At 40.7% G+C, this 1,153,433-nt stretch overlaps 18 protein-coding genes and 2 long non-coding RNA genes across 32 annotated transcripts in view; 12 read left to right on the forward strand and 8 right to left on the reverse strand.

Annotated features, from left to right (window-relative positions):
- Window positions 1–11,196, reverse strand: part of LOC124132647 (DNA-binding protein SMUBP-2-like) — a 20,121-nt gene extending 8,925 nt beyond the window's left edge. The window contains exons 1-9 of the mRNA XM_046496654.2: window positions 11,035–11,196; window positions 9,601–9,764; window positions 8,779–8,974; window positions 7,984–8,084; window positions 5,718–5,878; window positions 4,477–4,677; window positions 2,881–3,105; window positions 1,144–1,241; window positions 183–365 (exon numbers count right to left, since the gene is read on the reverse strand). Of these exons, the coding sequence (XP_046352610.1) occupies window positions 183–365; window positions 1,144–1,241; window positions 2,881–3,105; window positions 4,477–4,677; window positions 5,718–5,878; window positions 7,984–8,084; window positions 8,779–8,974; window positions 9,601–9,764; window positions 11,035–11,111 (1,406 nt within the window). The 5' untranslated portion in view covers window positions 11,112–11,196. The remainder of the gene's footprint in view (window positions 1–182; window positions 366–1,143; window positions 1,242–2,880; window positions 3,106–4,476; window positions 4,678–5,717; window positions 5,879–7,983; window positions 8,085–8,778; window positions 8,975–9,600; window positions 9,765–11,034) is intronic.
- A 62,422-nt stretch (window positions 11,197–73,618) lies between these two features.
- Window positions 73,619–89,174, reverse strand: LOC124132648 (proteasome maturation protein-like). The gene is made up of 6 exons (XM_046496655.1): window positions 89,089–89,174; window positions 77,968–78,065; window positions 76,776–76,836; window positions 75,824–75,925; window positions 74,990–75,083; window positions 73,619–73,765 (listed from the first exon to the last, which is right to left on the reverse strand). The coding sequence occupies exons 1-6, from the start codon at window positions 89,089–89,091 to the stop codon at window positions 73,698–73,700; spliced, it is 426 nt and encodes a 141-aa protein (XP_046352611.1). The 5' UTR covers window positions 89,092–89,174; the 3' UTR covers window positions 73,619–73,697.
- Window positions 89,175–89,392: 218 nt separating this feature from the next.
- Window positions 89,393–173,634, forward strand: LOC124132649 (vascular endothelial growth factor receptor 1-like). 2 transcript variants are annotated; one of them, XR_006860819.2, is made up of 25 exons: window positions 89,393–89,756; window positions 137,564–137,721; window positions 139,251–139,422; window positions 140,408–140,692; window positions 142,404–142,549; window positions 145,925–146,111; window positions 146,819–146,981; window positions 149,097–149,221; window positions 149,820–150,116; window positions 150,576–150,852; window positions 152,200–152,330; window positions 154,865–155,045; window positions 155,775–155,887; window positions 156,601–156,719; window positions 157,972–158,101; window positions 159,847–159,951; window positions 161,156–161,275; window positions 162,982–163,262; window positions 163,751–163,873; window positions 164,978–165,048; window positions 166,043–166,083; window positions 168,110–168,209; window positions 168,844–168,949; window positions 170,937–173,454; window positions 173,524–173,634. XR_006860819.2 is itself a non-coding variant. In XM_046496656.2 (24 exons), exons 1-24 carry the CDS (start codon window positions 89,666–89,668, stop codon window positions 171,567–171,569), a joined length of 4,155 nt encoding a protein of 1,384 aa, XP_046352612.1. In that variant the 5' UTR covers window positions 89,393–89,665; the 3' UTR covers window positions 171,570–173,634. The 2 variants fall into 2 exon arrangements, 1 of the variants encoding a protein (XP_046352612.1); XM_046496656.2 differs by having other exon boundaries at window positions 170,937–173,634.
- Window positions 173,635–182,929: 9,295 nt separating this feature from the next.
- On the reverse strand, window positions 182,930–206,800 carry LOC124132650 (myotubularin-related protein 2-like). Its single transcript, XM_046496658.2, has 17 exons — window positions 206,487–206,800; window positions 203,548–203,623; window positions 199,187–199,281; window positions 196,265–196,375; window positions 195,852–195,953; window positions 195,392–195,475; window positions 195,202–195,276; window positions 193,323–193,397; window positions 192,860–193,048; window positions 191,544–191,635; window positions 190,679–190,772; window positions 190,172–190,270; window positions 188,072–188,179; window positions 186,950–187,042; window positions 185,736–185,849; window positions 184,998–185,177; window positions 182,930–184,215 (listed from the first exon to the last, which is right to left on the reverse strand). The coding sequence occupies exons 1-17, from the start codon at window positions 206,700–206,702 to the stop codon at window positions 184,063–184,065; spliced, it is 1,956 nt and encodes a 651-aa protein (XP_046352614.1). The 5' UTR covers window positions 206,703–206,800; the 3' UTR covers window positions 182,930–184,062.
- Window positions 206,801–211,555: 4,755 nt separating this feature from the next.
- Window positions 211,556–217,343, forward strand: LOC124132651 (zinc finger protein 37-like). The gene has a single exon (XM_046496659.2). It carries the CDS (start codon window positions 211,635–211,637, stop codon window positions 214,617–214,619), a length of 2,985 nt encoding a protein of 994 aa, XP_046352615.2. The 5' UTR covers window positions 211,556–211,634; the 3' UTR covers window positions 214,620–217,343.
- Window positions 217,344–228,161: 10,818 nt separating this feature from the next.
- On the reverse strand, window positions 228,162–237,068 carry LOC124132652 (alkylated DNA repair protein alkB homolog 8-like). Its single transcript, XM_048388069.1, has 11 exons — window positions 236,942–237,068; window positions 236,309–236,552; window positions 234,885–235,010; window positions 234,272–234,472; window positions 233,345–233,415; window positions 232,275–232,491; window positions 231,925–231,964; window positions 231,727–231,787; window positions 230,959–231,114; window positions 230,412–230,561; window positions 228,162–229,502 (listed from the first exon to the last, which is right to left on the reverse strand). Exons 1-11 carry the CDS (start codon window positions 237,065–237,067, stop codon window positions 228,501–228,503), a joined length of 2,394 nt encoding a protein of 797 aa, XP_048244026.1. The 5' UTR covers window position 237,068; the 3' UTR covers window positions 228,162–228,500.
- A 420-nt stretch (window positions 237,069–237,488) lies between these two features.
- LOC124132653 (THO complex subunit 2-like) lies at window positions 237,489–307,152 on the forward strand. The gene is made up of 40 exons (XM_048387450.1): window positions 237,489–237,566; window positions 239,364–239,517; window positions 242,228–242,279; window positions 248,626–248,696; window positions 249,151–249,272; window positions 249,758–249,891; window positions 250,792–250,946; window positions 251,253–251,348; window positions 252,079–252,225; window positions 253,468–253,640; window positions 254,275–254,473; window positions 255,128–255,288; window positions 255,936–256,037; window positions 256,462–256,546; window positions 256,865–256,958; window positions 257,421–257,501; window positions 257,875–257,971; window positions 258,909–259,026; window positions 259,476–259,655; window positions 260,215–260,379; window positions 261,244–261,303; window positions 261,838–261,932; window positions 262,591–262,717; window positions 269,694–269,841; window positions 270,692–270,846; window positions 271,881–272,009; window positions 273,188–273,325; window positions 274,199–274,267; window positions 274,566–274,681; window positions 275,117–275,192; window positions 275,634–275,718; window positions 277,346–277,511; window positions 278,143–278,492; window positions 279,683–279,726; window positions 287,946–287,981; window positions 293,773–293,835; window positions 297,136–297,193; window positions 299,970–300,070; window positions 300,885–300,946; window positions 301,819–307,152. Exons 1-40 carry the CDS (start codon window positions 237,502–237,504, stop codon window positions 301,838–301,840), a joined length of 4,551 nt encoding a protein of 1,516 aa, XP_048243407.1. The 5' UTR covers window positions 237,489–237,501; the 3' UTR covers window positions 301,841–307,152.
- Window positions 307,153–307,955: 803 nt separating this feature from the next.
- LOC124132654 lies at window positions 307,956–316,078 on the reverse strand. Of its 2 annotated transcripts, none has more exons than XM_046496662.2 (4): window positions 315,931–316,078; window positions 315,288–315,499; window positions 309,068–309,243; window positions 307,956–308,285 (listed from the first exon to the last, which is right to left on the reverse strand). In XM_046496662.2, the coding sequence occupies exons 2-4, from the start codon at window positions 315,399–315,401 to the stop codon at window positions 308,246–308,248; spliced, it is 330 nt and encodes a 109-aa protein (XP_046352618.1). In that variant the 5' UTR covers window positions 315,402–315,499; window positions 315,931–316,078; the 3' UTR covers window positions 307,956–308,245. The 2 variants fall into 2 exon arrangements, with proteins under 2 accessions (XP_046352618.1, XP_046352619.1); XM_046496663.2 differs by having other exon boundaries at window positions 315,288–315,519; window positions 315,931–316,064.
- A 4,370-nt stretch (window positions 316,079–320,448) lies between these two features.
- Window positions 320,449–326,922, reverse strand: LOC124132655 (ceramide phosphoethanolamine synthase-like). Its single transcript, XM_046496664.2, has 5 exons — window positions 326,679–326,922; window positions 324,554–325,617; window positions 322,528–322,647; window positions 321,864–321,944; window positions 320,449–321,152 (listed from the first exon to the last, which is right to left on the reverse strand). The coding sequence occupies exons 2-5, from the start codon at window positions 325,304–325,306 to the stop codon at window positions 321,114–321,116; spliced, it is 993 nt and encodes a 330-aa protein (XP_046352620.2). The 5' UTR covers window positions 325,307–325,617; window positions 326,679–326,922; the 3' UTR covers window positions 320,449–321,113.
- A 4,973-nt stretch (window positions 326,923–331,895) lies between these two features.
- On the reverse strand, window positions 331,896–338,047 carry LOC124132656 (toll-like receptor 2). Its single transcript, XM_046496666.2, has 2 exons — window positions 337,923–338,047; window positions 331,896–336,069 (listed from the first exon to the last, which is right to left on the reverse strand). The coding sequence occupies exon 2, from the start codon at window positions 336,046–336,048 to the stop codon at window positions 332,938–332,940; it is 3,111 nt and encodes a 1,036-aa protein (XP_046352622.2). The 5' UTR covers window positions 336,049–336,069; window positions 337,923–338,047; the 3' UTR covers window positions 331,896–332,937.
- A 31,418-nt stretch (window positions 338,048–369,465) lies between these two features.
- Window positions 369,466–753,163, forward strand: LOC124132657 (transient receptor potential-gamma protein-like). 8 transcript variants are annotated; one of them, XM_046496669.2, is made up of 13 exons: window positions 369,466–370,042; window positions 495,913–496,043; window positions 659,276–659,704; window positions 708,335–708,853; window positions 709,488–709,722; window positions 725,115–725,252; window positions 725,612–725,751; window positions 730,119–730,471; window positions 733,649–733,850; window positions 736,755–736,949; window positions 738,818–738,859; window positions 741,200–741,389; window positions 746,399–747,518. In XM_046496669.2, exons 3-13 carry the CDS (start codon window positions 659,291–659,293, stop codon window positions 747,073–747,075), a joined length of 3,105 nt encoding a protein of 1,034 aa, XP_046352625.1. In that variant the 5' UTR covers window positions 369,466–370,042; window positions 495,913–496,043; window positions 659,276–659,290; the 3' UTR covers window positions 747,076–747,518. The 8 variants fall into 8 exon arrangements, with proteins under 8 accessions (XP_046352625.1, XP_046352626.1, XP_046352630.1 ...); XM_046496670.2 differs by lacking the exon at window positions 369,466–370,042 and adding an exon at window positions 425,545–425,620; XM_046496673.2 differs by lacking the exons at window positions 369,466–370,042; window positions 495,913–496,043 and adding exons at window positions 614,622–616,269; window positions 749,370–753,163 and having other exon boundaries at window positions 746,399–747,008.
- On the forward strand, window positions 393,302–394,870 carry LOC125376215 (salivary glue protein Sgs-3-like; the record flags this gene model as incomplete). The annotated part of the gene is made up of 2 exons (XM_048388169.1): window positions 393,302–393,571; window positions 394,274–394,870. Coding segments are annotated over 2 exons (762 nt in total), but the record flags the coding sequence as incomplete, so codon positions are not given.
- LOC124132707 (extensin-like) lies at window positions 532,994–533,635 on the forward strand. The gene has a single exon (XM_046496776.2). The coding sequence runs from the start codon at window positions 532,994–532,996 to the stop codon at window positions 533,633–533,635; it is 642 nt and encodes a 213-aa protein (XP_046352732.2).
- A 2,922-nt stretch (window positions 753,164–756,085) lies between the features above and the next one.
- On the forward strand, window positions 756,086–761,038 carry LOC124132658. The gene is made up of 5 exons (XM_046496676.2): window positions 756,086–756,419; window positions 757,579–757,744; window positions 758,036–758,172; window positions 759,033–759,195; window positions 760,320–761,038. Exons 1-5 carry the CDS (start codon window positions 756,392–756,394, stop codon window positions 760,453–760,455), a joined length of 630 nt encoding a protein of 209 aa, XP_046352632.1. The 5' UTR covers window positions 756,086–756,391; the 3' UTR covers window positions 760,456–761,038.
- A 10,770-nt stretch (window positions 761,039–771,808) lies between these two features.
- LOC124132659 (leucine-rich repeat-containing protein 74B-like) lies at window positions 771,809–850,567 on the forward strand. Of its 3 annotated transcripts, none has more exons than XM_048387765.1 (13): window positions 771,809–771,914; window positions 808,336–808,739; window positions 810,670–810,854; window positions 811,317–811,424; window positions 815,214–815,307; window positions 816,227–816,276; window positions 818,442–818,523; window positions 820,570–820,655; window positions 822,204–822,398; window positions 825,962–826,057; window positions 829,639–829,908; window positions 838,461–838,546; window positions 847,293–850,567. In XM_048387765.1, the coding sequence occupies exons 1-13, from the start codon at window positions 771,856–771,858 to the stop codon at window positions 847,732–847,734; spliced, it is 2,157 nt and encodes a 718-aa protein (XP_048243722.1). In that variant the 5' UTR covers window positions 771,809–771,855; the 3' UTR covers window positions 847,735–850,567. The 3 variants fall into 3 exon arrangements, with proteins under 3 accessions (XP_048243722.1, XP_046352633.1, XP_048243723.1); XM_046496677.2 differs by lacking the exon at window positions 771,809–771,914 and adding an exon at window positions 778,642–779,770; XM_048387766.1 differs by lacking the exon at window positions 771,809–771,914 and adding an exon at window positions 806,288–806,392.
- LOC125376119 lies at window positions 786,451–790,974 on the reverse strand. The gene is made up of 3 exons (XR_007219028.1): window positions 789,872–790,974; window positions 786,727–786,796; window positions 786,451–786,575 (listed from the first exon to the last, which is right to left on the reverse strand). It is a non-coding gene; the product is annotated as an uncharacterized LOC125376119 (long non-coding RNA).
- Window positions 791,106–794,235, forward strand: LOC124120126. Its single transcript, XR_007219027.1, has 4 exons — window positions 791,106–791,360; window positions 793,279–793,335; window positions 793,719–793,977; window positions 794,183–794,235. It is a non-coding gene; the product is annotated as an uncharacterized LOC124120126 (long non-coding RNA).
- A 25,635-nt stretch (window positions 850,568–876,202) lies between the features above and the next one.
- Window positions 876,203–1,017,845, forward strand: LOC124132709 (leucine-rich repeat-containing protein 74A-like). Of its 2 annotated transcripts, XM_048387782.1 has the most exons (14): window positions 876,203–876,419; window positions 936,957–937,023; window positions 967,107–967,380; window positions 972,737–972,951; window positions 988,765–988,872; window positions 989,335–989,428; window positions 990,509–990,558; window positions 1,001,579–1,001,660; window positions 1,004,958–1,005,043; window positions 1,009,217–1,009,411; window positions 1,011,426–1,011,521; window positions 1,013,759–1,014,022; window positions 1,014,257–1,014,342; window positions 1,015,635–1,017,845. In XM_048387782.1, exons 3-14 carry the CDS (start codon window positions 967,179–967,181, stop codon window positions 1,015,801–1,015,803), a joined length of 1,647 nt encoding a protein of 548 aa, XP_048243739.1. In that variant the 5' UTR covers window positions 876,203–876,419; window positions 936,957–937,023; window positions 967,107–967,178; the 3' UTR covers window positions 1,015,804–1,017,845. The 2 variants fall into 2 exon arrangements, with proteins under 2 accessions (XP_048243739.1, XP_048243738.1); XM_048387781.1 differs by lacking the exons at window positions 876,203–876,419; window positions 936,957–937,023 and adding an exon at window positions 948,783–948,996.
- Window positions 1,017,846–1,044,347: 26,502 nt separating this feature from the next.
- LOC124132710 (leucine-rich repeat-containing protein 74A-like) lies at window positions 1,044,348–1,069,154 on the forward strand. The gene is made up of 13 exons (XM_048387840.1): window positions 1,044,348–1,044,829; window positions 1,051,231–1,051,477; window positions 1,055,326–1,055,522; window positions 1,056,406–1,056,513; window positions 1,057,823–1,057,916; window positions 1,061,544–1,061,593; window positions 1,062,038–1,062,119; window positions 1,063,152–1,063,237; window positions 1,064,317–1,064,511; window positions 1,065,046–1,065,141; window positions 1,065,967–1,066,227; window positions 1,066,864–1,066,949; window positions 1,068,699–1,069,154. Exons 1-13 carry the CDS (start codon window positions 1,044,761–1,044,763, stop codon window positions 1,068,958–1,068,960), a joined length of 1,833 nt encoding a protein of 610 aa, XP_048243797.1. The 5' UTR covers window positions 1,044,348–1,044,760; the 3' UTR covers window positions 1,068,961–1,069,154.
- A 14,331-nt stretch (window positions 1,069,155–1,083,485) lies between these two features.
- The window catches only part of LOC124129467 (ATP-dependent (S)-NAD(P)H-hydrate dehydratase-like), a 378,497-nt gene continuing 308,549 nt past the window's right edge, over window positions 1,083,486–1,153,433 (forward strand). The window contains exons 1-9 of the mRNA XM_048387393.1: window positions 1,083,486–1,083,616; window positions 1,085,009–1,085,150; window positions 1,088,037–1,088,082; window positions 1,088,988–1,089,076; window positions 1,090,186–1,090,294; window positions 1,092,252–1,092,302; window positions 1,093,711–1,093,815; window positions 1,102,233–1,102,353; window positions 1,123,030–1,123,150. Coding sequence (XP_048243350.1) covers window positions 1,083,556–1,083,616; window positions 1,085,009–1,085,150; window positions 1,088,037–1,088,082; window positions 1,088,988–1,089,076; window positions 1,090,186–1,090,294; window positions 1,092,252–1,092,302; window positions 1,093,711–1,093,815; window positions 1,102,233–1,102,353; window positions 1,123,030–1,123,150 — 845 coding nt within the window. The 5' untranslated portion in view covers window positions 1,083,486–1,083,555. The remainder of the gene's footprint in view (window positions 1,083,617–1,085,008; window positions 1,085,151–1,088,036; window positions 1,088,083–1,088,987; window positions 1,089,077–1,090,185; window positions 1,090,295–1,092,251; window positions 1,092,303–1,093,710; window positions 1,093,816–1,102,232; window positions 1,102,354–1,123,029; window positions 1,123,151–1,153,433) is intronic.

Genomic DNA, 1,153,433 nt, shown 5'->3' on the forward strand with positions numbered 1-1,153,433 from the left:
AGTGAAGGTTGAAGAGCCTTTGGCATCTAGGGTGAGAAAATATTGTATGTACAATTGTTGAGTGTTAAACATGGCAGTAAGTGGAATGAAAAAATAGTGCTTTCAGATTTTGTTGTTTCATTATTTTAGGATCAGCAGAATCCATTAAAAAATATCAAGAAAATCTTGCCTATTGAACTTACCTCAGCAGATGTGTCTTGACAGAATCGTGAGCAATAAGTCGACCATTGTATAGCTGGTCGGAGGACCACTGCATGATGTTCTCGTTCATACGGTACTGCGTCGTCAGCATCCTCACCACCTCCTCCCCCTGCTCCTTCAACACTCGCTCCATCAGCGTCAGCTCTAGGCCACCCCTTGCTGCCCTTGAAGAACCATGGTGACTTACATTTAGGAGATAAACCTTGCGTGTTTTCAATTTAGGGGTTCCGAAAGTAGATTCAATACTTATTGCGTTCCGTTTCGTATTTGAAAATTTTACAGGTATCGATTGGAAGTTTGAAACTTCTACATTGAAACACACTATGTTTGTCTCCATTCTACAAAGACACAATGACAAAACAAATGTGAGCTCTTTGGTTGAAGCACAAATGATTAGGGATGTGGCATCGATGGGCCTAATAGTTTCAGTAGGTTGAAAGGACGATCAGGGATCAGTGAAGATCGATTTTAAGATGGGAAGTCTAAGCATTGTGTTTGTTTGTTGGTTTGTTGTTTTAAGATGCACTCAGCAATATTCCAGCTTTATGACAGCGGTCTGTAAATAATCGAGTCTGGACCAGACAATCCAGTGATTGACTTCAGGAGCATCATCAATCCACACAATTGGGATACGATGACATGCATGAACCAAGTCAGCAAGCCTGACCACCCGATCCCGTTAGTCGCCTCTAACGACAAGCATAGTCTCCTTTCATGGCAAGCATTGGTTGCTGAAGACCTACGGTATTCTACCCTGGATGTTCACAGGTCCTAAGCATTGTGATACAGTGTATCCCAGTAAGTGATAGAGTAGCGCCAAAAGCCGTCCTTGATTGATATAGTACTGGTGAACATTGATAATGCTTAATCAATAAATCCCTGTAGTGCAACCACTTAATACCACAAGCAGGTAGCCACGTGAGTGTAGAGAAGGGGACTTACTCATGTGAGAGTATAGTGGGAGGCAGCTGATGGTGATCCCCAGCCAACACGCAGCGAGGAGCCCGGAGCAGGGCCATCCAACACGCAGCCTCAAGTGCCTAGGAGAAACATAATCAACATAATCATCAGGGAGAGTGTCTGAGGGCTTGCATCTACCTGCATATTATGAGTATTTAGTTTTCAGTTAAACCAAGAAGTTAAAAATAGAGTCAGCTTTAACATGGCCTGGGGACACCTACAACAGCATTTATCATACCTATATGTCAGAATGATGAGATCTGATTGGTCCATGTGATCTTGATAAAATACTGTGTAACCCACCTTAGAGGAGAATAAATTTCTCAGCAGGGGAATAAATCTCTTATACCCCGCCATGAGCAATGCAGGCTGCCTGTAGATTTCTGAGAGACAGAATAAATCCCTTATACCCTTCTTCCAAGCAAAAAGCTGCACGCTTTTTCCAAGTCAATGAAAGTTACGTGACAGCGCAAGCTAACCTCAGCTATTTCTATCAATTGTGAATTTGTGTTAATTCTTTTACAATGTCACATGAAAACATGTCGTTGTAGCAGGATCACGAGGGGTACATGGGGTTCTATGCGTCCCACATAAAGCCCCGTGTACCCCTTGTGATCCTGTTACAGCTTATAATGTCCCACATGTAGCCGACACATGAAACATCTGTTGTATATCCTCAAGACCCTGTCCTTGTTCAACACACCAACATCGAAATGCCACTCAAAAACCACAAAAAGAGATCTTGTTTGATATTTGGAAACATGATTGTGCGTTTTCATTGTTTGTCAGTATGTATATCAGTCTGACCTTAGAAGAACATATTTCTCTCCTCTAGACTTTTTTTTCCTGATGCTGATTTCATATCTGTAGAGTAGAGCTGGCCAGACCTTCTTTCTTATTATCTAGATTGGTTTTGGGTTCATAGAATATACAAATCCTCTACAGTCACATCTTCCTGAGGCAAGGAGTTAACTAACTGTAGAAGACCAGTTTCAACCCTGGCCGAACTAGGCTGGAATTTCGGGGTTACATTTTGGCTGGACTAACTAGTCTATGCGTAGTCCAATTATGTAATCGTGTAACAAACTAGAGATCCGGTTTCGTAAACAACATTGATTTCAACATGCAGATTTCCGTTGACTGCAGGATTTGCAAAGCGTGTGTACAGTCAACGGGTGTCGACAGATATTTTCCATATCTTTTCATGTTTTTTATCAAGGTGCTGAAATGATTTGATGTACTTCACGAGGTAAGGCCCGTTTTATTGCAATAAAGATGTTGATTATCAATCAGATCGTCTTGACTGGGTGTTGCCATTTTGTTTGAAGCAAATGCAAGTGATATGAGAAAAGTCGCATTTTTAACTGCCAAGAGTGCAGTTCAGTTACATCTGGAATGAACCAGTTTATTCCCACATTGACTGTTAACTGTCTTGCATTGCATGGGCATGGGATAAACCGCTTGTTGCGTATGTTTTGGGTAGCTTTTTCTATCACCTTCAATCTTGCACTTTTCATTGTTTTTAATAGTCATCATTTTTTTCCAATTTCATAAAAGCGTCCAATCAGTGTAATATAGGCAACATGCTCTTCAACTGTTGTCATTGTCAACCTACTCAGACCTATTGAAGCTTTTTGGCATATGTTCATGTTCACCTGACATCCTAGGCGACCCTTCAATAATGACGCTGAGTATATATGTACTGCATGACAAGGTCACCTGGGAACATTCATCGATGACAACCAGGTCAAAGTGTTCCTCATCCAGAAGTCTCAGAGGTCCGGCGTTAGAGGCACTAGTCAGTGTCACCAAGACAACATCAGCGCGTCGCAGTATCTCCCTGGTGGCCGTCTCCTCCCTCCGGACCAGCTCCTTGCGGAGATGTCGCATCTCCTCCCGCAAACCCTGCTTCTCTCCCTTGTTGCGCGTCTGCTTCACTTTGGACTGAAACATACACAGAATCAAATACCAAAAGACTTTAAGGCTTAAAAATATAAAAGAATTGGTTCTCAGGCAATGACTTTTGAAAACATAGTGCTTGCGGGTGGTGGGTTGTTTTGTTTGCTTGTTCAAACTAGTATATAACCAAATAAACAGTTGTGTACCATCAACCTGGGAAAGGGCCTCCCTACATAAATAAGCATAGAAACTCCTATTGCCGCCAAGACTACAACACAAGATGTGCAGTAAAGCAGTGCGGATTTAAAAGGGAAGTAACTGTGTGCTATATTGGATCGCATTGTTTTTAGTGAGTGAGTTGGGTTTAACGCCGCTTTTAACATTATTCTAGTTATATCACGGCGTGTCAGCTTAATGTGGGAGGAAAGCCCGGAGTGATGCAGGTCTCAGACGTTAACCAATTCGGTGAAACCCACGAGCACGGGTATGGTGCTGACAAACCTAGAAACATAATCGGGGTGCCCAAGGGACGCAACTCTGCACAGTGAATCGCGGCACCTCAGACGACTGGGCTACCTGTGCCCCCCGCATTGTTTGTAAGTATTAGGATTTATATATTCTTTTTTAAATGGAAATAAAAACAAAACGTGCAGCCGACTTGATGATGATGCGGGCGGTGCCTGAGAACCAAGACTATTATTTTTTTTAGCCTAAAAGATGCTGTCTGTTGTTACCTGACACTTGGAATTAAGGGGATAAAATAAGGGCTGGCATCTCTGAGTTAGCATACCATATATCACCGTCTATAAAGCGACCCCACATATAAGACGACCCCTGTGCAAGCCTTCAAAATCGACACTAATTTATATACCCCGTCTATAAAGCGAATCGGAATGAAGCACGTCACCAGTGCATACACAATCCCTACATTTGCAATAAAAACTTGTTTGTCTTCCTCAGAATTTTTTTTACATCAAATCCCTTCAGCGAATTCAGGGAAACGAACAGAGCATAACAAATGAACTGGTCGTCTTGGAGTTGGTTTACTGTATCTGATTGGGAAAACCATGTGTAACTGTGGCATAGTATCTCAGTGGGCTATAAAACCGGCTTTAGTCCGGACTAGTCGAAGTAGCCACACACACACAAACACACATGAACACACGTCGCTGTATAAGTGCTATATTTGAGCGCGACGTTAACCCCAATTCACCTCACCTCCCAATAATACAAACACAAAGTGAAATCAACTAGCAAATACACAAGTACAGTATATGGCATAGCTTGAACATATATGACTAGAATCTCTTCACTACACTGGCGTGGCTAGTTCAGTAACTTCATTGCGCTTCATAAGCAGTAAAGTTAACAAGAACATCACTGTTGTTGTATAGTAACTGTCGTAAGGTCACTCACAATGGCCTTGTCAAGGTCTCGCCGAACATCGTGCACCAGTTTATTCTCGTCACTTCCAGAGACGATGGCATCGAGGGAGTACTTCTGAATATGCGGGAGCAGACGGGCAGGGTGGCCGATCCTCAAAATCTTTTGTAGATGATGGGACAGACGCTCGACCAGATTGTCGACAGCAACGTTAGACGGAGCACATGCCACCACCTAAATACACAAAAGGCCTTCCAATGAACTGAATATGTAAATAAATAATATGAAATTTGTCAAATTTCTGACATTTTCTGAATGCTTAGTCTTCTCTTAACAGATGCAGATATAGTATACATGGCATAAGGGATTCATCTAGTCACAGGCCCCAAGTTAGACTAACATTTAGTCTCTGAAATTTTATATTACACAATATCCTTCTTGACTCTAAAAATTAAAAAAATTCCCTATGCTGATGGAATAGAGCTAGCTTGAGCTGGCTAGACTTGCTTTTGTATGCATTTCTAGATTATTATTTTTTCATAAAATAAATATATTCAACAGTCATGGTGCAGGACTAGCCCCAAGTCTGAAGTACCAAATTGGAATAAACCCTTTCCTAGTTTGTGCTAATACAGTATAACTAATGTTATAGATTTGTATCGCTGCTTGTATTTCACTGATAGGCCAAGTGAAGAGAAAGAGGCTTCATGCTTAGATTTATATTAATGCATTGAATTTTTTTCCCCATGGGCAGTTAGTTTACAATCCTGGATACTGTAAATCTTAAAAATAACGCGAGCGTGAATTAAATGCAAAAAATGCGAGTGGTCTTTGCTCGCATTATTAAACATCGCATTTATATCAACAATAAGACATTTTGGATAGCAGAAATACCTACTTAGACATACGCTGAAAACAAACAACTATCTATTCCACATAACTGTTTATTAAGCAGCACTTGTAACAAGTATATAAAGAATGTCATACAAACACTAATTACAGCCTGTGAATTGTCACTGCTGGGGTCAGTAGTACTCTCCTAATGGCTACTAAGCGGTGCTATTTGGTGTGATTGGATTAAGGTGAGGATTCTCCTGTAAACCTGACAGAGGATATTTTCTTTAGATATAAATCCACTGATTCTTGAGAAGAGGGGGTTGTCGCATTCTAGCTAGGGGAAAACGGTCACATTCTTTTAAAGACGCATTAATTTCACGATTTACAGTAATCCATGGGTATAGCGTGCAAACTGGAACAAAGGGAACTGTGTGTACCTTCATGCCCCTCCTGACTGCCTGGAGGATGATCTCCACCACCGTGGTCGTCTTCCCCGTCCCAGGGGGACCATGGATCACTGACAGTTCACGCTGTCGCAGTGCAAACTCTACAGCCTCTCTCTGAGAGGTATCCAAGGACTCATTCACATACTTGATGTCTGGAAAAACATGAAGTTTCAAAGTTTCATGACAGGATAGACTGATGACACACTGATGACAGGATAGACTGATGACAGGGCATACTGATAACAGGATAGACTGATGACATACTGATGACACACTGATGACAGGATAGACTGATGACATACTGATGACACACTGATGACAGGATAGACTGATGACAGGGCACACTGATAACAGGATAGACTGATGACATACTGATGACAGGGCATACTGATGACACACTGATGACAGGATAGACTGATGACAGGATAGACTGATGACAGGGCATACTGATAACAGGATAGACTGATGACATACTGATGACAGGGCATACTGATGACACACTGATGACAGGATAGACTGATGACACACTGATGACAGGACATACTGATGACACACTGATGACATGATAGACTGATGACATACTGATGACAGGACATACTGATGACACACTGATGACAGGATAGACTGATGACACACTGATGACAGGATAGACTGATGACAGGACATCCTGATGACACACTGATGACAGGATAGACTGATGACATACTGATGACAGGATAGACTGATGACATACTGATGACAGGATAGACTGATGACAGGGTATACTGATAACAGGATAGACTGATGACATACTGATGACAGGGCATACTGATGACACACTGATGACAGGATAGACTGATGACACACTGATGACAGGATAGACTGATGACACACTGATGACAGGACATACTGATGACACACTGATGACAGGATAGACTGATGACACACTGATGACAGGGCATACTGATGACACACTGATGACATAGACTGATGACATACTGATGACAGGACATACTGATGACACACTGATGACAGGATAGACTGATGACACACTGATGACAGGATAGACTGATGACACACTGATGACAGGATAGACTGATGACAGGACATACTGATGACACACTGATGACAGGATAGACTGATGACAGGGTATACTGATAACAGGATAGACTGATGACATACTGATGACAGGGCATACTGATGACACACTGATGACAGGGCATACTGATGACACACTGATGACAGGGCATACTGATGACAGGGTATACTGATGACAGGATAGACTGATGACACACTGATGACAGGGTATACTGATGACAGGATAGAGTGATGACATACTGATGACAGGGCTCACTGATGACATACTGATGACAGGGCACACTGATGACAGGGCATACCGATGACAGGGTATACTGATGACAGGATAGACTGATGACAGGACATACTGATAACACACTGATGACATGATAGACTGATGACATACTGATGACAGGACATACTGATGACACACTGATGACAGGATAGACTGATGACAGGACATACTGATGACACACTGATGACAGGATAGACTGATGACACACTGATGACAGGACATACTGATGACACACTGATGACAGGATAGACTGATGACAGGGCATACTGATAACAGGATAGACTGATGACATACTGATGACAGGGCTCACTGATGACACACTGATGACAGGGCATACTGATGACACACTGATGACAGGGCATACTGATGACAGGATAGACTGATGACATACTGATGACAGGGCTCACTGATGACATACTGATGACAGGGCACACTGATGACATACTGATGATACACTGATGACAGGGCACACTGATGACAGGGCATACTGATGACATACTGATGACAGGGCATACTGATAACAGGATAGACTGATGACACACTGATGACAGGACATACTGATGACACACTGATGACAGGATAGACTGATGACAGGGCATACTGATAACAGGATAGACTGATGACATACTGATGACAGGGCTCACTGATGACATACTGATGACAGGGCACACTGATGACAGGATAGACTGATGACAGGGTATACTGATGACAGGATAGACTGATGACATACTGATGACAGGACATACTGATGATATACTGATGACATACTGATGACAGGATATAAAGCATTAGGTGCCACAACCAGAATTAGATAAATATTTTTCAGGAGATATCTTGAAACATTTCTTCCAAATGTTATATTGGCATGTTGAAAAAAAACTCCACAAATTATTAATATTTTCAAACCTGTTGGGTCAGTAGGGGGAGACAACTCTGAAACGCCAAACAGAACATTGACAAGACAGGATGCTCGGCCACTGGAGTAGTTGTTCAGGTCATTCAGTGCTCTGGAAAAAAACAATTCTTGATGATCAAGAGTGAGTTTAGGAATATTGCAATACAGTTGTCTGCAGTAATATATATAACCAAAATATTACAACCCATAATAGTCAGAACAATACTAGTGGTTGGTACCACAAGTAACAATGTTTTGCTTGTTTGTTGTTTAACGCCACACTCAGCAATATTCCAGATGTATGACGGCAGCCTGTAAATAATCAAGTCTGGACCAGACAATCCAGTGATTGACATCATGAGCATCGATCCACTCAATTGAGTTGGTTGTTGGTTGGTTTGTTGTTTAACGCCGCACTCAGCAATATTCCAGCGATATCATGGCGGTTCACTCAATTGAGATACAATGACATGCATAAACCAAGTCAACGATCCTGACCACCCAATCCCGTAAGTCGCCTCTTACAACAAGCATGTTTGCCTTTTACAGCAAGTATGGGTTGCTGAAGAGCTATCCTACCCCGGATCTTCACAGGTTAAGCAACAACGTATTTGATTAGGGTATGATGACACACCATCAGCCACAGCACTGTGCCACAAGCAGTTAGGTGAGGTGAAATGGGGTTTATGTCACATACAAGTAAATTGTACATATATAGCGACATGCGTATGTGCATGTATGGTATCAAAGGGTATTGCAGTATACCTGTATACTGGTGATACCATGCAACCCTAGCAGCTACCCACCTCTTGAGGCGCCTGTAGGTCACATCATTGGCAAGCTTGGTGAGCTTGTACTGGACTTCATCATCAAGACTGAAGATGTCGTGTGTCTCATCAAAAGCAATGCTTATCTGTGACTGTCCCACCTTTGACACAATACCAGAAGCCAGTGCTTCATTCTGAGTTTCTCCCTGGGATAAAGTCAGACCGATGATATCACCTGAAATAGCAACCGTTTACCTTAAAGTTAAAGGTTTGAAAGTGTTTAAATATGAGGCTGGTTAAAAACAATATTCTTGTCTCTCTTTTTTTATTAACTGACTGAATTTGTTTTTTGTTTTTTTTATGACACATGCAGCAATATTCCAGCTTTATGATGGTGGTCTGTTAATACTTAAGTCTGGACCAGACCATCCAGTGACTAACATCATGAGCATCAATCCACTCAATTGAGATACGATGACATGCAATGAACTGAGTTACAGAACATGATCACTGATCCATTTAGTCGCCTCTTATGACAAACATGATAGGCCTAGGTGGCTGGGGACCCATATTCTTACCCAGAATCGTCACAGGTCAAACAGACTTGGGTAGGCAAAAGGATATTACTTTTTTATTTATTTGGTTACAAATCTATGAACGTAACCTAATATATCATGTGACCCCTCTGGCCCTGCAGTTCGAAGTAGGAAGAGACAAGCCTGAGGCCATGTTGACTATGAATAGCATGCCATGCGCAAAAAATATCAATCTTGTGTAAAATCGAAAATCTGAATTAAAATGTAATTTCTGAAAAAGACTCAGGGTAATTTTCGTCCTGAACAAGTTATCATGTACACATACCTGGGGTGAGATTGTGTGAAGGGAAATCTTTTCCAGCCCAGAAAGGTTCAAACGTCACTAATGTTCTTCCATAGAGACCTGAATTTCTTCCAGCTAAACGAAGTTTCAGCAAACACACTCCTCGTCTCTGTAATTCTTTGGGTGGTAGTTTCTCCGTTAGCACCCTGTAATGATTCCATGAAGCAAGTATCAAAATGCATTTGTTGTCTAACGCCCCACTCAGCAATATTCAAGCTATATGTCGGTGGTCTGTAAATAATCGAGTCTGGACCATTCAATCCAGTGATTGACATCATGAGCATCGATCTGCGCAATTGAGATACGATGACGTGCATCAACAACGTCAGTGAACCTGACCACCTCATCCTGTTTGTCGCCTCTTACGACAAGCATAGTTACCTTTTATGGCAAGCATGGGTTGCTGAAGATCTTTTCTACCCCAAATCTTCACGGGTCAGTCCCCTTAAAAGCTCAATATACAAACACATGATATGTCAAGGGAAGATAACCCTCACAGCAGAAAATATATATCCCTATTTATATTTGTTTCTGTGTGTAGTCTGAATGTACAAACACCATCCTAATATGCCAAGCACCAGGCAGGGTAACAACAAGTACCATCTTTTCTATGGTATGACATGGTTTGGATCTAAAGCACTGTCCTTCTATTTTATCCACTAGATCACATATTACGCCTAATGGAACATCATACATTAATCTGACTAGTATTAAACACACTAAATACCATCTGCAGTTACCGTATTCCCTCACCCATTCCTCGTTTAATATAAGTTTTACTATATGTCACGACAAGGGGTTGCGGATCATTCTGTAAGAAGGGTCTGGCAATGGGCACTGTAGGGTTTACAGCACAGTTTTACATCCGACGCTGACTGGCTACAAGTCATAAACTATTTCTAAACTCTATATACCTATCTCCTCCTTAATCACGTTACCTTCAAATACATATACTTTATCTCATCGAATGTCATCCAAATTTGAATCAAAATTTCAGATCGAACACAAAAACAATGGTGCGGATTTTGGTAAACAAAATGGCGCCCCCTTACAAAAACGCCAGCTTTTACGGATTTAGTAGGTCAAAGGCATTTACCCCTTCCGTGTAACCAAATGTACTAACAGTCCATGAGAAAGGATCATAATGAGGACAAATTTGTGATTCGAACCGACAACCTGCGGATCCTCTCTTGGCTAAGGGACGCAACTGCAGGGCTTTCATTTCACACCACAATCAAAACACGAAAACTATTTAACTGGGAACGATACAAATTTGATGGGCACATCAGCTCAATCGGATGTAGATCTACTTCTATAACAATCTTATAAAGGTGACGCTCCGAAGATCGAAATGTTTTGTTTTCATGTTACTATAAGTGCAGTCTGTTAGTGACATGGCATTAACCAATCAAGTACCTGGTTTCTTCAACTTCTGCTTCTCTTTCCTTATTCAACAAATCAAGAGTTTTTCTAACAAAAAGCTCTAACGTCATTTTCTCCGAATTATGTGCCTCTTCACATAAAAGCTCAAAATACAAACACAAGATTTGCACAAATCATGGGCGCAGCCATGTCAAGGGAAGATAACTCTAACAGAAAATGCTTATTCGTAATGAAGTTTTGGACACTGCGAGTACAGAATGTATGTTCAAGCTCATCCTTACATAAAAAAAAATTTAAATTTTTTTTAAATAATTATTCTCAATATATGTACTTTCTATTCTTAATTTATGTAATTGCTGCTTTGACTCAATTAAATTGTATAAAAAATTAGGGATTTGGTTAGTAATAGTTGATGAGCTACAAAGTTGATAATGTGACGTTTCATAGACCAGGGGATGCAACTCGTGTGTGACTATTTTCACAACACACTATTACACCAAATGCATTTTTCGCCTAGAAGGGTGGTGTGGGCCATGAATATGTGCACGAATTTCGCTAAAACGCCATGTGATTACTCACGATTCGCATCACCCTTCGAGACAGTGACTATAAGGGCTGGGGCGAATCCAAATTTATCATTTAACTTAAGCATTTATCCATGACATAAGCTTATGACATAAAAACATGTATGTCATACCCCAATGACATAAGTATGCAAATTAGATATGCAAATTAGATAACCGGAAGAGGGAGCGGTTTGATTTGAAACTATATATTATAAGTGAAGTTACACCAGAGATATAATCAGATTACACAGAATCGTTGTTGTTACCGTTATTAAAGTTTCAATTATTCTGCAAAAGTCTGTTCAAGTATTTTGTTTAAAATAATCCGAGGAACTTTTTTTCTCAGCGAATTGTTTATTTTGGTTTTCATGGCTATGGAAAACATGTATCACTACGCACGATCTATACGTAAGATTTCGACAAGTTGCTGATGATATTGTTTAATGCAATTATTCCTTAATTTGGAAGCAAAAATGTGAAAATGATAAATAGAATTCATCACTCGTGTTTTTTTTAATATGGGAAATATTAAAAAACACTCGTGATGAATCCTCTTTATAACACGCGGGTCTACCCGACCCCCTTTTACTGTCCGCGGTCTATATGTTACATACATCCCAACCCATGCTTGTCGTAAGAGGCGACTAACGGGATCGGGTGGCCAGGCTCGCTGACTTAGTTGATGCATGTCATCCATCGTATCCCAATTGCGTGGATCGATGATCATGATGTAAATCACTGGAAAGTCTGGTCCGATTATTTACAGACTGCCATGAGATATTGCTGAGTGCGACGTTAAACAAGCAAACAAACAAACATATATCCCGAACACACGCAGTTACAATGGAAAATTAACACAAGTCGGCGAAGTCCAACTCCAGACAAACAAACAAACCATGAAGGAAATGAAGATTCTGTTTGTATCTTATATCTTTCCTGTAATGTAGTGTTTATACCATGCTCACAATTATCGTCATCCCTAGATATATGCGTGTTGATATAATCCATGGGTGACTATACATACGAGCATGAGTAGAGACTGTTATCTTTCAGTAAAAGACAGTTAAGTACAGTCCAATGGGCAATGTTCATTTGTCACGCCAGTGAATCTGATTGTGAAAGTCATTCGCGACGATCCTCACGGCGTCCCCTCCATGACAGTGCTAAATGCGTGGGAAAACAACCACTATATACTGGCCAATCCATGTAAATGTATAATCGTGTATAGATTCATGTAATCACAGTTTCTAGGACCCGTAGTTTCAGAGACGTAATGTTATATTTATTTCAGTAGAATGCAAGGTTTGAAAGAACTGAAATGGGATCGTCCTATTTATGAATATGTAAACAGTAAGTGACTGATATACCAGAGAACAATGCCTACTAAAGTCAATCCTCTTTCATTCAAGGAATCGAGCACTCGCATATCCTTCTGAATTCTCATTGGCTAAGCAGGCTCGTGACCTCTAACACCAGCCTATCGTCATTATGTGGTGTGGTAGGCATTCCATATCATAACAAACACTCCCGTCGCAATTCCCAGTGTACCATGAATTAAGGGCTATGTACCACCCCCCGACCCCGGCCTAGTTAGGTTAACGACAGATCGTGGACTGTGATGCTCTCGCTTATCCCCCAAGTCTATAACCAGCGTTCGAAATATTTCAAATATGTACCAGCGAAAGGTGCGAGAAGCTTTGCAACAGAACTTGAACACAGTAATTGATCACTCGCCAAATACAGTCACAAGTTTGTTTGATAAAAGATAACCACGAGAGTACAAAACGATAGTAGGTGTAACATGTACCTGCAATATAATTTTAAAACAGACATGCCCATTTAAAAAATGCTTACATAAGGGACCGGTCATTTATTACATGGGAGGGGCCTTGGGGCTGTGTGTCAGACGTTTTTGATGCACTGATGTCCAGAAAATATTGATCTTCTCCTTATGCTTGTAATATTTTTGGATGACCCTCCCATGTCCCTATAAAATATGTTCATGACCCTCCCCGAAAAGACAAAATGCAAAAGCACTTAATATTTTATTATATAACGCATTTTTTTCATGACCCTCCCTGAATATGTGTATTATGTTTATGCCCCTCCCCATGAGATTGTCATTTTTATGATGACCCTCCCCCGATTCCTTCTGACACACCCACCCCTATATTAAATGACCGGTCCTCAGTGGCAGCTTTTTTACATGAACATAGTCCGATAATGCCCAGCACACTGACCATATTATAGTATACATGTGTCTACCTACCTCTCTCCCTACGTCACTGGACCGCCTCCGTGGTCTAGTGGTAGAGCGTCCGTCCGGAGAGCGGAAGGTCTGGGGTTCGATCCCCGGCCGAGTCATACCAAAAGACGCTAAAAGATGGTACTTGTTGTTACCCTGTCTGGCGCTCGGCATTAAGGGGCTAAAACAAGGACTGGTCGGCTCGGAGTCAGTATACTGTGTCTGAGTGGGGTATTCATGTTAAACTGCGGCATGGTATCTCAGTGGGCTAGCACTATAAATCGGCATCAGTTCGGTCTAGTACAAGCAGCCACGCACACACACACACACACACGTGCATGCACGTCGCTATATAAGTGCAATAATCTTGGACGCGACGTCAAACCCAATTTTACCTTCGCCTTCACCTACGTCACTGAGATGGGTATCATCTTGGACAGACGGAGCTAAAAATGTATACAAACTGTACTTCCTTATTTACATTGCCGGGAATAATATTTGTAGTCATGTAAATTCTGTATAACCAATATTTCTACTTTTGTTTTATTCAGACACAGAAACGCCAAGACGTTACATTACCGACAGTACAGTGTTCATATATGTATCGTTGTGCAGAGTTGCGTCCCTTGGACAAACCAGAAAGCTATGGTTGTGGGTTCAAACTCCGGTTCGCCCCGATATTGTTTTAATTTAGCTTCCATGATGTGTAGTGTGGTGTGTATCTTCGTGCAACGTGACGTGTATCTTCGTATAGCGTGACGGGTATCTTTGTGTAGCGTGGCGTGTATCTTTGTGTAGTGTGACGTGTATCTTTGAGTAGTGTGACGTGTATCTTCGTTTAACGTGACGTGTATCTTCGTGAAGTGTGACGTGTATCTTCGTGTAGTGTGGCGTGTAACTTCGTGTAGTGTGGCGTGTATATTCGTGAAGTGTATCTTCGTGTAGTGTGACGTGTATCTTCGTGTAACGTGACGCATATCTTCGTGTAGTGTGACGTGTAACTTCGTGTAGTGTGGCGTGTATCTTCGTGTAGTGTGACGTGTAACTTCGTGTAGTGTGGCGTGTATCTTCGTGTAGTGTGACGTGTATCTTCGTGTAGTGTATCTTCGTGTAGTGTATCTTCGTGTAGTGTGATGTGTATCTTCGTGTAACGTGACGCGTTTATTCGTGTAGTGTGGCGTGTATCTTCTTGTAGTGTGACGTGTATCTTCGTGTAGTGTAACTTCGTGTAGTGTGGCGTGTATCTTCGTGTAGTGTGGCGTGTAACTTCGTGTAGTGTGGCGTGTGTCTTCGTGTAGTGTGTCGTGTATCTTGGTGTAGTGTGGCGTGTGTCTTCTGGTAGTGTGACGCGTATCTTCGTGTAGTGTGGCGTGTATCTTCGTGTAGTGTGACGTGTAACCTCGTGTAGTGTGGCGTGTATCTTCGTGTAGTGTGACGCGTATCTTCGTGTAGTGTGGCGTGTATCTTCGTGTAGTGTGACGTGTAACTTCGTGTAGTGTGACGTGTATCTTCGTGTAGTGTGACGCGTATCTTCGTGTAGTGTGGCGTGTATCTTCGTGTAGTGTGACGTGTAACTTCGTGTGGTGTGGCGTGTAACTTCGTGTAGTGTGACGCGTATCTTCGTGTAGTGTGGCGTGTATCTTTGTGTAGTGTGACGTGTAACTTCGTGTAGTGTGACGTGTATCTTCGTGTAGTGTGACGCGTATCTTCGTGTAGTGTGGCGTGTATCTTCTTGTAGTGTGACGCGTATCTTTGTGTAGTGTGGCGTGTAACTTCGTGTAGTGTGGCGTGTATCTTCGTGTAGTGTGACGTGTATCTACGTGTAACGTGACGCGTATCTTCGTGTAGTGTGACGCGTATCTTCGTGTAGTGTGACGTGTAACTTCGTGTAGTGTGACGTGTAAATTCGTGTAGTGTATCTTCGTGTAGCGTGTCGTTAATCTTTTGGTAGTTTGACGTGTATCTTCGTATAGTGTGTCGTGTATCTTGGTGTAGTGTGACATGTATCTTCGTGTAGTGTGGCGTGTATCTTCTTGTAGTGTGGCGTTTATCTTCTTGTAGTGTGAGGTGTATATTCGTGTAGTGTGACATGTATCTTCGTGTAGTGTGAGGTGTATATTCGTGTAGTGTGGCGTGTATCTTGGTGTAGTGTGGCGTGTATCTTGGTGTATTGTGACGTGTATCTTCATATAGTGTGACGTGTATCTTGGTGTAGTGTGGCGTGTATCTTCTGATAGTGTGACATGTATCTTGGTGTAGCGTGACGTGTATCTTCTTGTAGTGTGACGTGTATCTTGGTGTAGTGTTAGGTGTATCTTCGTGTGGTGTGACGTGTTTCTTTGTGTACTGTGACGTATATCTTCTGGTGGAGTGACGTGTATCTTGGTGTATTGTAACGTGTATCTTCATATAGTGTGGCGTGTATCTTGGTGTAGTGTGGCGTGTATCTTCTGATAGTGTGACGTGTATCTTGGTGTAGCGTGACGTGTATCGTAGTGTAGTGTGACGTGTATCGTAGTGTATTGTGAGATGTATCTTCGTGTGGTGTGGCGTCTTTCTTCGTGTAACGTGACGTGCATTTTTGTGTAGCGTGTCGTGTATCTTTGTGTAGCGTAGTGTGCATCTTCGTGTCGTGTGACATGTATCTTTGTGTAGTGTGCCGTGTAAGGACGTGTAGTGTGACGTGTATCTTCATGTTGTGTGACGTGTATCTTCGTGTAGTGTGACGTGTATTTTCGTGTCGTGTGACATGTATGTTTGTGTAGTGTGACGTGTAAGGACGTGTATTTTGACGTGTATCTTCTGGTAGTGTGACGTGTATCTTCAGGTAGTGTGACGTGTATCTTTGTGTAGTGTGGCGTGTATCTTCGTGTAGTGTGGATTGTATCTTCTTGTAGTGTGACGTGTATCTTCTGGTAGTGTGACGTGTATCTTGGTGTAGTGTGACGTGTATCTTTGTGTAGTGTGGCGTGTATCTTCGTGTAGTGTGGCGTGTATCTTCGTGTATTGTGACGTGTATCTTCTGGTAGTGTGGCGTGTATCTTGGTGTAGCGTGACGTGTATCTTCTTGTAGTGTGACGTGTATCTTGGTGTAGTGTGACGTGTATCTTCGTGTTGTGTGACGTGTTTCTTCTTGTACTGTGACGTATATCTTCTGGTAGAGTGACATGTATCTTGGTGTAGTGTGACATGTTTCTTCGTGTAGTGTGGCGTGTATCTTCGTGAATTGTGGCGTGTATCTTCGTGTATTGTGACGTGTATCTTCGTGTAGCGTAACGTGTATCTTGGTGTATTGTGACGTGTATCTTCGTGTAGTGTGACGTGTATCTTGGTGTAGTGTGACGTGTATTTTCGTGTAGTGTGGCGTGTATCTTGGTGTAGCGTGACGTGTATCCTGGTGTACTGTGACGTGTATCTTCGTGTAGCGTAACGTGTATCTTGGTGTATTGTGACGTGTATCTTCGTGTAGCGTAACGTGTATCTTGGTGTATTGTGACGTGTATCTTCGTGTGGTGTGACGTGTATCTTGGTGTATTGTGACGTGTATCTTGGTGTAGTGTGACGTGTATCTTGGTGTATTGTGACGTGTATCTTCGTGTGGTGTGACGTGTATCCTGGTGTACTGTGACGTGTATCTTCGTGTAGCGTAACGTGTATCTTGGTGTATTGTGACGTGTATCTTCGTGTGGTGTGACGTGTATCTTGGTGTATTGTGACGTGTATCTTGGTGTAGTGTGACGTGTATCTTGATGTAGTGTGACGTGTATCTTCGTGTAGTGTGACGTGTTTCTTCGTGTACTGTGACGTATATCTTCTGGTTGAGTGACATGTATCTTGGTGTAGTGTGACGTGTTTCTTCGTGTAGTGTGACGTGTATCGTAGTGTAGTGTGAGGTGTATCTTCGTGTGGTGTGGCGTGTTTCTTCGTGTATTGTGACGTGTATCTTCTGGTAGTGTGACATGTCTCTTGGTGTAGTGTGACGTGTATCTTCTGGTAGTGTGACATGTCTCTTGGTGTAGTGTGACGTGTATCTTCGTGTATTGTGGCGTGTGTCGTCTGGTAGTGTGACCTGTATCTTGGTGTAGTGTGACGTGTATCTTCATGTATTGTGGCGTGTATTGTCTGGTAGTGTGACATGTATCTTGGTGTAGTGTGACGTGTTTCTTCGTGTATTGTGGCGTGTATCTTCTGGTAGTGTGACGTGTATCTTGGTGTAGTGTGACGTGTATCTTGGTGTCGTGTGACATGTATCTTTGTGTAGTGTGACGAGTAAGGACGTGTAGTGTGACGTGTATCTTCTGGTAGTGTGACGTGTAACTTCGTGTAGTGTAACATGTATCTTCGTGTAGCTTGGCTTGTAAGTTCGTGTAGCGTGGCGTGTATCTTCTGCAAGTGTGGCGTGTAACTTCGTGTAGTGTAACATGTATCTTCGTGTAACGTGGCTTGTAAGTTCGTGTAGCGTGGCGTGTATCTTCTGGTAGTGTGGCGTGTAACTTCGTGTAGTGTAACATGTATCTTCGTGTAGCGTGGCTTGTAAGTTCGTGTAGTGTGGTGTATATATTCGTGTAACGTGGCTTGTAAGTTCGTGTAGTGTGGTGTATATATTCGTGTAACGTGGCTTGTAAGTTCGTGAATTGTGGTGTATATATTCGTGTAACGTGGCTTGTAAGTTCGTGTAGTGTGGTGTATATATTCGTGTAGCGTGGCTTGTAAGTTCGTGTAGTGTGGCGTGTATCTTTGCGTAAAGTGTTACTACCGCCACTCCCTCGTTAACGCCCCATCCAGATCTGGGTCTGACGAGTTAACCACCTGGACGTCTGTCACAGCACCACCAAACACAGTCCCTTGTGCCGAATAGGCAATAACCTTATCTAAGAAAGTAGATATACATTTCAACAGAACCACCTGATAGATACTTCAGCTTTTTGAAGCATAAAAAACGAGAAGCTGTGAGAATGTTTAGCCTTTTTTATGTGTTTTGTGTGTTAAGATAGCTGTTTTCCAGCTACCCATCACCGGGGTGTTCATAAAGAACATACACTTTACAATTTTCCGTTATCCTTATTTTATTTTTTAAAATTATTTATATGTTATGTTATTTATATGTTATGTTATTTATATGTTATGTTATGTTATTTATATGTTATGTTATGTTATGTTATGTTATGTATATGTTATGTTATGTTATGTTATGTTATGTTATGTTATGTTATGTTATGTTATGTTATGTTATGTTATGTTATGTTATGTTATGTTATGTTATGTAACGCGTGTATGTTGGTCGTAAGAGGCGACCACGTGGTTCCCATAGCCGGAATATTGCAGAGTACCGTGTTAAACATCAAAACAAAAACAACTACCGTATTCGACGTAATAAGCGCCCAGGGCGCTCTCAAAATTAGAAATAGGGGGCTCTTATTAGAATGTTATTTTGCTGAAAAAAACAGAGTTGAAAGATAAATTTCAGCCTGAATTATTTATATACGACAGATATATTTTTCCAGAATTAAATGCCCATAATTAAGGGTGCATATAACACACGAGTGTGTATTTTACGCGAATAAATAAGTCTTGTGTACATTGATCAATCGGAAGGGGTGCTAATTGGGGTTGTTCACTAGTCTTAGCAAATGTCGCCGTGGGCGCTTATTAGAGCGGGGCGCTTGTTACGTCGAATACGGTACTTTGTTTAAAGTTTGGAGTATATTTGAATCTCTGTATATTGTCCGTAAATGAATGAATACAGGCTAGTGTTTTGAAACGAACAACACAAATACGACGTTTCTCGAGAACAGGTGACACAATCACGCAGTGTCACGGAGTAGAGAGAATATAAGTTGTGTAAGTTACCGACAGGGACAAGTAACCTTCAACTGACACACAAGGAAGTACGTTTTGTCACGAACATAAGGATGTACCCAAATCCATCAAGGACAAAGAAATTCCCCATGTTTGTAGAGGGGTGGCGCGGGGTGGGGTGGGGTGGGGGGTGGGTCGGAGGTCGGAGGTCGGAGGAGTGATTAAGAGAATTGCGTTTAATGCCGCTTTGAACAGTATTTAAGTTACATCAAGGCGTGCCAGCTTTTGTGGATGAAAACCCATAGTGACGCATGGATGCCTCTTACGTTGGCCTCTCACGTTTAGCACATTGTTTAATTGGAGAAACCCACGAGCACGGGTATTTCAAGTGTATTTGAAACTGGCGTATATCTAGCCTAACTATCTAACTAGTTTGATGTTTCAATAATCTCGGACGTCGACATCGGACAAAGCATTTTGTCTGTAATCCAATCAGTAGACTGATTCCATAGCTTTATTATGCAATACACATTTCACTATTCGGACGGGATTTGTTCAAAGTTTATATAATCAGTTGATGTAGTTTAAAACCAACATGAAGCGCATATTTTTATTCAGGTTCCATCAAATTAGTTATAAATCGCACAGATTGATATCATGTTACTCCGCACTTCCCCCATGATAATCCTTGATGGATGTGAAGGCTGACGTTATTTCTCAACCCACGGAGAGAGCCGATCACTGCTGATTGCTACTTGTTCATGACGTCACACTGAGTCAGAAGCACCGTAGGTATAAAGTCCAGTTATATTTTTATCCTTTTTACATATTTTCACTGATCAGCTTGATATTTCGTTTTGTTTTAGGGCGTGGGTTTGTTTGATAATACTAAAACCGACATGAACCGACTCCAGCCTACTCACTATTTGCGTTTCATCCCCCTCGTCATACGTGTTTGGCCCCGGAAGAGGGGGCGGGGGTCGATTTGACTTCCCGATGGGGTGAAGGGGGAGGGGGAACAGTCGTGGACGGTGCGGATATTTATTTACAATGGTCTTTTTAGATAAACATCGTCGTGTATAGGTTATTTTATCATAAATACGCATTTATTCGCATGCTAAGGTTTCCGCAATTCACGAAGGCGTGTTGCTAGTTATCCACTTTCATGTTCTCAACGGGTTTACAAATACAAGCACTGTGCGCAGATACGGGACGTCTGTACGTAAACTTGAAGCTCAGTTTCTATTTATATGTGATAGTTAGATTCTATATGAAGAATGTACTTACAGTGCATGGACTAATTATATAACTAGCGTTTTTCACATTTGAATCATCGGTTAATTAGAATCCGTCTTATATCCGTTAATGTTAAGCATGAAAATGACGCAGACTTGGTATCAGTCTATCAACAAATTTAAATCAAAGGAAATATTTTGTTTAGATAACGATTACATATTTCGGGAATAAATAATTTGCTTGGATGTGATGTTAGGCAGTAAAGGGGATGACAGCTGGCGTGGCTGGTATTACTTAGATTCATTTGCTATTTGCCGAGCAAAAGAAAGTACTCTCTTGAAAAATGGATTTGACCAAAACATTAAAAACTTTATCAAACGTTTCTAGGCTGAAAACAGTTGCAGAAACACTGAAAACTTAAGATCCCAAACACAACCGTATACCCGTATCAAATACATCAAACGCCCTTAAACGTAGTTGGGGAGAAAATAAGATGTTGAATAACGCTATGTGCGTGAAGACGGGGCCATGTGACGTCGAGTAGTGACATTTTCACAACAGTCTGCATGTTAACCGCCATGTGTAGTGCTAACAATTTGACAACGGAAAGAAAGAAACTTAACGTGTTCTAAAAGGAAAGACATGATATGACCATCAAAATCCAAACAAAAAGCTCTAGAAGAGCTAGGTGGGTAGGTTTAACGTCGCGTTCAAATGTGTGGCTGCTTATTCTACTAGCCCTGACTAATGTCGATTTTATAGTGCTAGCCCACTTATATACCATGGCGCAGTTTAACAAGAATACCTCACTCAGACACAGTATGCCGACTCCAACCGACCAGTCCTTGTTTTAGCCCCGTAATGCCGAGTGCCAGACAGGGTAACAACAAGTACCATCTTATAACGCCTTTTGGTAAGACGCGGCCGGGATCGAACCCCCAACCTTCCGTTCTCCGGGCGGACGCTCTACCACTAGACCACGGAGTCGGTGTCCAGAACAGATAAGATTGGTCCACTGTGTTGTTTGTTATTTGACAGTCACGTGAAAGTGTCGAATATGATTTCCTGACAGTACCGTACGTCCGAGATGACCTTGTGTGACCGAGGCGAGCCGAGTGCAGCCGAAGCCGATATCAAACCAAAACGCTCTTCACCAGAACTTAATTGTTTTTGTCTTGTCTCTCAATACAACCCCGATAACCTAACCCAAGCCATCCATTAACAGCTTAATTCAAATTATGTATTTCCTAGAATATTTCAAACGCCATTTTCATGATCAGAGGTATTAACGTTTGAAAGCATTGGAGCCTAATTGGTTAAACTTGCTTAGTTTATATACTGTTTCAATAAACCAAGGATTCCGATGTGAACTTAAGGAGTAAATAGGTATGAATCAGCCCATCTCACGTGGAGACGGTGGACGCACGGAGTGCAGGATGCCATGTGTTTCCTGGTTCTGACTGGATCAGTTATAGATAGCGGTACGAGAAGGGTCACGGTGACGCCATTGCTACTGTATAATAAAGCGACAAAACCCTTTCCATATCCAATAGAAATCTCTGCTTAAAGTGAGTGAGTGAGTTGGGTTTAACGCCGCTTTTAACAGTATTCCAGTTATATCGCCGCGTGTCAGCTTATGTGGGAGGAAAGCCCGAAGTGATGCAGGTCTCAGACATTTACCATTTCGGTGAAACCCACGAGCACGGGTATGGTGCTGACAAACCTAGAAACATAATCGGGGCGAACCGGGATTCGAACCCACAATCATAGGTTTCTGGCGTGCCCAAGGGACGCAACTCTGCACAGCGAATCGCGGCGCCTTAGACGACTGGGCCACCCGTGCCCCCTCTCTGCTTAAAGAAAGGTCGATTGTATGATTCCGAATATATCATGAGCATATGTTTATGAATCACTATCAAATAGTAATGATACCAAGTGTTCGTGAAAAGGTGGGCGTATCCTGTGTTAACTAATGTCAACGTATGTCTAAACTCTAGTGGCCAAATGGGGCGGTCGGGTAGCCTAGTGGGTTAAAGCGTTCGCTCGTCACGCCGAAGACCCGGGTTCGAATCCCGACATGGGTACAATGTGTGAAGCCCATTTCTGGTGTCCCCCGCCGTGATACTGCTGGAATATTGCTAAAAGCGGCGTAAAACCATACTCACTCACACTCTAGTGGCCAAACGTTTGCCATACGTAATGATCATTTTAAGATGATTCAAACAGATTTGTTTTACATTTGAAAACAATACAAAACCATGTCGGTAGAAATTGAGACAGTTATTTAGCATCACTATGATGAAGAAATCTCTATGCATGTTCGTTGAGGTTTATCGTCATCTGTCTCTGTTCGCAAATACAATTTTGAAAGTACAGTCAACTCTACATATATTGGCAACAGATTTAGGGAATAGTTTAACTGGTCTTCTGTGCACCGGTGTAGTAAACTGAGTGACTGTCTTAACAAGTTACAATGAATGTTGGACCATAACTACAGGCAACAGATGTCCCCAAGTCACGTTATGATGGAAGTTAGTCAATCAGATGTTCCCTAGTCATGTTTTTCTGAAATATACCAATCAGAGGTTTTCCTGATCGTGTAATAAAGGCAGAAGTAAACCAATCAGAGGTTTTCCTGGTCGTGTAATAAAGGCAGAAGTAAACCAATCAGAGGTTTTCCTGGTCGTGCGATAACAGTAGAAGAAACCAATCAGAGGTTTGTTTCTGGTCGTGTAATTTCAGAAGTAAACCAATCAGAGGTTTTCCTGGTTGTGTAATAAGAGTAGAAGAAACCAATCAGAGGTTTTCCTGGTCGTGTAGTAGCAGAAGTAAACCAATCAGAGGTTTTCCTGATCGTGTAATAAAGGCAGAAGTAAACCATTCAGAGGTTTTCCTGGTCGTGTAATAAAGGCAGAAGTAAACCAATCAGAGGTTTTCCTGGTCGTGTAATAAAGGCAGAAGTAAACCAATCAGAGGTTTTTCTGGTCGTGTAGTAGCAGAAGTAAACCAGCCAGAGGTTTTTCTGGTCGTGTAATAGCAGAAGTAAACCAATCAGAGGTTTTCCTGGTCGTGTAATAACAGAAGTAAACATATCAGAGGTTTTCCTGGTCGTGTAATAACAGAAGTAAACATATCAGACAATATCCTGGTCTACATGACAGAGGTTTTCCTGGTCGTGTTATAAAGGCAGAAGTGAACCACTAGTAAACCAATAAGAGATTATTCGTGATCATGTAATAACAGTAGTAAAACCAATCATACGTTTTCTTTTCGTGTAATAACAGAAGTAAACCTAACAAAGATCTTCCTGGTCTACACGACATAGGTTCTCCTGGTCATGTAATAATAACAGTAAACCAACCCGAGATTTTCATAGTCACGTATTTAAAACAAAAAGCACGAGCAGTGATAGGAATATTGTTAGAACAGATTTAACCCAATGCCTGAACTGTTTTACGTTTTACGCTGACAAACCATTGAGCAATTCATTACTCATCCACGTTATAGCATAAATATCCGAGTAAGTATTCCCTAATTACGTTATAACCTAATTAACCAAATGTGCGTTACCGTATAACGTTATAACGTAAATATCTTTATTAAAAGTTTTTCGGTAACGTAATAACAGAAATAATTGAAGCCGCCATATTGAGGAAAATGAAGGTGAAACGAGTGCAACGATAGCACGTTAAAGGGTGTAGTTGCTCGGTCTGACTGAATGTTCCACTGAATGGCTGGAAAGGCGGTTTGCTATGTACACAAATACTTAGTCGTCAGTTCCATGTTGTAAAGTTGTTTTGGAAGAACTACTTAAGATATGAGATTTCTACGCGAGGATTTCGAGCCAGACCCTCCCCTAGAGGGGTTACCAGATACCTACTTGGCAGAGGACTACTTTAGCTAATTATTTGCCGGATGTGGAATTGTTAAACCGGAAGTCAGGTTTTACTCCTTATCAGATGTGACTGTAGGGTGTCTGTGCGCTGTATATCTGGTAAAGTTAATAGTTGGTCACAGTTTTAGTAATATCTTTAATAACGTTCTTTACTAGTTGCCAAATTGAAGCTTCAGCTTAATGTTTGTAGCCTGTTTCCGCTTAGGATAAAACATCAGCAAGCCTGGGTATAAAGTTTTTAAAAAAATTTATAATTCACAGATATATACATAAACTGAGTGAGTGAGCTTTTAACAGTATTCCAGTTATATCACGGCGTGTCAACTTAATGGGGGAGGAAAGCCCAAAGTGATGCAGGTCTCAGGCGTTTACCACTTCGGGGAAACCCACGAGCACAGGTATGGTGCTGACAAACCTAGAAACATAATCGGGGCGAACCGGGATTCGAACCCGCAATCATAGGTTTCTGGCGTGCAACTCTGCATAGCGAATCGCGGCGCCTTAGACGACTGGGCCACAAGTGCCCCCATACATAAACTGAATAGATAAAGAGATAAATAGATAAAATATGATTTGTATACATGTGACTTAATGAAGTAAACAGAAACGTGACGTCAATAGAGAAACTTTGAAAATTACTTATATACTCTAAAATATGTGAAATACACATGTTTGTTTTGAGTGTATAGATATATTTGTCAATATCATGTCAGCAATTTACTCGGTCTGGCATTCTCATTTTTAAAAATAACCAAACAAAGGACAACAGAACATGCGTACATCTACAGAACCCCGACCATGGCACTAATGTAAAAAGATAACTGTGCTTAATATAAAGTGGTGTAAATGTTATCTTATAACAAAAATAGAAATAGCAACATAATATTTGGTCATTCGTCTGATCAATGTTTTATCATTAAAAAAATGTATTGAAAAAACTATACCTGGTAACAGGAGGCAGAGAAACGCGCCCTAAGTGAGGGGTGGTGTAGCAACTAGATAATTATTAAAAATCAATATCGGGCGTGAACACTATTTGCGTTGAAATTCGGGCCTACAGTCTCCACCTTCACCCGTCAACATAGACGTCAGTGGTCTCGAACTGTGCGACGTTGTCAGTGACGTGATTGGTAAAGAGTACTGTTCAGCGGCGACAGCAGGTTCAACTTGTTCCACTCTGATGGTCGGGGGGCGTCGGGTAGCCTAGTGGTTAAAGCGTTCGCTCGTCACGCCGAAGACCCGGGTGTGATTCCCGACATGGGTACAATATGTGAAGCCCATTTCTGGTGTCCCCCGCCGTGATATTGCTGGAATATTGCTAAAAGCGGCGTAAAACCATACTCACTCACTCACTCACTCACTGATGGTCGGATGTGACGGAGATTGACTCTAGGATGCATCAAGGAGGACCCTTTCGGAGGCGGTTGCTTGCATGGTGTGGGACGGGATTTAATATTTAGTTTTGTTTGTTGGTTGGTTTGGTTGAGGCCGCACTCAGCAATATTCCAGCTATATGACGGCGGTCTTTAAATAATCGAGTCTGGACCAGACAATCCAGAGATTGACATCATGAGCATCGATCTACGCAAATGGAATACGATGACACGCATCAACCACGTCAGCGAGCCTGACCACCCGATCACGTTCGTCGCCTCTTCCAACAATTGTCGCCTTTTACGACAAGAATGGGTTGCTGAAGACAAATTCTTCCCCGGACCTTCACGGGTTAAGCAACAGCGTATGTCTTTGATAAAGTCGGAATCGCATAATTGATTCATCTTTTAGCAGAGATTTCTTATTAATATGAAAATGATTTTGTGGCTTCTATTTATACTCCATTGTTCCACGTCGTTCCAACAATGGAGTATTTTGTTTTGTTTGTTTGTTGTTTAACGCCGCACTCAGCAATATTCCAGCTATATGATGGCGGTCTGTAAATAATCGAGTCTGGACCAGACAATCCAGTGATTAATATCATGAGCATCGATCCACGCAATTGGGATCGATGACATGCATGAACCAAGTCAGCGTGCCTGACCACCCGATCCCGTTAGTCGCCTTTTACGGCAAGCATAGTCACCTTTTTACACGGCAAGCATGGGTTGCTGAAGACCTATTGTACCCCGGAATCTTCACGGGTCTCAACAATGGAGTAACTGGAAATCAGAAAAATCTGAGAAAATGTACCAAGCAGTGGGTTTCCCGATTGCGATGGTGCTATTCCAACCACATGTATATCATGTGCATGTATATTTACTCCTCCTCTCTTACTGGCACTAATTGTGATGGACCGGATGAACATGCTCGGTGTCTTGGTTGATTCTGACGTGGCGTCATATTCCGACGGCGTGGATCGCTGCTCATAATGTCAATCACTGGATTGTCTGGTCCAGATTGGTTTCATCACTAATTTGCAGTTTTTCCCCTATAGAATCTGATTCGGCAGATATTCGAAACTGTTTATTCTCTGGCATTGACGTTTTGACCTTGTGAGATACACATGTTATTTAATAAGGCATAAGAGTGTGAGTGAGTGAGTTGGGTTTTGCGCCGCTTTTAACAGTATTCCAGTTATATCACGGCGTGTCAGCTTAATGTGGCAGGAAAGACGTTTACCACTTCGGTGAAACCCACGAGCACGGGTATGGTGGCGACAAACCTAGAAACATAATCGTGGCGAACCGGGATTCGAACCCACAACCATAGGTTTCTGGCGTGCCCAAGGGTCGCAACTCTGCACAGCGAATCGCGGCGCCTTAGACGACTGGGCCACCCATGCCCCCTACAGATATTATAGGTCAGGATTACAAAACCAACAAAAATGATCAAATATTTCTCTTCCCGGAATAGGCAAAAACAGCAAGACTATTGTATTCGACTGGGCCACCCGTACCCCTATAAGGCATTAGAAAAAAAACACCTCAATATTATCTATATACACCTATTCATTACAATGCAAAAAAAACCCAGCTTCACTGCCATGAACACGTCATCAAACAGTTTATGTGTGTCATGTTTACACCTTTGAAATGTCTCTCAGTAGCGTTCATTGCTCATGGGGGAAATGTTAATGTGCATTGTTATTTACCTTTCGTGCCAGTTGCCTCGCGCGAATAACCTTACCCCAGATGTCAAAGTTGAAACTGGTAGACTGACGTTAAACCTCTTGTGGTTTCAATTTACAGACTTTGATCATAAACTTCAAATCTCTAAATTATCTCCTATCTACCAGATGATACTCGCGACGGGCCCTCGACAGCGGGATTAAACCGAAAATCGAAAAGAAGGCTTCCGCAAGTCTATTTCTACATGAATCCTAACGCTTTCTTATAAAGAAAAGTTTTATTCTTTAATCCAGCGCCAAGTCTCCGTGACATGCATGTACGACTTTCTTGACATCGCCAGTTCTGTTGAGAGAGTTAATGTCGGCAATTTTTATGCCCTATACAATCGTCGTTGATGTTCGACTAGATTGTTCTACGTTGTTAAAGTGCTTCCATAGATACACAACGCTATGTGTATGTTTTCTGACGGCAGGCCATTCATTACTGTCAACGTATCGTTCCTGCTGAAGCCTAATGGATTTATCTATATTTAGAAAAATAGATGGTTGTTGAAGATAGAAGTGGAATCGAATAACAATTTTTTTGTGGAACACGTACCGTAAACAGTCGTTGGGTGCAAGACTTTTAAAGATCCATAAATCATACAGAATGCCTTAAGCTATCCATACTCCTGTTGTGTCGAAAGAAGCCGCAACTCGTCCTGCAGAGTTGCGCCCCTTAGCTGTAATGATCCGCAGCTCTTGGATTCCAACTCCAGAATCGACCCCATTACGAATCTTGGTTTGTCATCACCATGCCCGTACTCATTGGTGCCATATACAACTTGTTTCACTCTAAGCTTTCATTCAACGTTATACTGAGACGAAGGGCGATGGGTGGCCTTGTTGTTAAAGTGTTCGCTCGTCAAGCCGATGCCCCGATTTCGATTCCCCACGTGGGTAGCATGTGTGAAGCCCATTAATGGTGTGCCCCGCCGTGACGTTCCTGGATATTGCTAAAACCGGGATAAAACAATACTCACTCAATCTAAAAAATGAAAACAATGAAATATAAATAGCGACAAAATCCTTTCCGCATTCATAAGAAATTTCTGTTAAACTGACTGCCACGCCGCGTTATGGTTGAAATACTGTTCATATCGGAATAAAAAAGAACTCAGTCACTCACTGTGGCGAAACTTTGATTGAAAAAGTATTTTTGTATGTCGTTTGGGTTTAAGCAGATAATAATTCCCATCATCTCTGCTTCCAGATAGTAGAATGTAAACATGGGCAAGATGCACGTGACACTGGGAGCAGCGCGTGCGACGTAACCCCTCTTTTCCAAGCTGGTTCCTAATACCAAGTGTATGCAGCTGTGTAACAGAATCACGCATGTGGTTTTACTGCAGGAGCACATGGACATGTTAGCTTTATAAGAGCTGACCATCCAAGGATAGGAAGAAATCCATACATGCCAACAACAGCATATTTGGTAAGCTGAGAAGTAAGCCACATAGCTTCCAGTGTATAAAACCCGTTAAGATCCGGGTTGGAATTGGTCTTCAGCAAAGCATGCTTGCCGTAAAAGGCGACTATGCTTGTCGTAAGAGGCGACTAACGGGATCGGGTGGTCAGGTTCGCTGACTTGGTTGATGCATCAGTATCCCCATTGCGTTGACCGATGCTCATTATGTCAAACACAGTATCTTAAGCGACATGATGGCGCGATCCTTTTATACCATATTCGCCATGTTTATAGTTTTGACACACATGTCCATCCATGGTTCGACCCAGACTATGTAGAGGGCGTCATGCAAAACGAAAAATATATAATTCTTTGGAGTGGGGTTGTATACAGCCTCAGACCTATCGAGGGTACACAAACGTGACCTTGTTCTTTTTTTTTTATAAATCCAATGAAATCATTTATATCATTGAATTTTCTGTCCCTTTTGACACTAATATGATAGACAAGATTGAGGAAAAACATGGCAAATGTGCGGAGCTCGCTTACGAAATGTCCCGCTTGCATCCCAAGTACCAAGTTGTCCGACTCCCCATTATTCTCGGTGCCTTAGGTTTGGTACCTCCCAATCTGTTGACTGACATTTGGAGAGTACCCGGGTTTGTTGCCAGGAATACAGCCCTTCTGACAATCTGGGTAATGCAGAAGGCTGCAGTGTTTGGGAGTCTTCACATTCTCCGAAAAGTTCTGGGTGGGTTTGACTAGGCAGCGCTTCCTGGGAGAAGTCCCATTCGCTGTCTGGACTTCGTGTAAAAGGGGGAGGGCCTTAAACAAGAAACAAAGAAAACAAGGATATATGTCTTATCATTTCGAGAGGGGCGGTCGGGTAGCCTAGTGGTTAAAGCGTTCACTCGGAACGCCGAAGACCCGGTTTCGATTCCCAACATGGGTACAATGCGTGAAGCCCATTTCTGGTGATATTGCTGGAATAATGCTAAAAGCGGCGTAAAACCATAATCACTCACTCACTATCATTTCGAGACAGCTAGTTGAATATGAGGATGCAAGATAAAGCAAGGGTTTATTAAGAAATTGTTCTCTGTAAATTTGAGTGATGTGGTATAGTTTTAGGCCGATTTTAGCAATATTTCAGTAATATCACGGCGAGGAACACCAAACAACGACTTCGCTCCACCAGTTTGACACCCGGGTCCTTCAGCGGGACGAGCGAACACGTGAACCACGGGGCCACCCTGCCGCCTGTTGTCAGCAGGCACTGGAGAAAACTATCACATACATGTGCACTGATCATAAAAGCCTTTATTAGAACTAATGCAACAAGCATTGATGACATGTTTTGAACGTAAACAGCGTTCAAATCGCAATATAAATGAAAAATAACTCCTACACTTAACTACCTACGTTTTCGGAAGGAAAGAAAAAATAAATTATATCTACGCAGCTTTTACTGTAGCGAAATACGTTAACCTAATGTCTTGCAACTGTTTATGATCAAACACGAGTTTAAAAAAAACCCAAAAAGTGCATGCATTTGTGTATCGCTCCCATGCTGTATCTTGACAGCCAGTTTACATCTACTCTATCCGTCCAGGTAAATGCGCTGTTATGATCTCCTTCGGGATTGTTTTGATTCTATCCAAAGCTGCATGTTTCTCCATCTCAACGAACACAAACAAGGTGGAATATATCAGCACGGGGTATTTGTATCATATTTATGTCAATAACCATGGCAATATTTATTTCAAATATGGCAATGAAGCGTTTAGAAATGGCACAACTTAATATCCAAGAGCGTGGAGGGTACGAGCAGAGCGGAAGGATATTAACTGATAGTGACAACCTGTATTATGCACGCTAGCCTATTACATCCACCGCATAGCTCGATGCCATACTGTTTCACACGTGAGTTGCACGTGCATGCCATGAAAACATATTTGCAGGTGCACATGTTAACGTGATTCGACTTTACGTTCACGTTAAATCGGCTTATCTGGTGAAACCGTCCTCTTGTCTAAGGAGGATGCTGATGCTGTGGCGTGTTTTTTGTTGGAAGGATGTACGTGTTTGTAAAGAAGAACGTAACGTGTTTATGTGCAAGGTGCGCGGTCGAGGTGCGGTGTGACGTCATTGGGTCGCCAGCACTATAGTACAGAGAACCTGACAGCAGACTCTGTTTTTACTTCCTACTTTATCATGCATGGGATATTGCAAGATCCTAAACCTGGATATAAAGATAAAATAGTGTGAACACCTGTCGATTTTAAAATATATGACCTATTTTTACACGGGAAGGATAAAATATGTACTAAATTAGTATATGGTCAAAACACCAATAATTTGGTCGCCGGATGTTTTTTGGGTAAAAAGATGAGGCCTGGTGGGCAAATATTATTTTTACATTCATAATTAATTCTAGGAAATATTAGATATACTGGTATTTATAATTGCGTTGATTTATTTAAATCAATAGAATACTTTTTTTACAAACTGTTACAGGAATGTGTAAAAGGTTATATAGATACAATCAAATTTAACAACAATTCTTTCAATTACATAAAAAACAAATTCTGTATGTTTCCTTTTCCACCTCTTTTCCTGTCAGATTACCAGGTGCGGAAATAATAACTTTGAAAACAAATCTATACAGTGAGTGAGTATGATTTTTAAGTCGCAAATTGGACAGCACTATAGGTTGGGTCATAGTTAATTATAAGACTAATTATATGGACATAACTAAAAGGTGACTATGCTTGTCGTAAGAGGCGACTAACGGGATCGGGTGGTCAGGCTGACTTGGTTGATGCATGCCATCGATCCCAATTGTGAGGATCGATGCTCATGATATTAATCACTGGATTGTCTGGTCCAGACTCGATTATTTACAGACCGCCGTCATATACATATACTACATACCGTAGCTGGAATATTGCTGGGTGCGGCGTTAAACAACAAACAAACAAATTATAAGACTCAACAATATGAATGGGTTGTATTCAAAAGACCAAATCTGTGGCTGTGTAATTTTGTGTAAAACTAAATTGGTTCAATGAAGACTGTGAAAAGTAATGAATTTGCAACCACGAGACGACTAACATGTTTGAATGTAAATTTGTGGCGAAAGAATTGGTCTGCGATGGATGCGCGCGACACGATCATGGTACTTTCTAGAAACTTTACCTTCATTACTGTGTATAATGTTTTTGTCATCTTGAGGTGAGGTGAAATGGGGTTTAACGTCGCGTCCAAGATTATATAGCGACATGCATGCACGTGTATGTGTGTGTGTGTGTGTGTGTGGCTGCTTGTACAAGTCCGGACTGATGCCGATTTATAGTGCTAGCACACGGAGATGAATACCCCACTCAGACACAGTATACTGACTCCGAGCCGACCAGTCCTTGTTTTAGCCCCTTAATGCCGAGCGCCAGACAGGGTAACAACAAGTACCATCTTTTAACTTCTTTTGGTATGACGCGGCTGGGGATCGAATCCCGGACCTTCCGCTCTCCGGGCGGACGCTCTACCATTAGACCACGGAGGCGGTCTTAGTCATCTTGATGCGTAATTATCAGCTGAGGTGGTGTATTTGTATATTTTCGGCGGTTCAGGTTCTGTTCATCAACTATACTGGAGACAGTGATAAAGATGGAGGTGTATGTTCCCCTTGCGAAAGAAAACGTGTGTACACTGGTGACGAAGGTGTTAGTTTCTGTGCCCGTTGAGAACGAAAACATGTTCATGAAGTAATGTCTTTTAAACAATCGAAGTTTGTATAATTCAAGGGGGGGGGGGGGGGGGGGGGGGGTGGCCCAGTCGAATACAATAGTCTGCTGTTTTTGCCTATTCTGGGAAGAGAAATATTTGATCATTTTTGTTGGTTGTGTAATCCTGACCTATAATATCTGTAGGGGGGGGGGGGGGGGGCAGTCGTCTAAGGCGCCGCGATTCGCTGTGGGCACGCAAGAAACCTTTGATTGTGGGTTCGAATCCCGGTTCGCCCCAATTATGTTTCTAGGTTTGTCAGCACCATACCCGTGCTCGTGGGTTTCACCGAAGTGGTAAACGTCTGAGACCTGCATCACTTCGGGCTTTCCTCCCACATTAAGCTGACACGCCGCGATATAACTGGAATACTGTTAAAAGCGGCGTTAAACCCAACTCACTCACTCACTCACTATAATTCAAGGTATTCTGTCAATGATAGTCAACATGTGTTGATTGTCTGGTGTGTTTACAAGAGTGCTGTGTGAGGGGTTAGGCAACACACACACATCTTTAGATGAAAATTGTGTGAGTGGCGGAGGCTGCAGGTAGGGCAGGACATGCTTACCCGATTCGATGGAGATGTTTTGTTTGTTTTGTTTGTTTGTTGTTTAACGCACTCAGCAATATTCCAGCTATATGACAGCGGTCTGTAAATAATCGAGTCTGAAAAGACAATCCAGTGATTGACATCATGAGCATCGATCCGCGCAATTGGGATCGATGACATGTGTCAACCAAGTCAGCGAGCCTGACCACCCGAACCCGTTAGTCGCCTATTACGACAAGCATAGTCGCCTTTTACGGCAAGCATGGGTTGCTGAAGACCTATTCTACCCCGGAATCTTCACGGGTTCGATGGTGATGTATTTGATACGGGTATCATACTTGAAGTTATGGTTTGGACCATAAGTTTACAGTGTTTCGCCGACAGTTTCAGTTGTACCGTTTTCATAACATTTGTAATGTTTGGTCCAAACCGATTTTCAAATGTGTACCTTATTTTGCCAGGTACTTTACTTGTACTAGACGCCTATGGCCTATCATTTCTGGTAAAATATGTTACAGTAAACTATGTTTATAACGAACTGACGGATATAACGAACTTATTTCTAGTCCCAGGCATTTGCTGTATATATGCGTATTACGAACTACGGTTATAAGGAACTAAAATTAGTGGTCCCTTTGAGTTCGTTATAACCGTAGTCTTCTGTATATGACTACAATAATATACATGCATACATACAATTAAAATAATGATCATTACGAAATCTTACATGGGTGCTTTTACTGATGTTTGGGCACTTGAAAGTAATAGTTTATAACCAGGTGAGCTTCGGTGCCTTGTAACTTTAGGTTTGGTTAGTATGTCCCGGTAACACGTAATAGTTATTTGGTTCTTTTATCATTGTTTATAGGAATCCCAGACAGTACACTCCTAAAGCTTTGACGTCTAAAACGTCATCGGCATCTATCCCGTCGTCGTGCTCCACACCAACGTCGTAGCTGTTCCATATCCCGCACCCACGGCAGTAGATAACCGCCTTTATGGACCTGAGCGACGTCGAGAGAGAGCGTGCATGTGTACCCGCCACAGCCTGCCTCGTTTTATACCAGCACTCGCTATTTAGAAGCACAATGTTAGTGAGCATGTAGATTATGTAAGAGTTTTCTCTCATGTTATGCCGACACTTACAGCGGTAATGGTACTTGGGGTTGATCATCTGCCAGACGTCACTGACCCAGAAAATTGACTTTTTTCATTGCTCATTTCAATTCCGACGTCTTTGAATTCCGGTTGCAATTTCTTAGAACTGTTACGTAGCTGTTAATGGATCGAAAATTAGCTTGGAGGGTTCAGTAGCATGTGGATAAGATTTATACGAGCATGTACCTTATTAGTCTCACAGTCCCTGAACCATATTACTTTCCTTACGGTAACGCTTTACTCCTCAAAGATGCAAGTCTAGATTTACCACCGGTTCACTCCCATCTCACTGGGGCTCCTTTTCAGTTCAAACGTTGTTGCTTGTTTCTTTCAAAATGATATATTTTCAGAGACTAAGCTTCAGTCTTGTACCTTATCAAAAGTCCTTTCAGAGACTATTTAAAAAAATAGCGTAGATCGATGCTCATGATGTCAATCACTGGCTTGTCTGGCCCAGACGCGATTATTTTCAGACCACCGCCATACAGCCGGAATATTGGTAATTTCGGCGTTGAAGTTCCCAGTGATGTCGTGCTAATTAAAAGAATTCCGGATTAATGAACCATAAGTACTAAATAGCGGATTAGCGGGTTTTAAATGTACTTGAAAAATGAGTTCATCTTCCACACGGATCCGTGTTAATTATTTTTTGAAACCTCACATCTATTCCATGCCCACCATATCTTATCTGAAATATGCGATGTTGTGCTTTAATCTTCATCTTGCGATGCACACTAACCATATAGATTGCTTCTAAATGTGTTTATTATGCCAAGAGGACGTTAATGATAAACTAACACTGTACGCATCTCTAATTATACATCTCTGTCAATGCATGTCTGTAAACTGTTGTTCTGTACTCAAAGATTCAGGCGTCGTAAACGTTGAATAAACAATTAATTAAAATAAACACAGATTAAGATAATTATCCAATATGAAGATGCACAAGGAAGTCATATCATGCGACATATTGCGACATAGAGACAGAGAGACGTTTGGCATAAACATCACAAGGAAAAGTTGATTGTGTACTTTCATCTGACGGGCGTCCCTTCTATTAACAAGCATCAGCATAATATAACATAAGTTAAGTCGTATTGCCTGACCTGTGTTACGTCACTTCATAAGTTGTTGACGTAATACAGGTACCATTGTTGACGTAATACAGGAACCATTGTTGACGTGATACAGGCACCACAGTTGACGTAATACAGGCACCACAGTTGGCGTAATACAGGCACCATTGTTGACGTAATACACAAACCACTGTTGACGTGATACAGACACGTTTGTCTATGAAATACAGGCACCATTGTAGACTTACTACACATACAATTTTCAACGTAATACAGACACATATTTAGATGTAATACAGGCACCACTGTCGATGTCAATAATGCAAATGATGAGGAATGTGTATTTTTTGTTTGATGTTATTAAATTTTCTTGTCGTTTTACATGCATTAAATATAAAGGGCAGGTAGTCAAGCAATGAAACATTTGTTAAGCTCTCAAGCAATACACATGGCTGCTGTGTGTCTCATGCCCCACGCAACCATTATATATATTAACTAGTTAACTCAGGTTGAATCTAGTCAACTCTAGATCTGGCTGCCAGAAGTGTGGTAACCTAGGCGACTGAGGTCACTCGAATTTTAATAATGTAGTACCATACCCGTGCTCGTTAATTTCAACATCCGTAACGATCCGGGGTAGAACACGTGTTCAGCAACCCATGCTTGCCGTAAAAGACGATTATGCTTGTCGTAAGAGGCGAAAATCGGGATCGGGTGGTAAGGCTCGCTGACTTGGTTGATGCATGTCATCGATCCCAATTGCGATGCTCATGCTCATGATTTCAATCACTGGATTGTCTGGCCCAGACCAGACTGCCGTCACAGCTGGATTATTGCTGAGTGGGGCGTTAAACAACAAACAAACAATGTTGATTTTACCAAGCGGGACAAGTCAAGACCTGCCTTACTGCTGTCTCTCACCCCGCACCAGGCTGACACGCCGTGATATAATTGAAATACTGTTCACAGCGGCATAAAAACAAACTCACTCACTCGTTAGGAATGTAGTTGGTTGACGGAGCAGCATCAGAAGCAGCACACCGGACAACCTGGCGTTATCTTATTCCCTGAACCTATAGCTGGCTTGCATCAGTGCTGAACGCTTTTCCACCACACTACTGATGCCACTTTTTTAAGATGGGGAGATATTTTTACTCTGCTGATCCCGAGCCGGAACTTCTGGAAACCACATCGCGTTCTTAATTTTTCAGCTCGTGCGGGAGGGGGGTGGGGGAGGGGGAGAAGGGGTTGTACTGTAAGACGTGCACGTACAAAAGGATGGTTTCGAGTTTTTACTGTTGATGGTGCTGTTGACGAAGGGGGCCTTAGGTGCAGGGATGGGACTGTTAGTTGTGGTTGAAATGAAATTGAAATGCGCATGGCAAAATTTGTTTATCTTAGCTTGGAAGCAAAAAGGTAATGGTTTACAGACACAGGAATCGAGAATGTTGTTGTGTGAGGTGAAATTCGTTGAAACATTTGAAAACGACCTTTGTCATTTTTAAAGGATTATACGAAGGTCCAAACGTCTTCTGCACATTGAGTAGCGTACACTGAATGACACTTTTAAAACGTGTACTTTTAATCAAGAAATAATTCAATGGAATGGAACTGAAGGAGTTTTAGATTATTATATATTTCTATTATATACATCAGATATAGCTATCACAAAATGAAAACTATCATCACAATACACATTTTTATCTCCAAAATGCTGCTGTGGGATCTGACAAAATTTATTTGTGACAATAATCTCTTTATCTGACAGTAATTAATCCGTATGTGGCTTCAATGTCTCCGTTTGACACAGCTAGCCATATGTGACAGCATAATATTCATATGTGCACTGTTGGTTTCACCGATGTAATGTGGGTTTCCCTAGAAGTGAACTATAAGTTACCTCCCTTTTTGCTTTCCTCCCACACTAAACTGACACTCATTCGCTCGCTCACTCGCCGTGGGTCTGTATCCCAAAATTGTCAAAAATCACACGGCACTTGAAGAACGATGCATGGATCTTTGGATATGGCGCTTGAGAACGATGCATGGAGCTATGAATATGGCACTTGACGAATGATGCATGGAACTTTGGATATGGCACTTGAGAGCGATGCATGGAGCTTTGAATATGGCGCTTGAGAACGATGCATGGAGCTATGAATATGACACCTGACGAACGATGCATGGAGCTATGAATATGGCACTTGACGAACGATGCATGGAACTTTGGATATGGCCCTTGAGAACGATGCATGGAACTTTGGATATGGCCCTTGAGAACGATGCAAGAATCTATGGACAGGGCACTTGACGAACGATGCATGGAGCTATGAATATGGCACTTGACGAACGATGCATGGAGCTATGAATATGACACTTGACGAACGATGCATGGAGCTATGAATATGGCACTTGACGAACGATGCATGGAGTTATGAATATGGCACTTGACGAACGATGCATGGAGCTATGAATATGACACTTGAGAACGATGCTTGGAGCTTAGGATATGGCAACTTGAGAACGATGCATGGAGCTATGGGCAGCACTTGACAAACCATGGAGCTATGGACAGGGCATTCGAAGGTTTGGCAACCACGGGGGCGAGTTAGCCGGGGAAGTTTTCAGTAACGAGTATATAACGAGGACTGGTGATCGTTATCTGCCGAAGTGATGGTAGGAAGTATGGCTTCAGTCTGGGCTTGCGTTAGCAAGAGGCGGAGGAGTCGGGGCGATTCTCTCTCCTTATAAGTTGGTTAATTGGCCGCCACAGCTCCACGCAGCGTGTGAAGCCATCGACAGCCCTGTAACAACAAATAAACATAAGTAGGTGTGAATTGCATGATTCTACCTCTCAATTACTCCTTCCTATATTATATACGGAACATACTGTCGAGTGCCGACAAACAGCGTACCTTGCGTTTGTGCAGACTGACCTTTGTGATTTGTGAATCAGCTGCAGAATTCCGACATTACACCCAGACAAACAGGTTTCGAGGCGTATGTTTACGTCGTGGACGGATAATGGCGGTTGGATTGGTCTTAGGGCTTAGAAAATATCATATTCATCATCATATTTCGGTGATCCCCTCCCGTGTGTGTGCGTGCGTGCGTGCATGCGTGCGTGTGTATGGCTGCTAATACTAGTCCGGACATATGCCGGTTATATAGTACTTAGACGACAGTTCTAGTTTTATTCCCTTATTCCCGACCGCCTCCGTGGTCTAATGGTAGAGCGTCCGCCCGGAGAGCGGAAGGTCCGGAGTTCGATCCCCAGCCGCGTCTTACTAAAAGACGTTAAAAGATGGTACTTGTTGTTACCCTGTCTGGCGCTCGGCATTAAGGGGCTAAAACAAGGACTGGTCAGCTCGGAGTCAGTATACTGTGTCTGAGTAGGGTATTCATGTTAAACTGCGGCATGGTATCTCAATTGGCTAGCACTATAAATCGGCATCAGTCCGGACTTGTACAAGCAGCCACACACACAAGTGCATCCACGTCGCTATATAGGTGCAATAATCTTGGACGCGGCGTTAAACACCGATTTCACCTTACCTCACCCTTAACGGCCAGCGCCAGACAGGGTAACGACAAGTGCCATTCTTTACGTGTTTTGATAGGACGCTGCCGGGCGGGACCTTTCGCTCTTCGGGCAGACTCTCTATCCACTGGACCACAGAAGCCCTGTTCAAGTAATAAATAAAATCATTGTCTATGTGTTTGATATACGTGAGTTGAAAGACAAATGGAGCCGTGTTTGAACGACAACAATCCAACTTGCTAGGTCTTTTAATTTACCCGAGCAAATTCCAAGCTGATCTGCAAAAAGTTTTGAACAGTCTTTACAATTAGTTTGTTTGTTGTTTACGTCGCAGACCCGTGAAGATCCGGGGAAGAACAGGTCTTCAACAACCCAAGCTTGGTGTAAGAGGCGACTATGCTTGTCGTAAGAGGCGACTAACGGGATCGGGTGGTCAGGCTCACTGACTTGGTTGATGCATGTCATCGTATCATAATTGCGTGGATCGATGCTCATGATATCAGTCACTAGATTGTCTGGTCCAGACTCGATTATTTACAGACCGCCGTCATGTCGCTGGAATATTGCTGAATGCGGCGTTAAACAAAAAAAAACCAAATGTTTACGTCGCAGCCGGAAACGTTCCAGCTTTATGACGATGACCTGTAAATAATCGAGTCTGGACCTGACAAACCAGCGTTTGATATATGAGCAACGCCCAACGCCGTCGAGGTACGCTGACACGCCATCAACCAATCCCCAAGTTTGACCACCCATCCATTCAGTCGGCTGGAACGACAAGCATAGGTTGCTCTGGAGATCTATTCTAACCCGGAAATCCCGAGGTGTGGTTGTAGTAGTGAGTGAGTATGGTTTGACGCCGCGTTAAGAAAAAGTTCCAGCAATATCATAATTGGGCTTCACACATTGTACGTGGATTCGAACCCGGGCCTTCGGCGCGACAAGCAAACGCTTTAATCACTTGGCTACCCTATGCACCACCCAGTAAGTAGTAGTAGTTTGTTTGTGTGTCTTTAACGCCGCATTCGGCAATATTCCAGCTATATGACGGCGGTCTGTAAATAATCCAGTGATTGACACCATGAGCACCGATCCACGCAATTGGAATACGATGACATGCATCAACCAAGTCAGCGAACCTGGCCACCCGATCCCGTTAGTCGCCTCTTACGACAAGCATTGTAGTAGTAGTAGTAGTAGTAGTAGTAGTAGTAGTAGTAGTAGTAGTAGTAGTAGCAGCAGCAGTAGCAGCAGCAGCAGACGAAGCAGAAGTGGCATTACCCATAATCTCAAACATCAGCTCTAAATCTAACTGGGGATTAACCAGTGTGTTTCTCCAAGTATACACCATCTTTGACGCCATCAGCTTTGAGCTATCCGGCACACAATCGCGATGTGTCTTCCTATATATCTCGGATACTGGACGAAGCCAACACTATCATTTAATGGCCTTCATGTATTCCTGACATGAATCGGAAAGACCGCAGGAAATGTTGGAAGCATTTATTCTGGGCTGAGTTACTTCGACGGCCATTACTTAGTTGTTAGGGTAATAGTAGAACATTATGATTCCGGCCCGTCCCCGTAACCTCCTTCCTGGAACGTCACAGACTTCGCTCCCCAGGACGTGTTTACAGGAGCCGAAATATCTGGGGAAAAACTAAGTTTGAAATAAACAAGCTGTTTGTTCCAAATAAACGGTGGGTGGTGTGTATATCAGTCCGCACGTGTTGTTGCTCGTGCCGCAGAGATGCCGCTTCCGACAACTGCAAAAATACTTCCTGTAATCCCCTTCCTTCCCCCCTTCCCTCATCTACCTGGGGAGGGGCCTACTGGCATACTGACACGCTTAAGGGGATTAGATTCCCCCTCTCCCCCCATCCCGGGGAGTAACATGATGCATCACCGTACTGCAGCAGCAACTTCCTTGTTCTCGTGCCCTCGCGGAGTTCACGAGACTTGAGTGTAAGAAGCCGTGCTTTTACTACACAGCAGAGGAAACGTGTAAGAGAAACATGAAATAGATTCAAGACCTACATTAAAGAGCGGGTTGTTCCGTAGTTTTGAGATATGCCTCGTCAGATCATCTTTCATATACTGATTATACATTTGTTGTTTGTTTGTTTGTTGTTTAACGCCGAACTCAGCAATATTAAAGCTATATGACGGCGGTCTGTAAACAATCGAGTCTGGACCAGACAATCCAGTGATTAACATCATGAGCTAGATCCACACAATGGGAATACGATGCCATGCATGGGTGATAATATTTATTATTTTGGTCTTTTGATGTTGCTAAACGGATATTCGCGTGTTAGAATCTGTCGTTTTATGCGTTTGTTGGGTAAACACTTCAAGGCCACTATGCTTTGAAAAACGTTGTTAACGCTTTGAAGCCATATCGTTTCAGTACAGGAGGTTGGTCGATTTCAAATAAACCCTTCTTCAAATATTTGTCTACATTTTAATCTACAGGAACAACACCCAACAACGAACGACATGGGAACCTCAGATAAAGCATGTTTAAGAATTTCTTCATTTAAACCCCCCTTTCCAATGCTTATTTCAAGAGCTATCAAATATACGTTCAAGAACTAACGATTTTGCCCCTGCATCGGTATATAAAATATAATCTTCCTTATCAAACGTCCATGTGAAACGTATAGACATGCCTTCATTGAAATATTAGCCAGTGTTTGTACTACATGCAAAATCATACATCACATGACTTGATTTCCTATTGTAAACATTACTAAACAGCGAATCGTCACTCGTCTTTAAACCCTGCAGTAGTTTTCTCCCAAAGCCATCTCTTTACTGGACTATTTATGAACGGCGGAGAGATATACCTACCACAGCGATGATAGGGCCTCCATGATGTACGAAAGTAGTCCAGACAAAGTACTACTTTAGACATTCCTGATCCTGTTGCTTTCCGATCTGTTGAGTCAATTTACACGCCAGCAATTCCCCCCGCCGACTACCTCACAACTGTCATTAGCACAATGTTCATGTGGACTTGGGTTTCAATGGGATGGTTTTGCGCCGTTTTCAGCTATTTCTCAACTGAACGGTTTGGACAGGGATAGCCCTGTTGTGCAAGTCGCTGCAAGTTGCTGTCCAGGTTGTGTCCCGACATCCGATGATCTTCGGTTCGAATCCCAGATTCTCTGCCAATGTCATATATACTCATAGGTTTCATCGAAGTAAAAGTCTTCGATCTGCTCAATTTCGGTCTTTCCTCCCACACAAAGCGGTAACGCCGTGATTAAATTGGCATAATGTCTCTTTAAGCTCATTATTATTCGTTGATAAATTTTTGATACTAATAAAAAACTTGCGTTTTGGATTTGAATGGTCAGTTGTTTAGCCAAGCCCTTCTAATTTGGACACATTACACTGACATGGCATGCTGCAACTGAAACCCTGCTCAAGGCAGCGTTAAACCCAACTCACTCACTCACTCAAATATTCTCACTCACTCACTCACTCACTCTTACTCAAGCTGCAACTGAAACCATGTTGAAGGCAGCGTTAAACCCAACTCACTCATGCACTCAAATATTCTCACTCACTCACTCACTCTTACTCAAGCTGCAACTGAAACCATGTTCAAGGCAGCGTTAAACTCAACTCACTCATGCACTCAAATATTCTCACTCAGCCACTCACTCTTACTCAAGCTGCAACTGAAACCATGTTCAAGGCAGCGTTAAACCCAACTCACTCATGCACTCAAATATTCTCACTCACTCACTCACTCTTACTCAAGCTGCAACTGAAACAATGTTCAAGGCAGCGTTAAACCCAACTCACTCATGCACTCAAATATCCTCACTCACTCACTCACTCGTACTCAAGCTGCAACTGAAACCATGTTCAAGGCAGCGTTAAACCCAACTCACTCACTCATTAACGCACTCACTCAAATATTCTCACTCACTCACTCACTCACATTCCTGTATTGGGACTCTAAAGGTTTCTTTTCTTCACAAGAATGCTGTAGTTAACTACTGCAATATGTACCACGTGGTACACTCATGGGCCACATAACTTAGCAGGCACCGTCTGGCGATATGTTGCAGTCTCTTAACGTTGCTATTTGGCTTGCCGCGTTTAGTGTCCATGTCATCAATGACTGTGTCAACTGACTACCCCTTGTTCCTTGAAAAGAATTACAAATGTTTCAGGAAGTCATTATTGTGGTGTTATTACCAGTTTTGTTTTCATAATATATTTGTTTTCCACTTTTATATTACATAAATATTTAAACCGAAATGTGACATATTCTCATTCCTGATTCTGAAGGTATCACATGCAAATTACAATTTGTTTTACCTTACACATGTGCGCTTCATGACAGTATAGGTACTTGCATCAATAGGTAGATACAGTAAAGTACGGTTATAACGAACTCAAAGGGACTACTAATTTTAGTTCGTTATAACCGTAGTTCGTTATAAGCATATATACAGCATAACGAAAGCAAATAGTCGGGACCCAAAAAGTAAGTTCGTTATATCCGTCAGTTCGTTATAAGCGTGTTCGTTATAACCGTAGTTTACTTATGTACAAAATGTCTTAGCGCTGTGTTGACCCTCTGGATCATAGTTATCTCGTATTCATTGAGCTAAGAACGTCGTGGCTGACAATTGCTTGACAATGACAGCTTTTGGGGTACGACTAAACAGACCCGTGAAGATCCGGGTAGAAAAGGTCTTTAGCAACCCATGCTTGCTGTAAAAGGCGACTATGCTTGTAGGAGGCGACTAACGGGATCGGATGGTCAGACTCGCTGACTTCGTTGATTGCGTGGGTCGATGCTCATGCTGTCAATCAGAGGATTGTCTGGTCCAGACTCGATTATTTACAGACCTCCGTCATATACCTGGAATATTGCTGAGTGTGGCGTTAAACAAAATAACAAACAAACAAAACGACGACACAGAATCAGCAACTTGAACTCCTGGGCCTCGTACCACAAAGCGATCTTAGTGCTAAGGCGATTGTCACTCCCATACTTCAAATTCACTTACGGCAGCCGTGGCGTTATGGTCGCTATCTGAAACAGGGTGCTGGCTCAGGCAAGTTCAGGCAACCCTTATATTACGAGCAGCAAGTGATGCAAAAGCCGATGTTCGGGACGAAGTAGGATTACGAAACACGGAACAGTAAGCGATATGCTCGCTCTGTATTTAGTGCTCACAAAATATTGAGGTGAGGTGAAATGAGGATTTGAAGCGCGTTCAAGAATAGTGCACTTATATATCGCCGTGTGTGTGTGTGTGTGTGTGTGTGTGTGTGTGTGTGTGTGTGTGTGTGTGTGTCCGGACTAATGCAGCCCACTGAGATACCATTTCACAGTTTAACATGCACACTCCACACAGACACACACACGTCGCTACAAATGTGCAATAATCTTGAACGCGGCGTTTAATCCCATTTCACCTCACCCTACCTCCAACGGCCTTTATTCATCCCCATTCCGGCTCTAGACACTTAACCCGACACATATCTTAATTTCGGTGACTATATGTTAGTCTACACTAACAGCTGTTAGTCTCAACACCACCTCGCCGCCATCTTTAACCAAACTTTATCTTCAGCAACACACACGGATCCCCTCCCCATCCTCCGGTCACCCCCTCCCTCATCTTTTATTCAGATTCTGCAGACATGAACTCAACTTCTCTATTCTCGCGTCACGTGCCGCCAACAGTTGCTGCAGTGCCCCTCGAGAAAATGATTGGGGGGGGGGGGTGTTATCAGATTCCTGTGGTAAGCCATTGGCGTGAACCATTAGTAGGATAGCGGCTTGGGCGTCCCTGTTACTACGTAGCGTGAGGGGTCATGTTGGTTCTGTTCTGTGCGACCTATAATCATATAGACCCATAACTTGTGATTTACATATTTATTAGTTTTAAATTAGTATTTGTGTCATTAAGATACCAAACTAAAAGACGTGAAGTTTCGGTGTTCTCGAACCTTCTAACTTTTCTAAATTGAATTAAATATCATACACATTTATTTATGAAATTAATAACGGACAACAACATTAAAAAACACCGAATAGAATCATAAAGTTAGCATTGTTAAATTCGTAAATATCAGGAGTATTTCCTCGTTTTCTGTGCTGATAAACTGCGTTTTACTCCCTGCTTCTGCCGACATGCAAGGAAGCGGACGTTTGTTTACCATTGATGTAAACATGGTTAGCAAATATTAATTTCAACTTTCCGGAAATATGAAACCTCTTGCTAAACGCGTGTGTCGAGCTGGGAATTGAAAAAAATAATTTGATATCGCTTTCATCTGAAACGGATAATGCCATTTAATTTGTAATGTATTGCATTTGAAGGTTCCAGGATGTTTTCATTACAGTAGCAAGAAAACTGATTCAACGCTGGTGGATATGTATGTTGTATTGTTAAGGGAAACACAAGGGATATTAAAAACAGCTGTATGGTAGGTTGTAAAGGATCTGTTAAGCAATGAATTAACAGCGTTTGGCGAATGAAACAGTTGCAGCGGTAGCTCAAAACATGCTGATGGTGCGATAACAGCTATGTATTGACAAGACATAATTTCTATTTGGATGTATGACTTATATTTTAAAACGATGCAGAACTGGGAGGACGACCATTGACTAATCCGGGGCGGGTCTGTTGTGTTGTTGTTGTTTTTTTTTGGGGGGGGGGGGGGGGGGGCACAATACATTTCTTTTCAGGATATGCATCATGCCAAACGAACAATTTGAGGAGGTTAAAATCGAATGCAAAATTATGGTTTTTCATTATTTTCGAGAACACATTATTTTAAAAAATGTGCATCTTCAAAGCGATGGTCTAAAACAGCCATGCTGTTTATTCATGCTGATTTCATTAGGCGAGTTCTGTGGTCTAAGCATGCCACGGTGGAACAACTATTGTGCTTTACCATTGTGTGTGGCCCTGCAAGGATCTAGAACTGAACTGAAGAGCAAAAGAAACTCTACCTCTCAGTTGGTTTGATCATATGTTTGATTTTCAGTTAAAATATCTTAAATTAGCAATATTATATTTTAAAAATGCATTGTACTGGAGCTTTGTCAGAATTCAAAGAACACTTGGACATGGTGTTATTCTTTAAAACATAATTTAACTAAAAACGTTTGAAAATTATTAAAAAAAACTATTCGCATAACAAGCAACTGATGATTGGTATTTAAGACATCTTATTTTTGACATTCGATACATTTGCCTTTTTGAATTTACAATATTTCAAACATGGTAGGGGTCATGTGGTTGCAAATGCATTTCTTACCCCAGTCTACATTTAACCAATTTATATTTTCACAAAATTACCCAGCCACAGATTACATTTTACAACTCTTCCCGGAATGAGTGATGGTTGTAAGGGCATAATCAAACGTAACAACGTAATTTTCTATTCCATAAAAACATTATCTCGGTAAACTTTCTTTTGTCCCTTCTCTTAGATTCTCAAGCCAACTGATATATGAATCAGATTCACCTGTTTGAATGTCTGTCATCGTCTATCCAATCATTACCATCAATACACACCGACTGTTTCCAATACCCCTTGTCTGTCCAACCAATACCATCAATACACACCGACTGTTTACAATACCCCGAGTCTGTCCAATCATTGCCATCAATACACACCCACTGTTTCCAATACCCCGTGTCTGTCCAACCATTACCATCAATACACACCGACTGTTTCCAATACCCAGAGTCTGTCCAACCATTACCATCAATACACACCGACTGTTTCCAATACCCCGTGTCTGTCCAACCATTACCATCAATACACACCGACTGTTTCCAATACCCCGTGTCTGTCCAACCATTACCATCAATGCAAACCGACCGATTCCAATACCCCGTGTCTGTCCATCCATTACCATCAATACACACCGACTGTTTCCAATACCCCGTGTCTGTCCAACCATAACCATCAATGCAAACCGACTGATTCCAATACTCCGTGTCTGTCCAATCATTACCATCAATACACACCGACTGTTTTCAATACCCCGTGTCTGTCCAATCATTACCATCAATACACACCGACTGATTCCAATACCCCGTGTCTGTCCAACAATTACCATAAATACACACCGACTGTTTTCAATACCCCGTGTCTGTCCAATCATTACCATCAATGCACACCGACTGCTTCCAATACCCCGTGTCTGTCCAACCATTACCATCAATACACACCGACTGTTTTCAATACCCCGTGTCTGTCCAATCATTACCATCAATGCACACCGACTGATTCCAATACCCGTGTCTGTCCATCCATTAACATCAATACACACCGACTGTTTTCAATACCCCGTGTCTGTCCAACCATTACCATCAATACACACTGACTGTTTCGAATACCCCGTGTCTGTCCATCCATTAACATCAATACACACAGACTGTTTTCAATACCCCGTGTCTATCCAACAATTACTATCAATACTCACCGACTGTTTCCAATACCCCGTGTCTGTCCAACCATTACCATCAATACACACCGACTGTTTCCAATACCCCGTGTCTGTCCATCCATTACCATAAATACACACCGACTGTTTCCAATACCCCGTGTCTGTCCAATCATTACCATCAATACACACCGACTGATTCCAATTCCCCGTGTCTGTCCAACCATTGCCATCAATACACACCGACTGTTTCCAATACCCCGTGTCTGTCCAACCATTACCATCAATACACACCGACTGATTCCAATACCCCGTGTCTCTCCAATCATTACCATCAATACACACCGACTGATTCCAATATCCCGTGTCTGTCAAACCGTAACCATCAATACACACCGACTGATTCCAATACTCCGTGTCTGTTCAACCATTAACATCAATACACACCGACTGTTTCCAAAACCCCGAGTCTGTCCAACCATTACCATCAATACACACCGACTGTTTCCAATACCCCGTGTCTGTCCAACCATTACCATCAATACACACCGACTGATTCCAATCCCCGTGTCTGTCCAACCATTGCCATCAATACACACCGACTGTTTCCAATACCCCGTGTCTGTCCAATCATTACCATCAATACACACCGACTGTTTCCAATACCCCGTGTCTGTCCAATCATTACCATCATTGCACACCGACTTTTTCCAATACCCCGTGTCTGTCCAACCTTGCCATCAATACACACCGACTGTTTCCAATACCCCGTGTCTGTCCATCCATTGCCATCAATACACACCGACTGTTTCCAATACCCCGTGTCTGTCCAATCATTACCATCAATACTCACCGACTGTTTCCAATACCCCGTGTCTGTCCATCCATTGCCATCAGTACACAGTGTAAGTGAGTATGGTTTTACGCCGCATTTAGCAGTGTCAGCAATATCACGACGGGGCACACCAGAAATGGGCTTCACACATTGTACCCATGTGGGGAATCGATCCCAGGCATTCGGTGTGACGAGCGAAGGCTTTAACCGTGAAAGGCTACCAGATTCATCACCTAGCATTAGTGTTCTGCATACACGGTATCCTTTTAAGACCTATCTTTATGAACACCGACAATAGCCTTGCTCCAAGTCTCTTTTACAGGAAACCTGATGTCATTCCGGTTATTGTACCTAGGTAAAGAGTAAGAAGAGTAAGTCTGTATAGTCTGAGAGTATTTCTAAGGACGCAAGTCTCTATTTGGAACAAAATATGATGATTTTCTTTTTAAACTTAACTATTATTTTATTGAAATTGACTTTCTTTTTGATTAAATTTTAATTTTCGTTGAGACTTTTTAGTCACTCCCCTTCTCACAGGATTCGTATTTTCATATACCCGTGATCCCTGGATGTCGCAGGGCAAGGGGAAGGGCTGAAGAATAACCACTTCCAGTAGGGGTCATGGGTAGGCTTCGACATACAACTACCTTTGAGGTGTTTGAGACCATAGATGTCGTTTAATCAATATCGAGGTAAACACATCTTTGTTGTAGCTGTGTTGGCGACGAAAGATGTCGGTGACAGGAAGACTTCGAGATAAGTATACCTTCGTGACAGCCGTCTTGGCGAAAAAAGATGTAGGTGATGGGGAGACTTCGAGATAAGTATACCTTCGTGACAGCCGTCTTGGCGACAAAAGATGTAGGTGATGGGGAGACTTCGAGATAAGTATACCTTCGTGACAGCCGTCTTGGCGACAAAAGATGTAGGTGATGGGGAGACTTCGAGATAAGTATACCTTTGTGACAGCCGTCTTGGCGACAAAAGATGTAGGTGATGGGGAGACTTCGAGATAAGTATACCTTTGTGGCAGCCGTCTTGGCGATCAAAGATGTAGGTGATGGGGAGACTTCGAGATAAGTATACCTACGTGACAGCCGTCTTGGCGATCAAAGATGTAGGTGATAGGGAGACTTCGAGATAAGTATACCTTCGTGACAGCCGTCTTGGCGATCAAAGATGTCGGTGACAGGAAGACTTCGAGATAAGTATACCTTCGTGACAGCCGTCTTGGCGAAAAAAGATGTAGGTGATGGGGAGACTTCGAGATAAGTATACCTTCGTGACAGCCGTCTTGGCGACAAAAGATGTAGGTGATGGGGAGACTTCGAGATAAGTATACCTTCGTGACAGCCGTCTTGGCGACAAAAGATGTAGGTGATGGGGAGACTTCGAGATAAGTATACCTTTGTGACAGCCGTCTTGGCGACAAAAGATGTAGGTGATGGGGAGACTTCGAGATAAGTATACCTTCGTGACAGCCGTCTTGGCGATCAAAGATGTAGGTGATGGGGAGACTTCGAGATAAGTATACCTACGTGACAGCCGTCTTGGCGATCAAAGATGTAGGTGATAGGGAGACTTCGAGATAAGTATACCTTCGTGACAGCCGTCTTGGCGATCAAAGATGTAGGTGATAGGGAGACTTCGAGTTAAGTATACCTTCGTGACAGCCGTCTTGGCGACAAAAGATGTAGGTGATGGGGAGACTTCGAGATAAGTATACCTTTGTGGCAGCCGTCTTGGCGATCAAAGATGTAGGTGATGGGGAGACTTCGAGATAAGTATACCTACGTGACAGCCGTCTTGGCGATCAAAGATGTAGGTGATAGGGAGACTTCGAGATAAGTATACCTTCGTGACAGCCGTCTTGGCGATCAAAGATGTCGGTGACAGGAAGACTTCGAGATAAGTATACCTTCGTGACAGCCGTCTTGGCGAAAAAAGATGTAGGTGATGGGGAGACTTCGAGATAAGTATACCTTCGTGACAGCCGTCTTGGCGACAAAAGATGTAGGTGATGGGGAGACTTCGAGATAAGTATACCTTCGTGACAGCCGTCTTGGCGACAAAAGATGTAGGTGATGGGGAGACTTCGAGATAAGTATACCTTTGTGGCAGCCGTCTTGGCGACAAAAGATGTAGGTGATGGGGAGACTTCGAGATAAGTATACCTTCGTGACAGCCGTCTTGGCGATCAAAGATGTAGGTGATGGGGAGACTTCGAGATAAGTATACCTACGTGACAGCCGTCTTGGCGATCAAAGATGTAGGTGATAGGGAGACTTCGAGATAAGTATACCTTCGTGACAGCCGTCTTGGCGATCAAAGATGTAGGTGATAGGGAGACTTCGAGTTAAGTATACCTTCGTGACAGCCGTCTTGGCGACAAAAGATGTAGGTGATGGGGAGACTTCGAGATAAGTATACCTTTGTGACAGCCGTCTTGGCGATCAAAGATGTAGGTGATGGGGAGACTTCGAGATAAGTATACCTTCGTGACAGCCGTCTTGGCGATCAAAGATGTAGGTGATGGGGAGACTTCGAGATAAGTATACCTTCGTGACAGCCGTCTTGGCGACAAAAGATGTAGGTGATGGGGAGACTTCGAGATAAGTATACCTTCGTGACAGCCGTCTTGGCGATCAAAGATGTAGGTGATGGGGAGACTTCGAGATAAGTATACCTTCGTGACAGCCGTCTTGGCGATCAAAGATGTAGGTGATGGGGAGACTTCGAGATAAGTATACCTTCGTGACAGCCGTCTTGGCGACAAAAGATGTAGGTGATGGGGAGACTTCGAGATAAGTATACCTTCGTGACAGCCGTCTTGGCGACAAAAGATGTAGGTGATGGGGAGACTTCGAGATAAGTATACCTTTGTGGCAGCCGTCTTGGCGATCAAAGATGTAGGTGATGGGGAGACTTCGAGATAAGTATACCTACATGACAGCCGTCTTGGCGATCAAAGATGTAGGTGATAGGGAGACTTCGAGATAAGTATACCTTCGTGACAGCCGTCTTGGCGATCAAAGATGTAGGTGATAGGGAGACTTCGAGTTAGGTATACCTTCGTGACAGCCGTCTTGGCGACAAAAGATGTAGGTGATGGGGAGACTTCGAGATAAGTATACCTTCGTGACAGCCGTCTTGGCGATCAAAGATGTAGGTGATGGGGAGACTTCGAGATAAGTATACCTTCGTGACAGCCGTCTTGGCGACAAAAGATGTAGGTGATGGGGAGACTTCGAGATAAGTATACCTTCGTGACAGCCGTCTTGGCGACAAAAGATGTAGGTGATGGGGAGACTTCGAGATAAGTATACCTTCGTGACAGCCGTCTTGGCGACAAAAGATGTAGGTGATGGGGAGACTTCGAGATAAGTATACCTTTGTGACAGCCGTCTTGGCGACAAAAGATGTAGGTGATGGGGAGACTTCGAGATAAGTATACCTTCGTGACAGCCGTCTTGGCGACAAAAGATGTAGGTGATGGGGAGACTTCGAGATAAGTATACCTTCGTGACAGCCGTCTTGGCGATCAAAGATGTAGGTGATGGGGAGACTTCGAGATAAGTATACCTTTGTGACAGCCGTCTTGGCGACAAAAGATGTAGGTGATGGGGAGACTTCGAGATAAGTATACCTTCGTGACAGCCGTCTTGGCGATCAAAGATGTAGGTGATGGGGAGACTTCGAGATAAGTATACCTTCGTGACAGCCGTCTTGGCGACAAAAGATGTAGGTGATGGGGAGACTTCGAGATAAGTATACCTTCGTGACAGCCGTCTTGGCGACAAAAGATGTAGGTGATGGGGAGACTTCGAGATAAGTATACCTTCGCGACAGCCGTCTTGGCGATCAAAGATGTAGGTGATGGGGAGACTTCGAGATAAGTATACCTTTGTGACAGCCGTCTTGGCGACAAAAGATGTAGGTGATGGGGAGACTTCGAGATAAGTATACCTTCGTGACAGCCGTCTTGGCGACAAAAGATGTAGGTGATGGGGAGACTTCGAGATAAGTATACCTTCGTGACAGCCGTCTTGGCGATCAAAGATGTAGGTGATGGGGAGACTTCGAGATAAGTATACCTTTGTGACAGCCGTCTTGGCGACAAAAGATGTAGGTGATGGGGAGACTTCGAGATAAGTATACCTTCGTGACAGCCGTCTTGGCGATCAAAGATGTAGGTGATGGGGAGACTTCGAGATAAGTATACCTTCGTGACAGCCGTCTTGGCGACAAAAGATGTAGGTGATGGGGAGACTTCGAGATAAGTATACCTTCGTGACAGCCGTCTTGGCGACAAAAGATGTAGGTGATGGGGAGACTTCGAGATAAGTATACCTTCGTGACAGCCGTCTTGGCGACAAAAGATGTAGGTGATAGGGAGACTTCGAGATAAGTATACCTTTGTGGCAACCGTCTTGGCGACAAAAGATGTAGGTGATGGGGAGACTTCGAGATAAATATATCTTTGTGGCAACCGTCTTGGCGACAAAAGATGTAGGTGATAGGGAGACTTCGAGATACATATACCTTTCTGCGAGACGTGGCGGAGACGAAAGATGTCGGTGACTACAACGGCGACTACGAGATAAAACTAATACCTTCGTTGTAGCCGGGTTGGAGACAGCGGACGTCACTTGATGCGATACCAGGCTCTGCCTCATCATGACGATAGCGGAGGGGTGGCCTAGTGGTTAGGGCGTTCGCTCGACACGCCGGAGACCCGGGATTGATACCCCACATGTTACAACACGTGACATTCACTATTGGGGTCCCGGCAGTGATATTGCTGGAATGTTCCTCCTAAAAGAGGCGTAAACCTCATCCCCCTACTCACTCGTTTACAAACAAGACTATTTAATACGCCTGTTGGTGATCGGTGTCTCTCAGCTGTGTCGATGACGACAGATACATCACTGCTTCTACCTCACACCATCCTCGTTCAGCAAACATTCTTACGACATCGTTTACGATTTTTCAAGGTATCTGACGCGCGTTGAATGCAATAACACTTTCGGGGTAACATCCAATAACCTCTCTTGAAATATACCTATCTATCAACACACTGTAACGCCGGTACACATGTACTTTCAGTATTGGAATTACGCGAAGCAAAAGTTTTGTTTTTTTTCTAATTAAACAGTTTCGGATCCCGCCATGGAACGAAGTACATTTGTACAGATGGGTTTTTTATGACTGGTGAGAGAATTCAGATAATATCTTCTAAAAATATATACATACCAAAAATTGTTGGCATTGATATTGGATCCCTGCTTTCATATATATGAACTCATTATTTCGGTTGGACAAGCTGTGGAAGCGTTATTGCCGCAACTTTCTTGTGGTATGATATTCCCATTATGTGTGATATGTTAAGCAGGTTGTCTAAGCAAGTGTTATGTGGTGACTTTCTTGCCAAATCGCCCTGAGCACCGAGGTTTTTTTACCTTTCCCATGTGGAGTATCATGAAAGCTTCGCGTGTTTCGCTTTCATCTGTCAGGTGTTTCTATCTTTAAAAAACACTCGAAAAAACAGCCATATTCATGTGAGGGTTAATGGAAAACAGGGAACAAAGGGTCAACATTTACAAACGTGTACACTATTTCTTAGGAAACTTTTTAATCTTATTTAAATCACAGTTCAAATGACAGGCGGCAAGTACACACATACATTTAAGTTACAGTAAACTACGTTTATAACGAACACGCTTATACCGAACTAACGGATATGACGAACTGTTGTTTGGTCCCGTCGATTTGCTGATATAGGGTGTATATGTGCCTACAACGAAATACGGTTATAACGAACTAAAATTAGTGGTCTCTTTTAGTTCGTTATAACCGTAGTTTACTGTATTTATATAATTAAAGAGTGAGTGAGTAAGTGAGTTGGTTGGTGAGTGAGTGGATGAGTGAGTCAATCACTGGATTGTCTGGTCCAGACTCGATTATTTATAGACCGCCGCCATATTGCTGAACTATTGCTGATCGCGGCGTAAAACAACCAACCAAACAAACAAACAGTAAACAGTGTCCCCAACACGCATTACAAAGGCGACATGCAATTATGGCGACATGCCCAGAGGGAATGTCAGCCAGAACGTGACAGTGGCAACGTTTACTTGAAACTGGAACACCATTCCAAGCATGCTTCTGCGTAAGTTCACAGTGACGTCACTCTACCTTCATAAGGAAGTATTTGTTCCAAGTCGAGGGCTCCGTGTATGTTAAAATGTATTGTGAACATGTGCATAAATAAGACGGATTTCCACAGAAGCAAATCAACATTTTCATATCCTGTGTGGACCTTTCTTCACGGCCTGGTGGCAATATAAGCACCACAGCAGGCGGCATTGCGGGCTGTGGGTTTAGGTGGATGCTGTTAAAGTTGGCTTTTCTGTTATTACACTTAAAGATTTATAAAAATTACCTTTCTTTTAGAAATGGTGAAAAATGTCACGACCATCACATATATGCTCAAGGGTCATGCAGGCGGAGCTCTTGGGGGTTTAAGCTGTTTCTAAAGAGCAATAATTCAGCAGATTCAGCACTTTTTCAGAAATGACTCACCACTATTGTAGTGACGTGTGTTTGTTGTGTGTCATCAGTGAAAAACAATAGAAAATAACAATGGGAATTTGAACTCAAAAGGCTGTTCAGGTAAACCTCTCTGTGATTTAATCGTCCTAAAGAGTATGGTTTTACGCCGCTTTTAGCAACATTCCACCAGCACCACGGCAGGGGAGACCAGAAATGGGCTTCACACATTGTACCTGTGTGGGGAACGACCCCGGGTCTTCGGTGTGACGAGCGAACGCCTTAACCACTCAGCTACCCAACCGTCCCTGAGGATTTGATCGTCTGGTGAGTTCGCGCCGCAAGTCGGTCAGTGCAGCCGCATCACTTTTGACCCCTAGCATTACTTCAGCGAAACGAAAACTACCGTTCTTGCAGAAGTTTATGGGGATGGAACGCAAGCTGAATTCATCTGTAAACCGTTACATGCACTATCATAAACATTACTTCACAATGAGTAAAACTCAAAATGTTGTTCATATTAAACTTCCCGAGAATGGAATGCCAGTTGCGTTGATATGACTGTTTTAAACATTACTTTAGTACAACGCCAAATGAAACCTTTGTGAAGACGTGACGCCATCAGAAATTCAAGCCCCGATAAAGTCTGGCAAACTGTTACATGGATGATGAGCTCCAATGTGTTACAAGTGGTGCACGTGGGCAGAAGGAGCTACCACCATGTGGTCCAGACGTGCAGAAAGGTGAGCTATTGGTTGTCGCTCTGGTGGAGTCATTCTGGTGATCTGGTGTATATTTGATGTTTCTGTAGGGTGGTGAAATTTGAAATTTCTGTGGAGTGGTGCATATTTGATGTATCTGTCGGGTGGTGCATATTTGATGTATCTGTAGGGTGGTGTATATTTGATGTTTCTGTAGGGTGGTGTATATTTGATGTTTCTGTGGAGTGGTGTATATTTGATGTTTCTGTAGGGTGGTGTATATTTGATGTTTCTGTAGAGTGGGGTGTATTTGATGTTTCTGTAGGGTGGTGTATATTTGATGTTTCTGTGGAGTGGTGTATATTTGATGTTTCTGTAGGGTGGTGTATATTTGATGTTTCTGTAGGGTGGTGTGTATTTGATGTTTCTGCAGAGTGGAGTGTATTTGATGTTTCTGCAGAGTGGTGTATATTCTGTAGGGTGGTGTTTGTTTCTGTGAGAGGGTGTATATTTGATGTTTCTGTAGGGGGGTATATTTGATGTTTCTGTAGGGAGAGGTATATTTGATGGTTTTGCAGAGTGGTGTATATTTGATGTTTCTGCAGAGTAGTGTGTATTTGGTGTTTCTGTAGAGTGGTGTGTGTTTGATCTTGAACATCAAACACACACCACTCTACAGTAACATCAAATACACACTACTCTACATAATATGTATTTACCCAAGAGGTTAAAACGCTGTCAAATTATATATCTGAGTCGAACGGATAGAGTAGGAAAATCAGGAGTAGCAGAAGAACGGATGAAAATCATGATTCACACCCCTGTGCGGTAGCGTACGAAAAGATAAAGGTTGGACGGAAACTGGGTAAAAACATGCTACTTCCGTTACATTTCCTCACGCGAAAAGGGCTCCCTGTGTACCTACGTCACTAGCAAGCCTCATCACCTCTACAGGGAGGCATCTCAACACGACCTATCCCTGCATCTTCACGAACTCAGATACAACTAAGTGATGTAGTCCCTCAACATTACATGTATGTGAAACATTTCACGCACATTCGGGTACCTCAAACACAGCGTTTGTAAAATCCAGAGAACTCTCAAGGGGGTGGTCGGAGGATGGGGAAGAAAGGACTCCAGGTCTATTGAGAGAGTGGATCCGAGTGGGGTCAATATGGATTGACAGATAGTGTACTCATTTCTATTTAAATGGAAGCGACATGCCATGTCCAAAAGTAGAAGAACCCTCTGCTAAAAGCAGACTCGGTTGTACGATTTCGACTGTAATCATAAGCATGTGTTTATGAATCACTATAAAATAGTGATGTTACTTTCCAGGTGTTACGCGGTAAGGTGAACATACCCTGCCCCACCGGTGGCACCCATCACAAAAACATGCAAAGGCAAATCAATTGTTCACCTGAACAAACGCGGGAACACAAGTCAAAATAGGAAATTGTATCGGCCATCATTTTTGCCACAGATGTGTCAAATTTGGAAATGTCCTCTATATGTCCGACATAAACTTTTTAATAGCTTTACTAAGGACAAGAATGGTGTAACCCTTATCAAATGCTTGAGCTGCTGGAATATTGATCGACACTAAAGTCCCCCTCTTGTCATACCGTCTGGTGGGTATTTTGTTATCACTCTCAAACTGTATGCACATATCTAAATATGAAACCGCTGAGGCAATTTTTCTGGTCTCTTCTATTTCTTGCTCAGATGTGTAAATCAGTGGAAGGCAATTGGCTATTTGACCATTATTAACGAAATCAGGTCATCCATATACCTGAAGCTTAATGGGTTCTCATCCAAACGATAACGTGTTGGCGAAAGTCAAACGGAGGCTGTACAATTTGTAACGTATATATAGCTTGTATGGAAAATAACAGGTTACAGTTCCAAAGCAAAAGGCTTCGGACTTTGATTCTTGGGTGAGTGAGTGAGTGAGTGAGCGAGTGAGTGAGTGAGTGAGTGAGTATGGTTTTACGTCGCTTTCAACAATTTTTTAGCAATATTCCAGCATTATCAAGACGGGAGACACCAGAAATGGGTTCCAAACATTGTACCCATGTGGGGAATCGAACCTGGGTCTTCGGCTTGACGAGCTAAGGCGTTAACCACTGGGCTATTTTACCGCACCTAATTCTTCAGTGTGTATTCATTCATGTCCGTCGTCGGCGTACGGTGGACACAACGTCAGTTTGATCAAAGCTGACAAGTTGTGCTACTCGTGCTATAGCGATATAGTATATTTACTATTTATGCCATTTATGGGAGGACCGCCTCCGTGGTCAAGTGGTAGAGCGTCCGCCCGGAAAGGTCCGGGATTCGATCCCCGGCCTCGTCATACAAAATGGTTCTTGTTGTTACCCTGTCTGGCGCTCGGCATTAAGGGACTAAAACATCACTGTCGGCTCGGAGTCAGTATACTGTGTCTGAGTGGGGTATTCATGTTAAGCTGCGGCATGGGCTAGCACTATAAATCGGCATCAGTCCGGACTAGTACAAGCAGCCAGCCACACACACACGTGCATGCACGTCGCTATATAAGTGCTATAATCTTGGCGGCAACGTTAAACTCCATTTCACCTCACCTATTTATGTGAGTGCAAAGTTGTTTTGAATTTGTCAACATGGCCAGTATGTTACGTTCTTGTGTATCAATACTGCGATAAAGGTTGTTTTGTGTCTCTTTATAGCCTCTGAAACGATAAGCGTTTTACGAAGTAAGTCGGTGATTGGGTATGGTTTTATCCGCATTTTGCAATATTACAGCATTATCACGACGATGGACACCATAAATGGGCTCCACTCATTGTACCCATGTGGGGAATCGAACCCGGGTCTTCGACGTGACGAGTTAAAGCTTTAGCCGCTGGGCTAACCCACATCCCCTTTTTACAAAGTTGTTATATGGGTGAAAAAACGGCTTTCATTCCCGATAGCATCTTTCTTTCTTTTTGAGGCTGGCCACCTGCCCAGGACATCCGGGTTCTGATCAATGGCTCCACCTGGTGATCGTTACAGGTGTCACGGACCTTCAGGAGAGGAAGCCATCATTCGGACTATTCACATTCCGAGAAGGATTGAGCAGCATCTCTCCTTCTCGTTCCTATAAAACAAGACCAATAAGCGAAATAAAGTGTCAGAAGCAAGATGCGTTGCACGTTTTTTCATGGTTGGTACAGGGCATGGGCGGCCCAGTTGTGTAATGCGCTGCAATTCGCTGTGCTGAGCTGCGTCCCTTTGACATGACCTATGCTTGTGAGTTCGAATCCCAGTTCACTCCGATTATGTTTCTCCGTTTATCATCACCACACCCGTGCTCGTGGGTTCCAACAAAGTGGTAAGCGCCGAAGACCAGCATCACCGCGGACTTTTCTCCCACATTAGGCTGACACGCCGTCATAAAAACTGAAATAATGTTAAAAGCAGCGTTGCACCCGACTCACTCACTCACTCCAAGACAAAACCGGTCAACAGTTCTTCATGTTCGACGCAAGACGCGACTACAATAGGAACAGGGCGGTACCAGTGTATGCTTCCTGAGTGTGTCAACGAACCCAAGACTCAGATCGTTCTTCGTGTGGATCTAGTTCTGTAACTTAATGATCTTGTTGCCTTTTGCCCCTATGGCGTGGGTCGTTTTTTTATGATTCTGGGGGCGATGGGGTAGCCTAGTGGTTAAGGCGTTGGATCGTCACGAAGAAGACCTGGGTTCGATTCCCCACATGGGTACAATGTGTGATAAAAACTGAAATAATGTTAAAAGCAGCGTTGCACCCAACTCACTCACTCACTCACCCCAAGACAAAACCGGTCAACAATTCCGCATGTTCGACGCAAGACGCGACTACAATAGGAACAGGGCGGTACCAGTGTATGCTTCCTGAGTGTGTCAACGAACCCAAGACTCAGATCGTTCTTCGTGTGGATCTAGTTCTGTAACTTAATGATCTTGTTGCCTTTTGCCCCTATGGCGTGGGTCGTTTTTTATGATTCTGGGGGCGATGGGGTAGCCTAGTGGTTAAGGCGTTGGATCGTCACGAAGAAGACCTGGGTTCGATTCCCCACATGGGTACAATGTGTGAAGCCCATTTCCCGGTGTCCCCCGCCGTGATAATGCTGGAATATTGCTAAAAACGATGTTAAACCATACTCACTCACTCACTCACTCACTCACTCACTCACTCACTCACTCACTCACTCACTCACTCACACTCACACTCACTCAACTCACTCACTCACTCACTCACTCACTCACACTCACTCACTCACGATTGTGAACACTGGTTTGTCTCCCGAGACTAGATGATTTACACTCCATCGTGACATATCTGGAAAATTGCTGATAGCAGAGTTAAACAGTTTTCACAGATTGTCTTGGGTACATACAGGAAAAGTGTGGTTATATCGCTAGTTCGTCGTCCTGAAGACCCTTGTTCACCCCCACAACATTGAAACCGTTTTTGTGTCCCCGCCGTGATGTGGCTCGAGTAAACCTCAGCGTGGCGTAAAACCCAACTCACTCACTCACGTATTGTCAATCCTATTCTACATCACCCATCGCGTAGGTATGACAGTGCAAAACAGAGTGGCCGTGTTGTCGTTGTAACTAGGACGGACTAAATTAATGAGCTGTTACAATGGATGACCTGAGTCTCGTTCGACAAAGCCATCTTAGCGCAAAGGCGATCGTAACTCTGTGGGTGGTAGTGTAAGCCAGTCCACAAAAAAATTATATCTAATTTGGATAAATTCAGAGTCCGGTTCTTCGCAGTACAAAGATTTAAAACTTTCTTTGATACATATTTAGTATGACTTAAAGAGATAGAAGGGAGGAAGTGTTTCCTGTGATGGTTTTCCTTACCACCCTGCACGTTTATTGACTGTAGTAGTACACCGTAAATGCGCACCTGACGGTATGAGGGTATGCGTCATAGCTCGCAGTAAACATACACGTAATCTCGGAGGGGAATCTTGCTCTGGTGTTGATGCAAGTCGACAGTTGTGCAACTCGGGCAGCTTGAGTATTTTTGTACACGTTAAAATTAAATAATTATAATAGGTCAAAGTTCCCCTTTAGGATTTAATTGCATCCATGCACCCCAACTTCCTTCTCCATACCACTCCTCGGATAACTCTTGAAGTAGTCGACCAATGAAAACGTTTAACAGAAAACTATGGGACTCCAAGGGGAGGGATTGAACTCCTTCACTCACAGATTGATAGTTTGATAAGTAACAAGTTTGTTTTTTGTTTGTTTTAGTTTTTATACACTATCCAGAATGCGTCGTTATACAATATCCCATATGCGTCGTTATACAATATCCAGAATGCGTTGTTGTTATTCAATATCCAGGATGCGTTGTTGTTATTCAATATCCAAGATGCGTTGTTTTACAATATCCCATATGCGTCGTTGTTATACAATATCCAGGATGCGTTGTTATACAATATCCAGGAGGCGTTGTTATACAATATCCAGGATGCGTTGTTATACAAAAAACCCATATGTATCGTTGTTATACAATATCCAGAATGCGTCGTTGTTATACAATATCCAGGATCGGTTGTTATACAATATCCAGGATCCGTTGTTATACACTATCCAGGATCCGTTGTTATACACTATCCAGGATCCGTTGTTATACACTATCCAGGATGCGTTGTTATACAAAATCCCATATGCGTCGTTGTTATACGATATCCAGGATGCGTTGTTGTTATACAATATTCAGGATGCGTTGTTGTTCTTCAATATCCAGGATGCGTTGTTTTACAATATCCCATATGCGTCGTTGTTATACAATATCCAGGATGCGTTGTTATGCTACAATATCCAGGATGCGTTGTTGTTGAGAGAGAGTAGCACGTGGTCCTTTGTACAGCGCACCCTTCACACCCGAAGTTACGCAACGATGGTCGCCTTGGATGGGTGATAGTATCCGGGTTGTGAGAGTTTTTAGGGCTTCGTTCATGCCCCAAACTGGAAAGCACACGTGGGGTCTCTTTGGGCAAGTGAATTTGTTTGAAATACGCTCCTGTTCACCCAGCAGTGAATGGGTATCCGGTAGGATCTATATATGAGACGGTAATGCAAGTGTTAACGTCTTGGGTTGTATTCTCCCCTGGGAGCTGAAAACGAAAAATTAAGTGCTCACTGATCCATTGACCGGGATAATAATACTGTATATTGTGTATGGAGTCCTAGACTTTATAAGCGGACTATCATTATGGATGTTCCCGTATCCACTGAACGTCGCGCGATCATTCAGAGTACCATTACAATCTACCCACTAAATTGTCAAACGAAACCTTCAAGGTATGTATATATTTAAAATACTTTACATTTTTAGCCATGAGAGCCGTTGCCGAAAAGTAACAAATCCTTACAGTTTATTCTTATATAATATTTTAGATGTGATGAATTAATTTTCTTGTCTTATCTCCGTTATACATCTCTATGAGCATATGTCTTAGGATTGCAATACAAATTGTCACAATTCCTAATTATTGCCAGGTTCCGGCACACGGTAATGTTATCACTCATTGACTCGCGCAGCATCTTAATTTAATGCGGGAGAAAGTCAAAATAATGGCAGATTAAGGACAAGAGGCATACGCCTACGGAAACAGCCATCTGAGTATGAAAACGGAAGTGGAAATCACCCGAGGGTGGAGTCTAAACTTGGTGCATTTCTGTTCCAAGGCTAGCCTACTGACATTCAAACTTATTGGCATTTGCCATGCATTATTATTTACAGGTTCAGCCATTAAATTAGACAAACAAAAAATATTCGAAACACTGAAATATAAAATGTCAGTGCAAGAGAATAACCAGTCTAGACTATCTGCAGAAGCAGATTAAAATTTGGCGTAAAGTTCAAAATAGATGTGAAACTTATATAAATGGACCACTGAAAATCAGTGATGAGGCAATGAAATATTTTTACAGTGACAAATTCACGTATTGTTTTATTTTAAAATGTTTATAATTTGTTTAGCTAAACACAACATATAAATATACAAATATTGTGGGTTCAAAGGCGGTCCAGTCATCTAAGGAGCGGGCATTCGTTGTGTAGGGTTGCATCGCTAAGAAACCAGAAAAAAAGAATTGTCGCTCCGTTTCCAAAGTCGCCCTCATAATTATTCTTGGTTTGTCAGCGCCATACCCGTACACGTGGGTTTAACTAAAGTGGTTATGACCCCTGCATCACTTTGTGTATTTACTTCCTCATGAAGCTGAAGCTGATATTACTGGAATACTATATGTGGGCGGGACTGAATACCTCGGAGTCTGAATACTGTGTCTGAGTGGGGTATTCATGTTAAACTGCGGCATGGTACAAGCACACACACACACACACACACACACACACACACACACACACACACACACACACGGTGTATGCGGATTTGGGGCTAGCCTGCCATGAAAGGCCATGAATCCGTCAAAATCAACTGTCAGTAACTGGCCCCAGCTTTGATTCACGGTAGAATAGGTCTTCAGCAACCCATGCTTGCCGTAAAAGGCGACTATATTTGTCGTAAGGGGCGACTAACGGGATCGGGTGGTCAGGCTCGCTGACTTGGTTGATGCATGTCATCGTATCCCAGTTACAAAGATCGATGCTCATAATGTCAATCACTGAATTGTCTGGTCCAGACTCGATTATTTACAGACCGCCGTCATATAGCTGGAATAATAATGAGTGTGGCGTTAAACAACAAACAAACAAATAACCATCAGACACCTAACACACAGCACAAAACAAACGGACTCTAATAAAGCGAGCACAAAGTTTATTTGGCAATGAAATGAGTAACTTCTTGGGAGCAAGCTGCATCCAATCACATCGTTAGAATTAATCTTCCGTATGAGGGTAGAGGCTTGTTTTTCTGAGGCAACGTGTTATTCAGACCATACAAAAGACATTCTGTCAGCAACAAACCTCCTCGAACCGTATGCACACTAATTAATAAGCAATGACAGGATTTGGTTCTCCCAGCTTAGACTGTGAGGCAGTTCGACACCAAAGTACCATCCTGTACTACCGACGTAATTAACCCAGGTCGCGGTCTTACAAATGTTATTGCAATTCACAACTTTTATTGACATAAATGAAATAAAAACAGTGAAAAGTTATATATCCTATCTTTTTACGTGAATTGTATTTGTGAACATAAAAACTGACAATGTCAAACAATTAATTAAATTCAAATAATATACATGATATATAGATAAAGAGAAAGAAATGCGAACCTTTTCTTTTCAAAGCACCTTCCTGTGGAATCCTCTTCGTGGTGATCAAATGCTCTGTGTTCAGGAAGAAACTGTTCAATCTGCTATTGCGTGTGGACTCCAGGGTCCACATGCACAAAAGGATCTTAGCACAGCGAATATTGTCATTCCCATTGTTTAACATTGATCTATGGTCGTAGGGCTACAATCGCTTTGTGCAAGTGAGCCCAGGTCAGAACGGATGACAGAACGAATGGCCCAGTCGCAATTCGCTCTGCACAGTTGCATCCCTTGGGCAAGCAAGAAACATATGATCATGGGTTCGAATCCCGGTTCCCCCCGATTATGTTTCTAGGTTATTCATCACTCTACCTGTGTTTGTTGGTTTCACAAAAGTAGTGAACGTCTTAGGTATGCAATAATTCGGGCTTTCCTCCCACATCAAGCTAAACACGCCGTGATATAATAGGAATACTGTTCAAAGTGGCGTTGAACCCAACTCACTCACACACTCAGAACAGATACCCACCAGCCCCACACAACAGACTAATGGCTACAGAGTGAGACCTTGTTAGTTGTGTGTCATCGTTCCCCAGCAGCGTGGGTCGTTGCTGATGCAGTTAATCACTGGTTTGTCTGGTCCCTATTCACTAATATTCAGGCTGGCGTGAAATAGCTGAGGAGATGGTTTTAACTAACTGAGCCAGAAAAACCTTACATACTAGACCCTGGCATTCAGGAAGCCCTCAAAACCGAGGTCTCCTCCCAAAATATCTTCCAGACAGCCAAGCATGTAATTGCGACTCCCTGTATATGTGAGAATGCACATGATTATTTTCCTACATCCTCAGTTACTGGGTTTGTCATAAACTGGTGTCCCTCACGAACGCTGAGGTATTCAGAACGGCCGCTGTCTTTTAAAAATGGGGCGGTCGGGTAGCCTAGTGGTTAAAGCGTTCGCTCGTCACGCCGAAGACCCGGATTCGAATCCCGACATTGGTACAATGTGTGAAGCCCATTTGTGATGTCCCCCGCCGTGATATTGCTGGAATATTGCTAAAAGCGGCGTAAAACCAAACTCACTCACTCACTCACTTTTAAAAATATTGATTAGAAAAGAATTCGCTTTTTTGTTTTGTTTCTTTGTTGTTTAACGCCGCATTCACCAACTGTCCAGCTATTCCACCGCCCCTATTCAAACCCGGAATACACACGGGTTACTGAACCTAAGAAATGACGGACGTGGACTTAGGTTTTGACATGTTGGGGACCGGTCATCACCGCGGAAGCTAATATTCATATAATTCAATTTAGCGTGGTTAAATCTTCAGGTAACCTAGCTCTTCATTGAAATGTTTATCTCCTCATTATACACAATGACACCCCGTTAATCCGGACGGTAGCACTTCATGGTAAACCGTCCAGATTAACACATGTCCGGAACAGTGAATGAGTCTCCTTTGTATATATGAAAATGTTTCTTTCAGAATGTACAGAGAGGAAATTAAGGGGGTTTGGACAATCGATATTTCACTGTAATTTCACAAGTTGACCTGTTGTAGTCGTCAACAACAACATAAAAGCTACTTCAGACAAATATGTATTTTAAGTGATAAACGATGCGGGTAACGGAACCTCATCCGCCATGCACGCGAAGGTAAACCAGGGTCGTCAACACACTAATCGTCTTAATTATGTGAAAGAAGCGTGCAAAGCCATATCAAATCCAGCTCATTGTATCATCAATATGAAGCAGCAGCGATAACAAACTACACTTAAGCCCTGATCCGGTCTACCTAAACAAATATTTGAACTCCTCTTCGCTGATTTCAGGGCTGTCAACTTCAATTTAATACCATCAGCCTGTTGACTATCCTTTATGAAGATGTGCCTGGGCATATTTCACAATATCCCACGAGGCCATTTAGCATTTTCCGTCGATTGCTAACAGGAAGAAGTCATGTCTGACAGATTGATGGTGGCCCAGATATGATAAAACAATCACTTTACTGTTTCCTCTGTGAGGAGCTGGACGAGAGAAGGGGAGATATTAATGATATATTGCGATATTAATGATATATTGCGATATTGCGGGGTTCGCCATGACCGACCTGATATTTCCGGCGTGCTTTAAACTGAACGAAAAATACACTTTATGTTTCCGGTGAAATTGATAAAACATTTATGCGTGTGATCAATATATTGACGTGGGGATATCGACAGCTGACTTTCGATACTTCATTATGTAGGTATGAATACACAATGCCATTTAGAAAGGGGTCAAATGTAACAAATGTTATATTTGGGATAACACTTTCAGAAGTACAGATTCTCGTACTATTTTTGGGTTGAGTACCGTCCGGGATTCGAACCCACACATGCCAGAGTGAGGCACCTATTCGCCAGCACACAAAGTCAGCGATCTAACCCACTCAGCCACCGAGGCTTCCACAAAATGAAAGTCCGACAACTGGTAGCCTAGATCACGTACTTTGAGTACCCCTCTGGCAAGTGTAAATTGGCACGGCTCCCATGGCCGAAAGCTATGAATACACAGATTCTCGTACTTTTCTGACATTATGTGCTGGCGATTAGGTGCCTCACTCTGACAAGTGTGGGTTCGAATCCCGGATGGGACTCAACCCCAAAAAAGTACGAGAATCTGTACTTTTCTAAGAAAGTGTTATCCCAAATATAACATTTGTTACATTCATAATGTAGGGTATTCCAAACGTCTATCAACATAACCATGCTTGTCCAAGGTGTATGAACGTATTCACTTTTTTCTCGTTCACCAAACAGGACAGCATGTACACATTTTTCTTATGCTATTTCTATATTTTAGTCACATTTGACGGAAAACTGTGGAGATTTAGGAATTTGTCAATGCTCTATCTGGTGGAAATAATCAACTACTAGATGCTAACGGAAAAGCGTGTAACACCTGGTTGGTGCATTTTCATCGTGCCCCAACTCCGTGGATCAATGCTCATGATGTCAATCACTGGACAGTCTGGTCCAGACTCGATTGTTAACAGACCGCCGCCATATAGCTGGAATATTGCTGTGTGCGGCGTTAAACAACAAAAGAACACACAAGCATTTACATTGGTCAAGTCGAAGGTCATGGTTAGTTTTGGTAAGTTAGTGAATGAGGAAAACGCATTTACTTCCAGCTTATTCGGATATACGCGTGCGTAATGTCTGAAAACCATCGCTACTATCCGACCCGTGAAGATCCGGGGTAGAATAGGTCTTCAGCAACCCATGCTTGCCGTAAGGGGCGACAATGCTTGTAAGAGGCAGCAAACGGGATCGGGCAGTCATGCTCGCTGACTTGGTTGATGCATGTCATCGTATTCCATGCATGATCGATGCTCATAATGTTAATCACTGGATTGTCTGGTCCAGACTCGACTTTTAACAGACCGTCGCCATATAGCTGGAATATTGCTGAGTGCGTCGTTAAACAACAAACAAACAACCAACCAAACATCGCTGCTATCCAATTTATTATGACTCAAGCCACTTCAGTGTATTTGTACTTTTGGCAGAACCATTGCACGAGAAGACAAGATGTCCGCATTCCGCCTGCTCGTTGGCGGAGAGCTGAAAACTTGAAAAAGTCCGCATTTTGACTGTGTTTCTAAACAATGCCAAGCAACAATGATGAGAGAACCTTCTGCACAAGGAACCAGGAAGAAATTACAGAACCCATGATGCCGCCGCCGCTCCCGGGGTGAACACAACCGGGGAGTACACGTGGAGCTCGATTTGATTGTAATTAGAGTGAGTGAGTATGGTTTTACGCCGCTTTTAGCAATATTCCAGCAATATCACGGCGGGGGACACCACAAATGGGCTTCACACATTGTACCCTTGTCGGGAATCGAACCCAGGTTTTCGGCATGACGAGCGAACGCTTTAACCACTAGGCTACCCGACCGCCCCGATTGTAATTAGACGAACCTGTATTCGGCAGTAGTGGATGTGTAAATACGAGCCTACTTTATTTTGAGCTATGGTTTGCGTCTGTAAATACGCACGGACATGTTTTTGTGCTGACTGGTTTGTGTGTTATGTTTGTTTGTTGTTTAACGCCGCACTCAGCAATATTTCAGCTATATGATGGCGGTCTGTAATAATCAAGTCTGGCCCATAACAAACCATGACGATTATCGATCTACGCAATTTGGATACGATGACATGCATCAACCAAGTCTGATCACTGGATCCCATAGGTCGCCTCTTACGGCAAACATGGGTTGATGAAGACCAATTCTAACCCGAATCAAAGCGAGAGCCAGTTACTGACAGTTGATTGCAACTGAAACATTGCTTTTCGTGACATACTAGCCCGAAATCAGTGTACGTCGGTAATGTGAAGGGTGGACCATTAGATTTCTAGGTGTCTTATTAAAACCAAAACACTGCTCATAATTTTGCATAAAAAAATCAGCCTCCATTTGCTTGAAAAAAATCCCATCTCATCCTCAATATGGCCATCCTCATCAACAGAGTACTTCGTGAGCAAAGCCATAATCTTGGACATCGAGACAGTATGCCTGTAGCACTTATTCATAAATAATCATGTCAAATCTTACATTTCAAGATCCCATATAAACATGTAATTTAATGCAATAAAATAATACCAATATCACTGCAAGTTCTGCCATGAAATAATAAATATGAAGATTGTGTCCACAGTTCGGAAGGTGGGGTCGGTTGTTCAGTATTCGATCAACCATCAAGAATGAAATCAGCACTTGAAATCCCGGGCCTTTAATCCTTCAGAATGTCAGTCAGAAAGACCATCACGGGAATCAATGCACTCCCCGGCTCGACGACGAGAAGAGTGAGTGAGTGAGTGAGTATGGTTTACGCCGCTTTGCGCAATATTCCAGCAATATCACGGCGGGGGACACCAGAAATGGGCTTCACACATTGTACCCATGTCGGCAATCGAACCCGGGTCTTCGGCTTGACGAGCTAAGGCGTTAACCACTGCGCTATTTTACCGCACCTTTTAATTCTTCAGTGTGTATCTATTCATGTCCGTCGTCGAGCTACTGTCAGGATGCCCCTCGCAGCTGATGACGTCACAGTAATAACGTCATTCCTCAGATGGAGGATACGTATGTAGCGTTTTCCTTCGTGGTAGTGACAAGAGGTCTCATACTCCTAGGCCAGTCTCTCTTGGCCATGAGTCTGTTGACCGCGAATGTCATCGTTGACAGCCAAAACGCCTTGCGACGTGGTCATGCTGTCATACCAACAGCTTGTTCTCTCGGTTGTAGCGACACTGGTGCAGAAGGCTTCCTCTTGGTGGTGTAAACTTTGGTTGGTATTCCAGCTATATGACGGCGGTCTGTAAATAATCGAGTCTCGACCAGACAAGCCAGTGATTAATATCATGATCATCGATCCACGCAATTGGGATCGATGACATCCACGAACCAAGTCAGCGAGCCTGACCACCCGATCCCGTTAGTCGCCTTTTACGACAAGCATAGTCGCCTTTTTCGGCAATCATGGGTTGCTGAAGACTTATTCTACCCCAGATCTTCACGGGTCGGTGGTGTTATAAGGCATCATTAGCATGAGCATAATGCTTCTAGCCACAGCGACAACAGACTGGTACACAGGTACATTGACCTCGTGGAGCAACACGGCTTCAGTGAGTTTTCCACTACATTGAATCTTGATATGCTCACGCAGTTGCCCAAGCAGAGTAGCACAATATTATACATAAACGGTCTGACCTTAAAGAGCCTACCAGTATGCTTCCTTTGGAATCCAAGAAAAACGAAGCAACCATGTCAGCTGATGGAATTGACTTTGCCCTCTTCGGAGGACTTCTTTGACTGTTGTCTACCATCGGACTCATAGTGGTGAACCTGAGACTCGTCCATGGTTACAAATCCTTCTCAACGGGGTCTGCTTCTATAACGACGTAAATTCTCACGAAAGATGGTTAAAGCTTGAGCGTACTGAAACCTTTGCTAACCATCGTGCTTGTATATGGTCCTTGTGTTGAATGTTTGTCCATAGGCTGGTCCCTTTTTTGAATGTCTGCCCTAAAGAAAGTCACTGTTGTTGAATGCCTATCTAAAGCATGATCCCTGTGTTGAACATATGTCCAAAGGATGGTCACTGTGTTGAATGTCTGTCCAAAAGCTGGTCCCAGTGTTGAATGTCTGTCATTTGACTGGTATCTGTGTTGAATGTCTGTCAGTGCGCTGGTCCCTGTGTTGAATGTCTGTCCAACTGCAGGTCTTTTGTTTTGAATGTCTGCCCTAAAGAAAGTCACTGTGTTGTATGTCTGTCTTAAGCATGATCCTTGTGTTGAATGTCTGTCCTAAGGCTGGTCCCTGTTTCGAATGTCTGTCATTGGGCTGGTCCCTGTGTTGAATGTCTGTCCTAAGCAAGATCCCTGTGTTGAATGTCTGTCAGTGCATTAGTCCGACTGTGGAATCTGTCCAAGGGCAGGTCCCTGTGTGAATGTCTGTCCAAGGGCTGGTCCCTGTGTGCATATCTGTTCAAGGGCTGGTCCCTGTATGTATGTCTGTTCAAGGACTGGTCCCTGTGTGTATATCTGTCCAAGGGCTGGTCCCTGTGTGTATGTCTGTCAGTGTGTTAGTCCCTGTGTTGAATGTCTGTCCAAAGGCTGGTCCCTGAGTGCATATCTGTCCAAGGGATGGTCCCTGTGTGTATATCTGTCCAAGGGCTGGACCCTATGTGTATGTCTGTCCAAGGGCTGGTCCATGTGTGTATGTCTTTCCAAGAGCTGGTCCCTGGGAGTATATCTGTTCAAGGGCTGGTCCCTGTATGTATGTCTGTTCAAGGACTGGTCCCTGTGTGTATATCTGTTCAAGGGCTGGTCCCTGTATGTATGTCTGTCCAAGGGCTGGTCCCTGTGTGTATGTCTGTCCAAGGGCTGGTCCCTGTGTGTATGTCTGTCCAAGGGCTGGTCCCTGTGTGTATATCTGTCCAAGGGCTGGTCCCTGTGTGTGTTTCTGTTCAAGGGCTGGACCCTGTATGTATGTCTTTCCAAGGGCTGGTCCCTGTGTGTGTGTCTGTTCAAGGGCTGGTCCCTGTATGTATGTCTGTCGAAGGGCTGGTCCCTGTGTGTCTGTCTGTCCAAGGCCTGGCTTCATGTGTGTTGTCTGTCCAAGGGCTGGTCCCTGTATGTATGTCTGTCCAAGGGCTGGTCCCTGTGTGTATGTCTGTCCAAGGGCTGGTCCTTGTGTGTATGTCTGTTCAAGGGCTGGTCCATGTGTGTATGTCTGTCCAAGGGCTGGTCCCTGTGTGTATGTCTGTCCAAGGGCTGGTCCCTGTGTGTATGTCTGTCCAAGGGCTGGTCCCTGTGTGTATGTCTGTCCAATGCCTGGTCCCTGTATGTATGTCTGTCCAAGGGCTGGTCCCTGTGTGTATGTCTGTCCAAGGGCTGGTCCTTGTGTGTATGTCTGTTCAAGGGCTGGTCCATGTGTGTATGTCTTTCCAAGAGCTGGTCCATGGGAGTATATCTGTTCAAGGGCTGGTCCCTGTATGTATGTCTGTTCAAGGGCTGGTCCCTGTATGTATGTCTGTCCAAGAACTGGTCCCTGTGTGTATGTCTGTCCAATGCCTGGTCCCTGTGTGTATGTCTGTCCAAGGGATGGTCCCTGTATGTATGTCTGTCCAAGGGCTGGTCCCTGTGTGTATGTCTGTCCACTGCCTGGTCCCTGTGTGTATGTCTGTCCAAGGGCTGGTCCCTGTGTGTTTTCTGTTCAAGGGCTGGTCCCTGTATGTATGTCTGTCGAAGGGCTGGTCCCTGTGTGTCTGTCTGTCCAAGGCCTGGCTTCATGTGTGTTGTCTGTCCAAGAACTGGTCCCTGTGTGTATGTCTGTCCAAGGGCTGGTCCCTGTGTGTATGTCTGTCCAATGCCTGGTCCCTGTATGTATGTCTGTCCAAGGGCTGGTCCCTGTGTGTATGTCTGTTCAAGGACTGGTCCCTGTGTGTATATCTGTCCAAGGGCTGGTCCCTGTATGTATGTCTGTCCAAGGGCTGGTCCCTGTGTGTGTCTGTCCAAGGGCTTGTCCCTGTGTGTATGTCTGTCCAATGCCTGGTCCCTGTATGTATTTCCGTCCAAGGGCTGGTCCCTGTGTGTATATCTGTCCAGGGGCTGGTCCCTGTGTGTGTCTGTCCAAGGGCTTGTCCCCGTGTGTATGTCTGTCCAATGCCTGGTCCCTGTATGTATTTCCGTCCAAGGGCTGGTCCCTGTGTGTATTTCCGTCCAGGGGCTGGTCCCTGTATGTATGTCTGTCCAGGGGCTGGTCCCTGTGTGTGTCTGTCCAAGGGCTAGTCCCTGTGTGTGTCTGTCCAAGGGGCTGGTCCCTGTGTGTGTTTGTCCAAGGGCTTGTCCCTGTGTGTATGTCTGTCCAAGGAGTGGTCCCTGTGTGTATGTCTGTCCAGGGGCTGGTCCCTGTGTCTGTCTGTCCAAGCGCTGGTCCCTGTGTCTATGTCTGTCCTGGGGCTTGTCCCTGTGTGTGTCTGTCCAGGGGCTGGTCCCTGTGTGTGTCTGTCCAGGGGCTGGTCCCTGTGTATGTCTGACCAAGGGCTGGTCCCTGTGTGTGTCTGTCCAAGGGCTGGTCCCTGTGTGTGTCTGTCCAGGGGCTGGTCCCTGTGTGTGTCTGTCCAGGGGCTGGTCCCTGTGTATGTCAGTCCAAGGGCTGGTCCCTGTGTGAATGTCATTAGGCTTATCCCTGAGTGATGAATGTTTGTTCTAAGACTGTTGCCTCTGTTAATGTCTGTCCCTAAAGTTTCAGAAGCTCAAGGTGAAGGAAGGTGTATGCATTTACACTGTTCTTAGCAATATTAGAGCAGAATCTCGGCAGGGGTACCATGCAGAGAACTGAACCCAGGCCTTTAGCATGACAAGCTGCTATTCACTCACTACACAACTCTACAACCTCGCAAACATCACTTTCTGTTGGCACAGGCAAAAAAGATCCTAGGCTGTTCATCTTGATTGAACTGTTATGGGACTTCAGGTCAATGTCCACTCACAGGGCCCTGTTCCACAAAGCGATCTCAGTGCTACCACTGTCAAAAGCTACTATTGCTTTGTGGAACAGGGCCCTGAGTTTATCCTGCTTTTGTTTGTTGTTTAAAGCTGCACTGAGCAATATTCCAGCTATATAACAGCAGTCTGTAAATAATAGAGTCTGGTCCAGACAATCCAGTGACTGACATCACAAGCATTGATGCACACAATTGGGATACGATGACATGCATCAACCAAGTCAGCGAGCCTGACCACCCGAGCCTGACCACCTGATCCTGTTAGTTGCCTCTTATGACAAGCAAGCAAGCATGGGTTGCTAAGAACTTATTCTACGTCGGATCTTCATGGGTGGAGTTTTTCCTGCAAGTGTATTAGCTTACACGATTGCTGTACTTGCCTCTGACACAAGATTGGGCACAAAAACAACAAGTATTTTATGGTGATTGTTTATTTAGTACATAGAAATGTGACAGATGACAAGGGAATATAACATCATAATGTACACTGGGAACTAGAGTAGCTTCAGACGCTTCTCCATCAACACATGCGGCTGACCTACGACCTCAGCCTCATTTGGGTCTGAAATGAAAAGACACATCATGAATTATACTACACATATTACTTGACTTAGAAAACATAACCAATGAAATAAGAAATAAACAAATGTTGGAAATAAGAAAGAGTGAGTGAGTGAGTTTTAAAATCGGCAGTATCTCAGGCATATTGTGACTAGAATAGTGAGTGAGTGACTTGGGTTTAATGCCGCTTTTAACATTTTTCCAGTTATATCACGGTGTGTCAGCTTAATGTGGGAGGAAAGCCCGAAGTGATGCAGGTCTTAGACGTTTACCACTTCGGTGAAACCCACGAGCACGGGTATGGTGCTGACAAACCTAGAAACATAATAGGGGTGAACCGGGATTCAAAACCACAATCATAGGTTTCTGGCGTGTCCAGGGGACGCAACTCTGCACAGCGAATCGCGGCGCCTTAGACGACTGGGCCACCCGTGCCCCCTGTGACTAGAATAAATGAGACATTAATATAATAGTTATAACGTGATATAGAAAAAACTCCAACAGTCCTAAAGTCACCATCCAAAACGATTAAGGTATCCATAAGACAAGTAGAAATTACCCACATTTTATTTCCTGTATTGTAAATATCTCCTTAAATCTCCAAAATCTTAATCTACAGCAGTCAGCAATATGTCTGGACCAATTCTAACCCAGAATCCGCATTGGGTTCTACAGCAGAAGAGTGATCTTGAAAGTAAATAGTGTCTTATTCCACATTCAGCAATATTCCAGCAATATCACAGTGGACCGACACTGGAAACGGTCTACACCCATTTACCCATAAATGACGAGTCAACGCTTGACCCACTGGGCTAACCCTGTCCCCTATTGTGAGTGAGTGGGCGAGTATGATTTTACACCACTTTTAGCAATATTCCAGTAATATCACGCCATGGGACACCAGAAATGGGCTTCACACATTGTACCCATGCATGCACGTGTGTGTGTGTGTGGCTGCTTGTACTAGTCCGGACTGATGCAGATTTACAGTGCTAGCTCACTGAGATACCATGCCGCATTTAAACATGAATACCCCACTCAGACACAGTATACTGACTCCGAGCCGACCAGTCCTTGTTTTAGCCCCTTATTGCCGAGCGCCAGACAGGGTAACAACAAGTACCATCTTTTAACGTCTTTTGGTATGACCCAACCCTGGACGCTCTACCACCAGACCACGGAGGAAGTCTCCCCAGACCAATGAACCACTAGAGTGTGTACTCACTATTAAGAATGTCACCAAAGTCAATAAGATCATCTCTCCCTGTCAAGGTGTCTTCCAGCAGGTTCGAACTGTTCAGACATGGCAGTCTCTGAAACTACAATTATACAACAAACTGATTATTTTGTCACACTAGGCCTTATTCCACAAAGCCCTCTAAGGTGTTATTTTATGTTTTGTTCAACGCCGCACTCAGCAATATTCCAGCTATATGACGGCAGTCTGTAAATAATTGAATCTGAACCAGACAATCCGGTGATTGACATCATGAGCATTGATCCACGCAATTGAGATACGATGACATGCATCAACCACGTCAATGAGTCTGACCACCCCATCCCGTCAGTCGCCTCTTACGACAAGCACAGTCGCCTTTTACGGCAAGCATGGGTTGCTGAAGACCTATTCTACCCCGGATCTTTACGGCTTTTATTTTGAGTGAGTGAGAGAGATGTAGATTTATATCATGGTGGGGGACACCAGAAATGGGCTTCACACATTGTGCCCATGTGGGAAATTGAATCCGGGCCTTTGGCCTGACAAGCAGCTCTTTTACCACTGGGCAACCCCAATGTGCTAACATGACAATTAGACAACTGGAGAAGACCTATACACACTACTTATCAACGAACAGTTGAGCAAAATGTCAAGCATAAATGTAAGCTATACTCCAAACTGCACACACATTAAAGTTAAATGTCACTATTAAGACTTTTCAGTTATAACCTGTGACACAATCACATGAACATGAGTCCTTTGGGCAAGGTATGCCAGATTTGTCCATTCATGTTTTGGCTTTCCTTTCTAAAGTTACACAATAGCTGTGAGATGACCCACCCTAGATGTGACATTTCTCTCCATCTGAAGGCGGAGTGGGGCATGGAGACCTTGCATGTTCCTCAGCATCGCCATGTCCATCTGACGTTGGTTGTCCAGCCACTGTAACAAGGAGACATACAAATATAATAATATGCCTGACAGTGGGTGAGTGAGTGGATGAGTGAGTAGGTGGGTGAGTGAGTGAGTGAGTGAGTGAGTGAGTGAGTGAGTGAGTGAGTGAGTGAGTGAGTGAGTGTGCCTCATCACTCTGGTATATATCTCAGAGGGCATTATTTTCAGATCATAAAGGAAATAATATATGCTCACTGCCAAATGCTAACCATAGAAACATATAGAGAAGTATGTAAGTTAAGAAGAGATGTTTCCAAAGTGAACCAATTGATAAAAAAACCAATCAGTCAAGTGTTACAACAGCGTGTCTATATTCTTATCAAGGTATGCGGCACATGATTTCCAAACATTACACGTTAATCCTGCACGAGACAAATGGTGCATCTCGAGTCATGGATCTATGACGTCACATGTGATGCGTTCATGAGGGTCGGTTCACACAACACACCATTATGTTATTTTTGAGCATCAAACCAATCTAATATCTCTTGAATATGAGAAAGTCTTCATATATTAACCAACATGTATTGTATTCATGTTTCTTTTGGCAGTAAGAGTATTAAACGTACATGCTGTGCCAAACAATGCTAAAAAAATGCCAATATTTTAAATTTGTCCTGGTGGACCTTGTTGATGAATAGATAACAATGATGACCATTCTTAAGATTCCTAAAGAGTTAAAAGAGTTAAAAAATTCCTTAATATGTAAAACTCAACACATTTAAAATCATTCATATAAAGGTATCTGAGTATAGCATCACTGACAACTCATCACTTTCAAAGACTGCTGACTTCTCTGTAAAGTTACGCATGCTAGAAAAATGGCAAAAATACTCACATTAGATTCTGAGTGTTCCAAAGGATGTCTGCTGACAGTAGCTGCCTTAGCACTCTGGAACCTGGAATACATGCATAAGAACTCTCTTGGAATACAACTAACATGCGGCACCGGTTTTACACTATCAATGTGTGAATAAGTGAGTGAGTTTGGTCTAAGGCCACTTTTAGCAAAATTCCAGAAATATCACAGCCGTGGACACCAGAAATGGGTATCACACATTATTTGTTTGTTTGTTGTTTAACTTTAATCCCACACTCAGCAATATTCCAGCTATATGACGGCGGTCTGTAAATAATCGAGCCTGGACCAGACAATCCAGTGATTGACATCATGAGCATCGATCCACGCAATTGGGATAAAATGACAGGCATCTACCAAGTCAGCGAGCCTGATCACCCGATCCCGTTAGTCACCTCTTACAACAAGCATAGTTGCCTTTTACAGCAAGCTTGGGTTGCAGAAGGCCTATCCTACCCCGGATCTTTACAGCTTTTTTATTTTGAGTGAGTGAGAGAGATGTGGATTTATATCATTGGGGGGACACCAGAAATGGGCTTCCCACATCTTACAATAAGCATAGTTGCCTTTTGTGGCAAACATTGGTTTCTGGAGACCTATTCTACCCCGGATCTGCACGGGTCACACAATGACATTGCACCCATATGGGTAACGGAACATGGGCCTTCGGTGTAACGAGTGAACACTGTCTCAAACACTATTATTCTGCTAGTCCAAGACTCCACGGTAATATTATTCAGGAAGGACTGGTGACAGTTCACTTTAGACTACCACTTAAAATAATTTCTATCCCTAGTATTATATAAAGATGACAAAACATTTTCACAGTTTGTGTTGAGAACATTTGCCCTTTTCCAGTGTTAAAAGGCGTTGGCATGTTTGACTTAAATTCATAAGAGGGCGATGTGAAATGGGTTTGAAAACCACATTCATGAACATGAAGTAATGAATGATTTCACTGGATTGTTTGATCCTGACTCGATTATTTACAGGCCATCGTCACATAGCTGGAATATTCTTGAGTCCAGTGTTAATCAACAAACAAAACAAAAAAACATTAAAAAAATTCAATGTTGGTCAGAATGAAAGGGTTTTTTCCAGGTGTCTAAGCAAAACGCTGATGGTGTCTGACCATGAGAAGGCATGGTGCTGTCCAGTTCCTAAGACCTACCCATTGATCATGACATCTGGGATCCCATAGGGTCCAACTGGGAGTTCTACAGGCCTGATGCCTTCAGTCTGGGGGCGAATTGATGGGTAGCCAAGACTCTGAAATACACAACATTAAGTATGGAATGGACATTAATAATTAACAGACTGCACCCAAACCTTCAGTCTACACTAAAACCTTTTAAGTCTACAAGCCTTGGCCCTGTTCCACGAAGCGATTGTAGCACTATGACTGTCGTAAGTCTTTGTTAAAGTATAGGAGTAACGATCACCATAGAGCTTGATCACTTTGAGGATTGGGGCCCTAAACTTATCCTTCTGGTTTTTTCCCCATCAGTAGATTTTAATAATTTACCTATCACTAATTAAATATCACTATTATCAGTCTGCGACTTTTATCACTAGTCCGAAGCCACAGTCTAGTCTATATGATAACACTAGACTCTAATGAAAATGATGTTAAAAGCCATGTTAGGGTCAGTAGACTCAAATGTTTGGGCACAGACTAAAAATATGAAAAACTGCTATCCAGATGAAAAGAAATGATCATACTAGACATGCTAGACTTTGGTTAAGTCACAGACATACTAATCACATAAAATTAATTAAGCTTCTGAAATATTTTTTCATATTTATATCCTCCATGTGTGCAGCTCATGTCATTCTTTGCTGTGCCTAGCCTGTTGAGCATATTTACCAGTCAGGTATGGTTATTCTTATAAGGGACTTGTTATTTGGTTTAAGGACTGTATCATCTTTAGCTGACCCTCCTCCCCATCCACACAACTCCCATTTTATGTTACATTATTTTCCTCACTATACCCCCCCCAACACACACACACACACACAATACATGTAACATTTTCCCATGACACCCACTCCCTGTATTAAATTATCAGGTCCTAAAAATATAATTTTATGAAAATAATAAGTTCATACAGTTGTTTACTTGACAACCACCATGTCACATTCAAAACTATTGCAATTACATAGCAGTGTGTGAGTGTGTGTGTGTGTGTGTGTGTGTGCTTGTACTAGTCCAGACTAATGATGATTTCATAGTGCTAGCCCACTGAGATGCATGATGATGCAGTTTAACATGAATTCCCCAATCAGACACAGTATTCTGACTCCGAGCTGATCAGTCCATGTTTAAGCCCCTTAATGCCAAGCGCCAGGCAGGGTAACAACAAGAACCATATTTTAACATCTTTGGGAATGACGCTGCCAGGAGTCGAAACCCAGACCTTCCGTTTTACCACGTTTTACCACTTGACCACAGAGGCGGTTGATAGGAATATAAGAAGATTTCATTGACGGGGGTCATATTGTTATGTCATGTGTAATATCCTGAATCATCAAATGCAAGCATAGCTGAAAAGCTGAATAATTTCCTCTCTATTGTACTACCGATATAGATAATAGGACGGATAGTGAGATCGTCATCAACTTCCGCAATGTTGTTCTTCATCCTGGTATTCATGTTATGTAGAGGTGAACAATAGACATTTATCTGACAATTTGTATTGACTAAGGTGCAGAGTTTTACCTGGACTTACAAAACTGGGGTCACAGCACCCCAATAATTATTTTTAAAGGTCCTGTAAATTAACACGCCCTGTTGAGGTTGCTTGAACAGGTGGCTTGAACAGTAATCTATGCAAAAACAACAAAACTGCAACATTGTGCAATACTCTAAATGTTTTTCATTTTACTATTGTGAGCAATGTTTCCACAATAACAGATCACTGTATATATCACATGTCCAGTGTGTGCTAAAACGTCTTCAGTCGATCTTTTGTGGATTTTTTCTGTAATTTCAAGCTTCGAACCATTAATACTATGTCATGAAGACTTAAGACTCCACTATCCGGACCTGATCTTTTCAAGTAGAATTTATTCTTTTCGCAGGAGTTGTCATGAGTGCAGCGAACTAGACTCCTGCAAGTTAGTGGTACAAGTTACAGACAGTGAGTCTACCAGCCCACACGTCCTTCCGTACCTCAGACTGCAGCTACAAATAGGTTATCATAAGTAACGTTTGCTAGACAGAAGTTCCACTACATTCAGGTTTCAAACCAACAAACTCCCACCAACTGATCACAATACTGAAGTATATCCTGTGCAGTCCAAAGTTCAACAATCTGAATAAAATTGTGTACAACTACACTTCCACAAACTCTCAATTCTTGCACAAGTCTCAACTCTTACACACAGGTCACACTAGAGACATGACAGGAAGTGACCTTATCAATGAGATCGAAGCTATCAAGAGGTCAGAGCTGTGCGTCTTTCATTGATGTCACACAAGCGCCTCTTATGCATTTCCTACAGGTCACAAGGCATAGAGATATCATCTGTGGCCGACTTCCTCTATGCCCTTTCTAGGACACTATTGGTGTCCGTTTGAACTATTTGCATACGGCTTGATTTGTGGGCGGTAACTTCCTCACAGGTTAGAATACGATAAAAAAATTCCCTTTTTGCATTAAGATAATCAGGGTGCCCAACAGTTTGCACTCTTGAAGACAGCACCTGACATTGTTTCACTGACTGAACTGAGAGGCCACAGGTATAACTTATAAGATACAATTATTTTTGCAAGCTATGAGTATATTTTTCTGTTTAACAGAACATAAAGAGCAATATTTTGCCGAAGTCTCACCCTTTCTTGAGTACATTACAGTAGTTATACAGCGTTAGAAATTGGCACGAGTCCTATAGTCCTTGCCAAACTGCCCAATAGTTAAGGTATCATAAGGACCAGTAGAAATTGGCCATTTATAAGGGTTTTGCTGTATGTTATCATTGTAAGGACTAGTGGACTAAAAATATTAGTTTCTACCGCTGATATAGAATTCGGGCAAATCTTGTGTGAATTTTAAAATTTCATTTCATTTCTATTAAAAAAGCTTGAAACTTTCTGAATATCTGGTCTCATATTTTAAAATAAAAATGTCTCATTTCAATCAATAGTTCATCAATAGAAAAAACTTGAGTGTCAACACGAGTTAATAGAAAAAACCTAGATCAGAATTTAAGTCTTAAAACTATGTACATTGAACAACGTAGGAATGGAATAAATTAATAAATGATAAAATTGTTCATTAAAAAATAAGGAAGACCCATTTTTCCAACAAATGTTCCATGTGTGAAATGAAACAAGATTAAAATATCAATTAACACAAGCAAGTGTGTATCGCATATCGTATCATTTGGGAATAGCAATGATGCATCCATATATTGGTGAATCGTGACATCACTATAAAACAGATGAAGGTATGGATACCCAGTACATTTTCCAGGAATACATAATTTTCGTAATTCACTATAATTGATAATGTTGCATATCAGTATAAAGTGGAAAACACTGTCTTCACTAGTCAAAGTGAAAACTATAGTTGTCAGATGAAATTCACTTTACCAAAACGTAAGGTCACAGTATCCTGATTGGAACGGAGTAAGAGATAAACAGACATCTTTACACTCACTCATGACAGATAATTCTCCACTAAGAACAGATGCATGAAGAGGTCAGATAGACGTACATGAGCTATACCATGTATTGCAATTACTCATGCCATGTTTGTAGGAATCAATCTCTGTTCTCTCAAACACTAAACGCTTATATTTTTTTATATTTCCAACTCTGCTCCCTCCATGCATGTGTAATTTATATATGCGTTGCATACCTAGTGTTTTTACTGGTTGTGTTAGCATATTGGTTCAGATGAAAATACACTTTATCTGCGTTAAATGGAAGGGTGGTCAGTTTCAACCAGTACATTACAAAGTAGTCAAAAGTAAAAATATTAATAGTGTATCTATACCACATTCACCAAGGACATTGCATTTTTGAGTGCAAGCCTACCCTAATTATCAACCTCATTAAAATTAGATCTTAGAGTTTGAACCGCGACACAAAGATCTGAGGGCGACATCCCATTGGAGGTCATGTCAGAACGACCTTTTACGAACTTTGACTGAACAATGGAATGACTTACAAGAAGTTGACATCAGTCAATCAGAAAGCAGCTTTCTCGAGTTTTACGGTACTAGTTTCTAACAGGCAACTGTCATTTGAACAATACTGATTCAAAATTTGAATACTGAACAAAAGAAAATCTGTAATGTCTAATAGATAGCCAAGATAGTATGGCAGTACTTCCCATGGCCTATGGAAATTATCTTCAGTTTTAAATGTTTATCCCATTTTAATTGAAGCAAGAGATAGACGATGATTTGACAATGATTTTGACGGAATCAGTCGTATAGGCCCAAACTGTCCTTACCCCATGTTAAACTTTTCATGGTTGCATGATAAGAAAACACATTCCGACTGTCACCCTCCCAATCTGGTAAGCTGCGGCGCTGGTCGGTCTCGGATGAAAGACCGTTCTGACATAACCCTAATGGGATGTCCTGGGAACTAAGATCTGATTCTTATGAGATTGTCCCAAACATTTACATGCACATAAACATGATAAATGAAGTTTTCAATACAATCATATGCCCTGTAACCCTATATTTCTGATTCATATAATGAGATTGGCATTATATGAGTGTCTAAGAGGGTTTCAGATTCGTTCATTTTCAAGGACATTGACCACTTATCATCTAAATTGTCTTAAGAGATTTTTTTCAAACTTGTTGGCGACATAGAATGTCTTTTCAAAAAATGATATTATGAAGAAGGCAGAGATGAATTTTTTTTTTTTTTTAAAAAAGACTGAAAATTACCCAGGGATCTTGGGGACTCTATGATTTATGAGTATATTGTAATGGCATGTATTACAAAAGTGACCAAAAGTGAGTTTTCCGCAGACATTTCTCTCCCTGAAAAAGTCCTTATGACATTTGTGTCTAGCCAAATCACTCGTCAGATACCTTAAAATATACATTACCTGCTAGATGTTCACATTTTAAAAAAGTTTAACACTACTAGATAGGATTACTACACTAGAAGCTTGTCGGCGCTATAGACTTGGCAATGTCATGTGCTTGAAATTCCAAATTGCCATAACAAGTCTTCCAGAAAATACTTTTTGAGCTCCCATTGCAAGTGTTACTTATCATCATTCACATTACTGAAGTGCTTTCAAAGTACAAGTGAAATCTACATTTTTTCCTTGTCACCAAATTTTTTAGTTTCATCTGTCCTATTTTAAGAGAGGGGACACTTTTTCAGTCTCTAATTAAAACCCACCACAATTTTACTTCACTGAACATTGTGGAAATAAAAAGCTGAACATTGTTTTCTTTTCACAACATTTTTATCTATGTGCAGCAAGCAATATTTTGTTTGTAAAAACCTGAAAACAATTTCTTTTTTGGGAATGAATTATTATTTTAACAAATATCCCAGCCTCCCCTCTTTCAAAATGGTTGGTCAGCACGGACATATTATAGGGTCAAGGGCCCCGTTCCACAAAGCAATCTCAGTGCCAAAAAATAAGGCTTACAATCATTGAGCATAGATCGGGAATGGGGACCAGGGTTAATCGACCAAAGTACCTGTAGCATTAATTCAGGGTATTAAAGGTCAAAGCCATACATGTATGCTCTTTAAAGTAGAGGGTGTACGGAAATAATTTGGAATCTGAAACATATCTACAGAGAGCTATACATACCATGTTTTACTAATTATAGCAAGGAAGGGGAAGTGTGAAGCAGGGATCCATTTCAAGCCATAGTGTGAATCAAATTACAATCATTGTATTTTTTATTTAACATGTTCCAACAACAAAATTAAAACACTTGGTAAAGTTCCCAACAATAACACATACATAATTGCTTCTTTACTGAAATCTTTTAACAGAAACTCAAAAATATTTTTCATAAAAAAAGATGAGTTTGAGTTACATGAAAAACACTTAATTAAATTACATTCAAGCAACTTTATTTTAAAAAATCTTATAAGTTAAATATTTCATTGCATCATACTGTGCTTTAAATGTTCATCATTTTCCACATGTTTGTCATTTTAATTGGTATGAAAGTTGTTTTTTGTTTAACGCAGCACTCAGCAATGTTCCAGCTATATGATGGCGGTCTGTAAATAATCGAGTCTGGACCAGACAATCCAGTGATTGACATCATGAGCATCGATCCACGCAATTGGGATGGATGACATGCATCAACCACGTCAATGAGTCTGACCACCCGATCCCATTAGTCGCCTCTTACAACAAGCATAGTCGCCTCCAGTGAGCATCCCCAGACCAACTTCTACTTCTGATAAGTAATTTATATAAGCGCCCTTTACGTATTGTCTTGTGTATTTTCAGACTTATTTTTACAGAACACAGCAACGCACATGGGGTGTATTATTGCCCAGTAACTATTATCCAAACATTTTTAGTTTCATTAACGTTTGAACTAAGGTCGAGAAATTAGTTCACTACAACTCGATCTCTGAAAAACAAACTTAACTTGAACGTGAATTTATTCCCTCTCCCCCTCTCTTCGTCAATTTTGTAAGTGCCTGGGTCACTTATTACAGTAATTAGGGTACAGGAACATCAAAATTTCAATACATACCAGTAATGAGTGAGGGAGTTGGGTTTGATGCCGCTTTTAACAGTATTCCAGTTATATCGGGCGTGTCAGGTGAGGTGAGGTGAAAAGGGGTTTAACGTCGCATCCAAGATTATTGCACTTATATAGCGACGTGCATGTACGTATGTGTGTTTGTGTGGCTGCTTGTACTAGTCCGGACTGATGCCGATTTATAGTGCTAGCTCACTGAGATACCATGCCGTAGTTTAACATGAATACCCCACTCAAACACAGTATACTGACTCCGAGCAGACCAGTCCTTGCTTTAGCCCTTTAATGCCGAGCGCCAGACAGGGTAACAACAAGTACCATGTTTTAACGTCTTTTGGTATGACGCGGCCGGGGATCAAACCCCGGACCTTCCGCTCTCCGGGCGGACGCTCTACCACTAGACCAAAGAGGCAGTCTCGGGTGTGTCAGCTTAATGTGGGAGGAAAGCCCGAAGTGATGCAGGTCGCAGATGTTTACCATTTCGGTGAAACCCATGAACACAGGTATGGTGCTGACAAACCTAGAAACATAATCGGGGCGAAACGGGATTCGAACCCACAATTATAGATTTCTGGTGTGCCCAAGGGACGCAACTCTGCACAGCAAATCACAGCGCCTTAGACGACTGGGCCCCTTTTACCAGTAATGATGAAATGAAGTATTTCTATATATTGTATATGAATATGAGAGTAGGACTAGTAGGAGCCACAAAAAACTTTTTTTTTAAATCAATCATATTTTCATGAATCCCACTATTAACCATGTTAACAAAATACAAAATCGAATTAAGAAAATATTTTCAGGTTGTAATGATATTTGTATCAATATTCCACTTAATACCAGTAAATTGTCATATAACATGACAGCATGATTAGTGACAAAACCAACTTTTGTCAGTTTGCAAGGAACACTCATATGTGTCCCTCCTGCCTGAGACAGGGAAAGTTTAGCAGTGAGGATATTGTGGCTCCAGATAAGCTGGTGGGCCTTAAGTAGACCTCCGGCAGCCTACATCCGCCCTCTTACCATTGCTGTGTAATTAGTGAACACACTGTGCATTACCACTCTCACTAAGATTGTGTCAAAGTCCTAGGTTATCGCAATATCTTAGAATTTATTAATATGAGACTTTAATGAAAATATCTAAACCATCAAATGCCAAAACAACACCGGCATTTTAGACATAATCTGACATGTGTAATAGGAATGTAACAATATGCATCATAATATTGATGTACTGCAATAGTAAGTGTCATAATATGTATCGCAAAACTTATTGACAAGTATTGATCTTGATCAATACTTTCACGTCTACTTATATTTCATATGTTTTAGTGAATACATAACTATGGCCTTATATTTTTTAAGTTGGTTTACAAGACTGCCTGACTAAACAAAAATGAAATAAGAAAAACAATAAAATGACTTCTGACAATTTATATTTTAACAGACTATTTTTACAATTAGGTGAAATGAAACAAAAAACATGAGATTTTATCACCGCTGATCATAAGATTTGGTGAATAATACACATAAAAATCTTTATTCTAACAAAAATACACACAATAAATTATCTTTGGGTATCTTGCCATGTTAAAACTAGCATCAGTACTAATCTGGAAGTTGCAAATTATTATTTATTTTTCTTCGGCCACATACTTTGAATTTTAGGCCCTTTTTTGGTTGTAAATACAATAAATATAAATTAGGAGGCCTGAGGTGAGACCCGTAACTAAGCAACACCAGAAACCTAACAACCCTGTGTGGTACAGCGGTCACCTTCTAGACTGGTTTCTAATTCCAATTACCCATGCTCAATTGTTGTATGAACATGATAAAGTATCTGTGATTTAAAACCTTTTTTGTCAGCACAATGGAGTTTGTTTCTTTGTTGTTTAATGCCACACTCAGCAATATTGCAGCTATATGTAGTCTGTAAATAATCAAGTCTATGCCAGACAATCCAGTGATTGACATCATGACCATTGATCCACACAATTCAGATCGATGACATGCATCAACCAAGTCAGCGAGCCTGATCACCCAATCCTGTAAGTGGCCTTTTACGGCAAGCATAGGTTGCTGAAGACTTGTTTTACGATTGTGTCTCGTAGAGATCAAACAAGACCAGTAGATTTTTTGTATGTGCTGGCCCTTTGGACCAGTGACAAATTTTTAGTGCGAGAGTGAGTTTGGTTTAACGCCGCTCTTAACAGTATTCCAGTTATATCACGGCGTGTCAGCTTAATGTGGGAGGAAAGCCCGTAGTGATGCAGGTCTTCGACGTTTACCACTTCGGTGAAACCCACGAGCACGGGTATGGTGCTGACAAACCTAGAAACATAATCAGGGCGAACCGGGATTCAAACCCACAATCCTAGGTTTCTTGCGTGCCCAAGGGACGCAACTCTGCACTGCGAATCGCGGCGCCTTAGACGACTGGGCCACCCGTGCCCCCGACAAATTTTGATTAGTGCCAAACAGTGTATCAGGTAGTCAAAAAAGTATTTGCTACCAGTTTGGCATCTTTTCAGAGACATGTGTACACAACAATGTATCACAATTTATCGTCATCTTCATATGAATCTTTGCAATAATCATGATATAGTTTTTAAGTATCAGTGCGCACATCTAATGTGCGAACAGGTTTGCTTCTTCACATGGTTTCACCAAACATTATACTTGTTTACAGAGTTTCACCAAATGTATAAAAACTGAGAGTAATCATTCACTGAATATTTATATTGCAGGACAATTGAGCAAGTTTATAAGAGCCATGCATGTGTATTACTTCTTAGACCACACTAAAAAAAGAAGACTTAAGTTCATTGGAACCTGTTATATAAAAAAAAAAAAAAAAAAAATTTTATCCATTACCTTGACTACTTTCCTTGGTGGTTTATCATCTTCCTGAGGTAAAGGTGTTAACAGACTATAAAGTCCAGTTTGCCAAGGCTGGAATTTCATGACGCAATTTTGATTGGACTAGGCATAAACTCGTTAGTCCAGCCAAAATATATCTCCATAACTTCAGCCTAGATCGACAAGGGTGGAAACTAGACTTTTACAGTCCGTTAACTCCCGTGCCTCAGGAAGACGATGGTTATTAGGAACTAAAAGTGACTGCCAAAAAGACATTGTGACAAATTTATCTCCATAACTTCAGCCTAGTTCGACAAGGGTGGAAACTGGACTTTTACAGTCCGTTAACTCCCGTGCCTCAGGAAGATGATGGTTATTAGGAACTAAAAGTGACTGCCAAAAAGACATTGTGACAAATACAACACATTGAAGTCCAGTCTTTAAATCAAATTACTACTGGTGGTCACTATCTGCAAAAAGGAAAAACTAAAGAGCATGTGTCTAACACTGAAAAAAACAAACCCTTTCTTGATTATTTTTTCAAAGCCATAACCCCTGGTTAGGAGTATCAAACATCATTTTTGTAGGATTTGGGTTGGGGTGAGATTTAGGGTGAGATAGGTTGGGTAAGATTGTCTTACCCAGGCAAACTTTGAAACAGGGATTACGGGCCTAAATCTTTCCAAAACTAAAACCATAAAATGAACTTTTGAATAACACTAATGAAATAGATTGAAAACATTTGATATAACTTGGTTCACGTTTTCAATTCTCATTTCAATCCAAAATGGCAGGCATATTATCTAGTTTCTGAGTAACAAACTATGAATATGACGATCAGACATTCGTGGTGCCTCGGAGTTTCATCATTGTTCATTTATTATTGATTCATCTACAAAACAAGTGACATTCAGAAAATCTTGAAATCTGAACCAATTCCTATGCACATTCATGAATTGACGGTGACTGGGTTTTTGTTACAGGCAGCTACAACTCACCAATGTCAGGTGTGAGTCAGCTGATAAGGACTGACTAACCAATGCCAACAAATTCAATTCCCCCAGGATTTGGTCTCATAGTCATATAAATACAAAATTATCCATTTCACTATTTGAGGAATTAGATCCATGTCCAGAGAGAGAAAAGCCATTGTAATTTCTCTTCCTTGGTCTCCTTAGCATCAATTATCACTAACATGACTCCGAACATAAGTACATGTTAAATCAATTTGATTTCAAAGCTTAATCATAACAAACACTGACAGCTGCAGTTATATATTATAATGTAATCAAGAACCTATTCGTCACATCTTAATATCCCAAAAAACCCTATCATTATTCATTCCGTTCACTTCATATTGAGACATTCAAATAGTGAATACGTTTCCTTTTGCCGTCCTGATATCACAAAACAAAGTAAAATATAAACATGACCTAAATAACTCATCTAAGTTATTATCAAAATAGAACTTTTCTTCATTTTCATTTTGTTGGCAGATGAAATAATAGCACGAAAATAGGATACATTCACACTCAAATGTGCTTTGTCACACTGCGATTGGTAATTATTTTTCGCAGATTCCGACATATATCATTTCTTGTGGATTGATAATGAAAGGGGTAAGTCATAAAACATCTAAAATAATCAAGCATTGAGACGTTAAATCAAGAAATAACAACGACGAAAACAAAATTTTGTTCAGCCTACTCACCATGTTGATTTCTATATGTTATACCGACATGGGTTTACAAGCGTTGATACAATTGGTTTACATGTATAAAGAAACGGCGATTCCTATTGGTCGTAAGTTAGGGTTTGCTAATATTGAACCTATTGATCATACTCCCTCTGATTTGTGTTAATAATTACACTTTACTAGATATACAACTAATATAACAATACAAAATAATGTTCTGTTTATGTATGATACTAATACCGCCGATTGTAATACACACGTGATGTGTAGTTGATGCTAATGGTCTACAAGGCGAATTCGTTTCGAGTTTACTAGAACGTAGGTTGGGGAGGGCACTAGATTAACGTAACTGCGATGTTCAGCTGAACTCAGCCAGGGCACTTCAGTATGAAAGCTCCTCTTTCACCAGTGAAGTCATCAGTGGTAGTGGATATTACTACGATTTACTAGCCAAGCCCTTATGGCGCAGTTTCATTCATTGGATTTGTGTGCATGACACCCGTTTCTTCATGGATATACTGTGTTTTCACACCTGGAGTAATTCTTGCAAGCAAAATGTGTCTTTGTAAACGTGATACCTTGTGTTGATGATATGCCAGACAAACCAAAGCTTATTCAAGTAACTATGAGCGGAAAGATTTTGCTAGTGGGGATCCTGTATACACTGTCTTGTACAGTCTGTGGTAGGTATTTTTGATTATTTGCCTATACTGCTTATTTTCTGTGACAACTCTGTTGTTAATCGTGCACCTCTATAAACAGAAGCTTCTGTAACCACTCTGTCAAAGAAAACAATGCACTCAATTATGATGGACTTTTCCCAAAAAATATTTCATTGTCCTAATTAAAAACAACATTTTTCATTTGAAAAAAGTCAGGAAAATGTCTATCATGGTTTTCCTAAAATTCTAATTATACTGTAGGAAAATTAATTAGAAAATTAATTTTCCCTTTTCCAATGATTGCTAGCGTAAATATTCAAGAAAAATCACCTGATAAAATGAAAAACAAAAATAAACAGATTTTAATGTTTTTTAAATTTGTTTCATGATGAAAGGTTTTACTGAAGAAAGGAGTGTCTTCTGTCTTTTAATTTGATTCTAAAAAAAATACTTTTCATCACTAAATATCGGGTTGCTTGGTAGAACTAAACACCATTTACCTTACTCACACATCCCAATGTACACAGAGGTGTGGCTCAGTGTGTCACTGCAGGATTGCAGGAGACAGTACCAGAGTCACTAAGGTCACAGGTCACTGAAGCAGATTAATCATCTTGCTAATTAGCAATCAATTTGTAAATTGGTCCTAATTGGACTTAACAGTGTAAGGTTCTGTATGGTCCGATGGTCATTGTCACTGATGAGTTTTATTTTAACAAATGAAATTATTTGCATTTTCAGTTTTGTGACAGTTATTTTTAATGTATTTAAGTAGGCAAAGTTGCGGTTTTGAATTTCAGCGAAATTTAAATTGTCTAAAAGTTTGTTATGAAATAATGCCAAATAAATGTTAATGTGTAAATATTTATGCAGCTTGGACTTAAAAAAATATATGTTTCACAATATGATCCTGCTTGATGTAAACAAGCCATCATTGTGATGGATATGCTTGGCCCTGTTGGCAGAGGCCCTTAAAATAAATATTTATTAATAGGTTGACAACAACAAATTTACATGAAGAGATTGCTTGAACTGTGTCGAACTGAAGCATTATAATCATGACTAGACACAGCAAGTGGTAACAATGTGTGACATGACTGATTGTGTCATCATAGTCAGATGATGTGTATGGGAAATGGGGAAGCATAGTGGTTAAAGCGTTCACTGGTCATACAGAAGACCCAGGTTTGATTTCCCGCATGGTTACTATGTGTGAAACCCATTTCTGGTGTCCCCGCTGTTATGTTGCTGGATTAATTTACAAGCAGCATAATACCTTACTCACTCACTCACTCACTCACTCACTCACTCACTCACTCACTCATGGTGCCTTAAGAGGCGACTAGGCTTGTCGTAAGAGGTGACTAACGGGATCGGGTGGTCAGACTTGGTTGATGCATGTCATCGGATCCCAATTGCATGGATCGATGCTCATGATATCAATCACTTGATTGTCTGGTCCAGACTTGATTATTTACAGACTGCCATCATATGGCTGGAATATTGCAGAGTGAGGCGTTAAACCCCAAAAAACAAACAAAACTCACTGATGGTGAGGATCATTGCTTGTGCTGTCAACCATGTACCTTAAGTGCTTGTCGTAAAAGGCGATTATGCTTGTCGTAAGAGGCGACTAACGGGATCGGGTGGTCAGACTCGCTGACTTTGTTGATGCATGTCATCGATCCTCGATGCTAATGATGTCAATCACAAGATTGTCTGGTCAAGACTCGATTATTTACAGACCGCCGTCATATTGCTGAGTGCTGCATTAAAACAAACAAACCTTAAGTATGGTTGTTTTGATATAGCTGTGGTATTGTCAACTCAAAATAGACCTGGACAAGACAAAGCATAAATTGTTTCCCTACTCCTTTTTTTTCAGGAGCAATAAACATAATATGATGCATCACACTGTCTTATAAATGCATCACCATGTGTTAAAAGCATGACACAAAATGATGTTTGTCTGGAACAAAACCCCAGTCCTGTCTCAAGATAGCATGACTGATTAGTGTTTTATGGTAGCGAGGTTCCCTCACTTCCCTATAGATGTAGTGGCATGGAAGGGGACCCAGGCATTGTTTTAAGTATACTGGTGAAAACATGTTAGGCCACTAGCCCCAGCCTACAAGCTTGCGCGGAGGACTGAGGACAATTAAAAATTAAATGATGGTAGTTCTCATTGACTTGTAACACTTGAGGTCTGAGTTCTGAATCAGTTCTCTCTTCTTCATTTTTCTACCAATAATAAAACTGAATAAAAACTGAATAAAACTGACAGAAAATGTAAACATAGTGAATATTTGTGTCTCATTCATGTAGGACAAACTCCAAACTCTGAGGACTAGAAAAATAAAACACTAGTCCTTTGGACTAGTCTTTACAGTCTTTTCGCTAGTCTCTACACTAGCCTTTGCACTTGCCTTTACACTGGCCTTTATGCTAGTCCTTTGGACTAGTCAAAGAAAACCAAATTTCTGAACACATGGCAGCAAATTCCATATATAATAAAATATAATAAAATGTTAAGAATGGACCACCCCCCAACCCTTTAAAAATGTCTAGATCCCACCTGCGCACAAACACAGGTGACAGTCTGGGAAGGGAATATTGGTACCTTATGGAGACCTCAATTTTGAGGTTTATGTTACACCCTTTTTGGTCTTTAAGCTTGGCATTAAACGAGTAGCCGTCAGTTTATTAATCTGTGTATGTTTTTCTTTAGCGTGTTTCCCGGAAGCAGTGTGACACCAATATTAGTGCCAGAAACAGGAGACACCACATTACGTGGTGCGACATTCACGTCCGCGTTATTTCATAGTAAAAACAGTATTTCCTCTTTTATCAGTACTTATAATGTACAGGAGTCTTCATAGGCATATCGATGTTGAATGTAATGATGACAAGGAGTATAATGATTGCCAACTTGTTAGACCTGCGTATCTTTTAAGGGGGCAGTGGGGTAGCCTAGTGGTTAAAGCGGTGTTTGTCACGCTGGAGGCCCGGGTTCAATTCCCCACATGGGTGTATTGTGTGAAGCCCGTTTCTGGTGTCCCCTGCTGTGATATTGCTGGAATATTGTTAAATGCGGCGTAAAACCAAACTCAGAACATTTCAAGGCTACTTCTTGCCCTTTCAGGTGATGATGGGTAAGCAGTAGCTCTAACAGGTGTGTATTATAAAGAAGTTGTTATCCACAAATACATCATACTCCTTGTCATAGTTATAGAGTAGTGGTTTGACCTGTCAGTGATAATTCATTACATTTTGTAACCTGTTTCATCAAGTTAATATGGAAGTATTAAGTGATACTTGTGATAACTGGGTTTTTTTGTGATATAATTGTTCATTTAAAGCCATGTGCTACATAGATTTCTCAGATATTATAACTAGTGAAAAAGTTGCCTGGATGATAAATTTCCTTATAACAGTTGTACTGTTGTATATATATTGTAGACAATTATTCAGATTATTGCAACAGGAACCTATTTGGAACTAATCATGAATGGGTATCGAACAAAAGGCCAGGAATCTTGTGGAGTTGCTGTAATTTTAGTTTGCTGCTGTTGAGAGGTCGGTGGTTAAATCCCCAGCCACGTATTTAAAAAAAACTTTAAGAGATGGTTCTTGTTGTTACCCTGCCTGGCACTTGGCATTAAGTCACTATACTGTGGTAGGCTTGGAGTCACTATACTGTGTCTGAGTGGGGTATTTGTGTTAAAACTGTGGCATGGTATCTCGGTGGGCTAGCACTGTTAAACTGGCATTAGGCTGAACTAGTGCAACTAGTCCTAGATAAACATGCACCCACACCCGCACGCACACGCACACACACTCCACTCTAAAACTGCAAGAATCTTGAACGCGACATTTAAACCCATTTCACCTCACTGGTTGAGAGGCAGATTTTTATATCTGTTGGACGTATGGAAATTAAAAGTAAAACATTTATCATTCTTAAGCAAATTCCGTTAAGATCGTATTTGTTTATGGTACATGGAGACTCATGTTGGAAGCAATTATCATTACTTTGAAGTAAACAATCCACTTGAATTGTAGTGGCTGTTCTAGTAGCTCTTGTTAATTAGCAGAAGCTGAAACATTTAACGAGGCATGGGTACGTGAAAAAGCTAGGAATAGATAGACAGTCAAATGAAATATGAAATTTTATGACATCCCTTCAAGTTTGGTATGGGTAATCACCGTTTCATTCCAAACTTTGTATTGATTCCTGATAATGTTTATAGGGGTTTTCTGAGTTATGAAATCAGTTCAGAGTTGATTACAAAATGATATTAAGTTTAATGTTTACACTCTGTTATATAACAGTGGCCTGTAAGTAATTGAGTTTGTACCAGACAAACTAGTGATTGACAGTATGAGCACCATCACGCATTGTCAGGGTACGATGACACACAATGAACCAAGTCACTGACCTTCACCAATCAATTCCATCTTTTCTTTCCCTCTCTCCATCCCAGCCTCACTCCATCAATTCTTCCTTCCCACCCTCACTCGATCCATCCCTCCGTCAATCACTCCCTCCCTAATGACTCCCTCCCTCACTTCATTGCTTCCAACCTGCCACCCCCACTAATCCTTCCTTTTCCACTCACACAATCCCTCTCTCACTCACTCACTCACTCTCTAATTCGCTCCCATCCTCCTCCCTCCCTCACACTCTCAATGATCCCTCCTCTCTATCTCTCAAATATTCCCTCCCTCTCCCACTCCCTCTCTCACTCCCTCTCTCCTCTCACTCTCTGACCTCCCACCCTCACTCAATCCCATCTGCCTCTCTCTCTCTCTCTTTCTTATGCTCTTAATCTTTCAATTATTACCTCCCTCTCTCATTCCCTCTCTCTAATAGTCTCTCCTCTCACTCCCTGACCTCCCACCCTCCCTCACTCAATCCCTCCCTCCCTCTCTCCAATGCTCTCTCTCCTTTCACTCCCTGACCTCACACCCTCCCTCACTCAATCCCTCCCTCCCTATCTCTCAAATAATTCCTCACTCACTCATTGTCTTGACAGGAAGAGTTCCTGCTTTGGTGATGAACAGTAAACCTAACCACATAAAATTTATTGCCTGAGATAAAGTTTTGAAGAGGCTATGATTAAAGCAGACCACTTTTGCACAAAGCAGATCTAGTGCTACAGGAACTTACTGGTCTGAACATTCTTCCAAAGATTTACGTTTTTACACTTTCTTGTTGAGGTCATATAAAACATGGCTGAAAGAAGTTGCTAAGGTTTTCACAATATTTTTGGAAGTGTTCTTCCTAATTATCAGTAAAAACTTTGTTTCCTCTTGGCTAATTTGTGCATGTTTTGTACTAGATCCTAGAGTCTCTGTAATGAAGCATTAACCATGAAAAGAGGGGGGCACGGGTGGCCCAGACTAAGGCACCGCACTTCTCTGTGCAGAGTTGTGTCCCTTCGGCACACCAGAAGCCTATGATTGTAGGTTTGATTTCGGGGTTCGCCCAGATTATGTTTCTAGGTTTGTCCGCACCATGCCAGTGCTCATGGGTTTCACAGCATCACTTAGGGCTTTCCTCCCACATTAGGCTGACACACTGTGATAGAATTAAAATACTGTTCAAAGCGGCGTGAAACCTAACACTCACTCACTCATATCAAAAGACATTTAGATCAGAGACAGCTTAACCTAAGATTGTAGTTATTTTGTTGTGTACTTGTTCAGAGGCCTTTTAGGAAGCTAAGTATTCTTAGCCAAATATAGTATTTCCTTCCTAAAAAAGTGTTTACTGCCAAAACAATATCGCTTGTTAAATACATATGAGAGGGGGTACAATTTGTACAAATATGCAATATATTGGATGAAGCCTGAGAAAAAAACTCTAAATCTGCATGTTTTTAATTACAAGGTTGAAATGTACAGGTAGTGGTGAGTGTTCTTTCTGAACAGCGACCCATTGAGATTAGACTAACATTTAGTCTCTGAAATCTTATATTACACAATATCCTTCTTGACTCGAAAAATAAAGAAAATTCCCTATGCTGATTTCAGAATAGAGCTAGCTTGAGCTGGCTAGACTTGCTTTTGTATGCATTTCTAGATTATTATTTTTTCATAAAATAAATATATTCCACGGTCATGGTGCAGGACTACATTGAGATGGACATGCTGATATACTTTGTTCTTTCTGAATATTTAGTCTGTGTCAAATGTTCCAGAGCTGTTTCCCATCAAGCTGGATAGAAATGGGACTGCAAGTTGCGATCTTAGTACATTTACATACCAAAGAGCCTTCACTGTCAATACGTTACTTTCTGACATGGCTCTGTCATCAACTTATCGGAAGGCACAGCCATCCTTATGAGTAGATGGGCATACACGTTAACTCTAAAACTATCAAATCTCCAGGTTTTCATCTCAAAACTGATAGTAACAGCTTGGAGATTTGTCTTAATTTGAAACGTTATGAGTTCTCCAGATTTCAGCCTGCAGAGCGGAGAGTTTGGAAGTTTGCTAAACATCAGAACATCAGCAAAGTTGAATCCCAGTTGGCTGTTTGCCAACCACCAGCTGCCGATTCTTTCCGAGACTTTGACACTCTGTAGTCTAGCCATCAGTTTATAATGGTGAACTCTAAAACAGGCATATTGTGTGTTTGGACCCATCTATCAGTCAGGATGAGTTGTACGATCTGTGTCAGTTCTGAACATCGTATGGATAATCAAGGAGAGGAGATAGTCGCCATTGCATGCAGTAATGTTTTGGGGAAATTCCTCCCCTAAGTAGTTTCGAGGCATCATTGGCCCAAAAGGATTCTTCTAACTGTTACCCTTGTGTCATTCCAGTACAAAATACTTTGGCTTCTCTATTAATAGGTTTCACATGCCAATGGGCAAATATTACCACTACCTACTTGTTTAAAGGACAGTGATTGATGGAATTAGCTTAGCTTTAATGACATGCTTGTCTATGTTTCAGTATTGCTTACAAGTTAATTATGCCAGAAGAAAACAGGGTTAATGCAAAGGTGTATCCGGGGTAGGATAGGTCTTCAGCAACCCATGATTGCCTCTCCGTGAAGATCCGGGGTAGAATAGGTCTTCAGCAACCCATGATTGCCATAAAAGGCGATTATACTTGTTTTAAGTGGCGACTAACAGGATCGGGTGGTCAGGCTTGCTGACTTGGTTGATGCATGTCATTGTATCCAATTTGTGTGGATTTATGCTCATGATATCTATCACTGGATTGTCTGGTCCAGACTTAATTATTTACAAACCGCCGCTATATAGGTGTAATATTGCTGAGTGTTGTTTTTAACAATAAACAAACAAACAAGCAAACAAACAAACAAGAAGCAAGGGAATAATATATTAAGGGACTGGTCATTTCTGATAGTGCAGTGAGATAATAGAGGAGGATGTCCTGAAACAATGACAGCAACAGAGTGGATTGTGTTGTCAAAATGTATCAACTAATGGCGTGGGGGTGGGGGGATGAAAAAATGACAGTTCTATAATGAGGATATGAGAGAGTGAGTGAGTGAATTTCGAACCCACAATCATAAGTTCCTGGCATGCCCAAGAGACTCAACTTTGCACAGCGAATTGCAGCGCCTGATGCACGAAAATGAAGTTTGTTTCGAGACAAAACTGGTATCAGTTCGACGGAAGTGGTACACATGACATTAAGACAGGTGTGTAAAAAGAAATCCAGTTAGATGTGTGGTTTGGTGCAAGGATACATTAGACTGATGCCAGTGATACCCTTTTGCCTTGAATGCAAATGAGGTCTATTGGATGTACTATGAACTTTCTTTGTCATCATTGTAAATTCAAGATGCCAGTATTTGTTTAAATTGTAAACTCATTTTACCAATGGTGTAGCAACGGTAAACAGGTAAAGATAGGGCAAGCTCAATACATAAAGGGGACACAGGTTGTCTGGTGGTCTGGTGCAGAGTTGCATCCCCTTAACCAGCCAGGATTGGCAGATTGTGTTCAAAACCAAGATTTTTTGGTCCTTGGTCAGTCAGTACTATGCTTGAGGGCTTCCCCGAAGTACCGGTAGTAAACATATACAACCTGGGCCCCTTCCATAAACTATGTATGTAACGAACACGGTTATAACGAACTGACAGATATAACAGGCTGTTTTCGGACCCGTCCTTTTGCTCCATATATACTGTATTTATGTTTATAACAAACTACGCTTATAACGAACTCAAATTAGTGGTCCCCTTGAGTTCATTGTTACTGTACATGGGCGGATACAGAGGGGGGGTTCGGGGGTGCGCACCCCCCCTTTCTATTTCGAAAATAATCTTTATTTCTGTATAAATTACCACCAAAGACAATAAATAGATCTTAATTGTGCACCCCCCTTTTCAAAAAAGCTGTATTCGCCCATGCTGTAGCACAAAGCATGCGTAGCACTACGACATTCGTAAGCCTTTGACAAACTCTATAGTTACGATAGATCGTAACGCTATGATTGCTTTGTGGATCATTACCAAGGTCACAATTCAGGGTTGACATTGAACACTTGTTTTTTTTTCATTCCATTTCATTACAAGAACAGTATGTTTACTGAAATATAGTTCACATACAATCTTAAATACATGCAAGTTACAAGTTGAACTCTTGCTTATAAGAATTTACTGAAGCCATGCTGAAGCTAAGGCCATCTATAAGATATTAATATGAAAATATGAATTATACTTCAGCAAAATGTTTGCCATGTATTTAGGAAGTCTTATTCACATAAATCATATTTCAAAGAATTGTGAAGTATTAGATACTATTTATGATCGTCATTATGAATGTTATTTTCATAACTGCACTATTAAGAAGCAAGGCAGTGCCCATGTAGCCTTGGAGTTTGAAGATGAATCACAATAGCACCTACTGTGCTGTTGTACAACTGACAGGATATTCCATAATATTGTATCGTTAAAGAATGTTTATGGTAAACATACGCAGAATTATCATGATATAAATCAGGCTTTAGGTTCACAGTTGTAGAGTGAGTAGTATTTGACAAAGAAGCTTTGTGGAGTCTTTGCTTGGCCTTTGCAGAACGTGGACCACAGGGGTCTTTATTATAACACTCAAGTGTACTTGACTTTGTGATCACACCCATGTTCAGCGGCTTGTCCGTCACATCGCGTGTGTGGCCCCAGTATATCTAAAGATTTACCTTTACACCTCAGTTCATGGAATGGGATACAAGAGATTGTCCCATATATTTTCAGATATATTACCTGCTGTAGAGTCAGAGTGCTGTTTCTCAATATCTTGTGACCGCCTCCGTGGTCTAGTGGTAGAGTGTCCGCCCGGAGAGCGGAAGGTCCGAGGTTCGATCCCAGGCCGGGTCTACCAAAAGACGTTAAAAGATTGTACTTGTTGTTACCCTGTCTGGCGCTCGGCATTAAGGGGCTAAAACAAGGACTGGTCGGCTCGGAGTCAGTATACTGTGTCTGAGTGGGGTATTCATGTTAAACTGCGGCATGGTATCTCAGTGAGCTAGCACTATAAATCGGCATCAGTCCGGACTAGTACAAGCAGCCACACACACACACGTGCATGCACATCGCTATATAAGTGCAATAATCTTGGACGCGACGTTAAACCCAATTTCACCTCACCTCACCTCAATATCTTGTCTGGGCTGGTCCCTTAGTCCTTCAAGGTAACCAGTACCCTAGTCTGTCATGCACACCCTGAAAGTGAAACAAATATATCCAATGAAGCCCATGCAAGTCTATAATATTTGTAAGTCTTGATTACAGCAGTATCAGGAGAAGAAAGTCCCTTGGCTGCTTTTGATTTGATTTTTTAACAATAATTTAACAACTGTATTTTCTTTAAAATATGTTCATTTCAGAGACTAGGTGTTAGTCTACCGGTAGCCAAGATGACCAAGTTGCAGTACGCTCCCTTAGCCATGCAAAGATCCCATTCATATGGGTTTGAATCCCAGATTTTGCCCCAGTTATGATCCTTGGTTTGTCAGACCCATACCTTGTTCCCTAAGTGGTTGATTTTGGGCTTTCTTCCCACTTTTAGCTGACACACAGTGATGTAACTGAAATACTATTCAAAGCGGCGTTATCCAACTTATTCAATCTGGAGACCTTCCCTGGAGGAACAGCCTGATACCATCTCCACGTGTTGTTGTTGATCAAGTTGTTTATCATATTATGACCAACTGTATCATCGCCATCTTATCTAGTTGTTGGCCATTGGTCCAAGCAGAGCTCACCTGCTAGCAAGAAAACGGCAATTAACTAAACATTTTATGTTTAACATGTTTAAGCCAGACCAACTTAATTTCTTGTTTTTTTATTTATTTTGTCAACATGCCAAGAGATATAAGACAAAATAAAAAAGTTGCAAGGGTTGGTTTGAGGTTAATTCCCAAAGCAATCTCAAGAAATGTATTTTTTTACAATTGCATATGTTTAAGAAAATCTTGTTCACAATCAGCAGCATTAATTTTCATTCTGGCATTTAGGGTAAACGACATGAAAAATAAATTGTTCTAGCTTTATCTGGTAATAACATAACAGCTCTTCACAGGATGTCTGTCTTACAGACAGCTTCCTGAGCTGCATATATTATGGTATTTCAAAACAATGATTAATGGTTATATTTTTATTATTCTATTTTTCTAGTGTCTACGTCATTTAATCTTACCGTTGAAGATATAATTGTGAGGTATGTTGTAGAACTGGTTTGTTACGAAGTTGGATAATCACCGCATGCTAGATATAATGACACAATTTCTCCAGTGCCCATGATAGCTTGCCTGACATGCAACCGCAACCTAAGATAAGTGTTTTATTCAGATACGCAGTAAAAAACAGGCACTTTCAGAAACAGCTTTGAACTTTCAGTGGTTGAAATTATTTGAATTGTTTGTTGTCACATGTATTTGAAATGTATGGAATATTTTCATGAATGTAAACTGAAATATATTGTATTTATTGAGTTAGATATAAGATAGACACAATTTTATGGATAACAACTTCTTTAATACTGTGAAAAGCGACGTTTCAGTATAGATCCATATACCGTTGTCAAGCAAGACTGGTTAGATATATATCGACACTTGCTGATAAATATTATATCTGATTATCTTATATCCAAAGTATTATATAACTACCGCAGTCTCTCTTGAACTTTCATATACCAGGAGTCATCTATGTTTGAATGGACCTGTTTGAATATACGCTCTGTACCCGAATCCCTTCAGATGAGCAGGTGCTCTCGATAGAGACATTGTGCTTGTGTAGTAATAGTTGAACCTGTGCCTTGTGGAAGGTTTGCACTTAAAGCTTGGCTCTGAACTTCAGAAACAACGTTATCGGGTACATGACATTTTGCATCATCGTGTATTCCCTTAAGATAGGCCACATCTCTTTCTGAAGGCTTATCACATGGTGCACTGTAGTAGTTCCCCAACATGAAAAGCTGACTGACTGTGGGCCCCATCAGGGCATGCCCAACCTGTGCTGTGAGTGTCAGATTTGATGGACATTTTGATATGAGGGACAGAGGGAGGTATGGATGTAGGTTTGGGAACGAGTTTGCAATTCCACTGTTGATGTGTGAGTGACAGACTATGCTATTTGACATATAACAGAGGAATTTTTTCAAGGATTCAAGAAAATTAACATACAAAATAGGAAGATATGCTGCGATTTCTAAGGGATTTTGCCAATGCTTTGTTTGTTGTTTAATGCTGCACTCAGCAATATGTGGTGTCTGTCTGTAAATAATCGAGTCTGGACCGGACAATTCAGAGACTGACATCATGAGCATCAATCCAATTGGGATACGATGACATGCTTCAACTAAGTCAGCGAGCCTGACCACCCAATCTCGTTAGTCGCCTCTTACAATGGGATAGTTGCCCTTATGGCAATCATGGGTTGCTGCAGACCTATTCTACCCCGAATCTTCACTGAGGGGAGGGTGACGGGGTAAAGTCACTGGAAATGGACTATATGGGGGGTGGGGGTTAAGAGGGTTGAGGTAGGGTACTGTGGAAGTGAGGTTAAATTGCAGTGTAGAGGCAACAGACAGCTTGTGTGGTAGTGCAGAGAAGTTGACGGGGGGTGGGGCTGTTTCTACTGTGGGTGGAGGTGCAGGTAGAGGTTTTATTTGGGCGTTGCTGATGGAGAATACTGACTTTTCGATAGACGATTGACATAAAATCTGCCACACTTGTCAGATTGAATGCTGTCATTTCCTCTTACAGTGCAAAATTGCATATGTCAAAATATATTTAGCTGTTGGGATTTTGTTCTATCTTTGAGTAGATGAACATTAACAGATTTGGTAAAAGTTTATTTCCAGAGGCCTGTTCACGGTTCAGAACACTTGGAACTTGGCTAAACATTTTCATCAGGAAATAGGAAGCAGTTAGGATAATAAATCATAATTAATAAACAAACCCCCTTGAAATACACATCCCTACCCTTCGTGTACATGTGCCTATATGATATACTCTTTCAGTACACCCCACATGGGTACAATGTGTGAAGCCCATTTCTGGTGTCCCCTGCTGTGATAATGCTGGAATATTGCTAAAAGCGGCATAAAACCTTATTCACTCCCTCACACTTTCAGTACATATGTTTATGTGATGTATGATCTTGGTAGTGGGGCTAGCCTAATGTTTGAAGTGTTTCTCATGATTTGGCACATGAGTTCACTCTTCAGTATGGTTTTGCATTGCCTTAAACTATAGTTCAACCATATGGAACACCATGAATAGACTTAGAATCACACCTGGCTGTCCCATGTGACATTATGCTTAAAACCACTGAGCTACGCCTCCACTACCCCCACTGGTTTAAACAAATTAAAAATGTATAAAATGTTATGGCACATTAGAAATTTTCTTATAAGCCTGGTATTGATGATTTATGTATGATCGGAAAGCAACCATTATTTTTGTAAGTAAACTATCAGGAAATATGAAGTCAGTTCCCATATGGCTGCCACAGGTGCTGACGAAAGACTGACTAAGTCACGTTGGGGAAAACCATCTGACTCAATTACAGGGATGGTTGGGTAGCTGAGTGGTTAAAGTGTTTGCTCATCCCACTGAAGTCCCTGGTTTTGATTCCCACATGGAAACAATATAGGAAGCCCATTCCCGGTGATCCTATTGCTAAAAATGATTATTATCATACTCACACAAATCACAGGACCATGTAACTAATAATAATAAAAATTAAACTCGAAAACGATGCCTCGTCCGCAAGTTTGTTTGTTATTATTATTAGTTACATAGTCCTCTGCACTAATCTAAGGGTAAAGAAAATATGAAAATTTGTTATAAAAAGTGATAATATATATCCCAGTCCTATTCACAAAATGCTACGTCGCTGAGCAAATTGTAGTCTGTTTTGATAGATTTGTTAAGCTTTGAAGCTAACAGCTTCATGTGTATGCAGTGGACGAGTCACCATGCAGCCCTATTCATGCACAGCTAAAGCGCTTCCATTCATAAAGCAGAGCTTGTGTGGTCACATAGTGACAGAGTGAATGACACAGAGGCTCGTGTGTTTCAAGTTGGTGTACCACAGACAGACAGAGGGGTAGCCGTCCGGGGGGGGGGGGGGGGGGGGGATGGGGACGAGGGGGAAGGGTAGAGAGAGGTCTTGGGGGCACTAGGTGCAGGTGAAACCTTAGAGAAAATGTCTCATAGAAAAACACATGTAAGAAGGATATTTGTAATATGAGATCAGGAAAACCGGAAATGTGTGATTTTGTTTTGTCATTCAGAAATAATAAGAGGTCTTTCATTGAACATGTTGAAGATCATTGTCTGAGCTACTTTAGAAAAGTGGCAGTAGCAGATTTTGGCTGGGAAATGAGTTGTGGTTCCTTGAATAGTAAAAGAATCTGTGGCAAAACGAAGAAAAAAAAACTCAACAAAAAGCCATTTAAATGTTGTATCATGAAATTCCAAAACAGGGATTGAAATTTAGTGCTACTTGTGGAATGTAATGGCACACTTATGATGTCACATTGCTGGAGTCATTTTAAAACTCCTTCCAAGAGCCTCTTTAGCCAAATCCACAGAACGGGTGTAATATGAAAGTCAGAAACTGTTATTAACATTTATCATTTCATGGACTTTGAGTGAGTGAGTGAGTTTGCTTTAATTCCGCTTTTAATCATGGACTACGACATCATGCTTATAGCACATATTTTTCAAACAAAAAAATTAAGGTAATAAAACCCATAAGACTCCTTGTCGTATAAAAAAACAGGTTTCAACAACAACTGTATTATCAGTCTTAATCATCAGCTTTTAAAACAAGACTGTTTTTGTAAATAAATATGTTTGAATTATGCTTTTTATTTTTGAACTGATTGAATCATTTTCTCATTGTGTGAATAAGTGCAGTATCTGTCATGTTTATATGAGCCCAGGTACTTTGTATAATGAATTGGTTTGTAAAAGTGTCACTCCCAACAATACAGACTTTTTGTTTGTAATTGATTGTGTTGAAATGTCACATGTTTTAACTCCCAAGTGGTCCTAGTGGTTAGATAATTCATCCCTCTGATGGAACATTTGTTATACAACATTAATATGTGAGACCGTGAACTTTACAGCAAATTACAGACATAACTGTATATTTGACATTTATTGGGACAGTTGACCAGATCATACCCATGAAAGAATGTCAGTGCTTACATTTTCAACATTCTCACACGAGGTTGACTGTGTTCAAGTATGTAAGAAATTAATAGTGTAATAATGTGTTTGGGTTTTGCACCTAGGAAGTGTCATGTGTCTAATGGTCTTAATATTCATTATCTATAATTCTGTGTAAGGGGCATAAATCTGTATATCTACTTATCTGGATCATAATGCAATATTGTATGTTTTTGTTTGATAAAATACACAGCCTATGGGATAAGCACAGGCATTGTGTTATGTTATGGATTCGATTTGCGTCTTTGTTGCTGTTGACAAAGGCAATTGTTGTACATTGTCACATGCTGTTGATGTTATCTGGTAGCACATGTGAGATGTGTTTTTTCTTGGTAAGAAGGTGTTTCCTGTGTATTAGCATGACAGTGTTTTGTTAAAAGTGTTTGTCAGAGCAGATTGATGGATGTGGTAGAGGCATGTGGGGGGTAGAGAGGGACCTGTCACACAGTTATATTCAGTGCAATGAGCATCTAGGGAAATGACAATATGTCACACATGACAGGAGGCTTGTGAGGGTGGGGTGGGGGGTAAGGTGATAGTAGAGTTTGAACTGTTATTCAGTTTTATTCAGTGACTAAGGTAATGAGTGTAACGACAATACAGTAAAGCGTGTTTATAACGAACATCCTTATAACAAACTGACGGATATAACAAACTTTTTTTGGTCCCGGCCATTTGCTGTATAAATGCTGCACATGTGCTTATAACAAACTACAGTTAAACAGACTAAAATTAGTGGGCCCTTTGAGTTCATTATGACCATAGTCTACTGTATGTCACATAGGAGAGGCGGTTTGGGGGCAGGGATGTAAAGAAGGGTGTGTGTGTATGGAGGCCTGTGTGGGAGGGGGTTGGTAGAGAGTGAGCTGTCATACAGTTTTATTCAGTGACTAAGGTAATGAGTGTGTAGGGAAACGACAGTATATCTCACATGACAGGGTGCTTGGGGGGCAGGGAGGTAAAAAAGGGTGGGTGTGTGTGGGAGGGAGCTGGTGGAGAGTGAGCTGTCATACAGTTTTATTCAGTGACTAAGGTAATGAGTGTGTAGGGAAACATGAGGATATCTCACATGACAGGGTGCTTGGGCGCAGGGAGGTTAAGAAGAGGGGGGTAGTTGACAGTAAAGATAGGACAGCTGGGGTAAGAGATTCAGCTATGTGAGTGAGTGACAAGGATGAGAGGAAGGATCTGTTGAACTGAACATATCTGTCTGATGTTTCTTCTAAAGTAACAACAGTTTGAGTTTTGCCAACCATTCATGAGTACACCATGGAAATACGGAAGTGAGTAAGGATGTGATCCAGGCATTCAGACCTAAACAACTAATTAGGCTACTGTATGCTCTGCCTCTCACTGACTGGCGACAGCCCGGCTCCTCTCGTAACCCTGTCAACTCAGTTGTGTTACCCACATGTCAATTATTCTCACCTAATGGCTGGAACATTATGTGACAGTCATATCTAAACAGGTGCTTGTCAATGCAGGCCTCGTTTTCGGGGAAATTGGGGGGATAAAGTGATCAGCATGTCTGTCCGTCTGCCATTGTGTATTGTGATTTTTATTCTTTTAATGTTATTTTGTTTTCATCATTTTTTCATGATGAAAACAAGTTGTTTTCCGTTTCTGTATCAGCTGAATATTTTCTGTTTAATGCTTTCATGTCGATAAGGAAATCAGGGTACTTCTCCTTTCCGGAGCAGAAGTCCAAAACTGTTGCATATAATCAAGATGAAACTTGCTATACTGATTAGTCTAATGGTGAAGTGGTGGCTTTTGATGATTTGGGATTTTGAAAAATACTGAACAGTATTATTTTTTTCTTCACTGAACTGAAGGTACCCAATGGCAACGAACCAAAAGTAGGGTATAAGTAGACAAACTCCAGTTCCGAATTGCACCAAAATGGGGAGATATGTCATCTTCTGATGACTCTTGTTATGAGATGGGCGTGTGCTAGCTACTATCGAGGTGTTATGAGTACTATTCTATGTGGGGAGGTGTTATAGCATGTATACAATTCTGTGTGTGGGAAGAAGGGGAGGGGTTTAGGAGGTGTTATAGCATGTATACAATTCTGTGTGTGGGAAGAAGGGGAGGGGTTTAGGAGGTGTTATAGCATGTATACAATTCTGTGTGTGGGAAGAAGGGGAGGGGTTTAGGAGGTGTTATGGCATGAATACAATTCTGTGTGTGGGAAGAAGGGGAGGGGTTTAGGAGGTGTTATAGCATGAATACAATTCTGTGTGTGGGAAGAAGGGGAGGGGTTTAGGGGGTGTTATAGCATGAATACAATTCTGTGTGTGGGAAGAAGGGGAGGGGTTTAGGAGGTGTTATAGGGGTGTGTGGGAAGAAGGGGAGGGTTTAAGGAGATGTTATAGCATGAATACAATTCTGTGTGTGGGAAGAAGGGGAGGGGTTTAGGAGGTGTTATAGCATGAATACAATTCTGTGTGTGGGAAGAAGGGGAGGGGTTTAGGAGGTGTTATAGCATGAATACAATTCTGTGTGTGGGAAGAAGGGGAGGGGTTTAGGAGGTGTTATAGCATGAATACAATTCTGTGTGTGGGAAGAAGGGGAGGGGTTTAGGAGGTGTTATAGCATGAATACAATTCTGTGTGTGGGAAGAAGGGGAGGGGTTTAGGACGGTGTTATAGCATGAATACAATTCTGTGTTTGGGAAGAAGGGGAGGGGTTTAGGAGGTGTTACAGCATGAATACAATTCTGTGTGTGGGAAGAAGGGGAGGTGTTATAGCATGAATACAATTCTGTGTGTGGGAAGAAGGGGAGGGGTTTAGGAGGTGTTATAAAGATGTGTGCAATTCTGTGTGAGGGTGGGGTGGGGTGGGAGGAGAAGAGGTTTCGTATAATATAAATGAGAACAACTCTATTTTGTGGGGGGCAGGGATGGGGGAGGAGGTGTGTGGTGGGGGGGGGGGTAAGAACACACGGAACTGGTCTTGATTTCAAATTTGAGGTAGAAATAGCCGACTCAGCTGGGAAATATTTTGGTAAGGGACAGTCACGCCTAAATCTGATTCATCACGTTGACATAGAGACAGCTTCTAAAGTGCCATATCTCGTAGCCTTTCAGCAGCTCGGAATATTACTTGAGTTTGGGTGTGGTATTGTTTACGGCCACATGAAGAAAGTGCAGAGGTCAATTACCTACCAAGGACACTAACGGAGCCGGGATCTGGCACCAATTTCCCTTCTTTGATTACCGAGTTAACCCTCTGTGCACTCCTGTAAGGGTCACTCATATAATCAGTTATTGCTAAAACATAACCACTTGAAAAATATACTGCAACGGAAACTGACTTTATCTGTGGGGTTCTTTTATAATGAAGGAGCTATTTGTTTTATTAAACATTTATAACAAGTCAAGTTTCAAATTTGAGCTTTCAGATGCTAGTTTAGAATGACACTTTGTCTCAGAAAATATATAATTTTGATAGAAAAAAGCAACCTCCGGTATGTATGAATTGAAAAGGAGCCAAGGTGAGATAGGGACCTGGGGAAAATCTAGACTTGCTTTATTTAGGACTATTGCATTACATTAAGGGCTGGGCTAATGGGGAAATAATATGGGACTGTGAGACAGACTAGTGCTTGTTGTGCTTCATGGCTGCCATCAAAGTTCTAATTGCACTCACAAACCTTAAAACTTATTTAACTCTCTGAAGGTGATTTGAGTTGGCAGCCATTTACCATGTTTACTCCTTGAATGTCTGGAGGTTTTCTTTTGAAATGAAATATTGTCAAATTTCTGAAAAATGATGTTTAGGCATTCTGATACCCTTCTGTAGGAACAATTGGCTTTTGATATGGTTGTTAGAAATTAGTTTCACGTGTAATATCCATCAGGAAGACAAATGTTTCTTGTGGTCCAATAACCAAGCTCATTCCATCTTGTAATGTTTTAGCAGCTTTGTAACTAGCTGCCAAGCTCATCACAACTTGGAGCAAAAACAAAAATGGCAGGAATTGTTTAGCTACCTATACGGACCCATATCCTTAAGGGTTTCAATGATTATCTGAAACATAGGGTTTTGGGGGCCAAAATGTTGTAGAAACATTTGCAATATGTTTGTATATGCTTTTGATTTAGTAATTAAGGTAACTATGAACCTCAAGATTGATTTAGCAAAAACGGTTGAGTTTACGAAGTATGGGAATAGCTTGAATCACAGTGCTTTCGTAGCTGTACAAAAATTGTAGGATACATTGGTAAATAAATAAATAATTTTTTTGTACAGCTATGTATTCCTGTGCTTGAATCAGACTTGGTACGACTGATAGCTGGCCAGAGCCTAGGGGTGTTATTTCATAAAAAAAACATGACAGTCTCTAGGGGAGGGTTATAAAAATAATACACATATATGGAGAGGGTCATGAAAGAATTTATATTTTTTAATAAAATAACAAGTGCTTTTGCATTTCGTCTGTTCAGGGAGGGTTGTGAAAAAAATGTACAACATTGGGAGGGTCAGGTCTTTGAAAGGCACTTAGGAGTGATACACATAAGGAAGAGAAGTTATGGATGTCCTCTTCTTTATTATGAGGAACACAATGTTTCGGAGGTTATACTTACTCCTGATGAAAACCAAACATTGTGTTCCTCATAATAAATAGTTGACATCCATAACTTCTCTTCCTTATTGGGAGGGAGGGTCATCTGAGAGTATGAGAAGTATTAGGGGAGGGTCATTATTTTCAGTACATAAATGCATAAAAAAACTCTGAATACCCACTCCAACCCCCCCATCACCCCACCCCAACCCTGAGGTTTTTGGTGTGACGAGCGGACACATTAACCACCGGGCTGCCCCTCCCCTAACTACATTTTTGAGTGAGTGAGTATGGTTTTACGCCACTTTTAGCAATATTCCAGCAAAATCACGGCGGGGGACACCAGAAATGGGCTTCACACATTGTACCCATGTCGGGAATCGTACCCGGGTCTTCGGCATGACGAGCGAACGCTTTAACCAATAGGCTACCCGACCGCCCCTACGTTTTTGAAGTTTGGAAAAGGTGTGATGCCAATGATGCATAAAGGGGGACCGTGCCAGTCAGAGGCCTTGGGAGGAAGTGCTATGGTCTGTGTGCACCTTGTACCAGGGTGAGAGTCCCATTGCTGGATTCCTGTCATCTGTCATGTGGCTTTAGTCCCTGCACTCTGTTTCCTCTGTATTAACCAAGTTGGGATTCCGGACAGAATTGGTCAGAATACATCATCAGTGTTTGACACTGGTCTGCAGGTCTGGGTCTAGTATATTTCCTTAAGGACCTGTCAAATTAAATAACTGCTGGTACAGTCATCGAACATTATTTTGTGTAAGAACAAAGTAATCTTAGTTTGTATGAAATCAGCAATAGATTGACTCTAAACTCTGAGCAACACCAGCAACATAAACAACCCTGCGTGGTACATTGGTTACCTTTTTGACTGGTTTCTCATTCTAATTACCGATGCTCACTTGTTGCAGGAAAATGAAAAACTATCTTGGATTCAAAATCTTTCTTGATCATCACCATTGTGTCTAGTAGAGATCCAACAGGCCCAGTAGATTTTTCTATATGCTGTTCCTTTGGAACACTGACAAATTTTCGTATGTGTCAAGCACTGATCATGCTTGTCTTATTGTGTGATCTGGCTGGTTGTCTGTCATACTACCTGATGGAGCACGGGTGGCCCGGTCGTCTAAGGCGCTGCGATTTGCAGTGCAGAGTTGCGACCCTTGGGCAAGCCAGAAACCTATGACTGTGGGTTTGAATCCCGGTTCGCCCCGATTATGATTCTAGGTTTGTCAGCACCATACCTGTGCTTGTGGGTTTCACGGAAGTGGTAAACGTCGAAGACCTGCATCACTTCAGGCTTTCCTCCCACATTTAGCTGACACGCCGCGATGTAACTGGAATACTGTTAAAAGCGGCATAAAACCCAACTCACACACTCACTCATACTACCCGACTGACTGGATTGATGCTCTTTTATCAACCAGGATTTGCCCAGCCCAGACTTACAAGATGTCATGTTATACCTGTAGCTGGAATATTTGTCTGACTCAATTCACCCAGCCACCCCAATCATCTCCCCCTCCCTACATCCCCCATCTCATTCCCCAAAACTGTTGCCACTGCTCATGTTTTTATCCAATCATGAACATGCCAGTGAGGTCATGACACGGCTGACCCCTCATGCACACAGACCTGTATGGGATGGTACCTCTGCTTAAACATAACAAACTCCCATCCATCAACAAGCCAGTGACAGTTTAACTAGGCTGTACCTGGCACATCGTCAATACCTTGTGACGTAAGTTATCGTTTAATTATGTACGCGAGCACAGTTGACCTCTGACCCCCTTTTAGTTGATGTCAGTACAATGTCAGACCTCCCGTCATTACTGTGCACATATTCTAATGGTTTAATGATTATTGTTGTAGTCGTATGTTGTTTTTTAACAATTGTTTGGGCAATCCTTATGAAGTGGCATATCTTCAGTCGGTGCATACATGAAGGCTGTGCAGTCTATTTCTTCTTGTGTATCAGGACCTCTCTCTCATATGTAGTTCTAAGTGAGGATATGTTATCTGTTCAACAGAAAAAAAGATAAGGCCATTTTGCAAAATGAGCTCGGTCTGTCAGGCTAGCTCTATAGATCAAATAATCAGACCTCACTCAGACCGTTGAGATTATCAAATGGCTTAGTGTCATCTTTAGTCCTTCACCATGACCGTGGAATATATTTATTTTATGAAAAAATAATAATCTAGAAAAAGCAAAAAGCAAGTCTAGCCAGCTCAAGCTAGCTCTATTCCACAATCAGCATAGGGAATTTTTTTTATTTTTAGAATCAAGAAGGATATTGTGTAATATAAGATTTCAGAGACTAAATGTTAGTCTATGTCATCTTATGCCAAAGCACATGTGCTATGTGACTATACTATACACATAAAACATATTGTGATGGAAAATAATGCTGAGGATGGTTCAAAGATTCATTCCACCTTGGCTTTTGATTCCTTCGGCAATTTTTATGATTGCCAGTCGTTGGGTAAAATAGGGCATCATCAACTTACGGTGGTCAACCTTTGCCTGATAACTTACAGACCATCTTATGATGAACCTTTTCATTTTAGCTTGATGCTTGGTAACCATGGTAACTATAGATTTTGATAGTGTCTGGAAATGTGACTATGTATGCTGACATGAGTAGGTAGACAAGTGGTTAAAGTTCCATGACAATGATGGAATGTTTCTGAAATGGATGAACCACACTTAATCATTTCCCTGTGATAGACACATTGATAATGACTTGTACATGTACCCACTATGTGAAAAGGGGCCTAGTGGTTTAAGCGTTTGCTCGTCACACCGAAGACCCGGGTTCGATTCCCGACATGGGTACAATGTGTGAAGGCCATTTCTGGTGTCCCCTGCCGTGATATTGCTGGAATATTGCTAAAAGCGGCGTAAAACTATACTTACTCACTCACTCACTATATGAATGGTTGATCATATTAAGTGATGTCCCATTCACCCTACAATTTAACTTACTTGCCCGACTATTGTTACTTTAGCATCAATATACATAAGTCCTGTAGTGTGATCATACAGGGGAAAGATTCATCCTTGTTTATATAGTGTATATACTACTCAAAAGAAGATAAAGAACACCTGATTCTCTCACTTTACTATAGTTCATCTGTCATGGCAAGACAGGAACTTTGGAAGTGACGCCATTACTGCCATCTCTTCGTTCATTAACTTTTCACACAAAAATTCATGCTTATGAACGTAAACTTTTTGATAGGCATTTAGAAGTTGAAAGAACAAGAGTTCATGACACTCTTTTTGTATAGCAACTTCATTTATTCTTTATCGCGATGTTTCAGAGGCACTTCTTGCTTCTTCATCAGGTGAATGCTCACCTGACGAGGCACCTGATCAGCATTCACCTCATGAAGGAGCAAAAAGTAGCTCTGAAACTGGCCATGACAAAGAATAAAAGAAGTTGCTTTCCACAAAAGGTTACCGAGTATCAAGCTAAAATGAATAGGATTATCATAAAATGGCCTGCAAGTTATCAGGCAAAGGTGGACGGACCACTGTTATTTGATGATGCCCGACGACTGGCAATCATAACGTTTCCAGGTCACATCATAGCTAATTTGAATAAACTGAAAATTGCCGAAGGATTAAATTACCGTATTAATGACTGTAAGGTGATTTTTTCAAACTGGACTTAAAATGAAGCAATAGTAGAGAAAGGTCCAGGGTATTTATGACAGCGTGGACATATTTTATGCAGGATTATCAAGGGTAGAAAAACATTGACGTACATTGCTGCAGGGTTTTGAAAAGAAAGCCTATCTATCATATCTACGTAACGAATTATAAATTACATCTAGTCAGAACCAACTTTCTTTCTTTTGGCCAAACATACCTTTAGCAATGAGGGAGTAAGTGAATCAGTGGCTGTTTACACTTTTGAATCTCTAGGAAATATTTTGCTGGTGTTTTGTGTGAGAAGCCTCGCAGTTTTGTTCTTATCGCATATTTGGTGAAGTTGTCAGTCTCAACGTGTGGGGTTGTTGACATGTAACCAAGTAGCTAGGTTCGCTCAGAACGCATGTTGCCAGTTGAACCCGAAAGCTGCAGTGTTTGTGCACAGTGAACATCCCGAACATTCCCCTTACTTTTTTGACAAATGCAGACGCAATACATTACTGTCACATTAAGATAATTCCTAGCAGGTGCCCTTTTTGAGCTGGTGAGAAAGATGGGCAGTAGATTATGTCATCCATGATATCAGCGTTAAGGTGGGATTTGATTTGAACAAGGTGCGTGTACGGTTGACACGGTGTTAGAGAAATAACTCAAAACATGTGGCTAGTAATTCTCCCAAGGTACTATCTCCAGCAAGACCTCAAGCCAGCAGTGGAAGGGGCTGTGTAGATCACTTGTCTTGGCAGTTGGAGGATAGGTGTGTGTTTGTCTGCTGATGTGAATTGTTCTCATCACTGGTTTGAATCCCAAAGTCTTCGGTCTGTCAGCACCTTACCCATAGTTGTAGGTTTCATATGGGTGGTAGGAGGCATGGCTGGCCTATGCAGCAGCAATTTTTTGTGCAGAGTTGCATCCCTTTGTTGTACTAGGATTTGCTTATTGGTCTGTCACTACCATATCCATGCTTGTGAGTTTCATTAAGATGGTAGGGGGCATGGCTGGCCCAGGCAGCAATTGTCACGTAGCTGGATATTTGGTGAGTGTTGGGTTACACAACAAAGGACCAACAACATTGTGAATTTCTTTCCAAAGCAGCATTAAACCCAACTCATTCACTCATTCTTTAATCATTCATGCAGTATTTGATTCAAACTCCTGTTTAGGAGGTTCACAAGCATGCTAATACATTACTAACCATCCTTGATTTTCAAGGGTATTTTATATCCATTCTGTTGGCATAAATACCCATGACCAAATTCGCAATGTTTTAGAAATGAAATCAGCACCTTTCTTAGCACAGAATTTCTCTCGCTAATAAGAGGCTATTTTAAATGAAATTACTTTCAGATTGGGTCCAAGATGAAGCTATTGTTAGCAAAAGAGTCAAGGGTAATTATCAAAAAGAATGGAGATATTCTACACTTCATAATCACCAACAACATAAACAATGATAAACACTGATAAAAAAAAAGTAAGGGATCATGAAAAATATTGGGGATATATTTTATGAAATTGTGTGCTCAGTCTTTGCTATGAACAAATATTCCCAAAAATATTCATGATCCCTAACTATTTTTGTAAGTGTAGCTGGAAAATTGCTGAGTGCAGCATTAAACAACAAAGGGCCTTGATGAACAATGACAATGACTTATAATGACTTAAATTGTCCAGAGAGGACCTCACATCATCAACAAGCTGAGTACATTTATCAGGGGGATCAACTCCGTGCTACACTTAAATCATCAGCTTCACAAACAAAATATCCTGAATCCATTCAATCTCAGCCCATCCTTTAATTGTACCTACAAATGCTTTCCTGACTGGAGCACACCGCCTGACTGTGGTTAGTAGGCCTGACAGATTGTACTATGGTGCTGGTGTGAGGAACGGAGGGAACAGGTGCCCTTTCATCTTCCCCCATCTTCAGCTGCCTTGGCGGCATGGTAGCTCTCCAAGCAGCACCTGACGTGCATGTCACTCGGCACATCCTCGTCATACACATGCAACCTCTGCTATCATTCTAAGAGTAGCCGTGATCCCTGATATGATATTTGCTAAGAAAAAGTGGTCGAGGCAAATAAGATGACATTATTTTTCCTAAAGAGTTTCTTTTATAAAGATCTTGAACTCAATGTGATTTTTATTATTTTTTTGTTCAAATAATAAGTATTTTTCAAATATTACTTTCTAAAACAATGGTTTAATGAGGTGATAATCATGTGGTGTTCCATGGTAGATACACCATTGGTAGAATAGGTCTTCAGCAACCCATTCTTGCCATAAAAGGCGATTATGGTTGTCGTAAGAGGCGACTAACGGGATCGGGTGGTCAGGCTCGCTGACTTGGTTGATAATGTCATCGTATCCCAAATGCGTGGATCGATGCTCATGATATCTATCACTGTATTGTCTGGTCCAGACTTGATTTTTTTACAGACCTCTGTCATATAGCTGGAATATTTCTGAGTGCGGCGTTAAACAATTAACAAACATAACAAAAAAATCACTGTTCTCTCACTCTATGATAACTGGAATGTTATCTTATATTTGCTGAAGTTACAGAGAAAAGAAGTGAAAATCAGTCTTGCAGAATGCAGCAGAAGTGATGATTGCTCTACAAAAAATGATCTAAAAATGTGTTTTGCCCTGGTGGGTATAAGTAGAATACTTCTGAAACAGTTTCAGTAGCGTGAGCCATGTTAGTTTCATGAGGACGTATTCTTTTGTGCAGAGAGAGTTTCTTTGCATTCAAAGTACATTACACTACCAAAATTTGAAATTAAGGGGCGTCCTGGGAGTGCCTGTGACCCCCCTAAGGTATTTGAATCTAGTGATTTTTGTATTAAAACTATAAAAACGTCGTCATTTTCAGTTTTTCTTGGCCATATTAATGTTGGTTTCTTTCAAAGCCCAGATGCTCAAGGAGAATTGATGTATTTTTTGTACAGAGATATGATGAAGAAGGCTCTCTGCCATCAGAGAACCATATAAGTTTCATATGATATGGTGTGAGACGACTATATTTTACACCACAATCATCAAACCGAAGTGAAAATACGACTTGGCTCCAGTTAGTTTATTCTCCGGATCTTTGCCAACAAAAACGAAGTTTTACAATGGCAGGCCAACATGTCCTTTGGGACAAACTGTACCAAGGAATTGTGAAACTGGTGCTGCAGAAGCCTGATTTTCTCATTCAGATCATGGTCTTCAAGCTCCTCAGATAAATTAATGTCTGCTCTCTGCTTTCACGAAATGTTGTAAAGCTGTAGAGGTTAATTCTAGTGTTATGGGATATGGAAAGATGTTACTGTTTTACTACAACCAGAGAGAATAGGTATAAACAGAAACAATTATGTTGTAGTGTATTTTAAGATATCCTTTTCCCATAATATTCAGTGTTAGGTGAGTACTTGTAATTTTTCGCACGATTTGAAGGATTGCTTTCATCAGGCGTATTGGAATGGATCCTTTTTCATTGTGAGTGAGTGAGTTGGGTTTAACGCTGCTTTTAACAGTATTCCAGTTATATCGCGGCGTGTCAGCTTAATGTGGGAGGAAAGCCCGAAGTGATGCAGGTCTCAGACGTTTACCACTTTGGTGAAACCCACAGGCACGGGTATGGTGCTGACAAACCTAGAAACATAATCGGGGCAAACCGGGATTCGAACCCACAATCATAAGTTTCTGGCGTGTCCAAGGGACGCAACTCTGCACAGCGAATCGCGGCGCCTTAGACGACTGGGCCACTCGTGCCCTCCTTTTTCATTGCTATGCTTGTTGTAAGAGGCGACTAATGGGATCGGGTGGTTGCTGACTTGGTTTATGCATGTCATTGTATCCCAACTGCAATCCCACTGGATTGTCTGGTCAAGACTCAATTATTTACAGACCGTCGTCATATAGCTGGAATATTGTTGAGTGCAGCGTTAAACAACAAACAACATCACTCTCAACCCTGCACAGAGAATTTGGAGAAAGCTTCCACAATACAAATCAGGCTGATCATATATGGTGCTTAACATCATTATGAGGTTGACATACAGATACATAATCATCATTATAGTCATCACTACCATAATAATTATCACCACAATCACCTTAATCATCATCATCATCACCAATACCACCACCACCATCATAATCATTACCACCATCACCACCAAACCCCTTTATTCTGGACAATTTCCAGTTAAATTGTCCGGATAATCATATAATTGGATTAACAAATCTTGGATCAGAGTAATGGATCATTCCCCAAAATATTATCCGAAAGTCCCAGGCTAACACAGTTTCACTATACATTTTGTTTTTGCTGAACCGTTTCTTGTATTTTCCATAAATATTTATTTGAAACGTCCATGACAGAATATACATAATATCAGAGACAGGTCAGTGTGCATTCTACATGTTCACATTTGCATTCTCGTCTCCCTCAGCGCCAGAAACCTATGATTGTGGCCCACGAGTAACGGCCCAGTCGTCTAAGGCGCCGCGATTCGCTGTGCAGAGTTGCGTCCCTTGGACACGCCAGAAACCTATGATTGTGGGTTCAAAACCCGGTTCGCCCCAATTATGTTTCTAGGTTTGTCAGCACCATACTCGTGCTCATGGGTTTCACCGAAGTGGTAAACGTCTGAGACCTGCATCACTTCGTGCTTTCCTCCAACATTAAGCTGACATGCCGTGATATAACTGGAATACTGTTCAAAGCGGCATAAAAACCAACTCACTCACTCATCTCCCTCAGAGTAAGCGCCCCAGGGTGCTATATATATCATTCACACCCCAGCATAAAATATATTCTTCAGTTTAACATTTCTTGTCCTGCAGTTGAAAATAGTCACACATGCAAGTGTTCTTTCAGTTCATTACTGCACAGACACTACGGCAGTTCATCATCAGTAATAACCAGGACCATTATGCCTGGGTCTTGGCAGGTGCTTGTTCTAATCACACATAATCACATGATAATCACAGTATTTATCCTCAATATCATACATAGTGGCATTGTGTCTGTTACATACTTGAAGATACATTACATGTAGAAGTTAATGTTTACTCTTCAAAACCAGAACTATTCTGGGTCAGAACGGTATATAATATGCATCTCACTAGTGTATAACATGATGGTAGAATAGAGTGCCATGCCTGTTGTTTTTGTTGTTGTTTTTTCGTGTAAAGTGGAACCAGATGATGATGGCCTGTTCATGTCTGGACCAGACAATCCAGTGATCGATATTGTGAGGAATAATCCATGCAATCGGGATTTTAACCAATGATGGCATGGAATATTCCTCACAATATCGATCACTGGATTGTCTGACCAAGACACATTATAAACAGGATCCAAACCAATGATGAACCCGTGAAGATCCGGGGTAAAATAGGTCTTCAGCAACCCATGAATGCCGTAAAAGGTGACACCAATAATGCTTGTCATAAGAGGCAACTAATGGGAACGGGTGGTCAGGCTCGCTGACTTGGTTTATGCATGTCATCAATCCCAATTGCGAGGATCGATGCTCATGATGTCAATCACTGTATTGTCTGGTCCAGACTCAATTATTTACAGACCACAATCATATAGCTAGAATATTGCTGAGTGTGGCGTTAAACAACAAACCAACCAACTAACCAATCAATGATCATGGGTTTCTTGCAACTCGACTGCACAGCAAACTGCAGCACTTTAGACAGCAGGCAACCTATGCCTGACCTCGACTTAAGTTAGAACGGGGTAGTCTGGCTGGACTGGCTGATGTGGAGTGTCAGTAAATATCATTTCTCATGGTTTGCCTGGCTGAGGCTTCATTTTCTATAGATCATAGTGATATAGGTGGAATATTGCTGACTAGCATCACTCTCTCACTCACACACTTTAAATAGCCACAACAAGGCTTCATAATAACACCTGCTCCTGTACACACAGTTCTAGCGATGGAATGTTTTCCCTGATGTGAATAAGGTTCTGTGTCCTTAACACAATACTGTAAACAGTTACTGCCAAATTAGCCTGAACAAGGTGAGGTTAGGTGAAATGGGGTTTAACGTCACATCCAAGATTATTGCACCTATAAAGCGATGTACATGCATGCGTGGGTGTACTAGTCCAGACTGAGGTCGATTTATAGTGCTCGCCCACTGAGATACCACGCCGGAGTTTAACATGAATAGCCCACTCAGACACAGAGCTGACCAGTCCTTGTTTTAGCCCCTTCATGCCGAGCGCAAGACAGGGTACAAACAAGTACCATCTTTTAATGTCTTGTGCTATGACGTGGCCTGGGATCAAACTCCGGATCTTCCGCTCTCCGGGCAGACGCTCTACCACTAGACCGCGAAGGCGCAGCCTAAGTGAGTGAGTGAGTGAGCTGGGTTTAACGCCGCTTTTAACAGTATTCCAGTTATATCATGGCGTGTCAGCTTAATGTGGGAGGAAAGCCCAAAGTGATACAGGTCTCAGACGTTTACCACTTCAATGAAACCCACGAGCACAGGTATGGTGCTGACAAACCTAGAAACATAATTGGGGCGAACCGGGATTCGAACCAACAATCATAGGTTTCTGGCATGGCCAAGGGACGCTACTCTGCAAGTGAATCGCGGCGCCTAAGATGACTGGGCCACCCGTGCCCCCAGAGCGCAGCCTGAACAAAGTCCAAAATAACATGTTTCTCATAAGGGTGAAAGATATGTAGATAAGCCGGCCAAAATGGATGTCTAATACTCGACAGAGACAGAAACTCAAACTACCTCCAGGTGTTCAACATGTTTAAGGAAGTATCATAAGTTAAATCTCTGAAACAGTAAGGGGGATAACTCTGCAAGAAAAGTGACCTCCCCTGATCTACTTGCCACCTGACCAACAATAAACAGAGGTGCTGTTGACTAAATCTATGCCCAGACTCCTCATTCCGAATACCAGACATACAGCTATGAGTGATCATTCTGTTTTCTGAGCAAGCATTTTGAACAGCTGGAAAATCCATTGACCTACCTGCCACTCAACCCGTGGAAATTCTAGGTAAGAATATAGGTCCCCAGCAACCTGTGCCTGTCTTAGGTGACAAAATGGATCAAGTGGTCCGACTCGATGACCTGGTTGTCATATCCCAATTGTGAAATGGATTATTGCCGAGTATGGCATTAAATAATAAACTTGCCACTCTAACTTGTGTTCTAAGTGGTTTCATCTCTCCATGAATAGAGGGGGGCGGTCAGGTGGCCTAGTGGTTAAAGCGTTCGATCGTCACGCTGAAGACCCGGGTTCGATTCCCGACATGGGTACAATGTGTGAAGCCCATTTCTGGTGTCCCCCGCCGTGATATTGCTGGAATATTGGAATATATACCCTGGATCGTCACCAGCATGTATATATGACTTAAGACAAGTAAATACCTGATAATTAGGTGAACTGGTGAATGAGTAAACCGGTTGGAATATGTTTACTGTAGTATCACAGCTTGTCACTTGTGTGTGGGAGGAAAGACCATAACGTAGATACGCAATGTTTTCCACACCGGACTGGACTCACTATCATCAGATCCTTGCACGACTAAGAGACACAACTCTGCCCAAGTCACTGGCCTAATGCCCCCCTGAACCACTTCTGTCAGTTACCGAAAGTCTCACCGACATTTTGGAGGTCCCCAACTCTAGGATTCTTCTTACAACTGTTCAGCATATTTGTTCAAAATCATTTAAAGAAAAGAATTAAGCCAGAATTAGATATATGTTTTATTATTTGAAACCAATTGCTCTCTTGGTGGTCTTTCATCACCAGCAAATACAAAAAGCTTATTGAAAGACTGACTTATCAAGGCCCAAATCATCAACAATTGTGTATCCGCTTCCCTTGTTTATCAAGCTACACATCAAGCTCGAGTTGAAATCACAGACAGCCTATGAGAGTCTGAGTAAATGATATGTATTGTCAAATACCGCAACTATCTCGCACAAACAATATCACCTTTCCCTAGAAAATACCAATCTAACTCATACACTAGTAACACGCACAAAAAACGCATCCTGCATCCACAACTGGTAACCTCAAATATCCGACACAAAATATTAATTTAACCAAATTGTTCCGAAGGTCTCCCTCCACAACTACAACTATTACGATAGCTCTAATGGGGGAGAAATCATTTGGATGAACTTGTTTGTGTTGGCAAACCTCCAAACTCACTCTAGTTTTTACAACAGGAATGCACTTCGTTACTACCATCAAATTCTTGCTCAGTGCAGGCCGTGAATAAATACTAGCTCCTTGGAAATTTTAAATAGCAGCCTCGAGGCAGTTAGATAACACAGTGTCTCCCATAGTGCTGACACAGGAAGCAATCAGTATTAACTAATACTCCAACCTGTTAATGACATCCAGTTGCACATGACAAAAAAAGCCTTTTTAAAGTTACCCACCTTGTTTAAGATAAAATATTTACTTCATTTGTTTATCCGTACAGGCAAGCAAAACAAACAGTTGATTAATTTTCATTTTGAAGTCCACCTCACCTGGCTCTGCTCTGAGACAAGAAGTTGATTAAGTCAACGGAAAGTGTAAGGGGATTTCATGGTAAAGGCTTGGTTAGCCAAACAGTGCATAAAGCACTTCTCAGAACTTTTCCAAAGGCCAATTTTAGCTCTGCTCGAGTTAACAGCAGAGCAGTTCAGCAAAATGTTTACTTGGGCAAGGCCCCATTCCACTGCCACAAAGGATGTAAATCTACAGGCTTTTTCAAACTGGGACATCTGGATTTGAACTCACATTTAACGCCATAGTAGAAAATTGAGAGTGAGTGAGTGTTGTCCCTTGCACTGAAGTCTGTAATATTCAAGCCATGTCTGGACCAGGCAAACTAGTGGTTGAGAGCATGAGCAATGATCATCACTATCTGGGCAGGATGACACATAATCAGCCACCCAGTGAAGATCTGTGTTAGAGTAGGTCTTCAGCAACCCATACTTGTCGTAAGAGGTGACCAACTGGATCGGTTGGTCAGGTTCACTGACTTGGTTGATGCATGTCACTTCAGTGGTACCCAAGAGCATGGGTTTGGTGCTGACAAACCTAGAAACATAATCATGATGAACCGGGATTCAAACCTACGATCGTAGGTTTCGGGCGTGCCCAAGGGACGCAACTCTCCACAGCGAATCGCGGCACCTTAGACGACTGGGCCACCCGTGCCCCCAGATCATTTGAGATTTCCGCCATGTTGGTAGCCATGTTGGATCCTATATCACCACATGGGTTGCTGAAGACCCGTTCTACCTCGGATTCTTCATAGGTTGGTTGAGAGCGAGTTCCGTTAATGGGCTGTTCAGGTATCTTGTCACTCAACTCTTTCAGCAGTCTCCCTAGTACAATATTTCAAGTAATGGCTCCCTCATACACCAACTTCAAAAATATCTTCTTCATTTTTTGTGTTAAATTACTGCCTCAGTTTGTTTTCAAAACAACAGGCACTATTTTTTCATGCAATGTATTGAAATTGTAAACATCTTTTTTACCAGATAACTGTTTTTAGAACAAGGTTTCATGTACTGGCTCCCCATCAGCAATTATGGATCTAAAAATAAGCCTCAGCATGGTGTTTTCAATTACATATGCCTTGCGAAATATGAAAGTAAATTGTTTTCTTCATTATATCTCTTTTGTGACAACCAACTAAGGTTGTGTTGCATTAAGTATATATCATTATTTCCCACCTATGCTGAGTATAGGTATATACAAACTATTCCCAATTCCATTGTTACACCTCCATCCTCTTATCCCATGTCCGCACTCCTTATCCCATGTTCACCCCCTTATCCCATTTCCATCCCGCTTATCCCATCTCCATCCCCCTTATCCCATCTCCTCCCTCCTTATCCCATTTCCATTCCCCTTATCCCATCTCCATCCCCTTTATCCCATTTCCATCCCCTTATCCCATCTCGATCCCCCTTATCCCATCTCCATCCCCTTATCCCATCTCCATCCCCCTTATCCCATCTCCATCCCTCCTTATCCCATCTCCATCCCCTTATCCCATCTCCATCCCCCTTATCCCATCTCCATCCCCTTATCCCATCTCCATCCCCCTTATCCCATCTCCATCCCCTTATCCCATCTCCATCCCCCTTATCCCATTTCCATCCCTCCTTATCCCATCTACATCCCCTTATCCCATCCCTTATCCCATCTCCATCCCCCTTATCCCATCTCCATCCCCCTTATCCCATCTCCATCCCTCCTTATCCCATCTCATCCCCTTATCCCATCTCCATCCCCCTTATCCCATCTCCATCCCTCCTTATCCCATCTCCATCCCCTTATCCCATCTCCATCCCCCTTATCCCATTTCCATCCCCTTATCCCATCTCCATCCCCCTTATCCCATCTCCATCCCCTTATCCCATCTCCAACCACCTTATCCCATCTCCATCCCCCTTATCCCATCTCCATCCCCTTATCCCATCCCTTATCCCATTTCCATCCCCTTATCCCATCTCCATCCCCCTTATCCCATCTCCATCCCCTTATCCCATCTCCAACCACCTTATCCCATCTCCATCCCCCTTATCCCATCTCCATCCCCCTTATCCCATCTCCATCCCTCCTTATCCCATCTACATCCCCTTATCCCATCCCTTACCCATCTACATCCCCCTTATCCCATCTGACCCGTGAAGATTCCAGTCCAGACTCAATTATTTACAGACCACCGTCATATAGCTGGAATATTGCTGAATGCGGCGTTAAACAACAAACAACGACAACTTATCCCATCTCCTTTCCCCTTATCCCATCTTCTTTCCCCTTATCCCATCTCCATCCCCCTTATCCATCAACCTTTATACCACCTCCTCTGTCTTTATCCCGTCCCTTCCCCCTTATTCCACCCCTTGTCCCACCTCTCCTTATCTACCCCCCTTCCTTCACCCCTCCTCTCCCCTTTATTTCACCACCTCCCCCAAATCTTGCAGACTAGCACACCATGCCTAAAGACAATCCATCAGTGCAAAGGAAGCCTCTATTTTAAGATTCCTCTAATCATTCCATTCATCATTATATAAAGCTGGCCTCCCCTGATCAGTTGTAGAGATAGTGCCAGTCAAGCCAAAACAGGCTGTACATGTACAGTTGGTAACAAACCAATAAAAACTAACCTATGCATATACTGATAAATCAGTGTATTGTAATAAACATGATATATAATGCTCTTCAGCTGAAATAATTGTTATTAGAGGACGACAGTGCCCATTTCATGCTGTAAGATAAATTACGGAGAAGTTGTCTTTCATAATTTTACTTATCATTAATTCAGGAACAGCACCAAAGTAAATTAATTTGATGTTTGTGGTATCAACAGATACGAGGGAGTACTGGTATCACTGAAGCTAAGTCAGCCTAACCTTGGTACTGCCAGTGTATGTTGTTGTTCTTAATGACCGGAATAAGTGTTGACAGCTGACTACAGATAAGTTGTAGTGTTATTTAGTGCACTTAATGCCTATTCACAACAAAGGAACGACATATCTCTTAAGGAGTTTATTTTAATTATGAAAATATCAATTAAAAAATGTTTAAGGCTTGAATAATGTTTATTTTCCGGTATTTGAAAGATACCCCTGCACTTACATTACAGTGTGTGTGATGATGAGCACATCTTTTTTAGCCATACATATTTTACAAATTTTGTGGCATATTTTGTGCTCTGGCAGAAGAATCCTGAATTTATATTGATATTGCTTTCTGATTATTGTTGAAGAGTTTTCATGTCATGGTGTGGTAGCTCAGTGGTTAGTGTGTAGCTTGTGTTGGCTTGTGGTACATTGTGCCGAGGTCCTATAAGATCAAAGGGGCAGTAAGGTGGCTCAGTTGTTAATGCAGTTGCTCATCACATCTCACAGCTAGGTTTGATTTCATGCATCGGTATGATGTGTGCATATTCTTGGTGTGGCCATCACCAGTCTAAGTTTTTTCTTCACTAGTAAGGATGATTCCTGCAAATGATGAATAGTTAATGTAATTTATGGTAAGAAATATTGCTCTTAAAACTTACCTTATTTGACAGAATAAGCGCCCAGGGTGCTCTCAAAGTTTGAAATGGGGGCTCTTATTAGAATATTATTTTGGTGAAAAAAACAGAGTTGAGAGATAAATTTCGTGGTTTATGTTGACAGCCTGAAATGTTCATGTACGACAGATATATTTTCCAAACATTTAATTGCATATAACACACAAGTGCGTATTATACACAAATAAATAAGTCTTGTATACATTAATCAATCGGAAGGGGGTGCTAACTTGGATTGTTCACTAGCCAATATATTAGCAAATATTGCCTTGGGTGCTTATTAGAGCGGGGCGCTTATTACGTCGAATACGGTAATTATGTTTGACACTTACAAATTAGGAATCAGTGGAGCAGTATAGCAGGTTGTAAAAAACCTTATCAAATTTGATCAAAATTATTTTTTTGAGTCGTTTCAAAGCCTTTGGGCCCATGTGTATACATCTTATATTTGTTTGTTTGTTTGTTTGTTGTTGAATGCTGCACTCAGCACTATTCCAGCTATATGACGGCGGTCTTTAATAATCGAGTCTGGACCAGACAGTCCAGTGATTTACATCATGAGCACCGATCTACACAATTGGGAAACGATGACATGTATGAACCAAGTGAGCAGGCCTGACCTCCCGATTCCGTTAGTCACCTCTTATGACAAGCATAGTCGCCTTTAGCGGCATACATGGGTTACTGAAGAACTATTCTACTGGGATCTTCACGGGTTTTGTATACATCTAACAGTAGCTACATGTTTACATAATTTCAAGACAAGGCATATCCAGCAGAGACAACAACAGCCCTCTTGTACCACAATTATGGTCCACACATGCGACCCCATAACAATGCCTCCAGCCACTATTCCAAATCCGAGGTTATTACTGCCATTGAACCACTTGGATCACAGGTTGGGTGCAGGAATGTTGAACTTACGCCAAGGGAGTACGGAAAGTGGGTTACATCCGTCAGGGAAATACCAGTGGAAGTGACCACACTCATGTCGGGGGGACAGAGGGGCCGTGTCATCTAAAGACGAGGAGGAGTGGAGCTGCAGCGGAAGCTGATGTCAACCGTTTCAAACATTTTAGTATTTCATAATCTGTTGCCATACCTTTTGAATCTGTAGTTGGGTCTGCAAACAGTGGTCACCAAACTTATTGTTGTCCCATGGCAGACTCTCGGATCACTAAGTATCTCTGATCTTGACTTCAACTTTCTTTTTTTGATTGGGCAACAAAGCTTTCTTGGCCATATATAACTATCAGCTGCTTGGTCCTGTCAATAGGAGTACTTTATGCTTGGACCCTGTTGATCATTCGTCACCACTCGCCCCTTTCCGTAACCTGCACGAAGACTCGTCCCCCTATCAATGAATGTTATGTGCGAAAATACGACAAACCAATCAGAATGCGTATATGATTTCGAGTTCTTTGTCAAATAATCCCTCAGAAATAATTTTTGATTTTACATATGTCTTGCACCTAAAAATATACCCAAGACACAGTTAAATGTGTTTAATCATACTGTATAATTCCGCACGTCCCGATGTATTTTAAATTGCATCTATAAAATATGGGGAAATATATGTGAACCATTACGCAACGAGTTGACAATTGTTTTAGGTATGCCCGTTTGCGCTAAGATGGAACCCAGTCGCAAAAATGGCCATGAGAGGGGCACGAGTCGCTATTCGGCTTGTCCCGGAATAACACGAGTTGGTCACGAATGCCTGTTGATATGACTATACCCGTGAAGATCCTGGTTAGAACAGGTCTTCTGAAACCCATGCTTGCCGTAAAAGACGACTGTGCTTGTCGCAAGAGGTGACTACAGGATCGGGCGGTCAGGCTCCCTGTCTTCGTTGATACATGTCATTATATCCCAATTGCGTGGATCGATGCTCATGATGTCAATCACTGGATTGTCTGGTCCAGACTCGATTATTTCCAGACCGCCGTCATATAACTTGAATATTGCTGAGCGCGGCGTTAAACAACAAACAAACAACAGATATGACTACTGAATCCTTGCCTGTCAATACGTCTAACATATGTTTAACTCTTGTCCATATGACCATATGACATTCAAGTTCTCAACTTCTATACTCAAAGTCAAGGGTAGTTCAATGGTTGAGGTGTAAGTTTGCTTCCACAGTCTGGGTTTGATTCCTGACAAAAGTATTTGAGGATCGTTAGCAGTGTCCGCTGTCTCTTGCAGATGTTGTTCCAGCTGACTATTAAACAGTTGCCCTATGGTGCCAGATATTTTCAAGGGAATAAATACCTCTTTAGTTATTGACGATGACCTATAAAGCTGATTCTATATTGTTCCTGGTTCTCCAGCCTTTTTAAGATGACCTTCCCCATCCATAGCATTATTTTATCACTCATCTAGAGAGGCATACATCTCTGCTTGTTAAAGTGTTTTTAATGATGGTAAACCTACCATGGTAGCATAAATGTTATTCTCTCACTTGGAAACTTGGCATCCTCTGTTGTAGGCAAAGCTTTTTATGTATGGTCTTTAAGATTGTATATTTCATTAATCACTTACTCGGCTCTAACTTGATCATTGAAATTAATTTGCTAAAGGCCCAGTGACCTTTCACCTTTACTCCTGCCAAGCAGTTTGAAACTACAACTAAACCGATACTGTGCATTCATCAGGTTCCATCAGTACAAACCTTACCAATATATTATTGTATTGGATAGGGCCGGGACACGTTACTCGAGTACTCGGGTCAGATGGGTCCTGCGTAGCCGCATGACTACCCGAACCCGTGGTTAGTCACATGATACATTTTTCAATGTAAAGAATTCGCTATAGCTCTGTGGTTACACTACAAGTCGCTAATGTTCGCAATTCTTTTTGACGACGCACACGTTCCTTTGACTTAATATGTTTGAGTAAAGATAAAGCTTCAATCAACTTCAGTGTACGCATGATCAGATCATTTGATACATGTATCTAAACAGTTTTTGCCAGGGCTGCCGTGAAACAATGCCCAATCAGACCTTTTGTACCCAACTCTTGAGTGAGTGAGTATGGTTTTACGCTGCTTTTAGCAATATTCCAGCAATATCATGGCGGGGGACACCAGAAATGGGCTTCACACATTGTACCCATGTTGGGAATCGAACCTGGGTCTTCGGCGTGACGAGCGAACGCTTTAACCACTAGGCTACCCGACCGCCCCCTCCCAACTCTTGAGACCTGCAGCGGGTACCTGGGTAGGGTCGGGTAATAGGGGGTCGGGTACCTGGGTAGTAAGTTTGGACTCGTCCCAGCCTTAATATTCGATGTTAACAGTTATGCTGGTAATCGTTTCAACAGTTTAAACCTTTTAAGATTGTGAAATGTGTCATTGATTTACAGAACAATTGTTGGAAATAACATATGATGAACTTTTTGGACTTCTCTCTATAAACTGTCAAGGGTCAATGTATATACAGGTTTGTTTTCAAGACTTAGAATACATCAACTTCCTTTTGTTTCATAAGTCATTTTTAATAATTGTCTTACTTGTTTCCTTCAAAACTTCAGCATTGTTGTTATATTTATATTTTTTCAGTTATATTTTTTAAATGTGTTCTTTGTTTGATCACAAATTACCTGATTAATGATTCCTAGAAATCTTTGATGTTTTCAATGCACTGTCTGGTTGCCATCCGTAGTCGTTGATCTAACATCACAGATTCTCTCACAAAACTGATATTTATGAAACACGTTTCGTTTTTTAATGGTAATTTTTCAGGAATTGTTAGACAGGCTCAATAGGCAAAGATTTGCTGCTGTTCTCATTAAGTTGTGAAGAAATCAGTGGAACAACACTTGTAGGTGGAGCGTTTGTGTTTAATCTTGGGTGAAGAAAGAGGTGTTTACTACCATTTAGCCAGGGATCACGTGAAACAACAGCAGTTATCTCCCTTGTCAGCCCTCTTCTGTGTAGTTACCTCATGGGGGTTAACATTAGACAGAAACAGTGTATATTGGCAGCATATGTGGAGAGGGAAAACATGGCATAGATGCCTCACATGTGTCTGTGTGGGGGGGTAGTGTATCATGTGAAATGTTTTTGTCTTGTTGAGAAGGATCAGGCAGCTTTCAGAGGGATATTTCTTGTCGAGAGGATCGTCACAGTGAGTTTGGCTGAAGGAGACAGTTTGGGAAGGTTTTCACCAGTGATGATCATCATATTGTTGAATGGCATCTTATAAGTTTCCACACAAAATCAAGTACCGTATTCGAAGTAATAAGCGCCCCGCTCTAATAAGCGCCCATGGCGATATTTGCTAATATATTGGCTAGTGAACAATCCCAATTAGCACCCCTTCCGATTGATCAATGTACACAAGCCTTATTTATTCTTGCATAATACATGTGTTATATGCAGCCTTAATTATGGAAAATAAATTTCTGGAAAAATAAATCTGTTGTATATCAACATTTCAGGCTGTCAGCATAAACCACAAAATTTACGATCTTTCAACTCTGTTGTTTTTCACCAAGATAATATTCTAATAAGAGCCCCCTATTTCTATTTTGAGAGCACCCTGGGCGCTTATTATGTCGAATACGGTAATTTGGTCAAATCAGACCAAGGTGTTTATGACAAATGTTCCATGTTATGATGTCTTGGTGTCAATATATGACATCTCCTTCTGTCAGAGGTTGGGATTTCTTGCTCCTTCTGTCTGAGAGGATGGGATTTCTTGCTCCTTCTGTCAGTGAGGTTGAGATTGCTTGCTCCTTCTGTCAGAGAGGTTGAGATTGCTTGCTCCTTCTGTCAGAGAGGATGGGATTGCTTGCTCCTTCTGTCAGAGAGGATGGGATTTCTTGCTCCTTCTGTCAGTGAGGTTGGGATTTCTTGCTCCTTCTGTCAGAGAGGATGGGATTGCTTGCTCCTTCTGTCTGAGAGGTTGAGATTGCTTGCTCCTTCTGTCAGTGAGGTTGAGATTTCTTGCTCCTTCTGTCAGAGAGGTTGAGATTGCTTGCTCCTTCTGTCAGAGAGGTTGAGATTGCTTGCTCCTTCTGTCAGAGAGGTTCAGATTGCTTGCTCCTTCTGTCAGAGGTTCAGATTGCTTGCTCCTTCTGTCAGAGAGGATGGGATTTCTTGCTCCTTCTGTCAGAGAGGATGGGATTTCTTGCTCCTTCTGTCAGAGAGGTTGAGATTTCTTGCTCCTTCTGTCAGAGAGGATGGGATTTCTTGCTCCTTCTGTCAGAGAGGATGGGATTTCTTGCTCCTTTTATCAGAGGTTGGGATTCTTTGCTCCTTCTATCAGAGGTTGGGATTCTTTGCTCCTTCTGTCAGAGAAGTTGGGAATTCTTTGCTCCTTCTATCAGAGAAGTTGGGATTCTTTGCTCCTTCTATCAGAGGTTGGGATTCTTTGCTCCTTCTATCAGTGGTTGGGATTTCTTGCTCCTGCTCGAGGGAGGTTGGGATTTTGCGATCCATTTATCAGACAATTTGGATTTTCTTGCTCGTTAGCCCCTACAACTTCTTTAGTGACCCCTACAAGGCTAATATTCTGTAGATTCAGTAGTCCTATTTGTCAAAAACAATGGCTGGCAGTAGCTTGTTTCACTGTTGTAATGTTTCACAGATGTGTCCATTGCCTGAGAAGTGTCTCCTGTACCTGGCCTGTATTGGAAGAAACTGCCCATGACTTTGAAAGGGACAAAACCTGATTGATGATTCATAAAACACTTTGATGTTTGCAATGCACTGTCAGGTTGTCATCCATTGTCATCGATCTGACATCAGCTATTTTTTTCAAAACTGATGTTAATGAAAGGTATTGTTGTTTTTTGTTCAATAATAATTTTTCAGGAATTTATAGACCGACCCATTATCTTGAGGTGGCATGTTGAAGCTGTAGTGTCATTGAAGTCAATTCTCACTTGATAAAGACATTAACTGTACTGAAATGTCACAGTGAAATAATAACAGAAGGTGAAACCCAATATTGTTAAGTGGCAATAGATGCAGTATCATTGAAGATAAGTCTTTTTTGATAAAAGCATTAAATGTACATAAACACTGAGTAAAATTATAAAAGAAGTTAAAATACATAAGCTATTCATTGGCAGATCCATGTTCCCAGAACCATTTTGAAAATTATGTATTTATTTGTAAAAATATTCATTGTACTTCTCAGGGACCACTCACTTTGGTAATGTTTTATTGGGGGGCCTCAGTGGTAAATCCACCAGAATGAACTGTGAAGTTGTCTTGTTGCTGTGTGAGGAAGCATCATCCCTATATGCTCCATTACAAACCTGTATTGCCTGCAGCATCCCCAAATTGGTGGGTTTCACCATCCCCAGGGGTGGGTTTCACCATCCCTGTGTGGTGGGTTTCACCATCACTGTGTGGCGGGTTTCACCATCGTTATGTTAGTGGGTTTCACCATCTTTATGTTGGTGGGTTTCACCATCCCCATGTTGGTGTTTTTCACAATTCCTGTGTTGGTGGGTTTCACCATCCTCATGTCGATGGGTTTCACCATCTTCATGTTGGTGGGTTTCGCCATTTCATGTGTTCAGGGGTTTCACATCCAGTGACGACATGATATAATTGAGATACCTATCAAAGTGGCATTAAGCTCACCTCACCTCACCTCACCTCACCTCACCTCACCTCACCTCACCTCACCTCACTGTGGAGTGAAGGTCAAGAAACAAACATGGATGGTTCAGATTAATGTTTGTGATTGATAGATCTTTCCCCATGTGTGTGTTTTTGGATGTTGTGACGTTAGAAGGGTACAGTGGCTGCATGGTGTGGTGCCAAGTAAACTTCCCTGGGGCACTGTCAGTGTGGAGCTGTGTGTGAGTGAATATCACTTGTTGAGTGCTGGCAGCACCTCTGTGTACATAACATTGTCTGTGACCTTATGTTAGTCTTTTACATTGTGACACCAGAACAGAGGCAGAGTCGACCTAGCAGCAATATTCAGATGGAACGAAGTAATAACGTGTTATATGCTTCTCAGAAGAAGTTAAGGAGCAGCCGATTTTTTTCATATTGTTGTGGTTTATCTGTCATGGCATGACAGATTAACTACAGTAATATGAAAGGATTGGGTAGTCCTTAACTTATTTTGAGTAGTATATTTGTTTAACGGGTTTATTACGACCAGACCTGTTTTATTACTTATTTTACTTCTTATTTCCGTGATCATTGTGTCAAGAAGCGGTAGGCTAGTGAAGGGTTGTGGTTAATTTCCTTTAAAAAAAAAAACAATTAGAAAAATAATAATAATACAAAGAAAATGTTTTTAAAAATAGTTTAACTCAACTGAGTATTTAATATATATGTTAAATCAATGTTAAATATTGGTTAGGCTCATTGCAAAACAGGAAACTAAGAGAATTCCAAAAATGATTTATAAGATATTAATTGTTAAATCAAAATATTATTATTATAAAATTAATTTAAAAATTAAGTTAAAAATAAATTCAATTTCAATAGCTAAATTTATGGATACATCTTTAAAATATATTTGATATTGGGGGTTGTTCATAATACCAGATTGACAAATTTATGTTTGCTGGATAAAGTGATCTTCATTGTAGTTGATTTTCATAATGGGAGGCACCCAGATATTGGATGACTGGATAAGCTTGCAGAGGTAAACTAGGCAACTGCTGCCTCCTTGTGGCCAAGTTGTGGTGGAACAAAGACGTGTTGCATAAACAGGATATTACGCTATATCATAGGCTTGCTAAAACCTGTCTACTATCAACATGCACAACCTCTTTATCGTATGTCAGCAGTCTGTCTTAGTGCACTGATGTGGATGTACTACCAGGGTTGAGTTGACGCCTTAAAACAATAAACAGACATGATGGTGATGTATGTATTGAACTCCCAGCTGTCACGGGTTTGATGCAGTTCACGAAAATTAAACAGTTTTTTGTAAGTTTAAGAGTTTTTCTTAAGATTAAAATCAGGTCGTACCAAGGCCCCATTCCTCAAACGTATCAGGGCCCCTTTCCACAAAGCCATCTTAGCGCTAAGGTGATCGTAACTCCCATACTTTAACACTGGCTTAAGATAGTCATAGTGCTAAAAGATCACTTTCTGGAACAGTGACCAGAGCATTAAGGCAGTTGTAAATCTGGCTAATGGGACGACTGTGCTAGTTGTCATAGTGTGTTTTCTAATATAAATCTTGTATCAATATGAGGACATGTTTCACACGTGATCTTGGTGTTGTCATTGCTGAACTTGTGTTACAGTAAAATACAGTTGTGCCGTTTTGTCCGATATGAAGATAATATGTTTTTGTGTTTCCTTTGTGAAGTAATATGTCTGTGTCAAACAAGACAGGATAGAGATGAACTGTATATACTATGACTCCTTGTCTGACAAATTCAGTACACAATTGTTTTCCTAGCTTAAAACAGTTTACAAGAGTCAACTTCTGACAGTGATTTAGTCGGGTTTAAGTGTCACTCAGAACACAAATAATGGTGTGTCAGCTGCCCCGGTAGTCTAGCCTTGCACCGAGTCTGTACTGAATGATAAGACCTTGGATGTATGGTAATTCTATTCTTATAAAAGGCAAGTCTATATAAGCGGACGCCAGTCTTTTATAGTGTCAACTTGTTCTTATTATTTATATCATGTAGAAATCATTATTGAAACTAACATTGCCTTAGAGACATGTGCAAGTCTAGCGGTGTAGTCCTGCGCCATGACTGGAATTTCTACTTTTTTAATTATATTGTACTAAAGCGTAGGTAAGTCTAGATCCAACTTTTTACTTTTCCTTGATTCAACTTTAAAAACAGCAGAGCGGGAAAGGTTGACAGAAATTTTACAATTATCTTGAAGAAAAGCTTTTATGGACAAAGTGTTAGTCTAGGACCAGGTTTGCCAGTTGTCAAGACACCACAATTTTCAGTGCAGAGTTCCATCCTTAGCCATACCAGCTAGAATCCGCAAGTGGATGTTCGCGTCCCGTTTTCCGCCAATTGTGAGTCATGGTTTGTGAGTTGTCAAGACACCACAATTTTCAGTGCAGAGTTCCATCCTTAGCCATACCAGCTAGAATCCGCAAGTGGATGTTCGCGTCCCGTTTTCCGCCAATTGTGAGTCATGGTTTGTGGAATCAAACACAGGCTAATGGGTTCGCCAATGGCCACAGTACCAACAACCAGTCAAACATCAAGTACGTGTGAAGCCTTACGCTTAGCATGGATGGTGTTTTCCTTCTCTTTACCGGGTGGAACTTTCGGTCCCTCCTAAGTCCAGTTTAGACAGGTTTCACTGTATGTCAATGACTTACTGTACTCTGAACGTATCTTCTACAGGAAGCTGACAGTCATTATAAAATTGAAATACTTTAAAGTGGCATAGAACCCAACCCATTTACTAATTGGTTAATAGCCAAATCAGTGTCTTATTTTGTTAAGGATAGCTGGAATATTGCTGAGTGTGGTGTTAGACAAACAAACAAACAAATGTCAAGGTTTTAACCCATCTACATTCACACTAGGGTTGGGATGAGTCCAAATATACAACCCGGGTACCCATCCCCCTATAACCCAACAGGTTGTAGATCTCAAGAAAATTGTGCAAAATGTTCAATTGGGAAACATTTGACCAAAATGTATTTTGATACACATTTAAACTGATCTGGTCATGCATACAATTAAATTGACTGAAGTTTTATCTTTATGCAAACATAAAGTCAGAAGGAATACGTGCATAGTCAGAAAGAAATGTGAATATTTGTCACTTATCGTGTATCCATAGAATTCTTTACATTTTTGTCATTAAACAATACATGACTAACCAAGGGTCTGGGTAGTACTGTTGGTACCCGGGTCCTACTCAGTACCTCCTGACCCAAGTACCCAAGTACCTGAGTACCTGTCCCAGACCAGCGAAGATCTGGGGTAGAATAGGTCAGCAACCCATGCTTGTCGTAAGAGGCGACTAACGGGATCGGGTGGTCAGGCTCGCTGACTTGGTTGATGCATGTCATCGTATCCCAATTGTGTGGATCGATGCTCATGATGTCAATCATTGGATTGTCTGGTCCAGACTCGATTATTTACTGATTGCCATCATATAGCTGGACTATTGCTGAGTGTGGTGTTTAACAGCAAACCAACAAACCTGTCCCAGTCCTAATCCACACATTAAAACCACTGAAAGAAGCCCAGTGCAATGATACAACATTTGTAGTGTTAATTAGTATCTTTGTTCTACTTTTCACAAATAACTAGAACATTACACTGGCAATGCCTCCTTAACTGTAGTACGAATTGCAATTGAACCCGACAACCATTGTCAGATTGCCTATATAGTCAGCTGAAGGTACCTCGTCATGCTTCAGTGTAAGGGTTATTATTTGCATTTTGGCAGAGTTTATTTGCTGATTTTATAACACAACAGAGCCCCAAACCTGATTGGATGTCTGATTTAGTTATCGGAGCATCCACTTGATAATCCTGGATGTCCAAACAGAATAGTCCGCCAGCTTGGATCCTTGGCACAATGAAATATTTGAATGCAGCTTCTGACTAAGTGTCATAATGGAAGGTTGATCAGTGGGAGCTCATTATGATGTCACAGTTAATGCGATCTTCCTAATGATCAGCTTCATCTTGAGTTTGTTAGAAGGCCTCTGCTTGATGCATTAGGAACTAGTTGATTAACATTGTTAATGCCATTGTTATTTGCCCATAAAATATTTCCAAGAGGAGATAATAAGAAATTTAATTGCAATTTTTTTTTTGTCAATTAATATTTTTCATCCATCAGTGTTTATTAGAGAGTGTTACACAATAACATGTGAACCTGTTTTTAATGTTTTATGTAAATAATCTTCATCTCTCAATCGTTTGAGTTTATTATTTAAAATGATTCCGACAATGAAGTGCACCGATTGACACATAATCCTGACCCACATCACAAGAGCATGAAAGTCATTCCGACCCTATTTTGCCTTCTGTGTGTCATTCTTTGACTGAGTACTGAGTATTGTTCATCCTACTACAATTAAATTTCCCAATACTTGTGAATTTGCATTTGGCAGACTTTGTTGGAAGGAGTGATTCATGTTTGGGTTAAATTACCAGGATATTCCCTAGGGCTTGCAATTCTCGTCTTTAGTTCATTATCTGTTCAAGTTCTTCGTTGAAAGAGGAAATATGCTATCGAAACATGAATGACGTCATGTGCTCCTGTCAAGCTGATTGAAGGACATGGTATTGTATTATTCTAACGTGCAGTGAGTCTTTATTGTTTCTGTTTCAAATGGGCCAGGGACGGTGGGGTAGCCTAGTGGTAAAAGTGTTTGCTCATCATGGGTTTGATTCTTCATATGGGTACATTGTATGAAGCCCATTTCTTTTGTTCCCTGCGATAATATTGCTGGAATATTGCTAAAAGTGGTGAAAAACCTCACTCACTCACCCACTCACTCACTCACTGGATTGTTGAATTGCCCAGATTTCAGTCTATCTGTTTTTATAATGTGTTTTTACTAAAGAGATTAATGTCTATGATATGCTTTACTATGAAACTTCATCTGTCTGTCAGTAATAATATTTTATTCGAACCATATCTCTAAAACTAATTGGTATTCTTTCATGACAATTTGCACACACATAGACAAGGTTGTCAACTGGAGCCTTCTGCTATTTAGGGATTTTACATTTTTTATTTTTTCCGTTTCCATGGCAACAAGTTTAACTTTGACTCTGTTCATATTCATTACAAAGTTCTGAATCCCAATTCCATGATATTGTTTTGATAGCTCAATAACTACTCTTGTATACGGACAGACAGATAAGATAGAAATTATCTTATTGGACTTATTGTAACAGTGAAAAGATTTGTTCTTTCGAATTTGTGGGGGCCTGGGGGGATTTGTCATCTTCTGATGATGGTTGTTTCCAGAGAACAATGCAACCTTTATTTGATATTTCTTCATGTAATGTTAACACACCTATCAACCTTGTTTAACTCATGTGATTTAGCGATATTTCTCTTCTATTATTTATTGCTTTTCTGAGGGTTTGTCCATTTGTGAAGCAGAATTAACAGGTTCACCTCAAATAGTAATTTCCCAATTGTCTCACCAGCAAGAGGTAGACCTTAGTATCTCTTACTGATAAGAAATTCTGAAATATAGACTTTTTGTAATTTAGACATGGCCACTTGTCAGTGAGCCCGACACTAGTGAAAGTCTAGCAGGACTAGTGCTTTCCTCTCCAACTCTAGTTAGTTAACATAAACCATGAGTTCCAGTGAGCTGCGGACTAGTTGGATATGACCAATGGTGTCTAACCCAGAAGGAGGTTTCAGAATCTTAATAACAATTGTGTCCATTTCCAGTATTTATCTTGAATCTTTTTAATATTACATCTCAAACTTTGCACACAGAAGAATATGTCTCTTTATGTTTTCAGAATGCATTTTGTGTTGTATTATCATAAAATGTCATTGAATAGTTTGCTCCAGACTAAACACCAATAGAATTGTGAATCCAGGGAAAGATTGAAAAAATCAAAATTAAAGAGCTTCTCAACATATTTCATTTCATGTTTCATTTGACAATTATACTGAACCAAAAATGTAGGGATCATTAATACTTTTGTTGATATTTTTATGAAATTGTGTGCTTATATATCACTACAAAAATATCCTGAAAAATATTCCTGCTCCCAAACTTGTTTTGTTTAGAATATATATTTTACTGAAATATATTCAACAATATTAACTATATGATATTGCTGAAAGAAATGGAGTCATAATGTCAACAATACTTTCTTTTACTTACAGCTGAAATTGATGACAAATTATACAAGAGCCGGCCAAAGATCACTGGAAACTTTATAGATTCCACTGTCGTGCTGAAAGCTGGCGACAACTTTACTCTGCTGTGTGAGGGAGACTTTCCCTTGGAGTGGCATGTGACTGCCCCGGGCCCACAAGAGAGGGTGAGTGAGGGAATAGGGTCGTATGCTTGTACCATGCTTGGAAATACTACGTCTATGATCATGGAGGCATGTGAACGTCCCATGCCAACAAAACAGACACTCCTACATATAATGTTATCTTATTTAAAATTGTATACAGTATAATACAGTTATAACGAACTCAAAGGGACTTCTAATTTTAGTTCGTAATAACCATAGTTCGTTATATGCATATATACAACAAATGTCTGAGACTAAAAAATAAGCTTGTTATGTCGGTCAGTTCGTTACAAGTGTGTTCGTTTTAAACGTAGTTTACTGTATCTACAAAATAAAAAAGATTAAATCCAAATGAGGCCAGAACAAGCCTTAATTTCAGAACTGAGGCAATCAAACTTGCCAAATCTTTCTAGACTTGAGTTGGACTCCTTTTTTATTTTTTTCTCTCTGGTCTGGGAGACAGACAAGTATTTCAGTCATTATGGCTGATAACCTATCATACCAATTAAAGTCTTATTAGGCATAATGATTCCACATTCTTGACACTGTTGTCCTGCACTGCAACTGATAACTAATATGACAAGAGCGCAGGCAGTCTGTTGTGTTGTGGTGAAGGTGTGATGGATTGTGAAATGTCCTGAGGTTGTAGACAGAGATGAATGGCAGACACTGTCGGCCTGAATGGTGGACGTCTCTTCTTGTTTCATTGATAGGCTCATTCTGTTTACTTGATCAGTTGATGAAATAGTTGTCGATATTCTATTATGAATAACTCGCAGGTTCACCGACACAGACCACCATGCTAAACATGCAACTAGCTGACCAATCACAGAATTACCATATATGACTGTAGATAATCCGAATTTTGAGGACAAGAAAAGAGATTCTGTAGAAAGGGGTCGTCTTATGTATGGGTTACACTTTCATCAAACTCTTTTTTTCTGTTGGTAAAAAACTACATCGTATCGATTCATGTGAATGAACAACGCTGTAACAAACTTTGTCAATGAAAATGTGAAATTTGCGATTAAACATCATTAAACATGATGATTTATCATTTCGGTTATATTTTTTGTTGTGCTAGGCATTGTTTTATATGCAGGGATAAAGATTACCATGCGTATTGTCGCGTAAACTAAGCCGGAAATAGCAATCAAAATAATAAACAATAACCCCACTCTACCCACCAGATACACCACCAACTGCATTAACACCACCAAACACACACACAGTCACACATCACCAAACACACACACAGTCACACATCACCAAACACACACACAGTCACACATCACCAAACTTGTCGTAAGAGGCGACAAGTGGGATCGGGTGGTCAGGCTTGCTGACTTGGTTGATGCATGTCATCGTATCCCAAATGCATGTTCAATGTTCATGATATCAATCACTGGATTGTCTGGTCCAGACTCGATTATTTACAGACCGCCGTCATATGGCTGGAATATTGCTGAGAGAGGCGTGAAACAACAAACAAATGAACAACCTTATCAAGCACCACTTCCATCAAACATGTAATTTGTTCTGGATTTCAGATCGACAGTGGTGTTGCGAAGATGGAAGTCTCTACTGGCGGCACTAACAAGACGGCATCTCGTCTCACCCTGAGCAATGCGCAGTACTACGACACCGGCAGCTACAGCTGCTACTACCAGGCGGACCAACGCAAGGTCCGGGATGACTCCGCCGTCTACATTTTTGTCAAAGGTAAGAGTGAGTGAGTGAATATTGTCAGCAGCATTCTGGCTGTCATGATTGCCTGTAATACACCAAGAATGGCCAGGCAGACCAGTGGTCGATAGCATGAGCACCAACAATCCATGATATCGGGAGTCAGTCAGGTCACAATGCAACCCCCCGAATCCCATATGGGGCAAGAGCAAAAAGGCTTTCTATTAGATATTTTCTTTTTGCATTGCAGTTTTCACAAATCTATTTTGTAAATTACCATCTGTTTACAACTTAAAACGAAATAACAATTTTTCACGTTCATCTTTATGGGAAGGGAAATAAGATTTTCAAACTTTACATGCTAATCCTGCACTAGACAAAAGGCGCATCTCAAGTCATGGATCTGTGACATCACATGTGACGCGTTCATGAGCATCGGTCCATGCAACTTAACAGTATATTCGTTTTTGTTCGATCCAATGTAATATCTCTTGAATATGATTAATTCTTAACCAACATGTATGGTATTTGCGTTTCTTTTGGTGGTGAGTATATGGTCTCTCGAAAACACCCTGATGGTGGTATTTGTAGAACAGCTGGCATACATTGGCAATACATTGTTTGAAATATGCGCCTGCATGTGGCAGGTAGATCTTGTGTTTGTATAGGTCCTTATGGCCTTCAGCAAATTCCCTTGTCAATCTATTTGTCACTAGGGGCGGTCGGGTAGCCTAGTGGTTAAAGCGTTCGCTCGTCACGCCCAAGACCCGGGTTCGAATCCCGACATGGGTACAATGTGTGAAGCCCATTTCTGGTGTCCCTTGCCGTGATATTGCTGGAATATTGCTAAAAGCGGCGTAAAACCATACTCACTCACTCACTATTTGTCACTATGAGCTGCAGTTTGTTAGATGAATTCCTGAAGAATTTAGTCCGGGCGTGCAGCTTCCAAAGTCTGTGGGTCCTGATGGCAGTGCAGCAAACACTGAGGCAATATTTAACCCATCACATTGTGTTTCAGATTCACAACATGCATTGGTACCGAACCAGAGGATGGGCTACCCGATTCCTGTGCGTGTACGACACTACCGCAGTGCTATCATCCCTTGCCTCGTCACAGATCCCTCCATCAACGTCACACTCATCAAACAAATGGCCAACGAAGTGGTAGACAGCCGCAGTGATGTCACTTACGACCCCAAAGTTGGCTTTACTCTCCATTACCCGAATTATTACTTTGGTGGATTGTTCTCCTGTGAGGTTGAGAATTACACCGACTCTATTCAAGTTGCCCTGCTTTATAGCAGTAAGTGTGGTTAAAGTCATCAGATTCCCCTCCCTATGACTGCCTCCATTACACATGGAAGTTACATTGACATGAGGCTTAAAAAAATATAAGAATTGGTTCTCAGACAATGGGTTTTGAAAATATAGTGCGGGCAGGCGGAGATGTTCAAGCTAGTATGTAGCCAAATTTTGTTTACAATAATTTTGTCAAAACCATGTTGGATTTGAGCATTGTAACATTTCACTGCCGTGGTCATGTGTTCTGAGACGCAGAATATGTGAAGATTTTTTATTTTTTTTGAAAATGGAAATAAAAGCAAAACATGCAACAGACTTTATGATGATGTGGGCGGTGCCTGAGAACCAAGACTATTATTTTTTTTAGCCTTATTTCAGCCATTTTGAGACTAGAACATGTTCGTGTTTTGTACTTCGTGAAAATTCTGTCAACATTGGCCAGGAAGATAACTAGAATGACCACAGAATTTTATTTCAAACTACAGTAAACTACTGTTATTACAACCTCAAAGTGACCACTGATTTTCGTTTGCGATATCTGTTGTTCATTATAAGCATTTCGACTGTCAGACATCTCGGATCAAGGCACGTGACCACATCATGTTACTCGATACATAACAAAAGTGTGCACTGTCTTTGTACAATGTTTTTTTATCTCATAAATGACATAAAATATTTAACATAAGTAAATACATGTTGTAAATATATTTTTGATACGGCTTCATTGACAAGTCTCAAGAGTGACTTGCCGTCAGTCAGGAAATCTGTTTTTGCTGTTTTGCTTTGAACATTGGTTGAAAACGGATCTGGGCCCAGTTCCACAAAGCGATCATAGCGCTACGACTGTCATAAGTCTATGTTAAAGTATGGGAGTTACGATCATCTTAGCGCTACGACTGTCGTAAGTCTATGTTAAAGTATGGGAGTTACGATCATCTTAGCGCTACGACTCGTAAGTCTATGTTAAAGTATGGGAGTTACGATCATCATAGCGCTAGACTGTCGTAAGTCTATGTTAAAGTATGGGAGTTACAATCATCTTAGCGCTACGACTGTCGTAAGTCTATGTTAAAGTATGGGACTTACAATCATCTTAGCGCTACGACTGTCGTAAGTCTATGTTAAAGTATGGGACTTACAATCATCTTAGTGCTACGATCATCTTTGTGGAACAGGGCCCAGGTCATGTGTTGTCACAATGTCATCAATGTTTTCAAACAGTTCGATGATACGCCACAACAACTACTGCCTAATCACTGTTTTATAATTGTTAATTGAGGGTGTAAATTGAGGTCAAGGTGTCAGTACTTAATCCAATTAATCACTTGCCTTCAATTGTTTATTGACGCTTTGAACAGCTGCGCATGGCCGTGGATGTTTTGATAGGCTGATTGATGACACGTGAGCTGCTCAGATTAACAGTTTGTTATCAGAGTACACATGGGACCACAAAGAGTTCGCTATACATTATTTCATTGTAAACGTGTTCATTATATCCATCAATTTTTTATGATAAAATATACAGCAAATGTCCGGGACCAAAGAAACAGTTTGTTATTGCGATCAGTTTGTTATAATTATGTTCGTTCTAAGCGTAGTGTACTGTTGTTGGAGAATATTAAAAAGATTTGTTTTGATTTTGAAAGGGAATGTTTACTATTAACAGGTGAGCTACACTACTCTTACAATGATATCATGTTTCTCCATGACAGATTCACCCTCTACTCCATATCCCTTCATTGAAATCAGTCCGCCACACACACGGATTTGGGCTGGGGAATCTTTCACACTCACCTGTAAAGTGAACGTTGATAGAGGTCACGTGATTTTCATCGAATGGTTGTTTAAAATGAAAGGGGTGAGTTTCCTTATTAGAGAATTGAGATTGCCCATTGCTGTTTATGAGGTAAGGTAAAATGTCCAAGTGGTCTTAGGTGTTTATATCCAGGGTAGAATAGATCTTCAGCAACCCATGCTTGCCGTGAAAGGCAACTATATGTCGTAAGAGACGACTTACGGGATCGGGTGGTCAGGCTCGCTGACTTGGTTGATGCATGTCATCGTATCCCAATTGCATGGATCGATGCTCATGATGTCAATCACTGGATTGTCTCTTCCAGACGCGTTTATTTACAGACCGCCATCATATAGCTGGAATATTGCTGAGTGCGGCGTTAAACAACAAACAAACAAACAAACAATAGTAGGTGTTGCCATTGGCTGTGCAGGATTGCATCCCTTGGCCACAGCAGGATACACTGGTCATTTGTCATTTGATTATAATCCTTGTTCAGTCGAAAGCATTCTCCAAAGCGTTATTAGCTATTTAACATCTTCACAGCCTGCATCACTGAGGACTTTCGTTAAGCTGATAGACTGTGATAATTCTAGGAGAGTATTTTGGTGTGAGATGAGACATTTCTTTTTGTAATGTTTAAGAGCTCAATTGGTTTTTTTCAGACATTAAAAGGTGCTCAGTTAGTATTTTTAAATAAATGAAATTAAGAAACTATATTCTTTGGACACCTGTCGTCAAAAAAATATCTGATCTATATTTTTAACCTTTTTCTATCTCCAATGATGCATTTCTCTCTTCTTTTTCGATCCTGGTGTGGAAAATAGTTTGCAGCTTCAAACAACATCGCACCTCAACACATCCCTTTCATCACCATGGTCGCTACCGTAAACAATAGGGCATGCACCACTGCAATCCCTAGCCTGTTTATTTGTCTCTCTAACAACAACCGCCATCAAGATTCCACATAAACGATGGAGCCGTCATGCCCCTTGTGCAAACATGCAAGCAATTGTTTTCACCATTGGACCCACACACCGTGTGTTGCGATTGCAGGGGACCATGTTCTAACAACAGACGTCTACAATGTTGCCATATCTTAGTAAGACGGATTTCAAGCCTTACCTTAGCAAGTGTCAGAAGAGATCGGTAGACCGGCATTCTAAATGTACAGGAAAAGATTCGGAACATAGACCATCATCAGTGAAGAAATCTAAGGTCTCTGTACCACCTCGTCCTCTGAATGTAGTATTGCCATCTGAAATACACCTTGACCTTCAGCTGAGAGTCGCCTCTCCTCCCGTCTCCAACCAGGGAGATTGCGGCACCCTACTGGTTGCTGATGACAACACTACTCCCTCCATTCGTCAGATCTTCCCTCAAGGAGATCAGACAATGTTAAGCACACTGACCAACTAGCCATGGTCACAAGAATCGAGCCCAGTCGCAGGACTACTCGGTAGATCGATGATCAACAGACATCGCTCTAGTACAGGGGGTCGACAGTCCTCTACAGATCGACTCTAGAGATCACTATACATCGTCAGATCACCAGCTCTCGGGGGATCGTCAAATCGACAGTTAGATGGATCTACATGCATCGCCCAATCTAAATGTCCTGAGGGAATGACGGGTATTGATGGATCAATACTTTCAAATGGATCGAAAGGTCAGCAGGTTGATAGATCGACATCACTCGTCTAATCGACATCAATGGATCATCAACTATCGACAGATCAACATCATTTTTAGGATCGCCAATGATTCACCTTATCAGTACCATTCGGGAGTTGGACAGCTATCAACAGGTTGACAGATCAACAGTTCAACATTCACAGATCGACACCATTCGGGAGATCGACAACCATCAACAGGTCGATTGTTTGACAGTCATCCACAGGTCTACACCACTTGGGTGATCAACATGTTGCCATAGCAACTGCTCAACATGCCTCAACTGATCATTATTAATCAGAGGATCGCCAGGTGTCCTTCGACGTGCATCACACTTCTACTAATGCTCTGTACAACCACAAGTGGAAGGCTTTTGAAAGGTATTGTTCTGCTTGAGATATATCATCTCCATCCACAACAAATAACTGAATACCTTTAACGTTTACATACTACCAAGAAGTTGAAAGGCTCCACATAAGCTACCTGTTTGGCTGCTATTGGTTCTGTCATTGCCCTGATTATGGGTTTCAAGGTTTCTACTGTTGCGGAGCTTCAGGCATTGATCAGTCATCTCTATTTAGACCTCTGACATGGGATCTCAACATCATTCTCCATCATCTGGCATCGGCAGAGTATGAACCTTTGGAGGAAAAAAGTGCAGATGACGTTTAAAAAGATCTTCTTAATTGCTCTGGCTACAGCAGCTCGCATCAGTGAGATCCATGCCTTAGATGTAAAGGGTGTCCAGTTTGAATAACATACCCATGGCAAAGTCTTTTTGGGATTACGTTGGGACTTCATTTCTAAGTACCAACTTCCTGGGCAACCGACTGGCTGTTTTACCATCCTGCCGCTCTCCTCGATATTGGGACCAGATGAAGATCTATCATTATGTTCTGTCAGAGCCTTGAGAGTCTGCTTGAAGGCATCTGAAACCTTGCGCTGTTCCCGCATGTTTTTTTTTTATCCTAATATCGATAGCTGCAAATTTAGGATGCGTTCAGTTATTTTGAGAGCTTTGTGGGATTACCACCTCCGGTAGCCTCCAACCAACATGAGACAAGTGCTTCGACCATGGCGTTAGATAGTTCCTGCACTTCATCCACCATCTTGCAGGGATGCTACTGGAGATCAGATACAGTGTTTGCGTCCCACTACCTTCGAGACATCTCAAAGATTATTGTCCAGGGACTCTATCAGTTGGGTCCACTCGTGATTGCCCAGCAAATGACAGCAGCCCGTCAGCACAGATGAGGACACCTGCGTGCTACAGCCCCGTGTTGCATATTTTGTACATACATCAATAAATGCAACAATCTATTTTATTGTTTATTTTCTTTTCGTCGGGTTCCCACCCACCCAACCATCCACTCATCACAGTTACACCAACCTGGAGGCTCAGTCACGTGATCAGATCGCACAGGGTTGGGACGCGCAGGATTGCAGTGGTGCGTGACCAATTGTTTATGGTAGCGACCTTGTGATAAAAGGGATGTGCTGAGGTGAGATGATTTTTGAAGCTGGAAACTTTGTTCTGGGATGCTTCCACACCAGGATCAAAGAGTGAAGGAAAAATGCATAGTGTGAGATAGGATAAGTATACATATGCAATTTATTGTAAAAGTTTCAAATTTTCAGTAAAAATAGGATTGATTATTTTTTTAGAAAACAATCCCGCCTCCCATCCCCCGAAATCAAATGTTTGCTCCCTAAATTATGTTAAGTTTTGAACTTTTCTACTATTTGTTTGGTCAATTTCTGTAGGTGAAGTCAAACTACTACATAATGAAGCCACGCAAAAATCCGATAAGGACTTCCAACTACATGTACGATGAAGTCTCAACCCAGATAAAGGTGTTTGATGTCAATACAGATGATCAGGGCGTGTACACCTGCCAAACTGAGACCAATCACCTCACTAAGTCAGTCTCAAAAATACTGTATGTCTACGGTAAGTGTTGCATCACAAGCAGTGAGGATGATCGTGTCCATTTTTTCACCATATCTTCTGTAAAGAACACAACAGTTGCTCACAAGAACTTGAAGGAGGTCAAATCCCATTTGACCCCCATCTATCCCAGTTACACAATTAAATGATCAGTTGCAAAGAATTTATAAATCCGATAGGGACTGGCAAAGTACATTCTATCCGAATTTGAAATTTTAAATTTGTTTCAATTTTGATTGAAAAACATTTGAAGTCTTTCTTTAGCCTAATGAAACACCAGAAGTGTTTAATCATCAGAAAAAGAGAGAGGAGTTTGGAGATATGTGCTTCTAAAAGATAACCAGGTGATGAATCCGAACATGATTGCAGTCATTTGGTCTTGAGTATGCAGTGGTTCTCCTATAACCTATTGAATCTCATTCAATTATGAATGGGGCAGTCGGGTAGCCTAGTGGTTAAAGCGTTCACATGAAGACCCGGGTTCGATTCCCGATATGGGTACAATGTGTGAAGCACATTTCTGGTGTCCTTCGCTTTATATTGCTGGAATATTGCTAACAATAGCGTAAAACCAAACTCACTCACTCACTCACTATTATGAATGATCCGTATTAAAACCATTACACTAATAATGAGTGCTAACATGATGTCACATTGTGACAGAATATTGATGAATTCAATATGGCTTCTGTTGCCGTCTGCTCCAACAGAGAAATCCGAAGTGTATCTGATGCCAGAGAAAGATGTGGTTGAGACAACTCTTGGAAGTCAAATGGCAGTGATCCGGATGGACATGAACGCATTCCCAAAGCCTGATTTATACTGGTATTTCAACGGACATCTTATCACCAATGAAAGCAACTTCAAGCAGTAGTAAGTTCTTCAATCATCAGTGTTGTTTTTATGGACAAATTACCCAAATATTGTTCGTTGATCATGTTGATTCCCTTGATTATTATTAAAAAAAATTATCGCTGATCTTTTGAAATAGTTGATATTAAGTGTTGTAGTTAAAACATAAGACTGAGCAAGACCTGAGGGTTTTCTCTTAACTCATGGTTTTACATTTTCAACTAAAACCGAGGAGGAGTTTTAACAGACTTATGAACCATCTAACAAGATTTACCAGAAAGAATATAAAAATATCAGGATACCTTAAAGTGCAACAATACAGTAGTCGCGGTACAAAACAAATTCAATGACAGCAGGCGATAGAAAGACTATGTGCAGCACGGAGACAACTGTAATCAGTGACATGTAAAATTGAAGACCCTTTTATCCCCTGCCCCAGCATCTCAGTGGGAAAACAGTTGGTTTACATACTAAACATGATATGTGTGGTTGCATGTTAGATTCACTTCATGGTTTTTTTATATGAAAAAATTGTCAAAAAGCAACATTAGATGCCTATTAAAAGGATGTTTATACATCTGTGGTGATGTAAGACTCTTCAGTTAAGTTTGAAAGTTAAGAGCCCTGGGCATGAATACAAGCAACTGAGTGTGCAGGCTTTCCACTATATGAAAAATGCTTAAGAACAATAGGACTATGGATCTATTGGTATATATATCAAGATAGCTACGTGATAAATCACAAAGTACAATGAAGAATGGATAGTGGTTTATTTCACGATAAAACATTGTTCTATCATGACATCATTTCTAGAGATTTGAACATGGGCTTGCAACATGATGACATCGTAAATTGGCGCCCCTCATTGTTTATTCTTGCCGCAGTGTTTTATTGTACGATAAACGACTTCCACTCGTCGTTTATTTCTAAAATAACATGGACTTCCAGGTAGTTCAGAGATTGAAGCATTTGCTCGACATGCTGATAACCCAGATTCATGGCCAATCATGATGTCCTGATATTTATCCACTGGATGATTATTAGTAGGGCTGGGACGGGTAACTTGGGTACTCGGGCGGGTGGGTACTGAGTAGTACCCGGGTACCCACAGGACTACCCGGACCCGTGGTTAGTCACATGATATATAGTTTAAAGACAAAAATTATCTAGAACTCTATGGTTACACTATCACTAATGTTCGCAGTTCTTTCTGACAACTACGCCCATTCCTTCTGATTTTTATATGTTTGAATGAAAATAAAACTTCAGTCAGCTTCAGTGTATACACCAGATCGTTTTATACGCGTATCTAAACACATTTTGCCAGGACTACGGTCAAACTTTTCTCAATCGGACAGTTTGTACCTACCTTATAAGACCTACAGCGGGTATCCGGGTAGGGTCAGGAAATAGGGGGGTGGGTACCCGGGTAGTAAATTTGGACTCGTCCCAGCCCAAATTATTAGCTTGATGTATCCGTTGCAGTTATGTATTTAGGATTCCAAACTAAGAGCCCTTGGTAGGCAAATTGGTAAAAATTTGTTATTTTGTTCAAAATATGAGCTTTTTTTAAGTAATTATTTTCCTAAATTCTGAGGAGTTTCAACATTAAATTTTAACATTGCTTTTAATGCAATAATGTCCGATTAAGCATTAAAGCATCTTCCTATATATTGGTCCTGTTATCAGTGAAATATATACAAGACAGCTTTACAAAGCTGTAACATTACCGTATATCGCTGTGTATAAGGCGAGTTTTTCGTACCTAAAATGAGGGGGCTAAGAAGGGGGGTCGTCTTATACACGGAGTCAAAGATCTCACATTTTTTTCCACTGGCGATGTCAACCGGCGTCCGATAGTTATAGCTATGACAGCATGAATTGGGAAATATTTAATGCCAATTCCAATTCCAGTTTGTAGTGGCATTAGCTCCAGACTTGGGGCTGAATATCAGCCTCTGTGAGGGCCGGTCTACATAAATCTCTTGAGTTGTCAGCTGCAAATCTCAGGTCACTTGAAACTGATTATAGATTATAGATTAGCTGGTCGACACTAATAAGATTTGCTGAATATACTTTCAGAAACAGCAATGATAAAAATATAACATATGGCTATATCCCTCTTTTATTTTTCAGTCAATCCAAGGATGAAGCAGCCTTGAAGATTTTCTTTCCGTCGTCAGTGCATAATGGGAACTACACTCTCCATGCAGTAACTGTTGACATGAACGCCACAGCCAGTGTCATTTTGCAAGTATATGGTAAGTAGACACATTCTTTTGGGCCCAGCATCACATGGTGATCTGGTGTCCATTATTCTCTGGGTCATATTATTGTTTTAAACAAGAATCAAATGATAGATCCCTTATTACTGACCGCCTCTGTGGTCCAGTGGTAGAGCGTCCACCCGGAGAGGGGAGGTCCGGGGTTCGATGTCGTCATATCATTAGACGTTAAAAGATGTCTGGCACTCTGGCATAATGGAGCTAAAACAAGGACTGGTTGGCTCGTTGGAGTCAGTATACTGTGTCTGAGTCGGGTATTCATGAGAAGACCGCCTCCGTAGTCTAGTGGTAGAGCGTCCGCCCGGAGAGCGGAAGGTCCGGGGTTCGATCCCCAGCCGCATCATACCAAAAGTCCTTAAAAGATGGTACTTGTTGTTACCCTGTCTGGCGCTCGGCATTAAAGCACTATAAATCGACATCAGTCCAGACTACTACAAGCACCCACACGCACGCACACACATGCACGCATGCACACACACACACACACCACACACACACACACATACACACACACACACACACTTGGACACGACATCAAACCCCATTTCACCTCACCTCACCTCTGTTACTTCAGGGCCACTCACAGCGACCCTCTCAGCTAATCCCGACTACAAGTTGTTCACAACGGGGGAGAAGTACAGCCTTGTGTGTCAGACGTGTGGCTACCCCACTGGGAACATCACATGGTACTATCAGGACTGCAACTCCACCTTGTGTACGGTCGAGGAGGACAGCTGGATCCTCATACAGCAGAAAAACTTATCCATGTACAGCACCATACCTGTTGTGAAAAACGTGACTGGAATCTATCGTTGTGATGTCAAAAATGACATTGGTGGTGAACACAAGGATTTCAAGTTCATTGTTACAGGTAGGTCGCTTTTAATATTTTGGGGAAGTTTTGATAAGAGAGAGTAATTACCTTTAGATAAATGATAATAAAATAGTTAGGATGTAAAGGGGCGTCCAGGTAGCTTAGTGGTTAAAGCGTTCGCTTGTCACGCCGAAGACCTGAGTATGATTCCCGACATGGGTACAATGTGTGAGGCCCAATTCTGGTGTTCCCCGCCGGGATATTCCTAGAATATTGCTAAAAGCAGTGTAAAACCAAACTCTCACACTCATTCACTCTTGTTGTAAAACTTGGCAAGATGTCTTGGAATTGATCATTGTTCTTCCAGGAATTATTGTTGAGCAGTGTTTGGTCATTGGGTCAATCTTATAGGCCTTACTCTCAGGAAAGCATGACCCATTATGCTACAGCACTATTTCCATAAGGGCAATGTTTTATTGAGTCATGTGAACACCTTTTATTTCTGTCGATCCTCAGACCAAGTTCCCAGCAAATCTGGCATCAAGATCACCTCTAGCAGAGACAAGGTCGTCAAGGGAGACGATCTGAAACTTGAATGCATAGCCAGTATCTGGATCTACCGAAAAATAAGCTTTCCCTGGATGCCGTCAGCTTTGGCGTTGTATAATAACAGCGTGTTGGTGGATAACACAACAGACACAACTCCTCTTAACACAACTGTTGTGTTAAACACTTCTACAACAGATGTAGCTGTGTCCACTGAGAGCCCAAGGATACAGATTTTTGAAACAAGGTACTGTATTTCGCCGTCTATAAAGCGACCCCACGTATATGACGACCTCTGTACAAGCCTTTAAAATCGATGCTAATTTATATACCCCGTCTATAAAGCGAATCAGAATGAAGCCAGCACCAGCGCATACACAATCCCTACATTTGAAATGAAAATGTGTTTGTCATCCGCAGAAAAAACTTACATCGTTTCCCTTCAGCGAATTCAGGGAAACGAACAGATCATAACAATAAAACTTGGTCAATATAAATTTTAAAGTTGAGATATAAAACACTAGACATGATTATTTACTGATTAAATTGTATTTCCTGTTCTGATAGGCATTGTTTTATATGCAGAGATCTAAGATTACTGTGTGTATTTTCTCGTAAACTAAGCCAGAAGTAGCAATCAGCTGTACACACGTTTCTCGGAATCTACCAGTGATTTGGTTAATAATTACCCAATAATATAACTTTAAAGAATTTATATACAATCATCGAAAGAATTGAATCAACCGCACACACAAGACAGCAACATTTATCAAGCCCTAAGATGGATGAAGATTTTTTAAATTTTTTGACAAAACCAATTCCAAGGGGCACACCTGACCATCTTTATAAGTGCTATGTGGCACGCTTGGAAACATATCCATCCCTGTATAAGAAAATTGAAACTGATTCCATGGCATTTGACTGACTACCATTACCTGATTGGCTGATAATATTTGTTAGTTTGTTTCATAATGTTGACCGCACTCAGCAATATTCCAGCTATATAACGGTAAATATTCTGGACCAGACAATCTAGTGATTGACATCATGAGCTTCGATCTACGCAATTGGGATACAATGATGTTCATCAACCAAGTCAGCGAGCCTGACCACCCAATCTCGTTAGTCGCCTCTTACGACACGCACAGTCACCTTTTACAGCAAGCATGGGTTGCTGAAAACCCCGGTTCTTCATGGGTATAGAATGGGGGGCTCTTGTTTCATTATTGTGCTGATTTCATATTAATGTCTACATTTTATGTTTTAGATAAGTTATTTATTTATTATTTATAATAATTGACCAGTGGAGTGTATGGAGTTCTAAATAGGAAACGATGAGCATACATTTTGAAATCCGCATAAATTCTTAAATCCCAGTCAACCCATGAGTATGATGTAGGTGGATTTTCAGTATGTCCAGTAGTATCTGTCACTACAATGTTGCTCAAAGTGAATACAAGTCTTATTCACTGAATGACTTTTTAGAAGGTGGGCTAGATGTGAGAATCATTATAAAGCTTTCTAGTATCATCTCAAAATTGATAAGGTACGAATTATACGCTTGATCTGACTGCTGACCTTGACATTGGTTTAGGACGGAGTACTCCTTTGTGAGGACAATCGTGTTCCATTCACTTCTGCCGGAGGATGAGGGACTCTACTTCTGCAATGGGACCAACTTTACATCAAGTGTTACTGCTGACGTATATAATCTGTCTCTGTTGCGTGAGTATCTTCTTGTGTCACAGAAAGTCTCTATGTTGCTATGTATGTAGTGTTCATGATTGTTTGTTTGTTTATTTGTTGTTTAACGCCGCACTCAGCAATATTCCAGCTATATGACGGAGATCTGTAAATAATTAAGTCTGGACCAGACAATCCAGTGATTGACATCATGTGCATTGATCCACACAATTGGGATACAACGACATGCATCAACCAAGTCAGCAAATCTGACCACTCAACCCCGTTAGTCGCCTCTTACGACAAGCATAGTCGCCTTTTGCAGCTGAATGGGTTGCTGAAGACCTATTCTACCTCAAATCTTCACGGGTCTAGTGTTAATGAAGCCAGCCTGGTCAGTCTTACAGTTTAACATGTATGCACTATTTTTTTGTTCGGAATGTTTTAATCTGCAGTCGGCAGAATAATAAAATGTAGTTTTTGAACTATTATTATCTTTCAGCTTTTCTTATTTGTAGAGCTGGCGGATCTGTAAGCCAATTAAAAAACTGTCTTGCCTAGCAAAAATATATTGTCAGACATATTGCCCCTATTGAAAATTCTTGCCTCGCCGGTGTGTGTTTGTGTGGCCACACTGGTGTCTATTTGTGTGACCTCACCGGTGTCTATTTGTGTGGCCTCACTGGTATGTGTTTGTGTGACCTCACTGGTGTGTGTTTGTGTGGCCTCACTGGTGTGTGTTTGTGTGACCTCACTGGTGTCTGTTTGTGTGACCTCACTGGTGTGTGTTTGTGTGACTTCACTGGTATGTGTTTGTACGACCTCACTGGTGTCTGTTTGTGTGGTCTCACTGGTGTGTGTTTGTGTGACCTCACTGGTGTGTGTTTGTGTGACATCACTGGTATGTGTTTGTGTGACCTCACTGGTGTCTATTTGTGTGACCTCACTGGTGTCTGTTTGTTTGACCTCACTGGTGTCTGTTTGTGTGACCTCACTGGTGTCTGTTTGTGTGGTCTCACTGGTGTCTGTTTGTGTGACCTCACTGGTGTCTGTTTGTGTGGTCTCACTGGTGTCTGTTTATGTGGTCTCACTGGTGTCTGTTTGTGTGACCTCACTGGTGTGTGTTTGTGTGACCTCACTGGTGTGTGTTTGTGTGACCACGCTGGTGTCTGTTTGTGTGACCTCACTGGTGTGTGTTTGTGTGACCTCACTGGTGTCTGTTTGTGTGGCCTCACTGGTGTCTGTTTGTGTGACCTCACTGGTGTCTGTTTGTGTGACCTCGCTGGTGTCTGTTTGTGTGACCTCACTGGTGTCTGTTTGTGTGACCTCACTGGTGTCTGTTTGTGTGACCTCACTGGTGTCTGTTTGTGTGGTCTCACTGGTGTCTATTTGTGTGACCTCACTGGTGTCTGTTTGTGTGACCTCACTGGTGTCTGTTTGTGTGACCTCACTGGTGTCTGTTTGTGTGGTCTCACTGGTGTCTATTTGTGTGGCCTCACTGGTGTCTGTTTGTGTGACCTCACTGGTGTCTGTTTGTGTGACCTCACTGGTGTGTGTTTGTGTGACCTCACTGGTGTCTGTTTGTGTGGTCTCACTGGTGTCTGTTTGTGTGACCTCACTGGTGTCTGTTTGTGTGACCTCACTGGTGTCTGTTTGTGTGGTCTCACTGGTGTCTATTTGTGTGACCTCACTGGTGTCTGTTTGTGTGACCTCACTGGTGTCTGTTTGTGTGGTCTCACTGGTGTCTATTTGTGTGACCTCACTGGTGTCTATTTGTGTGACCTCACTGGTGTCTGTTTTTGTGACCTCACTGGTGTCTGTTTGTGTGACCTCACTGGTGTCTGTTTGTGTGGTCTCACTGGTGTCTGTTTGTGTGACCTCACTGGTGTCTGTTTGTGTGACCTCACTGGTGTCTGTTTGTGTGACCTCACTGGTGTGTGTTTGTGTGACCTCACTGGTGTCTGTTTGTGTGACCTCACTGGTGTGTGTTTGTGTGGTCTCACTGGTGTGTGTTTGTGTGACCTCACTGGTGTCTGTTTGTGTGACCTCACTGGTGTCTGTTTGTGTGACCTCACTGGTGTCTGTTTGTGTGACCTCACTGGTGTGTGTTTGTGTGGTCTCACTGGTGTGTGTTTGTGTGACCTCACTGGTGTCTGTTTGTGTGACCTCACTGGTGTCTGTTTGTGTGGTCTCACTGGTGTGTGTTTGTGTGACCTCACTGGTGTCTGTTTGTGTGACCTCACTGGTGTGTGTTTGTGTGACCTCACTGGTGTCTGTTTGTGTGGCCTCACTGGTGTCTATTTGTGTGGCCTCACTGGTGTGTGTTTGTGTGACCTCACTGGTGTCTATTTGTGTGGTCTCACCGGTGTGTGTTTGTGTGACCTCACTGGTGTCTGTTTGTGTGACCTCACTGGTGTGTGTTTGTGTGACCTCACTGGTGTCTGTTTGTGTGACCTCACTGGTGTCTGTTTGTGTGACCTCACTGGTGTCTGTTTGTGTGGTCTCACTGGTGTGTGTTTGTGTGACCTCACGTGTGTCTGTTTGTGTGACCTCACTGGTGTGTGTTTTTGATTCAGCTATCAAGCCCCCAGCCCTGCTGGATCATACGTCGGGGGAGTTCAGCATCAAGCAGCTGTCATCCTTCTTCCTGGATTGTGCCTTCGATGGCTTCCCCAAACCCCATGTCTCCTGGTATAAGGACAGTGTCAAGCTCAAGGCTAACAACACCTTCAACATCACCTTTACATCCTTCCAGAAGTAGGTTGAACTCTGGGTCTGGATAAAAAGTGTCAGCCATTTAATATTCTGGTCGGAGAAGGGGAAGATGATTTGTTTAACACCTTACCGGAAATATACTCACAAAAGAAACGCAAGTTGAGTATGCAGTATACATGTTATTTACTCGGGGCTTCCAAAATGCAACCAAAAATATTGATAACACCATCAGACTTCACTACATGCTAAAACTCGTATCAATTTATGGTTCCGTGTTTGTTACCTATTTACTTAAAACCACTTGCGTTTCTTTTGCGGGTGAGTATATTTATGCTGGACATGCCAAATGTCCTAAAATAAACTTTGTCATGAAGAAATAAATTGTGCATCTTCTTTCACAGAAAAAAATATTGCGTGTATTGAAGAAGCACTATGATGATCGTAATTCCCTTACTTAACATTAACTTACAACTGTCGTAACTCTAAGATTGCTTTGTGGAACGGGGCCCAGGTCTTTGTAGCCATGGCAACATTTAGCATAGGTGTGTGACTGTCTGTTACACCATTCAGTTTCCATTCCTTCTATTTCAGGGGTCCGTTCCACAAGGCGATCGAAGCGCTACGGTGATCGTAACTCCCATACTTTAACATAGATTTACGACTGTCTTAAATCTACAATTGCCTGTGTGGAACGGGGCCCAGGGCCTTGTAGCCATTGCAACAGGCAATCAAGTTTTGGGGTCATGTTACACTGTTCTGTTCATGTTGTAGTGCTCGGCTGACTATTGAGGAGGTAACCAAGATCCATGCAGGGTATTACTACTGTGAAGGGGAAAACTATGGAGGGAAAATCCAGAGTTCCAACATCACTCTGCTTGTTGGACGTAAGTTACTGCTTATGATAAATATAGGTGGGGCACGGGTGGCCCAGTCGTCTAAGGCGCCGTGATTCGCTGTGCAGAGTTGCGTCCCTTGGTCACACCAGAAACCTATGATTGTGGGTTCGAATCCCGGTTCGCCCCGATTATGTTTCTAGGTTTTTCAGCACCATACCCGTGCTCATGGGTTTCACCGAAGTGGTAAACGTGCTTCACTTTGGGCTTTCCTCCCACATTAAGCTGACACGCCGCGATATAACTGGAATAATTTTTAAGGGGGCGTTAAACCAAACTCACTCACTCACTTATGATAAATATCAACTGTAGTCTCTGTTATATTAGGCGAGGTAAAATGGAGTTTAATGTTGCGTTCAAGATTATTCATAGCAACATGCATGCACATGTGTGTGTGGCTGCTTGTACTACTCCAGGCTTTAGCGCAAGTCCACTGAGATACCATGCCGCAGCTTAACATGGATACCCCCCTCAGATACAGTATACAGTCTCCAAGCCGACCATGTTGTGCCAGGCAGGGTAGCTACAAGTATCATCTTTCAACATTTCTTGTTATGATGCAGCCAGGGATTAAATGATGTCCAATAAGTACATTGACATTGCTCAGTACACACCTGTTCCTTTTTGTTATATAACAAATATTATTTTCTTGTCGGTACAATTTTGTACAAAATTGCCAAGCCTATCATTATTTGTTTTTCAAGAGCCAGTATTGGCTGGTTTTACTGGAATGCATGTCGGAATCGTTGTTGGCGTGGCAGTCGTCATCGTGATTATCCTCATCATTGTCATCATCAAGGTCAGGAGTATGAAGGCCGGATATGTAAGTATTCATTAAGGGAGAGTATCAAATGGTTCAATAAAAATTATTTAACATAATCTTTGCGATTTAAAAAACATAACTAATAACATAGTTTATTACTTATGAATCTAATGGAAAGGTAAGTAACTTTTAATAGTAAATTCTTCTTATGCGGTGGGGCGGTGGGTAGCTTAGTGGTTAAAGTTTTGACTTGTAACACCGAAGACCCAGGTTCGATTCCCCACATGGGTACAATGTGTGAAGCCCATATTCCAGTATCCCCTGCCGTGATATTTCTGGAATATTGCTAAAAAAGCAGAGTAAAACCGTACTCACTCTTTCATTCACTCTTATGCCATTCTTTCTGAGGAAGCAGTGGATGTATGATCATACAAATATTGTCGTAGGCATAATTTATTCTATTCCAATATTTGACCCCATAGTGCTGTTTGTTGTCATCTTTAAGTTAAGGTAGACATTGTTCTTTTTGTGCAGTGTTGTATGATAAATATTTGTCAGTAGAAACAATTGCTATGTTAAATCGGTGGTAAGTATATGTCGGTATACAACATTGCCCTGTTAGATCCGTTGTACATATTTATCAGTATACAACATTGCTCTGTTAGATGTATGGTAAATATTTATCAGTATACAACATTGCTCTGTTAGATCCGTTGTACATATTCATCAGTATACGACATTGCTGTTAGATCCGTTTTACATATTCATCAGTATACGATATTGCTCTGTTAGATCCGTTGTACATATTCGTCAGTATACGACATTGGCCTGTGAGATGCGTGGTAAATATTTATTAGTATACGACATTGCTCTGTTAGATCCGTGGTAAATATTTGTCAGTATACAACATTGCTCTGTGAGATGTGTGGTAAATATTTGTCAGTATACAACATTGCTGTGTTAGATCCGTGGTAAATATTTGTCAGTATACAACATTGCTCTGTGAGATGTGTGGTAAATATTTGTCAGTATACGACATTGCACTGTGAGATGTATAGTAAATATTTATCAGTATACAACATTGCTCTGTTAGATCCATTAAACATATCAATCAGTATACGACATTGCTCTGTGAGATGTTAGGTAAATATTTGTCCGTATACGACATCGCACTGTTAGTTCTGTGGTAAATATTTATCAGTATGCGACAATGCTCTGTGAGATGTGTGGTAAATATTTGTCAGTATACGACATTGCTCTGTGAGATCCATGGTAACTATTTGTCATTATACAACACATCGTCTGTTTGCAGCACAAGGAGTTGGAGCAGTGCCTGATGCAGCCCAAGGGAGACTACAACCCAGACCTGCCCATAGACGAGCAGACAGCCTGTCTCCCCTATGACCCTAAATGGGAATTTCCTAAAGACAGACTTCGACTTGGTACGTGGGTTGTCATTCTGTGAAATCTCTTTATGGTGGGGGCAGTGGGTAGCCCAGTGGCTAACCTCTGGATGTTGAGTTATTTTCTCACAAACATTTTCATAAGATCTGAAAAGTGATCGTTGAGATCGTGCAGAGATGTACAATATTAAATATCCTATCTGATGGTGTAAATTTAACTACAAATATTAAGCCGGTTTAAAAAAAAACACTCAAGAGTTGTCCGAGATTTTTAAATGCATTAAGAAAGCAAATTTCTTCCATTTTTATCTTATCCTACACCGAGAAAAGTACTGTGCGACAATTTTTTGATTTAGCAGCCTTTCAGAAACTGTGAGTGAACAAAATACTTCCTAATATCTGAACGACATAAATATATACTCATGTTGAACCATTATTAAAGGAGCACTAGCTTTATCATCAAATGTAATGAATTACTAAAAACTTGACACCATGCTGGTTCTATGTCTGTGACAACGTACATCGGAGAAAGACGACATTGGTTGTTTTATTACTAAACAGTCAAGTCCCGTTAATCCGACATGGTTGGTTGCATATGATTATGTCGGATTAATGAGTATGTCGGATAAACGAAATTAAGTAGTATCAACGTTCGTTAAAAACATAGTCTGGAATAGAAGTCGCAAGTTTGAAACTGGTACCGCAAAGCTTAAGACTCGTCTCGCATCAAAACACGGGCTGTGTACTCACGGGCAAATGACGTACACTGATCACAGTGTCGGATTAACGAGATTGATTAATGAGTGATTTTGGTAATTTGTTGCAAATTAGGTGTGTCAGGTTCGGAGTGCGAGACTGTCCGATTAACGGGTCTAAATAGCGCTGATTTAATTGGTTCCAATCATAAGTGTCGGATAAAGCTGATTGTTGGATTAATGAGTGTCGGATTAATGAGACTTGACTCTACATCTCACCTAATTTTCGTTCATGGAATGGAAAATCTCAATGTGTAAAACAGAATATGATGTTTTTTCTACACAAAATAAAACGACTTTTTTTTTTAACAAAATGGCGTGTTCACTGACATCAGTACACAGGATTTTACGAGGGGACTTTTGTTGATTTAGGGATCGTATACACATGTTTAAACTTATCCTACTTCACACTATGCATTTCATCCTTCTCCTTTCGATCCTTATGTGTAACCAGCTTCTTTTGGATGTTCTTGAGGACATTGAACTAACAAGAAGCCCCTTCCTTTAGATTAGGGGTTAATACGAGGTTCTGTGTCACGTATGGTGGGGAATGATCTCACTGGGATTTATCTGGACCTGCTCAGAGGCCAATATTCAGCCCAAAATCTGCAGCAAATGTCAGTACAAATTCCCAAATTGGCCTTACAAATCTCCCAATTTATGTTCAGCAAAAAGTTTTATGATATACGGTCTCAGGTTGTAATGTCCGGCTTATACTTTTTTCGAAAATGTCTGTTGGCAAATCTTAAAATGTCCAGTTGGCCCTATGTCAAATCAGATATTTTGCAGTCACAGTCGGACAAGTCCGGCGCACAGACCGGTTTCCAGATCCCTGGCAAAAACTAATGTTATGGCTTTGTTGAGGTGACTCATTGCGTATGGGTTTAACCAAAGTGGTTATAGGTCGTAGTCCTGCGTCACTGTGGGCTTTTCTCCTACCTCTCACTGACATGACTTGATATGACTTGATATGACTGAAGTACTGTGCACACAACTCACTCACTCACTCACTCAATCATGTCCACACAGGTATGATCCTTGGTCAGGGAGCTTTCGGTCGGGTGATGAAGGCCGAGGCGATCGGTATCATGGATTGTGAAGATGTGTCTATCGTGGCAGTCAAGATGGTCAAAGGTAGGAGCTTGTTTAAAGGCAATGGAAACTCACATATTAATGTTTCTTCTTTCTTTGCTGTTTAACGCTGCACTCAGTAATATTCCAGCCATGTGACAGCAGTCAAATAATTGAGTCTGGACCACACAATCCAGTGATTGACATCATGAGCATCAATGTCACACAATTGGTATACAATGACATGCATCAACCAAGTCAGCGAGTCTGACCACCCAATCCCTTAGTCGCCTCTTACGACAAGCATAGTCTCATGGGTTGCTGAAGACCTATTCTAACCAGGATCTTCTCGAGAAAAATTTGAATGTATGTGTGTCTTCAGTGTTGTCAGGCTGTTCCTCACTCTACCTTTGTTTATGAAGAATGTCTGTCTCCATCAATTGTATCAATAACTTCCCACATAATTTCTCTTATGATGAGTGTGATTTGGTAAATGTCTCCAAGTCTGATACAGTATACAAGTTGCTGATTGGGACTGTAATACTCATGAAACTTCACTAAGGTAAAGGTGCCATTAAGTAAGTAGGATTTCCCTTCTTTTGGGCGATGACGTAATTGATAAGTAACGTCAGCATGAGTGAGTAAGGTTTTACACTGCTTTTAGCAATATTCTAGCATCATCACGGCGGGGGACACCAGAAATGTACCCATGTCAAGAATCGAACCCAGGTCTTCAGGGTGACGAGCAAATGCTTTAACCACGAGGCTACCCGACCGCCCCAGTAATGTCAGAATGGGAAATACCAGCCAACATTGCTTCTTGTTGTTGAACCCCATGAAGATCTTGGTTAGAATTGATCTTCAGCAACCCATGCTTGCATGCTTGTCATAAGAGGCAACTTAACGATTATTGGTGAAGGCAATCCTGAAGAGAAGAGCAATGTTGTATCAATCGTACAAACTCCAGTGATAACAATCCTTAGGAGCAAGGTATTAACAACAATCATCTGATCAAGCACACTCGGTAGAACCATAGAGACTGTGTGAACTGTACACGCAGGTGATTGCTGTTGATCCTATGATCCACATCAACCTCACTATCTCTGTCGACCCATCGATGTAGGTCGATCCCTTGTACCATGAAACAATGATATACGTTGATCTGTCGATCTTAGTCGCAATAACAATCTGACGATCTATAGTGATGACAATCTTGAATCTTGACAAGACCGCCATCATATAGTTGGAATAAATCTGGTTGTTGCAGACTGTACTGATCGGGAACAAATGATGGCTCTGCTGTCAGAGCTGAAGATCCTCATCCACATCGGTCAACATCTTAATATTGTCAACCTTCTCGGAGCTGTCACCAAAAATATTCGCTTTGGTAAGTACTTCATTCTGGGCTTCTCATTCAAATATCAGTTGTGTCAGATCATTTGATGAGATAAACATGTTATTTAAAAAGAGAGACTAATTATCTTAGGTATTTCTTCGTGAACGTAATCTGAAAAACAGTGTTTGAATGAGGCAGAGTGAACTAGGTCTGTATGCCTTCATGATAAATCTAGAAAGTTGAAGTGTTCTGTCATAGCAACTGATTTGGGACGGCCTTTGTCTGAATGAACAGAGGCAAATTACCCTGTAATTATCCATGTTTATGCCTTGAATCACTTAATTACCATTATTTATAAGATGCTAATCCCAGATGGCTGTCTGTCATCCTGAACGAGCTGTGCAACTATGTCACTGATTAATTACTGTTGACTAACTACAGCATTTCACCACCAGGGGGCAGTGCTTTGGCAGACATTGTTTTAAAACTGTACTGAAGAATTAATTTGCAAATAACGTTTTATACTTTTTATGTTATTATTTAAAAACAAAACATGTGCAGAGGCTGTCCCAAATTGGTCGCTATGACAGTTGCTTGCTGTTATAGTATCCAAGTTGCTGCTTTGATACATTTTGAAGGATGCTGCTGAAAGCATCAATGAAATGTACCGTATTCGACGTAATAAGTGCCCAGGGCGCTCTCAAAATTAGAAATAGGGGGCGATTATTAGAATATTATTTTGGTGAAAAAAACAGAGTTGAAAGATACATTTTGTGGTTTATGCTTACAGCCTGAAATGTTTATATACGACAGATATATTTTTTCAGAATTTAATTGCCCATAATTAAGGGTGCATATAACACACGAGTGCGTATTATAGACGAATAAATAAGTCTTGTGTACATTGATCAATCGGAAGGGGTGCTTATTGGGATTGTTCACTAGCCAATATGTTAACAATTATTACCGTGGGCGCTTATTAGAGCGGGGCGCTTATTACATCAAATACGGTATTTACTCATATTTAGTCCACATATGACGTGTTTGCTTTCCTTGAAGGGCTTATCATTTGTGATTAATTGATGAACATTGTATTCAAATTATTAAATCTTTATTTCCTGGACTGAGGATATTCTGTGGTTTCGCATAGGTCTTTACAATACATGTGTAAGTCTTCTACTCCTCCAGACCCTAGCTAGCTTTCAATGTGTTTGTCTGAAAAAACATTCTCATCCCTGTATATCATAATAGTCCTTTCTGGATCATAGTCAACATTGTATACAATTCACTTTTTCTTTACCTGTCAGAAATATGACAATATCAGAAACACTATGTATTTCTATATACCTGGGTATGATTTAAGAACAATATTAGATGACAATAGTTCAGTCAGCAGTTCTCAAACATGGATATCCTTTGATCAGTTCATGATTTCATTGTCAAAAGCAAAAGATTTGAGTAGCTTTAATTTTATGCATTTAAAAAGAAAAAAATTGTTATTTTATTTCACAGACACCACTGTCTTCAATATATATTAGCTTCGTGTATTTTATTTGTGCATTTGTATATTTGTGTTTAGCACTATCTTGCAGATTACCAGCTGTTGTTAAGTTATTACCTGGAGAGGTATTTACAGAAGCAAGTTTTGCTTGTTTACCGATCCAGATTATCTTTTGAAATAAAAATATGTTTAAATATTATATGCATACAAAATACTTCTGACACTCTGTAACTCTGACTGGGGAAACTGTTGACAGGTGAACTGTATGTTCTTGTGGAGTACTGCCTGTTTGGAAACCTGCGCAACTACTTGATCAAGAACCAGTCTTCCTTCAAGGACACAATGGAAGAATACACAGACCCTGCACTGGAGAAGAAACGTCAGGCTCAGAACGAGAAGCCAGTGCCATATTACGTCAACAAGGCTGCTGTGCCAGAAAACAGTGCTGATCTGATTGGTCCGGCACTGACAACAAAGAATCTGATTTGCTGGGCATTTCAAGTAGCACGAGGGATGGAATACCTTGCATCCAAGAAGGTTAGGAGGATAGCTTCTACAATGAATTATTCGTTTGTTAAACAAATTTTAATTGTATCCACTAGTGATACGGATGTTAGGAAATTAACTGCTACCACAATTTATTTATTTGTTTGAACAGATTTCGATTGTATCCAAGAAGGTTAGAATAGCTACCACGACAAATTATATAATTGTTTTGCAGATTTTAGGCATACAAATTCCATTGTTATTTGTGTTAATTTCTTATGAAGATTGGAATATTTGGATAAATCCTCTTATTGTATTAACTGTGATTTACAATCACCACTTTTTCTCAAAAATATGTATTTTTTAAACAGATTTCCAGTGCAAAAACTGAATACAAATTTCATTATTTGGATTAGTTTCTTAAGAATTGAAATATTTGGATAAGTCCTCTTTGTGTATTGTCTGTGACATACTAGCACCACGTTTCCCACAAACTATTGTGTAGATGGTATATACATTTAAACATGGGTCTGTTTCAGTACATCCACCGGGATCTGGCAGCACGGAATGTGCTCCTTGGGGAGGACAATGTGGTCAAGATCTGTGACTTTGGCCTGGCCAAGGACTGCTACAAGGACGCAGAATACAAGAAGAAGGGGGATGTGAGTACAACAGTGCAGAGCTGTGTCACAGACAGTGTTTTGTTGGATTTGTTAACAGCTTCTCTTCTGTGCAGGGTCCCCACGGGGCTTCCTGGTTGGGATAGGTCGCAAGCAACCTATGCTGGCACTCCAAGCAACCTATGCTGGTCCCAAGCAACCTATGCTGGTCCCAAGCAACCTATGCTGGTTCCAAGCAACCTATGCTGGTCGTAAGGTGGGCCAAAAAGATCAGGAGATCAGGTTCTTGGTTAATGGCATTGTACCCCGATGGCATGGATCATTGCTCACAATATTTATCTCTGGATTGTCTGGTCCAGACTCGATTATTTACAGGGTGATGTACAGGTGGAATATTGCTGAGTGCGCCATTAATAAAAAAAAAACAAGAACAAACTATACTTTGCAGGGGCCATGAGAGACCCAGATGTCTGAGGCAAAGCAGTTTTTGACCAGGCGCCATGGGACGCATGTCTTTAATGTGGTACCAATGTAAAACCCTGGTACCAATGTCAGACCATTTTTGACCAGGCCCCATGGGACACGTGTCTTTAATGTGGTACCAATGTCAGACCATTATGACCAGGTGCTATTGGACACAAGTCTTTAATGTAGTCCCAATGTCAGATCCCAGTACCAATATCAGACCATTGTTGACCAGGCGCCATGGGACACATGTCTTAATATGGTACCAATGTCAGTGGATTTGGAGTGAACAAGATTCCATTGTTTGGTAATACCTTGATATAACACTGACAACTTAAGTTGCAAGTTTTAGGATATAGCATGCATGCATCTCTTCCAGGGGTCCATTTTGTGGATATTATGAATGACATAGTCCAGATCCAGAACACAGATAGATGCTTGGTCTTAGCAGGGTTGTTGAGACCCCCCCACCCCCCACCCCCCCACCCCCCCCCCCCCCACCCCCACCCACCCCCACCCCCCACCCCACCCCACCCCACCCCACCCCACCCCCCTCATCGACCAACCAGTGTCTTTTCAAGTATGCTGACATGTTTCAATGAATTAAGATGATAAATTTAGCTGCATGTCAAACTTGACTGTGTAGCTCTTGTCTAACCCAATGATTGTTGGGGTTTGCAGGGTCCAGTTCCGGTCAAGTGGATGGCCCTGGAGTCCTTCACACACAGGATCTACACCACTAAGAGTGATGTGTAAGTGGACATTTGTACAAAGAATAAAAAGTAGTTGCTATCCATAAAAAAGTGTCATGTATTCATGTTCTCGCAACTTCTAAATGCCTATCAAAGGCTTTGACCTCAAATGCCTGCAGAATAAGTGCCCATATCACAAGCTGGTCCAAGAGGAACTGTTCTTGGAATAGGGAGGCTGTCAAAAACTGCAGACTAGTCATGTTGTCAGAAGTTAGGTAGCCCAGTGGTTAATGTGTCCGCTTGGCTTGGTGAAGATCTTGTTTGATTCCTCATTGAGAAACAAAATGTGAAGTTTTGATGTCCCCTTCTATGGAATTACTGGAAGATTGCCAAAAGTGGTATAAAACCATTGGCAATTTCTGCTGTTATGGTAGGCACACCATTGTTTTTTGGTGTTATGTAAACTGTTTCAATTAAATCGTGATTGATGTATGAACTACAGCTGTGATGTGTGATGAGGTAGCCCAATGGTTAAGGTGTTCTTCATCCAACTGTTTGGCTGGTTTTGATTCCTGAAATGAGTAAAATTCATGGAAACATATTTTGTTATTTCCATGATTTAAGCTGCAATATTGCTAAAATCTAGATAAAAATCCTAAAGATTTATGCTATGATAGCAAGTTAATATAAAGTGAGTGAGTGAGTGAGTGAGTATGGTTTTATGCCGCTTTTAGCAATATTCCAGCAACATCACGGTGGGGGGACACCAGAAATGGGCTTTAACCACTAGGCTACCTGACCGCCCCTAAGTTAATATAAAACTGTGTATATGTATATTTGTATCTATTCATATCTAAATATGTAATGTTTACTTTTTTATGTTGTACTAATATGTGGCTGTTTTTTTGTGTGTGTGTGTACTTGGAAACATTATAAAAAAATAAAAAGATAAAAGAAATCTGCATAAAATATGAATGAATAAATAGACAATTTGATGTCAAATGTGTGAATGATTGAAAAAAAAGGTAATTAATGATACTGTTCTACATTTCAGATGGTCATATGGAGTCTTTATTTGGGAGCTGTTTTCTTTAGGTAAGACATAACATCACATAGATGCATTAGTTAATACATTTGTTTGTTTAATTTATGTGGAGCTTATGTTAATAAGTTGTAAGTTTATGTAATGGAATATTAGATCGACAGATTAGTCTGTTGTCAGTGATACAAAAAATGGTAAATACCATGTAATAATAGAGAACTACCTGTGTAATTAATGAGATGTAATCATGTAATGAAGTTAGTCATTTAATGAGGTAGAGTTAGTCATGTGATAAGGGAGACGTAGTCATGTGATAGGAGAAAGCTATTCATGTAGTAATGATGAGTAAGTCATGTAATAAGAGAGAGTTAGTCATATGATAAGGGAAGGTTAGTCTTGTGATAATGGTAAGTCATGTGATAAGGGAGAGTTAGTCATGTGATAGGGAGAGTTAGTCATATGATAAGGGAAGGTTAGTCATGTGATAATGGTAAGTCATGTGATAAGGGAAGGTAAGTCATATGATAATGGTGAGTAAGTCATGTGATAGGGAGAGTTAGTCATATGATAAGGGAAGGTTAGTCATATGATAATGGTGAGTAAGTCATGTGATAAGGGAGAGTTAGTCATGATAAAGGAAGGTTAGTCATGTGATAATTGTGAGTAAGTCATGTGATAGGGAGAGTTAGTCATAAGATAAGGGAAGGTTAGTCATGTGATAATGGTGAGTAAGTCATGTGATAAGGGAGAGTTAGTCATGATAAAGGAAGGTTAGTCATGTGATAATTGTGAGTAAGTCATGTGATAGGGAGAGTTAGTCATAAGATAAGGGAAGGTTAGTCATATGATAATGGCGAGTAAGTCATGTGATAAGGGAGAGTTAGTCATGATAAAGGAAGGTTAGTCATGTGATAATTGTGAGTAAGTCATGTGATAAGGGAGAGTTAGTCATAAGATAAGGGAAGGTTAGTCATGTGATAATTGTGAGTAAGTCATGTGATAGGGAAAGTTAGTCATAAGATAAGGGAAGGTTAGTCATGTGATAATGGCGAGTAAGTCGTGTGATAAGGGAGAGTTAGTCATGATAAAGGAAGGTTAGTCATGTGATAATTGTGAGTAAGTCATGTGATAGGGAGAGTTAGTCATAAGATAAGGGAAGGTTAGTCATGTGATAATGGTGAGTAAGTCATGTGATAGGGAAAGTTAGTCATATGATAAGGGAAGGTTAGTCATATGATAATGGCGAGTAAGTCATGTGATAAGGGAGAGTTAGTCATATGATAAAGGAAGGTTAGTCATGTGATAATTGTGAGTAAGTCATGTGATAAGGGAGAGTTAGTCATAAGATAAGGGAAGGTTAGTCATGTGATAATTGTGAGTAAGTCATGTGATAGGGAAAGTTAGTCATAAGATAAGGGAAGGTTAGTCATGTGATAATGGCGAGTAAGTCGTGTGATAAGGGAGAGTTAGTCATGATAAAGGAAGGTTAGTCATGTGATAATTGTGAGTAAGTCATGTGATAGGGAGAGTTAGTCATAAGATAAGGGAAGGTTAGTCATGTGATAATGGTGAGTAAGTCATGTGATAGGGAAAGTTAGTCATATGATAAGGGAAGGTTAGTCATATGATAATGGCGAGTAAGTCATGTGATAAGGGAGAGTTAGTCATATGATAAGGGAAGGTTAGTCATATGATAATGGTGAGTAAGTCATGTGATAAGGGAGAGTAAGTCATATGATAAGGGAAGGTTACTCATGTGATATGGTGAGTAAGTCATGTGATAAGGGAGAGTTAGTCATATGATAAGGGAAGGTTAGTCATGTGATAATAGTGAGTTGGTCATGTAATAATATTGAGTTAGTCATGTAATAAGAGAGAGCTGATCACATAATGTGGCTGAGCTATTCATGTAATAGTGATGAGTTAGTCATGTAATAAGAGACAGCTAGTCATGTAATAAGAGACAGCTAGTCATGTAATAAGAGACAGCTAGTCATGTAATAATAGACAGCTAGTCATGTAATAAGGGAGGGCTAGACAACTAGAGTCAGACATGATATTATGTTTTGTCCACTTCAGGAGGAAACCCCTACCCTGGAGTTGAGATAAACGAGAAGTTCATAGGACTGCTGAAGTCTGGCTATCGTATGGAGAAACCTAAATATGCCTCCGATGAGTTGTAAGTATTACTGCCCCTGGTGATGTAGATGAACTTCCATCGGTCACCACACACCAGCAGTATCAGTTAGTCTAACATTGTGGTTCATGTTTCTCCATGATTAAACACCATTCCGGTAACTTCTTCATTTGTCATTAGATGCAATGTTCGATCTGCTATGGATAGGGATAGACAAATCTCTGAATAGGCGAGTGCTCGATGAAGACAGGCTTCATAGGACTCTCCTGAAGGCACTGTAGGTCCACAGATCCTCAATACCTCATGCTTGTAAGAGCAGACTAAATTGAGGATTGGGTGGTCAGCATTTTGGACTTGGCTAGTTTGTCAGCAGATCCATTGGATGTTGATCATGTTATTTCTTCTTTACCTTGTGCAGATTCAGTTGTGGACAGTTGGATTATTGCAGGGATATGGCAGACTCTGTTGTAAAGTGTATAAATGAACAAACAACATTTACAATTGCTTCTTGTCTATGTCTAGACATGACTCCCACTGGGAGCAGGATGTCGTCCACCATAGTGTTGGATTCTAACAAGAATGATATGTTATGGTATGCATGAGAGTTTCAGTGGGAGCATGTACTGTCAAGTTGGTTGCTAACAATGATGAAAATTATTGTTTGACTGATGCACAGATTCAAGATTATGGAGTTGTGTTGGCACGACGACCCGAACATGCGGCCCTCCTTCTCCAGCCTTGTGTCATCAATGGGAGACTTCCTGGAAGCTAATGTCAAACAGGTGAGAGAAAGTAGAGATTTGCATAAATTTCATGGATAATTTATGATTCACTGGAAAGATAAGGCTGAAAAAAATAAAAGAATTGGTTCTCAGGCAATGGCTTTTGAAAATATAGTGCGGGCAGGCGGTGTGTTGGTTTTTTGTTGTTGTTCAAACTAGTATGCAACCAAATAAACAGTTGTGTACAATCAACCTGGGAAAGGGCCTCCTACATAAATGTATTCCTTGATGATTAAAATACTAGAATGCAGTTTTTGACAACCATTGGCCTGTAATATTTAAGGATTTAATTTATTTATTTTTTAAATGAAAATAAAAACGAAACATGCGGCAAACTTTAGGATGATGAGGGCAGTGCCAACCTAGACTATTATTTTTTTTAGCCTAAACCACGTCTGTTTATATCAATTCTACCATAAGTAGAATTGGTTTTTAAAACGGATTCTTTTCTTGCGCACATATTCACTGCAGTTATGTGATCAGAACGTTGTTGACAACCGTTTCTTAGAATCGCAGTGATACAGCCCATCATAAGGTGGGGGTCACGAGAACAGAACATGTTCATGTCTTTGGGTCTTAATTGTTGAAATCATATGTACTTGTAGTACAAAATAACCCTGAAATAACATAACATTCAAAGTATAAATTGATTGATCCAGGCTCTAGGTTTGCGTGGAGAGATCAGTAACAATCCAACACCCCTGGGGGCAAGGTTGGCCTAGTCGTCTAAGGCGCCATGATTTGCTGTGCAGAGTTGCGTCCCTTGGGCACGCCAGAAACCTATGATTGTGGTTTCGAATCCCAGTTCGCCCTGATTATGTTTCTAGGTTTGTCAGCACCATTCCCGTGCTAGTGGGTTTCACCGAAGTGGTAAACGTCTGAGACCTGCATCACTTCGGGCTTTCCCCCCACATTAGGCTGACACGCCGCGATATAACTGGAATAGCGTTAACCCAACTCATTCACTCACTCACTCCAGCACCCCTACATCAAAATAGAATCAACCATGACCTAGATCAGGCGCTGAGCAAGAGTTGTAGTTGTGAAAGTAGTTAGTGATAACCACGCTGCTGTCATGATAACGATTTGAAATAAGCCAGACAATCCAGCCTGGAAACATTAAACATGGATGTTGAAATAAATACCTGATGGGACAGTCACAGCAACAGTGCTACATGTGTTTTGGTCCGTATGTTGATCAACATTCTGCAGGATAGCGAACATTGTTCAGTTTTCAATCACCAAACAGTGGACGTGGGATCTTTATTGTTGTTATTTTAGAGGGATTGATGACTTTGTCGCTTGCGATCATTTGTATATATTTTGCAATTACTAATATTCATTATTCAAAATTTTCGTCCGTGTCTTAAATGCCATAAATTTCCACGATTGAAAAGTCTATCGATAGTCCCAGTAGATCAGGCAACATGTTTGTTTACATTATGCCAGGGTCATCTTGTGCAAATTATTCCTACGCAAAATAAAGCAGCCCCCAAATCAGAAATGGTTATCACTCATTAACAACTATGAATTTAGTAAAACTAACCAATCAAATTAGACCATCCTCCAGTATCATGGTAGAATGGAATATTTACCGTGTGGAGATTCCATGGACTATTTACCCTGTTGGGTTTCCAGATCAGAATTAGGCCCAATGTAAGAACTTCGAGTGTGCCATTGTATGTCTAATAAAAGAAATTATTCTGTCCTTTTAAGCATTCCTGAAAATTCAGTTATGAAAAAGTGTTTGTATTTGTTCAAGTTGTGGACACCAAATTTTCTCCCAAAGTAGATAACAACTTCTCCATTAATTGTGTCTACTTTGTCATCTGCCATCTTCTAAGTAATGCCTATCACACAATTTATCAGATTTTCTGATGGTTAAATTGTACACATACAATTGTTAATTGTTTGTTTCAATAATGAACTTAGTAGCTGTGTATATTTTGTAAAGTTTTCACTAAAGCACAGCTTGTTGTTCTTCCAGTACTACCTGGACCTCAACACCACATATGTGAAGATGATTGATGAGACAGGAACAACAACCACCGCAGCTGCTGCCGGTGGTGCCGCCGCTGCTGATGGGTACTTAAAGATGAACGGGTCACCAGACTACACACCCATGTGTCCAAGCTTAGCTGAACCGGAGTCCACTAGTCTTTCCGACCATGAGGATAACGAAGCCAATCGCTATATGAATCAGAAGATGTGGCGGAAAGAGAAGTCCGAAGAATATGAACTGACACCCCTTCATCGGCCACATGGAGACAAGGAGAAGGCCCTGGATAAGGCGAGGTCAGAGTCCCCAGTCCAGTTCCACACGCAAGCCGATGTCCACAACCCTGAGGACAGCGACAGTGGTCACTCCAGCAGCTACGCGCCAGGGTCGTCACCGGTGGAAAACAATGGCTACCTTGTGCCAAAGGCCCTGGACAGTGAGCCCCTGGTATACCCAATGGCTAAGCCCAAGCCAATACCAAGCCAGGTTAACTATCAACACAAGGAGAACTGCAGTAACGAGTCTGTGTGTACGTGTAGTTCAAGTGGGTTTGACTCGGACTATCGCGATGTGCCTCCGCCAGATTATACTGCAGTCATGGAAGATGCGTGCAGGCACTGAGAGTCAGTCGATCGTCGAGAGACAGAGGTCATACCATAAAGGGAGACTATCTTCAAAGGGACATAACTCAATGAGAGTGAGACAATCAGGGAGATTCAAACATGTGATGATGAGCTTCACTGCTGTGGTGTTTGTTTGAGAATTCTAGAGAGTGAATTGTTGATATTGATATACATGGACCATGGCATGTTGATATTAGTACATATGGACCATGGCATGTTGATATTGATACACATGGACCTTGGTGTGTTGATATTGATATATGTGGACCATGGCATGTTGATATTGATTGATATGGACCATGGTGTGTAGTTGATTGATAAATATGGACCATGGCATGTTGATATTGATTGATATGGACCATGGTATGTTGATATTGATGTATATGGACCATGGTGTGTTGATATTGATACAGATGGACCATGGTGTGTTGATATTGATACATATGGACCTTGGTATGTTGATATTGATATAAGTGGACCATGGTGTGTTGGTATTGATACATATGGACCTTGGTGTGTTGATATTGATACATACGGACCTTGGGGTGTTGATATTGATGTATATGGACCATGGTGTGTTGATATTGATATATATGCACCATGGTGTGTTGATATTGATACATGTGGACCATGGCATGTTGATATTGATGTATATTGACCATGGTGTGTTGATATTGATGTATATGGACCATGGTGTGGTGATATTGATACATCTGGACCTTGGTGTCTTGATATTGATGTATATGGACCATGGTGTGTTGATATTGATGTATATGGACCATGGTGTGTTGATATTGATGTATATGGACCATGGTGTGTTGATATTGATACATCTGGACCTTGGTGTGTTGATATTGATGTATATGGACCTTGGTGTGTTGATATTGATGTATATGGACCATCCTGTGTTTATATTGATACATATGGACCATGGTATGTTGATATTGATGTATATGGACCATGGTGTGTTTATATTGATGTATATGGACCATGGTGTGTTCATGTTGATGTATATGGGCCATGGTGTGTTTATATTGATACATATGGACCATGGTGTGTTTATATTGATGTATATGGACCATGGTGTGTTGATATTGATGTATATGGACCATGGTGTGTTTATATTGATGTATATGGGCCATGGTGTGTTTATATTGATACATATGGACCATGGTGTGTTGATATTGATGTATATTGACCATGGTGTGTTGATATTGATGTATATGGGCCATGGTGTGTTGATATTGATACATATGGACCATGGTATGTTGATATTGATGTATATGGACCATGGTGTGTTGATATTGATGTATATTGACCATGGTGTGTTGCTATTGATATATATGGACCATGGTGTGTTGATATTGATATATATGGACCATGGTTTGTTGATATTGATATATATGGACCATGGTGTGTTGATATTGATATATATGGACCATGGTTTTAGTTGAACAGAAACTCTCAAGTTGAAGTAAGCGAAGGGTGGGAACAGATTTGTCTGTTTTTAATGGAAATGAGATTGTGTATAAAGCGCATGATGATGAAGAGATCTTTCATTAGTCAGAAAGAGCTTCAGAATATGTTAGAAACAAATGGCATAGTAATATGCTCAAGATTTGAATCACCAGCATAATATATTGTGTAATGGGTAGCCTATGCCATTCATGTGCTCTGGTCAGGTAGGCTGATATACACATATTACATATATATATATATTTATATATACAAGAAAGAACCATGTCTAGGTTTAGTGCATGCGATGTTGAATACTTGTGGCCTAGGATACACTGGTGAGTGTGAGCTGGAGTAGGCTTGCCATCTACAAGGGTGTAACCATGCAGTGATACAAGGCTTGAGATGCCGATGTTGTACAATACAAGGTACATGATACAAGATGCTATGTAATACAATGCAAGGGGAGCGATACAGATATTGTACAATAATACAAGGTACATGATACAAGATGCTATGTAATACAATGCAAGGGGAGCGATACAGATATTGTACAATAATACAAGGTACATGATACAAGATGCTATGTAATACAATGCAAGGGGAGCGATACAGATGTTGTACAATACAAGGAGCGTGATACAAGATGCTATGTAATACAAATGTGGGATGTGTGTTATACAACACTAGGGTTGGCAATACAAGGAGTGTAATACAATACAATGGTTAAGTTTAGGTGTTGTGCAAGATGTTATGGGATACAATACAGGGGGAGCAATACAAGGTGTGTATTGTAATGCAAGGGTTGATATACAAGTGGTATTCAATACAAGGGGTGCAATACAAGGTATGTTATAAAATACAAGGGATGTGACAATGTGTGTCATTCAATACAAGGGGAGCAATACAATATGAGGGGCATGATATATATAATATATGTAAAGATACACCATTTTTTCAGGTTTACAAGATGTATCATATAAGATTGAAGCTATCTTTATAGAAACTGGAAACATAATAGTGTACCATTAGTATCTCGATACAACCCTTGTTTATTGATTGATGTTTATGTCAGCAGTTGTTATGGTAACATGATACTGTATTTTGTTATTGTTACACCCTATCATCCAAATCATACACTGCCTACTGTTGTCATAGAAACTGTAAATCACTTAGTCGCACCAATCCCTGTCATCTTCATCATACACTGCCTACTACATGTTGCTATAGAAACTGTCAATCATTTTTTATGCACCATGAGGCTACACCCTATCATCTGTATCATACAATGCCTATTGTCATAGAAACACTCAATCATTTAGATGCACAAATTAGATTACACCCCATCATCCACATCATACACTGCCTATTGTATGTTGCCATAGGAACTGTCAATCATTGATATGCACCAGTGAGGTTGAAGATTTACTTGAGTAATACGTTTGGGGTAGGACTTCATGATCCGGAGTTTCATGTTTTGATCTGGCCTGGCTCCAGTATGTAATCATTTGCCATTCTCATTCAAACTTAACAAAGAATTGGTGAGGCAATGAGTTACGAATATGTTATGCAGACCTTTAAGGTGATACAGTTTGAAGTTCATTCACTTTTTATTGTGGGAGGAATAGGGATTCGTTGTTTCGAAGTTGTTAAGATAGATTTTCAGCAGGTTTTTATTATACTATTTTCAAGAATTTATTTCTATTGATAAAGACAGAACATGAGGAGAGATTTTTAAACATTTTACTTATTTCTTTTCAGCAGAATTTAAAAAAACCATTAATTTTTATTTTGTTTCTAAAAACTCACATTTTAAGGAGTTGGTGGAATCGTTTGCCAAGTCTAGCATAAACACAGGTTGTTGAGCAATTTTAAAAAATGTTGTTTTTAATGAAAGTCAGGATTACACCCCCCTCCCCTTTTTTGTATTGATATACTCTGAAGTTAATGAAGTTAGTTAAGGTTACGGCTTGAGGTAACTGAAAAACAAGTAAACCTCAAATATGAAAGTTGCTTAAGAATTAAAAGGTACATCAGGTACATGTGTCCATTGTTGTTTATGTACTGGTTCTAAACATGATGTTGATTTTTATTGTTTTAAAAATACACGGTCTTCCAGATAAAACTGTGGCGTGTATCACATTGTCTGCCAAATTGGCGCTTTCCTGGTGCCTATTCCCTCCCATCAAGTCATGTTGATATAGGTCATTTAAGATCAGTATATTTTAATTCCCAGAGGCCAAAACAAACAGATTCTTGTTTATAAGAAAGCATTCAAATTTTTCATCCTTCATTCTTCATGAATCCAAAGTTCTCATTGTTACTGAGATTCAGATAGGTGCTAAGTATCACATGGTGGTTTTAGAATGCTTTGTTGTCTTTTTTTAATATGTTCTGTTTTGATGTTTCACTGTAGCCAAAGATACTCATTTTATACTCTGTTGTATTTTGAGAGACAGGTTTGCAAATCAATGCAAATGTTTTGAGTATTGTTGTTTCAAGGCTATCAACAAGCAGATCAAAGCCACATTAGGCTTCCATGTTTATATATTTTGCATTGATTATGACCAGCTGAATCAGAATCCAGTCTGAATTCTAATGTTGTCTTCAACTGTGAAGGAATTTTTAAGCATTGCCTCATGTTAAGGGACTGGTCATTTATTACCAGGTGTCAGAGGTTTTTTATACACGTGAAGATCCGGGGTAGAATAGGTCTTGCCGTAAAAGGCGACTATGCTTGTCGTAAGAGGCGACTAACAGGATCGGGAGGTCAAGCTCACTGACTTGGTTGATGTATGTCATGGTATCCCAATTGCGTGGATTGATGCTCATGATGTCAATCACTGGATTGTCTGGTCCAGATGCAATTATTTACAGACCGCCGTCATAAAGCTGGAATATTGCTGAGTGCGGTGTTAAACAACAAACAAACAAACAAACAAACAGAGGTTTTTGATGCACTAATGTACTGAAAGTAATGACCATCCCCTAATGCTTGTCATTTTTGGGAATGACCATCCCTAGTTCTAGCTTGTACATTTGACCCTCCTGAAAAGACGAAATGCCAAAGTACTTTGAAAATGTTCATTTTTCCATGACCCTCCCCCAAACTGTGTATTATTTTTAATGACCCTCCCCTAGAGACTGTCATGATTTGTGATCCCCACCCCCTAAAATAAAGGACCAGTCCCTGAAGTGAATGAATTTGTATTTATAAAAAAATTGACCGCCATGAAAATATTTTGAAGTGACTACAATTTTATCACAGAGTATGTACATCATTTATTGAACTTGGTTCAGATGTGAAGGTGCTGTATTTGTGTTGTGTGGAGACACTGGTTATGGCTTACACGTCCTGTTGATAGTAATGTATATTTCAGCAAACAAATTGTAGTTCTTCAGTAACCAGATCATATACTGAAGAGGATCATTCATCCAGGCTGTAAGGTTTCCATGGTTACAATAACATTTAGATTTTTGAAATATTTACTGACCCAATGTCTGTTTCATTATCTACTCAATGCCAAGATGAAAAGGGCAAGAGACACTTGTGGAAAATATGAAGCCTTAGAAGAAGAAAGTGCATATATATATATACACAGTTTGAAAACACCAAGGTTGATATACCGTATTCGACGTAATAAGTGCCCAGGGCGCTCTCAAAATTAGAAATAGGGGGCTCTTATTAGAATGATATTTTGGTGAAAAAAACAGAGTTGAAAGATCGAACATTTCGTGGTTTATGCTGACAGCCTGAAATATTTATGTACGACAGATATATTTTTCAAGGATTTAATTGCCCATAATTAAGGGTGCATATAACACACGAGTGTGTATTATACGCGAATAAATAAATCTTTTGTACATTGATCAGTCGGAAGGGGTGCTAATTGAGATTGTTCAATAGCCAATATATTAGCAAATATTGCCGTGGGCGGATATTTGAGCGGGGTGCTTATTACGTCAAATGCGGTAGATGTTGACATTATTTGCAGTCAGCAATAAATAAATACTCAGATTTGTATAACAATTGTCTTTCGTATGATAGTTTTATGTTGCTATCATTAGATATGTACATTGTTTTAAATTACTTTCATGTAAAAACATGCTTATTTAAATTATTGCTGAAGTCAGTGCAATTGGTAGTTTCAGGAAATACTGAACATTTTAGATGCTTTTTGCTTTTTGAAATTGTTAGACAGGTACTATTTTCTCGCGGAATAAAACGGAATATGTTGTGTTGAGGCCAAGGTCAGTTTAAGGGTCAGCATGTGAAGGGCTCTCAGGAATATGTGTAATGATATTGGAATCGGTGAAACACCTTCTTTGAAATATATACACTATTGATCAGGACTCCAGGAGTTGTCCGTAGTCGCTATTTTACTGTTGATAGATTTTTTCGGTAGCCAATGTTGCCTTTACCTTAGCCCCTGTTGTAAATAAAAGCAGTCGATATATATTTGTACATACGTCTCCAGTATCACAATCTTACATTTTGTTTTGACAATCGTTTCGTAGCCAGGATTCTTACGTGAAATGGCAGAATGTAGAAATGTTGTTACCGTGGTTACCGTGATCGTTGTGTGCACATGTCAACAGTATTAGCTGATTTATGTAATTTATGAGATATTAATCAATTTTTAATTCATAAACAAAAATAAAATTATGATTAATTGCATATCAGACTTGTAAAAATGGTAAATTTGAGCAAGTGATTGTAACTTCAGATTGTGAATTATTGGTTGGAATTTAAGCTGTAGTTTTATAATAGAGGATTATACATGAAATAATTTAATATTGTGAATATATTTTGTGATCATCATTGTACTTGAATATGAGAAAGTTTTGTTTCATGTTGATTGGTCATATTTCATCAACATGTTCATTGTAGAATACACTACACCAAGAATAATAAGAAGATGTGTTTTAAAGTTATGATTTATCTACTTTTAGTGTTATTTATTTATTTTTCTTATTTTTTTTAAAATATTATTTTATTATTATTTATGTTTATTTTTACTATTTTAATTCTTATTTACTTGTCTTTTTAAGTATATATTGAGATAAATTTAGATCTATTAACTTTATGTTAAGTAAATATTTCAAAATGAATTTTATCCAACAATTCATACTTTGGATATTTTCAAATTTGACATCCACACCTGCTATTGGTTAAAAGTGCAAATACAAAATGCAGGTATTGTTTCAGGACTATTTATTGACCTCCTATTTTCTTGGTGTTGTGTATACATCACGTAGTCCCACTGCACGGTGGTAGCCTGCATGTATTGTTCTGTATTTGTACCTGGGATATATATCTACATATACAGTCAGTCACAAGATGGGGGTGGTGGTGGTGTTGTTGTTCAGCTACAGTATTTACCAATCCCAGCATTCACAAACAATCACACATTATTTTGACTTTGAACGTTAAATACGCAATTTTCAATAATCATTCTTTGACTATTTTGAAGTATTGTTGTCATCAGGTATGTAATTGAAAGAAAAGCTGCAAGATTTTACCAACTGAAAAAATTACCGAAAGTATTTATGTTTGAAGACAAAACCATGTGTGCGTGTGTGTTATCAGTCACAGCCTCGTAGTCTTACACATCAGTGTTGCTGGGATATTAAAATTTTGTTTGGATTTGAAAAATACTCCAGAAAATTGACATAAAGCATTTACAACAAACGATTTTGAATTCTGGTTTTGCCTAAATCAAGACGTCAGTCCTATAACAATTTCATGAAGCAATGCTGTGCTTGAACATAGAAGTGACCTTGGCTGTGACCTATGACATGTTGGCAGTGGTGTGCGTCTGCTCTATCATTCCATTTTCTTTGTTTTCTTGTTTACATCAGTTATGCAATATTTATGAACAAAGGTCGCAAGTATAGTTTTTAGACTTGCACATTATGTAGAGTCTGTGTACGTGGCCCTACCCTTAACTTACATCAACGGATGTCGATATGATAACCGGGATCAATCCCTCCAAAGCCAGGCTCCATTTTCCAAAGGGATACCATGCCCCAACTTAACTTACCTCCATCAGTAACACCTAGTTCACTTTATTGCCAGTCAGTACTTTTATCTCAAAGTCTTATAATTTGTAACAGTTCTTGTCTTTAACACAAACGTTACCGGTATATATGTTGTTGTATATTTTTTGGAGAGTCATAGATAAATTTCTGTTATCTGAAATATAAAAGACCCTTTGGTTTAGAACCTCATTAATTGTTAGAGCTCTTGTTAATTGTTATGAATGTTACAGTAATGCCGTTTCAGAAAATCATTATTTTAAAACTTTGACTTTGAGGCCCCTTTTTTTTATAACCCCTTTAAATTATCTCACCGTAATTTATACGTTTTAGGAGAATGATAAATAAAAGTTTCGGTTTTATTTAGTTATTAAAGACTACTATGTTGACCTGTGGTCTCCTGACTTTCAAGGATGGGAACAACTTGAAGCTGGGATGTATAACTGTTTGTGACTCGTGTCGGTGTTTTTATATTTTGTAAAACTTGAATCTCATGTATCTGTCTGTCCCTCGTGCCTTCAAGTCCAAATTTCCGTTCATATCTTATGCAAAATGATGAAATGGCAGAATTGATTTCCTGGATTTGTTCTGCTTCTGTGACCTTCATTTGACCTTCATTTGAAGCTCACATAACAGAAACCAAGTCAAGTTGATGTTGAGTTCTGTTGTAAATTAATAGTGGTTTGAGTTAGAATGGAGGTGATGATCTCTGAAGAATTATTCCCCTTGGGTAGCTGCAAGTGTTATTTTGGAGTGTGTCGAGACCACACAGGAGGAGGATAGCAGTACAGCAAGCAGCACGACACATATTCACCTCAAGTAATTACTTTGCCAGTAGTTACATCTCACAGGAAATATGGCTGTATATATTGTGTTTCTGCCTAGTCGTTTTTTCAGCCTCATAAATGGTGTGGTTCTGATGACACGAAAAGTGAGAGGGTAATATTTATGTCCCCTTGAATAAAAATTGAATGGGATATTTTTGTGATGTTTAATTTTGTAATATGTCAAAAATATTGTTAGTGTCTGTTGCAAAAAAAGGCATTTTGCAGTGTTGATAATGACTATTAGCCAGGGCTTTGTTCCACAAAGTGACAGCTGTCGTAACTCCAGTACTTGAACATAGACATACAATAGTCACAGAGCTGGGTGAAATGAGGCCCCAAACCAAATTCATGAACTGATCTGTTCCGCGTTCAACAGCACTCTTGTATGTCCTACAGACTAACAATGGTTGTAACTTAAGTTTGCACTGTCGTATCTCGTAAGACTTATGATGGTTGTAACTTCAGTTAGCACTGTCGTATCTCGTAAGACTTACGATGGTTGTAACTGCAGTTAGCACTGTCGTATCTCGTAAGACTTACGATGGTTGTAACTTCAGTTAGCACTGTCGTATCTCGTAAGACTTACGATGGTTGTAACTTCAGTTAGCACTGTCGTATCTCGTAAGACTTATGATGGTTGTAACTTCAGTTAGCACTGTTGTATCTCGTAAGACTTACGATGGTTGTAACTTCAGTTAGCACTGTTGTATCTCGTACAGACTTACGATGGTTGTAACTTCAGTTAGCACTGTCGTATCTCGTAAGACTTACGATGGTTGTAACTTCAGTTAGCACTGTTGTATCTCGTAAGACTTGCGACAGTGATAATATCACTTTGTGTAATGTGGCCCTGCGGTGGTCGGCTACTCTTCACACATGGAGGGAACAAAGTGACGGTCACATATTTCAATTTGATGTGTTTTCGTCCACTTCAGTATTCAGTGACAAAAAGAACTTTGTTTCCGTTTTTCCCCTCAAGTTTGCTACTGTCATGCATTTTATTGTTTGAAAGTAATTATTTAATATTTAAGATTGGTAAGTGGCTGTTGATTGTATATCTAGCTGTGTATGTAGCCAATCCAATGCAGTGACCCTTGATGTAAGCTCGGCGCGGCATTCACGGTTCAGTCACACATATATCATCAAATAAACATATTCTTTCTCAATCCGGGCTTGTGTAATCTTTGGTGAAATGGGGTTTAATGTGACGATCAAGATTACTGCACTTATATCACGATGTGCGTGTGCATGTCGCTCCCTTGTTTTTGTACTAGCCCTAGTTTATAGTGCTAGCCATCCGAGATAGCAGGCCCAAGTTTAACATCAATACCCCACTCAAACACATTATACTGACTCCAAGTGGACCAGATCTTGTTTTGTCAACTCAATGCCCGGTGCCAGGCAGGGAAACAACAAGTTCTATCTTTTGGCATGACACAACAGGGAACAAACGACTTTCTTTTCTCCAACATGAATATGAGGTGAGGTGAAATGGGGTTTAACGTCGCGTCCAAGATTATTGCACTTATATAGCACCGTGCATGCACGTGTATGTGTGTGTGTGTGTGTGGCTGCTTGTACTAGTCTGGACTGATGCCGATTTATAGTGCTAGCACACTGAGATACCATGCCGCTGTTTAACATGAATACCCCACTCAGACACAGTATACTGACTCCAAGCCGACCAGTCCTTGCTTTAGCCCCTTAATGCCAAGCGCCAGACAGGCTAACAACAAGTACCATCTTTTAACGTCTTTTGGTATGACGCGGCTGGGGATCGAACCCTGGACCTTCCGCTCTCCGGGCGGACGCGGCTGGGGATCAAACCCCGGACCTTCCGCTCTCCGGGCGGACGCTCTACCATTAGACCACGGAGGCAGTCACATGAATATGAACACAAAGATGAAATGAGAATGCAGAATTTATTCATGATGATTGCACTAGGAAATATCCTGTAGGTAACATTTTGTACAAAACGATTCATGACTAAAATGACATCTTGTTAAATATTGACAACAATGATAAAATAATCTAATCAAATGAAATCATAAATTAACAAATATGGTTATGAAATTTGTAATTCAGGTACTCAGTCTGTACACATATATACAATAGGGTTCACATTCAGCTGTCTCACTCAAGGCTGAGTTTAGTTAATGCTGTTTCTAGCAATATTTCAGCACATGGCAGGGACATCAGGATTTCACACATTGTATATGTCAGGGATACAAAGCAAGGTCTTCCCCATGACATGCAAACATTTACATTACCAGGATACCCCACTGTTCTATCTGCAAGTGAGTGAGTGATTGATTGAGTATTGTTTTACGCCGCCTTTAGCAAAATTCCAGCAATATCACGGCAGGGGACACCAGAAATGGGCTCCACAAATTGTACCCATGTGGGGAATCGAACCCAAGTCTTTCTCTAGACCTTGTCTCAGAACTGAGTGATCAGAAAACATTGTCATCTCAGCCTCTGTATTTTGTATGAAAAGTAGCTGAAATTGGCAGGGCTGGGACCAAAATTGAAATGTTAATTAACTGTTACACACACAGCATGAGGAAAGGCAGCTTTGTCATAAATGCAGGGCTGCCTTGCAGGTATTCCATCTTAACAAGTATTTCATCACTCGGACCACAACGGTACTCGGATATATAAGAAGTGGTGAGGTGAGGTCAAACATCGCATTTAACGTTGCGTTCAAGATTATTGCATCTCTTTTATAGTGCCAGCCCGTCGGTACACCTTGCCACAGTTTTAACATGAGTGAGTGAGTGTGTGAGTTGGATTTAACGCCGCTTTTAACAGTATTCCAGTTATATCGGGGCGTGTCAGCCTAATGTGGGAGGAAAGCTCGAAGTGATGCAGGTCTTAGACGTTTACCACTTCGGTGAAACCCACGAACACGGGTATGGTGCTGAAAAACCTAGAAACATAATCGGGGCGAATCGGGATTCGAACCCACAATCATAGGTTTCTGGGGTGCCTAAGGGACGCAACTCTGCACAGCGAATCGCGGCGCCTTAGACGACTGGGCCACCCGTGTCCCCGTTTTAACATGAATACCCCACTCTGACACATTATACTGACACTGAGCCAACCAATCCTTGTTTTAGCCCCTTAATGCCGAGCACCAGGCAGGGTAACAACAAGTACCATCTTTATATCTTGGTATGACATGTCTGGGGATTGAACCACCAACATCCACTCTCTGGGCAGATGCTCTATCCACTAGACCACAGAGGCAGTCTCACATTGGAAGCGAGTGTGTTGGACTGACTGACCATTCAACAGTATTTCAGTCATATCATGGCCTGTCAGCTTACAGTGGGGCCATAGACTGATGCAGGTTGTAGATGTGTGCAGGTTCTGACAGATCAAGGATCATAATGGTTCCAATCCCATGTATCAGATCCTTGATAAGGGACGCAACTCTGCACAGTAGGTAACAGACATTTTAACCACTAGGAAAAAACTAACCATTGTTACCAGGCTCTAAATGACACATTTTATATTTACAGTTTGATCCATGTTTGTCTCCATGAACATAGTGATCATCCAACACTTGTTGAGACAATAAATCATGAAAACAGTGATTTATGTTAAATATGAATATTGTTAGAACACATGGCCGATATGACGACAAGGTTTCAGGGCTTGTATCATTCAACTCTGTTGTGATGCCACATTCATAGAGACCATCCATTGCACACATCATATTATAATTTGTATTCGACAGACCTAACTCTTGAAAAACCCTTTCAATGGTCTCCACCCTGTGGCTGTTCATGGACCATCTGATCTTGTTCCAGAGATACTGGCATGATCTTTACTTGTATAGTTCATGAGAAGTCTACATTAGCCAGAGGGACAATCAACCTCCCTGCATCAAAGTGCCTCGTGAAGACAGTGACAATACAATTTCTGCTTTCATCTGGATCAAATTCATCCTCATGGCTTCTTAGAAGTGTAACAAAAGGACATCTCTTTGTTCCTCACAAACTCATGACCAGTGTCTCCCTAAGATGTGACAAAGAGGTAACACTCGTCTATCCTGCACAACCAGCTAAACTTCCAGGGACATCAATCTCTCTTCTCCATGTCTCCTGGGCATAGCGACATCTGTCCTAATGACTCCTTCCACCAAGGCAGGGTCTCTACAGGGCCCTAGACTGTCACAGGGGAGGACACTCGGGCTGGGGATGGCTGGAGAGTTGCTCGGGCATTTTTGTTCTCTAGTTCTTTCTGTAGTTCCTCTATCTTCTTTTGTAGCTGGGTCTTCAGAACCAGCAGCTCTCGGTTACGGAGGTGAAGTGGTTCCTGTTAGATAAATGAAACATGACTGTTACACCCAGGCTAAGACTGACAACACATACACTTTCTACCCATAGCCATTGGCTAGAAATACATTGATACCTGAGTTATGTCAGTTTATCTCACTATCCTGAATATGTCCTCAATGATTATTTAAGCAAAATAAGAAGGGGTTTTAGGAAATTTGAGAAAACAATAAAGTGGCCAAGGGCACCTACAGGACAAGGCAGGATGGACAACGATAACCTGCCGGAGCGATAACCTACAGGGGTAACAAGGATAACCTACAGGGGTAACAAGGATGGCCTACAGGGGCAAAAAGGATAACCTAGAGGGGCAGAAGGGGGACCTTCAGGGGCAACCAGGATGACCTACAGGGCAACAACGATAACCTACAGGGGCAACAAGGATGGCCTACAGGGGCAACAACGATAACCTAAAGGGGTAACAAGGATAGCCTACAGGAGCAACAATGATGGCCAACAGGGGCAACAAGGATAACCTAAAGGGACACAAGGGTGACCTAAAGGGGCAACAAGGATAGCCTACAGGAGCAACAACGATGGCCAACAGGGGCAACAAGGATAACCTAAAGGGACACGAGGGTGACCTAAAGGGGCAACAAGGATGGCCTACAGTGGCAACAAGGATAACCTAAAGGGACACAAGGATGGCCTACAGGGGCAACAAGGATAACCTACAGGGGCACAAGGGTGAACTTAAAGGGCAACAAGGATGGCCTACAGGGGCAACAAGGATAACCTGCAGGAGCAATAAGGATGGCCTACCTGTGGCCTCATGCGAGGGTTCCAGCGGCAGTAGTACCCCGTCCACAGCTGTATGCGGCGAAGACTGGCGACAGGGAACAGCACATGTTGGTGGAGGTAGGCGGCGTACAACGGGTTGGTGAACTCTTCCAGCTGGCAGTTGATGAAGGACCACAGTGACAGCGTGTTCTCCTTCACCCCCTGTTACAACAGTCAACACAAGGTTACAACTACACTGTTGTCACTATAGTGTTCACTCACCCAATAGCAGGAACCAAAACAATTCATTATCAGAGTTCCAACTAGAGTTCACTTCTGAAAAATTCATTCCACAATGTTGCCGTGGTTACAGAAAGCACAAATCTGTGATTATTTGTCTCCATACTGGTGTATATACACATCATTATGAAATGTGTTTAGGTGAAGGCCTCGTAAGTGTGTCACATGCGTCTGATCCATTTGATTTTTCGCAATAAAACATTAAATAATCATGATAAAAAACTGGTATTAAAAACAATCTTTAAATTATCAAAATTGTCATTAAAATAAAATTGCAAAATATGTAGGATATGAATGTTGTCAGCCATTAAGCAAGGTGGAAGCACACCTACCATGTTGTACTCAAACACACACTCATCACCCTTTTCACATTTCAACATGTTCAAATCATCATTTGTTTCTAAAACTATGTTAAAGAAAATGTCTAGCATGGCAGCAGCCTTAATGGTGACTGAAACATCTCTGGACGACTGTCCTCACCTCCTTGTGACGCTGTTGCTCGCAGTTGTAGAGGAAGGTTCCAAACAGACAGCTGTACAGGTGGTCCATGATCGTGATCAGGAAGTGTTCATTGAACTCAAACGCGTTGGGGAACTAGAAACAGATAATAATGTTATAGCGGCTGTACAGGTGGTCCATTATCGTGATCAGGAAGTGCTCATTGAACTCAAATGCGTTTGGGAACTAGAAACAGATAATAATGTTTTAGCGGCTGTAGAGGTACTCCATGATCGTGATCAGGAAGTGCTCATCGATGCCCGTGATGACATCAAATATGTATTTACGAGACATCTTGTTAAAAAATCGAGAGGATGGAGGGGTATGATTCTAATGTGAACTCTTTAGCAAGAAACAAAAGTCACCTGAAGTGGCAATGCAAATTTTCAAGCTGTACCCCGATTTGGTCAATATCCTATCATTTATTACCATATTTCCTCAATTAAATGCTGGGTTCCACTTAAACGCAGGGCCTTGAATAAACGATTGGGTCTCAATTGAAGGCCGGGTTGTTTTTATACATGGAATTCTCTCCAGTACTTAATTTGAGATTAAAAGCCAGGTGTAAAGAAAGTCCAAGCGTAAATAAAAGCCTGGGCGTTTAATCAATGTACTAGTAGTGAGGTGAGGTGAGGTGAAGTGAGGTGAAGTGAGGTGAAGTGAGGTGAAATGGGGTTTAAAGTCGCATCCAAGATTATTGAACTTATATAGCGATGTGCATGCACGTGTGTGTGTGTGTGTGTGTGTGTGTGTGTGTGTGTGTGTGTGTGTGTGTGTGTGTGTGTGTGTGTGTGTGTGTCTGTGTGTGTGTGTGTGTGTGTGTGTGTGTGTGTGTGTGTGTGTGTGTGTGTGTGTGTGTGTGTGTGTGTGTGTGTCTGTGTACTAGTCCGGACTAATGCCGATTCATAGTGCTAACCCACTGAGACACTATGCTGCAGTTTAACATGAATACCCGACTCAGACACAGTGTACTGACTCTGAGCCGACCAGTCATGTTTTAGCCCCTTAATGCCGAGTGCCAGACAGGGTAACAACAAGTACCATCTTTTAACATCTTTTGGTATGACATAGCAGGGGATCGAACCCCAGACCTTCCGCTCTCCAGGCATACACTCTACCTCTAGACCACGGAGACGGTGCAGTACTAGCAGTGTTTCCGTGCTATCTCTATCCCTGCTCCAGGCTACAGTGTTTACCTGTTGTGTCATCTGCCAGACACAGTCGATGAACTGCAGGAACACAGGTGACCTGTCAGCGTCCGAGTGCTTGTCTTCCCCATGACCAACTCGCTGCAACAGACACAGGATTCCAACTTGACAACATACAGTTAAACACTGCTCCCTTGATCCTGTCAGTCTGGACCCTCTTAGGGGCCAACAATTTGATATTCTGGGAGCCAACGATCTCATCAACAAAAACAGAAAGTGCTCAGAAATTCTTGAGCACAATAACTATGCTTCTCATTGTTGGAAAAATTAATTGTCTGCCACCAAAATTACATTGTTGAAATGTGTTTTTCAGAAGAAAAACTATTTCTGCTCATAATTTTATTTAAAAAACATCTGGTTTTGCAGCTGCAGCTGAAAAAATATCTGGTCTCAAAACAAAATCGAAGCCCCCTCCCCCAGAATATTAAATGGTCTGTCCTTTTGTCCAAAGCCTCGTTGAGTCAAATTTGATTACATTTTTTAACAATGGATGGATGGATGAGTATGGTTTTACGCCGCTTTTAGCAATATTCCAGCAATATCACGGCGGGGGACACCAGAACTGGGCTTCACACATTGTATCCATATCGGGAATCAAACCCGGGTCTTTGGCGTGACGAGCAAACGCTTTAACCACTAGGCTACCCGTCTGCCCCTTTTAACAATGGCTGAGGAATGGACAGAAAGAGCTGTTAAATATGGCAGCCAAGCAGGCCATGACATATGAATAAACATGATACAAGTGAGCTAAATAACTATGTGGACTTACAGACTTAATAAATGGCTGGTATCAGTCCCGACCATTTCACATAATTGTTTTTATACATCAAATGTCAACATCAACACATCATCTATATAATCAATGAGTGAGTGAGTATGGGTTTAGCAATATTTCAGCAATATCACGGTGGGGGACACCAGAAATGGGATTCACACATTGTACCCATGTCGGGAATCGAACCCAGGTCTTTGGCGTCATGACCGAACGCTTTAACCAGTAGGCTACCCGACTCCCTCCTGTATATAGTGAAGTGAACATTGGCAGACATATGCTTGATAAACAGATAAGTTCTGTTGAAGAGATACTAGACACACATCAGCTGCACCTACCTGGGCAAACTTGTGTCCTGCACTGATCCACTCCTTCTCAATGAGCACTTCGAAGCCCAGCACTGTGCGGTAGTATGGGTCCAGCATCAGCATCGACAGCCCCGTCAGCTGTAACACAAACATCGTGGTTAGACCTAGTTGACCTGTGTCTCAATCTATAAGAGCAACACACATGTCGTGGTGAGACCGAGGCGAGGTTTATGTCCACAAAAGCAACACACGTCATGGTTAGACCCAGTTGACCTGTGTCTCAGTCTACAAAAGCAACACACATGTCGTGGTGAGACCGAGGCGAGGTTTTTGTCCACAAAAGCAACACACGTCATGGTTAGACCCAGTTGACCTGTGTCTCAGTCTACAAAAGCAACACACATGTCGTGGTGAGACCGAGGCGAGGTTTGAGTCCACAAAAGCAACACACGTTATGGTTAGACCTAGTTGACCTGTGTCTCAGTCAACAAAAGCAACACACGACATGGTGAGACTGAGGCAGGGTTTGAGTCCACAAAAGCAACACATGTTATGGTTAGACCTAGTTGACCTGTGTCTCAGTCTACAAAAGCAACACACATGACATGGTGAGACTGAGGCAGGGTTTGTGTCCACAAAAGCAACACACGTCATGGTTAGGCCTAGTTGACCTGTGTCTCAGTCTACAAAAGCAACACACATGACATGGTGAGACTGAGGCAGGGTTTGTGTCCACAAAAGCAACACACGTCATGGTTAGGCCTAGTTGACCTGTGTCTCAGTCCACAAAAGCAACACACATGTCGTGGCGAGACCGAGGCAAGGTTTGAGTCCACAAAAGCAACACACGTCATGGTTAGGCCTAGTTGACCTGTGTCTCAGTCTACAAAAGCAACACACATGACATGGTGAGACTGAGGCAGGGTTTGTGTCCACAAAAGCAACACACGTCATGGTTAGGCCTAGTTGACCTGTGTCTCAGTCCACAAAAGCAACACACATGTCGTGGCGAGACCGAGGCAAGGTTTGAGTCCACAAAAGCAACACACGTCATGGTTAGGCCTAGTTGACCTGTGTCTCAGTCCACAAAAGCAACACACATGTCGTGGCGAGACCGAGGCAAGGTTTGAGTCCACAAAAGCAACACACGTCATGGTTAGGCCTAGTTGACCTGTGTCTCAGTCCACAAAAGCAACACACATGTCGTGGCGAGACCGAGGCAAGGTTTGAGTCCACAAAAGCAATACACGTCATGGTTAGGCCTAGTTGACCTGTGTCTCAGTCCACAAAAGCAACACACATGTCATAGTGAGTCCGAGGCGAGGTTTGTGTCCACAAAAGCAACACACGTCATGGTTAGGCCTAGTTGACCTGTGTCTCAGTCTACAAAAGCAACACACATGTCGTGGTGAGACCGAGGCGAGGTTTGTGTCCACAAAAGCAACACACGTCATGGTTAGGCCTAGTTGACCTGTGTCTCAGTCTACAAAAGCAACACACATGTCGTGGTGAGACCGAGGCGAGGTTTGTGTCCACAAAAGCAACACACGTCATGGTTAGGCCTAGTTGACCTGTGTCTCAGTCTACAAAAGCAACACACATGACATGGTGAGACTGAGGCAGGGTTTGAGTCCACAAAAGCAACACACGTCATGGTTAGGCCTAGTTGACCTGTGTCTCAGTCTACAAAAGCAACACACATGTCGTGGTGAGACCGAGGCGAGGTTTGAGTCCACAAAAGCAACACACGTCATGGTTAGGCCTAGTTGACCTGTGTCTCAGTCTACAAAAACAACACACATGTTGTGGTTGGACCGAGTCAACCTGGGTCAAGGTCTCGTTCCACAAAACACCACACATGTCATGGTTAGGCCTAGTCCACCAGGGTCTCAGTTCTAACACTAGTAGCAGCACCAAGACTATCACAGTTCTCAGGTGTGTAGATATTGGAGTTACAGTAGTCACAGCACTAAGCCTATCATAGATCTGAGGCATGGGTATTTGAGTTACAGTGTATGGTATAGGTATTTGAGTTACACCATCTCAGAACCGAGACCAATTTGTGGAACAAGCTTCTAGGACAATGGTCAAATCATCTGTGGCAAGACTGCATGTACAACTAGAGGTCACCTGCGCAGTTCTGTCCCAGCCATCACTACAGTGCACCAGCACCGAGGTTTTATTGCTCTCAACTTTATCGGCGATCCTGACAGCACCGGCCAGAATTTGCTGCAGACAAAAAGTGAAGCTATTTACAATAAAAACTAAACTCAATTAATCAAAATTCCGTAAATGGAAATGATAAAATTTATGAAGTAAAAGTTTCAGATTTCTAAAGCAATTTAAAAAATGGTGTTTATGTTTTTCTTAAATTGTTTGATATTTTTGTGTGTGTGAAGTTGAAAAAGAACAGCTCTTTTTACATATTTCTATCTTCTTGCACACTTTTATACATGCAATACGACTTATGCACAAACTACTGAAACTTGACTAAACATGTTAAACAAATAAAATAACATGTTTTTATGGAAATAACCAAAAAGTGTGTGTTTCTATACAAAATATAAGAGCAGGTCGATTTCAATAAACAGAAGATGATGATGATGATGATGATGATGATGATGATGATGATCTCACCTTGATATGCTCTAGCCAGTGTGTTGACTCTATATTAGACAACCAATGAGCCTCATCTATGGTGGGGAAACACACCTCCTTCAACTTACGTAAACTGTAGAAAAAATTCATATACGATTAAGACCAGTCTGAAGATACGACAAAACAAGAACCTGACACTGACACATTGACTAATAAGAATTTTCAGCTACTTGATGACAAGGCACAGCAAAGAGGCATACGGATGTATTTTGGAGGACATATTGCGGAGCCTTGGTATTAACCATTGCATAATGAACTGTGTAATCTCGTTTGCTCTAGCCGGTCAGAGGACAAGAAATCTGAAAGGGCTGAGTTTGGTTACACACAGCTTTGAACATTATTCCAGTTATATCACGGCTTGTCAGCTTGATGTGGGAGGAAAGCCCAAAATGATGCAGGTCTCAGACGTTTAACACTTTGTAGGGATGAAACGATGCATCAATGCACCGGTGCATTATGAGTTTTCATGTGACGATAAAATACAATACATTTTTGACTGTATCGATACAAGACGATACACTTGCTAAAATAAATTACTTACTACTCATTTAATGACCCCCCAGCACATTTTTCAGTCAAACATATGTGTCTATAGCTGGTACTCCTTTTGAACTTTCTCTGAAATATTTATGGTCAAGACAAGACATTGATTTGACATAAATATGCGTATTGTGATACATATTGTATCGTAATTTACGTATGGTGATAAGTAACGTATCTTGACCTTCCTGTATCGTTTCACCCCTACTACTTTGTGGAACCCTAGAGTATGGGTATGGTGCTGACAAACCCAGAAAAATAATTGGGGTGAACATAGGTTATGGTACGATCCGGTGTGACATACCTTTCTCTCATCACATGGATGTTGTGGATGTCCAGGAAACTCAGCTCTGCATTCTGATAAGCGTCTTCATTCTCGTAGCCTCCTCCCTTGGCCTGGGAACAACAACAATTGCAATGAAAATACAGAGTGAGACAGCTGTATGTTTGTCAGTGAAATGAACCCCTCTCACCAACTCACTCATACACTCATTCAACACCAACTCACTCACTCACAATAAGGGAACGGACACAGATACCTTGTTAGCTACAGCATTGACTCACTCACTCACTCACTCACTCAAACCCACTCACTCACCACTCACAATGAGGGAACAGACAAACAGATACCTTGTTAGCTGCAGCATTGACCCACTCACTCACTCACTCACTCACAATGCGGGAACGGACACAGATACCTTGTTAGCTACAGCATTGACCTACTCACTCACTCACAATGCGGGAACGGACACAGATACCTTGTTAGCTACAGCATTGACCCACTCACTCACTCACTCACTCACAATGAGGGAACGGACACACAGATACCTTGTTAGCTACAGCATTGACTCACTCACTCACTCAAACCCACTCACTCACTCACTCACTCACAATGCGGGAACGGACACAGATACCTTGTTAGCTACAGCATTGACCTACTCACTCACTCACAATGCGGGAACGGACACAGATACCTTGTTAGCTACAGCATTGACCCACTCACTCACTCACTCACTCACAATGAGGGAACGGACACACAGATACCTTGTTAGCTACAGCATTGACCCACTCACTCACTCACTCACTCACAATGAGGGAACGGACACAGATACCTTGTTAGCTACAGCATTGACCTACTCACTCACTCACAATGCGGGAACGGACACAGATACCTTGTTAGCTACAGCATTGACCCACTCACTCACTCACTCACTCACAATGAGGGAACGGACACACAGATACCTTGTTAGCTACAGCATTGACTCACTCACTCACTCAAACCCACTCACTCACTCACAATGAGGGAACAGACACACAGATACCTTGTTAGCTACAGCATTGACTCACTCACTCACTCACTCAAACCCACTCACTCACTCACTCTCTTTGAGGGAATAGACACAGATACCTTGTTAGCTACAGCATTGACTCACTCACTCACTCAAACCCACTCACTCACTCACAATGAGGGAACAGACACACAGATACCTTGTTAGCTGCAGCATTGACCCACTCACTCACTCACTCACTCACTCACAATGAGGGAACGGACACAGATACCTTGTTAGCTACAGCATTGACCCACTCACTCACTCACAATGAGGGAACAGACACAGATACCTTGTTAGCTACAGCATTGACACTGGGTCGAGCATCCATGATGAAGAGTTTGTGTGACTGGGCGTTGGCGTCCATGATCATCTGGATGTACCTCTCATCCTCCTTGTTCCTCTTGCCAGCCACGCCCACCATGGGCTGACTGGAGCGTGTGATGGTGGCCTGGCTCTCGGGGTGGATCCAGGACAGAATCTGTAGCCAGGAGTCACCATGTCAACTCAGAGTGTACTCATATACCATAGAAAGACATAGGGAGGTTGCCATACAGGAAATCTCATAAAAAGTTGTTGATCACATAACTGCCTCCTCCATTACTCACACTGTACTCAATACAAATACATCAGGAGCTTGACATTCAAGAAATCTCACAAACAATATGTACAGATCTTGCCTAGGTTGTAAACGTCTGAACAGATGAGAGCGTGAGTAACATGCAAAAATAAACTGATAAAGGGAGGTCACTCACTGGCATTCTCCCTCGGGTACGGAAATTAGCTACAGCACGAATGTCTTCATCATTAGCTGCTGTAGGCATGGCAATCTGGTGGAGGAGGAATGTAAGAGTATGTATATTGTACACATATAAAACACCAAGATACATCATATATAAACATCACAATGCGACGAGAAGCGATATCTATCTGAAACAACAGTAAATAAAGTGAGTGAGTGAGTATGGTTTTACGCCGCTTTTAGCAATATTCCAGCAATATCACGGCGGGGAACACCAGAAAGGGGCTTCACACAATGTACCCATGTCGGGAATTGAACCAGGGTCTTCGGCGTGACAAGCGAATGCTTTAACCACTAGGCTACCCAACCGCCCCGTAAATAAAGTAAAGTGAAGAAGCACTTCATGCCAGAACTACTGAGACTGCCTCAATGACATTAATCCCTTAAGAATAATATTCATAAGATACATATATGATATTATAACTAGAAAGTTGGCTTTTCTGCTTATATCCTCCAATGACAAATATGAAATTTTAATATCAACTCAATCAAATCCTCAATGAGATAAACATGTTAAACTTTTCTTAAAACTTGGTTTTAAAATCTGCATTCTCAAAAAATTGAAATGTGAAAATATCAATAAATGAAAAGAGGTGTTTGTTTTTTATTCAGCCGACTAGAAAAAATAAAATGGGAAAATCAACTCATTTAGCGTCACTTTCAATATAAATAATAAAAATATAATAATATAATTAATAGCCAATTGAGCCAAGGCATTGGTTGCTTCTATCCCTATCCCTCCCACTCGTACTTTGTTTTCTATACCTACTTAACATTTTTAGTAAATCAAAAAATGATAAGGATGAGAATATATGGATGTCAACTTCTTTATTATGAGCATGATGAGGAACACAACGTTTCTGAGTATATGCTTACTCCTTCATTCACCCAATGAAGGAGTAAGCATATACTCCGAAACATTGTGTTCCTCATAATAAAGAAGGTGACATCCATATATTCTCATCCTTATGTGAATCACTTCTAAATGCCTTTCAAAGATAAAAAAAAAGATATTTGAAATTGGAATGTTTTAAGTTTTAGTTCTGAATTCCTTGGTAAAAAATATATACCCCCCCCAATCAAAAAAAGTCTGCCCTTACTGGACAACAAAAGCCAGATAGCCTCTATTTCTGTTTTGTTTTTTTAGGAAATATTTGCTTTGCCTAGGTGAATCAACCTGCACAGAGATATACACCTTATTGGACAAGATTAGCTTTCATCAAAACTCCATGGTTTTTAAACGACACCTGTTATCGAACAGGCATATTGATCATGGATTGTCGTGTTATATTGACAGGTGGGACGTCATCAAAGCTGCTGACTTGACAGTCCAAATAATCCATGATTTGATGTACTTTTACTCATTGAAGTATCTTCAGAAAATTGTGTATGAATACAATCTTTGAGTGAACCATTCTATTATCATATAGTGCCAACTGATTTACAGCAATGTGTGTTTACAGAAACATCCCCACATCTGGAAACCCCTATATTAACATACTGGGAACATGAGCCAATAACATACTGATCAAGCTGACATTGCATTGACATAAGGAGCTTAAAAGTAGTTCCCGCTCGGAGACCTAATTTGCATATTAATCTGCCTAATTATTGGATCGGTTTATTGTATGGACAACACTGGCCATCATATGAAAAAGATTATTCACTTTGAAAAAATCTATCAAATTTTTAAACACAAAACCAGTCAATTAAGATTACTTAAATCTCCCTGTAACAGCTGTGTCATTTCTAGGTCATTTTCCTCTGAACTAGCATGTTACCATGGTTACATGAAGCAGCACAAAACATGCATCTGTTAACAATAAACTTACAATGGCAGGGTAAGAGTCACAGAGCTCAAATGTTTCATTCAGTCGAACAATCTTCCAACTCTCTGTCGGCAAACCCTGCAATGGAAAGAAACCATATCAGAAAGTTATGTAACCATTTCCTGAGATAAACATGAGCGACAATATCTGGAACTTGAGCCTCTACTTGGTAATAACTGCTAATCCCACTAACCTGTCGTTTCAGCTCCATCACAGCATCATAGACTCTCCATCCATCAATACCATAGTCCTCTTTGAAGTCAAAGGCAAAGAATGGCTGCAAAAAACAAAAAGGACAAGGTGAAGGTTCCTTAAAGGTAGTCATCAAGTAAGTGATTGACATTATCAATCCACGCAATTGAGATATGATGACATGCATCAACCAAGTTGGTGAGGCCGACCACTTGATCCAGTTAGTCCCCTCTTACGATAAGCATATTCCCTTTTTACAGCAAGCATGGGTTGCTGAAGACCTATTCTACCCCGGATCTTCACGGGTCTGAGAACAGTACAATTATAAGCAATGACTGAAGATTCAAGCTTCCAACATGATCCTATTAAACATATGAGCGTTCTGCTCTGGTTTTATGTCAAAGTATAAACTGTGTTTCATCCCTGCGCAAAGAAATCAGTCACTATCGCTGAACACATACCAGTTTGTTAGTCACGGGGAATGCATACTGTTGAATTTTCTCAAACACCTGACGTCTAGAGTGGTTTTCTTGTTTGTGGGCAAAACGGAGATTTCTTACATCCTGAAAAGAGAATATTATATATGACACAAAATCTGGACCAGATCAACACTGTGAAGGTCTGACATAACTAGCGTGACCTCCATTACTTCCAACACATATTAACCAACGAATCCGGCATCATTTCCTTAGAATTTTATTTATTTCAATTAACAGAAATCTTATTTCAAAAGTTAATAAAAAGATGCCTGCAATGCTCCAATTACCAATTTACTTGAATTTGATTTCCTGTAATTAAATTTCTAACACAGTTTTAATTGTACATGTTTTTGCTTTTTACTAACCTTTCAACATTGTTCAAGATTTCTACTTACCTTGCATAGAATATCAATGCCATAAGAGTTCTCTCCCCTGCTGGAGACGCCCCCTATCTTCTCCACACGACTGATGACACACAGCGGCACGTCAAGGATAAGGGGAGGCTCCTGGAAGAAACATCAAAATGATAGGAGTGATCTCATAATACATAGTTTGTCATAACTGTGCCTCATGTCCTTGCATTCTCCCTCCCTTAGATTTGTCAGAATTGTAAATTTTACATTAAATTGTATATTTATATATTTATCCTATCTCACAATAAGCATTTCTTCCTTCTTCTTTCAATCCTTCTGTGGAAACAGCCTTAAACAAAGTTTCCAGCTTCTAAAAACAGCTCACCCAAATACATCCCAGCATCACCATTGTCACCACCTGTAATCATGTGCATAGCGACCGACACGACATGATCACATGACTACCCCTCCCATATCATTCTCTTTATTAGAGCTAACAGGCTAGAGGAGCGGTGATGTGGGGATGGTCGGGAGGGCATATAGCCTATATAGTATATAAATATAAACAATTTAATGTAGAATTTACAAATTTTTAAACTTATCCTTTCTCACAGTATGCATTTAATGCACGGTTGGACAGTGGGGTGCAGATACCCTAGCCTGTATAGACTACAACCGTGAGATTACACGAGGAAGCTTGTGCTAAAAAGTGATACAAATGAAATATTCTGTAACACTACCTAAACAGTGGATCGAACTCAAAAAGAGATCAGAAATCACAACAGAGATCATGAGGATCCGAAGTGGAGGAAGTTTATCTGCACTTGAGACAAGCTTGGCGATTTTCATACTTGGAACCTATTCTCCCACAAGTTACTAACGTAAAGTTAATATGATACTGAAGGGAAATCCAACAAAAAAGAGAAAATGTATTCCTTAAGAACTCAGTACACGTCTCCATCATATGGCGATGAGAAAGAGAATGATGTGGCAGGGGTGTCATGCGATCATGTCGTGTTGGTCGCTATGAACGGGATCACAGCGCGTGACCTATTTGTTTGGGTGGTGGCCATTATGCTGGGATGTGCTCAGGGGAATTTTTTATCAAGCATGTTTCCACAGAAGGATTGAAAGAAGAAGGAAGAAATGCTTAGTCTGAGATAGGATAAGTTTAAAAGCAGACATTTACATTGGTCAAAACACTTGCGAATCCTGAGGACATTCCCTAATAAGTTTGGCATCCCAGGTCTTAAAACTGCGGCACGTATGTGGCTGCTTGTACAACAGATTTATACTGGTTTCATCACGATTCCATTGCTAGCTCACTGAGATACCATCCTGCAGGTTTAACATGGATACCCCACTCAGATGCAGTATACTGACTCCGAGCCAACCTTATAGCCCCTTAATGCCATCTAGTTCAGGTGTTTCTGACATACCAAAGATCATTATCAGGGTTTATCTGAGATTCAAACTCATGACAAGATCCTTGGTCAACGAGTGAGTGAGTGAGTGAGTGAGTGAGTGAGTGAGTGAGTGAGTGAGTGAGTGAGTGAGTGAGTGAGTGAGTGAGTGAGTGAGTGAGTGAGTGAGTATTGTAACATTGGTTTTACACAGCTTTTCGGAATATTCCAGCAATAACACAACAGGGGACACCAGAAATGGGCTTCACACATTGTACCCATGTCAGGAATCAAACCCAGGTCTTCGGCATGACAAGCGAACGCTTTAACCACTAGGCTACCCGACCGCCCCCTTGCTAAACTAAGGGAGACAACTCTGCACTTTAAACTACAGCATCTTTTATAACTAGGACACCTTTGCCTAAAATGATGCCTAAACAGACAATTACCACAAGAAACAAATTCTTCTTGGTTGTAACATTATTATAATACATGTATGTAAATATTTGAACTTCAAACCAAGGTAAAATTGGTTTTATTAGTTTCCATATCCACTAACTCTATACATATGGAAAGTGGGAAAACAAATCTACCAAGCACTATTGTTTTTATTCTGCTGAATGAAAACTTACATGTTGGCTTTCACAATAACGTGCATATAATACAAATAAAGGGATTGACAAGACCAGTTAACAGACACTGTGCAGAGAACAATTACAAAAGAATAATCGGAAATGTCTTTTCATTTTTTTTTGTCTCCCACGTACCAAACAAGCTTTTCCAAACACAACTAAGAAATAAAAAGACTCTGACCTAAAGAGAATACTACACTCATTCTCGTAAGATACCATTTTTACGAAATGAGTGGACTTTCTATGGTATTTGACGCAGCTTTCGAATGATTTGTATAGGAAATGTTCACTTTGAGTGATTTGGTTGTGCAGTCCTGAACAAACAACTCCCGAAACAATGCCACAAAATTCCCTTCGAAGAGGACACTGATGGCACAACCGGATCATGCCAAGTAAGTCTAGATATCTGTCCAGATAGATTAAACTGACTTCATTATCCACGCTTATCCTTTTACGTTAAATCAAATTGGAAATTGCGACAGTGGTCGGTTGCGTCACGCTCATGGGGACGCTCAGACTATTGAACGGTAGTCGAAAATTGTAAATGGATATAGCTCCATTATATAATGTCTGTGGAAGCTCAATGCATAACTCATATAGGATGCAAACCGAATTTGATGTGTGTGGCTATCTTGTTTGGTTTAATAAAGTGTTTGTTAATATCCCTTGCTCACATGAGATTGCTTCAGTTCTGCCTTATAATTGCAAAATGAATGATGTCTCGCGATTTTTTATGAATGAAAAAAGTAGTCCCGGTGTGACAGAGGTCACGGTTATCCAATCAAAACGAATAAAACAAGGTCAACCTTGTACCACACACATGTGACATACGGATTTAGTATCTTACCACCTGTATCTTAACCACGTGGGTAATAAAACTCAGTAACAGACTGTCATTTTTTAATGTTCAATATATCTGTGTGACTTACTCTTTCTGAACTCTTGAAGTAGAGTTTGTAGTTGGTGACAGTCAGTGTGCCTCTCCCTGGCCCACTGTAGGGACATAGATAGGTCACATCATAGCCTGAAACACACAAAACATAACCATGACTTTATACATTGTCAAAAACACCCTGTACATCATTTTTTGGTTGGGCATCATTTTCCTATTGGTTGGATTACAGATCCACCTACAATATTTTCGTCAAAACTGGAGAAAAATATCCAAATTTACACTTAAATTACTTATCTAATTATTTCCAAAAATTCAACATTGCATTAAATGTGGCATGTCTATAATAGCACACTAGGGTATTCATAAGAAAAACATATGAACTGGACAAAAACAGTGAAAATTAGTTGAAAAAACAGTGAAAAAATAATACTGGCATATTCCCTTTAAATACAATCAGGTTGTCCTCTCCAGAAAACATTTCGGCTGTTGTAAGGATATGCTTTGGTTGGATTACAAATTGTTATTATTAAATATTGAAATATCCATCAGATTGCGGAACTTAAATCTTAGTGTCATTCTCAGTAGATTTGAGTGTTATTATATGGACCATATTATCATGATAATTAGCTGAGCTTGACAGGCTGAACAGAATATTACTAGACTTGTGGCTCTGGATTTGTGGCGAAAGTCAGGGAGCGTGTATAGTGTTACTGTTTACCGGTAATTACCATTTTTTACCAGTGAAATTATGCTTGTAACAGGAAATTCATGTGACTGCCAGTCCCTGTGGACTGGCAAATAACATACTTTATATATCTTTGTTATAGAACAAAGCATCCACAATATTCATATGAGTATATTTTTGGAATAAAGTCAGCTTGTCTGTTACCATCATGGTTTGTTGCAAGGAAATAACATTATGCTTTGTTTTGAGGTTAAATATATATTTGTAGCGACTTAGTATTGAAATATTCAAAAAGAAAAGAGAAAATTATGACTGATCTTTGTGTGAATGACGTGTAGATCTAACTAAGTTACTTCTGAGATGAGGTCATTGCATTGAACATGATGTTGAAAGAATTAAAACCAGGTAATTTTCACACGTTTTTATTTGTTGTAACTTGGGACCGTCAAAAATTAGGGAGGACTGGTAATTTTGAGAGTTGTCAGTGGGAACACTTGTTATATATTCAGAGTGTTCCATAAAACTTTCAGTCTGTTAGCCAAAACATTTCTTAGGGTGTATTTTTCACCAGATATTATAAGCTGAGTGAACTGGTTAGTGAGTTTGGTTTAATACCGCTTTGAACAGTATTCAAGTTATATTACAGCGAGTCAGCTTGATGTGGGAGGAAAGCCCGAAGAGATGCAGGTCTCAGACGTTTACCACTGAAACCCACGATGCTGACATGGTGCTGACAAACCTAGAAACATAAACAGGCCAAACCGTGATTCGAATCCACGATCAAAGCTTTCTGGCGTGCACAAGGGACCTAACACTGCACAGCGTATTGCGGCGCCTTAGAACGCTGGGCCATCCGTGCCCCCTATTGTAAGCTGAAGTTGCTTGACAAAAAGAAATCTTAAAATATTCGGGCTGGGACTATTGGCACAACAGACTGGATATTTCATGTTAAATACCATTAGCTTCGTGCATAACCTGAAGACCACTTAACATGGCTATCAGACATGGCACATTCTATCAAAGGCCTAAAGGCTGACGAACAACACGCTATTTGTTTGATACCAGAACTGAATTTGACAATGTAAATACTCTTAATTCATATCACTATTCACATTTTGCAAATTAATAAAGTATATGGATACAACTCATTATGACTATATTGAAACAAATTGTCAATGACAGTGCTCTCAATTCTGTACAAATACATCCCAATAACACAGGTGCAACCATGCATGGCAACACCATAAGTTGGATATTTATTGATCAAATCAATTACATTCCAGCTGTTAGATTGTACTTGTATCTCGTCAACATGTTCCAAATCAAATTGATTACATTCCAGCTGTTAGATTGTACTTGTACTCATCAACATGTTCCAAATAATCAAAAAAATGTCCCAGGCCCAAAGCTGAAATTCAGTTTGTTCAACCACAAAATCTTTAAGCTGTGTGTCCATATGATTTGTTTTTTGTTTTTTTGTTTAACGCCGCATTCAGCAATATTCCAGCTGTATGACGGCGGTCTGTAAATAATCGAGTCTGGACACAGACAATCCAGTGATTGACATCATGAGCATATTAACAACCAGGGCAATATGACAATCATGAATCTTTGTTGTTGTTTGTTTATTGTTTAACAACGCACTCAGCAATATTCCATGTATGTGACGATGGGTTTTAATAATCGAGTCTGGAGCAAAAGATCCAGTGATTGCTATCATGAACAACAATCCATGTTGTCAGGCTACAATAACATGCTTTCTACCATGTAACCATGCCTGACCACCTGACCCATTAATGTCCTCGAAGTCTTACGACCAGCATTCTAATCCTGAATCCAAATGGGTCATGAATCTTTGAATAAATGTAATGGTGTCTTATGTATGATGCCTGGAACATGAGCATCTGCATCAATGAGATGCCAGTCTGCGACTCTAACCACTAGTCTGAAGCCCCAGTTTGGTAAAATTCTGTTCAGTCTAAAAAGATCAGCCAATAAAAAAAACTAGTTTGTTTGTTTGTTGTTTAATGCTGCACTCAGCAATATTCCAGCTATATGATGGCTGTCTGGAAAAAATCGAGTCTGGATCAGACAATCTAGTGACTGACATCGTGAGCTTCGATCTACGCAATTGGGACCTGATGACATGCATCAACCAAGTCAGCGAGCCTGACCACCCGATCGCCTTAGTCGCCTCTTACGGCAAGCATAGTTGCCTTTTTACGGCAAGCATGGGTTACTGAAGACATATTCTACCCCGGATCTTCATGGGTCATGGCAACACTAAAAAGTACTGAAAATTACACTACTCCTAAGAGCCAATTACAGGCTAGTGGACGCAAAGCTTTTGGGCACAGACTGTGACTCACATATACCAATGTTGATTTCACCTGAAAAAAATGTATCAACATGACTGGAGCTCACCTGGATGAGTCCTGTCAACATGGTCAACAGTTGGAAATGTCAACAAAGACAGACACTATACAAAAGACAGCATTGAAAATTCAAATATTTTCTACACAAATACTGAGGATAAAAAAATGACACTAAATTCTACAGATTTGAACACGGAAAGAAGAAACACACATGCCAATGTTCAGCTTCCCCAGTCTGGCAATTCAGCATGTTCAGAGGAGAACACAGCTAAAACTAGATTTTTGACAGAATTTAAGAACTTGGTCAATCTTAAAATCAGATCTTAGTTCTGGCTACCACTAAACAAAGATCTGAAGACATCTAATTAGGGGTCACATCACAACGACCTTTCATCCGACCAATCAGAGCGTCGCTTACCAGATCATGAAAGTGACAGTTGGAATGTGATTTCTTATCACGCAACCCCGAAAACTTTTTACACAGGGTATTCCGAACGATAGTTATGGGGTTAACGACTGAATCCTTACAATCTAGACCATCTATTAGCCATTCCAGAATGTTCTTTTGTTCAGGTTTCAAATTTTTAATCGAGAATATGTCAAAATATGTTTCGAAGCGTAGTTGCCAATTTGAAATTAGTGCCGTAAAGCATGAGTAAGCTGCCTTCTGATTGGCTAGTGTCGACTTCTCGTCAGTCATTCCATTGGTCAATCAAAGTTCGTAACGGGATGTCCTCAGATCTTTGTTTAGCGGTAGCGAGAACTAAGATCTGATTTTAATGAGATTGGAACTTGGTTGAAACACAAACATAAAAACAAGGTTAACTAGGAATAACATAAGTATTGAGTCCCACTCCTAATAAACTAAACATTTCATTGCTGTTAAAACAAAAATGGCTGAATAATAGCTTCATAGGTCCAGTGGTTTCTTAGGAGATGCTGATAAGCTCACTTCACTTTTCAGTCAGGTGATCTAAAAATATTAGTTACATCACTACAGAAAGATAAGGAATATTGCCTGAATAATAGCCACGAATAAGTTTTCAATATGGCTTTTATGACCTTGGTAGATTTTCAATATGGATGCCATAGTGGCCATATTGAAATTCGGATTTGAACCTCTTGAACAAATTTAAATGTCATCATTGGTGGAAACAGGCTTGTGAAGGTTCAGATTCATTAGTCCAGTGGTTTGTTCGGAGATGCTTTTTACAACTACAGTGACAACAATGATCAACATGCTATGACATAAGCTCACTTCACTTTTCAGTCAGGTGATCTAAAAATATTTTTTACATCACTGCAGAATGATAAGGAATATTGGCTGATGTTTACCTCGCCCATGGATTTTTTCTCCTTCCAGCAATGGAGGTTCATCACTTTGACCAAACTTGGTGGTATCTTTGAAAACCTGAAATTAGGAAAGATGCATTCATTAATGTACTTCTTCCATAGCACAGTTCTATAAAGGAGGCAATTATTCAGAATTCATTGGCACCATACTTTACCATGTTTACAAGTGCCCTGATATTGTACCATTAGTGAGGGCATGCCTATCATCAGTCATGACAAAGCAGAACTTTTTCAGTCCAGCAGCAATGGCTTTGAAAAAGTAACAATTATTATCAAACAACACAGTGGATTTATCAAAAGTAAGTGTTTATAAAAGTTGATTTACTAAAGCAGACAGAATACACCCACGTATGGGCATGGCCGCACCTGTAAAAACTTCATACTATGTTCAAAAGATTAGCTGTTAATATGTGATTGCTATAAAAACATCATACTATGTTCAAAGGATTAGCTGTTAATATGTGATATGTTATATGATTGCTCATTGTTATCTAAGTTCTAACTCAATGGGTTTATTTTTTAAGAACCGTGGACATCATGAACGTAGAGACATATGACAACTATGTGAAACACCTGAAACAAACTTATTGCTGAGAGACAAACACAAGTTATAACATCCCGAAAAGCCATCTATATTTTAAAATATTAGATTGTTACAAAGACACGTGACATCAAATAAGTTTCTTTGAAAACCTTCAGATAGTTGGGATATTCTGCTTTTACGTGAATATTGACGGATACATTTCTCGAACAAGGTAACTGCCTAATAATATACATAAAACTATTGTCAGTTGTAATTAAGATATCTGTATTTTGTTTTCATTTATGTGCTGCAGCAAGAATGCAGAAAGACAGGGGTGACTGATCAAAATGTTCATTGTGAACCAAATAGCAATCAATAGCAATCAGCTGTTCCAAAATACTACACTTATGGTTTAATATTATTTATTTAAAATATATATTAAGTAAAGGCTGCAACTAAAAAGATGAAAGACGCGAAATTGGAATATAGTTTCTGTGATAAAATATTAGTTTCAGATACAATTCATTCGATCATTGCATAAAAATTCTTTGAAGTTATATTATTGGGTATTTTTTAACCAAATTACTGGTATATTGCTAGAAAATGTGTGTACAGCTGATTGCTATTTCCGGCTTGGTTTACGAGAAATTACTCACGGTAATCATTATTTCTGCATACAAAACAATGCCTAGCAGAACAGCAAATACAATTTAAATGTTAAATCATCATGTCTAGTGATAAGTTATCTCCCATTTCATATTTTTATTGACCAAGTTTATTATCACCTGTTCGATTACCTGAATTCTCCGAAGGGATTGTATGTAGTTTTTTTACTTCGCATACAAGTCGCATACATACATACATGAATTAATCAACAACAGAAACAAATGTTAGTAGAAGTTTGGCTGCAGCTCTTTATTGTATATCCTTTGTTATGATATCCATAATGCAGCCTTTCCTTCTTCAGTCCTACAATAGCAGTTGCTTCGTGTAGCGAGAATAACGTCGAACACAAGTCAAACCAATCGAAACTATAGTCCATAATAAGCAATTGTGAATCCGTGAAGAAAAACCTGATCCATATTTCAATACTTTCAAACATTGAGTGTTATTTCCCTTCAATGACATAATCGTAATCAAAGTAGATTCTTCAAAGCCCAATGAAGACATCCAAGTGTTTGCAACTTGCCGCTGGATTTATGTTTAGAAGTAAGCTACACAAGGTAAGATATTTGATATTTAATGAAAACATACCTAAAAACTTACTTTTTATCACAAATGCACATTTTAATCAAACTTGATCTGATGGAAAATTTTCCAGGAGAACAATTTTATGCACCAATGATGTATCGGTTGCTGTTTGTAAACTTCCAGTGTGTAATGTCAAGTGACTGATCATGTTGTGCAGATATTTTTAACTTGACTGTAATCGAGGGGCTCAAAATCATGTGACGGTAACAACATGGCACTCGGCTAAGCATTATCCTCAAGACATTATTATTAACAAGACATTGTCATTTGACCATTCATGTGTAAACAGTAAGAAAAGTTCTAAAAGGTAAGACCTAATCTTAGCGTATTGGGATTGCTTTGAGACACAAAATCAGAAATAGATCTTAAATAGTTGTTGTAAACACAGTACGCAAAGATTAGGGCTGGGACGAGTCAAATTTACTACCCGGGTACCCACCCACCTATTACCCGACCCTACCCCGATGCCCGCTGTAGGTCTCAAGAGATAGGTACAAAATGTCCGATTGGGAATAGATTGACTGTAGCCCTGGACAAAATGTATTTAGATACACGTATAGAACAACCTGTTCATGCATACACTGAAGTTGACTGAAGTTATATCTTTAATCAAACATATAAACGTCTGGGTGCATTGTCAGAAAGAAATGCCAACATTAGTGACTTGTGGTGTAACGATATACAATGTAGTTCAAGATCACTTTTGTCATTAAACAATATATCACATGACCAACCACGGGTCCGGGTAGTTCTGTGGGTACCCAGGTCCTTCTCAGTCCCCACCCGACTCGAGTACCCAACATACCCGTCCCAGCCCTAGCAAGGATAATACTTTTTGACACAGTACACTTACATCTTCTGGTACCTGATGTTTTGAAGTATACCCAGGTAGACGTGAAATATTGTCACATGAGTAAAGTTTGTTTGTTGTTTAACGCTGCCACTCATTAATATTATGGCAATATGACAGAGACCTGTAAACAATCAAGCATGGGCCGGATAAACCAATGGTTGATATTATAACCAACCCCCGTCCGTCAGGGTATGATGGCACGCTACCAGCAAAGTGACGAGTCCATTCAGTACCCTCTCAAGAAAGGTATTCCTGCAGAAAATACATACATATTTTCGCGTGTCATAAACTTACCTTCATCTCCTGTGCTGTTGGGACATTCTCCGAAGACGTGGATGTCGAGGAACATAATGATTTGGACGGTGACCCCGCACTTTCCTTAGAACTGCTACTTGGGGACTCGTTAGGCATGGAGACAGAACGCTCAGATGTGGAAATAGAATCGGAGCTCTGTGTTTTCGACCGTGCTGATGGTGTATCAACATAATCTTGACTTCCTCTTCTATCCATTTTGGACAGAATGAAGGATATTTAAACTATTTTATATATGTTTTGACAGGAAGAAAATTCTCATCCAACACGGAAGGAAAAGGTTTCTACTTCACCACGCCCTCTAACGGGGAGGTAACTCTAAGATATTTATGTTACCGATGACTGCGGACGTAAAATGTCCCTTTTGGTATGACGAGAGAGAGGGGGTAAGAATTTATTTTGCATAACAGAAAAAACCCGGGTTGAGTTGATAAAAAATTGTGTCCCATCATAACATTCTCAGCAGCAAATAACATGATGCGGACATAAAAACTACATAATTTTCAACTAATATCATGCTGATGCTGAACTTGAGTTGTTTTTAAGTTCCGACAATACCATCTAACTCCCTCGCCAGCTCTGCCAATACCATCTACTTCCCTCTCCAGCTCTGCCAATACCATCTACCTCCCTCTCCAGCTCTGCCAATACCATCCATATCCCTCTCCAGCTCTGCCAATACCATCTACTTCCCTCTCCAGCTCTGCCAATACCATCCACATCCCTCTCCAGCTCTGCCAATACCATCTACTTCCCTCTCCAGCTGTGCCAATACCATCCACATCCATCTCCAGCTCTGCCAATACCATCTACCTCCCTCTCCAGCTCTGCCAATACCATCCACATCCCTCTCCAGCTCTGCCAATACCATCCACATCCCTCTCCAGCTCTGCCAATACCATCGACTTCCCTCTCCAGCTCCGCCAATACCATCTTCATCCCTCTCCAGCTCTGCCAATACCATCGACTTCCCTCTCCAGCTCTGCCAATACCATCTACCTCCCTCTCCAGCTCTGCCAATACCATCTACCTCCCTCTCCAGCTCTGCCAATACCATCTACCTCCCTCTCCCGCTCCGCCAATACCATCTACCTCCCTCTCCAGCTCTGCCAATACCATCTACCTCCCTCTCCCGCTCCGCCAATACCATCTACCTCCCTCTCCAGCTCTGCCAATACCATCTACCTCCCTCTCCCGCTCTGTCAATACCATCCACATCCCTCTCAAGCTCTGCCAATACCATCCACATCCCTCTCCAGCTCTGCAGATACCATCTACTTTCCTCTCCAGCTCTGCCAATACCATCCACATCCCTCTCAAGCTCTGCCAATACCATCTACTTTCCTCTCCAGCTCTGCCAATACCATCCACATCCCTCTCCAGCTCTGCCAATACCATCCACATCCCTCTCCAGCTCTGCCAATACCATCCACATCCCTCTCCAGCTCTGCCAATACCATCTACCTCCCTCTCCAGCTCTGCCAATACCATCTACGTCCATCTCCAGCTCTGCCAATACCATTCACATCCCTCAACTCTGCCTATAAATCCACAACCATCTCCAGATCCGCCAATACAATGCATCTCTTTCTCTCCAGCTCTGCCAATACCACCCACATCCTCTCTAGCTCCGCCAATACCATCCACCTCTCTCCCCAGCTGTGCCAATACCATCCACATCCCTCTCCCGCTCCGACAATACCACCCAATTCCCTCTCCCGCTCCGACAGTACCACCCAATCCCCTCTCCAGCTCCGACAATACCACCCACCTCCTTCTCCCGCTCTGCCAATACCATTCACATCCCTCAGCTCTGGCTATAAATCCACAACCCTCTCCAGATCCGCCAATACAATGTATCTCTCTCTCTCCAGCTCCAACAATGCCATCCACAATCCTCTCCAGTTCTGCCAATAACCACGCACATCCTCTCTAGCTCCGCCAATACCATCCACCTCTCTCCCCAGCTGTGCCAATACCATCCACATTCCTCTCTACCTCCGACAATACAATCTGCCTCCCTCTCCAGCTCCGACAATACACATCCACGTCCATCAACAGCTCTGCCTATAAAATCCTCTCCCTCTCTAGCAATGTCCATTGTGGCCATACCATACCCCCGCTCTCTGGCTCCGCCTATACCGTCGAGTCAAACACCCCCTCCGCCTGTGTGTGTGTGTGTGTGTGTGTGTGTGTGTGTGTGTGGCTGCTTGTACTAGTCCGGACTGATGCCGATATATAGTGCTAGCTCACTGAGATACCATGGCTCAGTTTAACATGAATACCCCACTCAGACACAGTATACTGACCCCGAGCCGACCAGTCCTTGTTTTAGCCCCTTTATGCCGAGCGCCAGACAGGTATCATCTTTTAATGTCTTTGGTATGCCGCGGCAGGGGATCGAACCCCGGACCTTCCGCTCTCCGGGCGGACGCTCTACCACTTGACCACGGAGGCGGTCCCCTGTCGAAGACATGTGGAACGAGCTGCAGATCGCCCTCGACGTCCTGTCCTTCCGGCAACTATACAGGAATGCTTTTACTGAATAGTGGAACAATCTTCCCTTCCAACCACCCAGACACTTATTGGGAGCATGAGACCGTGGTGCCAGGCCGTGATCGCATCACATACGCGCTGCTGAGAGTTGTGTTTTTGGATGATTAATTTGTTTCAGTGATATTTTTGTGATGATTCAGTGTTGGTCAGATACTCTCATTTTTACTGGTGATCTTTCTGAGTATTAGTCACATGTGGTTTGTTGGTATAGTGTGTCATATGACAATGGACTTTTGTTCATTAAACATGTCTTCAGGCAATATTGTCTTTGGCTATTTCAAAAGATGCACACAATTTGACGTCTTTCCTCTTAAAGTGGAGATTCTTAGCAAATTTTGAGTAGTATGTCGCTACGATGTTACTGTCGCTCATGAATGTTCAACCTTAAAGTTAAGAAATATATCTGACGCACAGGTTCTTCAAAGCGAGTCGTCAGACAACACACACAATAAGGCAAGTCAAACAGCCAAACCACCCAATCCCCACTTTAGCGGGCTTATAGACAATCTTCATGTAAGTGTATCCAAGGATAGACAATTGGAAATGTTATAGGTGTCAACTCGAAGTTTAAAAAAAACATGAAATAAATGTTTTGTACACCTAAAATATTTGTGTATCCTTTAGTGTGCTTTTTGATTTAAATAATTAGGTATAGAACTACTTGTGCTAAATTACAATTGACGTGGGAAGAAATGTTGAATAAATAATAAAACCGTGCATAAAACATTAATATTTTTCAACGACCTTTCCTGTGTAGATTCGTACATTTTATTCGTGTATGAAATATTGGGAATGAACATATGACGAGAAATATGAATAAAATATAATACTAAAACAATAAAATAATATAAAAAATAACAATCTTAACATTGATTTATTAAATGTGATAGTAAATGGTTCCATTTCTATCAAATGAAGAGTTGGTGTGTTCGAAATACGCTAAGTACAAATATGTACATTAATTCATATTGATATGAACCAGTAAGGATTGAACTTAAGTCAACAATCAATCCAAGGACGCCCGGTGGTGATTCCAGGTACGACTGGCTCCTCTGTAACCTATGGTGGTCGTGAGAGGCAACTCAATGAGTGAGAGGGTTAAAATGTAACGTCGCATCGTCATTATTTCATCCATATAGCGACGAGAACAAGTTGATATATTCATAAGTGAGTCATGAATGATAAGTAATATTCAAAAACAATTTTGATCAACTATTTGGGCATAACAATATCATTTATAGAGTTTAAAACACGGGCTTATAGGCCACCAGTAACCAAACCACCTCCCTGGGGATCATGGGGACTTACGGTGCCTCTGCTTCCATCACGAAACCCTAGCAGGATTTATATCATCACTTTAGCTACTGGTGGCTGTGCTCAATACTAGCCAATAATACAAAATACTCAGTGGGCTTAAAACACTGGTTGATGATAGGATTTACGTGTCACACAGGGGGACAATTATTTAACGGTACTTTAACCTCCTGGACAGAGCCTTCGATAATCTTTTGATAAAAGTATCACACCAAATTTAAACACGATCAATTAGGCGACTTAATGGGTCGGGGGTCAGGTTAGGAGACTTGAATGCTTGCATGTCACAACTCGTAGACACAATTTACTGTGAATTCGTTGAAAAACCGGGAGTTGATTCCGAGAAACATTTTTTTGACACATTTGAGTTTAACAATGGTGTCATAATTAGTTAACATAAGTGTACATTTAATTATTAATTTCTAAAATTTATTTTCCAGTGTTATTTGTTTTTTTCTAGCAGTTCATCGTGGAATTTGGGTAAGAGTTGGGAGTGTCTACGAATTCTCCATGGTTACGAATTATTTTATTTACGAGCTTACCGAAAGCCTATTGCACCCCGAAGGCGTGGAATCTGGCCAAGACTTGATTATTTACTGGCCGTCGTCATATGGATAGATATTGCTGAGAGCAGCATCTAACTACAAACAACAACAACACGTGCCTATAAAATAGATATTGCTTTACTGATCTGTCCATAACATAACATGGGCGTTGAATATGTATAGTAAATTAATAAAATATGTGATATCTTGCGTTCATTTTGATTTCCATTCGTTAGATGGAATATTTCTTTTGAAAAATAAGAAATAATTATACGCCTAATAAATATGAACAAAATAAGACTAACGGTCACAACTTTTCTTACATTAAACTTGTATTGATTTTCTGTAACACTCTACGAATTCGGTGTGTTCATTAACATTTGACGGTAATGAAAGGATTTTACGCTGCTTTAAATAGTTTTGACAGGTGTTGCATGGCATTACCATGGGCGTATATATACACAGTGGAGAACTAACCTGTGTGGGCTTAACAAATTGTTGCTAGAACGCACAAAAAACCCACAAAAACCTGTGCTGCACGTGTTTCTAAAATACAATTTAAGCAGCCACTGAAAACGGAGAACATTTTCAGGGGGAAGAGTTACCTCCCCTAACCCACCTCGCCAGTACGGGAAGACCGTAAACCCTCACATAAAGGCGATAATTTTAGTGCGGAAATTTGCCAATTTCCATGCGCTATTCAGTCTAATTAGACATGGATACGTTTGAAAACGTACATGTTTTCTCTCAAACAACTGCAGAAATATCTCAAGAGTATATTGGCAAGTTTCATGAAGCAGAAATCGTACCGAATTACTTGCACGAGTTGAGCCAGAAAGCCGGGGTCGAACTTGTTTCTCGAGACGGTGTGTATGAAGTGAAGGGTTCCTGGCTGTCGGTGAATCGTGCCCATTCCTTCCTCGGGAAATTCCTGCTGACATATGGCCAGACCAGGGTGGACACCGTCTCTTTGGGTCCACCGGAGCCCTCCATATCACAGGAGGAGGAGGACGGGCTTGATTTTCTCAACAGAAAAACTTTTCCCACTTTCACAAATCCAGTTTATAGAAAAAGTCAAAAGGAAGATGTGGAAACCCCATCCAAGAAGCCTGACCATGCCAGTCATATTGATCAGCATTTACCTCCAGATAAGATCTTAGTGGCTAAACATCATAAGATGCCCCCAGAACCAGTAGTTTTGTATGCAGGGTACCAGCTACCTACTAAGGAAGCTGAGTCACGACGGAAGACGCTAGAGGTTCTTAAAAATGTGTACAAAATGGAACAGAACTATCAGATTGCTCTGACACAGACAAAAGGTACGTCTGATGCTGCTAACTCAACAGAGCAGGCCCAGACTGAGGGTTGTGAGCCTGAAGAATCAAACATACAGAATGAGGCTGAGGAGCATTCAAAAGCTGCTGAAACTGAGTTGGATGATAACCATGGTAACAGTTCCTTACCTGATGAACCAGCACCGGATGGTCAAGAAAAGCTGATTACAGAAATTAAGGAAGAAATTTTGGAAAAAGCGGATACGAGCACATCTAGAAAGAGACTATGTATGATTAAAACTCTAAGCAAGGAAGAAACTGCAGCAAAGCGGATGAAGGTGGAAACTATTGCAAAGAATATTTTGTCAAATGTTCCTACAGTAGAGACTGTCAATGTAGTGAGCAATGAAGATTTGGAGAAATTGCCAAATGACAAAAAGGTTGCTGAGGTTCCAGAAACTGATGAGGATGTGAAACATATTCCTAAAGTAACTGAGGTCGTTGATCAAGATCCACCACCTCCACCTGTTGAGGATGATGATGACGGCCATGATGACAATGAGGTCCCAGACGATGATGTTATTGAAGATGAGGAGAGTGATTTTAAAGATGATTCTGTTGATAAGGACTATTCAGGAGACACTGAGGTCGAGAGCGCTGATGATGGGAAGATGTCCGCCTCAGATAATGAGTATGTACCTGAAGAAGTGGTGTCACTAACCAAAATTAAAGCAACAACTAAACGAACAACAAGACGAAGTAAAGCAAGAGAAGAATTAGCGAAACCCCTCCCTTCAACTAAGAGAGGCAGAGGACGGCCTCGTAAAGGTTTCCCGATGAAGATTGAAGTGAAACTGCCAACTAAGTCTTCCCAAAAAGCTGAACTGCCAAAGGCCAAGAAAAAACAGCTAAGTGGTGCTCAGAAAAGAAGGGGTAGACCAAAGAGGCTGCCGTCGGAAATTCCAAAAGAATTCCATTGCGACAAATGCCCTTATTTTGCAAACAAGCGATGCCATTTGAGAGAACATGAAAGGCGAGTTCATATAACCAAAGAATTCAAATGTGAACATTGTGACAAAATATTTGGTTTTGGGAAAGATTTGAAACGTCATTTAAAAACTCACCTGAAGCCTCAGAATTGTTGTGACATCTGTGGGAAACTGTACAAGGGAGTGAAATCTCTAGTTGAACATCGGAGAACACATGAGGACGGCTATATCAAACCGGAATTTGAATGCGAGATATGCAAGAAAAATTTCAGCACAAAGTATGTTCTTGCTTATCATATCAAATCTGAACATCTGGGTATGAAAAGAACATACATGTGTCCCACCTGTGGCAAGAGCTTTTCTCAAAAGAACTCATATCTTCAACATGCAAATGTTCACATGGGTTTCAAACCTTATAAGTGTGAAGTTTGTGGCAAAGCCTTTTCATATGAGAAATCTCTTAAAGAGCATCGATTCATGCACGATGATATCCGTCGATTTAAGTGCCCAGTTTGTGAAAAGACATTCAGGCAATCATCTGCTGTAACTATTCATATGAAAGTCCACAAGGAGACCAAGGACTATGTGTGCATGGCATGCGGGAAAGGGTTCAGTCAAAAACAGGCCTTGATTCGCCATGAGAGAATCCATCTTGGCGAGAAACCATTCTCGTGTGGTTTGTGTGGTAGGAACTTCACCGATTCCTCCATCTTGCGTAGACATATGATTCTGATTCATAAAAAGGACCCAAAAAAATGGCGTGAAGACACTATAAACAATACTGTAAGACGTACCGATTTTTTCATAGACGTCTTACCAGGAGTTGGGGAGGAAGAACAAACTGGGGACGTGACAATAAAGGAGCCAGAAGTCCATGTAAATACAGGTGCTCTTAACACTCCCCATCCTGATCTAGTTGCACCAGTCTCTTCAACATCTGGCTCAGAGCCGATTAATATGACCACTCAGAGTTCAGTACGAGATAGGGATGCTGAAGGATATCACGGTGAAAGACAGGATGTCACAGGAATGGAACCTGAGAGATCGGCTGAGCATACATACCATATGCCGATATCGCAAGTTCATTCGGAAGGCATACAAGGTATGTCACATGACAGTTCATCACATATCGGTGACTCAAAGATGTCTGTTCCGAACCATGGTGTTCAAACAGGATCAGGGCTACCGCATCAAGGCACCCTTCAAGGACACCATGATCCGAAGTCAGAAGGTGGGGAGTACTTAGGAGGAAGCTTGCCAGCCCATCAGATGTCGTACAGCATGATGGGCCAGGGTGGTTATCCGTATCCTCAGATGGTGATGTTGCCTGATCCAAATGTCCCGTTCCCTCCACCCAGTGCTGCTGCCTATCAGCCACAGTTCACTGATCCTGGTACATCCCACCAGTTTACTCCATACCATCCTCCCCAGTCATAGGCCAATATACAGTGAAATCTTACCTTCATGTTGAGATATTGTTTAAGACAATACAGTGCTTGAAATTAAGTGTGTGGGGGAAGGGGGTCCTTGGTTTTTTTTCTTATAGTATTTGAATCGTTTAAACTTTTCACATTAGGGCAATGACAAGGACCCCTGGACTCTCTTGCTTAATTTCAAACTCTGTGTTCAATGTATCTTTAGGGTTCATATTACCATTGTCCATTGGAACTGTATATACCATATTTGTCGTATTAGGCCCCCCGCTCCAATAAGTGTCCCCTAACCAAATTCTAGACCATTCTGTGTGTAATCTTTATAATCGCCCCAAACTGAGCCTGATAGTCTATATTTTCTTGTGTATATTACAGATCTTTGTACAGACAAGTCAACAGTGTATAAGGTATATATATGATTGCCTAGTAACTATTACCGAAAAGTTTTAGTTTTACCAATGTTGGAATGAAGTCTGCCTGATCTCTGATTATCTTCTGATAAGTACCCCCTCCATTTTGTAAGTGCGCTTATTATGATGAATATGATAGTTTTATTGTATTGTCCAAGTATGAACCAAATAGCAAACTGAGTTCTATGAAAACTAGAATGTTTTTCAGCTCAAAAGAATATCTTCGTTCTTGAGCACTGCCAGTTTCAGCAAAAGTATTTTGTTCTGTGACATTGCATTTCCTAGCCTGACCTTGCCTTGTGACATCATTTCCAGTTATGTTAGTCTTAGGACGGCAGGGTAGCCTAGTGGTTAAAGCAATCGCTCATCACACTGAAGACCCAGGTTTGATTCCTCATATGTGTACAATGTGTGAAGCCCATTTCTGGTGTCCCTGGCCGTGTTATTGCTGGAATATTGCTAAAATCAGCGTAAAAGTACTAAAACTGTACTCGCTCTATATTTTTGTCTTTTGGAACGATTAGGCTCAGTTCAATTGGCAGCTTGACTTAAGTCATTCTAACACAACTTCTCATATTGTATGATTTATTTCAATCTACCATGTCTACAGTATCCAACTCTCACAGAGACTATGTCTTAGTTTCACTCATGGCACTTATACAATGTCTAGGAATTGAGGGGCAATGAGTCCTTAGTCCTCTCTGAGTAAGTAAGCTATCATAAGCTGAACATATTAGATTGACATTTTCCTAGACTCTTAGGACTACTGACTTAAGTTGCAGCAGGGTTAGATATTATGGGGTGTCAAGGGCCCCGTTCCACAAGATGATCTTAACGCTATGACTGTCGTATGTTAAGTTGATGGCCGAGTAGTCTAAGATGCCATTATGCAATGTGAAGAGTTGCATCCCTTAGCTGTACCAGGACTTGCTGGTCATGGGTTCAAATCCTATATTCACCCCGATTATGATCTCTCAGAACCATATGCAAGCTCGTGGGTTGCCCCAAAATGGTTACACCCATGATATTGAAGTAGTGTTCAGAGCAGTGTTAAATCCATACTCAGGTTTTCTCATTTTTAAGACATGTCTCAAAAAAGGAAAGCAGTATTGGTTCTCAGGCACTGTCTGCATCAGATAAAAACCCAGATGACCGCATTAATGACTGTTATTTGGTATACATATATGACGATAACTTTATACTGACACCTCTGCTGTCTACTATTTGTTCAGGGTAACAAAAGCCCACCTATATTTTTGAAAGTGAAAGCACAGTAACTTAATTTTATTGTTTTCTGTTGAAATTATTTTGTTGTATATAGTTTTGATTTTATGTGCGCTGCATTAGTGCATAATCATTGATGTGATTCTTTTGTCAGTATCATTAAATACACAGTTCAAAAAGCAATATTATTTTTAGAAACAATAAAGAACAATCTTATGTTGATTGAGGTGTGTATAGTTTTAGTGCATGTGTATATATTTTAAGATCAAATTATGTCTGTCCTAAACTTGCTAACCAGAACAAGTTATTAATGAAATTATTTTGAATTTTCACATAGGGCTTAAAAGTAAATATGGTTTATCTTTGGTATATAGTTGTACAAGTGTGTACATTTTGCACTGACATGATGTGTTAGTCAATGAAGTTAGAAGTCAAAAAGTGCAAGGAAGGGGAGACAATTGGACTTAAAAACACATGTAGACATTGCTTTTTTATAATCACTTCATTTATTGATCCACTGGTTTAAAATTACCCAAAGGTGGAAAAGTCCCAAAAAAATAATGCTGAAAAAAATAAAGAACTGGTTCTCAGGCAATGGCATTTGAAAATATAGTGTGGGCGGGCGGTGGCTTTTTTTGTTGTTGTTGTTGATCAAAATAGCAAATAAACTGTTGTGTCCCCAAATGGACAGTTGTGTACAATCAACCTAGGAAAGGGCCTCCCTACTTAAATGTATTCCTTGATGAGTAACATACTGGAATACAGTATTTGACTGCTGTTGGACTTGGAATTTTTAAGGATATATTTCTGTTTTGTTTTTAAAATGGAGATTAAAACGGAACATGTGGCATACATTATGATGATGTGGGCGGCGCCTGAGATCCAAAACTATTACTTTTTTTAACCTAACCATTGTCTTTTTTTCTTCCTTCTGTTACTGTATCAAAGTAGGCAATAATGTGAAACAAGGTAACCTGTTGACTTCCATTCCGTTAAGAAACACTTTATATTTTTTTATTTCACCGGACGATGAAGCTATTTTTTAAATCACTTAGAAACCTCTTTGCAATTATTTTATTTTAACCAACTACCCTTCCATTTTTCGAAAAACCAAATAATTAAATACAGTGGCTTAATATGTTTAGGATATTCCCGCAGAGCTTCAGATAGTTACGATGACCTGTTCATGTGATCCTTTACCTGTAACTATGGGTGTGGCGTCAGACACATAGGGCAAGGAGACCAGGGTTGCTCACAAAACATGCAAAAGGACCCTGTTTCCCAGTGGTTCTTTAGCAATCTGAGAGTCTGTTTATGACTTCAGCAATCTGAGAGTCTGTTTATGACTTCAGCAATCTGAGAGTCTGTTTTTGACTTTATGATCTACTTGTGTTGACATTTTTGCAGTACTTTTGTACTGATAGATCATGATGAGGAACAACCTTCCCTGATTGTACGTAGTCCCATGTCGCAGTGTGTTATACATGTGTATGCATTATGTTAAACCATGGAGTGTTTCACTTTTAATGTGTGATTACAAATATTGTCTTTTGTACACCTAAGCAGTATGTAACCAGGTTACCGTTTGTACAAATTAAGGCAAAGCTGATTATATTTCTTATACAGATTCTCCTGGTCAAATGCAGGAAGGAAATAATTTTAAATAATGATTGGGTCAGTTACAAAGAAAATGTTAAAATCCTCTATTTCTACCTTAAGAATAGAATATGATTTTGAAAATCCCTGTTGATTTTTGGGGTACATGTTAATTTTTCCATAAAAACGAAACGTGTATCCATTGCTAACCCAAAAGGGTTTGAAATGAACATTTTCTCAGTGGAATACAGTTTGATTTTCAAATCCTAATTAGTACAATAACAAGTGGCCCTGTTTGTAGGAAGTACATCAACTTGTTGTGAAGAGTTGTGGCCCTTAGCTGCTGTGAAGAGTTGTGGCCCTTAGCTGGAAGGCTCCACTGGTCAGTCCACTGATAATTAGTCCGTCAACACTTATCAAGTGCTTGTGGGTTTGACCCGAGTGGTAAATATCTACTACCTGAGTCATGAGTAAAGACATACTGCCATGATATGACTGAATAATGTGGAAATATATGTTTCGTCTCATATCCATCATCTCTCCCTTCACAAAATCAAGATTGAATCCTATGCAGTAAGCAAATAATCTGAAGTGGTTCAAAAGGGGAAATCAGAACAAGACATTTTCCATGTGTTTATTTTGTCTGCCATTACTGTTATGTAATTGTTAATTCTGCATTTAGTTCTTGTTCAGTGAACAATTTGTAAGTAAAATATACCCATCAATGTTTTTCATGTTCCAATTGTGCAGTTGTACATTGACTTTTTTGTTTACTGAAACAATATGCCTTGTATGTGTCAATCTCATTAAAATCAGATCTTAGTTCTCGCTACCGCTAAACAAAGATCTGAGGACATCCCATTACAGGTCACGTCAGACCGACCTTGAGCGAACTTTGACCGACCAGTGGAATGAGCAATCAGAAGGCAGTTTTCTCGTGTTTTACGGCACAAATTTCAAATTGGTGACTACGCTTTGAAACATATTTTGACAAATTCTCAATTACAAATTTGAAACCTGAACAAAAGAACATTCTGGAATGGCTAATAGATGGTCTAGATTGTAAGGATTCAGTTGTTAAACCCTTAACTATCGTTCAGAATACCCCGTGTTAAAGTTTTCGAGATTGCATGATTAGAAATCACATTCTGACTGTCACTTTCATAATCTGGTAAGCGATGCACTGATTGGTCGGATGAAAGGTCGTTCTGACGTGACTCCTAATGGGATGTCTTCAGATCTTTGTATAGCGGTAGCGAGAAGTAAGGTCTGATTTTAATGAGATTGTGTATGTGTAGAATGAAATTCATTGTACATAGGATTTCATTATCTTAGGTCTCAAATGTACTATTTCATATACAATACACCAAAGATGTGTAGTTGTATGAACAGAAATCTCTATTCTTATGGATTGGAAACTATATGTGGGTACGAGTTTGTTCAATGGTATCAAATCTGGTCACCTACATGAGTCTCAAATTGATTTTTGAGTTACATTTGTGATATACCGTACTGTCATCCTTGCCAGGTAGTTAAGGAAGGGAGGGTTCACTTGCCAATATTGCATGGGGAAGTAACCCACTTGCCTTATGTCGTGTCGTAATACCGAAGACCTGGGTTTGATTTCCCACATTGGTGCAATTTGTGAATCTCATTTCTGTTGTCGTCCTGCCTGGATGAGGTTAAATTGTTGCTGAAAGCAGTGTGTGTTACTACAATGGCAAAAAGTCCAAAAAGTCTCTACATTGTGTAAAAAGGAAATTTACCAAAGGCCCAGAATGCATCACTGGACATGGGCAGTCACTCGGTAAATGTACTGATCTCTGGTGTGATTAGCTCAGTAGGCACCCAATGAAATTCACGCTAATCTGCTAGCCCGAGACAACTTATTTGTGCTGAGGCAAACTAAAAGTTAAATCCAGTGAAGATAGTCATCATTGACTAGAAGCATTTAAGGGCTATAATTCTGAACCAGTTGTCAATGCTTCAATTTTGCTTCAAATTGGAACTAGATAAAACTGACAGAAAATAATATAACATAATAAACATTTTTGTCTTGTTCAAGCAGGACTAGCTACAATCTCTGAGGACTATTGAAATTAATGTTTACACTAGTCCTCTGGACTATTTAAAAAAGGGGGAAAAAAAGAAAAAGAATTTCAAAATCTGAGAAGGGCAATTCACCAGAGCAGGAATGCCACTTAATGTGAAACATTTTTTCTCACAGATAGTGATGACACTTAGGGATACTACTACAAAGCCTGAAATTCAATTGGACCTCAGGATACCTCAGTGAAACTTTCTTATCCAAGGATCGGGAGGTCAGGCTTTGTGATGTGGTTGATAAATGTCATTGTATCCCAATTGCGTGGATCTATGCTCATGATGTCAATCACTGGATTGTGTGGTTCCAACTAAATTTTTTCAGACTGCTGCCTTATAGCTGGAAAACTGCTGAGTGCAACATCAAATTACCGCTTATTCTGAGGAATGTCTTCAAGGGAGATAACAACTTACCCATGGCAAACAATATGGACTTTAATCCTGACGATTTGATACAGAACAGTTCCATGAAATTAGATGTACAATGCATCTGATTGTGTGTACCAGAGTTCTCAAACCATTATTTGTTTAGTTGAAGTTAACTGTTACGTTTGGGCCTATTTTTGCCCATGTGATTATACTACTCCCTTTTTGATAGGGACAATCATATGTCTTATTTAAACATACACTTGACATTATGAGAATCAGTTTTGTGCATGGAACAATTAAAATATCTGTATCAAAAGTGGAGTAGTATATTCAACTCGTGTGTCAAATGTATCATGTATTGTGTGATAACCTATGGAGATACGTGTCGTATCACCACAATGTTTATTATTGGCCTGGCTGAAGCTTCCTGTAAATAACCAATTATGCAACCGATTCCTCTTCATTGGTCTTGTGTCCTTGACTAGCTGCCATGAACTGTAGATGATAGATGAATGGTAACCTGATGTGTTTCCTTCACTGATTGTATGTTAATATATTATTCACCAAAGTGTATCAAATTTCATAATAAGAAAATAAAGAAATATCCAATAATTACTATCTGTATAATGGTTATTATTTTCATTAATATGCCATATTCGACGTAATAAGCGACCGCTCTAATAAGCGCCCATGGCGATAATTGCTAATATATTGGCTAGTGAACAATCCCAATTAGCACCCCTTCCGATTGATCAATGTATATTGATTTGCATACAATACGCACTCGTGTGTTATATGCACCCTTAATTATCGGCAATTAAATTCTGGAAAAATATATCTGTCGTATATAAACATTTCAGGCTGTCAGCATAAACCTCCAAATCTATCCTTTAACTCTGTTATTTTTCCACCAAAATAATGTTCTAATAAGAGCCCCCTATTTCTAATTTTGAGAGCACCCTGGGCGCTTATTACGTCAAATACGGTAATGGAGGATTGGTTTGTTCAGTTTTTGTGTGATAAATGCTGGGCTGATATATACTGCTCAAAAGTGAGTTAATCTGTCATATGAAAAAATCGGGTGTTATTTAATTTCTTTTGAGTAGTATATACTACTCAACTATTGTTTGTTTGTTCTTTAATGCCGCAATCAGCAATATTCCATCTGTATGGCGGCAGTCTGGAAATAATCGAGGCTGGAACAGACATCTGATGATCGTTATTGTGAGCAAGAATCCACGCCGCCGGGGTATGATGATACTCCATCAACCAAGTCACTGAGCAGAGAATATGAAATAATTTTCAATTATGATGGTGGCCTGTAAATAATCTGGTATGGACCAGACATTCAAGTGATTGCGTGGATTGTTGCTAAAATACCAAGTCATTGAACTACTCGATACGTTACTGGGGACCAACTCCCCTGGGATTTTGTGGTGTAAATACTGCATTATTATATATACTGCAAAAGAAACCACTTTATGAAAATACGTCATGAAAGTTTTCTATTGAAATATCAATGCTTTTTTGGAGGAATCTCATTTTTGACATTAGTCTATATCCAAATTTAACATTAACGGCCAAAAAGTGCCATAAATATGGATATCAAGGGTGGCGAGAACGCAGCTTAACAAACTACCATGGTACAAAGTCCCCAATGCTTTCCATGAAACTCAAATTCACTTGTATTTTCTTGTACCCTTTTTGATAAATGGCTACCCAATATGTGGATTCAACATTCTTGTATCGATACTAGTGCCATGCCAAAACTTAGGAAGAATCACAGAAACCAATCTTTCGGAAGACTGCAGGCTATAGGTGACCTGGTATTGTTACTGTAATCTGTAGATGGCTCTCACATGGATATTAAAAGCATGCAGTCGTCCTAAAGCCTGGTTTCTCTGATTCTTCGTAAGTCTTTGTATGGTGCTAGTACCGATGCAAGTCTTGGCAAAAACGAGATGCCTCCTAAAAATGCATTGATATTTCAATGGGAAACTTTCATGAAGTATTTCCACATATTTTCGTGAAGTAATGTTTATTTTGTTGTTCAGTATATTATAATGTTCAACTTTTAACTTGGATCCTGATCAAATTATTTGAATGTACATACATGTACATTGCAGTCAGCAATAAGCCAGCTATATCATAGCGGCTTGTAAATAATCAACTCTGGGACATACAATCCAGTGGTTGATAGCATGAGCAATGACCATGCCATCTGACAAGTTGGAGAGCCTCCGTGAAGATCTGGGGTAGAATTGGTCTTCAGCAACCCATGCTTGCCGTGAAAGGTGACTATACTTGTTGTAAGAGGCGACTAATGGGATCGGGTGGTCAGACTGTCTGACTTGGCTAATGCATGTCATTGTATCCCAATTGCATGGATCGATGCTCATGATATCAATCATTGGATTGTCTGGTCCAGACGTGATTATGTACAGACCCCCGTCATATAGTTGAAATATTGCTGAGTGCGGCGTTAAACTACAAATAACAACAAACAAACACAGAGCCTCTGCCATCCAAGTTCTGCTTGGAACAAGCAATAGAATGCTAGAGACCTTTTCTAACCAGGTTCCAATAGGCAATTAGGAACCAAGTCCCCCAAAGATAAGGCCTTAAGTTTGTCCGGCTGTCAACAGGAGGAAACTGCATCTGGGACTCAAATTGATCCAGATTTCCGGTAAGTCCTATATGTTGTGTTATTGTTTCTCATCTCACTAAGCAATATTCCAGGTATATTCCAGGTACACGACAGCAGTCTGGTCCAAGTCACCACCTGATCCATCTAGTTGCCTCTTACGACAAGCAATGGGCCAGTGTTCTATATGTTATTGTTATAGGTGAGGTGTGGTGAAATGGGGTTTAACGTAGCAAGGTGCATGTGCGTGTGTGTGTTTGTGTGGCTGCTTGTACTAGTCCGGACTGATGCCAATTTATAGTGCTAGCTCACTGAGATACCATGCCGCAGTTTAACATGAATACCCCACTCAGACACAGTATACTGACTCCGAGCCGACCAGTCCTTGTTTTAGCCCCTTAATGCCGAGTGCCAGACAGGGTAACAACAAGTACAATCTTTTAACATCTTTTGGTATGACGCGGTCGGGGATCGAACCCCGGACCTTCCGCTCTCTGGGCGGACGCTCTACCACTAGACCACGGAGGCAGTCTGTTATTATTGTAATGTCATTGATATTGTTAATACATAACAAACATATATATATATTGAATTTATTGTCAGTCAACAGGTCCCGTGAACATCCAGGATAAAATAGGTCTTCAGCAACCCATGCTTGTCGTAAGAGGTGGCTAAGGCGATCGGGTGATCAGGCTTGCTGACTTGGTTAATACATGTCATCGTATCCAAAGTGCGTGGATCAATGCTCATGATGTCAATCACTGGATTGCCTGGTCCAGACTCAATTATTTACAGACTGCTGGAATATTGCTGAGTGGGGCTTTAAACAATAAACAAGCAAACAAACAGTGATCAATAGTATATTACAAGACAGGAAAACAACTTTAAACAAACAATAAGACAAGCTAGTGAAAGACTTGGTAGTGGAATCACTTCAAATTATCAACTATACAGTCAACATTTCAAACTTAGGCAAGTCACCTGGTCCTTATCTGACCAGTAGCCATTCACTGCAATGACCCCTTGACGAGTCATGGTTTGTATTACCATAGCATTAGTTTTGTGATGATTAGAGACATAATTTCTAGTTGACAGCCAGCAAGAAGTGATGGTATTGTTACCCCTGACATCATCCCAGAGAGCTGGATAATAAATGACAGGTTGAGGTTTGTGTTCCTGTATTAATAGAACTTGCATACACCGACAGAAAGCCATGGAGGTGAGGTGAGGTGAAATTGGGTTTAACGTCGTGTCCAAGATTATTGCACTTATATAGCGACGTGCATGCATGTGTGTGTGTGTGTGTGTGTGTGTGGCTGCTTGTACTAGTCCGGACTGATGCCGATTTATAGTGCTAGCCCACTGAGATACAATGCCGCAGTTTAGCATGAATACCCCACTCAGACACAGTATACTAACTCCGAGCTGACCAGTCCTTGTTTTAGCCCCTTAATGCCGAGCGCCAGACAGGGTAACAACAAGTACCATCTTTTAACATCTTTTGGTATGACGCGGCCGGGGATCGAACCCCGGACCTTGCGCTCTCCGGGCGGACGCTCTACCACTAGACAACGGAGGCGGTCAGAAAGCCATGGAAGCCCCTTTAAAATAATTGACACTAATCGTAGCGGGTCATTTATCTGCCTCAGCAGCAACTGGCAACTGTGTATCCTCCATGACCCTCTAATTCTTTCTGCACTAACGTGGGACGTTCAATAATACCACTTTTAAATGAAGTCTGGGCTGTAGGGTGGGTGATTTAACTGTACAGCCCAGACTTGGCCCCCAGTGACTATTTCCTGTTCTGGCACATGAAATCTGCCCTACGTGGAAGACTTCTGGGATGACGAGGACATATAGGCTGCCACAGAGGCGTGGTTAGAGGTTCTACTACACCAAATCAGTACCAGTTTGGAGAGTGCGGTTTTCGTAGGGAGCCTTCAGTGCAGATCGAGAGATATCTGCAGGCTGTGATTGGAGGATATTCTGTAAGATTTTTATGTCTTTCAAATGTACATCCATCCAGTTATTAAAACTGACCATGTTCTTCTATATTTAGTACTGTCTTTTTCAACATGATGACTTATGCTGAATGTGACCACAGCTATTTTCAAGTAGGTGACATTTGGTGCGAAACTGGGGGTGGTGTGTTTAGCTTCCGGTACTCGGAAAAGGAGCTGGGTAAGCTAGTCATTTTTATTTTTTTTATTGCTGCTCTAAGGCCAAACTGTGCACACACGTACAGGTAATTGCTGTTGAATGCTTAGTTATTTAAAAAAAAATCATAACGTTACTATAGAAGTCTATGGGAAAACATTTGGTTGTGTGTAACCTGTAGGGTGAGTGCACATTTCAGTAATTCATACTTTACATGCTTTTCTGTTTATATTTCACCATGGATACACCATGGAGGCAAATTTAAAAATAATGACAGTGAAGTTGGGGACATTTTGGGTTGAATGGAGCATTTGGATGGGCTGGAAATGAATGTTGCTTCGTATTGTGGTCGAACTCAGCACGAACCCCCCAGGGTACCTCTGTCCAACAAGCCCTCCTCCTGCCTTCTGAATTTGTTGAAACTGATGAATTTGACAACAAATTAGGATAAAGTCACCACTGCCACAACAATTTCTGCCTTGTGTCAATCGCTTGCCAGTCAAGTTACGCGATGCCGTTATCTTGAATATGAAGCATGTACACTGCTGACAGCAGAATATGTCAAACATCCCCTTATTTATAGTAAACAATGTAGCATACCAATATGTCTTTCTGTTAGGTGCTCTTGTGTGAATGAATGATGCTATTTTTCTATTAAGTTTCTTAAAACAGACTTATTTTTCACTCATATAACTTTCAAATAATTATTTTGTCCCCTCAAGAACTGACTCCTGGCTGTTATATCCAAACTGGTTTGCCATTTGATATTGTCTGAACACTTTTTTCAGCTTTTCACATGCCTGATGTTGACTGGGGAGGTATATGTGCACTCATGCAGAAGAAGTAGGAGTTTCGACATCGAATTTGGCATTTGGAGAAGCTGATCCGAAGTCCGGTGTTGGCAGTGTGTGATCGACAACCCTTGTTTTGCCTCGCTGCGCTCTATTACCTTGTAGAAGTTGTGGAACTTGGACATGTAGGTACAGTAAGTACATTTAAGAACCCCAGTCCACTTGAGGCCCCTCTGTTGCTCACTATCAAGTGCCATAATAAGATCACCCTCATGCACTAGACATTTCTGACAGTGCTCCCTTAATGCCTCACTGTGCAGTTTTTTAGTTTGCAAACATGAAGTAAGGGCTATACACCAGTCCCAGAACCTGCTTAGATGAAAATAATATCCACTGGCTCTTTTGGAATGTAACATTATGGTTCTGAAATCATCTGTAAAGAATGTGATAGTGTTCGACAAAACTAAATTATCTCCCCTGTTTAGTAAAATGCATTGTATCTTTCATTCCCCTATAAACCCATAAATTATTGGAGAGAAACACTATTTTAAGCTGGTATTGCATGACACTGTTAATTGTGAATAAAAAGAATTACATTTATGTCAGGATAAGCTGTACATTTTCATAATTATATGGAATTTTAACTTTGTTTCATTGAAACTGGCAAATAACTGAAATAAGCAAGTTTAGCCACCTTGAAACATTAAACAGTAAGAATGTTTGATGTCCTGTGAGTATTTTAAAGTCTTAACTAAATAAATCAATAGAGTTAAGTGTAATTTCCTTCCATGTTGTGGTTTCAAAAAGCTTTTTTCTACTTGAGGGTCCATTTCAATTTCTCGGCTTTAATAGGCGGTATGGTTCACTGGTCAGCATTTGAGATTGCTGTTAACAATGCACCCCTTTACTTCCTATTTTCTGGTAAAGTTCATTATCCAGCCTTACATATATGATGACTTTAAAGCTGCTTAATGTGTCCCTTGCTTATTGTTGGCCTGAATTCCATGCTCTCTGTCCAATTTTGAGATTTTTTTCTGATTCCTTTCCATGTGTACTTATGTCATCAGCCTATATCATAGAGGATTATACTTTTGATTTTTGGAGTATATGAAAGCACAAACATTTGTGATAGCCCCTCCATAGATGATTTACCAAATGCTGACAGCCATTTGAGTGTTTAATTATATAAACAATGGATGGTGTAAGTTCGAGCAATCTCAAACAATATCAATCGCATCATGTCATGAGTGTCAAAACCATATTCCATGAATGTAGCAGACTCTGCTATGTTCTGATGATGTCAGCAAAGGAAGGCAAACAACAGACCACTACTCAATTTTAAATATGTATTGTAACTGGTTTTGAGGTTTAAAGATTTGTTCAATTTTTTTAGTCGAAAAAATATTTTAGGGTGATATGATCTATGCAGCCTCAATCATTTATAGAATTGACCCCTGACCACCATCTTTTATGAAATATAAATGAACTTCCATGGTCAGTGCATGAAGGTAAAAACTTCTTTATTAATACAGAAATACCTTTTGTAAAACATTGATGAAGTGTACACCATTAAACTCTCACAACTCTTTCTGTGCATCAAAACTATGTATTCTGGTGCCATATAGACATGCTGGATAGGAACAAGTAGTGAAGTTTAATCCAATTTCCATTTTTTTTCTGAGAAGCTACATATATATACAATATATAAATCACAGATTTGACAAGTGCAAATATATTCTGATTTGTCTACAGGTTCTACTACACCAAATCAGTACCAGTTTGGAGAGTGCGGTTTTCGTAGGGAGCCTTCAGTGCAGATCGAGAGATATCTGCAGGCTGTGATTGGAGGATATTCTGTAAGATTTTTATGTCTTTCAAATGTACATCCATCCAGTTATTAAAACTGACCATGTTCTTCTATATTTAGTACTGTCTTTTTCAACATGATGACTTATGCTGAATGTGACCACAGCTATTTTCAAGTAGGTGACATTTGGTGCGAAACTGGGGGTGGTGTGTTTAGCTTCCGGTACTCGGAAAAGGAGCTGGGTAAGCTAGTCATTTTTATTTTTTTTATTGCTGCTCTAAGGCCAAACTGTGCACACACGTACAGGTAATTGCTGTTGAATGCTTAGTTATTTAAAAAAAAATCATAACGTTACTATAGAAGTCTATGGGAAAACATTTGGTTGTGTGTAACCTAGAGGGCCAATCTGCGGATTTCTATAAAAGTGGTATTAAAAACTTGAAGGACAAATGGAATAAGTGTATTGAGGTGAATGGATATTATATTGAAAAATAAAAGTGCAAAAGATATTCTGCAACTTGGTCTAATATTGAAGTTGCAAAACATATTGAACGCCCCTCGTATTAATGACTAATGATCTCTATGCATTATGAAATCATTCTTATTTTTGAAATATTCTCTCAAAACATTCCAAATCTTATCATAAAAATATTTTTTTAGATGCTTCTAGAATGCCAATCAAATAGTTATAAATGATGTGAAAATACCATCTTTAGGCCAACTAAAAAATAGAAGCCTTGACAAGTTAGACAATAAATATAATTTCTAATTTCGTATCCTGCAGTTAGGATTTTTGTAACACCACACACCAGTTCCCCTGATCATAGTAGCTCCTCACGACCCGTGCCCCGCCCACACTCCGACATAGGTCCTGTAGCTCACCCTCTGTAAACACATGGTAGAATCGGTGTAACGTACTGGCATCGGCACTTGTCTTAACATTAGAATTTGCCTTCTGATTTTTCAACTGCCATGGCACGAGTAAATCTTGTTCCTTGAAGTTTGTCCTATTCACATGAACAGGTAGTTTTTTGTTTGTGGTACTGCACTGATTACTGAAATCTACCGATACATCTGACACGTCTGATTCACAATGATTCATTATGGCTTCTGTACAGTCTGTACCAGATATTTCAGTAGTTCCTGACACAGTGGATTCCCAAGTTCTCTGAACCGACTGTTCATGACGTGTGGAACTATTGCCTAAACACCCATTTCCACAGGATTCACCAACCTGGCTCTTTCTTTCACACAAATCTACATCAGCTGTGGTTTTGTTATCTTCAATATTCCTATCACTATTACCATCGTTGGGCCCAGTCATGCCCTCATGGGATGTGTTCTTGCCCCCTAGAGGTGAAGTCTTGCCCTCAGGGGATGTGTTCTTGCCCCCTAGGGGTGAAGTCTTGCCCTCTGGGGGTGCAGACTTGTCATCAGGGGATGAGGTCTTGCTCTCTGGGGGTGCAGACTTGTCATCAGGGGATGTGTTCTTGCCCCCTAGGGGTGAAGTCTTGCCCTCAGGGGATGTGTTCTTGCCCCCTAGGGGTGAAGTCTTGCCCTCTGGGGGTGAAGACTTGTCATCAGGGGATGAGGTCTTGCTCTCAAGGGTTGTGGTCTTGCCGTCAGGGGACGTGTTCTTGTTCCCAGAGGATGTGGTCTTGCCCTCCTTGAGGTACTTGGACTTGACCTGTTTCCTCTCCTGTTCCATGGCCCACACATATATAAGCAGCTGACCCCCGGGGCGCAGGATCCTGAGCAGCTCACCCACCGCTCTCTGTCTTCTGGCCTGTTGTAGAATAACAACATGGATATTTGTTGTTGAGAAAACATCATTATTTCCTTGGCTCATATTGTCAATATCTAAATCATTGTTCACTGGATTTTTTTTAGCAACATGACAGGTTCTATCAGACATTCCGTCACATGAATCTAAAAGCACATGACTGATTTTACAAGTAATATTATCTTCCAACCTTAGAAAACAATGTGAGGTGAGGTGAAATTGGGTTTAACGTCGCGTCCAAGATTATTGCACTTATATAGCGACGTGCATGCACGTGTATGTGTGTGTGTGGCTGCTTGTACTAGTCCGGACTGATGCCGATTTATAGTGCTAGCTCACTGAGATACCATGCCGCAGTTTAACATGAATACCCCACTCAGACACAGTATACTGACTCCGAGCCGACCAGTCCTTGTTTTAGCCCCTTAATGCCGAGCGCCAGACAGGGTAACAACAAGTACAATCTTTTAACGTCTTTTTGTATGACGCGGCCCGGGATCGAACCCCGGACCTTCCGCTCTCCGGGCGGACGCTCTACCACAAGACCACGGAGAAAACAATGTGTGTGTGTGTGTGTGTGTGTGTGTGTGTCTGTCTGCTTGTACTAGGCCGGACTAATGCCGATGTTATGGTGCTAGCCCACTGAGATACCATGTCGCAGTTTAACATGAAAATCCTACTCAGACACAGTATACTGACTCTAAGCAGAACAGTTCTTGTTTTTGCCCCTTCATGCTGACCACCAGACAGGGGAACAACAAGCACCGTCTTTTAACGTCTTTTGGTATGAAGCGACAGGGGACTGAACCCCCAACCTTCCGCTCACCGGGCGGACGCTCTACCACTTGACCACAGAGGCAGTCTTCAGTGGTAAGAGATGGTGTTTATCCTCTGTTACTGAGCTCTACTTACCAGAGTTGAGAGATGGTGTATGACGGCGATACACAGACAAACGTCGAATGTGTCAGAGCGGAGCGGAATGGACAGAACATCCCCCACAAATACAGGGAAGTTCCGTGCGTGACAGATGCTGGCCAGATTCACACTTCTATCAGAACCAAGCTGCAGCAGAAATCAATCCATGGAACACCTCTATGAGTGAGTGAGTGAGTGAGTGAGTAAGCTGGGTTTAACAGCTGTTTAATGCTACTTTGATTTATTTATTTCATTTATGTAAATAATCAATTCTGGACCAGAAAATCCAGTGACTGACATCATGAGCATCCATCCAAGCAAGCCAGCAAGTCAGCAAACCCAATCCCGATAGTCGCCTCCTACGACATGATGGTTGCTGAAGACCAATTCCAACCCGGATCTTAACAGGGCCATCTTGTGATGAATGTGTTTACTGGGGTATGTGGAATTATTTACAGAATGGTGGAACATTTCTTATAAAAAAAAGCTATCAAATGGCTAGTGGCTGGACACTAGTGAGCGGGTACAAAACGTCTGTGATCACCTCGTATATGTTGGTGTTGACGCCCAGGTATTTCCCGTTACCACAGCCAATGTCGGCCAGAAGGGTACCTGTCGGCTGTGAGTGGATGAAGTCAGCTATCTCGGGCCAGGTAGAGTGTCGAGTACCGCTGAAGTGATCAGCTATATCATCATAAACCTACACACACACAAAAACATTCATAATCACATTCAATCTCATTAAAATCAGACCTTAGTTACACCAAAACTTCTTAATGTCTCTCAAAGAAGTTGACCATCCTTAAACGACCTTCAGTTCTCTTTCAGATGCTCTATCCACTAGACCATGGAGGTTGTCAATTAGTGTCGGGAACATCTATATATAACTAGTGCACATTACTATCTTCCAGAATTCATTAATCTGGAAATTTATTCACCTGGACCATTTTTGTCTCAAGCCTTAACACATCACATGATTAAAGAATCACTTTCCAGTCTATACTTAGTTATTCATACTTGTTACATTTCTATATCTAAATGTCAATCTGACTTGCAACCAGTTCCTTAGGAGTTATGGAAACCCTCACATCCGAGGATCTTGAGAAAGGCCTGACCACCTATGAAGAGGAGTGAGTGAGTGAGTGTATGGTTTTAAGCCGCTTTTCGCAATATTCCAGCAATATCACGGCGGGGGACACCAGAAATGGGTTTCACACATTGTACCCATGTCGGGAATTGAATCGAATGCTTTAACCACTAGGCTACCCGACCGCCCCCTATGGAGAGGACTATCTGCATGATGTCTACACACCTGGTGAACATGGTCGTGCTCAAGCTGGACAGCAGCAGCCTCAGTGTCAGGCAAACATGGGCTGAAACGTAGAATATCCAGAAACGTATGCACAAACATATCAATAATAATTTCCAAATTGCTCTATGTTTTTATGTAATATGTTAAACATGTAAAATGAGTACAAATAAACTTTAGATTCATAATTTTACCAAGTACCTTTCTCTTTGTTCCTCCTTAATGGATTGGACATCAACTCCTACAAATAAACAAATAAACAAAGTTTGAATATTAACACAGGGTAAAATAGTCAGAATCCATGTGTATCATATGATATTAGTCTACAATTTGTGAAAATAATTAAACCAAAAAATATAACCCACTGGTTATCATTTTGTCATGTTAATGCCTCTAAAACAAATTACAAAAGTGACGAATGTTGATTTACTGATTCAACTATGTATTGTTAGCATGGTCAAGCAAGACATGAGTTACAAAACAGTTAAAACAGAAATATCTCATTATCCCTATCCAAAGTTGACTAGTACCCGGTATATTTTGTTACAAACCTGCATGTGCTGTCAGTTTCCTGAATGTGAAGGATGTCCGCGTCCCCCTGTTGACAAGTGTGAGACCCCCATCAGGGGTGGGGACAATGTCAGACTTCCTGGGGGTGATGCCATGTGACCAGATGTACCGAGAGTCCCCTGTCATCACGAGCAGGCTCCGTCGGGGAAGTAACACTGACAGGTGCCGACCATCAGGATGCCGAAAGTCCATAACTGCCTATATTAGGAATCACTGATTTGTACATTATGGCTTTTCCTGGAAGATCCATGTGATCAAATTTCTAAGGAAATATTGTTTAAGCAATTTAGCAAACAAATTGTTTGGCTGTGGTTACTTTCTGACAAGACATGAAGACAGGCAGGAATGAAAATCTAATTACATTTTCACACAAAAAACATCAAGATTTTCATATGGATGGATGCATATGACAAAAAAAACCATGAAATTATGAACATGGGTTGTACTGCAAAAATTAGGATTTTTTTTCTCAAGTAATTCAGTGAAACCTAGTAAGCTAAATCTCCTGGTGACCAACAAAAATACAGTATATATTAATTTACCTGTAGTTCTAGGTTAGCAGAATGCTGATATTAGACAACGGTGGCAATAAAGGTATAAATGGACCACAAAGTGACATTGTTCGAAATTTTAAACAATATTTCAGTATATCAACATAATGTTGTTCTAACTCTTAAATGGTATTCCTTATATTAGCAAAATAGTGAGTGAGTGAGTGAGTGAGTATGGTTTTACGCCGCTTTTAGCAATATTCCAGCAATATCACGGCGGGGGACACCAGAAATGGGCTTCACACATTGTACCCATGTCAGGAATCAAACCCGGGTCTTCGGCGTGACGAGCGAACGCTTTAACCACTAGGCCACCCAACCACCCCTTCAGCTAAATAGAGCTGCATGAACACAGTACATGTAGTATAAGATGTTTTCACTTCAAATGACTGCTTGGGACTCATCCCACTATTCACTTTCTCCCCTATGAAATGTACCACTCTGCCATGTTTAGCTACACCAGACACACACCATGAAGTGTGAAGTTGCCATTAGTTTACCTGGGAGCCGAGACTCAGTGACATGAGGCCGTCTTCAAATGCTGGAGGGGTGTCCACATGGGGAGGGATGCCTAAGAAACAAACATCAACACCTTCACAACTAGTCAGACTCTCAGCGAAAATGTCATATTCCTTCAGCGCTTATGTCGTTCTTGTTTCTTATATAACGCAACACTCAGCAATATTTCATCTATATGACAGCTGCTTATAATAATTGAATCTTGCCAGACAACCCAGTGATTGATATTATGAGCCATGATCCGCACTGTCGAGGTACCATGACATGCAATGAAAAAAACATCAAGCCATGACATCTGATCCATTAAATCACCACTTATGACCAGCGTCTAACCCGGAATTTATATTTGTTCTGAAGTTAGTGAGTGAGTACGGTTTTACGCCACTTTTAGCAATATTCCAGCAATATCACGGCGTGGGACATCAGAATTGGGCTTCACACATTGTACCCATGTCGGGAATCTAACCCGGGTTTTCGGTGTGACGAGCGAACGCTTAAACCACTAGGCCACCCGACCGCCCATATTTGTTCTTATTAAGATTCACACACAGACAAGTGTTTATGTGTGTGAAACCAAGTACTGTATTAACGGGTTTATAGATATGCTGGGAAACAAATAATCAGAAAGAAAAACACTTTCACATGTCCTGACTTAGTAACCCTGTTTTAATTTCCATAAGGAAATATGAATACAAGCTACTTTTTTACTAAAATTGGTGAAAAGGTCAAATTAATTACTAGCTTTTCCAAAAGTGAATGAATAATGGACCTAAATTTGCACAAAGTGTTAATAAAAGGTGCCATCCATGCTACTTTCCATTTTGTTGTATTTCAATCCCATAGTGTATCTGACAGGCTTGTTTGTTTCTAACACTGTCCATGTATTTCAGTTCTCGTCCTACACTAACCTTGCCCTGGTTCATACTGATTGACAGTCAGCTGATCAGGGTAGTGCTTGACCACACCGATCGCCATGGCTCGTGAGAGGAACTCTCTACAGGATTCTGGGACAGCATCGGGCAGTGGGTCGTTGGGGTCAACATTGTTGATGCCATACTTGAACTCATAGCCATAATGTGTTACTCGACGATGCTTCAGTGTTCTCTGAGCTGAAAGGAATATGCACCTTAATAGATGAGGTGTGGTGACATGGGGTTTAAAGTCGCGTTCAAGATTCATGCACGTGTGTGCGTGGCTGCTTATACTAGTCCAGACTAAAGTATGTTTTATAGTGATAGCCCACTGAGACACCATGCCACAGTATAACATGTATACCCAACTCAGACACAGTACTCCAAGCCGACCAGCCCTTAGTTTATCTCATTACTGCCTAGCGCCAGGCAGGGAAACAATAAGTGGCACCTTTTAACATCTTTTGATATGACGCGGCTTGGGATCTAACCACCAACTTTCCGCTCTATCCACTAGACCAGAGAGGCAGTTAATTGTATTGGTAAGCATGTCTGATAAAATCAAAAGTCAGTCTACAATATCTGTAATTGGTGAAGACAAATCAAGTACCCTCATTGGCCTCTTCCTTCCAGTTGATCTCGTCAAGGAGACGCGTCTCCCATTCCGGTGTGACAAAGTCTGGCAGCATGACTAAACCTGTGGGCATCTCACTTGATGGGGCAACACTGGCTGGAACTTAATTACAGAAAATAACTTTGATATTATTTGAAATGTGAAATTTAATGCAGAATGACAGAAATATAGATAGAGAGGTTCTATTTGTAATGGAGGCCAGAAGACCCATAGTACAAATGTATATTCATACTAACATGATTAATGAATTGAAGAAATACACATCTTGTGATGCTGTAGAGTCATGAGTTGCTCTCAAAGTTTAAAGACATGTGTAAGTATTTTGCAAATTATATAACTGTCTCCGGCTGAGAAGGTTAACAAAGAGTGATAATTCCCAGATATCAGTTATCATGCCTTCTGGGGAGCACCAATTCCTGTTCATTGTTTTACAAGTAACATTTGTAAAGTATATCATGGTTTATGATGTTTGTCCTCAGATTCCCTGCATCTTTTACACAAAGTATTGTTGTCATTGAGTCGAGATTGACATCACCACAGATCTAGATAGATGTATCATATAATCCCCTGCCAAAGTCCAAAATTATATCATCCATTTCTAAATTTTGATATTATCCTTTGGTATGCAAGAGAGGCTACAAGTAAAAAAATGTATGTACATCATGACATTGAGTGATTTGAATGATCATGAAGCAAACCAAATCTTTGACTGAAAGCAAGTTTTGAGATGAAACATAATGATACTGGTGAGGTGAAATGGGTTTAACATTGCATCAAGATCATTGCACTTATCATGCTTATATAGCGACATGCATGCACACGTGTGTGTACATGTGTACGTGTGTGTGTAAGTACTTTGCCACAGTTAAACATCAATGCACCAGCAACCACCACCCAGACACATTATACTGCCTCAGTGCTGACAAGTCCTTGTTTTATCCCCTTAATTGTGCACACCAATTTGCTTAACAACAAGCACCATCTTTTAACGTCTAATGGTATGACTTGACCCTGAATCAAACCCCTGACTTTCTGCTCTCCAGTCTATTCATATTGGTTTGAAGTCATGGATTAACTTTTACAGACATTAAAATTATCAGCAACAGAATTTGTGAGAATTATTTCAGTAAAACCATGGCAGGACAAATAAATGTGGGAGGAAAGCCTAAATGTTTCAGGCGTTTACCACAATGACATGTGTATGAGCATGGGTTTTGGTACTGAGAGACCACGGACCTCATGCAGGTTAATTTGGGATTTGAACCCACTGGTACAAGGTCCCAACAGCTGAGGAATGCAACTCAGCACAGAATATTGCAGCATGGTAGAATGTGATAGCCACATAAATTTTGAATTTGATTCAACAACAACTGTAATCAATGTCAGAGGTTTTAACTTACCCTGACTAACGTATGAAATGTAGAAATACACATCTTGCGATGAATTTTGTCCTTTACGAAACAAAAATCCATTAACAGCCTCAAACGCCTCCTGAGCATCACTCGTCCTCGAGAAGCAGACAAAGCAGTATGGTTTCTGTGGTAGCATGATGATCTCAGTAACTCTTCCATGTTTGTTGAAAACATCCAAGACTTCCTGTTGGGTAACGCCATTGTCTAAACCAGCATTACTGACACACAGAATCTGTAACAGAAGAGTGAGTGAGTGAGTTAAAATTTCCCGTCACATCGGCAATATTTCAGCCATATCATGATGAGAACATTAATAATACTTAAATTTTGACGAATAAAAAACCTGTCATCGACGGACAGTATAATAACTAGTTTATCACTAGTATATCGGAAGAACAGCAGATACAGCAATGACTCATTGTTGTTTTACGCCACAATCAATATTCAGGCTATATCATATCGGCCTGGGTTCGGCAAACCAATTGTTGACAATATCATATGGCAATGATTCACACCGTTCGGGCACAATAAGGGAACCCACTTTGGTGACTTGTATTGATTTTATGACTCCGTATGAAAATAAATACTAATAACGTATAATATTTTGCGTATAATAATAACCTTTGTTGGACACTCTGATGTACAGATACCATCGTGTTTAAAAAGAGTTTGTCGAGATTTAACTTGCTTCTTTAAGATTTTTCGCTCTGTTTTCGATAATTTCGCGTGTTCCATGGGCGCAGCCATTTTGTTTTATTTTTAAAACCGGACGCTCGTAATTTATGTTTTTTTTTAATGTTGAAACAAAATTTGATTTTCAAATAAATTAGTTGCTATTAACTCAACGATACTATGAATACTTATTCTTCCAATCTTTGTTAATTTGTCTCAAACCAAAGATATTATCAGTTTGAAAATGAAATATTATTTTGTTGTCCGGTTGTAAACATCCGTTTGCAGGTTATTGCGTACTCTCAAAACTCTTAATTCGATTCAACCCGGCATTGCATAATTATGGAAGATATCTAATCAAACTCCAACCAACACCGAGATCTATAATCTATTTTAGAATTATAGTCTTAGTTTATCAGCTTTATAACCTATGGATTCCTGTGTATAACTTAAATGATTATTAGAGGATATTCTCAAGTGACGTCATTGACGAAATTTCCCAGAAGAAAATGGCGTCCATCTGTATTTCGGCGGATGCTTGCAAAGCTTGGGAAAAGACGGGCAAATCAGAATTGTATGCATTTAAGGTCGCATTTTTATTGTGTTTGTCAAATATGTATGGGAGATATCATTGCTTACTTAATTATTTGGCAAACATTCGTTTGAAATTTACTTGTTGATTATCGACATGCTCGCTTATATTACATTGCGATTGCAATACAAATTATATGCCTTTCGGGCACCAACGTGTTCAGTGTTGCTGTTAAAAAACGTAAATAAGGTTAGAACTACCAAACGGGACCCCAATTTTGGAGATAAGGTATTGACTAGTTTCAGGTCCTCTCTCTGAACCGTGTCATTTCGAGGGGCAAATCACTTGTCATCGCTTGGTTGATAAAAACTGATAGCTTACTAGGCCAGTACTGACAGTAAAATAATCGAAATATAGAATTGACGAATCTCTTAACATTTTACATGTATTAATAAAGAACATCTTTGCTTGCTTATCTCTTAAGAATTCTAATAATGCTGAAAAGGGAAGTGATTAATTTTTAAGACCCAAAAAACAGCAATGTACCGGTTTTATTTGACAGCAACCCCCAACTTAAAGTTTATTGACCATCTGCTAGCTTAGATTAAGAAATCAACACGAGTTATTTGGTCTGTAACACTTATATTTTAACTCCCACCCAAGTAACGATCATGAGATGGCATGGAAATATCACCGGAAATATGTAGATTCTACACGAAGTGCACATGGCAAGCACTAATGAGGAACAGAAATGTTGAAAATTGGGATATTTATTTTTTAGTTATTTTAACTTAAGTTTTAGTTTAAGAATCATAGTTATCTTAGATACACTACCCCACAGAGTATGTATTTCACTTGATTCTGAAGCCATTATTTTATCTTGGTGTTTTTTCCTATTTTCTGGTAACGATAGATCATATATAGAAATGCAATATACCCAACAAATAGTTTCAACAAATTATGTTCTTCATAATAATAATGTGTTTTTATGAAGTGCTTGCCTCCATACACACTGTGCATGCTTAAAGCACTACAGTCAGCACACAATACTCACAAAACAGATGAGTTTAAAGCTGAAATTTGAACTTGTCCAAAGTTGACAAGTTTTTGTCTTTTTCTCAAAACATAAACAACTTCTCTCATTGTACACACACATTAGTGATTGGTATTGTCCTGACTTTTATATTGCAGTTTATTGCAATACATTCCACAATCTATTGCATGCATTCTTTAATCTGTAACTTATGAACCAGATTAAAATGAACCCATACATCAGACTTCCCCTGCATATTTTCGTAGTCGTTATCTATTTTTTAGGGTGTTGTCTTGGTCACAACATATGCATAATACAAATGTTATATACAGGAAGCAGATCTCGAATAGTTTCACTTTCTCGATCATAGGTATCAGTTGCAAATTTTATAATTTCAATTTGATTGCTAATTTCATAATTTCAATACTATTGCCATGGCCATCACTGTTACTATTATTATCACATGAGACCCATGAAGATCCGGGTTAGTTAGAATAGGCCTTCAGCTACCCATGCTTGTCTTAAGAGGCAACTATGCTTGTCATAAGGGGTGACTCATGGGATCGGGAAGTCAGGCTTGCTGACTTGGTTTGTGCATGTCATTTTATCCCAATTGCATGGATCGATGCTCATAATATCAATCACTGGATTGTGTGGTCCAGGCATGATTATTTACAGAACGCCGTCATATAGCTGGAATACTGCTGGGTGTGGCATTAAACAAACAAATATTCATCCACTTGGCCTTCAAGCTCGCTTAATGAAAATATCAGTTTGTGTTGTAAAACTAGAATGTTAAATTTCAGTGTAAAGCAATGCCGAAAACTACAGAGCGAGAACAGTGGATTATGGGAGCCAGAGAAGAATGCAATGAAGCGAGCAGTGTACGAACTCTGCTGGAGTGTTCTTCGTGGTCACCTGAAACAGGACCAGGCTCTGGCAGCTCTTGCAGATCTAAATGTGAGTACACCAGCTTTGACTGAAGCAGGGATTCAGATCAGTTTCCTTTTTAGGACATTGAAAAAAGTTTTTACAAATTTCATATTTGGTAATGATATAGAATAATGTTCCATCAAAGTTGAAATTTCATGAAAATGTCCTAATGTCAATTGTTTCTTGCAAATTGCTGATTAAGCCAGAATAGAAAAATGATGCGTCAGGCACTACATCTGCAAAAGATTATATTTTCCCCACATAGCCTGACACTATATCATGCAGCGTTAGAAATATGCAGAGATTAAGATTACCGTGTGTATTTTCTCAAAAAATAAGATGGAAATAGCAATCAGCTGTGCAAACATTTCCTCCCAATCTACAGGTGATTCAGTATAAAAGTACCCAATAATACAACTTTAAAGAATTTTGATGCAATATCAGAAGAAATTGTATATAATATTATTATTTATCAGGAATAATATATTCCAACATTGTGTTTTTATTTTAGTTGCAGCTTTCACTATATATACCGTATTCAACGTAATAAGCGCCCACGGAGATATTTGCTGATATATTGGCTGGTGAACAATCCCAATTGGCACCCCTTCCGATTGATCAATGTGCACAAGACTTATTTATTCGCATATAATACACACTCGTGTGTTATATGAACCCTTAATTATGGGCAATAAAATTCTGGGGAAATATATATGTCGTACATAAACATTTCAGGCTGTCACCATAAACCACGAAATTTATCTTTCATCTCTGTCTTTTTTCACCAATATAATATTCTAATAAGAGCCCCCTATTTCTAATTTTGAGAGCGCCCTGGGCGCTTATTACGTCGAATACTTTGGTACAGGTGATTGCTATTGCAGGATATTCTTACGTTTGGAACAATTTGACCAGTCACTGTAGGGACTTCCCACGCTACATGTATTTTGATTGTGAAAATGATATGTTGGCATTTAATAGTCAAACTGCCTCAATATGACTTTTAACAAATAAAAGTATGGCATTTATGATATATGTATCCATTCTTTTGCGACCAAAGTTTGTTTCAAGGCGTCAGTAGCGGTAATCTGACCGTGGTTGCTGTAAATAACTGTGAGTCGTGCGATCTACCGGTCACTTCACTCACGATTTTGCCGAAATTAAAGTAAACATTATTGAATGAAATTTTGAATAAAATATATTACAAACATAAGCCCAGATAAACAATGATCACCTTTTTGTAACCAGATTGTATAATAATGAGATTAAATTGCATGCTTCTTTTGGGATTTGTTTACTGGTATTTCTGGTGTTACGTGATCCAGGTCTCATAGCAAACCCAACCATTTGATGGTATTTGTGCCTCAGTAGACAAATTACACTTTTTAATTTGCCAAACATTTGTAGGACTTGGGATACTTTCATGCCCTCTCCTAGTGTCCAACCCAGAATTGAAAATCAAGGGGGGACTTGTCCCCCCATCATGTAGGAAATAGGAGGGATTTTGAAAAAGTAGGGGGGGTAATTGCATTCTTCAAAAATGTCTTATTTTGTATTATGTACTGGAACATCATCATATAAAAGTGTAACAGATCAGAATAAAGAACTGAAATGAATAACAATGCTTTGTGCTTTTTTCTATTTTGATTAAAAAAGTCTGTTATTCTTTTGTTTTTGCGCGACATGGTCATTCACTATTCAAAAAAAATCGTCTGCTATGACAGTCGGCAATTCATATTGTGTGATTTCAGAAACGAAACTAAAACTAACTAAAATGCTCAAAAATATTTTCAGAACTATTCAAGAATATTTATTGTCTTAAAACATCTTGTCAAAGGTTTTTGATTACTAAACAACAAAATACAACATAATTTTGATCAAAGTTTTGATACGTTTTCTACTAAAGTAAATCAAATTTCGTTTCCTATGCCAATCCTATCAATAATTTATTCAGCAACCCAAGGGACGTCACTCGTGTTCGAACTTCCGGTTGTTATCGATTGGTCTTCGACAGTTGTTTACAATGTTTGCTGTGAACTGTCTTTCTTCGTTAATTGATTAAAAATTTAGTGGGTATTGAATGTAAAGGTAGGGATATACAGCTGATAAAGTAAGTGACTGTACAAGAAATTACTGTGTGCGACAGATCACGCCTTGATTTTTTATGAGGGGCGATTTGATTTTTTAAGCGTGAATCGCGCAATCACGCGGCCTGGGTTGGACACTGCTCTCCCTCAGAACTGTACATAAGTGATCGAGGATCTTTTTTTTCTTATTATAATTGGGGGCACAAGTGGCCCAGTCATCTGAGGCGGCACGATTTGCTGTGCAGAGTTTCTGTGCCAGAAACCTATGATTGTGGGTTCAAAACCCGGTTTGCCCCGATTATGTTTCTAGGTTTGTCAGCACCATGCCCATGCTCGTGGGTTTTACCGAAGTGGTAAACATCTGAAACCTGCATCACTTCAGGCTTTCCTCCCACATTAAGCTGACACGCCGTGATACAACTGGAATACTGTTAAAAGTGGCGTTAAACCCAACTCACTCACTCTAAACATAATTTACTAATTTTCAAATGGGTCTAGAATTTGGTATTATATGACCTTGCTTACAGCCAAGCAACTTAGACTTGTTTGAAGAACAAATTTTCCAGTACATTTAATAATCTCACAATCAAAGCAATGTGTGGAATAAGTTTCATTGGTCAGTGATGAAATTGTATACCTCTGGTTTTCAGGATCACATGAGAAATGTGTATTCACTCCTGGCAGATACAATAGCTGTGATTGGTAAGTATTGTTTACCAGATAATACTTTCATAAACATGCATCTGTGAACTGTCGATGGATGTGTGCCTGGTTTGTAAATAAACATTTTTTAACTTATCCTGCATTACTCCGTATTGCATTTACTGCTATGTTTGACAGAGAGACGAACTGTGTGAGATCCAGCTGCTGAAGAAAGTTGTCCCAACCAGCCCAGGAGGCAGCGCCCTCTCACAGTCGGCACGTGACCCGGAAGTCATGACGTCACACCAAAAGACATAACTGCTTTGTCACCTCCACGGACGGACGTACTTTGTATCCCTTGTGGAAATTAAAGCTTATTATTTGTTTTTTATATTTTGCGTGTTTCTACATTCATTATATGCTGCTACATTGTTACCAGTTATGGGCCGTGACCTTAGGGTCTTCCCATTCGTAAATTGTAACGTTTATCGCTCGTCTGTGGCTCACGTCACAGTAATTTACGGGCGCAATGTTGTTCCCGCCATTTTGTTTTCTTTCCCGCCATTTTGGCCATTCACCACGTGGCCACGTAATGTCGTGTTCTGCGTTTTGAATTCTCTCTTTGGCTTGGGTAATACATTACATTTATGTATGTTGTTTTGGTGTGCTTAAAGCCTTGCCTTTTCGCTACCTCTAAGCGTAATTGTTTCTTCTCATAAACTTCAATATAATACGAAGTTTATGAGTTACATTATGTCTCCCGTACTCTGTGGTTTTGCCACATGGTTACGTGTTTGCTTAAGGCTTTGCCTTTTCGCTCCCTTTTAGCGTACTTGTTTATCTCATAAACTTTAATAAAATATACTGTTTTTGAGTTACTTTATGCTTCCCATACTTTGTGATTGGCCACACATTATGCTTCCCGCACTTTGTGGCTTTGCCACATAGTTATGTTTTGCTTAAATTCCAGATTTTCTGCCTCGCTGCACTTGTTGCCGCGGGAACAAATCTGGCCGGGGCCGCCCCTTTCTGCCGTGATTGTACGACACCCTGTACTTTCACAAGGCAGTGCCGATGTTGCAGTCATTCGTCGCTGTGATCCTTCAGCTCATGCGAGTATCCAGGACACACCTCGCTCAACGTGCTCGTCGACCCCCACCTACGTTGACGGCAGCAGCGCTCAGCGGAGCTTCACGGCGGCTCCCAACGTAGAGTCTGCCTCCCATGGCACGACATACGACCGTTCACGGTCTCCTACTCCACTGGCGGCTCCAGCGCTCCCAACGTAGAGTCTGCCTCCCATGGCACGACATACGACCGTTCACGGTCTCCAACACCGTCAACGCTGATGTCTCCGGCGCCCCCGGCGCCTCCGGCGCCTCTGATGACAAGGCGCTCCCGGCGCCTCCGGCGCCTCTGATGACACGGCGCTCCCGGCGCCTCCGGCGCCTCTGATGACAAGGCGCTCCCGGCGCCTCCGGCGCCTCTGATGACACGGCGCTCCCGGCGCCACTGATGACGCGGCGCCTCCGGCGCCTCTGATGACACGGCGCTCCCGGCGCCTCTGATGACGCGGCGCCTCCGGCGCCTCTGATGACACGGCGCCTCCGGCGCTTCTGATGACTCGGCGCCTCTGACTCGGCGCGCCCGGCGCCTCCGATGACTCGGCGCCTCCGGCGCCTCTGATGACTCGGTGCCTCCGGCGCTTCCGATGACTCGGCGCCGCTGATGTCTCGGCGCTCAACAAGCTTCATGACTTGTTCATGACAAGCTGATGACTCGGCGCTCCCGGCGCCTCCGATGACTCGGTGCCACCGGCGCCTCTGATGACTCGGCGCCGCTGATGTCTCGGCGCCTCTGATGTCTCCGCGCTCCGGCGCCTCCGCATCCTCTGATGTCTTCGGCGCTCAACAAGCTTCAGATCAACAAGCTTTATCAAGCTCAGATCAACGAGCCGACCATCCGATCTTCTACTGCGGCTTAAGGGGCACCATCGGCAATCGCCTCCCCGGCGCCACTGCCCTCTTCTCTTGCTGCCGTCTCATAACTCGTCACACGGAGAAGCATGGTGAAACAACTGTCGCCGCTCCTGTCGCTACTCTCCCGTCGGTCTTCGGGATCGTGACTATCGTACTACTTCCTGGGTGGAATCATTTCAACCAATAGACAGTTGGTCTGATTCAGCTTGCCCACTGAGACGTTATCCATAATCCCGTCGTTTAAAGCGCTATGATTCCGGAGAGATGACCTGCGGGTTTCCATCGAAACAGAGCGCCATGTGAACAGCGTCTGTATCAGATTCGATGACGACATCCACTTACAAAGAGTTTACTTCGTCGACATCGCAGACATCAACGCTGTTCTACCCTACCCTAGCGCCAGCGTTCCTGAGAGAGACTCTTCCTCGGCGCTCCCCGGGTTTTACACGACGCCCATGGGGTTCCGTGTTTTATCGCAAAACTCGGGTACACCACTTGATCGTCTCTCACACAGTTCATTGAGGATTGTCTGTGTGTGGAGTTTGCACCTCAGTTCCGACTCCAAGGCGGTTTTCTCGGCTACTGCGCAGAGTGATTTACATGTCACGTGTCAAGTACTCGGACTGTCAACAACTCCGACCGGATTTAGGTCAACTTACCATGGCAAGGGGTGCCATGTATTTCTACAGATTGGTTTCCATGTCTACCTGTACGCTTGGTGATACCACTCAACCAGGCGCCTGTCGCAGTCCATCCATGCACGGATGTTGGAAACAATAGACCTCCTCTACCAACACGGCTGTCACGAGGAACCTTGTTTCATCAACCCTTCGCTATAAGAACGATAGCGCCTATAGGCGTTCAAGGGATGGAAAAGATCGCCTTCCTTCGTCCGGTTTGATCTTTTCGACTACGACACCTTCCTATCTTCCGCCTTGACTACCGGACACAGTGTCGATTTGATACTTAAAGTCCCTCGGCCGTCCCACTGACCCCTGTTGCATACCTGCCTCGTATCGTGTTGTCGTCCTCCATCGTCACCTCGATATAAGAACAGGAGTACTTATACGCCGCTTCAGGGATGAAAACGATCTCATTACTTCGTGCAATGGCCATATTGCCTCGACTTCCTACTACCCGGTTACGTCGATGCCCCGGCGGTCGATTGTGAAGCTAGTTTACTTCGTCTACTTGAGGTTGGCTCGCAGGCGATCACACCTTTTTCCGAATCGTACCGACGGTACGCAATCGCAGACCCCTGTTGCTGACTACCTCCCCTGCCACCTTGTCAGTGGCTAGTGGCCCACGCCAGCCCACATTGTGACCACCTGTGATCCAGAGATCAACACCATAGGCACAGCAACAGCCTCGAGATAAATGCTTATCCAGGACGGCACTTGCTGACAGTGCATTCTCGGTCACGCCCTGTTGATCGTGTCCACTGACGACGTCACCGTAGTGTGGTGTTTGCGGACCCAGAGTTCTCGCCCCTCTCCCGGCGCTACAAACTCGACCGGCGCCCCCGAGAATCACCATCTTAGGCGTTCCAGGCGCCTCAAGCTCTCCGACGCCTCACGCTCTCGTCTCGGGCCAGACTATGTGAAACGGTCGACACCCCAACCCTAGATCTGTTTGCCTCATATCTGAATGTGGCCAGCAGTCGTCTTCCATTCCACCTGTGCCGGATACGACCGCTGTGGCAGTCGAAGCCTTCCATCGTTCCTGAGAAGGATTACGCGCGTACGCTTTTCCGACTCCGGTTCTCCCTCCCACGGTTCTTCAGAGATCCAGGCCACTCGACCCCTGCCATTGACTTTGGTCTCGCCTTATTGGTCAGCCAGAAGTTGGGTTATCGACCTCCGAAACATAGCCAGAGACAACCCCTGGAACTTCCGGTGTGGTCCAACCTTCTGCTCCATCCACACGGTCTGTTGCCACACCCTCATACCCGCATGTTATCGTCTGCACGCCTGACACACATGCAGAAAGCCAAGGGCTATTCGGCTAGAGCGACCAAGGCTATTGCTTCAGCCCACCGTCCATCTACAGGGGGACTGTATGCTGATAAATGATGCTTGTTCCAGGCATTTTGTTCTGACAAACACCAGGATCCGATGACAGCGTCACCGCAGATCCTGGATCAGTTCCTTCTGTACTTGTGTAGCACCCATCGGTTGAAGGGCTTACCACCCCCACATACCTGGTCGCCATCTACTCCTTTCTGGCCATCCCGGACGATCGGAGAAAGACGAAAATTCCCGACCTACGGGCCTGGCTGCGCTCGTTCAGTCTTGAAGACCTGAAGACCAAGTTCGGACCGCCTGCGTTGGATCTGAATGTGGTCTTCAATGCCCTTCGAACCACTCCCCTCGTCTTCCTTCTTCGACCTTAAGTAGAAGACGGGTGTTTCTACTGGTTTTGACTACTGCCGCTCGAGTCCATGTACAGCACGCCCTCGACGTCTCCCATGCCCGGTTCGAATGCGGTACCCAGGGCGCCGTTCATCATGGACCGTACTGGGACGTCAGCGTAAAGACTCAACGCCCAGGACGGCCTGATAGATCATTCCTTGTCCCCTCCCCCCTCGTCCAGTGTGGGTGCCGAGGATGAGGATGAGCGTCATTATGCCCAGTAAGGGCACTGAAGGTTATTCTACGATCTAAAGACTGCCGCAAGTCTAGGAAACACCTTTTTCTGCCGGTCTCCCCTTCGTCGCTGTCGTTGGTCAGCCGGAATACTTTTCCCTGTGGCTCCGGGCGGTCATCCTTAAAGCGTATGAGCCGCCGGATTGGACCCTCCCCCCAAAGGCTATTACCTGAAATAAAATGAGATCAGGGCGATCGTATTTACACTGGTTCTTCACGGTATACTGTTCCATCCCGTCGTTCAGGGAAGCCTGTTCGTGGCGATCGGACACCGCCTTCACCAACCACTACTTCCGTGATGTAGCCTTGAAAGTTGTCGCCGGCGTTCACAGTTTTGGTCCCTGGTTGTAGCCCAACAGGTCATCTATCTCCGACGCCACTGATTCTCCGATACCCTGAGCGGGGCCCGTCGACCTTTCTGGTGTTTATCACCCCAGACGAGACGGCTCTCTTGCGTTCCGCATTCGCTCTTAGGTCAGTTTTAGTTTTGGGTTACCCGACTCATTCTATTGCTGTCACCTATCCGGGTTTTACTTTTTGCATCAACTCTCGTTTCCTGACGACAGGAATGGTAGTAGATGTGGACACCGGCGCCGACGCCAACGCCGCTGCTTCTATGGTACCTGAGCGGTGCCCGTCGACCTCACCGGTGTTCCTTGCCTCCAGCCTAGAGGGCTCTCCTGCGTTTCGCATTCGATCTTGGGATTGGTCGTAGATTTTGCCGCCGACGCCGCTGATTCTTCGATTCCCCGAGCGGGGCCCGTCGAACTCTCTGGTGTTTATCACCTCAGATTAGCTCTAGGTTCTACTGCGTTTCGCTTTCGCTCTTCGGTAAGTTATATATTTTGGCTACACGCCTCATTGTATTTCGGTTACCTATTCGGGCGTTTCGTTTTTGCATCGACTCTTGTTTCCTGAAGACAGGAATGGTCGTAGATGTTCCGGTCATCACTTGTATGCGGTGCGGATTCATCGGACCTTGACGAGGGTTTAATATGGTTCACATCTGCAAGTATGCCCACCGGCCAAGCCGTCTGATAAAGATGCAATACGGAGTAATGCAGGATAAGTTAAAAAATTTAGTAAAATCTAAATATTTTTTACATTTGTATACTTATCCTGCATTACGAAGTCTAAGTTCCCTCCCTTTCGCTACGCTACCTCCCCACGAAGTTTCAGATGTTATGTTTAAAGCAGTTATGTCTTTTGGTGTGACGTCATGACTTCCGGGTCACGTGCCGACTGTGAGAGGGCGCTGCCTCCTGGGCTGGTTGGGACAACTTTCTTCAGCAGCTGGATCTCACACAGTTCGTCTCTCTGTCAAACATAGCAGTAAATGCAATACGGAGTAATGCAGGATAAGTATACAAATGTAAAAAATATTTAGATTTTACTAAATTTGTCATATGGGAACTTTTTCTCAGTTTGATTTTGAGCTTTTTTATGACCATTTTGTTTCCCCTTGACAACTATTTACGATACACAAAATGATGCATATCTGATAAGTGAAAACTCTGAACTTCTTCTCACTTCTATAGCATTTATATACGCCACTCAACATGACATTACACAGCCATGTGTGCTTGTCAACTGAGCGAGAAGAACACACAGACAGACCTGCTACGTCACAAAGTTAGAGGTACATTGATAGTTAGTAGGTCAATTCCTCAGCAATGCTCAGTGGAAGTATTTTTTAGTGATTATTTTCAGGAATGTCTTCTCAATACAAGGATGAAGTGTTCTTTGTGTTTTGACTTTAATTTGAGCAAATGTTTGTTTTAGATGTGGAAACAAGTTGCAATGAGGACAAGACACAGAGAGATAGATTTATAACATTTGTCCGAGCCAGCGCTGTGAGTAAAACATGGGGCTTTTCACTGATTCTAGCTAGTTTCATCATCGTCATCATGCTTAAGTACTGAGGAATATTATTTTCAGTGTTCATAGCATTGTTGTTACTTGAGAAACCTAACCTATAGCAGGATCAACTGATCATGACTGGGTTCAAATCTCAAGGATGGGTGGCTCCTTCATCCTGCACCACTTTGGGATTTCCTCCCCTACTAAGGTGACAAGTCACTATTTTACTGAAACACTGTTCAGTGTTGTTAAACAAACTCACTCACTAGTATTTAATAGACTTAGCCTGCTCCTGTTCAACAAAATATATCTAATTTGAAAAATGAAGCCTAAACAGGCCTTATTTTGGTACTAATCTAATTAAGCTGCCCTCCTAAAATGCTTACATTGACAAAATGTACAACTATGGTAGAGAGCACCTAAACTGAATCCTTTGTTTCTACACAGGGTTTGATCACTGAGCCTGTACTGAAGGAACGTTTAGATCAGGAAACTCTGGAAGCTGTTGGCCTTATCTTTTCTAAGTTGCAATTCCAGCAGAAATATGTCAAGACCAAGACAAAGCTATAGTAAGTGATTATATTTCTTACTTGTCATTCTGTAACTGCTTTTCAAGTATTCTGGGGCAAAAAGGTTTCCAAGTAGCCATTACTTGTTCAAGTTGTTATAAAAGATGACGTGGAATGTCTTACTTGGACCTTTAATTGTCCTTTGATTGGTGACTTGATCAAACTTGAAGCTGTGATCTGGCTGATTTGGTCACACTCTATTGTCCCTGTGGGGATTCTGGGTTGGAATAGGTCCCCAGTGACCTATGTTGGTCGGAAGAGGCAACCAAATGGTTCAGGTGGTCAGGTTCATTAACTTGGTTGATTGTGTGTCATCATACCCTGACTCTGTGGATCATTGCTCTTTGGATTGTCCTGTCCAGCCTCAATGTTCTTTTCTACCATGTCTACAGGCAAATAAACATTGGTTCTCTTGCTCAAGCCCTGTGGCTGTGAATATATTGACTTATAGAATGATAGTCCTATTTTGTTGTTTTCGTCCCCAGCTATAAGCAGCAGAAGTTCAACTTACTACGAGAGGAAAGTGAGGGCTACTCAAAACTGGTGACGGAACTCAATCAAGAAGTACCCACAAATGTCACATATCAACAAGTGCTAGAAAACATCAAGTCTCTTATAGGTATATATACATGATAGTCTCATAGAAATTTTACACTTTGACTACGACATATACTCACTGACAAGAAACACAAATACTATACATGTTGGTTAATATATTGAAGAATTACTCATATTCATAAGAGATTAGATTGGTCGACGCACAAACGATATACTGGTATGTTGTGTGAATCGACTCTCATGAATGCATCACATGTGACGTCATAGACCCGTGACTCCAGTTGCACCATTTGTCTTGTTCAAGATTAGCGTGTAAAGTTTGGAAATCATGTGTAGCATAACATGATAAAAATAAGGACACTATTCTACCACTTTACTGATTGTTAGTTTTGTCATTAAGTGGTACAGATGGAAACATCTCTACTTAATGTATGTACTTCTCTATATGTTGCTATGGTTCACATTTCTTTTGAAGGGGAGTATCTATACAGCATTAACATGATTTCTGGTATCTGTGGTGAAAAAAACCTGCAATTATTACAAGGTGGAGGATTTAATACTTCAGAATCATGTTACACATGTGTCTTTTATCTTAAGGGGGCACGAGTGGCCCAGTTGCCTAAGGCGCCACAATTCGCTGTGCAGAGTTGCGTCCCTTGAACATGCCAGAAACCTATGATTGTGGGTTCGAATCCTGGTTCGCCCTGATTATGTTTCTAGGTTTGTCAGCACCATACCCATGCTCGTGGGTTTCACTGAAGTGGTAAACGTCTGAGACCTGCATCACCCACATTAAGCTGACACGCCGTGATATAACTGGAATATTGTTAAAAACGGCGTTAAACCCAACTCACTCACTCACTCACTCACTCACTCACTCACTCACTCACTCACTCTTTTATCTTAAACTGGTCAACATGCTGAAGGGCCATTGTGTGTCATGATGTATGATTGTTTGCAGGCTGTTTTGACCTGGATCCTAATCGGGTGCTGGACATCATGCTCGAAGCCTTTGAGTGCCGCCCAGAGCAGGAGTCATTCTACATTCCACTTTTCAAAGATTATGTAACAGACAAACTGACACTTTGTCATATTCTGGGATTTCGATTTCATGAGGTATTGTTTTTTTTAATATTTTTCATTGAACTGTCAGTGTCATTTAGGTATAAAATATTTTGTACGGGAATGTGATCTAGCTGATTTTTTTCATTGTTTTCTGATGGCATTGATTGTTGCTCATCATATCAACCACTGGTTACCTGGCCAACAGTTAGTTAATTGTAGCCCCCGGGCTGTATTATTAACTGTGACTTAAAACATGTACCAGTAAACAGTTGTTTACACAGACCTGGTGACTAAGAACTTTGATAAACCAGACTATAGCTGTCTTTGGTGTGACTCATTCCATTTAATTTGTTTCAGCAAAATCAAGAAATTGATTCCACTGCGTCTCTCTTCCGAGTCGCAGCACTGCTGTTGAGACACAACTTGGTACATTTAGAAGATCTCTATCCACATGTATGTACAATTTATCAGGAACAGTTTTAGAAATTAGTGATGAAAATTACACAGTCCTTGTCGTACCCCAGAAGTTAAAAATTAAGGATTTAGGGTGTCCCTTATCCTCTCTTTCAAACATGGCGGAATAGATGTGATAGAACAATCATGTTATGTTTTTATCATCAGTGGGTACATTGTGTGAATCCCGTTTCTGGTGTCCCCCGCCATTATATTGCTGGAATAATGTTAAAAGCAGCATTAAAACATACTCACTCAGTCTCAAAGCGTTTTGCAGAAGCATTTAAATGGACACCATCTGTCCATGCAAGATGTCATTTCCGGAGCAGATCTTGAGAACAGTCAAATAATTTCTTCACCAAACTTGGCACATAGATAGTTAATGAGGAGTAGTTATGTATTCATTATGAGTTATTCATGACAATTATTTACCATTGTGTGGGATATCAATGACTTTTCCTCTTGTTTGCTAATATAATGTGTGTAAGGCTGCATCAAATGTTGAATCCTTATGATGTTACAGTGTTAGAAACTCACAGTTTTCATCCACTTGTCCTTATAATGATAACATATAGCAAAACCCTTAAAAATGGCAATTTTCTACTAGTCCTTATGATACCTTTACCATTGGGCAGTTTGGCAAGGACTATAGGACTAGTGCCAATTTCTAACCCTGTGTTATATGGTAATTTGCTGTCCTTGTATATAGGGAATTCTGATTCTATTACAGCTTCTACCATCAGACTCCGATATAATTGCATTCCACGAAAAAGAGTTGGCTGATGCTAAGGCCTACCAGCGTAAACTAAACATTGTGTCGTTGTCAGACCGTAAAGATGACGACAAGGATAAGGATGACATGGTCAATATAGACCTGGTAAGTAGCAAGTAATAATGTCATACAATGCTGTCGTACCAATTTCAATAGTCTTTCAGTAGATTTGAGAAAACTGCCTTTATCACAATTCAAGTTTAGAAACAGTCCCCGGTTACCTATGCTGGCCATAAGTGGGAACTTAATGGGCCTAATGGGCAGGTTCAGTTGATCTTGTGTCATCTCCCAATGACGTGCAATGTTTGTCATAATATCAATCTCTGGATTGTTTGGCCCAGTCTTGAATATGTACTGGCCCCCATCATAGAGCTGGAATATAGAGTGTGGCATTGAACAACAAACACTTGGACAGAAGAAGTCCTCAGTGTGTCATGTTTGCCTTGACAGTTGATTAGACCCGTAGTTAGAATAGGTTTTCAGCAACCCATGCTTGCCATAAAAGTCGACTATGCTTGTCGTATGAGGCAACTAACGGGATCGGTTGGTCGGGCTCGCTGTCTTGGTTGATGCATGTCTTCACATCGATGCTCATGCAATCAATCACTGGATTGTCTCATCCAGACTAGATTATTTACAGACAGCCAATTAAGGGTAAGGGTTAAAACAAAAAAACAAATAAACATAACAGCTGATTAAAATGGGGCTTGAGGAAGCCCAATATGTTTCTGGGCTCATTGTCAGCGTTCCCTGACAGTGTAGATTGTTATGATGATATCAAGAAACAATCCATGGATCCTGAGTACTTGTACAGATGAGCTGAGATACATGGGTATTCTGATCCTTGTTAAACTTTTACTGTTTGAAAAATATTTGATGGAAGATGCATGAGGGATAAACAAATGACCTCATAATCGGAATTAATATTTGACCACTTTCATAGTGAAGTGATCCGGTTTAGAATTGGTCTTCAACCTATGCTCGTCCTAGGGAGGGACACACGGGATCGGTTGATCAGACTCGCTGATTTGGTTGATGCATGTTATTGTATCGCAATTGCCTAGATTGATGCTCATGATGTCATTCACCTGATTGTCTGTCCCAGATTTGATTATTTACAGACTGCCATCATATAGCTGGAGTTTGGCTTTAATCACAAACAAAACATAGTGCAGTAACTATGGTAACAGGCCATGGATTTGTTGGACATCTATGAAAATTAATTGCCTTACATAGCTGGACATCCCAAACCAGCTTAGTTGACATCAGATCATTCAAATAATTACAAGCATGTATTTCAGTGTGACGTTTCTTTGTGCGTTCTGTGTTCACCTGTTAATGTTTCAGCGCACAAACAACCAGAAAATTGGCCTGTGTGAAGCCTTGCTGGCTATTGGAGCATGGGACAATGCGAAGGCCGTCCTCGACCGAATGCCAGAGTTCTTTGCCATGTCAAACACGTCCACTGCCCAAGCCTTGTGTCAGCTGATTCACTCACTCGTAGAACCTCTTTATCAGCAGTAAGTACCCATGTTCTCACAGACTTGATAATCTGTCCATTGAACACATGGAGATTCCAGGTTAGAATAGGCCTCAGTCACTCCATGCTTGTCGTAAGAGACTAAGTTGAGGAAGATGTGGTCACCTGGCTGAGGGTGTGTCAGGGTAAGCTGACTGTTGATAAGTTGCTCATGTTATCAACAATTGGTGTACTTGGCCTAGTTTATATTATTTACAGGCTTTGTAATATACAGTATGGATGGTGTATTGCTGACTTTGGTGTACAATAACATTCTCAGTCTGCCGTCTGTTAATGCCATCCAGAGCTTAGGCATGTTAGGTGGAGCTTTTCGTTTTCTTCAGAATGCATTACCTCTCAGGGTTTCAGATTGGTTTATTTCCAGGAAATTGACAGATTGTATTCCAAAATGTCTTAAAAATTGTATTCAAATTTGGTTAAGACATGTAACAATGTCATATCAAAAATTGATAAAATCATGAAAATGGCTGATTACCTTTTGTCTCCAACAAAGTCACTACCTCTGTGAGCTTGTAGACCATCTTCTTCAATATTCATGATTTCACCTTAACATTAAGCAAGTTAGTGCTATAACAAGAGAGTCATCAAACGTGCTTGTCTCTCTAATTTTTTAGCAACAGTGGTTTATCAAGAGTTTTGATGAAAAAGAGAGATCGAAGATGGAAGGGAAAGATATCCCCTGATGCTGTTACAACATTTCTACAACTACACCAGCGAGTCATGCCCATGTTTCTCTACCTGGGACCACACGCTTCGCGAGATCCGATACTCATCGCAAAGTTCATCCGACTTGGCAGGACCTTTATGACAAAGGTAACTGGCTTAGTGCTCAGTAAATTCTTAGTGTCTTTTTGGTCATTTTGAAGACATGAGCTATTTCTCCATCTCCTGACCGCCTCTGTGGTCTAGTGGTAGAGCGTCCGCCCGGCCGCGTCATACCAAAATACGGTATAAGATGGTCCTTGTTTGTTATCCTGTCTGGCGCTCGACATTAGGGGCTAAAGCAAGGACTGGTCAGTTCGGAGTCAGTATACTGTGTCTGAGTGGGGTATTCATGTCAAACTGTGGCATGGTATCTCAGTGGGCTAGCACTATAAATTGGCATCAGTCCGGCTAGAACAAGCAGCCACACACACACACATGCATACACATTGCTATATAAGTGCAATAGTCTTGGACGCGACGTTAAATCCAATTTCACCACACCTCATCTCACATCACCTCACCTCACCTACATGACCTTCTCATGGTCGTGGGTTTCACCAAAGTGGAGAAGACAAAGGACCTTCATCACTTTTTTCCCACACAAAGCTGACATGCTATGATGTCATAGGAAAAAAAGTTACACACCGAGTTTAATAAAATATTCGCTCACTATCCTGCCACATAAAGCTGAATGTTTGATATAGCCGAAATGCTGTCAAAAAGGTCATTAAACTCAACTCATTTGTGATTATCCGGCTTCAGCGCCATGAAGGTGGCGTGGGTCCAGAAGACGATGTTGCGTACTATGGATTCCTGAACATCCTGGATGATGTCGTCCTGCCCAGCATGTGTCTCCTGCCCTGTAATTGCTGTCTCACTGAGGAACTGTGGGGACTCCTGAAGCTCTACAAGTATGAACTCAGGTAAGACTTGAAACTTTCTGCCTGCGGTCAGTGCGGGTTTCAATTGGTCCCAAGCAGCCTAAGCTGGTCAATGAGGTAACTTAATGGATCGGGTGGTCAGACTCTGTGACTTGGTTGATGGCATGTCATCATACACCACAGCGTGGATCAATGCTCACAATATCAATCTCTGAATTGTCTGTCCAGACTAGATTATTTACTGGCCACCGTCATACAGCTGGAATATTGCTGAGTGCAGCTTTAAACAAGAAAGAAGCACACACACTGAAAACTTCTGTATCCATGTTCAGTATTTGACAAGTAACTCCAGTTGTGCTTCATAATCTTCTAATGTGATACATGAATTATTTATGATTCAAATTCAAATGATTCAGATTTCACTTCTCATTCTACTGTGAAACCCTGTAAGTCTGGAGAGAAAAAACTTCTACACAAATACTATTGCGAATGTTTGTATATTACGAAAGGGACATAAACAAATACCAAAGAATTATCCATCTGGATATTTTAACTTGTTAAAATGCGGTCCGGATCTACAGACACGGAAGGTCAAATTTCTCTATGTATTAGAGACATGTTGTTGATATGTTCGGATGTCAATCATCTTGATGTTTCAAATCATTTAAAACTGTGTTATGTCCTTTCAGATACCGTTTGTATGGTCACTGGAAGAATGACTCCCATCAGCATCATGCAATCCTGATCCGGAGGAGGGCGGACTGTCTGGAGCGGGCCAAATACATTATGAAGTAAGTGTGTCAGGGGAGACAACTGTCACTGGTTGGATGTTTATGGAGATGTCTTTTCTTGCATAGTCTTGAACCGCTCTTGATGTCTTTCTCCATTATTTTTTCTGCAATGGACCATTTGAAGCAGATTTCCTTACCTGTATTAGTAATGTCTGTCCGCCAGTGGGAAATCTGGGTTAGAATATGTCCCCATTAAACTATGCTTATAAGAAGTGACTAAATGGATGGTGTTGGTGGCTTGGTTGATTGTGTGTCATTGTAGCCAGGCAGCATGTGTTGCTAATATTATCAATCACATGTTAACAGACCATTTCATTCTCAAGCAGATTTCCATCTTTTCATGACATTGACATATGTGTTCCTCATTTTTTAGCTATTTCTCTGAGTGGTCTAAATTCTGCAATTATGTACATCTTGTTCACAGACGTTTGTCCAAAGAAACAGTCAAGCCATCTGGAAGACAAATTGGGAAACTAAGTCACAGCAACCCAGGCGTGGTGTTTGAATATGTAAGTGCTTTGATTATATCTTATAAAAACAGGCGGTCGGGTAGCCTAGTGGTTAAAGTGTTCACTCGACACGGCAAAGACCTGTGTTCGATTCCCGACAAGGGTACAATGTGTGAAGCCCATTTCTGGTGTACTGTTTTTTTCTATTGTTGTATTTTTTATGTGACAATTAAAAATTGAATGAGGTTTAAAAAGCTTTTACCTGATTTCATAAATTGTGTTTGTATAGATGTATACTTTGGTGTTTTGATTTGGCACATGCAACTTTGAAAAGCCCATAGAGGCTGGTATGTTACATTTGTATTTTGTGTTTTTCAGGTTCTGTCTCAAATCCAGCGCTATGATAACTTCATCGGCCCAGTGGTGGACTCACTCAAGTTCCTCACATCCTTCTCCTATGACGTCTTAGCATGTATCCTTTTGTGTCACGTTAACCATGGCAACCTGAAATTGCAGTAGTCTCAAACTTAAAAGATGAGGAATTATGAAAATTTGAAAGTGAGCTCCTCCAATTTCATTATCATGCAGATATGTGAGGACTTGACGATATTTAGCTAGTGTATGTATTGCCACCACAATTTGTTAAGCATAGCTGTGCCCCTGTGCTGCCAAGACCCGCAGGTCATTGGTCCTGATAACGATCCTTGCTAGGTCGGCTTCAAACCCATAGGCATGGATTTGATTAATATCTTAACTGTCTATGACCTGCACAATTTTTTACGCTCCTTCCAAAGTAAGCTGATACCCCATAACTGGACTGAAATACTTATAAAGAGAAGCTCCATCAGTGTAGCATGACATATGTTAGTCATGTCTTTGTTGTGGGGTAACATTTGTGGATACAAAGTTAAATCTTTCCTTAACTGTACATGAGTCTGTATAATAGAAGCCGTGGCAAGTCCCGAGAAGGAGAGAATGAAGCATGATGACACAAACATCTCCCTGTGGCTTCAGAGTAAGTTGATGAAGAACCCGTTGAGAATAGAGTTGAAGGCTAAACATCATAATGACATCATTGTTACCCTATAACTATCATGCAGGGATAGACACCATTGGTCATCTCTAACAAGTCTGCAGACAAGTTTAACATCACTAGATTTTGGAAGATAAAAACAAGTCCTCTAGGTTTTCTTTCACTGGTCTCAAACTAGTGCTCTTGTCTATCCCTGTTATGGTTACTATACTAGATATAAGTAACTTATTTACATATGAACTATTTATGAAGCATGTTGTAATTAAACAGTCATTCATCAAATTTATTAGGATTCAAAGTAAGATGAACTAACAAACGATGCAGCAGAGGATTCACGAGATTGTTTTGGTTCCAGGCCTGGCCAATTTTGCTGGGTGCATTTGTCGCAAGTACCAGGTGGAACTGGCTGGGATCATGCAGTATGTGGCCAATAAACTCAAGGCAGGCAAGAGGTGAGGACACTTGGATTATTACTGGTCTCTACGCAGTGTTGAACATCTTGTCAGCACTGACAAAACTGAAACAAACTTGATTATCCAGAGTATTATATCGCCATTCTGCTATGGTAAATACCTTGGACCCTTTTGCCGAGCCCAATTTGAATGGCACAAGGCTTTAAAAAGTCATCCAATCAAATTGTTCACATGAGCATGATGAGTGGGAGAAACGGAGACTGATGTCACTTTCCCCCAAAAAGAGGGGTGGGCGGGAAGCCTCGTGGTTAAAGCGTTCGCTCGTCATGCCGGAGACCTGGGTTCCATTCCCGACATGGGTACAATGTGTGAAGCCCATTTCTGGTGTCCCCTGCCGTGATATTGCTGGAATATTGCTGAAAGTGGGGTAAGACCACACTCACTCACTCACTCAAAAAAAAGCTATGGTAGTGGTGGCAAGTAAGCCCAAGGTTCTGATACTAGAATGGCAATGTTATGCTCAACATTTATCTAAAATGTAATGTTTTTCACATTTATACCTTTATATCATTGTAGATTCCATTATGTTGTTGCAACTTAAATCCTTGGTTCTACAGTGCTGTGGCACTATTAGAGTAGGTGATGTGTTTGAGTAGGTGATGTGTTTGAGTAGGTGATCTGTTTGAGTAGGTGATGTGTTTGAGTAGGTGATGTGTTTGAGTAGGTGATTTGTTTGAGTAGGTGATGTGTTTGAGTAGGTGATGTGTTTGAGTAGGTGATTTGTTTGAGTAGGTGATGTGTTTGAGTAGGTGATGTGTTTGAGTAGGTGATCTGTTTGAGTTGCTGATGTGTTGTTTTAGTTGCTGATGTGTTTGAGTAGGAGGTGATGTGTTTGAGTCAGCGATGTTTGAGTAGGAGATGTGTTTGAGTTGATGTGTTTGAGTCCATGTCATGAGTGCTGTCTGTGATGTTGCAGTATTGACCTGCTGCTGTTGAGGGAGGTGGTACAGAAGATGACAGGTGTGGAGATATCAGAGGAGATCACCAATGACCAGTTGGAAGCCATGACGGGAGGCGAGCTGCTCAGACAGGAGGTAGGCATCTGAGTCAAATGACAATAAGTTTAGACATTTTTTACAGTCAGTGTTTCACATTTGAAAGAATTAAGAACTCCCAAGCAATTTATAGTCCGGTTCATTTCAAATTTGGAAAGTCAGCTGAGTGATATTTCATGATCTATTTGATATGTGGTATAAACTTCTATTAACAATTTGCTGAAAAATACTAAACCAGGTTCCATTTAAGTCATTAAGAAATATATGCCAGTGTTTCTGTTACTTTTAACTAAGTTTTATGAACCAGCAATATTTAAATACTAGGGGTTTCAAAACGTTAATTGCTGACATCACACCTGTTGTTGTTATTGCTATCATGATGACCTTCTGTGTTTTGCAACTGAAGGAAGAAATGTTCCATTGGTTGCTCTGGTTGCAAGTAGTTGTGTGCAATGCCTCCTTGTAAGTTAGTTACTTTCCTTTGCTAGGGAGGCTACTTTGCCCAGGTGCGCAATACCAAGAAGTCATCGACTCGTCTGAAGGAGACGCTGCTGGAACACGACCTGGCTCTGTCTCTCTGTCTGCTCATGTCCCAGCAGAGGAACTGTGTTGTATTTAAGGAGGGATCCAACAGGCATCTCAAACTCGTGGGGAAACTCTACGATCAGGTATGCCGGGGTTTGTTTGTGTCATAGTTCAGAACATTCTGTTTCTTATAATGTCATGAAGGGATACCAGTGTCCAATAAATGACATACTTGATCTAAGACAGAATATGTCATCTAGTCAAATGTTGTTATTAGTCAGTTTTAAGATAAATTTTCCATGCGGGACATGCATCTTAAATGGTCACGCTGGATATGATGGTTAATAAGATTCAAAGTGATGATGTTGCAAACAGAAAAGTGATGATGATGATGATATTAATATTTTCTCATGCAGGATATGCATCTTAAGTGGTCACACTGGATATGATGGTTAATAAGATACAAATTGATGATGTTATGTATAGTATTGATGATGTTACGAATAGTATTGATGATGATAATGATGATGAGAAGTATCTGAAATTAAAAGTGTTATTGCCACTCCCAGGACTTAGTTTGTTATTGCCAATATTTCAATATTGCCAACTGTGAGTTGAATCCAGCTAGATAAATATAGGAGGGATGCTGCAGATTAATTGTGTTCCATTAAAGACAAGATGTGTTGTTTCCTTTTTTCCCAGTGTCAGGACACGCTGGTTCAGTTCGGCAGCTTCCTCTCCATGCAGCTGAGCACGGAGGAGTTTGTGAAGAGGCTGCCCAGTATAGATGTCCTGATGACCACGTTCCACCTGCCAGCTGACTCGGCCTTCTTCCTGTCCAGGTCTCTCTATGCACATGGGATCAATGTGAGTACAGCTTGCTATGATAAGAGGTATACTTCCCAAACAACGTTATCAAGGACCACCTGATATTTTGATACGACCATAGCTAATCTGTTATGGCTTTTGTAATATGAAACAATCATGGCATATTAACTATAATAATATGAAAAAATTGGGTGGTCCTTAATGAATATATGTATGAATATATGGCACTTTTTATGGGAAGCAACTTCTTTTATTCTTTGTCATGGCAATTCAGAGCTACTTCCTGCTCCTTCATCAGGTGAATGCTTAGTAAGTGCAAAGACATAAAGTCATTGAGTAGTATATGTCACCTAATTTGCCTGGTGCAAACTCAATTATTTATAGGCATTTGCAAAATACCTGGCAAATTGTTGATGGCAGCAAAAACAACATTAAATCTCTCATATAGAATTGGGGTATTGGGAATGCCTTGTGGTTGAAGTGTCAGCTTGTCACTCCAAAGTCCCAGGTTTGATTTCCAACCTGGGTTCAAAATGTTATTCCCATTCTTGGTATCCTGTGGAATTTGTCTTAATAGAGTATGTACCAGGTATGTACCAGGTGAGGTGCCTTGCATGGTGTATACAAGCAAACAAAGGAAACAAAGAAACAAACAGAATTTGGACAATATGAGTAATAACCAACACCTCTTTTTAAAGTACCAAACAAGCCAGGTCATACCATTGAGGTGATCCTCCTAGGAGCCTATCCAAGAACTATCCATTCTCAATACTTTCACAACCATCCAATGATTGGCCACCTATTGCAACAAGCGTGGTTACTGGGTACAACCTGCTTGGAGTAAATGATTGTGATACTTCTAGAGGTCATGTTTTATCTTGTTTTGTTCTCGTTTTTTCCTAGGCCAAGTATGAAGAGAAGAGAAAGAGTGATAAAGGCCAAAAAAGTAGTAGCCAGACAAAGGTATGTGTTGTTTCTGAGACTTACTTGAGACAGATGCCAGGACAGATTAACTGTAGTGATATTGAAGATAGCTATTGCAAGATATAATGAAGAACAAAGCGTGGTTTATTTCACGATACACCATTGTTCTATCATGATGTCATTTCAGGAGATTCAAACCTGCTCTCACAACTTGATGACATTTTTCAGGCGGTGCTTGTCTTTTTTTGGTGCCAGTATGTATTGTCATCACTGGTATGGAGGATATTCCGACTTTGTCTCTTTGATTTCTGCCAAAGCTCTAACATACTAGAGATTATGATTTAGTTTAGTTGAGACATATGCAGTGCAGGATAGCCATGGCGATAAAATATGTTGTAGGATTATCCATCCTGGAATACAGATTGATGTACATGTGGCTGTGTATCCTTCACCTATCAGCTCCGGAGCCTCCCGTGTTTGCGTTCTTAGAAGCACGACCCTATTAAGGCTAGTCTCTTATTACATGTATAAAGCCTGTTTGTTCAGCATTTGATCTTTGTTCTGTGTCTACAGATTCAGCGCTATATTGAAGCATCTGAAGAAGTCCTGAAGCCCACCATTGATCTGGTCCAGTCTCTCTATCCAGGCAAAGTGTGGGAAGACATCAGGTACAGTTTTTTCAGTGCTTTTATGAAAAAATTGTTCTTGCTTCTCAGACAGGTCTGTGTTGGAAACTCATGAAGAACTTTCGGTTTAATGCAAGAAAAAGCACAATTCTGAAACCCTCATATCTCACAATGTGAAGTGCTTCATATGTACCCTTTTACATTCAGAACAAATACTTTCTTTGGTTTGCCTAAATGGAAATATGCCTATCAGATCAGGAAAGAGGGAAACATTGAAGTAAAGAAAACTAGTTACAATTAACAGTGTTTGATGCTAACCAAAATTGTCAGTTGTCCAAAGGATCTGCATCAAAGAAAAATTTGCTGGTCCTGTTTGATCTCTACTAGACACAGTATCGCTGATTTCAAAAGTCATACAAATTGAAATAACCACTTGATTCATTTTACTGGTCCTTAAGAAAATATACTGGACTCAGACCAGCGGACCAGTGCAGTTTTTCAAAGGATCTGCACCAAAGAAAAATTTGCTGGTCCTGTTTGATCTCTACTAGACACAGTATCGCTGATTTCAAAAGTCATACAAATTGAAATAACCACTTATATCATTTTACTGGTCCTTAAGAAAATATACTGGACTCAGACCAGCGGACCAGTGTTAGTGTCGAGCACTGGTTAAAACTTGTATGTTTTGCTGTTGCAGCCCTCAGTTCTACTTGACATTCTGGTCTCTGTCGATGTACGACCTGGCAGCACCGACTCCAGCATACGAGAAACAGATCCAGCAGCTCAACAGCCAGATCAATGCCATTGATGATAACAGGGACATGGTAAGCCTCGACCATGACCATGACCACTAGTACCGACCCGTGAAGATTCCGGGGTAGAATAGGTCTTCAGCAACCCATGCTTGCCGTAAAAGGCGACTATGCTTGTCGTAAAAGGGGACTAACGGGATCGGGTGGTCAGGCTCGCTGACTTGTTTGATCCATGTCATTGATCCCAATTGCGTGGATCGATGCTCATGATATTAATCACTGGATTGTCTGCTCCAGACTCGATTATTTACAGACCGCCGTCATATAGCTGGAATATTGCTGAGTGCGGCGTTAAACAACAAACCAACCAACCAATCACTAGTACCACCACCACTACTGCTACTGGGCTTGAAACACATTTAAACATGTGCTTTATGTTTTCAGTATTATCCCATACCATTATCATACCAAAATTGGCAATATGTTTTGCCTTTGCATGTCACACTTTGCCATTTAGCTCAACTGAATCATTCATCTGCTGTCTGTCGGCTGTCTATTTTACATTCTCTTTCTGATTAAATCCTCCTTGGGGCACTTATTGCATTTTCCTTGCTCAAGAAAATCTACATGACATAGTTGTAACCATTTTCCTTAATAAAAAATGTTACCACACAAAAAACTTCGTTTTTGTATGATATACGACCACCCTTACGGGGCCTCACCCCCAACGGCACCTCACGCCAGGGGGAGCAACTCTCACCCAAATCACTTTCCTTATGTCATCTGTAAGAGACAGACGTGTTGATTTTTTCACACAAGACAAAAATATGAGAAATCTATCGTTCGACAAGAACCATGGCTGACCAAACTGTATGTATGGTACATTTCTTTCATTGCAAAGGCGTAATACCTCGCAATGTGAAGTTATAGAGTTGTAATAATACGCCACGTGCACGGTACCTTTGAATTCAAATGGCCGTAATGGCGTCCATATTGTAGTTCCACGGGCTGATACATGTTACACCAAGGCCATTAAGAAACGGCTTGGGGTTTTGTTATATCATTCAGCATTGGTCTACAATTTTTTCCTTTACAAAACCCAAGGTGGTGTGTTAATTCATAAACTACACTTACCTTTTTTACGGGTTTTACACCTTAGCGCGTAACACGCCCCTTTGGTGTTATACTACGACATTGGCTATTAGTATCGCGTTACAATTCGCATTCTACATTACGCCTTTGCTTCTAGTTTCACAATTTATGCACGTATCTTTCCGATCTTTATATCGCACTGATACACGTTGATACCCTTCCCGCCCACCTCAGAAATTACGGTCTTGTTTACAAGACCTTCAAACTGTGTACGGGTTGTTCTAAGACAGGCGCGAACGCTGCCTAATATGTCTGGCGGAGGACATTGCTTTTACCCCCCGGGGCCCCCAAAAAGAGACAAGTTGACTTGTTCCACTTTAAAGAGGTCTATTAAAGGCAGGGGAAGATATCAGATCTACTTAGACATCCCCCCCCCCCCCCCCTCCCCATCTAAAAAGGGTAAAAAAGCTGCCGAGATTGTCTCCCCCGCTCCCTCTCCGGGGGCCGGGGGAGAAGGCTCGAGGGTCCCCGTAGTAAGCACTGCACCCTCTCCTGCACTGTCTTTGGCAGACTTTTCTGTGTTACTTAAGTCGCAGATGGCGTCGATGATGGAGGAGGTAAAGTCTCAGCTCCGAGAGGAGATGCGGACCGAGCCTTCCCCGTTGTCGGCGCCAGACGTGGCTTCGAGACCTTGTGATATGCCCGGCGTCGGCCGAGGCAGGCCACTTGGTCTCGGGGACGATCTCAGACCGGGCTTCGGCGCCGGCTCGAGGTCGCTCCCCAGCGGAGGGGTGGCGGGCGCCTGCCCGTGCACTACCGACGCACAATTTTTCCCTAGCGGAGCCAGACGCCTCTTCCGAGGCCGAGGCGTTCACTAGTGGATTCGTAGCCCAGAGCCAGGGGGGTTCCCTTGGTCTCGGGGACGATCCGAGACCGAGCTTCGGCTCCGGCTCCGGCTCGAGGTCGCTCCCCAGCGTAGTGGTGGCGGGCACCGGCCCGTGCACTACCGACGCACAATTTTCCCTAGCGGAGCCAGGCGCCTCTTCCGAGGCCGAGGCTTCCACTAGTGGATACCTAGCCCGGAGCCAGGTTGGTTCCCTTTGTCTCGGGGACGATCCGAGACCGAGCTTCGGCTCCGGCTCCGGCTCGAGGTCGCTCCCCAGCGTAGTGGTGGCGGGCACCGGCCCGTGCACTACCGACGCACAATTTTCCCTAGCGGAGCCAGACGCCTCTCCCGAGGCCAAGGCTTCACTAGTGGATACCTAGCCCAGTGCCAGGTGGGTTCCGTTGAACCTCCGGCACCTCGGCACCGGGACTTGGCCTCGGGTCGGGTGCAGAGACACGTGCGGGACACGATTGTCCAGGTACTGCCTCAGGTGGCTGCGCCCATGCCAGAGTAGGAGACACCCAACTTGACTAAGGTCAAGCAGGGCCGGCGGTTGCCCCCCCCTTTCCCGTGTGCGGTGCGGAGTTGAAGGCTGCTTACATATGCTTCGAGGAGCAATATCATAATGCATGCCAACAGCTCCGTGTGTCCGTACACTCCGCGTATCTGTCGGCTGTACAGAGGGAGTTAGCGGGAGAGGGGCCGGCCGACTCTTCGGAGTTGGCCGCGCAACTAACGGAAGTTCAGTTATCTTGCGCGGGACGCTATTCGTAGCTGTGCCTCGCAGATGATGTGCGCTGTTATGGGCATGCGCAGGCGGTGGATGTCGGTATCTAAATACTCGACTTACACACGCCAAGACCTACTTGCTTTGCCGTATAAGAGGGTGCCACCCTCTTCCCTGGGGCTCAGCAGGTGGTCCGAGAGGCTGCTCAATTGTATACTTCCATCATTAAAACCGCGTAAGCGGGCCTCTCCAATTGTCCCCTCCTACGCTAACGCATGGGTCAGACGTCCACACCTGCTTGGAAGCCGCCGCTTCCTTCAGGTATAAGGGCGCCGGGAGGAGCAAGAGAGGCACGGGCCGGGGCAAGGCAGCTGGTCGAGGCCAACAGCTTTTTCCCGGGGCTGGGAACGATGGGTTCCCATTAGCGCCCGAAGAGCCCCGGGTGAACCCACAGTCGCAAGTTATCGAACTGCCGACAGACGGGGTCCACTGCCTCCAGCCGGATGTCCCCGTAGGCGGCCGACTGGCTCTATTCCTGAAGGAATGGGAGACAGTTACATCACAATCCCCGGACCCCGTTCATTTTAAGGGATGGCCATTTGCCTCGGTGGAAAACTCATCCGCTCCTCCACTTTTCCGGGATAAAGCACACTCCGGTGCCTGCTACCCGAGAGAAGACGGAATTCCTCCGTGCCGAGGTCGACGCACTTCTTATGAAAGCTGCGATCGAACCTGGTCCCGAGGGACAGGAAAGCGAGGGCTTCTACTCTACTTGTTTCCTAGTCACCAAACAGTGATCTCAACTGTCGAGACAGGAGAATGGCTAACGTCAATAGACTTAAAATACGCCTATCTCCACATACCAATACACCCCAAGTTCAAGAAATACCTGACGTTTTCTTTCGACGGGAGGTGTTATCAGTTCAGGGTTCTACCATTCGGGATCTCCACGGCCCCGAGGGTGTTCACCAAGCCCAAGTGGCCAGGTCAAAAGGTCGGTTCTGCCATCCGTACCTCGACGACTGGTTACTAAGAGCTCTATTGCAAACCCTGAGTCAGATAGCTACACAACAATCTCAATCTCAAGAAGTCAGATCTGAGCCCCACTCAGAATCTAGTCTTCCTAGTGGCTAATTTCAACACGGTGAGAGGACGTGTATCTCTGTAACAAGATATCAAGTCCCTTAAGCGCAAGTCACACTGCTCGTACATGGCTCGTACATGGCTCCAGTTACTGGACAACATGGCGGCGACAGTGGATTTGGTCTGGCGGGCGCACTTGAGAATGAGTCCCATTCAACAAGCGCTCCGTCGACTTTGGGCGAACTCGGAAGATCTCGAGACTGTGCTCGAGACTCCGTAGTGGCTCATTACACACCTCCAGTGGTGGACCGAGGTCGGGAATCACTCCCGTTCCGTCTCTCACAGTTCAAACAGACGCGTCACTCTCCGGCTGGGGAGGCGTTCTGAATGATCACACTGCCTCGGGACTATGGTCCCAGCAGGAGATCAAACTGCATATCAATGTGCTAGAACTGAGAGCGGTCAGGTTGGTGTTCCAACGCTTCCCGGATCTGCTTCGTGGCCAAGTGGTTCGTCTAGAGATGGACAACCAAACGGCGATGACTTACATCCGGAAGCAGGGGGGAACGGCGTCTCCGTCGCTTCGACGAAAGACGTGGCAGTTCCTACTATAGTGCGACTCTCACGATATCAGGGTGCTACCTGTTTATCTCCCGGGGGTGGACAACGTCCGTGCGGACGCTCTGTCTTGCCGGATCCTCGCTCCTCACGAGTGGAGGCTCGACCCGGGGATATTCGGGATTTTCTCCCTGTTATACAGGTCGTTACAGGTGGATCTGTTTGCGTCTGGGTTAAATAACCAGACACCAACGTTCTGCTCCCGAGTCCACGACCCGAGGTCGGTGGCACCGGACGCCTTTCAGCTAGATTGGACGGACAGTTCTGTGGGCATTCTCCCCAGTACCTCTGATTTCCAAGGTCCTGTCTCAGCTAGGCACTCAGCCTGCGCAACTAATTGTGCTCCTGGCACCTCTTTAGTCGGCGCAGAGTGGGTTTCCAGTAATACTCAGGTTTCTGGCTCAGCCTCCTGTTATATTACCTTTACGACCGGACCTCCTATCCCAGAACGGGGCCCTCCACCCGAATCTCAGGATTCAATGGGTGGCTTGGCCACTGTCAGTAATCGCCTCCAGAAGAGCGGTATTCCTGCACGAGTTGCAGACACAATACTGGCTTCGCGGAGGGATTCGACAAACGTTCAGTACGATAGATAGGCCTGCTATGCGCCCTGGTGTGTCGATAGAGGGATTGCAGATCTTTTTTCTGCAGATCTCGTATCCGTGCTTGAGTTTCTCCAGTCGCGACTAGATGACGGCCTGGCCGCATCAACAGTCAGAGAGTACGCTACAGCTATCGCAGCTTTTCACGTCCCTGTCGACGGGGCACTTCTGGGTGCACACCCATTAGTGCAGCGCTTTTTAGCAGGTGTGGACAGGATCCGACCGCCAGTCCGGCGGATCAGTCCCCCTTGGGACTTGTCAATCATTCTCGATTGGCTGTCCGGTCCTTCCTTTCGGGATCTGTCGTCTCTCTCTCTTCAGCTGTTGAGCTGGGAGACGGCGTTCCTTGTGGTGGTAACGTCCGGCAGACGGGTAGGCGACATTCGTGTTATGTCAGCCGATCCCAAAATAACTGTCTTCCATGGGGTCGATAAATATCACCGGGACAGTCAGTTTTCGTCTACCGGACTATTACCGTCCTAGGGTCGCACACGATTCCACGTGAACGGCTCCTATTGAGCTACCTGCTCTTTCACAGCCTTCCTCGTCGGGGACCACTGCAAGACATGCTCATGTCTTGGATGTCCGCACGACTCTCAAGGCCTATATCAGCAGAAATATGGGTGTCCGTAAGGATAACCAACTATTTTGCTGTTACTGCGGTAGGAAGGTTGGCTCACCTGTGAGTAAACAATCTATCTCGAGGTGGATAGTTTCAACCATTTGTACAGCATATACGCTTACAGGCAGGGACCCCCCTGCCAGGTTGAAGGCTCATTAGGTTAGAGCAGTGGCTGCGTCAAAAGCGTACGCCGCGGCTCTGCCCATTGAGCAGATCTGCTCCGCGGCTATTTGGAGCCAGCCGAGCACGATTCATCAAACCTTACCAACTCGACAAACACTCAAGCGAGCGTACTCGGTTTGGTCAGTCAGTTCTCCGAACTGGGCAAAGTTCTAATCTCTAGCTGATTGAGCATTCGAGATTTTAGACAGTCTTCCGGTTATACTGCTCAGTAATGGTCCGGATTTTATCTTCTGCGGTCGATAAATATCAGTCCTTACTACTCGATAATACTCGTATTTTGCGCACGCACTCCTTCGATCCTCGGGGACCCTCTGGCCTAGCTCAGCGCTGGTTATGGTCTCTCGTGATCTACGCCCTTATATCACTTGTTCAAAAAAAGTGTGGGGGGGTGGGAGGTGTTTCGAGTTCTCAACTTATGACAAGCCGCAAAAACAGGCTTTATCATAATATATGGTCGACCACGCCCTGTCTCTAGCCCCCGCCTTTCGACGGTGGTGCCTCACGATAAGGTTGGTTCCATTTATTGAACTCAATATTTTATTCTGTTGAATAATCAAATACGATGTATTTATTTACGCCTGTTGCTGACGGATGCCACTTCCTAGATTATCTTTGGGAGTCTGTCTTGATGCAATAAGTGCCCCAAGGAGGATTTAATCAGAAAGAGAATTTTACAAACCTGTAGAGGTTATGAATTCTCTGATGAAATCCTCCTTGGGGCACGGCCACCCACCTCCCCACATTCCGTCAGCATTTGACATATGGAAAGTGATTTGGGTGAGAGTTGCTCCCCCTGGTGTGAGGCGCCGTTGGGGGTGAGGCCCCGTAAGTGTGGTCGTATATCATACAAAAACGAAGTTTTTTGTGTGGTAACATTTTTTATTAAGGAAAATGGTTACAACTATGTCATGTAGATTTTCTTGAGCAAGGAAAATGCAATAAGTGCCCCAAGGAGGATTTCATCAGAGAATTCATAACCTCTACAGGTTTGTAAAACTTTATCATATTTCACAAACAAAAATTACAAGGCCTTTGAGGCTCAAACTTTGCATGAAGTATAAATAGTATGCCTCAAAAGTGCAAACAAAAGCGTAGTCTTTTTGAATGAAGGAGACCCTGGTATGATATATGCCATAGACCTTGAACAGGAAAGGTCCATGTTCATACTGCGGAATAGTCATTTTATTTATCCTGTTGCCGTACCCTTTATCTTGACATCCCATTGCTCCTTGCAGCCCCAGAGCAAGAAGAAGAAGGAGAAGGAACGTTGTAACAACCTGATGGAGAAACTTAAGGAGGAGGAGAAGAAGCAGAACGAACATGTCAATCGAGTTATGGCTCGACTCCAACATGAACGTGATCACTGGTTCCTGTCACGCGAAGGTATGCCTCATTCACCAACTTCACCTATATCCCCTTCAGCACATGGTCACAACTACTGCAGACATTGGATAGAAGGAAATAATACCACTAAGGAGACGTTAAGAAACATCTGATCCTTTCATATTAAATTTTGTTTTGTAGTATATTATGCTACACATTACAGTCATTGAAATTAACCATGAACGTCAAAGGGTCCTTTTCATAACCCTGATGTTAGTTAGAGATTTAGTGGGTCCCTAGATTCAAATAGATTCAAACTATCCATTGCTGGTGCAGGAACCAAATCAAGCATCAAAGATTAGTTCAATCTTGTTAGGGAAGTATTTATGGCATAAGCCATTGACCGTATCTTTTGTTCATACTCAATTTGGGGGGCACGGGTGGCCAAGTCGTCTTAGGCACCGCAATTCGCTGTGCAGAGTTGCGTCCCTTGGGCACGCCAGAAATCTACGATTGTGGGTTTGAATCCCGGTTCGCCCCGATTATATTTCTAGGTTTGTCAGCACCATACCCGTGCTCGTGGGTCTCACCGAAGTGGTAAACGTCTGAGACCTGCATCACTTCCGGCTTTCCTCCCACATTAAGTAGAGTCACTCACTCACTCACTCATGCTCAATATGCATGATGATGTGTCACAGCAGTTTTAAAATGTAAAGAGATTTTATATGCTATGCATTCACTGAGTTTGTATCCTGGATACAAATTGGGGCAGTGGGGTAACGTTGTGATCAAAACGATTCCACACATGGGTACATGAGTGAGGCATGAAAAAAAACATATGCACGCCAGATACAAATAATTCGTTAGCTGTGTGGACATCACCATTTCCCGATCTTTCTGTGCATTGCAGGTTCCAAGAGTGAGGCGATCACAGAGGTCCTCCAGTTGTGCATCTTTCCCCGATGTTGCTTCACGGCCAGTGATGCCGTCTTCTGTGCCAAGTTCATACATGTGCTGCATGAGCTGAAAACACCTCACTTCTCAACACTCATCTGCTATGATAGAGTAAGACACAGATTTAAACTTCTGTTGTTCCCTTTGTAGAAGCAAACTTCAGAGCCCTTCCCAGCCCTAGGGGATTCAGGATTAGAATAGATCCCCAGCAACATCTGCTGGTTGTAAGATTTGAACTTATGTTGTTCACTTTGTACAGAGTATGTTTACTTCAGAACCCTTCCCAGCCCTAGGGGAATCAGGGTTAGAATAGATCCCCAGCAACCTATGCTGGTTGTAAGATTTGAACTTATGTTGTTCACTTTGTACAGAGTATGTTTACTTCAGAACCCTTCCCAGCCCTAGGAGATTCAGGGTTAGAATAGATCCCCAGCAACCTCTGCTGGTTGTAAGATTTGAACTTATGTTGTTCACTTTGTACAGAGTATGTTTACTTCAGAACCCTTCCCAGCCCTAGGGGATTCAGGGTTAGAATAGATCCCCAGCAACCTCTGCTGGTTGTAAGATTTGAACTTATGTTGTTCACTTTGTAGAGAGTATGTTTACTTCAGAACCCTTCCCAGCCCTAGGGGATTCAGGGTTAGAATAGAATCCCAGCAACCTATGCTAGTCGAATGAGGTGACCTTGTAGTGATTCAGGGTTAGAATAGATCCCCAGCAACCTGTACTGGTTGTAAAAAGCAACCAAACAGATTGGGTGGTCAGGCTGTGTGACTTTGTTGATTGCATGTCATCGTACCATGACGTCGTGGATTGGTGCTCATAATATCACTGGATTTTCTGTCCCAGTCTTGATAATTTACTGGCCACAGTCACATGATTGTAATATTGTGGAGAATGATGTTAAACAACAATCAAATTGATATTCAGAACTTTTGTAAAAACTTTTATAATTACTCAATGTGTCCTAGGCATGCTAGGAGACCAGCTTTGTGTTGATTACAGTGAAATTGTCAGTTAAATGCCAATGAACATTAATTCATGATGAATGTTATTCGAGACTATCATGGTTTCCCTATTTTCAAGTACAATATTGTTGTATGCTATCTGGGTGTTCAACACAGATATTGTGTCTTGTGTTTTAGATCTTCTGTGATATTACCTATACTGTGACCAGCTGTACGGAAAATGAAGCTAGTCGGTATGGCCGTTTCCTCTGTGCAGCGCTCGACACCATCATGAAATGGCATAGCGATAGTGCCATCTTTGAAAAGGTCAGGATGTACTATTAACTCTATTTGTGATAGAGGTGTCAAAATATGACATGTATAACACAGCTATTTCCTGAATTATCAAAATTCTTGCTGTCTACTTAGCTTCTAATTAATTGTGAAATATACAGTTACTTTGTGTCAATAAAATATTCAGGTTTAAATACAGGTTTTGAATTAGCCGTAACCTTATCAGCAATGACATCTGAACATGTTTTGCTACCAGCAAAATAATGGCAGAAAATGTTTGCTGATTTTCAAGGGTAAGGGTGTTTCGATTCCATAGTTCTTGTTCATTTAAAGTTATTTTGGTGTGTTAATGGATATTTTTTAGCAACGTGGTTTGAACATATCAAAATGGCTACATGATAATATTGCCTGTGGGATCCAGGGTTAGAATTTTAATCCAAACAACAAATGTTTATCGTAAGAGGTGAAGCATAGAATTTTAATGAACAATCATAGAACTCTCGGGGTAGAGTTGATCCCCAGCAGCCTGTGCTGGTCGAAAGAGCAACCAAATGGATCCAGTGGTCAGGCTGCTTGGTGACGTGGTTGATTGCGTGTCATTGAACCCCATTGATGTGGATTATTGCTCACAACATTGATCACTGGATTGTCTGGTACAGACGCGAATGTTATCTCTGTTGTATAGCTGGCATAATGCTGAATGCGGTGTTAAACAAAAACAAATATAATGTGAGAGTTAACTTAAGGATCGGGTTGTTGGTTATTGACTTGGTTGAGACATTGCTCATAATATTCATCACTGGTTTGTCTGATAAAGGCTTCATTATTGACAGGCTGTGATCTTGTTGTCTGAATGGTAATGACTGCTGTATTGTACAGTGAATAAACAACCCAGATAAAGTAAAAATGAAAATGGGATACCAAGTATTGGGAAATATCCCAAACAAATGTGTTGACTGAAAAGGGTAAAGCTGTTGTGCTTGGTCTTGTTCAAATGATTTGACAGAGTGAGTGTGTATTGTTTTACGCCGCTTTTCTCAATATTCAAGCAATATCACGGCGGGGGACACCAGGAGTGGGCTTCACAAATTGTACCCATGAGGGATCAAACCCCGATCTTTAACGTGATGAGCAAACACTTTGACCACTAGGCTACCCAACCGCCCCCTGACAATATGAAACTTATGTATCAATGGTGTTGTTTTCTGTAGGAATGTTTTGGGTACCCTGGGTTTGTGACCGTGTTCAGGAAGGCAACCAAGGATAAGGAGAACAGCAACAAGGCCGACGGGTTGGACTTCGAGAACTACAGACATGTGTGTCACAAGTGGCATTTCAGACTTACAAAGGTGGGTCATGGAATCTCTTGGGGGCATTTCAGAAGCATGGCAGATATAAATCTCGATTTCTCAACATTTAAGGAATGAAGTTTGTTTATCCTACATTGAATTTTTGACCTGCCCCCCCCCCCCCCCCCCCCCCCACTACTGTTAAAAATATATCCTTAAGCATGTTCAAAGAAATCCTGTCAAAAGAATTACACTCAAGAAGGCAAATAAAGATTTGCATTGATGTTGCATGGCATTGTTTCAACATGTATTCAAATTTGAAAGATATGCTAGTTTGAATCCTTTGGTTTATGTTCTTCCATAGTCTTTGTGTTAGTCTTTGAGTTTGGATAGTCAAGTAATAATTTTTATCCCCACAGCATATAATGCGGGGGGATATGGCGATCAGCCAGCCTGTCTGTCAGTCCATCTATAATTATTTCCTTTTCCGGGGCAGAACTTGAAAACCTGTTTTTCCTGTTTCCATGGCAACAAGTTTGACTTTGACTCTGTTCATAGTGTTGTGTTTGTCTGGACCATATATCTAAAACTAAAAGGTATTCTTTCTTGAAACTGCACACAAAAAGACCAGGTTATCAACTGGTGCCTTTTGCTATTTAGGGATTTTTAGAATTTATATATATCTGTTTCCATGGCAACAAGTTTGATTTTGACTGACATAGAAATTCAAAGTTCTGAATCCCTATTCCATAGTATTGTCTTCATAGCTCAAAATCTACTCTTGTATATGGACAGACAGATTAGAAATTCTCTCATCGAGTTGGACTTCAGGTGATTTGCTCTTTGGAACTTGTTGGGGCCGGGGGGGATTTGTCATCTTTTGATGACTCTTGTTGTTATGCCTACTGTATTTGAATATGATTGTATTGTCAGGCAATGGTTGCTTGTCTGGAATCCCAAAACTACATCCAGATCAGGAATGCTCTCATTATCCTGACAAAGGTGAGGCCCTATTTGATAGTTTATATGGTTGGAAAAAGTAATGAAACAAGCAGCCAAAGATAACAGAACAAAATATAGCTATATGTTCACTTCACTCGGTAACTGATTATTTTTTGTCTTGTAAAATAATAGGAATAGCTCCTTTAAAATTAATATCAATCATTAATTCAACACACTCTAAATATTATCAACTTTTGTCAGGTCACTGGATGAGATATACATGTTTCACAAAATATTTTGTTATTATTGCTTTTTAGTTCAAGGAAGAAAAGTGCTTGAGTTATGTTTGTGTTTTCAGATTCTACCTCACTACCCTCGCATCATGCAGTTTGGCCAGGCTTTGGAGCGGCGAGTCGATCGCCTCAGCAAGGATGAGAAGGACAAGAGACCAGACATATATGCATTAGCCATGGGGTAGGTATTGTGTGACTTAGTAGATAGGTCTTGTGGATAGAATAACTGGCCGGAGAGTGGAAGATCAGTGGTTCCATCTCTGGACGTGTCTCACCAAAAGATGTTAAAAGATGCACTTTTTATCCTGCCTAGTGTTCAACATTAAGGGGATAAAACAAGGACTGGTCGGCTCAGTCAGTATTATGACTGCACAGACTCAATAGTCCGGCCATAATGTAACTCCATAATACCAGCCTTGTTCGGCAAGGGTGGAAAATGGACTTTTAATATCGGTTAACTCCCTTGCCTCGGGAAGATGTCATTATCTATGCTGTTTTTGTTTGTACATAATAGTCGTCTTTCTCCAATGGGAATGTGCAAACAGGTTTGTGAAAAAAATGTGTAGTTTTCTCTTATTTCAAGGATTGATGAACAGGCATGATTTTCATTTAACAGGTATTCTGGTCAACTGAAAAGTAAGAAGCAGCAATGGATGCCAGAGACTCGATTCCATATCAAAGATGTTGAAGCTGTGAGTCATTATACTTGTACACATGGAGAGATTTGAATAATTGACATGGTTGAGATGATCAACAGATCTCAGTCTCAGTCTGTCTCTGTCTCAGTCTCTAGTTATTGCAGAAGACCAAATTTCACTTTCACTTGATACATGAATTTTGTGGATGATGGCAATACAGCAAACTTAATAAAAAAACAACATAAAATCGCATTCCCTCACTCATCTCATTTGCATGAGTTTTGTCATTAATACCTCTTTTAAGATAATATAAAGATGTCATTTGTCAGTATAAACATTTAAAAAAGTACCAGCTCAAAACCCAGAAAATATTTCAGATAGCATAAGCAACACTATGTTTGAAACTGAAAGATGAATACTTGTGGTAGTCATTGAATTGTTGGTGTTTATTTATTGTGCGACGTACAAAAACTGATGTCTTCTCATTTTCTTCAGAAAAAGGCTGCCCAAGCAGCAGCAGCCAATGGCTCAGGGATGAGGACAGATGTTGCTAAGGATGCAAAGAAACGGGAATCAAATGGTAGGTTACCAAGACAACACATTCTAACCTTTTGGTAACTGGATGTGCTTATTTGGTATGGTTACAGACACGACACATTCAAACATTGGTCATTGTTTTTAATGATTTGGTAACAGCTATGAAAATAGTTACCCCACACATTCTACCTTTCGATCACTGGATCTGCTGATTTGGTAACATTACTATACTGAGACACTGAAAACGCATATTCAACTTTTTGTAATATTTGGCAAAATGACCACAAAAATCCATTAAATTGTCCTAGGTATTTAGGCATGAGATAATCATACATAACAATGTTATTGTACTGGTTTAGATCCCATTTGATGTTTTTGGAGATGGACTTGTGCACAATAACACATCCTTTCTGATTTGGATTAAGTTCATTATGCGTTTTTCACAGTGTCTCAGTATATTAATACAAGGGGGTATAACGATCAGCATGTCAGCAAGCCAGGTGCTTTATACATTAATTGTTATACCCCAGACCTAAAAGGGCGGGGGTATATAGTTATACCAAGGAATTCTGTCCGTCTGTCCTGAGAACATTTTTATGGGTGACCTATCATTTGAAAACTACTACATACATGTTTTTCAAACTTATATAGAAGCGGTGCAGTGCCAAGTTTGATTTCAATATTTGGATTTTATAGAGCTTTTTTTCTTTTCTTTTTTTTTTACTTAGAATTTAATTACTTAAAATTGTGTGACCTATGACTTGAAAACTAATCCGTGGATTCTTTTCAAATTTAGGGAACAGTTTCCTTACTAATAGAAGAGGTGCAGTGCAAAGTTTAATTTTGATATGTCTGTTTTTCTAAATATAAATATCATTTTTTTCATGTTTTGAACTTAGAATATTTTTTTACTTCAACATTTGTGCGACCTGTAACTAAAGAAATACTGCATGGATTCTTTTCTAATTGGGGGTACAGTTTCTATACCAATAGGAGAGTGCAGTGCAGAGTTTTATTTCGATGAGTGTATTTTCTGAGAAAATATTGCTTTTTTCATGTTTTGAGCTGAAAAATATGTTGGAGTCAAAGTCGGGGGTATGAGTGAGCCCTGCTCACTTTTTGTCTTACTATAATTATTCCACAATATGGCTCCCCTTCTTACTGAGTATATCATTAAGGCTGGACTAGTACTGAGGAGTACCAATTTATGAACCTGCTTGTTGCTGATTGATAAACTGAATGGCAGCAAAGTTATCAGCCTCTTATGAACTTCAACACGGGGCCAAATCCAGCCTGACGTACACGTGTAGCTGAACAGGGGACACTGGCTGTCCAGTTGTCAAAGGCGCTGCAAATCACTTTGCAGGGTTGTGTCTCTAAGAAACCTACGTTCGTGGGTTTTAGTCCCAAATGTGACCTGATTATGTTTCTAGTTTTGCCAAGACCATATCTGTTCTCGTGGGTTTCACCAAAGTAGTAAATGTCCAGGACCTGCTTCACTTCTGGCTTTCCTCCCACTTCGAGCATTGACCACACTATTGAGAACTTGTTTGTATATTCAGGCTCAATTATCTTACATTCAACCAAAATACTGGTGTAATATTACAGACTGGGGAAAAACAACATTCACAGACCCTTTTGAGTTATGACAATGATGTGATTTATTACAGGCGGTATGAAAGATGGGAAGGAAAACAAAGACATCAAACAGGGTAAGGAGAGCGGAGAAAAGGGAGATAAACCTGAAAAGAAAGACAAGTCAGAGAAGAAGGAGAAGAAAGATGGAAAATCTAAGTCAGACAAGAAATCCCCAGATGAAGGGAAAGATACTTCCAGGTGAGTTGTGGGGCTTGTCACGAGGGGAATGTTTTGTGTATTCTGAGTAACAGGTTTGGTTAGTTTCTGACTTGAAGTTTCAAACCCTGTGGTGATTCTGGTACAGAATAGGTCTCTACTATCTTATGTTTTACGAGCTGGCTAAACTGGCAATCCTGTGGCTTCACAGAGTGGATTTTTGCTCATGCTGTCAGTAAATGTATTGTCTTGTACAGGGTAAATTATTTACCGGTGTAATACTGATAAAATGTTGATGCTTTTCCTATATATACTACTTAAAGTTAAAGAACATTCATTTCATGTTCTTTAGCTTCTTTCAAGTTGTATACATCAAGAACTAGTAGATAAAATGAGTTAGTGTCTACCCATAATTGTAGGAAAAACCAGCCCAATGTTAAAATTATCCTTCTTCCAAGGAGTGATGTCATCTCTATTTTCAAAAGTTTGCCTATGTGTAATTAGTATTGGTGTGAGAAACATGTTATTTCTGTGTGTCCTGAATGGCAGGTTTCTGGTTAGTGTATGACCTTGATTTAGGTCAGTTTTGAATTTAGACATGTCGTTTAAATATTTTATTCTTCATTGGCCCAATTACTATGGATATCATGTGATGACCCAAATCTGTCTGTAGCTCCAAGTCCTCTTCATCCAAGGACAAGGAGATTGTGAAGGAGAAATCACATAAGGATAAATCTGGGGAGAGGACCAAGGACAAGTCCATGACGAAGGAGGAACGTGCAGAGGCTAAGGCAGCTCGGGAGAATGGCAAGTCGGAGAAGAAGAAGAGTGAGAAGAAGAGTAAGGAGGAGAAGGGGTCGAAGGTGAAGCGTGAGAAGGAGGACGGTGATCGGTCCGAGAAAGAGGAATCCAGGAGTAGCCTGAGCAAGGAGCCTGGAGAGAGAGTGGATGAGCGGATTATCAGCACTGGCAGTTCCCTGAGGCATAGTACAGACAACTCTCCTCGATATGGCGATGAAAGAGGTACAATTTCTGCATGTTCTGTCCAATGATTGGAGTTGAGGTGAAATTGAGTTTAACGTCGCTTCCAAGACTATTGCACTTATATAGCGACATGCATGCACGTGTGTGTGTTTGGGGCTGCTTGTACTAGTCCGGACTGATACTGATTTATAGTGCTAGCTCACTGAGATACCATGCCGCAGTTTAACATGAAGACACAGTATACTGACTCCGAGCCGACCAGTCCTTGTTTTTGCCCCTTAATGCTGAGCACCAGACAGGGTAACAACAAGTACCATCTTTTAACATCTTTTGGTATGATGTGGCCGGGGATCGCAACCCGGACCTTCCGCTCTCCGGGCGGACACTCTACCACAGTTTCCAATGATTGGAAAGTAGGCAGGCAACTTAGAGTAGTCACAACTCATTAAGCAGCCCCCAGTAAGCAAGGAGAAGTTTAATTGTGTTTGCTACATTTGACCTCCACCACAGCTGCAGCCATCTGCTTATGACAGATCTTGGAGACTTCATGCCTTATACAAATCCTGTATAACCCCGGGGAATGTTTCGGACATGTCGTTGGATGACATTGATGGTCAGGGTCACTCAAAGTTCAGTGTTAATGAATGGGATTTGATGAAACTTATAACGATTGTGTCAGACGTCACATTCACTTTGTAGGCCATTCACTCATGAAATTAACTGACTTGTAAATAGTTTCATTCAAAAAGTGGTGACAGTATGGTATGGCATACCAACTTCATGTTTGTTACTCAACTGTAGTACGCAACAAGTGATGTTCTTGCACTTGATTGAATGACATTGAAGGTTAACATCAAAAACTTTGAATTTTTTTTATACCTGATCTCCAGCCAGTTCATGGCTGAGATTGAAGGTCAAGGTCATTAAACCAGATATGCTTTTGGCTTTGTTAGTAAGGTAGTTAGAGGCATAGGACTTTCTGTTTCGAAGTTCTAGCTGATTGTGCATGTGTGATGTTAACTGTCTGATTTGGTCAAGTTAAAATGATTTATGATACATGTACCTGGTGGGAAAATTTTGAGGCATTAAGGGAAAGGTGGGGACGGCATGTCATTCAAACACATTTCTAGTTTTGTACTGTGTGACTTCATTTTGTGATAAATTCATAAAGACTGGTTATAACTGATGGCAAATAAAGAACTCATTGTGACTTTGTGAATTTATTTCAGATTCCAAACGGAGGAAGATTGACGTGTCATCGTCAGGTTCTAAGGTTAGTAGTATAGAGCTTATGGAGGTATGTTCCTAGCAGGAGTCGCTCTCAAGGAGGAGGATACAGTCAGCGCAGGAGTGGGGCACAGGCAGCTGCCTACTAATCAGTCTTCTTTTTGAGTATTCTAGGGAGAAGTTGTGTATTGTCAAGTCCACATGGAGGAGGAGGGAGTGCTCAAGGCATGGGAGCTAATCGGTGATGGAGGGTCAAATAGGAGTAGTGTAGGGGGGATGGAGCAAGCTAGCATATTACGCATGCAGCCACCTGGTGGGGGGTCCATCACTGCATCAACACCGCAACATCGTAGATGTGCACGTCACCTGGCCACAGCTCATCTCAAGTCGGGGCTTTGCATACCCTCATGAGTTTATCAGAAGGATGTCGCCAAATCAAGGTAGCCACTTCTGGCTCAAGATTCGGCCATCTAATTGCCGGCCTGGAAAAGCTGTTTGTCAAATGCTGTTTGTCCAATTGTCTGTGGTAAAGGAAGTCCTATCACTATAGAGTCGCCCTTTATTGAAAAATTTGAAGAAATTTGAAATCGTTCCTCTGTCGGCAATTATGTGAAGAAGAAGCTTTTTTTAGGCTGTGATGTCTAAAGTTATTCCAGATCTTCCCAGTAAAGTCATGGCGCATCATTTACCCGGTTAGGGTAATTTGGTTGATAAAGCTGTAATCCCATGATAAGGCAGCGAGCCAGTCAAGATGTCTATATAAAAGTATGCTCCTCAGTTGATGAAATATATAGACAGTCGTGTCACTTGATAAGTTGCCTTTAAACGGGAGAGACTCTCATGTGTTAAATCAGTGTTTGAAGATGGGATGTAAATGAACACTGAGAAAAAGAACATTGGATGAGATGAAAGCATAATCCGTGTCTTGGAATCTATGTATCCGCCAAATATGCCAAAGTGTAAAGAAATCCAAAATATAAATGAGAAGAAATTCTTCCCTGTTCTGCTGTGAGGATCACCATTGTGAATGCCCTGTTGTGCAAGGATCATCACAAAAAGAGGATGTCGCTTTAATGAAAAGACTTTTCATTAAAAGAAAACTAGTTTGGAAGAAGAGGAGAGAAGCTTGATGACGGAAGCTGCAGAAACGTCTATTAATTCACCTCAAAGATGATGAAGAGAGTATAGTAATTAGTTCTTTGGAAATTGTGATAATAAGCTTAATTGATTCAGTATTGGAGTAAGCACATCAAGGATTCTCAGTCTATCATCAATTGACTACATGCTCTTAAAGCAATGATTAAGTTCTAAGAATATTTTGTGTAAGTCATATGAGGAATTTATCAGGACTTCTACAGTGTATATTAATTTTAATTTCTTTTTGTCTAAGTTGTACAGCAATTTAAAAGAACAAATCTAATGTGATAAATTTTGAAAGGTTTAGAGTCTTGGTTTAAATTGTTTACTGTCAAAGTGACACAATTTGATTTTCAGAATTTATCCTGAGACTTTGTACATCACGGTTAAGCTACAAAAAGATATTTTTAATTAATGATAAGTGTTTACAACCTTTTTCTGATGAGGGGCCGGGATGTGTACACAGGACTATTCAGAGATAAATATGTATGGATGTCAGTGAGCTAATATGGCCATGGAACAAGCCTTATTAACTTCTTCCAAAGAGCGCAAGTATTCCAAGAAGCCTGCCAAATTCTGAATTTGGGCACTAGTTTACAATGATTTTGTTTTCATCACTGGAGCTCTTTACACTCCAGACTTTCAACCACATGTCCAACAGGATGGAAGAAGTGTGAGTTTGTATTGGTGCTTACTCACTGACCAGTGATACCGATTGTGATTGCAAGTGAGTTAGTCCCCTTGTGTGTAAATGAAGAAATCCTTGAAGGCATTCGTCAGTGCTTGACCGAATAAGTGGTGAAATATGTGTGAAACAACGAATAACGACTCCATGTTGAGGAGTCTCACAGAAGTGTCTGAAATGTGTTTGTGAATTTAGAAAGTGTGAGAGTGCCAAGTGAAATTCAATGATGGAGGTTCATTCAAAGTTGTCAACACCTGAAGAAGATGGCCAAAATTGATCTTTTCTCCTTGTTTCAATGCTTTTCTACTCGGTCATTTCGTTTTCAGTTCAGTTGTTTATCTCATATCAATGGGCAATTAAATATGTTTTCATATTCTTTTGTTAATATTGGATGTATATCGATTACAAAAGTGCATGATTGGTTAATGTTTAGCTTTATTTTTACAGATTTTTGATTGTTTGTTTTTGTGTTACCATGGCTACGATTTGTCTTTGTGATACTGAGGTTGTTATGCTGTAAGGTATTCCTGTCTGAGAATGACTGTGGTAATGTTAGGCTTAACTGTGCCTTGTGGAGACTTTTACTTACCTCTCAAATGAAAAATACAATCAAGCTTGTCAATGAATGAATCTCTTATGTATTTATTATGCATATTTTGTTAATTAGTAAAACATTCTTTTTTTCTGTTTTGGATAAAAACAGTATTATAACCATGTTTTGGTCACACTCACATTTAAAGCTAGAAATATAATTTCAGTTAATATGAATAAAAGAATTTTACCGTCAGATAATCTGTGTTAGACTAACTATGGAAATGGTCAGATTTGCAAAATTGAATTCATCATAGTTACGTTTGATCTTATAGTTTGCAATGAATTGATTGTTGTTTTCTATGAGGATCTTGATTGGACACAGGATTAACATGATTGAGGAATCTTTGGTTCTACTATCATGTTACAGTAGAATAAGAAAACCAAACTAAGTCCGTGGAGGAAGATGCAATCATGTGACATGGTTTATAGTTGCTGTTACGTAGCTGACTAGGCATGCACGGACGTGTAAATAATGGATACGAACATAAGTAGGAATGAGGAAATAGAAAATGTGCCGTAAATAACATGCGAGAATAACATGACCATAGTTGTTGGTGTACGAAATGAAATACAAATTCTCTTGAGGCCACACTTTTTTTACTTACTTTGCTTGCCAACTGTAAATTTTGTTGAAATGCAAAAACAAATATATTCAGAATTTGATCTCTTATTTTATCCCACCAATAAGCTGATAGCATGTTGCACCACCAAATACATTTCTAAACAGGGACCCAGTGAAGTTGAAAATATTAAACATAGGAGTCAAATTAAAGTTTTTTGGTTGTCCCTGAAATTGACACATAGATGCACAACAGTAACATGTGGCAAAAAGAAAAAAACCTTATTGTGAGAAATTCGATTTCTTCAATGTGGTAATTATCATACTTTGAATAAAAGGAGACAAGATTGAGAGCAAAGACGAAAACTGTTGATAAAAGGGTGGATCTTTGGAGTACTGGACCAAGTTACTGAAGAGATTGTTTATAGGGCTTCGATTTCCTCCAAATATAAGCTTTGTTTTGAGGCTGAGCATGTCTATCTTTCTCTGTCTGAAACAAAATGTTTATGTTGTCCATTGGGTCAAATTGAATACACTTTGGTAAACTACTCTGTTTTTTCAGACATTCTCAATAGTTTAATTAAAGTATGGAAAATGTTTACAAAGCTTCACAACTGTCCACAAATACAAAACCTCGGAATTTAGGTCTTCTTCACTTGACATGTGACCACTTCTGCTTAAACATATGATTATTGATGTGACAATAAATTACATAATTTTGAACTATAAACAACAAAACGTATATTCAGTTTGTTCCTATGCTCCTGTGATCGACACTCTATAATTACTAGTAATGTTAAGAACAGTGCCAACATGACCCATGTTGGTTTTGGTTATAGATTATGTGATGGAGATCTCACTCAAATCTGTTGTCCAAAGGAGCAAGTTGATTCTACTCCTGGAATCAACAGATCCGAGTCTTTTCTCTGACTTAAACTGGGGGCACGGGTGGCCCAGTCGTCTAAGGTCCCGCGAATCGCTGTGAAGAGTTGCGTCCCTTGCACACGCCTGAAACCTATGACTATGGGTGGAATCCCAGTTCGCCCCGATTATGATTCTAGGTCTGTCAGCACCATACCCGTGCTCGTGGGTTTCACCGAATTGGTAAACGTCTGAGATCTGCATCACTTAGGGCTTTCCTCCCACATTAAGCAGACACTCCGCGATATAACTGGAATAATGTTAAAAGCGGCGTTAAACCCAACTCACTCACTCACTCACTCTAACTTAAACCATGTCATGGTTGATACATTATATATGTATAGTTGGCATGATGATCTATAGTTGCTTCAGTTTTACTTGTTAAAATCCACGTTCAGAATGGCCAGTGAATTCCTGGCTCCGAATCAAGTGCAACAACTATAACATGATGTGACCATAATGGTTCAACAGCAGATAATATTTTTACATAATTCCCTTAGTTATATACATTCATAACTTAAGTTATGAATATGTTACAGTAATGTTGTAATCTTGAATACTTTAACATTCCATGATTGATGTATAGTTGATTACTACCAATGTTATTCGTGTTTTGTTTCATAATCCCACATTTTTATTTTCTAAGCAAACATTTTATGATTGAAATCCAGTTGTGGCTGCATGTATAATGTATAACAGTACAATTGATGAAGATATGGTTCGTAATCAGTATGACCATGAGCATTAACTGCTAACAGTGATAGATATCAAGAGTTGAAATACATTTTGATGTTATTACCATGTAGTAAATGTATGAATTCTATTGTGTGGAGAAAAATGACAAAGTTTAATTTCAAATGTTTTTTGTAACAAAATGTCTTTATTTAATTGCATTATGAAGATAGTGTATTAATATTTCCTGGAATCAGGACCTTGATTCCATATTAGCAATGTCATCCTATCCTATGACTGTGGGTTTGAATCCGAGATTTATCCAGTTTATTTTTCAAGGTTTGTCAGCGTCACACCTGGGTTTCACCAAAATAATAAATGTCATCACTTCCTGCTTTTCTCTTACTGATATTACAGAGACAATGCTTAAAGCAGTCTCACTCTCTATATGAAGTTGTAACAGGTTATGATGACATCTAATTTAGAAAATTAAAACATCTCCATAAAACATAATGTGTAGTGAATGATATGTCATTAAAGTCACCAATTTACAGTGATTTTTGTACTGGAAAAGTTAATAGTGTGATTTCATAAACACTATTAGGGCACTTTTTATCAGTTAAGGTTGTTATTTTCAATGATCTGAGTGAAATAGTTATCAGGGATGATAATAGAAAGAGAATCATGTTTTCCATAGTTTATTTGCATCATTTAGATAATTAGTGACAAACATGACAGTGTAATTCATTCATACATTTCTAAAATTGAAATTTAATTTTAGAATATTTTGTGCAACCCCATTATCAATTTTCCAGAGTATAATATCTCCATTCTATCATGATGAATACCCTGGGCCCATTCCCTACCATAGCTTCATCCTGAGACTGCAATGCTGCAATTAGCAATCAAATGAAATTACACTCATGTGCAAGAGAATTTCTGTCGGATGCTCATGATGAAAGATGTGGAGTTGGCACCAATAGCTATGGTTGAATGTGCCTAGGGTATTTATCATAACAGAGGGGAAATACAATACACTGGATAATCGATAATATTTAGTTTTAATTTGAAAACTTCACAATAAATCTTCATGCTCTGTGAATGTAGGGCTGGGTTTTTTTATCAGGCTTTGCCCCAGAATCAAAGATATCTCTATTCGCTCGTTCTGAGGTTGGGCGGTGGGGAAGCCTTGTGGTTAAAGCATTTGCTTGTCAAGTGGGCACAATGTGTAAAGCCCATTTCTGGTGTCCCCTGCCATGATATTGCTGGAATATTGCTAAAAGTGGCGTAAGACCATACTCACTCACTCATTCTAAGGTCTATTTGTAACCTCTTCCAGTATTACATGAAAGACCCAAACCGAAAAGCCACCCTTGTTAACAATAGTGTCAACATGGATATGGCCTGATTATTTTTCTGATAATTCAACACTATTTTGGAGATTTTGACCTAGTTCCATCTTCAATTATAATTTATTAAAATCTGATACATGTTATGTTTAGGTTTCGTTTATCATTACTCCACAGTGGAACATGGAAGTTACCTGTGTTATAGAACTCAGTAGGATTTGAGATGCCATACTTTCATGCTTACCAATGATAGGTGACGGTGGTCTATTTGTCTACCTTTGAAATGTTAACTTCTTGGACAAATCTGTTTTTACAAGCTTACTGGATATCAGAATGTCTTATCAAGTGAAGCATTGTTTCACTTTGATATTTGAGAAACTGCTTTTAATTTTTGACAATGTTTTTGATTACATTACATTTGTGTAAGTCATTTGAATGTCGCTCCAGAATTTCTCAACCTCTAAGAAGAGGAGAGTGTCAGTGATGTCATGAACAATAAAACTCTGCTTCATCAACCAAGTAACTAATTATGTATGTCAAATGTCTTTTACCTTGTTTCATGTCATGTCGTGTTCACTGTTAATACACTTGATACAATGGAGTGTTACTTGCTGCAAGGAGCATATTTAGCTTGCCTATTCTGGATGGTAATCATCTCAACATTCCCCAGAGCATGTCACTATGAACTAGACCGATGCAGTGATTTATCCAGGCCTGCTTTAAGGCCGATATTCAGCCCCAGTACTGCACTCATGTCTGCAAAAATTCGCAATTTGAATTTAACATTTCCCAATTCCTCAAAATGATGAAAATAAGAACATTAAGAAGGATCCAATTTTGAACAAAGTTACGATTTCTTCAACAATTTGCCTTCCAAGGGCACTTATTTTGAAATCCTAGATTAACCTTGGTGATGCATATGTTGAGAGATCAGTGAGACAACATTAACAGTGTAACAGCTGGGTCAACTTCAGATGGACTCCCATTGTGTTTGGGGGGAGTAAACTTGGCATGTTACACGGATCACTTGAATGAATATAATGAAGATTAAAGTATTTATTGATTCGTTTGTACGGATCAACTATACTTCTCCCTGTGGTCATAAGCTTTGTGTGGTAATCATTCCAATCAAGCATTGATGAAAAATTTGAACTCATTTTAATCTTTTGATTTGCCTTGACACATGATAAGACTTCCCAGATGGCCTGAAAAATTGTTAATCTTTGATTAAGCTGTAAGTAAAAGAGGTTTTTGTAAATCAAATAATGAAATACTTTTTCATCTGTATTTTTTTTTTTTCATATGCGTGCAAGACCAAATTTGTCACAATAATAATCTCACTGGTCCCTCAGCCACGGTAATGCATAAGTATGGTTTGTAGTGGCCTGCTCTCACAAGCAGTAAATTCAAAGATGTGAAGTTATACCTCTCGTCTCCTCCGACAAGCCTGTTGTGGAAAGGGAAAGAAGGTGAATTTGAGGTCAAGAGGGATGAAGGCAGTGATTGAAGACTTTCCATACTGATGAGAAGATGAATCTGCCAAGACCAAGGTTCCCAGCATCTGTCAACAAGTACATAGGGACCTACTGTTTGATTTTCTTGGGGGGGGGGGGGACCTGGGATTTTTTTGGGGAAAAACTTTTTCCAGAAAAGGTGGGAAAATATAATCTAGCCTCATGTTTTACCTCCCAAAATGTTTTGTTCACTCTGGGTGTTCTGAACAATAATGTGTTGTGGTTCAAGTTCCAGAAAAAAAGTCAATAAACAGTGTCAACCAAATATCCCAGTCACCCCCACCCCCTCCTATTCCCCCAAAGAATGTTAGATGGTTGGTTCCTTAGATATGTATTTTAGTTCACCTTTTTGTACATGTTGATGTTATCCATGCCATGTTACAAGCAGACATGTCATACACCAAGCCTTAGGAGGATACACCTGCATTTGAATTCGTCACTGATTTAAAGCTTGAAGTGCTATTTTGGGTCCTTGTTAAATTACTGAGTGTCATGCCAATGCAATTTCAAAGAAGACACTAAAAAATGCCTGATTTGTTGTTTCATGATCAAAGGTATTTGTTGACCCACAGATTTTTTGTGAAAATTAAATCATGTGACGATCTATGATGTATATCAGGTACTGTTGTATGTCATTACATCAAAAGGTGAATCCCCCTTCTGGCCAGTGTAAGGCATTCTTGGTTGAATTGTATCCATCTTGTCAGATATGTTCTCTGTAACACTTCCTGAAGTTGATGTGGACTGTTACTGATGTCACTAATGTGGACATTGCATTTGCAAAGGGAAACGTTATCCATATCACACATCTTACAACTAGAACTTACATTTCAGGAGGCTGTCCATGAGGGCAAGTCCAAACACAAGAGGGTAAGTTTGGTTGCTGCATACATGCACTATACATATATTATCTGATTATTTGACATTCATTTATTTTTGACACCTCAACAGGTTTCTTGAATATGAGGTTAACTGTGGTTACCATACACCCTCATCCATCCATTGTTATTTATTAGCTGTTCTTTATGTGGGGAAGAGCTTATACACTAATGGATGAGGCGATACAGTTACCACAGCTATCACATTGGTTGGCAGTTAGGACGGCCCTCAACCCTCTTTACACCTCACCCAGGTCATACCCATGTGCTTTCATGTGGAAACCCTGACATCTTGAGACTGTGAGACATTTTGAGATACCTACATATCCAAATTATATGTCTCTTGGTTTTACCTCGCCCCTGACCAGGTTTTACTGTTGTCACTGTCTTTGCTGAGCTGCACTGGTGTCTAGGTCTAAAGAGGGATGCACTGGTGTCTCAGTCTTTGCAATACTGCATTGGTGTCTCAGTCTGAGGATGGAGTCACTGGTGTCAGTCTAAGGAGGGCTGTACTGGTCTCTCAGTTTATGCAGAGCTGCACTAGTGTCTTGTCTATGCTCGGCTGAACTGGTGTCTCCATCTGTGCAGAGCTGCACTGGTGTCTCAGTTTTTGCAGAGCTGCACTAGTGTCCTGTCTATGCTCGGCTGAACTGGCGTCTCCATCTGTGCAGAGCTGCACTGGTGTCTCAGTTTTTGCAGAGCTGCACTAGTGTCCTGTCTATGCTCGGCTGAACTGGCGTCTCCATCTGTGCAGAGCTGCACTGGTGTCTCAGTTTTTGCAGAGCTGCACTAGTGTCCTGTCTATGCTCGGCTGAACTGGCGTCTCCATCTGTGCAGAGCTGCACTGGTGTCTCAGTTTTTGCAGAGCTGCACTAGTGTCCTGTCTATGCTCGGCTGAACTGGCGTCTCCATCTGTGCAGACCATGTCTGTTTGTGCGAGGCTGCCACTAGCAAACAGTAACTTGCAGCATTTTAAACATCTTAATGAACATACAGACCTATTCATTTTAATTAAAAAACAAAATTTACACAATGATCATTTAATTGTGTGCTATTGCTCCTCTCAGAAAATGGAGAAAGACAAAAGCACACAGCTCCTATCACATTGACAGACAGATATAACTAATAATGGGTTATGTGCTCTTCTACTGCACACAGATTGTTTTCAAGCTGGAAACACTTGTACATACACAGGGAAATCATTAAAATCATATTAAATTATAAAGGTACTCCATGAACCATGCTCCAGAAACCTGACCTTGACGTTGTGGAACAAGACATTCTTTGGGCAATATTTACCTTGTTCCACATGTCTTTGTATTGTCCTTCCACAGGTATTTAAGTTCTAACCTCAATGCACAGGGGATGTCTCAAATAACCCCATGGGGATTCCTGGTTAAACTGATCCCCAGTAAACTATGCTTGTCATATGAGGCAACTAATAGATGAGGTGGATGGGCTCGGAGACACGGTTGACAATGTGGATTGTTTCTATTATCATTGTTGTGTCTCATCCAGACTCAATTATTTACCTGCCACCATCATATAGCTGGAATTTGCATCAAACACACACAAAAGCCTTGCATCGCTTGTGCCTCTGTATTAACCTGGAGGTACAGATTTTCAAGTATTGCCATTGGTTACAGATGTCTCAGTAATGATCTTACTGCACACATTCACTATTGTTCTTCCAGCAGATATTTCAGTTTTGGCCTTATAACAAAAGTGTCTCAATATTTGCACAATGTCTTAACATTGATCTTATCACAGTATTGACCTTGCAGCATGTTTCAGTACTGACCTTGCTGCACAAGTGTTTCAGTACTGACCTTGCTGCACAAGTGTTTTAGTATTGACCTTGCTGCACAAGTGTTTCAGTATTGACCTTGCTGCACAAGTGTTTCAGTACTGACCAAGCTGCACAAGTGTTTCAGTACTGACCTTGCTGCACACATGTTTCAGTACTGACCTTGCTGCACAAGTGTTTCAGTATTGACCTTGCTGCACACGTGTTTTAGTACTGACCTTGCTGCATACATGTTTCAGTACTGACCAAGCTGCACAAGAATTTCAGTACTGACATTGATGTTCCAGTATTGACCTTGCTGGATAAGTGTTTCAGAACTGATATTGATACACAAGTGTTTCAGTACTGACCTTGCTGCACACGTGTTTCAGTACTGACCTTGCTGCATTCATGTTTCAGTATTGACCAAGCTGCTCAAGTGCTTCAGAACTGACCTTGCTAGACAAGTGTTTCAGTATTGACCTAGCTGCTCAACTGTTTCAGTTCTGACCTTGCAGCACAAGTGTTTTAATATTGGCCTTGCTGGACAAATGTTTCAGTATTGACCTAGCTGCTCAACTGTTTCAGTTCTGACCTTGCTACACAAGTGCTTCAGCATTTTCCTTGCTGTGCAAATGTTTCAGTATTGACCTTGCTGCACAAGTGTTTTGGTATTGACCTTGCTGGACAATTGTTTCATTATTGACCTTGCAGCACACGTTTCAGAACTGACCTTGTGGCACAAGTGTTTCGGTACTGACCTTGCTGCACAGGTGTTTAGTTACTGACATTGCTGCACATATGACAGTGCCTCTGCTCCATACTGACAGGCTTCTTGGGCTGCAGTGACTCTGCTTCATACTGACAGGCTTCTTGGGCTGCAGTGACTCTGCTTCATACTGACAGGCTTCTTGGGCTGCAGTGACTCTGCTTCATACTGACAGGCTTCTTGGGCTGCAGTGACTCTGCTTCATACTGACAGGCTTCTTGGGCTGCTGTGACTCTGCTCCATACTGACAGGCTTCTTGGGCTGCAGTGACTCTACTTCATACTGACAGGCTTCTTGGGCTGCAGTGACTGCTTCATACTGACAGGCTTCTTGGGCTGCAGTGACTCTGCTTCATACTGACAGGCTTCTTGGGCTGCAGTGACTCTGTTCCATACTGACAGGTGTCTTGGGCTGCAGTGACTGTTCCATACTGGCAGGTGTCTTGGGCTGCAGTGCCTCAGCTCTATACTGGCAGGTGTCTTGGACTGCAGTGACTGTTCCATACTGGCAGGTGTCTTAGGCTGCAGTGCCTCTGTTCCATACTGACAGGCTTCTTGAACTGCAGTGACTACTCCATTCTATCAGGTTTCTTGAGCTGCAGTGCCTCTGTTCCATACTGACAGGCTTCTTGAACTGCAGTGACTACTCCATTCTATCAGGTTTCTTGGGCTGCAGTGACTCTGTTCCATACTGACAGGTGTCTTGGGCTGCAGTGACTGCTCCATACTGGCAGGTGTCTTGGGCTGCAGTGCCTCTGTTCCATACTGACAGGTGTCTTAGGCTGCAGTGTCTCTGCTCCATGCTGATAGGCTTCTCGGGCTGCAGTGCTTCTGCTCCATGCTGATAGGCCTTTTGGGCTGCAGTGTCTCTGCCCCATGCTGATAGGCCTTTTGGGCTACACTGCCTCTTCTCCATGCTGATAGGCTTTCGGGCTGCAGTGCTTCTGCTCCATGCTGATAGGCCTTTCGGGCTGCAGTGTCTCTGCTCCATGCTGATAGGCCTTTTGGGCTACACTGCCTCTTCTCCATGCTGATAGGCTTCTCGGGCTGCAGTGCTTCTGCTTCATGCTGATAGGCCTTTCGGGCTGCAGTGCCTCTTCTCCATGCTGATAGGCCTTTCGGGCTGCAGTGCTTCTGCTCCATGCTGATAGGCCTTTCGGGCTGCAGTGTCTCTGCTCCATGCTGATAGGCCTTTCGGGCTGCAGTGCCTCTTCTCCATGCTTATAGGCTTCTCGGGCTGCAATGCTTCTGCTCCACGCTGATAGGCCTTTCGGGCTGCAGTACCTCTTCTCCATGCTGATAGGCTTCTTGGGCTGCAGAGCCTCTGCTCCATGCTGATAGGCTTCTCGGGCTGCAGTGCTTCTGCTCCATGCTAATAGGCTTCTTGGGCTGCAGTGCCTCTTCTCCATGCTGATAGGCCTTTCGGGCTGCAGTGCCTCTTCTCCATGCTGATAGGCTTCTTGGGCTGCAGTGCCTCTGCTCCATGCTGATAGGCCTTTGGGGCTGCAGTGCCTCTTCTCCATGCTGATAGGCCTTTTGGGCTGCAGTGCTTCTGCTCCATGCTAATAGGCTTCTTGGGCTGCAGTGCCTCTTCTCCATGCTGATAGGCCTTTCGGGCTGCAGTGCCTCTGCTCCAAGCTGATAGGCCTTTCGGGCTGCAGTGCCCTCTGCGCCATGCTGATAGGCCTTTCGGGCTGCAGTGCTGACAGCCTTCTCATGGTGTCTCAGGCTGCAATGTCAGACAAGACCAGACTAGACTTGAAATATAATTAATTACACAAAAACACATGTACATTACAGATGCAAAAGAAATTAAGGTTGTATTTTCAAAATAGAAATAAACCTCAGTAGCCACAGTAAAATCAGTACAATCTTCTGGTGGAGGAGATCACTACTCTGTATCACAGATCAGATGTGTGCAGCTCACAATGTGAAAACCTACATGAAATGCATATCATATTCCTAGATTGGATTTGTATTGCGGACACCAAGAATTCAATGTTGGAACATAGGGAAGATAGATTCTGCATGTCTGTACTGATTGCATTTATGTCACTGAAGTCCATGGAGAAGGTACAGAACGAAATGTGTCCCCCAAATCTGAAATGAAATGGGATCTGATTATGAATGTTGGTCCTTGACCAAGGAAGACCAACTCTTGACTGTGATTTGGCTGGTAAAGTGTGTCATTGTACCCTAGTGACATGGATCAATGCTCACCTGATGTGACTGCTCCGAGCCTGATGACACTAGGGGCAGTCGGGTAGCCTAGTGGTTAAAGCGTTCGCTGGTCACGCCGAAGACCCGGGTTCGATTCCCGACATGTGTGAAGCCCGTTTCTGGTGTCCCCCGCCGTGATATTGCTGGAATATTGCTAAAAGCGGCGTAAAACCAAACTCACTCACTCACTCACCTGATGACACTGGGCAGGTCAACGTTAAATAGCTGTGTATATGGTATAGTGTAAGAGCAACGATGAAATGTGTTGCAGTTATATAACAAGGCCAAACTCTACTTTGTATTTGAAGAACACTGATTTACCTGTCATGGATTATCACCTTACGGCCATGCTGATTTGAGACTGGAATGCTTGTACACAGATCTTTTTAGGTCTTTTTTATTGGGAACTTGTCTTGACAGATATATCTCAATGGCAACACTGTACAGATGATGCATTCATAAAGATGACTGAAAGCATGTCATACAGAAAAATACTTCAATATTAACATCTTTTGTGGGCGATTAGGCCACCAAAGCTGTTCTTTATATGTAAGGACTGATGACCAAACTGGAAGTGGAGCACTGGATGTATTGTTCTTGGAGGGAAGTTTATGCCCTCTACTGCATAGAGAAACCTTTTGTTGCTGCCCGTCCATTGTACTGTGAATCGGGAGCTGTCTTCAAGGCTTGATTTTAGATCAGTCTCAGCACCATGGGAGTCAGCCCACAATGTCCAAGCTGAATCACAGAGGCAGGTCAATAATCAAGTCTGGACCCGGCAAAGCACTGACCGAAAGCTTGAGCATACCAACAGGGCATGATGACACACAATCAGCCTTGTCTCAAGTGCTGTAACACCTGATAAATTTCACCTGTTAATACAAGCATTAATTACTGGGGAACAATTCTAACCCGGAATCCCCACGGGAAGTCAACACGAAGAGGCAGACACAAGTAACGTAGCCCGGCAGTAGTGTCCCTTGCACATAACGCTGTTCATCTTTTTTAGAGCCCTTCTTACGAAAGAGAAAAGGAGATATACAGGGAGAAGGAGAAGAAGGAGAGAAAAAGGGTAAGCATGTCGCCTGGCTCAGGAAATCTTCAGTGAGTCAACATGGATCAATCCTAGTTATCAGGGTTAGAACCTAGTGAAAATCTGGAAGGACAGAGTGTTTTCCACAAGAAGCATTTATATAAGATACGTCACTAATCCAAAAATATTTAATGGACAAGTTTGATATTTAAGTTGTGTTACATAGCCCTGTCCAAAATCTTCAAGCTAAAAATATTATTGCCCAAAAGGCTAATAGTCCAATATGTAATATTAATGATGATAATGAGATTCAGATACGGAGATGTCAACACCAAATTGGCCAATACTTGTAGCAAGAAAGATCAACATCAGAATCAAATTACTCCTTGGATACTGAACTATACATCCTTGTAGAGACATATACCACTCAAAAGAAGTTAATGATACCCGATTCTTTCACATTACTATGTGTCAACAAACAATAGGTTCATGTCCCTTTCAAGGTCATCCCTTTCTGAGCATTTATTAACATTACAACTATTTACTGATGATTGAAAACTGGTAGGTATCATCTTTAGCAATTGGTCCCATACTGATAGATTTTTTATCTTCCCTTACACATGAATATCAGGTTCTGATTGGCTTAGACCCGTTTAAGATATGGCTTAGACTCGTTTAAGATAAATTCGTTGTCCACCGGTCTCTTTGGTGACATGGGTTGATGTACCTCGGTTTAAATTAACAGAGGGTACATCATCCTATTTCCTCTCGAAACCAATGGAGACCGCCTCCGTGGTCTTGCGGTAGAGCCTCCAACCAGAACCAAAAAACGTTAAAAGATGGTACTTGTTGTTACCCTGTCTGGGGCTCGGCATTAAGGGGCTAAAACAAGGACTGGTCAGCTGGGAGTCAGTATACTGTGTCTGAGTGGGGTATTCATGTTAAACTGCGGCATGGTATCTCAGTGAGCTAGCACTATAAATCGCCATCAGTCTGGACGAGTACAAGCAGATACACACACACACATACACACACACACATACACGTGCATGCATGTCGCTATATAAGTGCAATAATCTTGGACGCGATGTTAAACCCAATTTCACCTCACCTCACCTCACCTCACCTCACCTCACCTCACCTCACCTCACCTCGAAACCAATGGACAACTTGAACGTTATATCATAAGGTCCACGTCACTGAAGGTCATTCACATAGGAGGTGTGGAAGTTTATGTAGAATGCCATTTTCTGCAGATATTGTGAACTCCAGTGCACAGTAAATTGGAATTTAGTATTTAAAAAGACTGATAGCATGGTATGTTAAAAGCAAAACTCTTGGAAAACTTGTGATTCAAATATGACATTGAGATTTCAATTTTACTGGACCAATATGCAAATTTTAATGCAGATAAGGTTTTGATATTAAGAGTCTGTTCTGATTTCCAAGAACTTTTCTTTTCAAATGGGTCACAAATTCTAAAATATGGCAATTTTCACCTTTTTTAGTACAAAGCAATGGAGAAAGATTATTCGTTCTCTAACCCAACATGACTGTCAGCTAAAAGTAATGTTTCAGCACTTATTTCTCCACACACACATACTGGCAACACAAGGCCTGTGTAACAAAAGCATTTCACTCTTAGCAGAGGGGGGGAATATACCTGTACCCAGTTGTGCGAAAACCTTGGTCATAGATTTAAGAAGTATATTTTAGAATGTCCTGAGAAAATTGTTTTAACAAATATTCAGCTCCACCCTTTCAGAGAAAATAGCAATTACCGAAGAGATTGTATGTCTCTTACAAAAATCTTGTTATTGTAGGAAAACTGTTGTAAACCTTATACTTCTCTACATCTGGCCTTTGTTCATCCACAAGCGGGGTAGTCAGGTAGCCCAGTGGTCAAAGCGTTTGCTAGTCACGCTGAAGACCGGGGTTCGATTCCCAATGTGGGTACCATGTGTGAAGCCCATTTCTGGTGTCCCACGCCCTGATATTGCTGGATTATTGCTGAAAGCAGCGTAAGACAATACTCACTCACTCACTCATCCACAAGCACAGATCGATATACTGTAATACATCTCTTGGGAGACTGACATAGACATCTCTGATCACTAATTATAGAAAATCCGACTATGACCATTGATTTGGCCATCTACATGTACAATGTATACATGTACAACAGTAGCTGGGGGCCTGGGAGGCACCTTAGGCATGCCATGATTTGCTGGAATATTATCATTGGTTTGTCTCCAATCATGTGATTGTGTTCAAGTGGCAACAGTCTAATGTCTGCATAATTTGGTTCTTTCCTCCTACATTATGTTGACACACCGTGATGTAACTGAAATACTGTTCATAGCGGAATAAAACAATTCACTCACTCCCAAGAGCGGTAGCTAATGCATTTCAATTTCATTAAAGAAAGGGTGTACGGTAGCCTTGTGGTTAAAGTGTTCGTTCATCAGTCCGAAGACTCGGGTTCAATGCCCCACATGGGTGCAATGTGTGAAGCTCATTTCTGGTGTCTGTGATGTTGCTAGAATTTTGCTAAAAGCGGCCAAAAAAACCATACACACTCAATCAATAACCAAACGTTTAGTCAATAAATTATTGGTGCATCTGCATGAGGCAATGTCTTTTAAGTAACTTAACAGAAGTTTAGGGGGAAGGGTTGGTTCAACTTGCCCAAATCGCTCAGCAGAGTTGCATCCCTTACCTGCAGTGTCAGCAGATCTTGAACAACCAATTCTTCTTGATAGGGTCATGAGCATCCTACCCAGGCCTACTAAAGAGAGAGCTACGAAACTGTGGAATATGTTAACACTTTAAATAGAAATAGACACGCAAATTACAAACAAAACACAATCCCCATAAAGTTTGCCTCATAATAGAAGACCCGGGCACATTTTCAATGCAACCAGATGCCGTAAATCAAGCAGCGTGTAACCAAGGTGCGGTCTGCATGATTTGCTGTGTTTGGTTCCATTGTACAATAAAGTGTCTTTTCCTGACTGAGTAGTACTTTCATAATCTAAATTTTCTCAGCAAATCTTCATATTCACACAGTCATGGTTTTGATAGTACATCGGATGATGGATATCTTAGCAGTAACAGCACTCTTATTACATACAGTATATGTTGGATAGTTTTACTGTCAAAAACCAGAGATGAAATATAGTCAATCCCGAAAGGCTGGCTGATCCAGGAATGTACAAATATGATCTCACTGTCCCTACAATCACTATGGGTACTTTGCTGTATCTGAATCTGTGACCGCAGCAGCATTGACCCTCCATCTCCCTCTACCTGCACTAATCCACCAGTCTCACTATTCAGGACCATTCGCTGGAGATGGACAACGAGACCAAGAGGAGGCGCAGCGAAGATTATACAAGTAAGACTAAAACAATGAGTTCACATATAATTTCACACCACAGTCCGCAATATTCCAGTTATATCACAGTGGTCAGTAATTTATCAAATCTGGTTCAGGTGAACCAGTGGTTGAAAATATTACGATCCATGCCATTGGGATGCGATGACTCGCAATCAACCCAGTCCCGGTCTGATCCCCATTTTAGTTGGCTTTTACGACAATAATGAGGTACTGGCGACCTATTGACAAGCAACCATGCATATCGGGGCACGAGGACAAGCAATCAGCCAGGTCACTCATACATTATCAGTTGGCTCTCATGAAAAGCATGGATACTGGGGACCTATTGTAGCCTTAAATCCCTGTGTGTAGATATATAATACTACATGTTATAAAACACATGGAAAGATCTGGAGTAGAATAGGTCTTCAGCAACCCATTCTTGCTGTAAAAGGCGACTATGCCTATCGTAAGAGGTGATTAATGGAATCGGGTGGTCAGACTCGCTGACTTGGTTGATGCATGTCATCATATCCCAATAGTGTGCAACGATGCTCATGATGTCAATCACTGGACTGTCCGGTTGATTCTTTACAGACCGCTGTCATACAGGTGGAATATTGCTGAGTTTGGCATTAAACAAAAAGCAAACATGTTATAACCAGCATGGTGGGGTAGCCTGTTGGTTATAGTGTTTGCTTGTCATGCCAAAGGCCTAGGTTCAATTCCCCACGTTGGTACAATTGTATAAAGCCTTTTTCATGTGACCACAGCTGTGATATTGCAGAAATATTGCTGCCCTGTTTTGTTAATATGTTAATTTATTGAGTTCTTATGTGCAAGAAATACCACGCTTCCCTGTGCTTGTTATTTGAAAAATAAACGATGAGGGGGAGTTGTTTATCGCACTATAAAACATGCAGGGAGAATACACATAGAGGGGTGTAGCGAGTTGTTTATTTCTTAGATGAGATATCTACATTATTTACAACCTCTTTAAGGATATTTACCCGTATATAAATAATGACTTCCTACATACAATCCAAAGTTGGACAAGTCCATTTTATGATCAAGTGGGTACTTTGGTGTTTCCTGAATATTCTAACAAACGTCGAAACAGTTTACAGCCGTAATCTGATCCTTTTTTCCATTGTAAGTTGTCGTATCTCGCCCACTTTTGGATGGGATCATTCAGCCATTGCGATTTTCAGCTGCATCCCTACCCTCTCGAAAATAGTGTTGTCCAATTAACACTGTCATCAAGTTTCAAGTAACCTCCCTCCAGAAATTACGTCAGGAATGAATAATGTATTATCATAAGACCACACTCTATGCTTTCTTTTTTTGGGTGATTTATGATGTAGATGTCTTATATTTGACTATAATGAGGATGTTGTCGAGTTAGTTATGCACGTGTGCTCTTGCTGATTTGTATGTCCTGTTCTACGATAGTTTCTCTGTCTCATCCCCAGACTCCTTTGATTACAAGCAACAGTGATAAAGCTGATTTGGGCGTTAACCAGCATTCACTAAAATGCTAAGATACTTCACCCATCAGTTGATAATGGTTGTTATTTCCTATTAAGGCGTGGAATGATAATAACTGGAATACTGTTCAAAGCAGTGTTGGACCCAATTGCTCACTCACTTCTTTTAAGGGGCGGTCGGGTTGCCTAGTGGTTAAAGCGTTTGCTCATCACGCCAAAGACCCGGGTTCGATTCCCGACATGGGTACAATGTGTGAAGCCCATTTCTGGTGTCCCCCGCCGTGATATTGCTGGAATATTGCGAAAAGCGGCGTTAAACCATACTCACTCACTCGCTCAGTTCATTTAAGGTAAATGCCCACTTCACAAGCCTTTACTTGACATGCACGTCATGTTGTCATGACAAGAAGTAAAGTAACACCAAGTTTGATCTTTGTCTTTTTTCTCTCTTTGGAATCATAATACGCTGATTTATTTAGTATTCCAAATTTAGTGCCCTTAGCAATGAAATTGGGACAAAATTGTTTTATTGTTCAAAATATGATTGTTTTAATGTTCATGTTTTGAATTGGGAAATTTTCAATTCAAATTGGGGATTTTAACTATCATTTGCTACAGACGTAGGGCTGAATATCGGCCACAGAGCAGGTCAAGATAAATCCCTGTAATATGCCAGAATGACCTACTGAGCACCCTTTCCACAATGTACACTGAACTTGTGTTTGCAATACAATTCCTCCTGTAATATTTTTATGCTCAGTGCATCACTTAAGTGAAGTGATTGACAATATGATCAGTATTTTGTTGATGGATACAATGTGAGCTATCATAACTGTAGTTTGGAAATAACGATTGGTACGCCCCAGTCTAAATCATCATTCAATTCACTCCCTTGTTATTTTGCTGCTTTACATCCACAAGGAGCTAGTTTTAATTTCTTTGATTCTTATAAACTACATTTAGTCTGTGCCTTGTGGGAAAGCCAACTTGTGGCTGTTTCATCAGGTGGGTAGGCTCGCTGGCTTGGTTAATGCATGTCATAGCATCCTAAATGCATTGATCGATGCTCATAATGTCAGGACCAGACGTCATGTGGCTGGAATATTGTTGTGTGTGGCTGTAAACAACAAACACTCACTAGGGTAGCTTAGACATTTAAAATTTGCTTATCATGCCAAACAGCTACGTCTGATTTCCCAATGGGTTTCAATGTGTGAATCCCATGATCTGCATCCCCTATTGTCCTGTGGCTGGATATTCCTAAACATGGCACAAAACCTTACTGATTCTAATGCTCCTATCCACAGAGACTTCCAAGCTGAATGGTGAACCTGACCGGAGACGCAGCAAGAGCCGGGAACACAGCTGGGAGAGATCCAGTCCATCCATGCCAAGACGTGGCAATAGGGTGGGTAGTAGATTCTATTCTCCGCCTCTTTAGTTTGTAGCAGGAGACACACTTGCATCACCGTATTGAGGAAATGTTATTCAAGTGTGACCAGGCATCGGTGTTTAAAGCCCAGTTCCAGTCCAGGTTTGGAAAATGTAAGTGAGCCATGTGGTTGCAGTGGGAAACACCTTAGTTGTTTCAGCAACCCATGATGTCCGGGTTAGAATTGGTATTTGGCAAATCATGCTTGTTAGAGCAGTCAAACGGGATTGGGCGGTCAGACTCGCCGACTTGGTTGATGCATCGGTGCTCATGATGTTAATCATTGGATTGTCTGGTCCAGACTCCCATCAGTTACAGACTGCTGCCACATCGCTGGCATGTTGCTGAGTGTGGCGTTAACAAAAAGGAAAGTTGTTGCAGGACTGGCCTGTCATGCTGAAGTCCTGGGTTCAATGCCCCACATAGGTACAATGTGTGTGTAGCGCCTTCCGGGAGTCCATGCATAATATGGCTGGAACTCGTACTGCTGAAAGCATCCTTAAACCTAACTCTGTCTCTGGATGTGCCATGTGTGAATTTGAAACATAATCTCCGTGGTAATTAGGGTGTTCAATTTATTTATTAAAATTTGAATATTAAGAAAAGAGAAGTGGTGGATTGACTTCAGTGAAACTTGCAAGGAATTAAATTAACTCTCATCCACTCTCTTGAAGAGCATTAAAATGAGTTAATGTACTGTATTGATATTTGTTGAAATGAATTTTAAATATGAAATATTAAATGTGTTTTTTTCACGATTGGTTGGTTATTCTATGATATTTGTTTACAGGACGTCTTTGATTCTGATGAGTCCCCAGCCAAGTCTAAAGCCAAAGTGAAAAAAGAAAAAACGTATCCTTAAGCACTAAATGGACATTGTTTTCATCATGTTGATAAAAGCATAAAACGATAAAACTCGTAAGATATAAGAATAGTTACACATATGCTGGAAGGTAAAACAATGACAACCGTTATCCTGATAATGTGAATTTTTTGTATGTTTCTTTAAATGTATTCGTACCGTAGTTGCACCACTTTGTTGTACCAGGATCAGCTGATCAAAGGTTTCAAATCCAAGAGTTGCTGTAACTATGATCCTTGGTATATCAGCCCCATAAGCACGCTCTTGGGTTTCACAAAAATAGTCAAAATCACTTCCTACTCTCGCCAACATGAGGTTGGTGCTCTGTGATAGTCAGAGACTATTGAGACAATTCCGGAACCCAACTCATTCTGGGCAGGGTCATATCCCTGAGGCGTGCGAGAAATGGGTTCAAATCAAAGTTCGCACCATACCCGTGTTCATCAACTTTCACCAAAATAGTAAATGTCAAAAACCTGTTACGCTTCAAGCTATTCTTCCATATCTTGCTAATATTATTGAATTATTGTTCAAAGTGGCATTAAACTGTACTCACAATTTCATTCTCCATGTGAAGATCTTCAGCAACCCATACTTGCCGTAAGAGGCGACTTTGCTTGTTGTAACAGGTGACTAACGGGATCGGGTGGTCAGGTTTGCTGACTTGGTTGATGCATGTCATCGTATCCCATGCTCATGATGTCAATCACTGGATTGTCTGGCCGAGACATGGATTATGTACAGACCACTGACATATAGCTTGAGTGTGGCATTAAACATCTAACAAACAGATGGACAAAGATCACTATTTCATTCACTCTAGATTCTTCATTGTTCTTGTATGTTTCCTTAATTCTCTCAGTTCATCTTCCAAGAAGAAATGACCTGTGATAACAGACGAGCAGAACCAAGACTCGTCGTAACAAGTTTTGTATATCTTGTACATATATACACACAAAGTATTTTATTTTTGTGTACAGACATTTCCTCTTGAGACAAGTATACCTAATTTTCTATCATCAATTGTGCCTTCATGTTTACATAGATGAAGAAAACACAGTATTAGCGAGACTGTCACAGTAGTGTGAATCTCACGACAGCAGATCAAACAGTCATTTGTCAATATAGCCATTGACTTAGATTAATTGTTACATAGTGTCACGACTTGGCTAGGTTGGTACTGCAATACTTAGTATTGGAGGAATTTGTTGTCACATGTTTCATGTCACTTTGTTTTGAGAATGGCCTGTTTGTCCGTGCACTATTTCTGATTGAGATTTGGTTGTTTCAGAATGACAAAAAATTTGGGGTGTCACAATATGCTTCGAGATGCATCTGTGAATCGTGACAACCCTTACAAATAAACTGTGAAGGATATTGGATTGCAAGATACAAATGTACTTTGACCTGAAAGAGGCCAGCTGACTTGTTCTAAGCTTTCCTGTGTTGAGCTGTAAAAGTGCTGACGCGGCATTAAACAATACTGCCCTATTCTACATGGTTGTTGATATATGCAGTCCAGGTTGTTGTGGAGTTCGGGGCAGAGAGGTGACCTGGATTCCATGAGATGTTTGCAAAGTCTGGATTAAATATTTAAGAAATGGCAATGAATGTCGAATGATGCTATAGGTGGACATTCAAATATTATCGGTAATTAATCTTAGCTGCATGCTCACGTCAGACCATGCTTTTGAATTGGTTGGGTTTTTTAACTACAACTGACAATGTGTTTTCAAGATCAATGTAAAGAAAGTTTGTTAAAATTGTGTACATAGCAAGTTTAAGAAACATCAGAAAAGGAACTTGTAGATTCAGTGGTAGTCTTTTATGTATTGAAAATATTTTAAAAAAATAATTAAGTGATACACCAAGCAACATTGATGACAATATTAGCAATTTCGATATGTTATACAGACACATATCTATTAATATGTGATATTCTGTTTATTCAGAAGTTAATGCCCATTGGCATAAAACTCTCATTTCCAAGAAAACATGTAAATATGAGACAAATTATTGGTACATCAAGATGCAAGTCCAGGCAAAACTTGCAACCTTTGCTTCAGGAGGAGGCTAAGGTAATGGCAGCATTTTAGACGAATTTATTACCATGTGCCAATCTGTAATCATCTTATTAGACATTGTTATGGGTACAAGTGGACAAAGAGGATTGAAATTTCAAGAAAGATTACTCCTAAACACAAACTGTTTATATGACTATAATTTGTCTTGGTTACAGTAAATGCACGAGTTTTATTTGCAAGAATTCATTAAATTCATGGAACTCAATGAATTACTCACTGCATTTGTTGTGTGTTGGATTCATACTTTCATTTTCATGATATTACATATTATAGAAACATCCCATTTTGATCATTGAAGAGTGACAGTGGACTAAATGCCTATCTGGTTGAACCATATGTCGTTGTGTTGTAATAACGTGAAAGGATCATCTGTGGTTTTAGTGGGACATATACATTTGTGAGTTGACTGGCATGCGTTGTCAGTAACATTTAGCCATAGAGTTCACTGTACATTGGGGAAGTAGATGGTGCTCTCACTTATCACAAAGAGAGTTCGGTTCCATTCCCATAACCATGATTTGATGTGGTTCAGATTAACTGCCAAACTTTAGTTGTAGAATTGCTGAAAACCGAAACATGATGGCCTTGTTCTTATAATGCTGTAAAGAAGCCATTGTTGGCATGGAGTCAAGATTCATAAACATTGTAGGGTTTGACTTTATTAGTTCGATCCAGCTAAAGCATTTTACTGTTTTACAAGATGCTGTTTTGAGTGGTATATGATTGCAATGATCATTAAAAAATAGCCAGTAAAGCATTCTTATACATGGTTGACCAAGTGTGCTTTGGCAACACAATTTGCTCTGCTGTGTTGTGTCCTTTAGAGATGTCAGGATCTGCTTAAGATTTGAATCCCAGATTCAGCCAGATAAGGTTCCTACTTTGTCAGCTCCATTCCTATGCTTGATGTGGTTAATACCAGTAGCTTAGTGAGCATCACTTCGTCCCTTTCTCCAATATAAAGCTGTATGTTCATTGTTACTGAAATATGTTTCAACTCAACGCCCCAACTCACTCTGTAGATAGCCAATGGCTAGCCAAGCGGAGATGCTAGCATCAGTATTGTGGACAGCCAGTTATTGTGTACACTGGTCAGTACGTATGTAATACCTTGAGTCACAAGCTCCCCCCATCTATGCTATATGAACACCACTTCTTGCCATGGTCTGCCCCTCAGGGAGATGCCACACCTCAACATGTCTCCATCCTTAAACACAGGTTTGTTATATTTTGTCAAAGGATGCTTTGATGAATGGAAAACAGGGAACACATTTGTGAGTAGACCTAAGATGGGTATCCATTTTGAAGTGTTTTGTCTATCCCTGAAAAAAAGTGTTTTTTCTGTTTCTGCAATATTAGATTGACATTTACTTCTTCAGTAATAGCTGGTTATGTCTCTGAAACCTCAATCATAAATTACTGTTATGGTTGTTATGTTTGTCCATGTAATTGATTATGGTCGATTTGTCCATTTCTGTAACAAGGTTGATATGCGTTTTATTGTTAAACATTGAATTGGTCGTAATGTGAATAATAATTCTGGTGTACATTAGACATTGAGGAGATGTAAAGCAGTAGGTGGTGTATCATTCAAGTATGCCTACCTCTTTTTGTGATGGGGTAGCCTAGTGGTTAAAGCGTTCTCTCGTCATGCCAAAAACCCGGGTTCGATTCCCCACATGGGTACAATGTGTGAAGCCCATTTGTGGTGCCCCCCGCCGTGATATTGCTGGAATATTGCTAAAAGCGGCGTAAAACCATACTCACTCACTCTTTCTGTATAAAAGGATCTAATGACGCTGCCTTACGGTAGTATGATGTAAAGCTATTGGTGCACATGATGTCAATGGTAAAAGGTTTAAAAAAAATTTCATACTTCATTTCCGATAGGGGTGGTAAGGTAGCTTTGTGGTTCAGGCTTTTGTTCATCCAACAAAGACAGGGTCAGTTCCCCATTTGGGTCTGTATGTGACATGTTACAGGGCTAGCTCACAGCTTGTGATTTTTTTCTTTTGGTGTTCTTGAACGATCCTTTAAAGTTTATTCCTCTTTTGACATGACCCAAGAAACTGGTTGGGGCATAGGTGGCCCACTTGTTTGGGCTCTGCAATTCCCTCAATCTCCTTAAATCGGATCTTAAAACTCACTACCACTTAACAAAGATCTGAGGACATCCTGTTGCGCAACAGAATGACATTTCAACCAACCAATCAATCTTTTGGCATGGAAGAATTCTAGTTTTTTGGTTGGAATCCTAGATTTTGATGCTTGGTTTGTCAGAACCAAACCTGTTTGGGTTTCTCCAAAGTGGTAAGCTTCCAAGACATGTCAGTTTGGGATTCCCTCTTTCATAGAGCTGACATGCTGTAAAATATTTAAACAATGTTCAAAGTTTCAGTAAACTCAATTCTCTTAATCACTCATTCTAAGACTGGTCTTTGACAGGGTCACTTTCTCTCATCATGATGTATCTATTTAGGTTTAGGTGAAATCTCTAACTTTATGGAAAGGATTCATTCAAGGATGACTGTTTTATCATTTCATTGACAGTTATGAATTTTTACGTCTTTATCAAGTTATCTTTTCATTGACATTATTATATCTTCATACAGAATACCTCATGAACATTTCATATGTATGTTTAGTTAATTCTCTTGAAGAAATATCATTTTTTACTTTGATAAGTGTATCCTATGTGTTATTTTATTGTCAGGATGGGAGGTATCCACAGTGCTATGATCACTGTCAAACTAGTAACACTTATCACCGAACAATGTGCCATATAATGTTTTGATGAGACAGAAAGAGGGGGATGTTATACAGTTTTTAGAAATGTTAGAGCTGAATAGATAAATTGAATAGAAAAATGAATTATTGACTTAAAAAGACAGGAAATTATATTTCTTGATTTATTGTTTACATAATTCAAGTACACTGCCAATTGTTCTTGAAATATTCAATAATTTGAACTGTACGAAGTTCACTCCTATTTCTTCTATTGCTTACAATTTACAGACTGTTTCCATTTTGTTTTTCAAGTTGCATTTTCAGTCAGTTTTCAATACATATTTCTGTTTTAACCTTGTCTAGGTGCAGTGAAAACCTGAAACTTACATTAGAACTTGGTGAATGTGTGTGAATAATATGAATGCTCATCAGTTGGTTTGTAAGACTTTGTGAAGTCGTTCCGGATATTTTTGTTGACCTGCTTTGACATGGGTATGTGTCAAGTACTTAAGACACAGTGAACAAGCAATATTAAGAAGGCGAAATATACACCTGGAAAATAATTAAGCACTATTTATTTCCATATCAATAGACATGCATTTTTTAAGAATGTATCCTGCATTTAATTTTGACAAAACACATTGACTTTTGTGTTTATGGTCACTGTATGGTTACTGTAATTGATTATGTTATTTCATGTTTGGTAACAGCAAAGTGTCTTTCAGTGCTACCTCTGTATCTTTCTATTACATGTATATGATGTGAACTTGTATTTGCAACCATGTGGAGAAAACGGTATTCTTGTACCACCTTTTCTTCAGGAAGCAGTGGTATGTTAGATAATTATTAAAGTTATATCAATGTCATGTGTACTTATTACCAAAATAACTACGATCCAAAATTTAGGGATATATGAAGATATATATGTTTAATTTTTCTAGGTGTATATTTGATATGTCATTCATCTCAGGAACCATTGAAGGGAAGGTAATGACATTATTTACACTCTGTTAATTCAAAGAAGTGAACTTAGTGGATTTGAAGACTTCCGAAATTTATCAATATTATTACATGTCAGTTACCAATTGAAAAAAGTCATTGGTTACTTGTGAACAAAAAATGTGTTTTAGATTTTGATAATATTGTGACAGTAATAGGAAGTCTTCAGTTACAAGATACCCTATTTGGTTCCTTGAGCTTCAGTGCCAGTGATGGCAGGAGTAATGCAGCTCAGCTGTTTGAGAGTGTTGAACCCTCACATGTGAGGGGTGCTTGTACTGTCTGTCAGCTGTCCAAGTAATGTCATTTGTACATTGCTTCAGAAACACCTATACTACTCAATGTGTTCATACATTTTATGAATTGTAATTAAACTTTGTACAGAAGTTGATTTGTCTGTTTTCTGTTAAGATATGCATGAAGTTATGAAAGTTCCTGGGTTAGACCCTTGCCAGTGTTTGTGGGATAAAAGTCAAGAAGCTGCACCACTTTGGACTTCCCTCACCTATTAAGACCAGACTTTATAATACTTGGTATGTAATCTGTCAACTCAAAAAATTCAAATGTGAAACAAATATTGCTGACGAAAGGTGACTTCGCACAACTATATTTTGCCGATTTATTTTTACAAACATGAGTTTGCATGTATGAACACTGAGCAAAACAGTTTGCAAACTAGTTTGTAAAGTTTGACAATCTTGACGAGAAAAAGACTTGGTCTATTTTTAGAAATGTTTTGCCAAACATTTTAGTGTTTTCGAACTTAATTTTGACTTGTGAATGGTTGTCAAACATATTGGTTGACAACATTCTATCTGTGTAGATAACACATGATGCTACAAAGTGGCATCAACATTTAAGAGAATAGAAAGGGGCGACTTAAGTAACACATATTTGTCTCATGTAAACATAAGTTGTCAAACCATTTGAAGTTTGCCTGGTCTTGAAGCCGCCTTCAGAGAAAATTTAATCTTTCCTCCAACACCAAGCAGCTGATAAGACATAAACAGGCAGACACCACAGGAATCTGAAGATCTGATTAGAATAAGGAAATAAAAACATATCTTTCTTTTAACTGTCAAACTTCTCATATAAAATACATAAATAGACTTTGTCATTTGAATGTGAACTTCAGATTTCTGTGTTGAAACTCCATACAAACCATTGTCAACTGACATTCAATGTTTCAAATATGAATATAGTTTTATTTCATTACACAGTACACAGCTTTTTATAAGTATATTGAATTTTCAGAATACTGATAGACACTAAATTACATTTCAGCTGAGAAAATCTACATCCTTGAATAAGTGCTTAAAACCTCAGATTTGATTGCACTGAAACAATCTTATTTTCTTTAAGATAGATCACTTTATGGACAGTTTCAAAGTTATTAAGGTAAGCTGATATGCAGCATCAGAATATAACACCACTTTGGGTGGGAAATTCTTTGATGTGTTGATACATGTGATGTATTCCTCATGTGCATTTCCGTGTATCGAAGAACAGCACCAGTATCCTGCAAGGACATGATGGGTACAGTGAGTGAGTGAGTGAGTGAGTGAATAACATGAAGCACTGCAGTCAGTTATGTTCCAGCTCATGTATATCATGGCATCCTTGAATTAGTGTGACCAGACCATTGTGTGGCAAAGAAACAATTCACACCATGACCTGCTGTCGGCCAAGCTGCCAGGCCTGACTACCTGGTCCTCTTTAGCTGACAAGCATGGGATATGGAGACAACTGTTTACCTATTTCTTAAATCGCCCACCTTTCCTCAGGGACATTAAGCCCTGAAGCTGACCTGGCAATTTGTGTTGTCCAGAGACACCTGGCCCTGGTCTAAAACTAACAAGCTCACCTGTACTGGAGGCTTTCTGCCCTGTTTGCAGTTGAACTAGAAACATGCTCACCTGTTATGGTTGCTGCCATGCCTGCAGTTGATAGCAACAAGCTCACCTGTTCTCACGGTTGCTGCCATGCCTGCAGTTGATAGCAACAAGCTCACCTGTTCTCACGGTTGCTGCCATGCTTGCAGTTGACCTTGTAACAAGCTCACCTCTGCTCAATGCCCTGCCCTGCCTGCAGTTGATTTAGCAACAAGCTCACCTGCACTGACCTGCTTGCTTGTCCTCGAGGGTACTGCCCTGACCTTCCTGCAGTTGATATAGCAACAAGCTCACCTGTTCTCAACAGTGCTGCGCTGACCTGCTTGCAGTTGACCTTGCAACATAGATGTAACTCCTTGCTCTCAAGGACACTGCCCTGAACTCCAGTTCACCCAGCATTATAGCTCACCTGTCCTCAGGTATCCTGATCTGAGCTGAAATAAACTTGGCGATATCTGTGGCCAGCTCTGGTTTGTGCTCCTGACTGGCCCGGTTACTGTTGTGGTGGAGGTCAATGTTCATCATGGGGGCAGTGGATCCAGCTCGCATCATCTGGGCCTCTAAGTGGAGCTCCAGGGTCACATTCTAAACAAACAGTGGATCATGTCAAGAAGGTTCTGAGACCACAGACCGCCTCCATGGTCTCGTGGTATAGCGTCTGCCAGGAGGGCGGAAGGCCAGTGGTTCGATCCCCGGTCGCGTCATACCAAAAGACGTTAAAAGATGATACGTGTTACCCTTCTTGGAGCTCGGCATTAAGGGGCTAAAACAAGGACTGGACGGCTCGGAGTCAGTATACTGTGTCTGAGTGGGGTGTTCATTCGGCATGGTATCTCAGTGGGCTATCACTATAAATCAGGATCAGTCAGGACTAGTACAAGCACACGCACACACACACACACACACACACACACACACGAGGTGTAAGAGGTGTACATCTTCATGCAAGCTAATTGATAAGGGATAGTGACCCAGTGGTCTAAGGTAACTGCAAAGAGTTGTGTCCCTTGTCTGCCAGGATGCGCTTATTGCTGGTTTCCAAATTAGCCCCGATTATGGCCCGTGTGTTCTGTCGGCTCCAGCATACACATACGTCACTCTAGTATATGGTAAACATCTATCACACATTAAACACTGCCCATGCACCGTTGTATGACAATGAATAAATGGCACACATTATTCAACAACAGACTATGAGGGAAGTAAAACTGCTTTGGTGTCCCCTTACACCACACTTGTATTTGATACGGGTTTTACTGTTGTGTTTTGGACCTGAAGTTTGCACCTAAGAAGATCCTTGTAAAATGGGTCTTCATCAACCCATGGTTGTCGTGTGAGGCGACTAGCGGGATAAGAGTGTCAGGCTCGCTGACTTGGTTGATGCATGTCATCGTATCCCAAATGCGTGGATTAATGTTCATGATATCAATCACTGGATTGTCTGGTCCAGACTTGATTATTGACAGACCGCCGTCATATAGCTGGAATATTGCATCTTCCCATAGCAAGAGAGTTAACTGGCTATAAAAGTCCAGTTTACGTGGAAACTGGCCTTCAAAAGTCAGTTAACTCTCTTGTTTCGGGAAGATTGGAATATTGCTGAGTGTGGCGTAAAACAAACAGGGCTGTGTTACGGCGATTTTTTTCAGTCTGACGTTTTGATAACGTTTGTAAATTGTTTGGTCACATTTCATGGTGTGAATCTTCTTTTTGACCGGCAGTTTACGTTGACAACATAGATGTTGTTTCTTATCACCGATCCATAATGTTTAGAAAATCGGCATGAGAAACAATAACTATATTTATGTCTCCTGTGATCATCCAGCTATGTGACGTGTGAAAAAAATAAAATTTAAGAAAAAAATCCCTGTGGTTCATGAAAACCGCTGCTGCAGTCATGAAGTGGTTGCACGTCACGAACATAGCCCTGAGTTACTGTTCTATTACGTACTTGTGTGTGATTAGCATGTATCTCATTCGTTTCACACACATGCATTGTCAGGCTCAGATTATCGGGTGTAAACGAACTGTACACAAATCACCAAACCATTACCGGCCCCTGATAAGATGGGCCACCATGCCACTATCTTACACAGCCTTGGAAAGCCAAGCAGGCAGACAGTCGTAGTACCGTATTCACCGTAAAAGCGATTGCGAACAAACTTAGTTCAAACGTCGAGGAAACTAAACCTTTTTTGATAAATGCTCCTGGGAAATGATATGACATTTCTACACTGCTATGTTTTCTGCAAAGACATCTGTAACATACACATCAAAATAAGGAATGTTGTTTAAATGTGCGGGCCTTGTAGGGTGGGGGTGGGGGTGGGGGTGGGGGGTAGCATAGTGGTTAAAGTGTTCTCTCGTCACGCTGAAGGCCCGGGTTCAATTCCCCGAATGGGTACAATGTGTGAAGCCCATATCTGGTGTTCCTCGCTGTGGTATGCTTGAATATTGCTTAAAGCGGCGTAAAATCCAACTCACTCATTCACCTTAGTGTTCGGTCAACCTAGGACGTTGATCATGCTTTCAGCCACTAGTTTACCTGACCCATATTACAAGCCGCCGTGACATATACTGCCGGGCAAAAGAAAGTATACACTTGACAATTTGATTGAACCAAACAATTATAAACGTTACTAGGCTGAAAACAGTCGCATTAGTGAGATACTCATTGATAAATGCATGTAATATCGCCTGTTACCCGAATCAAACACATCACCATCGAATAACAATTTCTTGTTTTAGCATCTTTAGCCACCATCAGACGTGGGTGTATGCTTTCTTTTGTCCGGTAGTTTAGTTGGCATATTGCATTGGCTAAAACAACAAACTCTGCGGGTTTATAAGCAGGCATACGGTACCGGTCACCAGTTGTTATGGGAGCCGTGATATGTTATAATCCCTATGTGCGACATGAACTTGATATACGTCCAACTACCAAGAATGACATATTGATAAACCAGGCGCTCCACACAGCAGAATAATACAGTTACTGACTTAACCAATGCATAGAATGTTGTCGACGGTACTGACGGATAAACTACCAGCTCAACAGTAGCGAATAGTGATATAGTCGCAGGGATTATTACTGCCAGAATGTAGTCGACCTGAATGAACACGAAGGACATTGTATACGAGAGTGGGATATCCACTGTATTGCAGTCTTTGAGTGGGATCTTGCTATAGAGGGAATTTCACCCGAGTTTCTTTTGATATTAAATATATCAACACGAGTTTATAAAAGGCTTAGCTATTTTGGTTTATAACAAAGCTTCTGTTTATCATCCTAAATTATTCTTCCAACTTCTGCAGCTTGTAACCAGTGCCTTGAGTGTAAAAGGTGCTAACCAGCGTCAGTGGCAGAGGGATTTAATAGTCACGGATTTCAGTCATTGTGACGTCATGGTAACGATGACGTCACAATAGTCTGCAAAGCATAGTGATGCAATTTCATTGTAGCGATATCTCCCAAGGCTCGCTAAATACAATGTTTATTCCTAATACAGGATATTTACCACCCCCAAACACACAAGCGTGATAACCTCTTTATCATATAATGTCATTCTTTAATTCTGTGCTTCAAAATCGCTTTCCTCTCTCTCACAAACATTACCGAAACATTGCGAGTTTTCCTGGAATGCGCGCATTAATATTTATTACGTCACAGGGTAAGTGATGTGTCAGTCGGACAGGGACAGTAGCCAATATAGTTCCAACTGAAATCTCTTTCTTATACCGTGGCGAAGCAACATATGCGCAAAACAACAATTGTTCTTAATTGCCTTTCGCGGCAATCCATCGGTCTGTCCGCTAGAGTAACTGCCCTTTGTCATAGGGTAGCTACTCTAATCCTAGTCTATGAGACGTCACGGCCACGGTCAGACGTTGTTGACAGTCGGTCTGTCCTATCATAACGTTAAGAAGTGTAGTCAGATGTACACACAGCGACAAAACCAAACAAGGTAACAATTCAAGCATATTTCGGCCAAATCCAACTATTTTAATTTGTGGAGAAAGGTTCAAGCCGAGAGGTCTACAAGTACAGATATGGCTACTGATCCCGCTTGGCTTGGCCTGGAGCCCTCGCAAAATTGTGTCGAAGTTTATATCTCCAAAGTTGCCCAAACTTATAAAATGCCTTAGCTACGTTACAGTTAGACACTGATTTTCAGTATATTAGACTGTTCTTTTGATAATGAAAGCAAATATCTCTGTAGTTTATCCAGATTCCCGATGGTGACGTCGTGTCTAGTGTGACGTCATTCCGACACTGTTGTCTCGCGACGTGATGTTTGTTTGTATAGTTTGTTTGTTTATTGTTTAACGCCGCACTCAGCAATATTCCAGCTATATCACGGCGGTCTGTAAATAATCACGTCTGGACCAGACAATCCAGTGATTGACATCATAAGCATCGATCTACGCAATTGGGATACGACGACAAGCATCAACCAAGTCAGCAAGCAAGACCACCCGATCCCGTTAGTCGCCTCTTACGACAAGCATCAACCAAGTCAGCAAGCAAGACCACCCGATCCCGTTAGTCGGGTGGTCTTGCTTGCTGACTTGGTTGATGATTGTCATCGTATCCCAATTGACGATATATGACCCTTGGGCACATATGATTTTAATTAACCCCGATAGTAGATGTTTGCCCTCGTAGGTAATAAATACAGAATACTACTTTCATTTTCGTTAGATACCATTTTTTACGAAACGAGTGGACTTTCTATGGCATCTGACCGAGCGAAAGCCTATATTTAGGCACTGGTATTTAATTTACGACAGCTTGCAGCGGAGCAAACGACTACCATTGTCGGAGTAAGACTGCTGAATTGGCAGAACTACCACTCATCTTTCTTTGGCAATTAATACTCAAGTTTTATTGATATTAAACTAACATTTTGCAGGTTTCACAAAGAACACAGCATGTACAGTTGCCATCACTTTGAGTTATCAAGTGGTTGTCTGTTACACTTATAATGTTTTCACACGGCAATACATTTTCATATCTCTTAGTTATATAGGGCGATGGGGTAGCCTAGTGGTTAAAGCGTTCGCTCGTCACCCCGAGGACCCGGTTTCGATTCCCGACATGGGTACAATGTGTGAAGCCCATCTTTGATGTTCCCGTTGTGATATTGCTGAAACATTGCTGAAGGCGGCGTAAAACCATACTCACTCACTCTTAGTTCGACCCAGTTTTTCCAGCGTTCGAAACCAGTTCTAATTGTCTATACTTCATTGGTTTCGCTGGTGTGGCACAGGATCAAATGACTAATATGTCTCTTTGTGGACACAGTATTATCACTTGATGACAACTAAAGGTGTTATATGTACATGCTGTATTCTTCCCTGCAAAATGTTGGTTTAACATCAATAAAATTTGTATGTTTATAAATACTCCAAGACAAAACTTCTTCACACATATTCAAAACAAAATGTACTATAAACAAGGGTTAAAGGCACAGTCTCCTGGTCGCACAATGTTATATTGACGGTACCTGATGGAACTGCTTGTTAACAGCAGTATTGGCCACAGTGAATGAGTGAGTGAGTATGGTTTTACGCCGCTTTTAGCAATATTCCAGCAATATCACGGCGGGGGACACCAGAAATGGGCTTCACACATTGTACCCATGTCGGGAACCAAACCCGGATCTTCGCAGTGACGAGCGAACGCTTTAACCACTAGGCTACCCGACCGCCCCTATTGGCCACAGTGATTAACTCAGATCTCACAACACAGATAACCTTGTGTGAACCGCTGAGCGTGTTTACCACGTGCACCTAAATGTTCAGTGAAGCCTACTGTGATCTACTCACCGATGAACGACTTAACTTAGATCTACACTGATCAACCTTGATTGAATATGCTTATAGTAGTTATAACCCTTGTCCGAATACTGTTCGTTCTTGACCTTATATTGCCGTGCCTGTGGGATTCAGCACAGCCGTAAACTCCAAGATCGGCATCACTATAGTCTTTCCTCTTACATCACGCTTACTCGTGAATTAGGGGCGGTCGGGTAGCCTAGTGGTTAAAGCGTTCGCTCGACACGCCGAAGACCCGGGTTCGATTCCCGACATGGGTACAATGCCCATTTCTGGTGTCCCCCGCCGTGATATTGCTGGAATATTGCTAAAAGCGGCGTAAAACCATACTCACTCACTACTCGTTTAATAGGTAAAATACTGTTCAAAGCGCCGTTCTTGACCACCTTTGACCAACTATTAATGTTGATTGACTATTAACGAGTAATGACATTGATTCGCTATTGATGAGAAAGAATTCCGTGTATGGAGAAAGAACTATACAAAATTGCGAAACGGTTTAGATAAGCACTCAACATGGCTTACATTTGCATTACCTATTTTAGTATATAATACTGTGCTTACCCAGCATTGGTCTACATTAACAAGGGGCAAATGTGTAGCAATTGGCTATGCAGAGTTGCGTCGCTTTGGGCTTGCCAGGATTCGATGATCAAACCCGCCGTTATATACACCCTTGGTTATAACAGTCACGTCAAATCCTGACACTTAATATGATATTACTGAAAAATTTATTTTCGGGCGTACACCCCACTCACTCACAGTTTAGGTCAGTTTCTGCTATGGCTTACCTTGGTCTCAATACTGAAGGTTTTGCTCAAATATTCCGTCAACTTGCTGAGGAACTCCTTTTGAATAGACTTGGTATGGACGTTTGTTCTCATTACCATGGCAACAGCCGACATATTGCTAGTTGACGTCGAACACTGGTTTGCGGCTCCGGGAGGGAAGGGAATTGTAAACTGGATGATTCACACACCGGGCGCCAGATCACGCCGTTGACCTCCGTGACAACGATGCAAACAGAAAGAATGTCGTCAACGTCAACCACGAGATATGTCGCAGTGATTGATTGATATTGATATATTTAACAACTATAATGTCGTGGTCGTGTTTGATTAGTACATAGAAGTCTGTCACCTTAAAATAAATCCGAACGTAAATATTGCCTTGAGACCCAGCTGATTCTCTCCTTCAGAAATGAGCTTTATAATCTCGTTTGTATTGAACAGATCCGAGCCTCATTGGAATTTTCGTTGCGTGAGTAGCTAAAGAAACTTAAGGAGTTTATAGAGTCATTTCGTCTTATCGGAAATTAGCAATGTCATAGGAATTGCTGTGATTTTAGTTCTTCACTAAATACACTTATTCCACAATCATGAAAGATCACCCCAACCGCTGATTATTGATCTGTTAAATCCGAAAATCTCTCACCATGAAGTAACGGTACTTGTCTTGTATACAGGTGGTATCCCATTCAACGGTACACCACGACCAGGCTGTTCTACTTCACCCGTGTTCTGACACGGAGGGGCATAAACCGCCTGGGTCTTTAGATGTGTCACGTGACAAGAAAGCCTGCACGAACGTCTCGTGTCATGTAGATCACATAGGTAAACTTGGAGTAGCCAGGAACGCTGCTACCTGAGACGGGCCTTGCACCTGTTCGTTACAGGGTACATGTGGGGAGCGTCTCAATATTTTGAAATCAATTTTGCCAGTTTGTTAACGTCACTGTAGGGTTTAATTTAAAATATGACAATCAATGACCACTTGCTCATTTACAAGATATGTTGTTGCTATATGGTTGCTAAATTCTTTTAAGCCGCAGTCAGCAATATTTCAGCTATACACGGCGGATTGGAAATACTAGAGTGAGTGAGTCGGGTTTATCGCTGTTTTGAAAAGTATTCCAGTTGTGTCATGGCGGATGCAGGTCACTAACGTTTACCACGGACCACTCACTCACCCAGCCACTCACTCACTTACTCACCCACCCAGTCACTCACTCACTCAAACCAACCAACCAAACAACGATGGGTATGGCGATGAAAACCCTATAAACATAGTCGGGACGAACCGGGATTCGAACTTACAATCATAGGTTTCTGGCGTGCCAAAGTGACTCTGCACTGCGTATTGCTGCGCCTTAGACGACTGGGCCACCCGTTCTGCCTGCACAGATTCGAATATGGATTAGTTCACTTCACCAGTGGTTTCATGGGAATTCCCACGAGGTAGTTGTGTTATTTGAAGAAGTTCAAAATACATACTGCTGCTCGTTGTTTCTTTCTGAATGTGAAGCATTATTCACCCGTTTGTGAAGCATTACACACCCGTTTCGAGCATTATTCACCCACAGTGAAGCATTATTCACCCGCCCTTGTAGCATTGTATATCCGTTTGTGAAGCATTATTCACCTGCCCTTGCAGCATTGTATATCCGTTTGTGAAGCATTATTCACCTGCCCTTGCAGCATTGTATATCCGTTTGTGAAGCATTATTCTCCCGCCAGCGAAACATTATTCACCCGCCCATGAAGCATTGTGTATCCGTTTGTGAAACATTATTCTCCCGCCAGCGAAACATTATTCACCCGCCAAGAAGCATTGTGTATCCGTTTGTGAAGCATTATTCTCCCGTCAGTGAAGCATTAATCTTTCGTTCGTGAAGCATTATTCGCCCTCTCGTGAAACAATAATCATTCGTTTTTGAAACATTATTCGCCCTCTCGTGAAACAATAATCATTCGTTTGTGAAACATTATTCAACCGCCAGTGAAACATTACTCACTCGTTCATGCAGCAATATTCACCCGCATTATTTGCCCTTTCATGAAGCATTATTTTCCCATTCGTGAAACACCATCCACCCGCCAGTGAAAAAATATTCATCCGTTCGTGAAGAATTCTTAACCTATTCGGGAAGCATCATTCATCCGTCCGTGAAGCATTATTTACCCGTTCGTGAAGTACGATTCATCCGTCCGTGAAGCATTATTCACCCGCCCTTGTAACATTGTGTATCCGTTCCTGAAGCATTATTCACCCGCCTGTGAAGCATTATTCACCTGTTCATGAATCTGTACAGTGTATTTCTCTCACATGTCCAACGTTTACATCAAACAATTATTATTTTATCGTAAAGCACATTCACCGATAATTCGATAATATACCGCCGAGAGGGACCCTCGACCTTTTTTAAAATAACCCTTCACACTCACAAAATATTTATGTCAATTCAAGAAGCGTCCCCGACCCCCTGTCGAGGGTAGCTATGCACCAACTATGACTTTTTTTATTAATCAATATCAAGTATGCCTCCCCACCTTGATCTAACCGCCACCATTGTCTTTGAAGAGTTGGTAGCACCAAAGCAAATCAAAGGCAAGTGCTTCAGTGAGTTTTGTTTTAGTATTGCAGTTATTTCATGGTGTGTCAGCTTGATGTGGTAATTGTTATGTTCTTTGATGCATTGATAACATGTTTTTTAATCCATAAATTGTTCTGGTCGCTTCAAGCTGAAACAATGTTACATTTGAACTCACTCATGCTCTACCAACTGCTGGGGCAGTGGGGTAGTCTAGTGGTTAAAGCGTTCGCTCGCCACGCCGAAGACCCGGGATCGAATCCCCACATGGGTACAATGTGTGAAGCCCATTTCTGGTGTCCCCCGCCGTTATAGTGCTGGAATATTGCTAAAAGCGGCATAAAACCATATTTACTCTACAAACTTTTAAACGTCAGTCAAAGGCATCTTACCATCGCGGTCAACAATATGAATGAGTGAGTGAGTGAGTGAGTGGGTGAACTTGGTTTAAACCCGGCCCGACAGTGGTCTGCTTACGGCCCATAGCACCAGGTGCAAGAAACCTATGATCTTATCCTGCATTTGGTTTAACTCCGCTTTGGGCAGTATTTCAGTTCACGGTCAGATTGATGTGGGAGGTCAACCGGAAGTAATCACTTCTGAATCAGGGTGAATATGGGATTCGAACCTCCGATTTGGGGATTTGGGCACGGTTAAGGGTTAGGGACGCAACATGCATAGCGAATTGCAGGGCCTTAGACGACAGGGCCACCAGTGATTTATACGTTTGTATTCGATAAGATAAAATCGTTTCCCTCATTAAATTCTCGAAATCAAATAACAGAAAATGATACGAGCCTGGAAGTTACTTAATATTAAATAAATACGGTTGCTGGATTTCTGTTTGGTTTTCAAGCTGAAATATTTGAGATTGATACGAACTTGTATAATGAACTGACCTTGTATAAGTTCAACCTTTTTATTAATATATCATAAAAATGTAAAGTTGAATACAATCACAATGCAAAGAAAAGAAAAGCAAAATCTAAACATTTGGATAAAAGTTGGCTGTTCAGGAATCGGAAAAATCAACTGGGATCACCAAGGCAACAGAAATGTAGAATATAGCTTGAGACGTGATGTTACGTGGAATAAAGAGGAGAATCCGTTTCCCCTTCTCAAAGTTATAAAAATATCTAATAAATCAGTGTTCGGCGTAGATCAGGTCCTATGTCAGATTGCAAGCATAGCGCTTCGACTGTCGCCAATCATACTTGTAGTCACAAAGGTCAGAACCCCTCGATGCCTTGCAACGAAGAAGCGAAACAAAAGTAATATTTTATCATACCTCTATTTATCAGCCACTTATTCTAGCCAATCTGTTTAAACATGTCGAGCTCAAGACACTATTAGCATTCGATACATTAACAAAGCATGGCATCAATGCATCAGTAAAAATCGTTTGGATGAGTGAGTGTGTGAGTGGAGTTTATTAACGTCGGTTTAAACACTTTTCAGTTATATCACGGCGTATCAGCTTGACGCGGGATGAAAGCCCAAAGTTATATAGTTCCCAAATGTCTACCAATATGAGGAAACCCACGATCGCGGTTGTGGTGGTGACAAACGGGGACTCCTTATGAAGATTCTGCTACGACCAAGGGACGTGCTTCCAGCTAGATATGTTCCATAGTATTTGTGACCAGTGAAGATTCCGGGGTAGAATAGGTCTTCAGCAACCCATGCTTGCCGTGAAAGGTGACTATGCTTGTCGTAAAAGGCGACTAACGGGATCGGGTGGTCAGGCTCGCTGACTTGGTTGATGCATGTCATCGATCCCCATTGCGTAGATCGATGCTCATGATATTATTCACTGGATTGTCTGGTCCAGACTCGATTATTTACAGACCGCCGTCATATAGCTGGAATATTGCTGAGTGCGGCGTTAAACAACCAACCAACCAACCAACCAACCATAGTATTTGTTTGTTTAACGCCGCACTCAGCAGCAATATTCCAGCTATATGACGGTGGTCTGTAAATTATCGAGTCTGGACCTAACAATCCAGTGATTGACATCATGGGCATCGATCCACGCAATTGGGATACGATGACATGCATCAAACCAGGTCAGCGAACCTGACCACCCGATCCCGTTAGTCGCCTTTTACGACAAGCATAGTCGCCTTTCACGGCAAGCATGGGTTGCTGAAGACCTACTCTACCCCGGATCTTCACGGGTCTGTTCCATAGTGAATACGGGCGGTGGGGTAGCCTGGTGGTTAAAGCGTTCGCTCGTCACGCCGAAGGCCCGGTTTGAATCCCCACATGGGTACAATGTGTGAAGCCCATTTCTGGTGTCCCCCGCAGTGATATTGCTGGAATATTGCTAAAAGCGGCGTAAAGCAATACTCAATCAATCAAACATCGTGAATACCGGTGCAGACAGCACGCGTGAATCTTATAAATGTAGTAGGGGACACGGTTGGCCCAGTCGTCTTTGGCGCCGCGATTCGCTGTGCAGAGTTGCGTCCCCTGGGCACGCCAGAAACCTTTGATTGTGGGTTCGAATCCCGGATCGCCCCGATTGTTTCTAGGTTTGTCAGCACCATACTCGTGGGTTTCACCGTAGTGGTAAACGTCTGAGACCTGCATCATTTCTGGCTTTCCTCCCACATTAAGCTGAAACACCGCGATATAATCGGAATACTGTTAAAAGCGGCGTAAAACCAAACTCACTCACTCACTATAAATGTAGTACATGCTATACTTCACATAATGACTAAAAACTGGATAATTACTGAGTTTAAACTATAGAGTTGAATGATTTTACAGACGCCTCATCATTGCCATGTACCCAAAACAATGTGCAACTTGTTGTTTCTTAGCTTGCGGGAAATCCTTGTATAATAGTAGGTATCGTCAGTTTGTACACTTACTTACTTATATTGGAGATTTTACGTGCGCTTTCCGGCTGTAAGCGTATGTCGCACACAGTGTTTGTACACAGTTGGGGCATGATACACTTGTATATGGCAAGTCGTTATTATCAAAGGCACTGCGCCAACACCATGCAAGTATCATCCGGCAACCATATCAATATAGAAACAAACCCACATCACACACTGGTTGTATTGTCAGTTTGCACCTTGCACTGTTGTGTGGATGTGTCCGATTGGTTTTTCGAGTCGTGAAAACGGAAGAGCATTGTGGAGGAGATGCATGGTGAATGGTATGGAAGAAACTTGAGAACCCGACACGGGCTGTGGAGATCGTGTTGATGTGGACCACGTGTTGTCTACAAACGTCACGAGGTGAACTCACCGCCGAGGATAATAGAATTCATCTGAAATTCAGAGTTCAAATTATATCAATACATGACATAAAATAAATTAAATGTTTCTCGGGCACATTTGTCTCAAAGAGCAAGTGATGCTGAAGGAACACTCTTTACATTTTCCCCACCAAGAATGCCAACAAACACATCCTTTAATACAATGTCAGTGTATTTATAGATAACAGAGTATACTTTATTTGAAGTATTTTGAGTATTTTGATAAATGTATTTTTTATTAGCAATAAAAATGACTGACGCGCGATATTTAAAATGACGCACCAATGACCGAGAAATCTTTTCTTCTTCAGCCTTGTATTATTCATCATTTTTAAAATGACAACGGGCATATATATAATAGTCTACCCGGAGCTACCGATTTCCACGTCAATGAATGTTGTAAGTGTGGACAAAGCCTCACTGCTCCCATCATTCATTCACAGACAATCTTTCCGGAGTTGGTTATTCTCTACTTGCTTAGGTCTTCAGCAACCCATGTTTGTCGTAAGATGCGACTAACGGGATCGGGTGGTCAGGCTTGCTGACTTGTTTGATGCATGTCATCGTATCCCAATTGCGTGGATCGATGCTCATGATGTCAATGACTAGATTGTCAGGTCCTGACTCGATTATTTACAGACCGCCGTCATAGAGCTGGAATACTGCTGAGCTCGGCGTTAAACAACAAACAAACAAACAAAACGGGTTTAGGGAGACACTCACATGGACGATGTAGACATAACACATGGACATGAGGATTATCACTGTCGGGTAGAAGAAATACAGCGCCGTGCTCACATAGTCCTGAAAACATCATTGACATTTCATCAGCCACTGAACCCGCGGTAAGGGATAACATACCGCTAATATATAAACATCTTCAAAATCCATCCAGACCCTAACCAAAAAGTATCATCGAAAAACCTTAATTTTCTGACTGAATTCATGAAATGAGGTTCAACTTCCACTGTATGATGTACGCTGCCAAACACTTAGAACTATCTTCCCGTAAATGTTCTGTTAACGTCTCTGGAAGCTGTATTGACACCTAATATTAATGTAACTTATTTGCGTGATATATTAATCACTCCTGTACAAAAGTGAGTGAGTGAGTGAGTGAATTGTGTATTACCACACTTTCAATAATATTTCAGTTATATGTCAGAAATCCAAAAGTGATTCTGGTCTTACTATTTTGGTAAAACACGAACACGGTTATGGTGCCGACAAACCAAGAATCACAATTAAGGCGAATCTGGACCTACGATCACAGCATTCTGGTTTGAATAAGGGACGCAACTCTTCATAGCGATACGCGTCGCTTCTGACGACTGTTCACCCCTGGTCTCAACTACAGGATTTGTTTGAAAATCAAAAGGATTGTTACCCAGATTTTGTCCATGGCAATGGCGATGACAAGGTACTGGAACATCTGTTGGGTGAAGAACCGCCACATCCAGAGGAAGAGCCAGGTGGCCGAGGAGTGGAGAAGAGTCGTCTGCACGGTCTGGTCAAATTTGAAATGGGGACTATATTTTTAGAGTATTTATAGAATGATCATCACAAGAGCTGTTGTACCTCGTGTTCCAATATTACCGGTAAATATCAGGCCAAAACGACATTTCTTTGTTTCTCGGCACTTGATGCCTTTTTTTCTGAAATATGTTAAAAGGACGTCGTAATTATTACTTAACAGACACGAGAAACCACCTAGCACGGAATGGCATTAGAGTTGTCTACCTTTGCACAAGTGACACAAGTTTTACCATGAAAACCGTACGCTGAGAGAAAGAGAGAGAGCGTGTGTGTGTGTGTGTGTTTTAAATGCTTAAATATCAAAGGACCTTGTGAGAGAGAGAGTGCGTATGTGCGTGTGCGTGCGTGCGTGCGTGCATGAACTGCCTATATACCAAAGGACCTTGTGTCCATACCTTACTGACAAATGCCTATTATCGGATAACGTTGCGTAGTGAGCAGTAATAATAACAACAGTAAATTACAGAGCCTCCTAGTCCTAATAAGGCTTAAATAAGGCTGTAATACTGCCAACGGAATCTACAAATCATAACCCACATAAGGCGTAATCTTCATAATCTTAAACATTTCAGAAGATAAAGTAACAGAAAAGTGAAATGAACCATAATGTACAAATGACGTTTCCGATTTTGTTCAATTAATGTATGAAAAAATGACACTAGGGGATACAAAGGCCCGGTGATATGCGACGCCAGAACGTATACGTATTGTCCTGGGCCCCGTTCCTCAAAGCGATCTTCACGCTAAGATGATCGTAAGCCTATGTTTAAGTTGGGTCTTACGATCACCTCAGCGCTAAGATCGCTTTGAGGAACGGGGCCCTGTGTTGCAGCTGCATGCCAGATTTCGATGACAGGGTTCCAGACCCTTGGGCTCGAAGCAGAAAAAAATTGTCGTGAGTTTAACCACTGTGGATGTCACTCAGCAATCATCTTCCCGAGGCAAGGGAGTTATCTGACTTTAAAAGTCCAGTTTCCACCTTTGCCGAACTAGGCTGGAATTCCTGGGCTCGACCGTAGCGCCACCAGTGGCTATTACGAGTTAAGTCCCTTCTATGCCTCTCCTATGGACCAATCAGATTCCACCTCTCGTGTCACTTGCGTTTGCTTCAAACAAAATGGCGGCGCCCAGTCAAGATGATCTGATGGACAATCAAGATCTATATTGTGAGAAAACGGGTCTTACATCGCGAAATGCATCAAATCACGTGAGCACCTTGATTAAAAAGTTGAAAAGATTTGGAAAATATCTGTTGACAACGAGTTGGCGGTGCACATGCTGTGCAAATCCTGCAATTGACCGAAATCTGCATGACAGTTTACGAACCGGATTTCGATTTCGGTGCGCGATTTTGTTTGGACTATGCATAGACTCGTTAGTCAAGCCAAAATCTAACTCCATAATACCAAGGGTGTAAACTGGACTTTTATAGTCAGTTAACTCTCTTGCCTCGGGAAGATACTCAGCAGTAATCCAGCTACAACACCGCGGTCTGAAAATAATCAAGTCTGGACCAGACAATCCAGTAACTGACATGAGCGTCGAGCGTCGATACGATGACATGCATCAACCAAGTCAGCGACCCGTGAAGATATACGGGGTAGAATAGGTCTTCAGCAACCCATGCCTGCCGTAAAAGGCGACTGACTATGCTTGTTATAATCGGCGACTAATGCGATCGGGTGTTCAGGCTCGCTGACTTGGTTGATGCATGTCATCGTATCCTAATTGCGTGGATCGATGCTCATAATGCCAATCGCTGGATTGTCTGGTCAAGACACGATTATTTACAGACCGCCGTCATATAGCTGGATTATTGCTGAGTGCGGCGTTAAATAACAAACAAACAAATAAACAATACCACAATTCAACCTTACCGTCAGCTGTGGATCATGGAATGGCTTCTCCAGGAATCGCTCAAGGTGCATAATGAAATAGGCGAGGAATCCATAGGACAGAACAACCAATAATACATATAAGAAAATGTTGAAAACAATCACACAATTTCTTGGGGCCTGTACATATAAACCATTTCCAATAGACACATCGTTTGTCCTTCGGCTGCCGTAATGTCTTACAACATACACAGCAACGCCCACGCACAGGACGACACCCCCAAGCATGTCGCAAACGCTGTTGTGAGTTGTTCCATATAAACCGTGAAAGGAGCTGAATATTGGACGACCAGCCTGGCTGCGATACACGACACCAGCAAAACTGACCAGCCATGTTCGGAGCTCGAACAAAAACGCTCCCATTCGTCGATGACGTAAGTTGTCAGACGACACCATCTTCCCTACGACGATGCTGACGACGGCGTGAGTGGCGCTGATGATGTTGGGGGAGATGAAGGAAAACATGCTGCTGAAGTTGGTCATGTAGTTGAACACTTCCGTTGATGGCCTGATAATGTAATGGTTTGTCTGGTCCAAAACTAGCAGCCTTATCGTCAGCGGATGGAAGGGCGAGAAGACACTAGGATCATCAATGGCTGCTTCTTTGACTAAACTGGTATTGTGAAGTGTCTGATATAAAATTATATCCATTATAATGTAATACACAGCGATCACAGAACACACAAACAGAATCACAGCATTCTCTTCGCGGAAGTAATGGAAGCAAGGCGCCATTTCAAACTCACGCCTGTCTTTGATATGATAAATCTCCGCTAAAAAATCACTTGTTCATTAATTAGGCATACACAATTCAATAACAGATCGGGTAGTTGAAGTTCAAGGTCAGGGTCACTTGGAGGATGCAATAGTGTTGTTGTTTGTTTATGTTTTCATGATGATACTGTCATTTGCATGACTGTATCCACATAATATTTCCCACACGACTGATAATACTAAAGAGGCAAGTAAAACCACGAAGTTGTTGATATTTGGTACGTGACTTCCCTCGCTTCCATGGCTGTTCCTGCTTGTTTTCGAAAAAAAACCTGGAAAAGAACAAAATATAGGAAATACATCAGGAACATTACGAGATAACTATACACATGTAATGTCTCAATAAAAGGGGTATCCCCTGGGGTTTACCAGGTATAATTGGCCCCAGTAGCCTATACTTGTCTTGAATGAATAGGGCGGTGAGGCTCGATGACTTGCCTCATTGCGTAACTTCGTACCCCGACGTCGTTGGACGTTGCACTCAATAGCAATTATTGGTTTACATGGTCCAGGCTCGATTATATACGGTGGCACGGGTGGCCCAGTCGTCTAAGGCGCCGCGATTCGCTGTGCAGAGTTGCGTCCCTTAGGCACGCCAGAAACCTATGATTGTGGGTTCTAATCCCGGTTCGCCCCGATTATGTTTCTAGGTTTGTCAGCACCATTCCCGTGCTCGTGGGTTTCACCGAAGTCGTAAACGTCTGAGACCTGCATGACTTCGGGCTTTCCTCCCACAATAAGCTGTCACGCCGTGATATAACTGGAATAATGTTAAAAGCGGCGTTAAACCCAACTCACTCACTCACTCACTAGATCATATACAGGCTTCCGTCAAATATCTGGAACATACTGGCTGTGGCGTTACACAACAATCAAAAGAAATAAATGAAAGTGTGATACATTTGGTTAAGTGGCAGTATATACAGAGGTTATCACGCCAGTGTGTTTGGGGATGGTAAATATCCTGTATTAGGAATAAATATTGTATTCAGCGAGCCTAAGAAAGGAACCTTTAAAAAATATGTTTTTGGTTTTGATGTTCCATGAACGCGAAACACTCCGCGCGAATACAACAACTTATGTCCCAACATTCGTTGGGTTCCGGCCTATTTTCTATAGTGACGAGTGACCGCGGAAACCAGGGGAGTCCCAGCAAAGACAGAAGGCGACACCCATGGGAGGTAACTCCAGTATGCTTGGGTGACTAAGGATGATTAATTGGTCGGGTACTGAAATAACACCTCGAGTAAGGTTACACACGAGCTGAAAGTTGTTGTAGTTTACTTGTTGATTCCAAAGTCTAACTGTACTATCTGAAGACAGATATACTCACTTCAGTTGTGAACGCACTCAACAAATCACTCCCTGATCTGTCAATGACAATGTCTCCTCTCGCCGGACAGCTCGTAAACTATGTCTATATTTAGATTGACGGGCGTTTTGCGACAGCCGCACAGCCCTTTTGTAAACATGGGTATTTGAACATTTACAATCTAAATTGTGTCACTGCGTTTTCGTATACGTTATTTATATGGGTGCCTCGTCTGAAAAAAAGTGTTGTACACAGTTCTAGAATACCGTATTTCTTCTTGTATTTCGCGCATGCCGCTAAAACAGCATCAATTAGAGGAAATACGGTACTTGCACTTGCTGACCTGACACATGGTGCTTCTGGTGTGTGTGTGTGTGTGTGTGCGTGTGCGTGTGCGTGTGTAAAGTAAACTTGTATATACCGCAAGCCATCGACTCCATGTTATCACTTCATACCGAGAACAGTACACGATCCTTTGCATATAGGAATATGCAATTAACATTTTCAACGTTACATGTATCTCCTACGCACGCGCAGAATGCCCGTTGTTACAAGCAAGAAATGGTTATTCGATGGTGATGTTGATACGGGTATCACAGTTGTGATATGGACCTTGAGTTTGCAGTGTTTCGACCACTGTTTTCAGCCTAGAATATTTTGATAAAGTTGTAATATTTTGGTCAAATCCAATTGTCATATATCATTTTTGCATATTGTCCACATAGTGTATGTATTTGGTTATATGTAGACCAAGCCATAAGTTTACAAATAATACATGTTTATATCAAAGTAAATAATCACTGCCCACCGTAGTCGTTGGGCTGGGACGAGTCCAAATTTACTACCCGTGTACGCATCCCCCTATTACCCGACCCTACCCGGGTACCCACTGTAGGTCTCAGGAGATGTCTCAAAATGTCCGATTGGGAGCAAAACGTATTTAGATGCATGTATTAAACAATCTGGTCATTCATACACAGAAGTTGAATTAAGTTATATCTTTATTCAACCACATGAAAAATCAGATGGGTGCACAGTCAGAAAGAAATGCGAACATTAGTGACTTGTAGTGTAACCATAGAGTTCTAGATATTTTTTGTCATTAAACGATATATCACGTGACTCACCACGGGTCCGGGTAGTCCTGTGGGTCCCCGAGTCCTACTCAGTACCCACCCGACCCGGGTACCCGAGCTACCTGTCCCAGCCCTAGTTGTCATCAACTGTGTTTTGTTTTGTTTGTTGTTAAAAGCCGCATTCGGCAATATTCCAGCTATATGACGGCGGCCTGTAAATAATCGAGCCTGGACCAGACAATCCAGGGATTAATATCATGAGCATCGATCCACGCAATTAGGATACGATGACATGCATCAACCAAGTCAGCGAGCTTGACCACCCGATACCGTCAGTCGCCAAGCATAGTCGCCTTTCACGGCAAGCATGGGTTCTAACCTGGATCTTCACGGGTTAGGGGGACTACTGAAAGGTGTTGACTCACATTGAATGCACTTCACAATACCTTTTTTGACTTCATCCCGGCAGAGGAGTGTGTAACATTGCTATTCTGTCCCACGCACTGCACATGGACACGATGCAGTGATTTCCCAGAAAGCTTCTGAGAACTTTTGGAAAAGGACTTCACATGGTATACATCTTCACAGGTCTAGTCATCTACAACAATGCTACATTCTATACTAAACTGCCGGTCACAAAAAAGCATACACCCATATTTGATGATGGCTAACTAACAAGTAATGGTGATGTATTTGATACGGGTATCGTAGTCGTGTTTCGGACCTTAAGTTTGCAGTGTTTTGGCGACTGGTGTCATTCCTAGTGAAGTTTTTATAACGTTTATTATGTTTTGGTCAAATCCAGTGTTCAAGTGTATACTTTCTTTGCCCGGCAGTGTAGTTTGCATGTGCGTATATCTGCATTTATGATAAAGTGCTTTATAACGGTTATATTGTAGGCCTGACTGCTTCAGGGTTTTACTTTGTCATCTTTATTACATTATACGACGAACGACCGCCTCCGTGGTCTGGTGGTAGAGCGTCCGCCCGGGGAGCGAAAGGTCCGGGGTTCTATCCCCGGCCGCGTCATACCAAAAGACATTAAAAAATGATACTTGTTGTTACCCTGTTTGACGTTCGGCATCAAGGGGCTAAAACAAGGACTGGGCGGCTCGGAGTCAGTATCGTGTGTCTGAGTGGGGTATTCATGTTAAACTGCGGCATGGTATCTCAGTGTGCTAGCACTATAAATCGGCCGGACTAGTACAAGCAGCCACACACACACACACACACACACACACGTTCATGCACGTCGCTATATAAGTGCAATAATCTTGGACGCGACGTTAAACCCCATTTTACCTCACCTTATACGACGAACACTGAAGCTTCTGTTGTCTGTTTCCGGCTAGACGCACTCCTGCTATAAGAGTTTCATCCTGAAAGTTTGAACGGCGAAGGAATTCTGGGCGTCAGTATAGAAAATAATGTTGATCAACTTCCACTTTACGCGTTACCAGAACAGCTCCCCACGTCACGACGATCCACGGAGCTGTGCTCCCTATTAGTACTACAGTGACTACGGTTATAACGAAGACGCTTATAACGAACTGACGGATATAACGAACTTACTTTTTAGTCCCGACTATTTGCTGTAGTTAGGCTGTATATATGCTTATAACGAACTACGGTTATAACGAACTAACAACAGTAGTCCCTTTGAGTTCGTTATAACCGTAGTTTACTGTAATTCATTAAGTGATACTCTAAAAAAACACTAACTATATGTTAGTCGTCTCCAACACCATACCGGGTAACACTTGATAATTCATCTTTTTTAAACTTTATTTTTGAAAGATGGAAAGCTCTACATCGCTTCCTACTTCTCACTTCCGAAATCTGTTTTGAACGATGGAAACTTGAAGTTTCAACGCCGCTTCCATCCTCTTACTTCCGTACACCGTTGTCGAAAGATGGAAAGCTCAAAAGCTTTACAGCGGGTATGTCTTCCCACTTTTGTAAACATGGTTTTGGGGATTTCTGCCAATTTTCAACTTTATTTTGCATTGCTTTGAAAAGAAAGATTACGAAGGCGATTGTTTCGCTTTTTTACTCTCATCTTTTTAAAATGAGAAAGATGAAGGTTTACTACATACATTCTTTTACCACAGGTTTTGCTCTAAACTGGTTCTGGTTCTGCTTTGGTGTGCGCTGGTCAGCTTAGGACTTTCAGCCAACATCCCAGCGTCCCCCCAAAATAATCAGATTCTTGACACATTGTATTTATGTGAGCGCATCGCCTGCAATGTCTTTCCGTCCTTATAAAGTGGCTAAACCATACTTCTGGCAAGTTTCCAGTATTAATACACTCTGCACACAAAAAACTCGCAAAAGTGATATTAGACATACACTATATTTAATATATCATATAAATCAACAGGTGGTAATCGATTATTTAAAATTGACACACATCATTCTCATTGACCCAGGTTTCATAAGGCACACATGTAGATTTTCAAGGTTATGGTCGTCTGTGTTCATTATTTTGTATGGCCACCATTTGAGTCCAAAACTGACTGGCATCGTCCCATTAAAGCAGTCAGATTCCTATTTGTGGCCTGGGGAATGTTCACCCACTCTGCCTGCAGTGCTTGTGCCAACTGTCGGAGGTTCTGTGGTTGTTGCTGAGGTGCTCGCAGTAGCTGATCAAGTGCATACCATAAATGTTCGATTGGGTTTAAATCTGGAGACCTGGAGGGCCACGGCAGGACTTGTTGTGATTCCTGAAAAAAGGCTGTTGTCAGTCTTGTCGTGTTGCCTTGTTGGAAAATGACGTTCGCTTGTTGCATAATGGGAAGGACGTATATATTGTCGAAGAATATTATCTGTATATCGTTGTGCTGAACTTGCACCTTGAAGTCTGTTCTATCAGTGTAGGAGATGGCTGCCCACATCATCACACTACCACCGCCATATCTGTCCACTTACTGTCAGCATATGTTCGTTCCCTGCGACGCCTCCATTTCAGCTATGGCCTTGACATCAGTGTCGTCGCAGATGACGAGCCGGTCGAGCCGGCAGGCCCGTCTATGGGTCACACAATATCACATGCTTTTCCATAGACTTCGATAATAACGTTATGTTTGTTTTTAAGTTACTAGTAATTAATTACATGTACATGTATGCACAGTATGAACCGCCTGGCCTTAAAATTACAATAGGGGGCGGTCGGGTAACCTAGTGGTTAAAGCGTTCGCTCGTCACGCTGAAGACCCGGGTTCGATTCCCGTAAAACCACACCCACTCACTAATACTACAACAAAAACAAGATTTTGAAACACCAGTTGCTTTTCCGGGCACAGGAAGCTAAACACGCTAACCCCAGCCCCGCACCAACTATTTATGTGAGCCCTGATTTGAAGGTTGTATGAAGAGTCATGACAAATACACGTTATTCCGTGGGTCGTGTGTGTGTGTGTGTGTGTGTTCTTCTTTCTATATGAGATTAAACTACTAGTACATGCATGCCCAATATCGGTGCATGCCCAATATCTTAGTTTTTATTGAACTAAACACGTGTTTTAAGTTAACTAGTTGTATTTAGTTAAGTGCAAAAAGTTATGTGTACGCAGAAATTAAACAACAAATGTTTTGATATGCCCCCCAGGACAAGCAATGCGTCATTACCCACGCATCACTGAGTATCTGGTGATGTTGCATCAAGGTCACTCGTTCGTATATTCCAAACAATAGCGAATTCCGCAGTGTCACTGTCAGGGAAATAACTGCGCCGTACTCTTGTGGTAGATTTCGTCACAAGACCCAAGAAAACGTAATTGTGTATCTTTGCCCCATGCCGGTTTATTGTCATATAAATTAGGCTAGTTGAGTTATTATCTGTGAGGAAGCCACAAATTGACACAAGTCGTTTACCTTTTACCATTGGCCCGTGAAGATCCGGGGTAGAATAGCTATTCAGCAACCCATGCTTGCCGTAAAAGGCGACTATGCTTGTCATAAGAGGCATAGGCGACTACGGGATCGGGTGGTCCAGCTCGCAGACTTGGTTAATACATGTCATCGATCCCAATTGCGTGGATCGATGCTCATGATATCAATCACTGGATTGTCTGGTCCAGACTCGATTATTTACAGACCGCCGTCATATAGCTGGAATATTGCTGAGTGCGGCGTTAAACAACAAACAAACAAACAAATGATATCAGCATAAGCGAAGCATGCATGTTAATTTATTTCCAGCAAAGAATTTGCAGACATTTCTAGAAACCCAATACATCGTTAACAATCACGTCCCGGTGATAGTCTGCACGCACCCCATCCGTGAAGATCCGGGTTAGAATAGGTTTTCAGCAACCAATGCTTGCCGTAAAAGGCGACTATACATATGCTTGTCGTAAGAGGCGACTAACGACATAGGGTGGTATACGCACCCTTATGTACATCACATTGCATAATTCTTCCCTGGCTTGTATGCCTTATACGGTCCTCTGTCAGCTGTTAAACATTGTGTCTAGAAACACGCGAAGTGCGTGAGTGAGTTGGGTTTAACGCCGCTTTTAACAGTATTCCAGTTATATTGCGGCGTGTCAGCTTAATGTTGGACCCATCAAGCTTACGCGCTTTGACATCCCTGAAATATTCTCCCAATTGCATGGATCGATGCTCATGATGTCGATGGCTTCTCTGGTCCAGACTCGATTATAGATAGGCCGCCGCCTTACAGATGGAATATTGCTGAGTGCGGCGTTAAACAACAAACAATCAAACAGCTTCTGTATTCAGAACGACGTTTCTCAACAGGCGCTTGTACCTTTGATTGGTAAAAAGTTGATAAATGTGTGAAAAGCATCACTGGTGTCGCAACGTAATAATACTAAAATCGCCTTCGTGGTCTAGTTGATAGAGCGTCTGCCGGGGGTGCGGAAGGTCGTTGGTTCGATCCCCTGGCCGCGTTATACTTATTGTTACTCTGCCTTGGCTCAGTATTAAGGTGATAAAACAAGCACTGGTCGTCTCGGAGTCAGAATACTGTGTCTGAGTGGGATATTCTTGTTAAACTGCGGCGTGGTATATTAGTGGGCTGGCACCAAAACACCGAAATTAGTCCGTAATAGTACAAGCACACGCACATGGATACGCACACACACATGCATGTTGCTACATATGTGCAATAATCTTGAACGCGACGTTAAACCCCATAAACCTCACCTAACTTAAACCAAGGTAAAACCTAACTCACTCACTCACTCCCGATTATCAACCGAATGAGTTGGTCCTTCAGCGTGTTCCGCCCTAACATCATGCCACGGCTGACTGTTAATGGAAATCAGGTCCATAACAGGAGACGGGATCCCCGCAGGTCCAGTTTCGTGCTGGACCCCACAATCCACGTCCTGGTCTTCCTCCGTCGAGGCACCTCCTGGTTCCGCTTCTAAAATTGTAGGTCTATTCTTTCTAAGCGCTGTGTCCAGCTTTCGCCAAAGTTCAGCTTGTCCTGTCTCATCGTCAGTCCATGGGAGACACACGACCCTGTTCCACATGTTCTGGAGAAAGAAGGGAAGTCTATGTATTGGAATGTTGTCCTTGATGATGACAAATATCTTATGACTGAGTTTTTCAAGGGACCTCAGCGCCACCATCTGAAACTCGAACTCACAGTATGAAGACTCCAGGTAGGTTTCGGTGATAACGAACAAAGATGCTCGACTCGCATACAGTTTCTCAACAACCTCTTCCCTGATGTAATTCCCCGGGAGGAAATCCCGATCGTAGAACGCAAGCTTGAAACCGAGCTCTGTCTCAAGCTTTGCCACAAGGGTCAGTATCAGCCATTCTGTTTCATGATGACTATAGCAAACAAACAAATCGTACCTTATACCATCAGTTGGTTCAATTAGAGGGACATACACACCCCATTTCATTTTCATTTTGAGCCAAATGTATTTCAGAGTCCATCGATTTCTGTAACAAAGGGACACAAAAAGCAATCCAACGATGAGTGGAACAGTGATACAGATGACAATTATCATCAACATTGGACCCATGCACGTCAGTTCCATTTCTCCCAGCGCGTCGTTAAGTAACCGTGTATTAAAGATGGAGCCATTGGGCATTTTGCAATTATAACCATCTTCATTATCAAGACTCACTTTCGTTGATGTTATCCATTTCACAAACTCGAGCTCATTGCAACCACATGACAATAAATTGCCTTTAAGGTGTAGTTTGAAGGTCCCGTTCATGGCCAAACTTTCAAGTTGTTCCCTGACTGGATGCCCAATAACTTTGATGTCGTTGTAGGACAAGTCGAGTTCACGAAGGATCGGTAGCTTCAACCACGTCATAGGTATGGCGGTTAACTTGTTTCGTGACAGGTTTATAGAAGAGAGACGCTGGTTACACGTGAAAAGGTCTTCAGGAAGATTTTTCAAATTGTTCTGTGCCATGGAAATGGATATTAGACTTTTTAGAGGAGCTAAGAGTGTGTGATCCTTTACATCCTGAAAACCAACATCCAGATGTGAATTGTCAAGTCTCAGCTCTATCAGGTTAGTGAACGTTTTGAAAAGTTTCATATTGATTCTGTAGCAGTTGGATTGAGACATGTTCAGGTAAAGAAGGGACTCCAGTCCTTCAATTTGACTTCTACAGTTGAAAGGGTTGCTGGATATGTCCAGGATTCTCAATCCTTTGGCTCCGACGACTTTATAACTTCCGGAAATTTCAGAGGATCCAGTGTAGGAATGACTGAAGTTAGCAAAATATAACATATTTGGAATTACAAATGTCTGTTCTGTATGTATGCTACTTTTGTTTGAATTGAAACTTTTGACTTTATCCGTGATGTACCGTTTAGATGATCTCCTCTGAGACGAAAAATCCAGATATGTAAGATGAGGTACTTTTCCAAGAGCTGTTAGAAGAGCCTTTGTGCTCTGTGAACTGTTCAGAGCGTTATTTCGAAGAGACAATGTTGTCAGACAAGGTGATAAGATTTTGCTTATAAACGTTGGTTCGATGTAAACTATACTGTCGTTGGATAAATCTAGATCCTTGATGCAGGGGAAAAGGTGAGAACTGGTAAACGTCATACGCGTATCAATTTGCTTGAGGCTTCCTAATCCCAGATAACGTAGTTGGTGTTTAGAAAGGGCTCCAAATACCATATTCATATTCAAATTAATGTTGTGGTTAAAGTCAGCATACAAAAGCCAGGTGAACCCTGAGAATGAGTCGTTTTGAATTGTTTGCAAGTTGCAGTATGACATATTTAAACCTTTCAAAGGACCTGTAATGTACAGAAACGTGTCATTATATAGAGCTTTAGTGAAACATGATTTCCCCTCTTTCCCAAAGGCCAGGTATTGTAAAGATGTTAGTGATTTGAAACCAGGCCCCAGTGCGATGTTTTCATATCCATCCAGTGTAAGGTTCCTCAGCCTCTTCAGCATTGATAAAGCTCTGTCGGGATACTCGGCATTGTTGGCTGGTGAAGTGCCCATGTTGCCGTGCAGGTAGAGGGTTAGGAGACTTTCTAAAGGTCTGAAGACAAACTCTGGGAAGAACTCAGATGATGACAGGTAGTTGAAACTAAGATCCAGTATCTGTAAGTTGGAAGTATTCACGAAAGCACCGATGTCAAAACTGTTGATAATGTTGTTCCTTAACACCAGGACACGAAGTTCAGTGTGTGGCACAGGGAAAGAGGCATTTGAAATACGACTGATACTGTTGTGACTCAGATCAAGGGTATGGCATCTTGAAATTGGGGGAACTGACCGCAGACCTCTATGGCTCATATTGCAAAAATTTGATTCAGCACTTATCTCAACAGCCGATGGGACAGTGGTGTTCACTTGAGTAGAAGTCTTTATGTCATATGATTGGTGAAATGGGCTCTTCCTGGACGTTCTCTTGTTGGGTGTTGGTCTTGATGATTGTCGATGGCCGCCATCTTGTCTACCTGTCATAAATACGCGACCAGTATCAGCCCAAAAAGTTGAACTAGGAGTCTTACCCTGCTTCTTCAGTGGAGGCCGATCAGTGAATCCATTTCTTGTGTTTTGTGTGTTTGATCTGTCAGTGGCCTCCATCCTTTTCTCGTGTGATATCCTCATACTGTTCCTGGTAAGCTCCAATATAGAAGGGAGTCCAGGGCCGTCGTCTTCCCTTGGTCCGGTCCCTCTGTTCTTTGTCCACGCTTTTATGGTATTCCTCGCATACTTTCTTTGTGAGGCTACATGAAGGTTAGTGTCTTCGATTCTTTTCAGGGGATGCTGTGCCACAGCACCATTGCTTGAGAGCGCTATGAGGGTTACTGTCAGGAAGAGAACCAGCATCCACACTGATGCCATATTCCTCCAAAGGAATTCTTGCTGCAAAACAAAGCATTGGATCAGTTGTTTTTATTTAAAAAATAAACGTTTCGCGGTCGTTGTTTATCGTACAATAACACACTGCAGATAGAATAAACCATGAGGGGCCCAGTAACTCTGCAGCGTTTTATTGTATGATAAACAACCTTTATTTCGTATGCGAGATATCAACATCACGTACAGCCTCTTTAAGGATGTAAATAAAAAGGACACGATTTCAAAATAGTTACCTGTATTTAAATAATGAAGACCGCGCCAATGTCGGAAGAATCCCATTTATGAACAGGGGGTTAAGTTTGGTATTTCCTGCATATTCTCACAATGTCACGTCGATTATCTGCACCTTTTCTCCCAGTACCGATTGTAATATCCCCCTCTCATTTTATAGGGTGCGATCGTTCGGCCATTAATAGCCGGGGTGGAATAGGTCTTCAGCAACCCATGCTTACCGTAAAAGGCGACTGTGCTTGTCGTAAGAGGCGACTAACGGAATCGGGTGGTCGAGCTCGCAGACTTGGTTGATGCATGTCATCAGTCCCAATTGCATGGATTGATGCTCATGATATCAATCACCGGATTGTCTGATCCAGACTCGATTATTGGGAGACCGCCGTCATATAGCTGGAATATTTCCGAGTGCGGCGTTAAACAACAAACAAAAAGCGTTTTACGGCAAGCATGGGTTGCTGAATCTCCGGATGTTCACGGGTCAGATATGGTTGATAAATCGCAATAAAGCAGTGTAGCCCAATACTCGCTCACTCATAATGTCAATAAATAAAAACAAAACTCTTCCATTACCACAAGAAATCTCTGCTAAACGCGGTTGTACAAATTCGACTGTATAATGAGCATGTGTTTATGAATCAATATCAAATAGAGATGATACCAGTGCACGCGAAAAGGTGGCACCTGTCACAAACACGGGCAAAGGCAAGTCAATTGTTCAGCTGAAAAAACCCACACGGGAACATATGGTATAAGTCAAAATTCCTCCCGTTTTTACCGAATATATAAACTCGGTTGGAACCCGTCGAATAAGCGCGGTAGACACTTCAGGACACAGGTCTCCCTTTCATTGTTGGGATATTGTGTTCTAACACCTTTTTGGGCGGTCGGGTAGCCTAGTGGTTAAAGCGTTCGCTCGTCACGCTGAAGACCCGGGTTCGAATCCCGACATGGGTACAATGTGTGAAGCCCATTTCTGGTGTCCCCCGCCGTGATATTGCTGGAATATTGCTAAAAGCGGCGTAAAACCAAACTCACTCACTCACTCACTCTAACACCTTTTATGAATTGAGGGTTTTTCGTTAAAAATAAAAACAATTTATAACATAATGGGAATGTTAAAACACATATAACAAAATGAATTATCACAGACAGTTCCAAACAAAATTAGAAATGCAGGAATTGTCTTTCCAATTACTCATAACACCCATGTCCCCACAGACTTTCAACAGAACTTATTACAAATTGGCCACGGCGGCATGGAATGGCCGACGTGGGATAAACGCGACCCGTGCTCAAGGACTGATGTACCCAAATCAGATCACTGCCTCTTAGATGTAAAACCCATTTGTCGTGTCTCGCCGCCATGATATCCCGGGTCATTGTTAAAAGTAGCGATACACTCTATTTTCTCACTCGATTGTGCGCATGATTGTACTACCAAATGCAATACAATTGAGACATTGTGTTCGTTAATGAAAATCGAACATATTTATATCTCAATGGAGCATGAAAGATATATGATTTTGCATTACCTATTTAGAAGCTGCACATGAAATATGATAATCTTCTAGGAATGCGTAGCTGATCAGGTTAAGATACAAATTCCTGTGATTAAAACGTACCTTCTGAAGATATATATGAATCAGTTGGGGAAGAGAATGTAGCCAAGAGACATCCCACACAGTGACACTGAGGTACTTGCCATATGTTGGTCAGGATGGTGATGGGGATTTCACTTCAACGCATGGATGAATACCCTCCTTTTTTTCCTCTCATCCGGGTGGGAAGAATGTAGGTGAATCCCCAAGCTTTCCCGGGGACCATCTCATCACCCTTCCAATCCTTATTTCATATCTGGTGGATTAATGGCAATCTCTTTAAAATCAGATCCTTCACTCAGATACGATACCCGTCTGCGCGGATAGAAGGTCGCGTCAAAATAATGGATGCGTGGATTCTTGAGCCACGTATCAGCTTTCTGAAACTACTTGTCTTCATTTCATTACCCATACCCTTAACATGCTTACCCTTTGCGAGAACACCTGGTGTCATCACTGATTTTCAGATATCTCTTCATATCATTCTCACCGCTAATTTGCCCTTTCCACCCGTGTAGATCCGGGGTAGAACAGGGCCCACTTGCACAAAGCGATCTTAGTGCTAAGACTATCGTAAGCCTATGTTAAAGTATGGGAGTTACGATCATCTTAGCGCTAAGATCGCTTTGTGCAAGTGGGCCCAGGTCTTCAGCAACCCATGCTTATCGTAAAAGACGACTATGCTTGTCGTAAAAGGCGACTAACGGATCGGGTGGTCAGGCTCGCTGACTTGGTTGATGCATATTAACGTATCCCAGTTGCGTGGATCGATGCTCATGATGTCAACCACTGGATCGTCTTGTCCAAACTTATTTATTTACAGACCGCCGTCATATAGCTGGAATATTGCTGACTGCGGCGTTAAACAACGTACAAACAAACAAACTTTACAACCAATGGTATATGTTGATCTTCAGTTGATCATCGAGAACGGTTGTATAGCATTTACTAATAAATATATTTTCCACCTGGATTCGGCAATTTCGACAGCAGCAAAAAGAAAACCAACACAGAACACCAGGATACCCTCCGTAGCATTATCCTTATATGATTTTGGTTTTCAATATTCCAGCTGTATGACAGGCCAGGCCTGTAACAACTTTTCCTTTTGTTAATGCTGTCATGATATGTCGAAGGTATCCTACCGGAAAAAAAGATCTGATTGTAACGAGACCGCCTCCGTGGTCTAGTGAAAGAGCGTCCTCCCGGGGAGCGGAAGGTCCGGGGTTCGATCCCCGGTCGCGTCATACCAAAATACGTTAAAAGTTGGTACTTGTTGTTACCATGTCTGGCGCCCGGCATTAAGGAGTTAAAATAATGACTAGTCGGCTCGGAGTCAGTATGCTGTGTCTGAGTGGGGTATTAATGTTAAACTGCGGCATGGCATATCAGTGTGCTAGCACTATAAATCGGCATCAGTCCGGACTGGTACAAGCAGCCACACACACACACACACACACACACACACACACACACACACACGTTGCTATATAAGTGCAATAATCGTGGACGCGACGTTCAACCCCACTTCACCTCACCTCGCCGCTTAGACAAACGCTTAGTTTCTGAAAATATATTATTTTGCGAGAAACAAACAACTCAATTTTAATTGAAAAGGAGCCCATGTCAGAAGTGAAATTCAGAACCTGTGGAAAATCTAGACTTGCTTTACCTAGGGCTTCACAGAAAGGGCTGGGAGGAAGGGAAAATAATATGGTTCAGGTACTGTGAGACTCGTGCCCTCTTGTTGAAAGCTGGAGATTAGAAGCATTCGTAAAATGCCTCTGAAATGTCAACTTAAGCCACTTTTAGGCTTGAAATAGTTGCCACGATGACGGGACTTGGAGTGGGGTTAAGTGGTTGGGTGAGTGAGTGATTTGGGTTTTATTCCTCTTTGAACAGTTTATGCATTTCAATTATTACACCAGCTTCATGTAGTAGATGAGGGTGAGTGGAGTGAGGTGGAGTGGTGTGGAGAGGAGTGGAGTGGAGTGGAGTGGAGTGAAGTGGAGTTAATAGCACGGCGGCTGGTAAATAGTGTGGAACAGGCAAAACAGTGACTGAAATTTCAAGCGGAGGTCCAAGCCATTAGGGGTACTATGACACACAATCAAACAGTTAAACGTGTATGAAATACGTGTCTTCTGGCAAGCGGTGTTATAACTAAAATACAGGTACTGTTCAAAGCGGTGTAAAACCCTATTAAGTTACTCAATCACCAACCATCCTACTCAATCTCTCACTCACTCATCCATCATAACCTTTCTCGGTGATTCGTTCACGCTGGAAGACCAGGCCTGTTTTCATGGAAGCTATTTAAATTCTTCAAGTGGTAAGATGGCATTTAGGGGGCATTTTATGAATGCTTCTAATGTCTTGTGACCACCAAGGAGTCAAGTATATCGAGCATGTTACGATTGTATAATATTATCCATTTTGGAAATAAATAAATTACACGTAGACCTTTTTTCAGTCTCGTAAAATGCACATTTCAAACATTAATTCCAATATGACAATTATTTCTTTAACAACTTTAAACATCAACAAAGAAAAATCAATTTTCGTCTCTGTTTTGATCGGACATTTGGAGTTTCACGTTTTGCACGTGCTCGCATAGCCATCGTGCACTGACGAAGAACAGCTTTTCTCATGTTTCTGACAAATTCCCCGCGTAGTAGAAATCTGAAATACAGATCTCAACAGTTTCCAAACCAAAATCTGCAACTCAGGGAAAACTAAAGAGGTAAGAACAGAAAATTTAGTTTCAATTGCCATAACTATATTTGTTTGTTTGTTTTCGTTACGTAATTAGCAGATCGCACGGCCATACTTTTTCCGAACGTTCCTGTGATTTAGGGGTTTAAGATTTGATCTGTTGTATCGCCGCTGTGGTACTCCACGAGGACCAACTTCTTCTGGAAGGTGACAGTGCCTGATTTGAATCTCCTAGTTTTTCAAATATGCAAGGTTTGTTTGTTGTTGTTTAACGCCGCCCTCGTTCAATACCCCTCCTTTTTGACGCCAGTTTGTTTATGATCTAGTCTGTGCCAGACCTCATTAGCATCAATTTACCCAGTTGGGATTCGATGACATACATCAACCAAGTCAGTGAGGCTGACCGACCTATCCCGTTGGTCACCTCTTATGACAATCATGCCATGATTCATGGGTTGCTGAAGATTAATCCAAACCCAGAATAGGTCTTTAGCAACCCATGCTTGCTGTAAAAGGTGACTATTCTTGTCGTAAAAGGCAACTAACGGGATCGGGTGTTCAGGCTCGCTGACTTGGTTGATGCATGTCATTGATCCCAATTGCGTGGATCGATGCTCATGATATCAATCACTGGATTGTTTGGTCCAGACTCGATTATTTACAGACCGCCATCATATAGCTGGAATATATCTTCTAGAACCAATATGTCATGTCTTCATTCTATCTTCTTGTGGTTGAAATAACACCATGGGTGGATGCAGTGACCCAGATGTCCAAGACCCTGCAATTTACTTGGCAAGGTTGCGTCCCTTAGGCACGCAAGAAACCTTGAATCAAGGGTTCAAGTCTAAATTCCGAGCTGATTATCTGCTGTATGTTATTGTTTTTTTCTGTGTGGCCCAGTCATCTCAGCGCAATTCGCCATGTTGAGTTGCGTTCCTTGGAAATGCCAGAACCTATGATTGTTGGTTTGAAATCTGTTTTGCCCCAATTATGTTTCTAGGTTTGTAAGCACAATACCCATGCTAATAGGTTTCAACAAAGTGGTAAATCAGTAGCATGGAGAATCTTAATGGACATAAATCCTAATACTTATCACATTGCAGAAAATCTGCAGCATTTCCTTTCAAGGATGCTCAAATCTTATTTTAGTGTGGGAGGCCACTGTACTGAGTTGCCTCCCTTAGATGCCAGGATCACATGGCTTTGAGTTTGAATCTTGTACAATGAACAAAGCCAATGGTGAATCATTCACTCAGTGGTTAGTTGCTGTGCAATATCAAAGTGAAAATTGAACTATGACACAATATCATTCATAGCTGATTTATGTTAGCTGGAATGGTGTGTGTATAGATCGATAATAATTGATAGATAATTTTGTTTGGAGAAGTTAATTACAAGGTTGATGTCTCATTAAGCCATGAAGAATTACCTCATGATTCAGTACTTCATTCAGACACATGGAGATAAATAGTGCATTCCTTATAGAATATATATCTATTTCATCTGTCGAACCACGCTTGTTGAAAAACTAGCTGGTCATACAAGGAAAGAGTGTCAGTCCTTATCAGTTCCCCCACATGAGAGATCCATGAAGATCTGGGGTAGAATAGGTCTTCAGCAACACATACTTGCCGTAAAAGGCGACTATGCTGTCGTAAGAGGCGACTAACGGGATGGGGTGGTCAGGCTTGCTGACTTTGTTGATGCAGACCTATTCTACCCCAGATCTTCACGGGCCAGCCACAGATAAGTACTGTCCAAAACAGTGTTAAACCAAACCCACTCACTCTCCCATTTGAACTGAATTGACATATGGAATAATGCCAACAGTATGGCCAAGGACTTTCAGACATTTACATCACCCACATGTAATTAATATTCTATAATAACAAACTCACAGACAAGGCCTCATTATTATAGAATATTAGTTACATGGTTCTGTGCGTCACCCTCACATAAGACTAGAACAAATGTAGGAATGATGGAAATGAGTGCAAATTACCTTTGCAAAACAGTCCTATTGAAATGTGTAAAATTTGTCAAATTGTTCAATGAGATCAAAACTCTATTATTGCATTTGGGTGGTCGGTTGCCTAGTGGTTAAAGCGTTCGCTCGTCACACCGAAGACCCGGGTTCGAATCCCAACATGGGTACAATGTGTGAAGCCCATTTCTGGTGTCCCCCGCCGTGATATTGCTGGAATATTGCTAAAAGCGGCGTAAAACCAAACTCACTCACTCACTATTATTGCATTTAAACATTGAACCATATTTTGTAAAAGTAGTTCCATTACAGTCTAAATGATGAAATTTTGCACACATGTACATAATACTGCTTATGTGTTTCTATTGCCATACTATTTATATATTTAATGTTAAAAGCCTTTTTATTATAAAAAGCATTGCCTTTAAATCTGTATTATTTTTCATGAGTGAGTGAGTTAATTTAAACTATGCTGATCAATATTTGGGAGGGACACCAAGAATAAGATCACACGTCTTAAGTTTTTGTTGTCAGACTTTTCTTTAGCAAAAGGTTTGGTTTGGTTGAAATTGTAATAAATATGTGCAGTTCAATGTAACAATAATTATGTGGCAATAAATATTCTTTTCGGGGAGATGGTTTTGTGATTGCTAATTGCCAATATGATTTGAAGTGCAGTTTGTTCAGTTCTGAGAAAACTCAGTTCTTTTAATAAGAGGGGTTGGACGTAATTAAATTTTGTGTGATGTATGTTGATGTATCTCTCTTTTAATTATTTTTCTTTTGTATTAATTAAAACATCAAGCTCTGGTCAAATCAGTAAACTGAAAATGAAAAATGTATAGGATTTGTCTAGACATGCTCAGAAGCAGACATTTGGCCCAACGTTTGCTTCAAATGTCAGTAAAAATCCCCGAATTAGAAATAAAAAATCCCCAATTCCTGCTGCATATATTATGATAATAACTATTTTATGACTTTATGGAGATAAGTTTCACTGATACCAGGGTCATTGTATTGAATGCAAAATAGTGTTAAAATACCCCTTAATTTAGGAACATAAGTACTTTAAAATTAATTCCAATTCAAAATTAACATTTTTATCCCAAGGGCACAACGTTAGCAATCCTAGATAAATCCCTGCCTAAGTTACACATGTTGTACCAGTGTTGGAACTCAAACTAAAGTCAACACTTTAATAGTTAAACCCTGCTGCCCCGTGTGTGGCAGAAATCAATGTGTTATATAAAGTGTTCCTACTGCAGTGTTAGCCATTAGTGTTGCCTGAGCATAAGTGAGAGGTGTAGGTCGTCATGATTGATTTTTCACACCCAGTGTTAAATTATTACACTAATCTGAGCCAAACAAGCTGTTGATTGGACACAATGTATGTAATTAATTGATGCCAAGAGCGTAAAGCCATTATTGTTGAACCTCGAAGGTCAAAGGGAATTGGCTTCCTTTGGCAGACATAACAAAAACAGGTCTGTAGTTGTTGTGTTTGTAGTTTGTAGAATATTTATTTGAATCATTCTGATTGTTTAGTAATTACAAGTAATTTTTTATTGATCTTGGTCAGTTTAAAAGACATATTATTCATAATACTGAATTGAAGATTTTTATGAAAAGTGAAAGGGAAGAAATTGATAAATCTGCATTCATTTTGTTCAGCCTGTTTTTCATTAGTACCTGTGAAGATCCTGGTTAGAATTGGTCTTCAGCAACCCATGCTTTCTGTAAGTGGCGACTATGCTTGTCATAAGAGGCGACTAGCTGGATTGGGTGGTCAGGCTCACTGACTTGGTTGATGCATGTCATCATGTCCAAATTATGTAGATCAATGCTCGTAATGTAAATCACTGGAATGTCTGGTCCAGACTCGATTATTTACAGACTGGAATATTGCTGAGTGCAGCATTAAACAAACAAACAAACAAACATTCAAACACGTGATGTAAGTCATATTGACAGTTAATGTTCACAGATGTCTTGAAATTCCTCCCATCACACATTTTGGGAACATTTGGATGAACATCTCATAATTAATATTTTGGGGTCCGAGGGAGTTTGACCATATGTGAGTTTGTTCAACAAATATCATTCAGGAAGTCAACTAAAAACTGTGCCCAAGAATAGACAAGTTCATATAGGTCATCACCTTGAGTACTAAAACAATAGTATAACAATAGTTCACACCTTATATTGGCCAGGCCAAAAAAATAATGTAAAGTAACCGTTCATACTTGCTGGTCCTGTTTTAAACTAACTAGTGTATATCTTGTGGTCCATCATATTTTTAGACCCTTCTCACGCATGTGACTCATCGCATGTATCTTACTGACAAAAAGAGGTATCATGGTACAGCATGTCATTCATTTTCCCAACCCAAACAAGTTTGGAAGGGCCCAATACTAAGATGTGTCACAGGACCAAAATGGATAACCTCCAGACAGAAACACCCACTAAATCCAGAGCTTGAAGACACTCTTAGCTTGAGACTGTAAACTGTTTTCAGTGAAGGACACATGGTCCAAGGTCAAGGTCAAATGGATCATTTCTGGCAAGCCCCAGGAGTACTGCCCAGTGTGCATGTGGTGATTGAATCAGTTGCTGTCACATGTACAAGTGATTACATGTTTCTGATTGGTCACTGATTGTTACTGGATATGAACTGGTGTTTAATTATTTGTGGTTACTGATTCAGTGTACTTGTTTGTCACCTTTAGGTGCAAAGTTTTGGCAATGTTTGGTTCAGCCAACACGTTGGTATTTATGTCATGGCCTTATGCAGAGGGAATCTGGTAAACAAATATGTTTGGCACCAAAGCTTCATCTCTGATTTTTCATTCACTGGCCAGAAATAAAGCTGACAGTATCTTCAGACATACACATCTGTTCTATCTCTTCTTGTCTGTCTAAAGTTTGAATCCATTTTTATAGATCATGTTTCTAGATGTGTCAGTACCTCTCTCGTAGTTTCTCTAAGAGCTGCATCACTTTGGGCTTTCCTCTCACATCAAGCTGACATGCTGGGACATGACTCAAATATTGTTTCAAGCGGTATTTAACCTGACCCGTGAAGATCCGGGGTAGAATATATCTTCAGCAACCCATACTTGTTGTAAAAGGCAACTGTGTTTGTTGTAAGAGGCGACGAATGGGATCTGGTGGTCAGGCACTCTGACTTGGTTGATGCATGTCATCGATCCCAATTGCGTGGATGGATGCTCATGTTGTCAATCACTGGATTGTCTGGTCCAGACTCTATTATTTACAGACTGCAGTCATATATAGCTGGAATATTGCTGAGTGTGATGTTAAACAACAAACAAACATTAACTCTACTCAATCTGTCACCTGTACTGATATTTGTTTCTAAGTAGGCTTTGTGGCATTAATGTACACTGTACATCTTCAGATCAGCTGTGGGGCGGTCGGGTAGCCTTGTGGTTAAAGCGTTCGCTCGTCACGCCGAAGACCCGGGTTCGATTCCCGACATGGGTACAATGTGTGAAGCCCATTTCTGGTGTCCCCCGCCGTGATATTGCTGGAATAATGCTAAAAGCGGCGTAAAACCATACTCACTCACTCACTCAGATCAGCTGTTAATGATGATTTAAAAGAAAACCGTAATTACTTTGAAGATTTGAAAAGTTCAAGAACACCTGATTCTTTCATATTATTATAGTTAATCTGTCATAAAAATCCCACATACTTAGAAATGCAACTTCTTTTGACTGTATTTTCTTTTCAATGTTATCTAGCTATTTGCCTTATTTTCAATTTTCTTTCATATTTGATCACATTTGCAAACTATGTTTTATTCCTGCCTAATCTTGATGCGAATCCTCTTAAATTCAGACAAAATTACGCCTTTACTTGTGAAGAGTACATGATATTGCATCGGCTTGTGTAATTTTTTTCTGTCAGTTTCAACACCCGTCATCGCCAAACATGACAACTGTAATTCTAATGGTCCCTGGCATGAATACAACTTGACATTTTTAACTTCAGTACATATTGATTCGGCCTCTGCTCCACATTGCTCTGAGAGCATCTGCAGAGTAAATGACATTATCTAAATATACTTTATACTCATTATGATCGCATCATCCACCCTTGAAGGTCATCATTTCAGCGTAGATTAAGTGCAGGACTTGTAACCCTCTGAACCACTGGCCGAAGAAGACTGGCGTTATTGGTTTATTTGGTACTCCTTGGAGAGTGTTTGGCTGGCAAGTCTGAGCTCCATCGCCGCCAGGGAGGCTCATATTTGGGTTGGTTGTTCTTATCAAGGCGATATCCTCGTAATGCTACTGTGATATACAGTAAACTATGGTAATAGTTTATAACCGTAGTTCGTAATAAGTATATAAACATCATATCTACAGCAAATGGTGAGGGAAAAAAACCCAGTTCGTTATCCATCAGTGGGTTATAAGCGTGTATGTTATAAACGTAGTTTCCTGTACTCTTAAAGCTCCTGTAATATACTCTTAAAGATGCTGTGGCAGCTGTTTAATGAGAGAAATATGTCCTGCAGATGCTACAGGTGTGATTGTGCTGTAATTGTCTTGCTGGTATTATGTAAATTTGTTAAAGTCACAATATGGCCGAAATATTGCTGACATGACTTTAAATTTTAACTCACTCACTCACTGGTATTGTGGAAACATTTTTCTTTTTTTGTGAACACCATGTTTGCTGAACATTTATTAATTATTTAATAGGTTTTACGGTTAAGCTTTTTGTAGTTATCTGCCTCTTTGCACCAATGAGAGTCTGAACTAGCTGTGCAGATACATTAGCATCACTGGACATGCCAGAAACCTGGTTTGAATCCCATTTTGCACAGATTATTAATTTAGAATTGTCAGCACCATACCCATAGTTACTCTAAGACCTGCATCACTTTTAGCTTTCCTCCTGCATCAAGCTGGCATGCTGTGATATGACTAGTGCTAATATTCACAGTGACTTTGTTGACATATCTCTCTCACTGTCTGTCTCCCACCCTGTGTCTCTCTCCGCCCTCTCCTTTTGCTTTCTGTCTCTCTGTTTCTCTGTGTTTCTCTCTTTTCGTGGTGTGTGGTGTGGTGTGGTGTGGTGTGGTGTGGTGTGGTGGTGTGTGTGTGTGTGTGTGTGTGTGTGTGTGTGTGTGTGTGTGTGTTGTGTGTTGTGTGTGTGTGAGAGTGACTGAAAGAGAAAGAGTGACTGAGAGTGAGTGAGTGAGTGAGTGGGTGTGTGAATGAGAGTGACTGAAAGAGAAAGAGTGACTGAGAGTGAGTGAGTGAGTGCACCCCAACAGCAGGTATCAATGCCCGTGCTATCATCCATTGGTGTGCCTGGTCTAAGTTCAAGTATTTACATCATATATCTGGAATATTTCTGACTGCAGTGTAAAACACTTGCTTATCTTTGCAACACTGTTTTGGGAATTATAGTCTTAATAAACAGAACATGTTCTACAGATGTGTCATGACAGTTCAGTGATTTGGAAGACCATACAAACGGTGGTTATTCATTGATGTGTCTCAGCAGACATCAACTCTCTGTTTCAGACAATCGTGATCATGGAATGGGGGACTAGTTTCATAATCAATAGGTTTATACCATCACAGCAAGTTGTATAAGCTATAAACATGACTTTCATTGAGCACATCAATAGCAATCTGCCAAGACTGACACTCCTAGTCCGTCACAGGGGATTGTTTCATGGACCAGTTTATAGCAGCAGCACATCTTTATTGCTCAAGACATGTCACGCAGCATGGGGCTGTCAATCTCCTGCAACCTTGTCATGTTTGATGAACAGTTTCAGGAGTATCAGCCTAGCATGGGTTTGTATCTGCTGGTACAGAATGCAGTTGTTCAGGGAGGGAGATTGAGATTTAAAAATTCGGGGATCTAGATTTGGAGGTAGCGGTTGGGCAAGAGGTTGAGATGTGGTTGTTGGGCAGGAGGAGGTTGAGATGTGGTTGTTGGGCAGGACGAGGTTGAGATGTGGTTGTCGGGCAGGAGGAGGTTGAGATGTGATTGTTGGGCAGGAGGAGGTTGAGATTTAAAAAGTGGAGGATCTAGATTTGAAGGTAGCAGTTGGGCAGGAGGTTGAGATGTGGTTGTTGGGCAGGAGGAGGTTGAGATGTGGTTGTTGGGCAGGAAGTTGAGATGTGTTTGTTGGGCAGGAGGTTGAGATGTGGTTGTTGGGCAGGAGGAGGTTGAGATGTGGTTGTTGGGCAGGAAGAGGTTGAGATGTGGTTGTTGGGCAGGAGGAGGTTGAGATGTGGTTGTTGGACAGGAGGAGGTTGAGATGTGGTTGTTGGGCAGGAAGAGGTTGAGATGTGGTTGTTGGGCAGGAAGAGGTTGGGATGTGGTTGTTGGACAGGAGGAGGTTGAGATGTGGTTGTTGGGCAGGAGGAGGTTGAGATGTGGTTGTTGGGCAGGAAGAGGTTGAGATGTGGTTGTTGGGCAGGAGGATGAGATGTGGTTGTTGGGCAGGAAGAGGTTGGGATGTGGTTGTTGGACAGGAGGAGGTTGAGATGTGGTTGTTGGGCAGGAGGATGAGATGTGGTTGTTGGGCAGGAGGAGGTTGAGATGTGGTTGTTGGACAGGAGGAGGTTGAGATGTTGCAGATGGTCATTTGGAGGCTTCGAGATGGTGATGGTTGAAGTGAAGATAGGAGTGGGTTTTGATGTAGGAGAGATGGATTAATTGAGGAAGAGAAGTAGAGAGAAGAAGAGAAAGGTTTGATGTGGATGGTGGAGGTAGAGATAGATAGAAGATTGGGAGAAGAGGGGTAATGTTTGATGTGGAAGGACGTAGAGATGGACTGTTAGAGGATGGGAGGAAGCAGATGAATGGTGGGATGTATGAGTGAGAAGTTTGGAAATAGGTAGCGGGATCTGTCTTCATAATAGTTGATTGAAATATACAACTAAAAAAAAGTTAAAGAACTTCAGCCAGTTCTTTCTGGCATGACAGATGAACTATAGTAATATGAAAGAATCGGGCGATCCTTAACTTCTTTTCAGTAATGTATGTAAAAGACTGATGAGATGAAAGGCAATCAAAGTGAATCATTTCCTGATAACACTGGTTTAGATGTGGGAGCAGTTTTTCAATCAATGATAGTGATTATGTCTAACCAGGAGGAATAGAATTGAGAGGATAGTACTTAAGTTGTGTTCCGTCTCACTTTCAGATCTGTCCAGGACTCGAGTTTTGAGACTATTTATTAGACCCTCCTTAAATGGAGATCAAAGTTTCCATGTTTGCAATCTTGTCTGGAAGAGGTCTGGACTCTCAAGTGCATCTTATTGCTCTCTGGAACACTAATCTGATTCAGTGGCCATTTGTTTGCCGGTCTGACTGCAGCAGCTTTGTCATTTGGTTAAATTAAGAACAATTCAAACAAAATGACCATTAATAACAGGCATTTTCTTAGACCGACCACAGTTAGCCACTCGTTGGAATTGCCAGTTGAAGATGTTGGCAGTATTTGAAATTTCCTGTCCCTGCTGATCCAAGTTGCAGGTACCTGATGGCCCATGTCAGCAGCTATTTCACTTAAATAGTCACATTTTCATCAATAATTTTTTTTATTATCCAACACCTCCTTAAAGATATGGGTTAGAATCTTCTATTGTCACATATTGACATCTTCTATTGTCACATATTGACATCTTCTATTGTCACATATTGACATCTTCTATTGTCACATATTGACATCTTCTATTGTCACATATTGGCATCTTCTATTGTCACATATTGACCTCATTATTGTCACATATTGGCATCTTCTATTGTCACATATTGGCATCTTCTATTGTCACATATTGGCATCTTCTATTTTCACATACAGACATCTTCTATTGTCACATATTGGCATCTTCTATTGTCACATATTGGCATCTTCTATTGTCACATATTGGCATCTTCTATTGTCACATATTGGCATCTTCTATTGTCACATATTGACATCTTCTATTGTCACATATTGACCTCTTCTATTGTCACATATTGGCATCTTCTATTGTCACATATTGGCATCTTCTATTGTCACATATTGACATCTTCTATTGTCACATATTGACCTCTTCTATTGTCACATATTGACATCTTCTATTTTCACATACATACATCTTCTATTGTCACATGTTGACATCTTCTATTGTCACATATTGGCATCTTCTATTGTTACATATTGGCCTTCTATTGTCACATATTGGCCTCTTCTATTGTCACATACAGACATCTTCTATTGTCACATATTGGCATCTTCTATTGTTACATATTGACATCTTCTATTGTCACATACAGACATCTTCTATTGTAACATATTGACATCTTCTATTGTCACATATTGGCATCTTCTATTGTCACATACAGACATCTTCTATTGTCACATATTGGCATCTTCTATTTTTACATATTGACATCTTCTATTGTCACATACAGACATCTTCTATTGTCACATACAGACATCTTCTATTGTCACATATTGACATCTTCTATTGTCACATATTGGCATCTTCTATTGTCACATATTGACATCTTCTATTGTCACATATTGGCATCTTCTATTGTCACATACAGACATCTTCTATTGTCACATATTGGCATCTTCTATTGTCACATATTGACATCTTCTATTGTCACATATTGGCATCTTCTATTGTCACATATTGACCTCATTATTGTCACATATTGGCATCTTCTATTGTCACATATTGGCATCTTCTATTGTCACATATTGGCATCTTCTATTGTCACATACAGACATCTTCTATTGTCACATATTGGCATCTTCTATTGTCACATATTGGCATCTTCTATTGTCACATATTGGCATCTTCTATTGTCACATATTGGCATCTTCTATTGTCACATATTGGCATCTTCTATTGTCACATATTGGCATCTTCTATTGTCACATATTGGCATCTTCTATTGTCACATATTGACATCTTCTATTGTCACATATTGACATCTTCTATTGTTACATATTGATATCTTCTATTGTTACATACAGATATCTTCTATTGTTACATATTGGCATCTTCTATTGTCACATATTGGCATCTTCTATTGTCACATATTGGCATCTTCTATTGTTACATATTGACATCTTCTATTGTTACATATTGACATCTTCTATTGTCACTTATTGATCTCTATTGTTACATACAGACATCTTCTATTGTCACAAGACCGCCTCCGTGGTCTTGTGGTAGAGCGTCCGCCCGGAGAGCGGAAGGTCCAGGGTTCGATCCCCGGCCGCGTCATACAAAAAGACGTTAAAAGATTGTACTTGTTGTTACCCTGTCTTGCGCTCGGCATTAAGGGGCTAAAACAAGGACTGGTCGGCTCGGAGTCAGTATACTGTGTCTGAGTGGGGTATTCATGTTAAACTGCGGCATGGTATCTCAGTGAGCTAGCACTATAAATCGGCATCAGTCCGGACTAGTACAAGCAGCCACATACACACATACACGTGCATGCACGTCGCTATATAAGTGCAATAATCTTGGACGCGACGTTAAACCCAATTTCACCTCACCTTCTATTGTCACATATTGACATCTTCTATTGTTACATATTGGCATCTTCTATTGTTACATATATACATCTTCTATTGTTACATATTGACACCTTCTATTGTTACATATAGACATCTTCTGTTGTCACATATAGACATCAATTATCACATGATATCTTCGATTGTAACATAATTAAACATATCGGCATCATCTGCCAGAATATACTTAAGTCCAGTGTGTATACTGTCCAGAGTTTGTTTGGGATACTGAGATATTACATTTTATTTACATTAACAGTGATGCCTCATGATCAGGATGGTACTGTTCCCAATGAAATCACCCAGATTAACAAAATTCCACTGCACAAATCATGTTTATTGAGTACAATTTCCCTGTAAAAATATATATTAAAAGCAATCTGTTTGATACATCATAAAATAATGAGAATATCCTTATACAAGATTGAGTTGTATATTACCATTATTTCGTTCACGTACATCTCAGTTTGTCTAAGTCCTTGGTTTACACACTGACACGAAACTATCTTGTGCCCCATCTTCAGAGCGTGGCAATGAGTTTGTCCTCACTGTCAGAAGACAACTAATGCTGCACTGCTCTCCTCGGCCCCTGTGATATCAAGATGTACCAAACCCAGTGACATCCTCTTCGCAAACAGACCTACAATAATTTTATCAGTCTGGGCGGCTAACTATCAGTATTTCAAATTATTCCAGTATCGCACACGGCCATAGGGTCATGCGTGGAGACTTGCAAATCATCCTTCCAGGCCTTATGGCTAACGGCGAAGAATATCTGTCTACAGACTAGATTTGACGAAGCTGACATTGTGTGATTTTTTTCCCCAGCTAGACAACTGTTCAACACGAATGGAATAACAGGATTTCCTTCCATTTTGTTAGGAAATAATTTTTTGATTGATATTGGGGGTCGGGCGTTGGGGGGAGTGATTGATACCAAGCATGTTATTCAAAGTAATATTTTTTCCTATCTGTGGTAGAGTAAATGCAGAACATGTATGACATCCACAGCTGATCTATAGTTTGTGGATTCAGGAGGGTTAAGTTTGGTGGTGTGCAAGAAGGCTTGATTTTACTTCAGAAATGTGGTTATTAAGAGACTTTTTTGAGAGTGTTTTGTAGTATTGGAAAACTCAACCATGTCTTGGTTTGTCTGTACGTGTTAAGCCTGTGGCTAGACCAGGACTGATTGATGAGATGAGGCTGATATTTCCTGTAGTAATAACAAGTTGGGGATACTATGTCATGCAGCTTCCAAGAGTGATGAGTTTTGTGTAGGAAATCTAGGGAAACCACATTGTGTACTCCATTTGGTGGCTTTTACAGAAAGTGAGATGGAATTGATTCTTGGAGATATCTCTGGGACCTTAAATTGATTCTTGCTGATATTGCTAGGACCTGTGGGAGCACAGATGGCCCTGTTGTCTAAGACGCCTCAGTTTGCTGTGCAGAGTTATGTCCCTTTGACACATCAGGAACCTATTGTCATAGATTTGAATCCAAGCTCTCCCTGATTATGTTTCTAGGTTTGTCAGCACTATACCAGTGATCGTGGGTTTCACCAGAGAGGTAAATGTTAGATCTGCATCACTTTGGTCCTTCATCCCACATTAAGCTGACACTATGGATACAACTGGAATACTGTTCAAAGGGGCGTTAAACCGAAGTCACACACTCTTAAGACCTTACTGTGAACTCAGTCTATTGTCTTATTTGCCCTATACGTCATTATCAGCAAGAATAATATGTTTTGAAATAAAACATTTTGACAAGTCATTAATAAGTACACTAATGTACTTGTGTTAGTGGGTGAGTGAGTGTGTTTTACGCTGCTTCTAGCAATATTCCAGCAACATCACAGTTAGAGATACTAGAAATGGGCTTCACACATTGTACATATGTTGGGAATCGAACGCAGGTCTTCGGCGTGAATGCTTTAACCGCTAGACTAGCTCACTGCCCCATTGTACTAGTGTTCATTTCCTCTGATGATAAGGCTGTTTAAAATATATTTCTATCTTGTCATCACCTTCCCATCCCTCAAATAACCCCTGCCACTGAAATGTTGTTTATTGTTATCGTGTGGTTTGTGATAAAAGGGGCATTGGTGTTATGTTTTAGTCTTCTCCGACCAGAGTTCCTTCTCAACAGGGGCAGTAGGGTAGCCTAGTGGTTAAAGCATTTGCTTGTCAACCCAAAGAACCGTGTTTGATTCCTCACATGGGTAGTATGTGCGAAGCCCATTTCTTGGTGTTCCCTGCTGTGATATTGCTGAAATATTGCAAAAGCGGTGTAAATCCATACACACTCACTCACTTCTTGTGGTCAACCCAGTACCTCTACAACAGGCCAGCGAGATGTCATAGTTCGTCACATATAATTATGCAAAACAATCTTTAAGTTTCACTTTACGATTTCCTTTTTACTTGACTACTATGACAGTATGATCATGTTTGCGAAATGTCCCGTAATGTGATATGTACCATATTTGAAGTATACACATTGTCTCTGTGTGAAATTTGGGTATTCATCAACAGCTTGATTTATAGACATCATAAAATCTGAGACAGCAGTCAAATCAATCTGATTAAAATCGGATCTTTTATGACCAATTCTATAGCTCTCTAAGTTCTGGGGACACATCAGCTGAGCTTTCTTATTAGCCAATCACCATCCAGTCTTCTTTATTCTCCATACAATCGAGCCAAACTTTCAGAAAAGTATATTTGTTTCTGTATCTTTGAAACTACATGTAATATTAATAGGGAGTGCAAAATTATATTATAATAATGTTGTGGATACATCTTGTCGTTTCTGACCTCCATGGCTCGGACACCCAAAAGGGACTTTATGATATTCTTTTGCTTCATCGAAGTTTCTGAATTAAGGCGTTAAAGAAATGTACCGGGTATCTGACCCGTTTTAGAAAGCTTACATCTGATTGGCTCAGGGGGCACGGGTGGCCCAGTCGTCTAAGGCGCCGCGATTCGCTGTGCAGAGTTGCGTCCCTTTGGCACACCAGAAACCTATGATTGTGGGTTCGAATCACGGTTCGCCCCGATTATGTTTCTAGGTTTGTCAGCACCATACCCGTGCTCGTGGGTTTCACCGAAGTGGTCAACGTCTGAGACCTGCATCACTTTGGGCTTTCCTCCCATATTAAGCTGACACGCCACGATATAACTGGAATACTGTTAAAAGCGGCGTTAAACCCAACTCACTCACTCACTCTGATTGGCTCAAAAACCAACACATGCTTCACCTCGATTGGGCGGTCTAAGTTTGCTAAGGGTTGCCTGAAGCAAAGCCTTCACAAAGCCAAGTGACCCAAAGCCTAGTCACAATATAAGTGCATTTTGCACTCAGATACCCAAATTTACAGTATAAAGCAAGTTATTGATAGTATTATGAGTGGCATGTTGTCCTGTGCATACTGTCATATGGTCACAATTCAATCAGATGAAGTTAGGCAGTTGGTAGATAAGTGGCTGTTCTTGGCAATATTGGCTCCTCAGAATTTCAAGGGCTTTGCCCATCTGCCACAAGTCATATAGTGTCTACCTAGGCATGTGCCACCTCCGTGGTCTAGTGGTAGTGATTGAGTGAGTGAAGGAGGATGGTTTTAAGCCTTTTTTAGCAATATTGTAACAATATTACAGCAGGGTCTGCCCAGAGAGTGGAAGGTCCATGGTTCGATCCCAGTGTAAAGTCTGAAAGTATGCCCTGCCTTCCAAGTATATCTGGGCCCACTTGCACAAAGCGATCTTAGTGCTTACTATTGTAAGCCTATGTTAAAGTATGGTAGTTATGATCATCTTAGCGCTAAGATCCCTTTGTGCAAGTGGGCGATGGGTAGATTCTGGGGCCTTCCAGAATCTACCCCCCTTTCCCAGAATCAACCCCTGGGGGTATACTCTGGGAGTTCCCAGGATCTACTCGGGAATACTCTGAAGGGGGTAGATTTTGGATGCTTACAACAGGCCTTGTCTTCCCAAAAGATGTTTAAAGATGGACCTTGTTGTTACCCTGCACACATTTACGCATGCACGTGTGGCAATTCTCATAAGATTATAGAGGGGCACAGGTGGCCCAGTTGTCGCAGGTGCCTCAATTTGTTGTACAGAGTTGCATCCCCCAGGTGGGTTTGAATTGTTTCTGGGCTTGTCAGCACCATTCCTTTCATCTTAGACCTGCACCATGTGAGGGGGCACGGGTGGCCCAGTCGTCTAAGGCACAGCGATTCGCTGTGCAGAGTTGCGTCCCTTGGGCACGCCAGAAACCTATGATTGTGGGTTCGAATCCCGGTTCGCCCCGATTATGTTTCTAGGTTTGTCAGCACCATACCCGTGCTCGTGGGTTTCACCGAAGTGGTAAACGTCTGAGACCTGCATCACTGCATCACCTCCCACATTAAGCTGACACGCCGCGATATAACTGGAATACTGTTAAAAGTGGCTTTAAGCCCAACTCACTCACTCACTCACTGCACCATGTGAAGCTGGCATGCAGTGACTCAAACTCTGTCACATGGAATAATGTTTGTTTGGTTTGTTTGTCTTTAACGCCGCACTCAGCAATATTCTAGCAAAATGATGGTCTGTGAATAATCGAGTCTGGATCAGACAAACCAGTGATTGATATCATGAGCGTCGATTCACGCAATTGGGATACAATGACATGCATCAACCATGTCAGCTAACCTGACCACCTGATCCTGTCATTCACCTCATACGACGAACACAGTCGCCTTTTATGACAAGCATGGGTTGCTGAAGACCATTGGATCTTCATGGGTACTGATAATATTATCAATTCATTTACTACATATATACTGTTTGTTCTTGTGCTGTTAATAATAGTCTGAACAGCCATTTTTTCACCTGTAACAAAAGAAACCTATTTGAACTGCATTCAATGGTGAAAGGCAGAAAGTCAACTTACTTGCAACATAAATAATTCCCCCATAATTCTATACAGATGCTTTAAGAAACTCTTTTCTCAGGCATCATAGCTTGAAAGTTTAATTTCATTGTTCAATTTTTGTAATAGGTGTATGAAAGGTTCTAAATCTCTCCTGGGCGGTCGGGTAGCCTAGAGGTTAAAGCATTCGCTCGTCACGCCGAAGACCCGGGTTCGATTCCCGACATGGGTACAATGTGTGAAGCCCATTTCTGGTGTCCCCTGCCGTGATATTGCTGGAATATTGCTAAAAGTGGCGTAAAACCATACTCACTCACTCACTCTTAATCTCTCCAGTGAGATGTAAATGTACAACAAAATATACAACATAAACCAGCAACCAGGGGTCGAAAAATAATCTTATTTGCCAAAAAAATATGAAGACGGAGTCTTGTCTCACATGTTGCAGTTCTTCAATTTTTTACCAAAGAACTGTAATTGGTTTGTTCGGCAAGGAAATGTGTTTGTCGTTCAATTCCTCTTGGGAAATCTTATCTGTAGACCAATTACCTACAATATCATTATTATATTGTTACCTTAGTGATGTAGTTAGAAAATATTACACTTGTTTGTGTAAGGTAATATATATTGTAGTTTGTGTAAGGTAATATATATTGTGAAAAACAAGTGAAAATGTATCACTCGAGTAAAAATGGTATCTTACGAGAGAGTTTCCTTTTTTTCATGTGGGTGGTGCCGGAGACATTTTTTGTTTGATATTTTATCAGTCAGCTCTTTAAACATACAAAAGATTATTTCTTTGACATTCTGTAAAAAAGGACCGAAACTAGAAATTGGTTTAACGAGTGTTGATCAACTTGGGGGTCATTATGATCCCTTAGACAGGGAGTCATGTCATTTGAACTTAAAATTGAAGGGGGTCATTTTAACAAAATATTAATTGATGTAAAATTTCATAATGAATTTCATTTTTAATTTAAAACAGTGTTCCCTTTTATTACCCCCTTCAGTATAGCCCTCACTCGGTTATAGTGCTCCCAAAATCTACTTCCATTTTTAATAAACTCAAGTTTTACACTGACACATCGTTTTTTCCCCCATCACAAACAACATTAGGCCTATCAGCTGATCACCGCAAGCTCGTAACAACGGAATTCCAGTCAATAAATTCCAACTGATGTATGCCATTTAATCCCATTATTATACTAAGTGGTTATTAAAATGTGTTCATTGTACATCTGGACTTATGTTTGTAATATATTTTATTAGTTTTATTCAAAATGTTGTTTACATTAATTTCGGTGAAATTGTGTGTGAAGTGATCGGTAGATTCATCAACCATGATCAGATTACTGCTGTTGATGCCTTGAAATGAAAAGAGAATGGATACATATATCATAAATGCCATACTTTGACTTAATTGTTAAAGTCATATTTGTGTCAACGTAACGTTTTCGCAATCGAAATACATGTAGCACTGGTAGTCCCTGTGGTAATTGGTCAAATTGTTCCAAATGTAAAAATATCCTGCAATAGCAATCAGCTGTTCCAAAGTGTTATGCTTCGGGTTCTTATAATTTTAAATATATACAGTAAAATCTTCCAACTAAAATAACACAATATTGGAATATATTATTCCTGATAAAATAATAATTTCAGATACTATTTCTTCTGACCATTGCATCACAATTCTTTGAAGTTGTATCATTGGGTACTTTTTAACTGAACTGACGATAGATTGGGAAAAAACATGAAACTTTGTTTACAAGAAAATATGCACGGTAATCATGGTAATCTTAATCTGTAATTTGTAATGTCCAATATTTGTTATTATATATTTGCTGATAGCAGATTGAGGTAGACTGATAAGGGAACTGCTGTATCATGTAATAACTCTTCGCATGATGTGGTGTAACCTCTTCTTGATAGTGACTGACAGGAAATACAACCACCCCGCTTGGCAGCTAATGAAACTGAATTGTGATTGCTGCAACCAAGAGCTTGCCGGAAAGGCTGTTCCACTTTTTAATTAGGTTTTCCAACATAAGACAAAGCTGATATCAGTCGTATTTTATTGTCAAGGGATATGTCAGTTTCAAATTTTGATGTCCAGACAGTATACTGCAATTAATTGATTGTGACAGTCTGAATTATCTGTGTCATGACTGACACAACGGAGAAATAATTGTGCGTATTTTCTCCTTAGATTGCATCAAATTTGCAGGTTTTCTGGGTTTTCTGATGATTGTTTTGGAGACTGAACAATTGCACCCCAATTTGAATCTTGACGCTTTCACTCTGAATAAACTTACGATTCAACACTCCTTAGTGTGCTGAAGCGAGTAACCAGCTGAGCTCATTTCCTGTTATTCGAAATGTTGGAATGTATGACTGCTTGATCACTAGAACATTGATGTTAGTTGTACCAGTCTGTCCTATTGCATCAGTGATGACGTCAAACAGAGAGCAAGGTCACGGTAGGATCACCAACAAATGCCCTCATTACAACTGAGCCGTGTTGTATGTTAGAGATTGATATGAGCTGTTGTTACTTATTTTGGAATTCTGCAATTCTTTTTTCTCCTCCTGCTCTTTTTTCTCAAGGCCTGTCAGTGTGGGTTTAAGGATGTACGATTGTGTGTTCACTGCACAACTAGGGTCGGTAGGGTAGCCTTATATTTAGTGATTAAAGCCTTCTCTCGTCACATGGGTACAATGTGTACCATAAGACAATACTCACTCACTCACTCACTCACTCACTGTACAATTTGAACTGTCGTGTATGGTGAGCTCTTTAATGACATATTTTAAGTTAATCTGTTGCCAGTATGCAGTGAAAACAGCTGAAAATAATAGTGTATGGAAAAAAAAGTGAACTAATTCCCACTTTACAACATGTTGCATATTGCTTATGGCAAGAGGGAGGTAGAGTAGGTACAACATTCTTTAAACCATGATGTTAACAATGTAACTGCATGGCATGACATCATAGCACTGTTTGACATCATAGCACTGTGACATAGCACTGTGTGACATCATAGCACTGTGTGACATAGCACTGTGTGACATCATAGCACTGTGTGACATAGCACTGTGTGACATCATAGCACTGTGTGACATCATAGCACTGTGTGACATCATAGCACTGTGTGACATCATAGCACTGACATCACAGCACTGTGTGACATCATAGCACTGTGTGACATCATAGCACTGTGGGACATAGCACTGTGGGACATCATAGCACTGTGGGACATCATTCCAAAATTGGAATTTATGATGTCCTAATTCATTCATTTATATACTACTCAATGTTTGCTTAAGATTTTTTAAAGGTAATATGCCATTTGTGTGCATTTTTTTAAATAGCCAAAGACTACATTGCATGAAGACTTGTTCAGTGAAAAAAAGTCCATTGTGACATGTGTCACAAACATCATGTGATAAATAACCAGTCAGATCACCCGTCAGAATGAGAGTATCGGACCAAAACTGAAACATCACAAAATCACAAAACCAATTCACTGTCCAAAACACAATGCTCAGTAGTGCGTTTATGATCCATGTGATGCGATCATAGCCTGGCACCATGGTCTTATGCTCCCAATAAGTGTCTGGATTGTTGCCAAGGGAAGATTGTTTCGCTCTTCAGTCAGAACATTGCTGAGTTCCTGTAGAGTTGCCGGAAGGACAGGGCGTGAGAGGGCAATCTGTAGCTCATTCCACATGTGTTCAACAGGGTTGAGGTCTGGTGACATGGCTGGCCACTCCATGCCGACATTGGTCTCCTGCTCTAAGTAGGCATCAATGACCCTGGCATGATGAGGTCATGCATTGTCGTCCATAAGGGTGAAATCTGGTCTGATTGTACCAGCATACAGTCTCACGTACACACGTCACAAAGTGATGACATCTTGCTGCAGTCATTAGAAACCTGTCTTCTCGCTATTTGGTGGAACGCTGTCGACCACCTGCATGTCGCAAGGTAGCTGATCCAAATGTCTGGTATCGATTCCATGCCCTGCTGATCACACTTTGGCTGACATTCAGTTTCAAGCATGCTTATGGATGATTGGATGCTTTTTTGATATCATTAATACTTGAGCCTTAGCAAACTCGAGTGGTATGTGAAGACAAAATACCAGTGCATTTTTCCATTTGCTAAAATAATTGCACATAAACAGTGAGAAATTATGTTTTCTTATAGATAAATGTTTTATCTATATGAGGTATATGAATATTTATCTACTAACTACTATCCTAAATACTAACTGTAAAGATGAAGTGTTTCCCTATATGCTTCTGTAGTAAACTGTTAATTTTTGCATTGCAATAATACATTTCACCCAGCACAACAGAATGCACACTATGCCTCTTACGTTCACCATTTAGATCATTGTAGATTAAATTGTCTAGATTTTTAAAATACTTATCTTACAATAGGTTAATTAAGTTCCTGAAGAGAGATCAGTGGATATCTACAGACGTCTTTCCTAATCTAGTTTTCACCCTTGCCATTTCAAATCTACTTTCCTGTATATTATTGTAAGAGAGAAATGTTGCAGTAATAAGTAATTTTTTTTTTGTCAGGTAGTGGTTTCTCAAATCTTTTTGTTATCTGCCCGACCAGGTCTTCTGCTGTGGTGGTCATATTTGTGAAACCATTCGAAATTAGAACATTGATCTGATAAGATATCGTGACTTTGTCACAAAGGACACAATTTATGGTCTACATGGGCAGTGTCATGATCTGGCCAAGGAGAGTAGGCTTGAAAGGGAAAGGGTGAATACAAGGCTAGATCTTGCCTTGGGAAGATGGTCCTGAACCAAAGTGGTAAAAATCTGACGTGCACCTACCATTCCTCCTATATCATGCTCACACGTCACTATACAATTGAAATACTGTTTCAGTGGCATTAAAACAATGGCATCTCACCCGCTCACGATTCCACAAAGTGACTAGCGTAAGTCAATGTTGGGCATTACTATCGTCTTAGCGCCAAGATTGCTTTGTGCAACATGACACTGAGCCCTACTTGCAAAAGCAATCTTAGCACTTCAACTATTGTAAGTCTTAGCACGCTAAGATTGCTTTGTGCAACATGACACTGAGCCCTACTTGCGAAAACAATCTTAGTGCAGCGACTGTAGTAGGACCCTGAGCCCACTTGCAAAAAGTGATCTTAGCATCATGACAATTTAAAGTCTATCATTGTGGGTTCAAATCCTGGTCCGTGAGCACAATACCTCTACTTGGGGGTTCCCCAATTGGTAAACGTCTGAGACATACATTACTCCAGGCTCTACTCACACATCTTGATACAACTGAAATATTGTTCAAGGCAACACACTCACTAACTCACTCACTCATTAATTGCTCATGCTTTCAGTCACAGGTTTGCCTGGTCCAGTCTGGACTATATACAGGTTGATGCTCTCACTCATTCTGTGAAAGTCTGTGTGATGATATGAAACAGCTCTCGGCCTATAGGGACTGCCTCCGTGGTATAGTGGTAGTTTCCACCCGGAGAGCAGAAGGCCTGGGGTTCCATATGAAACAGCGTATGACCCATGCTCTCAGCTTATAGGGACCACCTACGTGGTATAGTGGTACAGTTTCCACCCGGAGAGCAGAAGGTCTGGGGTTCCATATGAAACAGCCTATAGGGACCGCCTCCATGGTCTAGTGTTAGTGTCCACCCGGAGAGCAGTAGGTACGGGGGTTCGATCCCCGGCCGCGTCATACCAAAAGACGTTAAAAGATGGTACTTGTTGTTACCCTGTCTGGTGCTCGGCATTAGTGGCTAAAACAAGGACTGGTCAGCTCAGAGTCAGTATACTGTGTCTGAGTGGGGTATTTACGTTAAACTGCGACATTGTATCTCAGTCAGCTAGCACTATAAATCGTCATCAGTCTTGACTAGTACAAGCAGCCACACGCACACGTGCATGAACATCGCTATATAAGTGCAATAATCTTGGACGCGACGTTAAACCCCATGTCACCTCACCTCACCTCAGCCTATAGGTCTCTAGCTAATGTTTCAGTGGAATGATTAATATTTTCTCTGTTCCATTTTCTCAGATGACATAACTAATGCCATTTGTTCTTGTGCTGACAGCGGGAAATAAAATGATTTAGAAATTTTTCATTGAGATGACTGCTTATGTCTTTCAAGCAGGGGTCCGGAAAATTTAAAATCCCAATCGGACATTTGCATTTAGGCCACGCCCCCTTCAAATAGCGTATTTTAGTACGACTTTTCACACACATTACAAGTTTACGTATTCATAATATGATGAATTATGAATTGTTTCAATTTAAATTGTTTAATTCACCGGACAATTAATAACAAATAATATCATTTTTAGATTTACATGGAAAGTTTGTTTCTTTTATAATAACGATCTGTTAACGTAGTGAACGGTCTAATTAATATTCATGAGTTATATTCATGAGTCTGCTCAAGTGTACGCGTTGTAACATTTGGATCGAGACTATTATCCCATATTTGGTTATCACGTGGCCTCACGGGAAATGGTTTTTTTTAAACTAAAGATTTTTTTAAAAACAAGACAGATAATTTAATCACAAATACAAAAATATCGTTGATAGCAATAGTTATTTGAATACTTTTTTCATCTGTACTTATTTATTGACCATAAAAAAATTGGATATCGATCGTCCGAGAAAGCAAAATGGCGGTCAATCAAGATTCAATATACGACTAGCTACTGAAAACAATAAAATCTGCAAATCCTCATTGTATGTCAACCAAGTGAAGGTCGTTAGCCACGACTTACAAAATGATCGTCCAGACTTTGAGGGTTTGGCAGATCCGCTCGACTGATCTGCATCGGTCGACTGGCTGTCGTCACGCTTTCGCTTCTTGTCTGAGGTTACGTATCGTAGCATTATGAGGATAATGAGGTACATCGATGATGCAAGGTATTAATGTACAGTTGTAAACACCTTTCACTCAAATTAACAAGATGTTCTCAGTAATTAATCCTCGATTAATCAGTGTCAACTCAGTTTATTGCCTATTACGGTGATTAACCAATTGGACAGTACTATCATGTAGGTACGATGTATTTACAGCAATCAAAACAAACAAAGCTTGTCAGTGTAGTTAATCTTCATTGTGTTGCAACTGCAGACAGAAACTGCTCAGTCCTAACTGTTGATCATGTCCGGTCAAAATTTAAGAATGTCCGGACAATACTTTTTAAAATGTCCGGTAAGCAATATTTTAAAACGGACATTTGAGATTCCCAATTGGACATGTCCGGCGCATATGACGGTTTCCGGACCCCTGCTTTCAAGTGGTGGTTTGCTTTCGACAGGCCTTTGAACATTCCTCGAAATTAATGGGACTGAGAAATCACACAACATGACCTTCGGTGAGCTCCAGTTGCTTGTATGGGTCTGGCATGGATTCTTCAATGGGTGATACATTGTTCCACTCTCTTATCAACTGTGAAGACTGCAGAGCCAGTATTTTCGATCCACAAGAGATCTGAGGTATTTTCCTCCACTTGAAATGAGGGACATTAATCGTTTTTTCCTTTTCCTTTAGGAGTATTATGTTCTTGTTAGAAGAAATGATGTGTGTTCTCATTCCTCATGAGATTTCCAGTATCTGGCCATGCCACTGTCCTTGCTCCTTCCTGGTGTTAGATGTTGAAATGTATGTTGTTAATTGAAGTCTCTTGATAATCCTTTGTCAACAGACTAAGCTGAAACTCCGACCTCTGCATGATTTATTTATTTATTTATTTATTTATTTATTTATTTATTTCATCAGTTAAAACTGCAGCAGAGGGTATTTTTGCACAGTCAGTCTGATTCGGCACATCATCAGCTCAGGGCCCTTGCTCTTTCTACATGCAGCCCTGACCCATAAAGATCGGGGTGTAGAATAGGTCTTCAGCGAGCTTGCCATAAAAGGCAACTGCTTGTCGTAAGAGGCGACTAACAAGATAAGGTGGTCAGGCTTGTATCTCAATTGCATGGATCAATGCTCATGACATCAATCACTGGATTGTCTGGTCCAGACTTGATTATTTACAGACCGCTGTCACATAGCTGGGATATTGCTGAGTAGGGCATTAAACAACAAACAAACAAAACATGCATCCCAAACTGCAAATGGGCTTCTGCAAGGAACCGTTGCTTTGTTGAACCCACCAAGAACTTTTCAGAGGATGTGGAAACTTCTCAACATGGGAGCCTTCTTTATAACACAAATTAACAAAAGGGCTCTGGTCCCAGTGGAGTGCCAAGGCACTCTCCTGATCTGTGCTTCCGAGGACAATGGATAGTTGGGCGACTGTATGCTTTGAATGCAAGTGAGACGTTTCAAAATCAAGGTCTGCAAACTTATGCTTTTCCTGAATCTTGCCAATCATGTCGCTGCCAAAGGGGACCGGGAATTCAGATACAAAAATAACTTCATTGCCTTCATCAGCAAGGACAAAATCTGGTGAGAAATACCGGACTTCATACAAATCAAATGTGCATTTGTGAAAATATCACTTCATGCGCACCAGTGTATTGTTCGCATCATCCAGATAGTATTGTTGGCGTTGTTCGAATTATATTGTCATGTAAGGTTGGAATGATGTCACACTAGAAATGACATCATAGCTGAAGATTCAGAGCTCCAGATAAGCTTTTGGTGTTGTGGATATTTTACCCATTCATTTTAAAATCATTGGGTATCAGTAATTCTATCTGGGTATTCAAATTTTTGTTACCCACTAGTTTTTACACATGTGGGTATTTAAGTTAAATATTTAAAAACACTATTCATCTAGTCCCTGCAAACTGGTGTCGTGTGGGTTTGAGAGCTTTATAGGACTCAAAAATACCATGATACTTCCACAAGAAAGTGTGATGGCAAATGATCATGATGTAACTGTCCTCTTGGAGTTTGGCAAGGTTGATGGAATGCCCGTTTATAATTTCAAAATAAGTTGCTGATTTGCTAATCGAATACGCAGGTTACTTCACAATATTTTGATGATACGCACAAGTTTTATATTTGTAGTGTATCTATAATGTTCGTTGCGTATTTTACACAGATACGCAGCTTATCTGGAGCTCTGAGATTGTTAATGTCATTTGAAATTTTGGATTTCTAAGATGGTGGTCGTGATCAGTGCAATTTTCTAACATGGAGGGCAAAAGGATTAAGAAATAATGGGTTATATATAAAACAATGATTACACTTGCGTGTGTGTCATACTTACTTTACGAAACTCATGTAAGAATTCATGTATTTGGAAATACAAGAATTCTGACTCGTTTCATAAAATAACTACGAAACACATTTGCGGGTTTTCTTCTGAGTTTTATATTGGCCTATTCCATGAAATTTTAGAAACATATTTTTGCCATGACACTGTGGACTTATTTAGGGGCATAGAAAGGATGGACCATGGGTGTCATTTAAGATTTGCCATTTGTGCTAAGGCAGGGGAACTGCTGGTTCGTTGGTTGGTTTGTTGTTTAACGCCGCACTCAGCAATATTCCAGCTATATGACGGCGGTCTGTAAATAATCGAGTCTGGACCAGACAATCCAGTGATTGACATCATGAGCATCGATCCACGCAATTGGGATCGATGACATGCATCAACCAAGTCAGCGAGCCTGACCACCCGATCCTGTTAGTCGCCTTCTACGACAAGCATAGTCGCCTTTTACGGCAAGCATGGGTTGCTGAAGACCTATTCTAACCTGGATCTTCACGGGTTGGGGGGGAACTACTGAAAGGTGTTGAGTCACATTGAATGCACTTCACAAAACCTTTTTTGACTTCATCCTGGCAAAGGAGTGTGTAACATTGCTATTCTGTCCCACGCACTGCACATGAACACGATGCAGTGATTTCCCAGAAAGCTTCTGAGCACTTTTGGAAAAGGACTTCAAATGGTATACGCCTATCTCGGTACCGTCCAGCTGTACAGTGTCGTCAACAAAATTAACAGTGAAATTCAGATTCTGTCTTACAGCCTTGGAATGCTTGAAATAGTTGTGGCATTCCTTTCTTTGATCATGAGTCTTGACACATTTTACCAGAGGATCATTTGATATATAAATATATGGAAACGTACACACTAAGATTTATGAGAAGATTCCACATACATTAAACCCAACCTCCAGAATTTATTGGCAAATGAGCTCTTTTATCAGACATGATCCTTCTTGCGAGGAGACCCATGAAGATTCTGGGGTAGAATAGGTCTTCAGCAACCCATGCTTGCCGTAAAAGGCGACTAAGCTTGTCGTAAAAGGCGACTTACGGGATCGGGTGGTCAGGCTCGCTGACTTGGTTGATGCATGTCATCGATCCCAATTGCATGGAACGATGCTCATGATGTCAATCACTGGATTGTCTGGTCCAGACTCGATTATTTACAGACCGCCGTCATATAGCTGGAATATTGCTGAGTGTGGCGTTAAACAACAAACCAACCAACCAACCAACCAGAATTTATTGGCAAATGAGCTCTTTTATCAGACATGATCCTTCTTGTGAGGCAGTCAAGACTCTCATTTTGTCAGCCACTCCGAAGGAATAAGAAGAGGACTGGCACAGCATTTTATAATCAAGATTTAAACTCTCCCCGAAGCTTTTCTTCATTCTGGAGCTCGTCTCTAACCTGCATCCCCAAATTCCTGATCTTCCAAAAGATGTTCAGTTACAGTTACACCCCCTCTTGTAAATCAACTGATCCACCTTCTACTGCCTTGACACGGTTATATATCCTCAGAGAAGGACTTGACAAAGCGAATGTGATCTCATATATTGGATAGCCCTTCGGCAAGGAGCTAGATCTCATCCATGTTGAGATGAGTAAGAGGTGATAAGGGATGGGGAGGCTCTGTGTTGTTGGGTCAGTAGCCCTCTGTATTGAGAAAGACATTTAAAGGGTTTACTTCCCCCAGAACTATACCCCTTCTGATTGCATTAGGCACCTAAGTCTATACCTGCCCTTGTGAGTGAACCTCAAGCTGAGCTAGTAGACCAGCAACTTATTCAAAAATTAAGTAAATAGGCTCTCCTGTAGTTTTGGGGGTGGTTGGGTAGCCTAGTGGTTAAAGTGTTCGCTTGTCATGCTGAAGACCTGGGTTCGATGCCCAACATGGGTAAAATGTGTGAAGCCCATTGCTGGTGTCCCCCGCCAGATATTGTTGGAATATTGCTTAAAGCGGCATGAAACCATACTCACTGCTGTAGTTGGGCCTCTTTAAGTACAATTTTCTGGACCAAGAGTTGACCCTTGCATGGCCAGCAACCCTTTCTTGTTCCTTTCTGTTCCCTGTAATTGATATCATTTGTACACCCTATTATAATGTGTCCATACCAGGGGTAATATGTGTTTGCACCCTGGGTAATATAGGTGTACACCCGGGGTAATATGTGTGTACACACTTGGTAATATGTGTGTACACACTTGGTAACATGTGTGTATACCCTTGGTATTATGTGTCTACACCCTGGATAATATGTGTGTATACCAGGGTAATATGTATGTACACCCTGGATAATATGTGACTACATCATGGTTTAATATTTATTTATACCATGCGTACCAAACTCAACACTAAGTGACTGTGTTTATTGTCAATGGTAATTATACCCCCGACCTAAGAAGGCAGGGGTAGATAGAATTATTTTTGAGTCACCTATAATTCCTATACCAATAGGAGAGGCACAGTGTGAAGTTTGATTTCTATATTAGGATTTTCTGAAAAAATACAGCTTTTTTCATTTTTTTCTGAGAATGTTTTTACTTAAACATTTGTGCGACCTATGACTAAAACACTACTGCTTGGATTCTTTTCAAATTTAGGGAACAGTTTCTATACCAATAGAAGAGTTTCAGTGCAAAGTTTGAGTTTTATATGTGTATTTTCTGAAAATGTGATGTTTCATGTTTTGAACGAAGAATTTTTATTTTTATGGTTACATTTGTGTGACCTACTACTTGAAAACTGCTGCATGTATTCTTTTCCAAATTGGGGTACAGTTTCTATACCAATGGGAGAGGTGCATTGCAAAGTTTAATTTCGATTAGTGGATTTCCTGAGACAATATTGCTCTTTTCATAGTTTGAATGTAGAAATATATTGGAGTCTCAGGTGAGGTATTGGTGAGCCCTGCTCATTTTTTGCCTATGTGTTTATATGTGTGCTCTGAGTAAGACTTATGTTTATGCACCCCATGGTATAATGTATGCTCCCTGATGTGCATCTATGTGTCCACACTCTAAGGTATTGTGTTTCCCTTGTTTCAGTGTCTCTACACCCCTTGCCCTGCGTCGTGTGAGGTGTCTGCTTCTACACCCCGAGGAACAATGTCAGGCTCCCAAGAGAACAAGCAGACAAGCCAATCAATAAGAGGCAAATAGATTTTATAAAACGCAATATGCTTCGACAGTGACGTGATTTGTATTGATTGGAACTCAGTCGCTAGAAGATGTCCCTGATAGAGGGCGCTGCTTTGTACGAGCACAAGGCACTGATCAATCGATCACTTTGTGACAACAGCCACTAGTTGCATCTTATGGAATGGACACATATGGCCGTCAAAGATAGCTTTACCAACGTGAAGTATTTTGTTGCGTGAGCTTATCAGACTGACTGTAGAACTCTATGACGCTTCTCAGTGGCGTAGTGTTCCTGTTGACACCCTGAGCCAGATAGACTTCTGCCCGCTTATGGGGTTCACAGTCCATGTAGACCATTTGGACACCTTTTTGGGCTTTGGAGACACACTTTGATATCCCTGGCATTTTGATAGGTGTGGAACCTTTGCCACGGCGAGCTCAGTCTGGATCAATATGTGCTTTTAGGCTGAGACTTGTCAAACTTATTTTCAAATCGTTTTTCAACTTCACAAGTGGAAGATGCTTTCGGTGATCTGGATACTGGTAGGTATGGCTGACATGGAAATCTTTTTCTTTGACCTTAAACAGCTCAAAGAAAAAGATTTCCAGGTTTAAGAACAAATTATTTGCTTTGAAAAAAAAGTAATTGGATTAGTCAATCAGTAATATATTGCATGAACCTTCAACACTTTAAAATGCACTACAGGAATAGATTTGTGTAATTTTGGGATCCTTGACCCACTCCACAAACTGTGAGAATTTTTTTAATCTGCTTTAACCATTGTTTCTGTTCCTGAAATTCAGTACATATGGAGTGGTGACCACACAAACCATGAAAGGTTCAGAGAGATGTTAAATATAAACAAATCATATTTCTGTATTTGTTGGGAAGGCAATGTAAAAGCTGGTTAAGCATTTAGTTCAAGGTTGAAAACACATGGAATAAAACATTTGGACAAGTTGGCTTCCAGCTGCCATGGCCTGTTTGTCTGGCATCTATCAACTTCTACATCAATGACCATTCTGGTGGGTTTTGCAACACAGCTGTCAAATTGTTGGATTCAAAGTGGTGTTAAACCCAAGTCATTCTCTCCAGTTGTGAGGGGTCACGGGTGGCCCAGTCATCTAAGGCGCCGCGATTCGCTGTGCAGAGTTGCGTCCCTTGGGCACGCCAGAAACCTATGATTGTGGGTTTGAATCCCGGTTCGCCCCGATTATGTTTCTAGGTTTGTCAGCACCATACCCGTGCTCGTGGGTTTCACCGAAGTGGTAAACGTCTTAGACCTGCATCACTTCGGGCTTTCCTCCCACATTAAGCTGACACGCCGCGATATGACTGGAATACTGTTAAAAGCGGCTTGAAAAACCTTACTCACTCACTCTCCAGCTGTGGGTGTTCTTTAACTTGTTAATAGTTTTGTATTGTATCATATTTCAGAAAAAAAACACCATGTACCTTTAGTTTTAAAGATAGTTGCCATTTTGGTAAGTGTAATCCTTTGTCCACACAGCCAGAAGTAATACTTGCCTATTCTCATACGAGGATGCTTTGCTCTTCAGGTACAGATATTAATTTGGGTAGTCTGATCTACAAGACATTTGTGGGAACTTAATGAAATGTGCTTGATTCCCTTATTTAATATGCCAGAAACATGACCGTGGATTCATATCCTAGATTCACACTGATTAACATACACATGCTGATGGGTTTCATGGTAAGCGTCTAAGACCTGCATTTATTCGAGCCTTGCTCCAACATCAAGTGGTCAGGCTCGCTGACTTGGTTGATGCATGTCATCGATCCCAATGGCGTGGATAGATGTTCATGATGTAAATCACTGGATTGTCTGGTCCAGACTCGATTATTTACAGACCGCCATCATATAGCTGGAATATTGCTGAGTGCGGCGTAAAAAAACCAACCAACCAACCCAACTAAATCCAACATCAAGCTTTGTGAGCAGCATAGACAAATTGAGGGGTTTATCCGTAAGCGTCTGAGACCTGCATTTATTCGAACCTTCATGCTATTACAATGAGATGCAACTTAAATACTGTTCAATGCAGTATTAAACTTAAAAACTCACTAACTCATTAAAGTGGGCAGACTTAGCTTTAATGTGATCAGGTGCCCATTTTCCATTTAGATCATGTCCTTTGTGCCTTGAATGACATGGAGACATTGGTTCTGTGTACTGAAGAAAATTGTCAGCTTGTGGACTGCCAATGTGCCTGGGCCAAGTCGCCCTTTAAGATCAAAATGAAATCACGGACACTTTGCTATAATTTCAAATCATTTGAACAGCATTTCTTTACCATTGCAACTAAATGGAACCCAAATGTTAACCATGCAACACCATCCATTAAACTGTTCAAACCTGACTACATTTTTTTATGTTCAGCTGTGGCCTCTACTTGCAGCTACTTCCCTACACCCAGACATTTAATGACAGTGTTGTGTATACCCTTTGAGTATGGAATAGGAGCATGTGGAACTTTGTGTAATATGAATGGAGATCTTGCCCCAGTTGGAATCAAAGGAATGTCTTCACAGCCGACATTCTGCAGTCACTATCATCAAGGTTCTATTCCATTCTTTTATGACAGCAAATGTGAAGCCCACTTCTGGTGTCCTCTGTTCTTCTTGAATATTGCAAAAAGCATCATAAAACCTCACTCACTCACTCACTCACTCACCCACCCACCCACTCACTCACTCACTCACTCACTCACTCACTCACTCACTCACTCACTCACTCACACACCCACACACCCACCCACTCACTCACTCACTCACTGGGCAGGGTAACTGTTGAGGGTAGTGAAGTATTCCTTGAGAATTCCATAGAATATATGGATATCAGTACTTGATGCTTGCCTTTCCTGTAGGGTAGAATATATGGATATCAGTACTTGATGCTTGTCTTTCCTGTAGGGTAGAATATATGGATATCAGTACTTGATGCTTGCCTTCCCTGAAGGGTAGAATATATGGATATCAGTAATTGATGCTTCTCTTCCCTGAAGGGTAGAATATATGGATATCAGTACTTGATGCTTGCCTTCCCTGAAGGGTAGAATATATGGATATCAGTACTTGATGCTTGCCTTCCCTGAAGGGTAGAATATATGGATATTAGTACTTGATGCTTGCCTTCTCTGAAAGGTAGAATATATGGATATCAGTACTTGATGCTTGCCTTTCCTGTAGGGTAGAATATATGGATATCAGTATTTGATGGATATGAATATTCATTTGAGAATTTCCAAAGCAGAATATAATTTTCTTAAGATGGAATATGGAGATTATTACCCTTGTGTGTTTCTTTATCATAACAATCATTTATAAGTATAAACATTGTATTAAGTGTGCATTTATGATGTCATAATGTCAACAATGAATGATATGATTTCACTCGTTGAAGTAGCTTTAGAAACAGGGCATGAATACACTTTTTGAGTGAATCAACCAATTTATGATATTGTGCCAAATGACTTGCAACCATGTTTATTGCCATGTTTTGGCAACAGATTTGGAAAAGCCTATCTAAGCATATTGACAACACTAATAATACCTGTGAAGACCCGGGGTAGAATAGGTCTTCAGCAACCCATGCTTGCCGTAAAAGGCGACTATGCTTGTCGTAAGAGGCAACTAACAGGATCGGGTGGTCAGGCTCACTGACTCATATCCCAATTGCGTAGATTGATGCTCATAATGTCAATCCCTGGATTGTCTGGTCCAGGCTTGAATATTTACAGACCGCCTCCATGTAGCTTTAATATTGCTGAGTGGGCGTTAAAAGACAAACAAACAAACGACAATGCTAATCAATGGTTTGAGAAAAAAGGCATCACACTGATGTATTGAGCTGGAAACAATTCCTGCTATGATTTATGATACCAAGTTTATTGGAATGGTTTATTACATCAATAACACTATTGGTTACAGCGATTTATCTGGGAGTTTACGTAAGGCACCACTCTGACTTTTACAGTTATCATTGCAATCTGTGTAATAAAGTATAACTTAGCTTCAAAGCTTCTTTCTCCTTATTGGGGCGGTGGGGTAGCCTAGTGGTTAAAGTGTTCACCCATCACACCAAAGACCTGAGTTCAATTTCCTACTTGGGTACAATGTGTGAAGCCCATTTCTGGTGTTCCCTGCCATGATATTGCTGGAATATCGCTAAAAGTGTTGTAAAACCATACTCACTCACTCACTCACTCTCCTTATTGGTCCTGTTGTCATTGAAAAGCATATTACCTCTACAAAGTCATAAAAGTAGACATGATAATTTAAAAAATGGGAATACATTTGTATTCTCACTCACATTAATATCAAAAGTCACCTAAACTCAAAATTGCTTTCCCTTCAAAGCACATTTGAAATACCTGTATAAAAAGTTTGACATTTCCGAATAGTATGTAGATATATTAGTAGATATATTGGATGGTGGAAACTGATTTATTTTGAAATACGAAGAGCTGTCTGTTCTGGGATATATATAAGTTTATTACTCGACTCTCGGGTATTATGAAGATGAAAATAGAATCTTTGGAGTAGATTTTATCCATTTACAGACGACTGGCTTCAGTTCCAACGAGCCAATTTACATCATACATAACGGATAATGGTTGCCTAAAAATTGAATTAAATAATTTAATCTACTTATATATATAAATGGCTATAGCTCAGATATATGTATATATATTTAAAGATTTTAAGTAGATTTAATTCAATTTAATTCATATATAACACGCAAAAGACACACGCAAATGATGAATGATTTTACATTATCATATCATCTTGGGTGCCTCAATTCTGATTGCATAGTTACAGTGCCGACCCAAAAAGATTCCAGGTTAGAATTGATCTTCAGCAACCCATGCTTGTCGTAAGAGGCGACTAACAAGTCATCATTGGGTGGTCAAGCTTGTTTGATGCATGTCATTGTATCTTAATTGCATAGATCGATGCTCATGATGTCAAGCACCGGACTGTTTGGTCCAGACTCGGTTATTTACAGACCACTGCCATAAAGATGAAATATTGCTTAGGGCGGCATTAGACTACAAACAAACTAAGTTAAGGAACCAGGAATCACTGTGGGTATACCTAGATGCATATAGCGTATGAACTTTACCAGCGCCATATACCACTGCAATGGGATTTCCTTCCACATAAACGTGATATAACCAAAGTTATTTTCCCATTGTCAACCAAACACACTTGCAACAAGTAACAACTTAGTGCTGGACTGTTATAGAGAAGTCATGATTGTAGGGGACACAGCACTGAATCTTCCATGCAGAGTTGTGTCCCTTACCCTTTTCAGGATCAGCTGATTGTTGGATTTTCAGGTAATGGGAAGATACGTATTGACAAATTCCTGCCATATAATTGTGTACATGTACATGTAATAAGTATTCAGGTGTTCAATAATGATTTATGTTGAAGCAAACAGGTGGTTTGGTTGCTGTGGAAAGCAAACAGGCATCTTGGTTGTGGTGGAAAGCAAACAGGTGGTTTGGTTGCTGTGGAAAGCAAACAGGCATCTTGGTTGTGGTGGAAAGCAAACAGGTGGTTTGGTTGCTGTGGAAAGCAAACAGGCATCTTGGTTGTGGTGGAAAGCAAACAGGTGGTTTGGTTGCTGTGGAAAGCAAACAGGCATCTTGGTTGTGGTGGAAAGCAAACAGGCATCTTGGTTGTGGTGGAAAGCAAACAGGCATCTTGGTTGTGGTGGAAAGCAAACAGGCATCTTGGTTGTGGTGGAAAGCAAACAGGTGGTTTGGTTGCTGTGGAAAGCAAACAGGCATCTTGGTTGTGGTGGAAAGCAAACAGGTGGTTTGGTTGCTGTGGAAAGCAAACAGGCATCTTGGTTGTGGTGGAAAGCAAACAGGTGGTTTGGTTGCTGTGGAAAGCAAACAGGCATCTTGGTTGTGGTGGAAAGCAAACAGGCATCTTGGTTGTGGTGGAAAGCAAACAGGCATCTTGGTTGTGGTGGAAAGCAAACAGGCATCTTGGTTGTGGTGGAAAGCAAACAGGCATCTTGGTTGTGGTGGAAAGCAAACAGGTGGTTTGGTTGCTGTGGAAAGCAAACAGGCATCTTGGTTGTGGTGGAAAGCAAACAGGTGGTTTGGTTGCTGTGGAAAGCAAACAGGCATCTTGGTTGTGGTGGAAAGCAAACAGGCATCTTGGTTGTGGTGGAAAGCAAACAGGTGGTTTGGTTGCTGTGGAAAGCAAACAGGCATCTTGGTTGTGGTGGAAAGCAAACAGGTGGTTTGGTTGCTGTGGAAAGCAAACAGGCATCTTGGTTGTGGTGGAAAGCAAACAGGCATCTTGGTTGTGGTGGAAAGCAAACAGGTGGTTTGGTTGCTGTGGAAAGCAAACAGGCATCTTGGTTGTGGTGGAAAGCAAACAGGTGGTTTGGTTGCTGTGGAAAGCAAACAGGCATCTTGGTTGTGGTGGAAAGCAAACAGGCATCTTGGTTGCTGTGGAAAGCAAACAGGCATCTTGGTTGTGGTGGAAAGCAAACAGGCATCTTGCTTGCCATGGAAAGCTAACAGTGCTGTGTTGTATGAGGAAATATAAGGTAGAAATCTAAATAGTGCACTTGACCTTCCACCCCTGGCTACTGCTAATACACATTCCCCATTACTTATACAGGATTAGTCGCTGAGATGTGTCAGTGTACGTGGAAGGGCTTGACATTTCGACAACTGATAATTAATTAATTCCGTCCATCTCACTCCATGTAAACATTTCATTAGTCGCAATGTCTGTTACTGAAGCAAACAAACACATGATGTTACTTTCATAGTGATTGGTTGAGGTTTAAAACTTGATGTACCCACAGTATTGATTGGTTGATATTTGATTATGCATAGCAGCTTGGTAAGTGTAAGAGAGTCGCTTATTTGTAGTCCAGACCCAAGAGAATTAAGAAATGAAACCAAGTCAAGTCTTGAACGATTTGGCAAGTCTAGATTTCCTCAGCTCAAGGGTCTGTTCAAATCTGCAGCGAGTCTGACCACCCGATTCTATTAGTCCCCTCTTATAACAAGCATAGTTGCCTTCAACAGCAAGCATGGGTTTCTGAAGACCTATTCTTCCCCGATCTTCATGGGACACACTGGTCCTTGCTTTGACCTGTTATGGTCTGTCGGGCCGGTCCGGTAGCCTAGAGGTTAAAGCGTTCGCTCATCACGCCGAAGACCCGGGTTCGATTCCCGACATGGGTACAATGTGTGAAGCCCATTTCTGGTGTCCCCGCCGTGACATTGCGGGAATATCGCTAAAAGCGGCGTAAAACCATACTCACTCACTGTAATGGTCTGTCAATAGGATTCCATGGTTCATGGGTTTCACCAAATTATGAATCTGTGACCTGTGCCACTAAGGTCTTTCCTTTCCCTTTAAGCTGTCATGCTGGGATATAACTGAAATACAGCATGACATCCAGACTCGTTGTGTTACTATTGAATTATTTGTGCCGAAGCAAAGCAACCATTAACCTAATTAAAGCATTGGAACTATTGGTTCAATTTCAGTAGGAGTTAACTGTGGGAGCCTAATCTGTTCTGCTCAGCCCTGATGGCTGTGAATGGCACAGAGTATTATATAAAAGAAACACCTCTGATATAACTGTGCACTCAACTGTGAACTTTGTTGTTTTGAGCTGCAATATACAGGGATGTCACGGTTTGGGGAGGATACTTCTCTGACTCTTGAATGATTAAGTGAGTGCGGTTTTACTCCGCTTTTAGCAATATTTCAGCAATATCACGGCGGGGTACACCAGAAAAGAGGCTTCACACATTTTAGGGAATTGAACCCAGGTCTTTGGCGTGAGACCCGTGAAGATCCTGGCTAGAATAGGTCTTCAGCGAACCATGTAAAAGGCAATTATGCTTGTCCTAAAGGGCAACTAACAGGATCGGGTGGTCAGGCACACTGACTAGGTTTATGCATGTCATTGTATCCCAATTGCATTTATTGATGCTCATTATGTCAATTACTGGATTGTCTGGTCCAGACTGAATAATTTCAGACTGCTGTCATCTAGCTAGAATATTGCTGAGTGTGGCGTTAAACAACAAACAACAAACAAACTTTGGCCAGACAAGTAAACGCTTCAACAACTAGGCTACCCCACCGTTCCTCTGACTTGTGAATATGACGGAAATTTGTTACTTCATGTGTTGCTGAGCTGACTTTAGCATGTTAATCTAACAACCATTCTGTTCAGTTAAATGTTATCATATATGTCATATTCCTACTAGTTCCAGTTCAATTTTATGAAAAAAAACCATAGGATGGATGTGTTTTATAGGCTTCAAAATGAAACACTATGAATTCTTTACGGGACCAGCATTTTTAGAATCTCTTTCGACTGATGATCGGGGCTGATTGTTCTTTTGGTGTTGATGTTTCATGTTTACATAAGCATGTCATACTTTCTTTTCGACCAGAAAAGCTGTGTTAGCTTACTCTCTCAGTTGTCTAAGTCAGGCTACAGAATGATCCAGTATGCCATTATTCGGGAAGAGACTGACAAGTAGGATACAGCTTGGTGGGTGCAGCTTCCTCGGCAATGGCAAAGTCACTGGCTGATGCTTAGTCTCTGAAAATTTATCATTTTTGACAGAAACAAGCGAAATCCTTTAAAGTGAAAAGGAGTAAGATGGGATTATCAGAGGAACATCTAGACTTGCTTCATTTAGCATCACAGCATTATGGTAAGGGCTGGAAGGTAATATAATATGGTTCAAGGACTGAGAGACAGACTAGCAATTATATTGCAGGACACAGGTCCAGTGAGAATGTATTTTACACATACAGCAAAATATTGTGGTCCTTAAACCCCACCTTCCAGACCATCTGGTGTGGAGCATATATTTGTAGATGAAGGAACATGACACACTCATAATGATGATCAGGAAACTGATCAGGACAACTCCTCGTATGATGTTTCACTGTATACTGTGCACCCATGCTTAGAATTCAACCTGAGACTTAACTGTGTGGAACGTAGCCACCTTGTGTAATGCAAGGGACTTACATAAGGGTGTGGTGCATTCGTCACCACTCCCCCCTTTCTGTAACCTGCAAGATGACTCGATTATTTACAGACCGCCGTCATTTTGCTGGAATATTGCTGAGTGAGGTGTTAAACAAAAAAAGAACAACCCCAAAACAACATAAGTGCAATCATCTTGGATGTGACTTTAAATGTCAACCCCGTTCATGCCGAGTGCCAGGCAGGGTAACAACAAGTTCCATCTTTTTAACTCTTTTGGTATAATGTGGCCAAGATTCAAACCCCGGACATTCCACACTCTGGGTGGACAAGGTATGATTGTACAAAATGTATAACATGACAATATACTGACAAAGCCAATGTGATAAACAGGAGAGAAGCTGATTAAGTACAATGAAGGTGGAGTGATGGGTCTGGGTGTAACAACAAGAAGCTGACTGTGGTGACACTAACAATAAGGCAATCAACATGACAAATGTTATATTTGGGATAACACTTTCTATGTAAAGTACAGATTCTAGTACTTTTTGGGGTTGACTCCCATCCTGGATTCAAACCCACACTCCCAGAGTGAGGCACCTAATCGCCAGCACACAAAGTCAGCGATCTAACCCACTCAGCCACTGAGGCTTCCACAAAATGAAAGCCCCACAACTGGTAGTCTAGATCATGTACTTTGTGTACCCCTCTGACAATTGTAAATTGGCACGGCTCCTATGACCGAAAGCTATGAATACACAGTGCCATTTAGGAAGCATTTGTTTCCATTGACCATGTTCTAAATGGCATTGTGTGTTCATAATTAGGCAATCAAGACGGCACATAGTCCTGTGCAAAGCACACAGGTCACATATCAGGTTAAGTTGAGCATCGTTGGTTGCAGAGAGTCCTTGGATGGGTGCCACACTTCTGTAGCTTGGCGCTTGCGAGTTTCTTGGGCTTTGGTCCTGCACCACACTGAAGCACATGTAACGTGTGGTGTTTCCTTGGGCAAGTGACTTTGTTCGAAATGTGCCTCTGTTCACCTGGCAGTGTACTGGATGAGATGGCAATGTGGCTGTTAAACTTGAAGTGCCTAACAGGCAGCTTGGGCTGTATACTCCCCAGGGAGCTGAGAATGATTGTTGTGTTGACACTCGTCAAGTGACTGGGGTAATAATTCCTCCTTGAGTATGCCCCTGAGTGTTGTGGAAATATGCGCAATGTAAATGGCCTATTATCATGTCCATTTGTGGTTGATGATGTGATTAAAGCACAGTGGAGTACGCGCTGGGTATCTTTGTACATTATTGCTACCTTGTGGAAACATATCTTGTTTATTCATATGGACTCTATAGGCTTACTCAGCATTCACCATGCTCTTCCAACTTCTCAATGGCTAAATCAGACAGCAGTAGTTTCTAATATATTAATTGGTACAAGAAAAGCCACGATAAAGCAGTGTGGCTCTACAGCACAGCATGTCCAAGTTCTGGGCCTAGATTTTCGAAATGATCTTAGCTAAGATAAATCTTAACAACTTATGTTTAAAGATACGATATCTTAAGGTTAAGATAAGATAGATTTTCGAAACTATCGTAAACCTGTCGCAGATCGTTCAGAGTTACGATACTTATCGTAAGTCTGACAAGGAACTCATTTGTGTTAGAGATTGAAAAAGCGGGGTGTTTCCCAATGACGTCACGGGGATTTCCCAGCTGCTGACAATAACAACAACATAGATAAGTGACAGGGAATTCATGATCACATTGTCAGGTCACATTGTTAAACATGCACATATTTGAGTGAAATTCTGTACAATCCTACATGTAGACGTTTTGTTCTTATGATTAAAGATACCATGACTACCCGAACACAAATAGCATTCGTGTGCCATGCAATAGCATTTTTCAAACCCAATAAATGTTATAATCAATAATTGTAGTGTTACCACACTCTATCTATTAGAATTGAAATAATGTGCGAAAACATATGTCAAAAGTCAAGTTTATATTAGTGTAAACACCAACATTATACGTGGAAACACTCAAAACAAAAATTGTTCAGGACGCAGCGCACCCACAAGCAGGTTTTTATAACAATCTAAGCTTGTTAAGTTTGTTTTGTTACTTATGTATTCAATATATTTCACGAATTAACCAAGGACTTAAATTCAATATCAAGCTATTAGTATTTAGATGATGAAATTATTTTTTTATCTATCTAGATCCATAATTATTTTCAAAATTTAAAAGTGACTCTAATTTTCGTTCGCAAAGTGAGATAATTTAGGAATTGTCAAGTTATGTTGTCTCATGGAACGCCACAAGTTAACGTGAACATACATATGTAGTCATTTTCTATCCTTTTAAATTAAGTAGAGCTAATAAACTGATTTGTCTGATTTCATTTAAATCTGGCTGAGGAGGGAAATACTTTGTAATGTGTCAAATCTATTCCAGAATGTAGTTCAATGATGTTTGGCTTGTCTGAAGGAATTGCTGAGGATCATTTACTAGTATTTTTCCGAAGACCCTATACAACGATTTTATTGTCTGAATGATCTCAAGTATATATATAGATATAATTTAAACATAAAACGGGAAGATGTAGTCTTAAATATTTTAAGACCAAAATATTTTAAAACCGGTTTATTGAATGCAAAGATTATTGTGTTGAAAATGTGTATTTTATATTGATCAGTAAATTTCATTCAATAAACTTTTTTTCTGCGAACATATATTGGAAAGTGAATTTTGGACCTGTTTTTAAAGAACGCAATTGTTCAACAGACTCAAGAGGATATAGACAACATGGGTATTGAATTTAAAACGAAACAAATTACAATTACTTTTGCAAGAAAAATATTGAATATTGTATAGAAATATTTGACCACATGTATTTCCTTGTTAAGTAAATAAATACTACACTGTATAGTTAAAATTCAATTATTAAAACCACCCGTCCCAAACTATTTTAGATGTAAAAAACTTATGCGAAACCTTTTGGTTTTTTTTTACATATGTAGAGTCATATAATTTTATAAAATGCGAAATAAAGACTAAAGCATTGACACAAATGCGATCCAGAAAATATAACAGCGGAACTCTGCGCTTTATGAAAACTGTTACATAGAGCAAGGTGTCCCGGGCGAATACAAAGGGAAACCACTCTCAACTAGAGTTTGAACTAAGATTAGCTCCCCCTGAGTTATCAATAAGGTCACGGTCATTGCTGTTGCCTGCCGACACCTTCCGTTTTTATCCTTCCCAATTTATCGAAAAGGTATGTTGTTTTACACTTCTTCAGCATGGACTCGGATAGTAAAATATTGTAAGCTATCGACTCCACAGTTATGTGGATCGCTGTCGCGATTAAGAACATTTTTGACGTGAAATCCTTGATGCTTTCTTCGTGTTTTCGAAGTGTCAATTTGAATCACTCAGTTTTACAAAATGAAATGTCAATGTTTAAACATAAAGCAGACTTATTGTTTGGCAAAATATCTATGGAAAAGAATGCCGCCATCTTGGATGAAGATAAAATAAACTTACGACAGGTATGGGGCTATCTTAGATTTACGACAATCTTAAGATATCTTAGAGCTATGATAGTTCCGAAAATATGCTACGATGGCCTACGATTTCCTTACGATAAATTTACGATAATTTTAGGGCTACGATCGTTTCGAAAATCTAGGCCCTGGCTTTCTTATCCATTTTAGTTGCTAAAGAAAATGGCTGAGTTTCTAAAAAGGAAAAAAGAATGACAAAGAAGCGTTTTCACTAATTTCATTACTGCAAACTTGAATATAGTAGTTAAAGAAAGCAGATAATTATGATATTTCTTTTGGATAAATTGTTAATTATATTGACTACTTTCTCCAGAAATGTTTTCAAAAATAATCTTGGAACTTAACACTTGCTTAAATGAACATAAAATCGGTGGTTATTACGAGTTATGTCCATTCTAAGCCTCTCCTATGGACCAATCAGATTCCACCGCTCGTATCTTTTGCGTTTGTTTCAAACAAAACGGCAGCGCCCAGTCAAGATGATCTGATCGATAATCGAGATCTTTATTGTGATAAAACGGGTCTTACATCGCGAAGTGCATCAAATCACATGCGCACCTTGATTAGAAACATGAAAAGATTTGAAAAATATCTGTTGACAACGAGTTGATGGTGCAGATGCTTTGCAAATCCTGCAATCGACCGAAATTTACACGACAGTTTACTAACCCGATTTCGATTATGGTATGCGATTTTGATTGGACTCGTTAGTCAAGCAACAATGTAATTCCATAATACCAGCCTAGTTGGGCCTAGTTGATATGTTGCTCAAACACAAGACCGGAAGATGTGAAAAGAGAGTACTTGTTGTTACCCTGCCTGGCACTTGGCTCTAGGCATTAAGGGGGTTCAACAAGGACTGGTTGGCTTGGAGCCAGTGTGTTGTACCTGAGTGGTATCCATGATAAACTGCAACATGGTATAACTGTGGGCTAGCACTAAAAAACTGGCATTAGTCTAGACTTGTACAAAAAGCTACACACACACATACACACACATATGCATGCACGTCACTATATAAGTGCAAATGAAGAATAAACAGATATTTGATCTCATGTATATGTATGCAAGATGTATCAAACATGAGGAACATACTCAGAATGGACTGTCAGCAATATCCTTGGACCTGTACGAAGTCAATCAATTTTATTTATTCTGAAAATAAAGCCCATTTCTGGTGTCCCCCGCCGTGATATTGCTGGAATATTGCTAAAAGCGGCGTAAAACCAAACTCACTCACTCACTCACTCTGAAAATAAACATGGGGATTAATGATTATAGGCGAAGTAACATGATCGAGTCTGATGGTGATGGTGCTGACATTGATGTTGTGTATGACAGTGATGAAGTGTCTTCTGATTATGAAGATGATTATTATATGAATGACACTATGCAGTAGACCTCTTAACAACTTTTCAGTCATATAATGTTGCATCACCATTCATCAAATGGAAGTGACAGCGTCAAAAACTGCATCAAGATCAATACCAGAGATGGTTTAAGAAAATGTATAAAAGTATAGGAAATCGGTAAGGTTTCAGTCCTTCCATCCAGTTCTGGCCTCGATATGCCATTAAATTTGATTTTATGTCCAGATCATAGTGTTTGAATAGATTTTTATATCCAGCTAAGCCATAAAAAACTGTGGTAGTACTTGGAGGTGTGTGCAGTTGGCAGTTTGGCGCCAAACATGCCGATTTGGCGGTACTACCTTTTGTGAGTTATGAGATAGTGTGGGCTTCATGCCAGTCGGTTGTAGAATCTGGCAAGGTTATTGGATTAACTTACAGACACCAAGTACAAAAACATGACTGCTGACTGATTTTAAAGTTACGTTGAGCTTTTTCAGGATTTTTGGGGGTATATCTTTGGGTTTCATTTTCTAGAAAGGTGTTTCTTTGGTGTGTTACAAAAATCAAAACTAAAAGATTGTAAGTGAAGTTCAACATGACCCCACCTGTTATAATTATTTTGGACATGAAAAATGTAAATTTAAAATTACATTTAAACATAAACTCCTCAGTTATGTTAAAACTACCATTACAAAAAGAGTATAAAATATAAATGAATACTAGGAAGCCCCATTAGTGTCGATGGTACCATTATCAGGGCAAACACATAGATGAACAAACCCTAAAATTATCCAGTCGTGTTGTAAGTTGGTATTGCACATGTACCAGTGAGGATTTGGGTTAGAATTGGGTATTCAATTCTGAATCATGATTATTGTAAATCATGAATGCTGACACATGAAGATCTGGGCACAGAACAGGTCTTCAGCAACCCATGCTTGTCGTAATAGGTGACTATGCTTCTCGTAAGAGGCGACTAATGGGATTGTGGTGGTCAGGCTTGCTGACTTGGCTGATGCATGTCATCATATCCCAATTGCGTAGATTGATGCTCATTATATCAATCACTGGATTGTCTGGTCCAGACTTGATTATTTACAGACCACCGTCACATAGCTGTAATATTGCTAAGTGCGACATTAAACAACAAACCAAACCAAACCCAAGGTTTCAACTATTGTCACTTGTAACCCTGTTTGTTTTTGTAAATCTTTTGTAAATGTGTATGTAATCTAAATATAACCATGTCCTACCCAGTCGTTGATTACCAGCTTGATAAAGGGACTAGCCTCCATGGGGTTATGTAGGCCTTCTCAGAGGCCAATAGGGGTGGTCGGGTAGCCTAGTGGTTAAAGTGTTCGCTCGTCATGCCGAAAACTCGGGTTCGATTCCTGACATGGGTACAATGTGTGAAGCCCATTTCTGGTGTCCCCCGCCGTGATATTGCTTGAATATTGCTAAAAGCGGCGTAAAACCAAACTCACTCACTCAGAGGCCAATATTCAGCCCCATTTCTGCAGCAAATTTCAATAAAAATTCTCAAATTGGAATTTAATTTCCCCCTTTCATGCTATTATAGTCATAACTATTGTTATGGTTATGAAGGAGAGACTTGCATTTCACTGATAGCAAAACAAATCATGAGTAAGAGGCTTTGATGCTAAGTTCAATATGATTGCATTGAATGCAGTGTTAACATGCAATGTTAAAATACCCCTGGATTTAGGAAACAAAGAACTTTGAAAGAATTTCCAATTTTAAACAAATAAAAGGTTTTCCCAGTTTGCCTGCCAAGGGCACTCAGTTTAGAATCCTTGATAAATCCCAAAGCATCTGTACCTAAACCTTGCAACAACAACAAAGAGGCTGAAGTCCTTAAGTCGGTCATGCCTCCATTGATACGACAGCAGAATTGTGCAGGTAGAAGTTGTTGCAGAAGTCGTAGTAAATCGCATAGTATCACTATTGTCACACACTGTAACCATGGTAACAATACATCACACCTCTTTTTCAGGCTTCATCCCTTGTCATCAGGTGTTTCCCTGTATGATTTGTGGTTCATCTGTGTCTGTAATCTTGTCCGACCCAGTTGTTGATCACTCACTTGATAAAGGGACTAGCACCTGTACCGAAACATTGAAAGGATCGAGAAGTTGAAATCCATGTCAGCCCTGTCTTCATATATTAATTGGGGGCGGTCGGGTAGCCTAGTGGTTAAAGCGTTCGCTAGTCATGCCGAAGACCAAGGTTCGAATCCCGACATGGGTACAATGTGTGAAGCCCATTTCTGGTGTCCCCCGCCGTGATATTGCTGCAATATTGCTAAAAGCGGCGTAAAACCAAACTCACTCACTCACTCATATATTAATTGATGTCCTGAAAGTGGGATTTCCTGGCTAGGGGGGTTGTACTGTATTCAGGTACGGCTGCTACAGGTGTTCAGTAGAAGTGTTTTAGGCATAAGCAAAGGTTTATACATGTGTAACTCCATCATCTGTATTTGGGGTGGACTTGTCCTGGATTTGCATCAGTGTTAGGGATAAGAAGGATTCACTATATCTGACATCCAGGTCATCATGCTGTGCAGCATGTCAGGACTGTGTTAGTTGTCCTGACTGACTGTAAAAGTCCAGTTTCCACCCTTGCGGAACTAGGCTGGAATTTCTGTGCTCAATCGTGGCCACCAGTGACTATTAAAAGTTATGTCCCTTTTATACCCCTCCTATTGACCAATCAGATTCCACATCTCATAACACTTGCATTTGCTTCAAACCAAATTGCGGTGCCCAGTCAAGACGATCTGATCGATGATCATGATATAAATTGTAAATAAAATGTGTCTTGCCTCGCAAAGTACATCAAATCATGTGAGCACCTTGATTAAATACATGAAAAGATTTGGAAAATATTTGATGATGCCCTGCTGTTGATGGTACACATCTTATGCAAATCCTGCTGTCAGCCGAAACGTTGAAATCTATGTTGTTTACAAAACAAACGTCCATTTCGTTACAAGATTTTTATTGGACTATGCATAGACTGGTTAGTCCAGCTAATATATAACTCCATAATTGCAGCCTAATTTGGCAAGGGTGGAAACCAGACTTTTCAAATCGGTTAACTCCCTTGCCTTGGGGAGATGGCCGTCTGCACAAACGTAGTTTTACCATGAAGAGCTGAAAGGACTCTCTCATGTACATGTGCCACCAGGTATACAATCATCTCTCTCCATAATGCTTTTCACTACAACTCAGATTTGCTTAAACCGCAGGTAAATCAATGACAACCATAAATTTCATTATTTTCCTAGGTCTTCTTGCTAGCAACCCAGGCTTCCCGTGAAAGGTGACTATACTTGTCGTAAGAGGTGACTAACGGGATCAAGTGGTCAGGCTCGCTGACTTGGTTGATGCATGTCATCGATCCCAATTGTATGGATCGATGCTGATGATATTAATCACTGTATTGTCTGGTCCAGACTCGATTATTTACAGACTGCCGTCCTTTTGCTGGAATATTGCTGAGTGTGGCATTAAACAACAACCCAACAACAACAACTACATGATTTTCCTCACAGACATACATCGACATGTCATTGGCAATAGTGTATCAACAAGTCTGTACTGAAATATTCAAGTTAATCTTGTTGTAACACTATCTGGTTATAAAATCATGTTCATTGTATATCTGGACTATATCTGTTTGTAATCTATTTTATTTGTTTTAATTACATTTTCACTGTGAAATAATAATTTCAGAGACTATTTCTTTACATCATTGGATCAAAATTCTTGTAGCTATGTTAAATTGGGTATGTTTTAACTGGTAGTTTTAATCTTTGCATATGACAATGTCTAGCATAAGAAGAAACACAATGGGAAATCATCTCCAGTGATGTAGTTTTTGACTGCACACTAATACACAAAATGGGAATTATATTCAGTTTGTTCAAGTCAAACAGAAATACAATAAAGAACAAGAAATATTTAATGTGAACAAAAAATATTCACCTGATAGGATGGAATCCCCTTCCCTCCAAATTTAGCAAGCAGAAATGAAATTTGCAGTAATAAAATTGGTTGGTCACTGATTTTTATTTATTTTTTATTTTATTTTTTAAATATATTGTCACCATGCCAAACACGTTATTGTTCAATTTTATGTGTTTTAGGATCTGTCCACTGTAAGTGGATGTTGTCAGTAACTAACTCCCGTATTGAGGTTAATGAGGTTGTAGGTCTTTTACTATTCACGATGGTCTACTTACTTTGGCGTGACTCCCTGCTTGTTTTGATGCTTGGCGCGAGGCCTGGTTTCCTCAGCACAAGAGCCCTACAGGGAATCTCCCTCGTCACATATCTGCACAAGTCATTAAATAATAAAAACAAGCACAATACTTCTTAATTACCATTCATAGCTATTTAGGTGAAACATTGTCACGCTAAGTGTTTACTGGTTTGCTCACAATTACCTTCTGAGTGACTCAGTGATAACTGGTTAATGCCACATCATCAATCTTACAGCTATTCGTGGTGAGAAATGTATATATTCCTATCATATGTCTCCGTCTGAGCTAGTGTATCATGTTTCAATTCATTATGTAATTAATATGTGTTCTGCATGCTTACCTCATTTGTTGACCATTAACTTTGATGGCAACTTGACACAACTGACCATGATGTTTGTCATTATTGACCTTGATGTTCATGATTGACCTTGGTGTTTGTGTAAATTTAGGCCAGATTGTCTCCCATCCAGTCCAATGTTCAAGCCAATCCCCCTTCAATAATTGTCATTCAACCAATCCTCTTCCAGACATTCCATCTCCATCCAAACAATCTTCCCCCAACAAATCATCTTCAAACCAGCCATATTCATCCAATCCTCCTTCAACAAATCCCCCTGCAACTAGTCCTACTGCAACAAATCCTCCTCAAACTAGTCCTACTGCAACAAATCCTCCTCAAACTAGTCCTACTGCAACAAATCCTCCTGAAACAAATCCTCCTCAAAACCAATCCTACTGCAACAAATCCATCTCAAACCAACCTACTGCAACAAATATCCTCAAGCCAACCCTACTGCAACAAATCTTCAAACCAACCCTACTGCAACAAATCTTCAAACCAACCCTACTGCAACAAATGCTCCTCAAACCAATCCTACTGCAACAAATCCTCTTAAACGAGCCCTACTGCAACAAATCCTCCTCAAGCCAACCCTACTGCAACAAATCCTCCTGAAACCAATCCTACTGCAACAAATCCTCTTAAACAAGCCCTACTGCAACAAATCCTCAAGCCAGTCCTACTGCAACAAATCCTCCTCAAACCAACCCTAATGCAACACATCCTCCTCAAACCAACCCTACTGCAACAAATCCTCCTCAAACCAACCCTACTGCAACAAATCCTCCTCAAACAAACCCTTATGCAACACATCCCGCTCAAACCAAACTTACTGCAACAAATCCTCCTTAAACTAGTCCTACTGCAACAAATCCTCCTCAAACCAATTCTCCTGCAACAAATCCTCTTCAAACCAACCCTACTGCAACAAATCCTCCTCACACCAATCCTACTGCAACAAATCCTCCTTAAACGAGCCCTACTGCAACAAATCCTCCTCACACCAATCCTACTGCAACAAATCCTCCTTAAACGAGCCCTACTGCAACAAATCCTCCTCACACCAATCCTCCTGCAACAAATCCTCATCAAACTAACCCTACTGCAACAAATCCTTCTCAAACCAACCCTAATGCAACAAATACTCATCAAACCAATCCTCCTGCAACAAATCCTCCTCAAACCAACCCTACTGCAACCAATCCCCCTAAAACCAGTCCTACTGCAACAAATCCTCCTCAAGCCAGTTCTCCTGCAACAAATCCTCCTCAAGCCAGTTCTCCTGCAACAAATCCTCCTCATAGAAACCCTAATCCAACACCTTCCTCAAACCAACCCTACTGCAACAGATCCTTCTCAAACCAAACCTACTGCAACAAATCCCCCTAAAACCAGTCCTACTGCAACAAATTCTCCTCAAACCAACCCTACTGCAACAAATCCTTCTCAAACCAAACCTACTGCAACAAATCCCCCTAAAACCAGTCCTACTGCAACAAATCCTCCTCAAACCAACCCTACTGCAACAAATCCTCCTCAAACCAACCCTAATGCAACAAATCCTCCTCAAACAAATCCTTATGCAACAAATCTTTCTCAAATCAAACCTTCTGCAACACATCCTCCTCAAACCAACCCTCATGCAACAAATCCTCCTCAAACCAACCCTCATGCAACAAATCCTCCTCAAACCAAACCTACTGCAACAAATCCTCCTTAAAGGAGCCCTACTACAACCAATCCTCCTCAAGCCAGTCCTACTGCAACAAATCCCCCTCAAGCCAAACCTACTGCAACAAATCCTCCTCAAGCAAGTCCTACTGCAACAAATCCTCCTCAAACAAACCCTAATACAACAAATCCACCTCAAACCAACCCTAATGCAACAAATCCTCCTCAAACCAAACCTACTGCAACAAATCCTCCTCAAACCAATCCTACTGCAACCAATCCTCCTCAAACCAATCATACTGCAACACATCCTCCTCAAACTAATCATCCTGCCACAAATACTCCTCAAACTAATCCTACTGCAACAAATATCCTGAAACCAACCCTACTGCAACCAATCCCCCTAAAACTAGTCCTACTACATCAAATCCTCAAACCAAACCTACTGCAACCAATCCTACTCAAACCAACACTAATGCAACAAATCCTCCTCAAACCAAACCTACTGCAACAAATATCCTCAAACCGATTCTACTGCAACAAATCCCCCTTAAACCAGTCCTACTGAAACAAATCCTCCTCAAACCAACCCTACAGCAACAAATCCTCCTCAAACCAACCCTAATGCAACAAATCCTCCTCAAACAAACCCTTATGCAACACATCCCGCTCAAACCAAACTTACTGCAACAAATCCTCCTTAAACTAGTCCTACTGCAACAAATCCTCCTCAAACCAATTCTCCTGCAACAAATCCTCTTCAAACCAACCCTACTGCAACAAATCCTCCTCACACCAATACTACTGCAACAAATCCTCCTTAAACGAGCCCTACTGCAACAAATCCTCCTCACACCAATCCTCCTGCAACAAATCCTCATCAACCAACCCTAATGCAACAAATCCTCATCAAACCAATCCTCCTGCAACAAATCCTCCTCAAACCAACCCTACTGCAACCAATCCCCCTAAAACCAGTCCTACTGCAACAAATCCTCCTCAAGCCAGTCCTACTGCAACCAATACTTCTCAAACAAACCCTACTGCAACAAATCCTTCTCAAACCAAACCTACTGCAACAAATCCCCCTAAAACCAGTCCTACTGCAACAAATCCTCCTCAAACAAACCCTTATGCAACAAATCCTCCTCAAACCAACCCTAATGCAACAAATCCTCCTCAAACAAATCCTTATGCAACAAATCTTTCTCAAATCAAACCTTCTGCAACACATCCTCCTCAAACCAACCCTAATGCAACAAATCCTCCTCAAACCAAACCTACTGCAACCAATCCTCCTTAAAGGAGCCCTACTACAACCAATCCTCCTCAAGCCAGTCCTACTGCAACAAATCCTCCTCAAGCCAAACCTACTGCAACAAATCCTCCTCAAACCAATCCTCCTGCAACAAATCCTCCTCAAACCAATCATACTGCAACACATCCTCCTCAAACTAATCATCCTGCAACAAATACTCCTCAAACTAATCCTACTGCAACAAATATCCTGAAACCAACCCTACTGCAACCAATCCCCCTAAAACCAGTCCTACTACATCAAATCCTCAAACCAATCCTACTGCAACCAATCCTACTCAAACCAATCCTACTGCAACAAATCCTCCTTAAACCAAACCTCCTGCAACAAATCCTCATGAAACCAATCCTACTGCAACAAATCCCCCTAAAACCAGTCCTACTGTAACAAATCCTCCTCAAGCCAGGCCTACTGCAACAAATCCTCCTCAAACCAACCCTAATGCAACAAATCCTCCTCAAACAAACCCTACTGCAACAAATCCTCCTCAAACCAACCCTTATGCAACAAATCCTCCTCAAACTAGTCCTACTGCAACATATCCTCCTTAAACCAACCCTACTGCAACAAGTATCCTCAAACCAATCCTACTGCAACAAATCCTCCTCAAACCAACCCTAATGCAACAAATCCTCCTCAAACTAGTCCTACTGCAACAAATCGTACTTAAACTACTCCTACTGCAACAATCCTCCTCAAACCAATTCTCCTGCAACAAATCCTCCTCAAACAAACCCTAATGCAACAAATCCTCCTCAAACCAACCCTAATGCAACAAATCGTCATCAAACTAGTCCTACTGCAACATAACCTTCTTAAACCAACCCTACTGCAACAAGTATCCTCAAACCAACCCTACTGCAACCAATCCTCCGCAAGCCAGACCTACTGCAACAGATCCTCCTCAAACCAAACCTACTGAAACAAATCCACCTTAAACGAGCCCTACTGCAACAAATCCTACTTAAACCAATCCTCCTGCAACAAATCCTCCTCAAACCATTCCTGCTGCAACAAATCCCCCTAAAACCAGTCCTACTGCAACAAATCCTCCTCAAACAAACCCTAATGCAACACATCCACCTCAAATAAAGCCTAATGCAACACATCCTCCTCAAACCAACCATACTGCAACAAATCCTCCTCTAACCAATCCTAATGCAACAAATCCTCCTCAAACAAACCCTACTGCAACAAATATCCTCAAACAGATTCTACTGCAACAAATCCCCCTAAAACCAGTCCTACTGCAATAAATCCTCCTCATGCCAGTCCTACTGCAACAAATCCTCCTCAAACCAATCCTACTGCAACCAATCCTCCTCAAACCAGTCTGTCTGCAACAAATCCTCCTTAAACCAACCCTACTGCAACAATCCTCCTCAAACCAATTCTCCTGCAACAAATCCTCCTCAAATGAGCCCTACTGCAACAAATCCTCCTCACGCCAGTCCTACTGCAACCAATACTCCTCAAACAAACCCTAATACAACACGTCCTCCTCAAACCAACCCTACTGCAACAAATCCTCCTCTAACCAACCCTAATGCAACAAATCCTCCTCAAACAAACCCTCATGCAACAAATATCCTCAAACCAATCCCACTGCAACAAATCCTCCTGAAACCAATCCTCCTGCAACAAATACTCCTCAAACCAATCCTCAAACCAACCCTAATGCAACAAATCCTCCTCAAACTAAGCCTACTGCAACACAGCCTCCTCAAACCAACCCTAATGCAACATATACTCCTCAAACCAATCCTACTGCAACAAATTCCCCTAAAACCAAACCTTCTCCAACAAATCCTCCTCAAACCAATTCTCCTGCAACACATCCTTCTCAAACCAACCCTAATGCAACAAATCCTCCTCAAACCAAACCTGAAACATATCCTCCTCAAACCAATCCTCCTGCAACATATACTCCTCAAACTAATCATCCTGCAACAAATACTCCTCAAACTAATCCTACTGCAACAAATATCCTGAAACCAACCCTACTGCAACCAATCCCCCTAAAACCAGTCCTACTACATCAAATCCTCAAACCAAACCTACTGCAACCAATCCTACTCAAACCAATCCTACTACAACAAATTCTCCTCAAACTAAGCCTACTGCAACACAGCCTCCTCAAACCAACCCTAATGCAACAAATACTCCTCAAACCAATCCTACTGCAACAAATTCCCCTAAAACCAAACCTTCTCCAACAAATCCTCCTTAAACCAATTCTCCTGCAACACATCCTTCTCAAACCAACCCTAATGGAACAAATCCTCCTCAAACCAAACCTGAAACATATCCTCCTCAAACCAATCCTCCTGCAACATATACTCCTCAAACTAATCCTACTGCAACAAATCCTCCTCAAACCAAACCTACTGCAACAAATCCTCAAACAAACCCTAATGCAACACATCCACCTCAAACCAACCCTACTGCAACAAATCCTCCTCAAACCAAACCTACTGCAACAAATCCTCCTCAAACCAGTCCTACTGCAACAAATGCTCCTCAAACCCACCCTACTGCAACAAATCCTCCTTAAACTACTGACCGCCTCCGTGGTCTTGTGGTAGAGCGTCCGCCCGGAGAGCGGAAGGTCCGGGGTTCGATCCCGGGCCGCGTCATACAAAAAGACGTTAAAAGATTGTACTTGTTGTTACCCTGTCTGGCGCTCGGCATTAAGGGGCTAAAACAAGGACTGGTCGGCTCGGAGTCAGTATACTGTGTCTGAGTGGGGTATTCATGTTAAACTGCGGCATGGTATCTCAGTGAGCTAGCACTATAAATCGGCATCAGTCCGGACTAGTACAAGCAGCCACACACACACATACACGTGCATGCACGTCGCTATATAAGTGCAATAATCTTGGACGCGACGTTAAACCCAATTTCACCTCACCTCACCTCCTTAAACTACTCCTACTGCAACAATCCTCCTCAAACCAATTCTCCTGCAACAAATCCTCCTCAAACGAGCCCTACTGCAACAAATCCTCCTCACGCCAGTACTACTGCAACCAATACTCCTCAAACAAACCCTAATACAACAAATATCCTCAAACCAATCCTACTGCAACAAATCCCCCTAAAACCAGTCCTACTGCAACAAATCCTCCTCAAGCCAGTCCTACTGCAACAAATCCTCCTCAAACAAACCCTAATGTAACACATCCACCTCAAACAAACCCTACTGCAGCAAATCCTCCTCATGCCAGTCCTACTGCAGCAAATCCTCCTTAAACTAGTCCTACTGCAACAAATCTTCCTTAAACTAGTCCTACTGCAACAAATCCTCCTCAAACCAATTCTCTTGCAACAAATCCTCCTCAAACCAACCCTACTGCAACAAATCCTCCTGAAACCAATCCCACTGCAACAAAGCCTCCTTGAACGAGTCCTGCTACAACCAATCCTCCTCAAACCACTGTCTGCAACAAATCCGCCTGAAACCAATCTTACTGCAACATATCCTCCTCAAACCAATCCTACTGCAACATATCCTCATCAAACTAATCCTACTGCAACACATCCTCCTCAAACCAACCCTAATGCAACAAATACTCCTCAAACTAATCCTACTGCAACAAATGCTCCTCAAACCAACCCTAATGCAACAAATACTCCTCAAACTAATCCTACTGCAATAAATCCTCCTCAAACCAACCCAACTGCAACAAATCCTCCTTAAATGAGCCCTACTGCAAGAAATCGTCCTCAAACCAATCCTCCTGTAACCACCCCTCCTTAAACCAATCCTCCTGCATCAAAGCCCTCGAAAACCAGTCCTACTGCAACAAATCCTCAAACCAATCCTGCTGCAACAAATCCTCCTTAAACTCTTCCTACTGCAACCAATCCTGCTGCAACAAATCCTCCTGCAACAAATTCTCCTCATATTCTCCAATAAATCCTCTCCAAGCAAATCTTCCTTTAACAAATTGTCCTCCAACACAATTCCTTTGAAACCATCAGCTTCAAACAAATCCTCTTCAAACCAATCTTACTTTAACCAACTAATCTCCAAGCAGTTGCCCTGCAACTCAATTCTTTTCAATCCAATTACACTCCAACCAACCTCCCTCCAACACATCCTCATTCAAATCGTTTTCAAACAAATCCTTATCAAAACCAATCCAACTCAATCCAGTTCTCTGAAAAATATGCATCCAACGAATGCTATTCCAACCAATTCTTTTCAAACCAGCCCTCCTCAAGAAAATCCTCCTCAAACCTATCATTCTCAAACCTATCATTCTCAAAGTAACCATTTTTGAACCAATCCTTCTCATTGAACTAAACATTGAATACCTTTTCCATGATCATAAGGAATCTCATATTCATAACCAATCATCCTCTACCTGGCCTTCTCCAACCATTGTTCATGCAACCATTCTTCCCCCTCAAATATAGAAAACATTAACACCAGAGAATAACCAGTCTTGATTATCCTCTTCAATTGAGTGTAAAAGGCAAAATAATAGATCATTGAAAATCAGTGATGACACCAGGTATTTGCGAAAAGAGGATGCAAGCCCTACTGATAGCACCCGTGACTCACACAATTTGCTATGAAATGTATGTGCTTGTTGCCTTGCTTGTTGCCTGACTTGGCACAGCCATGCAACGGTGACATGTGAACAACCAGGAAAAGGCCAGAAATCCAGTCACACAAAAGTACACTTACTGATATTGTTGAAGACTAAAAACAATGTGTTAATTTTGAATTACGTCTGCTGTGCACAAATGCAGAGATTCTGCTGCTTGTGAGTAAAAGCAACAGCGTTAAAGAAATATGTTAGTTTTGCAACACAACTGGGGGCAGTTTTAACGTCTCGACCCAAACGTTACTTTTGTAGTTGACTCAGCATAATTGATAAATGCTACTGTGCTAATGATGAAACTCGGGGACTTCAGTCTACGATTCCCCCATTCCATTCCCCCTCCAACCACTCCACCACAAATCAATTCTCCTCTACCAAATCATCTTCAAACTTATCATCCTCAAGCTTATCCTCCACCAATCACTCCACCTCAAACCAATCCTCCACAAATTAATTCTTTTCGAACCAATCCTTCTCATGACAATCCTACTTTAACCAATCCTTTTCCAACCAATTTCCATCCAACATCTTCCATCTTCCACATACCAATCCTTTTCAAGCCAATCCTCCAGCCCTCGTCCAGCCCTCGTCCAACCAATCCTCCACAAACCAATCCTTCTCCAACCTGCCCTCCTTGAAACCAATTTTCGTTCACCAAATCCTCTTCCAACCAGTTCCATTCAACCAAATCCTCCTCCAACAAGCCCTCCTCAAACCCCTTAAACCAATTGTCCTCAAACCACATCTCCACCAAACAATCCTCTTCTAGTCAATTCTCCTCCAACAAGCCCTCCTTCAACCAATTCTCCTCAGGCAAATCCCCCTCAGTTAGTCTAGTGGTTAAAGTGTTGGATCACTCACTCACTCAAACCAATCATCCTGAAAACCAAACCCAATCATTAGCATCATTATCACAAAAATATATATGTTATTTCATATGCTAAATTGAGGCGCATTTTCAAAATAAATTTTTATGGAATATGGATTTGCGAAGTGGCATATATTTTGCCACTCTTCACACTACTAAACTCTAAGATTACCAAAGTGTGATATTTGTTTTAATGCCTCTGACCGACTTATGGATAATTAATGACTGACATTGTAGATAGGAGATGGAGAAATAGTCATCCAATGTGAGTGATAATGAAAATGAATGTTCCCTCCAAACGGTGGATAGACTAACATATGATTAGCGTATAACATAGATGAAGATTAATCAGAGCTGACAGAGTGGGTTGTATTTTTGGAAAGTGCCATAACTGTCTCTTTAACAAGGACTGACTGGTCCTGGAGCTCAACCCAATCTTGGCACTTAGAGAAGAGAAATGTCAAAACTTGCGTATTTATTGTCCGAATCTGAAATAGATCTTAATGAATGGTGTCGGCAATGGCACCCATCCCCTCCATCACCTTCACCATCACCACCACCACCACCACCAAAACCACCACCGCCAACAGCAACATCAATGAATGTTGTTTATTATCTAAACACACTTCGTTGAAAGTATGAGTCTGCTGAATGAGAGAAAAACTGTGAAGTTGGATATTTTAAAGTTTCAAAGTCTGACACAAGCAATTAATATTTTTAGTAAGCTTGGAATTTTGAAAAAGTTTTGTCCAGGGGCATAGCTCAAACTTGGTTAACAGCTCTTGTTTTTCACATATTGGTGAAAATGATATGAGCAAAAAAGATGGCTGTCAACAGTTGTTGCCATATCATTTCCTTAAACAATTACTGTTTCAAAAACATGTAATTTTTATTTTATTATTGTCAGTTATAATTATAAGCTGGCTTCATGTCCAAAATTTGAAGTTATCCAAATGAAATTTATGGCTAGTTTCATTTCAACTCTTTCAATACTTTTCAGAAAACCTTTTTCAATAAAACCTTCTTTGAACTGAAATTACTGCAGTAATAATGAAACGAATAGCACAACTATACCATATCCTTTCAAGTTTTGTTATTTTATAAAACTTGTTGAAGAAATTGTGAAGAGTTATAGAATAAAGTCTCCTGACCTCCCTGTTTGGAACATTACAACTCCAACAAATGTTGAAATGTACTTTTGAAGTTCAGATTTCAAAAGTTTGAAATTCTTACTCAAGTTTTCAATGTGAAGATGTACACACAGAATAATTGTAAGAAAAAGTCACCAAATTGATCTGAATCAAAATAAGACTACTGGTGTGCTCTGAAGTCATCTGTACAATGGAGAACGTTTTTAGTCAGCCTGAACAGGGAATAGTTGAACTGAATAATCAGAGTCGGAACCACAAAAAATAGTATACAAACAGTAAAGCTCAGCAGAAATGCATCAATTTAAGAAGTTGACAGACATGAATTTATTTTAGATTATGGCAGTCTTATGTTTGGTAGTTTCATCAAATTAGTTATGACCTTCAGTCTTCTTTCACATCAACATGCTGTGCCTCAAGACAAAATTCTTAGTGCTTGTGTGATGCTAAAATTTGCAAGCATGGAGTTGGTTTAAGATTTTGGAAAAGAAGGTTTGCATTTTGTGATATTAGAAACATGCAGTAATCATATAGTTTTGTTGAAATTATATCATGAAAAGAGTGAGACGTGTTGTTATCATACCTCCATGTCAGAATAAGGAGATCTGATTGGTCCACGTGATCTCGATAAAGCCTTCGAGGGAAATAAATTTCTCAGCAGGGGAATAAATCTCTTATACCCCGCCACGAGCAATGCAGGCTACACATGGATTTCTGAGAGGCAGAATAAATCCCTTATACAGACCTGTCAACCCTTCATCATGACAATGTGGGAGATTTGACTTCAAAATGGGGGAGATTTGCCTCCAAAGGGGGAGATTTTTAAAATAGTGAAGATAAGATGATTTCCAATTTTCATTTTTAATAATGTTTCTATGAAAACCAAAAACAATAAATAATCAATAAGTTTCTTATACGTACAACTTGCTTAATTTCCGTTTGCATTTTCCTCCTCCAAAAGTAAACCTAGCACAATCTACCCATATAACTTTCGTTCAAAGATCATCTCAGATAAACGCAAACAGATATTGAAATTTCACAATCGGTAGCTTGACCAGTTGACGACGTGTTCAATCCGACCAGTTGTCAGGCTTCGTTACGATGCAGGTTTTCTGAGTATTTGGCTCGATGCTGGTTACAAAATCCGCCAAAGAAATATCAAATGCATTTACCCTGACGCAACATCATCGTCCCTAATTTCAATAAGATATACTGTTTTTTTTCTGTCTGCGTTAGTCTGTTGACAGTCCCATTACTTCGCTTCCTAAATTTCTACTATTACGTTTTACTACAATTTATGAATGAAATGAGTCTCGTCGTTGTTGTCTTTTTTGCCCTTGACGTCTATTAATCTCATTGGTTGACAAGTACTGTTGTATGCAAATTAGATTGCAAACTATTAGCCAATCAAATCGTGTAAAATAATCACATGATACATTTTCGCGCAATTTGATAAAGTTCTATTTTGATATTTGCTGTGCACACAAACTTTGACTTTGAAACCCTAGCTGTGAGGAAGCCTGATTGTGTAACACATTGTTATTTCGACTACCGAATCAACCAATCACGCATAGTGTTGTTTCTGAAGACGGCGCTTGCAGGACATATTTTGTTTTCATTTCCATGAGTTCAATGACGTAACTTTGAGGTATGTTGATGTTTTAACAAAGTTTCTGACAAATCTGATAACCAATAAAGTCACGTATAACTGGACCGGCCATATGTATCTACGTTCTTAAATTATGGAAGAATAAACACACTAAGAACATGAAGACAACAGTTCATTTCAGAAAGGGATGAATACTTGGCTGATTGTTCATTTCAAGTTCAACCCTGTTAGGTCTATCCAAGTTTTCTTAACAGTTTACATTGTTCAATCGTTCACCATATGAATTTAATTACCAGTTGATTTCTGGGCAAAGGCCCATCTGGGTCCCCCTGGGGGTGGCTGTGATAAGTTTCGATAATCCGGGAGCCTACCAGACAGATCGGGACGCAAACTTCCCGTCCATTGTTTTTACTCACAGGACAATGGAGGCGAATTTTTCAAATAATGAAGAATTCTGTTTTGCGGAAGAAACAGTCCATCATGCGGGAGACTGGGAGATTTCATTAAAATGCGGGAGGGTTGACAGGTCTGCTTATACCCTGCTTCAAAGCAAAAAGCTGCAGTCAGTGAGTCAATGAAAGTCACGTGGCATAGAACATGTTGACCTAAGCTTAATCGAACAACTGTTATCTATTAATTTTGAATTTGTTTGAATTCTTTTACAATGTTATATTAAAACATGTCGGTAAGATGAATTCATTGTAGCAGGATCACTCTGGGTACATGTACCCACATTGATCCTGCTACAACTTATGTTGTACTTTGACTTTAGTTAAATGTCTGAATGAATAATTGTTTAATTTGCTTCAAAAGGCACCCCACAACCCATCTCAACCCCAACCCCCACCACCTCACAACACACACCCCTGCACACTGCCCACATCCCTATACACACTGCACACACCCCAACACACTGCACACATCCCTATACACACTGCACACACCCCTACACACTGCACACATCCCTATACACACTGCACACACCCCAACACACTGCACACACCCCTACACACTGCACACATCCCTATACACACTGCACACACCCCAACACACTGCACACATCCCTATACACACTGCACACACCCCTACACACTGCACACACCCCTACACACTGCACACACCCCTACACACTGCCCACATCCCTATACACACTGCACACACCCCAACACACTGCACACACCCCTACACACTGCACACATCCCTATACACTGCACACACCCCTACACACTGCACACACCCCTACACACTGCCCACATCCCTATACACACTGCACACACCCCTACACACTGCCCACATCCCTATACACACTGCACACACCCCTACACACTGCCCACATCCCTATACACACTGCACACACCCCAACACACTTCATACGACCCTACACACTGCACACACCCCTGCACACTGCACACACCCCTGCACACTGCCCACATCCCTATACACACTGCACACACCCCAACATAACTGCACACACCCCAACACACTGCACACCCCCCAACACACTGCACACCCCCCAAAACAATGCACACCCCCCTGCACACTGCACGAACCCCAACACACTGCACACACTGCATGCACACTGCACACACCCCTGCATACCCCCCCCCCCCCCCCCCCCACACACACACACACTGCATACCCCCTGCACACTTCACACACCCCTGCACACTGCACACACCCCTATACACACTGCACACACCCTACACACTGCACACACCCCTACACACTGCACAAACCCCTTCACACTGCACACACCCCTGCACACTGCACACACCCCTGCACACTGCACACACCTTGCACACTGCACACACCTTGCACACTGCACACACCCCAACACACTGCACACACCCCAACACACTGCACACACCCCTGCACACTGCACACCCCCCTGCACACTGCACGCACCCCTGCACACTGCACACACCTTGCACACTGCACACACCCCTGCACACTGCACACACCCCTGCACACTGCACACACCCCTGCACACTGCAACCCCCCTGCACACTGCACACACCCCTGCACACTGCAAACCCCCCCCCCCCCACACACACACACACACACACACACGCACACACACGCACACACACACACACACACACACACCAACACACTTCACACGACCCTACACACTGCACACACCCCTGCACACTGCACACACCCCTACACACTACTGCACACATCCTACACACTGCACACACCCCTGCACACTGCATACACCCCTACACACTGCACACTGCACACACCCCAACACACTGTACACACCCCAACACACTGCACACACCCCTGCACACTGCACACACCCCTGCACACTGCACACACCCCTGCACACTGCACCCCCCCCCCCCCCCCCCCCTGCACACTGTATACACCCCAACACACTGCACACACCCCTGCACACTGCACACACCCCTGCAAACTGCACACTGCACACACCCCTACACACTGCACACACCCTACACACTGCACACACTCCTTCACACTGCACACACCCCTACACACTGCACACACCCCTACACACTGCACACATCCTACACACTGCACACACCCCTGCACACTGCACAAACCCCTTCACACTGCACACACCCCTGCACACACCCCTGCACACTGCACACTGCACACACACCCCTGCACACTGCACATTGCACACACCCCTGCACATTGCACATCCCCCTGCACACTGCACACACCCCTGCACACTGCACACGTCCCTGCACACTATATACACCCCAACACACTGCACACGACCTAACACACTGCACACACCCCTACACACTGCACACACCCCTGCACACTGCACACACCCCTGCACACTGCACGCACCCCTGCACACTGCACGCACCCCTGCACACTGCACACACCTTGCACACTGCACACACCCCTGCACACTGCACACACCCCTGCACACTGCACACACCCCTGCACACTGCAACCCCCCTTCACACTGCACACACCCCTGCACGCACCCCTGCACACTGCACACACCCCTGCACACTGCAAACACCCCCCCCCCCCCTTTCCCCCACGCACACACACACACGCACACACACACACACCAACACACTTCACACGACCCTACACACTGCACACACCCCTGCACACTGCACACACCCCTACACACTGCACACACCCCTACACACTGCACACATCCTACACACTGCACACACCCCTGCACACTGCACACACCCCTACACACTGCACACACCCCTGCACACTGCACACACCCCTGCACACTGTACACACCCCAACACACTGCACACCCCCCTGCACACTGCACACCCCCCTGCACACTGCACACACCCCTGCACACTGCACCCCCCCCTGCACACTGTATACACCCCAACACACTGCACACACCCCTGCACACTGCACGCACCCCTGCATACTGCACACTGCACACACCCCTACACACTGCACACACCCTACACATTGCACACACCCCTTCACACTGCACACACCCCTGCACACTGCACACTGCACACACCCCTACACACTGCACACACCCTACACACTGCACACACCCCTTCACACTGCACACACCCCTGCACACCCCCCTGCACACTGCACACTGCACACACACCCATGCACACACTCCTACACACTGAACACACCCCTACACACTGCACACTGCACACACCCCAACACACTGCACACACCCCAACACACTGCACACACCCCTGCACACACCCCTGCACACACCCCTGCACACTGCACACACCCCAACACTGCACACTGCACACACCCAACACACTGCACACACCCCAACACACTGCACACACCCCAACACACTGCACACTGCACACACACCCCCACCCCCCCCCCCACCCCGCAGTTGTCAGAGGTGCCCCCATTCACTGTGCAGAGTTGCGTCCCCTGGGCATGCCAGAATCCTATGATTGTGGGTTCAAATCCCAGTTATAATTGGAATACTGATAAAGTGGCATTAAACCCAACTCACTCACTCACTCACTCAATATATTCATTGTCTGGTTTATGGAGATATGTATTGATTCAGAAGTATACCCAGAAGGAACTCCCCTGAGTGTCTTTTGATAATAAATATGTCCACATTATGGTAAAAAAATGTATAGTTTCTTATCTATCCATGCCGATATTGATCACTTTCATAGACACTTGAATATATAACATCACACGACACTCTGGAGAGATCCTATTTACGATCAAATGTCAGTGTCCGTTCTCAGGCAAGTTTTTTCCCATAAAAATGTTTTGTAGCTATGTCGTTATATGGAAAAATAGATAATAACTTTATGAATGAACAAAGATGAGGTGAGCATTGATAACTGTTCAATACACAACATGGAGAGTTGAAGGGTCTGCAAGAATATCTGCCTCTTCAAGAAAATTTTAAGGTGAACATGGTTATAAAATATCACAAGTTTTGTAAGAGTTGAATGTAAGTTTTAGTTTAAAGTTTTAAGGTTTAATTTGAAATGCCAGACAAATCTTTTGTTTGGTGGATCACTGATCCTATTTTTTTCAGTTATATCCTTTTGAGGTCAGAGATTTATCCCATATGCATCAAAACTTAAACAGACTGAAAAAGAATAGTTGATTGAATGTTTAGGTATGAATGCTGCAATTTCATAATTTGGTACCAATTATTATTAATATGTGTGTGTAATCATTTTAAAAATACAATACACAGCTGAATGCTTCAGTCATCTCGGTCTGGTACGTGTAAAATTGTTTCAGTTTGGTCACTTCATATCTATCTTTAACAGGGGCGGTCGGGTAGCCTAGTGGTTTAAGCGTCGGCTCGTTACGCCAAAGACCGCGGTTTGTCATAGTATCTAAACAACATGGATTGCTGTGCATGGTATAAAACATCGGTTTGCATGTTCCAGATTAATTATTTTCAAGAAACTTGGATGCAGCTTTTGTGGCATAAAACAACATTCACTCACTCACTTACTCAGGCAGGCAGTACCTCAAATAAACATTACACTTCCATCCAACTGAACCCAATGTTTTAACCTCCATAGAGCTTTGAAGCTATTCATCATTATGAACAGGAATGCATGCATTTTGGGGGCTACATAATTAACTTCTAAGTTGTCGGGACATCTAGCCCCGAAGTCATCTCAATCAGGTATTCTGGTCTCTTGTGTGGTGGACTTTTATCAAGGTTTTACAGGTCGCTTAATTTCTGTCACTCCCAAGAGTAAGGATATTTTCAGGCTGTGAATATTTTTCAACACTGGGAATTAGATAAACATATCTTGGCGAGTCTGGTGTATATATTAACACTCTCTGGTAGGTTTATGAATATGTGATCCAAAAAGTGACAGATTAAGCGATATCTGTCTAAAATACAGTGTTGTTTGAAAAACCAATTAAGGAAAATGGTGTGGATAGGATATATTTAGTTTCACATCATCTGGGAGATCGGTGCAGCCTCTGTATGGGCAACTATGTGTAAATTGAATGGATTTGTGTGCTGCGATCTTATAAACAACTAAATATTGTTAATGGTGTGGAATCCCAGAAGTTTTCACTGTGTATAAAAAACTTTTTTGACAATTTTTTTTTGTGCCTGATAGGGGTACAGTTGTCTTAGGTGCTGCAATTTGCTGTGCAGAGTTGCATCCCTTGGGCATGTCAGAAACCTATGATGATGGGTTCAAATCCCGGGTTTCTTGGTTTGTCAGCACCATACCCGTGCTCGTGGGTTTCACCAAAGTGGTAAACGTCTAACACCTTCATCCTTTTGAGCTTACCTTCCACATAAGCTCACCAGCTTTTATGCAACTGGAATACTGTTCAAAGCAGCCTTAAGATCAACACTCTCACTCATTTTTAATGTGACAGCATAGTGAAGTATGCTGATGGTATGTTGTCCATTGTCTGTCCATCATCAACTTTTGCAATTTCAACGTGCTCTGAAACTGATGGTGACTGTAAAACATGCTGACCTTTGTGTTACTGCATTTTCGACAATTCCTCCGAAAGTACAAGAGCTATGAAGCTGAAACTTTGCATGAATGATCCCAATTGTAGTGTCTCTAAAATGTGCTCACAGAGTTCCAATCCGATTTAAAAGCATTGACACCATGGCAGCCATATTGAAAATGTCATTTTTGTCCACTACGCAGCCATTATTGCATATATGAAGTATGTAATATGCAGAATGGCAAAATATTTGCCTCAGGTTTTGAAAAACCCAATTCTTCCACACGCTGGATGTTCTAAAAGGAATGTCTGTGTTTTATAGGCATTTATTTGGTTAATTTCAGAGATTGTCTTGAAGCATGCACCACCCAGAATATAAATACTTAGCCTTTGGGGAAAACACTTTAGGCAAAGTATCAAAATTTAAAATAAAAAGGTCATTACCGCATTCTGAAAAAAATAAATTGATAGTGTAAAAAAATAGAAGATGAAATTTGTAGTAAAAGGTAGTAAAAGACAGAATGGAAATTTGAGCACTTTGTATACTCAATGTATAATGCTTAATTTTAGTTCGTTTACTAAATAAACCACTGACTTAGAGAAACCATGTTGTGTTTTTTAAATATGTTTCTTTGAAGTTTGAAAAGCGGGTAGGAGACAGGCAAATGATCCAATCATACTTCCCAGTCATCGGTGGCCCAGTCGTCTAAGGCGCCACGATTCGCCTATGAGAAATCTATGATTGTGGTTTAAGTCCCGGTTCGCCCGATTATGTTTCTAGGTTTGTCAGCACCATACTTGTGCCTGTGGGTTTCACTGAAGTCTTAGACCTGCATCACTTTGGGCTTTCCTCCCACATTAAGCTGTAATACTGTTAAAAGTGGTGTTAAACCCTACTCACTCACTCTCTCATGAAATACAACAGCCATGTATACAACTGGTAATTAAGTTCCAGAGATCTGCCAATTTTGTTCCTCATGTCAAATATTTGCAGGAAATTAGTCTTTGACATGCAGGAAAATTGTAAAGCATGTCTTCACATCACACAAACTTTTGAACTTGTTTGAATTCAGGATGTAGATATATATACTCACCTGTCATTGAAGTATTGGCTTGAGGATCAGTTTGACAGATCGGTTCTCTGTGCGTGTGGTTCCAGTAACGGGAATTCAATATTTAGATTATCCTAATTACCATAGGTCAAGATGGGTTTCATGAAAAGAGATCTTAATGTCTCCCAATGCATCAGGGTATGGCTCCAAACTGTCAAGTATTTCTGACTCACTTGATCATGTGTCATGTCTGCATGCATGAATAGATTATAACTCTTCATATAGTTGTGTCTTCATATCTGAGAGCCTCCATGGGAATCCTGCGCAGAATAGGGCATGAGTGAATGTTGTTTTATGCCACTGTCTCCAGTATTCGAGCCATATCTGACCTGACCGGGCAGACCAGTGAGTGAAAACATGAGCAGTGTTCCATGTGATTGGGTACTGTGACACACAATCAGCCCAGTCCGAGAGCCTGACAAACCAATCCTCATGTGGTCCTGTGCACATGGGGGGCACGGGTGGCCCAGTCGTCAATAGTGCCGCGATTCGCTGTGCAGAGTTGCTTCCCTTGGGCACGCCAGAAACCTATGATTGTGGGTTCGAATCTCGGTTCGCCCCGATTATGTTTCTAGGTTTGACAGCACCATACTCGTGCTCGTGGGTTTCACCGAAGTGGTAAACGTCTTAGACCTGCATCACTTCGGGCTTTCCTCCCACATTAAGCTGACACGCAGTGATATAACTGGAATTCTGTTAAAGCGGCGATAAACCCAACTCACTCACTCACTCACCTGTGCACAGGTCTCAAATCAGGTGAAGTTAAGCAGGGTCGTTCACGAAGAGTCCTTGGATGGGTAACCGCGTTTTGGCAGCTTGGCTCCCAAGAGTTTCTAGGACATCGGTCCTTCACTTGTAACACATGTGGTGTCTGTCTCCTTGGGCAAGTCATTATGTCATGATGCCCCTGCAGCATGGATTGTGTGTGTCATGCCTGTTAATTGTGGATTGTGTCATGATGCCCATTAATTGTGGATTGTGTCATGATGCCCCTGCAGCGTGGATTATGTCATGATGCCCTTGCAGTTTGGATTGTGTCATGATGCCCTTGCAGCGTGGATTGTGTCATGCCCGTTAACTGTGGATTGTGTCATGATGCCCCTGCAGCATGGATTGTGTCATGCCCATTAACTGTGGATTGTGTCATGCCCGTTAACTGTGGATTGTGTCATGATGCCCCTGCAGCATGGATTGTGTCATGATGCCACTGCAGCATGGGTTGTGTCATGATGCCCCTGCAGCATGGGTTGTGTCATGATGCCCCTGCAGCATGGGTTGTGTCATGATGCCCCTGCAGCATGGATTGTGTCATGATGCGGGTTAATTGTCCGGGTGCCTGTTAATTGTGGATTGGTGTCATGATGCCCCTGTAGCATGGATTGTGTCCAGGGACCTGTTAATTGTGGATTGGTGTCATGATGCCCCTGTAGCATGGATTGTGTCTGATGACCCTGCAGCATGGATTGTGTCATGACGCCCCTGCAGCATGGGTTGTGTCATGATGCCCCTGCAGCATTGATTGTTGCTCATGTTATAAACAACTGTGTTGCCAGGCTTGAGTATTCAGCCTGCTGCAGTATTTCTGCTGATGCAGCGTTGAACAATACTCACTCACTCACTCACTCACTCACTCACTCACCCACCCACCCACCCGCCCGCCCGCCCGCCCGCCCACCCGCTCGCTCACTCACTCACTCACTTCAAACCATGTTTACCATAACTTAAAACTGTTATTCTTCATTGGGCGCTACATTATGTGCCAGTCCAGTAAAATGGTATTTTCTTTTAGTTTCAAATATGTTTCAAATTTTGGCATGAACTTTTTATTTCAGCCAATACTTGACACTTTCCTTTTATTTTTAACACTTTGCTGAAGATAGATTGCTGTTGTGAAATTAGATTTGATATAGCGGGAATGCCAGTTGTCTCCTCCCTGTCACAAGACACCATACTCACTCAGGGTAATAAACACATCGTGTTGCAACAATGTTAGCACAGAACGATGCTAAATATGAACTTGTAGCCATGTTGACTCCATTTCATGGGCCAACATTGATTAAAATTCTGAAGAGAATTAATAGCGATTAGTTTTGCTACATGTTATATGAAGAGAGCACATTGTAGATTTATAGATGTACTCACTGAATGTATAATTGATTGAGTTTTAATTGTGAAAGGAAGTACTTTTATTTTAATTGCGAGAGATATTTTGAAATGGTCATTTGAGTATCACACTCCAATAGCTGCATGGACAATGTTGCAAACAATAAATTTGGTACTTCCATTCGGAAAGTGAACGAGTTGGGTTAAACAGCTTTGAACAGTACATGAATAATATGAACAGAAACGTGATGTCGGAAAGCCTGAAGTGATCCAAGTCTTAGACATTAACCACTTTTGTTAAACCCACAATCACAGTATGGTGCTGATAAACCAAGGATCATAATCTGGATGAATTTGGGATTCAAACCCATGATCAAGGATCATGACACTAAATAACTGTCAAAATATTAAACAGTTTTGTTACAATGTGACTTTAAAACAAAGCAATCCTACAGCTTGAAATTATTTCTGATAGAGTGGATATTTTCTTGTCGTTATGTCATAAGTTAAATATTATAGTAATTTAGAGTTACTTCCCTGTGCCAAGCGCTTTTCAAAAATATGTGCATTGGAAACGCTATCATCAACTTGGGTTGTGTGGGAGTCCCACCAAGTACCCTCTTCAAGTTACCACAGTCAGAAAGTGCTATTAATTTAAAGCATGATTTTAAACAGCAAATTGATTTTACAAATTAAATACATTCTTATTATGATTAATAATTTAAAATTTTATTGGAGAGTAAAAAACATCCTGCCCTTGTGTCTTTTGATATTTAAAATATCAATACACGACAAGCCTCAGAGTTTAGTTATTGACTCATTTTCATATATTTGATATCAAAAGGCAGTCAGGTCAGGTTCTGTATAACTAGATTATTGAAAATGAAAAATATGGTCGATATAGTACAGGATCACATCCATGACACCTTTTCTGTAGAGTGTAACTGAGTGAGTCTCCAGTCCTTTAAAATAATGAAGCCGCGGCACATTATTTTAAGTAATGGGGAGTTTCAGGGATATTCCCTTACTTAAAACACATCTCTACTCTTACGCTTTGATAAAACATTCTAAAGAGCCATAAAACATGCCTTGTAAAGATCAGCTCGTGACGGTGCATGTGCCACAGCGGCAGCGAACACAATCAACTGTCCATTCCTGAAAATTAATAGTGATCAAACAATAGTATAACGTCATGGATGTATTTCAACTTTGGGTAGAGCTGGCATTAGACTTCTCGTTAGAACCCTTCAAAAGAAAAGTGCCCTGTTTTATTATGAATTTGCCACAAATCTGGAAAGTTTCACCAAAGCGATATATTGTAAGAATGTTATCACTGTGGTTTTCCTCTGATATAAATCTGACATGTCATTATAGAGCTGAAGTCATGTTTGTGAAGTTTTGTTCACTGTGCATTCATACTTCCATGTGTCATCTGGGGGAGAATAGGTCTTCAGCAACCCATGCTTGCCCTAAAAGGCGACTATACTTGTTGTAAGAGGCGACTAACGGGATCGGGTGGTCAGGCTCGCTGACTTGGTTGATGCATGTCATCGTATCCCAATTGTGTGGATTGAGGCTCATGATATCAATCACTGGATTGTCTGTCCCAGACGCGATTACTTACAAACCACCGTCATATAGCTGGAATCTTGCTGAGTGCTGCGTTAAACAACAAACAAATCAAACAAAAACTTCCATGTGTTGGTTGGAGTGCTCTGACAGCATGTTTCTGGTGGCAATAAGTAGTAATGAAGTCAATAATGATGGCCTCAGAGTCCAGTGTCGGAGATTTGAAGTTTCATATATCAAGCAACAAGCGAAATAATTGGAATTTTACAATATGTTACTTGTTGCTTGAGGGAAGAGAGGTAGCTTGTTGTAGCATCACCTTCTTTGACTAGGATGGCATTGATTGACCCTTGCTGGATGTTGAAAAGTCAGGAGATAGCTGAGAGCGCAGGTATTGTCATCACCTTTGATAATAAGTAACGTGTACATGCTTGGTAAACATATTTGGAAAAGGTTAAAAACCAAACTTGTATCAGAAAGAGAAAATGGTGGTAAAATTATAACACATGTACCTTCTCTTGAAATGTCACCAGCAAATGGCTTCCTAACATCAGTTTAAAGAACTAGATCAAGAGTGTGTCATTATTCCACAAATGAGGAAGACAAATGCATTTTGAAGCCGAGATATTTTCTATGTATAATCATTAACATGTGTGATAAATTATAATGCTATAGATATCGAGTTAAACTTTTATGAATCAGAACAGAGCATTTTGAGTTATCATAACTTGGTTTCCGAATTCAAATTTAATCTAGTTTTTATGACCAATCATGTTCCGGGACTGGCGTGCAAAGGCTGCCTCAGAAGCAGCACTGGATTATTTTTATGCATTTTTTTTAACAGGGGAAATGTTCAGATTGCTGAGGTGCCTACCATGACAATGTTGCAGTAATCGTTACAATTTTAATCTAAAAATATAAAAATCTGTTTGTTAAAAAAAAGTGAACCTTAAGTAGTTTTCGTCACATTGCGTGTTATTTTCTTGTAGGTTAACTTGACATCCTGCCTGGAAGTATGTGGTAGGGAGTTCGTAATTAATATTACTTTCAATTAAAAAATTTGAGAGATTCTGATTTCAATCAAATAACACTGAAAGTATGTGAATGTTATTCCAAATGTAAATGACATGAGCACTGGCTAGTACTACAAATAGCAATGATGTTGCTCGCAATGGCAGATGGCAAAAGAAGTTTGAAACAAAAAACAGACTAACTTACTTCGCCGGGTTGCTGGGGTTGTTACTGACAAATGAGTGAAAACTACTGATGATTACTCCTATTTTATCCAGATATTATTGACAGGGCATAAATAGGGAAGGCACCTCTGAGACTGTGAGTGAAAGATCCTCAGACTTACAGAAGCTTCAAACCTCAGCCTTGAGTTGGAACAACACACTACTTATCATTATTGTTTGATAAGCATTACTGAGAAGTTGACGGATGACAAAGTAGACACAGAGGGAAACAACTTTAATTTCTGTAGAGGCGAAGTTTCGAAAGGCGAGTATCACACTCCAATAGCTGCATGGACAATGTTGCAAACAATACATTTTGTACTTGCGTTTGGAAAGTGAATGAGTTGGGTTAAACAGCTTTGAACAGTACATGAATAATATGAATGGAAACGTGATGTCGGAAAGTCTGAAGTGATCCAAATCTTAGACATTCTACTACTATTCTAACTACTTTTGTTAAACCCACAATCACAGTATGGGGCTGATGAACCAAGGATCATAATCTGGATGAATTTGGGATTCAACCCACGTTTTTGTCACATTGCGTGTAATTTTCTTGTAGATTAACTTGACATCCTGCCTGGAAGTATGTGGTAGGGAGTTCGTAATTAATGTTACTTTCGATTAAAAAATTTGAGAGATTCTGATTTCAATCAAATGACGCTGAAAGTATATGTGAATGTTATTCCAAATGTAAATGACAGGACCACTGGCTAGTACTACCAATAGTAGTTTCGAAGTTTGGGTATAGATCCTTATACAGTTATCAGGCCCTATTGACAACAGTATAAGGCTATATAACAAAACATCGCCTTTTCAGTAAAGTGAGTGAGTGTGTGGTTTTACACCACTTTTAGCAATATTCCAGCAATATCATGGTGCGGACACCAGAAATGGGCTCTATATGTTGTACCCATGTGGGGAATTGAACCTTGGTCTTCGGCATGACATGTGAACGCTTTAACCACTAGGCTACCCCACCGCCCCCTTTACAGTAAATAAAGAAGTTGTTATCCATGAGTTGTATCTACTTTGTATTTATCATTATTCCACTGTACACTGTTTCCGCTGGTAGTGATTCAAATGATGAAACATTTCATCTGCAACCTTGTCATCCCTTCACATAGTGTGGATGTAGCCGACATCAGTGAGAAATAATTGTTGCTATTGTCTCTATCTGATAATTGTGAACATTGGTTTTGACTCATTTAGGCATAAAGATAAAGTTCTACTGAATATTTTTACTCTTGACAATTGTTTCTGGACTAAGGTGGTCTTGCTGTTGACAAAAGATCACATATGATCATTTAAATAAAATGAAAAATTTGTGATGTGATCGTTTAGAACTTTTGAAATCCCCTGTTGATTCAAGTTAATCAAATTATTGAATGCTGGATGAAAACATGATCGATATCCAGAACCTGGCACAATGCCTTCACAGTGGAATAACCGCCAACATATCGCTGGAATATTGCTGAGTGTGGCGTTAAACAACAAACAAACAAACAATCACAGTGGAATTTGAAGTGCACACCTAAGGGAAAGTTTCAGACAAAGTCTTATGACAAAAGTGTTCGTACATTGATGGCCATGTTAAATCAGTGAATTTTTTTTATTATTCAAATTTTGTAGGAATATTTGCTGAACGTCTTATGGTGCATTTGTAACTGTCTGCTTTCTTAACTCATAATTTCAGGTGATTTATGATGTGGTGAGGTGAAATGGGGTTTAGTGTCAAGATTATAGCGATGTGTGTGCATGCGTGTGCACTTTACTAACCTGTACATGCACTGTTTTTTTAGTGGCCGCACACAGTGATGCCATGCTGCAGTTAAACATGAACACCCCACTCACACAGCATACCAGTCCTTGTTTTAGCCCCTTAATGCCGAGCACCAGGCAGGGTAACAACAAGTACCATCGTTTTAACAACTTTTGGTATGATGCGCGTGATAATTGAAAAACCAACCTTCTGCTGTCCAGGCAGAAGCTCTGCCCACAAGAACATAGAGACAGTCTACATTATTTATTACAAATTATTCGATAAACATTAATAGTTTTTGCGCCAATGGTATAGTCCTGTAAGAAGTGCAAAGTGCATTTTCATGTCATGGTGGTGAATATATCTTGATTACCCGGGACTTTCATAATTTAATTTTACAAATAGAATTCAGCGCTTGTTTTCAACAAAGTGGGGGTAGGTCAGTAGGGAGGCCTGGAGGTTAAGGTATTCTCAAGTCGTGCTAAAGGTCTTGGTTCTATTCCCCATTTGAGTATAACGTGTGAAGGCCATCCCTGGTGTCCCATGTCATGATATTGGGGGGCGGTCGGGTAGCCGAGTGGTTAAAGCGTTCGCTTGCCACGCCGAAGACCCGGGTTCGTTTCCCGACATGGGTACAATGTGTGAAGCCCATTTCTGGTGTCCCCTGCCGTGATATTGCTGGACCACCGAAATATTGCTAAAAGCGGCGTAAAACCAAACTCACTCACTCACTCACTCATGATATTGATGAAAAAGTGCTTGGAATGGTAATGTCCTCAACATGGTCTTTCTTCAACATTAAACTCATGTATCATTGTAGAAATTATAATTTCCTGTTCTCTTCTTTCCTCGCCAGCCATTTCGCCAAGGTCTATTTGTAATAGTTTTCTGAAAAGTCTGTGGGACATGTTGGTAATTGAAATATGGCCATATGGGTAATTGAATAGAAATAACATGTATTTCTAATTATTTTTACAATTGTTTAAAATTGTCACATTTGGTCTTGTAGTTCTTTTTGTTTTTGTTGGTTGTTCAGCTTAGTGTTTTATAAAAACCTGAAATGCATGACATTTTTTGTTAAGTTCTCTGCAATAATGAGAGGGAGACAATTTTCTGAGAAAGGCTGTGGGACTGACGGATAATTGAATAGTAATTACATGTGTTTGTCTTTCGGAACAATTGTTTATAAAATTTCATATTTTGTCTTCTGGTTCTTAAATGTCTCTATGTTGTCAGAAGTCCTGCACCATGACTGTTGTTTTCCATAAAATATATATATTTCATAATCTTGAAACGTACACAAAAGTAAGTCTAGCCAGATCTTGCTAGGGATTTTTTTTTTTTTTTTTTAGAGCCAAGAAGGGTATTGTGTAATATAAGATTTCATAGACTTAATGTTAGTCTTGTTGTTAGTTGTTAAGTATTTGTTATTTAAACCCTGAAATGCATGACATTTATTTTCAAGTTTTCCGCAATAATAAGAGGGAGACATGCAGTGCCTGTGTGTTCATCACAAGGGGAATGTGGCTTGCCCTAGTTTCGGCCTGAATAGGCTACTGCACTGGTTTATTGTGGAAAGACACTGTTGATCAAATTCAGTTTGTAAGGGAGGTCATCGCACCGAAGTCAAAAACATTGTTTAAAGATGTAAAATAGGAACCGATATTGATTTAAACATGCCAGTGTTGATTAAATATTTTGGGGAAATATTTTCTTGTAAATTTAATCTAATGTATGAAGAGTTTGCTGCAGTGTTGATGCAGTCTTTAATAGGCATTTAGAAATTGGGAGAACAATAGATGAGACTTTTTTGTATACTGTAACTTCTTTTTTTCTTTATACGACATTTCAGAGCTACTTCTTGCAGAGCATCAAAAGTTGTTTTTGCTTTTTCTGATATACATACCTTTAATTTACCTCAGGGGGCAGGGGTGGCCAAGTCGTCTAAGGCACCGCCATTCGCCGTGCAGAGTTGCGTCCCTTGGGCACGCCAGAAACCTATGATTGTAGGTTCGAATCCCGGTTTCTAGGTTTGTCAGCACCATGTGGTAAAAGTGGTAAAAGTCTTAGACCTGCATCTCTTCGAGCTTTCCTCCCACATTAAGCTGACATGCCATGATATAACTGGAATACTGTTAAAAGCGGCGTTTAACCCAACTCACTCACTCACTAATTTACCTCAACGGCATTGACCTTTGGATTTTATTCAAAAGAAGTATCAAGTTTTTTATATTTAAAAATAGTAATTATTTTCTTTGTTTAAGTCACTTTACTTTGTGATATTTCTAGACTTGTGGTCCACAAGCACAGGAATTAGATACACATCTCACAGTATCATGTTTTTATGTGATAGATGTCTAGGTTTTGAGCAAACTGTTTAAATAATCCTGATTTCACACCACATCCCACAGTCATGCAATAATGCCAACACTATTTCTCGTACTTAAATCACTTAACTCATCGAGAATCAAGCATTAAATTGTGCTGGTTCTAATGAAGGAAACACAACCACTAATGACAGAACACAACTGACAGAAGAGATCAATCAAATGTCGTGGTTCATTATCTCCCAGTGGAATCTTATGGAGCTGGAAATTGATACATTAGCGTATTGCCAACATCCTGAATATAGGCCTTAATAGGTTAGTAATTATTTCAGGTATAAACAGGTTAATGAATTGCTCTGTTCACTGAACAGCATTAACAGTTTACGTACATCCTTGAGTTAATTCTGATGATGAAATTGATTAGATTATTGTGTGACATGCAGTAGTATTGTGACATCACAACAGATAACGGTATGACATCTTTGCACATTAAATCTGTACTGTATTTTATTAAAAAGGAAGGTTAAATATTTGAAGTTTGAACTCACCTGGACGTATAGCGATAGTAAGGGTGTGAGGTATTACCGGTATATCGGTAAATTGAGGTTCATTCTTTCCACGATATGTATCACAATATCACTTTTTCATGTTCGATATATCGGTTGATTTCAAATTGGGATTTTTATAATGTGATTAATGTTACATACTTGCCAAATGCCTTTGCTGCACAGGAGCAAGCATCTGGGGCCCCATGATGGCTGCATATTTTTTGACTGAGTAAACATGTTGTACCAGCATCTTGTTTTGTTCCATTTATGAACTTCAGATTATACCTTAATGTATTACATAGCTTTTGAAATAAAAATTTAGAATTATACGATATATTGTGATACGTATCGCAATACGTCCTTGATCATTGCAAAATATTGTGATACACTTTAGACCTTATACCCATCCCTAAGCAATAGTTAGAGTTTTTTGTCCTCATGTGTTACAAAAAATAATACATCATTCACCGACCAACTCTGAGAATAGAAAATGGTTGGTTTCTACTTGAAACATTACCTTGGATTCAACAGCTGGTGATGCTCATTACGGAGAGTGACTTTCTCCGATCTCTGGTGTAGTCTGACTATGATGAGCCCAATCTGGATGGTAACTGGGGATGAGAACAACTCAAGGCTAAGGAGTGCTGCCACAAAAAGGAACATTCGATTGCTTTCCAGTTCAATACATTCCGGACTCCAAAGTAACACAAGCTCACTACATTGATGTGAACCCGTTTTCTATGACTGTCAGGTTGATGGAGAGAGCATGTTGATCTTTGCTTGACACCATCTTGGCCTCCCACAACCGCTATAGACAGGAGCCTGCTCCCTGTGTCATGTTTTTCTGGTTGTAAAGTGGGATGTGGTTGTTAGGTTTCTAGGCATGGAAACCATTTTCTTGTACTTATCTGTCATGCTCATTGGCACTAAGATCCCTTGTGGAACGGGGCCCAGGTCTAAATCATACACTATGCTATATGCTCACAATAAAACCATGAAAAAATTATACAGAGAATGCATCACATTCGATCATCAGTGAGAGAAAATATGGCATAGTTGATGAGTTAGTATGGTTTTACACTGCTTTTAGCGATGTTCCAACAATATCACAGAGGGGGACATCAGAAATGGGCTTCACACTTTGAACCCATGTCGGGAATCGAATCCAGACCTTCTGTGTGACGAGCGAACGCTTTAACCATTAGGCTACCGGACCGCCCACATAGTTGATGAAGAGGTCTTTAGATGAGCCCTGAACCTTCATAGAGAAGTACTGAGGAAGTCGTCATTTCCAAAGTTTATGTCTTCCTGTTCCTCAGCTTCAAAGTGTCCATCAAAGACTTCTGTACCAGTGGCGTGCGACTTATTGCCATCTATCCTCAGTGATTAGTTCATGTCTGTTTATGGATCCATTCATTGTGGAACTTTTATTATCACAATTTCACATTTGAGCTATCAAAGCAAGAACACAACACTTCCTCAGAAATGAGACACTATCATTTGTCCGATTGAGATTATTGATGAGGTTTCTTACAGCCATTATTGATCATTTTGTGAACTGTAGTGTTCTGATTGTATATGTTCTTCTTTGAAAATAATCTTATGTACAAGTGGAAACAGAGTGTTTAATGTTGTAGTCGGCAATATCACAGTAGCTAGACAGATAATGAGTCTGGACCAGGCAAATCATTGGGTATCTGCATGAGCAAAATCTGTTAAGGACTTAACATGGGTTCTGGAGAGGTGTGGGATTTTATTGGAAACAGAATATATTTTGGTCACTGCTTCAAGTGAGTGAGTGAGTTGGGTTTAACGCCGCTTTTAACAGTATTCCAGTTATATCACGGCGTGTCCGCTTAATGTGGGAGGAAACCAGAAGTGATGCAGGTCTCAGACGTTTACCACTTCGGTGAAACTAGTCCTGCACCATGACCGTGAAATATATTTATTTTATTTAAAAAAATAATCTAGAAATGCATACAAAAGCCTAGCCAGCTAGTCATAGGTTTCTGGCTTGCCCAAGGGACGCAACTCTGCACAGTGACACTGCTTCAAGAAGGAAGGAGCTGCTAGTTTCATTTGCTTTTCAGGATATCCAGTTTGACCAGTGAACAGTTATTTTTGTTGTAAATTCAGAGGCCAAATTATGTTTTTCCAGCATAATGGAATAAATATAATTCCTGCGAATATCATGCCTCTATTCCATTACTGCCATAAATCCTGTATTTTGGCTTTCATCGCACTATAAAAAATATTTGGATTTTCACAGAAGTCCTCTTCACTGTCAACCATCCATAATCAGTTGTTCAGGCAACAGTGTTCTGCTGCCCAAAGCTCTTGCACATTCAAACGACGGTAAACCTCAATTCTTTCCTTTGATTTTGTCGAACACATTTTGTGACACTGGTTAAATCTATATCTTTGATTAAATATTACTGGATACTTGTATCATATTTTCGGCTGATTATTCTGTGTTATGTCATGTGACTAGTTACTGGTGACCAGGGGGTCAGAATGGCATCTCCGTTGTCCATTGGCCATTGTCCAGCGGATTGCTTGTGTGAGGCGGGTCACCACAGGACTCCAATGGACCATGGACGCCATTGGAATCATATATTGACCGACCCCTGGATTCTTGAAGTAAGAACAACAGATACAGTGGTCCCTCGCTACAACGCTACCAATGGGGTCCAAATAATTGGTGGGCGTTATAGACGATGAGCTGTTTAACCGAGGCCGAGGGGGGGGAGCGCGCTCGGCAAATCTCAAATCATCAATATGTGTTTATCTCACGTCACGTCAAAATAGTATATATTTTTATGGACCTAGATCTACCTGTAATATCATTCATTTATTAAATCTGTCACATTTCACAATGTCTGAAATACGTATTCCATTTCAATTTATCATTTTTTATCGATAAATTAAAAAATTATTCACTATTTCCCGCGATGTTATTGAAAATAAAATTCTCAGACACACATTTCGACAACAGGTCCGCATCGAACATGTCAAAGAGCAAAATAAAGACGTTTTAAGCAAATCTTTAAATATATTATACAAAGTGATAAATAAAATCAACAAAAATATATCTAAAAGTAATCAAACTTACATCTAAGTTATTATTTCCATCGTTTCGTGCGATCGCGTGTAATGTAAGTCAAATGACATCTCGGCTTTCGTTGACTTGAATTCTCGGCTCGGACACAACGTTTATTGCAAAAATATATGAATGAAAAATCTTTGTCACAGCTCGTAACTTAGCACGATACATTCGCGAAGTTCCATATTTTTAATATATATCGTGATTTCCTGCTTAAAACGTTCAGAATAACACGTTTTAACAAAAAATCTTTTGCCAACTTCTGAAATTTATCAAACACGAGCTTGGTATCACAGCTATAATTTGATTGGCTGCCTTAGGTCACTTGCTCAAAATTGACCAATCACGAAACTTATAGCAGATTTCGGCAAGAAAGCGTCATTAGAAACAAATTTTAATCCAATGAAATCGCTTGTTATAACTACGGAAAAAAAACAGGCGATGTTACGAAAGCGAGATTACGAAATGAATGACCGCCGTGTTGTGACAGCAACTACATGTGTGTGACAGTGTCGCCTCAAATTGGATTGCCCACTAATTAAGAATATAAACTTCGCTTGTGGTTCTCTTTTATTGCATGCATGCGCTTCTAAGATCAAAGGATGTATAGTGTGAAAAGTTAACTAGTTGAACAATCGTATTTCCGGGACTTGCGGCGGATGTTTTCAAACAGATTATTAGAACTCCATTCAGCGATAAACGGTTGATTATGCAATGTGAAGCGTTATGTGCAAATGAACAACGAACAACGAACAACAATACAATTATGTCTGTGTAAAACTCTCGGTAATAAAAGTGTACATAAATTTTGGGAGCCATGCGTTACCGCGCGTAGTAACCGAGGTAGCGCTTTATTGAAGAGCACAATAGCGAGGGATCACTGTACAAAGTGCATTTCAGGGCTTATAGGGCCAACGTTCTCATATTCCCCGTTTTCTATTCCCAAAGAACATGTGACTCACTTACATATGATTATAGATCAAAAGGTTCTTAAGGAATTTTAGTTCGTTCGCCTAAGTTCAAGATGGAATCTGTAAGGAAACTGCGAACCGCCCTCATTATGGTAGACTTGTTAATCAGTTTGGAACTCCAGGACAATTATCTCAACATACCTGGATCCTGGAAGTATCTCCGGATACATTCACCTGACAGTTGATTCTTATCCGGATTGTAACCATGTGACCAACACTCAATGATGATGTTTATCGCCATGCAAAATGGATATTCCTTGAAAAGCACACTTTGCAATTACTGTAACGAATATTCCTTGTCACCAGGATGGCTTGTTTCACTTTATATGTGTCACTTTATATGAACAATAGTTAACTATCAATAGATTACTTGTCCCTCTGGTATATTCTGGCAGTGATGTTATTGAGGTAAGATTTTCCAAGGAATTATCGAACAATAGTTATTGCTGTTAATAATTCTGAGAATGCTACCTCTGTTGCATCAGGAGCAATCCCGCCCACCTCCCAATTATCTGCATCAAGAGTGCTGATTGTTGGAAAGAAGTTAGGTTGCGCAAGAGCATTGGGAAGCAAAACACTATTGTCTGCACAACTGATTCTGGATAGTTGACAGATCTTGCACAGAATTCACTTATCATGTGTCACAATCTCAGATTTGTAATAGATTAATCAGCTGAATCTATTGATTTCGGAAGAAGAATCAATGAGCCCTGGTTCTACTTCCTGAATCAACCGATTTGACTGATTTCACCGACTTAGACCATGTTATGGTTGAGATAGAATTTCTATATAATTTTGCATAATGACCTTTTGTTGCATCAATTTTACTTGCATTGAATCACAGCTCGACCTTGCGCATGACTAGTTATTACAACAACTGAACTATGACACACAGTTACGCTAATTTTTTGGTTTGTTGTTTTATGACGCACTCAGCAATAGTCCAGCTATGTGACAGCGGTCTGTAATAATTGAGTCCGGACCAGTCAGTCCGGTGATTGACATCATGAGCATCGATCTACACAAATGGGATACGATGACATGCATCCTGACCTTGGCCAAGAGAACAGAGGTGCATCAGGATTGGTGTAGTACCAAGTCTTAATCAGTTGCATAAATCTGCTGATTTGCTGGGGCATGTATGTCTGGATATAGCATCGGCGAGGTTGTTTCTCTCACCAGCTATATAACATGCTTTCAACGAGAACCTATGCTTGATTGACAAACAGCTCAATTCTAGAGGTAGAGGTATTGCTGTTTGGGAAGGGGAGGTTCCCTTGTTAATAATGTTTATCATCCAAAACTGGCTCCCACAGGAGATATCACTTGATCTCACCCAAGCAATATCTATACTGTAGATATCGCTGCAATGAAATTGCATCACAATGCTTTGCAGACCATTGTGACGTCATTGGTTACCATGACGTCACAATCAAATGACATCACTAATGGCTCTGCTACTGAAGCTGTTAGCAGTACTTTTAACACTTAAGACACTGCTTATTACTTTCTACAAACTGAAAAAGTTGGAAGAATGATGTTGGATGATAAATAAAATCTCTCCCTCGTGTCTTTCGATATCAAATATATCAACACTCGTTGATAAAAGTGGAAAAAACCCCTCGGCAAGCCTCGGAGTTTTTCCACTTTTATCAACTCGTGTTGATATATTTGATATCAAAAGACACTCGGGTGAGATTCTCTATTTACGGTAGCTTGGTTGTCAGAGAAAACTAAAACTTAACAACCTGTTACTCCAATCCAATGCTGCTACACACACTGGAGCCAATTCCTTCATATTAATGTGACCATTGCTAATCTCAGGCGTATCATGCTGCCAGTCTCTGCACAGCCAGTCTCCATGGCAGAATGCTCCATCAGCCAGTGTGCTGGAGTCTGTGTATACCACAAGCTGGGGTCTGTTGTTCCAGATCAGTCTATAATTTCTTCCATTGATGAGAAACGCTATCCACCATCTGAAGTCCTCACTGAGGTGTGTTATTCTGCATTTATGTGTTGGTTCTTTGAGAATTGCGATGGTATCAAAGACTGCCCCATGTTATCACACAAGAGCCCCAATTTAGACGGCCTGCAAGACACTCTAGTTGCTTACGTGATGCTCTGGTGAAGACCTTGAGTGAAGAGACCAAAGACGCTGCCTTCTTTGGGTCAAGCTCCAGTTTTTCTTGAGCTGAGTCAATTCTGATACCAAGGAAAGTCGTTTTCCTGGGCCATCAACTTTATTCCAGTCGATTCGAAAAAAACAAACTGTCTCAGCAATCAAATCAACAGTTTCAGCTTTGCTTCGGAGTCTTTTGAAGGGAAACCTAGTTCATGCTGCTGTTTCTTTACTCCTGCTCATGCCAGGACAGAGGGCCAGCTAAAGGATTGTGCAAATGTGCACACTTTGATGCATCTTCACGAGGCAAGGGAGTTAACTGACTTTAAAAGTCAAGTTTCCACCCTTGCCAAACTAGGCTGAAATTCCTTGGCTCGATTGTAGCGCCACCAGTGGTTATTAAGAGTTATGTCCCTTCTAAGCCTCTCCTATTGACCAATCAGATTCCACCTCTCGTATCACTTGCATTTGCTTCAAACAAAACGGCAGCGCCCAGTCAAGAGGATCTGATCGATAATCAGATCTATATATATTGCGATAAAACGAGTCTTAAATCGAGCACCTTGATTAAAAACATGAAAAGATCTGGAAAGTATCTGTTGGCGGTGCATATACTTTGCAAATCCTGGAATCGATAGAAATCTGCACAACAGTTTACGAACCGGATTTCGATTTTGTTGCGCTATTTTGATTATTGTTAGTATAGCCAGAATGTAACTCCAAAATACCATCCTAGTTCGGCAAGGGTGGAAAATGGACTTTTGTAGTCAGTTAACTTCCTTCCCTCGGGAAGATGACTTTGATGAGGAACTCGACATAGTTCATAATGGTCGATGGTGTAGCTTGGTCTTCAATGCACATTTCCTGTAGGATTTTAAGACTTGCCTCCATAATTTGCATTTGCGATACTTTATCCAAACTGAGTTTACGATTATTCAGAGAAAATGAACCATCAGCGAGTGGAAATTCTAGCTGTCCCAGTTCGTGGGTTTTAGTGCTTGTCGGAAGAGATATGTAACTGCAAATATTCCTGTTTTTCCCCTTAAAACTGCCATCTGATGGTCATGATATACAAAAGGATGAAAGGTAGTCATACCTGTGTCTTTCCCATTGGTGGTCGGTGATGGCAAAGGAATTTGTAAAAGCTTAGCGGTGTCATCGGCAGATACACTTGTGTTGCGATCACCATTCTGAAGTTCTGGGTCCCTTCCTGGCCTATGATTGGTTGTTTTTTCCTCAACGGAACGTTGTTGTTTTTCACTGTATCATTGTTTACTGATCCATTCTGCCTCAGTGATACGTTGAGTTCTGCAACTCCTCTTTTGAACATTAACTTCTGCGCCAGTGGCACCATGTCTGGTGTATGTCTGTCGATAAGTTCATCGGTAAATTCATTCATTCAAGTGACGAAAAACCTAATACAGCAAGTTTTCTAATCATCTATGGTGTTGGTTGCACGAAACTTGTCAACCCATCACGTAAAGGCCGTTTTGTCGTCGCCAGAATCCAATGGGTAAGTGCTTGAGGTTGGACTCAGTTGTCTTTCAGTTGGAGATTCATGTTTCTTGTTTGTTTTGTTAGCTTTTCCCCGCCTATCCATTATGCTGACTTCTTTCCACCACAATCACCAAGCACATGGTAATTAGTCATGTGACCCCGAGGTCAAGCCCATCCTAGACAGACTTATCCAAAGTCACCTCTGAAATGCAAGTTAAGAATGGCCAGTGTATTCCTGGATCAGAATCAGCTGCAACAACAATAGCGTGAATTCATCATTATGGTTTAAGGTCTTGAGAAAACACCACCTTCATAACTTTGGGCTCCCCGCACATCAGCTGACAAACTGTTACTCTATGGTTTGTTTGTTTGTTGTTTAAAACACAGCGCTCACGACAGCATTCTGTAAATAACCAAGTCTGCACCAGACGATCCAGTGATGTAGGCATTTATGTAAACTTAATGAGATGACAATGTTGTTACAGCAATTGACCAGGAGAGATCAAGACTGAGTTAGATGCATCCCCCAAAAGAAAACTTCATGTACATTCATGTTTAAATCAAACAGGGCTGCAGTAGATTCTTGGAGCTCCTAGATTATTGTTATAGCCAGGGGTAGATTCTGGGAGCTACCAGGTTATATCTAGGGGTAGATTCTGGGAGCTACCAGGTTATACCTCGGGGTAGATTCTGGGAGCTACCAGGTTATACCTCGGGGTAGATTCTGGGAGCTACCAGGTTATACCCCGGGGTAGATTCTGGGAACTCCCAGAGTATACCCCAGGGTAGATTCTGGGAAAGGGGGGTAGATTCTGGGAGCTCCCAGGTTATACCTCGGGGTAGACTCTGGAAGCCCCCAGAATCTACCCGGGTATACTTTGAAGGGGGGGTATACTTTCAGACTTTACACCGGGTCTTCATGGGTCTGTGACTCTATGGAATTAAAAATATGTTGGTGGCATTATGCCAAACTCATCTGATAATAATGTAGTGTCACTTTAGTCTGTAGAATATGAAATTAGGAAATGATACCTTTCCAAGTTATATATACTGGTTTGAGTATAAATGAGTATTGCTTTTCAAATCAATTACAGTAATGTGAAAGAATCAGGAGTTCTTTAACTTCTTTTTGTGTAGTATATATACCAATAAAAATACAAAAGAGAAAAATCAGAAAGCAAAAATGGTGTTAATAGTTTATATTTCATTTCCACTAAAATCCTGATTTTCATAGCAACTGTATTAAAGTATTGATGATGATCAGGCCAGCCAATGATATACTGGTGATGATGTGAGATTTCAACCTGATATCTCTTAAATTGATTATGGAGTGCCTTGAAATGTGAAGAACTCTACTAAAAACTTCTTTAAGCTCTTTGATTGTTCATATACCATTAAGCTCCCCTTATTGCTGTGTACTTCTTTCATATTTTGGATATCCATCACTTCAAGTGCAATATTCTCCTTCTCACATATGACGTTTATTGATGTGCTAATGTGATTTTATTCAAGAATCCGATCATAAGGGATCTGTGACACATTAACCGAAACACTTGAAGCATTGACAAGAGTGTGGGTTTAGTTGATATATCACTCCAGGTAAAACAGGACGTGGATATCGATTGGAGGAACTCTCTCTTTATTATATCATCTCCAATGAAGTTTCTGTCAGAAATTAGTGCCACCACTGTGCAAAGTCAAGAATTACATGCTGACAGACAAATTACACTTGTTAAAAAAACTGACAACACATTAGGACTTTCAATTCAAATCGGTGCCATTGTGATTACGAACATTCTTTCTGTATAATGGAAGATGTTTTCATCAGCAAGTAGCACATTTTTGAAGACCTGTAAGTCAGTGTTGGATGTTCGCTTCAATTAGTAAGTCTTTGTCGGCTCCATGGCCCTGGATTGCTACTTGCCAGGCACATTTGTCTGTGTGTTCCTCAACGCGAGGCAGCGCAGATCAATACGGAGAATCACACAGGAGTTTCACTTGGGGAGGGTCGTGCTCGGATATTAACACTGTTTTCGTTCCAGAGATTGAAGTGTTTAGGTAAGTCTGTGACATATGCTTGCTCTAATTTGAATGGTTGCTGCCAAACTGTTTGTTTTCGGAATGTTGAGATATGGGTGGAGTGTAAAAGCAAGAGTGGGTTAAAAGTGAGCTTTGATTCAAGTCTGGTTCTTCATGTCTTGTTTGTACACATGCTTTGAATTGATCAGAATCATGATGGTGGAAGCCTAGTATTTTATATACTGTGTTTAGTATGCAATTTTTGGTATGTTCCTTTTCAAAAATGATTATTTTAATTAATATCATTACATGGAATGCATATAAATATTTCTGAATACTCTACCTCAATTAGATCATTGCCATAATCCTGTATTTTGGCAGTCATCACACTGTAAAATCTTTCAACAGAAGTCCTCTTCACTTTCAACTATCCATAATTAGTTGTGCAAGTAATATTATCTTTAGAGATTCTTTATGTATGTAAATCATGTACATGTATTGTCACGTATACACCTTTCCTCTGATGCATGTATACTTGATTGAATGTATACAGAGGCATGCATAAACACACTGAAACAGCTTGCATTAAATCAGTAGATCGCTAATGGTAGTTGTTATCAAACTTGCGTTCCTAATGACTGTTTCATGAACACAGAGTGCATGTGTAGATTATACAGTTACTCAACCCTTATGTCAATTCAATTATATATGTGTTCAATCTTGAAAGTGGTATTGGTTGACAGATTTAAACTAATTTAGGGATTGAATATGGTAGGCTATTCTGGGCACTTCTAAATTGCAAATCCGATATTCTTTTGTTACCCATTAAAAGTAGTGAAAGTAGGTGTGGCATGACATATGAAGCATCACCTGTGGTTTTATATTACAATGGACAGCCTCCGTGGTCTAGTGGTAGAGTGTCTGCCCCGAGAGCGGAAGGTCAGGGGTTCGATCTCCGGCCGTGTCATACCAAAAGACGTTAAAAGATGGTACTTGTTGTTACCCTGTCTGGCGCTCGGCATTAAGGGGCTAAAACAAGGACTGGTCGGCTCGGAGTCAGTATACTGTGTCTGTGTGGGGTATTCATGTTAAACTGCGGCATGGTATCTCAGTGTGCTAGTGTTTATGTTTAGTGGGTTTGTCTATGCCAATTACAGGAGGCTGGGGTCAAATGGAAGTCAGAACATCTTATTATTACATTAAAAACAATTCAATACAAAAAATAATCCTTTAAGTTCAAGAAAATCTTTAGGCATGTAATAAAACATATTAATTTGATTTATTTTCACTTTTGCAGTATCTTGAGTTGCACTGTTTGTACAGTGATTTGGGTTAACACATAAATACTCTTTGCTTTCTGAAACTGTCATTCTACTCTCCTTACATCAGATTTTCTTTATTTTATGTATGACCATATTTTGCAGTTTTGTAGTTGTTTTTTTCAAAGCAACCGAACTGAAGATTCATGAGAAATTTATATTTACCGACTGTAGCCAATCTATCACTTTCACATTTTGAACATTACTGAAACCACAGCAAATGAAACTGGAGGTTTGTCAGGTTGATCCATCGCTATGCCGCCTATAATTTGTTTTATTTAAGGTGTCCACAGTATAACATTTGGAGGATAAACATGGCTGTGTAGCCATCCTTTTTTAAAATGTCTCTTGGGAATATTTCAGCACAAATGTATCATTGTGACTTTTGATATGCAGTAAGCAATATCTTCACATTGTATTTATTTTGAGTGAGTGAATGAAACAAAAGTTGATCATGTCGCACTGTATGGTGATCAATCCTGGACCAGACACACCATTGGATAAGCAATGATCTTGGGATGAGTTTAAAATTGGTCTTCCTGATGATTCCCCATTCAATTATACTTCTTGCTTGGTTTCCTGTAGGGGCGGTCGGGTAGCCTAGTGGTTAAAGCGTTCGCTCGTCACGCCGAAGACCCGGGTTCGATTCCCAATATGGGTACAATGTGTGAAGCCCATTTCTGGTGTCCCTGCCATGATATTGCTGGAATATTGCTAAAAGCAGCATAAAACCATACTCACTGGTTTCCTGTGTTAATGCTTTATGACAAGAATGGTGACCTGGGACTTTGCTGTTTGTATTCTGTGAGCTGTTATTCTCACAGTGCTTGCCTTAATATGAGGAAATAAATAGCTTTTAAATCTTAATTGACAGAGGTTGGAATCAAATTATAACCCGTCATGTTCTTCCTTTTTCAGTTATAGACAAAGTGAGCACAATAACCCAAATATTTTCTAACACACAGAAATCTTTGTACAATGGTCTCATCCATCATGCTCTAATTCTGTCAATATTTGAAATGGAAAACTCAGAAGTGTGGAAGAAATGCAAAACAGCAGCAAAATAAATTGTGTTCCTTCCCAGGTGTATTCTGTTAATGGGAAAAAATGATTTCCTGATGATGGGCCTGTTATTTAGGAGGGTCTTTGTGGCTTTAAGCATTTTAGAGGGGCGGTCGGGTAGCCTGGTGGTCAAAGCGTTCGCTCGTCACGCCGAAGACCGGGGTTCTATTCCCGACATGGGTACAATGTGTGAAGCCCATTTCTGGTGTCCCCCGCCGTGATATTGCTGGAATATTGCTCAAAGCGGCTTAAAACCATACTCACTCACTCACTCAAGCATTTTAGTAAACAAAGGGAGGTTTAAGAATGTGCCTTGTGGTTTCAGAAGACGGTATTTGTGCATTCGAGCATCATTATTAAGAATAAGAAGGTTCATAGGGCTTGTTGTTTTAGAAGAGGACTGGGAAAATGTAAAGATTTATGACAGACAACCTGATCTATTTGACACATGTATGTTTATACTTTGGGTTAGCTAGACTTTGTCTGGACCATGCATCCAGAGTTACTTAAACAACTTTAAAGTATACAACAAAACGTGTTCACAAGGTGTAGGTGTTGTAATGATCTGTGTTTTAAAGGGCACAGGAGGCCCTGTGGGTGTTTAAAGTGCTGGGTCGTGTCCTTGGATCCACTGGTTGTGTGTTCAAACCCAAATTGGGGCGGTCGGGTAGCCTTGTGGTTAAAGCGTTCGATTGGCACGCCGAAGACCTGGGTTTGATTCCTGACATGGGTACAATGTGTGAAGCCAATTTCTGGTGTCCTCTGCAGTGATATTATTGGAATATTGCTAAAAGCAGCGTAAAACCATACTCACTCAAACCCCAGTAATATTTTGGTTGGTTGGTTGGTTTGTTGTTTAACGCCGCACTCAGCAATATTCCAGCTATATGGAATGGCGGTCTGTTAATAATCGAGTCTGGACCAGACAATCCAGTGATTAATGTCATGAGCATCGATCCACGCAATTGGGATCGATGACATGCATCAACCAAGTCAGCGAGCCTGACCACCCGATCCCGTTAGTCGCCTCTTACGACAAGCATAGTCACCTTTTACGGCAAGCATGGGTTGCTGAAGACCTATTCTACCCCGGAATCTTCACGTAAACCCCAGTAATAAGGCTGGAGTGAGTGAGTATGGTTTTCTGCCGCTTTTAGCAATATTCCAGAATGTTGTGGTGGGGGACACCAGAAATGGGCTTCACACATTATACCAATGAAGAGAATTGAACCTGGGCCTTCCAAGTGATCAGGAAACACTTCAACCACTTAGCTACCCTACCTCCCCTGTAAGGCTGGTCCAGGGTCCGTGCTGACCGGCACTCCCTTCAGTATACAGTGATTATCCTCGAAATCTTTACCTATGCGAGAAAATCTCCCCTGGTCCAAAGCAATTTTTTGGCGTGTGATGTGATTTTGCTAATTTTCAGAGATATTTCATCTTCACACAATGGGGAAATTGTATTTGATTTTTGGTACTTGTGACTCAAATAATGTTGCAAGTAATATTACCAGATTATATAGATATATCCTTGGATATTCTATTTTCGAACATTAATTATTCCACTGCAAATACAAGTATTTAAATATATTAGCATTAGTATTAACAAAAAATTACATTTGACTTATATTTCTGTTCATTGTCTACTTTAGGAGAAATTACACTAATATTTATGTATTTCTGTTCATTGTGGACTTGTTGGGGAATTATTCGCAATACAATTATAGATCGTTTAGGAGGCATTTTTACCACCATCAGCTGTTCATGTCGTTGGCATGCAGGAGACAACATTCTGCAGTTGTCAAATTTTGACAATGTGTGTTTAGATTGTAATTCAATATATTTAAAGTGATGACATGAAATAGCGACTGTTGACAATATGTATACCCGTTGGTTGGCAAAAAATATATTATTTACATTCCAGTGCTTTGGTCAATTTCGCCGTCTTACTTCCGTCTGAAGTGTGTACCATATCAGAGACCGGGTCTCCGACCGTATCAAATGAAATCTAATCAATATGGACTTTTCAATTAATTAGAAGTGACAGTTCATTATACAGTGGCTATTGCTCCAGGTACCCCCTCTTGTTTAATTAGTAACAATTAAGTCATATATTTCACACAGAAGGCGTCGTGTTTGCCATGTGCAGCAGCCAGAAAATGTTTATGAGTAACCGGAAGTTGAAAAGACTGTTGACATTCACTATGTTTAAGCATTACATTTGAATGATTAAGTCACAGTTTTCAATTTTTATGGACAAATTTGGAAGCAAACATATTGTAACATATTCTAAAAAATCTAAATCCAACTTGCTGTTTGGCCACAAGAAATAGTTCAAAATTTGTAATTCACGCACGGTGGCCATTCTTGCACGAGGCTACGTTCATGAAAACTCTTCCACCGGTGCCGTCATCGGTCAGGCGAATCTCATGTAAAATACGACTGTTTCTGATCTGCAATTTGTAGAATATTATGGAGAAAGAGTTGTATGCATATTCATTTAGTTTTTGTTTTACTGTCATTCCAAAATCGAAATTTGCTCGTGTTTTGAAACTTGACCAGTAATATCCTTTTTTTCTCTTGATTTCTGCATGGACGCACTTACATGTAGATCAACGTCTTTGATTTTTGCACGTTTTTAAGTCTTAAAAAGATATGTTTAATGACTTGGAGTTGTAGATCACGGGATAAGACTTTCGTGGGCTACCAAAATGTTTACTTTGTAAAAACAAGCACTTGTTTTGCCAACTGGGGATAATAAAAAGTGTTGCGCACTCCACCATTGTCAACTGAAGCAAAGCTCTATGCAGTGATATAGGAATTGGTTATGCACAGTAAGAGATATAGCATGCAATGTTGCGAGTATGCAAATCGCTGTTTTGATGGACAGCTTTTTAGTTTTGCCATTAATTGGTACACATTTGAAACATCTCTTCTTAATGTACATATTTCTCCATATGTTTCTACAGTTCGTGTTTCTTTTGGCAGTGAGTATATTATATGACCATTTATCGGGGATAATGGATGGCCAAGTTGTCCGAGGTGCAACAATTTGCTGTGCAGATTTGCATCCCTTTGGCATGCCAGGATGCTATGACCATGGGATGAAATCTAAGATTTGCCTTAGTTATATATTGGTTTGTCAGCACCATGCATTCCCTTGTTCGTGGGTTTCACAAGAACAGTAAATATCTAACACCTGCCATCTCGTCATGCTTTATCCCTACAATAGCTGACATGCTGTGATGTAGGCTGTGATTGTCCAAAGCTACTTAAGAGTCAAGGTTCTCGCTCACCTATAGGTGATCAGGTCATGACAAGACACAATCATCCCGATCAGAATGTCCTAATCTGTGTCTGTGACATGTCATCACAACCTTGATAAAGTGTCACTGAGACTACCAGCCATCAGTTTGCCTTCATCAAGTCTGATTAACGGTTGAGAGACACGGCATGTGATTCACAGTATTACTGAATGTGGCATAAAACTCATTGTCTCATCTGATCTTTACATTTCGCAATACATTTCAATGCCCATATTACTTTATTTAATTCCCATGGGGTGGGGTAACTTGGTGGTTAAGGCGTTCGCTTGTCACACCGAAGACCCTGTTTCGAATCTTGACATTGGTACAATTTGTGAAGCCCACATCTGGTCCCCCACCATGACATTGCTGGAATATTGCTAAATGCCGCGTTAGGCCATTAGGCCAAACTCTCACACTCACTCACTCACTCACTCACTCACTCACTCACTCACTCACTCACTCACTCACTCACTCACTCACTCACTCACTCACTCACTCACTCACTCACTCACTCACTCACTCACTCACTCACTCACTCACTCACTCCCTATGGGGATTCCAGGACTAAACTGGTCTGCCGCAACTTTTGCTGATGGTAAGAGAGGATATAATTGTTTAACACCGCACTCGGCAATATTCCTGCTATATGACAACAGTCTGTAAATAATCGTGTCTGGACCAGATAATCCAGTGATTGACATCATGAGCATCATTCCATACAATTGCAATATGATGACATGCATCAACCAAGTCAGTGAGCTAGACCATGCGATCCAAAAGTCACCTCTTACGACAAGCATAGTCACCTCTTATGGCAAGCATGGGTTGCTGAAGACCTATTCTTCCCCAGATCTTCTTGGGGCTGTCAAGCTTGGTGACCTGGTTGATAGCATGTCACAATACCCGTCTAAGTTGATCAGTGCTGATAATATAAATCACTGGTTTGGTTGGTTTAGAGTCAATTATTTAATTATTTACAGGTCACTGTCATATAGCTGGAATATTGGAGTGTGGTGAAAAACAGCAAATAAAAGAAACTTGAACCTTTTTTCTATCAGGAATTATGAAGTAAGAGTTGCAGGAATAAATAAGGTTATTATTAATATGCATGATGATGATGAGTTTCATGTACTTATTATCATTACAAGGATGTATGATTACCGAGATATTCCCCAATCCTTAATTCAGCACACATACAGAAGGTAATACAGATATCACCAACCATCCTTATCAACAGCAGTGTGTGATTGCCAGAAAGTCATGAAGTCGGGATATTAACAGGTGATTTATGGAGAAATATCTCAGTAAATAATCGTTGTAAATATTGTGTGTCTGATAGCGTAGATTGACTTCACTATCTTCATCCACGTCTGTGACTCGCCTGTCCATTGTGACAGTTTGGCTGTAGCCGTCAATCCAGCAGGAGGGAAATTATGGAGGAAATGGCTGCTTGCTTGAAATGTTGTCAGGGAATTGAGTTCCTGTATGGGAATCGTCTCCCAAGTTTATCCTGGAAAGCCTGTCACTACATTCACACATGTCAGGATTTGAAATTCCTTGAATTCGAGTGCCAATGGCACAGTAAAACTCGTGACATAATGCAGCAGTTAAAATTCAGAAATTGAATCGGATGCCACCAATCTCAATGAAAACAAGGGAGGATTACTTTCTAAATTACAACCACTTATTATCTAGCTCATGTTAAAATGAAATTCACGGAGTGTGCAGATGAATCAAGCATATGCTTCCCGTTGGCACCCTTAACTTCCTGAGGGCACACGTAAACATCTTTGTGAGTGCCTGAGACACACTTGAAATCAAATGCATGTCTATTCTTGCATCTCAAGGTGCAGTCGGGTAGCCTAGTGGTTCAAGTGTTAGCTCATCACGCCGAGGACCATAGTTCGATTCTCGACATGGGTACAATGTGTGAAGCCCATTTTTGGTGGCCCCTACGTGATATTGCTGGAATATTGCTAAAAGTGGCGTAAAACCATACTCACTCACTCACTCCTGCATCTCAAAGGCTCAGTATACTATTATAGGACACATTAGGCCACAATCCATTTCCTTATTTCTTTTGTAGAACTGCTTTTGAGCTCAAATGAATTGTAAAACAAAATTCTGCAAGTATAATACTGGCACACTGGTTCCAGCAATGGTATAAGTATGTTAGATGGGATGTTGATATAATATTTTGTTATGTTGAAGATGTCTTTTTAACCTGCTTGTACCAGGGTTGCAGTTTGTTTGTTTGTTGTTTAATTCAGCACTCAGCAGTATTCCAGCTTTCAAGTCTAAAGCGGACAATCCAGTGATTGACGTCATGAGCATCAATCTATGAAACTGGGATATGATGACATACATCAACCAAGTCACTGAGTCTGACCACTGGATCCTGCATGGGTTGCTGAAGACCAATCCTAACCCAAATCTTCATGGGTGGCCATGCTTTAAAGGCAATTTGGGATTACCTACTTACCCCATTTTGACTGTTCAACACTGAAATATGTTTCATATTCCTGAGGACTGAAATTAAATTTTGGTTGTCTGACCATGTTACATATCCCTATCCCTGCAGTATGTTTTTGGGGAGACATGTGGAGGGTATTTTCAAATTTGATGCATCAGTGGCAAAAATGATGTCCGATGTAGTTCCCAATTTTGGCTTGTAACATATGTCCCAGTGTTTGTCCAGCTGAAAAATTGAGTGCGTGAGTGAGTATGGGTTTATGCCATATTCTAATTTTATTCTAATTTGACCTTTATGAATAATATCAAATAAATTGACTTTGTAAATATATAAATCAGTGCAGGTGAGCTACAGAGCATAGTGGTATTTTTTCTTTTAAAGAGGTTATAAGTAAGTAACTTAGTAAATAAATTAATTAAAATAATACAATACCATACAATACTTGCCAAATACTCTGATGGGCCCTGTTCAACAAAGTGATCTTAGAGCTAACGAAACATAAAATTATGTTAGAGATGGCATTTTAATTAGCCCACATAATCATCAGATTCCAATTAGCATCAGCGACCCAACAAACTGGGCTTTGGAACAGGGAGGGGGTAATTGGAGCGAGGGGGGGTCCCCTTGAATCCTCGCTTTTGAAGGGATGATGCTTACTATAACCCTTCACTTTGAAAATTCGCTTGCATGTGTAAATGAGTATGTACAAATATGAGTTATATGTACGTAATATTTTTGCAACAGTGGAATTTAGTTCATATTCTCAAAACAGCGACGACCCTTATTTTTCAAGCAAATTGCATGTAATACAATTACTACTCCCTTCTTGTCATACATATTTTATGGTATAACCTACACGTGTATTTGTCGTCATTTACTTGATGATCATTGGTGACTTTGTTACCGGTATAATTAATGTACAACCACTTGGATTACCTGACGAAGACTGCAAATAACTCAATAACGTTCACCCCTGCCTCTGTGGGGTCAAGGATATATAGCACTCTCTGGTGCCCATTTGGCATTTCTCGTGTCAGGGGTAAATATTTGATCTAAGGTTGGGTTATAAATCCAAGTCTGATGTGAATGTATTATATGTTATGTAATATGCACCTGGCAGCGCAGCAAGAGAGGAATGGTCAGTTGAGTTGCAAGAAGCATCGACCAAGGGATTCACTGATAATATGTTGATTGATAAATCACTATTGGCTTGCACAGTGGATTTGTCAAAAGTAAATGTTTATATATGTAGGTTTACTTAAGCAGACAGAATACACCCATATCTTTGCGTGGAGTGCCGATGTAAAAACAACATATGGTGTTCACAGGATTAGCCGATAATATGTTGATTGATTGCGCGTTGTTATCTAACTCAATGGATTTTGTTGAAGGACAGCGGACATCAGTCCAAAAATATTAGATTGTTACAAAGACACATGATGGATGCATTCCTCGAACAAGGTAACTGCCTGATATTATACATATAACTTTTGTCCGGAGTAATTACGATATGTGTATTTTGTTTTCATTCATTTGCTGCAGCAAAAACGCTGGAGGACTCGAGGCTGACGGATCAAATTGTTCCTTACGTAAAAAATATCCGTCAATAGCAATCAGTTGTTGGAAAGTGGTTATTATCATTTAAAATATATATAGTCATTTTATATATAGAGTGAAAGCTGCAACTAAAAAGATGCGGTGTTGGAATATATTATTTCTCATAATAATTTTAGATACAATTCATCTGATCATTGCATCGAAATTCTTTGAAGTTATATTGTTGGGTATTTTCTAACCCAATCACCAGTAGATTGCTAGAAAATGTGTGTACAGCTGATTGCTATTGCTGGCTTGGTTTACGAGAAAATAAATTTGAATGGTAAATCATCATGTCTCGTAATAATTTGTCTCAAATTTCTCATTTTATTGATCAAGTTTGTTATCACCTATTCGTTCACCTAAATTCTCTGATGGGATACTATGTAGTTTTTTACTGTGCATTATATGATGTTGACCAATAGCTTCACCCTTACAAGTCGCGTATTCATTAATTCACAAAAAAAACACGTCAGTTTGTCTGCAGCTCTTTATTGTATATCCTTAAAATGTCATGATAAATTACATCTCATTCTGTAATTCTCCAATATGAAGTGCTTTGCATAGCGACAATAGTGCCAAACATCAAGTCAAACCAGTTGAAATTATAGTCCATAATAAGCAAATTTTAAATCCGCAAAGAAAAATCCGATCCATATTTCAATACTTTCAAACTTGGAGTGTTGTTTCCCTTTGTGGACTTGGCTCAATCTTCAAAATAAATTCACTACCCACTACAAAGGTGTTAGAATTGCAAGTTATTTCAAGGCGAGCAATGTAGCTGAATACATATCCATGATTTATTCAGCAGAATTCAAAATCAAAGCAGCCACTGTATAAAACCCATGCCTTTCATCCGTTAATCTATGCATAGTTTTCAACCTTGCAGACATCTCACTTCAAAGATCTATAACAGAGAGGGAAGATTTCAAGTTTTCAATGCTCAATTGTCCTTTCATGTCAACACTTGCATGGCCTACTAGAATTGGTGTAGACACATTATGTGTTGATGTATTTAAATGCAAATGCTTTTAATGCTGACTTAAACAAACATTCCCTCATGCTGGTTTGAAACTTATTTGATCATGGATAAAGGATTATGGGGCTCGTACAAATATTTGATGGTAAACGTTCGGAGATAATCAAAATACAGATCGGAGTGTTGTGCGGCAAGAATGGCGAAAGATGCCATAAACTGGATGTTGCTGGTAAATACTCAGATATAATGTGTAGATTGTAGAGTTCTGGGATGCAAATGGACGAAGATGCCATATATAGCCAGAGTTGATGGTAAACACTCAGATATAATCTTCAGATTTGTGATTTAGTTGATTATTTTTTTATTTGTGACAAATTTGACGTTTTATGTTTTTGAGACATTGCAGTTCTGAAACATTATCCTTAGATTGTTACCCTGTTATAAGAGTTAAGCATTTCAGGTAATCAGCTACGTTTTTTGGTGTTGCAGCCAAGTGCTTCAACCAAGTCAGTGAGCCTGACCACCAAAACCTGTTATTCGCCTCTTACGACAAGCATAGTCGCCTTTTACAGCAAGAATGGGTTGCTGAAGACCTATTCTAACCCAGATTTTCACGGATACCCGGCAAAAGGATGTGTGTACATTTAACTCCAAAATCTTACCTGTTGGAAGTAGCTGGTACTTTGTTTTAGATAACGAATGATTGCCAATATCATGCTGAATGTTTGACCTAACACATAACACCTCAGATTCTGGGTCCAAATAAGCCCTGTCCAATCAGTTTCCTAATTCAGTGAATAATAAGAGGATTTTTGTGAAAAATAAAAGTTGCTGTAGAAAAACAAATACAATTTTATTGTGCCCTGATATAAATATCTTTATTAGTGCATTCAGTATATTTGACAATTTGTCAAAAATTCTTGTCCTGATTATTTGTTGTCTTGATTTGATCCATTTGGCGTAAAAGGCAAACAAGCGGTGATCAACCAATCTATAAGCTGTATCATCTGTATTTACCTGTTCATTAATCCTTGGACAAACCATTGCTGTTTACAACAAATACAACCCAAGCTGTTCTTCCAGACAGGTTTCGTCTAATGTCTTCTTGCCGGAGATGCCATACAGTGATGAATCACAATGTAAGGCTGATGTATAATGGAGATCCTCTGTCTACAACTAATGCACTGCCGATTTGTTATGCAAGAGCTGAAATGTGTTCCAGAATTTGTGCATCACGATTCCTCCTTGGTGATGGATTAAAACATCACATGAAGAGAAACAGTCGGAGCGAAGTCGGAATATTAAAAAAAAAATCATAAAAATATACATTCCTCTGGAATGCTTCCTAACCATTTTCAGTGTTAAAACCTTCATGTCACTAAAATGAATGATCAAGTGAATACTGTTGTATGCCATGGCAATGTTCTAGATAGATCATAGCATTTTTGACATAATCGAGCTTGAACTGAACTGACAGCGTGATCAACAATGCATGTCTGTGGGGTATAATCACACGCAATCATTGACATAGCATCTGACAACCTGATCCACTTCAGTCAGCTCTTAGTTATCATGAGATTCAGGGGACCTGTTTGTCCTGAAATCCCAAGGGATGCTCTCTTTAGGAAGGGAAGGACAGGCTTACCCTTTTCCCAAACACCTGGTGTCATCACTTATTTTCAGTGATCCATTTATATGATTTTCACTATTTTGTCTTTTGTGCTGAATGGAATCTGTTTCGGCAGATAATCAAGGCTGATTATTCTCTGGCATTGACGTTTTTTGTTTCTTAAACAACCCATGAACTACACTGTGCATAATATCAACTGGTAGCAAACAAACACATTTATTTATGTAGACAAGGACCCGTGCAGATCCGGGGTAGAATTGGTCTTCAGCAACCCATGCTTGCCGTAAAAGGCAACTATGCTTGTCGTAAAAGGCGACTAACGGGATCGGGTGGTCAGGCACACTGACTTGGTTGATCCATGTCATCGATCCCAATTGCGTGGATCGATGCTCATGATATCAATCACTGGATAGTCTGGTCCAGACTCGATTATGTACACACCGCCGTCATATAGCTGGAATATTGCTGAGTGGGGCGTTAAACAACAAACCAACAATTATGTAGATAAGGGGGGACCTTGTTGGCCCAGTTGTCTGAGTGCCACAATTTGCTGTGCACTAATGTGTTCCTTAGGCATAGCAGAACCGATGATTGTGGGTTTGAATCCCAATTCGCACTGACTGTTTCATGGTTTGTCAGCTCCATACCCTTTTGTTGGTTTCACCGAAGTAGTAAACATCTATATGCTGTATCACTTTTGACATCAAGATGATATACCTTGATATAACTGAAATACTGTTCTAAGTGGCATTAAACCAAACTAGCTCACTACCCAGATAATTTGTTTGTAGTTGGCCAATAGCTAGCATGCAGTGTCAACATAAAACAAAACATTTTTTAGATTGTTTGATTGAATGTTTTTTTCTCAGTCCAAAATTCTGTTTATGCCAAAATAGCTATTGAGACAATGGTTTAAAAATAAAAGAGTTGTTTGCTTTTAGGACCATGCAAGGCCATAGCAGCTTAGCAAGTACTGATTGCCTTACATTCAACAGTGCAATCTCAGATCTAAGGTCGATGTAACTCCCATACTTGTAACATGAGCCTACGATCATCGTAGCAGTAAGATCTCTTTGTGGAACAGGGCCCTTTGTTTGATGAAGCCATGTTAAGTCGTGAGTGAGTTGGGTTTTTAAAACCGCTTTGAACATTATATCCTGTTATATTACGGCATGTCATCTTAATGTGAGAGGAAAGCCCAAAGTGATGAATGTCTGATGTTTACCATGAGCATGGGTATATATATGGTGCTGACAAACTTAGAAAGATAATCAAGACAAACTGGGATTCAAACCCATTATCATAGGTTTCTGGTATGCGCAATTAAGGGACACAACCCTGCATAACAAATTGCAGCGCCTTAACAATTGGGCTATCCATGCCCCACAATGTTAAAGAATAGGACGGACAATGGTTGTTGCCTTGTGGTAGCTTTGTGGAAGCTTTGTGGAAAGGGAGGGGGCACTGGTGGCCCAGTCGTCTAAGGCGCCGCGATTCGCTGTGCAGAGTTGCGTCCCTTGGGCACGCTGGAAACCTATGATTGTGGGTCCGAATCCTGTTTCGCCCTGATTATGTTTCTAGGTTTGTCAGCACCATACCCGTGCTCGTGGGTTTCACCGAAGTGGTAAACGTCTGAGACCTGCATCACTTCGGGCTTTCCTCCTACGTACGTTAAGCTGACACGCCGCGATATAACTGTAATACTGTTAAAAGCGGTGTTAAACCCAACTCACTCACTCACATTGTGGAAAGGGCCCCTGCTGAAATTGGGATGAAGACAGAATTAAGGAATATTTTCCCCTTTTCCCCTCAAGGATTTGAATCCAGGTCATCCAGGTCATGGATGAAATGTCTTGTCTGTCCAGTTCAGATATGAGGTACTGGTACACTCACCATGAATAGACCTCATGGCAGAAAGTGTAACAGTCAAGTCAGAATCTACCACATGAGCAATGGGCTCTCGGATTTAACTGAATGTTTTTGCAAACCTACATGATGGAGATGCGCCAGAATAGGCCACCATCTTCAAATTATTCCTTTGTCTGGGCTTCTTGTCTGAACTTTTTTAATTCTGAGGTTTGGCTGACATTTTTAAGACATTCAGGCTCTCATCCTGCTGGTTCTTAACAATTCCAGGATCTGATTAACGGTTTTAAGGCGTCTGGCATGTCTGGGTGAACTTTAATGATTCTGGAGTTTGGTTGACATTTCATGATGTCCCACCTAAGACCTCTCTGGTCTTGTCTCTGACCTGTAACTGCCCTGAGGGTCGACAAACGAGGCTGACATTATGCAGAGTGTTAATGAGGGCCAGGGATCACCAAGGGAAGCTGTTGCATTAGCAAAGATCCCTGGAGACTGTTTGGGAGATAGTATAGAAACTGTTACTGAGGCTTTTACAGTATAGAGAACTGCAGCTTTAGACAATGGGTCTGTTACATTATAGAGATGTCCACTACACTACACTGTTACACTACAGAACTTGGCTATTTCAGTCATTGAGATATATACTTGTTTTTTTGTGGTATCTATAGTTCTTGCGTGTCATCTTGATTAATGCATTAATGAATTTTGGTACCAGCTGGGGGAAAGTAATAATTAAACTTTTGTTGTTCTTACATGTACATAAATATGCTCTCTGGCTATAGCATTGATTCACCTGATGAAGGAGTAAGTATATACTCTAAAATGTATCGTTGGCATCGATGAATTCTCTTCCTTATGTGTATCACTTATAAATGCCTTTCAAAGACTTGAATAATTAAACCGCTCTTGTGTTTCAATACTTCCTATGACCTGTATCACTTAGGACTTTCCCACAAGAATAAGCTCATACATTAATTGAAATACTGTTCAAAGTAGCGTATCATTTGCCCATATATACACCCAAATAAAAGCCACTATAGATCTGTCAACTGCAAAGTCATTCAATCAATGAATTGCCTTGAAGTAATTCAATTTATAAAGGGTTTATTGAATATGCAGAATTATAAATGAATTTGCTGTATTTCCCTGTTAAAAAATTGCAATCAAAAGAAATTATGGAACATTTTATAGCGGCACTGGCGATACCTTCCTGTTTCACAAACATAAACCCCACAGAAGAAATCGTGATTCTCATCCACAGTGGCATCTTATCTGAATACCAAATGTTATCACAGTCTTCGGTTGTGGTAATCCTCCGGATGTAAACCATCCATGCTAAAACACTTTCACTGCTTCATCATGATTAGCAGGCCATGCTGTCGCTGTGGTGGTCTCCGTGGACGTCGCTGAAAACCTAGGTGCTCTATGATACATTAGGGGTGATGTAGATAGACTCTAGAGACATTGAGTGAGGGATTTGCCATATACCTTTTAGTGATATCCCCTCGATGGTATACTATATGTCTGTATGTGAATATGTATGTGTGAGAGCGACATGGAGAGATACAGATGGATTAAGAAAGGCCCGGTGAGACACATATTGATATTGAGAGAAAGAGAGTGCAAGGTAGAGCGATACAGAAACATAGGCGGGTGCAGGGGGTCTTCCCCCCCCCCCCACCCACCTCCCTCCTCCTTTGAAAACCAAATGTAGTATGTTGTAGGCAGTAAAATTGACTGAGACAGGATTTTGATATTTTGGACCCTTCCCTTTTAAAAATGCTGGATCCACTTTGCAAAAAGACACAGTGAGACATGCACATGGAGAGAGGGGCCGTTAGGGTAGCCTTGTGGTGACAGGGTTGATCGTCACACTGAAGAACTGGGTTCGATTCCTCTCATGGGTTTAATGTGGGAAGCCCATTTCAGGTGTCTCTCCCCCCCCCCCCCCCCCCGCAGTAAAAGTATCTGAGAGAGGATTTTGATATTTTTGACCTCCCAGAGACATGTGGAGAGAGACTTACGAGAAAAAGAATGCACACAGAGAAACAAGGTGAGGAAGGCGTGCAGAGAGAGACAGAAGAAAAGTATCTTAGACAACGAGGGCGGTCAGGTAGCCTAGTGGTTAAAGCGTTCGCTCGTCACGCCAAAGCCCCGGGTGCGATTCCCGACATGGGTACAATGTGTGAAGCCCATTACTGGTGTCCCCTACCGTGATATTGCTGGAATATTGCTAAAAGCGGCATGAAACCATACTCACTCACTCATTCTAAGACAACGAGCATCCTTGTCATTCATACTGATACAAAATATACATTATTTGCCACCAGACTTAACCATGGTGAGCTCAACGACCAAACTTGTTCTGTATGTTGTGCATGGGATGAAGAAAGTATGCAGAAGAATGACAGGCCAGTGGTAGATACGTGTGTTTAAGGTCACTGTTCATATATAAAAGGCTGTCAACTTTTGTTACAGTACAGCTTTGACATTTGTGTCAGTATCAGAATTAGCAAATACAGTGGAGATTCCCAAGACAACCACCAGGAAACCAGGAGTGAAATAAGTACATTAAGGAGACAGATTGAGGATAGGACAGCATGGATGTATGAGAGTAGTTTTTAGAGACAAATAGATTATGGCCTTCTGTGTTTGTAGAGAGTGCCCAGGGAGCATGGAGATTGACAAGTCACAGACACTTGGATTATTGAGAGACCTGATTAAGCAAGTCTTTACTTATGTTTCGATTTATGGACTCAATCGACGACACAAAAGCTACAAACAGAAATAAGAATTACCATAAGGTATTACTATAAGAACCATTCAGAATTATAGTAACTATAAAATTATTAAATAATTAACCAGATGCATTGCAGCAGTAAATAAGTAGTTTTATTTGATAAATGTTTATCTTTATTTTCATGAATGCTTATAATACCTAAAGCGGCAATAGTTTAATCAGAGAACGTTTCACAAAATCAACACCCATGACTGGTACACCTTCTTATGAAAGTGATCGATTTACCGCTGCCTGTGTTTGTTGACACGAATATGTGTTTTCATCTTTAACCCCCCAACAATTCCCTATGTTTTTGTGTCGGAGATGAAATCACGGATGTTTTCATTATCTGATCGACCAGGTCGTCGCCTATGGTAGTGCCATCTTTGTGAAGCTACACAAGATAAGAACAGCGATCTGATTGGATATCACCTTTTCATTACGAGGGGCACAACTCGAGATCTAGGGTCAAGCAATCTCATTAAAATCAGATCTTAGTTTTCGCTACCGCTAAACAAAGATCTGAGGACATCCAATTACGGGTCACGTCAGAATGACCTTTTGCGAATTTTGACCGACCAATGAAATGACTGACAAGAAATCGACAGTAGCCAATCAGAAGGCAGCTTTCTTGAGCTTTACGACACTAGTTTCAAACTGGCGACTACGCTTCGAAACATATTTTGACGTATTCTCGATTTAAAAAAAATAAAACTGATAAGAAGAACATTCTGGAATAGCTTATAGATGGCCTAGATTGTATGGATATAATCATAAAACCCATAACTGTCGTTCAGAATACCCCGTGTTAAATATTTCGTGGTTGCATGATAAGAAAACACATTCCGACTGTCACTTTCATAATCTGGAAAGCGACGCTCTGATTGGTTGGATGAAAGGTCGTTCTGACTTGACCCTTAATGGGATGTCCTCAGATCTTTGTTTAGCGTAGCGAGAACTAAGATCTGATTTTAATGAGATTGGGAAAAGTGGCCTTGATGTGGCAAGGGTAGAAAGGGTAGTAAATAGGCTTTGTTATAGACTAGTGGACACGCTTGCCTCGAGAAGATGAATAGGTTCTGGGCCGATTCCACAAAGCGATCATATGGCTGCTGCAAGTCAAGGATAAAGTAAGGGACTTTCGATCATCTTAGTGCTAAGATAGCTTTGTGGACGAATCCTTCAATGAAGTAAGTATATTTACATGTTTCTATAAATCAACATTCAATTTAAGCAGTATGAGGCATTTATTTCTTTCCTACTAGAACGCCCAACATAAACAGACAAATATATTGAACTACACCAGGTAATTTGTAGTTTGACCAAGCCAAGTAAACTGGTTAGCAGAAATCTGTTATCCATAAAATATGCTGATTGAGAGCACCTAATAATAGAGAACACCTAATTATAGTCTCACATTAAAGAGAGTGTCAGATTATAGAGAGGCTGATTTAGTGACTGTGGCTGTCCATCGTCAAGTGTTATGAGATCAGTCATGGATCGACCCTCAAGCTTGGCTTTATCTTGTGAAAACTGTTAAGGGGAGACTAATCATTGTGTTGTAAATTGTAGGCTTTCACATGACGAGTTCAGTAGGTTTGTCATGCAGGCATGGTGACTGAGATCACAAGAAGCTTGTGTGGGACTCCTTGTTTCCAGATGGACTCTGCAAGTATGTCTCAGACATGATCCTAAGGATTAAAGACAGACACAATTTATTCGGTACTTCAGGCCACGGCCCATAAAACAGTGGAAATATACTGTATATATATTTGCATGCTGAGTAGATTTAATAATAATTTACCGTTCAACACTGTGTTTCCGTTCGAATGTTCATGACTTGGAAGAGAAATTTACCTAAGCTTTTTATAAGGATTAAGGTGTTCACTTGTTACACCATTGAACTAGGTTCTATTCTTCACAAGGTAAAATGTGTCTCAGACATAGTAATAAGTGATGGGATAGCCTTGTGGTTAAGGTGTTCACTTGTTACACCATTGATCAAGGTTCTATTCTCCACAAGGTAAAATGTGTCTCAGACATGGTAGGAAGTGATGGGATAGCCTTGTGGTTAAGGTGTTCACTTGTTACACCATTGATCCAGGTTCTATTCTTCACAAGGTAAAATGTGTCTCAGACATAGTAGGAAGTGATGGGATAGCCTTGTGGTTAAGGTGTTTACTTGTTACAGCATTGATCCAGGTTCTATTCTTCACAAGGTAAAATGTGTCTCAGACATAGTAGGAAGTGATGGGATAGCCTTGTGGTTAAGGTGTTCACTTGTTACACCATTGATCCAGGTTCTATTCTTCACAAGGTAAAATGTGTCTCAGACATGGTAGGAAGTGATGGGATAGCCTTGTGGTTAAGGTATTGACTTGTTTCAGCATTGATCCAGGTTCTATTCTCCACAAGGTAAAATGTGTCTCAGACACAGTAGGAAGTGATGGGATAGCATTGTGGTTAAATTGTTCACTTGTTACACCATTGATCCAGGTTCTATTCTTCACAAGGTAAAATGTGTCTCAGACATGGTAGGAAGTGATGGGATAGCCTTGTGGTTCAGGTGTTCACTTGTTACACCATTGAACTAGGATTTAGGCAGTGATGGAAAAGCCAAGTGGTTAAGGTGTTCACTTGTTACAGCATTGATCCAGGTTCTATTCTCCACAAGGTAAAATGTGTCTCAGACATGGTAGGAAGTGATGGGATAGCCTTGTGGTTAAGGTGTTCACTTGTTACACCATTGATCCAGGTTCTATTCTTCACAAGGTAAAATGTGTCTCAGACATAGTAGGAAGTGATGGGATAGCCTTATGGTTAAGGTGTTCACTTGTTACACCATTGATCCAGGTTCTATTCTTCACAAGGTAAAATGTGTCTCAGACACAGTAGGAAGTGATGGGATAGCCTTGTGGTTAAGGTGTTAACTTGTTACACCATTGATCCAGGTTCTATTCTTCACAAGGTAAAATGTGTCTCAGACACAGTAGGAAGTGATGGGATAGCCTTCTGGTTCAGGTGTTCACTTGTTACACCCTTGAACTAGGATTTAGGCAGTGATGGAAAAGCCAAGTGGTTAAGGTGTTCACTTGTTACAGCATTGATCCAGGTTCTATTCTTCACAAGGTAAAATGTGTCTCAGATATGGTAGGAAGTGATGGGATAGCATTGTGGTTAAGGTGTTCACTTGTTACAGCATTGATCCAGGTTCTATTCTCCACAAGGTAAAATGTGTCTCAGACATGGTAGGCAGTAATGGGATAGCCTTGTGGTTAAGGTGTTCACTTGTTGATCCAGGTTCTATTCTCCACATTGTAAAATGTGCTGGTTCAGATCTGCAAGTATGTCTCAGACAGGGTAGGCAGTGATGAAAAAGTCTAGTGGTCATGGTGTACACTTCTCACATGAAATGACCCTGGTTGTTTTCCTAACATGAAAAAAAGGTGCTGCCTCGATTCACATGTATGTCTCAGACAGGGTATGACACACCACCCCATGCTTGTTATAAGAGAGCAATGAAAGATTATATAAAGGATGGTCATCGACACTCAATAGTTGTAGGATCAAGGTTACTGCATTCCAGGCCTTAATGAGGCTGTCAGAATGTTTTGTTGAAAACATATTAGGGTCATTTCCAGATTTGATATATCAGTGTACAAAATTATATCCGATGCAATTCCCCATTTTGACTTGTACCATATGTTCCCATGTTTGTTCAGGTGAACAATTGATTTGCCTTTGCATGTGTTTGTGATGAAGCAACCTATGGGGCAGGATAGGCTTACGTTTTTGGGAACAACAGGTATCATCACTAATTGATAGTAGTTAAAAAACACATGCTCATAATATAATTGGAATTGTGCAACACACTCTGCTTTTAGCAAGGATTTCTTATGGATATGGAAATGGTTTTGTCGCTTTTATTGAAATGTGTCACCAGGTGTCCATTTCACAAAACAGTGTTTACTGCATGTCGAAAGGACAGCCTCTGTGGTCTAGTAGTAGAGCATCTGCCCGGAGAGCGGAAGGCCCGGGATTCGATCCCAGGCCGCGTCATACCAAAAGACGTTAAAAGATGGTACTTGTTGTTACCCTGTCTTGCGCTCGTCATTAAGGGGCTAAAACAAGAACTGGTCGGCTCGGAGACAGTATATTGTGTCTGAGTGGGGTATTCATGTTAAACTGCGGCATGGTATCTCAGTGAGCTAGCACTATAAATCGGCATCAGTCCGGACTAGGACAAGCAGCTGCACACGCACATGCACACACACACATGCACATACACACACGTGCATGCATGTCGCTATATAAGTGCAATAATCTTTGACGCGACGTTAAACCTAATTTCACCTCACCTCACCTCACCTCACCCTCACCTCACCTCACCTCACCATGTCCAAAGTCTATGTTAAAGAAGGGAGTTATAACAGTCTTGGCATCAAAATCAATTTGTGACTACTAGATGCCAAAAAGGTGTGTTAATTTACTGTTTGATCAATGTCATCCTTTCAGGCTAATGTAGGAATATTGCAGACCAAGTGGCACAAAACAACATTCAGTCACTCGTGCCCCAGCTTAGTTACAATTCTTGCCAACCCTATTTAGACATCTTAGATTTCATCCAGTGCCCATTGGCTCAGCATGCATTTTCAGTACCCAGTAATTACAACGTTTTTCATCTTATATTTTTGAATATCTGCGAGTACCGGCACATGTCTTGCAGTCCGACTTTGCAGTGTTTTTTGCATTTCACTTCCTGGTTCGGCTTATCATATCATTTTCTTTCGTATTTCAATGGTCAAGTTAACACCTCGGCTTATCTACGGGGTCGGCTTATCCGCGGTCATATACGGTAATCTTGAAAGTTTTCATTATCCCTAAGTACATAAAAAATACTGGAGGAGTAAATGGAATAATATTGTTGACTCTGTTGTCTTGGTTACATCCAGTATTACTATAGTAACACATTGTTTGATTCTAGCCAAATCAGTTCCTGAGAATGTGGATGTCAAAGTGATGTACCTATTGCCACCATAGAGTTAATGTTTGCCCTGCCAATGTGATTGTGGAGGATAATGTTGGGTTGTGGATTGATAAATAAATCAGCTGTTTCATTGGTCCCAGAGGAATTCAGCGGCCTTGTTTGTAAATCGTATTGAAATCAATACCCATTTAGAAAATCAGTATAATACCATGTTATGTTGTCTTTGATAGACATTTAGAAGTTTGAAGAACATGAATATGTGACACTTATTTTGGATAGCAACTTCTTTTATTCTTTGTCACGATGTTTCAGAGCTACTTCTTGCTCCTTCATCAGGGGAATGCTGAAGTATTCTTGTTAAGTTGATTTCTTGACAAGATGATATATTTGTCCTGGTATGGAATTTTCCAGTTCACCCTAAGTGTACAGGTTGTTTTTGGCAAAAAACTGTTCAAGATTTGTCATGGATAATGTTAATTTTCTAGTTCACTCAGAGTTTACAGATTTTTATTTTGTTTTGACAATAAAATGTTCTTAATTTGGCATGTGTCTATGAATCACTATCAAACAGTGATGACACCAGGTGTTCACTAAAAGGATAGGTATATCCTGCCTCACTGGTGTACGTTCTATTCATAATGAGGTTTGTCCTTCTCATAGCTGAAAATAACATACACATGTCCTAATACTGCAATACTGGGGCAGTCGGGTAGCCCAGTGGTTGAAGCGTTTGCTCGTCACTCTGAAGACCCAGGGTTTTATTCCCGACATGGATACAATATGTGAAGCCCATTTCTGGTGTTCCCTGCCGTGATATTGCTGGAATATTGGAAATTAAAACCAAACTCACTCACTCACTTCAATACTGATTGATACTGCTTGACGTTTGATAGGGATATTCAAGTGTCCAAGTGAGGGCGAAATTGAACTGGTTGTTTTGAGATGTTATGTGAATAGGATGCAATTCTAGCAATGGAACTGATACATAATGATAAACAAAAGTAAGATTCGTCATGTCCAGCCCAAATCGCATTCTATTCGTTTGACAACCAGTCAGATTTTTCCCCCACCTGGACACTGGGAATATCCCTGTCAAATGTTGAGCGGTATATATTGCTCAGCTCATAGGAGATACTGGGGGCGGTCGGGTAGCCTAGTGGTTAAAGCGTTCGCTCGTCACGCCGAAGACCCGGGTTCGATTCCCGACATGGGTACAATGTGTGAAGCCCATTTCTGGTGTCCCCAGCCGTGATATTGCTGGAATATTACTAAAAGCAGCGTTTAACCATACTCATTCACTCTTAGGAGATACTGAACATGAAGATGACTTATCAGCAACATTCTGCAATATTGAATTATGGGGGACTGCTTACTCATACACTTTTTTTCCCTTGGATGTCTTTCTGGGTTTTATTGTCTTTTGGTTGACCTGGTTGGTCAAAACTAACTTTGTGACACCTTTTCAGAATATTCTTTGTGGACCGATGTATCCATGTGCAGTTATTTGTTCCAAAAGACAACGGTTTTATAGCGTTCTTGCTGTTTTGGTAGAATGGGGATAAACCGGCTGTAAACCTAATTAATTTAAAATTTGAGGTCGTTTCACTGTAGAATCAATACCTTTTACTTTAATGTGGAACCGACCACTATATCCGCAATAGTCATTCAGTTTTACGTGTTTAGGTTTGAGAAATGGTCATATGATTTTGCAAGATTTCCTCAGATCTGGCCACAAATCATGCAATAGAATTGGCATGAAATGGTTGCGTGACACATATTTCCATGTATATAGTTTTAAACATCAGCTAAAAACCTTTCAGATGTAGAGCTCCTTGTTTTGTTATAAATTTGCTTTTAATACAATGTCTGACAGATAAAAGGTAAGGGAGGTAATTCATGTGTATTTAATGACAATTGGCATCCATTACCTCATGAGTGTATCTCTTCAAATCAGCAATGTCCCACCTCTCCTTGAAATTGGTAATTTGGTAAAACACCTCTCAGACACACAGTTCCTTCATCTGAGAAACATATTTGTCACTGTGTGTCTAGGGTAAGCCTTTTTATTTTCACTGGAATACACCATAGCCTACTCTCTCAGTATTGTGACCGACCCATGAAGATTCCGGAGTAGACCCATGCTTGCTGTGTAAAAAGGCGACTATGCTTGTTGTAAAAGGCGACTAACGGGATCGGGTGGTCAGGCTCGCTGACTTGGTTGATATGTCATCGATCCCAATTGCGCGGATCGATGCTCATGATATTAATCACTGGATGGTCTGGTCCAGACTCGATTATTTACAGACCGCCGTCATATAGCTGGAATATTGCGGAGTGCGGCGTTAAACAACAAACAAAAAAAACAAAAAAAACAGTATTGTGACCAGACAAGTGCATGGCGGTGGTCCTGTTTCAAACCCCCATAATTTCAAATAACAAATTTCTAAATAAAAAACACAAGAAGAATCTCATCACACATAGGTTTATTCACAAACCACATGTCCCACATTGACATTTGATAATTCACGCCAACCACGCGAAAAAGAAAAAAATCACATCGTTTAATAGTTATTTAATTATGAGTGGGTTTTGGGTGGTAGTATCCCTGGATGGTAGGGCTGCAATGAATACACTATGAGGCGAAAACAATTCGTATCACGAATATAGGGTAACGAATACAAATATTAATTCAAAAATACAACAACAAGTCAGCAACTAAAGTATTATTTGTTATATTCAGTGGAACATAAATTATTTGACATGGTTTGTTGATTATTAATATATTATACATTTATATGGTGCACTTCTCCAGGTACTAGTATCTGCTCAAAAGCGACAATGACCAGTGACCACAATACTGTCAAATTAAATATTATAAGAATGTTGTCTTTGAAGAAATCTATGCATATAACATGTTCTTATGGATATTTTTTGGTACAGGGTATGTAAATGCACATATTCATTAATATCTGATTCTAGTGGCCACGAATAATGAATTTAATTCATGAAGGGATACTGTTCGATTCACAGAATACACGAGTGAATTGTAACAGCCCTACTGGATCGTGTAAGTATTTTAGAAAGGTATTCACTTATACTGCGATATACCATGAGTAACCAAACTCCTTTTCTAGTATAATGGGTCCCTTGTGCACGCCAGAAACCTATGATTGTGGGTTCGAATCCCGGTTTGCCCCGATTATGTTTCTAGGTTTGTCAGCACCATACCCGTGCTTGTGGGTTTCACTGAAGTGGTAAACATCTGAGACCTGCATCACTTCGGGCTTTCCTCCCACATTAAGCTGACACGCCGTGATATAACTGGAATACTGTTAAAAGCGGCATTAAACCCAACTCACTCACTCTAGTATAATGGATGAGTTCTATACAGACCTTGAAACAATATCCAAACAAAGTCCATTATGTTGTAGCAAGTCTATATATTTTTTATTTCTGAAAATAAAGAGATTGTAAAGAGTAAAAATATTTCTATTTTAGATTTGGGGCCCAGATTCGACTTTCTATAGCATGAAATTCATTTACACATTTACCTTACGTCATTATCTGGCTTCCCCATATTTAACTGTAAGTAACTGTAATACTGCAGGCTTTTGTTCAGTAAACTTGGACCCATGCCAAGTATTGAATAAATTTGTTTTCATTAAAACTTATCTATAAACTTTCCTGAGGTATTTGATTTGTGACAAGAATAATGCCTTCAGTGATTTGTTCATGACTTCTCTTATATATGCATCCAGCATTACTTCTTTTGTTTTGCGAACACATTGTGTAAAGCTATAACACACTGTTATTCTGAATGAACACTCCCAGCGTAGCATTTAATCGGGATACTTGAATACAATCCTAAAAATGTTCAATTTTCTAACTGTGAAATCAAGCCATAAAATCTTTTGCAATTTTATATTGCTTTCAAAAGCTCCCTTATGGGGATTCTTGAGTGAGATGGGATCTCTTGCTCCCTCCTAAAAGGCCTTTTAATTAGATATTGGGCAATAAAATTGTTCTGTAAAGAATGAGTAAAAGAGTGAAAGTTTAAAGCTGCAGGCTGCAATACTGCAAATGTATAATGGCAACATGTACATAAGCGAGTAGTCTGAACAGACCAATTGATGATAACATGAGCAACACCATATATGGTGCGTGCGTGCGTGCGTGCATGTGTGCACATGTATGCATGTGTGTGTGCATATCTTTATCTGCTTGAACTAATCCGGACTAATGCCTGTTTTATAGTGCTAGTGCACTGAGATGTGACCACGCCACAGGTTCACATGAATACCCCACTCAGACACTGTATACTGACTCCCAGCCGACCAGTCCTTGTTTTAGCCTGTTAATGCCTATCACCAGGCATGGTAACAACAAGTTCCATCTTTACAATATTTTTGGTATGACTCGGCTGGGGATTGACCCACTGACATTCCTCTCTGAGCAGACACTGTATCCACTAGGCCAAGAAGGCAGTCTGGGTATGACGACTATCAATCAGCCAGATACCACATTGTTACCATCATATCCCCATCGGTCAGCTTTTATATGAGCATGGGGTGCTGGGTACCTATTTTGACCCAGAACATTCACAGAGGAAGGGAGCATTAGTGGCCTAGTCTTCTTCAGCACCCAAATTTGCTGTGCAAAGTTGCCTCCCTTAGACGTGTCATGATCCTATGATCATCGGTTTGAAATCCCAGACAGATCTTGATTATGATTCTTTGTCAGGGCCATCCTCAATTTTCCATTACTTTGAGAATTGCTCCGATATTAATTTGACATGCAATGATATAAATTTAATATTCTTCAGACAATCCAGTGTTTGATATCATGAGCATCGGTCAATGCAATTGGGATATGATGACATGCATCAACCAAGTCAGTGAGCCAGACCACCCGATCCTGTTAGTTGCCTCTTACGACAAGCATGGGTTGCTGAAGACCTATTTTTCTAGAACCAATATGTCATGTCTTCATTCTATCTTCTTGTGGTTGAAATAACACCATGGGTGGATGCAGTGACCCAAATGTCCAAGACACTGCATTTTACTTGGCAAGGTTGCGTCCCTTAGGCACACAAGAAACCTTGAATCAAGGGTTCAAGTCTAAATTCCGAGCTGATTATATGCTGTATGTTTGTTTTTTTTCTGTGTGGCCCAGCAGCGCAATTTGCCATGTTGAGTTGCGTTCCTTGGAAATGCCAGTACCTGTGATTGTTGGCTCGAAATCTGGTTTGCCCCAATTATGTTTCTAGGTTTGTAAGCACAATACCCATGCTAATAGGTTTCAACAAAGTGGTAGATCAGTAGCAAGGAGAATCATAATGGACATAAATCCTAATACTCATCACATTGCAGAAAATCTGCAGCATTTCCTTTCAGTGATGCACAAATCTTATTTTAGTGTGGGAGGCCATATGGTCACTGTACTGAGTTGCCTCCCTTAGATGCCAGGATCACATGGCTGTGAGTTTGAATCTTCTACAATGAACAAAGCCAATGGTGAATCATTCACTCAGTGGTTAGTTGCTGTGCAACATCAAAGTGAAAATTGCAACTATGACACAATTTCATTCATAGCTAATTTATGTTTGCTGGAATGGTGTGTGTATAGATTGCAAGTCTTTTACGGCAAGACCTATTCTTCCCTGGATTGTCACGGGTCCTTGGTTCATCTAGCCAACCCCATATTTTTGTTTCAGCATATTGTTTGTTTTCTGTACACCCGTAAGTTTACATACTGTAGAATAAAAAAGTAGTGCTTTTAAACTTTAATCTGACATTAATCTTCTGAGAATTGGCTACATATCGTGCAGAATATTGGCAAGAAATGTTTTTATGATACCTTTCTCTAAAGGGAGAGCTGGTATTCGACATCTGTAAGAAACTTTCAAGAGTAAATCTCCCAAACTGCATTTGGTCACAATAAAAGGTTTTTCTTTGCAGTTACTAATCAAGGCATCTGTGGATGTTGTCAGGAACATAATTATTAGGTGTATTTCATCAAGTAAGGAAAGAAGGCGACACGTGTATCGATCTTCTTTATCTGTCGGGGCACGGGTGGCCCAGTCGTCTAAGGCGCCGTGATTCACTGTGCAGAGTTGCCTCCCTTGGGCACGCCAGAAACCTATGATTGTGGGTTCGAATTCCGGTTCGCCCCGATTATGTTTCTAGGTTTGTCAGCACCATACCCATGCTCGTGGGTTTCACCGAAGTGGTAAACGTCTGAGACCTACATCACTTCGGGCTTTCCATCAAGCTGACACGCCGTGATATAACTGGAATAATGTCAAAAGCGGCGTTAAACCCAACTCTCTGACTCACTCATCTGTCAGCACTTGGGGACTAAATGACATGGTGTGAGATAGGGATTAAAATGGAAACATTAATTTAAAATGGCCCAAATATCTACTTTTACCCAGACAGTGCTGATCATGCTATGCTCACAATACTCGCCTCTGGTCCTCCAACAGTATGGACATATTGATGACTGTTGATTGAAAGTTTGGTTAAATAAGTCTCAATATCATCTTTGTATTAATCCCTGTCACTTAATTTGTTGTTCCTGTAAAGATATGGGTTAGAATTGGTCTTCAGCAACCCATGCTTGTTATATTGGTCAACTGACGGGATCGGGTGGTCAGACTTGCTGACTTGGTTGATGCATGTCGTAGTATCCCAATTGTGTACATTGATGCTTATTTTGTCAATCACTAGATTGTCTGGTCCAGACGTGATTATTTGAGACCGCGGTCATATATCTGGAATACTGCAGCAATAAAACACCAAACAAAACTAACAAATTAATTTTGTGTTTTATCGATTGTCAGTACATGCATAAATAATGATGATTTTAGTTAAATACTGTTTGCTGAAATTAATGGCTCCCTTCAACATCTTGGAATATCAAATCCTTTGATCTCTGCTCTATTGTAAACAAGGGGGCACGGGTGGCCCAGTCGTCTAAGGCGCCGCGATTCGCTGTGCAGAGTTGGGTCCCTTGGGCACGCCAGAAACCTATGATTGTGGGTTCGAATTCTGGTTTATGTTTATGATTATGATTATGTTTCTAGGTTTGTCAGCACCATACCCGTGCTCGTGGGTTTCAACGTCTGAGACCTGCATTACTTCGGGCTTTCCTCCCACATTAAGCTGACACGCCGCGATATAACTGGAATACTGTTAAAAGCGGCGTTAAACCCAACTCACTCACTCACTATTGTAAACAAGAAAAGAAATTGGGGTGGCATAATGTAACATATATTTCCTAAATGGGATATATTTTAACAGACACTGTGAAACTTCTCCCTGAAGCCATCAGAGCATGTCGGAGCGATATAGCATATCAATACACATTAATGTGTCCCTGATCATGACAGGCCTTCCTGTCACTGTTGGAACCAGTGATTGATCAATATGTGTATAGTTAATGGATATGTTCTGACAGTGTTCTCTTCAATACTAACGAATTTTCACAACATTAGGAATATTGACTGCTGCCTACTTTGAAATTGATTATGTAATCTACTGATAGAAATCTAAAACCACCCAGTAATTCACTGACCTGGGTCCTCCCACATTAAGCAGACACGTTGTGATAAAACTGGAATAATGTTAAAAGCGGCGTTAAACCCAACTCACTCACTCACTGACATGGAAATTTCAAACCACCCCAGTAATTCATTAACACAGAAATCTCAAACCTCCCCAGTAATTCATTAACATAGAAATCTCAAACCTCCCCAGTAATTCATTAACATAGAAATCTCAAACCTCCCAGTAATTCATTAACACAGAAATCTCAAACCACCCAGTAATTCATTAACACAGAAATCTCAAACCACCCAGCATTTCATTAATACAGAAATCTCAAACCACCCAGTAATCCATTCACACAGAAATCTCACCCAACCCCAGTCATTCACACAGAAATCTCGAACCACCAAGTAATTCATTAACACAGAAATCTCAAACCACCCAGTAATTCATTAACGCAGAAATCTCACCCCACCCCAGTCATTCATTCACACAGAAATCTCACCACACCCCAGCAATTCATTAAAACAGAAATCTCACCCCACCCCAGAAATTCATAAACACAGAAATCTCACCCCATCCAGTAATTCATAAACATAGAAATCTCACCCCACCCCAGTAATTCATTAAAACAGAAATCTCACCCCACCCCAGAAATTCATTAACACAGAAATCTCACCCCACCCCAGTAATTCATTAACACAGAAATCTCACCCCGCCCAGTAATTCATTAACACAGAAATCTCAAACTACCCAGTAATATTATTCATTAACACAGAAATCTCAAACCAGCCCAGTATTTCATTCACACAGAAATCGCACCCCACCCCAGTAATTCATTAACATAGATATCTCACCCAACCCCAGCATTTCATTCACACAGAAATCTCAAACCACCCAGTAATCCATTCACACAGAAATCGCACCCCACCCCAGTAATTCATTAACACAGAAATCTCAAACCACCCAGTAATCCATTCACACACAAATCTCAAACCACCCAGCAATTCGTTCACACACAAATCTCAAACCACCCAGTAATCCATTCACACACAAATCTCAAACCACCCAGCAATTCATTCACACAGAAATCTCAAACCACCCAGCATTTCATTAATACAGAAAGCTCAAACCTCCAGGTAATTCACTGACATGGGTCCTCCCACTTTAAGCAGACATGCCGTGATATAACTCAAATAATGTTAAAAGCGGCATTAAACCCAACTCACTCACTCACTGACATGGGAATTTCAAACCACCCCAGTAATTCATTAATACAAAAATATAACCCAACCCCAGTAATTCATGAACATAGAAATCTCACCCCACTTCAGTAATTCATTTACATAATCTCAAACCACCCAGTAATCCATTCACACTAATATATCAAACCACCCAGTAATTCATTAAAACAGAAATCTCACCCCACCCCAGAAATTCATTCACACAGAAATCTCACCCCATCCAGTAATTCATGAACATAGAAATCTCACCCCACCCCAGTAATTCATTAAAACAGAAATCTCACCCCATCCCAGAAATTCATTAACACAGAAATCTCACCCTGCCCCAGTAATTCATTAACACAGAAATCTCAAACCACCCAGTAATTCATTAACACAGAAATCTCACCTCACCCCAGTCATTCATTCACACACAAATCTCAAACCACCCAGTAATTTATTCACACAGAAATCTCAAACCACCCAGTAATTCATTAACACAGAAATCTCAAACCACCCCAGTAATAGACTGAACAGCATTGAAAACGCACCACCATGAAAATGGATGTATTTTTATTCGGGCTTAAGTCATATGAAAATATATAAGTGAATGAGTAATATACAACATTCTGGACGAAGCATGAAGAAGAACAGCTCGTCAAAACACATTCCTAAATTTTTTGTGAGCGAAATCGCCAAAACGCAACAAATTGCGTGCACATCATGGAAAATGTGTTTTGTTTCACGGGAAGCATGCAGAATAGAGCTATAAAAGACAGACTTTTAAAAGCCACATCACTTGTTGCTGCAGACGTAAAGGGTACTGACACAAGAAATGCCAAGATTAACAGCAGAGGAACGTGAACGTGACTTGGGCATGCTTCAAGTTGATATGTCAAGTAGAGTCGTTGCAAAACGGTTTCAATGCCATCATTCAACAGTCCTCAGGCTACTGAGCAGATACCAGCAGACAAGAACCACCAGAGATCGACCACGTCCGGGTCAACGTCTTGTAACTACACCATGTCAGGATCGCCATATTGTTCGTCGGCATCTTTGTGATCGTACACTTCCGGCTACCAGGACTGCAGCAACCGTACAAGGCCGACGGAATTGATCAGTGCTGACACCGTACGTCAACGTCTCCACTCAGCAGGGCTACGTACTCGACGTCCATATGTTGGACCCATACTCACTGATCGACATCGAAATGAACGTGTGCGTTGGGCCAAAAGGCATCGTCATTGGAGATTGCGGCAGTGGCATGGTGTGCTGTTCTCTGATGAGTCCCGTTTTCATTTACGGAATGCTGACGGTCGACTGCGAGTGTGGCGTCGACGTGGAGAACGTAACCACAATGACTGCGTTGTACAGACAGATCGATGGGGTGGAGGGAGTGTCATGGTGTGGGGCTGAATCAGTCATAACCATCGAACAGAGCTACATGTTTGTCGTGGAAGAGTTAATGCCCTTTACTACAGGAATTACATATTGGCAAATCACGTCATCCCATTCTTTCATCAGCACCAGGATATGCACACCTTCCAGCAAGATAATGCAAGAGCACACACAGCACGTGTTTCAACACAGTACCTAGCGAACAATAATGTGCCTCTGCTTCCATGGCCAGCCCTGTCACCCGATCTATCGCCAATTGAACATCTATGGGATTACCTGGGTAAACGCCTCTCATGTCATCAGCAAGTACAGAACCTGAGAGAACTTGAAGATACACTACGTCAAGAGTGGAATGCCCCAGAACACTATTCGCAGACTTATTCGATCAATGAGAAGACGTTGCATGGCCTGTGTTGCTGTCAATGGCGGACATACCAGATATTGACTTTTCATTTTAACCCTATGTGCCTTCCTTACACTGATGACGTAATTGTAATTACTGTGTGGTATTCCTGTTTCCTTTTTCGTCTTTCTTAATAATCCGTCTATGTCTGTTCTAGTCAAAATCGGTCATTGCTCAAGTTGTTTTTGTAATATTTCAAAATTTATTGCTGGTGCGTTTTCAATGCTGTTCAGTATATTATTCATTAACACAGAAATCTCAAACCACCCAGTAATTAATTCCCATTGAAATCTCAGCCCTCCACAGCATTTCATTAATACAGAAATCTCAAACCACCCAGTAATTCATTAACACAGAAATCTCAAACCACCCCAGTCATTCATTCACACAGAAATCTAAAACCACCCAGCATTTCATTAATAGAGAAATCTCAAACCACCCAGTAATCCATTCACACAGAAATCTCAAACCCCCCTGTAATTCATTCACACAGAAATCTCAAACCACCCCAGTCATTCATTAAAACAGAAATCTCAAACCACCCAGTAATTAATTCCCATTGAAATCTCAAACCACCCAGTAATTAATTCCCATTGAAATCTCAAACCACCCAGTCATTCATTCACACAGAAATCTCAAACCACCCAGTAATTCATTCACACAGAAATCTCACCCCCACCCCAGTCATTCATTCACACAGACATCTCAACCCACCCCAGTCATTCATTAACACAAAAATCTCACCCCACCCCACCCCAGTCATTCATGAACACAAAAATCTCAAACCACCCCAGTAATTCATTAACACAGAAATCTCAAACCACCCAGTAATTCATTCACACACAAATCTCAAACCACCCCAGTACTTCATTAACACAGAAATCTCACCCCACCCCAGTAATATTGTTCATTAACACAGAAATCTCAAACCACCCCAGTAATTCATTAACACAGAAATCTCAAACCACCCAGCATTTCATAAATACAGAAATCTCAAACCACCCAGTAATTCATTCACACAGAAATCTCAAACCACCCCAGTAATTCATTCACACACAAATCTCCAACCACCCAGTAATTCATTCACACAGAAATCTCTAACCACCAAGTTATTCATTAATACACAAATCTCAAACCACCCAGTAATTAATTCCGATTGAAATCTCCAACCACCCAGTAATTCATTCACACAGAAATCTCCAACCACCCAGTTATTCATTCACACAGAAATCTCAAACCACCCAGTAATTAATTCCCATTGAAATCTCAAACCACCCAGTAATTCATTCACACAGAAATCTCAAACCACCCAGTAATTCATTCAAACAGAAATCTCAAACCACCCAGTAATTCATTCACACAGAAATCTCAAACCACCCAGTAATTCATTCACACAGAAATCTCAAACCACCCAGTAATTCATTCACACAGAAATCTCCCCCCCCCCCCCCCCCCCCAGTCATTCATTCACACAGAAATCTCACCCCACCCCAGTCATTCATTAACACAAAAATCTCACCCTACCCCAGTCATTCATTCACACAGAAATCTCAACCCACCCCAGTAATTCATTAACATAGAAATCTCACCCCACCCCAGTAAATCATTAAAACAGAAATATCACCCCACCCCACCCCAGAAATTCATTAACACAGAAATCTTAAATCGCCCATGCCAGTAATTAATTAACACACAAATGTCAAACCTCCCCAGTAGTTCATCAACATAGAAATTTCAAACCATGCTAGAAACCCAATTAATGTCCTGACATTAATATCAAACCATCCCAACAGTAAATAAATTTTCAGGATTTAATGATATGAAACTATCAGTAATTCCAGACTTATTTCATAAGCATGTGTTTTTGAATCACAGTCAAAGATTGATGATACCAGGCGTTTGAGAAAAGGTGAGCGTATTCTGCACCCGTCACATGTGAGGTCAATTGTTTACCTGAATAAACATGGGAACACATTTTACAAGTCAATATAGGGAATTGCATCAGGCATCATTATGGTCACTGATGCATCAAATTTAAAAATATCCTCCACTTGTCTGTCATAAATTTTTGGACCCGTTAACACCCGGGATAGAATGGGTCTTCAGCAACCCATGCTTGTTGTAAGAGGTGACTAACGAGATCAGGTGGTCAGCCTCGCTGATTTGGTTGATGCATGTCATCGTATCCCAATTGCGTGGATTGATGCTCATGATGTCAATCACCAGATTGTCTGGTCCAGACTCGATTATTTACAGACCACCATCCTATAGGTGGAATATTGCTGAGTGCGCGTTAAACAACAAACATAAATCTTTGAGTGTTTTGTTAAGGCGTTGAATGTTGTTACTCCGATCCAACAACTTTTGAGCACGTCGTATGATGTTCTTTGAAATCTTCTTTGAAAGCTTCTTTGAAAGAGCATGCTTGATTTTAACCAGAGATGTGAAATGTAGACATAGATTCTAACAAATCTTATTTGTATTAGCTCATCTAGCCTTGGACCGCCTCCGTGGTCTAGTGGTAGGGCGTCCGCCGGGATAGCGGAAGGTCCGGGGTTTGATCCCCGGCCGTGTCATACCAAAAGATGTTAAAAGATGGTACTTGTTGTTACCCTGTCTGGCACTTGGCATTAAGGGTTTAAAGCAAGGACTGGTCGGCTCGGAGTCAGTATACTGTGTCTGAGTGGGGTATTCATGTTAAACTGCGGCATGGTATCTCAATGAGCTAGCACTATTAATCGGCATCAGTCTCTCTCTCTCTCTCTCTCTCTCTCTCTCTCTCTTTCTCTCTCTCTCTCTCTCTCGCTCTCTCTCTCTCTCTCACACACACACACACACACACACACACACACAGAGTCAAAATTCTCTTGCCCTCTGTCATTATTTGAATAAATCTCACTTCCTTAACGGAGCTATAGTTTGTCCAACTCATCAAGATTGAACATTGAAATTTTCTCAACGTACAAAGCTAGAAGTTTTAAGGTTTGTGTGTGTGATAAAAACACAAGTACTTTAAAACTTTGTTCACAACAAGGCAGGCACTCAACATGGCCTATGCAAAACAACATTTCAATCTTCTACGTTTAGATAAAATGTTTAAAAGATTCCTTGTAAAAACAGCACAAAGCTGTGACAACATTCTTTGTGTCTTTCTCTATGTTAGCCTCTAATACTGTCTAAAGCATGCTAAAATTACTCTCACTAACACTAAGAGTCATAAGTTATTTAACATAAGTTTTGAATTGCTCTAAACTTCTGAAATCGGAGCCAACATTGCAAATCTAATTGCTTTGAGTTTTACAAACGACAGTCCATACCTGACCAGGGGCGGTCGGGTAGCCTAGTGGTTAAAGCATTTGCTCGTCACGCCGACATGGGCACAATGTGTGAAGCCCATTTCTGGTGTCCCCCACCGTGATATTGCTGGAATATTGCTAAAAGCTGCGTAAAACCATACTCACTCACTCACTCACCATACATGACAAGATGTTCTGTGCTGATTCCACTACTTCTGGTCACAAGAATATCCACTCTTCGTTATTATACTGTAGCTTTACTACAGTGAGCTTGTCATGTAGGATTAAACATCAAGTCTCACACGACTAAAGTTTATTTAGTGTAGCCTTTGAAGGCATTTGAAAGTGATACACATGAGGAAGAGTATTTATGGATATCAGCACTAATTATCTGTTGGCTTTCCTTGTTAAGTTTCCACTTTTCGTTATCTTATTACTTTTGTTACATGTACATATATATATGTTCTCTGCCTCATAGCATTCATTCACCTGATGAAGGAGTAAGCATATATTCCGAAATGTTGTGTTCCTCATAAGTTGACATCCATTAATCCTCTTCCTTTATTTAGTATAGCTTATGAACCATGATTTTAATTGGACATGAGTTTAAAATCCCAGTGTATGTTCTCACAGGGAGTGAGTGAGTTTGTTTTAACACCGCTTTGAACAGTATTACAGTTATATCACAGCATGTCAGCTTAATGTGGGAGGAAAACCCAAAGTGATGCCAGCCTTAGACAAAACTGATAAAGATGAACCAGGATTCGAATCCACAATCATAAGTTTCTGGTGGGTACAACTCTGCACAGTGAATTGTGGCACCTAAGACAACTAAGCCAACCCTGCCCCTGAAGAAAACCGAGTGATATAATGGCTGAAAGAGACCTTGAACCCAATTCACTCACTTACTCTTCAGGATACAGAGCCTTTTAGTTACCATATTTGACGTAATAAGCGCCCCGCTCTAATAAGAGCCCACGGCAATATTTGTTAATATATTGGCTAGTGAACAATCGCTATTAGCACCCCTTTCGATTGATCAATGTACACAAGACTTATATATTCGTGTATAATACGTGAGTTATATGCATTCTTAATTATGGGAAATTAAATTCTGGAAAAATATAAACATTTCAGGCTGTCAGCATAAACCACGAAATTTACGATCTTCCAACTGTTGTTTTTCACGAAAATAATATTCTGATAAGAGCCCCCTATTTCTAATTTTGAGAGCGCCCTGGGCGCTTATTATGTCAAATTCGGTAACTCTTTTCATTTTCTACATGTAATTTGTTACATTTGTCACTGAAAAAAACAACCTTTATTATGTTTTTGTCTTTTTCAAGGGATACAAGTAAAAATGTAGAGAAATATTTGAAAATTGTTTTAAGGGCTATATTTACTGTTTCTATGTATAGATGTATGTTTTTTTATGTCATGTTCACACCCACAATGTATATTGATTTAGTTACTGGTTAATGGTGTGACTGTTATAGTATGACACCCAAATCAATGGTGATTACAATAATCAATTCCATGGCCACAGGATCTACTTTGGTTTGAGAATTAAGTCACAATGTTATGTATCAAATGGGTGAATGTTTGCTGACTAAGTTATTCGCGAGCAATTAACCATAGACCTTCCGAGCCCATAGAAGCAGATGGGTGTGGTAATGAATTAAGACGATAACCGAGCGCGGTGACGTAAATCAGTCTGTTTAATCATGTGATGTGATGCTGGTACACGGCAATGTTGTAAACTATATGTTACGTGTCTTTGAATTGCATTTAGAAGGAACACATAAGGAAGAAAATTTATGGATGTCAACTTCTTTATTATGAGGAAACATGTTTCGGAGTATATGCTTACTCCTTTGTGAGGTGAATGAGAAATGGAATAATAATAATAATAATAATAATAATGATGTGCACTTATAATGTGCTAGTCTCCATGTAGAGTTCATGCTCAAAGCGCCACATTCAAATGTCACTCTGGAAAGCTTTTTAGAACAAATGTGTCTTTAGTTTTGCTTTGAATGTCTGAAATGTTGAAGAAAGTCTAATCTCAAGTGTATATGCGTACTCCTTCATCAGGTGAATGAGAAATAGGAGTAAGCATATACTCCGAAACGTTGTGTTTCCTCGTAATAAAGGGGGCGGTCGGGTAGCCTAGTGGTTAAAGAGTGCGATCGTCACGCCGAAGACCCGGGTTCGATTCCCGACATGGGTACTATGTGTGAAGCCCATTTCTGGTGATCCCCGCCGTGATATTGCTGGAATATTGCTAAAAGCGGCGTAAAACCATACTCACTCACTCACCCTCGTAATAAAGAAGTTGACATCCATAAATTCTCTTCCTTGTATGTTACATTTCCTTTGATTTTTCTAAGTTACAAAACAACTAAGATAGGACAACACAAGGAAGGAAATAAATCACGGTGTTTACTCAACACAATAATGTTTCGTCAGTTGAGAATTATACTCGATCTAAATGATGAGTGAGTGTATTGCCTTTACACTGGACTAAGCAATATTCTAGTAAAATCACGGCGGGGGACACCAGAATTGGGCTTTACACGTTGTGCACATATGGGAACTCAACCTAGATGATGAATATCAAATAAATCAACACGAGTTTAACTAAGAACTGAAATGACTAGAGAGTTCAATAGATTTTCTGCATCTTCAGTGTTGCACTTCAACCACTCTTCGAGGTCAAGTCTTCTTGTCATGACTCTTGGTTGACTCTCTGGAGGTGAAGCGATCTCATTTGGGTTTTTATTCACATTCACATCACACTGAAGCAGGGACGGTGTTGCTTGCTGTGAAGTTGATGATGTGGAAGATGCATATGGCTTGAAGAGTCCAGGTAAGCTCAGCTGAGCACAATATTTTGATTGAACTTCTTGTGGGGCATGGGGAGGGACATGTGGTTACTGGTCTTGAATGTGGGCAAAAGGTGTTGCCTATTTCTGTACTTCTGGCTGCCATGCTATCTAGTAGGTCTGGTTGTTTGTCACTGATCCTTCTCCACATCTTCTTTGCTGGCTATGCACATTTCTCCTTCTCTGTTTGGGACCGCCTCCATGGTCTGGTGGTAGAGCATCCGCCTGGAGAGCGTTATATCGGCATTAGTCGGCTAGTACAAGCAGCCACACAAACACATCTGCATGCACGTCGCTATATAAGTACAATAATCTTGGACGCAATGTCTCACCTCACCTCACCTCACCTCACCTCACCTCACCTCACCTCACCTCACCTCACCTCACCTCTGTGTGACTGAGGATAATTAGGTTTTCTACAGAAGAGTGTAAATTCACAGAAGGGATACTGCAGTCCATTATCTGTTCAGAGTGTGTTCAGCATACTGTGTTGACCTGTCTGAGATTTGAGTGTGTCAGACGTAGTCGCGCTATTCAAACATTTGATCCCTGCCACAACATTAATGAAGTGTGCATGCTAAGATGCACTCCCCAAGTCACTGACACTGTCAAATTAAGTCGTGCATTGGCACTTGCAATCTTTTCATTGCGACATCCTATGGTGTAGTCCACCATCTTATGACAGTAGACACACTTGGCATGTTTAATTGGGCACTTGTCATGTCACTTGTCGTATCCCATCTTCCTAAGGAAAGGGTGTCCATAGCCTATATCAAAGCCTAGTTTTTACCCTTGCCACATCAAGGTCACTTTTCTTGACTTGACCCTGGCGCCACCTCGCAGAGATCACGAGTTGTGCCCTTTGTAATGTAAACGCTATGTCCAAGTCAGTCCAAACCCAGTCAATCAGATAACAAAACATTTGCGATTTCATCCGTGACAAAAAACCCAGAGGCAATCATTGGGGGGTTTAAAAGAAGAAAAAGACATATTTGTGCCAACAAGGACAGGCAGTGGTAAATCACTTTCATACAAAGGTGTACCAATTGTGGTTGTTTATTTTGTCAAACATACTCTGATAGTCCAATCATATTTAGCACAGGAAAGTGGGCTTGATGTGGCAAGGGTGGAAACGAGGTAAAAAGGCAAGTGGATGCTCTTACCTCGGGAAGATGATGGTATCCACACTTGAATGATTTTTCTTGGCCCTGAGCTTTCCACTTTTCCAGGTTCTTTGTTATGTCTGCCCTGCTGACATGGATTGATCGCATTCACTTTGGGGTCTTCATCAACGACACTGATGATTTTGAGACTTTCACGTGAAGTTTCATGATTCTATCTGATGGTGATGGCTAAATCTAGTGTTAATTCATCACTCTTGTCTAGACACTTTTCACAAACCGATTCATGGTAGGAATGAAGCACTATTATGTCTCTGAACATGAAATTCTCTTCTGCATAACCATAGTCTTGTACCAATCTCATTAAAATCAGATCTTAATTTTCGCTACCGCTAAACAAAGATCTGAGGACATCCCATTACTGGTCACGTCAGAACGACCTTTCGTGAATTTTGACCGACCAATGAAATGACTGACAAGAAATCGACATTGGCCAATCAGAAGGCAGCTTTCTCGAGCTTTATGACACTAGTTTCAAACTGGCGACTACGCTTCGAAACATATTTTGACGTATTCTTGATTAAAAAATTTTAAACTGAAAAGAACATTCTGAAATAGCTTATAGATGGCATAGATTGTATGGATATAATCATAACACCTGTAACTATCGTTCGGAATACCCCGTGTAAAATATGTCGTGGTTGCATGATTAGAAAACACATTCCGACTGTCACTTTCATGATCTGGTAAGCGACGCTCTGTTTGGTTGGATGAAAGGTTGTTCTGACGTGACCCCTAATGGGATGTCCTCAGATCTTTGTTTAGCAATAGCGAGAACTAAGATCTGATTTTAATGAGATTGGTCTTGTACCAGATTTTGAAATCGGTGACAAAATTGTCAACGTTCTCAGTTTCCCCCTGTTGTCTTCTATTGAAGTTAACATTGGCATGATTGTGATTTTTCTTAGGGGCAACATGCTGAGAATATTTGGAACAAGTGTTTAATTCTCACCTGGGACATTTTAAATTCTTGCAGTCCAAGTGAAGGTCCTGTATAACTCCCTTCCCTTTATCACCTGATGTTTTCCAGTAAAGACCTTGTTGCCCATGGACCTTTGATCATGAATGCGCAAAATTGCTTTAGACTTCTCCATTCCTAGTCTCAATCGGGGACTGGATAATTTCACACAAACAATCACATTAATGTTGACAGTATGTGGAATTGTAATTTACTGTTCTATGTTACGGAACATGCCTTGCATGCTTGAGACAATCTAGGGGGATGTCAGGTAGCATTTTGGTTAAAGTGTTCGCTCATGACGCTGAAGACCTGTGTTGGATTCCCAACATATATGGGTACAATGTGTGAAGCCTGTTGTCCCCAGTCATGATATTGCCGGAATATTGCTAAAAGGGGTTGTAAAATCAAACTCTCTCACTCTCTCGCTCACTCTCCACTCACTCACTCACTCACTCACTCACTCACTCACTCACTCACTCACTCACTCTCCACTCACTCTCCACTCACTCACTCACTCACTCTCCACTCACTCTCCACTCACTCACTCACTCTCCACTCATTCACTCACTCATTCACTCACTCAGAGACCTTCCGACAAACAAAATCATGCTTTCACCTAGAATTGTGTAAAGTATTTGTTTCTTAAAGCTAATTCTATGCTTAAAAGTCATTATCCAAGTTTTTGCGTAGGTTTTCTATCCAAAACTTTTGACCTGCTGCTGTAATGATTAACATGACAAGCAAACGTTGTGACGTAAATCACCTAATATTTAATCACGTGATGTGATGTCATTACATGAAAATGTCGTAAACTAAATGTAGTGACTATAAAATTTCTCGCGATGGGATTCAAACCACGGGCCTTCTGATCAGAGGTCAGACATGTTGTCCACATGACCAAAGAGGTTAAACCAGTCAGCAGGCTGACAAGGTGAGGATATCATCTGCGGGATGACTCCACGCCCTGCTACATAAACATTACAGGTGACTTGTTTTCCCGTTACTAACACTGTGATTCAGGTGTGTCCCAAAGTGTAAATTAAATATGTATGAGACGTCAGTGTGTGTTATGATGCTGTGAAAGCGGTTCTGTGTGTTTGGTTGTCTGTTTATTACCTTCATGTGTAAATTGATATCAGCTCACCTGGTAGTGCATAATTTCTTTGTTCACACGTCGTAAGGTATAATGAAAAGAGAAGGTGTGTTATAAACAAAGATCAAGATTGCATGCATTATATACATTTTGGAAACATTGACAGTGATCATGACATCGATCAAAGACAATGAACAAAATGAATGCTTACCAAATGATATGAACTAGCCTGACTAAAGAAATTCCAAAACTTTTCATTTAAATGCTGTATTTTTTATATATGTTTGTTTTTCATAGTTAACCTTGCAAAAAGCAGTTCTGCTGCATTCATTAATTTTGTGTCTATTGTCCATGAAAATGTAATCTGCTGTACAGTTGACAAAAATATATATATATAAAGGCTGGTTCTGTATGTGTTTGTCTGTCTGTATGTATTAAAATATGCCAATTGCATAATTAGATCACCTTGATGTTGGCAATTTCTGTATTAGACTGTTAATGAGATACAATGAGATGATATTTTTTCCAAGTATTTTCAGTCACATGAGTTCAAACATTTTACAAGACATTTCTGAAAAAAAGACTTGATAGTGGGGATTAGTTCAGCTCAAAATGGGGATTAGTTCAACTTAATTTTTTTTTAACTATATATTCGAAACAAGTGTCACATCTTGTCCCGGAGGAACATTTAGTCTCTGAAATATATAATTTTGAAAAAAACAAGGACATTTAAATTGAAAAGGAGCCCTTTGTGAGATGGGAGATTCAGAACGTGTGGTAAATCTAGACTTGCTTCATTCAGAGCTCTAGCATTACAGTAAAGCTGGCCAGAAAGGAAAATGATATTGTTCGGGAACTGTGGCACAGACTAATCTTGTCCCTGCATAAACATTCGTAATGTCCCTCATAACACTTGAGAAGTATGTGCACTCAACAAGATTAGAGATTAGATTGAAAGAAATTACAATAAGGTCAGTGAGAAAGTGAAATATTAAATTTACGCTGTTCTTTTTACCATGTCTGTTTATTTCAGTCCTATGTCTAAAACCTACAATCTCCTCCATTCCACTTGGTCATGCAAACATGTATTGGGCATGACCATCACAGAATATATCCTCTAACAATCACCAAATTCCTATGTTACTATGGCAACTCTTCTGTATTGAACAAGAAACACACCAATACAATGCAATGTTTGTCCTTTATGTTTTAGAAAACAGCATATTATGCACTTTGAATCATTACCATGGATTGGTTGTCTTCATCAAAGTAAAACTTTCTCATCTTGTATGTCTTTCATAACCATTCTTTTCAGAACAGGTCTGAAAGTTTAATGGCATGGAGGCAAAATGTGCATGCATTTATCAGATTAAATGTTGAGATTGTGCAAGTTACAAATGGATTTTCCAGCAGAAAGGATAACGTGATAGATCAGTACGCCTGTAATGGAACATTTAGATGAAAAATAACATGTTTCATAGAAAGTTAGTGAAGACAGATTCTTGAATTGACCATGTGTCATATTGGGCAACATCTTCAAATGTCTTCAAGATCAACTTGGCAATAAGTTTTAAAAACAGTTTTTCTTTTTCAATGCTTTCAACATGAACCTAGGTGTGTTTCCCATATAGATCGATACTCCTCATGCTAGAGCTATTGTTACTATAATGCTAATATTGCTGTTGTTTGATTCATGATAACGGTTTGGTGGTGATGGTTGGACAACTAACTTCACTTTTGAGATAGAAATCACTGCCTTAGATTGGTTGAATAGTCTTTTGGAAACTATTATCATGATGGATACATTCTTCACCAGCTGTCAAGCTCAAATGTCATGCTAGATCCTGAATTTTGGATTTTGAGTACTTTGTGGTTGTGTTATGCGGCAGTATTTATTGTAGCTTTGTTTCTGATGATTGTTAGTGGCAGCAACTTGATTGTGGTAGTGACTTCTCTTGGTTGTGTACGTTCCAAACTGTCTCAGCACTTGACACTAGGGCTGGGATGGGTAACTTGGGTACTCGGGTCAGGTAGGTACTGAGAAGACCCAGGTACCCACAGGACTACCTAGACCCGTGGTTTGTCTTATATGGTTACACTACAAGTCTCTAATGTTGGCATTTCCTTCTGACTTTTGTATGTTTGGATAAAGATAAAACTTCAGTCAAGTTCAGTGTATGCATGACCAGGTCGTTTTATACGTGAAACTACTATCAAACTATTACAAATCGGACATTTTGTACCTATCTCTTGAGACCTACAGCGGGTACCCGGGTAGGGTCGGGTAATAGTGGGGTGGTTACCCGGGTAGGGTCGGGTAATAGGGGGTTGGGTACCTGGGTGGGTTGAGTAATATGGGGGTGGTTACCCGGGTAGGGTCGGGTAATAGGGGGGTGGCTACCCGGGTAGGGTCTAGTAATATGGGGGTGGGTACCTGGGTAGGGTCGGGTAATATGGGGGTGGGTACCTGGGTAGTACATTTGGACTTGTCCCAGCCCTTCTTGACACCTTATTCATTGCTACTGCCTTCTATGTAGAGGGGAACGTCCGAGTAACTCTCCATTCCTTAAAAATAATGGAGCAGAGGCCCCGCAGGGGCCGAGGCCCATTATTTTTAAGGAATGGAGAGTTACGAGGATATTCCCCTACTTAAAACTCATCCCTACTTTTACACTTTGACAAAATATTCTGTAGTTGAAAATATTTGAAAAATTCAAATGCTGCTTCAAGATAATGTACAGTTGACAAGCAACTCTCCATTCCTGAAAAATAATGGAGCGTTCAAACAATAGAATGACGTCACAGATGTCTTTTAATTTGAACTATTGTATTGGCTTTTGTGATCGTTATACTAATCCTATGTATTTCAACATAATTTGTTGATTGTTCATTGACCCTGTGTTGTTATTTACTGATTTCACATCTTACTTCTGCACATACCAGTTTCTGGGTTAACCTTCACATTTCAATTTAGTAATCAAGATGTAACAGAAGTTGTTTTGTAGCCACAATCAGAACAAGGGCAGTAATTTACAGGAAAAGTGAATGTACATGTTAGAACAGAACAGAACAAATGTATTTCTAAATTGGGGCTCATGGCCTCGATTAAATTTACAATTGCTGGTGATGTCCGATGCAATTCCCTATATTGTCTGCAGCAAATGTTTCCATGTTTTTCAGGTAAACAATTTACTTGCCTTTGCATGTGTTTGTGATGGATGACACCGATGGGACAGCATATGCTCTTCTTTTTGGGACCTGGTGTCACCTCTATTTGTAAACACATGCTCCTCATGCAATCAAGCACATCCAGGGAAATTTGTTTGTTGTTGTAAAACCTGAAAACGATTTTGGGGAACCATTTTTTCGTCTTTTTCTAAAAGTCCCAGATTGTTTGATCAGAAGGTCCATGGTTCAAATCCCAATATGTTGTTTTTATGGCCACTACATTAGTGCCCAAATGTTTTTATGGTTAAGTTTTTGTTGTAATTTGAACGCCATTCGTGATTTTTCTTACCACAACCACACAAGGATTATGGACATTTGAGATTAATCTTCCATAGACCTCTTCCAAATGGCCCTAGGGAATTGTTTTGGTACATACCATGAAAAGGTCAAAGGCCTTGGAAATGATATAAGAAAAACTCACAAAAAGGTTGGTGGTTACACATTTCTGAAAAGGTCGTTATTCAGTTCTCTTTAAACTTGGTATATGCCTTCTCTCGGATATGGCCCTGCTTTGAAAAAGGTTTTGGTCAAGATTACTCAAAGGTCAAGGTCACTCTCTGAGGCAAAGTTACCTCTACCATGTCTACAGGCATGGAACTTCATCTTTATGTTTCTTCAGAAACCTACCACGTCAAAAGTCAAATCCATTTATGCCAAAGGTCAATCATTTAGGTCACTTTTGAGGACATTTCAAACAGTATTATCCTATTTTCTTAGTCTGTATAGACCTGGGGAATTCTTTTGGCACATGCAGTGATAAGGTCAAAGGTCAGGGTTCCAAATAGAAAAAACTCACTCCAAAGCTTGTGGATCAGTGTTCTCAAAACACATTGATAAAAACTTGGTACATACCTTCTCAACAATGGGGCCCCACTTTGAAAAGGTTTTGGTCATGATAAGGTCAAGGTCAGCATTCTTTTTTTTTGTCACACATGAGTATATCAATGTCAGTTTCTGAGGCATAGTTGTCTCCTACAGGTATGACACATATCTTCACAAATCCAACAACATCAATGTTGGTGCTTTGTCTATCAAAGGTCAAGGTCATCTCTGAGGTTATATGGTTAGCCTCTTTGAACATGTGGACAAAGCATCCGACCTTGGATCATCAGGTACATCTCATCATGGGACATGGACATTTTTAAGGCTGTTACACAAGTGCAATGAAAAGTTGTGTCCCTTGTATTTTGTGGATTGGTATGTGTTAATTGGCATGCAAAATGTGTCAATCTGGTCAAAGTTACCGATTGCCTTCGTGGCCTAGTGGTAGAACGTCTGCCTTGAGAGCGGAAATTCGGGGATTCAATCCCTGGCTGCATCATACCAAAAGATGTTAAAAGATGGTACTTATTGTTACCCTGCCTGGCGCTCGGCATTAAAGGGCTAAAACAAGGACTGGTCGGCTCGGAGGTAGTATTCTGTGTCTGAGTGGGGTATTCATGTTAAACTGCGGCATGGTATCTCAGCTAGCACTATAAAATCAGCATCAGTCCAGACTAGTACACGCAGCAACACACACACAAACGCATGCACGTCGCTATATAAGTGCAATAATCTTGAACGCGAAGTTAAACCTCATTTCAACTCACTCCAAGATTGGCTGACACACTGAACATTTCGAAGAAGTGAGTATGTATTTTACACTACAAACACAGCTTCAAAATGTTAGCGGTGTAAAAAACATACTCGCTCAAAGCAGTGTTGAAGCCTTGCTCACTTGTTTTTTTTAATTTATCTGATCAAACCAATAATTTACTGCAGTTTACTTTTTCAGTGAAAGGACTTTCTTCATTTCAAGATGCACTGTTGATTTGATGCAAACATTTTATACAATGTTTCAAAATCATTTATTTTAACATATTACTGGAATAGACTTCGTTGCAACATCCATTTTTAAGTAGTTTCTGATAATCAATTTAAGAACTGCTATTTTAGCTATTCTAAAGATGATTACCAAGTAAATATGTAATATGGAATATCTATCACTGACTGGCGTTATTAAATGATGGACATAAACATTTTACGTTACCCAGACAATCCAGCTATTACTGCACAATTCACTTGATTGTATGCTACAATTTAAACTGTTTTTTGACATGGTGTAATTTCATGTCCCAATCATCCTGACCCAAAGGTGGTCGACCTGGTGATAAAGTGGAAGAGGACCTCAATAAGAGGTAACGATCTGAAAACCAGACAAAAGCCATTATTTCGCCCAATGATATTTTTATCTTGTCTCTGACCCACTTATCAAACGAACACTGCATGAATACCAAAACTGCAGGAATTCTGTTTTATTACAATAGGAAAATGGGTCTGCGTGTTCGATTTATGGGAAAGACTCGAAAAAAATGCAAATCATAGCAATAGGTGTCAATACAGATTTACATTGTGATCTTGATTTTCGTTGCGTGTTTTTTGTCCTTGATTAGCAGATTGTCCTCATTTGTCTGGGGATGCATTATTACAGTGAATGAGATGGCAAACATTAAGGTAAATAGTACTGATTTAAGCTTTATAATGTGTGCAGGATTACTGGTATTGACTATTAGTTTAGTGAGGTCAATAACACACTAATTACCACACAACTGATTTTCTTTAAATTTAGTTGAGTAAGGCTTAGTTGACAAAGTAATCACAATGTTGAACGCTATGTATATCCAGGGATTTAGCAGACTCAAAATCATGCATTCTATATGCATACAAATTGAAAACTTATGTAAAACGTCTACAGGGATGTTTGTTTGGAATGAATGCTGATATTTCATAATTTTGTTCCACTTAAAATTTATTTCCATGTGGATGCATTAAAATACTCACTCAAGAGGGGAATCCAGGATAGAATTGGTCTTCTGTAACATGCTTGTCGTAAGAGGATTTAAATGGATCGGGTGGTCTGTCTTGATGATATTTGGTTGATAGTGTAGGGTGTTGCTCATAATATCAACCACTGGTTAGTATAACTTGATTATTTACAGGCTATTGTGATATAACTAGACTATTGCTGACTACTTACAACTTTGGTATAACTGAAATATTGCTGTGCGCAGTGTTCAACAACATACAAACACTCATTTACGGCTGGGCGGTTATAGCCTTGTGGCTAAAGCATTCGCTTGTCACACAAAAGACCTGGGTTCCATTCCCGAAATGGGTACAATGTGTGATGTCCATTTCTGGTGTACCCCGCTGTGTTATTGCTGGAATATTGCTGAAAGGGGTGTAAAACCTCACTCACTCATTTACCGCAGGGATAACAGAGGACAATATTGTAAGGACAAGTTGTTTGACTAAATAGAAACATATTTATGTATTAGCCAAGTGTTAAATTTGGGAAGTGCAATATCACTTGATAGTTATCTAGAGAATATACTCCGTTGCCTGAACTTCCATCAAGACATAATGATTGGTCCCAGTTCTTTTGATTGTGGATGATTAGTGCCTGAAACCTACCAGATTAGGATGACACTCACCAAAGTAGCTCCACTATCTTGGTAGTCTCAACTGTGTAAAATGAAACTGTCCAGGAAGTGACTTGAAACCACTTCCTGTCAGATACACCATCTGAGCATGGCAGGAAGTGCTGAAATGGCCAACTTTGCAGGAAATGATACAGATTTAGAATGTTCTTAATGTGGCACTTGCACGAAAAGAAATCTTATATATCTCTTGGTACCTTTCACAAAGAAACTACCGACATGATACAATCAAAGTTGGTATTGTTTGCATAAGTGGTTCGAATATATTGACTTGCCAAGTTGTGTGTTTGTAGTTATATAGATCCAGGTCAGGCTTGCAGTTTATCAATCAGTCTTATAAAGATAGGCAAAATCGAAAAATATTTTAAAAAATCTTAACTTGAAATATGTACATTTTTGAGAAATATTATTGACAAAGCCAATGTTGGAAGATTTCCGGATTTATTCCACTACATTGTTTGTGATTCTTCAAAAGAGATCAAATTTTTCTTGAAACAGCCATCAGGAAATAAAGAATTTGGTTAAAAAAGTGAGATTGATTACGGAGTGAGCAACGTGATGGGCTACCATTTAGAGTATGATTACGACCAAGATAGATCTATTTCCTGTTTACTGCATTTGGGATTTGCCACTGGTGGAAAGTTGGATTTATAACAGTCGATTTCCTCTTTTTGTAATTCTATTTTCATGTGTAATACTGCTTTATTGATTACGGGATCCCAAAGCAATTCTGTGTCAAGTGCCCCATCTTGTTTCATCATGGGACGCTTGGCTTCAGTTGCCATTTTAAAACTGAAATAATGCAAGGTCCTACAGAAGTAATTTCCAAGTGGTGGGAGCTGGGGTATTTAAGTGCTCAGGTGGTAAGAGTTGATTTGTTTGCCCTCAAGGGTTAATTTGTTTCAAAAATAGGTATACATATACCAATGCCACTGCAGCCTTCGAATCCGCATTACCCAGATTGTCAAAAGGGCGCTGTCTTCATGGCAATAATCCTGGGTACTCTCCCAATGTCAGTTTTTGAGATTTTGAGGTACCAAACCTTAGGCGCTGAAAACAATGAGGAGTTGGACAACTTGGGATGATGTAATGATGATGATGATGATGATGATGATGATACTTCTAAATACTGGAAGGTGTATGGATCCTGTCTTTGATAAAAATACCCTTGTTAAATTACATAAAGGAAGGGAGAAGAAGTAATGCCATGCTGTAAGAAGTACCCTTTGATTCAATAGATAAAAGGCATGAAATTCAGTATCATCCTCTCAATGGCATCTTATTATGTGTCGAACAGTTCTGCTTTGATTGCCTAAGGACAGACTTTTATGTCCTTCAATAAGACAGATCTGGCCACCATGTTTGTTTTTTGGTGTCTTTTCTTGAATGGCAAGATTGGCATCTGTAAACACAGCTCGTCCAACATTAACATTGCCTGGAGCTGTTTTATTGTGGCATTGCATAAATTCAGGGATTTCAAAACTTTGAGTATTCTGTGAAGAGGATGTTATGTTTTTGTCTTTTGGGTTGTCAGATGATTTTTCATAGCATATTGTGTGCTTCTGTATTTGAGTGTATGCATGTTGATTGGTGGCATGTGGTCCTGTGCACAGCGCACAGATCACAAATCAGGTGAAGTTAAGCAACGTTGGTCTCGGAGAGTAGTTGGATGGGTGATCACGTTCAGCAGCTTTACTCCTGAGAGTTTCCAGGGCTTCGGTCCTGCCCCACACTGAAGCACATGTACCACATGTGGTGTCTCCTAAGGCAAGTGACTTTGTTCGAAATGTGCCTCTGTTCACCCAGCAGTGAGTGGGTACCCGGTAGGATGAGATGGTAATGTGGCTGTTAACCTTCTAGCGCCTCACAGGCAGCTTGGGCTGTATACTCCCCAGGGAGCTGAGAATGAAAATCGAGTGCACACTGATCCATTGACCGGGGTAATAAATAGTGTAGCACTATGAGCATCCACTTGGTGAATGGAATCTGGCGCATTATAAATGCAATTATTATTATTATTATTATTATTATTGGTCAGGACCAGCTTGGTGATACAAAGGTTACTGTCGGGGGAGGGTGGCCCTGCATGAGGTCTTAGTCAAAATGACGTCTGCTGATCATTGGTTTAAATCCCTGATTGATCCCAATTTATGATCATTGTTTGTAAACACTTTACCCATTTCATAAACGTGTTTATGTCACGTGACCTGCATCATGTCAGACTTTTCTCCCAATTTATTCTGATATGGTGAAATAACTATGATATTGGTCAAAGCAGCAATTGACCAACCCAAGGAGGTAACTGTTGGCACATGTTCTTCATTACAGCAGACCTTTATATCTCGTTTTTAAAAATTTGTTTACAGTTTCCATTTACCATTTGTAGCTGAATCAAAGTAGACAAAATACCTGACAAGGAGTTTTTCAAACTCAAGTTAAAATTGCGCTTACTTAAGTTGCAAAACAATAGATTAAAACAGGTTCAAGGATAAGACGAGTTTACTAACACTGCAGGGGTGGGGTGGGTTGGGGGGTGGGTGTGTGTGTGTGTGTAGGGTAGCCTCATGATTAAAGCGCTTGTCCGTCACACTAAGGGTCTGGGTTTGACTCCCCACATGGGTACAATGTTTAAAGCCCTGATTTCCTCTGCCATGATATTGCTGGAATATTGATAAAAACTGCATAATTCTTAACCACTTGCTCAAACACTCACTCAGCATTTTCAGTTAATGTTTTGAAGGACAAAAATAATAATATTGAAAACTGATGTTTCTCTATGTTTGTATAACAGATGGAAGTTAAATAGCAACAAATATTTTGCCCATGTCATCATGAATACAACTAATAAAATATTTACCATTTATACAATGTATCTTGTTGATTGATGGATTGTTTATAGAGACTGAGGATTGTTTCTTAAAAAGTTGTTAGTTTTGCTTGATCCTAGCTCTCATCAATAGCTATATGTCGCAACATGGCTGTCATCAAACACTGCTTAACGCTTCTTTGGTAGCCGATAATTGGCGATAACTCTCGTCCAATAAAACATTGAGTACTATGGAAGCTGCTAACACCATGAAAATGGCTGTTCTGTGCTCAACTTGTTGATTGTAAATATGTCGGGCTTGTAAGTACCTCTTTGCCTCAGAGCAGAAGCCATTAGCTGATCCAAAGCGACAGCCGATATTCCCAGGCTGGTCTGACAAATGAGATATGAATACTGTCAGACTTGTTACTAATTGGTCAAACCTTTTGCACAAGTCTTTGTTGGTTTGTGTTGTTTGTTTGAACAATTGTTGTATCTGATGACACAGTTGTAGCCACCTGAGGCAAAAGATGCTTTCTTGAACAGTTCCTGATAGCATTAACGGCATCAAAGACAGTTAGTTGGCTTGATGGAACTTGTTGGTCTTGGTACCAGACTATTGCAGTGAACAATCCAAATGAAAGCGAACCGCCAAATCAATTCTATAACGTGGTTGCCAGACGCTTAGTGAACACATGACCTTGACCTTGGTGACCTTAAGGTTAGGTTGGGGAAATTTGTTAGCGGTTATACGTTGTTGTTACTGTAATGAAATTTGTGTGACTACGCACTGCGGTCATTATATGGTTTTGAGACAGAGATTATTGATGGTCAGAGGAGAGCGTCTCTTTGGCACCAGTACACGCGGAGAAGCTCCAGACACACACACATATAATCAAAGAGTCAAGATTAAAGTTATTTATTCCTTTAGAGGCCATATTTTGAACTACACATATCAATAACCCTCTGTCTGAAGGTTTTTGGGGTACAGTAGGTCCCCAGTGGCCATGACTTATGAGAAGAATTACAAGGTGTGACTTGACTTGGAGTATGTCATTTAGTCCAGAAGGTGATCTGTATGTCTTATTTCGTCAGATGGAAACAACTGAAGTAACTTGTTTTGTATGGTACTCACTAGGGCTGGGACAAGTCCAACTCTACTACCCAGGTACCCGACCCCCCTATTACCTGACCTTATCCGGGTACCCACTGTAGGTCTCAAGAGTTGGGAACAAAATGTCTGATTGGGAATTGTTTTTTCGCAGCTCTGGCAAAAACTATTAACATACATGAAATGATCAGATCATGCGTTGACTGAAGTTGACTAAAGCTTTATCTTTACTCAAACATATACAAATCAAAAGGAGTGTGTGCATTGTCAGAAAGAAATGGGAACATGAGCGACTTGTAGTGTAACCACTGAGCTATAGTGAGTTTTTGTCATTAAACAATATATCATATGACTAACCATGGGTCCGGGTAGTACTGTGGGTACCCGGGTCCTACTCAGGACCCATCTGACCTGAGTATCCCAGTTAACCGTCCCAGCCCAAGTACTCAAATATAATACCAATTCTGGAAAGTGTGAGAACATACAGGACTTACAGATCATATGACTTCAGAGAAGACAAGATCAATGCAGAAGGGGAAGAGGAATCTCACTAATAGAGGGAGCATTGTGATAAGTCTTCGTGCCACAATTCACAGTGCAGAGTTGTGGCCCTTAGACATGCCAGAAACCTTTAATCATTTGTTCAAATCCCAAATTCGCCCTCATTATGTTTCTGGGTTTGTCAGCACACTACTAGTGCTTTTTGGTTCATCAAAGTGATGAACATTCAACACATGCATCACTTTAGGCTTTCCTTCCACATCAAGCTGACATGCTGCGATATACTGTAAATCTTTAAATTAATGCATCTCCCAATTGATACGACTGCTGACCCCTAGCCAAAAATTTGGCTCAATATCAAAGCGAATCCCCCCCCCACCCAATCCCCAGTGGAATAATACATATCCTTACCTTTGTTCAATCAAACAGCAAATAGCACTGCTTATTGGCGCTGGGTAGAGCACTTCGTAAAAACAATAAACAGTATTTTCCTAAAAACAACACACAGTTATTCTGTTGACTGGCATTAAGGAAGTTCAAAGGCAATAAATTAATCAAACCATCACCCTGCGGCATGGTATCTCAGTGGGTTAGCACTGTAAATCGGCATTAGTCTGGACAAGTACAAGCAGAAGCAGCCATATGCAATATGTAAGTGCAATAATCTTGGATGTGATGTCACCTCACCTCACCTCACCTTTATGTAAAAGCTATGTTTCTGTGGATCCTCTTTAAAAAAGTGCATCCAAATAACAGAAATATTTACCGTATTCGACGTAATAAGCGCCCAGGCCCTCTCAAAATTAGAAATAGGGGGCTCTTATTAGAATGTTATTTTGGTGAAAAATAGAGAGTTGAAAGATAACTTTCGTGGTTTATGCTGACAGTCTGAAATGTTTATGTATGACAGATATATTTTTCCAGAATTAAATGCCCATAATTAAGGGTGCATATAACACACGATTGCGTATTATACGCGAATAAATAAGTCTTGTGTACATTGATCAATTGGAAGGGGTGCTAATTGGGATTGTTCATTAGCCAATATCTTAGCAAATGTCGCCGTGGGCGCTTATTAGAGCGGGGCGCTTATTACGTCGAATACGGTATATCTGGTTGGAGCACTGAAATGTTATGATTTATGCCAATACAGCATTTATGCCAATCACAGTCCTTTAAGACAATGTTGAATAGTCATTTAACTGTCAGTCAAGTGCATTTGAAAGATTTCCTCTTACATCTAGTGCCAAGCTATAGAATTAAGCTTGAACAATTTGGAGTTTGCTTTAAAGTTTGAATGAGATTAATATACTCCCAATGATGTTTTGCAAGTGTTTGTGTAGTTCCAGTGTTTGCATTATGATGGTGATTATGGTGCTTGTCCAGCTGCCGCAAGCTTACTGCGGTAAGTATAGGGTGGTCATGACAGTGTTGGGAGAACGACTGATGGACCCATGACATTCATCCATTCATTCCCTGAAGACTATCCAAGGGTAATTTGGGTACTGGGGTCTGCTTGATCCTGAGTAGGACCCGGATACCCACAGGACTACCCAGACCCTGAGGCTGGGGTGGGTAACTTGGGTACCCAGGTCTGATTGGTCCTGAGTTGGACCTAGGTACCCACAGGACTACCCAGACCCTGAGGCTGGGGTGGGTAACTGGGGTACTGGGGTCTGCTTGGTCCTGTGTAGGACCCGGATACCCACAGGACTACCCAGACCCTGCTGAACTGAACTCATCAGGTATTACTTGGAAAAAGTAAAATTTATACCCAGGATGAGGTGTCACCAGAAAACGGTAAAACCTCATGAGAGGTTATCATGAAGAAACAAGTAACGTTCAAAGCAATGGTCATTATGCGTGGGAGGTCTTTATAAATTCTCTGGGCCCATTCCCCTTATCGTACTTGTGGGTTTCACCAAAGAGGTCGACGAGGTCGAGAAATCCATTCTTTTATTGCCAACTTAGCAACCCTTTCTCGAGATAAGTTGTCAATATATATTTTACTTAATATTTGTGTTGTGACAAATGATTATGATACAAATAATAATGCATAAAAATGTTTATTACCCACAGGGTTAGAAGTTACCACATTTGTAAACTTATCTTGTCTCACACTTTGCATTTCTTCCTTCTCAATCGATCTTAGAGTGGAAACGAACATGCAATTTTCTAAAGGGGAGCCCAAAAGGATTAGGAAATTGTGGGTAGTAAAGAAATTATAACACTCAAATGTGTGTCATGTAACTTGCAACAATGATCTCATTTTGATGGATATCTGAAATACCACGGATAGTAACCTGCTGAAAATATTTAATAACACTAGGTTTCTCTAGATGGCGTCATGATGTGATGCAAAGTAGAAGGGGAAGCAATTAAAATGAGGGGTGGTAGGGTCGCCTTCTGGTTAAAGTGTTCGCTCATCATGAGTACAATGTCTGCAGATCGTTTCTGGTGTCCCCTCCCGTGCTATTGCTAAAAGCGGCGTAAAATAATCCTCATTCACTCACTCAGTTGAAAGGGTAGTTAAATTACTACATGTATTACCACTGTCACAAGTTAATTGATGTATGTTTCTGTATTTCAATATGAGTGTGTCACTTTGTAAACAAGTAAACGGACATGAATGTATTAAAACAGAAAAATTGCATTTATAAAATTTATATTTGTCCCCCGCCGCGCGAAAGCGCGAAGCGGGGGATATAGTATTCACGACCGTCCGTACGTCCGTCCGTACGTCACACCTGTTTGTTGCCGCGATATCTCAAGAACTAAACACTGGATTGTCTTCATATTTGGAACTATGGTGTATATACAGACACCGCAGACACCAGTCGGTTTTGGTGACCTTGACCCCATTTTCAAGGTCACAGCAGGCAAATCTGCTTTTGGAGTTGGAAAACGGTGTTGCAGCGATATCTCAAGAACTAAACACTGGATTGTCTTCATATTTGGAACTATGGTGTATATACAGACACTGCAGACACCAGTTGGTTTTGGTGACCTTGACCCCATTTTCAAGGTCACAGCAGGCAAATCTGCTTTTGGAGTTGGAAAATGGTGTTGCCGCGATATCTCAAGAACTAAACACTGGATTGTCTTCATATTTGGAACTATGGTGTATATACAGACTCCGCAGACACCAGTCGGTTTTGGTGACCTTGATCCCATTTTCAAGGTCACAGCAGGCAAATCTGCTTTTGGAGTTGGAAAACGGTGTTGCCGCGATATCTCAAGAACTAAACACTGGATTGTTTTCATATTTGGAACTATGGTGTATATACAGACACCGCAGACACCGCAGACACCAGTCGGTTTTGGTGACCTTGACCCCATTTTCAAGGTCACAGCAGGCAAATCTGCTTTTGGAGTTGGAAAACAGTGTTGCAGCGATATCTCAAGAACTAAACACTGGATTGTTTTCATATTTGGAACTATGGTGTATATACAGACTCCGCAGACACCAGTCAGTTTTGGTGACCTTGATCCCACTTTCAAGGTCACAGCAGGCAAATCTGCTTTTGGAGTTAGAAAACAGTGTTGCCGTGATATCTCAAGAACTAATCGCTGGATTGTCTTCATATTTTGAAATCTATGGTGTATATACAGACACCGCATACACCAGTCGGTTTTGGTGACCTTGACCCCATTTTCAAGGTCATAGCAGGCAAATCTGTTTTTGGAGTTGGAAAACGGTGTTGCCGCAATATCTCAAGAACTAATTGCTGGATTGTCTTCATATTTGGAACTATGGTGTATATACAGACACCGCATACACCAGTCGGTTTTGGTGACCTTGACCCCATTTTCAAGGTCATAGCAGGCAAATCTATTTTTGGAGTTGGAAAACGGTGTTGCCGCAATATCTCAAGAACTAATCGCTGGATTGTCTTCATATTTGGTACAATGGTGTATATACAGGCGGGGGACATTTTGTCACTTTGTGACAAATACTTGTTTGTATTGAAACATATAGTAAGTTGTGATTAACTTTCTTCCAAGTGTATATATTGCTGCAGTCTAAAAGTGGTGGGGTAGCCTAGTGGTTAAAGCTTGGCTTGTCACGCCGAAAGACCCGGGTTCATTTCCCCACCCGGGAACAATGTATGAAGCCCTTTTCTGGTGTCCCCCGCCATGATATTACTAAATATTGCTAAAAGTGGCGTAAAACCATACTCACTTACAATCTGTAAAATATATCTATACTTAAGTGACCCTCTAGAAAGAAGAAAATGTCCCCTGTTTGTAATGCCCGCAATGAAGTCGGTGTCTACAATCGTTTCAAGATGAAACTGTGTCATGTGTCTGACATCCAAGACAAGGTTATTCCCTTGATTAGAGACCATCAGGACTAAGAGGATATGGAGTCATTGATTGATGAAAACAGAGCCATTTCATTGGGCGGGCTGTCTTTGTCCATCAATTGTTACAGGACATATGTCAGGGTTGTCCTCATGGCAGCCATTTACAAGTTCGTACAACACATCTATCTCCCAAGGGTACTTTTCCCTGAGATCTCCATTTGATCATGTTTACATTAATATCCTGTTATACACTGGGGGGGGGGCATGGGTGGCCCAGTTGTCTAAGGCACCAAAATTCGCTGTGCAGAGTTGCGTCCCTTGGACGTACCAGAAACCTATGATTGTGGGTTCGAATTCCGTTTCACCCCGATTATGTTTCTAGGTTTGTCAGCACCATACCCGTGCTCATGGGTTTCACCAAAGTGGTAAACATCTGAGACCTGTGTAGCGGCCATAAAATTTCCGAGTCCCGTAATGGGATTCGAACCACAGATCTTCTGATCACAGGTCAGACGCCTTGTCCACATGACCAAAGAGCTTTACCCCGTCAGCAAGCTGACAAGGTAAGGATGTCATCTGTGGGATGACTCCATGCCCTGCTACACCAGCATCATTTCGGGCTTTCCTCCCATGCTAATCTGACACATCATCGTTTCCCAGTTGCGTAGATCGATGGTCATGATATCAATCACTGGATTGTGTGGTACAGATTCGATTATTAAAAGACTTCCATCCTATAGCTGGACTATTGCTGAGAGCAAACAAACAAAAACGAGCCAGCTAGGCCACCCCACAACCTTCAGCTCACACAGTGTGAGAAATAGACTTGCACTGATACAAGTCGGCTCATTTCACAGATCAGCCTGACATGCTATGCAATGGGAGGGATGAATAATATTTTGTCATCTCATTTTATTTCTTTGATGGATGAGATTTATGCCTCGACCTTTAAAATATAAGATTATCAAAAAACGAGATTTGTGAAGTGAAATCCTGGTAACATAAATTCATATTCCACGGACATCAATACAACCGTCCTTGTTCACTATCCTGAGATACAATCAGGGATTGTGTAGCCATTCTGGTTTGCTAATGGACACCACCCAAATGACAGTTTTAGCTTCATTCCGTTGTTTAAGGTTAGGAGAGAAAAACCTACAAAGCATGACAGAGATTGAAGATGTTCAATCAGCATTTCGGCTAAAGCTGGAAGTTTCTGGATATGGATTACTGGTGGGAAATCAGTGGTAATCTACCTCACGTCCTTTCAGGAAGAAAAGGTTTTTTGACATGCTTTTCATTGAAAATTTATAATCATGTTCTTTTGTTGATTTTTGTCTTTAAGCCTCAAGTTCTTCACAAATTCAAACAGAATTTTCTGTAGCTGAAAGGCACTGGTCAGTTCTTTAATTTTTGTGTCTTTATTTTTTATCGAAAAGTCATATTTCACTTTGGGTTATATTTCAGCTGTTCAGTAGAGTTACGTCAAAAACAGGAGGGATTACAATGTGTTTTTCATCCAGCACGTCCCATGAACGATTTATCTATTTTGGGGTAAAACCTGAGAAGATATTGTTTTTCAAGCAGTTTCAGTAATAGATTACTTAAAAGTATAATATAAGTCCCAGGTCACCCAGAGTATCATATGATAGGTCCTTCTAAGTCTTCGAGCTTTCCCTTCATTGTTGAGCTGACATGCAGTGATATAACTGACTGCAGTACACACAATGGCTGTTTAATACTTGTTTGCAAAGCTGAAACATATTTCTCAGCTGTGTGTTCTTGTGGATTGTGTCATTTGTCAAAGCAAATGATGAGATAGCGTAAGGACCCTTTTCAGCCCACTGGAAATGGCAAATTTTAAAATTGTAGAAAGCTTTTTCAGTTGTCGTATGAAATTATCTGACATGTTGACAGGCTGACATCAAGCCTCTTTGCTTTCAAATACATAAACAGGACTAAAATTTGTAAAAATGGTCTGTTTTGGGGTCATGTCCGTCATGGAAGGTGAATTATTTACCACAAATTTGTACATCTTTTCGACACCTCCTTGGTCAAAGACTGCTCATGTTAAAATATTAGAAAAATACTTTCTCAAAATCTCTGAAATCAGTTGAGTATCAATCAGCGTTAAAACAAAGTAATTCTCCTTCATGTGTACCCATCTGTCAACCTTCATAATAATGATTTTCTTAAAAAAACTTTTTTCTTAAAGTGATCATAACTCCCATACTTTAACATTGGCTTACGACAGTCATAGCACTTCTTTTTTGAAGATCGCTTTGTGCATCGGGGCCCTGAACCTCATGCTCGCTGTGGTGACTAAATTTGGACTGGGTTGCAGCTATATGTCATCTGGCTGAAGCCTGTCAGTGTAACTTGCTTTCAGCCCCAAAGTGTCTCTTACAGACGTAGTTATCTGCTGCATTTGTCATCATATCATAGTTGTAACATTGCTGACTACATCTGCGGTAATCATATCTCTTTAATGCTCCCTTTTAACAATTAAGTTTTGACTTGTCACAACACAGAGCTATGGGTTGTTCCATTGTAGTGCTTTGACGATTAAGCCCTGGCAAAAACTACTTTGATACATACATTAAACGACCTGATCTTGCAAACATTCAATTTGACAGAATCTATATCTTTATTCAATTTTATAAAAATCAGGAGGAATGTGTGTATTGTAAGAAAGAAATGTGAACAATTATTACCTGCTGTGTAACCATGGAGTTTGACTGTAATCATCATTAAATAATATATCACGTGACTAACGGGTCCAGGTAGACCTGTGGGGACCCGGTTCCTACTAAGGACCCACCCGACCTGATTATCTGACTGTTTTCCTAATAGATCCCCGATTTGAAACATGAAGCCTTGAAATGAACCTGAGTTGAGTGAGTGAGTATGGTTTTATGCTGCTTTCAGCAATATTTCAGCAATATTACAGCGAAGGAACCCAGAAATAGGTTTCACACATGGTTCGCATGGAGGGAATCGAACCCGGGTCATCTGCATGACGAGCGAACGCTTTAACCACTAGGCTACCGCCCCGCCTGAAGCTTATAATTTTGAAAGAGAAATGATACATGTATCATAAATGCCAAACTTTGACTCATAAAGAGGCATGTTTGTTGCAGTACTGCTTTGTATTTCGGTAATCATCTGTTATTATCCCCCGCCACGAAGTGGAAGGAGGATATAGGAATGGGTGCCGGCCGTCCTTCTGTCCTTCCGTCCGTCCGTCCTTCCGTCCGTCCGTCACATTTCGTTTCCGGAGCAGAACACAAAAACCATTGGAGATATCTCTACCAAACTTGGCACATAGATAGGTCTTGTCTTGAACTGGTGCCTTTTGATAGTTTGGGATTTTTAAAAAAGATATTTTTTGAGTTTCCATGGCAACGACTTTGACTTTGACTTAGACTAAAAATGGTGGTAATCCTCGTTTCCGGAGCAGATCTTGAAAACCATACTATATTTCTTCACCAAACTTGGCACATAATGTCATCTCACAGTATTGAATACATTTCCTTTCTTGTTGGTAAGTTCTGCATTGCTTGAGTGTATGTTCCTCCAAAAGTGTCATGGACACAGTTGTTGCATTCACTAACTAACTTCATGCAGAAACACAACTCATTACAAATACAACAGTGTAACTGATCTTAAACCTACTCAACTGTATAAACACTACATATTCTTGTCAACCATACTCTGTACTTCACTTGCTTGATAACGGTGTCAGAACCTTCACCAAAACCATCGCTCCTATTTGTAATAAAGAAGTTGTTTGTCCATATGTATCATCTTTATTCATTACAATTTCAGTTACATATTCTATCATAAACTGCAGATGGAAAAACAACACCAGTAATAACTTTTTTTAGTGCTGCAATTAGGCCATTTACATTGCACACAACCTGACATGTCATATTGGCATGGGATGTGAGTATTTCATGCTTGTTTTCAAATAGCCTTACTTTTTTTGGAAAGTACGTACAGTTAAAGCTGCCACTAAAATAACACCATTGGAAAATATTCCCGGTAAAATGATAGTTTCAAATACAATTTTTTCTGATCATTACATCAAAATTCTTTTTACATCATTTTTTTATGAATTTTTTAACTGAGTCACTGGTAGATCTGGGAGATCACGTGTGTACAGCTGATTGCTGTTTCCGACTTAGTTTTTGAGACAAAATACACACAGTAATCCTAATCCTTGCACATTAACCAATGTCTAGCAGAAAGGAAATACAACTGAAATGGTACATCATCATGTCTGGTGATGTTTTATCGCAAATCTCACATTTCCATTGCCCAATTTTGTGATCTCTTGTTTGTTTACCTGAAGTGTTACAATGTAGTTTTTAACGGTGCATAATATGATAAAATCTTTTGGGGGGTCCAAAATACTGCATCCATTAGAGAGGGGTGTTTTGTATAGTCAAGAAAATACGGTCTTACTGAGACCCAACTCAACTTTGACAAATGTATAATCAGGTTTTGTTTCTGTTATGGCATGTATGGCGAATAGGTAACGTTATCTTCGACTTCATTTGTTTGACTGATGGTGTTCTGGGGGACGAAGGAAGATGTTTGTGATAGCTTACAGTGATGACCTCCATATGTCCACAGCAGGGAGATTAAGCTTGCTGCTGGATAATGATGGTCTGATGGGATTATTTTGTAACTGATGTAACTGGTAAATGGATCACAACAGAATGAAGATATTAAACCTTGTAAAATTGAGCATCATACAGTGACATTTTTCAGACGACTGAGAAAAACTGTTCATGAATCTCCGTGGCTTTAATGCATTTGGAATAGCTTTCATGGGGAGGATTTCTTGAAAAAATCTATTTGAAGATTAGAATGAGTGTTTATAAGAGACATCACAATCTCTTTTTATCTGGCGCTATGATGGCATTAGCTATTAGCACACATTTCCCAATCTGAAAATCTGACCTTTAGGTTTTAGAAATCTACCGTCAGAGAAAGAACTTGACTACCCTTAGTTGCAAAATCACTGACAACATCAAAAGGACACTGCTACGATTTCAGCAGCATCTGCTATTGAAAAGGTCAGCTTTGCCATAAAGCAAATTGCTTTTGATGACCTGTCTCATACGTGTGACATAAGAATTAATCATTGTATGAGAATTTTGTTTCTTTTTTTTAGAACACAAAAATAGAGAATATTGTAAAATTAGATGATTCTTTACATGTGACTAAATGTCAGAGACATGGCCATAGCCTGTATTTGCAGGAGGGGAAGTGTCAGGTTAAACACCTTGGTTTGAATTGTATTTCAGTCATAGTTGTTGCTTTGCATATGAGGAAACCCAAGGAGTTGAAATCTTATTAACGTCAGAACTCGTACTCTGATTTAATATATTCCTCCATCCATCTATCTCTCTCCGTTCTGACAAATCCAGATCGAATTTGATCGAACAATCAGAATGGAAAAAGCATGGGTTTCAGAAAAGCCAAATGATTTCCAATTTCTGAAACAATTCACTTTACAACATTCTTAATTTTGTCAATAATATCCATTGTCGTTGAAGTTTCTGAACAAAAGAAAACCCACATGAAACAACAATGGTCCCACAGTTGTGCATGCTTCCAGATGTAGATGACATAACAAACGACAGGGCGTAAGATTATTTTTACCTGTTAATGGTCATGTTCAAGATGCAAAAATCAGACATGCTGCTCCGAAGGCTTTTGTAACTGAAAACAAAGATTAAGAAGCTCCACACTGATCAGCTGTACACATTCCCTGACCTCCTATGGAAGGTTAAGGTCAAATGTTCATTGGCTGGAGTGACAGATCTGATTTTAATGATATCGTATGAAGTGATATTGGTCCTTGATGTTTCTATTTTGAATAAAATCCAAGATGCCCAGTCTGTCAAACAAGGATCATCGGTGGTAGAGTAGGGTCAGGGACAGGGACAGGGACAGGGTTGGGGTGTGTGTGGAAGAAGGAGAGCTGAAAGCTAAGGGAAATAACTCTGCCCACTGAGTTGTGTCCCTTTGCTCATCTCAATCCCACAGGTCGTCTTTACTGTCACTGGAAGCAAGCATCCACATTTGTACTAGTTTCATTCAGCAATTACCACATGACACAACACAATCTGGCAGAAGTCCTTATCTTTTGTTAAAATGTTCCCAGTTTGCCTATTTTAAATGTAAATTTAGGACAAGTACTTCTCCATGCAGTTTTGTGTCCAGTTTTGTGTCTGTTCATCGTTTCATCCCTTCCCAAAATCAATTAATCTCCTGACACATTTTACAGCAGTAGGATACTTTGTCGTATGGAGTGCTGATTGTTTTGTCATGGTGACCACCTTAGCCGCCCATGTGACAGTCATGGTCTGGTGTACAGAGTGATTCAGTCTCAGATGACGTCCTGTCACTCACTCTGTCTGGTCTTGTAGATGGTGTGCTTGTCCTGTAGAGTATGCATGTATCCTGAGGAGGATGTTTGTGTCCTGTAGATGACATGCTTGTGCTGTAGATGACATGCTTGTCTTATAGAGGATGTGCTTGTCCTGTAGATAATGTGTGTGTCTTGTAGATAATGTGTGTCTTGTACAGGATGTTTGTGTGCTGTAGATGATGTTGAAAGGTACACAGTCAGATTTGCATATTGTTTAATATGACCTTCTTACTCAACATTTTCAATTTGGTTTTGTTATGTATTTTTTTATCCTCCCACCCCCCCCCTCCCCCCCAACGAAGTTGACGGGGGATATAGAAATGGGTTCTGTGCGTGCTTGCCGAAATCGTTTCCGGAGCATAACTCAGAAACCATTAAATATTTCTCTACGAAACTTTGCATGTCTATCAGACTCATGCTGAACTGGTGCCTTTTGCTACTTAGGAATTTTATAATTTTTTATTTTTTACGTTTCCATGGCAACAAGTTGGACTTAAGTTCTATAAGGGTGCTGTTCGTTTCTGGAGCGTAACTCAAAAACCGTTAAATGATTTCTTACAAAACTTTGCATGTTTACCAGACACATACTGAACTGGTGCCTTTTGCTATTTAGGAGTTTTATACATTTTTTTTTTTTACGTTTCCATGGCAACAAGTTGGATTTAAGTTTTAATATAGGATTGGTTTACTTAAGTAGTATAACAAATAAACTGTTAAATATTGCCTTGCCAAACATTGCATGTCTATATATAAAGTGCATACTGAACTAGTGCCATTTGATATTAAGGAGGTTTAGAAATGTTTATTTTAGAATTTCCATTGCAGCTATTTTGACATGGGTTAAGAGAAATGTTGGGTCGGTTACCTGGTTTGGGACCATAACGTGTTAAAATGTGCGGGGGATGTAGATGACTTTGTCAACTATACGCTTGTTTTACTTCAAATGAAATTTCATTTACACAATGCAGACCTGAATTTGATTTATATGAATATCTTTAGCATTTGCAGAAGTCTATGGCCGCCATTACATGCATGTCATATCAAAAACAAAAAACTTTGGAAATCAAACCTTAAAGTTTCAGGTTGATTCAGTTCATCAGTTCTCATGGCTGTCATATCACCTTCATACTACCATAATACAACCTTCATTCAGCCATCACACAGCCATCCTACAGCTGACAACCTAATTAGACTTACAAAACACCTCTCACCCATCCATTAGTGACGTCCGTTGAAAAAGACAATTTCAGACTGAAGACCGAAAGCATGTCATTTTGAATAATTTGAATCTTTGGTATCTGCCAGTGTGTGGAATTGTTACAAGATCTGTTACTGCAAATGACAAGTTTGCTTTAGCTGACTTTCATGAAATGTCCAATTTTGAAGAAGTGAAAGCTGCCTTGATGAGTTCTGTCCCAATGATTGAGTGCAGCAGACGATTGGTCGATTTATGGAAACGATGCACTATAGAACATGAAAACACTCAATTGATCATGTGCGTTAGAGTATAATAGGAATGCATGTTGTCATTATTTCTGTTCATATTTTTACAAAATGACTGACGATACTGTGAATTGATTTCATTTTAAGATTGCATGGTGATAAGTCCTTTGTTGTCACAGTGTAAGTCTTCAGGATGGAGTATAAACAAACATATCCCGCAACAACTTGGAGCTGTCGGTTCTAGGTTTTGCCTACTTTACTGGAGGATACTGAACATATTAATCTGTAGCTTCCAGGATCTCAAATGGCCCCGACCTGTGAAGATCCGGGGTAAAATAGGTCTTCAGCAACCCGTAAAATGCAACTTTTCTTGTTGCAAGAGGCAATTAACGGGATCAGGTGGTCAGTCTCACTGACTTGGTTCATGCATGTCATTGTATCCCTATTGCGTGGATCGATGCTCATGATAACATTTACAGGATTGTCTGGTCGAGACTCGATTATATACAGACTGCCGTCATATAGCTGGAATATTGCAGAGTGTGGCGTTAAAAAACAAACAAACAAACAAATCAAATGGCCTACTAGCCAAAGCTGTTGCACTTTAAGGGGACACGGGTGGCCCAGTTGTCTATGTGCTAAACGTCTTAGACCTGCATCACTTCGGGCTTTCCTCCCACATTAAGCTGACATGCCGCAATATAACTGGAATACTGTTAAAAGTGAGGTAAACCCAACTCACTCACTCACTCACTCACTCACTCACTCACTCACTCACTCACTCACTCACTCACTCACTCACTCACTCACTCACTCACTCACTCACTCGGATACATGGAGTGGCCACCCTTAGCCCTATTTAGATCCACTGTCATGGGTTCCAATCCCAGATTTGACCTGAAACTTGATTGGTCTGTCATGGATTTCAACGAAGTGATAAACCTGAATAACCTTTAAGGATATGCAGAGTTGCCTACCTTGGATGTGCAGGATCATGACTCTTGCTCTGTGTTCATTGGTTTCACTCGTGAAAATCTGGATTAGAATCGGTCATCAGCAACCCTTGGATCGGGTGGTTAAGGTTACCCATCATATCCCAGTTGCGTAGATCGATGCTTGTGATGTCAGTCAATCAATGGATTGTCTGATCCATACTTGATCATTTACAGACCGCCATCATATTGCTGGCCTATTGATGAGTGCGTCATTAAACAACAAACAAGCAAACTTGAACAAACAAATGAAATATCAACGTACCATATCATTGAGATGGATGCTGATTCTACTACTGAGAGAATGGATGTCATTCATTGATTGATTATGGGGGTTGTATAAGAGAAAGGGGAAAAGGCAGATATTGCATTTATTTTAAGTGTTGAGTGTTGCTGGCTTATGATAGAGGGTAATCCACATGTAGTGCACATGTAAAAAAGGTTTCAACCACTCTGCAGGATGTTAATAATGCATATACCTTTGTTGACATAAAACAGACTGCATTGTTGGTGTCATGTTTAACAACATCACAATAGTAATGGACCCTTTGAAGATCCAGGTTAGAATTGATCTTCAGCAATCCCTGCTTGTCGTAAGAGGCGACTAACGGGATCAGACTCACTGACTTAGTTTATGATTGTCATCTTGTCCCAATTGCGTAGATCGATGCTCACGTATCAGTCACTGGATTGTCTGGTCCAGACTCAATTATTTACAGACTGCTGTCATACAGCTGGAATGTTGCCAACTGTGGCGTTAAACAACAAACAAACACAATGGTGTTATTCACTAAAGTTTAGTGTTGATAATAAGGAGAATATTTCATCCATTTTACAAAGTTTGTGTCACATAATTTGCATTAAAAAAGGTAAGGAATTAACTGTTAACCTGGGCTCTTGAAATACTATATTTTCTTGAGTATAGTGTGCACCCAAGTATAATGCGCACCCCCCTCTAGCGGATCAGTATTTTGGAATTTTAATTTTTTTTTTAATATTATGTGCAGAAACAAATTACACCGTACCCGTCAGCGAATTCCGGTAAACGAGAATTACTGATGGGAGCAGTTTATGTTTATAAAGGGAATTTATCCTGTAGTCCTGATTCCTTTATCCAGAAAGTTTTTAATCAAGATCATAAGGAACTCTCCAGTCCAGCCTGGTTTCATTTGAACCATTTTCATGCAGTGACTGGTAGCAGGATAAAAGTACCATCGAACTGCTGCCCTCTCCACTCTCTGAGCAGACGATCTATCCACAAGACCACAGAGACAGTAGTAAGAAATAGGGCTAAATTTGGACATATATTTTATCGTTTACAAGGGTTATAAAAGACCTATGTTTTATGATATACTTAAGAACTTTTAATGGTACATGCAGTCAGACGAATCTTTTTCAATTTCAGTGCTTTTCTGAGTTTCACCATCCTCTCTATCTCCAGGGCTAGCAGTTTGGTGAACCTATACTAACACCTGGATCCAGTCCCGTGGTTCTATAGTGATCTCGAATTACGCATCTTTGATTTTCATTAGCCAATTTGGTTTGCTACTCTACTCAGTCTAATGGACCAATCAGAATGCAAGTTACAAGCCGGCTTCGTTGTAGGGTTAGTGATATCAACACCATGATGGCCAGTCTCATTGATTATGTTATAGTTTGCGAGAAATCCAACATTGAAAAACTGACTGACACACAAAAGAAAGCCCTCAAAGATCTTTTTTGATGACAAGGATGTCTTCATTACAAGTCTCTTACTGATTTCCTGTTTTTCTTATATTGACATTTGATTCGTCAGTAAAATGTTAATGAATATCAAGGGTAGGTAATTTGAGATTGCAAGAACCACGGGAATGGATCCAGGAGTTGGTGAAGGTTTACTAAAATATGAGCCCTGGAGATGGATGGAATTTCAGTTGAAAAAGCGGAGGCCACACATTTTTTATTTTTCGTTTCAGGGGCCCACTGCCCCTACTGAAAAGCAGCTAGAAAAGAAACAAATAAACATTAAAATCAATCTCATTAAAATCAGATCTTAGTTCTCCCTGTCACTAAACAAAGATCTGAGGACATCCCATTACGGGTCACGTCAGATAACTGAAATGACATCAGCCAAGTCACACATCAGCCAATTAGAAAGCAGCTTTCTCGAGCTTTACGGCACTCGTTTCAACCCAGCAAATTCCATTTCTGTCTACACTTGAAAAATATATTGACACAGTTCTCGATTAATATTTTGAAAACTGAACACGCGAACATTTTGGAATGTCTAATACATGGTTGAGAGTGTATGGCAGTGCTTCCTACATACTTTGCAACACGTCCTCCGTTCAAATGTTTATCCAACGGAACCGAAAGAAAGACGATAATTTTGACAAAATCAGTTGTATGGGCTTTAACTGTCGTTCATAATACCCTGTATTAACGTTTTCGAGGTTGCATTGATTAGAAAATACATTCCAACTGTCACTTTCATGATCTGGTAAGCGACGCTTTGGTTGGTCGGATGAAAGGTCATTCTGACTTGACACGTAATGGGATGTCCTCAGATCTTTGTTTGGAGGCAGCGAGAACATAGATCTGATTTTAATGAGATTGACATTAAAATATCTAAAGTTCAATGTCTACATCACTATCAGTGATTCAAGAAGCCAGCTGCAGTTTTAACTCCATGGCAGAATGACTTTCATATAAATAATTAAATGATTGACATAGCTATTTATTCCTATATTCTTTTTCGACCTGTCTTTAATTTAAAAAGTGTGGCCTTAAGTTGAAAATATGACTTTCGTGCATTGTTGTCACAGGAAGGCTTTATACAGATATATTAAAACATACAGGCCCTGAAACAGAGCTGTCCTTCAGTGTCATTTGAGCTTTAAATGAAAAGATTGTCGGGGCTCCTTTTTAACAAAAACATCTTAAAATGTATTTATATATTAAACGTCAGTCTTTATTAAAAGTAGAAAAGTTCAAAGCCAATGCCATAACCACAAATACAGCCAAGAACAGGTCTGACACAGCTGTTACTCACTCACTTGTAACAATGCCTTCATAAGTTGTGGGAAAATAACATCAGTGAGTACGAAATAGTATTTGTTTGTTTGTTGTTTATCACCACACTCAGCAACATTCCCGCTATATGACGGCAGTCAGTAAATAATCAAATCTGGACAAGACAATCATGAACATCAATCTATGCAATTGGGATTTGATGACATGCATCAACCAAGTCAGTGAGCCTGATCACCAAATTTTCTAAAGTTACATTTATCAATTCTAGAATACCGGGTATGAAAAAAAAGTTGGTTAGAAAAAACGAACTTTCATGCAATTAGAAGGTCAGTTCAATAAACTAAAAAATTAATAATACTGAAATTTCCTAATCTCATCTGACACATGATTTTCATCACATCAAAATAAAAATTCACAAATGTCACATACCATTCACAAAGATAATATTTATCTTTTTTAATTGAAATAGTCTCATGTGCAGCCAACCCATTTTTGCTTCAAACATCCCCATGGTCACCTAGGAAACTGTGAAGTCATGTCTGGAGAATTAACTCAATCGGACACCTTTATATGCCCAGAATACTTTTCATATAGCACCATGAAATATGCCTGTTAAAGAAAAACTTGCAAAATTGTATCCAGCTCAGGAAGACGATTCGCTGTAGGGTAATGCACATATTGATTATTGAGGGATTGGCACCGTTGCTGGAGTCTGTTACAAGCCTTGGTTGTTTCTGTGATGTTGCAATGAGAGACACCTACATGTGACTGTGCATTGAAATGTGGAGCAGACGGACTTACCTCTATCAGGATTATTTCTGATTCTATTATCTAGCCTCTGAGTTCTTATTACTGGAATACAAGGGATATGTTTCAAACAGCGGTCTTCTGCCAGTGATGTGTTCTTTTCCAGCAGTGTGTTCATCTGACATCCTGATCGTCTGTCCTCTGTCATTGGCCTCCTGAACCATATATCACCACTTGGCCATCATTTGATGGAGACATACTTTTCTCATTACAGATTGAAATTTAATCTTGGATTTGGTGTTTGAGGAAAAGCAATCGGCTTGTGAATTCTTCAACCTGTGACTGGACCCTGGCAATGGCCATGTGTACCTTTGACCTTTTCGATGCCATGTGCCCAATCATGGGGTAAGTCAATTGGTTTCTTAATCAAAGTGGAGTAATTAATCTCACAGATTGTCAAGCACCTGATCTGGATTTCAATAACTTTATTTGCTGTTGTCACTTCCAGGGTTGGAGAAGGGAGATTGCTCCCTCTGATATGGATTATCTCGCTTAGCAATAGATGTTGTTCTTTTCAGGATGATTTTGACATTTGTTTTCTTTGTTTATACATGTGTATAAGCTGATGCTGTTATTTCACTGCTCATGCACTGTCTGATATAGCAGTGTTGACTTCATGAGTGCCTGTCTCTCTAGGATTGTTTCAGTGGCAGATTTATTATTTGATGTGTGTTTTCAAAAACATGCTTCTATACAAATGATTCTTGACCATTCATCCCAGGTAACTGTTGCACCATGCCTGGGATATTAACTATCACGTGATGTGTATTTTCGTAATATCTGTAATTTGTAGGGCAGTGCTGAAGGTGCCACAAGCTGAGGTATATTGGGCCTCGTTCCACAAAGCAATCATAGCACTAAGACTTCAACATAGTGTTGTCTTAGTGCCGCGACTGTACTTTAACATAGTTCTACGACTGTCGTAGGTCTAAGATGATCTTAAGTCCCATATTTTAACATAGACTTACGACAGTCGTAGCACTAAGATAATCCTAACTCCTGTACTTTAACAGTTCTATGACTGTTGTAGGTCTAAGATGATCTTAACTCCCATACTTTAACATAGACTTACGACAGTCGTAGCACTAAGATGATCCTAACTCCTGTACTTTAACATAGTTCTACGACTGTCGTAGGTCTAAGATGATCTTAAGTCCCATATTTTAACATAGACTTACGACAGTCGTAGCAGTAAGATAATCCTAACTCCTGTACTTTAACATAGTTCTATGACTGTTGTAGGTCTAAGATGATCTTAACTCCCATACTTTAACATAGACTTACGACAGTCGTAGAACTATGATCACTTTGTGGAAGGGTCCCGAGCAGCAAACCGAACTATATACTACACAAAAGAAGTTATAAAACGCCCGATTCTTATATATTACTCTTGTCATGCCATGACAGATTGTTTTTCGTAATATGAAAGAATAGACTGTTCTTTGACTTCTTTTGAGTAGTATATACTGGTATGAACTAGTATGTGGTGTTTGGTAGTGCACATCACTTTATCAGTTTGATTATGAACCTAGATCTGTCAGCCCAATCGCATGTTTGGCCTGAGGCCATGTTTCTTTGCTTTCCATCCAAATTTAGCTTGGGGGCACAGGTGGCCCAGTTGTCTAAGGCGCCGCGATTCGCGGTGCAGGGTTGCGGCCCTTGGCCATGCCAGAAACCTGTGATTGTGGATTCGAATCCCAGTTCGCCCCGATTATGTTTCTAGGTTTGTCAGCACCATACCCGTGCTTGTGGGTTTCACCGAAGTGGTAAACGTCTAAGACCTGCATCTCTTCGGGTTTTCCTCCCACGTTAAGCTGACACGCCGCGATATAACTGGAATACTGTTAAAAGCGGCGTTAAACCCAACTCACTCACTCACACACTAATTCACTCCTTCACTCCTTCCAGAAGATGTTAAAAGATGGTACTTATTGTTTCTCTGCTTTGCCCTCAGCATTAAGGGGATAAAACAAGGCCTGGTTGACTCCATGTCTGTATATCTTGTTTTAAAAGTGGGGAATCCAGGTGGCAGATGTATTAAGTGATCTTGTTTTAAAAGTGGGGAATCCATAATAAACTGTGGAATGGTATATCAGTGGTTTCGCACTATAAAACTGGCATTAGTCCAGCCTCATATAAAAACACACACACACACACACACACACACACACACACACACACACACACACACACACACACACACACACACACACACACACACACACACACACACACACACATCACTATATAAGTGCAGTAATCTTGAATGCAATATTAAACCCCATTTCACATCACCTACTAGACCTGGCTTCAGAGTTCTGTATGATCTGATTCTGGATCAACAGACAAGCAATATTGCGATGCTCACTGCCATGTTAGACCTTGACCTTGATAGGTTTATTTGCTCTGCTGATCCAATGACCAGTCAGGATTATCAGATGATTAATCTGCGGATCTGATCAAATCGGAACCTTAAAACAATCCATCACTGTCTGATGATGTTCAGCTGAATGAATCCTGTGCCCCCCGGAAGAAGGCACTGCGACCTTTGTGGTGATGGTTCTGGACCAGCTATGAAGGGCTGGACACAACCTACAGGCAGTGTTGGAAATAACTCAGATAGTTAACTGGTCAGACAGACTAGTAGCTCTCCTTAAGTATTATCCTGCAGCAAACTTGTCTAACTAAAGTGAAAAACATTGTTTATACATGAAGTCCTATGCAGGGAATGGTCTTAGTTTTTGGAAATGTGTAATCTCGCTGTGTGAGTTGTAGTCAGTGACAAAGAGCCCTAAACTGACCTTTCCGTTGATGTCCATAATTCAAGTTAAAAGAAATTAAATATTGTCATAAACTATATAAGGCCTGAGCAATGTAATTATTTATTTCACAGATCCAGCAGTCATTTTTTAAAAGCACAATAATCTAGTACAGGATGTAATCGTGTCCATCAAACTTTCGTCTCCAAATTTACAATTACATTGACATTTTTGCAATATGTATTTTGTCTCTCCTGCTTGCTCCAGCAAAGATGTCTCCTTAAGTGAAAGGAAAACATGTTTCTCTAAAATGAACCAGAGGGTTTTTATACATCTCGACCACAAAATAAGAGACTTGGAGAAACATGTATCATACATCTTGACCAAGTGAAATTGAATCAGTTCTTTAATATTAATATTACACCTGTCTTGTATACAGATAAACCTGGCAATATATTGGATATTATATTCCAATATCAGCTGTTGTGTTTTTGCTGAATTTGACTTGTGATGAAAAAATGGTAATTTGAAAAACAAATGGAATTTGTTCGCATGGCACACCTGATGTACAGTTTTTCCGTTTGTGACTATGTTTTTGACTGATTCCTCCTCGTGATAGCAATGTGCCACATCAGTGCCTCGCATATAGTAGAATTATCTTCACACTCCACCAGGCAGCAGAAATAGATATACTGTTCACAGAAAGTAAGGGACAGTTTCTCTTTAACAACAATCATCATTTCCTATATGGCTGTGGTAATAAAATAACCCATCATTTATGGTTACCATGTAGCTGATCAGTTATCAAGTGTATTGGTTTCCTGATTAAAGTGGGATGTTTCATCTCAGGATTATCAAGATCATTCTGATTTTGATTTCGATAAATATATTTGCTGTTGTTAAGGCAGATTCTGTTCTCCATTTGGGAATTAATCATCTGAATTAATGTGTGATATTGTATATAATAGATTCTGTTAGTGTATCTTCTCTGATTGATGAACATATAGGTGTGCATGTGCTTTTTGTGTTTCAGTTTCTAGTAAACTTAACAAATATACCAACACACAATGAATATGCAAAGTGTAATTTGGGAAATAATTTTCAGCAAACTGTTGGAAAACAAAGAACTTGGTATATGGTACTGATGCCTGAAGGCATGCAATATTGCCGTAAAAGGCGACTATGCTTGCCGTAAAAAAGGCGACTATGCTTGCCGTAAAAAAGGCGACTATGCTTGCTGTAAAAGGCGACTATGCTTGTCGTAAGAGGCGACTAACGGGATCAGGGTGTCAGAATCACTGACTTGGTTGATGCATGTCATCGATCCCAATTGCGTGGATTGATGCTCATGATGTCAATCACTGTATTGTCTGGTCCAGATTTGATTATTGACAGAGCGCCATCATATAGCTGGAAATGGGTGAGTGCGGCGTCGACTAACAAACAAACAAAAGCAACATTGCAATAATGTTTTCTGAGTTGGAATCCTCATTCATGGACATAACCTTCCAGTCCCTGCTACTTATCAAGAGTCAATATCCACTATGGGTTTTTTATAATATTTCATATTAGGAAATAAAAATGTCCCTAACTTTCTTTGAACTGTATTGTTTATGTCTCCACATATCTCCAAGGATGTGAAAGAAAGATATGATTAGTTACCTTCAGAAAACAAATAAACCTTTTTCACACTGAACTGACCTCAACATCCAACATGGGACTTGGTTTTCAATATGTTTTCCTCAGCTCCCTTCACACCACACTGTATTTAATTACATTGGTTTTGTTCAGTCAGGCTCGCAAGGGAACATGATTTGATTTTGTCAAGTTTCACCAACATTGCCGACACCTTTGATGCTTCACAAAACACAAAAGCCACACGGTTATGCCTTCAGCTTAGGAGGAGTACTGTTTCCTTGGGGAGCCTGAGCCCAATTAGCAGAGTCTAGCAGCGGGAGCATTATAGGTATTTCAAGGCCTTACAAACTAGCTAGACACCATTTTTCTGGATGATTTTTCTGATAACGAAGTCTGTGATTTGGAGATGCCGTGAAGCTAGTTTGCTCACCTGACTGTTAAGGGCTCCTTTGAGATAATGCATCTTAAAGCCAATAAACAAAGCTGACTCATGGGATGTTGTTAGTATTTAAGTATTATGTACAAATATTTGTTACTGTTGCGTGAGTAAGTTAAGATTTAGCGTCTCATCGGATATATTTCAGCCATATCCTGATGAGACTAATTTATATATCAAGAGTAAATACATAAAAACCTGTCAACAATGGACTGTAAAACAACTAGAGTGTTACAGATTTGTATTTAAAACTAACATTTATTCTTAAAATATGACTTATCATAACAATGCATCATAAAAATGGGCTATCACCAGCAACCAAAGTTAGGCCTCAATATTGGGAACCATGGGGACTTTTTAATGTTGCACAATTCCAACCTGAATTCTGATGCAAAAAATGAGAATAACTGTGTTTCCAGTACCTCATGACCCTATAACTACTCATCGAGAAAATTCATACATTTGAAATGACAAATATTTACAGTTTCACCAAACAACTCATAAGTGTTTCCAGTAGATCTACCTGAAAACCTTTGTAACTATTTATCCAGAAAACTAATAGTTATGGCTACCATACCTTTATTCAATGTTATATTATGTGATATGAGGCTTTTTGCATGTGTGATAGAGGCAACATTGAGACAGACATATTACAGTGGGTGTAATAACATCATAATACCACCCCTTGCTGGGCTGATATGGCTTGTCAATGCATTTTGAATGGGTGATATCAGCCCAGGTGGAAAGAAATTGGAGTTATGTCCCTAAGTGTGTCGTCTGCTCTTCTGCTTGGCTAGCTTTCCCATGACAGTGTCTTCCAAACAAGGTGAAAATAGGACTTAACCCCAGAAAGTACGAGAATCTGTATTTTACTAAGAAAGTGTTATCCCAAATATGACATTTGTTACATTTGACCACTTTCTAAATGGCATTGTGTGTTCATAGCTTTCGGCCTTGGGAGCTGCGCCAATTTACACTTGTCAGAGGTGTACACAAAGTACATGATCTAGACTACCAGTTGTCAGACTTTCATTTTTGTGGCAGCCTTGGTGGCTGAGTGGGTTAGATCGCTGTCTTTGTGTGCTGGCGATTAGGTGCCTGCTTCTGGTAGTGTGGGTTCGAATCCTAGATGGGACTCAATCCCCAAAAGAACGTTACTATATGGCCTTGGGTTGATATAGTGCATGATATGAAAACTGGCATATCATATAGTGTGACCTCCAAATATTTATATTGATAACATCGTAAGTGAACCTTTCTTTTTAATTTTAAGACCCCTGTTAGGTTCCTGGGTTAGAATTGGCCCTCAGCAACTGACTTAATGAATCGTTGGCCAGGCTTGTTGATAGCATGGTGATGTTCCCCGACGATGTGGATTACTGATCATGATATCAATCACTGGTTTGACTAACCCAGATTGAATTATTTACAGGCTGCCGTGATATAACTGCTATAGTGAATGTCTGATACTTTAATGCACTGCATGCAGAGAACCTTTCAATCTGCTTGTCTTGGTTTGAAGCCAATATTCCTTGAAGTACTATCAGTGGTCTGCCCACACCAGAGCCCAGCTTGTGAGTATGAACAGAAGCCTATTTCGAAACAATGATCATACTCAACATCTTTTTCTTCCTTTATGGCAAAAGTCTCGACAAAAACCTTTGCCTCATCACTGATAGTGTCACAAGCTCCTTCTCAGCGCGTGACGCCTTCGTTACACTCTCGGTAACATCGCTGCCACCAGTGTGGGCACGGCCATTACAAGAATCTTCGAATTTGCCCTCTAACCCCAAATGAAGTAACATTTATACTTTTGTTTATGTCTTTGGGAATGCCATCATTTTTCATTTTGAAAAGGTTTACGACTGACCATGTTTTCCAGTTGAATTTACTTTGTTGTTTGTAAAATCAGATCGGTTCGAGATTGCAGACTAATGTAAAATCAACCATCTTCTCCCTTACATTCTTACAATATCAACTACGTGATAGTTTTAATGAAATAGAAATTCAAATTGATAAACAAAGAAAGTAATTTAGCAGCAGTAAGTGTATTCGGCGTCACGACAGTCATCACTTGTTTGTAAACATAACAGTCATTCGGTTGAGAGTTCAAACTCCAAGCATGGTTGGCGCCACCTATCACAGTGGGGAGTTTTGAATGGTGGCAGCAAGTGTATAGAGAGCTCTGCAAACAGGCTATCACTGTGAGGAGCTTGATAGTGTCAGCGGTTGGTTATAAGGGAGATAATTTGAGGCGTTCCACTGGTTCTGTGATCAAACAAGTTTTTTAATTAAAATAGAAAGATTTATAGATGTTGGTCAGCAGCACATGACCTACATGGCAAACATTTCTGTGGTTCTAACCAGTGGAATGGAACAGTTTGGGGTTAATAGAAAGATAAAAAAGTTATTACTATTTGGCAGTGTTCTTTTCATATTTATGTTTTGACCAACTGGAGCCAAAAATCACTTTCAGAGCATACGTTAAATGCAGAATTTATTTTTCTTCACATGACTCCTCTATCTTGGAGAAATGAGAAAAAAATGGAAAGATAGAGCGAAACAAACAAATCTAACAAAATTACCAATTTACCATTTACCATAACTAATTTACCATTTTTCAACAACAATTGTTCAAATGCACTGTTTACATCATCTGGCTTCTACAAATACCATATATCGCTGTGTATAAGGCAAGTTTTTCGTATCTAGAATTTGGAGGCTTTCAAGGCGGGTCGTCTTATACACGGGGTTGAAGAGTTTTGATGTTTTTTTCTCCAACACAAAGACATTATTGTGAGCATGTAACACTGGAAATGTCTGGTGATGTTTTATCTCATATTTCAAATTTGTATTTTGTATTTGTTCATTTCCCTGAATTCGCGGAAGATAAATGATGTAATTTTTTTCTGCGGAAGACAAAGATGTTTTCATTTCAGATGTAGGGATTGTGTATGTGCTGGTGATGTGCTTCATTCTGATTTGCTTTATATATAAGATGGGGTATATATTAGCATCGACTCTGAAGGCCTGTACGGGGGGTCGCCTCGTAGGTGGGGTCGCTTTATAGACGGCGACATATATGGTACTTCTCTGTGTACTCTGACAAGTAATTCCATGTACAAATCACTGTATAAATGTCAAACCTTTTGCACTGTAATTTTTTTTGTTTAATTCTAACCGACCTCAACAACTTTATGCCTAATATAAAATATATATATTAAGCTTCACAAATTAATTTGTATTTGTACCAACCCATACTGAATTGTCAGCAAATAATTAGTAGAGCATAAAATTAAAGGAGCCTGGCCTTGTTCGCATGTAGACAATTCTCCTCATGGCTAGATCTAATGTCTTCGTCCTTGTCATTCTCGTTAGCCAGCACTGCCCTGAATTATCCCTGCAAGCCCAACCTATGATTATGTATAAATATATTAAACATCAGTCAAGACAGCCTTGGACTTACCCTGTATAATTTTGTACATTGATTAGCAAGTTGTCCTTGCTGCTGTCTCCTTGACTCAGTTGATTGCAGTGTTTTGTGACAACAGACCTGTTGTTTTGAATACTGTGTTGTAATGGCTGTGCCACTTCCTGTTGTTCCCATTGTTTAATTCACAGTCAGTGATTCAGCTGAAATAATGTGTGGCATTTAACTAAAGCAAACCCACCCAACCCCAACCCAAACCCAAACCCAAACCCAAACCCCAACCACAACCACACTCGCTCACCCCACAGAGCCAGAGATCCCATAACACATAGACCCGTGAAGATTCCGGGGTAGAATAGGTCTTCAGCAACCCATGCTTGCCGTAAAAGATGACAATGCTTGTTGTAAAAGGCGACTAACAGGATCGGGTGGTCAGGCTCGCTGACTTGGTTGATGCATGCCATTGATCCCAATTGCGTGGATTGATGCTCATGATATCAATCACTGGATTATCTGGTCCAGACTCGATTATTTTACAGACCGCCGTCATATAGCTGGAATATTGCTGAGTGTGGCGTTAAACAACAAACCAACCAAACCATAACACATAACAAGCTCATGTAAAAACGTTGTGAGAACCCCCCACCCCAACCTCGCTCGCTCGCTCACTCACTCACTCACTCACTCACTCACTCACTCACTCACTCACTCACTCACTCACTTCAAACCACCTCAAACCACACCATTCCACCCTATTCACTCACTCACTCGACAAAGCACCAGATCCCTTAACACATAATCAGCTGACAAAAAATAGTGGCATAGAAACCTTTATGTAGATTTTCACCCATGATTTCCTGAATATGTACTGATCAATGCATTACCTTACTTAACCATCATCAATAAAAAATGGGCTAATTTCCATAAATATCCCCCTCAAATCTGGACACGCCTAAAAGCAATCTATATGACAATGGGTACATCCTGGTGCCACTGTATTTAGCTTATAATAGAAGCAATATAACAGCCGTAACGGCCTCCACCCAATGTACTGGCACTTAGATGATGCAAATGGTACTTGTGCTTGGGGTGTGTTTTTTATGCAGCCTTGGGTATGAATACATGACTATTTTTGTTACATATGTGCCCTTTACGAGGTTTCAGAACAGAAATGTATCAATATGAATATTGGATTTCCTGATATTGTCATCAGCTGTGTTGAGTGGATGTAAATTTCATTGAATGTAATCCTTCGTCTCATCCATAAAAGTGTATAAGCGTGTATGATGCTTGTGATAAATATTCAGATCAGAGGTGTTATAGCTCACCTGTCAAAACTATGTTCCAAATATGAATATTATTTATATGATCTGTTTATTACGCATTGTCTCTACCATTTGCTCTGAAAGAGGTGGACGGAACGGTAGCATGGTGGTTAAAGCGTTTGCTCATCACACCTAAGGCCCTTGTTTGATTCCCATGTGGATACAATGTTTGAAGCCCATTTCTGGTGTCCCCTGCCGTGATATTGCTAGAAGGTTCATATAACTAAACCCACTCACTTAAAATGAGGATCTGGTGGTTACAGAATTGGCATGAGTGAGTGAGTGAGTTGGGTTTAATGCAGCTTTTAACATTATTCCACTTATATCACGGCGTGTCAGCTTAATGTGGGAGGAAAGCCCGAAGTGATGCAGGTCTCAGACGTTTACCACTTCGATGAAACCGAGGATGGGTATGGTGCTGACAAACCTAGAAACATAATCGGGGCGAACCTGGATTCGAACCCACAATCATAGGTTTCGGGCGTGTCCAGGGGATGCAACTCTGCACAGCAAATCGGGGCGCCTTAGACAACTGGGCCACCTGTGCCCCCTGCATTGGTATGAACTAACATATTTAGTTGACTGGTCCTTATGATAACAACATATAGCAAAACCCTGAAAAATTGCAAATTTCTGCTGGTCCTTATGATACCTTAACTATTGGGCAGTTTGGCAAAGACAATAGGACTAGTGCTAATTTCTAATTTGACCTGGTTGATAAGGTGTCATATTTCCCTGACAGAGTGGACTCTTACTCATGTTATCAGATACTGCTTTGTCTGGTCCAGATCAATTACTTACTAGTTGAGTGGCGGTGGGGTAGCCTTGTGGTTAAAGCTTTCGCTCGTCTTGCCGATGGCCTGGGTTTGATTCCCCAGATGGGTACAATGTGTGAAGCCCATGTCTGGTGTCCCCTGCCCTGACATTGCTGGAATATTGCTAAAATCGCTGTACAACATACTCACTTGTTGCAGGGATACAGCGGTAATATTTCTCATTCTCAAACTTCTTGTCCCTTTTCATGTTTTCCATCCTCTTTTCAATCATCTATTCCTATTTTATGTTGCCACTTAAGTTATTTTATCAGGGCTGATTTCTCTCTACTCTGTCAATATATTCACCATTCTATCACAGTACATGGATTTTGAACTGGTCCCCAGCATACTTATTGCAAGAGCCAACAAAATTGAAAATCTGATGATCAGACTGTGTGATTTGGGTGTCTTAATACTTTGACTCCATTTGTTGTTGCTCATACTATCAACCATTAGTTTACCTGGCCTAAATTTGATTTACCTGTCACTATTTACATTCAGGTGTCAAAAACCAGAGCTTAAAGCATTACTGACTACAGTTTAAAAACAATATTCCCTAATAGAAAGCAACAAAACCTTTTCCATATTCATAAGAGATCCCTGCCAAAAGCAGCATCGATTGTATGATTCCGACTAGATCTTGTGTTTATAAATCACACACTCCTCAGTGTCTGTCAGGGCATTGGGGTAGTCAAATGGTTAAAGCCTTTGTTCATCAGGCCAGGGTCAGGGTTCGATTCCGCACATGGGTACAGTGAGTGAGGCCTGTTTCTGGTGTCCCCTGCCGTGATGTTGCTGGAATATTGCTAACAGCAGCATAAAATACACCTTGTTCACTCACTGTCTGTCCTATGTCGTTGAAGGATTTAATAACCAATGGTCACATGATCTGATGATGTACATAAAGTTTGAGTCTCCTTGATAATTATTGCTACAATATTGTAAAAATGGAAGGAATACTCTCTCCTAAAATACTCATTATTTGAAGGTGAGCTATAGAGCTTCCACTATAAGTTTTCATATGATCTGAAGCAGCCTTCAAAGACTGAAGCACCAAATATTGATCAGATAGCGAAAGGCAATTTTGAAGATAGCAAGAGCTTACGTATCTTTATGTGCAAATACATGTGATCTTTCATATCTGGCCTCAATACCTTTGGCGCCTTTTGAAGAGAACATTCACAAGGATTATGAAAGACGGTGACAAACATATTATATAAGCTGTTTATAACTTGGTATCCATCAAGTTATTTACATCTGTCAAGGATAAGTTAATTCTTGTAAGATGTATGCTTTTGTACCATACCAGGACTTTATTCGGCTGTAAGTGTGATTTTTTTATTTGAGAGAACTAATATTTCCTTCAACGATTAATTTTGTTTTGAACATAAATGATGCTTATATCATTCAGTTCTTCCTAGATGATAAAAAAATGGGATAGATATATTTTGAGATGTGTCTGAAATCTTTGAATATAGATGATATTTGAATATTAATGATGCTTATATCATTCAGTTCTTCCTAGATGATAATAAAAATGAATAAAATTATTTTGAGATGTGTCTGAAATCTTTGAATATAAATGATCTTTGAATATAAATGATGCTTATATCATTCAGTTCTTCCTAGATGATAAAAAAAGGGATAGATATATTTTGAGATGTATCTGAAATCTTTGAATATAAATGATGCTTATATCATTCATTTCTTCCCAGATGATAATAAAAAGGGATAGATTTATTTTGAGATGTGTCTGAAATCTTTGAATATAGATGATATTTGAATATTAATGATGCTTATATCATTCAGTTCTTCCTAGATGATAATAAAAATGAATAAAATTATTTTGAGATGTGTCTGAAATCTTTGAATATAAATGATCTTTGAATATAAATGATGCTTATATCATTCAGTTCTTCCTAATGATAAAAAAAAGGATAGATATATTTTGAGATGTATCTGAAATCTTTGAATATAAATGATATTTGAATATTAATGATGCTTATATCATTCAGTTCTTCCTAGATGATAATAAAAATGAATAAAATTATTTTGAGATGTGTCTGAAATCTTTGAATATAAATGATCTTTGAATATAAATGATGCTTATATCATTCAGTTCTTCCTAGATGATAAAAAAAGGGATAGATATATTTTGAGATGTATCTGAAATCTTTGAATATAAATGATGCACATATCATTCAGTTTATCCAAGATGATAATTATAATGAATTGATATATTTTTACATGTATCTGAAATCTTTGAATATAAATGATCTTTGAATATAAATGATGCTTATATCATTGAGTTCTTCTTTGTGCATACAGGTGACTAAACACCATGTGGCATTTAACTGAGATCTTATCCGAAATACACATGTAGGTTCAGTCGAGCAAGGAATCAGCACATTGCATTCAGCAGTGTAACGTGATTTAGGGTATAAGTACAGCCAGCAGGGAATTGTTAATGAAATGAAAGACAGTCATGAGTAAATGAGATTTTGTGAAAACAACCATCAAGGGATATGACAGTAGAAGTCTTGACCAATGACAAAGAGCTATCCCCACAGAGTGTCTGCAACTTTGTTAGAGGACAGATGAAGAGACAGTGGTGGGAAAACTGTTCCAAAGATGCATACTTAGTGAAGATGTGTCTGGCATTTCAAAGGAAGACTCACGATCAAATAAAATAGAAGAAATTCACTGAAATAGAAGGGCTTGATGAATAATCATCTGATTGTCTTTTATCTGAGCAGTAAAGATGCTGATTTGAGCAAGGCCAAACCCATTGGGATTCTGGGTAAGAATAGGTCCAAAGCAATCTTTTCTGGCTGAAAGAGTTGACAAAATGGATCGGGTGTTCAGACTTGGTGACTTGGTTAATTGCATATAATTGGTGTAGGACATTGCTCATAATATCAATCACTGGTTTGCCTGGTTCAATGAGTGTGGGGGGCACAGGTGGCCCAGTCGTCTAAGTCGCCGTGATTCGCTGTGCAGAGTTGGGTCCCTTTGGCACGCCAGAAGCCTAAGATTGTGGGTTCGAATCCTGGTTCGCCCCAATTATGTTTCTAGGTTTGTCAGCACCATACCCGTGCTCGTGGGTTTCACCGAAGTGGTAAACGTCTGACACCTGCATCACTTCGGGCTTTCCTCCCACATCAAGCTGACACGCAGTGATATGACTGGAATACTGTTAAAAGCGGCGTTAAACCAGACTCACACACTCAATGAGTGTGGTTTTATGTCTCTTTTAGCAATATCACGGCAGGGAACACCAGAAATTGACTTAACACATTGTACCCTTGTGGGGAATCGAACCCAGGTTTAGGGCATGACAAGTGAACACTTTAACCACTAGGCTACCCCACCACCCTTGACTGGTTCAGGCCGTCATCATATAACAGGAATATTGTTGATTGTTGTACCAACGAACAAACAGTGAAAAGAAATGTGAATTTGTAACTTACTTACTTTGTTACTCATATGCTTCGGACATGTCCGATTGGGAATCTCAAATGTCCGGTTTAAAATATTGCTTACCGGACATTTAAATTTTTCTGTCTGGACATTTTTAAAACCAAACTGGGTCCAAAAAATTGATGAGTGTTATTGTATCCCTTCAGCGAATTCAGGTGAATAAACAGGTATAACAAACTTGGTCAATAAAAGTATGAAATTGGATATATATCATCACTAGACATGATGATTTACCATTTAAGATGTATTTCCTGCTCTCCAAGGCATTGTTTTGTATGCAGAGATTAAGATTACTGTGTGTATTTTCTCGTAAACTAAGCCGGAAATAGCAATCAGCTGTGCACACGTTTCCTCCCAATCTACCGGTGATTCATTTAAAACGTATCCAATGATACAACTTCAAAGAATTTTGATGCAATGGTCAGAAGAAATTGTATCTGAAATTATTATTTTATCAGGAATAATATATTCCAACATTGTGTTATTTTAGTTGCAGCTTCCACCATATAAACTTAAAATTATAAGAACCATAAGCGTAGCACTTTGGTACAGATGGTATGCAGGATATTTCGTTTCAAGGCGTAATCTGACCGTGGTTGCTGTAAATAACAGTGACTTGTGCGATCTACCAATCACTTCGCATACGATTTCGCCAAAATTATTGTAAACATTATCATAATTATTGAATGAAACTTTGAATATAATTAATAAAATATATTGCATTAGTCGAGATAAAAAATGAACCATTTTTTTATTACCAGATATTATAATAATAGGATTAAATTGCATGCTTCAGTTCAGATTTGTTGACTGGTATTTCCGGTGTTACGTGATCGCGGTGATCAGCTGATAATGTTTTCTGAGATGGGGGAAAAGATTGTGTCATTGTGTTTATTAAAAATGTTAGTAAATTTTGGGAGCCATGCTTTACCGCTCACTATAACCGAGTTAGCGCTGTATTGAAGCGTACAATAACGAAGGAATGTAATGTGTGTGAAAAGTCATAATAAAATACGCTATTTGAAGGAGGTGTGGCCTAAATGCAAATGTCCAATTGGGATTTTAAATTTTCCGGATCCCTGCTTCAAACCTAACTCAATTTATAATTCCAGCAAAACTGACATGACATTGTTGCCAGAATATGTAAAGGGAATTAAGAAATGTCTGAAAATATATGGATATATATCTTATCACGTCAGATGCCTGGACATCCTAATCTGTACTGTGAATGCATGTACGTCTGCTCATAAAATCCCTCTTGATCATTAGGCCATCAGAGTTGCCTCCCTTCTTCTAATGTTTGAATGTCATGGACTTCACTATATTGATGACTGTAAATAAAGATATAATCCTGCTATCTCACAGAAAACTTTTTTTTCTCTAAAGAAACAATTAAATAGATAAGTTAACGTTTCATAAAAATACTTAAAAAAATGTTTCTCATTTGCATTTGTTCCATTGTGATTTGAATTCATTAACAACATAATAAGAAAATTGTATTTATCTTGTTACTGTGACGTGTCTTTATTTTACTTTATATTTTCTCTGAAATGTCCAAATCAACCTAGAAGCAGATATAGTGTAACTCACTGATGATACTTCACTTCATTCTCTACAGTTCCGTAATTATAGGAATTTACCATGGCAACCTGGTATAGCACAGCAACAGTTATGTACTGCATTGACCAGCAGCCACGCCCTCCTGTAACCAGGCCTTCAACATACGAGGGGCGTTCAATAAGTTTTGCAACTTCAATATAAGACCAGGTCGCAGAATATCTTTTGCAATTTTATTTTTCAATATAATCTCCATTCACCTCAATACACTTTTTCCATTTATCCTTCAAGCTTTTGATACCACTTTTGTAGAAATCTGCAGATTGGCCCTCTAACCACGCCTCTGTGGCAGCCTTTATGTCCTCGTCATCCTGGAAACGTCTTCCACGTAGGGCAGATTTCATCTGCCGGAACAGGAAATAGTCACTGGGGGCTAAGTCTTTTGTTATGTTTTGTTAGTTGTTTAATGCCGCACTCAGCAATATTCCAGCTATATGGCGGCGGTCTGTAAAATAATCGAGTCTGGACCAGACAATCCAGTGATTGACATCATGAGCATAGATCCACGCAATTGGGATCGATGACATGTATCAACTAAGTCAGCGAGCCTGACCACCCGATCCCGTTAGTTGCCTTTTACAACAAGTATAGTCTCCTTTTACGACAAGCATAGTCGCATTTCTGTGCTGTAGGGTGGGTGATTTAACTGATGCTTCTAGGATGACGAGGAATATAATGTCATCGAATATACAACATCATCCAGGGCATGTTCTAATCTCCAGAAATGATGTCACAATGTTTTATCGTGAAATAAACCACACCTCGATCTTCATTGTATGATAGAACAATGTTTTATCGCGAAATAAACCATACCTCGATCTTCATTGTTCTTCGTGATTTATCGCATAGCTGTCTTATATGGTCTGTTATTTCAGTGTACAGTGAATCCTTGTTAATCCAGTCAGTAGCTTCTTAGTGCAACTGTCTGGATAAATAAGTTTCTGGATTGACAAACGATGGGTGTGTAGTTATAATGTAGATAGAGACATTCCCAACACGATCAGATGGAAGGCAAGGTTTCGGGACTCACATGGTTTCATATGAATCAAGTTTGACTTTTATTCAAACATTTATGCCAGATTGGTGTTGTTAGTAAACCATACTTTTTCTTTTTTGTACTGTGGTAGCCCAGCAGTATAAGCGTTTGTTCATCATGCTGATAACCTAGGTTTGATTCCCAAGATGGTTACAATGTGCGGATATGGACCACCTCTATGGTAGATAGAGTGAAAAGGAGGGTTTCAATTCCTGGCCGCTTCATGGCCAAAGACGCTAAAATATGGTACTTGTTGTTACCCTGCCTGGTGCTTGGCATTAAGTAAGAACAGTAAACTATGGTTATAATGAACTCAGTGACCACCAATTTTAGTTCATTATAACCGTAGTTTGTTATAAGCATATATACAGCAAACGAACTGGATCTTCCAAAAGTTGGTTATGTCCGTTACTTCATTATAAGTGTGTTCATTATAAATGTACTTTACTGTATAAGGGGATACAATTAGGAGATAAACATACTGTGTTTTCGATGTAGAGCTAGGTTACCTGTAGATTTAACCCCGCTAAATTGAATTTGGAACCGAACGTGCAGCATGAGGTTTCAAATGTTTAATTTGGCGCGGTTAAATCTACAGGTAACCTAGCTCTACATTGAAAACACAGTATGTTTATCTCCATCCTACCATGACTAAATAAAACGCGAACTCTTTGGTGACAGCAAATATACTGAGTGAAGCGGCATGAGTTGAGTTCAGTGTTTTGAGTGGGTTATCGATCTGAATTACGGAATCACCGAACAAATATGGTGCTGTATATACTCAAGCAGTTTGTTTACACCGTTATACTTCACTCGAACATATGACAGGCATTGAAAGCATATAAGCATGGCAACTTGGTAAGCTAACATGAGGTGGGCATCCCTAAAGAAAACAAAGCATCGTTGCAAGGCTCTACATCGCGCGTCACCATTATGACGTCATATCGCTCATTGTGACGCAAAAATATGACGTCACAGTCGTATATAGAAAAGCGCCAAAATTCCAAGCTCTCTGTTGTCTCCAAAACGTAAATACATTCCCTTTGTTGATTTCTGTTGTGTTTTTCTGCACGAAATGAATTGCCACACATCCTTTGAATATTGTAGTAACCGCATCTGTGCATTTTGTAACCTGTAATTGTAGATATAATTATTTAAATATGCCTACCGACAATGACTGAAAATAGTACTATTCTATGAATATTAGCTTCCGCAGTGATGCGGCCGCCAAACCAGCTGTTTCAATCAGAGGGGGTTTATTGTGATTTAATAGCCTCTGATTGACCAATCAGAATCGAGTAAATTCCAAATTCATGGTAGAATATGGAGTAGTCTGCTTAGAGCTCTTCATAAAATCCCCAGGCTATATAGGGCTATGCAGTTGTTGCTGTGTTGAAAACGGAGCCTTCCCACCAAATATGCAAGTTTGAAGCGTTGTTTAAACATTCACCGATTTCCATTATCAATATGAAATACAGTGAACTACAGTTGTAACAAACTCAAAGGGACCACTAATTTGAGTTTGTTATAACCACAGTGTATTATAAGCATATATGCAGCAAATGGCCAGGACAGAAAGTAAGTTCATGATATCCATCAGTTTGTTATTTAAGCATGTTCATTTTAAACGTAGGTTACTGTTATTTATGTTTACTTTATTTAGGATTTCTTATTGAGTTGTTAACTGAGCAACGGCCTTAAGTCTATATTATGGATAACAGTATTACAGTTGTCAAGACAATATTATTTTCCACAGATTTCCACAGATTTCCACACTATTCAAGCTGTGTCATGGCAAGGGGGCACCGAGATTGGGCTTCACACCTAGTGTCCATGAAGGGAATTAAACCCAGGTCTTGACATGAAAATGCTTTCACCACCAGGCCACCCTCGACTAATATCTAGTCTCTGAAATAAAAATAGTTTACGGAAAATCTGTAGTTGAATTATCTAAATTAAATATCATAAAGTGTTTGGAAACTGCTGTAATATAAGAAACTTTGACCCTAGTCAGTGTCATGACATTTAGACATCCAAACATCTTCAGAGACTGCCATGAATAATTCTGAAATAATTTTCCATGAAGATCAATATATGTGTCCTAATCAATAAGATTGCACATTATCCATAGACTTTGACCAGCCCATTTCTTGTCATCCCAGCGTACCAATAGGATTTTCAATATACCTACATTGTTGTCATGACTGTAAACCAATATTTTGTTCTTCTTACATGAGAAAATCAATTTGCTGGCATTAGATGGTGATGGGAAGCTATTCAATAAGATCTCTCACCATGGCGCTTAAGTCAAGATAATTTGCTGGGGCGGCGTTTTGGTTGCTGGGACAGCATTTCAAGCAGTATCTCTGTATACATCACAGCGCCATATTGCATGATGGTCATTCGCTGACTGGGCTAATCAAAATCCCGGGACAATGTTCCAAGATCCTGTAGCGAGATGGTGATAGTGGATGGTAGATAGAGAAATTAATTGTAAAAAATGGCCTCTTGGCTGAATGTGCTCGACCAAACTTTGCAGTGTAGTCATTCAGTCTTTTGCTGATCAAAGTGGCCTATCAAAGACTTACAGAGATTGCAACTTCTCCACAAGCCGTCTTTGAGGGATGAGCATGTCTTTCAAAGAAGATGTGACATTCCTGTTTCAAACTTCCAGACATTATGGACGAGTTTGCTGGTAATGAGTATCGCAGGGTCTTGTTGTGGCAACTACATAAGTGATCTGCTTCTTGGACATTCCTAGTTAACCTTCAGGGTCTGTCTGTGAGTGCTAGGGTTTTAGTGCCATGGCTGGGCTTACATTAGGTCAAAAATGATAAGGGGCTGTTGGGTTGTCTTTTAGTTATTGTTCAGTTCTTCATGAAAAAGACCGTCTCCATGGTCTAGTGGTAGAGTGTCCTCCGGGAGAGCAGAAGGTCGGGGTTTGATCCCAGGCTACGTCGTTAACCAAAAGACGTTAAAAGATGGTACTTGTTGTTACCCTGTCTGGCGCTCAGCATTTTTGCTGAAACAAGGACTGGACGGCTCGGAGTCAGTATACTGTGTCTGAGTGGGGTATTCACGTTGAAACTGCGGCATGGTAACTCAGTTGGCTAGCACTATAAATCGGCATCAGTCCAGACACGCACGCACACGCACGCACGTCACTATGTAAGCGCAAAAATCTTGGACGCGACGTTAAATCCAATTTCACCTCACCTCACCTCACCTCACCTCACCTCACCTCACCTCACCTCTTCATGATTACAAAGGGCTTGATGCCCCACACAGGTTTTATGTGTGAATTCCTAATGCAGGAGTGTCTCGAAAATACTAAGAAGATGCACAGTCCAACATTCAAACTGCAACAGAATTGAATTAGGCCATATGAGTGACTGCTATATGAAGTATACGACCATCTCCGTGGTCTAGTGGTAGAATATCTGCGCGGAGAACAGAAGGTCCGGGGGTTCGATCATGTTAAACTGCGGCATTGTATCTCAGTTGGCTGCACTACAAAATCAGCATTAGTCCAAACTAGTGTATTCAGCCACACACACACATGCGTGCATGCATGTCGCTACATTAGAACAATAACCTTGGATGTGACGTAAAACCCCATTTCACCTCACCTTACCTCACCTGTATGAAGTATTGGGTCATGGAGCATCCAGTGTTCTGCAGCAGAGCAATCCGCTGTACAAAGTGGAACCCATTAGTCTTGCCAGGATCTGTTGGTTTTACACTCTATGGAAAACTAGTATTTATTGATACTAAAGCATCTAAATGCTACTTCAAATACAATCCACATGAAACAGTTCATATTATATTAACGTATCCAAGGTTGTGATATATTGTAATATAGTAAACTTCAAATTTGACATTTATTATCACTGACAAAAATGATGTCCGATACTGTTCCCTATTTTGACTTGTACCATATGTTCCCATGTTTTATCAGGTGAACTATTGACTTGCCTTTGCATGTGTCTGTGATAGGTGCCAGGATATGCTCACCTTTTTGCTAACACCTGGTATCATCACTTTTTGATACTCACTTTCACTCACATGCCATGACAAATTAGGTGGTCCTTAACTTGTTTTGAGTGGTATATTACAGAATCTTGACATTGATGGTCGTATTTCTCCTTTATTTATGTCATTATTACATTCACCTCAAGTTGTAAAATAAGTATGTTTGACCAGTCAATTATTACTAGAGCGAAGCGTGATTTGTTTGGATGTAATTACAGATTCTAATAGTGTTTTTTTAATAAACCAAATCAATTTTGGGCCACAATTGTTTGTACCACATACAAAAAACATGGAGAAAAAGCTCACATTTCATCATATACCAATAACATCTAATATGATTCTATTAATACAAAATTATTACAGGTCATTGCCCTCAGTAAATTGCCAATGTGTAAATTTCCATCCTTTCACCAGAAAAAATGTGTAAAAGTGTCCCTTAGTGGAAAAGGATTAATCAAAAGCTGACATCTTTAGGAGATGGTATAACTTTTTGGGCCATAAACGGGGATGAACAGGAAGTCATGTGATAGCACTGCATGCTGGGATGGTCCCTGGGCAATGTTTTCTCTATACACACTGTTAACGCCTTATTTGGTAATCTAGTCATTTCATACATCCAAATGGTTGTGTTTGATGAGAAGGGCTTCCTTCTTTTCACAGCATTGTTAGATATTATTTTTTCCTATAGTTTTCCTCAAGCCCAGTGGTGCATTAGTGAATATAAGACGCCTGCAGTTATGCTAGTTTGATCAAAGATCTGTGTCTTGAATGAACATGTTTGTTCACTCGATTAGTTTTAGGGTCAGTTCGCTGGTTCAAATGCGTATTTGGAAAGCAAATATTGAAACAGTAGTCTTTTGAATCCTTTGGGAGAGATTGCCCCATTTTTTTATAGAAGAATCTTTATTCTCGCTTAATCTAGTTGATAAATTTCTATGAAGTCCAAAGTAGTGGTGATGGTTTGGATATCTCAAGGTGCTTGACCTTTGTCCATATGTCCAATGAACTGTTTATCCACTGACCTGAAAGTGGAGAATTGACCCTGTAATTGCATTTGTTATGCAGATGAAATGCTTTCTGTTATTGCTGTGGAACACTGCATCATGGGAGCTGTAAGACCTGCGTAGTATTGATCACAAATTGATCAGTGGTCAAGAGCTTGTCTAGCTGGATGCTTACTGCTCATCATGCAGTGAGTCACTGTGAAATACTTCACATGAAAGCAAAACTACATGTTTATCTCATTTTCAGATCATACATGCATGTGCTAAAGTGAGACATTCAGTCATTGCAGCTCCTAGATTGTTCCTCTGTTGGATGTCAGACAAACTGTGTCGCCAGTATCATGTTCCAGCTTTAATGGGGGCGGTCGGGTAGCCTAGTGGTTAAAACGTTCGCCCGTCTTGCTGAAGACCTGGGTTCGAATTCCGACATGGGTACAATGTGTAAAGCCCATTTCTAGTGTCCCCCGCTGTTATATTGCTGAAATATTGCTAGAAACCGTGTAAAACCATACTCACTCACTCACTCCAGCTTTAATGTAGATTTCAGTTTCCAAGTATATATTTACATGTTCTGAAGTTGGCAATCATTTGAACTTCTAGAATGTTCCTCTGTTGAATGTCAGACAGAATGTGTCTCCAGTATCTCATTTCCCACTGGCATCAGTATCCCAAATTATGTCTGATATACCATATTTGCCGTGTTAATTAATTAAGCACCCTTTGTCAATGAACACAGATTGATGAACTTTTCTACCAATCTGTAATTTATCTTTTATAAGCGCCCCCACTGAGACAGAATTTTTACATGACAATCCCAATTTTCTCAGGAATACAGAAGGGGTGTATAATTGTCTGGTAACATTTTCGAAATTGTTTTAGTTTTATCAACGTTTGTTGATTTCAACTCCATCTCTGAAAACACTTGATGTGTATGGTTTTAATAATAAGCATCTGTAAGGCTTATTTTTATGAATATATCTCATTTTCTCATTGTAATTTGCTGAAGTGGGAACAAATTTGACTCCTTTATTCTTCTATCATGATACCTCTTTTGTATTCCTGGGAACGGCTAGGTCCGTAGTACCAGTTGCCATTGTAAGATCTACCTGAATATGTGTTTTGGCTGTCATTTTGGCTGTTTGATCGAACTGTTATTGACACTAAAATGTACCAACTCCCACCTGTGACACTGCTTATACAAGACTTTCTGCTCTATTTGGTGATCACGTGACAAAGAGATGCGAAAGTTCAGAATGACCACTGTCAAGGTCAAGTTGTCACCTTGATTCATCCTCTGATTTCCATCATGCAACTGACAGCAGGGCATCAGCTGTGTGTGGATGCGGTGCAATGTCTCCAGCAGGGGTCCGGAAACCTTCATATGCGCCGGACATGTCCGATTGGGAATCTCAAATGTCCGTTTTAAAATATTGCTTACCGGACATTTTAAAAAGTATTGTCCGGACATTCTTAAATTTTGACCGGACATGATCAACAGTTAGGACTGAGCAGTTTCTGTCTGCAGTTGCAACACAATGAAGATTAACTACACTGACAAGCTTTCTTTGTTTTGATTGCTGTAAATACATCGTACCTACACGATAGTCCAATCGGTCAATCACTGTAATAGGCAATAAACTGAGTTGACACTGATTAATCGAGGATTAATTACTGAGAACATCTTGTTAATTTGAGTGAAAGGTGTTTACAACTGTACATTAATACCTTGCATCATCGATGTACCTCATTATCCTCACAATGCTACGATACGTAACCTCAGACAAGAAGCGAAAGCGTGACGACAGCCAGTCGACCGCTGCAGATCAGTCGAGCGGATCTGCCAAACCCTCAAAGTCTGGACGATCATTTTGTAAGTCGTGGCTAACGACTTTCACTTGGTTGACATACAATGAGGATTTGCAGATTTTATTGTTTTTCAGTAGCTAGTCGTATATTGAATCTTGATTGACCGCCATTTTGCTTTCTCGGACGATCGATATCCAATTTTTTTATGGTCAATAATTAAGTACAGATGAAAAAAGTATTCAAATAACTATTGCTATCAACTATATTTTAGTATTTGTGATTAAATTATCTGTCTTGTTTTTAAAAAAATCTTTAGTTTAAAAAAAACTTTTCCCGTGAGGTCACGTGATAACCAAATATGGGATAATAGTCTTGATCCAAATGTTACAACGCGTACACTTGAGCAGACTCATGAATATAACTCATGAATATTAATTAGACCGTTCACTACGTTAACAGATCGTTATTATAACAGAAACAAACGTATGTTTTCCATGTAAATCTAAAATGATATTATTTGTTATTAATTGTCCTGTGAATTAAACAATTTAAATTGAAACAATTCATAATTCATCATATTATGAATACGTAAACTTGTAATGTGTGTGAAAAGTCGTACTAAAATACGCTATTTGAAGGGGGCGTGGCCTAAATGCAAATGTCCGATTGGGATTTTAAATTTTCCGGACCCCTGGTCTCCAGCTGCATAGCGGTCCTGTGTCACATTAGAAACAGTCTGGAAATCTGGCAGACCAGAATATGGACTAATGATGCATAATGACATGGATCATTGCTCACACAATTGATGATTGCTTTGTCAGGTAAGGCCCTGTTTCCACAAAGCAATTGTAGTGCTCTGACTGTCGCAGGTCCATCATAAAATATGGGATTACGATTGTCTTAGTGCTATGATCTCTTTGTGGGACTGGGCTAGGTGGCCAAGTCGTCTAAGGCGCCGCGATTCGCTGTGCAGAGTTATGTCCCTTGGGCACGCCAGAAACCGATGATTGTGGGTTCGAATCCTGGTTTCGCCCCAATTATGTTTCTAGGTTTGTCAGCTCCATACCCGTGCTCGTGGGTTCACCAAAGTGGTAAACGTCTGAGAACTGCATCACCTCGGGCTTTCCTCCCACATTAAGCTGACATGCCGTGATATAACTGGAATACTGTTAAAAGTGGCGTAACAACCAACCCAACCCCTCACTCACTCATTCACTCACTCACTCACTCACTCACTCACTCACTCACTCACTCACACACACACACACACACACACACACACACACACACACACACACACACACACACACAGATGAGTTGGTTCAGCAGCAGAGTGGATGGTTTTAGTTGTAATTGGCTATCATGCAAAAGAACTTGTTTCATAAAACCTTTTTGTTATTAAATGAATCTTGAAACCATGCTCCGATCCGGGAGCTGTTTATAAAGTTACTGATGAAAAAGGACAAGTTCATTTATGTATTTATTTCCAAGCCTACTAAGCCATGGTCCAAGTTATTTTACACACATGACCCTTTATGGGTAGAAAAACCATTTGATACTAAAATTAGTATGAAAGATCTGAAAACTTTTCAAAAGAAGAGAAAGAACACATGATTGTTTCAAATGACAAAAGCTGATCAGCCATGACAGATCAACTAATCACATGAAGAAATTCGGGTTTTAACTTCTTTTGAGTACTATATAAGCTTCATTTTGGGAATAAGCAGTGCTTGGAATGATTGATCAATGCCTAATAATAGTTTAGCCTTAAAATAATTCATATGAAATGAAATTTAGTCAATATTTGATGAAAATGAACTTAATGAAATTAGATCATCTTTTATTTTAAATAATGTAATGACCTTTTGTCAAGCCCTAACATTTTAAGATCATGTTGAAAGTTACTCAAATCATCAACTATGACTAAAATGCAACCTTAAAAGATTGAAGTATGTACAAAGATATAAAATAGATTCGAGATCTATTGAATGAATTGGATACGCACATAAACACTCCCCGTGATGTTAATTTAAGATTTTTTTCGGAATATAACGAGGCTGTTTGCTTCACCTAATTAAGAATTACAAAGCATAAATTGTATCTTCGGCTTAAAAAAACTACGACTAAATATTGAAAAGAAAATGTCCATGTGATACGATGATTTTGAACATGAACTTGACAAGGTTGTTGGCGAAAGCTGATCAGGTTTGCAAGAATTGCAAACAAAAAACCTCCAACTAAAGGATTCATGCCATTTTCATTCTCAATTGACATGCACCTCTCTCCAGCAGAGTAGCATTTTGTAATAGTTTATCTCAGAGCAGGCAGAGTGGAAGGGTTATGTTCGGTAGATAACAAGAAAACCGTCGGACTGTTGCCTGCTGAGGCCCCATTGATTGTAGAGTGCAGTTGAACTCGTGTGGAAGGAATCGCCATGAAAGCATTGCAATAATGATAAGAATTCTGTTCCCGAAACCTGATTTATTGTTTGGGGAAGGTGAGCTTATTAGCTGTCTGCTTTTTTTTTTAACTGGGAGGATTTATTTCAATAAGCAGGTTTTGACGTAAAAAAAATTTCCTTACCATTTTGTATTCCTTTGTCTCATTACAGTTATATGTTATAGAGTAATCGTGTTATGGGTTAAAATTGGTCTTCAGCAACCTATGCTTATTAAAGAGACAACTAACAGGATTGGGTGGTCAGACTCGCTGACTTGGTTGATGCAATTCCATAGATTGATGCTCATGATGTCAATCACTGGACTGTCTGGTCCAAACGATTATTTAGACTGCCATCATGTAGTTTAAATAGTGCTGAGTGCAGCGTTAAACAGCAAACAAACAAAACAATCAAAATGTAATGTGTTGTCAAGGTGCTATAGGCTGTTATGTTATTTTTTTTGTAGCAATATGTTTTTTATATTGCCATTTTCTAAAGAATGTACGTCATTGTTAAAGTTGTTTATCAACATTTAATGACTGCAATGTCGTCGTCATTTTGAATTCAGCATTCATTGTTCATTTGTAATTTAAAAAATAATTTGTCATAGTATTTCAGATAAAATTATTTGAGAAATTTCATCTTTTTTAATCCCATCTTGACATGATGTCCTAAAGCAAAGCAACTCACAGGGTGCCTACCAGTGGTGACCCGTGAAGATTCGGGGTAGAATAGGTCTTCAGCAACCCACGCTTGTCTTATAAGAGTAACGGGATCGGGTGGTCAGGCTCGCTGACTTGGTTGATGCATGTCATCAATCCCAATTGCGTGGATCGATGTTCATGATGTCTATCACTGGATTGTCTGGTCCAGACTCGATTATTTACAGACCGCTGCCATATAGCTGGAATTTTGCTGATTGCGGCGTTAAACACCAAACAACAAACAAGCAAACCTACCTGTGGCATTATCCTCTGGTCATGGGTTTGAATCCCAGATTGGCCCAAGTTATATTTTATTCTTTAAAGTCATTACCTCTTGTCATGTGGTTCACCAAAGTGGTAAGCCTCTATAACCTGTTTCACTCCTAGGTATGTTTTTTTAGTATCATGAACAAGTTATAGAGAAATATTATTTCAAAATCTTATATATTTGTGTTTTTTTTTACCTTCATGCTATTTTCGACATCTAATTTCGGTGGTTGGGATTTCATATACATGTTGTTAAATTATCAAAAAAGAAGAAGTTTTGTATTCAAGTTATTACTGACAGAAGAAGGAAAACAATAAAATTGAAAATCAATGCTATTTATTTAATGTTATCTCATTAGTTAGATATATTAAACTTTGCAAAGAGACAATATCCCCCCCCCCCCCAAAGATTTTAAACACTAAATGTTATTTCGAGTGAGTGATTGATGGGTTGGGTTGGGTTGGGTTGGTTGTTACACCACTTTTAACAGTATTCCAGTTATATCGCGGCGTGTCAGCTTAATGTGGGAGGAAAGCCCAAAGTGATGCAGTCCTCAGACGTTTACCACTTGAAACCCACGAGCACGGGCATGGTGCTGACAAACCTAGAAACAATATCGGGGCGAAAAGGGATTCGAACCCATAATCATAGGTTTCTGGGGTGCCCAAGGGACGCAACTTTGCACAGCAAATCGTGGCGCCTTAGACGACTGGGCCACCCAACAAATCTGATCTCTGTACAGACACAGAGCCATCAAGTATCCAGGCCATATGTTACACGTGCCAGCGGAAATCATGTTTTTACCATCTCAACCCATTTCTAAAAGGCAATCAAATAGATTATGATGCATCTGCTTTTGAAATAGATTGGAAGCTTCCCAACAGTAAATACCGAGCAGGAGAACATGATATATCTGAAACAGCAATTATTCTAACATTGGTATAAATCAAATGTCCAACATTATCTTGTGTTCGTACAGGAGCATGTATTACAATGAATCATGTGTTTTGTAAGAACTGTATTGTGTACCCAGCAGCTACCACAGTTTACTTGGCAGTGATGGGTACACAGGTGAACATTGTAGCCATTGTTGTATGATTAGTGCCTTTTCCATACACTTCCTTGAGGAATTTTGAATAGTCATATCCTAACATGTCTGCTTCAGCCTTGAAACATTCCAGATTAGACCACCTCTGTGGTCTGGTGGTAAAGCATCTGCCAGGAGAACAGGTGGTTGTTGGTTCGATCCCCAGGTGGGTCATGCCAAAAGACGTTAAAAGATGGTACTTGTTGTTACCCTGCCTGGTGCTCTGCATTAAAGGGCTTAAAGGAGGACTAGTATGCTCAGAGTCAGTACCCTGTGTCTGAGATGGTTATCCGTGTTAAACTGTGGCATGGGCTAGCACTATAAAATGTGCATTAGTCTAGACTAATACAAGCACGCACACGCACGCACGCACACGTTGCTTTTTAAGTGCAATAATCTCAATAGCTCAACTCAACATACTCATTCACTCACTTATAGCTTTAGTGCATTTCAGTAGATTTCAGTTTGTTGAGTAGCCTGACATTAGGTTTTGCACATGTTCTGTTAGGATATATGCAGTAAACTACGTTATAACGAACACACTTATAATGAACTGATGGATATAACAAACTGCTTTTTGGTCTTGTTCATTTGCTCTATATATGCTTATAACAACCTGTGGTTATAACGAACTAAAATATGTGGATCCTTTGATTTCGTTATAACCCTAGTTAACTGTATATGCAGGTACTTTCAAATAGTGAGGGCGGTGGGGTAGCCTAGTGGTTAAAGCGTTCGCTCGTCACGCAGAAGACCCGGGTTCGATTCCCGACATGGGTACAATGTGTGAAGCCCATTTCTGGTGTCCCCCGCCGTGATATTGCTGGAATATTGCTAAAAGCGGCGTAAAACCAACTCACTCACTCACTCACTCAAATAGTGATCTTTTTCATTTCATTCTGACATTGTCAAAACAATCTATTGTCATGTATGACATCAATCTCGCTGAAATGAGATCTTTTACTCCAACATGATACGTCGGGTGTACTTTCTAATCAGCCAATCAGCATCTGATTTTCATATCTCGAAAACAAATATAATCGGAGACATCCCCCTGCAATAAGATGTAGCTGTGTCATTGTTGGTGATGTGTTATAAACCCTGTTGATAAGGCGTCTACACCCGAAAGGAAGGATCCAAGGAATATTTGTCTTTTGTGTGGGTTTTTATTTGTTCAGAGGGCTGGGATGGGTCCAAATTTACAACCCAGGTACTCAACCTCCTATTACCCGACCCTACCCGGGTACCCACTGAAGATCTAAAGAGTTGGATACATAATTCCCGATCGCCAGATCCCTGGCAAATGTTGTTTACATACATGTATTAAACGTTCAGATCATGCATACTGACTGAAGTTATATCTTTTCTCAAACAGATGCAAGTCAGAAACAGTGCATGCATAGTCAGAAGAAAATGCAAAAAATATAGACTTTATTGTTGTTGTCATTAACCAAAATATTAACCACGGGTCTGGGAAGTCCTGTGGGTACCCGGGTCTGACTCAGGACCCACCCGACCTGAATACCCGAGTTACCCATCCCAGCTCTATTTGTTCAGATCAAAATTTCTGAATTGAGATGATAAAGACATGAAGCCTAATAGTTTAGAAATCTTACTGGCTCAAGAACCCACACATCTTTCGCTTACATTGGGTGTTCAAAATTCACTCAGAGTTCATCGGTACCTGTGAAGATCTTCAGCAGAATAGGTGGATCAATACTCATGTTATCAATCACTGGATTGTCTGATCCAGACTCGATTATTTACAGACCACTGTCATATAGCTGGAATATTGCAGCGTTAAACAACATACAAACAAAACAATCCAATTGTGAAGTGTTACAGCATCAATGTGTTACAGCATCAACGTGTCATAGCAACAAGGTGTGATACTTTCATGTTAAATTTTTGTTTGTTTGTTTATCGCCACACGCAGCAATATTCCAGCTTTATGACAGCAGTCTGTAAATAATCGAGTCTCAATCAGACAATCTAGTGATTGACATCATGTGCATCAATCAATGCAATTGGGATCGATGAAATGCATCAACCAAGTCAGAGAGCCTGATCACCCGATGCCATTAGTCACCTCTTACGACAAGCATAGTCACCTTTTATGGCAAGCATGGGTTGCTGAAGACTAAATTTTTGAAGCAATATTTTCTCTCTCGAAAAATTGTCATTGTTCAAGCTGTATATAGACATTTAATGATTTCTAGGCCACAATAATTTTGAATTTAGGCTTCAGAATCCCAGTATTCCAAACAGGGAGGAGTCCTCTGACACAATACCTCTCTGTACCGAGATCAGAGTCAGAGATCTTCTTTCATCGAGATTAGTATGGTACTGATGTGAACTTTCATATTTTGACTGCTCATTGTAGTGTTGACATTTTGCCATGATTAAATTAATAGTTTGAGCTCCTGTTTCCCCTCGACTGACATAGGAGGTTGATGTAAAGTATTTCATTAATAGCCATATTCTGGTTCACGAGATCACCTGCAATTCCAACTGTTTCTAATCACCTGTTTTCACCCTGCTTAGCTGTGTTTTATTAAGAAACACACTCAACCACCCCAACCCCCCAAAAAACAAAAACAAAATTAAATTAAATTACTAATTAAACTGTTAGTGAGGAAATGAGTAAATGTATTTTTTTAACTCTACATATTGAAGGTTACTGAAGATTTCTACAGAATGTATGGTACAAGAACCTCAGCATTTTTTCATGTCAAAGCAATGACAGAATTTTTTTTAATTACACAAATCTTATAAGACTGCTTAAATGTCTTGATGTGTGTTTTAAAGTTAATTATCAGCTTGTATATTGCCTGTCCTGACCATAAGCAGCATAGCCGCTGTAACTAGTTTTTTTCTAGAACATGACTGACACTACATCTGTATTCTATAAAAGAAATAAGACACCACTGATTTCTTCAACCACCAGTCAAGCAAGAGGGAATGCTGTGACAACATTCAATACTGAATATCCACCTCCCCACAAAAAACTCTAAAAAACAATTTACTGTTTAGAAGCATACTGATTTACCAAATGATAAACTTTATAAAAAAAGAGATCTTGAACAGAAAAACACTAAGCTGCAGTGGAAAAAAAACGTCACACTGACATCTTGGGCAGGATGTTATTCTTAGGTAATTAGAGAGTGATGGATAGCATGCTAAACATTCTGAAGCACTGCCTAGTGTAAGCTTGCCACATTTTATCCCCAAGTTCTTCTCCCTGACATGAAGCAACATGATGGGTTGAGTGTTTGATGATATTGCAGAGCTGAGGCGTTGGTCGGTAATGATTTCAGATGAAATGATGCTCACAATCTGCTCTAAGGTGTGCTGCAGGCTTGGTTGTTGTCGGGTGTGTGTGTGCAAGATCTGATTTCCAAGTATTTTCATTTCTTCATTCGAGATTTATATGATATGGGAATACATATAAAAAATATGACTTTGCACTTTTTTCTGCAAAGATGTCTGAATTGAACCTGAGGGAAATCCTGATATCAAAGAATTGTTTGTTTTATGTTTAATGACGAATTATTCCTGCTGTTGACAAGACAAACCAGTGGTTGATATTGTGATCTTTGTCCAATGTTGTCAGGATACAGTGACTAGAGGTACATAATGATTCACTGGATGTCTGATTTGTGCAAATGTTTGAAATTTGATTTAAAAAAATTGTTTTTGCTGGTATGTAGTGACAGGTAAACATGTATGGAAATTAATTGCAAAATACTGTTTTCTGTTGGTATGAACAAGAAGTCTCAAGTCACTGTCTGTAAATTTTCTTTTCTCTTTGATAATGGAACAAGTCTCCTGATTTGACAGGGCAAGAGGCAAGTTTTCTACGACCTTACTATTACCTTACATCATGACCTCACTATTTACTCGTTTTTAGATATGTATCTTACAAAGTATGTCGTTACAGCCAATGAACCAAGTCACCGAGTCTGACCAACTGATCCATTTGGTCACACCTTATGACATGCATGTGCAAAGGTTACTGGGGACCTAATCTAACCCAGTATCAAGGTAGCAGTAGATGAATACTTGATGAGGTGAGGTGGTTTAGGAATGTAAGGCAGACATCTTGGGATGTATTCTCCCCACGAAGCTGTGATTGCAATCTGAATGCACACTGATTCATAAACAGGAAATGAGGTCACAGGATTTCCACAGGCAGAATAGATTTATCACATTTGTTCATTTGTATAGGGAAGCATCTGATGTTTGTCCCCAGTATACAACGTTTTTTTTCCGGTTTCTAATCCTTGTCCCCAGTATTCAATGTTTGTCCACCAGTATCCAATGCTTGTCCCCCAGTATCCAATGCTTGTCCCCCAGTATCCAATGCTTGTCCCCCAGTATCCAATGCTTGTCCACCAGTATCCAATGCTTGTCCACCAGTATCCAATGCTTGTCCACCAGTATCCAATGCTTGTCCTCCAGTATCCAATGCTTGTCCCCCAGTATCCAATGCTTGTCCAACAGTATCCAATGCTTGTCCACTAGTATCCAATGCTTGTCCACCAGTATCCAATGTTGTCCCCCAGTATCCTGTGTTTCTCCACCAGTATCCAATGTTTGTCAAGTATCCAATGCTTGTCCCCCAGTATCCAATGCTTGTCCCCCAGTATCCAATGCTTGTCTACCAGTATCCAATGCTTGTCCACCAGTATCCAATGCTTGTCCACCAGTATCCAATGCTTGTCTACCAGTATCCAATGTTTGTCCACAAGTATCCAATGCTTGTCCACCAGTATCCAATGCTTGTCCCCCAGTATCCAATGTTTGTCCCCCAGTTGATCATGCTGTGATTTAACTGACTTTGTTGAAACTCAGTTTACAAGTTATTTGTACCTACACATTCATCAGAATAAACGACATATTGTTGTTAGTACAGTACGTGTAAAGAGGCTTGCACAGGGTTTTTATCAAATAACCTAAATGTCAATTTCTGTGTGTCTTGAAAGCATACATAAAGATATTTGACTGGCTGTTTTAATCTTTGAGCATTGTCTGGATACCATGACTGTAATTATGAAGTAATGTCGCCTATGATTGCTTGACTCAGGTTATGGAACATGAACAGTATTATTCTTGGTCTGCATTCAATCTAATTATAATCAGATCCTTTACTCCAATACGATACCTCTCTGCAATACCTCTCTGCGTAATAATCGGTTGACACCTCCATAGAATGTCTTGAACCCTGAGCGAACTTTGACCCTCCCCAATCTAAAGGAAGGGTGTGAGGGTTCTTGAGCCAATGACATGTCAGATATCTAAAATGATTTGGCTTTGTATTTTTCACTGCCACAATTTGGAAGTTTTGGTTTGTACAATAAAAACTAACATAGAACACGAATATTCACTTGTATTCCCTTTGGAGTGCAGACACCACGTCGCTCAGAAACGACAGTAGGCTGTCCCTGATAATATTCATTTTTGGAAAAAGAAACCAGATATGCTTGTCTGAATGCTTTGCTCACTCGTACTGAGAATTTAGAAGCCTTGGTGCTGATTAGAAAGTTAATCCTGGTTTGTCCTGATTATGTTTCGTTGTTTATCAGCACAATAACCAAGCATGTGGGTTTTACAAAAGTGGTAAACGTCTAAGACATGCAACACTTTGGGCTTTCCTTCCACATCAAGCTGACATGCCATGATATAACTGGAATACTGTTCAAAGGGGCTTTAGGGGTGGTGGGTAGCCTTGTGGTTAAACGTTCACTCATCATGCCAAAGACTCAGGTTCCATTCCCCAAATGGGTACAATGTGTGAAGCTCATTTCTGGTGTTCTCCGCCATGATATTGCTGGAATATTGCTAAAAGTAGCGTAAAACCATACTCACACTCTGAACCAAAAAAGATCCATAGTCTATTCTTAAATGTTAATTACTTAGCCTTGAATTTGTTCCTTGGTTTGTTTGTGTCATAAGAAGACATGTTGGTTTCATCACACAGGTACACCTCCATGACCTGAGTCACTTTGTGGTTGCCTCCATTTGTGTTCCTGAAATACTGTTTGAAGTAGCATTCTCGCTTGCTTGCTCACTCACTCACTCACTCACTCACTCACTCACTCACTCACTCACTCACTCACTCACTCAAAAATAGATGCCATCTGAATAACAAACAACACATGCATGTTTGCAGTGCTAATGTTCTTAAAGGCAGAGTAAGCCTCTTTGATGAGCTGAGCGGAGATAACAAGATCCGGAGTCTGATGCCTGCATGTCTAACATATGTCAATGTACTTGGTAATTACCCACCTCACACAATGAGCAGCTCATGTTCAGGTAAGTCATGAGCAGAAGGATGTTGAGAAAACCCATTAACGATGTCAAGGTTGTATTAAACGTAACAGACCAAGGGAGCGGATAGTGGTTCGTTCACCTGGCTGCGTCATACCAAAAGACATACAAGATAATACCTGTTGTTGCCCCCTGGTGTTAACGAGATAAATCAGCGACTGGCCAGTTGGTAATCAGTAGGGTTTCTGTCCTATACTGTGGCATGGTGTCTCAGTGCTCAAGCATTATAAAACCAGCATTAGTCTGGACCAGCACCGAAGACAGACACATACATGCTTCCTAGTGGAATAATCCCTAATGGAGCATTAAACCCCGTTTCACCTCCTCTCACCTTAATTGAAATACAGTAAACACAATACAGTTTTAACAAACTCAAAGGGACCACTAATTTTAGTTCACAATAACCGTAGTTCGTTATGAGCATATATACACCACATATACAACAAATGGACGGAACTAAAAAATAAGTCTGTTATATTGGTCCGTTTGTTATAAGCGTGTTCGTTATAAACGCAGTTAACTGACTTGTAATGACTGTTATTTGGTGGAGGATTTTGAAGTTAACTGTCCTCCTGGGGGGGGGACTCATTTTTGCCAGTAACCGTATTCGAAGTAATAAGCGCCCTGCGCTAATAAGCGCCCACGGTGACACTTGCTGATATATTGGCTGGTGAACAATCCCAATTAGCACCCCTACCGATTGATCAATGTACACAAGACTACTGTAAACAGGGAATTTTTTGCAAAAATTAAAAACGCAAAAATAAGTATAAAAAATACATACATACTTTATTCATTGCAACACGTCATCAAATGTTGAAATCATCAACCAGAACCACAAGTTACTCAATAAGTTAAAAACTCAAATGAATGCAGAATGGTCACACCATACATCACAAATGACAGTGTAAACAGACCAATCAGTGTTACTGTTACCTCACAGTAATCCTGCCTTCTTCCAACCTTGCTTGATTGCGTCAGTGTCCTTTGCAATTTTGTCCACACAGGAAACAAGCCATCTTGCGTGAATCGGTTTCATGACACTGATCTTCAAATTCACATTGTCACTACTCTTATCTTTCAAATTTTCAACAACCTTCTTTCAATACAAGTCAGTGTATTCGCTCTTCAAAGCATTTTTGAATTCTGCGTTGACTGACAAATCCAATGGCTGTAACTCTCCAGGACAGCCAGCTGGGACGAATTTCACGACAAAGTTCCTTCTTTTCAATAGTCCAAGGAACGATTCACACCTGTGAGCGGCAAAGACGTCAAAGATAAGCAAAGATTTTTGCTTGACTGGAAGCTTCTCTTCTTTCTTCTTTCTTTCTTTTCTTCACGTACGGGACTAACACACTGTCCACATACCCGAGCATGGTTTCCTCTGTGCTCCAGTGATTGGCTGAGTGTGTCACGTGCCAATCAGCTGGGAAGTCGAACTTCGTTGGACACTTCTCGGTTATCCCTTGAGAGATGACTTGGGGGGTAGCATGTCTCCACTTCGGGTGCATCCACGAAGCGCTGTTATTTCTCGTTTGTCGTCTAATCCGATTATGTCCACTTGCTTTGAACCACAGTCAGTCATTGTCCAATTGGAAACTGGAACGATCTTGACGCCTGATTGATCAAAGTTGATCACCAACTCGTCTGGTATCTTCTGTTCCTCTATCACACCCCCTACAGTGGAAATGAACTCGACCTTTTTCTTCTCGAAATCTTGTGGCAACTTCCTCGCTGTTTTGGTACCCTTTCGCTTCTCAAATCCCATCCTGTTCAGGAACGATTCTGCCCATGATTTCGAAAGTTCGATGGGCCCTCCAAACTTGGACAATAGAAATCTGTTTTCGTGCAGGACAATCCCTCAGGCCAATGCCAAAACGATGTTATAATTGATGATACCTCCCCCATTCTTCCAACAGTAGCGGCCTTCCTCTAAGTTTGTGATTTAACTCGTTGACTGTGGCAGCAGTGTCTTCTTTTCTCAACAGAACTCTCGCCAATTTTGACCCCTAATGTGTCACTAAAATGTCTTGCTGCTCTTGTGTTACCGTTTTCCGCTGCATATCTGGCTATCTTGGCTCTTGTCTGAGGTGAGAGGATGTTGTTTTCTCGCTTGCGTTTCACTCCGCGTTTCACACAGTATTTTAGATCAAACATGCTTTTATTGCTGAGTTATAAACAGAGCTCCAGAATCCTAATGGTAACAACACTGTGAAGAAAAGCCCATTGTAGAGCGACTATATGTCTTTACATATCTTAGTTTGTGGATCGAATGTAAGCATCACATCTACATGCATTCTGCTGCAGTGAATAATGCACAGCATGCAGGCAGTTTATACCCTACACATGGTTTCAATGATGAGATGTTTTTATAAGGCAAATTGAGTATTAAGTGTCATACAAGACTTAATGGGTTTGAAGTCGCTGCTTTAATCTTGCAGAATACTGCAGTTCCAAGAGAGCAGTTCCTGCTCTTAATTTACTGACATGAATCGAACTATTTCCGACAAAATTAAGGATCAAGAGTTGTGGTAATAACCGCAAGTAGGTTTCTGCCAATACATGCCATGACAAACAAGTCAGAGCCTCAGCCCCCAGAGAATGTTATAAAGTAAGCAACTTCATGTCCTTGTGAAATAAACCTCCATCAGGACAAGATTGAACTTTTGATTCTTTGATCAAAGAATAAAGCATTTGTGAAAATACATTTGGGCCCAAAATTTGAATTTCTACTTCATAGCATCGTTGGAATTTCATTCCAATATATTTCATAGTGATCATTGTGGTCTAATGAAACACTGCAGATATGATCTATTGGAATCCACGAGTGTATTTGCAGGAATGCTATTCCTCCTGAGAGTATTTAATTTGAGGGGAGGGACACAAAGTATTGGACCTTGACAAATTGACTGAATAGTTCAGAACTTTAGAATAAACAAATATAATAATATTGATATTTTATCAAATGCGTCTCCATATTTTTCTTGACATTTAATTTGGCATTTATTATACACTTCAGTGTGAAAGTTTTCTGAAGTTGAGAAAAATGATAACCCTTAATATTTCACTGCATGAACATAAGACTTTGATGGAACTATCGTTTTACAAGGGTTACTATCCCCGCAAATTGTTTCACCACCCTTACATCCCCATCTACCACAATCTATCACCACCACCCACCACCTCCCAACCCCTACCAACCTCTACACCTCCATCCCAGTTCCCTCCAACCCCACCCACCACCCACCTCCAAACCCCCACCAACCTCTACACCTCCACCTCAGTTCCCTCACCCCACCCCACCCCAACATTCCTCCCAACCCCCACCAACCTCTACACCTCCATCCCACTTCCCTCCACCCCACTTCCCTCCACCCCCACCCCAACACACCCACCACCACCAACCCTACACCTCAACTCCATTTCCCTCCAACCCCACCCCAACATTCACCCCCACACTAACCCTACACCTACTCCCATTTCCCTCCAACCCCACCCCAACATTCACCCCCACACTAACCCTACACCTACCCCCATTTCCCTCCAACCCCACCCCAACATACCCAACATACCCACCCACCCCTGCACCTCAACTCCATTTCCCTCCAACCCCACCCCAACATTCCACCTACACCCACCCACCCCCATTTCCCTCCAACCCCATCAATTACCACCGACCACCACCAACCCCTACACCGCCATCCCATGTCCCTCCTCCCCCACTATATAATAAATCACCCTTCCCTGATGGGATGGGGGAAGGTTGTATGAGTTCCATCTCCCTGTGTCCTGATGTCATTGACCGCCTCCGTGGTCTTGTGGTAGAGCGTCCGCCCGGAGAGCGGAAGGTCCAGGGTTCGATCCCGGGCCGCGTCATACAAAAAGACGTTAAAAGATTGTACTTGTTGTTACCCTGTCTGGCGCTCGGCATTAAGGGGCTAAAACAAGGACTGGTCGGCTCGGAGTCAGTATACTGTGTCTGAGTGGGGTATTCATGTTAAACTGCGGCATGGTATCTCAGTGAGCTAGCACTATAAATCGGCATCAGTCCGGACTAGTACAAGCAGCCACACACACACATACACGTGCATGCACGTCGCTATATAAGTGCAATAATCTTGGACGCGACGTTAAACCCAATTTCACCTCACCTGATGTCATTATTCTGTGTGAGGTGTGATTTCAAACTGATGCTTGATAACAGACAGAATTGCATTTCTGGTTGTTTTAGTTGGTTCCGAAGATTATGTGGCGTAATTCCAGGCATGCATCTATCTCTTCAGGGACCACTATCATTCTGCTGCCTCTTATGTATCATGGTTTTAAAAAGAACAAATGTAGTTCTTTAAACCAAGAAGTACATAACCCTTTATTTCTCATAACTGAAACATATTAGCTGACTGAAATCTAAAGGCTGTATATTGGCCTGCAAGAGGGACCACAGTAATCACACAATGGTGGTTTTAAATGGCAAACTGATTGATGTTTCAAAACTATACATATATCAAAGGAGCAAACATATTGCATTAATGCATCAATGCATCAATGATGATATACAATACATCAGGTTTTTTAAAATTAATTTTGAAATTTGAACCTATTTTTTTTTTTATAGACCCTAATCAGAATGTTATTATGCATCCAAACACAAGTATTGCAGGAATACACTTAATTGTAATGAAGAAGTTATTCATCCATAAATTCTTATCATGACTTAGTATTCCAACTTCTAAATGCCTTTCAAAGAAGGGCAGGAATACCAAGCCAAAAAAGTTTTGAATTTCATTTGATTGTATTTGCTCCAAAAGCAGTTAAAGGAGCATTTGAAATGTATTTAATTTTTTATATGTTCCTAAATGAGGGATGGGAGTTAAAAAATGTTTTCATCATGAATCTCCTCAGATGCAGTTCCCTTTAGAGCTGCCTTGTCTATGGACTATCTATACTGTTTCTCATTTGATCATATAACAACAGCTTCATGCATCTGTAACATGAGGACCTCAATGAAATGTAAAGAAAGCTACATATCAAATTATCGGTTTTCTTCAAATTGTTTTACATTACTGTGGGAGTTGAACATAAAGAGAGAAACACAATGTAATTTAGATTAGTTTAGTCCCAAAGGATAACATGTTTTGGTTTATAACTGATGAGGTCTATGAATAGACAATGCCTTATGGAACAGGCCTATCTTCCTCAAAACTTTACACCAAGAAAATGACAGTGAGAAAGCAAGTATGGTTTTACGTCGTTCTTAGCAATATTCCACCATTATGGTAAGGTACACCAGAAATGGGCTTCTCACATTATACCCATGTGGGAATTGAACCCAGGTCATCAGCGGGATGAGCGAACACTCTAACCATGAGGCCCCACGAAAATGAGAAGATTTGGATTATGTGCATCTAAACAAATAACAATATGACACAAATCATGCACAGATGTGTATTTCCACAATTATATTCACCACAGACGCTCACAAGACAGTATTGTAATGATGCTTATCAAGCCTAGCCTATGCTATTACTGGCATCACTGACCTGCCCGTATTTATATTCTGGAGGCAACATCCACTGGAGGAGGTAGAAGGGGGAACAAATCAGCTGTTGGCTTTGATTGACATGACAAGAGATAATGCAAACCAACAATCAGCCTCCCCATCCCTTTCTCTCGGCCATCTTCAGACCAGATTAGTATTCAGCCTGTGAAACCTTTATTGCACACTAAATTTCTCTCTTTTAAATCTTTTTCTAATGCTGTGGAATATGGTGAGTTAAAATTGCCTTTCTTTATGATCAGGGTTGCATTTGATTAAATTAAATTCAGATATTCCCTAGTCATTGTACAGGACTACCTATCCATTGTCTGTGAGAGTTACATAGAGGCCTTTATTGTATGCATGCATTCATTGTCTTCATGTTATTATAGCCCCATGGGGATTCCAGGTTAGAACTGCTCCCTGGCAACCAATGCTGGTCATAAGAGGGACTTAATGGATATGGTGGTCAGACTCAGTGACTTGGTTGATGTATATCATTGTATCCCAATTACATAGATCGAGACTGGATTATTTACAGACCGCCGTCATATAGCTGTAATAATGCTGAGTGTGGTGTTAAACAACAAACAAACCAAACCAAACCTAATTCATTGAAAATGCTTTTAAGAGTGAGTGAGTGAGTTTGGTTTTATGCCGCTTTTCACAATATTCCAGCAATATCACGACAGGGAACACCAGAAAGGGGCTTCACACATTGTACCCACGTGGGGAATCGAACCCACGTGAGTGAAAGCTTAACCACTTGGCTACCCTATTGCCCCTACTTTTAAGAATAGAGCACTTAATTGCAGATACTGTTATTCCTATTTGGTATTCATTTGTTATGCTGTGGTGTATGCAAGGAATCCTCACTGTATGTTCAAATCAGACTTACTGCCTCTCATCCAGTCTTGATAGACACTGATGCAATCGATACCCTGTAGGGAGGTCATATGTTGGTCAGGCCTCTGATGTGCATCAGCCAATCAAATTCATTGACACCAATGGCAATAACAGGTGCCTTTGGGATTAACCAATAAGAACAGATCTAAATCAGTAGATCTGACCAATCAGCATGCTTAATCAGTGCCACTGTCTCAACCAACTCTGTGATAAATGTAGTGATAGGGCCTCCTTTGAAGATTTGGAGAATAGATTTACTTGAGAGTAATTGATGGTGATGTGAATTTAAATGCACTTTTTTTACATTAAATTTAGTTGTTTTAAAATTCAAAAATTCAAACAAATTAAGTTGTGCTTTGAAGATGAAGGTTCAAAAGTGGATGCTGCCAAATTCACACATGATTTGTTTTTCATTAAGTAGATCGCAGAAAGAGTTGAGATTGAAAGCAGAGTAATAAACATCTCATTATGGGATGACACAGAGTGGAGGATAATGTATACACGCATTACCTATTTATATGGCAGAAAATATGTAATATATAGATATCCACAATACAAGAACATGATATAAACATATAGAGGGATGAGTGTCAAGAAAATAAGCAGACATCTGGCCATGATACAAGAAACATTAATTTCATTGCTTGAGAGAGTGCTGGCATCATGAAAGCATTATGTTTAGAAATGCACCTGACTCTGTCCTTCAGGGGGGGCACGGGTGGCCCAGTCGTCTAAGGCGCCGCGATTCGTTGTGCAGAGTTGCGTCCCTTGGGCACGCCAGAAACCTATGATTGTGGGTTCGAATCCCGGTTTGCCCCGATTATGTTTCTAGGTTTGTCAGCACCATACCCTTGCTCGTGGGTTTCACCGAAGTTGTAAACGTCTGAGACCTGCATCACTTCAGGCTTTCCTCCCACATTAAGCTGACACGCCGCGATATAACTGGAATACTGTTAAAAGCTGCGTAAAACCCAACTCACTCACTCACTCACTGTCCTTCAGGACAAGATTGATAAATTTGTTTATAGGACATCACTTGCATCATATTCAGAATATGACTTATTTTTGTTGATCAGTGTATGTTTTTACAGATCATGAAGAAATGTCTCTCAACACAACGTGCCAATTTTCAATGTACACTAAACTACGCTTATAATGAACATGCTTATAACGATCTGACGGATTTAATGAACTTTTTTGGTCCCAACTATTTGCTGTAGTTATGCTGTATATATGCTTATAACGTACTACGGTTATAACGAACTAAAATTAGTAGTACCTTTGAGTTTGTTATAACCGTATAGTTTACTGTATTTTACTTTACTTTGGTTTTCTACCATCATTATGTCATTATCAAATGGATATGACCCGTGAAAATTCCAGGGTAGAATAGGTCTTCAGCAACCCATGCCTGCCGTAAAAGGCCACTATGCTTGTCGTAAAAGGCGACTAACGGGATCGGGTGGTCAGGCTCGCTGACTTGGTTGACGCATGTCATCGATCCCAACTGCGTGGATCGATGTTCATGTCAATCACTGGATTGTCTGGTCCAGACTCGATTATTTTACAGACCGCCGTCATATAGCTGGAATATTGCTGAGTGCAGCGTAAAACAACCAACCAACCTAAATGGATATTTACAAACTGGGTCAAGTCTCAATGTCTGTTTTGTCCCTTTTCTACCAGCTACCCTCATTATTTTCTAATCTTAGCATCCTGATCTCACAAATAAGGAAGATCTTCTGTTACAATAGATAAATTTATTTCAGGACCCAATAAACTTTTGAACTCTTGCTCGCATGGTTCATCCAAGTTGTGTTGCCGCTTGGATAGATTTCTCAATGAGCGGACTTGATTTAAGTTTGATTTTGCAATAGTGTTTGGCAAGAGTAAAAGCATCTTTAAATCAATGGCTAACCTCTGTGTTAAGAAATAAAAATAACATCTTACTGGAGTTATGTGTCTACATGGGGCTTGGGGTCAGTTGAGGTGTATTTTGGGACTTCAGTGCCAATTGGTGAGACTACAAGACTGATTGACCGTTCCCTGCACAGTTAATGACCTATGGCTAATGGTTCATCTCCATGATAAGTGGAAAAATGTACCATTGGGTACTGCTGAGGCTCTTCGCTGTGATTATAGGCAGTGTCTGTACATATGATTGCCACAAGTAATATGATTTGACATTGACTATGGTAGATGTGAAATAAGACTTTTTGCTTCTTGTAAGAGTTCTATTGCACTTATAGGCCAGAACCCGTGAAGATCCAGGGTAGAATAGGTCTTCAGCAACCCACGCTTGCAGTAAAATGCGACTATGCTTGTCGTAAGAGGCGACTAACGGGATCGGGGAGTCAGGCTTGCTGACTTGGTTGATGCATGTCATCGATCCAAATTGCGTGGATCGATGCTCATGATAATAATCACTGGATTGTCTGGCCAAGACTGCACTCAGCAATATTCCAGCTATATGGAGGCGGAGTTTAACAACAAGCCAACTAACCAACCAAACCAACTAATAGGCCAGTGGCCATCTCTAGCTTCTTACCAACATTAAGTATGTGTGCTATTTGGTATCATTGGGAAGCTTGGAATCTCTCAATTTCCAAAACCAATGTTTCCAGATTTGTAAGTAAGGGGCAACACGTCTTTTGGGGTGTTTCTATGGTAACCATGCTATTTTGGAAAGAGCATCACTACTACATGTAAATGGATAGATCGACACTGTGAATAAATATTTTAATAATTTTGTAAATGTTTGTGTCACTCCACACACTCCTCCTTCGATCCATGCACCATCAGATAAATGAAATTCATAATCAAACATAAGTGTTCACTTCCTGTTTCGTTATTTTCATTTGCTAAATCTTCTCCTGTTGATTCAAAACATCAGCGCCTGAGGAGAGTCTCGATTACTGATTTGGTAGGAACTGAAAGCAATATGTTAAGTGAATATGGACTAAATTCTTTTCAATCAATGTATTTGTCCCCAATGGTATTCATTAGGACACAACAGTAACCTGTCCTTGTGGTAAAAGCCAATTAAAATTATGTTCGGGGGTTACATGTGACTTGGATGATTGTGTGTCTTCCTTCGCCTGTGAGATGAGCTCAGGTTATCAACCACTTGTTTGCCTGATTATTGTATAGGTGGATTAAGGCTGACTGTACCAATAGTGAGATATACATTGCATTCAAGATTATTGCACTTAGACAGCAAAGTGCATGCAGGCATGCATCTTCCTAAGACAAGAGAGTTAACTTACTATAAAAGTCCAGTTTCCACCCTGGCTGAACTTGGCTGGAATTATGGAGTTACATTTTGGCTGGACTTAGAGTCTGTGCATAGTACAATCAAAATCTCTAAACAAAATTGACTTCCGGTTCTTAAAATTCAGTGCAGATTTCGGACGATTGCAGAATTTGCAGAACATGTGTACCATCAACTTGACGTTGACAGATATTTTTCAAATCTTTTCATGTTTTTAATCAAGGTGCTCAACTGGTTTGATGCAGTTTGCTAAGTAAGACCAATTTTATTACAATAAATATTTTGATTATCGATCAGATCGTTTTGACTGGGCACCACCATTTTGTTTGAAGCAAATGCAAGTGATATGAGAGGTGGAGTTTGATTGGTCAGATCAGTAGGAGGGACATTGAAGGGACATAACTCGTAATAGCCACTGGTTGTGCGATGATCCAGCCATGGAATTCCAGCCTTTTTGGCAAGGTTGGTAACTGGACTTTTATTGTCTGTTAACTCCCTTGTCTCAGGAAGATGGCTTGCATGTAATCACAAGTGCAGTATTTTAATGTCTTTTTGAATGAGTACATGTATCTCCTTTGACAGAATCTTATTAGAGTTGGAGTATCTACACTTATGAATCTAATGTCCATTGCCTGTTTTAGTAGAACTAGTTTCATATTATTCATAGACCTTCTCTTTATTACAGGCCAATAGTCCTGAATAATTAACCCACTTTAAGACAGACACGTACCGATCAGCCTTAACTAATGTTAGGTGGTAATGATATTCTATCCATGGCTATTCTCACTTCACTTAATTTTAGCATGGGAAACTCATTGAGACAAAATCCTTATTACTGTGTGGCAATAAGAATATTTTATTAGGTTCATAAACTGATTTAATTTTTTGCATATTTGAGAAGATTGTGTGTGTTTTTCATAATCATGAAAAATACTTGTAGCAGCCCCTACCCATCCTGTTTGCATCAAGAAAGGACAAATTGAAGATTTTGCACAGAAAGAGTGTAAAATAAGTTTGAGCTTTTAACTTTTTTAGTTTAAGAGATGTATACTACTCAAAAGAAGTTAAAGAACACCGGATTCTTTCATATTACCAGTACTATAGTTAATTACCTGTTAAGATCCAGGTTAGAATAGGTCTTCAGCAACCCATGCTTGCCATTAGAGGTGACTATGCTAGTTGTATCCGGTGGTCAGACTCGCTGACTTGGTTGATGAATATCATTGTTTCCTAATTGCATAGATTGATGCAATCGCTGGATTGTGTGGTTTGTCTGGATTGTCTGGTCCAGACTCGATTATTTACAGACCGCCATCATATAGCTGGAATATTGTTGAGTACGGCGTGTAACAACAAACCAACTGACCAACCAAATCCAACTAAAAGGCCAGTGACCATCTCCAGCTTCTTACCAACATTAAGTATGTGTGCTATTTGGTATAATTGGGAAGCTTGGAATCTCTCATTTTCCAAAACCAATGTTGCCAGATTTGTATAAGTATTAGGCAACATGTCTTTTGGGGGTGTTTCTATGGTAACCATGCTATTTTGGAAAGAGCATCCCTCCTACATGTAAATGGATAGATCGACACTGTGAATAAATATTTTATTTATTTTGTAAATGTTTGTGTCACTCCACACACTCCTCCTTTGATCCTTCTTTTGAGTAGTATATAAAGTGGTCAGAAGGTGGGTAATTATGTAACCATAACAAGTTATTTACTGTTATTTACAGATTATCGTAGCTAGAAGCTGTGTGTTTGCAATATGGAAATTTTCAAGACCAGTCCTTTATGTTTGCAAAAATTGTTGTAAAACTAGAAATTCAAGAGAACTTAATACTTTCATTTGATAGCATCCCGTTGACTCCACTTCATTAAGTGTTTGATGTTTGCAGATACCTTAAGTGCAAGAAGCTTACTTGCTGTTTGCACAACAAAGCAAATTATTGATTTCTATGAATTCATTCTTAGCTGTTGATGACTCGTTCGCTTTAAAACAAGTTAAAAGACAAATTATGTTTTATTGTTTTATTATTCAGGTTTATTTGTTACCGTCATCACATGTTTTCCTAAATTGTGACATAATTATGTCTTGAAGTGCTTAAACAAACAATGGTGCTTCTGACATTTCTGAGGTAACAAACCCACATGTTAAAACATCTCCATAACACACAATGTAACATGTCAATAACATTTATTTTGTTTCAAGGGTCATTACAAGTAACATATTTAAGATAAACATGTTGTTTGTTTCTTTGTTGTTTAATGCCTCACTGTTTTATGCAGCAATATTCCTGCAAAATGACGGCGGTCTGTAAATATTTGAGTCTGGACCAGACAATCCAGTGATTGACATCCTGAGCATCAATCCACGCAAGTGGCATGCAATGACATGCATCCACCAAGTCAGCGAGCCAGACCGCTGGATCATGTTAGTCACCTCTTACGACAAGCGTATAATTATTGTTACACGTTGAGGCCCATGGCCCAATCAGGGTACCTTGCGTAACTGCAACTCTGGATTGTTTATTTAATTTTTTGCATATTTATTCTATATCCTCCGCAAGTTTTATTCGAACATATTGTTAGTACTAAATACATTATCAGTTTTGTCACATTAGGTTTCATAAATCTTTCGGTAAAAATATATTTTTCATGAAGTGTGAAAAAAAGTTTTAACGATGTTCGTCAGTAAAATTAGTCTTGGTTCAGGTCGTACAAAGTCTATCTTCTTGTAGCAGCATGGATGCATATTTCCTCATGATATCTTATTGGGCGGAGCCTCCAATACCCTGTGTAAGAGGCGGTGTTACCACTAGACGTGCAGCACAATATGGTCTTTGGATGCAGCATCTCAATAATGACAAATGGCTGGAGTTTCTGGCTGTGTGGTTTCACTTGTTTCCATGACAAGTGAGTAGTCTTGAACTCCAAAATATCTATTTTAATTCATTCACACACAACCTGTGAACTCAAGGTCGTCTCACCAAATGACCATCCAGAGTGGCTCGCTCGCTCGCTCACTCACTCACTCACTCACTCACTCACTCACTCACTCACAACCCTGCTCACGCACTCACTCACTCACTCACTCACAACCCTGCTCACTCACAACCCTGCTCACCCACTCACTCACTGACTCACTCACTGTCTCGCTCACTCACTCACTCACTCACTTGCTAACTCACAACCCTGCTCACTCACTCACTCACTCACTCACTCACAACCCTGCTCACTCACTCACTTGCTAACTCACAACCCTGCTCACTCACTCACTCACTCACTCACTCACTCACAACCCTGCTCACTCACAACCCTGCTCACCCACTCACTCACTCGCTCACTCGCTCACTCACTCACTTGCTAACTCACAACCCTGCTCACTCACTCACTCACTCACTCACTCACTCACAACCCTGCCCACTCACAACTCTGCTCACCCACTGACTCACTCACTCACTCACTCACTCGCTCACTCACTTGCTAACTCACAACCCTGCTCACTCACTCACTCACTCACTCACTCACAACCCTGCTCGCTCACTCACTCACTCACAACCCTGCTCACTCACTCACTCACTTGCTAACTCACAACCCTGCTCACTCACTCACTCACTCACAACCCTGCTCGCTCACTCACTCACTCACTCACTCACAACCCTACTCATTCACTCATTTACTCCATCATCCACATCTTAAACTCAGTTGTTGTATTATTGTCAGCATCATATTTACAAAAATAAAATAATTCTGAAACCCTGTTACAAATATCAAACTTGGTCCCACAGGAGTATTCAAGACAATAAGTAAATGTACTCATCATTGCAACAAATCTTTATGAAATATACCAAACAGCTACCACCATGTGTCTAAACACTGATTACATGCACCAGGTTCCTGTGTATGACTTGGTCTTGTATTGAGCGCTGAATTAGTGTTAGTGATTACCTCTCGTTTTGAAATAAAACTGATAATAAAATGAAAGGAAAGAATTAGGTACATCCTTTTATCTGAAAGCAAGCATTACAATGATATTAACGTGAATTTGAGGCTCACGATTGGAGTTCACGAACTGACACACAATCAGCAAACATGCACACAACTGGCCGCTGTGATAAATGAAAGTATAAAGATGAAAAGATATTAAACCCATGCTAATAATAATTAGATATTCATTATGATCGTTTCAAGATGATCAAGAAATGTTTCGTGTTTTCGCACATTACATGAAACTGAATCTTGGCATGTCTTTTATGGGCATCTACAAGTTGGAAGAACAGGGATAACAACTTCTTTATTGTTTGTAGAGAAAAGTAGCCTGACATGTTACTGCAAACTACGAAGAAGTTGTTATCTATAAAAAGTGTCATGTCTTCATGAATCTTGACACATCCTGTACATAGTTTAAATATACTACTCAACGTTTGCTAAGGACCACTCCTTTGACTAAAGATGACTATTGTGGTCCTTAGGAAATGTTTTGTTGTGTATTATAAGGTTAGGTAGCTTTTCCTGCCTTCATGCCAGTGTTCAAAATAGACATCGGCCTGGAGGCCCGAGGCTGACAGATTTGTTCTCGGGCTGATAGTTATAAATTTCAGCAGGCCCTTACGGCCTACAGTTATATAAAGTAATTGTTTATTAAGCATTACATGTATTTAAGTATTGTGATAAACAGACCTTTCAAATGGTGTATGACATGTACTCGCAAAGATGTTTCACAAGCTGATAATTTCCTGACAAATGTAGGCTTCATCTACCACCACCATCCCCACCACCAAGTCTGTGGCAGTAAAAGCTTCTGGTTGACTGGTTGTGTTTTGTAATTTATAATGCGAGAGTATGCCTCCCTGCTTCAGCTAAAATATTTGGACATACAGTTTTTCCACTGGGCCTACATTTTCTTTAAATGTGCTCAAACAACTCAGTTTACTTTGCTGAGTTTCAGACACTGCTTTGTGCTGATATATTTATAAATTTATACAGAACTGATGAGTGTTCATGAAGTATACACCAGTTGGCACAAAAACATTAAGTATTTTTTTAGAAGAAAAGGTTCAGTGTATCGGAATCAGGTATTGTCCTGTTTTCGTCTGTATTCTTGTGATAATGGGATGCAAAGTCGGAGATGCTCCGCTGGATTGGTAACCAAATATAAATGAGTGAGTGAGTGAGTATGGTTTAATGCCTCTTTTAGCAATATTCCAGCAATACCACGACGGGGGACACCAGAAATGGGCTTCACACATTGTACCCACGTTGGGAATCGATCCCAGGTCTTCGGCGTGACGAGCGAACGCTTTAACCACTAGGCTACCCGACCGCCCCAGCCAAATATAAGACAATCTTATTATAATGCTGTAATATTAAACGTCAACGCCTTAGAAAATCAGTCTCGATTATCTTCCGAAACAAATTCCATTAGGTTGAAAAGGCACAGTAGTGGAGAAAATTATTGGTTTTGATCTTTGATACTAAACATGCTCGAACCCTCTGATCACCAATGCAAGACTTTCAAGGTAAATCCTACACATCTCTGTGGAAATGTTACGTGTTCAGACAGCCAATGCACACCATCTTATATAATCATGTCTATGGTAGTGAACCAGATGTACAAACAGCCTGTTCCCTGAAACCATTTCTTTCCCTTCAAGTACTTATGGTGTAAACGATGCATGAGAATTGTTCACAATATGTGGTGAGTGAGTGAGAATCGGATTAAGTTGCTTTAAACAATGTTCAATCTATTTCATGAAGAAGAAGCTTCACACATTGTACCCATGTGAAGTAGTCTGTCATACAGACCCTGAAACAAATATATCCAATACAGCCCTTGCAAGTCTATAATGTTTGGCAAGTCTAGATTACTGCAGTATCTGAAAATGAAGAAAGTCTCTGGGCTCCTTTTTATTATATTTTATAACTATAATATAACAACCTTTTTTTTTGTGAAAAATGTTCATTTCAGAGACGACCGCCTCCGTGGTCAAGTGGTAGAGCATCCGCCCGGAGAGCGGAAGGTCCGGGGTTCGATCCCCGACCGCGTCATACCAAAAGACGTTAAAGATGGTACTTGTTGTTACCCTGTCTGCTGCTCGGCATTAAGGGGCTAAAACAAGTGCTGGTCGGTGGTACTGAGTGGGGTGTTCATGTTAAACTGCGGCATGGTATCTCAGTGAGCTAGCACTTTAAATCGGCATCAGTCCGGACTAGTACAAGCAGCCACACACACACGTACATGCACGTTGCTATATTCGTGCAATAATCTTGGACGCGACGTTAAACCCCATTTCACCTCACCTCATTTCAGAGACTAGATGTTAGTCTACCATGTGAAGCAGAGAACATGGGACAGAGAAGACTACCTACTGCCCCAAGATTGTTTGTTTGTTTTGTTGTTGTTTAAAGCCGCACTCAGCAATATTCAAGCTCTCTGATGGCGGTCTGTAAATAATCAAGTCTAGACCAGACAATCCAGTGATTGACATCATGAGCTTCGATCTACACAATTGGGATACGATGACATGCATCAACCAAGTAAGCAAGCCTGACCACCCAATCCTGTTAGTCGCCTCTTACGACAAGCATTATCGCTTTTTACGTCATGCATGGGTTGCTGAAGAAAAAAACAGAAAAAATGCACCTGTGCAAAAGTTAAGCACGACCCATAATGTTTTTACATTAACTGTAAATCTTTTACGTTGTTTGTACAAAAATATGTATAGCATGTGATATTTATTTGCAACTACACCCCAATAAAAATTTAGTTGACTGGTATTTCACATTTTATTGACCTTTAAAAAATGTTACTTTTTCATTTTACCCAATCTACTCAATTTATGTATGAACCCTTGTATAATGTTTTTGGTCCTGTTTGCTGTCAGTCATCGAAAAAATGTTGCCAAACAATATGCCAAACACAATCTGTGTCAGTGTCAATAGTTGGTATGAGAACCACATGATCTGATGACGTTTACAACACCAGCGGGTCCTCATGGGTTTTACCAAAATGTTAAATGTCTAATACCTGCATCACTTGGGGCTTTCCTCTCACACTCTGTGATAGAACTGGAATATATATTCAACCACATGACCCACTCACTGCTATGTTCCAACCTAAACCTATTTGTATTTACAAAGAGGGATTTTTTTCTTCAAAAAAGTATTTTGGAGAAAACAAACCATGTACATATTTGTCACCATCAGGGTGACAACGATGCTCCAGTTGTCACAATGATGAAGGATCATCAACCTCATATCTGAGACAAAAGTCTCATATAATCCTTTATCTCACTTCTAAGCCGTATTCCCAAACGATGCAGCACCAGTATAAGTCTGCAACAACTTAATGTCCAAAATGGCGGCACTTCTGTTTTATACGAGTGGTTTTACGATTGTTTCTGTGTGGTCCAATTTGTTCACGCTATTGAACAGAGGAAGGAAGAGTTGAGCCTGAGTTTACAGCTACACTTTAAAATGGTGATTAATATGCACACAGCCATGATGGTGCACAAAGTGGCACTCTCCTGGGAGTGCCGAATACCATTAATATGCATGGAGGCAAGCAAGGATGTTCTAAGAGGAGGACCCGACCTTGAAAATGACTGCAGGCCTTGAGTCTGAACTATGAAAGGGTCACAGCCCAGTCAGACTTAAACCTTAATGATGACAGATTGGTCCAAGTTTTTAACTCGCTACTTAGTAGGTTCTTTGCCTTTTTTAATAGATGTAGCTTTGATATGGAGGCCAATGCATGGGTCGCTATTTATCAAAGAACTTTCAATTTTGTTTCAAATATTCTTTAAGTATTTACACTTCCAGATTCCTTCCAATCATTCAAGGGATAGATATTTTTCAGAAGTTGTAATTCACAACTATTCCATATGTGTATGTTACAAATACTTTTGTTTTTGCCAGTCTCAACATTTTTATTCAAGAGATGGATTTTTCAACATTTGAAATTCATTGCTGCTCTATGTGTATTGAGGAATATCATCAATTCTTTTGTTTGCATTTCTCAAAGACCCATGAAGATCCGTGGTAGAAAAGGTCTTCACCAACCAATGCTTGCCGTAAAAGGCGACTATGCTTGTCTTAAGAGGCGACTTTGGGGATCGGATGATCAGGCTCACTGACTTGGTTGATGCGTGTCATTGTATCCCAATGACATGGATCGATGCTCATGAAGTCAATCATTGGATTGTCTGGTCCAGACTCAATTATTTACAGACCACTGTCACATAGCTGGAATATTGCTGAGTGCGACATTAAACAACAAACAAACAAACATTTCTCAAAGGTATTACATTCATACATATATATGAGGGTATGATATATGAGGAAGATGATTGTTGTTTTTTCAGTCAGTGTATAGTAACATCAGAGAGAAAGTAATCCATTAATGTTCAATATCACTAACCCATCCATGGCTATATTTTTCAGATATTAAGCTCAGCAATTGCTCTGGCATGAACAATCTTAACAAAATATTTGAACAAATTGAAGACATAATCTTGTTCAGGAATGGACTCCAGGAGATGAGTTCGAGTTTCTTTCAATCATATCCGATGCAGGTCTCTATTTCTGTAGCAGCCCTGCTTTGATTTTAATCAAAGTGGTTACTTGATCCCAAGTGGTCATTGGTCATCGATAGTACATTGTGGGTGATTGACTAGCAAGAAGGTCAAGGTCAGTGCTTGTGCTGTGGTCTCAAGGATTTGTAAATGTACTTCATTGTGTATGCAGAAAAGTATGTGTGCATGAACTATCTGTATAATCAGGTGTTCTTCAACCTCTTTTGAGTAGTATATAATGATCAAAGGAATAACATGGGAGGGCACTCACATTAAGTTTGTTGACTTCTGATACGAGATAATAAGATAAAGTTTTATTGAATTGGTCTGAATATAATTTTGATGAAAAATGGTGGTATCTGATTGAAGTTTGTGGAAAAGTGTCCTTTTATGATTGTTATAGGCAGCAGGGAAGTCATCTTTGATATGGATTTGTTTGGATATAGATCTTAATGTGGCTTTTGCATGTTTCAAGTATGTTTGAGTACTGATCATTATTGAGCACGAACATTTTTATTTTGCTCACAGCATTAACAATAAAAGCAACAAAATCATTTCCATAAGAAATCTCTACTAAAAGAAGACTCCATTGTTTGATTCTGACTATTTATTGAGCATGTGATTATGAATCAATAACAATTACTGACGATACCAGGTGCTCGTAAAAAGACGAGCATGTCCTGCCTTACCAATGGTACCTTTCGCAACACATACAATGGAAAGTCAATTGTCTACCTGAAAAAACATGGGACGATGTAGAAAAAGTCAAATTATTGTCAAGGATTGTTGTGTTGATGATAATATGAAAGGAAATAGATGTTAGTTGACCTTGACTGTATGAAAGAGTGATGTGTGTGTGTTATTGAATTCTGTTCTATGATTAATGTCAATATTTTTATGAAATATGCATATAAATAAATGAATGACTGTAGATTTGTGTGTTGCCCCTATCCATGTCCAAACTACATAACTATTTTGGTAAATGGAATCAAAAGTTTCATTGAAAAGTCTTTCCAAAGCTTGTTTGATTACAGCATGCACCATATATGACCATAGATAAGCCGATCTCATAGATATTTTGAAGATATATAGTAAAACCTGCAATTGATATAACACGATAACAGAATATATTGTTTGTAGTAAAATAGTAATTTAAGATACTGTTTTATCTGATCATTGCATCAAAATTCTTTTCTTTTATATTATCAGGTATGTTTTAACGTAATCACCAGAAAATTGGCAGAACACGTGTGTACAGCTGATTGCTATTTCCAGCTGAGTTTACAAGACAATACGCATGGCAATCTTTATCCCTGCATATCAAACAGTGTCTGGCATAATCAGAAATATGACTGAAATGGTAAATTATCATGTCTAGTGATGTTTAATCACAAATTTCACATTTTCATTGACAAAGTTTGTCAAAGCGTTGTTCATTCACTTTAAGCATCACGATGAATTTTTTTACCAAGAGAAAAAGAGTTTGATGAAAGTGTAACTCATACAAAAGTCAACTCCTTTCTACAGAATCTTTGTACTGGTTCTCAAAATTCGCCTTTTCTTAAGTCATATATGGTAGAATGTTCTTTTGCTTAAGATGTTATGAAAGTGAGCTTGACTTGAGTATGTCTTCCACTGCTAGTCATGATGGTGAGATACTTCTGGAAGCAAAGCTTTTATTTAGATTGGTAAATTCTGAAGATCAATACATTTGCAGATTGTATATATGTGTGGTCACAGGGAATATGTATGGCTTAAATGAAAATCATCGAACTCTTTTATTAGGATGGAAATAGCTCTCGTGTACAGGGTGAACATCTTCAGGTCCATTAGGCTGGACTTTGGGAGAAGAATAATTTCCCTAGTATACTCCATTAAATTCCTGTCCCGTGATGGGATTTGAATCATGGACCTTCTGATCTGAGGTTGGATGCCTTGTCCACATGACCACGGAGGTTAACCCCGTCAGCAAGCTGACAAGGTATGGATATCATCTGTGGGTAGACCAAAAAAGGTTCCAGTGTGGATTGTGGTTCAGAGTAGCTAGGTCCCCAGTACCTCATGCTTGTCTCCCTGTGGGGATTGTGGGTCAGAGTACCAAGGTCCCCAGTACCTCATGCTTGTCTCACTGTGGGGATTGTGGGTCAGAGTAGCTAGGTCCCCAGCACCTCATGCTTGTCTCACTGTGTGGATTGTGGTTCAGAGTAGCTAGGTCCCCAGTACCTCATGCTTGTCTCCCTGTGGGGATTGTGGTTCAGAGTAGCTAGGTCCCCAGTACCTCATGCTTGTCTCCCTGTGGGGATTGTGGGTCAGAGTACCAAGGTCCCCAGTACCTCATGCTTGTCTCCCTGTGGGGATTGTGGGTCAGAGTACCAAGGTCCCCAGTACCTCATGCTTGTCTCACTGTGGGATTGTGGGTCAGAGTAGCTAGGTCCCCAGTACCTCATGCTTGTCTCCCTGTGGGGATTGTGGGTCAGAGTACCAAGGTCCCCAGCACCTCATGCTTGTCTCCCTGTGGGGATTGTGGGTCAGAGTACCAAGGTCCCCAGTACCTCATGCTTGTCTCACTGTGGGATTGTGGTTCAGAGTAGCTAGGTCCCCAGTACCTCATGCTTGTCTCCCTGTGGGGATTGTGGGTCAGAGTACCAAGGTCCCCAGTACCTCATGCTTGTCTCACTGTGGGGATTGTGGGTCAGAGTAGCTAGGTCCCCAGCACCTCATGCTTGTCTCACTGTGTGGATTGTGGTTCAGAGTAGCTAGGTCCCCAGTACCTCATGCTTGTCTCCCTGTGGGGATTGTGGTTCAGAGTAGCTAGGTCCCCAGTACCTCATGCTTGTCTCCCTGTGGGGATTGTGGGTCAGAGTACCAAGGTCCCCAGTACCTCATGCTTGTCTCCCTGTGGGGATTGTGGGTCAGAGTACCAAGGTCCCCAGTACCTCATGCTTGTCTCACTGTGGGATTGTGGGTCAGAGTAGCTAGGTCCCCAGTACCTCATGCTTGTCTCCCTGTGGGGATTGTGGGTCAGAGTACCAAGGTCCCCAGCACCTCATGCTTGTCTCCCTGTGGGGATTGTGGGTCAGAGTACCAAGGTCCCCAGTACCTCATGCTTGTCTCACTGTGGGATTGTGGGTCAGAGTAGCTAGGTCCCCAGTACCTCATGCTTGTCTCACTGTGGGGATTGTGGGTCAGAGTACCAAGGTCCCCAGTACCTCATGCTTGTCTCACTGTGGGGATTGTGGGTCAGAGTAGCTAGGTCCCCAGCACCTCATGCTTGTCTCACTGTGGGGATTGTGGGTCAGAGTAGCTAGGTCCCCAGTACCTCATGCTTGTCTCCCTGTTGGGATTGTGGGTCAGAGTAGCTAGGTCGCCAGCACCTCATGCTTGTCTCCCTGTTGGCACTAAAATGTTTTGAATTCACATCAAAATCTCATCCTAGCAGGCACCCATTTGCTGCTGTTTGTCACAAGTTAAGCATGTGTAAGGAGACACCATGTCTTCTAACCTACATCTGGGGGGGGGGGGGGGGGAGGGGTGATGGGGTTGTCTTGTGGTTAAAGCACTCACTCATCACTCCTGAAGGCCCGGGTTCGATTCCTCACATTGGTGTAATGTGTGAAGCCCATGTATGGTGTCCTCTGCTTTGTTATTGCTTGACTATTGCTAACAGCAGCATAAAATCCAACTCACTCACTCTCACCTACATTGAACACGACAGTCGCCCCATAATCTCCCAGAAGTCATGCATACCAAACCCGTCACACATGTTCAAGCTTTATACGTAGGCAAGGCTAAAGAAGTGCCAGGGTGAGTAATGTGATCACCAATCAGTGGGATTGACTCTTCAGAATGCTGCTTACCATTAGCAAATATTTGATTTTCCAAGTTCTACAGGTGAAATAGCCTGCTGGGAATAGTGGGTTACTCTTTCAGCTTCATCTGTATGCAAAACCAATTAAATGCCAGATGGCATGGCGCTGTTATGGTAGTGCTCCCATTGTATCAGGTGACTAGTTCTTTGAAAATAATACAGTGTGGATAACCTGAAGCATAAAAGTCTATGGATCAAGGCCATTACCGACAGACAGTCATTTACAAAATTTCAATTTATTGTGACACTGTAAAGCAATACTTCCTTTTTATTGGATGACTGAGGTTGGGGATCAATATATATACAATACAAAGTGACAGCATCAAGATTCACTGTGTACAGCCTGTAGCAATTATTGTTGTGGTTTTTTTTAACGAAATTTCAATTTAATCATTAAAAAAGTATGAAAAGAATAGCCTCTAGATTCATGATATGAAGATAATGTAAAATATTTAATTTCCTTTGAAAATAGACTTACAACCAGGTTATTGGATGACAGAGGCTTTGGAATTCTAGATATACGCGATATAACCTGATAGCATCTAAGCCCATTTTGTCCAGGGGGTAGTCATTGTTGAAAAGCTCTGTGAGTTGGCATTAACAACACTTTCAAGTGCACTGCCTCAAATGTGCATGAGCTTAATTTTGATGAGTGTAATCAAATTCTTAAGTTGGCATACAGCTGCTGATTCAAGTCCATACAACTGAAAAAAAACCCATCAGCTTAAAAATATCTGAAGATGGTCTTTAAAAGTGGTTAAAAGACTTTAGATTAATATTTGGTGATCTTTTTCAAACTTGATGGGTATATAGTAGGATCTTGAATTTCACATTGTGCAAATTCTTTTTAAGAAATAGGGTTTTAGATATGATTTATTGTCGAACATAATGTCCATCATTGGCTCAATCATCCATCTATAGCTGTAATCAAGCTGCTATTACTATGGAGATGACCAATAATGTTCAATTCTGCAGCTGGACAAGGACTTAGAGAATTGGCATATGGAGATAAGTGCTGGTATTGATACAAGCTTTATTATAGTCAGGATGCCTGATATTGAATATGATATTTACACGAAGATATTGTTATGGCTGCGTATGGGTTCAAGGTTTGGGGAGATAGACTGATGAATGTGATGTAAGCTCAAATGACAGTTTTATGTGCTCTTGTGTTTGCTTTCATCCATGCACAAGTCCTGAAATTCAGTGGAAGGATTACGTGGTTTGATTGGCCTGGCCAAGTTATAGGTACATGGGAGTAGTTGTACACAAGCAGTTTTTATCTTGTGGATGATTCATTCAAATATCAGGCTAATAGTTTTCATGTCTTTGGCTGAAGGAAATTAATTTGATCGGATATTAATTTTGGAAGACTGTTTTCCCCATTAATATGGCAGAGGGAGTGAGTTAACTTTCATTTGTCACGTGAATGTTGGTCAAGTGGTGAATTCAGGCAGTGCATCTCTGTACACAAATTTGCAACACAAGCAAGTGCATATGGCTTTAAGCTTCTTTTAGTAATATTCTAGCAAAATCATTGCAGGGTTCATGAGACATTTTATCCAGGTAGTGATTTGAACTTGAGCCTTTTGCATGGTGAGCAAACGCTCCAACCACAAGGTTACCCCACTGCCCCATTTGCAATGGAATGAGAATTATTCCCCCCATTCTGTGAAGGAGAATACATTGATAAACCATGTTATAACTACTACATGGCTTGAAAAACAACACTTTCAAGTGCATCATGACCTCAAATGTGCATTAAGTTAAATATGATTAGAATGGCATGAGAATTATTCTCCCCAATCCTTATAAATTTATAAATTACCATAGATGTAGTTTTTATAAAGAAAATAAACTATTTCTGAACTAGTTAAATTGCCCTGCAGAGCTAGGCCATCACAAGATGTTGAAAATTCCTTGATTCTTTATTATTATTAAATATATTTTGTTGTTTTTATGATCCCCTGCTGATTTAATGCTAAACTGAAGCCTGTTGATGGGTGTAGGGTTAAACATTCTAGGATTTAGCCAGTGTTGGGTTAATGTAAGTCAACAGGGAACTTACATTGTTCGTACAATCTTGGAAGCTTTCCAGACAGTTGATCTTCAAGTGTTGTCCAACTAGAAACTTTTTGAATGTCTTCATATAATGGCTGCCAAACTGTCACCGCTATTGACAGATCTAGACAAGCTTTCCACCGAGTGCACCGGTGATGCCATATAACCAGAGATTTTCAGTCCACAATTGCACTCTGCCACCACAAGGCTATAACCAAATCCCAAAATACAATAAGTTAGTTTTAAGCAAATGTGATAGAAAGATATTTGTAATCATTCTGATGACGTGATTCTACTTTCCGATCTCTTGTCAACAAAAGAATTCCAAGTTATGCCTCCTAGGAACCCAGTGAGACTTGTTCATTTATATGTATGACAAAATGTCTAGCTCGTGTGACTGTTTTTGTGACATGTGTGCATGGATATGGAAAACAATAAAAAATTCCAAATTATTGATGGAAATGTCAAAATGAATATTCATAACTATTTTTCCATGGTAAACCTTTAAGAAAGGTCCTCGAAATAAGCATGTCGCCAGTTGACCAACTTTTAGGCAATCATTAGTCATGCTATCTATGTCTCGATAAAATCATCTTAATAAGCCCAAGTTCCAAGTGGTCTGGTTTGTAATATAAGGCCTATAGTAACTGACACCAGTTGGCGTCATTGGATGGTAGCAACTTGGACTTTAGTTCACTTCTTTGACAGGGGAGAGTTGAAGACAAAGTTCCATGTATAGCTACTGACACCAGCTGGCGTCATTGGATGGTAGCAACTTGGGCTTTAGTTTTCTTCTTTGACAAGGGAGAGTTGAAGACAAAGTTCCATGTATAGCTACTGACACCAGCTGGCGTCATTGGATGGTAGCAACTTGGGCTTTACTTTTCTTCTTTGACAGGGGAGAGTTGAAGACAAAGTTCCATGTATAGCTACTGACACCAGCTGGCGTCATTGGATGGTAGCAACTTGGGCTTTAGTTTTCTTCTTTGACAGGGGAGAGTTGAAGACAAAGTTCCATGTATAGCTACTGACACCAGCTGGCGTCATTGGATGGTAGCAACTTGGACTTTAGTTTTCTTCTTTGACAAGGGAGAGTTGAAGACAAAGTTCCATGTATATTCACAGACACCATTTGGCGTCATTGGATGGTAGCAACTAAAAGTTTTCTATTTTTGCTAATCATTCAGGCCATAAGTATACCCTGTTGTACTTCTGACATGAACAATTGCCCAGTTATCAATCACATGAGCTGCTAAGGGGCAATTGAGACGCTGATCAGAGGTGGAAAGGATTGGGTTTACATTTCGGCATGGACGCATTGCCTTTAAAAGATACACTGGGAAATCTGCTCTTGAAGTGTGGGATGTGAGATTAAACAATCACCTTCCTGAGAAAATAAGCTTCCTCATCTGGAAATGGATGCCTGCAGTGAGGTTGATTAGAGGTGGCTTTTAACTTGACTTGGTGTTTCATGGCTGCTTGTGGTGGTTGTTTGTGGGAATGTCTTTCCTATAGGACCATGTTATGATGTTGAAGCAATGCAGGGAAATACAATGAGGCCTCAAAACAATTCTCGTGATTTTATTTACTTGGGCTTTTAGAGACATTGGCACATTTTATTAACTTATGTTTTAACGAAATGTAATCTGAAATAAAGGTAGATTGATATGTGGAAGTTTTTAGTGTACATACTTACTGTCACATGACAAGAACTTACAAATTCGTATAAACTGATTCTCATTAATCATATTGAGGTGGCCTAGTGGTTAAAGTGTTCACTCATCACACCGAAAGCCCAGGTTCGTTCCCCACATGGGTACAATATGTGGAGCCAATCAGTGGTGACCCTGCTGAGATATTGCTAAAAGCAGCATAAAAAACACTCACTTAAGATTTGACTGTATTTTTTTCCGGTACATTGAGGTATGAGTCGAAAAACCGATGTGCAAACTGTATGAACCTGCGTAGCAGATTCTTACAAAAGTTCGCACATCGGTTTTTCGATTCATACCTCAATGAACCGAATAAAATACACAGTCAATGCTTATAATTAAATTGGACAACGTAAAACATGTTTTATCTGCAATGGTTTAACCCAAAACAGTTGTATATATCAAAACAGACAAAAATGACGAGATTGATAAACTTTCCAGGTGTAGGAATACATACTGTTGCGTGACATGAATCAGGTGATTGTTTAATTTATGCACATAACTTGACATGCCTCCTACACAGTCAGAAGCCAATCAACGGAGCGCAGGATCAAAACAATGTTCATTGGAGGCAAGAGGCGAAAAGAACTGCAATAGTCAGACTGTATTAACAAACCGGAAGAAATATGTCCGTGAGAAGGTGGCTGTTTCAAATTACATGGTCAGTTACCGCCAGATTCAAACATTACTTCCCTGATTACGGTAAAACACAGTTGGTAAAATGCTAGTTAGAAATGAAACCCGAAGACATGAAAGTTGAACCGAGGCGAGCGGAAAATAACAGCCAAGCAAGCCTGCACGTTTGCTGTTTTATTCATTCTCAGCCTTCGGTTTCAAAGGGTTGTTTGGACAATGCATATGCATGAAAGCCATTAAATGTCCTGTGCATGACGATACACGTGAGCAGAAAGGGAATTCCCTCGACTGTAAAATTGGGATTCCCCGACATTCCGAAGTAATAAAAGTAGTGCGCCTTGGTGGGCGTGGCTTAATTTTTTACGTTCATTGGGAAATGAATGCAATAACAAGTGAGCAACTCAGCTAATCAGAATGCAGGAATTTCAAGGAACAACAAAAATTTAATTTTTCACTCATGAATCATTGTAACCATTGTTTTTGATTATAAGTGGTTTACAAATCAGCAGTACGTTGAACAAAATGCTATAATTGTAATAAATCAGTATTGTAAAAAAAAAAAGTAAGTAAGTTTCTTCAATGTACTGGTGGCCACAGTACTGGAAGCCAATTACCAATCAGTGATAATTTAAGTCCTGGCTTCCAGCTGTCCATAACTATCAGCACTAATTATTGGCATTGGCTTTGAATTGTCCATTGCTAATCACCTATCAGCGCCATTTAACTGTTGGCCTCCCTTTTTAAGTTTCCCCCTTTTGTTATCTTATTACTTTTGTTGTTCTTACATGTACATATATATGTTCTCTCATGCCTCATATAGCATTCATTCACCTGATGAAGAATGTTGTCAACAATCTTCAGCTATGACGTTTCTAGCGTGACATAATTCCAACCTCACATCACAATAAGATTCGAATGTCGTCAACAATGCCGTACGGATGACTGAAACAACAGCTGTATGATGGCAACCTGTAAACAACAGAGTCTAAACAAGACAAAGCAATGAACGGTAGCTGACTAACATCCACCCATGATGTCGGAGTACAAACACACAGGGCTCGCTGACTTGGTTGATACATGTCATCGTATCTCAATTGGATCGATGCTCATGATGTCAATCACAGGATTGTTAGGTACAGACTCGATTATATACAGACCGCTGTCATATACCGTATTTTCTTGAGTATAGTGTGCACCCATGTATAATGCGCACCCCCTCTAGCGGGTTCAGTATTTTGAATACCAAGCGCAGAAAAAAATTACACTGTACCCCTTCAGCGAAGTCCGGCAAACGAACGGGTGAATTTGAGATAAAAAATCACCAGACATGTTGATTTACTGTTTAAATAGTATTTTTTGTTCTGCTAGGCATTGTTTTATATCCAAGGATTAAGATTACCTTGTGTATTTTAACTAAGATGGAAACAGCAATCAGCTGTACACACGTTTTCTGGGAATCTACCGGTGATTCGGTCAAGACACACCCAATGATATAACTTTACAGGATTTTAATGCAAGGATCGTCAAAAATTGTATCTGAAACTATTTTTTTTTATCAGGAATAATATATTCCAGTATCTTGTTAATTTAGATGCAGCTTTTACTAAACATATTTAAAATAATAATAACCCTAAGCGAAGCAGCTGATCGCTATTCCCGGCTATTATTTTTTACATGCAACCAGTCTGATCAGTCACTGTCAAGGCTCCTGCGCACATGATCGCGTGATCGCGAGAATTACGTGTTGACATAGAATCGTAAAAAAAATAAAATATGACTTTAAACGAGTCAAAGTATGGCATTTATGATATATGTATCCATTCTCTGTCAACTAAAGTTCGTTTCACGGCGTCAATAGCAGTAATCTGACCGTGGTTGCTGTTAATAACGGTGAGTTGTGCGATCGCTTCACACACGATTTCGCCGAAATTAAAACAATATTAAAAGGAATTTTGAATAAAATTAATGAAATAAGTTACAAACATAAGTCCAGATATACAAAGGACACTTTTTATAGCCAGACAGTGTAATTACATGATTAATTTCCGTACTTCAGTATGGATTTGTTGACATGGTATTTCCGGTGTTTCGTGCTCACGGTAATGTCTTTCCATGGGGGAAAATAACATCAAAACTCATAATTCATGTATAATGCACACCCCCTTCTACATAGCTGTGTTTTTTTGAAAAAAAGTGCGCACTATAATCAGGAAAATATGGTAGCTGTAATATTGCTGAGTGTGGCGTTAAACAACAAACAAACAAACAAACAAACAAAAAGAATCACACGGAATCAGCCAAGTCATCGAGTCTGACCACATGATCCATACAAGGGGCTTACAGGTTGCAGGGGACAAGTTCCAACTGGAATCCCCAAGGGTTTAGGATCAGATAGATATATAGATATACAGTGAACTACATTTATAACGAACACCCTTCTAACAAACTGATGGATATAACGAAATAAAATTTTTTACCCAACCATGTGCTGTACATATGCTGCATGTATGCTTTCAAGAACTACGGTTATAACAAACTAAAATAAGTGATCCCTTTGAGTTTGTTATAACTGCAATTGTATATATATTTTTCCCTGTGTTTTGGCTTTTCGGACGCTTAAGAAACATTCATAGTTTTCTCTCTAATCTCACGAATAACTGTAAGACATCTCATTCACTTATAAAAGACGACTTTATCTTAAAAACAGGTCATCATCTGAGTTTGGAAAATGTCAGTGTGATGCTCCACCCCCGTTATAGCACGAGTAATTGCGATAATCTGGCCGTCCAAAACGTATGATGTCCAAAACGTATGATCAGACGATATACGATTACATGTCAATAGGACTGGATTCCACAGCCACATTAAAAACAACACATCAGATGTATGCAGTGAGATTGAATACTTCTAAACAATGCATTATGCATCAACAGAATTATTCCAGTGGGATAAAATAAAATGACATGTTGTCAGTAACATATGCAATTCATGAAGTTTTATTCAATAGTTTCGGGTGATACATTGTTATCTATTTGGTTTACAGATCAACTTTTTAAGTAAATGTACAACTTTATGGATGGTAATTATTCAAACTCATGTGTTTACCACAAAACATTGTGCATATTGTATTCTCAACTGCATGACAGATGGACCAGCTTACATGCACACATAGCCATGTTTAATTTGTTTTCTTTTTTGTTTTTTTTGTTTAACGCTGCACTCAGCAATATTCCAGCTATATGACGGCAGTCTGTAAATAACCAAGTCTGGATCAGACAATCCAGTGAATGACATCATGAACATCAATCCACGCAACTGGGATCGATGACGTGCATCAACCAAGTCAGCGAGCCTGACCGTCCGATCCCGTTTATATTATTAATTGACCATGTTTAAAACAACCTGAAATGTCTTTTCTGGTGCAAATGGGGCAAACGGGGCCAACGGAAGTTGTAAGTACCAGATAGTCATCGAAGTTAATGTAAATATGATTGAATGAAAGTTGATTACAATTAATGAAATAGATTACGTAGTCCAGATATACAATCAATCACTTTTTATTACTGATGTTGTAACTGACAGGATTAACTTGCGTAATTCAACACGGATTTGTAGATATTTTTATTTCCGATGACAGATCATGACGAGAAGTAGTTTTAGGTTGGGTGGTCTGGCTTATCTTCAGCACATAAAATTTTGATACAGCTTTCAAGGACCAAGTTAATACCTAGGCTTTTCTATGAGATCGGCTTATCTACGGATATATATGGTAATCTCTTGCCCACCTTCCAACCAAGAGTTTTACCCAAAATGATCGAAAGAAAAGAATTAAACCAGAAGTATTTTATCAATAACAAGATTCGATGCAACATAATTGAATTGCCTAAAACCACTGGCTATTGTGTTGTTTGGAGAGCAGTACACTTATTTCTGTCCATAAGTATATATACTACTCAATTCTTTTATGAGGCTATAGTTAATCTGTCATAACAGATAAGGGGCGGTTGGGTAGCCTTGTGGTTAAAGTGTTCGCTTGTTACGCCGAAGACCTGGGTTCGATTCCCGCCATAGGTACAATGTGTGAAGCCCATTTCTGGTGCCCCCCGCTGTGATATTGCTGGAATATTGCTAAAAGTGGTGTAAAACCATACTCACTCACTCACTCACTCATGACAGATAAATTACAGTCATATGAAAGAAATTGGGTGTTCTTTAACTTCATATGATAACTGTATGTTTTTCCCCGAAAAAACCCCAGCTTAAAGAACTCTGAATTTATATGAAATTTGTAACAATTTAAATTTAAAATAGGTCTAACATGTTTAAAACCAAACCAAAGAAGACTCTGTGGGCATTGATATAATATTTCATTGCTCACATGAACAAAATTCACATGTAACTGACAATAAATAAGCTCTTTAAATCCTGTATTTTCAAGAGATTTGTGAATAGCTGGTGTCAACGCTGACTTTTTTTCTTCTTTTTTTTGTGCTTTTTTTTTTTTCAACTCTTACTTTTAGTGATCCATATAAATTTTACTGCTATTATGCCTTTTATGCCCAATGAAATCTGTTTGGTGGATAGTTGAGACAGGTTCAAGCATTGACATTTAATATCTAGTTGTAAGATGACATTCAGAAAATGAAAATATATGGTATCTATCAAATGATGCAAGCAATGAATGTTTGAAGCATTGTTTTCCTTATCTGTTCCCGTCTATAATACTGAAATCTGGGATTCTCTGGAATACAAGGAATTTACCTGGATGGTGCCAACAGGTGTGGTCATGAACATTTCGCTACGGTGCCACTGTGGTTTGATTGACAGGGCTTGTGTTCTGTGAATTCCCTGTAATCATTACAGGTGGAAGTGGAATGTAATAGCACTGATTATAAGGAAGAATTAAGTCCCCTTGATTAAGACAGACGGGTCTGAAAACCCAGGTAATTGCTGGTTGGGTGAGCAGGTAATCGTGCCATTAGTAATGTGAGAAGGACTCGTTAAGATCCCATCTTGTGACAGAACGGAAACTGACATTACAAGTTTGTCCGTTGTGAGAATATTTGTGGGCCAGGTTAACAGCTACCTGAAGGGATAATAATATACACAATGTTGATGGTGTGGCTGTTGTGCCTGCTGATGGTGTGACTGTTGTGCCTGCTGATGGGAAGTAGGTTGTGCTGTGTGATTTGTGATGATTTTTAAGGAGGAGCTGGGTGACATTGGATTGTCGAACCTTGTCTCAAGCTGCCCATCTGGTTGTGTAGAGCCATCGTTTGTTTGTTCGTTAATGAGTGAGTGGGTGGGTAAAGGATTGAGTGGGTGGGTGGGTGAGTGAGTGAGTGAGTGAGTGAGTGAGAGGGTGAGGGAGGGGGTGAGGGAGGGAGGGAACTGTGGTTGGGTCTTTAGTAAGTGAGTGGTGGGTGGGTAGGTAGGTAGGTGGATGAGTGTGTAAATGTAGGATTTCGTTCGTTCGTTCATTCGTTTGTTAATGAGTGGGTTGGTAGGGGGGGAGGGAGGGTGGGAGGGTGGGTGGGTCTTGAGTAAATGATTGGTAGGGCCTGGGTTTGTAGGATTGACTGAGTGGGTGGACAGGTGGGTGAGTGAGTGAGTGGGTAGGATTGAGTAAGTAGGTGGCTCTGTGAGTGAGTGGGTGACTCAGATTCAATTAAGACATATATGCAGGACAATTTCTCCAGGCCCTTTTTACAATCATCGCAGGGACACCAACAACCCAGTCGGAGATTTATTAAACCCAGTTCTTCAGCATGTTCAGCCAAAACTTTGCTGGAAAATTGGTGAAGTATTGTTGGACTTATTGCTGAAATATTGTTAGAATATTGTTTAAAAAAGAGTCAAACAATACTCACTTACATTTTCCATTATCTTGAGTGAAATATTTGAAACCAATGTAACCCTTGGATACTTACCATAAGAGTCTGTGCGAGGAGATCGATTGACTGCATCCGTTGTTTATCTTTAACTTACACTCAATTCAAGTTACACATTTATCTGTGTGAGGCTTGTACTTGGTCATCACTAGCTTTTAACAGTTTTCAGGAAAACACTTTCCCAATCAGTGAAAAGTCACAGCAAAGAAAATTTCTCTTTGATGTTTAAGACATCTCCAGTGTCCTACTGTATCAAGTCGTTCGATTCCGTCGTCTGTCCTCGTCCTCCTTCTTCAAGAGGACAACGTCAGGATAAAAGTTGTCCCTTCTGATGAAGAGATTTAAAGGGGTTTTTCAAGTAGCAAGGTGGGCATTAGACACCTTAATCTCACCATCACTCTATTATTTCAAGATCTCTTCACTCAATTCATTGGTTCACATACTGAGGTTTATATGAATGATTCAGACATTGTAAACAGTGTGGATAGTGGTTAGAGAAGAGGCTTCAGGTGGTTAAATTGTAAGTTGTAGCTGGATGAATAAGTGGTGTGGTTTAAAAAGTGATTTGGGACGTAAATGGTATTTTGTAGCAATGGGAATCAATTCTTGGTACAGTTATTTTCATTTTGTTGGTTGTGCTGTAAGCGGAAATTGCCAGTTGGTGAATAATTTGTTTTTGTCATACATATATCATGTCTTCATTGAATGTTAGATTCCGAACAAAATGACTCACTCCGTGGTCAAGTGGACAGAGCGTCTGGGGGTCGGAAGATAGGTTGATGGATCGATCCCAGCCGTGTCATACCAAAAGATTGTACTTGTTGTTACCCTGCCTGGCATTCGGCATTCAGGGGATAAATCCAAGTTCTGGTTTAAAGCCCCACCCTGACTATAAATAGCCCGCAAGGTGGCGGTGTTTCAGTTTCGAACAATGACTGTTACTACCGCAGATGTGGTTTCTCAGTGGGTTAGCACTATAAAACTGCAATAATTCTAGACCAGGGCAAGCAGCCACACACACACACACACACATGCAAGTATGTCACTATATAAGTGCTATGATCTAGAAGGAGACGTTCAACCCCATTTCACCTCACCACCTTGTACTTTATCCAATTTGACTTTGATGTAATGAATTTCATTTGAACAGGTTTCAACAAAATTGACAGATCTTTTGAGCATGAAACCCACATATACTAACATATAAACATACATATAAACGAGGGGCGTTCAATAAGTTTTGCAACTTCAATATACTGGGGGCTAAGTCTGGGCTGTAGGGTGGGTGATTTAACTGTACAGTCCAGACTTGGCCCCCAGTGACTATTTCCTGTTCCGGCAAATGAAATCTGCCCTACGTGGAAGACGCTTCCAGGATGACGAGGATATAAAGGCGTGGTTAGAGGGCCAATCTGCGGATTTCTATAAAAGTGGTATTAAAAGCTTGAAGGACAAAAGAAATAAGTGTATTGAGGTGAATGGAGATTATTTTGAAAAATAAAAGTGCAAAAGATATTCTGCGACTTGGTCTTATATTGAAGTTTCAAAACTTATTGAACGCCCCTCGTTTGTAGGACTATGGCAGGACTCTGATCCATGACGGATTCTTAAATCTTTGGCAGATTCCACAAATAGGGCAGATATTGTGATTTATATAAATAGTAATATTGATTGCCAATACAATTTATAGTGGCAGATTTTCGATAATCAATGTTTGGATTTTTCTGGATTATTTTTAACATTTCCCCTGACCTGCATCGTCAGTGTAGTTCTTCAAAATGTTCCCTGATGTTTTATAATGGACATAATTTTCAATCACCTTCTGCACCATTCTCTCGTTTGCTGGAGTTGATAAAATCCTGAATATTTTCACACTTCCCTACTTTGGATTCAGAGCCTTTACACGGGTGATTTCTTGGATTTTTTAAAAATTATAAAAAATATGATTCGCCATAAGGGTGTTATGATACTGGTTTCTTCCTCATTGTCAGTGTCCAGCTCCATCGTTTTTTCACTTATTGCAGTGTCTATCAGGAATAGACGTTAAGCTTACTGTATTTTCTTGAGTATAGTGCGCACCCAAGTATAATACGCACCCCCCTCTAGGGTATTCTGTATTTTTGGGGAAAAAATTGAGATTAAAATATTCACCAGACATGTTGATTTGCCGTTTAAATTGTATTTTTTGTTCTGCTAGGCATTGTTTTACATCCAAGGATTAAGATGATTACCTTGTGTATTTTCTCATAAACTTAGCCACAAACTGCAATCACCTGAAAACACGTTTTCTTAGAATCTACTGGTGATTAGGTTTTAAAACTTACCAAATGATATAACTTTAAAGGATTTGGATGCAAGGATCGGGGGGAAAAAGTGTATCTGAAACTATTTTTTTATCAGGAATAATATCTTCCAATATCTTGTTATTTAAGTTGCAGTTTTTACAAAATATATTTCAAAATATTTCAAATAATAATAATAATAACTCTAAGCGTAGAACTTCAGCTGATCACTATTGCCGGCAATTTTTTTTCACAAGGAACATGGAACAATTTGACCTGTCACCGTCGAGGCTCCCGCGCATGTGATCGCGAGAACTACATGATGACATAGAATCATCAAACTACAAAAGATATGACTTTTAACGAGTCAAAGTATGGCATTTATGATATATGTATCCATTCTCTGTCAACTGAAGTTCCTTTCAAGGCGTCAATAGCGGTAATCTGACCATGGTTGCTGTTAATAACGGTGAGTTGTGCGATCTTCTGATCGCTTCACACATGATTTCGCCGAAATTAATTTAAACAATATTAAAAGGAATTTTGAATAAAATTAATGAAATAAGTTACAAACATAAGTCCAGATATACAATGAACACTTATAACCAGACAGTGTAATTACATGATTAATTTGCGTACTTCAGTACGGATTTGCTGACATGGTATTTCCAGTGTTATGTGCTCACGGTAATGTCTTTGTGTTGGGGGAAAGAAACATCAAAACTCATTATGACGTGTATAATGTGCACCCCCTTCTACACAGCTGTGTTTTTTTAATAAAAAAGTGAGCACTATACTCAAGAAAATATGGTACATGATGTCATCATAGCCAAGGAGTCGTGACGTCATCTCAAGCATGATGTATATAACAATTGAACTGATTGTGCGTTTACAGATCAGACATAACATATAACAATGAGAATCTGCCACATACACGTACACCTTAAGCTTTGATACTACTATAGTTAATCTATCATGCCATGGGGGGGGGGGTTGGGTAGCCTAGTGGTTAAAGCGTTCGCTCGTCATGCCGAAGACCCGGGTTCGATTCCCAACATTGGTACAATGTGTGAAGCCCATTTCTGGTGTCCCCTGCCGTGATATTGCTGGAATATTGCTTAAAGCGGCATAAAATCATACTCACTCACTCACTCACTATCATGCCATGACAGATCAACTACAGTAATATGATAGAATTGAGTGTCCTTTAATTTCTTTTAAGTAGTATATATAGTCAAAAAACGGCATATGAATTGTTTGATAGGCATTACTTAGAAGTTGACGGATGACAAGGTTGACACAATTTATGGGTAACAACTTCTTTAATTGCTATAAAGGTGGCATTTCGGTATAGATCCTAATACCTTGTTTGACAACAGTATAAGGATCTATACCGAAACATCGCCTTTACAGTTATTAAGTAAAGTAATTGTTATCCATAAATTGTGTCGACTTTACCATTTGAATTGCTCATGAAATAATGACATTTTCACACTTTAATGTCTGAATAAATATGTGCCATAGGATAATTTTAGGCTTTACACAGTCTATATTTGGGGTGTATATATACTCCATGACATCATCATCTTACAAATATGATTTATGTTATGCTAACCAGTGATCAGTGCATCAAGAGCTCGTTCAAAGTCTCAGAACAACCATCTGAGCAGTAAGTCAGCATTGATTATGGTAATGAATACTGTTACTTCATGCTAGGCCTCGGCAACAGAAAAAGTAATAGCATAATGCACCTCTTTGGCAGAAAAACCTGTTCTACTGTACTGAGTGTTTGCAGAGCTCTTATCACAGGAAAAGCCAGATGGTGGTTTCCATATGATTTCCCCCTCTGAAGTCCACTGACCCTTTGGATGCGGAGTTTACTGACACTAGGAAGTATAACGTTGCCGATGAAGTTGGTAATTGATATATAAACCAGTATGTAGGAGTCGCGCCTCTAATCTGAAGTAGATTGTTGTATTTGTGGTGATGTGCAGTCCTTTTGTATAGATGATACAGAATGTCAGCACCAGAGAATAACCAGTGTTGATTCCATTGGGCGTAAAGGGCAACATTGTGGTGAAACATATATGAATGGATTACTGAAAATCAGTGATGACACCAGGTGTTTGTAAAAAGGGTAAACCTATCTACTAGAAGCACTGCAACCTACACAATTTCATTAAAAAAGTAAGTGTTTGTTGCCTAAAACTGCACTGAGCAATACTCCAGCCATCTGAGGGGCGGTCGGGTAGCCTAGTGGTTAAATCGTTCGCTCGTCAAGCCGAAGACCCGGGTTCGATTCCTGACATGGGTACAATGTGTGAAGCCCATTTCTGGTGTCCCCCGCCGTGATATTGCTGGAATATTGCGTAAAACCATACTCACTCACTCACTCACTCACTCCAGCAGTCTGACGAAAGCTTGTGAGCAACAGTATGGGAAAAAAGATGACATAATTTGTTTATAACATGAGCACACAAGATACATGACATAACACCATCATCTACATTGTGTCGATAATTGTTTCCTTATTTGTAGTTTTGGACTGAGGTGTTTCATTTGTGGCTATCACTTGATCATGTACTGAAGCAATAATATGAAATCATACTACTTCCCTTAACACAAGTATTTTTACAACTAGTCTTGAGATGGCCATGTGCCTACTTGTTATGATACATGACGACATGAATTGAGTGCATATGTCATTGATGTCAGCTTTTTGTAGTGTAGGAAGATTTGTAATGGTTATGTTGGAACTAACACTGTCTATCCATGATCCCAAACTTTGCCCTACTGTCACAAGATAGTCGATAAATCACGAAATCCTTTGGTGAGTTGTCGTTCCGATAGCTCTTTGTCATAGCTTTATTGATGCTATGTGTCTCTTGGAGCAATAGATTTTATTTATGCCTCGTGTCAGATTGTCTGAAGCCATTTGTATTCATTAAAGAATATTGGCTTGTCCTGGTTGGGATGTAGATTGTTTGCGTTAGTTGTGCTTGAGTTTGAAGCTAATTTCAATTATCCAGATCAAGCACTATAAATACAAATTGTCTAATCATACATTCATGTCAGAATGATGAGATCTGATTGGTTGAAGTGTTATCTTGATAGAATGTGATGTATCTCGCCTTGGAGGGAAGTAAATTACTCAGCGGGAGAATAAATCCCTTATCCCGAAGCACAAAGAAAACTGTGCAGGAGAAAACATCATGTATACCACACTTCGAAGCAATGATTGAGTTGCACTGAGTCGTAAAAAAACTAACATGGGACGCATAAAACCCCTTATCATACCTCCATGTCAGAGGGGGCACGGGTGGCCCAGTCTTCAAGGCGCCATGATTCGCTGTGCAGAGTTGCGTCCCTAAGGCATGCCAGAAACCTATGATTGTGGGTTCGAATCCCGGTTCGGCCTAATTATGTTTCTAGGTTTGTCAGCACCATACCCGTGCTCGTGGGTTTCACCGAAGTGGTAAACGTCTGAGACCTGCATCACTTCAGGCTTTACTCCCATATTAAGCTGCCACGCCGTGATATAACTGGAATAATGTTAAAAGCGGCGTTAAACTCAACTCACCCACTCCATGTCGGAATGATGAGATCTGATTGGTCCACTTGATCTTCTTAAAATACTGTGGAACCCACCTTGGAGGATAATAAATTTCTCGGCGGGGGAATAAATCTCTTATACCCTGCCATGAGCTGCACGTGGATTTCTCAGAGACAGAATAAATCCCTTATACCCTGCTTCAAGCAAAACGCCACACACTGTTGCCATGTCAATGGAAGTCACGTGACATAGCAGAAGCTAACCTCGGCTCAATTGAACAGCTGTTTTCTATCAATTTTGAATTTGTGTTAATTCTTTTATAATGTCACATTAAAACATGTCGGTAAGATGAATTTGTTTTGTCAGGATGACTCGGGGTACATGGGTTTTTTAATGCAGGCTGCATAAGACCCCATGTACCCCTAGTGAACCTGCAACAACTTATAAAGTACCTCTCTTGATCCTATTAGAAAATATATTATTATTGAAGCAATATGAAAGTGTTTCTAAATCCTACAGTAATACTACATCCATGACAACTTTCTCTCAGGTATCCAAGTGATACATCCGGTGGACGCCGGTTTGGGATGATAACTAAATCCAGCATAACTAGCGTGTACTGATTAAAAGCAATTTATGATGTTTATGACTATAATTTGATCACAACTTGAATGTTACAGAATTGATGTACACTTTTAGATCAGCCAGCAGTGAGGCATATAATTCCTAAAAATATTGATTATGTTGATGTTATAATTCCTTACAAAGATTTTCACATCCGAAAGTTTATTAAACCCATGTGGAGATTTCATGATTGTTTATTCAACAACTTTATCAGTTTCTTGCAGCTGGGTTAGAGAGTATTCTTAGACCCCCAGCATGTTCTATTACATGACCCCAAAATTATATCCTCTAACCCCCATCAACTTCAGTTTGGCTGCCAACTTCTTACATTATCTTGTTTGTTCTTGTTCTTTGAACTAAAGTAAATAAATCGGCTTTGCATGGTGAATATTGGTTTTGTGTGGTTGAAGGCAAGAGATTGATTGACTGCTGTATGAAAGCCTGCATGGATTATTTGAGTTAAGTGTGGTTCTATATATGACCCCAATATTTTAGTGAAACTTTTCTTTGCTTATTCACCCCAATGATCTTTGATAACTTGAGCTCTGCAGCTCTGGTTGCATTGAGCTTCGAAGATACTTAATTTCTTGTTTTCAAATTGACTCAAGAGAAATACACCGAGTGTTCTTTGGAGCAAAATTTGCCAATCTATATGTATACATAGATACAGTGTCATCTTGCCGATCAGTAAAATTACCCAATGATGTTATTGTTGAATTAACAGAAATCTAAAGCAAACCTAATGTCTAGTGAATGAATTTCATTCTGGCTGGTGGAGAGGAGTTCTGGAGGGCCCTGTGGTCTAAGGCAACAAAATTCATGCATAGTTCCATCCAGGGGTCCGGAAAATTTAAAATCCCAATCGGACATTTGCATTTAGGCCACGCCCCCTTCAAATAACGTATTTCAGTACGACTTTTCACACAGTACAAGTTTACGTATTCATAATATGATGAATTATGAATTGTTTCAATTTAAATTGTTTAATTCACCAGACAATTAATTACAAATAATATCATTTTAGATATACATGGAAAACATACGTTTGTTTCTGTTATAATAACGATCTGTTAATGTAGTGAACGGTCTAAATAATATTCATGACTTATATTCATGACTTATATTCATGAGTCTGCTCGAGTGTACGCGTTGTAACATTTGGATCGAGACTATTATCCCATATTTGGTTATCACGTGACCTCACGGGAAAAGGTGTTTTTTAAGCTAAAGATTTTTTTAAAAACAAGACAGATAATTTAATGACAAATACTAAAATATCGTTGACAGCAATAGTTATTTGAATACTTTTTTCATCTGTACTTCATTATTGACCATAAAAAAAATTGATATCTATCGTCCGAGAAAGCAAAATGGCGGTCAATCAAGATTCAATATACGACTAGCTACTGAAAACAATAAAATCTGCAAATCCTCTTTGTATGTCAACCAAGTGAAAGTCGTTAGCCACGACTTACAAAATGATCGTCCAGACTTTGAGGGTTTGGCAGATCCGCTCGACTGATCTGCATCGGTCGACTGGCTGTCGTCACGCTTTCGCTACTTGTCTGAGGTTACGTATCGTAGCATTGTGAGGATAATGAGGTACATCGATGATGCAAGGTATTTATGTACAGTTGTAAACACCTTTCACTCAAATTAACAAGATGTTCTCAGTAATTAATCCTCGATTAATCAGTGTCAACTCAGTTTATTGCCTATTAGAGTGATTGACAGATTGGACTATCATGTAGGTACGATGTATTTACAGCAATCAAAACAAACAAAGCTTAATTGTCAGAGTAGTTAATCTTCATTGTGTTGCAACTGCAGACAGAAACTGCTCAGACCTAACTGTTGATCATGTCTGGTCAAAATTTAAGAATGTCCGGACAATACTTTTTAAAATGTCCGGTAAGCAATATTTTAAACAGGACATTTGAGATTCCCAATCGGACATGTCCGGCGCATATGACGGTTTCCGGACCCCTGGTTCCATCCCTTGGATGTGCCAGGATCCAGTTGTCATAAGTTTATAATTAAATTTTTGTTCATTGTAATTCCTGCATTCCTGCATTCTGATGAGGTGAATTGGTGACATGTTATTGCATTCATATCCCAATGGATGTAAAAAGTTAAGCCAGGCTCACCGAAGTGGACTACTTTTATTACTACGGAATGTTGGGGAGTCCCCATATTCCTTTCATATGTTCCTTGGTTTCTTTGTGTCATAAGAAGGCGTGTACACCGCCATGACCTGAGTCACCTTGTGGTTGCCTCCCTTTGTGTTTCTGAAATACTGTTTGAAGTGGCATTCTCACTCACTCACTCACCCACCCACTCACCCACCCACTCACTCATTCACTCACTCACTCACTCACTCACTCACTCACTCACTCACTCACTCACTCACTCACTCACTCACTCACTCACTCACTCACTCACATTGCACCTTTGTCTTTTTTGAGAAAATTATAAAATCCACTTTAAATTGTTTTGTTACTACATAATGAAAGATAATTTGTATCAATTCAAAACGTTACCCATCTGGCTCGAGAGCTGACGGTCGGTGCTTCGATGACCTGGCTGTGTCATACCAAAAGACGTTAATGGATGGTACTTGCTGCCTGGTGCTTGGCATGTAGGGGCTAAAAGAAGGACTGTTCGGTGTGGAGTCACTTTACTGTGTCTGACTGTGAAGTGGCGGTTTGGTAGCCTAGTGGTTAAAGGGTTCACTCGTCACACCAAAGACCCGGGTTCGATTCCCGACATGGGTACAATGTGTGAAGTCCATTTCTGGTGACCCTAGCCGTGATATTGCTGTAATATTGCTAAAAGCAGCATAAAAGCTCACTCACTCACTCACTGTAAAAATGTGGCGTGCTATCTCAGGGGGCTTGCACCATAAAACTGGCACACAAGTAGAAGGAGTACAAGCAGCCATGTGCATGCACATTGCTATATGAGTGAAACTGTCTTGAAAGTGACATTAAACCCCGTTTCAGCTTGCCTCATAAAGTTATCTAAACTCTGTAATTATTTACTGATGCTTGTGGTATTCAAAACAATGAAAGACTCAATTAGACTGTTCACTTGATGGTTTTGAAATACTACTGCTACTGGTAATAAAACAGAATTGTCTTTGCAGCTTGACTTCTAGGGCCATAAAATACACAACAGTGAGTAAATTCTCCCACTAATTTAATTTCCATGAACACGCAGCACATACAGAGATAGTTTGTTTCAACAAAGCTGGTGTTTTTTCGCTGATGGGTCAATAAATTGTTTATGGGAGTGACATTTTGGCATTGAAAACCAAATTGGCATTTCAGTCCCCAAATTGACCTTTCACGACATGACATTTTGGAGGAACAATTTCTTCTATATTGTAGTCTCTCGTTTATAACTGCATTATCTTCATCTGTCTCTATGTTGATTCACTTGTGAACTCAGGCCAGGCTTAATGACAAGATTGTAAGCTTGAGACGACTGTGGCAGTGACAGAGCTTCAGTTTTCTGTTTTCTGTTGTCACGCCTATGTCATCAGTGGGGTTCAAACCTTCAAAGGCCATACTTAAATAAAACCCACTAAACCTTTTCCATTATCATTAAGAAATCTGAGTACATTGTACGATTCTGACTGTATCATGAGCGTGTGTTTCGATCCGGATCACTATCAAATGCTACCCAGGTATCCAGAAACCGGTCTGAGCGCTGGACTTGTCCAGTTGTGACTGCAAAATGTCTGATTTGAAAAAGCGCAAACCGGACATTTTAAACTTTGCCTACCAGATATTTTCGAGAAAGTACTTGCCAGACATTACAACTTGAGACTGGATATGATAACAAAGGATATAAAAAGAAGAGGTGCAGCGAGACTGTCGCATGTTTTTGTTGTTGATGAGTGTATATGTACACGACTTGCAAGGTTGACCGAGCACTATCAGTCAACACTCAACATCATATTATGTGTCGATAGATTATACATTGTATCCCTTCAGGGAATTCAGGTGATAACAAACTTAATTGGTAATTAAAAATTTGAAATTTGGGATAAAATATCAGTAGATATGATGATTCACCATTTAAATTGTATTTCCAGTTCTGATAGGCATTGTTTTATATGAAGAAATTAAGATTACAGGGTATATTTTCTCCTAAACTAAGCCTGTCACCTGACCACATGTACACATATTCTCTACCAATCTACCAGTGATTCGGTCACAAAATACACAATAATTTAACTTCAAAGAATTTTTCAACAATCAGAAGAATTGTGTTTGAAACTATTATTTTATCAGAAATAATGTATTCTGATATTGTGTTATTTTATTTGCAGCTTTTACCATTATATCTACAATAATATTTGTTTGTTTGTTTCTTTGTTTGTTGTTTAACGCCGCACTCAGCAATATTCCAGCTGTATGATGGCAGTCTGTAAATAATCGAGTCTGGACCAGACAATCCAGTGATTGATATCATGAGCATCGATCCACGCAATTTGGTTTGATGACCTGCATCAACCAAGTCAGCGAGCCTGACCACCTTAAACCGTTAGTCGCCGTTTACGACAAGCATAGTCGCCTTCTACGGCAAGCATGGGTTGCTGAAGACCTATTCTACCCCAGATCTTCACGGGTCTCTACAATAATCTACAATAATAATAACCATAAGAGTAGCTCTTTGAAACAGCTGATTGCTATTGACGGATATTTTGTACACATGAAGCAACTTTACCTGCCACTGTTCATACTTCCAATGGACTTGTGAAAATGTTATGTTGACATATAATAGTCAAACTACAACAAATGTGACTTTTAATGAGTCAAAGTGGGGCATTTATGATATATGTATCCATTCTCTGTCAACTAAAGTTCATTTCAGGCGTCAATAGCGGTAATCTGACCATGGTTGCTGTTAATAACAGTAAGTTGTGCGATCTTCTGATCGCTTCACATAGATTTGACTTTTAATGACTTTTAACGAGTCAAAGGGGGGCATTTATGATAAATGTATTCATTCTCTGTCAATTAAAGTTTATTTCAAGGTGTCAATTTAGGAAACATGACCCTGGTTGCTGTAAATAACAGCGAGTCACTTTACACACGATTTCGACGAAATTAATGTAAACACTATTGAATGAAATTCTGAATAAATTTAAAAACATAGATTATAAACATAAGTCCATATGTGCAATGAACAATTTTATAACCAAACTAAATTGCGTAATTCAGTACAGTTTTGTTGACATGGTATTTCTGGTATACAGCCTCTACTCTTTGTCACTGAAGCTGGTTAGCTGTACCTTTCACACACAAGACACTGCTCATTACTGTTAAGCTACAAAAAAACCTTGAAAGGATGATGTTGGATGATAAATAGAATATCACCCTCGTGTCTTTTGATATAAAATTTATCAACATTCATCAATAAATATAATTGTATCACAATGCTTTGCAGACTATTGTGACCTCATCAGTTCATGACATCACAATCACACAACATCGCTAATCTCTGTCATTGAAGCTGGATAGCCATACTTTTAACACAAGACACTGCTCATTTCTGTTCACAAGCTTTCAAAAAAGTTGATTTTTGATGATAAAATATATCTCACTTTCGTGTCTTTTGATCATTAAAGTTAAAAAACTCCATGGCAAGCCTCAGAGTTTTAAACTTTTATTTACTCATGTTGATATATTTGATATCAAACGACATCTAGGTGAGTTTTTCTGTGTATCCGTGATGGTCATGCATTCCATGACTCAAGGAGCAAGGTGGATGCACTGTAAATCTTGAAATTAACGCGAATGTGAATTTAATAATGCGAGCAAAGACCACTCACATATCACATTTATATCAACATTAAGATATTTTTGATAGCAGATATACCAACTTAGACATATGGTGAAAACAGACAACTATGTATTCCATAGTGGCCGCATTCTTTTGGAGACGCATTAATTTCACGATTTACAGTACTAAAAAGTTAAATTTACCCAGGGTTTCACACAATGTTCTCCTTCATTAAAGATTTCTTACTAATCATTACAACTTGTAGTCACCTGATCCCCGTCCTCTAACCTATATATAGACAAACAATATCAAAACATAAGTTCTCTGAAAGATTCGGGCCCATTTCTTCTTCACTGCTGTCTGGATTAAGAGAGCTCTAAAAGTATTTTCCCGACAGCTAGCAATAGTGAGATTTTGTGAAGACCCTTATCTGTCAATCAGTGATGAGTTGTCAAGATGGCAGCATGTTGTCGAGTCCCATTTTTCTGTTTACAAGTTTCACCTGACAGACATAGTTTCTGACAGTTAAAAATAGTTGTCAGTCAGTGAGGTTTAATATTTTGTTTTTTTGTTGGTGTTGTACATGGTGGGTTTTTTTAAATTTCAGATATTGATGTGATAATATTTAAATGACCATCTACAATAACTATTTTTTCTCTCATGAGCTGATATAATTGTCATGTAAATTGACTCATTGTCACATGTCCAAAACTTGATTTTATGTTTAGATATCTGACAGCAATACCAATAATGCAATATGATCAGTGCCTTAATTTATTATATGATACTTACGAAAGACACGTTTGGATGAGAGGTGGTTGGGTAGCCTTTTTGTGGTTAAAGTGTTGGTGCTCACACCAAAGAATTGGTTCAATTTTCCACATGGGTACAATGTATGAAACTCAATCTTGGAGTCATGAATTTAACCATTATAGGGTTTATAACAGTGTAAAACACTCACTCCACTCCACTCCACTCCACTCCACTCCACTCCACTCCACTCCACTCCACTCCACTCCACTCCACTCCACTCCACTCCACTCCACTCCACTCCACTCACTCACTCACTCACTCACTCACTCACTCACTCACTCACTGGAAACATGCATTGAGGATGGTCTGAAATCACTCTTTAGAAACAAATATAGCAGGAATATTCTGTGCATTGCCTTATGCAATCCAGAACCTTTATTCCCATCAGCGACATTTAGTTATCATCTCGTTAGGTTTCTGGGTGTGATACAATGTCTACCTCTAAGCAGGCTTTGTATATCATTACTCATGCTTGCTAAGCTGTCACTGATGGACCTGGCCAAGACGTCATTATTCACTCACATTCACTCACTCACTCTGCAATTAAGTTTTCATTTCTTTTTTGGTGTTTATACTCATTTGCATTCAACATGATGCTAAATCTAAGAGTGTTTTTCTTGAAAGCATATGTTAGATTACAGGTACCAGATATACCGAAATAATAAACCGGTTTCAAACACTTTTTTTTCCAATTTTCAACACAAGTCAATGAAATACTTTTGACACACATTCAATTAAAATATTTAAAATAAGGAATTTTAAAAAGAAGAAATTAAAAGTATAATTTTAAATGTACTGAAGCTGTGACGTGTTTGCTGCAGCTACTAACATGTTTATACTTAGACAATATTAAGGAGAAGAGTAATCCATTTTGAATTCCTGGACATCGTCCATCTATCATGAAAACACCTCATGCTTGAAATATCCCTCCAGTCTGATGTGACACCTCCACAATCCATAGATAACTTTTTGTCTTCACTTTCACATCCTCGCACATGGATTTCTAAAAAAAAAGGGTATTTCTGCTTTCTTGACTTTAAAACCGTTTCCAATGCTTGATATTGAGCGCATAGATCAGACGCCATCATGGTCTGTCAGCATACCAAAGGAATCTAAATGTGTTCTTGTAGCCTTACCCTTGCACCATCAGCGCCATTGATTAGTTTTCGGCTCATTTTCCCCTTGTAGATAGGCACCACTTTTAGAGTCCAAAACTGACAAAAATAAGTCTCCAATGTTTGAGATTGGTCGTGTGTTGCTCTATCGTAATACCTCCGCACAATGAATGTTTGATAACAACGTTATTCCGCTTGTCGGACTTTGCCATTTCGTTGTGTAAATGCAGTTTAGTATTGTTTGTTGTGTCAGCTGGTCTTTCCCAAGGGTCTTATTCACAGCCTTTTCTGTTGATGTTGAATTGATCAAACTTGATTAGTGGTACAAGAGAAAGTCCTATCAGTCGGCCATTGATTTCAGTAGAAGCCAGATTAGTCAGGTTGGTCACTAAAGGGGTCCTTCATACTGGAACTGGTGGAGAAAATTGCTGTGGCAACAAATGCCTTTCATTAATCACAATCTTTCAGAGTTGTAAAGTTTTTATTGACAGTTTCTGAAAGTAGTTTGAGAATTTTTACAACCAAGTTAGATTTGCTTCTCAGGAAGTTAGTCTGTGCTGGAAATACTGCGAGATTGGGTTGAGAAGAGTTGGATTTGGGGTAACGCTCCCCTCAAAGGGCTTAGTTAGTGTCACATAATTATTTTCCTTGACAGCTGAATGACAAATAACTATGCCTGTGGCCAAACAACATCTAAAATCACTTTTCGGTTGGGGAAAGCTTTCCAAAATAAGATCTTTAAAAAAAATCATGGGTTGAGGATTTAAATTGGTTTGATTTATAAATGCAAATTATGTGGGGGGTTTTATATGCTGGATTCTATGATTGAAAGTAACTTGCAGAATATATTGCATGCATACTTTCATCTGTAACTTGTTATCTGCAATTCAATCCTATTATTATACTATCTGGTTATAAAAACATGTTCAATGAGTATCGGAACATGTTTGTAATATATTTTATGACTTTTATTCAAAATTTCTTTCAATCGTGTTTACATTAATTTTGGAGAAATCGTGTGTGAACTGATTGTCAGACTCACCATTATACCTGCTTACAGCAACCACGATCAGATTACTGCTATTGATGCCTTGAACCAAACCTTCGTTGTCAGAGAATGATATACCGGTTTATATCATAAATGCAACACTTTGACTAGTTAAAAGTCATGTTTGTGGCAATTTGACTGTTATATGTCAACATAACGTTTTCACAGTTGAAATACATGTAGCTCATGAAGTCCCTACTGTGACTGGTCAAATTGTTCCATACGTACAAAATATCAATCAGTTGTACCAAAGTGCAATGCTTATGGTTCTAATAATAAGTATATATACTAGTAGTAAAAGCTCCAACTAAAATAACACGTAATTGGAATATATTATTCCTGATAAAATAATAATTTCATATTCAATTTCTTTTGACCATTGCATTCTTTAAAGTTGTATCATTGTGTACTTTTTAACTGAATCACCAGTAGAAGACGTATATACAGTTGATTGCTATTTCCGGCTTAGTTCACGAGTAAATCTCTGCATTGAAAACAATGCCTTGGAGAGCAGGAAATACAATTTAAATAGTAAATCATCATGTCTTGTGATGTTTTATCTCAATTTTCAAATTTTTATTGACCAAGTTTGTTATAACTGTTCTTCCACCTGAATTCACTGAATGGATATGATGTATTTTTTTCACTGCGCATAACACTCGATAAATCATTTTGGTACACTCTGAATCATAAACAACTGCTATGTTCAAAGCTTTTTTCGGAGCACCTTTAGTATACATCACCACAACTTCTTGTGAGTAGAATCTCTGTCGTAGGTCACATGTTACTGAGACAAGCAATTAGTTTTTGTGAGAATCCATTTGTTAGGTCCACAGCTAACCAACTGAGCTACGTCCCTCCTTACTGTTAAACTTAGTGCAACTTTGGCTGTCATTCCTGAGACATTACGGAACTGAACGGAAAGGGTTGAATGGGTGACAGACACTTACGAGAAGGTTGCGGGTACTTACAAGAAAGGTCACGGACACTTACGAGAAGGGTTACAGGCAGGCATGGTGTCTCGTGACTTTAGTCTACGAACACTTACAATTGATCCTGATGACATTTGGCACATTCGTCCCATTCCGATATGGCGCGAACTGAAAACGGCTCTTGGTGTCAGACGTGGAACTTGAATGACATGGTATTTAATAATTTGTCGGGTGATCCTAAATCTTTTGTGAGTAGTCTATTTATCAACAGAGTCTTTTTCAGTAAGAAATATATTGAAATAGTTAGGTTTCGAGTTTGCTCAATCTCTGGTTGGAGTGATGCTGAAATCGTCTGTCATCAAATGAACAGCGGATGACATTGTTTACATTTATTTCTTAAATGTATTTAAAGTATGTGGTTCATACACATTAATATTTCAAACAATGGAACAATCATAATAATGAACTAACTAAACAGCATGAAGCAAACAGTCTGTTTCCCACTGAGATTAATTGAAAACACTTCCCCCAGTCCTTATGCCCATATGGGTAATATTAAACAATATGTCCCAGGAGATAACCTCAGTTAAATCATCCTTAATCAGGGCCACAATGATGTATCTAATGATCCCGTTAAGCATACGTATCAACAGGAATGTTCCAAGAGATATCACAAATTCAATAAGTAATCATGATTGGGGCTCAAGTTATGCATGTAATAGCCCTGATGATGTTTACATGCATCAGTGTTAATTGCTCTTTACCTGTAAATGTCATGGACTCCCATGTCTCCTACAATAACACGTGAAACTGACTAGCAATCAGACTTCAACCTTTCAGTGCAGGCCTCCCATTATCAAGACGAGTAGAACAAACAATGTGTTCAGATAAACATACACCATTTACTCTGTGCTTTGTTATTACATTCCCTTTTTTGTGTCATCAGAAGCAGCCTGTTTATTGTTAATCAAGGTATAAATACCTGATGTTCTTTAGTTCATAATTAAGGGGCAGTACAATGGGTACAATGTATGAAGCCCAATTCTGGTGTCCCCCGCCGTGATATTGCCGGAATATTGCTAAAAGCAGCATAAAACCAAACCCACTCACTCCTTCTTTAGTTCGTAAAAATAATCATGATTATTGAGTTTATTTATTACTCTACAAATTTGCCAGTTTGATTTAACCGGTTTCATTTTGTGAAGGATATCGGCGTGATCTAGCAGATCAGTTTCGTTCAAACATGGTTGCTCTGGATCCTGTGTATATTGGCTGGGTCACAAACAGTCTAAGTTAAGCAACACTGGTCTCGTACATAGTAGAGTAGGTGGATGGGTGACCAAGTTTGGCAGCTTGACTCCTGTGAGTTTCTTGGACTTCGGTCCTGCCTCACACTGAAACATGTGTTACATCTGGTGTCTCCTTTGGCAAAGGACTTTGTTTGAAAAATGACTCTTCTGACCCAGCAGTGAATGGGTACCTGGTAGGATGTAGGTTATGTTAACCTTGTGCCTCACAGGCAGCTTTGGTTGTATACTCCCCAGGGAGCTGAGGAAGAAATTCAGTTGCGCCTGATCCATTGACTGGGGTAATAATGTAGCACTTTGAGAAAAGTTTATGGTGTGGATTTGGCGCATTATCTAGTTCCATATGTCAGTGGTCTGTTGATTGTAGGATAAGGCCTGACACAATCAATATTGATATGGCATGTGTTATCTGTCTGGCTTCAAATGTCAGCAGGGGGCACAGGTGGTGCAATTTGCTGTGCGGAGTTGCATCCCTTGGGGTTCAATTCAAAGTTTGCCCCAATTATGGTTCAAGCTTTGTCAGCACCATACCCGTGTTCATGGGTTTTACCAAAGTTGTAAACATCTAGGACCTGCGGGGCTGTCGGGGAGCCTAGTGGTTAAAGCGTTCGCTCTTCACGCCGAAGACCCGGGTTCGATTCCAGACATGGGTACAATGTGTGAAGCCCATTCTGGTGTCCCCTGTCGTGATATTGCTGGAATATTGCTAAAAGCGGCGTAAAACCATACTCACTCACTCACTCTAGGACCTGCATCACTTCAGGCTTTCCTCCCACATTCAGCAGACACATGTGATCTAACTGGAACACTGTAAAAAGTGGCGTTAAACCAAATACATATATACAGTCTATGTCTATATAGGTCTTTGGTTAAACCAACCTCACTCACCATACGTCAGCCAGTGGTCTGTGTGTCACATTCTTCTCCTGCAGTCAACAATGCCATTATTGTTGCGACAAAAGATCCAATATTTAATTCAGCCACTGACATTGATTGTACTGATGAAGTGTTGCAAAACCAGGTGCCATAACATTTGTAAAAGGTTTTATTTTGAAAGAAGAACTTTGTCAAAAAATTGGACATAATTGTGTTTCCACAGCAGCTAATGATATCAATATGATTCAAATAACTAACTACAGAGCTGAAATAGATTTGACACCAAGCAGTTTGACAATCTCATAATCTTGCACAAAAATGGTTTATTTTTTAAAACCAGATTGTGTTATTTTTTAAAACATGGAAGTGTGGAGCTGATTGTTATTTTATTTTTGTTTTATAGATTTTCAGCAGCATGGAAGGGAGGTTTTTTAAGAAGCAGTTAAAACACTGTCCCGATTACAGCGTTGCTGGAGTGTTTCCATTGCAATTCCAGTTTCAGAGTAATTGGACATAAAATGTCAAATCTCAAACTTGTGATATCGATGTTCGTGCTTTGGGACAGGATCAGCAGCGACAAGTAGATTTCCAAACACTGTCTTACTTCTTTTGTTACAACTTGGAATGGTTTGTAATTAGTGGGCCGACTGAAAATGGGGAAAATGTATTTTTGCCACCCCACATTGATATTTGGGTTGCTAGGCAATGACACTTGAATGCAGTTGTAGCTTTCATTGAAATCCGGCAAGCAAATTCAGCCTGTGATTAGATGCTGTGACAACTGTCTTTCCAGTCCTTAATCCAAGCCCAATTATTATCTGTTGTTTGTCAGCACCTAATTTCCCTAGAATTTCACCAAGTCGTAAGATCTAACCTGAATTACTTTGGACTTAACTCCCACTTATACTGACACACAGTGATATAACTATATTGTTGGTATTGAAGTCATTTCTGTCAGTCACTATGGCAGCATGGCCTCGAGAGAGAGAGAGAGAGAGAGAGAGAGGGAGAGAGAGAGAGATGAACAAAGTGTGTTTTCTCCCATTCAATCACGGACATTATATTCAACTTGGGTCCAGTTATTATAACGCCCTCCATTATCCATTTTCTAATTGCTACATGTGTTTTTTACAGTAAATAAGGTGCATTCAATGAAATGAAATAGTAACTTCTATTTTTAGACAAAAAATGAATATTTTGCCTCCAAGGTAGTGAACATTATTAAAACGTAGTCCAGCTGTCAACTTCAGTGTGTTAACGGCCATAAACCCTGAGGATCAATGTCTGAGTGAGTGAGTGAGTGAGTGAGTGAGTGTGAGTGTGTGTTTTACACTGCTTTTAGCAATAATGTGGCGCTATGGGGATATCAGATATTAGCTCAGCACAGGCAAACACTTTTAACTGCTAGGCTACTGCTACTGCGGCTTGAGGGTCACCAGTGGTATAGTCAGCGAAGGGACCAACCATTAAACTTTCAAGGAGGGATGGAATAAATCAGGAATTTCCATGATCCTAGTGTCCTACTAATTGTGATCCTTCATTTGATAGCACCAAGTAGGAAATATCTATGACCTGCATCAATTTGACTTTCTCTCCTCTCTCTCTCTCTCTCTCTTCCTCTCCCCCCCCGTTCCATTATACTGACGCACCACGGTATAACTGGAATACTGTTCAAAGGGAGTGCTGAACCCACCTCACTCATTCCTAACAGCAGGATCACTCTCCTGAAAACTAGTAGGGAAGAGTTGCTGAAGGCTGAAATCAGGCTATAGGAGTAAAACAGTTTAACTTCTAACTTGTCCGACACTTCAGATAATAGATGATTTTAAGCAAAGAATATTTTTCTGAAAACCGTGAGATTTGGAGGAGAACCAACTCCTAAATCAAACATTTGGGACACTTATATAAACATGAATCAGTTGTACAGGCAACACATGCTCACACAAATATATTTTGATTTACTCGCAATCCAAATATATTTAGCTCATCAGTCTGTCGTGTTTGTGATTTGTGACTTGAGTAATAGGAACCCAGATGGAGAAACGTGGTCTGGACGTCAGCTGCAGGTCATAGATCATACCCCTGGATACAGAGTTGGCAGAGTTTTCACTGTATTAATGGGAGGACTTATCATGCCTGAGTGGTGCCTGATCAGGATTTGCTGCTAGGTTGAGCAATATCTCAGTGGTGTGTTGCATGTAATCAGGCCTGGTACAGACGAACCAGTCACTGGTGATGTCCCCTGTGTCGTTCTAGGTTATGATTGGTCCTCAGCAGCCTATGCTGGTCTTAGAGGCGAGCAAATGGGTCGGGTGGTCCGTGACTTGATTGTTGTTCACGGGGAACAAATGGATCGGGTGGTTGGGCCTGGTGACTTGGGTAATGGTTTGTCATGGTAACCCAACTGGGTGGATTGGGTGGAACCAAATAAACTACATTGGAGCAGATACTAGTACCTGCATAAGTGTGGTATATAAATGCATAATAATATAATTTAAAAATGTAATCAGTCACTGGGTTGTCTTGTCCAAAATTGATTATTTACAGGCTGACATAAAGCTGGAATATTGCAGAGCACAGCATGGCAAACAGACAAACAAAGACTATGTGAGCACCAGTCCACAACATGTTACAGCTGAGAGTTGGTCTTGAGATATTTAGTGCTCCATTCTTAAAAGTAGGGGCGGTGTGGTAACCTTGTGGTTAAAATGTTTGTTCGTCATGCCGAAGACCCGGTTTGATTCCCCATTGCTGGTGTCCCCTGCCGTGATATTACTGGAATATTGCTAAAAGCGGGATACTCACTCACTCACTCACTTTCGATGTAGGGTGGCCTTAAGTGTGAAGCTCTGCAAATCCTTGGCTTCGATTTCTTAAATTCTTGGCACTATGTGAAGATCATTTATGGTTTCCATGCCAACCTGATATTCCTGTCCGTCTGTAATCATTTCGTTTCGGGGGCGGGGGGGAGGGGGGGGATTGGAGATTTCAACATATTTCAACAAACTTGGGAGATAAAATAAATAGATCCTGAAGTGGTGCATTTTGCTATTTCTGGATTTTTTGCATATTTTATTTTTCTTGTATCAAAAAGCGTTCAATATCTATTAACAAAACTTGACCGATATATCACACAGGTCCTCAAGTGGTGCTTTTTGCTCTTTAGGGATTTTTTTCTGTTTCCATGGCAACAAGTTTGACTTTGACTCTGTTCATAGTGGTGTGTTTGTCCGGACCATATCTCTAAAACTAGGCATTCTTTCTTGAAACTGTGCACACACAAAGACCCGGGGCCTGTTCCACAAAGCAGTCTTAGTGCTATGATTGTCATAAGCCTATGTTAAAGTATGGGAGTTACAATCATCTTAGCGCAGGTTGTCAACTGGTGCATTTTGCTGCTTAGGGATTTTTACAATTTTCCTTTTTTTCCTTTTCCATGACAAGAAGTTTGACTTTGACTCTATTCATTTTTGTGTGTACAGTTCTGAATCCCAATTCAATGGTATTGTTTTGATAGCTCAATAACTATTCTTGTTTTCGGACAGACAGACAAGATGATTCTTCTTTTGATTTTGTAGGGGCCGGAGGGAATTTGTCATCTTCTGATGACTCATGTTTGGTCCGCAAATTGAAGTTGCCAGTTCATTCACGACTCTCACTTGAATATGATAATAATGAAGTGACATGCCTTGTTTTCCACTTTTTATTCACCAGGTTATGAGTGGGTGACCCTATTGTTTCTGCTGTGCGTCGTTGCATACCTCAGGTGCATCAGAAACCTGTAATCATTGGTTCATTTCACTATGGTGTCATATTTTCATGTTTGGCAGCACCACAGCTTTGCTAAATGTCAGAGAGATGCATCACTTTGGCTTTCCCCCCAGCTAAGCTGAGACAGTGATACAACTGATCTCATGGTCAGAGCACTATTAGGCCAAACTCTCTCACAGACTCACGGACCCATTCACTCACTCACTCACTCACAAACCCATTCACAAACCCATTCACAAACCCATTCACTCACTCACTCACAAAACGACTCACTCACTCAAGGACCCATTCACTCACTCACAAACCCTTTCACTCACTCTCTCAAGGACCCATTCACTCATTCACTCATTCACTCACTCACAAACCCACTCCTCATTCACTCACTCACAAACCCACTCACTCACAAACCCACTCACTCACTCAATTATTCAAACACACCCACCCATTCACTCATTCATTCAAACCCACCCAATCACTCTCACTCAAATTCACCCATTTACTCACTTAAACCCACCAAATCACCCACCCACTCACTCACTCACTCATTCAAACCCACCTACCCACTCACTCTCTCACTCTCTCATTCACTCACTCACTCACTCAGTGATATATGTATATGGAGGCATCCATATTTAACTCAACAGAATTACATGACATTGTCCATATGAGCCTCTGTTAATCATAGCAACAATTTACTGTTAACAAGATTCGAAATCAGGTATCAAATGTTTGCTGATGAATCCAAGTCTGATACTTCATATCCTATTTATGGATCATTACCAGTGATGAATGCTGTATGTCCCTGGCCACCATTATATCATATAACACCCTGGCTAAGTAGGCAACATATTACAGTAAGTAACAAGACAAAATCATTACAATACCAGAACGGAATCCGAGATTCATGACTGGAATAGTCTTTGATGCCCGGCATAATGATCAAGCTGTTAGTATCAAGTCAATAGTCAGAATTCATCCAAATGCTTCTCAAGATTTGTACTATCCTTGTAACATTCTGAATCTACTGGGGGGCACGGGTGGCCCAGTCGTCTAAGGCGCTGCGATTCGCTGTGCAGAGTTGCGTCCCTTGGGCATGCCAGAAACCTATGATTGTGGGTTCAAATCCCTTTTAACCCCAATCATGTTTCTAAGTTTGTCAGCACCATACCCACACTCGTGGGCTTCACCAAAGTGGTTAACGTCTGAGACCTGCATCACTTCGGGATTTCCTCCCACATCAAGTAGACATGCCGTGATAAAACTTGAATACTCTTAAAAGTGGCATTAAACGGACTCTCAGTATATTTTTCTTGATTTCAAAATGTTTTTGGTGAGGGTTATGGGATAGAATTTCGTTATTTTTTAGCCATAGTGATGGAAATTGATCTCTTGAACAAACACTATGGGATTAAAAGGTTTGCAAAGATATTGATCTTTTCAATCAAATTGACAGTGTTAATTTGGAGTGGTTAGAGAACTGTTCAGCCACAAATGCTGGACCCCTGGTGGTACACACTTTATACAAAAGAAATCTCTTGTTATTTTGATATTTAAGAATAGTGCTTGTCAATGGGAATTAGAAAACTCATTCCAAAAGAGCCTACATCAATATTGTTAAAAACCAGCAAGCTTCCAAAACTTGCTCCCTCAGAGAGTATGAGTGACACTTTCAGCGTTGAGGCCCCAGTGTTTGTTACAAAACTTTTCCATAACTCATTGGTGATTAAATTGATATCAGGGACCCTAGTCATGGTTTGGGGCGACTGCTGTGTTTTCAAAATGTTGTTTTACTTTACTATTTAAAGTACTGCTGTGACAAAGTATGGCTCAATTAGATTATCAGATATTAAATCAGGACATTATTCATGCGTTTGTCTTTTGTCCAATTATCATTGGTCAGTAAGAATGTTTATGTCTTTTCCTCAAGTTTTAGTTGAACCTATTTGAGTTTCTTGTTTTTCGAATGAAATAAATTATACAGTAAATATTTAAAAATTTAAAATTGCTGTGTTTGTCTTTTTTATAATGTTTTACTTGACCTGAAATGAACCCTTAGCTTCAAAAATATTTAGTTTATTTCACATCCTGAATATTGTCATATTTTCAACGAAAGTGTCAAAACTAGCCCTGACTATAACAATCCAGACAATCCAGTGACTGATATCATGAGCATCATTCTATGCAATTGGCATATGATGACTTGCATCAACCAAGACCGCCAAATGTCGTTAGTCACCTCTTACAACAAGCATGGGTTGCTGAGACCTATTCACAGGCCGACTTTAAATGGAAGATAGATATGGTACAAATAGAGCTTTCTAGATAAGTTAAATTTACAATAACAGGGTATCCTAGTGGTTAAAGTGTTCACTCATCTTGCTAAAGGCCCGAGTTCAATTCCCACAAAGCTACAACGTGTGAGGTTTTATCTCTCCTCCCTACACTACCCCCCATCCCCACCCTGCTATTGCTAGAATATTAAAATAAGAGTCCTAAAACCCAACTCACTCACAATCTGTGACAAATATTTTAAAAAAATGTTCCCATTATCAGAGACCCAGGTTGGTCGTAGAAAATCACTTCATGATGTTGAATTGCGTGATGGTTTATGGACTGGCTGCTGTCTTTGATTGTCTGCGTATGTAAGTGGCCTGACTCTTTGCATGCACGTTGATTTCAGCAATTGACAACCTGTTCTACTTCTGCCTGCATATCGACAGGTACCTGTCAGTGGTCATCCACATCAAAGCACCAGTTGCTGCTGGAGAGGTTCCTATAGGGCACTGAGACATGTAGATACACACGTGCCCTGCGCGGATGTTTGTTTCCCTGTCGCTCATGTCTTGAAAAATATTTTGTGAACAGTATATTCAACTTAGGAATAAATTAATATAGAATGTGTCTGCTCTGTGTGAAAATAGATTTCCTCTTTAAGAAAATGTTGTGTTTGCTGGATGCAAAATATTGTATCTTGTATGAGCAAGAATTGAGAATAATGAAAATAATATTGCATTTTGAGTCATGAGGGTGCTCTGCACGCCAGTCTCTCTCTCTCTCCTCCCCCCAATCCCAAATATCATCTAATTTCTCTCTCTGAATATTGTTCAGGACTCTTAGTGGGGTATAAAACTGGCATTCGTCTGGACTAGTACAAGCAGCCACACACACACTGATATGAGATACAAAGTTCAGATTCTTTTTCTCATTTTCTTCACTCAAGTATATTTCAAAGAATGAAAACACCATGCATCAACCAAGTCAGTGAGACCTGACCACCCAATCCCGATTATGGGTCGCCTCTTGTGACAAGCATGGGTTGCTGAAGACCATTTCTAACTCGGGATCTTAAAAAAAGGGGAGTGTTATGTGTTAACTTTCTTCATGTTAAAGACGTTGGATAAAATAGGTCGTGCACACCTCAGTTCACGCCGTTGTGCGTGAATTTACCATGACAAATTACCTCCCTTGATGTGCCCTGTCTTCTACATTATTGGTGGTAGGAGCAGGGACATATCCGTTTATGATTGTGGAAACCTGCAACATGTACCTTTGCTATCCTTCCCAAACATGAGCCGATAAGTAATAATAAATAACCGTTCCAATGCATCTTGAATTTTCAGATTCAGAGGGAAAACAGTGTGTAGAGTTCCTACACATTATTTTATTAACTTGGCACATTTTATTCTCCTCCCTTAATTTCTAAAATATTCTTTCTTTCTGTTTTTGGTACGAGAAGCATAGCTATTTATGATTAATTAATTGCTAAATGGAAAAACAAAAAGCATTTTAGAAAATCATACCTGCCTATTATGTTATATCTAGACAATACTCAATAACAAGCATAATATGTGATTGATTATATCTAGATAATGAGTTATCTCCCTTTTCAGATATCAGGATTGACACCCCCAGCTTTCTTTGGGCATGCAAATACTCAATATTTTGTGTGGAGACCTACAGATTTTTTTCTAAATTTATGTTGCTTGGTGGATATTATGTTATGCTGGAAAATGGTGACTCTGTTGTGGGTTTTGATCTTCTAAATAACTATTTACTTGACTACTTGCTCCTTTGATACCCGAGCCACATTAAATCTGTTGCTATTTGCCCTCGATTGTTTCTATTTTTGGTCCTTTTTTCACCATACTTGTATGTAGTTAACAAACGTAAATAGTAACAAATACTACAAAGTAAGTTTAATTACACTGTTAGGTTAATGTGTTTCAAGTTTTTATAGTGATGGTAAATCATGTCATTTGAGGCCTGCCCCAGTATATGTGGGTGCCACCTACAACACAATATAGCATGGAAAGGTATTATTGGGTATACTATACACTGTCTTCATGGTGCATCTCAGAGCGTTTTAGTGGGGTTCACTTATTGTGTCCAACGTCTTTAATATGTTCATCTTATGACTTAAAGCAGAAATGAAAATATCTCTCATTTGATGTTTTTAACTGATGTAGATGATGAATGAGAAACATGGCTGGGTGTTCAGGATATACTGTCAGAGGGGCGGTCGGGTAACTTGTTGGTTAAAGTGTTCGCTTGTCACGTCAAAGATCCCGGTTCTATTCCCGATATGGTTACAATGTGTGAAGCCCATTTCTGGTGTCCCCTGCCGTGATATTGCTGGAATATTGCTAACAGCGGCATAAAACCATACTCACTCACTCACTCACTCACTCACTCACTCACTCACTCACTCACTCACTCACTCACTCACTCACTCACTCACTCACTCACACTGTCAGACATTGATCCTCAGGGTTTTTGGCTGTTAACACACTGAAGTTGACAGCTGGACTACGTTTTAATAATGTTCACTACCTTGGTGGCAAAATATTCATTTTTTTGTCTAAAAATAATAGTTACTATTTCATTTCATTGAATGCACCTTATTTACTGTAAAAAACACATGTAGCAATTAGAAAATGGACAATGGAGGGCGTTATAATATCTAGACACAAGTTGAATATGATGTCCGTGATTGAATGGGAGAAAACACACTTTGTTCATATGTTAATAAAAATTATACTTTGGCAATCTTAGCTTACTAGGCAAAGTTATTGAAAACTTCAATTGTATTTCCTATTTTGGGGGTGGTGGTCGGGTAGCCTTGTGGTTAAAGCGTTCGCTCGTCATGCCGAAGACCCAGATTCGATTCCCCACATGGGTACAGAGTGTGAATTAAGTCCTCACTCTCTCAAATACTGTGAAAATAGCTTTCCCCAAGATGGATTTGCTGATATGGTATTTCTGGTTTTATCGTTCAAGCGGTAATCTTTGGGAAAAGCCAAAAGTCAGTGTGTGCATGTATGATATGAAACATCTTTCTTGCAGCTGTATAAATTGTATATATGCAGGAAATTATGGACTTGTGAACTTCATTGCTTGCAGAAGAGTAAAGAAGTTGGTAAAGGGGGACTTAATTTGAGCGTGGCTCTTAATATGACAAATATCGTATGAGTGAGTGAGTTGGGTTTAACGCCGCTTTTAACAGTATTCCAGTTATATCACAGCATGTCAGCTTAATGTGGGAGGAAAGCTCGAAGTGATGCAGGTTTTAGACGTTTACCACTTTGCTGAAACCCACGAGCACGGGTATGGTGCTAACAAACCTACAAACATAATCGGGGCCACCTGGGATTCGAACCCACAATCATAGGTTTCTGGCACTCACAAGGGACGTAACTCTGCACAGCGAATTGCTGCACCTCAGACGACTGGGCCACCCGTGCCCCCCAAATGCGGTATGACATTTACTGGTGTTAAGCACATTTTTCAAGAATCAGCTTTGAATGTTTCTTTATATCAACCAATTTGTCCAGTTATTAACATCAAGAAAATAGAAATAACCTATTTTCAAGAGGATGAACAGTCTGAATCTACATGACAAACATCAGATGATTTGGCCAAAAAGTCGGATATAAATGAACTGTGTGGCATCAATTACACATCATCCAACTCACACCAAGGGTTTAGGATATCTGGATTAATGGGCAAGTCTAATGATAAAATTGATATTTATTAGATGTAACAGAAACATTGAACATGATAAAAAGAACATTTTAGTTGAATTTCCATGTTGATAAAATGATAATATTCAAAATGTACTCAGCAAATTATCTTGTTATTGATTAACATTGAGTATGCTGTATTACAGGACTGTAGTTTATATTTTGCATTAAAGGAAACCAACTTGGTTCATCATATCAGCTAATCCTCTGATTACACAGCGACAAATTAATGTCATTCAATTCTCATCATGGTACCAGTGCCAAATTCTTCTTCGACCCAAGCATTCCCAAACCTCATCAGAGGAATATAGAGCCACTTCAAAGCCAAGAATCCATTTAACTTGCAAATCATCTGCGCCTACAACACAGAATTATGTAAGCTTTTGTAAAAAATGAAGTCTTAGGCAGAGGAATGTGTAGTCAGTTAAACATGTCGCAAACTTGCAAGTGCATGTGGATCCTCTATTTCTGTTTATGAGTCAAGTTTATGGTCTCATTGAAGTTGGCAGGCAAATAGAGACTAAAATTGCTTCTCTTTTGGATTCTGTGAGAAAATTTGTTTCTGGGAATTCCATCATGGTTTTGCTCCTTCACCTTTCTTTGGCAAATTTAACAAATTAAATTCTGACATTGAAGGAAATGTCTAAAACCTTACGAGAATAACATGAGTTTACCATGGTGTTTACAGACTTAGAACTGAAAGCCTTGAGCAGTGGTTAAGAATCGGCTTTCACTTCTATACCATGGCCACATTGATGCTAGTTCTCTTTATATAGTGTCATACTGACCTGTTGTTTAATAAAATTCATACCATATACCAAATTAGATTTTGCAATAGACAGTATTCTGTTTCCATAATGTGTTTCTGATGGCTAAGCAGACAAGAGTATTAATACTTGGTTTTAGAGTTTTTGAATATTTTTCAAAATATTTGTTTAGAAAAAGAAATGACTAAGTAACATTCCTACTATTAAGTCACCATGGCTCTTTAAATCACAAACCTAAATATTTTGCAATGATCAGAATTCAGAAAACTAGACAAAAATCTAGGAATTTTCTTTTTTTATAAATATCGTTGGCTGTAATTAATCGATCATAGTCAAATGAATTTAATTCTAAACTTTGGAACAAAAGTCCCTCAAAATTAATTACTATCCCCAAGCGCCACACAGTATCAAAGCATAATTCTATTTCTTTTTTTCCAATTCCTGGTTTTGTGAGAAATGGGTATCACTTCCAGTAAAGCCCAGAAGATTTCATTCTCTAGTATAATCCAATAGTGCTGTCAAAATCCATTTCTGAAATCAAATTTGTGGAGACTTTTTCAAATGGAAGAGTTAAATTAATGGACAAAGCTGTGTGAAGTAGACCATTCTACATTGCAAATGTCAGACCTATCAGTCGTTGGCTGACCGAGCTAGCTGTGCCAGCCACTTCACAAAGACCCAGTGACCAAATACTTCAAGCCTTCAACCACACACTCCCCATGCCTTGCTCAGAGACACATTGATGAAGGAAATAGATAGATGTCACAAAAAGAAGTTTCTGTCATGTTTGAGAGTAGATTTATGTAGATTTCTTGGGCAAATGGAACTTCAAATGTCTTTTTTTCTTTTAAGACTTTTTTTTATGGTAGAATGGTTAATAACTGGAATCGTGCCATTCTTGCAAACCTTCATTCAAAGCGACTCTGTGGAGATTCCGGGTTGGAATTGGTCTCCATCAACCTATACTGGTCATAAGAGTGAGTATTTAACACTACCCTAAACAGTATTCTATTTATATCCTGGCGTGTTACCTTGTTGTCGGAGAAAGCCTGAAGTGATGCAGGTCTCAGACGTACGTACCACAATGGTGAAAGACCTGTGAAGATCCGGGGTAGAATAGGTCTTCAGCAACCCATGCTTACCGTAAATGGCAACTATGCTTGTCGTAAGAGGCGACTAACGGGATTGGGTGATCAGACTCACTGACATGGCTGATGCATGTCATCGTGTCCCAATTGCATGGATCAATGCTCATGATGTCAATCACTGTATTGTCTGGTCCAGACTTGATTATTTACAGACCGCCATCATATAGCTGGAATATTCCTGAGTGCGGCTTTAAACAACAAACAAACTTTGGTGAAACTCACAAGCATGTATGGTGCTGACAAACCTTGAAACATAATCTGGGCGAACTGGAATTCAAACCTACAATCATTGGTTTCTGGTGTGCCCAAGGGATGCAACTCTGAACAGAGAATTTTGGCGCCTTAGATCACTTGGCCCCCTGTGCCCTGCTGGTCCTAAGACATGACATGGATTGTGTGGTCAGGCTCGGTGTCTGTGTTGATTGCATGTCTGTCTGCTTCAGTTGATTGCATGTCCGTCTGCTTCAGTTGATTGCATGTCTGTCTGCTTCAGTTGATTGCATGTCCGTCTGCTTCAGTTGATTGCATGTCCGTCTGCTTCAGTTGATTGCATGTCCGTCTGCTTCAGTTGATTGCATGTCCGTCTGCTTCAGTTGATTGCATGTCCGTCTGCTTCAGTTGATTGCATGTCCGTCTGCTTCAGTTGATTGCATGTCCGTCTGCTTCAGTTGATTGCATGTCTGTCTGCTTCAGTTGATTGCATGTCTGTCTGCTTCAGACTTGATTATTTACAGGCTGCCATCATATAGATTGAATATTGATAACTCAGGTATTAAACAACAAACAATCCAATCAATGATAGCCGTTTTGAAAGTCAGTGTTTGCTATGTTGCTGTATTCTGATAGTGTAATGTTTGTCAGGAAATTGTAGGAAGGCTTTGTTCAGCTATGATGTTGACATAGCTGTATCACAGTCTGCAGTCTACAGTTAGAGTTAGTGAGTAAGGTTTTCACCGCTTTTAACAATATTCCAGCAATATCACGTCATGGGGACACCGGAAAATGGGCTTGACACATTGTACCCGTTTTGGGAATCGAACCTGGGTGTTCAGCTAATGAGCCAACACTGTAACCACAAGGCTAACTCACTGCCCCTTCTACAGTTTGAAGAAGTGAACAACTTAGAGAAGCTGATGTAGATGTCAGTGATGTTAATGAAGATGTTATTGGCGATGAAGATGGGCATGTTGATGATGTTAGTGTTATAGTTGATGTTAGAGGTAATTATGTAGATATTTATGATGATGTTCATTATGACCCAGTAGTTGAAGTGGTGGATATGAAGTTGAGGATGTTGTTGATGTTGTTGATAATGACCCCAGTAGTCAGGTTTGGTTTGTTGTTTTAGGCCGCACTCAGGAATATTCCAGCTATATGCAGCGGTCTGTAAATAATCAAGTCTGGACCAGATAATCCAGTGATTGACATCATGAACATCAGTCCACGCAATTGGGATCAATGACATGCTTCAACCAAGTCAGCGAGTCTGACCACCCTATCCCGTTAGTTGCATTTTACGACAAGCATAGTCGCCTTTTACGGCAAGCATAGTCGCCTTTTACGCCAAGCATGGGTTGCTAAAGACCTATTCTACCCCGGATCTTACGGGTCTCCAGTGGTCAGGCTGCCACTTGGCTGATTGTGTTATCGTACTGCAATGACATGGATCATTGTTCGTGTTTCCAGTCGTTCGTATATCCGTCGTTTGACATGCTGCAGTGATACAGCTGTAGTAAGGCTGACTGCAGTCTAAAACAACATTCACTCATCCAATGTTAATGATCATCAGGGTGTTGATGATGGTGATATTCATTATTATGATTGATGGTGGCGTTAATGTTCTTATGTGAAGCCTCAGTGACTGCCTCTGTGGTCCAGAGGATAGAGCGTCTGCCCAGTGTGTGGGAAGTCCGTAGTTCTATCATACAAAAAGATGTTACAAGATGGTACTTGTTGTTACCCAGCCTGGCATTTAAGGAATAAAACAAGGACTGTTCGCCTCGGAGGCATGGTATCTCAGCTGTCTACCACTATAAAACTGGTTTAAGTCTGGACTAGTGCAAGCAGCCACACAAACATGCATGCACATTGCTATATGAGGGTTTTAATCTTGAACGTGACATTAAACCCCATTTCACCTCACCTATAAAACTCAGTATAGCTAAAATGAATAGAATTATCATTGAAACGCCTGCACGTTATCAGAAATGAGTGTGCCACTGTAACTTGATAATGCCCTCATATTGCTTGACGACGGGCCATTATCACGCCCGTTGTTAGGTGACGCCATTGGGATAGGGATATGTGACATCACGTTTAATAGTGACATGATCTGGTTTGTTCTATGACGTTTCCATATTTGTAAAAGTAGGTCAGTAACATTCGTGTTGATTGCAGTAAATGTTTCAAACCCGATATTGTTGTTTCTTTTTATTTGATAAAATATTCTATCCATTTTAGCTATAACAACGGTAATACTATTTTTCAGGGCATTATCATTTGCAGAAGCCCTACGTCTTTTCAACTGCCCTCCTTCGTCGGGCAGTTAATGGAACACCTCGGGCTTCTGCAAATGATAATGCCCTGAAAAATAGCGTTACCCTTATAGTATTGCTCCATATAGCTTCTGATCACTGTGCATTGTGCACTTGCCAATCAACTTCTCATGCAGTCATCTCATGAAGTCAATTCCAGGTTTGATATCATGACATAGTTGGCGGGATATTGATGTCTACAGTATATGTATGGAATGGTAATATACTTTCTTTTCAGAAATCTCATCCTGGTTTACCTAACCTGATAGCTGTCCTTTGATTAACATAGCTTTCAAAACGTCTAATTACACAGACCACATGAGAATATTGATGTCCAAAGATTATCTTGACCACATTTTGATATTGTTGTCTGGTGTGTTAACCTTATACATAGCTTTCAAAACTTCTAATTACACAGACCACATGAGAATATTGATGTCAAAGATTTTCTCGACCAGATTTTGATATTGTTGTCCATTGTGTAAACCTTATGGTTAGGCATATTCAGAAATACATTTAGCATATGATTTCTATCAGATACCGATTCAATGTTAGATAACGATTCATCATGGAAAAAGTATCATAACTTTCAAGACTTGTGGCAGAGGTCTGAAGCAGTGTATGAGTTTGGTTGAATGCTGCTTTCAGTTATGTCAGCATGTCAGCTTGAGTTGGGATGAAGGCCTGAACTGATGTAGGTGTCACTTTGCCACTTTGATGAAGCAAGACCTGCTCAGAGTCAGTACAATGTGGCCGAGTGGGAATCCATGTTAAACTGTGCCATGGTATCTTTGGGCTTGCTCTGTACCACCTTCACCAGTCTGAACTAGTACAAGCGCATGCACACCTGCACACACTGCACCGCACCGCACCGCACCCCATTTGACTAATGTTACACGCGATCGCAGAAAAAGATGAAAAACTTTGATGTAAGTTTGACTACTTTTAGATATATTTTTGTGGATTTTATTTATTATCCCCCGCCTAAAAAAGTTGGCGGGGGATATAGAAATGGGCTCTGTACATCCGTTCGCCCATCCGTCACATTTCGTTTCCGGAGCATAACTCAGAAACTGTTCAATATTTTTTCATGAAACTCTGCAGGTCTGTCAAGTACATGCTGAACTGGTGCCTTTTGCTATTTAGAAATTTTAGAAAGTTTTATTTTTTACGTTTCCATGGCAGCATGATGGACTTAGGTTCCAAACTCTTCTTTTTTTTACTATTTCCATGACAAGTTCCACCTCAGTTAAAAAAGGTTAGGGTTTGTTTAGATTTAATTATTTCATAAATTCTGCAACAGGGGCAGGGGATATAGCCACGTTAGTGGCAAACTCTTGTTTTCAATAACATTGCAGGAAATGCTGAATAGATTAAAAAACTATCTATAAATTTTTATAAGTTGAAATGAAATATGTATTTCAGACATTGTGAAATGTGATAGATTTAATAAATGAATGGTATGACTGGTAGGTTCCTAAAATTATGTACTATTTTAACGTGGCTGGTCTACTGGCCTCCGGTGTCTGGGAAACTGTGACTTCTTGGCCGGTGTACCGGCCTGTGTAGTCCTGCACCATGACCATGGAATATATTTATTTTATGAAAAAAAATAAATCTAGAAATACATACAAAAGCAAGTCTAGCCAGCTCAAGCTAGCTCTATTCCACAACATAAATCAGCATAGGGGAAAAAAAAAAAATTTTAGAGTCAAGAAGGATATTGTGTAATATAAGATTTCAGAGACTCAATGTTAGTCTACGGCCTGTGGTGTTGGAAGAGTTAACTTTAAAAGATGCTGAACATGCTCCAGTGGCATGGCAACATGGGCTGCTATTTGTGTTCCACCATCTTCAAGCAGCCAATCACACACATTCACGTCCCACTCAGAGTATTCCTATCAAATGTTGTGTAGTATAGTCATAGGGACAGTTCAAACCATGATCTGTTATTTCAGAAATGTATTTTCCTCATGATGTTATTTGAAACCTGGACTAACTTAACGAGTTTCCACTGTAATTAACTTAATGACCAGGATAACAGCTAGGAATCATGCTCTATAGAGTATCGTCCAGTTTCATGTCTACTTCTATAAACAGTAACTTCTGTGACTATGATCGGTACTTAGCAGACAAGTAGGTCTCTTGTCTTCAATTCAAGATGGTATTTACCATTACTGCTCTCTGGATCACCATCAGCAACGGCCCCATCCTCCTCTACCATGCGTACATGGAGAGCATTGAGACTGAAGCAAGTATTCAGTGTGGGATAATGATCAGGGCTCCCAGACAGATGATTAGGGTGTGTTGCGAGCACATAAATTGTGAAGTGTCGATCCACGACAAGGAGGGGTTGAAACACTAACCGGCTGATAACACTGCATGTTTGGTGTTCGAGATCCAGATGGTTGATATGTCGGATATTTGCAGATCCCTACTTTAGTTAAGTGGACTCCTTCATGGAGTCGGGATTTGAAATGTATTGTGGACACAAAATATATTTTCTGTCCCTCTTGGGCTTTTTGTTGTTGTTAAGGATAATGTGCAAGTAGCTGGACATCCATTACAAATAATGAGTCATCAATGCTGGCAAGTATCATTGTCTGTTATGAATGTCCAGTTACGCATGCTTTATCTGACTTAAAATAGAGCATCAAATAGGGCTGGGGCGATACACCAACTGTGCGATCCGATACGTATCATGATACTTGCATGTTCTCTTATCTGTGGTCCCTCAGCCATCGGGGGCACGGGTGGCCCAGTCGTCTAAGGCGCCGTGATTCGCTGTGCAGAGTTGTCCCTTGGGCACGCCAGAAACCTATGATTGTGGGTTCGAATCCCGGTTCGCCCTGATTATGTTTCTAGGTTTGTCAGCACCATACCCGTGCTCGTGGGTTTCACCGAAGTGGTAAACGTCTGAGACCTGCATCACTTTGGGCTTTCCTCCCACATTAAGCTGACATGCCGCGATATAACTGGAATACTGTTAAAAGCGGCGTTAACCCCAACTCACTCACTCACTCTTATATGTGGTCCCTTAGCCATCATTTTCATAGACAGGATGGCCAACTATGTGGCACACTGCTGATTTACAGTTGGCAGTGTCAAGTATGGCGAAATGAATAAAAAATATTTATGTTTTCACTGCTAATTTCACAACATATTTGTGTTTAGTCGAACAGTTATCAAAAGCAAACATTGAAGGTAAAAATCAATATTTTCTACTTGATGGGAATAGCTGGAAAATTGCTGATGCTGCGTAAAACAATATTCAGTCATTCTACTTAGTGTGAGACTGTGATCGATACTTGTATCGAGGAGTAGAAAATCACGATCCACCGACGCATCGTTGTACTGTCCCACTACTAGCATCAAAGTTACAAGATACTGCCTAACCAGATATAAATACAGCCTGAAAGTTAAAATTTGTCAATAATTAAATGCAACGAAATTTCAGGTAGTAAACTTGTAATACATGAGAATCTTTAATTTCTTAACCAAACAAATGTCAGATCACTGTGTTATCACATTGTCTTAATATTAAGTGCCCTGGATAATTTTATGACTTATCCATAGACATGATAATATGCATTGTATTATGAATTCAACTGAATTGGATTCGTAAAGCAGTCATATATGAACAGAGGTGAAATGTAAGAATATGATTTCAGTTGAACTGAATTAGTAAAACAGTCATGTGGTCAAGTGCAATATTCCATGAACTCAGACTAAATAAAAAGGCCAAAGGTCAATCGACTGACGAATTGGCTTGATGATTAAACTGATAACTTGGATCAATATTGACTGATCTAAACAAGTGGAGAAGTCATCTGTTGAAGCAGGTGAAACTCAATATCTAGCCATACCAGAAGGTTATTGAGAAGGTCAGATAACACTTACAATACTTTGAGTTTCCATTGCTAGCAACTGGGACTGTGTTTTCTGGACATGCTGCTCTCTTGCTCATTCACCCACTCACTAACCTGGCCTTGTGGTTAAAGCGTTCGCCTGTCATGCCGAAGACCCGGGTTCGATTCCCCACATGGGTACAATGTGTGAAGACCATTTTTGGTGTCCCTTGCCAGGATATTGCTTGAATATTACTGAAAGCGGCATAAAACCGCTCCCCAGCAACCTAAGCTGCTCATAATAGGCGACTTAATGGATCCAGTGGTGACATGGTTCAAACTGTGCCCATCGTACTCTGAAGACATGGATAGTTGCTCACAATATCAATCACTGGATTGTCTGGTCAAGACTCGTTTATTTACATGCCGTCATATCACTGGCATATTGCTGACTCCTTTGTTAAACAACAAAGTACTATGTGTTTGTTTGTTGTTTAACGCAGCACTCGGCAGTATTCTAGCAAAATGACGCCGGTCTGTGAATATTCAAGTCAGGACCTGACAATCCAGTGATTGACATCATTAGCATCGATACACGCAACTGGCTTAGATGACATGCTTCAACCAAATCAGCGAGCCTGACCACCCTATCCTGTAAGTGGCCTCTTACGACAAGTATAGTCGCTTTTATTGTCAAGCATGGGTTGCTGAAGACCTATTCTACCCCAGATCTTCATGGGTCAAGTACTATCTGAGTGGAAGCCAGGACATTTTCCTTCCATTAAACTCTGCCTCACCTTTTCAACCAGCCAAATTGTTTACACATTTCAGAGAGGACAACCATGGCTTCTCTGTACCCATTAGTAGCTTCCTGGTTGTGTGGTTTTTAGTTCAGTCATGACTGTCATGGTCGACAGGATCGACCAAAATGGTACTGGACATGGAAGGGCAAACTACAATTTCAATTTTTTTCAAAGCATAACTTTCAGATAGTATCTATTCAGATTTTTTCAAACTTATTTTTTGGAAAATTTTGAAATTCATAGCATTGTCAATTTGTGTTTGATAGTCCAAGTTTGAACTGTCATAGTGCATTGGTATGTATGTCATTCATGAAATAAATGTCACAATGCTTCAAAATCAGACATCAGACAAGAGCATTTCTGACATCGAAATCTTAATTTTAGTTCAGTTCCTGTACGTAACAAATGTGTTTTTGTAAATGCCGTTCCAAAATGCCAAGCTATCAAAATTGAAAGATTCCAAATGGTGTAATAATATGTTTACTTGGGGAACCCGGAAAGTAAATTGTTTGAAAATGAAATCAGACATGACAATCTCAGATGTTGCCAGTAGGGATGAAACAAAGCGCCCCCTAGCTGAGATTAATGGCAACAGCCTCAAGGGAGGAAACCAGAGAGGGATTGCTAATGGTATCAGAATTAATTTTGCCAGCAAAGGATAATCTTTAAGTAAATACGAGGTATTTTGGATGACCTTTATCTAATGCTACTGTGAGATTGTCCTCGATAAATCAAATGTGGACAAAGCATGATAGAGGGAGAAAGTTAGTCTGACGTTAGTCGCCTTTTGAAGGTGAAACTGTCCTTAGTGAACTGAAAAGTGGTAAGCTTCGCATAAGCCAGTATCGTGTGTGTGTGTTTGTTGTTTAACACCACAGCAATATTCCAGCGACATGACGGCGGTCTGTAAATAATCGAGTCTAGACCAGACAATCCAGGGATTAATATCATGAAAATCGATTCACGCAATTGGGATCGATGACATGCATCGACCAAGTCAGCAAGCCTGACCACCTGATCCCGTTAGTCGCCTTTTATGACAAGCATAGTCACCTTTTACAGCAAGCATGAGTTGCTGAAGACCTATTCTACCTTGGAATCTTCACGGGTCGATTGATATTGTGAGCAATGTTCCACATTGCCTGAGTACGAATACATGCTATCTACTAGGGCTGGGACGAGTCCAAATTCACTACCCGGGTACCCAGCCCACTATTACCCGACCCTACCCGGGTATCCACTGTAGGCCTCAAGGGATACAAAATGTCCGATTGGGATTTTTTTTTACCACAGCCCTTGCAAAACGTATTTAGATACATGTATTAAACGATCTGGTCATGCATACACTGAAGTTGACTTAAGTTATATCTTTATTCAACCATATGAAGAGTCAGAAGTAATTGGTGCATAGTCAGAAAGAAAAGCAAACATTAGTGACTTGTAGTGTAACCATAGAGTTCCACATAAGTTTTGTCATTAAACTACATATCACATGACTAAGAATGGGTCCGGGTAGTCCTGTGGGTACCCGGGTCCTACTCAGTACCCACCCGACCCGGGTACCCGAATTACCCGTCCCAGCCCTACTATCTACCAAGTCACCCACCAGGACCATGCACTGGATCCATTAAGGGTAGCTTGGTTGCTGTGGACCTAGTATTGAGAATGGGCTTAAACCACAAACAAACAATTAAGAATTGAGGCTTTTCTCATGTCTGTTCACACTTAGCTCTTGTCCTGAATCATATTCACATTGTAAAACAACTTGTACAAACAAATGAAGTGTATAAACATGGTGCAGAGTTGTGCCCCTTGCTATGCCAGGATCCAGTGTCAAGGAATCGAATCCCAGATTTGCCTTAATTATGAACATTAATTTGATAGGCATGTGCTGATTTCCTCACACATTAAGTCAACCTGTGACATGACTAAAACAGTGGAATGTCAGGAATGCCATAGACCAAGATCCGTCTGCAAATTTCAACACAGATTGTGCATTTGGCTCAAATTGGCTATTGCTCCTTTAAACCACACAGTCTTTGAACCTAGCTAGCTTGTTGAACATTGCAGTGGAACAAAGGCTATGCAGTAATACAGTAGTAACTCAATTATGTTCTGAGAGAATTATAGGAGAACAAATTGACCCAACTTCAGTTCATGCTCATGTACCGCCTCCGTGGTCTTGTGGTAGAGCGTCCGCCCAGAGAGCGGAAGGTCCGGGGTTCGATCCCCGGCTGCGTCATACCAAAAGATGTTAAAAGATGGTACTTGTTGTTACCCTGTCTGGTGCTTGGCATTAAGAGGCTAAAACAAGGACTGGTCGGCTCGGAGTCAGTGGGTCTGAGTGGGGTATTCATGTTAAACTGTGGCATGGTATCTCAGTGTGCTAGCACTATAAATCGGCATCAGACCGGATGAGTACAAGCAGCCACACACACACGTGCATGAACGTCGCTATATAAGTGCAATAATCTTGGACGCGACGTTTAAACCCCATTTCACCTCACCTCATGGTCATGTAGAATGTTTGTGAATTGCAAGATATAAGCTGCTAGATGAATCAATAATTCATAGCTTCTAGAAATGACACTCCAAAGTTGAAAAGATTCTTTTATAGAATTTTAATTTAGATGGTATTCAAGTTTCCTTCCTATTTCTGGAATATGACCCGCCATACTATTCCAGTACTGTAAAATCTGTTTTCTGACATTTATCGTGTTGCTGTGGTTTTTCAGAAATCTGACTTTACTCACGTCTGTAATATGATGAATAGGGCTGTACACTACGAGGTGAATACGATGCATATCACAAATAGAGGGTAACGAATACGAATAGTTATTCATGATCACAATAACAAGTCAGCAGTTGATGTATTATTTTTTTGTATTCAGTGACACAATAACAAAATCAATTATTTGACATGGTTTGATCATGATGTTAATTATTATTGTAACATCATACCTTTGTATGCTGCACTTATCCAGATACTAGTATCTGCTCAAATGCGACAATGACAAGTGACCACATTACTGTTAAATGAAAAGTATAAGAGTTGTCTTATTTAAGAAATTTATTACACCAAAGATGAATTCCAGTAAAAAACACTCTTTGAAATTGTAAATATTCAATTCTAGTGACTGCGAATAATGAATTCATTCATGAAGAGATTCACCCAATACGAGAGTGAAAGGTAACAGCCCTATTAGGGCTTGGACAGGTAACTTGTGTACTCGGGTTGGGTTGGTCCTGAGTAGGACCCAGGTACCCACATGACTAACCGGACCCGTGGTTAGTCACGTGATATACTGTAATGACATTAACAATAAAACTCAATGGTTACACCACAAGTAAAGCTAATGTTCACATTTCTTTCTCACTATGCAAGCATTCGTTCTGACTTTTTTTTTTCGAGTAAGGATAAAGCGTCTATCAACTGCAGTGTATACATGATCAGAAGGTTTTATACGTGTATCTAAATAGTTTTTGCCAGGGCTGTGGTAAAACAATTCCCATTCGGACATTTTGTACCCGACTCTTGAGACCTATAGCTGGTATCCGGGTAGGGCCGGGTCATAGTGTGTTGAGTACCTGGGTAGTAAATTTGGACTCGTCCCAGCCCCTAGCCCTAGTGCACACTAGGGACATAGGAGGTGTGGTGGTGAGGTGAAATGCGGTTTAACGTCGCGTCCAAGATTATTTCACTTATATAGCGACGTACTTGTACATGTGTGTGTTTGTGTGGCTGCTTGTACTAGTCCGGACTGATGCCGATTTATAGTGCTAGCTCACTGAGGTACCATGCCGCAGTTTAACATGAAATACCACTCAGACACAGTATACTGACTCCGAGCCGACCAGTCCTTGTTTTAGCCCCTTAATGCCGAGCGCCAGACAGGGTAACAAAAAGTACCATCTTTTAACGTCTTTTGGTATGACGCGACCGGGGATCGAACCCCGGACCTTCCGCTCTCTGGGCGGACGCTCTACCACTAGACCACGGAGGCGGTCAGGGACATAGGAGGGAGCAGGGGCTGAGCTTTGATTACAGAAAGGAGGCAGGGACTCCACACCTTGGAGGTTGTAGAGAGACATGCTTCAAGAGTAACTTATAGTATCTTTAAATCTCCTTCTCAGTGTCTGCTCTGGCCTCCCTGGGGTATTATATTAAATTGAGAACCCACAAAAGTACTTCACCGGATGGTAGACAAAATATAGTGGATCTGGTTCAGGTATATTCCTTAAATTTCATGATCTCCACGAGCCAAACAATCCTAAAAATGTTATCTGATTTGCTTGAGGTGGCAGGAATGTCTTCGCTAGACCAAACCATCTGGTGCCAAGCTTTCCTGGACATCTTCAAAAGATAACGGCTCTGATGGATGGAATAGGATTAGTTGCATGGGCAACTATGATGTAATAATGGCACTATTTGGCCAGATATGGTTTACCCAGTCGGTATGGATTTTCCACATGGGTGCGGTGGGAGACGAGACAAGCTGACAACTATTTGGACACATGATGCTCTTCTAGACTGGATTTGGTAGACATAACAGCCTCTTAGCATGAAGAGGCATAATTCTGTATTTATGTCAATAATCATTAGTTTCTAGGCTTGGCTTCTTCATGGAAAAATTGCAGGAAGGAAATTATTTGTCTCTGCAGGAAAACTGTTCTGACCATATTCCTGTATGTATTGTCCAATTAGGTTTCTTACGTTAAGCTGTAATCAAGTAATTGATGGTTCAGATAAACTGCCCCGCCCTTGTTAGTTTGGAAACTCGTTACCGAAATGTGATATGCAAATAAAGTAATTCAGTGACTGCTAATGTTGTGGTCTTGTGATTGTCTGGTTGTCATTGATTAAATGTATGTAAATATTCATCATATGAGTAAAACAGGTGCTGTTGGGATATATGTTGTTAAGGCCAGCTATGTTTCTAGCTTGAGGTACTTTTCTACGAAGGTTTCAGAAAGCACCCTATGATTCTTGCTCAAAAGTTTTTTAATGAGGGTTACAGTGAGTGAGTATGGTTTTACGCCGCTTTTAACATTATTCCAGCAATATCACGGTGGGGGACACCACAAATGGGCAGGAGGGCTTACAACAATTGTAACACCTCGCAGGAGGTAATCACTGCCAAAAGCATAGCTCAATGTAAGATTCCGACTATATCATAAGCATGTGTTGATGAAATAGTGAGTGAGTACAGTTTTACGCTGCTTTTAGCAATATTCCAGCAATATCATGGCAGGGAACACCAGAAATGGGCTTCAAACATTTTACCCATTGTACCCCGGGTCTTTGGTGTGATGAGCGAACGCTTTAACCACTAGGCCACCCTACCACCCTTCATATGATGAATATTATGATTATGTAAATGGTTTTGCCGCTTTTATAAACAGATTCTTGGTCAATATACTAGGAGGTAACTGTATAATATTGTTTACAGTTCATGCAATATGATGTCAAAAATGAAACAGCATTTTGATTTTGTTTTCTGTAAAATTTAGCACATTTATGCAGAAGACTAAAGAGTTCGAATCAATCAATGTTTTAATTAATAAGCATTTTGTCAACATACACAGCAATTTATATCACTTTATTTGACAGACTTTTAATTTGTAAAAAAAGATTGAGGGCTTTAAACAACCAAACAAGGAAAAACACACTCTCTTTAAAATGCACAAAAGGTCCAGGCAAAAAAGGAAAATATTTTCTCTTTTTGGGTGTACAAGTTATGTTAGTTATTTAAAGGACCTAAATATTTTCATTGAATATTTATTATTTCATCAACATATACTACTCATAACAATATGGCTGTCATATTGTTGATGCAATGAAAATTTTAACTCACTTAAAGTTAAAAGTTAAAAAACACCCACAATTTGATGTTTGTGTGTTGCAATACTGACGAGCCATGACAGATTAACTATGGTCATAGGAAAAAATTGGGTGTCCTTCAACTCATTTTGAGTAGTAGAAACTGCTCTGACACTGCTCGAGACCAGGGGGAAATGTTGCATTGGACAGATGTCGGATTAGACATAGTTTCATGGCTGAAAGCACATACATGTTTCGCTAAGCTGGTCTGTAATCCTGCCTTTCAATTAAGGAAACAGTTAAGGATAAGATTAACCCTTGCTACATCAAGCATGAAAAGTTAATTGGTTCATTATAGATTAATCCTTGTTAAACATTAATTGAGTGTTAATTGAAGACGATATACTAAATACATGTACAATGACATACAATGGCACTTAAGAGTTTATTGAAAGATGTCTTTTCGTTGATGTTGGATTACATAAGTGGGTCATGGGACCACAAATAAGTGTCAGAATTCGGAATAGACAGATGTCAGGTTTCACAGAGCTTTTATATGATAAAACGGGGCTTTTTGTCGGGTTTGACAGATGTCAGATTACACGGTCTACTGTATTAGAAAAGTGTGTCTAAAAGTGCTTGTCTCAACTCTCCAGTAACTTCTTTGAGAGGCATTTAGAAGTTGGAGTACTGAAGTAAGGATAAGATCTGTGGATGAACAACATCTTCGCAATCAGAAGCAATGTTTCAGGGTAGATTCTAACACTTGCTTGATAACGGTCTTAGAACCTACAACAAAACTTTGCTCCTAATTGTAAAGAAGTTGTTCATCCATATATCTTATCCTTAATCAACTTTCCAGGACAAAGGCAGATTTTGGACTGCTGTTAGAGTATCATCTAGTCTCTGAAATGAATAGTTTACAGAAACAACAGCTGTTAAATCATCTCAATAAAATATAATAAAAAGGAGCCCAGAGACTCTCTTCATTTTGCCATAATCTAGACTTGCAAACTGTTATAGACTTGCATAGGCTGTATTGGATATATTTGTTTCAAGGTCTGCAGTAAGACCTCCCTAACAAGTGGGGTGAAAGGCAGGTTATAGACCTGTCTGTTGGGGCCAGGTGTTTGTGTTCAATACTACACTGATTCAGGGGGCTATATACAAACACTGCTATTGACAAAGGGGCTGTCAATCAATGTCGACACTGATAGGGATACAACTCCGCTGTTGTTTTTGTCTACCAGCTGATGATTATTACCCCCTGAGAGCGAGTATGTGGAAGAGGTTGAACATTTTTTGTTATTTCAAATAATACCCTGGTAACTTAAATACATTAATACAGCATATATGGTCTTTAGGGTAGTAGTAGGTAAAAAAAATATGGGATAGGTGTAATATTAATGGCACTAAGCATGTCAATATTCTCTCAGTTCATGTAGAAAATACTGGTTTTAATGATTTACGGTTAATCTTCACTTTCAAGAGATATTTTGCTAAAACTTCTATGCTGGGATTATTTCAGCTTTGTTGAAACATAAGGCATGTCAGCTTAAAACCTAAAGCAGTTCATGACCTGGACTAATGCTTTGTCTCTGAAAGTATGTAATTTTGAAAGAAACAAACCACTTCATTTAAGTTGAATAGGAGCCCAAGTGACTAGACTTGCTTCACTAAGGACAATAGCTTCTACAGTAAAGGCTTGGTGGTGAGGCCAGGCCTGGTGGCTTGGTTGTTGCATGTCATTGTATTTAAATTGCGTAAATCGATGCTCATGATATCAGTCACTGGATTGTTTGGTCCAGACTTGATTATTTATTGACCACCATCATATAGGTGGAGGCTAAGGAAGGACTCTGTGTACGTGTATAATTGTGACTAAGTGAGTGATTCTTCATAACATGGTAGGCTATATCAGCTTGCATCATTCTAAAAGTTCTGTTTCAACCCATGCAAAAAGAGGCTGGAATTTCTGGGCTTGATCGTAGCGCCACCAGTGGCTATTACGAGTTATGTCTCTCCTACTGACCAATCAGATTCCACCCCTCATATCACAAAATGATCAAGATGATCTGATCGATAATAAAGATCTATATTGACATAAAACAAGTCTTACCCTGCGAAGTGCATCAGACCACTTGAGCACCTTGATTAAAAACATGAAAAGAATTGCAAAATATCTGTCGACATCCAGTTGATGTTACACATGCTTTACAAATCCTACAGTCGATCGAAATCTGCACGTTCAAATCCATGTTGTTTACATACCGGATGTCTACTTCACTATGCAATTTTGATTGGACTATGCATAGACTTGTTAGTCCAGCCGAAATGTAACTCCAAAACTCAGCCCAGTTCGGCAATCACGTTTCCATAAAAATTCTATAAATGGGTGAAATAAAAGTGCAGATGTACCTCTTTTGAGATTGCGAGTCTGCCTGGAGCAGGGTGGTTTAGCATCATACCAAAGATGTTAATAGATGGTACATGTTGCCCTGCCTGCATTTGGCTAAAGAGGATAAAGCAAGAACTGGTCGGCTTGGGGTCAATATAATGTTTGAGTGGGGTATCCATCTGAAACTGTGGCATGGTATCTCAATGAGCTAGCACTAAGTCTGGACTAGTAGAAGCAGCCACGCACGCACGCGAGCGACAAGCACATCGCTATAAAAGTGAATTAATCTTGGATGTGGTTAAACAACATTTCATGTCACCTCACCACATTCTTTTGAGATGTGCAGTATTTGCCAAAACTTTTCCAAAATGTAATGACCTGAGTTTTTCGGGACCATCTTCCAAGATCGCTGCAGTGGCTTTAGAGCTGAATAGGTTGAAGAACATTTTGGCTTTAATAATCCATCACCACCATCTCCAGGAATACAAAACTATTATTAGCCATCTTTTTGTCTATGATTAAACCAGGCAAGGGCAGCATGACCTAGCATTCATCGAAAAACAAATTTGGAAAATAATTCCATTTTTGGATCCAATAGAATTGTCAAACATAATGAAATTGCAAAGAAATACCAGGTAGGGAGAGATTGCCTGTGTGTGGGATTCAAACGCTGCGGACATTTAATGCTTTGAAAATTGATAAAATATTTCACATTGTCATTTTTTGTTCTTGTAATATTTCCTTTGGGGTGTGTGGCACATTCATCAGATTCTATCCCAAACATCAGATTTTTTCTCACAATTTGTCAGTGAGTAGGGTTTAATTCACTATGCATTACGGAACTAAAATCTATGATTTTTTAAAATATTTATGTTAGCAAAACTTTATTGGGAATTCAGTGGGGAATGCTTCTGTTTGACTTTTATAGAAGTTTTAATTTTTATTTTTTTTTAAATGTGATTGACATTAAGAACATAAAGTACATGTATTCCCATGTCAAGAACTAACTTGAGTGAAGATGATTACTTTTCATTGCGCCTTTTTAAGACCCATGTGTTCGTCTGTTCAACATACCTGTCAGGTATGGTTGGAATGGCTTGTGTCACACGGGGCTTTCTTCACACTCAACTAAGAATGTAAGGCGTTATATATTTTATGTTTTTTGTTTTTTTTAAGATGATTACTTTTCGTTGCGCCTTTTCAAGACCCATGTGTTCATCTGTTCAACATACCTGTCTGGTATGGTTGGAATGGCATGTGTCACACGGGACTTTCTTCACACTCAACTGAGAATGTAACACGTTATACTATTTGTTTAAAAAAACAAAAACATAAAATATATAAGTTGACAGTAATTGTTGATGGGTGTATACTCACTGCCAAAAGAAACGCGACCATAGAAACATATAGAGAAGTATGTACTTTAAGAAGAGATGTTTCCAATGTGTACCAATTATTGACAATGTCACAATATGCTACACGTGATTTCCACACTTTACTCGCTAATCCTGCACGAGACAAATGTTGCATCTCCTCGAGTCTATGATGTCACATGTGATGATCATGAGCGTCAGTTCACACAACACATCAGTCTGTTCATTTGTGCATCAAACAAAACTAGCATCTCTTGAATATGAATATTAGTCTTCATATATTAACCAACATGTATGGTATTCACATTTCTTTGTTGATGAGTACAGTTTCATGAATCATGATTGTTTTGTAAAACTCTTTATGACTTGCCCGTGAAGAGATCACCCGTTTGATAAACATACAGCTGTATTACACATTGTGTAATACTAAAACGCGTGCTTATGTACCCTCGGAACACGTTTCACGAACAAATATTGAAAGCTCTCAACATCCCTTGGCTTATTCAACGACATTGTTTGTGGAGTTGATAGATCACTGAGAGGAGCTTATGCACACTCGAAGACCCCAGCAACCTTGTTGCTAGGCTGACGTCACATGGCATTGTTTCGCCTATGGATCTTGCAACAAAATTCCACAATTTACGTCATCGGGTATTGTGACATGATTGTTAACTTTGAGGTGCAAGGCCCGTTCCACAAGGCGATCGTATTGTAGCACAACGACAGTTGTTAGTCTAAGTTAAAGTATGTGAGTTGCGATAGACTTAGCCCTATGATAATTTTGTGGAACGGACGCCTGAATTCTAAAGGTGGACCGTTGTTTGGTATTAAATTCATACGTTAAAACTCTTGACATGTTTGAAGTATTATTCTGTGAAACTCAATTGGAATATGCCGTGGATCGTGTAGGTGTCAGCCTATTCATACTCAACAGTATAATTCTAAAAACGTTATAAATGGCAAGTAATAAATAAAATACTAAACTCGCTCCCGTGTAAAACCAATTTTATGAAACTTGTTTCATAAAATTGGTATTACACGGGAGCGAGTTTAGTATTCTATATGTATATGATGTTTTTTATCAAGTAAAAGGTAACACACATCACCTGTAAGTACTTGGGTACTTTAAAATGATAAGATGTTTGGTGCATGGCGGGTGTATGGCAGGCGGGGAAAACAGTCTGGATAATATATTTTTATTATGGCCTTAAAAGCATTTGCAAAGCAGCTTTATATGCCAAATGTATCTCACTCTCTGACTATCATTCCTCCATTAAAGATGTTAACCCACTGAATAAGAACAAGGCATCAATACTGAACAAATGCCTTCAATTTTCCCCAGTCCTCCTCTGATGTTAAACATTTGTCCCATGTTAAAAACAAATCCTATATACAAAGATATATTTCCATGACATTTTATCATTATTGATTCTCCGGAGCAGCATTTTAACTGTCATTAACAGCTCATTAACAATCTAAGAATAATACGACCTAACAACAATCAATGGCAGTATATTGGAGACTCCCCTGGCACAAATCTCTACTGGGTGTGGCAGCACTCCGGGTTATTAAGTAGGTGATGATGATAATAGGAATAGTATTTTCAACAAGGTGAATGAGGTATTATATATGGACTTTGCATGCATGTTTTCTCGTGGGAATGTGCTAGCTAGTTTCTCTTTATTGTGATTTCATTGTTACGATACAGTTCTGGTCTTGGAGAAATGCCTTGACGTTTACACTGATTTCGTACATTAAGGATAAAACATATGACTCGAAGTTTATTTGTTGAAAATGTGAAACCGCTTGCGGGGCAAAAGCTTCAGGGCTTTTCCTTAGCTTGAGGTTTTACATTTTCAACCAAAACCGAGGAGGATCGAGTGATTTATCCAACTTATGAACCATCTAAATGCAAGAAATACCAGAAAAATAGCAAAACATCGGGATGCCTTATAGTGAAACAATACAGACACTGTGTTTGGGTATAAAAGAATTTGATCAAGAGAAAGACCATGTGCAGCTTCCACACAATTGAAGTCATGACATGTAAAATTAAGTAACCATTCATCACCTGCACAAGTAGTTCAGTGGGTTACAAAACTTAACAGGATGGAGGATGGATTCATGTCATGGAATTTTTATGTGAAAATAAGTTGTAAGTTGCAGAGACCGGTGTGTGGACTTTATGTAAATCCGGTGTCCAATTTGCACACCAGTTTTGTTTTGTTTTTTAACATTTATTCCTCCGGCCAGTGAAGATCTGGGGTAGAATAGGTCTTCAGCAACCCATGCATGACGTAATAAGTGATAATGCTTGTCGTAAGAGGCGACTAACGGGATTGGGTGGTGAGGCTCGCTGACTTGGTTGATGCATTTCATTGTATCCCAATTGCGAAGATCAATGCTCATGATGTCAATCACTGGATTGGCTGGTCCAGACTTGATTATAAACAGACCGCCATCATATAGCTGGAATATTGCTGAGTGGGGCGTTAAACAACAAACAAAACAAAACAAAAAACATTTATTCCTCCATACAAGTAGCTACAAGACTGCTGATGCAACATAAACCAATAATCACGCATTCACTTGCATCTACAAACAATGATTTATCGATGAGGATAAAAAACTTTGATAAACTTGGTGTCATGATACAATATATATGCAAATGAGATCAACTAGCAGGAACTACTTTTAGCTCTGTACATAGATGGGGGCATGGGTGGCCCAGTTGTCTGAGGCGCTGCGATTCGCTGTGTAGAGTTGCTAGAGCATGATAGAATCCTATGATTGTGGGTTCGAATCCCAGTTCACCCCAATCATGTATCAAGGTTTGTCAGCACCATACCTGTGCTCATGGGTTTCACCGAAGTCCCACATTAAGCTGACACGCCGTGATATAACTGAAATACTGTTATAAGTGGCGTTAAAACTCACTCACTCACTAAACATAGATGGTTTATGTTCTCAAAAGCTAATGTATAACGTTCCCTTGATGATTAGACAGTGGTTTCCTTGATGTGTGAGTGTTTGTAAACAGCCATGGCTCCAATTCATTTTTCATATATATCATAAATGTGGCAGTTCACTCATTATATAAGAAAAGAAAACACTTTAATATCCCAAAGGAAATTTGGTAACATCAGCCACAAGGTCTCATCTTACTGATAAACACATATAAAAATAAATAAGAGGTGAGGTGAGGTGAAATTGGGTTTAACGTCGCGTCCAAGATTATTGCACTTATATAGCGACGTGCATGCACGTGTATGTGTGTGTGTGGCTGCTTGTACTAGTCCGGACTGATGCCGATTTATAGTGCTAGCTCACTGAGATACCATGCCGCAGTTTAACATGAATACCCCACTCAGACACAGTATACTGACTCCGAGCCGACCAGTCCTTGTTTTAGCCCCTTAATGCCGAGCGCCAGACAGGGTAACAACAAGTACCATCTTTTAACGTCTTTTTGTATGACGCGGCCCGGGATCGAACCCTGGACCTTCCGCTCTCCGGGCGGACGCTCTACCACAAGACCACGGAGGCGGTCAAAATAAATAAGAGCATCACAAAGGTAATTAACATTAAATGTTGCACTAACAAGTGAATGTTCAACAATAATATATCACAAAACTTATAAAACCTGGTACCAGGTGCTATGAATGAATTCCAGGTCCTGTTTGTTTGCAACATCGGCAATCGTAGTTGGCATCCAGTAGGGAAAAATTGATACTCCGAATGTAAAACATGCAAGATATCGCTCAATATTTTATTTGCTTTATTAACTATTTGCTCTTCATAAATACTACTTATGTCCTGGAGACGGATGCCAATGATTTTATATTCGCCATGTTACAGGTTTGAACCGTTTGCTTTTGTTGCTAACAGACAGGTTTCCAAACCAACTTGTGAAGTTAGTCAGAATATTTAAAATAAATGTTTTGTAAAACATTGACATGATGGTTGAGTCAATCTGAAATTGTCTTCAAAATTATAAAGATATTATTACCCTCGTGTGTTTCTTTGTCATAAATATGATATCATATAGATCTGTTATGAATAAAAGATATGTATTACGCTTGCTTGAAAGGCTCGCACAATACAATTTCTATTCGTAATATGTGAAAATTATGAAAATCACTCGACTATTCATCTGAGTCTCCAGTAATTGGCACTCAGTGGTGCATGAGAACTCCCACTGTCCACCCAGAGTTGAGGGACATTGAAATAGACACTCTAGAAAATCAGGACTGCAGCGATTGGATGCCGAGATTGTATTTTTAATTTTCTTGTCATCATTTGTGGGTTTTTTCTGTAAGTAAACACATCAATCAAGATGTGATAATTACATCAAATTGCCATCAAGTCATCTATGTCATGGATAGTTGTCAGGACATATCTTTAATTAATTTCATCAGTATATTTTAAAGAGTAATACTTGTCAGTATGATAGTACATACTACATAAGTCTTTTTGCTCTTTCAGTATTACTTGTTCTATTTAAAAAACACTTCAATTGAATGTGTAACATTAAATGACAAGTGATATGTTGTGAAAATATCCAAGTACCCTCAAAAACCAAGAGGGGGCACGGGTGGCCCAGTCGTCTAAGGCGCCGCGATTTGCTGTGCAGAGTTGCATCCCTTGGGCACGCCAGAAACCTAGGATTGTGGGTTCGAATCCCGGTTTGCCCCAATTATGTTTCTAGGTTTGTCAGCACCATACTCGTGCTCGTGGGTTTCACCGAAGTGGTAAACGTCTTAGACCTACATCACTTCGGTCTTTCCTCCCACATTAAGCTGACACGTCATGATATAACTGGAATACTGTTAAAAAGTGGCGTTAAACCCAACTCACTCACTCACTCACTCAAAAACCCAGAAACACTATAAATACTCGAAAGGTTTTCTACTGGTTAATAATCCCTAGTTTGTCTGTGTAGAATACTGTTTAGAATACTGTGTGGAATACAGTGTAGATGTGAAATCCCAGCCATACCGCTTACTGTGTTAGTCTCAGTTACTGTAGTGGAAGAGAATGGGCCTGTCACTCCATCACATGCAATCAGCCACTATGGTTTCTATGAAGAGATACTAATTGGCTGAAGCCTTATTCCAGCATTGTCTTTGAAGACTGGCTACCAGGTGACATGGCATTACCGGCCCAGTCTCCACTCCCGTGCACAGAATACACACATCTTCATTTATTTCATACAGGACTAACATAATGCAATGGGTAGAAAAGGTGCGGATCTGCATCAAGTACCAAGCTGTGTGGCTCCACGTGTAGCCTGTGTTAAGCATACAGAATGGCCGTATCCTCCTGTCGGGGTTGAAATGTAAATGTCGATATTGACCTGTAATGATTGATTGGTTCCCATGATTCACTCTGAACCTTCTGTACACATTGCTCAGTCTCTCTCGTGTTCGCAGCGAGAGCGGAAGCATGTCGCGCTGTAGCAGGATTTCCAAGCTGACCTAATTGGTTGTCGTCCTTTTTTATGGTTTGGATATTTTTGCCTGGTGGGAATTATGTAAGACTATTGTGATGATAAGGAAGTATGGTTCCAGCGTCTTATGTCTTGGCAGTGAAATATATTTTCAGTTTGGTTGTTGCACAGAAACATTGGACAGCATCCGAGACATTTTAGGTAACAAAGAGAAATAGTTTGTGGCAGCAGAGAAATATTTGGCGGCAAGAGAGAAATATTTGGTTAATGATGTAAAGCCATTTGTATAAAATGATGTGACTGTGAAATATGGCTTGGCAAAAGTGAAATACTTGTTCAGTTTGTTGGCAACCGGGACATATTAGAACACAACAGGGAACTTTAAAAGAAAACAGATCATATTAGAAACATTTGGTAGCAATAGTGTTAAACTGCTTGGCAGTAATTGTGTAAAATAATTCGGTGCATGTGAAAAATGTCTTTCCAATATGTGGCGATCACCTTAGCAACTGCAAAATACCTTCATTGATAGCAACAGTTACCATAATTATCAACAGGAAATTGCAGACATGAAAGGGAAGAAATGAGTGAATTAGCCACCCTCAGTGTACTGTTGAATCCCGACATATGCCCGCTTCATTAGGCCATGTTCGTTAGTGTGAATTGTCAGTGATGATGCAGACACATTGTGTCGGCCACTGCCATGTGATACCATCAATACTGGCCTCTTGGCAGCGGAGTAACAGAAGCGAGAAGAGTCAGCTTTCTATGGCATACATCAATACTTGGGCCAGCAGGGTAGAACGCTGTTAGTAGCACCTCTGTTAGTTGAAGCAGCACACCTGTGGTAGCAGGACCAGTACAGACCATCTCGACCACAGCTTGACTGATATAACACCTGTGCAGGTTCTGGAATACAATACACCGGTGTTGGATCATGTGTGACTCCAAGACTCAGACAGAAACAACATCTGTTTGAAAGAGGACACCTGTAGGAATCTCACTGAGGATACCGCACAGACCGTTCCGAGCACAGATGCGGGATGAGAGCGATTCCTTTCACCGGAGAGCAGGCAGGACACTGGCTCAATGCACCTGGCTGGAGCAGGCAATACTCTTGGTGGCTGACTGCTGGGATCAGCGATAGATGTACGCTGTGACGGGTGTTTGTGACAGTGGGAATATAGCCTATGGGACTCGCGACAATCATCTGTGTTTCAATTGTGATGGAACAATTTGTGGAAGATTTACATTACTGATGCTCGTGAACTGACTGTGAAGTAACAGTGTTATGGATAAAGACTTGTTTCCTATTCGGACCTTCATATTTCTTTGGTGAGACTTTGTCAGAAATTGATTTTTGTGCGTGGACTGTTTGATGCCCCCTTTCTCATTATCTTGTGAATGGAGTATGTAGAATAACGGATTTAATTTCTTGGATACTGTCTCATTCAGCGGTGTGTAATTTTGTCGTCACAGTATAAATGACATGGATGAGATATCAGCGCAACTGTGATGCCATAGACACAGCTTAAAATGACCTGATTATATGGCTCTGTGGATCGTTCTCTGAAGACGGTGATCATTAGTACACCTGGGTGGATATATTCCCTGTCACATCAGACACAGCCTTGTAAGTTGATTTCATTTGCATTGAAATTTTGTCATCATTTTTCCTTTGATTTATGCAAGACCATTGACAAGGTTGACTCTGATGACGTACAACTGGCTGTCATGGCTGGCTTGTCAACTTGGTAACAGCTGGTGATGGTTTCAATGATTTCATACTAGCATGAGACCATTATATTACAGCCAATCAACAGTGAAATTAATCAATACAGTCTCTACCCTGAAAGAATCACTATTTTATGCTGCATGGAATTTCTGGTTATAAAATAGTAATACATTATCTGAATGTCTTGGTAAATATCTGTGTATAACCTGGGAGTGTTTAATTTACAGGAAAATAAAAAATAAATAAATAATCACCTAAAAACACTACAAGCCTGATATAGAGATACTTAACCAACAAGAACACCTTAAATGGTTCCAAATGCTTCTAGCTGTCATGATTTAGTCCCGAAATAAAGACATCTTGTTTATAAATATATTTCTGTAAAAGATAAACTCAAATCAAAATGGGACCCAGAACAATGAGACAATCTAGACTTAACAAATAATTCTAGACTTGAGTTGGGTTCTTTAATTAAGTTATTCTTATGAGGTCTGGGAGACAAACTGGGAAATTTGTTCTGTCTTGGAGGCTAGTGCTGATGTTTTATCCCTGAATGAGAAAGAGTGTTTTGGATGGCAGATAGTTACATCATTTCTTCAGTTTCATTGTAACTGAATGAATCAAAAAGTGAAGGTTTTGTGGAGTTGATTCTATTTTTTGTTATCAAAAGTAAGGAAAGATTTTTTAAATACCACATTAATCTTCATTATTAAGTATCATGAATGTTGAGGATTTGATGCTTATCATAATATACAATGCCACTTTTGATCGGGATATTTTTGTCTTAAATTTCCATGATACACATACCTGATTCTCATAACATGTCAAGTGTATATCTGATTATCCCTTTCAAAAGTTGAGTGGTATATTTAAGGCCATGAGAAGGAATATGTGAAAATCTGTTTGAATCTCCCTGAAGGTTGTCTTTGAATTTCATTCACTGATGACCACATGCATGTTCCATCTGCTATGCAGATCCTCAATTGCACCAGACCACAGCACTAGATCACAGCACTAGATCACAGCACTAGACTACAGCAAAGCCAGCTTACAAGGATAAGGATTAGGGACCGACATTTTGATATTTTGGGAGGGGCCTAGGATTTTGTATTGAGATTAGATATTTTTTAAGCTACAACTGCAAATCAAGATGTTTTTATTCAAAACTATCAGGCTGAATTATATCTCAAGAAGAGCACCTTAAAACAATGTAATGTTTGTGGCAGGCAATTTTTCTCTCAACAGGATTATTTTATATTTCACGAATTTTCGGTTTTGTGATAAATGACTGGTGGTCAAGGTGGACACTCAGTCTTCAATACTATATATACATGTACTATTTGATCTTTTTTCATAGTGCTACATAACTGAACAGATTGAAACAAACCAAAGATTTATTACCAACAGATGTGTAGTGCATTGCAATGCACTGTAACACGATATGCATCTACTGTAGGTCAAGTGTGCAAAACGTTACAATTTTATATGAAGGTGACATATGTTAGGAACGTTGTGAAATACTAATATCTCTGATAAATCAGAGTCCATTGTATGATTTTGACTACTTCATTGTATGATGTATGTGTTCTTGAATCACTATCATGTATGAAATAGTGATGATACCAGTCGTTTGCAAAAAACATCCTAAGAATGCTCCCATAACATGATCTTTATCTATGGAAACATCATTGTTCTGACACAATTCATTCTGCCGGACATATAATGTACACGTTGTGTAAACCCATATTGTTTCAAGCCTTGTGCTGTGTAAATGTGAACCATAAACCATTCTCATCGTGGCGGAAGCACCATACTCACAAATCCCTACAGATACAAAGGACGGGGTCTCACAGTGTATATCACTCAATCTCATTAAAATAACTTTGTGCTCGCTACTGCTACATGAAATGACAAACTGGAAGTTAGCCAATCAGAGAGCAGCTTTCTCAAGCTTGACAGTACTACTTTCCAAATGGTGACTTCCATTCTAGACTCTGCTTTGCGAAAATATGTTAAAGTTCTTGATTTAAAATTTGAAAACTGAACAAAAGAAAATTCTGGAATGTGTAATAGATGACCAAGATTGTATGGCACTACATCCCACGGGCTATGGAAAGTCTCCTTGATTCAAATGTTTATCCCATTGAAGTGAAAGATAGATGAGCATTTTGACAGAATCAGTCGCACAGCCCATAACTGTCGTTTCAAATGCCTCATGTTAACGTTTTTGAGATTGAATTATTAAAAAACACATTCAGACTTTCACTTGAGGATCCCATAAGCGACACTCTGATTGGTCGGATGTAACCTGACGTGACTTGTTATGGGATGTCCCCCGACGTGACTTGTTATGGGATGTCCCCCAGATCGTTGTGTAGCAGTCACATCAGCACTGAGATCGGATTGTAATGAGATTGTATATGGTACAAGTCAAAATAGGGAATTGCTTCATACATTATTTTTTTCACTGATACCTCAAATTTGGAAATGTTCTTCACATGTCTACCAATATACTTTCTGAAGATTTACGTAAGTCTTGAATGTTTGTCACTTTGATCAAATGGCTTTTGTATTATGCTCTTTAAAACCCTTTTCCCGTTAGTGTAGGAATAATACTCTTTGTCTGAGTGTTTCATTTAGCATTCTAATGAAAAGTCCCAAGTCACAGTGAATTTGTATTGTGGGGATTTCAGGTTAGAATTGATCCCTAGCAACCTGTGCTGGTTATAAGGGGCAACTTGGGTGGTTTGGGCGGTCAAACACGGTGACTTGGACGACTGCGTGACAAGATAAACTGACAGAACGGCTCATTGCTCACAATATTAATCATTGTATTGTCTGGTCCAGACTCGGTTATTTACAGGCTGCTGTCATAAAGCTGGAATCTTGATGATTCTGGTGTTAAGCAACAAATAACGAAACACACAGATTTTTCATAGGTTTTGAATTGCCTTGTCTGATCTGAGAAGGGGCGGTCGGGTAGCCTAGTGGTTAAAGGGTTTGCTCTTCACGCTGAAGACCCGGGTTCGATACCCCACATGCGTACATTGTGTGAAGCCCATTTCTGGTGACCGCTGCCTTGATATTGACAGAATATTGTTAAAAGTGGAGTAGAACCATACTCACTCACTCACTCACTCACTCACTCACTCTGATCTGAGAACTGTACCGTAAATTGATTGGTTGGAATGTCAGTTTCCATCGCCACTGACTTCATGTGACTGTCATTTGATAGTGTGGTTATTTAGGGACTTGAATGATGGTACGAACCCCACAAAGTAACCATGGATATATGATGGTGTCAATTTTAGAATGGCAGTGGCATCACAACTCAACTGAAGTCAGAGGATTAACTAAGTCAAGATATAAGACAAAGGACTCGACCACATTCACAGTGATCTAAGATGACAAGATTGATCTGTGCGGATGCTTGCTTCATTATTTGTGAATCACGAGAACGATAAAGGATGCCTCCGAAAACGATAAAGGATGCCTCCGAGGTTAGGTTGAAAATGTAAACACAAGGCAGAGGAAATATCCCACAGACGAAGACTCAGGGGCAATTCCTGACACAGAGTTTACAGTTTCAACCAAAATTCGTGTTTTATCCAACTTATAAACCATCCAAATAAAAAAATAAAATAAATAATAAACAATGACGTTTGAGGCTGTATGGTCGATTCACGGTCATGGACTCCAAGCAGGTCTTACAATTCAAATGTAAAACCTCTCAGCAGCTCTCACTTGAAAGTTGTCCGTCTCCCAATGTAACTATGAGATAACAAGATACATACATTACTGGAGGCAAAAGTGGCTGTAGGTTTATAAATAAAGTTTTTGAATAGTCATGTCCCCGTAGTCAGCCATTAAAGGGTCAAAGAGTTTATGATATGAGATCATGTTCCACTCTATACTGAACAAGGGGGCACGGGTGGCCCAGTCGTCTAAGGCGCCACGATTTGCTGTGCAGAGTTGCATCCCTTGGGCACGCCAGAAACCTATGATCATGGGTTTGAATCCTGGTTCGCCCCAATTATGTTTCTAGGTTTGTCAGCACCATACCCGTGCTCATGGGGTGAGTGAGTATGGTTTTATGCCGCTTGTAGCAATATTCCAGCAATATCACGGCCGGGGACACCAGGGATGGGCTTCACACATTGTACCCATGTCGGGAATCGAACCCGGGTCTTCGGCGTCACGAGCAAACGCTTTAACCACTAGGCTGCCCGACCTCCCCTCGTGCTCATGGGTTTCACCGAAGTGGTAAACGTCTGAGACCTGCATCACTTCGGGCTTTCCTCCCACATTAAGCTGACACGCCACGATATAACTGGAATACTGTTGAAAGCGGTGTTAAACACAACTCACTCACTATACTGAACAAAAAAAGTTAGGGATCATGAATATTTTCAGGGATATTGTTTATAGTGTGTACTGAGCACAACATCATGAAAATATCCCCCCAAATATTCATTATCCTTAATCTTTTTGGTTCAGCGTAACTATAAGAAAAGGCTGGAAGAGAATATTTCAAACAGAAGCTTATGATAATAAAAACAATCACTATAAAATTTAAGATTAATTCATTTGAGATATTTCTGACCTTTTTTCATGCCAAAGAAGATTGACAGTGTCGCCATGGATACTTTGACAACTGCTTCAGTTGGAGTAGGCTGAATCTAAAGTATATATTTGTTTAATTGATGTAAAAATCTATTTATGAATCTTGTTGTGAAGATGTTATATTTCAAAGCCCAGAAAGTGTGTCAATGAGCTGGGTCTTAACTGATGATGCCATCAATTATTTACCAGATATGGACAATGAAATTCAAGATCCTGCACAACCATGTCTTCCATGCACCAATCACTGCCTCTCTCTAATAATGAATGAATATGTATAGGATAAAGCCTCTACCATGCTTCAGACAAGCAGGACAGTATGTAATTGTCCGATTATAATAATAACTGTCCGCCCGCTTGTGAAGTGTGTAACTCCATACACATGTCTGCTCAAAGCGTGGCATAATTAATACCCCAGTCAATGGATCACTCGATTTTTTTCTAGTGAGGCACTAGCAGATCAACATCTTACCAGGTACCAATACACTTCTGGGTGAACAGTCATATTTAAGACAGTGTCACTTGACTAAAGAAACACCACATGTGCTTCAGTGTGGGGCAGGACCGAAGCCCAAGAAACTCTCGGGGGCCAAGTTCCTGAACACAGTTGTCTGTATATGCATAAAGAAATGTGCCCAACATTATCAAATGTACACAATCACTGCCTCTCTCTAACAATGAAAATATACTCACTACCACCATATTGTAATAGGAATAAAGACACGCTGTGGTAACACTTGACTGATTGTTAGTTTTGTCATTAAGTGGTCCACATTGGAAACATCTTAACGTACATACTTCTCTATGTTTCTATGGTACATGTTTCTTTTGGTGGTGGGTATATATATAAAATATTAAGCGTCTACAATGCTTCAGACAAGTCCAGTTGGCACTATTGGCTTCTTGAATCATGAGCACCATGCAACATGTTCATCCCATTTTGGATGCAGTGAGTAATATGTCTGACCTTCTAATCCAGTAATGTTTTTTCAGATTTTTCTCGTCCATAATGTAATGACAGCCACAGAGGTCAAACTCACAGTAGCACTCCGTCATGCAATAAAGCGTTCTTACGACTGCCCATGACATGCAGATCTGGAACATCTCCAAGCAATGATTTCTCTGCACTGAAAAACTCCTTGTTATGAGAAACGCTGAGATAAAACATCCTAATGGCATATTCTGACATATTCCAGGGCCGTGTACGCTTGCAGAAGGAATGTTCAGCAATAGTTAGAATTCTGAAACAAATATTGCATTGCAAGTCAGTAATTGGTAATGTTGGGCCTGTTTCAAAGACATTTCAGTGGTCATATGGGTGAGATTGGAATTTCATAATTGCTGTTTGTCTTGACATTTCATGTCAAATTACCCTGCTGTGATGTGGCTAGGGTATTCCTAGTATGTAGAACCATTCACTCACTCATTCATTCACTCACTCATTCACTCACTCACATGGTATTGCAATGGTGGATCCATGATTTGAAAAATGGGGTACCCATAGTACCAAAGTGACATGGCCAATGATGCTGTTAAGTTGCAAGGGATCTAGATCCACCAGTGTTTTGAGGCTGACCAATGGCGCCAGAACTTTCTGTGCATGGTTGTGTTCCTTTATCTGCCAGATTCTGCTGATCAGGGTTTAAATCCCTGATTGCCTGATGATGATTACAGAACAGTACTCGGTACCCTAATCGGCAGACGAGTCCATATTCCTCAACCCGAAACCAAAACTGATTCATGTCGTAGTTCATCTGATTACGAGGGCATGCTGGATAATGCTGTGCATCGTGGAATATAAGAGTACTGTTTGTATGTCACTTGTATGCTTGTTTTTTGTATTGCATGCAGGGCCCCATTCCACAATCATAGCGCGACGATGATCATAAGCCTTCGTTAAAGTATGGGAGTTACGATCAACTTAGCGCTTAGATTGCTTTGTGGAACGGGTCCCTGGAATGCATCTCGGACAACAGTATGACAGTACGATCCAGAAACTGAAGAAATTTTTCCTCACAATGCAGACTCATCCCAGGGTACCTTTCTGTCTTCTGATTTTGGCTGGCGTACATGTCTGTGTACTGAAACGTACCTGGGGTAGAGTATCTGAAGTACCCGTGCCGACAGCGACCCCTTCAGCCCTAATATGTCAGCCGCTATGTATCTGACATATCCATTCAGGCTGCCTCAGCATCTCTTGCAGTAAATCATGTTGTGTGTGGTCAAGGTCAATGCCTGTGTATTCTTCTCATCTAGTTGTTAATTACTTGTCTAATGGTTTGCACAGATTTATGTTGTTCTAGCTAAGATGTTATGGGGAAAGCTGTTGGTGTTCTCACCGGGAGTCCATTTGGTGAATTTTATCTGGTCTTTGTCTGTCAAATGTTACTTAAGTTGGTGTAGGGATGCAGTTTGTAACAACTCGGCCTCTTAAACAACCCCATTATTTTACTGTTGTATGTTTACATAATGAAGTGCTCTGAAACTCAAATGGGTGTGTTTCACTTGAGGATTCTGGGAAACCATAATGTGTCTTCTGATATTACAAAAATAATAGATTGAAGTCTTGAATTATTTCTAAAATGTTTAGAATTGTTAAGATGTTTCGGAAATTAAAATAATAAACTGTTGATATTTTACCCCCCAAAATAATTCTGAAATTTAAAGCATGAATTGTTAACATATTCTGAAATTTAAAACTTCATGTTTCTGAAATAAAATAAATGAATTGTAGATTCTGATATTTAATGGCTTGATCTTTGAGCGTTATCTTAAAATTTTAATGTTGAAAGGTTGGCAAAATATTTCTGAGGTCTAAGGATTGTATTTTCATATTTTGCATTTAGGCATTAAGTTCAACAAGACTAGGTTAATTGGAAAATTTATTAGACTCTTTTGTAACAGTTTTTAAATTATTCTGCATTTTGATAAGTGAGAGGGTTAACTTTATCAGTTATCTTCTCTGGCTGTAATTGATCATTATCAGAGTGTTGGTGACATCTTATTGATTTCTACTCTAAATGTTTAAGGCAGATACACACTGGAAAGAGACGAGAGCTAGCTTGATGTTTTCCCATATCAGTGCATGTTCTGAATTCATTGCTGGCAACACTGACAACTCAGGCAATGAATTGTGATTCTCTGCAGAGACACTTTGATTTTTTCATAAATTTAATACATTTCATACTGTGCAATTTACAGTTTGATTGAAATAGTGATAGCATGTGATTGGATGATGAGTAAAATGTCGATGGGAGGTCTCAGTTCTGATCAAGTGCAGTACAGTGTCAAAAATGGATGGGCATGTGTGATAGCAGCCAAAAGTTATATGTGAAACATTCCAGGTAGCCGTGATAGAGGCATAGGTCGTCTTGTACTCATAGGTTATGTGGCGCAAAGTTTTGTCCCTTTGACATGTCAGGATCCACTGAAAATGTTTTCAAATCTCAGATTCATCTCCATTATTGTGATTTATGGTAAAACATTCAAGGCCAATCATTGGGTCATGGATCCAGGCGTAGTGCTCTCAAGTTACACTGTTCAGAGTTATGTCCCTTGGGCATGCAAGGATCTGCTAAATGTTTTCAAATGTCAGAGTCATCTCCATTATTGTGATTTATGGTAAAACATTCAAGGCCCATCATTGGGTCATGGATCCAGGTGTAGTGCTCTTAAGTTACACTGTTCAGAGTTGTGTCCCTTTGGCATGCAAGGATCCAGTGAATGTTTTCAAATCTCAGATTCACCTCAGTTATTAGGGTTTATGGTAAAATAGCCTTGGCATCATCTCAGGTGCAAGGGTGGCCTTGTGCTCAGAGGTTATACTCTACAGAGTTGAATTTCTTCGGCATTCCAGCTTCAGAACGTTTTTTCAAATCTCAGATTCACTGCAATTTTGATGGTTTATCAGCACCATGCCTGGCTTTATTGGTAAATAAAAGTGGCCTACTTCTCATGTTAAGCTGACAAGCAATGGTAGGGGTGGTCGGTTAGCCTTGTGGTTAAAGCGGTCACTCTTCATGCCGAAGACCCAGGTTTGATTCCTGACATGAGTACAATGTGTGAAGCCCATTTCTGGTGTCCCCCACCGTTGGGTTCAACACCACTTTTAACTGTATTCCAGTTATATCGCGGCGTGTCAGCTTAATGTGGGAGGAAAGCCAGAAGTGATGCAGGTCTCGGACGTTTACCACTTTGGTGAAACCTACGAGCACGGGTATGGTGCTAACAACCCTAGAAACATAATCGGGGCGAACCCATAATCATAGGTTTCTTGCGTGCCCAAGGGACACAACTCTGCACAGCGAATTGTGGCGCCTCAGACGACTGGGCCACTCATGCCCCCTGTCTGTGTTGGTGCATCTAGGAATGACGTTATAGCGGCATCACCATACAGCAAACAGATACAGCATTTTTATTCACTGAGATCCGCAGAAGTACCTGACAAATACACCATTAGGAAGACCAGGGGCTTTGAAGGTGCTTGTCAAACAGATGGTCCAGTAATTAACACAGAGACAAGACCATCCATATTCTTGACCCTGATCTGTTTTGAATGTTGACCATTTGATCTTGTCTGAGCTTCATCAGGACATCTAGTCACGCCTCTTGCCAAATGAATTCCTGAAGAACATCTGGCAGAGGGTTTATTTGAAAATTTGACTGAAGCAAATTAAAAACAGATTATCAGTGAAGCTGTAATTGATTTGTATGTGTGACTAGCTACTGGTTAATTGACCAATTGAATATTGAGAACTGTCGTCAGTAAGTGGCAGGTGTTACACGGATGCCACTTTCACAGATTTAGCCAGGATTAACCTCTTTAGACAGAGTATCGTTCAAGCGGTAGGTTATGCCTAAGTGTCTATTTCCAGTGTCTGACCCATAAATTTACATCCAAGTGTGAAGATATGGGGAGAGAATAGGTCTTCAGCAACCTCTGCTTGCCGTAACAGACGACTACTCTTGTTGTAACAGGCGACTTACGGGATTGGGTGGTCAGGCTCGCTGACTTGGTTGATGCACGTCCTTGTAATCCAATTGGTGTCGATCACTGGATGGCCTGGTCCAGACTTGATTATTTACAGACCACCGTCATATAGCTGGAATATTGCTGAGTGCGGTGTTAAACAAAATACAAAAAACATAAAAAAATGGTGTCAGTGTCAGAAACTTCTATGTACTGATACCCTGGTAGGCATGTGCAAGTCTAGATTTTCCACAGGTTCAGGCATCTCACTGGGGCTCCTTTTCAATTTAAATGGAGTTAGTTTTTTCTATCAAAATTATGTGTTTTCAGAGACGAGACAACATGAGGTGATTTTTGTGCTCCTACTTTCAACCACTTGTTTTCCCATTCCTGATTTAATACGTACCCCACCTAGACACAGTATGCTGACCCATGGCCAGTACCCAAATTTTGATTTTTATGGATATTACAATACATCTTTTTAGATTTTCTTGGTTTCAGTGGTTAAATAGTTTCTTGATGTGTATTTGTACATGCAGCTAGCCGTAAGAGGCGACTATGCTTATCGTAAAAGGCGACTATGCTTATCGTAAAAGGCGACTAGCGGGATCGGGTGGTCAGGCTCGCTGACTTGGTTGATGCATGTCATTGGTCCCAATTGCATGGATCGATGCGCATGATGTCAATCACTGGATTGTCTGGTCCTGGCTCGATTATTTACAGACCACCATCATATAGCTGGAATATTGCTGAGTGCGGCGTTAAATAACAATTCCCAACCAACCAACCAACATGCAGCTTGCACTACAAGTGGCAGCATCCTCTGGGTAGTTATTCACTGTTATTCTGCCAGCTAAATTGTTGAGCAAGAGACATAAACAAATTTCCTCTGTCACAGGGTGATGAAGTTCTTAGTTTAATCAACAAAAGCTGGAGCGGTAAATAACTTCCACCACCATGTTAATGTCACAGATGCAATACTGCTGACTCTGTCAACCACCACGGTGAATAGGGCCTCTGCCCTGAGAGCAGAAGGTCGACTCACCCTACTCGTGTCCTACCAAAAGATGTTAAAAGATGGGACTGGTTGTAACCCTGTGGAGCTTGTCATTAAGGGGATATAACAAGGACTGGTCAGCTCGGAGTCAATATAATGTGTCTTTGAGTGGGGTATCTATGTTTATTTTCAGCATGTTATCTCAGTGGGCTAGCACTATATGATCGGCACTAGTCTGGACTACACGCACGCACGCACACGCACACACACATGCTAAATAAATGTAATAATGTTGGACACGATGTTAAACCCGATTTCACTTCACCTCACCTCCATGAGAGACATACGGCCTCGAGATGAATAATTTCCATAATCTATATGATATTTTTGATATCACTTAACATTGTGTGTGAATTGTACATAAAGTTTTAATGTCAATTTTGAATCCAGACAACCATTCACATACTATAGAAGTGAAATTATCTTGAATTCGACTTCAAATGTTAATTCACGTCACCTGTCCTGATTGCTTCTAATCACAATGTGGCTTAAATACTGCCACTGTGACATGAAATTTTGACTCACTCATCCCATCGTTCTATAGTCTTTCTGGTTAAATGACAGAGATATTTCTTTGTTGTTTAATTCCTCATTCAGCAATATTCCAGCTGTGCGACAACTGTAATGTAAATAATTGTATCTGTACCAGACAATCCAGTGATTGATATTGTCATCAACGATCCAGGCTGAGTCTGACATGCAACCCATATGGTCCTGTACGACCAGCATAGGTTGCTGGGGACCTATGGCTCAGAGATGAGAAACTGTTGTTGATGAGCAAGTCAGGAGGCTTGACAAAGATACCACACCAGGGAAATGTGTCTTAAATGACTTTTGACACATTTTCAAGTATGTTCAATTTGTCATTTTTGTTTATTTGAAGACTTGTAGCAATATTTATTATGTCATTTGATATCAAATTATTCATGGTGTTGTCAAAACCAGGGCCCACTTGCACAAAGCGATCTTAACGCTAAGACTATTGTAAGCCTATGTTAAAGTATGGGAGTTACGATCATCTTTGCGCTAAGATCACTTTGTGCAAGTGGGCCCAGATGAAATAAATTTGTGAGAAAATTTAATTATTTCAGGATAACCATTTAATGACTTATAAGTTTACCTTAAGGTATTACAAATAATCTCCAGTTCACCATAGAAACTGTTGCTGGGTTGTTTTCTTTTACTGCCATACAATTTTGGATGGCTGGTTAAAGAGTGAGAAGACTTATTGCATCTTGGATTAAAAGAAAAAGTGTCCAATCCATGTGGACTGACTTAAATCAAGTTAGTGTTCAGGGGAGTAGTTGAGGATTCCTTCACACAAAGACATAAAGAAAATGTTTGCTGTGCACGAAGTTGAAACTAGATAGAAGCTGATGACATAACTTATCTTTGCTGTTTGAACTCTGAGGTACAGTTTGACTCAACAAAGTATCCCTGGTGGCTTGTGGCATGTCTATACATCAAACTGCTAAACTATGCTACTCAATGTTTGTTAGGGATTTATTGAACTCTGAGTTGCAGCAGGTTTTATGAGCTGCAAGGTTCAGTTTAACTCATTAAAATAGAGGCGGTCGGGTAGCCTAGTGGTTAAAGCGTTCGCTCGTCACGCCAAAGACCCGGGTTCGATTCCTGACATGGGTACAATGTGTGAAGCCCATTTCTGGTGTCCCCCACCGTGATATTGCTGGAATATTGCTAAAAGCGGCATAAAACCATACTCACTCACTCACTACTCATTAAAATAACCTTAGTGACTGGTGGCCTGTCTATACAGCACATTGTTAAACTATGCTACTCAGTGTTTGTTAAGGATATTCCTGACTGATTACCTCTAGTATGAATATGTATCTGAATTGAATAAAATATGTTAGTATCCCTTCAAATATGAACATTGTTTTATAAATTGTATAAGATCTGTCAATATCTCTACCATAGGATTTGTGGCATATTTCCATTCTCATATCAGTACTCACGCTGTCAGCCTCTGGTTTGTCTGGTTCTGATACTGATTTGGAACCTGTAAATGTTCAAATATAAAACCTCAGGCTTTCATTTTCAAATTTAATTTAAGGTATTGAATAATAATTTGAAATGCCTGCTTCCATGGTCTAGTGGTAGAGTGTCTGCCCAGAGAGCAGTAGGTCATGGGTTCGATCCCCATCCAGGTCATACCGAAGATGTTAAAATGTGGTACTTGTTGTTACCCTGCCTGGTGCTCGGCAATAAGGGGCTAAAACAAGGACTGGTCGGCTCGGAGTCAGTATACTGTGTCTGTGTGGGTATTCATGTTAATCTGAGGCAAGGTATCTCAGTGGGCTAGCACTATAAAATTGGCATCAGTCCAGACTAGTACAAGCAGCCACACACACACGGGACATTAAACCCTATTTCATCTCACCTCCATTTGAAACCTATAAAATGAAAACACAGATGATTTATCTCCTGAATACTTTCAAACTGAAAATATAACTCTTAAAAAAGAAAGGCTACAGGATCTGACAACAGGGAATTCTACAAATCAAACATGTTGTCTTTTATATTATAGAAAGAGGGTTTTGAATTAAATCTACAGGTATCAAATCACCATTTGAAACCTCTAAATTGAAAACACAGTTGGTTTATCTTCTCAATGCTTTCAAACAGAAAAGTAAACTGTTCAAAAAGATGCAAATCTTCAGCTTTCAATATCACACCTTGAAGAAAGGCCATAGGTTCTAGCAACTGGGAATTGTACTAATCAAATATGTTGTCAGTAATTATACAGAAAGACTGGTCATATATCCCCAGTTTCTGCCTTTCGTGGGAAGCACATTTTGCTAGATTTGCATGTGTTATTTGGCTTTGTTCATTTGGAGGTTTAATCCCCATGGCATAATGTGTTGGTATTACCAATGAAAAGTGCTGACTGCTTTTGCATAAACTCAGTTCTTCAATTACAGACAATTCTCACTGGATTAGAGAGTATATGAATTTGTTTCCAGCTCATAGTGAGCACTGACATTAATTTGTAGAATATTTTGAAATCATGTGTGGGATGTTTTATGTATATTTAAGTAATGCTCTCTCTCCCTTCTCCCACTTGGAGACCAGAGAAAACATCACAAGATATAATAAAGAAATCAATACATTTTGTGCTCCCAGAAGCATACAAACCGGACTTCTATCTCCATCAAGGTGTTGTATAACAAAAAATCAGTGTGAAATATCTATTAATCTTTAATCAAGCAAACATAGTGTGGAACGCTAGCTACAGTCATGAAAGTGTCACAGTATCTGCTTGTTCTTTGGCTTGATTTGATTGTTTATTGCTTATACATATTCAAGGCTTCTTTATTTCAAGGATGAGCCCAGATCATGCAACTGATTTTGGAGTATCAATTGAATGTTGAATTGAAGCTATAAATTGTGACATTTTCATTGTTTATATTTCATTTGGTTTTATGTTGCTCAGGGTCATGAATGTCAGAGGACAATAAGCTTAATCTGGGTTGTGTTCTCACAATTTTAACACATCTGCTCATTATTTGTCTCATCTGTCCATCAATAACTCATCATTTATTCATCCATTAATCATTGCTGATTTCAAGGGAGATGGTTTTATTTGTACGTTTTTATTCTATTCATCTCTTTTTTTATCTATTTTGATCATTGTCAGCTGCTTTTAGTGGAGAGCAATGTTCATTATTCCATCATTTATGCATCATTCTTTCTTCATCTCATAGTACTTTCTCTTTCATTCATCAACAGTATTTCTATGTTTATATTTCACTCACTCACTCACTCACTCACTCACTCACTCACTCACTCACTCGTTAATCATATTTTTATTTTTAATTTACTAATAGCTATATGGTAGACCTTAAATTCTTCTGTATCAGATGTAGACTGTAGACTCTACAAGATGAGAATTACTATTCAGGTGTTGCCCAAACATCTTACATAACGTATGTCTGAGACCAAGATTGATCTGATTGCTGCTGGAGTGACATTCTGTCACCAAGGCCTGTATGAAAGACACCTCACTAAGATGACATTAGCGTGTAGTTGTCTCGATATCAGATTGATCAGCGTGTAGACGTCAGTAGGACACAGTGTATGACATCATGGACAACTGTCATTGACGCACTTCATGCACGAAGCACTGACAGAATTAAACTTTTCAATGAAAAGAAACCAACATGATTGGCTTGCTGCCAAGATCACTTGCTATATGTGTTCTCAATTCAGACAGGAAATGGTACAAGGGACTAGAATAACTTGTAATGACACAAGAATATCGAAATTATCTTGATCAGTTGGTACAATGTACGCTTGGAAAATTGTCAGGTACGGTGGGCAGGGAAGCTCTCTAGGACTGGAAGATAAGGATTATCTTTGCTGCCTTGTTAGATGAGACTGATCAAGATGGAGGAGATGTAGGCCAGCTGGAATAATTAAAATAGATGACAAAGGAAGACTGAGGCAGAGTGGCATTGTATATTGTTACTGGAAATTCAAAAGGTAATTGTTTTGTTTGTGACTCCCACTCTTATTTTTCAATGGATTTTTCTATTTGTAAATGCCATTTTCCTTAAACTAATTATATCTAACTTCGAATCTTTTGACGTATGTTGTAAGTTTTAAAGAGTCTAACATGAAACCATATAGATGCAGAAGTAGAACTTGAACTGAATTCAGTAAATAGAAGTTTGCCCCATAATTTCAAAGGAATCATGATGGATTTAACTGAAGAGTTTTGTGAAAATAATTTGAAATGTACTGTAATAATGTTTGGAGTATCCTTTCGGAATATATTGAAATAAACTTTGGCCTATACTGTTTCAATGTTTGGAAACCATTTTGTCCACCATTTTATATATACTCTAACATATTTCTCAATGCAGATGCCAAGACAATACATGTTGTAGAAATATTGTTCATGGACTATGGATAACCATTAAACATTGTGTCATGGAAAATGTGAAATGTAGATGGTCTGTAGATAACCATTAATGTTGCAAGTGTCATGGAGAATGTGAAATGTACATGGTCTTTAGATAACCATTAACGTTGCAAGTGTCATGGAGAATTCGATTGTATGTGGTCTTTTGATAACCATTAACGTTGCAAGTGTCATGGAGAATGTGATTGTACGTGGTCTTTAGATAACCATTAACGTTGCAAGTATCATGGAGAATGTGATTGTACTTGGTCTTTAGATAACCATTAATGTTGCAAGTGTCATGGAGAATGTGATTGTACGTGGTCTTTAAATAACCATTAACGTTGCAAGTGTCATGGAGAATGTGATTGTACGTGGTCTTTCGATAACCATTAACGTTGCAAGTGTCATGGAGAATGTGATTGTACTTGGTCTTTAGATAACCAATAACGTTGCAAGTGTCATGGAGAATGTGATTGTACGTGGTCTTTTGATAACCATTAACGTTGCAAGTGTCATGGAGAATGTGATTGTACGTGGTCTTTTGATAACCATTAACGTTGCAAGTATCATGGAGAATGTGAAATGTACGTGGTCTTTAGATAACCATTAACGTTGCAAGTGTCATGGGGAATGTGAAATGTACATGGTTTGGGAGATACAGTAAGCCCTACACATAGACAGCAGCAGTCTGCTGCCAGAGTCTGTTTACAATTCCCATCATTTGTGGAATGTTATAGTGAACTAAACACCAGATGGACACTTGGTGGAATAAATGTAAAACTGTCTGTGTAATGACCACGGTGGCCATTACATAGGCTCTGCTTACACTGGGAGACAGCTGATGTGCATTGCATACAAGTGTTGGAGGTTCTCCTGATACTCAACTTACCCTTGCCATCAACAGAGAAGGTATACAATATCAGAACAGGCACTGCCGGGATAGTGGAGGGGGCTGCTGATGATAGGAGGGCAGAAGAAGCATGAGCGTTGGGATGGTGGAGCGTTGGGATGGTGGAGCGTTGGGATGGTGGAGTCTTGGGATGGTGGAGTGATGGGATGGTGGAGCATTGGGATGGTGGAGCGTTGGGATGGTGGAGCGTTGGGATGGTGGAGCGTTGGGATGGTGGAGCGTTGGGATAGTGTAGTGTTGGGATGGTGGAGCGTTGAGATGGTGGAGTGTTGGGATGGTGGAGAGATTAACTGATGTTTGAAGGACATCAGATACGGGAGTGTTGGGATGGTGGAGTGTTGGGATGGATGAGTGTTGGGATAGTGTAGTGTTCGGATAGCGGAGTGTTGGGATGGTGGAGCATTGGGATGGTGGAGTGCTGGGATGGTGGAGTGCTGGGATGGTGGAGTGTTGGGATGGTGGAGTGCTGGGATGGTGGAGTGCTGGGATGGTGGAGTGTTGGGATGGTGGAGTGTTGAGATAGTGGAGTGTTGGGATGGTGGAGTGTTGGGATGGTGGAGAGATTAACTGATGTTTGAAGGACATCAGATACGGGAGTGTTGGGATAACGGAGTGTTGGGATGGTGGAGTGTTGGGATGGTGGAGTGTTGGGATGGTGGAGAGATTAACTGATGTTTGAAGGACATCAGATACGGGAGCGTTGGGATGGTGGAGCATTGGGATGGTGGAGTGCTGGGATGGTGGAGTGCTGGGATGGTGGAGTGTTGGGATGGTGGAGTGTTGGGATGGTGGAGTGTTGAGATGGTGGAGTGCTGGGATGGTGGAGTGTTGGGATGGTGGAGCGTTGGGATGGTGGAGTGTTGGGATGGTGGAGTGTTGGGATGGTGGAGTGTTGGGATGGTGGAGTGTTGGGATGGTGGAGTGTTGAGATAGTGGAGTGTTGGGATGGTGGAGTGTTGGGATGGTGGAGAGATTAACTGATGTTTGAAGGACATCAGATACGGGAGTGTTGGGATAACGGAGTGTTGGGATGGTGGAGTGTTGGGATGGTGGAGTGTTGGGATGGTGGAGAGATTAACTGATATTTGAAGGACATCAGATACGGGAGTGCTGGGATGGTGGAGTGCTGGGATGGTGGAGTGTTGAGATAGTGGAGTGTTGGGATGGTGGAGTGTTGGGATGGTGGAGAGATTAACTGATATTTGAAGGACATCAGATACGGGAGTGCTGGGATGGTGGAGTGTTGGGATGGTGGAGTGTTGGGATGGTGGAGTGTTGGGATGGTGGAGAGTTGGGATGGTGGAGTGTTGGGATGGTGGAGTGTTGGGATGGTGGAGTGTTGGGATGGTGGAGAGATTAACTGATATTTGAAGGACATCAGATACGGGAGCGTTGGGATAGTGGAGCATTGGGATGGTGGAGTGCTGGGATGGTGGAGCATTGGGATGGTGGAGTGCTGGGATGGTGGAGTGTTGGGATGGTGGAGAGATTAACTGATGTTTGAAGGACATCAGATACGGGAGTGTTGGGATGGTGCAGTGTTGGAATGGTGGAGCGTTGGGATGGTGGAGTGTTGGGATGGTGGAGCGTTGGGATGGTGGAGCGTTGGGATGGTGGAGTATTGAGATAGTGGAGTATTGGGATGGTGGAGTGTTGGGATGGTGGAGCGTTGGGATGGTGGAGTATTGAGATAGTGGAGTGTTGGGATGGTGCAGTGTTGGAATGGTGGAGCGTTGGGATGGTGGAGTGTTGGGATAGCGGAGTGCTGGGATGGTGGAGTGTTGGGATGGTGGAGTGTTGGGATGGTGGAGTGTTGGGATGGTGGAGTGTTGAGATGGTGGAGTGTTGAGATGGTGGAGCGTTGAGATGGTGGAGTGTTGGGATGGTGGAGTGCTGGGATGGTGGAGTATTGAGATAGTGGAGTGTGGGGATGGTGGAGTATTGAGATAGTGGAGTGTTGGGATGGTGGAGTGTTGGGATGGTGGAGTGTTGGGATGGTGGAGTGTTGGGATGGTGGAGCGTTGGGATGGTGGAGTATTGAGATAGTGGAGTGTTGGGATGGTGGAGTGTTGGGATGGTGGAGTGTTGGGATGGTGGAGTGTTGGGATGGTGGAGCGTTGGGATGGTGGAGTATTGAGATAGTGGAGTGTTGGGATGGTGCAGTGTTGGAATGGTGGAGCGTTGGGATGGTGGAGTGTTGAGATGGTGGAGTGTTGGGATGGTGGAGTGTTGGGATGGTGGAGTATTGAGATAGTGGAGTGTTGGGATGGTGGAGTGCTGGGATGGTGGAGTGTTGGAATGGTGGAGTGTTGAGATGGTGGAGTGTTGGAATGGTGGAGTGTTGGAATGGTGGAGTGTTGAGATGGTGGAGTGTTGGGATGGTGGAGTGTTGGGATGGTGGAGTGTTGGGATGGTGGAGTGCTGGGATGGTGGAGTGTTGGGATGGTGCAGTGTTGGGATGGTGGAGTGTTGGGATGGTGGAGTGTTGGGATGGTGGAGTGTTGGAATGGTGGAGTGTTGGGATGGTGCAGTGTTGGAATGGTGGAGCGTTGGGATGGTGGAGTGTTGAGATGGTGGAGTGTTGAGATGGTGGAGCGTTGGGATGGTGGAGTGTTGGGATGGTGGAGTGTTGGGATGGTGGAGTGTTGGGATGGTGCAGTGTTGGAATGGTGGAGTGTTGGGATGGTGGAGTGTTGGGATGGTGGAGTGTTGGAATGGTGGAGTGTTGGGATGGTGGAGTGTTGGGATGGTGCAGTGTTGGAATGGTGGAGTGTTGGGATGGTGGAGCGTTGGGATGGTGGAGTGTTGAGATGGTGGAGTGTTGGGATGGTGGAGTGTTGGGATGGTGGAGTGCTGGGATGGTGGAGTGTTGGGATGGTGGAGCGTTGGGATGGTGGAGTGTTGAGATAGTGGAGTGTTGGGATGGTGGAGTGTTGGGATGGTGCAGTGTTGGAATGGTGGAGTGTTGGGATGGTGGAGTGTTGGGATGGTGGAGTGTTGGGATGGTGCAGTGTTGGAATGGTGGAGTGTTGGGATGGTGGAGTGTTGGGATGGTGGAGTGTTGGGATGGTGGAGTGTTGGGATGGTGGAGTGTTGGGATGGTGCAGTGTTGGAATGGTGCAGTGTTGGAATGGTGGAGTGTTGGGATGGTGGAGCGTTGGGATGGTGGAGTGTTGAGATGGTGGAGTGTTGGGATGGTGGAGTGTTGGGATGGTGGAGTGCTGGGATGGTGGAGTGTTGGGATGGTGGAGCGTTGGGATGGTGGAGTGTTGAGATAGTGGAGTGTTGGGATGGTGGAGTGTTGGGATGGTGCAGTGTTGGAATGGTGGAGTGTTGGGATGGTGGAGTGTTGGGATGGTGGAGTGTTGGGATGGTGCAGTGTTGGAATGGTGCAGTGTTGGAATGGTGGAGTGTTGGGATGGTGGAGCGTTGGGATGGTGGAGTGTTGAGATGGTGGAGTGTTGGGATGGTGGAGTGTTGGGATGGTGGAGTGCTGGGATGGTGGAGTGTTGGGATGGTGGAGCGTTGGGATGGTGGAGTGTTGAGATAGTGGAGTGTTGGGATGGTGGAGTGTTGGGATGGTGCAGTGTTGGAATGGTGGAGTGTTGGGATGGTGGAGTGTTGGGATGGTGGAGTGTTGGGATGGTGCAGTGTTGGAATGGTGGAGTGTTGGGATGGTGGAGTGCTGGGATGGTGGAGTGTTGGGATGGTGGAGTGTTGGGATGGTGGAGTGTTGGGATGGTGGAGTGTTGGGATGGTGCAGTGTTGGAATGGTGGAGTGTTGGGATGGTGGAGTGCTGGGATGGTGGAGTGTTGGGATGGTGGAGTGCTGGGATGGTGGAGTGTTGAGATAGTGGAGTGTTGGGATGGTGGAGTGCTGGGATGGTGGAGTGTTGGGATGGTGGAGTGTTGGGATGGTGGAGTGTTGAGATGGTGGAGTGCTGGGATGGTGGAGTGTTGGGATGGTGGAGTGTTGGGATGGTGGAGTGTTGGGATGGTGGAGTGTTGAGATGGTGGAGTGTTGGGATGGTGGAGTGTTGAGATGGTGGAGCGTTGAGATGGTGGAGTGTTGGGATGGTGGAGTGTTGGGATGGTGGAGTGTTGGGATGGTGGAGTATTGAGATAGTGGAGTGTTGGGATGGTGGAGTGCTGGGATGGTGGAGCATTGGGATGGTGGAGTGTTGGGATGGTGGAGTGTTGGGATGGTGGAGTGGGTGGAGTGCTGGGATGGTGGAGTGCTGGGATGGTGGAGTGGGTGGAGTGCTGGGATGGTGGAGTGCTGGGATGGTGGAGTGCTGGGATGGTGGAGTGTTGGGATGGTGGAGTGGGTGGAGTGCTGGGATGGTGGAGTGTTGAGATGGTGGAGTGTTGGGATGGTGGAGTGTTGAGATGGTGGAGTGCTGGGATGGTGGAGTGTTGGGATGGTGGAGAGTTGAGATGGTGGAGTGTTGAGATGGTGGAGTGTTGAGATGGTGGAGTGTTGGGATGGTGGAGTGTTGGGATGGTGGAGTGCTGGGATGGTGGAGTGTTGGGATGGTGGAGAGTTGGGATGGTGGAGTGTTGGGATGGTGGAGTGTTGGGATGGTGGAGTGTTGGGATGGTGGAGTGTTGGGATGGTGGAGTGTTGGGATGGTGGAGTGTTGGGATGGTGGAGTGTTGGGATGGTGGAGTGTTGGGATGGTGGAGTGTTGGGATGGTGGAGTGTTGGGATGGTGGAGTGCTGGGATGGTGGAGTGTTGAGATGGTGGAGTGTTGGGATGGTGGAGCGTTGGGATGGTGGAGCGTTGGGATGGTGGAGCCTTGGGATGGTGGAGCCTTGGGATGGTAGAGCCTTGGGATGGTGGAGCGTTGGGATGGTGGAGTGTTGGGATAGCGGAGTGTTGGGATGGTGGAGTGCTGGGATGGTGGAGTGTTGAGATAGTGGAGTGTTGGGATGGTGGAGTGTTGGGATGGTGGAGTGTTGGGATGGTGGAGTGTTGGGATGGTGGAGTGTTGGGATGGTGGAGAGATTAACTGATGTTTGAAGGACATCAGATACGGGAGTGTTGGGATGGTGGAGCGTTGGGATGGTGGAGCATTGGGATGGTGGAGTGCTGGGATGGTGGAGTGTTGGGATAACGGAGTGTTGGGATGGTGGAGAGATTAACTGATGTTTGAAGGACATCAGATACGGGATTGTTGGGATGGTGGAGCATTGGGATGGTGGAGTGTTGAGATGGTGGAGTGTTGGGATGGATGAGTGTTGGGATGGTGGAGAGATTAACTGATGTTTGAAGGACATCAGATACGGGAGTGTTGGGATGGTGGAGCGTTGGGATGGTGGAGTATTGAGATAGTGGAGTGTTGAAATGGTGGAGTATTGAGATAGTGGAGTGTTGGGATAGCGGAGTGTTGGGATGGTGGAGTGTTGAGATGGTGGAGTGTTGAGATGGTGGAGTGTTGAGATGGTGGAGTGTTGAGATGGTGGAGTATTGAGATAGTGGAGTGTTGGGATAGCGGAGCGTTGGGATGGTGGAGTGTTGGGATGGTGGAGTGTTGGGATGGTGGAGTGCTGGGATGGTGGAGTATTGAGATAGTGGAGTGTTGAAATGGTGGAGTATTGAGATAGTGGAGTGTTGGGATAGCGGAGTGTTGGGATGGTGGAGTGTTGAGATGGTGGAGTGTTGAGATGGTGGAGTGCTGGGATGGTGGAGTGCTGGGATGGTGGAGTGTTGGGATGGTGGAGTGTTGGGATGGTGGAGTGTTGGGATGGTGGAGTGCTGGGATGGTGGAGTGTTGGGATGGTGGAGTGTTGGGATGGTGGAGTATTGAGATAGTGGAGTGTTGAAATGGTGGAGTATTGAGATAGTGGAGTGTTGGGATAGCGGAGTGTTGGGATGGTGGAGTGTTGAGATGGTGGAGTGTTGAGATGGTGGAGTGCTGGGATGGTGGAGTGCTGGGATGGTGGAGTGTTGGGATGGTGGAGTGTTGGGATGGTGGAGTGTTGGGATGGTGGAGAGTTGGGATGGTGGAGCGTTGAGATGGTGGAGTGTTGGGATGGTGGAGCGTTGGGATGGTGGAGTGTTGGGATGGTGGAGTGTTGGGATGGTGGAGAGTTGGGATGGTGGAGCGTTGGGATGGTGGAGTGTTGGGATGGTGGAGTGTTGGGATGGTGGAGAGATTAACTGATGTTTGAAGGACATCAGATACGGGAGCGTTGGGATGGTGGAGTGTTGAGATGGTGGAGTGTTGGGATGGTGGAGCGTTGGGATGGTGGAGTGTTGGGATGGTGGAGTGTTGGGATGGTGGAGTGTTGGGATGGTGGAGAGATTAACTGATGTTTGAAGGACATCAGATACGGGAGCGTTGGGATGGTGGAGTGTTGGGATGGTGGAGTGTTGAGATGGTGGAGTGTTGGGATGGTGGAGTGTTGGGATGGTGGAGTGTTGGGATGGTGGAGTGCTGGGATGGTGGAGTGTTGGGATGGTGGAGTGTTGGGATGGTGGAGTGTTGGGATGGTGGAGAGATTAACTGATGTTTGAAGGACATCAGATACGGGAGCGTTGGGATGGTGGAGTGTTGGGATGGTGGAGTGTTGGGATGGTGGAGTGTTGGGATGGTGGAGAGATTAACTGATGTTTGAAGGACATCAGATACGGGAGCGTTGGGATGGTGGAGTGTTGGGATGGTGGAGTGTTGGGATGGTGGAGTGTTGGGATGGTGGAGTGTTGGGATGGTGGAGTGTTGGGATGGTGGAGTGTTGGGATGGTGGAGTGTTGAGATGGTGGAGTGTTGGGATGGTGGAGTGTTGGGATGGTGGAGTGTTGGGATGGTGGAGAGATTAACTGATGTTTGAAGGACATCAGATACGGGAGCGTTGGGATGGTGGAGTGTTGGGATGGTGGAGTGTTGGGATGGTGGAGTGTTGGGATGGTGGAGTGTTGGGATGGTGGAGTGTTGGGATGGTGGAGTGTTGGGATGGTGGAGTGTTGGGATGGTGGAGTGTTGGGATGGTGGAGAGTTGGGATGGTGGAGTGTTGGGATGGTGGAGTGTTGGGATGGTGGAGTGTTGGGATGGTGGAGTGTTGGGATGGTGGAGTGCTGGGATGGTGGAGAGTTGGGATGGTGGAGTGTTGGGATGGTGGAGTGTTGGGATGGTGGAGTGTTGGGATGGTGGAGTGTTGGGATGGTGGAGAGTTGGGATGGTGGAGCATTGGGATGGTGGAGTGTTGGGATGGTGGAGAGTTGGGATGGTGGAGTGTTGGGATGGTGGAGTGTTGGGATGGTGGAGTGTTGGGATGGTGGAGTGTTGGGATGGTGGAGTGTTGGGATGGTGGAGTGTTGGGATGGTGGAGTGTTGGGATGGTGGAGTGTTGGGATGGTGGAGTGTTGGAATGGTGGAGTGTTGGGATGGTGGAGTGTTGGGATGGTGGAGTGTTGGGATGGTGGAGTGTTGGGATGGTGCAGTGTTGGAATGGTGGAGTGTTGGGATGGTGGAGTGTTGGGATGGTGGAGTGTTGGGATGGTGGAGTGTTGGGATGGTGGAGTGTTGGGATGGTGGAGTGCTGGGATGGTGGAGTGTTGGGATGGTGGAGTGCTGGGATGGTGGAGTGTTGGGATGGTGGAGAGTTGGGATGGTGGAGTGTTGGGATGGTGGAGTGTTGGGATGGTGGAGTGTTGGGATGGTGGAGAGATTAACTGATGTTTGAAGGACATCAGATACGGGAGCGTTGGGATGGTGGAGTGTTGGGATGGTGGAGTGTTGGGATGGTGGAGTGTTGGGATGGTGGAGTGCTGGGATGGTGGAGTGTTGGGATGGTGGAGTGTTGGGATGGTGGAGTGCTGGGATGGTGGAGTGTTGGGATGGTGGAGTGTTGGGATGGTGGAGAGTTGGGATGGTGGAGTGTTGGGATGGTGGAAAGATTAACTGATGTTTGAAGGACATCAGATATGGGAGTGTTGGGATGTAGGGATGGTGGAGTGTTGGGATGGTGGAGGGATTTTCTAATGTAAGAAGTGCCTAAGATGAAGAATTTTGAATGGATAGTGTAATAATTATAATCATTACCAATAATACAGGATTAATTATTGAAGAATGTAATGAAAATCCTTTCTGTATAAACCAATTCAAAGAACAACCTATGGTTTTCATATGCAGAATTAAATCTAGATATATTCCTATTCCAGAATTTAATTTTGAGACTTATGAATATTAGATATATATATCATTATTGTTAATAGTTGTGGTGGAGTATAATGATGATGAAATGTCAGCAATGTTAGCTGATAGTTTTGTACCTGTTGATAATGCCTTCACGTGAGGTGAGGTGAAATGGGGTTTAAAGTGCAATAGTCTTGGGCGCAAGTGTGTGTGTGTGTGTGGCTGCTTGTACTTGTCCAGACTAATGCCAATTTTATTGTGCTAGCCTGCTGAGATACCAAACAGTTTTAACATGAATGCCCCACTCAGGCACAGTATACTGACTCCAAGCCAACCAGTCCTTGTTTTAGATCCTTAATGCCAAGTGCCAGTCAGGGTGACAACAAGTACCATCTTTTAACATCTTTTGGTATGATGTAGCAGGGGATCATGCCCCGGACCTTACGCTCTCAGGGCAGCCGCTCTACTTCTAGACTCCTACTGATGTGTCACTGCTGACATAGATCTATGTCTTCACCATCACCTTTTAATGTGTCACTGCTGACATAGATCTATGTCTTCACCATCACCTTCTAATGTGTCACTGCTGACATAGATCTGTGTGTTCACCATGACCTACTGATGTGTCACTGAACCTGTCTGACATAGATCTGTGTCTCCACCATGACCTACTGATGTGTCAATGAACCTGTCTGACATAGATCTGTGTCTCCACCATGACCTACTGATGTGTCAATGAACCTGTCTGGCATAGATCTGTGTCTCCACCATGCCTTACTGATGTGTCACTGAACCTGTCTGACATAGATCTGTATCTCAATCATGACCTACTGATGTGTCACTGAACCTGTCTGACATAGATCTATGTCTTCACCATCACCTTCTAATGTGTCACTGCTGACATAGATCTGTGTCTCCACCATGCCTTACTGATGTGTCACTGAACCTGTCTGACATAGATCTGTATCTCAACCATGACCTACTGATGTGTCACTGAACCTGTCTGACATAGATCTATGTCTTCACCATCACCTTCTAATGTGTCACTGCTGACATAGATCTGTGTCTTCACCATGACCTACTGATGTGTCACTGAACCTGTCTGACATAGATCTGTCTTCACCATGACCTACTGATGTGTCAATGAACCTGTCTGGCATAGAGCTGTGTCTCCACCATGACCTACTGATGTGTCACTGAACCTGTCTGACATAGATCTGTGTCTCCACCATGACCTACTGATGTGTCACTGAACCTGTCTGGCATAGATCTGTGTATCCACCATCACCTACTGATGTGTCACTGAACCTGTCTGACATAGATCTGTGTCTCCAACATCACCTACTGATGTGTCACTGAACCTGTCTGACATAGATCTGTGTCTCCACCATGACCTACTGATGTGTCACTGAACCTGTCTGGCATAGATCTGTGTATCCACCATCACCTACTGATGTGTCACTGAACCTGTCTGACATAGATCTGTGTCTCCAACATCACCTACTGATGTGTCACTGAACCTGTCTGACATAGATCTGTGTCTCCACCATGACCTACTGATGTGTCACTGAACCTGTCTGACATAGATCTGTGTCTCCACCATGACCTACTGATGTGTCACTGCTGACATAGATCTGTCTTCACCATGATCTACTGATGTGTCACTGAACCTGTCTGACATAGATCTGTGTCTCCACCATCACCTACTGATGTGTCACTGAACCTGTCTGACATAGATCTGTGTCTCCACCATCACCTACTGATGTGTCACTGAACCTGTCTGACATAGATCTGTGTCACCACCATCACCTACTGATGTGTCACTGAACCTGTCTGACATAGATCCATCCATCTCAGTAAACTCGGAGATATTTTGCATTTCAATAAGAAAATATCTGCAAATTGTGATCCATCATATTTCTGACGAAGATTGATGTCAGAGTCTGGCACTATCTTCATACAAATAAACATTCTGAATAAAAAACGTGGAATGAAAAACATGAAAAATAACATCATTCTTATAAAAGTATCCATGGGTGGTATATGCAACATTCAGACATTTAAAAAAGAAAAAAACATCCAGCTTGAGTTTAATTTTCCAATTAAAACAAACAAAACCTAATATTCATGATGAAATCACTATCTTTGGAATGTCTGTATTTTGTTCCAACAAGTTTCTTTTACAGCATAATTATCTGTAGGCTCGCATCCCCTTTGAAAAGAAAAGGCCTTATATATTTGCATTGAGTGTATTGCTTTAGTTTTGATGAGTTTTTGTAAACAAACAAACATATACCAAGTCTGCCTGTTGATATCAGTTTTTCTTTTGACTGAATCTGTATTTTTTCATGAAGTCTGTTTTACAGCTTCACCATCTGTAGGCTCACTTTCCTCTTGCTAGAGCCCTTCAACAACCTTTGAACCAAGTTGTTGAAAAAAGATCAATTTTGTGATTGGATCAGATTTTCAAAGAGATGGTGGCTCGTTAAAGCTGGCAGCAGATGCGAGAACACTGAAGTACCGATTCCACAGAGGGCCAGTTTCTACAGCTCGCAGTGATGAGCTGCTTGTTGCTGAGGATATCACCATCTGAATGACTGTGTTATACATGCCTGTGTAATGGCTTTACTGGATAATTGTACCCTTCTCTAGAACCATGGTGCAAGTCCCTTGCTTATTCCGAGGTTGCATGTTTGTGGAAATTATCAGGAAATTACCGTTTATGCTTGTGTGGAATCGCCATGGTAAACTAGTCTAGCTGTTGATAGTGCAGAAACGGTAAGCCACTTTCTTTGAGATTTGAAGAGATATTTTCATTGAAGAATATTTGTATTTTAGTGTGATTTCTTACATAATCATGTGATTTAATGTTATATTTTTCTATCTTATTAAAATCTTTTAACAGAAATTTATTGCTTGGAATTAATTCCAGCAGATGATGTTATTAACAGGTATTGTCTGTGTTACCTATGTCTTCATAAAACAATGCCGTGATATAACTGGAATAATGTTAAAAGCGGCGTTAAACCCAACTCACTCACTCACTTCATAAAACTATTAAATGGGCAGAAGATAATGTTTCATTAATTAATCATTTTATGTTATTTGGATAACTTTGTTTTGTGAAGATGGACATAAGAAAAATATTGCAGATATCATGCCCATATAATTAAACTTTCATTTCACCAATTAAGAGGGTTTTCAGAAAGAGTAGGAGTATTTTCTTACTTATGTTAAATAATGGTATTTCTTTCAAAATAGATGTTTCTCGGTCTGTCAGCACCATACTCATGCTTGTGGGTTTCACCAAAGTGGTAAATGTCTGAGACCTGCATCACTTTGGGCTCTTCTTTCACATTAGCTGACGCACTGTGATATAACTGGAATACTGTTTAAAAGGTCACTCACTCACTGCTTAGAAATAGAAAAGACATGTACATGTATATGTTCCTCTTTGTATTAGTTTGAGAGTCACATTATTGATACATTATACCAAATACAGCATCACACAATTAAATATTTGAGACCATCTCTATGGTCAAGTGGACCAGAGAGCAGAGGGTTGGGGGTTCGATCCCTGGGGTGATACCAAAAGACGTTAAAAGATGGTACTTGTTGTTACCCTGCCTGGCGCTCGGCATTAAGGGGCTAAAACAAGGACTGGTCAGCCTCGGAGTCCGTATTATGTGTCTGTGTGGGTATTCATGTTAAACTGTGGCATGGTATCTCAGTTGGCTAGCACTATAAAATTGGCATTGGTCTGGACTAGTACGAACACACACACTAACACTAACACTAAGACACTAACACTAATACACACAGACTAACACACACACAGGAACACACTAAGACACTAGCACACTAACACTCACTAACACAATGAACACACACACTTGCACATTAACACACACTATTTGTTGTGGCTTTGATACCTAAAACATTACTTTCATTTCCACGTACTCTATACAGATATATCCTTGAACAACATAGGAAGAGGTAGTAGGGCGTATCTTCATAAGGATTTCACCAGGAAGCGTTATCTGAAATATGTCGTTCAAATTTATGGGCATTCAGATGAATCTTTCATCACAGGTGATCCTGACCCTGGCCCAGAGGCTCGAAACCTCCATCTCTTTTGAAATCATGTGTACCTGGTAGTATATTTACAACTCAATATATGTACTGGCATATGGTCCTGTGTACAGCCCAGGCTACAAATCAGGAGAAGTTAGGCAACCGTGGCCACCAAGAATAGGGGCGGTCGGGTAGCCTCGTGGTTAAAGTGTTCGCTTGTCACGCCGAAGACCCGGGATCGATTCCTGACATGGGTACAATGTGTGAAGCCCATTTGTGGTGTCCCCTGCTGTGATATTGCTGGAATATTGCTAAAAGCAGCATAAAACCTCACTCACTCACTCACTCACTCACTCACTCACTCACTCACTCACTCACTCACTCACTCACTCACTCACTCACTCACTCACTCACTCACTCACTCACTCACTCACTCACTCACTCACTCACTCACTCACTCACTCAGAATAGGACGAGCTGACCAAGACTTGACCAAGAGTTTCTTGGGCTTCGGTCCTGCCCCATACAGAAGCACATGTTCATGTTGTGTTTCCTTTGGGAACTGACTTTGTTTAAAATTTGCCTCTGTTCACGTAGCAGTGAATGGGTACCTGGTAGGATGATATAGTAATGTGACTGTTAACCTTCTTGCTCCTCCTAGGCAGCTTGGGTTGTATACTCCCCAGGGTGCTGAGAATGATTTTGCCAGTGCACACTGATCCATTGACCGGGAATAATTTGTAGGGATGTGAGTATACTGGCAGGCATGAATTCTACACTAATGAAATGTACACATTGTCAGGTAAATCATGAAACTGAATTGAATGCATTATTATGCATTGTTAACTGGACAAGCTGGAGTTTTTTGTCCACTTGCCCATTAAAAATGTACATGCCTGAAACAGTGACAGGAATAACATATCTAGCACGCAATGTTCACTGTATTTTAGAGCTAGATTCAGTGCTTGTCAATGAATAATGTGCCTGGTCGTTGTTTGTTAATCAGTAAATGTGCAATTGAGTACCTGGATTTCTGGTCCTTCACTTGACTGTCTGCTTTCATTACATGCCGCCGTCACAGGGCAGGATCGAGTGCTGCTGTGCGGTGCCGGGCATCCAACACTTGCTTTTTATGCAAATTGTGTGGCGGGTGCTACCAGTAGGATATAAGGGGAGGCTGACCCTATTCGTGAACACCTGGTGTCATCACTAGTTTTCAGTGATCCATTCATATTATTTGCACCACTATTTTGCGCTTTGTGCCTTATGTGAACCTGTATCATCGAATAATCAAAGCGTCTGTGTTCTTGGTGCCAGTGGTCAGATAATCTTATACCATATTCAACGTAATAAGCGCCCAGGGCGCTCTCAAAATGAGGAATAGCGGCTCTTATTAGAATAAAATTTTGGTGAAAAAAACCCCAGTTAAAACATCGTAAATTTCGTGGTTGATGCTGACAGCCTGAAATGATACAAAAGAGTGAGTGAGTGGTAGTATTTCAGCCATATCGTGACGAGAACTGACACTTAATACACAGATTTAAATGGAATAAATACCTGTCAGCGAAGGACAGTAAAATAACTAGAGTATCACAGTTTCGATTTTTAAACTAGTTGAGAACATTTGAAAGAATATATTTTCAATCAACAAAAGAAAAGTCTGTGCTTATTATACACGGCAGATATATTTTTCCAGAATTTAATTGCCCAAAATTAAGTGTGCATATAACACACGACTGCATATTATATACGAATAAATAAGTCTTGTGTACATTGATCAATCAGAAGGGGTGCGAATTTGGATTTTCACTAGCCAATATGTTAGCAAATATCGCTGTGGCGCTTATTACGTTGAATACGGTAATTGAAAGCAAAACACTCACGCATTGGATGTAAATGTCCAGCACAACGATGGCAGACATGGTGAATATACAACAATACTCACTTATGTTCTAAAGTTTGTGCCAACACGTGAAACATCACTTGTAACCTTTATAATCTTTGTCAGTTGACCTGAATATCTCCATATGACTTAGGATTATTTGGAATTTCATGCTGTCTTTTTCATGGAAGTTAGATCACACGTCAAGCAGAAGAAATTGGTAAAGTGAATGATATTATTCAACTGAAGTGCTCATATAAATTACGATATCATGGCATTCAAAGTCTGCTGTCTTGATGTAGTTAAATAAGGAGATGGTTTTCTTTCATTGCAAAATTATGCTACTTGCATTAATTCCGTGACACATTTTAGTTAAAGGCTTGACAAGCGCATTAGTTTGTTGACAAATTTATTACATGATTTACAGTACATAGCAAACTTTAATTTGGACCCCATTTCAAAATTCTAGATCATTCTTCAAGGCATGATAGGCAGCATGTGTGTTCTTCAATACAGTGAGGGTGTTACTTTGGTAAGATGTACCGACATGGAACTGTCCTGGTAATGTCTTGGCACCGTTACTTAAAGCAGTCTTAGAACTCATGACTATCAGTGAAGTAAAGGAATTCAGGATGGTACAGAAGCATTTTTTATTCTCTGTAATTATAAAATGGCAGAATATTGCAAGATTCAAAGAGCCACTTACTTTTTATCTGTGTACTTTTTAACCATTAAAAATTTGCAAGTCCAGTTTTGATAGATGAAATAACGTAGCCAGATGGGATGAAACATATGAAGTGGTTTGATAAGCATCTATATTACATGGTGTTATCACAGGGGTGAGATGCAGGAATGTGTCTGAGTGGTTTAATCAATGTCTTGGTGTGAGATAGAGGCATCTTTAGTCACAGATACCATGTTCCTGGTAATCACAAACCTGCCTCCCAGGATTTGCAAACATGGTTGTTGACATATTCTGACATGTGTCCTTAATAACAACTTTGTAATGAACTTTGAGAATGAGTGAGTGAGGGAGGGAATACATGAGTTATTAAGTAAGGAATAAGGCATGAATAAGGATTCAGAAAAGGATGGAATGAGGAATGAATGAAGGTTTGCATGAGGGAGAGAAGGGATAAGGAATAAAAGTGAGGGAAGGGGGTAGGGATTCAGGGAAGGAAGGACTGAAGAATGAATGAAAGTATGGGTAAAGGAGAAGGGATAAGGAATGAATGAAAGTGAGGGAAGGAAAATGTAGAACATGATGGAATTAGAAATAAATATGGCGAGAGTAAATAAATATGGCGAGTAGTTGATGGAGGAAGGGGAAATGAAATGAGGGGAAGAATACAAAACAAAAGGAATGAGTGAGAGAAGGACATACTGAAGGAGGTTCAAGGTTCCACCAGCAGCATGTTGAGTTTGTAGGACATAAACATGCACAAGATGGACTTTATGGAGTGTGTACCTGTGAAACAAAAGCAGATCACAAGCAAGTCACACCCAATCACACATTTCTAGCTGAAATAGTGTCACTGACAATTTTCCACAGATATGAAAAGCTCTAGATTTGTCATGATATCCTGATTTCTTGAGAATTCTATGATTGTGGGTTCAAATCCTGGTTTGCCCCGATTATGTTTCTAAGTTTGTCAGCACCATACCCGTGCTCGTTGTTTTCACTGAAGTGGTAAACGTCTGAGACCTGCATCACTTTGGGCTTTCCTCCCACATCAAGCTGACACGCCGTGATATAATACTATTCAAAACAACATTACACCAAACTCACTCACTCACTTTTAAGTTTTCCATACTTGTGGCAACACATGAATTTGTGAACTCATTGACATGAAGTGCCAGTACATCAGTACATGCGACCTGTGAAGATCCGGGATAGAATAGCAACCCATGCTTGCCGTAAAAGGTGACTATGCTTGCTGTAAGAGGCGACTAACGGGATCAGGTGGTCAGGCTCGCTGACTTGGTTGATGCATGTCATCATATCCCAATTGCGTGAATCGATGCTCTTGATGTCAATCACTGGATTGTGTGGTCCAGACCCAATTATTTACAGACCGCCATCATATAGCTGGAATACTGCTGATTGCGGTGTTAAACAACAAACAAACAAAAATAAAGATCAGTACATGCACTTGTCATAAACCATAACCAATGCATAATGAAGAAAATGAAAACATAAGGAAATATAATGTGAAAATAAATAGAAATTATCATTAGGTGCACTGAACACATGGTTTAAGAGCATATTGATGGGTTTTAGTGTTGGATTATTTAGCCTAATCATGGAACAAAGTATGTACACAATTTCAGAATGAATGTACTTGACGCCTGTGTACATTACATGATTGGCAGCAATATTGTTTTAAAGACCAGCACCATGAAAAATGTTTCAAAGCTTGTGATGAAAGTGTTCAATTGACTGTGTCAAGATTGAAGGTCCGGTTGTAATCAGTTTCCCAGAAACTGGCAGAGAACCACATCACCCCATTACAGCACTGTTTAACAGACCCTTTGCCAAAAAGATGAGGTATTAAGATTGTTTGATACGCATGTTGATCCAGTGATGACTGGGCTACAGGCAATTTGGGCAGGATGCATGATGCAACACATGGAGGAGGCACAGTGTGCTAGAGAGTGCAATAGTGTGCAACAGTCTACTGCAGTGCTACAGAGTGCATCATAAGGTGCAGTGTAGTACATGTGATACGCCTTTGAACAGTGTGTACATTGAGAGTTTAAAATTGTTGAAAGTAAACAGAAAGAAGAATTCCTTAAGGTTCAACATTGTTCTGTTAGGGTAAACTGTGGCATGTATACCCATTTGTCCTGCAACATAATTCCTTTGAACAGAATTCAACACTGTTCTGTTAATACAAAAACTGTGGGATGTATTCTTAGGTTCAAAATTGTTCTGTTAATAGTAAATAGCAAGATGTATTCCCATTTGTTCTGTTAAAAGAGAGCAACAGAATGTATTCCTATGTTCAACATTGTTCTGTAAATAATAAACAGTAGGATGTATTCCAAAGTTCAAAATAGTTCTGTTAATAGTAAAGCTTTGGATGATATATTACTGAGTCCAACATTGTTGCATTAATAGTTGTAAACAGCAGGATGTGTTCGTTGTTGTTCCATTGACAGTCAACTGTAGAATGTATATCTGAGTACAACAATGTTCTGTCAAAAGTACATACTATTGTGGTACTGAGTACAACACTGTTGTAGTTGTCATTGTGTTGTAGTACTGTGTACACCGTTGTATTACAATACCAAACAGTTGATAGTAAACAGCTAACAGTTAGCAGCTTATAGTAAACATCTAAGTAATAAAGAGCTCAATAGCAAATGGCTAATGTTAAACAGCTAATGGTAAGCAGCTTATAGTAAACATCTAAGTAATAAACAACTTAATAGCAAATGGCTAATGGTAAGCAGCTTAAAGTAAACATCTTAGTAGTTAACAGTGTAGTAGTCAACTGCTTAAAGTAACCAGTTACCAACAGTAAGGGATTCAGCAATAAACAGCTAACTAGCAGTAAACAGCCAACACCAAACAACATTTTCTACAGCACATTTTTAATATGAAACTGTTCATCTTATTTTATTAAGCCATATTTTGCCTAGGGCCCTTGTATATTAATTATGGGTTAATGGTGTGCAGTTTTTAACAATTGAAGTATCATCCCTTCAGTGATTCGAGCATCTGACATTAGTGTCTATTTCAGTGTATCACAGCTGGGACCCTATCTACACAGGTTGATTAAATCATCACCATTGATGTAAGGTTAGATTGGAAGATATGCTTTATTTTATTTAGCTGAGCATAAACTATTGTGATAAAAATATGAATGGAAAATTGAATGTGAATTCTTCTTTTATATAAATTCATATACTGAACAAAAAGGGTTTGGGATAATGAAACATTTTGTACCTTACACGTTTTAGAAACTATGTCTTTGCTACAAAGAGAATTCCAAACAATATTCATGTTCCCTAACTTATTTTGTTCAGTTTATGTCATGACTGGTAGCTATGCAGAGTTGCATCCCTGAGAGATCGAAAAGCAGAAAGGTTTTGATGATGTTCCTTTGTCCATGCCTATACTCAGTGGTTTCTCTTCTGTGTTCTAATATTAATAGATATCACTGAAATATTGTTTCAGGCAGTGTTGAACCTTGCTTGCTTGCTTGCTTGCTTGCTTGCTTGCTCGCTTGCTTGCTTGCTCGCTTGCTTGCTTGCTCATATGATTGGACTACTGTTCAGAGAGGTGTTATGCCCAACTCACTCACTCACTCACTCACTCACTCACTCACTCACTCACTCACTCACTCACTCACTCACTCACTCACTCACCCACTCACTCACTCACTCACTCACTCACTCGAAGTGATTATCGAAGAAAGGAACAAGAATATCCTGAATCCTGAATAGGATTTCGGTTCGAAGGGAGGTATTTTTGTGTGGAAAAAACACTTCACTTGACTGAAGACGTTGCAAGAAGCTTGGATAGGTATGAGAGTGACTATAATCTAGAGACAACCTGACTGATGTGAAATTGAACGGAAACATCTCGGGCAACTGGATGTAATGATTGGAGATAGGTTTTCTACCTATCTTAGATGTCCTGTTTAAAGAAAGTCTCAAAACTGGAAGTGGGACTCATGGAGCACGTGAATAGCATGCGCAGCTCATGTCTACGCTGTGTGTCTCTCGTCTCATTACTAGCATCTTAACCCACCCATCCACTCTTTTCAAATTGACTTTTACGAAGTAGATTAATGTCACTTTCATCAAGTTGTCATGAAGACTTTTTCTTGAATCAAACAACGTGCTCAGTATCCTTTTGATGGATTTCCAAGTTACCTGTGCTGCATGTTTTAGTCTTTTAAGAAAGTAATTAGAAACATATCCAGCTATCACTTGTTGATTGGATTGAAGCATTTCATGACTCATTCGATCACTCAGGTAATTGCTCTGTTTCAACTGCCTCGCTAACTGGAGGGACAAACACTCCCCCCCCCCCTTCCCAACTGTAATTACATCCAGCTTTAACACACGGAAAATAATAAGTCGAAAAAACTAGTGGAAGTGGAATAATCAATATCATTAGTCTGCATAGTCAGGGAAAACAATTTGCAGATAGAGATTGTTTCATTAAATGTAATATGATGTATATACTACTCAAAAAAAGTTAAAGAACACCCACAACTGGAAGCCAGTGTTGCCAATACCCACTAGCCTGACAGAGTGTGTCATTAAGTCGAGTGTTTTTAAATTTTTTATTAGTAGTATATTTTCTGTAAATGTTTTCAGCTCCGCCTTCCGAAATAGTTAAAAAATAGTTAATACATTTTTAGGGTTCCGTTTCACCATAAGTGAGTGAGTATGGTTTTAGGCTGCTTTTAGCAATATTCCAGCAACATCATGACAGGGGACACCAGAAATGGGCTTCACACATTGTACCCATGTCGGGAATCGATCCCGGGTCTTCGGCGTGATGAGAGAACTCTATAACCACTAGGCTACCCGACCGCCCACTTATGGTACATGTTACAGTCAATGTGATTGGAGTATAATTGTGCGAGTTATGCTAAGCATTAAGGAGAACACAGGTCTTGGGCTCACTGGCATTCCCAGCAAATTTGAATCAAATCATTACAAAATGACCTGTAAGCTGAAATGTTATTATGTATACTACTAGAAAGAAGTTAAAGAACACCTGATGAAAGATTTCTACAGTCAGATGAAAAAATTGGGCGCTCTTTAACTTCTTTCTAGTAGTATATATCTGTCTGGCAGCTGATTATCAAACTAATCAAACAAAGATAATGTGTCAGTTTGACACAATTCACTGATTACCCAGTCTTAACCTCAACAATTGACCCCCAGTCGTGGAGCGTAGTCCTCCTTGAAGATGACATGGAAGCCGTTCCCTCACTTTCATTGAACAGTATAGCAGTAACCCTGTATTCTGACATGGTACCATCTGTTCATAATGTCAACAACTCCAGGATAAACGTACTATTCCCATCCGAATATGTTAGTTAAAATTGTTGAGTCATGTTATGGGGTGACAGCTTTTAACAGCTTTTAATAACAATTTAATGTAATATCGTTATATCTTAAAAAGTGTGACGGATGCAGGTTTTGCTTAATTTATATTTTATCACAAAGCAAGATGTTTATGCTTGGTTTTTATTCCACTCATAGTTATGTTTTTGTAAAAGTTGATATATCAAAATGAGACAATGATTGATCAACAATATGGCATATACAAAATAATGTCACAATGTACTTTATATTATTATTTTTTTGTTTTTGAAAATATACTTACAGTATCATACATTATTTGAGTTTTGGTTACGAAAGCCACACAGTGGACAAACGATAACATTGATTTCACTCAAGGTTGCAGCCATTCATTTTGCACTTGGGGACTCAGGAACAAATAAATTATGTTGATGGAATCCCTGCTGGTCAAGAATGAAGATTGGTTATCACAAGGGCTACTTAGTGTGGCTACTTGGTATGGCTACTTGGTATGGCTACTTGGTATGGCTACTTGGTATGGCTACTTAGTGTGGCTACTTGGTATGGCTACTTAGTGTGGCTACTTAGTGTGGCTACTTGGCATGGCTACTTAGTGTGGCTACTTGGTATGGCTACTTGGTATGGCTGCTAGTGTGGCTACTTGGCATGGCTACTTAGTGTGGCTACTTGGTATGGCTACTTGGTATGGCTGCTAGTGTGGCTACTTGGTATGGCTACTTAGTGTGGCTACTTAGTGTGGCTACTTAGTGTGGCTACTTAGTGTGGCTACTTGGCATGGCTACTTAGTGTGGCTACTTGGTATGGCTACTTAGTGTGGCTACTTGGTATGGCTGCTAGTGTGGCTACTTGGTATGGCTACTTAGTGTGGCTACTTAGTATGGCTACTTAGTGTGGCTACTTAGTGTGGCTACTTAGTGTGGCTACTTAGTGTGGCTACTTGGTATGGCTACTTGGTATGGCTACTTGGTATGGCTACTTAGTGTGACTACTTAGTGTGGCTACTTGGTGTGGCTACTTAGTGTGGCTACTTGGCATGGCTACTTAGTGTGGCTACTTGGTATGGCTACTTGGTATGGCTACTTGGTATGGCTGCTAGTGTGACAACTTAGTATGGCTACTTGGTATGGCTGCTAGTGTGGCTACTTGGCATGGCTACTTAGTGTGGCTACTTGGTATGGCTACTTGGTATGGCTACTTGGTATGGCTACTTAGTGTGGCTACTTGGCATGGCTACTTGGTATGGCTGCTAGTGTGACAACTTAGTATGGCTACTTGGTATGGCTACTTGGCATGGCTACTTGGCATGGCTACTTAGTATGGCTACTTGGTATGGCTGCTAGTGTGGCTACTTGGTATGGCTACTTAGTATGGCTACTTAGTGTGGCTACTTAGTGTGGCTACTTGGCATGGCTACTTAGTGTGTCTACTTGGTATGGCTACTTAGTGTGGCTACTTGGCATGGCTACTTGGTATGGCTACTTAGTGTGGCTACTTGGTATGGCTACTTGGTGTGGCTACTTGGCATGGCTACTTAGTGTGGCTACTTAGTGTGGCTACTTGGCATGGCTACTTAGTGTGGCTACTTGGTATGGCTACTTAGTGTGGCTACTTGGTATGGCTACTTGGTATGGCTACTTAGTGTGGCTACTTGGTATGGCTGCTAGTGTGACAACTTAGTGCGGCTACTTGGTATGGCTACTTAGTGTGGCTACTTGGCATGGCTACTTGGTATGGCTGCTTGTGTGACAACTTAGTGCGGCTACTTGGTATGGCTCCTTAGTGTGGCTACTTGGCATGGCTACTTAGTGTGGCTTCTTAGTGTGACTACTTAGTGTGACTACTTAGTGTGGCTACTTGGCATGGCTCCTTAGTGTGGCTACTTAGTGTGGCTACTTAGTGTGGCTACTTAGTGTGACTACTTAGTGTGGCTACTTGGTGTGACTACTTGGCATGGCTACTTAGTGTGGCTTCTTAGTGTGGCTACTTGGCATGACTCCTTAGTGTGGCTACTTAGTGTGACTACTTAGTGTGGCTCCTTAGTGTGGCTACTTGGCATGACTCCTTAGTGTGGCTACTTGGCATGGCTCCTTAGTGTGGCTACTTAGTGTGGCTACTTGGCATGGCTACTTGGCATGGCTACTTAGTGTGGCTACTTAGTGTGGCTACTTAGTGTGGCTACTTGGCATGGCTACTTGGCATGGCTCCTTAGTGTGGCTACTTGGCATGGCTCCTTAGTGTGGCTACTTAGTGTGGCTACTTGGCATGGCTACTTGGCATGGCTCCTTAGTGTGGCTACTTGGCATGGCTACTTAGTGTGGCTACTTAGTGTGGCTACTTGGCATGGCTACTTGGCATGGCTCCTTAGTGTGGCTACTTAGTGTGGCTACTTGGCATGGCTACTTAGTGTGGCTACTTGGCATGGCTACTTGGCATGGCTACTTAGTGTGGCTACTTAGTGTGACTACTTAGTGTGACTACTTAGTGTGACTACTAGGGTGGCTACTTAGTGTGACTATACTAGGGTGGCTACTTAGTGTGACTACTAGGGTGGCTACTTAGTGTGACTAGTTAGTATGACTATTCAGTGTGGCTACTTAGTGTGACTCCTTAGAATGACTACTAGTGTGGCTACTTAGTGTGGCTACTAAGTGTGACTAGGGTGGCTACTTAGTGTGACTAGTTAGTATGACTATTCAGTGTGACTACTTAGTGTGGCTACTTAGTGTGACTTGGGTGGCTACTTAGTGTGGCTACTTAGCATCACTACTTGGTAAAGCTACTTCACATTTCTATTTGATATGGAGGCTGACTGTACCTGGGAAGGTTATCAAATGTCATGCTTTTATTCTTCTGACCACTACTTTCTCTGCTCCTGATTTTATCATTGATGCGGTGAAGTTTCTGCAAAACAATGGTAACAGATTATATCATATTCACTCCCAATACCAATACAAAAAACCTGTACCAATGAAGTTATAGCAGCAATAAAAACAACAATACAGAGCATAGTTTCAACCATACACTGCAGTTTGCAAACTGAAGGTCAGGATCATACATTTAACTGGGACAGCCGTAAAGTTTAACACAAAGTTATTTGTGGGGAAAATGTGACAGTAACAGATCTTTATATTTCATATCTGATGCATATCAAAAAAAGACAATGATTAATATATCTGCCAATTCAATCTAAAATTTCATATAATAATGGCTTTGATTAATGTTTGGTGATTCATCTTGTGTGTGTGATAGTTGTGATATTACCAGAGGTAATTACAAAACAAACCATGCTTGTGACAGATGGGGGCTCACAGGGTCTAGTTATCATTAGGAAACAGTGTTAGGTATTGCATGCATGCTTCACACTTCGTCCTGCCTGGTACCAAGTTTACACAGGTTGCCTGATATATCTGGCATGAAAATAGGATACATATCTGTCATTTAATGCTGGATTCAAAGCAGAAATGTGTCCACTGTCACTTGATGGAATGGACCCAGGTTGGAAATAGGCCCCCTGTCACTGAAGGGAACACAGGTTCCTGTCAGTAGATTCCCCGTCAACCCATTACATCTGTAAGGTCCAGGTGGTCAGATTTGATGGCTTGGCTGATTGTGTGTCATCATGCACTGTAGCATGTATTGTTGCTCGTGTTTTCATTCACTGGTTTGTTTAGTCCAGACTTGATTATTGTCCCCCGCCGCGCGAAAGCGCGTAGCGGGGGATATAGTATTCACGACCGTCCGTACGTACGTCCGTACATCCCACCTGTTTGTTGCCGCGATATCTCAAGAACTAAACGCTGGATTGTCTTCATATTTGGAACTATGGTGTATATACAAATTCCGCAGACACCAGTCGGTTTTGGTGACCTTGACCCCATTTTCAAGGTCACAGCAGGCAAATCTGCTTTTGGAGTTGGAAAACGGTGTTGCCGCGATATCTCAAGAACTAAACACTGGATTGTCTTCATATTTGGAACTATGGTGTATATACAAATTCCGCAGACACCAGTCGGTTTTGGTGACCTTGACCCCATTTTCAAGGTCACAGCAGGCAAATCTGTTTTTGGAGTTGGAAAACGGTGTTGCCGCAATATCTCAAGAACTAATTGCAGGATTGTCTTCATATTTGGTACTATGGTGTATATACAGGCGGGGGACATTTCGTCACTTTGTGACAAATACTTGTTTACAGGCTGCCATGACACAGCTGCCACTCACTCACATGCAATACAGTTATATCTTTAAAGAAAGGATGTGAGTTGTCTACAGCACCTTCTGCTTCTGATCCAGGGATCTGTTCCACAAAGCTATCACAGCACTAAGGTGATTGTACTCCCATACTTCAACACAGACTTACGATGATCGTAGTGTTAGGTGGTCGTAACTCCCATACTTTAACACAAACTTATAATGATCGTAGCGCTAAGGTGGTCGTAACTCCTATACTTCAACACAGACTTACGATGATCGTAGCGTTAAGGTGGTCGTAACTCCCATACTTTAACACAGACTTACGATGATCGTAGCGTTAAGGTGGTCGTAACTCCCATACTTTAACATAGACTTACGATGATCGTAGCACTAAGGTGGTCGTAACTCCCATACTTTAACACAGACTTACGATGATCGTAGCGTTAAGGTGGTCGTAACTCCCATACTTTAACATAGACTTACGATGATCGTAGCGTTAAGGTGGTCGTAACTCCCATACTTTAACACAGACTTATGATGATGGTAGGGCTAAGGTGGTCGTAACACCCATACTTTAACACAGACTTACGATGATCGTAGCACTAAGGTGGTCGTAACTCCCATACTTTAACATAGACTTACGACTGTCATTGCCCTACGATCACTGTGTGGAACAAGGCCCTAGGCAGCCATACCTAACTCAATGGTTCATCCTTCTTCAAACCTTCATGTTACCTCAGTTGTACACCATCTTATACACCCATGAAAATCTGGGTTAGAATTGGCATTCAGCAGCCCATCCTTGTCGTTAGAAGAGATCGAGTTGTCAGTTGTATTCCTGTTGATGTGGGTCATTAAACGGTCCTTCCTTGAAATTTCTACAGCTGTTACATCCTCTTGTATTCCATGGATGTTGGTGATTCAGGGGATCTGTCATCATTTCACTCAGTCTAATGTACAACAGCTTGTATCAGTTCTTTGTTCCAGGACAGTTGAGGATGATTGAAAGGTTCATCATCATTATCTGTCTTTCATTTTCATAAACGTAGTTCTGTTGGGTATAATATCTTTTTCATATCTTGATGGACAGGTAGAAGACATTTCCAAATTTGATGCATATGTGACAAAAATGATGTCTGATGCAGTTCCCTATTTTGACCATATGTTCCCATGCTTTTTCAGGTGAACTATTGACTTGCCTTTGCATGTGTTTGTGATGGTTCAGGATATGCTCATCTTTTTGTGAATACCTGGTATCCTCACAATTTGATCATGTTTATTAACACATGCTCATGATTTAGTCAGAATGGTACAATGGCCTCATTTTTTTGTGTTTATTGAAAGGGTTTGGCGCTTTTATTTAATTATTGTGTTCCAGATGACCCTGAGATGTTAAAATAGTTCATCATCACTGCCCATCATTCATGCTATAACAGTATCAATACAATGTACATCAGCTCATTGAGGTTGATTATTAAGATCTATGATCTTTCAAACCTTCTAGCGCTCATATGTGGCAACACAATGTTCAACATTTAATCTTGTTTTCAAGGGATAAGGTGTGGCTGTCAAGATCATTAATCATTCAATATTTCATGCAACTACAACTGTATTAATGCATTGTGCAACATCTATTTCACTACAATATACAATATTTCATGATCAATCTTGTATTCCAGGGATAAGGTGTGGTTATAACAAGATCTGTGATCATTCAATCCTTCATGAAACTACAACTTTATAAGTACATTGTACAACATTTGTATCAATACAATGTTCAGCATCTCATGATCAATCTTGTATTCCAGGGATAAGGTGTGGTTAACAAGATCTGTGATCATTCAATCCTCCTTGCAACAACAACTTTATTAATACATTGTACAACATCTCATGTCAACTCTTGTATTCCAGGGATAAGGTGTGGTTAACAAGATCTGTGATCATTCATCCCTCCATGCAACTGCAACTTTATCAATACATTGTACAACATTTGTATCAATACATTGTACAACATTTGTATCAATACATTGTACAACATCTCATGTCAACTCTTGTATTCCAGGGGTGAGGGGTCATCATGGACAAGGTTTACCTCAAGTACAAGGAGTCGTTGATGAACTCACAACGCCTCATGGATGAGCTCGCCATTGACCACGAGGGGGACAGCCTCGGTATGGGGATTATCCGAAAGGAGATGGACCTCAACAATGACGAAAAGCAGTACCTGTTGGCGGTGGAACGAGGAGACGTCCCGTCAACAAGGAACTTCCTCAACAACCTCTCTGTGAATGGCATCAACATCAACTGCGTGGACCCACTGGGTCGCACGGCGCTACAGGTGGCCATCGAGAATGAGAACATCGAGATGATTGAGCTGCTGCTGTCGTTCAATGTTGAAGTGGGAGATGCTTTGTTACATGCAATAAATGAGGAGAATGTGGAAGCAGTGGAGTTGATACTTAACCATGAAGTAAATACCAAAGGAGAAGAGGTGAGTTGAGAGTAGACATTTTCAACCAAGGGACCGATTATTGCAGAGATTTAAAGCTAAAAAAGATAGAATTATCATTAAACCGCCCACACGTTATCAGAAATGAGCGGGCCACTGTAACTTGATAATGCCCTCATATTGCTTGACAGCGGGCCATAATCAAGCCCGTTGTTAGGTGACGTCATAGGGTAGAGAAAGTGAAGTCACGTATTATAGTGACGTCATCTGGTTTGTTCTATGACGTCGGGCAGTTAATGGAAGACCTCTGGCTTCTGCAAATGATAATGCCCTGAAAAATAGCGTTACCCTTATATTATACAAATTTACACTTGCCTTTATTTTCCAAACAGAAAAGGTATTTGGTGTTCCTGTGATTGTCAATGAAATCGACTGGGTTTATAATAACACAAACTGCTTGAGCGCATTCGTATTACTGTAGTTTGGTAGTCTTGTCACAGGTACGTACCTACGATCGTCTTGGGTCCCAGGTAATCACAACTTCAGCACTAGTACTGCGTCACATGAGCAACACAGCTTGTATTTACGAAACCTGTATAACATAGTATACATGCGGCACTATATGCGGGTAGTTGCTCCCAATGCTTGGGCATGTAATTTGTGCTGGATAAGGCTGATGCTCAACCACAGGTTTCATTGTTATAGTTATAGGGGTAGTCTTGTATGCATATGCTATTTGTCAGTTATCATGTGTTTGTTAACTTTATTATAAATTAAATGTCAAGAGTCCCTGCATTCTTCTGGCAATTTGTTTTATAGAAAAGTTGAGAAAAATGTTTTTGGTGTTTTTTTTAGATAAAATATCTGTTGGCTCCTCACATGATGAAATGATCAGTTTCTCAGTCTGTTATTTGCATTGTGTGATTTAGGGAAGTGCTTTCACAGAATGAGCCGTAATCTCGTCAAGGAGTTCAAGAATGAGGTGATGATCCTTGTTCTTTACAATTAATCTTCCATATTGCCTCCAAGAACAGTGTATTTAGAGCTTAGATGATGAAGAATCCTGTCTATATAAAAGACTTTCCCAGGTTTACTTTTAAACCGAAATAGACAATTCTTATGCCAGAGGTGCCAGAAAGATTGATATCAGTTGTCTTAAAAATCTATAATTCTGCCATTTTGTGCACATTGGCAATTTGGTCTGTTGAAGACGACATTATGGGACCTTTGGGTTTGATAGATTCTTGTAGAAAACCGATTCCATTGCCAAATGTTACACTCTAGCTGCAATATTGATAATGCACTTATCGAACTCATGTGTTGAAAGAACAAAATAGGCGCATCTTTGAGATGGGCTTCATATTTAATGACTGAAAACATGTACTGTTTCATGAAATATTCTGCCAGTGATACATCACAGAAATGGGGAAATTATGCATTGTTACCGATCTTGTACTCCACTGAAGTCATGTATCTGCCATTATTGTAAACTAAATAAAATGTCAAAGCCAGAGAATAAACAATCTGGATTATCAGATAGATTCCATTGGGCGCAACAGGCAAAATAGCAGTGAAAATGATATGAATGGATCACTGAAAATCAGTGATGACAGCAATGCGTAAGTAGAGAATATGTTGTAACATTTGCTGAGATGGATGAAACTTGTACGGTGCTCAGAGCACAGTTGCTTTGCGGAGTTATGCCCCTTAGCCATGCCATGACCTGAAGGTTCTTGGTTCGAATCCCAAATTCATCCTGATAATGATCTTGGGACAGTCAATATTATATGCACATGCATGGGTTTCATCATAGCGACTTGACCGCCTCATTGGTCTAGTGGATTCTGCATCTGCCCAGAGAGCGCAAGGTCTGGGGTTTGATCCCCAGCCTCGTCATACCAAAAAACATTAAAAGATGGTACATGTTACCCTGTCTGATGCTTTGCATTAAGAGGATAAATCAGGACTGATTGGCTCGAAGTCAGTGTTCTGCATCTGAGTGGGATATCCATGTGGGATATCCATCAAACTGCGTCTTGGTATCTCAAGTGTCTGGCACTATAACACCAACACTAGTCCCATGAGAACAAGCAGCCACACACATACACACTCACACATGCATGCATGCCCATCGCTATATAAGCGCAATTATCTTAAACCCCATTTCACCTCACCTCATTGTTCTAAGGGTCCATGTCACTAAGTGTCACTTTGAGGTGCAATAAGTAGTATAATTACAACTAGTGATTCCTCAAGTGTAGGGGCACAGATGGCACAGTGTTCTAAGGCACCAATTACAAAATTGTATACTTTGGCTATCTCATTCACAAGAATCCATTGTACTCAACTCCAACCTACAGTTTGTAACCTGGGTGAGTGAGTGCGAGTGAGTTGGATTTAACGCCGCTTTTAACAGTATTCCAGTTATATCGCGGCGTGTCAGCTTAATGTGGGAGGAAAGCCCGAAGTGATGCAGGTCTCAGACGTTTACCACTTCGGTGAAACCCACGAGCACGGGTATGGTGCTGACAAACCTAGAAACGTAATCGGGGCAAACCGGGATTCGAACCCACAATCATAGGTTTCTGGCGTGCCCAAGGGATGCAACTCTGCACAGTGAATCGCGGCGCCTTAGACGACTGGGCCACCCGTGCCCCTTGTAACCTGGAGACTGTTGTGATTGAACAACGGTTATAGCATCACCAATCTCGAGACAGCTTCTCTTGTCCCTTGAAATATCGTATTCACCATACTAAGCACCCTGCTCCAGTTAGCATCCCCCGACCAATTTCTTGACCAGTCCTACTAAAGCTGAAAATTCGCATGACAGTCGACAACTCAAAACAAGTTAGGCACACCCACAATAATTATTGGAAGGCAGTGTGTTGCAATACTAGCCATGACAGATTGACAATAGTCATATGAAAAAAATTGGATGCTCTTTAATTTCTTTTGAGTAGTATATGTTACATACTTTAACAGAAAACAGCAGCATGGAAAAGTTATATACTCAAGGGCAAAAGTTCTTGTGCTATACAAAACACAAAGAGGATCGGTCAAACTACTGTACTGCTGTGAATGGAACTATTTAACATAGAAAGATCAAGATCTGAGGGTATGGTAATGAACAACAGTCCATATAAGGAGTGCTCCTACAATATGCAAATGAGTCTTGCCACCCGAAAGAGTTCAGAGGCAAGTTCATGTTACAAGAACTTTTGCTTTGAGTATGTTATTGCCCAGTAACCATTATTGATAAAAGTTTTCATTTCATCGTCTTTGAACTTAGTCTGGTCACAACTGCTTGAACACATTTAATTCATTGTGTATGGTTTTAATAGATACCCTCTTCCGTCAACCCAGGACGCTTCTTCCAGCGATTATGGTAAATGGGCTTTTGCTGATGCAAGTAATTTGGTTATAGTTTAACCATCTTTTGTATTTTTGAAGTGGTTTTGTTGTAATATTTTATGGTGAAATCACAATTTCTCAAAACATATTTTAAACCAAAACATTATTTTTAGTCTTTTTGTTTATTTCAACCTTATATAGTTATAATTGTGTTCATTATAATTCCTGCATTATAATTAGCTGAATTGGTCACATGTTATTGCATTCCACTCCCAATGAACGTATAAATTAGCAACGCACAAAGGAAGCTTGCTCGTCTATTGTTATTTTTCACTCGCCTGGGTTCCACAAATTTCATGTCTTTGGGATTTAATTTCTAACCCACATTTTTCCAACAGTCTTCCCATTCTCAGGGAACTAATGTTTGAATGTGGTGGTTACTGACCATGTCATTTGAAACAGCCACCTTCTCCTGGATATATTTGTTCCGTTGGTTACAGTCTGACTGCTGCAGTTCTTCCTGCTTCAGATCCTTCTCTCCATTGATTGCAACTGATTTGTGGGCGTGTCAAGTTATGTGTATAAATTAAACAATCACCTGATTCACGTCATGCCACAGTATTCCTACTCCTGGAATGTTTATCAATCTTGACATTTTTGTCTGCTTTGATTTATACAACTGTTTATTTATTATTGTTGTTAACCCTGATGATTCATACAGTTTGCACATTGCTTTTTCGATTCATACCTCAATGAACCGAAAAAACACGCAGTTAATCCTTAAATGAATACTGTCTTAGTAGCATGTGATTCTCTATATGGCCTAATACTTTCCCCAAATGCAGCATTAATTCTTTATTCTCTGACTCAGTAAAAAGTGTTTTTTTCAATAAATACTGTACCTGATATTCTGTAATTTACCATCAGAATATGATTAAAGAAGACAAAGGTTTGAATTTAGATTAATCAGAAATCCTCTTTTTAAAACCAAAATTCATTTTGTGTATTGTTCAGAATTCATACATGACCACACTGATGTTTTTATATGACGTTTTGACAATTTATATGTAAATGAATTCACATTATATTATTTAAAAATGTATTGAATGGCAGTGTATCAGCATGCCTCTTCTCTGGACCTTGTGTGCTGGTTATTCAAGTGTGTGTCCTGCACTGTGCCAGCCTGCATGAGGAAGACATGTGGCAACTATGCACCAGATGGCGTTGATATATGGCACATATATGGATATATTCTGGTGTGAATAGTTCAAGCATGATGGTTTAAATAGAATTGAATCTATGAAAATTATTGATACTTTAAAGGAAAATGTTTGCGGAACATTTTCAGTCAGTAAATGTCATTGTGTGAAAAGAAATCAAAGTTTCGTTATGTCATGAAAGTCATTGTGACCGATGATGGCTTGGAATAGTTATGTTTCACTGTAGTTTAATTCAAGCCTTTAAACATAATGAAGTAAGTTAATGGCGTTGAGTATAAATGCCAAACATTGACAATTTATTTCATTTTCATATGGATGCTATAAGGAGTGACATTTACTTTAAAATGAAATAGTCCAACATTTAATGCTCACACCACACACCTTATCCACACCCATTCCCATAACACGCCCACCTTTCATGTTCACACCCTCACCCACACCCAGATTCACACCCACATTCACATCCACACTCAGACCCACACCCACATCAACATTCACACCCACATTCACATCCACACTCAGACCCACATCAACATTCACACCCACACCCACATCAACACCCACATTCACATCCACACTCAGACCCACATCTACATTCACACCCACACCCACATTCACATCCACACTCAGACCCACACCCACATCAACATTCACACCCACATTCACATCCACACTCAGACCCACATCAACATTCACACCCACACCCACATCAACACCCACACCCACATTCACATCCACACTCAGACCCACATCTACATTCACACCCACACCCACATTCACATCCACACTCAGACCCACATCAACATTCACACCCACATTCACATCCACACTCAGACCCACATCTACATTCACACCCACACCCACATTCACATCCACACTCAGACCCACACCCACATCTACATTCACACCCACACCCACATTCACATCCACACTCAGACCCACATCTACATTCACACCCACTCTCACACCCACATTCACATCCACACTCAGACCCACACCCACATCTACATTCACAGCCTTACCCACATTCACATCCACACTCAGACCCACATTCACACCCACATTCACATCCACGCTCAGACCCACATACACATCCACACTCAGACCCACACCCACCTTCAAAACCACATTTATACCCACACCCACACCCCACACCCACACCCACACCCACACCCATACCCACGTGATTGCCTCCGTGGTCTAGTTGTAGAGCGTCTGCCCAGAGAGCGGAAGGTCAGGGGTTCGATCCCCGGCCGCGTCATACCAAAAGACGTTAAAAAATGGTACTTATTCTTACCCTCTCTCGCGCTCAGCTTTAAGGGTCTAAAACAAGGTCTGGTCGGCTCCGAGTCAGTATACTGTGTCTGAGTGTGGTATTCATGTTAAACTGCAGCATAGGTATCTCTGTGCTAGCACTATAAATCGGCATCAGTCCGGATTAGTACCAGCAACCACACACACACGTGCATGCACGTCGCAATATAAGTGCAATAATCTTGGACACGACGTTAAACTCCATGTCACCTCTCCTCAACACACACACACACACACACACACACACACACACACACACACACCAACACACCAACACACCAACACACCAACACACACACACACACACCAACACACACACACCAACACACACACCAACACACACCAACACACACACACACACACACACACCAACACACACACACACACACCAACACACACCACACACACACACACACACACACACACACACACACACACACACACACACACACACACACACACACACACCAGCACCCTAACCCACACCCTAGTCCAAGTCCAAACACTTATGGTACTGCCCTACTCAAAGATGAAGACTCAAAATCTTGTGTTATTATTTGTTTCCCTGATGGAGGCATTGTGACAAATCCATTCACAGTTGCTATCAACACCTTCACACCTGTGGCCATTAGCCCTGTCAGTGGCAGATGTCATTATGTAATGTATGACACTGGTCGGACAAGTAACATCCATTACCAGGGATTAGTGTGACCATTATCAGTTATATGAGTATGTGATTGGTCTGTTATTGGATTAGATTGATGCCATCTGACAACTCAGGACATAGTTCCTAACACAGGAAATCACTGGAACAGCGTACTTAAACATTGTCAGATTTGTCACGTCGCATTTTGGTGAGTTCTGGCAGTACAGTCGTACCATGGCAGGGACGACAATAGTCTGCACGTCTCAAACAGACTCTGAAATACGTATATCAAATACAGCCGATGCAAACTGTGAAAGTTATAGGCAAGTCTAGATTACTGCATTACTCTAAGGCACCATGATTCGCTGTGCAGAGTTGCATCCCTTGGACACGCCAGAAACCTATGATTGTGGGTTCGAATCCTGGTTCGCCCCAATTATGTTTCTAGGTTTGTCAGCACCATGCAGGTGCTCACGGGTTACACTGAAGTGGTAAACGTCTGAGACCTGCATCACTTCGGGCTTTCCTCCCACATTAAGCTGACACGATGGAAAGAACTGGAATACTGTTAAAAGCGGCGTTAAGCCCAACTCACTCGTTCAGTTGTGTTAAATGATCAGAAAAAATAAAATGAAACCTGATATAGTTTTGTGGAAGAATAGGTGGTGAGTGAGACAAATTGGGTTTAAGATTATTGCTCTTATTTAGCACCATGGATATGTGTCGTGCTTGTACTGGTCTGGACTTAGGCAGGTGATTTAGTGCTTTAACGTCGCAAGATTATTGCATGGATGGTGGTTTAGCCTAGTGGTTAAAGCGTTCGCTCGTTATACCGAAGACCTGGTTTCGATGCCCACTGAAATACCATGCCGAAGTTAACATGGATAGACCACTCTAACACAGTATACAGATTCTGAGCCGACTTATTTTATCCGCTTAATGCCAAGCACCAAGCAGGGTAGCAAGAAGTACCATCTTCTAATGTCTTTGGTATTAAACAGCTGAGCTTCAAACCACCGACTGTCCACTTCTCCGGCCAGACACTCTATCCACAGGACCACAGGATATATTATCAGTTGAAACGTCACCAAACAAGAGCCACACTTTTTATGTCTGTTCAACAAACACTTTGTTAAAGAATGATTGATGAAATTGTCTTCAGTGTCACTTCGGAATTATGACTTCTGAATTTTTTCACTCATTCTTTAGATCTTGCACCATCCTTGCATCATCCTTGAGAAAAATGTCTCTTAATGTCCCGCCATGTTTTCTAAAGATTGGCATAGTTTTGACTAAAATCTAATTCACCAAAGCGATGAAAAACATTGCCAGTGATTGATGAAGTGTGGATATGTTTAGAACTAGTAATCAGTAACATAGAATCGATAATTTCAATGTTTTTGCTCATAATTTTCCTTTGTATGAATTTACTCAGAAGGAAACGAGAATAATTTTAATCAATTGAAGTTTTTTAGCAAGTAATCCATTTCAGGACTTTCAGAACTGATTAGTTTTCAGTACTTGCTAGATGTCAGTGTTTTCATGTACTAGAACGAGAAAATACCTGAAATGTTATGTGATAATTCCAAGTCTTTTTCACAAGATAGTTTTCATGTCCGTTATTTGTGTCATTATTCCGAATATCCTTCCTCTATTAAATCATAATCAGTTGTGCAAGAAAGTAGTATTTAGCTACACAGACTTCTTGCGCATGCACAAGGGGGACACACCTCACTTCTTTCCTCTTTCCTGCTTCAAACACATTGTTAAATCACTAATTTGTGTGTTTTGCATTGAATGGATAGCCTCCATTCACAAGAAAAACAAATAAAACGAAACCATTTCTGTTCTTCCGAAAAGTGCAAATTTTATAAAGGTTCCTGCACTGACATTCCGTCACAAACGCTCCGTGTTCGTCTACATCAGTTGATATCGGAGGATACATCATGTACTCAACAAACTTTATTTAAACAACACAGCAATTACTGTAGGAATCTTTCCCAGAACTGTATTTATTTATGAATTAGTTGCTATTGTTTGGGCACATTAGTACTCGCTTTGTTATGGAATGAATCAATAAATATACTTACCAGCACATCTACAGTCTTAAAACATCAGGATTCTGAAGTATCAGAATGCTGTTCTTATCTCCTTAAGCCAGCAGTATAGGTAAGTCTGATAGATTACCATTGCCGCCATACCAAAAGTCTTTTAGTGCTGATGTGGATATAATGAGCTTCTCCTTCATCTGTGTGGTGTTTTCTATACACTTTTTATCAGATGGCACAGATTCCCCAGGGGTGGAAAGTGCAGTCTTAAGTATGCTGTGCAGGGTTGTGAAACCGAATCTTGCCATCATCGTGGGTTTGAATCCCAGACTTCTGCAATAATGTAGATCCTTGATCTGTCAGCACCTTTCACTGTGGACTTTTCTCCCACGTTTAGTTGACAAGCTGTAATAAAATTGAGAATTAAAGCGGAATAAAACCTAAATAATCAGATGCTGATTCAGTCACTAAACATATCCGCAGACATGCATGTGAATCTGGAAGAGACATACAGGGATACTGTAGATGTAACTATGTAACTATGTTACCATGTTACTATGTTACCCAGCTAGGTACTCGGCATTGAGGGAATAAAACAAGGACTGGTTTGCCCGGAAATGTTACTATGTTACCCAGCCAGGTGCTTGGCATTGAGGGAATAAAACAAGGACTGGTTTGCCTGGAAATGTTACTATGTTACCCAGCCAGGTGCTTGGCATTGAGGGAATAAAACAAGGACTGGTTTGCCCGGAAATGTTACTATGTTACCCAGCCAGGTGCTCGACATTGAGGGGATAAAACAAGGACTGGTTTGCCCGGAAATGTTACTATGTTTCCCAGCCAGGTGCTTGGCATTGAGGGAATAAAACAAGGACTGGTTTTCCCGGAAATGTTACCATGTAAACCCAACCTGCTGATCAGCATTGAGGGAATAAAACAAGGACTGGTTTGCCCGGAAATGTTACTATGTTACCAAACCTGCTGGTCAGCATTGAAGGGATAAAACAAGGACTGGTTTGCTCGGAAATGTTACTTAATGTTACCCAACCTGGTGGTCGGCATTGAGGGAATAAAACAAGGACTGGTTTGCCCGGAAATGTTACTATGTTACCCAACCTGCTGGTCGGCATTGAGGGGATAAAATAAGGACTGGTTTGCTCGGAAATGTTACTTAATGTTACCCAGCCTGGTGGTTGGCATTAAGGAGCTAAAACAAGGAATGGTAAACTGCAGCATGGTATCTCAGTGGGCTTACAATGGTTTATTTTGTTCTTTTCATCGATTCGCCTAAAAGTATAGAGTTGCTTGTCACATAATAATTATCCCTTTCAGCAGATCTAAGTGTTATAATGTATATACATTTATAAGCAAATCTCACTTGACCGAAAGGACTATTAGTTGACTCAGAGTAGAGGCTAATGTTTGTTGCAGCAATGTCAAACAGCAAGGACATTCGTCAAATTTTGGACTTCAGATTTTGTACATAATTACCAAATTCAGGCTTTGGTGTGATTTAGTAGACTTGCTCTGTAACTACAACTAGAAAATACTGAAGACTAGCTAGTCTACAGTGTGAAACACTACCAAGTGCTACAGAAAACAAGACGTAGGAAAGGTGTTTCTTCTTCCAGCACACACCTGGAAAAAAATGGGGATTTTCCTGGTTTTGCACACAGAAGAGCTTTGAGCTGCTTGGTGCTATTAGGGGAACAACTAAGGACTTCTGTTGAAAATATAAAGATTTAGTTATGGTGTAAACTACAAGACTTGGGAAAGGTGTTTCTTCTTCCAGGATACAAAGGAAAAAAGTGGAGATTTTCCTGGTTTTGCGCACAGAAGAGCTTTGAGCTGCTTGGTGCTGTTAGGGGAACAACTGAGGACTTCTGTTGAAAATATAAAGATTTAGTTATGGTGTAATTACAGTCCATATACAGTATTATGGCAATGATGTGATAGAGGTAGCGAAGTCGCATGGATTATCATATTCAGGCTTCAATGTGATTTTGTCCTGTGAAGTTGTGAAGTCCTGTTTTTACTTTTATGGGATTGTTTCAGATTTAGGAATAGCTTGGACTAGATGTCTCCACTTATGCTTAGTTCCCAGGAACAAACTTGACGTTTCTATGTGTAGACTGCAACCTCCAGATGAGTAATTTCCATAATCTTTATGATATCTTTAATATCACTAAACATTGTATATGAATTATCTTTTGTACATAAAGACCTCATGTCAATTTGGAGTTCAAGATTGGGTTCACAAAGAAACGACTAGCACGCTTCCTGTCCTAAATGAACTCAATTCAATTCTCAATTTTGAATACAGTATGGCTTTGCACGTTTTCTGTGAATAAATAATAAAAACTACAAGAAAGCAGTTTTAAGAACCAAGGTTTTAGAACCTGGAGAAAACATCTGTACCATCAAGAATTCCACTGCTCTGTCATGCAATACTATAGGAGGTACTTAACAGTTTTCCAGAAATCATTACCCTATATACAACCTTGCCTGTCTGGCTTCCATCAGGACTACTCTCCCAACACTCCAGCATCACAGTCCACATGGATAAGCAGCCAAGTAATATCTATCAAACTGTATACTATTATGTGTACTAGGTGGAGGCACTATAGAAACCTCTCCTCTTGTTTATTGGTTGTACTTAACAGCCAAAGTGGTTGGCATTGTAGAAATGCAATCATCTGTTAAACCAGGACTCTTTTAGGAGCACCAGTAACACACCCTAGGTTTACTGTTGGACTACTGACACTACACTACACTACAATACACCACACCACGCCATGCCACGCCACGCCACGCCACGCCACACCACTCTACAACACAACACAACACAACACAACACAACACATCCAATACAGCCCATGCAAGTCTATAATTTTTAGCAAGTCTAGATTACTGCAGTTTCAGTTTCTCAAAATGAAAGTCTCTTTGTTCTTTTTTATAATATTTTATAAAGATAAACTAACCACTATTTTTTCTGTAAAATGTGTTCATTTCAGAGACTAGATGTAGGTCCAGATATACAATGAACACTTCATAACCAGATAGTGTAATAACAGGATTGAATTGGATACTTTAGTATTTGTGGACATGGTATTTCCAGTGTCACTGGCTCATTGTAATGTTGGGGAAAGACCATCAGAACTCACTGTAGGCATGTATAAGGGGCACTCCCCTCCACACAGCTGTATTCTTTGAGGAAAATGTGTGCACTGTACTCAAGAGTACATGGTATCTGAGTCTCATGCCTTCGTAAAAAATATACCTTATAATTCATGGTACTCCACATTCATTAGTACCCACCTACCATTAGCACCCACCAATCCTAATAGTGGCTGGCCGAAAAGGTGTAGTGTCATAATACTCTTTTTCCTCATGTATTTCAGAAGTTAAAACCCCAATTTAAAATTTGTTAATTTTGCCTTTGTCTATTCAATCACTTTGAGATGTTTACAAAGTTTATGACTAAAACCCTTCAATCATTGAACAAGATGTCTGTAGTTTTATTTACAAAAGCTTTCATATCCTGACACTCATAATCAACTTTAACTAAAAGCAGGAAAGATGTGTTTTTGTGCTCAAGTCCATCTCTAATAACATCCAATGAAATTCGATCCTGCATGACGACATTGTTCTGTTTGATTATCTCATGCCTAAATACCCAGACCTACTTAATTCAATTTTTGTGGCCATTTAACCAAATATTACAAACAATTTAATACACATTTTCAAAGTGATTCAGGATACTATTTCAAAATCTAACTGAATTATTAATTTCTAAAGGTTCTTGGTGATATTCAATACTTGCTTGTATTTCATCCTGAGTCCACTGTAAATAATTTCGCCCTATAAGGTCAACATCAGTCAGTCCAATTTTCTTCTCCCCAGGACCTAAATCAGGTCTATGCCAATTATCTTGTTGCACTTATTGTCTCTGATAATGAAATGACAAACATGACCCATCTGTCCCTGATCATCCCTTGTCTTATAGATCAGGGAATTGTTCTCTGTCAGCAGGTCAAACTGCTTCGGATTGAACTGGATATACTACAGGTCACTGGGTAAATGTGAGGTCACCTGAAGGACAGCATTAATCCAATAAGATATTGGTTTGGGATTTAGACATAGTACTGAGGTTACTTGACCTTCATACAGGTTGTAGCATTCATAGTGTTGACGACATCTAAACAATGCATAGATTGGATACCTGTGAAGATCCGGGGTAGAGTAGGTCTTCAGCAACCCATGCTTACCTTAAAAGGCGACTATGCTTGTCGTAAGAGGCGACTAATGGGAACAAGTGGTCAGGCTCGCTGACCTGGTTGATGCATGTCATCGTATCCAAATTGCGTGGATCGATGCTCATGATGTCAACCACTTGATTGACTGGTCCAGACTCAATTATTTACAGACTGCCATCATAAAGCTGGAATATTGCTGAGTGCAGCCTTAAACAACAAACAAACAAACAAACAAACAAACATAGATAGATAGATAAGAGCATGGGTGTCCAGGAGGTCTGAAGCACTTTTTTGACTGTGTAATTGTGTCCCTTAGTCTTGTCAGGATCTGCTGATCATGATTCGAATTCCAGAATCCAACTTACTGTGACTCTTGGTTTGTCAGGACTTATACTTGTGTCTGTGAGTTGTAAACATCGCTTGTAAGCTTCTTGGATATCTGTCTGGACTTTCCTTCCACATTAACTAACATCCTGTGAGGAAATACTGTTCAAAGCAGCTTAAAACATGCTTATGATTCCTTTTTTGACAAAACCCAATCACAATCATGTATTTGGTTTCCAATGGCCCTGTGGGTCTAAGATACAGCAGTTTGCCATGCAGATCACACAGCCATTCAACATCATGGGTTGGAATGGCTCATGTTTTGGCTTTCCTCACAATGAACTGAAAATATTGTTGAAAGTGACCTTAATTAACCTTCAGTCTCAACTTGAAACCTTCAGCAGTATGTTAGCAGTATCAACCAGGATGTATGTATGAATGAGGGGGTCATCTAAGGTGCAGAGTTGTGTCCATTGGGAACTCCAGAAAGTGATCAGTCTGAATCCTGGTACACCCAGATTATGTTTCTGTCTGTCGTCACCATATTCATGCTCATGGGTTTACCAAAGTGGTAAATGTCTGAGGTCGCATCACTTCAAGCTTTCCTCCAATATTAAGATGACGCTCCATTATATGAATGGAATAATGTTCAAAAGCGTCATAAAGCCCAAGTCACTCACTTACTCTGAGTGATGCTCAAATCATTGACCACTAGTTTGTCTGCTCCAGGCTTGGTTGCACCTGGTTACACTTGGTTACTCTTGGTTACTCTTGGTTACTCTTGGTTACTCTTGGTTACACTCGGTTACACTTGGTTACACTTGGTTACTCTTGGTTACACTCGGTTACACTTGGTTACTCTTGGTTACCCTCAGTTACACTTGGTTACATTTGTAATCTGTGATGCGCTTTAAGGATGCCTGCTTGTATGGTTTTGCATTTACTGAGCAACTTTAAATGTCTTGATTTTACAACATGTCGCATATTGCTTATGGCAACGCCGAATGGAAGGTGTCGGGGAATGTTCTTTTAAACTCTTGATGCACTGCGTAACATAAATGGAATGTCACTGCACGTTAGAAATTGAAATATGTAAATGTGCACACACTGATTTCTGACTGAAATAGCACACAACCATATATAAAGTCTGATGTCTCCTATGGCTTAACTTTATATCCATGTGAGGTTGAATTATACTTAAATAATTAAACACCATCAACTGTACTTTTATGTGAAAGTAAACACACCTTGCCTCAAAGCCATTACAATTAAAAATGTAATTTCCAGAGAATATTCAGTCTTGATTATCTGCTGAAACAGATTCCAGTGGGTGTAGGCAAAATAGTGTTAAAATTAAATGAATGTATCACTGAAATTCATTGATGACAACTTGTTTGTGAAATATAAAAAACAACATTGAAACTGCTATGTATAAATGGTAAAAACCAACTAAGGGTTAGCACTATGTGACTGGCGTGTGTATCTATACACCATTCCTTGTGTGCTGCCTTAGGGATATGCTTGTTAAAGTGGAATTCCATGCGGCTTCCAGGATATGCTTTCTGTAGTGGAGTTGCATGCTACTTGATCTTGGAACTATAATTACTCTGACTGAAGTTTTTCTCATCTGGCCTCCTACAAAGTGAAGAGGATGTTCCATGTTCAAGATTGACTCAGTTTCTTTAAACATTCGTAATGAGCAGCATGTGGTCTGTAGACGCCATCATGGCTTCTTGTGTAATACATGGACCTAGTTCTTCAAAGAACATTGACATGATCTGGTGCAGCAGTTATGTAGTACGTGGACCTAGTTCTACTTAGAACATTGACATGATCTGGTGCAGCAGTTGTGTAGTACGTGGACCTATTTCTTCATAGAACATTGACATGATCTGGTGCAGCAGTTATGTAGTACATGGACCTAGTTCTTCATAGAACATTGACATGATCTGGTGCAGCAGTTATGTAGTACGTGGACCTAGTTCTACATAGAACATTGACATGATCTGGTGCAGCAGTTATGTAGTACGTGGACCTAGTTCTTCAAAGAACATTGACATGATCTGGTGCAGCAGTTATATAGTACATGGACCTAGTTCTACTTAGAACATTGACATGATCTGGTGCAGCAGTTGTGTAGTACGTGGACCTATTTCTTCATAGAACATTGACATGATCTGGTGCAGCAGTTATGTAGTACATGGACCTAGTTCTTCATAGAACATTGACATGATCTGGTGCAGCAGTTATGTAGTACGTGGACCTAGTTCTACATAGAACATTGACATGATCTGGTGCAGCAGTTGTGTAGTACGTGGACCTATTTCTTCATAGAACATTGACATGATCTGGTGCAGCAGTTATGTAGTACATGGACCTAGTTCTTCATAGAACATTGACATGATCTGGTGCAGCAGTTGTGTAGTACATGGACCTAGTTCTACATAGAACATTGACATGATCTGGTGCAGCAGTTGTGTAGTACATGGACCTAGTTCTTCATAGAACATTGACATGATCTGGTGCAGCAGTTATGTAGTACATGCATGGACCTAGTTCTACATAGAACATTGACATGATCTGGTGCAGCAGTTATGTAGTACATGCATGGACCTAGTTCTTCAAAGAACATTGACATGATCTGGTGCAGCAGTTGTGTAGTACATGGACCTAGTTCTACATAGAACATTGACATGATCTGGTGCAGCAGTTGTGTAGTACATGGACCTAGTTCTTCATAGAACATTGACATGATCTGGTGCAGCAGTTGTGTAGTACGTGGACCTAGTTCTTCATAGAACATTGACATGATCTGGTGCAGTAGTTATATAGTACATGGACCTAGTTCTACATAGAACATTGACATGATCTGGTGCAGCAGTTGTGTAGTACATGGACCTAGTTCTACTTAGAACATTGACATGATCTGGTGCAGCAGTTGTGTAGTACATGGACCTAGTTCTTCATAGAACATTGACATGATCTGGTGCAGCAGTTATGTAGTACATGCATGGACATAGTTCTTCAAAGAACATTGACATGATCTGGTGCAGCAGTTGTGTAGTACATGGACCTAGTTCTACATAGAACATTGACATGATCTGGTGCAGCAGTTATGTAGTACATGCATGGACCTAGTTCTTTAAAGAACATTGACATGATCTGGTGCAGCAGTTGTGTAGTACATGGACCTAGTTCTACATAGAACATTGACATGATCTGGTGCAGCAGTTATGTAGTACGTGGACCTAGTTCTTCATAGAACATTGACATGATCTGGTGCAGCAGTTGTGTAGTACGTGGACCTAGTTCTTCATAGAACATTGACATGATCTGGTGCAGCAGTTATGTAGTACGTGGACCTATTTCTTCATAGAACATTGACATGATCTGGTGCAGCAGTTATGTAGTACATGGACCTAGTTCTTCATAGAACATTGACATGATCTGGTGCAGCAGTTATGTAGTACATGGACCTAGTTCTACATAGAACATTGACATGATCTGGTGCAGCAGTTATGTAGTACATGGACCTAGTTCTACATAGAACATTGACATGATCTGGTGCAGCAGTTATGTAGTACATGGACCTAGTTCTACATAGAACATTGACATGATCTGGTGCAGCAGTTATGTAGTACGTGGACCTATTTCTTCATAGAACATTGACATGATCTGGTGCAGCAGTTATGTAGTACGTGGACCTATTTCTTCATAGAACATTGACATGATCTGGTGCAGCAGTTATGTTGTGCATGGACCTATTTCTTCATAGAACAAGAACGCCTCCGTGGTCTAGTGGTAGAGCGTCCACCCGGGGAGCGGAAGGTCCGGGGCTCGATCCCTGGCTGCATCATACCAAAAGACGTTAAAAGATAGTACTTGTTGTTACCCTGTCTGGCACTTGGCATTAAGGGGCCCGGAGTCAGTATACTGTGTCTGAGTGGGGTATTCATGTTAAACTGTGGCATGGTATCTCAGTGGGCTAGCACTATAAATCGGCATCAGTCCGGACTAGTACAAGCAGTCACACACACACACACGTGCATGCACGTCGCTATATAATCTTGGACGTGACGTTAAATCCCATTTCACCTCACCTCTTCATAGAACATTGACATGAACTTGTGCAGCATTTGTGTAATACGTGGACGCTCTACATAGAACATTGACATTTTATCTGTTTTCAATAGTTGTAAATGGATCTCACAGACCATACCTCTCTCAGATATCTATCTCAGATATAAAAAATACTTTTTTAAGAGACAGAGACAAATTCTCATTATATTTTGTTCATTTTTAAGAAGTTGAAGCAAGCAGTAGTGATTAAAGAAATAAAGTAAGATTTTTATCATGTAATGGATAGTGTTATTGATGTGAAAAAACGATCTGATGAACTTGGTATTATAATCCGATAAACATGCATATGACGTCACTTAATAGGAACTTCTTACCTACTGTCAGTCTGCTGAAATTTGTGTTTTTGTCAATTTTTTACTGAAAAAAGTATTTACTCACTATAATTAGTCAAGAAGATTCCAGAATTTGGATAAAACCCGGTGTGAACTGTTTTTCAACCAATCAAATTGTGGCACATAATAGTGTTCCCCTCATTCTTGCAGTAATCTTTGATTGATTTTTGTACCGAAGCACATTTGAGTGTGTCACTTGTAGCTTGTGATGCCAATGATCAAGCAGACGTGACCTCGATCTCACCTGCATTATTGACACTGATTGACACCCATCTTGCAAGAAACTGGTGTCGATGTAATTTGAGACTCATGGGAGTTCTGGGTAAGAATATTGGTTCCCAACAACTGATGCTGGACGTAAAAGATGACTTGGATGATGTAAGGGAGAAATCATCGAGTCTTTTGATGGCTGAAGTAGAATCAATGATCACCAAAGAGACTCACTGATTCTGCCTCCAGAATCCATAGGTTCAAGTAATTTTTCAAACTTAAACCATGTACTGGTTGATATATAATGTCTCTATAATTTTACATAATGATTCATAGTTGCGTCAGTTTTACTTGCACAACTCCTGACTCCTTGTCGACAAGCCCAGTGGAAATGAAGTATGGAAAGTCCAATTTGCAATGTAGAGTTTTTCCCTTGGCCTTTCAAGGGTCGACATGTTGAGGGTTTGACTTGCAGAGACACGTGGGGCGGTCGGGAAGCCTAGTGGTTAAAGCGTTCGCTCGTCACGCCGAAGACCCGGGTTCGATTCCCAACATGGGTACAATGTGTGAAGCCCATTTCTGGTGTACCCCGACGTGATGTTGCTGTAATATTGCTAAAAGGGGCGTAAAATCAAACTCACCGACACTGCAGAGACACGTCTATTAAGATGCACAGGTTGTTTGCACTGACCCTGTGCTTGTGGGTTTCACCAAAGTGGTAAATGTGTACATTCCGAGTCAGTTCTGGACTCCTTCCACTTTAAGCTTGATTGAAATGAAATGCTCTTTAAAGCAGCTTTAAACCCCAATTTTCTCTCCATGTCCTTGGAGACCTCCTCCTTGTTGTCATGGATTGACGATCTGCCTAGAGATAGGAAGGTCAGTGGTTCAATCCCCACCTGCATCATACCAAAAGATGTTATAAGATGGTACTTGTTGTTACCCTGCCTGGCGCTTGGCTTTATGACAAGTCCTCTGAGGTGATATGGCAAATATTTGTCCGTTTTCACCATTTGTAAACTTTGATGGACACCTGTAGCGAACTTAAACTTGCTGACCTGCTGTCTGCTGTATAAGTAACCTATACCTAACAAGTATGCTACAAGATGTGCTACTCCATGTATAACTCTGTAATGTCATATACTGAATGTCATATACTGAATTGATAAAAAATATTAAAAAAGAAAGAAAAAAGTCCTCTAAGGTGCCACAATTCACTGTGCAGAGTTACAGATCCTATGATTGTGGGTTCGATTCCCTGACTTGCAAACCCGTGCTTGTGTGTTTCACTGAAGTGAAAGACCTGCATCTCTTCAGGTTATCATCCCACATCAAGCTGACTCGCATGATATAACTGAAATAATCACTCACTTGACAACCTTTACCTTATACAGCATTTGAGAATACCAGAAGGTTTCATTTCAATTGCTTTGGTAAGGGAACCAAGATCACTTGCACTAAGTAACCTTAGCTACAAAAATCATAATTCAATGTTAAAGGGTAGAAATTGTGATCATCTTTGCAAACACCTTTGTGCAAGTTGATCCTGGTCTATGAATAATTATATGCTTGTCGTAAGAGGCGACTAACGGGATCGGGTGGTCAGGCTCGCTGACTTGGTTGAAGCATGTCATCGATCCCAAGTGCGTGAATCGATGCTCATGGTATCAATCACTGGAGTGTCTGGTCCAGACTCAATTATTTACAAACTAATCAGCTGGAATATTGCTGAGTGCGGCGTAAAACAACAAACCAACCAACTATGAATAATTACTCCATTTTGTTGAGTTAATTATTATCTAACATCCAGGAAAAGGATTTCCGGTTGAGTTGGCAATAAATTCTAAGTAATAACATTTTTATATTCAGTGAATATGTTCTTGAAGAGGGATATCCGGATATCTGAAGAGCAGATGAGTAGGCCGTTCATGTAGTGGAACAGACGATGATCCATATATTTAATAGACAATTTGTGTAACATAATTACCGTGTGCAGCAAACACATAAAGAACATTTGAAGTGACAGGGCATCTACTGAATCTGTGCACCTGTTCGGAATCTGCTTGTGTGTTTACAGTAAGTCTGGCAGTACTAGCCACCGAACATTGTCTGCAACACAGCCTCCCAGAACAGCCTTCCAGAACAGCCATCTGATTCAGGGTCAGACGTTGTTCAGTTGAATGACCTTGACGAGGTAGTTCAGCTGTCCTTGGCTTGCTGTGAAACAGTAACTTGAGCAACAGTCGTACATGTGCACTTGATAAAGATGCTATAGGCAATAACAAATATACTTGCTGTACTAATGCCCATCTCCAATAAGTACCCTCTGATTAACTTCTGGATCTATCTTCAAGTAATCTTTATAAGCATCTCATACTTGACGAGGTAGTTCAGCTGTCCGAAGCTTGCTGTGAAACAGTTACTTGACCAACAGTCGTACTTGTGTACTTAATGAAGATGCTATAGGCAATAACAACATTCAGTTGAATGACCTTGCCGAGGTAGTTCAGCTGTCCGAAGCTTGCTGTGAAACAGTAACTTGACCAACAGTCGTACATGTGCACTTGATGAGGATGCTATAGGCAATAACAAATAAACTCGCTGTACTAATGCCCATCTCCAATAAGCACCCTCTGATTAACTTCTGGATCTATCTTCAAGTAATCTTTATAAGCATCCCGTACTGAGACATGACAGTATGTATTTTCTTGTGTTTAATACAAAAAATTCTTCTTATGACATTGGAGAGAAAACTTTAGTGTTTTTCTTATGGATGGGTTACAAAATGAAAGTTGTTCAAAGCCAAGATTACAATATATATATGCCTGGGTTGTTTGAGAGCCAATCACGCTCCTACCCAGGGTTCCCTGCAGCCAGTCAAGAAGCCTATAGTGGTTAAAGCATAGCGTTCTCTCATCACGCTGAAGACCCAGGTTCGATTCCTGACATGGGTACAATGTGTGAAGCCTATTTCTGGTGTCCCCTGCCTTGATATTGCTAGAATATTGCTAAAAGCGGCGTAAAACCATACTCACTCACTCACTCACTCCTTACAGCCAGCCTAGCACATGTTCTGTCACATGTTCACAGTGCCTTCATGTGTTTTTCGTGTGTTTTTCATGTGTTATATTTTGGATGAGTCTACACATTTAGATAAACATAAGTTTCTTTGAGAAGATATCCCAAACATGAAACACTATTTCCATTTGAGTATTTATCCCCCACGTGCTGTCATTGAAGCCCTACGATACAGTCACTTCGATAGCTAAAGCTATATTGTCATGTACCTCACTGTCACAATTGTAGTAGTTTGTCTACATAATTATGGAAAACAAGATGTAAAGTGCAACGAAAGGCTTGCATTGAGCCGATTTGTTCTTATTTTAGAAAAAGTCCATTTGTTTACAAACGGGAAGTCGGGTGATGGTGTGGTCACTGGAGCAGAAGATTCTCCAGCAGAATAAGGCAAGCAGAGCAGAGTAAGCTCATGGATGGGGAATGGGGGTACATGCAACGCTTCAGAATGGTCAACATCCTGTCTCTTTAAAGTATTGCTCCTCACGCCATGCTTCAATTCCCCACATGGGTAAAATGTGTGTTTTTTGTGTTCATCGCCATGATATTATTTGAATATTGTTAAATACTCACTTATTAAAACAATCCATATGTGTTCCAATTGTAATTAATATGGCACAAGAAAATTCTATATTAATGTTTCTCATCATATCCTTCAGATCTACATTTTACAGAACAGAACACATAAATAGAATTTTCTAACGTTGCTGACAGTCTCACCCACATAATAGAAAAAAATTGTTCAAATACAAGCATTAAGATTGTGATGAGGACAACAGAAAGGCTTGTCTTGTCCATGTTCTGGTGATGCCCAGTGGCTAATAGCATGGCCTGCCAACACAATAACTGCATGTTTCCATTGCTTCAGTTGGGTTTCACCGACTGAAATGAACAGACCAAGTTGATGCCCCCAAGGGCCGCCATCTCAACTTATACCATAGCTCTCTCTGCCATGTTTGTCAAGGTACTTAGCCGTTTTTCTGCCTTCTCTTGCAAATATCAAGGTCGTTGAAAACTGTTCGGCCAAATAAAACGGTAAAAAAATTGCGTCGGTGCATTTGATAGGAAATGTCATCGGAGTAAAGACATCATTGGTCATGCACAGGGAGAGTGGAGTGAGAAGGTTAAACTATGCCGACTTGCTTGGCAACCAGGATGTTCAGAGGCTACGTGATCAGGTTATGCTTCTCAAATTCTGTTTATAAAACCGATGTACAATTAAAGTTCCTTCATGTCTGTTTTCTGAAATGGCTTTTATATGAAAAAATGAAGTGACTCAAGTAATTTAGTCTTGATCATCCATTTGTCCATCCATCCATTTGTCCATCCAGGCTTTTTTCTGTATAGGTTACAGCATTTGATAGGGTTTGAATCCCCACAAAAGTGCAATATGAGAACCTCCTTTTTTATTTTGGGCCCAGGGGACCCAGTCTTCTTTGCTGGTGGGTTCAAATTCTAGTTCACCCTGATTATGTTTCTATAGGTTTGTCAGCACCAAACCCATACTCATGGGTTTCACCAAGTGGTAAATATCTGAGTCCTGCATTACTTCTGGCCTTCCTCCAAAATAAAGCTGACTTGTCGTGATATGATTGGACTACTGTTCAAAAAGACATTATACACAACTCACTCACTCACTTGATCATTCACTTGATCACTCACTCACTCACTCACTCAAAGGCTACTTTGCTTGTTGTAAGAGGCGACGAACGTGATCAGGTGGTCAGGCTACAATCTGTTTCCACATTTGGTTGCCCAAACGTGATGTTATTGAGCTATTGCGGAAAGAGGCAGAATATTGGGCTCTCACATTCGTACAATTCTTACCACCCTTGCAGCAAAACAATACATTTTTTTTTATAAAGTTCTGTTTGATATTTGTCATGGTTTGAGTTTCATTGATTGGATTTTCATTTGTAATAGAGTTTTGCAGTTATTCAAGAACAAAATCAATGGCATTTCTCGTACTGCACTTAGCCAGAGAATCTCTTTACTGCATTGCAAATGGTGCTTGCTGGAGAGTCATTAAGTCTGTCGGCCTCATGAACCCCAAAACAAATCTTTGAAAACCTTACCCACATCACTGAGTCTGCACCCCTCATCCCCCTTCCTCCCAGGTCCCAAGTTCATCAAGTCAAATCCAAATCCTGCGCCATGATGACTGAATATATCCATATATACGTGTATATATATTTTTTATACTAAGAGCCTAGGCAAGTCAAGATCAAACTAAACCAAGTTTGGTATTGAAAAAAAATAAAAAAATAATTTGGATTATTTTATTTCAAAGACTAATGGGGGCGGTCGGGTAGCCTAGTGGTTAAAGCGTTCGTTCGTCACGCCGAAGATCCGGGTTTGATTCCCGACATGGGTACAATGTGTGAAGCCCATTTCTGGTGTCCCCCGCCGTGATATTGCTGGAATATTGCTAAAAGCGGCGTAAAACCAAACTCACTCACTCAAAGACTAATGTCTGGTCAAACCTCTTTTGCTTGTTCTTATGGCATCCAAATACTCTCCAACCAAGCTAACCACCATTAGTTGAATTCCATCCTTTGTAGACTGTCTCTGTGGTGTCATGGTTCAATGCCCTGGCTGTGTTATGCCAAGAAGTTAAAAGATGGTACTTGTTGTTACCCTGCCTGGCACTTTGCATTAAGGGGCTAAAACAAGGACTGATTGCCTCGGAGTCATTATACTGTCTGAGAGTGGTATTCATGTAAAACTGCAGCATGGTATCTCAGTGGGCTAGAACTATAAAAGCAGCACAAGTCCAGAATAGTACAAGCAGCAACACACATAGGGAGTAAATATGTCCCCCCCCCCCCCGAACATTTGTTCTGGAGGTATCAATAACAAGGACTATTAGTTCCCATGGAACCATATACACACGATGAGGACTGAACAGGGTGAACTGGAATTTGAACCCACTAGCAAAGAAGACTGGACCCCTTGGGCCCCAAATAAAAAAGGAGGTTCTCATATTGTACTTATGTGGGGATTCAAACCCTATCAAATGCTGTAACCTATACAGAAAAAAGCCTGGATGGACAAATGGATGATCAAGACATGAATATACCACTAAATTACTTGAGTCACTTCATTTTTTCATATAACAGCCATTTCAATATCTACATGTGAATTTTTATTCATCTAAGGTGTTGCGATTTGCTGTGCAGTGTTGCATCCCTTGGGTGCTCCAGAAACCTATGATTGTGGGTTCGAATCCCGCTTCGCCCCAATTATGTTTCTAGGTTTGACAGCACCATACCCATGCTTGTGGGTTTCACCGAAGTGGTAAGCGTCTGAGACCTGCATCACTTCAGGCTTTCCTCCCACATAAAGCTGACACGCCGTGATATAACTGGAATACTTTAAAAGCGGCGTTAAACCCAACTCGCACACAAACACATTCATGCCTCTATGTAAGTGAAATAACCTCGAACATGACATTAAACCCCATTTCATTTCACCATCGTTTGTAATAACCACGTTCAAATAAACATTACATCAGACATGTCATACTTATCCCTTATTTGCACCCATTTACCTGTGCTAGCTTTGTCCCGCCCAAGCTGTCATTATATTGCCCCCCATTGCACCCCAACCAGAATGACGCCACACTCTCATCCACATCCAACTCCTTCACTGATGGTAGACCAGCTCCACCCAACATACAACACATCACATTGGTCTCATCTCACTCCAGCTAAAAGATATGCAAGATGCATGTTATTTCATGACTGTTTTGCCTTTTACGCTCTGATGAATCTGTTTTGAGAGATAATGGTGACTAATTATTCTCTAGGCGCTGATGTTTTGAATTTATTCAGTAGATTAACAGGAAATGATTTTGAATGCCTGATGTCACATGTCATCACTGCATGGTTTTCAGTGTCCCATTCCTGTAAGTTTCACCACTATTTTCCCTGTCTTACTCTGTGGAATCTGTTTCAGCAGATATTCAAGACTAATTATTCTCTAGCATGTTGACATGAGAATTGTGTGTTTGTTCTCTTTGTGAAGTTTTTGCAGTGATCAGAGACTGTAATATAGGGGGAATTTGGTTCTAGTTAAAATAAATTGACTGGGTATAAAAAAAACAACTTGGTATTAAAAAAACATGATCTGTCATATGCCAGATAAAAAAAGGACTATTTGCACTTTCTATTTCTGTGGCTCAGGAACCAGTCGATCTGAAAACTGAGAAATGGTTACAAAGCATTGTCTAAATAACACATGGACAAGAGACAACAATGTAGAAAAAAAGTCAAGATAACAGATGTCAAGAATAACGCAAAAACAGTTTGAGTGGAATAACAACTTTTAGAAGCAGCATGATCAGTCCTTGCTTTCCGACATACAGCTCTCCCTGAGTCATAACGGATCCATTGCACATCGCAGTACTTCCTGCATCGGGCAAATTGACGATGTCGTCACCGTCCCTCAGACACTGGTATCATGGTATTACAGCTACTGGTGTTTGTCCTTGAGCAAGATTGAATATGCATGTTTAATAAAGCTGTAATGGGACTTTCTTTCACCATGGGGAGGAAGTATGCTAATGTCTACAGAGGCTCATCTGGATGAAGAAATTGATGAAAATAGCTAGTCATTTTAAATCACTCATTGATTGATATAGTCAGAGGGTCTTCGATTCGGTCAATTCTAGAATGATCGGCTCTTTCTGTTTACATGATGGTCAGGCAATAGATATAGATCTAATTTGAAACTAAACTTGATTTATTAGCCCGGTAACTCCTATGAGGATTATTTCAATTCCATCCGAAAACTTATTTTCTGGGTTACATAATGATTCATTAAATGGATGGAACTGTACTTTCGAATGAGGTTTATTTATTGAAATAGCAAGTCATATTAGAATTCTCTCACTGTTGAAATGTTGGCCATTAAAATGTCTGTTTCTTTTAGAGACACACAAATGTAAAATGAAATGTAAGCCTTTCAATTTTCTGTTTTATATATTTCCCAATTGTTGAACAGTTTATCAATACTTCAAAAAGAACTACAAATTCTAAAAGAAGGGGGATATGTTCATCCATTAACGTCTTTGAGAGACATTTAATTGGAGCCCTAAGTAAGGATAAGATATATGGATGAACAACTTAATTACAATTAGGAGAGTTGTTTTGGTGTAAGTTCTAACATCATTATCAAGCAACGATAATTTGACAACGGTGTTAGAACCTACACCGAAACGTCACTCCTAATTGTAATAAAGTAGTTGTTCATCCATTATTTGAATACTTGGTGTCAACATTGTTATCACAATAAGTCATGAGGTAGAAGGGAGGGTTCGTCATGTTCATTACAGTCTTGTCAATCTGTTGTAATTGCCAAGCAGAGATTTCCATTGACAGAGTATGAGTCTACGTCTATGGCATTGATGATAAAATTACCCTATATACATTCTAGTCCTTCTGAGTACACACTCAATCAAGCTATGATATTGTTGACTCAGCTCGTTGCACAGCTTCAGTGTGTCTCTCCATCAATTATAATTGTCCTCAGTGTCAGGAAGAAAAATTACCACCTCAATGTCCCATCATTAGGAAGCATGATGAGTAGACTGTTCAGATGATCTTTGGGACGATGGAACCATCATGGCGGGAACAGAAGATTCTCAAGGCCCGTGTGAATGTTACTGTGGGAGAACTGATGACCATGAACTTTGAAAATTCTCAAAACCTTAATGGCTGTTATGGTTAATGTAAAACATCAATGCCAGAGAATAATAAGTGCCAGCTGAAACAGATTCCATTGGGTGTAAAAGACAAAAAATAGGGAAAATTATATGAATGGATCACTGAAAATCAGTGATGACACCAGGTGTTCACGAAAAGGGTCAGAATGTCCTGCTCTATTGGTACCACCTGCCACTCACACAATTTGCATAAAAAAGGATTTGTTGGCTGACAACTGACATCAGTACTCCTGCCATATGATGGTGACAGCCTGTTAACAACAGAATCTTGACCAGACAATCCAGTAATGGCTGTTTGATTGGCATTCAAGAAGTTGGCAAATAAGTAAGGAAAATGTACAACTTTATGGACAACAACTTTTGGTTTATTGCACATAGCAATGTTTCGATGTAGATTCTTACACCGTTATCAAGCTGGAGTGACGACAACCAAGTGGTGAGAGGTGTTTATGCATGACCACTTGGTTGTAGTCAACTCAGCTTAATAATCGCGATATGCAATAAACCAGAAGTTGTTATCCACAAAGTTGTATGTTTTTTTACTTTTTCTAAATCCAGTAATGGACCAGACATAGGTAGGGGCGATGAGGTAGGCTAGTGGTTAAAGTGTTCATTCGTCATGCTGAAGACCTGGGTTCAATTCCCCACATGGGTACAATATGTGGAGCCCATTTCTGGTGTCCCCCGACGAGATATTGCTGGAATATTGCTAAAAGCGGCGTAAAACCATACTCACTCACTCACTCACTCTGGTGTCCCAAGCCGTGATATTGCTGGAATATTGCTAAAAGCAGCATAAAACCATCCTCACTCACTCACTCACTCACTCACTCACTCACTCACTCACTCACTCACTCACTCACTCACTCACTCACTCACTCACTCACTCACTCACTCACTCACTCACAATTATGATTCTAGTTGTTTAAGCACTTGTTCATCACACCACTGACTTATCTTCAGTTGCCAGTGTTTGTACAGCGTGTAAGCCCATTCTTCATGGCTGAAACTATAACATGGTCGGAATGTCTCACTGTACACTTCACACAATCATTTAGGAAAATAAACAAGTTAAACACGTGTCAAATATAATATGTTCCTCCCCTACCCCCGTGATGAAGTAGGAAGTTCATCATATCAACACGAACAGCAATCAATGGAAAATTAAGAGAGGAGGCAGTTTAGAATAGATTGGAAGGAGTTTGATCAATGCAAGCTTATATAGATTGATCATCGACTGAAATATGATCGAATACATAATGGAGTAAATTTGGGAAATGTCAGAAACTGTTCTCGGAATGATTAATCACAGTGTTACTGGACCGTTGAAAGCTTCATATCCTGACTCCATGGCAGTGCAAATCAGAAAATGGAGTTACCCGCCCTTGACTCCCATCTCTGAAGTCAAGTGAATGTGTCAAATGGTTTAATTTCCCTTTTGATCCAACTTTTATTTGAAATCATGATTGTGTGATTATTAAGATAAAATTTGTCAGAAATGAGTTTGAAAGTGGCATGATTCTGAATTGTGTAATGTAATTGTGGAAGAATAAACGAATGTCCTTGCATTTGTGGAATTAATGTCGTAACATTTCAACAGCTTTTGGAAGCAATTGGATGGATTTTCAAAAAACGACCTGTTTAAATTGAGGGATATTGATATCAATAATTACTGGTATGGTCTTTGTAATGAGAAAATTCATTTTGTTCAAACAAACTTTTTCATTACATTACTTCTATTGAAACTATCAATGTTAAGCAAGACATGGACAAGTACAAGGGACTGATAATCTCACCCTTACTGCCTTAATTTGCTGACTGGTGGGCCATGTCAATTTTTACTGAAAAAATTGCCAGTTTATGTAAGGGATTGTGCAATGATTTAAAGTCGAGAAATATCTTGGTGACTTATACATTGATGTGTAGATGAGAAAACTCTATTTTTCTCTTAAAATGCAGCTACATCAAACACAAAATCTTTTGTCCACTACTTACGAAATGACAAAGAGAAAGAAAAAATTCTAAAAACACAAAAGTATTCAAGGAAGCTTCATACTTAACCCAGTTTTCGACCTGTGAAAAACCTCGTTAGAATCGGTCTTCAGCAACCCATGCTTGTCGTAAGATGCAACTAACTGGATTTGGTGGTCCGACTCGTTGACATGGTTGATGCATGTCATCATATACCAATTGCATGGATCGATGCTCATGTCAATCACTGGAATGTCTGGTCCAGACTCGATTATTTACAGACTGCTGTCATATAGCTGTAATATTGCTGAGTGCAGCTTCAAACAACAAACAAACAAAACAAACAAAAGAACTTGAAAAACAAGATCAAACACAACTAAACAAGTGGGCCTTTGAAATTCATAGAGTTTGAATCAAATACAGTCGTTTTTTCTTTACCTTTTTTTTACATGTACAAAATATACAGCAGGTTCATTGAAAACATGATAATACATGATCATGAATACCTGTTTCGGACATTGTGACCTTGTAAGAAGTTGATGGGTAGGAGTTTCTTCTTTGTCCAGACCAAAAATTGATAAGTCTCTTTTGTCGATGATCAGGTACAGATTGATCGACACTCCACTCTGATTTAAAAAAAAGAAGTTGGTGGGGAAATACTTTTTCTGTCAGAGCTATTTTTTTAGGCTTAATTCAGTGGGCCCTAGCCGTGGTGTGCTGTTACTGTGTAAGCATGTTTGCGTTAAATTAAGGGATTGTTTATGGTTCATACACTTATAGGCAACAGCTGAGATTCTAGGATGGTAATGATACCATCTGTACAACTAGTCTCCATTGTTTATGGCATCCACATCTTCAAAGAAACTACGTCCACTGATTTGTAATAAATCCAGATAGTTGTCGGGTAATAGTCCCCACCTGTGCACTGGAGAACCTCTGTGATGGATCACATGTCTGGCTCTTGTTGTGTTGTAAACGTGAAGTAATCTTAACAAATAGAACAAATCTCCACAATGTTGACATTCCAGAAGATTCCTACGATCCTCTTTCAATAACGTCATAAAAAAAGGTTTATCAATATAGCTTATCATGATACATAATGCTAAAAACATGTGATATACACCTTGAGCCTATCTACAGCAAAGTGAATCGCTTGAAACAAAACTAAAGAGTTGTAGAGTGAGTGAGTGAGTGAGTACGGTTTGATGCCGCTTTTAGCAATATTCCAGCAATGTCACGGCAAGGGACATCAGAAATTGGCATAAAAGAGTTGCAGAGAAGTTAAGGTCAGTAAGCTGTTCGCAGCATGATATCACATATACTGAACATAACAAGTTAGGGGTCATGAATATTTTGGAGGATATTTTTTGATGTGAAGACTGAGCTTGCAATCGCATAAAAAATGTTCATGATCCCTAACTATTTATATCCAAACATTTCCAAACCAGGTTCAAACGTAATTTCCGACCATAAAAAGAGTAAAAAAATAAGATTAGCCAAAATTAAAAGTCCACGTGTATACATTCAGTCAGCCGAAGTGTGTGCAGACTGTTTCCCAATATATGTTCAAAATTTTGAGATCCTTCGGGTATTACCTCTGTGACTGCATACCAGGAACTTGTAATTGACTCCTTTCAAGGAACGGGGCGGTCGGGTAGCCTGGTGGTTAAAGCGTTCGCTCGTCACGCCGAAGACCCGGGTTCGATTCCTGACATGGGTACAATGTGTGAAGCCCATTTCTGGTGGCCCCCGCCGTGATATTGCTGGAATATTGCTAAAAGCGGCGTAAAACCTTACTCACTCACTCACTCTTTCAAGGAACAGTTTGGTCTGTTGATACCATTCTAACCAAATACCATTACCATGAAATGGCCATAGTCTCTTCGGTCTTGCCTCCAATATTAAGCTTATACATGTACAGGCTATGATATAACTGGAATACTGTTCATACCCCCTCCAGTTAGTATATCAAATCGGGGACCTACGATTGTGGGATCGAATCCCGGTTCGCCCCGATTATGTTTCTAGGTTTGTCAGCACCATACCCATGCTTGTGTGTTTCACTGAAGTGGTAAATGTCTGAGACCTGCATCACCTCAGGCTTTTCTCCCACATTAACCTGACACACAGCGATATAATTGGAATATTGTTAAAAGCGGTGTTAAACCCCACTCACTCACTCACTCACTCACTCACTCTCTATCTCATCCAGTGAATCATTACAGCTGTAGACAAGAAAGCCTTCCTGCTGCCTTGAACTCAGGTTTTGAGTGCATGTTTCCTCCTGAGTTTTTAAGACAAGTTGTGGTGAAACTTTAGAACAAGGAATGCAGTTGATTTTATAGAAATAAGAGCAATAAATATACCTTTTCTGGAATGACTATATCTTGTAAGGAATATTGAAACAAGAAGCATTATTACAAATATTTTGTGAATAGACAATATTCTCTTTAAATGCTGTAGCCATTGTGTTGTTTGGGATAAAGACTGTGTAATGTGTATATGTTCCGGTTTCATTTACTATAAACGAAATAACATGTCTGGTAGAGAAATATAAACACACACCCAAGTGTACACACTACATGTGATAAATTTGCCTAAACTGGGCACCTGTCTATTGATGTAGATGATTGCATGTTCTGACAGAGAAACCAGTGTTTGCAATACTGCTGTGAGGAGCTTATATATGACACTCCATACAAACTCATGTATAGACAGAGCTCCCTATATTTTTCAAAGCAATCATCCTTTAGAGTTTCCATTGGTGCAAAACGTTTGAACAAATAATTGCATCATTCATTGAAGTTTTTCATGGCTATAGTTTAGTTTGATTATACAGAAATCTCATCCTGGTCTTTCCTTCGTTCTAAAGGTTTTGGCATGATAAAGATGTCATTAAATGTTCCAAATTGTGGGTAATACCATCTCTATATTCCACTTGAGCTTGTAAACACACAGGCCATTCCATTGTAACAGTGGTCATCTGATCAGCTAGATCGCAGTCTAGACTGCATGTGCCAAAACTCAACTGGATTTGAAGAACAGTTGGACATGAACCATTGACACTTAAGTTCCTGGTATTGAGTACTGGTCTAGACAGTCTACCTGACATTGTTCAGGTGGCTGTGGAAAGCACTTCAGTCTGTTGAACTGATTACTTTTGACTATTGCCTCTGCTTGGTTGAAGTTAACCAGGTGGAGATCTGGAGAAGACCCTCCAGAGATGGTCAGTGATTGTGTTGCATGTACCTATGTATCTCCGACTATATGTAGGTCACAGTAACCTTTCACAGAACTCTTATAGGGTGCTCTGGCTCTGAAGAAGGGGGGTGTAATTTCCCTGGACGTTTTAAGCGTCATTTCCTTGGAGATATTGGTGAACATAGTTTTCTTAGATCTGAAATACAATTGCACTTTGCTTGAGGTAGAATGTACCATCATTGTTTCATTATCAGCAAGTCCAGAATGAAATCTGATGGTCAGTATGTATACAATATTGTTCAGTTCAACATTCCTGGTTCGTATGAGTGAGTGAGTGAGTGAGTATGGTTTTAGCAATATTCCAGCAATGTCACGGCGGGAGACACCAGAAATGGGCTTCACACATTGTACGCATGTCGGGAATCGAACCCTGATCTTCGGCGTGACGAGCCAACGCTTTAACCACTAGGCTACCCGACCGCCCCCATGGTTCATATGAATCAGACCTTTGAAGATCCAGGGTAGATTAGGTCTTCAGCAACATATGCTTGCCATAAAAGGTGACTATACTTGTTTAAGAGGCGACTAACGGGATCAGGGAGTCGTAAAAGGCAACTTGGGTGGTCTGGATCGCTGATTTGGTTGATGCATGTCATTGTATCCCAATTGATCAATGCTCATGATGTCAATCACTAGATGGTTGGTCCAGACTTGATTATACAGACCACTGTCATATAGCTGGAATATTGCTGAATGCGGCTTTAAACAACAAACAAAGAATCATATGAATCACATCCATTGACAGTCATTGCCAGATGCCTTGAACCATTTGTTTGAGAAAGTAGACATATTTAATGAAAAGAACATACAGCAAGTTTCTTCATCTGTAGGTTCTTGAGGACAATAAACTGGTTTGAGATGGTGTGTTTGCTCGTGAGGCAGACGGGTAAGATAATCTAATAATTAATTTATCTGAGCCTATCTTGAACCGCTGCGTGCACTGGATCCATATTTAGTCCCCTTGCCTTAGAATTGGGTACTCGGGACCAGTAGGAAGCCCCCCATCATCAATAGTTTGAACTTCCTCAACTATGATAGTGTACGGCATGGTGTATATTTGCCAGGCCATAATTGATTTAGTCTGGGCGATGAAACTTTAAATTTTCTTAGATACCTCTGTAGAAGCATTTCTCTGTCTGCAACGCTTAACTACAGAGACAATTACTGAAATTACCATGGGCCTAATTCTCTGACGTTAAGAGCACCGATTCTTCACTATAGAATCTATGTCCATTGGCTTTATCACTGTCTACATTGTCATAGGCAATAGATGTTTATCAAAATGACCATTGATTGTAACATTGTGACATTATGCGCACTAAGGTTGTAGGTTAGCAAGACTTACTGAAATAGATTTGGCCATTGCTCTGGCTGGATCAGCCACTAGATATGGACACTTAGCAAAATGACCATTGATTCTGGTGGAGTACTGCAGACTGGCATCAGATGTGCTAGCTCATTGACTGTCCAACAATTCAGGACATCCAGCTCTTGGTCATTTGTGGCTCAGCTCTGAGATAAGTGTCTCAATTAAAGAGTCACTATCAAGGGTTGTGGCCTGAAGAAAATTATGACAGATTTTCTCCGAAAAATTGTAATAACTTAGATTAAGATGTCTGAGTGGTTAGTTGGTGGTGTTTGAAAGTTTTCGGAAAGGATGTCTTGGGAAGGTGTTTGTAGTATCCAATAACGGGTGGTAGGATATTGGTACATACTGCTCGCTCGCTCGCTCACTCACTCACTCACTCACTCACTCACTCACTCACTCACTCACTCACTCACTCACTCATGCTTGCCGTAAAAGGCGACTGTATGCTTGTCGTAAGAGACGACTAACGGGATCGGGTGGTCAGGTTGATGCATGTCATCGTATCCAAAATGCATGGATGCGTCATATAGCTGGAATATTGCTGAGTGCAGACAGACAGACAGACAGACACTCACTCACTCACTCACTCACTCACTCACTCACTCACTCACTCACTCACTCACTCACTCACTCACTCACTCGTTAATCATATTTTTATTTTTAATATACTAATAGATATATGGTAGAACTTACATCCTTCTGTATCAGATGTAGACTGTAGACTCTACAAGATGAGAATTACTATTCAGGTGTTGCCCAAACATCTTACATAACGTATGTCTGAGACCAAGATTGATCTGATTGCTGCTGGAGTGACATTCTGTCACCAAGGCCTGTATGAAAGACACCTCACTAAGATGACATTAGCGTGTAGTTGTCTCGATATCAGATTGATCAGCGTGTAGACGTCAGTAGGACACAGTGTATGACATCATGGACAACTGTCATTGACGCACTTCATGCACGAAGCGCTGACAGAAAAGAAACCTCTTATTCACTCCAAATGATGTAAACTAAGGCACTAGCATCACAATTGACTTAAACCACATTTTTTCCATATATCAACAACATCAGCTACATCCCAATTAGCTAACTTTCTGAGTCAAGTCAGATAGTGTTTCCTTTTTAATGCATAAAAAATGTATTTTTCTACAAAAAGGTATTTGCCATTTTTCTCCCCTATAAGAGCATCATTTCTGTTAATCTTTTTGTGGTACAATTTTTGTCATTAGCCAAATTTGCTCACACATTTAAGAATTTCGGTATCTTAATGAGCATTCACGTCAGTGTCATGTTTCAAAAATCCGTTCTCAAGGCCGTTGATACCTAGGAGCATGGTTAAGATGGACTTTCAGATTTAAGAGGATTAATGGGAAGGTACTACTTTACTTTCTACTTGTGTATGTTTTTTCGTTGATCTTGCTGACAATTTGCTCTTGCAATTGCTTTGAAGTTGAACATGAAAATGGGTTGAAGAACTAAGAAGGGAAAGAAAAAGTGGAATTAAACTTGGGAAATGTCAGTGAATGTTTATGAAGCACCACTTTCATCTTCAGTTGAGCGATACGCCTGACCCTTATTCAAACTATTTTACTCTCTTGGAGACAGCAAGGTGCCAATATGAAATTCTAGTAAAGAGACCATATTTGCTTTTTTATAAATTCTCATACCCTCTCATTCATCAAAATGTAAATTTTTATAGCTTTGGATGTTGTTAGAAGTTGCCCAGATGCTTCAAGCACAAGAGAGGTCGACCTTGTGTTTAAGCTTCAGGAACACACAGAGGTCGACCTTGTGTTTAAGCTTCAGGAACACACAGAGGTTGACCTTGTGTAGAAGCTTCAGGAAAACACAGAGGTTGACCTTTTGTAGAAGCTTCAGGAAAACACAGAAGTTGACCTTTTGTAGAAGCTTCAGGAAAACACAGAGGTTGACCTTTTGTAGAAGATTCAGGAAAACACAGAGGTTGACCTTGTGTTTAAGCTTCAGGAACACACAGAGGTCGACCTTGTGTTTAAGCTTCAGGAACACACAGAGGTTGACCTTGTGTAGAAGCTTCAGGAAAACAAAGAGGTTGACCTTTTGTAGAAGCTTCAGGAAAACACAGAGGTTGACCTTTTGTAGAAGATTCAGGAAAACACAGAGGTTGACCTTGTGTAGAAGCTTCAGGAAAACACAGAGGTTGACCTTGTGTAGAAGCTTCAGGGAAACACAGAGGTTGACCTTGTGTAGAAGCTTCAGGAAAACACAGAGGTTGACCTTGTGTAGAAGCTTCAGGAAAACACAGAGGTTGACCTTTTGTAGAAGCTTCAGGAAAACACAGAGGTTGACCTTTTATAGAAGCTTCAGGAAAACACAGAGGTTGACCTTGTGTAGAAGCTTCAGGAAAACACAGATGTTGACCTTGTGTAGAAGATTCAGGAAAACACAGAGGTTGACCTTGTGTAGAAGATTCAGGAACACACAGAGGTTGACCTTGTGTAGAAGCTTCAATGAAGGCAGTAGAGGTCGACCTTGTGTAAACACCTCAGGGGAAAACAGTAGTCTGTCTCGAAGCCCAAGAGAATCTCCCTAGAGTCCAACTCAGTCTAGAATAGAATGATTTGGCAAGTCTAGATTGCCTCAGCTCTGAAATTAATGATTGTTCTTGGCTCCTGTTTTGGATTTTTTATTTTTTATTTTGTAGATATATATTTTTAAATAACTTTACTTCTGGAACCAAATGTCAGTCTAACACAACAGTAGAGGCTGACTTTCTGTAGAAGTTTCTGAGATTAGGCAGTAGAGGTCAACCTTTTGTAGAAGTTTTTGTGAAGGCAGAATTTTAAGAGGTCGACCTTGTGTAGATGCTTCAGTGAAGGCAGTAGGGGTCAGCGTTGTGTAGAAGTGTCAGTGACACCAGTAGAGGTTGACCTGTAACAGGCCTATTCCCCTAATCCTAATTGGATTAGGACCAATAAATAGCAATACACAGGCTTTATACTCATACAAATAAACATTTATAGACTTGGATTGGATTAATTTACTTGAAATACCAAACAACTTTAGTCTTGGATTGATTTAGGACCAGTAGATAACAAGACACTGGCTTTTCAATCATATAAAATAATATGGTTTCCTAAAGCCTACAAATCAGTTATAGGCTAAAATTGGATTAGGACCAGATAGCACCAGAGGAATGTCTACAGAGACTCAGCCAAATAACTTGCCTGTATTGTAACTATTTCAATATGTGTTGAAGCCTCAGTGAATGTAGACAAGGTCAACCTTGTGTTGACACTTTATTGACAACAAATGCAGGATGACCTTGAGTGGAAACTTCATGGAAGCTATTGTTAAATTTATGGATAACTCTCAAATTTGTGTACTGAAATTATATGCATATAAGGAGCTTTTCACATTTTATTCCTGTTTTGAATGTAGCCCATGTATGTACTTGGTCTTTAAAATTGGTTGATAAAGCGAACATTGGTCTTCCTAGGTTACCTCCCCTTGAATAGCTGCAAAACTTCTGATGCAAAGTTCTGACCTCACCCTTTTACATGAAGCGTGGCAGCCATGGTTTAGACTTTCCTTGTCCCTACATCCCAACAGTCACAAACAACCTCAACACTGATGATCTCATTTCTGTTTTCATCCTTCATACAAAAAAACTGTCTGGAGCATGTAGGTTAAAACAAGCTCCATCAAACAAACTATTAATGTGCGAATATAATTGCCAATTCCATTGTTGTCAGATATGACTCCTGTAAATACAGACATAGTCAGTAGAACTGAATAGGGCATCTTGACACCCTGCATTACCCACAGCATTGGGTGACTGTAATTCAATTATTAGACCCCTGGCCACTTAGTCCTCCCTGAAGATCGCTGGAACCGATAAGAGGCTGCACTGAGGGCTTATCAGTATTGACTAACGGAACTCTGTTGATTGTGTTTTGTCTGCTTGTGAGTAGAGCACTATAAGTATGGGAGGACTGACTTGGGGGTCAGGGACTGACCTGTGTTGGTTAACTTCATTTGTGGTAAGCTGTGTACCCATCATTGGTGCCCAAGGCTGTACATTCCCCAGTGTTTGAAAGTTCAATTAGGAAAGCCAGCTGAATTGTAGGAAAGTTTTGAGGAAGTGGAAAAAAACCAATAAAATGTTCTATTTACTCATGTACCTGTGCTGAATTCTGTGGACTTATTTGTACCTGTTGTCTAACTGGTTTTCCTTTCCTGGAGATGTAGCTAATTAAATAGTTAAAGTAGGACTATTCTCCATAGTCAAGGGTTCCTTCCAGATTTCGTCCCGTTGTTGCCATACATGCCAAATAGCACTAGTCTGGTCCTCCTTTAAAGCCGATTTGCTGTGCAGAGTTGCATCCCTTGGGCATGCCAGAAACCTATGATTGTGGGTTCCAATCCCGGTTCGCCCCAATTATGTTCATAGGTTTATCAGCACCATACTCGTGCTCGTGGGTTTCACCGAAGTGGTAAACGTCTGAGACCTTCATCACTTCGGGCTTTCCTCCCACATTAAGCTGACACGCTGCGATATAACTAGAATACTGTTAGAAGCGGTGTTAAACCCAACTCACTCACTCACTCACTCCTTTAAAGCCTATGGTTGTCATACCAGAGTTCCAGTTTCATTCATTAAGGGGCAGTGGGGTTCAAAGACCCGGGTTCGATTCCCCTGCCATGACATTGTTCGAATATTGCAAAAAGTGGCATAAAACCATACTTACTCATTCCAGTTTCATTCCCCATTTGGTACAATGTGTGTAGCCAATCCTTGTGGTCGTGTTGTCATTTTCATAATCATAAGATATCTCTGCCAAAAGGAGGATCTGTTGTATGATTCCTACTATATTGTAAGCATATATCTATGAATCAAATCAAGTGTTCACCTGAAAAAGCACTGGGACGTATGGTACAAGTCAAAATAGGTATTTGCATAGGACGTCATGTTTTTCATAGATGCATCAAACTTGAAATGTTCTCCACATGTCTACCATAAAATGTTTTAAACGCCTTACTAAGCCTTTGAATGCTGCAAACTTGCTAAAACAACTTTTGAGCAAGACTTGTATAGAACTCTTTGAAATCCATTGTACCATTCAGTTAGAGACGGGCATCAGAAAATTGTCTTGACACAAAAGAAGCCTTCTTTGTTACCTATGTCCATGGGGGGCATGGGTGGCCCAGTTGTCTAAGGGGCCGCGATTCGCTGTGCAGTGTTGCGTCCCTTGGGCACGCCAGAAACCTATCATTGTGGGTTCGAATGCCGGTTCGCCCCGATTATGTTTATAGGTTTGTCAGCACCATACCCATGCTAGTGGGTTTCACCAAAGTGGTAAATGTCTGAGACCTGCATCACTTCGGGCTTTCCTTCCACATTAAGTTGACACGCTGCAATATAACTGGAATACTGTTAAAAGCGGCGTTAAACCCAACTCACTCACTCACTCACCTATGTCCGTGGGTAAGGACAGATGTCATGGTTTGTCCATCATTCAACTGCCTATCAGGAACAGTTGTAGAATCATTGTACTTGCAGGAATGGACATTACAGTGAAGGAAGGGAATATAATGTCAGGATCTTGCCAAGGCTAATCTGGTTTGGTCAGATTGATATGAAAAGTGGGAGTGATCACTGGATTTGATTTTTCTTGTTTTTAAAGAATGAATGGCTGCTATAATTTGAAAATGCATTTGTGACCAACTTATGTTATTCCGGGAGAAGCCAAATAGCGATTCGTGCCCCTCTCATGGCCATTTTTGCGACCAGGTTCCGTCTTAGCGCAAACGGGCATACCTAAAACAACTGTCAATTCGTTGAATGTGGGTAGGGGAGACAATTACGTCTGTTCTGATTTCTTTGCAACTGGCTGCAATAAAGATTATAAGATTATTCTTATCTCTATGCTAACAGACTTTGATGGATGGATGCCAGGAATTATACATATATTTGCATAGGCTGTGTTCGATTTTAGACTAGATGTAACTGATATGTTTTTTAACTTGCTGGCTAGGTCTTGTCCTCTCCCAGGTTGGTCTTGATTTTTTAGGGAAGGAAGGGGGAGATATAGATGTTGGCAAATGCTGAACATGAAGATGAAAATATTAATCTGACAGGATTGATTTTCAAGTGTGACAAATGTGTGATGGTTGTATGGGTGGTGTTTTTGTTTTTCTGTGTGTTTTTTGAGTGGGTGTATGTGTGTATGGAGTAAGTTTTCTGTGTTTCTTTTGGGTCTTTTAATGGGTGGTGGGAATGGTGGTGTTGTTGTTGTTGTTGTTGTGGTGGTGGTGGTGGTGGTGGTGGTTAGAGAGTCAGGGGACAAAACAATAGCAGAGGGAGTGAAGGAGGAACTGATTCTGGTGTTACTGGTCTGGCAACACTTCCCTTTTGTGCTTGCTGACTTGGTTGATGCATGTCATCGTATCCCAATTGGGTGGATTGATGCTCATGATGTCAATCACTGGATTGTCTGTTTAGACTCGATTATTTACAGACCGCCATCATATAGCTGGAATATTGCTGAGTGCAGCATTAAACAACAACAAACAAACACACAAACCTTTTGTGCTCAAGTATGGATGGTGTATATGGTGTATGTCAACCTCATCTATAAGTCAAGGCTGAAACACAGTCTCACCTCGCCAAGTACTGGCTCTTTCTCCACAGCATATGTGACCATGCTTCTGTTATATTCTGTTATAAATGATCCTTACATCGAGTGTGGATCCCTCCTCTTGTCTCCGGAAGTCTCATGTGGCAGTTACATTGTAAAACTGTAATGTTCAAAGGGCTTCACAAATTGTACCACTTGTGGAATTGAACCCAGACTAACTGTAAGCAAGCTAATTAGCATTGACCTTTGGCCTGTAGTTCATTTGATCGTCAAATTCTGTGATCCAAAACAACAGTATGAACAAATTATCTAATCAGAATGTGATTGATGAATAATATCTTGAAAGGCACCAATTTTCTATGACATTTGAAACATTTGTTTGTCATGTTTGTGTCTCTTGCACAAATGCGTGACGTGCAGTGTGGTAACAAGATATGAAAGTTGAATTTCAAGCTTGTTAATTAGTTAAAAATATCAATTACTGTGTGGCCATGGAAAATCCAGCCCTATTAGGAGGCAAGGGAAATTAGATACGTGAAAAAGCAAGAGTCAAGTTTTGCCATGTTCGCAATGAAATGTCACATTGATTAAAAGCATTGATCAGTAAATTGCAAGTCAGGGTATATAAATGCCAGAGCCAGCTTGGTTAGATAGAGACCGAGGGCCATGATAAGAAATACTGTCACCAAATTAGGCACAGCCCACGTCATAGGGAGATAAAGTTAGAGCAGAAACAGTTTCAATCTTCAGGCCCTTTTGGATTGGAGACTTTTTGTGGCTTTGTGACATTTTTTTTGCGGCAGTATCATGATTGAGGTCAGTGGTTGACTTCCAAGTTGGGAAACTTTGATAGAGTGTCAATACATGCATGATATTTATAAATATTTTTGGCATAAAATGGTTTCTTTAAAAAGTTTATAAAAAATATAGGAAAGCTATTTCTAGTTTTATGATCTGATTTGAAGCTTTCACTTGTCAACATCTGTTATGTTCAGAATTTTAACAAAAATAATAACATTATCAAAGTTTTATCAAATCCTTTTTTACCTGTTTTTTGTTAGTGTTGAAAATTTAAAAAAAAACTTTACACATGTGCATGAATTAATATTTTACACAGAATGTATCTCAGATATTGTTGTAAAAGAATTGTGCATGTATCACTGTGCATGTATCACTGTTGTTTCATTCCATAGACTGAATCAACTCCCTCTTTATTGGCAGTATTCTTCAATGTACCCATGAAGATCTGAAACAACCCATGCTTACTGTAAAAGGCGACTATGCTTGTTGGGTGGTCAGGCTCGCTGACTTGGTTGATGCATGACATTGTATCCCAATTGCATATATCGATGCTCATGATGTCAATCACTGGATTGTCTGGTCCAAAATTGATTGATTATTTACAGACTGCCATCATACAGCTGGAATATTACTGAGAGCGGTTAAACTGCAAAGTACAAGTTATCTTCAGTGTGACGCTGAACCCCATTTTACCACACCTATTCATTCTAAACTCTAATAGGTACACTTTTTTCTAACCTGGACACCTTTACAAATCTTACTATGAAGTAAATAAAAAAGTGATGGTTATCAAAAATCTCACCAGTGTCTCTAGCAGATCTTGGCTTTTGATCTTGATGGGTAATTCATGAAAGTCTACCACAAGAACAAACATTTATCTTAATGGAATAGTTAACTTATCTCTATTCCTATACTAACGTAATATGTGTCGCCATAAAAATGCAATAATCTTGAACATCACGTGAAACCCCATCTCACCTACTTCCATAATGACAGCCAAAGAACTGTGTGGTTGGCCTCTCAAGAAGCAGATTCAGTAATTCTTTAAAATAAGGAAATATATTTCCCGAGTGATCAACTGACTTGGAAGATATTCGTATGAAGGGATTTAGCACTTTGCTTTGAGTATCAGTAGGTGATTATATTCTGATGCATGAATAATAACTTCTGAAAGAAACGGCTTTGATGGTCATGGTTTCAGAGGGATTGTCATGGTTACTGATATGTAAGGAGGAGAGTGTGTATGTTTACTCTTTGTCACAGATCAGGGATTCATTGGTGTTGCATCCCTTGGGCACCCCAGAAACCTATGATTGTGGGTTCGAATCCCGGTTTTGCCCCGATTATGTTTCTAGGTTTGTCAGCACAATACCCATGCTCGTGGGTTTCACCGAAGTGGTAAACGTCTAAGACCTGCATCACCTCGGGCTTTCCTCCCACATTAAGCTGACACGCCATGATATAACTGTAATACTGTTAAAAGTGGCGTTAAACCCAACTCACTCACTCACTCACTGATTCATTGGTATGCACGGTTCGAGCTCCTCTGAACTTTGGCTGTCATTTTGATCCTCTTCACAACTCAGTGACTTGGTTGATAGTGTGACATCGTACTCTGATGGTGTGGATCATTGCTCATGATATCAATCACTGGTTTGTCTGGTCCTGATTCCATTGTTTTCAGGCTGATGTCATATAGCGTGAATACTGCTTAGGGTGGCATTATATGCTACAAGCACTTTATTTATTTTTTAAATGTGTGAGTGGCAGGTGCTGCCGGTAAAGTAGGATGTACTTACACTTTTTGCAAACTCCTGGTGTCACCGGGGCGTTTGGGTAGCCTAGTGGTTAAAACGTTCACTCGTCACGCTGAAGACCCGGGTTTGATTCCCGACATGAGTACAATGTGTGAAGCTCATTTCTGGTGTCCCCCCGCCGTGCTGGAATATTGTTAAAAGCGGCGTAAAACCAGGGGTCCGGAAACCGTCATATGCGCCGGACATGTCCGATTGGGAATCTCAAATGTCCGTTTTAAAATATTGCTTACCGGACATTTTAAAAAGTATTGTCCGGACATTCTTAAATTTTGACCGGACATGATCAACAGTTAGGACTGAGCAGTTTCTGTCTGCAGTTGCAACACAATGAAGATTAACTACACTGACAAGCTTTGTTTGTTTTGATTGCTGTAAATACATCGTACCTACATGATAGTCCAATCGGTCAATCACTGTAATAGGCAATAAACTGAGTTGACACTGATTAATCGAGGATTAATTACTGAGAACATCTTGTTAATTTGAGTGAAAGGTGTTTACAACTGTACATTAATACCTTGCATCATCGATGTACCTCATTATCCTCACAATGCTATGATACGTAACCTCAGACAAGAAGCGAAAGCGTAACGACAGCCAGTCGAGCGGATCTGCCAAACCCACAAAGTCTGGACGATCATTTTGTAAGTCGTGGCTAACGGCTTTCACTTGGTTGACATACAATGAGGATTTGCAGATTTTATTTTTTTCAGTAGCTAGTCGTATATTGAATCTTGACTGACCGCCATTTTGCTTTCTCGGACGATCGATATCCAATTTTTTTATGGTCAATAATTAAGTACAGATGAAAAAAGTATTCAAATAACTATTGCTATCAACGATATTTTAGTATTTGTGATTAAATTATCTGTCTTGTTTTTAAAAAAATCTTTAATTTAAAAAAAAACTTTTCCCGTGAGGTCACGTGATAACCAAATATGGGATAATAGTCTCAATCCAAATGTTACAACGCGTACACTTGAGCAGACTCATGAATATAACTCATGAATATTAATTAGACCGTTCACTACGTTAATAGATCGTTATTATAACAGAAACAAACGTATGTTTTCCATGTAAATCTAAAATGATATTATTTGTTATTAATTGTCCGGTGAATTAAAAAATTTAAATTGAAACAATTCACAATTCATCATATTATGAATACGTAAACTTGTAATGTGTGTGAAAAGTCGTACTAAAATACGCTATTTGAAGGGGGCGTGGCCTAAATGCAAATGTCCGATTGGGATTTTAAATTTTCCGGACCCCTGCGTAAAACCATACTCACTCACTCACTCACTCACTCACTCACTCACTCACTCCTGGTGTCATCACTGGTTTTCACTGATCCATTCATATAATTTTCATCACTATTTTGACTTTTACACCCAGTGGAATCTGTTTCGGCAGATAGTAGAGAACAAATATTCTCCGATGTTGACGTTTTGAATTTATTGTAAAACATTGCAAATGTTGATTGATTTAGGTTGTTTAAGTTTCTTAAAAGATATACCCTGTGGGCTTTTCAGGAAAGATAGACCCCAGGGACTCATGGTTGTTATAAAATAAGGATCTGATTGTCAGACTCTATAAATGTTTGCCATTGTACTGTGATGGAAGGGACTGTTGCTCATGTTTTCAGTCACTGGTTTGCCTGGGTTTTAGCTTGAGGGATAGATCTTGAATATTTCTGAATGCAACATTTAGCAGCATTCAGCAACATTCACTAACTCATTCACTCCCTCTTCAGAGATTTTGTGAATATTCAGAAAAAATACGTATATAAAAAATGAAGCTAAAGATGTCATTTGCAAAGGAAATCTGAGCATTTATGCCACTTCATTTCAATATAAGGTGAAACCAATCAATGACACAATTCTTTAGGGAACAACGTGCATTTGATGATTGCTGTCATTATCATATGATATTGTCATACCATTGTATCAGTTTTATTGTAAAGAGGTGTTTTATGAGGTGTAAAGAGATGTCTGAGTGTTCATGCCATTCATACCTGGAAAGATGTTGAATGTCTGACTTCTTCATGCAAGTAATGTCAAACATTGAAACTTGGTTATATTGAAAGTCCTCACAAGAATGAATATATTGAGTTACCCCTGTATTCATTGTTACAGATAGGCCATTGGTGATATGTTAGATCCTCATATAGTCTGAAAAAGAATTCAGCCAGAGCCATAAAAGTTCATTATGTTGGAAGTGATATATTTTCAAACAAGTGCCATATTTAGTGAGTGAGTGAGTATGGTTTTATGCCGCTTTTGGCAATATTCCAGCAATATCACGGCAGGGGACACCAGAAATGGGCTTCACACATTGTACCCATGTCGGGAATCGAACCTGGGTCTTCAGCGTACGAGCGAACGCTTTAACTACAAGGCTACCCGACCACCCAAGTGCCATATTGTCTTTGTAAGCTTACACATACATAAAATATATTTTCAGGAATTTTTATTCATTTTAGTCTGCCTCTGAGGTCTTGTGAATAGAGAATATGTCCAGAGAGCAGAGGGTCAGTGGTCCGATCACCTGGTCGTGTTATACCAAAAGACATGAAAAGATGGTAGTTGTTGTTACCCTGCCTGGTGCTTGGCATTAAGGGGATAAGATAATGACTGGTCAGCTCAGAGTCTGTGTGTGTCTGAGTGGGGTATTCATGTTAAACTGTGGCATGGTATCTCAGTGGGCTCGTACTATAATACCAGCATTAATCCGGACTAGTACAAGCAGCCACACAGACACAGACAGACACACAAACACACACATCACTATAAAAGTTCAGTAATCGAGAACCCGGCATTAAACCTAATTTAACCTCACCTATTCTAAACTCTAACATGTACACTTTCTACAAACCTGGAGTGAGTGAGTGAGTATGGGTTTACGCCGCTTTTAACAATATTCTAGCAATATCACGGCGGGGGACACCAGAAATGGGCTTCACACATTGTACCCATGTCGCGAATCGAACCCGGGTCTTCGGCGTGACGAGCGAACGCTTTAACCACTAGGCTATCTGACCGCCCCCCTACAAACCTGGAACCCTACAACGAAGTATGTGATGGTAGACAACCATCTCACCAGTGTCTCGGTCATATTTAAGCTTTTGATCTTGATGTGTAATTCATAAAATTCAAATTGGCAACCACAAAAACAAGTATTTATCTTAATGGAATTGTTAACTTATCTCGATACCTTCACTGAAATAATTGTACTGACAGGACCTGAATAGTATAAGTAGTCCCCTCATCCTTTTAGGAGACACTCGCAACCCAGCTGTAAAATTGGGTATTCTGAGGGAACAGGGATGATGCCATTGCCGAGGTTTACCTTTCTTCAATGTCTTCAATTTTGTTAATGAAACTGGAATGTAGATTATTTCGAAGTATGGATCCAGTGTCCAAATATATATTCCATTGACGTGTAGTCGCTCCTCTCCTTGCCAAAACCATCAAAAGTATGGAAGTCCGACAATCTCTGCAATCGTATTACATCTAAACTTGACTGGAAGTGGTCTGCTCTGAGTTAATAACATTGAAATGGTTTTGTAGATGTGTCTTGGAGTAAGGTATATAGCTGATTGATGTACGAAAATGTGTTGCTTGGCTATAGTTGAGGTTGGGGCAGACAGACCAGAGGAATTAATTTACAAGGATTACTATTAATGTGGGAAGACCTTTAGACGGAGGATATTAGTAGTATTCAGTTTGAATGACAGATATGAGTCATGCTGAAGCTCACCAAGAGAAGTAGAGACAACTGTTTTCTTGAAGACTATGTTGTGTCCATAAGCACTGCGGCCAGCTCCGTGGTGTATAGTGGACTGAGCATCTGCCTGGAGAGTGGAAGGTTAGCGGTTAGATCCCTGGCCACATCATACCAAAAGATGTTAAAAGATGGTACTTGTTGTTATCCTGCTTGGTGCTCCACATTAGGGAGATAAAATAAGGACTGGTCTGCTCAGAGTATAATGTGTCTGTGTGGGGAATCTATGTTAAACTGCAGTGGGGTATATCAGTGGGCTGGCACTACAGACAAGACAGACAGACAGACAGACAGACAGACAGACAGACACACACACACACACACACACACACACACACACACACACACACACACACACACACACACACACACACACACACACACACACACACACAAATATCTTGGACCCGACTTTGAACCCCATTTCACCTCACCTGAATGAACTGGTAAATATAACAAGACATTAATGTCTGTACTGCTACCCAGAGACAGTATCAAGGCAGGTCTCGGATATAAGCGGCCAGGTGACTTACACTACTCAAGAATTGAGGGTCGTTTTGTATCCCCCGCCCAACAAAGATGGCTGGGGATATAGAAATGGGCTCCGTCCGTCCATCCATCCATCCGTCCGTCACGTTTCGTTTCCAGAGCATAATTCAGAAACTGTTCAATATTTTTTCATGAAACTTTCCAGGTCTGTCAAGTACATGCTGAAATGGTGCCTTTTGCTATTTAGAAATTTTAGAAATTTTTATTTTTTACGTTTCCATGGCAACAAGATGGACTTAGGTTCCAAACTCTTCTTTTTTTTACAATTTCCATGACTAGTTCCACCTCGGTTAAAAAAGGTTAGGGTTTGTTTAGATTTAATTATGTCATAAATTCTGCAACAGGGGCAGGGGATATAGCCACATTAGTGGCAAATTCTTGTTATTTTTTGCAATTGAAGCACCGAAACAAGCATCTTGTAGTTCTACATTTGTCCTTTCCAGATTGAATGTAATGCAATTCGAGTGCTTCTTCTCCCTTGATACTGATGGTTGATTAATACTGTCATTGGATTACAACAATGTACGTCGCTCACCTAATCGATAATACATTTTGACAGGGAGTTATTTTCATGTTACTTGTAATTTAGACTGCTGGTTACTATATTTGGTTGATTTCGTCTGGCCTGTGTTTGAAGGCTGACATTTGTTTATGAAGTTGCATGTATGACCTTATACTTTTAGTATCTATTAAGACGCTGTGCTTTGACAGCAAGTTTACATGACCAAGCTGCATTATATGACCTTGATCTTCAGCATGATGGATATACTACTAGGAGGACAGCTTCCTCATTCTGTGAACCCGCCAGCTGTTAATAAAAAAAAGATTTTGTTGTTGTTACTTCGAATTTTGACTTGAATTTACATGAAACGTACAGATATTCAAAACTGACTTGTAGATGTAAGTTTAAGTACATGCATGGGCTTTGTTTAAAAAGAGACTATATGCTCCATGTTCTGTATCACATTTTCAACCAAGATCCAGAAATAATAATTTGCGGCATGTTTGAAATTCAGACATTGTTTTTGTGTATGGTGGTTAGTCCCCAGCTGCAGATATTCAAAATATAATTTGAGTTTGCAGGAAAAGAAAATTATGTTTTGAATTACTTGCATCTAGGACTGCCAATTGCAGAGATCAGTGCTCATGATGTCAATCACTGGATTATTTACAGACCGCCGTGATATAGCTGGAATATTGCTGAGTGCTGAGTTAGCAAACAAACAAACAAATAAAATTTTCCAATATTTATGTTAATTAGGAAAACATATTAGAGGCAGATGACGTACTTGATTCAATCATAATAATGATATGTATATCAGGTTGTGTGAAATAGATCAATGCTCATGTCACTCACTGTATTGTCTGGTCCAGACTTGATTATTTAAAGACCACCGTCATATAGCTGGAATATTGCTGAGTGCAGCATTAACAAACAAACAAACAAAACTTTCCAATATTTACGTTAATTAGGAAAACATATAAGAGTCAGATGACACACATGATTTGAAATAGTGAAAGAACAATGGCCATCTCGATCACTGGATTGTCTGGTCCAGACATGATTATTTACAGACTACAAATAGCTGAAATATGGCTGAGTGCAGCATTAAACAACTAACATCAATGACCAATTGCCTCTTCCCCCTTGTGAGGGGCGGTCGGGTAGCCTAGTGGTTAAAGCGTTCGGTCGTCACGCCGAAGACATGGGTTCGATTCCCGACATGGGTACAATGTGTGAAGCCCATTTCTGGTGTCCCCCGCTGTGATACTGCTTGAATATTGCTAAAAGCGGCGTTAAACCCAACTCACTCACTCACTCTTCCCCCTTGTGATGTTGTGTATTGACTGTTGCAGGCCTTACATCAGTTGTATCCATCCAGCTCATTCAGTCCTGACATCACACCGATCATTCTGGCAGGGCACCGGGACAATTATGAAATCATCAAAATCCTCCTGGATAGAGGGTTCCGCATTCCCAAACCTCATGATGTTCGGTGTAGTTGCAAGGATTGTTTAACGGAGAGTGAAGACGACAGTTTGCGTCACAGTCGTTCTCGGATTAACGCCTACAAGGCATTGGTGAGTCCTTCACTGATTGCCCTCTCAAGCAAGGATCCCATCCTGACTTCGTTTGAACTGAGCCGAGAGTTGAAGCGCCTTAGCAAAATGGAGAATGAGTTTAAGGTGGACTATGAGAAACTTGCCACCAGGTGTCAGGACTTCGCTGTGGACCTCCTCGAGCAGACGCGAGGATCAAGAGAGCTGCAGATCATCCTCAACCATGACACATCGAGCGCTGGGACAGACGAACAGGGAGCAGAGAAAACCAAACTAAGCAGGTTGAAACTGGCCATCAAATACAAACAGAAACGGGTAAGAAACAGAGCTTAGGGTTATGCCAACCAGAATAAATTTTGAACATATGTTTGTCAGAGAATATATTTTAGTCACTATTAATTCTTTCTTACCAAATCCCTTTTTACCCAAAACTCATTTTTTTCAGGATATCGAGTGGAAAAATTATTATTTAATTATTATGAGGTAAAATTATCTTTTCTCGATTTTGCTCTATAAATCCCGGCCCCTCCACTTAGTATATCAAACCGGGGGCACGGGTGGCCCAGTCGTCTAAGGCGCCGCAACTTGCTGTGCAGAGTTGTGTCCCTTGGGCACGCCAGAAACCTATGATTGTGGGTTCGAATCCCGGTTCGCCCCGATTATGTTTCTAGGTTTGTCAGCACCATACCCGTGCTCATGGGTTTCACCAAAGTGGTAAACGTCTAAGACCTGCATCACTTCAGGCTTTCCTCCCACATTAAGCTGCCACGTTGCGATATAACTGGAATACTGTTAAAAGCGGCGTTAAACTCACTCACTCACTCACTAGTATATCAAATCATCAGTTAGTCAATGTCTTAGTGCTAAGATCACTTTGTGGAATGAGAATGTTTGGACAGCCTGTGTCTAAATGGACTTTTTTTATTCTAATAATTGTTTTCCTTTTCAGTTTGTATCACATCCGAACTGCCAGCAGCTTCTAGCCTCACTCTGGTATGAGGGGTTACCCGGGTTCCGCAGGCGGAATATCGTATCCAAGCTGATGATCACGCAAACTATTGGCATCATGTTCCCTGTGATGTCCCTGATCTATCTTATAGCTCCCAAGTGTTCCATTGGAGAACTCATACGCAAGCCCTTTATCAAGTTTATCGTCCATAGTGCTTCATATCTCACATTTCTGTGTAAGTCACATTTTATCTTCAAAGTTTTCTTCATCAGGTCAAAGAGCCCAAGTGGGCATGTGTCATGGCCTGGTTGTCACAGCTGGGATTATCACCATTATGTCACCATTTACCAAGCTTCATTTCGGAAGTGACAAGGGCGGTGGGGTAGCCTAGCGGTTAAAGGGTTGGCTCGTCACGCCGAAGACCCGGGTTCGATTCCCGACATGGGTACAATGTGTGAAGCCCATATCTGTTGTCCCCCGCATTGAAATTGCTGGAATATTGTCAAAAGCGGCGTAAAACCATACTCGCTCACTCACTCGGAAGTGACATCAGCATCTCAATTCTGTTGTCACTCCTGTAGCACAGAACCTGTCTTGTTCATAAGAGTGCATGGATTGGGAAGTTTAGCATCATGATTCAAATCTGGATCAAAACAAAGATTACATGGCGGGTGGGTCCAGTGTATTTATCATAAGCCAGACTTTTTTTGCATTTTTTGGGTGGGGCTAGTTACTAATTTTGATGACCCAGTCGTCCAAGGCGACGCGATTTGCTGTGCAGAGTTGAGTCCCTATGATTGTGGGTTTGAAACCTATGATTATGGGTTCGAATCCCGGTTCACCCCAATTATGTTTCCAGGTTTGTCGGCACAATACCCGTGCTTGTGGGTTTCACCAAAGTGGTAAACGTCTGAGACCTGCATCACATCGGGCTTTCCTCCCACATTAAGCTGACACGCCACAATGTAACTGGAATACTGTTAAAAGCGCGTTAAACTCACTCACTCACTCACTCTTTCTTTTTTTTACCTTTGCGTGGTTTGAGTCCTCATATCAGTCAGAAATCTAAACACTTTAATTTTATTATCATTTTTATTGTCAAAGCGATCTCCTCTGGCAGCAGTGTCATTCTGTTTTGTTTTTTTCATTTCTGTTTTTTCTATTTTTATGGTCACAGAGCCTTAAACCAAGCAAATGAATGTAAAGCAAAAGTAGAAAGGTGTGATGCACTGGATAGTCAGAGATGGTTTGGCCTTGTTGATAGGGAGATTACTCTTTGTTGTATGCTGTTCAACAGTGTATGCTCAGTAAGCATCATGTGGCCAAAGCTGCCTATACCTCTAACATGTACTGTTATATTCAACCCAAAGAAAATGTTATCCTTTATACCAGATACCACAATCAGTTCCAGCAAAATCACTTCCAGCACAATCCCTTCCAGCAAAATCACTTCCAGCACAATCACTTCCAGCACAATCCCTTCCAGCAAAATCACTTCCAGCACAATCCCATCCAGCACAATCCATTCCAGCACAATCCATTCTAGCACAATCACTTCCAGCACAATCAATTCTAGCACAATCCCTCCCAGCACAATCCCTCCCAGCACAATCCCTCATAGCACAATCACTTCCAGCACAATCAATTCTAGCACAATCCCTCCCAGCACAATCAATTCCATCACAATCACTTCAAGCAAAATCACTTCCAGCACAATCCCTCCCAGCACAATCACTTCCAGCACAATCAATTCTAGCACAATCACTTCCAGCACAATCGCTTGAAGCACAATCACTTCTAGTACAATCCCTCCCAGCACAATCACTTCTAGTACAATCACTCCCAGCACAACCGCTGTAAGGAGCCTCTATGGTGTGTAGCCAAGTGATAAAAGCTAGCTTCGATTCCCCACGTCACTCATGTATATGGGTACTCTACCCCTTGATATCGCCTCTTCCCCTCTGAACACTGTGAAGAAAAGCTGTCAGTACCAGCTCTACCCCTCGATATGTCCTCGTAATACAAGGAAGAAAAGCTCTCAATACCTACTCCCCTCAAGGCTTTCATTTATTTTCATTGGAACAAAGAAACAACTCCCAAGCAATGGAATCTTCTTCATAGCAGAATGCAAGACATGTCCGTCAAGGAAGTATTGATTGGGTTAGTGTGGACAGAGAAGTTATGAAAGATACATGGTGGCTATTCTTTATTGAATGAGACTTCAAAGCCCTTTTAAGTTTCTCAACCACACATTGGGTATTTCTTCAAAAACATTGTCTTTGGGTGCAGCTTTTGAGGCTGTTTTGGCACAGGGAAATTCAGTCCAGTTTCCGAGCAAGCCTTAATTATATTAGGCATGTAACTCAGATTCTGTTAATTTCGTTGATTTTGTGAGTAATGTACATGATGCAAGTCTTTACCTCATCTGACACAAATAGCCTTTGAACTTATGTCATAACGAATCATCTGTCAATATCATCTGAAAGCCTTTTCCATCTGCGACTTGTGCCCAGAAACCAAATGAGCACGGAATCTGAAGCACAGCAATGAATGCGCCTGTATGCCCAGTTCCCTTTGGTTTCATGGCAATCTTACTGGAAAAGCTGTATTTGGACATTGGTCCTTCCTGTTTACCCATGAAGATTCCGGGGTAGAGTAGGTCTTCAGCAACTCATGCTTGCCATAAAAGGTGACTATGCTTGTCGTAAAAGGCGACTAAAGGGATCGGGTGGTCAGGCTCGCTTACTTGGTTGATGCATGTCATCGATCCCAATTGCGTGGATCGATGCTCATGATATTAATCACTGGATTGTCTGGTCCAGACTCGATTATTTACAGACCGCCGTCATATGGCTGGAACATTGCTGAGTGCAGCGTTAAACAACCAACCAACCAACCTGTTTATTCGGGGGCTGGAATTGGCTGTGCAGAATCCTATGATCATGGGTTCGAATCCAAATTTCAACCTGATTATGATTCTTGGTTTGTCTGTACCATGACCATGCTTGTTAGTTTCACCATGATGGTAACATCTGAGACATGAGTTGCTTCAGGTTTTTCTCCCACATCAAGCTGCCTCACCATGACATAACTGAATAATGTTACACACACTCTCTCTCTCTCTCTCTCCCTCTCTCTCATTTGTAATCATCTTGCTTGTTGCATGAGCATGTTCAACGCCAGCCCTTTCAGAAAATGCTACCTGGCTTGTCCCCTCTACTTGTCATACATGCTTCTCAATTAAAACCCCATACAGATACTGTTTTTCTAATTGCCTCCACATGTCTTTGAAAGATTTAATTTTAAACAAACATTGTCAGTGGCAAACCTTCACTAATGTAGGTTACCCAAACCATTAATATCGTTCTGGCAATTGATATAAATGCAAACAGCCATCCTGTCACTTAGCTACAGTGTAGATTTGTTTTTTCCCGAAACTTTGATAGGCATGCACGCATTTCCTGTAGATGGTGCTGTGTTGGATGAATCATCGTGACGAGTTATTGCTCTGGGCTTGATAGCAAAACATTCAATTTTCGAAGAAAAACATGTAACCATGGCAATAGCAGACATAACAATATGGGGTTTATAGTGTGAATAGGACAGGAAACATTAGTGGCTACAGATTAAATAGTCCAGGATGCAAGGGAAATGATATTTCATATTTCATATTCTGTGCACACACTAGGGAGTTATGATGAACGAGTTAGATTATTGAGAGGTGGAATAATATATGGTTCTTTGTAGATCTGAATGAACATGCACAAAGATGCATTGGAGTTGGTCACTCAGTTCAGAAGGTCAACCTGAATTTGTTGTCACTGTCCGTTCTTAGCCATATTGTAGTTGGTACCGCACTTCTGAATGAGTGAGAGAGTGGGTTTTTAAGCCGTTCTTAGCCGTATTGTAGTTGGTATCGCACTTCTGAATTTGTGAGTGAGTGGGTTTTTAAGCCGTTCTTAGCCATATTGTAGTTGGTACCGCACTTCTGAATGAGTGAGTGAGTGGGTTTTTAAGCCGTTCTTAGCCATATTGTAGTTGGTACCGCACTTCTGAATGAGTGAGAGAGTGGGTTTTTAAGCCGTTCTTAGCCATATTGTAGTTGGTACCGCACTTCTGAATTTGTGAGTGAGTGGGTTTTTAAGCTGTTCTTAGCCATATTGTAGTTGGTACCGCACTTCTGAATGAGTGAGAGAGTGGCTTTTTAAGCCGTTCTTAGCCATATTGTAGTTGGTACCGCACTTCTGAATTTGTGAGTGAGTGGGTTTTTAAGCTGTTCTTAGCCATATTGTAGTTGGTACCGCACTTCTGAATGAGTGAGAGAGTGGGTTTTTAAGCCGTTCTTAGCCATATTGTAGTTGGTACCGCACTTCTGAATTTGTGAGTGAGTGGGTTTTTAAGCCGTTCTTAGCCATATTGTAGTTGGTACCGCACTTCTGAATTTGTGAGTGAGTGGGTTTTTAAGCCGTTCTTAGCCATATTGTAGTTGGTACCGCACTTCTGAATGAGTGAGTGAGTGGGTTTTTAAGCCGTTCTTAGCCATATTGTAGTTGGTACCGCACTTTTGAATGAGTGCGTGAATGGGTTTTTAAGCTGTTCTTAGCCATATTGTAGTTGGTTCTGTACTTTTGAATGAGTGAGTGGGGTTTTAAGACGTTCTTAGCCATATTGCAGTTGGTACCGCACTTTTGAAAAAGTGTGTGAGTGGGTTTTAATCCAGTATAAGCCATATTGTAGTGGTTCAACACTTCTGAATGAGTGAGTGTGTTTTAAACCAATTTAGCTTTACTCCAGAACTCCAGTTGACATCCATAAGTTCTCTGCCTTCTAATCAGGGTAATGTCTGGCAAACCTAACAGGCCTGCACAGTGAAATGCAAGCATCTAGCTGTGCTCCCTTGGTATAAGGATGGAACACTTTTACTGCTAACCTACCCAACTGCCCTTTAACATATGAGCTATATTCCTATATGTAACAGGGTTAATGTAGCAGGGGTTGTTTTGACAACAGGCTCCCTGTTGAAATGTTTTGTCAGAAAAGGTTGCTATCTGACCTGGTTGATTCTTTGTCACTGTACCCTGCAAGTGCTGCTCATGCTGTCAATCATTGGTTTGCCTGGTCAAGACTTGTAATATTTATAAGCCACCATAATATAGGTAGAATAAATTTAACAGCAGCATGTAATAACACACATCCATTGTAAATTTCTTTTGACAGAACAGCACAATGACTTCATTCTCTAAATATTGAGAAATATTGTTAAATATTGCAATAAATAAGACAATAAGGGTTAATTCTACTTGGTTCATTTGAGGAACTGGCTTGTTTTCCCTTTGTTTAAAGGGAGAAAAATGGTAACTCTTTTCTTAAGGGAAGAAACTACTTTATTGCTATTCTGATTGATAGATCGATTCCCTCAGTGAGCAGCCATTGTTTCAGTTTCAATGGAAAAAGAGTTGATAAAGCCCAGTAATTCATTCACAGCAGGTTTTCCTGGTGATGTGTTCCTGGATAGTGTTACATCTGAACAAGGTTCTTCATCACATGACAGGAGGTTACTGATAATGAATGCCTTAATTGTAAGATTTTCTTATTTTCACCCAATCATTAATTGCTTTTTCAATAAAATGAACAATCTTGAAATTGCAACTAGTTCCCAGCAAACTAGAAGATAGTAACCAATTTATTACCTCACTTGGGAAGCTGCATTTGGATGAACACTGGAATAGTAATTTGACCTTGACCTGTTTGACCCAAGAGTGTCATACATAAGATGTTAAAAGATGGATCTTGTTGTTACCCTGCCTGGCACAGGGGATAAAATAAATCATTATAAAACAAGGGTTTTGACAATGAATTTGTTATTATGAAACGTTGATCAAACGAATGACCAAGTATTATGTATATGTTGTATGTACCACTATGTATGAAGCACAGTTACTTCTTTTTGTTAGTATATATGTAAGCAGGGTTATATAGCATAGGCCAATTGGAAGTCCTTGCAAGTTTTATTCAAGTTATTCACAAGCCATGTTTTTCTTCTGTCAGCGAAATAAATGTGCTGGATATCAATCTCCCCATGTTTCAGTGTAACATGTGACTCTAAGTACTGTGATTACCGTATTCGACGTAATAAGTGCCCTGCTCTAATAAGTGCCCACGGCAGTATTTGCTAATAAATTGGCTAGTGAAAATCCCAATTAGCACCCCTTCCGATTGATCAATGTTCACAAGACTTATTTATTCGCGTACAATATGCACTCGTGTGTTATATGCACCCTTAATTATGTCCAATTAAATTCTAGAAAAATATATCTGTCGTACATAAACATTTCAGGCTGTCAGCATAAACCATCGATGCTCATGATGTCTTTCACTGGATTGTCTGGTCCAGACTTGATTATTTACAGACCGTCATCATATACATGTAGCTGGAATATTGCTGAGTGGGGCTTCACACAACAAACAAACAAACAAACAAAACATCCAATATTTATGCTAATTAGGAAAACATATTAGAGTCAGGTGAAGCACCTGATTTGATCACAGGAATTATATATATATATATATCAGGTTGTGTGATTACTGGGGGAAACAGCCTCTCATGTTGTTGATGGTTGAGTGACCGGCAGATGACCAGTAGGTGGCCATTGGTCCAAACATTGACCACAAAGTGACAGTACCATTTGATTGTCTGATTACATTTACTGACTGGTCAGAGTGGGGAAAACCCACAAATCTCACTTAATGCTTCTGATTTCCATGTGATTAGATACACTTAGTGAGATGGTGAGAATGTGTTCCTGACGGGCTTCCATAGCAATAGGAAGTGGTTTCCCATGTCTCTGTTTGCGGTATAGTCAGAAAATCAGAAAATGTAACCTAGTTGGCAATTATGGTATTATTGGCAATCGTTTTTATGAAATACTGTTTGCAATTGCTTGTAATTATGTGTGTATGAAAAATTGATATTTTATTTTACTTCAGCTGATAAATGGCTGTTTTGATGGGAATATGTCTTCTGTGGACACTATTAATGGCAGGTTTTGTTGTTATGCTGGCCAGTATTCTGATTGGATTGTTCCTGGTGACCTGCAATGTTAATGTTCATAATCTCAGGATGCGTGATGGAGTGTGTTGATAGCATCTCACAAACTTTAGGTGTTTCTGTGATGTGATGTGATGTGATATGGTTAATGTGTAGCCCATCTCTGACCAGTCTTTTGCCCCTGAACCTCAAGGCTGGGGTGACTAGGACAGTATTGATGGCCATTGGCATGCTCAGTCATTGTTGGTCACTGTCACCGTCACTGTCACTGTCATGGTTACTGGTATGGTCCTGTTTACTCTCATGTTTATTGGTATGGTCCTGTTTACTGGTATGGTCCTGTTTACTCTCATGTTTATTGGTATGGTCCTGTTTACTGGTATGGTCCTGTTTACTCTCATGTTTATTGGTATGGCCATGTTTACTGGTATGGTCGTGTTTACTGTCATGATCATGTCTACTGGTATGGTCATGTTTTCTCTCATGTTTACTGGCACTCTCATGTTTACTGGTATGGTCCTGTTTACTCTCATGTTTACTGTCATGATCATGTTTATTGTCATGTTTACTGGTATGGTCATGTTTTCTCTCATGTTTACTGGTATGGTCATGTTTGTCATGTTTACTGGTATGGTCATGTTTTCTCTCATGTTTACTGGTATGGTCATGTTTATTGTCATGTTTACTGGTATGGTCCTGTTTACTCTCATGTTTATTGGTATGGTCCTGTTTACTGGTATGGTCCTGTTTACTCTCATGTTTATTGGTATGGTCCTGTTTACTGGTATGGTCCTGTTTACTCTCATGTTTATTGGTATGGCCATGTTTACTGGTATGGTCCTGTTTACTGTCATCATCATGTCTACTGGTATGGTCATGTTTTCTCTCATGTTTACTGGTACTCTCATGTTTACTGGTATGGTCCTGTTTACTGTCATGATCATGTCTACTGGTATGGTCATGTTTTCTCTCATGTTTACTGGTATGGTCATGTTTATTGTCATGTTTACTGGTATGGTCATGTTTTCTCTCATGTTTACTGGTATGGTCATGTTTGTCATGTTTACTGGTATGGTCATGTTTACTGGTATGGTCATGTTTACTGTCATGTTTACTGGTATGGTCATGTTTACTGGTATGGTAATGTTTACTCGCATGTTTATTGGTATGGCCATGTTTACTGGTATGGTCGTGTTTACTGTCATCATCATGTCTACTGGTATGGTCATGTTTTCTCTCATGTTTACTGGTATGGTCCTGTTTACTGTCATGATCATGTCTACTGGTATGGTCATGTTTTCTCTCATGTTTACTGGTATGGTCATGTTTATTGTCATGTTTACTGGTATGGTCATGTTTTCTCTCATGTTTACTGGTATGGTTATGTTTATTGTCATGTTTACTGGTATGGTCATGTTTACTGTCATGTTTACTGGTATGGTCATGTTTATTGTCATGTTTACTGGTATGGTCATGTTTACTCTCATGCTTACTGGTATGGTCATATGTTTTCTCTCATGTTTACTGGTATGGTCATGTTTATTGTCATGTTTACTGGTATGGTCATGTTTGCTGGTATGGTCACGTTTATTGTCATGCTTATTGGTACTGCCATGCTTACTGTCATGGATCCCCGAGGATCCGGGTTAGAATAGGCCTTCAGCAACCCATGCTTGCTGTAAAGGCGACTATGCTTGTCGAAAGTGGGGACGAAAGGGATCGGGTGATTATGCATGGCTGATGCATGTCATTGTATCCTAATTGCCTGGATCGATGCTCATGATGTCAATCCCTGGATTGTCTGGTCCAGACTTGATTATTTACAAACCGCTGTCATATAGCTGGAATAGTGCTGAGTGCAGCGGTAAACTGCAAACAAACAAACAAACAAAAGCTAACTGTCATGCTTAAGCCATTCATAAGAAGAAGCATCTCAAGCTAAACAGTTTCCCTCCTCAAGCCCAACAAAGTGAGCTACAGAGCATTCTAAAGTACATATGTATTCTAACATCAGATTGTAAATGTCATGTTGAGGAAGAGGTTACAACTAACTTATAATGCAGGCAGTGAATGACCCCATAAGCTTGTAAATTTCTCCATGTTAACATCTTTTCACATATCCTAAATAAAAGGACTATTTCATTTTCTTCCATCTCATCAGGACTTGTTCTTGCAGACTTGTTCAGACCTAGAGCTGCCCCGAGGCATACCTAAATGTCAATGTCGTCCGACCGATAGATGAAATTAGGGATAATAAAGAAACATTATGCGCTGGTCTGAGCTTCATTATAAACCTGGTATGGGAGGTAACTGACAGAGAATAAAAGGACAAGAGAGCGCTCGGTGATGTCGTTATGTTCTCAGTAATTGCCCTCTCAAAAACGTGTTAAGTTCTCTCCTTGGACAAGATCTGGTGACTAAGTGGTCCCGAGAAGTGCAGGTTGGTGCAGGGGTTGATATATATGGCTGCGGCTATGGTCCACCTTGGTACCAAGCTGGATCGTATGGCACAGGAATTGTGTAGCATGTGCAGCAGGGCGTGGAGTCATCCCACAGATGACATCCTTATCTTGTCAGCCTGCTTATGGGTTAACCTCTTTGGTCATGAGGACAAGGCGTCCCACCTCTGATCAAAAAGTCTGTGGTTCAAATCCCATCACGGGACTCGGAAATTTTATTGCCGCTACACATCATGCATTCAGTTTCAGACCGATGGCCTTTTAGTCTTCCAGTATTGAATCTTCCAGTTATATTTTCTTTTGCCATTCACTGTTGTTGTGATAAATCCTTCTATTTTAAGTATGACAATTAAGCTACATTTCGGGTGTTTTTTCTCCCTGAACTGATGATGTGCAGGATTGTTGCTGAAGGACCTCAAGACTTGCCTGATTTATGTCCTTCACATTGATGTGTGAAAAGCTGTAACCCAGTAACAGGAATTAATTTAACTGTAGCTAGGGGAAATGGAAATACTAGTACACTCATCAAATACCATTAGACTGAAAACAGGATTATCAATAATGTAGTAATATCTTAACAAAAAAGAATTTGCTTTTATACATCCTTGCCTTGGCATTATAAATTATGAAAGTTGAAAATGTTTTTATAAAAATATTTTTCATTTCCCAAACATTGTGTTATAAAAACAGCTAGTATTGCAAAAAATAATTCAAATAAAATAAGTTTTCGTGAAACTAGCACATATATTACTGAAAAAGCTTCTGCAGTATGTTATGTGAAATAACAAATTATCCCTTCTCCCATTATGAGGGCTGAGCCAATATCCCCAGAAGAAAAGGATTTTTTCTAAGGCTGGATGTTATTAGATATGCCATTTCATCTAGTGCTTGTCTAATCATCCATGTATTACCGATTACATCAAATTAAACAAACAGCTTCTCCATGGTCCCATGCTTTGCATACAGTATTATTTCATACTTCTACAAAATGGAAGAATCGGGGGCCAGCCCGGAAATGAAAGTCATTAATCAGATGAGAATGAATTGTTGGAAGGCTGTCTTTTGCAAGAGCTAGTGTGCATGATTGTGTTTAGGATATAAAGTGTAAAACAGATGCCAGGGCCAACAGGCTCCAACAGGCTCCAACAGGATCTAACAGACCCCAACCATAAACACAATGAAGAATTTTTGTTGCTACCAGGACATAGGGAGCCAATGAAGACTGGTCCGTTTACTTGTGATATCATCAGTCTGTGGTTATTAGATTGGCTGTGTGCTTTAAAGATTTATTGAATAAGTTTGAACAGGCTGTAAACATTGATAATTTGACCCATTGTTATTTTGGGGTACATTTTCAACATGAGTAATATTTGTCATTTGTTTGTGGTTTTTAAAACAAATCCATTTGTGTAAGGTAAATTGTTGTATGAATCTGAGTGTCTGAGTGGGGTTTATTTTCTGATAGTGGAATACCATTGTTTATAAATTTGTCTGTATGTACTGAATGATTTATTGCCCTTGAAAGCTTAATGGACAGGGATATTTTTCAAGTGTAATTTTATACCTATGTAGAATTACATGTTTTTCTGAAATATATTTCTTGTTTCCAGTATTGACAGGATCGGTAATCTGGTAAAATGTCTTTCAGAAGAGTAACCATCTATTGCTGGCTGTATTGAGTTGTCTCCCTTAGGTTTGCCAGAGTCCGATGATCATGGGTTTGTATCACTCATATCATGATTGTTGGTTTGTCAGCACCATGCAAATCTTTATGTGTTTCACCCAAGTGGTAAGTATTTAAGATCTTTACGTCAGGCTTTTCCCCAACATGGACACACCAGGATATAACTGAAGTGTTATTCAAAGCAGTGTTGAACCCATCTCATAGACAAACATCTTGTCTCTGAAATGAACATATTGTACAAAAAAAAAACAGTTGTTCAAATATCTTAATAAAAATATAATAAAAGGGAGCCCAGAGGCTCTCTTCATTTTCAGATCTAGACTTGCCAAACATTATAGACTTGATATATATATTTGTATCAGGGTCTGTAAGACAGACGAACCATCTCACTGACATCCGCTTGGTTTGTGTGAAGTGGAAGCCAGTGTGCACCTGTTATCGCTATTTGAGTAGAACAGGCTCCACATGTCATCAGTTTGGGCACTTTCTTTCAAGTTTTACCTTTGTAAAACATTGTTTTGGCATATAAATATTTTTGGTTCATCATTTTTTCATTCTTTAAATTCTTCAGAGAACATACACAGTTGTTTGTACACCTGTGTGTGATACACAATGCAATGCAAAGAAAACAATCCATTTTATTAAAATTTAGAGAGGGAATGAAAAACACAGTAATTATGTTTGTTTGTTTAACATCCAAATTGGTTATGTGTTATGTTATGTGTAAATGTAAAGCGCTATTTTTAATAAGAGACCTTTGTTATTTTATTTCATGGATGTTTTTTTTCCATTTAAATTCTATTTATCACTGATAGCATGTGCACTTTTCATTATTAAAGTACAAAATATTTCAAAACATAATTACAGTTGTTTCAATACTGCCATGTCAACCATGCCTTTTCCCACTATTCAACTGTTGCAAACCCATCAACAATTAAATATATCCCACCTTCTGCCTATCTTAGGCATCAAGTAATATCAGATGAAATTAGTTTTTAGGACAAGTTCAGTGTTAATGTGAGTAATAAATAGTCCTAGCTATAAATATCCAAGGGAAATGTAAAAAAAATACATATGTAGAAACTGACCAAGGAAATTTAATCCTCATCCATCAGAGCATATGTGTGAGCCTTTTATATATACGACATATTCCGTAAATTAGAAAAAACATTTGGTCTTGTAGATAAAAATAACCACCACTCGTCAAAGGACTATTAAATGCGAAAGTTGAAAATTGTCATGCGTAGGTCGAGAAAAGCAAACAGCGTGTGTGAAAGTGAGTGATTTAGAATGGCGTAGAAATAGCGATATTATACAACATTCTGGTGCACTTGTTTCACGAGAGAAGCATAAAGCTGAGATCATGAACAAGGAACATCTGATTTAGTGGAAGACCAGCCGGAACATGTTATTGTTATTCAAGATTATCTGGATGATGGAGGTGTTGCCATGCTGAGTGATAATGTTGGATGGTGGAGAGGATGTTATGGATCAAGTGAGTGAGTGAGTATGGTTTTACGCCGCTTTTAGCAATATTCCAGCAATATCACGGCGGGGGACACCAGAAATGGGCTTCACACACTGTACCCATGTCGGGAATCGAACCCGGGTCTTCCGCGTGACAAGCGAACGCTTTAACCACTAGGCTACCCGACCGCCCCTATGGATCAAGCCAAAGCTGAAATAGTAAACCTCACAAGGCCAAGATGATGTAAACCAAAACGACAATCGAGCATATATGAGTACTTCTAATCAAGAACTTAATAACTTTGCACGTGCTGTTTGTTTTCTCTCTCTGCCATACTATAATGAAGTATAACAGTGAATCAATTTTGAATGTCAAAAGAAGATTTTCCTCCTGAAAATAAACCACATTGGAGTAGTGAGGCAACTGTTTTCTTTTCATCTAATTTGGAAGTGTTATTCAATTTCCTAGGACAGTAAGTTTGTTTGTTTGTTGTTCTTTAATGCCGCACACAGCAATATTACAGCTATATAATGGCGGTCTAAATAATCGAGTCTGGACCAGAAAATCCAGTGATTGACATCATGAGCATCGATCCAACTCGGATACGATGACATGTATCAATCAAGTCAGTGAGCCAGACCACCTGATCCTGTTAATCGCCTCTTATGACAAGCACATCGCCTTTTACAGCATGCATGGGTTGCTGAAGACCTATTCTATCCCGGATCTTCACAGGTCCTTGGACATTAAGTTCCTAGACCATTTAAACATTTAAACCAAGGAATATTAGAACCTGTAATTACATATTGTTGGACGTGGCTGGGGAATGTGTTGGTATGTATGTGCTTCAAGAACAAGAACTGTCCCGGAACAATTTTGTTGATCATGGAATATCTTTCCTAGGTATATTGTTTTACAGGAACAATACTTCTGGTATATCAATTCCTCTGGTATATCAATTCCCCCATAACACATATACAGGGGACATATTTACTTTCCCATTTCCATCTAATTAGTATGTTTCATGAGTGTGCCATGTTACAGGATGACATGGAACTATTGGTCTCAGACTAACAGCATGTTGTCCACCAATATAGATTGTTTTCACACTACAATAGCCACATCAGCAGAAAAATCAATTTAGGGACATTGTATAAGCAAGATTACCTGACCCAAGGCATCATGTGAACTTGTGTCACCACTGCTGATGAAATGGTTTCAATCAATGCACCATGTTAACACAAGTGCCACAACTAGCACTGTAACACATTGATTGGCTCATTCCGTAGTCCTTTCATATTATTTCCGGAACTGTTTACATTTCTGATTCCGTATAGCATGATTAATGGATCTTTCTAAGCCTATAGTACTTTCTGTGGTTGATTTTCATATAAAGTACTTGATAATATGATACATGCTTGTTCCCTCTGGCTTGTATTGTGGAAATATTGTTGAACATAATGGTTATCAATACCGTCAATGTTTCACGGATCATTAGAAATACTGACAGTGGCAGAGTGGGTAGAAATTTTATGACTAGACTTAATTGAAAACCTTTATATTTGTTAGTGATTTTAGATTGTTTTATTTGGATATCACTCCAGTTGGATGAAATGTATTTAATATTCCACCATGACATTGAAGAATACTTTATTCTGATTGGTCAAATTCCATTTGATACCTCTAAATTAATAAGCCTTTTCACACACCAAAAATGTGAGTATGATTACATTGCTCTATCGATAGCCTACAAATAGCTGCTGATAACCATCAGAACTGTATACATTCAATATTTGATCATTACCAGATGTTTAAAGCGCTCAATTCCAAATTTAAATAAGAGGTATCTAATCTTCATTGACACTAACTCAAATTTTAAGACACTGTAGGTTTTTCTCCTTATTGACTTACTAGTGAAGTAATTCTTAAACAAATCAAACTGACAGAATCTTTTCGGGTTTGCTCAGAAGAAAACACTTGCCCACAAGCCCGTGACTAGTAAAATCATTGCTTATGCTATCAACAGCTGGTTTTGAATTGAATATTTACTGGCCACAGTGATATGACTAAAATATTGCTGACATAAAACATCATTCACTCACTCACTAACATTTAACAAGGGGATAAAGTAGGGCTGGGACGAGTCCACATTTACTACCCGGGTACCCACCCCCCAATTACCCGACCCTACCCGGGTACCCACTGTAGGTCTCAGGAGATGTCTGATTGGGAACATTTTTAGCATAGCCCCGCCAAAAACATATTTAGGTACACGTATTCAACAATCTGGTCATTCATACACCGAAGTTGAAATTAAGTTATATCTTTATTCAACCATAATCAGAAGGAATGGGTGCATAGTCATTTGTCATTAAACAATATATTACATGACTAACCACAGGTCCGGGTAGTCCTGTGGGCACCCGGGTCCTACTCAGTACCAACCCGACCCGGGTACCCGAGTTACCCGTCCCAGCCCTAGGATAAAGGATTTTACTTGATGGCAAAATTTCATCCACTTATGGCACTTTGTCAATTTGTCATGTTAAAAAATGAAATATCCAAAGGCCCAGGTTTGATTTCATACATGAGTATAATGTGTCAAGACTATGATGTCCATGCCATAATATTGCTTGGATTATTGCAATATGTGGTCTAAATCCTCCTTCCCTCACTTACTCATGTGACTGAATAGGGATTGGGTGGTCACAATGTCTGAGAGTGAAATTTGAATGGAAATCATCAGAACCTAGTCTGAGCAATGCACTCCAGTTGTGTAGGAAAGTACTCACACTACTAAAGTCACCACTGGTTTGTCAAGTTTAATTTCATATTTTTTATATAATTTCAGAGTCAGTGATATTACTGAACATGTAAAGCATGAAACGGCATTCACTCACCTGTGCTCAATTGTTTTTCAGTTCTATTGTGCTTCACTCATTCACTTACTCACTCATTTGTTTTTCAGTTCTGTTGATCCTTGTGTCTCAACGGGTAGAGATACTCTCTGAAAATGACAGTGGTAACCATGACGACAAAGTGAAGCGGGAACTACGTGGGGCACCTGCGACGACCATTGAGTGGATGATCTTAGCCTATGTTGCTGGTAGGTGATTTTTGGGGGGAACAATAACATATTGAGTGCATGGTCGATTTGTCTCGAATGCTGCAACCCCTGCAAGGGTTAGAAATCCAACTCGCTCACATTTTAAGAGAATATATATTATGTTATTTTTTGTTATTCCATGTTTGACTATGACATTATTCCATCGTTTGACCATGGTTCTATTTTTTGTTTTTCCATTGTTTGACTGTTACCTTATCCATGTTTGACTATTGTGTTATTTTATTTCACGTTTGACTATGACATTATCCTATGTTTTTTACCATGGTTCTGTTTATTGTTATTCCATTGTTTGACCATTACCTTATCCATGTTTGATTATTGTGATATTACTGCTACAGGTTTGATGTGGGCTGAGATCAAACAACTATGGGACGATGGCGCCAAGGAATATATTCATGATATGTGGAACATTCTGGACTTTGTCACCAACTCTTTGTACATAGCAACATTTACACTCAGACTCCTAGCATACTTACAGGTAAGTGTGTGTCAGTCAGTCAGTCAGTCACAGACAGAGGTTTGTTTGTTTGTTTGTTTGTTTGTTTGTTTAAGGCCGCATTCAGCAATATTCCAGCTTTCAGCTAGCAGTCTGTAAATGATCAAGTCTGAACCAGACAATCCAGTAATTGACATCTTGATCATCAATCTACGCAATTGGGATGCGATGAAATGCATCAACCAAGTCAGCAAGCCGGCAATCCCGTTAGTCGCCTCTTACAGCAAGCATGGGTTGCTGAAGACCTATTCTAACCCTGATCTTCTCAGGTTGATAACAAAAAGTAAAATGAGTCCATTAAAAGGAAAGCAAGATAATGTACTGTACTATCAGTCCACTCAGACAGCGAGGATAACACCAGATGTTCACAAGTGGGTGTCCCTCCTCCTCTAGGGAATTGAGGCAAGGATAAACTTGGCTGCAGTAGTGTTTGAGACCTTTAAAAAAATGACAAATTCTTGAACAGTAAGTATTGGTTAGCGCCATGCATGAAAGTGATGAGTAGAGATTATCTTACAGCCTCTTGATTCTGTGATGTTGGGAAGATATGATATGGAAGATATGGAAATAAGAAAGTGATGTTGGGATGATATGGAAATGAGCAAGTGATGTTGGGAAGATATGGAAATTAGCAAGTGATGTTAGGAAGATATAATATGGAAGATATGGAAATGAGCAAGTGATGTTGGGAAGATATGGAAATTAGCAAGTGATGTTGGGAAGATATAATAAGGAAGATATGGAAATTAGCAAGTCATGTTGGGAAGATATAATATGGAAGATATGGAAATTAGCAAGTGATGTTGGGAAGATATGGAAATGAGCAAGTAATGTTTGGAAGATATGGAAATTAGCAAGTGATGTTGGGAAGATATAATATGGCAGATATGGAAATAAGCAAGTGATGTTGGGAAGATATAATATGGAAGATATGGAAATTAGCAAGTGATGTTGGGAAGATATGGAAATGAGCAAGTAATGTTGGGAAGATATGGAAATTAGCAAGTGATGTTGGGAAGATATAATATGGCAGATATGGAAATAAGCAAGTGATGTTGGGAAGATATAATATGGAAGATATGGAAATTAGCAAGTGATGTTGGGAAGATATGGAAATTAGCAAGTGATGTTGGGAAGATATAATATGGAAGATATGGAAATTAGCAAGTGATGTTGGGAAGATATGGAAATTAGCAAGTGATGTTAGGAAGATATAATATGGAAGATATGGAAATTAGCAAGTGATGTTTGGGAGATATGGAAATTAGCAAGTGATGTTGGGAAGATATAATAAGGAAGATATGGTAATTAGCAAGTGATGTTGGGAAGATATAATATGGAAGATATGGAAATTAGCAAGTGATGTTGGGAAGATATGGAAATGAGCAAGTAATGTTGGGAAGATATTGAAATAAGCAAGTGATGTTGGGAAGATATAATATGGAAGATATGGAAATTAGCAAGTGATGTTGGGAAGATATGGAAATTAGCAAGTGATGTTGGGAAGATATAATAAGGAAGATATGGAAATTAGCAAGTGATGTTGGGAAGATATAGAAATTAGCAAGTGATGTTGGGAAGATATAGTATGGCAGATATGGAAATTAGCAAGTGATTTTGGGAAGATATAATATGGAAGATATGGAAATTAGCAAGTGATGTTGGGAAGATATGGAAATTAGCAAGTGATGTTGGGAAGATATAATAAGGAAGATATGGAAATTAGCAAATACTGCTAATTATATATTCAGCCCTTAAAAGATTTGCTAAATTTAATTTCAATTTATCACAAGCATGGAATACTGGAGATCTATTCTGATCTAGAATTAAGAGGGGTAAAAGTTTGGAATTTTTAGACAGTTCCAGTTCCAACAAACAATCTGAGGTTGTCGCTGAATAACTCACGAGGTAGCTGACAAAAACAACCTAAAAGAACCAAAAAAAAGTACATGTCCATGTTGTTTAATGCCAACTGAAAATGAAAATGTTCAACACGTCAAATTTTTGGTAAGGGCCTAAGTATATATTTTATGACTGCTTCAACTGACATGGACTTTGCACATGTCAGTCACAGTAATACAATATATATATACACATTTAAAAACAATGAAAATAAGCCTCATTAAACTTAATAACTTTTTACAACTATATCAGCAAAGTGATGAATCATTATACAAGGCCATGATAAAAAAAATTGTCAGATTTTCATCCTTGCTCACCTCACAACCAAACATCTGGACTAAGATTCAGTCCCGGAAATAAAGTTATATTATTCTAAAATATATATCTACAAAATAAAAAATAAAAATCTAATGGGGCCCAGAACAATGCTTAATTTCAGAGGCTTAATCTAGACTTACCAAATCATTCCTTTTTGAATTCATTTTCTAGGGTCTGGGAGACAGACTGGCAAACACTCCCACATCACATTACAGTACCTACAGACAAAGAAAATCACTGTGAAATATTCTTGTATACTGGTACATAGTTTTCCAAACATTTATGCTTCCTGTTAACAGTAATATACAGGGAAGCAGTGATCAATTTGTTTAAAAAAATAAAATGGAAAAAATCTGAAAATATTTGGATGAAAATCTAATGATGAATTTATTGTGGTCTCATGAACATGTGTTTCTTGAGAATACATAAAACTCTGAAACCATCCTTGATGATGGCCCCCAAATCTATTACGTTGCTCAAAATATGATATATTTCTTTTGCATGTGTTAAGCTGTTATTTTTTCCGCCAAATCAAAGGCTTTGTACCATTAGCATGTCATGTGATCGCTTGTCCTCATGAAAAGATTTTGATGAGGCTGACTTCCTGTGCGATATGGGAGATATTCGTGAGGAATATAAATCATCAGCGACAAGAATTGCTGTAAAAGCTGACTGATCGCTCGCACATTCAAATAATCAATATCTCGTCACGTGACCATCATAATGGCATTGGGTAGATTTGTCCCCTGCAGGTTTGACTTTCAGGACAAAAACTGTTTGACACGTAAAATTGTCATTTGTTAGTTTGGGCGGTTTTATATCTGTCAAGCTAAAATAATTGTTTTCAAATAACAGAGAAACACTTTTCAACCTGAACCACCATTTCAAATAATTTTGCTGGTATGGTTTCAGTCAGCGTGACTTTGAATGTGTTAGTTGAGGCTAGGCAACCTGTATTTTCATATTGTCAGCAGAGACAGGGATTAAAGATAATTAGTGAATGATGGTTTCAAACTTTATTTTCATTTGATTTTCCTTCCATTTAATATGGTTCTGTTGAATTGAGAGAATCCTGTACTGGGATAGAAATCAGGGATAGAATTACAGTTTTTTTAAAGTGTGTCACAGGGTTCTCATAAATATGTTTTGATAATTTTGGAATTAAAGAATGCCAACTAGAAAAAATGGGTTTGATCCTTTATTCGACTGCACCAAAGCTAAATAATAAGCAGTTGTAAAGTTTGCCCTTTACAGTTTCATTGGGATTGTTATATTTACCATTTTAATTTCTTATTTTGTGAATCCTACTGTGCATTTGCGTGTTCACATGTCCATCAGCGTCCATGTGTTTGTCATAATTGTGTGTGGTTTCGGATGAGAACCATTATGACAAGATATTGTTGTTTGAATACCTACGTATTTCTAGGGTTTTCTAAGTGTTCCCTTAGGAACTGGGAACTTATTTAACCAAGGCAGCGAGCCTGACCACCCAATCCCTTTAGTCACCTCTAACAACAAATATTGGTTGCTGAAGACCAATTCTAATCCTGATTCTTCATGGGACTATCAAATTATGAAAGTTGCTCACCTAATGACCATTTGTTTGGCTGATCTGGAATAATTATATTTTCCTATCATATGATAGTATTACCAGCTACAAGGAGTTCATTCATTAATACCGCCTCTGTAGTCCAGTGTGACCCCGTGAAGATCCGGGGTAGAATAGGTCTTTAGCAACCCATGCTTGCTATAAAAGGTGGCTATGCTTGTAGTATAAGGTGCAATAATCCTTAACGCGATGTTAAGCCCAATTTCTTTTCTCTGTTGTTTAAGGCCACTTTCAGCAATATTCCAGCAATATGACGACAGTCTGTAAATAATTGAGTATGGACCAGACAATCCAGTGATTGACATCATGAGCATCAAACCATGCAATTGGAATAAGATGTCATGCATCAACCAAGTCAGCGAGCCTGACCACCCGTTCCTGTTAGTCGCCTCTTACGACAAGCATAGTCGCCTTTTACGGCAAGCATGGGTTGCTGAAGACCTATTCTACATCGGATCTTCACTTATTTTAAACCTTATTTCTCCTCATTGATTCATTCATTCACTCATTTCTTTCACAGGTTCAGGAGGAAAGGAGGAATAATGATCCGGCAGCGCAAAAACAACGTAAAGCTTGGGACGCCTACGATCCCAATCTCATCTCCGAAGCTCTTTTTGCTGCAGCTAATATCTTCAGTTCCTTAAAACTTATATATATATTCACAGTCAATCCTCATTTGGGGCCCTTACAGATATCCCTAGGGCGAATGATCATGGACATTATGAAGTTTGGATGTGTATATTTTCTTGTGTTGTTTTCCTTTGCGTGTGGACTGAACCATCTCTACTGGTACTATGCAACTGTTCATGCGGATGAGTGTGCTGCAGATAGTACGAGCTCATCCTGTGATAGAAAATTCCGCAGTTTTGCAAAGTGAGTATCTTCAGCCATTTTTAAATCTGAACTATTCTTAGAAGGTGATTAATTTTGTGAACAGACCAAATATCTTTCAATGTGGATGAGATTGTCATAAGTTTGCCAAATTTGACAAATACGGAAACAAAATATCTTTTTATTTTTAGAATCGCTTAATTTTTGGTGGGTTTTTTAAAAAGAAATTTACCTACCCGGTAAGTTGAACATTGACCAAAAATAATTTCAAATTTTGCTTTTGCCATTTACCTTGGCATAGTGACCAAGAAACAAGGAGCTGATTGGTTTGGTTTGGGCTGAAATACATTCTTGGTAGCTTTATCACATCAGCATATTCATAACACAAGAAAAAACACATCGCTTTTCTGGTAAATTATAAAAGATCGCATTTTGCTTCTTTTTTTCTCAGAATTGTTAGTTTCATGATTAATATCGTTATCAGCTCTCTATGTAACAGTGTTGTAATGATTCCATTTGTAATTTCACAGCAAGCAGGGATCACTTCAACATCTCAAGCTAAACTTTTCTACTTTCTTTGACTAAGTTTGGTATATTTGATATTGGGACACTCTAGGCTGAGAATATTTAACTGATAAAAATGAAACATAGCAACAAAACCAGACCAAAGTACTTGTTTACTGAATGAACCCACTCTAAGCTTGAAAAAGTAAACAAAAAATGTATTTTAGCTGTATCATTATTATTTTGATCAGGTGCATCTGTTGTTTTAATTTGTATATCAGCTCCCTGGCACATTCCCATAAAAATATACTGCGCATGCGTAAAGAAGTTAAGGCCCACCCAATTCTTTCATGTTTGTATCATTAATCTGGCATGACAGATTATGTTTTGTAATATGTAAAAATTGGGTGGGCATTAATGTTTTGGAGTAGCATATGTAAAGGAAAACAAAATATTGTTCTTGCCTAATACGGGGGCACGGGGGCACAGGGGCACAGGGGCACAGGGGCACAGGGGCACAGAGTTGCGTCCCGTGGACACGCCAGAAACCTATGATTGTGGGTTCGAATCCCGCTTCGCCCCGATTATGTTTCTAGGTTTGTCAGCACCATACCCGTGCTCGTGGGTTTCACCGATGTGATAAACGTCTGAGACCTGCATCACTTCGGGCTTTCCTCCCACATTAAGCTGACACGCGGCGATATAACTGGAATACTGTTAAAAGCGGTGTTAAACCCAACTCACTCACTCACTCTTGCCTAATAGTCAAAATGTATGATGCTTTGTGAACACCCTACATTTCAGGCCTATATTTGCTGTGTTGTATTGCTGATGTAACTTTTGCCTTGGGGTATTTGCAGTTTATTTGACATACTACAGACTTTGTACTGGTCGGTGTATGGCCTAGTGGACCTGGAGCATGCCGAGCTCCAGCCCAAGTTTAACCATCAGTTTACAGAATTTGTGGGCAAACTGACATTTGGGACCTATAGCTGGATTGCCTTCATTGTGCTGCTCAATATGCTGATTGCTATGATGAGCAACTCGTATCAGATGATCTATGTGAGTACCTGTGGCTGCTGCTGCTGTGGGATGGGGCACCTGCAGATGCAGCTGGGACTTGTCCTCAAGGATGAGCAGAACCTCTGGATAGCAGAACCTTGGTATTGCAGAACCCTGGTATTGTGGAAGATGGTTTTAGGATACGTTTGTTTGCAGAACTTCAATGTTGCAGATTTGGATCCTTTGTATTGCAGAACTTCTGTATAACAGAACCTCAGTATTGCAGACCTGAATCCTTAGTGTAGAGATCCTCAATATAGCAGATCTTATGATTAAGTATAGCAGAACCTTGGTATTGCTCTGAATAGCTGTAAAATGATCCGTCTTAACTGAACATGTATTACATGAAAGTTTGAATATAATATATAATTTTTTTGGTAAAAAATCAGTACATTGTCCTGAATTTCCCAATGTTAGGGTTGATGAAAAATGTCTGTCCTAATATGTACAAATGCTGTTAGAGTTGGTGTTTCCATAAGCCCACTAAAACTGTCTGTCCTAATGTAGATTGCCTGGAGCCAGTTTGTGCAATGAGTCATGATGAGGCCAAGTCTACAGGTTCCTGACATATGTCATGGATATTATTAGTCTGCTTCCAGATCTGTTCAGCCAGTCTAGCCATGTCTAACAAGGAAATTAGCTGATGATCCTTCTTATACCCTCATGGTGTTGTCTAGAGGCACTTTGTATGTTCTGCTAGATCTTCAAAATCCTTTTGAAAACAAAACAAAAAAACCAAATTGTCCGATATAATGATCTCAAGAGAAGATAATGACTCCTGTGGATAAGCCGACCCCTTTCTACAGAATCTTTTTTCTGGTCCTCAAATTCGGCTTATCTGCGGACATATACAGTATATACTTATGGTCAATATCAAATATGCAGCATTCCAAATTCACGCTAGTCCGAAAAGAAATTGTGATGAGGACAATTACAATTTCAATGATTGTAGTGTTTGACTGTTGTATCATTTGTGGGCTGTATTTATTCTTTACACTTTGATTTCACAACAAATAAGTCAGCCTTGACTCGCCACAAATTCTGAAGCCAAGTGAACTAAGTTCGGCACTATTGTAGGAACTATTCTTCACAAAAAAGAAATTTCTGAGGCTGATATGAAACACATATAAGGAAATAATATGTCAAAGGACTCAGGTTGGTTGGGTAGCCTGGTAGTTACGCCATTCACCTTTTGCAACGTCTTGGTTTGATTCCCCATTCATCTCAATTTTGCAGATATTGCTAAATGCAGTGTAAAACCCTCCACTCAGTATTGCCCTTTTCAATATCAGGATGACATGATAGACAAATTATAAGTAAGTTAATTAAAAAAAATATAAATACCAAGCAAAAATAAATGAAAAATCATAAGGAAATAAATTGAAAATAAGGAACTTATTTGAAATAGTTACAAATAAGTCATGTATGGCCTTTTCTGTCCATCCATCCATCCATCCATCCATCCATCCACCCACCTGTTTACTACACTATAGCTCCAGTAACAAGATTGACATTGGTAATTTTGCCTACCCAAAACTCAAAGTTCTGTCATCTTTGTGTTCTGCTTATCCTGTTGTATGAGCACCAGCATCTTCTTCAGGTGCCCCAGAACTTGAACCAATTCTTATTTAATGTCCTTGTCTTTTTTTCCAGTTTATTTGAGATACTGCAGACATTGTACTGGTCCGTATTTGGTTTGGTGGATCTTGATCATGCCGAACTTCGGCCGAAGTTCAATCATGAGTATACTGAGCTGGTTGGGAAACTGATGTTTGGGGTGTATAGTTGGATTGCCCTGGTAGTCCTTCTCAACATGCTCATTGCTATGATGAGCAACTCTTACCAGATTATATATGTGAGTAACTGAGAGAGGTCAAGGTCACTGGCAGGTCAACTCTGATAGGTCACATCCTCCATATTCACACGTATCCCACATGTGCACTTGTCTTTCAATCCAGATTTAATTTTGTCGCGTTCCTTTTGTGTATATTTTGTGGTCAAAACATAAATGACAAATTTTAAATGAAAATGTTACCTCCTATTTAAACTTCACAGAAATGAAAATATAATATTTTTTCGAATTCTAAAAAGAAATACATAAAATATTTGAAGTAAAAATAATAGAATAAACTTTTTAATATTTTTCTTAGATTTCAAAAAGATGGGGTGGAATAAGTTTGGCTGGAAAGATGGAGATATATCACAAATATTTATCATCCAAAACCTGCTTCCACAGGAGATACCGCTTTCGTAACATCAAGCAATATCTCCTAGGAGATATGGCTACAATAAAATTGCATCCCAGTGCTTTGCAGACTGTTGTGATATCTTTTGGTTACCATGACTTCACAACCAAATTACATCACAAATCTGTCTGCCACTGAAGCTGGTTAACTGTCCCATGTACAGAAGACCATAAAGATGTTGGTTCTTAATGTTTATGAACTGAAACACTTGGAAGAATGATTTTGGATGATAAATAGGATATCACCCTTGTGTCTTTTGACATCAAATATATCAACACGAGATAATAAAAATTAAAACTTCCAAGGAAGCCTCAGGATTTTCAGCTTTTATTGACTCATGGTGACATATTTGATATGTAAAGACAGTCGGATGAGATTCTCTCTGTATACTGCATCATAGAATCTACAGTGTGTTCATGTTGAAATATAAAGGTCATCTTAAGAGATGATTGGAAACAAAGTTGTAAGCAGCACTGGTATTGGGTACTACACTTCACATGTATGCATGCATGTAGTCAGTATATCATGCACTTTCGGTGGACAAGGAACACAAAGTCATCACTATAAATATATATATCTGCCAGAGAGAGTGACCTTGACCTTGAACTTCAATAGTAGCTCTCCCTTCTCCAGATAGATTGTCAATCACTGTTTCACATTTCACAAGAGTAAAATTTGGAATCAATATTGTGGTGTCATGGCCCTTGAACATGGAAAATATCAATCAGTGTTTAATTTGAGAATCGGTGTAATGATTGTACACAAAAATGTGATACAATTCATAATTTATTGTGATACGCATAAATTGAATATTCAATGTTGCATGCTAATTTCTGTTTAATCAAATTATAAACAAATTTCTGTTTCTATCAAGTCATGATTCATAGTTGTTAATTGGTACAGCTGTGTAACTCAGTGGGTTGCAACACATATCCATCATATCTTATGAACTGTGAAACGCTTGTATGGGTGGTACCATGTGCACTTTAGGTGGATGGGCAACCTACTCTCTCTGTCATAGACAGTCTCCTATTTTGTAATTAGATCTGTTTGCGAGTAAAAAATGCTTTCAACATAAATGTTTCATGTTGAATTCAAATACCGTAGGTAGCTAATAAAGCTCATTATACTTTCTCCATTTTCAATTCGCAGATGCATTGACTATGATGTTTTTCTCTTTAAAACACACAGCATCTGAATATGCTAATTATAAGCTTGTAATTCAGCTTGTGTCTTATGAAGTATTTGTAAGAGCACCTATAGCCTGCCACAATATACTCTCCCCATCGAACACATCCATTGTGTAAGCACATCTCTCACTGTAAATGTCATTGTCTTAAATTTTTATAAATTGTGTTCTTTTGTTAAATGATACTCCTTTAATTCATAATATTTGTGTCATCCTTCATGTTTAAACTTGTAGCTGCTATGACTGTGATCTTATTGACATTTTCATTTAATAACTTCTTATAGCTTTTCTTGATTTTTCTTTGTACTTTGTATTTACTTTAAGACTTAGAAGTGTTTATTCTACTATACACGTTTTATTATATACACATCTTACATCAAGAATGGTTTTCATAATTTACATGCAAATCATGTCTGATTCCTGCATCAGCTGTAATATATGTTATATTGTAATAATTCCTCACATAATATTTTCTCACATTAACTCTCCTTCTACTTTGTTGCAATATTTCTGTGAGAAGTATACTAATAGCACCTGTTCTCTTCACAATATACAGGAATGAAAATGATTTACCATTGAACTTTGCGTGAAAATAAATTCTGAAACCAGATGGAGTTCTCGGGATATAGAAGATATTTGTTCTTCAACTCTTTGGGGATGTTACACCAATATCTTTACATAATATCAGGCAATCAATTGGAATAAATAACTGAAGCAGCCATTTCATATACATGTATATCCACTTTATATAGATGAAATGCACAATATTTAAATATCAGGTTTTAGAAGATGTTAGCAGAAGCATGTGTGTCAAAACTCCATGAATAAATATAAGTTATATATATTTTACCATTAGAAAAATATCAACAACCTTCCCATTCAAGAACAGGTTCTATAGAACATTCCATAAGATAATTTGAAGACTTTACAATGTTAAGACTGATATTTTACAAGTGCTTCAACAAAGTATTCCAATAATGTTGGCCAAGGAGAACCTTACATTCCTGATAGGTCGTTGAAGCACCCTACACAAAGTACTGATGGTATGCCTCGAAACTCATAGTTCTACATTAACTTATACATGTATATACAAAACGAAAAAAGGTAGGGATCATGAATATTTTGAGGGTTTTTTTTTTTTTAGTTCATATTTCATAAAAAACTATGACATGATCCCTAACTTTTTTGTTCAGTGTATAAAGGATTATCACCTTCAAAAGATAGCAAAACTGCATAGGTTGTTACAGTTGAGGTTTCTGAAATAGAAATAAAATTGAAAATTATAGACATCCAACATTAACAAGACGGTGTGTACCTATTGCAGAGCCAGGCGGATGAGGAATGGAAGTTTGCCCGCTCCAAGTTGTGGATCAGCTACTTCGAGGACAGCGGCACGCTGCCGGCTCCCTTCAATATCATTCCCAGTCCCAAGACCTTCTACTACATTCTCGTCTGGTTCAAGAATAAACTGTGTGCATGCTCCAAGAAGCAGAAGAGAAACCGGTGGCAGAGTATCAAGGTGAGTGGGATCAGGACAGAGACTGTTGAGAACACACTAGCTGATCATCATTGGTATTGAAACATTGTTGACGTTAGACAGTGTTGAGACACAATGGTCATGATAGACAAAATGGTGACACATAGTGTTCATGACCGACAATGTTGACACATAGTGTTCATGACTTACAGTGTTGACACATAGTGTTCATGACTGACAATGTTGACACATAGTGTTCATGACTGACAATGTTGACACATAGTGTTCATGACTTACAGTGTTGACACATAGTGTTCATGACTGACAATGTTGACACATAGTGTTCATGACTGACAATGTTGACAGTGTTCATGACTGACAATGTTGACACACAGTGTTCATGACTGACAATGTTGACACAAAGTGTTCATGACTGACAATGTTGACACAGTGTTCATGACTGACAATGTTGACACAGTGTTCATGACTGACAATGTTGACACATAGTGTTCATGACTGACAATGTTGACACAGTGTTCATGACTGACAATGTTGACACACAGTGTTCATGACTGACAATGTTGACACAAAGTGTTCATGACTGACAATGTTGACACAGTGTTCATGACTGACAATGTTGACACAGTGTTCATGACTGACAATGTTGACACAGTGTTCATGACTGACAATGTTGACACATAGTGTTCATGACTGACAATGTTGACACAGTGTTCATGACTGACAATGTTGACACACAGTGTTCATGACTGACAATGTTGACACAAAGTGTTCATGACTGACAATGTTGACACAGTGTTCATGACTGACAATGTTGACACATAGTGTTCATGACTGACAATATTGACACATAGTGTTCATGACTGACAATGTTGACACATAGTGTTCATGACTGACAATGTTGACACATACCGGGTAATGTTCATGACTAACAAAGTTGGGACAGTCTTGATGATAGACAAAATGTTCATGATACACCCAATGTTGAAACATGATGCTCATGATAAACACAATGTTGAGATAACACAATGTCCATGATAGACACCCGTGAAGACCCGGGTTAGACCCATGCTTGCCGTAAAAGGCGACTATGCTTGTCGTAAGAGGCGACTAACGGGATCGTGTGGTCATGCTCACTGACTTGGTTGATGCATGTCATCGATCCCAATTGCGTAGATCGATGCTCATGATATCAATCACTGGATTGTCTGGTCCAGGCTCGATTATTCACAGACCGAGCATGAAAGACACAATGTTTAACAAACACACCACCGTTCATCATCGAAATTTATAAGGATGTTGGAGATCACAATGCAATGTTTGTCAAAATGACTTGACGTCCGACATCATACAGTTTATGAACTTAATGTCTTATCAGCAGGATCTAAAACATTTTAGGCTAATGGGGAGACGAAATGTTGTTTAATGTTGATTTAATTATTTGATGATAATGAAGATACAGCAACAGTAAATGAGGAAACTCAGTAAACATGTAGCTGTTTACTCTGATGTGGTCGACAACAGTCAACCCCAGCAGATCTGGGTTATAATTAGTCTTCAGCAACCAATGCTTGTACTAAGAGGCAACTGACGGGATCGGGTGGTCGGACTTACTGATTTGGTCGATGCATGTCATCGTATACGAATTGTGTGGATCGATGCTCATGTCAATCACTGGATTGTCTAAACCAGACTCGAATATTTACATTGCCATCATATAGCTGGAACATTGCTGAGTACAGCATTAAACAACAAAGAAACAAACATAACAAATACAACAGTCACACTGCTTTTTTGAAACCATGTGTTTATTTTAATGATGATGAAACAAAGTAGTCATCCTTCAATTAGTATCATTTCATAACTACGTTTTATGTTTTCTCTGTTTTCAGAAAATTGTGAAGAAAATCAATGAAAGAGAAATAAAATATCAGGTAACCTCAGTAACATGACACTGTAGTCTACACTGGTACACAAGTGTCTTATGCGTGTCATCATGTCCCAAGTTGTGTGTTGCTCATGATGTCAATCACTGGATTGTCTGGTCCAGACTTGATTATTTACAGACTGCCATCATATGAGCTGGAATATTGCTGAGTGCGGCATTAACCATCCAGAACAAACATGGAATTTGCATGGCTATTGAGTGTTCCAGTTTAAGTTGAAAGCAGTGTCCTGGGGTTAAGGCAGTACCACACCTCGCTGTGAAGATCCGGGGTAGAATAGGTTTTCACCAACCCATGCTAGCCGTAAAAGGCAACACTGCTCGTCGTAAGAGGCGACTAACGGGATCGGATGGTCGATGCATGTCATCGTATCCCAATTGCATGGATCGATGCTCATGATGTCAATCACTGGATTGTCTGGTCCAGAAACGATTATTTACAGACCGCTGTCATATAGCTGGAATATTGCCAAGTTCGGCATTAAACAAACAAGCAAACACTAATCCATGCTACAATAGGATGATTATGTTCCCAGTATCTGATACATGTACTTGCTTGAGAGTTTCACCACAGTGGTAAAAACCTATGACCTGAGGGGCGGTCGGGTAGCCTAGTGGTTAAAGCATTCGCTCGTCATGCTGAAGACCCGGGTTCGATTCCCGACATGGGTACAGTGTGTGAAGCCCTTTTATGGTGTCCCCCGCCGTGATATTGCTTGAATATTGCTAAAAGCGGCGTAAAACCATACTCACTCACTCACTCACCTATGACCTGAATCACATTGCATTTTCCTCTCTCAGGAAACATTCCCTGACCTGCATAACACTGGGGTCATCACTGATTTTTAGTGATCCATTCATATAATTGTCACTGCTATTTTGCCTTTTAGGGCCAATGGAATGGTATTGGTGGATAATCAAGATTGATTATTCTCTGGGGGGCAGTCGGGTAGCCTAGTGGTTAAAGCGTTCGCTCGTCACGCCGAAGACCCGGGTTCGATTCCTGACATGGGTACAATGTGTGAAGCCCATTTCTGCTGTCCCCCGCCGTGATATTGCTGAAATATTGCTAAAAGCAGCGTAAAACCATACTCACTGATTATTTCATATTTAACATGTTAAGGGGGTACTCTGTTTCGTGGTCTTGTGTCTATTTTCGGTCTAGGTCTATACGGTGTAATAAATGTCAAGCGTCTATATGTGAAGAGGATAATCATCGACTGTTAGATTGATATATATCATAAAATTTGATATTTCATACTCCCAAAGTTGGCCTTGAAAGACCTAATCAAATTTGCTAGGATTGCCAATTCCCCAGAGCCCAGTCTGACTTTGATTAAAGCTGACAAGATATAACTGAAATACCTTACACAGTTCTATGTTGACATTGCTGATGTCTCAAAACAACTTCCATCTAGAGTTGACTGGTGTCAATAATTGTGAACTCTTTGAGAACAGATAGGGGCGGTCAGGTAGCCTCGTGGTTTAAGCGTTCGCTCGTCACGCCGAAGACCCGTGTTCAATTCCCGACATGGGTACAATGTGTGAAGTCCACCTCCGTGATATTGCTGGAATATTTCTAAAAGCGGTGTAAAACCATACTCACTCGAGAACAGATAGTGTGTAGAGTTGTGTAAACATAATTTTTTCATAAGTTTTTGTTTTTTGCATTTCACATCATTTTTACAAACATAAAAGAATGACTTCCATGTTACAAAAAGTGGGCATGACATGATGATCCAAAATTTTTAGAATCTGTCTAAAATTCCCACTTGTAAGTGCTGAACATCCGGAGATGATAATACTGCTTTAGATCCTGCTAGAAGATCTGGAAAGAGGGAAGATGCCTTGTATCTTTACGTTAACGATTTTTGAAAAGTTGTGTTTCAACAGTATTCCAGTTATATCACGGCGTGTCAGCTTTATGTGGGAGGAAAGCCCGAAGTTTTGCAGGTCTCAGACGTTTACCACTTCGGTGAAACCCACGATCACGGGTATGGTGCTGACAAACCTAGAAACATAATCGGGGCAAACCGGGATTCGAACCCACAATCATAGGTTTGTGGCGTGTCCACGGGACGCAACTCTGCACAGCGAATTTCGGCGCCTTAGACAACTGGGCCACCTGTGCCCCCTATTTTTGAAAAGATTAATTATCACAGTTTATGGGTCATTATTTCTAAATTGATATCCAAACAAAACATGTCGTTTGGTGATATTTACTTTAATTTGAGTGCAGGTATCTTGCTCAAAAAGTTCCATATCATTTCTACTTTGCTACAATCCCAAACATCGTGTAAACATCTTGCATATTTGATGTCCTCATCAGGCTGTGATGCGCGACCTCATCAAGCGGTACATCATGCAAAAGCAGCGCGGACCACAAAGAGGTGAAGGAGTCACAGAGGATGATGTCAATGAGCTCAAACAAGACATATCCTCCTTTCGGTTCGAGCTGCTCGAGATTCTGCGCAGTAATGGGATGAAAACGCCAAATCCCAACCAACCCAAGCCGACAAGTAAGAAGATGAGATACTGGAAGTCTCTGGTTGGCAGTCTTAGTGTTGAAGCCAGGAAGAGTGAAGATCATAATTAATTATTCCTAGCGCGTGACGATTATTTTATGAAAATTTTAGATTTCAATAAATGAAATCATGTGGCATTAATTCTGAAAGAAAAAAGATTGCTCTTTCAAATACATGGTCACATGAGCTATTTAGTTACGATTTCCTTTCTATGTGTTTGTTTTTGTTGACTTTGTTTATTCCATGACTGTCTGTGAATTTGTATTTGAAAATGGTTCGAATTATTGTTTCAAGGTGTTGATCGCCTTCTAACTCTATCTGCTTCTGTACTGTTTCATTCTTCCAATTTCTGTTCTTCCTTACAAGATTGCTTCCATGCCTTTGCTAACAGACACCCATTGTCAGCAACAAGACACATTGTCAGCATGGCCCGAATGATGTCTGGTTTTTGTCTACTTTTCTATTTTCCTTGTTCATGAAATGTTTGATGGTGATCTCCCTCACATAAATACAACTAGGGTGTGATTTTGACCAAGAGACAGGAAATATTTGATTTCAAAAGAATCCAGATTGTTTTACAAGTAGCAATGCCCATATATAGGGAGATGTTGGTTATTGAATCTGTGCAATTGTTGAAACCTTTTATTACAAACATGACTGACTTGTTGTATGATAGAACTTCAGCTGTTGTAATTTCATATGAGTTTTTTCCAATTGTGTTTTTGAGAGGGAGATGAAAATCTTGTTGTTAAAAGTGAAGGTGTTTGTGGGTAGTATTTTATTGTTGAATCATGTAAATATTGTTTCTATAGTTCAAACCGTGCCTCCAATTCACTTTTCCAGAATGTTGACGTTGTCTTGTTTTGTCAAATATTCTATTACCGGCAATATGATTCTGATAGTATATAATGTAGGTCATTAGGATATGTTCGACTAACCTAGTTCAACCTGTGATGTATATAACAAACATGGAATATTTATATCATAACCCTGTATATTATAACATTGCTTTTATTCCAGAGTTTGAAAACAGAATGAAATTTTCCAAAGAAAGTGACTTTGAATGAATGTGATGTTTTATTGTATGACTTGTTTATTACTTGACAACCATTGTATTTGTATGCATTCAATTTTGAATTTTGTATATTATTGTCATTGAAATGTATTTGGAAGCTGGCTTGACAAAGAGGGACACTTGGTTCTACCAAACCCTACTCCCTAAGAGTGTAAAAAAAAGTATTATAGACAAATGGATATATATATTTCTTAGACTTCTAGTATTGTTTTAGGAAAAGGAAATAATTGGCCCCAACTCTTAAGTGGAAGCTATTATTTACTGAACTGTCCAGATTATAAATATTGAAAAATAAATCACCAATTTCCCTGCTGCAATCTGTTTGCTTTAAACTCTCTGAATGTCTTTAAGTACGCAAATTATTGTCAGTCAAATTTGTTAGCCTTCCATAAAACAATCACAACATTTTGTGGTTTGGCCTAGTTTATAACACTTTCTGAAGAATGAGTGTAGTTTTTATATGTAAGATAAATCATTCATATATCATAATTAATTAATTATCATCCACAAAAGTCATTTTTACCTTCCCTCCAATGAAATCCATATTGGATGCAAAAAGTGTATGTATAGTGACTGTTGTTGATAGTATCTAACGTACTGGTACCACATATATTGTATCTATGTATAAAGTGTTGATTGTGAGAGTGTTATGTCATTGGCTATGTAATAGTTGGCACGGAAGTATCAAAACAGTGAGGGTACGACCTTAATTTGAACTTTCAACCAACCGCACAATCAAACCAAAACTGATCTTCCTGTTTATGCCGTCATGTTAAAATATTTCTCACATAAATGATAAGGAACGCTATTGAATAGTGGTATGTGGAACATGTTAAAGATATTGTCTGGGTCCGTCAGGCTGCTTGTGGCTCTCTGAACCAGCTGTGTTGTTATCCATCCACCTATTCCGATAGGAACAGAACTGTATTTGTTATTACCCACAAGTAGGCAAATAATTGATGTTTGTTTTTTTAGTAAGGCCATACTCTTTTTCACTTGCTTTACAGGGTTTTTACATGAAACTACCTCCCGGAAGGTCAAATTCAGAATTGAATTTTGTTCTCAATTTTGACAAAATTTACAATCGGATCCATCAAGCAAGTGAAAATAATTGGTGTGGCCTAATGATTCAAGCCAGCTTATTGGTTCCTTTGCTCTTGGTAACATGGCAACTCAGTTTGAAGACTATATTACGTTTACGGGAAATTGCTGAATTATACTGGAGGAATGTGTTAATCATTCACTTTTGGAATTATCATTTTACAAAAAATTGATATGTTCAACAGATCTGATTATTTTTTGTCTGGTCTGGCCTGTCTGTAATTTTATTAGTTTCAGAATTTATTATTAAAAGATATATGTTGCCTGGCAACAGGCTTTTTTAATTTTCTCTTCTTGCCAATCTTTGCTGAGGTGGCTGTGTTATAAAGGGAGATAACCGTGGAACTTTGGAACCAATTAAATTTCAATTTTTAGTATTGGTTTTGTTGTGTCAGTTTTGTTTGATGTTTTGTTTGTAGGTATTGTTTTTTCTCATTGGTCACAATCTTTTTACTACTTTAGTCACTGTTAGTCATCACATTTTCATGATTTCAAACTGAGGCATTTTATTTAGCACTATTTCATTGTGTGATATTGTAGTGGATGTTTTTATAATGCATTTAAGTAAGCAAATGAAATATGCCTCAGATTGAAGAATTTTTACTCACTCATAAATCTAATAATTTTGTATTCATAATTTCTGTTTCTTTGTCGGGAAGCAATATTTTATTTTGTTGCTCTTTTAGACTAATTCACCCTCGGCTAAATGTTCATTGTAGATCTATGATGGAAATTATTTAAAAGATACTCTCTGTATTATAAGTAAATAATGTTCATATTCTTTTGATTTTTGTATTTGCCTAGGGAACAGAGAATTATAAAAACTAAATAATAACATTAATAATCATAATCATAATAAAAGCTGCACTGAATGCCGAGGGTGAAGAAAGACTAGTTGCCTGCCACGGTACAAGATTGAGCTGCACGTTACTCACAAGACACGCCTGTTCCGAGCACTCTTTCGCAGCTATGGTCACATGGACATTGGTTGGCTATCCCTCTCCTCCTACTCCTCCAGTCTCCTCAGTGTGCCTCTATGTCGCCTGCAGTGTGTGCTGCCTGCAACCTGTCCGTCAGTCCATCAGTCCATCAGTTGGCCAGTCAGTTGCCTGCTTTGCATCTCCTCAGGTTAGAATCTGCCTGTCTGGTGTTTCGTCCGCCCGCCGCCCGCTCTCAGATTGCGTGTGCGCATATTGGGTTAATGCTCGTGTGTAAACTCATCATCAGTTTTCATCGGGGTATATATTCTTGCACATTTTTGGCATTGAATTCATTGTTGTCATACAGGATCGAAAGACAAAGTTTTTGAAAAATGTTAAATTTAAGGATGAAAATTGTGTTTTCAAAATCAGAATTTAATGTTGAGTAAAACAAAAAATGAAATATTAAGTCGCGATTCTTTTGTTTATAATTTAAGTTGCGAATTTATGAAATGATCCAGTATATGTCAATGATGTCGGCCAAACATTAACATTGGCATGATGTTGATATCGTAACGGTTCATTGTCCTTGTTTTCTCTATTCGTGAATGCATTCTATCCTATAACATTTACGCAAAACATTTTCTCTTATTAACCCCATGTGTTCATTCATAACCATTAGATCGGCCTCTTTATTCCATTTTTCCTTCAGTGTTCATCGTTCCATCCAGGCATTTACATCCAAACTATACTACTCAAAAAAGGTTAAGCACCACCTGATTCTTTCATGTTACTATAGTTAATCTGTCATGCCATGCCATGCCATGCCATGCCATGACAGATTAACTATAATAATATGAAAGAATCAAGTGGGCCTTAACTTTTTTTGAGTAGTATAGTTAACTTACCTCTTAATCATTAGTCCTCCCGTTCAGTTAGATTATACACAACATGCCCTAATTGTTTGGCTAACTTGCCCTTACCAATATTGTTTATTTTCATCATAAGTTACTCAACACAAAACAAATACACAGAATAGATATAAACAACATTTCACATCTGATACTTAAACTGCTATTTTGTCTAGATCAAGGGAGCTAAGTCTTGTAAGCCTACTTGAGATCAGTGTAGATATTTTACCCATGATTCCTTGAGTCGGCTGAGAAAACTACAAGTTCTGGTGAAGATGGTTGAATTGGTTGTTTATTTGGTTAAATAAAAAATGGGAAAGACATAGCAAACAAAATCTACATATTGAAAAAAAAGTCAAATACTAAAAAACCCTTTAAGATCAATATAAGACTATAAACACTTTAAGCAGAGAAACAAAGCTTTGTCGTTTTCTTTTTAATAAAGGGGAAAAACTCTTGTAGGTTTATTGCAAAATTTGCTATTGTTGCATAAGTAAATGATGTAAATGGTAACCCAGTTCAAATCTCAGAGGACCTTGAATTTGTCGTTAATATTTAACCTTTGAACCAGCAACGAGCTTTTGATATTTTATGAGGACAGTCATGAATATCACTTGTATACCAGTATTATCTAACGCATGTTCCCTCCAATACCCCTAATAATGGATTGCTCCCCTGATCTCATCTCCACAACATCTGCCCCAACATTGCACATGAAACTAAAGTGTTTTTAAAATGAATAAAATGGACTATTTAACCTACGCTCATGCGTAACCGATAATGTCAATATGGATACGAATCCAAAAAAAGAAGAAAATGGTCGAGTAATACTATAATTTAATCAAATTGTGAGGTAAATTGATATTTGCATTTGAGATCAAGGATTAAATGATCACTGTAAGGTAAAATGGAGAAAGAGTACTGTTTAAATTACAAATTGAACATGTCTGACAGCTGCCATGTGCAAGAGTTTAACATTGGTTGTTATGTTTTCAGATCGCAGATTATCCCGAAAACGAAGTCAGATGTCTTTAGACAGACTGAAACGCTCCCTATCAATGGAGCCCTTACACGAGTTGTCAACATCTGCCAGTGCTGCAAACCAGACTTGGAAGTCGAGTTCGTTTAAACGGGATACGTTGAGTGTGGATATGGCCATTTCCCAGACGCCAGTTCATGTTCCTTCAGTGGAAGTGACCTCCTCACGGATAATAGCAGAAACTATTCCTGAGGAGATAGAGCGGAAACGCAGGGAGTCAATGAAACCAGCACCAGGCGAATTCTGTGAATTTGTTGTGAGTGCTGATGAGATTAAAATCGAGACTCATCTGGCGTCGCCATTGGATGAGGATGAGAATCATGGGAGATTGACAGGACTGGAGGACAAGGTTCATCTTCGCGACGACAGACCAAACTCCACAGAGAGTGTCATGTCTGCACATCGCAAGGACGAGGGCCTGGGAGAGTCCTTTGACCAGTACTCAGAAGTCAGTGATTCTTTGTCGCGGAATGGCAACTTGAACACGGACGCAGTCACTCATGTCGATGATGGGATGCAGCCTGTGACGTTGTCCCCATCCGATTCCCCCTCCCACTCCCCAGCCAGGTTAGGACCCTCAGCTAGTGAAGTGCTGGCAACTATTTGCTCAAGTAAAAGAGTTACATTTATGTAATGTGATGGTGTAGACAGATATGGATTGCAATAGAAATGACAATGCAAAATTGTCTACATAATCAACGGATCTGACAAACTGCTTCAAAATCTTTAATACATGACACAAATTTGTCACTCTATCTATTGTGCCTTGTGAAGGTTTATTAAACTTGGTATAGAAACTGAAAACATGCCTCATGGCTTTAGTTCCTAATTCTCCATTGTAATGCCCCTGTTTGTAGATTTGGTGTTTCTTAATTGGGCTTTAGACTTTTCCCTAACACTTCGATTTAAGGAAGAACAAGTTTAAGAATGTATAGACATTAAAAAGGAGGGTACAGTGTTCCCTCGCTATTGCGCCCTTCAATATAGCGCTAACTCAGTTATAGGGTGCGGTAAAGCATGGCTCCCAAAATTTACTACCATTTTCAATAAACTCAAGTTTTCCAATGACACAATGTTTTCCCCCATCTCAGAAAACATTAACAGCTGATCACACGATCACGTAACACCGGAAATACCAGTCAACAAATCCGAACTGAAGTACGCAATTTAATCCTATAATTATAATATATGGTAATAAAAAAAATGTTCATTGTCAAGTTTTCATGTAACATACAGTCATGTTCAGTTTTAACTACTGCTATAGTATGAGGATTTTTTCGACCAGATGTTAATGAAAGGTAGTTCTGACTTGAGTCTAAAGTAACTTCTCAAACTATGATAAGCTTAACTATCCAGCTGTAGACAATTGTAATGCATCTCATTCAGTGTCAGAAATAAAACAAACATTGATAGGCTGCTATCAGGACACACACACCTTAGAAGCTGCAGGCCCTGATTTAAAAAAAACTGCAGCTTATTGTGACAAATACATAGACATGGTATTTTACTGCAGGCCATAAGAACCCATACAACATTGAATTTACAGCCCCGACACGAGATCCACCTGATACAGGCCTATGCGCAGCTTATTTCAAATACTGATCCATTACACGCAGAGTAAAGTTACCATAAGTGCAGGTTCTATGTATACTAAGCCTGATATTGATGTTATTGTACCAGGTTCCCTCGGGTTCAAAAGGAACTGCAGCATAAAGGTGGGAATGTCAAAATGACTTAAACAGAGTAAGCGCCTTGTACAACCAACAAAGATTTATACTTATCTTCCAAAATGTCATTTACATGAGTTCAGTGCATTAGCTATCCATGGCACCAACACATTACAGCTTTACAGTATTCATAGAAATATATATTGTGGTCTGTGTATGTCCAAAATGTTTCATAAATATAATACAGGTGTGTGAATACCAGAGAATAAACTGTCTCGATTATCTGCCCAAACAGATTCCAATGCATAAAAAGGCAAAATAGTGATAAAATTATATGAATGGATCACTGAAAATAAGTCATGACACCAGGGGTTTGTGAAAAGGGTAAGCATGTCCTCAGTAGGCCCACATGCGAGTCTTTGATGAAACAGTTGGTCAGTTTGAAGTTGTTGTGGCAGGCTTTGTGAGTTGTCATTTCCCTTGCGGAAACATACACTGATCTACTACAAATGTGTATGTTTACATATGATATTAACTATTTCTATAGACTTTCATCATTCCACGCAGGGGAACTATTAGAATAGAGTATTATCAATCATATATTTATGGGGCTGTATGATATAATGTATGTATACCATTTATCTGCATCGTCATTAACTGCATTTTTTCAATACTGAAGGTGAGTATATGTTCAAAGTTTATCAGATCATATTATTGCCTACATTGTATAAAGTTAGTATTCATCTTTAAATGTCAAAATATTAGTTACCCAGTCAGAGAAGAGAAGACATATCAGTTGTTTCATTTCTTCACATCATCATTAATATCCATTGTGAGGGCTGGTAAGTGAGACAGCATAGCCCTTCCAATGGATTATCATAATCATGTATGTGTACTTTAACAATGCATTATGGAAGGTATTAAATGGTGTATGCTCACTTTGGGCTGGTGAATGAGATAGCTCTGCCCAATTTGATTATATATAACCATACATAGAGATTAGGCACTTTATGCTGACCTTGGGCTGGTAAGTGAGACAGCTTAGCCCCAAAGAAGCGTAATCAATCTAACATGCGCTTCCATCAATGCATTTTGAAGGTTATCTGTTATATGCCCATTTGGGGCTGGTAGTTAAGAAAGAAAAGCTTCAAATGGGTATTTTAACATATCTACATGTAATGATGTTATTTTCCATATCATTATATATACTGTATATATATATATTTAAATGCCTTCAACTAGGATGATTCTTTGATTTCAGATTAATGAATCATAATTGAACTCAAATATACCAGGTAAAGATTTTCTCATGCCAAAATCTGTAAGTCTTTTCACAAACCTTTCTTGTTCAGTTTATGTAACCTTTACAAACCAGAGTGACCTTTACTGCTACAACAACCCAGTACCTGCAACTAGAAACACAAGAAGACCTCCTGTCACTGTCCTCCACTGCACTAATAGTGTTAACCGACACGTGAATATTTATTCACCTATATGCAAATGAGCAGATAGAGAAACAACTCCCTCATCAAATTCCAGTGTTGTTAACAACAATAATATATCAAGTCATCAAGTGTGCACCGATAGTGCAACAATCCTTTCTCCACCTTTCTTCAGTGTGCCCCTATAGTGCAACAATCCTTTCTCAAGTGTGCACCGATAGTGTAACAATCCTTTCTCAAGTGTGCACCGATAGTGCAACAATCCTTTCTCAAGTGTGCACCAATAGTGTAACAATTCTTTCTCAAGTGTGCACCTATAGTGTAACAATCCTTTCTCAAGTGTGCACCGATAGTGCAACAATCCTTTCTCAAGTGTGCACCAATAGTGTAACAATTCTTTCTCAAGTGTGCACCTATAGTGTAACAATCCTTTCTCAAGTATGCACCTATAGTGTAACAATCCTTTCTCCAGTGTGCACCGATAGTGTAACAATTCTTTCTCAAGTGTGCACCGATAGTGTAACAATCCTTTCTCCAGTGTGCACTGATGGCTTGTTATGATACACTCTGTTTCAGACAGGATTGCTTCCTCTGATAGCACAGGCTCAACTATTTCACAAAAAGGTTAACTTTAAATGTGAGTGAGTGAGTGAGTGAGTATGGTTTTACGCCGCTTTTAGCAATATTCCAGCAATATCACGGCAGGGGACACCAGAAATGACTTTAAATGTGAAGAAATGGCCAGATGTTTGTGATAATTGAAACATGATGTATATTTACAAATACTCTGCATTTGTTAACAATGCACATATATAAATTATTATAACTATAGTTGCAGATGTTGTGTATTTTGTAGTCAAACTTAGTTGGTAGTTTTTGTATCATTTCGTACCTTTGTGTGATTTAAATCTCATTTGATTACGTGGGTATTATTTCTATCAGTTGTAATATTCTGCGTAATACATTTTATGATTCGATGTACCTTGTGCTATGTATATGAACTGATAAATAGGCACAATCAATATAATAAACAAACAGACCATCTCTATCACAACAAACAAAATTAAAGGTGACAAATTTTACTTTCATTTTATGAATTACAAATCTTATTTTTTCTTTATTATATCATATATCATTTAATGTATTTTTATGACTTAATAGATTATAATTTATGTTTATTGCATAAATGGTTATCAATGGCACAACAGTTTAGTTTAATGGGTCAGAGACCAGTACACCTGTTCAAGAGCCACCTCATCTTTCCTGATCATATTTTGGGATGCAGACTGGATAAATACTTAAAACAAATTTTAATAAGCTGAAAACTAAAATAATATTTTAAAAGATTTGCTTGTGAAGGATGACATGGGTTGGAACCGAGTCTTCAGCAATAGACTGATGGTAGCTGCTTCATTAGGTTGGCCATGCCAGTTTCCTGAGGAGACTGAATCAGTTAATGACATCAGAGAACATGGTCAAACCAGTGAAGATCTTAAATGGATGCAGACAGATTCTTTATTCATTCAATTAAAGTGAATAATCAGAGGGGTCAAGTGAAGGTCAAACTGGACTGATAAAAATGTGAAGAGATCCTAGGTAGTGAACAGTTAAACATCCATATTAAAAAAAATGTATATTTAAAATATCACATAACTTGTATGTGTTCAGGCTAATCAAGAAAAGTGATGTTTTTAGTTTTTCCAAATATTCATCTGGTGCTGAAAACTATTTTTTTTATGCAATCTAACCAGATTTGAAATTATGACACCTATTTACCTGGACCCATTTGCACAAAGCGATCTTAGTACTAAGATGATCATAACTCCCATACTTTAACGTAGGCTTACGATAGTCTTAGCACTAAGATCACTCTGTGCAAGTGGGCCCTGATACTGATAAATGATTTTAACTTGCAAGTCACTGGCTGAAGAAGGTTTCCTCATTGAACAAAAATGCAAGGGAAAGTAAAAATAATATTATCCATATGATCAAACAAATATATGAAGTACATGAAAATCCAGCGAAGCACATATCCCTTGTGGTTTTGACTCATTTCCTTTTCATTTATTGTGATTGCTTTGAAGATCTTTGAGTAATCGATTTACAGGTTTTGTTGTCTGTTTTTGTTAGTTTAGATGTGTTGCTTGTCCCAATGACAAAACTGTGATTTACCTGTGTGAAGGAGGAGAGTCTGTGATTCAACATTGTCAATGTGGTCTGTTGTATACCTCGAGGGCAAAACCGGGTGGCCATAGATTATTTTAAATTCAAATAAGACAGCCATCTCCAGGGTTCAAGACAAATATAAAAACTATTATTGCTTAATTTTTAGGTTTTTTTATAAGGGTTGAGGATTTTGGGATGGAACAGATGATCTCAAAACTTTAATTCATTGGTTTCAATGTGACGAGATAAATAAAATTTCACAAGATTTTGATCGAGGGTGCTCATAGGTAGTGTCAAACATTACCAGAAAAAAAGACATTTTACGTAATTGTGTTTACAGGTTTTGGGTGTTTACAGTCAAAACGAATATTTCATTGTTATGTGAGATAAAACTGAGTTTTGCCCTGATCTTGCTTTAGCTTCACTGGTGTGTTGTATGCTATCTTTTCAACTTCTTATTTGTATGCTCTTCTGTCATTATTCTTCCTTGTTATCCCATCCTTTTATCGACATTCATTTAATTTGTATTTTGAGGATTTTCCTGTATCAGTGTATGTCAGTATTATTTGTTTAAGAATATATGCAACAGAGCCAAGATTGAACACACAAGGGTAACTGAGGATTACATATGAAACAATTGTCAGTAAAACTAATATTTAATTTTTTAAAAATATATATTGTATTAAAATAAGTTGAAAACAGACGTTTAAGGAGAAAATATTTCCATATTCACAGATAAAAACTTTTATTTCAGTGTTGAGACTTTGTTCTGCTTATGTGAAAGGTATTAGAAAATAGCAGGAACATATATGTGACAATTTTATGACTCTTTGTGTTATCTTGTATTTAAGGTGCTACTCACATTGTTGGAGAGTCATTACATCTTCTAGGCTTGAAAATAAGCATTTTATTTGCTTTAAGACTATAATACCATGAGGCTTTATTTCGGAAATGGATGTCTAACAAAATTCCAACAGCTCTGTTTAATGCTGAGAGAAATACTTCAACTACACTACCCAACATTGCTAAGATGACTAAAGATGTACATTTTGTCGTTAGTAAATGTTGAGAAGTATATCATGTTAGTATTGGAAAGGGTTGCTTTATAATGTTGGAGAAAACATGTTACATTTTGTTTACTTTTCTTATGATAATGATGTTGTACTTCTGCTCAAAACTGGAGATTGTTTAGAAAACAAACTTTGTACATCTTGTATAAATGGACTGTTTAGCCCAGGTTTACATGTTTTCATTATGGTTTGCTATTGATTCTATTTCTTGTTTCTATGATTTGTCAAGATGTGTAGTATAACTTTCAACGAATTGTTTATTTGTTTCCAATAGTATTTGTTCAAGCGATGACTCTTGACCACTGAGTGTGAGGTATCCACTGTTATTGTCAACCTCATTGTAACAGTTATGTTATTAAAACACCAGTTTCCCAGCAGCGGAGGACTAAAGCTTTGTTTGTTGTGGCATAAACAGTACATTCAGAAGGTTGCGAGGGGGCACGGGTGTGCCAGTTGTCTAAGGCCTGCGATTCGCTGTGCACAGTTGGGCACACGTAAAACCTATGATTGTGGGTTTGAATCCCGGTTCGCCCCGACCATACCTGTGCTTGTGGGTTTCACTAAAGTGGTAAACGTCCGAGACCTGCATCACTTGGGGCTTTCCTCCCACATTAAGCTGACACGCAGCGATATAACTGGAATACTGTTAAAAGCTGCGTAAGACCCAACTCACTCACTCACTCACTCAGAAGTTTGCGGGACTTAATTTCACATGGTAACAACGGATGGTTTATCTGGGCCAGACTCGATTATTTACAGGCTGCTGTGATACAATCAGGACTAATGCTTACTGTGGTGGCCTAAAAGATCAAGTGCACAGGAGGACAATGAAATGTTTTGATCACTAGTTGTTGGAAAGGCTAGTGGTTAAGGTGGTCACTTGTGGGAGCCGAACCCAGACTTCGCAGTTACATGGAATAGATGAAGTCTTCCGATTGGAAAGCCATACTCGCATTCCAGCACCAAGCACCTCAATATCAGAATTATGGCTTCAACTGACCAATCAGCATTGAGATTCGCAAAGATGCAAATGTGGAAATATCGGATAGTCATTACACACGCCCATTCTTCCCTTATGGGTAATATTGATGTGTTTTCGTTTGACGTGACCGTGACCGTTATACCCTGGTAGGATTGTAACAAACTTGCATATTCTCAAACTGTACACAAGAACCTGAACCTGAATTACTTTCGCTAATAGACATATCCTCAATGACTATGACCATTAGCTGCCGAGATATAAGTATTTTATGGTAGATCTACATGTGTAGGTTTAACGCGGAAACCGGGCAGACACTTGAAATACTCCATGAAATTGAATGTGGTAAACGTTAATGATCTGATCAGTTTGGGCTTTTTCCCAACATTGAGTTGACACGCCGTGATGTAACTGAAAACCCCCCACAAAGCAGGCAAATTAGCTGAAGTTCATACCATGCTGGAACACCTTTAACAATGTACAACATGTTGAAAATGTTCATAATGGTTGATGTTAAATATGACCACAACCACTGAAGCAAACGTGTTTGCAATGTAAAAAAGACAACGCTCTCTTCACAGGTTGAGTTCATCTAATGTGTTGTATATATCTCAAGGTGATCTAACTGTACCGTTCATAACTGTTTAAGAATGGGTGAACTGCGAAGTAGTTGTCAGTAGGCCGTACCATTCAGCTCTTCCCGCTTATCAAGATATGGTGGCTTTTAAAAGAAAATATAGAAGTTGCAGGAAACTGACAACTTTCATATCCTCCAACACAGCCCTAACAAACCGGACGAGATTCAGAGATTAACCTTGACTTTATTTCTGTTACTTTTTACTATACACCAGGAAATGCAGACGTGTTTTCTATTTTTCCAAAAGCCACCTGATACTGTTCTAATTACGTACACACGTCAGATTCCCCTGGCATGCTAATTGTAGTCTTAAGCATGCATTAAAACAAACAAAGAATATCGAAATCATTAATGGAATAATTTTGTTATCACCCGAATATATGGAGTTTTCTCGACCTGAATGTAGCAGGAGAGAGTTTCTATAGTTAATACATAACCTTGAAGGCAAAGCAACTGCAATCATGTTCCTAAAGCATAGAACTTAAAAAGTCTACTGGTGTTTCACTCAATCGAAGATGAACCCAGTTGACCTTTTAAAGAGTTTTCTTTTTTAAACTTAAAATGTAAAACGAATATGTGAAATGTGCGATTTTGCCTTGCAATTTGTGTGTTCTTGATGCACGTTTTGGTGAAATGACTGGTAACTTTCATTTCCCATGATTGATGTACAGCAGCTTGAAGGGGAAAGACAATTTGAGATATTAATTTCCGTTAAGCCCTTTAAGCGCGCATTAAAACTGCATTAATGTACACTGGTCTTGTCAAAATGTTTTGTTGTGGACACAGTTTAACGTATAATTTATATATAAAGTCAAATTCACAGAATATATATATGCTCATATTTACGTTGGCATGTGAATATATATTTGCAGTGAAGTATGAAATGTAACTTGAAACCAAATGTTTGGAGATTTCCTGATTCGAGACATTTGTGTACTATGCGTCAAACAACATGCACATGTTCTTAGTCCAAGGTAAACTCGATCACCAACGAAGAAAGAGTAAATAAAACTTCAAAAGATGCACGCGTATCCCCCCTCCACGTTAGTCAAAACTAGCTTCCATTACAGAAATGTATTGAATAAGGTATTCGAAATAATGTTTCGCCAAGTAAAATAACATCTAACTTTCATTTTCGAAAGTTAGGAACTGATGAATCATCAAATGTAACAAACATAAGGAATTTAGCATGGAGGGGCTCAACAAGAAACACAACCGTTCTACATGTGCTGAGGTTGCAATCGTAACGAAGTGAAGAGTTAAGCCGAGGTCACCATGTCACAGTTGATAAACAGGTGCGAGACGCGCGGACGTGAGAGAAGCCAACTTGACCGTGATACTTGGGTCACGTGCCATAAAATCACGTCGCCGCGATGTTTGAACGTGCTTTTCTTTCCGTCAAGCTAATTTGCATCATCGGAATACATTTGGATAGGAAACGTCAATACAAATAAGGAATTATTTGCAAACAATAAAATACATCTAAAACACATTTTTAAAACACGAAAAAATATAGGAAGACTTTTTTCCACAATTTAGAACCCTATTTGAATTTGTTCAGCTGCTTCTAAGTGTACTCACGTCGATTATTTTTAAAACATATTTTCAACGCAGTTTAAGTGTGGATTATCTTCCATACAATTAAGCAAAAAGCAAATTTGAAAATTCTGAAGAACTTCAAGAAATCACCAAGAAAGTTTATTTCACAAACAGGTAATGACGTCAATAACAACGATTCACGTGTGTTAGAATATCCACAGGCAGTGGTAAGGAAGCTTAGCGGGTTCACTGAGATTAGAGGGAGGTGACATCCCCACTCTACCGACACGACCAACCAGTGCTAACTTCCGACTTGGGACACCTTGTGCCGTTCGCAGTCTCGAACTTATAAAAAGCGGGCAAAAACACACACTGTCATTTCGAGTTGAGTTTCAACTATTGCAATAGCTTTTTGAACCACGGTTTGGATTTTACTTTCACCGAATCATCATGAAGACTTTCATAGGATTGCTTGCTGGTAAGTGTTCAAAACCTTCACGACTTCAAAGCCATTAGCAGAGAATGCAACAAATTATTGAAAAACACACGTTCTATTGTGATTTGGAGCCAATGGGGTTATATTCTAAATATCTCTCCCTGGCAGTATATTGTGTTTTGAAGTTTGATGTTAACAGTAATACAGGCATTCAGTTTTAGTTCTAAAGTAACAAATAATAATTGACCTCCAAAAGAATAAAAGACATTGTCAGTTTCATTTTTGAAACGACAGGTCAGTGCTTGCACAATGATCATTCTTAAGTCTATTTACAAGTATATTCACTTTTCAAATTATCAAGAAGGCTGTCGCTCTCATTTATGGATATATTTCCTATGTTCAATTTTTTTTCTATTAATATATTTATTTCCACAAAATGTGTAAGGATATTAATCATTTGAGTCAAATATATATATTGTAAGTGTAAATGGTCTCAATATTTTAAACGATCTAAATCAGCGAAATCAACATATATGTGAGTGGGCTACATAGCGATAAGGTGATTGCAAAGTACTCTACCTAGTAATGTGTCATCATAACCTGGTATTTTTTCATACTATCGACCACTTGTCCAGACTCGACCATTCACAGGTTTTTGTCACGTAACTGCGATATTGTTGTCTCGGGCAAAAACACAGCCTGAGATAAATTGACAAACACTTATTAATAAATTGCAGGTGACTCCGTGGCGTTTGATTGACTGACCAACCAAAATATTTTTCCGAAATGAAATTAGGCCACGCCAACTAGCGTGCTACTGTTTCCTGATTGGCTGATAATAGAAGGGGCGGGTTTATGTTGCATAAGTGCGCGGAACTTTGTCACTGATTTCGTATTGTTCACCATATTTTTGTGTTAATGATTAAAAATGCAGTCTGTGATATTATTATTATTATTATTATTGAAGAATATTTTTATAAAAAAATTAATTTTTTAACCCGTCTATACACGTAATACCTGGTGTGCACATTTTGCGTAAATCTGATACCCGGAGTTACAAAGTGTGCACACTGCTGAACGTTTATACCTGCATTAATGCAAACAAAATATTGAAGTCAATTCTTAACTAAACAATAACATTTGCTGATCAATATTATGGTATAGTCAACCATAATGACCTTGTGTTCCTGTGTTCACCTAGTGGTGTTCCTGTCCATGGTCTATGGCGAGCCTGAAGTTGACGTCATGGGTGGGGGCGTGGTCAGGTGTCTGTCTATGATCGCCAACGATACCGAGTTCGAAGCCCCACCAGCCGATGAGCCAGTATCGAAAAACTTTACCCAGAAGGCTTTCAAATCCATCTGCAAGTAAGTATCTTTTTTTAACATGTGATACACAACACTTTCATAAAACGAAATCAAATAATGATGCCATATAATTTAATCTAGAAGTACAGTGATGAAGAATAACAAAGTTTGGCCCCAGTTTGTAAAAAAATAGAAGTGTCTGGCTTATTCTATCTACAACGTCAGTATATCACACAGTTCAGTTTGTAGTATGGATTTAGAAACATCTTCTTTCTCCTTAAATCAAACTGTTTAAAAGAACCACATATGTTCACTAGTTGTTCTGACTGAGCTACTCTTCATCCCCTGTAGGGCCAAGGACAAGTTTGTCAAGTGTATCGACGAGAACCTCAGCTCCTCCGAGAACGAGATCTCCTCAGTGTTCCGTCCACTGTTCGACAAGTCAACAGTCAGCGAGGCCTACGCCGGACTCTGTGACAACCTCACACGTAAGTCCACACTTACGACCAAACCCTTTCCATGATCATAAATAAACTCTGCCAAAAGAGTCTGCTGTACGATTCCGACTATATCATAAGCATGTGCTCATGCATCACAATCAATTAGTGAGGTGAAATGGGGTTTAACGTCGCGTCCAACATCATTGCACTTATATAGCGACGTGCCTGCACGTGTGTGTGTGGCTGCTTGTACTAGTCCGGACTGATGCCGATTTATAGTGCTAGCACACTGAGATACCATGCCGCAGTTAAACATGAATACCCCACTCAGACACAGTATACTGTCTCCGAACCGACCAGCCGACTTGTTTAAGCCCCTTAATGCCGAGCGCCAGACAGGGTAACAACAAGTACCTTCTTTTAACGTCTTTGGGTACGACGCGGCTGGGGATCGAACCCCGGACCTTCCGCTCTCCGGGCGGACGCTCTACCATTAGACCACGGAGGCGGTCCAATCAATTAGTGATGATACCAGTGACGAAAAATTGAGCGTATCCTGCCACCCGGTGGCACTCCTCACAAACACATGCAAAGGCAAGTCAAATGTTCACTGTTAAAATATACGGGATCACATGGTACACGTCCAAATAGGGAACTGCATCAACATCATGTTGGTAATGTCCTCCACATGTCTGCAATAACAGTTACCGTCAACAATACAACCTTTATTTATATAGTCGTGTGACCCTCTTTGAAATCTTCGTAGAAAGAACATGTTCGAATGTACCTCCAAAGACTGCCAGTAGAGTAATATTGCGTGTGAATGCATGATACTTTTGGACAATCACAAACATGTCCCTCAGCCGTGAAACACACCACAGTGACAGCTGTAACGTCTTCTCCTTCAGTTATCGAGGAAGATGACGACCTCTCCTGCCTGATGAACACCACCAGCCTGATGCCATGCTACTCCCAGTACAACACATACATCGGCTACCTCTCCGTTGTCATCCGGTTCGGCAGCAAGGAAAGACAACTCTCCAACAGTGTCACCAAAACCCTCGTCTGCGCGTAAGTTTGAATTTCAAGCTGCCCATAATCATCTAATTTCTTTTATTCGCTCGTCACGCCGAAGACCCGAGTTCGATTCCCGACATGAGTACAATGATATTGCTGGACTATTGCTAAAAGCGGCGTTAAACCATACTCACTCACTCACTCACTCTCTAATTTCTTTTGTCTTCTTATAATCCATGATGTGTAAAGAAAATAATGAATTCTTTGGCGCCTGCATCACTTCTTTTACTGGAGTGAGTGAGTGACTATGGTCTTACGGAGCTTTAATCAATATTCCACAATATCGCGACGGGGAACACCAGAAATGAACTTCACACATTAAACAAGAGCTTTCAGCGTGAGCGAACGCTTTAACCACTTGGCCAGCCCACCGATCTTTTTTACTGGAAAGATCATGGTTATGACAGAGTTAAGTAATAAATTCAATACACTCAGTGCTACTACAAAACTGATTACAAAAATGCATAATGTTTCGTATTTTCCGGAATAAAATCTATTTCCAGCTCAAACCTAACCCCGACTAAGTTTATTGTTATCAACCATATACGTCCATAAAGCATTTCAATAAATTAATTTCCTTTCCTCGCTAAATATCGGTCAGGTTCGTGTAATTCCGGGGAGAGTAAGCACCCAGTATCCAATGCTGGTGTTAAAACCCGAGGATTCAGTAGTCGGGTTCGGCTACTTCTTGACTGTGTCCATAGTGTCACGATGGCGTGGAAGGATTATGGTTTAACCATAATTCACTCACTCACATAGCTCTTACGATATGCATGGGCCTTATAATATGTATACGATGACTTAATACAAAGTCGCAGTCATGCTCCTTGACCTACACTTAACCTTCTCACCTTGCCGAGATGTATCAAGTGTATACAACAGTTTATTTATATAAAGAATAATCACGAACACCTGTCGACATTAAAACTGTCTTCTCTGAGGTCCGCGTCTAAAACTGGGGTCGCCATGGCCCCGATATTTCTCGGAGCTGTAACTCTACTGTGTAATGTCAGGTGTGTTCCGAATGTATGAATAACGTTGCATGACAAAAGAACATTTGAAACCGAAGCTTCGTGCTTGTTTACATATTATTCCAATTGATCTTTCTTACGTTCCAGTCTGGCCGAGAGGCGTACCCAGTGCGAGGTGGAGGTACTGAGAGGGTGCAGTCAGACAATAGGCGACATCATGTCGGCTTTCTACGAGAAGAGCCTTCCCAGCGTCTGCCGCGAAGGCAAGGAGACAACAAACTAGACCCGCTCATCTTTAAAATGGGGGACACGCGTTCTTCTGTGTCTATGTCTCTGTTAATGGGTTGGGGAGGGGCTGCAACGCAGGGGTGAAAGAGATTTTCACAATTGGGGAAATAATCAACCGCTTTTGTGATCAATATGCTAAAGATTTCAAATGTGAACACATTTCAGCTCGGATTATGACAGTTTTGGTTCACAATGTCACACTACACGCAAACTTCATTGATTCAAATTCTGCACACGCACTGCCTGTTGAACAGTTAGGTTTCACTTACACATCATGTGTTCAATCATTCGATCAGGTATATTTCAACTTATTCTCAACACTTTTGATAATGTTTGAATTATTTTCGATTTCATTTACGGAAACATTGTTATATATTACCCCTTGTTCTCTCTGCGTTGTGGTCGATCCTCGTGCTGGCGAAGTGTACATATAGCCATCTCCGTCTTAACATCGTCTCCGAGAAGTGTGTCAACAGATTGAATGTCGGTCAGTTTCGTTTGACAAAGCAAATTTGATATTGAGATTATGAACCTTTTAATATTTGTGTAAATATTTCAATAAAAAATGTTTCTTTAAACGCTGTTTTTTATTCAGTCCTTAGAGTGAGTGAGTGAGTTGGGTTTAACGCCGCTTTTAACAGTATTCCAGTTATATCGCGGCGTGTCAGCTTAATGTCGGAGGAAAGTCCGGTGAAACCCACGAGCACGGGTATGGTGCTGACAAACCTAGAAACATAATTGGGGCGAACCGGGATTCGAACCCACGATCATAGGTTTCTGGCGTGCCCAAGGAACGCAACTCCTTAGACGGCCGCGAATCGCGGCGCCTTAGACGACTGGGCCACCCGTGTCCCCATGAAACTTAGAAACATGATCAGGGTTGAATTGTGTCACGCTTATGGGGCGCTACTCCGCTCAGTGAATGGTGACGCCTTAAGGGGCATTTACGCGGTACATCAATTGTACACAATTTGTTACATGCAACACACTGCATCTTGTGAAAATGCATGTCGGACTGAGCCACCCGCTCCCCCTCTACGTGACGTGTGAGTGAGTGGGTATGGTTTTACACCGCTTTTAGCAATAATCTAGCAATATCACGGCGGGGGACACCAGCAATGGGCATCACACATTGTACCCATGTCGGGAATCGAACCCGAGTTTTCGGCGTGACGAGCGAGCGCTTTAACCACAAGACTACTTCACCACCCTAAAACGTAATGAGATAATTGTATAGAACATAGTTGTCAGCAGTAAGTAACCTCACCACGGTAGTTTAAGTTCTCGGAGCTTGAGTAAGCAAACCATTACTTCAAGAATGAAACACTGCATTAGTGAGTGAATTGGGTTTTACGTCGCTAGGAACAGTTTATTGCATGACAGCTTTATATGTGATACAAGTCTAAGATGACGAAGATCGTATTGACTAATGTGATGAAACTCCCAGCAGGGGTATGGTGCTGACTGACCAATGGTAAGATGAGGGACGGATCTGGGATTCGATCCCATAAACAACGGATCCCAACACGACTACTGAACGCAATAGGATAGTAGAGTATATTCATGCCAGGATAGTAGACTCTATTCACCCCAGGATAGTACATTGTATCCATGCAAGTGCCCAACATCTATTTAAGTCGCGTCCTGCAAATCTTGGGGAGATACACTTGCGAATCTCCAAGGGTTCTTCAAAACCAACATTCGTCGAGATTCCGTGGTAAAATAGATACATACAATCTTTAGAACCAAGTTATGAGAGTGAGTACGGTTTTACGCCGCATTTAACAGCAATACCACGGCGGGGGATACCGGAAATGGGCTTCCAACATTGCATCCATTTGGGGAATTCCTACCGGGCCACTGGCGTGTCGAGCGAAAGCTGAACCACAATCCCACCACCCAACGGGCAGGATCTAGTGAGTGAGTGAGTGAGTATGGTTTTACGCCGCTTTTAGCAATATTCCAGCAATATCACGGCGGGGGACACTAGAAATGGGCTTCACACATTGTACCCATGTCGGGATTCGAACCCGGGTCTTCGGCGTGACGAGCGAACGCTTTAACCACTAGGCTACCCGACCGCCCCGGCAGGATCTAGTGATTACATCATGCGACCGGATTGTCTGTTCTCCTGATCCGACGGCGTTTATGGTTGTACATGCAGCCAACCACTGATTTTTGTTTGCATGTTGTTTAACGCCGCACTCATCAATATTCCAGCTATATTACGACGGTCTGTAAATAATCGAGTCTAGACCAGACAATCCAGTGATTGACATCATGAGCATCGATCTACGCAATTGGGCTCGATGACATGCATCAAGTAAGTAAGCGAGCCTGACCACCCGAACCCGTTAGTCGCTTTTTACACAAGCATGGGTTGATGAAGACCTATTCTAACCCGGATCTTCACGGGAGCAAACCACTGATTTACCTGGCCTCGGCTTGAATGTTTACTGACAACTATGATAAAGTTTGAATAGTGTTGACTGCGGCGTTAAAAAAACATTCATTCACTCTTCAAAATGGTATTTAAAATGTAAGAACATGTTTACAACATACACAATACACAAAGGGGATTAAAAAGAAAATACATGTATAAGCAAATTGATGTTTACAGAAGCAGGTAACGACAAAATCTCTTTCAAACCTTATCATGACATGAGGGGGCACAGGTGGCCCAGTCGTCTAAGGCGCCGCGATTCGCTGTGCAGAGTTGCGTCCCTTGGGCACGCCAGAAACCTATGATTGTGGGTTCGAATGCCGATTCGCCCCGATAATGTTTCTAGGTTTACCAGCACCATACCCGTACTCGTGGGTTTCACCGAAGTGGTAAACGTCTGAGACCTGCATCACTTCGGGCTTTCCTCCAACATTAAGCTGACACGCCGCGATATAACTGGAATACTGTTAAAAGCGGCGTTAAACCCAACTCACTCACTATCATGACATGACAGTAAACGAGGGGACGGAACGACAACCGTAACTAATGTAGCTTTATTATCTGTTTGTTTGTTGTTTAACGCCACACTCGGCAATATCCCAGCTGTATGAAGGTGGTCTGTCAATAATCGAATCTGGACCAGACAATCCAGTGATCGACATCATGAGCATCGATCCACGCCATTAGGGTACGATGACATATATCAACTAATTCATCCAGCCTGACCACGTGATCCCGTTAGTCGCCTCTAACAACAAGCACAGTCGCCTTTTACTTATTCAGTTAAGTTACATATCTTAGGCAGTCAGTGTTACAGTCAGTATGGCGCCACTAACGAGGGATGACAGTACCTTTTATTATTATACATACATACAGCTGTCAGCTCTTCAGTCTAGTGCACCCTAAATCATACTCAGCCATTTTCTCTGTATATGACAAAGACATGAAGTTAAAGAGCCCACAGTTTTCGTCACAAATATGCCACAACATATGAACCACGGGTATATAGGCGTCGTATTCCAGTTTGATTGAAATGGAAATTTGCTAACATATGTGGTCCTAATACACTTCACCTTGGACATAGCCATATTGTACCGTCTTTCTAGCACGTTTTATTGACTTTTCTTTTGTGCGATGCTTTGTATATCTTTATACAAGTTTTCGGCATTTTCCTGAAGCTTCATTGTCCTGCTGAGTCATGAGCCGCGCCTATCTAACAGGTTTAATCAATGTGTGAATAGCGTTACAAAATTCTGAATGAGTTAAATTGGTTGTGATCGTCGAATTTTTTTTTGAAATTTATTCATACATATATATGTAAGTGTTTAAATACGGAACGCGTTCATTTGCGCTGTTGTTGTGACGTTGGCTTTCCGTTACAGAATAATCAGCTATAGACAGGTAGAGTGAACTTAATTTGCTACTGTATTTTTTATAATGACCTTTTATGAATATTGTTCTTATGATTGAGAGGCGAAGTAAAAGGGGGTTAACGTCGCGTTCAAGATTATTGCACTTTTATAGCGATTTGCACGCACCTGTGTGTGTGGCGACTTGTACTAGTTCGGCCTATTGCTGGTTTAAAGTGCTAGTCCACTGAGACACTAGGCCGCAGTTTAACATGAATACCCCACCCAGACGCAGTATACTGACCCCGAACCGATCAGTGGTTGATACATGTCATCGATCCCCATTGCGTGGATCGATGCTCGTGATATTAATCACTGGATTGTCTGGTCCAGACTCGATTATTTACAGACCGCCGTCATATATCTGGAATAATGCTGAGTGCGGCGTTAAACAATAAACCAACCAACCAACCAATCTTGTATTAGCCCCATCATGCCGAGCGCCATTCAGGGTAACAGCAAGTACAATCTTTTAACGTCTTTTGGTATGACGCGACGGGGATCGAACCGCCGACGTCTTCTGTACCCAATTCCGGGAAGTCTGGATGGTTTGAAACCAGTAAGTCCGGACTAACAAGGTTTGACTTTATATGGCTGATGTATGTATACACGGTATAAGGTTCGTATCATAAGACTGCACCCGGCCGTTTCCACCCAACATGCACGACGACGCTATGGTCGAAGAAACTCACATATATGTCAAGTAAAGCTTTTTACGGTTTGTGAACGCCCTGTGGTATGATGATCAGTTTTCGGTTCATTTAGCATCACTATGTTCCGTTATGTCAATGACGTCACCAAGCTTGGCATGGACACGCAAGTCCTGCCCTAGGCTCGAAACTGGTAACTGTTTGTAACTATTTGACAGTATCTAATAGCGCCTGTCTGGTTCAACCATTAACCCATTTATAACGACGAATTTGATAACAGATATCGTCAAGATAATTACTCGTCCAAAAAAGTACCCTCCAAGTATCTCCTCTCGGCAAATACGAAAAAGGTGACATTTCATATCCGATAAAGATTGTCTACTTAAATTTATTCATTTTTTGTAAGTGTAGTTTCTTTATGCTTCTGAACGTAAATCACAATCTGCTATCGGCAGGAACAATGGCAGTCACGTAGCAGTTCTGTCTAACGTTATATACAGCTATATACACCCACTGCATGCTTTTGTACAGCTGGTACCTGTAAGTTAGATAAACGACATGCATATAGGAGCACTGACTGTTAGTATCAATGGCTTTACAAGGTCTACAGACATGTGAGTATTTGTCCCATGCTTGGGACTGTAATGAGCGTTAATTGGTTAATGTTGCTTCTATTTAGGAAGAATAATGTAATCACAAGTTGACAATAAATGCCGTATTCGACGAATTAAAGGGGTACAACGCCTCACAGTATGGTGCCCGTATCTAGCTCTCTCTAGAATCCAACTATTGTCGTCAACATTGAGACATTGTTTATACTTCCTTTGGTAATCATAACTAACAAATTGATATATGTAGTAAACTTTAGTTAAGTGAGTGAGTGAGTATGGTTTTACGCCGCTTTTAGCAACATTCCAGCAATATCACGGCCGGGGACACCAGAAATGGGCATCACACATTGTACCCATGTCGGGAATCGAACCCGGGTCCTCGGCGTGACGAACGAACGCTTTAACCACCCGGCAACCCGACTGCCCCAGTTAAGTGAGTGAGTGAGTTAGGCATAACGCTGCTTTAAACAGTATTCCAGTTATATCACGGCTTGTCAGCTTAATGTAGGAGGAAAGCCCATGTGTACCACTTTAGTGAAACCCACGAGCATGGGTTTGGTGCTGACAAACCTAGAAACATAACCATGGCGAACCGGGATTCGAACCCACGACCATTGGTTCCTGGCGTGCCCAAGGGACGCCACTCTGCACAGGGAATTGTGACGCCTTTGGCGACTTGGCCACCCGTGTCCCCAAGTTTAGTAAAGACAAACAGAGCAGTGTGGGGAAGGCCTGAATCAGACTTGCAGGGACTACCATTGTGTAGTCTAGTGCTCCTTTGAGTTCTGGGGTAGTATACGAATGCTCAAGACTGCTCTTTCTAAAAGATCATTTATTCCACCCTGTTGTAGGAGGTGAAGCTTCCTTGCGACACATTTTGAAAGTATAAAAATTACTTCAGATAGGAAGGAAATCTTACTGCAGGATACTTGATAAGCGGGGCAGGCCACAATCTGACAGGCCGTGTCACAGTATAACAACTACTGTTCAAAGCGGCGTTCAACCCAAACTCACTCACTCATAAACTTGACTTGAATACGGCACACTAAGCTGTTACAGGGAACCCACGACGTGATCAACTGATACATAGTGTCATTTAGCTGTTACTGGTAGGCCAAAACACTAGTCGAACACTGTGAGATAACGGTTATTGTTATTACTGCCCCCAAAGACGATCTCAACAATATATACAAGTAATAATGCAGGCAAAATGGAAGCTGTGCTCCAACATATTCATTGTGAACCCTCACTCTTAACTTAAAGCAGATTTATACCGTAGTGTTTCGCTTTGAAATGACAACCGCCTCCAACTTTTTCGAAGTTTCTGACAACACGAACTCGCGTCATATGGGTCATTTACATATTGATTTACCTACATAATACTTCGGACAGATACTTGAGTTGTGATGTTTCACGGTTTCACCGAGGCAGTGTACCGACTGATCCCTCTGCATAAACTTGAAAATTGTATTTGACTAAAAATACAAAATCAATGTAATGAAAACATTACTAGGCTGAAGGTCTAAGTGTGAGTGAGATTGGTTTTACGCCGCTTTTAGCAATATTCCAGCAATATCACGGCGGGGGACACCAGAAATGACCTTCAAACATTCTACCCATGTGGTACAAGGCAAAATCGGACATCACATATCATGTCTGTCACTGATGCGTCAAATTTGGAAATGTCATCGACATGTCTACCCTAACGATTTTTAAAGATTTACCATCGTCTGGCATCAGTGTAATTCTCATTTTCTTCATTCTCGACAACCACCTGTCGTTCTGACGTTGATATTGAACTTTAAATGGTAACCCTCCTCTGATACACCGTACCCCGAAAACACTTTATATCCCCCTACACACACCCGCCCTCACTGGATCCTTGTGATCTCCGTGCCAAAATCCCTCCTCGGACCTAACAATCATTCTAGACCTCTCAATCATTCGAGAACCGTTTATCCTCCCAACTGGATCCCTGTGCTCCCCATCCCAACCTCCCTCATCGACCCGAACCTTTAAGCACACTCCAGACCCACGTTGGTCTTCGTACCCTGAGAACCATGACAACCCCCCCCCCCCCCCCCCCCCCCCCAACGCGACCTTAACTATAGCCTCACTCCAGATATGCAGTGGTCTAGTAGCCAGTTCCATCCCGTCCCTCCTTAACGCCCATCATTCATTCATGTACATATAGCCTTGAGTGCCCGACCCTCCCTGAAGCACCCCCATTCATCCCGTCCATAGACAACATAGCTACAGCAGCTCTAGGCTGGGCCAGACTGTCCTCAAGGCCTACTCATCGACAGTGATATAAAAGATAACAGGTGTTAACCTGGTGTCGAGTAGATCGGAAGGTGCCCCGACCCCCCAGGGTCGACCCTCAGCTAATTTATATCTCTCTGAGAGGGTAAAGAGATAGCGAAGGACATGCGGAACATTCCTTGTGAGTCACACCACACATCATATCACTCCGGAAAACGCGATAGCATGTGTGCGTTATGTCACGGGTGCTGATATGAAACTATATGACGCATATTTACGTCCCGAAACAGTGGATTCCATTATTGCAATGGTTCGTATTCCTCACTTAATTCCTTTTCCCCCAATCATGCGTTCGAAACCAAGATCGATAGTATTGTATTTATTTGCAAATTTATTTTATTTCCCGTCCTTTCGTTCACATGTTTAACACTTTATCCTCATCATCTAATGTCGTTCTCATTTTTGTGTGTCATCATCCTTTGAAATTACTGTCAATGAACAATTCGGCTACAACATAATTCTCAGATCCATAATCCAATGTTACCAGCACTGCAAACAGTGTAGACTTTAAAAAAATGTCAGGCAACAATTGGCATCAATGACCCAAGCAACTCCATTACTATGGGTCGTTTCACAAAGGGGTCTCAACACTATGGTTGTCGCAATTCCAAGACTTACGGCCTCTGCGCTAAGAGTGTGTGAGTGAGTATGTTTTTACGCCGCCTTTAGCAATATTACGGCGGGGGACACCAGCAATGGGCTTCACACATTGTACCCATGTCGGGAATGGAACCTGGGTCTTCGGAATGACGAGCGAACGCTTTAACCACTAGTCTCTCTCTCTCTCTCTCTCTCTCTGTGCTAAGATCACTTCTGAGGAATGTAACCCTACCTCCTACTTGCAGCAAGAGTAGATTAATATTGGTAGAGAGTGGTCAGAATGTACGATCTGGTTGATGATTTGTCATCGGACCCACGCCGGTATTGATTGGTGATGCCTTCAACAAAGCAGCCGCGATATAGCGGTAGTATAGCTCACGAGTTATCCTGTAAAGGCAAAGGAAAAGTAATTGGCAGGGGTAGGATAAGTTAGTTTTGTGCTACGTGGTACTAGGTTATCCCGGTGTGGTGTGATGAGTCGTTTTCTTTCATTCTTTCAAGAGAATTGTCCAATTGGCAAGCATAGAATTTTGAAGAAATCTCTACTAAAAGAAACCCATTGTAGAAATAAGACTGTATCATAAGCATGGGCTTATAAACCGCTACAAAAGAGTGATGACACCAGGTGTTCGCGAAAGGTCAGCGTATCCTGCCCCACGGGTGGCACCCATCACAAACACACGCAAAGGCAAGTCAAGTGTTCACCTGAAAAAAACACAAGAATACAGCTTTGTGCTGACATAATTGTTATGATGCGTATCACTGTAGAAGGTAATTATGTTCGTTATGTACACAGGTCTCATTCTTACACGTAACACCTATCTCATCGTCTTGACCTCGACTGAAACAGTCGTGCAAAGTCCATCTTTATAACGTTGTGTCAAGTAAACACTCGAGTGGGCATCATTCTAGCAATATCACGACAGGGAGACACCAATAACAGGCTTGACATATTGTACCCACATAGGAAGCGAACCCGGGTATTCGACATTGCGAACTGACCCTTTAACCACAAGGCCACCCCAACACTCTAAAATGCAAGATACTTTGCCCCAACCACTCTAAAAATGCAAGATACTTAAAAAATTAAAATCGTGTGAATAACAAAAGTTGACACTGCAAGTCTAACTCGTTCAGCATAGTAATCATTATCAATGTCGTGATATGCAAACGAAAATTGAATAAATCCTACAGTTATTATCCAGCGGTCCGCGAGATACAGTAGATGATAGTCGATATCGGTTAGATGAATCAGTTATGGGATAATTTCCGGTGAACATACGCGATGACAGTTGCAGCGGTATTACATCCAAAACTCATCAATCAGGGTGAATTATTCATTCTGTTGTGGCGTCGTAAGTCTCCTCACAAAAAGTTCACAACGCAGACTGATGCAGTTCAGTAAAGTAACAATGAAACCGTCCACATTCATTAAGGTAAGTCATTCGAATTCTCTTTAATGGGGATTGGTTTCTGTCGAAGGACGGTATTGCCATTATCGTATCAAATGTTTGTTGGTGTTATCGGTCTATGGTAGCTTTATCAGTTTGTGTGTCAAGCCAATTAATGTTGCGTTTGCATTTGACAAGACGACTTGGTGTGAAGGCAAACGTGGGTGCAGGAGGTTGTATATTTCCAATGTGGATACAACATTTTGATTAGTTTAGCGTGAGTTATTCGAACACCTATTGTTACAGCTACATATAAGGTGAGGTGAGTTAGTGAGTATGGTTTTACGCCGCTTTTAGCAATATTCCAGCAATAACACGGTGGGGGACACCAGAAATGGGCTTCACACATGGTACCCATGTCGGGAATCGAACCCGGATCTTCGGCGTGACGAGCGAACGCTTTAACCACTGGGCTACCCGACCGCCCCTTAGGTGAGGTGAAATGGGGATTAACGTAGCGTTGAAGGTAATTGTAGGTATATAGCAGCGCGCGCCTCCGTGCGCCTCGAATAATACCTACGGGGTTCGTCACTGTGCCTTTAAAAACAACACAACACAACACAACACAACATGCAACCATGGTAAAATTGAGCAAGTGAGTGAAACGCGTTTAGTTTTATATAATATTATTTAAGTTCTATGGGAGGAACGCTTACAGTAGTCATTTAATAAAGTACGAAATAAGTAACCGACACACTCGAGCAGGGTGGTCCAGACATCCAAAGCGCCGCAATTGACTGTGCAGAGTTGCGTCCCTTAGGCGGGCAAGCCTCGCCCTGATTATGTTTCCAGGTCGCCAAAGTGGTAAACGTCTGAGACATGCATCACTGCTGGCTTTCTTCCACATCAGGCCGAATGCCGTGATATAACTGAAATACTGTTCAAAGCGCCGTTGAACCAAACTCACTCAGTCATAGCAATACTCAAGTTGTGTATGTGTTTCTACATATGAGACTTCCACCAAAGACCGCCTCCGTGGTCTACTGGTAGAGCGGAAGGTCCGGGGTTCGAACCCCGGCCGCGTCATACCAAAAGACGTTAAAAGATGGTACTTGTTGTAACCCTGTCTGGCGCTCGGCATTAAAGGGCAAAAACAAGGACTGGTCGGCTCGGAGTCAGTATACTGTGTCTGAGTGGGGTATTCGTGTTAAACTGCGGCATGGTATCTCAGTGAGCTAGCACTATAAATCTGCATCAGTCCGGACTAGTACAAGCAAGCACGCACGCACGCACACACACACACACGCACGCACGCACCCACGTAGCTATATAAGTGCAATAATCTTGGACGCGACGTTAAACCCCATTTCACCTCACCTCACTTCCATCAAAACACTTTCTTTTAGTCGTTAGGGTGTCCAGATCGAGAAATTAATGAATCCGTTTCACTCTTTGTGAAACGAAAGTGTCTCTGTTCTGTTTACACAACATTGTGCCCACTTTGATACCTTTACACGCAAGTCGGTATAATGAAAAAGAATACTAATACACCTGATCCGAAATCGGAATCAATAATGCCATGTATTTCGTAAATGTAGCAAATGACAATAAAGGGTAAGCGGTCAATAAATACTATTGATATGTTTCATATATCGCCAACCTTCGAACACAAATCAAAGTATATCGATTAGCTACAGGTCTAATCCGAAAGCCACGACTTTGGTTGGGTGGACTTGGGAAGGGGAGGGGAAGAAGGAATGTCCGTCTCATTCACAGGAAGAGTTTTAATAAACTCGTTACAACGACTGCCATAGATGAATAGAACTGTTTACTATAGATACCGGGGGGTTATGGAGTCCGGCGTATTCAGATGTTGTTGTTTATGACGTACAACACAAACTGGAAAATACTCTCTGGCGGCCCTTGGGTGTTCATAAAGGACTTACTATGGGTAGATATACGGAGCACCATGGGGGACAAGTCGGAATGGGTGGAGCCGCTGATGTCTGACATGGAGACTGACTTCTGGTAAGTGTATACGTTTATCTTGTTATATTCTTGTTCCAGTCGCAATACGACCCTGTCAACAATCAGTAATCACGTATGACTCAGACAGATATACGTTGTCCATCGGCCCCGAGGGGGGCATGGGTCGATGTATCTTCTATGTTAGTTTATCTTCCCCGAGCCTGACATGAGTGAGTGAGTTGGGTTTAACGCCGCTTTTAACAGTATTCCAGTTATATCGCGGCGTGTCAGCTAAATGTGGGAGGAAAGCCCGAAGTGATGCAGGTCTCAGACGCTTACCACTTCGGTGAAACCCACGAGCACGGGTATGGTGCTGACAAACCTAGAAACATAATCGGGGCGAACCGGGATTCGATCCCACAATCATAGGTTTCTGGCGCGCCCAAGGGACGCAACTCTGCACAGCGAATCGCGGCGCCATAGACGACTGGGCCACCCGTGCCCCCTGACATGAAGTAACAGTGGAGAGATCAACCCATGTCACCAATGAGTGGGTGAGTTTTACTCCGCTTTTAGCAATATTCCAGCAATATCACGGCGGGGAAACTAGAAATTGGCTTCACACATTGTACCCATGTGGGGTATCGAACCAGGTTCATCGGCTTGACGAGCGAACGCTTTAACAACTAGGCTACCCGACCGCCCCTGTCACCCGGGGGACCGTGGATAACGAATTTATCTTACTGCACACCGAATTTTATTGTTTGGTTCCAAATCGGCAAGAATACCACAGTTAGGCACTCCGTTCATTAACAGAAGACGGCGTTAATATCAGAGTATGGTCTCCTTATCATAATCAATTCGAGAGAAATCCCTGTGTTTGGTATGTTGCAAATGGAATGGCAATAGTTCGGCAATTCGAGCGGGGAAGCTATCAAGCGCATCTTACATGTTAGTGGGGTGCATTGACAATAATAGAATGGGTCTCAGCCAATCAGAATCCGACATTCACGTGTGAGGTAAGATAACAGGCGACACTGGCCACGACACACCTAATTGCCAATCCTTGCAAATTTTAATCACATCCCGCATAAAGCACAAGTTTCTTTCACATGTTATGATGAAGACCAAGTATGCATCTAATGATAACCCTATTTACAATGTCTACTAAAAAACATTACAATGTATAAACGTGAGCAGGAACTGAGAACCAGACAGTGGAACAGTCTCCCTTCAAGACTGTTACTTTACTTGTGTAAATACAATACATAGAAATGTCATAAAATGAACACTGTTCACTCCTATGGGGTTATGAGCGATTTAAAAAAAACCCATCAATAATCCTACAAAGTATGTATAAAATGATATTAAAGAATGAATAATAACGTTACATATCTGTAACTCTTGTCGTCGAAGTATAACATTGCAGCTTTTGGCAAAATTTAACCTGTGAATATCCGGGCAGAATAGATCTTCAGCAACCCATGCATAATGCGCATGATGTCAATCACTGGGTTGTCTAGTCCAGAGTCGGTTATTTACAGACCGCTGTCATATAGCTGGAATATTGCTGAGTGTGGCGTTAAACAACAAACAAAACAAAATGGCAGAATTTAAGATCAAAGTTTTGCTTGAAAGGAGTGATAAGTTTTGTTCATTTGTACACACTAAAACTCTGGAAAACGTAAACTAACTTCTTTATTCAGATAACATAAAGGACATGTTCTGATTCAATTTCCTGTGTGCACTTAAAACAATATCTTTCTGCTGGTTCAAGATCTTCATATCTTCCCGTTTCTACGCAACATAGACACATGTATATATAAGAATTTTTTGACATCACAGTTTCTTTGTTTCGGGGTGTAATCACTCTTTGCTGGTTGCACTGAGTGTAGATTTGAGTTAGAGTGTCTGCGGTGCAGATCATTTGTTAAAATTCAGATCCTACTTTAAATTCTTTCACAATTTACTACCACTGCAGATAACATTAATATAGCTTAAGTATTTGTCAAATCGTAGAAAAGGAATATGGCATTACACTCAATTGGATTTCGTACCTGCAAATTAACAGGGCCTATCTGTCATTTCTATACAGGTTCATAAACCCACGTTACACCCACTAGACAAACTCTAGTGGTATCAGTTTAATCAACAGACTGTGTTTGTGATCGTCTTCATACTGATAATATCGTTCTACCAACCCAATAAATAAACTATCGCTGGCCATAGATTGAAATGCAAAAGGATTAAATACCTTCTAAGTATTGAATCGGCCTCGTTCCTTTTTACTTCACATTGACGATATCACACACATGTCTGTTTGCTTTGAAAGGAATCTAGTGGGTGGCTCTGTCACACCCATGTTTTCAGGCGCTCACACTCGGCTATGGAAGGTAAGTGTTCAGGTAAACGGAGTACTTACAGTGCTGTGTACAAAGGTAAATTGATATCACGTCATAGATACCTCAAAAACAGTGAGTAAACTGGCAGTAGGATCGTGTGTGTAGGAACGGAAGCCATTCATGGCCTTTACCATGCTTATACTTATGACTTGTATTATATGTTCCGGGGCGGTCGGGTAGCCTAGTGGTTAAAGCGTTCGCTCGTCACGCCGAAGACCCGGGTTCGATTCCTGACATGGGCACAATGTGTGAAGCCCATTTCTGGTGTGTTCCCCGTCATGATATTGCTGGAATATTGCTAAAAGCGGCGTAAAACATACTCACTCACTTTTATATGTTCCCGCTTTCAAAAGGTTTATATTGTAGACTTGTGGAAGACAATTCCAAATTTGACCCATCAGAGACCTAATTTATGTCCGATGCAATTTCCTGTATTGACTTGTACCATATGTTCTCGTGGTTTTTAGGTGATAACAAATGACTTGCCCTTGCATGTTGACTACTTCACTGCGGCCTATATATAATGGATGGGTCATACCGGTGGTTGAAAGCATGAAAACAATCCACGCCATTTGGCTTCAATGGGACGTGTGATTTATTCTACGACACAACATTAGCTGTGGGAACAGGGGACAATTAAAAATAATGGAGTGAGTGAGTGAGTTGGATTTACCGCCATTCCAGTGGGAGGAAACCCGGAGTGATGCAAGTCTCAGATGTTTACCACTTTGCTGAAACCCACAAGCACGGGTATGGTGTTGACAAACCTAGAAACATAATCGGGGACAACTCCAGCAAATGGGATTAATGTTAGGCGTTTCTTTAAGAACAAGTTGCCTGTGCTTTACACCCTGTGTAATGAGCTTGGTGAGACAATTCTGTGTACGTGCTAGGTAGTCAATGCATCAGAATTCAGTAATAACGAGAGAGAAAAGATAAAATTATTAACCGAAGCTATTTATCAAGTGTCGGATATGAAGATGCAAACCAAAGACACTAAGTTACCTAATCGTAGGGGTGGATGGACGGTGCTATAATGTAATATACTATTCAAAACAAGTTAAGACCCACCTGATTATTTCATTTATTAATATGATAGAATCGGGTGGTCCTTAACTGTTTTCGAGTAGTATACATGTATGTGCAATTAATGACCTCATTATACTTCCAACTGTGAGGTGAGGTGAGGTGAAATTGGGTTTAACGTCGCGTCCAAGATTATTGCACTTATATAGCGACGTGCATGTACGTGTGTGTGTTTGGGTGGCTGCTTGTACTAGTCCGGACTGATGCCGATTTATAGTGCTAGCTCACTGAGATACCATGCCGCAGTTGAACATGAATACCCCACTCAGACACAGTATACTGACTCCGAGCAGACCAGTCCTTGTTTTAGCCCCTTAATGCCGAGCGCCAGACAGGGTAACAACAAGTACCATCTTTTAACGTCTTTTGGTATGACGCGGCCGGGGATCGAACCCCGGACCTTCCGCTCTCCGGGCGGACGCTCTACCACAAGACCACGGAGGCGGTCCTTCCAACTATGACGTCACGGTGTTTAGAGTCTGACCTATATATGGGGAACTGAACCCGTGTCTTTGACGTGACACTTTACCCACTGGGCTACTACCGCCTCCAATGTTTACTGAACAGCTTAACACACAGTTGTTCATAGATACAGAATATATCCTTGAGTTAAACGACGTGGAGGAGCGTGTTATTTCGTCTCTATCTTACCGTCCACTCCAAATATTGACCTACTGGTTAGGGGGCAGTGTTTAGACACATCTTCAGTCCTGACACACGGGACAGGCGTGACATATCGCCTAGCTTCTTCTCAAATAGCCCCCACCAGACGTTCTGCTAGTTAGTTAGTCGGGGATTTATAAAGGAACTCCTTAAGCTGTACATGGTTCGCTGCTGTATATATGGTGTATAGAAAATTGATTTCGGGAGGATATTGATAATAATGCTTCCTATTATCAATTGAAAGACTGCTGATGTTGCATAACATTACGCACCGCGACTTTCATATACCGGAAAAGTAAATGACGATCTTCACTAAGGGTGAGGTAAGGTGAAATTGGGTTTAACGTCGCGTTCTTGTCCTTGTTGGTTTAATAGTAGTAGCCCACTGAGATACCATGCTGCAGTTTCAACATGAATACCCCACGCAGACACAGTATACTGACTCCGAGCCAAACAGTCCTTGAGGGACACCAGAAATGGGCTTCACACATTGTACCCATGTCGGGAATCGAACCCGGGTCTTCGGCGTGACGAGCGAACGCTTTAACCACTGAGCTACCCGACCGCCCCTATCCAAGTAATGCCTAACGGCAGGGTGACACGTACCATCTTTTAACGTATTTTGGTGTGACCCGGCCGGGAATCGAACCACCAAACCTCTGCTCTCCGGGCGGACGCCCTCTCCACCTGACCACAGAGGCGTTCATTGACTATGGGTCCGAGATTAAGTGGTTGTATGTAACGCTATAACCACTTGGCTACCCCATCGACCCCATGTCTATGGTGTAAATTCTATGTTTGCAATTCCTTAATTTGATTAATTGTTTTCAGAAACGACATGCCCTTAATCAATTATTCTCTGGATACTGATTTGTAACCAATTAAATGAGATGACAATACTTAACCACTCTTACCTAATACGATTGGCAAAATGTGTCTAGCCAAAACAAACTCTGCTGAAGTTTCAAGCATGAGAACCTTCAAATCTTAATTTAATAAATTTGTCATCATTGATAGTCGTCAATCAGAGAATAAGTCGTCTTTTTACTAAAAAACGTAACAGTCCCGTACGTCAGCAGCATATTGTTCATGTTTGTTTGTTTGTTTGTTGTTAAACATTTATGAACATGACATGAGTGTCAATTCACTTAACATCAGTTCCGAGATCGTATCACCGTCAAATGACGAAGCCCTCTGGAGATTCCGGATCCTAAGGTCTCCAATAACGCATGTTTTATTAAAACGTGGTTTACGAATCCGCTGCAAACTGAAATATGAAGAAATATCTAAGAATAAAAAGCTGTGGATTACTCAGACCAAAAATATGTGAAATGTTTTGAAAAAGCTCATTTATTGTAGATATTAAAAACTGTTAAAAACTTATCTGAAAAAAACTCCCGCCCCTCACTTAATTTCTTAAAATTGTTTTCCCTTATCTACTGAATATTTTGAGGAACAAATGTTTGAAAATTGAATTTTTAAAAAAAGAATGTTTCCACAAACCGACCTAAATGTTTGGGCTAAATACGTCTGACCTTAGAGTGAGTGAGTATGGTTTTACGCCGCTTTTAACAATATTCCAGCAATATCACGGCGGGGGACACCAGAAATGGGCTTCACATATTGTACCCATGTCGGGAATCGAACCCGGGTCTTCGGCGTGACGAGCGAACGCTTTAACCACTAGGCTACCGGACCGCCCCTTCTGACCTTAGAGCTGACTGACATGGTGGCCAGGCTCTGCCTTGGCTGCTCAAGTGGCATCGTGCCCCGACGGTAGGGGACGCTGAACAAGCACCGGTTTGCCTGGCCCAGACTCGATTATCTACACTGTCGGGTTATAGCTAGAATATTGCTGACTGCGGCGTTAAACAAAAAAACAACGTACAACCGTTAAAAAACAGCAGAGACCAAACAAACTGGGGGCGACAAACCTCACATTATGAAATCATTGTCATCTTATGAAGGACACCATGTCGCGTGTAAAGTTGAAGGTCAAGTCGATCTGCTGGTATGTCATAACCACTGCAGTATAGAGACAGGGGTATGCGCAGATGTTTGCAATAGTACTTGCAGGGACGGTTTCAGCCCACGTATGTAAACTATTGATTATGTCACACAATCCCACATTTATTAAATAAACTGAGAGACCTCGGTGTCAAACGCGATCGGTTAAGCACGAGTTAACTTGATCAAGTAGCAATGCAGCCATACTCAAACAAAACTTAAAAAGTCTAGTACCTGTTCGGAAACAATTCCCTCGCATACTTTATTGCTTGAGAGCCATTGATGTCGTCTGCTCGGTTTAAGGAGCGCCGAGGGAGGCGTGTAGGATAATAGACACATCGGTGGCACAAAACCTTCCTCAAATACACAAACGCGCGTTCACAATTGACTGTTTTTGTTGCTCAGTGGAGTGGTTTACAGATTGCCACCAGTGGGGCAGGATACGCTCACCTTTTCGCAAACCCTTGGTTTAATCGCTATTTGATAGCGATCCATAAACACATGCTTATGATATAGTCGGAATCGTACAATGGACTCTGCCTTTAAGAGATTTCATTTTATTATGGAAATGGTCGTTTTAATTACAGCAGCGTAAAATTGGAGGTGTAAGACTACATGTAGTAATAGGACTGGTCGCCTCAGATCAGAACACTTCATATGCGTGGTGAATTACCACAGTTTTCTGTTCTGCCTGGGTTATGTGGATCTGTAAGTATTGGACTACAGCTGAACTAGTGTTATGGGTGTGACATTTCGTTGAAGTCTGATTTATCAGTTTGGAGATTCAACTTTCAACTAAAGCATCACTTGGACCTGAGGAAGTGGGGTTATTTGTTTCCGTATACAGTTTAATATTTACAAGAAAGGACTTACATGGGTTTCAACTATATAATCTTTTAATGTGACGCGTCAATTCAGAAACCAGTACGAGTTTATCAATCTTAATCTTTGTTTGACTTCCTGAAACTGGAGCTCTTTGAGGATTTGATCGATCGTGATGACTGTATATCAGAATCGCGTGCCCACAGCTAAATTAATTCGTTTTCAAAGATTACAAGATATCTTCTATTGCGGATGTGTGTTATGGAGAACCTGCACAACCATTAGGCAGGTCGGGCTATAGATTTTAAGATGTTCGTTCCACAATGTGCTTTGAAATAGCCGTGCTACTACAGAAGACACAAGCCATGACGTGACAACACTCTTCCACAAACCAACAGATAGGAAGCAACAGTTCACAATTCATATTAATCATGAAAAACATGCAGTTGCAACAAAGACGTCGACACTACATTTACATATTTGCACTTGAAAGGACATTCTTCACTTCATTGATCCACGGGCATAGTGACACCACCGTATAAATTGAGATTCTTGGAGTTTCAAAAGTCGTCTTCCACCTTTCTTGTGACTATTGTCAGCCATAATCACAAACTGACCGCCGATCAAACAAGATCACCTGGGTATCGACTGTACCCGGGTCAAACGGACCAACACGCAATATTAGGATCAAGCTGTGATCAATAAGACTGATCCAGTAGATATTGTCGTCTGCTCAGCACGTGCTGTGACGTCTGCTCGCTGTCGTCTACGGTGTAATCATGTGGGGGACATTCTACCAGTATCGTGATCGCAATTTATGGAGGATTTCTGATCTGTAAAGCTTTGTATCAAGCTTAGGACACTGAATGAGGGACGAGAGAGTTATCTGAATATTTATTTGACCCCCGGGGCAGACGAGCAAGGGACACTATGGGGGTAAGTCAACTTTACCATTACTTATCCCTCACATGTAATGCAACGCAAAAAGTTTGCTGTATATAGAGGCTTACGTTGGTTAAAACATAAACTACTTATATCACTCAAAAGAAGTTCAAGAAAACCCGGGTTATTTATATGACTAATATAAAATATAGTCTTATGAAAAAAAACATGTGTTCTTTAACTTCTTTTGAGTAGTAAATAATATTATCTTTATCGATGAAACATACACATGCACAGACGAATAATATCATTATAGATATTTTCAATGTAGTTGAAAGGAAAACAACAATATTTTGATCTTCGCATTGTCACTTGAGCCAAACATCCCGTCTCACTACTACTACTACTACTACTACTACTACTACTACTGTCATGACATGATGGTTTGGCTCGATCCTGTTATTACCGTCTTCGCCATGCTTGTGGTTTTGACACAGAGGTCCATCCATGGTATACCCAGAATATGTAGAGGGCGTCATAGAAATGATAAACACAAAATTCTTTGGACTAGGCCCTTAGACCTTTCAAGACCAACAAACCTCATCTTGTCCTTTTTGATAAATCAAATGAAATCAAATATATATCATTGAATTCTCTGTCCCTTTTGACACTAATGCGATTGACAATATTCAGAAAAAAGCTTTCGAAATGTCCGCTAGCATCCCAAGTACCAAGTTGGTGTTCTCGGTACCTTAGGTTTGGTACCTCCCAATCTGTTGACTGACATTTGGAGAGAGTACCCGGGTTTGCTGCCAGAAATACATCCCTTCTGAAAATCTTGGTAATGCAGGTTGCTGTGTTGGGGAGTCTTTACAAAGTACTAGGTGGGTTTGACTAGGCAGCCTTCCTGGGAGAAGTCCCACTGGCTGTCTGGGCTGCTTGTAGAGGAGGCAAGGGCCCGGAGCTGATGGCAAAAACCCTCTTTGCTGCATTTATTTATTTAATCTGTACATAATAATAATAATAATAATAATAACGCTGAAACCACTAGGGTACCCAACCACGCCTGAAGGTATTATGTTTAATTAATTTAATTAATTAATCAAAAACAATTTTAATAATAAGTCACCCAGTGCAGTTTATGATGTGTTAGTACACATGGCAGTACTGTGAAATCAACTACCACACAGACAATAAATGAATACACGAATTACCTATCGTAAGTATATTGACACACGTTATACAGGAGCACATGGGGAAATATATATATATATATATATATCTCTCTCTTTGACATTATATTGACTCAACTCCTCTAGTGTCCTCTCAGCGTTAAGTTTTATTTTCATCAAAATCTAGGTCGTTTGTTGAGCGGAATACTGTCCAGATAATGCAACGGCTGATCTCAACATTGTAAAACCTTCCACGGTAACAAAGGTAGTATGGTCATAAATAATAGATCGCTTCAAATTAAAGCTGGAAGGTGATTTATGGGGGGTGAGTTGATTGGGAGGGACTGCATTAAAAGCATACGATTGTTTTATATGCTGTTTTGTAGGTGAGGTGAAATGGGGTTTAATCGTCGGGTTCAAGATTATTGCACGTATGTGTGTGTGTGTGTGTGTCTGTCTGTCTGTGTCTGTGTCTGTGTGTGTGTGTGTGTGTGCGCGCGCTCTTGTACTAGTCCGGACCAATGCCAATTTTATTGGGCTAGCCCATTGAGATATCATGTCGCAGTTTAACATGAATACCCAACTCAGACACAGTATACTGACTCTGAGCCGACCAGTCCTTGGTTCAGTCCCTGGTTCAGTCCCTGGTTCAGTCCCTTAATGTCGAGCGCCAGACAGGGTAACAACAAGCACGTTCTTGAACGTTTCATGGTATGACGCGATCGGGCACCCGACCTTCCGTTTTTCGGGCGGACGCTCTATCGCTGGACTGCGGAGGCGGTCCCTGTATTGTAGGGGAATCTTCATGAGTTCAATATTCTCATACAATGTACAAGTCTAGGTACGACTTTAGGTATACGTTTTTTTAAAAGTCTTTGGTTCCACTTACGTAAGGGATTGAAAATCGTGAGCAATATTTGACTACGATCAAGTTGTGCTCTTATTAATATAAAACGTTCAAAACGTGGCACCCACCACTCACACAATTCCCATAAAAACAGTAAATGTATACTTATACAATTAACAAACGTAAACAATATTTGATTGTGATCCAATTGTGTTTTTGTACGGGATGGTTGAACATGTGCAATATCTAACTGACTATGAAGAGTGAGTGAGTGAGTATGGTTCAACGCCGTTTTTAACAATATCCCAATTGATGAATTGATTGTGTGAGTGTTGTAACGGTAAACAAAGGTACGTTGAGCTATGCCCGTGCTTGAGTGAGTGAGGGTGGTTTTACGCTGCTTTTAGCAATATTCCAGCAATATCACGGCGGTGGACACCAGAAATGGGCTTCACACATTGTACCCATGTCGGGAATCGAACCCGGGTCTTCGGCGTGACGAGCGAACGCTTTAACCAATAGGTTTCCCGACCGCCCCGGAACATGTAATACAAGTCATAAGTACGGGTATGGTGCTGAGAAAACCTAGAAACATTCTGGTTCATTACGTGCCTTGACAAGACCACCATGAAGAAAATATGTTACATTCCGCCTACAACGTAGCTCACTTGTAAGTGTGAATAAGATGAGGTGAAATGGGGTTTAACGTCGCGTTCAAGATTATTGCACTTACATAGCGACGTGCATGTACGTGTATCTGTGTGTGTGACTGCTTGTTCTAGTCCGGACTGATGCCGATTTATTGTGCTAGCTCACTGAGATATCATGCCGCAGTTTAACATGAATACTCCACTCAGACACAGTATACTGACTCCGAGCCGACCAGTCCTTGTTTTAGCCCCTTAATGCCGAGCGCCAGCCAGGGTTACAAGAAGTACCATCTTTTAACATCTTTTGGTTTCGAACCCCGGACCTTTCGCTCTTCGGGCGGACGCTCTACCACTAGACCACGGAGGCGGTCGTAAGTGTGAATAAACATAATATGGTGTCAGGAAAGTACATTTTTCAGTCGCCAATATCTCCTTATCAATAAATCCGCAAGCACATTTTTCTTTCCAAGGTCTCTGTATGTAAACCTGAGGTAAAATATAAACTTACATTCTAATCTATAAAGCATTTTCTCAAATCATATGCATTAAGGTTATGACATTTAAAAATTCATGAGGTGTGTTTCGGTACACAGGGTTGAGGTCTTTGCTAAGTGTTAGGCTGTTGCTTCTTATGTGTCAATCAGTTTATTTGTAACTGGAGGTAGACTATACACCTGAAAAATAGTTAAGCACCTCCAACCAAATGTCTCCTCTCACATAACCATGTTAAACATCATATCATGTATTTATCTCCTGCCGAAACACGATTTTCGTTTGTTTACAAACTGACATATTGAAATACAGAACTGTTGCTGTTGTTGTTTGTTGTTTGACGCCGCACTCAGGAATATTCCAGCTATATGACGGCGGTCTGTAAATAATCGAGTCTGGACCAGACAATCCCCAGATTGACATCATGAGAATCGATCGACGTAATTGGGACATGATGACATGCATCGACCAAGTCAACCAGCCTGACCACCCGATCCCGTTAGTCGCCTCTTACGGCAAGCACGGGTAGCTGAAGACCTATTCTACCCCGGATCTTCACGAGTCAGATACTGAACTGAAAAGGATTGACTAATGATACGTTTTGTGACTCTTCCATGACACTTGTTACTTGACTACTCTTTCAATTTCATCATGTGATATAAACCATTTCTTGCAACCATCCAGGGGAACATTTAGTGTTCTCATACCAAATGTTTCAGGTAATAGTTGAGGTGAGGGTAAATGGGGTTTAACGTCGCGTCCAAGATTATTGCACTTATAATAACACGTGTGTGTGCCTGTGTGTGTGCCTGTGTGTGTGCGTGCGTGCGTGTGTGCGTGCGTGTGCGTGCGTGCGTGTGCGTGCGTGTGGCTGCTTGTACTAGTCCGAACTGATGCCGGTTTTATAATGCTAGCCCACTGAGATACCATGCCGCAGTTTAACATGAATACCCTACTCAGACACAGTATACTGACTCCGAGCCGACCAGTCCTTGTTTAAGCCCCTAATGCCGAGCGCCAGACAGGAATGACGCGGCCGGGAATCGAACCCCGGACCTCCCGCTCCCGGTTCAGGTATTAGGGATATCGTTAGACATACAGTACACACAAAAATGTTAAGGACTATAAAAAGGGAGAGATGCATAACCTTTCCCAGGTATGGGTATTGAGGTACGGTGTGCAATTACGTCACACAGCCAATTACATCATGTGGACAAATTACGCTGGTACACCTCTAAACGGCCTTACTTAGCCATCAGGAAATATAATTATGTTATCTTCTGTGAGTGAATGAGTTAATGCTTTACGTCACATCGGCAATATTTCAGCCATATCGTGACGAGTTTTCTTCTGTAGCGCTTCCAACAGACTTGTAACGTCCATTCACCATGGGGCTGGGATTTTTGTTAGAAACGAATGTTTATGGTCACTGCTTCAAGTTTACGTATTTTTCATCTGAAAGGGGGGACCGAACAAAAGGTTTCTGCACCATATATTCCAGTGTTCTTTCAGGTGAGCAGGGGTGGTCGGGTAGCCTAGTGGTTAAAGCGTTCGCTCGTCACGCCGAAGACCCGGGTTCGATTCCCGAAATGGGTACAATGTGTGAAGCCCATTTCTGGTGTCCCCCGCCGTGATATTGCTGGAATATTGCTAAAAGCGGCGTAAAACCATACTCACTCACTCACTCACTCTTTCAGGTGAGCAATTGACTTGCCTTGGTATGTGTTTGTAACGGGTGCCTCCGGTGGGGCAGGATAAGCTGCCCTTTTCGTGAAAATCACTATTTGATATAATTGGAATCGTATGATGGACCATACATTTTCACAATACATTTTTCCTCAGGACATCTAAGCGATCAATTTTCTAAAACCGTTGTCAAAAATATATATCCAGTATTTTGGAACAAACCTTTTTTCACAAAAAATAACAAACTTGAGAAGGATACAACCTTCAAATATATTATGGAACGTATCTCGATATATCAAATACACATCTGGAATACATGCGTTCCGTATTATTTTAACATTGTGTGAACTATTCGTATGGGTACGTTCGGTAATCGAACAATTCGTATTCTTTCTCTGAATTTCGCTTTTATCAACTAAATTTTTCTATGTAATGTTTTCCTTCTGCCAAATTCACCAGTGACATTTAATACTTGTAGAGAGGCACCGGCAAGATAGTGTTTTAATAAACAGATAAGGCTGATTAGATACTAAGTTGGCCTTATTGATTCCCAATACACGGCTCGTTACTCAGGTCATGTGACACCGGTAGACAGTGGGAGTGCACCTTTTATCTATGTGCCTTATATTCCAGTGTATCCGAGGAATGGCATGCCGTCTTGTTGTCAGTGTAGATATAAACATACCTCAAGTAAACAACGGAACCTTGTTAATCTCGATGTATGGGTTATATTTACTGTCTAACATATCAGTTTTGTATGGTTTTACGCCGTTTTTAGCAATATTGAAATAGTCCTATACGGTGACGGGACACACGTTTGGAGGCTGGGTGGGGTGGGGTGAGGTGAAATGGGGTTTTACGTCGCGTTCAAGATTATTGCACTTATATGGCGACGAGTATGCACGTGTGTGCGTGTGTGTGGCTGTTTGTACTAGTCCGGACTGATGCCGGTTTATAGTGCAAGCCCACTGAGATACCATGCCGCAGTTTTAACATGAATACCCTACTTAGACACAGTATACTGACTCCAAGCCGACCAGTCCTTGTTTTAGCCTATTAATGCCGATCGCCAGACAGGGTAACAACAAGTATCATATTTAGCGTCTTTTGGTATGACGCGGCCGGGGATCGAACCCCGTTCCGCTCTCCGGGCGGATGTTCTACCACTAGACCAGGAAGTTGGTCTTTTGGCGGCTCGAACACGGGTCTTCAGCGTCATCAGCGAACCGTGTAATCACTAAGATCCTCACCTCACACAAATCAGATTTCGTTTGGATCTTAAGTAACTCCACAATCAGCATTATTGGAGGATCTGGTTCATGGCGAGGAATAAACGTGAACAATCAACAAAACTAAGATCATTTTACAAAGAAAACACCATATAAATCATTTGAATGAGAGTGTTCAAGGCAAATGGTAATATAGTTAAGGCAGGGCGGGACAACTTAGGAATGGCCAGGAGTCCGAACTTGACCACACAGAAGGAAGCGAGCTACAAAAACATGTTTTATATCACTGGAAAGCTCTCGAGGAGACGAATCCAAATAATGTGTGTCCCAGTGTGTTCACATGTTCATAAGCTCAAAAATTGGCTCAGAAAATGCATTACTGCAGAAATTTCTGGCCGAATTTTTTTTTTCTGCAGAAATTTCTGGCAGTATTTTTTTTTTCTACAGAAATTTCTGGCCGAATTTTTTTTTTTCTACAGAAATTTCTGGCCGAATTTTTTTCTGCAGTAATATTTAGCAGAATTATTTTAATTCAGGAGAAATAAGATTCAATCATTGGATAGTTTAACCTGGAGTTGCTTCAAATGACCTTTTTCCTCAAAACAAACATTTTTAGTTCACATGATTACAAGCAATAAAATAAAACTAATTTCGTGAGATATTTCAAAAAATTATTTATTCACATGCTATATTACAAGACAATTTCTTGGGAGACTTTGCACTTTTCATTCTCATGAATGAGTCGTATTTTCTTGGGTGAGGTGATTTTTTCAGAGATGGGTCCTGTCACAAAAGAAAATAGATGTATAGATTAGTGGATCCATATTGTCTAATATAATGGACAATGGCAGCCTATACGCAGCTAGAGTTTAACTTTACAATAGAGCCTGCGGAATAAAATGTATTATGAATGTAAATAGTGTGCTTTACTTACGTTTTCTTCTCAACATACTTGAAATGAATTCTTTTTTTCGTCTGGTCATTGAAAGCTATGTGCACATATTCTGAAAAGATATGAAAAAAACATTAAAATGCTTTTCATTTCAGTAATTAACACATTCCACAAACTTTAGGCACATGAACAAAGTAAGATAAGTGAGGTGAGTTGAAATTGGGTTGAATGTCGCGTCCAAGATAATTGCACTTATATAGCATGTGCGTGCGTGCGTGTGAGTGTGTGTGTGTGTGCGTGCTTGTGCTAGTCGTCTGTATCTTCCGTTTTGTATAGGTCACTCCATAAGTTGTCAGTGACTGCATACTTGTGTAGGGGGCACTCAATGTTCACACTGTCATGAAGCTGAAATTATATAAGGATGAGTATACTGCGAAAATTACATTGGATTAATTGGTTAAAAGAGACTTATGTATCATGTTTGGGAGAGGCATTCAGATAAGCAAAATTTGCTTGTTTGCCAATCCCTCCACTTTATGGAAATAAATATGTTTATATCAAGAGACTTCTAAACCATAACCGAACTCAAAACTAACCCCATGTGTCGTAAATGGGTGCTCTAAGGTAAAAGGATGGTAAACACGTGTTTCATTGGCAAGGGGTACTCAACCCTTATGATCGGAAAGGGGGTCCAAGGACAAAGGAGAGACCAGACCTACTACCCAGAGGGGCCAGCCTGGTACAAGACTTAGTGTAAAGCTAGCCTAGTCTATGTCATCAGCAGCTGGTCACTGCGGCGGAATGTGGTTTTGGCGTTGCTGTTCAAGTTCGAATTTCCGATAGGCCTGTCTCCACTAAAAAAAAAATAGATAAATTTTCGGACAGCATAATCTGATGTCAGATCTTAAAAAAGTTCCGAACGACTGTGAAACCATGGTAAGAAGTATTATTATTATTGAAGCAACCTTCCCAAATGTGTGTGCTGCATAAGCCGGAGTGGTTCCCCTTGAATTTCCAAAATATGAATCGACAGACGAAACGAAACATATCCAGTTGGGGGTTATTCTTTTTTAGTTTGGTGGGAAAATGATATGAAACACTGGGGTCTGACTGACTGATATAGGAGATTTAACGTGCGCTTTCCGACTGTAGCGTATTTCGCACACGGGCCTGGCCGGACCATTTATTGTATTCCGAAAAGGGTGAAAGTGATGTGTGCAACCCAAGAGGGGGGTTTTAGGGGTTGCTTATATTGAAGTTTTGGAATTTTTAAATTTGGAATAAATGCCGAGGTGGGTGGAGGAGGGAACTAAGGGAGCCGGGTGAGGTGGGTGTTTGTATGTTTATTGGATTTTGGATTGGTAGAATAATTAGTTTTTAGATGCGCTTAATTAGGTCTGTTTTGATTAGGAATACGCCTAGGGCCTTGAAGTTTTCTGGTATATTTTGAGGGTTTAGTATTTCATCTAGAGTAGGAACCTTATTTAGATTGAGGGTGGTTTGTAGTGTGGTTCTGTGTGTTTGGTAGTGGGTGCAGTGGATGAGTGCGTGTTCTGTGGTTTCGGGTTGTTTGCAGTGGGGGCAGTTGCCTGTGATGTGTCTTTTAAGTTTTTTTAGGTGGTTATTTAGGTTCGTGTGTCCTGTTTGGAGTTTTGTAATAAATCTGTCAATTGTTTTAGAGAGGTGTAGGATTTTAGGTTTTGGCTAGTGGTTTTCTGAGCACTTTTTTGATTTGGCTATTTGAGTTTTGATATTGATTATGCCATTTTATGGTTATTTTTTGTTTGTTTACACTTTTAATTTCTGATTTTGAGATGGGTAGGTTTAGGCTTATTACTGGTATTTTGAGAGATAATTTAGCTGCTTTATCGGCGCTTTCGTTGCCGTAAATTCCTACGTGGGCGGGGATCCACAAGAAGGTTATTTGTTTGCCTGCTTTTGTTAGGTCGTCGGAGCTTTTAAGTATTTGGTTTATTAATTTAGGTCGTTTTTTGGTATTTTTGTTTTGGAGGGCTTTTAGTCCACTAAGGGAGTCGGTGAGAGTTAGGATTTTATTGTTGTTTTTAGACTGGGGCTGCCCAAGGACTAAATATATCATACAATTATTGAAATACCGGTATACATTGTGATTGTCGAGTAACCCTGTGAACAACCAACACCCTCCTTTAACCCCCCCACCCCCCCCCCCCCCCCCCCCCCTAAAGTAGCACGCTAAAGGTTTTCAATATATTCGATAACATACTACTTAGATGCGAACTGTTTAATTGACAGCTGTTAATTGGTAACGGTCAAGCCTCAGTGAATTTGCATTGGGAGTGTGTGTGTGAGGGGGCGTCTGAAATAAAGGTGGATTCAGTCGGAATAAAGATAAGATAATGATCTCATAAATTTTATTGAAGGCTTTGAAAGTTTAGGATCGGCGAGACCGTAACACAGAGTAATTAACAAAACGATCACGTGATCGTGGCGCTGATAGACAAAACCCACCGACCACGTGCGCGAGACAATGTATCACCGTATGAAGTGACAATACCCGAGGATATTTAATTGCCAAGTTGGCAGGAAGTCTGGCGGCACGGCACGTACAATATGCGTCGTTTGGGTATTCTATATTGTCTCAGCACCAGCTTTGATGGGGCAATAAGAAAAGATGATATATATGTTTATTTTAGGAAAACATTAATACAACAATTTGTTATATTAATAAACATAGGGTCTATAAAGTTATTTTTATCTAAATATTTCTAACGTTATAAATAATAGAAAACTCGCATGTAAATCATCAAAATACTGCATGGATTGGTATTTTGTAATTTTCCGTGTTTTCACTTTCACTGATCACCACAGGCAAATTCATGGTCACATCAAGTGTCGCCATACAGCTACATTAAGTTGCCTAATGTACATGTAGACAGTATACAAGTCGCAATAACACCATAGGGGATGGAGAGATCTCCTTTTCAGATAAGATTGTTTGCGTATTTTTTTATCAAAAGTGGTAGAAATAAATACACTAAAATTAGACTCTTACAAATCGCGTTTCGCATGGCAGCAGAGCCACACATTCACTGTTTGGAGTACAGGTTGTTATTTGGTTGTTGTTATATGAAATAACCGTGTTACCAAAATTCCACGTTCTAGGGTCGGCGTTTCCAGAAATAAAACAATAAATATTTTGACGTCTTACCTGTATCGTAACTGCAAGACGGTAACCAGACGCTGTAACTCTGCTGACTGCACGTGGTTCGGGATCTTTGCTGTGGCTGAAATAAAGAGTGCTATGTTTTACAGAAAGAGACCACGTTGCTTGTGCCATTGTTCAAAGACATTGTGCGTAGGTACGATTCTGAATATACACGAATATATACAAGTCACATGACAAAGAAGGTATTTACATGAAAGATATTTCAAATCTCGATGTTAGAGACCTTGAGAAATGTAGATTTAACTGAATCCAATCCGATTTAGTGTTACTATCATTCATTACAAATGGATAATACGATATTGCATTATAGAGAGGGTAATTATAGCTACCTGAAGGAGCAACCATATGTCCACTCTTTGAAGTTGCCGCCAAACCGGACGCGTTATTGTAACTCGCAAGAACACTGTGTACACAGCTTCTTTCTAAATTTGGAGAAGCGTAAGTGTGGTGAAAGAACAATATGAATGTAAGTCAGGCATGAAGTTGCACGGAGGAACCAACGTGAGACTTTATAATCACATGGTTGTTCATATATGTTGTTTAATGCGTGATAGGTATTACCGCTTAAAAGGTGGTTTTGTATTTATAATAAAAACTGATCGTTTACATTTAACATAGAATATAAAAATAGTTTTGTCTGGGTAGCAACATAACTGTTGCATAGGGTATGTTGTTTAATGATAATACTATATGAAAATTCCTCGAGCCAGCTGACTTACACTATGGATAGTGTACAAGACAACAGTTATAGAACATCACGTGATAAAGTTGATGGAAACGGCAAAATATTTATTTACAATATATGTGTTTCCAGGGGAAGAGCCTGTTACAAAGTCTGTGTCTAAAAAAAAGTAAACTCGCTCCTTGTCGGACAAAACTGAATGTAATTAAGTTAACTACCTATGTACATTATCAGTGGAGTACTTGAATTAATATCAAATTGTAACCCGAGATGCTGGTGCCACACCTTATTACGTGACCACCCAGTGAGGCGTGAACACTCAGGGGCATGATATACACCCTTGTGTTTGATTTGATATACCAATCAGCCGTGGACGCCCGACCATAAAAATGGTATATATAGATTTAACGCTAATCAGGTATCGTTAAATATCGTTAAATCGTCGAGAACGTTCTGTCAGACGATCAAACGATAACTATTCAACAAGTCGGTAAATCACATCGAAAACCCAAGTTCTGGTCGCAGTAAGAAGCTCTGGATACCTTGAGGAGGGTTCACCAGCTCTGCTTCAACAACGTTGACATGGGTAAGGCATTTTATTCTATTTTTGTACACCAAACACTGTATATATCTTGAAGAACCTTTGCCTTCTGTTTGGATCATGGTTTCTTTATGAACATATTCACTGAACATGTTGCTACCCTATTACAGATCTTACCAACGTCATCAACAGTCAAGGCAGACATCTTTCTTCAAGAAATCTGCCCAAAAGGAAAAACACTGAAATTGGTAAGTAATGCTTATGTGCAATGTCGTTAACTATAGTTCATTTATTGCATCGGCACTATTAGGTAGAGTTGAGCTACGAACGCGAAAATAAACTGGTACGGCGAATGTAGGGGTGAGGTACTCAATCGGCTTCGTTGCGCTGGGGTTTTTTACCACCACCGACTGTGTTGCCAATTTAAATTTCGTTTCGGAATCAAAGCACGGTGCATGTTTGTTTTGTTTTTTTTATCAAAATGTCAACATGAGCTAGGAAAGGAAGAGCGGAAGAGCCAGGGCTCTGCGAACATACGCGGATTGTGTAGCCTTTATATATATATGGCTTCGCGTGGCATTATATTGGTGTTACGTACGTAGTATACCAGGTAAGTGTTGCCCTCGTTGCCCACAGGGCCATGACTTAATTAGGGTGCGAGTTGGTGGGTGGCTCGGTCTACTCGGTGGTGCTAACAGTAGGCGTAGGGCTAGGCAAGTTTACGAGACATACTCTCGCGTGGACCTAGTGATAGAACCCTTTCTTCGTTTTGAGAGGACATGTCGATATCGAATTTCGCGAATTTTCTTCTCGAATTTCTGGGCAACAATGCAGTTTACCGGGCGCAGCCCGAGCTCTACCATCCGCTCAATTGCCGCGCTATAGTGCCACGCTGTCTCGTTATACCGTTACCGTGCCTCACGCTCTGGTGACTCTCGCTTCACGATCCAACACCCGTTTTCGGTCTTAGGGAAACTTACACATCTTTACAATCAAACACCCGTTCTCGGTCTTAGGGAAACTTACACATCTTTACGATCAAACACCCGTTCTAGGTCTTAGGGAAACTTACACGTCTTTACGATCCAACACCCGTTTTTCGGTCATTAGGGTTAGCTGGCTTTGGGCAAGGGTTAGCCATAAATTCTTACTTTTTCAAGCGTTAATTCAGTTAATCCCATTGGTTGTTGACATAAACAATTGCGGGTGTGGTTTCAAGAAAAGATGAATGGGAGAGCGGGCCGTGACGTCACACGCATGCGCAATTCATTGTTTACTCAATTACACATGCATGTCAATGGTGATTCTAATGACCTGTTAAACGAGCACTGATTACATGTGATAGCGCCTGTGGTCCAGTGGTAGAGCGTCGGCTAATTAACGCATTAATTAGCAGAGCCGGTGAGTCGGCGAAGCGCGTTCGAGCCCCAACAGCGCTAATTGGATCTGAAAAAGTGCGCCCGGTAAAGTGCACTAATCCCGATTTAATGGGTCATTATTGTGTAATTGGTATCCAAGCACAACATGTCTTTTTGTGATATTTCCTTTCCAGTTTCCAGTGAATTCTATGCTTGTCTTAAGAGGCGACTAACACTATTGCGTGGTCAGGCTCGCTGACCTGCATTGATGCTCATGATATGAATCTCTGAAATGTCTGGTCCAGATTCGATTAATTACAGACCGCTGTCATATAGGTGGAATATTGCTGAATGCGGCAGTAAACAACAAACCAAACCAAAACATATATTACTGTCTACATATCCTATTGGTAGGGAGTTATGTAGATTCTTATATAGAAACCAGTGGAGCTTAGTATCCACAGTGCACATATATGGGTTACGTTATTGTAGTTTGTCCAATATTATTAGTAAAGGATGTAATGGGATTTGTTTTGTAATGGGATCGTGCCATGTATGTCAAGACATTTGTTTGTACATTATATTTGTAACACACGTTTAGAAGGATAGAAATTTATCTTTGTCTTAGCTAAATGCTTGGTACGGGCCTGTTGAATAAATTCAATGTTTGTCTGGTAGGCTTGTCTAATTTTGGAGGAATTGTGGATTTTTGAGAATGGAAATTGGCAATTGTTGTATTTGTATGACTATCCAATTACATTAAAGTTGCAATTTATGTATTGTTCAAATATTTATTTGACATTTCCAGGACCAGTAAAGCTGCAAGACTTTGTCGGCCAGTCAAAAGTGGACGCTGCAATCCAAGGTATCACTTTTAGTGCTATCATGAAGATAGTTATCAATGAAATTATTGGTATATGACTCCACATACAATATCATGTATAGCATATTTATTCCTTGAGGCTATACTATACAATTCAAAGTAAATGCTGAAGTCACATGTGGTTAATATTTTTATAATTTATGTAAATTGTTTTAAACCACATTAGAATTGTTTTGAAGCAAGTATTTCATGTCCAGTTGCTCATCCTAAGTATAAAAGAATCTGCACACAATGTTGAAACTTTTTAAATGCACAAGATTGATTTTTCTCTCAATATTCAAATCAATATTCTGTAAAAATAAACAAGTTTTGTACAATTTGATTTGTTTTCATAGTGATAATACTGATGTAAATACTATTTTCAGGTGAAACTTTCTTTCTCATGGTGGGGCACACGCATGAAGATTTGGATCAACTGTTAAGTGTTTAGTGCAAGGGAACTTAGACAGAAGCCTGCAACAACCCGCGATGCCCTCCTTCAAGATTGGGGACATCCGGACACCCACCACCAAGCTATCAGACTTCAAGCCCTTCATGACTGCCCCAAGGGAAGCGACAACCCTCCCAACTAAAGTTCAAGAGGCAATAGAGAAGAACAATGAAAAACTGCAAAAACAATCAAAGGTAATTTCAATAAATATTGCATTTCTTTTGAAATATGTATTGTGATGTGTAATATTAGGGTTAGTCAGCGTTACTTAGAATATGTGTAATGTGGGCAGAGAAACAACCCAACTTCATGAGGTTACTATTTTTGCTTTTATTGTATAGATGCACTGTGATTTTAATTATGTTCTCATATTCTTTACATTTTTTTCTTTACTTTCAGATCACTCTGACAAAGCACCGAAGACAAGCGTCAGTATCAGAACAATAAAGAAGGAGCAGCAAGTTTTTCTGAAATGAACATATTTTTTGTCTAAGCTATGTGGCTGAGATATTGCCGAGGATTGCATTGCAGGAGTTTTGTACTTTGTATGTTTTTGTTTCTTAGTAAAGCTGTGTATTTAGAATTGTATATATATATACATATATAAGATGAGATGTGCACAATGAAATTTATGAAACAATATATGCAGTTATATTGTAAAATCTTGGTTGTGTTCTATTTTTTCCATGTCTGAAGTTAACCTACTTTCAGAGTACCGTATATCACATGTAGGTTGTTTCTTTGAATTCCAACTGGGGATTATACATTTGGTTGGCCCGATGGAATAATTATGAAATTTATTTTTTGAGAATCACATTCACCTTTAATGTTGTACACTTCAAAGTCGTCAAAAGGCCATTGAAGATGGTCACTGAAATTCTCATAATAATTTAGATAATTATAGGGTAAGCTCAAGGTTCAATGATTTGCATCTGTCTAGTATACACAGGTATGAGGCCAACATGTTGTTCCATTGTTTAATTCGAGTGACGTCAACTTTTCTTGATAAATTTGGTAAATATAATACCAAGATAAATATCTTCAATTGCTGAATTCATTTCAAACTATCCAATGATTGAATCTTATTTCTCCTGAATTAAAATAATTCTGCTAAATATTACTGCAGAAAAAAATTCGGCCAGAAATTTCTGTAGAAAAAAAAAAATTCGTCCAGAAATTTCTGTAGAAAAAAAAAATACTGCCAGAAATTTCTGCAGAAAAAAAAAATTCGGCCAGAAATTTCTGCAGTAATGCATTTTCTGAGCCAATTTTTGAGCTTATGAACATGTGAACACACTGGGACACACATTATTTGGATTCGACTCTTCGAGAGCTTTCCAATGATATAAAACATGTTTTTGTAGCTCGCTTCCTTCTGTGTGGTCAAGTTCGGACTCCTGGCCATTCCTAAGTTGTCCCGCCCTGCCTTAGTTGTATACCATATTTTGTTTCCATTCAAGCAATGCATTCACTATTGATCGTCACCTCTCCCGCTGGGAGGTCAGTATTAACTTAATATAGCTAGGAGGCTGTGTTGTGATGACATAATCATCTATATCCTCCAAGAATTGTCTCACTAAGCTTTGTCAACAGTGAGATATAAAACATCCAAAAAATATCCGTGACCGTGTCACAAGAGAGATTGTCTCAATCAATAATGTGTTATTATCTCTACTGCCCGAGATCACACATGGTGGTTGCGGTATGTGGCACGATATTTACTTATATCATGTTAAGCTATGCTTTAAAGAGTACGTTGAACTCGCTTTCCGCAATGTAAAATATGCTTCACATACTCTACCCACGACGGGAACAGAACCCAGATCTTCTACGTGCAAACACTTCATCCACTAGACTAACTGATCTCTGTATTAGGTTATATGAACACAATCATAACTTGGTACTACGGCGCCAAGGTACCCGTCCCACAAAGAGATCTTAACGCTAAGACGGTCGTGACAATATTTTAACATAGAATAATGTCCGCCATAGACGGAGCGGTAAAATCGCCGTCCCTTCAATACCAATACACAGTGATACCTCGTCAATGAGGACTGCGTCAGTCCAGAACACGGGGGCTTGTCATGCAAAAGATAGCAGCTACAAGAAATATGGTCACACTCAGTTTCAATTTATATAATATACTGACAATGGGGTGGCCAAACATCTTGTAGCTGCTATTTTTGTAGTTACAAGCCCCTGTGGTCCAGAATACAAGCGAGCGAGTGAGTATGGTTTTACACCGCTTTTAGCAATATTCCATCAATATCACGGCGGGGGACACTAGAAATGGGCTTCACACATTGTAGCCATGTCGGGAATCGAACCCGGGTCTTCAGCGTGACGAGCGAACGCTTTAACCACTAGGCTACCCGACCACCCCCCAGAATACAAGACCTCTATATAACCAGTATCGTCCGGATTAACGGTTTTTTTCCACTGTTTCAAATTAATGAACAAGAGCGTTAGTAACCGTCACGGGAATCCCACATATGCTCTTGTAGTGGACATCCGCTGCTTCCGGTTTCCTCATACAAGAGAACATGGTAACGTAGAACGCTTCTAGATACACAAAACGAAGCAAACGCATCGACATGAGTCTTCGATAAATTAGGAGTAGTATGAGCCAATTTGTTTTTACATTGAGACATAAATATAGTGGTGTGAGTGAGTTGTGTTTAACGCCGCTTTCAACAGTATTCCAGTTATATCACGGCGTGTCAGCTTAATGTGGGAGGAAAGCCCGAAGTGATGCAGGTCTTAGACGTTTACCACTTCGGGGATACCCACGAGCACGGGTATGGTGCTGAAAAACCTAGAAACATAATCGGGGCGAACCGGGATTCGAACCAACTATCATAGGTCTCTGGCGTGCCCAAGAGACGCAACTCTGCACAGCGAATCGTGACGCCTCAAACAACTGGGCCACCCGTGCCCCCAACAAATATAGTGGACAACGGCTCAACCGCAAGGCGACCTCAGCTATATGAAGGGCGGTCGGGTAGCCTAGTGGTTAAAGCGTTCGCTCGTCACGCCGAAGACCCGGGTTCGATTCCCGACATGAGTACAATGTGTGAAGCCCATTTCCGGGTGTCCCCCGCCGTGATATTGCTGGAATATTGCCAAAAGTGGCGTAAAACCATACTCACTCACTCACTCACTCACTCACTCACTCACTCAGCTATATGAATAGCTAAATGTGTAGCAGGCACATACATAATGGAATGTATTTCGGGTCTTCTTTGTTATTGGTACCTGACACATATGTCGACATACATACTAAACTGTTATCTCAAAGATTAAGAGATCATAGGGAAATACTATACTCGATTCGATATTCGATTGGTAATAGACAATGGATCCAGTATACAGCATCGATGGATCGCCAAAAGTATTTATCTTTATTACCCATGTATCTGTATCTCGTGTAATAATTCATGCATTTCTCTCCTCGTTAGAGAAAGAAACAACTCTCACACCCGTTTTGTTAAATTGGAATGAACCATATAATGATACCATTCTCCCCGTAGTCGTTTTGGGGTTTAAAAAAAAATAATTTCAACAACTAATGAAACAGTTGACGACCAGGTGAAAAACAAACCACAAGACAATCCTAATTAAAAGGTAAGCACACAGCTGCAGAAGTTCTGCTTGCTTGTTAGATTCAAAAGGACATCTTAAAATTAATGTACACAGACATCCGTCGAGTCATTATTACCAGAATCAATAGTTACACTCAAAATACTAACCCGACTACCTTATTGTGTTTGTATACAAAGTAAAACCTGGACTATTCGCCTACTACTGAAGAACAACATTTGCACGTGATCGTCGCGTTAAACAAACAGAGCACCGTGATAGTTTCTCCGTCTGGAGTTAACAGTCAAACGCGACCTTGAAAATCCGCTACTTATAGTGGTACTATGTGGGACTAGGTCCCGTCTTCGGCTCTAGGCGCGCAGTCTGACGTCTCGCCACAGAATATACAGTATGTGTCAATAAAACCATATTGTTGAAACATTGTGGGTTGAGGGTCTCCCGGGGAGATACCAGACATGACCAACTTCAGTCCCGCCTTTCTGTACGTGACCCAACAACAGGCATGTGTAGCGTCTCCGCTCTATATAGGTGTCACCCGTGTAGATCGCAGTAGAACTAACCGAGTACCTGTTTCAAAATGACATGGAATCTCAAACATTTTGTCTAAATACTTAACCTGAATGAATAAAGTCTTCTACTAACCTTGTCGCATTTTATCAACAGTATATCAACACACGTTCCATGTAGTGCCTTAGTTTTTATACTGCTAAAAAGTTTAGGAATTCCCGATTCTTTCTTATCATAGTTAATCTGTCATGCCATGCCATGACAGATTATCTATAGTAATATGGAAGAATTGTGTGATCCTTAACTTTATGTGAGTAGTACATTATAACTAAAATTATAATCATGAAATTCTATCTATTGAAAATGTAAATTTCCATCTTGCAAAGAAATATTTGCATAAAAGCCAAAACGAATGGTACCTCTATCACCCAACCTTGTCGATGTAGTGCTGACATTATTGTTGACTTCATGTAGACAATGTTGTTTATGCAGTTTGTAATAACGACACTACCCGTGAAGATCCAGGGTAGACTAGGTCTTCAGCAACCCATGCTTGTCGTGAAAGGCGACTATGCTTATCGTAAGAGGCGACTAAGGGGATCGGGTGGTCAGGCTCGCTGACTTGGTTGATGCATGTCATTGTATCCCAATTGATGCGCATGATGTCAATCACTGGATTGCCAGGCCCAGACTCGATATTTACAAACCTCCGTCATATAGCTGGAATATTGCTGAGTGCGGCGTTAAACAACAAACAAACACAATACTAGTTATTGGGCCACAGCTTTTTATTGTGGGCGTCATATGGACACGGTCAGCTACTCAACACGGTATGTATTTGAGTAGACAATACTTCTTCATTTCGTTATACTGTGACCGTATACAAGGCTCTTACGCCGCTTTGAACACTATACGTACATCACGGCATGTGAGCTTAATATGAGACGGAAGTTAACCTACATCACACACATTTACACCTCCATGTAGATCCGGGTTAGAAACGGTCTTCAGCAACCCATGCATGTCGTAAAAGGCGACTAACGGGATCTGGTGTTCAGGCTCGCTGACTTTGCTGATATATGTCATCGTAGCCCAATTGTGTAGACCGTACTCCGGATGTAAATCACCGGGTTGTCTGGTCAGGTCTCGATTATTTACTGACCGCCGTCATACAGCTGGAATAGCGAGAGTGCGACGTTAAACAACAATAAGCTTTATTTACAACGGGTATGGTGCTAGCACTCCAATGATTGTAATCGGGGATTCGACCCTTTGATCATCGGATCCAGGAACGGTTAAGTAACGCAACTTTGCGCAGCGAATTTCGGCATCTTCGATTTTTTTAGATGACTGGGTCACCCCCGTCCCCACCACATTAAATTGTAGGATATCAAAAAATTAATATTATATTATATTTCTTCATATATCACAGTCACTAAATTGCCGAAACGTGTCAGAAGTCCTAAAATAACTTGTTCGACACAGATGGAAAGGTAATATTCTTTCTCTGTCTGTATGGGAACAGTGGGGCATTATTCATCAGCGTTCCGGCCATCTATATTTACCCCACGTAGCTCGAAACAGTCACATTCCTTGGAAAGGGCGTGTGATATATTGTTTTCATTTCCCGATAAAACACTTCAACCCGTTTCTTCGCACTAAAGCGTCCACGTGTGCATCAGGCATTATACGTATCACGAAGCTTGTATACAATTCAAAGGTTAAGATGTTAATTGCACGGTATTTGTGTTTGCTAACCAATTCCATTGCCATATGAACATTTAACAGACGGGCTTTTTGAGTATGGTTTAACTTTAAACTGTTTTCGAAGTGTAAAATATACCTAATGGCCAACCCGAAGTTGTAACAACGTATGAATGGCCTGGAAACTGACATTTTGGAGTGGCTGGGTTATGTAAAATATTTGCGTGTACCTATTCCTGGGGGTCAATGAAATGTCACAGAGGTCAATCAGAAGAGTGAGTGGGGATTTTCGGGTGGGAGGTTTCGGGAAAACAAATTCTGTCTGAAACGCATTATACCTATGTTTGGAATCGAAATTAGTGTCTTGTCCGTCAAGGAGAACACTTTAACCACTTGACTACCAAACAGCACGTAATACTTAAGCATTGTGCTCATAATTTAAAAATAACCGAACAATTGTGGCAGCTTTAAGGTTAAACTATACTCGGTAACCATTGGAACGGAGATGTGAGGAAGTAGGGTTTGAAGCCCATTGCTACAAGTCGGGGTCGGGGTGGTGGATTTGTGGCCATGTGGAGAATACTAGTTTATTATCTCAGTTAATTATTGTTTGTTTGTTGTTTAACGCCGCACTCAGCAAAATTCATGCTATATGACGGCGGTCTGTAAATAATCGAGTTTGGACCGGAAAAGCCAGTGATTGACATCATGAGCATTGATCCACGCAATTGGGAAATGATAGTTAATTATTATACCGACACACAACTAAAACGCATAATCATGTTTTCAAGTATGAGCCATGTTCTTTTCGTGCTCAAATACATCTCCAAACACATCGAATGAGATTCGAACCCGTACGTCGACATTGTTATGTTGATTATCTCATGACTAAATACCCTGAACAATGTTATTTGATTTTTGTGGCCATTTGGCAAAATGTTACAAAAGGTTGTTGTTTTTTCAAAGTGTTTCAGTGTATATAGTTTATTACAAAGTGATAGAGCTTAAAAATATGAATCGGTTGTAGCTTATTTGACTACATTGCAAAGAGTGAGTGAGATAGTGAGTTTGAACTCCATTTCAATTCTATCGGGACGTGTAAGCTTGATGCGGGAGGATAGCTGGAAGTGATGATGGTCTCAAACGTTTAACGATCTGGTGAAACCCACGGGTATCGTGTTGACAAACCAAGGAACATAATCAGGGCGAACCGGGATGCTAATCAACGATCCTTGGTTTCGGGCGAGTCTAAGGGAAGCAACCCTCCACAGCGAATTGCGGCGCCTTAGACGACTGCCCCCTCTACGAAAGCAAAGAGACCAACACTAATATACCCACCCACCCCCTTCATAGTATTATGAGGTGAGGTGAAATTTGATTTTACGTCGCGTCCAAGATTATTGCACTTATATAGCGACGTGCATTCTAGTGTGTGTGTGTGTGTGTGTGTGTGTGTGTGTGTGTGTGTGTATGTGGCTGTTTGTACGCGTCCGGACTGATGCCGATTTATAGTGCTAGCTCACTGAGATACCATGCCGCAGTTTAACATGAATACCCCACTCAGACACAGTATACTGACTCCGAGCCGACCAGTCCTGGTTTTAGGCCCTTAATGCCGAGCGCCAGACAGGGTAACAACAAGTACCATCTTTTAAATCTTTTGGTATGACGCGGATCGAACCCCGGACCTTCCGCTCTCCGGGCGGACGCTCTACCACTAGACCAAGGAGGCGGTCTCATAGTGTTATGAACACTATGTATGTACATGTGGAGCCAGCCGCGCATCCAGACCCTTTTATGTTAATGATTTTCGCTCTGCATGGAAACTATCACACCTTAACCTCTATTGCCCGGTGTGTGGTTCTCTGAATGACAGTTCTACTGGTTGAACATATTAACCCAACACTGAAATGTAGAAGGGTTTTGCTTTTCGAGTCCTGTTGCAATAGCTATGGTTTTAAGGTTGCATAATGTCCACCGCTTATGTGAATTTTAAAACAAATATGCCAACCACAACCGATTTAATAAATATGTAAATAGTAGAGCCTGTAAGTTTTTGAGAATATTATATTTACACCTTTCACTCTTATTTCACCACGAACAGGGTTGGTTCAACATGAACAACACGGTATGTGCGCCAGGTAGAACCATACCCAGAGTCCGGGTGTACTGTTATACACAAAAACCTTACAGTTCCTGACAATACAAAGGCCGTGATCTACAAACACGATTATACCAAGGCATGAACCTGCCCGTATCAATCTGTAAACATCTTTCAAATATTCTTCATCGAATAACACAGTAACGTCTCATTCCGCCTGAGCAATCACTATACGGATTTCTCATGGTTGTGTGGCACTGACATTTCATGGCACACGTTCAGAACGGGACAACACAGTTGTCTGTGTATTTTCAAATATCCCGCACACACTCTTTCTTCGGCGATGTTTACCGGGAAATGGACAAAACGATATTCAATTATATTATTCCGCGTGTTTGACACGTCCTTGGCCTTATGCCTTGTTTGTCTGTCCAAGCTACCAAGCTATGAATCTGTTTGTTTATACTTGGGTATCAACCCCCGACAAATAACAATTTTTATTTGCTCTTTCAAATTGATTTCCACTCTAAATTTGATATAAAAAACGCAGAAAAGACCAAACTTAACGTCTAACGGGAAGAATCAGGGTTATTGTCACGCCATATTTCATCCCTTCAAAGATATTTTAACTAGTTATCAGTTATGATACTATACAAAACGGTTTCTTTCTTTTTTTTACTCAAATATAGCGTACAAACTGCCACACAAAAAATTGAAGGTTCTTTAATTTAATAATTATTGATTCCAATAGCGTAGATCGATGCTCATGATGTCAATCACTGGATTGTCTGGTCCAGACTTGATTATTGACAGACCGCCGTCATATAGCTGGAATATTGGTAAGTGCGGCGTTAAGATAAAACAAAGGTTGAAGTGAATTAACTCGTTAAAGTTCGGACCATAGAATAACCACTATATTTCGAGATAAAGTGAAAGGGAGATCTATGTTCAATTGCGAGATGTTGTTCGGACCATAAATAACCAGGGGATTTTGAGTTAGATTGCCCGTGGAGTCCAAAAGAGGACAACATTTTCTCCCGATTTGACACACGCAACAAAAACTGCACTAAAGCATTAGACCTCGGTGTACATTGAGTCAGTGATTATGTTTTTACGCCGCTTTCAGCAATAATCCAGCAATATCAAGGCGGGTGACACCAGATATAGCTAGGCGTCATACAGTGTACCCACGTGGGGAATCAAACCCGTTTCTTTGGCGTGACCAGGCTACTCCAGCAACCCTCGGTATACAGTTGGCTGAGGAAGAAATGATTTTGTTCAACAGACTCGGTTCTAGCCATTGGGACCGGTGAAGATTCCGGGGAAGAATAGGTCTTCAGCAACCCATGCTTGCCGTAAAAGGTGACTATGCTTGTCGTAAAAGGCGACTAACGGGATCGGGTGGTCAGGCCCGCTGACTTGGTTGATCCATGTCATCATCCCAATGGCGTGGATCGATGCTCATGACATTAATCACTGGATTGTCTGGTCCAGACTCGATTATTTACAGACCGCCGTCATATAGCTGGAATATTGCTGAGTGCGGCGTCAACAACAAAACAACCAACCAACCACTGCCTTTTTAACTGCTGATCACAGTGAGACCAAACCCCAATAAACTAACTCTTGACAGGCATGATACAAAAATGTGAGTTTGTGAACTCCTAGTTCATCTCTGGGAGCTTGAACTCTACCAGGAGTACAGGAGATATTCTGATCCTCTACCCGTTAAGCTTTAGTGACTGTTACATGATAAATATCAGGAGGCCGATTAGTTGAGGGGTTAGGTGTGATCCCTGGATGCCGATCTACTGCAGGCGACTAGCCACGTCGAGGAGCTTGGGGTTTATGCGGATATTGTCTCTTGTCTCTCGAGGGGGGACGGGGGGTGGGGGCTCATTTGTCATCTGTCAGTGCATTGTCCTTTCATTTTGATGTTGTCTTTGTCTGCTAGTCCCCTGCACCCCATGTCTGTCGCAAAAGGCGAAACAAATGAGGATCGGGTCACAGTGTGTCACATGTATTATATATATAGACATCGTACCCAACGGCGTAGATCGCTGTTCATGCTATCAACCACTGTTTCATTCCGACGAATAAGCATCTTTATAAGCATGACTTAATTTTCTACAAATAATAAACGTAATATATTTTTATCCTTTACATGGGTAAAATTGTCAACCCACATGCCGCATCAAAGGGAGGTAACCCATCTAAAAACGGTAACGAGATCAACATTGGATCTATGTTGCCGTGATGATTTGGCACGTATGGGAAAATACAGTTGATCAATATCAACAGACCATGTTTCTCATTATAAGAATATGTATATCCCTTTAAAAAAAGAACAGTCTTTAAATCATAATTTTATTTATATTACATGTCATTATTAAGGGGGTGTTACTTCTTCCATTAATATTCGACAACCACGGCAACTTCCATGTGATGACACAGTCTAGTGGTTAAAGCGTTAACTTGTCACGCACAAGGTACAATATATGGGGGACTCGTGAAGATCCGTGTTAGACTTGCCTTCAGCAACCAATGCTTGCCGTAAAAGGCGACTATGCTTGTCGTAAGAGGCGACAAACGGAATCGGGTGGTCAGGCTCGCTGACTTGGTTGATGCAAGTCATCGTATCCCAAGATGCGTAGATCGATGCTAATGATGTCAATAACTTGATTGTCTGGTCCAGACTTGATTATTTACAGACCGCCGTCATTTAGCTGGTGCGGCGTTACACACACACACACACACACACACACACACACACACACACACACACACACACAGAGTTGTGGTAGGGTGTGCTCATCGGGAATCAATCCAACAGTGCAGCACTTTATAGACATTAAACACTGAAGTACGTATCCCGGTTTAAGTGGAGGGCCGATCAGTGTGCAGATTGTTGTGTCAAACTAGGCCTAGAATACAATGCTCTGTCATCAACAACATCTCAGGAAGGGTATATACACAAGTATGAAGGCAGTGTATAGAATTACGTGCAAGCATGGGGCAGATTTCGGGAAAAGGAGGGGTGTATTTTCTGATCACAGGCTAACAAACAAGTGTTATATGGATGAAACAAATCCTCGAAATAACGTTTTTGAAATCGCGTTATATTTCTATCGACAATATGTCACAAGATGGGTAATGGTATCGTCATACGTTTACTTATATTTGTTTGTTTGTTTGTTGTTTAACGCCGCACTCAGCAACATTCCAGCTTTATGACGGCAGTCTATCAATAATCGAGTCTGGACCAGACAATCCAGTGATTGACATGCATAAACCAAGTCAGCGAGCCTGACCACCCGATCCCGTTAGTCGACTCCTACGACAAGCACAGTCGCCTTTTACGGCAAGCATGGGTTGCTGGGGACATATTCTACCCCGGATCTAGTTACTTATAAACCCGATCTCAAATACTCACAGGGTATAACTGTTTTGTAAGATTACAAAAAGGAGGTGAAAACTTTGGAAACATTCAAGAACGGGTATGATACAATATTGGTTATAGACCGAGTATGCGGATAAATTGTAAAGTTTAGGGAAGATTCGAGGATACGAGTAATATTTGGGGAAAAGGATCTTAGCGAATTGTGAGTGAGTGAGTGAGTTAAAATTTAACATCGCATCGGCATTATCGCAGCCTTTTAGCGACGAGTCAAAGTCTTATCGAATTGAAGCAGTTTCAAAAGGCAGCGAGAATATGAGTTTCTAAAGTTACCATCTATTACATGCACTCTTATCAATGGTTGGGCCATAAGACCCTTACAATAAAAAACCCTATTATATTTATATTTAAACTTACAAAGTATTTACATTGTACAAAGGTAAATAAATTACAAAAGTCGTCAAATAAGAGAACATATATCCTCCTCAAATATGAAGATGCACGCACGAATCAATTAACACGCAGGACCTCGTCAGGTAAACACTTGACTTGCCTTTGCATGTGTTTGCGACGGGTGCCACCAGTGAAGCAGGATACGTTCACCTTTTCACAAACACCTGGTATCATCACTATTAGTGATTCAAAAACACATGATTATCGTAATGGAGTCGTACAATGGACTCTTCTTTTAGCAGATATTTCTTAAGATTATTAAAACGGTTTTGTCGCTATCATTCAACTGACACGCTTTAAACCTTCCAGCATTTCATAGGTCATGTAACGTGCTGTATTGTACTGTCAAATATAATATAAGTACACCAACTTATAGAAGGCTTTAGTGCATATCGGTGCTCGTATCTGAAGTATGTACAATACACAGACATGGTCACGTTTAAATCGACACCTATTTGTAACCAGCAATATTCGCTCTGTGCAATATTGTGAATCCTCTTTTTCTTTTTACCTAAATATAGATCATGTTTATGGTTCGGTATGAAAGGTCGCTCTTCGTGGACAATCCTGCTTTGTTGAAGGGGGGACGTCAGATAGACATGTCCTTACACTCGAGGGGTATGCTGTTTGTCACAAACAACAACTTTTGTGTGTATTCAATAACAAATTTTGTATGTAAGCTGGCACACCGTGTCATGAATCTACTGGAGGTGGAATTACCCAGGCTTTAGGGCCCTTAGTGACAGGAGTTGTCTTGTAGACCATGTGTTGAGGATATAGTTCGTTCTAGTGGGGATACACGATATCATTTTACCAAAATGTGGTCTGGCAGAAGAAAAATTGTCAGGTAGGTGAAACGGTAGCATTAAACAGCTTTCTATATCAAAATACTAATTTATTAATGCAGAGATAATGTTTAAATGTTCAGCTCCTGTGTCAGAACTTTCCACTCTGATTATTTTTCAATTATATGTCTATTGACCCACCAACAATTAATATGGTCGTAAGGACTTATTATGAATATTATGAATTAGCAGGTTGAATATGACATATTCTTAAATTGTCGATTGTGATTGGTCTATTTGCTGTTTTACACACTGTCCAGAGTAACACATATGACGAGGAAGCTACAACAGGCTTGAAGCACGTGTTGATGGGAGCCATAAAATAATCTTATAGCGAAAATATTTCCGAAATTATGTTATACAAAACATTTAAATATTCTATTTTGCATAATTTATAATTGCTAACTGTAGCCATGGCTAAATCGCAGTACTTAGCACATATCACCTAGACCTTTTTACAAATAGTTGAACAAAATTATGAACTGATGTGTTTGTTGTTTTACGCCGCGGTCAGCAATGTTCAAGCTATATCACGGCGCTCTGTTTCAGTCAAACCAGTTGTTAATAGCATGATAAACGTTTCACGTCGTCAGAGGTACGACGCCATGCTAATCATCAGGTCACAGGACCCCTGAAGATCCTGGTTAGAACAGGTCTTCAGCAACCCATGCTTGCCGTAAAAGGCGAGTTTGCTTGCCGTAAGAGGTGACTATCGGTATCGGATGGTCAGGCTTGCTGACTTGGTTTATGCATGTCATCGTATCCCAATTGCGTGGATCGATGCTCATGACGTCAATCGCTGAACTGTCTGGTTCAGATTCGATTATTTACAGACTGTCGTCATATAGCTGGAATATTGCTGAGTGCGGCGTTAAACAACAAGCAAACAAAAAGGTCACAGGGCAATACCACCCGATCCCGATATTCAGCCGGCTCTTTTAGCAACCAATGAACTGGGGTTGAACATAGTTTCAGTTGTGAGCAATATCACAGTGCAAAGTGCAACCCTGGATAGTCAGTGGTAGAGGTGGTCGTTACATTCGTCAGTTCTAGTGTTAACGTTGACCAGTTCCCGTTTCGTTATAATACTAGAGGCTCGCTGCAATCAGGTAAAGACAAACTGAGTGAGTGAGTATTGCTTTACGTCGCTTGTAGCAATATTCCAGCAATATCAGGGCGAGGGACACCAGAAATGAGCGTCACACATTGTGCCCACGAGGGGAATCGAACCGGGGCCATAAGCGTGATGAGAGAACACTATAACCACAGAGCTACCCCACCGCCCCGATAGATAATCTGACGACGCCTTATCACGTTTCGTAACTGACCGAGCAAGCGTTTATTGTAACTACAGGTTTTATAGTGCTAGCCCACTCAGATACCATGCCGCTGTTTAACATGGATACCCCTCGCAGAGTCGTATACTGACTCCGAGCCGACCCGTCCTTGTGTTATCCTGAGTGCCAGGCAGGCTGATTGCAAGTACCATCTTTTAACGTCTTATGGTTTGGCGATCGAACCCCTGACTTTCCGCTCTCCAGGCAGACGCTCTTTCTACTAGATAATGGAGGTGGTCTATTTGTATTAGAAGGAGTGAGTGAGTGAGTTGGTTTTAACGCCGTTTTGAACAGTATTCAAGTGATAACACTTATCCTTCGTAGCGAATGCGTCCAATTCAGCTAGATTTGCGTTGAGCGACCATACCAACATAATCAAAACCAAGGCGTGAGGCATCGACCAATCGAAAACCTGGGGATGGGGTGGGATTGTTTAAGTATGGGATTTACGACGGTCGTAGCGCAAATTTCCTTGTATGGCACGAGCACCAAATGTGTAACCAAACTCGAAACAAAAGCCTTACTTAAACCAACTAGGATGGCATGCCTAAGTACAACTGACAAACACTTCCAAACACAGCTATTATTTTACTGCTTTACTATTACAGGCGGAAGGCCCTGAAAGACGGTGCCAACCTGGAGGCCATTTCAGAGGATCCTGGTAAGGACCAGGGATCTCCCAAGTCCATCTTGAAGAATCCCAAAGAGGACCCGGACCGGAACATGGAAAGTCCCACCTCAGAGGCTTCCTTGGCTGAGACGGTTGCCCGGATGATGGTTCGGGAGAAGACGTTCTTGACGGAACTTGGCGAGGGGAGGACGGAGAGCAGACGGGGCAGCGACTTTGACGGATCAGGGAGTAGCGGTGACGAAGACGACGACGACTTTGTTGATGACGTCAGCGACTACGACGAGAACCATAACAGTGACTTTCGGCGACGTGGCCGGAGGAAATCAGTGCCCTTTGAGTTTGATATTGACGCTGATTTCAATTTCGATCAAGACGACGAAGGTTTGATTTCATATCTTCTGGTCACCTGTTTCTCGTTGGTTGATTAAATCTGCTTAATGTCTGTGTTTATAATTTGACACCTACAACACTAAAAGTGCGTATTTTGTCTTTGATGATTAACTGCTATTGATGTTGCAACGCACTAACTATGCAGGCATTTTCAATGTAGCCACATGGCCGATTGGAACGCTTACTTTTCTTAACTTATATTACGAATACAGTCGATACATTATTATGCAGCTAATTAATGCATACATTTATTTCGCGATATATTTTGTATATTGCTCCAGTCGCACCCCCTGGGTTGAGTCAGTGAAATAGTGCAGGGTTGTTGGTCCTGTCTTCGTGTTTTACAAACGATCTTAAAAGGATCTGTGCACACCACTATCCCACACGACAAGCTTAATGATAGACTTAATTCCTTGATCCATGAAGTGAGTGAGTGAGTATGGTTTTACTCCGCTTTTAGCAATATTCCAGCAATATCACGGCGGGGAACACCAGAAAGGGGCTTCACACATTGTACCCATGTTGGGAATCGAACCCGGGTCTTCGGCGTGACCAGCGAACGCTTTAACCACTAGGCTACCCGACCGCCCCCCTCCATGGAGCATTTGTAACTAATCGTGTCGACCATACATTTGGTTACATCTCTATTTTCAAAGGATCAGGAAGCATGCCATCTGAAGTTTAATGACACAACAATAAGTAAAATGTTGTGCTTGAACAGGTTTAATCCTTGTGAATTTTGGGTATAGGGCAAGAAGTGCAGTAACATGTGCAGTAATTGTGCTCCACTTCTTGTCGATCTGTTTTTTCATGCAAAATGAATCGGAATTTCCGCTCGGATTGACAAAATAAAAAAATGTTCAATTTAAGCTTCAGGTATATCGGTGATCCGATATCGTTCAATAATGATCAAATAGCCAATTGCCTTTTATTGATTTACCCACCTGAACTAGAATAAAAGAGACCAGTGAGACAGCCTCATCTTTGTCATATGTAGATCTACGCATAAAGATTCAGAGTGCCAAAAACACACTATCCACAAGACAAAGAGGGACGATTTCTGGCGGGGGATATCGGTAGAGCAATACATGCTTACCCATTTCGCGAACACCTGGTGTCATCACTGGTTTTCAGTGATCCATTCATATATTTTTCACCGCTAAATTCCATTGCCCTTTACACCCAATAGAATCTGTATCGGCCCGATAATCGAGAATGATTACTTTCTGGCGTTGAATTCAGCTTTCCCTTTATGACGAACAATATTCCACCAGCTCAAGTCGTTTGTGTCCACATTTTTGGGGGTACTGTCGAGCATGCTCTATTTACGAAGATTTCTAAGAGCGTAGTGCGACCCTTGTTTAAAAGTAGTTTGCCTTGGGTTAGAGCTTTCAATGCCTAAGTAAAGCTTTCAAGATGTTTTATGGTTAACTGTGCCGAGCGAGCGAGCGTACGTGCGTGCGTGGGTGTGTTCGTTCGTTTCCCGAAGACAGTTTGATTGAAAGGAATTATAAGAAATGTGCTGTTATTACATAATATTTACAACGCATTCCGGTTGTGTTCCGCATGGAATGAGGTTACGGATAAATAACGCTCTCAAAAGTCGTATATGTGTCCTTGTTCAATCCCCTTAATGCCGAGCGCCAGGCAGGGTAACAACAAGTACCATCTTTTAACGTCTTTTGGTGTCACGCGGCCGGGGATCGATCCCCCGACCTTCCGCTCTCCTGGCAGGCGCTCTACTACCAGACTACCATGTATAGTTAAACACATTTGGAGGAAAAATGAAGATCCTGGAAATTCTTCAGCTAATGTTTGAGTCTTCGTGTTCGATTTAATCGGATTATGTGCTTAGTCTCCACAAATCTTTCAAATATCCGGACATGTTTTCAACGTCTCTCTCCGACCTACGATATTTCAGAGGATATTCGGCGTCGCTCCAAGAAGCGGAAGATAACAACCGACATGGTGTACTCCAAGGCGTGCGAGAACTGTCGTCTGCCCCCCTGCGGGGCCTTCAGGGAACAGGCGACGAAAGTCTCCGTCTGTCTCCGGGGTATGCATCTTGGGCCAAAAGAGATCAAGCCCATAGCTATATCGTTAGTGGTAAGTACATGTTAATTTCCATTGGACCGACCTCTTATATTATGGGAGGGTATATAAACGTTTATCTTAAAAAAAAGAAGATTTTTATAAATGACACATTAACCTTAGAACGTTCAATAATTTTGTTGTAACGTCAGCACATCTCGCCCTCCCCGAATATTAATTGTTAGGTCTCTAAGCACTGATATCTTCACCGCCGTGGAATCCAATCTCATTAAAATCAGACCTTAGTTCTCGCTACCGCTAAACAAAGTTAGCGGCAGCGAGAACAAAGATCTGATTTTAATGAGATTGCCGTGGAATCCGGGTTAGAATAGTTTCTCAGTAGTGAGTGAGTATGGTTTTACGCCCATTGAAGACCATTTCTGGTGTCCCCTGTCGTGATATTGCTGGAATATTGCAAAAGCGGCGTAAACCATACACACACACTCACTTGAACAATGTGTTTTGTTTACTCGCCAGAAAGACCGGACGATCGTGGTGCTCGACCTGTCGGACAACAACATGGGTCCCGTGGGGGTGATGTACATAGCGGAGATGATGCAGGCCAACAGACACCTTATTGAACTGGTCAGTAGCTGCAGACCAATAGTGATACATACCAGTAAGAGGGAATTAGGTTAAAGCTGATTTGGACATCATTTCAGTTATATAACGGCGTCAGCATCACTCAATCACATTGAAACTGACTTCGAGCAGACCAGTCCATGTTTTATCACCTTATTGCCGAGCGCTAGGCAGGGTAACAACAAGTGTCATCTTTTATCGTCATTTGGTATGACGCAGCCGGGGATCGAACAACCGACGTTTCTCTCTCCGGACAGAAGTGCAATGGAGTGCTGTGTTTGAAACCAAATATTTATGTAAAGAATACTTCAGTACATGTAAATATCTCAGGCACAATGTTTAATTAAGAAAAGGCCATCAGATATTCTCCAAAGTTACAGCAAACTGGAATAATTCTGTTCTGATTAGAAATCAATCAAATGACATTCATTGTCAACCACATTCAACCGCCAAAGCCAACTATATTGTGCGGCAGCTGTTTCTCACTTAGATACGCGAACAATGAGATTTATTTATGCCCTTTGTAGAGATTGGTTTTCAAGCTGCATGACAATACCCCCATTGTTTACTTCATGAACCACATGGTAAAGACTCCATGGATATTGCGTTTTAGTGACGTGTACTTTCTGCTTTAATATCTCATTTCATTTTATTTCATTTCCCTGGAGACGGGATGTCATTCATTCCACCTGAAATAATATCAATAACAGAATTGATATTTCTCATTTTGAGCATGTATTATTTAAAATCGTCGGTCTAAGTCTCCGTTTCTCATACATCTCATCTTAAAAGGGATGAAATGAAAACTAAACTTATGATGATTTAAATAATGTCCATTTTCTTATTTATTTTTGTTTGTTCACTCCGCAATATTCCAGCTATATGACGGCAGTCTGGAAATAATCGAGTCTAGACCAGACAATCTAGTGACTGATGCCATGAGCATCGATCCACGCAATTGGGATACGATGACATGCATCAACCAAGTCAACGAGCCTGACCACCCCATCCATCAGTCGGCTCTTACAAGCAAAGCCGCCTGGGTTGCTGAAAACCTAGTCTATCCCTGATCTTCACAGGGCGTCCATTTTATGAGGAAACTGAATTTTTTAAACCATTTTAACTGTCTCCAGATATTACTTCTGAGTTGTCTGTAATTTTACCTTTCCTTTTTGAAGTCAAGACACTATATAACAAACTGACAAGTGTGTGGAGACATTGAGAAGGCTTTCATGGTAGCCTGGTTGGATTTATTCATGGATGTGCCATGAGTTGACGTATTGATATGTTCTGGCACCACACCAGAGTTTGTACTTTGTTGTCAAAGGAACAAACCCGTTCTCATACATTAAGAATATTTTATGTTCATGTCTTCGTTAACCAAACATTAAACAACATAGGTGAGCGAATGAGTTCAGAGTCAGTAGAGTGATGTGTGTTGGGTAATGCAGACTGTACGCCCCTGTTAATAATAAGTCTTCCGTCACCATAAACTTATTATTTCGAAAGCGTAATATAAAAAATACATTTGACTACTCATAATTTATCTTAATCCTAACTCGATCTTCCAATAAACTTTTTGGACATTTTTTATTCCTTTCAAGGGGTTGTACATCAGGTTCAGAGGTTACACAGTAGGTTTAGTCAATTGTAGTGAAAATACGTTACATGGATGTACATTTCTTGTGATATAAACATAGCATGCATAACTCTCTCACACACACACGCACACGCACACGCACACGCACACGCACACACGATATGCCTCAAGAAGAGCATGAAAAGTTGTACCGATAGTTTGCTATAACTAAAACAATTATGATAGTATTGCTATTTGAGGCGAAACTGATCTATAGCCTTATTGTACAGGGCATGATTATTTTTTTAATTTGTGTAGGATTTTTCCCCATTTTCGTTCAAATTGTAATAGACCATTGTTTTTTGTGGCAATGAATTTTTCAATCATCGCTGACTCTTTTAGTATTTTCCTAAAATTATCAAAATTGGTTTCTCACCCTTAATACTTGATATATATATATATATCTTTTACTGGATATTATAATATGATTAAGTAAAAGTTTATTTTTGTCGAATCCAAAAATAACTGAGTATTTGGTAAATGAGATCCTAGTATTTGTGTCACGGTTTAAAAAGGTTTCCAGTTTGCTCCAAAAGTGTTTAACATATTCACATTCCCAATATACATGTATAAGGTTTTCGCCATTTAAGTCACAAAAGGAGCAAATATCATTATCAACTAGTTCATTTTTAATAATTCCTTTTTGGTGTAAATTATTCTATGGATAAACTTAAACTGAAAGTCAATCAATTTAGTATCTTTAGTACATTTTCTGAAATTTGATTAAAACTTCTTTCCATTGAATATCATTATCAAAAAGAGATTGCCATTTTCCATTTACTGAGGGTGGTTTTGTTATTGTAATTAGTCTATCATAAAAGTACCTAGATCCTTGAACGGATATAAATATATCCCTCAATTGTGGACTAAGATTTAAGTCATATATTGGTATTTTGATATAATGATTGACAGTGTCTCTCCATTCTTTAGGTATACTAAGTTTCACCTTATTATAATCTAATATTGTACCCTGTATATCATAACGTACTTTTAATATTTCAAATGGCAAAAATCCATTCTCATTACATAAGTCCTTAATTGTCATTATATCCTTTTTAAACCAATTTTTAATTATGTAGTTTTCATGTTTAAATTGGTGATTTAGCCATAGGGGCTGTGATAGAATTTCGGAAATCCTTTCTGAATTTGTTGTAAATTTTCTGCCGTAATTTCCCCAAACATTTAAAACATCTCTCCAAAAAGGGTTTTTCACACATAAATATTTATCAGCATTGACTCCTAAATTTATCATTTCAGTGAAAGAAAAAACTGAGGGATTATCATATGTACTCTTTTTTAAATACTTTCTTAATGTAGATAATTTTAGTGATTCTATAAATATTTTAATGTCCACCATTCTAAGCCAACCATCAGCATAATTTTTTTTCAGATTTTGCCTTTTAATTTTATCTGGTTTATTATTCCATAAAAAACTAAACAACATTTTATTTAAGTTTGTAATAAAATCTTTTGGGGGGTTTGGCAGTGCCATAAAAATATGGACAAGAGTTGAGAGAGCCAATGACTTGATAACAGTAATTTTACCTATAAGAGTCAAGTTTCTTCTTCTCCAGTTTGCCAATTGCCTATTTATTGTTTCAAGTCTTTTTCGGGTATTGATAACCCATAACCCTTGCAAATGGGGGTTGAGAATAATTCCTAACACTTCAAAATTGCCTACATGCCAGTCTAACTTTAAGTCTTCACAAATATTTGTTGAGCTCCCTGCTTTCGACCCGATCCATATGGCTTTTGTTTTATCAATATTTATTTTAAGTCCAGACATTTTGAAGAAACAATCAAGTATATTTATTGCTAGATACAGGCTTCCCATAAACTAATTGATGGCAATCATTTCTGTAAGATTAGAATAGGCCTTCAGCAACCCATGCTTGCTTTAAAAGGCGACTAACGGGATCGGGTGGTCAGGCTCGCTGACTGGGTTAATGCATGTCATTGTATCCCAATCATACGTAGATCGATGCTCATGGTGCCAATCACTGGATTGTCTGGTCCAGACGTGAACAAACTGTAAGATCGCTTCTCTTTGTCAATTGTCTTCGGTATAGCGCTGTTTGCTTTTCCCGTCTTCGTATAACCGATGTTAGCCCTATCTCTACCAAGAGCGTTATTTATCCTGCCTTTGTTAACAGAATCTCTCACAGACAAACCCATGTCGAAGCGGCTTGGGCGCTCTGGCAGAAACACTGAGATTAAACAACTCTATACGGGTACTTAAACTAGAAGGTGAGATTAGACCTACATAGCGTAAACAGCGAAAATCATCGGGGACCGATTACTCATTTTCGTCCAATTAAATATATTGTACCACCATTCGTTTAATAATCACATTCTATACTTATTTAATTGACTCTTATAAAAATAGGAATGAGGGGATAACAACTGAGTAAACGAAAACCGATTCTAATTTTAATTTTGATTTGTCTGTAATTACACATGTGATATCATAACATTTATGATTCAAGTGAATAAACTAGTGAGTGAGTAGGATATATATTAACGCCGCTTGAACACTTACATCACGGCGTGTCAGCTGAAGAAAGTCCAAGTGAGTGAGAGAAGAGTTAAGATTTAACGTTGCACTGGCATTAGAAGAAAGCTCAAGGCTTTAGTTTTTGGTGGGAATGGCACTGACCATGGATAAAAATGGGGTCAAATCTGGGTAGGATCCTGTCACGGCTAAGGTACGCAACTCTGCATGGCGAATTGGGTCGCCTTATATCAGTGCCTCTCCCGTATACCCAACTTCACAATTCATATCAGCCTCAGCTCCAGGGCAGTATAAACACTGCATCCTGTGTTGTATATAACTATTCCCTGCATAACCGAGGCTGATCTGTTTCAAGAATGGATAAAAGCATGCTCCCGCTCGAGCAGGAAATTCCATACACTAGTTCAGCTGAACACTGTGAGTGATGGTTTTTGAAATATTAATGTAACGATAATGTCACACTTATCAAGTGCAATATCTGAAGATCTCTCATGTATTAATCTCATCATACCACGCAATGCGACCAGTACATAATTAGAAATCCGCGATAACCTTGTGATATCATCACACATAGATGTTATTAATTAAAGAGACGAGATGTTATTGATAAAACACACAGTATAATCTGGTAATGTTGACCATGTCTTTCCACAGAAAACGACATCGACCACACAGATGCACTGGACATCGCCAGCATCATCAAGGTAAGCGCTCATAGTGTAAGGGAGGTAACTCTAACGAGGAGACGCATCCACGTGCACTTTCCTAGGTGCCCGATGTATTCGTGCCCTTTCAAATCTGCAGTGTAGCTGTGGGGTTTATTCGTTTCTCTCGTGAAATTACATAACATACTTATCTTAATATATTAAATTTTATCCGTTACAGTGACGTATCCAGAGAGGAAAGGAGGTGGGGGAGTTCTGGGGGTTTTCAAATGTAAAACATATTATAATGTTACCATAAAGACATGTTCATTTGCTTGTTTAGTAAAATCAATAATGGTTTACATATCATGTTAGTGATGTTTTAGGTGGACTCTCTCTCCACCACTGAAGCTTTAGACCCGTGAAGATCCGAGGTAGAATAGGTCTTCAGCAACCAATGCTTGCCTGAAAAGGCGACTATGCTTGTCGTAAGGGGCGACTAACGGGATCGGGTTGTCAGGCTCGCTGACTTGGTTGATGCATGTCATCGTTCCCAATGGAGGATCGATGCTCATGATTTCAATCACTGGATTGTCTGGTCCACACTCGATTATTTACAGACTGCCGTCATATAGCTGGAATACGGCGTGCGGAGTGCGGCGTTAAACAACAAACAAACAAACAAACAAACTGAAGGTTTAAATGTGGACTCTTATTTTTTGTAAAATCCTGGATCCGCCTCTGCCTCTTTCTTGTGCAGTTAGCTTTGTAGTTTTATGGAACTACTAATGACTTAAGTACTGCTTTCCGCTTTATCAGCAAGTTTGTGCCCGAACAACTACGTTCTGTTCATCCTATAATCCAAATGAGGTAGGGTGAAATGGGGTTTCGCACTTATATAGAGACATGTAATGTATGCGTGGCGCCAGGCAGGGTAGCAACAACAGCTGCCAGGAATCACTAAAGCAGCCAATGAAAACTTTTTAACGCCCCGTTGCACCGCTGCGCCGGTGCCTTTAGACCACGCTCCGAAGTATATTTGTTTTGGAATCCGATTACTGAGCGTGCGATTTCTGCACTTTCACTTGGACATTTGAATACTTTTTACGAATATAAGGAATTTTTCTCCCACGGAAATTGACTGAATGTATCTTGGAAAATTGATATTCGCATCAAAATCGCAATAATTTTTCTTCAGTAACATGCTCTTTAACGTCTTTTGGTATGGCGCGGGCTGGGATTGAACCGCCGACCTGGACCAGTGAGGCTGTTTCTAATTTTCGAATTCAACGTGTGTGTTCTGCTGTTTAGAAATTCTACGTAACGATTCTCATTCTGATTCGGACAAGTATTATCAATGTTAGCCAGAGATTCACTGACGTTACGTTTGTACTGAACCTTCTGTATTGATCACTTGGTTCGATATTCTTTAGAGCTCTTTAAGAGTCAGTTGACGAATTAAGAGTAAGTTAGTGAGGTTTTACGCCGCTTTTCAGCAATATTCCAGCAATATCACGGCGGAGGACACCAGAATAGGCTTCTCACATTGTACACATGTGTGGAATCGAACCTTCAGCGTGACTAAACAGCGCTTTCAGCACTATGCTACCCAACCGTCCCCTGAAATAAAACTTAAACTCATAGAAAACACCACACGTTTCTGCAAGTGACTAAATAAAGAAAAATTATTGCATGAAATAAAACCAAACTTTAAGGTGTCAAAGGGTAAATTCGATTCCCATATAGACATACGTTAATTATTTTTCATAACTGAAAATTATTAACAGTCTTTTCGAAATTTTCATTGTATTCCACATATGTGAAATTTTGAGTCTACGGATCTATAAACAAAGTACTGACGTTAAACATAAAAGAAAACGCTAACGGATCCCGCTGTCATCGTCAAACTGCCTTTCTTGCATTTGTTCTAATTACTCCCCGATATCGCCGGTTACCTGGTAGGTAATCCCATTGACTAACCATTATATACACCGCAGCGAATTATCCCCTATGTCTGACATTTTACCCAAAAGGGTAATTTTCTTTTTTTTTCACTTAATTTTAATAACAAGACCTTTACCTAAATATAAACCAGACCACGTTCGTCTTAAATAAAGCTAACGTACTGCTGTGCTAGACGTTTTCTGCATAATCCACAACCCGGCCCCAGCAGGTGCCCGCGGAGACTCAGTAGGTGCCTTAACAATGGATGTGTTCTATTCCAGTCGTGTCCTAAGCTTCAGGAATTACACCTGGGACACAACAGACTTGGGGCAGCGGGAGGCAAAGTCATCGCAGAGGCTCTCAGTAAGTTCCTGACCTTCCAACAACAATATCTCCGTAATTATTACATACTTGCAATATTTAAAAAGACAGTCGAAATACGAGCGAGCTCCCTGATAGAACAGTTTTAGTCGACTAGTTTGTTTTTGGTAATTGTATTTCCGTTGTTACACGCCGCACTCAGCAATAATCCAGCTGATCCACGCAATTGGGATACGGTGACATGTATCAACCAAGTCAGCGAGCCTGACAACCCGATCCAGTTAGTCGCCTCTTACGACAAGCAAAGTCGCCTTTAACGGCAAGCATGGGTTGCTGAAGACCTATTCTACCCCGGATCTTCACGGGTTTTCGTCCAATAGTCCATATAATGACAACATATAGCAAAACCCTTAAAAATGGTACAATTCTACTGGTCCTCATGATACCTTAACTGTTTGGCAGTTTGGCAATGACAATAGGACTAACACTGGAGTGGCTAGGAATCTGCACTGCTTTTAGCAATATTACGGCGGAAATACCAGAAATTAGTTTCACAGTTTGTACAAACGTTGGGAATCGAACCCGGGTTTTCTTCATGACGAGCCAACGCTTTAACCAATGGGTTGAATGCCTGTTATTTCCGTTATTGTGCATGGCACGCGTTCGTTTGTTGTTTACCGCAACGCTCAGCATTATTCCAGCTATGTCGGTGTTCTGTAAATAATGGAGTCTAGACCAGACAAACCTGTGATTGATATTATGACCAACGATCAACGCAAATGTTTTTACCACGGGTCCAACCAGCACTATTCCAGCTTTATCTAAGTGTCAATGTAAGTCTGTGTTTTCCTCACGACACGAGGGGTTAGAACTGATCCCCAGCAACCCAGCTTGTAAGACAGATTCGGTGGTCAGGCTTTGTTGACTGCAAGTCATCGTATGCTTATTGCGAACATCGATGCTCATGTCAATCACTGGATTGTCTGGTCCAGATTAAGTTATTTAAAGAAAGACGTCACACAGCTGGGATATTGCTGAGTGCGGCGCTAAACAACAAACAAAACTCTAAATACGATTATCCATAGATACAACTTACTTCATATTATTGTCCATGAAGTATTTATTTTAAATTGGTGGATGATATTAAATAATTGCTTCACCAGTGTCGCCCGGAGACTAATGACGAATGCCATGTGAATGTACTTAATTGAAATTTGTCATTTAATAAGGCACATCCGAGTTCTCAGATAATAGAGGAATTTAACGGGCGCTTCAAGCAGTAGCTGATTTAGCACGGAAACTGTTGTTTTGTTGCCCTTTTAAAGACGGATAACAAGAACATACATTCAGTTTAGAAAAAAAACCAAGAGTAGAAAATACGCATTAAATGGGATCATGGCCGTAGGGTAGGTCCATTATTCGCAATTATTTAACAACTTCACATGCTATGGTTAAGTCATTGGCGATAGGATTTGATTGGCGTTATCGAGTTTTCAAAAGGAGAACTGGACAAACGAGACGGATATTACCGTCTGTAATTTCGGCTAGCGATCCTTCACTGGGAAACCTGTTCCTTAAATGCTTTCAATATTTTAACATTAGGGATGGTTGAAACATGGACTTAATACAGAATTCAACTTATCTGAAATGTCTATTTGTTGAAACGTTTTGTTTCCAACCATTCGTTCGTTCAGTTTGATACAACTTTCTGAAGAACACATTCTGCCAACGTTTTACGTTACTTGTCAACTTGTAGTTCACGTTTTGTTTGAAATAAGTAATTTCTTTGAGGGGCCGTTAAGTGTTCCGCCTCTCCCCAAGAACCAAAGAAGTATTTACTGTAAAGTATCACGCAAAAATCAATAACAATTAATTGCATGGACCAATGTTCAAAATCAGAAACTCCTCACAGTGCCTAAGTGACAGATTTCTAATTATACCGACAAGTGTTCCCTCTTACTAAGTCATCCAACTGAGCACTCACCACTCCAAACTACAAATTCATTCAGTCCAGAAATTGTTTTTCTCCTTTAAATATCGTGTTAGTTATTCCCCATCCTTCCAACCATCTTTCTCTCATTCCCGCAGTCACAAGCACCGGGCTCCGTACACTGGACCTGCAGTGGAATCACTTGAGACGCGAGAGTGCTGTGGAGCTTAGCAAGGCTTTGGCGGTAAGCGTCCTCTCATCCTCTGGAACAGAGACCTCGCTTTCTGTTCTTGTCACCCTTGCCCCCTTAAAGCTGTTTGCCCTCCATGTTAGAAAACACTTCTAGGTCAGAGTCTCTCGACATGGGACCAACTGTCTGCTCTGAGGGGAGTTTCTCTAGAGAGCCATGGGAATGGGTGTTTGATTTTTAAATACATTTTATTTGTTAAAACGCAGACAGTATTGATGGCAGCCTCAATTAACCCTTTTAGCTAGACTGATAGGCAATTGCAGGATTATCCCCGCGGAGTACATGATTAAGTGTGTTGCAGGGTATACAGATCTGATGAACTCATGGAAAGTTCAATATTTGAGAAAGGAGCCCTGATTTAACTGCTGTATGAACATCTATCAGGCGCTGAACACTACAACAGATGTGGGTCGACTAGTAAAATATACTCCTCAAACAAGCCGCGTCTGAAATTTGCATTGACGAGTGAAACTATTTAATTACCAAATACAAAGTTGCACTGCGTCTCTGCCAATGTAGAAATGATTTCTTGCGAAATATTTTCCGAGTGTGATCGATTGTATTGAAATCTGCATCGAGACTTTTTAAATTATTTGGCTGGATGGCCAGTTCAACACATAATTCTATATCTAAAACGGAGACATGATACCTCAGCAGGAAAGCAAGTGTGTCTGGTTTGAGTGAGTGAGTCTGGTTTAATGCCTATTTGAACAGCATTCCAATTACTTCCCCTGTGTGGGGTTGGTGGGGCAGCCTAGTGGATAAAGCGTTGGCTCGTCAAGCCAAAGACCCGGGTTCGATTCCCCGCATAGGTACAATACGTGAAGCCCATTTTCCTGTGTGCCTCGCTGTGATATTGCGGGAATATTGCTAAAAGCTGCTTAAAGCCATACTCACTCACTCACTCACTTCCCTGTGTGACGTTTACCACTTAGGATCATGATCATACGCGGATCATACTCAGCGCGAATATGGGATCTTGGCTCCCGGTACTAAGAGGCGTTACTCTGCGAGTTGCCTCAGATCACTGGGCCAACAGTACACCCTCCCCTAAACCTGATTGGAAATTCTCTCTTGGACTTTTGTATCTCGCTAAGGTTAGTGCATAGTGCAGAATCACACTGCCAGCAAAGGTCCCGTATCTATGTGTATCAGTGCCAGATTGTACACATCCAGGAAATGGGAATAACAGGGAAAATTCGACAAGAAAAAGATGTGTTACCAAACATTTTGATTTACAACTTTAACATATATTTCCATTTAAAAAGTAAGCATGTCATAAGCATGTCGTGATGATATGCCAATAGTGATGATACCAGGTGTTCGCGATAAGATGAGCGCATCCTGCCCCACCCGTCACAAACACATGCAAAGTCTAATCAATTGTTCATTCGAAAAAAGACATACACGCGTAAGTGAGAATGGCTTTTACGCCGCTTTTAGCAATATTCCTGCATCTTCATGTGTCAAATTTATCGTATATAAACCCACCACAATGTATTTTTACAAACCTAATACCTGCATACCTAACTATATTTACAGAAAAACAAGAGTTTGAAATTGCTGAACGTGGCGTGGAATGGGTTTGCCAAGGAGGGATGTCTGGCGTTAGCCAAGGCTCTAAAGGTCAACTCGTCCCTACAAGAACTGGATCTTACGTGCAATAGAATAGACTTCCAGTCTCTCAGCTTTCTGGCGCATGGGCTGGTGCTTAACAAGGGTCTCCATACAGTTAAGGTACTTCCATCATACTTTCTGATCTTAGTCTTCATCAAAAGGATTGTCACTGATCGGCGTCTTATACGTCAATCGCAGTATAATACCTATACGAATTGTCTGTACGCCGAATAACGTGTAAAATTGAGAAAATTGTGATTTTATTACTCTTTTTCAGAGATGCGGACATTGACTATGATTGCGCAAATATTCGTAGGTGGCTTTTTTAATTGCGAGGTTGACGTTATTTCGAACAAATTTTAAGTTTTAAAGTAAAAGTTTTGTTTATGAATGACAGTGTAAAATAATCTGAGACCAACTTCATTCATAGCAAGATGAAACTGTTTCTGTCAGAGCGGGGTATCCACGTTAAACTCCGGTTTGGTATCTCAGTAGGCTAGCACTATAAGACAGGTACAAGCGCGGGCACGTACGCATTATGATGTGCAAAATTCTTGTTCGCGACGCCAAACCCGATATCAACTCACCAAAATGAAATATCATAATTTAGAACTTGTCATTCACCGATTGAAGTAAAGTACTGAGCTGTAATATTATATACCCTGATCTGCAGTGAAGATTGACCCGTGAAGATCCGGGGTAGAATAGTTCTTCAGCAACCTATGCTTGCCGTAACAGGTGACTCATCTTCCAGAGGCAAGAGAGTTAAATGACTATAAAAGTCCAGTTTCCACCCTTGCCGAACTAGGCTGGTAAAATGGAGTTACATTTTGGCTGGACTAACGAGTGCGGCGTTAAACAACAAACAAACACCAATAGTTTTCGTTGTTGCAGTTAACAGGTCGGGGATAAGGGGGGACTGATGTCCCATATGATATCTTGGCAACTTACCGGTATACTCAAAACCCCGTGTTATGAAATAAGATAATCATTTAGGTAAAACGCCGGTTTGAGCAGTATTTCACGAACGTCAAGGCACGATGACAATGTTATATGTTTATGAAAATAGTAGATGACGGTGGAAAAATCACACGGGCATCACATGTTAAACATCTGCTGAATATTTATGGTTGGTTGGTTGGTTGGTTTGTTGTTATACGCCACACTAAGCAATATTTCAGCTATATGACGGCGGTCTGTAAATAATCGAGTCTGGACCAGACAATCCAGTGATTGACATCATGAGCATCGATCCACGCAATTGGGATTGATGACCTGCATCAACCAAGTCAGCGAGCCTGACCACCCGATCCCGTCAGTCGCCTCTAACGACAAGCATGGGTTGCTGAAGACCTATACTACCCTTCACGGGTCGAATATTTATGGATTGTGAGATTTTCGGAATGCACAAAGTGTGGGAAATGTAAAGCGATTTTTAAGTATGTTTAAACATCGTTGTGTTATGTAGATACTTGATGTAAAGATGTGTGAATCAAGAATATGTTATCAATTCAAAATTATTATCTGGTACATAATTGTATGTTACGGGCATTAGAAATAGAGGTTTAGACGTTTTCTTTGTCTTTTAAGGCTATGTGAAGTGCCCATTCGTAGTAGCCTTAGAAGACGATTATGTATTGATGAATATGATCATCGGCTTTCTGAAATGTGCAAGTCTGGCTGAATTTAAGATGAAGTACATTTCTTGTTTATATGTCCTTCATATTTTGATTTTAAGAGTAATGTACCCGATATATATAACAGTAGAGGGTGTTTTCGCTAAAAGGGCTGGTAAACTGAAGTACAGTAAACTACGGTTATAACGAACTCAAAGGGACTACTAATTTTAGTTCGTTATAACCGTAGTTCCTTATAAACACATATACAGCATAACTACAGCAAGTCGTCGGGACCAAAGAAGTAAGTTCGTTATATCAGTCAGTTCGTTATAAGCGTGTTCGTTATAACCGTAGTTTACTGTAATCAGTTTGTACTTTTGAATGTGGCCAAATATGTGAAAAAAAGCCTTGAGTATACGATTCTCAAAACTGTCAAATCAGTAATAGTTACAAATGGGCTGCCTCCTGTAAATCACTTACCACTTAGCTCTTTCATATATGTACATGGGCCATGGCTTCCAATACAGAAATAACGATACTTGTGAGGCATAACGTGGGAAGATAGCCTAAAGTTACCAATTAACTCACAAGCACAGGAAATCGATGATAGCGTGTATAGCATAATATATTCGTATAGAAAAAAATCATACCTCTCTGTATATATAAATCTATATAGAGGGGTAGGTTTTTTTCGATACGAATATATTATGCTATACACGCTATCACCGAGTTCCTGTGCTCACAAGCACGAGTGTGTCGACAGTGACATGCTGTCCAGATGGAGAATTGGCACTCGAACCTTTCGCGGCTATGAGCATAGGCGGGTCCAGGCGGGTCCAGATGGGCCCAGGCCCCCGCCTTTTGAAAACCCCATGTAGTTAGTATATGTAGGCAGTAAAGTTTTCTGAGAGGAATTTGATATTTTGGACCCCTCCCTTATAAAAATGTTGGATCCGCCCTTAATGAGTATGGGACATTGAGACGCCACTCGGCGACATCCGAAGTGTAAGAGCACTGGGACAATCCTTCCAAACATGATATAGATAATCTTAAATAAATATGCTGAAAAAATACACAGACGTACTCACGCGTAGGTCAGTTGACACTGATGTAGTCAGGGAAGTCTTCTGTTCATCATTACCAACCATGACTCGCCATGTTTTATGTCACTTGACGTCTGCTGCGTGCACGGACTTCTTGCATTGACAGTGTGCTATAAATAACATCGTAGTAACCTTGACCTTAGACGCACATGCCGTGTTTTCACCTCACAACTGGATAGTCAGCTTCATATTTACGTCGTTGTAACTCAGTGTGATCAGCAAATTATTAGGTATAATCCATAAGAGAGATTTTAACATAAGGTGTTCAACATTGGTTTCGTTATTTAATTTACCAAAAACCACGATAAGGTGTAGTGGATTTAAAGCTAAATACCAAAGTGTGAACGCAGTTATTAGCCTAACCTGCAAGCATATACAAGGCCGTAGTTAACTTTTTTTGACGGGGGGCAAATAAGATTATTCATTTTTTATTCAAGTTAACACACACACACCCACCCCGGCTGGCTACGGCACTGATATACTTATCGTTTTGTTATTCTCCGAGTTCTTTACTATGTAAGTGCTACATTTACTACCTTTGAATTATGTTACGATTCTTTTCAGTGGTATAATGCTTATCTTGGGTGGAATGATACACCAACGTTCAGTGGTACAATACTTACGTTTGAATGGTACACCAACGTTCAGTGGTACAATTCTCACGTTTGAATGGTACACCAACGTTCAGTGGTACAATACTTACGTTATAATAAATAGTACACCAACGTTCAGTGGTACAATACTTACGTTTGAATAAATGGTACACCAACGTTCAGTGGTAGAATACTTACGTTATAATAATTGGTACACAAACGTTCAGTTTTACAATACTTACGTTTGAATAAATGGTACACCAACGTTCAGTGGAACCTGGACATGTTTAGATGACCTTTATATATAATTATGATGGTACGGGCAATGACTTTTTCAGGATTTATTATATATTTTGCATTACCCCTAGCTGGGACACAACCCCATGACGACAGATGGCGCTAACCAGCTGCTGAAGGCGATGGCGGACTGTAAGGAGTCTCAACTGACAGAGCTGTCTCTGGAAGTACGTGCTTTGATACTCATAATAATAGATCATTTATACTTTGTCTAAATATACACCACTTATTTGTAGACCCGTAAAGATCCGGGGTAGAATAGGTCTTCAACAACCCATGTTTGCCGTAAAAGGCGACTGTGCTTGTCCTTAGAGGCGACTACGGGGTCCGGCGGTCAGGCTCGCTGACTTGGTTGATGCATGTCATCGATTCCGATTGCGTGGATCGATGCTCATGATGTCAATCACTGGATTGTCTGGTCCAGACTCGATTATTTACAGACCGCCGTCGTATCGCTGGAATATTGCTGAATATTAAACAACAATCTTCACGGGTCAGCTATTCTATGGTACTTCTTCACACACTGTATTGAATCACTTGCCATTTGTTTATTGTTAAATCGATTATGTACATGACATCAAGGGAACATGTATATTAATGTGTTATAGTTAAACACTGGGGGAAAACGTTGTCTATCAATATCCATTTGTACGATGCGTTGAATCAATGAATAAAGGACACATATCCACGTACATTTACATGTATTAAATGATAAGCACATTTCAAGATGCGATGCTTGAGAGATCACACGTCAAACATTAAATATTAACTTGGAACCGTCTATTTCTCAACACCCGAGACGGCTTTGCCATTAATGAACGATACGCATAAATCATAAATTGTTTATTAATGCTCAAGTGGGGAAAAAAGGGGTTTAACGTAACAAACAAACAGGTAATGGAAGCGTGTCGTAGCTTGTAATGTGGAGAGTGGGTGGTATCGTGTGTCTACCTGTAATGTAGGAGAGTGTGTCTTGCATTGTATCTACCTGTACCACGACAAGACAATCAATAAAAACATACAGGACAGTGTTTATAACAGGCTTCAAGCTTCACAACCCACAAAAACAATTTAAATGGATTTTTTATATTCACCTTCGTGTTTAACTCAGGTGCAGTTGTTACCGGCGATGTTTCCATTAATGGCAAGGTGATAGGTGCATTACCGTGTTAGTGAAATCACTTGCTGGTGAAGTGGGGCGACAACTTGCCAGTCACCAGCCTTTATGTTGAGAATAAATCACATGCGAACAAAAGCTTCAGATGTTTTTAACGGATAAGATTAAGATAATAGATCAAAGGGCATTCGAGAAGCAGCAATCTCAACTGGATACCGGCTTCAGCGAGTTTGAGCATTTTGCCGATGATTGAAATGTGAAGTTATTCGGGAAGTGTCTTTTCTTTCAGTTTTCCACTGTAATCTGTCTGTAAAAAAATACCTCTGGCGTGTGGGCATTCACTGAAAGCCGAGTTTCCGTTATTGTTAAATAACGTTAAACGTGCGAATCATCAACCGAGTCAAGTTGCATGGGAGATAACTCCACCTGCTATGGAAATACTGAAGGGACATAAATGAAATATTGTTTTCACGATATCTCACGCTGTGAGCTTTTTGAAAATGTTTTGCTTCACAATTAATTATCGATCGACGCCTTTTGAGAATGGTGACTTAAATCAATCGAAGCAGAGGCCTGGTTTCCTGGACCCCAAGCCATACAAACCTTCCTGTTCACGATCACATGGTGTCATCACTCGTGGATAGGGATTCATAAACACATGCTTATGATATAGTCGGAATCGTACAATCGGCTCTGCTTTTAAAAGAGCTTATGATTTTGGAACTTTCATTATATCATATTTATTCATTATTATACCAAGATACTTATATTTATTAATATCCTTCTGAAGGCTATTTATCTCCTTACATCTCTTTATCTCATGAGTTTCATTAATACCCATAATGACAGATTTATTGACATTACGTTTGAACCTGTATATATTTACTCTGATCCTGGTAATAATGGTATCAACTACGATGTTTCTGTCTTGAGTATTGGTGCAGAATCATCAGCTAACTATATCCCTTTCACCTGTTTTATATGGTTTGTTATGACAGGTGTTAAACTATGAAACTGTCCACAGTGTACTGAATTTTAAGACGTAATTGATATATATACCCTGACCACGTGTTAATATTGGATCAATCCTTCTGTAAAGTCGTGTTTTTCATTTTTCAAAATAAATCGTGAGGAAGTAAAAAAAAAGAAACAGGATTATGGAAGGTTTTTAGTCGCTTGTTTTTGCTGACGTTGTGTTCCCTTGATGCACATTGCGAATCTACTTCTGTCTCTGAATCTGAACCTTTTTTCGAATGTGATTGTAGAAATATTTCTAAAAATAAAATGTTAACAGTTACCTTCAATAAATGAGTTCATGTCAATATGCATATACTTCATTTTCAAAGTGTTCGAGTTTTTAAAATGTTTGTTTTTTGTTTAAACATTGAATGGTCAAAAATATTAATTTGTTAGATGGGGGAGGCAAATATGTCATTAGATGACACAACATTTCATAAAATTTAAATAGATGGTCCTTCACTTTATTGGAGAATCAATGTTATTATCGGTGTACGAGCGCAATACGATAAACGTTAAGGGTGCATGAGGGAACTAGAATGGCTATAAATTATCAATTTACCTCCCTTCATCACTCAGATACATGCGTGCCGTGGTGGCTTTGGCAATATGTTGAGTGCTTTTTGTTGCGCTATCTTACTCCCACGATGCACTGCGGTTCGCCATGTTTTGCCCTGGTGCAGGATTGTCTTCCGGTGTGTTTGTTTCTAAGTCGTCATTCATCAAAACATTCCTTGATGTGATGTTGTTTAGTTAACTTGTTTGCACTCTACCCACTATTACCAGCAATAGAGTTTTACATTTTTACCCCATACCTTTAAGAAAAACGGACCCGGAAACCATTTCAAGATAACAGTCTCGATTTATGGCCATTAATATTTTTATTTGAAGATTTAAAATGTATTTTCATTGGTGTCAGATAATCTAAGGTTTGGCAAGGGAATAATAGCTTTCTGATAAATTTATCTTACTGTGTGGGGAACCGACTATAGATAAAATTATAATCTACCAGAGCAGGGTGATCAGATTTCATATTGTTATCTGATAGAGGGGCTTGCGATACATCCAAGCCTCTCACTATAACTTGGAGAGAGTGGGAGAGTAACGCAACCATCACCGGAAGGTGCCGTTAAGTGGGGCCCGGGGCTAACTCATGTCTTTGATTTAATGGACTCTGTCCCGTAATGACAAATATCTTCATAACATCTAAATCTCATATACAACTTTAGTGTGTCAAACGTATTGTGGAATATGTACGAAATAGTTTACGTATAATTATTCATAATGTCTAATCTCCAGCTGTACCTTCAGATGGCTATTTGTAATTGAACTCTCTTCGCCCACTCTATGTGTCCAGACCCGTGAAGGTCCGGGGTAAAAGGCGGCTATGCTTTTCGTAAGAGGCGACTAACGAGATCGGGTGGTCAGGCTCGCTGACTTGGTTGATGCATGTCATTACATCCCAGTTGCACGGATCGATGCTCATGATGTCAATCACTGGATTGTCTGGTCCATACTCGATTATTTACAGACCGCCGTCATAAAGTTTGAATAATGCTAAGTACTGCGTTAAACAAGCAAACAAAACACTCACTCACCTATTTACTCTTCCAGGATATCCCTGTCGATGCAGATTTCATCAACACCATGAACACCATCCAGGCCACCCGGAACTTCAAGGTCATCCATGGTCACGTGATGAAGTTGGCCACTGGCTCTGTGTCACGTGATCATGACGGAACTAGCCTCACGCGGTGGGAGCCCACCCTTGTTCTGTTCGAGTACATGAGAATGGACAACCTTCGTTTGATTGACATGTTCAAGAGTTTCGACACCAAGAAGAGAGACAAGTTGTCGCGGACTAACCTCAAAGATGGCATTAACGTAAGTTATTTTGTTTGTTTGTTTGGTGGTTAACGCCGCACTCAACAATATTCCACCTTATATGACGGCGGTCTGTCAATAATTGAGTCTGGACCAGACAATCCAGTAATTGATGTCATGAACATCGATCCACACAATTGGAATACGATGACATGCATCAACCAAATCAGCGAGCATGATCAACCGATCCCGTTCGTCGTCTCCTCATCGCCACTTATGACAAGCATTGGTTGCTGAAGACCTATTCCTACCGGGATATTAACGGGTTCATTTACGCAAGTATTGGCAAACGCTAAAAGATGTAGTATATCATCGTGTCGTTGCTTCAAGTGTGATTTGGGTTCGAATCTCGGTTCGCTCCGATTATGTTTCCAGGTTTGTCAGCACCATACCCGTGCCCGTGGGTTAAACCAAAGTGGTAAACTTCGAGTACTGCATCACTTCCGACTTTCATCCCACATTAAGCTGACACGCCGTGATATAACTGGAATACTGCTCAAAGTGGCGTTAAACATAACTCACTCACTCACTCAATTGAGTAGACTTGGTATTGTATTGTTGGATCAGCCCTCGGGTAACTAATGCTTGGGGTTTGAGGAATTCATAAGGAGATCCTTGGATAAATACAGTAAAACCTCTTTAACCCGAAGTCTTTGAGAACAGTTCGAGTTATCGGTAGTTCCAGACAAACGGGTGCCAGTACGAAACCAAATTACCGATAAGGTTTCTTGTGTTTGTTTGTTTGTTTTAGGCCACACTCACCAATATTCCAGCTATGTAACGGCGGTCTTTACATTATCGAATCTGGAGCAGACAATCCAGTGATTGACATCATGAGCAACGATAAAGATACCGATAAGGAATCACCTGGCTCGATTTTATACAAACAAAATAAACATAAAAGTGTTCGAGTTAAGGAAGTCAACTTAACGTTTACCCAGTGAAGATCCGAGTTAGAACTGGTCTTCAGCAAACCATGCTTGTCGGGGTTCAGGCTCGCTAACGTGATTGATGTACCCAATTGCGTAGTTCGATGCTCATGATATCAATCACTAGATTGTCAGGTCCAGACTCTTCATATAGCTGTAATATTGCTGAGTGCGGCGTTAAACAACAAACAAACGAATTTAAACGTGAAATCACAACCTATCGTCACGAAAATAGGCCAGTTTTGAGGGATGTACAATGAATGGGCGTGCCCTGTTAGCTTCGTTAAATGCAGATCATCTTTCTCGGATGCTCATGCTATCAATCACTGGTTTCTTCGAGTATTTACAGGCCGTCTGGGTATAGTCATAATGTTGCTGCCTTTGACATCAATCAACTTCACTTGCTCATTCACTCCTCAATATGCACAAACATCGATGATGATGATGATGATGATTGATTTTTGTCATCTACGATTAAAAAAACATTCGGCATTTTAGATTCAAATTGCATTCGATCTACAACGTTCCTGGACGAAACTCAACAAAAAGATACAGCATCTGATTAACTGCCATCAGTGAATGTTTTGTTGACTGAGGTTATAAAATCCGTGCTATAATGACTTAAACACACCTATCCTATAGACAAAATAGATATTAAGTGGTTATTATCTATGCCATCACAGCCATTAACGAAAGCTAGCATCCTCGATGGCGATAGCAAGGGGGGATTTTTCCACGATTACTTAAGTGGCCTAGATGAGGTTTGGTCCAATCTAACCCCGAGGCTTAAATCTTTACTTAATTGATTAGATCGTACGAACACAAGCTCAGAACTAAATAGAATTTACTCCAGCGACAATGGCGAGCACCGGGACAAACAGTAGCACCGTGTCGTTGAAGTGGTTGAAGCGGTTTGATGGCTCAACAACTTGATCAGGCTAGGCCCCATCCCCACTCTAATGGGGTCTTCGATTGTTCCATATTGAACACGTCTCTGAATATTCATTAATTTACCCAGAAACGATGTTGGAAATGGGATGTATGTCCTTTGCGAATGCTATCGCCACAAGGACCCCAATAGGCAAATCGAAAAATGTTTGTTCAGCTCTGTAAAGTTTTCCTTGCCTGTTTTGAAAGAAATCCTATCAGTGCCTCGTTTGGTTTCAGTAATAGCTGTATAATATACCCGATAAGCCACACGGTGGGTTTGGTGTTAACATACGTGACAAAGACCCTTTCGTTTTGTAAGTTACTGAATAAGTGAGGATGGTTTAAAGGAAACAAACACAGATTCTGACTCTTCCAACCGAAGATTTATGTTCCAATCAGTCAGTGTTGACCGTACGTATTTATCGCTAAGAACGTCTTAAGGTAAATACACGCGATGACTGTGACACTTTCTATGTCAGCTTTGTCCAGCAACCAAGTTGGCAGAATATTCAGTATCAGTCTTAGCTAGCTATTACCAGGATGTATTTATCGCTGAACCTTCCTCAGTTGTATGAGTGGCGGGTGCTGCCGGTAGGCCAGGGCATGCCAACCCTTTTCATGCGGACCCGTGAAGATTCCGGATAGAATAGGTCTTCAGCAACCCATGCTTGCCGTAAAAGGTGACTATGCTTGTCGTAGAAGGCGACTTACGGGATCGGGTGGTCAGGCTCGCTGACTTGGTTGATGCATGTCATCGATCCCAATTGCGTGGATCGATGCTCATGATGTCAATCACTGGATTGTCTGGTCCAGACTCGATTATTTACAGACCGCCGTCATATAGCTGGAATATTGCTGAGGGTGGCGTTAAACAACAAACCAACCAACCTTTTCATGCGAACCCTTTTCGCGAACACCTGGTGTCATCGCTGGTTTTCTGTGATCCATTTATATAATTTTTATCGCTATTTTTCCGTTTGGAATTTTGCTGATCGCTATTTTGCCCGAAGGAATCTGTTTCGGCGGATGTCATGCACTGGCTTTTTTCTCGGGCGTTGATGTTTTATGTTTAAATGAGTTCAATAAAATCCATCATCGTTTTCAATCTTCCGCTTCCTGTAATGCCATGGACGTTTGAGGATTAACTTTGCAGCTGATATGCCTTTGTTGACATTATGTCTCAACATCGGTAGCGTAATAGCATGAAACGTCCCTTCAACCCTATATAATTAACTATGCCTTATTCACACCGGCGTTCTAATGACACAATACACGCAATTACCTGCATGTGCAATCTAGCAGTTTAACCAGCAAACACGGACGTCCGACGCCATGTTTGACCATTAGACGTTAAAAGCCATGTGTTCTCGACGAAACTATTTTGTCTGTTGAACTATTTTCAATCTACTTGTAAGCTTCGTATTTGCTTCCGCGTGGCCAACAATGTTTCCGAAATGGCCATATTCAGGGCTGTAATATATATGAGTCAGCCCTTACCAAGGATATGGCATGAACGAGTTTATCAGTACTTTATACACCATAAATAACTCCTGATATTTGTTGACCAGGCTCTTCAACTTTGAAATAGCCCTGACAGATAAATCATAAAAAACCCTTTGTTAATAGAATGATTTCGTTGTTGTAATAGCACTATAGGTGAGCTGTGCCACAATTGTCCTCGGTACCTCCGCGATGACGTCATATGACATTTACCACAAATTATTGCGCAAGGGCTGGTGTTGACGTTTCTGACAAATGCACTCTGTCATGGTTCAGAGTTTATGTAACTGATGGAATGTTTAGATAGTGACCCGGTGTTATATTGATGAGGTATTGCGGCCAATCAGCTGGAAGCTGCAGATAACATATGGTACACTCCGTACAGCTTGAGTGACACAGAAACCAAGAGCCTGGAAAACCCTTTGTACTTGAAACAATGTGTCCTGAACCATGACGCCGGCCACCTTGAAGATGTTACATTTATCAATCATTAATCATAGTTTTGCTTAAGAGGGGCCGTGGTCCACTGCGTGTAACACATTTTCAGTTCAGATCCCCACATTGTTTGGGTCTGTGGGGTAGCCAAGTGGTTAAAGCGTTCGCTCGCTACACCGAACCCCGGGTTCGATTCCCCACATGGCTACAACGTGTGAAGCCCATTTCTGGTGTCCCCCGCCGTATGACTACGTGAACAATATACTGTGGCCACACACTGTAGATTCCCTAGTTTTTGTCCGCAAGAAGTCATGATATTGTAACCATCTTTTTCTATTTAACCACTCGGGGGCACGGGTGGCCCAGTCGTCTTAGGCGCCGCAATTCGCTGTACAGAGTTGCGTCCCTTGGGCACGCCAGAAACCTATGATTGTGGGTTCGAATCCCGGTTCGCCCACGTTATGTTTCTAGGTTTGTCAGCACCATACCCGTGCTCGTGGGTTTCACCGAAATGGTAAACGTCTGAGACCTGTATCACGCCGGGCTGTCCTCCCACAATAAGCTGACACGCCGTGATATAACTGGACTACTGTTAAAAGCGGCATTAAACCCAACTCACTCACTCACTTTTTAACCACTCAACCTGTTAATCTAACGGGCGCACATAACAATTTATCAAAGATGTTTATGCCACGGTTGCAGTATTCGAAGATTTATATTTGACCACTGGGTAGCTCTTCAGATATTATAATGATATGTCTTTTCAAAGAATATATATTATGTTATCGACAAGTATCAAGGTGCAATTGCAATTCTGGTTTAACGTCGCGTCCAAGATTATTGCACTTATATAGCAACGTGCATGCACGTGTGTGTGTGGCTGCTTGTACTAGTCCGGGCTGATGCCGATTTATAGTGCTAGCCCACTGAGATACCATGCCTCAGTTTAACATGAATACCCCACTCAGACACAGTATACTGACTCTGAGCCGACCAGTCCTTGTTTTAGCCCCTTAATGCCGAGCGCCAGACAGGGTAACAACAAGTACCATCTTTTAACGTCTTTTGGTATGACGCCGCCGGGGATCGAACCCCGGACCTTCCGCTCTCCGGGCGGACGCTCTACCACAAGACCACGGAGGCGGTCGTCTCCAGTATCACCAACAGGGGACCGCCTCCGTGGTCTAGAGGTGGAGCGTCTGTCCGGAGAGCGGAAGGTCGTGGGTTTGATCCCCGGTCGTGTCATACCAAATTACGTTCAAAGATGATACTTGTCGTTAACATGCCTGGCGTTGAGCATTAAACATTAATGTCTCTATATAAGTGCTATCCGCAACGTCAAACCCCATGGTGTCCCCCGCCGTGATATTGCAAGAATATTTCGAAAAGCAGCGTAAACCATGCCCACTCACCCAGAAACAGACGAAAGGGGTAAACAAGGGACTATATACAAATATAGCATCATAAACTGCCGGTCAAAAGACAGTATACACTTGAAAATTGGATTTGACCAAATCATTGCATACGTTACTCGGCTCAAAGCAGTCGGGGCGGTCGGGTAGCCTAGTGGTTAAAGCGTTCGCTCGTCACGCCGAAGACCCGGGTTCGATTCCCGACATGGGTACAATGAGTGAAGCACATTTCTGGTGTCCCCCACCGTGATATTGCTGGAATATTGGTAGAAGCGGCGTAAATCCATACTCACTCACTCACTCAAAGCAGTCGCCGAAACACGGCAAACATAAGGTCCAATACACAACTAAGTTACCCGTATCAGATACATCACTTGTTTGATTCTTTCTTGGCCACCAACACACATGGGTTTATACTTTCTTTTGCCCGGCAGTTTACCTCATCGTGTCTTTGCCAATCAGTGTTGATCATCGTCCCACTGCGTCGGAGTACAATGACACACAAACAGCCACAATCACGAATCCTCTCCAGTTGGTTGCCTTTGCTACGCTTATTGTAAGGGGGACCTATTCTGCCCTTGAATCCCCGCGGGGTTTGCACGTTTGAGAACGGGTAATGTGGATATTCGCTTCAAAAGTATAAGGAGGCGGTCGGGTAGCCTAGTGGGTAAAACGTTCGCTCGTCACGCCGAAGACCTGGGTTCGATTCCCGACATGGGTACAATGTGTGAAGCCCAATTATGGTGTCCCCCAGTGTGATATTGCTGGAATATTGCTAAAAGCGGCGTTAAACCATACTCACTCACTCAAAAGTATATGGTGAGCTTCAGGACCTTGGCGCTGTCGTTATAAATTAAGGTCGTGTTCGTTTCCGATTATTCGACTACTTTACATAATCAGGTCGTCGCTGATAAAATGGATAAATAACCATTATTCACTGAAACGGTACACATGGCAATCGACGGCATAATTTACGAGCGTAATACATCAAATATGTTTTGGAGGTAATGTTAATTACATAAATAGGCATCTACAAGGACTAGCGTACTGACCTTTTTATAGACGTTTATGATCAAAACAGGATTGTTTGTCGGCCGGAAATCAAGCAACGGTAGATCATGTGTCTCTCAGGCAATGAACAGCCGATCGGTGTTGAAAGCATGCGTGGTAGAAACCTTATAGGTTTCATATCGAATAAATGAAAATATTGTTTATTCTTAAGAGAATATTACCCCTCAGAGTATATTGTACAAAAATGTGGAAAAATTAAATGCGGGTAATAAAACTAAAATCGGGAATTTTGTTACAAAAACAAAAACTTCTGTTCCATAGCTAACGATCTCGGTCGTATGATTTCAGTAATACTACTATCATTACTATTAAAAGTATAATTTTGTTAAGATTGGAAGGTTTTGATTTTGAAGAATGACTTATAAGGAACATAGGATGATTCCCTTGATAAAAGAGGTTTTGACAAGGCGCCCCAATGACGACACGATCGTGAGGCTATCGTCGTGAAATTAAATCAAATTGCAAAACGATTTCGGTAAAGAGATCAGTTCAAAAGGAGCCAATGAAAAACCCATGAACCACCATGTCGCGCTGATGTCAAAATCACCACGTTTTACATAAGTCGTACTATAGAAGCAAGCGGTACGTTTTAACCTTGTCATTCAATTAAGCACAATATGTCGTTTGTCTTTACTTCATATTAAAAGAAGATGACACACATCTTCTGATGTTAGTTACGGTTGTGGTCTGATGCTTCCCTAGGTACATTAGTAGGCAAAATAAACCAATTTATTTAGAAATTGAGGCAAACTCAAGAAACCAACTTGATGGCTTGTAACAGCTGTTCCCTCTGAAGACTCCACCATTCTCGAATGAGTGAGTGAAAGTGATTATGCCACAATATTCACACTGTATTCTAGCGGGCTGTGCATGCTCGAATACGGCTCAGACATTTTACTAGAAGTACTGAAAGTACCAACGACCAACGCTGTCCGTGTAAATACACAAACAGTCAGGAGAAATTGTTACCACCCGATTCTCATTTGAGCCGGCTGGTTACCGAACTGGTTCCATATCCAGACATAGAATCCCCTTTTGGTCACGGGTCTCAGAATGGTATTTTTAAACGAGGATGTATCGCTGCGACTATATACTAGCGGACGCTTTTCCAAGTACTCATTTTGCAAACTCATTCAACTTTTAAGCAGAAATAATCGTGTACAATTTTTAGAAATATTGGTTCTTTGTAAGTTTGAAGTTAACAAAATTATCATGTTAAGTGTCATGACGACTAAAACTCAAGCTCAAACTCTTTTTGTGTTTGAAAGAGGGACCTATTTTTTGTGACAATGCTCATAACAATTTGTGTTGCTTAGTATGTTTGACCTTCAAATCTCATGCTGCATATTATTTATATCGTACTATACATGTTATTTGATTTTTTGGGGTAAATAATAAATAATGAGTATACTTATAAAGCGCTAGATTCCACGCGCAAGCATGCTAAAAAAGCGCTACACCAGTATTATCCCAGTCAATCAGTATGCTCTCGAGTGTCATACTCTGCTCCTTGGGGAGGAAACAAACCAAGCTGCCTATGAGACCCTAGAGTCTCATCCATCATTAGCATCTCGCCGCCGGGTGAACAGAGGCACTTTTCGAAAAAAAAGTCTTTCCCAAAGTTTAACATGCGTTTCAGATCAGGGCAGGGCCAAAGCCCAAGAAACTCCCAGGTGTCATGCTTTAACCTGGTCACCCATCCACCTCCTCTCCGCCACCAACGTTCTCTGATTTGTGGCCTGTGCGCTGTACACAGGACCACTTTCCACCGCTTCTTATCATCGATGAACTTCACTTTGAAATTAAATTATAATATGTCCTGGTTGATGCATGTCATCGATCCCAATGCCGTGGATCGATGCTCATGATGTCAATCACTGGATTGCTGGTCCAGACCCGATTATTTACAGACCGCCGTCATATACCTGGAATATTGCTGAGTGCGGCGATAAATAACAAACAAACAAACTAACAAATTTACTTAGGCCTTATTTGGACATACTAACCCGTACAGTGGACAGCCTTTGGTAAAACGTTACATGTTATTGAACATTGCTGTTTTTAAGCCCTGTACTGATGCCAATAAGCCCTTAATGGCCGTCTCGCTCCCACACTCTTGGCATAACCAGCGAAATGTCTAAGACAGCAGCTAGCCCCGTCAAATCCCTTTGAAATAATAGGGTTATTTATGAAATCCCTTCTTAACATACCAGGCTAAAGCGGTTTGACACACGAAAATAGTTATTGACAATAACTGATCTCTTCTCATCTCCAGACGCTGAAGATTCCCTTCACCGAGCATATGTTGGACGAGATCATGGAGAAGTTGGATGTCAACAAGGACGGCGTCATAGACTTGGAGTAAGTCTCCTAGATTTGATTAACACTAATGTATGTGACAAAGGTGTGTCAACTCACCAAGACACCCCTGTCTAAACTGCCGGACAAAATAAAGTATGCACCCATGTTTGATGTTGGCTAAAACATAAAACAAAAGGAAAAGGTTATTCGGTGGGGATGTATTTGATACGGATATCATAGTTGTGGTTTGGGCAATAAGTTTGCACCGTGCTCCCTCCTAGTAACGTTTTGATAACGTTTGTAATGTTTTAATCAAATCCAATTTTCAAGTGCATACCTTCTCTTGCCCGGCAGTATACGTCGCATACATTTTTACATTTGCAGTTTTGTGATAAGTTAATTTTATTAAAAATAAAGGTTATTAAATAGAATTCCTGCACATACATTGAAGCTTCAGGTATATATACACTGTTTGAGGCTGTACATAACATTGATACATAAATATGGAAATGATAAAAAAAGTGTATCTCTCTCTAAGGGACCGACTATTCATGTTTTGTATTTGTTTTTTTTGGTGTGTTGTTTTGTTTGTTTGTCTGTTTGTTGGTTTTTTTTGTTGTTGTTTTTTTTGGGGGGGGTTTGGTTGTTTTTTTTAGGGGGGGGGGGGGGGGGGGGATTCTATAAATTCTATGATCTAAGGGGTTTTTTTAAATAATAAAAAAACACATTGCCACAATGTAATTTTTGTGGCCGACAAGTCCTATATTTCCCAACAATATGAAGCATAATTATTTGTTTACAAGAATTTTCGGGGAATCCCCCGCCCATCCCAAAACAAATACCAAATGGTAGGCCCCTAACAGCGACCGAACGAACTATTTGGAATCCTTAGGACCCTGAAGTCTTAGTCAAGCTGGGATCCAAAGGAAAAGGTATATTATCACTGATAAAGGAACATATTAATGACATCCATCTTGTGGCTAACTCTCGTGTGAAGCATACCTTATGACTACCTCGTGTGTGCAGCATACCTGATGGCTACCTCGTGTGTGCAGCATACCGAATGACTACCTCGTGTGTGCAGCATACCTTATGGCTACCTCGTGTGTGCAACATACCTGATGGCTGCCTCGTGTGTGCAACATACCTTATGGCTACCTCGTGTGTGCAGCATACCTTATGACTACCTCGTGTGTGCAGCATACCTTATGGCTACCTCGTGTGTGCAGCATACCTTATGACTACCTCGTGTGTGCAGCATACCTGATGGCTGCCTCGTGTGTGCAACATACCTTATGGCTACCTCGTGTGTGCAGCATACCTTATGACTACATTTACCTCGTGTGTGCAGCATACCTTATGGCTACATCGTGTGTGCAACATACCTGATGGCTACCTCGTGTGTGCAACATACCTTATGGCTACCTCGTGTGTGCAGCATACCTGATGGCTACCTCGTGTGTGCAGCGTACGTTATGGCTAACTCGTATCTAAAGCATACATTATGACTACCTCGTGTGTGCAACATACCTTATGGCTACCTCATGTGTGCAGCATACCTGATGGCTACCTCGTGTGTGCAACATACCTGATGGCACCTCGTGTGTGCAACATACCTGATGGCTACCTCGTGTGTGCAGCATACCTGATGGCTACCTCGTGTGTGCAACATACCTGATGGCTCCCTCATGTGTGCAGCATACCTGATGGCTACCTCGTGTGTGCAGCATACCTTATGACTACCTCGTGTGTGTAGCCATATCTTATGGCTACCTCGTGTGTGCAGCATACCTGATGACTACCTCATGTGTGCAGCATACCTGATTGCTACCTCGTGTGTGCAGCATACAGTATGACTACCTCGTGTGTGCAGCATACCTGATGGCTACCTCGTGTGTGCAGCATACCTTATGACTACCTCGTGTGTGCAGCATACCTTATGACTACCTCGTGTGTGTAGCCATATCTTATGGCTACCTCGTGTGTGCAGCATACCTGATGGCTACCTCGTGTGTGCAGCATACCTTATGGCTACCTCGTGTGTGCAGCATACCTGATGACTACCTCGTGTTAGCGGCATACCTTATGGCTACCTCGTGTGTGCAGCATACCTGATGGCTACCTCGTGTGTGCAGCATACCTTATGACTACCTCGTGTGTGCAGCATACCTTATGGCTACCTCGTGTGTGCAGCATACCTGATGGCTACCTCGTGTTAGCGGCATACCTTATGGCTACCTCGTGTGTGTAGCATACCTTATGACTACTTCGTGTGTGCAGCATACCTTATGACTACCTCGTGTGTGCAGTATACCGAATGACTACCTCGTGTGTGCAGCATACCTGATGGCTACCTCGTGTGTGCAGCATACCTTATGGCTACCTCGTGTGTGCAGCATACCTGATGGCTACCTCGTGTGTGCAGCATACCTGATGGCTACCCGGTGTGTGCAACATACCTTATGGCTACCTGGTGTGTGCAACATACCTTATGGCTACCTCGTGTGTGCAACATACCTTATGGCTACCTCGTGTGTGTAGCATACCTTATGACTACTTCGTTTGTGCAGCATACCTTATGACTACCTCGTGTGTGCAGTATACCGAATGACTACCTCGTGTGTGCAGCATACCTGATGGCTACCTCGTGCGTGCAGCATACCTTATGGCTACCTCGTGTGTGCAGCATACCTTATGACTACCTCGTGTGTGCAACATACCTGATGGCTACCTCGTGTGTGCAGCATACCTGTTGGCTACCTCGTGTGTGCAGCATACCTGATGGCTACCTCGCGTGTGCAGCATACCTTATGACTACCTCGTGTGTGCAGCATACCTTATGACTACCTCGCGTGTGCAGCATACCTGATGGCTAACTCGCTAGTGCAGCATACCTGATGGCTACCTCGCGTGTGCAACTTTCCTTATGGCTACCTAGTGTCAGCGGCCTACGAGCGTCACTTCAAACACCAGGCTACCCCTTGGCATAAAAGTCGACGCAGTATTACCTCGCCACTCAAACTCAATTTGACACCTCTCATGATTGATACTTACAATATTTGCCTCCAGGACACAGTTAAGGTATGGAGGTTTATTCGCGAGACACACAGACTTCGACATGGCAAGTCATCTAAACTAGACTTTGTTCAGCCTGTGTGTCAATACTCCAACGTGAACACGCCTATGTTCTCATAGTTACATTACGGCTTGAAAAAAGGTCGTCCGTTTCTATTCTATAATTCGGTTTAAAGATTTGATACAAGTCACGACATCAGTGGGTTTGTAAGTACATGGACGCTAGAGGCGATTGTGTTAAGCATCAGCTCGGATTAGATTGTGCATGGGTGCATAGGTTCATTTTACATGGGTACAATATATGAAGCCCATTTTGTGGTGTCCCATACACCCCACCACACCCCTACACCCGTGATATTGTTGGAATATTGCTAAAATCAGCGTGAAATCATACTCGCTGACTAGTATTTGCTTGTTTGTTTGTGTGTTGTTTAACGCCGCACTCAGCAATATTCCAGCTATATGGCGGCGGTCTGTAAATAATCGAGTCTGGGCCAAACAATCTAGTGATTGACATCATGAGCATCGATGTACGTAATTTAGATACGATGACATGTATCAGCCTAGTCAGCGAGCCTGACCAGCCGATCCCGTTAGTCATCTCTTACGACAAGCATGGTCGCCTTTTACGGCAAGCATGGGTTGCTGAAGACCTATTCTACCCCGGATCTTCACGAGTCTAAATTAATGATATTACTAATATTTCTTAGTGACCCTCTCGCTCACTAGTTGGGCTTCTTTGTTTTCTACGTGGAATAAGCAGTATTCTAGCTCTAGCGTTAAACAACAAACAAACAAATAATCGAGGATGCCAAATGGTCAGCCTAAATCAAAACAAACAAATATATAACATTGACGTACAACACTAGCTGAGCTAACATCGCTTTCTTGAACGGGACCTTGGACATGAAAAGCGGGATGACTAAATCTGGCTTATGAAGACGGTAAATCAAGATTCAGGTTGTCGGTAATTTCACTAAGCTGATCATCGAGAGAGGGGTAATTAGCTTGAGTATCATTATGATGAATAAGAACAATCTTGTTCCCGTTCCCGACTCTATATACTTAGGAATAATTTAGATGAGAGTTTCTTTCAAGTATTTAATCGAATCAGCGAGTTCTGCTCCATTCAATGAACGGCATTTTCAGGTAGAAAGAAATGGTAATAAGATTACACGAAACTCAAATGTACAAAAAAGTTTTGGCAAACTTTATCATACTTGTTTAGCCAAAATAGGAACCGATTCGAATTGTCGTTAACTGAATCGCATCCCTTCAAAGAACAGCTTAACGTTTTCAATGAGCCCCGCCAATGGTTTGCAACTTGCATGCGTCTAATTTTAAGTGTGAAGTGTTTACAGAGATGCAAATGACCAATAGCACACACAAAGGTCCACGGTTCTGTCATATCGAATTAGATTAGGCCTTTGAATTGATCACTTAACGTTAAGATTAGGAAGGAATGCGCTGAGATTGAGCAAAGTCTAGGACAAGCTCGGGTTGAGGTAAATTAGAGTAGGATTAAAGGCAAGAGGTGTTTTAACCTAATAATGAATTAAGTTGGTTGTCAAATATAGTTATCGTGAAGGATGTAGATGTTTGAACGGAGGACCTAGAGGAAATGGGGTTTGACCGAGAAAATTGACTGCTTCAGACGCAAACAGACACACACACACCCTGTCTGTCAAGACGCTTGTAATTGTCGGATCCGAAAAACGGGAATACTTTATAACAGAAAACATGGTTTGTCAATTTATGGAGACAACTTTAACAGTGAGAGTTGTTATCGGTGTTTGCACTTCCAAAGTTAAGCATTTTTTACATATCTGAAAATGGGAAATCAAATCAACGATCGTTGCCGAGTTATTCATGAGCACATGTGTAAGGTGCAACGACCTCTCTCTCTAACAAAGCACGGGGGAACTTGCTGCATCCGAATTATGGAATATCGTTTTTGTAATGGACAGTATCGCTGCTGAAGGATTATGATTGATATACTTTTCATAACATCCGAATTTGTCATGTATGGGGTCAAGGTAAAACTGGAAATGACAGGCGATGTCAGGACGAACTCTGTTGTTGAACAGATTTTATGCAATACATGTGTTAGTTATGGGTAGAGTGATGTGTTTCATTGAAGGACACCGGTAGGACAGGAACGTATGGTAGGAAATGAGTGAGTGAGTGAGTTGAGTTTTACGCCGCTTTTAACAGTATTCCAGTTATATCGCGGCGTGTCAGCTTAATGTGTGAGGAAAGCCCGAAGTGATGCGGGTCTCAGACGTTTACCACTTCGGTGAAACCCACGAGCACGGGTATGGTGCTGACAAACCTAGAAACATAATCGGGGCGAACCGGGATACCGACAATCATAGGTGTCTGGCGTGCCCAAGGGACCCAACTCTGCACAACGAATCTCGACGCCTTAGACGACCTGGCCACCCGTGGCCCCTTATGGTAGAAAGGACGCGTGAAAGAATCTGCAGACATCATTATCTGGTCGTGAAGGCAAAAACTATGTAAAAAAAGAGAAACTTTAATTTATGTAATTATATAAATTTATGCTAAATCTATTCTCAGATAGTTGGTAAGTAATCAAAGATAAGATAAGAGAACAGAAAACAGAAAACACTAAGACCATATGATCCCTTACGTTGTGAAACAAAGAACACGTTGAAGGTATTGGGTAATGGTGCTGACATACCTAGAAACAAGCGGGGCGAATCGTGGATTCGAACTCACGATCATGTGTTTCTGGCCTAGTTTTTTGCGACTGGGCTATCTAGTGTTTTTTAATGAAAATGCATCATGCAGTCAAAAACAATTGAAGGTTTAGATTTAATTGGAAAGTCTCAGTTCTTTCATATGATTGTCATGGCTTAACTGACGAGACATAATAATAGAATAAATATTAGTCTGCCTACAAGTATGCTAGGTCACTGTCTATGTACAACCGCCAGCGGGCACCAGTTTACATTTCTCCCTACATTTAATCTCAAGGTAACCAATTGATCTCAAGAGTTGATCGCACGTATACATATGGATCTACAGATACCTTGTCGTATGTCGTTTTTTATGACATTTGGAACCAGCAACGTACAATACGTTTCCATGCCTAAACAAACAACTGCTTATCTTGAATGACGGTTGATAGAAAGTCAGAACAAACAGGTGACGTGAAATGGGGTTTAACGTCGCGTCCAAGATTATTGCACTTATATAGCGACGTGCATGCACGTGTATGTGTGTGTGTGGCTGCTTTTACTAGTCCGGACTGATGCCGATTTATAGTGCTAGCACTCGGACACAGTATACTGACTCCGAGCCGACCAGTCCTTGTTTCAGCCGAGCGCCAGACAGGGTAACAACAAGTACCATCTTTTAACGTCTTTTGGTATGACGCGGCTGGGGATCGAACCCCGGACCTTCCGCTCTCCGGGCGGACGCTCTACCATTAGACCACGAAGGCGGTCTTCAGAACAAACACTTGAATCTGACCTGGCACAGATTATCGATGTTCATCCCCGCATCAGCAAGCCCCGTCTCTCACTCTTGTCTCTGGGATGTCCACGGGGCAGGTGAGATTATTGGGGGAAATTAAGGGACCGTTTTACATAAAGAATTCAAAGCGTTTTCCTCGAGGCTGGTCAAACGAAGAGCCCAGAATTGAATTCTGTAAGTCCACGGTGTAATCAGTTCCCTTTCTGGCCGTATCTTCAGGGTAACATGGCATATGTCCGAGGACCTGACGACGTCTAAGTGACCACTGACCGACTATGCGATAAGGGACAGGCCAATTTATTTCAAGGGCTGGGATCGAAATCCCGTTGGATATGTTTAAAGGTTTTCCTTTCTGCACATGAAAGCTATTTTGAGGAAACACTTAAGCATTCCTTAGTTTCTAGAACGTTCAACCTCAGTTTCAGTAACCGACATGACCTCATTTCGTTCAACAATTCCGACAAAACTGAGTTTATTCATGTAATCTACCAAATGTGGGAATATAAGAAACTACAGAGAAACCATCTGATCTGTGCTTGGAAATTCAAAATGATGGCAGTAGTGTTCCAAGCTGATCGACAAGCTTAAGGGATGATTTCGATTTTCCGATCGTCAATTCCCCTTCATATAGGGCACTATGTCATCAACTGGCATCTACGATTCTGAGTTGCTCGGGTACTTTTGAGCATTACACCTTATTGACATTTCATGAAATGCACATTTTGGCTTACAAGTGAGCTTTTCAAACAATGTTTCGCCATCAGCCCGGAACCTGTATGGTGAACATTCGGAGGAATTTACTAATATGACACGTCGCTTGTCAATATGATGTTCAATGCTATTCCATAATATGATCTTTACAGTTTTCTTTGGAAGCTTTTTAGGGCCATTTGTATTTTAATTTTCCTCTTGAAATTTCAAGATACTAACTTGACACTTAAGATGCTAAGTTTGAAATTTCAAGATACATTGGTTGAAATTTCAAGCATCTTGAAATTTCAAGTCAGTATCTTGAAATTTCAACTTATGTGTATCTTGTAATTTCAAGTTAGTATCTTGTATTTGCAACTTATGTGTTTCTTGAAATTTCAAGTTAGTATCTTGAAATTTCAACTTAGTGTCTTGAAATTTCAAGAGAAAATTAAAAAAACAAAAGGCCATAAAAGCCTTCCGTAGTGGCGGGTGTCCACGGTAAAGCGGCACATACTTACCCTTTTCGTGAACACCAGGTGTCACCACTGACTTTCAGTGATCCATTCACATAATTATCATCACGTCTTTGCCGTTTGCGCCATATGGAATCAGTTCTTCGAGAGATATTCGGCAGATATTCGAGACTGATTGTTCTCTGACGTTGGAAGTTTTCGATTTTCTGATAATTTCATTTGAGAAATTGAGCCAGGGTTTGCACTTGTGTTTTATCACTGTCCGGATTGTTTCTTTCTTAATAATCTGGTGCGGGAGGGTTTCATTATCCCTCATGCGGCTTAAATAGCAAATGGGTCTTTGTTGGTAACCTAGCTCGTTCCGTGAAGTTGGTCATTTACTGCACATGGAAATATTTCAAAATTAGTTTTCCTTGTAGTGTTCACACAGTAGGGCATATAAATCAGGCCTCACGTATTTTAATCAATATTAGACAAATTATGTTTCTTTTAAGATAAATATTATCTAATTGGATATGTGATGCATTTTGTCTATGGCAGTTCTTGTAATGGTGGAAAGACAAGAAAAATTCACGCTGAATGGTATTGACTATTCCAAGTGATCCGTTCATGCAATTTGCATCGCTGTTTTGCCTTGACCCCCCAGTCGAATCTGTTCCGGCAGATAGTCGACACTTGTTGATCTCTGGCGTTGATGTTTCTTTATTTAATTTCAACAATGTCCGGATTAACGAATTATGAGTGCATAGTAGTGTCCCTTTAAATCTATGTAATGTCATCAGATATATCCTATTCTATTGTTATGAAAGCCATGGACCCGTTCGCTGCCATATATTCATTTTGGGACCGAATCGAATGGCATAAGGCTAAATATAGCCGTCCAATCATATAAATGGCATGTGTGGAAGAAATTCCATTAAGATTGTGAAAAGAACGAAGAAAGTAACTCCACTTCAGAAACGATGATATGGCAAATGGGTCCAGGGTATGTATGGTAACAGAAAGGAGTTATAATACTCAGGAAAATCGAGGAAGATACCAATACTAACATTATTTTGTTGCAGAGAGATGATGAAAGGTGCCAAAGACATGTCCCGCTACGTCAACCAGCGAACGTTAAAGGCCAAGGCCAAGAAGCGAGAGGACATGGGCCTTGTCACTCTCCGGCAGACGCTGAAGAAGATCATCAAGAAACGAAAGGAGGATCAGGACCAGGCGGCACAGAACGCCAGCAGGGACAGACGGAAAAGCATGATGGAGGCAAGTGGTCTGCCAGGTCTGGCTGGCATCGTGCGTAAAATGCAGATCAAGAAAGCAACGGGGATTACTATCCAAGATCCCGAGGTCGCCGAGATGAATGACGTGGAAGGAATGGTCAAGTTGGCCGCGATGAAATTCAGAAGGAAGCTCAAGAAACCTTCACAACCCGCAACTATATCTGAAGAGGGGGAGACACCCGATTCTAAGGCACCGTTTGCTGTTGCCATGACAACAGCGATGTCATGACGTTCAAGACAAGTTGTAGGACTGGTGACAGCAACTTGACTTTCTAGAGGAAGGTGACACTGGTGTCGTGAGGTTCAGTTTACTGGTGCAACAGTGCAACTACGAAATGACGTTAAATGGTTGCAGTAACAATTATAGCGTCAACGATGTCTTGACGTCCCATTGCTGCAGCGTTGACAGTGCCATCATGTCGGTCAATGGTTGCTGCAACAATACTGACATCTATGCAACGTTTGTTGCTGCGGCAAAGGCTATAGCTATGGATGAGAACACGTAATGGTGTCCGCGTCTGCAGCAAGGAAACAGTTGCCATGACGCCTGAGACGCGAGACAACTATAACAATGCCACAGCGCTACACATATAATGCCATAAGATGCATTGTACATTGTATCAGTTAAGATAGAATCTCGTCGATAGAAACTTAATATCTAATATCCAAAACCTATCCAGGATAGAATATCATTCATAAATGAGTTTCCTGATAACAGAAGCCCAGACTTACTTCATGATATGTATAAGAGCGGTGGGGTAACCTAGTGGGTAAATCGTTCGCTCGACACGCCGAAAGCCCGGGTTCGATTCCCAACATCAGGACTGTGTTTGAAGCCCGTTTCTGGTGTTCCCCGTTATGATGATGCTGGAATAATGCTACAAGCGGTGTAAACTCTACTCATTGACTCACCGTGCGTGTTAGGATGAAACATCTACGTAAAATGACAAATTGAATTATAATTATACCCAATGACAAAGGATTTCCAGAAATGGCCTCACACTCTATTAAAACAACAGTCACCCTTATGGATTGCCTCTTATTTTATCCTGAATGGCAATTTTGTTTTGACGAAATAGAAGACCGTGTTAACTTGTAAAGGTATTTTTTAAAAAGTCGACACTGCAAACATTCATCATTTAATGCAATATTGGGGAGCCGTAAGTCCTAGATCGTTAAGTCCACTGGAATTGTCACGAACGCCTGTACTGATTTCCTTTGTTGTCATTACTCTATTCTGTGTGGGTTTTTTTCATTCAATATGCATTCAAACTGGCAAAAGGTTGCACGTAATGGATTATTTTCAACAAAAATACTTTCTCTAAGGTGATCCATTTACACAATCACGCTTTTTTTCACAATCAACACCCACCTGTCCACAATGCATTCATTAATAATTTAGTTAAGAAGGTATATTTAGACTATATCGATAATTACCTTATAGTCGCAATAACAGAAAATCACATGAAAACTGTTCTCAAGAAATGGCTACATGTACATTTCGTAGTCTTTGAAAATCGCGTCTACTTTGTTCCTGAAAAAAAGTGTTATTAGTTTTAGTGAAATTATAAACGTTTTATATCGCAAAAACATATTGATGAATATTCTTACTTGAGGCACTTCATATCGTTATAATGTTTAATGTGAAGTTTACACGATAAGCGGCTTTTCGGACGACAGGCCGGTCACGTGACCGCGAAACTGGCCGAAAATGACGTTCATACGTTTTTCACGAGACTGTATTCTTGAAATGGCGTAAACATCGAGGTACTACTTTCACATTCATGTGAAACACCTTGCGATTTCCTGGCACGAATAAATGCAGGGGCGTTGTTTCTGATCATTCAGATTCTTTAATCTTGAACTCCGTGTTTTAGAAAACATTGGGAACAGTTTGAGAGTTTGTCGGCATGCCAGTGCACACATTTCCTCCCTTCGACCCATCCTTGTGAATAGAACGAAGAAATGCACACCAAAACGTTCGACTCCATCCGTGCCTAGACTGACAAGTAATAGTCCACACCAATCTATGAATTGACCTAAGTATTTATTTGACACATGTTTATATGCACCGATCAACGATCGGACAGTTGATCAATGATGACCAACATTTGTAATCGCAAAAAATATGTAATATATGAAATCTCTCCCGTCACGTTATCTCCCGTGTATTTAAAGCAAATGTATTACGACGTATGTCACTATGACCGACTTACTCAGGTAGTTCCGAACAAACTTTTCCCATCTATTAATGATATTATTTGGATCTATTTGTTGTAACCAAATAACAAAGATGTTACTGTGGACCAATTTGAGCAAACACACTCAGGTCACCTCTTCTTTTGAGGAACTATTTTATTCCGCGACACAGATGGTTGCTGTATGACTGTGAGTGCAAACATGACAAAATGACGTCAACACCAAAACGTCGCATGCACTAAATTAACTTTGTGTGAGTTCACCGGAGCATGTACTTTCATACTCCAGCGAGGCTCATAGAGCGAAAGTGAATTGTGAAGTTTTTCTTTAGTACATCTTCAGATTTATGGTAATCTACTTAATCTAGTGATAATCCTAAGTCTGAAGATCAACATCTTTCTGACTCTAAAACAAAGAGTTAGTGAGTGTGTTGGGTTTAACGCCGCTTTTAACATTATTCCAGTTATATCACGGCGTGTCAGCTTAATGTGGGAGGAAAGCCCGAAGTGATGCAGGTCTCAGACGTTTACCACTTCGGTGAAACCCACGAGCACGGGTACGGTGCTGACAAACCTAGAAACCCCCCTCCCTCCCCTAAAACAAAGAGAATCCACACCTGTAAATGTCTTAACTATAATACAGTCAATATGTTCTTGCATTTGTTTTGTCAATGACATTAATTACATTTCAAGTATTTTTTTATATCATGTTATATCAGAACGATGCCAAATGTGGGCTTCCACCTTTTGTTAATAGCTGTACATAAGATGTGTAATATGTTCTGTGGCCAACCTTGCACAAGTTTTAGTGTTGCCAGGGCTACCTTATTGTGAATAAAACTGTTCTTTTTATGTTTTCATATAGCCCAGCCTCTTGTTACTTCATGTGTTAAATTGTGAACAATTGACTTGCCTTTGTATGTGTTTGTGACGGAGGGGGAAGGATATCTGACTTGTCACGAACACCTAGTGTCATCACTATTTGAGAGTGATTCATAAACACTGCTTATGATATAGTCGGAATCGTACAATGAACTTCATATAATTATGGAAAATGTTTTGTCGTTTATATTTTTATTCGATGGAAAGTATCAAATTGTAGTAGGACCACTTATATCCTCAGCTCTCATCACTTGGTGTAAGTAATCAGTAGAATAAAGCCTGAACCCCAGACTGAAATGGTCCTAATGGTGAAAATGAGTGAGGGAGTGAGTATGGTATATTCCAGCAATATCACGTCGGGGAACACCAGAAATGGGCTTCACACATTGTACCCATGTTGGGAATCGAACCCGGGTCTTCGGCGTGCGAGCGAACGCTTAAACCACGAGGCTACACGACCGCCCCCCTAAAAGTGAAAGGTGAAAACGTGTGAGTTGGGTTATAGAGCGTAATACTCAGACGACGTGAGTCATTGTGACGCTATTGATCACTGGTTAAATAATCCAGATTCCATTACCTACAAACCGCCTCCGTGGTCTTGTGGTAGAGCGTCCGCCCGGAGAGCGGAAGGTCCGGGGTTCGAACCCCGGCCGCGTCATACCAAAAGACGTTAAAAGATGGTACTTGTTTGTACTCTGTCTGGCGTACGGCTCGGAGTCAGTATACTGTGTCTGAGGGGGGTAGTCATGTTAATCTACGGCATGGCATCTCAGTGTGCTAGCACTTTAAATCGGCATCAGTCCGGACTAGTACAAGCACACACACAAACACACACGTGCATGCAAGTCACTACATAAATGCAATAATCTTAGACGCAACGTTAAATCCCATTTCACCTCATCTCACATTGTTTACAGGTGATATAACTGGGATATTGTTTGCACTGGTTTAAAACAACATTCACCCCCTCAAACTAAGTTTAACATACTATTAGCTAATTTCAATATTATCATAGATCATAGAGAAACGTCAACGCTAGAAAATAACCAGTCTCGATCATCCAACGAAACAGATTCCAATGGTGTAAAAGGTGAAAATTACATAAATAGGTCATTGAAAATCAGTGACACTTGGTTTTCGCGAAAAGGGTAAGGATGTTCTGCTCTTACCGGTAGCAACAGCCTATCACACATGTTGCATGAATGGATGAATGAATGAATGAATGAATGTATGGACGGATGGATGGATGGATGGATGAATGAATTTCCTCCAGATAAATCCGAAGATTCTCAAAACATCAAGATTATGTAATTAAATAAATAAATAACAAAATAATCAAGATTTTCAGTTAGAGAGGGAAAGAATCCAGACATTCACAGTTTAAGATGACATGATGCACAGAAATCAGTATTTTTAAATGAAACACATGAGTTGTTGCAGAGACGCCCCTGCAGCTGTAGTCTATATTTATCTACATAGCCAACCATGAAAATGGTAAGCATTCCCTGCCCTTACCGGTAGCACCAGCCAAACACACAGTTTGCATGAAAAAGCATTTGTTGGAAGTAAACAAAACAAGAAATTGCAAGCAGCACATCAGAGTGATATGAAACAAGGAAGAAGCTGAATAAAACAAAACAAGAAATTGCAAGCAGCACATCAGAGTGATATGAAACAAGGAAGAGGCTGAATAAAACAAAACAAGAAATTGCAAGCAGCACATCAGAGTGATATGAAACAAGGAAGAAGCTGAATAAAACAAAACAAGAAATTGCAAGTAGCACATCAGAGTGATATGAAACAAGGAAGAGGCTGAATAAAACAAAACAAGAAATTGCAAGTAGCACATCAGAGTGATATGAAACAAGGAAGAAGCTGAATAAAACAAAACAAGAAATTGCAAGCAGCACATCAGAGTGATATGAAACAAGGAAGAGGCTGAATAAAACAAAACAAGAAATTGCAAGCAGCACATCAGAGTGATATGAAACAAGGAAGAAGCTGAATAAAACAAAACAAGAAATTGCAAGTAGCACATCAGAGTGATATGAAACAAGGAAGAGGCTGAATAAAACAAAACACGAAATTGCAAGCAGCACATCAGAGTGATATGAAACAAGGAAGAGGCTGAATAAAACAAAACAAGAAATTGCAAGCAGCACATCAGAGTGATATGAAACAAGGAAGAGGCTGAATAAAACAAAACACGAAATTGCAAGCAGCACATCAGAGTGATATGAAACAAGGAAGAGGGTGAATAAAACAAAACAAGAAATTGCAAGTAGCACATCAGAGTGATATGAAACAAGGAAGAAGCTGAATAAAACAAAACAAGAAATTGCAAGCAGCACATCAGAGTGATATGAAACAAGGAAGAGGCTGAATAAAACAAAACAAGAAATTGCAAGCAGCACATCAGAGTGATATGAAACAAGGAAGAAGCTGAATAAAACAAAACACGAAATTGCAAGTAGCACATCAGAGTGATATGAAACAAGGAAGAAGCTGAATAAAACAAAACACGAAATTGCAAGTAGCACATCAGAGTGATATGAAACAAGGAAGAGGCTGAATAAAACAAAACAAGAAATTGCAAGTAGCACATCAGAGTGATATGAAACAAGGAAGAAGCTGAATAAAACAAAACAAGAAATTGCAAGTAGCACATCAGAGTGATATGAAACAAGGAAGAGGCTGAATAAAACAAAACAAGAAATTGCAAGCAGCACATCAGAGTGATATGAAACAAGGAAGAGGCTGAATAAAACAAAACAAGAAATTGCAAGCAGCACATCAGAGTGATATGAAACAAGGAAGAGGCTGAATAAAACAAAACAAGAAATTGCAAGCAGCACATCAGAGTGATATGAAACAAGGAAGAGGCTGAATAAAACAAAACAAGAAATTGCAAGTAGCACATCAGAGTGATATGAAACAAGGAAGAAGCTGAATAAAACAAAACACGAAATTGCAAGTAGCACATCAGAGTGATATGAAACAAGGAAGAAGCTGAATAAAACAAAACAAGAAATTGCAAGTAGCACATCAGAGTGATATGAAACAAGGAAGAGGCTGAATAAAACAAAACAAGAAATTGCAAGCAGCACATCAGAGTGATATGAAACAAGGAAGAGGCTGAATAAAACAAAACAAGAAATTGCAAGTAGCACATCAGAGTGATATGAAACAAGGAAGAAGCTGAATAAAACAAAACGCGAAATTGCAAGCAGCACATCAGAGTGATATGAAACAAGGAAGAGGCTGAATAAAACAAAACAAGAAATTGCAAGTAGCACATCAGAGTGATATGAAACAAGGAAGAAGCTGAATAAAACAAAACAAGAAATTGCAAGTAGCACATCAGAGTGATATGAAACAAGGAAGAGGCTGAATAAAACAAAACACGAAATTGCAAGTAGCACATCAGAGTGATATGAAACAAGGAAGAAGCTGAATAAAACAAAACAAGAAATTGCAAGTAGCACATCAGAGTGATATGAAACAAGGAAGAGGCTGAATAAAACAAAACAAGAAATTGCAAGCAGCACATCAGAGTGATATGAAACAAGGAAGAGGCTGAATAAAACAAAACAAGAAATTGCAAGTAGCACATCAGAGTGATATGAAACAAGGAAGAAGCTGAATAAAACAAAACAAGAAATTGCAAGTAGCACATCAGAGTGATATGAAACAAGGAAGAAGCTGAATAGAACAAAACAAGAAATTGCAAGTAGCACATCAGAGTGATATGAAACAAGGAAGAGGCTGAATAAAACAAAACAAGAAATTGCAAGCAGCACATCAGAGTGATATGAAACAAGGAAGAGGCTGAATAAAACAAAACACGAAATTGCAAGTAGCACATCAGAGTGATATGAAACAAGGAAGAAGCTGAATAAAACAAAACAAGAAATTGCAAGTAGCACATCAGAGTGATATGAAACAAGGAAGAAGCTGAATAAAACAAAACAAGAAATTGCAAGTAGCACATCAGAGTGATATGAAACAAGGAAGAGGCTGAATAAAACAAAACAAGAAATTGCAAGCAGCACATCAGAGTGATATGAAACAAGGAAGAGGCTGAATAAAACAAAACAAGAAATTGCAAGTAGCACATCAGAGTGATATGAAACAAGGAAGAAGCTGAATAAAACAAAACACGAAATTGCAAGCAGCACATCAGAGTGATATGAAACAAGGAAGAAGCTGAATAAAACAAAACACGAAATTGCAAGTAGCACATCAGAGTGATATGAAACAAGGAAGAAGCTGAATAAAACAAAACAAGAAATTGCAAGTAGCACATCAGAGTGATATGAAACAAGGAAGAAGCTGAATAAAACAAAACAAGAAATTGCAAGTAGCACATCAGAGTGATATGAAACAAGGAAGAGGCTGAATAAAACAAAACAAGAAATTGCAAGTAGCACATCAGAGTGATATGAAACAAGGAAGAGGCTGAATAAAACAAAACACGAAATTGCAAGTAGCACATCAGAGTGATATGAAACAAGGAAGAGGCTGAATAAAACAAAACAAGAAATTGCAAGTAGCACATCAGAGTGATATGAAACAAGGAAGAGGCTGAATAAAACAAAACAAGAAATTGCAAGTAGCACATCAGAGTGATATGAAACAAGGAAGAGGCTGAATAAAACAAAACAAGAAATTGCAAGTAGCACATCAGAGTGATATGAAACAAGGAAGAGGCTGAATAAAACAAAACACGAAATTGCAAGTAGCACATCAGAGTGATATGAAACAAGGAAGAGGCTGAATAAAACAAAACAAGAAATTGCAAGTAGCACATCAGAGTGATATGAAACAAGGAAGAAGCTGAATAAAACAAAACAAGAAATTGCAAGTAGCACATCAGAGTGATATGAAACAAGGAAGAGGCTGAATAAAACAAAACACGAAATTGCAAGTAGCACATCAGAGTGATATGAAACAAGGAAGAGGCTGAATAAAACAAAACAAGAAATTGCAAGTAGCACATCAGAGTGATATGAAACAAGGAAGAGGCTGAATAAAACAAAACACGAAATTGCAAGTAGCACATCAGAGTGATATGAAACAAGGAAGAGGCTGAATAAAACAAAACAAGAAATTGCAAGTAGCACATCAGAGTGATATGAAACAAGGAAGAAGCTGAATAAAACAAAACAAGAAATTGCAAGTAGCACATCAGAGTGATATGAAACAAGGAAGAGGCTGAATAAAACAAAACAAGAAATTGCAAGCAGCACATCAGAGTGATATGAAACAAGGAAGAGGCTGAATAAAACAAAACAAGAAATTGCAAGTAGCACATCAGAGTGATATGAAACAAGGAAGAGGCTGAATAAAACAAAACAAGAAATTGCAAGCAGCACATCAGAGTGATATGAAACAAGGAAGAGGCTGAATAAAACAAAACAAGAAATTGCAAGCAGCACATCAGAGTGATATGAAACAAGGAAGAAGCTGAATAAAACAAAACAAGAAATTGCAAGTAGCACATCAGAGTGATATGAAACAAGGAAGAGGCTGAATAAAACAAAACAAGAAATTGCAAGTAGCACATCAGAGTGATATGAAACAAGGAAGAGGCTGAATAAAACAAAACAAGAAATTGCAAGCAGCACATCAGAGTGATATGAAACAAGGAAGAGGCTGAATAAAACAAAACACGAAATTGCAAGCAGCATATCAGAGTGATATGAAACAAGGAAGAAGCTGAATAAAACAAAACACGAAATTGCAAGTAGCACATCAGAGTGATATGAAACAAGGAAGAGGCTGAATAAAACAAAACAAGAAATTGCAAGCAGCACATCAGAGTGATATGAAACAAGGAAGAGGCTGAATAAAACAAAACACGAAATTGCAAACAGCACATCAGAGTGATATGAAACAAGGAAGAAGCTGAATAAAACAAAACAAGAAATTGCAAGTAGCACATCAGAGTGATATGAAACAAGGAAGAGGCTGAATAAAACAAAACAAGAAATTGCAAGTAGCACATCAGAGTGATATGAAACAAGGAAGAGGCTGAATAAAACAAAACAAGAAATTGCAAGTAGCACATCAGAGTGATATGAAACAAGGAAGAGGCTGAATAAAACAAAACACGAATTCCCGTGGGGAGGATCAAAACAAGCACTTTGCTCTTAAAAAAAGTAAGTTAATGGCTGGATTCCTCGCTAAATTATATGCTGGTTTATGGTCGCATATGACTGCGTTTCACTGTCGCCAAATACGGATGTCAACCTGAAAACCTATAGATATTATTTGCCATCAATTACGGGATTAATGTTTTGTTTATGAGGTCCAAGCTCTTTTGTTAGACATGGTCATTTACAATAAAGCACAAATTTTACATTACGACGACAATACAGCGCCAGGGAAACAGCACCAAAAAGCTTTAGCATATGGTACGAGTCTCGCTCAAAGCACCACTAATAGAGAAGTACTTTATCATTGCGCGTGTATTAGTTGTCTACTAGTCAAAGTCATCAGTGAATGCACGGTATTATCTTGGTACTGAACGATTGCCCGGCGTTTGACATCAGGTGTAATCCTTCAACATATTGTTAGTGATACTGTCCACTTTGTTTCCATAGCAACGCATATTAAAGGAAACCCGCTAATGTTTATTTTATATGTTCTGTGAAATGTATTGTTGCTACGCTAATCCCGATGACAGTGAGGAAATCGTTGTGGTGATTTGCGATTGATCTCAAGACTTGCAGAAATGACAGTTGGCCCACAAACCACGAATATGAATGGACAATATCAAAACACCCGCCATTGAATTATAATGCAATAGGTTGGCACTGAGATCAAAGACCATGAAGTTAGACACGGTATGCAAGATTTGAAACTGTTATCATGGAAACGCCCAAAGGCACCTGTAAACTTTTAAAAATGCAGTTATATCTAAAACGCACAACGGTAAAATGTCTTTGAAATGAGGAAGGGTACAATTAATAACCTATCATATTACGTTACATTATTCTTAAATCGAAACAGGCAACGGAACAAATATATTTATCATATAATGGGTAGGTTTCTCTGCAGGATACATCCAACGGATAAAAACGATATCCAATGGGGTCATAAGCGGATAGAGATGCAAATATAAAAGGTCAAGTAGGGACTACTTTCAGTGTTTACAAACAAACATGGCGTCGCCCTTGTCATTCGGCGATTGTGTCAGAATTAACCATCGGGGATCTGGAGAAACTACTGGGATATTTGCTATCGTTATAAAAAGAATAGACTAATATAGTGACAATCAGAGTCTAACTGTGACGTAGCTAAGGCATTTTACAAGTTCTGGCAACTTTGGAGATATAAATTGCGAAACAATTTAGCGAGGACACTAGCCAAGCAGGATCAGTTTCCATGTCTGTGCTTCTAGGCCTCTGCGGCTAGGGGCCTTTTCCCCATATTTAAAAAATTTAAAGTTGAATTTGGCCGAAATATGTCCGAATTGTTACCTTGTTTCATTTTGTCACTGCGTGTACATCTGACTGCTCTTCGTAACGTTAGGACAGGACAGGCGGACTCTAACAAACGTGACGACTAGGGTTAGAGTAGCTTCCCTTTGATGAAGGGAAGTTACTCTAGCGGACAGACTGATGGATCGCCGCGAAAGGCAAGAAGAAACAATTTGTGTAGTTACGCCACTGTAAAAGAGACAGGTTTAAGTTGGAACTAAACTGACTGTTGTCACTGTCCGACCGATACATCACGTACCACCTGACCTAATATATATTAATGAGCACATTCAAGGAAAACGTGCAATGTTTGGGTAAAGTTTGTGAGAGATGGGAAGATGTGAGAGACATTTCGAGCACTGAATTGAACAATGACATCATCTGATTAAGAAGTTATCACGCTTGTGTGTTTGGGAATGGTAATTATCCTGTATTAAGAACAAACACTAATATTCAGCTCGCCAAGTTTCGTTTAATACAATGTTTATTGAGATTTCATAATACAGGATATTTACATCCCCAAACACACTCGCGTGATAACCTCTGTGTATCTAAACAAATACGCGTAACAATACATTTAGCAACCCATGCTTGCCGTAAAAGACGACAACTGTAACTGTCGACTGACTGGCTTGTAACTGGCGACTGACGGGATCGGGTTGTCTGGCAGACTTGGTTGATGCATGTCAGCGTATCCAAATTAAATGGATCGATGCTCAATCACTGGATTCGTCTGATCCAGACTCGATTATACAGACGGCGAGTCGGCGGCTTTCCGTCGATATTATTTCATAGCAATACAGAATTGGGATGTGTCATGTTTTGGAATCGATAGAATAATCACCCTAGACAAGGTAAATATAAAGTTTGTGTGCCTGATTCGCGATTTCACTTAAGAAACAGCGATAAGAGGCGAGCGGTGCTGAACAGAGTGTCTGGCCTTGAAAAGTGAGTGAGTGAGTTGGGTTTAACGCTGCTTTTAACATTATTCCAGTTATATCGCGGCGTGTCAGCTTAATGTGGGAGGAAAGCCCGAAGTGATGCAGGTCTCAGACGTTCACCACTTCGGTAAAACCCACGACCACGGGCATGGTGCTGACAAACCTAGAAACATAATCGGGGGCGAACCGGGATTCGAACCCACGATCACAAGTTTCTGACGTGCCCAAGGGACGCAACTCTGCACAGCGAATCGCGGCGCCTTATACGACTGGGCCACCCGTGTCCCCTGGCCTTGAGTAAAGATATCATAGGAAACTGAATATCTGACACTCGTGATATTAAGTGACACAGAAATATTTAAGCAACGACACAACTATCTGTGGTTTTCACAGGGTATTGAGCCATCTACCAGTCTCAATAGGGTGATTATGATTTGACGTTCTAAATTTAAGAATTTGGTATGATACTACATTAGGTAAAAAAACCCGTACTTTTCGAAATGTGGTAAATGCTTGAAATATTTGTTGTAAAATCCTTTAGAGCTTGAGGAAACAGGCTTTATTTCGCCAAGTTTGGAAGAAATGATCTTTAATAATAACAGATTGTTCTCTCAACCATTTATAAAAGTCAGTCTCTGCAAGAGTTAAGAATATCATCAACGAAACTAAGCCACTGACACTTTTGTGAGTTTATACACCAAAGTTTCAGGAAATTATATACAATTTGGGATAATTTAAGGTCCTCACTTGGATTCTTTGTAACCAATGAGTCTTAAGTTTGTATGTAAAGTAGGATCCTACAAGTTCGCCATATCCTCTTGTGAGACATAGTACGTTCTTAAGCACTCCATAAAACATATGATTAAAACATTACAGTTTTCTAAAAAAGAGAGAGACGAGTACCGGTAACAATACCTTAAAGACGTGTAACAACACAATTATTTCAAAACCATGTAACGATTCTGTAATCAAGGACATGATCAAAGGTACCGTAATCCTAAAATCTTGTAACGGTACACACTATTTTGACATTTCCAAATTTGACGCATCAGGGACAAACCTATGTCCGATGCAATTCCCTATTTTGACTTGTATCATATGTTCCCGCATTTTTTAGGTGAACAATTGACATGCCTTTGCATGTGTTTGTGACGGATGACAACGGTGAGGTAGGATACGCTCACCTTTTCGCGAACACCTGATATCATGACTATTTGATAGAGATTCATAAACACATGTTCATGATATAGTCGGAATAGTACAGTGCTTTTAGGAGAAATGTTTTACGAATATGAAAAGGGTCTTGTGGCTTTTATTTTAATAATTGATCTAAGCGAAACCGTAAACAAGCAAACGCTCGACATTACAAATGTATCATTTTTATAATCAGAGTCTGTATACCAGCATCCATATCTTGTGCTCCTGAATCACTATACAAATGCTGTTCTGAAAGTACAGTACCAATTCAAAACAAACTGACCTTCCCTTCAACGAATGCACAGCACAAAAGGGGGTGGGGTATTATTCAGACTAAATCTACTTCCTGTGTATATCAATAAAACAACAGATACAAAAGGTCTACATAAAAAAACAGCATGTTGGTCAGGCCCCTATTGACGTCAACACGGGCGAAACACGGGCCATGAAGGGAGGAAAGGCCAACGAGGGAATATCAAGGAACCATTTACAACAGGAACTGTGGCCTGTATTGAGAATCAATGGCGCCTCTGTGGGTCATCAGTCGGTGTCACATTCGGACACTGGTGAGGTTCAAGCTTTAATGGAGCCTGCAGGGGACAAGAGCGATGGGGGGATTTGGTAATTACCTTTGAATGCTCATCTTGAAAGGTGGCCAATACCAGACTAGGTATTTAGGTTTTCCGACAAAGGAGGTGTTACACTTTACGGGAGTTCATCTCGCCCATGTGAGGACTCGGCTGGGAACACACTGTATAAGTAGATGTGCTGCAGACACATAGTAGATGTGCTGCAGACACATAGTAGATGTGCTGCAGACACATAGTAGATGTGCTGCAGACACATAGTAGATGCGCTGAAGACACATAGTAGATGTGCTGAAGACACATAGTAGATGTGCTGCAGACACATAGTAGATGCGCTGAAGACACATAGATGTGCTAAAGACACATAGTAAATGTGCTAAAGACACATAGTAGATGTGCTGCAGACACATAGTAGATGCGCTGAAGACACATAGTAGATGTGCTGCAGACACATACTAGATGCGCTGAAGACACATAGTAGATGTGCTGAAGACACATAGTAAATGTGCTGAAGACACATAGTAGATGTCCTGAAGACACATAGTAGATGTGCTGAAGACACATAGTAGATGTGCTGAAGACACATAGTAGATGTGCTAAAGACACATATGATAGTAAATGTGCTGAAGACACATAGTAGATGTGCTGAAGACACATAGTAGATGTGCTGAAGACACATAGTAGATGTGCTAAAGACACATAGTAAATGTGCTGAAGACACATAGTAGATGTGCTGAAGACACATAGTAAATGTGCTGAAGACATAGTAGATGCGCTGAAGACAGAGTAGATGTGCTAAAGACAGATAGTAGATGCGCTAAAGACACATAGTAAATGTGCTGAAGACACATAGTAGATGTGCTGAAGACACATAGTAAATGTGCTGAAGACACATAGTAGATGCGCTGAAGACACATAGTAAATGTGCTGAAGACATAGTAGATGTGCTGAAGACACGTACACACACACACACACACACACACACACACATGCATGCATGCACGTCGCATGCAAGTGCAATAATCCTGAACGCGACGTTAAACCCTATTTCACCTCACCTCACCATCTCACCAGTGTATCTAAACGTGTCCTTACCATGTCTACTCCGTAGCATCAGTGCATCTACAACGTTTGTCAGCGCATTTGCCAACACATTACTATTGTGTTTTCAGTAAACAACTCATTGCACTGTGTCAACACGTAATATTTGATTTTAAGCCATCGTTTCAAAGGATACATTCTTCCCAGACGGCTTTTTAATAATATAAACAGGGAAGAGACGCATATTCAAAGATGACCAGAACACCTAATGTTCGAATTACCGAATCATGGTTATCGTGCCTTTGTCTACAGATGTTCCTCACAAGATCGTCCTGGAGGCGAGGTTTCCTTACTAATGGGGCCTGGACTAACTGGGGCGGTGGGGTAGCCTAGTGGTTAGAGCGTTCGATCGTCACGCAGAAGACCCGGGTTCGATTCCCGACATGGGTACAATGTGTGAAGCCCATTTCTGGTGTCCCCCGCCGTGATATTGCTGGAATATTGCTAAAAGCGGCGTAAAACCATACACACTCACTCGTCACACCCAAGGGCTGGGTACAGTGTGTGAAGCCAACTTATGGAGTCCCCCGAAGTGATATTGCTGAAATATTACTAAGCAGTGACGTAACAACGTGTACATTCTTTTATCCTCCACTCTCTCACATACTCACACGCTCACTAGAGTAATGGATATCTCTGTAGTATAGGCTAACACACGCAGTGAGTTTATTTTGAAAGGACTGTACACGAACATGTTACAAAATATTGTTTGTTTGTAAGCAGCTTTGCATATTTTTATTCTTTAGATCATACTTAATTTCAAATGCTTGACTAAAATTATATTTGTAAATGGGAAATAGCAGAGAACGTACGATAAAAAAAACAGGCCAAACGAAAAAATCCGCCACCCAGGGTACTGCACATTATGAGATCTGTTTCCCCTCATATGGGGGTTAAAACGGGTTCCCGGTATTTGACGCGCTGCACAGTTTTAACGAACGGCCCGGTGCGCTGTCTGCCGGCTTCCGCCTCGGATTTCTTTATCGGCTTTCACTGTCTGGTCATCCGTTTGATTACCGTGGAGTAGGAGCGAGGGCAGCAGGTGGTTGACTGGGGCTCTTCCTACTTGTCCAGCACCTACTGTTACAGGTACAACTTTCACACGAGCGTGGCCATTGGTAAGACAATAGGGTATTAAGAGGATCATCTCAAATATGACAACTAATAAGTGAATATCTCACAATATACACGACACAACCAATTGGTAAACTATATTCACATACCCTGTACTGAGAGAAAAAAAACTAACTATATATCATTGAGTGAGTGAAATTAATCCTTTAGTATGATTTGGGCTATAAAAGGGAATTACAATCGGACAAGGGGGCGGTCGGGTAGCCTAGTGGTTAAAGCGTTCCCTCGTCACGCCGAAGACCCGGGTTCTATTCCCGACATGGGTACTATGTGTGAAGCCCATTTCTGGTGTCCCCCACCGTGATATTGCTGGAATATTGCTAAAAGCGGCGTAAAACCATACTCACTCACTCACTGCGCCACGCCCCGAAATATGTTTGTTTAGAAGCCGATTACGGAGCGTGTGATTTCAGTATTTGAACATTTATATACTTTATTCGAATATTATGAATTTTTCTCTCTCGGAAAATGATTAAATGTACCTTGGAAAACCAACTCGAAATAATTGGTCTGATTAAAACTTCTGTGTCAAAGTCAATGTGATCTTAAAGATATAGTAAAGGATAAACTAAATGGTACCCAGTTGCAGTCCTGGGCAGCAGCAATAGATAAATCTTTCTAATGATTCATGCATAGAATTGTAAAAATGGCTGTTTAATGTTTGAAAACCATCAAGTTAATTAATACAGATGAAAACGCTTGGGAAATTTTACTTAAGTTCAAAACCCACAATCACAATCCAAAACCCCCATCCGACTATTCAGAAAAGATGTTTATGACATTGTAATATTGTTTTCAGGAGTGAACATTGATATCATTATGTACATTTTAACATTTTAGACATTTTCCGACAATGACTGAAAATAGTACTATTCTATGAATATTAACTTCCGCGGTGATGCGGCCGTCAAACCAGCTGTTTCAATCAGAGGGGGTTTATTGTGATTTAATAGCCTCTGATTGACCAATCGGAATCGAGTAAATTCCAAATTCATGGTAGAATTAAACATTAACCACGGTAATGAAATTAATATGCAGCACTTCGTTGTTCTAGTTATATTTGCCTGCTTTCGGGAGCGCCACATCCCGTGTAAGTTAACCGTGTCTGAGCCCTTACTGGTCCTAGGATTGTCCTAAATATTAAAAGTGGCATTCCTGGGCCGACACACAGCAATATTCCAGCTATATGACGGTGGTGCGTATACTTTCGAGTCTGGACCAGACAATGCAATGATTGAAGTCTTGAGGATCGATTTACGGAATAAGGATACAATGACATGCATTTACCAAGTCAGCGAGCATGACCACCCGATCCCATAAGTCGCCTCTTACGACAATCATGGGTTGCCGAAGACCAGTCCAAACAAATCCAAGAAACCCATATATTATTATCATGTATATTCAACTTGTGTCTTGTCCTAAGAAATGTTGTCCCTTCCCCTCCATCTGAAACAAGACCCCCCACGGAGCGTTAGATCGATGGTAGATGCCGTGAAGACAATCTCGATAGTCCTTTAGTTCCAACAAAAAAGGTCACCTCAAATGCGCCATGGAGATTTGTCTGAACAATCCATCCAACAGCGAAAACAATCAAAGCTTATTCTATCACGGCTTGCAAAGAGCTTTCACGAAATGTCCCATTTTTCAAACTGATTAAGCGTCATCAGACGTTCGGCTTATTTTCTCTTTCAACACCCGTCTTTTATATGCAGCAAATGCTTTCTGCTAATAGGATCAGAATCGACTCGATGTGTGTAACAATGGCTAAAAGCAAGTCTAGTCAGACACTAAGCAAACTACGATCTTTAATAGGCCCCCCGTTCATTCTCTTTAGTGTACGAAGAGATTCTTCTGTATTTGCTAAGGCTGTGCCAAATCGCCTAGTCAATATTACAGATTATAAGCTTGTTTCTATTCATTCAATAGCACATGTTAGAACCGTTTGTTAGCGTGTGAAACTAACACAGAGGGACGTTGAAAACTGTTACGGAATCCTATCAATGATGTTGAAACGTGGTTCTATTGCGATCGTTTAACAAACACTACCACTTTTCTGGAATCGAATACAATCCCTTGATTAAAAGACAAGGCAGTTTACGGAATACCCCGATATGCTCTTTTCTTCCAGTTGATAGATTTCTTGGTCAATACTACTTCCGAAAGGCATGGCTGAAGGAACTGTGCTACCTAATACAGGGTTTTACTTCCATGGGTAATTGTCAGGTGGCATTACTGAACACGGTGTGTCTGGAACTGTGCTCGTGGCATGTTAGAGGAGTTATGACTGGCCAGAATGTGGGCCAATTCCTTCGTTGAAGAGAAACGACTGGCCCCCAACAACGCTAGAATGTATGTGTATTCCCTGAAGGAGGAGTGAGGACAGTTTCCAGAGGAGATCCTAGAACGTGTATCAATTCCCTGACAGAGGCGGTCACATCATACGTATCGGTTCCGAGATAGATGAGATCACATAATGTGTATTGGTTCCCTGATAGAGGAGATCCTAGAACGTGTATCAGTTCCCTGACAGAGGAGATCCTAGAACGTGTATCAGTTCCCTGATAGAGGAGATCCTAGAACGTGTATCAGTTCCCTGACAGAGGAGATCCTAGAACGTGTATCGGTTCCCTGACAGAGGAGATCCTAGAACGTGTATCAGTTCCCTGACAGAAGAGATCCTAGAACGTGTATCAGTTCCCTGACAGAGGAGGTCACATAATGTGTATCAGTTCCCTGACAGAGGAGATCACATAATGTGTATCAGTTCCCTGATAGAGGAGGTCACATAATGTGTATCAGTTCCCTGATAGAGGAGGTCACATAATGTGTATCAGTTCCCTGATAGAGGAGATCACATAATGTGTATCAGTTCCATGATGGGGGAGGTCACATAATGTGTATCAGTTCCCTGATAGAGGAGGTCACATACTGTATATTGGTTCCCTGATAGAGGAGATCACATAATGTGGATCAGTTCCCTGATGGAGGAGGTCACATAATGTGGATCAGTTCCCTGAAAGAGGAGATCACATAATGTGGATCAGTTCCCTGATGGAGGAGATCACATAATGTGGATCAGTTCCCTGATGGAGGAGGTCACATAATGTGTATCAGTTCCCTGATAGAGGAGGTCACATAATGTGTATCAGTTCCCTGATAGAGGAGATCACATAATGTGTATCAGTTCCATGATGGAGGAGGTCACATAATGTGTATCAGTTCCCTGATAGAGGAGGTCACATAATGTGTATCAGTTCCCTGATAGAGGAGATCACATAATGTGTATCAGTTCCCTTATAGAGGAGATCACATAATGTGTATCAGTTCCCTGATAGAGGAGATCACATAATGTGGATCAGTTCCCTGACGGAGGAGGTCACATAATGTGTATCAGTTCCCTGATAGAGGAGGTCACATACTGTGTATTGGTTCCCTGATAGAGGAGATCACATAATGTGGATCAGTTCCCTGATAGAGGAGATCACATAATGTAGATCAGTTCCCTAATAGAGGAGATCACATAATGTGTATCAGTTCCATGTTGGAGGAGGTCACATAATGTGTATCAGTTCCCTGATAGAGGAGGTCACATAATGTGTATCAGTTCCCTGATAGAGGAGATCACATAATGTGTATCAGTTCCCTGATAGATGAGATCACATACTGTGTATCAGTTCCCTGATGGAGGAGGTCACATAATGTGTATCAGTTCCCTGATGGAGGAGGTCACATAATGTGTATCAGTTCCCTGATGGAGGAGGTCACATAATACGTATCGGTTCGGGGATAGATGAGACCACATATTGGGTATCGAGTCCCTGATAGAGGAGACCCTATAATGTGTATCAGTTCCCTGATAGAGGATACCCTATAATGTGTATCAGTTCCCTGATAGAGTAGACCCTATAATATGTATCAGTTCCCTGATAGAGGAGACCCTATAATGTGTATCAGTTCCCTGACAGAGCGTACCCTGGCCTATAATGTGTATCAGTTCCCTGATAGAAGATACCCTATAATGTGTATCCGTTCCCTGACAGAGGAGTTAGAACTGAGCACAAACGTCACCGTGTTCCGCTGCCATCACGTGCAGTGCAGTACCCCTTGTGTACAGAATCATCATTAGAGAAGCCGAAGATAATTACTTCAGAAACAGCAAACGTGAATGAGAATCACCACCGGTTACAAAAACAGTATTTGAATACATTTCTACCAACTGATCGTGATTATTCGTAATGAATAACAGAGGATTTATATTCAACATTCCCGTAGGCGCCACTCTAAAACTCCCCCTTTCCCATCCCCGAGGCATCAAACAGACCACAAACCCATGATAAGTGCTGTGTTCGGTACTCATACATTAACGCTATTACGTTCATAACACGTTTTGTGATTCCTCGAGTGCAAATACTACACACGTGCATTCAATATCCAGGTTCATAGCATACCACAAATAATTTTTTCTCACATTTTAAAGATGTAACTGTTAGTCTGAAATGCTTACACTTATTCCCAGGAACAAGCCAAACCCCCTTAATGTGTTTCTGTGTATATCGAGATAATGACATACAAATTATGAACTCATTAAATGAGCAAACTTTTAGTGAGTGAGTGAGTGAGTTGGGTTTAACGCCGCTTTTAACAGTATTCCAGTTATATCACGGCGTGTCAGCTTACTATAAAAGTCCAGTTTCCACCCTTGCCGAACTAGGCTGGTATGATGGAGTTATATTTTGGCTGGACTAACGAGTCTATGCATAGTCCATTCAAAATCGCGTAACCAAATCGAAATCCGGTTCGTAAACTGTCATGCAGATTTCGGTCGATTGGAGGATTTGCAAAGCATGTGCACCGCCAACTCGTTTTCAACAGATATTTTCTAAATCTTTTAATGTTTTTAATCAAGGTGCTCACGTGATTTGATGCACTTCGCGGTGGAAGACTCGTTTTATCACAATATATAGATCTTGATTATCGATCTGATCGTCTTGAGTGGGCCCCGCCGTTTTGTTTGAAGCAAATGCAAGTGATAAGAGAGGTGGAATCTGATTGGTCCATAGGAGAGGCATAGAAGGGACATAACTTGCAATAGCCACTGGTGGCGCTACGACCGAGCCCAGGAATTCCAGCCTAGTTCGGCAAGGGTGGAAACTGGACTTTTAAAGTCAGTTAACTCTCTTGCATCGGGAAGATGGGAACATCCCTGATTCGCTCTGTTAATGGAACTCCTTGTAATCTTTATAATCTGCTCCATATTGTTTGTTTGTTTGTTGCTTAACGCCACACTCAGCAATATTCAAGCTTTTTGACGGCGGTCTGTGAATATTATCGAATCTGGGCCTGACAATCCAGTTATTGATATCATAAGAATCGATCCACGCAATTAGGATCCGATGACATGCATCTATCAAGTCAGCGAGTCTGACCATCCGAGAGCGGTGGGGTAGCCTAGTGGCTTAAGCGTTCGCTCGTCAAGGCCAAAGACCCGGGTTCGATTCCCAACAAGGGTACAATGTGTGAATCCCATTTCTGGTGTCCCCTGCCGTGATATTGCTGGAATATTGCTAAAAGTGAGTGAGTGAGTATGGTCTCCAGATTTGTCACGACGGGGGGACTTGCACAAAACGATCTTAGCGCTAAGACTATTGTAAGTCTATTCTAAAGTATGGGAGTTACGGTCATCTTAGCACTAAGATCGCTTTCTGCAAGTGGGCCCAGAAATGGGCTCCCCTGCCGTGATATTGCTAAAAGCGGCGTAAAACCATACTCACTCACCCACTCACTGACGACCCGATCACGTTAGTTGTCTCTAGAACTTACGACAATCATAGTCGACTTTTACGGCAAGCATTGGTTGCTGAAGACCTTTTCTACCCCGGATCTTCACGGGTCAGATGATATGTGAAGTGATATAACGGGAGATCAGGCTCGGTGACTTGTCCCCGTTCCCCGACGTTGCTGATAATGTGAATCACTTGCTTGTCTGGTCCAGACTCGATTATTTACGGGCCACAGTCTGTATCTGAAACACACTTACGTTGCTGGAAATAAAAGCGATTCGTTCAATTGTTCACCTGAAAAACACGTGAACACACGGTACTATAAATTGTATGGAATCGTAGAAGGGACATTGCCGCATTGTCGTCCAAAAACAAGCGAAAAGTCTCGAAATTAACCAAAGCGCGGCGATGCGACAACGCGACAATGTCCCTTATAGGATTCCATTCGTTTGTATAGTAGAAGAGTGGTGTCCAAAATTGAAACAGCAAACGTTTTGACATAATTGAACTTGATTTTGAAATTGCATAAACATCAAGCCAATCCTTTGAGGTTTTGGAGAATCCACATGATATTAATTATTCCACTTGTCATAAATACTCTCTGTGGATATAAAGAAAGTCCTTCCTTCATTGTAGTAAGGGGGGCACGGGTGGCCCAGTCGTCTAAGGCGCCGCGATTCGCTGTGCAGAGTTGCGTCCCTTGGGTACGCCAGAAACCTATGATTGTGGGTTCGAATCCCGGTTCGCCCCGATTCTGTTTTTAGGTTTGTCAGCACCATACCCGTGCTCGTGGGTTTCATCGAAGTGGTTAACGTCTGAGACCTGCATCACTTCGGGCTTTCCTCCCACATTAAGCTGACACGCCGCGATATAACTCGAATACTGTTAAAAGCGGCGTTAAACCAAACTCACTCACTCACTCACTCATTGTAGTAAGGATTATGGTTAATCGTCGAGACAGGATTTTGATGGTACATTTGCTGGGCTCTGCAATAAAATGTCTTTGTGCGTTTTGTAATAGTCATATATCTATATACTAAAATAGTTACACAAACTATATGTTAACTTTGTAAAGAACTGTACTGCTTTCACAGTCTTATACGTTACGGTACCAAATAAAGGTCTTTTAAACGTGTGTACTATTATTTCAATGCTATCAAAGGGTCAACCTCGACAGAGTTTAATATGATTTATAATTATCCATTCTAATGTGACCCATTCACTAACATAGTTTCGATTCGGAAATGACGTCACCACCTCACTAGCTCCTAAATCCTCACTTAGCTCATGAGAGTAATTTAATTGGACGACTATTATGAGTGTTGAATGATGTTCAAAGGAAAGGTTTGGAAGCGAATAAGTCCAAGGTAATTATCAAAATACAATGTAGATATTAAACACCGAACAATCGAGAATAATCCCATGAAGATCCGGGGTAGAATAGGTCTTCAGCAACCCATAGTTGCCGTAAAAGGTGACTGTGCTTGTCGTCAGTGAAGATCCGGGGTAGAATAGGTTTTCAGCAACCCATAGTTGCCGTAAAAGGTGACTGTGCATGTCGTCAGTGAAGATCCGGGGTAGAATAGGTCTTCAGCAACCCATAGTTGCCGTAAAAGGTGACTGTGCTTGTCGTAAGTGAAGATCCGGGGTAGAATAGGTCTTCAGCAACCCATAGTTGCCGTAAAAGGTGACTGTGCTTGTCGTAAGTGAAGATCCGGGGTAGAATAGGTCTTCAGCAACCCATAGTTGCCGTAAAAGGTGACTGTGCTTGTCGTAAGTGAAGATCCGGGGTAGAATAGGTCTTCAGAAACCCATAGTTGCCGTAAAAGGTGACTGTGCTTGTCGTAAGTGAAGATCCGGGATCGGGTGGTCAGGCTCGCTGACTTGCACGTCATCGTATCGTGTTGATACGAGTCATCGCTCATGTACCACCGGTGGTGGTTTCTCAGAGAATACACTGAATCTGAATCTTAATCTGTATCCCAATTGCGTGGAAGGATGATTCTGATGTCAACACTGGATTGTCTGGTCCAAACTCGATTATTTACATACCGCCTTCATATTGCTGGAAGATTGTTGAGTGCGGCGGTAAACAACAAACAAATAATCGAAGATGTCAAATGGTCAGCCTAAATCAAAGTTATACACAAGAACCAACCACGATGCTAATAGGAGTTCTATTGCATTCTCAGTCATGTTGTTGAGGATGAAACGGCCGACTCAGCATTACGAACAGATGGAGAAGTACGCGATGAAAGAGCCTCCACCCACAATATCGATGTTTACCTTCAGCAAGATCAACCCCCTCAACTGTGATCTAAACATGCCCAGCACGAACAAAGATGAGTTATTGATATTTGGCTTCTTTGACTTTTGTAAGCAGACGACAATTGCAAGTTTACCACCAGAACGACGAAGTCAAGTGATAAATTAATCCCATTGAAGAGCCGCCATGTTCAAGAGCAATCACGTCGAAGGGGCCGTGTCACAGAGTAATGTCGTACACTTCACAGAATGGCGGCACCGTGCGTTGTTGACTCCTGACACAACTTTCTTTAATCCAGGGACCATGACGGGTGCGACATGAGTAGTTAGGTTTGTGTACGTTTGATGTTATTATCGAGGGGGGCTGAGGGGTAAGGGAGATCGAATAGCTTTCTGGTAGAGTGGTCAGTTCACATTTGTAGCTAACCCACAATGCTAATGTAATTAACTGTCCCAACAAACACCCTCCGGTCTGACAATGATAATCCTCATTTTATGAGCTCGGGGCATAGATGGACATTCTGAGTATGTTCTTAATCATGTTTCAGTAGCCAGAGGTGTTGGTTCTGCCAGGGTCTTTGTCCTTGGAGTTTTGATGATCAATGGTCCCAACCATTAGCTATACGAGTTTGCTCAACACTTAAGTCATTTTCAGGCTATTGGTACAGGTTGAATCTTCCATGTCTGCTTCCAGTACACATATGGATACATCACACATGGCCTTACATTTACTCTTATTTGAACGCTATAATTCACACATCTTCCAACGCCCCTGATAACTCACACTCCCTATCCATACATACACGCACTGTCACTCTCACTCTCACTTACACTCAAACTCACACTTACTCTCTCATCGCACACTCACTCTCACACCTACAATCAAACTCAAAATTCTCTCATCACACACTCACACTTACTCCTCTCACACTTACACGTTCTCTCATCGCACACTCACACTCACTCTCACACTCAAACTCACACATTCTCTCATCACACACTCACACCCACTCTCACAGTTACTCCTCGCACACACATTCTCTCATCACACACTCACACTCACATCCACTGTCACACTTACTCCTCTCACACACATTCTCTCATCACACTCTTACACTCACACCCACTCTCACACTTACACTGAAGCTCACACATTCTCTCATCACACACTCAAACTCACACTTACTCTCTCATCGCACACTCAACACTCACACCCACTCTCACACTTACACTCAAACTCACACTTACTCTCTCATCGCACACTCATACTCACTCTCACACATACACTCACACTTACACATCCTCTCACACTTACACTTACACATTCTCTCATCGAACTCTTACACTGACACTTACTCCCACACTTACACTCACTCTCACACGGACACTTACTCTCACACTTACGCTCACACTTACACTCACACTCACAGCTACTCTCACACTTACACTCAAACTCACATTTACTCTCTCATCGCACACTCATACTCACTCTCACACTTACACTTACACTCACACCTACTCTCACACTTACACTCACATCGCACACTCACATCGCACACTTACGCTCACTCTCACACTTACACTCACACCTACGCTCACATCCACTCTCACACTTACACTCGAACTCATACTTACTCTCTCATCGCACAATCACACTGGATCTCAGACTTACACTCAAACTCACACTTACACTTACTCTCACACTTACGCTCACACTTACACTCACACTTACACTTACTCTCCATCGCACACTCACACTCACACTTACACTCATTCTCACACTTACACTCACACCTACCCTCACACTTACACTCAAACTCTCTTACACTTACTCTCTTATCGCACACTCATACTCACTCTCACACTGACACTCACTGTCACACTTACACTCACACCTACTCTCACACTTACACTCAAACTCACACTTACTCTCTCATCGCACACTCACACTCACTCTCACACTCATGGTTCCACTCACTCTAACACTTACATTTACACTCGCACTTACACTCACACCTACTCTCACACTTACACTCAAACTTACACTCCCATCGCACACTTACGCTCACTCTCACAATTACACTCACTGTCACACTTACACCTACTCTCACACTTACACTCAAACTCACAATTACACTCACTCTCACACTTACACCTACTCTCACACTTACACTCAAACTCACAATTACACTCAAACTCACACTTACTCTCTCATCGCACACTCACATTCACTTTCACACTCACACTTACACTCACACCTACTCTCACACTTACACTCAAACTCACACTTACTCTCTCATCTCACACTTACACTCTCACTTTCGCTTACACATTCTCTCATCGCACACTGAAACTCACTCTCACACTTACACTCACACTTACACATTCTCTCACACTTACACATTCTCTCATCGAACTCTTTCACTCAAACCTACTCTCACATTTACACTCAAACTCACACTTACTCTCTTATCTCACACTTACACTCGAACTCACGCTCACACACTCTTTCATCTCACACTTACACTCAGATACTCTCATTTACTGCAACTCACGCTCACACCCAGACGCTCTCCATACTCTCACAATGACACTCACACTCACTATACTTTCACTCTCCCTTTCACACTCACTCTCCCTATGATTCGAACACACAATCTGGCCATTCCAACCAGGGAACGAACATGACCGCCAGTCAAGAAGCGGGCACTTTACTTGCGATGAATCATTGATTCCACAGAGATCAAAGGTGCCACGGCTGTATATCGATATATCCACCATGCATTCAGTCGATATTGTGTCGGGTGACAATTATACATCGCCTTTCCAAATAAATGTGCTTAAATGGACATAACTCCTGAATCGCAAAATGAATGGAATATCAGTTCTCTTAAGACACATACAAAATGCTTTCTGGATCCAACGAGAACCTACAAATGTTTCGTATGAATCCATTACTGAAAAGAAGCAAATGGTCCGAGAGATATCACCATCCAGTTGATACTTCCGGGCAAAAAAACCACATCTGTACACACACGAAGACCGTGTGGCCATTAAACTCTCTGGACTGAAAATAGAGCCACAGAGCCCATTGAAACGTTTATAATAGCACTAATGGGCATTTTAAAATTTAACTCCGACGTAAATTATAAGGGATGCAGCAAAGGCGGGTATCTTGTTGCGTGACGGATGTTGCCACTCGGGGGACATTTTTGTCTTATATTCTTGATATATTGTAAAGCTAGCGGTAATCATAAAACCAGACTAGCAATAATTCACAGTGGACGTCACGACTGCTCGACGCCATGGCCATCATCTGCAACATGAACGACATGGTCGTGAAGCTATTGGTGAACAAAGGTTGACCAATAAACTATTTTTAACAGCAAACGTGACCATATTGCCGTGCTGTTAATTAAGGATAACTATTTTTTAGTCATGTCGCTTTTGTCATTATGCCAGTAATGTCAATGCTTGAGACAGTAAACGTGACAACATTAATTACGAATGCATGCGTACGGTTTGTTCCGCCTTTAGCAATAGTCTGGCAATTAAACAGCTGGGGACACCAGGAATGAGTGACTGAGTGAGTGAGTGAGTGAGTGAGTTGGGTTTTAACGCCGCTTTTAACATTATTCCAGTTATATCACGGCGTGTCAGCTTAATGTGGGAGGAAAGCCTGAAGTGATGCAGGTCCCAGACGTTTACCACTTCGGTGAAACCCACGAGCACGGATATGGTGCTGACAAACCTAGAAACAGAATCGGGGCGAACAGGGATTCGAACCCACAAGCATAGTTTTGTGGCGTGCCCAAGGGACGCAACTCTGCATAGCGAATCGCGGCGCCTTAGACGACTGGGCCACCCGTGCCCCCCGACACCAGGAGTGGGTGTCGGGGGCATTGTTTCTATGTCATGATTCGAACTCGGGAGTTAGGCGTGAAAAGCCAACGTTTTAACCACTTGTCTACCCACAACCGCCCGTAATATGCATATTCTACTGTACAAAATAAAATGTCTCTCCTGAAAAAGTCTCATATATTTCATGTTCACTTTCAAAACAATGGATTTATATTCATATCCCAGCGTCTCTTTATATACTCAGTGAGTGAGTGAGTTGTGTTCAATATCAATATCACTGTGGCTGAGACTAGAAAAGGGCTAAACACATTTTGCCCATTTTGGGAATCGATCCCGGGCCTTAAACATGACGAGCGAACGACGTAACCACAAGGCTTCTCCAACGCCCCCTTAATATATCCTATATTTTGTTTGTTGTTTGTTTGTTTGTTTGTAAAGCCACACTCAGCAATATTCCAGCTATATGACGGCGGTCTGTAAATAATCGAGTCTGCACCAGACAATCCAGTTATTTGGATACGATGACATGCATCAACCAAGCCAGCGAGCCTGACCACCCGATCCCGTTAGTCGCCTTTTACGGCATGCATGAGTTGCTGAAGACCTATTCTACCCCGGGTCTTCACGCGTCCCTTAATATATTCAAGGGTTATAGAATAATCAAAGGGATAAATATGTTAACATTTTGATCAATCAGACAAATCAATTAATACATCATCGGCAATACGACATATGCTAGAGGACATGCTTTGAAACCACATGGATACACATAAATGTGTCGCTACATCGCTTTGAGTAAGTGCTAACAATACAATTGACGCAAAATTTTCCAATTTACATTGCAGTTACCCAAATAATCCGGATGGGACTGTCCAGATAATCGAATTTCCGGATTAGCGAATAATTAAGTTTCGCGACCCCTTTTTATATTGTTCTGGGTGCAGTTGTACAAAACCTTAGGGCTACGACAGTCGTAAGCCTATGTTAAGGTATAGGAGTTACAATCACCTAAGCGCTAAGATCATGCAACGGCTCCCAGAACGGTACTACAAGGTTCCAGGATTAACAGGGTCGAAAGAAAATAAATATTGTGGACAGTTACGCCCCAGTAACCATATTTCCCAATCAAAACATCTATTTCCTCAGTGGGTCATGGCAAATGCCACAAATCAATTCCAAGCTGATCAGCTTTGTGGCGATACCCTGCACTCTACGCCAAGTCCACTGAAGCATATGTCGAGGACTGATCGGATAGATTGTATGGCAGAGCGAACAGCAACGATCCGCCGATTCTCCACGGAGCTTTCCCATCTGCCCGCAGACAGCTTCATGCCAAGGCAGGGCGGATCAGGCGCGGAGACAGGGATATAGTCATTGTATAACACAGGCCGGTCAGCGGTATAGATCGATCCTGTGTGCCACTACCACTGAGATTGGATCAAGCACTTGACCAGTTCCGCTGTAATTGGCGTTAACGGAGAAAGGTAGGTGTCATTATCTATACGACAGGTGATGTGAGATTTACCTGCTATCACCTTTTGTTTATGACGTCCATGTCGTTGACCTTAGGAGCAAGTGATGGTTAGAGGGGTAGAGGGCTGACAACGTGTAGAAGCTAAGTGGCCGTAGTCTACACATTTAGAGTTAATGAGCTTAATAACAAGGGTCATCATCATAGCGTGTGACAAACATCGTATGACAGGTATGCCTATATTGCGAATTGTATGGCAGGATGATGATATGCTGTATGATGGATGACACATTGTTAATGATTATTTATAACATGATCGACACATTATTGATACATTTTATCTTTGACGTTTTACGTAAATAATAGTTTATCAGTCGCCGTCTTTACCTGTCTGTTCAGTAGGTGTTTTATGTTAAAATGAGTGAGTGAGTGAGTGAGTTGGGTTTAACGCCGCTTTCAACAGTATTCCAGTTATATCGCGTCGTGTCAGCTTAATGTGGGAGGAAAGCCCGAAGTGGGCACGAGCATGGTGTGGTGCTGACAAACCTAGAAACAAAATTGGGGCGAACCGGGATTCGTACCCACAATCATAGGTTTCTGGCGTGCCCAAGGCACGCAACTCTGCACAGCGAATCACGGCGCCTTAAACGACTGGGCCACCCGTGCCCCCCTTAATGTTAAAAGGTTGACGCATTTTTCAAACTTGGTACAATGGAACGAATTGGTGTTTAGTTCGTTCGCATGTCGGGAAGAGGGATTGTATGATGTTTTACGTCTCTTTTAATATATCGGGGACCGCCTCCGTGGTCTAGTGGTAGAGCGTCCGCCCGGAGAGCGGAAGGTCCGGGGTTCGATCCGCGGCCGCGTCATACCAAAAGACGTTAAAAGATGGTACTTGTTGTTACCCTGTCTGGCGCTCGGCATTAAGGGGCTAAAACAAGGACTTGTCGGCTCGGAGTCAGTATACTGTGTCTGAGTGGGGTATTCATGTTCAACTGCGGCATGGTATCTCAGTGAGCTAGCACTATAAATCTGCATCAGTCCGGACTAGTACAAGCAGCCACACAAACACATACTCGTACATGCACGTCGCAATATAAGTGCAATAATCTTGGACGCGACGTTAAACCCAATTTTTACCTCACCTCACCTAATATTTCGGTATGTAAGCATTATGTGATCGGAATGTCCTAACTGATGCAGGACCCGTGAAGATACGGGGTAGAATAGGTCTTCAGCAACCAATGCTTGTCGTAAGAGGCGACTAACGGGACCGGGTGGTCAGGCTCGCTGACTTGGTTGATGAATGTCATCGTTTCCCAATTGTGTGGATCGATGCGCATGATGTCAATCGCTGGATTTTCTGGTCCAGACTCGATTATTTACAAACCGCCGTTATATAGCTGGAATATTGCTCGGTGCGGCTTCGAACAACAGACAAGCAAATAACTGATGCAGGTCATAGACGTTTACCATTTGGGTGAAACCCACGAACACGTTTATGGTGCTGACAGACATAGAGACATGATCAGGTCAAATGTAAAATAGTAGTTACGCCTGAGGGACGCTACTCTGAAATACGAATTGCGGTCAATAAGTTGACTATGTCAGAAGACGATCAGGTTACGCTTCCCAAGTTGGTTGAAATGTGTAACCCTAAAACCACGTTTCAAGACTTGGTGTAGGTGCAATACGGCGTTTAGAAGAAATGACTATTCCCTTGTTCAAACTAGTATCGTGGGATATACTTCTCAGCAGCTTCAAGCAACAATCTGGTGATATCGATATCGGCGTGGGGTACGCATTGTACGATCTTCGATCTTCGATCTTCGACATGACGATAGAACACGGTAACTACTTGGCAACCCACCGCCACAACTTTGGTTTTTTTCAAATAAAGTTTAAGCAATAAAAATTATTATATTCCTGACACAGAAAAGGAAATACTTACCATCTTCCGCGGAGGTTTTCCATAAGAGGATGGCGTAGAATAGAATTATATGTCTTTTCCATTAAACAAATTTATTTAAACCTCAATGTGCCAACAATGGACGGTTTAGAATAAGTGCCCTATTGGGCCCACTGGTAATGTCAAATTTTAAAATGACAGAATATTTTGAAATGTTGGCATTGTTTTTGGTTTGTTGTTTTACGCCGCACTAAGCAATATTCCAGCTATATATTCAGTTTTGACCATAGGCGTGTACTGTCTTCATCTACATTTACTTAGCTTGAACCAAAGACATGCGCATGTTACATTTATAATTTCCCCCCGAAAATATCTTTAAAATCAACTTTTTCAACCCATTTTACCATTTATATACATTTAGTGTTGTTATAAGTCCAGGTGAGGTGAATGGGGTTTAACGTAATGTCCAAGAATATCGCACTTATAAAGCACACGTGTGTGTGTGTGTGTGTGTGTGTGTGTGGCTGTGTGTGTGTGCTAGGCCCGGATTGATGCCGATTTATAGTGCTAGCCCACTGAGATACCTCAACATGAATACCCCACTCAGACACAGTATTCTGTCTCCGAGCCGACCAGTCCTTGTTCTAGCCCCGTAATGCCGAGCGCAGGACAGGGCAGCAACATGTACCATCTTTTAACGTCTCTTGGAATCGAACCCCCTTACCTTCCGCTCTCCGGGCGGACGCTCTACCACTAGACCACGGAGACGGTGTTATAAGCCCAGATCATGCAAGCGTGGACATGACCAAAGTCTCGTTGGCACTCATATGAACAGGGGAAAGGGTGGCCCTGTCGTCTTAAGGCGCCGCGATTCGCTGTGCAGAGGTACGCCCCTTGGGCACGCCAGAAACCTATGATTGTGGGTTCGAATCCCGGTTCGCCCCGATTATGTTTCTAGATTTGTCAGCACCATACCCGTGCTCGTGGGTTTCACCGAAGTGGTAAACGTCGGGCTTTCCTCCCACATTAAGCTGACACGCCGTGATATAACTGGAATACTGTTAGCAATGAGATTTCTAAGATTTGCTCATTTAATGGGGCAATAATATGTAGATCCTGTGGCCCCGAAATGACCCCTTTCATACCTTGTCCCTTTTCGGAGACTTTTAAGTTATGTGATTCAAATATATTTTTTTGAAGTGTGTATTAACACTATTGGGCTCGCACTACATGAAACCTACTCGTAAAGATCCGGGTTAGAAAAGGTCTTCAGTAACCCATGCTTGTCGTAAAAGGCGTCTATGCTTGTCGTAAAAGGCGTCTATGCTTGTCGTAAAAGGCGTCTATGCTTGTCGTAAAAGGCGTCTATGCTTGTCGTAAAAGGCGTCTATGCTTGTAAAAGGCGTCTATGCTTGTCGTAAAAGGCGTCTATGCTTGTCGTAAAAGGCGTCTATGCTTGTCGTAAAAGGCGTCTATGCTTGTCGTAAAAGGCGACTAAGGGAGTTGGGTGGTCAGGATGTTCATCGATGCTCATGAGGTCAATCACTGGATTGTCTGGGCCATACTCGATTATTTACAGACCGTCGTCATATAGATGGAATACTGCTTGTTTCGGCGTTAAACAACAAACAAACAACACAAAACATGAAGCCCGTAAACTGTTCGCTCAGCTCAAAGATCGTGCGCTTCGTTTTGCGGCAAAATATTTTTTCAAGAACATGACACTTGTAAGTGTACATTTGTAAGAACTTTAGGACCTTCTTGGCCATGTCATTAATTGTCGCCACATTGTGTCCACATAATGAACGTTTTAACTTCTGTGAGTTTTAACGTTTTATTGGAAATTGTGCTTTCCAAAACGCAGTTTTAACCATCAGGAAAGACCTGATCAAAGCCAGTCCATTGTTTTTATATAGTAATCATCCAATGCGTACACGAATTGGTTGACTTTCGGACATTACAACAACTCAATATACAATTCACAGTATGTCCATAGAGGTTTATTCACTAAACAATGCATTACTGACTGCAATCACTGGCAGTCTGATCAGACGAAGCAGGTTCCAGTGCCGTTGGCACTACCATTTATTTAATTGTCAAGGCCCCAAAGAGGTTCCGGTACTGTCAAGTGTACATTAACTTTCATTTATCAAAAATGCACATCCGTGGTTTGATAATTGCGTGTTTCAATTCCTGAACAAAAATGGCGGCTTGAGACAATAGAGTGACGTCACAGGAGATGGTATTTGCTGGCGATAATGCATCCCTTGATAGACGACCATTGAAAAGATACATTGTTCATGAGAGCTTGCTGCTGGAGCCATGTGAAAATTTAGATAAGAAGTTTTTTTTAATTACATTTTTTTTTTCAAAGCTATATTTTTAAAGGGTGTTGCACGTTTGGGTCGTCATTAAAATAAAGCAATTAATCACATCAGGATTTACACAGGATACCCGTTTGCATGTGTTTTGAGCAAATGTGATTAACTTTGATCCTGCACGTGATCAATCTCAACGCGTCCAATGATTACATGAAGTATGGCATTATTTGTCACCACTGCATAAATCACCGACTACAAGCTGAATTCCAAACTTGGTACATACACATATCAATTTTGTGTCATGAAGAAAGAAAAAAACACCTTTTGGGGGTCTTTCCTTGACATAAGTAATTAAATAATTAATTTAGCCTGCCTGTTACACAAACAAACGCACCTTCATCTCAACCAAACCGACTTCTTGCAGTTTCACGCACGTGCAGTTCGAGAGAAACGGGGCTCGTGCAAAAGACTTATTGGAACAGTCTAAATCATTGCGAGGGGTGTTTTGATGTTCAGGTCATATTCAGACAATAAAGTGGCAAAAGAGTAGTGAGTGAGTGAGTTGGGTTTAACGTCGCTTTTAACAATATTCCAGTTATATCACGGCGTGTCAGCTTAATGTGGGAGGAAAGCCCGAAGTGATGCAGGTCTGAGACGTTTATCACTTCGGTGAAACCCACGAGCACGGGTATGGTGATGACAAACCTAGAAACATAATCGGGGCGGGCAAACGAGTAGAATGCCGTCGTAAAGTGAGTGAGTGAGTATGGTTTTACGCCGCTTTTAGCAATATTCCAGCAATATCACGGCGTACCTATGTACCCATGTCGGGAATCGTGACGAGCGAACTCTTTAACCAGTAGGCTACCCCCCCCCCCCCCCCCCCCCCCCGTCGTAAAGATTACCAATCAGTGAGTGAGTGAGTGAATTGGGCTTAACAGCTCTTTGAACAGTATTCCAGTTATGTCACGTGGTGTCAGCTTGATGTGGGAGGAAAGCCCGAAGTGATGCAGGTCTCAGATGTTTACTCACGTGCATGGGTATGGTGCTGACAAACCTTAAAAACATAATCGGGGCGAACCGGGATTCGAACCCCATGACCATATGTTTCTGGTGTCCCAGAGGCCCACTGACCACCCGTACATATTCAATCGAATGAGAGCTATTCGTACCAGAAATACGGTAAACAAACCCTAATTTATCGTGGCATTAAAATGATTAATGTTGATCCAGAACGGATTCCAACATTTGAGTAGATATGGTTTGGTTGCCCCGATAGAAAACCGCCTTGATGAATTACATTCAGCTTTAAATAGGAATAGATGGCTTTGATGCCTTTGAAAAAATAATTAATTTCGACAAATAGTAGTCTTTGGCATATAGAGTTTCAAAATGGGGCACATTAGTTATCAGCTAAAGAGCTACTCGAGCTTTGAGGGACAGCACTCAGTGAAACCAAAAAAACATACCATAAAAGAATATATTAATATGTTTATTAACAATTTTAATTTTATTTTTAGAGTTAATCAGATAATGTTACACGAAATCCCACAATAAAACTTTGTATTGCCGTAAAATTATGACAGACTAATCTTGTGGTCTGATGTGTTTGTTTTGAAATGTATCAAATTGTATTGTTCATTATTCTTGTGTACCCCGTGGTCTAGTGGATAGAGCTTCTGCCCATAGTAGTGTAGTCTGTGGTTCAATCCCCGGGGGACCATTAAGGGTATAAAACAAGGACTGGTCGCCTCGAAGTCAGAACATATATACTGTATCTGAGAAGGGTATTCAGGTTAAACCACCGCATGATATCTCAGTGGGCTAGCACTATAAAACCTTCGCTAAGCCGGACTAGTACAAGCATCCGCATACACACACAGACGCACGCACGCACGCTAGCACGCGCACAAACACACACACGTACATGCTTGTCGCCATATATCTTGAACGCAACGTTTACACCCCTTTTGGCCCCACATCACCTATATTTTAAAGTTTAAATTATCTTTGAATCGTGTTATCGTATCCAGTATGAATACTATATTAGCTATATTGTTGTTTTGTTTGTTTGTTTGTTGTTTTACGCCGCACTCAGCAATATTCCAGCTATATAACGGCGGTCTGTAAATAATCGAGTCTGGACCAGACAATCCAGTGATTAATATCATGAGCATCGATCCACGCAATTGGGATCGATGACATGCATCAACCAAGTCAGCGAGCCTGACCACCCGATCCCGTTAGTCTCCTTTTACGACATGCATAGTCACCTTTTACGGCAAGCATGGGTTGCTGAAGACTATAGCTATAGATCGCATAATATCCCCCTTTTGGGGATGTGGCAGGCTATTTGGCTCACCATGCCGAAGACCCAGGTTCTTTACATGGGTGCAATCTGTGAACCCCGTGCTTGTTTCCGTCGACACAGGGGCGGTCGGGTAGCCTAGTGGTTAAAGCGTTCGCTCGCCACGCCGAAGACCCGGGTTCGATTCCCGACATGGGTACAATGTGAAGCCAATTTCTGGTGTCCCCCGCCGTGATATTGCTGGAATATTGCTAAAAGCGGCGTAAAACCATACTCACTCACTCACTCCGTCGACATAACATAGCAGGTGTCTTGCTGAAAGCGGCGTAAAACCAAACCAATTACTCGCTGCTACATGCACGTACGTATCAATGATGAGGTTAAATCCAGACTTTCACAAAAGATGAACTAAACACTGAACTAAAGCATGAACTAATGAGAACCAGTGTTATTATCTATGCCGTGAATTTTGTTCTAAATCCGTAGGCTCGCGGAATTCTTAATTTAAATGTTTTCCCAATGTATACATTTTCCTGAGTGAAGTCGCCCCAGGGCCCCGGTCCACAAAGCGATTGTAGCTCTTCGACTGTCTTAAGCCCATGTTAAAGAATGGGAGTTAAGGGTTCCCCACACTTAACCAGCGCTTTGGCAGTGCAGCTCAAACGATCGCTTTTTGCTGTTTTAGGATAATTAATTAAACTTAATTAACGCAGCGCAGCGACAGCACGAGGGCACTCATTTGTTTTTAATCGCGAAATCTTTACTGTTTGCTGCCCGGACGCTTTGGGAAATCACCTTTTTATGATGTCATTTCCGGTGAAAAGAAAGAAAGAAACGATGCCAAAACCATAAATAAATGAAAAATTATTGATTCTTGGAATTGGTCATGGTGCTCTTTTGGCATCCTGAAGTATTGAATGAAGCGATGGCTATCAAGCCCAAATTCTTTCAAAAGACAATGATATTCTCCATATTGCATCCTTCTCTGTAGGATATTGTGCGTCCAAATCATTCTCACCTTTTCAGGTGTTTCCGCCTCAAGTATAGGTACGTAGAAAAGGCACCTCTTATCACAGGAATCAACTTTGTCAATTCAATTAATTGAAATCAAATCCCGTTGCATATTTAAGATCTGCAGGAATTTGTCTATTCAAGTGATATCTTTTTTTTCTATATATATATATATATATATATATATATATGTTTTTATAAATTTCATCTTTTTTTGATAATCGGCAGGTTTACTGCATTGAAACGCTCCCCCAAAACGGGTTAAAATATTACGCACTGACGCATTGCACTGCACAGTACTGTCGCAGGGCTGGTTAAATGTGAGGAGCCCTTTACGATCGTCTTAACGCTGCAGTCGCTTTGTGGAACGGGCCCCGGCAGGTTGTCAAGATGAACAGTCGTTGTAAGCTGATGACTCGTTTTCATAACCGATTTGACACTCACCCATTTAAGGGATCGACTATTATTTTGTTTGAGACAGAATGTTATTTCAGTCAATGCCTCAAAAAATACAAGAAGGGAAAGGAGACATTATTTTTCAAAATTTCCAACATGGCCAGTGGACGATTTATTGGCGAGAGGTTATTTTTGAAAAAAAATATTTCCAAGCCCCCGAAAATATCAAATGTTCGGCCCCTTATTGACATTGGAGCAAACAAACCAATTATTGGGAGTGTGGACAACATGTCACGTTTTAAAGTTTCTTCGCAAATATTATCCAAGATCGATTTGTTAAATAAGGCCATCGATCCACGTGATCAAAGACAACTGCTGTGCAAACTTAAGAAAAAGCGTCGTGTACACATTGTTTTGAGACAGTGGGCGTTCCCCGTGCAACGGGAGAACCCATTTCCATGTGGAGTGGGACTCGATGCACGTGGAAGTCATGCTCGACCTCTATTCTCCAATGCGCCACGTGGACTGGCCCAAACCCCCCTTTTGTTATCGACTGCGCGGATTATACAGATCCACGTGTTCAATTGTCAGTTTTCCTGTTTCATTGGTTCGTTTGGCAGTGGGTCTATGGAAAAGCTCCGCTGACCGTGGATTCGGATACATGTTTCACCGCAGTTATCATCCTTGGTTTACCAGCACCACACGTGCTCTTGATAGATTGTATGTCCTGCTCTTCCACGTACTTCAAACTGACTAATTGGTTTTTCAACAACTCCCCACAAACCTATACTTGTCGGAAGACGCGACTAACGGGATCGGGTGGTCAGGCTCGCTGACTTGGTTAATGCATGTCATCGATCCCAATTGCGTGGATCGATGCTCATGATGTCAATCAATGGATTGTCTGGTCCAGACTCGATTAATTACAGACCGCCGTAGCTGGAATATTGCTGAGTGCGGCGTTAAACAAACATACATACAAACAAACACTATGTTACTTGTTCTAATGACAGGTTTAGAACTAAACCCGTTTCGTGCATACCATCCTTGCTTTGCCATGTAATCCCCATGGGGCGTATGTTCATGTAAACCTAGAAATACACGCTGTTGACTGATGCTGTGGTATTGATTTATTTGCAAAGCAATAATAAAACAAGGATTCATTTTCACGGTAGATCCCATGCTGTTGTTTCCCCCTACCTGTTGAAAGGGGAACACGTCTATCGTTTTAATAAAAGTAAATAGTTGTGATCAAGTATCCGCGCTTAATGTTCACATGCCCGTAGTTACCATTGTGTTCAAGTAATTGACAATAGAAGACTCTTCATTCAGCTGAAGCATTCAAACAATCAATTCAATTTTGGATTAATAAAGTCTTTTACGACAAGGCAAAATATTATATTTAATGTACTAACTTTTATTCGTTAAGTGCACGATCAAATTTGGAGTGAACTATGTTTCGCACTTTAATGTTGGGTCAATATTAGATATTATGGTCATTTAACAGTATGATAGTAAATGCAGTTTTGTTTATATGGGTGTCGTTATTTCTATATTTGTATCCCATTAATCCGCAAAAGAAAGCCTTGTCGCGAACATTATTTACAGTTATTACATGGCCAGTTGTCGCTTTTGCCTCCATGGCATAATCCCTTTGGAATAATAATGTCTTAACGGTATTTCAGTCTGCACTTTCTTACTCCTCTCTTTATGGAAATGAGTGAGTGTGAGTGAGTTTGGTTTTACGCCGCTTTTAGCAATATTCCAGCAATATCACGGCGTGGGACTGGAAATGAGTGTGTCTGAATATTATTTAACGCCAAAAGAGTCTTGCCATATCTAGGTCATAAAAATATGTAATAAATCCGAGGGCATGTGATAATCTTATGGGTGAGTGAATGAGTGAGAGAGTTTGGTTTAACGCCGCTTTTAACAGTATTCCAAACCTAGAAACATAATTGGGGCGAACCGGGATTCGAACCCTCAATCTTGGTTTCTGGCATTCCCAAGGGACGCAAATCTGCACAGCGAATCGCGGCGCCTTAGACGACTGGGACATCCGTGCCCCCGTTAATCTTATGAACAAGTCAAGTTAACTTCTTTAAGTGGCATTTAGAAATTGATATGATGAACAAGAGAGATAGTTCTATCCATATATGTGACGTTTCGTGTAGATACTAATGGAAATACAACTTCTTTATCACGATGAATGCGACGTGTAACACCGACACGTCGCTTTCATTGTATGAAAGAAATTGTATATCCATAAAACTACCTCCCTTGTTCATTGATATTATTCAATGTGGACAAACAAGTTTGAAATATCTAACTATACATGCCAGTTTCCTATGTTTAATGCACATTGCATTTAATACATCATAATAATAGGCCTCAGCGCTGACACGCTCAGTATTTGCTACTGAGACCAAAGAGCATTTGTTGCGAGAGAGTAATAAGACCAATGAGAGTGGTGGTGAGTGCTTAGTCGTGAAATATGGATTGTCAGAAGTAAACGGAAAGTCATTTATATACTAGCTATCACAGTGACAGTTACAAACACGTTTTCTTCATGTTGTATCCATGATTACGTTCTACCTTTACAACACAAATGGAATCAACTAATTTCTGAAAATCAGAGTGGGTTATGTATTGTCTTCGTGACTCGTTTAAAATGTATTTTTAACATCATCTGAAAATAACAATGCTGTGTTTACAGGTACAAATATGTATGCGGATGGAAAACAATTTTTATAATTCGCTGCTCAGAGTTACTTCCCTTACCCATGCCAGGACTCACTAAACAATAATAATGTTCCTTAATATGTTAGCAAAACACCTGTGCCCGTGGGTTTCACCAATGCAGTGAGAGTCAGCTTAATGTTCCTCATAGTGATAAAGGGGGACGGTTGGCCCAGTCATCTAAGGCGCTGCAGTTTGCTGTGCAGAGTTCCGTCCCCTGAGCACGCCATGAACCTATCATTGTGGGTTCGAGCCGTGGTTCCCCCCGATCATGTTTCTAGGTTTGTCAGCACCGTACCCGTGCTCGTGGGTTTCACCAGTGGTACGTGCCTGAGACCTGCATCACATCTGGCTTTCCTGCCACATTAAGCTGACACGCCGTGATATAACTGGAATACTGTTAAAAGCGGCGTTAAACCCAACTAATTCACTCACTCACTCACTCATTTCCTGCCATACGTTCCTGTCCTACTGGTGTCCTTCAATGAAAGACATCACTCTTCCCATAACTAACACATGTATTGCATAAAATATGTTCAACAACAGAGTTCGTCCTGACATCGCCTGTGATTTCCAGTTTTAGCTTGACCCCATACATGACAAAGCAGCGTTAAACCCAACTCACTCACTCACAGTGATATAACGTTGCCACTGAAAAGGGCGTTAGCTCCAACAAACTCACCTGCCATGCTGTTTAGCGTCACCCGAGAAGACCCGTGAAGATCCGTGAAGAATAGGTCTCCAGCAACCCATACTCGTCGTAAAAGGTGACTATGCTTGTCGTAGGAGGGGACTTGGTTGATGCATGTCATCGATCCAAATTGTGTGGATCGATGTTCATGATGTCAATCACTGGATTGTCTGGTCCAGACTCGAATACTTACGGACCGCCGTCATATAGCTGGAATATAAACAACCAACAAACATACAAACAACACTGTGCAGGTATTTTCCAAGCCATTTGGGGACACTTCAGCCTTTGAAATTGTTCCCATATATACATAGACTAGAATGATCACGTTGCTGAACATCATCAGTTCCTAACATCAGAGGGACTGTAGATAATTGATGTTTTCATCCGATGCCGTCGCCTCAATGCAGACATAGCCGAACCACATATAATTATAAATCTTATGTGTCATTATTATTGAATTGACTTATTTTTTACGTCTATACATTAAACTGCACGGACATAACTGCAATACTTTATTTTCAAGAGAAATTATTTGTTTGTCAAATGTCAAAATCATGTTCCCTACCTTGAATATTAACTAAGTGTATTATATATTGACAATTCAAAGTTTAGCTATCAATAATATTTAATACATAATTGAATTCTCTTCCCCTTTTGACTCTAATGTGATTGACAGGATTCGGGAAAAACATGGCAAATAACGCCGAAGAAAGTGAGGTGAGGTGAAATGGGGTTTAACGTCGCGTCCAAGATTATTGCACTTATATAGCGACGTGATGGCACGTGTGGGTGAGGCTGCTTGTACTAGTCCTGACAAGTGCCGATTTTATAGTGCTAGCCCACTGAGATACCATGCCGCAGTGTAACATGAATACCCCACTCAGACACAGTATACTGACTCCAAACCGACCAGTCCTTGTTTTAGCCCCTTAATAACGAGCGCCAGGCAGGGTAACAAGTACCATCTTTTAACGTCTTGTATGACGCGGCCGGGGATCGAACCCCGGACCTTCCCCTCTACCACTAGACCACTGAGGCGGTCAAACGTTGAAGAAAGGCCTGGCTAATGGCATTCCATATCAGTGGAAAGATAAGCCCAAATTCCTGCAACGTCGTAGTGAAGTTGATAGACGTAGCACACATCGTTCCATTTCATACCAGACATGTCGATTTGTGACAGATCAGGGGATCTTGAAGGCGTGATTAACACCTTACGTCAGACACTCTCAGACACATGTTGTCTGTCGTTATACACAGGTGGTCTGGGGTTATCGTGCTGCAATTTCACCCCAGGGCACCGTTCCTCAAAGCTATCGTAAAAACGTTAAAACGTACGTTTACAAAATGTCATTTCCGTATCTCGTAGCATACTAATACCCATCAGTCACAATCATTTGTGTCCTTCCTGTAGCCGTGGTTCCACCCCAGGTAATACTTTCGCCGCCTCCAAAGTGATCGTCTTCAAGTTACATAACGTTCTTCTCCAAGCTTGTAGACACGTGTCTTGTCATCGGGTTAGATCATACGCTTGTCCATCGTGCTGACCTTAGCTCTGGAAGAGACCATAAAATAAAGGGACGACCCTCTACGCTATGCGCGACACTATCAGCACTAGGGCTTGTACTCCGCACCTTATCTGGAAGCTGGCGGAAACTCGTTCACTGCAGTCATTGTTGTCACCTTCTTTTTCATGCCAAGCATATATTTCAAAATATATATTTACGCTCATGTACGTTTTTCTTAACATTATCAACATTACAACTGAGATTATTAGTGCGCTGAAGCACAACGTTGTCATTGTATTCGATGAATGTCTCTGGCTCTGGACGTCGACGTTGATGTTGACGTTGAAGGTCCGTAGACGAAGTCGTACTGTTCTCGCAGATACGCCTCTTTTGCTGTCTGGAACCTGCATCGAAGTTGCATGGTTCGAATCCACATGTCCTGGCTTGGGTTTGGGTCACGGTTGGGTGGCCATTCGGTTGACGTGGTTATTCTATTGATAACGTTACCGCAAATGCCATATGGCTTTCCTGGGGAACGCCATGCGACGTCACGCTGCGAGGCACCGGTTTCAAGTATTCCTCTGGATCGCCATCTGTCATTTTCACTTTGGCGTGGCATGGGGAAAGCCCATAAAAACGATCCAATCAAAAGTGGTGTTGTTCTGGACTCGGCACTTCCGAAGATTGCTTAGAGTGGCAATGATATTGGATCGGACATTTGGCCTTTTATGGATAACATATAAAGCCATTACTCCCGAATATTCCTTATTTCTTTAAACATAAACCCCAGTACCTACGACATTTGGTTGGTTCCGTTTCTTCCAGTTTTTTAAACAAACATCTTACCAGGTTCAAATCAAACAAACAATAATAATATGAGAGAATCGGGTGTTCTTTAACTTCTGTGAATGGTATAGATCCCAAGGCTCATAAAGTAGTGACATTAAGTGTCTGTCTTGCTCTTTATCAGAAAGATTCGTATGGCATCTCATCTATACAACATGAAAGTAGAAAAATGGAACGAAAAAGCCCCACGAGGAAGGAAAATGACCATTTTACTTAAACGTTCATTTAAACAGAGTGATGTATTGAACATTATTGCTGGTACATCACAGGAAGCTGTAAAATATCACTGGTCTTAAGACATCATGAATGTCCAACTTGGATAACCTCTCACTTGTAACCTGAATGATTAGTGTGACAACGGTCATCTGCAATATCCAATCACGATATAAAATATAAATCTATCATCTGCATTTCTTATCGTATCAGTCACCGGTTTGTCTACTCCAGATCACGTTATTAAACAACTAGTGTCTCTGTTCAAGATCAGTCTATCGATCACTGGTGTCTACTCCAGACATGGTATGGACAACGCTACATTCAGGCACATCACACCACATTCAAGCACACGACGCGACACGACACCTTATTCCGCTACACAACACCTTATTCAGCTACACAACGCCACACAACGCTACACAACACCGCATTCAGCCACACAACACCACATTCAGGCACACAACGACACATTCAGGCACACCACACCACATTCAGCCACACAACACTGCATTCAGCAACACAACACCGCATTCAGCCATACAACGTCACATTTAGCCACACAACGCTGCATTCAGCTACATAACGCCATACAACACCACATTCAGCCACACAACACCACATTCAGCAACACAACACCACTTTCAGCAAAACAACACCACATTCAGCCACACAACACCACTTTCAGCCACACAACACCACATTCAGGGACACAACGCCACATTCAGCCACACAACACCACATTCAGCCACACAACACCACATTCAGACACACAACACCACATTCAGCCTCACAACACCACATTCAGCCACAACACCACATTCAGCCATACACCACCACATTCAGCCACACAACACCACTTTCAGCAAAACAACACCACATTCAGCCACACAACACCACTTTCAGCCACACAACACCACATTCAGGGACACAACGCCACATTCAGCCACACAACACCACATTCAGCCACACAACACCACATTCAGACACACAACACCACATTCAGCCTCACAACACCACATTCAGCCACAACACCACATTCAGCCATACACCACCACATTCAGCCACACAACACCACATTCAGCCACACACCACATTCAGCCACACAACACCACATTCAGCCACACATGTACAACATCCTCTTCGTTATGCGATTGCGATTAGTCTCCGCCATGCAATATGACCAGTTGCCTGGACCAAAGACCTAGTATACATTCGACAGATTCTTAAAATCCACAGTGACTATAAAAGGTTCTTAATGTCGTATTTCGTCATCGTTAAACATGAATTACTTTACCCAGTAAGCGGCTTGGAGTAAGCAGTACTATATCATGAGACGACGATCCAATTGCCGTGGAGGGTTGGATATTAATCAGCTCAACAGCTTGGATATGACTGCAGTGCCGTACACGGCTCAACAAGTCGTAGTTTCTCTCTAATCGGGTCGTATTTCCATAAAACTACCCCTACTGTCTTCATTAAGAGGAATATTAGAAAATCCGGTCTTGTAAATAACCAGTAGTCACGCACTGGGACTCGAAGACTCGAACTGGGACTTGTCGATTTCTTATCCTCGATCCTCATGAAATACATAAACCGCGGACAAGGGAAAGCATACACTTGAAAATATTACAAACGTTGTACAAATCGCCGAAACACCGTAAACGTCACACCCAAATACATCACTATCGTGTAACTATTTCTTGTTTGTTTCATTCTTAGCCACCATTAAACATGGGTGTATTCATTCTTTTGCCCTGCGGTTTATTTGTCATTTTTACGATCTCCTTACATGAAACCACAATATCTGTTTCAAAACATATAACGTCTTTGCACCGAAATCGCGTGGATGAATAAATGTCTTCCTAAACGAATCTCCGAAATGAAAAAGTTTCTTTGTATAATATGTAAACGTTAGAAATTGTCCAATGCAGGTTTTCGGACTGACGCGGTTTCACTATATCCACGCTTGCGCTTTTCAGCAAAGTTGTGAACATCGTTGACCTGCATCACCTCGGGCCTTAATTCAAGTCTAGATCCTACCAGGCCAAACCCCAAAGTGCATCGCCCCATGATATCCCCCCTTGTGTGATCTTGCGACGTCTTAAATACACTGTGCTTAGGTGCCTAACTTGGCGTGTTCAATGTTGGAAATCTTCTCCTAATCTAGGAATTACAGCTACTCATTTGGACAAGTGACCATACACATCTGTATTCTTCAACACGTAATTAATCCCACTGCGACGATTATAATGACGGTTCCTACAGCCGGTAGGGACCCCGGCTTATCCGCTCGCACCGGAAGTTCGACAATTATTCTCACGCTCGTTGCAACCCTGCATGTAGGAACTTCCGGTCAATCGCTGCAGGCATTTTTGACGAATCTGAACAGCCAGAGCTTCCTGAAAATGATCAACAGCTGTGTTCTGTGTAGTCGTCCGTCTGTAATTGTACTAATTAAGACATAATAGCCAGTGGTTTATTTCTGTCTGTTCCGTAAATAGCACACTCAACAACGCAGAGATGGAAGGTCGTGGCGGACAGATGCATTAAGCTGTTTCATTTCAGCGCATGTAACTGTTAATTATGTTTGTTATATACACACCAAGTATACAGTTATATATACCATAGATACATAGATCAAGTTCTTATTCTTGTATATTAGTTTGGATATATAAGTATATATAATGCGCGTGAATGCGAGTTGGAACAGGTCTTCAGCGACTATGCTTATCTTAAGAGGCGACTAACGGGATCGGGTGGTCAGGTTCGCTGACTTGGTTGATGCATGTCATCGATCCCAATTGTGTGGATCGATGCTCATGATGTCAATCACTGGATTGTCTGGTCCAGACTCGAATACTTACGGACCGCCGTCATATAGCTGGAATATAAACAACCAACAAACATACAAACAACACTGTGCAGGTATTTTCCAAGCCATTTGGGGACACTTCAGCCTTTGAAATTGTTCCCATATATACATAGACTAGAATGATCACGTTGCTGAACATCATCAGTTCCTAACATCAGAGGGACTGTAGATAATTGATGCTTTCATCCGATGCCGTCGCCTCAATGCAGACATAGCCGAACCACATATAATTATAAATCTTATGTGTCATTATTATTGAATTGACTTATTTTTTACGTCTATGCATTAAACTGCACGGACATAACTGCAATACTTTATTTTCAAGAGAAATTATTTGTTTGTCAAATGTCAAAATCATGTTCCCTACCTTGAATATTAACTAAGTGTATTATATATTGACAATTCAAAGTTTAGCTATCAATAATATTTAATACATAATTGAATTCTCTTCCCCTTTTGACTCTAATGTGATTGACAGGATTCAGGAAAAACATGGCAAATAACGCCGAAGAAGGTGAGGTGAGGTGAAATGGGGTTTAACGTCGCGTCCAAGATTATTGCACTTATATAGCGACGTGCATGTACGTGTGTGTGTTTGTGTGGCTGCTTGTACTAGTCCTGACAAATGCCGATTTTATAGTGCCAGCCCACTAAGATACCATGCCGCAGTGTAACATGAATACCCCTCTCATACCAGACATGTCGATTTGTGACAGATCAGGGGATCTTGAAGGTGTGATTAACACCTTACGTCCCTCTACGCTATGCGCGACACTATCAGCACTAGGGCTTGTACTGCCTCCCTTATCCGGAAGCTGGCGGAAACTCGTTCACTGCAGTCATTGTTGTCACCTTCTTTTTCATGCCAAGCATATATTTCAAAATATATATTTACGCTCATGTACGTTTTTCTTAACATTATCAACATTACAACTGAGATTATTAGTGCGCTGAAGCACAACGTTGTCATTGTATTCGATGAATGTCTCTGGCTCTGGACGTCGACGTTGATGTTGACGTTGAAGGTCCGTAGACGAAGTCGTACTGTTCTCGCAGATACGCCTCTTTTGCTGTCTGGAACCTGCATCGAAGTTGCGTGGTTCGAATCCACATGTCCTGGCTTGGGTTTGGGTCACGGTTGGGTGGCCATTCGGTTGACGTGGTTATTCTATTGATAACGTTACCGCAAATGCCATATGGCTTTCCTGGGGAACGCCATGCGACGTCACGCTGCGAGGCACCGGTTTCAAGTATTCCTCTGGATCGCCATCTGTCATTTTCACTTTGGCGTGGCATGGGGAAAGCCCATAAAAACGATCCAATCAAAAGTGGTGTTGTTCTGGACTCGGCACTTCCGAAGATTGCTTAGAGTGGCAATGATATTGGATCGGACATTTGGCCTTTTATGGATAACATATAGAGCCATTACTCCCGAACATCTTGGCTTGGACTCTCGCCCCGCGCACACGTCCTCCCAAGCTCTCCAAACTACCAAGCTGACAATGAGAGACCTCTCAATGTCGTTGCCGAGGGAGCTTGTCTCCATCCTGGAGCCTTTGTTGGCTTACCGGGTTGGGGACTACTCCCTCAAGACTTCCTATAAGTCACAATCGTCCACGCTCTCCATCACCTTTGACCTCGGTCAAAGGAAGAGGCCCCTGGTCAAAGCCCCGGCCAAGACCAAGCCTCAGATGGCCCGCACCCCGGCCCCTAACCCTCCTGCACCCCGCCCGGCGCAGAAGAAGAGGCCCACACGGGAAAAGCAGACCCCTCCTCCAGTCCTGGACATGGAGATAGAGGCCTCCCTTCCCACAACCCCGCCTCCCCCGGCAGCTGCGTTGGAACTCCCTCCCCTCGAATCCAGAGGGGAGGAGCCCTTCCGCTCACCCGAGGGCACCGGCCACGGGAGAAAGAAGAGGAAGAGGAGAGAAATCCCCTCTCCCGAACCAGCCTCCCGACCACCAACCACCACTGCGTCCACGGAATGCCAGACCTTGCCGCCCTCCCTGAACGACAGCTGCATCCAGACCAGTCCACCAGAGCCCCCCTCCCTTAGCCACGGCCAGACCCAGACCACCCCGGTCCGGGTCGAGGATAAGACCCTCAGAACCCAGCTTCTGGAGGAAGCTCACAACGTCATTCGGTACTACAAGGCTCCCAACACGCCTAATGCAAACCACCTCCACATCGGCACAACAGAGTTGATGCCCTCACCCGACACCTCCGGACCCCCCTTCAAGCTGAAGCAGCTGCTGGGAACAGAGGCTTTCGAGCACGAGATCTACAGCTACCAAGATCTCTCCCACTTCTTCATAGACTGCGACGTCAGGGCCAACAAGCACTTCATCGCTAACTGCGCCGCCCACCTCACCAAGAACCTCTTCAAGACGCCCAACCCCAAGGATGAGGCCCTAGCGAAGAGACGGTTACAGGCCGGCAAAGCCACATTTCGAAAATAGATAGCCCAAATTGATGTGGCTCTCGCGGCAATGGTTATGGTTGCGTGATTGTATAATGTGGCTCTCGCGGCTATGCTGTCAAAACATGCTTTGTGATTCTAACAGGTTACCGTATATAACAAAACAAGTCTTGTTTTCTCATTTTTTATTCAACAAGGATAACATATTCATCAAAACTTTACATTGATGAATATGAATAGCATATGAATATCATAATGGTTTTAATGTCATTACTGCAGATGAAGGAGGTCGCCCACGTGGTCAGCATATTCCATCTCACTCAGGTGTTGGTTCAGGAGCTGGATCTTGAGGGACGCAATACGTGCATCGATTGCCTTGTACTTCTTTCTTCGTGAAGGTTCTGACCACTGGTGAGAGAGTCTCAGGACTGCAACCTCTTTGAGTGACTGCTCTCGTTGAAATAGCTTCACTACCTCGTAGATGTTCGGGTGGCACTTCTTGGCAAGTTTCTTTATCTTGTTGTGCCACCCTTCCAGGTGATTGTTGGTACGGTGGCCTTGGTTTTCGAAATGGTTCCAAATCTCTGGCATGAAGGACCATCCTTGAACCCAACTGGTTGTCACGTAGTCCATGAAGGCAGTCACTTTAGGTGAGGTGGGTGAGTCAGCAATGGCATCAAGTCACACATCATCCACTTTGTCAAGAGGTACTAGAGGGAGGGCAGCAGCTCTTCTCACCAGCTTCTTCACCTCCTCATCTTCCTTATAGTCCATCACCAGACCTTCTTGCTGCACCCTCCTCCAGATACATGATACAATGTTCTTGTCTGTAGTGAAGATGAGGATGTCGTCACTAACACGGTGTAGGAACTGGTCGCCTCCCTCAGTATGGGAGTACTTCTCCTCCAGCTGGATATGGGGTCTGCTGTCAGGAAGGCGTGGCAAGGTCTTGTGTCTCTGGCGGTAGAGGATAGTGGTGAGAGACTTCAGGGCTGGTATCTGCTTCAGGAGGTCATCTGAGACGATGTCGTGATGTTGGCGTAGTCTGGATATCTCCTCTCCGTAGATAGTGGGTATAGGTGTCGTTTCTGTCCTCGCTCTCTCCATCAGTCTAGCCTTAAAGGCATCAACCTCAAACTCGGATGGTAGTGGGTCGTGGGAGTGACCCATGATCTCAATGGCGTGGAGCAACTCAGACTGCTCTTAGACCAAAACCTAAAGCCATCATAGTACAAATGTACGCCTCCTCTGACACTTTCAATGAACTTTATTTGAACTTGTGCGTTTGCCATGGTTCTGATATGGAGTGAACACGACGTCACTTAAATATGTTATGAATAGCAGGATGAACTCAATGTCAATTAAGACCGCCTTTGATCTCTAAAGAACACCACAGCCTTAAAATGTTTTTATAAATTTCATCTTTTTTTGATAATCGGCAGGTTTACTGCATTGAAACGCTCCCCCAAAACGGGTTAAAATATTACGCACTGACGCATTGCACTGCACAGTACTGTCGCAGGGCTGGTTAAATGTGAGGAGCCCTTTACGATCGTCTTAACGCTGCAGTCGCTTTGTGGAACGGGCCCCGGCAGGTTGTCAAGATGAACAGTCGTTGTAAGCTGATGACTCGTTTTCATAACCGATTTGACACTCACCCATTTAAGGGATCGACTATTATTTTGTTTGAGACAGAATGTTATTTCAGTCAATGCCTCAAAAATTACAAGAAGGGAAAGGAGACATTATTTTTCAAAATTTCCAACATGGCCAGTGGACGATTTATTGGCGAGAGGTTATTTTTGAAAAAAAATATTTCCAAGCCCCCGAAAATATCAAATGTTCGGCCCCTTATTGATGGGAGCAAACAAACCAATTATTGGGAGTGTGGACAACATGTCACGTTTTAAAGTTTCTTCGCAAATATTATCCAAGATCGATTTGTTAAATAAGGCCATCGATCCACGTGATCAAAGACAACTGCTGTGCAAACTTAAGAAAAAGCGTCGTGTACACATTGTTTTGAGACAGTGGGCGTTCCCCGTGCAACGGGAGAACCCATTTCCATGTGGAGTGGGACTCGATGCACGTGGAAGTCATGCTCGACTTCTATTCTCCAATGCGCCACGTGGACTGGCCCAAACCCCCCTTTTGTTATCGACTGCGCGGATTATACAGATCCACGTGTTCAATTGTCAGTTTTCCTGTTTCATTGGTTCGTTTGGCAGTGGGTCTATGGAAAAGCTCCGCTGACCGTGGATTCGGATACATGTTTCACCGCAGTTATCATCCTTGGTTTACCAGCACCACACGTGCTCTTGATAGATTGTATGTCCTGCTCTTCCACGTACTTCAAACTGACTAATTGGTTTTTCAACAACTCCCCACAAACCTATACTTGTCGGAAGACGCGACTAACGGGATCGGGTGGTCAGGCTCGCTGACTTGGTTAATGCATGTCATCGATCCCAATTGCGTGGATCGATGCTCATGATGTCAATCAATGGATTGTCTGGTCCAGACTCGATTAATTATAGACCGCCGTAGCTGGAATATTGCTGAGTGCGGCGTTAAACAAACATACATTCAAACAAACACTATGTTACTTGTTCTAATGACAGGTTTAGAACTAAACCCGTTTCGTGCATACCATCCTTGCTTTGCCATGTAATCCCCATGGGTCGTATGTTCATGTAAACCTAGAAATACACGCTGTTGACTGATGCTGTTGTATTGATTTATTTGCAAAGCAATAATAAAACAAGGATTCATTTTCACGGTAGATCCCATGCTGTTGTTTCTCCCTACCTGTTGAAAGGGGAACACGTCTATCGTTTTAATAAAAGTAAATAGTTGTGATCAAGTATCCGCGCTTAATGTTCACATGCCCGTAGTTACCATTGTGTTCAAGTAATTGACAATAGAAGACTCTTCATTCAGCTGAAGCATTCAAACAATCAATTCAATTTTGGATTAATAAAGTCTTTTACGACAAGGCAAAATATTATATTTAATGTACTAACTTTTATTCGTTAAGTGCACGATCAAATTTGGAGTGAACTATGTTTCGCACTTTATTTTTTGGTCAATATTAGATATTATGGTCATTTAACATGGTAAATGCAGTTTTGTTTATATGGGTGTCGTTATTTCGATATTTGTATCACATTAATCCGCAAAAGAAAGCCTTGTCGCGAACATTATTTACAGTTATTACATGGCCAGTTGTCGCTTTTGCCTCCATGGCATAATCCCTTTGGAATAATAATGTCTTAACGGTATTTCAGTCTGCACTTTCTTACTCCTCTCTTTATGGAAATGAGTGTGTCTGAATATTATTTAACGCCAAAAGAGTCTTGCCATATCTAGGTCATAAAAATATGTAATAAATCCGAGGGCATGTGATAATCTTATGGGTGAGTGAATGAGTGAGTGAGTTTGGTTTAACGCCGCTTTTAACAGTATTCCAGTTATATCACGGCGTGTCAGCTTAATGTGGGAGGAAAGCCCGAAGTGATGCAGGTCTCAGACGTTTACCACTTCGGTGAAACTCACGAGCACGGGTATGGTGCTGACAAACCTAGAAACATAATTGGGGCGAACCGGGATTCGAACCCTCAATCTTGGTTTCTGGCATTCCCGAGGGACGCAAATCTGCACAGCGAATCGCGGCGCCTTAGACGACTGGGACATCCGTGCCCCCGTTAATCTTATGAACAAGTCAAGATTGATATTCCTTCTTTAAGTGGCATTTAGAAATTGATATGATGAACAAGAGAGATAGTTCTATCCATATATGTGACGTTTCGTGTAGATACTAATGGAAATACAACTTCTTTATCACGATGAATGCAACGTGTAACACCGACACGTCGCTTTCATTGTATGAAAGAAATTGTATATCCATAAAACTACCTCCCTTGTTCATTGATATTATTCAATGTGGACAAACAAGTTTGAAATATCTAACTATACATGCCAGTTTCCTGTGTTTAATGCACATTGCATTTAATACATCATAATAATAGGCATCAGCGCTGACACGCTCAGTATTTGCTACTGAGACCAAAGAGCATTTGTTGCGAGAGAGTAATAAGACCAATGAGAGTGGTGGTGAGTGCTTAGTCGTGAAATATGGATTGTCAGAAGTAAACGGAAAGTAATTTATATACTAGCTATCACAGTGACAGTTACAAACACGTTTTCTTCATGTTGTATCCATGATTACGTTCTACCTTTACAACACAAATGGAATCAACTAATTTCTGAAAATCAGAGTGGGTTATGTATTGTCTTCGTGACTCGTTTAAAATGTATTTTTAACATCATCTGAAAATAACAATGCTGTGTTTACAGGTACAAATATGTATGCGGATGGAAAACAATTTTTATAATTCGCTGCTCAGAGTTACTTCCCTTACCCATGCCAGGACTCACTAAACAATAATAATGTTCCTTAATATGTCAGCAAAACACCTGTGCCCGTGGGTTTCACCAATGCAGTGAGAGTCAGCTTAATGTTCCTCATAGTGATAAAGGGGGACGGTTGGCCCAGTCATCTAAGGCGCTGCAGTTTGCTGTGCAGAGTTCCGTCCCCTGAGCACGCCATGAACCTATCATTGTGGGTTCGAGCCGTGGTTCCCCCCGATCATGTTTCTAGGTTTGTCAGCACCATACCCGTGCTCGTGGGTTTCACCAGTGGTACGTGCCTGAGACCTGCATCACATCTGGCTTTCCTGCTACATTAAGCTGACACGCCGTGATATAACTGGAATACTGTTAAAAGCGGCGTTAAACCCAACTAATTCACTCACTCACTCACTCATTTCCTGCCATACGTTCCTGTCCTACTGGTGTCCTTCAATGAAAGACATCACTCTTCCCATAACTAACACATGTATTGCATGAAATATGTTCAACAACAGAGTTCGTCCTGACATCGCCTGTGATTTCCAGTTTTACCTTGACCCCATACATGACAAAGCAGCGTTAAACCCAACTCACTCACAGTGATATAACGTTGCCACTGAAAAGGGCGTTAGCTCCAACAAACTCACCTGCCATGCTGTTTAGCGTCACCCGAGACATGTCACTGTTTGAAAGACCCGTGAAGATCCGTGAAGAATAGGTCTCCAGCAACCCATACTCGTCGTAAAAGGTGACTATGCTTGTCGTAGGAGGGGACTTGGTTGATGCATGTCATCGATCCAAATTGTGTGGATCGATGTTCATGATGTCAATCACTGGATTGTCTGGTCCAGACTCGAATACTTACGGACCGCCGTCATATAGCTGGAATATAAACAACCAACAAACATACAAACAACACTGTGCAGGTATTTTCCAAGCCATTTGGGGACACTTCAGCCTTTGAAATTGTTCCCATATATACATAGACTAGAATGATCACGTTGCTGAACATCATCAGTACCTAACATCAGAGGGACTGTAGATAACTGATGCTTTCATCCGATGCCGTCGCCTCAATGCAGACATAGCCGAACCGCATATAATTATAAATCTTATGTGTCATTATTATTGAATTGACTTATTTTTTACGTCTATACATTAAACTGCACGGACATAACTGCAATACTTTATTTTCAAGAGACATTATTTGTTTGTCAAATGTCAAAATCATGTTCCCTACCTTGAATATTAGCTAAGTGTAATATATATTGACAATTCAAAGTTTAGCTATCAATAATATTTAATACATAATTGAATTCTCTGCCCCTTTTGACTCTAATGTGATTGACGGGATTCAGGAAAAACATGGCAAATAACGCCGAAGAAGGTGAGGTGAGGTGAAATGGGGTTTAACGTCGCGTCCAAGATTATTGCACTTATATAGCGACGTGATGGCACGTGTGTGTGAGGCTGCTTGTACTAGTCCTGACAAGTGCCGATTTTATAGTGCTAGCCCACTGAGATACCATGCCGCAGTGTAACATGAATACCCTACTCAGACACAGTATACTGACTCCAAGCCGACCAGTCCTTGTTTTAGCCCCTTAATGACGAGCACCAGGCAGGGTAACAAGTACCATCTTTTAACGTCTTGTATGACGCGGCCGGGGATCGAACCCCAGACCTTCCCCTCTACCACTAGACCACTGAGGCGGTCAAACGTTGAAGAAAGGCCTGGCTAATGGCATTCCATATTAGTGGAAAGATAAGCCCAAATTCCTGCAACGTCGTAGTGAAGTTGATAGACGTAGCACACATCGTTCCATTTCATACCAGACATGTCGATTTGTGACAGATCAGGGGATCTTGAAGGCGTGATTAACACCTTACGTCAGACACTCTCAGACACATGTTGTCTGTCGTTATACACAGGTGGTCTGGGGTTATCGTGCTGCAATTTCACCCCAGGGCACCGTTCCTCAAAGCTATCGTAAAAACGTTAAAACGTACGTTTACAAAATGTCATTTCCGTATCTCGTAGCATACTAATACCCATCAGTCACATCAATAAAGGGACGACCCTCTACGCTATGCGCGACACTATCAGCACTAGGGCTTGTACTGCGCACCTTATCCGGAAGCTGGCGGAAACTCGTTCACTGCAGTCATTGTTGTCACCTTCTTTTTCATGCCAAGGATATATTTTAAAATATATATTTACGCTCATGTACGTTTTTCTTAACATTATCAACATTACAACTGAGATTATTAGTGCGCTGAAGCACAACGTTGTCATTGTATTCGATGAATGTCTCTGGCTCTGGACGTCGACGTTGATGTTGACGTTGAAGGTCCGTAGACGAAGTCGTACTGTTCTCGCAGATACGCCTCTTTTGCTGTCTGGAACTTGCACCGAAGTTGCGTGGTTCGAATCCACATGTCCTGGCTTGGGTTTGGGTCACGGTTGGGTGGCCATTCGGTTGACGTGGTTATTCTATTGATAACGTTACCGCAAATGCCATATGGCTTTCCTGGGGAACGCCATGCGACGTCACGCTGCGAGGCACCGGTTTCAAGTATTCCTCTGGATCGCCATCTGTCATTTTCACTTTGGCGTGGCATGGGGAAAGCCCATAAAAACGATCCAATCAAAAGTGGTGTTGTTCTGGACTCGGCACTTCCGAAGATTGCTTAGAGTGGCAATGATATTGGATCGGACATTTGGCCTTTTATGGATAACATATAGAGCCATTACTCCCGAACATCTTGGCTTGGACTCTCGCCCCGCGCACACGTCCTCCCAAGCTCTCCAAACTACCAAGCTGACAATGAGAGACCTCTCAATGTCGTTACCGAGGGAGCTTGTCTCCATCCTGGAGCCTTTGTTGGCTGACCGGGTTGGGGACTACTCCCTCAAGACTTCCTATAAGTCACAATCGTCCACGCTCTCCATCACCTTTGACCTCGGTCAAAGGAAGAGGCCCCTGGTCAAAGCCCCGGCTAAGACGAAGCCTCAGATGGCCCGCACCCCGGCCCCTAACCCTCCTGCACCCCGCCCGGCGCAGAAGAAGAGGCCCACACGGGAAAAGCAGACCCCTCCTCCAGTCCTGGACATGGAGATAGAGGCCTCCCTTCCCACCACCCCCGGCAGCTGCGTTGGAACTCGCTCCCCTCGAATCCAGAGGGGAGGAGCCCTTCCGCTCACCCGAGGGCACCGGCCACGGGAGAAAGAAGAGGAAGAGGAGAGAAATCCCCTCTCCCGAACCAGCCTCCCGACCACCCACCACCACTGCGTCCACGGAATGCCAGACCTTGCCGCCCTCCCTAAACGACAGCTGCATCCAGACCAGTCCACCAGAGCCCTCCTCCCTTAGCCACGGCCAGACCCAGACCACCCCGGTCCGGGTCGAGGATAAGACCCTCAGAACCCAGCTTCTGGAGGAAGCTCACAACGTCATTCGGTACTACAAGGCTCCCAACACGCCTAATGCAAACCACCTCCACATCGGCACAACAGAGTTGATGCCCTCACCCGACACCTCCGGACCCCCCTTCAAGCTGAAGCAGCTGCTGGGAACAGAGGCTTTCGAGCACGAGATCTACAGCTACCAAGATCTCTCCCACTTCTTCATAGACTGCGACGTCAGGGCCAACAAGCACTTCATCGCTAACTGCGCCGCCCACCTCACCAAGAACCTCTTCAAGACGCCCAACCCCAAGGATGAGGCCCTAGCGAAGAGACGGTTACAGGCCGGCAAAGCCACATTTCGAAAATAGATAGCCCAAATTGATGTGGCTCTCGCGGCAATGGTTATGGTTGCGTGATTGTATACTGTGGCTCTCGCGGCTATGCTGTCAAAACATGCTTTGTGATTCTAACAGGTTACCGTATATAACAAAACAAGTCTTGTTTTCTCATTTTTTTCATCAAAACTTTACATTGATGAATATGAATAGCATATGAATATCATAATGGATTTAATGTCATTACTGCAGATGAAGGAGGTCGCCCACGTGGTCAGCATATTCCATCTCACTCAGGTGTTGGTTCAGGAGCTGGATCTTGAGGGACGCAATACGTGCATCGATTGCCTTGTACTTCTTTCTTCGTGAAGGTTGTTGGTACGGTGGCCTTGGTTTTCGAAATGGTTCCAAATCTCTGGCATGAAGGCCCATCCATGAACCCAACTGGTTGTCACGTAGTCCATGAAGGCAGTCACTTTAGGTGAGGTGGGTGAGTCAGCAATGGCATCAAGTCACACATCATCCACTTTGTCAAGAGGTACTAGAGGGAGGGCAGCAGCTCTTCTTACCAGCTTCTTCACCTCCTCATCTTCCTTATAGTCCATCACCAGACCTTCTTGCTGCACCCTCCTCCAGATACATGATACAATGTTCTTGTCTGTAGTGAAGATGAGGATGTCGTCACTAACACGGTGTAGGAACTGGTCGCCTCCCTCAGTATGGGAGTACTTCTCCTCCAGCTGGATATGGGGTCTGCTGTCAGGAAGGCGTGGCAAGGTCTTGTGTCTCTGGCGGTAGAGGATAGTGGTGAGAGACTTCAGGGCTGGTATCTGCTTCAGGAGGTCATCTGAGACGATGTCGTGATGTTGGCGTAGTCTGGATATCTCCTCTCCGTAGATAGTGGGTATAGGTGTCGTTTCTGTCCTCGCTCTCTCCATCAGTCTAGCCTTAAAGGCATCAACCTCAAACTCGGATGGTAGTGGGTCGTGGGAGTGACCCATGATCTCAATGGCGTGGAGCAACTCAGACTGCTCTTAGACCAAAACCTAAAGCCATCATAGTACAAATGTACGCCTCCTCTGACACTTTCAATGAACTTTATTTGAACTTGTGCGTTTGCCATGGTTCTGATATGGAGTGAACACGACGTCACTTAAATATGTTATGAATAGCAGGATGAACTCAATGTCAATTAAGACCGCCTTTGATCTCTAAAGAACACCACGCTTAGTAATTTAAATGTGGGACACTCATTTAAAGGTATCTCTAAAAAACACCACGCTTAGTAATTTAAATGTGGGACACTCATATAAAGGTATCGGTAATCGGATTAATTAATTACCCGCTAGAACAGGTGAAATGCACTCAGCTGAAAATGTGGCTCTACCGGCAATAGCCATTTCTGAAATGTGGCCCTCCCGGCTAGACACCGAAGAGACTTCTGGGAGGAAATCGCTGCTAAACACCAAGCTCGCCCTTCCGACGCCGTGCCTTCCCACGCTTGACCCCCCCTCCCCCCTCCGAACCCACGCCCAACTTTTTCCATATTATTGAGTACATTTTTACCACCCACCCCCACCCAACCAAACACCCATCCCCCGCAGCTTTATTAGATTGGCTCTGTAAAAGTTACATTTTTTTGGGTCGCACTTCTTGATTTATTCATTACGCTTTTTTTCTCCCAATAGTATAAAGTGCTTCCCCGTGTGCGAAATACGCTTTTAGTCGGAAAGAGCACGTTAAATCTCCAAGTCTGACTGACTGACTGACTGACTGACTGAATATTCCTTATTTCTTTAAACATAAACCCCAGTACCAACGACATTTGGTTGGTTGCGTTTCTTTCAGTTTTTTAAACAAACATCTTACCAGGTTCAAATCAAACAAACAATAGTAATATGAGAGAATCGGGTGTTCTTTAATTTCTGTGAATGGTATAGATCCCAAGGCTCATAAAGTAGTGACATTAAGTGTCTGTCTTGCTCTTTATCAGAAAGATTCGTATGTCATCTCATCTATACAACATGAAAGCAGAAAAATGGAACGAAAAAAAAACCCACGAGGAAGGAAAATGACCATTTTACTTAAACGTTCATTTAAACAGAGTGATGTATTGAACATTATTGCTGGTACATCACAGGAAGCTGTAAAATATCACTGGTCTTAAGACATCATGAATGTCCAACTTGGATAACCTCTCACTTGTAACCTGAAGGATTAGTGTGACAACGGTCATCTGCAATATCCAATCACGATATAAAATATAAATCTTTCATCTGCATTTCTTATCGTATCAGTCACCGGTTTGTCTACTCCAGATCACGTTATTAAACCAATAGTGTCTCTGTTCAAGATCAGTCTATCGATCACTGGTGTCTACTCCAGACATGGTATGGACCACACTACATTCAGGCACATCACACCACATTCAAGCACACGATGCGACACGACACCTTATTCCGCTACACAACGCTACACAACACCTTATTCAGCTACACAACGCCACACAACGCTACACAACACCGCATTAAGCCACACAACACCACATTCAGGCACACAACGCCACATTCAGGCACACCTCACCACATTCAGCCACACAACACCGCATTCAGCAACACGACACCGCATTCAGCCATACAACGTCACATTTAGCCACACAACGCTGCATTCAGCTACACAACGCCATACAACACCACATTCAGCCACACAACACCACATTCAGCCACACAACACCACATTCAGCCACACAACACCACATTCAGACACACAACACCACATTCAGCCACACAACACCACATTCAGCCACACAACACCACATTCAGCCACACAACACCACATTCAGCCATACAACACCACATTCAGGCACACCACACCACATTCAGGGACACAACGCCACATTCAGGGACACAACACCACTTTCAGCCATACAACACCACATTCAGGTACACAACACCACTTTCAGCCATACAACACCACATTCAGGGACACAACACCACATTCAGCCATACAACACCACATTCAGGCACACCACACCACATTCAGGGACACAACGCCACATTCAGGGACACAACACCACATTCAGCCATACAACACCACATTCAGGGACACAACACCAATTTCAGCCACACAACACCCCATTCAGGGACACAACACCACTTTCAGCCACACAACACCACATTCAGGGACACAACGCCACATTCAGCCACACAACACAACATTCAGCCACACAACACCACATTCAGACACACAACACCACATTCAGCCACACAACACAACATTCAGCCACACAACACCACATTCAGACACACAACACCACATTCAGACACACAACACCACATTCAGACACACAACACCACATTCAGCCTCACAACACCACATTCAGACACACAACACCACATTCAGACACACAACACCACATTCAGCCTCACAACACCACATTCAGCCACACACCACCACATTCAGACACACAACACCACATTCAGACACACAACACCACATTCAGCCACACAACACCACATTCAGCCACACAACACCACATTCAGCCTCACAACACCACATTCAGCCACAACACCACATTCAGCCATACACCACCACATTCAGCCACACAACACCACATTCAGCCACACACCACCACATTCAGACACACAACACCACATTCAGCCTCACAACACCACATTCAGCCACAACACCACATTCAGCCATACACCACCACATTTAGCCACACAACACCACATTCAGCCACACACCACCACATTCAGACACACAACACCACATTCAGCCTCACCACATTCAGCCATACACCACCACATTCAGCCACACAACGCCACATTCAGGGACACAACACCACTTTCAGCCACACAACACCGCATTCAGCCACAAAACGCCCCATTCAGCCACACAACGCCACATTCAGGGATACAACACCACATTCAGGGACACAACACCACATTCACCCACACAACACCAATTTCAGCCACACAACACCAATTACAGCCACACAACGCCACATTCAGCCATACAGCTCCACAACACCACATTCAGCCTCACAACAGCACTTTCAGACACACAACACCACTTTCAACCATACAACACCACATTCAGCCACAACACCACATTCAGCCATACAGCGCCACAACACCACATTCAGCCACACAATGCCACATTCAGCCACACAACATCACATTCAGCCACACAACACCACATTCAGCCACACAACATCCCATTCAGACACAACACCACATTCAGACACAACACCACATTCAGCCACACAACATCCCATTCAGCCACAACACCACATTCAGCCACACAACACCACATTCAGCCACACAATATCCCATTCAGCCACACAACACCACATTCAGCCACACAACACCACATTCAGCCTCACAACACCACATTCAGCCACACATGTACAACATCCTCTTCATTATGCGATTGCGATTAGTCTCCGTCATGCAATATGACCAGTTGCCTGGACCACAAACCTAGTATACATGCGACAGATTCTTAAAATCCACTATAAAAGGTTCTTAATGTCGTATTTCGTCATCGTTAAACATGAATTACTGTACCCCAGTAAGCGGCTTGGAGTAAGCAGTACTATATCATGAGACGACGATCCAATTGCCGTGGAGGGTTGGATATTAATCAGCTCAACAGCTTGGATATGACTGCAGTGCCGTACACGGCTCAACAAGTCGTAGTTTCTCTCTAATCGGGTCGTGTTTCCATAAAACTACCCCTACTGTCTTCATTAAGAGGAATATTAGAAAATCCGGTCTTGTAAATAACCAGTAGTCACGCATTCAAGACTCGAACTGGGACTTGTCGATTTCTTATCCTAAATCCTCATGAAATACATAAACCGCGGACAAGGGAAAGCATACACTTAACAATATTACAAATCGCCGAAACACGGTAAACATCACACCCAAATACATCAGTATCGTGTAACCATTTCTTGTTTGTTTCATTCTTAGCCACCATTAAACATGGGTGTATTCATTCTTTTGCTCTTCAGTTTATTTGTCATTTGTACGATCTCCTTACATGAAACCATAATATCTGTCTCAAAACATATAACGTCTTTGCACCGAAATCGCGTGGATGAATTAATGTCTTCATAAACGAATCTCCGAAATGAAAACGTTTCTTTGTATATGTAAACGTTAGAAATTGTCCAATGCAGGTTTTCGGACTGACGCGGATTCACTATATCCACGCTTGCGCTTTTCAGCAAAGTTGTGAACATCGTTGACCTGCATCACCTCGGGCCTTAATTCAAGTCTAGATCCTACCAGGCCAAACCCCAAAGTGCATCGCCCCATGATATCCCCCCTTGTGTGATCTTGCGACGTCTTAAATACACTGTGCTTAGGTGCCTAACTTGGCGTGTTCAATGTTGGAAATCTTCTCCTAATCTAGGAATTACAGCTACTCATTTGGACAAGTGACCATACACATCTGTATTCTTCAACACGTAATTAATCCCACTGCGACGATTATAATGACGGTTCCTACAGCCGGTAGGGACCCCGGCTTATCCGCTCGCACCGGAAGTTCGACAATTATTCTCACGCTCGTTGCAACCCTGCATGTAGGAACTTCCGGTCAATCGCTGCAGGCATTTTTGACGAATCTGAACAGCCAGAGCTCCCTGAAAATGATCAACAGCTGTTCTGTGTAGTCGTCCGTCTGTAATTGTACTAATTAAGACATAATAGCCAGTGGTTTATTTCTGTCTGTTCCGTAAATAGCACACTCAACAACGCAGAGATGGAAGGTCGTGGCGGACAGATGCATTAAGCTGTTTCATTTCACAGCAAATCATAGATTACCCATTGAAACAGGAAGATGGTATAATATTGTGAGAGAGGAAAGAAAATGTACATTGTGTAAAAATTTCATATGTGATGAAATGCACTTTTTATTAGAATGTCCAAAACTCTCAGAAACTAGAAACAAGTTTTTGCCTCAATACTACTGTATGTATCCTTCTGCCATAAAATTCTCTCATTTGATGTCCATTACTTATAAGCCAATTCTATTAAAACTGGCAAGTTATATAAGATCATGTATGGAAATGTTCCACTGACATGTTTTCTCCTATTGTATCTAATTCCTGTATCCAATTACATCTCTGTATCACTGCCGTGATTTACGAGAATAAACATCATTCATTCATTCATTTCAGCGCATGTAACTGTTAATTATGTTTGTTATATACACACCAAGTATACAGTTATATATACCATAGATACATAGATCAAGTTCTTATTCTTGTATATTAGTTTGGATATATAAGTATATATAATGCGCGTGAATGCGAGTTGGAATAGGTCTTCAGCGACCATGCTTATCTTAAGAGGCGACTAACGAGATTGGGTGGTCAGGTTCGCTGACTTGGTTAATGCATGTCATTGTATCCGAATTGCGTGGATCGATGCTCATGATGTCCATCACTGGATTGTCCTGACTCGAATATTTACGGACCGCCCTCATATAGCTAGTATATTGCTGAGTGCGGCTTTAAACAACAAATAAACAAACAAACAAACAAACTTTAAGTAAACCAGTATCATGATGTCGCTCTACTTTTGTCGCAGTTGATTCTGAGCCAAGATTTCACTGGCCATTCTGACCGTGCATTTAATGTAAACCTGACGCAACTGTAAGTCATTATGCAAAATCATAGAGAATTTATATAAATTATGAATTTAAATAGGAGAAATCATGCGAATCAACACACTCTCATGATTTAGCCATTATCTCATTAAACATCCTTCATCTTCACCTTCAGCCATAGAGCTCTCACCTCAAGGACGGCCTCGGTGCTGGGGGCTCGAGTAACCATGTCGTCGAAAGGGCCGGAATTCGCTGTCCAGAGTTTCATCCCTAAGGGGCGCCAGAAACCTATGAAAGTAGGTTCGAATCCCGGTTTGCCCCGATGTTGTTTCTTGTTGATCAGTACTAACCCGTGCTCGTGGATTGTCATCAAAGTGGTAAAGTCTGACAAATGAAGCAGACACGCCGTGATATAACTGGAATGCTGTTCAAAGCGGTGTTATACCCACTCATTCGATGTGGCTGGTGTCCGTGTCTGGGCACTGCACCGTTAAAGTTGAATAAATGTTCGATTTAATCGATATATTGTATAGGTGATGTGAACAGAAAGAGATTTACATTGTGACGTATATAGGTCATGTGTTATTTCAGCTCTTCCAGCCTCTTTGAATGGCTCGATGACTATGTTTAAGAAACGGAAATATCTATTTTTCCTATATGTGCCCCCTTATGATACGAAAATGGAATATGTTTTATTGGTTAAAAAGCAAGAGCCAGCGAGATGGTCTCGTTGAGAAAACATTCGATCGTGACATCAAAGTATCAAATTACAAGTGTGGTTCATGAATAATTATTGATTTTTGTTGTTGATATTGTCAATAGGGGTGTTGATGCAGGGAAAATGTCAGTTCAAACATATGGTAGCTGGTGATAAATATATAAATTAAAAATGAGGCAGCGAAACATTCATCTCACGGTTGACCGTACGTTTGGAGCCGAAAATCCAGTCTGAATGATGATGACGATAATGATGCTGTTGGAGATTTTACTACCGCTTCATGTACTGCCGATTTTGCACTCGATTTCGACTTATAAAGCATTTTACAATTTTCGTAACTACATGGAACTGACGTGACCTACATTTACCGGAGACAGTGGAAAATAGTTGTTTGTCATCATTCACCAGCTGTCACAGCTGTTCTACCGGCCGTTCAGCTGTTACTTATGTGTTCTAACAATTTAACATATGGTCGGAACCATCTCCAGAGAGTACAAAACAGAGCGACACAATGATCAAATTACAAGATCACATTTCACGGGTTCTTAAGTGCTGGCTACCAATTCCACAACGAATAAAGTTAAAAACTCTAGTCAACGCGTATCGGGCTCTTTCAGAGAGTTAACCAAGCAACCTCTACATACCAACAAGAAACCTGCAGGTCGGAAGAGTGAGTGAGTGAGTGAGTGAGTGTGTGAGTGAGTGAGGGAGTGTGTTGGGTTTAACGCCGCTTTTAACAGTATTCCAGATATATCACGGCGTGTCAGCTTAATGTGGGAGGAAAGCCCGAAGTGATGCAGGTCTTAGACATTTACCACTTCGGTGAAACCCACGAGCACGGGTATGGTGCTGACAAATCTAGAAACATAATCGGGGCGAACCGGGATTCGAACCCACAATGATAGGTTACTGGCGTGCCCAAGGGACGCAACTCCATTAATAGTTTTTCGGTGATACACACAGTTTCAATTGACTGTCTTAATTTCTATATTTCTAAATTTATTCCATTCATTCAGCTGTTTCTATCATTGAAGTTCAAGTAATGACATGCTTGAAATGTTCATTCGCGAAATATGCATTGTTTGTTGCTAAACGCCCCTTTCAGCAATATTCCAGCTCTTTGACAGCGGCGTGTAACTAAGTGAGTCAGACAATCCAGTGATTAATGTTATAAAATACGATCCTCGTCTTTGGGGTACAAAGGAGTGGTGGGGTAGTCAAGTGGTTAAAGTGTTCGTTCGTCACGCCGAAGACCCGGGTTCGATTCCCCATATGGCTACAATGTGTGAATCCCACATCTGGTGTCCCCCGCTGTGATATTGCTGGAATATTGCTAAAAGCGGCGTTAAAAAGTACTCACTCACTCACTGTGGGGTACCATGACCCGCAATTAGCCAGGCCTGATCATCCGATCCATTCAGTCGCCTCTTTGGGCGCTTACGACTCCTACGACGATGGAATATTGTAAGAGACATTTGGCAACGAGAACGCGAGATTTGGCCAAATCGCGAGAATGTCCCTTACAGTATTCCATATATGACCTCTCACGTTCTGGGAACCTATTCAAGCCCGGAATCTCCACGAGAATATTGTTGGATATGAAACAAAATCCATTGGTTCATTTTTTCAGGATCATCGTGTTGTCACAAAAGCAATTACCACAAGTTTCCCATTTTTAAGCATTAAAAAACATGTTACGAATTACATAATGAATATGATGTTGCTTTATTGCCTCATGCTGATTTATCTACAGTACTCTATCCCCTTGTAAGATAACATCAATGTAATTCGACAGATAATTGGAATCAACACGTTTGTTCGTGACAACTGGCATCAACGCGGTGACATTGCGTGACAGGCATTGTATACAGATTTCGTTCTCGTAATTGCAACGGTAATCGTCGGTTACTAACCAACCGGGAAAAGTTAGATTGTTTAGTTAATCCTTCTGAACTGTCATTCTGTTTCATGTTTGATGCGAAGGAAGAGTTATCTTTAGACATCAATTCGCATTCGTTCACGCCAGATATCATTCGACGCAAATGGATTTTCGTGCTTATTCGTGACCACTCGTGTTTTTCCGGGACATTCCTGATTACGGAAAGGGACGAATAAATATACAGCGAGCTTAGCTCTGTGGCAACTCCCTTTCTTTACAAAACATAGTCGTAGCGGTACTGTCTTTCAAAGATTGGTTTGGGGAACAGGTTCCTGATGGCACGAAACACAGGTCCTCCTCCACTTAGTAGAAGCGAGGGGTCCCGGTCTGCTGAGAGTCCCCAGAATGATTAAGCCACAGATCTACCGTCGGGATGCAATAATACCATACAAGGATGCAACTGGTGGCATGTGGCCTCTGGTATTGGTTGGTTGGTTGGTTTGTTGTTTAACGCCGCACTCAGCAATATTCCAGCTACATGACGGCGGTCTGTAAATAATCGAGTCAGGACCAGATAATCTAGTGATTGATATCATGAGCATCGATCCACGCAATTGGGATCAATGACATGCATCAACCAGGTCAGCGTGCCTGACCACCCGATCCCGTTTGTCGCCTTTTACGACAAGCATAGTCACCTTTTACGGCAAGCATAGGTTGCCGAAGACCTATTCTATCCCGGATTCTTCACGGGTCCCTCTGGTATTGAACAACACAATATACCAGGCGGGCCCTATTAAAGCATCGGCATGCCGTGATAATGTACTGAAAAACTGTACAAAGTGGCATTAATTTCACCCTACTCTTCTATCAGATGTATTGAAAACACAGGATAGTATTAATTTTATACACAACTGAAATGTAAACTTTAATTTGCATGTAAGCAAAACTGCCCAAATAAGTTGCTGATATGCATATAATCGGTTCCCCAAACCGGAAGTAACGTTTATCGTATTTACGGAAGTTCACGTTGGAAAACATTACACACGTGCGCACTTTGTTATGTACAGTCGAAGCGATTTTTCGGACGGCATTTTTGTTGTTCAACGCTGTCGTCATATTGTTACCTAGGCAACAACTGGGGATTAAAGGAGTGTCATGTTGAAATGTATTATTTTCAAGAAGGTCCATTCTTATTCAAAGTTAAAAGTATGAAGGGACTATTGTCTAGGGTGTGGGATCCATTTCTAGTTTAGAGCTAGACGTAATTAGTGCAATAAGTGATAATTAAACATTACATTGATCCACATCAAATTCGAATTAGCTGAAAAAATATTGACTATTTTTTGTCATGTTTGAACGAATTGATTTATATTTGCTGGGGCTGTGAATAGGTCCAAGCTAAGTGCCCCTTTACCTTAAGGACAAATCAGCACGAAACAGTGTCTGTCTTTCTTTTTGCCTTATACCTTGACGCACTAATTGCAGGAAGCAATCGTTCGGCTCAGTCCTTGTTAATGATGTTAGATTTGGAAGGAAGCGAGGGTTTTACGACTAATTTGGTGTCAGACGACGTTCGTTGGAAGGGATCTTGTCTTGACAGTATACTTAGATCATAGCCGTGAGTCTATTGACCAGCTCTGCTTCAATACGCTGAGATGAAAGAAGGCTGCTAGGCCATGTGACAGTTGATGGCGATATACTGCGTTAATGTTTAACAAAGTGTGCGCTATTTAAAACAACAGCCGAGCCAAGAATTAACAATGAAGAGAAGGTGTTAAAAGAAACATTTCCCCCTTTGTGTCTTAAGAAGATAATACAAGTGCGTCCGGCGAAAAAAACACCCATCTCTGCAGCAGAAGCAATCCAATCCGACACCTCGTAAAATAGTCTCCTGTATCTACACCTTAAAGGACCAGGGCCACTTACTCTGTCTATCTCGAGGACAAGCTCCTACAAACACACTTACTCCTAACAGACACACTCTGTATATCTCGAGGACAAACTCCTTAACAGACACATACACTCTGTATATCTCGAAGACAAGCTCCTTAACAGACACACATCATCTGTATATCTCAAGGACAAACTCCAAACAGACACACATCATCTGTATATCTCGAGGACAAACCCCAAACAGACACACGTACTCTGTTTATCTCGAGGACAAACTCCTTAAGAGACACACATCATCTGTATATCTCGAGGACAAACTCCAAACAGACACACATCCTCTGTATACCTCGGATCCGTGAAGATTCCGGAGTAGAATAGGCCTTCAGCAACCCATGCTTGCCGTAAAAGGCGACTATGCTTGTCGTAAGAGACAACTAACCGGATCGGGAAGGTCACGCTTGCTGACTTGGTTGATTCATGTCATAGTATCCCAATTGCGTGGATCGATGCTCATGATGTCAATCACTGGGTTGTCTGGTCCAGACTCGATTATTTACAGACCGCCGTCATATAGCTGGAATATTGCTGAGTGCGGCGTTTAACAACAAACAACATCAGCAACTGAAGGGTTCACGAGACTAAGATGTATCGTTATTGCGTGACCTCTCCATAGGGTTTAATCTAACAATACACTGCATGCCTAAAAATACACTAACTTTGACTCAAAATGGAACCCGCACGCTTTTAATTAAGGGTCATCAATATTGTAGGTGTCGAACCGTTCAGTCATTAACGTTGACATTGTTGTACCAGGAACGATCTTCTGTAAGTACGTATAAACTTCCGCGTAAGTAGGCCAAAGCTTTGTACATGGGAGTGGCCCCCGACACGAGCAAGCGTTAGTGTATTCAGACAAGATGATGGAATAAAAGGTTTCGCAACAGCGCTTGTTATGACCTTGATTCCAAGGTCAAGGATAAGGTTCCAGACTGGATTGGTAATAGATGACAAATGATATATCGGTGTTTGGTTCATTAGCTTTTTGAAAACCTGTCTGAACGATATGATCCGTAGTTTCGCGTTAAAACACATTATTCATTAAATTATCAAGTGTGTTGGTAATACTCTCCCCGAGAAAGTCCAAGGGGGACAATTTAGTGTATATGTTTTTTTATGTCTGGGGGACTGCAAGAGGCAGACTTCAATTCCCGGGGGACAGGATGTGGTAAGTTTCAATGTCCGGGGAAAAGTACGAGGCAGGTTTCAATGTCCGGGGAAAAGTACGAGACAGGTTTCAATGACCAGGGGACAGGATGTGTCAAGTCTGCATGTCCAGTGGGTAGGTTTTAATGTCTGGGGGACAGTATGTGACAGGCTTCAATGTCTGGGGGACAATATGTGACAGGCTTCAATGTCTGGGGGACAGTATATGACAGGCCTCAATGTCCGGGGGACATTATGTGATAGGCTTCAATGTCCGGGGGACATTATGTGACAAGCTTCAATGTCCGGGGGCAGTATGTGACAGGCTTCAATGTCCGGGGGCAGTATGTGACAGGTTTCAATGTCCTGTGGTGGTATGTGACAGGCTTCAATGTCCGGGGGACATTATGTGACAAGCTTCAATTTCCGGGGCAGTATGTGACAGGCTTCAATGTCCGGGGCAGTATGTGTCAGGCTTCAATGTTATGTGGCAGTATGTGACAGGCTTCAATTTCCGGTGCAGTATGTGACAGGCTTCAATGTCCGGGGCAGTATGTGTCAGGCTTCAATGTTATGTGGCAGTATGTGACAGGCTTCAATGTCCTGTGGTAGTATGTAACAGGCTTCAATGTCCGGGGGACATTATGTGACAAGCTTCAATGTCCGGGGGCTGTATGTGACAGGCTTCAATGTCCGGGGGCAGTATGTGACAGGTTTCAATGGCCGGGGCAGTATGTGACAAGCTTCAATGTCCTGTGGTGGTATGTGACAGGCTCCAATGTCCGGGGGACATTATGTGACAAGCTTCAATGTCCTGTGGTGGTATGTGACAGGCTTCAATGTCCGGGGGCAGTATGTGACAGGTTTCAATGTCCTGTGGTGGTATGTGACAGGCTTCAATGTCCGGGGGACATTATGTGACAAGCTTCAATTTCCGGGGCAGTATGTGACAGGCTTCAATGGCCGGGGCAGTATGTGACAGGCTTCAATGTTATGTGGCAGTATGTGACAGGCTTCAATGTCCTGTGGTAGTATGTAACAGGCTTCAATGTCCGGGGGAGATTATGTGACAGGCTTCAATGTCTGGGGGACAGTATATGACAGGCCTCAATGTCCGGGGGACATTATGTGATAGGCTTCAATGTCCGGGGGACATTATGTGACAAGCTTCAATGTCCGGGGGCAGTATGTGACAGGCTTCAATGTCCGGGGGCAGTATGTGACAGGTTTCAATGTCCTGTGGTGGTATGTGACAGGCTTCAATGTCCGGGGGACATTATGTGACAAGCTTCAATGTCCGGGGCAGTATGTGACAGGCTTCAATGTCCGGGGCAGTATGTGACAGGCTTCAATGTTATGTGGCAGTATGTGACAGGCTTCAATGTCCTGTGGTAGTATGTAACAGGCTTCAATGTCCGGGGGACATTATGTGACAGGCTTCAATGTTCTTGGGACAGTATGTGACAGGCTTCAATGTCCGGTGGCAGTTAATGTTTTCGTAGGGCCATCAGTTCTCTCTGCTACGCACCGACGCTTTCTAGGACCCGTTAGTCGTGGGTTCGAATCACAATTTCGAGTCACTTCGGGCTGACACACCTTCGCTTGTATTTGTTCTCAATAATTGCCGACGTCCCAGACTTAACCGTTCTTAACCTTTACAGACAATAATTCATGCCGTGAAACTTATCACTATTGTCATGATATAAGTTACAAACTATTTTGAACATTGTCGTTATGATAGAGGTTCCCGACGTCATTACACAGACATAATATACTCCACAGGGAGCTGAGAATGCTAATTTAGTGTACACTGATCCGTAGACTTGGGTTATAATTGCGTGCACAATGAGGTGGTTGTGTTGATGAAAATGGACAACACTGACTACTGCGCTCTCATCAAATATCTCTAACTTCAGGGCGGTCGGGTAGCCTAGTGGTTAAAGCGTCCGCTCGTCACGCCAAAGACCCGGGTTCGATTCCTGACATGGGTACAATGTGTGAAGCCCATTTCTGGCGTCCCCCGCCGTGATATTGCTGGAATATTGCTAAAAGCGGCGTAAAACTACACTCACTCACTCTCCAACTTCAACAGCCATCCATGCGGACATGCGGTGTCAGCTTTAGGTGGTGATGCTCCTTTTTTGCCACTGTTAAAATACGGGCAGAGGAATTCAAGAGGGGAAGAGAGAGCCTCCAACATGATCCAAGATCAGGAAGACCTTCAACTGCCACCATAGTCTGTCTTACAGACCCTGATACACATACAAATACAGCCCATGCAAGTCTATAATGTTTGGCAAGTCTAGATTAATGCATAATCAGGAAATGAAGAGTCGCTGAGCTCCCTTTTATTATATTTTTATTAAGATAATCATAACTGAACAACTGTTTTTTCTGTACGATATGTTCATTTCAGAGACTAGATGTTAGTCTACTGTCACCAATGAGGAACATGTTGATGAAATGCATGACATGATTGTGGATGATCGCCACACGTCACATGGCCAATACAATAGGCACCTCTCATGGGAGTGTTGAGAAAAATCTGAGGAAATAACTGGGCATGTCAAAAGTTCCAACACGCTGGGTTTCATGGGTTTCTAACTCCTGACCAGAAACGCTCTAGGTTCATCATCTCTCGTGAGACTTGACGTCATTTTCAAGCATGGATGAGTACCCGTGGGTGAGTACCCATGGATGAGTACCAATGGATGAGAACCCATGGATGAGCACACATGGATGAGTACCCGTGGATGAGAACCCGTGGATGAGTACCCATGGATGAGTACACGTGGGTGAGTACCCATGGATGAGTACCCATGGATGAGTACCCATGGATGAGTACCCATGTATGAGTACCCATGGATGAGTACCCATGGATGAGTACCCGTGGATGAGTACCCATGTATGAGTACACGTGGGTGAGTACCAATGGATGAGTACCCATGGATGAGTACCCATGGATGAGCACCCATGGATGAGTACACGTGGGTGAGCACCCATGGATGAGTACCCATGTATGAGTACCCATGGATGAGTACCCATGGATGAGTACCCATGGATGAGTACACGTGGGTGAGTACCCGTGGATGAGTACCCATGGATGAGTACACGTGGGTGAGTACCCATGGATGAGCACCCATGGATGAGTACCCATGTATGAGTACCGGGGGGGCTACTTGTACTAGTCCAGACAAATGCCATTTGTTTTAGTGCTAGCCCACCGAGATACCATACTGCAGTGTACATGACTACCCCCCTCAGACACAGTTTACCGACTCCGAGCCGACCAGTCCTTGTTTTAGCCCCTTAATGTCGAGCGCCAGGCAGGGTCTCAGCAAGTACCATCTTTTGGTATGACTCGCCCGGGGCTCCGAGCGGACGCTCCACCACTGGACCAGGGAGGCGATCCTCTAATCTGCATGAGAATAAGAAGGGTAAATGTTGTGTACGTTACACCTGTACAAAAGTTTGTTATGGCAATGGCTACAATGCATAACTGTGGCTTTTGGCTCGTTAAACATGCTCCGCTTTCATCAGATTTGGCACCGTCAGATTTCCACCTCTTCCTATAGTGTCTGGCAAGCATTAACATGATGACGTCATTTTTGCTGCCGAGGATTTTTTACACCAGGGGGAAGTCTTCTATACCAGGGGGGTCCAGGCACTCCAGCATCACTGGCAGAAGTGTTTGACCATGGAGCGACCAACCCCATCACCGCAGTCCGTCATACTCAGCCTGAACACCGTTCTTCCACCTCTCGGGGCGGTCGGGTAGCCTAATGGTATAAGCGTTCGCTTGCCACGCCGAAGACCCGGGTTCGATTCCCCACATGGGTACAATTTGTGAAGCCCATTTCTGGTGTCTTCCGTCGTGATATTGCTGGAATATTGCCAAAAGCGGCGTAAAACCATACTCACTCACTCACTCTTCCCCCTCTCGTTAAATATCAAGCCAGGGCGATACAAGCCGTCTGGACCTATCAAAACGGCACTCAATCATTTTTTGTTCAGACTTCGTGTGCATTGTGGCCATCTAGTCCCCAATTCAGTCGGCTCTGTCGACAAACTTTTTGTTTGTTGTTTAACGCCACACAGAAATATTCCAGACATAAGACGTCGGTCTACAAATAATCTGAATCGGGAACCCATGTTACATGAGCATCGAGCCTCACGACCAGGGTACGATGACATGCATCAACCAAGAATCACTACCCGATTGATTTAGTTGCCTCTTACAACAAGCATAGGTTGCCGGAGACATGTGTTCTTACCCGGAATCCTCACGCTCGACAAGCTTATTTGAAATCTATCGTAATACTGGTCTGTGGATACTTCAAACAACACCGGATTGGTCAATCTTAAACCTTTCATGTCGGCTTGTTCACTGATTTCGAAAATTATCGGTTCGTCTGACGTGGTCAGACACTCAGATCTGTCTGAATGCACCGATAGCATTACTGTTTGAATCGGCTCTATTTTCAAATGAGAGGACACACGATACTTAATACACGTGGAAGCGTAAAAAGCTGCTGCCTTGAGCAGTTGTTCTGAGGATTTTGTATCCGAGTTAGATTAGACTAATTGTCATACAGTCTGTGATGCAGTAAATATGAGAATTGTATATATTTTTGTTTCTTTATTGCGATTAGATTTGGATGCGGCCTCGTCTGCCCAATGAACAACGTAAATATCAGTCTTTGCAATCGAGAATAACGTTTGTTGCCGTCGCCACTGCTGAAGGCGATATCTATTGCCAGACCCCATCTGGTGTCTAATCTGGTTCCATATGCTTATTGCGCAGATTAATCTACCATGTCAAAATCCAGATCCTGACGCAATCCGACAGAGCTGTCTGCGCAATGTGCAGAAATAACCATCTTTCTTAGTGCAATTCCTTTCATGTTTTCCGTGTGACCAGAAAGCGTATAGAAACATGTTATAACAACCACAAACGTTTTCTGGGAGGGAAACATGCACGAAGGTCGTGTGAGGTCACAAATGAAAGCGAGCAGACAATTTTGACATGACTAGGTTGATTTGTTATTAACTAAGGGACGAATTACCAGTACAGGTGGCAGACGTATTGTCTCACTTGACTGGGCTACAGGCGATACCTGATGCAATTACAACACACCACTGACTGTAACGTGTTCCCCGTTATCTGAATTTAGGCCACGTTAATTATTGAAAGCATGCAGTATGTGTTTCTGTGCATACCGGCGGAGACGTTACGTTCAATGCCACACGTATGGTCCAGAGACTTGAGAGGAAGGGTTGCGTGAGGCGCCATGCGAGTCTTATCTTTATTGGCATCAATACACATTTGGGACTAACGCTGGCTGCACGGGTGAATGCAACTTTAAAGACGGATGCCTGTGTTTGCATCGACTTGTCTTTAATTAAAACGTTTTGTCACGATCACCATAGTCAGAGTTGGATTACATCCATCTTCTGATGTTCAATTCCAATTTAGGTCAACAGAATGTCAGTCTCCATTATCTACCGAAACAGATTCCATTGGGAGTAAAAGGCAAAATGGTGGTGAAAAGTATACAATGAATGGGTCACTGAGAATCAGTATGACAGCAGATGTTCGAGAAAAGAGTATGTATGTTCGCGCAGGACATGCTTACTCTTTTCTCGAACACCTGAGCCGCATACTACCGCTAGCACACGCTACTCACACAATTTGCATAAAAAAGTCTTATAAGTCTTTGTTGCCGTACACCGCACAGAAGAGTGACGTGCACAATAATGTCAGGCGAGGTGATGTGGAATGGGGTTTAACGTCGCGTCCAAGATTATTGCCCTTATATAGCGAAGTGCATGTACGTGTGTGCTTGTGTGGCTGCTTGTACTAGTCCGGACTGATGCCAACTTATAGTACTCAGACACAGTATACTGACTCTGAGCCGACCAGTCCTTGTTTTAGCCCCTTAATGCCGAGCGCCAGATAGGGTAAAAACAAGTATGTGTGTGTGTGTGTGTTTGTGTGCGTGTGTGTGTGTGTGCTGACTAATGCCGATTTTATAGTGCTAGCCCACTGAGATACAATGCTGCAGTTTAACATGAATACCCCACTCAGACACACTATGCTGTAGTCCTTGTTTTAGCCCCTTAAAACCGAGCGTCAGACAGGGTAACAACAAGTACCATCTTTTACATGACGTATTTTGGGATGACGGGGATCGAACCCGAGGCCTTCCGATCTCAGGGCGGACGCTTTACCACTAGACCACGGGAGCGACCTTTAAACATCGTAAATTAAACCAAATAATTTAACCAAACTTAGACTGCCAAGGATGAGTCCTGTTCTTCTTTAAGGTTGAACAATGTTCTTGAACAAAGTTTGGATCGATTACTGTTTTCGATTGTGTTTCACGTATATGCACCTAAACAAGGAATAATTCTGTTATTGCCCAGGACACAAATAACAGGCAAGAGGTAATTCCAATATGAATCAGTTTGCCCACAGAATTATTGATGAGCTTTCAGCATCTCCCGTGTTGTGTCAGGGTAGGAGCGACGTCTCATTCGTTTTTGACACCACTGTAGAAGTTGAACCGTGAATGTTGTTTCGTGGCATTGTGTTTATGTACAATAAAATGGTTCACCCTTTTAAAACTGAAAGTGGCACTTTAAGTCGTAAACTTTTGAATAGGAGGTGTGTCGATAACCATTACCTGTGGTTTGAATATCGAAAGCGAACTCAGTACAAATATACCACACGGGGTTTCAAATCAATCGTTTTACATTTTACTGACAAGCCACAACGATTATCTTGACGCAGCCTTTGTTTACACAATCCATCTTGCTTACCTCAGAGAGAGAGAGAGAGAGAGAGAGAGAGAGAGAGAGAGAGAGAGAGAGAGAGAGACCGATAGATAGAGGGGGAGGAGGAGGAGTGATAGAGTTTGGTTTTACGCCGTTTTCAAGCAATATTCCAGCAATGCCACGGTGGGGGACACCCCAAATGGGCTTCACACAGTGTACCCAAATCGGGAATCGAACCCAGGTCCTCGGCGCGACGACCACTAGGCTACCCGGAGAAAAGAGGAAAAGAGGAAAGTTATATGAGTGAGAAAGACAAGAACGGAGAGTGATATAATAAACTTGTTTGCAATTTCATGGAAATATAAATATCATTTATGCAGTCGGTTGTCACCGGAGCGTTAAGCCTGTGGGGCAGGGGACCTGGTTGTCAAAGACACTATGCTGCACAAACACAATAAGGGCTATCATCACTCCCAAAAGACGGCATCAAGTGTCCTCCACATAAGCGTTTGATTATAAATTGGAACTCTTCACAACACAGTAAAACATTGCCCCGTGGATAGATGGTCATAACAACATCAGTTGATCCATCGTAAATAATAGAAAATTAAAGCACGTTCCAATATCATCGCAGAAGCATGATGTAATATTAAGTCGTTAACATGTTTATGAGGACAATTTGAACCCGAAAGGGACTTTAAAGGACGAACGAACTGGAAAAACTGGGCCCTGTATTTGGACCGATATAACTCATTATTCGCTGTGCATATGTGTGAGCAGGAGGCAAAGAATGAGTATGGCTGTGCTAGGAGTCATCTGAGCGTACTGTGCAGAGCGGAAGCGTAAGGTACTGATAGACCCAGAACACTGTATAGACGTTGTAGAACATGTGTATGAATACTGTAGAGTTTGGACGGATCTGTCGTATACGATGTCGCATTTACAATGATGTCACAGAACAGGGTTAAATTGTTGTTGGTTTTGGTAGATGTTTCTTGTTTTAAATCTAGCACTTGTGATTCAATACGCCGCACATCTCTGTACAGTGTAAAATATAACATTAAAGTCAGTTTAAAATATTTAAACATTTTAAATTTAAATGTGAAATGAAGTCTGACAAGCGGACATAACCTTTCATGCACAGACGGCATCAATCTTCACACAAAACACGTAGCTACTGCCGAAATGATATCTTAAATAAACAAAACAACTCAACTCAAAACACATTCGAGAAATATATCCCTTATCGGTGACAATGTGACATTTTGAGACAAACCGAATGCTTTAAGGTAGCATTTGTCACCATTCGAACATAAATCGTTTGTAACGAATGTTCTTGTGTCTTACGGAAAGATCCGACTGGTGCCGAGTGTGATGAGAGAAGTTTCCCGAGGCGGGAACCTCTACATTGGCACAGCTAGCTGGACATAGTAACAGAGTTTGTACCATTCGTGACCGATTTGTGTCCTTCCGGGACTTGAAATGCCATTTGTGTGGGTTACTGAAAGACAGGGAGGGGTGATCAGCGTGTCTGTGCTAGCTGATATATCTTATGGTGGCGAAAGGCAAGATTGAAACCATCGAGGATGAGGCACGGGTGTCCCAGTCGTCTAAGGCGCCACTGTGTAGAGTTGCTTCATTTGGGCACGTCAGAAACCTCTTGCTACCATCGTGGGTTTGAATCCCGATTATATTTCTGGGTTTATCAGCACTATACCCGTGCTCGTGGACCCGTGAAGATCCGGGTTAGAATAGGTCTCTTCACCAACCCATGCTTGCCGTAAAAGGCGACTATGCTTGTCGTAAGAGGCGACTAACGGGATCGGATGGTCAGGCTCGCTGACTTGGTTGATATATGTCATCGTATCTCAAATGCGTGGATCGATGGTCCATGTGTCAATCACTGGATTGTCTGGTCCAGACTCGATATTTTAAAGACCGCCGTCAAATAGCCGGAATATTTCTGACTGCGGCGTTAAACAAAAAACAAAAAACAAACACTATCGAGGATATTATCATAATGTTATTGTCACCACAAATGACTGGCTTCTTTAATCGGACAATATCAGTTAATGATCATCATGATTTTTGATCAGTTATGTAATAAATATTCATCATGTAGTCTGAAACAAATGTCAACATACAACAGATAGCAAGCCGACAAAACACTAAAAACGAATCGGTTTATTTGAAATTTAAGCCTAAGCTAAATCCGGTATCACTGTTTGTTGTAAACATCTCCTAGATTGGAAACATGATTCATCTATGGCATGTTCTCACTGACAGACACAGTTTGAACTTAATGTATTACAGCTGCCATTGTTTCACGTCCCCTTCTTCACGGCGATGGAACAGAAGAGGTCATGGTCCCGCTGGGACGAGATGCGTCGTAACGAGTCGTTAAGTTTGTTTGAAGTGCTCTCCAATCACGGAGACCCTCCATTAAGCCCCGGAAAGAACTTGTTCTGTTTTGCATGTAAGAGTTACGTGTGTCAAAACACACTTTATGTTTTTCATTAATAATATTTTGGTAAGAAAACGAACTGGTGGATTTTATGCGATATTTGAAACTGTATTGTCAGGACAGACGTCATTTTCTATTTGGGTTGTTTTTTTAGAATTGACGATTCAACATAAAACGTGAAATATAAACATGTCGGCATTGGAGACGTAAATTGAAGTCGACGTTTGCGAGGGATCCCGGACTGACTTTGCCTTAAAATGAATGTCAAGAGAAATAATGACTTGAACTATGTTTATAAAAGCTGAAGTACCTAAGGACCGCCTCCGTGGTCAAGTGGTAGAGCATCCGCCCGCCCGGAGAGCGGAAGGTCCGGGGTTCAATCCCCAGCCGCGTCATACCAAAAGACGTTAAAAGATGGTACTTGTTGTTACCCTGTCTGTCGCTCGACATTAAGGGGCTAAAACAAGGACTGGTCGGCTCGGAGTCAGTATACTGAGTGGGGTATTCATGTTAAACTGCGGCATGGTATCTCAGTGAGCTAGCACTATAAATCGGCATCAGTACGGACTAGTACAAGCAGCCACACAAACACACACACGTACATGCACGTCGCTATATAAGTGCAATAATCTTGGACGCGACGTTTCACCTCACCTCACCTCACCTGTATCTAATCCGATCCAGACAGAATCTAAAACTCAAACAAACGCCATCATTGAGTTTTTCTTAAGTCGTTTGTCATAAAATGTAGCATTTTCAAAATTTAAGCCGGTTTATACATATCCTTCTTTATAATACAGGGCGGGCTTGCAGAGATTCTGCTGCTTAGAAGCAAAGAGAAACACTTAGTAATATGTGCGTTTTGCAACAAGAAATGTTATACAAACAATAGATAGTACTAGTAGTGGTTGTACGAGTAGAAGTGGTAGTAGACGTAATGTTCTGGTAATGCTGGTCGTCGTGGTAGTAGAAGTTGCAGTTGTGGACTTTGTCGATTTTGTTCAGTAATAGCAGTAGCATTAGTAGCAGTAATATAGTTATTATTATTGTATTATTGTCTGTTAGTAGTAGTAGTAGTAGTAGTAGAATCAGCAGTAGCAGTAGAATTATTATTATGATGTTATGATGATGATTATTATTAGAAGCAGTAGTAGTAATATAGTTATTATTATTATTAATAGTAGTAGTGGTCGTAGTAAATCGGCAGTAGTAGCAAAATTATTATTATTATTATGATTGTTATTATTATTAATAGTGGTGGTAGTAGTAGTAGTAGTAGTAGTAGTAGTAGTACTGTACCAGTGGCAGAAATATTAGTGGTGGTGGTAGTGGGTAGTGGTGGTAGTAGTGTAGGTGGTGGTGGTGGTAGTAGTAGAAGTAGTAGTTGTTGTTGTTGTTGTTGCTGTGTTGTTTCAGCTGGCAACACATACAAAATGAATCTACTGTCGTTGGTGACCTGATTCCACATCAGATTCAGCAGCAAGTGATCATTCCACAGGGAAACCTAGCGCCAGAGTTGGACATCGGAGACTCGCCTAACAGAACATGAGAACCCTGTCTAGCTACAACGCAAGGTCCACGCCGCGTTTGCCTTCTAGAACTGCGCTTCTCACATTGCATAGGTTATCTCCTTGTCCAGCCCTGGCACCGATGGCCCAGACAAAGTGGCGAAAACATGACCAATTGGCCCGTGGCTTCTTTCTCAAAACCGTGCAATGAATATCTCGGGTTACAAATTTCAAAAAGATGATGAGGATGAAATGTTGAAATTTATAGTTTTTTATATGAGAAAATACAACTGTGTCATTTCTAATGCCCTCCTCCTTATGGTTATCATACATTTGCCCCCCCCCCCCCCCTTTTTTTTTCGCTGTGCCCACGGGTGGACGGGTGGCCCAGTCACTCCGCTGTGCAGAGTTGCGTCCCTTGAGAACGCTAGAAACCTATGATTGTGGGTTCGAATCCCGGTTAACCCCGATTATGTTTCTAGGTTTGTCAGCACCATACCCGTGCTCGTGGGTTTCACCGAAGTTGTAAACGTCTGAGACTTGCATCACTTCGGGCTTTCCTCCGACATTAAGCTGACACAAAACTGGAATACTGTTAAAAGCGGCGTTAAACCCAACTCACTCCAAGTTACAAAGGAATTCATCGTGTTTGAATACTTACTTTCAGTGTGTTGTACGGTGTCTCCCGGTAATGAGGGACGTTTACATCCCACTTTAAGCACCGTCAATTGATTACATTGAGATATTTTCGTAACAAATTGGAGATGTCCAAATGTCCCCGCAGACTACTCATCATCAACGCAGTGGTATACATCAGTGATTGGGGGAGGGTAACTGAAGAAAACATCTGTCATGACGTTAAAAGTACAGCAATAATTACATGTCGTTGAGGGGTCCAGTTGCACGAGTGCTGCAGATTTCTCTTCCAAAATGAACCTCTATTGATCTGTTTGTGGTAAATGGTCTTAGAATCCTGAAATAGTTCTTGTGTTTATTAAACATATTTTTCTAACAGGGAAATATTTCTTGAATCAAACTATATTATATCTGTTGATCCATGAAGGTGACGCTCTGTATAATGGCGATCTTTCCAAATACCTGGTTGAATTGTAACAATTAACATTCCAAGATGGAGTTTGTTGACAAAAGATTATTCTTTTCTGTGATTTAACAATGGTTTGATGGACTGAGTATATATACATAAAAACATGTTGCACCAATATCATACTGAGGCAACAAGAATGAATCGACTTCACAGATAGTACTTTTGTGGGGGAAAAGACTTCGGTATTCGATCGGCGTGACGAGCGATCGCTGTACTTACTAGATTCCCACTGCTCGAATAACACAAGAACACCTAAATTTTAAATCTGGTTAATCATACAAAATTTTTTGAAGGGAACCAATAACGACAAATTGAAATTAATGATTTTTCATTCATCACAAGTCTGTATGACAGGAGGGATGACTTTCCAATAGTCAAGTTTCCATTCCTGTCGAGCAATGTTCTAACAGCTCTAGCCTTTGGTGTCTCCATTTCATAACTTTTCATGAATATTTTACAGTGATTCATAAACACATGCCCATGATATAGCTAGAATCGTACAATGGATTTCTTATTATTATTTAAATTGTTTGTTGATTTTATTCACATAACTAAAACAACGGATCGGTGTCTGTCGACTCCATGTGTATTCAGATACCCTGGGGACGGCCTCCGTGGTGTAGTGGTACAGCGTCCGCCCGGAGAGCGGAAGGTCCGGGGTTCAATCCCAAAGATGGTACTTGCTGTTACCCTGTCTGGCGCTCGGGGCTTATACAAGGACTGGTCGGCTCGGAGTCAATATGCTGTGTCTGAGTGGGGTATTAATGTTAAACTGCGGCATGGTGTTTCAGTGCGAGCTCTATAAATCGGCATCAGTCCGGGCTAGTACAAATCAGCCACACACACGTGCTGGCACGTCGTTATTTTAGTGCAATAATCTTGGACGCGACGTTAAACCCCATTTCACCTGGGTCATCCCCTGAGATCGGCATCACCTACAATAGGGGGCAATATGTGCCTCTGGGGCTCAAAAACGCCGAAATTCGCTGACGCGTCCTGCAAGACGCTCCCCAAAATAGTATTTTTAGTTTTGGTGACCGATTTTTTATTCTGGTTTTGCCGGTGCCCCTGCCTCTGATTTTCAAAACGACCTTATCTCATCCTCGAATGTCTATTATTATGACTGTTCTAATGTGACAACTACCCTGGAACCATTTTCTACCGTAGCTTATTCCGGGATGTAACGTCACCATTTCGTTCTCCATTATCCATAACTTTGGATAATCCATAACTGGATAATCGAGGCTGATCTCAGCGCTGAAGTTTGAGACGGTGGACCTATAGGTGCGGTTATAGGGTTTTTGAAAAATTGTTTGGCTGCGTACTTCCCTATTTTGACTTGAACAATATGTTCCCGTGTTTTTTCAGGTGAATAATTGACTTTCCTTTGTATGTGTTTGTCATTGGTGGCACAGGTGCGACAGGATCGGCTCACCTTCTCGCGAACACCCGTTATCTTCACTATTTGATAGTGATTCGTAAATATATGCTTATGATATAGTCACAATCGTGCAATCGATTCTGCTTTTAATAGGGATTTGTTGTGGCTGTGGAAAGGATTTTGTCGCTTTTATTTGTATAGACACCTAGTCACGGTAATACCCAACCAGCTCACAAAATCCTCCCCGGATCGATAGCGGATAACAACCGATGCCGTGTTCGTAAGAACAAACTTGGTCTCAATCTTTGGAACCAATGAGGTTGTATCTTTAATTCGATGGTTGGTGTTTACCGGGCTGCCGAAATGTTTCCGTCATAATGAGCGCTCCTTTTCATGTGCGATGTATCGCATGGCCTAATTATTTGGAGCTTAACACGTAGAGTGTTTTATGCGAAAGATTCCTATATCGATCATTAAACAATTGTCCATTAGCTCGCGTTAAAGGAAAATATATCGGAATTCTTTGTATCTTAAAAAAGAGAGATAATCATTAATGAATTAGATCTGGACCTGGAAAATCATTTAATTCGCAGAACATTTTAATTGAAATCTACGAAAGGCTACAATGACTGACGCTTTTAATAAAAACGAATCATTTACACAGGGATCTTAAAATGAGAAAAACTTTAATTTCATGCAAAGAACTTGTAAGTGCCGATGATGAAAGATGGGTTCAAAAACTCGACACACAAATCGCTCGCTAAATCTCCAAAACGAGACCCACTTCTTTCATGTTCTTTAAAGTCTCCTTAGGATTTATTGAGCAGTAACTCTGTTGTAATCTTCCCCTCGTAATAGCAAACCACACAGTCATCGATACCCAATCAATCCGTCAACAAACGAGAGTGGCAACTCGATCCACAACCGAACTATGCCATTGTTACTTTTTGACAAGCCTCGCGCAATTTAGCGATTACTGCGCTTGGCTGAGGCCTACCTGGTTGACAGGGGCGTGAGAAGGCATAAAATAGGTCACAGCGCAGGTGAAGTTAATGATGAGTGTAGTGTGTTTGCGTACTCGTTCTAGTTATTTGTTTTAAGAGGCTTAAGCTGTGCAATATCCCGTCTGCCGGCTTGTATAATTGATTAGGTGTACTTTTTGAAAAAGACGGCAGACATTTTAGATCCCACGAATTGGTTTGATAATGTGTCAATCTTGGAATTTGAACTGAGGCAATAATTTTCACCATGCGCAGTGTTGTTGCCAAGGTATGTCACTTCAGTTTTAACAGTATTAATTACATGAAGTCGCCCTGCGAGTATTTTGTCCACATGGCTACACGTATTCCTTTCATAACCAAATGCGTGGGACGTTTTACTCCGGCACAAACGATATCACTGCGCAGGCAAAATCTACACAAAGTGTGCAAGCGGTAGGGCGGGACACGCTGACCCTTTCGCGAACACCTGGTGTCATCACTGATCTTCGGGGGTCCATTGATACAAGTTTAACAGCTATTTATTCCTTAACGCCAAATGGAATCAGACTCGGCGGATAAACAAGACTGGTTGTTTTCTGGCATTGGCGTTTTATATCTATAAACGTGACACCAAGCTATCAATTGCTGTAAAATTGTATAAATTGCGAGGGGGGGGGGGGGCTGGCTGTCGCACAAGTTAATCACAACTATTTGGGGTGGGTGAAAAATTGCTACATACAAATATGATACAATGCTAAGGCCATTCTCGCCGCCCATAATGGGTTTTGACGTCGCGCTCAAGATTATTGCAATAATGTGCGTGCGTGCGTACGTGAGAATACCCCACTCAGACACAGTATACTGACTCCAAGCCGACCAGTCCTTGTTTTAGCCCCTTAATGACGAGCGCCAGGCAGGGTAACAAGTACCATCTTTTAACGTCTTTTGGTATGACGCGGCCGGGGATTGAACCCCAGACCTTCCCCTCTACCACTAGACCACTGAGGCGGTCAAACGTTGAAGAAAGGCCTGGCTAAGTGCAGGCATCTTTTAACGTCATTGGATATGACGCGGCCGGGGCTAGAACCATCAACCTTCCGCGCTCCGGACAGACGCTCTATCCGATAGTCCACGGTGAAAATCGCTGCGATAACCAAATCAATAATTCGTGTTGGACATTCAGCACACACACTAATGATATCGGTATCTTTATTTCACAGGTGTGAAATCAAAACTCAAGCGAGTGTTGATCTGTAAATCTGATAAACCTACGCAGACTTCGGCTGTAACGCGATGAACATCGGTATTGATCACGTCGCTGTGCAATGTCTGTTGCTGAAACAAGAGCTGGACCATCTTTCGTTACTCCATCCTTTCCTGGTACACTAACATTTAGTCGATGAAATCTTATATTGCACAATACTCTTCTCTCCTCTAAACTTAAACAAATAATTTTCCAGATGCTGATTTCATATGTGAAATAGAGGTAGCTAGAGCTGACTAGACTTGCTTTTGTATACATATCTAGATTGTTTTGTTTTTTTTAAACAAATTTATTCCACAGTCATGGTGGATGACTAACCTGAGGGTAATGAGAACCAGTAATGAAAATGTAAGTTTGGCACATTTTGTTTATATATATAAGTTTTGTACATAAGTCAAATAGTATACAGTCTGGTTTCAAATCGTTCTGATAGTTGAAATGAGTGAGTGAGTCTTTACACCGTTTTTAGCAATATTCCAGCAATATCACGGCGGGGGACACCAGAATTGTACCCATGTGGAGAATCGAACCCGGGCCTTCAGCGTGACGAGCGAGCACTTAAACCACTAGACTACCCTACAGCTCATATGAAGAAAACCTCTTTAATCCGACATCCTATCCGTTATGTCCTGTTATTCTTGGTTCGAGACAAATATGATACTAAAAGTATGCCCTTGTGCTGATGAGGATGTTGCTGAGACTGAACCATCATCCAGTCTGACATATCGAAGTTAACGAGGTAAAACAAGGGGGAATTCAGTGGAGGTGGGGGACTACCACAACATCTTCTCCAATTCCATTTGATTGTAATCATTTACAACAACACACCAGGAAGTTAAATTTAAATCCATTTCGCCATTGATGACAAAGAATCAGTACTGATGAATCTCGTTTTCTAACGCTCCTAAATTTCTTCCTTCTTTGCTGAAAGGCCACTACCTGTAACGAAATAAGTATAACCATTACTGGAATCTGATAATGCACACTCCCTTCCTTCTGTAAATGGCAAATGTGGAACCAGGTATTAACGGGACGTTGTAATGGGCGAGACATTCTGACGGATGACGTTAAAGGAGAATCATACATTACCCCCCGTGAAGATCCGGGTTAGATCGTGGCGTAAGAGGCGACTAACACGATCGGGTGGTCAGGCTCGCTGACTTGGTTGACTTGTCATCGTATTCCAATTGCGAAAAACGATGCCCATGATTTCAATCCCTGGATTGTCGAATCCAGACTCGATTATTTACAGACCGCCGTTATATAGCTAAACTATTGCGACTTTAAATAACAAACATACACAATACGCTGACATGGTCAGGATATATCCTGAGGGCGGAAATATGACGGATAATTTACAATAATATTATTGTTGGTTAATAAATGCATGATTTATGATAACAGGCGTTGTGTTCCGAATCGCGTGACACACTGTTGTGTTGTGGTCCGTGTTTGATACCTAGCATGGAAGGGTTCATTTTTTTTGCAGGGATGGTCCGACCATTTCATGCCGTGTGTGGAACATGTACAGTCAAGCATGGTTCACTCGGCATTGTGAAATGAATTGGCCTGCATTGACTATTTATAGATTAAGAGGCAGGTACCACATATATGTGCTGTGTCATCACTGATTTTGAGGGATCGAATCCATTAATTCTATTTGCATAATTTTTATAAAAAATTATACCTTTTACGCCGAATGCCAGATAATCGAGACTGATTATTCTCTGCATTTTTAGTAGCATGAGTGAGGTGCCAACACTCGCATCCCCTGGATCCAGAATACCATCTTATTTTTCACTTTGAGTCTTATTACTTACTTCTGAATCTCGAAAACTACGTAACACAAATCTCAAAAACATCTCAAGAACAAGTACAATTACTGAAAAAATATCGAAAACATAAAATATATAAACATTCTCACGCCGTTATTTAAAAAGAAGAAGTTAATCTGATACGATTTTATTTGCGTCCCGCGTACCTACCGAATACCCTCTAAATAGACCCTGAATCCCGGGTACCAAAAGGGGTATGACGGATGTTCACTGTCATATGATGTCTAAAATAACAGGTTTCTTCTGTGCATATTTCCTGATATAATCCTTGGAATACTGCAAGCATTATGATCATGAACGTTCAAATCTACGGCGGTTGTTAAAATATGAGTGAGTATGGTTTTTCGCCGATTTTTTAGCAATATTCCAGCAATATCACAATTTCATGGGCTTCACACATTGTACCCATGTGGGGAATCGAACCCAGGTCTTCGCATGACGAGCGAACGCTGTAACTACTAGGCTACGCCACCGCCCTTTGTTCAAATTCGAGGAACGAAGTGTCCCTTTCATTCCAACTCAGGATCCAGGTCGAACCTTCTGCGGTCTTTATTACCATTCAGGAACTAGACAAGACGTGAAGGTCAACACTGTTCCAGCTGTATGACAGCGGCCTGTAAATAAATCTTGACAAGACAAACCAGTAATGGATCTTATGATCAACGATACACTCCGTGGGGTACGATGACACGACATTAGCTAAGTCATCGAGTCTGGCCACCCGATCCATTAAGCCTCACGCAACTTGTCAGTTTTCACATTCTACAAACTGATGATTATTTACATCACGGAAGGATTGTAAATTTTTAAATTAGATACCAGAAGGCAGCCGGGACGGGCTTCCGAAGTAGCCGTAGGAGACCATTAAGTGACCGGATGTAGCAGAGGGTGACCGGAAGTAGCAGAAGGTAAGCTGACGAACAAAAAGATGACCGGAAGTACCAGAATGTAACCGGAAGTTCCAGAATGTGACACACAGTTGCAGAAAGTTACTTTTTAGAATATCCCAATTGACGTTTTTGCATGGCTTAATTCTGTTCTTCGGTGTAGTGTTAGTCTAAGCTTACTTGATAATAAGTTATTAACCTAGAGTGAGTGAGTTTTTGAGTGAATATGTTTTTACGCCACGCCACTGCAATATTCCAGCAAAATCACGGCGGGGGACACCAGAAATGGGCTTCACACATTGTACCATGTGGGGAATCAAACCCGGGCCTTGGGCGTGACGCGCGAAAGCATTAACTACTAGGTTACCACACCGCCCTATTAACCTAGAAACGAAATAGAGAAACTACTTACGTCATATTTACGTACATATAAGCAGCATTGTGAATTAGGGCACAGTCGCGTAAATGAACGGTATTCTTCCTCCCTATCAACTGCTTCGTACCCCCAAAAGTTACTTAAATATGTCTGTGGAATCTCAGTACTTACGTCCTACAAATCCACTACCCTATACTGTCTGGAATATAGGTCAAGGTCGTATAAGGTTTTCCATCATTAAAGTTGACGACAGGCAAAACCTACCGACACGACAACTGTTATCCTAACAACTACTAATATGTCATATTCCATCATGACAGATATGAAAAGAGGATACCTGGGGGCAGGGGACGGATAATTGCTGCTGGTATCCGCTCACACAGTGCAGCAGGTGACGTCTTCTTTCTCAACAGTTGGTTCCAGCCTGTATAAGTAGTGCACAGGAAACCAGTATGTTGCTACATGGCAATTTATTATGGCGCCAAAAGCTTGTGATTCTACCACGATAGCCGGTATATATTTACCCGAAAGATTATTTCTAAAAAAAAATTGAAATATATTTTAGAAAAGGGTCTGATAATAAATAGTTTTTTGTTTGTAAAAGCATGTTATTTAACGGAGGTATATTCATATCTGCTTTTTTAGTGAGGTTTTTGATGGAGGATAAGATATTGGGTAAACATACATTTACAACCTGTGTGTTCTGGCAATTATATTAAAACGATTTTAAAAGTCTGATTTCTCGCTGGCAGTTTTAGTATGGTTTACTTCCTTGTATTTTGCTGGAATGTTTATTGAAGCGAAGCGAAGCTAAGCTAAACTAATGATATAATAATCTGGCAAACAGGCGTTGTTATATTTAGTCCGTAGTGCACAACCATTATGGCAAATCAGTGTTTACAGTGGAACAAAATAAGTTATGACAGATGGTTTGCCTGTCTAGAACTTTGGTGTATAATTCAACGAAAACCTTTAATGCAACCAGAAGATTCTAAAATCACCCAGTTAAGAGTTGCGTATTAAAGGGGAGACAACCGAAGTGAAATACAATACCGCCTGTCACTAAGAAAGACTATTTAACTGCGGGATGACCGTTATTGGAAGGTAAGATTGTCACATCTCCGGAACGTCCTGATTTCATGTCAATCTTCCGTGAGCGATTATGGTGGCGTTGCTTCATTAGATCTGCGCCGTTTCCTTGACATTAGCGACCTGTAGCGGTAGCTGGCACCATTACAGCGCCCGTGAGGATGCACTGGAAGGGGTAATGACGTGATTGTCGCCGAAGCTTAAACTGTGAACAACATATAAAGACTTACAAATATAACGGCACATTTGCTTCAAGATGGAGCTTGCCATTTCCAGAGTGTTTGTACCACTAAAATAATTAATGGGGAATCGAATTCAATGAACTGACGATGATGGAGCTGATGATGTATTTTTTTAACGCAATGTGTATATGAGGAAATATGTACAATCGGGGAACTGTACAATCGGGGAATATGTATAATCGGGGAATATTTATGTATAATCAGGAAATATGTGTAATCGGGGAATATGTATCAACGAGGAATATATATAATGTGGGGATGTATAAAATCGGGGAATATGAGATTGTATAATCGGGGAATATGTATAATTTGGGAATATGTATAATGTGGTAATACGTATAATCGAAGGATAATTATAATCTGGGAATATGTTTAATCGGGGAATATGTATTATCGGGGAATATTTATGTATAATCAGGAATATATACTTAATCGGGGAATATGTATCATCCAGAAATATATATAATGTGGTTATATGTATAATCGAGGGATGTATGTAATCTGGGAATATTTATAATCCGGGAATATGTTTAATCTGGGAATATGTATAATCGAGTAATGTATATAATCGGGGAATAAACAAAAGCAATTACAACGTATGTGCTAAGATGTACAGATTGTTTAGTGAATGCGACCTATGCTCTTGACTTCCAACGGGGAGTATGTGCTCCCATGCCTCGGATAAACGTGACTTGCCCCGAGAGGGCAGAAAAAGACAACTTATTCTCACGTTTTACCCAAAGAAATAAATCGTTAACTGAAGTGTGTTGTGGGCATAATGGCTGCTATGTTTTCATGTGCTGGCTGAAATATATTCTGTCCGAAAAACAATATTAAATGGTCGGTTCCTAAACCTACGTATGACAAGTCCGCTAAAGGATCTGTCACCTATCTTGTTTGATTCACAGCTATACCGTCTGCATTTGTTTCAGGCCTTGTAATCCACCACGACAACCTTTGTGAGCTGAGCCCGTGCGAAAGCATTCTAACTCAATCTTGGTAAGTCGAGATCCTATATTTTGTTTCTCTCTCAAAAGAACACGGAAAGTAATTATTTGTGCCAATTCTTTGTAATTATGGCCAACATGACGTAGGCAAAGGCGTGACCTGCCAGACGGTTTGACCATAAAACTGGTTTAACTATTCAGAGACGCATATATCTATGCGTTTTGAAACTGTTTACAGACAGGATTGGGTGAGTGAGTATGGTTTTACGCCACTTTTAGATATATTCCAGCATTATCACGACGGGGGACACCTGAAATGGGCTTCACACATTGTACCCATGTCGGGAATCGAACCCGGGTCTTCGGCGTAACGAGCGAAAGCTTTGTCCCCTAGGCTACCCGGCCGCCCCTTTACAGACAGGAGCCGCGTTACTGCACACTATTTGATTCAAGTCACAGACAAGTTGAAACGCGATGTTTCAGCCCAAGAATATATGAAGTTAACAGTATAATTATTATACATTATTATATCTACAACTCCGGGGGCCACGGGTGGCCCAGTCGTCTAAGGCGCCGCGATTCGCTGTGCAGAGTTGAGTCCCTTGGGCATGCCAGAAACCTATGTTTGTGGGTTCGAATCCCGGTTCGCCCCGATTATGTTTCTAGTTTTGTCAGCACCATACCCGTGCTCGTGGGTTTCACCGAAGTGGTAAACGTCTGAGACCTGCATCTCTTCGGGCTTTCCTCCCACATCAAGCTGACACGCCGTGATATAACTAGAATAATGTTAAAAGCGGAGTTAAACCCAACTCACTCACTTACTCACTCACTACAATTCCGAGCTGAGTTGCATGTTATCCGCTCCCTGGGAACCGTATGGTGTCATAAACGCTCTTCTGTGAACGTTATCGGTTCAAACACACCACAGCTATATCATTTAAATGTCAACGGCAAGAAACAGGCTATGTCTGGATCAGCTCGAGGTACCCACCGTGTGATTCCAACCAACGTATTTGCTCAGATTACATTCAAACTGCATGATGCTATTTCTCGGGGCATTCTGTCGGGGAGATAACTCACATCTATCATTTAATAAAATCGCCGGAATGTGCGATATGACGCCAGTTAATATCACCAGATCGGGTTGCCACTAGTTTACACCTGAAGGCGATTTACTTCCCCAACTTGACGGTACATATCAGATAGCACCAGACAGGGCCTCGGATGACTCTTATTTGAATTCTATTTAACATCAACGTAGCCAGCGCACGTTGTCATCAGAAGGATTGTTAATCTATTCCTCTCTGCGGGCGACTCTGCAGGACATTGCCCACACTGCTAATCGGTATGATCAGCCACGTGAAAACCAATCACTATCTCGCCTAATCCAGGAAATATTACCCTTTCTTAAAAGAAAGGTATGTTTGACAAGCAAGAAGTTGTTACCCTATTTTAGCTATAGTGAAATCAAACGCACATAAAACGTAACGCTCTAACGCATTCAACAACAGTCGTGACTTAGTTGAGTGAGTTGGATTCGAACCGTTACTCATTTAGTGTCAAAAAATGTTGGACGAAGATGCTGTCGGCTTGTGTTGTAGATGAAGTGAAACTAGCCAACTGTCCAACTTCAGGCTATGGCAAAATGGCAAAATAGTATTTACACAGACCTGCGATATTTAAAGTAAAGGTTTTTGGGGTATTCCTGGTCAGGTCTGTATGCGTGATATAGCTGGTAACAGTGGTTAAGCGAGTCTGACAGTAGATGCAAAGATATACTTTAACCTGCATCATTTAACGTTTCCTCCCATGAAAAGCTAACGTGAAAACACTGTTCATTTCAAAACGCCGCTAAACCACACTCATTCACTCACTAACTCAAGGCGTGTCAGCTGAACGTCGGACATGGCATGTCGACCGAAAGAGATGTCGATCGTCAAAACACCGTTATGTCAAAGTTGAAGGAACATACGTAAATACTTCCAGTTATCCGAGGTTCGACTCAGCCAAATAATGGATTCGGCAAACATTTACCGATGGGTCTAAAGATGTTACTTCGACACAACTCTTAAGTTCGACACATCCAAATTCGACACAACAGTGTTTGACTGTACGGGTATGATGCTGGCCATCAGGGTAAATCTGGGTTTGCTACATGGCGACTTACGGCGCCTCGCAACCCCAAACCTGCTCAGTTCCTCTCCTGAGTGAATCTCTAAAATTAATCAAATCCTGGTGTCCCACCGTGATATTGCTGGAATAAAGCTAACATGGCAGTCACCAGTACACCCGCTGCCATTATGAACGTCGCAACAATGTCTGGAGCAAAGATGAAACACGACTTTGATTCTCCAATACATAACGTCGACTTTCAGCTAAGTTAGCTTCGTAAAACCGGACCCTGAACAGAGAAATACCGATTGCGTGACCGTAGCTGTTTGGATTCGAGATGGCTGAAAACGTCCTAATGCCACTTCCGTTATGAAGTCAGCTGTTGATGGGTGTTAATGTACTGTGAGGGATAGGGCCTCCGGTTACACCCATTCTGAGAATTGCTTCTCATTCTGATGGTCGTCAATGGCATGTATCGTGAAGCACCTATATCATAATTATATAAATTTTGATTCTTCAGAGGGGCGGTCGCCTAGTGGTTAAAGCGTTCGCTCGTCACGGCGAAGACCCGGGTTCGATTCCCGACATGGGTACAATGTGTGAAGCCCATTTTTTGTGTCCCCCGCCGTGATATTGCTGGAATATATCTAAAAGCGGCATAAAACCATACTCACTCACTCACTGATTCTACAGAAATCTGGAATGCATGTTGGGATGGCTGGTGATTTGCACCTAAAACCGGCTGTTACGAGTCTATTGTCTAAACTACAAGTTGCATAACGAACATATCAATAATGACTATGCTTTGTCAATTCACTGTTAAATGGTGCGATGAGGTGACGTGTTTAACATCGCCCGCGAGTGTGTATATGTGTGTGTGTGGCTGTTTGTACAAGTCCAGGCTAATGATTGTTTTATAGCGCTAACCCACTGAAATACCATGCCGCAGTGTTATAACAGTCGTTGTGTCACCCGTTGTGATATATAATAACAATAAAGTTGATAGTACCGATGATAATGTTCTCATTGACAATGGTCATAGACGTCAACCAATCACATTAAAATTAAATCTTCTTCTCCGATACGATACCTCTCTGACGATGCTTCCACAGGTGGTTGTGTTGGCTGAACTCTGAGCGAACCTTTGACCGCCCATTGTACATGTATATGAAGGTTGCAAGGGTCCCTGAGCCAATCAGATGTCACCTTTCTAAATGTCACATGTCATGTCAGCTTACTTCCGATTCGGCTTCAATTCTTTAAATTACCACCTCAATTCGGGAAACTCAATTAGTACAAAATAAAACACACGCAGAACACACATATTACTTCGTTTGTACCCCCTTTTGGGTGTAAATGGCATGGTGCTTAGAGGTGAGTGTATACAAAATCAATGACACTATAATTGTGCGGCCTTATTTATCTACATTCGGAACTAGTTGTTTTAATTCGTTTATTCGTTAATTCGAGATTCTTAAATCAGATATGCTGTTCTGAATGCTTCGCTCACTCGTATCGAGAATTTAGAAGTTCAAAGACTGATTGGCTGATTCGAAAGATCACGTGACGAGACGCAAAGAGGTAAATGATCTTCTTTTGATGAGCCTGAGACGTCAGCGGTACGACTGGGCCCAGTTTTACACATCAGCTGCAGATCTGCGACTGTTTTCACCGCGAAAACCAAACAAAGACCTCCGTCAAAATATGAAGATCCCAGTAAACACTTTCGCTCCGCCGAATTTCTGTAAGAGGTTTCGCGTGGGAGTTAAAAGCAAACTGGTATCTATCAAAGGACGCGCTAACGCAGAACGAAGAACGGAGAACGAAGCATTGAGCTAAATAATCCATGACCGATCACTTGACCTTAATGAATTGTCACAAGTTGTTTGATCAATTGAAACGCGGTTTCTGAATGTATCATAGATGACCATTGAAATACATGGAAACCATGCGTTCTGGTCTGTTTCCCTGATCTCAAAGAACAGACTATTCTACGCACGGGTTAAGGCAAGGTTACTAGCTCCTTGCACTTACTTTTTACTTGACTTGACTTGTAGACAGTCTGTCGCCAGAGAACTCGGCCAAGAGACCATCTTTTCTATTGTGCATGCGCGCAGATAGAATCTGTTGAGCTGTTGAATGTTGACTGTTGAGCTGTTGAATGTTGACTGTAGAGCTGTTGAATGTTGGGCTGTTGAGCTGTTGACTGTTGAGCTGTTGAGCTGTTGAATGTTGACTGTTGAGCTGTTGACTGTTGAGCTGTTGAGCTGTTGACTGTTGAGCTGTTGAATGTTGACTGTAGAGCTGTTGAATGTTGAGCTGTTAACTGTTGAGCTGTTGAGTGTTGACTGTTGAGCTGTTGACTGTTGAGCTGTTGAATGTTGACTGTAGAGCTGTTGAATGTTGACTGTTGAGCTGTTGAGCTGTTGACTGTTGAGCTGTTGATCGTTGAGCTGTTGACTGTTGAGCTGTTGAATGTTGACTGTAGAGCTGATGAATGTTGACTGTTGAGCTGTTGAATGTTGACTGTTGAGCTGTTGAATGTTGACTGTAGAGCTGTTGAATGTTGACTGTTGAGCTGTTGAATGTTGACTGTTGAGCTGTTGAATGTTGACTGTTGAGCTTAGATACCAAGCCATTATGTTTTATACGAAAGTATACTGAAACAACGCCACAATACATAAAACGAATTCGTTAGTAACATTGGTTAGTACAAGACCGTTTCGAAATATGAAAAACACAACTAAACGCGTCTATGAATTTTCTGGTCCATCACTTGATTGTCTGGTCCATCACTTGATTGTCTGGTGCATTTACTGGTCGCCGCCGCATGGCAGGCAAAAACAAACACTTACAAATTGTGCTAACTGTGTAAGTGGTGGGTGTTACCGGTAGGGCAGGACATGCTTATTACCCTTTTCGCGAACACCTGGTGTCATCATTGATTTTCAGTGATCCATTAATATAATCACTCTATTATTGCGCCCAATGGAATCTGTTTCGGCGGATAATCGAGACTGGTTCTTCTCTGGCGTTGCTGTGCTGGGCTCAGTTTCTCAAAGCTATTTTAGCGATACGACTCTCATTACTCCTTTGACTCGTAGCGCTAAGGTCGCTATTTGAAACTGGGCCCTACATTGCAGAAAGATGCAATATGCTTACTTTTCGGAGGTTGCGGGATTGAAAGATGCACCATAGTTCCCTGTCTTCTGCCCAGACTAGGTTGTAATTAGAGTCTAAAACTGAGACTTTGTTTCTGTTTTATAAGGAAAATCCTTATACTCTCGATTGAAGCACATTATAAGATTTGAGCATACAGTCAGACAACCTAGGAATGACTGGTCGGAGTTGTAAGTAAGCATAAGATATATGGATGGACAACCTCTTTATTCTTTGATGGGCATTTAGAAGTTGGAAGAACATGAATGCATGACACATGTTTACGAATAGCAACTTATTTTATTCTTTGTCACGACGTTTCAGAGCCACTTTTTGTTCCTTCATCACCTGACCAGGAAGCTATCTATAAAAAATTTCATATTTCCCATTTAAAATTAAGAGCGACGTTTCGGTGCAGGTTCTAACACCATTATCACTTTGTTTGATAACGGTGTTAGAACCTACACCGAAACGTCGCTCCTAATTGTAATAAAGAAGTTGTTCATCCATATGATCATACTAGTATATTCTCCTTACTCAGTACACCAGCTCCTAAATGCCTCTCAAAGAAATTAGTTGGATGTGATTGCCCAGACTATTGCTTACGGAAGTGGTAACCCGAAATGTATTCCTAAAGTTTTATGTGTGCGAGAATTTATAAATCTGTTTTCTTTAAACGAATGCAGAACAACTGAGATAAAGACAAAAAGCCTACACTCCAGGAATTTATAAAATTGACCAGTAAGTATTTGCTTTTATAGTTGTTCTTTGGGCTTTTCTCATTTAGTGCCTTGAATCTTAACGACGTGGTGATCAATCGGTTACATTCAGCCCCCTTCCCTTGCAATCGTTTCAGTTGTGATTTCATCTCTGCAAGGAATACAAATACCAGCTCGGGGGAGGTTTCCTATCCCGTATTGTCATCGCCATACCAATGCGCTTTCTGTGGGTAAAACTATGCAGAACTCCCGACAGGGCCTTTTAACGCACAGCTGATATTGACAGAGTGAAAGTTAGGTGAATGACTAGCCAGACAGCCGTGTGTGGAGTTGACATGTCACATCCCGTGGTTTCTCGCAAGCTCTCGTGGTAACTGACAAATAATATCCTGGAGGTACCTTGTTCTGGGATTGACATTAAAGTTTGAGTAGCAGGCAAGACGTTCTTGAATTTTACAAGTTGGTTTGGCCTACAGCATTTGGGTAAGTTTTCTGAGCGAACGTTGTATCCTTCATGCATTGAGACTGGATGTAACAAATCACGCGACGAGCCTGTCGGCACTTTGAAAATCCTTTTCAAATGAAAAATTTGAAAGGAATACAAATGTAGCGTCCTTTAGAAATGCTTTGAAATGATTGAGTTACCGCTTTCAGCAGTCAAGCATTAACTGAATAATTATGAGTAATTTAAAGATTGCTGAATGATTTGTTTTGTTTTGTTTTGTTTGTTGTTTAACGCCGCACTCAGCAATATTACACCTATATGACGGCGGTCTGTAGATAATCGAGTCTGGACCAGACAATCCAGTGATTGACATCACGAATATCGATCCACGCAATTGAAATACGATGACATGCATCAACCAAGTCAGCGAGCCTGACCATCCGATCCCGTAGGTCGCCTCTTAAAGAATGAATGCAGGTATAGTTTGATAACTTCACGCGCAAGAAATACGATAACGGAACAGGATTTCAGACAATGTCTCGTCACATGACCGGTCATGTAATCAAGCCAATGCAATGCAATAGTTACTACTACTACTACTACTACTACTACTACTACTACTACTACTACTACTACTGTTTACTTCCACGACCACTACTACTACCATCACCACGATTACTACTCACCGTGAAGATCATTCGATTATTTACAGACCCATTAGAGTGCCCCATTAAACAACAAACAAACTACTACCACTACTACTACTACTACTACTACTACTACTACTACTACTACTACTAGCACTGCTGCTACTGTTACCAGAAAGTTTTATGTTACTGATTTTTATTCATAAATGGATATCAGGGTGATTGACATGCTGTCGGTCAACCCAGCCACGGGAGCATTCACGCCGACGCTCTGTTTAAAAACATGTACAAATACCATCATCCGTTGGGAATTGCTGCGCCAAAACGTCGAGGTTAGGGTTGTTGTAAGTGCTCCTGTAATCAATCACATCCGACCAACTGTTTCTGTTTTTATTAATTAATATTAAGGTTTTTCATGGGAAGTGGATTTAGAATAAAACCTAGCACTTGTTCACCGACGCAAGGGTAACTATCTAGCAAACCAGCACAATATCTGATTTAAAGAAGCGGTTGGCCAGGATACTTCATGCTGTCTGTTATCCTAAAACGTGATTAGCAAAACTTTCAAGTCAATTTTCGATTTCGGTTGATTGTTTGATTTCTGTTATACCTTTTTCAAATTCAATCGGATATTAATTTCTTATTTTCTGCCTGGTCACGCATTATCTAAACTGTATTTGAATCAAGCAAGAGTTGTTTTGCCGAGGAGTAAGATAGCTCTGGTTTATTTTGAGTGAGCGATTAGGGTTAAACTTTCATGCTGTTGCACCAGCTCATTCACATCAGGCTAATCCACATACAGGTCTGTAGGGTCTACCTAGTCTAGACTGTCTCACAGTCCCCGAACGTTATTATATTCCCTTACGCCCACACCTTACTGTAATGCTAAGCCCTATATGAAGCAAGTCTAGATCTCACTGGGTCTCCAGTCATCATCATCATCATCATCATCATCACCACCATGATAACAACAATAATAACTATGTGCATGTTTATAATCCGACAAATCCACACCCTAAAATATTTTCAAAGTACTACATTATTACCCCGTCAATGGAACACTGTCACTCGATTTCATTCTCAGCTCCCTGGGGAGTATACAACTCAAGCTGCATATAAACAGTACTTAAATCCAATCAATGCCAGTCTGTTTAGTACTCGATCACTAGATTGTCTGGTCCGGACTCGATTATTTGCAGACCGCCGTCATATAGGTGTAATATTGCGGCGTTAAACAACAAACAAACAAACAAACAAACAAACATAGAATATTGCCCATTAAGCACATACCCTTGCCCATGAATCACATAACCTTCACACTTGGTGGCGATATAATGTTATTATTACGTCAAGGTCACACAAAGAAGGGAGGTAATTACGTTAAGACAGAGGTACACACATTCTAAATACGTAATAAGGTGCGACAACAGGTAATGACACTGAACTATTCATAACTGTAAGAGACTTGTTGAAAAGGTTAAGCTAACCTGTTCCATTCTGCTATGACGTGAGGTGAAATGGGGTTTAACGTCGCATTCATGAGTATTGCACTTATATTGCACTTATATAGCGACGTGCATGCACGTGTGTGTGTGTGGCTGCTTGTACTAGTCCGGACTGACGTCGATTGTATACTGCTAGCTCACCGAGATACCATACCACAGTTTAACAAGAATACCCGACCCAGACGCAGACCAGAGTATACTGACTCCTAACCGACCAGTCCTTGTTTTAGCCCCTTAATACCGAGCGCCAGACAGGGTAACAACAAGTACCATCTTTAAACCTCTTTTGGTATGACAAGATCGAACCCCAGACCATCCACTCTCCGGGCGGACGCTCTACCACTAGACCACGGAGGCGGTCACCCCCATTAGAAAAGATAAGCCTGCACAGAATGATGATCTGAGTAAAGGCAGAGGCGCGTGTAAGTCAGAATTATAACGTGGCGGTTATACAGACAGATTAAGGACACTTTAATTCAGCTCCTGTAGAATACAGAGGGAAAACTTTGATGTGTGGAATGTCAGGGCAATATAAGATTTATATCCTCCTCAATTCGAGGCTTAAACAGCTACAGTCAGTTCCGGATGTAACACAATCGGTTATAACGAATAATTGAGTTAGACGAAGTAAGATGTAATAGAGGTAGTTGAGTACATTGCTTACATGAAGTACTGTTTGACAAGGCAGAAATCTGGCTATCATTTAAGAACAGTGGGTTACATAGCATGTCATAAACTAGTATCAACAAATAGAATGTGGTTATTAATTAATGTAACATAAGTTTGGGAACTAAATCCCTTGCACTTTGCGAATTCTTTCACATTGGAACTTGTGTGTATGTACATCGCTACAATGTCTGTAAATTGCTGTGAATGTGCCGACGATGTGTCTCATTTAAGTGTAAATCTGTTCCCGACTTCGTTCATACTCTGCCTCATATACACGGCGGGTGTACGTGAAGAACCCATGTTGACGGTTGACAATTTATATTACTCATATTATATTACTATATTTTTCAAGTTTCCCCGGGCTAGTTATATTTTGGGAAAGCAGTTCCATCTCTCTCTCTCTCTCTCTCTCACACACACACACACACACACACACACACACACACACACACACACACACACGCACGCACGCACGCACGCACGCACGCACGCACGCACGCACGCACGCACGCACGCACGCACGCACGCACACCACACACACACCGCACGCGCGCACACAAGCACGCACACACACACACGCACGCACACACACACACACACAAACGCACGCACACACACACACAAACGCACGCACACACACACGCACGCACACACGCGCACGCACACACACACACACACACACACACACACACACACACACACACACACACACACACACACACTACGCAACATACGCGGCCGAACAGCCTCCGTGGTAGAGCGTCCGCCCAGAGAGCAGAAGGTCAGGGGTTCGATCCCCTGCCGCGTCACGCGTCATACCAAAAGACGTTAAAAGATGGCACTAGTTGTTACCCTGTCTGGCGCTCGGCAGTAAGCGGCTAAAACAAGGACTGGTCGGCTCGGAGTATGCTGTATCCGAGTAAGGTATTCATGTTAAACTGCGGCATGGTATCTCAGTGGGCTAGCACTATAAATCGGCATCAGTCCGGACTAGTACAAGCAGCCACACATACACATATACACACGTGCATGCACGTCGCTATATAAGTGCAATAATCTTGGACGCGACGTTAAACCCCATTACATACGCGGCCACCCATCGCACATCACAAACGCGGCCACACACCACACCATACCACACCAGATCAGCGGCCGCACACATAGCACCACAGACCGCATCCCACACCACACAATACCCTGTCACTCGCCACACACAGCACAACACACAACACACAACACATACGCGGCCACACACCACACCATACGCGGTCACTCGCCACACACAGCACAACACACAATACAACATACGCGGCCACACACCAGATCACAACACACAATACAACATACGCGGCCACACACCAGATCACAACACACAATACAACATACGCAGCCACACACCAGATCACAACACACAATACAACATACGCAGCCACACACCAGATCACAACACACAATACAACATACGCGGCCACACACCAGATCACAACACACAATAAAACATACGCGGCCACACACCAGATCACAACACACAATACAACATACGCGGCCACACAACACACAATACAACATACATGGCCACATACTACACACGCAGCACAACACATACAGCATACACGGCTACACACAACACACACACAGCACAACACCCAATACAACAAACACGGCCACACACAACACACCAAACCTAAAAAACACAACTCCCCCACATCCTCACCCTCATCCTCACCTTCACCCTCACCACCACCCCCATCCCCAACCCTCAGGTTTCCAACCTCACTCTTCACCACCTCGTCATATGTTATTACTAAGACATTACAGAGCATTTAAAAAACTACAGTTTCAGTAACTATAAACTGCATCAAATTTCGCTTGTGAAATTTAATTTTACTGTGTCTGCCTGTGCCATTATTGTCTTGATTCCAAACAGAAGCAAATGCAAATAGGACAGAAATGCAAATATCACATTACACTCGTCTAAAACTCGTAAAAACAGACTTTCTGTATCTGCTATGGATTTGTATAGGAAACCTGAGTTTCTGGCAAAGTCGTGAGCTCACGAGTCAGGGGTATTTTTGGTACCAACAATTCTCGACAAGCATGTCTTAGCATAACAATGTCACAATGACATCTAATAATATCCCCAACACATATATCCTCCTGGATGCATTTCTTACCAATTATATGAACAATAACAACCCTCGGACCTGTTTTATCCTATACATAAAAGATTCGTGTACCTGATTATTTACATCAGTTGTACTGGGCCCTATTTAAACTCTGTATCCCGATTTGTGATTTCATTTCAATGTATTTCATATTTCTGTTTGCATATCATCCTGAAATAGAGGATTTATCAATACACCTCCCGAAGCTAATTGTGTAGTAATACTTGGTGGCTATTGGAACTCAATAACACGGGTTTGATTGTAACTTTGAAAGTTTCAACCAATGGCGCGTCATGACCCCCCTCGAGCCGCCACTGACCAATGAAAAGCCAGATTTGACACATGCGCGTGCAGGCTGTGTGAGATCACACGATCACTTAAAGGGAAACGTGGAGCGCCGACAAGCGATATGATCAATACCTTACAGGTTCAGTCAGTAGAGCTGTACCATCAGCTGGGTCGCTATACCTCATAACAGGCAGGACAGCATAGGTTATAGTGCATGCCTCGCGCTGTTCAGTGTTGACACAGAGAGTTGTGACACGGCCGGAGGGGTGAAGGATGTACCCGTGGGGGTGGGGACGACGTGCTGTCTGACTCCCAGGTAAGACCTCACGTAATGACTACATTGTATTTGTGATGAACGCTGGTGGATGATGTACCTGTGGCAGATTCAGCTCTCCTGCTACAGGTGTTGGATCTCTGTGAATTTACCTATAACGCTGATGTAGATACGCTAGACGAAGTAGTGCTAATCAAACGGTATGCGTTTTCTATTTAGTACATGTTTTATTTATTCTAGATATTCGCGTTGTTTTTAAGTCTCCGCTGGATGTGGTTAAATATCATTTGACTCAGATTATAAATGTAATATTTATGTCAGTGCTTACGTTATTCGTGATTCGTTTAAGGAACCGATGACACTTGAATACCTTCAGGGACATACATAGTAGCAGTGACGTCAGATGTTTTAGTAACCGATGAGTCGTAGACGAACAGTTACTGGTTGAAGATGTAGCAGTAGTAGAAGTAGTAAATGTGGTAGTAGCAGCAGAAGTTGAAGTATTTGTAGCAGCAGCAGCAGCAGTAGTAGTAGTAGTAGTAGTAGTAGTAGTACTACTACTAGTAGTTGTAGTTATAATATAGCAACAGTACTACAAGAATAGTAGCTCAGGAGTAGTAGTAGTAGTAGTAGTACTACTACTAGTAGTTGTAGTTGTAATATAGCAACAGTACTACAAGAATAGTAGCTCAGGAGTAGTAGTAGTAGTAGTAGTAGTAGATGTGGTAGTAGCAGCAGAAGTTGAAGTATTTGTCGCAGCAGTAGTAGTAGTAGTAGTAGTTGTAGTTGTAAAATAGCAACAGTACTACAAGAATAATAGCTCAGGAGTAGTAGTAGTAGTAGTGGTAGTAGCAGCAGAAGTTGAAGTATTTGTCGCAGCAGTAGTAGTAGTAGTAGTAGTAGTTGTAGTTGTAAAATAGCAACAGTACTACAAGAATAGTAGCTCAGGAGTAGTAGTAGTAGTAGTAGTTGTGGTAGTAGCAGCAGAAGTTGAAGTATTTGTCGCAGCAGTAGTAGTAGTAGTAGTAGTAGTAGTTGTAGTAGTTGAAGTAGTAGTTGTAGTTGTAAAATAGCAACAGTACTACAAGAATAGTAGCTCAGGAGTAGTAGTAGTAGTAGATGTGGTAGTAGCAGCAGAAGTTGAAGTATTTATCGCAGCAGTTGTAGTAGTAGTAGTAGTAGTAGTAGTAGTTGTAGTTGTTAAATAGCAACAGTACTACAAGAATAATAGCTCAGGAGTAGTAGTAGTAGTAGTGGTAGTAGCAGCAGAAGTTGAAGTATTTGTCGCAGCAGTAGTAGTAGTAGTAGTAGTAGTAGTAGTAGTTGTAGTTGTAAAATAGCAACAGTACTACAAGAATAGTAGATCAGGAGTAGTAGTAGTAGTAGTAGTAGTAGTAGTAGTAAAAGAAGAGTAGAAGTCGTAGTATAAGTGACAGTATGTGACAGTTATATATATTTAGTAACACAAACATCATTAGTTTAAGGAACCGAAGACAGTCGTAGACTAACAGATCGTGGTCGCAGGTGTTTATTGTTTGTTGTTTAAAGCCGCACTCAGCAATATTCAAGCCATGTGACGGCGGTCTGTAAATAATCGAGTCTGGACCAGACAATCCAGTGATTGACATCATGGGCACCGATCTACGCAATTGGGATACGATGACATGCTTCAACCAAGTCAGCGAGCCACCCGATCCAGTAAGTCGCCTCTTAGGACTTTCATAGGTTGCTGAAGACCGGATCTTCTCAGGTCCGTGGTAAAAGTAGTAGTAGTAGTAGTAGTAGTAGTAGTAGTAGTAGTAGTAGTAGTAGTTGAAGCAGTGACGTCAGACGTTTTAGTTACCGCAGTCGTAGATCATGGTGGAAAGAGTCTGCGTTCTAGCAGCCCCAACAGTTTCAAACGCTGTGCCGACATAAACCAGATCTGTTACTTCCTGATGTGGTCGCCTACTACATACACAGCACGCTCGTCACAACATCACAATAAATATAAGTTATCAACATGAACGTATGATTAATCTGCCACAGTGTTGAGGAGAATATCGGACCTGAGAGTGATTATTGGGTTTATCATTACAAAGATCGATCACGTGCTGCATGAAGGTGTTCTTACCGTTAGCCGACACATCGATCTACGTGAGCTGCCGTCACGTGAACTGATTTATTATGTGTATATACAATGTTTTTTCTCATACAACTCAAATTACTACATATACTGACACACAATGGAAACGCATAATCATGTTTTAAAGCATCAGACAATATGTGTTTTTGCGCTTAAGTTCGTCTCGAAACACACGGAATGAGATTCAAACCCGACTGACGACAGCGTTGTGTTTGGTTATCTCTTCCTAAATACACAGAACAACCTTATTTGATTTTTGTGGCCTTTTTGTCCAATATAAAAAAAACGAATACGGGTTTTCAACAATCTCATTTAAATCAGATCTTAGTTCTCGCTATCGCTAAACAAAGATCTAAGGACATCCGATTACGGGTCACGCCAGAACGACCTTTCATCCAACCAATCAGAGCGTCGCTTACCAGATCATGAAAGTGACAGTCGAAATGTGTTTTCTAATCATGCAACCACGATATAATTAACACGGGGTATTCCGGACGACAGTTAAGGGTTTAATGATTATATCCATACAATCTAGGACATCTATAAGCCATTCCAGAATGTTCTACTTATCAGTTTTAATTTTTTTAATCGAGAATACGTCAAAATATGTTTCGAAGCGGAGTCGCCAGTTTGAAACTTGTGTCGTAAAGCTCGAGAAAGCTGCCTTCTGATTGGCCAATGTCGGTTTCTTGTCAGTTATTTCATTGGTCGGTCAAAGTTCGCGCAAGGTCGGTCTGACGTGACCCGTAATGGGATGTCCTCAGATCTTTGGTTAGCGGTAGCGAAAACTAAGATCTAATTTTAATGAGATTGGCTTTTCAAGTGTTTCAGTTTATTTTAATTCACGTCATGTTCATTTAAATAATAAAATGACGTTATAAAAGTCTTAAATTTTCCGTTCAGTGAATGAAAACGATAAACCTGCATAAACCGAACTACTGCAAAACCGCGTTAATCCGGACACTATTCTATACTCTATCATTTTTAAACAGCAATAAGCTATGTACGTTTCAATGTATTTAGCCTCTGTTCAATGAGGTCGCCGGCCTAGTTAAGGCACTGCAATCCGCTGGTTTAGTTATGGGTTCGAAGCAAGATTCAACCTATTATTACCCCTAGGCTGGGCTTTCTCGTCCCCCTCGGGTCCCCCTACCACCACACGTTGATACCCCATGTTATAAACAGCATTCTGTACAGGCGGTATTCAGCCCCAAGTCCTTCGTCATTCGTCACCACTCGCCCCTTTCCGTAACCTGCGAGAAGACTCGTCCCCCTATCGATGAATGTTATGTGCCAAAATACGACAAACCAATCAGAATGCGCGTATGATTTCAAGTTCTTCGTCAAAGAATCCCACAGAAATAATTTTTGATTTTACATATGTCTTGCATCTAAAAATATACCGAAGACACGGTTAAAATGTGTTCAATCATACTGTATAATTCCGCCCGTCCCGATGTGCTTTAAATTGCATGTGAAATATATATAATATATGGGGAAATAAATGTGAACCATTACGCATCGAGTTGACAATTGTTTTAGGTATGCCCGTTTGCGCTAAGACGGTACCCGGTCGCAAAAATGGCCACGAGAGGGACACGAGTCGCTATTCGGCTTGTCCCGGAATAACACGAGTTGGTCACGAATGGTCCTTCGTGTGTCCTGAAACCCGATAATTTGTTTCAACACAATCTGACACACGGTGATATGCCCTTAACGTTCTAAAGACAGCGTTTTACCCTGAATCTCGCCGCGAAAAGCTGCAAGACTGCTGATGTGCCGTTAAGCAATATTCATTCACTCACTCACTACCCTAAATCATTCATCAATTCGGAAACCCGTTGATACGTTTCCACATTAACCGACACGCCATATATCCCCTCGTTAACACGTCCATATCGGCAGTAATGGGGTTGTCCTGATTAACAAGGTGATGCTGTGGTGATGCGGGTAAAGAGTTACGGTGTATTCTAATGACAAGACGGTTCTTCCCAATGCGACTAGTACTCTGTAAACCCAAATTGTTTATCGATAATCGATAACTCTGTTATAGATGAGTAACTGTTTATCCATGTATGCCAACTTAAAATTAAATTTGCAAGAGTAAAGGAAGATTATATTGGTTGCGGTGTTGTATTTGACGTTAGCAAGTTTAAAGGTAGATCATTAAAATCTGATCTTGTTCAGGTGTACAGAGTAAAGCTATCATTTACAGACCCATTCTGTTGAAAGTTGGAAATGCTTCGTTGCTGAACTGCAACTAGCGGGAAGAATTTTACTTAAGCACTTCTGGTAGTAACTGGGGCAGTGGGATAGCCTAGTGGTTAAAGCGTTCGCTCGTCACGCCGAAGACCCGGGCTCGATTCCCCACATGGGTACAATGTGTGAAGCCCATTTCTGATGTCCCCCGCCGTGATATTGCGGGAATATTGCTAGAAGCGGCGTAAAACCATACTCACTCACTCACTCTTGTAGTAACTTGGGGTTCCCACAGAGTTTGAATAAGGGTTTACCCCGCTACCAATAAGACAGGACATGCCTACCCTTTTCCCGGACACCTGGTGTTACCAGTGAATTTCACTGATCCATTCATATAATAGCCGCTGTTTTGCCTTTTACGCCCATTGAAATTTGTTTCCGCGGAATATGGAGACCGGTTATTTTCTGGCTTTGAGATTTTATATATATTCGTATTGTGATCAAACCCAGGATTGAATGCTAAAATACTAGCCTATCATATGTCCGTTTAATGGTACAAGCTAAATATAATCATTTGAAGATTCTAGCCGTTACCTTCATGCAGCTAGAACTTATACCCACACTAACGCACTAAGAACAACCCCCAAGGGTTTAATCTTGAGTAGCTTTGTTGTTATTCCTGGAATTAAGAAACATCAGCCAGACAGTTATGGACAATATAGTACGTCACAGTTGGAAGAGTGTAGAGCACCACTCCCTGCTGCCGTCGGGCGGACTATTTCAAGCCTATTTGCTCAAGCTTATGAAATAACATCATCTTTTTCATTCATCTTGATTCGTTTACTTTCCTCGATCAAGCCCTGGAACTCTTTGTTATTATATACAGAGCTACCTCTGTCTCAGTTGATGACGTCACGAGACGAACGTTTCCCCCGAGACTTGTAACGCGTGACGTCACCGTGGTAATTTCCAATACATATCTACTACAGTGTACGCCTCTGTAATAGATCTTTGTGAAATTCCTATAGCTGATTCAATATAAGAAGCAATTCAAACACGTTGTTTCCACGGAGGCGGCGAGCACGGAAATAACGCGTCCAAATGAAGATGGTCTATTATTTAAAGGAATATTTATAGACTTTGAACGTTGCTTCTGATGAATGATCACACACTTCATATGTTCATCAGCTTTATATTGTTATGTTGTGGTCACTGAGCAGAATGGGTGAGTGAGTGAGTGAGTGAGATGTGATTATATGCCAGTTTAACAGTGTTTGAGTTACATCCGTCAGCTGTGTGTGTGTGTTTGTGTGCGTGCGCGCGTGCTTGTATGTGTGCGTGCTTGTGCGCGCGCGTGTGTGTGTGTGTGTGTGTGTGTGTGTGTGTGTGTGTGTGTGTGTGTGTGTGTGTGTGTGTGTGTGTGTGTGTCCACTGCGTATAACTCATGTAAATTCTCACACAAATACTAAATGCTTCTCAAACGGTACACATGACGATATATTCCAATAATATATAATTGCATTTGTATGTTCATAAGTTGATTTAAAAGGCCATCTATCAATAGCAATTAGAAGAAAATCTATTTGTAGGATTTTCATATATTTCCAGGCCCATCACGTCAAGTTAACAACGTCATTTGGGGTAGTACGCATAAACATAATAGAAGCGGAATACGAAAATAATCAGACTGAATAATAATATCATAGTGGGATCAATGGATATAATTCAAGGTTTACAAGCTGTTATACATCCAATATGTGCTTCCAAGCGTCCAACAACCTTGTTATTGTCGGCCCTGTCGATCACTCTTTTTCATTCCAACTTATAGTATGGAACATGTTCTGCATCAATCTCATTTGTACAATTGCAATAAATACAAGAAGAATTATTTCAAAATGCTTTTTTGTAGCCCCGCGGAAGACGTACACAATTTGACGCATCAGTTACAAAAATGATGTCCGATGCAATTCCCTATATATGTACGATATGATTTCGTGGTTTTTCAGGTGAATGATTGGCGTGCCTTTGCAGGTGTTTGTGACGGGTGACACAGGTGGGGCTGGATATGCTTACCTTTTCCCGAACACCTTGTATCGTCACTATTGAATTTGATGGTGATTCATTAACATAATCTGCTTATTATATAGTCGGAATCGTACAATGGATACTGCTTTTATTAGATTTTTTTGTTATTATGGAAAGTTCTTTTTTGACGTAAACTGTATTATTTTTTAATACTACGGTCAACATGGATTTTATTACATATCAAGTAACTTGATAAAGTGAAATAATCAAAGGTAAGGTTATAAACGGGAGTTTACTCAAGCCAGTGATGAAAGAGTTAGTTTTGTACATTTATGATTTATTTTATGTTTAAGGGGCGGTCGGGTAGCCTAGTGGTTAAAGCGTTCGCTCGTCACGCCGAAGACCCGGGTTCGATTCCCGACAGGGGTACAATGTGTGAAGCCCATTTCTGGTGTCCCCCGCCCTGATATTGCTGGAATATTGCTAAAAGCGGTGTAAAACCATACTCATTCACTCACTATTTTATGTTTATTCTTATTATTTCGTGCTTGCGTCACATAGTATAAAATCTTGTTTCAAATCGTTCTGATAGTTGAAGTGAGTGAGTATGGTTTTATGCCGTTGTTAGCAACAGTCCAGCAATATCACGGCGGGAACACAAGAAATTGACTTCTCATTGTACCCATGTGGGGAATCGAACCTGGGTCTTCGGCGTGACGAGCGAACGCTTTAACCACTAGGCTACCCCTACACCTACGGCCCTGGTTGGATTCTGTACATGGGTACTGTGTGAAGTCAATCTCTTGTGTTCCCGCCGTGATATTGCTGGAATATTGGTCAAATCTCACTCACTCAATTGGATCTAAACGCTGTGACGAGTTCGAGGTTGACAAGTGATCTAGCTATCAATATCAATGGCCCACCTGCCGAGCAATACGATAGACAACCAAAGGTACGGGCGTATACTTGTGCATAATACATCACCTGTGTTGCACGTTCTCGAGTTAGTAGTCCAGGTAAAAGGAAAATTGATGATATTTCAGAATATTATCGATTCCTTTGATTTAAAATGCGTGGCAATTTCTTTGATCAACAATGCACAAGTGGAGCTCTGTTTGCATGTTTAAGTCTTGCTGTTGTCATACAGTCTCAAAGGTCCTTGTTTCCTGGTTACAAAAACATCAAAACTTGGATGTGAAATAGATGTTATGACAACATAATGCTGCCGGCGAAATGTGTTTATTTATTGACTGTCCACGAGGGACAACAAGCCTTCAGGACTCACGTATAGCTTAAATCAACTGTGTATTTAAAACATTACATCATTTTGGTGAGGTGAGGTGAAATGGGGTTCCAAGATTATTGCACTTATATAGCGACGTGCATGTACGTGTGTGTGTTTTTGTGGCTGCTTGTACTAGTCCGGACTGATGCCGATTTATAGTGCTAGCTCAATGAGATACCATGCCTCAGTTTAACATGAATACCCCACTCAGACATTTATACTGACTCCGAGCCGACCAGTCCTTGTTTTAGCTCCTTGATGCCGAACGTCAAACAGGGTAACAACAAGTATCATTTTTTAATGTCTTTTGGTATGACGCTGCCGGGGATCGAACCCCGGACCTTCCGCTCTTCGGGCGGACGCTCTACCACTAGACCACGGAGGCGGTCTTTACATCCTTTGAATAACAGGCATTCCATATATTTAAATCATTTAAATCTAGACAGGCGATTTGCGATTTGCTCTATATTAAGGAATGGTTGAGCTTTTAGATATTGGTGCGGTGATTTGCATGATTTTCTACCAGAATATTTTATATTTTGTTGTACGTCTTCTTTTAGTTTTACGGTTTGCCTTTAGACATGTTAAATTATTCAAACCCGGCCATTGGATATGAACATTTCCTTTTGTGGTAATTCATCTTTAACGATTTTGTTGTGGGGTTGATAGGGCAGGTTGAGTAGCCTTGTGGTTAAAGCGTTCGCTCGTCACGACAATGACCCGGTTTCGATTCCTCTCATGGGTACAAAGTGTCAAAACCATTACAGGTGGTGTGCCTCGCTGTGATATTACTGGAAAATTTCTAAAAGCGGCATAAAACAATACTTACTCATTTATGGGTCTGATGCGTTCAGCAATCTATTTACGGTACTTCATTTCAAAGGCGAATTCCGTGTTGATGTTTGTTAAGAGCTCCAGATTAGTGCTCTGCACTTTTGTTACAATGTTTTTTGTGAACACCTGGTGTCATCATTGATGTTCAGTGATCCATTCATATAATGTTCACCTCTATTTTACCTTTTACACTCAATGGAATCTGTTTCAGCGGATAAATGAAACTTGTTGTTCTCTGGCGGTTAATATTTTATTAATCAGATATAGTTCCTTAACTTTCTAAATGGTTTCCATGGTTTCCGTGGCCTTGTTTAACATAAAAACATGTTCAGTGTGATGAGAGATGCGAAGGTTTACTTTGAACTTTGAACAGAATTAACCAGTCGCTGGAGCAGGGTAAATCTCGCTCCAAACAATACGGACGAATTAGTAAGCAACATGTAAGGATATTTAAAATAAAATCTGTATACATATAATGTACTTCTAATACTGAATCATGTTACATTTCCGGAGATACTGATGTTTCTGAGTGACATTGTCGATTATTTTTTTAAAACATCTTTCACTTCGATAAAAGACGGACGAGTTTAATATTGTCTGACAAAATGACGGATTCTGTATCATTTCGGACTTTCTGATTGGTCAGTCATGTTGCTTGATTGACAGGTGGCGAGAGTTTAGTTAAGTTTCATCTCATTGCCAGCTTTTAATGTTAGAGTGAAGTTCACACTATGTCGTCCTCATCGATAACTTAGTCGAATCCACGTACACCAGTGTGGCCCTAGCGCTAACACCGAGATCCGAAGGAACAGCAAGCGGATCCTTGAAACGAAGGGAGCGAAATTTTGCAAAGTGAGTGTTTTGCACTTTCCCCACTGGGCCCCTCGTGTTCCCCTCAAACTTTCCACGAGCTTCTAATTGATTATTTTTTTTAGGATCACATCCGGGGTTTATACACGGGTGTCATCGGTGGGGCAGAACGCGCTGACCTTTGCGCGAACACCAGGTGTCGTCACTTTTTTATAGTGATTTATAAACACATGCTCGTGATGGAGTCGGAGTCGTAAAATGGTTTTATAATCCTGATAAAAATGGCACTATGAAATACATAAATCTGAACTCGCGCTTTGTTACTTACACCTGAATGCCAACACCATTATAGGCGGTGTGTCGTGACTTTCACGTCTCTTAATGTCCTACTTAAACTTTGCATATTGCGTTTTCCAAAGAAGTGGGACTCTAATATGTCTGCATCTGTATAATTTTCAAAAGATTTCAAATATCTATTGAATTTTATGAGTGTAAATATTCAATTTCACTCTCATTGGTCAGCCTATAAATGTCTGTTTCCAAGAGTTACCTTTCACGGAATTTTGCTGAGTGCACGTCAAACATGAAATAAACAAACAAACAAACAAACTTGCAGCTGAGTATACACCTATTCCAGAATGTAACATTTTAACTGAGGCAGACTGCAACAGGTTAACTCAAACCTAAACACGTTCCTTGTCCCATAAGTTTGACGCGTTTAGGTCTAAACATGTTTGGAATCTAAACGTGTTTAGGGGCTAAATGTGGGAAAGACAGACATTGTTGTACCAAGTACGTTTGAAGTCATGATGGTATATGCGTTATGCAAGTGCAATATGATCTGTACATTAAATATCAATTGATATACTACATCCTATCCATATTTGACTTGGGGCGGTCGGGTAGCCTAGTGGTTAAAGCGTTCGCTCTTCACGCCGAAGACCCGGGTTCGATTACCGACAGGGGTACAATGTGTGAAGCCCATTTCTGGTGTCCCCAGCCGTGATATTACATAATATTGCTAAAAGCGGCGTAGAACCAAACTCACTCACTCACTCATATTTGACTTAATGACCAATGATGATAAGGATAATACACAGTGATATGCATGTTGTAAACGCATTTGAACGTGTTTAAATTCTAAACATGTTTAGATTATGTGTTTAGGTGGTGTTTAAGCTGTGTGGCGATAGCTCATTATATGTTTTTAGACCATAAACGTTTTTACATAGAACACACCAAATGTGTATTCCGTTTAGGATTTAAACATATTCCTAAACATGTTTAGATGTAAACATGTCTTGTTTATGTTTACATTCTAAACACATTTTTATAGTGCATTTAACGTCATTACTACACTACACTACAAATGCGTGTGACCCGTGAAGATCCGGATTAGAATAGGTCTTCAGCAACCAATGCTTGCCGTAAAGATGACTATGCTTGTCGTAAGAGGCGACTAACGGGATCAGGGGGTCAGGCTCGCTGACTTGGTTGATGCATGTCATCCTATCCCAATTGCGTGAATCGATGTTCACGATGTCAATCACTTGATTGTCTGGTCCAGACCCGATTATTTACAATTCGCCGTCATTTAGCTGGAATATTGCTGAGTGCAGCGTAAAATAACATCACAAAGCTCATGAAGACTTTCTGTAGCTAAGTGTTTTTATTGAATCAATATTTGGGCCAACAACAGCCCAGTGTAGTAGCATCAATATATGTAGCCATCATCTTCAAGTCGATACAAAAAACAAATTTACTATATACATAAAGATTGTTTTTTTTTATATCTACACAATACACCACACATGTGTCGGTAAATTTAGTATGTAAAAATACCTCTGTACTGTCATACACAACTCGTATATATTATGATCATTTTATGGCGAGATCAGTCACTGAATTCCTTCACATGTGTATTTAAAGCTGTCAGTGTTCAAAAACACCTGTTACAGAATAAAATGGTCCACTGATATACCTTATCCTATATAGTAAACAAATATCTGGTGTTTCTTTCGCCGTATTCAAATACCGTAGTGCATTAAAACGTTAATTCGTCACGTCGCGGACCGGGTTCGATTCCCACCCTGCAGCTGGCTACAGTGGGAACTCCTTTTTTGTTCCCGTTGTGGTAATATTGTGTTTATACACCCCTTAAACGTTGTATATAACAACTCATTCACTCAATGACGTATTTCCTCAAATGACCGTTCGGTACACTTAGTCTCAGGCTTTGATTACGTTTGCCATTGTGGGCGTGGTCTGTGAGATACACGAGTGGTTAAAAAGAAAGTGATAGAATTTTAAAGATTATTATATTAAGGGAAATGGTAGATAATTAAGAGGAATGTTGGGAGCTGACCACAGACGTACTTGTAAGTTCTCTCTTTGAAAGTGCAATAATCCCGAAATACATTTCACCACACCTCGTACATGTAGACCCGTGAAGATCCGATGTAGAATAGGTCTTCAGCAACCCATGCTTGCCGTAAAGGACGACAAACGAGATCGGGTGGTCAGGCTCGCTGACTTGGTTGATACATGTCATCGTATCCCAATTGCATGATGTCAATCACTTGATTGTCTGGTCCAGACTCGATTATTTACATATTAAACCATGAGGTGACGTCACACTAGTATTGTTGCAGTTGATTCTGAGGCAACAATTCACTGTCGATTCTGAACAAAATGTAAACAAGTAAACTGACGCAACTGTAGGCCATTATGCAAAACAGAAGAAAAATTATATATCAACCATAATATGGTTTAAGTAGGATAACTCACTCGAATCTGTTCATTCTGGTGCTTTCTTCATTACAAATTATGAGTGAGTGAGTATGGTTTTACGCCGCTTTTAGCAATATTCCAGCAATATCACGGCGGGGGACACCAGAAATGGGCTTCACACATTGTACCCATGTCGGGAATCGAACCCGGGTCTACGGCGTGACGAGCGAACGCTTTAACCACTAGGCTACCCGACCGCCCCACAATTTATGAACTGTAACTGAAATACTACATTGATTTCAATCTTGACAACTTATGTTTGAACGCAAACTGCGACATTAAACATACAGTTTGTGCAGATGTAAAGGCAAAATGAAATAGAGTCAAGTTCCATTCATCCATATCAACCATCAAGAACATATAACAGAGATCATATCCTGACAATAACGAGATTTCTCGCAGAACCCCGCCCACCGCGAGACTTTTCGTCCCTGGTGTTTACAACCAAATATAGTAGGCCATGTCCTTGATATAGAACGAAGGGTATTCATGATAGTAATACATTTCGAGCAGATAGATCAACAAAGTAATAAATATATAAAAATATATTTCTTTCCTATTATTTGGTTTCAAAGACACGCAGTTCATGACGGAGAATGGAGCCACTCTCTTGCCGCCACCCACTGCCGACCTGCATTGGTGTCATAATCACCTCCTTTGATTGGTTATCGATCTGTTCTCACCTCACATATTTATTAGTCCAAGTCATAAAGAGATTTTTCATACGACATCGACTCTGGGGACTTGGTACCTTACGATCTCGTGTAATGCGATTTTTGTCGTCGAAATGGCTGATTTACTGCATTATGTACTTTACGGCCAGAACATAGGATACCGTTTCCTATTCGTACCGAACGCGAGGGCGTGAAGCGTGTCAGTATAATCACTGGTTAAATACAAAAGGCCCAGCTGTTGAAAGGGTGGAATATGTCTTCAAAGATTTACGTCTCTTGAACTAGGTGTCCTGAGGTGAAACCTGGCGTTCGAGATTATTGCACTTATATACCGACGTGCTGCACATGTGTGTGTGTGTGTGTGTGTGTGTGTGCGTGCGTGCATGCGTGTGTGTGTGTGTGTGTGTGTGGCTGCTTGTACTAGTCCAGACTTTTGCCGCTTTTATAGAACTAGCCCACTAAGATGCCATGCTGCAGTTTAACATGGATACTAACTCAGACACAGCCTACTGACGCAGTGAACTAGTCCTTGTTTAATCCCCTTTATGCCGAGTGCCAGGCAGGGAAACAACAAGTACCGTATGTTGACGTCTTTTTATATGATGCGACCATATGAGGCGGTTCTCTCGTGAGTCCAATGAGAGCACATTTGACCTCCTAGGTCAATGCCGAGAAGACCATTCCTTCCTGTTTCGTCTCAACACTACATCCAAAATATATCATTAAGCGTGGTAGATTAAAAGAACACAACGCTGTAGCCGCTTTGGATGGACTGGCTTATTCGTCGCCTTTTTTTAAAAGTGACGTCATCCGGAAGTGCGTCGCATTTTTCTGACTGGTTTATCGTGTTGAGCACTCGAGCGTTGTTTACATAACACAGAAGGGCCATCGTGGTGCTTGCTCTCACGCGATGCCGGAGACCGTGCTCCAGTCTGTCAATTTTTCAGTTGTTATCTTGTTTTAAAAAGTATGAAACAGACTTGGGAAATTGTCATTTAGGGGGACAAACATTCTTACAAAAATGACTAATTATGCACAGAAAATGATGTCCGAACGATTCAAATCAAACTGGTAGTACTGTCAACTTGTCGGAACATAGTCCTTCAAGGCTAATCGGCAGTCCAGGTAAATTTTATCCACGTTCAACAGTTGCGTTGTTTGCCAGTTCATATTTTGTAATGTATACCAACTTATGAGATGACGATGACACTGATTTCACAGAGACAATGCCTCGTTTTCACATAGGATATATAATTATTACAACGTCTAGACCAAGGTAGAAAATGGATCCCAGACAATGAAACATAGGCCTCCTGCAAGGTCGCGTCAGGACTGCTACAGTGGTTTGTACTAGTTGTTATTTCCCTCGTAGCGGTTCTTAGTTTCTCTGACCAGATGGGTCATTGTAATTAGAAGGAGCCACGGGTTATATCCACGAGTTTTACGACTCTAGTCCTGAGAACTACTGTATTATTCATAGACTGCAAGTAAGAGCATGTGTGCAGATGGCGCTCATATACATAATTTAATTATAAGTGAGACAATGAAAGCTGGTTTGTGGATCCCATGGGTTATTTAATTACTGTTTTCATTAGAATGAGTATTGTTATATGGCTTTTAACATTATTCCAGTCATATCACGACAAGGCACACCAAGAGGCTACATAAATTCTCCCCATGTTGGGAATCGAACCTTTTCTGCGTCGTAACGAGCGACCGCTTCAACCACTAGGTTACCCTACCACGCGCGGACGTGGACGTACATGATGTAATTGCTAGTCATCTGTTGTGTTCAATATGAAAAGCAATCAGGCGAATGGTTTTCACTCAGTGATCATTGTGTTGCGTTATTGAATACGCAAAAACCTATTGTTGTAGGAAAAGCAGCAAATGAAGTAATAACAAACAATATTATGTAACGTTTTGTCGGTTCGAATGATTGAAGGTCCGCGATTATCGAATATCAAATTGTGTTTGTGAAAGCAGCCTATTTTTTTAAAATAACAACCCGAAAACATATGAGGTACCGTATATTTTGTTCTATTAGTACTCTCCGAATTCGGTTTGTTTGTTTGTTTGTTGTTTACCGCAATATTCCAGCTATATGATGGCGGTCTGTAAATAATCAAGTCTGGACCAGACAATCTGTGATTGACATCATGATCATCGATCCACGCAACTGGGATATGATAACAGGCATAAACCAAGTCAGCGAGACTGACCACCCGATCCCGTTTGTCGCCTCCTACGACAAGCAAAGTCGCCTTTTATCAGTTATGATACAGGTGTTCCATCGGATATCAATTTGGTCACTGATATTTGGTCAACTTTGGAAATGATGTCCATAAAACGTTTTTGACAACTCTGCTGAGGCCTTTCCCCATGGTTGACGGAATGAAGTTTTCCCGTAAGTTTGTCGTGGGGGTTAGTGGTTCACAGTGTGGAAAATTCAAATGTTTTGATATCATGGAATTTGGTTCTATGCTGAGACTGCAAAGAGAAAAAGCAAATCGTTTTTGAGTTTTTGAGAATCCACGTGGTATTATTACCACCTGTCTCCAATACGTTTTTGCGTATGTAAAGAAAGTCCTTCCCTGATTGTATTAAGGATTGTGATTAATCTTTGAGACAGGGGTCTCAATCAAATGCAATGTCTTTAATTATATCTGTTTCATGCAGCTATTTCAGAAAGTCATTTGTCTAAATTCCATCCGTTCTCGGAAGTGGAGAAAAATACTCGTCTACATTAACAATAGATGGATGATAGCAAGTGCGGCTTCTGGCTTGAAGAGTGACATCCCCTTTGTTTTCAGTCTGAGCGCCACCTAGTGGCTTTGGAAGAACCGGAAGCATGAACACATGTGTTAGATGTCGTTTTTCCTTAAGTTACTTAGGGCGTAATTCGTCAAACTATTGACTTTATAACTGAAATCACACAGACCTCTACACCAAGCTACGAATGCGTGTTTTGTTTAAATGAATCGCTAATGCATTCGTGATAAATACCTGGTCATGAAATTATAGAAGATAACGTATTGTTCCGTTATTTTAATACGACCTGGCACACTTCATCGTGGCCGGGGACATATGTTTGAACATCTAGATGTATCACCTAAATATGTGAGTGAGTGAGTGAGTTGGGTTTAACAACGCTTTAAAATAAACAGTATTCCAGTTATATCACGGAGTGTAGGAGGACAGTATGAAATGATGCAGGTCTCAGACGTTTTGGTAAAGCCCACGAGCACAGGTATGGTGTTCAGAACCTAGAAACATTATCAGGGCAAACCGGGATTCGAACCTACGATTAAAGGTTTATGTCACGCCTCAGGAACGTAAATCTGCACAGCGAATTGCGGCGCCTTAGACGATTGCGCCACATGCCGGTTGCGATCTTGTGACATCAGGTACAGCCTAGGTTTCGGAGTTGAGGATGAGGATGAGGGTGTGTGAATCTAATTATCAATAACCATGTCCCTATAGTGATAAAGATATGGATTCGTAGGTCAGAGGTGAACTCAACGTTATGTAGACTTGGCCATTCCTGATACCATTTCTATCCGTTGTCTGTCTGATAATTGAATTGTCTTCCTGATTCCCCGTGGACTATATGAACGCATGCCAGTCTATGTAATTAAACCCATATTGTCTCTTCCGTCGCAATCTTATATTAACTGGACCCAACATGATATACCGACCCATATGTTATCTTGCGCCGGTCTCAAACAGCCGAGAATAGATGAGACTTATGGTAAGTCATGAAGGAACTGCGCGGTCTGTGTGTGCTTTCAACTAAGGCTGTGGTGCTTCGTTTCTTATTATACTATGTGGGGTGAATTGAAACAGTGTTTAACGTCTCGTTCAAGATTGTGGCACTTAGACGACATCTAGCGTATAGCGGTGTGTGTGTGTGTGCTTGCGCGCTCGCTTGCTTTAGTGCGTGCGTGCGTGCGCGCGTGCGTGTACTAGTCCGTACGTATGACGGTATGATAGTGCTAGCTCACTGAGATATTTTAAGAAAGACTACCCGACTCAAACACAATACACTGACTCCAAAACGACCCTTACCTTTTTATCCCCTTAAAGCAGAGCGTCAAGCAGGGTAACACTATATTTAAACGTCTTTTGGTGTAGAGCTGGTGTGTAAGGATAGTATATTCATTCCTTCACTTCTTTAGGACATGACTTTTTTCCCAGAACCTGTCCAGCATGTCTAGCGAATATTTATTATACATCTCATTATTTTGTTTTGGTGGCGACTAACGGGATCGGGTGGTCAGGCTTGCTGACTTGGTTGATGCATGTCATCGTATCCCAATTATGTGGATCGATGCTCATGATGGCAATCACTGGATTGTCTGGTCCAGATTCGTTTATTTACAGACCGCCTTCATATAGCTGGACTGTTGCAGAGTGCGGCGTTAAACAACAAACAAACGAACAAAATTAAAGAGTTCACCTTAAATGAGAATATAACGCTTATACCTCACAACATATTCGGCAATAGGATTGCAACAGTCAACACCCACCAAATCCTGTATTATGTTCAAAACAACAATAACAAATGCCACATCGCCTAATTGATATCACCATATGGTTTTGAGATGTCAATAGCGGCGTATCTCCAGCGGTCAACATGTTGACAGTTATTATAAATCTATTTACAAAAGCGGTCAAACACACCATAGTAACGCTGAAGTAAACAATCTATGATTAATACTGCCTTCATATATCTATGTTTATCTCGTATTAAATTGTCCGCTCTCTTTCATGAACTGTCAGAAAAATACGGAGAACCTTGTTTACTGGCCTAAATGCCAATATCAATATAACCTACAAGATGGCCAAGCGTTCAGAGACAAAGCTAAGTCGGTACCGCAATAAGCCGAGGTGAAAGGCATAACCTTTATTAAGAGAATCGCTTATAAAGATCTTTTGAGAGCCCACTGCTCTCAGTAAAGGGAGTCATCTCTGGTACAACATATATAGCAGCAATACAGCCAGTGTAGTGTTAATAATGTGTTCCCACGTTCTCTATACAATACCATACAATAGGCCTTCAAAGACGATAAGCGAAGAGCAGGTAATTTTCTCAATAGTCCATTGGGGCGCTATCAAACAGTCACTTAACGCTAAGCAGTTCCAGAGTGCTATTACAACCTGTTATACCGTAGTGTGCCTTTGTAGTAGGCTGTCCTAATCGATAAAGGAGGGGCACTCCATCATCTGGTCCAACTTCTCGAAACTATTGTAATCTGATCACTTTGCCATTTATCGCTGCTCATATTCTCACCGGATATAAGCTGTCGGCATTGATTTTGGTGCAATGTTGATCTTCCAGATTGATCTCAAGTGCCTGTAATTACCACAAACGATTCTGTTTCTAAAATATAAGCAATTTTCTTTTCAGCCACTAAAAGAAGGATGTGCCTAAATACGGAAGCGCAGTTAAGGATGATGGATGATTTGATTGGATGAAATTATGCACGCGCTTGCCAAACTTCCACAGCGACTGAGGCCTAAGCGACAAGCAAGCAGACGGCTCGTTGCCCCGGAAACTTCAAAACGAGGTTTCTCGTCCAAATATGGCGCCACCTCAAGTTCCATTCCACTGCGCATGTTCACGTGTACCGGAAATGCGGATAGGGATGGACAGGAAGGGGAAGAATATTTTAAAGCGGACGGTAAGATTTGTATGACATATATTGACTTTGGCACCATGATTTTTTATATGAATAAGTCACGTCATGTCATTTGAAAGCTGAAACTTATATTTGAACAATGAACAATTACATGAACCCTGAAAAAGTTAAGATCATAAAGAAGTAATAGAGCGAACTCAATATCACCAGAGGTCATTCAGGTGTAGACGGAAGCAGTTCATCAGCGAGGTCATGCGAGGTGATGTGACATGATGACACTGAGATACCATGCGGCAATTCAACATTAACCCACTCAGACACAGCATACCAACTCCGAGCCGGCTAGTCCTTGTGTTGCCCCCTTAATGCCAACCGCCAGGCAGGGAACAACAAGTACCCTCTTTTAACGTCTTTTGATATGAGGCGATCAAGGGATCGCATCACCGACCGTGCCTCTCCAGATGTTGTATCATCAAGATCACGGATGCGGTTTCGACAGTAGGACTTGCAAGACGAAGAGTGAACCCGACACATGGACACATGTGAAGTTACGTAGTGAAACCGATTGGGTCGGTTTCCATGAAAACGAGACCCCGGACAATCTGAACAAGGATAGTTATTACGTACCATCATTTGCAAACTGTAATTATCCGAATGAAGTGTCCGCCTTAGTAACCAGTCCGGACACACTGTAAATGTTCTGCCTCGTGCCCCAATCATACCTGACATAGACTAATCACGATAAAAATATATACTCTTTAAAAAAAACCCGCAAAACGGATATTTTTGGCAATAAAAGCAAAATTAGCGGAGATGCAAAATGAAGAGGTTTGATGTATTATAGTGTCAGTGACAAATTTCATCAAAATGATCACAACAAAGACATGCAAACCATCAGTCGGGAAACACGTACAATTCGGAAAAACGCACCCAGTGCATTAACAGAAGGGCCATGGAGCTGCACGCCGTGCCATGCAGCAGCACTATGAATAGTATTAAAGTGCAGGGTTTTCGCCTCTGCGTCAATCGTACAGTGGCAGTTCAACAACATGCCAAGATTAACAGACGTGCAAAGAAACAACGTCATAGGCCGCTTGCAGGCAGGGGAATCCCGATCAGCTGTAGCCAGGGTTTTCAATGTAGCACCCAGCACCATTACAAGGCTATGGAATCGGTTTCAAAAGCATGGGTCAACACGTGATCGGCCAAGGTCGGGACGACCAAGAGTAACCACCTCGGCCCAAGATCGCTACATCCGACTGCGCCACCTACGTGAAAGGACGACCACAGCATCCCAAATACCCGGACTGCGCAGAATCTCCGACCAGACCGTACGAAATTGTTTAAGAGCAGCAGGCCTATGAGCAAGACGTTCTGTTCGACGCGTCATATTGAGTCGACAACACCGTCAACAACGACTTCATTGGTGTCGTCAACACAGGGCATGGCTTCAACTGCGATGGAGAGATGTCTAGGTCAGCGACAAATCAAGATTTCTCCTCCGTGGAGGGGATGGAAGAGCACGGGTCCACAGACGTCGGGAGAACGTTACGCCGGAAACTGCGTACAAGAAGTGGACATGTTTGTAGGGGGTAGCGTTATGATGTGGGCGGCTATCTCTCATCATGGTCCATATCCAGGGTAATCTTACGGCTCAACGATACATCAACGAAATTCTCCTACCACACGTCCTTCCAATTGCAGCCAACGGCGTGGTGTATTTCAGCAGGACAACGCTCGACCGCATACAGCACGGATCACAAGAGCAATAACGTCTACACAGCAACAACGTTGATGTTCTCCCCTGGCCCTCCAGATCCCCGGATTTGAAACCGATAGAGCACCTGTGGGATGAATTGGATAGACGGCCACGCCGACGTCAACCACAACCCCAGACGTTGCAGCAGTTGGTTCTTGCGTTGCAGGCCGAGTTGGCTACCATTCCCAAGGATGTGATTCGCATACTCGTCTCTTCCATGGGCAGGAGATGTCAGGCCGCTATCGATTCCAACGGGGGACATACGCGTTATTGATGGTAGCTGACCTTCATCTTTTCCTGTGTACCGATAACTGAGATGACTACAATCACCAAGTGTTCTCTCCACAACATTTCGGCTCAATACCATGTATGGTTCCTCGTATAAATGTATTTTCCTACCTCACACAAATATGGTTTGCGTTTCTTTTCTTTTTTTGAAGAGTATATAAACACGTCCATTTTAGTTCTGGAAACCAATTTGTCCAGAAACTCTCCGCGCTGTGACCAGTCTCGGACAAAGGTATTTACAAAATTCTCTATTGTCGTGGTTATATACTAAAGTAGAAGAATTTAAAAAAAGAATACTAAAACTTGCCATTAAAATAACACGACATCAGAATATATAATTCCTAGTACAAAATAGTTTCAGATACTATTTTTCCCGGTCATTGCATTTACGTTTGCCACGTTATGTTATTGTGTATGTTTTAAGTTAATCGCCAGTAGATTGGTGTTTCCGGATTAGCTTACAAGCAAATACACACGATCTTAATTCCTACATAGAAAACAATGCCCGACAGAACAAGAAATACAGTGGAAATGGTAAATCATCATTTCTAGTGATGTGTAATCGCAAATTTCACATGTTCACTGACAAACTTTGCTGTCGCGTTGTTCGTTCACCTGAAGCTATTCGATGTAGTTTTCTAACCAACAGTAAAAAAGTTTACTGAATGTGTAAGTCTTTTTTATGTCCCTCAGAATCTGGCTTATCTAAGGTCATGTACGATATGTCACGTAGTTAGCTTTGAAACTCACGGTTACTCACGATGACCTTTAAATTCTTGCAGTAAAATAAACTCAAGAGACCTGCAGAGAAATCAGCGTAGTGGAAATCTGTCGAGTATGCGCTTACCATATTACTTAAAACATATGGTAGGCTCATATTCATGTAAACATGTAAACCTATTTTTTGATCATTGAATCGTAAGCAAAGTGGTATGGTCCCAATGATTGTGAAAATGTTCTTGTTTTACCTCATCTATATAGTATTCTCAGATGAGCTGACACGCATGGAAAGTAGTCCGTACATTTTGCATTTTCCATCAATACTCTTTGACAGATTAGGTAAAAACATGGTGTAAGTGTTGTTTTACTATGAATGGCTTCAAGTTTCAAAATGGCGGCCGGCAGCCATCTTAGTTTCCGGAACAATTTCCTCAAACACGAAATTACCCTTGGGCTGAATTTGTTTGGCTGAATGACTTATCTAGTTTACTGAATAAAAATAAAAGATGGCTGGTGGCTATATTGGCAAAATCACGAAGGATACAGGCATACTACAGAGTTAGGCTTTGATCTCAAAGAGGTTTTAATCTGATATTCAAATCGATTAGGCCATTCCCACTTCTTTACACTTGATCAACATTAGCAGCTTTGGTATGTCATTGTATTTACTTCAGTCGTTTAAATAATATTTCATATAAATTAATGAAATTGAATTTCAAATGTCTCATAATGCCATAAATACATGCCATACCAAATCCAAAATGTCGAACAGCCGTTGCTGGTGGTTGTTCATTTCATTCTCAATTTCATATCTAATGCATATTAATGAAGTTTATTGTATTTAGTTGACTAAATTCCAAAGGGCAGTAATTCCTTTGAATAGTATCAGATTGCACATAGTTTGTGGAATGTGGTTGTCATCTATTGTCATGCTTTACGTTTGGTACAGCTGACACCGGCAGTGTAGTTGGTTTGAATATCATTTCAATATTACACAGATATTGTCAGCAATATTTCTATTTGTTCCGGTGGGTTTATATGTTGGTGGTCGTCATCACATTTGTTAGAGTATGCATCTTCCACGTTTTATTATATAGACTGAGGATATTCCATGTGTAGAGTGAAATATCACGTTTCTCTCATCGAGTCACGGACCGTCACGAGATGAGTGAAACGTGATATTTCACTCTACACATGGAATATTCTATATATCTTTTTTGCGAGATGTCTACCGGAAAAATATTTATTATTTCATTTCCTTTCATTAATTATTTCATATGTAAAACTTATAATTCTACCTCCCTAACACACAGAGAAGTTTCACCACCACTCTTAAAAATATAAGTTAAAGTAACACAAAATATTTGATGTCTTTTAAATCCTTATCGTTACTCTGGAAATGATTATACACAAAATCAACTTCAACAAACAACATTCCTGAAATCTAAGAGACCGTTGTTGAAAGCGAAAGAATACACGGTGGTCAAGTAACAAAAACGGCGGTTTGAGAAACGAACAGTCTCGATTGACAAGTTCACTGTGAAATTCACAGTTTAAAACGAAACATTTTCAAGAGAATAACAAACGGTGAGAAGCGATATTACCTCCACAAATGACCATCTGTCTTTATATTTTAACATGTCAATGTGGAACTAACGTAAATAGGAAGTCAACAGTTTGTGTACGGGCTATACACTTACGATAAATGGAGATAGTTGGCGGGGAGGTAACTCTTGTAAGACAATAGTTCCGTCAAAGTGAAAATGTTCAATGTTCACTGTAGTAAAATATAAGGTGTTATGTTCACTGCAAGGAAAATATCACTTTTCTCAACTTCACAAAACTCAGTCTTTAACGCTGAAGTTCAGTTAACTACGGTTATAACGAACTCAAATATATATAAAGCCAGCACTGAAGTGAATTCACTAACTTTGGTGCAGATTCCGGACCAATGATATAGCATGTTTTAGGAACCTACCTCCGGGGATAGAGCAGTTACAATTCGTGACTAGGCTGGTTGGGTGGCAACGTGCCCTGATATTTATATGCTCATGCACTCATCCACTAGTTTGCTTGGCCTAGATTTGATTATTTAAACGTGGTTGGTTCATGTCATCGATCCCAATTGCGTAGATCGATGCTCATGTTGTCAATCACTCGTTTATTTACAGACTGCCGTCATAGCTGGAATATTGCTAAGTGCGGCGTTAAACAACAAACAAACAAAACAAAATATTGTACGATCAAGTGAGTGAGTGAGTGAGTTGGGTTTAACGCCGCTTTTAACAGTATTCCAGTTATATCGCGGCGTGTCAGCTTAATGTGGGAGGAAAGCCCGAAGTGATGCAGGTCTCAGACGTTTACCACTTCGGTGAAACCAACGAGCACGGGTATGGTTCTGACAAACCTAGAAACATAATCGGGGCGAACCGGGATTCGAACCCACAATGATAGGTTTCTGGCGTGCCCAAGGGACGCAACTCTGCACAGCGAATCGCGGCGCCTTAGACGACTGGGCCACCCGTGCCCCCTGTACGATCAAGATTAATATTGTCACATATAGATCGTTTACTATCAAGATTAATGTTACGTTCATATCATGTATTATCAACATTAATATTTTATTTTCAGATCCAGATGTTGTGTCGACGTCATTTGACGAGGTTGTGGACTTTGTTCCTGATACATCCGGGTCAGTCAGCCAAAAAGTGTACCAACGCGCATGCGCACGGTTGCAGCTCATTCCGTCCAAACACGTGTACAGTCGCCTGGAACAGACGGAAATTCTCCTACCAAACTGTTTCCTAGGCCATACAGAGGTCAAGGCCCTCGCTATTGCCCTTGTGGTAAGAGACATTACTAATACGTGGAGGTGCTATTAGCTGAGGCTGTTGTATCGTTTGTCTTTGTGGTGGAAGTTAGTAAGTTAGTGAGTTGGGTTTAACACCGCTTTGAACAGTATTCCAGTTATATCGCGGCGTGTCAGCTTAATGTGGGAGGAAAGCCCGAAGTGATGCAGGTCTCAGACGTTTACCACTTCGGTGAAACCCACGAGCATGGGTATGGTGCTGTCAAACCTAGAAACAGAACCGTGACGAACCGGGATTCGAACCCATGATCACAGGTTTCTGGCGTTTCCAAGGGACGCAACTCTGCACAGCGAATTGCGACTCCGTTGACGACTTGGCCACTTGTGCCCCCTGGTAGCGCGGAAGCAAAGTGAGTTCTCAATATGGAATCATAAGGAACGGCTGGTTAGTTATATGGGATGGAGGATAATTATATATTATAATGTAATTGTGGGTCATTTCAATGTTGTCTATGGGTTTGTTTTGTTGTTTAACGTCAGTGATTGATATTATGAGCACCAATCCTTGCCGCCGGCGTACAATGACATATAATCAACCAGGTCACCGAGTCTGACCACTCAATCCACGTGGTTGCCTCTCCCGACAAGGATATGTTGCTGGGGGCCAGTTCTAGCCCGGATTCCCCACTTGATTGTTACAGTTCGATAATAATCAACAGAACATGTGGTTTCTTTTATAAAAAAAACCTCTTTGGGTCAGTAATACAACATGAACAAGACATTATTTACCTTGTGTAAATCACATGGTGTCGTCACCATTCATATAACTTTTACCTCTATTTCGCATTTTACGCCCAGTAAAATCTCTTTCGTCGGATAATCCCATCTTCCCGCGGCAAGAGAGTTAACTGACTTTCAAAGTCCTGTTTCCACCCTTGGCGAACAAGGCTGGAATTCCTGGGCTCGATCGTAGCGCCACCAGTGGCTATTACGAGTTATGTCCCTTCTATGCCTCTCATATGGACCAGTCAGATTCCACCTCTCGTATCACTTGCATTTGCTTCAAACAAAACTGCGGCGCCCAGTCAAGACGATCTGATCGATAATCAAGAACTATATATTGTGATAAAACGAGTCTTACATCGCGAAGTGCATCACATCACGTGAGCGCCTTGATTAAAAACATGAACAGATTTAGAAAATATCTGTTGACAAAGAGTTACCGGTGCACATACTTTGCAAATCCTGCAATCGACCGAAATCTGCATGACTGTTTACGAACCGGATTTCGATTTCGGAGCGCGGTTTTGATTGGACTATGCATGAACTCGTTTGTCCAGCCAAAACTCCATAATACCGGCCTAGTTCGGCAAGGGTGGAAACTGGACTTTTATAGTCAGTTAACTCACTTGCCTCGGGAAAAGGAACAATCCAGACTGGTTATTCTCTGGCATTGACGTTTTATATACTGAACATCAAAGTTAGAGATCATGAATATATTATGCAATCTCATTAAAATCAGACCTGAGTTCTCGCTGCCTGAGGACATTCCATTACGGGTCACGCCAGAACGACCTTTCACCAACTTTGACCGACGACTGAAATGACAAACAAGAAGTCGACATCAGCCAATTAGAAAGCAGCTTTCTCGAGCTTTACGGCAGTCGTTTCAACCTGGCGACTTCCATTTCAGACTACGTTTGCAAAATATGTTGACACAGTTCTCGATTAAAATTTTGAAAACTGAACAAACGAACATTCCGGAATGTCTAATATATGGTTGAGATTGTATAGCAATGCTTCCCACACACTGTTCAACGCCTCCTCCGTTCAAATGTTTATCCCACTGAAGCGAGAGACAGACGGTAATTTTGACGAATGAGTCGTACGGGTCGTAACTGTCGTTCGGATTACCCCGTCTTGACGTTTTCGAGGTTGCATGATTAGGAAACACATTCCGACTGTCACTTTCATGATCTGGTAAGCGACGCCCTGATTGGTCGGATGAAAGGTCGTTCTGACGTGACCCTCAATGGGATGTCCTCAGATCTTTGTTTAGCGATAGCGAGAACTAGGCTCTGATTTTAATGAGATGGGAATATATGTTGGGACAGTTTTATGAAATTGTGTTCAGTTTTCACGACAAAAGAAGTCCTCCAAAAATATACATGATCCCTTACTTTTTATGTTCAGTATTTTTATGCAAAACATACATTTGTTGACCACCCCACGTCTTACAAAGAGGATCGGTCCCTTAAGACACCAGAAACTTGTCTCTAAAGTTCTACAGCTCTGATTGTAATGACACAAAAGCCCCCATGCGTTTAGACCATTACATGCAATGAACTGTAAGGTTTCTTTTTCGCAAAGCAATCTGAATGTAAGACTGCGATTAGAACCTTTACATGGTAATAATACGAACACAGACACGACCTTACTGAAGGGTTTCTACAAAGATCTAGTCTAGCATGTTATGTCCTGTTGATTTGAGCTGTGCCATTTATCATCCGCTGAAATTACATTAAACACGCAGTGTCTTTGGAGAATTCAACTTAAAACACAAAACACAGATTAATCGAGTAAAAAAACTCGTGCCACAGAATGTATGCATTTCAGAGAAGGTCGAACGTGCATACTTTATGATGGCATTTTTAAGTCTGATCGCGGTAATAGAGAATTTGAGAACTTGTTTATCGTATCGAGAAGTTCTTTTCATTTTCCATTTTGTTTTATATAAAATGATGACACAGACATGCGGCAGTATTTGTAATAAGCGATGAGATGTGCTGACTCGTGGAGAATTCTATTCAGCTGAGCACGGGCTGCTGCTGATTAAGCGCTATTATTTATAGTGTTCGTGATCGGATCAGTCAATTTAGTGCAGAGTAATAAGCGGAGGCTAACCTAAAGCAAATGTTATGTATAATTCACCGGTAATCCCATGTTAGAGCACGGACAGTGCATACATGTATACCCTTATAGTTATTTAATGTGAAGTTTACATGACGTATGGCTTTTTCATTGGACAAAACTGACGTTCATTAGCTTTTGAGCGACACATTTTGTCGTTTTTTTTCGAGACTGTATTGTTGAAATGACTTTAAATGATAGACTTCTTCCATATTACTGTGGAAAACGCCTGGGAATTTCCTAGATCAAATAAATACATATTCCCGAGGCGAGGGAGTTAACGGACTAGATAAGTCCAGTTTCCACCTTGCCGAACTAGGCTGGAATTATGGAGTTATATTTTGGCTGGACTAACGAGTCTATGCATAGTCCAATCAAAATCGTGTAACGAAATCGACTTCCGGTTCATAAACTGCCGTGCAGATTTCGGTCGATTTACAAGGATTTGCAAAGCATGTCTACCGTCAGTTTAGCGTCAACATGTTTATTCCAAATATGTTCATGTTTTAATCAAGGTGCTCACGTGATTTGATGCACTTCGCGAAGTAAGACGCATTTTGTTACAATTTAGAGCTTGATTATCGATCAGATCGTCTTGAAACAAATTCAAGTGATACGAGAGGTGGAATCTGAATAGTCAATAGGAGGGATATAGAAGGGACATAACTCGTAAAAACCACTGGTGGCGCTACGATCGAGCACAGATTTTCCATCCTAGATTGGCAAGGGTGGAAACGGACCTTTTCAGTCCTCGATTCGGGAAGATGAATAAATACAGAAACGAGGTTTCTGAATTTAACACTTGAATCTTGAACTCAGCGTTTTAGCGTACATTGGGAATAGTCAGAGTGTTTGACTGCATGGTCGTGCAGGAATGGCCTCGCCACAACCCATCGATCGGTGTCCCGACTAACAGTGAGTGAGTGAGTGAGTTGGGTTAAACGCCGCTTTTAACAGTATTCCAGTTATATCGCGGCGTGTCAGCTTAATGTGGGAGGAAAGCCTGAAGTGATGCAGGTCTCAGACGTTTACCTCCTCGGTGAAACCCACGAGCCCGGGTATGGTGCTGACAAACCTAGAAACATAATCGGGGCGAACCGGGATTCGAACCCACAATCATAGGTTTCTGGCGTGCCCAAGGGACGACTAACAGTGACAGTCTACATAAGTCTTTGAATTGACCTCAGTATCTATTTGACACAACTTTATGATCACCTTTCAATAACCGGCCAAATGATCAGTGATGAGTCACAATTGTAATTTCCACAGGTTTATTAAAAACTTGGGAAATATTCCCCGTCACTCTTATCGTGTCGGCAATGTTAACTTCCAGTACGACGCGCTGTCAGAGTGACTGACTTATAGAAGTAGTTCTTAACAGATCGTTCTCATCTAATGACGATACTATTTGAATCGTTTTGTTATAACCAAACGACAAAAGGTGTTACTGTTACGCTCATGTCATCTTTCCTTTTCAGGAACTATTTTTTGCCGCTATACAGTTGGTTGTTGTATGGCCGTCAGTGTAAACATGACGTCACGCGCGCTGAATACAATTGTGTATACACCCTTCGTGGTATAAAATAGTGATATAAAAAACTGTTAGAATTGACTTTCGCTTTGTGTGAGTTCATTGTAGTATGAACCTTCATAAAACTTATTTAAAATAAAATCTGTGATTATCTAGTTTTTGTATTGTCCTTCGGCGACAGGTTTTTATAAGTCTATATATAATTATTATTTATGTATAATAGCTTTCTCGTCACGATATGGCTGAAATATGCCGACATAACATTTGTAAATCTGACTTAAAATGAACCTTCATAGAGTGAAGGTCGAACACTGTATGAATCGCAAGCTCCGACTTCGATACTGTTTACGTCGCTACGTCGCTACGTCGCTACGTCGCTATATAAGTGCAATAATCTTGAACGCGACGTTTAACTCCATTTCACCTCACCACCTGTTACTTTGGGCATAGAATAAAGGATGGAATACCCGATATCTTTACTTTGTCATTGCACATATGACTGTGGTCGAAGGCGCTGCTTTTTATTGAGCAGTGTTTTTGCAGATTTGATTTGAAACATTAATTGTTATTATCAATAATAATTTCTATATAGAAAAACAACTGTTCAATCACAGCCGCTAGCGGCGCATCGACACTATTGTCGTAATAAACAGACCTATAGAAACGAGTAAATAGATGTAAATATAGGGTTTGATGTCTTTCATTCGCTTGATACACAGACATGTTGTTAAAAGAAATAGTGACGCTTGTGTCGTCATCCCAAGCCCTATGCTAGAGAAACGTTGTACATCTGATGCAAGTATCCATGAAAATAGAGATTAGGAAATACAGACTGTGTGAAAAAGGATATAAGCGAAACAAAATGGTTTTGAAAATATTGGCGGTTTTACGCTTTACTTGAACTGAGACCTTTTTACTTTGGCTAAACATCATCATCATCATCATCATCATCATCATCATCATCATACAAAGAAATAATAATAATAATGTTTGATTTTGCATCAAAATGTAAGTATGAAATTTAGATTATGCAATGAATTTAATGAGACTGTCCAACACATTGTCAGTGGATGGCCAGCTTTGACACAAACACATTATCTTGAGCGGCATGATGGAGTGGCTCGATCATTTTAATTTTATTACCGTCTTCGTCATACTTCTGGTTTTGACACGGAGATCCATTCATGGTACGACCCAGAATATGTAGAGGGCGTCATGGAAAATGATAAATACAACATTCTTTGGAAAAGGCCCGTATACAGCTTCAGACCCATCCAGGCCAAAAAACCTTATCTTGTCCTTTTTTGATAAATCCAATGAAATCATTTATATCATTGAATTTTCTTTCCCTTTTGACACTAATGTGATTTTCAAGATTCACGAAAAACGTGTAAATATGCGGACCTCGCTGTCGAAATGTCACGCTTGCATCCAAATTACCAAGTTGTTCTCGGTGCCTTATATTTGGTGGAGATTACCCGGGTTTGCTACTATGAATACAACCTTTTTGACAATCTGGGTAATGCAGAAGGCTGCAGTGTTGGGGGAGTCCTCACATACTCCAACAATTTCTGGTTGGGTTTGACTTGGCAGCGCTTCCTGGGAGAAGTCTAATTCGCCGTCTGAAAACCTCCAGGATATCACCTACAGACTCTCTTTCTAAATGCCACAACTCACCTTACCAGTTCGCTCTAAAGTCGCGTTTTCGATAAAATCAACAGTATATACATTGCGTTCCAGATGCCACTCGATTCGTTTCAGAAACTCTTGCACATTTATGATTGGTGAATAAAGACAAATGCAAATTGATTTTTATCTAAACGCAACTGAACACTTGTTCATTAATCTGGATGAGTCAGAGAGTATTGTTTTACGCCGTTTTAGCAATATTCCAGCAATATCACGGCGGGGGACACCAGAAATGGGCTTCAAACATTGTACTCATGTGGGGAATCGAACCCGGTTCTTCGGGGTGACGAGCGAACACCTTAACCACTGGGCTACCCCACTGCCCCTTAATCGGGATGAACTGCACGTCTGAAACTGCCGATAGATTAAACACATTCTTGATCCAGCAATGTTCAGAAGGTTTTTTGATCCCGTAAGTCCCATTAAATCATGCTGCGTGTCTGCTTACATTGTGTAAGACATGACATATCACTGCCAGTAGGCTCATCAATATGTCATAGCAGAGACAACATCGATTTGTCTGCAACCTCAGACGAAGGTTAATCAAGTGTGTTATATGCGGTATCAAAGAAAACGTCGCCGGTGGCTTCTGTCGTTCATGCCCTGATGACCTTTGCTGCATGTTCCTGGTGTATTGTCATGTGGAACTATGCCGGGACGACGCAGTGCGGTCGACAATTACTGCATGACCGGCCACGTCCACATCTACAGGGTTGTCTGCAATCGCCACAATGCACTCATTGACTCCATCCGTGCTTACCGCCAGTTCCACAGAAGGCGATCAAGTTCGCTTGTATACCGAATAATTCATAAATTTTCTGGTTGATTTGTCGATCGGCTTACGTAATTCAATATTTACGGTTTCGTGTTGGACAATAGTCATTACAGTGGTGTAAGCGACTTGCTGGTCAAATCAGTTAGATTGGACTGCACGTCATTTGTTCTTCGAAGCTTTCGAAAACGAAAAACCCGTGAAGATCCGGGGTAGAATAGGTCTTCAGCAACCCATTCTTGCCGTAAAAGGTGACTATGCTTGTCGTTAGAGGCGACTAACGGGATCGGGTGGTCAGGCTCGCTGACTTGGTTGATGCATGTCATCGATCCCAATTACGTGGATCGATGCTCATGATGTCAATCACTGGATTGTCTGGTCCAGACTCGATAATTTACAGACCGCCGTGATATAGCTGGAATATTGCTGAGTGCGGCGTTAAACAGCAAACCAATCAACCAATTGCAACCAACCAACCGAAAACGAGAATATGAATGACGGTTTAATAATATCTCACCGACTGATAGTTTGTAAATAACACTGATCATAGAACTAAGGGGTTCTACGTGTTGCTTTGCCACAGAAAAGAGCAATCTGCGAACAGAGGGCGCTGACATAACCAGTTACTTTTTTTCCTGGCTTGACGGAAATAGCCGAACGTGAGATTGAGAAAAGAGGTTATTTAGGCCGCACATGCTTGCAAGCCATCTGACATGTGGTAATTGAAAAGCTCCCCCGGGTTCAGTTTAACCAGGTCAAGCGGTACAGATGATTGTCTTTTACCTTTCGGGTGTTTTAACTGAAAGACAAAATGTTGTGGACATTTCAAAGATGAGTTCCATCTATTAAGTTTTGAGGCGACGGGGATATGAATGAAATGAAATGAAATTCGGTATTTTTTGTGCAAACAATCGAGAACACTCAGACGTTTCAAGCAAAACTGAAATATATTTGCCGCAAGGTCCTCTTTGACAAAAATGCAAACGAGCTTCCGCAACAGACCTCATCCCTGGTTTCGTGTAGACACAGTATGCTGACTCCGAGCCGACCAGTCCTTGTTTTAACCCCTTAATGCCGAGCGCCAGACAGGGTAACAACAAGTACCATCTTTTAACATCTTTTGGTATGACGCGGTCGGGGATCGAACCCCGGATCTTCCGCTCTCCGGGCGGAAGCTCTACCACTAGACCACGGAGGCGGTCCATGCCAAACAACATTAACAATGGTAGTTGTTACCCTGTCTGGCGCTTGGCTTTAAGGTGATAAAACACTTGCTGGTTGGCTCGGAGTCAGTATACTGTGTCTGAGTTGGGTATCCTTGTTCAAACTGCGGCATGGTATCTCTGTGGGCTAGCACTATAATATCGGCATAAGTCCGGACTAGTACAAGCAGGCACGCACGCGCGCATGCCGTCGCTATCAACTGCGTTAAACCCCATTTCACTTCACCGCACTTTCCCCAATAATTTCCAAAATAAATCTCACATTCTTCATCCGAGGATGTACCGTAGTCTCACAGCGATGTTCTCAGACATGTCACACTCAACGCCATACAGGCGGGCACCTGGCATTCGTGACCTCCCGTGTCGTCCAGGGCCTAGCCAAATACACTTCGCGGAATAACGACTGATGACAAATAACTGACTCAGAGGCTTTGTGACTCTAAAGCCTTTTATTACAATCATGTTTGAATATCTTTATTTGCTGATTGCATAACATGTATTTGCGAACATGCAAGATTGTAAGATTCAACAATGTCCATCAATAATACATGTCCATGCAATTAGTGAGAATACAATATATCGATGTAATTATTAACCGAGTTTGTTTCCGTACGGTAAATATCATGTACATTATTAGGAGTGCAAATTAGATTGTGCGAGCCCTTGTTGAGTCTTAAACATGCCTTTTATTCCTAACATATGATGTTTTTTCATACTGAAACACATGAATGTAGCAATTTAACTCTTTCTTAATAAGGGCGGTCGGGTAGCCTAGTGGTTAAAGTGTTCGTTCGTCACGCCGAAGACCCGGGTTCGATTCCCGACATGGGTACAATGTGTGAAGCCAATTTCTGGTGTCCCCCGCCGTACGTGATATTACTGGGTTATTGCTAAAAGCGGCGTAAAACCACCCTTACTCACTTTATTATTACATGGTGTCTAATCGAAATTTTAGACGTATTTCCCACGTAACTTTAGATATCTTGGATGATTGCAGTACTGGATAATAAGGTCAAGGTCACGTTCTTTTAGGTATCACTACACTGAACAGACTCGTTTGTGATGTAGTGCAATATTTATTTCGGTCACGTTTTTGCGCTTGTGTGATTCCAAGTTATTATTTTCAACAAAACCAGTGAGCGAGTTGTCATATCCCCCGGACTGTCTGGTGGAGACGTGCCATTACTGGATTGTCTGGTTGACACGTACCATTACTGGATTGTCTGTTGGAGACGTGCCATTACTTGATTGTCTGTTGGAGACGTGCTATTACCTGATTGTCTGGTGGAGACGTGCCATTACCTGATTGTCTGGTGGAGACGTGCCATTACTTGATTGTCTGGTGGAGACGTGCTATTACTGGATTGTCTGTTGGAGACGTGCTATTACTGGATTGTCTTGTGGAGACGTGCTATTACTGGATTGTCTGTTGGAGACGTGCTATTACTGGATTGTCTGGTGGAGACGTGCAATTACTGGATTGTCTGGTGGAGACGTGCTATTACTGGATTGTCTGGTGGAGACGTGCCATTACTTGATTGTCTGGTGGAGACGTGCCATTACTTGATTGTCTGGTGGAGACGTGCTATTACTGGATTGTCTGATGGAGACGTGCCATTACCTGATTGTCTGGTGGAGACGTGCCATTACTTGATTGGCTGGTGGAGACGTGCCATTACTTGATTGTCTGGTGGAGACGTGCTATTACTGAATTGTCTGGTGGAGACGTGCTATTACTGGATTGTCTGGTAGAGACGTGCTATTACTGGATTGTCTGGTCCGAACTCGTGTTTTTGCAGGTCGCCGTCGTGTGGCGGGAGTGTTGCCAGTTACGGCGTCGGACGGCAGACAGGCACTTACCTTTTCATGTAAATTGTGAGGGTGGCGGATTCAGCCAAAGGAACGGGACATTCTTGCCCTTTTCGCGAACCCCTTGTGTCATCAGAGATTTTCAATTGTCCATTTGTGCGTTTTTCATTTCTGTCTTGCATTCAACGCTAAATTGAATATGTGTCGGCGGATGACCTTGACTGAATAGTCTCTGGAGTTGACGTTTTATATTTACCGTTTAAACACAATTATCTATTTACGTACTTGGGATGTTAGCAAACAGTTTATAGAATGTAGGTTTTACATACACATAAAGAGCTTATTTAAAGTAGTGAGTTGGGTTTAACGCCGCTTTTAACAGTATTCCAGTTTTATCGCGGCGTGTCAGCTTAATGTGGGAGGAAAGCCCGAAGTGATGCAGGTCTCAGACGTTTACCACTTCGGTGAAACCCACGAGCACGGGTATGGTGCTGACAAACCTAGAAACATAATCGGAGCGCACCGGGATTCGAACCCACAATCATATGTTTCTGGCGTGCCCAAGGGACGCAACTCTGCACAGCGAATCGCTAGAGCCTTATACGACTGGGCCACCCGTGCCCCCCTTATTTAAAATAGTTACTAAGTAGTTATTTTAATATTTATCAGACGGAGTTATTAATTTTTATTTATTTTTAATATTTGAAGTTGAATTGAAAATGCTTCCCGTGATAAAACATAAGCGACAAAGCCCTTTCCATATCATCATGGGACAAAATGTGAAGTCCGTAAAACAATACTTACTAATTCGCTAGCTTACTGTTTATAATAACGTCTTGTTCACGTCATTGCATCATACCGAATTATGACATCAAAGTTGAATATCCACACGTATTATGAATCGTGCACTTCATCCATTAGTTGCTACAGACCACATTAATCGGCAGTTGAATCAGTTCCAAAGATTAAGATGAAATGGGTTGGCTGGGAGGAGAGCTCAGCTTGAATGAATTACCAAGTCATCGATGGGACAGTATTTCGACCAGTTTCTCTTTTTAGGGTCTGTAATTAACACATCGTGCTTTTTTCATTGCTGTAAATCGGCTACGTGTTCCTTGCATCTTCAAACCGGAACTACTTCATGCCCAGCATGCATTGCGAATCTGTCTTTAAAGAATTTTCCAATCTCGTAATTTGCTGAAGGCGTAATTACTAATTAAGATAAATATTGACTATCATGCTCTAAGTTAATCTTTGGACTTTGATTCAACGCTACATATATATCATTTCGGATATTATTGGATTGCCATGTACTGTGCATGTTTGTTGTCTGTGAGCCTGCTCCTCAGTTGCCTTTGTGTAATTGTATGAATATGTTGCCGTGTCTGTGTCGTTTCCGTGCCGCCGTGTCTGTGTCGTCGTGTCTGTGTCGTATCAGTGCCGCCGTGTCTGTGTCGTTTCCCTGTCGTCGTGTCTGTGTCGTGTCCGTGCCGCCGTGTCTGTGTCGTTTCCCTGTTGTCGTATCTGTGTCGTGTCCGTGTCGTTTTGACGGTGTCGTCGTGCCAATATCGTCCCCATGTCGTGGTTTCTCTGTTGTCATTTCAGTGTCGTTTTGTTCCTGTCCGAGTTAATGTCATGTCCATGCTGCCGTGTCGTATTGTCGGTGTCGTAGCGACTTTGCCCTTGTGCCTGTATCTTATTTGTGTCGTCGTGTCGGTGTCGTAACGCTTTTGTCATTGTGTCTCAGTCGTCGTGTCGGTGCTGTCGTGCCAAAATCGTCCCCATGTCGTGGTGTCTGTGCCTGTATGTGTTAATGTCATGCCCATGTTCCCGTGACATATGGGCACAATGTACTAAACCTATTTCCGTTATGTGATTTAAATATTTATAAAAGCTACACACTCTACAATATTACTAAACGTAAATTATTGCACGTCTTTTGTCTGTTCATACATCCGGTGTTGGCGGGTGGGCTGGATTGTCTGGGACACATTCTGATTACAATTTAATTTGCAAGGGAAATAGCCTGCAATGCTCATTTGTGAAACGTAAAATGGTCTCTTATCAATGCTCTACTTATTTAGATAACAACGAAGGGCATATTTAATTTCAAATTAAACAGCTGTGCCTCAACCGTCAACAGTATATTGATCCAAGATAATGAAATCATTATGAGTCATGGCAAACTGTGGATAGACAAGCCTCAACATGACATTATATCGGACACTCCGTCTGCTCGGAGAGTTACCCCCCCATATGTAAATAGCACAATGCCCAGGTGTGTAGAAGGGGTGAGTATCCAATGGATTGGAGGGGTCATTTAGGTTTCACTTTGTTATCGGCTGTCTATGCCAAGGCTGCCACTGTCCGAGAGAGAGGTGAGGTAAAATGGGGTTTAACGGCGTGCTTGCGTGCGAGCGAGATTGTACCAGTCCGGACTGATGCCGATTTATAGTACTAGCACACTGAGATACCATGCCGCAGTTTAACATGAATACCCCACACAGACACAGTATGCTGACTCCGAGCCGATCAGTCCTTGTTTTAGCCCCTTAATGCCGAGCGCCAGACAGGGTAACAACAAGTACAATCTTTTAACGTCTTTTGTTATGACGTGGTCGGGGATCGAACCCCGGACATTCCGCTCTCCGGGCAGACGCTCTACCACTAGACCACGGAGGCGGTCCCAGGTGAAAGGCCAACTGGAGGATCTTCAATAACGAAAGAGTCAACATATTTCATGGAACCACAACCTATTTTAGCCGGGTATCCAATGTCTATTGTCCAACTATGTTTTACAACCCAAAGCTATTCTGTTTTTACTAGCATTTGTTAACATATTTTTCAAAATATCAAATGCTTGGTCCCTTGAGGTCAGAGGGGTGGTCAAGTGGTTAAAGTTTTTGCCGATGATCCGGGTTCGATACTAACATCGGCACAGTGTGTGAAGTTTACTCACTGAATATCAAGATATATACCCTTGTGAATAAAAGCGACAAAATTCAGCCCATAATTATGAGAAATATTTTGCTTTTAGCAGATATTTCTCATAATCATGGGCTCAATTTCCACTGTCCAGGATACTAGAACGCTATTCGTAGCTCTGCAAGCGGATTTTGAAATCAATATTACCCTGTCCCCTCTCCTCATCAACAGGTGTCTATAATGCTAGCTATAAAACGCATGTACGCAGTAACAAGGCTTATTATCCCGTACTGTGTGCAGTGTTAAAAAAACCTAAGGCTTCATAATAGGCATATCGTATGACGGTCGTCAGATTGGGGAGTCGTCATGGTGATGTCATACGTCAGATTCAAACCTATTAACCAAAGAGACACGATTAGGCACTATATTAATGCATTAATGCATGTTGCCGTCAATAATTAAATATGATGTACTTAACACCTGCTAGGCTAAGAAATTCGATTTACTTTAAGTTTGTGTTCGTAACATCTTACAGATTGCAGACACACCCAGACTAGAAGCAAAACACCTTTTTTTCCAAAATGAATTGATAAGATAAATTATGAAAATGTTTTAGTTCTCACTTGTGTGTTACGAATGCAATAACAAACTTTTGATTGCAATGTTTCAAATTATTATTTTTGATTTTGTTTGGGTACATGCTTTTAAAGGTACATTCAAAACGTCGACGATTTGTTAACAGTTATCAGTCTTGATACCGAAACAGACTCTATAGAGCGTAAAAAGGCAAAATAGTCATGAAAGTTATGCGCATGGATCACTAAACATTAAATATGACACCAGGTGTTTGCAAAGGTTAAGTATGTCCTGCTGTGCCGGTAGAACTGGCCACGCACATATTTGTATTTATAATAGTAAATTTCAGTGAGAGAGTGAGTGAGTAAGTATGGTTTTACGCCGCTTTTATCAATATTCCAGCAATATCACGGCGGGGGACACACGAAATGAGCTTAAATTTCAATGAGGAAGGAAAGGTGAAAACAACATGGTGAGGTGAGGTGAAATGGGGTTTAACGTCGCGTCCAAGATTATTGCACTTATATAGCGACGTGCATGCACGTGTATGTGTGTGTGTGTGTGGCTGCTTGTACTAGTCCGGACTGATGCCGATTTATAGTGCTAGCTCACTGAGATACCATGCCGCAGTTTAACATGAATACCCCACTCAGACACAGTATACTGACTCCGAGCCGACCAGTCCTTGTTTTAGCCCCTTAATGCCGAGCGCCAGACAGGGTAACAACAAGTACCATCTTTTAACGTCTTTTTGTATGACGCGGCCCGGGATCGAACCCTGGACCTTCCGCTCTCCGGGCGGACGCTCTACCACAAGACCACGGAGGCGGTCGAAAACAACATGGGATAGCCTTGTGCATCAGGCATTTATCCCATTTTATTAGCTTACTTGACTGATAGCTCGGGCGGCGTCCGGCGTCAGCCCTGTACTCTGAGGATGTAGTCCTCTTCCTTTAATGACAGGGGCGGTCGGGTAGCCAAGTGGTAAAAGCGTTCGCTCATCACGCCGAAGACCCGGGTTCGAATCCCGACATGGGTACTATGTGTGAAGCCCATTTCTGGTGTCCCCCGCCGTGATATTGCTGGAATATTGCTAAAAGCGGCGTAAAACCAAACTCACTCACTCACTCACACTTTAATGACATATTTTGTCCAGATCTAGAGAATTTAATGTTAGACGAAGTTTTAATCCTTAGTATATATGTAGAAGGTATTGGAATATCAATGCTGACAATTACTTTTTTAAATGTCATTGTTGACATTTGAAACTATAGACATCATATCCAGGTGAGCTACAGTGTCCTTGCACTATAAAAATGTACACGAAGACTGACCCAGTCTATCATACACAGAGCTCTTTCTACCAAACGACCAGGGTTCTAAGGTTGAACAGTCGTGTTGGGACTTGACTGGCACTCTATTGCTTGTTTCAAATTATTAGATGATTTAATGGGTCGGGTGGTTTACTTCAGTGACTTGACTGCGTTTCATCTAAGTCTGGGTCGGGTGGGTCCTGAGTAGGACCCGGGTACCCGGACCCGTGGTTAGTCATATGATATATTGTTTAATGACAAAAACCCACTGTAGCTCAGTGGTTATACATGTACTACAAGCTGCTAATGTTCGCATTTCTTTCTGACGATGCACCCATTCCTTTTGACTTGTATATTTGTTAGTAAAGATAAAGCTTCAGTCAACTTAAGTGACCGCATGATCTGATTGTTTGATACATGTATCTAAATAGTTTTAGCCAGGGCTGCGGTAAAACAATTACCAATCAGACATGTTGTTCCCAACTCTTGAGACTTGCAGTGGGTACCCGGGTAGGGTCGGGTACCCGGGTAGTAAATTTGGACTCATCCCAGCCCTAGTGTCATCGTACCCCAACATCGTGGAATGTTGTTCATAATATCGGGGCGGTCGGGTAGCCTAGTGGTTAAAGCGTTCGCTCGACACGCCGAAGACCCGGGTTCGATTCCCGACATGGGTACAATGTGTGAAGCCCATTTCTGGTGTCCCCCGCCGTGATATTGCTGGAATATTGCTAAAAGCGGCGTAAAACCATACTCATTCATTCATTCATTCATAATATCAATCGCTGGTTTATTTGGGTCAGACTCCATAATTTCATAATATGAATATACAAGTTACTCATTCAAAATCATATGACAAATTGTGAAAACAGCCCCTGTTGGCCACGCTCGTCATCAAAGATAATTTATGATCTTTCTAGTTTGACTGGAGGCTGAAATATTTGACATTTCAAACATGTATCTGAAATTAATGGGTGTAACCTTTTGGGATTTATGTAATAATTAATATAAGCGTCGACAAGATTATAAAACTTTATTTTTCATTCCTAAAGGCATAAACTAATTTCAGTAACGATTAATATTTCGTAAATTTTTGTTTTAGCAAAACAACACCGTCCATACGCTTGATCTCCATGGCAACGAGATTGGAATTGCCGGGCTGAAGTATGTCGTTGAAATGTTGCAAGAGAACCGATCTATTATAGACCTGGTAAGTATATCTAAATGTTTATTCAAAAATTATGAAATCATAACTTTAGTGAGGCGTGGGGTGTTTCATGGCGTAATTTAATATATTGGTCCAAGGGGTGTTCCTTTTCATCCTCCCGAATGAGGAATTATTCTGGTAAAATTGGGTTTCTTATAATGGACTGTCACCCCGCACCATTAATATTGCTCAAACCCGAAGCATCTTCATCTAGTATAGCCCAGTGGATAGTGCGTTCGTTTGTGACGCAAAAGGTCTTCGGTTTGAATCCCGGTTGAGCAAACTGTTTCAAGTTTTCTCACCTCACTGCTACGGCTGAGGACTCCAACCTCGGTTTGTTGTCATGGTTACGTGGTGTCTGCTTCTGTGACACTTCTTTCATATTCATAGCAGACAAGCAATTTTGTTTTCTTACGTAAAATATCGTATATTTTCAAAATGAACCTATTTTCATTTTCATTACAGAACCTATCGTTCACTGCCTTAAGAGACGGTGGCGCAGAAATTATCGCCAACTCTCTTGTCCGTAACACGTCCATTGTTAAGCTCAACATATCGGGTAAGTTGATTCGTAGAGTGAGTGAGTGGTTTTACGCGGTTGTTAGCAATCTTCCAGTAATATCATGGCACGGGACAACAGAAATCGGCCTCACACATTGTACCCATGTGTAGACTCGAACCTGGGTCGTTGAAGTTACGCGACCGCCTCTGTAGTCTAGTGGTAGAGCGTCCGCCCGGAGAGCGGAAGGTCCGGGGTTCGACCCCCGGCCGCGTCATACCAAAAGACGTTAAAAGATGGTACTTGTTGTTACCCTGTCTGGCGCTCGGCATTGAGGGGCTAAAACAAGGACTGGTCGGCTCGGAGTCAGTATACTGTGTCTGAGTGGGGTATTCATGTTAAACTGCGGCATGGTATCTCAGTGAGCTAGCACTATAAATCGGCATCAGTCCGGACTAGGACAAGCAGCCACACAAACACATACACGTACATGTACATGCACGTCGCTATATGAGTGCAATAATCTTGGACGTGACGTTAAACCCCATTTCACCTCACCTCACCGTTGGCGTCACGAGCGAACGATTTAACCACAAGGCTTCCCACCGTCCCTTGACTCGAAGACTTGAAGATGATTCACTGGTGTCGGTATGCAGTACATACTTCCCAGGGTACAACGCGCGCACTGCACAGACAAATACAGTTTAAAGAACGTCCACGTGATCAACTATACACACACTCAACGACCACATCTTTACTTACATTTGACAAAGCGACAATGATTAACGTCTACATACGCACGTCACATGTTCATACAGCTAGACACGATGTGACTGCGATGTCAGACATTCACATGTGACCGCCTCCGTGGTCTAGTGGTAGAGCGTCCACCCGGAGAGCGGAAGGTCGGGGCTCGATCCCCAGCCGCGTCATACGTAACACCCCGATACACGTGTAACGTGAATTACAAATGATGCCACAAAGCACTCTTTCATCGGATACAAGAAATATGTTTTTGTTATCTATCCACAAAATCATAAAACCTGATTTGCTTTCTAACTAATAATCCATCCTTCGTATTGTTTTTCATAAAACACCCAATGCCTATACCTTGTTACTAATGGTGACGTATTTTTCCAGGAAACGATTTCCAAGAGAATGATGCGTACTTCATCAGTGAAATGGTTCAGGTAAGACTCGATGTCCCCCTCCCCCCACATCCCATCGATCTGACTCTATATGTGCAATAAATACTGTGCATACATGGCTAACTCCATGATCAATGTTTCACCTGCCGCACAAGACACGAGAAGAAAAAAATATATTAATATGCTTCTTCGAACATCAGCTATGAAAATAATTGACTATATGACAGAAAACATTTTTTGTTTCTCCGTCTTTCAGTTTGGGAAATCGATGTGATCACCATGGGTTTTATGTAATCTAAATTAGGTTTTGTTTGTAAGTGTGGCACAGGCGAATCATGCGTCAATGTGGTTAGAGTTACCTACCCATGGTTAATTCTAAAACCTTACGCTAAGGTCAAAACGAGAAACGAACTAATAATTGGATTTTTTTAAAGATCACCGATATAACGAACGCTGGCGATTATAAAAAATTTCCGAAGTAATGAACGTCGATGTGTCGAATATTTGGTAAGGTCGTAATAGATTATCCGATTTCTATCCCTGGGCGCTTTAAACCAAACTCCCCGCCTCGTATTGCCCTCGAGCTACTGCAGACGGAGATGGGTAGATGCTTTGAACATAGTTTTCAAAAGAACTATTTTTACAAAAATCCTTACATCACTATTTGAAATATTTAGAGAAAAATCCGAAAAGCATAGTCCTATCACATTGGCTCTATATGGACACCTATGTACTAACGCCTTAACAATTCACTGTGTCCAAATGTGTCCCGTAGGCGTGTATGGAAGTTACGATCATGGGTTCGAATCCCAACTATGCCCCAATTATGTTTCTAGGTCTGTCAGCACCATAGCCGTGTTCGTGCGTTTCACCAATGTGGTAAACGTCTAAGACCTGCATCCCACATCCTACCGTCACGTCGTGATATGACTGACCTGTTTAAAGCGGTGTTAGAACCAAACTCATTCACTATTGTTCTCAATGCGTTTCCATTACATTGTACATTCATTAACGGATTTGAAAAGTGCTTATTTATAAGAAAGAATATTGCTGCAAATATTGACCCTGTTGGTCGTCATGGTCAGGGCCCAAAAGAGGTCGGCGTTTAGGCCCTTGGTCTCTTTCATCCCGCATTTAGCTCTCCATCCTCGAGGGGCGGTCGGGTAGCCTAGTGGTTAAAGCGTTCGCTCGTCACGCCGAACACCCGGGTTCGGTTCCGACATAGGTACAATGTGTGAAGCTCATTTCTGGTGTTCCCCGCCGTGATATTGCTGGAATATTGCTAAAAGCGACGTAAAACCATACTCACCCACTCTCCATCCTCGATTAATCAGAGTATCATATCCCCATTCTATTTTCATAAATAATATCATATATCCATTATAGTTTGATAACAATATTTCTCATAATATAATGAAGATATAATACAGTGGAAATTCGAAGATGAGGCTGTCATGATAGATGTAACCGAAAAACTGTTTAAAGCGGCTTTGAGGCCTAGCACTTATTTAGGTATTAGATATGAACTTATGTAATACGCTCAATTCAACAACAGCTATCCAATAAGTTTGTATCTTGCTTTGTTGAGAGAATTCTTTGTTGAACGTGGGAAGTAAGTGACATGGGTTTAGCGCCGCTTTGAATAGCATTTCCGTTATATCATGACGTTAAGCGTGGAGATGAAAGTAGTGGAGTTCTTCATCGCTTATCTATATTATGTTCAAATTTCCAATCCGGGAATACAACGCCATAATGGCCGATTCAGCCCGTGGGTATATTGGGTTTCTAATTGGCTTTGATACTTAGCATTAACCGTTAATGATCGTGTTACGAGATGTTTATTATATCACTTCTCCTTGGTTACAGCGTTGTGGCACATAAAAGGGAACCTCTTTCGTAACCATGGAAACTAAAGCTATTTTCTCTGTTTATGGCTTAAGTGTGTAATAATATAGACTTGCTTACCCATGGTGCGAACATCACAACAGGAAAAAAAATTAAAAAAATTACTCGTTACAATCTCATTTTCGTTTTGTATGATTGTAATTTCTCAACGTTTGATCTTGTGAAAGGTGAGGTGAAAAAATGACGAAATCTAGGGGTTTGTAAAAACTACCTTTTTATGCTAGGTGGTGGAGGTGCGTTTTTCTATGCACGATTAACTCCCGCACTTACGACTTGCGTTTTGCAATTAGGCAAAGTAAGGAAGTTTGGTTATCCCTGCTTTGAACAGCATGTCAGTACATCACGGCGCGTCAGATTGATGTGGGAGGAAAGGCAGAGTGATGTAAGACGTTCACTTTCGTGAAACACAGATATGGTGCCGACAAACCAAGAAACACAATCAAAATGATCTAGGATTCGAAACACAGATATGGTGCCGACAACCCAAGAAACACAATCAGAACGATCTAGGATTCGAACCCTCGGTCACAGGTGTGTGGCAAGGCTGAGGGGCTCTCCACGGCGAATTGCGTCGCCTTAGACTCCCATCCTGTTTCCCTTTGAGCTGCGGTCGCTTGACATACTTGTCCTGAGCCACAAATGTATCTGACATCATTTGCCACGATTATGTTGTAAGGTATCGGCGACAGGTTAAATCGTACGACGGGTGGCCGAGTGGAGTAGGGAAACAAGAAATATATGTGTCCGGATCCGCATGTTCAAATCCCCATTATGATCAGTTTTGAGGTTTCACCAAATGTTGAGCGTCTATGACCTGAGCCCATTTTCGGCCGTAAGATAACTGTCACATTGTTTGAAAGGGTGTGTGCCAATGGTGCCAATTTTTTCTACAACCTCACGCTGAAGTGTCTTCAGTTGATTAATTGCCACACCATGACTACTGTTATATTTTAAAGGGCAATGACTATTGCATCATCCCGTGAAAAAGAGAATACACATTGATGTGTATGCCACTGTACCAAATTAATTAAAAATAATGAACATGTTCTATATTATTATCCCATTTAGACCCAACATTTTTACATGTACACCCATAGTTAAAAAACACTAGGTTGAAATTAATCAAATATTTTCCAAATTTTTTAGATCGATCTTTTATGTCATTATGTAATCAGAAAACAAAATTAATTCTAAATAAATGGTTTTTCATGTGAATAAAATGCAGAGGCCAAATATCAGAACAAATGACACACCCTATCATTAAACACCATTATTACGGATCAAAAGTGTTTGTTTTTTCTAGTTATTATACTGGGTGTTCAATAATTCCGCTAAACCGACCATATAACAAAAGGAGAAAACGGAGCAAAATCGGCGACATTTGCGTCATCAAATTTGCCCCCCAAAAAAGATGCTAACGATATATCATTAACTTGGTCGTTTAATTCCATGTATTCTTTATACGATTTCGTGACGATAGCGAGCTGACACGAAATATTAACGTGTATATCACTGTTGAAAATGGGGTGTGTGTCATTGTTTACATTTCACCGATGTGACGACGATTTTCGAGTCTCGAAACAGCTTAAATAATGTTTTCCTTCACTAAAAGTAACAATTGACGTTATTCTCGTGACGTATACATTGCAGCAGCATTATACAAATCCAGGGAACCAGGCTGTTACAACCAGGGGATGTTGGCATATTTAATTTAAACGGCCGAGAAAAAGAAAGCATACACTAAAAACAATCTTGAAAATTGTTTTTGACCAAAACCTTAAAAACGTTATCAAAACGTTACTAGGCTGAAAGGTGTCTAGCCGGGAGAGCCACATTTCAGAAATGGCTATTGCCGGGAGAGCCACATTTTCAGCTGAGTGCATTTCAACTATTCTAGCGGGTAATTTATTAATCCGATTACCGATACCTTTAAATGAGTGTCCCACATTTACTGCAGACATTGTATTTTGTGATGGTACATTTTATGCCTGTCCCAAGTTGTTTGATCAGATTTATTGTTTACATGCTGAGGTGTTTGGCCATATGTTTCCATTAGTTTACTGTTTGTTGTCCAATCGAACAAAAGAGTGTTATGTCAACATGTTTCAGTACCTATGCGATTTTGCTAGTAGAGGAGGTCTAGAGTTTGCCCCACTTACAATTCAGTTGGAATTTGAACGTGCAGCTCACAATGCCGTGACTGATGTATTTCCTGGGACATTAGTTAGAGGGTGTTTCTTTCACTTCACCCAATGTATCTGGAGGAGGGTGCAGAACGAAGGTCTGGTGATGGACTATAAGGAAGATGAGGAGGTGAAGAAGCTGGTGAGAAGAGCTGCTGCCCTCCCTCTAGTGCCTCGTGACAAAGTGGATAATGTGTGGCTTGATGCCATTGCTGACTCTCCTGCTGGCCCTAAAGTGACTGCCTTCATGGACTACATGACAACCAGTTGGGTTCAAGGAGGGGCCTTCATGCCAGAGATTTGGAACCATTTCGAAAACCAAGGCCACCGTACCAACAATCACCTGGAAGGGTGGCACAACAAGATAAAGAAACTTACGAAGAAGTGCCACCCGAACATCTACGAGGTAGTGAAGCTATTTCAGCGAGAGCAGTCACTCAAAGAGGTTGCAGTCCTGAGAGTCTCTCACCAGTGGTCAGAACCTTCACGAAGAAAGAAGTAAAAGGCAATAGATGCACGTATTGCGTCCCTCAAGATCCAGCTCCTGAACCAACACCTGAGTGAGATGGAATATGCTGACCACGTTGGCGACCTCCTTCATCTGCAGTAATGACATTAAATCCATTATGATATTCATATGCTATTCATATTCATCAATGTAAAGTTTTGATGAATATGTTATCCTTGTTTTGTTATATACGGTAACCTGTTAGAATCACAAAGCATGTTTTGACAGCATAGCCGCGAGAGCCACATTATACAATCACGCAACCATAACCATTGCCGCGAGAGCCACATCAATTTGGGCTATCTATTTTCGAAATGTGGCTTTGCCGGCCTGTAACCGGCTGAAAACAGTCGCCGCAGCACTGCAAACTTATGGTCCAAAACACAACAATTATCAAAAATTTTAATACATCTCCATCGAATAACCATTTCTTGTTTGTTTCATTTTAAGCCACCATGAAACATGGGTGTATACTTGACTTTGCCCGGCAGTGTGTGTCAATATTCGACGGTTATCACCTCTTCATGAACGTCATTGGACTATGTACCACTTCGTTATAACCGGTATTGGACTATGTACCAATTCGTTATAACCGGTATTGGATTATGTACCACTACGTTATATCCGGTATTAGACTATGTACCACTTCGTTATAACTGGTATTGGACTATGTACCACTTCGTTATATCCGGTATTAGACTATGTACCACTTCGTTATAACCGGTATTGGACTATGTACCACTTCGTTATAACCGGTATTGGACTATGTACCACTTCGTTATAACCGGTATTGGACTATGTACCACTTTCTTATAACCGGAATTGGACTATGTACCACTTCGTTATAACCGGTATTGGACTATGTACCACTTCGTTATAACCGGTATTGGATTATGTACATGTACCACTTCGTTATAACCGGTATTGGACTATGTACTACTTCGTTATAACCGGTATTGGACTATGTACCACTTCCTTATAACCGGTATTGGACTATGTACCACTTCCTTATAACCGGTATTGGACTATGTACCACTTCGCTGTAGTGGTGTTGGACCATGTCATACTTCGTTATAAGTGGTGTTGGACTATGTTACCAGTAAGTGAGTGAGTTGGGTTTTACGCCACTTTTAGCAATATTCCAGCAATATCACAGAGGGGACATCAGAAATGGGCTTCACACATTGTACCCATGTGTGGAATGGAACCCGGGTCTTCGGCGTGACGAACTGACGTTTTAACCACTAGGCTACCCCAACGCCTCGGACTATCTAGCACTTCGTAATAACCGGTATTGACTATGTATCACTTCGGTTTAACCGACACACCATATATCACACCATTGTCGCCGACATTTACGACGATTGTTTCCACACAACAATCACGATATGCCTGCAACGTCTTTCAGCGTCATCAGCGTCGTCAGCTTTAGGCTGCGGTTTAACTGATGTGTAACACGAGTCTGCCATCTATCGATCTAGGGGGTCTAACAGACACTGTCTATGTCAAAACGGCTTTCAAAATGTCACTCAGCAAGTCGAGATTATTTTATGAAGAACTCAAATCTGGAAGATAATTGTTGGGTTCCATCGTCTCCCACGGACTGTGTAGAATTAGCTTTGTCCGTGAAAAGTGTGACTACCTCTCCAGTTTCCTTATTTTCTGATCCCAATGGCGGACATACATCACTGAAATAGGATATGCTTGTAATTACAGTATTATTCCAAATACCAGAATGTTCACAAAGATAATTATTTATCCCGTTTTTGCATATAAATGAAAGAACGCTAATCATAATTTAGAATATGATCTCAGCGATTTCCTATCTCCCCATATGAAAAACAATGCCCGTTATATTAGAACTTGTCGTGATAATAGTAGTTCAGTTCTTGGTTGAAATATGTTGTAATTTATACTACTGGTCATACAAATAGTCTCACTTATTGAAATAGTTGACAGCTGGTGGGAAGCCCATAATATGCCACAATTTAACAAAATAGAATTTGACCTCCAGGTGAAAATAATTTAAATTCTTTCCAGCCATAAACTCTGATATGTTTCACGCTATTTTGTGTCGTCAGCCGCATACAACTTCAGACAGATACACCGGAACAGTTTTATCATGAAATATTAAACAAAACAAAACTGATTAACTGTTACAACACATGTTTCGTTAAACAAAAAAATAATTAATATGCTGTTGAAACTGGACAGATGCAGATGTTATACTCACAACCTTTTTTTAATTTTTTGTTGATGGTCTATGTTCAAAAACTATGTACGACTACTTTAATACAGTGATATGATAATAGTGAACGCATATCTATAAAGGGCAAAGAATGTTTTAAGCGAAAATAGCCCCTGTTAAGGTATCCTACCCTGTCTATTCTTTCTCTTGTGATGTGTGTTATTGTAAGCGAATTATTTCAAATGAGTTTAGCATCGGGCAATCAAAGTTGTTATAACTTGTTCCGAAAGAATTCACTTTATGTGAATTAAATACTTTTATCACACAACACCATAAATAATTCATCCGTAGTGGAAACAATACAAGCGTGTCCACTTGCCTATATCATAATTAAAACTAGACTTTAATATGTGTAGGCTTTTGGACAGCCTTGTTCACGCTTAGGACACCAAGGATGGACCTGTAACACATTGTACCTATGTGCAAAATCGAACCCGGGTTTTCACCGTGATAAGCAAACACTTTAACCAACCGACAACCTCATCGCCCCATTCAAGATAGAGTGAGTGAGTGAATATGGTTTTACGCCGTTTTCAGCAATTTGTCAGCAATATAACGTTGTACCATGTGGGGAATGGAACCCGGGTATTCGGAGAGACAAGCGAACGCTTTAACCACTAGGCTACCCTATAGTCCACACTAGTTGGAACAAGTAGGGACATGATGTCGTGTAAAATTCTCTTTGACGTTATGATGATTATACAATAATTGCCTTTCCGCATGTAAATGAAGCAAAATGCTCTGGGGTTAAGACTATCATAATAAGCAATGTCTTTTGGAATTAAGACCGACAACGTCCCTAGCAATAGCCTCTAGCTCTGTAATGATTATCATGTACTTCGGCGACGTCCCTTGAGATTCGAAAGCATCTTTGGACGATCTGGTTTTCCATTGCAGTCGAACGGCGCGGTTGGATTGCACACTCAACCAGATCGTCCAAAGTTGCTTTCGAATCTCAGCATGCACTTACTTCACTTATCAACTTGGAAATGATACCAATGTGAAAAAACGCTTTTCTATTTTGTGTTATTTCCAATATGACTGGGATAACGGGTGGCCCAGTCGTCTAAGCCGCCGCAATTCGCTGCGCTGAGTTGCGTATCCGATGGGTTCCAGAAACCTATGATCGTGGGTTCGTATTCGAGATTCGGCCTTTTCATGCTGTTGGGAAGTTTCCAGGTTCCACAATACCCGTGCTTGTGGCTTTCACCAAAGTGGCCATCCTCTTAAAAGACTTTGTGCTTTCCTCCACTTCAAACAGACACGCCGTGACATAACTGAAATGCAAAGCAGCGCTTAACAAAACTCACTCACTCACTCACTCTGTTATACTGCATGGAAATGAAACACTACACCAGAGCGTCACGACAACTGAATCAGAGGTAGGTCCTCTGTAATTGTTAGGCTGAAGTCACGCACACACTGGTCTCTTTGAAGACCCTCCACAATCAATAAAGGTCAACGATGCTCAAGGAAACAGAAAGTGATGGTAGTGGCACTATTTTCCTTTGGCACTTGATATCTCCGATCCCTCCTCTAGAGTCCAGGGTAATTACCCCGTAGTTAGTGTTATTAAACTCAACCAAAGCGACACGACTCTGAAGAGATACGTTACAAGATGAAGAACTTTGTTTATCGGTCCGCTGGCGATGCTGGCCTCTGGTCTGGAAGTGATGTGGCATAAGACGAATCCGACTAAACACTTGTTGTTTGCCGTCGCGATACAATATCCATTCACACTCAAAAGACTTGTTCGTGGTAGGTTTTTAATTTAAAAGTTGTGTGATAGTAAATATTGCCAATGAATGTTGGTATGACTGTTTCAGTTTACGTGTGTACGGTGAAACCAAGCTGACATAATTCGATTTATTCGTACTTCGATAATGCCAATTTTACTCCTAAAGTGTCGATAAGGATTCTGCCGCGACCATGAAGCTACATGTTCATCTTCTTATGCATATATCGCGTTGTAATAATGTTATATAAAAGTGTTTAACTCTATATGTAAATAATGAGCACTCATATAGAATTTACTCTCTCGATTCACGAGGAATAGGGGCGATGTGGTAGCCCAGCGGTTAAAGTGTTCGTTCGTTACGCGGAAGGCCCGGGTTTTATTCTCCACATGGGTACAATTTATTAAGCCAATTTCTGGTGTCCCGCGCCGTGATGTTGCTGGAATATTGCTAAAAGCGACGTAAAATCCAACTCACTCACAGTTATGCCCCTTTGGCATGCCAAAAACTTATGTTCTTTGGTACGAATCCTGGTCCGCCCCAATTATGTTTCTTGATTTGTCAGCACCATACCCGTGCTCGTGGGTTTCACCAAAGTGGTAAACGTCTAAGACAGGCATCACTTTGGAGGACGTTTCTCCCAGATTAGGCTGACGCACCGTGCTATAGCTGGAATACTGTTGATCGCGGCGGTAAAAAACCTCACTGACAATGATAATAACAAGCAGTTCGTGTGTGATATTGAAACATTTCGACGTCTCCACGTGACAAATTAACTACAATCTATATTTCTAAATGTAATCAATTGCCCAAGCTGAACTTCTGTCCACGAACAATGTTCCTTTACACTTTTCCATCCCCTCAGGGTGGTTCTCTGTCGGTGTCTATTTGTAATGATTGTTAACGTTCAGGAACCTTGACTCTTGGGACTCGCGACCACCGATAATAGCTCCAACAATTCCCGGCACTCCGACACCTACACCATTGACTACGTCCAACTCCGTCGCATGAACTTCTCACCTGTTCCCAGGAGACATCCACGACTTGACGGATAACCAATTTTTATCATTACAAAGTTAAGTGCCCCTACGCTGCCGGTCCGTCTTTTCACGAACAAACATTCTAACGTTGACGGTCAGTGTGATCTTAAACTGTCAGGCGGTGCTTAGTAATAAACAGTGTATGTTCAACCATAGAAATGCCACACGAGATATACAAATGCCTATACACAGTCGTGGAGCGTTAGAACCAGTTGATCATGTTTGGCGCGCCAGAAAGGACATTGCCTGATCATAGATTCGCGTGACTGTAGCTGATCTGAACTTCTGACCTACAGGATGATAGCTGAATTATCACTGATGATATACAGGGGCAGTCGTGTACTGCTGACCTCTCCTGAGCCCTGCACACCATCTTATACCCACTCAGCGACCAATACGATACTTGATGGGGTAATTAACTAGAGTATTGTACTACCGTTAGTCTTCTCAAGCAAGGTGAACAAACACTCGATGGTAGCGTTGTGTTACAACTCTGTCCAAAGGTATAGTTCAGTCCATTGTTGTTTTCTTGCCCCTTCTTGGTGGCCAGTGGCATTTTGACCTTGGTGTATTCTAACCTTCACAATGACCAGTGATCCAGATTCCTTACACTGCACTTGGTGGACGTACTGAATATTACTAAAGTCTCAAATATAGCTGTGTGATTAAACAAATACCCATATGAATTATCGGACTCGTGAAGACCCGGGGTAGGATAGGTCTTCAGCAAACCCATGCTTACCATAAAAGGCGACTGTGCTTGTTGTAAGAGGCGACTAACGGGATCGGGTGGTCAGGCTCGCTGTCTTGGTTGATGCATGTCATCGTATCCCAATTGCGTGGATTGAAGCCCATGATGTCAATCACTGGATTGTCTGGTCGAGACTCGATTATTTACAGACCGCCGTCATATAGCTGGAATATTGCTGAATGCGGCGTTAAACAACTATCCCAGGTGTGAATTATCGCGGTCCTGTCGAACACAGTCCTTACATATTTCACTTAGACGCATACTCTAAGATCGAGGGGCGGTTTTGTAGGCTAGCGTTCAAAGCGTTAGCTCGTCACGGCGAAGCCCCGTGTTCAATTTCCGACATAGGTACAATGTGTAAAGTCCATTTCCGGTGTCCTCCGCCGTGATATTGCTGGAATATTGCTAAAAGCGGCGTAAAACCCAACTCACCCAACCCAAGATCGAACCTAGTTAATAATATGTTAACGTGAGAAGCACGACTCGCCATTTCTCTTGTCCTGTAATGACAACGGCCGGTGGCCAAGAAGGGGATTTCCATTCACTGGCGAAAGATGTTCTCTACACAATGAGGTTTGTTTGCATTGAGAAAAAAGCTAAATTTCAAGTGACGATTTAAGTATATGTATCCGAATTAACGGGGTGTCTCAGGTTGTTAATTTTAAAATATATTGTGAACACTCTGTTTCAGAAATCCAAGACCCTTCGGGAACTTAACCTCAGTCACAACTGTTTCCGGGAAAATGGTGGTATTTTCATTGGCAAAGCCATAGGTAAGCAAACGCTATACTTGGAATACCATGACTGTCTAATTAATGCCGGGCATAATACAGTAGACACCAATGTTTGATGGTGGCTTGTAATGAAACAAACAAAAAACGGTTATTCGATTGTTACGTATTTAATACGGGCATCGTAGCTGTGTTTGGAATTTAAGGGTTTTGTCGCTTGTAATTAAGTTGGAGGTGTTTCGGTGTTTTCAGGAGTTAAATACGGTAACCAATGGGGTTGCCCGGTGGTGAAATGGTTGGTTTGTTGTACCGAAAATCCAGGTTCGATTCTCAACATAAAGTTCCAAAATCCATCCTTGGTGTCCTGTGTCGTGAGAATTCTGTAATAAATTTGTATATATATTCGCTCACTCCATGGAAAGACAAAATTAATTTTCTGGGCATAAACTACTAAATTACACTCACAATAAATTATCTTCATCTCTTAAAAGAACACATACATTGTACGTCATGATTAATCATGAACGTTTTTGGTTTCAAATTCCATTTATCATCGCTTTTAAACCAATCCGATTACGCGCATAGTACATTTGGTTTACAATAGCAACTGATGTTCAAATACGACATTTCTTTGCTCAACAAAGATCTTAAACTCTGTAATCAGATTAAAATGACCCCAGCATGTTGACACGGAATCCAACCTTTATTAACAAGCATACAATCACAGCCAGAATAGAAATAATCATTTTGAATGTTTGTCAAGAAAATATCACACATGCTCCAAATAATGTCATATAAATTGATCATGTGAAAAACGGTGGTGTGCTCATAAGCCTGAGGGCTAGAAATAAATAGCTTTATTCAGAGACCCATGGCTTTATTACTCTGATGTTGGAGAGGTTATTCAATTTCACAGTTAGTATGGTGCATCAGCGTAGAAGCGTTCCCATTGTACAGAATCCTGCTGGCAAATTCACTTTCCTTAAATTTGTCGCTTTGAATCAACTATCTGGGGACAAAATGGGTCCAATTAGGTGTTGTGTATTGAAATCCTAATTATGATCGATGAATCGTGATTCTACAACACGCATAATGTTAATGATTCAAAAACATTTTAGGAAAATCCCTAACTGATTCATCTTAATGTGACTGAGGACATTTCTCTGATCATAAAAAGGTGCTTTAGTGAAAATATTTAATTCTACAATTTCAATTTTGTTTTATTTTTGATTATGTTTTTGGTTTCAAATGATATCGTCGCATCGTTCAATTCAATATAATTATTTTTTCTTGCGATTAATTGTTTTGTCGCTTCCATTAATGTTGACACATGTTAGAGAATCCATTTTTAATATCTCCGTGAAATTTCTAAATAAAGTCTCTTAAAGAAGAATAATTTTGCAAAATTGAAGTACCGGATATCTCATTATTTGAATCCCTGAAAACATCATCTGTAGTTAATGAGCATTGTTTTTCAGCGAAGGTAGTTAAATCAAAGCAAGATATCACTGATTATGAAATGGGAATCCGGCGAAAGCCAATTACATTTTAATATACTTTTTGTGTGGATCTCATCACATGACTTACGTGAAGACAGATAGTACAGGGCGCCCCCTTAAACACGTGAACAAGTTACCCCATGCGTATGATGGGGCTTTAATGAGACCTTGAATAAAACACAGTTCTAAGATATGCATGACTTTGTATCTGCATTGAATTTCTCAACGTAACTGGTGATAAAAAATCTTGAAGTTTTTCCTGTATAATGTTGGAATATTCTCATAATAATCTTACGGTTATTTCTCCTCCGTATATATCTTTGTAACTGTCGATGGGCGGATGAGGAGGCTAGTAAATGCAAGACGTCAATGCCAGATAATAACCAGTCTCGATTATCAGCCAAAACAGATTCCACTGGGCGTAAAGTGAGTGAGTGACGCAATTCCACCCACGACTCGTCCACAGACGGCGGAACAATATGGAAAATTATAGACACACATACATCATTCATTTTCAGTACATTCTCAAAGTCTCAAGCCGAACCATATAATCCCCTGTAGCTGCTTGTCAAGGGGGTGATATTGAAAGTTAAACCATTTATGACTTCAAGATACACTTTAGGTATATGTACCATAATTTGCAATAACATTTATGGAAATGTTTAATCCTTACCCTAAGGACCAAGGAGGTAATATATTCTTCAGTGCCAGCTGCCCCTGTTTGCCTGTTGATAAAATATTTAAGAGTTGACACTTACAGGTGACAGTTATATAATTCTAACTTGACTAGGGCAGGGCGTGTTGATGTACGACTCTCTTACAATCTTAAGAGCTTCTTGTGTCATCGATAACATGCTTGTATATTGACATGAGTATATATGGCCTCCTTGTAATTGTTGGCGTAATGCTCTGCTATTCAAAATGTACAAGGGCCATATAAATTCAGGTTTTAGGTGAGTCCAAGGGGCACACCATGGCTTGACTTTAAACAGACGGAAAGGGTCACTTTACAGCGTGCCATGGCGGACACTAATATTGCCTGCAGGGGCTGATCCCATAAGGGGCGAGGAGACACTAACGCCACATCCTGTTCAAGAATCATGCTTGCCGTAAAAGGCGACTATGCTCGTCGTAAAAGGCGACTAACGGGATCGGGTTGTCAGGCTCGCTGACTTGGTTTATGTATGGTCATCGATCCCAATTGCGTGGATCGATGCTCGTGATATCAATCACTGGATTGTCTGGTCCAGACTCGATTATTTACAGACCGCCGTTATATAGCTGGAATGTTGCTGAGTGTGGCGTTAAACAACAAGCCAACCAACCAACCTGTTCAAGAATAGAATGTTTCCATATGCATTCTTTTATTCTCAATTATGAAGAAAACCTCGTGTCTGTCGTCATGGTAACATGGATATCGTATGTATAATATTGCCATGTTGGAAGAGACCAGGCGGTTTGGTTGTCATGGAAACACGTGTTGTCATTCAATGTTTTATGGCGGTATTGTGTTCAAGAATAACGTAGTGTCTGTCTCACAGCTGTCTGTCTAGCCCCATGTAGATCCCGGTTAGAACTGTTATCCAGCAACCCATGCTTGTCGTAATAGGCGTCGCAAGAGGAAATTAATGGGCGATTAACTGTTAATCTGTCTGGCATGACACATTAACTATGGTAACGTGAAAGAATCGGGTGTTTTTAAAAAAAATTCTTTGAATAGCTATAGTATAGCTTGAATATTGTTGTCTGCAGCTTAAAAAAATACTGGATAATGTGCGCGTGTAGCGAAACTTGTAATTGAATGTTTATGTCAAATAGTCTCTCAGTGGTCTACTTTCAGCTGTGAACGCTTCCCTGAAGAGTCTCGACCTAAGCTGGAACCATCTCCGTCTGAAAGGAGCTGTGGCAATATGTCAGGGGCTACAGGTAAGTTCCACAATTCGTTCGCGTCGGTTCAATAACTAACAGGCGACGGCCAAAACAATAAATATATCAAATCATCATTTCCGGTTAAACGTGCGCATGCGCACCACGTAAGGTCCTTTATTACGACTGTGAATAAACATCTAGACCTCGAATTTTGTTTATGAGACCATCGCACTAGCGTTATAAAACAAGCGCAAGGCTGATAAACACATCACGCATTAAAATGACTGGCGAAAAGCCTTTGGGAACGTGTAACGATTTAATGTTAGATTTTTTCATAACCTGCACTGGGAGAAAATTGTAACAACCAATCTTGTGATATCGACATTATCATGCATTGTCCGTTGTATCGATCCCTCGGTAGAACCTTAAGAAAACCCAATGGCCCGTTTTATTATTTCACAGCTTATTGAGTGAGACATTATGTTCGTTCGTGTCAAACTTGGCGATTCCTCGGCACCAGTATGTTTGATAAAACATTGCATGAGATCGTCAAACAACAGAGGCAAGCTATCTAAACACAAACCATTACTGATTTGTTGGTATTACCGGTGCATACAGTTTAAATAAAGTCTATATCTTCCGTTTATATGTCACGTACTTTAAGTTAAAGGAGATCTTCGGTGTTTTCAGATCTAATATACCACACTTAATTGTCGCGATGCAACAGAAAATAAATATTTTGGTGAATAGGGTCCGTATCAAAGATTTCTCTTTCTTTTAATGTATTGTTTTAAGCTAAAGGCAATCTGTTAACGTCAACTGAAAGGTAAGTGATTGTGCTTTTAGTAATTACATGATGCAAAATGATAATCACATAAATTGCAATTGTGAGGATTCCAAAACGGATATTTTGCTAAATTGGCGAAGCCAAGGAGGTGAGGTGAAGTGAATTGGGCTTAACGTCGCGTCCAAGATTAGTGCACTTATATAGCGACGTGCATGTACGTGTGTGTGTGTTTGTGTGGCTGCTTGTACTAGTCCGGACTGATGCCGATTTATAGTGCTAGCTCACAGAGATACCACAGTTTAACATGAATACCCCACTCAGACACAGTATACTGACTCCGAGCCGACCAGTCCTTGTTTTAGCCCCTTAATGCCGAGCGCTAGACAGGGTAACAACATGTACCATCTTTTAACGTCTTTTGGTATGACGCTGTCGGGGATCGAACCCCGGACCTTCCGCTCTCCGGGCTGACGCTCTACCACTAGACCACGGAGGCGGTCGCGAAGCCAATGACCTCTGGACTGCCAGAATATTTTAGGACTGGAATTAGGAACACATGAAGACATGAAACAATAGTTTTCACATCCTCGAGCATCCAGCGTATTTTATCTCCATTCTACTTTTTATTTATACCTCAATCCATTCGCGCCCCTGCTTGCATTTGAGCCTGATTCGAAAGAAGACGCTAAAAATATTCAACACACTGTGCCATTTATATAGTGGTCTGTAAAATACAGATACTTGTACTTGTTTGGGTTGAGTCCCATCCGAGATTCGAACCCACACTGCCAGAGTGAGGCACCTAATCGCCAGCACACAAAGTCAGCGATCCAACACACTCAGCCACCGAGGCTTCCACCAAAATGAAAGTCCGACAACTGGTGTTCTAGATCACATACTTTGTGTACCCCTCTGACAAGTGTAAATTGGCACGGCTCCCATGGCCGAAAGCTATGAACCGTACTTGTTTGGATTGAGTCCCATCCGAGATTCGAACCCACACTGTAAGTGTGAGGCACCTCATCGCCAGCACACTTAAGTCAGCGAGCTAACCCACTCAGCCACCGAGGCTTCCACCAAAACAGAGGTCCTACAACTGGGTTGTTTGTTTGTTTGTTGTTTAACGCCGCACAAAGCAATACTCCCGCTATATAACGGCGATCTGTAAATAATCGAGTCTGGACCAGACAATCCAGTGATTGACATCATGAGCATTGATCCACGCAATTGGGATACGATGACATGCATCAACCAAATCAGCGAGCCTGACCACCCGATCCCGGTAGTCACCTCTTACGACAAGCATAGTCGCCTTTTACGGCAAGCATGGGTTGCTGAAGACCTATTCTACCCCGTACTCGTCCGGACTGAGGTACCATGCTGCAGCTTGATGCTCATGATGTCAATCACTGGATTGTCTGGTCCAGACTCGATTATTTACAGACCGCCGTCATATAGCTGAAATATTGCTGAGTGCGGCGTAAAACAACAAACAAACAAACAAACAAACCATGCTGCAGCTGAGCATGAATACCCCACTCAGACTGATTCCGAGCCGACCAGTCCTTGTTTAAGGCCTTTAATGCCGAGCGTTAGGCATGGTAACAACAAGTACCATCTTTCAACGTCTTTTGGTATGACGCGGCCGGGGATCGAACCCCACTCGACCACGCTCTACCACTAGACCACAGAGGCGCTCCAATATAGAATGGAGTTATTTTACCCTGTACAAAGGAGGATGACATTTTTAACGTAGAGCTATGTAGCTATGTAGGCAGTATGTTTGACAGCCGTCAATGGAATTTTGGAACAGCATGAGGTTTCAAATGTTTTATTTAGCGCCGTCAAATCCAAGATAACGTACCTCAACCCGAAGACAGAACGCCCTAAGGAGGTTTTTATACATACACTTTCTAGTTTATTAAAATATAGGTCGTAGCAGTATCAGCCGAAATTGCATTTTGACATCAACATATCTAGTGAAATATTATTACAATTTTCAGTATTAAGTAAACTCGAATGAAATGTTTTGACATTGTCCCAGGGCGTTGAATAATCAATCATATTTGGAGGACGTAATGTTCCCTAGTGTTATTCTGTTGTCAGGCAGTTTCTGTCGCAATGAAGCATGTGCACTGTATAAAGACAACATATGGACACATGAGATGTATGGAGGTATGAAATCGATATGAAGACAAGCATATCGTATGACCACATGCCGGCTTCACAACACCGTGATGAAAGCGGGGCCTTCTATCTTCCACAACAGCAGTGATGGAAAAAACTTTAAAATACGACATCTTTATATATGTGCCTAAGAAGAAAAATATCGATGTTTACTTTTTATTGATCGTTACATATTTTCCTGAGAAGTAAATATAGCAATGTTGATTTTTTTGTTCGTTATATATTTGCCTAACTAGAGGCAACTACATCGATGATGATTTTTGTATTGTTTTCTATACATTATTTTATAAATTTAGAGGCAATTAAATCGATGTTTATGTTTTAGAATCTTCTGCGAGCCAAATCTATCTCGTTTTTTTCTGTATCCATTTATCTGTTTGCGATGGTCCATTTTGACAAGTTTTATTGTTCAAGCGTCGGGTAATAGGTATGATTCATGGTCGTGTTCGTGCTATCTTATTATTACGCAAGCGCTAAACCAAAGCAAGGTCAGGCTTTGGACAGGACGATCCTTATTTATATTCAGATATACCTTTTAATTTTGAAATGTATCTTAGCTTACACCCAAATCACATGACAATGGCAAATTATGTTCACGGTGATAGAATCGCTTCTACTTTGCTGCAAGTCAATTCTAATCTTTATCTCCAAGACAGTTGTTTTTGTACGACGCGTGAAATGCGTTCGAAATGGGGTGAGGTGAAATGTGGTTTAACGTCGCGTCCAAGATTATTGCACTTATATTTCGGCGTTCAAATGGTATTGTTTTGGTGCTCCTCTCACACAATAATATTGTATGTTTTGAGTGAGTGAATGGGTTGGGTTGAATGCCGCTTTGAACAGAATTCCAGTTGAACAATAAATACGGCGTGTCACCTGAATGTGGGAGGAAAGCCCGAAGTCTTGCAGGTCTTAGACTCTTACCACTTTTGTGAAGCCTGCGAGGACGGGTATGGTGCTGAAAACCTAGAAACATAGTTGGGGCGAACCGGGATTCGAACCCACGATCCTAGAATTCTGGTGTGCCCAAGGGACGCAACTCTGAACAGCGAATTGCAGCGCCTCAGACCGCTTGGGCCACCCTAGCCCCCTGTTTGTTTTAAAGTGCTGACTCCAAAGCCAAAAACACTACCTCAAACAAAAAAAACATGGCTCAATTGGTCTGCAATATTTAGATATTATTATTTTAATATTGTTATAATGTAGCTGATATAGCTGATCCAGCGATCTCTTGACCCCCATCTCCTCCCCTCCAGACCAATACAGGCCTGACCCGACTGTTTCTGTCCTGGAATGGATTTGGGATGGAGGGCAGCCAGGAGATGTCCAAAGCCCTGGTCAAGAACAAGACCCTGGTGGAACTGGACCTCGAAGCCAACAGGATCAACATCAGTGCCTTCCGCCTTCTGCTCAACGGCCTGCTAAAGAACAAGATTCTCAAAGTCCTTAAGGTACGTCTCATTGGTCGGTGAAGCTCTCACAGAATCTTTTGGTCGTCTCATTGGTCGGTGTAGCTCTCTCAGAATCTTTTGGTCGTCTCATTGGTAGGTGCAGCTCTCTCAGAATCTATTGTTCGTCTCGTTGGTGGATGCAGCTCTCTTAGAATCTATTGGTTGTCTCATTCGTCGGTGTAGCTCTCTCAGAATCTATTGGTTGTCTCATTGGTCGGTGTAGCTCTCTCAGAATCTATTGGTCGTCTCATTGGTCGGTGTAGCTCTCTCAGAATCTATTGGTCGGTGAAGCTCTCTCAGAATCTATTGGTCGTCTCATTGGTCGGTGTAGCTCTCTCAGAATCTATTGTTCGTCTCATTGGTGGATGCAGCTCTCTTAGAATCTATTGGTTGTCTCATTCGTCGGTGTAGCTCTCTCAGAATCTATTGGTCGGTGTAGCTCTCTCAGAATCTATTGGTTGTCTCATTGGTCGGTGTAGCTCTCTCAGAATCTATTGGTTGTCTCATTGGTCGGTGTAGCTCTCTCAGAATCTATTGGTTGTCTCATTGGTCGGTGCAGCTCTCTCAGAATCTATTGGTTGTCTCATTGGTCGGTGCAGCTCTCTCAGAATCTATTGGTTGTCTCATTGGTCGGTGTAGCTCTCTCAGAATCTATTGGTTGTCTCATTGGTCGGTGCAGCTCTCTCAGAATCTATTGGTTGTCTCATTGGTCGGTGAAGCTCTCTCAGAATCTATTGGTCGTCTCATTGGTCGACGCAACTCTCTTGAAAGTCTTGAAAATACTTCTTATTGGTCGGTTAACCTCTCTCAAAGTCTATAAGATACGTCTCATTGATCGGTGCAGCTTGAGATAGGTACAATAGAGAAAACGGAGAGAAACGGCCGGGCATCATTTCCAGGATGTGTTTCCGAAGAGGACATATTCATATGTTAATGGTTGACTCTTCGCTTTCTATCAATATACGATGGACAAATCCTGATCTGGGTACTGAGTAAGGTGAAATAGGGTTTAACGTCGTGTTCAAGATTATAATCATTGCACATGTGTAGCGAAGTGCATGCACTTGTGTGTTGCTGCTTGTACTAGTCCGCATGTTTAATAGTGCTAGCCAAGTGCGATTTATTGCCTCAGTTTGCCCTACTCAGATTCAGAGCCGACCAGTCCTTGTGTAATCCTCTTCATGCCGAGCGCCAGTGAGAGTAACAGGTACCCTCTTATAACCGCTTTCAATGTGACGACGCCGGGAATCGAACCACCGCCTTTCCGCTCTCCAGACAAAAGCTCTTCCCACTTGACCACGGATATTGTTATGGACAGAAAGGAGTTCTATTTAAGATCTGGTATGAATGTTGTAGGGTGTTCTGTGGTTCTGTAGAAAGTAACGCTGGCGGCGGAGAGTAAGTGAATGGGCAACTGCAACCTTGACACATGAGAGTTTCAAAGGAATAACCTTTTTTTCTGAACTGAGATTTCGTGTCTGACTATTCAAGGACGTTGTTCAAATGTGCCTCTGCTCGGATATCAATGATTAGGTAGACGGATGGGAGATTTGGTATTCCGAATACGTATGGTCTATAGCGCTAAATAGACTCACCATTCGGATAACGCGGACAGTGTGAGTGAGTTGGGTTTAACGTCGCTTTTAACAGTATTCCAGTTATATCACGGCGTGTCAGCTTAATGTGGGAGGAAAGCCCGAAGTGAGGCAGGTCTCAGACGTTTACCACTTCGGTGAAACCCACGAGCACGGGTATGGTGCTGACAAACCTAGAAACATAATCTGGGCGAACCGGGATTCGAACCCACCATCATAGGTTTCTGGCGTGCCCAAGGGACGCGACTCTGCATAGGGAATCGCGGCGCCTCAGACAACAGGGCCACCCGTGCCCTAAGGCGGACAGATTCTTTTTCTTTAAATATTTCACAATATTTGGTATCACGTTTGCTCTAGCTAACTGTTGTATTTCCGTCATGAGAATCTTTATGGCAAAAAGTTGTTTGTATTTCCTCTAGATCGGAATCAACCCGTTGACAACCGAGGGCGCTATGAGTATTCTCAAAGCAATATCTGAAGATGACGCTACCGCCCTCATTGACCTTGACCTCTCCGTAAGTCTAAAGTATTTATAATTTACTATATCAGTACAATATGCGTATACTCTTCATAACACAGAATTAACTGCCGGGGAAAAGAAAGTCTTCACTTGAAAATCGGACGTGACTGAAAACCTGCAACGTCATCATGTTACAAGGCTGAAAAGAGTCGCGAAAACACTGCAAACCTCAGGTCAAAACACAACGGTGAAACCTGTATCAAATACAACACCATCGAATAGCAATAATTTTCTCATTTGTTTCCTTTTAGCTACCATCAAACATGGGTGTATACCTGCTTTTGCACGCTGGTTTATATACCGTATATACAAATATATCACATGGGTGATGTCATTACACCTCAGCAACCCATGCTTGCCGTAAAAGGCGACTATGCTTGTCGTAAAAGGCGACTATGCTTGCCGTAAAAGGCGACTATGCTTGCCGTAAAAGGCGACAATAGGTGGTCAGGCTCGCTGACTTGGTTGCTGCATGTCATCGATCCCAACTGCGTTGATGATGCTCAGGATATTAATCACTGGATTGTCTGGTCCAGACTAGATTATTTACAGAGCCCCGTCACAACCAAAATCATTACACCTCAAACGGGAAAACCTTTTGGGTATTCCAAGCTGTTTCGTTGCCGTATGACAAAAGAGGCTTATGAAGCTTAGTTGCATGAACGGGAATACATACGGTCCCTTTGCAATGTAGTCGCAATTTATAACTAACGAATGAAGGTCCATCCTGATTTCAGCAAGAGGCAAATCTGCGAGTATTCAGACCAATGAGCTCATTCGTGACCAACTCGAGTTATTCCGGGACAAGCTTCTTGCAGGTTACGGAAAGGGGCGAGTGGTGACGAATGCAATGAGCTCTTATTTTGCCTCTCACAAACGTGTATGTTTCTCGTTTGACATTCTCGTGCTCTACACATTGCTTCAATATCAGGCAATGGTAGGGTTCGCACAAAGTTCGTGCACGGAGTTGACGACCGTGAGTTTCTACACGACCTCATTTCATTAGCTGTCTAAAATAAGACACACGTCACCATCACACCGCATGTCAGTCCACGGTATTTACGGGTGATTGAGGGACGTAGTGTCGACTGACAGTGAAGTACTGACGGTGCTCGGGAATATGTCCCTTGTAGATGCTCATGCAGTACAACATGCTCATCAAGATATGCACCTGAGTGACTGAGGTTTCACATGTCACTCACTCATTGTAGCAATATTCCAGCAATGTCACGACAGAAAGACACCGGAAACGTACTTCCCATATCGAACCTGGCTCTTTTGAATGACGAGCCAACGCTTGAACCACTAGGCCAACCCACGGCCAGTTCAAGGGGTGATGGGGTGGCCTAGATGTTACAACGTACGTTCCTCACAATGAGGGGCGGTCGGGTAGCCTAGCGTTCGCTCGTCACGCCGAAGACCCGGGTTCGATTCCCGACATGGGTACAATGTGTGAAGCCAATTTCTGGTGTCCCCCAGCCGCGATATTGCTGGAATATTGCTAAAAGCGGCGTAAAACCATACTCACTCACTCACTCACTCACTCCTCACGATGAAAATCGAGTTCGATTCGCCGCACGGGTATAGTGTCCATTTTTAAATGTCCCCAATCTCATTAAAATCAGATCTTAGTTCTCGCTTCCGCTAAACAAAGATCTGAGGACACCCCATTACGGGTCACGTCAGGCCGACCTTGCGCGAACTTTGGCCGACCAGTGGAATGACCAATCAGAAGGCAGCTTTCTCGTGCTTCACGGCACAAATTTCAAATTGGCGACTACGCTTCGAAACATATTTTGACAAATTCTCGATTACAAATTTGAAACCTGAACAAAAAAACATTCTGGAATGGCTAATAGATGGTCTAGATTGTAAGGATTCAGTGGTTAAACCCGTAACTATCGTTCGGAATACACCATGTTAAAGTTTTCGAGATTGCATGACTAGAAATCAGTTTCCGACTGTCACTTTCATAATCTGGTAAGCGACGCACTGATTGGTCGGATGAAAGGTCGTTCTGACGTGACCCCTAATGGGATGTCCTCAGATCTTTGTTTAGCGGTAGCGAGAACTAAGGTCTGATTTTAATGAGATTGTAAATGTCCCCGACCATGAAACAAAATCTACAAAATTGCTAAAAGCGCCGTCAATCTGCATGGCATCGCTCGCTTCCTCCGGCTGTTCCAATAATGTTATACACCTCACTCACTCACTCACTTATTTGTGTTACAGGAAGTTCCTGTTGGAGAAGACTTCACAGACCTTCTCGATGAAGTCCAGACAAAGCGTCCACTTCGGGTCAAATATGGCGTAGCCATGCGTCATGAGGATTTCAAGCGCAATGGCAAGGCCGTTGTTCTTGACACCGATGATCCGTCCAGCATCCTCTTCGACTACATGCGCAGAAAGAACCTCCGACTTATAGACTTGCTACACAGCCTTGATAAGGACAAGAGTTACACACTGGATAGAGAGGAACTGAGGAACGGACTATTGGTGAGTTATCCCCCTATATCCAATATATATTTCATAGGGGTTTGGCGATGAATTCCAACACATTTTCATTTACTTATAAACGTAAAACGATGTTGACTGACGCTATTGCTTTTCACTTTTCTGTAAATCATTCAAGGTTAAATTACTCATCGAATAAAAATATTTTGTTTTCCCCTCTTCACAACAAAGACCATGTTTACACAGTGGATCAAATAGTGTGCGTTGTTTTGACAGAACGACGGCATCCCCCTCAGCTCTCGCTCCATGGACATTATGATGGAGAAGCTAGACAGGAATACGGATGGCTTCGTCGACTACGAGTATGTATCGTTTACAGGGGGCATCTCAAACATTTCAGCGTTGTCAATATAAACTGTTTTCTTTTATTGACACTTGTTGAAACATTAATAATCCGGGCGGTACCGTTCAAAGTTAACACCCGAATTAAAGGGGGACTAGACTGAAGTTTGATTCAAGTCATTCAGATCCCAAATGTTTGTCTGCAAACTCAGTTTTATTATGTATGTCAATACAGCTGTGATTAAAGAGAGGCAATGTCTCACTTTAACACAGTGTCTAACAGTTTCACAAAGTTTTAATATAGATTGGAAAATGGTTCCACGACGTGAAGCACATGCCTGGTCTCTGGACTCACAGGGTCCGGGCTAACAAGGTTCCAATGTATATGAGATACCCTATTTGACTGTAACGACAGCCGGGGACACGGGTAGCCTGGGCCTCTAAGGCGCTGATTTTCGTTGTGCAGAGTGGGGCACGGGTGGCCCAGTCGTCCAAGGCGCCGCGATTCGCTGTGCAGAATTGCGTCCCTTGGGCACGCCAGAAACCTATGATTATGGGTTCGAATCCCGGTTCGCCCAAATTATGTTTCTATGTTTGTCAGCACCATACCCGTGCTCGTGGGTTTCACCGAAATGGTAAACGTCAGAGACCTGCATCACTTCGGGCTTTCCTCCCACATTAAGCTGACACGCCGCGATATAACTGGAATACTGTTAAAAGCAGCGTTAAACCCAACTCACTCACTCACTCACTCGTTGTGCAGAGATGCGACCAATAGTCGAGCCAAATTTGTATGATCGTGGGTTCGAATCACGGTTCATCCTTATTATGTTTCTAGGGTTGTCTGCACCATACTTGTGCTGGTGGGTGGTAAACATCTAACACCTGCATCCCTTTTTCTCCCCCGCATCAAGCTGATACGTCGTGATATAACTGAAATACTGTTGAAAATGGCGTTAACTTAATCAGTATACAAAGCATAGAAAGATGCCATGAGATGTTTTACCGTCATTACGGCAAGTCGTCTTAGGAACATGAACAAAGTATATATTATTACTGATCAGCGATTAGGTTATTTTGTATGCAATCAAATTGATTGGCGTCACTGGAACTTGGTACTGATGTCAAATTTTAAAATTTACATAATTGATGTTTGGGATTACTAGATAGGTAGAGTGAGTGAGTGAGTATGGTTTTACGCCGCTTTTAGCAATATTCCAGCAATATCACGGCGGGGGACACCAGAAATGGGCCTAGATAGGTAGACTAGATATTAATTGCTTCTATTAACACTTGACCTCTTTCCTACTAGGGAGCTAGCTCTTGGTTTGAGGGACTATATGCGGAAGATTACAAAGAGGAAGAAGAAAGAAAGTCAGTCTGCGCCAATCAAAAGCCAGATTGAGCATCTCAAGGAAGCTATACGCATGCGCATTGAGAATAGCAGGCAGCAGGACGCCTCAAGAGAATGGAGGATATAACTGGTATCCCTATGGGGATGTGACCCATGACCTTTCTTCTACGGTTGTGAATGTAACATTTACCCAAATGGTTGTCGAAAAACGGAATATCAAGATGCGACAACATATTCGTTGTAATGGAATTAACAATGGCTTCATACTGTACAACTATATTTGTGGAATATTCAGTATATATGTATATATGCCGACCAATGCTAAACGATCTCTTTGTCGCAACACATTTTACTGTGATATATATTCTATATATTCCAATACATGGTGTCAAGTACACAATCGGTATCGTATATGTAAAATATGTATTGTACGCATTATTTCTATATGCAACCAAATATGTCGACTATGGTGTGTCAGTTCTTGATATACCATTATGCACAATTTAATATATCGGAATGTGTAGCATCTTGCCTATGTACTGTTTATAGGTCAGAGAGACCCGGGGCTGTATAAGCAAGTTCGGATACAATGTCATCCAAACATACACAAGCAGCATATTATAATTGTGATCATATACACTGATTTCTTTAATACCTAATAATTACTTAATTACTACATAATTATAACTAATGGCTTGTTTATATGGGTTAACGAGTGGTCAATATTCAAACCAAGGACAAGACTTGGTCAGCAGCATATTATAATTGTGATCATATACACTGATTTCTTTAATACCTAATAATTACTTAATTACTACATAATTATAACTAATGGCTTGTTTATATGGGTTAACGAGTGGTCAATATTCAAACCAAGGACAAGACTTGGTCAGCAGCATATTATAATTGTGATCATATACACTGATTTCTTTAATACCTAATAATTACTTAATTACTACATAATTATAACTAATGGCTTGTTTATATGGGTTAACGAGTGGTCAATATTCAAACCAAGGACAAGACTTGGTCAGCAGCATATTATAATTGTGATCATATACACTGATTTCTTTAATACCTAATAATTACTTAATTACTACATAATTATAACTAATGGCTTGTTTATATGGGTTAACGAGTGGTCAATATTCAAACCAAGGACAAGACTTGGTCAGCAGCATATTATAATTGTGATCATATACACTGATTTCTTTAATACCTAATAATTACTTAATTACTACATAATTATAACTAATGGCTTGTTTATATGGGTTAACGAGTGGTCAATATTCAAACCAAGGACAAGACTTGGTCAGTTGAAAATCGTTAAGAACGTATTGAGGTATTGGAGACTCTATTCCTCTTTATGCGTTTTCACAAATCAGAAACAGTGCAATGTCCCCTTTCATAGTTGGTATTAAAAGCCGTGGTTTACACTGTTCGAAGGTGATTCTGGTAAGTTCTTAAACATCTATTGGAGCGGACAGTTTGGCCCACTTCAGTGAGTGAGTGAGTATGGTTTTATGCCTCGAGTCATATTCCAGTTATATCACAGCGAGCAGACACCAAGAACGGGTTTCACATTCTACCAATGTCGGAATCGAACTGGGAGTTTTGGTGCGGTGAGCAAACGGTTGAACCTTTAGATTACCCCATCTAATCAGACATCGTACTTTGCGTACCGACTGCAGTAGTCCATGGCGAGTTATTAATTCATGTAAAGCGCTTTTAAAAAAAAAAAATTCCAACATGAAGTGGATATTATCAAATAAGAACTTCTGTAGACATGAACGACTGTTAGACACACTCTGAGAACAGGACTGAGTGATTAGCTCCACAAATGGAATTAAACGTCGACGCCCGCCAGAGACAAATTAGTTTTGATTTGTGCCAAAACAGATTCCATTGGTAGCAAAAGGCAAACTAGTGATGGACAGTATATGAATTTGACGCCAGGTGTTAACGAAAGGGTTAGCATGTGCTATTTAGAGTATGTAGCTGGTTATGAAATCCAACGTCAGCGATTTAGATTTAGCTACTTTTAGGTTGTGTCATATTTAAGTTTTATGTGAAATATAGGCGAAATGTGGTGACACTTATCGATACTTTATTAAGTAAAAACACGCTGCAAGATAGATTTCTGTAAATACGAAGCTATATATTTTAGTGTGTCATACTGATAAAAACGCATTTCATAAATATGAAATATATAGACATTGAGTGAGTGGTGTTTAACGCCACTTTTAACAGTATTCCAGTTATATCACGGTGTGTCAGCTTAATGTGGGAGGAAAGCCTGAAGTGATGCAGGTCTTAGACGTTTGCCACTTCGATGAAACCCACAGGCACGGGTATGGTGCTGACAAACCTAGAAACATAATCTGGGCGAACCAAGATTCGAACCCACAATCATAGGTTTCTGACGTCTCCAAGGGAAGCAACTCTGCACAGAGAATTGTGGCGCCTTAGACAACAAGGCCACCCGTGCCCCCGAAATAGACAGTTATTGTACAGCTATGCATGACTTCGAGGACAGTAGATGATATGATGCATTTATTTAGAATAAATGTTTGTTATAGTGTTATGTTATGTTATTTGCTTTAATGTTATAGTGATGCAATTATCTATTTTGACTTGTACCATATGTTCCGTGTTTGTTCAGTTAAACACTTGACATGCCTTTGCATGTGTTTATGACGGGTGCCAATGGTGGTGCAGAATACGCTCGCCTTCTCTCATACACCTTGTATCATTACTTTTGATAGTGATTCATAAACACAAGCGTATGATAAAGTCGGAATCTTACATTGAGCTATGTTTTTCGCAGAGATTTCCTTTAATTATGGAAATGGTTTTGTCGCTTTTATTAATAAATGACGGTTGCACCACAATGAACAAATACACAACACATTTGTGGTTATCATTAGCGTAAAGAAACAAAACATGGTTTCAGTGGCAGAATTTGATTTTTACCCCTTTAAATATCTTGTTTTACAAACAGGTGTCCCTTTGGTAATGGAATGAGATTTTTTTATGAAAAGAGAAGAAAGCAAACAATATAAATGAGGAATGTGAGTATTTGTCGAAATTGAGGATCGTACCATACCAAATAACTAGGCATATATTTGATCTCAACGTGAATATCATTTGAATAGGATTTTGTTGTGGCCATTTTACATCAACACTCCAGTCGCACAATGTCGATAAGATATGGTTCATATGAATTCATCTTCGGACACTTACAGTTCAATAGTGACACATATGAGTGTTTTTAATATTTTTCATATTTATCATCCCAATTTTAGAATTATTCTATGTTTTTAACCCTTGCCTGTACATGTAATTAAATCGCTATAGTTTGTTCTGTGGAGAGTATCCATAACATTATGATAAGTAGGCTTATTTGCAGCATGGTGTTGCGTTCATACGAACAGCCTCGGTGTGTTGGGGTATTTTTGGAGAATAACTTATGAGCCATGAGAAATTGCGACTATTTGTCTCAAGTGAAATCATTCGTATAACAATTAACGGGACAGATGATCCATTGTTTCTTGTATGTGGTTATACTGTACAGAATGTGAATAATGACAGTTTGATATCGAGTACAGAGACACCAGCATTGTCAATCTATTTGTGGAACGACGACCATAAAGTCTTCTGTGATGTCATATGAAATTATGGCGACAATACACCGATATGACGTCACGTTTGCTTTTATAGTTGGAAAGAATAAGCGTGAATCAGCAGAATCAGCAGAATGTATTATGTTTATCATCAAGGGTCAGGTGGGTGTATACAATGTCAGCAGATATATCCCTTGCTGTGGCCTGAAGGGGTTGGCTCATTGCTGTTAAAGGTCCTTCAGTGAAAGGTGAAGGCATCTAAATGAAACTGAATATGAATACACCTATATAGATACCTATGTAGTTCTACCAGAAAGATCGAGTAAAGAAAAAGGAACGAGGCATGACAAGGAATATTTTTGGAACTTTTAGAAAGATCTGTTCCGAGGATTAAACGCTGAAACAGTTCTTTTCAACACTTGTACTTTTCTGACTGAACTGAATATGTAGAAGTGGGGCTAATATTTATCAAACAAGAGTTTTTCTAATATTTGAACATGAGCACGCCTTTGACCCAAACTTATTTTATTGTAGGTAAACAATGTACAAACACAAAGTAAAATATTCATCCTTGGCCATCCTCCTCATGTAACGGGGAAAAGGTGAAATAAAATGTTAAAAAAAAACAACTAAAAAAAACATATATATTTTTTTTTTAAAACAACAACAAAAACTATTCATCCTGGTCCATATAAATTCGTTCTTTTCCCCACGTTTGTCACGTAACTCTGTACTTTATCAAATCCAAAGTCCAACACTTGCAAGTGTAAGAGGGAAAGGTCAGTTGTCAATCATACGAACACGGTTCATAGTTTTCGTAAAATTATTACAAAATGTTCAGTTACTTTCCAATCTGACAAAAAGGACCCTTATCAAACTTCGTCCTTTACAAAATATGTTTCCATGACAACACACATACCTCTGATCAAACGATGTCCAAGTCAGTACACCGTTCAACAAACCAATTTAAACCATTATGATGATGACACGCTATTTTTGCTGCAGTTGATTCTGGTCCAGGAATTCTCTGGCTATTCTGAACGTGTACATGTTAACAATTATAACATACCAAACTGCAGGTTATTTTGAAGAATTGTAAAATAAATATATATCAACCAGAACATGGTCGAGTCGGAGAAATCACTCGATAGTGTTGATTCCGGAAGTAGAACAAACGAGCCCCTTCGATGCTCGTTAATTCTACTTCCGGAATCAACAGATCAATGAGCCCCTTCGGTGCTCGTTAATTCTACTTCCGGAATCATCAGCTCAGGCGATTTCTCAATTATACGACACCAACAGTATCGTTACTGAAGTTTCTAATTTATTTCTGACACCACATATCCCACGGTTGTACTCCGTCTATGAATTCATATTGCTCCAGGTTACATATAAGTCGATATGTGTACACAAGGCGTATATTCCACACTGAACGTAATGATTATCTACTCTGCAGCAACCTTGTAATGGTCAAAGTCAACATTAATGCAGTATAATTATTGACAAATTGGGCACTCATGATATGTAGCTTGTTGCCAAGGAAACCTACACCTACAGATTTGTCGGTGAAGGTAACTGGTAAATGTATCCCAGCTCTTTAGACTTTGTTCGCAAGCACAGTTTGGTCAATATTGACATTTTTTCGACTAATATTTAACAAAAAATAACGAATACCGAAAGACTTGCATAACAACTATGTTAAGTTTGAATAGAAATATCCTAGGGAGAAACATAATTGGTCCGCCTACCACGTGTGATGTGTTTTGCAATGAATGCATGTATGATGAAAATCCGTACGCGACTAAAACAGTCGCCAACAAAACTAGTTCTATATCTCTACGCATCTAAATTATTGTGAGTGAGTATAGTTTTATGCCGCGTTTAGCAATATTCCAACCATATCACGGCGGGGGACACCGGAAAATGGGCTTCACACATTGTACCCATGTGGGGAATCGAATCCGGGCCTTAGGCGTGACGAGCCGACGCTTTAACCACTGGGCTACCCCACCGCCCCTCATCTAAATTAGAGGTTAGAATGGAAACCAGGCTACGTTGCAACTTGTATTCGTATTTTGGTGTTTCACGGGGATAGTCTTGATTTACGGGACTACGTTGTATATAGAAAGCAAATATGGATATTTCTTTGAATGAAATCGTTATTTTACCACAAATATCAAAAGCGTAATTTAAAGGTCTATGGTGAGTCAATAAATACGGAGCTTCAATATATGTACAGTCATCTATCTACACAGTGTAGACTTTAGAAATATGTCATGTTACACAACATTACCAACATGTTATGGAATCCTCGATGGGGGCTGGTAAGTAGGACAGCATGGCCCTCCTCGAGCGTTTTCGTATTTCTTGGTATTTTGTGGAAAAGTTGTTGTTTATGACATATTGCCAGGTTGTTGTACAAATGTCTATTTATACAGTAATTCAAATGTTTTATTGAATATTTGTAACTGAACGAGTCTTGAATAAATTCTTTGTATCAGATAATCATACACCAGCTTTCGTTATTCTTTCACTTCTTGTGAGTTACTTTCATATCCAGTCGCTGTGCGTGGGTGAAGATGAGGCGAAATTGGGTTTAACGTCGCGTCCACGATTATTGCAAATAAAAAGCGACGTGCATGCACGTGTGTGTGTTCGGCCGCTTGTACAAGTCCGGACCGATAGTGCTATCCATCTGAGATACCATGCCGCAGTGTAATATGAATACCCAACTCAAACACAGGATACTGACTTGGAGCCGAACAGTCCTTGTTTTGGCCCCTTAATGCCGAGCGCAAGACAGGATATAACAACAAGTACCATCTTTTAACGTCTTTTGGTATGACGCGACCGGGAATCGAACCCCTGACCTTCCGCCCTTCGGGCTCTACCGCTAGACCACGGAGGCGGTCCACTAGTACTGTGCGTGTGTTTCAACAGGAAGGACAAACGTTTCGTGAAAAGAACTTGCTCAACCATAAGCAACACGAACAGCGGGAAGAACTGTCGGGTGTAACATTATCCTAATGAAATAGATCTTCAGCAACCCATGCTTGCCGAAAGAGGCGACTATGCTTGTCGTAAAATGCGACTAACGGGATCGGGTGGTCAGGCTCCCTGACTTGGTTGATGCATGTCATCGATCCCAATTTCGTGGATCGATGCTCATGATGTCAGTCACTGGATTGTCTGGTCAAGACTCGATTATTTACAGGCCGCCGTCATATAGCTGGAATATTGCTGAGTGCGGCGTAAAACAACAAACCAACCAACCAACCTAATGAAATATAGGTTTGCTTCATGTGTGTTCACGAGTAAGTGAATGTTTTTTAACGCCGTAACCAGCAATATTTAAGTTTTGATGCGGCGACCTGTAGATAATCATGTATGGAGCAGGCGAACCAGTAACCAGAAAACATGGGTCAATCTAAACGCAATCAGCCACGTCACAGTGCTTGACCGCACACTCCCCATTTGAGTGTGCCCGACTATTTAATAATAAGTGGGTAGGAGCACCGGTTTTTTTGTTTGAGACAAAATATCTTTTCAGGCAGCGCTTCAAAACATACCAAGGGACGCAACTCTGCACAGCGAATCGCGGCGCCTTGAACGACAGGGCCAACCGTGTCCCCTACAATTTGACACCCGTGCTCATATGTTAATGTAACATTAACACTAAGGTGATACCAGAGTTGTCTATTTGGTTGTACATTACATAAAGTGAACTTGTTAACTCGAATTTGACACCGTGATCGCGAAGTATCTCTATGGTGACCACTGTCATCGACACTCCGTCACAGATACCTTGTTACACATGATTATCATGTCCACATCCATCAGTTTCGGGCGCATTCAGTCCTTCCATCCCTCCCTCACTCACACACATCCACCCACTCACTCGCTCACTCACATCCATCCACTCACTCACCCACTCACTCACTCACTCACTCACTCGCACCCTCGCACACTCACACGCATCCAAAAGGGATCTATGTACCTTATGACGATAACCATTATCAATATTCCTGAGTAGGCTATTAATCACCTATTAGCGACCGTGTTCCAGGACCTCTAATGATCCGGGAGCACTTTAACAGTGCCATAAGACAAATACTCTTCATGACAGTCTCGCCCGGATACAAGTGATTCACACATACAACGATGTGGTCATGTTGGCTTTTGGTTATAGAAGCTACTGTACTCACTATTGGTTTCAACATAGCGACACTGCCGACGTCCCACTCCTACAGCTGGTCCCTGTCCTAGTTGGGGGTAATTGCCTTATAATTGTTGTCATGAAGTATTCTGAATGGCATTTTATTGACGTTGCTTGGAAACACACACATTGATAACCGCTGGAACTGGTTCTCTGCTTTAACGGGTGCTTGGGAACTTTACGGCCAATAAACCGCAAGAATTATTTTATGTCACTTGAATGATCATCAACGTTAAACGAACAGTACTCCAGTCATATCCTGGGGAGCCAACCCAATGTGGAAAGAAAACCAAAATCGAAAAGTGTCTAAGACACTTACCACCTTGACACCCCGAACACTGGTATGGTGCTGGGAACTAGGGTGCTAGCATATCAGTCAATGTAGAGGGAACCATTTTTTATATAAACTTTGAATTCAAAGAAGTTTTAAAATAATCAAAATACATCACTGATTGAAACAAATGATGTCTGTTTTCTCACGAATGTTTTTGGCGGCCATCTTAGATTTCAAAATGGCTGCCATTTCTCATCCGCCTTCGGTCATATTTCTTTTTTATTGTGACACATAGGCATAATACACATCAAAAGAAAGCTTTTTTCCATTGACATATGGTATATGTTTTAGATGTCTCAATTTAAAAGACAAGTATCGGTCAAAACCCGTTTATAGTATACATGTCTTTACTGAATTGGGGGCGGTTGGGTAGTCTAGTGGTTAAAGCGTTCGCACGTCACGTGTGAAGCCCATTTGTGGTGTCCCCCCGCCGTGATATTGCTGGAATATTGCTAAAAGCGGCGTAAAACCATACTCATTCACACACTTTACTGAATTGCACATATTGTTAATACTAGTACCATATCATGCCAATTACACCATATCTGGAAAGTTTCACTTTCACTTAATACAAATTAATAATCATTACATATTCTGTTAACTGAATTGCATATATTGTTTTCTAAAGAGACGAGTGATTGGTAAAGGTGAGTTTGACTCCGTTGATTAGTACCCCAGTTGGTACAAGACACAGAGAATGTCACCGTTCCAAGGGTGAGTGAGTGAGTATGGTTTTACGCCGCTTTTAGCAATATTCCAGCAATATCACGACGGGGGACACCAGAAATGGGCTTCACACATTGTACCCATGTCGGGAATCGAACCCGGGTCTTCGGCGTGACGAGCGAACGCTTTAACCACTAGGCTACCCGACCGCGCTCCGATCCAAGGGTCTGCGGTCATTGTATTTATATACTGTAAAGTACAGTTGCAAAGATTCTAAAACAAAAAAAATGTCTCTCTTCAAAACCTTACATTAACCGATATACCATATACTCCATATTTGTGCCAACAGGAGAATAGAACACATGATCAGCGGATCCTAGCAGTTCCAAGGGGCACAACTGCACAGCTAAATGCGGCGCCTTAAACCGCCAGAGACCCGTGAAGATCCGGGTTAGAATAGGTCTTCAGCAGCCAATGCTTGCCGTGAAAGACGACTATGCTTGTCGTATGAGGCGACTAACGGGATCGGGTGGTCAGGCTTGCTGACTTGGTTGATGTATGTCATCGTATCCCAATTGCGTGGCTCGATGCGCATGATGTCAATCACTGGATTGTCTGGTCAAGACTTGATTATTTACAGACCGCCGACATATAGCATTATTTCTGTTAGACATTGCACACATCCTGTCTAACGTGAACAGTTTAGTCGTTATTGTATTCAGAATAAGTGTGTAGGGTCGTTACAAATTCTAACAGCTGTACAGCCCTCACAACATGATATCCTCACCCTTCCAGTACAAATATATAATACTATATACATCAAATTAGTAGTCTTAGTTTAAATTGATGTTTAAGTCTTGGAATGTGGAACAGGTATAACGGATGCTCTGTAGAACGATGTATTTGCACCAAACCGCTCTTTGATCTTACAGACAGTTGATGAATATGTTAATAAGTTAACATTGATAATGTGGTTCAATGAAAGGTAGCAGGTGGAATCGTTCATCGCCGTGCAAAGAGTGTGCAATAATTGGAATGAGCGTTTGGCTAATCAGCACTGCAGACAATATCAATACACCGTCGACATAATGAGTCATAACTGGTGAAACACCATGATGGTCCTTGGTGATTTATTTACGTTGCTAGGCAATGGGCCAGTCTGTGTTGTCAGCTGGTGCCATTAAAAGGAGACATGGCATAGATCAACGAATAATAAACCCCATATAATTAAAACTTTTTTCTGTTTGTTGTTTAACGCTACACGCTAAATCATCTAGGAATATGACCACAGCCTGTAAATATTCGAGTCTGGGCCAGTGACTGACACCATGAGCAATGTCTCACGCTGTTGGAGTAACCTGACAATCAACCAAGTCACCGAACCTGACTACTCGATCCATTTAGTCGTCTCTTACAACCAGCATAGGTTGCTGGGGACCTATTCTGACCCGGGGGAACGTTAGTAGTAGTAGTAGTAGTATTAGTATTAGTATTAGTATTAGTAGTAGTGGTAGTAGTAGCAGCAGCAGTAGCAGTAGTAGTAGTGGTCGTGGTAGTGGTGGTCGTGGTAGTTGTAGTAGTGGTGGTCGTGATAGTTGTAGTAGTGTGAGTTGTAGTAGTGGTGGTGGTCGTGATAGTTGCAGTAGTGGTGTGGTAGTGGTAGTCGTAATAGTGGTGGTGGTGATAGTTGTGGTGTGGTGGTGGGTTGTGGAGGTAGTAGCAGTAGTAGTGGTGGTGTATGTGGTGGTGGTGGTGGTGGTGGTAGTGATAGTAGGTATGTGGTGGTGGTGGTAGTGGTAGTGGTAGTAGTGGTCGTGATAGTTGTAGTAGTGGTGTGGTGGTAGTAGTAGTGGTAGTAGTAGTCTTCAGGTGGACGCAGCATGGCTTAATGTATGTTACTTAACGCCGCAGTCAAAATATCTACCTGCATATAATTGAGTCGAGTGGTTGTCACAATGAGCAAAGTCCCGCGCTGGAAACACAATCTAAACTTGACCAAGCCCACATACATAACAAATAACGCTTTTGGTATTTCTGAACCTTTTCATCTCATCTCATGATCTGACAAGAGGCTGCACGTCTTTGTCAGGTGCCCAGTAATACAACATTAAACAAGACTAACCAAATAACTTCTGCATACGCACAAAATCTAACGTCATTGGGAAAATATGTTTTTGTTTATTTCTACTCCGCACTATAGCATACCTTTATAATCAGCTACATCTTACACACTCGAAACCGACATAGCTACACTCCGTGACCCGTCTGGACTGAAAGCCTACAAAAGTCCCTGCAGATGCTGCTTATAGCATCTGAAGATTTAAAGACTATACCGTTTCTAAACTAAAAAATATCTCTTCTTTCAGAGCTAATGGTTTTACATTTTCCAAAACAGCCTTTGTGGAGAGTTGAAACTGGTTGCAGAGTTCCAGACTAGCCGACGACATTGATTTCCCATTGATCAATGTACTAATTACAAACTATGTTAAGAAAGCGATTGATTTTTACCGATTGGAACGAGAGATTTATTTCTGTAATTATAGAGTGATCTTTACTTTGCGTTGGTGACGTAGTGCACAGCACAGAAAGTACGACATATCGCGGCCCTGTGTCGGCAATGGCGAATCGAATCTAGGAAACAAATCTAAACTTGGACTAGAACTGTTTTCATCAAAGTTAAAGACGGCCATAAGCCTTATTGGAGCACGCATGTAATTCATCAAGCACATTAAATGCGCATTGTGTGACGTCGTCGCGGTGTTAAAAAACCCGTTTTAAGCAACTAATTGCAGTACACTGTAGATTCGTTGGTTCCGCAGAGAGACGAATATAGAGCAATGAGGCTGAGTGTGTGGTAGATAATTGGCTGCAAATACAGTAGGAAATATAGGGAACCAATTAGCGGAGCCATGTATACAAGGAGTGAGTGAGTTGGGGTTAACGCGGCTTTTAACAGTATTCCAGTCATATCACGGCGTGTCAGTTTAATGTGGGAGGAAAGCCCGAAGTGATGCAGGTCTCAGACGTTTACCACTTCGGTGAAACCCACGAGCACGGGGATTGTGCTGACAAACCTAGAAACATAATCGGGGCGAACCGGGATACGAACCCACAATCATAGGTTTCTGGCGTGCCCAAGGGACGCAACTCTGCACAGCGAATCGCGGCGCCTTAGACGACTGGGCCACCCGTGAAATGAACAGAGAGTTAATGTTGTTTCAACGCCGCAGTAACCATTATTCAAGCTAAGTTGTCGGGCAAAACAAACGTTATCAAAACTGAGCAGTTAAGGTCCAAAACACAACTATGACACCAATATCACCATCGAATAACCGTTTCTTGATGTGAACACACAATGCCATTTAGAAAGTGGTCAAATGCAACAAATGTTATATCTGGGATAAACTTTCTTAGTAATGTACAGATTCTAGTACTTTTTCGAGTAGAGTCCCGTTCGGGATTCGAACCTACACTGCCAGAGTCAGGCACCTAATCGCCAGCACACGAAGTCAGCGATCTAACCCACTCATCCCCCGAGGCTTCCACTAAATGAAAGTCCAACAACTGGTAGTCTAGATCACGTACTTTGTGTACCCCTCTGACAAGTGTAAAATGGCCGAAAGCTATGAACACACAATGCCATTTAGAAAGTGGTCAAATGTAACAAATGCTATATTTACAGATGCTAGTACTTTTAGGGGTTTAGTCCCATTGAGTCTCATATTTGTGTCTCGTTTCTTGTTTGTTTCACGTTTAGCCACCATAAAACATGGGTGTATACTTTCTTTTGCCCTTTAGTTTATAAATGGCAGAGACTAAACCAGTGGAAAATAGCTTCCGCGAGCCGGCAAACCTTATAACCCCGAAGCTTACCCACAGCCCCTAGACGGGATTACACAAATATCAGAAGGCATGCCACAGTATGCCAAGTGCCAAGTTAGCATAGATATGATCTTGATACACTGTAATAAAATGTGTTTAAAAGCTAAACACAAACGTTAACACGTCCCTGTATACAGTGGGGATAAAAGCTATCTTAGCAGAATATATGGATTAATTTGGCCTGGTAACCAAAATTAGTTGAGGGTCTATCGTAGAAAACAGATGTACTTTCATTATCAGCTTCCTGTATGCCAGAAATACAACCAGTCTGACCGCAACATCACATTTATTGACACATAGATTTTTAAACCTCTGCGGGATACTAATCTACAAACTCTTCATTTCTAATCCTTCACACTACCACCTGTGCTACGGAGACTGCTAACAAGTTAACAAGTGTCGATTTTTCTAGTCACCATTTGGTTACGTTCTACATTTTTCATGTTTGTTTGTTTGTTTTTTAACGCCGCACTTAGCAATAATCCGGCTATATGACGGAGATCTATAAATAATTGAGTTTGGCCTGACAATCCAGTGATTGACATCACACCCATTTCGATGACAGGCATCATCAACCAAGTCAGCGAGCCTGACCACCCTATCCCGTTAGTCGCTTCTTACGACAGACAGAGTCGCCTTTTACGGCAAGCATAGGTTGCTGTAAACTTATTCTACCCCGGATCTTCACGTGTCGTTTTTGTCAGTAGTGTTAGTATCTGTTATGCAAGTGCCTGTGAGTGAGTGAGTTGGGTTTAACGCCGCTTTTAACAGTATTCGAGTTATATCACGGCGTGTCAGCTTAATGTGGGGGCGTGTCAGCCCGAAGTGATGCAGGTCTCAGACGTTTACCACTTCGGTGAAACCCACGAGCTCGGGTATGGTGCTGACAAACCTAGAAACATAATCGGGGCGAACCGGGATTCGAACCCACAATCATAGGTTGCTGGCGTGCCCAAGGGACGCAACTCTGCACAGCGAATCGTGGCGCCTAAGGCGACTGGGCCACCCGTGCCCCCACAAGTGCCTGTGAATCTGATTTACACATCTAATATCAATAGAAATTCTACCATAAATTTGGAAATTACTCGATTCTAAATGGTCAATCAGAGGTAGTCAAATCACAATAAACACCGCTCCTCTGATTGAAATTGCACATCTAATTCCAATAGATATTCAGGGACTTACCTTGACTTACAAATGTGGGTGTTAATTTTAAGGGTCCTTGCAGGCAGTATATGGGGGGTCCGGTAACGTGATGAAATGGCGTTGTGTACTGTACATTCAGGTATTTACTTCGGAGTCTGGAATGATTCAATTGTGTGGACAGTGGTCATGATTGATGGGTGAAATAACAGACACCCATCACTTCTCTTGATGCGCAGTAGGTACAATGAATGTTATTGTGCGCACCTTGAGACGCAGTATAATCTTTTTCTGCGTCCATTATCTACATGTGCGTGCACTGGACGCACATTTGTGCGTTGCGTAAAACCCTGTATATTATACATCTTATCGTATTGCCTTATGATATGCACTTAATTGAAACAGGTTTAAATTCGAAACATGTTTTAACGTGTTTAAATTCTGAACATGTTTAGATAATGAGGATGTTGTGTTTAGGGGGTAGACGATAGCTCATTTCATGTGTTTCATGAAAGAACACTTAATATGTATTCCGTTTAGGATTTAAACACATTCCTTACCATATTAGATCTAAACATGGCTTGTCTGTGTTTACATTTATAACACATTTAAGCAGCATAGACAATTGAAATATGTTTTCCCATGGTACGTTTATTTTAAATAAGACGGTAATGTCAATAACGGTTCTTAGTCATTGTCCGATGAAGTTATTACAGAAAGTTTACAGAAAGTGTGTAGAAACTATTTACGTATCACTGATTCAAACGATATATTAAAAAGATTTTTTGATAAAACCAAGGCAAATACTCCTCATACCTCAATGCATTTCAACCTCTATAAACCACAATTCAATCCGATCACATGTAGGTCATTCAACTTCTCAGACAACCATTGTCTGCATTTCAATGCGAGAAGCGGTGAAGTCACGGTGACATTTACAGTTTTTTAAGTATTTTTAGTAGTCGCGAGATCAGATGGACTTGGAAATGTACTTGAAGAGCGTTATTGGAATTTACTTGGACATATAATATATGTTCGATTTTTATACAATCACAACACGTGTGACTCGCACTGACGGATCCAAAAGGGTGTCAAAATGTGTCATTCCCCTTATTAGTTGTTTTTCGCGTTGTGTGTGTTTTCGCAAAATCCGGTTCCGTCTCCGATTCGTGTTTTGTACAAAGTACACTTCACTCGTTAGTAGTTGATTTCGCCTTGCCACTTAACAGAGAGCAGAGGTTTCCGTCCTTGTCGTGTGCAAAAAACAAACGGCTCACATCAATGCCATTAGGTATCTTGGCTAGCATTGGAAAGAATCCATATTGGAAGAGGGTTCGTTTGTTTCCGTATTTCGCGTGACTGTCACATTGTGAATACAACACTATCTGGCGGCAGTCGTAACCTTTGGTAAATGTTGCGCGATTACAGATTGCATACCTAGTTTCTATTCACTAAAAGTATAAAAAAAATATTATTTTTTTCAAAATCGGCCATCGTGTTGTTCGAAAGTCGCTTTTGGATACCCCTTGTGGTCGTTACGGACTCTGAAAGGTACTTCCGCTTTATAAAAGTGTTCATTTATCCAGAATCCTTGCTTCAGATCCAGGCCCAGGGTGCCGCTGTACAAAGCGATCTTAGCGCTAAGGTGATCGTAACTCGACTGTCATATACATACGACAGTCGTAGCGCTAACGTTGTTCTGTACAACGGCACCCGGGTGGTCATATTGTGCGACCTAAATGCTACTTTAGTCTAAACATAGACGATAACCGAATCTGATTCACATATCGGACACTCAGTTATACGGACATAGTGTCACGGCACTGTAGCTCACCTGGATACGTAGAGAGATCCGGGGTAGAGTAGGTCTTCAGCAACCCATGCGTGCCGTGAAAGGCGACTATACTTGTAAGAGGCGACTCACGGGATCGGGTGGTCAGGCTCGCTGACTTGGTTGATACATGTCATCGTATTCCAAGTGTGTGGATCGATGCTCATGATGTCAATCACTGGATTGTCTGGTCCGGACTCGATTATATACAGACCGCCGTCATAAGCTTGAATATTGATGAGTGCGGCGTTAAACAACAAACAAAACGTAGTCAACACACACAAAGTGTTGCTGTCAGCATTGATATTCAAATAATTCTGCATAAATACTACGTAAGACTAAACTAATAATTTGAACAAAATATGACGCCATCGTAAGAAGAAACATAGCAGTCAAATTTAAGCTAGATTTACTTCAGTACCAAACATTGTTTGCATAAGGGCGTTTTTATCATCTTATTCAGGAGCGTATTATTGAGAAGTATGTTTATCAATGAGAATAACCAATAATATAACACTCAGACTGAAATGTTTTAGAACTGCCTGTTGACAATGTTTGAAATGCCGAGCGTGCGCGGGGAGCTTCCTCGCCTGTTATTGTCCCCTCGTTAGATCAAAGTAACGTATACCTGTACAGACTGACTTGAGCACCTGTGAAGTTAACTAAACATGTATGATATCATACATAGAACGAAAACAAGACAACAATGCACACACAACAGTCTCGCTTCCCCCGTGTGATCTACGATCCAAGGGAGGTCACTCTATACAATTAACGATGACTGCTACAGCCTGGTTCCCTGGGTATGCTGCGCTGGCGCTACACTATAGCGCCAGCGCAGCATACCCAGGGAACCAGGCTGTGACTGCAACACGTTGCACGTGTGGCTCCGAGTCATCCTTAAACTCTACAAATATATTTGACATTGTTTGTTTCACAACATTCAATATCAAGATTAGTTATAGATATTCGTGTGGTTTTGATAATTAGTACTGCAAAAGAAGGATGGAAAGCTCTAAAATCAACATAAAATGGGGGCGGTCGGGTAGACTTGTGGTTAAAGCGTTCGGTCGTCACGCCGAAGACCCGGGTTCGATTCCCGACATGGGTACAATGTGTGAAGCCGATTTCGTGATATTGCTGGAATAGGCGGTGTAAAACCATACTCACTCACATATAACGGTCTCCTATAAATCACGCTTTATGTATTGAAGATGTAAAGTTGAGAAACTCTCGTAATTCAGCTTTTGGACATTTAATTTTAATAAGAAGCAGAGTTAAAAGTGAATCACGAGAGCGGTGTTTGAGCTTAGCGCTTTTCGTTTTTAAAAGCAAGTGTTAATCAAAATGTTTGAATAACATACATACATATACCAGTTCTTCATAACTTCATACTCTGGAAATACATAATATTATTGAATTCGTTGTTCCTACTGTTGGAATTCCTACATGCATGTAGTTAATACAACGGAAGCACATGTTTTGGATACGGAATTGGGATACGATGACATACATCAACCAAGTCAGCGAGCCTGACCACCCGATCCCGTGAGTCGCCTCTTACGACAAGTATATTCGCCTTTTACGGCAAGCATGGGTTGCTGAAGACTTATTCTACCCCGGATCTTCACGGGTCCCACAGCTTGTGATATTCATTTAGTCGTTGCTGCGTTTTGAGGATTCCAACAGTGCCATTTATTAACTTGGAACCAAATCACACCACAACCATGACCCACATATCGTTTTTTTGCGACTGTATGTTATTTTGTATTAACCTGATATATACTCAGAGGCAAAATTTATTGTGACATGGATTTGTTTCATTGGTAATCTTGTGAATGATTGTTTCTATTTGAAACAGAGAAAGAGTGTGTTTAAGATGGTCGAAGAAACGCAACCAAGTAGATGTGATCGTTACCATACTTTGAAACATTTATATTTCCATGGAATAACATTTTATTCGCGGCAGTACAAGTTAAACACTGATTCTTTTTGTTGTTTGTGTGTCACAATAACTTTTGTCTTTGAGTATATACTAGTATACCAGAGCGTTTCTTCTTTTGTCGTTTCCAAAGATAAGTGATCGCAGATTGCTTGATGTTGAAACAGTACTTTTCAGCTCTCCGATCAAGACATCTGTTTAAGTTAGTTTAACAGTAAACTTCCTTGTTTACCTGAGACCGCCTCCGTGGCCTAGTGGTAGAGCGTTCGCCCGGAGAGCGGAAGGTTCGAGGTTCGATCCCCGGCCGCGTCATACCAAAAGACTTTAAAAGATGGTACTAGTTGTTACCCTGTCTGGCGCTCGGCATTCAGGGACTAAAACAAGGACTGGTCGGCTCGGAGTCCGTATACTGTGTCTGAGTGGGGTATTCATGTTAAACTGCGGCATGGTATCTCAGTGGACTAGCACTATAAATCGGCATCAGTCCGGACTGGTCCAAGCAGCCACACACAGAGAGACACACGTGCATGCAATAATCTTGAACGCGACGTTAAACTCCATTTCACCTCACCTCACCTCACCTCACCCTGTTTACCTAAAATTGAAAGTATGACAACAATAGGACGCCATCGCTCTTCATGTAGAAGCGACATATCATCAGACAATCAGCGAGGCTTGAAATGGCTTTACCTGTGCTGGAACAGTCCGACAATTCAGAATGACTCGAATGCAACCGTGCCACCAGGACCGTTTTAATAACGTCATGATTTATGAGCATCGTACTGCAATATGGCGAAGTTACATTCACATCTACGAACATTATATACATTCGGACACTTTATAGGATATTTGGTTTACTAAAAATAATCGTATAACAAGGCTACGACTCACTCATTTGACAATATCTTTCAAAAGAAAATACACGATTACTGAACGCAAACAGCAAAATGCAACCTCCTTTCAAAAATTAGCTGTATCTGCGCTTGTTCAGCGGTAACGCGACGTAATCGTATTTGATAGTTTTACAAACAAAATTTACTGGTAAAACCACGTGAAATTCCTGGCAGAACGATAGCATTTAGATTTTCTGAAACAAATCAATGAAATACCGACAATGTCAAAACCTCAGCAATGGTGGCGTGCGATCAAAGGGAGGCTACTCTAAATGCCAGCATTCGCTATGCTTTTAACAAATATTCGATATTTGACTCCATCCTCGGCACCAGCATGTTCAAGACACCTGGGTAACGGTGGAACCGTCCGCCGTTTGTGTTTGAAGAACATCGCCATGATGAGGCTGGATCACTGTGTGATGGACACAGCGTGTTTTGAGAGAAATAAATTCCTCAACGACAAACACCACCTCAGGGCCACCATTGACAATAACAAGGTAGGTGGGTTGTAGTCTGTAGATACTTTGTTTTGATTCCTGGTCAGTATTAGAGCAAAGACATAGACAGTTGACTGGCGATTACGGTACTTTATGTTGGGAAGGATCGTGAAAAAAAATTCAAACAATGACTCCTTTCAGAACCATTTTAGCTAGGCTCGGTAACTCGGGTACCCGGGTCGGGTGGGTACTGAGTAGGACCCGGGTACCCACAGGACTACCCGGACCCGAGGTTAGTCACGTGATATATTGTTTGATGACAAAAATTATCTGGAACTCTATGGTTACACTACAAGTCACTAATGTTCGCATTTCGTTCTGACTATGCACCCATTCCTTCTGATTTTTCATATGGTTGAATAAAGATATAACTAAATTCAACGTCAGTGTATGAATGACCAGATTGTTTAATACGTGTATCTAAATACGATTTGCAAGGGCTATGCTAAAAATGTTCCCATTCGGACATTTTGAGACATCTCCTGAAACCTACATTTGGGTAATACATTTGGACTCGTCCCAGCCCTAATTGTAGCCATTTTGTATTGTTAGCCTCATTTTTAAAGTGCGGAAAAAAACTATTTTAAGTTTACTTTATTAAATTATGGTTCAAAATTTGACAATTACAACAACGACTACTTTCAGATAACGGCCATTTAGATCATTTTGTTTTCGAGATCTGATATCAAAATTGAGAAAATGCGTCTTGGATGAATTATCTAGTTGAATAGCTTTCCGTTGCGGAGTCCTATCGCCCAAGTGTGTATTCGAGGTAGGCTTGACTCCTACTATATCCCTTTAGTTTTCAAGGATATCGGATTTCCCATGTCTCAATGAACATTCAATCAAAGGTACGTTGTAAATTCCGTGTCTAATTAAACAGCCCTACCAAACCAACTCAAGGCAGAGAGATGTTTTAGAGAGAGTTATCGGAATCAATACGTTTCAATTAGGAGGTATCTGGCGATGTGGTTTTTTATCTGTTTTTTTTTTAAAAAGCAATTTATACTGCTTGAACCGAACATGCACGATTGTTTGTGTCTAAATAGAATACAAATGATATATTAATTCATCGAATGTGTGCATAGCATTACTTCAAATCTAAATCGGAATAATATAGTTAAATATACAGAACACGTAGCATAAGATAAAACGTTCGTCTAATACTGCTTTTCACCAACTGCATTGCTAATTAGCGGAATATACTCATGTTAAAGAAGGTATGTTCCCAGATCTGACAGGTTAAAAAGTGTTATCAAATAAGCACAACTTCACTGAATATCTGTTTTCTCATCACCATGTATACATTAATTAATTTTAAATTAATATTTTTTTGTGTTACATCCTTAATTGTAACCGTTGTTAATACTTTTTTTCGACTGTTCTTGTAATCTGAACGCGTTCACTACAAGCTCCACTCGCACACTATTACCGCGTGGTCGCTTTTTAAAATTAAAATTTTTATTGCAAGGTTTTAGTACTCCGTTCCACCACGATCTGTGTAATGAAACTGTGTGGATCAGAAACACAATTTCTGGGCGTATTTTCTATAGACAAAAATAGCAGACAAAGCACTTGTCTGGCGGTGTTAGGTTCTGTCTTGTGATGAAGTCCCCGGCCACCTCGATTTAATGGCTAAAGTGAGAGCCCAACAATAAATAATTGAAAAATCAATAAGTGAGTTAAGAAGCTGAACAATTTTTGTTAGTGGTCTTCAAGTGATTGTATCGATTTTATCCGATTTCATACCTGCTTTGCACGCCAGCGTCGACCGGTCCGCTTCCTTGCACCGTAATATAGCGGGTGCTCTTTCTTACGTCATGTCATTTGCCTTCATGCTGACGTGTTTGATGGAGTCGTTCTTAATTTGCTTTATTTATGCGGGGAAGAATTACTCTCGTTATGGAAATATGAAATCGTTTTATGAGCATTTTACTACCATAATATAAATGGGATTTAAGCGTTCATTTGTCATATATTGATAGCTCACGGAAGAAATAGGTCTTTTGTTATTGTTATTCTGGAGTCGCTGATTAATTATTTTTTTCACTATACATTTTGCCACGGCTCGGGATTATTGTCAATAAGTTTGATGTGAATCATTGAGCGGAAGATCATGAAAAGTAAAAAGTTTTTTGATTTGCAAGGAAATTGTTTGATTTAAACTATATTACAATGTGAATATGAATAATATAGAATTTAACACACACACACCAAGACCGTGTGCTTATTAATAACTATCGCCAAAGTGGTTAATGCGTCCGATCGCCACTACAAAGATAGGCGTGGTATTCTGCACACGGGTACACTGTAAATACTGACATAGCCGGTAAGGCCAAAACGGGGCGGTCGTGTAGCCTACTGGTTAAGGCGTTCGCTCGTCACGCCGAAGACCCGGGTTCAGTTCCTCAAATGGGTACAATATTTGAAGCCCATTTCTGGGGTCCCCGTCGTGAAATTGCAGGAATATTGCTAAATGCGGTGTAAAACAATACTCGCCCATCGCACACCCAATCGGTGATAACTACCCCCGCTATTAAAACATGCAGTCGAAATTTCTCAGTGATTTGATAACTAATGCTTCTGTTTCTTATGCTTCAAAAACGTCCCTCCGGGTACCCATACCACACCTGAACCACGAATAACTCCTTGACTATCTTTTGTCTTAAACACTATACATGAATGTGATGCTGATAGATGATATAAACTCGTCAGGAAGTATAGGACAGGCTCCGTTGGGATCCCAGGCTAGATTAAGTTCCCTGCAGGCTACGAGGGGTGGCGGAGGTTCTGAGTCTCACTTCGCCCAACATCTTGCATATATTAAGTGCAATACTTTCAAAGCTTACAGGATACGTTTGAACCACATATACAACCAGGCAGCATATATTTGCAGGCTTCAAGGTATCCTCTGTTGATTAAAAAAAAGAAAATAATGGTAGCGCGGTTGTCATGTGTCTCTAAAGACGAATTCTAACAACCATCCATGCGGACATGGTGTCAAAGTTAGGGTGTTAAGATCCTTGAAGATCCTTGAAGTTCCTTTGCCGATGTTAAGAGATAATTATTGATGATTGATGAATCACCATTCGCCCTACAGCCAATCCAGTAGGCATCTCTCGTGAAAGAGTTGAGAACATTCTGAAAAGGCGTGACAAAGGTTTTAGCACACTGGGTTCCAAGACTTCTGACTCCAGGCCAGAAACGCTCCCGGTTCATCATATCTCTCTTTAGAATTTACGTCGTTTAGAAGCAGGCCCATCTGATTGTGTTGAAATATTTGTAACCAGTCTTGGATTCACCTCGATCAGCCAGAGACTTAAGAACAGTCAAAGCAGTGGAAAACTAATATGTCCTCCGACGAAGAAGGCAAAGTCTCTTGCATCAGCTGGCAAAGTGATGTCATCGCTTTCTGGGATTCCAAATGAATCCTACTGGTGGACCGGTCAGACCATGGATGGCAGGTATTATGCTTATCTGCTCAGGAAACTGGTTGAGAATACCAAAGCTAAACATCGAGGAAATCTAACTGAAGGTGCCCCTGTGCACACGTCAATGATTATGTTTCTAGGTTTGTTCTGCTTCTTCCACGTCATGGTAATATATGTACTTTGTATCTGTTTCTGTTGTTGTTGAAAAGGGTTCACGTGTCTATTGAGAAGGCACACGACAAGTGAGTGAGTGAGTATGGTTTTACGCCGCTTTTAGCATTATTCCGGCAATATCACGGCGGGGGACACCAGAAATGGGCTTCACACATTGTACCCATGGCGGGAATCGAACCCGGGTCTTCGGCGTGACGAGCGAACGCTTTAACCACTAGGCTACCCGACCGCCCCCACACGACAAGTGATACTGAGTATAAAACCTCAACCCCGGACAATAACCAGGCTTGATTATCCGCGGAAACAGATTCCACTGGTGTTAAGGGGTATTCCTACTTAGCATGTCATTCACACAATGTGCATAAAAAGTAAGTGTTTGCAAAATTGATTGTTTGTTGCCTGACGCCGCTCAGCAAAAAGACTATAATATACGACACGTACGAATAAACGACATCAGGCGTGCAAAGAATTGGTCGAGAACATATATGTGAATAGCCATCAATATTTTCATGCCATCAACGTGAATACATTTCAGTGTGAATACAAGTCATCAATATGTCTGTATACAAGACACCGTGTTGAAGATTACAAGCCACCAATCTAATTACAGGTCATTAATATGTCTGTATACAAGACACCGTGTTGAATATTACAAGCCACCAATCTAATTACAGGGCATCAATATGTCTGTATAAAAGACACGGTGTTGAATATTACAAGCCACCAATCTAATTACAGGGCATCAATATGTCTGTATACAAGACACCGTGTTGAATATTACAAGCCACCAATCTAACTACAGGTCATCAATATGTCTGTATACAAGACGTCGTGTTGAATATTACAAGCCACCAATCTAATTACAGGGCATCAATGTGTCTGTATACAAGACGTCGTGTTGAATATTACAAGCCACCAATCTAATTACAGGGCATCAATATGTCTGTATACAAGACACCGTGTTGAATATTACAAGCCACCAATCTAACTACAGGGCATCAATATGTCTGTATACAAGACGTCGTGTTGAATATTACAAGCCACCAATCTAATTACAGGGCATCAATGTGTCTGTACAAGACATTGTATTGAATACTACAAGCCACCAATCTGATTACAGGTCATCAATATGTCTGTATACAAGACACGGCGTTGAATATTACAAGCCACCAATCTAATTACAGGGCATCAATATGTCTGTATACAAGACGTCGTGTTGAATATTACAAGCGACCAATCTAATTATAACCGAAGGCATCAATGCATCTGTACAAGACACCGTGTTGAATATTACAAGCCACTCATTTGATTACAGGTCATCAATATGTCTGTATACACGATACCGTGAACAATATATACATGGCACAAGGTGAATAGCCATCAATATGTCTATATTTAAGACACAATCTAAATATTACAAGCCGTTAATCCAATTACATAGCATCAATATATCTGTATACAGGACATCATGAACGACATTTACACAATGTGAATAGCCATCAATATGTATATTAATTAAATACACTTTTATGGATAGCTACTTCTTTTATGTTTTGTCACGACGTTCCAGGGCTACTTCTTGCTCCTTAATCATTGTAGGGGCACGGATGGCCCAGTCGTCTAAGGCGCCGCGATTCGCTGTTCAGAGTTGGTTCCCTTGGGCACGCCAGAATCCTATGATTGTGGGTTCGAATCGCGGTTCGCCCCGATTATGTTTCTAGGTTTGTCAGCATCATACCCGTGCAAATGGGTTTCACCGAAGTGGTAAACGTCTGAGACCTGCATCACTTCGGGCTTTCCTCCCACATTAAGCTGACACGCCGCGATATACCTGGAATAGTGTTCAAACCGGCCTTAAACCCAACTCACTCACTTAAGACAGTATCATTAATGTAGACTACCAGATATACACCATGTGATGTTCCCTTTCCCTTTCTTCTTCTTCTTCTTCTTCTTCTTCTTCTTCTTCTTCTTTATGTATGTACCCGCATCCTTAAACTGACGAATACTGTTAAAAGCGGCGTTAAACCCAACTCACTCACTCACTCATCATTGTATTTTGAATATTTTCAAAGCGTCTAGGTGAATCCATGTCTTCAATATGTCTATATACATAGGCACTACGAATAACATGTACATGACCCCCGCGTCAGAGAATGTAAATGTGTGTATACATCATGAAGATCACCTACAGAGCGCCAGGGTACAGACAGGTCCCCAGCATGACTGTATAAGACATCAGAATAAATATGAGACACGAACATGTTTACAAGGAAACGCATGCTCGCTGTTTTATAATTCATACAGTATTAGTGTCAGTAATTAAATTACACAAAAATTAAAAATACATCCTCGGTCGGACAACTGTAGCGTGCATCCACCGTGGTGTACCGCTCGGGCCACGGTGGATGCAAACATAAATTTCTATTAACAATCACAAGAGTCAAATTTAGCAAGCAAAGGTGTAAATTATGCAGTAGCCTGTTGTCGGCTGTGCCGACCAGTGTAATGATAAATCTCACTCGAAATGGTGTTTCACACGAGGGCTATTTACCTGGCAAGAGCATCGTGCGAATAAATGAATGAGTGAGTTGTGTTTAACGCAGGGGCTGCTTTTAACAGTAGTCTAGTTTTATCACGGCGTGTCAGCTTAATATCGGAGAGAAGCCCGAAGTGATGCAATTCTCAGACGTTTACGACTTCGGTGAAATCCACGAGCACGGGTATGGTGCTGACAAACCTAGAAACATAATCTGGGCGAACCGGAATTCGGACCCACAATCATAGGTTTCTGGCGTGCCCAAGGGACGCAACTCTGCACAGCGAATCGCAGCGCTTTAAACAATTAGGTCACCTGGGTCACCCTGCAAATAAATAAGCATAATTTATGTAATTATGTTTAGTCTTGGGACATATTCCATATCACATTGTGGTCCAAATAACAAAAGAAACGTTCCCCCTATCGACGAACTTTGTGGTATAAACGTATTTTGTTTGTTTGTTTTGTTTGTTGCTTAACGCCGCACTCAGCAAAATGAGAGCTATTTAACCTCGGTCTGTATCACTCTAGTGTAAAAGCCTCAAAAGATAGATGCATGAAGTAGAGTGTCTAAATCTCAACGAAATCATCATCTAAAATGACAGTCATACAGCATCCGATATTGGTACGAGAGTTGCCCGAACTGAGATGGGGTAGCCAAAACAAGCTAAACAACGTAATGGACAAACATTTAACATCTAAGTTCAATGGCACGTCAAATTAATAGCGTGTATGAGCACCCCCTGCTATAAGACACGCAAAAACTCTCCGGCGAACAGAAAATGTCAGTCGTCTGATGACGTTACGTGGGATACGTCGCCATTATTCTTGGGAGGGCCTGAATCAGTTCTTGTCGGTTGACGGAAGGATGTGGTCGCTGTCGAGGTCATTCGAGGGGTGTTTTATGGGGGATATGACTGGGTAGCGTGCAGGCCACGTCGACATGTTGACGTTGTTGGTTGCAAGGAAGTTCTGTTCGATTCGGGTTCCTTTTGGTCTGATTGTCATGCTGATAAAAGACACCACGTGGTAGTTGTTGTAGAAATGGTAGGACCATCGGACGAGGAATGTCATCCACGTAACTCTGTCAAATTTCCGTTAACGATGACCAGTGGTGTTCTCTCCTGTCCACAAATCCCTCACATGCTGGTTTTCCTGCAGCTCTGAACAGACAGAACCGGCTTTCATCACTAAAGACGACCCTCTGCCAGTCACGTCGCCGCCAACCAAGTACAGGCCCATTTCAATCTCTGACGACGATATGGAGCCGTCAATAACTGTCCTCTGTAAGGTCTGTTAGCCCTTATTCCTTGAACCCTGAATCGCCTAGCCACTTTCTGTCGACTTACCTTATGCCCATTCGCATTCGTCGCTGATGACGTCACTGTCATGAATCGATTCCGAGAATCAAAGTATGCAAGTACACGGTCTTCATTGCGCATAGTTACCCTTGGTCTGCCTGTTCTTGGCCTGTCTGATGTCTGCCCGGACTGTCTGTAACTTTGCATTAAGTTAGTTACAACAACTCTAGAGCAACCATAAGTTCTAGCAATGTGGGCATGGGTGGCTGCCATCTGTTTCATACCCAGGGCCTGCTCGCGTTGTTCGGGTGTCAGTCGTGACATTTCTGTGGCGGTTTTTATTAGTGTGAGTGTCTGACACACCTTCCGTATCATTTGGGCGGTCGGGTAGCCTAGTGGTTAAAGCGTTAGCTCGTCACGCCGAAGACCCGGGTTCGATTCCCGACATGGGTACAATGTGTGAAGCCCATTTCTGGTGTCCCCCGCCGTGATATTGCTGGAATATTGCTAAAAGCGGCGTAAAACCATACTCACTCCGTATAATTTATTTGCCCTTATTGCACGTGTAGGTATGGCTGCCCAAGTGTTTTCACTTTTGGTCGTCAGTTTAAGGATTCGAGTACATACATAAAGAAGAAAGGGAAAGGCAACATCACTTTGTGTATATCTAGTAGACTACATTTATGTTACTGTCTTAAGTGAGTGAGTTGGGTTTAAAGCCGCTTTGAAGACTATTCCAGTTATATCATGGCGTGTCAGCTTGATGTGGGAGGAAAGCCCGAAGTGATGCAGTTCTCAGACGTTAACCACTTCGGTGAAACCCACGAGCACGGGTATGGTGCTGACAAACCTAAAAACATAATCGGGATTCATAGATTTCTGACGTGGCGAATTGCGGCTTAGACGACAGAGCCACCCTTATCCCCGATTCCGAAGTACGTCATGCTTGTCATGGAGGCCGTCTGAGATGGGATAGGGTGGTAGGGCCTGTGTCTTGACGCATTGCCTGTTGTCGTGGCCCGATGCCTTGAATTGTTGCTCTAGTGGTCTTATAGTAGAGCGCCTGCCCGGAGAACGGAAAGTCGATCTCCGGCCACGTTCAGCCAGGGTGGAAACTGGACTTTTATAGCCAGTTTACACCCCGTCACGTCTCGTCTCTTACAGTTGCCTGTAACATGGTCTTTTTCGGAGTGACAAATATACAATTTGATAAAGTAGGTTCAAATGAATGTTGTATGTACAAAAATCTTTTGAGTTACTTTCATAAGTCATTAACTCTGCTGACCAAGGTGTTGTGTTTATCGTGAATTTTAAAATAACTTTTATTAGAAATATTGACTGACCTGATACATGCGTTGTAACCTCAACAATATAATATCAAGCAAATATTAGTATTAGTATTTTTTACCTGAGTGGCAGTTGTTAGTCTTAATCGATGCCATATGATCAATACCCACAACACCAAAACAACCAACAGGTGTTTATAAAGCTATAATACACACACACACACACACACACACACACACACACACACACACACACACACTCTCTCTCTCTCTCTTTCTCTCTCTCTCTCTTTCTCTCTCTCTCTCTTTCACACACACACACACACATTGAAACTGTCACGGTAATCTCGGTAACTCAAAAAGTCATTATTTCATGTAATCTTTTCAGCAAAATTATTAAACACAACCAATGCCCCTTAACGAGTTCAATGGCCTAAATTTCTCGATTAGCAAATACAATACGGACCGATTACCTAATTACAATAGCTTACAGAACAGCGTGCATTAACCCGTTGTTCCTTATGTGGCCCTTATGTTTAACTAAAGGATTTCTATAATTGCATAACATGTCGGATTTACCCACAGTGAGAAGTAGCGTACATAATTACCAATACCCACCGGGGCTCCTTGTTTAAGACATCGAGCCCTGATTAAGGATGAACCAAATCTGTAGCATATGAAAAAATAACCCCCACCTCTCCCGTCGTCATGGTGTATGTCGCACCCTACGTGGTATAAGGCCATTATACAATGGGATGGATCCCAATCAGATCATGTCTATGGTTTAATTAAGGACACAGTTACAGCTCATATCAATCAAGTTGTACAGACAATACTACATGCTCGAGTGTCGGTGTGCGTGCAAGATGGATCTAAGTTCATGACGGGCAGGGTATTAACATGAAGGCTGGTTATAGACTATAGGTAAACTCAATGGACCTTGACTTGATAGGGCCTCAAGAATTAGATTATCCTGGGGCTTTGGCAGAGGGAACTGTTAGTATTGTGTTGACTGTGCGCAGGGTGGACTGTTTTTGGTTGAGAAGCTGACTTTGACATTTTGTTGCATTTGGACATATTGTTCAACGTATCACATGAAGCGGATTCATTGTCTGCATCACCTGTGGTGACTTTGTGAAATGAGTTAATCAGCATCGCCGTGAATGATTCGAGGGGAAGTTTTGGAAATGGAATTCGGTGCCATACGTCATGGATTCAGATGACGTCTTGTTTATACACTAGGTTACAGTGTAGCCGGTCAGTGTGAAGGCTGACCAGTGGTCAGTTTTGGCTGGTTTAAGTTTATTTGCTGCAAACCGAACAAATATGACGTCGGGGACAGAGAGCTCCCGATCCTATGGGTCCATGAACCCTGATATCACGCCCCGGTCTAAGGTAAGGAGTATGCATAGCATATACAATTATATAAACAAGTGAGTTCTTCAGGTGTATACTCATTAAACATACAAAAAAGTCCATATATATATCTGGACTGACAGCATGTGCATCTAACAACGCAATAGGGATACACTGGCATACATCAACCGAGTTAGCGTACGACAAGCATGGGTTACAAAAGGCCACATCTACACACACACACACACACACACACACACACACACACACACACACACACACACACATATATATATATATATATATGCATGTGTGCATCCGAATCGACACGATGCTTCTATTTCAGATATTTACATATAAGTCAGGGGGCATGACATATTTTTAATGACAACTCTATTATTTCTTAACGATCAAAGAGCTTACTTACCCTCAGAAAGCTTACTTCCTTTGTCCATGCAGAGAGATGGATAAGGTCGCTCTACACATCCTTAAGTAAAAACATTAAAATCCCAAAACTATTTTCTGTAGTATTTTAAGTAATGGGAAAATCTGACACTTGCCACAATCCAAGCCACTCCCTCTAAACCCTGTTCAACAAAGACAACGGTGTATTCTCAGCCATCTTCAACTACCAGTTTGGTGACGGAGAAATGCCAGCGCCAGAAACACGATACATGTAATCTCCATGTCAAACAAACATATCGATGGTTCAGCCATATCAAGTTATATAATTAACGTGTATGTTGCAATGTAGCATCTACTCTGAACGTATGAATATTTCATAACCCCGAAGATTATAACGATTAGATAAAAAAATATACCTCATTAAGCGTGCCCACGATATTGTTCTAATGTTTTTGGGTATATTTAAATACGAGTAACATAGTTGTCATGACAACACATAGACAACTCGTACAAAGAAGGGGCGGTCGGGTAGCCTAGTGGTTAAAGCGTTCGCTTGTCACGCCGAAGATCCGGGTTCGAATCCCGACATGGGTACAATGTGTGAAGCCCATTACTGGTGTCCCCCGCCGTGATATTGCTGGAATATTGCTAAAAGCGGCGTAAAACCAAACTCACTCACTCGTACAAAGAAATAGACAACTCAGCTGAGGAATACGTTAGGAGACTACTAATGACAGGATACGAAATTGACAATTAGTAAACAGGAACTGACAAGAGACCAGCGGGTTGGTGTACATGTCATTGTCAGCAGAGAATGCTCTCATTAGCGACCGTATCTGTCTCTGAAGCCTTTATGTTCATTTCTTCACAATCTGCTAGATGAACAGTTAGGCTTAGTGTTTACGGGATTGTTGAAATTCTTTTGTCAAGGGGTTCGTGTCAAAGGCGACATAATGATGTCGCGCAGGGCTGATTGACGTGTGTTGTGGGGGAGGGTGGCGTGATGCCAATAGATTAACGTTGCATGTGACATGGCAGATATACCTATGGCTGTGGTTCTTATAATTTACCAGGCAAAGATCGATTCAATTTGTTTATATCCCGTAAGTTAGTGAGGGTCTGTGATTTTGCGCCATTTTAGCAATATTCCTGCAGTATAACGGCGGCGGACAAACATTACACCCATTCGAACTCCATCTTCCCGAGGCAAGGGAGTTAATTGACTTTAAAAGTCCAGTTTCCACTTTTATAGTCAGTTAACTCGCTTGCCTCGGGAAGATGATCGAACCCGGGCCTGCGTGACGAGCGAACGCTTTAACCACTAGACCACCCTGCCGCATCCTTATTCTGTAAAGTAACCAGGATAATAATGATGATGATAATGGTGGTGGTGATGTTGATAATGATAATGTTGTTGATGATGATAGTATTCCATGTTAAACATAAATTAAAGTGAAATTAAGATAACGGATATCTTTACATGAATTAGGCCTAACTTTGTTTGTCTGCTTTATTTACCGACCCGCAGACCTTAAAATCGAAAATTTAGAAGAAATTTAAACCTGAATGACAAGGTAAAAGATCGCTTTGACAATAAAAATTATCCAAAGTATATGATTAAAGCTGATTTTTATCCCATTGATAAATCGTCATTTTTTTAATGAGCTTACCGATCTGAATTAAAATTAAAGATGTTTTTAAAACATCCCGTACAATGCATTTTGTTCGTTTATGTTTTTCGTCTGGTCATAATGAACGACTGAACAGTCAAATGATGACCGATCTGCCAAACACACATCAGGTAGGAGTAATATTTATATATGTAGAGAATTCATCATTTGGTACATACATTTAAGTAGATAGTTAAGTTTAATTATACAACTAGCATACTTTAATTATACAACTAGCATAATATAGAGCTTGTAAATTAACCTGCATTCAAATATTGTTATTTTTTGTTTAATCGTCTGTATCATATCTGTATTTCACCAATAACCACGACAAGTGTACAAGTACACTAATATTATTGATAACAAATACATACAATGTGATTTAAGGCGACTGGACAGACATATTTGTATTTATTCACTTCACTGTATGTAATATGTGGCACGTGGTCCTGCGTATCGCGCAGAGGTAAAAAAAATCAGGCGAAGATAAGAAACGTTAGGTGCGGAGAGTTGGTGGATGGTTAATATAACCAGAGACCATATCTATTAAATGGCCTCTGATATAACTTTAGGTTTTAGGTTTTCTGTCAGATGACTTACCTTTTGGCAATATATATTAGCGGTTTTATAAAAACTATTGTCAGGAAGTTAACATGTACGTCACATGATCATAAACCATTAATTAAATATCTCGAGGCCTAATATCCGAATATAATCACGGTTCGCCAACCCTGACTATCAGCTCGGTGCTGTATAGCCTTTAACGTATGTAACGAGCCGCGTTACAGGGCAGTTCGTTACATTCGTTAAAGGCTTATACAGTAATATACCCAAAGTCTCCACCTTGTACACATCCAGGCTGAGAGCAGCTGTTTCAGGGGTACCAACTTAATCGTGTTAAAGCTTCCAGAAACTAGGTTCCTTTGTGTCGGAATTCGTCGTAAGAAGATTTGCCAGTCAACCGAGAAATTCCCCCTTTGAGGGGCCGGTCATACAACAGATTGACCTCCGATTTCTGACATGTGGGTAAATTGCACGAGCAAGAACTGGTTGTGAAAGAATTTGTCAAAACATACACGGGGGAGATAAATAATTTTGTGCATGACCAAACTCTGATTGAGTATCGATTGATTTATGCATATTTGTCTCAATGGGAATTCTTCTTTATTAATAAACAATGACACCGAGAGATTTGCACGACTCTATGAAAGAAATTTTGGGGATATTCGTAAAATTATAAAATCAATCTCATTAAAATCACATCTTAGTTTTCGCTCAAAGTTCGCGCAAGGTCGGTCTGATGTGACCCGTAATGGGATGGTCTGAGGACATCCCATTACGGGTCACATCAGACCGACCTTGCGCGAACTTTGACCGACCAATCAGAAGGCAGCTTTCTCGTGCTTTACAGCACTAATTTCAAATTGGCGACTACGCTTCGAAACAAATTTTGACAAATTCTCGATTACAAATTTGAAACCTGAACAAAAGAACATTATGGAATGGCTAATAGATGGTCTAGATTGTATGGATTCAGTCGTTAAAACCGTAACTATCGTTCGGAGTAAATTTTTCGAGGTTGCATGATTAGAAGTTACATTCCGACTGTCACTTTCATAATCTGGTAAGCGATGCTCTGATTAGTCGGATGAACGGTCGTTCAGACGTGACCCCTAATGGGATGTCCTCAGATCTTTGTTCAGCGGTAGCGAGAACTGATGTCTGATTTTAGTGAGATTGATTATAAAATCAACATGTCATTTGATGTATTGGTTGTTCACAGTTATGCAGCTCAGTGTTTTTTGTTTGCTTTCAATCAATTATAATAGTGTGTCATATATCCTATTTTTATACTGTCAGTAACATAACTTTTTTCAGTCCTGTTTTATGTTTCGTAACATATAGAAATCGTAAAGAAATCCGAAATTCGTTTTTTCTTTCCACGAACGTTTTTGCACAACGTTAACATTTCTAACGCTGTATGTTTGGGCACTGCATCGAGTTTTGGATTGAAGGGCATCGCAACTGATCTCCATTTCCAACCAGAGCAACAATGTGGCAAGAACAATGGCTATAGGTTAACATATTAATTCGCGTATTCCATTTCCGTTTTTGTCTTTATTTTATGCGAAAAGATATTTTATTTTGACGATGTAACGGACACAAATTGAAACTATAATGTTTAACTCATTTAAAACCTGTCATAGTCGCATATTAAACCCAACTGTGTTAATTATAAAGCGTAAATGAATGAAACACATTTGAACACCTCGTCCTTTGAAAGGTCATTGTATCCCATCTGCCTTTTCGTATTTTTTTTAAGACATGTGTGCGATTGGAGTTCAGTTCTAATCTGCTTAAAATATCATATTTTTACCATTTTGGACTTAAATGATCGCTATTATAATATGGGCTTAATGAAAACTAACGGAGCACACCGCTGCAAGTTATCTGACACTAGGCTACACATTGCAACACTCTATCCCTATATTCACGACGAATGGTATTTTGCATAGTCCTGAAGACTTAACGGGTCGACCCGTGAAGATCTGGGTAGGGAATAGCTCTTCAGTATCCCATGCTTGCCGTAACAGGACGCAATGCTTGTCGTAAGAGGAGACTAACGGGATCGAATGGTCCGGCTCGCTGACTTGGTTGATGCATGTCATCGTATCCAAATTGCGTAGATCGATGCTCATGAGGTCAATCACTGGATTGTCTGGTCCAGACTCGATTATTTATAGACGTCATATAGCTGGAATATTGCTTAGTGCGGCGTTGAACAACTAACAAACTAACAAACTTCACGGGTCATTGTTAACGCGCGGTCATATATGAACACACAATCTAAGATACTACAATCGGTGATTTGCCGAATTGACATGCAGACTTATGAGTGAGTGAGCTTGGTTTAACGCCACTGTGGACAGTTGTTCAGTTATATGGGCGTGTCAGTTTAGCATGGGACGAAAGCCGGAAGTGACGTTTTTCACATTGGTGACACCCACGAGCAAGGGTATGGTCCTGACAAACTTAGAAATATTGTCAGTTCGAACCTGGGTTCGAACCCAATATCACAGGCTTCTGGCACGTATAAGGGAGGCAACTCTGCATACCTGGGCCCTACATTTGACTTATACTGCTTTTTAACGTGTGGCTGACGCGATAAACAATATAACATATTCATGTCTGGTACCTATCCAATGAGAAATATGTCATACTTAATACCCTATTTAAGCATTTATATCGTCGTCGTGTGATGTCAAATTGCTGATTAGATTAATACTCCTGACTTACATGTATCCTATGTCAGTATAAATCTTTTTATCGCATAAATATCAGGTCTGGTATTTACATAGTTAATCGCTTCACAGCTCGCCAGCAAACAAACGATTGTAACGTTTATGGAAGTCACGTGACAGTAGGGTATATCCCCTGACTCGGTATGTCAGTCATGTTGTGTATCTCTTTATCACGTGTTAATTTCATGACGTCATTACCACACAGGATCTCGCGAGCATTGACATCTGATCCGAGGGTCAACAAGCAGTAACAAATACGTATTCTTTAACTGTCTCGAAACGAAACATCTTGGGATGTTTATCAAGGATCTACCCCCTACAGCAAGTGCGTTTAGGTTTGTAGTTACTGTGTTTTGCATGTAAGTTGGTGATATCAGCCCCCACAATCTGCAAGACCCTACCAAATCAATGACTGGCTGTTTAACCATGAGATGATATTTATTGATAAGTTATCAGAATAATCAGAAATAGCAGAAACTAAAGATCAATTCAACTACATACATGTAGGAGACAGGTTTGTGCGTTTTTTTTAAATTATTAGTTTAGATTTTGATGTTTCCGTATTGTGATTTTTATTCATGAATGCAAAATAACTTTGCATGAAAGCGTTGTTCATTTATGTTTAACGGGGGGCACGGGTGGCCCAGTCGTCTAAGGCGCCGCGATTCGCTGAGCAGATTGGCGTCCCTTGGGCACGCCAGAAACATATGATTGTGGGTTCGAATCCCGGTTCGTGCTGACAAACCTACAAAACATAATCGGGGCGAACCGGGATTAGAACCCAGTATCATATGTTTCTGGCGTGGCAAAGGGACGCAACTCTGCACAGTGACTTGCGGCCCCTTCGATTGTCCCTTCCACTTGTAGTGAATGAATTTAACACGACAAACCTGAAGTCATAATCCGGAAAGCACCTCTCTGCACAGCCCAATCCTGGCCCTGTCAACGAATGCCCCGTTATATTTATCTTTAGATGACAAAAACTTAATCAGTACTTTTAACAGGATATATACAAAATATTACACTATATTCCTAATGTCTACTAAAGCCATTTATCTTCCAGTTCGATATATGGAACCTGATAAAAAGGCCCATGACAGCGAACTCCTACCAACTGACGGCGCGGTACCGCGTCAAGAGCGCCCCGGTGCGACGCGCAAAGAGCGGTGTTGTGACGCGGCGTCGGCGACGGCCGGAGTCCCGTGCTGAGAGTGAGGGGTGCGAATCTATCCAGAGCATCACGACTGCCACGGACTGCACCTTCTTTGATTTGGACAAGGATTTGCCGGACGACTTCTTTGATCAAGATGGTAGGTTAATTTGCAAAACCGCGGTTGCAACATTTTCTATAGATGTTACATGTTATTTAAGCGTTGATTTTCACTTTGTGTGACTTCATTTGAGTATGAACCTTCACAGAGTGAGGGCCAAACTGTATGAAGGTAAGAGCTTTCGACGTTGAAAACGTATGGACGTCAAATTGTGTCGTTCAGACACTTATGAACGTCAATTTCGCGGTCATGTGACCGACCTCTCGTCCAATGGAAAAGCCGTATATCGTGTTAACTTCATATTAAAAAAAGGTTTTTGCTTTAAAACTTTTTATGATCATAATATATTTTGTATGACTTGTTTATATCTTCGTCAATGGTCATAACCTGGTCTATGATTATAACGGTTACGATAATATTTTTCACGGTTTTTACATGTCATGTGTAACGCTGATACTCAAATATTGTTAAGAGCGTTAAAACCGACCCCCTCACCCACTCACCCCCTCACTCACCCAACATTTGAAGATGAAGACCATACAAATAGACAATCTTCATCAATTAAAATGTTGTTTCGTCAATTTTAAACTTGATTCTGCGTCTAGGGTGCCGGAGTTCGCAATGTAGAGTTGCGTCCCTTGGGCCTGCCAGAAACCGACGATTGTGGATTCGAATCCCGGTTCGCCTGAGTTATGTGTCTAGATTTGTCAGCACCATAAACGTGCTCATGGTTGACTAAAGTGGAAAACGTCACTTCGGGCTTTCCTCCCACATCAAGCTGACACGCATAGATATAAATGAAATAATGTTCAAAGGGGCGTTAAACCCAACTCACTCACTCTCTATTTTCTCGTGCTATTGGAGGAAATACTCATGATCCTGAAATCTCTCCATCACGCGCGTGATCCCGAAATCCCTCAACCACGCGCGTGATCCTGAAAATCCTCCATCACGCGCGTGATCCTGAAAATCCTCCATCACGCGCGTGATCCTGAAATCCCTCCACCACGCGCGTGATCCCGAAATCCCTCCATCACGCGCGTGATCCTGAAAATCCTCCATCACGCGCGTGATCCTGAAATCCCTCCACCACGCGCGTGATCCTGAAATCCCTCCATAACGCGCGTGATCCTGAAATCCCTCCATCACGCGCAACTGCTTTTAGTCTAAGGTGGCAGGGGCAAATCACAATGCGTAAAAGCACAAATTAAGAATATCGGTGAAGTGAAAGAAATAGTAAGAAAGGAAAGTTAACCACTGTATGGTTTATTGATGTGTTGGCTTTCAACACGCCGGTTGGAGACTTTGCACCAAGTCGTATTGTGTTAAAATACACTTGTCGTGAGGGTAATGGTATCTGAATGGCATGTCTCATACTGGTTGAAGACAAAAGAAATATTTAAACTGCGTATTCAAACAACATAAGTACAATTCCAGAGTCGAAGCTTGTTTAGAGGAAATCGTAGGTCATCAAGGTCTTCAAAATGTCAGAAGATGTAACAAAGGAACTGGTGTATTCTTCCACTGGTAATGTGAATGTGTATTCATATGTTATGGTTTTTTGTTTAACGGCCAGCTCAACAATATTCCAGCTATATGACGGCGGTCTGTAAATAATCGATTCTGGATCAGGCAATCCAGTGCATCGAGCATCGATCTACGCAATTGGGATACGATGACATACATCAACCAAGTCAGCGAGCCCCATGCGATCCCGTCAGTCGCCTCTTACGGATAGCATGGGTTGCTGAAGACCAATTCTAACCCGGATCTGCATGGGTCGAATAGAAATATATCACCATAAATGGTATGGTATTTATGTCGTTATACCACGGTGATTGGTTTCTATAGGTCAGAATGAGGATGCGTCACACTGAAACAATTATATCGTATGTAAGCAGTTGGTTGAACAACAATTATATGGAGGATTTGGGGACAAAGAGATCGAGAGTGGGAAGTCACTGGTTCAACAGGTGTCACAGCAGGATCCCCTTGTCTAGGTATTGGGATATAGGATTACTGGTCAAGTCTGGAGGTCAGTTGGGGGTCGGACAGAGAAAGGTAGAAGTCTTGTTCGCGAAGGATGAAAATCCACCCATTTGGCAAAACAGTCGTTCTTGAGTTAAGTTGTCATTGACAGTGTATTATAAGAAGCTGTTTCTGGTAAGATGCAAGCGTGTTGAATTACGTGTATTGGGGAATAGGGTTGACGTGTGTAATTTACATTTTGTGAACAACTCTCGGTTTGTAGTCTGGGTCTTTGTAGTTTGGATGAAATGAATATTTGATCAGTGCGTTTTCATAACTGTTTAAAAAATTGGAAGAACTACTCTGCATGAAGTTAGAGGATTTCTTTTATCCCCTTGATACTTGGGTACTTTCTTTCATGAAAGTATTACATGGGTGGCGTTGGTTATGTACTGAGGACGATCGATGTACATTTAAGGCTGTAATTGTCGTGCTGGAGTTGAATGTCAACCCTGTATTCAATCGTATTTCATAATTATTTCGCGATGGCCTGTAAGTTCCTGTGGGCATCGACGCACGTCATCAGTGTATGATGTCACACAACCATTCAGAAAACCCCTGTAACCGACCAACTTCCGGTTTGTGTCAGCTCTTACTCACAATTAGCGTCGTATGTCTGTCTCATCAGTCACATATTCCAGCCCGGACTGAGAGTTTCCCCACAGCAAATCAGCCATACAAATACGATCATGATTCATCAGGAGGCTCCACGGAATATTGTTTGATTGTTTGTTTGATGTTTAACGCCGCACTCAGCAATATTTCAGATATATGACGGTGGTCTGTGAATAATCGAGTCTGGACCAGACAGTCCAGTGAGTGACATCATGAGCATCGATCCACGCAATTGGGATACGATGACATGCATCAACCAAGTCAGCGAGCCTGACCACCCGATCTCGTTTGTCGCCTCTTACAGCAATCATGGGTTGCTGACGACCTATTCTCTACCCGGATCTTTACAAGTAGGGGTGGTGGAGCAGTCTAATTGTTAAAGCGTCCGGGTTCGATTCCCCCAATGGGAACGTATGGGTGTTCTCTGCTGTACGTACTACTTCACGTACTACTTCTTGAATATCGTTAACACCGGCGTAAAACCCAACTCACTCACCAATTACACCACTAGCTTACGTTTGGCGTATGTTCTGAGGGTCGAATGATTACATTGTGTGACATGTCAGATTGCTCTGACTAGACCATTGCTCATCAACTGGTGTGACTCGACTTTTACAGGTGTGCGTGTTATGGATGGAATATTGATGTCTGTCGTGTGTGTGTTTGTGTGTGTGTTTGTGTGTGTGTGTGTGTGTGTGTGTGTGTGTGTGTGTGCGTGTGAACATTGCGAAAATATTTTGTAAAGAATGATTTGTTTGTTTGAGTGTTTGTTTGTTATTTAACGTCACACTTAGCAATATTGCAGCTATATGACGGCGGTCTGTAAATAATCGAGTCTAGACCAGACAATCCTGTATTGACATCATGAGCACCGATCCACGTAACTGGGATCAATGACATGCATCAACGAAGTCAGCGGGCCTGACCACCCGATCCCGTTAGTCGCCTCTTGCGACAAGCATAATCGCCTTTTACGGCAAGCATGGGTTGCTGAAGACATATTCTACCCCGGATCTTCACGGGTCTTTCAAACTCGATGTTTGCTGTGTGAATGGTTGTCAAAGGTATGTTGGTCGTTAACAATCAGATATTGCGTAGATTTCACATGAGAGAAGAGAAGAGTAACGACACCGCGTATTTATCTTGTGAAAACACAAGCCGGTAAACCTTTTGGAGTTTGTCAGCCTGTTAGCAAACTTGTTGCCCGTGTGAAGCCACCTATTCATATCCTTTGACGCCTTCAGATGACGAGGCCGACTCGCCACGCCGACCCCAGAGTATCGCAGGAACCCACAGTCAGAAAATGTACCTGCGCACGTGCAAAGCGATGAGGATCACCCCAACCAACTACGTGTTCCGCCACCTAGCGGAGGAGAAGATGGACCTCAAGCACCACCTGCTGGGACCGGAAGGAGCAAAGGCATGCGCGATATCACTCGTTGTAAGTGACCTTGACTCCAACATTGTAGCCAGGTAGAATTCTAATAGATAACATATCTTACGACGAATTGTCCTCCAACAAAATGCCATTGTACTGTTTGGCTTCATGGCCACATATACGAAATAAATCTGTCTGTCTGTATGGCATATCTTACTCGGTACATTTTTAAAAAATCGACTGGAGCGTACCAAGATATGCTCTGTTAGATGTACATGTGTTTGTGGAAAACAATCTGTAAATGATTCTGAATACATAGCTGGCCAAAAGAGGATTTCGGGTAGCCCAGTGGTAACAACGTTGGCATATATCACACTGAGGACCTGGTTCGATTCCCAACAATAACAGAATATGTGAATCCCATGTTTTGGGTCCTATGCCTCACTGAGGCTGCGTAAAAACTCATTTACTCACTATTGGGTGTGGCAGCCGTAGAGAGGGGCATGCTTAACCTTTTCGCAGACACTCGGTAGAGTAAATGCCACTATTTCAGTACTTTTTTGTGTGTTTTTTTAATCGTTTCCATTTTCTTTGTTCGTACGCTTGTACACATGTCAAGTATTGTTCAATGGCGTTTATTCCCAAATACAAGTTGGTTGATTGGTTGGTTGTTTTACGCCGTACTCAGCAATATTCCAGCTGTATGACGGCGGCCTGTAAATAATCGAGTCTGGACCAGACAATCCAGTGGTTGATATCATGAGCATCGACCCACGCAATTGGGATCGATGACATGCTTCAACCAATTCAGCGAGCCTGACCTCCCGATCCCGTTAGTCAGCTCTTACGACAAGCATAGTCGACTTTTACGGCAACCAAACACAAGTAACACTACTGAATCAGCAGAGGTGTTTATTTTGACGCATGTCATGTTTGTGTTCTAAAGGAGAATTCAACCGTCCTGAACCTTGACCTCGAAGACAACGCAGTCGGAGTGAAGGGGGCGGGCTATATCGCCGAGATGCTGACAGAGAACAGCTTCATCACAGAACTGGTCAGTAGCCGCCACATCGATGTTTGTGTTCAGTCGGCAATGAGTCCTATTTCTTACATGATTTGTGAAAAAACTGAGTTAACATTATTTTCTCAAGGAGCAATGTCCATTCATACTTTGACAAATTCAGGAATATTTTTCCGGAAATTGTAGTTATCAGATTTGGGGGTTCGAAAATGTAGGGGCGGGCTATATCGCCGATGTGCTGACAGAGAACAGCTTCATCACAGAACTGGTCAGTAGCCGCCACATCGATGTTTGTGTTCAGTCGGCAATGAGTCCTATTTCTGACATGATTTGTGAAATAACTGAGTTAACATTATTTTCTCAAGGAGCAATGTCCATTCAGACTTTGACAAATTCAGGAATATTATTCCGGAAATTGTAGTTATCATGCGATTTGGGGGTCTTTAAGGGGTCGTTTTTAAGTGTGTGTTTTAAAGTACAAATACATCATAAAAATAGAAGTACGCTTCCAGATGTTACCATGTATCTTGTTCTCAACCTCTCTTTGTCTTTCGAGAACCTTGACACAAACTGTAACTGTAATTTGCTAGCTAGATGCGATGTTTGCAGCCTCATTCTCAACTCACCACCTACTTATTTCATTCAGATAATCTCCAGAAGAGATTCCGACCAACAATGAATAAGTTTTGGCATCATTGACAATGGACTATTCTCATAGCATTCAAGATGTTTCATTCCTTTTCTTTTGAAAAACGAAATAACAAAACAAACGAACGTTCAACGTATATAATTATCCTTCAATTTTAATGAAGAATATACCCATTTGGCGAGCCTCATAAATAATAGATATAACATCATGAGCAATCATTTCTCAAGGGAACGCCTTACGCCAATGAGTACACTTTTCGGGATGTGTTCATTATTGGAGAGGGGTCAGGATTGGCCAGCGCACAATTCACAACCGTAGTTGCGTCTGTAACTGTGCCAGGATCCGCTGGTCGAGGGTTCGAATCCAAGATTCTTCCCGATTATGATCCACTGTTTTTCGTTCATATACCACTGGTTTTCACTATAATGGTGAACGTCTATAATATATTTCAGTTTGGGCGCTGTGATTTACCTAGGCGTTGGGATAGCGTTGTGGTTAAAACGTTCGCTTGTCACACCGAAGGCCCGGGTTCGATTCCCCACATGGGTTCAATGTTTAAAACCCATTTCTGGTGTCCCCCCCGCCCGCCGCCTCCGTGATATTGCTGGGATATTGCAAACGGCGTAAAACCATACTCACTCACTAACTGAAATTCAGATGCGTAAAACCTACCTCACTCACTCCTACTTGTAGAGTCTGGCCCACAACGACCTGAGGACGGAAGGCGTAAAGGCCATTGTGAAGGTCATACACGATCTGGACAACGTCACCAAACTGGACCTGTCAGGTATGGATTACCACTCGCCCATATCAGTCACCCGTATCTTACCATGCCCCCGCCAGTCGCAGGTCAGGAGACATTTAGTTCGCACAACAATACAACCTTGACTGGGTTTCTGCCTCCCTAAACTAGTAGACAGGGGGTGGCCGATTTCTCGTAGGCTGTGGTTGGACCAGACTAAACATGGCTTTCATTGGTCCTCGGTACCGAACGTGGCAAACAGCGGACTACTGAATTTAGTCTTTGAAGTAAAATTGCTCTTGCCAAATTAACATCAACAGAGCCGTTTGATATGATAAACTACGATGTGTAGCCATATCTTTATGTTTATTTACAGTGGTAATTGTCGAATCCCGGTTCGCCCCGATTATGATTCTAGGTTTGTTGACGGTCGGATAGCCTAGTGGTTAAAGCGTTCGCTCGTCACGCCGAAGACCCGTGTTCGATTCCCGACATGGGTACAATGTGTGAAGCCAATTTCTGGTGTCCCCCGCCGTGATATTGCTGGAATATTGCTAAAAGCGGCGTAAAACATACTCACCCACTAGGTTTGTTGGCACCACATGCGTGCTCGTGGCTTTCACCAAAGTGGTAAACATCTTGACTTCGGACTTTCAGCTTCCTACCCCGCGATATCCACCGTGATATAACTTGAGTACTGTTTAAAGCGGCGTTCACCCAAGTCACACACTCACTCACTCACTCACACACTCACTACAGTCGTAATTAAGGACGCTACGCATGCGCACATAACTTGTTTTTATACAGATTTGTACCATATATTTGGGCTGCCATCCGTTGACTAAAAGCGCTAGATTTGCTTGGAGTGGAACCAGTTTTATGACAACATGGAAAGCTTTAAGATGCAAATGGCCACATGATCTTATTTCACTGCACCAGTGTGACGAGCATTAATCCGGATCCGGATCTGCGTCAATCACTGTCCAACAATGACGCCCTTATCGGACAAATTAAGAAAAGTAGAGATCGAGTGACGGATATTATTTGCAGTTAACCTGAAGAAACGAGAAGTCACGATATTTAGACATGGGATGCTGTGAATACCATGTTTTCGCGTTGTTGGTTCAACCGAGATCCATTCATGCTGTCTCTGAGTGAGTGAGTGAGTGAGTGAGTTGGGTTTAACGCCGTTTTTAACAGTATTCCAGTTATATCGCGGCGTGGAAAAGTTGGAGGAAAGCCCGAAGTGATGCAGGTTTCAGACGTTTATCACTTCGGTGAAACCCACGAGCACGGGTATTGTGCTGACAAACCTAGAAACATAATCGGGGCGAACCGGGATTCGAACCCACAATCATAGGTTTCTGGCGTGCAACTCTGGGACGTTGCAACCAAGGGGCGCAACTCTGCACAGCGAATCGCGGCGCCTGAGACGACTGGGCCATGTCTCTCTGAACATAAATCTTACCTTAACATTCAACGTCCAGCTTTCTCATGACAATCTGGTTCATTGGTATTCTATTCGGATAATAGAGGGGGTGTGAATTCTATGAATAAAATATCCAAAGTGTATTTTTGTGTAGATTGTTTGGCATTGGCGTTCGCGTCCCCAGGTTAATTACAGGTAGATGAAACCTGTTGATGGCGATTACATGTGACAGACACACGCACAATCAAGGTATAGTTCATTACAGGTATAGGTTCCATTCACATCCATAATGTATAGTGCGTAGATCGTGCCGGAATTCCGGGAAATTTGTTTAGATAAAATTAATTATTTCCATTGAAATGTGATAAGACGATAGAAAAGAATTTGTATCGAAGTTTTTGGTGGTTTGGGGCTAAACTGTTTTTGTGTTCATCAACTGTAACTAAAAGAATTAGAATTTTAAAGCATAGTGTCTTCACTTAAATCATGCCAATCGGCTTGTCTATCAATTATACATAGCCGTTGTAACCCGCATGTATCTCTATTGTTTTCTTAACACTTGGAACTGATTTAAAGGTGTTACCTTTGATGTTCATTAACGTAACGCGGACATTAATCTGTAAGACACACCTCATAAATTAGAAGACAAAACAGAACATTTACCTATCGGTGATTTATAATTCACATGTATATCTTATTTCAAACGACATGGTGTGGTTAAAAGCTCCGTTATTTCCTGTGCAGAGTTTCGTCCCCTGACAGAGCCTCGACTCGAAGCTGTGCCTGTTTCCAATATGAAATAAGATCAATATACACGTGTATAAGAACCATCCGAGATACAGTTGTTCCTATTTCCTAGTGTGTTGCGAATGTATGAGAACCTCTGAAAACAAAGTTATGAAAGTGCTCTTCAAACAAGGTGTATGTTATATATAGGCGTCACGTTCCACAAGCCATAGCCCCGCTCAACAGAAGATTTAAACCTCTTGTTTCTAGTTTTACTTTCATTAAACAAGATACCAAATATCCCCATAAAACACAAATATCCCCATCCATAAACGGATTAAATATAAGGCATGATGTAATAAATAATTTAATTTTAAATCCTCACAATATATACGTGTTGTCATGGCTGAAGACTACAATCCTAAGTCTTCGTGACGGAGTTCGTGGGTTCGAATCTCGATTGTTTTAAATCAAATAAATTATCAACTAAAGGTGAAAACAAGTTTCCGTTATCGCTTATTACAAGTGGTATCTAACTAACATTTGAATTATTAAGTCCGGGTTAAGGTGATTGTCCCATGGTTTAATGATGAAAATGGAAAAGTAAATATTAATCATTAGTTTTCATTCATGTGTGTATTTCGATAATTATATAGCAGAGGGGTATCGATGTTAACTGTTGATGTTCTACTTGTTATCGATATATTGATTATTGAAATACGGACCAAATAGTCACACACTCAAGTCAGTACCTTACCTACACTTCAGGCTTTCGTTCTACATTAAGCTGACACGCCTGGATATATCTGAACTACACAAAATATTCTTTGTTTTGTTTGTTTGTTTAACGCCGCACTCAACAATAATCCAGCCGTATGACGGCGGTCTGTAAATAATCGAGTTTGGACCAGACAATCAAGTGATTGATAACTTGAGCATCGATCCACACAATTGGGATACGATGACAAGCATCAACTAAGTCAGCGAGCCTGACCTCCCGATCCCGGTAGTCGCCTCTTGCGACAAGCATAGTCCCCTTTTACGGCAAGCATGGGTTGCTGAAGACCTATTCTACCCCGGATCTTCACACAAAATTCTCAAATATTCCGTGGTCTTGTGGTAGAGCGTCCGCCCGGAGAGCGGAAGGTCCAGGGTTCGATCCCGGGCCGCGTCATACAAAAAGACGTTAAAAGATTGTACTTGTTGTTACCCTGTCTGGCGCTCGGCATTAAGGGGCTAAAACAAGGACTGGTCGGCTCGGAGTCAGTATACTGTGTCTGAGTGGGGTATTCATGTTAAACTGCGGCATGGTATCTCAGTGAGCTGGCACTATAAATCGGCATCAGTCCGGACTAGTACAAGCAGCCACACACACACATACACGTGCATGCACGTCGCTATATAAGTGCAATAATCTTGGACGCGACGTTAAACCCAATTTCACCTCACCTCAAATATTCATATCTAATTCCAAAGACTCTGACTTTGTGTAATTTTGTTCTGTTATTTGTTACCAGGAAACAACCTACAAGAATATGACGGGGCCTTGTTCTCCAATCTCATTGAGGTACGGTTTTACGACAAAGTGAAACCCCTCCAATCCGGACGGCCTGGTTTCGGTAAAATTTCCGGTTTAGTAAAGGTCCGGATTAATGAATTATTGATGAAGTAGTAAGTAGGAGGAGTATTCATGTAAACTGCCGATAAAATGAAAATATACACACGTTTTATACAAATGAAACAAACATGAAATGGTTATTCGATGGTGATTTGATGATTAGATACAGGTATCAAAATTGTGTTTTCAGCCTAGTAACATTTTGATAACGTTTGTTATTGTTTGCTAAAATCCAATTTTCTAGCGTATACCTATTTTTCCTGTAGTTAATGCAAGTATGAGTGATGACTTCTACTCGTCTACTCGTAGACAAATGACTATACACCAACGATGGTGCTTCTCGCTAAGATCATTAATATGTGTCATACTAATATTTAGCTGTTTCTGTTACAGGATTCACAGAACCTTAAAGAATTAAAATTGAGTCACAACTGCTTCTGTGAGGTCGGCGGTAACGCCATTGGCGATGCCCTGGGTGTGTATAATCACGAAACATTGGAGTGAGTGAGTGAGTGAGTGAGTGAGTTGGGCTTAACGCCGCGTTGAACAATGTTTCATTTTTATCATGGCGTGTCAGCATAATGTGGGAGGAAAGCCCACTTTGGTGAAACCTACGAGCACGGGTATGGTGCTGACAAACCAAGAAACATAATCGGGGCGAACCGGGATTCGAACCCACAATCTGAGGTTTCTGGCCCGCCTAAGGGACACAACTTGTATAGCGAATTGCGACGCTTTAGACTGGACCACCCGTGCGCCCCGATAAAGTGGAATAGAAATAGCAAATAAGTAGAAACGGAATCATGTATTTGTAACAGTTTTCATAACTTGTTTTTTTAGGTTTTTTTTGTTTTTTGTTTTGTTGTTGTTTTGTTTTGTTTTTGTTGTTGTTGTTTATTTTGTTTTGTTTGTTTTGTTGTTTTGGTTGTTGTTGTTTGGTTGTTGTTTTTTAAGGGTTTTTTTTTGGGGGGGGGGAGGAGGGGGGGGGGGGGGGGGGGGGTAACCGACCGTTATCCCTAAGACAACGTAAAACACAGGTAAAACAATGTTGCCTTTATCAAAACGAGTCGAAACAGCATTGTCCATATTAATGAGACTCGGTTGTATATAATCCGTTAACATTGGTCAATGGAGGCTACTTCTCGCCAACAGTCTATCCAACTTTTCTTACTTGTTTGCGCAATGTTCACACACACAAGCTAATGTATCAACACAATTTGTCGTGTGAAACCTTCTAAGACCGTCAGGTAAAACCCTTCAACAAAGCGATTTTAGGGTTATGGCTGGCTTACGTAAGTCCCACACTCTAACTCAGAGGTCAAAGATTGCTTTGTTAAACGACGCTGAGAATTTCCGCCGGGGCACCGTTTCACAAAGTGATTTTAGGGTTACGACTACTACGTAACTCGCACATTCTCAACCAGAGGTCTAAGGTTGTATTGGACAACGGAGCCCTGAGCAAAGTTTAAACTTTCTCGGTTTCTCAGTATCTAGAAATGTTTTGCAGGGTGGAATGACACGATAGAGTTCTTGGACTTGAGCTGGAATCATTTGAGACGGTCCGGAGCCACATCGATTGCTAAAGGCATCGGCGTGAGTAGATACCTGTTGTATGACTAATGATGTGAAATAATCAGAGTGTGGCATTGTTTGGTGCTTGAAATTAACTGTTTACTAATTTAAGCTTCCGTGTGCGTCTGTATCCGTTAGGCCAGCAACGCCTGACCCTAAGATCTGGGGTAGAATAGGTCTTCAGCAACCCATGCATGCTATAAAAGGCGACCATGCTTGTCTTAAGAGGCGACTAACGGTTACACATTGCAACACTGTATCCCTATATTCACGACGAATGGTATTTTGCATAGTCCTGAAGACTTCACGGGTCGACCCTGAAGATCTGGGTAGAGAATATCCCACATTATGTGGATCGATGCTCATGTCAATCACTGGATTGTCTGGCCCAGACTCGATTATTTACGGAATTGCTGAGTGCGGCGTGAAACAACAAACAAACAAACACACCTAAGATCTGCCTTACATTTATGTCGGCCAAAAAGTCATTAAGGGGACTATTTCATTCCAGTTAGGATTTATGTATTTCATTTCTTAAACAAGACATCATTGGTATTTTAGACTTGTGTTTGTTATAATTTCGATTTGTGTTCTAAATGACGGAAAGAAAAGACAATCAAGAAATTGGTAGTGATAACGATATTATCCTCAAGACTAGTTATACAGTACACCTAGACTTAATGTGAATGCTATCATCCGTAAGACCTATATACCGATGTTAATAATTAGATAATCGTTATAAAGGGGATTATGTGGTTGGCATTAAGTACCGTAGTTATCCCAAAGAGATGTTTCGGCAGCAAACTAGGGTGGATATGTCAGATAATGAAAATACGCTCAAGGACTGAGCTTGTTATCGTGGTATAGTCTTACTGAACGTAGTTTCTTTATGCAACAGTAAACATTATTCTTAAATATTTCTGTTTTTTTTTTAAGTATTTCGATCAGTTCTAGGATTAATTATAAAATCCTTAATATCAAATAAGCTGCGTCGAAGATGGCATGCACTTATGATGTAAAAATCAACCCTTATAAGTTGAATATATCTTATTAGTTTTATGTGAAAAGTTGTTATGAATGTCTCCCAATGGTTCTTCTAGATCAACAGTGGTCTGAAGGTGCTGAACTTATCCTGGAACGGCTTCTATCTGGACGGGTGTAAGGAGCTCGCTAGCGCCATGGAAAAGAACACGACACTAGAGGACATCAACCTGTCATCCAACAGGATCAATAAACAGTGTCTTCAGGAACTCTGGAAGGGGCTCAAGAAGAACGAGACACTGCAGAAACTACGTGTGAGTATAACTCCACAAGTGTTACGTGAGTTGGCATATATGATAGGTACGCAGGTGTTACATCTGTTTTCTGTAAATAATTTATCTTACCTCCATGTCAGAATGTTGAGATCTGATTGGTTCACGTGATCTTGATAAAATACTACGTATCCCCCCTGGAATGGAAATAAATTTGTGAGTTGCAGAATAAATCCCTTATACCCCGCCACGAAAAAAGAAGCTGCACGTGGATTTCTGAGCCGGGGAATAAGTGCCTCATACCAACCACGAAACAAAATGCTCCACGTTATTCACAACTTCACATTTCTTTACATAGCACATGTTTACCTCGGGTCAATCGAACAGCTGTTTTCTATCAATATTCAATTTGTCTTAATTCTTTTACAATGGCAAATTGAAACATGGCGGCATGATAAATTCGTAGTAGCAGTATCAGTCGGGGTATATGTGGTTTTATGCATCCCACGTTAGGTTTTATACCACTCGCCTCCGGATACTACTACAGCTTATTATATTTCAAATTGTATTTTCCAGTTGTCTGACAACCCAATCACATCCAGCGGCGCCTACTTCCTCCTCAATTCACTGAGAGAAACAAAGTCATCCGGTCTGAACTATGTGGACCTTGGGGTGAGCACACACAGGAGTACTTGATGGTGGTCACACAGCGTACCGGAAGTCACGCTTAAACGTAATGAGTGAGTGAGTTAAAGCTTTACGTCACATCGGCAATATTTCAGCCATATCGTGACGATAAACCTAATGATTGATGACTGGGTGGCAATAATGGCCGCTGAGCGTGGATAGTACGACGGCGCGTGCCTCTTATTGTGTCTAGAAAAATAACACACCTTTACAAGCACATTGAAACATAACGTGACGGCCGCATCTTGAAATGCAGAGTGTTGTCCCTTAGGCATGCCAGTATGCCCTGGTCATTGAATCGAAGTCCAGACTCGCGCCAATTAGATTATTCATTTTCCATCAGCAACAAACACATCGTGGTAAGCATATGCCTTTAATATGATTGTTCTTCCTGCGATTAGAGCCGTGATTAGAAAGTGAAAGACTCTAAAAAAAGAGAGAAGACTTAGTGCTGTTATGTGCCCGTTGTTTTGATAAAATCAGTCAAGCAGGGATGCACGGGGAGACAGGGATGAACATCCCACAACTTGTCATACGAACAAGCCAAACGTTACCATGGTTTACAGGGGTGGGGTGGGATGCGATTGGGTGGGGCGGGTGTTTGTGTTGATTCAGTCGGTGTAAGAAGCTACAATTCGCTGTGTTGCGTCAGAATTCGATAATGATTGTTGGTTTGTTGGTACCAAGTTAAGACAAACTAGCAAACGTTTACTGCCTGCGTCACTTTGGGCTTTCATCCAACGTTAAACTGACACGACGTGAAACTTTAACACTGGCAAAAGCATTGTAAGTCAAACTCACTTTTTCCAGACGCAATGTGTTGAGGGGCCGTTCGTGACGATGTTGCAAGACATGCAGGAGCAGCGAGCCCTGCAGATGAAGTACGGGGCTGTGTGGGACCAGACGATGGAGGCTGAGGACGACGAGATGGACCTGGTGGACGAGAACCCTGTCCTTATCCTGATGGAGTTCGGCAAGCTGCTGGGGCTGAGGCTGACAGACCTCTTCTGTATGATGGACAAAGACAACAGCAAGACGCTCACACGGAAGGAGATCAAGAGCGGGCTATTGGTGGGTCATAAGCTCGTAGTGACACGTTATAACCCTGATTTCCGAGGATGATACGAGTTTTAGTGATCATTAAATCAATCATACTGTAGCTGTTACGAAATCCTTTTCCGGATATATTCAGGTATTTTTATACGAAAGATATATATATTTTACCTATTTCAAATCAGTTTTTTACCAAAGTTCCAATTCTCAGGCCCACTATACCAAACAGTAAGTAAATGAAGTAAAATTGAACACAAATTTAATTACCTAGCGCTTTCAACTCGAACCACGTACGCATCTCCTCAGGCCATAACTGGTTTCATCTAGTAGAGAAGGTGGAGAACACAGAGTGAGTGAGTATGGTTTTACGCCGCTTTTAGCAATATTCCAGCAATATTACGGCGGGGGACACCAGAAATGGGCTTCACACATTGTACCCATGTCGGGAATCGAACCCGGGTCTTCGGCATGACGAGCGAACGCTTTAACCACAAGGCTACCCGACCGCCCCCGGAGAACACAGAGAGCGAGAACCTTGGTCTGTAGGTACTTTGAGACAATATAAATATATGAGGCGGATTGTTTGGGAATTAAAATGTGAGCAATTAATACATTGTGGCCTAAAGCAGTGGTTCCAACTTGGCCCTCTTTCAGGAGTGCAACATACCGCTCTCAGAGAAGGCCATAGACCACTTGGTGGAGAAGTTGGATCAAGATGGCGACGGGGAGATTGACTATGGGTAAGACGTTTGACATCATTATTGACCAACATCAACAGTTGGTACGTTTGTCTTTTGTTATTTTACCTCATGGTTAGCAATATTCCTGGTGAATAACGTCGGTTTGTAAAGATCCAAACATGGGTCGGATAAGACATCCCACAATTGGTTATCTTAGATTTACGACAGCCGTTGTGACATTTGTGAAACAAAGTCCTTACCACCCGATCCAATGTAGCTGCATCTTACGATAACCAAGGGAGCTCTGGGCCCAGTTCAACAAAGCGAAATTAGAGCTAAAGCGGTCGAAACCCATAGACCTACAACGTCGTAGCGCTAAGATCACTTTGCGGAACGGGGTCCCTTGGACCTTCTGTATTTCCTTGATTAAACTCGTGGGCGTATATTTTTTCAGACACTCTTAATTAACCTCCCACGTGTAATCGCAAATATAATAATTGTGAAAAATCGTAGACCTCAGCGTATATTCGAAGTCCGGCGTTTAATCGAGGAAAGACGGTATTCTAATCCGGGTCTCGACTTGATGAAGGCATCAATAAAAGTTAAGAGACTGAATGTTCCTATGTGTGAGAAATAAATCAATGTTAAAAGCAATAAACAAAAGTTTCATGATAGCACAACGATTTAAACATCAATGCAATTAAATGCGAATTGAAGATTGGTGAATATTTTATCTGTTAAAGATATATTTTCGTGAACGCAAGTGTCAAAAATCTTCTCAACAAAATAACTTCCTGTCGTTTAATGAGGGATTTACGGTATTACCCAACGTTTAGTAGCTAGGTCCATACATAAAGTACTCATTTCTGAAACAGAACAGAAACATCTCAAACAGAAAAGATACCTAGCAACACATATTAAAATAGAGAGCCGTGGTCCATTCCACGAAGCGATCGTAACTCCCATATTTTAACATAGACTTAATTACGATTGTCGTAAAGCTGCGACCGCTTTGTGGAACGGGGCACATGTCCCAATTGCAGAAAGCGATCTTCGCGCTACGAGTATCGTAAGTCTATGTCAGGACTAAGACAGCTTTGTGCAAATGGACCCTTGTGGATACAGTGTGGACCTGATTGATTGTGTCATCGTTAATTGAATGCGTGGATAGTTAACCGTATTAGTACTGGTTCATTTGATTGATCCACATTTAATACTCTACAGGCCGCCCTGAGATAACTGGAATATTACTGACTAAAATTTTAAACAATGTTTACGAACTCCTTCATATATTACACATACAACGAAAATGGCGTTTAACATCCGGTCCGGATGTCCCCATGTTTGTTTGTTTGTTGTTTAACGCCGCACTCAGCAATATTCAAGCTCTATGACGGCGGTCGGTCAATAATCTAGTCTCGGCCAGACAATCCAGTGATTGACATCATGAGCATCGATCCACGCAATTGGGATCGATGACATGGATCAACCAAGTCAGCGAGTCTGACCGCCCGACCCCGTAGTCGCCTCTAACGACAAGCATAGTCGCCTTTTACCGCAAGCATGGGTTGCTGAAGACCTATTACACCCCTGATCTTCACGGGCCTATCGCCATGTACATGTACCGTGACCAAAATTGTGACTTGGTGGTCTGACTTTAGATTTCGGTTACTCGTGCCGAACCCAATGGGGTCGGTCGATGCTCATGATGTCAGTCTCCAGTTTGCCTTGTCCACGGAACCGTCACATTGCTTGTCACTACAGTATGAAACTTCATTCACACACTGTGTATCCATCTTGTTCTTGTAGGGAACTAACAGCTGGGCACCAGCAACACCGACGGAAGTTAACGAAGACAATCATGATGTCGCGAGAACGTAACGTTGATATGGAAGACACTGACGTGGGCCGCGTTCGGATAAAGCTACAAAAGTTGATGGCGAAACAACTCGGCGGCGCCATCTTGAATGTTGGTTTCAGTACAATCACAGATCTGTCGAGAAAAGGCGGGAAAGTTGTTGACACGAAGGACAAACATAAGAAGTCAGGGCCTTCCCCGAGACAGAAGTGATATTATGTTGATATTATGACATTAATGATATTATGTGTGCTCGTATGAAAAGATTGTGATATTTTTACGCAAATTTAGTTTGTTTGTTGTTTGATGCCGCACTCAGCAATATCCCAGCTATATGACGGCGGTCTGTAAATAATCGAGTCTGGACCAGGCAATCCAGTGATGATATCATGAGCATCGATCTACGCAACTGGGATACGATGACATGCATCAACCAAGTCAGCGAGCCTGACCACCCGATCCCGTTAGTTACCTCTTACGACAAGCATCGTGTCCTGTTTCGGCAAGCGTGGGTTGCTAAAGACCCATTCTACCCCGGATCATCAAATTTAGTACTAATTATTTTGTAACAAAGGAACCAAAGTCTCACCCCTTATTGGAACACATCTCATTGAAAACGGAATGAATCATCACCTGAAATTGAGATGATGGCCCAGTTGTTAACTTGTCTCGAAACCTGAATAGTTCCCTTCTCACTCGGCTCAGCTCGGCTCGGCTCGGCTCGGCACAGTACAGAAGGACCTCGACCAACGCTGACAAGAATCCACATCGGAACTTGTTTTTTTGCACAAAACTCAACTTGGCAGTCATGAACCTGATATGAATGTTCAAATTGTTTCCTTTTCCTTTTGTCTTCAAGTTAATTTCTCTAAAGCACAAAACCTGTCTTTTAAAATGATCGTCGTGTTCTACGAACCGTTATGTGTGGCGGGATTTGGTGTTACATAGATTTATGATACAGTGAGTTCTACCCATTGCCTTAAGGGTCTTTAGTGCTACAACTGCCGTAAACTCGGCACTGTAACTGGTGCATGGGTGTTCCCTGAGAAACCGCAATTCACAGCACTGGGTTGCGTCCCTTAGGCGGGCCAGGAAGATATAATGGTTTGGTCGAATCTATGTTTCTAGATTTGTCAGCACCATACCCGTGCTTGTGGGTTTCACCAAAGTGAAACGACTAAGACATGCATCATTTCGGGCTTTCCTCCAACATCAAGCTGACACGTCGTGATAAAACTGAAATATTGTTTAAAGCGGCGGTAAACCACACACTCACCTACGGTACCTTGCGACGGATGGAAAGCCATGTTCCATTTGAGGAATGGGTCCCAGAGAATGACGTCATGAATAAAAACATGACACTGGTATTGTTTAGGATGCGGTCAGTCGATACACCTGCTTGATTGTGAACAAGAAGTCAAATAATATTGAAGTGTCAAACGTTTTGGTGACGTATTCTGTACAATCGCGTATTTACGACAATTATGCCATCTTGTATTGAGTGAGATGTCGGTCTGCACTATCTTTGATTATCCAGTAATCTCCATCCTATTTTTAGAACCCTGAACCGATAGCTTATTTTGGGAAGTGACGTCACACTTTCTATCATAACGTTTCCACAATAAGTATCTCGCAATGTAGTGCAATTTGATTGGACTGGTGTTGCTAGCGTGGAATCATTCGAATCGGACTCAAACGAAGCTATGGTAGCGAATCGAAGGATAGTTTGCTTACTTGAATGGAGACATAAATACACTAGATGGTCGAGGATGGTTCAGCGCATGCTCTGTCTGGTTTTATTAACTTTGTTGTATTTATATTTTTCTTGAAATTGTATATACGTATATTGAACAATGAAATAAATATATGTGATTAATGCGTGCATATTGAATCGAAATTAAACCATCTTACCCGTCATGGAAACCAGCGGAACAAAACAGAGCATACCTTTATTACTTTCGGGATCATGTTGTCAGAACAGAGCATACCTTTATTACATTTTGATCATGTTGTCAGAACAGAACCCACCTTTATTACATTTGGATCGAGTTGTCAGAACAGAACACACCTTTATTACATTTGGATCATGTTGTCAGAGCAGAGCATACCTTTATTACATTTGGACCATGTTGTCAGAACAGAACACACCTTTATTACATTTGGATCATGTTGTCAGAACAGAACACACCTTTATTACATTAGGGATCATCTTGTCAGAACAGAACACACCTTTATTACATTTGGATCATGTTGTCAGAACAGAACACACCTTTATTACATTTAGATCGAGTTGTCAGAACAGAACACACGTTTGTTACACACACCTTTATTACATTTGGATCATGTTGTCAGAACAGAACACACCTTTATTACATTTCGATCATGTTGTCAGAACAGAACACACCTTTATTACATTTAGATCGAGTTGTCAGAACAGAACACACCTTTATTACATTTAGATCGAGTTGTCAGAACAGAACACACGTTTGTTACACACACCTTTATTACATTTGGATCATGTTGTCAGAACAGAACACACCTTTATTACATTTCGATCATGTTGTCAGAACAGAACACACCTTTATTACATTTAGATCGAGTTGTCAGAACAGAACACACCTTTATTACATTTGGACCATGTTGTCAAAACAGAACACACTTTTGTTACATTTGGATCATGTTGTCAGAACAGAACACACCTTTATTACATTCGGGATCATCTTGTCAGAACAGAACACACCTTTATTACATTTGGATCATGTTGTCAGAACAGAACACACCTTTATTACATTTAGATCGAGTTGTCAGAACAGAACACACGTTTGTTACACACACCTTTATTACATTTGGATCATGTTGTCAGAACAGAACACACCTTTATTACATTTGGATCATGTTGTCAGAACAGAACACACCTTTATTACATTTAGATCGAGTTGTCAGAACAGAACACACGTTTGTTACACACACCTTTATTACATTTGGATCATGTTGTCAGAACAGAACACACCTTTATTACATTTCGATCATGTTGTCAGAACAGAACACACCTTTATTACATTTAGATCGAGTTGTCAGAACAGAACACACCTTTATTACATTTGGATCATGTTGTCAAAACAGAACACACTTTTGTTACATTTGGATCATGTTGTCAGAACAGAACACACCTTTATTACATTCGGGATCATCTTGTCAGAACAGAACACACCTTTATTGCATTTGGATCGAGTTGTCAGAACAGAACACACCTTTATTACATTTGGATCATGTTGTCAGAGCAGAGCATACCTTTATTACATTTGGACCATGTTGTCAGAACAGAACACACCTTTATTACATTTGGATCATGTTGTCAGAACAGAACACACCTTTATTACATTAGGGATCATCTTGTCAGAACAGAACACACCTTTATTACATTTGGATCATGTTGTCAGAACAGAACACACCTTTATTACATTTAGATCGAGTTGTCAGAACAGAACACACGTTTGTTACACACACCTTTATTACATTTGGATCATGTTGTCAGAACAGAACACACCTTTATTACATTTCGATCATGTTGTCAGAACAGAACACACCTTTATTACATTTAGATCGAGTTGTCAGAACAGAACACACCTTTATTACATTTAGATCGAGTTGTCAGAACAGAACACACGTTTGTTACACACACCTTTATTACATTTGGATCATGTTGTCAGAACAGAACACACCTTTATTACATTTCGATCATGTTGTCAGAACAGAACACACCTTTATTACATTTAGATCGAGTTGTCAGAACAGAACACACCTTTATTACATTTGGACCATGTTGTCAAAACAGAACACACTTTTGTTACATTTGGATCATGTTGTCAGAACAGAACACACCTTTATTACATTCGGGATCATCTTGTCAGAACAGAACACACCTTTATTACATTTGGATCATGTTGTCAGAACAGAACACACCTTTATTACATTTAGATCGAGTTGTCAGAACAGAACACACGTTTGTTACACACACCTTTATTACATTTGGATCATGTTGTCAGAACAGAACACACCTTTATTACATTTGGATCATGTTGTCAGAACAGAACACACCTTTATTACATTTAGATCGAGTTGTCAGAACAGAACACACGTTTGTTACACACACCTTTATTACATTTGGATCATGTTGTCAGAACAGAACACACCTTTATTACATTTCGATCATGTTGTCAGAACAGAACACACCTTTATTACATTTAGATCGAGTTGTCAGAACAGAACACACCTTTATTACATTTGGATCATGTTGTCAAAACAGAACACACTTTTGTTACATTTGGATCATGTTGTCAGAACAGAACACACCTTTATTACATTCGGGATCATCTTGTCAGAACAGAACACACCTTTATTGCATTTGGATCGAGTTGTCAGAACAGAACACACCTTTATTACATTTAGATCGAGTTGTCAGAACAGAACACACCTTTATTACATTTGGATCATGTTGTCAGAACAGAGCACACCTTTATTACATTTGGATCATGTTGTCAGAACAGAACATACCTTTATTACATTTAGATCGAGTTGTCAGAACAGAACCCACCTTTATTACATTTGGATCATGTTGTCAGAACAGAACCCACCTTTATTACATTTAGATCGAGTTGTCAGAACAGAACACACCTTTATTACATTTGGATCATGTTGTCAGAGCAGAGCATACCTTTATTACATTTGGATCATGTTGTCAGAACAGAACCCACCTTTATTAGATTTGGATCATGTTGTCAGAACAGAGCACACGTTTGTTACATTTCGATCATGTTGTCAGAACAGAACACACCTTTTTTTGCATTTGGATCATGTTGTCAGAACAGGACACACGTTTGTTACACACACCTTTATTGCATTTGGATCATGTTGTCAGAACAGAACACACCTTTATTACATTTGGATCATGTTGCCAGAACAGAGCACACCTTTATTACATTTGGATCATGTTGTCAGAACAGAACACACCTTTATTACATTTAGATCGAGTTGTCAGAACAGAACACACCTTTATTACATTTGGATCATGTTGTCAGAACAGAGCACACCTTTATTACATTTGGATCATGTTGTCAGAACAGAACCCACCTTTATTAGATTTGGATCATGTTGTCAGAGCAGAGCACACGTTTGTTACACACACCTTTTTACATTTCGGGGCGGTCGGGTAGCCTAGTGGTTAAAGCGTTCGCTCGTCACGTCGAAGACCCGGGTTCGATTCCCGACATGGGTACAATGTGTGAAGCCCATTTCTGGTGTCCCCCGCCGTGATATTGCTGGAACATTGCTAAAAGCGGTGTAAAACAATACTCACTCACTCACTCACTCACTCACTTTATACATTTCAGATTGTATTCTCAGAATAGAACTTTCTTTACGGAACGATTGCAGGCTTAACGCATAATCATGATGTTGGAGAAGACTATAACCGATGACATACAGATATTCATGAATATTTATCTGAAGCCCAAACTGGTTTCAGAAATAATTAATATTCAATTCTGAAGTGCCGGCTCTAGTCTACATGTTCCACTGCACCAAATCGGAATCAGTCGTTCGGCCAGCAGCTTTCGTAGTGACAGAATGCATGTAGACTGAGAGATCTGGCAGCTGTGATTGGACGATTTTGTGGAATATTTTTTATGTTTTTTTTTTAAATGTACATGTATCCAGTAATAGAAACTGAACATGTTGTTCAATATTTTGAAAACATGCTGAATGTGACGACAGCTATTTACAAGCAGTTGACATTTGTTGGTGTGTTAAGCTTCCTGTACTAGCTGAGCTGGCAAAAATTGGTGTTTTTATTGCAGCTTGAAGGCCAGACTGTGCATACATGTACCTGTATAAAAACATACAAAATTTAGATGTGGTATTGCATCTTTAAGAATCGATGTGTAAGATATGTAAACTTAAATGTTGAAGACAATGTGTTTTAACTATAACGTTCATATTGACAGTGAGACGAAAATAAGATATCTGTCTGTCTGTAATGGCTGTTGAATGCCTACTAAAAAGAAATACTCTACGCTGTATTTTCGTTTCAGTCTTTAAACTTGATAGGCCCATTTCTGGTGTCCCCCGCCGTGATATTGCTGGAATATTGCTAAAAGCTTCTACTACTTGCACCTTCCAATGATACTTGCACCTTCCCATGATACTTGCACTTTCCCATGATACTTGCACTTTCCAATGATACTTGCACTTTCCAATGATACTTGCACCTTCCCATGATACGTGCACCTTCCCATGATACTTGCACTTTCCAATGATACTTGCACCTTCCAATGATACGTGCACCTTCCCATGATACTTGCACCTTCCCATGATACTTGCACTTTCCAATGATACTTGCACCTTCCAATGATACTTGCACCTTCCCATGATACTTGCACCTTCCCATGATACTTGCACCTTCCCATGAAACTTGCACCTTCCCATGATACTTGCACCTTCCAATGATACTTGCACCTACCCATGATACTTGCACCTTCCCATGATACTTGCACCTACCCATGATACTTGCACCTTCCCATGAAACTTGCACCTTCCCATGATACTTGCACTTTCCAATGATACTTGCACCTACCCATGATACTTGCACCTTCCCATGAAACTTGCACCTTCCCATGATACTTGCACCTTCCCATGATACTTGCACCTTCCCATGATACTTGCACCTACCCATGATACGTGCACCTTCCCATGATACTGGCACCTTCCCGTGATACTTGCACCTTCCCATGATACTGGCACCTTCCCGTGATACTTGCACTTTCCAATGATACTTGCACCTCCCCATGATACTTGCACCTTCCCATGATACTTGCACCTTCCCATGATACTTGCACCTTCCCATGATACTTGCACCTTCCCATGATACTGGCACCTTCCCGTGATACTTGCACCTTCCCATGATACTGGCACCTTCCCATGATACTGGCACCTTCCCATGATATTTGCACCTTCCCATGATATTTGCACCTTCCCATGATACTTGCACTGTAAAATCGTACAATTGACAATGACCTATGGGATAAGGGCATAACTTAATCATAAGTATGTCGATTACGTTAATAGATACAAAAGGCATTGTCCTCAAAACATGACCAATGTAACACTTACTGTCCGTAACACTATTGGTCTTGTGCAGATATAGGTAACATTCTCGTATGCCATGCAGCTCCCGCGCTTGATCCACGCGCAAGATTAAATTGGGTGAACGCTGTACTGCAGCAGTGGAACAAGAAATAAAAGGGAGGGTATGTTATTGCGAGAGAACCCAATAATTTGACGAAAGAACGACATATTACACTGAGGGAACGCGATTTTTTTGTTGGCGAGGGAACTCGATAGTATTGCTGTATGGCAAGGGGACGCTGAATTTGTATTTACTATGACAGCAAGAGGCTTCCGTATATTTCGTACGACCATGCGTAACACAATTTCTAAGCACGTACGTTTTCAGCTCGTAACAAAAATGGTTTGTATAATAGTCACATACATTTAGGAAACGATCTGAATTTTGCGGTTCACGGTGTAGACAGCGGCAGTTTCATATACTATAGGTAAGTCGTGTTAAGCCATAGTGTGTGTCTTAATCTCGGGGTTGCTTTACAGCTATATATAAATGTATGTTACAGGGCTTGTAGTCGGCAGCCCGCGGAGATTCCGGGTAGGAATATAGGTCCACAGTAACCTTGGCTCATCGTAGGCGACTAAATGGATCGGATTGCTCCCTCACTTGGTTGATGCATGTCATCGTATCCCAATTGCGTAGATCGATGCTCATGGTGTCAATCACTGGATTGTCTGGTCCAGACTTACAGAACGCCGTCATATAGTTGGAATATGGCTGAGTGCGGCGTAAACATCACTCCTGAACATTTATGTATATCACTTCAATTGGTTATCCGTACAGATTCCATTTTTCATCACTTCTTAATGGTCCAGATTTTCTAAAAATGAGTATTTGGCCTTTTACAATATAAGGCAATAATATTAATATGATTGTGCAAATTCAATACAGTATCAGCAATATCATCAGCATAAAGTAAACATTTCATCAATCAATATCCTTTTACAGTCTTGATTTTCTAAATCCGAAACAATATCATTAACATATAGACTAAACAGTAAGGGGCTAAGCATACAGCCTTGACGTGTACCAGCGAGACCTTTCAAAATATTCTGTAAGCCCGTTTATTACTACGCCATTGTAACAATGTGAGACTGATTGTTGCCAGTGTGTGTAATATGTGTTGGGACCCGATCAGCGGGGTGTTCGTAGGTTATGGTCGGCCTCAAAAACCTTTTTGCATCCATCTCAGCACTCCGATGAGTGTTGAACATTTGTTCGTAGCTTGCGGGCGCTTTGTGAATCGGTCCCCTGGTGTAAGAGTCAGCGCTCTGTACAGGCGGACTGATCATTGACAATGACAAGTGGCCCCTTTACGGAATACACTCAATCATTGATTGTAAAACCGTTTATCGTCTTTACACAAGACTTCAATTTACTGTACGTATTTCAGACAACATGTGTTGTTTTATCATGAATAACAGACGGTATAATAATCGCATGTGACAGACACTATCAAATGTTTTCGAGAAATCTATAAATATTCATTAAAATCTACCTTTACGTTTAGAGATGCATTTTCTTGCCATTGCATACAAATTAATTATTTGATCTGTTTTGGAATAATTTTGACAAAAAACAGCTTCATATTCTGTTAAAATATTTTGGTCATGTACTCCTTTCGTAAGCCTTGCATTTAATACCGCTGTGATTATTTTAGGTATAACACTCAACAAAGAAATGCCACGATAGTTATCTGGAGAATGTCGTGTTACCTCCTTTTGAAGAGGGGAGATAATGGTTTTACACCAGACATCTGGAAAATCACCGGTATTAAGAGTGTTATAAAATAATTCACAATGTAATGGCAATAAGATGTCAATCGTTCCCTTAAAGAACTTTGTGGGAAAACTGTCAATGCCAAGTGACTTGTTTTTCGGCATTTTGTTGATACAAGCTAAAATCGGAGCCGTATTTTACTGAGCAGCTGACTTCATAAGGAGTGTTCTCCTCACGTGATCCACAGCTCGTGTCATGTTGGTGAAGTTGAACATTCATATTTTCATCTTCAGTGAAAGCCTTATCAACGGAGAACAAATCTTTTAAAATAGTGAAACCACGATATACCACAACAGTCGTCTCTTTTGAAGTTTAATTTAACAAATTTTCCCAAAAAAGTCTGCTCCACTATGGAAAGCTTTGCACAAGTTCTGTCTTGCTTTATTTGCATAGTCGCTCTTCCTTTGACGGCACATATGCTTTAAGTAATGCTAAGTATTTTTATAAATTTCAAATCATCTTCATCATTTGAATTTCGAAAAATATATAGCCGTCAATAATTTTCTGGTTTTAAATGTTCACAGTGGCCATCCCACCTTTTTAGGTTGATTATCAGTTGACTTGTTTCACTTGGAACAAGGCCACGTGCGTGACATGCATTTTTCCGCCCTTTCCAATGTCTGGGTCAAACACATGATAGCTCCATCGAGTGAGGGAGCTAAAATCTAACGTCGCATCGGCATTGTTCCAGCCATATAGCGACGAGACCAAGTTTAATATGGTAACAATTGAGTCATCTATGCAAAGTAATATTTAAAATCAATTCATGCACACTATATTTAAAAACAATTTATGAAACATATTTGAGCATAACAATATAATACAGTTTTAAAACACGGGCTATAGGCCACCACCAACCAAAGCAAGGCCACCTCGCTGGGGATCATGGGGAATTACAGTACCTCGGCTTCCTGCATGATACCCCAGCAGGATGTACGTCATCACTTTAGCTACTGGTGGTTATGCATAATACTAGCCAATATTAAAAATTATCAGCAATGAGTTGGCTTAAAAACACTGGTTGATGATAGATACATCGATTATGATAGGATTACGTGTCACACAGGGGGACAATATTTTACGCTACGTTAACCTCCTGGACAGAGCCTTCAATAATGTCAGTTGCTAATTGCATCACACAAAATTTAAAAACAAGCATCTACTTATTCACATACATATCTAAAATTTATTATACAGACCAAATTCTTTCAAATAAGATAAGATAAGATGCCCGCTGACAAGGGAAAAGAGATCTTTCAGATTTACGCTTTGATAATGTGAATCCCTTGCGATTGCAAAGTCCACACAGTCAAGCAATTTATGCTTGACGGTGAATCTTTCATCACAAGGGATACACATAGGAGGTTCGTCCTCATCTGTCTTAAGCAGATATTCGTGTGTAAACCGACTGTGGCCAATACGACATCGTCGTAAAACGACCTCGTCATGTCTTGACTGGCAACCCAAGTAGATATGACCGATTGTTGGTTTCAATTCGTGTAGTTTATTGCTTCCTACCTGGGTGTCCCACCTCTTCTGCATGAGATCCCGAGTATAATATTTGATCCATCGATACTGTTACTAACGGTATAAGAGAAACGTGCAATCAAGAGTGTGTGTCGCATCATCTGACATGATATCATGGAAAATCTGTGCCGAATCACTGGTCCACCGGTAATGTGTTATGTGGGTTGCATTTGTGATCGTCTGAGGTTATTTTCATCAGATTCTTCTGATCAGACCGATTTGTTGTGATGGTACATGATATTGGGAAATGATCTCATGGGTAGTCGTTCAATCTCATTAAAATCAGATCTTAGTTCTCGCTACCGCTAAACAAAGATCTGAGGACATCCCATTAAGGGTCACGTCAGGACGACCTTTCATCCAACCAATCAGAGCGTCGCGTACCAGATCATGAAGGTGACAGTCGGAATGTGTTTACTAATCATGCAACCACGAAATATTTAACACGGGGTATTCCGAATGACAGTTACGGGTTTTATGATTATATCCATACAATCTAGGCCATCTATAATCCATTCCAGAATGTTCTTCTAATCAGTTTTAATTTTTTAAATCGAGAATACGTCAAAATATGCTTCGAAGCGTAGTCGCCAGTTTGAAACTAGTGTCGTAAAGCTCGAGAAAGCTGCCTTCTGATTGGCTAATGTCGATTTCTTGTCAGTCATTTCATTGGTCGGTCAAAATTCGCGAAAGGTCGTTCTGACGTGACCCGTAATTGGATGTCCTCAGATCTTTGTTTAGCGGTAGCGAAAACTAAGATCTGAATTTAATGAGATTGGGTAGTCGTCTCGCATTACCCCAAAGTCCTGGATCTAGATGTAGCCATACTATAGTCCACAAGACCATGTCCCCCATTTGCTATACATGTATAGTTTACTGTCTTGTCGGAAGGAAATCTACCGTTCATCAGATGAATGTTCAGACGGCAGCACACGTCTATAAGAGATCTGCCAAAGCGTGAAGATGCGGGGGAGAATAGGTCTTAAGCTACCCATGCTGGCCGTAAAAGGCGACTATGCTTGTCGTAAGAGGCGACAAACGGGATCGGGTGGTCAGGCTTACTGACTTGGTTGATGCATGTCATCGTATCCCAATTGCGTGGATCGATGCTCATGATGTCACTCACTGGATTGTCTGGCCCAGACTCGATTATTTACAGACCGCCGTCATATAGCTGGAATACTGCTGAGTGCGGCGTAAAACAACAAACCAACCAACCTGTCTTCCACCCGTTCCGTGGTCTAATGGTTAGAGTGTCTGACTACAAATGAGGAGACTGTGGGTTCAATTCCCGTCATCCATAACGCAAAAGTTTCAATTCTTGTCTTCAAGTTTACAACATTAGACATTTGAAACACTAATTTCGATTAATTTACAGACCGCCGTCATATAGCTGGAATATTGCTGAGTGCGGCGTTAAACAACAAACAAACAAAGTATGTCTCGCCAAACAAACGGACATCGAAGAGGCCAGGGTCAGGACTGCTCGTGGACTTGACAACCGCTATCTCTTTTCCCATGGAACTGTCATTCAGAGTGACAAAACACTCTCAATAAGTCTGTATGACAGGAGGGATGACCTTTCCCTTCAAGTCAAGCAATATTCCAGCAGCTCCCTCCTTTCTGTCTACATTTCACAATTTTTTAGGTACAATCGAGTATGCTCTTTCCATAAAGATTTCAAAGAGCGTCTTACGATTCTTGCTCAAAGATTGTGTGATTACAACATTCAAGGCCACAGTAAAGTCTTATGGTAGACGGGGCGGTCGGGTAGCCTAGTGGTTAAAGCGTTCGCTCGTCACGCCGAAGACCCGGGTTCGATTCCCGACAGGGGTACAATGTGTGAAGCCCATTTCTGGTGTCCCCCGCCGTGATATTGCTGGAATATTGCTAAAAGCGGCGTAAAACCATACTCACTCACTCACTTATGGTAGACATGTGGAGGACATTTCCAAATTTGATGCATCAGTGACTAAAATGGTGTCCCATGCTATTCACAATTGTGGCTTGTTCCCGTGGTTTTTTTAAGATGAACAGTTGACTTGCCTTTGCATGTGTTTGTGATAGGTGCCACCAGTTGGGCAGGATGTGCTCACTTTTTCGCGAACACATGGTACCATCACTGTGTGATAGTGTCTCATAAACACAGGCTCATGATACGGTCGGAATCGTACAATTTACTGTGCTTTAGGCAGAGATTACTTATGAATATGGAAAGGGTTTTGCCGCCTTTCATTAATGTTATTGTTTTTTTGTCTTTTTGGTGATTTGTTTTCTCTTACAGCATCACAGCTATGTACGATATAAATATTTCATATGGCTTACATTTGGGCTCCATGTGTTATAAGGTGCGTTATTGTTGAATAAATATGTATTGTAGAAGTTACAATACGAATCAAGTGACATATCTTTTTTCAGGCATAACGATGTTTTTTAAAAGATCGCTGATACATCGATTCATATTGTGCCCTGAGTGCGCCTGCATGGTGAACTAAGCGAACAATCACTAACGATACCTGTATCAGTAGTAATTTTTTTCATGTACCGGCAGTTATTTATTTACACTGCTTACTGTTACGAGGCGAGGTTATATGAACAGCATAGGGGTCACGAGATTAAATATCCATGCATAGGTCAGAGGTAGCTGAGTATATTTTACGTGCGCATCATAAAATGCTATCGTGGCCGATGTAGTTTTTGTATATATTTCTTTTAATTTCTTTTCAGGTTTTTACATATATTTATAACATATAATTAGTTGTTTGTTACATTTAGGTATTTTTTCAGTCAACTATAACACAATCTATCTGTCCTGGGTCACTCCTCATTGGGTGGCACGGGTGGCCAAGTCGTCTAAGGCGCCGCAATTTCGCTGGGCTCGCCAGAAACCTATGATTGTGGGTTCGAATCCCTGTTCGCCCCGATTATGTGTCTAGGTTTATCAGCACCATACCCGTGCTCGTGGGCATGAACTGACAGAACTGCTCAGACCAGCAAAGAATAAAGTTGCAGTCTTTAATCTGGGGAGTTAAATGGCTATAATCGGTATTTTGTGTTGTATCGAAGTTATACGGTATGTTGAAAGTGTTATATTAAGTAAACTAATTGTATATAATCTAATATAAATGTAGGTTATGTCTAATTATTTACATCTGCATAAAATATGCAAAACAACTATAATTTATCACTAAAAGATATTTCATCACTTCAATGAAATATGTGTGTAAGTGTTGTTTAACTTCTATAATGTTTTAAAAGGGTTTTTTTTCTGAATAGTGTTTGTAATGTACAGATTCAGATGTGATACATGCGAACCATTGTAAATAGAATGTGTGTATTACTGCGATCAATATTTAAAATATTAAATAGTGTTTTAGTCTTTGTATTTTTCATTCTGGTCGATGAGTATGGGTGAGGTGAAATTGGGTTTAACGTCGCGTCCAAGATTATTGCACTTATATAGCGACGTGCATGCACGTGTATGTGTGTGTGTGGCTGCTTGTACTAGTCCGGACTGATGCCGATTTATAGTGCTAGCTCACTGAGATACCATGCCGCAGTTTAACATGAATACCCCACTCAGACACAGTATACTGACTCCGAGCCGACCAGTCCTTGTTTTAGCCCCTTAATGCCGAGCGCCAGACAGGGTAACAACATGTACCATCTTTTAACGTCTTTTGGTATGACGCGGTCGGGGATCGAACCCCGAACCTTCCGTTCTCCGCGATGAGTATGGTGTTGCCCTAATGTGGCAGTGGGGAGTCACCCCTTGTGTTACATACAAGGTATGCATTGCATTGTTTATATTTGTCTAAGACTTACTGTGTAATCTAAATGTATCTAGTGTTTTAATGGTTGACCGATATGTATACTTATTTGTGATAAGCCCATGCTATGTATACTTATGTAGCGTTGATAAGTATGTTGTACCTGTTATTTATTATTTAATTATGTGTTTCAGGGTGTCTTTGATTTCCTTATACAAACGGCATCGCATTAAAGATCTCACACCCGTAGCATGTGTTTGTTCACTTTATGAAAAGACATCCACTATACGGCTACACTATGATACGATCAGAATATAGGTCATCTTTCATCTGTGTTAGTAGAGAAAAGTACTGGTTTAAAAAAGAATCCTTGTGATATGTAGTGGAGAGATATAATTTCTGAAGCACATTTTCCCGACTGTCTCTAAATCGTACTAAATTCCAGGAGCACTTTTAGAAAAACCCAAACCGGAAGTGGGCAAGTGCGCGAAATTTGTGTCAGCGTGACCACATTGAATTCGTACATTTGCATTTGTTTTCAAGCTGTCAAACATGTTTACATTGTCAGGCGTCTTGTCCTACATCTCAGGAAGGGGTCGGATACTCCGATCAGGTAAATAAAGGTCCTGGTAACATATGTCAATGAGAATAAACGCTAAAAACTACTGTTTCTTCTCTCTTTTTTTCAGCTCAACGCGTGAGATAATCAGTATTCGAGGATCACTGTCACTACTGTCAGTGTCAGATCACCACAAGACAATACGCTAAATATTTAGTATTAGTGTTGTATGGTGCCAGTTTGTATGAGGAATTAGTGTAAATGTAATAATGAATCTTTTCCAGTCGACTTAGCTGCTTAGTTAGGTCTAGGTTAGAGACAAACATGATGAATATTCGTTGTTTTTTATCGTTCATGTGTGTTTTGCATTGTCATTGTGCTGAAACATCAATGTGTGAAATGGGAAGTGATCATTACAGCTGACTGGCATCCCCGTACTGACCATGTAATGGGGGCTGTTTTGGTCATTGTCACCTGTGGGCCACTAGATCTACAGAAATGTGTCACAGATTCCTATCTGCATGTTCTGTACACACAAATATATCCCAGGTACCTTTCTCTTTAAGATCCATGAAGATTTGGGGTAGAATAGGTCTTCAGCAACCCATGCTTGCCATAAATGGTGACTATTGGGTGGTCAGGCTCGCTGACTTGGTTGGTGCATGTCATTGTATCCCAATTCTGTGGATCGATGCTCATGATATCCATCACAGGATTGTCTGGTCCAGACTTGAATATTTACAGATCTCTGTAATATAGCTTGAATATTGCTGAGTGCAGTGTTAAACAACAAAAAAACAAGCAAACAAAATCTTTCTCTATACCACAAAGGTTGCCTAACTCGCGGCAATATGTATGACGAGTCTTATTAAGAAATGCACGAAAACAGCTTTAGTTTGGTTGTCAAGAAACTCACGTGGCTTACATGTAGTTGGATATATTTTGGCACGTTACAAATTTGTGTACAGAGAAAGTTACATTTCTGTAGCTCTTGTGCCTACAATGACCCACAGTGTACTTGAACAGGGTTAGAACTAAACTCAAGACCTTTACAAGCCTGGGTAAAGATAAAATGCTCTTCTAGTGTTAAAACAAAGGGGACATTTTTACCAGTCCACAGGAATTTGTATACACTAGCCCTGGGCTAGTGACCAGTTAGCTAATGTTCTAACTCTGTTTTAGTCTTTGCCATTTCTTCGATAACAACAGGTTGGTAGTGGTGTTTTAATATATGACCTCCTTGCAACCATTTTTTTTTCTTGTTTGTTGTTTAAAGGTAAGCTCTAAGTTCCTTGGAAACAATAGAATGGTCAGTATTGTAAAATGAACTAACACTGACTAATGACATTTGGTGCTAAGGTTTATTGCGCCAGCAAATCATACACATTTGTTGTGCAGTGACGTCTATATCTATCTTGCTGACATGTTTGTTGTATTTCGTACCAGGTTATCTTGGAGCACATAACATGTCAAGTCACCCGAGTCCAGGAGAGCTGGCACAGATGGTGAAGGCTGTCATCCCTCCCCTCTCCTACAGCCGACACAAGGGACAGGCCGGCCGGGTTGGTGTTGTTGGTGGTTGTCGGGAGTAAGTGGATGTAGTTCAAGGAATAGGCTTGTACTTTGCAAGTGTATTTTTTTAAAATTCTGTTGCATTTAGTGATGATATGTAATATCAATCTCATTAAAATCAGATCTTAGTTCTTGCTACCGCTAAACAAAGACCTGAGGACATCCAAATTATGGGTCATGTCAGACCTACCTTTCACGAACTTTGATTGACCAATGGAATGACTGACAAGAAGTCGACATTGGCCAAACCGAAGGCCGCTTTCTCCTGTTTCTTGTGACAGCACTAGTTTCAGCACTACGCTTCGAAACGTATTTTGACAAATTAAGATTCAGATTAAGAATTTGAAAACTGAACAAAAAAACATTCTGAAATGGGTAATAGATAGTGTAGATTGTATGGATTCAGTCGTCAAGCCCATAACTGTCGTTTGGAAAACCCTGTGTTAAATGTTTTGAGGTTGCATGGTTAGAAATCACATTCCGACTGTCACTTTCCTGATCTGGTAAGCAACGCTCTGATTGGTTGGATGAAAGGCCATTCTGACATGACTTGGAATAGGATGCCCTCAGATCTTTGTTTAGCGGTAGCGAGAACTCAGATCTGGTTATAATGAGATTGATCCCATGTAATATGTACATGTAGATCTATATCATGGTGACCTGTTCCAATTGTAACTGTTGTTCTTCAGTAGTCTGCTCTTGTGTTGAGCAGGGCATGACGGTGCAGGGGTCTCAGTCTGCAGCTGAATCTCAATGGTGTACACATGTTGCTCTAATTTTAGTGACTGTGATTTAAAGTGTGTTTGCTTACAAACAAGAGAAAAGTCTGGTCATGTGATACACCCATGGTGTGGTCACTGGAACAGTCTGGTCACGTGATAAGACTCAGCCCACGGTGTGGTCACTGGAACAGTCTGGTCACGTGATAAGCCTCAGCCCAAGGTGTGGTCACTGGAACAGTCTGGTCGCGTGATAAGCCTACACCCACGGTGTGGTCACTGGAACAGTCTGGTCACGTGATAAGCCTTCACCCACGGTGTGGTCACTGGAACAGTCTGGTCACTTGATAAGCCTACACCCACGGTGTGGTCACTGGAACAGTCTGGTCACGTGATAAGCCTTCACCCACGGTGTGGTCAATGGAACAGTCTGGTCACGTGATAAGCCTACACCCAAGGTGTGGTCACTGGAACAGTCTGGTCACGTGATAAGCCTACACCCACGGTGTGGTCACTCGAAAAGTCTGGTCACGTGATAAGCCTACACCCACAGTGTGGTCACTGGAACAGTCTGGTCACGTGATAAGCCTACACCCACGGTGTGGTCACTGGAACAGTCTGGTCACGTGATAAGCCTACACCCACGGTGTGGTCACTCGAAAAGTCTGGTCACGTGATAAGCCTACACCCACAGTGTGGTCACTGGAACAGTCTGGTCACGTGATAAGTCTACACCCATGGTGTGGTCACTGGAGCAGTCTGGTCACGTGATAAGCCTTCACCCATGGTGAGGTCACTGGAACAGTCTGGTCACGTGATAAGCCTACACCCATGGTGTGGTCACTGGAACAGTCTGGTCACGTGATAAGCCTACACCCACGGTGTTGTCAATGGAACAGTCTGGTCACGTGATAAGCCTACACCCATGGTGTGGTCACTGGAACAGTCTGGTCACGTGATAAGCCTACACCCACGGTGTGGTCACTGGAACAGTCTGGTCACATGATAAGCCTACACCCACGGTGTGGTCACTGGAACAGTCTGGTCACGTGATAAGCCTACACCCACGGTGTGGTCACTGGAACAGTCTGGTCACGTGATAAGCCTACACCCACGGTGTGGTCACTGGAACAGTCTGGTCACGTGATAAGCCTACACCCACGGTGTGGTCACTGGAGCAGGACATTCTGTCGCAGAATAAGGCGATTAAAGCTGAATAAGCTCGGGGGTTATCAGCTATTGCTTACAAACAAAGCTTTATAATGGTCAAAGTCCTGTCACCTATAGTAAGCTATGCTTATGTTGCACCATGAGGTTTTACTGTTTCCTTGACGTGACGAATTGAGTAGCCAAAGAATTTTGGAATTAGTGTTTCACTAGTCTATGTCAAAGTCCGGTTTTCACTGGACTTAGATATAGGCTAGTGGGCACTTTATGTTTGTTTGTTTGTTGTTTAAGGCCACACTCAGCAATATTCCAGCTATATGACGGTGGTCTGTAAATAATCAAGTCCTGACCAGATGATCCAGTGATTGATATCATGAGCATCGATCCACACAATTGGGATCAATGACATGCTTCAACCAAGTTAGAGAGCCTGACCACCCGATCCCGTTAGTCACCTAGCTCTTACGACAAGCATAGTCGTCTTTTAAGGCAAGCATGGGTTGCTGAAGACCTATTCTACCCCGGATCTTCATGGGTCAGAAGAAAGGTGGTTCATGAGAAGGTACCATGTTTAGCGTATTTTTCCTGGCCAGGTGGCCAGGTATATTTTATGAGTGTTTCTTAAAACTGTCGTAACTCACTTTTATGCATAATATAAAACAAATATTACTAGTGTTGTTTTGATGGTTGATAAGTGAGAGAAAACACTTCTCCTTGGTTTTTAAATTTTCAACCAGAACCTTGGATGAGTGTTTTCTCTTCTAGGGAAGGTCATAACAAAATATACAGGGTCATGAAAAAATTAACATTCTACTATAAAACATGTAAAATATTAGGTGCTTTTGCATTTCGTCTTTTCAGTGAGGGTCATGAAAGAAATGTACAAAGACATGGGGAGGGACATCCAAAATATAACAAGCATTAGGGGAGGGTCATTATTTTCAGTACATTATTGCGTCACCCCACACCAACTGCAAAAAATGACTGGTCCCTAATGTGGGCTCTATCTGTTTCAGATACACAGGAGCCCCATATTATGCTGCCATCTCCTCACTGAGAGTGGTAAGTTGAGAATTCATTCATGGCGGGAGGAGCTCTGTTTCAAAACACAACTGAATTCTCATTTTAATCAACCGAACTTGACTTCATGCCAATCATGGAACATTGCCACAATGATGTTTTTAGTTTTCAGGCCTTACTGTTTTTAGAAGAAACTATTCTAAAACCTTTGTGGTACAGGTTTTCAAACTATCTGGGATAAAAGGGACTATACCACTATATGTAACCAGTATTATTTTTTCCCCCCACTACTCAAATGAAGATGTCAACACGATTTTCACAAAATGTCAAATGTTTTTAGGTGTAATGAAAACGCGGAATTAATTTTGTGACTGTAGTGCTAATTATAAATATAGGTGGATATGCATATGATTAAAAGTTTTAAATGTTGAAAAGTGTAATTATGACAATGTTGCTATGACAATGTGCAGTTGGCTTCTAATCTTCAATATCCATAAAAGAGTGAAAACATCTCCAAAGGTAAGAAGCAGATTGCACACTGTCACACAGGCTAAGTACCGTATTCGACGTAATAAGCGCCCCGCTCTAATAAGCACCCATGGTGATATTTGCTGATATATTGGCCGTTGAACAATCCCAATTAGCACCCCTTCCGATTGATCAATGTACACAAGATTTATCTATTCGCGTATAATACGCACTCATGTGTTATATGCACCCTTAATTATGGGCTATCAAATTCTGGAAAAAATATTTCTGTCGTACATAAATATTTTATGCTGTCAGCATAAACCACAAAATTTATCTTTCAACTCAGTTTCTTTCACTAAAATAATAACCCAATAAGAGCCCCCGATTTCTAATTTTGAGAGCGCCCTGGGCGCTTATTACATCAAATAAGGTATTAAATATATGGAACTAAAACATCTTGTATCTTTTACTCCTAGGGAGGAGACCTGGCCACCGTCTTCTGCACCCAAGCTGCTGCCACTGCCATCAAATCTTACAATCCAGAACTGATTGTCCTACCTTGCTTGTGAGTTCAGTATAGAAGTCAGCCATATTGTATTTAAAGGGGGACTATGCTTAATAATCTATTGCCCATTTTCAGAACAGGCCCAGCCATTGTAATTAACTCACACATTGTCCCTATGTGATAAGTGTAACTTGTTGACTCATATTATATTACAGGGTGTACAACAAATGTTAGCTGATAAACAAAATGGTGTTTAAACAACTTGAATTGAACTTGCTTGAACTACCAATTGGCAACCTCTTTCCCCCTTCCCTTTAAAACTTAGATCTTCTCATCTGTGGAGGTGACGACAATCTCATTAAAATCAGACCTCAGTTCTAGCTACCGCTCAACAAAGATCTGAGGACATCCCATTAGGGGTCACGTCAGAACGACCTTTCATCCGACCAATCAGAGCATCGCTTACCAGATTATGAAAGTGACAGTCGGAATGTGATTTCTAATCATGCAACCTCGAAAACTTTAACGCCAAACAATAGTTACGGGTTTAACGACTGAATCCATACAATCTAGACCATCTATTAGCCATTCCAGAATGTTCTTTTGTTCAGGTTTCAAATTTGTAATCGAGAATTTGTCAAAATATGTTTCGAAGCGTAGTCGCCAATCTTAAATTAGTGCCGTAAAGCACGAGATAGCTGCCTTCTGATTGGTCATTCCATTGGTCGGTCAAAGTTCGCGCAAGGTCGGTCTGACGTGACCTGTAATGGGATGTCCATCAGATCTTTGTTTAGCGGTAGCGATAACTAAGATCTGATTTTAGTGAGATTGAGGTGACGAGAAATAGGGTTTACTGTTGCATTCAATATTAATAATGATGAGCATGCAATGTTTTTGGTGTTTATGGAGTCAAATTTACACAGTACTCACACTAGTTTATACCTCCATAAACACAAACAAATATTTCGTCAATTCTTTATATTACTCACCCAGTCTCCACTGATACATCCCTTAACAAAGACAGATCCACTAAACTAGGTATCAAATCCAGTTAGGATCCTTGCAAAGGCAGCACTATATCCATATTTATGGTCTAACCAAGTTCAAAACGATAGCCATCTTAGACCTGTGTCACTCACTCACTCACTCGACTGACCTGACTATTACAGAGATGAAGGTAACGCAGTGTCCAGTGTTACAGCTGTACTACCCAGACTTCACTCCCTTGTCATAGGGCCAGGGCTAGGCAGAGATGCTGCTGTCCTAACAACTACCACAGTAAGTCAAATGTCGCTAGACTTCTGGTGAAGTTTCAGATTTTTCGGCAGTTATTACTTTATGGATCCACTGACCAAGAATATTTTCTGGTTAACTGTATTTTTTATTTCAGACAACTTCAGAAAAGCTATTTCAACAAACTTTAAAGTTGGTTGATATAGGAATTGAAGTCTGGCTTTAAAACAAAATAATTTACACTTCTTAGTAACTATATCAAATTTGAGAAATTTATGCCGCTTATACAGAAACCTTAACATTTATGAATTTTGTTTTTGCAATAGGATTAGTCCTAGTTTCTGGGAATGCCATAGTTTGAATAGTGTTTTAATCAGTTACCCGTCTTACTGAAACCGTTTTGTATCGGATTAACTGTTTTTATGATATATAATATTGAAAACATGTCCAGTGCAAGGTACAGATAACCAAACAGAAAAAGTTGTTCCACAGTAATTCCTGACTGAAAGTTATTTTCTGTTTCGGATGGACATACTTTGAATCAACCTGATGTGTTAAAAGACATTATAGCTAAAATGGATAGAATTATCATTAAACCGCCCACACGTTATCAGAAATGAGCGGGCCACTGTAACTTGATAATGCCCTCATATTGCTTGATGACGGGCCATTATCAAGCCCCGTTGTTAGGTGACGTCATAGGGTAGAGAAAATATATAGTATAGTAAAATTATAGTGACGTCATCTGGTTTGTTCTATGACGTTTCCATATTTGTAAAATGTGGTCAGTGACATTCGTGTTGATTGCAGTAAATGTTTCAAAACCGATGTTGTTTTTATTTGATAACAAATTCCATCCATTTTAGCTATAATAACGGTAACGCTCTTTTTCAGGGCATTATCATTTGCAGAAGCCCTCGGTCTTTTCAACTGCCCTCCTTCATCGGGCAGTTAATGGAAGACCTTGGGCTTCTGCAAATGATAATGCCCTGAAAAATAGCGTTACCCTTATATGTGTGAATGGATACAGTACCTGTCATTCTGACTATAAGAAATGTGTGCCTTATTTAGAAGTCGTCACAACGATATACTACAACTTTAAATGTATTAATGGATTCAGTGTCCTATAACTATTTTACAGTGAATACATCAGATTCGGACAATATTAATAAAGATAGTTTCATAAATTGCAAATGATTATTAGTAATATTAAAATTAGGGGTGGAACAATACATCAGTGCAACATGAATTTTCATGTGACGATACGATTCATTTTTTTCTGTATCAATACAAGATGATACACTTGCTGAAATAAATTACTTATCGGTACTACTCTTTTAATGACCCATGGAGTTTTTGTCAGTCAGATATCGCAAAATGTGTTGTAATTAGTGTTTCATGTTCACTACTAAACATAGCCGCTACGAACATCTGTGTACAGCTAGCTTTTCTTTTTGAACTTGCTCTGATATATTTATTGTCAAGAAGTTTCCATGCGATATGACATAAGTATGCGTATCGTGTCCTATTTTTTGTGATACGTATCGTATCAAGACCTATTTATTGTGATACATATCGTATCAAGACCTATTTATTGTGATACATATCGTATCAAGACTTATTTATTGTGATACGTATCGTGTCGTGACCTATTTATTGTGATACTTATCATATCAAGACCCATTTATTGTGATACGTATCATATCAAGACCTATTTATTGTGATACGTATCGTATCGTGACCTATTTGTGATACGTATCGTATCGTGACCTATTTATTGTGATACGTATTGTATCGTGACCTATTTATTGTGATACGTATCATGACCTTGCTGTATTGTTTCACCCCTAATTAAAATAGGATAACCAATACCAGCTTGCACATTTTTTAACCAGTTAGGAATTCTAATCAAACGGTAACCAGTTAACCGAGTATTCATGATGGGCTTACTAGTTGATGATGCTGCTGGAGTGATTCATGTTCAACACAATCTGTTTTCCAGAGAGTTATAGAAGCAGCTAAGGGAAGAAACATGCCAATGGTGATAGATGCTGTAAGTATTGCATGAATATTGCATCAAGGGGCGGCATCATTTGTATATTGAAGATTGTTATATGGATCAGATCCTTCTAAGAAAAAAATGTTAGTCACTTATTCTATGTGGTTATGTTTCCAGGTTCAAAAGAGGCGATGGGGTTGTTGTTAAAGCATTTGCTTGTCTCCCTAAATGCCTAGGTTCTAATCCCCAAATGGGTGCAATGTGTGAAGCCTATTTCTGGTGTTCCCGACATGATATTGCTGGAATGTTGGAAAGTGGCGTATAATCACTCACTCACTCCAGGTTTAAAATGTCGACATAAGTTGACATACTCAGACTATTGAAATGATAGTGTCTGCCATAGATTGGCCGATTTTGTGTTCAGTCTCTACATCTTCCTGAAGTTAAAGTGTCCACTAGCCTATATCAAAGTCCAGTGAAAACCAGACTTTGACATAGGCTGGTGGACACTCATTTATATTCTAATGGTATATACAATGCTGGAAAATAGAAGATGCCTGACACAGAAGATACTGTGATGTTACCATAGTGACAAACATGTCTCCTGTTTCAGTATTTAGGAAGTATTATAAACCCCTGTAAGTCCAAGTCTTTGGGATGGTAAAAAATGTATTGTGTTTCTAGATTTTTCAGCGAAACCATAATTATGCTTATGTCTGGTAGCCAGAAGAGGATAAGGTCCTAATGTTAAAAGAGTTACTACCCTTTATATAAAAATGTACGTGTAAGTTGTCATCTGAAACAAAGAAACACTAGATGAATTGAAGTAGTCAGCAGTTCAACAATTCAAGTAATTCATGAAAAGGTTCTATCAATAATGGGCTAATGGACTACCGTATTTGACGTAATAAGCGCCCAGGGCGCTCCCAAAATTAGAAATAGGCGGCTCTTATGAGAATAAAATTTTGGTGAAAAAAAAACAGAGTTGAAAGATCGTAAATTTCGTGGTTTATGCTGACAGCCTGAAATGATACAAAAGAAAAGTCTGTGCGTATTATACATGACCGATATATTTTTCCAGAATTTAATTTCCCAAAGTTAAGGGTGCATATAACACACGAGTGTGTATTATACATGAATAAATAAGTCTTGTGTACATAGATCAATCTGAATGAGAATTGTGCACGAGCCAATATATTAGCAAAAATCTCTGTGGGCGCTTATTATGTTTAATTCGGTATTCTGAATTGACTGTACATCACACATAGAGAAGTTTGACATTCTGTCCTATGCCTTACTTACTTACTTACTTTGGAGATTTAACGTGCGCTTTCCGACTGATGCGTATTTCGCACACTATGTCCTATGCCGTCTTGTACATGATTATATAAGATGGCAACTGACCAATCAGATAGGTTGGTTCCATAACGAGTAATGATAATACCTATTCCATCTGTTTCAGGATGGGCTGTTCCTGGTGACAGACAATCCTTCAGTGATCAACAACTATACAAAAGCCATTCTAACCCCTAATAAAGTGGAGTTTGGTAGATTGTATGAGAAAGTGGTGAGTCAAAGCAGCCTGCAACTTTAGCCTCAACTTATAAAAGTCTCCCTATATAACACTAAAACCTGCTAAAACTTATTCCCCAAAGCATGTTGGGTATAGTAATTTCTTGTTTTATGTACTGGATAGTAAGTATATGAAGGTACAGTTAACTATGTTTATATTGAACACGTTTATAACAATATAACGGATATAACAAACTGTTCTTTTGGTCTCACGTCCTTAAGCTGTATATGCTGTATGTATGCTTATAACGAATTACTACAATTTGGGGTCCCTTGAGTTCGTATGACCATAGTTTACTGTATTCTGTAAATTTTGTATACCGTAGTGTTGCGATAATAGGCCCAGAGGCTATTAACATTACCCAGGATTCTTCCACGACACTGAAGAATGCTTGATTCTGACTGGCTAAAGAGTTCGGTTCCAAATTGAAAAGAATAGGTATCAATTCTCCAGATACCTCAAATTTAAAAAAACCCATAGGAGCTTTATCTCCTCAGTGTCCCCATCTCCGTCATCATAAATGGGGTAGGAACATGTCTGATTTATCAAATAGTGGCTCGTATTATCCACTAGACCACGGTGGGGGTCTCTGGGAAGATGCTCTATCCACTAGACCACGGAGGGGGTCTCCGGGCAGATGCTCTATCCACTAGACCACAGAGGTGGTCTCCGGGCAGATGCTCTATCCACTAGATCACGGAGGGGGTCTCCGGGCAGATGCTCTATCCACTAGATCACGAAGGGGGTCTCAAGGCAGATGCTCTATCCACTAGACCACTGAGGGGGTCTCTGGGCAGATTCTCTATCCACTAGATCACGGAGGGGGTCTCCGGGCAGGTGCTCTATCCACTAGACCACTGAGGGGGTCTCCGGGCAGTTGCTCTATCCACTAGACCACTGAGGGGGTCTCAGGGCAGATGCTGTATCCACTAGATCACGGAGGTGGTCTCTGGGCAGATGCTTTATCCACTAGATCACGGAGGTGGTCTCTGGGCAGATGCTCCATCCACTAGACCACTGAGGGGGGTCTCCAGGCAGATGCTCTATCCACTAGACCACTGAGGGGGTCTCCGGGCAATTGCTCTATCCACTAGACCACTGAGGGGGTCTCCGGGCAATTGCTCTATCCACTAGACCCCTGAGGGGGTCTCCGGGCAATTGCTCTATGCACTAGATCACGGAGGGGGTCTCCAGGCAGATGCTGTATCCACTAGACCACAGAGGGGGTCTCCGGGCAATTGCTCTATCCACTAGACCACTGAGGGGGTTTCTGGGCAGATGCTCTTTCCACTAGACCACTGAGGGGGTCTCCAGGCAGATTCTCTATCCACTAGACCACTGAGGGGGTCTCAGGGCAGATGCTGTATCCACTAGATCACGGAGGTGGTCTCTGGGCAGATGCTCCATCCACTAGATCCTGGAGGGGGTCTCCGGGCAGATGCTCTATCCACAAGACCACTGAGGGGGTCTCCAGGCAGATGCTCTATCCACAAGACCACTGAGGGGGTTTCCAGGCAGATGCTCTATCCACTTGATCATGGAGGGGGGTCTCCGGGCAGATGCTCTATCTACTAGACCACTGAGGGGGTCTCAAGGCAGATTCTCTATCCACTAGACCACTGAGGGGGTCTCCGGGCAGATGCTCTTTCCACTAGACCATTGAGGGGGTCTCCAGGCAGATTCTCTATCCACTAGATCACGGAGGGGGTCTCCGGGCAGATGCTCTTTCCACTAGACCACTGAGGGGGTCTCCGGGCAGATGCTCTATCCATTAGACCATGGAGACTGAGGGTTGGAGTAGTGCTCAGTTGTGTATTGTGTGATACAATGACCAGAACAGAATTGTGATGGTCAAAATACGCTGGTACTTCCCTTGTAAGCTGCTCTTGTTCATGTGAATAGTGAATGTTTTTCATAATATTAACAGATGAATGACCAAGCACATTTCATATTTCCTTTGGAATTATCATGGTTAAAGGCCTACATCCCCTAAAAATAGTGGACCTCTTCCAAAGATGGCAGAGACAAACTTGACTTCAAGCGTCTGAAATGGTACAGCACTTGGACTGCTCTTTTGAAAATATTAATTGTTCTAAGGCCTATCTAGGCTCAATTTTCACTCCATTTATTTCAGGGATTTCAGAGAGTAGATCTATAAATATGATTTTCAAATAACAGTCATGAATAGATATTTGAAAAAGAAATTTGAAAATTCTCAAGAAATTCAAACCTTCTAACGTTTTACGAGTCCATCTGTTAAAGTTGGGAGGGGTGAAGGGTGTAGCCAGAGACTGTATAATAGATTATTATATGGTCTCTGGTGCAGCGAAGGACTGTAAACACAGCCAGGTCGTGGATGGGAATGTAGACAGATGGCTGTCTGGGAGCATTACTGCTGTCACCACAAGTGTTTCAGTGTGAGAGTATAATGATGAATGAACGACATGTTGGTAAAGAGAAAACACTTTTATATGGTAGGAAAGAGTTGTAGTCCCATCTACACTCTCATTCCAATGTAAAACAGCCAAATGACTTCTCCTAAAATATTCTGATTTGTCAAATGATACACGTTTATGGTGAAATAAATTCATTACATTGTTGAAAGTTTCTACATAGGCAGTGCCCAATGCTGAAAGAAAATCTTTTGGATGTTTATAAATAAGCCAGTTTTGAAGTGCAACAGCTAACAATTTTTCTACTTTCATACACAATGAGTGGACTATTCAAACTCATCTTAAACATGATTTTAAGAATGCTTCAGAGATTGCGATTGGTATACCAAGTGTTTACATCTGACATGATTTGATAACACATATGTTATGATAAAACCTTTTGACAAAGACATGCATAATTCATACAGTAAGTATTATGTGTACCATGAAGTACTTATCTACTGATACAGCATGTGCCTTGTTTGGAAAATGATGCATGTCTGGGGTTGTCTCCCTTAGACTGTTCATGCCTCTTTCCCATTCCACAGTGCCTCAGCGTAGTTTGTTTTCAGTGGCTGATTTGCCTGGTTTGATTATTTACAAGCTGGTGTTATGGGGCTTGAATATTGCTGGCTGCAATGGTAAACACAATTTTTAATAATACTTTTTCAGTGTTTTGTGTATTGTACTTCAAATGTTTAATTTCGGTATTAGGATTAAAAAAAATTAAATTCTCAGGAAATGACTTTTAAAAATATAGTGCTGGCAGGCATTGTTCTTTGGGGGGCTTTTTTAGACTAGTATGTAAGCATACAAACTCATAATGCCGCAATGACCATAATACAAGATGCGCCGTAAACAGTGTAAAAGGGAAGTAACTGCATGCTTTATTGGATCGCATTGTTTTTAAGTATTGGGATTTTTTATGTTTTTGGAAAATTGAAATAAAAACGACTTTATGATATGATGTGGGCGGTACCTGAGAACCAAGACTATTATTTTTTGTAGTCTTAGCATTTCTCCGTCAGACCTGTGTGTTTATTGTTTAATGCTCCCCTCAGCAATATTCCAGCTGTGTGATGGTTGCTTGTAAAATTCAAAACAATCCAGTGATTATTATAATGAGCAACCATCTGTGTCTTCCCTGTACAATGGTACACCATCAGTGTTCGCGTTAACGCAGAAACCTGCATTTTTCACGCATTAAAATCATATAAACACGCAAAAAATATTTTGCATGTGTGTTTTGCACGCACAGATTGTGATATCCTTAATTTTGTATTAATACCATAAAATAAAAAACTATTCAAAGCTGATAGGCTGCTTACGATGTTCAGACGAAAATAAATCAAAACCTGGAAATTCCCATTGCTAAAAATGGAATGTGGCCAGATGGCGCTTTGAATCGCGTCCTTTATATTTCCATATATGGTCTTTGGGCAGCGGAATAACTAATCTCAGACACAGGACGTCATTCGTTACTATCAATGGAATTCCCCGGAAGTCGTTTGTTTCATCCAATCAGAGCCCAGCTTACAAGTAATAGTCGGTAATACAGAGCGACGGAAGAAAACTTCCAAACATGAGCATGTGCTAACAACAGTCATATTTATTTTATTAACGATAGAACGTTCATTATATCAAAACTGGACCGTAAGTTAAAGCTTGGTCATAATTATTAGCTGTACTAGTACTGATTTTATTGAAATAAAAAATTCACACGCGAAATATTTGAATTGAAAATTTATTATTTCATTTCTGCACGCACTGTACAAAAACCTACCGCGAACACTGACCATCAGCTAAGTTGGCAAGCATGGCCATCTGATCCATCAAGTCACTCTTGCAAAAATCATATGTTCCTTGGACCATTTCTAACCCGGAATCACCACGTGTTGGTTAAACAAGGCCTGAGTGTGTGGGCTTCGGAGAATATTGTTTCTAATTTTAGCTTTTCTAAACCGATTAAACTTCTTTGTAGGAAAAAATCCAACACTATCTTAAAATAGCTGGGATTCATCATTGCCTTCTACTCCTGGGTGAAGTAATCTGTGTTTAGATTTAATGAAGGTTTATTGGGGAGATTTAATCTCTGTTTCTTTACAGCTCTTCTGAAATTCCCAGGAATTCCCCAGTTCAAGTTACAAAATGAGATTAAACCTCAAACCCTTCACCTACTGTTCCTTCCTTCAACAAACCTTAGGGTTATAAAATGCAAAGATTTTAATCAAAATTTTGAAAACAGCTTTGCCTTTTCTTTTGCTGTACAGACTTGAAGTATAAATTATCAGAGATACACTGTTGGCCAGTGTGAGGAACTGTTTATAAAACTGGAATTTGGACAATTATCATTTGCATGGATTAGTATGGCTGGAATTTATGTTTCAAGAAAGTTAATGATCTTGTACTTAGGGACAGGTCAGAGGTTTTTGATGCACTGATGTACCCTCCTCAAAATATGTGTGTTATTTTATATGACCCTCCCCCAGACTCTGTCATATTTGTTGGTGAACCTCTCAAGATTCCTTTTCTGACACGATAACATTAAACTGTTGACAATGCCATTCACACTGTTGACACGATGCCATTCACACTATTCACACTGTAGACAGGAAGCCATGCACACTTTTCACACTGTAGACAGGATGCCATTCACACTGTTGAAAGGATGCCATTCACACTATTCACACTTTAGACAGGATGCCATTCACATTTTTCACACTTTAGACAGGAAGCCATGCACACTTTTCACACTGTAGACAGGATGCCATTCACACTGTTGAAAGGATGCCATTCACACTATTCACACTGTAGACAGGATGCCATTCACACTATTCACACTGTTGACAGGATGCCATTATCACTCTTCACACTGTAGACAGGATGCCGCTCACACATTTCACACTGTAGACAGGATGCCATTCACACTATTCACACTGTTGACAGGATGCCACTCACACTATTCACACTCTTGACAGGATGCCACTCACACATTTCACACTGTAGACAGGATGCCATTCACACTATTAACACTGTTGAAAGGATGCCATTCACACTATTCACACTTTAGACAGGATGCCATTCACACTATTCACACTGTTGACAGGATGCCATTCAAACTATTCACACTGTTAACAGGATGTCATTCACATTTTTCACACTGTTGACAGGATGCCACTCACACTTTTCACACTGTTGACAGGATGCCATTCACACTATTCACACTGTTGACAGGATGCCACTCACACTATTCACACTCTTGACAGGATGCCACTCACACATTTCACACTGTAGACAGGTTGCCATTCACACTATTAACACTGTTGACAGGATGCCACTCACACATTTCACACTGTAGACAGGATGCCATTCACACTATTCACACTGTTGAAAGGATGCCATTCACACTATTCACACTTTAGACAGGATGCCATTCACACTATTCACACTGTTGACAGGATGCCATTCAAACTATTCACACTGTTAACAGGATGTCATTCACACTTTTCACACTGTTGACAGGATGCCACTCACATTTTCACACTGTTGACAGGATGCCATTCACTTTATTCCCACTGTAGACAGGATGCCATTCACACTGTTGAAAGGATGCCATTCACACTATTCACACTTTAGGCAGGATGCCATTCACATTTTTCACACTGTTAACAGGATGCCTTTCACATTTTCACACTGTAGACAGGATGCCATTCACATTTTGACAGGATGCCATTGACACTGTTGACAGGATGCCATTATCACTATTCACACTGTTGACAGGATGCCACTCACACATTTCACACTGTTGACAGGATGCCATTATCACTATTCACACTGTTGACAGGATGCCACTCACACATTTCACACTGTTGACAGGATGCCATTATCACTATTCACACTGTTGACAGGATGCCACTCACACATTTCACACTGTAGACAGGATGCCACTCACACATTTCACACTGTTGACAGGATGCCACTCACACTTTTCACACTGTTGACAGGATGCCACTCACACATTTCACACTGTTGACAGGATGCCATTATCACTATTCACACTGTTGACAGGATGCCACTCACACATTTCACACTGTAGACAGGATGCCATTCACGCTATTCACACTCTTGACAGGATGCCACTCACACATTTCACACTGTAGACAGGTTGCCATTCACAATATTCACACTGTTGACAGGATGCCACTCACACATTTCACACTGTAGACAGGATGCCATTCACACTATTCACACTGTTGACAGGATGCCACTCACACATTTCACACTGTTGACAGGATGCCATTCAAACTATTCACACTGTTAACAGGATGTCATTCACACTTTTCACACTGTTGACAGGATGCCACTCACACTTTTCACACTGTTGACAGGATGCCACTCACATTTTCACACTGTTGACAGGATGCCATTCACACTGTTGACAGGATGCCATTCACACTATTCCCACTGTAGACAGGATGCCACTCACACTATTCCCACTGTAGACAGGATGCCACTCACACTATTCCCACTGTAGACAGGATGCCACTCACACTATTCCCACTGTAGACAGGATGCCATTCACATTGTTGACAGGATGCCATTCACACTATTCACACTTTAGACAGGATGCCACTCACACTATTCCCACTGTAGACAGGATGCCATTCACACTGTTGAAAGGATGCCATTCACACTATTCACACTGTTGACAGGATGCCACTCACACTATTCCCACTGTAGACAGGATGCCATTCACACTGTTGAAAGGATGCCATTCACACTGTTCCCACTGTAGACAGGATGCCACTCACACTATTCACACTCTTGACAGGATGCCACTCACACATTTCACACTGTAGACAGGATGCCATTCACACTGTTCACACTGTTGACAGGATGCCATTCACACTATTCACACTGTTAACAGGATGTCATTCACACTTTTCACACTGTTGACAGGATGCCACTCACACTTTTCACACTGTTGACAGGATGCCACTCTCACTTTCACACTGTTGACAGGATGCCATTCACACTATTCCCACTGTAGACAGGTTGCCATTCACACTATTCCCACTGTTGTTTGGATGCCATTTACACTGTTGACACAATACCATTCACACTGTTGACAGGACGCCATTCACACTGTTGACAGGATGCCATTCACACTGTTGTTAGGATGCCATTCACACTGTTGACAGGACGCCATTCACACTGTTGTCAGGATGCCATTCACACTGTTGACAGGATGCTATTCCCACTGTTGACAGGATGCTATTCCCACTGTTGTGAGGATGCCATTCACACTGTTGTTAGGATGCTATTCACACTGTTGTCAGGATGTCATTCACACTGTTGTTAGGATGCCATTCACACTGTTGTCAGGATGTCATTCACACTGTTGTTAGGATGCCATTACACAGTTGTAATCCAATATGCTTGTCGTAAGAGGCGACAAACGGGACCAGGTGCATGTCATCATATCCCAAATGCATGGATCGATGCTGATGATGTCAATCACCAGATTGTCTGGTCCAGACTCGTTTATTTACAGACCTCAGTCTTATGGCATGAATATTGCTGAGTGCAGCGTTACAAACAAACAAACAAATAAACAAACAAACGAAAACTTTTGACACAATACCATTCACACTTTTGACAGGAAGCCATTCTTACTGTTGACACTCATACACACAATCATCCCTGTCCAATATTGAATTGTCTTTTTATTTTGACTAAAACATGTTTGGGTTTTGTTTGGTCTTTCTTTTTGGAGAGGAAGGGATGGGGTTGGGGTATCCTGTTGTCATGCAAGGATCCTATGATCATGGGTTTGAATCCCAAATTCACAATGTCGACACCAGTGTGATATACTGCATCATTTTGTGATTCCCTTGTTTAGCTGACATGTTGTGAAATACTGTTCAAATTTTTGCAGCTTTAAACCCAGACTCGCTCACTTACGTTTTTCTTCCCCAGTGTGGAGGGAAGCCCAATCCCAAGAATCCAGTGGTCAGCCTGAAACAGCTGTGTCAGCAACTTGGGAATGTGACCATTGTCCAGAAGGGAGAGATGGACGTCATCTCAGATGGGAAGAACGGTAGGGCTGGAAATGATGTATTCAGTGTTCATCTCAAATGGTAGCATAGTAAAAGTGTAAATGTTGATTCTGTGTAAAGTACCCAGAGGCCTGCTCCACAATGAATTTTAACAATGGAATTTTCAAATTTTTGTACCCTTTACTCACATACTTAACCCAAGGTAATTAAAATCAGATCTTTTACTCTCTGAACATCTGATGACCCCTCCATAGGTGGTTGCATCAGGAGAACTTTCTAATCAGCCAATCAGCATTCAGACTTCTAAATTCATCAGCCAATCAGAATTCAGGCTTCTAAGTTCTTGGAGGGTGGTAGGGTTGCTTACTGGTTAAAGCGTTCACTCGTCACACCAAAAACCCAGGTTCAAATCTCCAAGTGGGTACAATGTCAAGCCCACTTCTGGTATACTGACTCACTCTATATTCTTGGTATGAGTGAGTGAAGCATTCGGATAAGCTCATACTCTCACTCAAGTAGAGGCACAATCATTTAGAGATGGCTGTTGCCACTATGCATTGTTAAAAAATAAATTAATTTTGAATGCTTGCCTGTGTGTATGTTTTGTTATATTTCTTAAAAAACACCTTGGCACCATTTCCAATACTTGTATTTAGTTTTCCCCAAATGAATACATACATTGTCTTCAGAATGTGAGGGTGACCATTGCCCTGGATGGCCATCCTCCTCATGTAACAGGGAAAAGGTGAAATAAAATGTTTAAAAAAAGAAATTAAATTAAATACAAATTCTGACTACCTGTAGTTCCTAATACTTAATAGTATCATTTAGTTAATGATGAACAGCTTTGAAACTTTTCAAATTCTTATAGAATATGACTATTGACATCAAACACCTTTTAACATTTCTTCATGAATGTCAGCTGCAATTATTTTAGAGGACATTTTGAGTATAGCACCATCCTGAAACAGGTATAAAAATACTAGTATCCTGAAAGTATTTGAAAACATGTTGTGCAAACTAAGTCAATCAATCATCATACCAACAATAATCCCCGGCTGTGCAATCAACATTTTGAACAATTTTGCAGGCTGATTAAGCCTTCAGATAAACAGATACATGTATTATAATATCATTATACCCATGACAGCATTACAGTTGACACCGTTGTCTATTGCTTGGTGTTAGGGTGATATGTGTAATTAGCGACCCATTAATTATCTTCATGTCTGGAGTAAGACAAATGAATGGACACATTGCATGATCAAGAACTACATCTTCTGCTTCATGACTGTTCATGTACAAAAATCGTCCAGCACGAAGATTCCTGGCGCCATTGTTTGAAAAACCTCACTTTTAAATCTGTGTCCCTGTCACACAATAGCCTTCTTTCCGTTGTTTTCTTCAAATCTAATTTTGTGTAACCTGGTTTAATCATAGCCATTGTGAAATTAGTTTTAAGTTTAAATATTCATGTACACTATGAGGAATCTGCGTTTTTTTGTCGGGTTGATCATGTTTGTAAAACAGATGTTTTGGCAGTGGGACTTATGTTATCTTTGATTATTTGAATCTGAATTTCCATGCAATTACAAGGGTATATCTTTCAAACCATTTTCACCATGTTAAACAATCTTTCTTAGATTCATGAATGAAAGATAGTTGTTTGTTATTTGTTTATTTTCTGTAAATGAATTGTTGATAGAAAGAGAAAATATCTTGAAGGTCAGGAGGAACTGCTGAATGTAGGACTATTTTTTACACCATTCGATCCATGTGATAAACACATGATAATCATGTAATGCTTCAGTGCATGTAGTTAAGTGTAACTTTGGTATGGATCCTGGATAGGGGCGGTGGGGTAGCCTAGTGGCTAAAGTGTTTGCTCGTCACGATGAAGACCCGGGTTCGATTCCAGACATAGGTACAATGTGTGAAGTCCATTTCTGGTGTCCCCCACCATGATATTGGTGGGATATTGCTAAAAGTGGCATAAATCTATTCTCACTCACTCAGATAGGGGCAGTGGGTAGCCTTGTGGTTAAAGCGTTTGCTCGTCACGCAGAAGACCCGTGTTCGATTCCGAACATGGGTATAATGTGTGAGGCTCATTTCTGGTGTCCCCCACTGTAATATTGCGGAAATATTGCTAAAAGCGGCGTAAAACCATACTCACCCTCTCGAATCCCAGATAATAATTCTTGTCATCTCAACATGCATGGTAAATGGCTATAACTTATGTTACTTTGGGCTTTCCTCCAAAATTAAGCTGACACACTGTTCAGATCAACGTTAACCCAACTCACTCACTCAGTAATGGCCTTGGAAGAATCCTTTTTGGATCAAGGGTCTATTCATTTTATGGTTTATTATGAAGAGGTTCAGCTAAAGGTTTTAGCAAAGCCCCAAATTATAAAGGTTTTAAGTTTGTACCACCTTGGGGGTGTGGTGCAGACAAACCAAAGATCAAACTCAGAGCTGAGATTCAAACCTATGATCCTTGGATCCTTGCACACCTAAGGAATACAACTCTGCAGGGAAAAGTGCAACACCTGAGACAACTGGGCCACCCATGCCCCATCCAGAATCTTTGAGTATCTTTGCAATATGTTACCATGGTTACTGGAATTCAAGTGAATGAGGATGAACTGTATTTCAACAAATGCAGTATGTCTTCTTTACTTAAAGCTTTGAAACAGGCTGAGCTATACAGACTACTGTTTGATGTTTTGTAGGGAGGAAGTAGGATTCCAAACTGCCCTTGGCACCGAATTGGGACGAGGTTGTTGTTTTGTTCAAAATTGGGAGTGTTCTTATTTTCTTGAATGCAGGGGTATTTTCACGTTGTAATTTAACACTGCATTGAGAGCAATAATGTACACTGAGCATAAGAGTCTCTTGTTGGTCCAGTTATATGAAATACAATAATTCACCTCCATGACATTAGTTGATAGTGATTCATAATAACACGGGGCAGTCGGGCAGCCTAGTGGTTAAAGCGTTCGCTCGTCCCGCCGAGGACCCGGGTTGGATTCCCGACATGGGTACAATGTGTGAAGCCCATTTCTGGTGTCCCCCCTTGTGATATTGCTGGAATATTGCTAAAAGCAGCGTAAAACCACACTCACTCATAATAACACACTAATGATATAGTCGGAATTGTACAACTGACTCTGCTTTTAGTAGAAATTTCTTGTGATTATTTAAACGTTTTTGATGCTTTTTGTTATAATTCTAACTATAATAACATTAATAAGTCAAATTCTAATTCCAAATTTTTCATTTTTACTGGCATTTGCTGAACCCTTGGGGTTGAATTTCTGCCATTGAATCGGTCCAGATAAATCCCTGAAGTAGGAATTATTTTCATCCCAGGTCAATATTGATTGAAGCACTCATAATATGTTAGAACACAGTTCATCATTTTCATCAGGGACGAACGAGGTTAGAAGATTTAAAATTTGTGTAAAATTGTATTTGTATGTGTTTCCATTGTCACTGTAGTTTTTAATGATCCAGGAGGTGAGGGGTGGTGGGGTACCCTCATTGTTAAAGTGTTCAGTCGTCAATTCAAAGTTCAGGGTTTGATTGCCAACATGGGTACAATATGTGAAGCACATTGTTGTTATCCCCTGCCATGATGTTGCTGGAATATTGCTTAATAAGTGTTTGTTTGTTGTTTGTTGTTTAACGCCGCACTCAGAAATATTCCAGCTATATGACGGCGGTCTGTAAATAATCGAGTCTGGACCTGACAATCCAGTGATTGACATAATGAGCCTCGATCTGCGCAATTTGGATATGATGACATGCATCGACTAAGTCAGCGAGTCTGACCACCCCATCCTGTTAGTCGCCTCTTACGACAAACATAGTCGCCTTTTACGGCATGCATGGGTTGCTGAAGACCTGTTATACCCCGGATCTTCATGGGTATTTCTGGAAGCGACGTATTCACTCAGTTAAAATGAGCTTCTGTCCTTGTGCTCTGAGTCTTTGTATCTTTTTTGCCATCTGCATCTTGGCATCTTATGTGAGGAAATCTGTAAAGCATGAATTAATTGTGGATGCCTAAGCTACTACATGTGGCATTGATTTGCTATAAATCACTTGGAACTTAGTTGTTGCAACATTTCCTTCTATTTGTTTCATCTTGTAAAATCCAGGTTGTTGAAGCTGTCTTTTCCAGGGATGCTATATTCCAGCTAAGTACTTAAGGGTTAATTAATAGATGTAAGCCTCACATAAAAGGAATTGCCTAATAGAGAACACTTCTGTTGTTGACATCACATGATGTCGTAGAGTGAGTGAGTGAGTTACGATTTAAAGTCACATCGGCAATATTTCAGCCATATAGTGACTAAATCAAGTTATGCATTAATACATATAGACATAAAAATCTGTCGACAAAGGACAGAAAAAGCACCAGACTATCACAGATGTAGATTTAAACCTAGCATATCATCATTAAATTTCAATTATTCACAACAGAACACAATAAAAATGGGCTATAGATCACCAATAACCAAAGGTAGGTCACCATACTAGAGGTATAGCCACAAAAACATGAGTCAACTAAGCAAATTGTCACAGACCCTTGCTTAATATACTGACTTGTCACAGTGAAAAAATTGGCTCAATTCTTGGAATATCCATCCCCAAATATTCAAGAGACATTGGCAATTCAGATGAAAATCTGAGTAATTATTTTATGGGGTGTATGTACTTGAGATATTTAGGCATATTATTTCCATAATGATTCATGTTGTTTCGTTCACATGCATGTGTTAAATCAGTACCATACTTGTCTACCCGTTGAGTCAAGGTGTCCTGAGACAGAAATATGTCAGATCAAATAACATAAAACAATCATAGCAGTTCCAGTTATAATTTTGATATTGAATTTGATTAAAATCCTATTTAGTTTTTCATTAGTTTATAACGGAACTTTAACATTTTTAAGTAAGTTTTTGACATTTTTGTCATTATCATTCATCCACAAAACAAGATATAACTTTATCATCCTAACATTGGGTTTCCGTGTAATTGATTATATCTGAATGCTAACTTAAAATAAATTCTAGCTGATTCTTTTCAATCCAAATCTTTTAAGATTCAACTTAAAATCATATTCCACCAGACTACAGGTAAGAAGACGATGTTTCCTTTCTTGTTGAGCAAGCTCCCAGATGTTCAGAAGGTCAAAGCATTCCGAAACATTAGCCCAATTGCTTTGAAATTAATGTAATCTTGCATTCACTGCTCTAGCTGCAAAATCAATTTTAACTGGAATGAACAGATTTACTAACAATTTGTCTTACTTAAAGGGATCTATTTATGAACAAAACATGTACGAGAGTCCAGAGGGAATGAAATCTAAACGCTAAATACCGGGGCGTTTTGTCCCCTTTTTTCCAACAAAGCACTTTACAACCCTAAACATTGTGTAGTTATACTGATTACAGCTTTGACTAAGCTTTAGATTTTGTGACGAGAGAATGATAAATCTGCTGAAACATTAATCAAAATTCCTGCCTGGCATGTCTTGCTTTTCTTTAAATGTGACAGAGGGCATTGAAATAAGGTCTCCTGGGTGCCTCCTTTGAAGAAAGGGGACCCCCATCAATGTATAGGTTCGGGGGACTACCTTCGTGAATCTTCTGTTAATCATAGGGGTTGAATGTATGTTGGTGAGATTTGTATCACCATAAAACAAGATTGTTTGGAGGAGTTTGCTTTTTTAATCAGGAAATCATGGAAGTGAGATTGTCAGTTTTTGCTTCTTTGGCAACTAGTGGTTGTGGCTTGATGAAGCGTGGTCGATTTGTTTGGGAAATTATTGGTTGGAGGTGTGAAAAGATTAAGCTTTCAATTGATCACTGTTTCTCGGATGTCACACTGTGGTTAAGGGAGGAGGGGTTGTGTATCTGATGTTTTGTCCTGTTATGATTATAAAAAGGGTATTGTTGCTGTCTAGAGGCTTGGAATGTAGGATTCTTTACAGTAAAACACAGGATCGAGATGTAATGAGGATAGACTAACATTTAGTCTCTGAAATCTTATATTACACATCCTTCTTGACTCTAAAAATATAAAATAAATCCCTATGCTGATTTCAGATGTGGACTAGAGCTAGCTTGAGCTGGCTAGACTTGCTTTTGTATGCGTTTCTAGATTATTTTTTTCATAAAATAAATATATTCCACGGTCATGGTGCAAGACTATAATGAGGACTACAATGTGTTTCCCATTTGAAAACACAATTAGTTTGTATTATCAATGTGATCCGATTTGAAAACACTAATATTATCAACTTGGCTTGGAAATGTGGACACTTCCTATTGTGAAACCTTCATTGTTTGTGATTGTTTGAAAAACATGGTTAAATTTGATTTGAAACCTTGAAATATTTTGGTGAAAAAGTCACCTTTTTAGGTGACTACAATTATGTTAGAGCTATGATAAGTGAGCTATAAGTTCATTGTATCTGTCAATACAACATGCATATAACTGTGTTCGTCATACACCTAGTTTCATTAGAATGTGTCTGTGGAAAAGGCAAGGGAGAATATGTGAGAAAAATTCATTTCGATCTGTCATGTTGATGATGAGGTCTTTGCCATGTAGATGACATGTGCCCTCTATATGGAGGAGAACAGGGCAGGAACCAAGTGTTTGGCCCATGTGAATTGTCAACTATCAAAGTTAAGGAAAACTGTCGAGAAACTTATTGAAAGTATTCACATAATTGACCACTCCTGAGAAATTCCTTCAACACTTGTCCTAAATCAATATGGTTTGAATGTGTGAAAGGGCTGATTAAAAAAAGTTTTGCAGACAAACCAATTATGCTCAGGTCTTTGAACTGACTCAAACTTCTCACCATGTGATCATACTGTCTTTACTTAAGACTCTACAGAAAATATGATTGTTAAGTTTTGTTCATGCTGCAATCATTGAGACAAAAACTTCCTGAAACCTCTAAATGACATAGTCACACAATTAGCAAAATCTTTGCACTTGCATGTTGAATTTATTGCCAAACGTGCAAGTTTCTTATTGAAGTAGTAGTCAACGTGTCTTATCCTAGTAGTCAGACGTGTCTACAGTTCCAATAATCATCATTGCGTTTTTTCCCCTTATCTTTAAAATTTGGCAATTTGGCAAAAGAGAGATCCCATTTTTATTTTTCAGAAAAGAGATTCTTCACTTTAACAGTTTTAATTGATTAAGACATCTCTTTTGTAAACATTTCCCCAATTTTATTCCTAACACAATGAAGGCTGTCCTTTTCCAATTTTTGCTGTTGATATCATGTTAGACGGGGCTCCTGGCTGCCTCATTGAGAGGCGGTGGCCGATTCCTTGTGCGCTAAATTGGACTATACAAAGCATAGCACTCATTGGTCCTCTGTTTCGAATGAAAACAAACAGTGGACTATGGACCTGAAGTTTGTGAAGTAAATATGCTCTTGCGAAAATTATCATTAGCAGAGCTGTTTGAGTAATTAACTTATAAACATGTGCGTAAAACAAATAACACATCGGTAATAAGGACGTTATGCATTAGTACCTACCGTATATGACTGTAGATAGCTGAATCTTGAGGACCAGAAAAAAGATTTTGTAGAAAAGGGTCGGCTTATGTGTGGGTTACACTTTCATCAAACTCTTTTTCTGTTGGTAAAAAAATTACATCGTTGCGCTACCAGTGAATGAACAACACTTTGACAAACTTTGTCAATGAAAATGTGAATGTGCAATTAAACATCACTAGTCACAATGATTTACCATTTCGATTATATTTCTTGTCATGCTAGGCATTGTTTTATATGCAGGGATAAAGATTACCGTGTGTATTGTCTCATAAGCTAAGTCGGAAATGGCAATCAGCTGTATTCATGTGTTCTCCCAATCTACCAGTGATATTACGTTAAAACATACCCAATAATATAACAGAAAAGAATTTTGATGCAATGATCAGAAAAATAGTATCTTAAATTACTATTCCAATATGCATAATATATCCTGATATCATGTTATTTTAATTGCAGGTTTTACTATATATCTTCAAGATAATAATAACCAGAACCAGATATGGTACCAAAGTTCTTGGCCATTGGCTAAAAGAACTAAACTTGCGTCATCTCACACCAGCACTGGAACCAGTTTAATGTCATGTCCTCTTTCATGCATAAACTTCACCTTCTTCAGTGTCCTTTGTGTTAGCTTTTCAAATGTTATAAACATTGTTGCCTTTTCTGTCCTGGTTTCCAAAGAATGGAAGCTGAACTTGCAGGGTCATATCCCAGACACACTGTCAGTTAGAAAGCCGTTTTCAATTCAAACCATACTGTGTTCCTTTAATCCTCACAAGAATTCACATAAGAAAACATTTTGTCTCTAGTAATCACATTCCGAGGATGAGATTGGGCAAGACAAATCTTGGTTTGATTAACGCTGCCCAAGCTGAGCCCAGTGACATTTTGCTGGTCTGCCGATGTCTTCCATATTTGAGACTGCCCCGTGCACACTTGTAACAGTCTGGAAAAGTTTACCCATATTTGTTTCTCATTTGTCTCTTGTCGATGATATTTAGGCTTTGTTGAAGTGTTATATGGGGAGAAGGGATGGCTTGGTTGTCTAGGCTTTAACTCTTCAGCACCATGTCCACGCTTGTGGTCCGTGTCAGTCGGGCGCTCCGCTCACTCACTCACTCACTCACTCACTCACTCACTCACTCACTCACTCACTCACTCACCCACCCACTCACTCACTCACTCACCCACCCACCCACTCACTCACTCACCATTTCTGTTTAGAAGGTTCATAACCTATCATCTAGACTAAAATCTATTCTTTGAAATGAACATGTCTTACAGAAAAAAAAAAAGTTGTTAATTAAACTATAATAAAAAGAAGCCCAGAGACTCTCTTCATTTTCAGATTCTGCAGTAATCTAGACTTGCCGAACATTATAGACTTGCATAGGCTGTATTGGCTATATTTGTATCAGGGTCTGTATGACAGACTACCTATCATCTTATCATCCTACATTGTCCAGTCTGATGTGTATGAGGATGTCACCTCTATGATTATAACCTGATAGTGAGTGAGTGAGTGAGTGAGTGAGTGAGTATGGTTTTATGCCGCTTTTAGCAATATTCCAGCAATATCACGGTGGGGGACACCAGATATGGGCGTCACACATTGTACCCATGTCGGGAATCGAACCCAGGTCTTCGGCGTGACGAGCGAACGCTTTAACCACTAGGCTACCCAACCGCCCCTATAACCTGATAATAATGTTTCTGAAAGTTTATGTGTCAAAAGGTGTTTTTTTCATATCTTATTCAATTACGTTTAAAACTGAAGGCATTAGAATAATTAAATATCCATTTCAATCAAATGATGTATACAATAAGTAAATCTGGTAGCCATGGTTACAACAGCATGCATTCTCAAGTTTGTCCTGTCAAGTTATTCAAGACAGTATCTTGGATTTGTGTGGCTTTTGAAATAGGACAAAATTGTAATAAACCTGCCTCTTCAGACATGTCTTGTACAGCATTTATCATGTTTATCTGAGGCTCCAAGTCAACTGATCCAAATGTTCATCCGATTCCAGGGCACTTAAAGAATATTGGATTTTCAAAAAGCAAGATATCAAACCTATTCCTGTCGTCTTTTATGTATATTGTTTCGAAAAATATCCAATTCTTATCTCAAAGTGGCATGCTTATGCCTTGCGAGAAAAGCAGTAAGAAAAACATTTTTACGTTTAGACTCATATCGCTTTCTTTGCCATTGGTACTGTTTGGGCACAAAACAAGATTTGTTGTTGTGAATGAAGTACCCTGGGAACATCACGGTAACAATCTGGTTTTGTTGTACATTTCACCAGCTGGGTCGTATATTGTGGTAGATTGCAACCGGCTTACCCTGCCCCAGGATCTGTGATAGCAGAAGGAGAAAACAGCTCTTTGTTTGTTGATGAGTATCGGGGAGAGACAGGACTCCATTTTCGCTCCTGAACGTGAGATAATGCCGTTTGGCAGCAACTGTGTTTCCCCCTTCTGATTGTCTACACCCGACTCTCATGTTTCAAAGATGAGAAAATGGCGCTGTTCTGTTATGATAGGAATTAGGCAACACTTTTAAAATTTGTTCATTTATGGATTGACTGACCAGAGACAAAAGACACTCAAAAGTTAAATAATTAACATGGATTAAAATTTGTTTTAATATCAAACTTTCTTATGGATGAGAAAGAGTTGTCATGATAGGAAATAAGTGATAATTTTTTTATATTTAGTATTTTTTGTATTTTGATTAATTAGAAACTTAAAGAGAGAATATGGCTGTGAAATTCAATATAATTTATTTCAAGGAATAAGTGATCAAATGTTTGGTACAGCCAAGCCTACCCCCTACTCATAATAAACATTGATCAATAGAGCATTTAAACTATTCACTTATGCAAGTAAATACTTGTTACATAATACATAGCCTGCTCAGTCACAGACACACCTTTATGAGGGCTGGTAAAAAAGTTCTAAGCCTAACAACAACAATCTCCATAATCAACATAATCTCCATGCTTTTCAATACACTTCTCATATCGATAGTGAAGTTTTTCAATTCCAGTCAGGAAGAAGTTACTGAAGCCACCCTGAAATAACCTTTCACGGCAGCTTTGAGCGCATCAAATTTCGGGGTCAGTAGGGTAGTCTGTTGGTTAAAGCATTTGCCTGTCACGCCAAAGGCCTGGGTTCGATTCCCCACATGGGTACAATGTGTGAAGCCCATTTCTGGTGTCCCCCGCCGTGATATTGCTGGAATATTGCTAAAAGCATGTAAAACCTCCCTCACTCACTCACTTTGGTGCCGGAGAAGTGGAATGGTGCCATTCCATAGATTGACGTTTTAACTCAGGATCATAGTGGTAGACCCATGTTTCATCACCCGTTGAATTTGACGAAATCCTCCTCAGTTAGCTCTAAATTTTCTCTGGCAAAAGTCAGTTCTGTTAATCCAGACACCCATTATTCTGGAAAACCTGATTCTGAAAATTACTGTTAGGAATGATATATACACTGATATATTTACATGTTTCCATAGGCTATCCAAGCCAATTTGTCAGTAAAATGATCTGGAAACAGAAAATAAAAAGTGTGGCCTGTGGTTATTTCAGTTTATCATTTAGAGGGATGTCTTGTAATAAGCCAATCACAATATTCCTGTGCATTAAGTTCAAATCAAAGTCTATAAGAAGTCATTTTCAAGAATATTAACTTCTAGATGGATCAGGTGATGTTAATATGGCAAATGGAAAAAATTAAACAATCACTATTTGATGGCTGTTGTTTTATATTTCACACGCAACATAACCATTCAGCGCAAGTTATAAGGGATATATTTCTTCAATATCCCTGAAAGAAGATCCGACCAATTAAGGAGGAGAAGAGCATAAAGAAATATATTATTGCCTTGGCCTGTAGGAGGCTCATTTTGTATAAGACTGGAAACCTCTTTTTTTTGGACTGAAGGTCTTAGTGAATTTTTATATGCATTTTGCAAAAAATGTTTTCAAAACTTTGGGAAAAAGAACTACAAAGAGAATCAGAAGGAATAACAAGGGACTTTGATCTGTACATTCCAAATGTGTCAATTGTGTCTGAGAAGAGACTGTGATCGTCCTGGAAAACGAGGACACAGGTGTCCCACTCACCTCATCTGCTGCAACTTGCTGTGTCGAGTTATGTCCCTTTGCTTCAAGGAAACTTTGGGTTCTAAGCTGAGATTTGCTCTGAGAAGGGATGCGCGGAGGAAAAGTCTGTGAGTCTGCAAGATAGGTGAGGGGAGGCGAAATATGGCTTATGGTCTTGTTCAAGATTATTGCACTTGCAAGCATGTGTCAGTGTGTGTGGCTGCTTGTACTATTCCGAACTGATGCCAGTTTTACAGTGCTAACTGACTGAGATAACATACTGCACTTATTTGTTCTGGTACCAAATCAGACCCTGAAAATCAGGACCCATCCATTCTTTTAAATATTGCCCAGGGGCCCGTTCCACAAAGCGATCTTACTGCTATTATTGTCGTAAGTCTATGTTAAAGTATGGGAGTTACGATCATCTTAGTGCTAAGATCGTTTTGTGGAACGGGGCTCAGGACAGTAAGGTTTAATGGATTGAATGTGTTGAATAAAGACATTGATTGGAGAGAGTGCAAGTGAGAGAATGTTATATCCAGTGATTGACATCATGAGCATCAATCTACGCATCTGGGATATGATAACATGCATCAACCAAGTCAGCGAGTCTGACCTCCCAATGCCATTAGTTGCCTCTTATGACAAGCATGGGTTCCTGGAGACCAATTCTCATATTCACGGGGCACACATAATAAAGACCATTTGAACCAGTTCCACCTACCGGTAATTTGTTTGTTGTTAAATACCGCTCTCAGCAATATTCCAGCTATATGACAGTGGTCTGTAAAGGTTAATAATCATGGTCAGGCATTAGCTGACATCATGGACACGATAACCAGGCAAGATCACACAAACAGTCTTCATTATTTACCATTACAGAAATCATTGATACATGTCATTATTCTTGCATCAAAGTAGGAACCAAAAAATTTTTTTTTGCAATGTGATCCTTTTTTATAGATATTTTAAAAACATATCCAGATTTACGAGTCAGTGTCTGTAGTTTCATTCGGGCAGTCGTTCTGTCATAGCGTACAGAGAAAGCAGACTTCGTCTACCTACGTGATGTAGTAGAGTCTCAGAGTTTTTGTGGTGTATTCCCCTTTGTCCAGGTTACAGCTCATTTAGGAGCAAACCTTCCAGACGGAAGGGGAGGGGGGGGGACAAGAATGATGTGTTTTGCAAGGGTACTCCTGACCTGTGAAGCTCCCGAGGAGGAGACCTTATGAAGCTCACTGGCTGCAGTTTTCTGTTCAGTGGAGACACTGGATAATTCTGTGTGGCAGTACATTCTACAACCATTACTGTCAACAGTACATGTTCCGGAAACTTTCACAATGATTTTGCTATGTATACAACTCAAAGGAAGTAGAAGAACACCTGATTCTTTCATATTACTGTAGTTAATCTGACATGAAAGGACACCCATTTCTTTCATATTACTGTAGTTAATCTGACGTGAAAGGTCACCCATTTCTTTCATATTTCTATAGTTAATCTGTCATGAAAGAACACCCATTTCATTCATATTTCTATAGTTAATCTGTCATGAAAGGACACCCATTTCTTTCATATTACTATAGTTAATCTGATGTGAAAGGACACCCATTTCTTTCATATTACTATAGTAAATCTGCCGTGACAGATTAACTATAGTTACCGTATATGAAGGAATCATGTCTTCTTTAAACTTTTTCTAAGTGATTTTCATGCCGAAGACCCGGGTTTGATTACTGACATGGGTACAATTTTTGAAGCCCATTTCTGGTGTCCCTGTGTGTGATATTGCTGGAATATTGCTAAATTCAGCGTAAAACCACACTCACTCATTCACTCTAAGTGATTTTGTTATATATGCTACTCAAAAGAAGTTGAAGAACACCTGGTTCTTTCATATTTCTATGTCATGCTATAACAGATTAACCATAATAATATGAAAGAATCAGGGTGTTCTTCAACTTCAAGTATAGCAATATTTACTCACTAATTGAAACCCCATGTCAAGTATTGCAATATTTACTCACTAACTGAGAATTTTAACCCATGTCAAGTATAGCAATATTCACTCACTCATTGAAATCCAAAGACAAGTATAGCAATATTCACTAATTGATGTCCTATGTCAAGTATAGCAATATTCACTCATTGATATCCAGTGTCAAGTATAGCAATATTCACTTATTGATATCCAATGTCAAGTATAGCAATTTATCATTTAACTTAAGCATTTATCCATGACATAAGCTTATGACATAAAAACATGTATGTCATACCCCAATGACATAAGTATGCAAATTAGATATGCAAATTAGATAACCGGAAGAGCGAGCGGTTTGATTTGAAACTATATATTATAAGTGAAGTTACACCAGAGATATAATCAGATTACACAGAATCGTTGTTGTTACCGTTATTAAAGTTTCAATTATTCTGCAAAAGTCTGTTCAAGTATTTTGTTTAAAGTAATCCGAGGAACTTTTTTTCTCAGCGAATTGTTTATTTTGGTTTACATGGCTATGGAAAACATGTATCACTACGCACGATCTATACGTAAGATTTCGACAAGTTGCTGATGTTAATGTTTATTGCAATTATTCCTTAATTTGGAAGCAAAAATGTGAAAATGATAAATAGAATTCATCACGAGTGTTTTTTAATATGGGAAATATCAACCTCGTCCCGTTAATCGGTATTTGCCTCGCCAAAGGCTCGGCAAATACCTATTAACTAAGACTCGGTTGATATTTCCCATATTAAAAAACACTCGTGATGAATCCTCTATATTCACTCATTGATATCCAGCATCAAGTATAGCAATATTCACTCATTGATATCCAGTGTCAAGTATAGCAATATTCACTCATTCCTATCCAGTGTCAAGTATAGCAATATTCACTCACTCATTGAAATCCTATGTCAATAAAAGCAATATTCACTCACTCATTGAAATCCTATGTCAATAAAAGCAATATTCACTCATTGATATCCAGTGTCAAGTATAGCAATATTCACTCATTGATATCCAGTGTCAAGTATAGCAATATTCACTCACTCATTGAAATCCTATGTCAATTAAAGCAATATTCATTCATTGAAATCCTATGTCAATAAAAGCAATATTCACTCATTGATATCCAGTGTCAAGTATAGCAATATTCACACATTGATATCCAGTGTCAAGTATAGCAATATTCACTCATTGATATCCAGTGTCAAGTATAGCAATATTCACTCATTGATATCCAGTGTCAAGTATAGCAATATTCACTCATTGATATCCAGTGTCAAGTAAAGGAATATTCACTCATTGATATCCAGTGTCAAGTATAGCAATATTCACTCATTGATATCCAGTGTCAAGTATAGCAATATTTACTAATTGATATCCAATGTCAAGTATAGGAATATTCACTCATTGATATCCAGTGTCACGTATAGCAATATTCACTCATTGATATCCAGTGTCAAGTATAGCAATATTCACTCATTGATATCCAGTGTCAAGTATAGCAATATTCACTCATTGATATCCAGTGTCAAGTATAGCAATATTCACTCATTGATATCCAGTGTCAAGTATAGCAATATTCACTCATTGATATCCAGTGTCAAGTATAGCAATATTTACTAATTGATATCCAATGTCAAGTATAGCAATATTCACTCATTGATATCCAGTGTCAAGTATAGCAATATTCACTCATTGATATCCAGTGTCAAGTATAGCAATATTCACTCATTGATATCCAGTGTTAAGTATAGCAATATTCACTCATTGATATCCAATGTCAAGTATAGCAATATTCACTCATTGATATCCAGTGTTAAGTATTGCAATATTCACTCATTGATACCCAATGTTAAGTATAGCAATATTCACTCACTCATTGAAATCCAAAGATAAGTATAGCAATATTCAATCACTCATTGAAATCCTATGTCAATAAAAGCAATATTCACTCACTGATATCCAGTGTCAAGTATAGCAATATACACTCATTCATTGATATCCAGTGTCAAGTATAGCAATATTCACTCACTCACTCTCCTATTTTGTAAGGTTTCCATGGAAAGTTGATCTGACAGATGGCATCACATCATTATTGCACATCATGTCCATGACTGTCCCTTAACATCCATAGCTAACAGACAGATGGACATTTACAAACATTACTCCCCGACCTCTGCTCTCCAGACAAGCTGGGTAAAAATATATGTCAGCGGAGTACAAAAGATCAGTGGCAGTGTCAATATCCGGCTGAAATTTGCTCAACATGTACATTCGATTTTCTGTCTGACTTGACTGGTTGTTCTGACATTTGTCAAAGGTCGTAAACGATCTCTATATCCCATCATGCTTCATTGTTCACTGGGGCAGTGTTTGGCAATTTGGACAAAGAATGGTAAAGGCGCCATTGATGCTGTTTCCTTGGCTGTAGTGTTTGTGGAATGGTAGGCTTACCCTTCTGCTAGCAGACTGGAGAATGTCTTGCGCATCTCGTAATGGATGGTGGGGGGGGGGGGGGGGGGGGGGGGGGGAGGGCTAGATCCTAGGAGGTTTTATCTTGATTACAAGTTTGAATGTTTTGAATTTACAGCTTTATATGGTGAATAAAACAGAAATAGATGTGACGGGTGTGTAATATATGACAGAAGGATCTGTAAAATATCATAAACGTTTGATTGTCAAGGATTTGTGAGAGGACAGTACTGTTAAATTGTGATCAGTTCTTGCTGTTTTGGGTGTAGATTAAAATAAACTCCATGGTTTTGATTGATATGTATATATAATTCTTATAACTTAACTTATTCTTATAACTTCTACCTCTATTATATATCTGCCATAAATCCTGTATTTTATGACTATTCACATTCAATCGTAGCATCTATATTGAAATACAGGAACATCTAATAAAAAAACTTTCAAGAAGATTTCTTTGAGGTTCAATACGCCTATTTATCAGAAAATAATTATTATCTTTTTATCACATGGAATTCATGACCATGCATGCTCATAAACTTGTTGCAGGAAAAAAAGATGAAAAATAAATTTCTACATTGAAATATTAGCATCCACATACCAAATAAACAGGACTGCATTGCAGCAGAAATACCTTAACAGGGTTCGTCATCCGGCAAACGTAATTGGGGTTGGCACCTTCAGTTGTGTAAGGCCAGGGATTTTTCAAGGATTCTAAACTAAGGCCCTTGGCTGGCAAATTGGACAAAATATATCATCATTTTGTTCAAAAAATATTTTTAGGTATTGCAAGCCTCTTTCTCTTTATTGGTCCTGTTATTAGTGATGTGCAAGCTACCTCTTTTTAGCTAACGAAAAGCTAACTAAAAGTTAAGCTAACCTTTTTAAAGTTTTAAATTCCAATTTGGGAATTTTTACTGACATTTGCTGTAGATTTGGGTCTCACTCACTCACTCACTCACTCACTCACTCACTCACTCACTCACTCACTCACTCACTCACTCACTCACTCACTCACTCACTCACTCACTCACTCACTCACTCACTCACTCACTCACTCACTCACTCACTCACTCACTCACTCACTCACTCACTCACTCACTCACTCACTCACTCACTCACTCACTCACTCACTCACTCACTCACTCACTCACTCACTCACTCACTCACTCACTCACTCACTCACTCACTCACTCACTCACTCACTCACTCACTCACTCACTCACTCACTCACTCACTCACTCACTCACTCACTCACTCACTCACTCACTCACTCACTCACTCACTCACTCACTCACTCACTCACTCACTCACTCACTCACTCACTCACTCACTCACTCACTCACTCACTCACTCACTCACTCACTCACTCACTCACTCACTCACTCACTCACTCACTCACTCACTCACTCACTCACTCACTCACTCACTCACTCACTCACTCACTCACTCACTCACCTACCTCTGCATGATAATGGGTTAGTCTGTTTATGACTTACAGCAGGACCAGTAAAGTTTGATCATAACCTTCAGATGTATCCATTTTCAAGTTTGCTGTTAGTCAGACACACAAGACCTGTGAAGTTCAGGGAAGAATAGGTCTTCAGCAACCCATGCTTTGCTGTAAAAGGCGACTATGCTGTCGTAAGAGGCGAATAACGGGATCAGGTGGTCAGACTCGCTGACTTGGTTGATGCACGGTCATCAATCCCAATTGCGTGGATCGATGCTCATCATATTAATCACTGGATTGTCTGGTCCAGACTCCATTATTTACGGACTGCCGTCATTTTGCTGGAATATTGCTGGAATATTGCTGAGTGCGGCGTTAAACAACAAACCAAACCAAACCAAATGTTGTTTACATATCTCCTGGAGGGCATGGAACTGGTGTAGTCAAAACAAGCGTTACTGCGTTACTGCGGGACTGAAGTCATCAACATGCATCACACAACTAACATACCAAGAACATGTAACCTTTGATAACACTAGGTCATCTGAGAGTAACCCTCAAAATAGCTAGAGCATGCATCACAGAGTAACAAACTAGCTTTGATTAAACCATTATGGTCACATCATGTTATAGTTGTTGCAGTTGATTCTGAGCCAGGAATTTACTGGCCATTCTGAACATGGATTTTAACAAGCAAAACTGAAGCAACTGTATAGGTCATGTTAAAATCTGTAAAGAACCTGTCTGTTTTGGAGAAAGTATCTATTGTGAAAAAGGTTCCAATGTTTTTAACATACTGTTTTAAAATAGCAGTAGATCTTTCAAAAACAATTTTAAGTAACTTTTTTATGTTTCATACCCAGTAGTTTTTGTTAATTTTTTTTATCAAAATATCTGTTGAAAAAAACCTGACATAGTCTACATCATACATTTACATAGAAATCTGTGATGTCATAGCAGGAATTGATTTGTACGAGATGAGAAATATCTTTTTTTCCAATGGTCTCAAGTGCCTGTTTTGATAAGAAAGTAACATGGCCGCTATTTCTAGATATTGAGCTGGTTTGCAGTAATAATGTTACAGAGAGTTACAACTTGCACGTAGTTTCTTCTGTAGATAAGCTCGTCTTTTCCTCCGAGGCCTTGTAGCATCAATAATCTATCGAGTGTCCAGGGTTATGTAATGTGGGGCATTTTGTCGAATGATATTGAGGTCTGTTATGTAGACTTGATAGATCAGAAGACAATCATCAAACAGCTGAATTTGGGATTTAATCTTTCTTTTCCCATCCTTCATTCTTTCACACTTCCTCCTTCCAACACCACACTAGGGATGGTCGGGTAGCCTAGTGGTTATAGTGTTAGCTCATCACGCCAAAGACCCGGGGTCGATTCCCATCATGGGTACAATGTGTGAAGCCCATTTCTGGTATCCCCCATATGATATTACTGGAATATTGTTAAAAGAGGCGTAAAACCATACTCACTCCAAGTTTTCCCCTTCAAAGTGGGTTTTAACAAATATAATAGAAACAACATATGCATCTATGCATCCCACTGTGGTAAGTGTGAGGTTTAGATCTCTGAACAATTTTTCATAGAATATTACTGTTTTTTAGCGTCTTTATGTATTCCCCAAGTGGTGATTTCAATGTTAAAACTTGAAGTGAGCTGAATCTGTAGAGTATCACTGATGAAATCAGCCATGAGATCCCTCTCTGGGGAAAGATTTATAACAGATAAGAAACTACTGCTCATTTGCGAAGATAGATAGAAGGTCACAGGTCGGGGAAGATTGCAGAAGTTTCCCCTTGTACCATTATTCAACAAGTGTATCAAGCAGATGTGAGATATTTCTATTTGTTTTCCATTTGTCCCTATATTATAGGGCCTTAATTGTTTGGCCAACTAGAAATAGAAACATTAAGAATCAGGAATACCTTTTGAAATATTTAACAGTAAGTGAGTGCTGGATTTTAATGCCCTAATGTTTTCCAGTTATATCATTCATCATATTCAACATCTGCCACTTTGTTGAAACCAAAAAACATGGGTGTGGAGCTGACAAACCAATGGGGCGGTCGGGTAGCCTAGTGGTTAAAGCGTTTGCTCGTCACACCGAAGACCCGGGTTCAATTCCCGACATGGGTACAAATTGTGAAGCCCATTTCTGGTGTCCCCCGCCGTGATATTGCTGGAATATTGCTAAAGCGGCGTGAAACCATACTCACTCACTGACAAACCAATGATCATGATCAGGGTGAATCTAAGATTCAAACCCAGGATCACAGGACTATGGCATTTCTAAGGGACGCAACTCTGCACAACAAATTTCATGGGTAGGGTGTTTGGGCCTGCCACAACCCTGATATTGTAATGAAAGCACTCAGTAGTCAAATAGTGTTACCTTTAGCACTGTTTCCTTTCAACACTTGCTTGTTTTTGACTTATTACAATAGTAAATACAGAAGTAAGGCCTTTTTGATGCTACACACTGCGGCATGTCATGTCTATATATGTGCGATAAATTATTTTCGTTACAGTTTATGAAGCCCATTTCTTGTGTCACTCATCATCCTATTGCTGAGTGAGTGAGTGAGTGTGGTTTTACGCCGCTTTTAGCAATATTCCAGCAATATCACGGCGGGGGACACCAAAAATGGGCTTCACACATTGTACCCATGTCGGGATTCGAACCCGGGTCTTCGGCGTGACGAGCAAACGCTTTAACCACTAGGCTACCCGACCGCCCCTAAAGTGAATTGAAGCCCAACTCACTCACTTACTCACATATTTGAGTTGAAACTTAAATGGCTTTGTTGAAAGGCTTTGGTTAAATGACCGCCTCCATGGTCTAGTGGTAGAGCGTCCACCCTGAGAACGGAAGGTCTGGGGTTCGATCCCCGCGTTATACCAAAAGACGTTAAAAGATGTGCATGCATGTGGCTATATATACGTGCAATAATCTTGGATGCAACATTAAACCCCATTCCACCTTTACCTCACCTCTTGGTAAATAAAACTTTAATTTTACCAGAAAAAGTAATAAGGTTGTTTTAAATCTTTCAGTGTTGGTGTGTGACCTTGAAGGAAGTCCTCGGCGTTGTGGAGGTCAAGGTGACCTGCTTGCTGGTTCCATGGGGGTCTTCAATTATTGGGCCCATCAGGCTGTGGAAGCAGACAATCCCAAGTAAGAATTGAATTGTTTTGATTTTAAACATTATTTTTATCAATTTGACTTAGGTTGTGTTCTGTATTTTAAGAAAAGGGCTGTCAGTGTCAGCATATGATTGAAATGGTTTGTAATATGTCATGTGCTGTTGTGGCCATACTTTCATGGTAGTCACTTATGAGAGTTATGGCCCTTGTATGCATGAACATGGCCGACTTTATCGTTTGAGGAGTTTTGGAATGGGACAGTTTCTAGAAGGATTGCTGTACCTTTATGAGAGCGACAAGAAAGTGATTGAGCCCTTTTTTGAGTTGGCTTGCATCTACTTGCCAATGATTAGCCATGTGTTATGTACAGTCAAGTCTCATTAATCCGACACAGTGATCAGCGTACTCCGTCGTCATCTGCCCGCGAGTACATAGCCCCGTGTTTTGATACGAGACGAGTTGGCAAGTTGCTGCATATTTCAACGGTTGCAGAGATTTTAGAGGTTGCATGATTAGAAAACATATTCTGCTAACAATTGAACACAACAATATGAATATATCCTTTTTCCTTTTTTTATTACGTGTTTGCATCGTTTTCTATCATGTAGTTGTCCAATTTTCGATCATGAACGTTGATACTACCTAATTTTGTTTATCTTGTTAATCCGACATAATCATATGCAACCAACAATGTCGGATTGACAGGACTTGACTGAATGTTGATTGAATAGGTATGTGTAAGCACCGAATTCAGGCCAGCTTCCAACACTATTCGGGATTCAAGAGACAGGCCTGTTTCAAGACAATTGACAGTGACAAAGTTCTGAATATTCATGAGTTCATGCACATTAATTCTAGGGCCGGTTAGATATTGCTTCTGTCATTTTGTTCACCCATTAGATTGCCTTGTTTATCTGTAAACCCCAAACTGTCTTGTGTAGTCATTTAACGATTTCACAAGTTTGTTCTGTATGTAACAATTTAGGATTAACGGTAACCATAACTTTGTGTTTCATTGGAAACCACCTCATAACAGTTGGAGACAAAATATTACCTTCTCAGCCACTCCTTCAAGACATTCAATGTTTTCACTGAAAGAAGAGATGAAGACGGTTTTTCACTTGATTTTTTTTCTTCCTGGCTTATTGACCAAGAACGTCTCAAAAAAAGGAAAATAGAAGTTTCTAGCCTAAGGTTACAATAAATTAACTGCTTGTTCTTTTATATTGCCTTATCTGATGGAAACATGTTTTATTGCGTATTCATTTAGTTCAGATGGAAACTGGAGTGTTTTATGATAAGGCTTATGTTGAGTAAGAAATCTGATATTGATTTTCTGATGAAGGCACCCTAAGATGTCCTACTGGTATGAGAAGTGTATCTGTTTCATCGGGTACACTAATTCTACTTCTGAGTTGTGAGAATTCATTGTGAAAAAATACTACTTCTTGGGATTTATCTCTGATTCTAAGTGCCCTTGGCGATGTTGGTTGTCGACGAGAGAAAATAGGTTCTTTTGTTCCAAACTGGGATTTTCTTCAAGTCCTCATTTCCTTATTTTCAGAGGTATTTCAACATTGCATTGCAACACTGCCTTAAAAATAATAATGTAAAAATTCCTCTTCTTTGGCTCTGTTATCAGTGGAATAACACAAGTAACCTCGACCAAGCCATCAATTTGTTTATATGAAATAGGAGGTTTTTAGTTCTCATTTGAATTTTTTTACTGACAATTGCAACAGGTTTGAGCCCGAATATTGGCCTCTGAACCCAGATACAATACATGTACCGGTATTATTATTCCCACAACCTAAAAGGGCGGAGTATATGTAGTTACCCGGTATACCAAAGAATTCCATCTGCCCATCCTTCCGAGGAAATTGGAAACTACCCCATAGATGCTTTTCAAACTTGGTGTACACTTGCTACACCAATGAAAGGTGCATTGTGAAATTTGATTCCAGTATTTTGATTTTTTTAAATAATACAGCTATTTTTCATTTTTGTACATAGAAGTTTTTTACTTAAGCATTTGTGTGACCTATCACTTGAAAGCTGTCTCATGGATTCTTTTTAAATAAGAGTTTCCATACAACTAGAAGAGGTGCAGTGCAAAGTTTGATTTGATAAGTGTATTTTCTGGAGAGAAAAAATATGAATATTTTGCATGTTTTGAGTTTGTTTGTTTGTTTGTTGTTTAACGCCGCACTCAGCAATATTCCAGCTATATGATGGCGGTCTGTAAAATAATCAAATCTGGACCAGACAATCCAGTGATTGACATCATGACCATAGATCCATGCAATCAGCGAGCCTGACCACCCGATCCCGTTAGTTGCCTTTTACGGCAAGTATGGGTTGCTGAACTAAAAATATTTTTGCTTTAACGTTTGTGCAACCTATAACTGAAAAACTACTTCGTGGATTCTTTTCCAATCAGGGGTTCAGTTTCTATACCAATAGGAAAGGTACAGTGCAAAGTCTGATATCTATAATTGGGTTTGTCTTAGAAAATATTCCTTTTTTTCATGTTTTGAACTTAGAAATTTTTTTTATTCTCTGACCTAAATGGGCAAAGCTTGCCAATGATGAACCAGTGCATCTTTGAATCATGCTTTTACTATTTCTAATTATTGTTCTTTTGAAGAGTAACTGGCTCAAACGTTAAGGCAGCAATATATCTCCAATATCAAACTTGTTCTTCAGCTGCTGTTGGAGTCAAGGTTGGGGGGGGGATCAGTGAGCCTTGCTCACTTTTTGCCTTTGTTTTTCAATTGTTTCAATTTGTAATATGACTAACATATGGATATCTAACTGATAACATGGATGATCAAGTTCTTTGTAACAATTGTAGCAACATTTCGGTGTATGTTGTGATACAATTATTAACCAAGTAAAAGCGCAGTGCGAATCTTGACCATCTCGTCAGCTATTTCAATACCCAAGAATTAGTCCTTTGCAGTTTGTTATATCAAGGACTGACAAATTATGGATAGAAATATTTCTTGACAATTTGTTTCATTAATATGTAGATCTGGTACTGGAAGCTTTTATAAAGTAAAATACAAACAGAATCTAATGATGTATTTTGTAGTCAGTACAGTGTCATCTATGACTGATATGAACCTAGGCTCCCAACCTTGTGTGAATGAATGAGAGTTTGATCACTGGAGACATCCTTCTTGGCATCATGTATAACCGAGATCATTGGATGTATGTATCAGTTGATGTAGTAGGTGAAAGATTGATAGACCAAGGTTCAATATTCCTTATACACTCTAGTGCTGGTGGCGCAGTTAAAACATGGTCGGGGTGCCCTTGTACAAAGTGATCTTTGCACTGAGGTGATTATTACGAAACTCCCATACCTTAATACGCCTTCTTGCCTGAAAGGCACACTTAGAATTATTTTTTTAACAACGTTACCTTATTACCGGTACAATGTTTATTATATGAAACCATAAATACACATGGAAAATTATGAATATATGCTTAACATGCTTATGCACTGTATGATCCACAAAATAAGTTTGGGTATTCAGAAATAACAAACTTTAAATATTGCCACTGCTAGTTATCAAGCCTTAGTGAAATGACTTTCACCAATTTTGATTAATTATTTTTCTAGTTGGCACGCTCTAATTCCAAGAACACATCTTACCATCTTTATGAAAGTCCTGTGGCAAACTTGTAAAACAACATTTCTATCCTTGTTATCATGGTGTTCACTTGGTGTTATCGTGATGTTCACTTTGTGTTATCATGGTGTTCACTTGGTGTTATCATGGTGTTATCATGGTGTTCACTTGGTGTTATCATGGTGTCAACTTGGTGTTATCATGATGTTCACTTGGTGTTATCATGGTATCAACTTGGTGTTATCATGGTTCACTTGGTGTTATCATGGTGTTCACTTGGTGTTATCATGGTGTGCCCTTGGTGTTATCATGGTGTTCCCTTGGTGTTATCATGGTGTCCTCTTGGTGTTATCATGGTGTTAACTTGATGTTATCATGGTGTTCACTTGGTGTTATCGTGGTGTCCTCTTGGTGTTATCATGGTGTCCTCTTGGTGTTATCATGGTGTTCACATGGTGTTATCATGGTGTTCACTTGGTGTTATCATGGTGTACACTTGGTGTTATCGTGGTGTCCTCTTGCTGTTATCATGGTGTCCTCTTGGTGTTATCATGGTGTTCACTTGGTGTTATCTTGGTGTTCACTTGGTGTTATCGTGGTGTCCTCTTGGTGTTCACTTGGTGTTATCATGGTGTCCTCTTTGTGTTATCGTGGCGTTCACTTGGTGTTATCATGGTGTTCACTTAGTGTTATCATGGTGTCCTCTTGGTGTTATCATGGTGTCCTCTTGGTGTTATCATGGTGTCCTCTTTGTGTTATCATGGTGTTCACTTGATGTTATCATGGTGTTCACTTGGTGTTATCATGGTGTTCACTTGGTGTTATCATGGTGTACACTTGGTGTTATCGTGGTGTCCTCTGGGTGTTATCATGGTGTCCTCTTGGTGTTATCATGGTGTTCACTTGGTGTTATCGTGGTGTTCACTTGGTGTTATCATGGTGTTCACATGGTGTTCTCTTGGTGTTCACTTGGGGTTATCATGGTGTTCACTTGGTGTTCTCTTGGTGTTCTCGTGATATTTTCCTGGTGTTTTGTGGTGTTCTCAGCTTTCTGCACAGTGCTCAGTAGGATTTATGTCATCACATTTTTAATTTAAACTAAATCAGTAATCACTCCACCGTGCCACTTGATTGCCTGGTCTGCACACACTATCACTGGATTGTCTGGTCTATACTGTCTGGTCCACACTCACTATCACTGGATTGTCGGGTCTATACTGTCTGGTCCACACTCACTATCACTGGATTGTCTGGTCTACACTGTCTGGTCCACACTCACTATCACTAGATTGTCTGGTCGACACTCACTATCAGTGGATTGTCTGGTCTACGCTGTCTGTTCCACACTCACTATCACTGGATTGTCTGGACTACACTCACTATCACTGGATTGTCTGGTCTACACTGTCTGTTCCACACTCACTATCACTGGATTGTCTGGTCTACACTCACTATCACTGGATTGTCTGGTCCACATTCAATATCACTGGATTCTTTGGTATAGATTTGATTGTTTACAGGCTGCGTTTGTATGGCAGGAGTATTTTTCATGACCCTCTTCACGACCCTTTTCACGAACACCTGGTGTTATCAGTGATTCTCATTGATCTATTCATATACTTTTCAAAACTATTTTGTCTTTTACGCCCAGTGGAATCTGTTTCATACATGGCGACCAAGCTTGTCGTAAGAGGCGACTAATGGGCTCACTGACTTGGTTGATGCATGTCATCGATCCCAAATTGCGTGGATCGATGCTCATGATGTCAATCACTGGATTGTCTTGTCCAGACTCAGTTATTTACAAACTGACATCATATAGCTGCAATATTGCTGAGTACGGCTTTAAACAGCAAACAAACAAACAATGTTTCGGCAGATAACCAAGACTGATTATTCTCTGGCGTTGATGTTTTATATTTATCTGACAGTGGTGGTAGACAGTAGTAGCCACTATTGATGCAGGTCATCCATCCCAATTGCGTGGATCGATGCTCATGATATCAATCACTGGATTGTCTGGTCCAGACTCGATTATTTTACAGACCGCCTTTATATAGCTGGAATATTGCTGAGTGCAGCGTAAAACAGCCAACCAACCAACAACCACTATTACAAAATGCTCAGTGATTGAGTTTGGTTATAATGCAGGTTGATGATACTAACATTGGTTATGATAGGAATTGCATGTCAAATTGGAAGGTGAGGTGAAATGCAGTTTAGTTGCATTCAAGATTATTATTATTTTGTACTGTGTCCGTGTGTGTGTGATTGTTTGCACTAGTCTGGACAAATGATAGTTTTATAGATTCCATGTCGATACCATGCCAAGCCGACCAGTCCTCGTTTAACCCCCTTGATGCCTAGCTCTAGGCAGGGTAACAACAAGTACCATCTTTTAATGTCTTTGGGTATGACTTGGCTTAGGACTGACCTTCGGCTCTCCGGGCAGACACTCTAGCCATGACACCATGAAGGCGGTCTTTCGCAAAGGGGAAGGTGGTTGTAGGCCATGATCAGAATGAGGCATGATGGGACAAAGGCTATTCTACTGCCTTACATGAAGATGGTCAGATTGATGACGTCTTTACCATGATCATTCATAGCATAACAGCATATCATTACAGGAAGGCAGAGGTCTCATGTCTGATGAAATAAAATGGATTAAACTTGATATTATTTTCCCGTCAAATCTGATGTAATGGATCTTAGAAGACTTGGGGATGACATTGATGCAGAAATTAACTTCATTTATCATTTTCTTAGATTTCATTTGTGATGGGGATTCGGAAAGATCTTGATATAGGGTCTGACATTGACAACACATGGAGTAGATCCCTATGTGGATTCAGGGGCAATGGATCCCCAATGCCTTGTTCTTCTTGCAAGAGGCTACTATTGACTGAGTGATCGGGATCGAGTGGTCAGGCTCGCTGATTTGGTTGATAAATGCGCGGATCGATGCTCATGATGTCAATCACTGGATTGTCTGGTCCAGACGCGATTATTTACAGACCACCGTCATATAGCTGGAATATTGTTGAGTGCGGCGTTAAACAACAAACCAAACAAACAAACAAACAAACAATGTCTGACCAGGCTAATAGTCTCATTGTATCCCAACAACTGAGATAGTTACTCATGCTGTCAACCATTGGTTTGGCTGCTGTATTTGGCAGCCTACAGCACCAAACAACAGTCAGTCACTGTAACGTCTTTATTGCAGCATCTCCGTGAACAAGGTCTTCTATTGCCATGAGGGTAGCCTTGCTCCAGGACTGTAATAAAGGTTAAGTCCATGGATGTAAAGTAATTATATATTTATGAATTTGTAATAGGCAAGTCTAGATAAGCCTAAGTACTAAGGATGGAACATGTTCTTTTTAATAATGTAATCTTGGAATTATGATCTAAATTAATTTGAGACATTTGCAAGTCTTCTATTGCAATGCAAACTTTAGCCCCAAGTTATCCTTGCTCCAAAGCTCAACTGAAGTCGATGAATGTATAGTAATTCTATCATTTATAAAGGCAAGTCTAGGTAAACGGACAGGTTTATGATTTAGATTAATAATCATTTCCTTAGATACTTGTGCAAGTCTAGCCCCAAGCAAGAATCGTGAGTTTTGGAAACTTTTGATCAGTCTAATTTGATCGGCTTGTAATCGCCATATAATAACAATAAAACCTACTGAGCATGATCCTCAGGGCCAAGTTTGGACTGGCAGACTCATAAGTGTTAGGCCTAGACTGAAAATATGTAATTCGATTGGTCCTTTCCATGTACAGTATTCCCATATTGTCCAATCCTTTCACAGTGGGCAGCTTCTGTGGTCTAGTGGAAAGAGCGTCGGCCTGAAGGGCGGAAGGGCAGTTGATCGATCCTTCGGCCGAGTTATACCAAAAGACATTACTAGATGGGGTGGTTGTTAACTTGCCTCAGCATGTCACGAGCAAAAAGTCTGGCCGGCTCAGAGTCAATGTACTGTGTTTGAGTTAGGTACCCATGTGAAACAGCAGCATGGTATTTCAGTGGGCTAGCACTATAATCGGCAAAATTCCCGACAAGTACATATACACATGTATATGCATGCATGCTGCTATATGAGTGCAATAACCTTGAACATGCCGTTATACCCCATTTCTCCCCTCAAAGTTGTAATGTATGGAATTCTGATTCAAATAACTTTCACAAATATAAATAGACCCGTGAAGATCTGGGTTCTTCAGCAACCCATACTTGCCGTAAAAGGAGACAATGCTTGTCGTAAGAGGCAACTATCGCTCGTTGACTTGGTTGATGCATGTCATCGTATCTCTATTGTGTGGATCGATGCTCATGATGTCAATCACAGGATTTTCTGGTCCAGTCTCAAATATTTACAGACTGCCACCATATAGCTGGAATATTGCTGAGTGCTGCGTTTAACAACAAACAAACAAATAAAAATAAGCTCCCTCCAAACCTACACCCATAAATCACTGTCTCCTAGTAAATAAAGCTGGATTTGTTTCATGGTATCCTGACATGGATCATTGCTCATGACATCAACCATTGATTGTTGTGGTGATTCAACTATTTCCATGACAGTGATGCTGGTGCTTCTGCCTCCATCCATTCACTCCCATTCACTCCTAGAGATTAGGTCTTCAGCAACCCATGCATCCCATACATGGCGACCAAGCTTGTCGTAAAAGGCGACTAACGGGATCGGGTGGTCAGGCTCGCTGACTTGGTTGATGCATTTCATCGATCCAAACTGCGTGGATCGATGCTCATGATATTAATCACTGGATTGTCTGGTCCAGACTTGATTATTTACAGACCGCCGTCATGTAGCTGAAATATTGCCGGATGCGGCGTTAAACAACAAACCAACCAACCAAACCAATCACTCCCCGGCTCGATCACTACCAAATTATAACCGTAACATATGTGAAATTTACAGTTATAAAAGTAGTGTATACATGGTTTAAGAAATGTGCCGCAAGACATAGTGTCACATTCACGTTGTGCTTCACCATGTACGGTATCAATCATTTACACAATTTTGGAATATTTCAATTTTATATGTAAAACTGCGAAATGAATAGCTCTTTTCTCTTGAGCACTTCCTGAGTTTTGACATGCCAAGGGCTATCACTACCTATTTCCTACATCGTGATTTCTTCCTTTCCACTGTGACATTTAACAGGCAGAATTTCTTTTGATTTTGACGTAAATTCTCCCTTTCATATTGTGCAAGTTGTCAAAGTTTGTCAGACTTCCCAGCATGCAATTGGTGACATTCCCCTTCAAGCGTCATCTTTGCTCATTTTGCTATCAAAATTCATCATATTGACACATACGAGACATTTTGTCTCTCCCAGGGAGGCCCATGAGATAATGATCTCACACCATGGAGTGTCTCTCGACAGATTTTAACTCTTATCGACTTGTAGAAGGTGCTCATTTATAAAACAGGAAATAATTGAAGCAGTCCTGATGGCATTGGCACAGTATGGAACACTGTTAATGACGGCTGATTATGGCCGTTTAAAGATCGCAATGTGTTTGGTCTCAGTCATGCATGAGTGATTGTCTCCCCTTACAAGAACTCTTGCTGTCAGTTCATTGTAAACTGCACATGAAGTGTGTTTCGACACGTGTTGAGGTATGTTGCACTGATTAAATTCCGGTCAATGAATAAAAGTGATCTGTTTCTAGATTAAAGGCATGTTGTACTGGTCTTCCAGATTGGTGATTAAACAGTAGGACTGTAAGTCATCTTCCTTGAATGACCCTCCTTTTGTTACTATTTGTTGACAATAGTTCTTTTTGTCTGGATGTTTATAGATAGCTGGGCCATTATGGTTTCTATGCACAACTAAAAGATGGAAATATTTCTTATAAATACATTTCAGCTTGACATTGTTGATTTTTTAGTGTCTTCACTCAAATTGCCAGAAGTTAAAAGCTAGCTTGGCCATTTGTTTTTTAAGCACATTGAAAAAAGATGGAAAAATAATAAAGTAAAGTAAATTTCAGCTTGGCTTTGTCATCTTGATTGTAAAGAAAGACATTTAATAACAAAGTTGTTGTTTGCACTGTTTAGAGAAAACACACAACTATTTCTGGTAAGGAAATCCAAGCCGTGCTCCAAGCTTTAGGTGCACTTTTGTAGGAATCCATTTTAATCTTCATGTGAGCCTGTGTCAAAACATGTTGTCCGTTGTCTGTCTCCAGTGTTTGTATGTTGCCATCTCCTAGCCTTCTTAAATCCTTGATGGGGCATGGGTGGCCCAGTCGTCTAAGGCGCTGTGATTCGCTGTGCAGAGTTGCGTCCCTTGGGCACGCCAGAAACCTATGATTGTGGGTTCAAATCCCGGTTCACCCCGATTATGTTTCTAGGTTTGTCAGCACCATACCCATGCTCGTGGGTTTCACCGAAGTGGTAAATGTCTGAGACCTGCATAACTTCGGGCTTTCCTCCCACATTAGGCTGACACACCGCGATATAACTGGAATACTGTTAAAAGCAGCGTTAAACCCAACTCACTCACTTAAGTCCTTGAAGAACTATGACACTTAGGCCTGATGGTCCCAGAAGTAGTGTTGCTCACTGAATACCACCCTGACTTTAAAACATGGCCTCCAAGGAAGCCATGAAACGCTCATTTTGCCCATAACTTATATACAAGATTAACATTATTTGTTCTTATATTTGTGGTGTTATTAAAAATGGAAATTTCGATTGGAACTGTGGCATTCAGTGTTTAACTTTCTGCACATCAAATTATCAATAACTCCCACAAACCTGGAAACACATACAATACAGATAATATCAGAAATTTCCTGAAGTCACAGATGTGAGACAGCCATGACACACTCTGGAATGATCTATGAAGTCATGCTACAGTGCTTGATGTGCTTTTGTGACAAGACCTACCTCAGTGATTGTTTAAAACATTTATGGACCATTTTGGGCATGTACGGATCATAAATTTCACTCCATGCTCCGTTGATAATTGCAGTGGGTCATAAATTCAATAAATTAGAAATGATTGCAGCAGAATAAACACTTTATTGTTTTTTATCTTAATTGTGAACTTCACACAATAACATATCAAAGCAATATGTAACATTTTGAAATCATACATGATCAAAACGTTTTGGAATCAATAACAAGTAAAGCGACAAAACCCTTTCCATATCTGATAGAATTCTCTGCATAAAGAAGAGTTGATTGTACGATTCTGATATGTTGGTTGGTTGGTTGGTTTGTTGTTTAACGCAGCACTCGGCAATATTCCAGCTATATGATGGCTTGTGAGCATGTCATGAGCTTGAGCAAAATATGAATGAGTAGTAACTGTTTCAAACAAAGATGGTGGCAAATCGGCGATTCAAATGTTATGATGATGAAAATAAATTGTGAACTGCTCACGGCACATGATGATCTCAATCACTGCTACCTTGTTAACAGAATGTTGAAAAGGAACAACTAAACAGAAGTGGATCTGATGAATATCGACCCAACTAAATATTCAAGTAATGCTGTATCCATTTCAGCAAGCTGATTATCATGTTTTTCAAAATTTGGAATTGACGAAAATAAATACAAACCAACAAAGATTCATATGCAGTGAAAAATTCAGAAGATTTTCAGCCAATCAGATTGCACCACACTCCCATTCATTCTGAAACTATCATTGTCAAATTGGATATGCATTATTTATCAGAGCTCCAGATAAGCAGCAAATTTGCTTGAAATACACGCAATACATCATGATTACCCAATTATTTTTTAGTTGAATGCGTACAAATATGCATAAAGAATTTCAAAAATCCAATAGTGTCACAAAACTCGGCCAAATTACCAAATAAAACATTTTCAACTTGCGAACCTATATTTCTTTACATATGCTTATCTACAGATCGATGGCTAGCAATGAATAAAGCATAAAGATGCCAAGATGTCTCACATATTGTTAATGAGACATTTATAGCGTTGTTGTGACTTTATGCAACATGTCACCCACAAATTAGAAGTCACCTGACACAGCATTTAAGCTCAATTGTTAAAAGAAATGTCTACTGTTCGATGTAAAAATATTCAAAATATTGGACCCAAGGGAGTAAAACTATACTGAATACCAAAAGAAAGCTATCCATACCTAGTGTAAATGTTAACGTGTGAGTAAATTCTCAGTGGCTCAAAAAATTATCTCGAGTCCTGTTTATTTGGAGTGCACAATGGCTTATGTTATGTTAGTTGTTTAAGCAGGTTTTGTTACACCTTTGACCCTCGGTCACATGACGAAAAAATACTTCTGCATAAGTTAGAGTAGACTAGCACATAGTCTCTTACGATATATAATTTAGAAAGAAACAAGCAACTATATTTAAGTTGAAAAGGAGCCCCAGTGAGATTCTGGACCTTTGGAAAATCTAGACTTGCTACATATAGGGTTACAGCATTACAGTAAGCTCAGGGCAGAATGGAAAGTAATATGTTTCAGCGACTGTGACTCAGGGTAAAGATAGATTAAAGGAATCATTTAGAATTGTGTGTATGATGTTGCAAACATCTATAACTCAGGTGAGATTCATCATCAGCACAAAGCCTCATGGCTGTATCTCCTATTTCATTACAAACTATCACGGTTACTTAAAATATTTATCAGTTTATCAAGAAATGTAATTCAAATTAATCATCAATTAAGGTTTTGTTTCACTTCAATATTACATCAAATAAGAACAAAAATGCCAGTGTTAATTAACTTTCATCCTATTTATTCCAGGAAAAGGTTATATATGTTCCTCATAAGTGTCATCTACAGCGATCTAATCCCGTCATTGTCTGGGGACACAGTATGCCAAGTCGTCGCTGTGATTCAGTTTCGTTATATGCCGGTTCATGATACATGTACTAACATTGCTCATGATAAGAATTACGTGTCTAAGAGCGAAAGGTTGTTGCAGGCGATGATCAGAATGTGGCGTGATGGGACAAAGGTATTCTACTGCCTTATATGAAGATGATGAGATTGTTTATATTCTTACTATGATGATTCATAAATATAATGGGGTGTGATTGGCCCACTCTTCTAAGACACCACAATTAGCTGTGCGGAGTTGTGTCCCTTGGACATGCCGGAAAAGTATGATCCCAGTCATCCTGATTATGTTTCTAGGTTTTTCAGCACCATATCGTGCTCCAATCTCATTCAAATCAGACCTAAGTTCTCGCTTCTGCTAAACAGAGATCTGAGGACAACCCATTACGGGTTGCGTCAGAACGACCTTTCGCGAACTTTGACCGACCACTGAAACAACTAACAAGAAGTCGGATCGACATCAGCCAATTAGAAAGCAGCTTTCTCGAGCTTTACGGCACTCGTTTCAACCTGGCGACTTCCATTTCAGATTGCACTTGAAAAATATGTTGACACAGTTCTCGATTAAAATTTTGAAAACTGAACAAACAAACATTCCGGAATGTCTAATATATGGTTGCGATTGTATGGCAGTGCTTCCCATGTACTGTGTAATGCCTCCTCTGTTCAAATGTTTATCCCACGGAAGCGAGAGATAGACGATAATTTTGACGGAATCTGTCGTTCGGAATTAATGTTTTCGAGGTTGCATGATTAGAAAACACATTCCGACTGTCACTTTCAGGATCTGGTAAGCGGCACTTTGATTGGTCAGATGAAAGGTTGTTCTGACGTGACCCGTAATGGGATGTCCTCAGATCTTTAGCAATAGCGAGAACTAAGATCTGATTTTAATTAGATTGTATCGTGCTCAAGTGATAAAAGATCCGGGGTAGAATAGGTCTTCAGCAACCCATGCTTGCTGTAAAAGGCGATTATGCTTGTCATAAGATGTGACAGGATTGGGTGGTCAGGTTCTGATTTGGTTGATGCATGTCATCATATCCCAATTGCTTAGATTGATGCTCATGATGTCAATCACTGGATTATCTGGTCAAGACCGCTGTCATATAGCTGGAATATTGTTGAGTGCGGTGTTAAACAACAAACAAACCAAAGTGGTAAACGTCTAAGACCTGCCACCTGTCAGGCTTTCCTCCGAAATTGAGCTGACACAGTGTGATACTATTGGAGTACTGTTCAAAGAGGGGTTAAGCCCAATTTATTCACTCTCAGATTGTCTGCCCTTGACATTGACCTTGCTCTAGGCCAGTATAACAGTAGTCAAATCTATACCGAACAAGGATTTGTTTTGGATATTAAACTATGGCATGCCTTTTAGGATGCAGCTTTATTTTGTCCAAAGTTATTAATTTTTGTTAGCGAGATTTTAACATTGCATTCAATTGTCCAGATTTGATTATTACTACCATGTCATATAGCTGTAATAATGGTGTGGTGTTAAACATTAAAACAACAAAACAACAACGACCATGCTCTCTGGTAGTGTGATGCTCTGTATAATCAACAGAACAGACAGTCTGGCTAACCTGCTGCAAGACAAGCTTGTTGAGTGATTTCTTTATGTTTGTTTGTTTATTGTTTAACACCACACTCAGCAATGTTCCAGCTATATGATGGTGGTCTGTACATAACTGAGCCTGGACTGGCAATCCAGTGATTGACATCATGAGCATATATTGATCTTTGCAATTGGGATACAATGACATGCATCAACCAAGTTAGAACCTGACCGCCCGATCCCGTTAGTCACCTCTTACGTCAAGTATTGTCACCTCTTATGAAAAGCATAGTTGCCTGTTACAATAAACATGGGTTGCTGAGGACCTATTCTAACCCGGATCTTCTCAGGTTTGATTTCTTTTTTGCACCATGTTGGTTTGCATATCGGTCCAGATATATTTCTCTCACTCACTCACTCACTCACTCACTCACTCACTCACTCACTCACTCACTCACTCACTCACACCTCACCTCACCTCACCTCACCTCACCTCACCTCACCTCACCTCACCTCACCTCACCTCACCTCACCTCACCTCACCTCACCTCACCTCACCCAAGTTATTGATGGACATTGGAGGAGCCTGTCAAACAGATTCTAAAACAACAATATGGAAAATACCCCATGCAAGTCCATATTAGTTTTAGGAGTTTACTGGCCTCAATTCTATCCCCTTTTGAAATACAATTTGACACACACACAAAATATTTCAGGTAAAAAATAACCAGATTCAACATTTAGGGAACAATGTCATTTCTACCAGAAAAATCATCATTCACTTCTAGTCTACCTGTAGAGAGCATTGGTGGCCTAGTTGTCAGTGGTGCAGCATGGAACAGTAACCCTTGAAGTCTTTAGCCACACCAGGAGATTCTAGTCAGGAGTTTGAATCCTAAATTGTCCTTTTATGACCTTTGGTCTGTCAACACCTACCACATGCTCATGGATTTTCTCTTGTGATACATGTCGACAACCCGATACAACTAAAATACGACACTCACAACCTCAGTGTGCCCCTGGGGAGCAGAAGGTCCGGGGTTTGATCTCCCTCAACTTTATAACAAAAGATGTTAAACGATGGTATTTGTTGTTACCCTGCCTGCCACTCGGCATTAAGGAGGTAACAACAAGGACTAGTTGACTCTGGGTAGTATATGTGCCAATAATCATGTTAAACTGCAGCATGGTATCTCAGTGGACTAGCTATAAAACTGGTAGAAGTCGAAACTAGTACAAGCATCCACACCACACACAAACATGGATGCAAGTCACCTTGTAATCCTGAATGCAATGGTACATGCCATTTCACCTCACAACTAAAATAGTAACTTTGGTTTCTAAATATGACCTAATATTGAATGTTTGCCAAGATTTTCAAACAGTTTATATTTTTAGTTTGCATGCACCATCTAAAACTTCGTTTGATCCATTTAATGGTCTGGTGCTTTCTTCATGTTTCATCAAGTGAGCAATCCCCTGCCTCATTATATAACAACAATTTGATTCGTTCAGCAGAAAGTTACACATTTAGACCTGCTGTTTTAGTGGAGTGTTTGTCTGTAGGTAGTGATTGGATCATGTAACTGTGGGCCATAACGGTTGCCTCTTGAGAGGGGAGGACCAAGCATGAGAGGATCAAGATTTCTATACTTCACAACTTTTCCTAAGGATATTAGGGCTGGGATGATACACCAACTGTGCGCTCGAATACCTGATCTCGAAACCTTGCTCACGATCCGATATTTAACATGATAGTAGTACGTAAGATGTCGTTTTCATAGACAGGGTGGCCAAATACCAGGCAAACTGACGATTTACAGTTGGCAGTGTTAAGTATCACTCATTGGATAAAAATATTTACGTTTTCACAACTATTATTCACTACTAATTAGTGTTTGGTGTTATAGTTATTAAAGCAAACATTTGAGGTAAGAATCGATATTATTTATTGAGTGTGTGGCTGTGATCGATACTTGTACCGAGACGTAAAAATATCGCGACCACTAAAGGATATTAGTAAAAAAATTCTTTCTCTTTTTCAGTCAGTTAAGTAAATATAAAGCATGTCTTAGTTTTGTACCTCAATGTGATCTTTGTGGTCCATCATAAGACTATTTAATGGAAGAGAATTGAAGCTTGTTGTAAGAGTATGATGTGGCTGATTGTTTGTTTTCGTAGTCCAGTGGCATGAATTGTAGTTTGCTGTGAAAAATGTATTAATTTGACTTATTTGTTTGATGTTACCATTTCCAATAATTGCTATCAAATCTACAGGTAGCATACCTCCACAATGAAAATATGGTAGGGTTATCTTCCAGATATTGCTGACTTTGCGATAAAGCTCATTCATTTTTAAACTTGCGTCATGACCCCAAAATAATAAAATGTGAAAAAAATGAATGTAAAGCTGTGTATTAAATATTCTGCTGACCAGAAGTAAGTTAAATTTTAAAAACTCATTTACTAGTGCCATCAATATAAATAAATTATATAAAATACTAGAATTAAAACCTGTTGAAATTTATCTTAAAACTTAAAAACACAATAAAGTACGACAAGTCCTTATTCTTTCTGCCCCACATTTTCTTTCTTTTTTTAACTTACCAATTTATCATTTTGATGAAATCAACAACAACAAATTTGAATTGGTGTTGTTTTCATTTTTATTTTTTCAACCTACTAACTAAATCTTTGGGCAAAAAAGCAGTAAACAAAAAAAACAAAGAATATCTGGCCTTATAAGCACAAACAGATCCTGCAATTATTGAGTAGTATATTGCAATAACTGTTTGAGAACTCTAAACTCTATGAAATGTATGAATGTACAGAAAAGCCATCTACTCAACGAAGGGAAACACATGGGACATTAGCAATCTGTTGAATAAACATTGAAGTAATACCACATAAACAAACTGTTGAGTTGTCAATTACAATCTCAACTGAAACATACATGCAATTGACGTCTATACTGATACATATGTGTCCTATTGATTGAGTCTTTTTAGCCATTAAACAAGTCCTATGATGCATGAAATATTCTGGTACATACGGATCTATATCTCCCGGGGAAATAAAGAGTCTGTATTACATTACTTCTCTGTTTAACATTGTTAAATGAACTGTTACAGTGTTATGTAAAAAATGTTTATTCACTGGACTGATGATATTCCAGTGTTATTCGCTTGTTGTTTATTGTGATTGGCTGTTAAGTTGGTGTAAGGATAATTTCTCTGTGTAAGTGGTTGGGTTCAAAGAATTTTTATTGTTCGTGGTAGGAAAGGAATGTTTTTAGCTATTCCACTGCAGGAAGCCTGATAATTTGGCTAGCCATAAACATAAAACTTACTTAGGTTAGCCCGAAGCTTTTGTTCATGTCAGTGGGATGTTAAGTGAGTTTAATGCTTCTTGAACACTATTAAACACTGTTATAGTTTGTGTCATCTTACTGTGGGAGGAAAGCTCAAAGTGACACAGGCTGTAAAAGATTTTTGCCATTTTAATGACACCAACTTGTATGAACTTTGTGCTGACTGACTAAGGACTATATACAAATGAATGTGGGATTTATACACTTGACCAGCAGATCCTTTGCAGGGAAGGTACACAACTCTGAGTGCAAATTGACAAGCCTAAGACCATTGGACCACCTGTACCCTAGTGTTTGAAAAAAAGCTTTGCCAGGCTTCCATCAGGACCCACAGACTTTAGAAGCTGCAGGCATTGACTAAACTCTATAGGCCCTCTTTTAAAAAACTGCAGCTTATTGGGACAAATATTTCAACACATAAATTTACTGCAGGCAATAAGGACCTATACAAATTTAAAACTACGGGCCTGACACAAGATCTCCCTGCCACGGGCCCATGGGCAGGCGCTTTTTTCTAACACTATTATAACCCTAAGCATTTAAAATTTAAAACATACAAGGATGTTAATCAAACTCAACATGGGATTCAAACACTCTACCAGCAGATCCTGGCTGTCAAGGGACTAGGGCTGGGATGGGTAACTCAGGTACTCGAGTCGGGTGGGTACTGAGTAGGACCCGGGTACCCACAGGACTACCCGGACCCGTGGCTAGTCACGTGATATACTGTTTCATGACAAAAAATCACAATTTTAAGTCTCTAATCTTCACATTCCTTCATGACTATGATTTGGTAATAGGGGTGTGGGTACCCGGGTAGTAAATTTGGACTCGTCCCAGCCCTACAAGGGACACAACTCTGTGATTTGGGGCCCCAGATGCATTACGCAAATCGGTGCTAACAAAGACTGGTTACAGACTGAAATTGAATCCTTCTGATATGACACAACATGGACAGACAAAATTCTGGGATCTGACTCCACAACCATAATATACTTGCAGCCAGACACAACATATGGAGTATATCTGTACTGCCATGCAGAATACACTGGTTGTAAAAGTTGTATGTGTAAATTCCATTCTCAGCATGCACAAGGTTTCAACGCAGTGTTAATTATCCATTCAAAGAATTTGGCTTTTGCCCAGAAGTTCACAAACTACACCCAGAAAATGTTCCAGTTGCCGATAGACTATGAGTAGTGAAGGTACTTCAGCTATAGCCAGCTGTGTTGAAGGGGCACCTGACATGTAGGCTGAATATAAATAAAGTGGCAAAACCCTTACCATATCCAATAGAAATCTCGGCAGTATGATTCCGACTATATCATGAGCATGTGTTTATGAATCACTATCAAATAGTCATGAGACCAGGTGTTAGCAAAAAGGTGAGCATATCCTGACCCACCGAGGGCACCATCACAAACACATGCAAAGGCAAGTCAATTGTTCACCTGAAAAGACACGGGAACATATGGTACAAGTCACAACAGGGAATTGCATCGGACATCGGTCACTGATGCGTCAAATTTGGAAATGTTCTCCACACGTTTAGCAGCAATTATGTAATACCTCTTTGTATTTCCACTACAAGCCCATTTCTGGTTTCCACCACCATGATATTGCTGGAATAGTGCTAAAAGTGGCATAAAACTATACTCACTCACTCATTGTATTTCATATGAACACTGTCATGCCACAGTGATAAACATGTTATACATGGGTAGGGTGGAGAACGAAGAATAACAGTTTTTTCTTATGGCAAGCATGTTGCTTATATGCCCCGGTCTCTTCTTTCAATGAACCATCAAGAAATGATTTTTTCAACTCAAAGAGGATGTCGGATAAGGGCTGTTGGTCCATTGGAAATGTCCAATTCTAATGTAATAATAATTCCATAATAATGGTATGAAAATTGTCAGATACGTTCAGATGGCTGACAATTAGCCTTTTTTGTCTTTCTAACTCTTTTTCACTTCTGGAATGTCCAAGGTTCACAAGAGTGACTAAAATAACCGAAAGAAAGATGATTTTTCCAATGTCAATAGAACATCTAAATGTGAGCAAGTATGTGACTCAACATTACTTTGTTATCATACATTTGTACTGTTTTTTATCTACCTCTGTTAAAATCAGCTTGCTCATACTGAAATGTTAAAAGAAAAACTTTCTGAAAACCTCTAAAATCAGCCCTATCGACACATAGGTACACATTTAGATTTGTTACAAATCCAAGTCATGCTGTAGTGAAAGCATCAAAGTATATACAAATGTCTAAGAAATTTTATTCTTAAGGTTTTGGTCATTTCTTAAATTAGGCAGAAGCTATGGTCATACATGTACCTTGTTCTTTGTTCATGCACCAGAATCCAACTTTTTGCATGTCATGTTGCAGGATGTGAGGCCAAAGAGTTTAAATGGTACATTCCAATCAAGTTTACCTTTAGTGATTTGTCACCATCGAGAGGAATTGGAACAATATATACCGTATTCGACGTAATAAGCGCCCACAGCGATATTTGCTAATATATTGGCTAGTGAAAATCCCAATTAGCACCCCTTCCGAATGATCAATGTACACAAGCCTTATTTATTCGCGTATAATACGCACTCTTGTGTTATATGCACCCTTAATTATGGGCAATTCAATTCTGGAAAAATATATCTGTCGTACATAAACATTTCAGGTTGTCAGCGTAAACCATGAAATTTATCTTTCAACTCTGTTTTTTTCACCAAAATAATATTCTCATAAGAACCCCTATTTCTAATTTTGAGAGTACCCTTGGGGCTTATTACGTCGAATACTGTAATATCCTCCTTCCCTACCTTATTCCCGAGTCAAGAGATCAAGAAACACAAGAATATTTTTGTAACTGGTTGTAATAAGTTTTCAAGCCACTTAAAGCCACTCTTATGTTTCTGTTGAAATTGTATTAGGTATATATTTCTAGATTAATAACACGATCCCTTCGTTTTGCACATGACGCTATTTGAATCACATGAAACCAGCAATATATGTGCAATAATGTCAATATAATTAGAAAAAACTTATTTATAAACAACTACTTTATGTCTTTTCTCCCATTTATATAATTATTTTTTCTCATATTTCTCTGATTGCAATGTTTTTGTTGAAGAGAAACAATCATACATTTTAAATCCTATTTTTATATCCAACCATGAATGACTTAAAATGCAGAAGAAAGCAATGTCATTAAACAACCCCATGATTTTCTCATTTTAAACATTTACACTGAAAATAATTATGTACACAGAGTAAGAATTACTGATACCTTCATCTTTATGACTAGCATAATACTTCAAGTTCCCTTCTTAGAAATAATCTATCAAGTCTTTTGTACTGTTTTTGAAAGTTCATCAATTATAGAACACAAGTTCTGTAATAGTTTTTCAGTGGGAGATCTCCCTGAAGTAAGTGCTTCCTTGGATGAGAATGCACTGAATCTGCAGCGGGATTTCTGAAAATAAATCACAAATACTTTGATTTGTGCCTGATGGTCCAGTGAAAGAGTGCACATTTGCTTATCTCCGTTCATCTAGCAATGTGCCCTGAGCATGAGTGTATGTGAGTTTAAATAGATTTTAGAGCCATATTGTGTTCGTTCAGAAATATTTTTCAAACACATATCAGCGTTTTATTTGTCTTTTAATAGTTAGGTCTCATGCATGTGTGTGCAAATCAAGAGATATTGTGCATGTTCTGATGCAGTGAAATTGCAAACGCTGTGGTGATAAAAGGAGTGTTAGGACATTAACCATTTTCATTATATTATCAATTTTTTTAAAGACAGTATTCAACATTATTATCAGTTTTGAAAGAAAGTCATTGGAATATTTTGGATAACAATCAGTGAGTGAACATGTTTTTCGCCTCTTTTAGCAATATTCCAGCAATATCACGGCGGGGGACACCAGAAATTGGATACACACTTTGTACCCATGTCGGGAATCGAACCCGGGTCTTCGGCATGACGAGCGAATGCTTTAACCACAAGGCTACCCGACCGCCCCTTTTGAATATGAACTGATCTGCAAACCTCATCTGTCCTGGGTCCCTATTGCCCAACAACTGCAGTAGCTCTGCCAGTCTAACATGTGTCTTAACATAAACTTTGTTGCACTAAGATCAGTTTGTGGACGCAGCCCAGGATCTGATTGATGGACATTTAAGATGAATGTCGCCCCTACAACTCAGTCTGAATCAGATACACCAGTGGTTGATAGCAAGAGTCAGACAGGCCACGCGTTGTAATCACTCAGTCCCCCTTCTTAGTTTCGTGTTGTCTGCATAATCTCATTCCATGTAGTCGAGATAGATTGAGATTTATGACAATAGTAGGCCTAACTGCATGTTCCTGCTGAGGGCTTTGTCAACAAAGCAATCTTTGTTTTTGTTTGTTGTGTAACGCCACACTCAGCAATATTCCAGCTATCTGATGGCTGTCTGTAAATAATTGAGTTTGAACTGGACAATCCAGTGACTGACATCATGGGCTTTGGTCTACACAACTGGGATACGATGTCATGCATCAACCAAGTCAGTGAGCCTGACTACCTGATCCTGTTAGTTGCCACTTATGACAAGCATGGGTTGCCAATTCTAAGACCAATTCTACCTCAGATCTTCATAGGGCTATCTTAGTACTTTAACTTTAGTCCTGCAACCTGACAGTGGAATATGTTTTCTATTCAACAAAAACTTAACTAGTTTGTAAAAAAGCAAGACTAGCTAGCTGTGGATAGCAATGAAAATGTGTATGAGGAGAGAAATGTATGTTTGATGTTATCAAAGATTTCATGAACAATGCGTTAGCCTACCATAAGTCCTCCACTTGTAGATCTAAGGACACTAAGAGGAATTGCATGTTCCTGCTAAGAATTTTGTTCAACAAAGCTTGACTTAGTGTTACAATTATAGTAAGTCTGTCAGAGGTTTGGAGTCAGATAGTGAAAGCTCTGTGATTGCTTTGTGGATAAGGGCCCCAGTACTTCGCTTATTGGTAAACATTCTCAGATAAAGAGCGTGGCTCGGTATTTTGATTCTGTTAATGGACATCCCTAATTATAAGGAAGTACCAGGTCTGCGACCCCTTCAACATATGTTTTATATCGTGATCATTACAGTGAGTGTGTGTCAAAAACAAACAACGAAATCCATGGATGATTCGTAAAATTCTTGAATATTGTAACCTTTGACATTGATCCAGGGTTAAGTATCTTAACCCTATGGATTATATACAATGCTTTAATTCCATTTCCTCCTCTGAGATATTTCCATTGCTTTCAGTTGTCACGAGAAATACTTCTTAAACCATCTTGGCCAATATCCAAAGATGGTTTTTATCCATGCATTGTGCTCCATCTCAAGATTGATTGTGTTTTCGTTTATTCTATGAGAGACACTGAAAGATTTCATTTGTGATTTGTCCAAACTAAAGAATATTTTTTCCAAGAAGAGGATAATATTGGATCTGGCTCTATCATCTATGTGTTTTAAAGAAAATACCGTATTTAACATTAGGAGTGTAACAATATATCAAACTACTGCAATGGTTCGCCCTAAAATGGTACTACATGCAAAAATGCCAATACTATTGTTATTAGTGTGCATAACAATTGATAGTTTCTATAGTTGAAATTAGTTAAAAATAAAGCATAAATTATGCGAATTTCAAACCTTCAGGATTACAAAATGCGACTACTTTAGATAAGATCAAGTTACTTCCCTTGGGGTGAGAAGCTCAGGGACAAAATGGCTGACTTTGAGATTGTCAGCAATTCCTTTTTCATATTCTATTACATTGATTAATATAATTGTCAAGCCCAAAAATTTGTTTAGTACTATCACAATACTATTGCAAATAGTCAGCAACTATCGCTGTACTATTGCAGTAGTGTGGGACACTATTGCCATTCAATCACATCAGTGATGTATCAGAAGGATGTTTGTCATTATATAGATTATCAAAGGGGTGGTGGGGTAGCCATGTGGTTAAAGTCTTCACTCATGGGTTAGCTGGGTTTGATTCCCCACATGGGTACTATGTGTGAAGTCAGTGCCTCTGTCCTCTGCCATGATGTTGCTGGACTGTTGCTGGACTATTGCTGAAAGTGGCGAACAACCCAACTCGCTACAGAGCTCCGGACAGATTTCGTATCAAGGTAATGGATGGACGAAAACTAGTCAAATACTGGTGAATTTCAAATTATAACCGTATCAAATACGTGGGCAAACAATACTATACACTCTCATGAATAATTGTTACCATACCTTGTCTGTTTCTTCTCAAAAACGTTCTTCAAAACATGGTTAAACTTCTGTTTACCATATTGGATATGATCATACCTCCATTTTTAAATGATGAGATCTGATTGGTCCACATAATCTTGATAAAATACTGTGTAACCCACCTTGGAGTGTAATAATGTTCTGAGCGGGGGAATAAATTTTTTATAAACCTCCACAAGCAATACAGGCTGCATGTGGATTTCTGAGAGATAATAAATCCTGTATACCCTGCGTCAAAGCAAAAAGCCACACGCATTTTCCGAGTCAATGGAAGTCACGTGACACAGCACAAGTTTACCTCAGCTCAATCAAACAGCTGTTATAACTATCAATTTTGAATTTGTGTTAACTCTTTTACAATTTCACTTGGAAACATATCAGTAAGATAAATTAATTGTAGCTGGATGACTCGGGGTACATGGGGTTTTATACGTCCTACCCTACAACTTATATTACCCTCCTCTTAAGCAGGAATACGTCATTTCTTGTAAGCTGCAAATGGATTTCCTCCCAATCCTGCATTACAAATGGCTAATTCTCTTGTGTTTGGTGTGTTTACGTTAGTTTGGCAACAAAATCCAAATGTGCAGCACAAGGTCTTTGAATGATGGATGTGCAATATCATACCAACACTCGTCAAATCTACAGATGAGCAGAACGGTACTTATTGGTTTGAAAAAATATGTTAGGTACTTGTCAATTCTGATCATGATCAGTAGTGTACTCATATGGTTTGAAAAATTATCTGGAGCACTGTCACTCACTCATGCACTCACTCACTCACTCACTCACTCACTCACTCACTCACTCACTCACTCACTCACTCGTGGATGTCAAGGATTGTTTTTTCAGCTCACAAATGCATTGATGAGACCTTTGCACTGTTCAGTGTTGCAATCTTGAAAAAAACTGTGACAGACAGAATGTCTGCAGACACAAATATGATCACATATGTTAGTTTATCTGTCAGACTGGAATGACCTACATGAGAAATTGGTGTATGAGATATACCGAAGCAAAGAGATCTTTGGAGTGATTTCTTAGGAAGATAGTTCTGATCAAGATGTACATCAATTCATTAATGGATGTTTGACATCTTTGAAGCATGGATCTGGGTTTAGTGAAGTATCATCAACCACAATACATTGTATCTATGATCAAAGTGTTTTGCACAGTGTGGTTTTTTTCTGATAAAAAGAGCCTAAGAAAAAATGTGGGAAATAAATGTTAAAAGGAAATGTGATAAAACTGACAATATTACTTTTTTAATTTTTTTTAGAGACTTTGTTTTGAAAAAAAATAGAAAACCTTAAAGTCTGCTGAAATGAAAATGATTTACCATAAACCAAAATGATAGGGACTACCAGAAACATGTGAATGAATAGTTTTACACCACTTTTAGCAATTTTCCATCATGGCAGAGACACCAAGAATGTTGGGAATCGAACATGGACCTTCAGCATGATGAATGAACACTTTAACCACTAGGCTACCCCACTTCACCTGGACCCTGAGAAGATGTCCGATCCGAACTGGTGATCCAGCTACAACATGATGACGTTATTTAGGAAGAAAACAGTTGTCATTGCCTTTCTAGGGTCTTTTCAATATGTAGCAACCTTTCTGGGTTAGAAACAGTCCACAGCAACCTGTGCTGGTCATAAGAGTGAGTGAGTGAGTTGGGTTTAACGCCGCTTTTAACAGTATTCCAGTTATATCGCGGCGTGTCAGCTTAGTGTGGGAGGAAAGCCCGAAGTGATGCAGGTCTCAGACGTTTACCACTTCGGTGAAACCCACGAGCACGGGTATGGTGCTGACAAACCTAGAAACATAATCGGGGCGAACAGGGATTCGAACCAACAATCATAGGTTTCTGGCGTGCCCAAGGGACGCAACTCTGCACAGCGAATCGCGGCGCCTTAGACGACTGGGCCACCTGTGCCCCCTGCTGGTCATAAGAGGCGACTTAATGGATTGGGTGGTCAGTATCGGTGACTTGGTTGATGTCACCGGACGGCATGGATCATTTCTTACAATATTAATCATTGGATAGTCTGGTCCATACTTGTTTCTACACAAGCAACTGTCACACAGCTGCCTTATTGGTGAGTGCGGCATTAAACAACAAACATAACATGACATTCAATATATATTTCGTTTTCTGACAGGTGACTCCCAAGTAATGAAATTTATTGGACAGTTTAGAGAATTCACAAAATATCTTATATGAACATTATTTAGGAAGAATATGGTAAGTTGTCTTGAGTTGTCCAGTATTACTATATTGACTGAAAAGTCACCTGTCTAGAAATATGATTAACCGATCAGTTTGAAGAATTCTTATAAATTCCCCGAACAGGAGTCCTGGCAGATCCTCTCGCCTATCAGGATGAACAAAAGTCCAGGCATGAAGAGGTGACTGCTGTATTGTGATGATGCAGGACATTGATAAATAGTTTTGCAAATAATTGAGACGTCTTGATTTTTAAATGGAAATTATATTACTGGAGTAATTTGAATGTATTGTGTTCTGAAAGTGATGTAGATCTCTTTGAAAGGCATGTGCAGTTCAATCTAGATGCTACAATCACTATTCAGTATGTTGACATTGTTGCTCATTTTCACCCTTTCACAGGCAATACCAACAACTATTTTTTCTTGGTTCACAGATTTTTTCCAAAATATCTTGATTGGTAGGAAGAAAAATGCGATTACAAGGATAAGTAATGAAAAGGATCCTTTTTGGACCATGAGATGTGCATAATTTAAGAAAATAGCAAAACCTTTACAAATTTGTATGAAAGTTATCAAATGTGATCGTATGAATGAAAATTCTTTGAGAAGACTTTGTTCTGACAGGAAGTTGTGTGGTAAATGTGTCAGTCTGAACAAAACATACCACAGAATTGTCGTAGTCAATGACCTGTTGTTAATCTCCCCGCAAATGACATAATTTTCTTCTAAACATGGGTTTAAAGTTGATGTATGTCTGTTGTCTATAACATGTTGGAGCACATTGACAAGCTACGACCTTCATTGTGACTGTGGAATCTAGCCTCCAAGGTTCATCTAGCCTTGCTGTACTGATTGATCAGTCAATGGAAATTGTAGTAATTCTATCCTTATAATAGGCAAGTCTAGATAATCGGACAGTACGAGAACGGCAACTTTTTATGGGGACAATTTATTTTTTATATAATCTAGAAATTATGATTTTAACTAATAATTATTGCCTTCGATACTTGTGCAAGTCTAAGGGCCATGTATAATGCTCCTGTGTGTAAACTGTTCACACCTGGAAGGCAGATACAGATTAAGATCAGATTATATATTTGTAATGTCACATACCAAGTTTGATGCAACATGACCGCATTATCATGTGTTGAAAGCAGGATAAGAGGAGTCTATCACAATCAGTACTAGATTCAACTCAAACAGATGGGACTTGATAGTGACATATTGTACCTGACTAAGGTGCTTACATTCAAATGGCTAAATGTCTCTAGAATACCTTGTTACATGGCAGGGTCATGTTAGTCGTTGGGATTTGTTGTCTCATGTTGTGGAAAATATCATTAAAATTGGTGTGTTAATATGAAACATCAATGACGGAGAATAATCAATCTCTGAAATTCCTTTCATAGGGGGTAAATGACAAAATAGTTATGAAAATAATACGAATGAATAAAAAATAATATAACTGCTTAAGTGTTTTGTGCTTGCCCTAAACCATATTAACAACTTCCTGTTCAAGTACATGAGAAATACTGATTGCACACTGGTTAAAGTGTAATACCAGAAACTAGTTTTCTTCTTTAAAAGTGAGTTTATGTTTGGGTCAAAGTGTTAATATGTATTTTTGATATTGCATTTATTTATTCTTTTGTCTCATCTTTACTTTACAATTACTCATTGACCTGGCAAAAAGATAGTAATGTTCTGAGATGTTTTTGCTACTCTGTGCTGCTTTCAGATCAAATCAGTTTTTAAACTGCCACATTTTTTAAAGAAGATATACCGTATATTTTTAGTGATGAAATACTTTTAAGCAGAAAACAAGAAAAGTCTATATTGAAAAATAAAAATGACAAAACCCTTTCCATAATCATAGATATAAAACGTCAACACCAGAGAAAAAACAATCTCGATTATCTGATGAAACAGATTCCAGTGGGCGTCAAAGGATAAATAATGATGAATATTAAATTAATGAATCACTGAAAATCAGTGATGTACCAGGTGTTCATGAAAAGGGTAAGCATGTCCTGCCTTAGTGGTAGCAGTCCATTGTGCGATTCTTACAGTATCATAAGCATGTGGGTACCCTGAAGAATAGGCAGGTTCCCTCTGCCTTTTGAAACTTGCAACTCTAAAAATTACCAGTCCCCCCTAATTTTTGTCAGTCCCAACCTACCAAAGACAAAAACAAATGTGAAAATTACCTGGTTTTAATTCTTTCAGCATCATATTCAATGTAATGACATCATCTCTGAAGTAACTTAGTTAGATCTACATGTCATACACACAATTTTCTTATTTTTAAAAGATATTTCGCGACAAATATATGTTTACCTCGAAGCAAGGCGAAATGTTATTTCCTTGCAGTAGACAAGGGGAAACACTGATGGTAACAGACAAGCTGACTTAGTTTGAAAAATATACTTATATGAATATTGCTGATGCTTTATGGTACTTTATGTGCTGGTCCAAAGGGACTGGCAGTCACATGAATTACTGGTCCAAGGCTAAATTTACCGGTAAAGAAATGGTAATTACCGGTAAACGGGAACACTGATAGGTCTTCAGCAACCCATGGTTATTGTAATGGGCAACTAACGGGATCGGATGGTCAGGCTTGCTGAGTTTGTTGATGCATGGCATCGTATCCCAACTGCGTAGATTGATGCTTATGACGTCATTCACTTTATTGTCTGGTTCAGACTCGATTATTTACGGAACACCATCATACAGCTAGAATATTGCTAAGTGTGGCGTTAAACACCAAACAAACAAACCAAAAAAACATTAGCATGTGGTATACTCTGGTGTTGACATTCTATATTTTATTTATAACTATTAAATAGTATGTGATGATACCAGCTGTTTGTGAAAAGGAAAGTGTACCCTGCCCCACCAGTGGCACCCATCACAAACACATTCAAAGGCAAGTCAATTGTTCACCTGAAAAACACATTAACATATGATACAAGTCAGTATAGGAAGTTGTTTCGGCCATCATTTTTTGTCACTGATGTGTCAAATTTGGAAATGTCCAGCAAATATCTTCCATAAAACTTTTTAAACTTTTTAAAACTTTTAAAAAGTTTTACCATGTTTACAGTACAGCCTTGAATGTCGTAACCCTCATCAAAAAATGTTTTGCAACTCTCATTTGACACTCTTTGAAAGTTTCTTGGAGAGTAGAAGTTGAGAAATATAAACACCAAAGACTGATACTGCTGGAATATTGGCAACATAAAGAGAACATTGTTAGTGGAATATTGAAGTCTTCTCTCATGTTATACAGTCTTGTGTAGATGTTTTTGTCTCTTTGAATCTTTATTTTTGAACGTAAATATGAAACTCTCCTATCTGGTCTCTCATATTTCTAGCTCAGGTAGATATATAAGTGGAAGGCAATTGGGTATTTGACAATTATTGAATCATAAAGAATTTGACCTTTATTGAATAATTTTAAGATCATCAATAAACCTGAAGTGTAAGCTAAACTACATGACACAATTCTTTTCAGGTTATTTCATTACATTTATGAAATGTTACTTCAATATGTAAAAAGAATCCACATAATTATGACATGCTTGATCAAAGCTGTTTCTTTCCTATTGCGATCACCATCTTCCTGAGGCAAGGGAGTTAACTGGTAAAGTCCAGTTTCCACCCTTGCTGAACTAGGCTGGAATTATGGAGTTATGTTTTGGCTGGACTAACAAGTCTATGCATTGTCCAATCGAAATTGTGAACGTAATGAAAATCCAGTACATAAACTGCCGTGCAGAATTTGGTCAATTGCAGGATGTGGAAAGCATATGTACCGCAAACTCGGCATCAACATCGACAAATCTTCACATGTTTTTAATCGAGGTGCTCAGGATGTACTTAGCGATGTAAGACCCGTTTTAACACAATATAGTATAGTGTGGTGAGGTGAGGTGAAATGGGGTTTAACGTCACGTCCAAGATTATTGCACTTATATAGCGACGTGCAGGCACATGTGTGTGTGGCTGCTTGTACTAGTCTGGACTGATGGCGATTTATAGTGCTAGCAAACTGAGATATCATGTCGCAGTTTAACATGAATACCCCACTCAGACAGTGTATACTGACTCCGAGCCGACCAGTCCTTCTTTTAGCCCCTTAATGCCAAGCACCAGGCAGGTAACAACAAGTTTCATCTCTTAACGCCTTTTGGTATGACGTGGCCGTCTACCACTAAACCAAGGAGGCAGTTGCCATTTTGTTTGAAGCAAATATAAGTGATATTAGAGGTGGAATCTGATTGGTCAATAAGAGGAACATAGAAGGGACATAACTCT

Source organism: Haliotis rufescens, unplaced genomic scaffold (genome assembly GCF_023055435.1).
Source record: "Haliotis rufescens isolate VD_foot unplaced genomic scaffold, xgHalRufe1.0.p SCAF_7, whole genome shotgun sequence".
In the NCBI taxonomy this organism is placed as follows: domain Eukaryota; kingdom Metazoa; phylum Mollusca; class Gastropoda; order Lepetellida; family Haliotidae; genus Haliotis; species Haliotis rufescens.

Coding starts and splice junctions, on each gene's coding strand:
- LOC124132659 (XM_048387765.1), top strand. CDS start 771,856: ATGGGGGACAAGTCGGAATGGGTGGAGCCGCTGATGTCTGACATGGAG. Junction 808,740..810,669: donor TTTCGATCAAGACGACGAAG/GTTTGATTTCAT, acceptor ACGATATTTCAG/AGGATATTCGGCGTCGCTCC. Junction 816,277..818,441: donor ACATCGCCAGCATCATCAAG/GTAAGCGCTCAT, acceptor GTTCTATTCCAG/TCGTGTCCTAAGCTTCAGGA.
- LOC124132649 (XM_046496656.2), top strand. CDS start 89,666: ATGCCAGACAAACCAAAGCTTATTCAAGTAACTATGAGCGGAAAGATT. Junction 149,222..149,819: donor TGTCATTTTGCAAGTATATG/GTAAGTAGACAC, acceptor CTGTTACTTCAG/GGCCACTCACAGCGACCCTC. Junction 168,950..170,936: donor TGGAAGCTAATGTCAAACAG/GTGAGAGAAAGT, acceptor TTGTTCTTCCAG/TACTACCTGGACCTCAACAC.
- LOC124132709 (XM_048387782.1), top strand. CDS start 967,179: ATGCACGCGCTTGCCAAACTTCCACAGCGACTGAGGCCTAAGCGACAA. Junction 988,873..989,334: donor ACCGATCTATTATAGACCTG/GTAAGTATATCT, acceptor TTTTCATTACAG/AACCTATCGTTCACTGCCTT. Junction 990,559..1,001,578: donor TCATCAGTGAAATGGTTCAG/GTAAGACTCGAT, acceptor ACTCTGTTTCAG/AAATCCAAGACCCTTCGGGA.
- LOC124132655 (XM_046496664.2), bottom strand. CDS start 325,306: ATGGCGCCTTGCTTCCATTACTTCCGCGAAGAGAATGCTGTGATTCTG. Junction 322,648..324,553: donor TCCATGATCCACAGCTGACG/GTAAGGTTGAAT, acceptor AAATTTGACCAG/ACCGTGCAGACGACTCTTCT. Junction 321,153..321,863: donor GTTATGTCTACATCGTCCAT/GTGAGTGTCTCC, acceptor TCTGAATTTCAG/ATGAATTCTATTATCCTCGG.
- LOC124132656 (XM_046496666.2), bottom strand. CDS start 336,048: ATGGCATCAGTGTGGATGCTGGTTCTCTTCCTGACAGTAACCCTCATA.
- LOC124132654 (XM_046496662.2), bottom strand. CDS start 315,401: ATGTCGGCTGTTGCCATGGTAATGAGAACAAACGTCCATACCAAGTCT. Junction 309,244..315,287: donor CCTTCAGTATTGAGACCAAG/GTAAGCCATAGC, acceptor CTGTTTGTTTAG/AATGTGACCCTGGAGCTCCA. Junction 308,286..309,067: donor ATCAGGATACCTGAGGACAG/GTGAGCTATAAT, acceptor ATGTCCTTGCAG/GATACTGGTGCTGTTCTTCG.
- LOC124132658 (XM_046496676.2), top strand. CDS start 756,392: ATGAAGACTTTCATAGGATTGCTTGCTG. Junction 757,745..758,035: donor GCTTTCAAATCCATCTGCAA/GTAAGTATCTTT, acceptor CATCCCCTGTAG/GGCCAAGGACAAGTTTGTCA. Junction 759,196..760,319: donor ACCAAAACCCTCGTCTGCGC/GTAAGTTTGAAT, acceptor CTTACGTTCCAG/TCTGGCCGAGAGGCGTACCC.
- LOC124132648 (XM_046496655.1), bottom strand. Junction 76,837..77,967: donor CCAGATGTCATGATCAATGG/GTAGGTCTTAGG, acceptor CATGTATTCCAG/GTTCCAGAGTGCTAAGGCAG. Junction 75,084..75,823: donor AGAGAAATGTCACATCTAGG/GTGGGTCATCTC, acceptor GTATAATTGTAG/TTTCAGAGACTGCCATGTCT.
- LOC124132707 (XM_046496776.2), top strand. CDS start 532,994: ATGGAACTATCGTTTTACAAGGGTTACTATCCCCGCAAATTGTTTCAC.
- LOC124132651 (XM_046496659.2), top strand. CDS start 211,635: ATGGATACGTTTGAAAACGTACATGTTTTCTCTCAAACAACTGCAGAA.
- LOC124132710 (XM_048387840.1), top strand. CDS start 1,044,761: ATGACGTCGGGGACAGAGAGCTCCCGATCCTATGGGTCCATGAACCCT. Junction 1,044,830..1,051,230: donor ATATCACGCCCCGGTCTAAG/GTAAGGAGTATG, acceptor TTTATCTTCCAG/TTCGATATATGGAACCTGAT. Junction 1,064,512..1,065,045: donor AGACACTGCAGAAACTACGT/GTGAGTATAACT, acceptor TGTATTTTCCAG/TTGTCTGACAACCCAATCAC.
- LOC124132652 (XM_048388069.1), bottom strand. CDS start 237,067: ATGGCTGCGCCCATGGAACACGCGAAATTATCGAAAACAGAGCGAAAA. Junction 233,416..234,271: donor TCAGTATGAACCAGGGCAAG/GTTAGTGTAGGA, acceptor TTTGTTTCTTAG/GCATCCCTCCCCATGTGGAC. Junction 232,492..233,344: donor CACTGAGTCTCGGCTCCCAG/GTAAACTAATGG, acceptor TTCCTAATATAG/GCAGTTATGGACTTTCGGCA.
- LOC124132653 (XM_048387450.1), top strand. CDS start 237,502: ATGGCGTCCATCTGTATTTCGGCGGATGCTTGCAAAGCTTGGGAAAAG. Junction 254,474..255,127: donor GCAGGACCTTTATGACAAAG/GTAACTGGCTTA, acceptor ATCCGGCTTCAG/CGCCATGAAGGTGGCGTGGG. Junction 275,719..277,345: donor AAAGAAACGGGAATCAAATG/GTAGGTTACCAA, acceptor GATTTATTACAG/GCGGTATGAAAGATGGGAAG.
- LOC124132650 (XM_046496658.2), bottom strand. CDS start 206,702: ATGGATAGAAGAGGAAGTCAAGATTATGTTGATACACCATCAGCACGG. Junction 193,398..195,201: donor GTGACTCTTACCCTGCCATT/GTAAGTTTATTG, acceptor CTCCTCCACCAG/ATTGCCATGCCTACAGCAGC. Junction 191,636..192,859: donor TCAATGCTGTAGCTAACAAG/GTATCTGTGTCT, acceptor TGTTGTTCCCAG/GCCAAGGGAGGAGGCTACGA.
- LOC124132657 (XM_046496669.2), top strand. CDS start 659,291: ATGGACAAGGTTTACCTCAAGTACAAGGAGTCGTTGATGAACTCACAA. Junction 730,472..733,648: donor AAATTCCGCAGTTTTGCAAA/GTGAGTATCTTC, acceptor CTTTTTTTCCAG/TTTATTTGAGATACTGCAGA. Junction 741,390..746,398: donor CAACCAACCCAAGCCGACAA/GTAAGAAGATGA, acceptor TTATGTTTTCAG/ATCGCAGATTATCCCGAAAA.